Raw genomic sequence first — 1,153,433 nt, forward strand, 5'->3', positions numbered from 1 at the left:
AATACCACTGCTATGATATTCTCTGCTATGGCCTTTGGCAATTATAACATGAGCTCAGACTAAGGGCTGGGATCTTCAACACAATTTTGCTTGGAGTAGGTGCTCCAAGGACTGAGGATCGACACGTTTCAAAATTTTGTGGATGTTGGGTTAGTGCTGGGAAAATCTTGTGTGTACTATTGATGACATCCTTTCTTGACTAAAGTTTCTGCTCTATTTACCTCTTTTTTAATAGCAAAATTTCTCAAAAAGCAAAAGAACAGTACCTGGAACACAGCAGATAGATAGATATATATTAAAATATATTTGTGGTGGTTGTTAGTATTACTATTATTTCCAGGACTTAATCCCCCTGCATCCCTAATCAGGACTTTTTTTTTTTCTAATCAGGACTTTGATGATGGATGTCCACATAACACTGGTAATTTTTTCTTTAAGATTTTTTTTTTAATGTGGACCATTTTTAAAGTCGTTATTGAATTTGTTACAGTATTGCTTTTGTTTTGTTTTTGTTTTGGCCTTTTGCGGCTGCAAGTCATGTGGGATCTTAGCTCCACCAGGGATTGAACCTGCACCACCTGCACTGAAAGGCAAGTCTTAACTACTGGACAGCCAGGGAAGTCCCACACTGCTAATTTCGAATGCTAAGCAGATGGTCACAGAATGCTACCAAAAAGAAACACTTTTATACATAGTAGAGTTTGAAAAACTATGAAATTGATCATCATAAGTCAGTTTGAGGGGGATGGAGAGGCCTGAGTGAATGGTTCTTGAGATACTGTGTTGAGATGCAAGTAGCAAATAACATTGACACAACCAATCTAAACAGTAAGGAGGTTTTAAAATTTCAAATTGCAAGTATCCTGAGGTAAGATGGCTTCAGAATTGATTAATGAAGTTTCAGCGACATTATTAAGGACACATCTTTCTTCTCTTTTTCAGCTGTGCCATGGTGTTAGCTTTGTGCTTGATGAAATCATGGTCATAGGACAGCTGTTGCCACTTCAAGCATTACCTGCAAACACCAAAATGTCCAAAGGAAGGAGGGGGCTGTCTCTGCCACTGTGTCCCTTTTATGTCCGTAAGGAAACCTATCCCTTAGAGCTGCAGTGTATTTCTCAGGTCTCATTGGCCAGAACTGCCTTAAGTCAGAACCCTGAACCAATTTCTGGCAAGGGGTATGTGCCTCGATGGTAGATTTAGACTAATAAGAATCTGCCCCTGGAGCTGGGGGTTTTGCCAACAAGGATGAAGGGAGAATGGCCTTGGCAGTAGGCATTGCACACTGTCTGTACAGCAGAATGACTGTATGGCCAGCATTGTTGGCAGTTTGCAGGCTGGTTGCTTTGCAGAGAATAACCAGGCCTCCTGGGATCGCTTTCAGTGGAAGGGTGCACAGCATAGCCTAGGAGTGTTTTATAAACAAATATTTAACAATGAGCTGCTCTTCTGAGCTAGGGGTGGTAAGGGAAGAGACTTGGAGATACTACCTCAGGCTGTTTCCTGCTGGATGTGCATTTATGGCCACTGACCAAAAACTTTCTATGGACAGTGGGTACTCCAAACTTCCCTTAAGACCCCCTGGCTGGAAGAGTCAGTTACATTACAAATTTAGTGCCAGAGACTGTGATTTATAAAAGGAAGTATGCATTTGCTCTTTGTCCTTTTGGGCACAGAGCTCCTAAAACCCTTGAAATTTCCTAAGTCATAAGAGAGATTAAAAGTGTCTTTTGTTATGTTAATGAGATGACTTTTGGACTGCACCTAAGGTTGGGGGCTGGTTGCCAGGAAACCAGCTGCGTTATTAGAGGGCTGGAACTTTCGATCCCCCCTTTCCCCCACCACCTCCCCAGAAGGAAGAGGGGCTGGAGGTTGAATCTGTAGCCAAAGGCCAATGCCTTATTCAACCATGCCTCTGTAAAAAAGCCTCCGTAAAAACCCAAAGGATGGGGTTCAGAGAGCTTCCGGGTTGGTGAATACGTGGAGGTGCTGGGGGTGGCGAGCTGGGAGAGAGAATGGATGCTCTGTGCCCTTCCCCATACCTTGCCCTGTGCATCTCTCCCATCTGGCTGTTCTTGTGTTTATATCCTTTTACAATAAACCATTGATCTAGTTAATAAAATGTCTCATGGGTTCTGAGTCTCTCTAGCAAGTTAATAGAAACCAAGGAAGGAAGGGGTCATGGGAATCTCGGATTTACACAGTTGTTCAGAAGCACAGGAATCAACCTGGACTTGGGATTGGCATTCTGAATTGGAAGCGGTCATTGGAACCTCCAGTTTGTAGCCAGTAGGTCTGGGCTTGCAACTGACTTCTGAAGAGGAGGGGGGTGGGGCAGTCTTGAAGACTAAACCCTTCCCCTGTGAAATCTGATGCTATTTGGGGTAGCTAGTGCCAGAAATGGGTTGAACGGTAGATCTAGCCAGTGTTGCAGACTTGCTTGGGGGTATGGGGGAAAGGCCTCCCGCCCAGCATCCCCACATGTTGGAATTGGGCCTACAAACCTAAAAGACTACCCTGTATTGTATACCATCTGCCAGATTCTCACAGCCCCCATTAGTCCAGAAACAAATACAGATGATTCTCTCTTCCCTAATGGTCTATTCTTGCCCACAACCTACTCGTTCGTACCAATTTCTATATCGAGTGTTGCAAAGAGCAGCGAGGAAATTATTTTACTGAAAGGTTATTGCACAGCTCACAGGACTGATAGAAGGCAGAGAAAAGTAGGCTCAGAACAAATGCAGAAATTAAAGAATGCTAAGACGGCAAAACCGCAATCAAGGCCATGCCTCAGAAAAAGTCTGGTTGGAGGGGGGCAGTGGGGGTGGATTGTGGGTCCTGGCATCCCTAGGAAGCCACTGCTGCCACCCCAGATTTTCAATTCTACCATTGCCACTGAAACCATCTCCAGCTGACATGGGTGTCTGCTTTGCTCTCTCAGGTATCAAAGTCGTTGATGGGGACGTTTGATTGGCTCAGCCTAAGTCACCCGCTCATGTCTTCGTTCCCAGAGAGTGAGGGGCGGGCATATCTGCCCTGTAATAGATATATGGATATTTGTTGTGTTTTCTGGCTGCCTTGTACCTTTCGATCACCTTGTAATCTCTGGGTAATCCACCCCCTCCTGACAGGTCCTATCTTCTCAAGGGAAAAATCTGAAAAATAATTTTTTCAGGTTCCTTTTGCAGTCTTGGCCCAGCCATGTGAGCTCAACTCCACTCATCAGCAGGGGACAACACAAGGAAATGAGTTCTATGTGGAGCTTCCATTCTGTGGAGCTGCTGGTTGCAAGGTCAAGTTCGCCATGAAGAAGTGGCATCTGAGCTGTAGGGAGAAGCCTAGTTCCTAACAGGGGTGTAAGCTCTCATATCTAGTACTCAGTAGCAGCACAGAAGTTTCCTCATTGGACCAGCTCTCCAGCATGGTTTGGGGCACGGTTCCTTACCTCTTGAGCCTATTTCTTCTGCCCTCCCAATGATCTGTAAATGATCCTTCTTCTGCTTAGTCATTTAGAATCACTATGTGTTGATCACAGTCAAGATCCCTGGCTGATGATGTATCCCTCTTCAATTTCCACATCTGAAGTTGGGAAATTGCCTTCTACCAAGACCTAAATAATGGGGATTTCCCCCAAAGAAGGAGTAGGATTCTGATCCTGGAAAGAAAAAAAAAAAAAAAAAAAAAAGATGCACTACTACTCTGTACTCTGTACTCTGTACTCTGTACTCTGTACTCTTACATACATTATCTCCATCTCTCACAATGGTCTCTAAATTTGTTATTACGATACTCATTTTAGAAATGAAATAAATCAAGCCTCAAAGAGATAAAGCAACTCGCGTGTAGTCACATAAGCAAGCAGAGCTGCTACTAAGCCCATCAAGTTCTGATTCCCGGCGAGCATTCTAAGCCAGATCTTTCTAATTCGTAACTCTTCGCTCTTTTCCATGATGAAACACATTTTTGCTAACAGAAAGTAAAAACACAGCATGGCACCAGACACAAAAGCCAACATCCACAACAAACCCTTCAGGGAAAGTGCATTCTTCCTAGTAGTAAATTTTGAGAGAGTTTTCGAAACAGAGTCCTTATATAGGAAAATTTCCTTGGGTGACAATGTCCTCACCAAGAGTTTTGCAGGAAACATGGGGGTGGGGGTGGGGAATCTGTTCTGCTGGTTCTTGAGGCAGCAGCACATCATATGTAAGAGTACAGGGTCAAGAGCCACACACACCTGACTTTGAACCCTGCCTCTACCACTAGAGCTGTGGCATCCTGGGTGCATTTCTTAACCTCTCTGAGCTTCATCCTAGTCTTCTAAGCAATGGGGATAGTAATAGAACCATCCCCTTTGTCATAAGGGTTGAAAGACAATGCATTTGAATCACTTAGGGAGTGCAATGTCTGACATACATTAAATGCTCAACAAAGGTTGGCTATTCTTATCCTCGGGTGACCTTTGGTAAAAGTGAAGGTATTCCACAGAGGAGCAAGTGGGCGAAGTGTTCAGAGGGAAACTGCGGTGTTGTGGCTGAAGCCTCACGTTGGTCCAACTTGATCCTGAACCTCTACCCGAGTGAGTTAAGGCTGAGTTTTGTTTTATTCTTTTCCCCAGGGAGATGATAACATCCACCCTCCCTAATTCACAGACTCATTAAGCAGACAAAATAAGATAATGTATGTGCAAAAATGCACTAGGAAAAAAGTTAAGTGCTATAAAATTGCAAGGTATTGTTGTCCTTGTGGCTGTTATTGTTTTTGGAAAGCTTTTTTACCCTTGTAAATAAGAAGGCTTGCCCTTGAAAGCCATTAAGCATGTAAGGTCTAAATATGTGAAAAAAAAAAAACCCCAAAAGTTTAAGGGATTTAAATTAGCCTGGCAACAGGAAGGCTGAACAGGGTGATTTAATTATTTTTTGTAACTTGAATATTGCCTCCACAGGGAAGGTTATGACCAAATCCTCTGGTTTCCACTAAGGTCTGAACAATAGAAAATTAGTTTCAAGTGCAAGTGGAAGAGATTAGGTTAACTCTAAGAGATTTCATTGGAAGGATTACAGCTGTCCTATGATAATGCTACCTGTATCTCTAGAAGGAGGAGCCCAGGTGGATGCTTTGACCAAAAAAAAAAAAAAAAAATTTTATAAAATAAGATCATGGCTTTTATTCTAAAGGTAAACTGGGATGGGGCATGAGTTCCTCAAAATGGAAACTCAGAGCTGAGCAACGGATTGGAGGTGGTCCCGGTAAAAGCACAGTGACTGAAAGGCCATCCCATTCCCACCGGGAAGGAGATAGATGAAGATGGGGTGAGAGATGCCATGACAAATTGTAAGAGGGAAGAACAAATCTGACTCCATACTGGATCTGTAACTTTAAACTTTGTATTCTATTGTTTTTGCTACAAGTTTATCACTAAAGGGATGTTGCCTATAAGCTTAAATTATTTATAACAGCCCATGGCTGGGAACCCTGCCTCCCAGATAATGAGCATTAAGCTAAAATACCTTTGTTTAGCTCACAGGAAACATCCTGACCAGGCCTACCTGTGAATGAGTGCAGGAAGGAAGAAATTAGCACTGCCTTCTCTGGAGGCTAACGGGAACCAAGAAATGTGTGATATTATTCCCTCACCTTTTAGTATAATATAAGCCTGAATTCTAACTCAGGTAAGGCAGTTATTTGGGACACTAGTCCACCATCTTCTCCGTCTGCTGGCTTTCCAAACAAACTTGTCTCTCGATTTATTGGCCTGTCGCATGGTGAGCAGTACAAGCTTGGACTCGGTAACAAAACCAACTCAGTTTAGAGTCAAAGAAGCAATGACAGCTTTCAAATAATCTCCCTGCTTAGGATAGGGTGTTCCCAGAATATGATTTAAGAATAGGCTACCTAAGGGGTTTAAGTAGGTCTTCCAGCACGAATTAGAGAAATGCAGAGGGAAGAGGGCAGGGAGACATCACAGGGGTAAAGCTGGGTTTCCCCGCATCTCCTTAACAGGCAAAACTGAAAGATAAATGGAGTGATAGAATACTGTTGGAGAGAGTCCCAGGACTGTGCAGCCTTGGATCAGCCTTAATTCATGCTAAGTTCAAGGGGCCACACTGCTACTTGGCAATCCACTTATTCATCTCTTATTGATTCCCCCCAAATGCTCTCAACAGCTGTCATGTCCTGTTCTTCTCTGCAAGACTCTCCCTCCTACTTACCAAGCTCCAGCGACCCTGGCCTTCTTTTGGTCCCTCAAAGCTACGGTGTTCTCCTGCCTCACGGCTCTGCACGTGCTGTTCCTTCTACTTGGAATACCTTGTTCTCACTCATTGCCTGAATTACCCCTACTTCAGATCTCAGCCTAAATGTCTCTTCCTTGGAAAGATCGTCCTGAACTCTAACTTTGGTCCTTTTCCCATTGTGCCTATTTTGTTTCCTCTGTAGTATTTCCCTGCTTAATAATTATGTATGTATTTGTCTTTGCTTAATGTTTGTCTCTCCAACTAGATCACACTCTCAATGAGAGAAGGAACACATGCCTTCACATTTGGCAGCAGGCTGGAAGAGGAGGCCCTCAAAAAGTCCTAGTTGTGGGACTTTCCTGGTGGCACAGTGGTTGAGAATCTACCTGTCAAGGCAGGGAACATGGGTTTGAGCCCTGGTCCAGAAAGATCCCATGTGCCACGGAGCAACTAAGCCTGTGCACCACAACTACTGAGTCTGCACTCTAAAGCCCGCGAGGCACAACTGTTGAGCCTGTGTGCCACAACTACTGAAGCCCACGTGCCTAGAGCCCTTGCTCTGCAACAACAGAAGCCACTTCAAAGAGAAGCCCACACACCACCATGAAGAGTAGCCCCCACTTCCCACAACTAGAGGAAGCCTGTGCAGCAACGAAGACCCAACACAGCCAACAAATAAATTAAAGCAAACAAACAAAAAATCCTGGTTGAACACATGAATGTTTAAACTTGATCCTCTCCATTGGAGATAGTTTCCACCAGCATTCGGCACATACTTTACCTGGGTTGGGCAGGAAATAGTTCACCCATTACCACATTAGTCTCAATGGAAGGGTGAATCCAAAGCAACAATTAGGCTAATCTAGTTGGCTTTGGTGTGGCTTATCTGATCACCAAATATGTCTTCTTGCGTTCTTCTAATGTTCGATTGAAGTGGACGATTGGTTTCAAGAGAAGATGCGGTATGTGAATTCTCACAGCTGGCTTCCAGTGGGAAGCTGGAGTATACAATTTTCACTAAAATTATTGATACAACATCAAGTAAATCCTTCAGCAGGTGATACTCATAAACAAAGGCCCTAAAACTAAGCACAAGAAAGTAGTAAGCTGTGGTCCTCTCCCTCATGAGCATGAAATAGCTTTGGGCGGTCATACATTGCCTTTTGCAACTTTTTACAACACAGTAACATGGAAAGGTGGGCCTCTTAATTGAGTTATTATTTCTACCAACTATACAGCTGTTGCAGGAGATGGAGAAGCAGTCATGGGTCACCTTTGCTGAGCCAACTGAAGCAACAGGAGCTTGAATTCATAGATAGACCCTTCCTCTGTTTGAGAAAGTCTAGGTCTCCACTAACGAGAATCTGAAAGGTATAGACCCTGCAGGTAAAGCCGTATAGGATGCACAGTGAAAGGAAGAGCTGAGAACTGTCATTTTGCACACCCCTCTTGTTCAGAGTATCCAAGAGCCAGGTGTCAGGGAAAGAGAAGATTCATCCTCAATCCAGTAAGCCACATGTGACCCAAGTCACCCAGAGAGGGGACACTGGGCCAGGAGCTATTTGCGCCTATCAACCTCTGCCCAGCTGTAGATCTGGAAAACAATTCAAAGCTACCACTCTGAGGCTTGAGCTAAGGGAAATCTATCATCAGTGTATTGGTAAACACTGCATGTAGGTGGATCCTTTCTTATTTGAGGATAAACAGGCAGGAAACAACAATTATATGAAGCCAATGAAAAGCACTGCAGAATGAGAGAAAGAGAAGAACATCCTAAAGATTTAAGGAAAGAGGAATTCTCTCAAAATGATTTACCATTGGAAATAAAGTAATACTTTAGAACCTGCTTGACATCCACAAAACTGGAGCAGAAAGGCCAAGATGTCAAGACAAAGAAAAGGAAGTTAAAGGGGAGACAGAGGACATAAATGAGAATTGTAAGGAGAACAGAAAAGGAAATACAAATAGAAAAATTAAAATTTACAATGAAGCAGGAAAGAACAGAAGTGAACATATGGAAGTGTGGATCAGTGCAAGTGAGGACAAACCAGGGTACCCTCTCTGCAGGCATATGTCAATGATGGGGGTTAAAAATAAAGAGATGGTGAATGGCATCTATATTAGATGACACATACGGACAAAAAATATAGCGAACTAGCCTGCATCTTTATCCACCTCCTCTCCAGCCATTACTCAAGTTTGTGAACAGCCTTTAAAAAGCCCCTGCAGCTTTGTTATAGCAGCTCAGAAGTATACCTCCAAATTCATCTCTTAGTCTGTGTTATGACCTTCATTTGTTCTGGTCTTCCCACTTAACAGAGGCAATGTGGCAGAGTGGTTAGCAGCACAGACTCTAGAAATAAATTATCTGTGTTTGGATTCCAGTCCTACTGTTACTAACCGTGTAACCTTTGGTAAGTTATCTGACTTCTTTATGTCCTATTTATCTCATCTGTAAACTGGTCATGATGATGATATTACAGGCATCCCTATCTATCTGAAAGCAGAGCATTCCTATGAGACCTCTCATAAACTGAAATGGCATAAAGTGAAGAAGCAGTGACCTTAGGACACATCTTGCTAACAGATGCGCAAAATAGATGGAGAGGAAGCCCAGATGCTCATAGACCCTGTTCAAACCTATGGCGGCTCGATGCAGAGATGCCGAGTGTAGCTCTCTGGGAAGGAGCTTGGTGGGGCCACTCTCATTGCTTGGGGTGTGTGCTGCGTCCGTCAAGGCTCCCCATAAAACAAATGCTGAACGCTGTTTTCGCTTTTTGCCTTTTTTGGTAAAAGCAAAAATCCTCTTCTTTTGGTCAGTGAAAACAGGTACTAATGTAGGTCTTCCACAAAAGAGAAGTGGCATAACGTGAACTTTGGAAAGGTGTTATAATAATAAGACCCTCCTAAGGTTTAATAAGATTAAATGAGCGAATGCATGAAAGTGTTTTGAACAGTGGGTTGTAAATCCACGGCAAGTCATTATTCATGTCTTTTGCATTGTCCATTGTTTTTTTTTTTTAACTTATTTTTAAATTTTATATTGGAGTATAGTTGACTTACAATGTTGTGTTAGTTTCAGGTGTACACCAAAATGATTCAGTTATACATATACATATATCCATTCTTTTTCAGATTCTTTTCCCATATAGGTTATTACAGAATATTGAGTAGAGTTCCCTGTGCTACACAGTAGGTCCTTGTTGATTATCTATTTTATATATAGTAATGTGTATCTGTTAATCCCAAACTCCTAATTTATACCTTCCCCAGCCCCCACATTTCCTCTTTGGTTACCATACATTTGTTTTCAAAGTCTGGGTCTGTTTCTGTTTTGTAAATAAGTTCATTCATATCTTTTTTTAGATTCCACATATAAGTGACATTATGAGATATTGGTCTCTGTCCGACTTACTTCACTTAGAATGATAATCTCTAGGTTCACCCGTATTGCTGCAAATGGCATTATTTCATTCTTTTTCTTTATGGCTGCATAATATTCCAATTTAGTGTGATTAAATGAAGCAGTGTATGAAAGGATTCTGAACTGTGCCTGTTGGATTGCAAATCCGTGGCAAAGCATTATTCATATCTTTTGCATTGTCCCTTGTTTCTTCCTCTCTCCTCAAACCTGATTAATTCTTCAGGGTTGACACTTCACTCGAGGCTTTCAAGTGATATTCTGGACTTTGAACTTTCCCCTGGCTCTACTCCCTGGAGGCCATGGAGCTGTTGGATCTCCCCCATACCCTGTCCAGGGCTGGTGTCCCAGATCCCCACATAGGAGAGTCAGACTAGAATTATAAATATTTTTTGCAAAGGAAGTGGAAGAAATAAGACAGAAATAAACATATGTTAGTAAGAAATAGGCTCAGATTTACTTTGTGGAGGTAAGTTGGTTAACATGTAGGTATGGGGAAAAGTCAGTATTAGGAAGCTGAAGTGAGTAAGGTGGATTTTGCCGTATTCCAGGTGGGCTAAGGCAGTACCAATTCGGATGAAGCAGTGGGAATGGATTTGAAGGATATTTTGAGGGTAGGATGGACAAGGATTGGTGACTGAGGGAAAACAGTGGATGAGTCAATGAAAAGTTAAGAATTTAACCCATCATCTTTCATTTTTCCCCCTCTATCTGCTTGGCTGTGAGCCACCAAAATAACAAGAACTGTTTATTTTTATTAAAATCCTCAATGGTCAGCATAGTAACTGACACACAGTAGGGATTCAGATACTATTTGTCAAGTAATTCTAGACCCAACTTAGCTTTCCAGTTTCCGATTCCTTAAATAAATGCATCACCTTAGCCAATCACACCTTCTGCTTAACATCTTTGTTGCTTCTGAAGGCTTGAAACACCTTCCTTTTGCATATTGTCGACTCTTGCCATATCTTCAACCCAACAAGAACCTCCTGCTTTTAGACAGTTTTCAAAGACTAGATGAACCACAGTAATCTCTCTCTTCCAAATTCACAGCACTGCTTATCTTTACTGCATCTTTTGAGAATACTCAATGACAACTCTTCACATTTATCTCATATTTGCAAAGTGATTTAATTCTTCAAAGTAAATGCTTGTCTCCTGAGTTGGATTTGGAGATTCTCAATTGTAGGAACCACATCCATATTTATTTCATCCACCTTCCCCATCACTCCTACCCTATAGAATGTGTCACACAGTGGTAACGTGTGAATAGTAGCTACTATTCACGTTATCGTTCTAAATGCTCAGGTTCCATTTTTTAACTTCTTAAGGTGAGCAATTAAAGAATTACTTAAGATGAGAAATCGCTGACTTTCCAGCAGGACTTGGTAAAACACTGTCAGAAATTGCCCTTCCTTGTTTATAAGGCATGCCCTAATCTCCCATGAGAGAGGAGACTAATTTGAGGCTTGAGTTTGGAGTTTAACTGGGACATCAATGACTACCCCATCCACACACAGGTCATCAATCTGAATCCCCTAGTTCTGTGACCATAGCATTCTTAAGTCCAAAAGTACAGAAATAAAAGCCAAAGGTCCAATTGTCATGGTGGAGAAATGAGCTGTTACAGGAACTTTGAGTCATCAGCAGTTCTCAAAGTCAGGTTCTTGCCAGGATGTAGATCTTCAAAGGTCAAAGCAAAGGTTCTGGAGGCAGGATCCAGCCCCCATGATAGAAATACTGGCAGCAACTATGGGGTAGGAGTGAGGATGGTTAAAGGACGAACCAAGCAGGCTGGGTCTTAGGATTTGTTTCAGAGACAGCAGAGGATTGGAGTGTTAAATAGATCTTCAGGCAAAGGAAAGTTGTGGTTCAGTAGACCAAGCACGGATGATGGGTATTAGTCAAAGTGTGAGAATTGCATGTTAACGCTCATGAGGCATCTAGGTCTCTGTTCACGCCAAGCATAAAATAGTAAATGATTTCCAAACCAAATTTCACTCTTGGGAAGGGAGGCCGTGCCTCGTACCCTTCCAGGATCAGCTGTCATTGCATCCATGAATAGGGAGGAAGAGAATTGCTGAGTGTGAGTCTTTGGGCAGGAGGCCTTTTTGTCTATATTGGTTAGGATGTTCTTGGATCCAAGTAACAGAAATAACTAAAACTTACACAGTAGGTGGATTTATTGGCTCATGTAAATGAGGACTTCAGAGTGAGGATAAGTTTCAGGATTGGCCCTATTCAGTGGTCAATGGCGTCATCAAAGGTCCTAGAGCAGGCACTATTAGTTTGTACCCAAGTGCCACTTCTTCTCCTTTGCTAACAAAACCCAACAACGTTCCATTTCCAGAAGGTGAATCATGATTAGCATAAGTCAATCCTAAGGAGGAAATATAGTAAAAGAGAAGGTACTTTTTGCCTGCCTTTTTCTTTCTGCTTTGGATGCTGGTTTGAGAACATGCTGTTTGGAGCTACTACAGCTATTTTGTGACCATGCGGCAACATACAAAGCCAATATACAGCTGATGGCAAAGTAGTAGACTGGATATAAAGATCTTGGGTCCTCGATGAAACCATTGAGCTGCTGCACCAAACCTGGACTTGCCTACTTGGAGATTTATCATTATGCGAGATCATTATTTAAAGTTCCATGAGCTGGGTATTCTGTTACTGGCAGCACAAAGCAATCCTAACTGATACATATTGGGTTTTCTGTCTCTCTGTGCTCTGCTACTCTTCATGCCTGTTTTTACCCTTTGTGGCAGCAAAATGACTGCAGCTTTGTATCTGTGGACCATGTCGTCCAGAGGTGAAAGAAGACTTTTTGTAGTCCATCATCCCCAAGTCTCGAAAGTCACCTTGATTGGACCAGCCTCGGTTGTCTACTCAGCCTTGCACTAGTTATGGTGGTCAGGAGTATGGAATGCACTGATGAGCTTATTCAGGGTCTGCTCCTGGAATGAGGGCAGGTCATGTTCAAAATAAAATCTGGATCTTTTTAACAAATGTTGTCAGTACCTTGCTTATCTCCCCTAGACCTACCTTGGGAATCACTTCCACCTTTAATGGACACTTTTCATATACACTGAAGGTTTCCTACTGTAAGCACCTGTAACTCTGTGCTGTAGGTATTCTCTGGCCAGGGAAGCATGGTAGAACTACTAGGAACTGACCAATTTCCAGCAGCAACCCTTATGAAGGAAGGAATGTGGTGGGTAAATACTCCTCTAGGTTTTTTGGCCCTTACTGGGACAATTCCAAGTTATTTTCTATACCCTCCCTGTCCAGCACAGTAACCAGTAGCCACAGGTAGCTATTTAAATGTAAATCAATTAACATTAGATAAAATAAAATATTCAATGTCTAAGTTACACTAGCCTCCTTTCAAGTGCACAATGGTCACATGTGCTTGCCATATTGGACAGGGCAAATATATAACATTTCCATCACAGAGAAGGTTTTTTCTTTTTTTGGGGGGTGGGGGGAGGGAGAACAATGGCATTCTACACAACCTCTTAGGGGGCCCTTATCAGAAGAGCACCCGTTGACCATTTATTAATTCACCCCTTATTGGTCTTCCGCCCTTTCCTATTTCATTTCCTCACTCTCACTGAAGCTTCCAAATAAGCTTCTTGCCCCCAAATCCTTGTCTCAGGGTTTACTTTTGGGAAGCCCTACTAACACAATACCCTTGGGATAATAGAGGGGGTATACGATGTGGTTGACTACACAACCTGGCTACTCAAAGTGTGGTCTATGAACAGGAACTTGTTGGCAAAGCAGAATCTCAGACCCCTCTCCAGGCCTGCTGAATCAGTACTGGCCTTTTAATAAGACTCCCAGGTGATCTGTGTGCACATCGAGGTCTGAGATGTCCTGATCTATGAGTCCCTTCGTTACAGGGGAAAAAAAGCAAGACCTGATAAAATATACTGCACAACTATGACAGCTATATAAACAGGGATTTTTTTGCCTAAAAACCCCAAAATGTAAATGCCATCATCTTTTGTTTCAGGACTTCAGTGTCTTTACCAATGTTTGATTTCTTTTTCTTTCATTTCTGTTTTGAGGGTCTTGTGATCCACTAGCTTGAGATCCCCTTATATCTATGGGGGGGTCATGATCTCAGGAGAAAAGCTCACTGTGTCCTCTAAATTGACTTCTTCAGCACTGATGTTTCTGTCCCTTCTCCAGAGGGGGCTTTGGGTCCCCAGTTAAGCATTTTGTCACAAGGTAATCAGGGGGCTATATACCTGGCAAGGTTTTCCTCTGATGGACTTTCATAGTCAGTGAGTGAATAAACTCTCTCTCTGAAACACAGTGGGATTCTCCGTCTAGAACCAAATTTCTAATTAAGCTGGCTCTGAGGTTTTCAGTGGCAAGTTTTCCGGATGTTAATAATGCTATTTTGAGAATACCTGTACCTTGCCTGCTTAATGAACAGGATGATGGGAACATAAACTATTTTTTTATTCCACTAAGAAAGACTTCATCCCCATTCCCTGTCTTCTATCTCAATTCTAGACTTGCTTTGTTTTTCATTAAATTATGTTCAAATCACACTTCCATTAGTGCTAATTTGGTGGCTTTTGCAATGTTCTTTAATTCTTCAGCTAGCAAGTAGCTTGTTCCCTGCTTAGCCCTGATGGGGGCATTTTGTTCTGCTCAGGAATGTCTTTTGATTATTGGCCTCAATGACAGAGAAGAGTTTCATGCCCAGCGCTTAAATTTACACCTCGAATGTGTCTGGATATTTCTGCAATATTGGTTAAAGGATAATTAGGCTTCTCCATATCTGTGCAACCTGAGTGCTATTTGATTCTTGACCCTCATGAAAGACATCTTAACCTTATTCACTGGTAAGATGTGGAAAATATATTATGCGATGGCTAAGGATTTGGAAGCCGTGAAGATCTGATTGCTAGATATTGAAGTCACCAAAAAATTGGGGGCAGCTTTATGTATGGCCAGGCCTGATATGTAGTTGTTTTGACAAATATAACATTACTTGTTAAAATATTGAAATCCTTCTATACTGGCTGTAAAGCTCCCCAGCAGTAAGCTCCCCTCCCCCACACCGGCATTCCAGCTATACCATGCCTCACCACCCCTGCTGCCAACTGCTCTCCCCAAGGAATCCCCCCTTTCTCCCACCTAAAGATTTAATACCTGGCCTACCAGATGCTTCTGATCTCGAGGAGACAGCAGTGAGCCGTGGCTGGCAGCAAGACCTTAGTTTCCTGCCCAGAAACTGAAAACAGGGAAATCTAGACGCTAAACCAGCAAAGGCTAGAGGCTAGAAGCAAAGTTCCCCTGGCTCTTGCCCCATGTGAAGCACAGGGAGACCAACTTTATGCTTTGTGAAGATTTAAAGGGGTGGGATAGGGAGGTTGGGAGGGAGGCTCAAGAGGGAGGGGATATGGGGATATATGTATACATGCGGCTCTTTCACTTTGTTGTACAGCAGAAACTGACACAATACTGTAAAGCAATGAGACTCCAATAATAGGTTAAAAAAAATGTTTCGAGGAGGCAAACACTTTAAAAACATGTACAAAATTTATCATTAGAGACACAGCACAACAAGTGGGAGAGCACATAGAGACACCGTTTGTTTATTTAAGACAGAAGCAAGACAGAGATACACCCGTAGAGAAAAGGGCGTGGGCATGAGGGGTGAGGGGGGCGCCCTAGAGAGGCAATCAAATCAGATAGAGCAGTTCTTCAGGGTCTTTGTTTACCTTTGGCCAATTATCTCCCTTCTTTTTCCACACCTGACCTTTCCTAAGTCCTTCCCTGACATGCGTGCACATCTTTTAGCCAAGATGGATTCCAGCACAGAGGCCTATGGGAAGGTTGACAACACCCATTATGGGGTGGCACCCCCTCCCTTTTGACCCCCAAGAAGTCTTTCTGCACATGTGTAGTCAGGCAGGTCTCCTCGACCTCAAGAATGAGAAATATGTGGTGTCTTTATCTCCTATCCAAGTAGGACAGCTCCTCCTTGCTCCGGCCATCATCTTTATCTTGGAGTATCTGTCCACAGGGGACAGATTCCAGCTGCTCAGCCTGGGGCCCATCTAGCTCCTGCCTCACTTCCAGGACTCTGGTCTATTGCCAGTGCTGCTATGGCTGGCTTACTTCCCATAAGTTGGTTGATGGACGCCCTGCTGTATATAGGTTGCTGAAAAATTTTTTCACGTCACCCCTGTGAGGATTCATTCATCTTGCTACCTAGCACTTGAAGAACATTCAAAGCATTCAGAAAACAGCCCTAAAATCTTAGAAGGGAGGTTTTATTTGGAATAGTAAAAATAATTGGGCTGACTTAGAGATGTTAAGAATATCTGGCCACTTTCAACGAATGCAATATTCCTTTTCTTGTTGTATTTTTTGGAGGCGCGAAGAGTGGGGCGACTAAATTCTTGACTCATGAGTCAAAATGGGACTCTGGTCTTTTCAGATGTAATGCCCCATTTGCTTCTAAACTTTGTACCATGCTCTTAACTTGTTTTTAGATTCAGTTTCATTAGTACCCAGAAAATGGGATCTGGAAAGACGGAGGTGATAGCACGTTTTCCTGCTTCCTCTTTGAGATGCTTTTAGGGCCCCCTAGTGGCTGTTTTAAGACAGGTTTCTTACGATTAGGTCTCCTTGACCCTGATTTAAAAAAAGAGACCTTTTTGAATCTCTCTTGTGACAGGTGCAATAACTGTGTGGAGATAAATAGATAACAGTCGGTTTACAGGGCTCAATATTTTTTCACTTCTCAGTTCTTAGCAAAAGCAGCGCAGATTCCTTAGAAATAACAGATATATCACCTTACCTATTTTATTCTGCATTCCTCATACTATGTTATGTCACAGCTGAAATCCTTTGAAGACATTTATATCCGGTTTGTGTCAAAGGGCTATAATTCATAGGCAAGTACATCCTACTTTTGGAGATATAGATATAGATACGGATATAGATAAAATCTTCCACTGGTGGGGCAAAGGAAGTCTTTAAATGTGGGGCTTGATATATTAACTAACAGAAGGGTTCAGTCTGGCAACACTCCTGTCTTTTACAGGATTAGATATTCCACTGACTTTAAAAAAACACTGCAACACTGAATTGATAGAGCGAAGCTTTTACACATTTAAGGTGCTTATTGACTGATGCAAGTAATTTTTGTGAAATCCCCGAATAAGGAATGTCTTCAATGTAACTTGCTGACCAGGGCGACTATGGTTCCCTCCTCCACCATGGTCATATTTTTCTTTCTAAAATCCAGTCTGGAGAATGCACTACACTTGGGTAATTATCATGGAGATGTTTATTTTCCACGTGCTTTTCTTTTAGTTTCTGATGGTATTCCATTATTTTCTCCTTTGCTTGTAAATGGCAGGTCTCTCCTTCCTCAGTCACATTACCCTTATTAATATGCAAAGTATTGTAATAATGTATTTTACACTACTAATGACGTGAAGCACAGCAATGAATAAAAAGAAAACCCAAATTCTTGCCTTAACTTGACCCGGTTCCGGGCCGGGGGTTGGAGTAGGGGAGGAGGAATAGAGTTGGAAGCAAGGACAGTCGGCAGCAAAAAATAAAAATGATCCTCTTGTTTTCAGCGTGTTCTACAACAGAGCTGCACGTCACAGGAAGAAAGGAGCAGCTTTCGAGCTAAAAGGCTTGGCATTAAACTTTGACACTTTAATGGTCTCTAGGATATTAGATAATATTTTATCATATAATGTTCTTCTCCGACACGGTAATGGCATCAAAGCCAGATAAGATCTCCTACCCCCGCTAACGTGCAGGGTAAGCCTCGTCCCCTCAGAGATAAGACAGCAGGACCCCAGCTTCGCAGTTAACTTATCCCGAAGCTTCAATGCAAACGGTTTTTACTTCTTCGCCGGGGACGCTGCTGTGCAACTGCTACCTTCTTTTCGCATTCCCCTCGGCTCGGCGTGTCACTGAGATTAGGTAAACAGCGCTCCTGAGCTGCGGAAGAGCGGGTGATGGTGGTGGTGGAGGTGATGGTGGAAGTTGGGGGGGGGGGGGACGGGGAGAAGGGGGTTGGGAGTCGTTGCTGAAAGAGGCTGGAAGGAAGAGAGCGGATGGGGGAAGGGTCCCGACTGGGTCAGGCTAAAGGCCGTCAGCCGGGTTACTCAAGCAGGAGCCAGGTCCGGAGCGGAGCGAGGGACGAACCTCCCAAGCCCTTGGGTCCCCAGCCTGACCTCTGGGGAATGTGGTCAGCGCGGCAGCCCGAGCTCTGCGTCCTTTTCTTACACCCTTTCCCTTCCCCACCCTTGCACTTTATCTCTCCTCTTGTATCCTTTCCCTGTCCCTTCCAAGAATTAGGGTGGGCTTCCCGCTGCCTCCTCTGAGTCCAAGGGCTAAGACCGCCGGCGGCCCGCCCGGCTGGGGAGGGGTGGGGACCCGGGGTGAAGGGGACCCCAAAAGCCCTGGGACCGAGCTGACGAAAAACCCGGGAGCTGGATCGCGTGCCGGAGCTCCGGTCTCCCTGAGTTGTCCATCCCTCTGCGTCCTCTTTCTCTCCCTGCCCCTGCTTTCTCCTCCTCTGGGTTTTCTCTCCAGGCCCCGTCCTTCCAGCCACTCTCACACCCCCTCTCCCTCTGCCCAGCCAGTTTCACTCACTCCTTCCTATAGGGGACTCTCGGCGCCCCACTCTCGTCTTCAGGATCGGGAGGCTGCAAGTCCATTCAATGGGATATTGCGCTCGGGGTTCTTGTGCCGAGAGGGAAAGAGCAAGAATGAAATCGGGACAGGGAGGGGGCGTGTTGTGCGTGCACGGGGTGTGTGTGTGTAGGGGGTGAGGAGCAAAGAAATGCAGCTTCCCCGAAAGAATAGGGTGCCTTGACGGGATTCTTGAATAGGTAGCCCCAATGATGCTGTCAAAGTCCCTCAGCGTGGCTTCTCGCAGCCTCAGCCTGTCCCATATTCTGCCCACCTTCGAGAGAAGCGGCGACCCGAGTAAAGCGGAGGCGGGGAAACTTCCTACTTCCCGCGACGGCTGTTTTGTACAAGGAGGAGTGGACACGCCGCCCGGCCTTGCGAGCTTGCAAGAGTCCCTACGGCACCAGCTGCGGACACGTCCCGCTTCCCTTCCCCCTCTTTCCGCGAGGCTCGCCAAGCCCGAGGCAGCCGGGAGCTGCCGGGGTGGGGGGAGAAGGGCGGGGAGCTCCCAGCTTGCACCCTTTCATCTCGACCCGGGCCATAATCCCGGTTCCGGGTGTTGCTTCCGCCTGCGCGCGGGGGAGCTGAAGAAGGAGAAGGGAGGAGCCTCGCCGGGGGGGCGGAGTCTGGTGGGGGGCGGCCCCTCGGTCCGCGCGGCTGCGGCGCCTGCCATTGGCCGGCCGCGCCGTCACGGGGTGGGGGCGGGCGCCGGGGCGGGCGCCGGCCCCGCCCCCGCCCGGAGCCCGGCCCCGGCTCGCGGTCCCCCCCAGCTGCACAGACATGACACAGACACACAGTCACTGCAGCTGCTGAGCGAGCCCGGCGCTCTGGGCACGCGGCGGCGGGCCAGCCCGACACCCGCACCCCAGCGCTCGCCCGCCCGCGCGACCCCCCCCACCCCCCGCCGGCCCCCGCACGGCGGCCCCCGCCTGGCCGGGCGCGGGAGGCGGGGATCGCGCGCCGGCTCCGGCCAGCGGCGCCCGGCTGCCGGCGGCGGCTGCAGCGGCCGCCCAGCTCCGAGTGCCGGGCGCTCGGGGAAGCCGGCGCGTTTCGGAGGCGGCGGCGGCCGAGGCCGGCGAGCGCTCCCGGCGGCACCGGGGCCGCCCGCCTCGGTTCCCCGCACCCACCGCGCTGCGCCCCGCCTCCGCCCCGGTGACCTTCCCGGGGCGCCTCCCCCGGCCCCGCGCCCCCGGCCCGGCGCCCCAGGCCGGGGCGAGGCCCTCTCCGGCGCCTCCTTCCCGCGGAGCCGCGGGCGGGCGGCGCAGGCCCGGGGGGAGGGGGCGCCGAGGCCGGCCGCTGCCCCCCCGCCTCCGCGCTCGGCGCCCGGCCCGGCCGGACCGCCGCTGCCCCGCCGCCGCGCGGGAGCCCAGGCGCCCGAAGCTGGGGGCGCGGCCGCGCTCGCCGAGCCGGGCTGGGAGCGGGCAGGCCCTGCCCTGAAGGGGCGAAGCGGCGGGGAGCGCGGGAGGTGGAGCCGGCCCCGGCGGCCGCCCCGCGTCTCTCCCCAGCGCCCCTTCCCCGGACTCAGCCCGAGGCGGACCCAGGCCCCTGCCCATGCGGGGCGCCCCCGGCTCCGTAGAGTCCCCGGGGCAGGGAGCAGCTCCAGGCAGCGGCGCCGGAGGCAGTGGAACAAGGGACTGTGCTCAGCTCGGGCGGCCCGGACCCTCCCTGGCGCTTTTGGAAGCGGGGGCCGCCCCGAAGTCTGCGCTTGGCACCGCCGCTCGGACTAGGACAGCGCCTGCTGGGACCCCGACCCGGAACCCCTGAGCCTCCTAGGCGGCGGCGCCGCCGCGCCACCCAGCTCTTCCGCGGTCTCCCTCTGCCTGGCGGCAGTCACGGCCAAGGTAGGAGCCCCGGGGGTGCGAGAGAGCCGCCGCGGGGGCGCCCTGGTGAGCGGCGCCGGACAATTTCTCCGAACCTGTAGCCGGTACCCTCTGTACTCGGGATGCTGGCGAAGAGGGAGGGAGTGAGGGCACACCCTCTGCCGCTTGGGCAGGGAGCCCTGGAGAGGTTGGAGGTAGAAGTCGCCGAGTTTCTGATGTCCCCCCAGGACCCGTCCCAGGGCCTGCCCTGCTCCTTAGGCTCTTGGGCTGCTAACTGGGAGACAGGAGGAGTTTCTCGTTAACACCGGGAGGTGATGCCCCCCACCTCGCCCGCAGCTTGTTAGCCGTGAGCACGTGTGCTTAGGGGGAACCTGCTCTGTTTGGAGCTGTCTCTTTGGGCGATCCCCACCTGCCTTTCCTGGCATGATGCTGTGAAGAACTTTTCTTTGCTCCTTGTTGCAGAGTCTAGGCCGATTTGGGGTGAGAGCCACAGCTTGCAAGGCCCTCTATTGGACAGAGCGGTTGGGTGGCCGCGATAGCTGTAGAGAGGAAACCCAACCAGTGTCAGTCCTACTAGACAAAGCTGCTTGTGATAAGTGGTCACTGGGTAGCAATCCAGACAGTCTTGTGAAAATCATTGTTTCTGAAGGGTGGAGTGACTGACTCCGGAGTTCTTGCATTCTTAAGTTATTTTGCTTAATGCCTCATTACCTTCATTAAAATTTTCCTCTTACGGAACCTAAGTCCTGCAAGCCTACTCTTGCCTGTTTGAAATTTATTAAACCCCGTGAGCTTTCCCTGGAATAATCTGATTTTAAATGGGTAGCTTAGGAGGAAACAGATTGTCTCTCCTGCACTGAAGCCATCCCCCCCCCCGGGTGACCCTGTTTTATGGGGATGAATTTTTTTTGTCCCCGAGCTGATGTACCTCGGTTGAGCAGGTTTCTGCTGAATTCCGAATCTGTGAATTTTGTCACTCAGTCCATTAAAATGATCTCCCGAGGGAGCAAACTAGCAGCTTACACTTTGCGTGAATGTCACAGGAAGTTTTACAGGGTCTTATGTAAGTGCCTCAAGAGAGGGCTCAGGCTCCTACTTCCTTCATGGGGTGGGGATGGGGATGGGGAAGGGGCGGTAGGTGGCCATTCCCCTTCCCTAAATGCAGGTGCCATCCCTCTCTGACACCATTGGAAACCCTAATGCTTATTCACTCCCTGCCAGCAGTCATTTCAGGTTAATTTTCCTCCTCACCTCTCCTGCCTTCCCACTTCAGGAGTCACCTTTGATAGACTTAAGATAAGAGATGGTTCTAAATTAGGAAAGGAACATGTGGAGGTTTCTTTTCTCATCTCTCACAAATGGGTGACATGAATGAATTACTCACGGGCATGGTGAGTCCTCGCTGGGGATTAAAAAAAAAAAAACTGGCTTAAAGGTTTCACACATCTCTTAGTATACCTTTATTTTTCAAGAGTACTTTACACTTTAGTGAAAATTGCTTGAGGAGAACACGCATTTATCGAGCCTGGCCCTGTTAATTCCAATGCCTGGAAGAAAACTGATTGGAACAGAGAGGCAGAATCGTCAAGATTTTGATCTTAGTGGGCAGAAGCTGCCAACAAGTTTGGGCCTTTTGGCTTCATTGAATGAAAAGTGCTAGGTTGGGGGTTAACTTTTTGGCGTGAGATGATACAGATACTTTTGCCTTTTAAAACATGACTAGAAGGGCCTTGGGAATGAAATGAAAGGTTTTTCCATCTCATCGTAGGTCGCAGGAGTACTTCCACTTCTTGGGAAGGAGGCGATGGTTTCCTGTGGTTCTGGGTTCCTAAGCTATGCTGGGAAGTTGGTGCAGGAGTGTCTCTATCCTTCAGCCACCTACAGTGGCAGGACACTAGGGGGGACTAGTTTTCTATTCCACCACTGATGAAGAAAACACAAGGACCAACCTGTGTTACAAAAAGGCGGTGGTTTATCTCGAAGGCTCAGGAACCTAACTTTTTGGTACCCAGTGCGTGCTTGCAAAATGAGAGGATTCTGAATGCTTAAGCAACGGGCCTGCTTACATCTAAAGTGTCATTTGGGCAGCTCAAAACAGGTTAACTGCAAAGTATTATGGGAGACTCTGAAAAGACTCAGTGATAATCTCTAAGTATGTGAGGGCCATAAATTTGGGGGAGACAGAACCTCCTGCAAACTCCATCCTTTGGGAATTAGACTGTGTTAACTCTAAGGTCCCTGGGGGTTTGTAATCAAAACTGCCCCTCTTTGATTTTTGGGCTGCACGTCTCCTGCCGTCTTCATAAAATCATGCTACCTCTGTTCTAGATAGAGTCTAGAATTGACTCCATTAAACTTAAAATTTCTCACTGTTATCCCCTTGAAAGTACATACCCTGTGTTTATACAGATGTAACATAACATTTGGCAGTGTGGTTCTACTCTAATCTCAGATGCTCTCTCTGCACTTTTAACAGTATTAAATCATCACTGTCCAGCAGAAATGGAAGATAATTCTATTTCAGCTGAAGAACAAAGCTGCATGGCCCAGGCTTATGCACTGTGGCCAAGTCTTTCTTATCAAAGCTGACTCCAGAGGTGGGCAGACAGGAAAGTTTGGAGAAAGAATCCAAAAAGAGACGACCTGGCTCAGAATACTGGCATGAAGAGAGGCAGATGTCGCCAAGATTTAGGACTTACTGGATTCTTAAAGAGCCAGCTCAGTGTAGAGAATCAGACTCAGCATTTGAATCTGTAAACATGCACGAGTTATTGCATTTCCCAGAACTCTGGTGTGTGGTAGACTGCATTTGTGATCCTTTACCCATACGTATAGCGCATATATGTAGTTAGTTTGAGGAGACCTGTTGTTGTGGCATAGGGAAAATGGTCAGCATAAGGCTTTATTTCAGCAATCGAAGGCTTTGTAGATTGATTCTCATAGGCACAGCATAGCCAAGGGGTTAGAAATTGGAACAGGAAAATGCTATTAAACGTTCCACGGAGCATGAGCTGGTGAAAAAGGGGTCCTGGGGAAGACATATACTGTGATCTTAAGACATGAATGAAGGCTCGTGAATTTCAGGGAAGCCACAGGGCAGAGGTGGAGTAAGGAAGTGACTCTGGATCCTGGCCTTCCTTAGGGTTGGTGAATAAGGTGAAGGTGTCTTTGCAGCCAGAGATTCTCAGAGAGTCGGGAGCACATGGGGTCAGGGGTGTAAGACCCAGGGGACTGAGAACTCCAGGCACCCTGCCATTGACACCCCTTGGCGATACAGCCCCCTCACAGGATCCGCTAGTGTTGATGAAGCTTTTCGGCTCTGCTCCAGAGCATCTGACATTGAGAGGTACTCAGGTCCTCCGTTCCTCCCTGACCACATTGACATTCGAGAGCAGGAGGCAGCAGCCAAGCCAGTAAAGTTAAGGCTTAATTGAATGCATTTCAGAAGACTTTTCTCCTTATAACTCAGCAAATAATAACCGAACGTCTGTTACGTGACAGATGCCATGTTCTGTGTGGAGGCTACAGAGGGTCCACAGTTCGTTTATAGTCTTTGGGGGGCAGGCAGATGTTGAACCATTACTATGAGCTGCTCGCGAACACGTTTGTTCAAAGGACGAGCTTGAGTTTGCCAGGATAGTAGAACGGGAGGGAATCCCAGGCAGAAAGAACAGCATGGCAACCTTAAAATATGTAGTGTGAATGGAGAACAGTCAGTAGTGTGGCTGGAAGATGGGATATTCTGGAAGAGGAAAGCTTGATGTTAGCAGGGAAATAATTTAATAGGATTCCTAGTTTCATGCTCTATGTATTCAAGCCGTGGCGAGAATGGTGGTTGGATAAGGTCCAAGAGTACCAGTTGATTATCCCACATTGTTATTAAAAACAGAAAAGGACATTTTCTTTTTTGTCCTTTATCCTTCTACATAGAGCATTTTGCCTGTTCTTTAGAAAACTATTAGCAACGCAAAGAAAGAAAGGGTCCCTTATCAACCCTAAGTCTGCCCTCTTGTGTACATGAATTACATCTGGGGCTTTCATTATGTGATTATGCAGCAGTGGGAGAAATGACAGTGTTACCTGACAAGTGATAGATTGGGGGGAACAAATTCTTCCCTGTAAGAGCAAATTCCATTTTGTTTGATTTGCTTCTGGGCAAAGTTATGGCCGCATTTAACACTTGAACAAGGTTCTTGTGTTTGAATCATCTCAGTTCTGGCCTCGGCCTTTTTTGCTGTTGGAAAAGGAAGAGTTTTATAGTATTGAGGATGGGCGTGGGCATGCCTGTGTGTGTATTTTGTGGGATGAGGAAACTATGAAGTGAGGAAGAGATGCAACGATGTAACAGCCAGGGGATATTAGAGAACATGGAAAACCACAGTTGCAGCAGCCATGCCCCATCCCCGGGGTCAAATATATTTAGTTTTTCCAAAATAGGAGCCAGGAGGATGGTGGAGGCAGAAGCCTGTGTGTGTGTGTGTGTGTGTGTGTGTGTGTGTTTTGTCTCTATCATCTTTCCCTGAGTTGATTTGAGTGGTAGGCAGGGTGGTATATGTAAAATCTGGAGATCTGGCTTCGCTTCTTGCATCATCCTGTGCTAACTTGCTGTGTGACCTTAGAGTACGTTTTGACCTCTCTGGGCTTCAGGTGCTGTCTCCATACTTAAGTGAGTTTTTCTGTCTTGTATCTAGGAATGTAGAGGCCCAGAGAAAGGGCTTGCCTAAGTTAGACAGTGGTAAAGCTCACACAACTAGGTTTTCTAGCTTTCCAGCTGTGAAATGAGAAGAGGCCTGACCAGTTCCAAACACTGCAAGCTTGCAGTGCTGAAGAGAAGAACCACAAAGTCTCTGCTGTGTGGGTTGCAGATTCTGTAGCCTTGTAGACCGCATTAGAACCTCTCTGATGTGTTAGGCCATTCATAAACAGCTGGGCTTGGCTGCTAATTTCTTATGTATTATGGAAACCAGTGAGTTTGGAAATGTTACCTATTCTCTGAGAACTACCTGAGGATGTTGTGCTTTGGGATAAAAGTAAAATTGTGCTGAAGATTGTGACTGTTTCCAAATTGTCAACAAAAGCTGAGTTAACCCTGTGGGATTTTGCAAAGCCTGGACTCTAACAAGGAAAGGGGAATCTTCTCATTCTGCCAGGGAGGTTACCTTGTAGGGGCAGCTGTGGGGTGAATGTGAAGGGAGGGATGTTTGGGAAAAAAAACTGATGCAGAAAAACAATCATATAGAAGTACAAGTCAGGAAAATTGCAAACCGACTTAATTTTACGCCTCCAAATTTGTGTTGCTAAAAGAAGGTCCCTCACCACTCTGGCACGGATGCTTTCCTGGGTAGAGAGGGCAGTGATTATTGGAAAGAGAGGATTTGAAGTAAGTGCAATTGTAAATATAAGATTTGTGACATTATTTCAGTATTGAAGCGAAGCGTAGGAATGCACTATTTTAGGAGAATTTTGCTTATGAATCTGATTCTGAAAGCAAATAACTTAAGAGAAGTTATTGGGGTATAAAAGGATTTTTATTTTATAATAAAGGATTCATAGCAAGCCTCTTTTTAATAGCTAGTCCTTTACTGTGTTTCAAATTCTTTGATTAACAATCTTGAGGGATGCTTTTGGGAGCCTCACCTGTTACAAAAAACCTAGAGTTTTTCAAATATAAACTTTTCAGTGTTTTAACAAATAACTCACCAGCCAAGGAGCCTAATATTGAACTGTGCTACAGAAAGAAGGTAGTTACATAGAGTTTGTAACCACTGACAGAGGTCGTGTTGCTTTGCTTAGTTACTTAAGTGGAGGCAGGTTTCTGCTTTAGCTACTGTTCATCCTGGAGATCACCGGTCATAACTACCCCTCTGCCCGAGTTCCTCAACCACCCTCACATTCTACCTCTAAGACTATATCAGGAACGGAAGTGGTTTAAAAGAGTAAATCGGGTAAGAGTTTCCAGGATTCTGGGTTTTCCTAGTTGCAGAGCCATGGAATTAATTTTGTTCCGCCTAAGTACACAGTAGAGGCGATATGCATGAGACATTTACAGAAAAAAGAAAAAAATCGAAATCGTGCTTGCTCACTGCCTCTTCCCTCCCCGCCACCGAAATATCTAGGGCTTTTGGTTTTTTGTTCCTTTATCTCTTGTGAAAGTTTCCAAAAAAGAATTGGTTCTAGGAATGAAAGAAAATGTGAGGCGTTTAAGGCTCCAGAGGTAATTTGGGGCGACCTGGAGTGGTAGATAATCACAGGCTGGGGCTAGGACGGGAAGTGCAGTCTCACCCATAATTTTAGACTCTTTCGTCGCATTATGGGGCCGTGCTTTGGACGCGCAGCAAACGCAGATGGTGACGAAGCCCTGACTACTGGGCGAGGCTTGCTCTTAACAGGGTCCTTTTTTGACGTACCCAGGCCACCTGGGAAGAAAGGACTCGCTGATCTTTCTAGCTCTCCACGGTAGCATTAGAATTTAGGGGGATTTACAGCAGAACCCAGACAGGTGTTCATTCTTCCCCTTTATTTTTCTTTAATTTAAAATCAGTAGTGAATCATGGACTCTTCCGTGTTACTCTGTGGTTAGAGACTGCCTTGTTGCCTTAAGCACGTGTTTGTTATGATTCAGGTTAACATTTTTGTGGCTAGCTGGGAACCATCCCCTCCCCGCTTTTGTTTCTAGAACAGTTGCGTAGGTCCTTAATCTGCCAACGCTATTTGTGTACCAGCCTCCTTGACTGATGGCAGCTCTCATCCGGGAAGGGAATGATGGTATTTCGTGGTTGCTTGGGGAGCCAAGAGAGACGCAGGCCGAGTGATAAGCAGGATGGGGCTTCGCTCGCCGCCAGGCACAGTGCCTGGCGCTTAGTAGGTCTGCACTGAGTAAGTAGTTTTGTCCACACAGAATGATTTGCTTTCCGAGTTGTGTTTCCATCTCTGGGGTGGGGGAGATGGGGAGGAAAGGGTGAGTGGATACCGGCAGACTGACAGACTTGGACTCTTTCAGGCCTCTCCCGAAAGCTGTTATTTTAAAAATGTGAAGGACATTTCAGATCAGCAAAATGAATTCTCTTAGGGATGCATTGTTGTGGTTCAGACATTGACGGCTTTGTCAAAAGGCAGGGAAAGTACAATCCCAGAACGCAGCGTGTGTTTCCTTTCCTCTGAGTTTGTAGGGATTTTCACTTACCTGGCCTGGGAGGAGCAGGCAGGCTCTGACACTTGTTCACATCAGAGCATGTCAGGGTGCCTCGCAAGTGCCTTGAAAAGTGTCTTAAATACAGCAGACCTTAGGATGGAGTGTGGGTGATGGTCTTAATGGCTCCGGTGATGTGACTCACTTCACGGATGTGAACGTGCAGTGACTTAGATGTGGATGGGGCCAGGGCTTCCATCTTCAGAGGATGAAGTGGACCCGGGAAAACAGAGGGGGGGCCTCGAATGCTCTGCGTCCAATAGGAAGGACTCTCCTCTCTGCCATCTTAGCGTCTTCTCTCCCTTCTCTGTTGGTGTACATCCTTCCCTCCTGGGCTTGGCAGTATCATGTGAGTACCCACAGATGCCTTCTCCGTGGAAGGCAGAGCTGTAATGTTGAGACACCACTGGGGTTGCAGGAGACCCTGAACCCACTCAACCTTCATTTCACAACTGTGGAAACTAAGGCTGGGGAGGTCAAGAGAATTATCCTGAGGGGAGGCGGGACCAGAGCCCCAGCTTCCTGACTACCTTGTGTTGCTGAGGCTCTGCTTTCTCACACCCGCTACCTTCTGCGTGTCTGCCCTCTGCCCTTCCCTGCAGCATACTTGACTTCAGCCTTTTCCGCAGACACGTTCTAAGTGCTCAGCTTTTGTGCCAGGCACTCTTCCGTTTGATCATTTTTTGTCATTTCAGCCTTACGGTAACCCTACGAGATGGGTGGTCTTACTCTCCCATTTTCCGGATGTGAAAGCTGAGGTTTGCTCAGGTCACACAGCCATGGAGCCTGGAGCCAGGACTTGACTCACAGCTGTTCTGACTCCTCTGTCTGCTGTCTCTGTGCTGACCTGGTGTCTAGCTAGAATCTCTCCTTCCTGCCTGCAGGCCCTGTGCACACTCTGTCTCCTTGATGGCATTGCCTTCACTCAGTCAACATCTGCTAAGCCAGCGTTCACGAAACTCCTGCTCTGAGAGTTCTCGGCTTGACATCAGGAACAGGGAGGTGAGGAGATCAGCTGCCTGCATCATCTAGTAGCCTCGTCTTGGTGAGGGAGGTAAATGCTACTAAAGGCGTGGACAGAGGGTAACGGGCACTGTGTCTTGGTAGCATTACACTTGAGGGAGTCGAAGGAGCGAGTATTAGATCTGGGTCTTAGTGAATAGCAGCTGGAAGGACAGGGGTAGAGGGAGCATCACCTCAAACACCCCAGAGGCTATGCTTGTTCCCTGCTACTTGGCGTTGTCAGTATCTGTATACTTTTCTTTTTCTCTTCCTTATGTGAAAGTGCCTTAAAGCACTGTGACTGGGTTGCACCCATTCGGCTACACTCCTAGCACTTAGGAATCCTTCAGTAAACATTTATTTAATGAAGTTGAAAGCCTTCTGTCTTTGCCCTCAAGCAACATAGTTGGTGAGATTGGGAAAAAAAAGAAGTGTGAGAAGTTAAACCACAATAGAAGATACAAACGAATAGTTCAGCGCAGCAGGAGGAATGATGTGGCAGTGCGGTGGATGGTTGTGGGTTATTGGAGCCCAACGCTGATGGGAAATCAGAGGTGGGAGTTTACTTTAACTGCGTAAGCTCAGTGGAGGTAGGATCTGCCTTGGGTCCTTGGACCCAGGATAGTTGAGATTTGACTGGAAGCGTTAAAGGGAGGTAGAGGAGCCAGCTCAGCTTGATGAAGGCACAGATGTGAATTTTGGGCTTATAAAGTAAGCCAGCTTGGGTTTCCATTAGCGAGGAGCTGGGGATGTAGTTGGGAAGCTAGATCCGGGCTGTGGGCTTTTGGAAGGCAGGGTGGCTTTTGATCGGGAAGATGTTGTATGCGAAGGTCTGTTTGAGGAGGATGAACCGAATGGCAGTATTGGGAACAGATTGGAGTAGGGAGAGATGGCAGCTGGGAGGTCGCTGAACAGGCTTTTGTACTAGTTCGGATGTGAAATTCTAAAGGCCTAGAACCAGTACAGTTGGATGGAAACTGAGGGAAGCTTCGGAATTTTCCTCTGATCCCAGTCATTAGTATTGAAGTCTGAGATGGTTTTCCCGGCCCGCTGGAAAGAGGTCTCATTGGAATGAAGTCTGCTTGTGACAGTAGCAACAGTTCTTCGAATGGCACTTTCTCCCTTGGCTGGGCTGGGTGTGGGGATGGGGCTGGGGTGAAAACGTCCTCTCTGCAGTCTCTCTTATTAAGAGTTTGTTCAGATGAGCCCAGGGTGATAGAACAACCTTTTTCCTAGTCTTGGATGACACCCAGTAAGGGGTGAAATGTAGAAAATTCTTCTTTTCCTCACGAGCGGTTCCTAAAGCAGCTGCAGAGGGCCGAGAGCGAAATTACCGGAGCTCTGACGTTGGGCTCTGGATCTACCTTAAAAGTGAAGCTGGGCCATGCTTCTTCCCATGACTGGTGGCGTGTCTCTGCCCGAGGAGGGCCTTGCTGAGAGATGACAGTACACGCTTTTCAGAGTTGTCGTGTAAGCCATTCTGGATAACAGAATTTTTCAAATAGGGTAATCCAGTTCCTTGTAGAGAGTCTTTATGTTGAATCTTTAGAGAACGAGGGCTTTTTCTAGAATGTTCTGTGTATTTACCCTCACCGGCTCACTCTCAGCCACTGGAAAACATCCAGCTTTCTTATCAGGACACACAAAGCTTGTTGTGAACTGGCCCCTGCCTTCCTCTGCAGCTTCAGCTTCTCTTACCCACCGCCACCCCGCCCCCCCCGCCCCCCACCAATCCCTGAGTCATTATTTTTCTTCCTTACTGCTTATTTTTCCCCAGACCTGCCAAGCTGTGTCCCTACCTCTCCTGCCTGATAAGCCCTTTCCCTCTTTATCTGCTTGGGACATTTCTATTTTTCCTTTGAAACCCAGCTCAGGCGGTCTTTCCTTCAAGCTTCTCCTGATACTGGGCGCTGAACTGCACCTGTCCTCGGACTGGCTTCTCCTGCTGTGCTTTCTGCACCATGGTCCCTGAGCTTCCAGCTGGCTGGCCTGCTGGAGTGTGGGAGCCCTTCAGTAAAGACGGCATCTCATGGCTCTGGGGAATCTTCAGTGTTTTCCCCTATGCCTGGACCTTGCTGTCTAACCAGTAAGTGGTGGGAGGTGGTGGTGGTGATTTTGGATTTCATTGAGTTTGCTGTTCAGGCATAATGTCACCCTTTCTAGCTGAACCTTGAGTATTATGCGGTACTGCAGGGGTATTCCCGAATCTAAAGACTGCATGCTCCCTTACCAATGACCAGATGGCAGTGGGTCATCCCTGGGGCCCATTGATGCCTTCAAAGAATGTGGTGGAGGTGGTGGAGTAGATGGAGGAGAAGGAAGTGGTGGAGGTGGAGGAGGAGATGGAGATGGAGGAGGTGGAGGTAGAGGTGGAGGAGGTGGAGATGGAGTTGGAGGTGGAGGTAGAGGCAGAGGTGGAGGGAGGGGAGATGGAGGTGGAGGAGGTAGAGATGGAGGAGGAGGTGGAGATGGTGGTAGAGGTGGTGGAGGAGATGGAGGAGGTGGTGAGATGGTGGAAATGGTGGAGGTGGAGGGGACGGAGGCGTTGGACACGGGGAGGTGGAAGGGGTGGTGGAGGTGGAGAAGAGGCCATTAGCATTTCTCCAGATGAGACACGTCTTCACACAAGCCCTCCTGACCGGCCAGTCGAGGGGACGGAGAGCCGGAGGGACCTTTGCATGCCTTGTCGCTCCCCCTTCTCCTGGTCTGTGTAATCTCCATGGCTGTGTTACCCCCACCCACATCCCTGCCCTTCTTCTGTGTGCTGCCTTTCCTGCTATTTCCTTGCTGTGTTTCTCTGCTTTTTCCATTTTCTCAGATCTTCAGCCTCCTCGTTCCTCTCCTCTTAGGCTTTTTACGCGCTGATGGAGTCATCGTCAGACAATCTAAAACACACCTTTTCTTCAAGTGTTTGATTGAAGGCCTTACCCTCAAGGGTTTTCTTTTTTCCGGCCACGGTGTTGGTCCCTAGGTACTGATGGAGCCTTTGACCGTAGTTTCTGTTTACTAGGCTTAATACCATTCCACATTCCTAGAGAACCAGTTGCAGAATTGCAATTGTAATTGATTGAGAAATTATCAGGCAGTGATGGGGAGTGGCTAGGGAGGACTCTGTGAATTTGTGCAGAAGCTCAGCACCAGCGCCCGAAGACTCCTTGCTGGATAAGCAGGTGTTTATGTTGGAATATTTATTATTGCCTGTAGTATTTGTGAGGTCCATTTGGGTTTTTATTACACTGCCCTTGTAAGCCAGGCATTGGTGCTGCATGAAAAGGTTTGTTTAGCGAATCGTGGAGGAATGATAGATGAACCCTGAGCTTATCAGATGGTTCATGTGAGCCAGGTACCGCGCTTTATGAACCTGCACTTGGCATGGGCACTGGTTACGTGGTTCAGGAAGCCCTCTGCTTTTCCAGCAGTGGTCTAACCTAATGCACACTGAGGGATGCTTTCTCTGGCCTATACTTTTTTGACATTTTCCTTTTCCTTCTGCTCGGGTTTTTCCATAACTCCTGTTGAAACAGCATTTTTGAGCTCATTAAATCTGTTAATGTGTGTGTAATGCTTAGGACAGGAGCTGGTACACAGAAAGCACTCCATACGTATTAGCTGTTGTAATTGTTTTTATTTAGAGCCTCTCCACCCTTTCTCCCTCTCCCCCTTCTGGTGGTTGTGCTTGGCAAAATAAGAAAGCAAACAGCTCCCAGGTATGAGAAGGGGGCCACCGATTTTATCTGTTCAGCCCTGTCCGGAAGTCTCAGAAAGTTCACAGAAGCCCTGAAGCTAAAGGCAGACACTTGCCCACTAATCACTGAGGCCATTTTTCAGGAGCTTTGGGTTCACCTTGCTACCTACTGTCACTGGGATTTGGACTTCAACAGATACGATGGATGAGAGCCAGTGAAGGATATAGGAAAGGACTCGTAGCAAGTTGTGATGAGTGGTATTTAAAATAACAGTATCAGTAATAGCAAGTGGTCACAATGATAGCTTCCATTTATCAAATGCTTCTTATGTGCTTCTGAGATGTACTTGACATGCACGGTACCTTTCGATCCTACAGCCTTCTGAGCTGCACAGTTTCATTTTACAGGTGAGGAAACTGAGATGCACAGAGGTTATTTGCCCATGTGATAAAGCCAGAGACAGGAACTCAGTTTGGTCTTCAGAATAATTTCCTCTTAATCTCTGACCCATGATCCACTAGCCCAGGTGTCTTGACACTGGAATATACATACCCCTGGCGATGCAGAAGCCTTTCGTGGAGTATTGCAGATACATTAGGTGCGGATAGTTTTAAGGGAATCAGTTTCCACATTTTCGACTTCATATATGGACCCTTTCTTGAAATTGATTGGACCGAGACTACCCCTCTTCACAGTCATTTGTCCCCATTTTATAAAGGCATATGTCTTGCCCAATGCTAATCTTATTCACGTGTGTCGCTCTGAGTATAAAAGCCTTAAGGGGCACTGAACAAAGGAACTATGCAATTGGTATCTGAGAACCACCAAGGCACTTCTGTAAGGCTGCCCCTTTCCCCTTTTTGTTTTTACTTGTTTAAACTTGGTGCTAGAAACAGGGCATATGGGCCCCTTTCTTCTGCTAAGGAATGATATAAAATTTTCAGATCTTAAAAAATAACTTGCTTTTGACTATTTAAAATTAATGACGGGTATCAGATTGTTAGATTCTGTTTAAAAATATGATGTGGAAGTTTTATTTTAAAATACTCATATTTACAATATGCTGGAAATTCTATTCTTAGAAGGTACTCAGTTTATGCTGAAAATTTTAGACGTCAGCCTAAAAATAGTCAAGGTTTTCAAATTTCAGAATTCAAAAAAAGCTTGAAGATCATTGTACTATACTTCCTCCTAAGGTACTGAAGTTCGGACTGGCCAATTCTAAAGTTGTTCTCTGCCACAGACACTTAGGCACCCAAATATTCATTTTTCATAGAATTTTAGGGGCATCAATATCTCCTAAGTTTCCTTCATTGCACTCCTGATTAAACACCCTTGAAATTATAGAGAATTTTAGTAAAATGTAAACAGTTTAAATTTTGATGAAACTTTGAGATATGTAGCTAGATGTGTGATCTTGAATACCAGAGTGCCTCAGTGGCTCAGCAAGGACTATTTCAGACATAAGTGATAGAAACCCAATTCACACTAATGTTAAAGAAAAGGAAGTGGACTTTATCTGCTTCAGTAACTGGAAAGAAAAGGGGCAGCTTCAGGTATTACTGGATCCAGGTCCTCAAGTGTCATCATGGAGTCCTTGCTGTTTCTTGTCTCTGCCCTCTTCTGTGTTGGCATCATTCTCAGGCAGAGTGTCCCCATGAGGTAGCAGGTCTCAGGAGCTCCAGGTTTACATCCTCCCCATTTCACCATCACAGATGAAGGAGAGAATTTTTTTCCCAATATATCTGGTGAAAGTCCTTGTCATGAGCTTGTTGGAAGGGCCAAGGTCCCCTCCTTGAACCTGGTCAGGGGAGGTGGGGTCCATCCTATTTTAACTGCTTGGGGAGAGGAGAAGGGGTAGTTCCCAAAGAGAAGCTGGGCAAACAGAAAACCCCAACATGTTCAGTAGGAAGATTAACCTGAAGACCTTGAAGATCAAACAGACTACCGCTGTCTTCTCTAAAACCCTTTCACTCTCCTGGGTATGCTTCTTCCCTTCTGCACACCACCAGCCAACACTTTTACTGTTATCATACCCATCTGCCCATTGACAAAATGACATTAGTGATACCGTCTGTTCCCTGCTTTGGTAATTTCAAGACTTTTAAGGCAGTGCCCAAAATCCCTGACTTAATGTATTTTGTGATTTTTCTTTTTTTAAAAAAAGCCATTAGTTATGCAATTAAAAAAAAGAAATTAAAAATGATAGAACTCCATCTGTGTTCATTCGCTAGGGCTGCCGTAACAAAGTACCAGGGACTGAATGGCTTGAACAAAAGAAATTTATTTTCTTACAGTTCAAGAGGCTAGACGTCCTAGTTCAAGGTGTCGGCCTCTCTCCTTGGTTTGCAGATGGCCCTCTTCTCCCTTTGTCTTCACATGGTCTTTCCTCTATCGTTATCTGTGTCCTAATCTCTTCTTACACCAATCATACTGGATTAGCGCCCACATTCATAACCTCATGTAACTGTAATCATCTCTTTAAAGACCTTTTCTTCAAATATAGTCACATTCTGAGGTCCTGGAGGTTAAGGCTTCAGCGTGTGAACTGGGGGGGGAGGGAATACAGTCCAACCCATAAAACATCTGTTATTTTAACTCTGTGAATGGGTTGTATTTTGAAAAATAATATTAATGCACACGCCTTGTTTAAAACCGAAATTAGTAACAGATTCACCTGTGCAAACGCACGCTAACCGTTTCAGGGATGGTAAGTTTGACGCAGTTTGCTATTTGGGTATAGTTTCCCTTTAATAGGAATAGAGAGAAGACAATGCAGAGATGAGAACTGGTTGTGAGTTTGTCAAAGATGCTTGGAATTGGAGATTGGGAACCTGGACCTTTCTTGTCCTTAAGCTCAGTGCTACCGCTGTTTTGCTGTAACAACTTCCCTGAAATCCCCCAAGGGTGGACTTCGGTTGTGAAATGAGTTCCAGGACTTTTGGGGGAGTAGGGTAGGGGGCTGCTGCCTGAAGGCAGGATTCTTACTTTTTCCACTAGAGCAGTGGATGGTCTGGCTGAGAGCCCTAACAGGCTCTCCTTGTGCCAGGGCTGATGTGTGTGAAAGAGAATCTTGTCATCTTACCTTTTGTGTCTTAGGGAACAAAGTTTGCAAGTGAGGGGTTTAACGAGTCACTTTGACCCAAGTTGCTAAAGGGCCGCTGTTTCAACAAAAATAGCTTTCTATTCACACCCCGGGCTCATCCTCTTTAAGCGCCTCAGATGACAAACCTGCCCGTTATCTTCCTCTGCTAAGCAGTTGTCACTGTTCTCTTCCCGGCATTAATTACTGTTTAATCTGGCTTGTGTGTTCATTGTCTGGTCTGTTGATGTTGGTAATGGAACATCACAGCCGAAAGGATGTGGGGAGTAGGTAGCAGCTTGTCAAATGGTAATCTTTTCAAGTTGAAAACCAAAAAATCCCCCATCTGAATTTTGCTTACCTACAATCCAGAAATTCTGAAACTTAATAGTTTGGAAAGCAGTTTGCTACAGGACTTGGCTGAAGAGCACGCGTGTTACCTGGGAGGAGGATGAGGTTTTGAAAAATCCATCCACGGAGCATCACTCCTTCATAGGCCAGTGTGGATGGTGGTAACTGATTTGGAGATTGTCTTTATCAAAGGCAAGTCACAGTCTTGGAGAGAACAAGTTTTCACGGAGCAAAATGTTATTTGCATGTTATTTGCTAGCTCATCTTGGATAAGGCACTTACCTAGTCTGTATTTGCTACGTATGGCTGCTGTAACAAAGTATTACAAACTGGGGCAGTTAAGGAAGTGTAATGTTTTACAGTTCTGGAGGCTAGAAGTCCAAAATGAAGCTGTTGCCAGGTGTCAGCAGGACCACCGTCTCTCTGTCGGCTCTGGGGGAGAATCCTTTCTTGCCTCTTCTAACTTCTGGAGTTTGCTGACAGTCCTTGACAAGCCTTGGCATGGAGATGCATCACTGCAGTCACATGGCCATTTTCTCGCTGTGTGTCTTCACATCATCTTCCCTCTGTACACGTCTCTGTTTATCCCCTTTAATAAGGACACCAGTCATATTGGAGTAGGGCTCAGTCCAGGGACCTCATTTTAACTTGAATCCTCTGTAAAGACCCTTTTTCCAAATATGGTCACCTTCTGAGGTCCTGGAGGTTAGAACTTCAGCGTATCTTTCTTGGGGAACACAATTCAACGCGTAACTCTCTGAGCTTTGTTTTTCCTCCTCTGCGAAACAAGGTCCACCTTCAACCTAAGGTTCAAACACAATCACAAGAGAAAGACCCTAGGAAATATACCCCTTGGGTAATGACAGAATGCCTCATGAGATGTTAGATGTCTTTTATTCCCGCTATGTGGTAGCTAGTGAGAATTTGGATCTGATACGTGACATGTTCTATGCAGTCTGTCTTTCTTTTTTGGCCATGCCACGTGGCATGTGGGAACTTAGTTCCCCTACCTGGGATTGAACCAGTGCCCCCTGCATTGGAAGTGCAGAGACTTAACCACTGGACCTCCAGGGAAGCCCCCTGTGCAGTTTTTCAGTTGGAAGTCCTTTGGGGTGGTGTGACCTGGGCTGTGTGTTTGGTGGAAACTTGGAGCACTTTGCAAGTTGGCAAGATTTGCAGGGGAAGTGCCACCCAGAGGGTGGAGCTGTGACCCCTTAGAGTCTGTGACTGCTGTGTGGGCTGCATCGTCCCGACTTGCCCACCACTCACTGCTGCCCTGCAGGACGATTTGGATGTAAATCCTGAGCTGTCTGTCCCAACTCTTGAATTTTTCCTGGAGAGCATGGGAATGTGTACTAGTTTTATTGGTTTCTTTTCATGAGTTATATTTTGATATTCAAAAGAGGTTGACTGGGGCAGAGGCTAAGAATGTTTTCAGAATACGTTTCTCTTTTGCCTGCTTCTAATAACTTGCAGTGGTTAGGAAAAAAGTGACAAAACAAACAGACCCAAAACAACCCTGAACACCCTCACAGGGATGTTTAAAGGATGTGGTGTCTTTAACTGCCTTTTACATATGGCATAGTTATGTGTTGCTGGCTGAATATATGTAGATGTAGATGTTTTCTTTGAGATGCTCAATGCTCTGCAGAAATCTCACTTTGTTGGCTAGCTCTTAGCTCTGTTCCCATCAACTGGCTCAGAGTGTTTAGGGGCTGCAGGTCGTGGATGCCACTTGACTCCGTTTCAGTCTTTTATTCACTCACTCAGTGAACATGCAGTTGTCAGTCATTTGCTATGTGCCAGGCGCTGTGCTGGGCTCTGCAACGGGGAGGAGAGCAAGGGCGCTGCTTGTGTGGAGCTCTCACTCTGGGTGGCCTGGTTCATTGTGACTTGTTTGTTTGCTTGTCTCCCAGATCTCCATCCTGTTTGCAGGCAAAGCTTCCTCCTCTGCCACCTGCCCCCTGTGTTCTGGGCGAAAAGCTGCCATATATCTAACTCCACTTGGTATTTATTGGGTTGTTACACCAAATTTTGCAAAGCCAGAGGCATCACTTGGTTAGAAGGAATCCTCTTTATTTCACTCCTGAGAGGCCACTCAGTGGGCTTTGATGATCCGTTAAAACCCAGCTCCAAATTTAACACAGGAGAGCTTGTAACTTTTTTTTTTTTTTTTGGCTTTTCTCAATTTGAGCTGTTTATAGAGTATTTTGAGAGTTGGGCTCCATCGGGTGTGTTTTATGTCCGTGCCTCTCGGATGGGCGATGAAGTTCTGGGATCAATTTTGTTATATGGCAGCCCCATTCAGGGTGGCGCTTGGAAGCGTTACAGAGCAAGAAGTGGTCTTTTCATGGCGGGATTTCCATGTGGTAATTGACGTGGGAACGCCTGAAAGGACTAATTGGTGTCTCCATGCTGCACGCAGGAGTCCACAGCCATCTTGCAGAAGAGCCGAGGGGATTTGCTGCTCTGCTCACTTCTGATGGGGAAGAGTGCAAATGGGTCCCCCTGTGGGCATCTGGCTCATCACATTCTATCCTTGGGTACCCATCCTTCCATCCACTTCCTGATAGATAACGCTGGGAGAGGACTTGTTTACAGTGTTTAGAATGCACTGTCCTGGAAGACAGCTCGAGGGATGAGGAGGGGGCAGGAGGGAAGGTTTCTACGTGGATCAAAGAAGGTGGCACTGGGGGAATATGTCTTGGACAGCTGCATAATGGGTTGGTTTTATCTTTTTTTTTTTAAGAACTTTTATTGAGATATAATTGACATACAATAAACTGCATATATTTTTTAAAAAGATTTATTTTATTATTTATTTATTGATTTTATTTTTGGCTGCATTGGGTCTTCGTTGCTGCGCGCAGGCTTTTCTCTCTAGTTGCGGTGAGCAGGGGGGCTACTCTTCGTTGCGCTGCGCGGGTTTCTCATTGCGGTGGCTTCTCTTGTTGCAGAGCATGGGCTCTAGGCCTGTGGGCTTCAGTAGTTGTGGCGCATGGGCTTAATTGCTCCACGGCATGTGGGATCTTCCCAGCCCAGGGCTCGAACCCGTGTCCCCTGCATTGACAGGCAGATTCTTAACCACTGTGCCACCAGGGAAGCCCTAAACTGACTCTATTTAAAGTGTACAATTTGATATTTTTTTTCCTTATTAGTAATGTGTATGTGGCAATCCCAATTTTTTCTTAAGATGAATCTTGTAACGATCTTGTTGAGAGACAGGTGGAAATAAAAGTGTTATTATTTGGCTTAAAGCTCTGCACACTCCCTCTGGATCTTAGAGAAATGCAGAAACCTTCCAACTCCAAAGAGGCATGTGGACCAACTGGTTTGTTTGGGCAGATGGGACATTTCCTCCCAGGAGGTCAGAGGACCTGCCCAAGGTCACACCAACGTAATGATAAAGCCGAGGCCCCTCGAGTTCCAACCTCTTACTGTCTCCCTCCAGCCCAGGCTGCCTGCTACATGATTCAGTGGCTCTTTAAACATGATCAAGGCTGTTATTGGCCGTGTGGCCCCCCAAAGAAAGAGCACAGCCCTCCTGGTAATGGTTGGGTGTCTTTTAGGTGGTGGTAGCCATGGATGCTGAAAAGAATGCCAGGGCTGGGTCTTGTTTTTTAAGCGGGATCTCATTGCTACAATTATCGAATGTGTCTTTTAAAGCTGAATATAACACAGCTACCCTCCCAAGCAAATCGTAAAACAAATTATGCCCTTGCCACCCAGAACTACAGAGAAACAGCAGGCTCTTGGTGGCACAGAGAGTAATGGCTGCAGTATTAAAACAATGATGGGAAGACCAGGATCCAAGAGCTAAAAGGCAGGGAGGAAAATAGTCCCGTAATCCCCCAGGGATAATGGATCTCAGCGACAGGTCCCCGTGATTTATTGTGCATAATGTACTTATTTTTATTTGTCCCCTTCAACATGGAGCTTTGTCACTGAAGAGATTTGATAATGGCCTGTTTGCAGTCACTTAGACTCCGTAATAAAGCACCACATTTGGGCTGTCTGGAGATCCGGCGGCCTCATTGGCATTCCCCCTCCGACTTCACCTTCACCGCTGAGATGGGATGGATGGAGATAAGGGCTTCTTTGCCGCCCTTGTGTATTCCCATCACACCACACATCCCAGCTCCTGCCCCAGAGCCAGTGGCTATCCAGACCTGCCTGCTTCCCTCTTGCATCTGGTGCTACTTTGGGACAGCAAGAAGGAACCCCTTATTCTGCCCATAATAATAGATCCCTGGGACTTTGTTTTCCTGAACCACCAGTGAGAGTTTACCGCTTGAAACTTTTGGGCTAAGCAAAAATAAGAACAGAGGAGTAGACGTGGGAGGTTTTCCAAAAGAATGGGCTTGATTTAAAGGCTGTAGCGTGTTCGGGTTGTGGCGGCCAGCTGTTTTACAAAGATGGGTATGTCTCATTCAGCAGTTGTGGCTGAGTCAACCTAAAGTTTCATTTCGGCTTCTTTCTGGATTTTGGGGGATGGGAGCTGGAAGGCCCCAGGGAGCATCTCAAAGGACTGGACGCCTGCCTGCAGAACTAAGTGCTCCTAACCTGTAAAGGTGTGGTCAGGGAACTCCACGATGCAAAGGACTGGGGAGATGGCTAGAAAAGAAGCTCTAAGTCTTTTCTGATCCCAAGTTTCCTCCCTTGAGGACCTCTCCTGGAATGCTGCTTTCGTCTTGTGGGAGGAGATGGGGCTGTGGCATGTTGCATGCACACTTGGCCTTAGGGCGGTGCTGGGAGAGACTGTTGCTTTCCCTGTGAGCTTATCTGAATAGGGAGAGAGAGCAAGTAAGTATCTAATTATAGAAAACTCAAACAATGGAACAAAAAAAGACTCCTTTCAAATGTAGAATGATAGCAAAAGTCAGAAGCAAACTAAGGGTGGGTATTGGGGATGGGCAGTGTCCCAGGGACCCTGGTAGGTGGGGCGCTGCAAACACGGTTATGTTTGCACATTCTAGCGAGGCAGTGGCATCACTGAGGGACAGGAGATGCTGACCGTGTTACACTGCTCTCAGATACTTGGGCACCCTTTACTCTCCCTCTGCTCCTATGTCTTAAGAGGCTCTCAGGCCACCCTAACCCAGTATAAGTACACATGGGCCTCAACAGTGTCCATAGTACCTTGTGATGCAGCAGTTCCACTTCTGGGTATAGACCCAAAGAATCAAAAGCAGGGACTTGAATGGATATTTGAACACCCAAGTTTACACCAGCATTATTCACAATAGCCAAAAAGTGAAAGCAACCCAGATGTCTATGGATGGATGAACAGAAAAACACAGTGAGGTTATATCTATACAATGAATGTTACTTGACCTTAAAAAGAAGACTTTGCTGACACGTGAGACATCATGGATGAACATTGAAGACATCACACCATGTGAAATAAGCCAGTCACAAAGGACAGATAATTACGATTCCACTTACATGAGGTACCGAGAGTGGTCAGATTCACAGAGACAGAAAGTAGAGTAGCAGTGACCAGGGCCTGGGGAGTTAGTGTTTCACGGGTACAGAGTTTCAGTTTGGGAAGATGAAAAGAGTTCTGGGGATGGATGGTGGTGATGGTTGTACAACAGTGTGTACAACAGCATGTACTTAATGCTACTGAACTATACACTTAAAAATGATACATTTTGTTATGTGTATTTTATCACCACAGGGGAAAAATGTGGTACCCTGTGATCCCCATGTCCTGATGTTCATGCTTTTGTGTAATCCCATCCACTTAGGTATGAGTGGGCAGGGCTTGTGGCTCACCTCACAGTGAATATAGCAAAGGTGATGGGATGTGACTCCTGTGATTGCCTCCCCTGGCTGACTTGCTGTAGGGGCTCTCCTTGCTGGCTTGATGCTGTTGTGAAACCCACGTGGCAAAGAACTGTGGGTGACTTGAGAGTGACCCCTGGCCGGCCACCAGCAAGAAGGTAAGACCCTCAGTCCTGCAGATACAAGGAAGGGAATTCTGCCAGCACCCGAGCTTGCAGGTGGATTCTCCCCCAGAGCCTTCACCTGGGGACACCTTGATTGCAGCCTTGTGAGTCTCTGTTTTGCTGAAGACCCACTTAAGCCATGGCCAGAGTGCTGAGCCGCAGAAACTGTAAGATAAAGTACTATTTCAGGCCACTAACCCCTTGTGGTAATTTGTTATGCAGCAATAGCTAACTAATACAGAGCCTCGCCAGAGACTTCTCTGAATTTATTCCATCCTCACTTTCCACCCCAGACACCTCAGGCCTCTATCACCCCTTCTCATCCACTGGGAGTGTGCAGGTAGCCTGTTTTTCTCTTTTCTGTTTATGTTCAAATACATTCACTGTTAGGGTCACTTCATCCCTCTGGTTCCTTCCTCGTGGTTTCTGACTTGAGAGGTGTGTCTCATTCCCTGTTGGCAGGAAGAACAGTGGTTTGTGTTTTTTATTTTTATTTATTTTTTTAATGATGTATAGGTGATTTACAATATTGTATTACTTTCAGGTGTTCAGCACAGTGATTCAGATACACACACACACACACACACACACACACATACACACACACATATATATTCTTTTTCAGATTCTTTTCCATTATATATTATTACAAGATATTGAGGACAGTGGTTTTTAGTGTAATACTGAGTCCTGAGACTCAGGGTACCAACTCCACCCATCTCCGTGCAGGTGAGATTTCCTTTCCATCCCCCACTTCCTCACGCATTGGCATAAACCCTTATCTTGCCTCTTAGTCGCAGTGGTCACTACACAAAATGCAGGTAATCAGATTTTTCTCAGGTGGCTCTAATTTCTAATATTCTACCTCACTTGTCCCCATAAACTGTGAAGCTTTCCCAGATATTCTGTTTTGGTGTGTAAACTCTTACTGGACTGGCTCCTTTATAATAAATTAATAAAGCCCCTACCATTTTGGGGGCACCTGCTGTATGTCAGACACTTGGTTAACAATTGTCACTGTGTCTTTGCTTCAGCCCCAGTGAGGTGGGTGTCATGGTGCCTGATTTAGAAGAACACAGTGAGATGCATTGGGGTTCACTTTCTTGTTCAAGGTCACATGAAACTTGTGTGTGTCCAAATCAGGATTAGAACTCCAAACCTGCACTCTAATTTACCTGCCTTGGAAAAAGAGTACAGGGGTATTTCTCCCAGGTCCCACGTCCCAGCCTTACATGGAAAATAGAGTTGCTACGCACAGGCCAGCTGGAGGCTTCTGTTGTTTCCTTCCTGCTGGACCACAGTAGGACAGTGTGGGGTTGGGGCATAGCTGAAACCTTAAATTAAAATAGTGAGAGAGACCAGGTGGTCACGTATGGGAGGTTCCAGCCAGGGTTAGCTGCCCTGGCGACAGAGGGAGGGAGTGGTTCTCAGGCTTGGCTGTATGTTAGAATCATCTGGGAAGCTTTAATGTCTGTTGATGCCTGGGCCCCACTTCCAGAAATATTGATTCAGCTGGTTCGGGGTGCAGCTTGGGCAGTGGGATCAAAAACTCCCTAGGAGATTAGCATAATCCCCCAAGACTCAGAGCTCTGGAAGGAGGGCCTTCATATGATGGGAGGTTGGGCAGGAGGTGGAGAAGACAGAAGCTAAGGATGAGGGCTGGTCCTGACACCCCTCAGTTCCCCCTCCCCATTTAGAGGCAGACCCTATGTGCTTCTAGCCTGAGACTTGTAGAGTCCAGGCCCACAGGACTTCTTGGAGCCCAATCTGGGGACCCAGTGGGGCAGGCCTATGGATTTAACAGAGCCCTGCATCTTCAGTGCCGTAAACTCATTCAACACACAGTGAAAGGGATAGAGGAGTTGGGACACACACCCAAAAGTCCTTAGCAAGTCAGATGTTTGCATCTGTTTGCACGGGCCGCCTTTTGCCATTGGTAAGAGTTAATGGTTACATCTGGGGTTTGCGGTTTCCCATGTCAAAATCAGAGGTACCTCTTGATTGCAAACGCCTTGTGGGTAGGGACCCCATCTTTGTGTCTGCCAGAGGGGATGACATAATAATTTACCTGTGTTGGGTGCTTTGTACAGCTTCATTTGGGGTGGATTTAAAAAGCTTTTCAAAGTTAAAGCACAAAGAACCTAAAGTCACTGAGGGAAATAAAAAACTTGATGATTTTCCTCCTATTCAAATGCATAGCTCTCTGTTAACTCCACCCACTGGCTTCCTCCCTCTGCTCTGATTTTTCCTGTGGCATCAGTGTTTGTTAATATGCTGTGCAATTTTCTTGAATATAAGCTGATGACTGCAGAGGTTTCTGCCCCCTTATGTCTTGCACGTTGAAGCCTCTCAATAAGTATTTTTTAAGTGAATGAGCAAATGGTGGCTTATAGCTGGTATCAGTGGGATCCAGAGGGAGAAATGGATACATCTAAGACTCATTCCTTGCCTTGAGCTCCAAGAGGGAACTGCGGGCTTTTCTGGGGCAGCGGAACTGGAGAGCCAAGGGTTAATTTTATTTTGCCTCCCCTCTTGGAGCAGGTGTCTTCTTTCTCAATTAAAATGTATTTTTTTTTAAGCAGTTACCTTGTACCAGAAAACAACACTTCTGCAGGCTTTCCTTCTTTTATGTCTCCTAAACTGAGCCCTTTCCCCTGCTGTGGCTTCAATAATGCATCATTTCATAAGTTCAGGGACTTTAATGTGCTTCTGCAGAACCTCTAGACTCAGCGAGATAGTTAAATGGAAATTAACCACTGTGGGTTTGATTCAAAGTCACCTTTTCACCTTCTCTCTCTTCATCCCCTCCCTCACCCCACATATGCAAAACAATGTCGCTTTTTTCTTCTTTTGCTGAGAGGGTGTGATGTGTGTGTGTGTGCCCATGAGCTCCCAACTGTGAATGGATATATTGATTCATTTCATAATCAGAGAGCCATGAAAAAATAACAATGTGTACCTACAAGTTTTTGAAATTCTGCCTCACCAGCTAAAGTACAGTGGAGTCTAGGGACCCGTCACAAACTAATATTTAAGGAGAGTGGTACTGATGTACCCTATTTAAGATTCACGGTGCCTGCTGGTAAGTTGTCATGTGTCTTGATAAGGCTCTGAAATTTACTCAGTATTTGTTCATTCATTCAGTGCCTGAAGATTATTTTATATGCATGAGGAACCTATTTGGTAGATGCAGTTTGCTGTTTGTATTAATGACCCCAGTTCTTCATAACTTTCTGAATTCCTACCCAAGGATCATAGTATACTTCTGCAACTTTTGACTTTGGGCTTAACCGTGTGGCTTACTTTGACCTGAAGGATGAAGGTAGAGGTGATGGTGTGCTAGATCTGAGTCTAGGCCTTAGGAGACCTTGAGTGTTTCTCCTTTTTTTCTTGTTTCCTTTTTTTTCTCCCCTCTGCCTCTTTGCCTTTGCTGCAAGAATAGCATACCCTGATAATCCAAGGAGAAGCAGGATGAGAGACACTTGGAACAGAGCTGCTTAGCCAACCCTGCGAGTCTTCGGTGAGAAGCCAAGCCCACCCTTGATCAGCCGAGACCCAGCTGACCTGCAGATGCATGAGTGAAAATGAACGATTGTTGCCTCAAGACACTGCTTTCTGGGATGGTGTGTTACGTGGCGTGATTGTGCAATGGACGGCTGATACAGTGGGATATGATATGACTCCTGTGTGATGTGGATCCTGCTTGAGAGAAGTCTTGGAGTTTGGCGATGGTGGTGGGAGGGCCAGGATAAGATTGTTACCTCATACAGGGTAGAGAAAGTGCTAAATTGCCCTAAGAAAGGACTCAATAAGGGGAGTTATGTGTATATATATAACTGAAGCACTTTGCTGTATACCAGAAACTAACACAACCTTGTAAATCAACTATACTTCAATTGAGAAAAAAAAAAAAAGAGGGAGAGTCTTCTGGGTGAGGGATCAGAGAAAGCCTCATGGGGGGGTGGGCTTTTGAAAAGGTGTTTTTAGATGATATTATCGAAGTTTAGAATAGAGAAGCATTGATCAGGGTTCTGAGTTTACAATAAGTGATGCTTCAAAATTGATTTCTCATCAGATCCAATGCGCTATGCCAATTTCCCATTAAATACCTAATGACTTTGCTTCCACTGTACCAAGAAAAAAGACTCAAAGACTTAAAGCTACTTTGGTATCAGAAAGCAACACCCCCCCCCCCTTTGACAATAACCAACATTTACAATGCTCATCACAAAGAATTATCCAGCATGTGTTTGGCTTACCCACTGAGTGCCAGGGATCTGCTTGCTCAGCATTTTATAAGCATGATCTCATATAATCCTCATCATCGTCTTAAGAGACAGTAATAGATACTAATGTTAATTCCATTTTCCAGATAAAGTAACCAAGCCAGAGAGGGGAGGTTACTTGCTAAAGCCACGTAGTGACATCAAAGTCCCATTCCACTCCCTGCACCTGACTCGCCTGTTAGATTGGCATCCTCTCCATTAATTTCTCTACCACCAGCACATAGCATAAGGCTTGGCACATAGTAGGTGCTCAAAAGATGTCTGTTCAAGGAAAACATGAATAAATGCCTTAAAAAAGGAATAATGGCTTTATCCATGTCCGAATGGAAGTCATAGCCTAGCAGGGAGAGAGATGCCTGGGCTGACTCCTATAAAACAGGCAAGGTCAGTGGTGGAGAGATTGGAAATATAAATATTTGGGAGAGCACAGAACAAGTGCCCTTGATATAACCTAGAAAGGTAACACCTTCTGGAAGTAGTAAACTCTGGAATGAGTCTCAGGTGAGGAATCAGAATGAGACAAGGGAGGCGCAAGTGGCTTGTGTGCAGAGGAGACGTAAGTTTACAGTTTATAGCTTCTGGAACATGGTAGATGCTCTGTTATAAATGTTTATTGTTCTAACCTGTTGGGGGAGGGAGGCACCGACCGTGAACCTTCTGAGCTGCTCTGACCAATAAAGCCATGGAAATGTGAGTCTCTGCAGGCTCATCACCACTTTCCAAATTTCCCAGTGCTTGTCCCTTTAGGCAGCATAACAGAAGGAATTATGACTGACTTTGTCCAAAAGGACTTGAGGCACTGTTGCCTGATAAGGCTGCCTTATCACCAAGATAATGATCCTTTTAAATAGTCTTAGGAATTCTGCAGATATGAGATAAACCTGAAATAGCCTATGGTAACCCAAATCTCCAGGATTTTGAAACTATTTACTGAAGACTCTCAACTTGACCGAGATCTGAATCTGGTTCCAGCATTTACCTGTGAGATTTGGTGAAGTTCCTTAACAGCTTTCTGAGCCTCAGTTTCGTCATCTGTGAAATAGGGATAAAATCCACATCCTAGAAATATTACTCAGCCATAAAAAAGAACAAAATAATGCCATCTGCAGTAACATGGGTGGACCTAGAGATGATCTCACTAAGTAAGTCAGACAGAGACAAATATATGATATCCGTTATATGCGGAGACTAAAAAAAAAATGACACAAACGAACTTATTTACAAAACAGAAACAGACTCACAGACAGAAAACAAATTTAGGGTTATCAAATGGGAAAGGTGGGGGAGGGATAAGTTAGGAATTTGGGATTAACAGATACACACTACTATATGTAAAATAGATAAACAACAAGGACCTTTGTATAGCACAAGGAACTATATTCATTATCTTGTAATAACCTATAATGGAAAAGAATCTGAAAAAGAATAGATATATGTATGTATAAACAAGTCACTTTGCTCTACACCTGAAACTGACACAGCATTGTAAATCAACTATACTTAAATATAAAAAAAATCCACATCGTAGAGTTGTATGGATTAATTTTTTAAAAAAATAGAAATTAATTTTAAAAATTAATTTCTAATTAATTTAGAAAAAAATTTAGCTAGAATTTTTCTTTTTAAGCACCAGCTGTGTGCTAGGCACTCTTTTTAACCTCTGTATGAATGGATTCATTTGACATTTGGAGTTCTCACCCCAAAACCTTATGATGGGATAAACATGATGGTGACCCTCGCTTTGCAATCTGGAGTTTATAACTTGCCCAGATGACACGACCAGTTGTGGGGGGACACAAGAATTTGAACCCTCCGACCCATGCTCTTCTCCCCTAAGCCGTACTGACTTTGTGCTGGTACCCAGCAGGCACTCACGGGCCCCTAGTGCCTCATCCCCTTCTCTGCAGGGCTGACCACCATCGTTCCCCCCCTGCCCTGAGGACCGGGTGCGGGGGCCTCCCTCTCAGCACGGGCTTGGGTAGTTTTTTGCCTATGTGTTTATCCCGTGAGATTGCACACTTCACCAGGGCAGGACCAGAAATACCGTGAACCACACTGTATTTCTGGTCCTAAGCTTCGTACCCAACGAATGAATATACTTCTGTTCACGTGTCTCCTCTCCCATCTCTGGTCACTGCACACCATTTTCCACTCAAGGTCCGGTTCAAATGATCCCATCCTCTTTTGGAGAAACTAGCAGCTGGAGCCTGTCTGTGATGCTGCCATTTTATGTTGGTGCCTCTGTGAGTGTTGGGGTCTCCTTTCCTCTCTGCTTCGAAGTCCCTGGGGAGCCCCAGAGCCCACCTCCCCACCTCAGATGTTCTCTGTCAGTGGTGTTGACGTAAGTTGATTGAACAGAGGCTGCATTTGAAGAGTCTGACTTCTCCCTCTGCTAGAACTTCAGAAGGGACCAAGAAAAAACCGTTTATTTCTGGAAGCCATTTTGCGAGTTTCCAAAGATGTATTATTCCAGTTCCAAAAGCTCAAACTTATGAATGGAAGGACTCCAAAGCATATATTTTCTTTTCTCCCATCGAGAAGGATGTCACAAATGGTGCTGGGAAGTGCAGGTACAAGAGTCTGCCTAGCCCAGGAGGGAGCTACCTTCCTGGACCTTTGCCAGAAGAGTTGTCAGAGAGCTACTTAAAAACCTGACAATTAAAACAGAAAGACAAGAAGATTGACTAAGAATCATTTTCATTTATATTGAATGAAGGGGCTTGAGGAAACGCTTATGTAATTAAAAGGAGAACCATGGCGCTTCGTGAAGGACCTCTGGGAGAGTTTTAGAGGCCCCTGTCGTTTTACTGCACCCAGTTTTTCTTCAAAAGGATTTTCTTTGGGGGCGTGAGGTGGGGTTCTGCACGAAGTTCAAGCTTTAGGGCCCGGCAAGACCTCAATTTAAATCAGGCCCTTGCATGTATCCAGAGAAAACTATAGTTTGAAAAGATACACGCACCCTAATGTTCATAGCAACGCTATTTCCAGTAGCCAGGACATGGAAGCAACCTAAGTGTCTGTCTACAGAGGAATGGATGAAGAAGATGTGGTACATGTATACAACAGAATGTTACTCAGCTATAAAAAAGAATGAAATAATGTCATTTGCAGCAGCATGGGTGGACGTAGATATTATCATCACTAAGTGAAGTAAACCAGACAGAGACAAATATCTTATGATATTGCTTAACTGTGGAATCTAAAAAATGATAAAAATGAACGTATATACAAAATGGAAATAGACTCACAGACAGAGAAAACAAACTTACGGTTACCAAAAGGGAAATGGGGGTGGGGTGGGATAAATTAGGAGTTTGGGATTAACATATACACCCTACTGTGTATAAAATATATAAACAAGGACCTACTGTATAGCACAGGGAAGTTTACTCAATATCTTGTAATAATCTATGAGGGAAAAGATTCTGAAAAAGAATATACACTTTGCTGTACACCTGAAATTAACATTGTTAACCAACTATACTTCAATTAAAGAAAAAAAAAAAAGAAGGAATTTCCTGGCAGTCCAGTGGTTAGGACTCAGTGCTTTCACTGCCCAGGCCTGGGCTCAATCCCTGGTTGCGAAACTAAGGTCCTACAAGCTGCCTAGCATGGGACAAAAAAAAAAAAAGAGGAAAAACAAAGAAATAGAAAAAATAAATAAATAAATAGGGCCCTTGACTAAGTGTTCGTCTGACTTTCATTTGCTAAAAACACTGCCAGTTTTCTCAGCTTCAAAATGGGTGAAAGATTTTCCAAGGCTATTGTGAGCCTTGTATGAGGATTTAGTTGAAGGTGCTTTATAGGTAGGAGGGGCTCCAGGGTTGGCCACTTTCTCACCCCCATCCGTGATATACAAGTATCTTTCTTACATTGACCCACCAAATGCACAGTGTTTCCTGGATTGGAAGGACCACGGAGAGGCAGGTGAAAATACAGCAGGGCGGGGTTTTGGGGAGGTTGTCGAAGATTTTGACAAGATGGAAGAGAAGAAGACTCCCTAGGGATTTGTTTCTCAGTGTTCCTTCATGGGGTTACAGGTATTCTCTGAGTCACTTTTTCAAATTAAATTTTTGCTTTTCATTGACATTTTAAAAAATTGACACTTTGATGTCATCTCAGATTAACACAAGTATCCTCTGGATCATCTATGTGACCACGAATAACCAAGTACTGCTGGATGGGCACCAATGAGTTATTGCTTGGGCGCCAGATGGTACCTCTCGAGTTGAGGGAGGCTCAGGAAGGAAGGACGGAGGGGGCTGACTGTGTGAAGGGGGCGTCCGGGTGGTTCCACGGTGTTTCCAACCTCAAGCAGGCACGAGGCTGGGGGCAGCAATGGCAGAAGAACCCGGCTGATCTGAGCAGAGCCAACCATACTCTCTCGGGAAAGTGGCGGTTTAGGCTTAGCATCCTCTATCACGTTGTCATTTTAAACTTGCTTGGTGTTGGGAGTTCCCTGGCAGTCCAGTGGTGAGGTTAGGACGGCGCGCTTTCACTGCTGAGGACCCGGATTTGATCCCCGGTCCAGGAACTGAGATCCTGCAGGCCGTGCAGCATGGCCAAAAACTAAAGAAACTTGTTTGCTGTTGAACTGAGCAAGAAGGCACCTTGTCAGTGGGTTTTGCCTTCAAGGTTGTTTTAGAGCCACCAGTCCTGGGCCTGTGTCCCTCATTTGACGTTAGTGCTCTCTGCTCTTGGCTTGGAATTCTGTTTTCCTTCACCACCCCGACTCCCCACTCCCCACCCCCACCCCCAGTCCTGGAATAATTCCTGTTCTCACCTTGCCCTCAATTTATTTACCGCTTCTCAGCCCTCTCTCACCACTCTGCCCACGTTGAAACATGCTTTCTGTGGTTTTAAAGACCTTTGAGGCCATGCTCCCACGTTGATTCTTGTGGCTTATGTAGGAACGTTTTGGTTCATGTCTTTGGTTAATTGCTGGACAGGAAGCTTCTTGAGGGCAGGGCGTGTCTTTTTGTTTCTGTTCTCAACGCTGTGTCCTGCACAGTGCCTGGCACTTAGCACTCAATAGATATTATTTTTTTATTTTAATATTTGACACTTTAGTGCTTATATAACATTGGAATAAAAACGATTTAAGCCAAAACAGAGTTCCTTGCCAACGTCTTTTCCATAAAAAGTGCTGGTCACTCAGGTTTGAGGAATGTGGTGTAAGAGGGATTGCCTGCTGCTGGAATTGACATATATACACTATGATATTTAAAATAATATAGGACCTACTGCATAGAACAGGAAACTCTGCTCAGTATTCTCTAATAATCTAAATGGGAAAAGAATTTGAAAAAGAATTGAAAAAAAAGGAATTGCTTCGGGGGGAATGACGGAGCTCAGAGGTGAAGGAGAAGAAGGGGAGAAGTAGGAATGTACTGGGTCCACAAGTCCTTGCTGGGCACCAGGGGATGGGCTGCCCCAGGCCAGTGTCTGGTGCATTCGAGAAGGGGGACGCAGCCTGGAACTCACCTTAGCTACTTCCTTACCTGAGAAGCTGAAGGGGGTGTTTGTAATTCAGGGCTATGCTCTCTGCGTTTGGTGTCTCCTGAAAGGTCCTTATAAGGGCTGTGTCTTTTATGATGTTTGGAGAGACCAGGCAGGTGAATAGGAAGTTGTAGCTCAGATGAACTCACACTCACCTCCGGAGGGTAGCTGAACTGCTTATATCAAAAGCTCAGCCTCTAAATGGGCATCACTCAATAGCTTTCGTCGTAATTATAACTTTGTTTTAATAGCCTTTTACAGTCCACAAAGCACATTAACAGGCCCTTTAGCGCTTCATCAAAACCACAAGGTCCTTCCCACAACCAGGTGATGGGTAAACATTCCCATTTCACAGGTGAACAGACTGAGACTTAGAGGGATTGATTTGCACTGGGAGCTTAAGGACTTCAAGGCCCCACTCCCTGCACTGTGCCACTTGGCCGTCTAAGGGAAGGGTGTCTGCCTCCCATGGTGCTCCTGGGCTCAAGTCTGGGATTTCAGCAGCCCCCCACCCTCCACAGGGGGGCACCTAGGATACCAGCTTGTGATAAAGTGGCTTAATGGCAACTTAGTTATATCTTCAGCAACTTAAAAAAGGATAGATTCCGTTCAGCTCTATGAAAGGCAGTGTTGCTTGTGAAACACACATCCTGTGCTGTATACAGGGGATTGGAAAGCAAGCTCTGCCACTTGCTGGCTGGAGTGGGTGACTTCTTATCTCCTGGGCCTCAGTTTCTGCATGGGTGAAATGGGCATAGTAGTGTTTAATCAGGGCATTGGGATGAAAGGCATTGTCATTTGAAAACTGCCTTGCTCATCACACACACATTCCAGTTAGTATCCCTCGTCCCCTCCAGATCCTTACCTGTTCTTATATTAAAAGAACTTTTCTGGTGGAAAGTCTCCCTGATGCGTGTGCTGTTGGTACGATCGCAGGCTCAGGTGACTCTGCCTTTATGCTGGGCAGGCACCTTAGAAGCGATGGGAGCTTGGGCTTCAGAGCCAGGAAGGATGTGGATTTGAGTCGTCGGGAAGCCTGTAAGTGCTCCTGTCACTGTCCCTCGGACATGAGGCTTGGCTTTTGGAGTCGGCACGTGTGAGCCACCAAGATGGTGACCTGTGGAGGCCTCCCTTCCCTGGACAGGCAGGTCAGGGCTGGCTTGCAGCCCCCAGCAGTGTAAGCCGGTACCTGGAGAATCTGGCAGCTCTGCAGGGTGGTGGCATCTGGCCTTTGAGGGCCTCCCCCATCTGGTCCTGCCCGGCTCCCACTGAGTGAGCCCTCGCGTCGTTGTGACACTGCAGCCAAACTCACGGTCGCTTGGCTGTGGCCTGGGCCTTCCCACGTTGGGCACTCTGCGGGCCTGGCACGGTGCTGGGGCCTCCGAAGGGATGTGGGGGTTGATACAAGGGCAGCTTCTCCTGGACAGACTCATCCTGGATGTCATGCTTGAAGAGCATGCCCTTTAATGCCAGCAGAGGAAAGAGGTCCCACGTACGGTGACCCAGGCCTGTGTTGTTTGCAAATATACAAGTGCTTTTTTTATTTAAAAAAAATTTTTTTTAAGCTCTTTATTGGAATACAGTTGCTTTACACTGTTGTGCCAGTTTTTGCTGTACAACGAAGTGAATCAGCTATATTTATGCAAATATCCCCATATCCTCTCCCTCCTGCGACTCCCTCCCATCCTCCCTATCTCAGCCCTCTAAGTCATCACCCTTCATCGAGTTGATTTCCCTGTGTTATGCAGCAGCTTCCCACTAGCTATCTGTTTTACATTTGGTAGTGTATACATGTCAATGCTACTCTCTCACTTCGTTCTAGCTTCCCCTTTGCCCCCCCCCCGCCGCCTCGTGTCCTCAAGTCCGTTCTCTACATCTGCATCTTTATTACAAGTGCTTTCTTTAAATTGACACATTCCCACAGCCTGGAGGACGGCTCAGTAATGACCAGTCCATGGGAGGAAACCTGTGTGTTCTGAGGCCCATTCTATGGGCTCAGTTCCTGCACTCGTGGGGCTTACGCTCTGGTTGCGGGGTAGAGAGATGTTGCGGTGAGCAGAGACCACCCTGAGGCAGGCCTGCGTTCAAATCTTAATTATTTTTTTGGATTCACCTCACAGGTATTTGTTGAATCCTACCGTGTGAGGCACTGCTCTCAATGCAGTGGGTCTGTTAATAAACTGAGTGATCGAAGTCCCTGTCCTCAGGGAGCTTATATTCTAGCTGAGAGAGACAGAGACAGACTAATAAATGTAAAAAGTGAAACGATGGGAGGGAGGGTAGCATGTGTGTGTGTTGGCGGGGCAGCGGGGAGGTGGTTAGAGTTTGCAGGTTTAAGTTGGTCACAGAGGGATTCTCAGGGAACGTGATTTGAGCAAACACCTGAGAAGGTGAAAAGATGAGTCATATGGAGACATCTGGGGAAAAGAGCTGAGGCTGAGGTAAGTGCAAAGGCCCTGAGGCCACTTTTCAGTTGCTAATTGAGGGACCACAAGGCTGGAAGGGAGGGAGCAGGGAGGAAAGTAGTGGGGGATGAGGTTAGAGAGGGATAGGGGCCCAGTTGTTCAGGCTCTTATGGGCTGGGGCCATCAGAGCAATGGCATGAGTAATTTATCAGGGGGCACTGGGACCACTCCTATGTTGAAGATCGCTCACCGGGAGCAAAGAGGGAGGCAGGGGTGCCACTCAGGAGGGGCTTCAGTTCAGGCAGGTGATGAGGATGACTCTGCTAGGGCGACAGTGATGGGAGGTGTTGAGAAATAGCTGATTCCAGGTCTCTGTTGCTTACAATCTCTGTGATCCTGCAGGCCACTCACACTCTTTGAATTTTCATTTTCTCAGTGCTACAGCAGAGATAATGAAGCTTACTGCACAGGGTGGTTACAGGGTGGTAGCCAAGCATCTGCCTGGCTCTGGAGGGGCACTGCCCTTGTGTCGCTGGCGTTGGAGGTTCATGTGTTGCCGCTTCCGTCATATCTCAGGGAAGGGCTCTTAAGTTGCTGAAGCTGAAACATAAAGATAACTTCCCGCTGCACAGGCGCCTCCAGCGTTGGCAGCCGAGGAGGTCTTTAGAGAAGTTCTAACCTGACCTTCTTGTGTTATTGATTCGGAAACTGGGGCTCAAAGTGACAAGTTTTCCCATTTTCCGCATAATTCATCCAGCTGTATGTCACGTCTCACGGCCCCTGTGGATTTGTGAAGAGGCCAGGCGATTTGTGGTCCAACGTGAAGAAAATTGGATTATGGAGCGATAAATTAAAAAGTAGTGCTTGATCTGTCTGTTGAAATCCCCGTAATTTTGGGCTTCTGGAGTTCAAGGGAATCCTAGCAAAGAAAGCAGCAGAAGGGTGGAAGAAAATGAAAATCTTAGCTCAGTTCTGTAAGCAGGGAACCCACACCTGTTGGCGCAAGATCAAACCTCAGGAATTTACTAGGGATGCTGGAGTGAGGTAGCTAAATGCATTGTATTGCTCTGTGACATGTATGGAACTTGGATTTGCAAAGTGCTTTATTTACCCCTCGTTAGTTACTTTATATGACAAGGGTCGGCATTGCTGTTTAATGAGAGAGCCCCTGCTTTCCTCATGGAATTTCATCCTAGGTGTTTTTCCTACACTTTTACCATGTCCCCTGCTAGGAAGTCCCTTGGCCCCTTGCTGACTGTTGGGGACAGGGGTGCTAGTGGCCTGGCTGATCTGGATAGAAGCTGGGCCAGCTATAGACACAGGCTCATTTGCACTAGGTCTTTGGCTCTTGTCTTGATGCAGAAGGACAAGGAGTATCGAAGGACAAAGGTGGTCTTGCTGGTGCAGAAAGGCTGTTGGTGATGACTTTGTTCCTTGTCCATCCGTGTCCATCCTGGTTGTTCTGGCCCTGAGGGCTTTTGCAGCATCGGCTTAGAGTCCTGGAGAACAGGCCCCAGGGGTCAGTGTCGTCCTGTCCACGCACGGGAGAGCATCCCCACCTTCAGCCCCTGATTTCACCCACTGCCCCTTAACCCCTTGTAACAATGCGCTGTAACTTGTTTCCTGAACGCTGCAGGCTGATCTGCAGTGAAATCGACACTGTAGATAAGTCATTCTCAAAATGGGATCCATGGGTCTGCAATCTGTGTTCTGGGAGAGGAAGCTGCTATTTCCTTTCAGTACTTTATTTTTATTTATTTTGCCGCACAGTGTGGCTTGTGGGATCTTAGTTCCCCGACCAGGGATTGAACCCAGGCCCCAGCAGTGAAAGCACGGAGTCCTAACCACTGGACCAGCAGGGAATTCGTAGGAAGGTACTGTCTCAACAAAACTTTTTAAACGGAGGCTTATATTTTGAGGTTAAATAACAAAACAAAACCTCACCATGATTCTTAGCTGAGCTGGTTTGCAATGGAAATATAGTTTCAAAAAATAAGACCTGTGCTTTTTAACCAGCTTCCTCCTCCCCTTTAAAAGGGTCAGTTTATTACCCACGTCTGGGAGACTTGATAATCCTAATTGTTTGACCTTCTGTTTCTCAAATTCCTCTCTAGGTGGTGAGGCTCAGGTCAGCCTTCCCATACAGATGCTCACCTTCCCTGCCAATTCTCCACCTGCTCATTCAAGAGCCAGAGGTGACTTCACCTGCCTACATTGCACAGGGACCCCTGGAGGCTCCTGGGCTGCTGTAGGCTTTGAGCAGTTTGCTCATTAAGCTGGACATAAGCCATGAGGTGCGTCTTGTGTGCGGAACTCCTTTTCCGGCCCCAGGGGGCTGGTAACTGTGCTTTTGGAAACCTGGTACACGGAAGGCATCTGGAATGTTAGACCCTCCATATGGGAGCCTGTCAGGGAATGTCATCACCAGTCAGCCTAGTGGCCTCTGTGGCATCTTTATTGAATGTAAAAAAGAAAGCTATTTATAAAGTAGAAGGGGACATTTTGGAAGAACAATATTCATTCTTTGCAAGCAGAAGCCTAAAAAATGCATTCACGTGTGTAGTAAATCTTTCCCTCTTCCTTCTGCTTCTGTGTTTACTGCCCACAAAATGGTGCACAGCAGGCATGAGTGAGGGACAGGGAGGTATCTGCCTCCAACACCTGTGTCTTAAGAGGGAACAAAAATGTTCCTGTGAAAAATTGTTTCAGAATTAGAAAGCAAGATCTTGCCGAAGGGTCAGATGAAAACATCTGAAGCTGTGATGTCTGGAAGGTTAGGTAAAACTTTGGCAGAGGAAAGAAAACGTCAGTTGTGGGAGGCAGCCTGCTTCAGTGAAGTGATGGGAATGTGTCTAGTAGGTCTGGGGGGATGAGCCGGGCCACAAAGAAGAGGCAGGAGTGTGGCCATCAGGTGCTGGGTGGTGGGGACTCAGCATGACTTGTGCAGTGAAGAGGAGCGAGTGTGGATCTTAGCTTGGTCTCATCCAGCTGGGTGACCCTGGGCAAGTGTGTAGGATACTTCTCAGTTGAGCCTCAGTTTCCTTATCTGAAAGCTGGCATAATAACAGCAATCTCATAGGATGGTGAAAGGGCTCAGATAAGGAAGTATATCAAAATTCACTCTTTTTCTGTTTTGTTTTGACCTCACCGCTCACCATGCAGGATCTTAGTTCCCTGATTAGGGATCGAACCCACGCTCCATGCATTGGAAGCGGAAAGTCTTAACCCCTGGACCGCCAGGGAAGTCCCAGAGTTCACTCTGATACCTGTCAGCTATATGGAAGCTGCAGTTTTGATCAAGACTATTCTTCCATCTGATCTGACTTGGATCCAAAGGTTCTGAAAAATATGGCAGTCATGCAAGATCCAAAAGGCTGTGAGATGATATCTTTTGCTTCAGCTTACACCTTGTTTTCTTGGCCATCCAGAAATGCTTTCATGTGAGCGTGGGTGGGCACAATTTGGAGTGCTTGATTAACCCAGCAATTAATAAAAGTGGAGAGGTGACAATTGGTGTTACCAAGCTACAGTCGAAAGCAATGCGCTTGGCCTCTCTCCATGCAAACAGATTGGTGGAGAAGCCGCCCGTGGGGAGGAGCATCAGAGTGCAGGAAAGGGAAGCTGCTTGGCAAAAGGGACTCAGAACAAAAACCGGGGTGTCAAGATGGGTTGGTTGATTACTTCATTCAGTCAGCAGATATTTACTGAGTAATTCCTGTGTGTCTGATACTGTGCCAGTGACTGAAACCATACATGTGGACAAGGCATGTCTTCTCCTCTGAAGAAGCTCAGGCTGTTGTGGAGGTAACAGACACGTAAGCAGTGAATTCTAACACTTTGTGGTCAAGTGCAGGATAGATGGGGTTTAAAGTTCACAGGTGGGACTTCCCTGGTGGTGCAGTGGTTGAGCATCCGCCTACCAATGTAGCGGACAAGGGTTCGATCCCTGGTCCAGTAAGATCCCACATGCCACGGAACAACTAAGCCCGTGTGCCACAACTACTGAGCTGTGCTCTAGAGCCCTCGAACCACAACTGCTGAGCCCGTGTGCTTGCAACTACTGAAGCCTGCGCTCCTAGAGCCCATGCCCTGCAGCAAGAGAAGCCACTGCAATGAGAAGTCTGCATGCCACAACGAAGAGTAGCCTCTGCTGGCCACAACTAGAGAAAGCCTGCACACAGTAAAGAAGCCCAACACAGCCAAAAGTAAATAAAATTAAAAAAAAAAAAAAGTTCATGGGTGAGCAAAGGAAGGAGTGATTGGATGTATGAAAGGGGAGAGAGGTTCTGACTTTACAGAAAAGGTGGTTTGAGCCAGACCCTGCTGGGGGAAAGGGGGATTCTGGCACAGGGGACCACGGCAGCAGAGGCTGGGAGGTGTGAAATGAAGGGGGGATTTGTAGTTGTTAACAGGAACTGGGATTGAATTCCAGCTCTGCCACTTCCTAGCAGGGTGACTGGGCAAATCCCAGAGCCTTCCTGGGAGTTGGTTTGCTCATCTGTAAAATGGGCATAAAGAATCTATTTCTCAATGATATGAGGAGGATTCATTCCTAGTGCATGGCTGGCCCAAGGTGACCCCTCCTGTAGCAATTAGAGCCCTGACGTATCCTGGGTTCCTTGAGTGTGTCCTTCGTAAGAAGGAGCTGAGACTGGGAATGTCATTTAGAGCTGGGGATCAACCTCTGCAAATGCTCACCGACACCCTGTTTAAGCCATGTCCCCCCTCGAGGCACCAAACAATCTTACCTTTTAAAACACAGCCACCCATTGGTGCCAAGTAACTGAAGGTTAGCTGTTCATTCTTTTCTGGGGTGACGACATGGAGAGGCCACTATCTCAAGGAGCAGATTTGGAGATGGGGGTGAATTAGTATCCAGCACTGGAAAGAGCTCAGCTCAGCATGCAGCTAGATCTGGAGTCAGATTCTCACTCCACAGTTTGTCAGCCTCATGCCCTTGGGGTGGTCACTTCATCACTCCAGGGTTCCATTTCTGTATCCATGGAATTTGGTCTAAAGGTATTTATGTATCAAGAGGAAATATTTATCTTAGGAACTAGGATGAAAATTCCTTTGAAAGTGGGAACTGCTTTTGTGTAGGAAGATACCTTGATAAGGTAGCACAGAGCTGCCCAATAGAAATATAATATAGGCCACATACGGAATTTTGAAATTTCCAGTAGTCACGTTTAAAAAAAGGGAGTATGCAGAATATAGAAAAATGGTACAAATCCACCAGTTTGCAAGGCAGACATAAAGACACAGATGTAGAGAACAAACATATGGACACCAAGTGGGGAAAGCGGGGTGGGGGTGGGGGGATGAATTGGGAGCTTGGCATTGCCATATATGCATTACTAAGAAAAAGAATATCAAATTGTTCATTTTAAATATATGCAGTTTATTGTATGTGAATTGTATCTCAGTAAAAGTTCTTAAAAAAATAAAAAATTAAAAAAAAGTAAAAAGAAATAGATGAAGTTAATGATAATAACAGGTCAGTATAGCCAAAATATATTAAAAATTCTTAAGCTATTGAATTAATTAATTAATTAATTAATTTTTATCTTTACTTATTTATTTGGCTACCTCAGGTCTTAGTTGCTGCTTGTGGGCTTCTCTCTAGTTGTGGCGGGTGCAGGCTCCAGAGCATTCAGGCTTAGGAGTTGCGGTGCGTGGGCTTCATTGCCCCACGGCAGGTGGTCTCCTCAGCCGCAGTTCGTGGGCTCCCTTAGTGGCGGCATGCAAACTCTTAGTTTCGGCATGCATGTGGGATCTTGTTCCCCGACCAGGGATCGAACCCTGGCCCCCAGCGTTGGGAGCGCAGAGTCTTTTCTACTGTGCCACCAGGGAAGTCCCTCTTGAGATATTTTCATTCTTTATTTCATGCTAAGTCTTTGAAATCTGGTGTATATTTTACATTTATGGGACAGTTCAGGTGTTTGGTAGCCACACGTGGCTATGGCTACTGTACTGGACAGTGTACACGTTGGTAGGAGCCAAAGCCACAAGATGAAGTGGCCTTACAGGGAAAGCGAGGTTCCTTCTTCCCTTCTCTCCCTCCCTCCCTGTCCCTCCCTCTCTCCATCTGTCTCTCTTCCATATTTGGTTCCCCTTCCTGAGAGGGCTGAGAAGGTACATGACCAGTGGCAAGCAGCATGGATGCTCTAGGTTAGTGGATTTTCATGGAAAAGGAAGACGGAAATAAATTTCATGGACGGACATAGAGAAAGACACAGCTCACTGGCAATTCGCAGAAATCAGAAAAACAGTAGCAGCCAAAGTGCATCAAGTACTTACTATATGCCAAGCACTTTTCTCAGCATTTTACTGACTTGTCCTATATAATCCTCACAGAACCCTAAGGGGTAGCCGTTACTCCCATTTTCAAAATGGGAAAACCGAGGCACAGAAAGGTTAAGAAAACGTGACCTAGAGACAATACTCTGTCTCCAGAGGCCTGCTGTGCTGGATGTCTCAAAAAATCTTGGAGGGAAAAAAAGTCCTTAAAAGGCTCTTGGCTCCCATTTGGCATGGACGGGGTGGTTTACACCAGAGGGCTGGGGCGGGAGAGCCCCAGGGATCATCTGGAGGAGCCGGAAAATAAGCCTTTTGAAAAAAGGAGCTTTCTTAGTTTCCTTCTCCTCTAGGTCCGTGCCTGGTCCACAGTGGCTGCTCAGTGAACGTTTGTGGAAGTCAGTGAGGACGGGCTGGCGTCACTGGATAGGATGCTCTCTGAGTCCACTGGGGGCCTGCAGATGCAACGGGGCCATCATGGGATGGCTTCGTGAATAAGCCATGGTGAAAGGGCCCATGTGGCAAGATAATCGGCTTGTTCAGATCCAGAGTTCTTGCTTTGAGCTGAGAAAAAAGGCTGGCTTATACGTCCCGTGCCAAAGCTTTTTTTGTTTTTCTAGTAAATTAAAAAAATTGAATTATAGTCAATGTATTCTACAAGCAGCAATGCACAGAAAGCATGCAGTGTACCTCAAGTATGCTTGGTGTATTTTTACGAAGGGAGTCCACGTGTATAACCAGCTCCCAGATGAAGAAATAGTATGTTACCGGTACCTCAGAGTCCTCCTTGCCCTGTCCAGAGGTACTTGCTATCCTGGCTTCTGAGTCCATGGACTACCTTTGTGTGCCCACATTTCCAAGTGAATTTTAAAGATTGGAGTTGCAGGGATCTGGTTTGTTACAGTCTTGCATCCCTCATGGTCCCCAGGGTTGCGGTTCTACCCTGGTTCTTGCGTCCATTGCACAGATGAGAAACTGAGGCTCAGAGGCTGTACAGCTTGCCTAGGTCTCATGGCTTGAGCATAGATAAGTGATTCAGACTCAGCTGTGGTGCTCCAAAGCCTGTGTTCTTGACCATCCCTTGTGTTTTCTGCTGTGACCTTTTGCCTATGATCATCCCGAGCTTGGGATGTTCAGATTGAGATTGCCGGACTGCGCAGTATCCGGGGGTGTCTGCTGTGAGGCTGCACCACATTTATCCCAAAGGCACGCTCCTGGACCCAGTGGGGCTGAAGACCACACCTCACCAGCTAGAGAGTGACTTGGCTGGTGGAGCGCATCCCTGGGTGGGGCTGCAGGAGGCATCCGCACATGGGGCGGTGGGTTCCTCGTGGCCCTGTGCTTCCCATCTCCACTTGCTGCTGACCAGGGGGCTCCGGCTCTGGTGAGAGAAGCTTTCAATTAAGCAGTCAAGCAGCTCCCTCCCACAGGGACCTCTACTTCGCTGTACAGTGGAAACGAACACAACATTGTAGAACAACTATACCCCAATAAAAAAAATTAAAAACAAGCAGGAAAAAAACATGAAAATCATTTTAGAATAGAATTGAAAGCAATGAAATATTTTGAGCTATAGAACTTGCAAAGCTTTTTACCTATTGATGTTTAAGTAAATTATTGTACATTCACTTATTCTACAACTATTTGTGGTATGCTATTTGCCAGATACATCCTCAGAATAGAATATCATATAGCCAATAAAAATTATATTTGTAAAGGAAAGAAACAGAAAAAACAAAAAAACAGCTCCCTCCTACTGCAGTAGAAGTGCTCTGTGCTGGCAAGTTCAAGATGAAGGCACTGGGTGGCTCTGGGGGCCTCGAGGCTGGGGCTGCTGCCTGGAGCACCTTGGATTTCAGCACTGGTCAATGCTTGCTGGGGATGGAGCCGGAGTGGCAGGGTGGGGGGGGCGGGGCGGAGGGAAGCCTCTGCCCAGCCTGCAGGCCCCTGGGCGGGGTTGGAGGTGGGCATATGTATATCAGGCTGAGGAGCTTCTCTCTGTATGGCGTGGCCTTCTGCCCCCACTGCTCCCCAGTCAAGAGGGACAGGTGGTGGCTGTCATTTTGCAGTTGGCCCCAGCCACGGAGAGATTTGCCAGCAATTCTGGAATGGAGATACCCCCCAGCCTCTTTGGCCCAGAGAACGCAGCTTGACCCATAAAGCCGCACGCAGGCAGGCAGTTCCCTGAGCCTGGCTTTCTCTCCAGTAGGACAGGAGTGGATTGCAGGCAGAAACATAAACGATTACACTAGGCTCTATGCCCCTAGGACGGAAATTTAATTCAAAAAGGCAAAATAAAATCACCCTTCTGGAGGCAATGGTGTTTACCAAAATAAAGCCAATATTATTATGATAATCCTAGCAAGCGAGTTGTTGAACAGTTTACTCTTTGCTGGCCCCTGGGCCTAACATCAGAGGTCGAATGGTGTAGCTCTGTAGCCAGACTGTCTAGGGATGAAGTCTGCATCCTCTGATCAGCTGTGTGACCTTGGGCAAATTACTGGACTTCTCTGTTCATCTGTGAAATGGGATCACAACAGTCCCTAGTGAGAATTGTTGTGTTAAGGAATTAATCCACATTAGGCACTTAGATTACTGTCCGACATGTTGAAGTCTCAATAAATGTTCACTTAGTGATGATGAAGACGTGTCTAGAGTCAGTTACAGGTATTCTAGATGGTTTAGTATTCTGAGTTTACAGGCAAGGAAACCGAGGCACAGACAGGGTCAGTTCCTGGCCCAGGGTTTCACAGCCAGTAAGTAGCAGAGGTGGAATTTGAACCCAGAGCTGCCTGATGGCATGCTTTCCAGTGAATGGTGGGCAGAGCCGTTATTGGCTTACTCGGGATTTATTGCCTAAGGATTAAATTTATTTCAGAACAATCCTTTTCTCCCAGGTAGTTCCAGTAAAAACAGGACAAATTCTAATTACTTTATGACCCATTTAAAATCATAAACATAACTAATGGTTGCTGAGTGTGTCGCCCCGTTGCAGCTGCTACATTTCCATGGCCTTAGTGTTTGGGTCACGTCCTCTGTGAAAAAGTTTTGAGGTCAGATCAAATTAGAGGCGCGTCTTTTCTCACCACAGCTGTCGGCTGTGCTCCTGAAAGACAAGATGTCTTGATATGGGAGGACCTTCATGTTGGCGTCTTGGGAGCAGGGAAGACCTGCTTTCTCATCTGTGTCTGTGCTCTGTGTCCTTAATGGGAAATATGCCCATCACCCTGGCTGGCTGGGCCCTTCTGACCCTCGGTCCCTCTTGTGGACCATCCTTGATGTCCATATTGACTCTAACAAAGGACCAAATCAGCGAGGAGTGATGAGGTTTCGGGTTTGACAAAGGTAGGACGGCACAGTGCAGTCTGCAGAAATAATACATCAATACCATTTTCTCACTTAAGTTCCTGAGCAGAGGCAGGAACACAGAGGACCGGAGGAGAGGCGTAAAGGGGGAGGAAAAGAGATGAAAAAAATACACAATGGGGTTGGGGGGGGAAATGTCAGGGTGAGAGCGTGAGAGGGAGGGTGTAGGGCAGGGGTGGAGGCGGAGGAGGAGGGAGGTGCAGTGGGTGACTTGAACTTGGATTTTTGTGACATGAGAAGGGTGGGGCGAGACCTCTCAGGAAGCAGATCCTAGGCCTGGTGGGAGGGGGAGGAGGAGGAATGTGAGATGAGCTGTGGGAGGGTGAAAAGTGCACATGAATAGGAGAAGGGGCTCTACAGGGTTTTTATTTATTTATTTATTTAATTGACGTATAGTTGATTTACAATGTTGTGTTGATATCTGCTGTACAGCAAAGTGATTCAGTTATATATATATATTCAGTTATGTACAGCAAAGTGATTCAGATATATATATATCAGTTATATATATATATACATATATAATACACACACACATACTTTTTTTTTAATATTCTTTTCCAGTATGGTTTATCATAGGATATTGAATATAGTTCTCTGTGCTACACAGTAGGTTGTTTATCCATTCTCTGTATGAAAGCTTACATCTGCTAACCCCAACCTCCCACTCCGTCCCTCCCTCAGCCCCCTCCCCCTTGCCAGCCACCAGTCTGTTCTCTCTCTCCGTGATTCTGTTTCTGTTTCACAGTTAGGTTCATTTGTGACCCGTGGGCAGAGGCCCATTGTTGGCCACGTAGCTGATCGGTGGCAAATCTTCCTGATTCTCATCCAGTGCTCCTTGGCCCTACCTTGTCACCTCTCAGGCCAGAGGGAGATGAGCTTGCTGAGTCTGGTCTGCTGGGTGGTTTGGTCGGGACATCTGCAGGGTTGCCCGCCTGCCTCAGAGCTTCCCGGGGGTGCCGGCCACCGGGGCCTGAGCACCATTCAGAAGGGGCCACACCAGTGACCCTCTCGGTGCCTCGTCAGTCCAGGGACAGCTTGAGCTGATAGAGGCGTGCCTCTGCCGTGCGCTGCTCATGCCAGGGGTTAAAAAAAGAAATACTCACGCCGATCCAAGGGCTTTATGTAGGCAGCGCAGAAATAATAAACCCAAACACAGAGTCCAGCCGCTTCAGGCGCGAGGTTGCGTGTCCTATGGGGCCAGATTCTGGCAGCTCCAGGAAATAATCGAGGCTGCCAGAGACATTCAACTCCGCACCCTCCTGGGGGGTGGCCTCCCTGTTGCAGGACAGAGGTGAGTGGGCATGTTCTCTCTTCAGAGGATCCAATTTTAGTGGAAGAGGCTTGTTTGTTTACTCAGTGAGACTAGGGCCACAGCTCTTTATCAAGACCAGCTCCTGGTGGGAGCAGGGGCCGGCCTCATGGTGCCCGCATTTCGCATCTGGTCCTCACGGTCCAGGAGCACTTGCTTCACAGATGTGGAAATTCAGGCCCAGGGATGTAATGACTTGTCCAAAGCTTATACGCAGCTTTGGTGGCGGCAGTGGTGATGACGATGGTGAGGATGAAGGAATAGGATAATCGCTGCTGTGTGTTTGCCTAGGGAGCCTGTGAAGTTCTGTGATGGCGAAGGCTGTGTTCATTAATAATAGTCATGGATAATGTGGGTTGTGTGTCTGCTCGGTGCTCTGCAAGGTCCCACCGGATCTGGAAACCACTGTGAGGCAGACGCTCTGTGTCCCATTTACCAGGGAAGTGATGGAGGTCCGGGTTAAGTCAGAGCCTGCAGTCTTTTTGCTAAGCCACCCGCCGAGTGATGACTGTACCAGCTTGCTGTGTGCAGTGTGACCCTGTGTGTGGGAGAGTGGCCAGCTGAAAACTGGTGACAGGACACATCTTTATTCTAGATCCTTCTTCTTTGGTTCCCAGGAACCCATCTCTACCTCCCTGACATACCTCCCACCACCCCTGTCCCCATCCCTTTCACCAGGGCTGTGTTCTCCTCTTTGTCAATAGAAATAGACTGTATCTATTAATAGAGGGAGAGTTTATCTGAATTAACACTCACCATCACTCGTTATCTATTGACTTTGGTTATCCAAGGCTTTGACCCTAAAAGCATTTTTTCTGAAGATGACCAGTTACCTCTATTCATTAGGATGAATACGAATTACTCTCTGTAATCAAGAACACTGCATATTGTGAATATCTTGTTGGTCACCTGTGTGGTTCAGGCAGTGAAAAAACATCTAGTATTTCAGGGAAAAGTTGCAAAGAAAGAAACAAAGGAGGAAGGAATGAGGAAAGAAAGATGTGTGTGTTTGTGTCTGAGTCTGGTGGGCGTGGATTAGCCTTAAAACAAGAAATTAACTTGAAATTGAAGATGCAGTTCAGATGTCAGTTGCTCTGAAACCATGTGCTATTTACCGGGGCAGATTTAGGAACCCGTCCTTGGTCCTCCAGCAGCACCTCTGAACCTTCAGAGGTGAGACTTATCAGGATATATGGCAGTTTCATCATTTCCATGTCCATCCTGGGCTGGGGCTGTGTCTTTTATGCTGCCATTACCTGACACAGTGCTGGCACATAGTAGGTGCTCATTAAATGTTTACTGAAATGTCTTAGTACCCAAAAGCTTTGTAAGAGAGGAGCTTTATGTCACTCTGCCTGCTTAGGACTCCAGATAACTTAGTTACTCCGTTCCTGATTTCTGCTGTCCATGTGGGCCTGGGTCAGTCTTAATTGCTAAAATGAACTAATTTAAATTTAATTTGAACTGATGGGATGTATGCAAGCCGCTGCTCATTTGATTAATTGGTTTGTGTCATTGGATAAGCATTTTAAGGGACAGCTAAGCTCAGAACATTCTCTTTGGCAGGTGGGCTACAAAGTTGAGAGAGAAGGACGTGGGCTTTGAAACCAGACCACCTGAGTTCAGGTCCAGATTCAATACTCTTCTGGCTTTAGGTGGTTAGCGGGTAAGAGCAGAGATTCTGGGTCAGGTTTGAATCCTGACTCCACGCTTACATGCTGTGTGACCACAGGCAAATTACCTAACCTTTCTCTGCCTTACCTTCCTCTTCCTTAAAGTGGGATAGCTTCCTGGGGTTGTGCTAGGCTTAGGGTTTCTGTGGGGATTAAATGAATTACTCTATGTAAAGCACTTAGAACCATGTTGGTATTTGTTATTGGTAGTATTTGCTTTTAATTAAGCTTCAGTGTCCTCATGTGTAAAACCTGACTTTTTAGTACCTAAGTCTTTGTAGAATTGTGATGAGGATTGTATTAGTTTCCTGTGGCTGCTGTAAAAAAACTACAGTAAGTCCCCTACATATGAACGGGTTCCGTTCCGAGTGTGTGTTTGTAAGTCCAACTTGTTCGTAAGTCCAACGGAGTTAGCCTAGGTACCCAACTAACAGAATCAGCTATACAGTACTCTGCTGTAATAGATTTATAATACTTTTAATACAAATAATACATAAAAAACAAACAAAAAATAAAGAAAAAAATTTTAATCTTATAGTACAGTACCTTGAAAAGTACAGTAGTGCAGTACAACAGCTGGCATACAGAGGCTGGCATCGCGTGAACAGGCAAGAAGAGTTACTGACTGGAGGAGGGAGAGGATAGAGATGGTAGAGCTGAAGGATCGTCAGCAGTGGGAGATGGAGGGCGAGCTGCAATTTCATTCATGCTTGATGTGGATGGAATGCACATTCCATCTTTGAAAGTTTGCAACTTAAAGGTTCGTACGTAGGGGACTTACTGTATCACGAACTGATGGGCCCAAACAAGAGAAATTTATTGTCTCAGATTTTGGGAGGCTAGAAATTGGAAATCAAGGTGTATCAGCAGGGCCCTACTCCCTCTGAAACCTGTAGGGTAATCCTTCTCGCCTATTTCTAGCATCTAGCCATTTGCCAGCAATCTTTGGCATTCCTTAAGCTTGTAGACCCACCACTCCAATCCTTTGTCATCACATGGCATCCTCTGTGTGTCTGTCTTCACACGGCCATCTTTTTAAAAGGACATCAGTCATATGGGATCAAGGGCCCATTCTCCTTCAGTATGATCTCATCTTCATTACATCTACAATGTCACTGTTTCCAAATTAGGTTGATCCCACTGGGAGTTAGGACTTCAACATTACCTTTTTTGAGCAGACACAGTGCAGCCCATAGCAAGGATGAAATGGGAGAACCCAAGTAGGGCATTGCACACAAAACCTAGAATGAAACAGTGTCAGTAAACAGTAATTGTGTCCGTTCTTATTGTTACCCTGTCCTCCTTGTCATGGTGACTGCCCTTGGCTGGGTGGCCTTGGGCGGTTCTCTGGGCATCTTTGAACCTCAGTGTCCCATGTACTAACTGAATGGTGTGGCCCATTGCAGGGCGAGCGAGGTACTCAACCTCCCTGATCTGCATTGTCTCATCTCTGAGATGGGGAGGAGGTAGACCCACCTTCTGGAAGGGACCCCTTAGGCAGCATGGAGCGAGGGCGAGTGTATGCTGGTGGTCCAGACATGCAGGGCTTCCTGTGCTTGTCACCCCTCGTTTCCTGCTGGTGCTTTGCAGCTCAGTGAGGACAGGCCACCGTGGGTGCCACAGTGCAGTGCAGAGAAGCCTCCTCTTTTCCTTCTCATGGGGGTCAGGAAGGCTCAGGGGTGAGTCTAGATGTGAGCAGGCTTGGACTTTCCAGACCCCGGTTGCTTTGCAGTTATAATGGAAAAAATTTTTTTTCTCCACGTAGGAGCTGAGCAGATTTGCTACAGAGAAGTCTAGATATCTATGGAAACAGTCTTAATTTTAGCTTTGCTACACCTAATGCCAACTCTGAGAGTGCAGTGTTGGGTCAGGGCCCAGGGAATGGGGAAGGTGAGAGGCCCGAAAGGGTCAGAACAAGCGCGGAGTAGCCAACTGACAAGCGAGGAATGGGAGGATGCTTCGGAAATCTAAGTGGTTACCAAGGGGCTGGGATTTTCTTCAAGGTGAAGATGGGTCTGAAGAGAAGGTCCTGGTGGGATGAGCATGTATCAGAAATCAGAAGTTTGAACTGAGAGATCTTTGTTCCCTCCCTTGTCCCGTCCCCGTCTAAATTCTGCTTGTCTTCAGCTTGGTTCCAGACCTCTGTTTCCACTTCTTACCTTGGGAATCAGCCACTCCTGCCCTGAATTCCCATCATCTTTTATAATTCTTTTGACGCACATATGGCAGCCCATTTAGTTTTTCCATGTCCTTGCTGTCCCCTGTTTGTTTTGGAGGCCCTTCAGTTCAGCTATGGCATTGTCCTGTCTGTATGCCAAGCCTGCCATGGAGGAGACCTGAAGAAAATACATAATGAATGGAAAGACATATCTGGTGATTTCTGGTTGACCAGCCAGGGGCTGGGCAGCTACTAGAAAGGGGCATTAAATGAGTGAGTGTTATAAAGTGTACAGAAGCACTTTCAATGGGAAGAATCCACTTGGATGGGACTGGAAGTTGCCTGTAATTCTGCTAAAGGCGTGTTGGGGAGGACCACAGCAAGAGGATGCCGTGGTGTGGTGGGTGTTGAGTGCTACGGGTGATGCAAGACATAGACGGAGATCATTTTTGGCCACGCAGGGAGCATCACTTCCTTCGGGTCATCCCTGTCCTCCTTGCCAGGTCAACTCCTAGAGGACATCACTGTAGAATATCAAACATAAGAAGAACCTTAGATCTCATCCACGTCTGTGTGTTTTGAAGTGTGATATTCAAGACAAGCATTTTTATGTTAATCCTTGGTGATTTACTTTCATGTGTGAGACCTGTAATCAGCACACATCCCAGTCCTGATGTGACCATTTGGAAGGAAGGCTTATGCGGACAGAAGAGGTTGCTGGGGTGAATTCTGGTACTGAATTTGCATATGCCCTGTATTCTTTTCAGCAGGATGGAAAGCAATGTGGTTGTAAACTTGGGAAGGTTGTGTGTAAGAGATTTCAGGGTGGGTATCACAGACCCAGTCTGGCCCTCTCCTTTGAGTGGTAGGGATATAGACAAGGCACAGGTAGACCAGATGGCTCTGAAAGATAGTGTCAGGACTAGAGCCTTGAACCACATCTCCTCTTGTCTGCCCATCTTGACACACTAGATAGAATTTAAACTAGTTCCTACTGAATACAAGTTATCTCATTTAATCCCGCTAACACTGTGAAGTGAATGCTGTTTCTCCTTACTACACAACAAGGCTGAGGCTGAAGGATTTGAAATGACTTGCTGAGGCCTGCACTGAAGAGCCCTGTAGCCCCTCCCATGACTTTTAGCTGTGTCAGGGAGCTGCAAACCTACCAAAATGAGCTTTAGGATTTGGAAATAGAAACACATGCAGAGGTGTGGTGCCTTCTCCCTCTTCCTGGGAGAGCTCAGCCCACTGAGTCCTAGAACCCAAGCCAGCATGCAAGCTAAGCTGCTCAGGCTAGTCTGAGGCATGGGTAAGAGTTTTCTGCACAATGGGTTGCCTCCCTCTTGGGCGGCTCTGTGTGTCCAGAGCCAGTGAAAGGCTGTGTGCCCAGTGGGAGAGGTGGGTGCCAGCTTCCCCTTTGCTTCTGTTCTCCCCTGGGTAGTACAGAGGGGAGGGAGCCGGCCCTGCTGACAGGGTGAGTCAGAGCACAGCCCAGAATAGAAGCCGGAGGGCATGAATGTGAAGGCCTTCTCTATCCCAGTCATTTGGATTTTAAGATTCATGTTAAAGACGATTAAGCTTTCATACAGAACTCTGCTTGTGGACTGCTTTGGGATCATTTATTACTGTTGCTTGGCAACAGCTCTCTGAGCGAGCCACACCCACCAGAGGGTAGTTAACTGAATCTCCCAGGGCCCAGCTCCCTGCTTAGAGGCATATGCTGAGCCTCCTCCCAGCTGCCTCCATTCATTCACTCATTCACTCACTTTTATTAGGCACCCCCTCTGTAGCTGGCTATTTGACAGCATTCCCTTTTTATCGTTAGGGGTATTTAATATGTGTTGGTGTTTCTGTTGCCTTCACACCATCACCCCGTTTATTGAGACTGTAAGCTCCATGAGGGCAGGGCCTTTGTTCATGTCTCTGTCTCTAGTGCCTAGAAGAATGCCTAGCACATAGTAGGTGCTTCATGAGCATTTGTTGAAAAAAATGAGTGAACTGAGCCTCTGCTGTGTGTTTGGCCCCTTGGGGTGGGCTTTACAGAAAAATCTTTCTAATTCTCCCAACAACTCATTCTGTGCTGTACCTGTGTCTGTCCCTCACTGTAGGGTATCAGCTGGTGAGCATTTACCATCATTGTAAGCACTGCTGTAAGCACTTGCGTGGTGATCTTTATCATGACTGAATAAGGTAGCTACGGTTATCCCCATTTTATGGATGAGGGAATGAGGCACAGAGAGGTTAAGTAACTTGCCTAAGGTCACACAGACCCTCTAGCATGAAGCCATTTTTCTTTACCTCTATGCCATCGCCATCCAAGAGAACTTTGTACAGGATGGAACTCCCCTGTATCTGCTCTGTCCAGTAGCCATAGGTGGTTACCGAGCACTTGAAATGTGTTAGTGTGAGTCAGGAACTGCTTTTTTCACTTAATTTAATTTTTCATTATTATTATTTTCTAAAATAATATTTATTTATTTGTTTATTTGCTTATTTATTTATTTGGCTGCAGCGGGTCTTAGTTGTGGCAGGCAGGATTTTCATTGCGCCATGCGACATCTTTACTTGCGGCATCCAGGCTCTTTAGTTGTGGCATGCAGGATCTAGTTCCCTAACCAGGGATTGAACCCTGTCCCCTGCATTGGGAGCACAGAGTCTCAACCGCTGGACCACCAGGGACTTCCCTAATTTAATTTTAATTAATTGAACGTTAAATAGCCTCAAGTGGCTAGTGACTACTGTACTGGACAGCACTGCTCCGTACGATGCTATCTCTAAATAATAGTAACAGCTCACATTTCTTGAGTACTTTCTATATGCTGAAATTTAAAAAAATGCTTTACATACAGTAAGTGATTTAAATCAGTCCTCACAAGTGCACATGAATTGATGGTTAGAGGTTAAGTACCTCTTCCCACCTCCAAGATTTTACAGGGAGAAAGTGGTGTAGCTGGATTCTACCCCAGGGAGAACTCTACCCGACCCTAGTGGTAAAGGCTCTCCCTTCTTTTCTCCCTGTTTTCCATGTGTATCGCCGTGAAAAACAGGATCTCATTGTTCTTAGTGTTTTTCAGCCCCACACACAGTGCTACCCACTGCACTTCTTGATAAAGAGGTCAGCCCATATGCAGGCTTGCGAACTCACTGTTCCCACCAAATGACTCATTTACGTTGAAAACATTTATATACTTGATGTGGAGTTGTGTCCATGTCACTCTGAAAAAAAAAAAAAAAAGGAAAAAAAGGTGCCAGAATTCCTTACCAGAATGTTCTTTAATGAAAGCAAACCAACCAAATGAAACCTACTTCTTGGTGTAGTGTTGATAATATTTTGAGGTCGGGCTGAGAAGGGGAGAAAGTTGAGCTGAAATTTCCTGCGTCTTGCTGGTGGAACAGGTGGCTGCGGCTTGTGGGCATGGTGATCGGATTTGACTAAGCTCCCAGCTGCACCTTTCCTTCTTGAGGGTGCGTGAGTGCGAGTGGGCTCTGTGTCAGGGCTAGGGTGACAGAAGAAAAGCAGAGGTCACTGAATTTTGTTCCACGGTAGAGGTCGGCTGTACTTGGCAATAAAAACTCATCTGAGTGTGTTCTGCATGCCGGGCTGGGGCGGTCGTGCATGCCTGTGGCTTATCTAGAAACTGAACTGATCTTGAGGCAGGTCCAGGAATTCAGGTTAAGAGGAGAACTGGGGTAAAGGTGATTGGTAAAGGCACATGGAAAGAGAGTGAGAGAGAGAGAGGCTGGAGGGATGACACCACATCAGGAGCACAGTCTGAGTACAGGCAGTGGTTGTAAACCTGGGGACCACAGGTCAGGAGGGCTTTGGGTTTTGATAAAAGGAAAAGGAGAAATGTGACTGTAGGCCTCTGGTGAAAGCCTTGTTTTGAGGGCTTTGATTGACCAGTTAAATCCATATTGTTCTTCCTGTTGCTGTCTCACGGCAGTCATGCAGCTTTCTAAACCATCCCCATCTTTTTCGTCTCTTTGTCTGTTTGTCCGTCCATTCATCCATCCGTCTGTCCGTCCATCCACCAATCCATCCATCCATCCACCAATCCATCTATCCATCCACCAATCTATCCATCCACCAATCTATCCATCCATCCATCCACCCACCAATCCATCCACCCACCAATCCATCCATCCATCCATCCATCCATCCATCCATCCATCCATCCATCCATCCATCCATCTGCCAATCTGTCCATTTATCCATCCACCCATCCATTCATCCAGCATTTGAGTCTCATGTTACTTTCCTCAGTACTGGGGATAGTGTGGTGAACAGGCACCAATCCCACCCTCAAGGAGCTCACAGTCTTCTCTAGAAACGTGTGTGAACATGTGTTTCTGAAGCTTAAAATAAAGGAAGGCTTTGATGCTCTGTGTCCCAAAGTCAACTTCACTTTGCTGGTGTTGCTTTCCCTAGTTACATGAAGCCAGCCTTGGTTTCTCTACTTCCTCTCTTTTCTTTATCATACATGTCCTTATTATGTGTATTGTGCTTTGGGATATTTAATTTATACTCAGTGTAGCACTTTATTGCGTCTTTATGGTAACCCTCCTGAAAGTCTGGGCCTCCCTGGGACCCAGTTCAGTTGTAGGCACAGGTGGGGATTATTGAGGTAAATCAGAGTCCTTAAACCTGAAAGGGATTTTAATAGTCATCAGTGGTCTAAAGGGTCACTCCCAGCTTTCTCCTCTGTGCCCTTCTTAGGTAAGGTCCATCTGGGTAGATTCTACCATGAGCCATTGCTGGTCAGTGGAAAAAGAAAGGGAAGTCCACCCCCTCCCTGAAGATGAAGTTCACTGAAGCCTCTTACACCTCCCCACCCTTCACGGTCACCAGGAAGCATGGGAGGGATTCGTTTTACCAGATTAACAAATGTGGGATTTCATGTATTTACTTGAATTCAGGTAAAACTGAAATCTGGTGTGAACATGCTATTTTGTTTGGCTACAAAAAAATTCCAGGTTACTATTGGTGTCTTCAAAGTCGGGTACCACAATTTACAATCTTTTGGAAATAAAGGCACTCCTAGTCCCCTTTTAGTCCTAATAAAGTTAAACCAAGCCTAGAACGAGTCCAAGGCCCAGCCCAGCCGCCTGCACGTTGGAATGGCATTGTCCAGGCATCGTGAGGTGTGCGGGAGGCCGTGGAGCAAGCCCAGAGGTCAGGGCTCCCCGAACTGCTAAAAGAAAGGACAGCAACATTATGGGGGTTCACTTTGTGTCAAGGACTTGATTCATGTTGCTCTATATTAATTGTCTCGGTTACCCAGGGAGGCTAGATTATTCTCCACTTTAGAAATGAGGATCTATAAGCCCAGTGAAACCCATTTGGGACTTATAACCTTCATAACTATAAGATAATAAATTTGTCTTAAGCCAAAAACAAACAAAAAACCAAAAAAACCAAGGGAAAAAAAGACTTAAAGAGATGACATGCCCAAGGTCAAACAGCTGTTGAGTGGCAGATCTGAGACTTGAACTCTAATCTGTTGGCTCCCGTGTTTGCATCTGCCACCCTGCTGAGGCCCGGTGTGGAGGGAATCTTCTTTCCGTATCACATTCACACGATCTCGGGTAACTCAGTTGACTTCTTTGCCTGTTTTCTTCTGTATAAAAAAGGGTAATAATAATAGTAATATCTTGCTGGATTAGTAAGGATTAAGTGAGATTCTTCAGGTAAAACCTGCATATTATAAGTGCTCAGTACATTTTAGCTCTAAGATAAAAAGCTGTAATAGTAACATTAATGATCATTATCGTTTTGACAGTTTTTACTTCTCATAACAACTTTGACCATTGTGTTGCTGGACTACCCCTTCTTTGCCAATAGAACTGTTGTTGTATTGATGAAGACACAGCTCTTATAATAAGAATTTGTGTTTTGCAATATGCAGTCCACATGCAACACCACGGTGGCCCCCAAGAACACGTAGCAGAGCTGGGATTTGAAACTAGACCCTCCTGCCTGCCTCCACGTCCCTGAGCTGCCTCTCCTGGGACCCTGGCGTCCTGGCTGGCGCTCAGTTTCATCTCCAAGGTCCTGGTGACTCTGCTTCTGGCAGCTACTGGGTCAGGGACACCGCCCCCACGCCCCCAACCCTGGAGTGAGTTTATTATAATCTAGTTGTGGAGAAGCCCGAGACTCTTCTGGAGAAGTGAAAAGACGGGAAATTGCAGTGTTGCTCAGGACCGGGCTGGAGTCACTGCTCAGTGATCACCCTCCGCCCCCTTCCCTGGGAAAGTCCGGTGTTGTTCCCGGCGGGGTTCAGCTGTCACCATCGCAGAGAAGCCTGGCCTGATAGCGGGACCCGCCACCGTGGGCTCCCAGGCGGAGTGAGCAGCGTCTTCTTACTCCCGTAGCAGTTTGTGTGAGCTTCTGTTGTGGCCTTTTCCATTGTGTGTTCTTAGGGGTCTGTGTGTCTCATCTCCTCCGCTAGCCTTGAGCTCTTGAGGACGGGGAACTGTGTCTGTGTTAGAAACGTCTGCTTCTGGCCTAGACCTGAGCCTGTTCTTCTGGGGCTATGGGAATGTCTCCTTTCCCAGCTCCTCTCCATGAAGTAGGGCCATGCACCTACTTCTGGCTACAGGGTGGTGAGTGGAGGTGACTTGCGTACCTTCAGCTACAGCGTGTATTTGTTGGGGAGCCAGGGGGGCTGGAGCAAGTGGTGGAAGCAGGACGGGGGGGTGGCACCCAACATGCGGTGGGGGAATCCTGGCAGCGTGGAGCTACCAGGCATGGTGGTGTGTCCTTTCTGCAGTGAGGACTCTGAAGGCTTTGCAGGGTTCACAGCTGGGATTCAAGTCCACGTCTGACTTGTTCTATGACAGTGCACACTGCCTTTGGCTGGTCCTGGTTTCTTGGGTTGTGATAATTGTAGGCTAAAGGGGTGTGTGTGTGTGTGTGTGTGTGTGTGTGTGTGTGTGTGTGTGTGAACACTTAGCAAAACTGAGACGCTTGTCTCCGTTTGCAGAGCAGGTGATGGTGAAGGCTGCATCCTTCGCCCAGGTGGTGGCTGTCCTCGGCCACCAGGTTAACTGAGGGGAAAACAAGTTTGCTGTTATCTCTGGGCAGATGCCAGCTTCCCTTTACTGTGGAAGTTCCGTGAGAAGAGCAGGACACGGCTGAGCTTGCTGACCTTTTCCTCGCTGCACAGATGGGAAGAGGGGCTGGGAAGAACAGGAGCAGACAGGACAGGGAGCCCAGGTGGAGGCTGCCTGGGCGATGCCCCGTCCCCCAACTGACCCCCTCTCCCCCCATGCTAAAGAGGCTTTGGAGCCGTGGCCGCCTGTGACTCTGGGAGGAAGGACGTGCACACATCTTTCCGGTTCTGGCAGTGGACGTGAGGGGCAGGCTGGCTCGGGGGGTCAGGGCAGTGGCCCGGCGATCGGCCACGTGGGGTTCGTCCCCACTTTGCCCTGTTGATTCCAGTGAGGCTCACGTTTATGAGGAAAGTGTGTTCTAGGCTCTTTCCCCGTGTTTGTTCTCAGAATAGTCCCCTCTGAGCTCTGGATGCTTCTGCTGCCTACAGGGAGGCTGGGTGACTGTCCTCAGGCCACACTGGAGACTACGTGGAGAAACCAGGTTTGCACCAGGACATTCTGACTCCAGAGTTCCTGACTGCTATGGTTTCTCTTCCAGGTGCTTAACTTGTCTGGGTCACAGCTGTCTTTTTTTTTTTTTTTCTAAATTGAAGTTTGGTTGATTTACAATATTGTGTTGGTTTCAGGTATACAGCAAAGTGATTCAGTTATATAAATATATATAGTTCAGATTATTTTCCGTTATAGGTTATTATAAGATATTGAATATTATTCTGTGTATTATACAGTAAATCCTTGTTGCTTATCTTTTATATATAGTAGTGTGTATCGGTTAATCCCATACTCCTAATTTATCCCTCCCCCCCCTTCCCCTTTGGTAACCGTAAATTTGTTTCCCGTGTCTGTGCATCTGTTTGTGTGCTGTAAATACAGCTTTGTTTCTTATTTTGAAAATGAAGACAATGGGAGACATATTTATTTGAACACCTCTTGTGTGCCCGGTTCTATATTTAGATTATGAACATTGTCTTGCCTAAATCTTGTTTCAAGCCCGGGGCTTAGATATCATTTTGTTGATTTAAGAAAAGACATATATTTAAAATTTTTAATTGTGGTATAATACATATAAAACGTACCATCCTCACCAGTTTTAAAGGTACAGTTTAGAAGTGTTAAGTACATCCACATTGTTGTGTAGCCAGTCTCCAGGATTCTTCCTCTTTCAAGACTGAGTCTCCGTGCCCGTTAGGCAACTCCTCTTCCTCCCTTCTCCCAGTCCTGGTGACCACCATTCTACTCTCTGTCTCTATGAATTCAACTACTCTCTAGTTACCTCATGTAAGTGGAATCATACTGTATTTGTCCTTTTGTGACTCGCCTATTTCACATTATTTCACAATGCCCTTAAGACTCACCCATGTTGTTAGCATGTGTCAGAATTTCCTTCCTATTTAAGGTTGAATGATATCCCCTTGCATGAATAAAGCACATTGTGTTTCTCCATCCACCTGTCAACACACTCTTGGGTTTGTTTCTTCCTTTTGCCCATGTTTTCTTGATTTTATTAATCGGTTGAGACCAAGGTTTAAACCTAGGCCTCTGTTTGATACTCGACTTCTGACTTCATTTTACAGCTAAGGTCCTGTGGTTTTAGGAGTTGAGACTTTTGATAGATGAGGGAATGATGTTTTCTGTAAAGGGGAAAGTTCTAGAAATGTTGGCTGACGGTCTTCAAGCTCCTCCTGCAACCTGGCTGCTGCGGTGCTGTTGCTTTTCTACCGGAGCTTCTGCAGTGGCTTGGCAGGGGGTTCCGAGGGTCCCAGGGAATGGGGGTGGGGCGGGTAACAGTAAGAGCAGAGGGTGCCTGGTGTCTGGCCCTGGCCCTGCCTCACGGGACCAGCCTGGGGCCACCCCGCCTCTGCTCTGGGCTCGGTGAGTCATCTGAAGAGTGCAGTTTTGGATGCTGTCCAGAGCCTGGAGGTTTCACGTGCCTTTGAAGTCTGGCCCTGCCTGGCCAGAAGAGTACACTTACCTGGCGCTTGTTAAGCCTGAGATGGCTTTGGACCCTTTCTTGAATCCCTGCTCAGACAGTACTTCTCCCAGAAGCCTCACGGAGACCCAGTGTATATCACCAGAAGCCAGAAGTGGAGGCTTTTTGTTTGTATTCTGTCGGTGACCATGATTTCCCCAAAGTGTACTTTATGTACTTGACTGTATCCCAGTGTGTCGGGTTCATGTAAAGCTCTTGCCTTTCTTTTTGTATTTAAAAACTGACTGTCTTGAGTTGCTCTTCTGAAATTAGCAGGTATGGTAATATAACATTAGTATCATCGTATAGGTTTGAGTTTGCACAGGTAGCTCCCTTAGAGTTTTTGGTCAAAGCCTGGTAAATCGGTGGTACAGTCATGGGGCTTGTGGTGGCATAGGCAAGACCTCCTGTGGGATGTGCGAGAGATTCTGTCCAATCCAATCTGTCATCATTTTCTTTTTAAAATAAGTGTCTTGGGGACTTCCCTGGGGGTGCAGTGTTTAAGAATCCACCTGCCAATGCAGGGGACACAGGTTCCATCCCTGGTCCGGAACGATCCCACATGCCATGGAGCAGCTAAGCCCGTGCGCCACAACTAGAGAGCCTGCTCTCTAGAGCCCGAGAACCACAACTACTGAGCCCGCGTGCCACAGTTACTGAAGCCTGTGTGCCTAGAGCCCGTGCTCCGCAAAATGAGAAGCCCAAGCCCCGTGATGAAGAGTAGCCCCCTCTCGCCACACCTAGAGAAAGCCTGCACACAGCAATGAAGACCCAATGCAGCCAATAAATAATTAATTAATTAAAACAGTTAAAAGTGTTTTGTTTAGCTAGGAGAGTGCGGATTACCAATCGCTAGCATTCAGGTTGTTCCCTAAGAAACTAGCTGCCCTTGGACGCTTACTTTAGCTGCGCCTTTCTGTGACCTCGTTTCTTACAGCTGCATGTCCGGGGGGTGCTTATTGCTCCCGTCTCCTGGACGGCAGCATGTGGGGGCTTCCTTGTTATTTGAGTGTCAAAAGGTCACACTGAATTTTCTCCTCCCCTCGAGGGAGTCTATTCCTTTCGCTTCCAGCTTAGAACGAAGGAGGTGTGTGGCTGATGAGGTGAGCTCCCAGAGGTCGCCGAGCTCCGTCTGCCGCATGAACCTTGACTTCAGATGCTATTTCTGCCTTTTCTGCTTGCTCGTGGCAAGACAAAAATTAGAAGAAGAAGAAAAAGATAATGACAGAAAGATTCATCAGACAGCTAACCTTAGAGGGGCCTTGAGTATTTTTCAGAAACTACATTTAGAAGCAAATTCAGAGGCATTAGCCCTTTGTAGAGCACCTGTCGTGGGCCAGGTACGATGAGAAGCATTTTCAGAGTTTTATTAAATCTCCATGGAAATGCCTCTGAGTTCAGGGCGCTTCCCATCACAGAAGACATAGCAGGTGCTTCTTCACATTGACCGGGAGATGATTCTAAGTCCCAACTCCAGTGGGATTCTCTCTGTGTGTCTTTGAAATATAGTTGATTTATAGTATTTCAGGTGTATAGCAAAGTGATTCAGTTATACATATATATATGTTCTTTTTCTGTATTCTTTTCCATTACAGTTTATTACAAGATAGTGAGTATAGTTCTCTGTGCTATACAGTAGGTCCTTGTGATTTATCTGTTTTATATATAGTAGTTTTTATCTGTTAGTCCCAAACTCCTAGTTTATCCTTCCCCCCCCATCCCTTTTGGTAACCATAAGTTTGTTTTTTTATGTCTGAGTCTGTTTCTGTTTTGTAAATAAATTGCTTTGTATCATTTTTTTTTTTTTAGATTCCACGTGTAAGTGATGTCATATGGTGTTTGTCTTTGTCTGGCTTACTTCACTTAGTATGATCATCTCTAGGTCTGTCCTTGTATGGCATTACCTCGTTCTTTTTCTTTTTAAATTTTAAAGGTTTATTATAAAATGATGTTTTTAGAAGAAAACAAAGGAGGACATTTCTGAGATCTTATAATAGGAAAAGACTTCTTTTTTATGGCTGAATAATATTCGATTTTACACACACGTGCACATGCACACACACAACACATCTTCATTATCCGTTTCCCTCTATGTCTTGTTCTCTTTGCCGATGGTCGGTAGATTTATTTGTCACTCCTGGGAGCTGCAGAGACCTCAGAAGCTTTATTTTAGCCTCTTAGTTTGGTCTTCACTGAGAGGGGAGTAATGGCTTAGACGCTTTACATGGCTACTTCCATCAGGAATGGTTTCTGTCCTTCTGTGGAGGGTGTGTGGCTTTCTGGATGGAGAGCATTTCCAGAGGATCACAGCACCCAAGAGCTGATACAACCATGATTATGGAACATTCTGGAATCTCTTCAGTGGAAGTCAGGCATGAAGCTCTCTTCCACAGCTCCCCCTACCGTGGCTCTGATGCTGCTTCTAAAAACAGAGGCCATTCCTTAGGCTCATCCCCCAGGGGCTGGGTCCACAGGAGGCCTCCTCAGTAAGCAGCCCTGCAGGGAAGGATGCTTCTCAGACAGCTCAGGCTGAGCCCTGACTCCATCATTATTCTTTGTGTTCACTTAACCTTTTATGCCTCAGTTTATCTTTTAAAAAAGAAAAGGAGGCATGAGAATAATACCCCGTGGAGTTGTTGCAAGGACTCTGAGCAGAAATGTTTAATGAGGGCAGGTAATTTCGTTTTATTCAGTATTGTAACTGCCAGGGAGGTGCTCAATACAAATTCATCGAATAACTGAAGGAATAAGGACTCTCTTCTCTACGCCTCATTTGCCCCACTTTGAAGAATGAGATACTAGTGCTTATCAGGAGTTCTTAAGGGGGGCCGCTCATCAGAAATTCTTCAGGAGCCCTTCCCAAGAGCACATGACCAAGCCCCGCTCCTGAAGTTCTGACTCATTATGTCTGGGGCGTGGCTCATGCCTTCTGAAAACAAGATTTCCAGGGGATTCTCCTGCGCAACGCTGGTCACGGATGAGGGGCTCGCTGGCCCTCAACGTCTCTTACCTGGTTCTGTGTTGGACACGTTGGGGACGAAGGGAAAGACCTGCTAATCGTCAGGGTCTTCTCAGAGCTCACTCTGCCCCTCCACCTCCCACCCATCCTTCAAGTCCAGCTTACATGTCAGCTTCCCTATCCTTGGATGGAAAGCACCGCTCTCTACTGATGCCCCATGGTCCTCCTCCTCTGATGCCTCCATCAGCTGGTATGAGGCGTGTTGTCTTTATCAGACCATAGGCTAGTTGAGGGCGGAGTCTTCCTGATTCAACGTGGTGCCCCCTGATGGCACCTTCCCTAGCCTCGCGTATCTCATTGGGACATCATGTATATTTAAATACGTCACCAGCAGGTATATGAAAGGCAATTTCAAAAGCTAACCTCTTTGGTTTTATGTGTGTAAGTCACAGCTGTCTCCTCCGAGATTCCTTCTGTCCTTATTCAGACCAGTAACAAAGGGCATCTTTGTTAGGCGGGTCTTTTTTTCTTTTTAATAAACCAGAGACATTGGGGGGGGGGGGAAAGCGATTTACTCTTCCTTTGAAATTAGCCTTGATGATTAGACTATCTTTTCCATTATGTTTTATTTTTACTTTCCTGGAATTTATCAAGTGGCCTCTTTTCTGTGAAGGTTGCCCTTCAAATGAGTAAGGGAGCTTGATTAGATCACTGGGGGATTTACTTTGTTTTTTAAAAAGTAATGAAGATGGGACTGGGGCCGGGAGGGTGGGGGGGACTCGAGGGGGGGGAGTCAAGGAAGGGAGGGAATACGGGGATATGTGTATAAAAACAGATGATTGAACCTGGTGTACCCCCAAAAAAATAAAAAAAAAAAAAGAAAGAAGCAAGGTGATCTACCAATAAACAGTCTTCAAGTAAAAAAAAAAAAAAAAAGTAATGAAGATGATGGAGAGGGCTGATGTGAACAGATGTGTGAAAGGTCAGCCCTTGAGATATAAAAAGTGGCCTTCTCATGAGAAACTGAAACTGATGCTCTAAGGACAAGTTTTTTTTTTTTTTTGGCTGGCAACTGCTAAAGTAATTAATAGTCACTTTTGTTTTTCAAGTTTGCTTTATATTTGACAAAGCTTCCTGACTAGTCCTTCATGGCTTCTCTTTTATATCCAGGGCAAGTTCCTTTTGTGTGTGTGTGTTTTTTTTTTTTTAAAGCACATTAGTAATTACATTCATCAATTATAACATTATGTTAGCTATTTGAATGTGTTTTTTTTTTTTTTTTTTTCTTGATGCAGGTAGATTTCAGAGTTACATCTAAAGTGCCTTGGTAGACTATTTAACCCCCACAAGACAGCTTATTCTACTTGTTTAGGATCTAAAAGGAGTGTCTGGTGAGGCCAGGCTGGGTGCCTGCTGCCTTTCTGCCTGGCTGGTTAGGACTCAGCTGGGGATTTGCTGAGAACAGTTTCACTTTCATACTTGCTTCCTCTTGTCCACAGCTGAACCACGAGGTGTTCTTGGCGGTGGTGGGAGGGGAGGGGGTGTCCCTGGAGTGTTGAGAGCAAAGAGCAGAAGGAGGTGCTTCCGTCCGTCCATCCATCCATCCATCCATCCATCCATCCATCCATCCATCCATCCATCCATCCAATGACTATTTAGTACCTACCCCAGAGCAGGTTCTGAGGATACAGAAGACAATTCCAAATCCTGTCTGTGTGAACATGGTTTGACACTAAACTCTTTCCAACACAGCTTACATGGGAAGGGAAGCATCCTTGCTACCCTGGGCATACTTATTTAGTATCACAACTCTCTGTGCAGTAGATATTATTAGGGATTGTATATACACACACATACATCTGTAAACATTATACTGATGTGTGGTGTTTTGCAAGTCAGTTTCTGCTATGGAGTTATGCAATCTGTGCTTGAAAATAGACTCTGCCTCTTACCTGCTACGTGATATTGAACTTTAGCCATTTATATATAGCCTTGTGTCCTCTGCTGAATGAGGCTGATGGTTGGACCCACATATTGGGGTCTGAGATAACATGTGACGTGCTCAGCAGACGGCCTGGCTGCACAGGGTAAGCTCTTGGTAGGTGGGAACCATAACAGGGGAAGAAAAAGTTTCCTCTACCCTGTTAGATTCAGTGGCCGGGCCTGTGAAATAAACTGACAAAAGACAGTTTAACAGGAGAAAAGTGTACACATTTTATTGCATGTTAAAAGTTTTATCTGGCTGGGGAGTGGGGCAGGGGTGGGTGGAGGAAGCTTCATAGAAAGAAGAGAAAACTCCCAAATCAGCAGCTAGGATGGAAGGCTTGTATACTGTTCTGACAAAGGATGATAAGTTTATAGAGAAGTGACAAGACAAAGGAAAGGGGTTTCTGGATTTTTTTTAGGGGCGGTAAATGTATGGGGGGCAGTAATGGCAGAAGAAGGTTCCTTAGCAGGGTGTATGTTGATGCTTCTTGGTGTCATCTCCATCTCTGATGATAAGGATGCCCTTCCTACCTTCCTGGTTTTGGGAGGTGGGGGCACCTTCCCAGGGGAGGTTATGCCCTGCTTTCAGGCAGATGGGGAGAGGGCAGAAGACTCCTCCTGTGTCTGCTTTTTCCTTTTTCTCAAGGCCTTCTGTTCAAAATTGTCCTTATGCCAGAGTGGCATCTTTTGGTGGGGGGGCGTATTCTGACCCCCTACCGTGTAGATTCACAGGTGTATCATAAGCCTGTGGGAGAGTGAGGCGCTTCCAGTTTCAGACCTCACGCTTCCACCGGTGAGTCTGGAGTCGTTCCTGCTTTCAATCCTGCACCAGGATGATCTGAGATCTGGTTTGTTGTTGGAAAGGCAGATGGTAGCTGAGTGTTTGGAGACCCGGGTGCTCCCTGGTTCCACCATGTAATTGCTGGGCAAACTTGGACACGTTCCCCGACCTCTTTAAGTCTCACTTTTCTCGTGTCTGAACTGGGACAAGGAAGATGCTCTGATTTTCATGGTCGCCTCCTCCACTTCCTTTATCTGTTTAAATTTCCTATGGAGGAGGCCTTCTCTGGCCACCCTGCTTACTATTGCTGCCTGAGCCCAGCGCTCCCAGTTCCCTTGGCTCTGCTCTTTTCCTTGTTTTTTTGTTTTTTGTTTTTTTTTTTCCCCAAAGCGCTTATCACCCTCTAACATACTGTAGGATTTATTTTTTTAAATATATTATGTTTGTTTTTAATTATCTTGTTCCCCATCGGAATGTCACCTCATTAAGGGTTGGGATCTTTACTTATTTTGCACTGAGACCCCCTGGAAGTTGCCTGACACACACAGGTACTCTGAATAGTTGAACAAATTACTGAGAAGAGAAAAGGAAAAAAAAAAAACAAAAAAAAAAACACCCAGCAACTTCTGACTGCTGTCAGCTGGGAGCTGGGCTGGCTCTGATAGCTGGGCCCTGATATTCTTCTGGTGGACATGAAGAATTTCACAGCACACTGACATGTGACCAGGTTACTCTATGATGATGATAGAACAAGACAAAAACAAGATGACTCTTTAATCAAGACGGAGCACAGATAAAAACAAGAACACTGTGCCGTCTGAAAAACTGACCAAACACCTGCCTCTCTCAGGGCGTACGAGTGACTGCTGTGTCTTTACCAATTACAGCCAGAGCCCTGTGTTCCTGCTGCGTCCTAGGTAAACATTTACAGGGATCCCTGGGCATAGCATTCCTGCTGTAAAACTGCACCCACCAGAGCAAAACTGTGCCTCCTTGAACCCGCCCCCAAATCACTGAACAAGCCCAAATCTGTGTGATAAGCGCCCCCCAGCATCCTCTGCGGAGATACCGAGGTTCTCTGCGGCAGGGTTGTAAACCCAGCCGTGTCTGACTTCACATGAGTTCCTGGTGCTCTTCGGCTGGGGGCTTCAGTACCACGTTTCACGGTGCATAAAACTTTGTAACGAAGCATCACTCTACAACTGTGTATTTTATGACAGTTGGCCCTCCCTGTGTGCAGGTTCTGCATCTGCGAGGATTCAACCAAGTGCAGATCGATATTCAGTCTTCTGTCCGTGGTTTGTTGAATTCGCGGGTGCAGAACCTGTGAATATGAAGGCCAGTTGTACTATGTCATTTTGCATGAGGGACTTAAGCATCCATGCATTTTGGTATCTGTGGGGGGCGGGGGTCCTAGAACCAATCCCCAGTGGATTCCGAGGGACAAGTGTGTTACTAGCTAAACAAACTGAACAGATGTGCTGTCTGCTGGGCCTGCATTTTCTAATCTGTGAATCGAGAGGATTGACCAGATGACTCTCCTTACAGGTGTCACGTTCTGTAATTCCTGAGTATTACCAGACACTTACCATATGTTGTACACTGTGGGGACTAGAAAAGAAGTAGAAGCAGGAGGTGGCATCTTCGAATTCCCTCCTGGGCTGCAGTGCTTACTTTCTGTGTGGCCCTGGGCAACATACAGAGCCCTGAACTTCAGTTTTAATAACTGTAACATTGTGATGATGTTGGTTAATAATAATATTAATAATAATAGCATAAAATTTCTAAGAGTTTACTCTGTTATTACCTGAATCAAGCTCCCTTTAATTCTCACAATAACCTTAAGAGGTCAGTACTGTTACTTCCTTAAACTCATGAGGAAATGAAGTCACAGAGGAGTTAAGTAACTTTCCTAAGACCACACAGCTTAGTTGCATCAGAACTGGGATTTGAACCTAGGTTTTTGTCATATTAAGTCACGTATTGTAATTTCTAAGCTCACACTTAATCACAACACTTAGGTGAACGAAGGTGGTTGCTACTTCACAGATGTCAAACTGCGTTTAGCATGACCCCTGCTTTAAAGGGTGCACAGTTTAATTGCAGGGCTAAGAGATACATACACGTGCTGGTAGTTGAAACAAACCAGGATGTGATAGAAAGCAAAAACACAGGGGTGGGGGCGTCCATGCTGCCAGGCATGAAGATGAGCGAAAGGGAAAGCCTAGTGGAGTGGACTCATAGAGGACGAGGTAGACTCCAAGAGGCAGTGCCCGTCTCGAGAAGAGCACTGATTTGGGAGTCGAGAGACCCAAGGTCTTACCCTGATCTTACTACGTAGGAGCTCTTAACAACTCTAATTATTCAGTTCTCAGTTTGTAAAAGTAGAGTCAGTCATCTCTCCTCTTTGTCTCACATAGTAGGTAACACCTGTGAGAGCACTTTGTAAATGGCCATGTGCTGTAAAAGGGTAAAGCCTGGCTCTAATTGTGGAGAAAAAAAAAATCACATGCAGTTTCAAGGCATTTCACGCAACATAAGCCAAGTGCTAAGTGATCCCTCTGTCTTCTACTGTCCCAACTTTAGAAACGAGGGTTGCCATAGGAACCTTGTAGTTATCATTCAACAGATGTGGACTTGTTAGGCTGGAGTGTTTACTAAAGACAGGTAGGGTCTTGGGAGCGGGAGTGCTCTGGGAGGGGCATGTTGGAGGTGGGGAGAGAGTAGAAGGAGGGGAGCCAACAAAGCCCTGTCCTCCACCAGGTGAGGGAGGGGTCCAGGATCCAGCTGCTGCCTTTAAGTCATTTACCCTGTCTTCTCCACTCTGAGTCAGCCTTAATTGCTCAAGGATTTAAATTGAAAAATGTGTTAGCCAGACTATCCTTCCGAATAAGGTTCTTCAAAGATCTTACCGGTGTTGAAGGGAGGAGTTCCTTCTGTGGAATTTCAGATCATGATGATGGTGGTGGTGGTGATGATGGTGATGGTGTTGGTGATGGTGGTAATGATGGGGATGGTGAAGATAGTACCGCCATCTCCCACTTGTTGGGTGGTAGATGCCAGGCACTGTATTCAGCGTGTGCCTGCATTGCCTCATTTAGTACTTACAACATTATCCCCTTTTGCAGATGATGAAACTGAGGCATGAAGAGTCTAAATTACCCACCTGCAGTCCCTGTATTTTACCACCTGCATTTGAGCTAGATCCTTCTGACCTCAAGTTCTGAAGCCTTAAGACTGCTCCCTGTATCCTTAAAGATCGTCCTAGAACATAAGACCTATTCTTTAGGACTATCATCTTTTAGATGGGAAATGTAGGTTAGAAGAGGTGAGGTCCCTGTTGGAAGGCTGTGTTGTTATTGGTGGTGGGCGCTGGGTTAGGGCCTGGATCTCCTCATCAGTCCTTTTCTCTGGATGGGGTTTAACATGTGAGGTTTCTCGGGCAGAAGTATGGGCCTCCTTTTCTTTTTTGGTTGGGAAAGACCTACGGCTACGGAGCCAGGGCTCCCATCCTGTCTCTGCCCCTGACCAGCCATGTGACCTGGGACTTGTTATTTAATCTCTTTATACCTTTATGTTTCCACATGTGGAAAAGTGAGATACCAGGACTGTGATAGGAACTAATGAAATGGATATAATTTAATCTATAAGCCCAGTGGTAGTTGGTAGTGAGTCGTCGGTGAGCGCAACCTGGTAATGAATTGCTTGTTTGAAGGGTGTAGTCCTAATCAGACTCTGTTCCAGTGTGCTGGGGCTCCCGTTCTTGCCCGAACCCATACCGTCCCAGAAATATGGATGTTGTTGAAGATACGGTGAAATTGGTGGGGTGCTGGATGATGGGGCAGAGAGGTGCTGGTTCATGAAAAAACATTTGCTGGCCACACCCACCCAGGTGGTTGGGGTATCTATGGAGTGGACCTGCCTGTGTCTGCTGGACCTGGTGTTTAGGAGACAGGCTTATTTTGATGTAGCTCCCCATCCTGGGGGGACTTGGGGAGGCCAAGGCATTGCCTGGTGTTTGGGGCTGATGACACACCATCACCCCTAGACCAGGAATGGCACAGGGCTTCCAGTTATATTCTGCTTATCTTTCTGCGCACGGTCCCTGTGTCAGAGCTAATGCTTGCTGAGTGAGTGGTCCAGAAACTGTCCTCAGTGGTCGGCTGCAGATGGGGTAAGCAGATGAAGAACACGGAAGCAGAGAGAGTGAAAAGGTGTGGGGCTGGGGTGGAGAAGAAAGCAATTAGCCTTTATTATGCAGTTAGCCTTTTTAATCCTTTGTGGAAACCTTAGGAGGTCGTGATTGTGGTTCTCCTATGGTCTTATAGGTCCGACCTTATAAGACATCTAGAAGACACCAGATGGGTGTCTCAGGTAAGGTATTTGCACGGGGCTAATTAGGGGTGGGTCAGGCAGCTGATCCCAAGTCCCTCTGGGATGGACCCTGAGTGACCAGGTGAATACCAGTTTATTCAGCATCAGGGATCTGTAATTGGTAGGCATGCCTTCGGTGAGGCCGCTGGACAAGCGTCCCGTGCCTGGCAGCATGTAAAAAGTGCTGGCCACTCCTGTGGCTTCAGGAATAGCCCCCTCCCTCATCGGGCAGAGGCAGATCCTGGGTCAGGCGGGGGGGTGGGCGCCTGCTCTGGGGACAGGTTATAATGGACCTCTCTCCTTCTCTTCTTTAATCCTGAAGGGAGTGGTTCTCACTTTGAGGCATTCAGTGGCCCTTGAGGAACAGGGGGAAGAAGAGAGCTGCCGGCTGAACTCTTCACACTCGCCCTTTCTTCTTCCACTGCCTCCTTGGGCCTGTGAACCTGGTTAAAAAACCACTTGGCCACCAGCTTCTTTCCCTCCGTACCCACTGCATACTTTCTAGACGTAAGTAGGTTCGTAATGAAGAACGTTGGAGTGGCTGAGATAGACTGGGTGGGAGATTTTTCATGAGTCTTTTCCTGATAAGCCACCCACTTGTTTATACTCTGAGCTTTCACGGCAGATACAAGCACTAGTAGCCTTCTAGTGTAAAGGAAAAAAAAGCCTACAGGGGACAAAAAAAAAACCTGTGTTGCCTGATTTAGTTCTGATTGCTCATGTCTCTGGCTTCTTTTAGGGGGACGATTAATTGACTGTAGGGAGTGGCTGCTTCTCGCCACAGTAAGTTCCAAGTCATGAAGTGGAACGGTGACATTGATCATTTTGGGTCCTTAAGGCTCGGCTATATAGAAACAGGCTGCTAATTTTGTAACTACCAGTTAGCGTTAGTGGGGGCGGCAGGAATTACTGGTTTGATTATTGATTGGGGGCTGTGGTTTATGCTTAGGCTATTTGGGGGAGGAGAAAACTGATGAATGGGTGAGTTAAGGCAGTAAAAGATGGAGTCGTGGGTTTTTAGGCAGTTGTTTAAAAAAAAAGACAAAATGTGATATGGTGAAGATTAATTTGCCTGGCTTTGCTTAATTTATAACCTGAGAAGAGAGTGGGAATTTTTAGAAGACTTGGTTGGGTTGTATCACACAGTACATCTGGTGGAGTCCTTGTGTGAATTAATTGATAGTATAACACTACTTCTAAGAAATCCACTGGATGTACCCGTTTTGCCTATTTGTTCAGGAACTATTTATCAGTCACTCATTTTGTATAAAGCACTATTCTGGACACATGCCAGAATTTAAACTATAATTGTTAATGTAAGTGTATCTTACTTGAATTTTAATTTTTTAAAGATTAGTAATCTCAAATCATTAAATAAAAGGTTTCAGAACAATAGTAGGGTTTAATGCAGTGTGGGTAAAAATTTAAAAATATAACTTTAGGGACTTCCCTGGTGGTCCAGTGGTAAAGAGTCCACCTTGCAATGCAGGGGACACTGCCGGTTTGATCCCTGGTCGGGGAAGTAAGATCGCACATGCCATGCGGAGCAGCTAAGCCTGAGTGCCACAACTAGAGAGACAAAAAAAAAACCCGTACACTACAACCGGAGAGAAGCCCGTGCACCACAACAAAGAGCCTGCTCGCTGCAACAAAAGATCCCGCGGTCCACAGTGAAGATCCCTTGTGCTGCAACTAAGACCCAAGGCAGTCCAAAAAAATATATATATATGTGTGTGTGTGTGTGTGTGTGTGTGTGTGTGTATAACTTTATGTGTTTATCTATGTATGAAGCGTTTTGGAAGATACATAAGAAGCTGAAAAGTAATCTAATATAGAAAGTGGCCATCAGTGGCTATCAACAACACAAAAAAGAAAACCAGATGTTATGTGCCTCCTGACGGAACTTGAATCTGGTCAAGACCCTGGATCTAACTATGGAATCACCAGAAAGTTCGTGTTAAATGGCAAACAGAGATGCAGTCAGGAAAATCCAGGTAATGGGAAACTCTATAGAAAAATGACTCAGTCCATCAAATTAATTATGAGGGAAAACATAATGGAGCAGTGACTTTAGATGTCAGATGATGTTAAATGTTTTTATTTTTCTTAGTGTGGTAAGGAAACTGAAGTCTAGTTTTTCAAAATCTCTGTCTTTTAGATAACTATATTGGAATATTTTTAAGTAGCGGGATAATATATTGGAGATTTGCTTCAAAATAATCTCAGGGATGTGGAAATGGGGAGGGTAGACATAAAACAAGACTTGATAATTGTTGATGCCGGGTCATGGGTATGTAGGGGATTTCCTCTTGAATGTTTCTCAAATATTTTTGACATTTTTCATAGTAAAGTTTTAAGTGAGATCATCAGTCTAGTCTTATTTTTTATCCACTCCACGTTGAGAGGTGTCATAAGGTCCATTGTAAGTAACATCCTGAAATATTCCAATGTGATGTGATCTTAGAAGAATGATCTAGCTTGCTAACACCATCCCCTGAGTTTCTAGGATTCTGGGTTTCCTCGGGGGAAGGGAGAGAGGCTTAAGTAGGTGGGGCTTCACGAATCCCACAAAGTGCACTTTGATCACAGCTGCTCCACTGTATGTTTTATATCTTGGAGTTTCCCCATAAGATTTCATTCGGGACTAAAAGGCGCTTTTACTCCTTAAAAAAAATGTTTGGAAACTATCCCCTAATTTTATAAACAAGGAAACTGAAGCCCAGACAGGAAAGGTGATGTGTCCAAGTCGCACAGCAGGCAAATTGCAGAGCCCAGACCTCGTATTAGATGTTCCTTGCACTACTCAGTCGTACTGCTGGTTACCCTTTAAACCTCCTGGGAATTCCCTGGTGGTCCAGTGGTGGGACTCCAGACTTCCACTGCAGGGGCACGGGTTCCATCCCTGGTTGGGGAACTAGGATCCCGCATACCACGTGGTGCGGCCAGAAAAACAAAAAACCAAAAAACCTTCTGCCCAGGGTCCTCCAGGAAGATCGGTCACCTGCATTCTGGATTCCCTTGCCGCTTTGCCCTGAAGTGAAAGCTGGGCTGACATAATTCTCTGTGTGCAGAGGGTGAACGAGAAAGCCCCGTTGGAGATGCTCTTGCTGTGCGCTCCGTGCATGGGATGTTGCCCCTTACTAAACTCCTGACTGAGCGCCTGTGCCAGGGAGCCTTGTAGCAGGAGGAAGACATTGAATTTGGGGAATAAGCAGTCCCGCAGAGACTCTACATGGGCTAAGAAACCTGTGTATTGTTGAACACTTCATCATTTTCAATGGTTGTTTCACCTGCCGCTCCTCTTTATTTGCCTTCAGTGAAACCTAGGAGCCTCAGAGGGACTCAGGAGATGCCCTTATCCCTCAGGGCCAGGTGCGCAGCTGGAGCACAGTTAGAATCCAGGAGTACGGGATTGTTTCGGTAAATTGAAGGTTTTTCTCCCCTACTCCCCTTATCCAGATATCCACCTAGGAAAAGAGGGGGACATTTTGGTTACGACTTAGCCAGGTGGGCATGGGGAGAGGGTCTGGTAGAACATATAGGGAGAGTGGTGGTGGTAGTCAGTTTGGATGCATTTTGAATCAGGACCCATAAAAATCTTTGGTTTTTCTCACCCTTCTGCCCTTGCTGGCCTCTGTTGAGGTCTCTTTTTTTAGTCTCGTAGTTGGACATGTAGAGCAAGGCTGTTTAGCATTATGGAGTGCATTCAGAACTGAGTTTAGGATTAGTAATCTTTAATGAATGTATACTGTATACTCTGACTCTGGGTTACAGAGATGGCTAAGACCAAGTGCATTCTCACAGGTGCATAATCTAATAATTTGATGACAACGCACAAGAGCTCAATTATATTGCCTTTGCTCCTTGCCAGGCAACCTGGTAATGTTTTATCTGTGTTTAGTCATTTAGTTCTTGCAAAAACCATAAAAGAGTTACCGTTAATAACTTGATTTTACAAATGGAGCATTGAGCTTAGAGAGGGCCTGTAACTTGCTTGATGTTATAGAGTGACTAGTAAGTGCTAGGCCGGGATTTGATATTAGGCAGCTGTCTCCAGAACACTCACTCATACCACCACACGCTACTGCCTCCCACTGCGGAAGGGACAGGCTTGCCACTCATCGCCGTACGGTCAGTCCAGCCGCAGAAATACGCAAGCACAGAGGCGGTGGAGAAGGAGAGGTGACCCACTCTCATGAGTGGGGATGAGAGAGGAAAGATCAGGGAAGGCTTCAGAGAGGAGGTGAAACCCGGACTGGGTTTGAGGGATGAAGAGGAGTCTAGTAGGCAGGCTAGGAGTGGAAATTCCAGGCCAAAGGAACAGCATGTACAGGAGCCCGGAGGCACAAATAGATACCTTATTTGGGGACCGGCAGGTGGTTTTTGTGTTGGGATGGAGAATGCAAGTGGGAGAGAACAATCAATGACAAGCTGGAGAAAATTTCAAGGGCAGCATCTGTGCCTCCCTCCAATTCAGCTGCCGTTAGCCACATGTGGTTACTTTAAAATAATTACAAAGTCTGTTTCTTAGCCTCAATAGCCCGTGTAAGTAGTGGCTACCATATTGGACAGCATAGATGTGGAACTTTTACATTGTCACAGGAAGTTCTGTTGGGCAGCGCTGGGCTACATCATTTTCTTATCTGGCTCATACCCGCAGGCTGCATGTGGTGTTCTGTGCCACCTGCATGTGTCAGGATTTAGAGAGTGTGGTGTGTTTGGGGGAAGAGCGTGTGTTGGCTGCCTGGGTCCGCTGTGGAGGGGCAGAGATGGGGGATGGTATGTGCAGTTAGAGGAGAAACGTGGAGCAATTTCTCAAGATATGAATATTGGTAACCTTTTTTATGCACTGCTCAGATCAATATGTAAAAATCCCAAGAAATATGTCATTTCCCCTCTAAGCTGGCAGAGCTACCAGTTTCATTAAAGAGGCAATGGCAAATCTATTTTTAATTTTATTTTTTATTAAAAAAGGCCCTCTTGCTTGAGATTCTAATCTCCAACTGAATAATAGGTGTCATTTTATGAGGTGCAAATAGCCAGTGCAATAGCATGCATTGATGGTACTTAATAAATAGGAGTCGGTGCTGTACGTTAGTGTAGGGACAAAAATAGGTCAAAAAGCTTTTCCTTTTTTCTTTCGAGTACAACGTTCTGACTTTGCAGACGGTGAGGAACCATTTAGAGCTATAAAGGGATTTTGATTTAGATAATGGTCACCTTGTTTAATTTTACAAAATTTATATTTTGTAAAAGGAACTTGGCTTTCTTTGACATTCTGTAGGCAGTCGACCAATATCTTAGAATGTTATTTGTGACCAAGAGATTCGGTTTGTGGGAGGCTTTTTGCGATTTACTCTGTGTTTTAAACCAATTTGTCACTATTTTGGAGCATCTGGTTTCAGAGATTGGTACTTGAGTTCTTCCTGATTTTGTCTGTGTGACTTCGGGTAGGTCGCATATTCTATAGTGGGTACCTCTTGGTTTTCCAATTCAGTGTTTATTCACGCTGCTCAAGTTTTCTTTGGAAATCCACCCTTCAGGCCATGAACTTTGGTCTAGGTGATATTGCGTGACTTTAGGGTAAGACATATGACTCAAGTTACCCGACCACAGTAATTTGGGTGGACACGTAGCCTCCTCAGCTCCAATAAAATGTGACGGGAGGACTTCCCTGGTGGTCCAGTGATTGGGAATCCGCCTTCCAATGCAGGGGATGTGGGTTCGATCCCTGGTCAGGGAACTAAGATCCCACATTCCTCGAGGTGACTAAGCCCGCGTGTTTTGGAGCCCACACACAGCAACTGGAGAGCCCACACCGCAACTACTGAGCCTGGGTGCTGTAGAGACCACACATAGACGTGCCCGCGTGCCACAACTCTAGAGAAGACTGCTCACTGCACAGAAGAGCCTGCAAGCTGCAACGAAAGATCCTGCATGCCGCAACAAGGATCCCGTGTGCCACAACTAAGACCTGACACAGCCAAATAAATAAATACATAAATTAAAAAAAAAAAATGATGGGGATTTTGTAGAGACTGCTGAGAGACGTGTGTGTTCTTTTCCATTGGCCTTGAACCTTAGAGGATGTAGCTGAGCACATCCTTGCTACATCTTACCTAGCAGCTGTCTCTCCACAGCTTGGCAATTGGGAATGAAGTCAATACGGATAAAAGCAGAGTTGAAAAATGGAGAGAGACCAGGTCATGCCATAGACCTAGATCAAACCTTACCTGAGGGCAGAGATCTGCCTTGGGCTTTGTAGATTATAAGCCACTAAATTCTGTGTTTTATTTAAACTAGTTTTTCTATCACTTGCCACTGAAAAATCCCCTTCCAGTCTTTGTGGGAATTTTTTTTTTTTTTTTACACATTGGTAAAAGGAAATAAAGAATGTATTTATCTATGACCTGGGGTTGTTGTAAAGATGAAGGAAGGAAATATATATCCAAAAGCATTTTCAAAGTGGTAAAACCGTGATCGGCTATTAGATATCTGCAAGAGAAAATGTTCTAGAACCTTTCAAACCAAATTTTGACTTTGTTAGAGAGCAACAACTTTTCACTGATCAAAGCTAACAGAAGAGATTAGACTGTATTATAACACTCAGTATTTTCCCAAAGTGAGTTGCCTTCCAAAAATAACTTTAAGTGACTGTACATAAAAGTGGTTCTTAAGGACTGGGGAGTAAAACTGCCAAAGGATTCTGTATTTATTTTTAGGACCATTTTCACTTTTCTGAATTAGATCCTTTTCTTAGTTATGCGGCCTCAATTAATTTTCCTTGATTTTTACATAGGGGCTGTTAATTATGGGGGGGGCGGGGAGGGTGCCTGTTTCGTGCCATCTTAGCTGTTTTGCCTATAATGTCATTAAATCATGCACTTTTGTACTAAGTATGAAGTAGGAAAGAATCCCAAACCTAGCAGGTAAGGGTGTGTGTTTCTTACATTATACATTTTCCTCTGTAGGTTTGCATAGTCTTTTCCTTTTTGCAGTTCAGAGGCATTTTAGAGGCATGTTTTCAAATGATCTGGCCTGTGGATCATTTCCTGATTTTATAATCCACAAGTGACTGGAATGAGCAGTTTCTGTCATATGCAGCAGAAAGGGCCGGGGCTTCAAGCTTGCGTGGATCTGGGTCTGAAGCCCTGGCATCCACACTCCCTGGGTCGTCTCATTTGAAAAAATAAAGGATCACGGTTCTCTGTAGTGGGTTTGTTATGAAGGTTAAAAGAGGCGATGCTTGTGAAAGTGCCTCATACCTAGTAGGTAGTCAGTAATCACTTTTCTTATTTTTTTTTATTCATGTAAATGAGATATTTTAAAGCAGTCAGCCTGGCTCTAGGGAAATTAAGAATTTTATCAAAGAATCAGTTGGTCTCTATAGCTTTATCTTTTAATTCTTTAGGCTACTAAATCTTATTCTCACTAGATGTTCTGCTTTTGCGATCGGGACTAGTTTTGGTAGAATGTTTTCTGTTGAGGCATGCTGAAATATGTTAATTCGTTCACTCATTTATTCATTCATTCAACAAATATAATTCATTCTGTGCCAGGTCACCTGGAGGAAACATGTTTTTTCTTTTCCTAAGTCATTTCTTGTCTTCCTGGTAATTCTGTGAACTGGGCTCTTTCTGAAGCTGATGTTGAGAAAAAAGTAGAGTTTTCCATCCAAAATTCCGTGTTGGCTCCCTCTCTCGGGATAGATTTTTCTGTCGTGAAAGTAGTCCATTCCTTTCATTTTTTCCTCCCCTGATGCAAATAAAAATGTGGAGAGCTGTCATTGGGGCAGATGTGCTGGATAGATTCTGCGGACACCATCAGGGAGACCTAGGAGCTCTGGGGAGGGTAACAGGGAGGTGGGGAGGTACCCAAGGCAGAACTTTCAGCCTTGGAGCCGTCTACCTGCAGGATGGAGCTGAGATCTGTCGTGTTTCATCAGAGACCAAAGGACCGTTTTTAACAAACATGATTTGAGGTCCTAGTGGTTCTATGAGTCACTGAACATTGAGATTCCAGCAGTATCAGTCCCAGCATAGAATGTCAGGAGGACCTTGACATTCCGACCACTTGAAAAGAGGTAGCAATGGGGAATGGTCTAGAGTTAGGGATGGGCAAAACTGTGGCCTGCCACCTGTTTTTGTATAGCCCATGAGCAAAGAATGACATTTACATTTTCCAGTGGTTTCCCTCCCACTCCCCCCAAAAAAAAAGAAAAGCAAAAAACAGAAAAGAATACCATTCCCTGGCATGTGAAAATTGCGTGAAACTTAAATGTCAGTGTCCATAAACAAAGGTTTGCTGGCGTGCAGCCACCCCTGTTCACTTACCGACCTCTGCAGCTGCTTTCTGCTACAGTGGCGGAGTTCAGTGGTTGCAGTGGAGACCATATGGCCCCCAAAGCCTAGCATACTTACTGTCTGACCGTTTAGGTAAAGATGTTTAACAATCCCTGTTCTAAAGTAGAGCTTCCTGACTCCTTACAGCCTGAAGCCCCCTGGAAAATGATAACATTTGCACAGCACACTGGGGTAAATGGAAGGAGTCCTGTTGGCCCAGGGCTGAAGGCGCAGCACCTCAGTACACCTGAAACCCCCATTCAGAGACCACTCGGGCCTCTGGCAGAGACATCGATCCCACCTGGGGCCATTGAATACAGACCCTCTCCCCTGGGTCAGCTCTTCTGTGGCTTCTTGAAAATGCCTCAAGACTCAAGTGTTCACGGTCACCTACAGGCATTTTTACAGTTTGCAAAGGCTTTTTACTGATGCCTCTATCTTTTCCTCTTTGTTCTTACTCTCTGGTTTTACCTTTTATAATCCATCTGGTTCTGGTCCTCCATTTGAATTAGCCTTTCTTGAAGGTGTTATGGGCAGGTATGAAAAGTGTTTGTCGTTAAGAAATTTATAGTGTTGTTGGGGAAACGGGACTTATATATATGGAGTAAAGAGTATGACAAAGACTCTGTGCCTTTGACATGACTATTTTGGGATCTGCCACATCCTCAACACCTGCCAATGGAAACGGCCTCCAGCTTGTTGACTGGGCTGCCCTAGGAGTACGTGCTCGCTGGCTTCAGGGCAGACAGCTGGCACACTGGCCATTCGAGAGTTTGGGATGCATCCTTTTGTAGCAAGCTAGCAATCAGCCTGTATCCGGATGGGATAATGGTGTTAGTTACATGCATCTTTTGAGAATCTTCACTAGAAATATAGAGAGAACCAGCCACTTGGTAGCAGGAAATGAAGCAGGAGAGGAATTCATTCCTGTGGCCAACAGTCACGGCGTTCCTAGTACAGCTGAGTCGTTCTTCCAGGGACATGAGGAAATGACAGTCCCTGCCTTCTTGGATGGCCCAGATTATGGGCCAGAGAGACTGGATGGTGAAAGGGAAAGTTTAGGTGGTTAGGGAGGGCCCCTTGGGGTGGGGACAGCAGGAGGCTGTGATAAAGCTGCCATGCAAAGACAGAACAGTAGAGAATTCTAAGCAGTGGGACTAGCAAGTGCAAAGGTCCTGAGGTGCAAATAGACTTGGCTTGTTCCAAGGACAGAGAGAAGCTGTTGTGGCTGAGATGTAGCAGCAGACATGAGGTTGGAGAAAACAGGGCCAGATCTTAGACACAGGGAGCAGCAGAATCAGCCTGTGGCCAAGCTCACACTCACCCAGCTGGGTCCCGTGTTGCCTACATTCTAGCTGCCGGCTGCATGTTGCTTGCTTGTACTACAGCCGCTGTTCTGAGATTCATGAGAGGGCCTGTCTCCCTTTTATCTTCTAAGTGTTTCTGGGAGAATGCCATTATCTGAGCTGGTTTCATTGAGTCTCTTTTTTGCAATCAGATACTAACCACAGCTAGGACTTACAATGTGCTGGACCTTGTTCTTACACTTCGTATAGACTGACTAATTTTTTTGCAATGAAAAAATAGATAATATGATCATCCCCATTTTATAGGTTAAGAATCTGAGTCACAGAGAGGTTGAGTTACTGGTCTCCAGCAACCAGCTAGGAACTGGAAAGGCTGATGTTTGAACCCAGTTGGCTGTTTCTGAAGCTGTGCTATAATGTGAAACAAAAGGAGACAGCTGAGGCATGGGGTGTAGCTTGGTGGCAGTAGAGCGAATGCTGAATACTAGGGAGGTGTAGAAAGGTGAGGTTGAACCTGGCCTGATGCAGCCCTAGCCAGGGTGGTGGGGTTTATGGTATGCAAGGAAGCAGCCAGTGGTGGATGGAAAGATAGGGCAATTGGTCCTATAGGCCCGGAAGAACCTTCTGTTTTCCCAGCGGACTACGAATGGAGAGATTAACACTTAGTTGGCACCACTGCATGCCAGACGGTTGTTATTGTACTTAACCCTCCCAGCAACCCTGCGAGGAGGGAGCCTTGACCCTGTGTAACTGGGGTGGCACGATGCTTACAGGGGTAGAGAGCCCTGCCAAGGTCACCTAGCGAGGAGCGCCCTGCCAGGATTTGAACTTTGAAACCATCTGACTCCTTTGTTTTCCTTCCATCACACCACCTGTCCCGCCTGCAGGAAGCAGGCTGATTGAGAGGAGAGAGCTGGACTTCACACTGCTCACTGTCAGCGATTCCCTTTGAGAGGCTGTTATAACTCGGCCTCTTCCCCAAAAAAGCTTGTTTGAGCATGTACACACACACACACACACACACACACACACACACACACACACACACACGTTCTGCATGCAAATTGAAGGGCTTTGCTGAATCCCTTCTGGGGGCCCAGCACCCTGTTCCTGACCTTGCAAAGTGAGGCTGGACACAGGGCTAAAACGGTTGGAAGGAAGAGTAATTCCTAACTGTGGGCCTTGTCCGGATCTTTCTGGCCAATAAGCAGTGACCTTGTTCATCTAACTAGCATAACTTGAGCGCCTAGGATGTGTCAGACCCGGCGTCAAGACCTTACATACCTGATCTCACTTCCATGTCGGTTTAATCCTGTGATGTGAGTATTGTGATTTTTCTCTATTTTAAAGGTGATAGAACAAAGCTTAGAACCTGAGGGATTTATCCACACCAGGGGGGCTCGGAATCCTGGATTCTAACTTAGTTCGAGTTCTAACTCACTCAGTGTAGTTGGGCTGCTCTTAGTGCCAGCATGTTCTTAGCATGAGTGAACGAGTGCCCGGAGATATTGCCAGGTCCTCAAATGTCATTTCTTACCTGCCTCTGTTAGGCAGCTCACATCCACGAACCTGGGGGATGCTATTGATTTTCTGGTTCCATCTTGAATGCCATCCGATGCATGAATTAACATGACTGTGAAGGCATCTTGCACTCAAGAAGCAGTGTAGAAAATGTGAAGTCCTTGCAGCCCCTCCATTGCAGGCAGCAGCGCTGTAAATTCCCGCTGACACAGCATCGAGCCATCCAGGGGGCTGACAATTACAGGGGGTTTGCACAGACTCGCCTACCATTACAGACCCCGAAGTACAGAATTGTAAATGAAAAAACACTTAAAGATGCCACATATTGCATAAATGCTTCTCCAGCAGTAAAATATTATACCCACATAAAACCCTTATAAACATGTAATAATAATTTACACCTAAGCACCAGCCATAAAGTGAAATTTGGCTGCATCCAGTTTTGCAAGAATTTTCCCAGGCAGAATGTGCTAGCCATTGTGTGAATTCTCAGCTGGGTGAAGAAAAACAAAATCCATTTCCCTGAGCGTGGTTATTCTTTGAAATAGCTTTGGCCTCAAAAATTTTTCCTGCATAGGAAATGCTAAGTGTATCATTTCTAAAACCACAACTTTATTGCTGAAGCTATTAACATGATAGAAACTTTTAAGTCAGGGCTTATGACTTGTTCCTGTCTGATTTTTTTTTTTCATTTACTTAAAGAAGGGTGAAATAAATGAGCCAAGCTCTTTCCCTCCTCCCCCAGCAATTTCCATTTGAATATTCACTTTTATGGTTTACCTTTTTAGAAAGGAGGCTTTAATTGTTTGGCTTAAATGTTTAGAGTCAAAACTATAGGCTAGAATGAGAAAAAAACTGCTTATATTTTCAACACACTCCACTTATTTCTAAAGGTAGATATTTTATATTTATTTGATTATAGTTATCATTTATCTCCTCCTCTAGTCATAACCTTCATGAGAGAAGGGTCTTATTGATCACTATAATATCCTTAGCACCTTAAAAAGATCTTAGCACATAGACGATATCCCATAAATGTTTTTGAGTAACTGTCAGATCCTCAGAAAGTGGTGGAAACAGCTGGTTCTCTTGAATCTCAGCTTTACCACTTGGTGGCTGACTGGCTCCAGCAAGTCTGAGATTCCAGTGTTCTCATGGTAATATGACGATTATCACGCTTGGAGACGTGTCGCGGGGCATGTTGGTTTGTTAGGGCCGCCATTACAGAGGACCACAGACTGGGTGGTTTCAAAAACAGAAGTTCATTTGTTCACAGTTCCAGAAGTAGACCAGGGTATCTGCAGGTGGTTTCTTCTGAGGCCTCTCTCCTTGGCTTGTAGGCAGCCGTCTTCTCCGTATCTTTACGTGGTCATCCCTCTGTGTGTGTCTGTGTTCTAATCTCCTTTCCTTTTTTTAAAAAAATATCTATCTATTTATTATTTATTTATTTTGGCCGCGCTGGTCTTACTTGCAGCACATGGAATCTTCATTGCGGTGTGTGGACTTCTTAGTTGCGGCATGCATGTGGGATCTTACTTCCCTGAGCAGGGATCGAACCCAGGCGTCTTACTTTGGAGGTGCGGAGTCTTACCCACTGGACCACCAGGGAAGTCCCTAATCTCCTTTCCCTATAAGGACACCAATCAGATTGGACCACTCTAGTGATGTCATTCAACCTCCATTACTTCTTTAAAGACCCCATGTCCAGGTGCAGTCACATTCTGAGACACTGGGAGTTAGGACTTCAATATATGAATTTTCAGGGGGAGGATGGGGGAGACACAGCTCTTCCCATAACGCAGTGTTATTGATCTGATTGTACTTTGTAATCGGTAAGGTGCTCTTCAGGTGTTTAGGCATTACCGAGTTTAAAATCTAATTGAGGAGATAATCTCATTAAGAACATAAAGGTCAACCTCACTCTATAGGTTGGTATATTCTAAGCTCCTTGGCAAGTGTGGTGCTTTTGTGGTTCTGGAGAAGACTTCTTCAAACCCCCCACAGTGGGACGTGTAGGTGTTCTCCAGAGTGGGCTTTCTAGTTGAAGTGTGTACCCTGGGGCTTATTGAACCCCTGTGGCCTGCTTTTACCCACCTGCAGGCAGGACCACACCTCAGACACTACAGGGTGCTTGTCAGGCCCTGTCTGGGCCAGTCCAGCAACAGCAGTCTAATAACAGCACTTACTGTGTACCAGACACAGTTCCTAGTGGGACCCCATGTAGAGTTTCAGAAAATGCCCTCGGAATCACACAGCATGTGCTGGAGTCTGGGTTTGAACCCAGGGAGTCTGCTTCTGGCTCTGTGTTCTTGCCTGCTGAGCCATAGTGGATCCGTCCTCCTGGACGCTCAGCCTTGCTGGCCTGGGCCACAGATCGGTGGGTGCTGAGCCTGGAGGCAGCTGGAAAACCCCCAGGAGTAAGTCTGTGGCTGTGGCTCCCTGAGCCTCCGACAGCTAGTTTCAGGGTTCCACGTCAGCCCTGAGAGTGCTCCTGTGGGCCAGGGTGGGCACTGGGGCGGGCATGAGGTCCCAGTGCAGCCAGGAAAAGGTGGCAGCTACTGATGAGCTTTCCGCCCACCCTCCCTGCAACTTTCTCCTGACTCTTGGTACCGTTTCAGCTCTCCAGACCTGTCTCCTCATCTTCAGATGTGTTACCGGAGGACTAGGAAAGCAGACATAGAGAAACGGTACTCATATGCACCCAAATGCAAACCAAAATACTTCATTTTTATGAAACTCTCATGAAATTTTCTCTTCGTGAAAATTTTTTGGTCACTCCTTTGCTCTGTGTATCCCCAGAATCTCTGCCAAGATGTGAGCAGTATCGTCACCACCATCACTATTACTGTTTCCACCAGTACTACCCCCACCATCACCATTTTTCTTTTCCTCCTTCTTCTCCTTCTCCTCCCCCCTCCCTCTCCGTCCCCCCATCTTCTTCTTTTTCTTCTTCTCCATCATCACCACCACCATCACCATTTATCACCATCATCACCGCCATCATCACCATTTATCACCATCACCACCATTTATCACCATGACCACCACCGTCATCACCGCCATCATCACCATTTATCACCATCATCACCACCACCACCATCACCACCATTTATCACCATCATCACCGCCATCATCACCACCACCATCACCATTTATCACCATCATCACTGCCATCACCACCACCACCACCACCATCATCATGTCATCCACAGTCATCATCTCATCACCTCCAGCCTCTGGAATGCTTGAATGATTGCGTGAACCACCTGACATACACGAGCCCATGTAACTGACATAACAACCCTGGTTGGTCATTACCAGTTGTGATCCTTATGTTGCCTTTGAGGAAACGGAGGCACGGAGGTGTTAGGTGAGTTGTCCACGATCGTACAGCTGATAAGCAGCAGACGTGGAATTCAACACGGGGCCATCTGGCATAGTGTGCACTGTTCCTGCCCCTCACGGAGGAAGCACGACCCTGATGGTTTCCTTACCACGGAACTGGGGAGAAGGAAGGACTACAGCCACCAGCTCCCTCTGCCTTGGCATCTGCGTGGCGTTGGTTTCCTTTCCTCCCTCATATGTCCTGAAGTTTTATGTTCTAATCGAATGTGTTCAGCACTTGCTCATGGCAATTGATTAAGCTGGACAACCTCTTTCTGTACTTTGGAGATGGAGGATCCTTTGAACACAGAGTGGTCTCAGGCCTTGAGGCTGGCAGCATACACCACTGCTTTAATAAATGAGCTGAAAGCACAGTTGGCTCCCAGCCGGAAGGACCCTGTTGACTGATGGGCAAATGGTATGTTACCTGTCATGGTGGTATCATTCCTCACGGCTCACGGCCATTATCTTGCCTAAGCACTTTTGCTTAGAGTTTCTTCATCTCATCTTTTCCTGGGACAAATCATCTGTAATCTCCCAAGCGGGGATCTTTCCCACCTCCTGCCTTCATCCTCAGGGAAAGGTGGTTTCTCCTCGGGGTGCCTGGAAGCTCAGTGGCTCCTGGCTCGGAAGGAGTTAAGTCCAACCAGGCTGCCTCCTGGGAACCTGTCCCCCTGGATCACTGTTGGTTTTCATCTTCATTATCTTGAATGACAATGCTGTCAGCACCCGGGAGGGGTCCTTGAACAGCCAGATGGTGGCTGGATTTTTCTGCCAGTCATCAGTTTTTGTCTGATTGCAGCGCAGGTGCAGGTGGGGAGTTATCTCTCAGCACTCCCCCTAACTTCTACTCTTCAAGTACATTCCTCCAGGAGGCCTTAAAGGGACTACCAAGGCTGGGAGAATTCCAGAGAGTTAAGGTAGTGGATTCATTCATTTAATAAATATTGACTGAGCACCTACTATGTGCCGGGAACTGCATCAGGCACTGGGGATACAGGAATGAACAAAGCCAAGCCCCTGCTCCAGTGGACCTTATACTCTAGTAAACAAAGAAACAAGTATGGGGTCAGTCAAGTGCAGAGGGGCCGAGAAGGGAAGATACAGCAGGTTACTGTACAAGGGATCAGACGGTGATCATTCCATGAGTGATGGGTGAGATGTTGCTTTAGAAAAAGAGATTCTTAACAGCCTCTCGGAGAAGGTAGCAAGTGATCACAACACTGAATTCAAGTCACCTGAATAAGCAGGGAGGAGCACTCCGGAGAGAGGGCTAGGGCAGGGCCCTGAGCACAGAGTGTGATTAGCAAGAAGGCTCTGGTGTCTGAGTACGGGGTGGGGAGGGTTACACACCCTTTTCATTAGCAAAGAATTATTTTCTTTCTCTAATTCTAATATTATTACATTTTCTCATTTGTTCATTCATTCAGTGATCCTTTACTAAGGATGCCATTGGTGCCAAGCGTTACTCTAGCAACTGGGGATTTAGGAACACATATACTCCTTTTGGGAAACCCGTGGGATACTGGGTGCTGGCATTGAAGGCACCTCCGGAGTTACCATTAACTTCTTTACTGATTTGTGGCGCTCAGGCCATCCATGTCACTTCTCTTGCTTACCTCTTCCATCTCTCTTTAGATGGCTTTCACCTCTGCAGAGAGTGGTCCCTCATTGCAAGGTATAAAACCATTTCTCTCTCAACCCTGCATCCTCTCCATCCGCCTTCATCACCAGGCTCCAAAGAAGAGCCTACAGAGAAGGCATTGACTTTCTCAGCTTGGCCACCGGCGTCTGGCTTCCATCCCACAAGCTGTAGCATGTGCTGTCGGTGACCTGGTTGTCACATCTAAACACGTCTCTGCAGTCCTCACCCTTCCTAAACTCGCCCGCTGATCTCATCACACTGACACCTCCTTCAGCAGAGGCCTCCCTCTCCCGGCATCTTCTGGGAGAAGGCTGTCTCGGGATCCAGCTCGCCCTTTGAGCTCTCCCATCCAGTGCCCTCCTGCCCTTCAAAGACAGGTCGTCTCTTGGTTCTGTGGCTTTTTCTCATTTATGAACTCACCTCCTTGGTGTGCAGATGTATTTTCCCACCCATCCCTCATTCTTCATCTTCTCTCCTCTCCCTCTATCGGTGAGTACCACCTTTGTCCCTTTCTGCCATCCCATGTTTTCTCATTCCCGAGAATCCTAGGGGTTCTCCCAGGACTGTCTCTGATATCCATCCCTTTGGTTCTATTTTTACCGCTTTTCTCCTCCCTTCCCCCCCCCCCCCCCCAGGTCCTCCAGAGAACAGTGGCTCTTAAGGTTTTGTCCTCAGCTTCACCAGCACCTGGGAACTTGTTAGAAATGCATGTCCGTGGGCCCCACCTGAGATCCATAGAACCTGAAACTCTGGGATTAGGGCCCAGAAATTTCTACAGTAAGTCCCCTACATACGAACTTGCAAGTGGCAAACTTTCAAAGATGTGAACATGCATTCACATATCCAGTCACATAAGTTCACGTCTGGTGGATGTTATCACATGCGTGCATCCTCTACAAGTGATTGTGCTTTTGTGTACTTTACTGTATAGTTCTGTATAGAGTACAATAGTACAGTATTTTTATTTCAAGCCCAGGCTGTCTGGAAGCAAGTGTAAAAGCAGTGGTGATGTAGCTGGTACTGCTGTACTTTTCAAGGTACTGTACTGTAAGATTAAAAATGTTTTCTTTATTTTTTGTGTTTTTTTATTTTTTATTAATTAACTTATTTATTGGCTGCGTTGAGTCTTTGTTGCACGCGGGCTTTCTCTAGTTGCAGTGAGCGAGGGCTACTCTTCATTGAGGTGCGCGGGCTTCTCTTTGCGGTGACTTCTCTTGTAGCGGAGCATGGGCTCTAGGCGTGCAGGCTTCAGTAGTTGTAGCTCACGGGCTCTAGAGTGCAAGCTCAGTAGTTGTTGGCATATGGGCTTAGTTGCTCCATGGCATGTGGGATCCTCCCGGACCAGGGCTTAAACCCGTGTCCTCTGCTTTGGCAGGTGGATTCTCAACCACTGCACCACCAGGGAAGTCCCGTGTTTGTTTGTTTTTTATGTATTATTTGTGTGAAAAGTATTGTAAACCTATTACAGTACCGTACTACATAGCTGATTGTGTTAGTTGGGTACCTAGGCTAACTTTGTTGGACTTAATGACCATGATCTCAGAACAAAACTCATTCGTATGTAGGAGACTTACTGTGTTTCAGCAACAGTTGTCTAGATGGTCCTGGTGCTCCCTAACGTTTGAGATCCAGGGAGGGCGATAACTGCTTCCTTTGCAGTGTCCGTGGCTCATTTCTTGCTGCTGCAAGCAGCGGTGCACCCGGATGCCAGTTTACCTTCTCCGAGAGCAGTCCCAATCTCATCCCTCCCCTCATCAGCCACCTCCTGTGGCCCTTGCATCAGCCACTGTATGACAAGTCTGAGTTCACATCGTCTAGGTGTGAACCCAGGCCAAAACACTTGACCTTTTTATTTCCATTCTGCTGGGCTAACTCAGGTTGCTTTTTTTGGTAAATTATATCCCTTTGTAGAGATGTGGCTCATATTATGCAGTAGATGGGTTCCAAATTTTGCACATGGTGGGTTTTTTCTGAGTGGGGAGGGGAAGGAGGGTAATAGATTACTATTTTCGAGGAACTCTTAAATGTTCTGGGGGAAGCCATGGATTGAAATAGCTCTTGTGTGTTAGGGTGGGTCTTCTGGGTAATCCCAGCAAATCACTTTCACTTCTGGCTTCCTTTTTTCAGTTGGAGGAAACAGGAATTGGCTGATTTCCATGGCTACTTCCAGGTGGAATATTTCATCTCTGTGACTCTTACTCATTTGTTTTGAAATGTTACATATTTCTTGATTTTCTTAAGATCAAGTAAGAAAAGAATTGTAGCAGGGTGAAGAATGCCCCCCAAAGATATCAGGTCCTGGTCCCTGAAACCTGTAAATGTTACCTTATTTGAAAACAGAGGAAAGCTGATGGGGGATAATTCTGGCTGATGGGGGAGGGGGTGGGCCTTCAATGTAATCACACGTGTCCTTGGAAAAGGGAGACAGAGGGACAGTCTCACACCAAAGAGGAGAAGGCGAGGTGACCAGAGGCAGCGATTGGAGCCCTGCAGGCATGAATCACGGGATGTTGGCAGCCACCAGAAGCTGGGAGAGGCAAGGAACAGATTCTCCCCTGGAGCCAGCACAGCCCTGTGACTCCTCAATTTTGGACTTCTGGCCTCTCAAGCTGTGAGAAAATAAGTTTCTGTTCTTTTAAGCCACCAAGTTTGTGTTACAGCAGACGTAGGGAATTTTACCACAATTTAAAAAAAATTAAAAAGATGCTGTAAAAAAGAAGAGAGGTGGCTGTGTCTGTGTTTAAAATGTGTCCTGGATGGCAGGTCTGTCTGTCACTGGAACCAAGGATCGTGGGTGTGGGACGGGTGGGGTTGATGTCCTCAGCGCTGTCCCTCTCCAGCTCAGTTCTGATGATTTCCTAACCTCCCCGTTCTGCCTTCTCCCTCATGAGTGGCAGTTCCGGTCCTGCATTCCCAGCCGCTTCCCCACCACCATCATGCTCCCTCACCTCCATACCTGCTCTTTTGTTCTCACTAATTGCGGCTCCGGAGTTCAGGATCCTCCAGGTCCTTTTGGAGTCAGGATTGATGGGCGGTGGGAAAAACTAGGTGGACTTTGTCTTCCGTCTCTGTCCCCATCCCATGTCTGGAGACTTCATAAATATCCCTATTCTGAAATGAGCAAACTGGCCTCCGGAATGTTCCTTTATGAAATGTTTCCTTCAAAGTAGCATTTGGGGCCCCTCCGTGGTTTTGTGTAGTAAAGGCCAGTGTTCTCTGCAGGGTGGACTTAGAGGATTGTCTGGGATGCTTAGTCATTAAGTTACTCATTTATTGGTCAATCATTAGAATCACAAATCTCAGAGCGTTTTTAAGATTGGTTCTTGGAGATGACCCGATCCGTTTCCGCATCTTGTGTGTAAGAAAGAAACGGTCCAAAGTGTTACCTCTGGGATGAGCTTTAGTAGAATGAATGGGACATTAGACTTGGTCCTTGCAGCCCTCCTGTCCCCGCTCGCCCTCCAGACTGTGCTAAGATTCCCTGGTGGATGATAGCTGTTATTATGTTTAAGTTTACGACCAGCTAACGTTTATTGAGGCCGTACTATGTGCCAGGCACTGCTGTTACCATTTTACCTCTCTTAAGCAATTTAATTCTCATTACAGCCCTGTGAGGTAGGTGCTATTATTAGTGGAAAGTGCTTAGAGTTTATAATTGGTCAAACCTTTAAATCCTGGAACCATCCTCTGCGAGTTAAATTTAAAGCTCATGTGTAGAATGGGGGTACGAGTGCCTCAGGCCTACAATACATGTTGATAGGTGAAAGGAATATGTAGATGAACAGATAAGTCACAGACTCAGAGAAACTGATGTAACTAAGAATTATCAGTCAGTAAAATGTTAGCAGGATTCAGGGGACTGTGTCTAATTGGGAGCATGTGACATGAACTTCTGGTTCTGTCATTTTCTAGTCTGTAAAATAAGGGTCATAATATCTATTTTATAAGACTGTTCTAAGGATTAGATGGGGTAATCATATTAGTGAAGTGCCTAATCCAGTGCACAGCATAACGGCATGAGATTAGTGAACACTCAGTGAGCGGCTGCAGGTTTCTTTCACTGTTAGGTAATGTGCTTAATGCAGATGAAGAATGCAGTGTCATGGGCCCTGGGGTTACTGTTGGTAACCTTACCAACATCTACCCTTTAAACAGGACAGGCAGCGTGAAGTACAGATGACTCAGTTTGAACAAGGATATCTTGACCCCAGAGGGCAGCAGAAAAGAGCTCTACCCACCAATGGTCCTGGCCGGAAAATTCCTCGCCATCTAAGGGGAAGGCACAGTGGTCAGAGGGTGCTGTTGGCTGCATGCAGACACATCTGTCCGTGGTCACACTGTCTCTGGACATGAGTCATTGGCTCTGTCCTCAGATGGTGGGCAAGGACGGGACACGCCATGTCATCGGGGGCGGTGGGTGGAGCTCTGTCCTTGTAGAAGGATGGCTGGGCCTAATTCCTTCTCTAGTTACAGGTTTTATGTAAACTTGGGCAAGTTACTGTAATTATTTTCTCCTTGCTGATATCTAGCAAGATGGCTAACTTAGGTGAATGTGTATTGACCTCTACTCTGTACCAAGCGGTGTATTAGGTTCTGGGAAGACAGAAGGAAAATACATGGTCTCTGTCCTTGAGTCCGTGGACAGTTTACAGCTCCTAGTAGACCCCACTGCAAGGAAGCAACAGTGACAGGTGCCCTCTGCTTCTGTGGATGTATTTACACACACACACACACACACACACACACACACACACACACACAGAGCCCTTGGCAGCCGAAGTGTGTGTCATGGTCTGGATATAAGCTTATGCAGTTTTCTCATTGGAGGGCCTCTTGGCAGATGACTCAAAAACTTGTTATTCTTTTTTAATATACCATTTATATTTATCAGGATGGATTAGGTTATGCTATTTATATGAACAGTCCCCAAATCTCTGTGATTTAAATAACAAAGATTTACTTCTGACTCATGTGATGCGTTCAACTGCGGTTGGAATGTGTGTTTGTGGAGGGAGGGGTCCTGCCCTACGTTACACTCTGGGACCCAGGAGGGTCCCACCACCTGGCATGTCAGAGCTCACAGTGGCCAGAGGAAGTTAGAACCTGGGGAGTCACATTCTGGCTTGTGAAGACTTTTGCTCACAGTTCACTGGCCAGAGCTAGTCACCCAGACACTGTTCGTTTCTAGAAGCTGGGGAAGATCAGGTCTACCTGTGATGGGGAGAAGAGGCCTGAAGGACCCCTACTGGTTTCATGTTTGAATTCTTAAGCTAGAGGATATAACAAAAGTGCCCTTGAAAGAGGAGCTTGAGAAGCTGGCCAGAAACATGAGTGACAAGTGAGTCTAACCTCTAGGAGAAGTATAGGAAAGCCGTGTCCACCAGCTCTAAGGTCAAGTTGATCTACTGCGTAGGGCTGATTGCCTGGACCCCTTTGTAGCTCCCAAGGGCATGCCTAATGCTGTTGCAGCTTAAATAAAATTTAGTGCCGCACAGTTCCTTTGCCAGGCACCGTGCCAAGGTCGGGGATACATGATTAACTGGGATCATTAAGAAAAATTTAGAATATATTTATTATATTGATTATAAGATCAGGGAAGTGTCTTTTTGCTTAGTTTAAACTAAATGTTTTAGGAATAAAAACAGTAAGACTATTGTTACCTAAAAAGTCACTTAACTGGTACCCAGGGAGTTGGGGCATCACTGTGTATAGTTTTCCATTTCTTTCCTGTGCAGTTTGTAAGTGATCATTTGGGCAGACTTCAGTCTCAGTCCCTTGCTCTTCTTTTCTTTTCTTTTCTTTTCTTTTCTTTTCTTTTCTTTTCTTTTCTTTTCTTTTCTTTTCTTTTCTTGTCATGCTCATGGTTGTTGAGCATTTCCAGTAATATATTGAAATTGAGCTACTTTGATATAAGCATATATGTCTCTTCTGCTAGGAGATTTATGGGCTTCAGCAAACAGAAGGTCATGGGCTGGGGTCAGAGAGGGTCCATGGCATCATTTTGGAGTAGTCTCGCCTGGTATCTTTGCCTGTTCTCCTCACATGCGCTTTGGCACCCTTTATGCAGGTGGTTGGAAAGAAAGCTTCTTAAATATCCTTGGCTCACTTTCCTGGAGATCTTCACTACCTAATCAGTCAAACAAACATGTATCAGGTAGCTTTTACCCCCAAGGCATGGTGGGGAAGAAAAGAGAAGTGTCATATATCTCCCCCCAGCCCTGCCCCTGCCTCACACTCTGGGAGTCTGCAATTCCGAGATGAGGAAATAAAGTAGAAGGTACCTCTAATGTGCCAAGCAAGCCTATTCTAGATACATCATCTCATGTAAGCCTATAATAGCCATCAATAGCTGCTGTTTTTTCTACTTTGGGATGAAGAGATTGAGACTCAGAGAAGACAACTGACTTTGTCATGCCTACGTAGTAAGTGGCAGCATTTGTATGCAAAGCTAGGATTCTCTTTTATTCCAGTCTGTGTTCTTGCCACAATGCCTGCTGGCCAGCACGAAGCAATTAGAGATCCCTAAACCAGAGTGAGCCCTGGAGGGGCTCAGGAGGGCAGAGATTTTTGTTTGTTCTCATCACCATTGTATTTCCAGTGACTGAGGGAGAGCCTGGCATAGATACAGTGATGATGGAGAAGGGCTCCTGCCTTCAAGGAGCCTACAGTCCAGAGCAGTGAAACTGACAAGTACATTTATCATGTCAGCGTGGGTGTCAGTTGCCATGGACCTCGGCGCAGAGGAGGGTGCATCCTGTGAAGGTTTTCAGCAGGGGTGTGGATTTTAGACAGTGTGCATCTTGAGCAGCAGCCTGGAGAAGGACTGGAAGGGACAAGTATGGGGGTAACAAGGCCAGTCAAGACCTCGACTGAGTGTGAATGAGAAGGGGCTGAATTCAGACGGCAGCAGTGGGATGATGCTACTGGGGTGGCACTGGAGGTGTTAAACACGGGGAGTAAAGGAGCAGGAAGCGTCTGGGAGGACCTACTCATTCCTGGCTTGGGCAACTAGGTGGGTGGCACTGGATGAAGAGGAAGACCAGATTTGACAGAAAAGATTATCCTGTTTCGAATAGGACGAGAACTTCCGCTTTAGAGTCCAGCACTGGTTCTATATTAGCTTTTTGACCTTGGGCAGAATTCTTAACTGCCCCCCTCTGAGCCCTAGATTCCTGTACTGTGGGAAACTCATTATACCTGCCTCATAGGGCTATTATAAGGATGAAGTGAAACATGCATGTACGGCAGTTAATATTTGACATGTAAATGCTGGCTGTTAGTAATTATTAATAACTAATAATAACTAATGATGAATATGGATAAACTTACTGTAGTGGGGAAGTTAATATCTGGTAACCTCTATTCTCATTTTAAAGAGTTGGGGCAAAATGCTGTAGGGGAAAGTAAAGGGAGGAGGAAAAAAATGAATAAATATCTGTTATATTGCCAGAATCTATGCCCAGTCCTATACCCTGTGTTTTGCAAATTTTTGTTGTTTAATTATCATAATCATAACCATCCTGTCAAGCCAGAAGAGTGATATATTAGGTAGAGCAGGCTGAGTAGACCCAAGAAGGTCTAATAACTCAAGATGTTTATTTCTCCCTCTCAGAATGAGTCTGTGGGGGAGAATTTATAAATAACAATCTTCCTTAAGGGCACAGAGATGATTTATAAGGAAGCGAAGATCACATTCAGATCTAGCTCCCCCGCCCCCCGCCCCTCATGGGAAACGTGGAGGCTAGTAAGGGGGGCTGTTTGGGGTAATTGGAGTGGATATGGTTGGATGAAGTATTTAATGAAGTGAGTAAGTAATAAAGGAGGGATATTTGAACTTAAGATAGTTGAGTCAGGGCTTCCTAGGTGGTGCAGTGGTTAAGAATTCGCCTGCCAATGCAGGGGACACGGGTTTGATCCCTGCTCCAGGAAGATCCCACATGCCACGGAGCAACTAAGCCCATGAGCCACAACTATTGAGCCCATGTGCCGCAACTACTGAAGCCCACGTGCCTAGAACCTGTGCTCCACAACAAGAGAAGCCACGGCAATGAAGAGCCTGCGCACTGCAATGAAGAGTAGCTTCCGCTAGCCGCAACTAGAGAAAGCCCACACACAGCAGTGGAGACCCAACACAGCCAATAAATAAGTAAATTTATTAAAAAAAAAAAAAGAAGAGAGATAGTTGAGTCAACTTCTAGAGGATGTCCAGGTCCAGGAGCTGGTACTAAGGAGATGTGGTGGTGAAGGTTGTTGGCATCAGGGAAATGAATGACGTGGTAAACCAGTGGTGTGGATGAATAGGCACAGGGCTGCTAGTGTTGCCCGGGATGCCGGTATAATTGGAAAGGGGTTGGGGGCGGGGGTGGCACTGATATTTGTTTGAGGAGAGCAGAGGGATACAGAGCTTGTGGCCAGAAAGCCTAAACTTCCAAAAAAGTCATCTTGAGCGTTTGTATATGTGGAGATCTTATTTTTTGTTTAGCCCTGCCATGCAGATTATAGAGTATTAAACCGATGGTGAGCTTTGAGCTCACGTACCACTGAGGGGAGATAAAATGGGATGTAATGATGGGCCTGACAGAAATTGGCTGTTGTGATCAATACCTTTGGATTACAAAGACCACGGGGGCCCATGTGAACTTTCAAGTTGCTTGCCATCTGGGATGAGGCTGCTGGTGAAATTGATGAGTCCAGTTCTCTTCAAATTCGTGGTCTTTGAAGTTGCTTTGGAGCGTGGGGATAAATCAGTCCATCAACACGTATTTATTGAGCACGTACCACGTGCCCAGGTATTTACAGCGCCGGTTCTTAAGATGGCAGTGGGAGATAGGGATGAGGAGTAACCTGCAGCCTTAGCTGGAATCCCGTTGTAGAGAGGATGCCTCCGGGGGAGCGGTTGAGGGACAAATAAGTCATTTAGCCATCCCAGGGGGCTCACAGAAAACAAAGCTCTCGAAGTTGGGACGACCCGGATTCTTGTCCACTGAGTTCTGTGAGCCTTTGACAAGTTACTGGGCTGGCTGGTCCTTGGGTGTCTCATCCGTTTAAAAATAAACAAAAAAAAGCATGGGCAAGCCTTCTTTGTTTTCGTTATCCAGTGAGTATTTGCTGTGTACCATCTGCTCAGGTCCACAGGGCACAGAAGGGTAGTATACAGAGCTGCTACCCTTAAGAAGCAGAAGGATCAAGATTAATACGTGCAGGGGGCAAGCCTGGCTTCTGCAGATGTTTACGAGAACCTCTGTGGTGCAAGGCTCTTCTTTAGGGCCATCTGTCTATCTGCCTGCCTGCTCTCTAGTCAGTTACAATCTAGTGCAGCCGCCCTGAGCTGACTCCCCGCACCCCCTTTCTTCTCCTCTCCTCTCCTCCTTCCCTTTCCCTCTCTGTTATTCATTCAGAAAATATTTACTGAACACCTACAGTTTATCAGGCTCTGGAGAGACACTATGAATGAGTTCACAGGGTCTCTGTCCACGTGGAGTGTACATCCCCCTTGGATTGGCAGCCTATCAACAAGTAAACAAGCTGATTTCGGATCTTAATCTGTGCCTGGAATAAACTGAAGAAAGGGGTGTGGAGGAGAGTGACGTGTTGGGGGGCACGCTGCAGGGGAAGGTCTGTGCAGGTCTCTCTGGGGGGGTGACAGCAAGCCGAGCCTGGAGGAGGCAGAAGGAGCTGCCTGTGACTGGGGGACCAGCACCTAACATGTGGGCGGAGGCTTGAAGCAGCATGTGCAGAGCAGGGATTGAAAGAGGCCATGGTGGGGGACCTCCCTGGTGGTGCAGTGGATAAGACTCCACGGTCCCAATGCAGGGGGCCCGGGTTCCATCCCTGGTCAGGGAACTAGATCCCATGTGCATGCCACAACTAAAGAGCCAGTGAGCTGCAGCTAAGGAGCCTGCCTGCCTGCCGCAACTAAGACCTGGCACAACCAAATAAATAAATATGGGAGAAAAAAAAAAAGAAAGAGGACTTGGTGGGTGGATATCTCACAACTCGGTAAGATGATGTGGGTAGACTGTTTGGATATCAAGAGACACACAGGAAACAGTAGACACGCCCCCCCCCTTTTTTTCACTAGTACCTGGCACATAGTGCAGCTCAGTACATATTGTGAACAAGTAAAGGCACCCAAATATACCACCTGTGTTTTGTTTGTTTGTTTTACTAAAAGACCTCCCACTTTTTGCATTAAAATGCCCTGGCTGTCTAAGGACTATTAGTCCATAGACAGGAACAAATTTTGTAAACTGCACTCTGACCCTGCACCCTGCATTGACTGAGCCCAGGAGCCCCCACGTTGGAATCCTGAGCGCTTTGCTCCCTTGTGCTGCACCTTGAGTAGGAGGGGAAATGCCACTGATTCAACCATTATGAACTGGCCCTTGTGTCATAGGGAGATTTGAATGTGCTGGTCTGAGGAGGTAGAGTAACATCCCCATGTTTATAGGTGTGAACTGTCCAAGGTCAGATGAGTTGTGGAGCTGGGGTCTAAACCTGTAATGTTGACCGCCCACCCCATTCTTCTCCTGTTCTTGCTTCCTCCCTCCCTCCTTCAGCTTCCCTGTCTGTGAAACGTGAATAATGATTTTGTCCTATCTTACCGCTGACCCTCTCAGTAATATTGACCTAATGGGAAGTTGTAAGACATAACTAATAAAAATGACAATGAAGTCTTTGGCCATAGAAGATGTGCTGCTTCCTGCTAATTCACGGAGGAGCCTGGCTGTGATGGGAGGGCAGATTTATTAGGCACCTATTTAGCCAGTGGACTTTTCCTGCCTCCAATTCAATTAGGAGGCTGCGTCCAGCTCCAGCAGCTCCATCCTCTATATTTTTGCTCTGTTACCTTCTGTGATCTCTCCATATGTGGATTTGGTGACCCTGGGACCACTTGAAAGAGCTGTTGCTCTGGGAGTTGGGTTTGGTGGATGTTGTGCAGGGTACCCAGCCTTGAAGGCTGTAGGGTCTGCCCCAGGGGTCTCCTGGTCTAGAGAGAGGAGACAGGTAAGTGAGTGAACAGGTGCAGTGAGGAATGGTAAGACCTGAGAAAGTCCCCCAAGCACGCAGGGCTGTGGAGCGTCTTAGCGGTGGGTGAAGGAGAGGGACGTGGCATTCAGGGGAGCCTTCCACGAGGAGTGACGTGGCAGAGTCTGAGACGTGGTCCAGCGCAAGGGTCAGGAGCTTGAACTCTGGAGCCCAGCAGCCCTTTTCTGGCTGGGAGACCTTGGCAAGGTATTCACTCTCTCTGTGGCTGTAAAATAGAGATGGCAAGACTGTCATCATGGTGTGACGGACAGTATGGCTGTTTTGAGCAGTAAATGAATTTGTACCTGCAGAGGGCTTACAACAGTATCTGATACATGAGTACTTTAAGCATGAGTGTGTGTGCACTTGTGTGTTCCAAGCAGAGGCGTCAGCACCTGCACTGGCTGGTGGTGGGAACGTACTTGCACAGGGCTGGAGGCAGGTGATGGGACACTTCTGTGGCTGGCAAAGGGGAAACTGCTGAGCCTCAAGTGTATATATTTGACACTGTGTGTGTGTGTGTGTGTGTGTGTGTGTGTGTGTGTACATACACACATATGACATTTGCCCAGTGTCTTAGCTCTAGGGACAGGTTGTGGTGAGTGAGATCGGGTTCAGAATGACTTGAGTGATTGAGGCACTTAGAGGAGGGTGACAGTCCATCAGAGTAGCCTTTCCAGGAGAGCTTCTGGATTTGGAGATGATTGAGTGAGAGTCATGGAGGGGATATTAATTTTAGGGGCCATAAAGACCTGACTTAGAAACTTGGACTCCAACATTATCTATCTATCTATCTATCTATCTATCTATCTATCTATCTATCTATCTATCTGTCTATCTGTCTATCTCTGAATGAATCAATCATTCATCTCTGTTTATTTATATTTATGTATGTTTTATCCATCCATCCATCCATCCATCCATCCATCCATCCAGCTATCTACCAGTTATCCATCTCTCTATTTACTTATATCTATATCTGTTTTATCTATCTACCAATCATCCATCTCTATTTATTTATATGTATGTATATTTTGTCTATCTATCTATCTATCTATCTTTCATCTCTCTATATCTATGTATGTTTTATCTATCTATCCATATATCTAAACATTATCTGTCAACGAATCATTCATCTCTCTATTTATTTATATCTGTGTTTTATCTACCTTTCTATCTGTATCTATCATCTGTTTATCTACCTATCAATTAGCCATCCATCTGTCTATTTTATTTATATATGTTCTCTCTCTTTCTCTTTCAAAGCCAAACTACCTCTTGAGGATTAAGCCAGGCAGGAGAATCCAGATACGGCCATGCTCTGCTCCAAGATGATTTTTCACTCCCCATTTCTTTCCTACACAGGCCACAGGGGGGCATTCTCTGAGTCAGGCCTGGAGTTTCCATCTCTTAGACACTTTCTATTTGTGAAAACAGTGCAGGCGTCCAAACGCCAAGCCATGCCTTTGTGTGTTCTTTTAACGAGCAAATTGAATGCAAAGGAGGAAAAGTTTGGAGATAATTGGACTCAGGAGGGTTGCCTGTTTTTTGGGAGGTGATGAGCAGTTGATAGTCTCATAAGAAGTGCTTATGATGAGGTACACACGGCTCAGCAGCTGCATTGCTTCCTTCTGAAGCACCTCTCCCTAAGGTTTTCCTCTCTCGGAAAACCCTCCCTGTTCTCTGCAGATGCTGAACTCGCAGGGCAACGGTGCAGGTGTGAACACACACACCTTCCAGCGCCGTCCCTCGTGAGAAAAGCAGAGAAGGAGCTCAGATCCTCGCCGCAGCTCTGGGTCAAGCCTTCAGTTTTTGCTGCCAGTCAGTCTCTTCCCTGAAGTTGCAGCCCCAAGTGTGTGGGTCCCGGGGCCGGGTTGACAGACAGGTGCCTGCCCTCTGCACACCGTTCAGTTCCCGAGATTGGGTCTTAGATGCAAAGGGTTCTGTTGTGCGGTTGTAGAAGCCACTGTCCAAAGCCAATCACTCACCCACTTGTCCTAGATCAGATGAAGGCCACACTGTGCTTTTTCTCCGGTGGCAGATTCGCCTGGCATGAAGAAAGGAACATAATTAGAAAGCGGGCAATATTCACAGAGCAATTACTGTGCCCGTTAATGAGATTTACGTGAAGGCTTCCAGTGAATGGATGAAGAACAGGGAGTTTGGCATTCATGTTGAACAGCTGGACAGCTTGATAAGGGAGCAGACGAGGGGGGCCCAGGGCTTAGTTAAGGGCATTAGGACCAAGGGAAACCCTTGCCTCAGCTGGCCCCTTCCTCGGTTCTGCCCTGGTCTCCTTACTGGCCTGGGAGAAACTGAACATGTTAGACTCCAGCCTCCAGACTGTACCCCCCCCCCACCTCCCGCTAAGAGGGACGGGAGCCAGTTTGGCTAGGCTGTGGGTGCCCATCTGCCTCCCGACTGTGCTCAAAGTGTAGCCAGTGGCAAATCATTCAATCTCCTCTCCTTGGTATTTTCATCAGGGATTACTGTGACTTTGAGGGACTGTGTATCTTGGAGAAAGCAGCATACCATTTTGAGTGTGAAGTTCTGAGCTGAAATCATAGCTCTGCCATTAACGTCTGTGTGTTCCTTTTACGGGTTATTTGGCTGCAGGGAGCTGCAGCTTCCTCACCTGTGGGAAAGGCAGTCTTACATAGATGAATAGTTTACACGAAATTACGTTATGCGTATATGGTGGTCGCTGTGTCATTCAGTGTTCTCCAGAGAAACAGAACCAGTGGGAGATATGGATATAGATAGATACAGATACACATATTCCTAGAGGCTTTATTTTAAGGAATCGGCTTACATGATTGCTGGGGCTGGCAAGTCTGAAATTTGTGGGGCAGCCGGCAGGCTGGAACTTAAGCATGTTTGAACACTGCAGTCTGGAGGCAGAACTTATTCTTCTCTGGGAAACCTCAGGTTTTGCTGTGAAGGCCTTCAACTGATTGGATGAGGTCCACTCACATTATTGAGGGCCCTCGCTTTCACTTAAAGTTATCTGACTGTAGACGTTACCCACATCTATATGCAAAATACCTTCATAGCAGCACTGAGGCTAGTGTTTGATTAATAACCGTGGACGCTAGGCCAAGATGACACATAAAACTAACCATCACGGTCACTGTCATTGTTATGGGTATGTTAGGAACCAAGTGCTGTGTTCGGCCCATTGGAGACTATTGGAAAATGTCATTTGCTGGCCTGACATACACTCGATGTCTTAGCTCCAGGGACAGATCGTGGTGGGTGAAGTCAGGTTGAGGAGGATGACTTTCGTGATTGAGGCACTTAGAGGAGGGTGACAGTCCATCAGACTAGCCTTTCCAGGAGAGCCTTCTGGATTTGGAGATGATTGAGTGAGAGTCATGGAGGGGATATTAATTTCGGAGGTCAGACAGACCTAACTTAAAAACTTGGCTTCAGAGCATCTTCTTTCACACCCCACATTGTGATCAGTAACTTAATCCTAGTGATGGTCTTTTTAATTATTTTCTTTTTTTTTTCTTTTACACATCTTTATTCCAGTGTTGCAAAATATTGGGTAATGGCCAACCCATTGCACAAGTACAATTTTCAACTATTCGTGTTAATTTTTTTCTTAAGATGGGAAAAACGAATCGCTATCTTTTAGGCTTCTTGCAAGAGTGTGGAGTATATCTGGCATGATTTAAACACTCAGTAAATAATTGTTTCCCTCCCTGTGTATCTGTTCAGCGTTTATAAGGTGACATTTGCTTTAATCCAAAGATTTTCCTATAAGAGCTTTGAAGTTGGGAGCATTGCAGAATGCGAAGGGAGTTAAGGAAAGCTGGAAATATTCATCAAAATGGGGAAGAGTGTGGTGCTCAAGAGTGCCTGGGCTTCCTGTGTTCACAGTGAAAATGTATTTCTGCACGACATCTTTGAGCAGAAAAAATGGAGCATCCTGAGTCAGTCAGTGCTTTGTCATCCGCGCTGAGAGCTGAGGTATGCAGAAGTGAAGGGTTGTTTCCTGGTGGTTATGTCCAAATGGGACCAGCAGCACATCATCACCTCTGAAGATGAGCGCTCACTATTCTCAATCCTGTTTCATGTATCCCCTGGTCTGTTAGGGAGAAGGGGTCCTACATGCTAGATGCACGTGTTTTCCACTAAGATGTGTGGTGGAGGGGGACAGTATTGGCACCCTGTTCTGTTTCTGGTCCTGGGATACCTGACTGTCAGAAGTTGAACAAAAGACTCTGTGATACTGGTATATTTCTACAAGCTTGACATCCTTATCTGGGGCAGCTTGTTGCTTCTTAGAATGGCCCTTCTTAATGCGCTAGGTGTTTCTAACAGCACCACTGCAATAGACTGAATGTCTGTGTCATCCCCCCTTCCCCCCGCCCATAGTTCATATGTTGAAATTCTAGCCCCCAAAGTGGTGGTGAGGTGGGGCCTTTGGGTGGTAATTATGATTAAATGACATGAGGGTGGAGTCCCCATGAATGGAATTAGTGCCCTTATAAGCGTCACCATCACCTGCTTTTCACCACGTGAGGATACGAGAAGCTGGCAGTCTTCAGCCTGTAAGTGGGCTTCACCAGAACCTGACCTGACCTCATACCATCACTTTAGGGGTTAGAATTTCAACATATGAATTGTGGTGGGGATGGAGGGGGCGACACAGACATTCAGTCTATTGCAGAGGTGCTGTTAGAAACACCTAGTGCATTAAGAAGTGACATTCTAAGGAACAACAAGCTGTCCCAGATAAGGATGTCAAGGTTGTAGAAATACACCAATATCACATAGATTCTTTCATTTACTTTTTTTAAAAAAATTAATTAATTAATTGGTTGTGTTGGGTCTTTGTTGCTGCGCACGGGCTTTCTCTAGTTGCAGTGAGCAGGGGCTACTCTTCATTGTGGTGTGAGGGCATCTCATTGCGGTAGCTTCTCTTGTTGCGGAGCACGGGCTCTACTAGGTGCACAGGCTTTAGTGGTTGTGGCTCACGGACTCTAGAGCACAGGCTCAGTAGTTGTGGTGCACGGGCATATTTGGTCCTCGGCATGTGGGATCTTCCTGGACCAGGAATTGAACCCGTGTCCCCTGTGTTGTCAGGTGGATTCTTAACCACTGTGCCACCAGGGAAGTCCTTTTTTTACTTTTGACAGTCAAGTATCTCAAGCCCAGAACCTGACCATGCTGGCACCCTGATGTCAAACTTCCCAGCCTCCAGAGCTATGAGGAATAAACTTCTGTTGTTATAAGCCACTCAGTATATGGCACTTTGTTATAGCTGCCTAAAGACAACCACTGAAACCAACGCTAAACTAACAGTTTGCATTTAAATACCACCTAATGGGAAGAAAAAACAGAAAGCCACCAGAACCAGTCACGTTAAATGCACCTGTATTTTATTTGCCTTTTTCTTTCTTTGTCTCTTTGAGGGAGCCGTGAACTCCTTGAAGGACAGATGGTTTTCTTTTCATCTCTGTGCTTCATTGTCTAGCACAGGGCCTGGCATGCCGTCAGGGCCTAGTCCGTGTTTGTTGGATGAGTGAACAAACTGTGAAAGAACGCCTTGATCCATGTTGTGCTGTTGTCCTGGACAGCTGTTGAGGTTTGACTGTGCTTATGGAATGAACTGCTCTACACAAAGGGAAACTTAACAATGGACCAGTATCCCAGGGGGGCATCTCAGAGGGTCTGATAGATGGATGGGACAGCCCGGTGAGGCCTGCTCCATCTGCACCCTGACCCGGTGGATCAAAGATGAACGTGTGATTGAGTGAGGTCTTACCAATGACAACCCACCCTGGCTGGAACATGCACACTGCGGGGCTCTGGTCTGAATCCTGGTTTTCCTTGGAGACTTAAGTAGATGGAAATGGCATTGTGGTACACAGAGTCATCACTCGGGCACACATCTGGGGGAAGTAATGACAGGGAAAAGACAATAAATGCCCCAAAGAGCCTTGTCCAAAATGAAACTGCCTGTCACAAGCTATGGGCAGATGAGCTGCTCTGTTGGAGCTACAGGAAGGCAGAGTAGGGCAGGCACACTTCTCAGTACAGTTCAGAGCCTGTTGGAGCTTAGCATGGCCTTGACCTCATGAACCAGCCCTCTGGGGCCTCCTGTTTCTGGAGCTTCAGATATTAAGTGCCCTTGAGTAAGAAGAGAAATGAGTTTTTAAGGTCTATATTTACATGTGTTAATTGCCTTCTGCGTTGGCCCACCCAGATTAAACCTATCAAAACAATTTCTGCAAGTCTCTTTTAATGACATCAGTGTGTCCCCAAGGTTGACATCTCAGAGTCATCCTTAGAAACTTGCTCGCTCTCTCCAATTTCCCCTCTCCTCGCTCCTCTCTCACTTAGGTCATCCAGTTGAGCTCTAAGCCCGTTAATCCATTCCCTCCTGATGTCACCAGAGGTTTTTTCACCTCCATCTGTCACAGCCCTGGGCGTGGTTCCCATCCTCCCTGGCCTGCAGTGTGGCACTAGCGGCCAGCCTGGTCTCCTCCCCGTATCTCCTAATTCATCCTTCTCGTACTGCCACAATGATTTTTCTAAAGCCCAGTGCAGCTCAGGGCAGCCCCTGCTTAAGCCTCCTTGATTATTCCTTATTGTGTCTAGAAAAAGTCCGAACAGCCTAACAGGATGTATAAATCTGTTCCCAGTTGGGCTCCAGCCTTCCTGGCCTTGGGCCCTACCTCTATATACCAGATCCCAACTTCCCCACTCTCTAAATCTGACGTATTCTCCCAGCTTTCCAAGATTTGGGAATTCTTTTTTCTCTTGGAAAGCGTATTAACTTTTTCTGCCTGCCAGATTCCTCCTTATCCTCCAAGACTTCAGGTTTTGTTGGTTGAACTGAATCACATGCAAATGATGACTAAGAAGGTGCTGAGACCAGCACCAGGCTTCTGTAAAGCGCGTTGCTTTCCTTTAGTGGAAATTCTCTCCAGCTCAAGCCGGGAGTTCCCCACAAGGGAGCCTAGTTCGTTCATGCCTTTACTCGCTCCGCAGAATTGTGTTTTATTAATGTGTGTGATTGTAGTGATGCTCGGGCTACTGTGCTAATGACTGATAATTGCCTTAATGAGCTGTTTGTGAGAAATACAGTAATACCAGTAGGAATGAAAGCAGACCCCACCACAGCTGGTGGTGTAATAGCCCTTTGGCTGACTTCAGGGAGGAGCAGCCTGCAGGATTCTGGTGGTTAAAATAAGGAAGAGTTCCGAGTTCCCCACTTTTTTTGAATGCCAGATTTACCCAGCTTCCTCTCACAAGTCAGCCAGGTGCATGTCAGAAGGCTACGGGATGCTGGGTAACAAATCTCAGAGGCGGGTGACGATCAGTTTTCCCCATACTGTGTGTCCATCAGAGGTCGGTCACCTGGGGCTCCATTCCATGCTGTTTTCACCATGGGATCCAGGATGATGAGGCCACCCCATCAGGACCATTGCTGGTCATGCTAGCAGAGAGAGGAAGGCACACGACTGATTCTTAAAGCTTCCTCTTCATTACGTGCCTGGGCAGAGCAATTCTACCCTGATATGCTCAGAACCTGATGACTGATATTTGTGAACAGCCTGAGGGCCACCATAGTGCGGTATAGCGTTGCGTGAAACACTGACTCCTTTTGTCACATCCTCAAAGAAACATAATCCCAGTGCACTCTTCACCCTATGGACTCCGGCCATCTCTCATGTCAGATCTTAAGCATCCTTGAGATAGGGAAATTCTGGGTCTTATTTATGTTTGTTTGATCCCAGAGTTGTGCAGAGTGCCTCCCTCACAGTTTATAAACATTCAACAAATAATAGTTGATTAAATCTATACATAACTGAAGAAAGCTTGTTACCTGGGCTACCCGCACTTATTTGTGTCAAGCACCTTTGTGATGGTGGGTGGCGAGGGGTTGCATATGTTCTCTTGCTGACTGCTGCCAGCTCTCTGGCAAAGCTTCATCCGTCTTATTCCAGGTAAGGAGATGGAGGAATTTAAAAATTTAAGACCTGGTCAGAAAGAGAAAAACAAATATCGTATATTAACACATAGTTGCGGAATATAGAAAAATGGTACAAATCAAATGGTTTGCAAGGCAGAAATAGAGACACGTGTTGAGAACAAACATATGGACACCAAGTGGGGAAAGTGGGGCAGGTTGGGGGGGGAATAAATTGGGAGATTGGGATTGCCATATATACATTACTAATAAGAAAAAAAATACCAAATTGTACACTCTAAAAATGCAGTTTATTGTATGTTAACTGTATCTCAATAAAAGTTCTTAAAAAAAATTTAAAACCTGGTTATGAAAACAAACACTTACTAAGTAAGCACTTACTATGCACTTGTCCCTGTTGTAAGCACTTCACGTGGATTAGCTTACTTACTCCCCAACAGTCCTGTGAAGCAGATGGCTGTCATCCTGACTTTGCAGATGATGGCACTGAGCACAGAGAAATTGAGAAGTTTAACCAGGGTCACACAGCTTGGAAGTGGCAGAGCTGGAATTTGTATCCAGGCAAACTTTCTCTAAGGCTTTGCTTTTTATGACTTGCTGTGGTCTTATCTGCTGCACCAAACTACCAATCAAGCTGTGTTTCTGGGAGTTGCATGGTTTGAAAGTGCAAGAAGAAGATTTGAGGTCAGCTCTGAGTCTTATTTTCTCCCTCTGAGCAGGGCAGCTGGCATCCCTGAGAAGCTTCATAGGCATGAACACTGCTCTGGGGGCCAGAATTCAAAGATGATTAAGCTCTCTTCCCATTTTCAAGGAGGTTATAGTAGGGGAGATGTCATATTACAGATAATTTCAATATAATGATATAGCCTTGCTCCTGGAAAGTGTTCAAGGAGCTATTTGTTTTCGTCCAATATGTGATTATATAAAGAAGTGTTTCTGCTGAAGGTCCTGTAAGCGCCGCATCTAGAGAACGTGCCAGCTTCATTTGTAAGGCTCCAGGCTGTCCTGCGGGCCAGACTCAGAGACTCTGCACCATTCTAACGCGTGTCTGAAGCCAAGTTTGTTGCAGCCACCTCTGGGTTTGGTTTCACAGTCACGTCTGATCCTCCCGACTCCTCCAGGGACCCTGCCTGAATCTGCCTCTGCATCTCCTTCCTTCCCCTTCTGGATGATGTGGGCCCTTGACTCATTCATTCATTCATCTACCTGTCCATCCGTTCATTCCTTTAACAAAAGCTTATTTTTGCCTCTTTTTTTTTTTTGCCAGGCACTGTTCCTAGGTGCAGGAAATACAGTGGTAAATGACACAGAAACTTTTCATGAGCTTACATTCTACTGAAGGGCAGTGAGAGAAGTCAGACACTAGAAAGGTCCCATATTGTAGGATTCCATTTATGTGAATGATCCCGTGTAGTTAATCTATAGAGACAAAATCCAGGTTGATCATGACCAAGGTTTTCCCCAGGTGGGGAGGGTGGGAAGAAACTGCCCCGTGTATAGGGGGTGTATTTGGAGTGATGGAACTGCTTTGAAACTAGATGGAGATGGTGGTTGCACAACATTGTGAAAGCACTAAATGGTGGTGGATGGATGGGTCACTAAAACAGTTAATTTTATGGCACGTTGAATTTCACTTTAATAAATTTTTAAAAATAGTGAAAAAATTCTAGGGAAGAAAGATGGACATTAAACAAAGTTCATAATGATAGTGAACATTTTATTTATTTACTTTAAAATATGTATTTATTTATTTAGGCTGCACTGGGTCTTAGTTGTGGCATGCAGGATCTCTTAGTTGTGGCACACGGACCCTTAGTTGTGGCACGTGAACTCTTAGTTGCGGCATGCATGCAGGATCTACTTCCCCGACTAGGGATCGAACTTGGGCCCCCAGCATTGGGAGTGCGGAGGCTTATCCACTGGACCACCAGGGACGTCCCAAAAGTGAAGATTATAGAAGTGGAAGAAAAGAAAGGGAAGGGAAATGGAGCATGACAGAGGGGAATGATGGGCTGTCATTTTACACAGGGATGTATTAGGGGACGATTGAGGGATCCCAAAGGAGGGGAGGGAGAGAATGTCCCAGACAGAGGGCTCAGCAAGGCAAAGGGCTGAAGAGAGCATGGCTGTGTTACCAAGTCCGAGCTCACAGTGCTCACTTCATGACAAGCCAATGAATCGAGAGATGAGGTGGTTGGGGCAAGGAACGGTGACTATTCAGAAAGCCAGCTGACTGAGAAGTTGGTGACTAGTGTCCCAAAGAACCATCTTACCCGAGTTAGAATTCGGGCTTCTTTTATACTAAAAGGGGAGGGGGTATGGCTAGTTGTTGCAGACTTCTTGGTGCCAGAATCCTTTGTTCTTGAAGCTCTGGTTGGTCTGGTCACCATGTTCTTATAAACCTCCAACAAGACAAATGTTATTCTCTGTTCTGCAACTTTTTTTATCTCTGTATGAATGGGAAAATGTTATGCCTTTAAAGGCCAGAGCCCTGAGAATGGGCTATCTTGTATATTTCAGGGTATAGGCAACATTCTTAATTTACAGCAAAAGCAATAGAAATAGAAAAGTTAAAGGTAAAGAAACAGATCCAATATAGAGTCAGATTTGTTCTTCCCCATGACAGCCATTGTATTCTAGGAACAGGCTGAGTGAGGATTTAAGGGTGAGACAGGGCTGCCTCTAGCCCCCGGGTGCCTCTGTACAAATTAAAAAGAGACAGCCCCTCAGAGGTGCAGCCCGAGTGCAGGGCTCACAAGCGGGGCAGATTGGATTCCCACCTGCTCTGTCCACTCCCCATGTTCAGGGCACAACGTGCAGGTGTCACATGGCGGCCCTGCTAAGAGCGGAGGTCCGACAGGGAAAATCGCGGGTAGGGTCTTTACTCCACATGAAATGGAGTAAGAGAGTCGCTGGAGGGTTCCCAGCAGGGGAGAGATGACCTGCTTGCTTTTCAAAAGGATCCCTCTGGCTCCAAGGGTAGAGGCAGGGAGAGCGGTTAGGAAACAAGGACAGTAACTCAGGCAAGAGATGCTGCTGGCTTGGACCAGAGTCGCAGTAGCATCAATGGTGGGAAGTAATCAGAATCTGGATGTGCTTTCGAGGCTGGTTCAACACACTGGATGTGGAAAGTAACAGAAAGAAAGGAGTCAGTGGTGAATCTAATTTCTCAGTTGAGCAGCTAGAAGGAAGGGGGAGGAGCCTTCCATTTTTTTCTAATGGGGACGATCACAGGAGTAACCAGTTTGGAAGAGGATATTAGTAGTTTGCTGTTAGTCCTATGGAATCAGTGATGCTTTTTATTTTATTTTATTTTACTTTATTTTTTTAAATTTATTGGCTGCATTGGGTCTTTGTTGCTGTGCACAGGCTTTCTGTAGTTGTGAAGAGTGGGGGCTACTCTTCATTGTGGTGCGTGGGCTCCTTATTGGGGGTGGCTTCTTTTGCTGCAGAGCACGGGCTCCAGAGCACAGGCTCAGTTGTGGCGCACGGGCTTAGTTGCTCCATGGCATGTGGGATCTTCCTGGAGCAGGGCTCCAACCCATGTCCCCTGCACTGGCAGGCAGATTCTTAACCACTGTGCCACCAGGGAAGCCCAGTGATGCTTTTTAGGTAGATAACCACGTGAAGACACTGGGCTGGGCAGGTAGCTGTGAGCCTGGAGTTCTAGAGCCTGGGAGATAGAGTTTGGGAGTTGCCAGCAATTAAGGCCGTGAGCCTGGCTCAGATTGGCTAGGAAATGAGTGTAAACAGAGAAGGGGAACCTGAACATGGCTGTGCTCTCATCTGTGTTCTGGAAAAATAAAATCTGGGCTGCCCTGGGAACATTGGGGGCTAGTGTAGTTATTTTTAAAAAAAGATTTTTTTTTTTTTAAGCAGAGAGTTGCAGTCTTACTCCCAGGGGAAAATAAAAGTTGCTCATGGTATCAAAACCACACAGACATACAGCTGGCTCTCTGCAAAGTGGAAAGCCCCGCCCAGGTGTGTGCGTGGTAAATGTTTATCGTACTGAACAGCAGTGAGTGGGGGTCTCTTGCAGCCCTCTTTTTTGTACGTGTATCCCTAGCAACTAAGAAATTATCTGGTATTGAGAAGGTGCCAAATACGTGTTTGAGGAATGAATGGAGGGATGGTCCTTGTCCTCTGTGCTTGGAGAGCAAGGTGGAAAGATCCAGTTTTATTATTTTATTGTCAATTTGTGGTTTGCACCAAAGAGGCTTGTCTATACCTTGGTTATTGGATATAGGGTCCACCTTCATGGGTTGAAGATTCAAACATTTGCATATAGGCCTGTTAGGCAACTGCCAAAGAGAGATTCCCAAGGTGCTGTGAACAAAGGCAGCCTTGTTGGAGTCAGCGAATGACTTCCCAGGAAGACTCCTCTGGCCAAAATTCATCTGTGTGTATCCCCTTGCAGAAGAAGTTGACTTAATGAGCCTGACTGCCATCCATGGGAAGCCCTTGGCTCGCATCTGAGAACTTGGCTTTTAGGAGGGATCTCACCCTTCCCAAAGCTCAGAAGAGTGGCTCCCTGTGCCTACACCATTTGTACAAACAATATAGCTTACACTGAACACTTCTTTCCTTTTGGGAGTCCAGGCTTTTGGTACATGTTAGGCAAAGGATGCCTACCTGGCTGGTCCCTAGTTAAAACGCTGGACACTGAGTCTCCAAGGAGCTTCCTGGTGGACCATGTCAAGTGTTGTCATGACTTGTTGCTGGGCAAACTAGGTGCATCCCTGGTGAGTCCACTGGGAGAGGACCCGCGAAGCTTGTGCCTCGTTTCCTCAGACTTAACCTCACTTGCCTTTACCCTTTGCTGATTCTGCTTGGTGTTCTTTGGCTGTAATATGTCACAGCTGTGAGTATGTATGAGTCTATGCCGGGTCCTGTGAGTCCAGCTAGAGAGCCATGGGACCTGGGGACCTCTGACACCCCCACCCCCTTTTTTGGTTGTTTGCTTTATTAAACAATCAGTCATATTACCTTACAGACCATTGAATGCCCTTAGCATCTCCTGGGTCCTCACTCCGTACATAATACATTGTAAAATGGCCAGATCTCCAGGCAAGTTTGCCCTTAGAAACAGACTCACATCCCCACGTGTTTCCATGGATCACTTGTCCCCAAGACATTTCCACATGTGAGGCACCGTCTGTGTAAGCTACAGAGATGATAGACGTAGACAAATACAATCTCAATTTGAGAGAGAAAATGTAAATTCTATAGAAGCAGAATTCCTCGAACTCTGGGGAAATAAAGTGCTCTGCTGCTTCCATGATGTAACGGTAGCTTTTATTAAAGATAGGTTTATGACTCTTGTTTTGGGGGAGTTCCAGAAGTGACTATAAGGCTTTAGTAGAGTTGGATGATTTGGAGAAAGAATCCTTTGCTCTTCCCTGGTATACCTTATCCTTCTTTCAGTTTTCATTGCTCTGTCCATCCATCTACCCATCTTCCTGTCCATCCACCTGTCTACCTGCTCACCCACTTATCCATTCACCCACCCATCCAGTGTTGCCAGGCAGCTTGTTGCATTATTGAGTGTTGGTTATGTGTCACATGCTGGGGTACAGGAATGAGCTGAGTGGGGTCCCTGGCCTCCTGGGTATGGCCTGGAGGAGGGAGATAGACATGGAAGCAAATACTTCCAGGTGGAAAGTGACGGTCATAAGACTCCTTAGGGTCACACAGGAGCATAAGGAGAGAGGTACAGTGACGAGTGAAGTTGTCACCCTGCCATGTATCCTAGGAGATTATCCCACAAGGGGGCCAGTGGAGAGGCTGTTCCCTGTCCCTGCCTTCAGGGCTGTTTAAGCAAAGCAAAGGGAAGAAAATGTCCTCTTGTGGGAGTTCCCCAAAGGTTAATTTAAAATTTTTGGATTTTGGATTTCCCTGGTGGCGCAGTGATTAAGAATCCGCCTGCCAATGCAGGGGACACGGGTTTGATCCCTGGGCCAGGAAGATCCCACATGTTGCAGAGTAACTAAGCCAGTGTGCCACAACTACTGAGCCTACGCTCTCGAACCCGCGAGCCACAACTATTGAGCTCACGTGCCACAACTACTAAAGCCCATGTGCCTGGAGCCGATGCTGCAAAACAAGAGAGGCCACCACTATGAGAAGCCCGCAAACCGCAACGAAGAATAGCCCCTGCTCACCACAACTAGAGAAAGCCCATGTGCAGCAATGGAGACCCAATGCAGCCAATAAATAAATAAATAAATAAATGGAGACCCAATGCAGCCAATAAATAAATAAATAAATAAATAAATAAATTTATTTAAAAAATAAAAAATAAAATAAGATATTCTTTTCATTTGTCATTAAGCTGGCACAGCGCCACCCATTAGTACACAGTTGGGGACACAGCCATTTCCTAAAGCAAGTGGCAGTTTACCCTCCCTCACCTGCCAGTGCTAATCAAAGAAGACACCCAAACTGAGTGGTCGGGAACATTCAGCAGGGCCTAAGAACTTTTCTTTAAATGCTAATGGCCCCCCCCCCCCCCCGGAAGCCCCCTTTCTAGTGCCTTTTTTGAAATTCTGACCCCTTTGTGGTGGGAATGGTAGTTAGGGAGTTAGCACTTGTGAGTTGAAGAAGCCAAATTAGAGATTTTATTTTTGGCTGTGCCTCGGGTCACAATTCCTTTTGTTTCTGATTTACCTTTTGTTTGAGAAACTTGGCCTGCTTTCTTTATTGGGCGCATTCTCTCTGTCTCAACCAGATCTCTCCATTGCACAGGTGTTTGTTCATCTGCATTTTTTTCATAGTTAATTATCTGGCATTTGCTCTCAGAACACTCCTTAGGTGGTCTGAGCGAAAGAAGGTATTATGCATTTTCTAATAACAACAACAATAATAATAATAACAGCAGCAGCAGCAGTAGCAAACCCTGTGTGTCGGGTATGATGTAAATGCTTTATATAGTTCAACTCTGAATTCTTAAAATAACTCATGAAGCAGGTGCTATAATTACACCCCCCGTTTTACATATGAGGAAACTGAGTCATAGGAGGGTTAAGGAATTGATTCCAGTGACTTTACTAAAGTGGGGGCGGGGAAGGGGTGAACACACAAGGTGCAAATCATAAAACAAACGAAAATGATAAATGGGGCTTAATCAAAATTTGAAATATTGCTTTGGCAGGAGTCTGCTAAGAGGAAAAACGATAAGCCACTGCCTGACGGGCTGACTTCAGTGAGATTGACCAGGGCTCCGACGGTGTCTCAGGCCAATTTCTAGACTGTTCTCTCCCCCCCAACCATCGTGGGTTCTACATCATCGGAGCAACTCAGACCCGTGCAGACCCTGAATCGATCACTGGCATGGGGGCTTTGATTACACTGATTGGAACCAAGCATAAAACTTGGGGTGGTAAACTGCTTTCCCAATGCACACAGCTGGCTCCTCTGGGACCTTTTGGGAGGAGGAGAGAGGACTAAATGCCTGGGGGATAAAGCTAGCAGAGGCCTCAGAAGTCACCCGCACCAGGCAAGGTGGGGCCACAGGGGCTCATCTGGAAAAGGTGGGGGGATCTGAGAAAAAGGAGGCACCTTGGGAAGGTGGATGGCCCGACGGGAGGGGTCTCCTTCCCTCCCCTTTCATGTGCCTACGTCCGCATTTACTTGAAATCCAGCCACCCATTCATGCACCCACCCAGCCCCATCTGTTTCTTTTTGTTTTTTAATTTATTCTTTAAATTTATTTTTTATACAGCTTTTAAAGGTTACTTCAATTTACAGTTATCACAGAATAATTGGCTATATTCCCACTGTTGTCCAGTGCATCCTTGAGCCTATCTTACACCCGAGAGTTTGTACTTCCCACTCCCCAGCCCTACGTTGCCCCCGCCCCCGCTACTGGTACCCACTAGTCTGTTCTCCTTATCTGTGAGTCTGCTTCTTTGCTGTTACATTCCCTAGTGTGTTGTATTGTTTAGATTCCACATATCAGTGGTATCATACCGAACTTGCCTTTTTTTTTTTTTTTTTGGCTGAGTTGGGTCTTTGTTGCCGAGCTCGGGCTTTCTCTAGTTGCGGCAAGTGGGGGCTGCTCTTCGTTGCAGTGTGTGGGCTTCTCACTGCGGTGGCTTCTCTTGTTGCAGAGCATGGGCTCTAGAGCGCTGGAGTTGTGGTGCATGGGCTTACTTGCTCCACGGAATGTGGCATCTTCCCAGACCGGGAATCGAACCCGTGTCCCCTGCATTGGCAGGTGGATTCTTAGCTGTGCCACCAGGGACGTCCCAGGATTTGTCTTTCTCTGACTTATTTCACTTAGCATAATGCCCTCCAAGTCCATCCTTGTTGCTGCAGATGGCAAAATTTCCTTCTTTTCTACGGCTGGGATGTATTCCATTGTATATCCCATCTGTTTCTCATGTTCTTTGTAGGGTCCCACTTTAGTGAGCACCTTCTGGATGCTTTTAGAAGAGCTCAAGTCTTACCATGTGACCTTTCAGATAGCAATGCCCCCTCTCTTCCTCCTTGGCTCTGCCTCTCTGTACTTCCCCAGGGTCTTCCACAAGAGGGATTTTGCTCTTTTCTTTCTTTTAGTTTCTTTTATTGTGTTCTCCTCTGGCATGATAATTTTACAAGGCAAATACAAAGTCACACAGCCTATAGGTGGCAGAGGCAGGATTTGAACTTAGGCAGTGTGGCTCCAGAGTCTGCACTCTTAATCATTATATCAACTGTGTTGACACACACACACACACACACACACACACACACACACACACACACACACACACACACACACAACTGCATATACATATATCTGTTAATGCTGCCAGAGTCGAATTGGCTACATCTATGGCTAAGAGTTAACTGAATACGTACAGTGCTCATGGCTTTACTTACATCATTCCACGCTGAGCTTTCAGCCGCCCTACCGCTTCCTACTCTTGTCATCCCACTTTTTAGATGAAGACACTGAGGCTGAGAGACTTGGTGATTTCTACCAGGTGACACAGTTGATGAAGAGGGAGCCTGAATCTCTTTAGAGATCAGTTCTCTTAAAATAGGACCCACAGCAACGATTACCACTCACCGAGCCCTACTCCAAGCTAGAGACTGAGCAGACCGCTCCTTACATCATCATATGTCAACCATCCTCTGATATTTTGGCCTCATTTTCTATAAATGGTGCTCCCGTTCTCTCTGGAGATTGTCCCGCTTTGGGTGATTGAGTCTGGCTGCTGGACAGATGCGGAGACTGAATTTAGAAAATCTGTGTGACTTGCCCAAGGCTACAGGGCAGTGAGAGGTCCAGATGGGTTTGAAATATCTGCCCGAAAAGCCAGGGGGATCACCTATCATAGCCACCTGGTTGCTCTGCGATCCGCCACCTCCGGGCTCCTCCCGAGAGCAGTTTTGGCTGAAAAAACTAGGTCTGTGGGCAGATGTCTCGGGGTCCAGCCCGGAGTCCTCAAGGCCCAGTTGGGACTGCTGGTGCCTGAGATGCCAGGGCTTTTGGCCCCGCCCACGTCTCTCTTCCTCCTCTCCCTCCCTCCTTCCCACCAGACGTGATCTTTTGTGGTTCAGCATCTGAGAAAAGACACAGTGTCCTTCAGCATTTGCAAATTATTCACAGATTATATGCACAGACACATGGGTTTCAACCACGTACTTCATGGACCTGAATGTGGGTCTTGGGAAGATTGTGGATTTGTGAGTTTAGGAGGCTTGGCCTCTCATTAAGCATAGACTTATCTTCATGCTTTCAGCCTTACAGTATCCCAGCCCAGGTTATTCTTTATTTTCCCTGCAGTTAGAGGAGAGAGAGGTCCTATAGAAAACTTGGAAACCAAACACATTCTTCTGCAAAAAACAAACAAACCCAAAAACAGAAAACAAAAGAGAAACTACCTCTATCCCTTCTGCTTTTGTTATTTTTTCTTTATTTTCTGATCTATTTGCATGAAAACCAGAGATTCGCACATCAGCCTTCTTTTATGATCATAATAGAGAGTCAATAAAAAGACAGATTTTTGAGGAAAAAAGGGGACTGGCCTTAATTAATTAAGTTAGCAGAGGCCTGCAGAAAGGAGAAAGTAATACAAACCTGCCAGGCAGATTAGTAGAGGAGCTGGGCAAAGTTCTATGTAAGAAGTTTCCCCGTGTTCTTGGGGTGGCAGGAGGGACTCTGAAAGTGATACCGAACAGGACCCTGCGGGGCTCCTGGGCACAAAAGCTTTCTGTGTCCCCTATTTCTTTGATTATGGGAAACAACGTTCATTCAGCCTCCGTGACCTTCCCTGAGTTCCAGTGGGCAGATTCAAGCAGTTGTTCCCCCTTAGGGAAGGGAGGGGATGCACGAGACCTGGGAGAAACAGGCAAGAGCAGCCTTGGGGCAGGTCCTGTTTCCCCAGCAGCAATACACACAACAATATCTTTGAGCTATTTTGCCGAAGTTGAAACCTCCTCCAGGTGGGAGAAGTTAATGATTAATGATGGGATGCTGCCCACAAGTACGTAGACCCCAGACCAGTTGGACCTGAAGGTGGATGATGCTGACTCCTGCTTACCTCACCACCAGCCCATCAGAAGAATGCAGGACTGTTAACTGCCTTGGTCCTTATCGCCTACCCCTGACCACGAACCCAGACTATAAGCCCTCTCCCTATTCCCCAGAGAGGGGGGCCCAGTTCTTGAGGCGCTAGCCACTGTGTTACCCCTTTGCCTGGCAAAGTAATAAAGCTCTTCCTTTCTACTCCTCCAAAGCTCTGTCTCCTTATTTCTATTCAGCATCGGTGAACAGAGGCCAGGTTTTTCTCAGCAACCAAAGTGACAGCCGCCGTCCATATTCTGGAAGGAGAGCCGTGCTCCTGAGACAAGGGGAATTCTTCACTCTTTGCTCACGGCCCTCGCTGGGTTTCAGGTTTGCAGGTGGGAATTGGGCTGTGGAGGCTTTCATTTCCTACAATGGAATCTTAATTAAAACGAACCTGAAGTCCTCATTTAAATAAATATGGGGAAGCTGTTGGGAGCAGTTGATCCCTGGTTGGGAGGGTTCTTTCTGCTCAATTGTGGGGGCCAGAATGAATGCCAGGCGGGACCTGAGACCTCTGATGTCCTTCCTCCTTGAAACCTGGAAAAGGTTAGTGTCTGTTATCAGATGTGGGGCTGTTGGCTGTTTCCTTTCTCCCCCAGCTGTTACATTTTTGGAAACTAGCAGCCCTGGAGGGATCCAGGGTGGTGAGAGAGAGACAGTGGAATTTTAAACTTTTGGGACGTGTTTTCCAAGTCTCCTCGGGATCACTAATGTGCATGACGATGACCCATGGACCACAGATCTCGGAGATGCCTTGGGAGTGCGGTAGGCATCTCAGAAATCCAGGTGGCGCTGCGTGTGATGGCCCAGCCAGTCGTAGAACTCCCTTCTCTGAACGCACTCAGGGGTCTTTGTCCTTTTTGTGAAAAGTCATCGTGGCTATTGAATAAGAGCACGAGAGGGTCGATGCTAGTCCCTTCTGCCCCTCCCCCTGTGTGCTGCCCCCCCCTCCCCCGGCCCTCAGTCTTTCTTTTGTTCAGGGGTGGAGTTTGGGGGAAACTCCTGGACCTCGCCGGAAGGGAAGTCTGCATTCTCCTGGGGGGAAATCACTCATTTTGGGTGTGGGTGGTTGGGCAGGGGCTTGGCAATGCCTTCATTTCCTGTGGAGGAAAAGTCTGGAAGTGTGTTGTGTTTTTGGTGTGTGTGCTTTTTGTTTCTGAATGTGTAATTTTTATTGGGGTGTAGTTGATGTATAATGTTGTATTCGTTTCAGGTGCACAGCAACGTGAATCAGTTATACGTAATCATATATCCACTCTTTGTTGGATTCTTTTCCCTTATAGGCCCAGAGTATTGAGTAGAGTTCCCTGTGCTGTACAGTAGGTCCTTGTTAGTTATCTATTTTATATATAGTAGTGTGTGTGTCAATCCCAGTCTTCCAATTTATCCCTCTCCCCTTAGCACCCCGGTAACCATAAATTTATTTCTTGGTGTGTGTGCTTTGCTGTTCGTCTTTGAACACGTGATGATCAGTCTGGTCTATGGTGCTGCCCTTAGGGCATGAAAGATGCTTCTCATTCCTTCTTGGTCCCCCTCTCAGTGGGGATCCCTAATAACAGATTTCCCTGGTCATGCTGTTCTCCTCCTAACCTGTCTCGTCCCAGAAAATCTGCAGTCCTAGTGTGTCCTGTCACTTAGAGCGACAGTGACACTGGCCTTGGACTTGGTGCGTCTGAGTCTGGACATTGGCCCTGTGCTGGTGACAGGACCCTTGGCATCCACTCAGCCTTTCCAGCATCCTGTGCCTTAGATACAAAAGGGAGCTGAGACGAAGCGAGAGAGTAGCACAGACATATATATACTACCAACTGTAAAACAGATAGCCAGTGGGAATTTGTTGTATAACAAAGGGAGTTCAACTCAAGGATGGAAGATGCCTTAGAGAACTGGGATGGGGAGGGTGGGGGGGAGTCGAGGGAGGGTGGGGGGGGAGTTGAGGGAGGGAGGGAATACGGGGATATGTGTATAAAAACAGATGATTGAACTTGGTGTACCCCCCAAAAATAATAAATAAATAAAATAAAAAAAAATAAATAAAATCCCAGTGAACAGATACTGAGGAGGCTTCCCAGACTGGAGATAATAGAAGGAAAAAAATGCCCTAATTAGTCAGAGGAAGAACTTATCTCTGAAAATAATTGTCTCTGACAAGACATAGAAGTAAAATGTAAAAGACATCCAAAATATCAAGCTTATATGGTTGTTGGAAAGGGGATAGTATCTGTAAAATGTCTGGAGCAATGTCTGTCATATAATAAGCATTTATTTGACATAAGTTAACAGGATCAGTTATATATTTTTGGCTGCAGGTAATAAAAGACGAATTTAAACTGGCAAAAAAAAAAAAGAAAAAAGAAAAGGGGACAAATGTTTAAGAACGTCATTTACCCATTAGGGCTGTTGTGAGAATTGAGTGAGATGATGTTGTCCAGGGCCTGTCTGAGCATGGAGCAGGCACTTAACAAATGAGACGTATGAAGATTTCCTTTTTCCTTAGACGTGAATCAGACTCACAGTATTTTTACTAGAAAGAAGGCGGTAGTTGTTATTGCTGGTGGTGGTGGTACTAGCCGTGCTGTAGTAGTGGTACTAGTAGTAATAACAGTAGGAAGCCTTTGGCTTAGCCTCCATATGAAAGTCCATAAGGATTTCTATATAATAATTGACTAGATTATTATATAGAAAAATAACATGCTGCTAATATTATGCTAATAATATTGTTAATATATTAATAAATAATAATATAACAAAATAATATTAATCATCAATAATATATCATTATTGTTAGCATTATGTGCTAATAATGTTATTATTACATAATAATGTGCTAATAATAATATGCTAATAATAATGCAACTTAGCAGTATTATTCCTACAGAAATTTATCCATAAAATGCCCCAAACCTAATGAGGCATTGTTACCAATAAAATACTCCATGCAGTTGAATTTCCAGATGACAGAACAGTTTGCCTTTTAAGCAGCAAAATTTCCGAAAAAAAAAAACCCAAAATGCACAATTATGTCCTGGAAAATGTTCTCAACTTGTATTTTTGTCCCTTCTCAAACAGGCAAGGCTGCGTCTTCTTTAAACTTTTCATTCATGTGACTCATTTCACCCTTGTGCCTTACTGTAATCCAAGGGAATTACTGAGGTGTGAAGAACAGTTTGCCCCGACAGTAAATGGCTCTAAACTAGCCTGCTTTTGTAGTTCTTGTGACTGATTTTTATTGTTTGTCTCTCTTTAGCGCTGCTGTCAGACCATCCTCACCACGCCTAAATTGCTTGGTGAAAATTTGAAGCTGGCACAGCTTTTTCAGTATGGAGCTCATAGACTTTTTAATTTGAACGATTTCTCTCATCACTCGTGAGCTTTTCTCATTTACTTCTAGGAAAGTGGGTTCTTTCTTCATTTAAAGTCTTGTCTTTATAGGTAATACAAGTTATAAAACAGAGCTGTTTATGTTCTCTTAAGGAAATTTGTTTATGGTGTAATGAAAAAAAAGTTACTGCAGCTGTTTTCAGTAGAATTTTTACCTGAAGTTCACCTTGAAAGGACATGTACCTGTGGGCATTTTAAAGCAAAACAAAACAAAAAAAAAATGAGGATTGAAATTTCAGAAGTAATCTAAATAAATATTCTGGATAGGTATTGCTATGAAAAAAAAAAAAATCAAGCCAGCTTTCAGAAACACCTATCAATTCTGCCTTATATTTTGCTGAATTTAGGAAGATTGCAGGTCAGATTGGTAGATCCTCTGGATGCAGTTTTCAGTCTCTGTGACGGGCAGAATAAACCCAAGCTTTGGTCAACTTCCACCAAAGGTGGAAGGTACCGTTTGGCCTTTCATTGTATCTTTGAAGGCAAAAAGATGGATGGAAGTCACTGGGTGGTATGAATTCTAAGTACTTCTGTGAAATTATAAATACCTCAAGGAAAAGAACTATCTTAGTTTTCTTTGTTTTCACATAAATATTTTTTGGCTTTTGAAGCAGTTTGGTATAGAGTTCCAAAGTTGAAATCGTTTAGGGCTTAGAGTAAGAAGACGTGGTTGAAATTCCTGCTGTGTCCTTGCGTGATTCAGCTGTGTCCCTGAGTCTCGGGTTCCCTCCACAAATAATTATTGAGTGGCCGCTACGTTCCAGGTGTTACGTCAAGTGCACGGACATGGCCAAGAAGCAGCAGGGCTTTGTCAACTCTGTCATTCCCATCTTCCTGTTCAATGTTTGGCAACATCTTTTTTTTTAAGTATTTTTTTATTTTGTGTTTTGTATTTTTTTTAATTAATATATATATTTTTGGCTGCGTTGGGTTTTCATTGCTGTGCAAGGGCTTTCTCTAGTTGCGGGGAAAGCGGGAGCTACTCTTCATTGCAGTTCGTGCGCTTCTCATTGTGGTGGCTTCTTGTTGCAGAGCACAGGCTCTATGTGTGCGGGCTTCGGTAGTTGCAGCTCACAGTCTCAGTAGTTGTGGCACACAGGCTTAGTAGTTGTGGCACACAGGCTTACTTGCTCTGCAGCATGTGGGATCTTCCCAGCCCAGGGATCAAATCCATGTCCCCTGCATTGGCAGGTAGGTTCTTAACCACTGCACCACCAGGGAAGTCCCTGGCCGCATCATCTTAAGACCTTATTATTTACCTGAATACCTTTATGGTAATAAGAAATGTATACCATTCTCCATAAGCAGCAGATAACCAAAGGAATCATTCTATATTCAAGTCTGGCCAGATGCTGCTGCCAGCCAAAAAACTCTGTAATGGGAATTCTCAAATTCTCAATTCCCCCTGCCAAGTGTTAGAGCCTGTAAGGATATACTAGTGCCATATTGAGGGTTGAAAAGGGAGGAAGAAACTTTCTGAGTCCTTTAAAACTAAAATAGGAAGATTTCAGAAACTAAATTGAATGCTTGATTTTCTCACTGTGATAGAGTTGAGTTCTGCCTGATGGGGAAGGCTTCACAGAGGAGGTGATGGTTGAGTGGGGTCTTGAAGGACAATTAGGAGTTGACCGGGCAGGTAATTGGGAGGAAGGATATTCCAAAAGGCCAGTTATAAAAATTGATTTTATTTGGTTTTGAAATGTATATTATTTAATATCTGGTGTCAAAGGTAGACGTCTGAAATTGTAGAAATTAAAAGACATTTCTCTTTTAATGAAGACTATTGATATCATGAAAACTTGTTTTTAAGAAGATTATAGGGGAAAATACCCTGATTAATCACCACCTGCTCTCACTTTCTACTAAGAATGAAAACATCACCTCTTGAATCAAAGTCACCAGCCTGCCTCCTGGTCCTCAGGCCCTGTCACTTGCCTCTCCAGCAATTTCGCAGAGGTTTGGGTTAACCTGTAAGTCAAGGAGTTTCAAAGATCTTCAAAGATTTTCTGTAGTTTCTGTTTAAAATTGGTTGAAAAACAATATCAGCCATTAGTTGAAATAAAGTGTGATATTTACTTTACTTAGGAAGAAGCAAGCCCCTGCCCGGTTGGAGCTTTCACTCTAGAGGGGAAGAAGGTGAAGAAATAAAATAACCTTGCAAATCAGTGTATTTGGTAAAGATAGGAATTGCTAGGAAGGAGAGGTATTCCCTGAGCATGTGAAAAATTGAGACTTGTGGGGGATGTTAAGGGGATAAAGGAGAGAAGGACCTGGAAGGCGAGGATGCTCAGAGACCCTCTGGAGGGAGTGGGGGGAGAGCTGGGCCTCTAATCTCCCTCCATGGTGCCTTTGTATACGGTCAGAATATTTCATACCATTTCCCAGCTCCCGGAATAAAAGACTCCGTCTTTTCCTAGGTGAGCTCTCCCAGCTCTGGAGAGTCTGAAATGGAATTCCAAGGGCTGTAACTGTGACTGAATGTGACTAATTCCTCAAAAGAGAAGTGTCCTTTGGCTGTGGAGTAGCAATATTGAATCTTACCGTGATAGCTCGTGATGGGGCAATTGGGAGACAGATATTGGGGATGCTTTATTATTCCGATTAATGCACTTGAATAAGAACCTTGGTGTTCCTTTGCATTATAAAATGCATGCAATAATAAAAAATTAGAGTTTCCCTCTTACCAAGGGCCTTATTAGAACTTGGAAAGCCACCTTCCCGTCTTCCCAGCATCTAAAGAGTGTGCCCTACTTATGCCCCAGATGGCAGGCTTCTTAAGGAATTCCTCATTTCCTAATGATCCTGCTTTTTATAATTTGAGAGCATACTTTTGCTACTTAGAGGATTAAAAAAAAAAAAAGGAAAGAAAGAAAGAAAGAAAAAAAAAGGCAGTCAGAGTTGGCCTCCAGGCAATTTAGAGCTGCCTGTGGCTTCCAGCACAGGGCATTTTAAACATTCTCTGCCTTTCTCCTTTCTTGTATTTCTTCGCCATCCTGCCCTGGTTGTGGAGACTTAATATCCCATGCCTGTAAATATCTACTCCTTGTTTGCATGGAAATAATACACAAATTGGATCAAATAGCATTTTCTTTCTCTCCTAACAGCTTGGATTTTTTTTTTTTTTAAGTGGCTTTGACAGGAGTCAGGGCCAAATTATTAAATCATCAGGGTGACCCTTTCTGTTCATCAGTCGCTAATGAACTTAGAAAATTGGGATCTCATCTGGCAGACAAAATCATTTTGTTTGACAAACAGCTTAAAGTATTTGTAAACAAGAGCAAATTGGGATGCGTAATTTCTTTTTCCCCAATTGGGCCTGTGATCCGGATGCATGGGTTTTAGAGTTTTTTTGTTTTTGTTTTTCTTTTTAAAACTCTCAGAGGTTGGCAGGAACAAACCACTGGATTTCTTTGTGTTTTAGTTCCTGCCATTGTGTTGACTGTCAGACTGGTAGATCCCCAAACACAGCAGCTCTTCCACAATTAACAGGTGAGCTGTATTAGATAGAATGCTAGGAGATATGTGAGTGAGATATGGTTTCACTGGTTACTTAGTAGGTGACTTTATTGAGTTAATATCTCTGTACCTCAATTTCCTAATTCATAAAATGGATAGTAAAGTAAAATGATGTATAAATATAGTGTGTGCTATGTACATACTCTATATGTATTTATATAATATAGTATATGAATACATACTATATGTAGTATATATATTATTTTATATGTGTAAATATAAAGTACATATGCATATATGTATAATTATGTGTGTATATATTTTTTATTTATATATACATAAAATAATATATTCATTTTGTGTTTATTAGTGCCTGCCACCATCTCTTGAAAGCAGAAAGACAGATCTCTTTGAGGGTAGACTGTCACTTTCATTGTAACTTTTCAGCATATTATTTAACCTTGTATTGGAGTACCTAAACTCTGAAGTGGTTTAAAAAGCAAACTGGGACATTTAGAAGTGTTTACCTTCAATTTCTGTTCCCTCAAATTTAGAGAAACATTCAGAAATGCTTTCGTTAACCGCCCGGGCTCCTGTTCTATAAACAGGAAGTCTGGTGGAAAACAAATGTTCTGGAGTCCAATTGCTGCTGCATTGCTTACTGATTTGTATGGTATTGGGCAAATTGCTTAGTTTCCTCTTCTATAAAATGGGGATAGTACCACCTCATTTACAGGGTTGAATTTCCATAAGACACGGTATGCAAAGCCCTTAAAATACAGTGCTTGGTACAAAGAAACTGCTCAGAATGTGATTGAATATAGTCCTAGTACTAGTAGTAATATTATTGTTTTAGCATCAGCAATAAAGCAATGTTTGCAGTTGTTAAAACAGAATAGAAAAAGCGTTCTAATTAACAGAGTATTGGCGGGGTGGCTCAGAGGAGTCTGGGTCAACTTCACAAAAGAGGTGGTCTCTGAAGGATGGATTGGAGGTTGTCATTCACAAAAGGAGAAAAAAGGGAGAAGAAAGTGAAAGGTTGTCTCAGTGCCTTTGCATTGATTGGTTTTACCAACTTAGAAGTTCCTTTTGAGTCCATAGGACCTCTTTATCACCCATTGATGAAGGAAGGCTCCAGGCCCCCTCCCTCACCCCTGCTTACAGCACAGCCTGGTGATCAGTGGCCACCTGGGGATTTAGGGCCTCTTCTCTACACAAGATTGTCAGGATTGTGCAGTGGCACTGATGCTGCCGTTTTTACAGTTGTGTCCCCTGTCCCCAGATTGATTTCTCACACACAGTGCATATTTGTTTGATTAAATTAACAACGAGAAACCTTCTGCCTGGAGTACCTCTGGTAAGCCTTTCTTCTTCCTTTCATGGAAACTCTCATTTCTCAGCCTTTTCTTTCTTTTCACATCCCCTGGCTCCAGTCTGCCTTCTAGTAAATCTTAAACGGCTCTTCCAAAAGTGTTCTTTTCCTGAAAAAACATAGTCCCTGTTCAAAGGGACTCACTCCCAAGAGAGAAATCCAGATCCAACTAACTAAAATATATTTTGTCAAGTGATGTGATTAGGAGACCCAGGAGGCAGGTGTTTGACCCCTTACATGATCTTGAGGACGTCTTGGCTTTGAGGAGATTTCGTTTTTTATCTGAAATTGGGGACAATGGCATACGTGTCACAGGATTATTGTAGATTAAAGCAGACAAAGAACTAGAGTGTGCTGCCTGACATGCTTATGTCTGGAACTGGCTCAGGTTAAATAAGGTTGACCAGTAGACTCTTTTTTTTTTTTTTTTTTAAATTTGATTCTGTATTTTGATAGGGGCTCATCTGTGTTATTGGACCCCGACTGTTCTGATGTCACTGATTTTTTTTCAGCTGAGGTCCAATTCACATGCCATAAATTTCACCCTTTTAAAGTGTACAATTCAGTGGGTTTTAGTATGTTCACCAGATTGTGTTACCGTCACTCCTATTTACTTCCGGAATGTTTTTCATTACCCCCAAAGAAACCCCGTACATATCAGCAGTCACTCCCCACCCTTCTCTTCCCTGAGTCTTGGGTAAACACTTTCTGTTTCTGTGGATTCAGGCTGGGAGATTCTTTAAGGGTGTCTCCCTCCTCCATCTTGAATGCTTCCAAATCATGAGCCTTTCTATATTTAGGTCCTTTAAACATTTTACAAAATATGTGTTGATTTGATGCTGATGATGATAAACCTGAAACAGCAGCTTGAGAAGACTAGAATTCAGAGTCTAGACTTAATTCTGTCCTGGATAACTTTGGACGTGTCATTCCCTTGTCGGAGCCCCAGTTTCCTTATTCAGATCATTTGTATTGGATTCAAGAACTGCTCCCTCCCCAACTTCTCTTTTAGGTTTAAACTCAGTGATTTTGAGTCTGTGCATATGTATATTGATTTGCCTTAAATATGCTTGTTCTTTAAGTTTCTTGCTTTCTCTTATCAAAGCTGAAATTGTCTGCTTTCTTTCAGTTTCAGTGTTCTAATAAATATAAAAATAAGTAAATATATTATGTATATTTGTGTGTGTGTGTGTGTGTGTGTGTGTGTGTGTGTATAAAACAGTGGTTTTTTTTCAGGGACCTCCCCTCTGAGAACTAATGAGACAATTCGTATAGATTACTTAGCACAGGGTTTGGCACATAATAAGTACTAGATAAAAATTCTTTGCTAGATGAATGGTGGGTCACCCTGGGTAGACCAGTTGACCTTTGCCCATGTGACCTTGTTAAATTAATTGTCCCAGATGATCCCAGTTGGAAGCGTTTTTGATCTTCAGGTGGGGCTTCTGATATCTGCTTTCTTTTCCTCTCTTTGCCCTCACTGGTTTGTGAAATATGTCAGTGTGAAATTATAGATTTGGAAAAACAAATGCCATGAGAGGAACAATTTAGCTTATCCTTCTCTCTTGGAGTGGCATGGGAAATGAAAAACGTCCAAACGAAAACAAATTAATTGGATACCAAAACCACCAAGCTATTGATTCTTAAAGCCAGACAGCAAGGTTATGAATTGGGTGATAAAAATGGAAAGTATTTAGCTTGACTTCTAAGACGGGGACAGCTCTGTGTGTTATCACAGCTCTTGGGTTCTCCTGACAGCCCCACAACTAATGAACTAGCACTTCTTAACTAGACTGTTTACTTTATGTGCTGCATCTGTCTAATGTGTTGTGTGAGTGAGATATATCGGAACCATTTGATTTTTTTATAGAAGCCTGGATGCCTGCGATTTAATCTGATTTAATTTGAAAGTGGCAGGAACATTAGCTGAGAGTTCTTACCTGGAGCTAGAAAAGGAAGAGATTGTTAGAAGCCGTGAATAGTTATGCATCCCTGCAGTGAAGAGATTTTAAATCTCCCTATGGATTTTGGAACTGATAAGCAGACATTTTGTTTTGGGTGTCCGAGATCAGTTATGGTGCCTGTAATTATTTTAATTGGATGCTGAAGCCCAGAGAAAGTGAGTGTCCAGTTGGGTCATGGAGTAAGTTGCTAGAACTAGGTATTCTAAAGCTCACTTTTGTGCTCTTTTTTTTATACCATTTAGAGTGTTGAGACCATGGTAGCTTTCAGGCCATCTGGTCCAGCCTTCAGTTGCCTTGAGTCAGTCCTGCTGCTCTTTGACCCTTGGCCTCTGGGGACTGGGTATTCCTGACCTCATAGAACTGAGACACCTCTTCCTGACTTTGTCTTATGGTGGTTTCTTTTCTTGACCTTTGTGTGATGGGGAAGGTGACTGTTATGGGATGAACTGCATCTCCCCCAAAATTTGTATGCTGAAGTCCCAGCCCCCAAGGACCTCAGTATGTGTTCTTATTTGAAAATAAGATATCACCATTGCAGTTGTTATTAGCTAGGATAAGATCATATTGGATTAGGGTGAGCCCTCACGCACGTGGTGGCCAGAGTTTGTGGTACCCCAAGCCGAGGGATGACCAGAAACTCAAAGACAGGCCTAGAATGGGTCTTCCCCTAAGCGTCTTCAGAGGGAGAATGCCCTACTCACATCAGGATCTTGGATATCTACCCTGTAGACTATGAGCCGATGAATTTCTGCAGTTTAAACCAGCCAGTTTGTGGCACTTTGTTACAGCAGTCCTAGGAAACTAATCCAGTAACCCACTAAGCATTCTATGCCATGAAAGTGCAATTAGTTACGAGAGGGGAAAAAGTAAAGAGGAGGCTGTACCTTCTTATCCCACTCCCAGATCTTTTGTTTTTTAATGATCAAACTGCCATTAAGTACTTCATAAGTTAATGTTCATTATATAGCAGCTCTGTACCAGATAACATGCTGGGCACATTTCCACCATGTTGAATCCTGGTCCTCTCTTATACTATGTGTGTAACGTGTGGCATGTTATTTCACTCACACTGAGCCATGGTTTTCTCACTGTACAATGGAACGATGATACACAACTCTTAGGAGTCTTGCGAGGATTAAACAAGATGTAACTGTTGTCAAGTGCCCAGCATAGAGCCAGGCACAGAGTAGATGCTAAATACATACTGTTACTTGAGCTCCCCATGTGCCAGCTTCTAGAAATTTAAAATCAGTAATAATAAAGATGCTTCTTTATGTGCATAGAGCAAAGGGATTTAGGTAACCTTAAGAAAAGCCATTCTTCTCAAACAAGTACTTACACACAAACGTTCCTGGTAGGACTGTCACAGCAGCCCAAAGATGGAGACAAACAACCCAAATCTCTCAACTGATAATTGGATCAACAAATGTGGTACATGCAGGCAATGGAATATTACTCAGCCATTAAAAGGAATAACACACTGATAAAGGCTAGAACATGGTTGAACCTCAGAAACATTATGTGAAGTGAAGGGAACCAGACAGAAAAGGCTGCAAGTTGTGTGATTCCTCTTAAGTGAAATATCCAGACTTGGTGAATTTATAGAGAAGGAAAGCAAATTGGTGGTTGCCAGGGGCTCAGGGGAGGGGAAGTGGGGAGTGACTGCTTAATGGTATGGGATTTTTTTTTTTTTTTTTGGAGTGATGGAAACTTTTTGGAATGAGATAAAGGTGATGGTTGCCCAACACTATGAACAGGCTAAGTGCCACTGAGTTGTACAGGTGAAAATGGTTCATTCTATGTTCTGTGAATTTCACCTCGATAAAAAGGAAATCCATTCTTCTTTAATTGCAGGGCTATTTATGTGGCCCAGATTGGGGGAACACAGAACAAGTGTTTGAATGTATAACTCTGGGCAGAATCATCACACAGGACAGTCAGATATCATGGAATCTGGAGGCCCTTCAGCACCTACTCTTTATTTTTATTTTTATTGAATCCCCTGCCCCCATGGGCTTCACCCTTTCCTGTGGGCTCTCTCCCCAACACATTTGTTAAAATCAAACCTGAATAAAACTACAAGTTTAATATGAAGCCCTGCAAATATATTTATTTATTTATTTATTATTTTATTTTAATTTATTTTTTATTTTTATTTTTATAAAAAATAAATATTTTTCTACTCTTTTTTTATTGGAGTATAGTCACTTCACAATGTAGCCTCTACTCTTTCTTCCAGAAGAGATGTCTTCTGTGATCTGAGACAAATAATGTTTCTGTCTCTGTCAAAGAGGAATTGCCTTTGTGGCACTCTTCCTCCTGCGGCTTCGGTGACACTGTGACTTTTCCCTCATTGCAGCCTGTGACTAGAACTGAGTCGCAGGCCGTTCCCCAGCCAGTCCCTGGCAAAGGAGGATGGGGTCGCTGCAACACACAGACCAGCTGTGATTTATCCCTGGGGGGTCATAGGTCCCCCGTCAGTGCAGTGCTGCCCACTGCCTTCGTCCGCTAGAACTCTGTGACTCTGAGCCGTACACTGGATGGCTTATGAACAGCAGACGTTTATTCCTCACAGCTCTGGAGGCTGGAAGTTCAAGATCAGGTGCCAGCAGGGTCAAGTTCTGGTGAATCCCCTCTTCCATGTTGCAGGCAGCTGACTTCTCCTTGTACCCTCCTATGGTAGAGATGGCCCCTTTCATAAGGACACTAATCCCATTCAGGGGTGCTCCACCCTCATGACCTAATTACCTCTCAAAGACCGCCACCTCCTCATACCATCACATTAGTGATTAGGACTTCAATATATGAATTTTGAGGGATACATTCAGTTCATTGTACCCTCAGATGGACCACATCAGCATTTTGTTAACAGAAATGTCCCCAAGTCAAGGACATGGCTCTCAGCTTGGACCCCAGCCTTCAGGTTGACCTCTGGGCTGTACTTTCTCCTGCACCAACTCAGTCCTCACACGGCTTGCAGAGTTGTTAGCTTCCTCAAGCACAGTTGTTACAGTTCCTGCTCACGGGTCTTCAGTAGCTCCCCAGGAGCCGTGGAATGATGTTCTTCACTTAGCATTCAAGGCCCTCCCGGTCTTGTTCCCTCCCCCCATCAGCCTGATTATGTAATGACTCTGTGCACTGTCCTTTGGAAGGATGGTTGGCTGCCCTCTCCTGGCCCCAGGCATGCCCTCTCACTTCTCCTAGTGGTTCCCTCTGCCAGGGATGACTGCTCTTGCCTTGCCAGCCTTTGGACGCTGTGGCATCCTCCTTGGCTCCGATCAGACTTTTTTCTCCTGAGAACCCTGACTCCTCTGGTCCTGTCTTGTGTTCGTGTTCATGGGATCTGTGTCAGTCTGTCCCCTGCATTCTCACAAGGCTCCTCAAGAGTGGGGACCCTGTCTTATTCACTTCCGCATCCCTAGCCCCAAGCCCCAGGCCTGGCATAGAGTGTATGCCCCGTAAACATGGCCTGCGTAGAGTTGATGAATGACAAAGAGTAGAGAAGAAGTAAAGAAATCACTGCCTTCATTTTCATTTGCCACAAGAGATATTTGCATAAAATCTCCATCGGCCTCTGAACACAGAGGAAAAAATAGACTGGAAGTGAGACACGTAATCCTCCAACAGTCGGGAAGACTGGAGTGCATTTTGCAGTATCAGCCCTTGTTAAATGCTTATGAGTGTTTGCTTAAGCAGACTGAAAATGTGAGGCATGCCTGCCTAAATCATCCCTTTCCAGAATGGAAATCAAAAGAATGAAGACCAAAACACTCCGATGGGTGCCTTCACGGGTAGCCTCGTGGATGTGATTAAGAGCTGATTTAACATTCAGAAGAAAAACATAAAAATCAGCCTTGCCGGAGCTGGAGTCTGACCCCAGGAAAAGTGTATATCCTCAGGAAAGATCAATTTGCATTAAAGATCTCTTTGGCAATGCATTGTTGAAAGAGGTTCGTATTGTAAGTGGAAATTTTTGATTGCTTCACGATTCTTTTCCCCCTTTTTGCTTCTCCACCTGTGTCACCCCAGAGAGATCTCTGTGCTAGAAGTAGTGTTCACACTGCCATCCTATTGATGTCTCTATTAAACTTGAGTTCCTGCCCTTAAAAAGCAGAATCCAAGTTGGATGGTGTAACAGAGGGGATGGAAATTAGGAAAAATTCCTGGGATGGAGATCAATGCACGTCGCTTCCCCAGGCCAAGGGAGGTGACTTTGGAGGAAAAGACGACCGCAGTGAATTTGAGTTCTTCCTGGCATGTGCCCCATGGACGCATGCTCTGAGTCCTTTAATGAGGGATGGTTGGGTCCCTCCTGAAGGAGTGTTGCCTTAGACCATGGTTTCCCAACCTCAGCCCTGCTGTTATTTTGGGCTAGATAACTGTTTGTTTGGGGGCTGTCCTGTGCTTTGAAAGATGCTTAGCAGAATCCCTGACCTTTACCCACTAGATGCTAGTTATACCCCATTCTCTTCAGTTTTGATGATCAAAAATATCTCTTAGGCATTGCCAAATGTCCCTGGGTAGAGGGCAAAATCATCCCTAATAAAGAACCACTGTTTTTTGTTTGTTTGTTTGTTTTTGTTTTTTTTCCCCACATCCTTTCTTTATTCAGAGGACACTGGGAAAGGGGAGAGCCCCCTGCTGAGAAGGCTCCTGTCTGTTAGTGGGGACCAGTGGGGTGTCCTCTGGGAGAACCACTGTTTTAGAGGCTTACCATGATGATAAGCAGGAGTTAGTCTAACAGGAAGAGGAGGCAGCAGGTGGAAAGGCAGGGAAGTGTGAAGGATATGGTGCCCTTCATTCACCTGGTGATCCGGCACCGGAAGGTGTGACTCGGGTGGACCTGGAATGACTAGGTTGGCAGGAGTCAGATGGCGGAGGCCTTTAATGCCGCCCTGAGAAAAGCACATTGGATCTGAAGTCCGAAGTCTTGGGGTTAATCCAGTGCCCTGCTTTCCTGCTGTGTGACCTGAGTTACCTAACCTTTTGAGCCTTGATGCCCTTAACTGTGAAGTGGAGTTTCCCAGATTGGTTGTGAACTCAGCCCGTGTGGAAGTGTCAGTATGGTGCCTGGCATCCTAGTTGCCCAATGAACGTTGCCCTCTTTCCAGAGCACTCCCACCTCTGGTTAAATACAGTTCTCCTCACCAGTCTGCACCAGACACAGTCCTCACCAGACACAGAATCTATTAATACCAGCACCTTGATCTTGGGCTTTGCAGCCTCCAGACCTGTGAGAAATAAATGTTTGTTGTTTAAACCACCCAATCTATGGGATTTTTTTTAAAACTCTTCATGGGAATATAATTGCTTTACACTGTTGTGCCAGTTTTTGCTGTACAACAGAGTGAATCAGCTGTATTTATACATATATCTCCATATCCCCTCCCTCCCACGACTCCTTCCCACCTTCCCTATCCCAGCCCTCTAAGTCATCATCCATCATCGAGTTGATCTCCCTGTATTATGCAGCAGCTTCCCACTAGCTATCTGTTTTACATTTGGTAGTGTATATAGGTCAATGCTAATCTCTCACTTGGTCCTGGCTTCCCCTTTGCCCGCCCCTGCCGTGGGATTTTTGTTATAGCAGCCCAAATGGACTAAGATGCCCTTCTGCACGCTTTGCGGATGTCATAGCAGGGAGGCAGTAGTATACTCTCTTTAGAATTTGATTGGTCAAGCAGCTAAAATTCAACTAGTTCATTTTAATGTTACTGATACTACTGTAGCATCTCATGTTGTTGTGTAATCGTATTTGGGTTTCATTTGATCTGCCTTGATCCTTGCAGCAACCCTTAATGCTTGATATTGCCATGGGCCTTCGTGAAAAGAAAGAGATGGCAGGCTCTGGGGTATTGAATGACTTTCTGAGATCTTAACAGCCAACATGAAGAGGTGGGGTCCTGACTCCCAGTCCTCTGTAAATGCTGGGAGGTCCGTTTGAAATTCACACTGCCTTTGTTGGGGTTGTTTTTAACATAATTAGAAACAAAATGAGCAAAACTCTCAGGCTGCAGGTAGTATGTCCTAACTGCAGAGTTTTGAGAAAGTAGGTGGTTGAAGACTGGGTTTGTGACCCTAGGGAGGCCTCTCCTCTTGATCTGGGCCGTCACCATAGTTCCGAGGTGAAAGGACCTGTTTCCCTGGAGCAGGAGAATTTGACTTCCCAGCACGATCAAGACAAAGAAAGTTGGCAGGGAAGGACCCTTCGAGACCTTCAGACACCGTCAACTCCTTGTTGTTAGTGTTTGTTTCAAAGCACATTGCATGTGGCTCTTACTCTTGTAGTTCGCAAGATCAATTTTTAAACAGTGCCTCCCAGGCCAGATGCCATCCTACAAGTGAAAAAAGAGAGCAGGAGTGCCAGTTGGACAGGCCAAAGTTTCACCTACAGGAGGGAGAGGCTTTGGAGCCTGATGTGTGGAGGAGGAGGTGGAGGAAAGAAGTGACTGTTGATAGGCCTTCAGGACAGACATTCCAGGTCCAATGCCTCTTGTGTGCTCTTCCTCCCGGGGGCAGGGAAAGGAGAGAAAGTTGCCAAAGTGAGCTTTGCAACAAGTGACCTCAGATGTAACAAATGGTTTTTTTTCTTTCTTTCTTTCTTTTTTTTTTTTTTTTTGCTGCATTGGGTCTTCGTCGCTGCATGCAGGTTTTCTCTAATTGCAGTGCCTGGGGGCTACTGTTTGTCATGGTGCGTGCGCTTCTCAGTGCAGTGGCTTCTCTTGTTGCTGAGCACGGGCTCTAGGCACACGGGCTTCAGCAGTTGTGGCACGTGGGCACAGTAGTTGTGGTGCATGGGCTTAGTTGCTCCTGGGCATGTAGGATCTTCCCAGACTAGGGATCGAACCCGTGTCCCCTGCATTGGCAGGCAGATTCTTTAGCACTACACCACCAGGAAAGTCTGTAACACAGGGCTTCTAAGGGGCACAACATTGCCTCAGGGACCTACTTGAGATGCTGTGTGGATTTTGTTTCTCATATTACAGGTGGTGTACAGTCAAGACAGCTACCTGGCAGTCTTTTGTTTAAAAGGGCTTTGGGAACAATACTAGAGCAACAGCAAGGTGCCTGCTCGCCGAGGCTCTCCCAGCACCTTCATCCATTCACTCAAGAAGTGCCTCCTAGTTGCCTGGGTATGCATTGACTATAAAGCAGTCATGGACTTTGCCCAAATGGAGGTGACAATCTAGTGAGTGAGGCAGCTGTTCATGAAGAAGTTAAATAATTGGATAATTCCAAAATTTGATGAGTCCTATGAAGGAAACACCCAGGGCAAGGTGACAAAGTCAGGTGGGTTGGGGAGGAGGATACTTAGGCATAGACGTGTCCAAGAAGACCTCTCTGAGTTGACAGCTTTCAAGATCTGGACTTGAAGAGTGAGAAGGACTCTGTCAAGCAAAGAGCAAAGCAAGAAGCAGAGGGAACACACTTGCAAAGGTCCTGAAGCATATTGCAGAAGTGAAAGGGCCAGTGTGGCTGGAATAGAGCAGAATTAGAGGGAGCGTGGCCAGAGATGCAGCTCTAGAGACAGTTAGAAGTCTAGCTAAGCAGGTCCTTGTAGGTGTGGCAAAGAATTTAGGAATTGAAAGCTGGAAGGAAACTTTGAATGATTTCACGCGTGATCTGAGATAAGAGGCTACTGCAGTAGGCACACAATGGGAGATGGTGGCCGCTTGGATTCATACAGTGGCAGGAAAACTGGAGAGGAATGGATGCATTATTGAAAAGGGACACGTTTTAAAGGTGAAAATGGCAGGATTGGAGGATGTGTGGATTTGACACGATGAGGGGGGTGAGGGAAGCATTGAGAATGGCTCCCAGGTATCCGGGCTGAGAGATGGAGTACATGATGTTGCCCTTTGTGGAGGTGGGAAAGACCTAGAGAGGGACGGGTTTGGAAGGGGAAATCCGGAGTTGAGGTCTGAGGCATATGCAGTAGAGGGAGGTCATTACACGTGAATCTGGAGGTCAGAGGAGAGGCGAGGGCTAGAGATACAAACGTGGGGTCATCAGCCTCGAGACTGTGTTACACGCCGTTGGAATAGGGGACCTCACCTGGGTAGGGAAACAGAGACGGGTCCCACAGCCACACCGGCAACACTCCCGCAGTTCATCATTCAGAAAAGAAGAGGTGTGGGGAGAAAAGGAATGTATGAAGTAAATCTCTCAGAGGATAGGAGAGTGGGTTTACCAGAGAAAGAATAGTAGCATTTCCGAGCAGGTGACCGCCGCATGTGAAATCGCGATTTCTACCCCAACATTTGGCTTCCCACGGAAAGCCATGGAGAACGAGCAGGGTTGGGTTCATCGGAAGCATCAGATCTTTCCAGGCAAGTACGGTTGGAAAAAAGGAGGATCAAGGCAGGCGTGAGAGCTTGCAGAGGGAAGTTATAAACATGAACCAGGGCATCGGAGCCGGATAACTGAAAATATAAAGAAGCTCTAGACCCGAATGAATAGTGATGAAGGCAGCCGGTGGATTGAGGTTCCTGAAGACGGTGAAGCATTTGTGTTACAGCGGCCTGGGGGGTGAACAGAGGGGGTGGGGAGGGTGCCAGTGGTGACATTTGTGAGCTTGGAGGTTGTGCTAGAATGTGAGCCTGGCCCACGTGACGTGGCAGGTCCTGTGAATTGGCCATTTCCACCATGGGACTGAGGTGGAGAGCAGTGGTCAGAACTAAAGTCTTCAGGGATGAGAGGCGTGACCAGGACTTGCTTAATGGCTGACTAGGACAGAGAGAACCTTGGAGGAACAGCGGCCTTCTTGCGAGGGAGGGGCCGTAAGATTCGGTAGGCTGGAAGCCAGAGGGATGGAGACCCACTTCCTAGCCCTTAGGTATGTGGACTGAGAAGACAACCTGACATATCTGTAAACAAAGGATGTTGCAGCCATCAAGCCATCAGCCACCGCAGCCACCCCCAGTGGTGCACCCTGAGGGTAGTCAGGATGGGAACGAACAGGACACTGGCCCTAGATAGCTACTGTGCGTTTCAAAGGAATGCTTTCAGTGAGCCCGGACGCTTGCATCTTCCCATAGAAAAGCACTAAATGTATTAGCTTGAGATGTCTGGTTTTCTTTAATTAACAGGAATCTTTTGATGTTCCAACTACCTGGTTATTGTTGCAGAACTCCTCTCTATCCTGCCTCCTCCCTTCCCTCTTTGGGAGCAGTCCCTCAGAGCTACCTGAGAGGCTGCCTCCAGGGCTTGAGGTCTTCAGGAAGTCTTCCGAGTAAAACACAATTCTTAATTTTTAGGTTGTGCTTTTTTTTTTTTTTTTCCAGTTGATGTGTATTTGCCTTGAAAGAGTAGGGGAAAGGCTTTTCCCTTGAGAAAGCAGTGGTCTAGGGGACAGCTTTCACTTAAGAGATGGAGGTAGAATGAAGCGAGGGGAGGTTGAGGATGAAGAGGTTTTTATTGCACACGTAGTGGAAGTTCCACAGGATTTCGTCGTTGGACTTGGGAGGAAGGAGTGGACTGGGGATTGTGTGACAGGGGTCGTTTGTATGGTAATGAACATCCAGGGAGGCTGCTGGCTGTGCCTGAGATATTCAGGCCTTGACCCACTCAATGCATATTTATTGATCACCTCCTTATATGCCAGATTCTGTGCTGGCAACAAACAAAGCAGCAGTGGCCACCACAGACAAGGTGCCTGCCCTGGAGGTATCTGCTCTGACTCGGGAGGTACAGACTGGTCATCAATTGTGTGTCCTATAGCAAAGAACAGACTTACTGGTTTTTCAGGAAATACTAGAATTTGAGTCCCAGGGTTCCCAACAACTAAATCAGTGTCCTTAGCCTCTCTTAGTGTGAGTTTTCCCTTTTGTAAGATGGGTACAGTGGTGCCTCTGTGGGTAGTGGTGATGCTGTTCAAAAATTATTCAGTTGGCAAGAAGTGTTTTTGACGGGAGGTCAGGGTGGGTCATCAGAGCTACTATTATTCCATAAGATGCTTCTGTTTAATTAGAAAAAAGGCACTTTTTCTTCTAGAAACTCTGCTTCCATCTGTCAGAGACTGTTGTGATAAACATGCCATCAAAGAAGTTCAGGAAGTGAATGGCGCTCCCTCTTGCACTGGCTGGTCCCTGCAGGCTAAGGTGAGGGGCGAGGCCAGCTTTGAGTATTAACCAGTTATTTACTAAGTGCTGAAACATAGGCCTCTCAAACAGTAACGTGCTGCCACGTCATCTAGGATCTTATTAAAATGCAGATTCTGATTCAGTGGGGCTGGGTTGGCGCCCGAGATCCTGCATTTCTACTGTTGCTGCTGGTTCAGGGACCACATTTGGGGCTGAGATGGCAAGTGTAAACCTTTGTCTTACATGCTGGGAGAAGACCTGGATCCTTTGCTCTTAGGGGTTTTGGTCTGATGTGGAGAGATTAATGCACAGGACACCTACTGAGGTTTAGAAACAACAGGAAGGAATGCCTCCAGGTCTGGACCTGCAGAAAGATTTCACAGAAGCAATAGGGACTTGAAATTCCTCCTGAAGTTCAGCAGAGGAGGCCGGACATTGCAGGACAGTTGGGGTATGTGTGAAAGGATGGCTTGGGTGTAGGCACGAGGTGGGGATGTCATACCAGTAATAATACAAATAATGATAACAGCCAAGCTAGCATCGGCAGAGGGTCTCTCTGCTGTAGGACCTGTTTTAGAAGCTCTTTGCCCTCTTAGTACATGGGTGACAATGTACGACTCTCAGGATTTAGCTAATCTTTTAGTTGGAAAAGTGGGTGGCCCAGATCTGTTATTGTCCCAGGATTGGTTTAGGATCCTAAGTGATTCTGAAGGGTTTTGGCCATTGGGTTCCTTAGACATTTTTATTTTTGGAGGTTACTTAGATTTTTATTCCCTCTTCGTGTGCAGTGTGTCCGGACAATCCTCATATCTTAAACAGCCATGAAAAGTCATTTCTAACATCCATGATGCTAATTAAAAGACAGCCTCTGGTGTTGATCAGAGATGGCTGAACACAGCAGTGTTTGCAGTGTGGGTCTCTGACTGGAGTCTTTCAAAGTGGTAACCAGCCCCCCCTCGAGGATACGTTCCCAACTAGGATCCTACAGATGTTAATTCACTGCCCCTAGCATGTAAGGTAAAACTAACACGTATATACTACACTGTCCGCACTGAGGTATTCTGAATTGCAAGCAATATAACAAGAAGACATAGTGATTTAAGCGTGCAAATATTTTTAAGTGATAAAAGCAATGCATACTCCTTACATAATATTTAGGAAAAGGATATGTTCATATATGTTGAAATTACCCATATGCTATACCCAGAGATAACTTTCAACACTTATACCTTTTTCATATCTGTAGCTACATAGGTATTTATATGTTTATATACAATTTATTACATTGGATTGAAGGACACTTGCAATCACATTTTATGTTCAACTTTGAATCCTACCTTTTGTGGCTTAACAGATCATAAGTTTTCTGGCTTTTACAGCGTATTTCATAGATGTGAATTTCATTGGTTAAGACAGATGGCAGAAGATGGAGTAGAGATTTAGGAGGAGAAATTGACCAGCTTGGCCAAGGAATTGGATGTTGGATTTGAGGGAGGGGCATTTAGAGGTGACTCTTAGACCCCGGGGTTAATAGGTGAGGCCATCTCCCTTTCCCCAGGCAAGAACAGTTTAGAGACTGGTTTTCTAGTTAATGCTTCAACATTTGCACATGCTTGGGATGTAATTTCCAGCCCACCTCCCGATTTCTTCCTTCTTTTCTTCTTCTTGTGTTGATTCCTGTATTAACTTCCTGGAGGAACTTCTGATATAAATTGAGATTTTTCTTTAAAATATGTTTTTAGTGCACAGAAGTGTCATTTAAAAGTCAAATTCATGAAGGAATATTTTTTACCTGCTGGGTTTAATTTCAGATGCCAGCGTTATCATAAAATGCAAACCCACCCTAGACTCTGTTTTAAAAGTTTGTATGAATTGTGCCAGTTGAAATTAACTTCTGCAGATGGAGAGAGGAAAGGAAGAAAATAAGTGTTGTAAAGTCTTAAAAAGTGTTATTTAAATATTAATGCCACTTGAGTTCCGCTCCATATATATTCCTACTTTCCCCTAAAGTATAAATTCTTCTGTAACTTTCCAATTATATTTCTGTTTATTGAATTTTTTTGGGGGGGGGGGATGGGAGCAAACAATGGTGATATGTTTGACCCTGGGAAAGAAAATAATCGTAAGATTCAATATGAAGGATTTAGGTTTGATCAGAAGGAAAATGCCCCTGGCAAAGGTGTTAGGATGAATGACTTAAGGTGAGCAGAGGCTGAGGTGTCTCTGCCCTAGGTGTGTGTAACCTTTGGCCAGTTAATTCATCTTTCTGAGCCTTAGTTTTCTCATCCGTAAAATGCGGAGGAAAAATAGTACCCACTGCATAAATTATTTTGAGAATTAAACAAGTAAAAAACGTAGGAAAGTGCTTGACACATAGTAAGTGCTACTTTCTGCCAGTTGTCTTTACCATTATTGAGTGAACTGTAAAAAAGAAAAAGAAAAAAGTGATTTTAATATAATCTTACCACCTGAAGGAGAATTGAGTACGGAGGTCCTTCAGGTTTAAAATATCCAGTTGGCATGTCATTCAAGACCTATTTGTTGAGCTCTATTTTCTACCAAACCCTATGGGGCGGGGGAGGGAGGGTGGGCATGGGGAGAGAGAAAAACATAAGTAAGGCTGCTCTTTGGCCTTCTGGAAGGGGGCGGGGTCACCTCTGTCATGGGCTTGATGGTGTTTTTTGCTAGTCACTTACTCTAGGGTGCTCTCCTTTAAACCTCATAACCACCCCAGCCCTACAGAGGGCAGCGCTTATCTTATAGATGAACAAAACAAAGCTTCCACAGACAAGGGGACTTGCCAAGGTCACAGCTAGTCAAGTGTGACACCTTGATTTGCATCCAGATCTTTCTCACTGCACCGCCTCCCCCAACACTCCCTCTTCCTAAGAGATCCCCCATCTCTCTGTGATTCTCATTCTTAGTGACTAGCAGAGTTTGTAGGTGGGGTTTGTTTCCCATGCTTCAGAATGGAAGACGGCCCTGGGGGGACGTCTCAAAGTAACATTCTTTGTTTAAAGGGATTTTGCTTGTTGGAGTTTCACTTTGTAGTCCACACCCTCCAGCCCTATGGTCTTTGATCTGTTTCCAAAGAGGGCCATTTAGAAAATCCTGGCAGAGGGGTCGCAGAAGAAAGCTTAGCCTTGACAGCTGAGATTGGCTCTCTTAGGCGTTTACTGCCATCAAGTTGCCGAACACAGACTCCTGAAGCTTGAGGAGGTGGCCTTTGGTTAGAATCTGAGTCCATTTATTTGTTCAGCAGTCACCAGGCCCTGCAGGTGACAGGAGGTAGGCTAAGTCTTAGTGAATGCAAGGTGAGTCAGACAGAACATCTACTTTCTGGGAATGCCAAGGCTGGTGGGGAAGGGAGACACTGAAACCAGACCATCGTCACATGGGGTTTAAGGGTTACGGCTGAGGGAAGGGCACATCTAAGGGGATGTCCAAACCAGCTCTTTGGTGGCCATCCCTTCCTCGGGAATCTGCAGCCTTTTATACCTGTCTGCCGTGGCAGGTTCTGCTCTGTGAAGGAGGCGCCATGTGGGCTTTTCTCTCCACCTCCAGCCACTGTGATGTCTGTGTTAGGAGCCGGGGGGACATGAGATTGTATAGTCTGTTAGTTTTTAAATTTTTTTGTAAGTCACACGCCTTCCCTGTCAAGTACTAGGTGCAAGATCACGGGCTCTCTGCTCCGTCTGGATTGCCCGTCTTATCTCTTCTTTGAACCTGTCTCAGCCGGCCTTCTGCATGGCCTGCAATTGTCCCTCCACAGGCTGGCTGTAGGTTATCTGTCTTCTCCTCTCCGTTCTCTGCATGTTTGAGTTGTTTCATGCTTTTCTGAACATCCTCTTCCATATGAAAGGGTGGAAGCTATTGAGACAGTCCCTGTGGAGTGTTTCTAGGTTCACCACTGTGATTGAGATGTAGTCTCCCACCCATGACGTTGGGGCCTCTCTGGACTCCTTGCCCTTGAGTGTGTTGTCCGTCAGCCCTGTGTGCCTTCCGCGGTTCTCTCTGCCAGGAACACGGGAACTGCTCTGCCCTCTTGACCAAACACAGATGGGTCAGCAACTTCATCTGTCCTTCCACAGAGGTCCGTGCAAATCTTAGTTGCCACATTCTTGGGATTCTTGTGGGTGTTTTATGTTGGTCTTTCTTGTTAGAGTGTGCTCTTTATTTTATTTTTTTAATTTTTGGCCATGCCACCAGGCCTGTGGATCTTAGTTCCCCGATCAGGGATGGAATCCGCATCCCCTGCATTGAAAGAGCAGAGTCTCAATCACCGGACCGCCTGGAAAGTCCCAGGCTGTGCTTTTTAAAGCAAACCCTTGTCCTGGTCAATTTTGAAAACACAGCACCTGGTTAGTGCTTGGTACGTATAAGATGCTAACGAACTGCTCTTTTAACAAGTGTTTAGTCCAGACTTCAGAAGTCACCTGCACTATAAAATATATGTGTGTATGTATGCATGAATGCATGAGAGAGAGAGAGATCAGTTATAGTTTGTATCATCCTGCGTTTGTTTATTTTGTAAAGAACTCTCTCAGTTCGCGTAGACCGCAAGACTGCAGCATCATCTCTTGGGATGAAAGGTTAGCAGGAAATTGTAGATGAGTCAAACCACTATCAGGATCTGCAGGGCATTTCTCTTCCGCAAGGGAGAAATATCCATTGACAGTGCTAAGAACTCAGCCCTTCCTCTTTGCTCTTCCTTCCAGAAAGTATTATGAGGGAGGCCGAGGACTCCACGCTCCGGGCAGAGACACGCGCTGGGATTAGGGCTTGCCGCTTCTGAGAGGATGCTGGGAATCTGCAGAGGGAGACGGAAATTCCTGGCTGCCTCATTGACTCTGCTCTGCATCCCAGCCATCACCTGGCTTTACCTGTTTGCCGGGAGCTTTGAAGGTAAGACAGAAGCTTTCCATAGGGAGAGGGATGGAGGGAAGAAGGAACACTGGCTGTCCCAGAGTCCTAGGAAGAACTTCCAAGTCTTCTGATCCTAACTTCTCATTGTATAGAACAATGGAATATTGATGCCTGGTCACAGGAAAAGATTTGCCTAGGTTTACAGAGGAAATTACGGGGAGTTAGTAATGGGAGGAGAAAAAGCTAAATGCAGAAGCAAAAATAAAATGCCCCTGGATACAGTGGCATGGTGGAGGTTACACAAATGTCAGATACCAGCTTTGCAGGCTGATGACCGTGTCGATAAAGGGGAAAATGTGGGGTCCTGGGGGGATTCCTTAGCCATTCATGGAGTCAGGTGTTTCATTCATTCTTTCATCTACTCATTCACTTCTCTGCACGGTCAACATTTTGCTATTGTTTAGCATGTATGCTAAACCAGGTGCTGGGAACCCGATGATCGCAGATCTGGACCTTCAGAGTCCCGTGGAGGAGACCAGTTAACACGCGATTGCTGTCCATTGCTGCACACAATATTCATTAAGATGAGGCAAGCCCGAGGCGCTGGGGGAGAGGGTGGTCGGAGCTGTCAGGCGGGCTGGGTACAGGGCACGAGCAGTGATGCTGATGCGTTGAGTTTGTGCTCAGCGGAGGAGTCGGAGGAGTCGCCTGCCCCCAACAAATAACAAACGCTCCCTCCCTACCACTTTCCGGAAATGAAATGCGTAGAAAAGATGAGACTCACCATCCTTCCAGCCAGCTGTTTCAAATGCAGTGCAATGTTCTGCGTATCAAAGATGGTTTTCTAAGCTTCGGGGAGGGAAGGAATGGCAGTGTTGAAGAGCACACTTTTTTTTAATTTACCCCCACACTTGAGTTAAAATATATATATATCTCAAGTGAAAATCTGGCTCCAAGAAGTCACTACTGTGTTTTTAAACATTTCCTTTAGCATAATGTTATTGGCAGCTCAAGGCTACTTTTTAATTAGGAGTTGCACTTCACTTTCTGAGATTTTTCCTGAATGAGTTCGCTAGACTGAACATAAAAGAGGTGGAACTCTGAGCCTGCATAGCAGGGAGGGGCCCTGTGCCACACCCCTATCCCTTTCCTGCCCCAGACATCCCTGGAGTGATAGAGCTTTCATCTAAGCAGCTAGGTAGACTAGATTATGCCATGGCAGTGGGTGGCAGAGAGATCAGAGGGAGGAAGGTGAATTGGTGTTGGCTCTAGGAGAGGTAGAAGGAAGCACTCTCCAGGGATGATGGGAGAAACCCTATGAAGGAAGGCCAAGACCATCAGTGCTGGTATAGGCTTAATACATTAAAACATTGACTTTGCCAGTATAACTAGACTGGTAATAATAATAATAGTGTAACAACAATAAGAATAATGACGATGACGACAGTATAAACTACTAGTATGTTGAGCTTTTCTACATGCCTGGCATTGTGGTAAGGACTTGACACGTGTTAACTCTTCCTCTACAATAATCCCATGCGGTGGGGACAGGTGAGGAGGGCAAGGAAGATAAGCGTCAGTGATGTGCCCAAGGACCCAAAGCAGTCGAGATGGGGCCTGGATTATTGGACTTGAGAGCGGAGATTTGAATTGCATTACCATGTTGTGGATTGGGCTTCAGTGAGGGTAGACTTTGGTGGGGGTGGGAGAGGGGCTGACAAAGTGTCATATGACCTTTTTGGATGTGTGTGAGGGAAGTTGTACAATTTTGATTTTCACTCATGGGTAGAAACGCAACGTCAAATAATTTTGGCAGAAAGGGAATTGGGGGACTAATAAAAGTAGTAGTTCAAAGGTAGGGCTGACTTCAGGCAGGGTTGGATCCAGGGGCTCCAGAGATATTTTTGTAGCTCTGTCTCTCTACTCTCCTTTGCTCTACTCTTCTCTGCTCCAGTTTCTTTCAAGAGTAGTTTTCCTTACCCAGTGAAAGCTTCAGCTTGCAACTTATCCTTACCAGTCCCTTGTAGAAAGAGGAGGGCTTCCTCCCCCTAATTCTGCAGCATTGCCTGTGATTAGATTGCCTCTGATCACTTGTGGTCTGAAGGGCAATCCCTGTGGTTGGGGGAGGCTGGTGAGGGCAGCCCTGAGCCCTGTGACTATTTCTGGTAACAGGGTAGAGAAAGGTTGCCTGAAGCAGGTGGAGGGAGACTGGGGAGGAGTGGCTCCCAAAGGTAAATGGTGCAGTTCCCCAAAGAGGAGAAATGAGGAGTTGATCTGGGTTATGGAGAATTCATATGGCTGTGTTTAGTGATGGGCTGATATCAACTTGAAAATCACTTTCCAGCATCATGTTCTCTGGTCCAGCCCTGGCTGATGGAGCAACTGTGCTTCTTGACTTTGAATAATTTTATTAGACTGGCAGATAGATTGCATTAAATAGGGGCTGGATGATGTGGGTACATTAACGGAAGCATTCTAGCTAGAAGGATGGAGGTGACAGATTTCTTTTACCAGATATCAGTTAGTCCACAGCTGGGCCGCTGCATTTATTTCTGGATGCTACACTTTAAGAACAATCTAGACAAGCCAGCACATTGGGGAGAATCTAGGTGAATGACAGTGCCAACTCAAACCTTGTTTCGTATGAAACAGCGGAAAGAATGGGGCTGTTTGCCTTGGAGAGGTGGAGGCTCCAGGTGTATAGGATCAGCTTCAGCAAACAGTCAAAGGGCCGTCACCTGAAGGAGATTAGGCTGACGGCCCCTGAATCTATGGAGGGACACGGCAGGGAGCCAGATGTCAAGCTCATCATAATAAGGGTCATACTGTCCACTGCTGGGTTGAGCTGCCCTGGGAGGCAGGGATGAGCTTTAGGGGCAATTGCACAGGATGACCTGCCTGACTGGTCCTGACCCAGAGATCTTGAGACTAGATAAGGCTGAGTGTTTATCCAGAGACAAAGGCTTCCTCCTTGGAGCTCCTGCCAGTTACGGCAGGCACAGGCGCCAGGAGCTTCCAAAAGAACCTGTGGAGACACACTTTCTTTGTAGTTAAATGTAACAACTTTGCAATCCATTTATTGATGCCCTTGAGTTTTCTGTTTCAAGGCAGGTGGAGCCATAAATAAGGGACAGAGTTGCTGCCTGGATTCATGGTGCTTTTTGGACTTTATGTGGGTGTTTTTATTTTTCAACTCTGTTTAATTTCGATGGATCATATCCTGAGAGCAGAGCCTAGAATTCTCCCTGAGATGTGGATGCTCTTCGCATGAGATTTTGGAGTCGAATTACACGCAACAGCACAACGTATGCAGAGAGCAGTGGATGGGGTCAGGGTCGCAGGCTCTAAAATCAGCTCAGCCAGAAGAGTTGGGTGACTTGGGACCTGATTATGCCTCTCTGTCTCCTCCTGCTTGAAATGATGTTGTCAAAATGAAGCTCGCCTGTTGGTGCACTGACGTTCTACACGCTTATGATTCTAAGCATCGGATGTAAATGAACTGGAAATGACCAGAATCTTCTCCAATAATGGGAAATAGGACAGGAGGAGGGAATAGGCTTATTGTGATTTGCTCTGGAGTGTGGATCCAGGAACAGTGTATAAAAAGTTATAAGGAAGCAGGAATTTTCTCCGTGTAAGAAAAAATGCCTGTTCTGACACATATGGAGTCCACCATCTGGGAAAGCATTGGGATCCCCCTTCCTGCAGCTGTTCGTCAAAGGCCAAGTGACCATTGGTTAAGGATGCTAGTCAGGGGATGTTTTTGCTGGTGCTTTAATCCCCAAGTTCCTAAACCCTACTGGCTTCATCTCTTCCCACACCCACCTTTGTTCCTCTACCATCTCCATTCACACCCCCAGCTACTCATGCTGCAGGCTCTAAGCCATTGTTCTCTTCCTCCTTCATTCCCTCCATCGCTTGGTTGCCTAGCCTGTTGAATCTGAACTTGACCTCTTGCCACTGTGTCTTTTGTTTCCCCCCTTTCACCACCTCTGATGCCCTGGCTCAGCTGTCCACGTTCATCCTTTGGCATCAGGACTCATGCGGCAGACAGCTCTCCCACACGTCTCTTCCACCCTCAGTCTCAGCACCTGTCTGCTCATCTGCCCTCTGGTCCCATCTCCCCTCGCCCTCCTCACGTTCCCCATCCAGCCACTCTAGACTTCCCTCGATGCTGGTGTGTGCTGCCCTCTGTCCTCTGGACTTTGCACATGCTGTTCCTCTGTTCCTTCCCATCCTGTCTTTGCCTGGCTGACCTAGATCCTCCCGTCTCAGCTTAAACATGATTGCTTCTCACCTATAATTAGGTCAGCTTCCTCAGCTTCCTGCCCCTGCCCCCCAACTCCTGATCCCTTCCCCCTCCCTCCCCCTCCCTCATACTCAGGGCACTTCGTTTTTCTTGTTTTTATAATTGCTGTCTTCATGACTGACAACAAGCATCAGGAGGGAAGTGGTATGCTCTGTTCATCCTCACATCTCTAGCACCTACTACGTGCCAGGAGAACTGTTTGTTGAATGAATGAATGAAGGAATGTGCACTCTTCTGGCCCTAAGTGCTGACAGCTCTCCTTGTTGCCTCCTGGACTAACTCCGGACTCCTTATCATGGCTCTGGGGTCTTTCACAGGTCTTCTCCCTTAGCTCCCTAATTTCTGTCTTCACTCAGGTGAGGATGCCTCATTGAACACCCTGAGAGAATGTCTTCATTTTTGCTCTTTGCTCTTTCTGCCTAGCATACAGTTCTTTGTCCACAGCCCTTCCCCCCGCCCTGCACGTTCAGTGCCATTTTCCCCTAATTCTTGATTCCACGTGGAGATGTCCGTGACGACACTCACCAACGGATATTTTGCTTGTTGGGTGTCTTTCTAACCACTTGGGTGTGAGATCCTTGAGACAAGAGGCTGTTTTGTTCATCACCACATTCCCACAGCCAGAGCATCACTCCGGTGGGTTCTTAGTAAATGTTGGCTGGAAAGGATTCTGCTCTTAAGGGCAGTTGGGAGCCCACGGTAGACAAGGGCTCCTCCTGGTGCTCTAAGTGTCTCTGCTTTTGAGACCTCAGGCTATGGTGCCAGGACCCTCACCTGCCTTCTGGTTGGGATGTTAATTCTGGGACTCAACTAGTTCTGCTTAAACACCCTTCCACTTGAATTTAGATCATGTCTGTTATTTTCTGCCAGAATCGCCTTTTCTCATGGCATGGGAGTTTTATCTGCAGGGTGTGGTTCTCTTCTGCCCATCAAGGAGATGGCATACAGCTGCTATTGAGTTAGCCCGCGGGAAAGGGTTCTTTTTCAGCCATTCAGAGAATTATTCACACATGTTGCCCTCCGATCATTTATAACCAGCTCCGCGCAGACGCTGTGCAGATGCTTCCCGTGGTCAGGGAGGTGGGCCGGTGAGGGTGCGGGTGTTATTTAAGAGCAAATGTCTTCAGAGGCTGCAATGTCTAGAACAGTGAAAAGCAGTGTCGTGAACAGGCACAGGATAGTAATTCCTAGCTGATTTCAGCCCGCGCCTACGTTTTGTCATTCCTGAAGCCTCACCTCACTTGTTCGCACGCTTCTTACCAACACAAACGCCTCCTGAGATGAATGGCTTGTGAGTCGTAATGATAAATTTCAACAGGAAGAAATGAGGTCCTGACATGTGTCCGTTTTGAAGAGTCGTAAGTTAAAGCGTTTTCTTTGTTTTATCATTACGGGGGACCACGGGGCACCTGGACAGTGGAGTGGGCGAGATAGGGGCTTGTCCCAACGTGACGGATTCCCCAGCCCCGCATCCCTTTTCCCCATCTCTCAGCCCGGACGTGGTGCCTGGAGGTTTGCGAATTCAGACCATGCACGGTGCTAGCGGATCATGTGCTGAGAGTTTTGTTAGCCCCTGAGGCTAGGCTGTGTGGCAGCTTTAGCGGCAGCCCAGCCATCTTGCCTTCCTGCCAGTGGTCCTGATGTATCACTTAATGAGGATATTATGGGGTATAAGAACATAGGATGCTGAATGCGAAATGAAATGGAAAGTGTAATATAAAAGTTTTATTGATTTTTTTTTTTTTAAATCAGAAATGAAGGGCTTTCCTAGCCAGTGCTTAATAACATTAGTGTTGAGCTTAAGCAAAAGCCTGTAAAGGATGAGAATGTGCACGTGAGAGGCTGCACGGGGTGCCCACGCCACAGGGCACCGTGGGGCTGCGTGTCTGTGGTTCTTACCTTGGGCGAAAAGGCATCTCTTCAGGGTCTTGGCGCCTGAGAGGGCAGGTGAAGTCTATCACGATTTTATTTGGTTGTGAGATGGTTGCTAAGGTGACTTCTACTTTTCTTACACCCAGCTTTTGATCTTAAAATCATGGTGCGTCTGCTGGGGTGGAGAAAACGACCCCGATGTGTTGGTTGGCTGCATCTCCTGGAAGAGCTCACGGCAAGAGTCTTAGACCAGGCGTCAAGAAACCTGGTTTCCACTAATCCCAGCAGCTACCTCGCATCAGTTTCCTGTGGCTGCTGTAGCCAATTCCCGCAAATGTAGCGGCTTAAAAAAGCACAAATGTATTGTCTTACATTTCAGAGGTCGGAAATCTAAAATGAGTCTCATTGGGCTAAAGCCAAGATGTTGCCAGGGCTGGTTCCTTCTGGAGACCCCAGGGGAGAATCCATCTCGTGGCCTCTTTCATTTTCTAGAGGCTGCCGTCTTCCTGGGCTTCTGGCCCCTTCCTCCATCTTCACGTTACTCTGATTGTGACCTCTGCTTCTATGGTCACATCTCCTTCTCTGGTTATGACCTTCCCGCCTCCCTCTTAGACCTTTGTGATTACATTGCGTGCATCTGGATAATTCAGGATAATTGTTCCATCTCAAAATCCTTAATTTAATCACACCCACCACGTCTCTTTTGCCTTATAGTGTGCTCACAGGTTGTGGAGATTAGGATGTGGACGTGTTTGGGGAACCATTATTTTGTCTTCCATACCCCTCCCCCTCAGTCCTATGCTCCTGCATCCCCTCCATCTTGTTATTGTTCTTTAGAGACAAAGCAAAGGGTTGTTGTATCATCTGTTTTTTCATGTGGACGTCTTATTCTGCTCCAGGAGTTTTGGCTTCGATAATTTTGATTTGATACATGAATATCTAGCAGGACTTAGCACTCATGAATAAGGCATTGTTTTCAGACCTCTTTGCCTATTCAAACAACTTCAGATCATAACGCATTGCCTATAATAGGTGCTTCTTCAGTAACCAGTGGTAGGTTAAGGTTCTCTGAAATGAAAGGCCCAGAAATTCTCTTTGGGGGTTTTGATCTGAAAGTGATTTCATTTATTTTTTAGTTTCAGATACCAGTTTAACAAAAGGAGGGGAATTTCATCAACCTGTTGATGGTTAAGTAGGTCTGTTAATTTTAAGCAAATGAGAGCCACTTGTGTAACTGCTTGGACTGCTCTTCGGTGTTATCACCCAAACCTATCAGTTCTCTCCCCAGCCATCTATCAAAGAGAAATGTCTACATTAGCACAAAAGACGTGTAAGAGGACGTTCACATCGGTGTGTGTGTGTGAAGTGCCTGTCCAGAGTAAAAGTAAACACATAAATAGTGGCATGTTTATATTGTGAGGTACAGCAGAGCAATGAAAATCTACTCACAGATAGTGTTAAACAAAAGACAGACACAAAAGAATAAATACTGTATGATTTCAATTATATGGGCAAACAGTAATCTAGGGATGGAGATAAGACTGGGACAGAACAAAAAGAAGACTTTAGGGTGCTAGCAATAATTGAATTTCCTTTTTAACTTGTGTGATTATACAGGTGTGTTCACTTTGACAATTCATACAGTTTTTCATTTGATTTGTGTACTTTCCTGTATGCATTTTTTTTTTTTTAAACCTGTGCAGGTCTTAAATAAGTACCTGAATTTGAAGAGGTGGTGTGGGTCTTGCATTCTTTTCAGACGAGAGGGATTTTATTAACCTTTGGGATTTAAGAATCTGTGTTACTGTTTAACTTTGAAATTCAAATGCTTTTTAAGCATGGGACTTTTCTTTGGGGATAGATGTTTAACATTTCTGTGTAACCACATTTCCATTTTTCCTTCCTGCTATACCTCACCATTTGGACACATATTCCCCCTGCGAGGGTCTGATCACAGCTCTGACTTCAAGATCTGAAAATCGCTCATAAAACCCTCATTCTGAAAGCGTTTTCATCACTTTGAAACAAAACCAGTATTCCTACCAGAACCCTGGCAATGACATAGTCCCAGTTAATATTTAAAATGATATTATTTCATAACATGGACACCAAACCACATTGAATAAATGTTCCCATCTGCATTAGTCAACAAACATGCATCTTCATAAAGCCCTGGTGCCGGGAAAAGAAAGAAAACTTTTATTGTATCCTAGGAGATAGGAAAACGTGAAAAGCCTGTGTACTATGTAAACTATAACCATGATGAATGCAACAGCGATAATTTGTTTATTGCTTGTTAAACAGAAATTGGCTGCCTCTGGCCTGCAGGTGTGTTGGGGTTTAGCCTGCCGACTGCTTTTACCATTTTTGAATTCACTATTAACAGTTAAAAATTGGGGGATTGCACATAAAAATCATGGTTTCTGGCTTTCATAAAACAGAAAGATGTAGCAAACCGGACTCCCATTTCACGAGAGTGTCCGTGGGCTGGAGCCGAGTAGTAGCTTTTCCTTTGCGCAGTGCGTGGGTGCTCCAGTGCGTCACGGTCCCCACCCTCCCTTGGTGTCCCTGTGTCATCCCGTGCTCAGAGCCAAAGTGAGAAGAAGGAGCCCCTGGTCTTTGCTTATGTCACTTGCTGACCCCTGTCTGGCTCAGGTTAACTTTGAGTTTGGGCTTTTGGGCTCACTGTCTGCCATGTGCTGGGCTCTAGGAATTTTACATATGTGATCTTGTTTATTCCTCCAAGCACCTTCACACGTTTTATAGATGAGGAAACAGACAGGGATGTTCAGCTCTTTGGCCAAGGTCACCCAGCCAATAAGTAAGGGAGCCGGCATTGGAACCCGGGCCGTGCCTGTAAAGACCCTGCAAACTGCTCTCTCCCAACAACTTGCAGATATAGAAACAACTGGTAGATGACATTTTAAAGTCAACATGCTCAAGTTTCAGACAAGGACAAGATAAACCCTAAGACCGGGGAACAGGGGCCATCGTGGACGAGAAGGCAGACCATGTTCTGTGGCTGGTGGGATTATTATAAGCCAATAATAAGCAGAAAATTCGGTTAAACCCTTAATGCAATTTGTAGTTTCTGCCATAGACTCTTACAATTATGAGCAGACGGTGGGAATCATCTAGGCAGGCTTACAACCTAAGCAGATCAAGCCTTTGAAAACTAGCCAAGGACTATCTAGGGCAGGAGAGGATGGTGGGGGAATGTGTCCCTAAATGACAGGTGACACTTTTACATCACAGAGTGAGAACAGGCAAGTAGCGTAACATCACTGCTGGTTGGTTTCTCCCCCATAACAAAGGGAAGCATATGGTGTAGCTCATATGTATGTTTACAGGCTAAGGAGAGTATGTGCTGTAGAATGGCACCAAGTGTTAGTTTTCGTCCCCCCTCGTATTTTCCTAGAATGTGGGAAGCTCATCCTAGGAAAGATCCAAAAGGTCACCCACCTGCTCTAAATAAGGCTCCCTGAGGCACCCGAGGGTCTAGAGCGTGTGACTGAATGAAGCTCGCCGCCTGAGCCAATGGTGTAATTGGAACCACCACCCAGGTGCTCTGTGTCACCATCTCACTCACTGCTTGATATTGACATCTTCATTAATATTTTTAGGAAAAGCGAGAGGTGAATGTCCCATTTGTTCATTTCTACCCGTCTGTATTTCCAGATATTTGCAGTTAGAAGGCAGAGGGTAGGGAGGGAGGAGATGGGGAGACTGAGACATACTGTAATCATGGTCATAAATGCACCTGCAGCTAATTGTGGCCCCAGCAGCCACGTTTGGAGAAAATTATTTCATGCAGATGACCTGTTGTGAGAACATTTAAAGAGCCACAAAGAGGAAAGGACCATCCTCTGATGCAGAGTGGAATCATTTCTTTATCTGAAGATTTGTCTGGCGGGGCTGTAGCTGAGGCAGCACACTGTATTCGAATTCCCAAACCTCCCCTTACATGCTGTGTGTCCTCAGCTGAGTAGCTTAGCCTCTCTGAGCCCAAATGTTCTCCTCCAAAGTTGGAGGTGCTGCTTCTTATTTAATAGGGGTTTTGTGCAGATGGGAAGGAGTCCATTGTGCCTAGCAGAGAGTAGACTTAGAGTCACTTTGTGTTCAGCTGCATTTTATATGCTGACTGTGCTCTCTGAAGCAAGAGATTGCTTAAGGAGTCAACAGAGTCAAGTGTTTAAGAGCGCACTGTTTGGAAGAACCCTTCTCTTTCTAGGGTGGGCCCTTCAGATAGTGGGTATTTGTCATTTTTGCCCCAGCAGAGGGCACTCCATGCCCCGTCTCCTGCCCATCATGAATCTCTTGTTGGCACAGAGCCAGTGCTGGGTGTTGACGCTTGCAGTGACAACCTGGAAGGAAGCTTCTCCATTGTACGACTAGGTACCGATTACAGGTAGGTGGCAGGGTGGTGTTGAACCCGAGCTGTCCCATATACATTTAAACAATCCTCCCACAACCCCATCAGCGAGGGGTTCCATTTCTGAGATGAGGTGACTGAGTTTCAGAGCCCTTAGGTGGACCGTCCAAAGTGGTTCGTTCCTTCAACAAACACCGTCAGGCACTGTTCTAGGAAACTGGGGACAGAGCTGTGGATTACACAAGCGTGTCCCCTCTTCTCATGCAGCTCACTGTCTAGTGCAGGAAGAGGGATGATTGAGACATTCATACGCTGCTGCAAAGAGAGAGCTGGAGAGGCTTGGTGAGGAATGGAGAGGGGGAAAGTGCTTTTGATAGGGTGGTCTGCATAGGGTTCTCTGCAACATTTAAGCAGAGCCAGGCAGAGATCGGGAGGCAAAGCATTTCAGGCAGAGGGAACAGCAGGATGTGGAGAGCACTTGGTGTCTTTGCAGAAGATCAGGGAGCAATCAGGGCAGCCAGAGGGAAGGGAGAAGAGGGAGAGGGGTGGACGAAGCCAGGAAAGGTGGCGGGGCCCACCTTACAGGCCTTGGGACGGGGTCTTAGAACCTGTGCTCTGACTTCTCTTCCCTCAGCCTGTCTCTTCCTTGGAAAGCAAGCCATCTGGACTTGCCTTTGGCTGCTAACCTAGGAGGAACTGGGAGAGTATTTCCTCCTCCAGCCTGTAAGGAGGTCACCTGGATCTCTGGTTCCAGAATTACCAGATGATAAGAATCACCTGGGCATCTGTTGCACATGCAGACGCTCAGCCCACTCTGAAGGGATACTTAGGAAGAACACAGTGCCGAGGCTGTGGCCCAGGTCTGCCAACCGGGAGTCTGCAGGGGAGGTGCCCAGGTGTCCGCATTGTTAACAAGGGCCTCAGGTGATCTTTGCCTTCTGGCCAGTTTGGGAAGTTTGCCCTGAGTAAAGTGAAGCCTCTGGATGGCTGATCTCACCTCCCCTCTTCAGCCCCCGGCCTCCAGGACTTGGATTTAATAAGGTTGAATCCCGTAGGTGAGGACAGCACTGATTGAGTGCCTGCTGTTTCTGTCACAAAGGGGCTTTATCTCCTTTGACATTTAAATCTTAGTCCTCACACCAAGATCCTGAGGGTGATACTATCCTCAGCTAATACATCCTTTGTGCTTCTGTTAATCCCTCGTGTTGAATTGCACCTCACTTACATAACTTACCTCCTTTCCAGAGTTGTTGTGTAGACTTTAATGGTGTGCATTACTTAGAAAAGTGCCTGGTGCATAATGAGTGCTGAATAAATTGTTATTAGTATTTACTCTGATTTCCACACCCTTCGGAGAGTGAGGCCTCGCCTTTCTGTAGTCAACTCCGATGCCTTAGTCTTTGGCACAATACCTGGAATAAAGGAGACACGTAATAGGCATTAAAAGTGCCAGAAACGAGGATGATATTAGCTACTCTTTGTGGAGCATTTAAATCCTTGACTTGCATTAACTCACGTGTTCCTTAGCACTGCCCTGTAAAGTAGGTACTGAGATTCCCATTTTGCAGATGAGGAAAATGAGGCACAAGAAAGTTCAACGATCAGCTCAAGTTTCCAGAGCTGGTAAGTGGTAGGGTTAAGATTTAACCTGGGCAGTCCTGTTCACCGAGATCTTGCCAACGTTCCGTTTACCTCTTAAGTTGATTTTTCTTTTTTTTAAAGATTTATTTATTTATTTATTTGCGTCTGTGCTGGATCTTTGTTGCTGTGTGCAGGCTTTCTCTAGTTGTGTGAGCGGGGGCTGCTCTTCATTGTGGTGCGCAGTCTTAGTGCAGTGGCTTCTCTTGCAGGCTCTAGGCATGCGGGCTTCAGTAGTTGTGGCTCTTGGGCTCTGAAGCCTAGGCTTAGTAGTTGTGGCGCACGGGCTTAGGTGCTCCGTAGCATGTGGGATCTTCCCTGACCAGGGCTCGAACCTGTGTCCCCTGCATTGGCAGGCGGATTCTTATCCTCTGCGCCACCAGGGAAGTCGCCTAAATTGACATTATTGATCTTCCTCTTTTCTGTGTAACATTTCTTCCTTCTGTTCTGTTCTCCATGGAGATTGGGAAAAGTTGGTCATTTCCTGTGTATAAATAACCCTTCACATATACTTGGAAGATGTACTAGATGCAAACTTCTTCTCCAGGCTGAGTGGACTCAGTTGTGTTAACCTTTCTGACTTTTCAAACCATGGCTTTTCCCTGTGTGCCTGCTGGGCTTAGCTGCCAGCTGCCTCTGCCCCGGTTGCTGGTTGGATCCAGGCTGCAGGGACAGGTAAGGGTCAGCCCGTCCTGAGCAGGAAGGTAGCTGGGCCCTCGCCTTCCCTTCCCAGGAGCCTTACCTGTGGTTTATGTGCCCTAGGATGCTGTGTCTGGCTCACTTCAGAGAGATTTGGGGCAGTTTGAGTTCCAGAACTCTTAAGTCAGTGGTCCAGAGATGAACACAGGCACACATTCATGCCCAGAGAGGCAGGGCACACGTGGGGACTCGTTCTGGGGCGGCAGTGAGGGAGATGCATAGGGGGAGAAAGGAGTATCTCCCGCACGCTTCATCTCATGTTTTGGATAAACACTCAGATGAGTGGCATGAAGGGCGGATAAGTAAGCATCTCTGAAAGCAAGTGTTTATGACATTTTCTGTTTCTCTCTCACCAGTCTCTCTTAATAGGGAGTCCTCCTTAGATGGCTGTCTGACCAGAAAGGAGTCTGCTTTTTTCCCTTTGGTCCACTCCTTTGCCCCAAACAATCTCTGCCTTGCTTTCCAGATGCTTCAGTGACAGGTAGTAATTAGAAAGAGACCCTAGAATTGCATATTTTCTCCGCTTCTTCACTTGTTCTGTTCAGAGGTGACATCGCTGGTCTCCTTCGGGCTGAGAGGCAGTTCTTCCTTCTTTACTGTAGGATAGTGGAAGTTAACACGGGCCAGCATTTGCTCTGTGCACTGTCCTAAGCCCCTCTCTCCATCAGCCCCCTTTTATAGCTCACGTGCAGGATGTGAAGAACCTGCCCTTGATCGCAGAGCCAGTGCATGATGACTAGAATCATCTGACTCAGAGCCCTTGCTCCTAACCACTGAAGCTCAGCCTCTTGCTTCCCTCTTGGGCCACCTTTTCCTCCCTCCTTTCTGTTCTGATCAGTAGCCTGCACGGACTTCTTCCTCTGTGCTGCGCACTGTACCAGTCACTAGGGACCAAAAGTGTGAGATTTAGACATGGAGTGAAACAGCCTGGGTGAAAGGGAAATTGGAAGGTGTCCCCTGTGCACTAAGCATCGTCACTGCTTATCAGAGGAGCGTCCACCTCCCAGGAGTGAGGACAGCAAGTCGGGAGTGGGAGGAGCATGGCTTTGCACCCAGAAAACTCTGCGTTTGAGACTGGTCTGTGCCACATAACGGCCGTGTGACCCCGGGTGCGTCTCTTACCTTTCCTAAGCCTCAGTTTTCTCATATATAAATGGGAACAACCATACCTCCCATACAGATTTATTTGAAGGTCTCAGTGTGGTGATTTAGGTAGGCAACTGATGTGTATTGGGCAGTCTGTAAATCCCAGCTCCTTGTTTTATTACATTTATTTTTGATGAGGTCATTTATCGATGAACTTCACATCTGTAATTGCAAATAAAATATAGCATAAGAAAATCTCTTGGCACATAGTTGTTGGGCAATAAATATAAAGCAGAGGCTTCATTTGCATGCAGTCAGACCGGACTCATCGCCAGCATGATGGAAAAAGCCAAATGAGAACAGAGAGAGCGGTTAAGTGGATGGCTCAGGGTCCTCGGCTCGTCAGTGGCAGGGCTTTCTCGTTGGGTCTGCAGCAGCTTTGGGCCAAGCGAGGCTAGTGTCGTCATCTTCTTAGAGAAAATGAGGACCCAGGGAAGCTGAATATATCTTGTCCAAGTCATTGGTGCCTAGAATGGACTTCATCACTAAATAGCCACGTGGCACGTCAAGGACGCTATTTCCTAATCTGTGGGATGGGAGTGATACTGTCTACCCTGACCTCCTCTAAGAGTGGTTGTGGACATCAGACAGAGTAGTCTGTGAAGAAGAAAACCATGGAATATATAAAGGGGGGCTGGCCTGACAAAGGACAGGTAGAATTTCATTTCCAGCTCGTAATTTTCCAGGGCTTCCCTGTCAAGTCCATTTCCATTTTCTAGAAACATGGAAAGCATTTGGAAACAAGAAGCTATTTTTGGTCCACACAAGGATCTAGGCTAGAAGTCGAAAGATGAGATGTCTCCTCCCTCTGAACATAGCTGAGGGCTATGGGATGAGAAGGCAGAGGCACTTCGCCCCACAGGAGAATTTCTGAATTTATTACATGCCTCATGACATCGTTCAGAGAGCAGATTCAGAGCCTTCCCTCTCCCGGCTCCTGCCCACCCTTCAAGGCCCAGCCGTGAGCCACACCGCCCTACTGGTGCTCTTCCCAAAGCCTTTTTTCTTCCCAGCCCCCAATGATCACTCTTTCCCGCGCCATCCATCCATCTTGGCCAGGTATTTAGAAGTAGCGTCTGCAGTCTTGTGCTGATTTCACACTGCCTCATCCACTTATACTCACTCAAGAAAAAGCCTTTGAGCACCTGCTATGTCCCAGGCACACTTGGCTACTTTGGAAATAGCCCCAACCTCGTGGAGCTTACAAGTTAACAAATAAACAAGAGAATTACACCTCTGTGCACCCTTTTGGGTATTGATGAAGTGACCTTTGAGCTGAGGCCTGAATTATAATTATGGGCCAGCTGTGTGGGGACAGCACCCCGGCAAAGAAAGGACTGGATGTGTCTGGGAAAAGCTGATGGAGGCCAACAAGTCAGGTGGATGAGCAGAGGATACAGGGTTGGAGAGGAGGTTGGAGACTTGGGCAGACACCCAGTGGATAGGCCACTGAGAGGAGTTTGGACACTCCTAAAGTCTGCCTGAGTCTAGGCTTGACGACGAGGCTGTGTGTGCTATTGTCCTGTGGCTGCTGTAGCAAACTATCAGAACCAGATTTATTGAAACACCACGGATTTATTCTCAGTGTTTCGGAAGTCAGAAGTCTAAAATCAGTCTCAGGACTTCCTGGGTGGTCTGGCGGTTAAGACTCTGTGCTCCCAATGCAGGGGGCCTGGGTTCAATCCCTGGTCAGGGAACACTAGATCCCACATGCTGCAACTGAAAGATCCTGCATGCAACAACTAAGACCCAGCACAGCCAAATAAGTAAATATTAAAAAAAAAAAAAAAAAAAAAAGAAAGAAATCGGTCTCACTGGGGTAACAACGAGGTGTCGGCAGGGCTGATTCCCTCCAGCGGCTCTAGGGAGGAGACTGTTTCTCGCCTTTTCCAGGTTGTAGAGGTTATCTGCATTCCTTGGCTGTTGGTCCCTTCCTCCTCCTTCAAAGCCAGTGATCACATGACATCCCTCTGACCCTGACCCTCCTGCCTCCCTCTTATAAGGACCCTTTTGAATATGTTGTACCCACCTGGATAATTAGGATAATCTTTGCATCTCAAGGTCCTTAATTTAACCACATCTGCAAAATCCTTTGAGGCAGCATAGTCACAGTTTACAGATTAGGACACTGACAACTTTAGGGGTTATATTCAGTCAAACATACCAGGTGTATGTTTCCAAACAATCAATCTGGTGTCTGTGGAGAATGACCTAACGGGCATAAGAATTTAGGCCAGGCCTCCAGCTAGGTGACTCATGTGGCCATCCAGGTGGGGGGTGAGGTGATATGAACTCAGGTGGCGGCAGTGGAGATGAGGCGGAAGTGGCTGTCTGGAGACAGGGTTTGGAGGTATAGCCTCCAGGTCTTGGTGATGTTTGGGCTGTGAAGGTGAAATGGAAAGGATCAAAGATGACTCCCAATGGAACTTCCCTGGTGGCTCAGTGGTTGGAAGTCTGTCTGCCAATGCAGGGGACACGGGTTCGATCCCCGGTCCGGGAAGATCCCACGTGCTGCGGAGCAACTAAGCCCATGCACCACAACTGCTGAGCCTGTGCTCTAGAGCCTGTGAGCCACAACTGTTGAGCCTGTGTGCCACAACTACTGAGGCCCACACACCTAGAGCCTGTGCTCTACCACAGGAGAGGCCACAGCAATGAGAGGTCCATGCACCGCAGCAAAGAGTGGCCTTTGCTCGCCGCAACTACAGAAAGCTCGTGCGCAGCAACAGAGACCCAATGCAGCCAATAAATAAACTAAAAAAAAAAGTATCACTCTTAAAAAAAAAAAAAAAAAAATGATGACTCCTAGGTTTTGATGGGAGCAAGTGGGTGCCAGGTGGAGAAGCCTGGAGGGAGAACAGGTGTGGGGCAGGTGATCGATGGCTGGTTTGGGACGTGAGAGAGCAGAATAAAGATCTGACAGCACCCCTACGCTGCTCACACTTGGGTGTTGGGACACTTGAACTGTTGACTCCCAGCAGGGAGGTGACTAGGACTTCAGTGTCAACCATCTTTCCTAGAAAAAAAAATGTTATATGGAGAAAAAGATTGGGGTGCCTTTTTAATTTCCAGAATGAAGTGTACACCGGACTCTAACTTTTATCATAAAAATGTGGTTCAGGTAAAGCTGGTGTGCCACTGCGACTTTATCAGGCGGTGTGTTCAAGGTGCGCTAGGGTGGAAAGAGCATGGGTGCTGAGTCTGATTGTGCCACTCACTAGCTGCGTGGCCTTGCAGCCGCCCTTGACCTTGCTGACCCTTGGCTCCTCCTCATCCCTCTTTGGGGAGTGGTTGTGATTCTTAAAATGAGCTAATACGTGAGCCTTGCACACGTGATGCCAGGTGTACAGGGCTTGTTCTGCAACTGTTAGCCTCCTTTAAGGGAAAAGGATAGGAAAGCACGTCGGCATCACCTGTGATGATAATAACCACTAATTTATTGAACACTTACTGTATGCTGGGTGCTGTTCCGTGATTTACACGGATTAACTTGTTCATTCCTCACAATCACCCTGTGCAGTTGCTCCTATTATTACCATACGTATAGGTGAGGACATTGAGGTGCAGAGAGGTTACATTACTTGCCCAAGCTCACTCTGCTTGGGCTCAGACTCGGAACCCTGCTGTCTGCCCCCCAGGGACCATACTCTAAATTTCTAAGCTATATGGTCTCTGCATGGAGAGAGGAACCATTGGCATTCCCATTTTACAGAGGAAACTGAACCACCACCGAGAGATAAATACAGAAACACAGCGGGTCAGTGGCAGTTGACACATTTCTCAGATGGATGTTAAAAGCTGAAGCTGGTCCTGATGGGACTCTGAGTCTGGGAGTTGTTCTTTATTCTGAGCAGAGGCTCCGTCTGGGGGGGGCGGCATGGATCCAGGCTCAGATTCTCTTCCTCGGCTCACACCCTCCTTCTGGCCCTGGGTCTTGGAAAGGCTGGATGTTTTTCACGGCTGTCCCGGGGCTGCTGCCCTTTCTCCCTTCCAGGGGCTCTGAGTGTGTTGCCTCGCTCAGCATCCTGTTCCCCGGTAGCCCCTCCCACGGGGTCTTCCCCGCCCCTGCCTGTGACTTAGTGAGAAATTGCAGTCCTGGGTGTCGGGGGCGTGTTGGTGCCTCAGCCAGAATCCTGCTGCTCTAAGGACTCCCCGCCCAGCGGGCCTTGGGTGTCATTGCTGCCCCAGCGTGCCTGCTCTTAGGTCCTGCTCACTTGGGCACTTGGGAAAGTCTCCGTTCCACTAGAGATGCTTTCAGCCAGCCCCGGGTGACCAACATTTGATCTTCAGCTGCTGGTTTTTCTATCAGCTTGGAAGTGCCTTGAAGGTTCAGACTGGCTTTGGGTCTCTTGAAATCCCCTACTTTGCGCTGTCCACAATGGGACTGATTCAGTCGTGGAGGTGGTGGCCCGGTATCAATCACTTTTTTTTTAAATGTTTTTTTTCTGTCTTCCTATTTAGCTGTATATATTTTATTTATTGATTTATTGATTGATTGATTGCTGTGTTAGGTCTTCATAGCTGTGTGTGGGCTTTCTCTAGTTGCGGTGAGCAGGGGCTACTCAATGAGGTGGCCTCTCTTGTTGTGGAGCATGGGCTCTAGGTGCGTGGGCTTCAGTAGTTGTGGCTCACGGGCTTAGTTGCTCCGTGGCATGTGGGAGCTTCCCGGACCAGGGATCGAACCTGTGTCCCCTGCATTGTCAGGTGGATTCTTAACCTCTGCGCCACCAGGGAAGTCCCTCAACTACTTTTTAAATTTGTCGTTTTTAATGTACCTGAGGAAGCCATGCCATTGCATGATATATCAACTTTGTGTTTTTTGTTTGTTTTCGTGTGTGTGTGTGTCTGTGTGTGTGCATTTGGTATAAGTGGCCCATCGTGTTGTCAAGACTACTCAACAGGCAGACCTCGTTTTATTGCACGTAGCTTTATTGTGCTCCACAGGTAGTGCATTTTTTATAAATTGCAGGTTTGTGACAACCCTACATCAAATCTGTTGGCACTGTTTTCCCACAGTATTTTCCCACTTCGTGTCCCTGTGTCACATTTTGATAATTCTTGCAATATGTGGAGCTTTTTCATTATTGTATTTCTTATGGTGATCTGTGACCAGTGATCTCTTTTAATTGAAGCATAGTTGATTTACAATGTTAACTTCTGCTGTTCAGCAAAGTGACTCAGTTATCCATATATATACATATTCTTTTTTATATTCTCTTCTATCCTGGTTTATCACAGGATATTGAATGTGGTTCCCTGTGCTCTACAGTAGGGCCTTGTTGTTTATCCATTCTCTATATACTAGTTTGGATCTGTTAATCCCAAATTCCCACTCCCTCCTCCCCACGCCGCCCCCCCCCATAACCACAAGTCTGTTCTCTGTCCGTGAGTCTCTTTCTGTTTTGTAGATGTGTTCATTTATGTCATAGCTTCCACATATGTGATATCATATGCTAGTTGTCTTTCTCTTTCTGACTTCACTTAGTATGATAATCTTTAGTTGTGTCCATGTTGCTAAAAAAGGCATTATTTCATTCTTTTTTATGGCTGAGTAATATTCCACTGTGTATATTTACCACATCTGTGTTATCCATTCATCTGTTGATGGGCATTTAGGCTGTTTCCATGTCTTGGCTGTTGCGAATAGTGCTGCTGTGAACATGGGGGCGCATGTATCTTTTCTAATTACAGTTGTGTCCAGGTATATGCCCAGGAGTGGGATTGCTGAGTGATCAGTGATCTTTGATGTTATGACTGTACTTGTTTTGGGGCATTGTGAACCATACCCATATAAGATGGTGAACTTAATCAATTGTTGAAATGACAACAATGGGTTTAGAATATTACATACATTTAGTTGATGACGCTGCAGCAGATTTCAAGAGGATTGACTCCAACTTTAAGAGAGGCCCCGCTGTAGGCAAAATGCTATAAAACAGCATTACATGCTGCAGAGAAATCCTTCACGAAAGGAGGAGTCAATGGATGTGGCAGACTTCACCATGGTCTTATTTTAAGACAGCACCCCACAGCACCCCAGCCTTCAGCAACCAGCACCCTGATCAGTCAGTCGGCTGGTCAAAATCAACATCGAGTCAGGACCCTGCACCACCAAAAAGGTTACAATTCAATGAAGGCTCAGGTGATGGTTAGCATTTTTTTTTTTTTTTTTTTGCTTTTCATTTTTGAGCAATCAAGTATTTTAAAATTATGGTATGTACATGGTTTTTTTAGACATAACGCTATTGCACACATACGGCTACCGTATAGTGTAAACATAACTTTCATTAGCAGTGGGGAGCCAAAAAATTTGTGTTACTCACTTCACTGTGATGTTTGCTGTATTGTGGTGGTCTGGAATCCCCCCTGCAGTATCTCAAGGGTGTGCCTGTAGTGAAAAGCTGGGGCGAAGAAGCCTCTGTGCTTGTAAGACTGCAGCGTTTGTTCTGGATGCGTGTTCTTTGTGTTCCTGTGAGCTGATGGTTCCATACGCAGCACAGATAACATGTTCACATGTGCAGACACATTTTGGTGATGGCTTAACCTCCTGTATGAATTCCAAACTACCCTCCTTTGAAGTTTCTGGTGCACTTAAATTTTTCCAATTCACTCTGTGAAACATGAGGCTAAACATTGTTCTGCACGAGGTCCACCCTTCTGGGATTCTCCCATTCTGAGTCCACATTTCCCAAGCCCTTAAGCCCAGTTGTCAGATGCTGTGCGATTGGGGCAAACAGGAAGCCTGAGCTTAGTTGAGATGAAAATTCACCCAGTGTTTGAATGAGTGAGGATTAATAGGGAGTAGAGCAGGAGATACTCCTCCCTGCTGCCTTTTTTTTGTTGTTTTTAAATAACCACCTTTGTGAAAGATCCCAGTACTTTTTGAACAGACCCATGTTACCTCTGATGCATTTGTACATTTCATTGTGATGCTGAGGTTTCCTGTGTGCAGCCAGCTGATTTTTGGTGCCTCTATTTTCCACTCCCCTTGTTTCCTGTTAGATGATGTGACAGATATTTGTTAAATACACAGCGTATGTTTGATACCAGACTAGAATCTGAGAAGGACACAAAGAAGATTGATTCATGGTCCCTGCCCTCAAGAAAAATTGTTCTCTTGTTGGTTTTAGAGGGCAGTGACCTTTCTCCATGTGCTCATTCCTCAAGGATAGTGGGTCCTTGGGGGAAAGCAGGAGGTGAAGTGATGGAGACACACTGTTTAATAAGTAAGGGAGGTCACAGGATGGTGGGAAGCAAGCGTTTAAGTCCAAGAGTAGCCATCTCTTTTGGGGGACGGCTCCCAATAGTAATGCACAAGAATTACTGTAATAGAAGTATGTGCGTCTGTCTTTGGGAGTTCAGAAGAAGGACTCATAAGTATCTGGGGACATCCAGGAAAGCTTCGTGAAGAAGGTGCCTCTTGGGCTGAGTCTTGAAGCATGGCTTGGAGTGGCCCATGGAGAGTGGAGTTGGAAGGCCATACCTGAGCCGTCCTTGGTTGGGGTCTTGAGATTGCAAGGGGGTGACAGTCTCTCTGCTGAGATCATCCAGTCTTTGAGATCAGCTCGTTTAACCAAATCCAGTGGTCTTAGTAGGAAAAGCACAAAGTACATCTGATAATGTATGGTCTCATGCAGTGCCTCAGCCAGCAGGTTTCTGTTATAACTTCCGAGCCTGGAAGAAATCCTGTCTTCGTACATTTAGGATGTCCCTTTCTGCTTCTGTATGCTCTTGGCGAAGCACTCTCATCCCCTCCCTCCACGCCCCCATCTTTGGCCCTCAGTGATTCCGTATTAATAGAAGCGATTAAGCCGCCTCATCTCATCAGGGAGGAGATATTAATCTTCATCAGGCCCAGGGAGGAGCTGCATTTTTTTTCCTCCTCTTCCCTCCCCTTTCCCCACTCCCTCCTCCCCCCACCAGCTCAGGGCTGCTCCAGTGTCTGTGGGGAGCTCTGTAATCTGCTTCTGCAGCTGCGTTTCAGGGGGTCACTTCTCTGCCCTCTCTTCTCTAGCCTGTCTGCATCCGAGCATCGTGCACTATAATTGAAGACCACTGTCAGGAGATGGAGGGAAGGGAAAAATGTTCCCTCAAATGGAAACTCCCAGCTTCATTGTCCTCGCTGCTGCTGGGGAAATTAGAACAGGGCAATACCACAGCTGGAAGCAGTAGGCTTTTTTGGTTTATGAAATCCCATTCAGCCCTTGGAGAAGTACGCCAGCACCTGGGTGCCTTTTTTATGCTCTGTTTCTGTGATTAGTGGTGAGCGGAGGATGCTGGATGCTGGCGGGCAGGGGCAGGAGGAAGGAGGGCTTGAGGATCACTCAGAGAATTAGGATGGGAAGGAGCTTTTTCCCAAAGCTCAGCATCCCAGCTCTTCCTGCTGGTATGAACTGACTGCCAGTAATAGCTTATCGTGCATCGAGATTCTATTATGTGCCAGGCGCTGTGCTGGCACAAGTAAATTATGTACATTGTCTCATGGAATCCTCACAAATAAACTTGCCAGATGTGTATTGTTGTACCATTTTTCAGATGAGGAAACTGAGGCAGGGAGTTTCAGTGCCTTTGTTGAGGTGGCACTGGGAGCAGAGAGGGAACCAAATAGCATCCTTGGTTTCTTGACTCCTCCTTGGGGCAAAGCTCCTTTCCATCCTAATTCCCTCAGTGATCCTCAAGCCTCCCTTCCTCCTATCCCCTGACATCTAGAATCCTCAGCTCATCGCTAATGTTCTGCCCACTGTACCCAGGAAGGAGGTACAATGTATTGTCTAAACTGGGATACTTTAAAAGATGAAAGAGGATGCTATAAATAACTAGGCTGGGACAGTAGGCATAAATGGGGATTGGTCCAGGGTAAACTATGAGAAGCTTCCACTATGACTGGGGGCAGGGGGATGCTTCCATGCTCCTTTTGGGAGCAGAGATGGCAAAATGTACATTGTCCACCGCCCATTTCCTGCCCCCACGCCCCCACCCCCCAACCAGGAGTCGTCGGAGGTCCGTGAGAGCCCCCCTGGCCTGCCGCATACCTGGTGCAGGAGGGTCTAATCAGTTTGCTTCCACAGTGAAGAATCTCAAAATAGCCACTGCCCCTTCTGCTCAGCACGCAGCCTTCATACCCAGACCACCTCGGAGGATCTGTTTAATTCCCTCTGCTTGGAGGGATTGGCCTTCTTTGCAGCCTTTGAGCACACCTGGGTTGGGGAGATGGTTCTTTTTCCCAGAATGGGCTCTATTTGCATTCCACCAGCAATCTTCTTACTCAGAGGGATTCCTGGGACATTAAATTAGCAGAAAATGACATTAGCGCTAAGAACCAAACTCGATTATCTGAAATACAAGTATTTATTGTAAGGAATCAAACAACCTCATCTCTGCCTCCCCACGCCTAGATCATATCCTCACACTGAATTTTATTAATGCCATTTTCCTTTTCGTTGGCAGCATTTTGAGGGAGCGGGGCAGATTGTCTCAAAGGCACAGAGTCTGCAGTAATATTGTGTATCAGCACAAGGCAGGTTGATGGCTTTTCCTCATGTAATTTGCTGGCTCTCCAGGCAGCGGTCCAGGAATATGAATTCTGACAGAGGCCACACCTTACCCCTTCGCCTGCCCCATCTCCCTCCTGTCTATACACATCACTCTGCTCACTTTTTGTGTAACTCGACAGATACTTGTACAGCTTTATTTTCTCCCCATTCTCTGCTTTCTCCCCTGAGAAAAATTCCATTGTCCAACCCCAAGTCCCCTTGAACTTGAAGCTGTCCCCAATTCCCTTCTTGCTCCTGTTCCTTACTTGTCCCATTGTTAGAGTGCTTTGTGCAGAATCGGTGCTTAATATGTGCTGTAAATGGGGCAGTGATATCCTTACTTCATAAAGTTAAGGCGTTATTAATGCACATAGAACACGAAGTACAGAACCAGGCATATAGTAATTAATATTAGCAACTGCATTTGTTATTATTAAACATTGGGAAGGTGATAAAGTGCCAGTATTCAGTATGTGCCCCACCGCCACACTGAAGTGACAGCTCCTCTAGGGCAGGACCATATCATCTTATTTTTGTATCCCTGGGGCTGAATACAAAGTGCTGGTAAGTGTTCAGTGAATTGAATTGTTATTGTAAGATAACGGTCCACTTGGGAAAGTGAGGTTTTGATAAAGATCCTTTAGTCAGTCCCCTGAATACCTGGGGGTCAGTGTGTGGCGGGGAGTGGGGCACAGGACCTGAGATTAATTAGAAAGAGTTCTGGGAAAAATAAAAAGCAGATGAAAGACATGGCAAGTCTGTTGCTAGCATGCAGGGTCATTTCAGGCTGCTGCAAATCTGAATCTGAGTATTTACACACGGGTGCTACAGCCTCTGTGAAGAGGGTCCCTTCTGAAGCCTTGTGTGCATTGGGAGAGGTTTGGCCTCAAGTGTTAAGATGCTCCTCCTTTCCAGAATCAGTAAAGTAAGGTGGCTTGGTGTTGGGAGAGTTAAACAGATTCTCTGTAGATTACCATCCCTTCAAAAGGGTAAAAATGAAAATGAACTCAAAATGGATTGTAGACCTCAAATAAACAGAAGAAAAAAAGCTGTAAGACTCTGAGAAGGAAGCATAGGAGTAAATCTTTGTGACTTTGGATTAGGCCGTTGTCTTAGATATGCCACCAAAAGCACAAGCCAAAAAAAAAAAAATTGGATTTCATCAGAGTTTAAATCTATTGTGCGAATACCATTAAGAATGTGAAAAGACAGACTAAAACATAGGAGAAAATATTTGCAATCATATATCTGATAAGGCACTTGTATCCAGAATAGGTGAACAACATTTGTAGCTCAACAAAGTTAAGACAAATAACCCAGTTTGAAAATGGGCAAAAGACTTGAATGGACATTTCTCTAAAGAATATTTACAAATAGCCAATAAGCACATGACAAAGATGCTAAACATCATTAGTCATTAGGGAATGCAAATCAAACCCACAGTGGGGTACCACTTCACACCCACTAGGGTGGTGATTATCAAAAAGATAGAAAATAACAAGTGTTGGAGAGGATATGGAAAAATCCTTACCCTTGGACCTTGCTGGGGGGAATGTAAAATGGCCCAGCTACTTTGGAAAACAGTTTGGCAGTTCCTCAAGATTACACATAGCCTATAACCCAGCAATTCTCCTCCTAGGTAAATGCCTGAGGGAATTGAAAACAGATACTCAGAAACTTATACACGAATGTTCATAGCAGCTTATTCATAGTAATCGAAAGGTAGAAACTACCCAAATGTCTGTGAATTGATGAAGGGATTTAAAAAGGAATGTGATATTAAAAAAAATGTGATCTTGCCATACAGCAAAATAAAAAGGAATGAAGTATTGATACATGCTATAACATGATTACACTTTGAAAATATAAGTGAAAGAAGCCACAAAAGGGCATACTTATGATTCCATTCACATGAAGTGTCAAAATAGGTCATTCCGCAGAGATAGCAAGTAGATTAGCGGTTTCCAAGTGTTGGGGGAGGGTAGAATGGGGAGTGATTGGGAGTGGGTACAGGGTTTCTTTTTGGGTTATGAAATTGTTCTGGAATTAGATGGTGGTGATGGTTGCACAACTCTACGAATATACTAAAAACCACTGGATTGTGTACTTTAAAAGGGTAAATTTTATGGTATGTGAATTATATCTCAATAAAGATGTTATATAAAAAAAAAAAAATGAAGCTGCTCCAGGTAAGGCAGGACCAGGAGGCTGAAATTCCCTCATGTGTTCATTCTCTTGACCTCACCCCACAGGGTGTCCCCTGAGATGTCCTCACAGTTCCCAGGGACACAGTCTGGAGGACCTCTGTGGTTCTCTGGGTTGGGTATCATCTACTTCTAGGAAACTAATAGGAGGGATCCCATGACAGCAAGAGGGAGTGTGGAAATGTTTCTCTTTCTGTCTGCCCCGACTCCCTGGCTGTGAAAGGGGTGTGCCCCGCCAGCCTCCCAGTCTGAACAGAAGTGGAAGAAGGTCATTGTGACCACCTGCCACTTCATGTACATATCAGTTCTGTGCCGGAGTTGAGGCAAGGTTGTTAGGAGAGAGAAACATGAACCTCAGCTCCCCTCCCCCGTTGAAATGTGAAGGTTGGATGGGGCTTCCCTGCCAGTTCTTGGGACAAAGGGAAGCAAAGGGACAAAATAAAGAGCACCTTGCAGATGGCCAAGAGTCTTTCACAGCACCACAATGTTGTTCCAGTTCCTTGCTTAAACCCCTTCAGTGGTTTCTTGTCACTTATAGGATGATAGCCATTGCCAAGGCCTCGAGTGACCTTGTCCCATCTTCCATGCCCTGAGCTGTGTCACCGGCCTGCCAGGCAGTCACAGGGCCTCCCAGACCTCCATTCCCTTGACCGTGACCAGAGTCTTTTCTCCTGTCCTGTTTGTGAGCTCGTGTATATCTTTCAGGATCCAGCTTTTCACCATGTTATGGGTTGAATTGTGTTCCCCCCAACATAATGTTGAAGTCCTAACCCCCAGTGCTTGTGAATGTGACCTTATTTGGAAATCGGGTCTTTGCAGAGGATCAGGTCATTAGGATGAGGCCTAATCCAACATGACTGGCATCTTTATGAAAAGTGGAAATTTGGACACAGGCATGTACAAAGTGAGGATGCAGGGAGAATGCCGTTTACAAACCAAGGAGTGCCTGAGACTGCCAGAAGCTAGGAGAGAGACCTGGGACAGGTTCTCCCTCACGGCTCTCAGAAGGAACTAACCCTGCTGGCATCTTGATCTTGGACTTCCAGCCTCCAGAACTGAGAGAGAATACATTTCTGTTGTCTGAGCCACCCAGTTTGTGGTACTTTGTTACAGCAGCCCCTGGAAAGTGATACATACTATCTTCATGAATACTTTTCCCCACCAAACCATTCACTTTTTCTGAGTCCCCTAGCTTTTTATCATTTGATTATTATACTTAACATATTACATTGTATTTACTTCTGTTTGTCTCTCTAAATAGAATGTGATGGTAGGGATGATCTCTTTGAATTCCTAAGGTCTAATGGTATACCTGTCATACAGAAAGGAAGGATGGATGGATGGATGGGTGGGTCAGAAAGTCAGCTAATCTCTTGATTTCCTGCTTCCAAAAGAGAAAAGCCAAGTTCTTGGTTTTGAAGTTTAAAATGCAAATTAACACTTGAAAGATACACATGTCATCTCTATTTGAGTCTCTCTTTGGCAAGCAGTCTTTAGGCTTGCATATCCCAGTGTAAATAACTTTGGATGTGTTAAAGAGGTCACCAGTGTTTAAGTTCATTAAATTAATGTTGTCATTTTGAGTTGCTGAGTGTGTTGCGAGTTGTAAACTGTTCATTGCGTTTCCTCAGTTCTGCAGTAGTGTCATCTTCAGGAATGTTGGGTGTATTAAAAATAGAAGAGTTGCTTCATGCCAAAGAGTCCTAGACCAGGAATTAATCAATGCAGGTCTGCTGCTTAATGCTGTGTGGATCTTATTTGTTCATTCATTCAGGCGTTCAACTAAAATTTGAGTGCCAGCTTTCTTCAGGAACTCTGTTGAATATTAGCGGCACAGAGGTAAAAGCTATAAGCTCTTTTCCTTAAGGGGCTTGTAGTCTGGGTGGTGTGAGAGAGAAGAGTGAAGCGAAATTACATAATTAAAAGTGATATGATGGAAGTTAGCACAGGGCGCTGTAGGGTCTCCAAAGGTGGTTGTCAGGAAAGGTTTGTGACAGGAGGTGATTTGCCTGGCCACCGGTAACAGGGTGGGTGGTGTTCTGGACACAGAAAAGTATATGCAAAGGCACTGAGGCCTGTGCAAGGCCCCACAGGCAGGTCCCTGAGATAGGGGCCAAGGTGACAGCCAGCAGTGGCAGCAGCGTGAAAGTTCATGATGTGGCCTCTGACTGTGAGTACTTTGGTGGTGACTGCAGTTGTTTGGATAAAGAGGTTCCAGGGTACTTCTTAGAAATTCAGTCACACTCATTAATTTTTTTATGTATCGTTTAAAAATGGTACCAGACAAGTAGAGGAAGCTGGGCATTATTTCTTTTGCAGAGTTGAGAGAACTGAGGCCAGCTCTAGGCCAAAAGACACCCACCTAAAGCTGTACAGGTACCCCTCGCTTTTTGAAAGTTCACTTCATGACACTCTGTTTTTACGAAAGACCTCCATTACAGCCTTTTTTCCCTAACTGAAAGAAATCCAAAGGAGATTTTCACTTTTACAAGAAAAGCAAAAATAGCACATTCAGTGTTTGTTTTGCAGGAAACCCTTATAGAAATACTCTGGCCTCCCCCTACCCTCCAGCAGCAAGAGTGGCCCTGCCAAGCTCTTTCCCCAGGAACTACACTCAGCATCTCAGTATAAGCCAACATACCTTTCAACTTAGTCTGTGAGCATCTGTGCTTCATCTTGCACCCGTTAGCAAGATGTGTCCTGAGGTAATTGCTTCTTTGCTTTAGGCCATTCTGGCTTACAGGAGGAAGGTTTCATAGAATAACACTACTTTCAGATAGCGAGCAGATCTGTATTTGCTCTTCCTTTATCCTCAGTCTTGTTTTGTGTACTTGATATTTGAGTGTCCATCACACCCACACGTAGAGTTCTGGGTCCTGCCCTGAGTACCCAGTGGGGAAGCCAGGAGTGCAGACAAGTCTCCTACCCGTTGGGTGGAGACATGGCCTCCCGGGGGTGGGAGGACATGGCAGTAGGTCTTAAGTGTCAGGGACAACTTCCCACAGACAGTATGCCTGGAATAAATCTCCTGGAAATGTTTTAATTTACAGGATAGTAGCTCTAGGCTGCCATTCAGGTGTGTGTCAGAGTCGATGGACGAATTCAGGAGAAGACCAGTAGGGGTTGGGCTGATAAGGTCAGCAAGGGTCTAATCATATGAACTCTGTGGCATGATTGGTGGAGGACCGTCTGCAGGGAGTTTCTGAGTTGGACTTGGATTTTAGTTTGGTTTATTGGCCCAGTTGGTATCTGCTGTCAGGTCTGGTGAGCACAGGTCCATCTGCCTGGCCTCTGTCCCCAGTCCTTCGATGCTGCCGCTCATCCTTGCTGTTGTTTTCTGTGTTGGCCCCACTGCTTCCAATCCTTCAAAGCTCAGCTCAAATCCCACCTCCTCTAGGAAGCTTTGCCTGACCTTCCCAAGCCTCAGGAATTCCCCTTTCCCCCCCTTTCCTGGACTTCTCTGCCTTTGTTTCCTACGTTAGTCATTTAGAGAAGGGACTTGGTTTGAGGTCCCAGCCTTTTTCGACAGTGGATCTGTGATCTTAGGCATATCACACTACATTCTGTGTCTTATTTTTTCATCTGTTAAATGGACATAATGATGATGCTTTCCAGACAAGGAAAACACTCATGTCTGTCTCCTTCCTCAAACAAATGAACTTGGCCTTGATCTCATTTCCATGAGACAGCGTTCATGGCGGGGTTCAAAGCCTCAGGGCTCTCAAATTGCATTTCTCTTCATGTTCTGTGGTCCAGCTCCATCCCCAGGACTACAGTGGGGTGGCAGAACGGGGCACTAACACGCCCAGGTGTGAATGCCGGCCCTTTCTCTTACTTCACGTGGTTTAGCAAAACTTCTGGGGCCTTGTTTCCCTCATTACAGTATATACGGGGTAAAATCGACTACCTCCTTTAATGGGGAGATTGAATCAGATGGTAGATGGATCAGTGCCCAGCCCAGAGTTGGGTACTAATTAAATGGCTTAATCAAACCAGCCCAAGCTGCTGTATTTGATGTCTGAGAGCAATCTGACATCTCTTGATTCTTTTTAACAAGCACAGAACAACACTGTCATGAGAAGTAGAAAACATTTCTCTCTAGGGGTCCAGTTTTGGGGGTACTCTTGCTCGTGAAGCCCTCTTCCTATCTCCCCTGACCCTGCTTATTGTTTAGAGAGTTAGGCAGAGTCCCAGCATGGCCGCCTCCCCCCCCATCTGTTTTGCAGTAGGGAAATTGCCCACCTTGGGCCTGGGTAGATGACTGACACTTCACAGATGGTCCAGGTTGAGAGGAACCTCATGCATCTTGTATTCGAACATTCCCAGTCCTGGCACCGTGCTTGGCACAGGGTGGATGTCAGCAGATGCTTTTGGAAGGAAGAAAGGAGGGAGGGGTATCTAGCAAGGCATTTGGTGCTCCTGCCTTCTCTGGGCAAAGGGGAAGGAACATGAGATTCGTATGATGAATGTTGCCACGAGTTGGATGAGTATTTGTACAAAGCTAATGTTTCTGCTCCAGAGAAGAACTAGGCCCCCAAATGTTAAAGCTGGGAGTGATCTGCATCTCCTGAAGTTTCATAGTGGTGGGCACTGGTTCAGAGTGGGGAGGGGGAGGCCAGGGACCACATGCCAATTCTTGGCAGAGCCGGGCTTAGAGAGGCTTTTGGTCCATGCCCTCATCTTTTCCCTATTTCTTGATTTTTCTCAATTTTGTGTCGGTCTGTCTGCCTGTCTGGTGCACTCTACCTATCTATCTACTTACTTGTGTGATGATTAGAAATACATATTTGGTTTCTGCCCTGGTTCCTGACACAGACCGGCCAAAACCCTTGTCATTTCCTGAGTGATCGGGGTGAGAGGAGTGTCTTTTGTTCATAAGCCCCTTTCAAGCATACCTGAGTTTATGCTAATGAGGTGACACCTGGTGGGCCCCAAAATAGCTTTAGGGTTTGGGGGGGACTGGTTGCCAGAGCAACCAGCTGGGAGGGGAGAAGGCCTGGACATTGAGTTCATCACCAGTGTCCAGTGACTTAATCAACCAGGGCCACTTCATGAAAGCAAAGGGTTTGGCGAGCTTCTGGGTTGGTGAACACTTGGAGGTGCTGGGAGGGCAGTGCCCCCTGCTGGCACGGATGCTCTGTGCCTGTCTCCTCATACCTACCCCCTGCATCTCTCCTATCTGTCTGTTTCTGAGCTGTATCCTTTATAATAAACTAGTGGTTGTAAGTAAAGTGCTTTCCGGAGTTCCGTGAGTCAGTCTAGCACATCATCAAACCCCAGGAGGGGATCTTGGGAACTCCAGACTTTAAAGCTGGTTGGTCAGCGGTACAGGAGGCCCAGACTTGTGGCTGGCATCTGAAGTGGGGCACAGTCTTGTGGGGCTGAGCCCTTCGTCTGTGGGGTTTGCATTAACTCCAGGTAGCGAACTGGGTTGGAGGACACGCAGTTGATGTGAGGGAAGAAAAACCCTGCAGCATCATTGGTGTCCAAAGTGGAGAGTAGAAACAGCTCGACCTGCCCGTCGTCTTATGTTGTTGTCATTTCATGCCTCAGAATGGTCCTCACCAAGCTCTCTTTGGGCACGTTAATGTCCCAGTGGCCCAGTTGTTTCAAGTAAAGCGTGTGATGAGGATTAAATAAGCAGGGTTTCTCAACCTCAGCACTTAGACATTTGGGGCCTGAAAGTTGTTTGTATTGAATAAAGTTTGGCAGTTTATCCCGCCTCTAGCCTGCTAGATGCCAGTAGCACCACGCCCCCACCCCCAACGCACACAGGTACAGTGGTGACATCAAAAATGTCTCCAGCCATTGCCAGATATCACCTGGGGCAGTCACCCTCAGCTGAGAAGTAGTGGCATAGAGTAAGACATGAAGTGTTGTTAAAACCATCGCCATTCTTCTCATGACGATGATGTAGTTCTTTAATTTAACCCCCCAAGTATTTATGTAGTACTTACTGTGTACATGGCGCTAAGCTCGGAGAAACAAACGAGGAGTGTAGACCTGTCATTCTTGCCCTCTAGGAGGTTATGATGGGGTAGGAGAATCTTCTGACGTTGCCTTGAGTGTTTTGTTCTGACCTAAATACAGCAGAAGGACAATGGTGAGGCAGGCTTACCGGCTCTCTAGCCTCTTCCTGGTGGACAGGTCTCTTCTGATTCCCAGTGATCATGGCAATGGGGAGAGGGAGTGACCTTGTTGGTTGGCCCTCTGGTTCCTGATGAACCCTGGCCTGGGAGAAGCAGTCTCTGACTCTGAGCGGCTGGATCCTTGGAAGAACAGACACTGTCAGGTTGCTGGTGCTGCTGTCCTGTGCATTCAGAATCCTGCAGGATCTGGCGGGCAGAGCACCGCCACCCCACCTGTGTCTGCCCCACGCAGCTGCAGGAGGTCCTCTCAACCCTCAGCCACATTGCACAGCGTCTCTGCTCGCAGCTCTCCATCAGACCATTGGCCTTCCCGGATCTTCCGGAGCTGCTGCACCCGCTCCCCCTCTGACTCACCTCCACCAGCTCCTCTCTTATCTCTGTTCCTCCTGCTGCCCCTTCAGCTCCCGTCTTCCCACCACAGCTGCTCTCCTGGCTGTGCCCACTGCTCCGGCCTCTCTGGGAATGCTCTCTCCCAGGATCCATCATAGCTCACGGCTTCCCTCCCGGTTCCCTCAGGGCCCTTTATAAAACAGCTGTCCTCCTCCTCTTCCCTCCCCGCCTGTGTCTCCTTGCTTTATTTTCTTCACAGCTCTTATCACCACCTGACACATCCACTGTGTTTTGCCTGTTTTGCCACTGTTGAGGCTGTTGCTTTTCTGTGTTCTCCCACCAGAATGTGGATGCCTTGAGGGCCAGCAATTTGTTGATCTTGTTCAGTGTCCAGAAGAGTGCCTGGCATGTCCTGGACGCTCAGTAATAGCCAGTGAATGAATAAATGAATGAAAAGATGGATGGATGGACAGATGGACACATTCTTTTTTTTTTTCTTTAAGAACTTTTATTGAGGTACAACTGACATACAATAAACTGCATATACTTAGAGTACAATTTGATTTTTTTTTTCTTATGAGTAATGTATATATGGCAATCCCAATCTCCCAATTCATTCCGCCCCCCAATCCCCCCCCTTCCCCACTTGGTGTCCATATGTTTGTTCTCTACATCTGTGTCTCTATTTCTGCCTTGCAAACTGGTTGATTTGTACCATTTTTCTATATTCCCCATCTTTGTGTTAATATACGATATTTGTTGTTCTCTTTCTGACTCACTTCACTAGATGGACACATTCTTGCTTGAGAAAGGAAACATTTAAGATGACTCTGTTGAGAAAGACAAATATCATATGATATCGCTTATGTGTGGAATCTAAAAATAGATGATACAAATGAACTTATTGACAAAACAAATAGACTCACAGACATAGAGAACAAACCAATATGGTTACCAAAGAGGATAGCGGGGGCAGGGGTGGGGAAGGGATAAATGAAGAGTTTGGGATTGACGTATACACACTACTACATATAAAATAGACAACAGGGATGTACTGTATAGCACAGGGAACTCTACTCAATATCTTGTAATAAGCTATAATGGAAAAGAATCTGAAAAAGAATATGTGTATATATACGTATAACTGATTTACTTTGCTGTACACTTGAAACTAACACATTATAAATTAACTATAATTTAAAAAAAAGCTGACTCTGTGTGAATACGAAGTTGCTAAGAGTGTACAGAACCTTTGTTCACCCTTTCCTGGGATGGATGGGTTTCTGGTACCGTGACTTGGGTACTGGCAGAGTCAGTACCTGTTTAAAGCTCTGAGTGGGGTCAAGTCCATGTTACGTCAGCCCCTCCCTTCTCTGTCTTGGGATAATTTTCTCCTGGTTGATGAGCCCACCTGGGTGTACAGATGAGGGCGTGAAGGGCGAGCCTTGTAGAACTCTGTGGCTGACAGCCCCAGGTTCACGCCTCTGACCCCATAGCATCATCAGCCTTGTCTTTGTGTCCTGGACTCTTTGTCCTGGGACCCTTGCTGTGCTGTCTGCTTTCCTCATCCCTGACATGCAGGAGGGATCTTCCCATCCTTTTCATCGAATGTGTGTGGAATTTTTAGGAGGAAATAAAAATACACATTTCGTCATTGTCACTCCATTGTCTTGCGCTCAGCTTTGTGCGGGGACTCCACCAGTCACCCTGGCACTCTCCATTGCCCACAGACCTCTTGCTCCCCAGCCTGTGTTTCCTCACACATGTCCACTCTGTTGTCCTCTGTCGCTCTCGCTCGGCCTCCTGCCTGCGCCTCCCCCCTCCCCCCCCCCCCACCCGCAAGCTGTCCCTGGTCCACACTTTTCTCTCCACAAAGCCTCCTTTGACCCTTCCTCTCGAAGATTGTACAGCCTTCTTCAGCTGTCGTATCAGCGTCACTCCATTTCTAAAGCAGGAAACTGATTTGGTCGGAACTGGCCTACCACGTTTTTCCTTCTGATGCTTCCAGATCCCTCACTCTTTTCTCTGTGCTGGCTGCCATCAAGGGCTGGGCTTGGTGATGAGTCCTGATTGCATCAGTGGCTGGGGCCAGGACCTGCTCAGGCTGAAGGTGATGCTGGAAGCTGTGGGCCTGAGTGAGGTCCCCCAAAGATGCCATAATGCACGGGGAATCGGAAAAGGAAAGGGGGCTGAGGATGGCTGTGTGGGTGGCAGGGTCCTGGAAGATGGGCTTTTTTTCTTTCAAGTCCAACACAAATACCACTTTCCAACAGTGTCTTCATCCTTCCCTGAATCCTGCACCCCCATCCCCTTTTACCACGATTCCTTGGTTAAAACCTCATATACCCTTTACCCAAATCTGCCTGTATCACAGCTCTGTGTATAAGATCCTTGGAATCAGCAACTGCCTTTTTTTTTTTTTTAATTTATTGGCTGCATTGGGTCTTCGTTGCTGCACGCGGGTTTTCTGTAGTTGCAGAGAGTGGGGGCTATTCTTCATTGCAGTGCGCAGGCTTCTTATTGAGGTGGCCTCTCTCGTTGTGGAGCATGGGCTCTAGGTGCACAGGCTTCAGTAGTTGCAGCACATGGGCTCAATAGTTGTGGCTCGCAGGCTCTAGAGTGCAGGCTCAGTTGTGGCGCACGGGCTTAATTGCTTTGCGGCATGTGGGATCTTCCCGGACTAGAACTTGAACCCGTGTCCCCTGCATTGGCAGGCGGATTCTTTTTTTTCTTTTTTTCTTTTTTAAGAACTTTTATTGAGATACAGTTAACATACAATAAACTGCATATATTTAGAGCGTATAATTTGGTATCCCAATCTCTCAATTCATTCCCCCCCCCAACCCTCCCCACTTTCCCCACTTGGTGTTCATATGGTTGTTCTCTACATCTGTGTGTCTTTTTCTGGGCAGGTGGATTCTTAACCACTGCACCACCAGGGAAGCCCAGCAACTGCCTTGTTTATTCTTTCCCCCTTTGCACATAGTAGGACTTGAAATGTCTGCAGAAATGACCTGGCTGATACAAGGAAGGAGGCGTGGGGGCATAGTCTCTAGAACTTCTTTACGAGCTAACCAAGTCCTGGACTTATTACTTGAGGATCCAGAGATGGCATGCTTCCTTTCCTCCCTGACCTTGGGGGTTGTCTTGCTTTCCCCAAGAACCCAACTCTGGGCTGGCTTTGCCACCAGCCTGGAAATTCAATAATGGGTTTCCCCTTTTACAAGAGCGTCATAAAATTCTTTTCAACTTGAAATTTTTCTTTCTTGTGTTTGCCCCTAATGGCTGCCTTGTTTGAATAAGCCTTCGTTAGCTCTTATCTGCCTCCTTTTATTCCCTCTGTTCATCTAGAGATTCCAGAGGAATCATCCTCAGCGCCTGCACCCCTCCTGTTCAAAAGCCTTCCGTGGCTCCTTCTTGCCTGGGGAACAAGAGAGGCCAGTTTCGTGTTTACTACCTTCCAGAATCTTCCTCTAGCTTTCCTTTCCAAGTCTATCAATCCATTCAGGCCCCCCCCACCACCAACCTCATCTCCCACTTACAACCCCAGCTCTCCACACACCCATACTTTGGCCATCAGAGTTGATTCCCCAGATGCGTGTGTCCCTCTTCTGTCTCTCTGTTGTAAGGACCCGCCTCCTCCCTACGCCAACCCCATCCTCTCCACAGAGTCCATCTTCCCTGTTTCCTCTACCAGTGCTGCTCCCTGTTCTGTCTGCTCAGGATTATTTTTTCCCTCCTTATGGCTGCCACAGTACCTCCCTCCCTTGTGGGAGTTGTTATTGCGAGCCTTCCGCTGTGACTGTCGTGTGACGTTCTCTGTCCGCTTGATTCCGAGGGCAGGAATGGTGTGTCCCCGTAACGTCCAGTTCCATGCACATTGTAGGTCTCAACTTATCTTCATATCATTGAAAGACTTTTAATAGCATCTTTAGCTTCAGTAGTTGTGGTGCATGGGCTCAGTAGTTGTGGCTCGTCATCACTGGTATCGTCACAGTGACTTAGAATTGACAAAATAACTTCTTATCCAGGTGCTTTGCTGTACTTCTGACCAATGGGTATAAACTAGCATGTCAAAGACAAAGCTAAAAAATAAGAGATGGAGTCAGGGTTGCACATAAGGCTTTTCTGTTCCCGTTTAGCAGTAAGGAAGGTACTGCTCAGACCAAATCAATGGGTTTTACATGCAGAGGGGATACGAAGTCTAGAGCTTCTTTGAGAAGAGAGTTCTGTTTGTCCTCAAACCACTCATAGGTTTTCTTCTGTATCTTTAGCCTATACTGACCAATCAGCTTAAAAGGAGCACCACCCATGTTTATTCTCCAGCTGCCCTGGTCTTTCGTCTCCAATTTGTACGATGTTCTTCAGTTGGGAGCCCAGCTTTGGCTTAAAAGACGTTGGTTCCAGACACTTCGTGAAAATGTTCATGAATGCATTTCTTCTTTGCGCTCATGGCTTTGTAACCTTCCTTATTCTTTGCCTCAATTCATCCAGACCTTTAGGTTAAATGGGGAATCACTAACTTTATGATCAATCCCCCATAATTGTCAAGTATTGTACTTAGGAGAGACTCACATACTCAGATTTTCATGTAGTTTTCGTAATAAAGCTAAGAAGACAAGTATTTTGCCCACATTCTCTGAATGAGACCATTGAGATTCAGAAGGAATACATGTTTTGCTGTGGTTCAGTGACTTGCCGAGGTCATACAGCTGGAGAGCCAAAGTTTCCATCTAAAGCCGGTTCAGAACTCTTTCTCCTACATAACACCTAATGCCAAAGTCACTTTTATTTAAAAATGTCAGTCATACAAGTGGTTGCGAATAATAAAGCCCAGTTACATTGTTTAGTCGACACCACGCTACTGAATCCTACTTCCTTCTGCCTCTGTTTTTGGTTTTGTTTTTCATAATTTTTCCCCCCACCGCAGGGCATGTGGGATCTTAGTTCCCTGACCAGGCATTGAACCCACGCCCCCTGCATTGGAAGCATGGAGTCTTAACCACCAGACTGCCAGGGAAGTCCCTCCATCAAAATTTGATTTGCCTTTACTGCTCTGGATTTCTGGCTTCCTTCCACTGCCTCGGGAATCCCATAGGCACTAGGCACCCAAAGAATTGCCCCGCCCCCGCCCGGAGCTGAGCCAGTGCTCCGCATGGGAATGGCAGTCCTGGAGCCTCTCATTCCAGCAGCCCTTGGCTTCAGTTGCTCCAGCTTTTGTGAGCACCCACCTTCTGCTGTGCAGCCACATCACTTCAACCACCCGTTTCACCTCCTTAACCCCTCCCCTGCCCCACAATGGCTTAGGACAGTGTAAATCTCTGGATCTGTTCAGAGTGGCCCCTGTCCACTTTGTATCTCTGGCTAGTTCCTTCTCTGACATCCTACATGTCAACCTTGCATAACCACAAACCATCCTCACCAGCCTTGGACCTCAGGTGTGCCCTGGTCCACCAGTTCTCAGAAAAGAGTGATTTTTAAAAGGGCCTGACATGTAGCATTTGCCCATTTCTATGGTGTAAATTCTCCCACCAGCAGGAGCCAGCTCTGGCACCCGACTGGAGCCAGGCTGCCTGGAGTGCCCTTCTCTCCTCTCCTCTCCTCACCTCGCCTCACTGATTCTTGGTTGTTGTTGGGACTTAGATGTTGCTTCTTCCAGGATGACTTTCTCGACCAGCGCCCACCTGTCCCCTGCCTGGCGGAAGCTCTGTGTTTCCACATGCCCCCTTGCTAACACCAGTTATAAATAGCACTTACAGACTGGCTCATAATTGTGTGTGCTTGGACATCTCCCTTCTGTTTCCCGCACTCCATGGGTGGGTACCAGCTGTGTTTTGATTCATTTCTCTAACCCAGCGCTAAGTACAAGGTCAGAGACGGAAGATGTTCAACAAACGTTTGTTGGGTGGAGGCGTGTTTTGGCTTTAAAAGGACAGTAACCTTTGTACGTAGCTCAAGAAGAGGCTTTCGTGTTGATGCAAGTTCTAATCCTGCATATTTAATTGCAACACATACAGATCTGCTCAAGTTCGAAAAGGGGGATGACTGTGTGGTTTATGAGACTTAGGTACATGCCCAAAAACCCAGCAGCAGGAAGTACATCTCAGTTTTTACCTGAAAATTTTGAAATCAAGACATTTTCTTCTTGGATGTAGGAGGCCATAGGGTCTGTCTAGTCCTGTCTTCTCGTCACTCTCTCTCCATCTTTTTCCTCTGACTCTCTTGCTCTCTTTCTCATTCCTCCACCCCGTGTACTCTCCTTGGTGTCTTTGTTCAATAGCTGTGTTCTCTTCCCCTTCACCTGTTCAGCTTGCTCTGTTCTTTCCTCTTTTACACAACCCAGTATGGTCTTCCAGCCCCAACTCTAAATGCCTGTCAGTTTAGGCACCTACCACCAGTGAGAACTTCTTTTTGTGCCTTCTTTAAAATTTCTGTGCGAATAAATATGGTTGGCTCGGCACTGCTGGTTGAAGCCCCCAGTTACCCTCTTGGATCAGGCATCCCTGGCTGGTGTGATCAGTAGAGGGGAGGGTGGAGTCAGGGTGGGACACACAGGCAATGACGGACCTGTCCAGGGCATTTAGAGATAAGGTGTTCTCCTCTAGATGGTGCAGTCCCAGGCTGGTTGAAGCTGAAAATGATGCTGAGTTGGGGGTGGGGGTGACTATTTCATCCGCAGTAAAGTAATCATGGATCAGGAAGGAAAGAGCTCAGCCCATTGACCACATAGCCAGGCAGCTCATTACTGGCTTGTGTTGTTTCCACCCAATAAGAACTTAAGTCTATTAAAATCATCATGGCTGCAGCTTTCGTGATTGCCTTGGGGAGTCCAGTCAACACATTCATTAATTATCCTCAGTGTGAACAGATTTCCTCTAAGAAGCCTCCTGTCTGTTTATCTTCTTATTTGTCCACCTCGTTCCCCTCATAAATTGGTCACTGTCTTTAGATTTCTCCCCAGCATCTGATTTGGCTCCACACAGCGTGGTCCGATGAGCCAGCTGTGGTTCTGATGGCCCGCCACTTAGCCAAGAATCTAAATCCGGGGTGTTTGTTATGGTCTGCCTCTTGGATCAATACCTCAAGGTATTGACGTCCTTGGGCATTTGCTCTCTAGACATAGTCAATGTGCTAATAAGGGACTGTGCATTGATGATAAATAATAGGCCATTTGGCTTGATTAAAGGAGAAGTAAAGACGGTACCTGGAATTGTCTGAGTGCCATAGAAAAGGTTGTACACACTGCAGTATTGTGATTGAGCCTCTTTTTACATGGCTTATATTGCAAAATATTGCAGGAACCTGGAGGTTAGAAAGAGAAAAACTTTAGAGCTGAGATGGGAGGAATAAAAGAATGATGACAGATGAAAGGATGTCTCAGAGATGGAAATTAATGGTGAGAGGAACGGGGAGGCCCGGCACAGGAGGGCTCGAATAGGGACGGACAGCCTGACTCGCTGGGACAGAGTGACTTCGGAGGAGTATATCTGAAATGAAATTTTAGGACGTGGTTGGTTAAGTGGTTCCATGTATGGTTCTGGTAACCTTCATCCTTCGTGCGTTGTGTCCTTTTCCATTTGTTGCGGCGGAGAGAGAAATAAGTGCCAGTTGGTTTCTTAAGCACAGTCATGAGTGCTTGGGATTGTTTACAAGAGAAGCATCTGTTGGGTCGGCAGCCTTCTCAGATAACCTGTCCCGCTGTGGGTACTGGAGTGTCCAGGAATGGATTTATTGGTCCTCAAGGGCTCCTCCATGGCTTTTTTGGATTTCTACAGGGTTGTAACCTGACCCCAAGGAAGTGTACTGAGTAGGTGAGGATAGAGTCTGGGGACTATCCATACTGGAAGGAAAAAAGCCCTTACTCTGTGGTAGCATCTGGGGGCAGATTTACAAAATACTCTTTGAAAGAGGCCCTTGATGGTAAACATTGGTGATTGACTCTTGGAGAGTCAACCAGAGGCACTAATTGGGATGTCTCCCCATAGCCCTAAAGAATTGCACCCTTGGATATTATGATGGAATAACAATAAATAGACAAATGGTACACTGTGTGTGTTGGGTGGGTGGATGGATGGATGAATGAGTAAATGAAAGAAGGAAAGAAACAGAAACAACTTTTGGTCTGCTTGAAGAGGCAGAAGATAACATACATAGCAAAGAGGAATATCTTTTGTGTACCAGTTGGAAATTATTTTGGTGCTGGTAGCAGAAAATCCAACTAATGGTGGCTTAAATAAGAATGTATTTGTCTTGCTGTGTAACATCTTAGAGGGAGCTCGTTGTTGCCATGAGTCATGTGGCTCAATAACCTTGGGGCTCCGGGTGGGCATCTCTGCTGGCCTTTTGGTCTCCTCATATTTTGCAAGCTGGTTGCAGGAACTCCAAGCCTCAGCAAATACTGAAAACCATCCCCTCCCCAACAGATACTTCTTAAACATTTACCACACACCCCTGCCTGTATGTCTTGTATTTGTAGCAAGTAACACTTAGTAGAGGCTCAACATATATTTTTTGGATGAGTTCCCGGGTGTCCTAGCTCTTTGTTATATCTGCATTTCAGATAAACACAAATCTGAATTTCAGATAAACACTTAACAATTTTTAATCTTTGTATATCCCAAATATTGCAGAGGACATGCTTATAGCTAAAAAATTTTTTTAGTTCATCTGAAATTCAAATCTAACTGGATGTACTGTATTTTTCTCCTAAATCTGGCAACCGAAGGGCATGGGAATGACTTCATGGAAATATATTTGAAGATTTGCCTCTATTTCACAAAGTGAGGGCTACCTGTTTGAGTCACTCTTAAGCATATGGGATGAGGTAGAAATTTGGGCATAGATTGTGCAAAGGGTTGGAACAATTTATCTAGAGGGAAACATGAAATTGGAATTAGTAGTTAGTGATGGAGAATTAACTCAAAATTAAATAAATTGTGGATGGTTTGTAACTCCTTGGAGAGGTTTCTTAATGTTGGTTTCAGAGCAGTGAAAAGAGAGCCCACTGCCAGCTGGGACCCACAGCATGTCAGTACGGGGTCCTTTGCTCAGTGACATCTGTCTGTGATCACAGGAGAGATTTGAGCTGCATCTGAAAGTAGAGCAACTTCGGTGCCGGGCGTGTCTGATGCCGCTGGAGTCTCAGGTGGGAGTCTCATTTGCGATCCCTGCCACATGTCACTGGGTGGGGGAGTTTGGGAGAGAGAATTTCTGAACCTAGAACTTGTTTGAAATGCAAATTCCTGGACTCTACTCCAGACCTACTGCAGCAGAGGCCTGGGAGGTGTGGGGCCCTACATTCGTACATTTTAGCCAGACCTCAAGGTGACTCTGATGTCCACTTAAGTTGGGAGCTACTGTTCTAGTCAGTGGAGGAGCCATGGAAGAATGTTTGCTTTGCAGTTTAGCAAAAGGGCCACTGCAGTGTAGGGGATGGGAGCAAAGCTGGCCTGGAGAGACCACTTACGGACCAGGTAATCGCCCAGGTGTCACCCTGATACCAGGGTACCAACCTGCCCTTAGAATATTAACTCAAAGAAGCAGAATGACAGGGGATCTGTGGTGCCTCTGAGGAGTAGTGAGGAGGGCTTTGTGGATGGTGGAGTGGCTTGTGTTGATGTGAAGATGTGGAGAAAGCCCCTGGATGATAGGTAGGTACCCTGGGTTCTAGTCCTGACCTGGCCAAGAACTTGCTGCCCAGTTGCTTGCTTTTCTCCAGACCTCAGCTTCTGATTGTGTAAAATGAGGATTTTCAGGGGGAACAGTCCAACTCTGATTCTTTCTAGCCCAAGCCTCTCGTAAAAGACCAAGCGAGCAGAAGGCAAGGACCCCACTAGTTGAGCATGTCTTTCAGGTCCCCTGCTTCCCATCTAGGCTCCTTTCTCTCCATGTTGTTCCCCTCATGTCTCTCCCCCACTTGCACAAAGTCCTTCTGGCAGCGTGCCTCCTGAGGATGTTGAGTTGGGGACTGCTTGTGACTTGAACTCCAGAGGACGGCCTGGAGTGAGCCAGGGGGTCCTTGGAGGACTTCGGAGCTGAGTTGACATTCCTAAACTGGGGGGCAGACAAGGGGATGCTGGATGAGGAAATTAACCTGCTGAGCCTCACTTTTTCCATATGAGTAAAGGGCTGAGGAGCCCAGACGCAGCAGGGCATGGTGATGAAGCGAGGTGAGGCATTGAGAGACTAATTCCATCCCTCCCCTCCTACCACTCCTGATAGCATCATCCCTAAGATGCCTCACTGGTGCCATATCTGCATCTTCAGATGCTCAGTACATGTGAGGTTGCCACCCTGCATCCTTCCGTAATCTGAGGTGGCTTACGTTGGAATTCAGGTGCCTGGGAGGCCAGAGTGAGGTTTGAATGGGTCAGAGAGCTGTGTGCGATTGGCCGGTCTTGGAGGGGGCGGTGGTGGACCGATGTAGGAGCGAGTTGGGTGGCAAGTTGGGACAACGTCATGGTCCATTTTACTTGGACACTGCAGACTGTTTCCCAGTTTCTTTTGTTTTTCCCATCTTTGATTGTTTTATTACTCAGGTACGTTTGTATTACACTTCTCAATTGATCAAATTGATCTGTTGATCAAAGCAGTGATTCCTTCTCTGTATCTCCAGTGTGGTATCTTTTATCTCAATTTTGGCTTTGCCCATTTGATCCTATGAAGTAGATATAATTCCTTCCCCCAGTTTACAGATGTGGCCACAGGCTTAGTGAGGGAAGGGATATACCCAAGGGTGCACAGGCAAAGAGACCAAGATTTGAACTAGTTTGTTTGACTCTAGAGCCGGCACTTTCATCCTTCCAGGCAGAGATGGACTTTTTCATTTCTTTGGCGTTACATGGTCACGTGATAGAGTAGGGAGACCACTTCTGGCTTGTCTGTCACCATGGTGATGTCACCATCATTCCCACTATCCTTCCAGCTGTCTTAGCCAACTTAGTAGAAAGGCAGGAGGCAGTCCCCAGTTGCCTGGACCAGTTTCCAAGATGGTCCAGTCCATCATTATTGACCGGTGGGTGCAGATTTTTAATGCTAACTATCAAAGAAGAAGAGTAAACAGATACAGGGATTTACCATTTATAACTTAAGAAATTTATACCGGGGGTGGGGGGAGGTGGCCGGAAGCCTAAAACAGAACCATCGACTAGATAATTAAGGAACGGTCAGATTAAATACTGTCAACCTGGTTTGCTGTGTACAGTCGTGTGTGTGCTGGCTGGAGTGTTTAAAATAAACCACCAATAACTACAGTAATGAGTAAACCCCAAACTGCAATTGATGTGCTTCCAAAAGCCAGAGGTGCTGCCCTGCATTTATATACTAGAGGCGTAGCCAAGGTGGGAGGTTGTTCGTGAAAGGCTGTCTGGGGATACATTTTAATATGGTTCCAGAAGGAAGTAGAGATAGCCCTCTTGTTTTTCTTTATCCAATTCCGGGGAGGCAGAGGGAGCTGGATATTTTTTTAAAACTAACTCCATCCATTTCTTTAATGATCATCTGAACAGCTAAACCTTCTGGGACTATTATGTATAATTGTTCTCTACGCTGTATCCATTTTCCTTGGTCTTTAGATATATCTATCCCCCTCCTCCTTTTTAAATAAAACTGATTAATTATAAGAAATTGATATGAAATGAAGCTCCAAGCTTCTAAGCAAATCTCAGCCCTCAAGTGATATGATTTTGCTTTCAAAATGAAGAGGTTCATAAAGGGGAGATTTTGAGGACAAACACAAAACAAATTAGCTGTGGGGATAGGCAGCTTAGGTTGCTGTAAATGAGTAGCTGTTGTTGTCACCATCACCAAATATTTATAGCACACCTCTGAGTACAACTGCCATGTAAGGCAAATTCCTGAAAGCACTAGCGTCTGTGCATTAGGGACATCATTTAAACTTGACTCTGGTTGAGGCTGCTGAGGAATGTTGGGGGCCAAGGTTACTGGCTCTTCGCCCTGTGTATGCCTCTACTTCCTTTTTTGTTTTTAAAGACTAGTATGTGTACTAGCTTTTGTTGCTGGCCTCAGTAGGATGCATGATACCACATGTGTACACACACACACACACACACACACACAAATTCTCCCTCTATCCCTCTCTCCCTTCATCCCCCCATCCCTCTTCCCATCCCTTCATCCCTCTATCCACCACTCCATCCTTCTCGTTCTCTCTCCATCCGTCCCCCTCTCCATCTGTCCCCCTCTCCATCCGTCCCCCTCTCCATCCTCCTCTCCCTCCATTCTTCCACCTCTATCTTCTCTCTCTCTCTCCATCCCTGTCTTTCTCAACTGCTGTGACTCTAACCACTCTTGGTTTCCTCCAGTTCTGCACCTGTTCCTTTCTGTGTCTTGATCACCTTCAGAGCCAAGTTGAGATTTCTCGATCTTTTTCCATCAGTGATGGCGTGGAGTATGTGGCTCACCTAGTTGCCCAGTGTTTGGACTGTCATTCTGCAGTGCCTGTGGGTCCCTGGCCTCAGTGAACACTCCCCTTAAGGCCTCAGGTGCCATGAAGCATCGGATCCTGCCTGCCTCAAGACAGCTTGGATGCTCAAGGAAGGACCATTTCTCCAGCTGAGGCTGGTGTCCTTACTGGTCCAAGGCTGTTCATGTCCAGGGTTAGGCCTGGCATCCAGGTTCCTGGCTTCCCTACCAAGGTAGTGCCCGCCATCTTGTTCTTCACCCCACAGGGTTGTTGAATGGGGTAGCAGGAGTGATCAAAGCTCTCTAGAGGCAAACTACCTAGGGTTGAATCTTGGCATTGGCTTCTAGTGGTTGAGTGATTGGTAAAAGTTACTCTCCTTCTCTGGACCTCAATTTCCTTGTCTATAAAATGGCGCACTGCTAAATATGCAGCGAGCACGAGTTCTTATCTTTATTTTGTGAAAGCTGGAAGAAGCAACTTCTATTTAAACCCCACATTTCTGCTTGCTTTTCCCTACTCTGTCTGGTCTCGAGGGTGTTGCTGCTCGTGTCGTTTGGCCGGAGGCAGCACATATTTTCTTCCTAACAGCACCATGTGTATTGGTCTACTGTGGGCAACTTACCTCCCTTCTCTGCGGTAAGATGATCAACCCCAGTCTTGGTTTCCAGAGCATTCCTCAGACTCCTATTCCATTTAGCATTTTAGGACACATTTAAATGCAGGTATGAAGAATTTGGGTTGAGGCTGGGTTTGGCAGAGTATTGTAACACAGAGGGTAGAACCCTTGAAAGAGATCAATCCAGTCTGCTCTTGGAGTCTCGGTTTCTTCCTCTCTTGCTGCAGCTACATCCCTCTGTCCTTCCATCCCTCCATCCCTCGGCTCCAGAAGTTGACACATTTGGTAGCCCTGAGGACACACTTTGCCCTTGCACCTTAGCACAGACTCATTTCTCTTTTCTGTCTTGATTCCACTTCGTTCACCTTGTGAAACTTCCACCCCTCTGAGGAATTAAGTTGGAGTCAGGTGTTTCTCATCCCGTTACCTCTCGTACAATACCTGGCATGCTCACATCTGCTCTGTGCCTAGCACAGTGCCTCGTACACAGTATGGGCTCCATAAATGATGCACAAATGACTTCTTAAAGCGAGGGTTTGGAGCAGTTTGCTGTCAGTGCTCTTTTCCAGTTCTGTGATTTGTTGCTTTGGAAAGGTCTGAATTATTACTTGTGTTTGGAGCAAAATGTCACACGATATTTATATTCCACTCTAGTATTCCATTGTTGGGGCAATGACCTCCTGTTGAAATGTGACCCTGGTTTTCAAAAACTTTGCTGTCTCCTTCTGTAGTGTATGAGACCTCCTCACTGCCCCTGAGTCATCATGCCTGCTGTTGGGGCCACCTTCCTGGATTCATTCTACTCCAATCAAAGCAGTGCAGTTGGAATGCTATAAATTCCTCAGAAACCACTCGCATCGTTTTGTTCCTCTGCTTAAGATAATTGAATGGGTTTCTGGTGCCCATTGTGTCTGGTCTAAATGCCTCCACTGAAAGGACCATTCATGGCCCCCCGGGGTCCCCCTGCACCCTGCGGTTGTCAGCTCCATCTTCCATCCCCACACAGCCCCACCTGCTTTCTGTCCCTTTCCCCATGACACGTGGTATGGCTTCTGGGCCTTTAATTTAAACCACTGTCCTCCCTCACTTGCTCAACACCCTGGTCAATGCACCTCCATGGTCGTCCGTTAGACCCAGACCTAGCTATTTCCTAGGGTCAAGGGCAGGGTTTCCAGTTTTGGTTTCCCATTTAATTCTTTGCCTCACTGATGCCTTAAAAACTAAACGTGTGTTAATATAATTTGCATTATATTATTCTGCATTCTCGAGTATTTTTTATCTCCTTGAATTACTTGTAAATAAATGCCTTACTTTATGAGCTGTTGTCTTCTGCTTCTTTGGAAACTGCCCATGGTAACCTTTTGCTTATAAAGTTACTCAAACAGACATTTGTTGAGTGACAATTGCATTTTCCAAATAGGAGCATAGACCACAGGGACAGTGGAGTTAGATAATGACTATGAAATTTCCTTCTTTCCACCCAGCAAGGATCTGGCAAGAGAAGAAAGAACATCAAGTTAGTGTTGGGATTAATTTTAAGGGGGAAGTTTAATTGGTCTCAGGGCTCTCCATCATGCTGTACCCCGGGCAAGGGCCGTTATCCTCAAGGGCGCTTCCGTTTCTGTTGGTGATGCTGCCCTGACGTGCTGGCTGGGTCGAGGAGGATACACTATACAAAGGAAGGTACTGGTTCAGGTCTGAACAGTCCTCAGCCAAGAAGCAGCAATCCCAGTGCCACCTCCTGCAACAGAATCATGGAATTTAAAACTGGGAGGGGTCTTTTGAGGTTGCCTTGACTACCCCATCCATTCATACATACATTCGTGCATTCAACAAATACTTATCAGCTAACTACTGCATGCAAGGTTTTCCTCTAGGCACCATCAAGAGGCTCTTAGGAAGCGTGAAATCCAATTTGGAGACCAGACATCAATCAAATGGGGGCTCTGTGAGGGTTGTCGTGATTCTACAGTTGAATGACCTGCAATGAAGGTTTTTTAAAATTGGTGCATTGCAATGGAGAATGGGAAGCTGTGCACAATCATGGTGTCTGGACAGCCCTGAATAGAGGAGGATGAGTTATGATGATAGACAGCTACTGGTTCAACAAAGAGCAGTTTTAATCTGAGTAGTCTTGGCACGTTCAATGCAATTAACTGCTGGGATAAAATTAGCTAGACTCTGGGTGCAAGTGCTGGTATCACACTTTTTAGATCTGTGACCCTCTGGTAAGCTACTTAACTTTCCCGAGCACAGGTTGGAGGCCGCTCTTTTGGAGTGAAAGGATCATGTTTTTAGAGTCTAAAGAATTATGGATTTTAATCCTAGGTCCACTGCAAACGAGTGGTGTGGCTTTTGAGAGGTCATTTACTTCCTGTGTGTCTCATGTCCCTCAGTGGTGTAAAGATGGTACTGACTTTGATGGGTTGACCTCTCCCCCTTGTCGACTTAAAAAAATGCACAACGTGAGAGTTGCGAGTTAAGTTTTATTTGGGGCAAAATTAAGACTGCAGCCTGGGAGATGGCATCCCAGAGAGCTCTGAGAAACTGTTCCAGAGAGGCACGGGGGGAGCTCAGTGGTTTGGCGAAAGGGAAACACATGCAATCAAGCACATATTGTTTACAGAAGGTCACTGCTAGTCACAAGGAGCAGTCGTCACCATGAAGGATTTTAGTGTTTTTCTAGATATGAGGCGATACAAGAACGGGGCCCATAAGGTTGGATCCTGAAAATATCTAACTATCTAACGACCTGTTCTGCCAGGTTTTCCCAGAGCACAGAGGGCCTCATTTCCGCTTTCCACCCTGAACACCTCTCAGGGGGCGTTGGCAGTCAGCAGCTGCAGCAGCACACGCTTTGATCTTTGTAGAGGTAGATGACAAATGCCAATTATAGTTGACACCCTCAATAGTCTTATGTTGAAATCCTAACCTTCAGGATCTCGAAATGTGACTGTGTTTGGAGATGGGACCTTGAAAGAGTAATTAAGGTAAAATGAGGTCATGTCCAATATGGCTGTTGTCCAGTATGGACAGTATGACTGTCCTAATCCAGTATGACTATTGTCTTTATAAGAAGAGGAGATTGGGACACAGGGGAAGGAAGGAAAGATCATGTGAAGATACAGGGAGAAGATGGCGGTCTGCAAGCCAAGGAGAGAGGCCTCAGGAGAAACCAACCTTGCCAACACCTGGATCTGGGACTTCCAGCTTCCAGAACTGTGAGAAAGCAAATTTCTATCGTTTAAGCCACACTGTGGTCCTTGGTTATGGCAGCCCTAGAAACCTACAACGACAGTCACCTGAAGAGCTGCAGTGACTCAGAAGGTGTCATATGATGTCTGGGTTAAGGTGTGTGGCACAGGGCAGGCATCCTGGTAAAGCCAAGTTAAACAGGTTCAGGCCGGCGTCTCCATCCAGGTCTCTGTGGACACATTTACTACCACCACACCTTCTACGGTGGTGCCCTTTATGGTGGACAGACATGGGGTCTGTGTACCATCATGTGAACTAGATTCCTTTAAAACTGGCAGCTCCTCTGAGTGTCAGCAGCTTCTCTTCGATCGTGGAGGCTGGTCACGGGGCAGTGCCAGGCCCTGTTGAAAGCTCCTTTTCTATAGGCTGTGTGGTTGATGAGTCCTGAGTTATCCATCCTGGGAAATGGTCAAAGATCATTTTTTTTTTTCTTTTTTTAAAAACTTTTTTATTTATTTACTTATTTACTTTTTTTTTAATTGGCTGTGTTGGGTCTTCATTGCTACGTATGGGCTTTCTGTAGTTGTGGAGAACGGGGGCTACTCTTCATTGCAGTGCACAGGCTTATTGCGGTGGCTTCTCTTGTGGAGCATGGGCTCTAGGCACTTGGGCTTCAGTAGTTACAGTGCATGGGCTCAGGAGTTGTGGCTTGCGGGCTCTAGAGTGCAGGCTCAGCAGTTGTGGCACATGGGCTTAGTTGCTCTGCGGCATATGGGATCTTCCCGGACCAAGGCTTGAACCCGTGTCCCCTGCATTGGCAGGCAGATTCTTAACTTCTGTGCCACCTGGGAAGCCCGAAGACCTTTTTGCTAAGGGTCCTGTGAGGTGATTTGGGGCCGAATCGTTCTCAGCCCCTCACCCTTTGTTGGCTTGGTCGAGTGTCTCTACCTCTCAAAGACCTTGGCTCCGTCCAGCTGGCACGTGTGCACAAATGTCCATTCGATGGGTCTCTGCTTAGCGATTCAGCAGACATTTTCAGAGCCAAGGACGCATTGGTTCCCTCGTTTTTATCACTCTGGCTTTCTCAGATGTGCTTGCCGTTGTTGATTTTCATGGGGGTACTTGCCCAAGGCCTGCACGGTACTACTAAAATCACAACAGTGACATCAGCCACTTGGGTGTGTGGGTAGCCTGTGGGAGGCAGCTCCATCTGGAAACTAAAAAGAGAAACACAATCCTCTTCTTTTACTTCCCCCGGACTTTTCTATATCTTTGCAGGTAGACAAGGCCAAGTAGGGAATTTACAAATTGACACCTTTTTTCCCCCAAGCAGCTTGATGTTTTTTAAAAAGTTCCTTTGATTCCAAAGAACTGGGAACAGGGAATAAGTTTGGCTGGGCAGCCAGAGCAATTGGAGAAAGGTGGTGGTGGAGGGTTGCTGGTGTATATGTACCTGAAGTCCTGTGTGCTTGGAAAATCTCAGTTGTACACTGCAAAGGTAGCCATAAACCCCAGCAAGAGGAACCTGATAACCACTTCCAGCTGTTAACACCTGGAGACTTCCAAAGTTACGATGAAAAGAGCATCTCCAGCAAGCCAAACTTGACTTTATGAATTTTGTTATGTTAGGTTGAATGCTTTTCCTACTCACCTGGGCATTCGTTGTATTTTACTGATGGACACACAGTAAAACCTTCAGGCTGCTGGTGCCAGAGGGCAGGGACAGTCTCCCTTTAGCAGTTGGCAGAAGGATGATGGAGAAAAGCACATCCTGCTCATATCAGGGCAGTAAGGAAGGCCAGTGGCTTTTTTCCTTCTACCTCCCATGTCTTCATTTGTCATAACATTATTCAGCTGGAATTGGTCTCGTGTGCCAATTCAGATCTCCTAGGGATGATCGAATTCTTACTTGATGATGGAGGTCATGATTTCTTTTTCAGTCTGCTTTCCACCTGCAGTATTACCAGGATGTGGACTGGTGTAGGATCAGGAAGGCTCTGTGATGGTAGCTGCTTTAGCACAGAAAAGGGCCAACACATGGGTTTATGCCTGTGCATTTTGAGGACAAGAACCTCTAAGATGTTTAGGTTAGTAATACAAATAATCTAGGATTCAGGTATCTTGTCTTGATTTTCTGAATCCTTTCTTTAAGCTATTCAGTCATTCTTTACTGAGAATCTCCCCCACTCCCTCCAGAGGGGAACCCAAAATTACATCACATTGTTTAATAGTTTTATTAGTGTTTGTGAGGCCAAGACTGACTTGCTCCCGGGCACACGCTGGGTTTTTGGCAGAGCTGGGACTTGAGCCTGTGATGGCTTTCCCATCCTGATGCTCTTCCCCTTATACAGAGCTACTTTTGCTGCTTTCGAGGAGTCCTCATCTTTCTGTTCCTGCCTCCGCACTGCAGAGGGTGCCTCAGAGAGGGAGCCTCCCTGTACTCTCCTGGGCTCTGATGAGAAGGTCCCTCCTTGCCGTTGGAGGCCCTTTCCGGGATGTGGGCTGACCCTTGTGATTCTCCTTTGCGCTATAACGGGAAGCAGTGCTCAGAAGAGAAAGACGTGCATTTGTATGCAGCCAGTTGGAGGGCATCGAAATAAACGCAGCACCGATCAAACTGCACACAGCTAGCACATCGTGGGGAGGAGGAACCAAAACGGAATGCTGATTTTTCTCACCATCTTCTTTAGAAACCTTCTTCCTTGCCACCCACCAGATGATGCTGGCTGTTGGGGCAGTCTAGCATTGCGATAAAATGCTTAGTTTGGGAGACAACCCTGTGTTCAAATCCATGTATTGATGGATGTATTTTCCATTTATAATCTGTGGAACTCTTGAGGGAAGACTCTGCTGAGCTTCACTCCTTTCATCTAAAAACTGGGCCTATGAGTGCCTCACTCATAGATTTTGAGAGTTAAAAGATGATCGTAAAGTGCTTTGCACAATGCCTCGCACGTGTTAGCATTCAGGAGTGGGTTGCTGCCATTCTCATCAGCGGCGGCATCGCCGTTACGACTGCCTCATTGACTTGGGTGGATGCAGGAGTGTATGTAATAAAGTACCCAGTCTAGAACCTGGCCTGCGGTTGTCATTAATAAGTGAACGCTGTTGGACTCATGTGGGAAAGCTCCAAGATCTGAGTAATTCAGCAGATACAACAGAACTGGGGGGATCCAGGACTTAGATGCTTCTCCCAGCCCCGTCTCCAAAAGATCTGTATTGCCCTGGGCCAGTCGTTTTATTTTATGACCTCGCTTTCTGCATCAGTTGAGTGGGGCTAACTGACCTTTGTGGGATACTGAAAAGAGAGAATGGAAGGGAGGTGCCTAGCTCGGTGCTGGAATAAAGCCAGGGCGCCACCAATGGCTGTCGCATCTGAATTGCTGGTCACAGAACATCACTCTTTCTGGAGAGTAAACTGCTGATTCATCCCAAGGACTATAACTTGTGCTTACCCTTTACCTGCATGATTCTGTTTTTAGGAATGTGCTGTCCCCACATATAGAATCTAAAAGAAGAGATGGAGCTGGGTAGAGGGGAGCCTGTTGGAGGGCTTCATGGCAGTGCTGTTTACCGCAGCTTGAATAGAAGACTGCACACGTCCCCGATGTTGTCAGTTATCTTGGGTGTTTTAATACCATGGAGCCAGCTGGGGCCTTGGGGATGTCAGATGCCTGGGAAGTGTTCGTGGCTTTTGACTTGTGGGGTGTGCCATTTGGGAAGGAGTTGAGCAGTGGTGTGAAGGCAGTGACCCTCTGTTTTAACTGAGGTCCATAGAGGGCTAGTGACTTTTGAAATTTGTTCTTCAGTCCATTGAGCACCATTCCCTGTGGGTCCCCTGCTTTGGCCACAGCCAAGGCACTGCCTTGGAACCTCTGCAGGGCCTGTCCTGTGGCCTCAGGGGTTGGGTGGCAGTGCCAGAGCAAACCTAGCTTGTTCAGATCCGGGGCTGCTTGGATGCCACCTAGGCGATCCCTTTGGCAGCAAGTGACATTCGGCAAAGGGCAGGGCTGGCAGAGGCCTTGGAGAAGTGGGTGTTGTGGGAGGATGTGGTGTGCAGAGAGGGTAGGAGCACAGGGAGCCTGGGAGTGGCTACAGTTGTATGTGGAGGCCGTTCTGTTGTGCAGACACTGGGCAGAGGCTTGTGAGCACAGGACAGAGAGATGGTCTCCTCTGCCTGGTTTCTCTGATGGTCCTTGTGCTTGGAGGAATGGAGCTTGGTCACATGAGACCCAGGGACCACCCCTGCCACCTAGAGTGTGACCAGAAAGGTGACGATGGTGCATCCTCAGAGAATCCAACAAGGCAGTGTTCACAAACCTTTTGGCCCCAAGTGAGCACTCAGTGTGTCAGTTGCCTCCCCGCTTCCTAGAGGGGGGAGTGGGTTATTTGAGCACGTGGCCTCTTTAGACATATGATAATTTTCCAGTCAGAATTTTGGGGAAAACTCCCAATTTCTGGTACAGTCCGGCTGTCGGCTCATGTGTACTCATCGCTGATTGCCGCTCTACAAATACAGGTATGCGTCTTTGGAAACATTTGAATGGAATTGGGGAGGGGGCTGGAAATAGTTACATCTACCAGTTGGTTATTTCTTCTTTTCATAAAGTCATTACAGCCGATGATAAATGAAAGTCAATAAAATGGAGAATTAGACATGTGTGGCAAATCCTAAGATTTAAGACCTAAAAGTTTGACGATTCAGTGCGTGAGCGATCTTACTCTGTCATCCCTCTGTTCAGTGTTCTTTAGCAGCAGCTCCACGTTGAGGATAATTCAGCCTGGTACACAAAGCCTTTCGTGATTTGGCCCATGGCTTGCCTCCTCAGCTGGTTTCAGAAGTCTAGCATCAGTCTCTCTGGGCTAACATCACAGTGTCGGCGGGGCTGGTTCCTTCTGGAAGCTCTGGGTGGGGGAGGGGAGAATCCATTGTCTCGTCTCTTTTTAGCTTCAGGTGGTGCCTGCATTTCTCAGCTTGCGGCCCCTTCGTCCTGTGACGTGCACGTCTCCAATCCTTGCTTCCGTTATCACAGTGACTTTTTCTCTGATGCTGCCTCTTCCTGCATCTCTCATAAGGATTTTGTGATTGTGTCAGGTCCAGCCAGATAATCCTGGGTAATCTCCCAATGTCACGATCTGTAATCATACCTCCAAAGTCTCTTGCCAGTATAATGTAACATTCGCACATTCCATCTTTGGGCATTTTTGGAAACTACTATTCAACCTACCCTAATGCATCTTTGTAGCTTGTGTTCTTGCTGCCCCAGATGCCTTTTTCTGCCGCCTTTACTGGGCTAACTCCTATTCACCCTTCAGAATCCAGCCTCAGGGTCTTCTCTGTGAGAAGTCTTCCTTGGACCTCTTCCTCTCCCATCCCATTGATCAGGTAATGTGCCTCTCTTCCTTGCTTACCTGACATGTTGCACCTGTACCCTTAGTAGCATCATCACACACCGTATTATAGTTGTCATTTGGTCTGTCTGTGCCAGTCGTCTTTGCAGACAGGGACTGCATTGTAATCACCTTCTTATTCCTACCATGTAGACCCATGGCTGCACTTAGTAGGCATTGGTTGATGGGTGTTCAGGGGACCTGGGCAGGAATACATCTTCCACCTTGAAGACATTCCCAAGGAGAAGCCCTTTGTCCTGATTTCCGCACAGCCTTGTGGGCCTGGAATTGCATTTCCTCCTGGGGCCTGAAGTCCTTTGGGCTTCAGGTGTCAAGGTCCCATGTTTTCCTGTCTCTTCTGCTGTCTAATTCCCTCATTGTTGGGCTGCAGGAGGTCAGCCTAAGTGAAAGCAAAGAGGCAATTTCCTATTAACGTGTATATTGCTTTGCTTTTCTATTTCTTGGCGAGGCTCTGAGGACAGGGATGGCTGCAGAAAATGTTCTTTCATCTAAATAATGTCCCTGTAGGGGGCTGGATTTGGGCGTTTTGCTGAGCTGTGGAGAAGAGTGGGTGTGGTAGACTCATGAGCCCAGGAAAAAATGTAGGCACAGAAGTCAGTGCAGAAATTGCAAGTTCGATTCAGTCAATGTTTGTTGAGAACCCACTGTGTGTCTGCTCCCATGCTAGGGCTCGGTGTCTAGGATTAATGTCTAGCATTTATTCAGTGGCTATTATGTGCCATCCATTGTTCCAAGTGCTTTAATTCTGTCATCTCCTTGACTTCATAGAACTGCTCTGTGAAATATAGGTCCCCTTTTTATCTGAGTTTTACAGATGAAGAAATGGAGGCAGAGAGAGGTTGTGTTAAATGTTTAAAGTCACACTCCAGTAGGTGGCATGGGCTTTAGAGCCCACCACTGGACCACTTTGCTGATGGGGAAGACTCAGTCTCTCTCCCCAAATCCTCATGGTCTGGAGGTGGCATCTGAACTGATAGCATACTGAAGGGTGAGTGGTGGTGGGGGGGAATCCACAGGTAGTCAGAGGCTTCCAAGGGCATCCCAGGCAGAGGGAATTGAAAAAACAGAAGCAGGGAAGTGTGAACATAATTATTTCGCTTAAGGAAGAGTGAATAGCAATTCAGGATGGTATAGGTGGCATTTACAGTTGTAGCAAAGGTTGCCAAAGAGCGAGAAATCTGGAGGGACGGGAGGGTGTAGCCAGAGAACTCATTTCCCAGTGTGTAGTCTGGAGGTGAGCAGCTGTAGGTGAAGATTATGCCAGTAACGTCTCTCAGACTGTGATGGACATACACATTTCCTGGAATTTCGTTAACATGCGCACTCTGATTCATGAGCTTGGAGTAAGCCTGCGAGTCTGCTTTTCTGATGAGCTCCCAGGTGATGCTGATGTGGTCAGTACCTGGGTCATACTTTGAACAGTGAGGTATTGGGGGGGGGGGGCGGTCCAGGTGCTACCAGGAATATAGGTGAAGATGCTTGGAAATGGTGCCCTTATTTTGCTTTCAGGCTAAAGGGCTGGGTGGTCTCTGATCATGTTCTCGGGAAGAACGGCAGTAGAGATGGAGGGGAAGATGGGGAGTCAGGGCAGAGGTGTCCAGCAAGAGGACAAAGTACGTGGAGTTTTGCAGATTCAAAGGAGGCCAGCGGAAACGGGGTGGTGCGTCCGTGACGAACAGGCTCGATGGCATGTGACAGCAGGTCCCCTGTAACAGTGGTTTCACCAGAGGGAAGCTTATTTCTCTCTCACATCCAAGAAGTTAGGGTGTTGGCAGTGTAGGTGGCCTGGTAGCCTAGCAGTGTCATTAGGTCCAAGAATACTGTCTTCCAATTTTGCCATCCTCAGCTTTGAGCCAAGACACCTCCATATCCAGTGTGGCCCTTGGGTGTCACCATCCTTGTAGGCCAGCAGCCAGGAAGAAGCAGGGAGAAGACCAGGATGGGCACACATCTCAGCAGGCAAACTGCCTCTAAGTGGCCTTGCCGAAGTCTCATAGCCACGCTTAGCTGCCATAGAGGCTGTTGGGTATGGCTGCTTTGCTCCCCTGAATGGAAGCAGGGTTCTGTTCCTAAGCAGAAAAGGGAGAATGGGTGTGGGGTGGCACCTTGGCAGTCCTTGCCACAAGTGGAATCCATGGTGAGAACTCAAAGGGGGGGGGAGGTGATGTTGAATTAATCAGATTTTAGTGCACACCCGAGTGACGGCCTCCTATGCTCATGGGGCTCTGAATCCACTCGCGCCCTATGCTTGTCCTAGTTCCCTACTGCATCTCTCTCCTCTGTCACAGAAAACCTATCCAAACCTTCTCGCCCCACATTGCCACCTCCTCTGAGAAGTCTACCAGGACTCTTGAATCAGAGTCAGTCCTTCATCCCCTGAGTGGAGTGTGGTATTGGCACCTCCATCAGGCTTCATTTCATTCCATTTTATATATCATTTAGTCATTTGCACACGCCCCTCTTCTTTAGGTTGCGAGGCAGCATTTGGCCCCAACATGGTGCCTGGCACCGGATGAATTCCCAGGACGTTTTAGTTGAACTTCAGTGAGTAGTTAAACTTGAGTGACCTCACTGCTGGCATATGGTGCTGGGTGATTTTCCAGAAATAGGGCTTCGCAAACTCTAGTATCCGTCAGAATCAGCTGGTGGGCTTGTTATAACAACTCCCCTCCCCCCAGCTTATGATTTAGGAGGATGCACATTTCTAAAAAGTTTCCAGATGGTACCGATCCTGCTGACCCCAGGACAACCCTTCAAGAGATCATTGTCCTTGAGAAACACCCAGATTTGTTTCTTTCCCCCAGGGGAATCAAGCTTGAAAATAGACATGGGAATTAAATACAGGAAAATTAAGTCAGTGGATGAACCAGTAGAGAAATATTTGGGATCAAGAGTGCGTTAGAGTTTTGTTCCAATTTTTCTCAAATTCCCTATATCACCTAATCTTAAGATGCTGCCAGTTGTAAGATGCACTATTATTTTATATAAAGCCAAGAAATTTAAAAACTTTTCATTAAGCTGTGACACAGTGCTTTCTTATCCCTTTGAGTCTTTTATACTTAAAGAGCCCTTTTAGACCTAATTAGATGGGTCTTATCATATTTTACTGCTGTGCCTACGTATGGAGGAAAATATGGGCAAACATGTTGGTTCAGGTATTCTTAAAGCTTCTTCACGTTGAGTCGCACTCTTTGGAATCCCTTCTCTACTGAGAGTCATTGCCACCTGTGTTTTCTCCATGGTATTGTCCTCTGTGTCATTGTGAGCATCAGATTTCTTATAAGAATCCCAGGAAGAAGGCACTTATGCCCACTTTGCAGCTCTGTGGAGCGAGCCTACTCCTGGCTCCTCTTCCCGGAATGTTGCGGACACATCTGATCCTCCACCTGCCCCTTCACACAACCGTTTGGTGCATAGGATTAAAAGAGTGACACCTTCTCCCCTCCCCATTGTCTCCAGGATTTGCATGGAAGCCGCTGACGCCTGTTGTGCACCTGTTGTGAACGTGCTAGCAATGCAGCTGTTAGCACTGCTGCGTGGTCTCTAGTTATTGCTGGAGGCTACTTGATTTCAGAGGCATTAGAATGTGAAAAACAGTTTGTCCTAGAGTTAGTAAATTTTTAAAGATATCCACCATGTGCTGGGCACACGTTTCACTGTTGTGGCTTTTCGTATAACCCATCTCAGTTAATATTTACAAGGGTTGTCAAAGGTCAGCGTTGAGATGAGGCCCTTGGGTCCCTTTAAACATGCAGACAGGCCACATGCATTCACTCCTCAAATTTATTGAGCTCCTACCGTGTGCCAGTCACCATTCCAGGCACTGGGAATACTAAAGTGGAAAGTAGGCACAGTCGGCCATCTGTATCTGCATGTTTCACACCTGCAGATTCAATCAACCATGGGTCAAAAATATTCCAGGAAGATAATTTCAGAAAATTCCAAAGAGCAAGACTTGAATTTGCCACATGCCAATGACCATTTACATAGTATTTACATTATATTAAGTATAATAAGTAATCTAGAAGTGATTTAAAATATACAGGAGGATGTGTATAGGTTATATACAAATACTATGTATGCCATTTTATATAAGGGACTTGAGCATTTTGGTATTCACGGGGGGGTCCTGAAACCAATCCCCCCTGGATATCAAGGGATGACTGGTTATATAAGATTGAATCATATATATGCTGTAAGAAGAAAAGTCAAGATATGCCAGGTATTAGAGAAGGCTTTCTGAGTAAACACTTGAGTGAAGTGAGGGTACACACCGTATGGATAACAAAAGGATGCAGGTTCCAACCATAGGAAATTGTAGGTGCAAAGGTCATGTGGCAGCAATGTGCTTGTCTTATTGGAGGAACAGCAAGTCTACACAATTTTTCCCTGCAACACATCTGACACCAAATGCGTGGGCGTTTCTTCCCACACCAGTTTTTCAACTCTCAGGACTGCTACTGGGTGTCCTACGATTTAATTCTGGCACTGACTACCCAGAGCTGGTTCAGGCCCCATGGGTTAAAGGCTGAGTTCCACAAGCCTGTCCTTACTTCAGATTCCAGTCACTTGTCTCAGGTTGGCATGTGTACTTCTGACCAACTGGGGATGAATTCAGGGGGTTTCCACACCCCCCTCCTCTGGAACTCAGGAAAGGGCTTTACTTACTATCCCTGGTTTATTATTAAAGGATACAACTCAGGAACAAGGTATGGAGGGGGCACCCTCTCTAGGCATGCTTCTCCCAGGACCTTGATGTGTTCATTAACCTGGAAGCCGTCTGAACCCTGTCACTTAGGGGCTTTATGGAAGTTTCATTGTGCAGGCATGATTGATTAAGTCACTGGCCATTGGTGCTTAATCTCTAGCCCCTGTCCCCTCCCTGGACATACGAGGTGTGGTGGGGCTGAAAGTTGCAACCCTGTAATCATGCCTCAGTCTTTGTGGTGACCAGACCCCATCCTGAAGCTCTAGGAGTCCCCAGCCACAAGTCACCTCATTAGCATATGCAAGACACTCAGCATTCCAGAATTCCAAGGGCTTTTAGGAGCAGTGTGCTGGGAACTGTGCGTGAAGATCAAACATGTTTATCACAGCAAGGAAGCCAGCGTGGCTGGAGCAGTGGAACCTCAAAAAAAGGGCTTGATCGATAGCCCCAGTTGGGATGTAGCTGGGCTGTGATCTCCAGATCTTTGGGTTCCAAGTTCAGGATTTGTCCACATGCAGGTTAAGTGTGAGAAGGCACTGGAGTGAGTTTAATCTTTTAAGAAACAAATGTTTTGATTAATTCAGCTCCAGTAGCGAGGCACAGCAGAAGAGTATGTCATTGCTGTCACCATTGTGCTGCCTGGGAAGTACCCACAGTGTCTGGTTCCTGAGCGGTGGTTAAACCAACCCAGATAACGATGACAGCAGGTGTGAGAAAGTGGGCAAAGGAAGTGACATAGAAATACAAACATTTCATTCCCAGTGCATGTTCCCAAAATAGAATATGGGACTTTCAACTCTTTCTTCTTTGAAGAACGTTGTCAAGAGAGACTCTGGTAGCGCACTGTAGAAGAAAGAACAGAGGTCAGGGTTTTCATCCCTGCTCTGCCAGTAATTAGTCATGGGACTCCATCTATTAGAGTTCAGTTACAGACTAGAGAATGCATGAGTTTAAGCAGAAAAGGATTTATTGCCATTATTAGGTGCCTTACAGAATTCTAGGAGAAGCTAGAGGCACAGACTCTCAGCTGAGCTGCGAGGAGCAGTTCTGGGAACCACCCAGAACCAGACCACCAGGGAAACTGTGGTTAAAAAGCCAGTGAGATAGCTCTCTCCATAAGGACCACCTTGTCGGCTGGGACCTGTGAGGGCAGCATGGGTGCCATGTTTTTTGGTACTCACGAAGTTCCGAACTGGACTCAGGGGTCTAACTACAGATGCCTCCAAAGAAACCAAACGTCTCACTTATGCTTGCCAGAAAGGAGTCTAGGCAGTAGAAGAGCTGCGCTACCTCCTGATGTTCATTTTTGCATCTAATCTCACACAGGTGTGTCTGCTTGGTGACAACTCAGTTTCACAGTAGGTGTCCAAAATGTAAAGGCATTTGGAGAATGTCTGATGCGTCTCTCAGTGTATGTAGGGGAAATGTTAAGACAATCCTATTGTATATGGGAGAGAATAAAGGGAAACAAAGGGAGATAAGTTTTCTGCACATCACTTAAACTAGTGGCTCTGGTAGACATTGCTGAGTTACACAGGTATAATGCAGTATTTACAGCAGCCACCCCAAAAGCCATGCAAAGAGATACATTGAAAAACACCATAAGCAAATCAATGGAATTCTTTAAAAAAAAAAAAAAAAAAAAAAAAAAAACTTGAGGACCCCACAGAAAGGAAAAACTGCGATGAGATGCCACCACAGACCCACCAGAATGACTAAAATTAAGACTAACAACATGGAATGTTGGCAAGGATGTGGCACAACTGTAACTCTGGGACTTTATTGGTGGAAATATGAAATGGTTCATCTGCTTTGAAAAGAAGCCTGGCCGTTTCTTATAAAACTAAACAGACACCTGCCCTCTGACTCTTCTGTTCCAATGGTAGTTACTGCCAAAACTGCAGACAGCCTAGGTGCTCATCAATAAGAGAATGGATAAATTGTGATATATTAATATGACGATGTATCTCATATTGAGCCGTGCAGAGAAACAGACAGCCGCACAATGTTACGCTGTGAAAGAAGGCATACCCAAAAGACTATATACTTCTATTCCTAATGGATGAAGTTCTGGGATGAGAAGAACCAATTTATAAGGGAAATCAAGTTAAAAAGTGGTTACATATGGGGAATGTGGGCAGAGATTGAGTGGGAAGCGGGTTGAATGAATTACATCATTACCCCAATATGACCTGTATCTTAGAAGTGATTTGGGTTATATAGGTGTAGACATTTGTCAAAACTCACCCAGTGGTTGGTCTGTACATTTCGTTGTGTGTAACTTTATTAAACCCTAGTTAATGCAGTACATACCAAAGTGGCTAGAGAATAGTGGGCTGATGACTAACTTACTGTTTGGAAATGCATTTAAAAAATGGATTGATGGATGGCTAGAAGGATAAGCAGGCATAATACAGCAAGTATGGTAAGATGTTAATAATGGTAGAATGTAGGTGTGGGGATTTACATGTTCACTGTAAAATTCTTTTATCTTTATGAAAACTGTCATAAGATGTTAGGGAAAAAAATCTTAAAAAAAAAAAAAAAAAAAAAAAAACGTAGAATGTGTGGTTCCTTTCTTTCCTGCCTCAGGTGGTGGTTGGTTGTTAAGAAAGTCAGTCCAGCTGTCTGGCATTACTTTATGGGACAAGGTGATTTTTTGCTAAACTGAATATAGAGCAGAAAGGACTCCTCACCATCCACAGAAGATGCTCAATAAGGACTTAAGTACTTTGAGTGATGGTCCCATACTCTGATTTCTTGGATTCTGCATCCTGGCCTCTCCACCCGGAGTCAGTACCAGCCATGCAAAGACTGCAACTAGCCGTTTCAGAGATAAGGTTAAGTATCAACTTTTATAGTTGGGAGGGCCCCAGGGGGACTACCTAATCCTATTTCCTTTTTTGTGTGAATTTACCTGAATCCATTCAGTCGTGCAAAAATCGTAGATGACTTTGTTAGATAACAGCAGTGGCCCAAAAGTTTGAGGTGGAAAGAGTTAACTTCCCACTACATCCTCACTATATTCACTAGTCAGGAGGCATCAGGGGATTCAGGCAACCTGAAAAATATCAATACCTCTGCCCTCTGTCATTTTAGATGCTCTGGCCAGCGCCTCACAGACAGGCTCGTGAGAGGCAGGTGTGGCGATGTTATAGGGACCGTTGCCCCCACTCTCATAGCTGGTGTCAGGCAGATGGAGAGCGAGCGGTCTTTCCAAACAGAGGCTGGAAACAAGACTGCTTACGGATCACCCCTGGGATGGATGGCATCACTAAGGATGGTGATTCCAATCTCTTTAGACTTTAGGTCTGTTTATGAAAAGGAGGAGAGACCCTCTAAAACATTTTAGCCGGCCCACATTTCTTGAAAACCTTCTTTCACCAATGAGCCCTCTTTTCTAACATTCTATATGCCATTTAATAAGCTGCTCTGTCACCAAGAGAACCTCATTCCAAAGTTCACTACATCCAGATATTGATAACCTACAACGTGCAACATACTTCTGGGTTGAGGTTTTCCAAGTGTAGTGCCTCTTGTTTAACTGTCATAAAACATACATAACATAGGGAATTCCCTGGTGGTCCAGTGGTTAGGACTCCAAGCTTCCACTGCAGGGGGCACGAGTTCGATCCCTGGTCGGGGACCTAAGATCCTACATGCCATGCAGTATGGCCCAAAAACAAACATGTATACATACATAATATAAAATTTACCACTTCAACCATTGTTAAGTGTACACATCCATGGCATTAAATACTCCTACAATGTTGTGTAACCATCACCATGATTCATTTTTTTTTTTTTTGTCTTCTTTAATTATTTTTTTTTTTAATTTTTTTGGGGGTACACCAGGTTCAATCAACTGTTTTTATACACATATCCCCATATTCCCTCCCTTTCTTGACGCCCCCCCCCCGAGTCCCCCCCACCCTCCCTGCCCCAGTCCTCCAAGGCAACCATGATTCATTTTTAAAACTGTTCCATCACCGTAACATCTCATTTCCCGCCCCCAGCCCCTGGTAACCCCAGTTCTGCTTTGTTTCCATAAATTTGCCTGTTCTGAGTACCACACATATGTGGAATCATGCATTATTTGTCCTTTCGGGTCTGGTTTATTTTACTTGGCAGTATGTCATTAAGGTTCGTCTGTGTTGTAGCATGTGTCAGAATTTCCTTCCTTTTTAAGGCTGAGTGATATTGTATGTATGTGCCACATTTTGTTTATTCATTCATCTTTGGATGAATATTTGGGTTTTTCCAGTTTCGGGGGACTGTGGATAATGCTGCTGGCCTCCCCCTCTCCCTTTTTTTAATACCTAAACTTTATAGAAAGTACACATCTCAATAGCATATTTGGGAGATGGTGTTTACATAGGGACATTTTTTATTTGTACTGCAAAAAAAATCATTTTAAAGAAAGTAATGTGTTACGGTAAGTAGTAAGTCCTAGACCAGATGCAATTAGTAGGAAATTGGGTTTGTGTGCAGACATTTTGAGACGCCTCCAAGCGTCAGCAAGCTGAGGATGTGGACCTAGAGTGCTGCCGGTGCTGAGAACGGCCAGGTGGCCTCACACACAGCAGCTGTGCTCTGACCGCCACTCGGAGAGTGTTTTCTGATCAGGAAGCAGTGTTTTTTTTAGCATTTTGCATCCTCGCAAGAGAATTCGTCACTTCTGTACAGGTGTTTTATGTTTACGGTGCCTTTATTTCATTTTAGGAAATTGGGAGGAGGGGGTTGACTTCACATCTAATGCATTGTTAAGTTTTAATTACAATTGTAATTTCTAACTTTCAATTATAACTTTTCCCATTGAAGATTGTGGGAAATTGGTTCCCTGTTCGCTGTGTGGCACATTTTATGTTCAGGAATGAATTATTGGGATAACAAGGGAGATGCTTGCCTTTAAAGGTATATTATAGAAGAAAGAACGTGGGTGCAGAGGGAGGAAGAGGCCTGCTCCTCCGGAGTTCTTGGTGCTGCCTGGAGAAGAGCAGGGGCCTCTTCCCCAGGCCCTGGCCCTCCCCGGTTCCTTAGGGGTCTGCCATTGCATCCATGTCAGAATCATTGAGGAACTGGCTCGGAGAGTTGGAGGAGGTAACCTGTTGAGAGGAGTCATGGCCTTTGCCCCTGCTTGTTTAAAAGTCAGCCGTGATGGGCCAGGACACGCCGGGAAGCTTAGGAGAGATGAATGAGGCTTGGCCAGTTTTTGTGTCTGTGTGTGGGGGGAGATGTATACACGTGAGCCGAGAGGCATGTGTTTTGCTTGCTGACTTGCCCGCTCCTGGTCTGTGAAGGGCTGTGTTCCCGTCTTAGACTCACGGGCTTTCTTACTGCACAGTCAATATTTGCTGGTGAGAAATGAGTCCACTGGTGCCACCACATCCGATACTCGGCCTTGCTGATTCTGTCTGATCAATGTCATGTGCATGGCTCGTAGTGTTAAGGCAACAACAAATCTGTTTTTAATTCTCCCATTCCTCCCATCCTTTAGGAAAGTGTGAAACCACTCTTCCTGACCAGCAACCTCCTCTCCTCCTCCTGCTCCCTCAAAATGTCACTTGGATTAACATTTTGCAGTTGGGGCTGCCTCCACATCTGCTTGCAGCACGTGGCTGGACTTGGGAAAGCAATTGCACGGAGCCCTCATGGGGTTTCAGTCTTTATTTTCTCTTGATAACGTCCACAGCAAATTTACTCTGCTCTCAAGCCAAAGGGCGATGTGTGCAACTGCCAGGACTGCACAGTCAAGCTGGGCCCTCCCCAGGCGAGGGCTGTGGGGCCTGCTGCCCCACCGGTTCTCACTCAGCCTCCAGAACTAGGAAGGAACGTGCTTTTAAGAGGTTCCAAAGCAGGGTCCACGGGAGCCCGTGTTCTCTGTAGTGGCAATGGCTTTGTGGTGCTGGACGAGTCCAGAAGGGTGTTGGATGGATAGATGCTGTGTGGGAGGACCAGCCCAGTGGGACCCGCTCCCAGTGCTGGCCTCGCTGGCTAGAGGAACCCGCTAGGCCAGATGGAGATGGTGCAAAAGCTGGCCTTCAACTTGGTTGCCTTTGTCAAGGTCTCGGGATCTCTTTACCCGTCCCCTCCTTTTTTTAGCTTCCCTCTTCTCTGATTTTTTGCCTTCTCACTATCTCCCATCTCACCTAAGGGGAAAAGGATGCTTCTCTCTCTCTCTCTCTTTTTTTTTCTCTCTTTTCCATGCTCTTGCCTCCTTCCCCTCCCCCGTGGTCTCTAGGCTAAGGAGCGTGGTGTGTGCTTGAATTCCACCTCCTGTTGATTATCGGGTGTATTAACTTGAGTACCAGCATTTTCAGGGGTTGACTGGGGATGCAGATACGTACATCTGGGGTGGTTGGGAGAACTGAGTGATCAGAGCGGTCACTCAGACTTGTATAGCTCTGATGTTTCTTTAGCACTTTACTGGTTCTCCATGTGTGCACTCAGTTCTCAGGACCACCCCTGGGGCAAGACTATCATCCTCAATTTAGATAAGGAAACTGAGGCCCAGAGAAGTCACCAACTTGCTGAAAGCCATAGAGCTGTTATAGGGTGAAGCCTGTGACTGCCTCCTGCCTGCTTCACACCATGGCAGGATTACCCATGGAAGCATCCAGTATGTGGGGAAATGACATGTATTGAATGTCTATGGGTAAAAGTTCTTTAACATGCATTGTGAAAGATGTGCATTATAATATTTAAAAGGTTATTTATTCAAATCATTTTTTTCTCCATTTTAATTATCCTCTTTTTTTTTTCTTTCTCTTTATGCTTCTACTTAATCCCTTCTCTTGGGGACTTGGCCCAGCCTTCCTTCCTCTTTCTGTTGGTCTTTTCTCCTTTTTGGACTCCCCGATATGTTCCTCCTTCCCTGTATGTTTGCTTTTCCAAAGATCCCCCTTTCATTTTTGTCTTCCTAAATCTCTCCTCCCAGCCCACTGCTCCATGCCTGGTTTTCTTTTCTTCTTCTTTCTCCCCCTTCTCTGTCTCATCTCTGTGCTTTTATCTATCTTGATACTTGCCAAACAAAATCCCGAAACTCCAGCAGGGTTTGAAGTCAGCCCCCAGACACACAGCGTGACACGAGCCCCAGGAATCGTGCTGGCTTGGGGCCTCCCATTCCATGATGCCCAGGAACAGAGGATGGAGTGCAGCTCCTTGAGCATCCATCCGGGGTCGCCCTGTGTTGATTCCTGTTAGAGGAGATGGACCACGGCAGAGGGAGATCACTGCGGCACGACTGTGGCTGAGAATTTCGTCTCCCCAAAGTCAGAAAAGTTCCAGAATGAATTTTTGCATTTCTCATAACTTAGCCAGACACACACACACACACACACACACACACACACATACACATAAAAAGGCAGTAAATTTGTCAACCCATACAGTAACACACATTTCTAAATATGGGCACGGTAGGAAGAGAGATGGTTACTGTGGGAACTATAATTTTTAATTTACTGGCTTGGAGCTCTAAACCAGGGCCTGGTGCTTAATGTAGTGTTTTTACATTTGGATACGTGCTCAGGAAAGGCATAAAATCTTGCAAAGCTCAGGCCAGTGTTCGGAGGGAAGTCACCGGAGGAGGTTCAGGCTGCAGAGGGAGGGGTGGTTGAAAAATTGGGGAGGTACAGTGGGGCCAAGTAGTGTGCATGTAACAGTCAGAAGAGAAGAAGAAGACAGATCTCGGGGAGCCCAGCTCGTCAGCATGGGGGGCCTGATGACCAGCTAAGGCCACTTCCATCAACTTGCAGATGAGGAGACCCAGGTTCAGAGAGAGGGGGTGATGTGGCTGGGGGAGGAGCCAGAGGTCAGGTTGAAAATAATGCAAGTGTGAGCTTAAAGAGACTCCAAAGATCTGAACTTAAAGAGATGCTGACCACGTAGGTCCCATGCCTGCGTGCCAGGTGCTGTTCTCAGCAGTTAGGACTCACTCATCTAATCTTCACCGTGTCTCTGTGAGGCATGCTCAACTCTGCTCATTGCTGCTCTTTAGTTGGACCTTATTGTAGAGAAGGTGTCAGGCCTGGGTTTCATCCCAAGCATTCCAGCTCTGGAGTTCCTATGCTGAACTTGCTACATTTCACTGTATTTAAATCCTCACTTGGTTGCTTCTAGCTGTGTGATCTTGGGTAAGTTACCTAACCTTCCTGAGCCTTGATTTCCTCCCCGGTGAAATGAGGGCAATCACACCTCCTGCATGTGTTTGTGGTGAATCTTAGGAGAGAACAAACATGTGGAAGTTCTCTGCGGTGTGATGTTTTATTGTTTACCATCTATGGAGAAAGAAGCTCATTGAGGGTCCCCTTTTTTATTTTTTTTTTAAAGCAGAGTTGATTTACAATGTTGTGTTAGTTTCAGGTGTAGACCAAGTGATTCAGTTATACATACATATGTATATATTTCTTTTCAGATTCTTTTCCAGTGTAGGTTATTACAAGACATTGAGTAGAGTTCCCTATGCTATACAGTAGATCCTTGTTTATGTATTTTATATATGGTGGTGTGTATCTGTGAATCCCAAACTCCTAATTTATTCCTCTGTCCCCCCTGCCTTTCCCCTTTGGTAACTATAAGCTTGTTTTCTAGGTGAGGGTCCTTCTTTTTGAGGAAGAATAGGACAAGAACTGGCATTGGGGTATCTTCACTTTTTAGGTAGGCGCCTCAAGTTGGCATCAGGCCTACCTGACAAGCAGGTCCTCTTCCTGCCTCCCTGTCTCCTCCCGTCCTGCCACACTTTGCCAGCACGAGCCTTCCCCCAGCCTGCCGGCATGTCAGGCTGGCAGTTTCTCTGCGGCTCTCTTGAGTGGAGTGGGATGCGATGCCTTCCCCAGCACTCCTTCACTCCACAGCTGTTTATTTTGCACCTACTATGTGCCCCCGTTGTCCTCAGCTCTGGGGGTACATTCATGACTAAAAGAGTCTTTGTGCTCATGAAACTTGCTTCCCATAAGAATTTGGATGGGTAAGCATGGATGGATAAGAAATTCAATACACTAGTGACAAATGTTATAAAATAACCAAGATAAAGAGATGGAGCCGAGGGGCTGAGTGGAGAGTGGGGTTTTAGGACAGGGAGGACTTCTTTGAAGAGGCCATCTTCGAATAGAGGGCTGAATAGAGCCAGGGGATGGAACCAAGCCAAGATCTGAGGGAAGAGTGTCCCAGATGGAAGAGATGACATGTATAGTGAACCTGAGGCCCAGCAAGATAGATGTGCTCAAGGGACAGCGAGGAGGAGTAGATGAGAGCAGAGGGTTAGGCCGATGCCAGTGGTATGAGGCTCCCAGATGCTGGTAAGGAGATTGGTTTTGATTCCAAGTGCAGCAGGAAGCCATTGATGGAAGGTTGCCAGATAAAATACGGGGTGGGGGGGGGGCAGTTAAATTTGAATTGCAGATAAACCACAGTTAATTGTGTAGTTTGGACATAACTGGGCATTCTGTATTCTTATTTTCTAAATACTGGCAACCCTACATGGATAGGCTCAGAGCAGGGACTTGCTGTGTGGAGAGAGTGTTGGCTGGGAGGAATTTTGCAGTCAGGACCGGGATGGGTGCTGTTGTCTCCCAAGGCAGAGCTGGGGCTGGTCCAGGCCATGGTGGTCCCAAGCGGAGGTGCTAAGAAGTATTTGGATTCGGGATATATTGTGATACCTGTGGGACTTGGTGATGGATTGGGTATGCCAGAAAAAGAGGGAGTCGGGCAGTCCTAATCTGGTTCCTTAAGCTCTAGTTCATGAGAGGAAGTATTGAGTCTTGGGGCCTGGTCAGCTGTCGACGACGTTGCCTGCTTTATCCCTGAGCTCTGACAGGTTAAAGGTTCAGGTGCCCACAGAAAGGAGAGTCATTTGCCATGTTTTGCTGCATCTTTTTACAACCGGGAAATTTATATGCACTCCGTACAGATAGATGGATCAATAGATACCGTTATAGATGAATACATCATCTTTTGAGCACTTTTGCTGTGCCAGACCTTCTGCTCATTGCTCCCCACATCTGTCTCCTCTTGTCTGAGTCTCACACAACCAGGTGGGGTCATGCTGGGATGGTCCACAGTTTACAGCTGAGAAAGTCGAGGTGCCATGAGAACGGGACGTGCCTGTGCTTTGCTTATTGGTGCCAGGGTAAATATTTCTCTGGTCTCGGCAAGGTTGTGGGCGTGTGAGTACCAGACCCACGTTCAGCCCTCAGCAGGGACGTTGCTTAGATGAGGGGCATCTTCCAAAGCTGTCCTCATCCTCAGGGCCAGACTTAGAACCCACTTCTCACTCCCCAACTTTATATAGCAGTGATCTCCGTCTTTAATGGGAATAAAAACCACCGAGGAGATTTGTTTAAAATTCCTGAGACCCTCACCTGGGATATTCTGGTTCACTCAGCCCGGGGTTGTGGCCCGGGAACGTACAAACCTCACAGTTGATTCTGATAGCATCATTTCTGGAGTATGTCAAATATAGAAAACCCCCATTTCCCCAGATGTCCCAATGGGGCATGGTTGGATTCCATAATTTGGGTATTCGGGATGCAACTTTGAATACAGTTCGAGAGCGTTTCTCATATTCATATTTTCAGGAATTTCTGCACGCTTTCATAGATGCTTCCGGGAGGATCTGCTTTCAGCATTTCAGGCAGAATGGCTCTGGGTGTCTTTGCGTATTAATGCCTTCGTGTTTGCTCAGCACCCCCCCTACTACCCAGACTTTCCAGGTCCCCATCACGCTGCCTGAGCCCTGCTTCTCATCTCTGGGACCTGTGCCAGCTGCCCCCCCACGCCTTCCTAAACCAGATGCTGTCTTCCCCCCTCCCTGTGTGCAGTTTAAGGACAGATTTCAGTGGGCTCTGTCTCGGTTACGTGCTCATTCCCAGGGAAATCTCTGCTGTTAGGAGTTTGGAGAAGCATGGCAGTGCCACCCTAGGAAGTTGTCAAAATGAAGACTCGAGATGCTGTGGACCCTCAGGCACCTTAAGGAGGTGAAACAGTAGGAGGGGTGGGGGGAAGAAAGGGAAGGTGGCTGTGGGAAGACACATGGGATTGGAGGGCCATCTTGGCCACATGTTCTGGGGGGTTGCAGGGAGGAGAGGGTAGCGTTATGTAATAGGTTCTCTGCTTCTTGGCTATGCTTTAGCTGGCTTGGCAACATGTTTCTCCATCCCTGGGTGTCTGACTCATGACTAAAATTCCACAGTTCTCGATGGGTTTCTGACAGCCATAACTGTCCCAAAATGAGCCACTCCCTTGCTAAGAGGCAGTGCCACTTAGGAAGCCAACGAAACACAAGATTCATCTTCAACGAAAAGGTCCTCAAGGGGTCTCCTGCATCAGTCTTGTTCCTTGAGGGTAGATTGCTCCCTGTGGGTGCCAGGGACATGAGGGTCTAAAACACATGATGTCCAGGGCCAGTCTTTATGCTCTTATTGGTCTCTATCATCGTATCATGGTTCTCTCACATTTCCTCCCAGTTTGCTGTCAAGGTGTCGGTGGCAGGGAGCTTGGGTAGAGACAGGGAACCAGATGCCAGAGAGAAGGAATTCTGGAGAGAGAGGGGTCATACGACACTCCTTCCCCAGACACATTCTGTGTTCACCTTGGGTACCACTCGTGATGATTTCTGATGCTGCTGACTTAAGGGCAAGCACATTTGGTACTAAATCTTGCTTCATGTCTTATGAAAGAGCTTCTCCCTGTAAAACTCTTACGTTAGTACCTTGTAATGGTTTACTCTCAGCACCTCCCCGCCCTCCTGGCTTCCATGGCAAAGAACAGCCTTCTGGCCAGAGCAGTCTTGTTACTATTAACTGTCACTACCAGCACTAGGAATGTGAAGATGCTGCCTTGTCCTAGACTCTGTGGGGGCTTTACCTCCACTAAAATGTCAGTTCCAATAGTTCTGGACCTTCACTTGGACTTTTCACCAAGGACTGCAAAGAGGGTCCCCGCTATCCTGGTGGTATAGAGTCAGCCTGCTGGGAAGAGAGGCAGGCATGGTAGATGGTTCATGGGTTCATGTACCATGTCCACCATTTAGCAACTGTGAGACTTTTTGGTACCTTGCCTAATCATTCTGTTCCTCGGTTTCCTCTCCTCTAAAAATGGAGATAATTAACAGCATATGTCTTACCGTGTTCTAAGGCTAAAATAAAAATGCAAAGTGCCTGCCGTAATACTTGTTACATGGGAGGTGATAATATGTTACCTATTATTATTTGCATCATGGTTATTGTTCCTCTTACATGGTGGGTTGGAGCCAGGAAACCTGGGATAAACTTCATGCTCTGCTTCCTGCTGTTGATGTCGCTTTGGTTTTTCTGTTTTTGTTTTTGTGTTTTTTGTTTGTTTTGTTTTTTGGCTGCTCCACGTGGCATGTGGGATCTTAGTTCCCTGACCAGGGATCGAGCCTGTGCCCCCTGCAGTGGAAGCTTGGAGTCTTAACCCCTGGACCACCAGGGAAGTCCCTGTTGGTATCACTTTGGGCTAAAGATTGGCTTCCTGAGTCCCAGTGAAATCAAACCACACATCTCTGGTGTCCCTTGGGTTCAGATAACACAGTGACAGGCACGCAGCAGTGTCTGGCCCACAGTAGGTGAGACACTCATAGGTGTATTTTTACCGAGCTTCTCCTCTGTGGTGCATTATGTGTTCGTTGGTATAGATCCAGTGATTCAAAGATGCATGGTCTCTGGTTTGCAGCAGCTTCTGTTTTGAGAACACAGATGTGACCAGAGAGGTTTCATACAAAGAGATGGTAGCTGAAATGGAAGACTGCCTGCAGGGTGACAGAACCAAAGAAGAGCTGAGTTCTGCCTGCAGAGGTTGGAGGACTTCCACGGATGGTGTTAGGGGGACTCAAGAGTTGTGTAAGAATTTCCCATTTGGAGGAAATAGTAGAGCCCTGGGTGACAGGGAATAGCATGGGGTGCTCTGGTAAAGGACGAGGTGGGAGGGGAGGGGAGGGGAGAGATGGGGCCAGATCACAGGCCATTTGCTCCATATCTCTCTTTAGGCGAGGTTTCTTCAACTTGAGCATTTTGCAGTCCCTTTCCCAAGCAGCACAATCTTCACAGACGTAAATGATTTTCATTGTGGTGTTGCTTACGTGTGCAGCTTGGTGCAACCTCTGTGAAGAGAGAGCTTGAATCAACTGAAATAGTACAGTACACAGATTTATATAACATCTCTAACAGAGCTGCAAAATCAACAAGTTCAAATTCTCAACATGATTTTAATATGTTGGGCAGTGCTGTGTTAGTCTCGCAGCATGAACGTGGGATGGGCCACGGTGGCATGGACTTTGGAATGCCCATGTGTCACCTGATGGCTTGCCTTGTTGCTTTCCTCTCTTCCCACCAGAGAGCCCCAGACCACTTTGCATTCTTGGCCTTTGTGTGGTGTCACTGCATAGTTTAGGTATCCAGTCTTTCTTTGTTCTCGTGAGCCCAGGACAGTTGAGGCTGTAGGTACACCCTGGGACTAGCATGACCATACACACAGCTGCAGAAATGGGCAGTGACATCGGGCTCCCCTCGAGGATGGCTGTCCAGATTATCCTGGTTGCGCTTCTATGAAGTTGTAAAAGGTTATCCTCAAAGTGAAAATTCTAAATGAGCAGACACTTTCAGGGAACACATGGAACCCCTCGCCCCCCACCATGACATTTGAGAAATAGAAATTCAAAGGGAGTATTTGGTGGAAATCTAGTTGACAGAATCATTCTAATATAGAGTGAGGGAATAAGGATTATTATTGTTATACGAATCATGGTAGTTACTAATATTATGGGAAATACTTATTTTAGCAAATGCGCAAATAATGCTTACTGTACACCAGGCACCATTCTGAAAGCTTTATGTACATTATCTGATTTCATCTTAACCACACTCCTTTGAGATAGGTATTATTATTTTTTAAAATTTATTTTATTTATTGGCTGCATTGGGTCTTCGTTGCTGCGCATGGGCTTTCCCTAGTTGTGGCGAGTAGGGACTGCTCTTCGTTGCCGTGCGTGGGCTTCTCATTGTGGTGGCTTCTCTTGTTGCAGAGCATGGGCTCTAGGTGCGTGGGCTTCAGTAGTTGTGGCACATGGGCTCCGTCATTGTGGTGCATGGGCTTAGTTGCTCCGCGGCATGTGGGATCTTCCCAGACCAGGGATCGAACCCCGTGTCCCCTGCATTGGCAGGCTGATTCTTAACCACTGCACCACCAGGGAAGCCCCGAGGTAAGTATTATTATTGTTCTTATTTAACAGAGGAGAAAGATAAACCACAGAAAGTTTAAGTCACAGGCTTAAGGACACAAGGCTGATAGGCAGCAGACCCAGGATTTGAATCTGGGCAGTCTGGCCCTAGACCCCTTGCTCCTAAAAATTACAAACATGAATTGACTCTTCAACTCCTCTTTTAATGGCTACCTACTCAAATAACTAATGACCCGTTTCCCTTATTCTCCGTATGTGTTTAGGGGTTGGCGACTTGTTAAAATTTAATATTCAGAGCAGTGCTGCCACCGCTACTTGACAGTTGCAGATATAAATCTACCTTAAAGATGTACAAGTACAAATTATGCAATTTGATTTTTAAGTGCTTTTCCAGCAATATAAATAATGAAGGGTGTTGGAACTGGCAGGTATAGTACATTAAATTGAGTGCAATTAAAACACTGTGCTATTTTTAAATTAACAGGAAAAAAAATCAGTGGCAAAATTATGAAATCCGAATCTGGCTTTACAGCCTCCTCCAGCTGATAACTGGGTGGGTGACTGCAGAGGGTATTAGTAACATTTATGCTCTGGATTTCAAGTGTGATGATAGTCACATTTAACACAAAGAGCACTTTGATTTCGCTTCTGCGTAACAGACAGATGACATTTCCAACAACATCATCTTTTCAGTTTTTTTGGAAAGCAGATGACAAGGGGGTATTCTGGGAAGACATCTGAGTTGGAATAATGACTTGCCTTCTGCGTAGTGTCTCAATGAGACATCTGAAAGTCAGGATTCTCTTTGCTAAATGCAAGAAGAATCTGCATCTTTCACACTCACGGGTGGGCTTCGCCCTTTCCAAAAGGCAAGAGTGTTCATTGGGACCCAGGAGGATAGCACAGTGGTTCAGATTGTTTTTCATGTCCCTCCCAAAAGTCTGATGGATGGGGCAAGAGCTACTCCCAGCTAATAGTTACTGTAAAACCCGATGGGTACATCTTTGCTTATCAAAGATCTCCTTTGACCTGCCCCTCAGTTCCAGAGGTAGAAAGGTCCAGGCAAGAGAGCACTGACTGATTTTGTTGTAAACATGCCTGTACCTCTGAATTCACCTGAGTGTGTTTCCCCCAGAAGTGGTCATCTCACTTATCTGTCCACTTACTCCCAGTACTAACTGCCTTTTATCAGTGTTCAGAGACTCCATGGAAATCGCATTTTTTGAAGCTGGCCCAGAGCACATTGTTTTGGGTGACCCAAGTGGGGACTGCGAACAGCTTTAGACTCAAATGTAACTGCCTCAGTTTGGAGTCTCTGTGTGTTAGTTTGCTAGAGCTGCCATGATAAAGTGCCACAAACCGAGTGGCTTAACCAAAACAAACTTATTAATGTTTCTGGAGGCCAGAAGTCCAAAATCCAGTCATGGGCCTGGCTCCCTTGAAGGTGCTACGGAAGGGTCTGCTCCAGCCTCTCTCCCAGCTTCTGGTCGTTCCTTGGCTTGTGGCAGCATCCCTCCAGTATTGATGTGGCCTTCTCGTGTGCATGTCTCTTTCCAAATTTCCCATTTTCTTTTTTTTAAAGATTTATTTATTATTTTTTAAATTTATTTTTGGCTGCATTGGATCTTTTTTTTTTTTTAGAACTTTTATTGAGATACAGTTAACATGCAATAAACTGCATATATTTAGAGCATACAATTTGGTATCCCAGTCTCCCAATTCATTTCCCCCCAGCCCTCCCCGCTTTCCCCACTTGGTGTCCATATGTTTGTTCTCTACATCTGTGTCTCTATTTCTGCCTTGGAAACCAGTTGATTTGTACCATTTTTCTATAGTCCACATATATGTGTTAATATACGGTATTTGCTTTTCTGTTTCTGACTCACTTCACTCTGTATGACAGTCTCCAAGTCCATCCACGTCTCTAGAAATGTCCCAGTTTCCTTGCTTTTTACAGCTGAGTAATATTCCATTGTATATATGTACCACATCTCTTTTATCTATTCATCTGTTGATGGACATTTAGGTTGCTTCCATGTCCTGGCTATTGTAAATAGTGTCGCAATGAACATTGGAGTGCATGTGTCTTTGAATTATGGTGTTCTCTGGGTATATGCCCAGCAGTGGGATTGCTGGGTCATATGGTAGTTCTGTTTTTAGTTTTGCAAGGACCCTCCATACTGTTCTCCATAGTGGCTGTATCAATTTACATTCCCACCAGCAGTGCAAGAGCATTCCCTTTTCTCCACACCCTCTCCAGCATTTACTGTTTGTCAATTTTCTGATGATGGCCATTCTAACTGGTGTGAAGTGATACCTCATTGTCATTTTGATTTGCATTTCTCTGATAATTAGTGATGTTGAGCAGCTTTTCATGTGCCTCTTGGCCATCTGTATGTCTTCTTTGGAGAAATGCCTATTTAGGTCTTCTGCCCATTTTTGGATTGGGTTGTTTGTTTTTTTGATATTGAGCTGAATGAACTGTATATATACGTTGGAGATTAATCCTTTGTTGATTCGTTTGCAAATATTTTCTCCCATTCTGAGGGTTGTCTTTTTGTCTTGCTTATAGTTTCCTTTGCTGTGCAGAAGCTTTGAAGTTTCATTAGGTCCCACTTATTTATTTTTGTTTTTATTTCCATTATTCTAGGGAGTGGATCAAAAAAGATCTTGCTGTGATTTACATCGAAGAGTGTTCTTCCTATGTTTTCCTCTAGGATTTTTATAATGTCTGGCCTTACATTTAGGTCTTTTATTCATTTGGAGTTTATTTTTGTGTATGGTGTTAAAGAGTGTTCTAATTTCATTCTTTTCCATGTAGCTGACCAATTTTCCCAGCACCACTTATTGAAGAGGCTGCCTTTTCTCCATTGTATATCCTTGCCTCCTTTGTCATAGATTAGTTGACCGTATTTATCTCTGGGCTTTCTATCCTGTTCCAATGATCTCTATTTCTGTTTTTGTGCCAGTACCATACTGTCTTGATCACTGTAGCCTTGTAGTATAGCCTGAAGTCAGGAAGCCTGATTCCACCAACTCCGTCTTTCCTTCTCAAGATTGCTTTGGCTGTTCAGGGTCATTTGTGTCTCCATACAAATCATAAAATTTCTTGTTCTAGTTCTGTGAAAAATGCCATTGGTAATTTGATGGGGATTGCATTGAATCTGTAAATTGCTTTGGGTAGTATAGTCATTTTCACAGTGCTGATTCTTCCAATCCAAGAGTATGGTATGTCCCTCCATCTGTTTTTGTCGTCTTTGATTTCTTTCATTAGTGTCTTATAGTTTTCTGAGTACAGGTCTTTTACCTCCTTGGTTAGGTTTATTCCTAGGTATTTTATTCTTTCTGTTGCAATGGTGAGTGGGATTGTTTCCTTAATTTCTTTTCTCTTTCTGATCTTTCATTGTTAGTGTATAGAAATGCAAGAGATTTCTGTGTGTTAATTTTGTATCCTGCAACTTTACCAAATTCATTGATTAGCTCAAGTAGTTTTCTGGTGGCATCTTTAGGATTTTCTATGTATAGTATCATGTCATCTGTGAACAGTGACAGTTTTACTTTTCCAATTTGGATTCCTTTTCTTTTTCGTCTCTGATTGCTGTGGCAAGGACTTCCAAAACTATGTTGAATAGTAGTGGCGAGAGTGGACATCCTTGTCTTGTTCCTGATCTTAGAGGGAATACTTCCAGTGTTTCACCATTGAGAATGATATTTGCTGTGGGTTTGTCATATATGGCCTTTATTATGTTGAGGTAGGTTCCCAGGGAGGGGGTTATTTTTAAAATATCCTGTGAGTGTTAGGGTGTAACTTCTGATAAATAAGAGATGGGCAAAAGCGTTAGGGGAAAAGGGAAAAGCAAGTTAGGTTCAATGTGTGGTAGAACTCCCAGAATCTTTTGTCAGGTTCGATCTCAACATTGGCCTGGAAAGCCATTTCAGAGGCCCCAGGGCATTCTACTCCTGTGTGAATCTTGGATTCATGGGGTTTCAAAGACACTCCACGTCCATTCAGACCCTCCTCCCACCTGATGCAGAAATGAGCCTCTTCTTCTGACGTCTCCATTGGGGCTCTGCCTTCAGCCCTCTGCTGAGCCACCTCTTGGGTGTAACTCAGCTGCCCTATTTGAGATAGCTCACTGGACAAGCAACTCCAGACCTCACTTGCTGGCCCATGGAGATCTTTACTCCTCTGCTTCTTCTCCTTGTCCAAAGTGGCTGCGTCCTTGTTTAAATGTTTCAGTGCCTTAAACCAGCGGTTCCCAAGGCTGACTATATGACAGAGCTTTCTGAAGGGCTCTACAGATGAGCAATGCTCAGATCCATATTAAATTAAAAAAATATAATGTCATACATACCGAATTGAAGTTTTGTGGGTATGGGCCTGGCAAATACATACCATATATATGTATGTGTGTATATATACACACATACACACAAAGCTCTAAAGATAATTCTGCCATTAAGATGCACTACCTAAAGCACTGAGACTGTTTCCCCAGTGGTCAAGTCTTTTGCTAGTAGAACATTGAGGAAAGGAAATAGATAGGCTGTCATCTCTCCCCCCACCACAATGTCTTGGCCATCAAGATGCAAAACTGTCTCGGATGTGCCTCTTCCTCGTGGTAATCGCAGAGGGTTCTGTACCACAGTGCACTCTGCTCAGATGTGTGGAGGATAAGTCACATCAAAATCGCATACTGTCCTCAGATCTCAGCACATCATTAAGAAACACTGAGAGATCTGGGTCAGCTTGGAGAAGCAGAAAGAGACAAAGCTTGTTCTAGTGCTTGGGCTAAAAGCAGAACTTGGGCAGAGATTTATCTTGTCACCTAAGGACCATTTGGACAGAGAAATTAAAGAAATTAATGAGGTTTCCTAGTGCAGCATCTCCATATTGAAATCTCACATAAAGTAAAGAAATGTTTGCAGTGCTAGTTACCCCCCTCCATGTGTCCCGTGTACACATTCAGGTGATTATTTATATCGAGTTATTTATGTCGATTCAGACGCTTTGTTGTACCCTTTTGCAGCCCCTGTTGGAATTTACTATCAACTTTTTTGAGTCAAATAGGTGCCCCTGCTTCGGTTCTTATTCCCTTGTGATTTGCCCTTTATGGGGTTAAAAAGCAGCTTTCTGCAACTGTTGAGTAGTATCCCTTTACATAAAATAAGAACAGCCTTCGCCACAATTGTATTTTTATAGTTTTGCATATTGGATTTTTTTCATCCATGTGATTATTTTTATCACTGTCATTTGGTCTCTCTCCAAGTCCTCCAGATTCTTCCCGAATTGAGTAAACACATCCCACTTCTTTTAAGTAATTTTTTGATTCCAGCTTGGCTTTGTGCTCCTCCAATCTGTCTGCTGTTTCTCTCAGATTGTAGGTCCCAGTCCTCCTTCCTCTGTTTCTGATGTTAGGCATGTTTGAGGTGAATGCCAGCCTCTCAAAGAACTGGCTTCTACCTGTGGCTCTGGCAGGCATTCCTAAATGTCTTTGGCATCACAGGCCTACTCCATCCTTGGCTGTGGCTGATTGGACTAAGAATGCACCTGTGACCCAGGTCTTGTTAATCCCCGTGCTTGCTTGTGACCAGTTGGATGCTCTATCCCAAGGATTTGGACGAAGAGACACTGGGCGTAAGCTGTGGGTCTAGAGCAGAAGGAGAGGTTGGCGTCAGGGCAGTGGTACCACTCTGGCAGGTGTACTCACTCTCGTGTCAACTGGGGATGTGAAGGCAGGTACCTGAGAGCCAGCAGAGGACATCGGCTGGTAGGGCAGGGAGAATGTTGTAGACACCTGGGAAAAGCACAAAGGGGAGGCTCTCAGGCTTCCAAAAGTGGGAGGTTGGGAGAGAAAGAGGGAGAGAGAGAAAGAGAGGGGGAAGGGAGGGAGGGGGGAGGGTGCAGAGAAAGAGAGGAGGGAGGGGGAAGTGGAGAGGGAGGGGGAGGTGGAGAGGGAGGGGGAGATGGAGAGGGAGGGGGAGGGAGACATGGAGAGGTAGCTGCCTTGATTTCCAGTGGATTTCCAGTTCCTCCAAGACTCAGAGTACTTTGTTCCTATACAGCTTCCACGTGTGTTTATGGTAACCTGTCCTTTTCCCATTTGGCTGGTTTGAGTGAGTTTCTGTTCCTTGGCCCCAAAAGATTGCAGACTCAATCCCCTTTGGAGCTGTTCCATCTCGAGGCCCATTTCCTTATGGCCTGCTGAAAAGCACCTAAATGCTAAAAGCGCAGCACGCCTAGATTCTAGTCCTGGCCCTGCCCTTTACAGACTGGGTGGCCCTGTGCAAACTATCTCTGAGCCTCAGTTCCTTCTTTTGTAAAATGGGGGTAAATGATATTTGTGCAGAGTAGGGTTTTAAGAAAATTATGTAAAGCTTTGGGAAACATTTTAATTTCTCTTCTAGTAAAGTCAAGCTCTTTGTTATTGCCTTGAAGGATATGAGAAGAATTGTTTATTATTTTTTGTTGTTGTTGAGGTATAGTTGCTATACAGTATTATATAGCTTACAAGTGTGCAATATAGTGATTCACAACTTTTAAAGGCTATACTCCACTTATAATTATTATAAAATATTGACTGTATCCCGCATGTTGTACAGTGTATCCTTGTAGCTTATTTTGTACCTAAGAGTTTGTACCTCTCACTCCCTGCTTCCCTCTCCCCACTGGTAACCACTAGTTTGTTCTCTGTATCCGTGAGTCTGAAGACTTATTTTTGACCTTTAATTACAGGGCTTGACACATTATGGCCTGCACGTCAAATCAGGTTTCTGTAAATAAAGTTTTATTGGAGCGCAGCCTTATTTATTACTGTCTGTGGCTACTTTGAGCTACAGGTGGCTCAGAGGAGTCTAAAATATTTCCTATCTGGACCTGTATAGGAAAAGTTTTCCAGCCCTTGTTCAAGGATCTCAGAGTCTCAGTGGGAATTAATAGACTTTAAATTTTAAATTTTATTGTCTAGCTCTGTTGGTGTGTATGTCGTTTGGCTTTTCTCTTACTTGTCTAGTACATTTGATGCCATTCTCAGTTCTCTTTTACTGTCTTTGTAAACCATTTTTAGCTAGCTGTTCTTTTCTTCCCTTTGAATCTGTAACTGTATGACGTGTAGGTTGAACCCACCAGACGCACTGTCACATGCAAAGAACTGCATGTGGCCAGTGACATGCTCAGAGGATTCTCCCACCTGTAACTGACTGGCTCTTGCTCCTCTGGCTTCATCTCCAGAATCTGGCTTCCTTGGGAACCTCAGAGCTGTGACCCAGGTCTCCCCAGCAAGTACAGTGAGCACTGAATCTGCATGAGTCACTTTTCGATGTTTTGTGCAAAAAATATCCTTTGTTACCGAAATATCACCTACAACTTAGACTGCTGGTGTCTGTAGTGCATAAAAACATAGAACTGCCTTTTGGAACAAGAATTTAAATTAAAAAAAAAATCAACTTCAGGCTTCACAAGGACATAATTTGGTGAAAATATCATGGATGTTGAAGACAGATCGTTGTCCAAATCTCAGGCGCTTTCATTTACCAGCTGAATGACCTTGGGCCAGTCGCTTAACTTGTCTTTGCTTCAATTTACCATCCTCTAGATTGGAGAGAACTTACTTCAGAGGGATGTTGGGATTAATTGAGATAATGCATGTAAGAAATTAGGGTTGTTGCCCTGCATACAGTCCTTTTTTTTTTCCCCTTTAAAAAGAGTTTTATTGAGATATAACGGACATACAATAAACTGCATGTATTTAAAGTTTACAATTTGATTTTTTTTTCTTATTAGTCACCTATTTTATATATATTAATGTATACATGGGAATCCCTATCTCCCAATTCATCCCACCCCAACCTGCCCCCTGCATACAGTCCTTATGTGTGTGGGGGGGGTCGGGGGTGGTCTTGTAGAGTTCCTTAGAGACAGTTCTTTTGGAAGGTCCCTTGGTGGTGTAGTCCTGTTTATACTAGAACTTGGTGGGATCGGAAGTCTTCAGAGAACATCAGTTTGCTGAGGCCTTTAGATCCTGCTGCGTCAGGCAGCCCATCACCTGGACCCTCTCCTTGTTCACACTGCTCCCCCAACGCTGGCCTTTGTTTTGTGTTAGGCTGTTTGTTTTCTAGTTTCTGAAGTATACCAACCTCCTTGTCACCCGAGGGCTTTGACTTCCTGCCCTTCTGTTTCAGATCGTCTACCTCTCCCATTTTTGCCTGGCTAATTCTTTCTCATGTTTTCGGTTCTTGGATCAGATTTCACTTTCTCAGGCATATGCCTTTCCTGAACCCTTCCAAGTCAGGTTTTATTCTTGTACTAATTTGTTCAGCAGTGCGGGGTGCTGCAGATAGAATGGAAATCAGACACTTGTGCGTCGAGGACAGTCCGCTAAGTGAAGGAAGCCAGCCATCAAAAGACAAATCTTGTATGATTCCACTTATGTGAGGTACCTAGGGTGGTTAGATTCATAGAGGCAGAAAGTAGAATGGTGGTTGCCAGGAGCTAAGGGGATGGGAAACGGAGAACTATTGTTTGATGGGTATAGTTTCAGTTTTGCAAAATGAAAAGAGTTTTGGAGATGGATGGCGGTGATGGTCACATAGCAATACGGACGTGCTTCGTGCCACTTCACTGTGCGTTTAAAAATGGTAAATTTCATGCTATGCTTATTTTACCACAATTAAAAATAACTTTAAAAAATGAATGGATCCAAGCAACAGGGAACTCTGCTCAATGTTGTGTGGCAGCCTGGATGGGAGGGAGTCTGGGGGAGAATGGATATATGTATATGTACAGCGGAGTCACTTTGCTGTGCACCTGAAACTATCACAACATTGTTAATCGGATATACTCCAATATAAAATTAAAAGTTTTAAGAAAATAAAGTGCCAGACAAGGGAGAAAAAAAGAAAAAGAATGGATCCAAGGGGATCAATTGGAAGGCTATTTGCAGCAATCAGGGGGAGAAACCAGCTGGGAAATTGGCATGTGGAGTTGCTGGTGGGGATGGAGAGAATCTGATTTGCCTGCGAGGTGATGGGGAGATGCAGTAGCTAGGACTCGATGATGGATTAGCTGTGGTCCAGTTGGGGAGTGAGGGAGGGGTGGTGTTGAGTAGTTTCTGGGTCTGAGGCTTGCCCATCCGGTGGAGACATTGACTGAGACAGAATCTTGATAAGGTCTCTCACAGCACCTTGCACTGATCAGAAATACAGCTAAATAATTAAGCGGGGGGTTGATTATACTCATGTTGAACTGTAAATAGCTCCCAAGGAAAGATCATATCTGCCTTTTTCCCCAAGTGTTCCCATCACTTAAATAATGTCTTGCACACAGGAGGGGCTCGGTATTATATTTGTGAGAAGCAAATGACGTGTGGTTTGTCAAACCTGCCTTTCCACTGACTGACTTGGTTCTTAACTTCCTTTATGGGTTAAAGTTTTAGGGATCAATAATAATACCCCTCTCTTCCGCATCTGAAATGAGAACACATTGGGAGAGAGACGTAGGACTAGGCAGAAAGAGATCAAGATGCCACTTTTTGTTGAAAACATTTGGAGAATGAATGTGTCTCCACGAGGCAGACTTATTTCCTCACCCAAGTCAGACCATCTTATCAGCACAGCAAAATCCTCACCAGGTCTTCTCCTGGGGACATGTGATACATGCTCTCCACAGGCAGATGGACCCGAAAGAGCAGGGAAGCAGGGTCAGGCTGAGGGCGAGTACATCCTTCACATAGACTCTGTATCAGCTGTGTCGCTCCTCTTCCCTGGGAAGGGGTGAGTGATGGCTGGGATGAGAGCCCGGACTTGTTTGATGCTCTGGTAGAGCTCACGCCTCTTGGCACCCTGAGCAGTGAGGGGGAAGGGTTGATGAGTATATGAATAATTTTCTTGCTGCAATTTTCAGAGCTGGTAGGTTTTTCTGGGGGAGATCTTGGGAATGGCCGAAGCCTCTTTTCCCTGACCATCCTCTGTCCTACCTAAGAGAGGAGCATGAGATGGAAGTGGGCTCCTGGCTCCTCTACTGGACATTCCTTCTAGGTCAGCCTTTATGACATCCCTCGTCTTCCTTCTCTCAAAGACCCAGAGTGCACAGGATGACTTTTGATTACCTGTTACCGTAAATGTTTTTTTCTACCTTCTGGACCTGCCAGAGAAGTGGGGGTGATTATTAGTTTAGCTCTACATTAATAAAGCTTTTCTGTGACTGATAAGTTTTTCCTCAATATAACATGTTAAAGGAAAAAAAGAAACCTTCATGTAAAATGTTTTAGGAGATGGGTTTTCAGTATTCTTTATTGTAAATCGTATCACAAGCAGACGAGAAGAGTCAGCATTCTTAAAACTCTTAGATGACCCTTCAGAGAAATGACAGCAAGCATTGTTTCAAATGCTTTTTGACAATGGGCTATTATTTAGCCATAAAAAAAGAATGAAATAAAGCCATTTGCAGGTACATGGATGGACCTAGTGATTATCATACTAGGCAAAGTAAGTCAGAAAGAGAAATGCAAAGACCATATGATATCCCTTATATGTAGAATCTAAAATATGACAAATGAACTTACCTACAAAACAGAAACAGACCCACAGACATAGAGAACAGACTTGTGGGGGGGAGGGTTGGATTGGGAGTTTGGGATTAGCAGATGCAAACTAGTATAGATAAAAAAACAAGGACCTACTCTATAGCACAGGAAACTATATTCAATATCGTGTGATAAAACATAATGGAAAAGAATGTGAAAAAGAATATAGGTGTATAACTGAATCACTTTGCTGTACAGCAAAAACTAACACAACATTGTAAATCAACTATACATCAATTAAAAAACAAAAACCCCAAACAAAACACAAATGCTTCTAAAAGTTAAGCAGTTTAGAGCTCTTTCTAGTTTTTTCAAAAATTGTTTTTAGGGATTAGAGGAGTAACCAGGCATAAGCTTCAGCGATGATACAGAATAAGGAAAGGAGGAGATGTCAGCAGCCTGCCAGGCAAGGGGTCGAGGCAGGACTTATATTCATTGTAGGTTGACTGCTGTTAGAATACGCAGCACACGTATATGAGTGCTAGATAGGGGTAACTTCTGTTTGTAAAGCATTCTACACTTTACACTGTGTTTTTCCTTAGGTTCAGTGGATTAGGTGATGTTGCCAGCAGAGACCTTATGATGGCTTCTGTCAGCACTGCTCTAGTTCTCACCTGTCCTCAGCCCCAACCCCTCAGGTGAACTCCACCACGTGGTATCCACACGATGGGAGTGAAGTATAGCAGTTTCAAGAACTGGGGAAAGTCCAGTTATATTCAGGTGGTATTTTGTGCAGCAGTGAAGCTTAAAACTCTTGTGACCCCCCCCACCCCAGCCTCCAAGTGAAGGCCAAGTTCATGCATATGCTTACAAGGCCCTCTGGGATCTGCCCTGTCTGCCTTTCCAGCATCTTCTCTCACTGGTCCTTACCTTGCCCTCAGTGTCTTAGTCACATGAAAGGATTTTATGCCTGCTGTAAGTATTGCGTCTCTGGGCGCTAACCCACAGGTTTCTCACATTTTCTCATTTCTTGGGGTCCTTGGTATAAAAATTTTTAGTAATGTTTTTATCTTGCCCATAGGCCAAATGAAATACTTAACTATTCCATTTATTAAGTGGTTATGTCCTAACAATTTAGTAGCTGTTTGGAAAAACAATACACATAAAGTTGAAGGAAAATTTTTTTAATTTCACTCTGAAATTACCACAACTGTTTCCTTGTGGGATATTTACCTGTTGGGCTGCACAACTTCTCAAACCTTGGAATCAGACTGGACGCCCATTGCACACTGATTTTCATGCAGCTACTGCTTTTTATCACAGCAAATTCTGAAAACCCAGGTTTGCAAAAAATAGAGAATGTAGTACAATCTAATGTGGAAACCTTGAACTACCTTGAGCTGGTTGCACAGGAAGTGCTCAGCAGATACTGAGAATTGCTGTGCTTCTCTGGAACTTTTAAAACAACCATGGTGGCCCCAGGGGTTACTGTGGCACACTGGGGCACCTGGGCTCACGGTTTGGGAACCATGGTTCTGAGCCTTTGCATATGCTGTTTCCTCTGCTTGAACACTTCTCGTCTCATTCTTCAGCTCTCAGCATGGATATGATGACTCCTAGAAGGTTCCCTGAACCTTTGAGACTGAGCTCAGGGGTGCTTCTGTGTGCTCCCCTCGTACACATTCTCCTTAATCTCTTTGCACTGTCATTTTGTCTTGACTTACCTTTCTGTACACTGGGCTTTTAATTCCTTGAGGGAAGGTGGCTGTATATTCATATTGTCATATTGCAGATGCTTTTTATATGTGTGAAATGAATGAATGAGTGAGTGAAATACCTATTGCATCTGGTTCAGAATAAGCTTGTACACTGGAGGAAATCAAAGTAACAGTTCCAAACAGACAGGGTGACAAGTACAGGGCTCTTTTCATTTGTATGAGGATGTCTTTTGAAAAGACCTGATTTTAAGGTCTTGCCATGTGTCTTCCCCCACCCCCGCCATGGCCTCATTTGCTTCTTGGCCACTTACTACAGACCTCCCTGGGTACGAGCACATCGGCCTCCTGAATTATAATACAAATAACAGTGGAGGTCAGTCTGATGCTTCTGCATTTATTCATGTCGTGAGACATTGACCCGTACACACATCTCTTTGGCTTAGAAATTGTAGCTGTCACTTGCTTCAGATGTGTTTGTTCTTTCCTTGAGAGGGAAATATATGGAGTTGCCTGATGGCTTGAACTCCCGGCACCCAGTAGCGTTCTAGAAAATACAGTTGTGTTGCAGTCATTTCATCGGGAGATGATGGAGACTTGGGGACTGTGGCACGGCTCCTCTCGGAGCAGGACTTGGGTTTTACACCGGAGCAGGTGGGAGAAGTCACTCCAGGCCTCAGCTGGCATATGGTGGCCATTCAGGTGCCTGCTCACTGTCCTGTATATTTCTCGTTTCTGTCCCTGGAATTAACATCAGGAGCCTTCTGACATGACTGCCCTCCACCAGGCTAAAATGACTCACAGGGCTTTTCAGAGCCCTGTGGGCATTGTTTTTCTTTAGTTTTGCCTTGTTTTTATAATATGAGGATGGTAGTGCTTTCATCTGCACAGATGACTTTTAATAGCAAATTACATAACGGGGTGCGTGAACATTGGCAGACCATAACCGTCATAGCAATACTGACCGAGTCCTGTGCATCTTCACTTAGGAAGAACATTACGTCTTATTCCCGTAAGATACCCTGTCCTACCTAGGCCTTTCCCATAGGCTTTTTAAAGATGCATTTTCCAGATGGCCCTGGAAGGTAGACAGAAAAGTTTCTTCCCTGTTCATTGAGGCTTCGAGGTATTAAATGGCTTGCCCGAGGTCAGCTCCGCTGGGAATCCCTCTGTTTCCTCCTCCACGGTGACTCCCTTACTGCAGGGGATGGTTTCCCTCGCTTCTGCTGCGACTGTGTGGGCCTTGAAGACCTTAGTTCCTCAGCCTGAGGCTTCAGGACTGAAGGTCTGCTCCAGCGTTTCATGTACAAGGTCGGGGTAGGCTGAGGGTTTGCAGAGGTGCTTCACATCTACTCTCTCCTGACGTTTGTTTTTGCAAGAGAAGATCTGTTTTATGCCCCTTTTAACATCATTAAATACATATCATCTTCATAACTTTAGAAGGAATATACCACGCAGAATAATGTGCACTGGAACAACTTCAAGGAACGTGAGACGCACGAGGAGAATTCTGTTCTCCTTCCGGTCCTGCTGCCAGCATTCCCAGAGTTGTTAGGCAGGTGCCCGTGGGTCTCTAGATCTCACTTGCCTCGTGGAGAAGGGGGCACGATTATCCCTTCTCCACCCACGTCACTTCACGTGAAGGACCAATGGACTAGCACACCCACAGATGCTCCAAATTGGTTTCATGATGTCCTACCAATGGGAAGGAGTATTGAGTATTATTTTTATCAGAAGCTCACGGGAGGTTATTTCAAAACCAGCATCCAAGTGACTTGACCAACATAATAAGATAAACTACTGCGAAGAAATTTTTACCAAGCCTTTATTTCGTACTTCACATGGGAAGCTGAATGCCTCCTGTGCATTATCTTGTGTATTCTTCCCAGCAGTGCCACCAAGTAGATGCTCAGTGGAAGATTTCCTAACTCACTAAAGGACACATCCAGTAACCAAGCGTTCCTCCAGCCCCTCTGTCAAAGCACTGTTCACTGCCAAGGGCATGTGGAGTCTCCTGCTATTGGCCTGCTTTCTAGTACCATTTGGCACTGCTGATCCCACCAGTTGAATTGTGTGTTCTTAATAAAAGCCGTTTTTAACGCATCATCGACTTTTATGGTGCACCTTTTATGGTATACTTTTACCATATAATGAAATAATATAATTTAATATAACAATTATAATTTAATTAATAATATAATTTAATTATTACATACCACAGTGACATAGTACAGGAAGAAGCATTTCTATAAACAACTAAGTTGTGTGCTTTGGAACAGCAACCTAAATTGCCATTAAAAAATAGCCATCAGATTAAATGTAAGCAAGACAACTTAAAACATGGGTGAAAAGATAAAAATGAGAGAGGAATTCTGCACTCACATTTACTTCACAAATGTAAGTTTTCCCTATATTTTAAAGATACCCAAGCCAAAAGCATTGGGCAATTTCTTTGTGGTCTCAGCACATGAAACAGAAAGGCAATGTAAAATTTCACACCCCGGGCATGTTCATACAGAAGAGGCCTTAGCCCCGTAACAAAAGGCTGTCAAATGAGGGCATGTTTATAGGTTGTAAATTAAAATAAAATGTTGTTAGTACGTATATACCCGGAGGATGCCATATAAGAGGATTCCTGCAGAGGCTTGACTCCCCTTTTACAGAGGAGGGCATGGAGGTGCTGAGGGGATCAGGGACTTAACCAAGGATGAAGAGACCCGGAGTTCATCATTTATATAGTTTTTCATCCCATTGTCTGACATTGTCTTTGGAATGTCCTGGGTATAATCTTTGACAGCCTGTGAAATTCGTCCAGGCAGCTTCCATATTACAGTCATGTCCTAGCACCTGCAAATGACGTTGCTCTTTTAAAGTCCCTGATTTTTCAAGCCATGCTTAGGACAGTGTCCTCCCCATACTCCTGGGAGCAAAGGCTTTTCAAAGTGTGGCATCCTTTCCTGTGGGAGCAGAGACAAGCTCAGTAACTTCTTTCCTCCTCACAAGCCAAGATAAATGTCATAACAGAGATAAGCCGCCAGATACTTGGGATTCGAGGCTGTTTGCATTTCCTTCATGCCTCTTCGGGGCTGAAGCTTCTTAATCGACAGGTGCAAAGATTGAAAAGTGTCAAATACATGAGGAGGATAGAAGCCTTCTTTTTGGAGAAACTAATAACCACTCCATCATCCAGTAAAATAACCCAGGTGTGTGTGTGCATGCCCACGTGCGCCAGACTAGATAATCACAGGCCTTATAGACACGTATCGTGGTAGAATGCCTCCTTACCAGAGCCGGGGAGAAAGGTCTCTTATCTGAGCTGGGGATTTTGACAAATGGCGTATTTTAGAATGTGGGGCTTATTTCTTCTGAATATCTGGCTTGATGAGTGTGGAGAAGCACATGCAAAGCAGGCTGGTGCCCCACCCCACCCAAACCTCCCCAGGGCTGCACAATCAGGAAGTGCTTCTCCCTCCCATTGTGGCTTCGGAGGGAAGCGTGCTTTACATATGCAAATGCAAGCCCGGAGTTTCACTTAATAATTATCAGCTGGAGATTCTATTGATGAGCAGCTGAAGCTACTCTTGGAGAGAGAAACTGTGAGTTAACCATTTTTAGGCCCCCCTGGATCCTGCTGCTTCCGACCAGTCTCTGAATACTCTGGTGATTGCAGACAAAGGTTTTGATTTCCCCCCATTCTTTGCTTCTCCTGTCTGGCTGGAGTCTAGCAGCTGAGTCTTCCTGACCCCTTTTCTGGTCATGTGTGCATCTTTCTCCTGCCTCCACCTCCTTTCTGCTTTATAGGCTACAGAAGGTGGAATAGATCCATCTCTATTTGCAGCAGTGGTATTGCCTATAGCTCCAGAAATAATGGCCTCATGTTTGCCCTGCAGTAGCTCTCCAGCTTAGGCGACCCATAGCTGGCATTCTTTTAAAAAGACACAGAGGGGGACGGGGGTTAGGGAGGTTGGACTGGGAGTTTGGGGTTTAGTATATGCAAAGTATCATATATAGAAAGGATGGACAGCAAGGTCCTACTCTATAGCACAGGGAACTATATTCAATGTCCTGGGATAAACCATAATGGAAAAGAATATAAAAAAGAATGCGTATGTATGTATAAGTGAGTCACTTTGCTGTACAGAAATTAACACAGCATTGTAAATCAACTATACTTTGATTAAAACAATTTTTAAAAAATTGATGGTAAAAGGGCACGAGGACTTCAAGGCAGGGCACCCAGGGTGTCTAGATCAAGATAGCAGGAATGTTCCTCCTCCCTGCTTCTTTTCTTTCTCCTGCGTGTGCTTGTCCTCCAGGACATCTGATTGTGTGTTTGGGTTGCCTTCTCAGCCTCACCTGTTCTAGCTGTGCCTGAGCAGAGTTCAGTGAGCTATTAGAAAAGGATTTTTGCAAATTCTCTTCACATTCATCTTTTTGCAGAAAGTCCCTGACTTTCTTGAACCTTATTGAAACAGTCCTGCTACTTGTCTCTTATAAGTGTAGTACATACAGGGTGTCCCCACTTGTCACATGGGAATGCAACCTTTATTTCCTGAAAAGAGCTATTTAGAGGCAGAAGGTAGAATGAAAACAGGGTGTTTTGGGGGGAGGGCAGGTAGGGGGGTGTCAATTCAACCTCTTCCCTTTGTTTGCAGAAAGTCTTGGCAAGTTACTTAAGCTCAGGGAGCCTCTGCTTCTTCCTTTATAAAATGGAGACAATAAAACCCACCTCAGAGATTCGGGACTTAGATAATGTGTGAGATTCACTCAGCCAAAGTGGGTGGTCGGTAAGGGAACTGTAATTGTCATCCTCATTGGAAACCCAATCCCTGTCATTGAACTGTGCTTGTAATTGCTTGTATTCCTTGTCTTGGTCATTTAAGACCTTGATTGCGTGCCTATTACATGGTTAGTTCTAGGCCCTGGTGGATGAGACAGATTCACGGAAGACCCTTCCACCCTTGAACTTGTATTCTAGGGGTGGAGACAGTCAAATAAGAAAACAAAGAAATGGGGAGAGTGCTGGGATGTGCGCAGTGGAGAAGAAGAGCCAGAGAAGAGTGAGAGAGTGACGGCTGGGCAAGGGTGGGCTTTCAGAGACTGGTGTACAGCTTCTTCGCTGAGGATTGGTACTGAAGCATCTTCCCCAATTCAGAGCATGAAAGCCAACAGCACGTGCAGAGGCCCCAGGGTAGGACAGTGCTTGGTATATTCGAGAACGTCTGGAAGGCCACTGGTGGCTGCAGAGGGAGTGGAGGAATATTCTAAGGTCAGAAAGATAACCGTGGTTAAGGTTTTATGGGGTTGTGTAACTCTCACTGTAAGGTGTTTGGGTTTTGTTTTTAGTTTGGTGGGAAGCCATCTGAGGGGTGGTATGAACAGAGTGGTGGTGGGGGGGGTCTGAGGACCATTTTTAAGTGTCATCTGGCTGCTGAGTGGCGAGTAGACTGAGGCAGGGTGGCCGAGTAGGTGGCTATTACATGAGTCCAGGTGGGAAATGGTGGGACCTGTAACTGGTGTGATGGTGGTGGTGAGAGTTTGGATTTGGGGTGTACTTTGAAGTCAGAGCCAGCATTCAGCCATCTTGCTACAACAGCGTACGTGGGTGGTGAGGGAAGAAATTCCAGCATGAGCCCTAGGTTTTTGGCCTGTGCACTGGGAACAGCAGTGATGCCGGTGGCCGAAGCGGGGAGTGGTAGATTTAGGAAGGGCTCTTGTTTGGATGTGGGGACATCACGGAACTCCTGAGTCATCACCTCTTTCCGCAGTTGGGGACCCTTAAGAATGCCCATTGCTTACAGACCTGGTGCTGGGCTCTCGGGAAACAGAAGTGACTCAACGTGGTCCCTGCCTTCCCTGGCACAGCGTCTGCCCGGAACAGGTGCTGAGGGGATGGACGTCCCGGTGCCAAGCAGTTTGCATGAACAGCTGCTACACGTGTAGGAAGAGCCATCACCTTAGATCCATGGGGGGAGGTTCCAGGAAATCCAGTTACAGGGAGAGGAATGGAGGGGCCAACCCACCCTGGGCAGATTGGAGAAGGGTTCCTCGAAGGGACTTTTGAACCGGATATTGGAGAAGCAATAGTCATTCACCAGGGGACAAGGCTGCAAGGGGAATGGCACAAACACTTAATGCTTATGCCAACTGCCAGTTATGCCAGCCAGGATCTTAGAATAGGGGCTTCTGTGTGTAAGGGCTTTGGAAATACTGGATGGTGAAGATCACTGGTTCTCGGAGGAACTCTTCAGGGCCAGGAGATGGAGTCAGAAAGTGCAGGAGATTTCAAGAGCAGTTCCAGAAAGTCCAGAAGGCCTCAAAGAAGGGTTTCTTCTCTACAGATCCGCTCCAAATTCCCCATCTTGATATGGCCTCTGAGGTCAGCCCCATTAGTACAGCCTTGGGTGGGCCTCTGGCCTGCAAGGGACTCTTCTCTTTTAGGGCCAGGGATTGGGATCTGGTTCTAGAGCATCATCATCCAGGCATCTCTTGGGTCCTCTCTAAGTCCTCCTTGCACCCAGGCCTGTGCTTCCTCTCAACGTGCCGAGGAAAATCCTGGCTTTGCCTCACAGTGGAGCTGAGTTGAGGGTGCTTAGTTTTATTCTTTTTGCTCTTGTGATAAGGTTGGAAACACCTTAGAGAAAAATCTCCATCATCCCTGAAGTAGGACGTGGAAGAAAATAACACTCTGTCAAAAGTAGAGATGGCAGGTTTTGCTTAATAGGTATTAGCACGATATTTTACCCAAATATCTATCTTGCTCTTGGCAATGTCCTATCTTTGCCAAGTGCCCATCCTGATAAAATGCTATTTCTGTCAAACTGAGCTCCTGATAAAAATCTTCTATCTACCCACCCCCTCCCCAGTCTATCCCGATAACACCTCATTCTTCATTTCTGATTTCCTCCCAAGGGATAGTTTGAGTTTGTCAGGAAAGGGTGAAAAAAAGATGTGTTTTTCTTTCCTTCTTTTTTAAAATTTTGTTTCCATGTAAATGCTCGTGGCAATTGGAATATAAGTTTAAGTCAAACTGATAAGGGGTGGGGTTGCAGACTGTGAAGAAGGGAAAAGGAGGGCAGTCATTTATAGGCAAGGGATGTTCAGGCAGGCTTTTGCTTGTTTTCTCTTGTTTTTAATTTACAATTGAGCTGAGGATGGTTACACTGATTTGGGTGACGTGGCAGTTTACAGGAAGGGGATGCTATTGAAGGAATCAACCACATTCACAAAAATACTTGCCTCCTCTTCTCTTAACCAGTGCAAATCAAGAATCCTACTTGTCTGTGATAACTCTTTCTACTGATCTCCTTTCCAACTCCTTTTTTTCAGTACATCGTCAGGTCTAACTGTATCATGAACATTGCAGGCCAGAATTGGGTTCTAATGCAGTGCACCCCACATGAGGTTTGCAGGAAGGGCAGCAGCTTTGTCTCAAAGCCAGTTCGGCCTAGAGGAGATGAGGTGGGTTAGAGGGCCCAGAAGACCTGATGCAAATCAAGCCAGTCCTCACTGACACGAGACCTCCTGAAACCCCAGAGGTGGGAGAAGAGGGTTTTTCCCTTATGTGAATCCTCACTTAAATGCAGCCCAGAGAAAGAGAGCTTTTGCTCAGATTGGCATGTGCCTGATTTCAGATACCGTGGCAGATAAGCACACTGACCACCATCACCGACCATCACTGGGAGCATAAAGAATACTCTCATCTTCTAGTCATGCTTTGTACTGTTTTCCTCTTTTACTCCCAGGACATTCATGAGAGTACCATCCTCCAGACACAGGAGACTATCCAAGTCTGAGTGTGCTGTTTGGTGGTCTCCCTCCCTCCCTGGATGAGCAGAGCACCATTGTTCAAGTCTGACACAGTCCAATGAAAGATGCACTTATGATGGAAGGCAGTCGTTCTTTTGGGTCCTTTTTTTTTTTTTTTTTTTTTTACAAGCGTCCCTAACTCTTTTCCCTAGATCTGAATTCCGCCCTGACACTTCACCCCTGAAATGAAAGGATCTAGGAGCCCTGGGGAGGAGAAGGAAGCAGAATGGATGAGCCAGGGCTTTGCTGATTTGTTTGGAGTCGTGAAGCAGCTGCTGCCTGCTATTGAAATCCCCATCCCTCTATAATCCAAACCAGACATTATTGTCAATACTCCCCACTAAATTTTTTAAAAAATATTTTCTAATAAGTAAATATGGCCACCAAGAATGACAGTGTGAGGTTTGCGGCAAGTATGGCCTCACGTTTTTAGAAAAAGTTAGTTTTCAGTATCTTTAGTGTGATGAATGTAAAATTTTAAAACCTTGGTAGAGTCATCCCATGTAGCTTTCTTGATATGAACAAGATTTTAATTACCAAAAAAAAAAAACCCCCCAAAAAAATTCAAGCCTTATTAAAAAATTTTTACTGTAAAATATTCTCCCCTGCATATACGATTTGCCACTCTTGGAACATATTAGTGGGATTTTATAAGGACTATGAATATTTCATAGAAAATAACACATTTATTGCTTAGGTTAAAAAAATAGATCAGTGGAAAAATATGAAGTCATTTATCTTGCGTGCTGCCAAAGAGAAAATGAAGGAGAAATTCTAGAATATTTCTGAGTCTGATGCTACAGTCAAGGGCCATGTTGGTGACTCGGGGTGGGGATGTTCAGTTCATGTTTTGCAAAGGATAAAATAAATCATCTTGCTTGTTTTAGTTTTGATGTCTCTCCTAATAAAGGGAACTGTGTCCAGTTGTTGCAGGTGTATGAAATGTGTCTCAAGAGACCGTGAGAGGGGAAACATTGCTTTCTCAAACTCAGCCATTGGAGACCACAGTAAAGCTGGGTGTCTTTGAGGCTATGCAAAAAGTGATTGAAGTTAATGAACTCAGTGGGGGCAGAGAGTGAGCAAAGGTGATTGAAATATGAGTTTATTTTGCTCTCACACACTGGTTGATTCTCCAAATTGGAAGAAACATCACATTTTCTGGAATGCACTGTATTCTTACCCTGCAATAGTTGTTTCCTAAACCACTTGGTGATCTAAGAACTCAACTCTGCTATCATGCCATTCAATTATATAAAAAACAGTAGAGCACTAAATACATTATCCTTTGTCTTGTTTGGTGACGATTTGAATGCTACCAACAGTCTTTCTGTTAGTACTTATATTCCTTGCACATCAAAGAGAAATACGATTGGCCAGATTTAGAAGCGGAAAGATTGTTACTCTGCTATGAGGACACTAGTTCAAAGACCAACTGCCTCAGACTTTCACAACTTAGGATTTTGGCAAAAGGCATTTGAAGCTTTGAAATCATTGATCCTGAAGTTTCAAGGGGCAAACCACTGGCATCATTGCTTATTAGGATACCCTTAAACACTGCTACCCAAACCCCAACTATGGATACAGCAAATTGGTGCGAAAAAATGTCTTCGTTTTCTTGACTTAATGAAGCTCTCTAAGACAAGGTTCTGGGAAATAATTTCATAGAGGAGAAAAAGTCAAATCACTTTTACCATGTTATGATAAGACAAATCTAGGCTTCTTTTCCTGGCCTGCTCGTTTCAGATTCTTTTTGAAAGCTTGTGGGGATCTCTTTTCTTACTGTTGTGTTTGGTCTTTTGCCAGAAGAGCTCCAAGGTCTTTGCTGGAACTTAGGTTTGCTTGGATGGCCAAAGACGACTTCCAGAAAATGACTTTGGGGAGTTTTGGGCCAAGACATTCTCTGTTTATCCCATAACAAGTAAGCAGCGTTTTCGTGTCATCACTCCCATTTTCCTCCTCTGGGCAAATCTGGTTCCATAATTCCAGAACTTGAGAAAATGCCTCCCTCCAGACCTGTGTCTTACCCTGAACCTGTAAACTACCAAGAATTAGTGACACCTGAGCTTGTGATGTGTCTGTAGATTCAGCTGTGATGTGGAGACCCAGTGATCACAATTTAAAAACAGTTTTAAATGTGAGATTTTAAAGATTGAACTGAGTTTTCTAAATTTTTCTACAATGACTTTAGCCACAATATTTAATTTAGTTTGCAATTTCAAAATGCAGTGAAGGAGAGTGTGAAGTTTTTATGTTGATTGAAAGGAAGGCATTGTGTGTTTTAAAATTATAAAACGCTTACTTAATAAACAACATTATGTGGAAGGTTAAAAATTGGAGAAATCATTGGAATAAAGTGACCTCTTGGTCATAGAGAGGGGAGTCTGGACCCAGGGAAGCTGGAAGGTATGGCAGCTGCAGTAGTAGGCCCTGCTTTGGGAAGAGCTCTCATTCTGGAAGGAAGGGGGATTGGTAGCAGTAAAACAGCCCCGAGCTTGGAGGAGCTAGAAGCTGTGCAGCCTAGGTTATAGGAAACCAGGAAGGCCCTGGGTTACATGATGGAAGCTATTCTATGACTACAGTAGAGACTCAGCAAGGAAGCTGGGCCCTGGGTCAGAGCAGTACCGGAATTAAGTGCAACGGTGCAGCTAGGATCTCTTTGCCTCTAAGCCCGTTCCTTAAATTTACCTTAAGGAGCACAGCGACAAATGGGGTTTATGGTGTCTCAGCTTGAGGACTGGGGGAAATGCCTAAGCCAGGGTTTCTCCGTCTTGACTACACGTGAGAACACAGGAGGGTGGCTGCTTTTTAAAATGCTGATTCCTAGACCCTAACTTCCAGAGATTCTGAGCTAAGTCATCTGGGTTTTTTGTTTGTTTTGTTTTGTTTTGTTTTAAACTTTCCCAGGAGGTTGTAGTGGTAGCCAGGATTAAGAACTACTGGCTGAGGGGCCAGGAGATGAAGCAGAACTTCATCTCCTGATCCCTCAGTCTGTGACATGTTTGGAGAGGGTCAAATAGGAGACATTGTGGTTTGGGGCAAATAGAGAAATTGATCTGGAGCCAATGAACCTGAGTTCAAGTCTCTCCCTTTGCCGTCTGTTGCTGGAATGACACTGAACAAGTTAAATCATGTGTCTATTTCTTTTCTTTTTTTTCCCCATTTGTCAAATAGGGTTAGTGCCCACTTCATTAAAGTGTTGTAAAATTAAAATGAGATGACACAGCCTCCAAGCACTGGACATGTACTCAGTAGGAACTGCCCAAGTGTTTGTTGAATTTGATAGATGACCTTGAAGCAGATGGAGTGGCTTCTGTACATTGTCAGGTTGCAAAATGTGGTGGCAATAGGATTATCACTAAGAACATGATCCCTGGCATCTGTGAGTGAGGCTGACAGGAACAGAGAGAGATTGGACGTGGGGAGTCAAACCGAGGAGACCAATGTTCTAGAACAACAACCCACAAACTGGGGCTTGCAGGCCAAATCTGGCCCAGCACTTGTTTTTGTAAATAAAGTTTTACTGGAACACAGCCATGCTCAAATGTTAGGAATTTCTGTGGCTGCTTTTGTGCTGCAAAGCCAGGGTTGAGTCCTTGCCTCAGAGACCTCATGGCCTACAGAGTAAAACATATTTACTCTCCTGGCATTTACAGAAGTTTGATGACCCCATTTTAGGATACGATTAAAAGGCTGGGTTTGAGAGGGAATGTTGGAAATAGGATGAGAAACAAGTGCTTCAAACATCAGGAAGGGAGAATTGGCAGGCCCTGGTGACAGATTGTACGTAGGGGGATTTTGTCGTGTAAAGGTTAGGGATGCAGTGTCTTCATGACGGGTGGAAAGATGCAGGGGGACAGGCTTCCTGAAATCTGGGCGTGAGTGAAGGACTGTGATGTCCTTGGCTGGAAAGATCTAGGACTGTCACCACTGGAAAGGGCTGGTTTGGGCCCCCAACGTGGAGGCCTCAGGGCTGGGGCTCCCTGCCTCCCTTAACGAGTCCCCCAGTTCTATGCATTTGCAGGGGTGGCTATCACGGTGTGGAACACCAGTACTCCAGAGAGAGTCACTGCACACAGATTGATTCAGATCATCACTTAGGACGTTTTGGGTGCCAAGTCCCTAATCTCTGTCACTGTACTGCACGGAGGTTGATTTTGATTTTCAATTTACCTTTTTTGTTCCGAATCTTAGCTGTTTTGATTCTTAATTCAGGGCATTCATCTCAAGTGGATTCAGAGATTCAAATCTGATGATAAATTCATGTTTGTTGAGAAGTTTGGGAGGGAGAAGGAAGATGTTGTCAACTGAGATTTTGAATAATGTCTTGTTTGACATTTTAAACTCAAAGTGGGCTGAACTGTAGATCAACACATATAGGCATTACGTGACAGAGATGTACCCTGTGTACAAATAGAGTACAGATCCAGAAAAAGAAAGAAACTTGGAAGGAAAGGTAATAGAGAAGCAACGGTCAAAGGGGCTCAGAGATGAAGGATCCTATTCACTACTGTGTTTGTTTCTGCCTCCAATTTGGTGGGGTGGGGGAGGGTGGGTGGCAAGGGGAAATTTGAGTATCTCCTCTGATTAGGCCTGATGCTAGGTAACATACATGTAATATGCATGTGAGCATGCACACGCGCGTACACACACACACACGCGTCCCCCATTGTACGTACGGGGCAGCAAGTCTCAGAAGCTAAGCACTTTGGCTAAGGTTAATTATCAGTAGGTGGCAGGACCGTAATTCAAACTCGGCTCTTTCTTGTTCCAAATCCCATGCTCTTCTGACTAGATTAGATTTGTTTGCTTTTCCTGGTTATCTCCCCCTCTCCCCTCAGCAATTAACATTATAATGAGGTCACTTTGTAAGCACAGTTGATGCTTGAATAACACAGGTTTGAACTGCATGGGTCCACTACATGCAGATTTTTTTCAGTTAATATGTGTTAAGTACTATATGATCTGTAGTTGGTTGAATCAGCAGATGTGGAACCACAGACATCAAGGACCAACTCTAAAGTTATACTTGGATTTTCAGCTGCATAGGGGATCCATGCCTCCAGCCCCCACGTTGTTCAAAGGTCAGCTGAACTGGTGGTTGAAGGTTTGCTAGATCTATTTTTTCTCATGCCCGCCCCCCCCCCCCTTTTTTTTTTTAAAGATGCCAGTCCTTCCCTTCATCCTTTCTTCAAATGCTTGTTAAGTGCAGGCAGCGTGCCAGGCCCTGAGGATAGAGAGACTGGGTACTGGGCAGTGGTACTCAGTGTGATCTACAGACTGTTGTTGGTCCTGGTACTAGTCAGGGTTCTTCAGAGAAACAGACCCAGAGGGTTCGTGTGTGTAAAGAAATTTATTATAGGGCCTCCCTGGTGGCACAGTGGTTAAGAACCCACCTGCCAATGTAGGGGACATGGGTTCAAGCCCTGGTCCGGGAAGATCCCACATACCGCAGAGCAACTAAGCCTGTGTGCCACAACTACTGAGCCTGCAAGCTGTAACTACTGAAGCCTGCACACCTAGAGCTCATGCTCCACAAGGGAAGCCACCGCAATGAGAAGCCACAACGAAGAGTAGCCACAACAAAGAGTAGCCCCCACTCTCTGCAACTAAAGAAAGCCCACGCGCAGCGACAAAGACCTAATGCAGCCAAAAATAAATAATAAAATAAATCTTTAAAAAATTACATATAAAAAACTTATAAATATTGGCTTGTGCAGTTATAGAGATGGTCAAGTCCCATATCTGCAGGGACAGTTTGCGAGCTGGAGACCCAGGGGAACTGATGGTGTAGTTGTAGTTGAAGGCTGGCAGGCTGGAGACCCAGGAAGAGCCAATGTTTCAGTTCAAGTCCAAAGGCAGGGAAAACAAAACAATGTCCCAATTCAGAGGCTGTCAGGCAGGAGGAATTCTCTCTTCTTGTGGGGGAAGGGTCAGCCTTTTCTATTCTGGCCTTTGACTATTTGGATGAGGCCCTCCACGAAGGCAATCAGCTTTACCCAGTCTACTGATTCAAATGTTAATCTCATCCCAGAACACCCAGAATAAGTTTGACCCCATATCTGGACACCCCATGACCCAGTCAAGTTGACACATAAGATGAACCATCACAGCCCCTAAACTGTTTCTGGTCTTCGACAAGGTAAATATGGAAATTGGGGTCATATTGAGAGCAGCTGGACATGCAGCAGGCATGTAATCAGTGGACCTGTCTTGATGACCAGGATCCTGGACCAATTTGTTGAATTCAGGTGATGAATTGCATATGGGCTGAGCCATGTACTAGGCATGTGTATTGGGCTGGAATTTTACCCAGGATAGGTCGGAGGGAAAAGCCTCACTACTGCCAGTTTGAGAAATAACTGCTGTGGGTACAGTGGTTTCCATAGGCCGTAAAGCTCCAGGGTTAGGAAAAGCAGGAAAAAAGGGGACAAGAGCCAGAGAGATGTGTAGTCCAGGAACAAAAGCAGGAGTCAGGCTGAATGAGCTCTGAACATGGCAGGGTGACGGGCTCTGCTGGCTAGACTTCTGGCCACGCAGCGCTGGATGGGTCAGCCTGGTTTAGAGATGCATGATCCATCTGTACATGAGCCCATGGAAAGTTAGAGCCAAGAGGGCCTTGGAGCCCATCTCTAGGACACTCCCTTTCAGGAAGGGGCCAGCTCAAACACACACACACACATAAGCCAGCAATTCCAATTCTGCCTTTACTGAGCCCTTCTTGCATGCCAGGCACTAGGCTCAGCATGCATGGTGCTTTTTCCAACATTGCCCCCCAACCCCTTGAGGCCTGGTTTTTAATTATATGTCTTCACTGATGACAAATTTATGGAGCTTTAAGGTAGAGAAAACACCTGCAAGTCTTTGAGAGCTAAGTTTGGTCAAAACCAGTTGGGATCTAAAGTAGGAAATAGGATACTGAGAACATTTCCCCCTCACTGCCCTGGAATTAGAATTGCTTGGGGATTACATAATTATGCCTTTATGTATAAGCAAGTAATCAAAGAATTAGAAATAAGTAAACTGTGGGGCTTTTGGGAGAGGAGCTAGAGGAAGTGATGGGACTCCCATGGGAAGCCTGCCTGTTCCTCCTTTTGCCTCTGGATGAACTTGGACCTGCCTAAGGCTGAAGGGAAGAAGGTTCAGAGATGCCACATATCAAAGTAAGTGAAGGTTTGCTGGCCACTTGCTCCCATGTACCACGCAGAGAACAACAGCCTGTGGTCAGGAAATGGACAACCCTCAACACCCTAATTTACATCATCAACTCATCTTGTCCATAATATCACCTGCCTTCCTTGGACAGGGGTTGTAGGAACTGATTGACACCAAATACCTTCTGATGAGAGGCCAAGTGGTTGGTATTTCAGTATCTTACTTAAGCCTCCCATTACCCTTACAAGGTTAGCGTTTCTCTTTCCATTTTAGAGAAGGGAAAACCAAAGCTCAGAGCATTTAATCCCTCCAAAGAACAAATTCAGAGTTCCCATTTATTGTGTATTTTTCAGAATTTCTGGGATCCTGGTGGGCTTGCAGAGCTTGCTGGGTTCCTTCTCAAAAGTACCAAGGTCCTTTCAGAAGAAAGAAGGCCCCTCAGCAACTGTACCTCCAACTCGGGGCATACATGCAGGAGCTTGGCCACGTGCAGTCACAGAGACCTTGCTTCCAATCACCACGAGGGGAACAGGGCTTAAGCTTTTAGAGGATCCGTTTCTCTATCTGCAGTGGAGACACCGATTGCCACCTGCTTGTGCTGTGATAACCCAAGACATCAGTGTGAACTACCCAGCCCTGCACACAGCCACAGCAGGTGTGAAGTGTAACTCCCTGCCCACTGATGGAAGCTAGAAGACCATCTTCCCCACCCCTGCTTGAAGGGTCATTGTTGGCTGAGAAAACACAATTGCTGTTGCTGCCTTTTCTTTTTCATTTTCAGTGGAACTAATTTGGTTTTACCAAACAAGGAGACAGGTTCCAAAGCCTGGGTCGAGCTTGTAATTGGCCAGCTCAGTAACAATGCAACCCTAATCAACCTGTGATTTCACATCCCCACACACTCGGCCTCAGCCTTTGATCTGTGGTCCTGAGCAATGGATTTCAGAGAGTCATATTTGCTGTGCTGATAGCAAAGGACCTGGAGCTCAGGCGTTTAACCCTGAGGTGATTAAGAAGGAAAAAAGGAGTCGTGTTTGTGAAAACCCAGAGACACATCAAAAAGCCCTGGGCAGAGGCCGGCGCAGCAAGGCAGCACAGGTGAAACTCGCAGGGTGTAATTCATCACGTTCTTTGATCCTCAAGTTTTGTGAGTCACAGAGACTCCCTGGGACAGTTTGCAAGCTCAGTGGGGTCTGGGCAGGAAGGAGAAAAACTAGAAGTGTGGAAAAAGTGTTTTTTTAGTAGGCGGCTGAAGAGGGTAATTTTCTAGAGAGATGATTTTTGCTTGGTCGTCTCTGAGGCAGCTGTGTTGTAGTTGGATCCTGGGATTTCTGCAGCATGGGAACAGAGAGGAGGGACCGTCTTGGGTGTGTCTTGTATCCCTGGGGCTCCTCATGCGTAAGCATGCATTGAGCACCTACTGTACACAGGGAGTTGTGCTGAGTATCCTTGGGAGATGGGGTTTTTACATTAATAATTTTTAAATCTGTGGCTCTGTATATAGCCTTTTATGACACTGCATTTAAGTGGAGAGGGTACAGGTTTGGGTATGAGAGACCTGGGTATGAATTCTGATACCACTGGGTTCTGATTGTGTAACTTTGAGAGACCTACTTGACCTCTCTGTGTGTGGTTGTTAAGTAGATTGTTTCTGGAACTCAATTTCATGACCATGCTCCTACTTTCTTCTTCCTGTTGCACTTAATTATTTTTACTCTTGGCATGGACAGATGCATCCACGGTGAGAGCATTTATCAGATATAATATGTTACCACAAAGATAAGTAAGACAGTTTTTATCCTCATTGAACCCCCAATCTTCATAGGAAACATTTAGTAAAAACAATTTACCAAATCCAGTATAACAGGTACATATTTTTCTTATGAAATGCTGTTGGCATATGCTGATATTTTATCTGCAAATTGAAGAAGGCATCCCATGGGGGGTGATGCTTCTGAAACTGGGTTTTGAAGGATGAATAGGAGTTCACATAGTAAGAACTAAATAAACTTAGTCAATATCAATATTTTTTCTTTATATTCCTTTTCTTTTTTGCTCTCCTCCACTTCCTCCTACTCCTCCCCCCCAAACTCTCCTCCTTCCCCTCCTCCCCCTATTTCATATTCATGTTTATTGCTAACAAGAATTTCTACCTGGAAATGTGCCAAGTAGGGAAAAGAAGACAGTGCATTTAATTAGGAAAAATTATATTATGATTGTCTTCTCTAAACAGCATGTTAGTTTTTTCTTAATTGAAGTATAGTTGATTTAGTGTTATGTTAGTTTCTGATGTACAGCAAGTGATTCAGTTATATATATATATACATATTCTTTTCCATTATGGTTTATTACAGGATATTGAATATCATTCCCCATGCTATACAGTAGGGCCTTGTTTATTTTATATATAGTAGTGTGTATATGTTAATCCCAAACTCCTAATTTACCCCCCACCCTCTTTGGTAAACATAAGTTTGTTTTCTATGTCTGTGAGTCTCTTTCTGTTTCATAAATAAGTTCATTTGTGTCATATTTTAGATTCCACATATAAGTGATAGCATATGATATTTGCCTTATCTGAGTTACTTCAGTTAGTATGATAATCTCCAGGTCCATCCATGTTGCTGAAAATGGCATTATTTCATTCTTTATGGCTAATATTCCATTGTGTATATATACCACATCTTCATTCATTTGTCCACGGATACTTAGGTTGCTTCCGCGTCTTGGCTATTACACAATACATAATTAAACAGCAGGGTAGTTTGTTTGTTTTTTTTAATCACCACGGTAAGTCATTCTGCTCCCAGCTTTATTCCCAGTTCAGTCTGGATGCGTGTATTTATAACTCACTTTGCACCTGCTTTCCCTTCTACATGGGACTGTGAAGAGTCCTGAAGGTCTGGGGTATGGGGAGCGGCCCGCGGGGTTCTCTTCGGCCTTAACTCTTCCCGGTCTCTCCGCGCCCGCAGATGGGAAGCCGGTGTCCCTGTCTCCGCTGGAGTCCCAGCCGCACAGCCCCCGGTACACGGCGTCCAGCCAGCGGGAGCGCGAGAGCCTGGAGGTGCGCGTGCGCGAGGTGGAGGAGGAGAACCGCGCGCTCCGCCGGCAGCTCAGCCTGGCGCAGGGCCGCGGCCCGGCCCACCGGCGCGGCAACCACTCCAAGACCTACTCCATGGAGGAGGGCACCGGCGACAGCGAGAACCTCCGGGCCGGCATCGTGGCGGGCAACAGCTCCGAGTGCGGGCAGCAGCCGGTCGTGGAGAAGTGCGAGGTAAACAGCACCCCGAGCCTTCCAAGGCCCCGGTCCCCACACTGCCCGTCCGCATCCCTTGCAGATGCCGCCTGGAAGGGTGGCCAGGGGCCTGGAGAGAGCTGGCATTCCTGGCTCAGGCGTGGGTGTGAATCTGGCTTGATCATTCACTGTGTTGTATGGCCAGGCAAATCTGTTCGGCCTCTTGAGTCTCAGTTTCCCAGTCTGAAAATGGGGCGAAGAAGGCGTGCACCGCAGAGCTATTAAGAGCAGCCCGACTGATAGAACCTACTGCTTGTTTCTTTGCGGCTCATTATGACATGCTCAGGATTTCCATGCCTAGTTGTCATCCTGGGGGCCCTGTTACTTAGCCTCCAGTGGGAGCGGTGCACCTGGCCTTGAGGCCCTGCTGGGTGGTTCCCCTGGGCCTCATTCTCGCTTGACGCACAGCTTCTGTAATTCAGAACCAGGGACTTGCTTATCTAAAGCAGATATTTGAACTTTTATAGCTTCGTATATCGTTTTCCCCTTTAGAGTATCTTGGCTTTCTCAGTAACTTCAGTCACTTGCTCTCCCTCCTGCTCCTCACCTCCCTCGTTCACTATCCATGCTTATGTGAATGCGGGGAGACACACAGACACACACACACAAACACACACACACACTTGTTTTCTGCTTCTTCCAGTTTCTGTGAAGAGGAATTAGAACATCCCTGTTAAAAGCAAGCCCTCCCCAGTTCATTTCCACTCACTCTGCTGTGAGTGCTTGAGCAAGTTACCTAACCTCTCTGAAATTCAGATGTCTCATCAATAAACTTTAGAAAATAATACCTGCTTCATGCAGTATTTGTGAAAAGGAAATGGGATGGCCATACAAAGTCACAAATAGTATCTGGTATATAGCATATTTTCAGTTATGGATAATTTTTGGTTTTTTTAGTTAGATGAAGGTATTACCTGCTGTTTGTTTATTCCACTTCCTGGCTACATTCTCAGAATGTTAGACTTCAAACTCCCTGAAGAGAAAAAAAAGTTGCAACCTGTAAGATGCTCTTCACATGAATGTGATTGTTAGTGAGATTGGTGATACTGTGTAATATGTCATAAGGGAATATGGGGCTTATTGAGTGATGTAGACTCAGTTCTATGCAAGGTCAGTGGTCAGGGAGGAGATTTTAGACTGGAATGCTCAGGGGGAGCCCCTGAGGATAGTAGGATTTCTCATGGATTCTCAAGCAGGTTGAAGCGTGGGCTGGTGGAGAGGTGGAGAAGGTAGATGGAGGACATCCAATGAGGCATGTACGTGTGAGTAGCAAAAATATGAAGCAAGGTGCTGTTAAGCAGGAAAGGATTCAGGACATGGTAAGCTGGTTGGTCAGGCGAGTGCAGAGAAGCAGGGCAGGGAAGCGGAGGCTATGTTGTCATTATTCACCCAACAAATATTTACTGAACCTCTGCTATGGGTCTCACACTGCTCTCTGTGATGGGAAATGGCAATGATGGAAAAAGAGACAAAACTCCCTTTCTTCTGGTTCTTATGTTCTGAGGTGGGATGTGAGGAAGAGATGATAAACAAAGAGAAATTCTAATTGTTAACCAAACCCAGGTTCAGCTGCTTGCTGCTCATAAGCCAGTAATTCGAGAGGCAAGTGTCAGTGGAAAGGAAAGGTACTTTAATCAGAAAAGCTGGTAATCTGGGGAGAAGGTGCACTTGTGACCCGAGACCAACTCCAACGATTCTGCTCAGCCATGACAGTTTTTGTTTCTTGGGTTTTTTTAAAGATTTATTTTATGTTTTTTAATTTTTATTTTTATTTTATTTATTTTATTTTTGGCTATATTGGGTCTTGCTTGCTGTGCACGGGCTTTCTCTAGCTGTAGAGAGCAGGGGCTACTCTTTGTTGCAGGGCACCGGTTTCTCATTGCGGTGGCATCTCTTGTTGCGGAGCATAGGCTCTAGGCGCGCAGGCTTCAGTAGTTGCAGCACGTGGGCTCAGTGGTTGTGGCTTGTGGGCTCTAGTGCACAGGCTCAGTAGTTGTGGTGCACGAGCTTAGTTGCTCCATGGCATGTGGGATCTTCCCGGCCCAGGGATCGAACCCGTATCCCCTGCATTGGCAGGTGGATTCTTAACCACTGCGCCACCAGGGAAGTCCAGCCATGACAATTTTTAAAGTGGAAAAAGGGGGAAGAATCTCGGTGAATCATTGAGGCAGGAGATTGGATTCTGCATCGTTCTCCATTGCATGCAGACAGGCTGACTCTTTCTTCAGATGTTATCTTGCCTGTGTGATCTACCTGCAGGATTCTTAGGGGGGCTGTTGGGGTAGAGAACTAGTCATTTTTTAACTGCTTAATTCTTCATTCTTGCTTCTTTTTATCTAGGAAAAGAATCAACAGGTTAGGCAAGGCCTGGTGTGCATTCAGGAGAGCGTAAGTCGGGAGTTAGGTTAAATTGCCTAGTTGATCTCATTCCTATAATCAGCTTCTGACTACACGCCAGGCCCAGCCTCATTTAATCTTCCACAACTATTGCCAGTGGCCTGTGTTATGGAAGATCTCTGTTTGGCATCTTTGAAGATGGGGGCTTAGCAAATTTAACAAATTCTCTTAGTCTAGGCTGGTCTGAGGTGGGCCCTAATTTGGGGATCTTCTTTCCCTGCCTGGGTGAAGGCTGGTTTGATTTCTTACAGACTCTGTGCTCTCAGGTTATGGTCATGGCATCAATTTAGACTTGGGGCTGGTCCAGAGGGAGGAAATTCTTTTCCTCAAGTGTGTTTACACTGTTATGACTCAAGCCTACTTAAACCATCAACTAAGATCAAGGAGGTGAAAAATAGAAAAGGAAAAGGAAAAAAATGGGAGGACACAGGTGTAACAGAGGGAGAAAACGGAAGATTCCTCTTCCTGCTTTGTGTCTTTGTGGCCAGTGTCTTCCTGCTCAGCTTTCTGAGATACACACATCCTATTGATATTTCTAAAGAGGCCTTCTGCCCCGAGTACCCCACCGAATAGTGTGGGCAAAAGACCATTGGCTTTCATAGTGGGAGACAGGAGCCCAGTTCTGGTTCCCTCCCTGCCTTGATGGCTGTGTGGCACTTAGCAAGTTACATCACTTTTCTATGTGTTGGTTTTTTTGTTTGAAAGTTATGGATTAAAATCAAGTTCCTGCCTCAGACTGTTTTAGTGGTGACAGTGGGTATTAGAACTTTGGCAAATAATAGCATAGTTAGTTCTGTTAGTAGTTGATTTCACTGTGATTAATCAAGCAATCCCAAGTAACAGTAGCTTTGCATCTTCTTTCTGTTCATATGTAAGAAGTCTGGAGGCTATTGGTGTAGGAATGTTCATGTCTGGGATGCAGGCTTCCTTTATCTTTCTCCCAGCTGGCTTGCCTGGCATTCTCAAGGTCATCTCATGGTCTTGAATGACTATCAGAGCTTCAGCCCTCACTTTAAGAACATTTTAGAAATTTCACAGTCAGTTCCTTTTAGATCATATTGGCAGAACTTCATTTAGCCAGTACCTTTAGCTGCCACCTAGCTGCAAGGGAGCCTGGAAAAGATAGCTTTCCTTCAAAGAAGCCATGTTCTCTGTTAACATTTTGGAGTTTTGCTGCTAGAGAGAACAGATATTGTGGTTACAGTGAACATTCTCTGTCAAATGAGTAGTTTTTGAATTCAGTTGCACATTAGAATTACATACCAAACATGCATATTCATGGAACCCATCCATTCTACTGATTGAGAATCTCTGAGAATAGGGCCCAAAATATAAGTATTAAAACTATGTATCCAAGAGATTCTGAGATAGTGGAAACTGCTTGGAAACCACCACTTTAGGGAACAACCAAAATAAATAATGAGGTTTACTTTACCCCCGTGATCTTTGAGAGATAAAGACCTCAATCTTGTTAATTGTTACTGTAACTTATTTTTTAGTCTTTTGCACCTGAGAATTAGGTTTTGTCTGTTTGTTTCTGTTCTCTTTGTGTGTCTTGATAATGTTACCTCTTAGACCCTTTAAGTTATTTTTTTTGGTGGAATTCACCTATGATGAACCCCAGGTCCTGTTCAAGGTTCCATAGATAAATTAGAAAGTCCTGACCTGCTAGCATCGTATTTCAACGTGGTCAGCTCTGGGGGCACATGTGCCCTGAGATGCTGGCTTTATACCCATAAGCAGTGTGCTTCTTCTGTTCCCATCACTTGGCATCTTTAAAGATTTTAGGAAAAATGCCATGGAGGCAAACAAGAAATGTCAGTCAGTGGAGTCAAAATAGAAACCACCTTCATCTGCAGCACTCATGGTTACAAGTGCTGAAGCTGGTCCTGACACCCTGTCAGCGTGCAGGGCCTCGTCACCAAAGACGTTGTCATCATCGCTGGTTGCCCTGAAACGTCTCTGGGCTGTGACAAGTATTTCTGAAAACCCTTTTGAAATGATGCCCAGGCTGTCAGCTGAGATATCTGGTGATAGAAATCAGGGCCCTTTGCCAGACCTTGTGCCCCCTTATTGTTTCCCAATGATGTGCCCTTCAAGTAGCTGCCCATTTTATTCTTGCATCTTCCTGTTGTCAGGGCAATGCTGCTTCCATGAGGGACTGGTTTCTCTGTGCCTCGGGACCTGGGAAAGATGATCCTCTTTGATCTCCACTTCTGCCTGTGTGTGTACTGATGTGTGCATTTTTCTTGCATTTCTCGTTCTGGTCTATTCTGGGCGTCAGCTATGGTACAGCACAGAAATCACTGACCTGGAGTCAGAATTTCTAATCAGGAATCTTTACTTTGCCACTCACTAGCCACGTGACCTTGGGCAGTTCATTGAGGCTCTTAGAGTCTATTTCATTATTATGAAATGAGAATAATAATGTGTTCTTCCCTGTGCAGTTGTGAGGATGAAATGAGATAGCATGTGGGAAACTGGCTTTGTATGGGTGTCATACATACTTATTATGGGTGTTCCAGTGCCCGATTGCTGCCTGACAAATCACCTAAAACGTAATGGCTTGAAACAGTGCCAGTCATTTTATTAGCCCTCGTGGTCTCTGTGGGTCAGGGATTCGAGAAGGGCTTAGCTGCATGGTTCTGGTCCGGGGGCATCGGTGGAGGGGCTCATGCAATTACTTGGTGGCTGGAGCTGGCATGGTGAGGGCTGGAGCAATGGGCACTGGCCCAGCATCTCTCTTCCCTGTTGTGGACTCAGGGCTTCCATGCGGTCTCTCTCTTTGGGCTGGTTTGGGCTTCCTCACAACATGGCAGGTCCAGGGCAGTCAGCTGCTTCCATGGCAGCTGATGGCTTTAAGCACAAGCCTTCCAGTGAGCAGGGCAGAACAGAAACACTCTTTGTGACCTGGCCTCAGAAGTCACGTAGTGTCACTTTTGTTGATAGTGTAGTCTGTTAGTTGAAACAGTCACAAAAGCCCACCCACTTTGAAGGGAGGAGCACACACTCCATCTCTCAATGGGAGGAATGTCAAAGAGTTAAAACAGCGACAATTGATACTGTTATTATGGAAAGCCAGGTGAATGGTAATGTGTGATGTCAGACCACTCCTGGGGAAGTATCTCTTTTCTTCTATTTCATGCTTTGAACTTCATTCAAAATGTAATAGTACTGTAAGAGTAATAAAAGTTAACATCCTGAGCCCTGAAAATGTAGGAGACACCATGCTAAAACTTACATAAAATATCTCATTTAATCTGAGTAACATACTTTCTTCTTTTTGTAGATTAGAAAACTACTGCTGCGAAAAGTTAAATAATGATTACAAAGTCACACTGTCAGGAAGAGGTGGAGCTCACATTTAAACCAAGGCAGATTGCTTCCTAGAACCAGTGCTTTGAACCGCTGTGCTGGACACTTTGTGAATTAGAGCTCCTGGGACCCGTGTTCCCATCGGCTCAGAGCCGCAGTCCTTATTCTGTGCCTGGCAGGTGCCTCACCCCAGAAGGCTTCTGGGTGACAGTCACGATGTGGAGGTCATCTTTCACCTTGGGGGCTTGTCCCAGCCCTATGAGGGTAATCATTCCTCCGTGGGTTTAAGCAAGGATCTGTCTGTTCTTTAAAAAGAGGTTGGGTTGTTTTAAAGTGCCTGCCAGATTGTGACTGCATTTGTCAGCTCAGTGGGAATGTACCGTTTTGCTTTAGGTTTCAAGTTTATAAAACTTGACACTTCTTACCTGCACTTTCTGGGCCCCTAACAAACCTCCCAGAATTTTGATCTACCTCTGTTTTTACTTCAACTTCAAGGTCTTTCCATAATCTCTCCACGGTGGAAGGGTTTGCCCGCAATCTTTTCGTGCATCATGTTGCCAGTGGAAGATACTCTTACAGCATTTGGATTCACATTCCATTAGCTTCATATGTTGTCTTCGGGGCTCCTTCAAGGATGTAAATCTGCTAAGGTATCTTTCCGAAATGTCAGGCCCTGGAACTAGGGGACATTGTACTGGAAGGTACCTAGTAGGACTTTTCTTCTGTAGTGATTTTCAGGAACCCTAGCTCTCAGTGTGCTCTTTCGGGTGCGCTCCTTGAATGTATTAATTATTTATTTCTTCATGGCAAGTTATTCGCAAAACTTAACAGTTTAAAGCAACATGCATCTCTTACCTCATAGTTGCTGAAAATTGGGAATCTGGGAGCAGCTTAGTTGGGGATTGTGGCTCCAGGTCTCTCCTGAGGCTGCAGTTAAGACGTCTGCCAGGACTGCATCAGCTGTAGGCTTGACTGGGGCTGGAGCATCTGTTTCCAAGCCGGCACACTGGCCTAGCTGGGGCCTCACTTCCTTAAGACTGCTTGAAGGTTCCCACAGAGCAGCTGTTAGCTTTCTCCAGAGGAAGTGATCCAGCAGAACAAGGCAGATACCACGGTCTTTTTTATAACCTAGCCCTGGATGTCATAGACCATTACTTCTGCTAAGTTTGATTGGTCACACAGCCTCACTCTGATACAGTGTAGGACGGGCTACACCGGGCACAGCTGTCAGCTGGCCGGGCTCTTTGGGGTCAGCCTTGGACTGGCTTCCATACCATGGCCATGGCAAGGGGCCCTCTCTCTGGCAGCCTCCTGTCTGTGCTTACCCCTTGATCTGCTTTATCTGTTGTGCCCCCTTGTAAAACTTACTTTGAAAATGTGCCCTTAAGAACAACAGCAGCAAATAAAGATGCAACCCTCTCATTTTAAAGGTGATGAAATTAAAGCAGCGGAAAATAAAGAGTCTTGCTTAAGGTTACACAGTTGCTGCCACAGCCCAGATAATGATTCTGGTGGCTCACCTCCTCGTTCCTGTGCCTTCTGCCTCCTTGTACCCAAAGAGGATAAAGACAGTGCCTGCATTCGACAGTGGAGAGAATTGGGCAGCTTTGAAAGCCCTCCTTTCAACAGTAAGGGAAAGACTATCTCAATTCTTACTTGAAGAGGAGTGGAAGTGAGGGCAGAAGGAAAAAACCTGATGCCTCGCTTTTGCGAATATTTAAGGATCAAGGCCAGGAATTCCCTAGCGGTCCAGTGGTTAGGAGTCTGCGCTTTCACTGCTGAGGGCCCGGGTTCAGTCCCTGGTCAGGGAACTAAAATCCCACAAGCCAAATGATACAGCCAAAAAGGAAAAAAGAAAGGCTCAAGGCCTCAAGTTCAGAGCCTTCAGCATATTATAAACTCTTTAATAATAATAATAATAATTTAATAATGACTGCTGATATATATCTACTATTTACAGAATGCCAGGCTCCAAATCCTTTAGAGTCATCTCAGTTAATCTTGTCCAACCCTGTAAGTTGACACATTTATTACCCCTTTTCTATAGATGAGGAAACTGAAGTCCTAAGAGGTGGTTCTGCATCTTGAAAGATGGGGAAGGGTTTGGTAGGTGAGGGGAAGAGCCAGAGCAGGGCTGCTGCTCCTAATGATGTTGAGCAGACCTGCTTTCATTAACTGTGCAGGTATTAGGTGCCAGCACTGAACTTGACATATGTTAGCTCATGCAGTTTGTTTGTTTATTTGTTTTATTGGCTGTGTGAGGTCTTTTTTGCTGTGTGCGGGCTTTCTCTAGTTGTGACAAGCGTGGGCTACTCTTCGTTGTGGTGTGCGGGCTCCTCATTGCCGTGGCTTCTCTTGTTGCGGAGCTCGGGCTCTAGGCGCATGGGCTTCCGTGGTTGCAGCACATGGGCTCAATAGTTGTGGCGCACGGGCTTCGGTGCTCTGAGGCATGTGGGATCTTCCCGGAGCGGGGATCGAACCCGTGTCCCCTGCGTTGGCAGGCGGATTCTTAACCACTGCGCCACCTAGGAAGCCCACTCATGCAGTCATTTTAATCATCGTAGCTTTATAGATAGGGAAGCTTAGGCTTAGTGAGACCACATAGTGCAGGTCCAGGTTGTAAAATTTTTTTACTTTTGGTTTAAAAAAAAAATCCCACAAAACATGAAATTTATCCTCGTAACCATTTTCAAGTGCACAGCTCCGTCTTGTTTAGTATATCCACATTGCTGTGCAACAGATTTCCAGAACTTTTTCAAATCTGAGACTCTGTCCCCATTGAGCAAGGCCTTGCCATTTCCCCTACTCTCCAGCCCCTGGCAACCATCATTCTACTTGCTGTTTCTGTGAATTTGTCTATTTTAGCTACCTCTTATAAGTGGGATCATAGAGTATTTGTCTTCTATGACTGGCTTAGTTCACGTAACATAAGGTCCACAAAGTTCACCACGTTGTAACATGCGACAGGGTTTTCTTCCTTTTTAAGGCTGAATTATAATTCATTGTACAAATAGACCACATTTTGTTTTTTCATCTGACCGTGGACACTTGGGTCGCTGGCGCCTCTTGGCTATTGTGAATAGAGCTGCTGGGGACAGGGGTGTGCAACTATCTCGCTGGGGTCCTGCTTTCCATTCTTTTGGTTGTATACCCAGAAGTGGGATTGCTGGATCATCTGGTAATTCTGTTTCTCATTATTCCAGAAACCGCCATACTCTGGTCTGTAGTGGCTGCACCATTTTACACTCCCAGCAACAATGCACAAGGGTTCTGGTTTTTCCACATTATTGCCGCAGGTTGTAAATCTTAATGTAAACATGATAGCTTGCTCCCTTTACTGGAGAAGCCAACTGTGAACTGGTCGTGAAGGACTTTGAACTAGGTTGCCATCTGGCCCTTTCTCACCCCCACCACTACCTCCCTGGCCCATTTCACCTCTGGCTTTGTGTGCCGTGAAGCACACCCAGAGATGGAGTTTCACGTGCTGACTGTCTCTGAAGGCGTGTCCGTGGGGCCAGCCACCGAGGATGCTGTGGGGGGGTCATGGGCTGCAGCCGCCCCAGGAAGGGGCCGACCCTCAGAAAGGCATCTCTCTGCAGCAAGTGGGGCAACATACACCTCATGGAAGGGACCATAAGCAGCATATCACAGCGTCCACCGTGCTTGGGTTATTGCAATAGCTTCCTGACTGTTCTTCCTGCTTCCAGCTTCCTTGTTTGCTCCCCTCCCCTCCAGGTACGTGCACACTCAGAGCATCTCTCAACTGGCAGTTTGAGTGGTCCTTTTAAAATTTAAGTCAGATTGTGCTGTTTCTCAGCTCTGAACCTCCAGCAGCTTCTCTCCTTACACACGGGAACAGCTAAGTTCTTAAGGATGCCTGGAAGCGTCAGACGGGCTGCCTCAGATATCCGCTCTGGCTCCATCCCCAGCTTTCCTCCCTGCTCTCTCTTTCCCAGGCCACCTGGCCTCCTCCCTGCTCTGCAGGCAGCTGCCTTGGATCTCAGTGTTGTTTCTGCTGCCTGGGATGCTCTGGACACCCGGAGGCCTCATTCCCCCACCTATGTCAGATATTTGCTCCAGGGTCACCTTCTCAGGATAGTTGCCCAGACAATCCCACTTTAAAATCTTAGCCCTACTCACCTGCTACCCATCCACACACCTCTCTTCCTCCCCTGCTTAATTCTTCTTCCTAGACTCTTCATCGTCCAACATTCTATATATTTTAATTTCGTGTTTGTTTATTTTCTGTTTCCCCCGAACTGGAATACCAGCTTCCATGATGGGGGGCAAGGATTCTGTCTCTTGGACTTGCTGCTGAATCCCCAGTACCTGCATTTGAGCCTGGTACATAGAGGGTGCTCAGTCCATGCTTGTAGAGTGGTTGAGTACTTGGCAACTGTGTGTAGACTTTTTGGGCCAGGCTGGTCGTCCATTGGCCCCATAGATGGGATCGTAACACAGTCCTCTGTGCTGGGTATGGGGCTATGTTTAGACAACCCACCTGCCCCAGGCATGGGTTTTCCCTAAAAATTAAACTCCTCTTGACCCACCCCCAAAACTAGTCTCACCCTTTCACACATTTTCCGTGAAACACTTGGGTTTCTGATTCCTCAGGTTAGATGCTCTTCACAGCACAAGCAAATCCATCCTAGAGCAGACCAGGAATGTGCACGTGGGGGGTGCCGGGTGGGCGTGCCTTTGTTGATGTTTATTGGGCCTTGACCATGGAGGAGGCAGTCACCACCCCGGGGGTTTGGCCCGTCCTGCGCTCTCACCGGCCGCGTAGCCCCTGCCCTCCACCCGCTCCCTTGCCCAGCCCCTGACCCTGATGACTTGGCTGCCATTGTGCTTGGGAGGCGTCTCCTCCTGTTTTCTACGGGGTTGAGGTAATTTTGTCTTCTGGGTCTGTGGCTCAGTATTTTGAGAGAACAAACAGAATTCGGTCAGTGGTTTCCCGAGAGAGTAGAGCCTGGGTGGTTTGTAAGATTATTTTAGGTGGCACATTAGCAGTACATTTTTAAAAATTTTATAGTTCACAATGGATGTGTTTATGGAGCTGAGTTGTGTGGGTGGAATGGCAGGAGCCTGAGTTCTTCAACCTCTTTGCCGCTGACTGGCTGCGGCAAGGGACCTTGTACAGGTTACTCACCTACTCTGTGTCTCACTTTCTTCCTCATGAATTTTGGAAAATCCTGGGTGTTAGGAAAGCTCTGTATATAGAACTTCAGAGTCCCTTTTTTTTATAAAGGATCAGAGAGGTTAGGTCGCTTGCCCAAGGTCACCCAGCTGGCCAAAGGCAGAGCTGGGGCCACCGTTCGGCTCTCCTGATTTCCAGGGCTTCGTTTTTGCGAGGAGAAGCTTGCATCCCATGTACTCCTTCCCCTGCCTTTTCATCACCCTGGAGGAGTCGTAAATTCCAAAGCCACGGGAGACTGAGGTAGCTGTGGGAGGAGCACTGCTTCTTCTTGTTTCGTAGAAGCCAAGGGTGTGCTCCCCCTCAGAGAGCATCGGAAATAGATTCTGTGAAGACCCCTCCTCCTCTCCCAACATCATCACAGCTGACATCTGGGGAGTGTTTAACCAGAGACACTCTGCAAAGGGCTTTAGATAGAGCGGTTCTCGAGGCGGAGTCCCTGGACCAGCAGCGTCAGCTCACCTGGATGCGGGGAATCCTCAGGCCCCTACACGGAAGCTCCTGAATGAGGAGCTAAGGGGAGGGGCCCAGCTCTCTGTGTTAACAGCCCTCCAGGGAGTCTGATGCATGTTAGACTTTGAGGACCACTTACCCTCAACAAACCCTGGAGGGTAAGTAGTAGTATGTCCCCGCTTTACAGACGAGGAGGTTAAAGCTGGGGGGTGATGAACAGCTTCTCATTATGCTGCGTATGCGGTTGGTAACGTGAACGAGCATCAGCTCAGTAGTGCACCTACTGGCACTTACTTGTCGGATCCGCGCAGTTACCCAAGGGAGTGTCCATTTTGATCTCCATTTTACAGGTGAGCCAGTGAGGCTCAGGGATGTTAAGCGACTGCTCCAGGGTCACACAGCGACTTGGCTTTGAAGTTTCGGCTCAGGCCCAGGTCTCTTCACTCTTGTTGGCTTTTACCCACTGGCTGGCTCCTGCCTCTGTTGCCAGCTGTGTGCCTCTCCCCGGCTGCCGTGGGAGCCTCTGTCCTCTGCGAGGTTCTGCCTTCCCAACCCTGTCCCCAGCAGCTGCAGTCCAGAACCTGGGCTGAGCCTGACTTTTCGCCCCTACACATCACATGGCAGCATTTAAATAGGTTTCCCCTCTCACTCGCACTCCCAAAGGCTCCCTGTTATGAGATGCTTTCACTACGCTGTGCCCCCAGGTAGGATGCCCTGAGGGGAGCGCCTGGCCTTCTGGGTCACTGCTGATGGTGTCGCTGTGGAAGCTGGGCTGGCTGAGTGTTGATTACTTCTGCCGGGGCCGCAGCTTGTCTGCCATCCCTTAGTTTGATCTGAGTTTCTTTTGGAACATTGGGTATTTTTCTCTTGCATGCAAGTGTGAGAAAACAGCCCTATGGGGACTTTTCCTGTTGGAGGGCAGTTTTCTTTCAGGTTACATGGAGACTGACACGTCCACAGTTATAAATCCCTGCCGACCCCGAATAGCAGGAGTGAATATGGCCCTGGTCTCATTCCTAGAATGCCCTCTCTTCCTTGGACGCTCTCCCTGCATCTGCTCGGTCTGGGTGCTGCTGGCTGCCCTGAGTGGCAGGGACACCGAGCTTGCCACCACAGGAGCCTCTGCAGTCTGATGGGACCGTCTAGTTGGCTGTCTTTCTCTCTCTTCACTTGACCCAGGGGATGAAGGCTGACTGACCTTTTCATCCTTTGGGCCAGCACAGTGCCTGGCGCATCGGTCTCCAGAAATGCTGCCGTCATGCCTGAACTCTTCCTGCAGGTCCTAAAAGTAAAGGTCACGCCCTTGACCCCAGTGGTATCAGGAATGATGCCCAGTTCACAGCTCTGATACTCTTACCTATATCTTTAGGTGCAGCTTGCAGCACTGTATTCAGAACTAAAGGGAGTGAGCAGGTAACCTCATCAGCTCCTTAGAAAGGGCCTTGTGGTCCCTGTGTCTGAGAATTCTGTATTTGTGTAGTGCCTTAAAATTTATAAATACATTCTATCCATCGTCAGGTTTGTTACATTGATGCCCTCCTGTCGTCACTTTCGGGATTAGTGAAATATCTATGGATGCTCCAGAGTCTTCTGTGATTTCCTTCCAGCCACCAGGACAAATGGGGTGCTGAGGAAGGGGCCCCAGAATTGGTCAGGTCCTGGCAGGAAACAGGGGGCACACTTGCCAAGGAGGCAGAGAGGGTTTAATGCCGGGTTAAGGGGAACCAGCGAGGGTGGTGCAGCTCCCATGAGGGAGTCACTGCAACCCCTGAGCATGACGGGGAGGCAGGAGGCCCTGTGGAGCCCAGCAAGAACTGGAGGTAAAGGGAGGGCCTTTGAACTCCCACTGGGGCCTCCCGTGGAGCAAACTCAACCAGAAACCAGAGGCAGGAGGAGCCCACTTAATTCGGTCTAAAAAAGTCAGGCTCTTGGGACACAGAGCCAGGTGGAAAAGGGCAGAAGGTGAGTCTGGAGGAGCAGATAAGAGCATCATCGCACTACATCCACACTTTTTGAGCGAGAAAGGCAAGTATGACATCTGCAGAGTATAGGGCGGACGTGGGCCAGTGGTCACGGGATTTGATGCTTAGACCCTTTCCTTTGAGGGGAGGCATGTCCACGTGTCTGTGACCATCTTTAAGCCACCACACTGAGAAACTTGAAACCTGGACTTCGTAGCTTCAGAACCGCATGTTCTCATGATGAGGCCAGGTATGCGACCCTGCTCTTTCAAGGAACCTTCATCCCTGTTTCCGGACTGTCCCCACTCCTACCGCAAGCCCTGCTTCACGCCTGCCACTCACTTTGGCACCTACAAAATTTGGGGCCACCCCGAACTCTTCCCAGCACGTGTGTGCGACGCTCCGATGTTCTGCTGCCCTGGGTAGCAGGGCTCTGCCGCGGAGGCTCCAGGTGATGAATTTGTGCATGGTGGCAGGTGCACTGGATGAACCTAAAGAGACTGGAAAATTATGTAAAATGTTTGAGAATGTGCACGCGTGTGCTTACATTTAATGGGCCCATTTTAAAAAGTCCCTGAACCCTGAAGCCAAGACAAAGTTTGATGTCTCGGAGGCTGGGCGTTTAAATATTTGCGATTCCAAAGAGCCTGATTCAGCGTGCTTTTACCCATTCTCGTCCCCACCCTGCTTATGTCTCCCTTGTGCAGGCGTTTTCCTATTCATTTCCTTCATGATTTAAGCGGTGACAGTTGCGTCTGCATTACAGGCTTTGATTCCGCGTCTTTTAGAGAGATTATCCAGAGATAAGCGGGGCTGTCATCATTTTACAGGTGGAGAAGTTGAGATGTGCAGAAATGAATTTGAGAAAGGTGGCTTTGGTGCCCCCTGGAATCTGAGCCTCCCCCGCCACACCCCCGTTCCTTTTTTAAAAAAAATAAACTTGTTTATTGTCTGCACTGGGTTTTCCTTGCTGTGTGCCGGCTTTCTGTAGTTGCGACACGCAGAGGCTACTCTTTGTTGTGGCACGCAGGCTTCTCATTATAGTGGCTTCTCTTGTTGTGAAGCACGGGCTTCATTATTTGCGGCATGCAGGCTCAGTAGTTGTGGCGCACGGGCTTAGTTGCTTCGCGGCATGTGGGATCTTCCCGAACCAGGGATTGAACCTGTGTCTCCTGCATTGACAGGCGAATTCTTAACCACTGCGCCGTCAGGGAAGTCCCCTTTCCCCCTTTGCTTAAAACAGGGTTTCCTCGCGGCAGTGCTCTTGACCTTTGGCACGGGATAATGGTTTTGGTGGAATGCGTCTTGTGCATTGTAGGATGTTGAACAGCATCCCTGGCCGCCACCCACTGGATGCCAGTAGCCCTGCACACCCCCAGGAGTGACAACCAAAAACGATTCCAGACATTGCCACATATTCTAGGGGAGGCCGAGGGGAGTGAATTACCCCCTTTTGAGAACCACCGCCTTCCAGCGAAGTATTTTAAGATCTTGAGCGTCGGAAATTGTGAGTTAATTGGTCTGAGATGGGGCTGGGGCACAGGGTATACTTTTTTAATCTTTTGGGTGTTTCTGATGTACCACCAGCAGGGTGAAGAATCTCATTTGCAGAATTCGAATCCCATCTTTCTCAGTCTGTTTCCTGATCTATAATACTGAAATAATAACACTGTACTTGTCTCATAGAACTTAAATCTGGTCATCTGTGTAAAGTGCTAAGTACAGTATCTGGAATGTAAGAATTTGCTCAATAAATATTAGCTCTTAGTGTGGTGATTATCCGTAGCTTTTGTCTTCCCTTTTCTTGCTTCTTGATCCCCAGGTAGGAGCGTAGAGGAGGGACTTTGCTGCCCTGATCCAGGAACGGGGGTTTGTGTATTGAATGTGGGGGCCAAACATGTCAGGGAGCCAAGGGTAAGGGTCAGGTAAGAAGTGGGAAGCTAGGACCTGATAACGCAGGGCACAGTGGGGTTCTTCAGGCGGGGGAGGCGCAGGGGCAGGGGTGAGAGACTCTGAGAATCCTGCAGCTGTGCGTGAGCCCGTGATTTCAGGACTTCTCAAAATGAGGATCTGGATGGAGCCAGGGTTCAGCTCCTGGCATTGAGAGCGGGTGGCCACGGTGCAGTAAAGGTTGCTGGAACTCAAGAGGTCTTGGAAGTGCATTCCAGGCTCTTGGCTGGTTTATCCTTGAGGTGGTTCAACTTCCCTTGGTGATGTCGGGAGGCACGGTGCTGAAATAGGTGTGGAGAAGCCTGTGTGGCAGTGACCAGGACATCGGAAGTGGCTGCTGAGGATAACGGGGAGCCTGGGAGCCGTGCCCTGGGAGGAAGGTCTGGGAGTGGTTCTGAAAATGAATGGGCACCTATCAAGGCCCCATCCCTGGAGTTTCAGTATTGGATGCCCAAGGGAACATACTGGTTCTGCAGTACTCCCAGGACAGGACAGGGCTGGAGTGGGTGCTAGTAGGCAGGCTGTGCTTTGGTTAAAGGACCACATGGAGAGGCAGGAACCCTCTGTTCTTCCAGCTGTTCTGAGCGAGGCTGGGCGACTTCTTGAATGGGACGCCCTGGAGCAGTACTTTCCAGTCTTGGCCAGGTCATGGCTTGAACAGAGGATGGTAACCGTATGGCACAGGAGGTAAATAGGAAAAAAGTGCTGGCAGTGGAGGGCAGGCAAGCCTGAGGGGTAACCCTGCCTGGTAGCCTGCAGAGCTCACTTGAAGCAATGAGTATCTTTGTCACCTGTAATTCATTCACGGCACACCAGGGTGCCAAGTCACCCAGTCTGGGAAGCTCCGCTCTCGAGGATGTTTTTGCTATAATTAGACTGCAGTGTGCCGTATTCCTACACTTGGCATGGTTCCATTCCGTGACATCCTGCAGGACATGTGTCATGACCCTCATATTACAGTGAGTCACCTGATGCTGCAGCTTTCCTGGGGTCCCCTGGGTTAATGGACAGACTGGGGCCCATGCTCTTGAGTGCTTAGATGAGACTGTCCATCCACGACCCATGGATTCAGTCTTCAGTTCCTTGAATGGCATCCCAGCTGGGGCCCATAGGTGTTCGTTGGTCCCTTTGCCTTGTTCTCAAGTTGCCCCTGACCTGAGACATCTTGTGAGAATGTTTCCCAAACTCTGAGCCACGACATCTCCGTCTGAGATCCCCAAATGTCAGTTCATCCTTTCAGGGCATATTACTTTCTCTTCTCTTGTTACCAGTTGTCATTGTCTCCAAGCGTGGGGGCACGGGACTCACTGTTTGCCTATTTGAGCCAATTGCCATTTCTCTCGTCCCCAAAATGTAATTGAAAAGAGCCTTAATGGTTTCCAAATGATGATAGCTCCATAAACTGATTAAAAAGGCCTTAATAAAACTGTCTCAAGTTATTCTTCACAGCTGCCGCCAATGCTTTTTGTGTCCCAATGATTCCCAACAAGAAATAAGGGCACTTTTTCTTTTTCATGCAGTCAAAAGTGACAGAAAAGTCCCCTTCTTCTGTCTAACTGCTCCCCTGCTTTCTTTGCTTCCCAGACAATCCACGTTGCTATTGTCTGTGCCGGATACAACGCCAGCCGCGATGTCGTCACCTTGGTGAAGTCTGTCCTGTTTCACAGGTAAGTGTGACTGTCGTCCTCTGCGGGCTGACATGTAGCTGCTGGCCTGTGCCTTTCCTCCGGGAAGGGTTAAATAAGAGCAGCATTTCTCATCAATCATTTAAGCTGCCATGAAAATGTAATTATTGTCTGAAACCCCGGGGAGATTATTGTGTTGATAATGTTTAACAGCAGCGATGAGGTGCCCTCTCGCAATGTTTAGAATTATAGCTCTTGGACCTCAAGGGACCTTCAAGGACACTCCAAATTTGCTGCTTCAGTTTCTTCATTGGCTCCCTCCACCTGACAGTCACCAGACCTCTATTTACACATCCCTGTTGACAGGTTGTGTTACGGACTGAATTGTGGCCCCCTGAATTTTATCTATTGAAATCCTAAACCCCAGAACCTCAGAATGTGACTGTATTTGGAGATAGGGCCTTTAAAGAGCTAACTAAGTTGAAATGAGGTCACATAGGTAGACCCTAATCCAGTATGACTGGGGTTTTTATAAGAAGAGAGGATTAGGACAGAGGGACAGCCGTGTACAAGCCAAGGGGAGAAACCTTAGAAGAAACCAACCCTGTTGACACCTTGATTTTGGAGTCCTAGTCTTCAGAACCAGAGAAAATAAATTCCTATTATTTAAGGCACCCAGTTTGTGGCATTTTGTTATGGCAGTTCTAGCAAACTAATACAGGATGTTTATTCTTGTGTAGCCCATCCCACCTCTGAGTGTTTCTGACCATCAGTCGGTCCTGCCTTATATCAAACTGAACTTTTCCAACCTGTAGATGATGTGATGGTGTCCATTGGTGCTAGTGCATCGCCGTGGAGACAGTCATACAAGGACGGTTCCTCTTGCACCTGGAAGTGACAGTCCCCTCCTGAGTCATCTCTTCTTCACGTTAAACTCCCACCATTTGCTTTTATAATACATTTTCATGGGGCTTTTCCACTGTTTTGATTGATAATCTAGTTATATTCAGGGTGTATCCAGAATTGGGTCTGCAGCTCCAGCCAGTGTCCTTGGCTCTGTTCTAACATTCTTAGCAAGGGTCTGGATGAAGCTTATCCGAGGCTGCTGCCAACAGTGTGGAAATGTATCAGGTGACCCCTGTTCCTTAGCAGTAGGAACAGCCATGAAAAGCTGCCACAGTTTAGTTGAACAGTGATCAGTGTAAAGTTTTATCCCCAAATCTGTCAATGGCATAAATGGAGATGGGAGAGATGGTAGAAGCCCAAGACCTACCCCCACTGCAAGAAACTGCTATTCATCTTGTGTCCACTTCCTCTCTCATTCCCCAACCAGCCCATCTATTACCAATGCCTCAAGGGCCTCCCTCCTGAATAGTTTTCAGTTCCATCCCTTCCCCTCCATCCACACTGTGACTGGCATAGTTCGTGTCTGTGTGTCCTCTCACTTGTCCCTTCTGTCTCCCCAGCCCTTCCTCTCTAGTGCCAGAACCGTTTCAGACATGCAAATCTGATTTCCCAAAACCTCTCATTAGCTTCTCGTTGTCCAGAGGAGAGAATTCAGTCTCTTTACTGTGGCGCACAGACCATCCGGGATACGATGTCATTCTCAGCAGTGTTCTCTTTCTCCTCCTTGCTGTGTCTCCATGCCCTAGCAGCACTGATCTGCTGGAAGCTCCCCACCTTCTCCGAGGTGCGCCCTGCCTGTTGTTTCCCTCTGGCTGCTCTATCTGCCCATTTCTTCGCTCCTCCTGCCTCTTCCCAGACCCCAATCTGGCAAACTCCTTTGATCCTTGAAGCCTTTGCACAGGCGTCATTTCTAACAGGAAGCCCACCTGTACCTGTCAGCCTGGGTCGGGGCTCCCCTTCTCCCAGCTTGTAATACCCTGTGTATCTTTCTATCATGATATTTATTACATTGTATTTTATCTATTCATGTTATATCTTCTGTAGTAGACGCTGGGGCTTCTGGAGACAGATACCATGCTTTATTTTTCCTGTTTTCCCAGTATCTCAGCAAAATACATAACGTGTTATATGCTCAATAACTGTTGACTTGTTTAATAAGTGAACCTAGGCGACTGGATTAATAAATAACCTGAAGATGTATTTATTCAACCAGTTCCCTACTAGGCCAGATTTAGTTTGATTTCACATTCAGGCCACTGTCTAGCCCAGTAACATTCAGCAGGTCATTTCACTTTTTCAACTTTAGTTCTTACATCAGTTAGCTTTTGCTAGGAATCAGTTCACCCCAGAACTTACTTGGTTGAAAACAACATTTCTTAGCTCAGCTGTTTGTACCGAACTCACCTGGCTGGTTCTTGCTGGGCGCCTGATGTTCCTTCAGTCAGCTGGCAGGTTAGCAAAACATCAGATTCACTGCCTCCCGGAGCTGGGAAGGGAGTTGGGAGAGCTGAACAACCGACAAATACATTACAGGATCAGTTACTACTGGGGGTGCTCAGGTCCTCCTTGTAGCACTGTGCAGTTGGCACTGTGGCTTCAGTCGTACAGCTGAGGGGGAAGCGGGAATGCCGAATGAAGAGGGGCCCTTTCCCACCTCTGTGGCTTCTGTGCAATTTTTGAGATTCGTGGTTTGCAGCCTCATCTGCCCCTTGAAACCAGGCATGATGTAGGCTAAGCATTGAACTAGATGAGTGGTTCTCAGCCTTTATGTATTTATTCCGTATCTCCACTAAAGAACTTGGGTCCCTCCCTGATTGAACAAAAAGCCCACTGTTTTTTTTGTTTTTGTTTTTTTAATAAATTTATTTATTTATTTATTGGCTGCGTTGGGTCTTCGTTGCTGCATACGGGCTTTCTCTAGTTGCTGCGAGCGGGGGCTACTCTTCATTGTGGTGCACGGGCTCCTCATTGTAGTGGCTTCTCTTGTTGCGGAGCATGGGCTCTAGGTGCGTGAGCTTCAGTGGTTGCGGCACACGGGCTCAATAGTTGTGGCACACGGGCTTTGTTGCTCTGAGGCATGTGGAATCTTCCCAGAGCAGGGCTTGAACCCCTGTCCCCTGCATTGGCAGGCGGATTCTTAACCACTGCGCCACCTAGGAAGTCCAAAAGCCCACTCTTTAGACAAGAGTATTTGCATGATTACAGATAGGTATGCTCTTCCTCAATTGTGGCGTATTTTAAGGTCATAAAAACTTCTGGTGGTATTGTTGGGTGTAAACACTATTGGAGTTACAATAATATTTAAATACAAACCTAAATAACTCCTATGGTTGTTGAAATTGTAAGAATCCTATTGAGTATAAACTTTTACTCCTACAGTAGCTGAAGCACAAAGATGTTCAATTTAAAAATAGCAGTAGTCTTATTATCAGCTGCTGATGGCATGCCATACTTCATGGAGACATGGGGATTTGAGAAGAAAGCAAGTTCTCAGTATGTGGTGTGAAAATTCTGCACCCCACATCAGTGACTACTTGATCTGCTTGGATGGAAGAGCCAGTTAAGTCCCTCCCATCCTTGAAATGCTACAAATGAGACTGATTCTGTGAATTGATACGCTGGTGATGAGGATTTGCGATATCAAGACAAAAGGGCTTTTGAAAGACATTCAGCTCAGAAAGTCCAGCTATAAATAGCTTCATTGCTTCCGAAGCATGTTATGAGGATGAACTAATACATGATTATAAAATACTTTGACAAATGGAGTACCTTCCTAATGTTAATAATATAATGATAGTGGTGCAGGATGCGTCTTCTGGCTTTCACTGTTAATTACAGTAATTAGATTTATTTTCCAGACAAGATTTTCAGCAAAATTTCATTGAAGGTTTGCTTTGTTACATCAAATCAACTTTGCTTCTGCAGCCCGGCTAATGACAGTGGGCACACTGTATTTTAAAAGATAGTAAAAGAGTGCTATGGGCACTCTTACACGCTGATGCCGGCACTAAAAATTGCTATAACCTTTTAGAAAGAAAGCTCATAGTATTATGCCCAAGACCTTTACCCTATATGACTACTTTAGGGACTCTGTCTTCAAAGGATAGTCCTAACTACAGAAAAAAAAATTTTTGTGAAATATTGCCTATAATCATAAAAATTCAAATAATACTTAAACAATAAGTCTAAATAATGGGACATCCTCTTAGAGTAAACCTTATTTTTAGTTAGTTGTAAAAAGTATGTCATAACATGGACAAATTATATTTTATAATGTAAAGTAAGTGACAACACCATTCAAAAACTCATGGATCCAGAGGGAGGGAATATGGGAATATATGTATAAATACAGCTCATTCACTTTGTTGTACAGCAGAAGCTGGCACAACAGTGTAAAGCAATTATACTCCAATGAAGATCTGGAAAAAAAAAACAACTCATGGATAACATCGTTCCGTTATATAAACGCATGCACACACGTGTGGCATGTATACAGCTACACATATACATGGTTGAAATACAGGGGGTGAAAGAATAGCAAAAAATACATGAAAAATGGAATTTTTGCATGTTGTGTTTGGGGTGGTAGAAATACAGATCTTGGTTTTGTTTTCTCTTTACATATATTTTTGGTCATCTCATTCTGCAACCTCTATGATGAAGGAAAAAAGGTGGATGAGAAAAAATAAATACAAACTATATGTGAGCAAAGTTTACCTAGTAGAAAATAACACAATATGTGTCTGTGTCACCTAGATGGGAGACTATTTAAAGAAAAATTTGGGGAATGCCTGTAACTCCAATCCCAATTGCAAATAAACTGGGAAGTATAGCTGCTCTTCAAGGAAACTGAGCTTTTAGTGAGCAGAGGAAAAAATACATGTATTTACTTAGTCACTAAGTGCTTACCTCCTGGGCAGGAAGGTGGACCAGCTTGTAAAAAATTAATATTTGTTTGCTGGGATGATCTACCTACTCTCTTATTCCACAGCCCTGTTGGCAGAAAGAAGCTGGGTGATTTGCCTTACTTTGCATATCAAGCAGCTGGAGAGAGAGAGTGTGTGTGTGTGTGTGTATCTTTTTTCCTTTTTTTTTTTAACTTGTGCCCCTCAAGAACATAGAGGAAAAAAACAACATCTTCGTGACCAGTGTCTGCCTCTAATTGTCTTATTGCTTATTCAGGCTTAAACTTGTCATAAAAGCGGTTTCCAGATTCTGAAGGGAGGAACCTAGGATTTGAATAAAACAAAGAAACCAGAAGTAAGTTCTGATTCTGGTTTTTCCATCTATGAGCTGGTGACCCAGCAGGTCACTGTACTGCTTGGAGATTTGCCTTGTTCCCCAACCACTCATAGAGCCCTGAATATCAAAAGAGGTAATCGATGTGAAACATTTCTATATTTTATTTATTTAACAAATAGGAAGGTAGTTCTCACTCTACATCAGACTGTGTTCTGAGTGTTTTTCAGGTACGAATGCATTGAATGTTCTTATAACTCCATGGGGTGGCTGCTGGTATCCCCATTTTACAGATGATGAAACTGAGGATCCATTTGTGAAGTCATGGCTCAGGGTCACAGTGAGGATGGGCAGGCCTGGGTTTGGACCCAGTCAGTCTAGCTTCAGAGTCTGAGCTCTTGAAGAGTTCCCATTTAGAGTATCATTTTCTTATTTTTATTTTCACTCATCATTTTGGGTGACCATTTAGACATCATTATTATTCCTGTGATCTCCAGTATCATCTTCATCCCACGCACCCCCCCCCCCCCCCAGGTATGTATTTTCGAGATGTTAAGTATAAACAGTGGTTTTAAAGACCTGGACATTAGTCTTCTAGTAAGACTTAAGAAAATCACATGTAGAAAAGAAAAGAAAATAGTAACCGTGTGAGGCGATGGATATGTTAACTAGCTTGACTGCAATGATGATTTCACAGTGTATACATATGTAAACCTATCACCTTAAATGTTTTCACAGTATCTAATCTACACCTTAAATATATACAATTTTTATTTGTCCATTATACCTCACTAAAGTTCAGGGAAAAAAACAGCAAGGACATGGAATGTCTTTGAACAGGTAAAAAGATCTATGCTATTTAGTCATGCACATATATGTAAAACCAAAAAGAAATAATTCATATTGTTCAGATGCCAAGGATAGGTCATTGTATTTGACCTTCCTCTCAACCCTGCATAGTGGATGCCATTATCCCCACAAATGGATGAGGAAACTGAGGCTCAGAGAGGTTCAATAGCTTGTTCAAGGTCACAGGTAAGTAAGTCATGCTCCTGAGTATCCAACCTTGGCTCTGGCCAACCCTGGAATCCATGCCACATTTACTGCACCACGAGGCCTTTGATTTGCTCTGTCCTTCTCCCCTGGAGAGCTTTCCTGACATGCTGCTGACTTGTCCTCAATTCTTCCCACGTTATCAGGGCCACTTGTCCTCCCCCAAACCAAGAACGCACACCGAAAAACCCTCATTCAGGCTGCTGTGGTTTTCCGCAGTGAGTTCCATTAAATCTCTCAGTGTAACTGATTCACTGAGCATTTGAGTTGCTGTCACAGGCTCTTTCTTTTTCTAAAATTGCAATTCCATTGTAAACTTAATAATTAAGGATTATTTCAACTCAGCTGTCCCTGTATATTTTAATAAAAAGCAGACCTTGGATTGCCTTATAGGGGCTGTGGCACATTCCTGACAAAATAAGAAAGGAAAAGCAGGGAGAAAGCTAGGGTTTAATCATCTCTGCCTCTTTGTATTACCATATTTATTGCATCCCAGCCTGGAACAGGGGAGCAGTTAAGGAAACCAGAGGCAGCAGGAGTGTTGCTCATTATGAGCAAAGTCTGCAGGCCCTGCTGAAGGTGAAGCAGGCACTGGCTTCCTTCTTTGTTAGAAAAGTGTGATCTGGTCTGAATTAGAACAGACCTGGTGTCTGTGCTGCTGTAACCCAGCCAAGCTATGTGGACCCCATCATATGTGAAGATGTGTACTCAAGCTGGCCTGTTCAAGTACAAGCCTTTTCTCATGGGCTTAAAGGAGTGCTCCCAAAATGCATATGTAACTGGTGGACTGGTATAAAAGACTCTTTTAGATGTTACATAGATATAAAAGTAAACAACGTGGAATCATATATTAAGAAAACTATTCCTTTTGTGATTCTTCTGAAGGAGTTATTATCTTCAGTTGATGAAACTCATTTTGGTGAAAATATGTTCTTAACATCTGTCTAGCTCTTGCTCATCTACCTCTCAACAACAGAGAATAGGATGTAGGCTCATGGCCTCTGGCTGATTTGGGGATTTGCAGGCCTCTATCATTAAAACATTTTTACCTTCCTGAGTTAGGAACCAATTGCAAAATAAGATTCAGAAATTATACATGGAGAATGAAATATCACCGCTATTGCTGTTAGTCCTGAATTGTGGGATGTTCTTTCAATTGTGGGTTCTTTTTTTGTCCTCATGAATTGGGTTTACTTGCAATCTGAGCCAGCTTGGACAACTGCAGGCCTTCCCCACCTGGGCAGATGATTTACTGTACACCACAGCTCCCCAAGGAAGGACGCCCAGAGACAGCGGAGCAGACCAGGTCTCAATCCCTCTCCCCAGCTCATAGGTCAGACCATCACTTTCCAACTCAGGCCGGTGAGTAAGCATTAGGATGTAAATCACGTACCATGAAAGTCACTCTTTAAAAATGGTTTTTAGCATATTCAGGGTTATTCAACTATCACCACTATCTAACATTAGATCATTTTCTTCATCTTGTAAAGAAACACCCGTATGCATTAGCTTTCACTCCCCATTCCCCCCTCCCTCCGTCCCCTGGCAACTGCTGATCTACTTTCTGTTTCTATGGATCTGTTTATTCTGGACTTTTCATATCAGTGGGATCATGTAGTAGTTGAGCTTTTGTGACTGGCTTCTCCTACGTAGCATAACGTTTTCAAGATTCATCCATGTCGTAGCATTTGTTCGTACCTCATGCCTTTTTATTTCCTAATAATATTCCATGGTATGCATGTACTTCGTTTTTTGTTCGTTCATCAGTTGGTGGCCATTTGGGTTGTTTCTGCTTCTTGACTATTATGAGTAATGCTGCTCTGGATGTTAGTGTTCAAGCTTTTGTGTGAATATATGTTTTCATATTTTTTTTTGTATATAACGAGGAGTGGAATTGCCGGGTAACTCAGCAATGGTGACTTTGCTCAATTTTTTTGAGAAACTGCAAAACAATTTTTCAAAGCAGCTGCAGTCATTTTACAATTCCACAAGTAACAAATGAGGGTCCCAGTACCTCCACATCCTTACCGCATTTGTTATTGTCTGTCTGTCTATTTTAGCCATTTTACTGGGTAGGAAGTAGTGTTTAAGTTTTGATTTGCATTTCCCTAGTGACTAGTGATGTTGAGTATCTTTTCTTGTGCTTATTGGCATTTGCTTATCTTCTCCAGGAAGTAACTCTTCAGATCCTTTGCTCCGTTTTTAACCTGCTTACTTGTCTTTGTCTTGAATTGTAGAAGATCTTTACACATTCTGGTTTTAAGTCCCTTATCAGACATATGCTTTACGTGATATTTTCTCCCATTCTGAGCCTATCTTTTTCACTTTCTTGATGGTGTTTTTTGAAGCACAGAAGTTTTTAATTTTCCAAAAAAAAAAGTTTTTAATTTTCATGAAGACCAGTTTATCTATTTTTCCTTTTGTTGTTTGCACTTTAGATGTCATGTTTAAGAAAACATCACCTAACCCCAAATTAAAAGATTTACTCTCACATTTTCTTCTGAGTGCCTCTACGCCTGATTTCCAGGTAATTGTGTCCACTGTGAGGGAATTTGGTTCTCTTTGGTAATTATTTGTCCATTTATGTATTCTTTCAGTAAACAATTACTGGATGAGTATATCTACAAGGAACTGTTAAAAATCTGGGGAAAAGATTATCAACGAAATATAGCTCCCAGTGCCAAGACTTCATCTAACAGGGAACAGTTACAAAAATCTAAGTTTTGAGCCCTGAATTCAGTGGGAGGCACTAAGAAAGGGCATCTGACTCTGTGGAATGGCTTCCTTGGAGCCGTGGCGTCTCATTCGAGAACAGAAGGCTGGAAGCAGAAAGTGCGGCAACGTGTAGGCGGTTGTGGAAGCCACGACAGCATGAACACAGCCTGCAGGAGAACGTGGCTCAGCCCTGGACCTGACTCATGGCCAGGCACTTTCTAGGCACTGGGGTTGTAGAGGGAATAAACAAGAGAGTAGGTGCTTTGTGAAATGAGAGAATCTCTACCTTAGACCTCTCACATTCTAGTGGAGGGTGGAGACAGACCTGCAGGTGAATATGGAGATTTCTGTACTAGTCAGTGCAGTGGGGTGGGGAGTGGTGGGGAAGGAGAGGGGCTTTGGATGGAGTGGCCATGGAGGGCTTCTTTGAAGAGGTGACACTTCAGTTTATTCCTGAAGGAGGGAGATGAGGTGGCCACATGCAGGTCTGGGAAAGACAGTGGCTGGAGGGCAGGAGGGAGTGGGGAGACACGAACATGGAGAGGGGGACAGGGTGAGATCATTGAAGGTCCTGTTAGCTCTAGGCAGGAGGCAGTATGGTGAGCAGGGGATCGTCTCATCATTTTGGAGGGAGTTCAGGGCTTATAGGATAGACGATCTGTTGGAGGGAGCAAGCTCAGAGACAGGGAGAGAAGTGGTGAGTATATTCATGAGATGTTACCGGAGGTGAGTTGGTAATAATAGCTAACATTTGTGAAGTCCTTATTGCCAGCGAGTCACCGTTCTAAGTGCTTCATATATTTTAATTCCATCAATCTTGACAGTAACTAGGAGGTGGGAACCATCCATATCAATCCCATTTTACAGATTCGGAAACTGAGACTCAGGTGAAAAGACTCAAGGTCACATCATTTGTGACAAGACGAAGATAAGCATCCTAGCGGTTTGGCTCCAAAGACCCAACCGTGAGGCTAACGCTGTCTGTGGGGACTTGCCATCGACTGGGTGTGTAGGACACGGGCAGGGGAGGAGTCCAGGTGACAATCCCATTTCTAGCTTGTGAGTCTGGGCGAATGGTGCACCTTTAACTCAGGCAGGGAGTTCAAGAGGATGGACATGTGTAAGGGGCCAAGAGAGGACAACATGAGCCCCTATTTAATATGCCAGGCACTGTTCTGGGGGAATGACTGACCAAGTCCCTGTCCCTGTGGAGCTGACATTCTCGGTGTGTTAGAGAGTTGTAATTGGGTCATCTTGATTCCAAGGGACCCACGGGATGTGAAGGTGGGACCATCTGGTTGGCAGTTGTATGCAGAAGTTAAAGCTCAAGGGCGACATTCTAGCTTACACAGGGGCTTGATGAAAAGTGATCTGGGCCATGTTTTCAGGTGTTTTCCTTGTGGCCACGGGAAGTGCAGTTGATGGGACCCACACCTTCGTGATGGTACCCAAGGTGGAGCGTTAGCAGAGCCCCTGCAGGCATTCGTCCTCCCTACGATGAGCTATGAGCCGCTGCTGGCTAGCCTGCATTGGGTTACTGAGATCTGGTCAGCAAACTGTCAGGGTCCTGGTGGTCCCCTGAGCTGGGGGCTGTGTGTTCCTCTGATTAAGTGTTTTCCTAGTTGTCTAATGAGGAAAGCTGATGAGCCTCAGTGGCCCCTTTAACAATGCAAATACCTAGTTCAGCCCTAAGGATGAGCCCAGTGTCTTTCTGGATTTACTCTCCCTACTGGAGAGATGCTTTGACTAGACCAGAGGAAGAATGCGGGAGAGGGGGAAAGCCTCCTGCAAATGTTTGCACCAACATCCTCTGAGAGCCTGTTCCTCTTACCCACGCTGGTCCATCTTCTGCTCGGTAACGCGATGAACCTCCTGAATTACAACTTTGATCTGCTGCCTGCCAAGCCTCCCAAACCTTGTCTGGCTGTCTTTCTCTTATAGAATCAAATTCAGTTTTTAGGAATTCACATTTTGGCCCACCCTGTTGTTAATATTGTCTCTCTCTTTTTCTTTTTTCCTCCCCATTCCTGGCATACACTAGGTGTTCAGTAAATGTTGTTGTGTGACCCACCCAAATAAGACTGTAGTTCTTTCACCGACATACGGTGGACTTTCCCACCTCTGTTTCTTCCCTTATTCTGTTACATCCTGCAGAATGCCTTCCCCTATCCTCCATCTTTTCCCATCCAAAGGTCCGGTTTATTGCCACATCATCCATGGACACTTCCTAGATTCTCCACTAGTGGGAAGTGGTCTCTCCCACCCTCATACTCCAGTAGCATGTATGTTCCTCCTTGTGGAACCATCCTGTACGGTTGTGCAAAAGTTATTCACTTTCCAACTCCAGGAGTTCCTTCCCTCGCCACCCATGTCAGTGTCTTCAGATGACTCCCTGGGAGCTGTGCCGTTCCCAAACCTCGCAGCTGTGTGTGCCACCCGGTGTTACGGCACACCCGTGCTCTCATGTTTATGTAGTCATTTGTATTCTTTCTCTGTCTCTGCCAGGCTGATTGCTGCCTGCAGAGAGGGCTCTGAGCTCATTCATCGCCTAAATTCCTATTCTGCCTTACTTGCTGCTTGATAGCTCTTTGTTGGATGTTTATTCATTCAACTCATTTTTTTGTCTGTGGATGGAAGAACTAATTGAAAATACTTATTTGAGAAATGATGCAAAAGCAGTAGAGAAAATAAGTTTCATAAGTTCGTGTTGAGGATACTTGTCCTAGCCCATTCAGGCAGCTATAGCAAAATAGCACAAACGGGGTGGCTCATAAACAAGAGAAATTTATTTTTGTCTTAGTTCTGGAGGCTGGGAAGACCAAGATCATGGCACTAGGCTGGCCTGGTCCTGGTGGGGGCCAGCTTCCTCATTACAGACTGCAGGCTTCTCTCTGTGTTCTCATGTGGTCAGAAGAGCAAGAGGGCCTCTTTTAGAAGGGTACTAACCCCTTTGGGGAAGACTCTACCCTAGTGACCGTTCAGACCATACCGTTGTTAACATATATTGAAATATTACGACATGCCAGGCATTTTCCAAGTGCTTTATATACATCACTTGATCGTCACAATTACCCAGTGTCCTCCTGCTTAATTAGCATTTTTGTTTCTGATTTGAAATGAAGAAATGGAGGCGTAGAGAGATGAAGTCACATGCTTTCAGTCACTCAGTTAGTCATTAATGCAGCCAGGGTTCTGACCCAGATGTCCTGGAACAGAGCGCCAGCCCTGAACCATTGGTGCACGTGTGCCGTCGGCCGCTTTTACTTCTTATGGGAATGTGAATGGTGACAGGGAGGAAGGGCTTCCTTTCCCTGTGGTGCGAGTGTTTCTTGAGCACCCATTATTTGCCAGCCTTCCTGCTGGGCACTGGCGGTGGAGATGAAAAGATGGTTCCTGTTCTCGGAGGCCTCACAGTGGCGAGAAGGAGCCAGGTGTTTGAATTTGTATCACACAGTGCTTTGCTGTCCGTGGTGGATTAGCTTTTCATTTGAGGTGCTCAGCAGGGAAAGCGAGGGATGAGGATGGGCTCACAAAAAGGCTTTGAGGAGGAGATGACTGACAAAGGGTGAACAGGAACTCAGGGACCTCCAGGGAGCAGGGGAGTATCCCATGGAGAAGGAGCAGCCCAGGCAAAAAATATACACGTGTGGAAACGTGATGTGTTGGAGCAAATATGAATAGCTTGATCTGTTTGGTATCGTTACCCCATGTCTAAAATTAAGCCATCTCTCCACTGTGGATAAAAATGCAAGTTGACAGTTATTCAGATTTACCTTCATTCATTCTTGATACATTCTTGATACACCCGGTCAAGGCTCCTATGGGAGAGGGGGTGGTTGTGCCAACACTGAGGGCTAAAGGGACCGTCTGACTTCCCAGTGACTGTCTAGCTACCTCTGCTTAGCGTCCAGGCAAACGGGCCAGTATGCACACCTTCACTCCGTCATGCCACCAATCATCACCTAGGACGGCTGGCAGCTTCTCCTAGGGAAGCTTCTTACAGGGCTTCCGGGGAAGCTGTAAGGCAGGCATGCCCCTTCCTTCCGAGTATAGATGGTTTAATGGGAGTGTTTGCAGTGTCCGGGCAAAGGGTGCTGTGGAGAAATTGAGCAGTGCTGATTACTCCTTTGGGTCACGTATTCAGCCAGCACCCTGAGCACCTGTCATGTGTTTGGCAGGTGAGCCTTGGATAATAACTTTCTTCAGGTGTAGTCTCATCTACCCAGCTCCACCTGGCTTTGTCACCCTCCCCTTAAACTTGGTATACCAGTCCCAAACCCATCTTCCTCCAGTGTGCCTTTCTTCTTGTAGCCTCTGTTCTGAACGTATCACCACCGACCCAGGAACCCCAGAGTCTTCCTCTTCCTCTCCATTTCCCCCATATCTAAGATCTCTTCTCCTGAAATCCCTCTAGATTCCACTTCTTTGTTGCTCTTCCCCAGACACTAAGTCGGATTCTCATTTCACATCCACCTAGTCTAATCTATATCGTTCCAATTTTAGTATATGTGCTGCCGAAGCGAGCACCACCTAGTCTAATCTAAATGAGGTGTCCACCTCTGTTCCCCTTATCTGCACCCCATCCACCACCCATCCCACCATTCATTGCGTTTATTGAACTCCTGCTGAATCCCAAGCACTGAGCTCGATCGTGGGGCTCCCCATTGCAACATAACTGGCATCATCCTTCACCTCCCTGAGCTCACAGTCCAGGGGGGGATGCAGACAAGTAAACAGGCAATCACAGCTGAGGGATGCTGATATGACTGTGCATTGGGAAGGGCTCCTGACCTCGTCATGGGTCGTCAGGGAAGGATTCTAGGAGCAAATGATGGCAGACCTCAGACGTGAAGGCTGGGTGAGAGAGAACCTAGTGCTGAATGGGGAGTGTGAAGTTGGGGAGGAAGGAGAGGACAAGATCATGAGAGCAGGGATGGTGTGTCTTACCACCGTGTCCCCACCCTCCTTTTCATCATCTGGTGAGCAGTAGGTGTTCAACAAGTATTTACAGAATGAGCAAATGCAAGAGGGTTTCGTGCAGAGTAAACAGTATGTGCAAAGGCCCAGGTGAAGAGAGAGCGTGGGGGCGGGGACATGGAAAGATGTCTGTGTGGCTGAAACCTAGAACAGGGCTGGGGAGCACCTGTGTGGGAGGCTGAGCGCTATGGGGCCAGCCATGTCCCTCCCCCTGCTGAGCTGCTGCAGTCCAGGCTGTTGAAGCAGGCGTTCATTGCACTGCTCCCTGTGCACCTGTATCTCTCCCCTTCTTTCTGGAACCCCCAAGTCCTTGCTAATCCTTCCTCTCCCACCACACTCCTGACACCCCCGGGCTCCAGCCAGAGTCTCGTGTTATTCTCCTTGGCTTGAGTCCCCTCTTCCTTCGCTTCCTTTGCCAAGGATAAAGTCATCTATCCTTCAGGGAGCTGCTTCCTTCAACTCTTGCACATCCTTCTGACCTGGTCCAGATTAGCCCTTCTTTTTCTTTACTCTCCTGGAACCTTGTGTTCTGTTGTAGCTGTTATCATGGTCCACCTCCTGTTTCTATTTAATTGTGTTTATATTTAACTGTCTCTCTAAATAGTAAGAGCTCCTTGAGGTTGGGGGGTGAGAGGTGCTCATTTGTGGTATTACGACATGTGCTGTTATTCTTCCTAGCACAGTGGCATTTATGATAGTAGTTCTTCTGGGTTGAACTATTGCTTTGTGCCTGGCGGTCCCTCAAGAAGGCATATCTTATGTCTTTTATTATCCCATCTATGTTCATTGTTGAGATGCATCACGTATTGTACTTCTTATCTCATCTAATTGACCCAGTAGCCCGCAGAGGAGGTTTTTCACATTTTGCAGAATGGGGACGCAGCAGTGCAGAGGTATAAGTGACGTGCTCAAGGTCCCCCCAATAGATGACAGATCTGGGCTTCAAACCCATTTCCATTTGAATCAGAAGCTTTGCCCTTGTGTACTGCTGGTTTGTATTTTGGGTGCTGGCTCAGTATAGTAGCAAGTTGACTAAGGTTGAATGAATCAAGGCTTTAGAAATATTACACGTGAGGGTGAGCTGATACGCGCCCCAGGTGACGGGCGCCCCAGGTGACACCATCGTGGCTGCCTGGTCCTCTTTCAGAGAGGATCAAGCAGAAGACAGGACTTAGCACTGTGCTGTGGGAGAAGTACATTGCCAACTCCATACAGCCAGTCTAAAGACCTCATCCTCTGTCCATGTGCTTCTGCACTGATGCCAGTACGTCCAGGTGGTAAAGATAAAGTGTTGACCAAATTATTACATGTGCTCTACTTACAATTTTTGAAAACACAGATGCCCTAATAACAGGTATGGTGGTTGGCATGCATCAGATGTCATCGGTGATTTTACCCTCTCTGGTCCTTGATTACCACGTCTCTGAAATCCTGAGTTTGGATGAGAAGTCCTCTCTCCTTGTGAGCTCTGACATCCTCCCCAGTAGGCACTGGTTTGGTAACATGCCTGAATGACCTTCACCATTGCCGTTAGAAACTGGCCACGTGTGACTGATTGATAAGAGCGTGTTTTTGTGGCTGGAGTTCAGAGGCCTTGGTTCTCCCTCCTGACCCCTCCTCTCCCTGCCCCCAGGCGGAACCCCCTGCATTTCCACCTCATCGCCGACTCCATCGCAGAGCAGATCCTGGCGACGCTTTTCCAGACCTGGATGGTGCCTGCCGTGCGTGTAGACTTCTACAACGCGGATGAGCTCAAGGTACGGGCGGGAGGGAGGTCGAGCAGCATGCTTTTCTTGTTTATGGTTCAATAGACAGCAGCAGAGGCAGAAATCTCAGCCCCCAGCTGGAAACGTCCAGGGTATCAGTGAGGGTGTTTGTCACTTGAATCTGATTTGATTATCTGAAGCATTAAAGCAACCACTTCTTTAGCACAGAATGCGTGTTGGTCTGTGCAGTTCTGGCCACCAAGACTTTCTGTGGAGGCTGGAGGCTACTGGCCTGGTCCATAGCTAAAAGCGGCCGATGGTGGCTGATATCTAGAGAATTCTGTTACCCAGTGAGGTCAGCGCTGAACTCAGAGTCCAGTGGGCCTGGGTTTGAATTCATATATTGTCATTTACTGGTCATAAGGCACAAAGTAAATAAGCTATACCTTTGCTTGGTCTTTTTTTTATGAGTAGAAATGTAATTATAACACCAACCTCATGGAATAATGAAGAGGCTCAATTGAGAGAATATATGTGAATGTGCTTTAAAAGACTATGTTGAATAAATATTAAAGATTATTTTGGGCCAGGGGATTTCAACCAAATGAGACTCATTTGGCCGTGTCATTCTCTTGCTTAAAATCCTGCTGTGGTACCTTGTGGCCTGCATCAAGCTTGAGATTCACAGCTGATTAAGAAGTCCTGCATAACTGGTTCTTGACGCGTCCTCCAGTCTCATCTCTGGCCATTGCTGCAAATTCGCTTATTACTTAGCTCTAAGAAACCACCTCTGGGCTTTCTGCTCTCCCTCCTGTGTTTGAGCCTTTGCTTATGCTGTTCCTCCTACCTGACACACCCTTCCAGCTACCTGTCACAACCCCCACTCATCCTTCAGGACTCAGCTCCACGGCCACCCTCTCTGAGAACTTTCCGTGACTCCTCCAGGAAAGAGGAAGACATTTTCTGTTCACTTGTCCATCTGCTGCTTTAGTTTAGAACCTTCTTAATAGGGGACGGGGCTGGGAGCACATCTTGTTCTTCTCTGTATTGCTGGCGCATTTGTTGGTACCCTGTAATGCTTGTGGATTTAACAAATTGCTGTTATTAGTGGAACATGTAACTTTGCAGAAACCGTTGGCTGCTCTGTCTCCAGTCACCTTGGGAAGGACTAAACACCTAGGCATGAGGCAGATTTTAGCAAATTGCTTGCTCTAAACCACATAAAGCCATTATCTTTTCATTTCAGAGCCATAACATTTTAAATAGATCACAGAGGCGTCAGCTGGAGTTTCTGATTTCCCCATATTTCAGGCTCTGTGGTTGATCGAGATGTTCAGAATTTAGCACTTGGGGACTGTCGTGGTAATTTGTGTGCCATTCCAATCTATTCTGAGCTAACATTGATTAACACTCTTAAAAAGGGAAAAACAAAATTTAGCAAATTGCTGCGCTAATTAAGGTGAAAGCAAGCCACTCTGTCTCGCAGGGTCTGAGCGCCAGCACCATGGGCAAAAGCAAAGGCAGGGGAGCAGCCACATCTGACACGGAACTCTTCTCTCTTAGAGCCATCCCGTGTCTGTGCCTGGTGTGAGCCTGGACCCTCTCTGCTTTATAAGAAAACACCAAGGGGTTGAAAAACCCCAACTTCATATTCCGTCTTACCACTGAAGACCTGTCTGATTTGGGTTCTGAGCCTTGGCTTGGTCAGCTGTCAGATGGGTGGGATGGTACCATCCATGGAAGAAGATATTGGGTTAAATTAGGTAACTCATGTGAAGGCCCGGCAGTGCCTGAAATGCAGCAGGTTCTTGACAATCCCTCATTCCCCTTTGCAGCCACGGTAATATAGGGTTAAAATGCCCTTGAGTGTGGGGCCTGTAGAGAGATCCACGGGCAGTTGGGAGGTTGAAAGGTGAGGCACCATGGCCTGTAACCTGCCCCTGGGAACCCCAAGCCTTCCTTAGGGTCTTGGAGGAAAGGAGGCGGCTGGGATGGGGGAAGACTGGAGCTCTGACTCCCTCGTGCCCACGTGAATCCAGGTATCCGTTATTTTTACACACTCTGAAGACTCCATGGCTTTAAAAATAAGAATTAAAAAAGAAACAAAACAATCTGGTGTGTTCTAAAGGATATCGTCTCCAGAGTCCTGCCCTTGACCCTACCTTCTGCTTCTGGCTCCGCCATGCAAGGTCCCCACCATGCAAGGTCCCCACCGCCTGCATTTTATTTCCCCACTACTTAAACATCTATCAACATGGTCCTGTATCCCATGAGGCAGTTGTCAGAATCTGGTAAGGACAATGAATATGAAGGCATCTTGTAAAACATAATTTTTCCATTATTCATGATAACAGTCATAATAATTTATACATAATTCTGCTCAACAAACCCACTGCCCCCGCCCTGAGCCTCTCCGGCCATCTAGCACCACCATCTGCGTAATTGCTCATCCAGAACCAAGAGCCTGCCTTCGATGAGTCCCTTTTCCTCTCCCTGCATCTGGCCATGCGAGGTCCCAGCTAGTCCCCGTCTCTTCTGCCACCGTCCTAGTCTAAGCATGTATGATCTTTCCCCAGCACAACAGCAGTTCTGTTTTGTTTTGTTTTTCTCCCAGACAAATCTCTTCCATTCTCCTCTGCTCACATCTCCTCCCCCGCATTGATTCTCCCCATCAGCAGCATGAGTCAGCTTTCCCAAAGGCAAGCCCAACCACACCTTCCCCATCCTCTGCATAAAACCTTCAGCGGTTTCTCAGTGCTTTCAGGATGGAGCCCACAGTCCCTAACGGAGTTGCGTTTCTCTGCATAGTCTGTCTCCTGCCTCCTTCCAGCTTCGTCTTGTGTTGTTAGCACCTTTACGCACCCACTGGATCTTTCAGTTTTCTCTGCTCCTTCCCTTCCGCTGGGGGCCTTTGCACAAGTCATTTCTTCTGTCTGTTGTACTCTGAGCCTGCTCTCTGCCATCGCTAATTAATTCCATGTTCTTTTGCTTAAGTTCCATGTACACAGGGAAACCTTCCCTGCCTTCATCATCTCATAGGGGCTTCTTTGTTGTATCTTCTCAGAGGACCACATATACTTCTTCAGTAAACTCCCTGCCCCCCCCCCCCCCCCCCCCCCCCCCGGCCATCGTAAGCTTTCACACCTTTGTGTGATGAGCTGGTAAATGTCTTTCTCACCTAGAGTGTAGGTTCTGAAAGAGCTGGGCTCCTGTCTGTTTTTCATCACCTTTGTATCCCTAACACCTGCTCAACAAACCTAAACCATGATAACGCCTGACCTATGAAAACATTTGCTGAATGAATGATACACAGTAAACTCAGTGCTGGGTGCCTAAGAGACGTAAAGCCACTAGGAGGAGGGTTCAGTTTTTTTGTTTTTTTTTTAATTGAAGTTTAGTTGATTTACAATGTCATGTTAATTTCTGCTGTACAGCAAGGTGATTCAGTTATAAATATATATGCGTTCTTTTTTAATATCCCTTTCCATGATGGTTTATCATAGGATACTGAATACAGTTCCCTGCAGGGAACTATATGGTAGGACCTTGTTTATCCATTCTATATATAATAGATTACATCTGCTAACCCTGGCTTCCCACTCCTTCCTTCTTCCAGCCCCCGTCTCTCTTGGCAACCATAAGTCTGTTCTCCATGTCTGTGAGTCTGTTTCTATTTCATAGATAGGTTCATTGATGTCATATTTTAGATTCCACATTTAAGTGCTATCATATGGTGTTTGTCTTTCTCTTTCTGACTTACTTCACTTAGTATGATCATCTCTAGTTGCATCCCTATTGCTGCAAATGGCATTATTTTTTCTTATGGCTGAGTAGTATTCCATTGTATATATGTACCACATCTTCTTTATCCATTCATCTGTTGATGGACATTTAGGCTGAGGAAGGGGTTTCTTGGTCACTGTCAGGGCTCACCACATTCCTGAGGCCCCTTGTGCCTCAGGGCATGGGCAGACAGCCAGGTATTTGGCTACCAGTGACCCTGCAGTGGCATAGATAAGGCGGCTCCATCTGTACCAGCCCACCTTAACATCCCAAGAGCAGCCGTGGGAAAGATGAGTGTCTTTCCATGACAGGTACACCAGCAAGGGAACACACTGAAACATCGTCCATTAGATGGCATTAGAGAAGGGATGGATGATGACTTGGGATCGTGCTGTGTTGTTCACTCGCGTCCAGGAAGTGTTTCGAATGGTACCCTCAGCAGACACCTGAGACGGCCTTCCCCGGTACAGCAGAGAAATCGCTTTGTACAGCTCGTGGAAGTGGCATTTCTCAGAAATACTCCTGTGGGCCCCTTATTCTCTCTGTTAATGCTGGAGAATGGAGTAATAGGGGAAAGGAAGTTATGAAGGATTGGTGTATGATTAAAAACGAGCTGTGAGGAATTCGCGCTGGACTGGTACGCTTCTCTCTGTAATGATGAATTAGTACAGATTTGCAAATAGTGATCGCTCAGCCTGCTCGTCCCCGTGGCCTGTGAAACGCTCATTGGTCTTTCTCATGTTTGTGTGGCGCTTTCATTTCCGGCTTCCAAGGCCCCAGGTCAACAGGCTACCAGGACTGAGTGCCCCAAACTCGACCCAGGACATGCAGCTCCTGTCACCAGGGGAGGGGAGCGAGAGGACCAGGACGACAACTTCTTTTCATGTGGCACTTTACAGGTGGCGGCATGCTGTCACTCACTTCTCAGGACTACCCTGTGGGGTGGCGAGAGCAGTTTCATTACCTCCATCTCACAGACAATTTATAAATTGAAGCACAGAGTTGAAGGATATTCGCTTAAGATCAGGTAGCTAATAAATGCCAAGACTGCTATTTGATCTTTCCCTCTCCAAATGAAATGATGTGAGATCCGAGATTGTGTAATTCAGTAGACATAGAGGTGGGATGGATCTGAAGGAAAGGAGGAGGGGCGTGGGCTGCAGCCAGCAGATGAAGTTGCCTCTGTTGAATTGCACTTGAACTCAGAATTCTGTTTTCAGTGACTCTGGACCCCATAGGCTGCGGTGTAACCTCTGCTGTTTACAGAACACTTTCTTTCTTATGTTTACATGGTGCTTTCATGGAACGCTCAAAATAACTCTGTGCTTCGGTCCTGTTATGATCCCCATTATACAGATAAGGAAACTGAGGCTCAGGGAGGTTACATAACTAACCCCAAATCACATGCATAGCTAGTTCATGGCAGAGCTGAGATTAAAACCCAGAACGGAATCCATGATCTATGTTCTTTCTCCTGTGTTCTGGTTCCTTCTCTGTGGCCTGCTTTTAAGCTAAGATACTATAATTGTGTCTAGACAAGGTTCCTCTGAGCTCTCGGTGGTGTTCTTTTTCTGGTTGTTCCTGGAGAACAAATGGCGTTAAGCATGACCCCTCCATTTAAAGGCCTGTGGGGAGCGACCTTCCTGCTGGGGACCAAAGTGTGTCTGACTAATGATGCTGTTGAGGGCTGGGACGCCCCCATCCCTGCCATCCAAGGATCGTTTTCTAAACTAAACAGTCATCACTCTGGACAGTTCGCCTTAAATCAGCAAGATATTTTCCAGTGTTCAGACGAGGCCCTGCATGCCCAGCGGCCTTTGATCTTGCCCCTAGTTGGCCCGGGAAGTCACCCCCAGGCCACCACTGGGGCGAGGATGCTGCCGCGCTCGTGAAGGGAAGCGGCCAGGGCAGGGGCTGTTTCATGATTCCCCTGTCTAGCTGGGAGCCCTCATTTATCTCCTGTTCTCTTAGACCTGATGCCTGCTCGTTACCAGCATCAGAAAGATGATGAAGTGGGATTCAGGACTGTGGTCACAGGAAATATTGATGGTTGACTCTAAAAATTGGCTTCCTACTCATACCCAGTTGCCTTTGTACTGGTCCCTATGGAGCATTGTAGAGGCTCTCTTTAGATAACTGCCATCTTTCAGCACCTGCTGTCCTTTGGGAGACATACGTCTATTGTTCCTCTCACTGAGGGGATGGAGACACTACTGCCTGCCCCGTCTGTTTCCTGGGAAGATATGCCTCCTGAGTGCTGGGCGTTTTCAGTTGGGAGGGACTGATAATGACGTGAACACTTAGGGTCTCAGGGTTAAAAAAGAAGCCTAATATTCAGGTATTTCTTGACAGGTGAGGCCGGGGCAGGAAGTGGGGGTGTTAAGCAAGTTGCCCAAACTCTCACATATGACTCTTCCCCAAGTTGGATCTGGGTTGTATGATCCAGGTCCGGAATATAGTTCAAAGGGACCACACACTTGGCAGTGATCCAGCTTCCAGTGCAGTGACCGAATACCCCCATGGGCTGGAACAGTTCCAATTAGACGTGACCTGCAGAGGAAGGACAGAAGCCCTGGGACATGTCTCTCTCATAGAGGGTAGGATCTGCTCTGAGATGCCCTGCAGAAGAATGAGAAATGAAGCGAAGTATATGTGGCCTTTGAAATTGCCTTGTCCAGTTTGACTAATAATATGGTAACAATAAGAGTAACACACAGAACTTAATTGCTTTAAAAGTTGGTAGGTCTAGCCCCCCTTTATTTTTTTTAATCTCTCTCTCTCTCTCTGTCTGCACTGGGTCTTAGTTGTGGCACATGGGATCTTCTTTGCAGCATGCAGAATTTTTTTTTTTTTTTTTTCATTAGTGGCATGCGGGATCTAACCCCCTGACCAGGAATCAAACTTGGGACCCCTGCACTGGGAGCACAGAGTCTCAACCACTGGGCAGCCAGGGAAGTCCCTAGCTCCCCTTTCTTGGTGAAGAGGAAAGGCAGTTAAATGAGATCTTGTAATGGAGAGCATGGTGCTTGGCACATGGTAGGCCCTCAACAGACTCTATGCCCTTCTCTTCCTCTTTAGTATATTTGAAGATGGTTGTGATTAACTTCTTAAATCTTTTCTTTTCCAAACCTACCATGTCAGCATACCCTCTCTTCCCCTACAACAAAGGAACAAACAACAGTTGACCTCTCATCGGAGGGTACATGTTTTAGGATTTTTTCTAGAATAGTTTACGAAATTAGGCTCTTGTTCTTTCTCTCCTCCTGCATCAAACATGATGCAGGAGGGCTGGCTAAGTTTCAATATTATGTCCAGGTCTGGAGCAGTGGGCATTTTCTCATTTTCTGTATGGCTTTCCTGGTTCCTGGATGCTCTGCATGGTTTGTGAATGGGAGAGCTGCTTCTGTAAGGCCTGCAGTGCACCTCGGGCCTTCGTGTGAGGCTTTTCCCTCCTGTAACAAGGGCGAGACCACAGAACAGACATTGGGTAAGTGACATGTGTAACATGCTTTTCTGTATTCAGAAGACTGCTCTTTGCTTTTAAATATTAGACATGGGAAATTGATGAGAACCAACAGAAATTGTAATCTGTAGGAGAAAAGAATCTTTCTGTGTCAGTTGCACAATTCGTTTTGTGCACCGGCAAATGTTTCTTTATGTAACAGAGTGTCCTAATGAATGGGCCCTGTCCCCTTTTGAGAATCATAGAATCTTAATTAGGAAGGAACTTGGCATTCATCTGGCATAACGTTCCACTTTCTTCTATAATAGTCTATGTAAATGGTCATTAATCTTCTGCTTTTGGGTTCTTCCAGAGATAAGAGATCATTACCTCCCAGAGGACCTTGTTCTGTATTTAGAAACGCGGTTAGAAACGTCCGCCTGTGCTGTGCTGAAATCTCCATCTTTGTGATTCCCCGCCCCCCCCCCCACCCCCCGCCATTGGTCCTGAGCATTGAAAGACCAAATGTGAGTGTATATATCATTGTCTGTTCACTCGTCCGCCTTCCCCACTACACGGCGAGAACCAGGAGGGCAAGGCTGGTCGCTTTTATCTTTAGGCCCAATATTTAGGATACAACCTGACCAGCGGTGGCTCCCAGAAAGTGCGTGAGTTCTGTTTGGGGTCTGCAGAGTCGGTTAGCCCCATCTTGAACATTCATCCCTTTCCACTTTCATTGCTGTGGTCTTCTTGTCCATTCCCCTTTGTAAAGAAGGAAATGCTTTCCGGTACCTTATTTCATTGTGTCTTTTCAAGAATCCCATGCTATAGAAACAGCATATGTTTTCTTTGATTAATAGGGAATTTGCCAAAGGAATTAGGAGAATGCTGCTAATCAAGAGGTCGAAGTGATGCTGAAAGTTCTCTTGGCCTTCAGTGCAGTGTTATTCTCTGGTACCACGGATCTTACCTGTTCAGAATTTCAGTTAGAAAGCAACTTCAGTGATTCAAGAGAGTGGTTGTAATGATGGATTTTGGAATATAAGCTAGACAACCCCCCCCCCCCACCCCGCCAAAAAAAAGAGAAAAGACAGAGAGAGAGAGACCAGAGGTATTTGATGGATATTGAGAAAGTAATGGAAAGAGAGAACTGGAAATTATGATGAAGTTAGAAAATTTTTACAGTGAAAACAGGAGTTTTTGTCCAAATGTTTTGAAAGGATAAAAGGCTGGATTTGGGGAGTGAAATGTTAGAGCGTCAGTGTTTTAGAGGAGGTACATTTTTGGCACATTACCCTGCAATGGAGTGGCTGACTTGGTGAAAAGCTAAGGAAAATTAGGGGCTGCAGGCACTTCAAAGTCAAGGTGTTGGATGGTCCCTCCAGAGTTTGATGAAATGCAAGAAAAATTGTTAAGAGCTGAAAAGAATTCTATGCATGTAGCTCAAAAGGTAAAATTAGTGACAAGTTGCCCATATCAGACTACACCCTAGAAAAAAAAAGTTTTACATTTATTTTATTGACGTATGGTTGATTTACAATGTTGTATTAATTTCTACTATATAACAAAGTGATCCAGTTATATGTCTATATTTATATACATAAACACATACTCTTTTTCATATTCTTTTCTATTAAGGTTTATCACAGGATATTGAATATAGTTCCCCATGGTATACAGTAGGACCTTGTTGTTTATCAATTCCCTGTTTAATAGTTTGCATCTGCTAATCCCAAACTCCACATCCATCCCTCCCCTATGCCCCCTCCCCACTGACAACCCCAAATCTGTTGTGTGTCTGTGAGTCTGTTTCTGCTTCATAGATAAGTTCATTTGTGTCATATTTTAGATTCTACATGTAAGTGATATTATATGGTGTTTGTCTTCCTCTGTCTGACTAACTTCACTTAGCATGATAATCTCTAGGTCCATCCATGTTGCTGCAAGTGGACATTTCATTCTTTTTTTATGGCTGGGTAGTATTCCATTGTATGTATGTACGTACCACATCTTCTTTATCCATTCATCTGTTGATGGACATTTAGGTTGTTTCTATGTCTTGGCTATTATGAGTAGTGCTGCAGTGAACATTGAGGTGCATGTATCTTTTCAAATTATAGTTCTGTTCAGATATATACCCAGGAATGGGCTTGTAGGATCATGTGGCAACTCTATTTTTAGTTTTTTGAGAAACCGCTGTACTGTAGCTGCACCAATTTACATTCACACCAACAGTGTAGGAGAGTTCGCTTTTCTCCACACCTTCTCCAGCATTTGTTATTTGTAGACTTTTTGATGATGGCCATTTTGTGTGAGGTGGTACCTCACTGTAATTTTGGTTTGCATTTCTCTGATAATTAGCAATGTTGAGCATCTTTTCATTTGCCTGTTGGCCATCTGTATGTCTTCTCTGGAGAAATGTTATTTAAGTTTTCTGCCCATTTTTCAGTTGGGTTGTTTGGTTTTTGATAATTGAGTTATATGAGCTGTTGGTATGGTTTGGAAATAAAGCCCATGTCAGTCATATCATTTGCAAATATTTTTCTCCCAGTCTGTTACAGAAATATTTAAATTATAAAGAATAAAAAAAATCTTTTGTTAAGAATAACTCTCATTGATAAGAATTGATTATGTGCCAACTTAATAGCTTCACATGCATAATCTTATTTTATCCCCACAATAAGCCTTGAGGTGAATATAATTATTTTCACCCATTTCCAGATGAGGAAATAGAAGCTTATAAAAGAGACTTGTTGAAATTATTCACTACTCTGGAACCAAAGTGTGAATCCAAGTAGTCTGACTCTTGAGCAGTGCCGTCCAGTAGGACTGTAATGACGAATCATGTATGATTAAAAATGTTCTAGTAGCGACATTTACAAAAGCAAAGTGAAACAAGTGAAGTGAATTGTAATAATACATTTGATTTAATACTGCATATCTAAAATATTATCATTTCAACATGTGATCGATATTTTAAAAATTGCTAATGAGATAGCTTGCGTACTGTTTTTTCCACACTAAGTCTTTGAAGTCCAGTGTAGGTTTTATGTGTCTCAGTTTGGACAGGGTGCATTCCCTGGCCTCAATAGCCACATATTGTTGGTGGCTATGGACGAGGGGTAGAGTTTGATACCTTATAATGCAAGGATAAGAGGTGGAGGAAACCATTCTGTGTTTGAAGAATGAAAATTCTCACTATCATAATAAATGTCCTAATAAAACGTCTACAGAGTTTTGAGCGAGACAGAGACCAAAAAATACCAGCCAAGTTTTCTCATGTATTACAAAGGCAACAGGAGAGGGGAAAAAAAAGATATGCTATGCAGGTGTTCACAAAATATGCACCAGTGTATACTTCTTGAAGAGAGAATCATCAGCTATTCGCCAGCCAACCAAAAAAGTAATCAAAGTGAATACTCAGAAATGAAGAGGTCTCGTTCTGAAGGGACAGGCAGTATGTACTGGAAGAAGTTACGTGTGGAATGATCTGTAAATAATTGTTTTAAGTCAGTCGCAAAGCTGAATGCAGATGCCAAAAGTTGTTCTTGCAAACACAAATAACCAGCTGATAGTAGACATTTTAAAACAGCCACAGAAGTGTGGGTTGGGTTTAAAAGCTGCTAAGCTTCTGGTGTTTTGTGGGGTAACTCAGTATTTTTTTAACCCTTCATTCTCATCATCGGGGTAAAAAAGATAAGATGGTTCTGGAAAGCTCAAAGGTGACCACTGATAAAGTTATAACTACGCATAGATTTAAAACTAAGTTATTGGAGATGATTATTGCAAATGAAACAAACTCTATATAAAATAAGTAGGAAGCCAAGAAAATGAGAAAAAAATAATGATGCTGCAGTATTAGCTATCCGTATGAGCAAAAAACGAATTTTGACCTTCACACCTCCACTATAAACTGTGTGCTAAAATTAACTTGAAATGAATCTTATGCCTCAATGTAAGAGCTACAAATGCAGAACTTGTAGAAGGAAACAGAGGAGAAAATCTTAGTGACTTTACGTTAGGCAAAGATTTCTTCAATAGGATACGAAAAGCACAAACTAAAAAAGAAGGATATTGATAAATTGGACTTCATCTAAACTGATAGGTTTTGTTCTTCCAAAGATATTAAGAAAATAAAATGAGAAGCCACAGACTGGGAGAAAATACTTGCAAAGCACATGTCTGATAAAAGATTTATGTCTGGAATATGTAGAGAGAACTCTTACAACAATAAGGAGACAAATGACACGATTTGAAAATGGGCAATATATTGTAAGAGACACATCACCAGAGAAGATGTCGGGATAGCCAGTAAATCCCTGAAACATGCTCAACATTGTTAGTCATCAGGCAAATGCAAGTTAAGATCGTCCTGGGGTACTACTTCACGCTCACTGCAGTGGCTACGATTAAAAGACTGAGAGTAAAAAAAGTTTCGTAAGAATGTGGAACAGCCAGAACTCTCATACATTGTTGGTGGAAGTATAAAATGGTGCAGCCATGTTGGAGAACAGTTCATCGGTTTCTTAAAAAGTTAAACACGTGCTCACTGTATGGCCCAGTGATTCCACTGCTGGGTATTCATCCAAGAGAAATAAAAATGTACGTGTGCACAAAAATTTGTATGTGAATACACACAGCTTTATTCATAGAACTCCAGTGTCCATCAGTTGGAGAAAACAATGGTGGTTTGTCTGTTCAATGGAATGTGACTCACCAATGAAATGTATGACACGTAACAATATGAATGAATCTGAAAAGTAGTATGCTAAGTGAAAAAAGCCAGGCACGGAAGACTGCATGTTACATCATGTCATTTGTATGAAATGCTTGCAAGCAGGTCAGAAGCTACAAGGGGCCAAATGGCGGTGTTAATGGGGATTGCCTTCAAAGGGGCATGAGGAAACGTTTGGGGCCGATGGAATTGTTCTATAAAGTGATTGCTGTGGCAGTTGCAGACTATACTTTCATTGAATTGCACATTTAAAAGGGTTCTTTGTAACGTATTTAATTTTTTCTCAGTGCTGAAAAATAATGCATGAAAATACTACTCCAGAGGCAAAACCAACAGCATTTCTTTTAATAAATATAAATGCTTTAAACTCTTTTATTGTGGGACAAAACTCTGCTGCTTGATTAAATAGTGGCATTTTAACGGTGTGCTTACTGTCTTTAGGAAACACCCCTAAAACATAAAGTTTAAAAATAAGATTTATAGTATGTCTCAGATTTATGAAGGTGCATACGGTACAGACAGGTTAATTGCAGATGAACACAAATATATTATAATTTTGGTTTGACGATTGTGACATCCATAAGAGGATATAATAGCCAGGCTATTTTCCAAATATACAAAGCAAAAACTGATAGAAATATGGGATATAGTGGGAAAGTCTCAGTCACTAAAAATGCAAATCGTATTGTTAATGACAAAGATAGCTTTAAAACTGTGATCAATATCAATGGATATCGAATTTCATATCCATGAAATGGAATAAAAATGGATTTTTCAAGCTTTCATGAAAAAATTACATAAATTGAGGGTCAAAGAAAACCTTATTAGAATTCAAATCATAGAAATTATATAGGCCCCATTTTTGGCCACAGTGCAAGTAAAACTGCATGTCAGAAACAAACTTTTAAATGGGTGGTTCAAAATACTTGGAAATTAGGAGAGGGTGATGAATTTTTATAAATGCTTATTTAATCCGAAAGGACATAAAAACTAAAATTATAGCCTATTCTGAAAACAGAAAAACAGGAACATTTCACAGTAAAGTTTATGGAATGTGCCCAGAGCTGTCACTGGAGTTGTTTTAATAGCCTTCAGTGCTTTCATTACTTAGAAACAAAGATGATGATAAATGAGTCTCACATTCCACTTGGTAATTTAGACAGTAACAGTGGTATGGACCTGAGGAAAACATGAGGGAAATAAAGTTAACAGCAGAAGTCCATGAAGTAAGAAAAATGAAAAGCAGAAAACTAAAATTAAAATTTTGAAAGCTGGTTCTGTGTATAAGAAAGTGGCAAACATCTGGCAAACCTAATAATGAAAAGTGGAGAAAATATTAATAAGCTAGAGATTAAGGTAGTATGCGACAATACCCATAGAAAAAGATAATACGTAGCAACTATAACCAGCATTTGTTTGGTATTTATCACACACCAGATACAGCTGTAAGCACAAAAATGTGGGTTATCTCATTTAATTCTCACAACAACGCTTCAAAATTAGTGCTATTGTGATCCCACTTTGCAGATGTGGAACCTGAGATTAGAGGCAGTTTGGCCAGGACATTTGGGCTAGAAAGAGGTGGAAACAGGAAAGAAGCCCTTCAGCCTGGCTGTGGGTCTGGGTTTTAACCCTGCACGTAGCACCCATGCTGATTTGTGAAATCATTGAGGTGTAATCCTGTGTTTGCCTGAAATAATGTTTGCGTTTACTGCTGCCAGTCACCCGAGGCGCTGTCAGTCCTAATTACTTTGAATTAAATTCTCCGTTTGAGGTTTGTGAGAGCTAACAGGTAGCCTGAGTTCAGAGCAGACAGCATTGTGTGGTACAGCTTCAGGGTACTAACTCTCAAGGTTCCCCCCCACAACCAGCCACAGCTCCCCATCCGGCTAAAGACCAGTGTGTTTCCTGGCTTTTCTCCTCTGGATGCTGGAGTTTATTTCTAGATCACCTTTATGCAGAGAGTACAGGACTTGGGGTCCTCATTTTATGCAGATGTCTTCTCTCTGACTCCTTATTAAACCAGACCATGATCCTTATCTTCTCTCTGCCACACATGGCAATGAAAGTGGAAGTTCAAGGGCTGCTTCCCTCAGGGCAATACTTGGATCCAGGAATTACTTATAGTCTATTTTTCCAACTTTGATTTGTTTTTTTGTTTTGTTTTTGTTTGTTTGGATATTTATTTATTTATTTATTTATTTATTTATTTATTTATTTATTTTGACCATGCTAAGTGGCAGGTGGGATCTTAGTTCCCCGACCAGGGATCGAAACCACACCCCCTGGATTAGAAGTGCAGAGTCTTAACCACTGGACCACCAAGGAAGTCCCCTGATTTGCTTTTAATGTTTGTAGTTTTGCTTTCATGCCAACTTATGTTTTATTTATATATACATAAAATACATATAAAGTATAAAACTAGGTATATGTATGTATAATATATATCTTAATATATACTGTATACGTAAGATATATATAATATACATGTAATGTGTGTATATTGTGTATAATATATAATATTATATATGTAAATATATATGTTTGTGTATAAAATTACATGTATCTCTACCACTGAGAGGGGTTTTGGGTTCTCTAATTCACCATATTACCTGAAACAAACATCTTCCCTCCCCATCTGTGATTTTAGAGCTCACGTTAATCTCAAGGACACTGTTCTTGGCCCAGCCCTCTATTAATGTTTGGGTTCCCCTGCTATAGGTTGTCATGCCAGTCTGTGTTTCCTTTGTCATAACACTTCTCATTGTATAATTATTCGTTAAACATTTTCCTTATATAATTATTTGTTAAATACCTTCAAGGTCTAAGTGTTGCTTATAAATCTGCCTCGTCCGCTACAATGTGGAGTCTGCTGGACGGTCTTAGCCACCCCATCCCTGCTGTTAGAGTGCTTGCACAGAATTCACTCTCAGTAAACATTTGGGTGAAGAAGTCTGGCTAAGGTTGCTGAGGCTTTTCCTCCACTCAGCAGGGGGGAGTCCAGGAACAGTTACTTCTGTCTGCTGTGAATATGAAAAGGAGAGCGTGATGTCTTATGTTCTGGCTATTTATCAACCCTTGCTTGAGGAAGAATTAGCAACCTGCAGAGAAAGAATGGATTTTGCAGCAAAAGGCATTATTGTAAAGATTGAGAATTTGGGAAAAGATCAAATAGGATGTAGTCAGATACAAAAAAATAAATTTTGGATTGATTAAAGGGTTAAGTTTATAACAGAACAGTAAACAAAACTGGAAGAAAAATATGAACATTTTCATCTAAGGGTGAGGAAAATTTGCATATGCCCAAGGGAAATGGGGAAAAAATTGTCAAAGGAAAAGTCTATTAGCTGTGACTAATTAAAATGGAAAGAAAAGGGAAAAATTCTCAGTGTCAATCAGCAATTGAAACAAAATTAAATGGAAAGTGATAAGTTGGGGAAATTATACTGTAAACAAACATAGCAGATAACACATATAAAGGGCTCTTGCAAATCAATGGGAAAAATAAGTAGAACAATGGAAAATGGATAAGAATAAAGGAATTCACAAAATAAGATAAGCAAGTGGTAGGAAATAAGATTTTTATATCTAAATGGCAAAAGCTTTAAAGATGTATCACCTAATATTGGCAAGTATCCACTAGGACCAACTCTCATGAGAGTGTCTGTTATAAATGAATGTCAGGATAGGCTTTATTTTTAATAGTTTGACAGTACTTATCAAGATTCTTTTAAAATGTATACAAACTGTATGATGCAGAAATTCATGGTCAAACAGAAACCAGAGTCAAAGAATCTTATTATCGTATTGTTTGTTTACCAGTAGCAAATATCAGACACAGTTTAAATCCCTACAGTGGTGAAAGGATGGAGATGTTATAGTATATCCTAACAATGGCACATTTGAAGCTTTTCAAAAATTACTCATTTTAATAAGATTTTTATTGATTTAATAACAAAGTTGAATGTCGCTTGAATAAGTGAAAAGGGAAAATACTTGCGATGTGATATTCAGTTTAAAAAAAAAGGACACAAAGCTACTTCTCAAATTTAGAGTCATCTGTGTAGTAAAGTGTAATTATTGTAAAAGGAAGAACATAAGGTAACATTTAATAGGTCTCCTCTGGGTACAGGAAATCTAGTCCTCTTTGTTGTTGCATTTTACAAAATTTCTATGGTAGCACAATTTTTAAGAAAAATACATTTTCCTTCTGAAAGAAAGGAAGGAAAGAGAAAATAGTGACCTGAAACAGATTGGTAACCAGAAGGGAAACCTTGTTCTCCCAGTGTGAAGGGCAGCGCGGCGTGTTCACGGGTATAAGAGCATACACACCGTGGAGTCTAGCCTGTCGACGTGGGAGTCGTGGCTGTCAGGGGTGCGACCGTTTCTGTAAGAGGGACTTGCAGGTGAGAAGCTGGTTGGAGGGGCACCCAAGAACTTCTTGGGGCTTTATGTCCGTTGGCAAATCCACCCTTTTCACTTAGATCATATCTGAGGTGTCTTTGTGGGACAGATAACAGAGCCTACCGTGGAGAGAGATCATTAGGAACTCACTTCACACCCTTTTGTGCAGCCCAAGTGACACTTGCTTTATTTGTATCATTGCTTCATCTATTCTAGACTTGTCATTTTAGACTATGACAGTTCCCAAAGAGAAGGTACGGAAGTGTCTTGGTTAAAACACAAGTGCATTGGTTCTTAGTCTTTGACGTGATAATCTGATATCAATTAGATTGCTTTTAGTGCAAGTAGGGGTAAAAAAAAAAAAGACCCCAGTAAAGATGACATAACCTATTTATTTTTCTCACACAGCAAGAAGCCCAATGGTTGGCAGTTTCGTGCAAGATGGTGGTCATCTTGGGGATTCTTTTGGGCTCCTCATGGTCACTGTGGTCGTTGCAAATCCAGCAGTCATCTCCTCACAGGGTGGTGGGAGGGAAAAAGAGAAGCTCTATTCCTCTCTATCAGGGGAAAAACCTCCCATCAGACTTCTCCTCAGCTGCGCTGGGCACGACTGTGTCCTGTTCCCATTCACATCTGTAGAGAACATAGGGGAAGCGAGGGCTTCTCTGCCTCTGTGTGTATCTGTGTCTGCAGGTTTGCAGTCTTCACAGTAGAGAATCGGAAGAATGGCTTCAGGTAGGCAAACAATAGAGTCTCTCACGCTACCCTTGGTAGGTCGATTGTGAGAGGAAAATGCATATCTAGGAAGCAGGGATAATCAGTGCGAGTGCTGCCCTCCTCTCACTTTCTCTCTTTAATCTATGACTTCTGAGTTAACTAGTGTGGAGTTTGGGTTGGCTAACTTACTGGAATTTCGTGAAGCACTTAGTCTGTACATAAGGAAGCTCCCAATCCCTCTAAGACCACAGTGGATGGACTGCCAATAGTTTCCATTTTCTCCGCAGCCCAGGACAACTGTGGCTCCGGCAAGCTGATGCTCGCTCTAATTAATAGGTAGCTGAATCCTCATCTAATTAAGAGGAAACAGCTCAGGTCTGTACCTGGGTACAAATCAATCAGTAGATAAGGATTTGCCGAATGCATACTATTCCAGGAGAATTCAGATGTAGAAAAGGTAATGTCTTCTCCAAGAATGTAGTGGAAACTAGAGAAATAGGAAACAGTGCAATACCAGTCAGTTACCAGCTAGGTAGTCAGGGAAGACGTCCCAGGCGAGGTGGGGCTTGGAGCTGGGTCTTGGGGGCTAGTGTGATCTCCAGAAGTGAAAGGGGGCATTCCCCATGCTAGGTACATCATCATCAAGAACAGGTGTAGAGCTTTTATCTTGCTCTGTGAATTAATGATAGACTTTCATTGCCTGAAGAAGAGAGTAGCTTTCCCCGAGCAGAACTCCTTTGCCTGCTTATGATCTGCTGAGCTTAGCTCTAAAACTTAATACTCTAATCATTGCACTTTTTCTGTCAGAAAAGAAATGCATTTCTTTTATCTGCCTGACATTTCTTTCTATTTTTCACTTATGAAGGCTACACCTTTTGATAGTAGAAGCGCCTAATAAACCAGATTACCAAAACGATCTCCCAGAACTTTTCAGGATGCCTGTAGCGGGGAAAAATTGGATTATTTTTGCCTCTGGTCTTCACTGTCCAAATAGTCAATATGTCCACATTTGAGTTAAAAACAAATGGGATGTCTGCTATACGCAAAAATGTCTTGGAAAGCACTAGGGTAGTTTCCGAGGTAAAGATTGTGAATCTACCACAAAGGATACAAAGGATGCCACGTGGAGAGATGGATATGTGTGTGCTGGAGCGTGTTAGCCACGGAGTGAATAAGGTGGAGAGAAGCATTTTTCGTAGCAGATGACTGTGCACCTAACCAGCCTTACATTTGGAAAATTGAACTTTCATTTTACAGTATGCGGAGTCCATTTTAAAACCAATTTCTCTGACCTATTCAGTGGGTTTGAGGGCAGAAGAGGCAGCTGGATGGGATAGGCATTGTTGAATTCCTGCCTGAGGTTCTGTTTCTCTTATTTATTAGATAATGTGCGACAGAAAGCCAACTCTTTGTCCTGTGGGGCATTGCTGAAATGAACAAGTAAGTCCAAGATCCCAATCTTAAGGTTCTCAGGTCCAGAGACCTACTGACAATATGGGCAGGATGTCTTGGCAGATGAGTAGAAAATCAGGAAAGAATAGAGTCGGCTCATCTGCTCCAGACTTAGCATTGTAAGACGTGCAGTTCCCAAAGAGAGAGCACACGTGTTTTTGTTAAAAGCTGCCTCTGTAAACCACCTTCATCCTCTCCAGGTGACTGCCTTGAAAGGAGGTAGGTTTTAACGGCAGACTTGACAGGATTTGGACCTCTGGATATAGCAGTAGAAGGAGAGAGGGATCAAGTTCATCTCCTAGAATTCTGGAACAAGCTGGTGGGTGCATGGTGTTATTGTCTAAGATGGGGAAAAATGAGGAAGGAAGAGGCTTTCGTGGGAAAAGCAAGAGTTCTGTCTGTCATCTAGACATCCACTTAGAGATGGTAGGTAGGGAGTACCCCACCCCCTACATAGTTGTATAGTGCCAGATTAGCTGGTGCACAAGTGTGCCTTTCTCTAGGGATCCTGCTACGAGGTGAACACTGGTTGGGAAACAGCTAGGTACATCCTGCAGCTCTGATCCAGCAGAAGGAGCCCACTCACCCCGTTTTGTGTAGGGAAAAAATGAGCGTGCTCTTGACCTAGTGAAGTTAACATCTGGGGCTCCAGTACAGGGGACCTTGAACTGGGTGGAAGTGTTTAGGAGATTGCTAAGCAACAGCAGGTACCCAGCACGTGGAGCTTGCAGTCCTTGGTTCAGTGTGAAGTTGAGTTTAGGATAAGGCTCACCTGGTTGGCTGGGGAGGTGCTGAGCCTGGTGGAAACGTGGAACCCCTCTTGCTGCGACCGGGGCATCTGTGGGCCCAGAGGACTCATTGCTGCCAGCCAGGAAAGACTCTTCCTTGAATCCACTCCTGGGCAGTCTTGCTTATCTCAACTTTGTATCTTTCCTTTGTAAGCCTCATTTAATTCTTTTCCTTACTTGAGGGGGGTTATGGAGTTGTCACTTTTTCTTCCTTTAAGTTAGGATGGTGAGGACTTTAAACCCTTACCTCCTTTCATTTTCTTTTTCTTTTTTTTTTTTTTTTAGGAAGGGTATTTATTTATTTATTTATTTATTTATTTTAATTTTTGGGGGGTACACCAGGTTCAATCAACTGTTTTTATACACATATCCCCGTATTCCCTCCCTTCCTTGACTCCCCCCGCCGTCAAGTCCCCCCCACCCTCCCCGCCCCAGTCCTCTAAGGCATCTTCCATCCTCGAGTTGGACTCCCTTTGTTATACAACAACTTCCCACTGACTATTTTACAGTTGGTAGTATATATATGTCTGTGGGGTATTTATTTTTTTATTTTTAATTTTTTTCTCATTTACTTTTTGTTTTTTTTTTTTTTTTAATTTTTTACAATAAACTGCATATATTTAGAGTGTACTATTTGGTATCCCAATCTCCCAGTTCATTCCCCCCCAACCCTTCCCTCTTTCCCCACTTGGTGTCCATATGTTTGTTCTCTGCATTGGTGTGTCTATTTCTGCCTTGCAAACCAGTTGATTTGTACCATTTTTCTATAGTCCACATATATGTGTTAATATACGATAATTGTTTTTCTCTTTCTGACTCACTTCACTCTGTATGACAGTCTCCAGGTCCATCCATGTCTCTACAAATGTCCCAATTTCATTGCTTTTTACAGCTGAGTAATATTCCATTGTATATATGTACTGCATCTTCTTCATCCATTCATCTGTTAATGGACATTTAGGTTGCTTCCATGTCCTGGCTATTGTACATAGTGCTGCAATGAACATTGGGATGCATGTGTCTTTTTGAGTTATGGTGTTCTCTGGGTATATGCCCAGTAGTGGGATTGCTGGGTCATATGGTAGTTCTATTTTTAGTTGTGCAAGGAACCTCCATACTGTTCTCCATAGTGGCTGTATCAATTTACATTCCCACCAGCAGTGCAAGAGCGTTCCATTTTCTCCACACCCTCTCCAGCATTTACTGTTTGTCGATTTTCTGATGATGCCTATTCTAACTGGTGTGAAGTGATACCTCATTGTCGTTTTGGTTTGCATTTCTCTAATAATTAGTGATGTTGAGCAGCTTTTCATGTGCCTCTTGGCCATCCGTATGTCTTCTCTGGAGAAATGCCTATATAGGTCTTCTGCCCATATTTGGATTGGGTTGTTTGTTTTTTTTGATATTGAGCTGGATAAGCTGTTTATATATGTTGGAGATTAATCCTTTGTGGGTTGATTCATTTGCAAATATTTTCTCCCATTCTGAGGGTTGTCTTTTTGTCTTGCTTATCGTTTCCTTTGCTGTGCAGAAGCTTTGAAGTTTCATTAGGTCCCACTTATTTATTTTTGTTTTTATTTCCATTACTCTAGGGGGTGGATCAAAAAAGATCTTGCTGTGATTTACGTCGAAGAGTGTTCATCCTATGTTTTCCTCTAGGATTTTTATAGTGTCTGGCCTTACATTTAGGTCTTTAATCCATTTTGAGTTTATTTCTGTGTATGGTGTTAGGAAGTGTTCTAATTTCATTCTTTTACATGTAGCTGACCAATTTTCCCAGCACCACTTATTGAAGAGGCTGCCTTTTCTCCATTGTATATCCTTGCCTCCTTTGTCATAGATTAGTTGACTGTAGTTGATCTCTGGGCTTTCTATCCTGTTCCATTGATCCATATTTCTGTTTTTGTGCCAGTACCATACTGTCTTGATCACTGTAGGCTTGTAGTATAGCCTGAAGTCAGGAAGCCTGATTCCACCAACTCCATCTTTTCTTCTCAAGATTGCTTTGGCTATTTGGGGTCATTTGTGTTTCCATACAAATCGTAAAATTTCTTGTTCTAGTTCTGTGAAAAATGCCATTGGCAATTTGATTGGGATTGCATTGAATCTGTAAATTGCTTTCGGTAATATAGTTGTTTTCACAATGTTGATTCTTGCAATCCAAGAGCATGCTATGTCCCTCCATCTGTTTGTCTCATCTTTGATTTCTTTCATTAGTGTCTTGTAGTTTTCTGAGTGCAGGTCTTTTACCTCCTTGGTTAGGTTTATTCCTGGGTATTTTATTCTTTTTGTTGCAATGGTGAGTGGGATTGTTTCCTCAATTTCTCTTTCTGATCTTTCATTGTTGGTGTATAGAAATGCAAGATTTCTGTGTGTTAATTTTGTGTCCTGCAACTTTACCAAATTCATTGATGAGCTCAAGTAGTTTTCTGGTGGCATCTTTAGGATTTTCTATGTATAGTATCATGTCATCTGCAAACAATGACACCTTTACTTCTTTTCCAATTTGGATTCCTTTTCTTTCTTTCTCTTCTCTGATTGCTGTGGCAAGGAATTCCAAAACTATGTTGAATAGTAGTGGTGAGAGTGGACATCCTTTGTCTTGTTCCTGATCTTAGAGGGAATGCTTCCAGTTTTTCACCACTGAGAATGATATTTGCTGTGGGTTTGTCATATATGGCCTTTATTATGTTGAGGTAGGTTCCCTCTATGTCCACCTTCTGGAGAGTTTTTATCATAAATGGGTGTTGAATTTTGTCAAAAGCTTTTTCTGTATCTATTGAGATGATCATGTGGTTTTTATCCTTCAGTTTGTTAATATGGTGCATCACATTGATTGATTTGTGTATACTGAAGAATCCTTGCATTCCAGGGATAAAGCCCACTTGATCATGGTGTATGATCCTTTTAATGTGCTTTTGAATTCTGTTGGCTAGTATTTTGTTAAGGATTTTTGCATCTAAATTCATCAGTGGTACTGGTCTGTAGTTTTCTTTTTTTGTAATATCTTTGTTTGGTTTTGGTATCAGGGTGATGGTGGCTTCATAAAATGAATTTGGGAGTGTTCCTTCCTCTGCAATGTTTTGGAAGAGATTGAGAAGGATGGGTGTTAGCTCTTCTCTAAATGTTTGATAAAATTCAAGTGTGAATCTGTCTGGTCCTGGATTTTTTTTTGTTGGGAGATTTTTAATCACAGTTTCAATTTCATGACTTGTGATTGGTCTGTTCATATTTTCTATGTCTTCCTGATTCAGTCTTGGAAGGTTATACCTTTCTAAGAATCTGTCCATTTCATCCAGGTTGTCCATTTTATTGGCATATAGTTGCTTGTAGTAATCTCTTATGGTGCTTTTTATTTCAGCAATGTCTGTTGTAACTTCTCCTGTTTCATTTCTAATTTTATTGATTTGAGTCCTCTCCCTCTTTTTCTTGATGAGTCTTGCTAGAGGTTTATCAATTTTATTTATCTTCTCAAAGAACCAACTTTTAGTTTTATTGATTTTTGCTATTGTCTTCTTTGTCTCTATTTCATTTATTTCTGCTCTGATGTTTATGATTTCTCTTTGTCTACTCACTTGGGGTTTTGTTTGCTCTTCTTTCTCTAGTTTCTTTAGGTGTAAGGTTAGATTGTTTATTTGGGATGTTTCTTGTTTCTTGAGGTAGGATTGTGTCGCTATAAACGTCCCTCTTAGAACTGCCTTTGCTGCATCCCATAGGTTTTGAATCATTGTGTTTCATGGTCATTTGTCTCTAGGTATTTTTTGATTTCCTCTTTGATTTCTTTAGTGATCTGTTGGTTATTTAGTAGTGTATTGTTTAGCCTCCATGTGTTTGTGTTTTTTACACTTTTTTTCCTGTAATTGATTTCTAATCTCAGCATTGTGGTCAGAAAAGATGCTTGATATGATTTTAATTTTCTTGAATTTATTGAGGCTTGATTTATGACCCAAAATGTGATCTATCCTGGAGAATGTTCCATGTGCACTTGAGAAGAATGTGTAATCTGCTGTTTTTGGATGTAATGTTCTATAGATATCTACAAAATCCAGCTGATTTATTGTGTCATTTAAAGCTTGTGTTTCCTTATTAATTTTCTGTGTGGATGATCTGTCCATTGGTGTAAATGGGGTGTTAAAGTCCCCCACTATGATTGTGTTCCTGTCAGTTTCCTCTTTCATAGTTGTTAGCATTTGCCTTATGTATTGAGGTGCTCCTATATTGGGTGCATATATATTTATAATTGTTATCTCTTCTTCTTGGATTGATCCCTCCATCTTTGTGTAGTGTCCTTTCTTGTCTCTTGTAACATTTTTTATTTTAAAGTCTATTTTACCTGATATGAGTATCGCTACTCCAGCTTTCTTTTGATTTCCATTTGCATGAAATATCTTTTTCCATCCCCTCACCTTCAGTCTGTATGTGTCCCTAGGTCTGAAGTGGGTCTCCTGTAGACAGCATATATATGGGTCTTGTTTTTGTATCCATTCAGCCAGTCTGTTTCTTTTGGTTGGTGCATTTAGTCCATTTACATTCAAGGTCATTATCGATATGTATGTTCCTATTACCAGTTTCTTAATTGTTTGTTGTTGTTTCTGTAGGTCCTTCTCTTCTCTTATGTTTCCCGCTTAGAGAAGTTCCTTTAGCATTTGTTGTAGGGCTGGTTTGGTGGTGCTGAATTCTCTTAGCTGTTGCTTGTCTGTAAAGCTTTTGATTTCTCTGTTGAATCTGAGTGAGATCCTTGCTAGGTAGAGTATTCTTGGTTGTAGGTTCTTCCCTTTCATCACTTTAAATGTATCGTGCCACTCCCTTCTGGCTTGCAGAGTTTCTGCTGAGAAATCAGCTGTTACCCTTATGGGAGTTCCCTTGTATGCTATTTGTCATTTTTCCCTTGTTGCTTTTAATAACTTTTCTCTGTCTTTAATTGTTGTCAATTTGACTACTATATGCCTTGGCATGTTTCTCCTTGGGTTTATCCTTCCTGGGGCTCTCTGTGCTTCCTGGACTTGGGTAGCTATTTCCTTTCCCACGTTAGGGAAGTTTTCAACTATAATCTCTTCCATTATTTTCTTGGGTCCTTTCTCTCTCTCTTCTCCTTCTGGGACCCCTATAATGTGAAGGTTGGTGCATTTAACATTGTCCCAGAGGTCTCTTAGGCTGTCTTCAGTTCTTTTCATTCTTTTTTCCTTATTCTTTTCCACATCAGTGATTATCACCATTCTGTCTTCCAGGTCACTTATTCGCCCTTCTGCCTCAGTTAATCTGCTATTGATTCCTTCTAGTGTATTTTTCATTTCAGTTATTGTGTTGCATATCTCTGTTTGTTCTTTAATTCTTCTAGGTCTTTGGTAAACTTTTCTTGCAACTTTTCGATCTTTGCATCCAGTCTTTTTTCAAAGTCCTGGATCATCTTCACCATCATCATTCTGAATTCTTTTTCTGTAAGGGTGCCTATCTCTTCTTCATTTAGTTGTTTTTCTGGTGTTTTAGCTTGTCCCTTCATCTGGTACAAAGTCTTTTGCCTTTTCATTTTCTCTGTCTTTCTGTGGCTGTGAGTTTCAGTTCCACAAGATGAAATACTGCTGATGCTGCTTGATTCTGCTGTCTGCCCTCTTGTGGAGGAAGCTGTCTAGGAGGCTTGTGGGTGCTTCCTGATGGGAGGGACTGATGGTGGGTTGAGCTGGGTGGGTGGAGCTCAATAAAACTTGAATCTGATTTGGTGGGTGGAGCTCAGTGACACTTTAATCTGCTTGTCTGCCAAAGGGTGGGGCTGTGTTCCCACCCTGGTGGTCCTTTGGCCTGAGGCGACCCAGCACTGGAGCTTACAGGCTCTTTGGTGGGGCTAATGGTGGACTCTGGGAAGGCTCACGCTGATGAGCACTTCTCAGAACCCCTTCTGCCAGTGCCCCTGTCTCCTCGGTGAGCCACAGCTGCCCCCCACCTCTGCAGGCAACCCTCCAACACCAGCAGGTAGGTCTGGTTCAGTCTCCTATGGGGTCACTGCTCCTTCCCCCGGGTCCTGGTGAGCACACTTTTTTGTGTTCCCTCCAAGAGTGGAGTCTCCGTTTCCTGCAGTCCTGTGGAGGTCCTGCAATCAAATCCCACTGGCTTTCACAGTCTGATTCTCTGGGGATTCCTCCTCCCATTGCTGAACCCCCAGGTTAGGAACCCTGACGTGGGGCTCAGAACCCTCAGGACTTCTGCAGTATAACTGTTCTCCAGCTTGTGAGTCACCCACCCAGCATTTATGGGGTTTAATTTTAACGTGATTGCGCCCCTCTTACCATCTCATTGTGGCTTCTCCTTTGTCTCTGGATGTGGGTTTTTTTTTTTGGTGAGTTCCAGTGTCTTTCTGTCAATGATTGTTCAGCAGTTAGCTGTAATTCTCGTGCTCTTGCGAGAGGAAGTGAGCAGACGTCCTCCTACTGCACCATCTTGATTCTTCTCTCCCCCTTACCTCCTTTCTTCAGAGGCAGTTCCTTAACTCTGGATAACTCAGAACTTTCCAGAAGGTCAAAACTACGCAAAACATGTACTCCCGTACCAGGATCAAATCAAGACCCTGCTGTTCATCCACACACAGTTTTCTGAGACGTCACGAAAACTTGCAAACAAGGTGCCTCGACTACTGATGTTCTAGGCCAGATAATTCTTTGTTGTGGGGGCCGTCCTGTCTGATGATGTGTAACAGCATCCTTGACATCTACCTACCAGATGCCAGTAAAACCCTTCCCCACATGCTGCGACAACCAAAAATGTCTCCAGGCATTACCAAATACCCTTTAGGGCAGAGAACCACTGCATTAGAATCTGAAAAAATTAGGGGGTGACTCCACTGTTTCGGCACACTGAGACTGACTTGTGATGCTTTGGAAGGCAATGGGATGGAAAATTCAAGTCACTAAGTCAGAGACCAGCCAAATGGATTTCTGTCTGTTTATTCCCTGTCACATGAAATATAAGCAACATCTAGACGTTCCTTATTGGACACTTGACCTGTGGACCCCACATGGATACCCATTCATAACTCTTTCACCTTACTGGGGACACGGAGGGGCCAGATCCTCTTTGGTCCCTAACTGAAGTGTGGAAAGCAAGCCAGAATTATTTCTAAACAAGGATAACTGTAAATAGGAAACTTGGATACATTTTAAGTTTTCACCCCGTGTTGCACCGTGTCATCAACTTGATTTTGGCAAAAGATGCACGAGTTTTTCTTGCTTAAGAACAGTAGCCAGGGCTTCACAGTCTATACATTCTGTCTGCTTTGCATAATCAAGTCAGAGTATTCCATGGGGGCATCAGAAGGCCCTGGGCTTCCTAAAAGTGATTTTCCTGAAGGTGGGAAGAGGTGGGTTTCAACCCTACCATTTACTAGCTGTGTGGCTTTGGACAGTGATGTGAAGTTTTAGTTTCCTCTATGTAAAATGGAGGTACGAACTCTTTCCTTGCTTAATTCACAGAGTGTTTTCAAGAATCAGGTAGGAGATGTGAAACTGTGTTGTACGCTCGCCGATGCCCTGCGTCTGTGGTTATTATCACCATCATCATTCCTGTGATCGTTTTTGAAAGATGAACATCTTTAGAAGCTGACCTGTTAAATATCCTTTTATATACTCAACTCCCTTGGCTAAAAACTTATCTAACTAGGGTATTTTCATTGGATTTAACCCCTCAGCCAGGCTGAATTCAAGAACCCCAGTGCGTTTTAAATCTGCTCACTACTGGCTAAATAATATGTTTGAAGAGAAAATAGCAAGCAGTGATCAACATCTTATTCAGAGGCATAATAGCACTGCTGAAACTCCCCTTTCCCATCCCCTATTATTATTAATATGGTGTTATTACTTAACGTACATTGTGTCCCAGAGCGTGCTTGTTGCCTTTACATTACATATACATAATACATAAGCCCTACTCTCCACAACCAGCCATTATGAAGAAGCAAGGGGAAATCACGGGTGGTGGCAGCTGTGGTAAGGCGCTAGTATTCCGAGCTCCCTCACTGTGATCAGAGCTTTATTCTGCTTGTCAAGTAATGAAAATATTCCTTATTCTAGGTTCAGAATTAACTAGCAGCTTGTGAGTGCAGATTCCATCAGGCACTCTGCTAGCAACTTCCACATACATCATCCCATTTTCGGTCTCCCAGAACGAATGTAAATGGCTTCCTCTCCAGTTTTCAGATGCTGAATCTGAGAGTCAGAGCAGGGGATGGACCAGACTCCGACTTGTGTTTTCCAGCTCTGAGTCCAGGGCTCATTTCATTCTTCCAGGTTGCTTCCAGATCAAGAATGCTTACGTATTCCCACACCAGGACATTAAAAACAAAAAAAAACATCTATGGATAGGGACTTGACGATATCTGTGCAAGCTACGGAGCTGGGCCGTTCATCTGACGGTGGATGGTCGCAGCCAGAGGTTAGCGTGGGTTGCCTCATTTCCCCAGTTGTTGGGTACCTCAGGCCTGACTGCACAAAGGAATCACTTGATAGCTTTTGTAATGCAAAACAATACCTGAAAAACTGTGCCAGGCCCTCCTCTTAATTGTATAGTAGCATCACTCCTGTGCAGTCTTTATCAAACCAAAATAAGCAGCCATGTCAGGCCCCACCACTGGATACCCCAGATTAGTTTTTCTGGGGCAGGCCTGGGAGGGTGTCCAGGGGATTCTAATCTGGGCCGTGGCTCCAGCTGGTCTTCATCAGCATCCTGGAGAAGGACCCCCACATATCAGTGGGCCGTTGCTCTGGCCCCTTGGTAGATGGCATTGCTCATGTAAAAAAGGCTGAGCCTCACATGCCAAGATTTTCTTTGACACCCTCTTGAGGTGCTAAGGATGAACAGATACACAGTACTATATATAAAATAAACAACAAGGACCTACTGTATAGCCCAGGGAACAATATTCAACATTTTGTAATAACCTATAAGGGAAAAGAATCTGAAAAAGAATATATATATATGTGTGTAACTGTGCTGTACACCTGAAACTAACACAACATTGTAAATCAACTATACTTCAATTTAAACAAAAGAATCCATTTTAATGGTGTTTCTGGGTCTAGACTTATTTTTCAGGCTTCTCTTACTGCTTTTTTATTTGGGTGTTATTAACAGCGTTCTTAATAGGATGTTGTTGGTCGCTTGCAGATGTTAGAGAAACATTTGTGCTGAGAAGGTTGGTGACTCTTCATGAGTTGCATCAACTGTCACTCGATGCAGTGTTCATTTGTGCTGCAAGTATGAGCTCAACAGAGTACTCACCTTCACCTTTTCTGATTTTACTTCCTATTTCCAGCTGCAATTAGGGGCTCCATCCCCAGGTTCCTAGTAAGACTTATATATAGCTTTCACTGCCTAGTGATCATTTGAATATCTTATTTGAGTCAGTTTCCAAAATGATTACAATTTTTGGAATGAAGCAAATCAGATTTTCAGTCCTAGCTCCTATAATTCTTTAAGGTTGTGTGATTTCCTTGATGTCTACTTTATTAGGGTTATTGTGTGGCTTAAAAGATAATATTTGTAAATTGCTTTATAGTGTCTGTTACAAAGTGAGTATTCAACAAATGTGGTATTATTGTAATTATCATAAATATAATAATACTCTTTTCCTTTTAACTGCGATCTCCTAGGAAATAGGAATGTTCCGCATTTGTTAGTTTTTTCCTTAACATCTAGTACAGAGTTTGGCACAGACAAGGAATGTTTAAATAAATGAGTCATTTTCAGAATTAGGTGGGTTTTTTTGTTTTTTGTTTTTTTTTGTTTTTTTTTAAAGGGGGATTTAAAGCATTAGGAATTCCTTTGATCAGTAGCCAGATCCCCAAGTGGAAGTAAAGGCTTAAATGGAATTATCTTGTACCACGCACCATTGTCTATAATACTTTCTAAGGGTGACATTCTTTGCCCTTCTGCATTCTCACACATGATAAATTCTAAATCTAGACAAGTTAGGCAGCTATCTTCAACACCTGGTTTCCTTGACAACCCTTCATATAAATAGTAAGGGCCTGTTATGGGGGGTGAATGCCAATGTACAGTCAAAGTCATCTTGAAACAAGGCTTTCAAGGTCAAGGTTAAAATATTTGAAATTATAATAAAACCTTTGGTTAATGTTTCCTAGATCCATTACAAGAGTTGAGTAAAGGCATCATCTTTTCAGGGGTAACCAGTGAAGAGGGTCATTTTTGGCTGTGAGCAGGAGAAATTCTGGTTGTCATTGACAAGGTCTACCTTTGGATCTTTTTACTACACCAGGAGAGTTTTGCCTTCCATGTTTCATTAAGAGAAAACAGTTTTTAAACCAACCAGAAATTAATTAAGTGGCGCCTCCGGTTCATCCTCCTTAACCCTCCTTCCCTGCTGGGCGTGGCCCTCCCCTGCATTTAGAGTAAAGTTGACCTGCAGGGTGGATCTCTGAAGCTGGGAACAGAGAGAGTCACAGGCAAAGGCTTCACCTCCAAAGGATTACAGAGCCCTCTGAAAGCAAAAAGCGCCTCATTAACGCAGAGCAGCATGGGGCCCCGTTAATTGCAGCCTCTGAGGCTGCCCTTTAGATAGTTCCCTGTGAAGGAGGTGGTGAGAGTGGAGAAGGAGGAATGGGGGTGGTGAGAGGGTGAGAATGGGTAAAGCATCCTCGAATCTCCAGGTGAACTTGAGAACAGATCACTGTCATGTTTTGTGATTCAACTGCCTTCTGATTAAATTCAGGAAGGCAGGAAGAACTGCTAGACTCAGCAGATGCAAATGTCTGGATTCAGGTTTGGGGTTTATTTTTCTGTTATTGCACACTTCTGTTTTGTAGCTAGTTTGGTGTCATATAATCCTGTAGAGTGAAGTTCTTCAACCTTTTGAAACATGTACTACCTCCTGTCCCCAGGAGCCTTTTTAGATATTTTTCAGTTGTACCCCCCATTAGATTTTTAATAATAAATCACAGTAATATCTAGGATTTTTTTTTTTTTTTGCCCCACAAGAAGCAATTTTTGCTTTTATTGCAAGAAGCGAACATTTCACATTTTTTAAGAATGAATGCTAAAGAGTGGTTTATGGTAAGGGAAGAAGAGTTTTATTTTTTTCTATGCATTTACTAGCAAAATGATTGTCTCCATTCTTAACAGGAGCTGAGTGTGTGTGCGCGCGCGTGTATTTGTGATGTTTAGCTGGGTCCCTTTAATTCCTGGGTTCATTCCAGGTCACGTTCTGGCCCCTTGGTCCCTCATGATGTCTTTCTGTACACGCAGGCACATACACACAGTTGAAGATTGCAGATAAATAGGTTATGACATATCCCAATAAAACACCACACCATCTAACGTAGAACTAGAACAACACCACCAAAGATACCTGATGTCTTCCCATTCCAACACCGTACCTCCTCCAGCCCCTATCAAGATAAACCACTAACATGAATGCTGTAGTAATGCTTTTTGAAATTGTTTTCATGTCTCCCCAAACTATATTCCCTTCCAAGCATACATCTGGTGTTTGAATGAATGAATGACGAATGAATGAAGCAGGTCCACCAGTGTAGTCCCATCACAAGGAATGGTTCTCAATAAGTACTGCTTGCTTACATGTATTGTTCCAGTTTTTCAAAACTATTCATTGAGTGCCTCTGTGTGTCAGACACTGTGCTAAGTAGATGTACGTAAATATATGCCGTGCACTGTAATAAAAATTGCAGCTTCTAAAAATATTAAGTCCAGGCTATGCAGGAGCTAATGCAATTTTCTCCTCAGTGCATTGAAAAATCTATTAGTTAAGAAGGCAGCAATATTTCAGGAAATTAAACCAGTGTAACAGTCCAGTTCACAAATCAGAACTCCCAATGCTTTGAAACGCACCATTTCATAACGTAAAGCACTCAGGTTCAGGCGATCCACAAATGCTCCACTGACCAATCCCCCCAAGCTTCACAGAGCGAAATAGAGGATGCTCCTTGCCAGGCATGAGAGAGGAAGGGGTTTTGTTGCCACTGAGAGGAGGAGGAATGTGTTTTTAGATCCGTGATCACATTCCTCTTGATTCACTGTGTCTTTGTCATCATTCTGGAATTAATTATGTTTGTGGAAGATGGCTGCTCAGTAGATTTCTGAATAATGAGTGTTTCAGATAAAAGCCAGATAACTCATTTTGCGCTGGGGTTGTATTTTCTGAATAAATGTTCATTGACGCCAAGTAGGATCACTGTCACCTGTAAAGACCGAGTTGGGGGCTCTTACAAGGTTTTTTTCCAAGATGCCACTGTGGAAAAAAGATGTGAAATATGTAGCTTAGCTCTCGTGTTGGTACTGATTACTCAGAATTTCACAGGAGCTGACCTAGAGCTGCTTTTACCGAAACGGGATTTCTGAGTTTAGAAAATAGAACAGCCAGGAAACCTTCATGCCACGTGGCAAAGGGTCATATAAAGAACCCCTGATCTTCCAGCAACACTTTCTTTTGTTAGTCTTTGAGAAAGGTCTTCTCTCCCTATACATCCAGCCCTGTCAAGTTCAGGTGGGACTCTTAGGTTCAGGGCTATGCTATATCTTGTTTCTGAACAGTAGGCTAACTGGTGATCCAATGTAAATGATTCCACCAACAAGGCCTTGAGAAATACAGTGGCTGCTGTATCTCCTAAATTACTGTTTCTTAGGGTGTAGTCCGCTGCTGTATCTAAAGTGGATAACCAACAAGGACCTACTGTATAGCAAAGGCAACTCTGCTCATTATTATGTAACAACCTAACGTGTAACTGAATCACTTTGCCCTACATCTGAAACTATCACAACATTGTTAATCAACTATACTCCAATATAAAATAAAAAGTTAAAAAAAAGAAAAAAAGAATTCCATGGGGCTGTGGTTCACAGTACAGATTTCTGGGCCCTTCTCCAGACCTGATGAATCATCACCTCTGGGTATGACCCTGGCAATCATTTTCTGTAGGTGTCCTCCAAGGTTTAGATGCCCGTCACCTCCCCTCTGTTAATCTTTCTCTTCCATGGGTTGCTAGAGTATATTCCAAAAATACAATTGAGATTGTGTGTCTTTGCTCATGAAAACCTTTTTGTTTCTTCCCACAGACCCTAGGGTATTGTCCAGGGTTCTTTCGCACGGCACACAGTATTTTCCAGTGTCTGACCCTTTTCATCCTCCCCAGAGCCTTTTCCATCACTTCCAGCTTCAAGCTTTATCTGAACGTATCAGATCGAAGTTATTTTACACACACACACACACACACACACACACACACACACACACACACGACTGTTTATTTATATCTCCATGCCTTCACTGGTGCTAATACCTCTCCCATCCTGCTTTTCTCCAAATATTTGAAAAACTCAATTTTCACCTCATTTGTCAAGATCAAATGTAAGGCTGATCTTTTCCAGACATCTCTGATTATTCTCCCTCCCTTCCAACCACCCCACCTTGACTATCCTTCTTCTAGATCACTGCTATACATACACCTGGAGTTTATCATAATCCAATTATTTATTTATTTATTTATTTTATTTATTGGCCGCATTGGGTCTCCGTTGCTGCGCACGGGCTTTCTCTAGTTGCTGCAAGTGGGGGCTACTCTTCATTGTGGTGTGCAGGCTCCTCATTGTAGTGGCTTCTCGTTGTGGAGCACGGGCCCTACGCACGTGGGATTCAATAGTTGCGGCACATGGGCTCAGTAGTTGTGGGTCACGAGCTCTAGAGCACAGACTCAATAGTTGTGGTACACGGGCTTAGTTGCTCCATAGCATCTTCCCAGGGCAGGGCTTGAACCCATGTCCCCTGCATTGTCAGGCAAATTCTTTACCACTGTGCCACCTAGGAAGTCCCCCAGTTCTTAACATCTTAATATTACCGATGTGATAGTCAGTTTCAAAGATAGCCCTTGATAACCCCATCCCCTGGTATTCACACTCTTGTCCAGACGCTGCAGAAATGACCACGTAACTTCTGAGGCCAAGTCATCAAAGACATCCTAGCGTCTTTCTTGTCCTCTCTTGGATCACTCGTGCTGGGAGAAGCCAGGTGCCATGGTGCAGAGGTATTCAGACAGCCCTATGGGGTGGTCCATGTGGTGAAGAACTGAGGCTTCCTACCAACAGCCACCATCAACCCCCAGGCGTGTAGGAATGAGCCATCTTGAAGCAGATGCCAAGCATTCGGGCTCTGTAGGCTCAGCTGACATCTTGGCCACATCCTCATGAGGAATCCTGAGCCAAAGCCATGCAGCAAGTACGCTCCCAAATTCCTAACACAGACACTGTGCAAGATAATAAATAATTATCACCATTTTAAACTGCTGTGTCTTGAGGTGACTTGTTATGCAGCAAAGGATAATGAGTATCCACTAGACCATAGACTCCTCGAGCACCAGCCATGTTTTATTCATTGCAGACGCTGGTTCCCCAGCCCCTCCTCAGTGCCTGACCCGTATAAGTGTTCCATAAATGCTGATGTAAATGATTCCAACTGAGCTAAACCGGAGTTTGTTTTTTTTTTTTTTTTCTTTTTTGCGGGCAAGGGTAAATACAAATGCAGATGACTTTATCTAGTAGGTAAGAATCTCATCTTTTGTGATGCTCTAAATACCATTGGTAACAATATTAACAATTAAAAAATAATAGCCAGTACCTGTATACAGCATCAGAATTCTCACAAGCCTATGGAGTGTGTTCTGTGAGGATGCCCATTTTACAGAGGAGAAAACAGAGGTACATTGAGGTTTAGTTGCTTGCCCACGGTGACCCAGCTAGTGAGTGATGGAGCCAGGATTCAGACCCAGGCTCTCAGACTCTCGAGTGCGTGCTGTTAACCACTTGAAAAGCTAATATCGAGCGCTTATGATATAGCAAACACTGTACCAGGCCCCTTAGTTCTTTTGCCTCGTTTAATGCTTTTGCAAACCTCATGGGGTGTGTATTTATGATCTCTATTTTACAGGTGAGGAGGTTGAGGATTAGAGAGATGAGCTCGCCGGTGGGAATCCGTCCTTTTGGACTCCAGAGCTTATGCTCCGTTCATGGTCCTTCCTGGCATCGTCCAGGGGCCCTGCCCCACCTGAGCTCCTCACCTTCCATTTCTCAACTGTTATGTTCTGAATATACAGGTTGGTTGCCAAGACGACTACTCAGAAACAACGTGAGAAGCAAATGAGTTTTCAGACATTTTCTACAGCTAGGATGGTTTTGTTTTTAATTTTTAAGAATGGGTCAAGGTGATTTGTAATCCACAGGAAAATGTTGAGAGGGATAAGAAATGTATTTTGAGTAATAAATATTTCCAGGATGGTGAGGAAAGCTTCCAGATTACAAATAGAGCAACTCCCTAGGAAGGGGGCAGGATATGCTACTATTATCCCTATTTTTCAGATGAGAAAATTAAGGCACAGAGAGACTTCCAAGCCAGGAATACCCAACTCCAAAGCCTTTGTACCTAAGTGCCTTAAAAAACTGCTTTTTGGCGAATATAGATCTGGCTGAATGGGAGCAGGGGCTTGGCTATGACCCTACAGTAACTAATCCACAGGATTGGAGAGCACGTCTGAATAGGCCTGGGGCTGTGGGAAGGGTGAAGAAGAAAGAAACACTGGCATCATTTCAAAGTAGAATATCTAGAGCTGGGGGACTGAAATTTGAGATAAGGGAAAGGACTTGGTCTTCATCCCCCAATTTTCAGGTACTGGGATAATAATATCTGACCTTTAGACAGTTGGAAGGGATATAAATAAGACAGCACATAGAAAGCTCTTCCCACGTGGCCTCACACCCAGTAAACACTCAGCAAGTGCTAGATAATATTTTCTATTGTTATCATTACGAGAGCATCCCAATGCCTCCTGAAAACCAACACCTTCAAGAAAAAAATGGGCATCATTTCCTGATAAAACCAGCCTCTTTTCCCACTTCCCTGTCAAAGGTCAGAAACCAGCCTCACCCCTGAGACATCACTTTCCCTCATGCCCTGGCTTTTAAGCACTCACCTTTGGGGATGTGTCTTCTGTAAGCCCTTTACCTCCATCCTCAAGTCACTGTTCTGATCAGATTTCCTGAGTAACTTTTCCCTGGACCACCCAGCATTAGATGAACCCCAGAGTCACTTGCAGCAGTGCTTCATAGAAAGTCTCCCTGGGGTCTATTCCCCCAAGGAACTGGCTGCTCTTGGAAGGTGAATTTCCCTTTGAGAGCATCCCCCACCCCCTACTTTACACAGAAACGCTTAAAACCCGGGATTGCTTGTGCTCCTTTATGTAGGTGCGTTAGGTGGTATTCTTGAGCATGGTTGCATTTTTTTGCTAATTAAATCCCAGAACATGCTGCTTAGAATTATTAACAGCCATTGCAAGGATAATAATGTGTCCATTTACATAAACCTAGCTTTCATTCTTATTATTGTTTTAATTACATGAACCCTTTGGCGTGCTCAGTGATGAAGAACCCGCTAGGATACTGCTTGGCCAGCGGGTGGTGTTTCTACAGGGTACTCTGGGATCAGTCTGTGTGACGCCCTCCAGGTTTCTGCACCTTGCCTCCAAGGATGGTCTTCTCCCCATTGACCCCAAGACCTAATGTCCCTGATTGGACTGAAGTTTATTGTAGGGTGGAAGTGAGATCAATAGCAGTGTGGATTGCACCAGGAGATTGCCCCAAAAGGTTATATATGACCACTCCCACCCATTTTTTTTTCCTCCTAAAACCAAGGATGTGCTGTCCAATTTGGAGATTTGCCAGAGGGGGCTTCATGTTTCCCAGTAGACCCTGGTTTGTGATTTGTTAATCTTTTATATAGAAATATAGGAAAGAGATGGGTGATTTATTTTCCCTACTTCCTCTTTATGGTACCTATGTCAAAGGTACCATAACTTCTTGCCTTTATCAGCCTCCAAATTCTGAATCATCTGAGCCTGGGTAGTGCTGACACACGTTCATTAGGGGAAGGGAAGTGGGCTTTATGGAGACTGGATGTTTTGTATTCCTCCCAGCAATATTGTGAAGTGAGCATTTTAAGCAGATGAGAAAACTGAGGCTCATGGAGGTTAAATGACTTGCCCAAGGTCACACACATTATTGGAAGTGGAACTGGTGCTAAAGCCCAGGCTCTGGGGCTCAGCAAGCTGTGCCTCTTCCATTGTACCGTACTCAACCTGGACCCTAGCAATTACGGATGCCTCTTCTCCTAGTTGAAGAAAATGTCAAAGGTAGCATTTGAACCCAGGCCAGGCTAACTGCAGTCATGCACGTGATCAAACATTTTTTGAGTAATGACTGTGTTGTTACCATAATACAAATGACATTGTCCCTGCCTCAAGGAGTTCTAATCCAGAGCAGTAGAGAGACATGGAAAATTAGACCCAGTGTGACGGCTTGCTGTGCCAGAGGAAGAGAAACAGCTTACTTTGGGAGCTGTGGCCCAACCTGGGGCAGCGGGGCGGGGGGGGGGGGGGGTGCTGGAGGGGGGGCCTTCTAATTTGGGACTTGGAGGAAGAGCAGGATTTGGACAGAGGCAGAGCGTGTGGCATGCTACTTCTAAGAGAAGCCATTTGTAACAAATGCATCTGCTTCACACCACACGTTCTTCCCCCCTATAGATTCCTTAGTTTTCTTTCTGGGGTTTTCTTTCTGAATACAAACTCATTCCAATGCTTCCTTTACCTCTCATTGAACACTCTAACTTAATTGATTATGTATTAAGTTGGGGACTTGGGGCGACATTCAGGCCGGGCTCATGTTGAGATTAATTTATTCCTGTAGTCCTGCTGTTCTGTGATGCCTCTCAGTGCCTCCCGTGTGTGTAAAAAATAAAGCTGGGAGTTGCAGCCATCTAATTAGACGGCTTAACCCAGCGCGCTGGTGTTCGGTCTCCACCAAGCTCTCCTGCTTTGATGGTAACCAAAATAGATGAATAAGTTAATCAAAGGTCTGATTAAATAGCACGGCTCTGCAGCATGGGCTGATGATTGCCAGGCTTCAGTTCAGGCAAGTTCTCAGGGCAGAGAGGAAACTGAGCTGAGTTCCGGAGGCCAAGGCTTACATGAAAAAGAGTTACGTAAAACCCGCTGGAGGGAGTTACTCGATGTCCTCCGATCTCAGATCATGTAAGGTGATGGCCAGCCAGGAAGTTAACTCCGAAGGAAGACTAATGTGGCTTGGGGAAGGAATGCAAACGTTCACCTGGTGGATTCCATCTATAGCTTTGTATCTTGCTCGATGAGGATTCTAGACAAATCACTTACCTTCCTTGCCATCCATCTGTCCGTCCATGCATCCATCCACTTCCCCAGCCACCCCACAGATGTGTATTGCATCTATGATGTGTAATACATGCATCTATCATGGTGCCTTGATCTTGCCATCATTCGTTTAAGTTAATGACCATACTGTTGTGTTAGGTTTGTCCCTCCAAGGTCTGCCTCATCCTTCTTCACTCTACTTTGTGCCCCTTGGGGCTGATGCCTAAAGGCTGCATCCCCGAGCTCACTTTCCCACTGGCTTCTGCTTGGGTTCGTCCAGTGGTGTGCCTTGGCAGGACTTTGGTGGGCAAGAGGAGAGAGGAGCTGAGATCTCTCTCCGTGATGCACCATACGAGATTGTCACAGCGAGGTCGTGTCCCTCTACTGAAGGTCGCTGCTCCTGCTAGGTGGCTTATTCCTCTGACTCTCCTCTCTGGGTTCTGGCAGCTGCTGGCATTGGCCCTTCCGGCCTTGGGTGGTAATGGCCCCCCACTCCTACCCTCCCCAAGTCTGTACAGTGCCTTGTTCCTGCCCCTAAATGCTGCATTCACTCACACTCGGACTGATAACAGTGCACTGGAAGTGACGGCCTTTTTTTTTAATTTTTTTTTAATTTTTTTTATGTTTTTGGGGGTACACCAGGTTCAATCATCTGTTTTTATACACATATCCCCGTATTCCCTCCCTTCCTTGACTCCCCCCCGCCTCGAGTCCCCCCCACCCTCCCCACCCCAGTCCTCTAAGGCATCTTCCATCCTCGAGTTGGACTCCCTTTGTTATACAGTAACTTCCCACTGACTATTTTACAGTTGGTAGTATATATATGTCTGTGCTACTCTCTCGCTTCGTCTCAGTTTCCCCTTCACCCCCCGCCCCCTCCCATACCTCAAGTTCTCCAGTCCATTCTCTGTATCTACGTCCTTGTTCTTGTCACTGAGTTCATCAGTACCATTTTTAGATTCCGTATATGTGAGTTAGCATACAATATTTGTCCTTCTCTTTCTGACTTACTTCACTCTGTATGACAGATTGTAGTTCTATCCACCTCATTACATATAGCTCCATCTCATTCCTTTTTATAGCTGAGTAATATTCCATTGTATATATATGCCACATCTTCTGTATCCATTCATTTGTTGATGGGCATTTAGGTTGCTTCCATGTCCTGGCTATTGTAAATAGTGCTGCGATAAACATTATGGTACATGTTTCTTTTGGGATTATGGTTTTCTTTGGGTATATGCCCAGGAGTGGGATTACTGGATCATATGGTAGTTCTATTTGTAGTTTCTAAAGGAACCTCCAAATTGTTTTCCATAGTGGCTGTACCAACTTACAGTCCCACCAACAGTGCAGGAGAGTTCCTTTTTCTCCACACCCTCTCCAACATTTGTTGTTTCCAGATTTTGTGATGATGGCCATTCTGACTGGTGTGAGGTGATACCTCATTGTGGCTTTGACTTGCATATCTCCAATGATTAGTGATGTTGAGCATCTTTTCATGTGTTTGTTGGCCATCTGTATGTCTTCTTTGGAGAAATGTCTATTTTGGTCTTCTGCCCATTTGTGGATTGGGTTATTTGCTTTTTTGGTATTAAGCTTCATGAGCTGCTTGTATATTTTGGAGGTTAATCCTTTGTCCGTTGTTTCATAGGCAATTATTTTCTCCCATTCTGAGGGTTGCCTTTTAGTCTTGTTTATGGTTTCTTTCACTGCGCAAAAGCTTTTAAGTTTCATGAGGTCCCATTTGTTTATTCTAGATTTTATTTCCATGATTCTAGGAGGTGGGTCAAAAAGGATGTTGCTTTGATGGATGTCATGGAGTGTTCTGCCTATGTTTTCCTCTAGGAGTTTTATAGTGTCTGGCCTTACATGTAGGTCTTTAATCCATTTGGAGTTTATTTTTGTGTATGGTGTTAGGAAGTGTTCTAATTTCATTCTTTGACATGTTGCTGTCCAATTTTCCCAGCACCACTTATTGAAGAGGCTGTCGTTTTTCCATTGTATATTCGTGCCTCCTTTGTCAAAGATAAGGTGCCCATATGTGTTTGGGCTTACTTCTGAGTTCTCTACTCTATTCCATTGATCTTCCTTTCTACTTTTGTGCCAGTACCATACTGTCTTGATCACTATGGCCTTGTAGTATAGTTTGAAGTCAGGAAGCCTGATTCCACCAACTCCATTTTTCCTTCTCAAGATTGCTTTGGCTATTCGGGGTCTTTTGCGTTTCCATACAAATCCTAAGATTTCTTGCTCTAGTTCTGTGAAAAATGCAATTGGTAATTTGATCGGGATTGCATTGAATCTGTAAATTGCTTTGCGTAGTACAGACATTTTCACGATGTTGATTCTTCCAATCCAGGAACATGGTATGTCCCTCCATCTGCTTGTGTCGTCTTGGATTTCTTTCATCAATGTCTTAAAGTTTTCTGCATACAGATCTTTTGCCTCCTTAGGCAGGTTTATTCCTCGGTATTTTATTCTTTTTGTTGCAATGGTGAATGGGAGAGTTTCCTTAATTTCTCTTTCTGCTCTTCTGTTGTTAGTGTATAGGAATGCAAGAGATTTCTGTGCATTCATTTTGTATCCTGCTACTTTACTAAACTCTTCAATTATTGCTAGCAGTTTTCTGGTAGAGTCTTTAGGGTTTTCTATATATAATATCATGTCATCTGCAAAGAGTGACAATTTTACTTCTTCTTTTCCAATTTGGATTCCTTTGATTTCTTTTTCTTCTCTGATTGCTGTGGCTAAAACTTCCAAAACTATGTTGAATAATAGTGGTGAGAGTGGACACCCTTGTCGTGTTCCTGTTCTTAGAGGGAATTCTCCCAGTTTTTCCCCATTGAGAACGATGTTGGCTTTTGGTTTCTCATATATGGCTTTTATTATGTTGAGGTAATTTCCTTCTATGCCCATTTTCTGGAGAGCTTTTATCATAAATGGATGTTGAACTTTGTCAAAAGCTTTTTCTGCATCTATTGAAATGCTCATATGGTTTGTATCCTTCAATTTGTTGATATGATGTATCACGTTGATTGATTTGCGTATATTGAAGAATCCTTGCATCCCAGGGATAAACCCCACTTGATCATGGTGTATGATTTTTTTAATGTGCTGTTGGAGTCTGTTAGCTAGTATTTTGTTGAGGATTTTTGCATCTATATTCATCAGTGATATTGGTCTGTAGTTTTCTTTTTTTGTGACATCTTTGCCTGGTTTTGGTATCAGGGTGATGGTGGCCTCGTAGAATGAGTTTGGGAGTGTTCTGCCTTCTGCAATATTTTGGAAGAGTTTGAGAAGGATAGGTGTTAACTCTTCTCGAAATGTTTGATAGAATTCGCCCGTGAACCCATCTGGTCCTGGGCTTTTGTGTGTTGGGAGATTTTTAATCACTGCCTCAATTTCCGTACTTGTGATTGGTCTGTTCATGGTTTCTATTTCTTCCTGGTTCAGTCTTGGAAGATTGTATTTTTCTAAGAATGTATCCATTTCTTCCAGGTTATCCAATTGATTGGCATATATTTGCTTGTAGTAGTCTCTCATGACGTTTTGTATTTCTGAGGTGTCCGTTGTTACTTCTCCTTTTTCATTTCGAATTCTGTTGATTTGCATCTTCTCCCTTTTTTTCTTGATGAGTCTGGCTAATGGTTTATCAATTTTGTTAATCTTCTCAAAGAACCAGCTTTTAGTTTTATTTATTTTTCTTATGGTTTCTTTCCTTTCTTTTTCATTTATTTCTGCTCTGATCTTTATGATTTCTTTCCTTCTGCTCACTTTGGGGTTTCTTTGTTCTTCTTTCTATAGTTGTTTTAGGTGTAAGGTTAGGTTGTTTATTCAATAATTTTCTTGTTTCTTAAGGTAGGACTGTATTGCTATAAATTTCCCTCTTAGAACTGCTTTTGCTGTGTCCCATAGGTTTTGGGTTGTTGTGTTTTCGTTGTCATTTGTTTCTAGATATTTTTTGATTTCCTCTTTGATTTCTGTAGTGATTCCATGGTTGTTTAGGAGTGAATTGTTTAGCCTCCATGTGTTTGTATTTTTTGCAGGTTTTTTCCTGTAATTGATATCTAGTCTCATGGCATTGTGGTCTGAGAAGATGCTTGATATGATTTCAATTTTCTTGAATTTGCCGAGGTTTGATTTGTGACCCAAGATGTGATCTATCCTGGAAAATGTCCCGTGTGCACTTGAGAAGAAAGTGTAGTCTGTTGTTTTTGGATGGAATGTCCTATAAATATCAATGAAGTCGAGATGGTCTAATGTGTCATTTAAAGCTTGTGCGTCTTTGTTTATTTTCTGTTTGGATGATCTGTCCATTGATGTAAGTGGGGTGTTCAAGTCTCCCACTATTATTGTGTTACTGTCGATGTCCCCTTTTATAGCTGTTAGCATTTGCCTTATGTATTGAGGTGCTCCTATATTGGGGGCATAGATATTTACCATTGTGATATGTTCTTCTTGAATGGATCCCTTGATCATTATGTAGTGTCCTTCCTTGTCTCTTTTAATAGTCTTTACTTTCAAGTCTAATTTGTCTGATATGAGTATTGCTACTCCAGCTTACTTTTGACTTCCATTTGCATGGAATATCTTTTTCCATCCCTTCACTTTCAGTCTATATGTATCCCTTGGTCTGAAGTGGGTTTCTTGTAGGCAGCATATAGAAGAGTCTTGTTTTTGTCTCCATTCAGCCAGTCTGTGTCTTTTGGTTGGAGCATTTAATCCATTTACATTTAAGGTGATTATTGACATGTGTGTTCCAATGACCATTTTCTGAATTGTTTTGGGTTTGTATTTGTAGGTGTTTTCCTTTTCTTGTGTGTCCTACTTAGAGAAGTTCCTTTAGCACTTGTTGTAAGGGTGGTTTGGTGGTGCTGAATTCTCTTAACTTTTGCTTGTCTGGAAAGCTTTTGATTTCTCCCTCAAATCTGAATGAGATTCTTGCTGGGTAGAGTATTCTTGGCTGTAGGTTTCTCTCTTTCAGGACTTTCAGGATATCCTGCCATTCCCTTCTGGCCTGCAGAGTTTCTGTAGAAAGGTCAGCTGTTATCCTTATGGGTTTTCCGTTTATGTTATTTGTTGCTTTTCTCTTGCTGCTTTTAATATTTTTTCTTTGTGTTTAATTGTGGTTAGTTTGATGAATATGTGTCTTGGTGTATTTCTCCTTGGGTTTATTCTGTATGGGACTCTCTGTGCTTCTTGGACTTGGTTCATTATTTCCTTTCCCATGTTGGGGAAGTTCTCCACTATAACCTCTTCAAATATTTTCTCAGACCCTTTCTTTTGTTCTTCTTCTTCTGGGATGCCTATAATTCGAATGTTGGTATGCTTAATGTTATCACTGAGGTCTCTGAGACTGTCTTCTAGTCTTTTTATTCTTTTTCCTGCTCTGTGGCCGTTATTTCCCCCATTCTATCTTCCAACTCACTTATTCGTTCTTCTGCCTCAGTCATTCTGCTGGTTATAGCATCTAGAGTATTTTTAATTTTGGTTATTTTGTTATCCATTGCTGTTTGTTTTTCTGAGTTCTTATGAACTGTTTCTTGTACTTTCTCTATTTTGTTATCAAGATTTTGTATCATTTTTACTATCATTACTCTGAATTCTTTTTCAGGCATTTTTCCTATTTCCTCCTCCTTTATTTGGTCTTGTGGGTTTTTTTCCTGCTCCTTTGCCTGCATGGTGTTTCTTTGTTTCCTCATGGTTGTCCAAACTTTTGGGGTTGCTTGTCCTGGCGATAGAGGTGTTTACAGAAGACTGTCCAAGCCTCAGACTAATGTCCAAGTATTGGATTAAACGAATATTAAGTCTAGGAAACACATACATGTATAAGACACACAATTACTGAATCCGTTAGGACATAAGGCTCTAGAAAGACCTGACAGAACCCCAGTGTGCTATCAGATATTCAAAGAGAAACCCAACAGAAATTGACAACTGAAACAGAACAAATCAGAGACAAAAGCAAAAGCAAACAAACAAACAAATAACACCTTACACGTACAAACATTAATCCAGGGAGATTTTGTAAGCTAGAATCAAATATAGAAAAGAGCCAGAGTACCACCAGAGAGAATGGAGATTCTCAGAATGTAATTAGACAACTGTACTAAGAACTAAGATAAAGACAAAAGCCTAATATTAAATACCAAGGCAGTGCGTCATCTGGAGAATAGAGCAAGGAGTCTGAGCAGACCGATAGTGTTGCTTATAAGTATGTTATGATAAAATAAACTTAAAATGGCTGGAAGAAAGGGGAACAGAAGAGCGTACTGTGGTTGGAAATATGCAAATGAAAAGAAAAGAGTAGAACTGTATAAAAGATAGGGATGAAAGGAAAGTATGAGAGATGCATTGTCCGTACTACCAAAAACTTAGCTAGATATAGAAGTATATAAAAAGGCAAAAAAAAAAAAAAAGAATAAAAAATATCATTAAAAAATGATGTTATAAAACTTGTAGATCCCTTAGGGCTAAGAGCGTATTTAATAAAGAAAAAAAAAAAGAGAGAGAGAGAAAGAGAAAAAGAAAAAGAAAAAAAAAACAGAACTGATCCCAGAATGGACCAGTTCAATAGGTATCGATACTACTATTTCTGTTTCCTTAGCATCTCAGCTGTAAGTGTCCTTCTCCTTGCCTTGGGTTTTTTTTTTTTGCGTTATTCTGTGACCAGCAGAGGTTCCTTTATTGTTCGTCTGTAAGCGTTGGTGTGTGGGGAGGGAGAGGGTACAATAGTGGCTCCTTCTCCTGGGAGTGAGTGAGCAGTGGCGCACTGTTGTTTCAGTCAGGCTTGGAGGTACCTGTTGCAGAGGGACGCCAGTGGCTCAGGCGTAAACAGAAAGTCTTAGAGTTGGGCCTCTCTCGGGTTTTTTGTTGTTGTTGCTGTTGTTGTTGTTATTTTTTTTCTCTAGGCAGCCTCCCTGCTGCTGGCATTGCAAGGGGTTTTAATCTAGTCCCGCCCGAGCGCCTGAGGGTGCTTGTTATCCCTGAGCGCCTTAGGTGGCCCGCAGGGAGTCTCTCCACTGCCTGTTGCAGAGGCGCCGAAAGAGAGGGAGAGGCTATGCACGCAGCTCCTCCCCCCTGCCCGTGAGCCTGCAGCCTCCAGCCGCCATCATAGCCGGGCAGCTCTCAGGGACGCGCACTCCTCTCCGCGGACCTCCTCCCTCCTGTCCTCTCGGTCGGTCACTCTACCGGCAACAATGTTTCTCCCCCTGAACCAGCTCTCCGGTTCCCACGCTCCCGCTCCTGGACCCTCCGTTCAGCCGCGGAGTGATGTCTCGGTCCGGGAACGCTGAGCTGCGCTGCGGAGCCTCCGTATGCTTCCCACTCCCTCCTGTCTGCCACAGCTCCGCCCGCGGCGGCCTTTTATAAATGGCAGAAGCTCAGAAAGGCTGAGCAAATTGGCCAAGTTGACATGGCAATTAATTGATAGCACCAGAATCTGAATGCAGGAGTGTCTGACTCCAGGACCCAAGGTTCAATTCTGTACTGTATCACAGAGACCCCCAATGTTTAGTATGAAGAAGTTAAGGAGGCATAGCTGTCTGCAACACTGGAAATGAGGAGGGGCAATCAGGAAGAAGGGTGGGAGCATAATTTGCTGAAAGTCTTTTGTATGCCAGTCACTTGAGTTCTTTAATCTCTTTCAGTTTTTTCATCAACCGTGTGATGTAGGCAGCATCTCTATTACACAGGTAAAGAAACTGCGGCTTAGATCAGCACTTTGTATGGGGCTGGAGTCCAGATTTGAACTTTGGTCTCTTTTTTTCCCTCCTCCGTGCTATCCAGGAACAGGGTGTATAAACAGTTGATGGTTTTTTCTCTTGAGACTGACACATGGTGAAGAGTTCAGTTCATCAGTTTATGTTTTCTTTTTTCTGGTCCGAATTGTACTCACTTATGCAAAGGGCCATTGCAACACTGAGAGTAAGGAGTAGCTAAAATGGTATTTTCAAATAAACTAAAGATGAAAGCTTACCATGAAGTGGATGAGAGAGATGGAATGGTCATCTGAGTTATCACAGAGGGTCCTTTTCATAGCCTTCCTGAACTAGCTTCGTGCATTCCTGTTTCCCACTGTTGCTGGATCTTGATATGTTTAAAAAGAATGTTGTGTTTAGTTTTTCTTTACGAGAGTAGTAGTTGCTCATTTTTAGAAGTCGACAAGTATAGATTAAATATATGTGTGTATACTATGTATATACGTATATCTGTCTGTATCTATCTATCTATAGACAGAGACTGGTACTCCCATCATCCCCAAATGATTACTATTAGTAATTTGATGCTGTGTTTCCCTTTCTTTTTTCTCTGCATAAATCTGGGTGGATATGTTTTCATGTTGTTTGTTTATACATAGTGGTTATTAAGCAAAAGCAATTTTTAAACTTCCTTTTTTTTTTTACTTTAGCATTGTATGTAAGTTTCTTTTCATTTCATCTTAATCTACCTTGTTTTCAGCCATTGCACAAAATGCTATCACATTTTTTAAATACCATGTGTTAATTAACTGTTTAATTTTTTGGCATTTGGATTGTTGCTATTTATTTACTTTTATAACATGGTGATGGACATCTTTGGAAATAAAATTCGGTCTCTTCTTAAATTTGACTCTTTTTTTTTTTTTTTTTTTTCTTAAAGACAGTGTCCTCAAATGGAATTATAAGGACAAAAGGGGTGAATATTTTTTTGGAATCTTGATGAGGTGACCACATTTTCCATTAAATGGTTCCATTCCAAGTGTTCACTTCTTGAAAATAAGTGTCCCTTGGCTTCCAGGGAGTTCTCATGGCAGCTAAGATGGGACCCTGCCCGTAGTGATCTTCGTAAATGACCTGTACTTCTGGAAGCTTTCATCACACTAGTGTTGGGTATTATTGTCAGTCTTCATTATTGGTAGCATTATCAAGAGGTACCAAGGTGTGTGACTTGCTGATGATTCTACTCACCTGTGGGACATCTCTTGTTCCTTTTTATCACGTGAGGATTTCAGTGTCAGCGCTCCATGGGTCATCCTTCTGTGTGTGTATATTCTATCTTGCTACCCAGTGAAGAGTGTCTCATAGATTATGACCAGGTCCTTCTTGTGTGTTTATCTGAGAACAAAAAGAGTGGAGCAACAAGAACCTGCTCATTACAGCTTTACAAAAATAGATAAGCATAAGCTTTCGCAATACAAATTAATAGTCATTTTTAGTGACACAGAAATGGAATATGACTTAAAGGAATATATCTACCCAGGAGCAATTAGGTACTGGTTGCAAAAAATATATACAGTATGATTCAGTTTTTTAAACTTTTATTTCTTCTTTTGTGCATATTCTTATTTTCTCCAATGAGCCTATATAATTTCTATAATAACAAAAATCTTATTTTAAAAAATCTGAGTGTATTGTTTGCATGTGATCATTATTTCATAAACATTGCTCTTCTTCTCCCTTGATTCGGATACATTTTCTTCCAGAAGAACTTCGCATGCCAAACTCAATTACACGACCAAGTCTTTAAGAAAATATTCATTCATTTACTCAACAATTTTTTATCGAATGCTTTTGGTACCAGGCACTATTTATAATGGTTATACAAAAAAGTAATGTAGTGACTTTTTTTTTTCCTTTCTCCTGCTCCCTGTCTTCACTGCCTGGCCTAGTCTGAAGTTTCCTGGATCCCCAACAAACATTACTCTGGGATTTACGGTCTGATGAAACTTGTCCTCACCAAGACTCTTCCTGCCAACCTGGAGAGGGTCATTGTTCTTGACACGGACATCACCTTTGCAACCGACATTGCAGAGCTCTGGGCTGTGTTCCACAAGTTCAAAGGTAATTGTAGCTCATTTTTTTTCTGGTATCTTTGAAGGTGTCAGCAAGCCAAGAATAGTAATTTTTTTTTCCCAATGTGAGGTCAACTCTTAATGAGGTCATGCGAATGAAACAGGCAAGGAATTATAAATAGAGTTAAGTGTCAGTTCTACTGCTGCCATTTGAAACATATTAGAGTGAAACTGGAATTTGCTTGTATTTCTTTAATAATTGAAGAGGTAAGATCTGTGTTCATAGGAAGAACCCAATTGAGGGCTGCGGAATTGCTTTGTAAGAGACATAACAAATGTGTGTATTTTGTATGCAGATAATTGAGTTGACTTTCTTGTGGAGGCATGCATTTATCGGTTTTCCCTTTTTATCAAATGATACTCTGATTGCCGAGAAAGCCTGTAAGGTGGTGGGGATGGGTACTGATTATAGAGTGTTCGAAAATGTTCTTATGGCTTTCGTTAGTGATGTGGTTTATCATTTTAAAGAAGTATATAAGTTTGGCTTTTTAAGAAGTTCCTTCTAGTCTAGTTAGTTTCTTCTTAGTTATTATTGTAGCTCTTGTCACTGCCCCAAGGTATGTATGAGTATAACGTGGGCAGTTGTGAGCTGGATGGGTGTACATAACTCTGGTATGTTTGCATGAGAGAAGTGGCAGGTTAGCACAAACCTTGGACTATTATTTAATATCCCCTCTCAGGTGTCTTCCTTAAAACTGCATTATTTTTTCATTTTATATATTCTCAATATTAGACAAATACAGTGAGAGATAAATCCGGCAGTGAGATTTCTTTTCTTCTGTCTTCTGCACTCTGGCTTCTGTGTTTAAAATCTCTCCTGCCTCTTCTCTATGGCTCCTTATCTTGTGACGTTGAAATACTGCTTAGTGATTTTAAATCACAGCATTTTCATGAATCAGAGGATATTCCAGTTAGTTTCTGTTTCCATTCACAGACAGAAGAGTAAATTCCTCACCCACTCCAGTCTCTGCCTGCCCCCTTCCAGGAGCCTCCCAGCTCTGGGGTAATTGGAAAAAAGTCCTCAGCACACCATGGGGGGAAACACTCTGACCCTCAGACTCTTTTTCATGATCAGGATCAAAACTTTTCCCTACTCCTGTCAGTGATGACACCAATAAAGACATCATATAGCAAAACTGTAGAAATGGAGTGTGTCTCAGCTTTCTGAACTCTTTTTCATAGAATGTTTGGATCCGTCTTTTTATTTTGCAAATCAAGGAATGGAAGGTTGGCAGGTTGCAAGTTTCCACCCGGAGCTGAGACCAGAATGCCTGTGTGTATTGGCTCCCCTGTGCGTCCGTTCAAAGTCCCCCTATCATGTCTGCTTGTTTTTTCTGATTACATTGAACTCATTAGGGACAGTTTTCCTATAATTATGTGGTATTTTATTCCTGTTTTCATGCTGATGCTCAGTATTCAGTGATGTATTTATTCAACAGGCATTTATTGCATCCCCACTGGGTTTCACTGGCTGTAAGGAGTTATCCACTGGGCTCTGGCTGTAAGGAGTTATCCACTGGGCTCTGAGCAGTGAAAGGGAGTGGCAGTTCTCATCTCCCCTGAAGGTGCTACAGCTGGGACAGTATCACAGCGGAGGTGCTGATGGCGTCCGTGGGGCCGGATGAGAGTAGTGGTTGTGTGCGGTGGATGCCCACGTTCCCCTTTGGAATAAAGGGCGTATTCCTCCAGCTGCTAGGAGCGCTGCCTGCAGATGGGCCTCAGTCCTCAGCCCCTTTTGGGGATGATCTCAGGTGAAGAGAGTCACCTTGCCTGTGGCCACGCCCCCTTCCTGGGGCGCCCCACATCCTGGACTGACCCATGCATGTGGAATCTTGCAGGAGCCACTGTAGCCTTCCCCGGAGTCTGCCTGGCAGCTCCATTTCTCCCCCTGTCCAGTCCTGCTGGTGTTCCTTCCCTTCCACAGGTGCTATTCAGAGAGCTGTCCCTAAGTTAACCTCCTGCGCGCTCACGCCCATCCCGCAGTCTGCTTCCCGAAAAACTCCGTTTGCAATATGCATGCAGAGCTGCAAGTCTCCCCTTGATAAGTGTAACGGCACAAAATCCCTTGAACGGGTGGTCACCAGCTGTAGCCTTGTAGCTAGGAAATCACATTTATTCCATCCCCTCTGGGACCTGCCGCCGTGCCAGTGGGGTTCTCTGGCCAGTCACAACAGTAATAACCCCGGTGTGAAGTCGCACCTGTCCCAGATCATCAGTGGAAGGGAAGGATCCCGAGGCTCTTGCTGCTCCCAGAGGTGGCCCAGGGACTTGGATTTGGAGGCCCTCTGAGACTCAAGGCGGTTCCTGGGGCAGAGCAGACTACATGGGCCAAGGTCAGGGCAGGGGAAATTTGAATGCCAGGAGTTGAGTTAATAGGCTGCATTTTCCTTGCTCTTTCTCTCATTGGTTCATTTCTAGCATTCGTCAGGCCCTCACTTTGCAGAGGAATATATTAGATGCTGTGGTTAGAACAGGGCACCCACCTTCAAGGAGCTCACAGACAGGGCATACTGCGTCCTATTTTTATCTATCACCAGCAAGAGAGTATAAAAACATCTGAGGTTTTCCCATGCCCACCCTAACTTTTCTGGGAACATACGAAAGTGAAAAGAAAATAAGTAAGCTCTTCTCTTTTCCATATGGCACTGTTGTACAGAGTTTGTTCTCTGTGTGTGTGTGATTATTTTTTTCTAAATTGGAATGATTAGAAGCCAGGTCATGGAATAGGAAGAAAGTCCCTTAGGACAGATCCATAAATGTAGAACACTCTGATCCAAGAGGGAGCGCCCCCCTCTCATAAAGGCAATCCCAGTTGACATCTTTCACTGTAAACATTTTGAGTGACATTGATGCAATTTGGCCTTGTTGGTTTCTCTCTGGTTTGGAACAGCTAGTTATCTGGGGCTGCAGTGGCTCTTGTGTTCAGTCCCGTATAGGCTTGACTCCTTAAGGATGCTGTGAAATCCCCCTTACCTAAACTCATTACGTGGAGAACCTAGTAAGAAGCTTTTTAGTTAGGACTTAGACCACCTTCAGCCTCTGCCGTGGGCTGTGCCTCTTGGGGATGTGCACATGCTCCCTGAGCCCTGACTTCACCTGCATGGCATATGCCTCTCTCCCCCGTCAGCATCTGCATCTTTGTCAAGCCTGCTCCAACTGCCATGGGGGCAAAATCAGAGGCATAAAGAAGTGTGGTTTTCCCGAGATTTGAGAAATAAGACCTCAGTCTGCAGAATCCTGGCCCAGCTTGTGACGTTCAGGACACCCTCTTTAAAGTAGCTGTGGGGACGTCCCTGGTGGCGCAGTGGTTAAGAATCCTCCTGCTGATGCAGGGGACACGGGTTCGAGCCCTGGTCCAGGAAGATCCCACATGCCACGGAGCAACTAAGCCCGTGCACGACAACTACTGAGCCTTTACACTAGAGCCTGAGAGCTACAACTGTTGAGTCCGTGTGCTGCAACTACTGAATCCTACGCACCTAGAGCCCATGTTCTGCAACGCTAGAAGCCACGGCCACAAGAAGCCCACGCATGCAATAGTAGCCCCCGCTCACTGCAACTAGAGAAAGCCCACACAGCAATAAAGACCCAACGCAGCCAATAAGTAAATACATTTTAAAAAATAAAGTAGCTGTGAGCCCCAAGAGCTCTCCGCATGTGCTCATCATGGGCCAGTAGCATAAGCCAGAATCGGGGCTCCCCCAGGGACTCTGTGACTGCGGGCAGGTTGCTTGACTTCTCTGGGCCTCAGTGAACCAGGAGCAATACCAGCAGGGCCCTTGCGAGCGATGCACAAGAAAACATGCGTTATTCTTCCCATATTCCATTTTCTCTCAGGACTCCTGCCAGCAGTTATGGGATAATGGCAGATACCGTGAATGGGTGTCTGCTCCATTACCTTGCAGCTTTGTCCACAAAGCCATCAGGGCTGGGGTTGCTGTAAGTGTATAATAATGTAAAAAAGCTGAATATGAAGAACTTTGAAAGTATGACTAAAAAAGACATTTGTAGCGCTTTTGTGGTTATAATCACTTGCCTCGAAGGGGTTTTTAGACACTCTTGGACTTTTCTGCGCAGCGCATCTCTTTCCTTCTTATCTGGTGGTGTCCTGCTCCTCCCTCCTCCCCCCCCCCCCCACCCCCTCATCCCATCTCCCCTCTCTCCCTTTCTCAGTGGAACTGGTGGGGTAGGAAAAGCTTTGAAAGAAAGACACCAGGTTTAAATCCCTGCTTGACTGCTCATCGGCAGCATGGCTTGGGGTGTTCACTTAACCTCTCAACCCTGCTACTGCACCTGTGCAGGGAAAATGCTGACATCTTCTCATAGTGATGTGAGGTGCGAGGAGGTGATGCTCTGGCCATAGGCGTTCCCTTCTCCTTTCCTTCCTCCTCTCTCCTGTGTCTAAGTTTGTTCTTATCCCCTGTGCCTCTTCATGGACCTCCAGAGGAAGCTTGACACTTCCTGCCTTTAGCTGGTGTGAAAGGAATCAGAGGAGGCCTTTCAGGATGACCGTGTAACCTAATTAAAGCGTCTTGTGGGGAGGGGACTCTCTGGGGTCAGGGCTCTGCTCCTCTCACATCTCTCCTCACAGTTCCTAAACTTGGGAGACTGCTTTGCCGCAGGGAAGAGAAACAGAAACTTTAAAAGATATAAAGTCTTACGTAACGTGCCTTAAAATGACTCCACCAGCCAGTGTGTGCATGGGTGATGTGCTGTTAGCTCAGAAGGCACTGGAATTCTGCTGGGAGCACACCAACTGGGGTCTGCGGTCTTTGTCATCAATCCTAAGATTCCACTAAAAGGCTGGGGCATTTCTTTATCATCTGGGCCGTCATTTTAAACATCTCCTGGGGACTTGCCTGGTGGTCCGGTGGCTAAGGCTCCACGCTCCCATGCAGGGGGCCCAGGTTCAATCCCTGGTCAGGGAAGAAGACCCCACATGCCACAAGCAAGAGTTTGCATGCTGCAACTAAAGATCCCACATGCCACAACTAAAGATCCCACATGCCGCAAATAAAGATCATGCATGTTGCAACAAAGATCCTACATGCCCGTAACTAAGACTTGGCGCAGCCAAATAAATAAATAGATATTAAAAGGAAAAAAGGAAAAGAAAGGAACCCTCCAGGGAGTTCAGGGTTTAGAAAAAATTTTTTTAAATAATAACTAAATAAACATTCTCCTGCACTCCTAGTATTGATGGAGTGCCTTCCTCACCACCAATTTTCATTGGTTCTGTGTTTTTACCTTCTAATTCCCAGTTGATTTTCCCCTGGGAAACTCCCCAGGGCGTCTTTATTCCTCCCCCACCTTCTCACCTGTTATAGGTGCCTTCCATTCCGAATCCAGGAAGTACACTCTGATTCTCCCCTTAGATGCTTCAGGGTTCTTGCATTTGGCAAGCTGAGATACTCACTGTGGGGGGAACCTCAAGAACTTTATGCCTGGCAAAATGGGGGAAGGGGTTTTAATTATTTTTCAGATTAATGGTAAAGTGGATATGCCTTCTCTTACTGTATTAGAAACATCCTTTAGCTGATTCTCTTTTGTGTTGCTGATCTGTAAACGTGGGGGAATGGTATGGTAATCACTGCCCCATAGGCTACATTTTCGTGGTTAAGTCGTCAAATAGCTCTGCCTTGTACAGTACTTAATAAAGGATCGATCCCTTCCTTTCCTTCTGCATCTTTGTTTTCTTCTTGTTCTTCAAACTGAAACTCCTGAGGGAGTCAGAAGCTTCCCTGCATCCCTGCCCCACCTCCACCCCTGCCTCCCTGCCCCTCTGCTTCCCTCCTCCCCCACCCCTACCTCCCTGCCTTTCACATTCCTTCAGTCACTCATTCTTTCATTAGTTCATTATCTTTTGAGCCCTTGGACTTGTCCTAGGCCCTGGGGATAAAATACATAGTAAGTAAGACAGACCCAGACCTGCCGCCCACAGTGCTGACTCCTATTAGCTGCTTTCTCAGTGTCAGGCACCAGGCTATCTCATTTAGCCCTCAGAAGTCTTTAAGTGTCTCTGTATGACCAAGATCATACAGCGAGGCTGTGGCAGAGCCTGGATGGAAGCCAGGCTGACCCCAGGCTGACCTCAGAGCCCGTGCTTTTAACCGCTAGATTCTAGATCCAGCTCAACACATAGTTACATTAAAGTGTGGAAAGTGCCTTGAAAGGCAGAATTCAGGATGAAGTAGAATCACATTTTGGGGGAAGCCATCCTGGCCAGGAAGGTTGGGAGGGTCAGGAAGGCTTGTGAAGAGAAGAGGCATGAGGATATTAGCCTCCATGGCCCCACTTAGAGGGAATGCCGCATCCAAAGGCCTGCGATCCAGAGAGAGAGCCGTGCAGACACTGAAAGAAACATTGAGCTCTCCTCCTCAAACAGACCAGGTGGGCCCCTTGCCTTTGGTCCTTTACTCGATGGCCCCCTGCTGGGAACATTTGTTCCCCCTCCCTCACCCCCACCCCGGATCTCTCCCTGTCTTGCTGCCGTAACTCCCTTTAAGACTTTGCCCAAATCTCAACTTCTTGGTGAGATATCAGCCAACTGAGCCCTTTAATCCTGCAAGCTGGGATACCATCCCATCCCTCTCACGCTGTTCCTATGTTTTTTATAGCATCCACCATCTTCTAATCTAGTTTATAATTGCTTATTAAGATTACTGTCCTGCTCCACTCAGTAAACAACACAGACCCAAGTACCAGGGACATGGCTGGCTTCACCTGGTTATTGTGTGTCTTTCCTGCTAATACATAAATACCATGAGGGCAGGGATGTTTGTCTTGTTCCTGATGCACTCCCAGCACTTAGAACAATACCTGGCAGGTGCTCAGTTAATAAATGAACAAATAAAGCATATAATTCTAGGTGGTTTGCAGAGCGGGAAATAAGGCAAGAGAACTATGAAGGGTTTTGTAAATTACAGCTTTGGGTTTTATCCAGAGGTAACTGAATGGCCATTTAGAGTTTCAGGTACAGAAAAGGATGCTCAGATTTTCAGATTTGAAAAGGTTCCTTTGGCTGCAGTGTGGGGATGTTCTGAAAGATGAAGCAGGAAACCAGTACCTCGAAAGAAAGTTTTGGCAGCAGGTAGGAGGCTGGCTACTGCTGCCGTCCAAGCAAGATATGATAGTGGCCTCTAGAAGGATATTGGCTTTGGGGGCAAGCAGAGGACATGGATGAGAGATGAATGGGGAAGTAGAGTGGATGGCCCTGGGTGACGAGTTCAGTGTTGGACAGGTGGAGATGGAATGAACAGGTCTGGATCTTACAAAAGAGGTCTGGGCCGGAGGTACCTTTAGGTGTTTCCTTGATGAAACGAAGATAGAGCTGTTTTATTAAGACGTTCTCATGGGGTTATGACAGTTTCCTTTTCTGACTTCCAGGTATAAAATCCAGGGGTGGTTTATTCCTAGCTATTTTATTCTCTTGGTTGCAATGGAAACAAAAGACCTGTATGCAGAAAACTATAAGACACTGATGAAAGAAATCAAAGATGATACAAATAGATAGAAGGATATGCCATGTTCTTGGATTGGAAGAATCAACATTGTGAAAATGACTGTCCTACCCAAAGCAATTTACAGATTCAATACAATCCCTATCAAATTACCAATGGCATTTTTCACAGAACTAGAACAAGAAATCTTATGATTTGTATGGAAATGCAAAAGATCCTGAATAGCCAAAGCAATCTTGAGAAGGAAAGATGGAGCTGGAGGAATCAGGCTCCCTGACTTCAAACTATACTACAAGGCTACAGTTATCAAGACAGTATGGTACTGGCACAAAAACAGAAATATAGATCAATGGAACACAATAGAGAGCCCAGAGATAAATCCACACACATATGGGCACCTTATCTTTGATAAAGGAGGCAAGCATATACAATGGAAAAAAAGACAGCCTCTTTAATAAGTGGTGCTGGGAAAATTGGACAGCAACGTGTAAAAGAATGAAATTAGAACACTTCCTAACACCATACACAAAAATAAACTCAAAATGGATTAAAGACCTAAATGTAAGCCAGACACTATAAAACTCCTAGAGGAAAACATAGGCAGAACACTCTATGACATAAACCAAAGCAAAATCGTTTTTGACCCTCCACCTAGAATAATGAAAATAAAATAAAAAAATAAACAGATGGGATCTAATGAAACTTAAAAGCTTTTGCACAGTGAAAGAAACCATAAACAAGACAAGAAGACAACCCTCAGAATGGGAGAAAATATTTGCCAATGAAGCAACGGACAAAGGATTAATCTCCAAAATATATAAGCAACTCATTCAGCTTAATACCAAAAAAGCAAATAACCCAATCCACAAATGCAGAAGACCTAAATAGACATTTCTCCAAAGAAGACATAAGAAGGCCAACAAACACATGAAAAGATGCTCAACATCACTCATCATAAGAGAAATGCAAGTCAAAGCCACAAATGAGTTATCACCTCACACCAGTCAGAATGGCCATCATCAAAAAATCTAGAAACAATAAATGCTGGAGAGGTTGTTGAGAAAAGGGAACTCTCCTGCACTGTTGGTGGGAATGTAAGTTGGTATAGCCACTATGGATAACAGTTTGGAGATTCCTTTAAAAACTAAAAATGGAACTACCATATGACCCAGCAATCCCACTCCTGGGCATATACCCTGAGAAAACCATAATCCCAAAAGAAACATGTACCATAATGTTCATTGCAGCACTATTTACAATAGCCAGGACATGGAAGCAACCTAAATGCCCATCAACAGATGAATGGATAAAGAAGGTGTGGCACATATATACAATGGAATATTACTCAGCCATAAAAAGGAATGAAATTGAGTTGTTTGTAGTGAGATGGATGGACCTAGAGACTGTACACAGAGCGAAGTAAGCCAGAAAGAGAAAAACAAATACTGTATGCTAACTCATATATATGGAATCTAAAAAAGTACTGATGAACCCAGTGACAGGGCAAGAATAAAGATGCAGATGTAGAGAATGGACTTGAGGACACGGGGGGCGGGGGGAGAAAGTGGAACCTGGGACGAAGTGAGAGAGTAGCACTGACATACATACACTACCAAATGTAAAACAGATAGCTCGTGGGAAGTTCCTGCATAACAGGGAGATAAACTCGATGATGGGTGATGACTTAGAGGGCCAGGATAGGGAGTGTAGGAGGGAGTCACCGGAGGGAGGGGATATGGGGATATATGTATAAATACAGCTGATTCACTTTGGTGTACCTCAAAAACTGGCACAACAGTGTAAAGCAATTATATTCCAATAAAGAGCTTTTTAAAAAAAAAAAAAGAACCCAGGGGTGCCCATGCTGAGGCTCCTGGTTCTGAAGAAAGGGAGGGTGGCTGGCTGGATCTGCTGTATCTAACGGGAGGTTCATTGGGGAGTGGCGGACAGGGATCAGCGAGTCCAAAGGCTGGGAGCGGTGTGATTGGTGAGCTGTGATTTGTGAGGATGGCAAGCAGACTTCATCAGAGAAAGGGTCACCCTGATTGTGTCAGGAGCCCCTGACTGTGCAGCCCACATACAGTGAGTGATGTCGCCTTCTGCCTCAAATTGCCACTGCATCATCAAGCCAGCCACGTCTTGAGTGCCCCTGTCTGCACAGCTCCCAGGACGGGGCAGGACAGACACATTGATGCATCCCCAGGGTCCCCCGGCAGGGCAAATGGGACTCTTGTCCACTGTTGACTTTCCTTCATGCACAGGGATGCAGGCTCTCTGTGAAGTGAGCTAGAGGGACACTGGAGAGCTCATAGGGAAGAAGAGGGAGCAGAAATCTCTGGAAGCACCGTGTAGTATTTCTTTCCCCTTGCCCTTACCCAACTCAAGTGTCCACGCCTGGGGTGATAGGACAGAGAAGCCCAGGGACTTTCTTCTTACAATCTTGATGATCATGGCACTACTCAAATCTCTGAACCTCCACCTCCTGCCGGCAAAATGGGGATGATAACACTGTGAGGATGATATGGAATGATACACAGAAAGGTCTCAGTGCAGTACCTGATGCAGAGTAGGCACTAACGGTGTTTCACAGCTGCTATTTCTAATATGAGAGCCATTTTACTGTCACCACAATAAGGCAGCTAAGAGATTCAGGATGGGAGGATCTTCATGTTAGAGGAGATAATATTAGTCTTCCATGAGTAAGAAAAGTTCCCCAAATGTCCTCGATCAAGATGAGGATGGCAGCCTGGGAGGAGGGGCACGTAAGAATAAAAGTCAGGATTTTGTCCTGGTTGGAAAGAGCCGGCTCTGTGTCTCAGTGGGGAGAGCAGAGATGGTGGAGTGTGACTGTCCCAGGACCTGGGTGGAGGTCCGGCTCTCCCATGCAATTTACATTTCAGTTTCTCAGTCTAACTAGGAAAAATATTTCAGAAGCAGCATCTGTAATTCACCTAGTCCTTTGCAGGGATTTGTTATATGATCTCAGGCCTTCAGTGTGGGGTATTTCACACTTTACCATTTCTGAAAACTGAGATGTGACTTACCAAAGCAAGTTGACTGATGGTCCTTTTCTCCTGGAAAAAGTTTTGCTGTATCCTACAGTCAGTGCTCCCTTAGAAGCCAGATGATATGGCATTATTATTTTTATTAGTATTATTTCTCTAGGTTTTCCTTTTATCTTAAAGTGGTGGAGGAGAGACTAAGGGTGGGCAGGGCTATGGGCTGGAGAAGGAAGAGTTGAATTGGGAGCCTGATTAGAATCAGTGAGAGAGAAGGATCTTAGGGTCTTAGTGGGCCACTCCTTGATTACCTTCTATTGTATGAGTACAGGGTCCTGGGGCACTGTGTTATTGCTATCTTTGGTAAATACCTTGCTTGTACCTCACATGTTGAAATAGTTCCCACCTCCTCACAGGCCCACAGGATTTTTTTTTTAAATTTCAGGGAGAGATACCAAAAAGTTTAAGGATTAAACTTAAAACTACAGGAAGTTACTCTGCCCAAAGGTCTTTTCTCACTCATTCAGACACTTGATAAATACTTACTGAATACCTACTTGGTACCAGCCAGACAAGTTATGCTCTCTAATGCCTGGTCCATTAGAAATTCATGTGACTAACCCATCCTTATTTGAAAAAATCAGATACTTCTGGGACCATTTTAGGGTTATCGGCCATTAATGTGAATTACTTAGCTAGGTTGCTTTTCTAATATTTTTCTGATATCAGCTGCTTTGAGTCAAGGAGGTTTTGATTGATAATGTAGCTGTTGTGGATGCATGGAAGGGAGGGGGCTGTCCTAGGTCATTCTGGGGGAAGGGAGGGTGAGGGGCCAGCTTGGCAGCAAATAAAGGCAAGAGAGACCCAGCCCGAGTGACAGTGAGAGACAGGTGCAGTCCAGGTAGCAGGAAGAGGGAAGAAGCAAATACTTGTTGAATAAATTTATGGAGACAAAGACAAAGCCCATCTTTAGAATCATGTGCTCAGAAACGAAGTCTTTTTTTTCTTGTTTGTTCTACAAGTATCTGGGGCCAAAGGGGTCTTCCATGAAGGTTAGGTCTACTCTCAGTCTGTATTAGTGAAATACGCAAATTGGATTAATAGACATGTGATAGCCAAGCAGTAACCTAATGATCATTTACAACTGTGTTCTCTGAGCAGTAATTCTGAATTGCAGGGTGGAGGGGTGGAGAGTGGCTTTCAGTATCAGAATTACCTGTGGTGTCTTTGCAAATCGTGTGGGTCCAAGGTCCACTCCCTTCTCCCACCAACAGCCTGGACAGCACCAGTGCTTTGACAACCATTGCTTTCCTGCAGGATTTCTCCACCGCAGCACTCTTGACATTCAGGACTGGGTAATCATCACTTTAGGGGGCTGTCCTGTCCATGCCTAGTAGCCTCTACTCACTAGATGCCAGTTGCACCCCTTTACCCAGCTGGGACAACCAAACATATCTCTGGGCATCTTTAAATGTCCCCTGAGGGGCAAAGTCTTTCTCTCTTAGGAACCACTTCCTTAGTGGCCCTCCATTACTGATAAAAAGGAGTAGGATGTCAGGTGCTGGTAGTGGGGCTTTTAAGTGGTTGATAATGGCTAGCCCAAAAGAGCAAGTGAAATCTGAACTTTCTACCACTTGTTTATTGGTTCATATCTTGGAGACACCCCCCCCCCCAACCATTTTTGAATGACTTTCTGAGTCAGCCCTGTGCTCAAGCTCGTATCATATGTGCTTCAGACTTCCTTTCCCTTCTACTTTATACTCAACACTAGCCTCCAAGATGCTTGAGTTGTGAATTTTCTCCTCTCCTAGGGCCACAGATAGTGGGATAGCCAGCAGTGAATTTCCTCTTTCAGAAGATAAATAAGTGCTTTCATGTTCTTGTACCTGGAAGGAAACGTGATACCGAGGGAAAGCATGATTGAATTTACCAGATTCAGGCTCATTCATAGCCACAGATTCGGGTAGGACCCACTGAAATGTACGATCTTCCCTCAAAGTTCCTAGAGGATCCAGCGTGCTGCTCATCTACATACTCGTGAAGAGAGGAAATCGTGTCATTTCGCGACTATCACAAGGACACGATTTTTTTTTTCTCCTAAACGCATATACATAGATTATTAGCAGCATCTAATGTATGACAAGGACGGACGTGGCCTGTCAAGGAAGACAAATAGCTGTTCTCTTCTCTGTGCGGTGTGCTGGGCTTGCCCATCTGGAAGAGTGCAGTGGGCAGAGTTTTGTGTGCTGATTCCTTATTGAGATGGATGGAGGGAACACTGTCAGCCGGCACAGGACCAGGCAAAATCACCAGCTTCCCTAGAAACAAAAGGATATATTTTTTTTATTAACAACCATCTCCATTCGACAAGGAAGCTTGGGTTTCTGTTTCCTTGTTTGCCTTTTGATGGGTCTCAGGACAAAGGAAGTATGGCAGTTTGGGGCTTCTCTTCTTTACTGCTTAGGTGTCAAAAGATCATATCCCATGATGGCAAAAATTCTTATAAGATTAAAAAGGATTTTTCAAATCTAACCAGTAATTGTTTTTGTTTTTGTTTTTGTTTTGGAGGGGGGAGGAAATGATGTGATACTAGGATATGCAAAAAAAAAAAAGAGGCATCCCTTGAAGAGTTTGGGTGAGGGTGAGGAAGAAGGAAGGGAGGGAATGTTGGTTGGCAGGGATGGAACTTACTTTTTTCTTTTTTAAAGTGAACTTTTAAAATTTTGGAACAGTTTTTGATTTACAAAAAAATTATGAAGTTAGTACAGAGTTCCCATATACCTTGTACCCAGTTTCCCTTATTTATTAATATCTTACATTAGTATGGTACATTTGGGTACCATACTAATCGTACCCAAGTAGTAACTTGCTTTGATGCCATGCCTGGTACAGTCCAGACTCTGCATGCAGCCTAGATGTTCCACATACATTCGCTCCTTCATCCTCACAACAATCCTGACCGATGGCTAGTCCAGTCTGCACCCAGATCATCCAACTGGTAAGTGGGAGAGCCGGGACCTCAGCCTGTCTCTTTCATTTGTTGGTTGAGTCCACAGGTTTTTAAGCACCTCTCCTTGTCATTCTCAAAGTCAGTACTGAGCTGTAAGGATGGATAAGATGATTCACCAGCCTTCAAGAAGGTGAACTCTGGTTGAGAATTCAGAAGGGCAAATAAATACTAAGAAAGGGCTGTGATGGGAGATGGGGACATGTACCAAACACAGTGGTGCCATCATGGGAGGTGGAACTAACTATGGATACTGGTAAAAATGTCACTCACAACACAAGATAAATGTGTCTTGTGCATTGGCTGGAGATCTCCACGTGGGAAAGGGGGACCAGGGAGAACAAAGTGGGCCAAAGTCACGACATGAAACGGCATGGCATGTTGCCTGAACTTCAGGGGATTCCCTACGGCTGGACCATTTTGTACAAAGAATCAAGTATCAGAGGATGGATTGGGAATGCGTTGGAAGATTGCAAAGAAGGCAGGAGCTAGATCGTGGAGGGTGTGGTGTGACGTGACACACCAGGGAGTTTGGGTTTTTCCAGAAGATGGTAAGAGTCCATAGGCCATCTCTAAGGAGAAGAGTGATCTATCAGGTCGATCAGTCCTCAGTATAGAAAGGTGATTGGGCTGCAGTGGGGGCATGGGCTAGATGGTGCAAAACCAAAACCAGACTCCAGTGAGTCGCCCATGTTAATAATGCAAGAACTAAATGATCACTGCCGGAGGTGAGATGCAGCAATGTAATCAGTTAAAAATGGGTGTCCCGTTAGGATGTGGTACAAGAGAGAAAAGATCTGTCCCTAGTTTCTCAGTTTAGTAGATTAGGTAGGAAAGGAAAAAGAAAGCATAGATTTAGGGTGAGAAAATAACTTCAGCTCTTTCAGCTCCGTGATTTTTGTCATTTTTGCTGGTGGTGGTGGTGGTTGATGTTTATATAACAGATGCTTCCTCATGATACGCTACATTTGGGCTTCGCAAATAGAAGTTGTCTCAACTGTTCAGCATTCAAGCCCCCCTTCCACAGACATCAGCACAATGTCCCTTTTTCTTTTGAAAACCGTGTCTCTCCTTGTCTTAATTGGTTCTCAGTGTGCGTAAGGGGAAGTGATCCCATCCCTGGCTGTAGGGATAAGGGCATGACCCAGTCCTCTCCAGCAACAGGACTGCAGCCGTCTCCCTGGCTGTGGTCATGGGTCCAGGGTGGTTGAGTGCCCGAAGCTGAGCCAGTCACGACTAATGAGTGTAGGCCAAGGACTTTTGCTGGAACTTCGGGGAGAGACTTTCTACTGTAGTTGCTAAACTATGAGAAAGTGAGACTGGAACCTTCATCGGTCATTTTATCATTGTGTCGGGGTCCCCAAGACCACCCCTAGATTCAGTGGTCTAAAAGGTGGACTCACAGGACTCAGCATGAGTTAAGCTCATGACTGTGACTTATCACAGCAAAGAGGATAATGCAAAATCAATAAAGGGAAAAGGTGGAGTGCATGTGGTGAAGTCCAGGGATAACAAGGCTCAGGCTTCCAGTGACACAGGACACTTAATTCCTGCAGCAATGAGTCGTGGCAGTGTGTGTGAAATGCTGTCCACCAGGGGAGCGCATTGGAAACTCAGCACCCAAGATCTTTAGGTGGGAGCTGCTCACATAGGCATCCTTTAGCACGTAACAAAATCCTAGAATCCCAGAAGGAAAGCAGGTATTCATCATAAACTATAATGTTTGCACAAGCAGTTTTACTTTTTAAAATTTTTGTTTATTATTTTATTTATTTTAGCTGCATTGGGTCTTCGTTGCTGTGCGCGGGCTTTCTCTAGCTGCGGTAAGTGGGGGCTACTCTTTGTTGCAGGGTGCAGACTCAGTGCACTGGCTTCTCTTGTTGCAGAGCACGGGCTCTAAGCACACGGGCTTCCGTAGTTGTGGCACTCAGGCTCAGGAGTTGTGGCCTGCAGGCTTAGTTGCTCCGAGGCATGTGGGATCTTCCTAGGCCAGGGCTGGAACCCCTGTCCCCTGGCAGGTGGATTCTTAACCACTGCGCCACCAGGGAAGTCCCTGCACAAGCAATTTTAGACACATTGGGCCATTCTTACCAGGCAATAGTGGTCCACACATGCCAGCCAAGGGCCAGCTTTGCAAGCAGGCCTTTCCAAGGACGGCAGTCTCAGGCTGGGTGTGTAACCTCTTTCCTGCACAGCCACTCTGTCTGAGGGTAAAAGCAAATCTGAGATCCCGAGAAGAGAGATGGATTCCAGATTACACTGTGCTGCAGTCTGTAGTTCTAGCCATGCCAAAAGCAAAGTTTCTCTCTTTTTTATTTCTCAAGTCAGTTTAAATTTCTGTCACTTGCGGCCTTAAGGAGCACTCTGGCTAATAGAACCCATTCTAAATAAAGTGTCCTTTTTCAGTTCCTTTCCCACAAACTCTCATCACCATTTCCTGTCTCAGACAGATGGGGTCCTCTTTGGGCCTATAACAGACATTTGTAAATTTTTGGTACGTGAACAGATTTTCTTGAGCATGTTAGAGGATTATCCTGTCTAGATGGGAAAGGTAGATTTTGGAGCCTGTTTACCCACGAATGTGGCCTAAATTGAAAGTTTGACTTAGCTGACTACCTCCATGATCTTCTTCCCTTTTACAAATTACTCTGCCCTGAGAAATTGGCTGCTGCTCCTGGTAAGTAGCGCCTCTGGCTCTGGCTCCGTCCGAGGTTTTCTTCCTTGTTTGGCCTAATTAATTTTGTCATCATTCAAGCAGATGAGGGGTGTGCCTTCCTGGGACATCAATTACAAAATAAATCAGTGTTTGTCAAAGTGGAGAGGTGACATGTTGAAAGATAAATTTTCTTTCTGGCCTTGTATGGAAACAGGGGAAGTTGTAGAGTGGCTTTTCTGACGTGCACACGTGTAGAAAATACGACTGGAAGGAATCTTAGAGATTGGGAACTAGTGCAGTGCTTTTGGTTGCAAAGGTGAAGAAAGACCCAGAAGATCTTTCATTGTGTGATACAATTGCAAGAGTACTTGAACTGGATGAGTGTCTCTGTTCTACTGTTACTAGCCCCAGGCAAGTAACTGTACCTTTCTGATCCAAGGATATCTGTTCAATAAGTATTTACTGAATGACTGGTGAAGAGATGAATGAGTCTGTAAAATAGGTTTGACTGGGTGATCTCAGAGTTCCTTTCAGGTCTGTGAGTCTTATACAAATTCACACTGGCAGAAGTAGAGCCAGAACTATACAAAGTATAAGTCCCTTTGATGTCTTTCTTGCCCTCATGCTCTGCGTTTATCTGCCAGCAGATCCCGCTGGCCCTGCCTTCAAGGTATATCGCAATCCGAGCCTAGCTGATGCTAAACAACTAGTTACAGTAGTCGCCCCCTTATCTGCAGGGATGAGTTCCAGAACCCCCAGTGGATGCCTGAAACTGTGGATAGTACCAAACTCTAGATACTATGTTTTTTCCTACATACATACCTACCTATGATAAAGTTCAGTTTATAAAGTAGGCACAGTAAGAGAGTATCTGAATTGCCAATGTCACTACTCTTGGCTTTGGAGCCATTGTTAAGTAAAGTGAGGCTTACTTGAACACAAGCATCGCGATCCTTCAGCAGCCCATGTGATAACCAGGCAGCTACTAAGTGACTAGTGGGCAGGATGTGCTGGACAAAAAGATGCTTCACATCCAGGCTGGACGGAGCAGGGACAGAATTGTTTATTTCCGGAATTTTCCATTTAACGTTTCTGAATCGCAGTTGACCATGGGTAAGTGAAACTGCAGAAACTGTGGATAAGGGACAGGGGGGTGGGGAGGGATTAACAAAATTAGGTCTTCAGCGTCTGTGGCTCTTTGGGTTCTACAATACTCTTGTTTTCTCTTTCTGCTCCTATGAAATAGCAAATCACAGATGCCCTGGAGTCACCCCGGGGGCTTGAGGTTGTATCCAGGCAAGAAACACTATGTAAGGCAGGAATGGAGACACAGAGTACAGGGGAATGATGAAGTCGGGCCCCAAACAGAGTTCCCAGAGCGTGTAGATCTCCTGAGGGTGAGTGGTGACCCAGTGAGAATCTCAGAACCTAACATCCGGCTTGCAAACCCACGCTCGGTTCCAGCCTCTATCTCTGGAGACAGGCTGGGAAGCCACTACGGTGGGAGGTGGGCTCTTGAATACCTCTGGATGCTTTTCATAGCCGCACATGGTAGGATTTCATCCCCAAGTGTTTGTTTCTCTTAGGTTTTTAGAGATGCACTGATGGCGTATAACATCCTCCCCCCCCCCCCCCCGCTCTCTTTTTCCATGTGTGTGTATATATACATATATATTGAATATATATATATTAGTTTTGGGGAAGAAAATATGTATTCTTTGTAGAACCATAAAAACAGAATTCCAAATGGGACATGAGGAAGGCAGCATAAAGGTATTATTGTAACAGTGAAAGGGCTTCATCTCCAGAGGCAGAAACAAGACTTTACTGGACCCTTTCAAGAGTAGACTGCTCTGTCGCGGGCATCATTAAGGTTCACTAGATGGATCCCCTTGATACATATGGGTCATGAATAAAACAGTGCCTATCCATAACACACGGAGAAGAAAATAAAACTCCTGTGTTTCTACCACCTAGAGTTGAGTGTCATTAACATTTTAGTGTATTTCCTTTCAGGCACTTTTCTGTGCATATAAAATTGGTTTTTTTTAAGTATATCAGTTGGGATTGTATTATAGTAATGTTTATATACTAATATTTTTTCTTTAACTACATATTATAACCATTTCCCCACCGTGTCATTTATTATACTTCTTGGTATTCCATGGTATGGCTATGCTGTTATTTATCTATTCAAGCCTTGGATTCTTGGGCTGTTTCCAACTGTTTTTGGTATTCTAAAAAAGAGTGAAATGGTAGCCCTCTCTTTTGAACATTATAAGGGTATGGCCTGAGGCTGCTCGCTTACAGACATCTGTAGATGCTTAGATGCTCTAAGCTCAACGGTGCGATTCCATGGCTACAAAAAGAGTCAGATAGCCCTGTGTCCAAGTCCCAACTGGCGGTGTGATCTTGGGTGAGCCAGTTAACCTCTCTCTGCTGAACATTCCTCGTATGAAACTGGGCACCTTCTCCACCCGTTCACAGAAGCTGGCCTGATGATTAGACCAGATTATCTACCTCTCCGTTCCCTTCACTTCTCCCAAATGCAGTTGTCTTCCACACTAGCTGTAGGTTAGAATCATGGGGGCGGGGAGGTGGCCCTTAAGAAGAATGATGCCCAGGTGTACCCTGTACCAACCAAGTCAGAATCTCTGGTCTGGGCGTTGGACATCCATACTTTGCAGGCTCCTTATGTAACACTCAAATGCAGATGGGTCCGTACTCACTGCCCAAAAGTTACTGACCCAGGACCTGTTGGCTCCTGCAACAAAAGAGACATTGTGTCTTGGCCGTTTTGTCACGGGGGTAGCAGGGCAGGGTAGCATTTGGAAGAAATGTTTGGAGACAGGATTAAAATCCTGGCACTTTTGCCTCCCAGGGAAGTGTGCCAACCTGTTTATTTTGTGTCAGGCGCTCAAACAGTGATCAAAATCCAATCCGACGTCATAAATACCAGAAAAGGTCAGAACCAGTCTGGTCATGGGATCAAGCACACACAGCCGCAGTGAGGCTGGCACTGGGTCAGCTCCAAACTTTCAGCTGGCGCATAGTGCAGAGGGTCTCGGCCAGGCCCGGGCACATGGTGGTGCCCAGCCACAGGACAGAGGTTCACGTGGCTCTGTTGCCTTTACTGAAGGAGGAGAAATGCCATTTTCTCAGTGGTGATTCTCTTTGACTCATTAGTGAAGTTGGCATGTGGTTATTTTGTGACTTCTCTGCAAATATTCACAGAAAGAGAAGTGGGGCAGAAGGCAGGAGGTGTCAGTGTTTACTGAGCTTGTATTCTCAGCAGGCCTTCCTGGGATGGAAGGGTCGCCCCTCTTACCCCCAAGCCCACCGCCCACAGTGCAGCTGAGGGTCCTGAGTCGCATGTCCACCAAGTGGCAGAGATGGGGGTTTTGTCCCAGGTCAGCAGAAATTCAAAACCTGCATTTTTCTCCTCGAGGCTATACATCATAATAGTTCGGGAGATTTAATTAGACCATTTCTAGATAACCAGATCTTGGTTGTGACAATAAGGAAATCCCATTGTAGGCTATTTAAAGGAACTCTCCACGTGCATTTGTCAGGCCAGCCGAGGTAATGGAACAAAATGTACTTGATCAGGTCATTTCCCGCTTTGGGCTCACATGGGAACCCCGCTGGCTCCTTGAATAGAAGAGCGTCTCAGTTCTCACGGGTGGCAGTGGAGTGAGTGTGAAGTACTGATGCCCATGGGCTGGGGGGCTTACCTTTCAGACCTTTTATTGAGAGAGCTAGCGGGAGTCCATTGCCAGGCCTTGTTTGCTCTTTGTATCCAGACGGAGATGTAGGCCCGTCAGTACTTTTCATACCTTTTTTATTGTATCCCACAGTATCCTACAGTCAGAAATAACACTTTACATCACAATCCAAAAGATACATCTTTATGTATATATACAGACATCTTATGTAGGTGTACAACTAAAACTGTTTTCAAAAACAATACATAACCTTACTATGTTCAATGATTTTTTTTATTTCTCTTCTAATTTATTTGGTGTATTTTCATTCTTAAAATGCTTGTCAAACCCACTCAGTTATTTTCACAACCCCCTAACGTGTGGCAAGCTCTAGTTTCAAACACATTGGCCTGGAAAACCTCTTAAGGTACCTTTGAACTCCGGGTTAAGCGTTCTGAAGTTCAGCAAAGCTGCCCATAATCAGAGAAGAAGTCATAAACTCATTTTCTAGAATCCATGTGCTGGAAGGGGCCACGGGGATCTCATTGAAGCGGCTTCCCTCTCGCCTGGCAGACCACCGCTTAAATGAGCTAACGTGTGTTGGGGTGTCACGCACAGTGGTGGGCACATAGTGGGGGGCTCTGTACGTCTCGTTTTCCTTTCCTCCCAGGCAGGTGCCATGTTTTATTCATCTCCGTATTCCTAGCAGCTGGTATAATGCTCAACATTGGGCTCAGTAAACTGATGGGGGAAAATGAAAAAAAATGTGTCTCAATTATCTTTTTTTTAACGTAACCTATGAGGAAGACTGCACAGTCTGCCTTTTATCATACAGCTCATTTTTTTAATAAATTTATTTATTTATTTATTGGCTGTGTTACGGCTTTGTTGTTGCACACGGGCTTTCTCTAGTTGTGGCGAGCAGGGGCTACTCTTCATTGCGGTGCGCAGGCTCCTCATTGTGGTGGCTTCTCTTGTTGCAAAGCACGGGCTCTAGGCACGTGGGCTTCAGTAGTTGCAGCACATGGGCTCAATAGTTGTGGCTCACGGGCTCTAGAGAACAGGCTCAATAGTTGTGGTGCACGGGCTTAGTTACTCTGCAGCATTTGGAATCTTCCTGGGGCAGGGCTCAAACCCGTGTCCCCTGTATTGACAGGCGAATTCTTAAGCACTGTGCCACCTAGGAAGTCCCTCATTTATTTTTTTTTAAACTACTTTCAATTTAATTCAGTAACATGTCTTGAATGACCTACTGTGTGCCAGGTAGTGTGTGGACATGGAAGATACTAAAAACTCCACAAAGAAAGGGAATTCCTATATTAATGGAGAAAGGGAAGGAAGAAGCAGAAATGACTACAAAGTTATGTGGTTGTTGCTCATACAGAGAGGTTACCAGAGTGCTGTGGGGGCACTGAAGACGGAGAACCAGTTCTGCTCAGGAAAGGCAGGAAAAAGATACAGCGGAGAAGCGCTTGAGCTGTGCTTTGAAAGTTAAGTAGGAGTTTGTGAGAAGTAGAAGTGAACTTCAGACAAAAGAAACACCTTGGAAAAGGCATGGAGGAATGGTCTTGTAGGGTCAAGGTGGGGGCATAGCGATTGTGGATGTGGCTAAAGCTCAAGATGCATGGGGAAGCGGGTGTGCAGGGGAGTTGGACATTTGACCTTGAGGCACAAGGCTCTGGTATGAATTCCAGGCCTTCCTCTTTCTATCTGTGGTAGAAAGAATAATATCCCTCGGAAGACATCTGCATCCTAATCCCTGGAACCTATAAAAGTCAACCTTTATGAAAGAAAGGACCTTGCAGATGTGATTTTAGTTAGGGATCTTAAGTTGGAAATATCATCCTGGACTGTTAAACTCTAAATGTAATGAGTGTCTGTGATACAATAATAATAACATATCTATATACCTATATCTATATGTATTTGGTCTTTGTGCCCAATGCCTGAGACAGAATTCCTAAACTCTTTGGAATTTCCTACGTAATAGCCTCTCTTATCCTAAAAAGGCCACTCTTGGCACCTCGACAACTTTAGGATAGGGCTTATCACCAGAAAGACCAAGGCATGATTAGAGGTTTGGAACCTTTAGCCGCACACCCCCAACCTCCAGAGAGGAGAGAGGGGCTAGAGATTGAGTTAATCACCACTGGCCAATAATTGATCAGCCCTGCTATGTACTGAAACCTCCATTAAAAACCCCTAAATGAGAGGATTCCGTGAGCTTCCAGGTTGGTGAACATGCCAAGGAGCTGGGAGGGTGGTCCACCCAGAGAGAGCCTGGATGCTCTGTGCCCCTTCCCACATACCTGCCCTGTGCATCTCTTCCATTTGGGTGTTCCAGGTTGAATCTTTTATAATAAATTGGTAATAGTAAGTGCTTTTCGGAGTTCTATGAGTGCAGCAAATTAGTGAACCTGAAAGGCAAGTGTTGTGGGCACCCCTGACTTTCTAGCCAAGTTGGACAGAAGTGTGGGTACCCTGGGGACCCCATACTTTCAACTGGCACCTAAAGTGAGGGCATCTCGTAGAACTGAGTGCTTCAACCTGTGGGGTCTGTGCCAACTCCAGGTAGTAAGTGTCAGAATTGAACTGGGTTGTAGGACACCCAGGTGGTGTCCAGACAGTTAGAGAATTGGCTGGTGTGAGGAAAACACCTACATATTTGGTGTCCCAGGTGTTAGGAGTAAAAGCAGTTCAGAGTGTCCTCAGAGGAGGAGGAGAGAGGGAGATTCGACTGCAGTGAGAAGCCGGATGATGACAGAAGCCGTGGCTGGGGTGATGCACTCCAAGGATGGAGGAAGGGACCATGAGCCAAGGGATGCGGGCAGCACCAAGAGACTGAGATGGGTGAGGAGCCGGAGTCTCCCTCAGAGCCTCCAGAAGGATGCAGCTCTGCTGACACCTTGACTTTAGCCAAGTAGGATTTTGTACTGACCTCCAGAACCATGAGGTAACAAATGTGTGTGGTTTTGAGCCACTGAGTTTCTGGTAAGTTGTGACAGCAATCAGGAAACTAACACAATATGTAAATAGCCTTTGAAAATGACCTCAGTGCTGTAAGCTTGGGTATAAATGGAAATAATCATAGTGAAGTAGCCACGTCATTGGGTTCTGGTGAAGACTGCCTATGTGAACTTTAATGTGGGCCTCTGCCAAGGACCTAGCGCATAGTGAGGCCAGGAAGCAGGTACAGATGGGCTAAGACAAGCAACCACAGGTGGGATTGACATCTTATTGGAAGTGCTTGTTGACGTTGTGTGTCATTGTTTCTGGCAAAGCACAAGGGGAAGGGACCACATCTGTCCAGTCATCACTGTCCCACAGTGCATGGCACAGCCCCCAGCCTTCATAGCCTTTCATAATTAACTGGTAAACCATTGAGCACAGGCTTTGTTGTATTGTACTTGGAGGTTCCAAATCAGGGTGGGGAAATGAACAGCACGGAAGGCATTTATAGAGGGAGGGGCCCCAGGGAGGGAGACCGGTGTGGCCGGCACAGTGATGCAGGTGAGCGATGCCTTTTCTTCACAGCTGGTTAAAATCCATAATTGTTGCTCTTTCACGCTCAGGCCCTTTCATGCTGTTCTCAGAGCAAGAGAACAGCTGCAAACTGTCCTCAAATGGTCTCTCCTCTACTATTAATTTGTTCTTCCGCCTTCTCTTTCCAAGCAAAATGACCCAAATTATTTTGGCTTTCCCTTGTGCGGGGGGCTGTATTGCAGTGCCTGGCAGATATCACGGGCGATGGCCCAGAGGATGAGTTTGGCTTGCACATGTGTTTTAAGTGACCCACACATACCTTTTTAAAAATGTGGATTTTAAAACATGGTGGATGGAATATCTGAGCTTATTGTTATACCTTCCCAAAGTCCACAAAATTGCCAGGAAAGGAGTAAAGAAAAGACATAGTTCACAAGGACAAAGATAATAGGAAAAGAACAGACAAGGGGCATCGCTAAGTCTGGGAGCCAGAATGCAGGTGGAGGGTAGAGCTGGCATCTCAGAGCAACAGTCTGATTGGGCAACAGGACGGCAAACAAGTGCTTCGCTCTGCTGAGCTCAAATAAGTCTCAGTCATGTGAGCGGCTCCAGGTATCCCAAATGCAACATGGAATGGGGTTGAGTGTAGAAACAGTTGGAACCCCAGCCCTTCAGCTTCTGCAGCCAGGCAGCCATTCCTCCCCACCCCTCACAGTGCTGGAGCTTTTCTCTTGGGACACACTGCACCCACATGGCTCGGACACAGCCCACCATGCACAGATGGAGCTGGGCAGGTGCTGGAGGGCAAATAGGGAGATGACCTGAAAGTCTGCATCCAGAAAGGGAAGACCCCTCAGCCCTCTCCTCTACTTAGAACTTAGGAGGTCTGAGGGGTCGTTTCTGGGGAAATGACCCAGCTGAAGAGTCTGGTACTGATGTTGGGGGATACCCATATCCCACTGTGCTCATTTAAGATAATTTTAAGTTATTACTCTCAGTTGCAAACCCACCCTTCTGGACTGCTCTCTTTGCTACTAGGCTGGGACTCTGTGAACATTTCAGCATTGCCAGGAGTTCCTGGCAAGGTCTACATATGGAGACAAAAGAGAAGCTGAGGCTGGAGAGGACGAAAGGTCCTGCTTCTGTTTGTCTGCTTTCTGTTTTTGGCAGAACCAGCCCAGCCAGGCTTCCTCATCTGGTTGTGCAGTTCATTCCTGTCTGCCGCCCTGCGTTGCAATGCCCCCTTCTCTGAGGCTGGGTCTTTGTGCTGGGGGCCCCCTTGTCAGGCTCCAAAAGCCTAGTAATCCTAACTTCTTCCTGTCACTGGCCCAGCCCTAGGAATGGCAGTTGTCACTTCTAGGTGCTATTTATAGGACGTCTTGGTATTCCCCTCTTGCTTTTATAGTCTCTCATACCTGGCTAGCAGGTCTTTATGAACATCTCTTTGCATGGAATTCCTGTTTCTTGACTGGACCCTGGTGGATATACCCAGTAAAATCCCATGACTTGCTTCATCACCCTTTAGTGAAGGCCAGCTGCCAAGAAGCCAACCCCCATGAGATGTCAAAGGGCATAAACTTCCAGTTGCAAGATAAACAAGTTTGGGGATCCCGTGTGCAGCACAGTGATTACAGCTAATAATACTGCATCTCATATACTTGACTGATACTGAGAGAGTAGATCGTAAATGTTCTTACCACAAAAAAGAAATGGCAACCGTGATGGGACAGAGGGGCTACCTAAGGACACTAGGGTGGTGATCATTTTGCAGTTTATAAATGTGTTCAATCAACATGTTGTACACCTTAAACCTACACAGTGGTATGTGTCAATTATATCGCAATAAAGCAGGAGGTAAAAAAATGTAGAAAAGATGCTCACCCACAGACTCAAAGCTGCCAAGCCATCTTTAGTACCTCACTTATCTGTACTGTGAAGAGTCAACAGATGCTGGAGGAAAAACAAATGGGAACGTCAGAGGTCAGTACTGACAAATTAAAAAAAGAAATGGGTAAGAAACAGATAAGACAGAGGGGAGCAGGAAACTTCAAAAAAAGCAGGAATTGGTGTTCTCAGAGAGGAGAAAACAGCTATTTCAGTCATAAAACATGAGCAAAGCCTATCTTCAAAAAATAAAAAAAGAAGGATCATTCAGAACACAAGTGCTCTAGGAAATAAAAGATATGAGAGCTGACGTTTTACAAAATAGTCAAAAGTTAAAAGACAGCATTGAGCAGTTCTCCTTAAAGTAACACAGACAAAGATCTAGAAAAGAGGAGATGGAAGATAATTAGAGCATCAGTTGGGGGGATTTCTACATCTAATTAATAGGAGATGAAGATGAGGACAGTTTTTTCTTTTTTTAAATTTTTATTTAAATATAGTTGATTTACAGTGTCATGTTAGTTTCAGGTGTACAGCAAAGTGATTCAGTTATATATATGTGTGTGTGTGTTTATATTTATATATATATTCATTCTTTTTTTTAAAATTCCCTTACATTCTCCATTGTATGTTATTACAAGATATTGAGTATAGTTGCCTGCGCTATACAGTAGGTCCTTGTTGGTTATTTTATATTTTTTCTTTTTTAAAGTGTGCATTTCCAGATTGAATGGGCTCACCAAATACTCAGCACAATAACTAATAAACACCAAAGCATATCCTTGGGTGGGAATTTCTGACCCTGGCACCTACTAACTTTTGGTCTTAAGAAAGTTACTAAGTAGGTTTGGGCTTCTGTTTACCTGTAAGTGGAGATGATAGTACCTGGTCCCTCATAGAACTGGTGTGAATGTATATCAGAAAATACACACAAACATCTAGCAAAGCTCTTAATGCAGTATTGCAGAAACGTTTTAGCCATAATAGTAATTATTCTTTCAAATGGCTTTGGGCTCATGAGAAAGAAACACAGATTAACATTTACTGAACACCAAGTGGCAGTCACTGGGTTCGCTTTTGTTCACTTTATATTATCCCATTTACTGCTGGTGGAAATCCCCAAAGTCTGGGTGTTTTACATGAGAAACAGAGACTCAGTGATCATTGCCTGATTCCACAGCTCCTGATATCTTCTGTGCCTCTGAGAAGGGGAATTGCATGCCAGCAGAGGCAGCCTGCCGCAGAGTTTCTGCGGGGCCATATGGGCAGACAGCCTCTTCGTTGTCTAGCTAATTTAAAAACAGGAAGGTGTTCCAAATAGCTCAGCTGATGGGAATAGTCCCAAGTGAAGCCTCGTTCTTTCAGGCATGGGCAGGGCCACCCGGCAGCTGACAGCATTAATAAAATTGTCAGGCAGCTATTGGAATAGCTTAAAATTATCCAGATTCTTATAGGTACCTAAAAGGGCTGAACATCTCTTGCCTTTGCTCGTAAAATGAACATCCGTTAGCTCCCAGAAGGCTGATATCTGTACCTTGTGGCTGGACCGTAGTGGCTCCCTCCTCGTAGGATGCTCCGTTATGTGTTGGGTTTTTACACCCTTCTCTGAAAGGGTCCCTACAGTAAATGGATTTGCTTGATGTTTCTTTGTTCTAAATATTTTTACCTTTTTTAAAAATTACCCCAACGGAAAGATCTTGAAATCAAGCATTCGGATTCAACAAGCACGCCTTGAGCTCTAACCTCCCATGTGTTGTGCTCTGTGCTGGCCCTTTGGTACACAAGATCATCCTCTCTCTGGCCATTTCTCATGAATCAGTAACTGGACATGATCTAGCAGCCATTTCCAGGCCAACTGTGCTTAAACACTGTGCTTGGCAACCAGGGAGGAATGAACACATACTTATTGTACGTATAAAGGAGAGGAGTCATAGGACTGAATACTTTCTTTCATTCTGATGAATCAGCAGAGTCTGAATGTTACATCTTAGGAATACCGGGAGGAAAAAGCCTAGAACTTAAGCAACTATTAATAATGGTAATAATGCTGATCATTTGCAAGAACCGTACTCACCTGTTAGCTGTCTACTCTTGAGTCAATGACAGTCATCCCCTCTTAGCTTCAGGTTTTGTATCAGTAAATTGGGGATGGAAGATCTCGGCCATTGAGCGTTGGTATCTCGATCATTTGAGATAATCCATGGGAAAGACACAAACTGGCACCTGTATAAGAGAAGGACTATAAATGGGTGTTCCATGGTCTTCCTCTTTTCAGGACTTGTACATCTGTGCATTCACCTGCTGCATGCACAGACCCATCCTAGAGCCTGTGGGGATGGAGACAAGTACAACAGGTGTTGTTGGGGGGGGGGGGGGGGGGGGTGGGACCTTGAGAGACTCACAAGCCCATGGATCTCATTGTACAAGAAAAGAAAGATTTATAGAGGTTAATACTGTTAGCACATGATGGAGAAGAAATAAGGGATGTATCTGGTCCTCCTCATCACTATTATATTCAGATCTTTATTTGGCAAATATTAGTTAAATGCCCGCTATGTGCCAAGCATATTGGAGTCATATACCATTGCTGCCTCTAAGTTCCTTTCAAAACTGTGCTGAAACAGCTTTTTGGATCTTCTTGGTGCTCCTGAGGCTTCAAGCCCTTGCTCATAACCCCTGCCTTGCAGGTGTGCAGCCTCGGTTGTGTGCATCCCTTGGAAGGAAGCTAATCTGGGAAGACAGTCTTCTCTATTTCTGGGCCTCTTGAGTGAACTTTGTATAAGCCTAAACCAGTGGCTGTCTTACTTCCTCTCTCTGGTTTGAGTTCTGTCCTTGAGACCTTATAGCCAAGGTTGATTGATTCGTCTCTGAACTGTCCTTCAAGTAACTGAAGACTGCCTGAGAGCTTCTCTACTCCAGGCCAAATAGTCTGAATTCCCCTAGGAAAAGGATTGCGAGTTCACCAGGACCTTTGCCTGGGGGCAGCAGCACGCAATCATGAAACCAGCATAGGAGCTTATTCCTGTTACGCTCTGCCATTTTATAGCTGTGTGACCTTGACCCAGTGAATCAGTCTCCATTAGGCCCCTCAAAAGGAAGTGGAGGTCACAATGGTGTCCAGCCCCCGGGTAATGGGGGGATTCATTGATGTAATTTTACATGAGAGCGTTGTACTTGGAGTGGGGGTCCCAGTTGTCCACAAGTGCCGTGCGGGTCCTAGTTGTCCACAAGTCCAGTGCTACTGGCTTGATGTGGTCAGGTCTCAGATTATCAGTGAGGAGCCTGCGGGATACTCAGGACAAATGAGTCCCCCAAAGTGGCTCATCTGTTAGTGAGAACCAGGTATCAGTGCCCTGTCACCATTAAATGACCAGGTGGAGGGTCAGTCTCTGCACTGCCTGAATGCCTGGTATATACACCATGGTACTTAATGGCCAGTCAATAAGATGCTGTCCTTCCAGTAGCAGGAAAATGACCAGATAACCAAATAATTGCCTCAGAATCCTGAGTCTATCACGTAGGCGGGTGTTTCTCACATTTGAATGTGCATCACAGTGTGTCCCCTAGGGAGCTTTCAGATCATGGGCCCCATCCTTGACAATTCAGGTTCTGCAGGCACTGGGGTGGGGCCTGTACTCTTGTGAGTCTGATGCATTTGTTTTCATGGGTCATGGGAGGGTGAATATGCGTAGTCTCTCAATGCCTTAGTGAGCTGAATCACCTATGGGCAGAGAACACACAGTGCCTGGGAAAAGGTGGAAAATTTCCCCCTGATTGTCTTGCTTTCATTTTTAGTTTAGCAGAAAAATATTAATATGGTGTCATTAGAAAGCTTATCTGATCACTTAAAAAATTCCTCAGCAAAACAGTCTTTCCCAACAGAAAATGCACGTTTGTTTTGGCCAAATTCTATTTATATTATTTCCATTAGGTGAGCTTTTGGCTGCAAGTAACAGTGTTTTAAGCCATAAGGAGGCAGAGAACCTAGCAGCTCAACATTGTCACCAAGATCCCAGATTCTTTCCATCTTTTTTCATTCTTAGCACTTTGGTTTTTTGTCTTCATGACTCTTGCCTCTTGGTTGCAAGATAGCTGCCATAACCCCAGACATCTTATCTTCACTCCAGGGTCTCAAGCAGGAAGGAAGAAGCAAGGCCAAAATTCTTTCTCCTCAGGAGGCTCTGCCTTTGTATTCAGAATAAGACCCTCCACAGCAGACTTCCCTTTACCTCTCATGGTTTAGAAATTGGTCACATACTGAATCCTGGACCCTAGCACTGCTAGTCAGGAAGGAGATTACCATGACTGGTTTGTACAGATATTAGTCATCCCCAGGAAGAAGTAGAGGCCTACCTTTCTTGAATTCAGGACTTTCCACCTACTGCCTGAACAGAAATGCTTGGTTCTTTTAACAGGAGGGAGAGGGGAAAGTCAGAAAGGAGTAACTGTCCCAAGGACACACAGACAGCAAAGGAGAGTCACTGGTGACATTTAGGTTTGGCTTTGAAGCCTGTGTGCTTCCTACTTTGTCATCCTGCATCTCTTACCACACAGACTTCTTGTAAACCAGAGATGCCTTCTGTTCGAGCAAACCTTAGAAATGGCCTGATCCCTTGCCCTCATTTCACAGATGGAAAAATTAAGGCCAACATCAGGGAAGCAGTTAACCTAAGTTCACTCAGCAATTTGGTGGGCTATGAACCACACTGCCTTTCTTTTGGTTCATGGTGCTGGTTTAACCTGAGGGACACATAGCAGGGGGAGGGTGGAGAGCAAGGGGGTTGGGTTGCCAAGGCAGGAGGCCATGGTTGGCACTCAATGGCCATGAGCCAGGGATTAGAGCAGGATCGCCATTTCCTCTCCTGAAAAATGTGCAAGATAACTTTTGAACTTCCTCTTTGGAGACTTCTTTTGGTAAGGCATGGCTTGTAAAAAAAAAAAAAAAGATACTGGGGAAGGAAAAGAGAGAGAATAATTAGAGAAAAAAACTGCTGTTTCATGGTTAAGGAGTGGGGTAAGGGAAGTGGAACATTGCAGCGTGTACATGGTGGGTGTACAACAGTGCAGTGAGTGCGTTTCTCTACCTTGAAAAATAGGGCTGATAACAGTGACTGCCTCTCAGGAGTGCTCTAGAGACTAAACGACTCCACATACGTAAAATGTTTAAAACAGTGCCTGGCACTTAGTAGACACTCATTAAATAATCTATTTTTACCTTTGATATTAGAAATTCTGCGAGATTTGTCCCTCTAGAGCCCGTAGTTTGAAGGGAAAGAAAGCAGGTACGATACTTTGTGCAGAGGTCTGTTGCTAGAACTTTTCCCCCATATTTTAACCCCCCCAACAGCCCGAGGAGTAATATTAATATTCTGATTTTACAGAGCAGGAATAGGGGACCCAGAAAGATAAAGATATTTTGTTCAAGTCCAAAAATACGTTGACACCAGTGCTAGTGTTTGTTTTGCTCTTCCAAACTGGAAACTTGTCCCTGCCTACGACTGGCTGTGTCCCACACTGGGGTAGGGTGTGATTTGTCATTTAGGAACACCAGGTCATTCTTCCTTCCCCTCCCCCTCGGGCCTTCTCTCTGCTCTTATTTTTTCCCTCTTGTTATCGTGGTTCCTTTTAAGCCAAATGGCCAAAGTTCACTTCTGTTTGTTTGTCACCTTCCTTTAACGGGGTCAGCATCAGGCCAGGTAACTGTACCATTCACAGACAAGCCAGGGAGCTGAAGAGTCCGGATCAGAGGGTGGTGTCACATCTGATACAGGGACACATGAAGTCGTCTGGATGGAGAAAGACGACAGTCGTGGTTAACGTTGGCACTGACCTTTGCGGGAGTCTCTGAACTAATCCCCATCCAGAACTCCCCACCAAGTGTCATGTGAAAACTGATCTCCACTGGGAGGATAAATCTCATCCGCCCTTGCTCTTGCACCCACTGCATCACCCACCTGGCCCTTTGGAGCCTCTGCCACATGATAGTATCATTGTCATTGTGCCTGTGTTTCTCAAGGTTATTTTCAGGACCACAGGCCAGAAGCATGTGGGGCATCCTTGGGAAAGCAGACTTCCAGGTCTAGCCCCCCGGACCCAGTAGGATCTGTCCTTGGGATATATACTTTTGTTCAACTCCCTCAGTGGCAAGGCTGCGGTCTTTGGGCCATGCTTTGGGAAACGCAGAGTTCAACTGTGAGCTGCATAGAAGCAAGTCTGTGACTGTATCTTTGCATTCCCAGCATCTTGCCTTGTGTGTTTTTTTTTTTTTTTTTTTTTTGAATGGTGGGTTAATTCAGTTATGTGATTAATTTGTATACAAAGAGAACAGAAGGAATTCCAGGAAATGGCAAGTTCTAGTTTCCTAAGAGTAAAGGAAAGCAGAATAAATCAAAGTCACCCTGAAAGATCAGAATGGCCTTTGTGATTTAAGGACTTGCATTTGGCTTCTCTGTGTGAGCTCTTCATTGGGCCCCACGCGGTGCAGGCGCTGTCCTGAGTCATGCACGCTGTGACTACAGACTCTGCATTTGTGCTCTGCAGAATTTTAATCTCAAGCCAAATCCTCAGTTGGGGAACCTCACTGAAATGTAAACTGATGCCGGTAGTAGATCGATGCATCTGATCATTGCCTCCAAGGCCCCCATCTGGTATGAGCATCACCTCCCCTCTCAAGTCCATTCTTCTCTCTCCAAGCCAAGCCGGGTCCATCTCTCCTTTATATAAGCACCGTCTGTTTCTGGAACAGCCCTCTTTAAGAGCTTTGCATTGTAGTTATTTATATGTTCGTGTATGTGTATCTCCCTCATTAGACTAGAAGCTCTTAAAGACAGAACTTCAAGTGCTGCGTACAGAGTAGGCATATAAATCTTTCTGGAACGAATGAATGGTTAATGGAGTGACCAGATTCTGATGCTAGTTCTGCTTGTTCGGAACTGTGTGACTTCATCTCCCTGCTTCTGATTTTCTTGGATCTCAGAAAACGAATGATTAAGCAGTGGATCAGGCTATGAATGGAGGAAGATACTAAAAGATGGGCTGAAGGCTCTTTATTATCATTTATAACATGTAGCATAGAGACTTTAGCTCATCTTCCAAAGTTATAAGGGTATTGGTGAACTTTGCTTTGATTTTTTTTCCCCTAATACTAATCTTTTAGCAGGCATTCATTTACTGGGTCTTTCTTCAAGTATTTTCTTTGGCAAGCCTATTTCTTTTTTTTTTAATAGCAGCTTTATTAAGGCATAATTCATGTACTATAAAATTTACTCTTCCAAAGTATGCAATTCAGTGATTTTTAGTATATTTAAATATGCAGAGAATTGTGCAACCATCACTCCTTCTAATTTTAGAACATTTTAATCACCCTGAAATAGATAGAGCTTACCCTTTAGCAATCACTCCCCATCATTTCTCTGCCCACCAGTGCATGGTAACCACTGATCTGTCTCTAAGATTTGCCTGTTCTGGACATTTCATTTAAATAGAATCATACCATATGTGATCTTTTGTGACTTGCTTCTTTCACCTAGTATAACGTTTTCAGTGTTCATCCACGTTGTAGCATCTACCTGTGCTTCATTCTCTCTTAGGGTCAAATCGTATTCCATTGTATGGATATACCACATTTTTTTATATGCATTCATCAGCTGGTAGACATTTGGGTTGTTTCCACTTTTGGCCATTATGAATAATGCCGCTACAAATATTTGCATACATAGTTTTTGTGTGGACATATATTTTCAGTTCTTTTGGGAATATACTTAGAACTGGAATCGCTAAGTCATATGGGGATTCCTGTTTAACATTTTGAGGAACTGCCAAACTTTGTGTCAGAGTGACTGCACCATTTGCAAACCTGTGTCTTAGACTTAGCTGTTCGTGTGCTAAGAATACCAATGCCCTGTATCTTCATTGCGTGCCAGCTAATCGGACAGGTGAAACCTGTGATGAATGTGGAGCAGAGAACTGCAGAATCTTCTCATCACTGCAGCCACTCTGGGCACCAATTCAGATCTGATGAGTAAGTCCAGTGAGCTGGGTTAAAACACAGAGGATCCTGGATATAGGGGTCACCTAGGAGCAGATGAAGTTGTTTAACCATGAACTAAAGGCATGATACTATTTAAGAGGTAGATTTCCGTGACTGGGGCTTGCATCCTAATTACACATCGTGTATCACTTGCATTTGTTTTCTTTATTTTCAGTGACATGCCACAAAATTATTTGAGAGTCTTTTTTTTTTTTTTTCTTTTTGCAGTTCTCAGCTTGCTACAGTCTCTTTCTTTCCTTTGCACAATAGTCACAATCAAGATTTTTAATACCTCCAATCTCTTATTGGAGGTCATACCTTCTAGGCTGCAAATTGTGCTGATACCATGGCCCTGGGGTGTTAGTGGAATTTGCAGGGGAGACAGTTTCATTGAAGATGTCATTTCTCTGGGCCTAGATCTTGAAGAATTAAGCTGAGCATACTGTTCTTAATGGCAGAGTGTGTAATGAGACCTTCCAGAATGGGGTCAGGGTTGACCCTTGCCTTCTGTCCTCCATGCCCTAATTATGTGTCTCAACTGAGATGGGCCATCCATCTTTATGACAGTGTCTGCCTGATAGAAAGATTCTAAACCAAGATTAAATATGTAAATACTTCCTAAACCACAAAAGCTGTGTACTAAATTAATAAATGCTTAACCACCTCAGGGGTAGCAACCCTGCTGCCTTTCATACAGATTGTCTGGAGTCCCTCTTTTGCTGGGTTTCTTTACCAGAATAAACTACCTCTGCAAACCAGAGATAAATTTAGTAGATATACATGGGGAAGAAAGGGTCCTTGTACTGTGCCTTCTCCCACTGGACTAAGCTCTACTTATGACTTCTGTTTAACTTGAGGATCTTTTTTTTTTAAATCTCTACCTTGCAGATTTTGGTAGACAGGTGACTTCAGGTAACCAGGAAGAGGGAAGGAGCTTTCTCAGACCTCCAGGGTTCACCCCATTTCCATTTCCTCACACCCACATTGAAATGAGAAAAGAGATGGGTTGACCCTAAGACCTCTGGGATGGAAGACAGTTGTCTGGCACCTGAGATAACTCTGGAAAGGGGTGGTTGGAGAGAATGGGGGGGCTCAGGAAAGTGAGGATGGGTGAGATGTTATGTGACTCCAGGACTGAGTCAGAAGTCTGCTCTGCTCAAGTAAACACATTTTACATCTAATCCTATACTTGGAGCACTAGAGATTTTATAAGATGACAAGAGTATGAAGAAAAAAATCAATAGATCAGGAAGGAAATAGTATTCGCGGTTGCCAGGAGTTAGGGATGATGGGGGAGGGGAGAGTACAAGGGAATGGCTATGATTTTTATTTTTTTTATCTTTTTTTAATTTTTTTAAAAATTAATTTTATTTATTTATTTATTTATTTATTTATTTATTTATTTATTTATTTGCTGTGTTGGGTCTTCGTTGCTGCACAGGTTTTCCCTAGTTGCAGCTAGTGGGGGCCACTCTTCGTTGCAGTGCATGGGCTTCTCATTGTGGTGGCTTCTCTTGTTGCAGAGCACAAACTCTAGGTGTGCAGGCTTCAGTAGTTGTGGCACGTGGGCTCAATAGTTATGGCTTGCGGGCTCTAGAGCACAGGCTCAGTAGTTATGGCGCACAGGCTTAGTTTGCTCCGTGGCATGTGGGATCTTCCCAGCCCAGGGGTCAAACCTGTGTCCCCTACCTTGGCAGGTGGATTCTTAACCACTGCGCCACCTGGGAAGCCTGGAAATGGCTATGATTTTTAAAGGGTCGAATTAGGGAGATCTTTGTGGTGATGAAACAGTTCTGTATCTTGATTGTTTGTGATGGTTTCATGAATCTACACATATGATGAAGTGGTATATACATGAGACCAATGTCAACTTCCCAGTTTGGATACAGTGGCTATCTAAGATGTCACCACTGGGGGGAACTGTGTGTTGGGTACATGGGACCTCTTTGCACTATTTTACAACTTCCTGTGCATCTATAATTGTTTCAAAATAAAAAGAACATGTTTAACCTGGGAGGGGAAATAAAAGGAAATAGTAATGCAAACAGAAAGAAGTAAATGATATGATGGACAGTGCAAATAATGGCATAACATCTAAGTAGGTGTAACCTATAGCAGGCTTCTGACAAATGGTGACATTTAAAACAGGAGGGCAGACACACTGTGATTAATGTATAGTGACTGTCATTTAGATTTTCCAAGAGGAAAATGTCCGCGACTCATGTCACAGATAGCAGGCTAATCTCAAAACTATATACAAAGAACTTCTAGAAGTTAATATGGAAAAGACCAATAACCATGGTCAAAGAATATGAATTCATAGTTCACAGAGGAGGAAATACAAATCATTCTTAAACATAAAAAGAGACTCAACTTCCCCCTCTCACAAATTAAAAAAAAGTAATACAAATAAAAAATATACCAAGACGTATTTATTTATTTATTGGCTGTGTTGGCTCTTTGTTACTGTGCACTGGCTTTCTCTCTAGTTGTGGCGAGCAGGGTCTCCTCTTCCTTGAGGTGCGCAGGCTTCTCAGTGTGGTGGCTTCTCTTGTTGCGGAGCACAGGCTCTAGGCACGTGGGCTTGATGCCGTGAAATCCGTCTAGGGAGTGGATTCGTGATCTCTGAAGGAAAAGAATTTTTCCTCAAGATCAATAACAAGCCACCGCTCAGGTTTAAGTTACAGAATAGCAGTTTATTAAGAAGAAAGTACAACAGCTTCTGGCACAGACACCAGAAGGGGGTGGAGAGACCCGAGAAAGGGGTCTTACATGAGCATGTTACATACCTTCAGAGCAGAGTTAATTACAGTCCCTACCTTAGGGCTGATTATTAGGGTTGGTTGTTAGGATTGATTGTTTCTGTATAAACGTTCGTGATATTCAAAGAACTGTGTTACTCAGTGATCTTGTGACATCCCTGGTAACCCCCACCCTGGAGTCATAAGAATCAGTCTTAAAGAATGAGTGAGGGGACATGCATGAGAGAGGGGGAAAAGATGGTGATGAAGCAGAGAGACGTGGAATGCATCCCTCTCCACAGATGCATTGGGAATGCACCAAAGGACACAATAATTCCCACAGAGAACCAGCTGAACACCAGCAGACGGCCTCGGACACCAGAAAGGACTGCAAGGATCCCGACATAACCGACTTAATATTTGTTTAACCCAACACTTGGACATTACTCTGAGGCTTGGACAGTCTTCTATAAACACCTCTATTGCCAGGACAAGCAACCGCAAAAGTTTGGACAACCATGAGGAAACAAAGAAACACCATGCAGGCAAAGGAGCAGGAAAAAAACCCACAAGACCAAATAAAGGAGGAGGAAATAGGAAAAATGCCTGAAAAAGAATTCAGAGTAATGATAGTAAAAATGATAGAAAATCTCGATAACAAAATAGAGAAAGTACAAGAAACAGTTCATAAGAACTCAGAAAAACGAACAGCAATGGATAACAAAATAACCGAAATTAAAAATACTCTAGATGCTATAACCAGCAGAATGACTGAGGCAGAAGAATGAATAAGTGAGTTGGAAGATAGAATGGGGGAAATAAATGCTACAGAGCAGGAAAAAGAAAAAAGAATAAAAAGACTAGAAGACAGTCTCAGAGACCTCAGTGATAACATTAAGCGTACCAACATTCGAATTATAGGCATCCCAGAAGAAGAAGAAAACAAGAAAGGGTCTGAGAAAATATTTGAAGAGGTTATAGTGGAAAACTTCCCCAGCATGGGAAAGGAAATAATTAACCAAGTCCAAGAAGCACAGAGAGTCCCATACAGAATAAACCCAAAAAGAAATACACCAAGGCACATATTAATCAAACTAACGACAATTAAACACAAAGGAAAAATATTAAAAGCAGCAAGAGAAAAGCAACAAATAACATATAAGGGAAAACCCATAAGGATAACAGCTGACCTTTCTACAGAAACTCTGCAGGCCAGAAGGGAATGGCAGGATATACTGAAAGTCCTGAAAGAGAGAAACCTACAGCCAAGAATACTCTACCCAGCAAGAATCTCATTCAGATTTGAGAGAGAAATCAAAAGCTTTCCAGACAAGCAAAAGTTCAGAGAATTCAGCACCACCAAACCAGCCTTACAACAAGTGCTAAAGGAACTTCTCTAAGTAGGACACACAAGAGAAGGAAAACACCTACAAATACAAACCCAAAACAATTCAGAAAATGGTCATTGGAACACACATGTCAATAATCAGCTTAAATGTAAATGGATTAAATGCTCCAACCAGAAGACACAGACTGGCTGAATGGATCCAAAAACAAGACCCTTCTATATGCTGCCTACAAGAAACCCACTTCAGACCAAGGGATACATATAGACTGAAAGTAAAGGGATGGAAAAAGATATTCCATGCAAATGGAAGTCAAAAGAAAGCTGGAGTAGCAATACTCATATCAGACAAATTAGACTTGAAAGTAAAGACTATTAAAAGAGACAAGGAAGGACACTACATAATGATCAAGGGATCCATTCAGGAAGAACATATCACAATGGTAAATATCTATGCCCCCAACATAGGAGCACCTCAATACATAAGGCAAATGCTAACAGCCAGAAAAGGGGACATCGACAGTAACACAATAATAGTGGGAGACTCGAACACTGCACTTACATCAATGGACAGATCATCCAAACAGAAAATAAAGACACGCAAGCTTTAAATGACACATTAGACCATCTCGACTTCATTGATATTTATAGGACATTCCATCCAAAAACGACAGACTACACGTTCTTCTCAAGTGCACACGGAACATTTTCCAGGATAGATCACATCTTGGGTCACAAATCAAACCTCAGCAAATTCAAGAAAATTGAAATCATATCAAGCATCTTCTCAGACCACAATGCCATGAGACTAGATATCAATTACAGGAAAAAACCTGCAAAAAATACAAACACATGGAGGCTAAGCAATTCACTCTTAAACAACCAAGAAATCACTAAAGAAATCAAAGAGGAAATCAAAAAATATCTAGAAACAAACGACAACAAAAACACAACAACCCAAAACCTATGGGATGCAGCAAAAGCAGTTCTAAGAGGGAAGTTTATAGCAATACAGTCCTACCTTAAGAAACAAGAAGATGATCGAATAAACAACCTAACCTTACACCTCAAACAATTAGAAAAAGAAGAACAAAGAAACCCCAAAGGGAGCAGAAGGAAAGAAATCATAAAGATCAGAGCAGAAATAAATGAAAAAGAAAGGAAGGAAGCAATAGCAAAAATTAATAAAACTAAAAGCTGGTTCTTTGAGAAGATTAACAAAATTGATAAACCATTAGCCAGACTCATCAAGAAAAAAAGGGAGAAGGTGCAAATCAACAGAATTCGAAATGAAAAAGGAGAAGTAACAACGGACACCTCAGAAATACAAAACATCATGAGAGACTACTACAAGCAACTATATGCCAATCAATTGGATAACCTGGAAGAAATGGATACATTCTTAGAAAAATACAATCTTCCAAGACTGAACCAGGAAGAAATAGAAACTATGAACAGACCAATCACAAGTACGGAAATTGAGGCAGTGATTAAAAATCTCCCAACACACAAAAGCCCAGGGCCAGATGGATTCATGGGCGAATTTTATCAAACATTTAGAGAAGAGCTAACACCTATCCTTCTCAAACCTTTCCAAAATATTGCAGAAGGTGGAACACTCCCAAACTCATTCTACGAGACCACCATCACCCTGATACCAAAACCAGGCAAAGATGTCACAAAAAAAGAAAACTACAGACCAATATCACTGATGAATATAGATGCAAAAATCCTCAACAAAATACTAGCTAACAGACTCCAGCAGCACATTAAAAAAATCATACACCATGATCAAGTGGGGTTTATCCCTGGGATGCAAGGATTCTTCAATATACGCAAATCAATCAATGTGATACATCATATCAACAAATTGAAGGATAAAAACCATATGATCATCTCAATAGATGCAGAAAAAGCTTTTGACAAAGTTCAACATCCATTTATGATCAAAGCTCTCCAGAAAATGGGCATAGAAGGAAATTACCTCAACATAATCAAAGCCATATATGAGAAACCAAAAGCCAACATCGTTCTAAATGGGGAAAAACTGAAAGAATTCCCTCTAAGAACAGGAACAAGACAAGGGTGTCCACTCTCACCATTATTATTCAACATAGTTTTGGAAGTTTTAGCCACAGCAATCAGAGAAGAAAAAGAAATAAAAGGAATCCACATTGGAAAAGAAGAAGTAAAATTGTCACTCTTTGCAGATGACATGATATTATACATAGAAAACCCTAAAGACTCTACCAGAAAACTGCTAGCACAAATTGATGAGTTTAGTAAAGTAGCAGGATACAAAATGAATGCACAGAAATCTCTTGCATTCCTATACACTAACAACGGAAGAGCAGAAAGAGAAATTGAGGAAACTCTCCCATTCACCATTGCATGAAAATAGAATAAAATACCTAGGAATAAACCTGCCTAAGGAGGCAAAAGATCTGTATGCAGAAAACTTTAAGACATTGATGAAAGAAATCAAAGACGACACAAACAGATGGAGGGACATACCATGTTCCTGGATTGGAAGAATCAACATAGTGAAAATGACTATACTACTGAAAGCAATTTACAGATTCAATGCAATCCCGATCAAATTACCAATGGCATTTTTCACAGAACTAGAGCAAGAAATCTTACGATTTGTCTGGAAACGCAAAAGACCCCGAATAGCCAAAGCAATCTTGAGAAGGAAAAATGGAGTTGGTGGAATCAGGCTTCCTAACTTCAAACTATACTACAAGGCCATAGTGATTAAGACAATATGGTACTGGCACAAAAATAGAAAGGACGATCAATGGAATAGAATAGAGACCTCAGAAGTAAGCCCAAACACATATGGGCACCTTATCTTTGACAAAGGGGGCATGAATATACAATGGAAAAACGACAGCCTCTTCAATAAGTGGTGCTGGGAAAATTGGACAGCAACATGTAAAAGAATGAAATTAGAACACTTCCTAACACCATACACAAAAATCAGCTCCAAATAGATTAAAGACCTACATGTAAGGCCAGACACTATAAAACTCCTAGAGGAAAACATAGGCAGAACACCCCATGACATCCATCAAAGCAAGATCCTTTTTGACCCACCTCCTAGAATCATGGAAATAAAATCAAGAATAAACAAATGGGACCTCATGAAACTTAAAAGCTTTTGCACAGCAAAAGAAACCATAAACAAGACTAAAAGGCAACCCTCAGAATGGGAAAAAATAGTTGCCTCTGAAACAACGGACAAAGGATTAACCTCCAAAATATACAAGCAGCTCATGAAGCTTCATACCAAAAAAGCAAATAACCCAATCCACAAATGAGCAGAAGACCTAAATAGACATTTCTCCAAAGAAGACATACAGAAGGCCAACAAACACATGAAAAGATGCTCAACATCACTCATCATCAGAGAAATGCAAGTCAAAGCCACAATGAGGTATCACCTCACACCCATCAGAATGGCCATCATCACAAAATCTGGAAACAACAAATGTTGGAGAGGGTGTGGAGAAAAGGGAACTCTCCTGCACTGTTGGTGGGAATGTAAGTTGGTACAGCCACTATGGAAAACAATTTGGAGGTTCCTTAAAAAACTACAAATAGAACTACCATATGATCCAGTAATCCCACTCCTGGGCATGTACCCAAAGAAAACCATAATCCCCAAAGAAACATGTACCATAATGTTTATTGCAGCACTATTTACAATAGCCAGGACATGGAAGCAACCTAAATGCCCATCAACAAATGAATAGATAAAGAAGATGTGGCATATATATACAATGGAATATTACTCAGCTATAAAAAGGGATGAGATGGAGCTATATGTCATGAGGTGGATAGACCTAGAGTCTGTCATACAGAGTGAAGTAAGTCAGAAAGAGAACGACAAATATTGTATGCTAACTCACATATACGGAATCTAAAAATGGTACTGATGAACTCAGTGACAAGAATAAGGACGCAGATGCAGAGAATGGACTGGAGAACTTGAGGACTGGGAGGGGGCAGGGGGTGAAGGGGAAGCTGAGACAAAGCAAGAGAGTAGCACAGACATATATATACTACCAACTGTAAAATAGATAGCCAGTGGGAAGTAGTTGTATAACAAAGGGAGTTCAACTCGAGGATGGAAGATGCCTTAGAGGACTGGGACGGGGAGGGTGAGGGGTACTCGGGGGAGGCTGGGAGGGGAGTCGAGGGAGGGAGGGAATATGGGGATATGTGTATAAAAACAGATGATTGAACTTGGTATACCCCCCAAAAATAATAAACAAATAAATAAAATTTAAAAAAAAAAAAAAGTTTAAGTCACTCATTCTTTTTTTCAGTTCTTCCACCTCTCCCCCAGCCAAGTCAGCCACTGGAACTCTCAGGCTCAGTAGTTGTGGCTTGAGAGTCCTAGAGCACAGGCTCAGTAATTGTGGCTCACGGGCTTAGTTTGTTCCACGGCATGTGGGGTCTTCCTGGACCAGGGATCAAACCCAGGTCCCCTGCTTTGGCAGGTGGATTCTTAACCACTGTGCCACCAAGAAAGTCCCCAATATACCATTTTTTAACTCTTAGTTTACTGAAAATCTATACATTTGGTAACATCCTGTTGGTGATGCTGAGGCCCTCTCAGGCTTTATTGGTGGCAGCACAAGTGGATACAGTCCCCTACAGACTCCTACTTGGCAGTCTTGACAAAATTCCTGGAACAGAGATTCATTTTCCCCTTCCATAGTGATACCTGTGCAGCTGGAAAGTGGCTAAGCAGGTAAGCAAAGCACTTACCAGCTCCCCTCCCAGACATATTGCAAGTACTTTCCAGTGGGATATGAGTAGAAAAACAGTACATGCATATGCTTGTGAATGTGGGTACATGTTTGCAAAGATGGCCAAAAGTTCTTCCCCTCCCTTTGCCTATGCCCTGGGCCATGACTTTGCAGCCACTCCCATCAGGAGGAGGAGTCTGTCTTAACTTCCTGAATCTGGCCTGTTTCAGCCAATGGGACAGGAGCAAACATGCCAGGAGCAGAGACCCAAAAGTGCTTGCATTGGGGTTCACTCTCTTGTTGTTCTTGGAAGCCTTTTGCCATGATATGAACAAGACTGGGCTAGCCTGTCAGAGGATGGGGGACCATGTACAGAGAAGCCCCTGTCACCTGAGCTGTCCTGTGAGGACTGTCACATAGTAGCCATTGCCAGCTGGTCCAGCAGCTGATGACAGATGCTGAGTAAGACCGGCCAAGAAATTAGCCACACCCAGCCAGATCCAGAGCAGCCCAGATGAGTCAGGCCAGATTGCCAGCCGACACCTTTAAGCCACGACATTTGGGGTGATTTGTTACACAGCAATGCTAACTGATACAGTGTCCTGATTCTGGGATGAGGTTTCTCAGAACCGCATACACCCCCTTCATGCTTTCGTTTTGCCATGTCCTAAGATAACTCATAGCTCAAAGCCAGCAGAATATCTCATTTTTCAGTCAGTCAGGCAGTACCAACAAATACTCCTCAAGACTCCACTTTGCCAAGTGCTGGGAACTGAAAGTCAGATGCCTCAAGTTCGAGCAGTTTACCCTCCAGCAAAGGAGGACAACATATGTGAACAACACAGGAGATAACTAGAAACATTAATGTCAAACCCTGATAAGTGCAATGATGAGAATAAAATGGGAAGGCTGGTGTGCCTTCCCTAAACTGACAAGGAGGGAAGTAGGACCCTTAGCAACTCAGTGCTCACCTTTTACAACTGAAGGAAGAAAAGCCCAAACTGAACAAGGTACAAAACAAAGGTTCATGCTTTGCACAGTAATCCCATGAACTTCTGTCAGGCCACATCTCACAGAGCATTACTGAAACCAGCACAGAAAGATGCAGAAAACTTTAGGGAGTTGGGCAGAGGCTGGCTGGGATTAGAATTCAGATGTGGACCTGGGAAGTAGTCAGGGAACTGACCTTGGTTCAGCCCAATGCCCAGGAGGGTAGTGGGGGTGTGTGTTAGGGGTGGGAGTTAGAGAGAACCCAGTTCTGTGTTCTGCAGAGGGAGGTCTGAGTTACCTGCAATGCTTGTTGGAAACAGAAGCCTGGTGGTCCTTTCTGCACAATTGTGGGATCCAGGGAAGGGTATTTTATCAACTCCGCACGTGCATCTCAGACCCACAGCAGCTTAAGAACTGCTGGAGTAGGTGGACAGTCTCTTAGCCTCTCTACAAGAGGAAGCCAGCCAGAGCAGCTTTTTAACTCTAAGGAGAAGAAAAATGCTCTTTAAATGAATATCGAGATGAAGCAGATCCCCCTTTCCTTAAGAACATGACTTGGTCATGTTCTCTTTTATGCCTCAAATTAAAAACAGAACATGTGCTGGTGATATAGCCATCCAGATCAGGCCTCTAAAAGATTGGTTTTCCTTTGCCTTTTTTTTTCCCCCTCCTTCTAGAAGGCAAAGTTTCTTCTTTTGATTAAATGACAGACTTCATTCAGTAGAGGATGTAAAAATGGCAGTGATTTAGGTGAAATCTGGGAAGGAATGTATCAAAATAATTTTTTTTTAATTTCGGAGGTAAACTCCTCAGGGGTGGGAGATGGGGAGTCTAGAGTCTGATCTGGGACCTGGACGGCGGCAGGTCCTGCAGGGTCTGCTAGATTTTATCAGCAGCTCAGATAACTGGTCTCAGGACCTGTATGGTAAGGTGGGTTTTAGAGGTAACAGTGCCCCCTTCTGGCACAAGCAGATTTTTAAAGTATAACGTGCAAATTCTGAGCCCAGCGGCACTTCTCCATCTCTGGGGTGGAGGGATCCTTGCCTTAGCTGGTCTCCTTTGGGATGAACCCCTCTCTGGGGTGTCTGTGCCCTTCCCCATGTGGGTAGCTCAGGGCCTGAGAGTTTAGCTAGAGATCCCTGTGCTGAGTGAGTTCTTCAGGCTCCCACTTTCACACTCACCATCCTCAGGGTATCCATGGGATTCTTTCTTCCTTTGATGGTGGTGGTATCAGGCTGCAAGCCAAATCTTTTATTTTCCTTTTTCTAAAAACATTACAGCTAACGACCTACATGGGATTTTCCGTTTGCATGTTGGTGTGCTTCTTGCTGGGTGTATCAGCATGTGATCAGAATCTGAACCTTTACCGGTGACCCCCACCACCACACCCCTTTCCCTGTCCAGTTCTCCAGCAGGTCCTCCCCCCCCAGATCTGGCACTCTCTTTACTACAGACCTCATTTCCGCATTCGTTGGCTCCTACTCTAGTGAACTGTCTGTGGCCTGGTGACGTGGACGGTCCCCACTGGGCAGACGGTGTATGGTTCACTGCAACAGTCAACACAGGTAGAGAAGCCCTATCCGCCTGGGTTCAGATCTGCAGTTTGCTGCTTACTAGCTGTGTGACTTTGAGCAGGTGATTGGACTTGTCTGGGCCTCAGTTTCCTCATATATAAAATGGGGATGATGATACCAGTATCTAACTGACAGAGTTAGTGTGTGAGACTCAAATGAGCGAATACGTTATGCATTTAGAACAGCAGTTAGCATAGAGTACCCAGTACCTGTTCACTATTATTCTAGGTCCGCAGCATGAGGCTTAAAGTTATCCTGTGGTTGTCTTCCTGGCTGTATTTCTTCAAGTCTCATCCTAGATCCTATTGCCTTAGGGAGAGGGAGCCCCAGACCACAGAAAAGTCTGTAGAGGTTGGAGTTACCTAAGACAGCAAGGAAAGTGAACTTTTGGTCTCATTTAATTCCATTTATAATGTTTAGAGTCTAGACCCTGATCACTGGGGTCCAACTTTGTGGCCTAATTTTTCCAGAAGAAGCCACTATTATTGACCCAGATCTACCCCTTCCTCCTTAGGATGTCATGCACACATAGGGTAGAAACTGGGCTAGCTGCCTGCCATGTACCCCCCATCCTGAGTTGGGGGTTCCTACATAGCAATGCTCAGACCCCCTCAGAAGTTGTGCACAAAATTATTTGCATATTTAGTACATTTTTTGGTGGAACTACCCCACATAGGTCATCATTTTCTTAGAGGGAAACTGTCCTTAGAGGTTAGTTGGTGGTGAAGGATACCCTTATAGCCATTTCCCAATTTTTCATCCTACAGTAGCTTTTCGAAGTCACCTAGAGTTCGCTTTCCTTTGGCTCAGGTTGCATGGCCTCAAGATGATCCGTCAGGACTTATTCACTATTAAGGAGAATATGCAGAAAAGAAAGCCGCACACTGCCTTCCCAGAGCTTGGGATTCTCATCAGCTCTTCTGAATTATTCATGCCCCCCATTCCCCTTATTAATGTAGGTGATAAGCAGTTGGCGGCAGTTTGGCGGCCCAGGCCCCAACACAGGAGTGTGTGGGTTTTGGTTTTTTTTTTTTTAAGACTCCAGTAAACATTTAAAGAGAAAATGATGGTGTCTCCATGGGCTTTTCTGTGGAATTCTTGTCATCACTCTCTAGCAAGTGAGGGACAAAGGTGCTTAAAGAGGAGAACGTTGGGGTGCTTTCCCCAGTTAATGCCAACCTTGATCTTGAGGATAGTCTTGGCCAGTCCTCCATGAATAGAATGGCAACAGGCAGGACCAGCTTTGCAATTTGTGGGGTCCAGTGCGAAGTTAAAGGTGGGACCCTTTTAGAGAAATTGTTACCAGTTCCAAAATGGTGACAGCAGAGCATTGAACCAAGCAGAGTCCCTCTCAGCACAGGGCCCTGTGTGACCGCACAGGTCACAGGACCCTGAAGCCGGCTGTGGCAGGGATGCTGGGATGTGGGGCTTCTCTCCCATCCGCACTGCCCTTCAGCCCACGGGGCTTCTTGCTGTGCCTTCATCATGCCAGGTACACGCCCACCTCACAGCCTCATGCTTGCTGTTCCTCTGCCTGAAAGGCTGTGTTTCCAAATCGCCCTATAGCTCCCTCCCTCTTTTCCTCTAGGTTTCTGCTCAGATGTCATTTGGCAGTGACACCTCAGCCTCCCTTCACACTCTTCCTGCATCCTTTGCTGCAGTGATGTGACTCTCATTATATATTTCCTCATTTATCATTTATTGCTATTCTTACCCCAGTGAAGTGTGACCTGTTGGAGGGCTGGGCTTGGCTGGCGTTGCCCCCCTGCTGTCCTCTTTATGGCTGGTGCAGTGCCGGGCACACAGGTTTGTGTGCAGTGCACAAGTGGGGGTGCTCTGGGCCAGTTGACAAAGGCAAGCCAAGGGTGACAGTTCAAGGAAACAGTGAGGGTCTGCTCTTGACTCTTGACCTGCTTATCACTGATCTTGTCAGGCAGAAGCATTTTCTTCCTCCTGGTCTCCATCCCTCTGGGTGCCATTTGTAAGATTCAGGACCCTGACCATGAAACAGAGGAAGGGCCTTGGTACGACAGAGGCTGAATTTATCGCTGATTTTTGAGAATCTGCTAAAACACTCTACTTTCCAAGGCGTGTTAACAGCTCTTGTGTAGGAGGACTCTGGGAGTATGGGTTAGACAAGGTCACCTGATTCTTGACTGCAAGATTCTCAGAGCCCTTTGTATGCTAATACACGTTGCCTGTCACCAACTTATTAGGCCACGGGAACCTCTAATTCACCAAGCCTTGCAGGGCACCCGTGATCTGTGAAGTGTACATGGGGACACCCTGGTTTGGTGACCTGCCTGTCAGGAGACTGGGTCCCATCCTCCCTCAGCACTACCTTCTAGGCAGATTAAGTCAAAGGACTGCCACCCCCTCTCCTGGGTTCTTCAGTTTGCAAAACGAAGGTAACTTGTCTGCATTTTAATATTGAATGTGTTCAGGGTGAGCCCAGACTTCCCATCCAGCTCCAATATTCTGGAAATGACAATCCTGGCTTCCTGTTCTCTGATCCTTGTCAGAGTTAATTCATTTATTCAACAATTATGTGTTCAGTGCTTATCATGTGCCAGGGATTCTTCTAGCCCCTCAAAAAAAACAGCAGTGAAAACCAACTAACCAAACCTCTGCCCTCCAGAGCTCATCGTCGTAGGTGTCCGGGATGAATAGCCTGGCAGGAAGGGTTTCCTGTCTGTCGAGGTCTGGATGGATCACTTGGCACTGGGAGGCCAGTCGTGATGCTGTAAAGGAAAGAGCACTGGGACCCCAAGTCTAGAGACCCAGGTTCACGTCCAGGCCTTGCCACCAGCAAGAGCAACTTCGAGATCAAGAGCTTGTGCTCTGCAGTCACTCCACGCGGGTCCAGTCTCGGCTCTACTGCTTGCTGAGACCTTGAGCACATAACTTCTCAAGATCAGGTGGCGTTTGTTTTTGTCTTCATCTGGAAGATGGGTTCAGAATACCACCCCGGAGCACTGCACATGAAGCATTGAGCCCAGGACCTGGTTCCTGCTGTTCATGTGATGCTGTCAGTTCCTTCCTGTTATCACACCCTCAGCCAACGTAGGCAAGTCACTCTCTTTGGACCTTGCTGTTTTCTTCTATAAAGTGAAATGCTTGTCTCAGCCCTGGGTAAGCCTGTACAGACTCAACGTACATAGTATTGGAATTCGGGTGATTGTCTCTCCTCTACATATAGACAGGCCGACTGAACTACAGCAGTGTGAGACATCTCCATCTCTATGTAGGTTCAGGCACACCTTGGAGATATGGCAGCTGGGTTCCAGACCACTGCAATAAAGCAAGCCATACAAAGTTTTGGTTTCCCAGTGCATATAAAGTTCTGCTTACACTCCACTGTAGTCTATTAAGTATGCAATAGCATTGCGTCTAAAATTTTAAAAAACCAGCCAATGTACATGTCTTAATTAAAAATACTGCTAAAAAAATGCTAACCATCTTCGGAATCTTCAGTGAGTTGTAATAGTAACATTGAAGATCACCAGTCACAGATCACCATAACAAATTTAATAATGATAAAAAGTTTGAAATAGTGCAAGAATTACCAAAATGTGACACAGAGACATGAAGTGAGCAAATGGTCTTGGGAAAATAACACTAATAAACTTGCTCCACACAAGGTTGCCACAAGCCTTCAATTTGTAAAAACAAACAAACAAAAAAACCAAAAAACCCCCCAAAACCCCCAAAAACCGCAGTATCTGTGAAGTGCGATAAACTGGAATATGCCTGTGTATCTATACATATGTATTGTGTATGCGTACATAAGTCTCTGCATACCTATACCTATGCACGTGTGTGTGTGTCATCATTGGTGTGTGTACACACACACGTATATGCACACACACAGATACCAGCTTTCAAGCCTCCAGAGCTTTCTGCACTTCAGTGCAACCTTTCAGCCAGCCTTCTAGACCTGAAACATGCTGCTTTTGCACATGTGGGAGTGTTCCAGGGTCCAAAAAATGAACTGCCCCTTCCAATGCAAGAATTCTATCAATCCTGTTGCAATTCAGGGAGATCGCGCTTCCTTTTCTCTCTGGCATGTGTTTGTTTTATTTCTGTTTGTTCTAGGGCTGTGTCTCCCTCCCTGCTGGATCTGCTCACCAGTCTGCTGACCACTTCCAGATTTCCTTGGGCAGAAGCAGTTTCTTGCTGCTGGTCTGCATCCACCTGCCATTCGTTAAGATTCAGGACCCTGGCCCTGTAACAGTCTGGAATAGAAACCAAAAGGTGCTTGAATTGCTCTGTGCTCAAATAACACTCTGATTTCACAAGAGTTAGCCCATTTAGCACACAAAGGAATCTCAGCCAAAATTTAGACATGGGTAGCTTTTCCTATTACCTTGAAATTAGTCTCGATTACCCTTAAATTATTGAAGATTGACCACCATGCAAAGTGGTTTCTCCTTTCATTAATCTTACTAACTGGCCACATTTGTTACAAATCTTTTTTTCCCTAGCCAGCACATGGTTTCTTTTCTGCAGAAAGCCTCTTCTCCTGCAGTGCCTTTCTTTTACAGTACTTCCTTTTATTTGAGCATTTGATTAATGGTCACACCAGAGCATATCCTGACAGCCTGTGTTTCTACCTGTGTTCCACCAGCCAAGGCATCTGGATGCAACGTTTGCATCTTCTGGGATCCTTGGGTATTAGGCACCTATTTTTGCAGAAACCTTGGTCAGGGTGATACAACACATCTGGCTCAGGCATTTGAAAAATAATATAAAAAAATAACAGTGAATGTGCTTCCACATTATAGAATAAAGCATGTGCATCACAGAATATGTTGGAGACTAGAGAAAATCAAGAGGGAGGAGACAGAAATTATTTACCTCCTACTACCTAGAGATTGCTATTATTTGATAGTTACTTCCAATTTATTTTTCTGCACATTTTAAAAAATAGTTGTCTTCCTTGTGTGTGCAGTTCTGATTCCTGCTTTTTATTTTCACTTAACATTATTGATCTTCATAACTATCTCTTTCACTGGCTGGGTAATGTTCCATCTAGTGATATATCATCATTATTATTTTAAGACATTCTCCTGTTTTTGGCCAGTTAGGATGTTTCTGAATTTTTGTAGATTTAAATGAAGACTTTGTTGAATTTCTTTAGCATGTGGCATTCCCTGTTTGAGATTCATCATTTAGTATAAATTAGCAGAATGTGATTTCTGGGTCAAAGAACCTGAGTTTTCTTAAGGTTCTTAATCTACATTGTTAATTTTCTTCTTAAAAGGCACGTGCCACTTTATAGTACAACGAATGATGTCAGAGAGAGCCCTAGCAGAGGTACATTTAATATTTTTGCTCATAATGAAGTTCTGCCCAAGACTTTTGATTTTTCTTTAACAGGGTGATTTTGAATTTTTTTTTAAAAAAGGAAAGATAGTGGCTTTCAAAAAAATTATTTTAATTGTATGACCTGCCTACCAACCGACAAGAAAATGGTTCCCTTTCCTGGGCTTCAGTTTCCCTCCCTGTAAAATAAAGAGATCAGATGAAATGATGCACCATGGTCCCATCCATGTGTGGGGGTGGCCGTTACAGTTGCACAGTTTGACAAAAGCTTCTCTTCTGGTGGAGTCGAAGGAGGAAAGGCTGGCCACTAAGTAGAAAAGTGACATTCTGTTTCATGGGGGAAAAGCAACCTTGACATCACTCAGATTTGTCTTACCAAGGTAGAGTGGGCAGAAATGGCCTCACAAGAGTTGCAGGGATGCCATGGAGGCGGTTAGAGGCGAGAAGACACACTCCGTGTAAACACATTCCTTCTCCTAGGTGAAGCCTGCCATCCCTGCCACAGGGGCTTGCAAACGTCCCAGCTTCTGGGGAGTTCATTCTCTAGACCAGAGTCATCCTGTCTTTATGGGATTAATCTCAGTGGTGAAACTGCTTAGTTCACCTAAATCCTTCGAATATTTGGGAACTGTGATAACAGAGCCGGAAAGTCTCTGGGGTTTATGATGCAAAGCTGATTCCTGCTTTGGTGTCTGTAGTAGCAACATGGATAACATGTAGAAAACCTCTTTAAGTGCCAGGGAAATACCACCCGTGCTGTCTGTGTCAAAGCCTTCAAGCCTCCTTAACAGTGTCAAGGAGACTCAAATATTACCACGTAAGGTATTAAGCTTCCAGATCTCTCCACATAAAGGCATAAAGTGCAGACACAGGTACAGTTCATGTGGGTGGCACTGGCAGCATAACAAAGAAGAAGTAGCAATAAAAGCTGCATGTGAGGATACCCACGTACAGCTGCCACACGTGGAAACATCTGTCCAAATGGGAGCAAAATCTGGCTCCCCCAGATTGGTCTCTTTAGTCATTTAATAGCCCATCAGGAGAAGAGGATGAGAGTCGCTTTGTGTGTGACGGACGGCTTGACACCAGCACTAACATGGCGCCCTCCACCTTGAATCGTGTGCATTTGTTTGTGAGCCTGTCCTCCTTTCAAGAGCGGGAACCACGTGCCTGTCGTCAGAGATCCCTGGGCGGGTAGCACAGCCTTTAGAATCAGAAGCTGTCAGGTTCTAACCTTTGCAGGTTTCAGTTTTCTTACCCATTGAAACATGGATGACAGCACTCGCCGGCAGAGACACTCGTGGATAGCATAGTCCTTCGTCAGTAGGGCCCTCTGGAGCCAGGTCGTGGGGGCACACATTTTACCTCTGCCTTTTATTAGGAGAGTGGCATTGGCCTAGTGACTTAACCTCTGTGTCTGAGTTTCCTCGTCTGTAAAGTTCCTAAGTCACAGGGTTGTTAGGTGATGAAATAACTTGGGAGTGTGGGACCCAGCAGCCGCTATGTGCACGTTCGCTGGTATCACCAGCACTGCCACGCCCTCCAAGTGGGCTGCAGGGACTAGGACTCAGACCCTGATACCACGTGGTGCACAGCGGGCTTCATAACTGGTTATTACTATGTCCACGCGCCTGCTGATGGTGGTCTGTTGAATGGAATAATTTCCCATGTTTATTCTCTAAGCTTTGAGGTAGGGGCCAAGAGTCATTATTTTATTGTTGTATTCACACATTCTGGGTCTTTGAGTCTAAAATGTTCATAAGGAGAAGGTTGGGGCTGAGCGCTAGAAGTGAAGCACAGGGTGCTTTTTGTAACTGCCGAGCCCTGAGTAGCTGAAGCCCAGGTAATCAGGCACTGCTCGTGTTTCCTTTCATCTCTCTGTGATTCATTCTGTCCCAGTGAAAAGCAAAATAGAGAGACTGTGAAATGCCTGGTTAGGTTTTGAGGGGGGAAAAAAAAACAATCAGGAGCTTCTCTGGTGGGCCGATGGTTAAGACTCCGAGCTTCCAATGCAGGGGACACGGGTTGGATCCCTTGTTTGGGAACTAAGATCCCACGTGTCGTGCAGTGTGGCCAAAAAACCAAAAGCAACAACAACCACAGAAAAACAAACAATTCATTTTTAAAATCCCCACCTTTCAATAGATATCCCCCTGTTAAATATAGCACCATTCACTGTGCAACACAGTGTCTGCTGAGACCCGAGTGGCTCTTGTTCTTGTGGTCCTGCCTCTGCTTTGCGGGTGGGACACCTGAGGTGGGAGAGGCGGAACCTGCCTTGGCTGAGGTTAGGAGAGTAATGGTGAGGCCAGTGGTTCTCAACAGGTGGCCCGGGACCCAGTGCAACAGCACCACTTGGGAACTTTTTAGATTTTCACATTCTTGGGCTCCACCCCAGACCTACTGAACCAGAATTTCGGGGAGGGGGGCAGCGGTCTGTGCTTTAATGACCCTCCCAGTGATTCTGACACGTGGGAAAGCTTGAGACCCATTGGGTTAGGCAGAATATTTCAGGCAGGTGATCCCTTTTGTAAGCTCAGCCTAAGACCTGATATACCTGCTGTTTTTCCTCACTCCCCAAACAAATATATACCTGTGACCACACAATCAGAGCGGTAAATTGAAGCCAATTAGCAGCTAAGTAACTGCCAGCACTTGTCACCAGGGTAGTTGTTAGTAATTAGCACTAATGACTCTAGAGAGAAAAACAGTTGTGGTTCAAAGACATCCCCACCATTTGAATTCACTCTGTGGTTTTTCAACATTCTTCTGCCATGTTTGTCTTTCACATGCAAACACCATCTCAGTTGGATGGATGCTTCTCTTGAGACAAGATCACATGAAGTAGTAACATGCGGTGGTGTTTTTTTGTTTGTTTTTAATTTATTTATTTATTTTATTTATTGGCTGTGTTGGGTCTTTGTTGCTGCACACAGGCTTTCTCTAGTTGCTGAGAGCGGGGGCTACTCTTCATTGTGGTGTGCAGGCTCCTCATTGCCGTGGCTTCTCTTGTTGTGGAGCACAGGCCCTAGGCACGTGGGCTTCAATAGTTGTGGCACATGGGCTCCGTAGTTGTGGCTCACGGGCTCTAGAGCACAGGCTCAGTAGTTGTAGCGCACGGGCTTAGTTGCTCTGTGGCATGTGGAATCTTCCCAGGGCAGGGCTCGAACCCGTGTCCCCTGCATTGGCAGGCAGATTCTTTACCACTGCGCCACCTAGGAAGTCCCACAGTGGTGTTTTTTAATGCTTGCCAGGATGAGCTGATTCAGTTGTGGTTTACGTGAAAGTTGTGAATCAACCTTTTGGATGCACCCTGCATAATAACTATAGGGATGTCAGGATATACATTGTAACTTTCTCCAGGAAGCATAAAGTGATTTATCAGCATGACAGAAACTGATGGATGAGCTCACCAAATGACAGTTCTTTCTGAATTTTGTGAGAATAAACCCAAAGAGAAGGAAGAGAAACCAAGAAAGGATAATTTTCAAATAGAAAGTCGAATATGTAAACTTTGGTGTTGAGTTGCCAAATGTAGAGTTTTTTTAATTGAAGTATAGTTGATTTACAATGTTGTGTTAGTGCTAGCTTCGGCAGCACATATACAATGTTGTGTTAGTTTCAGGTGTACAGCAAAGTGATTCAGTTATAAATATACACATATATATGTATATACATATATATGTATATATATTCTTTTCAGATTCTTTTCCATTATAGATTATTACAAAATATTGTTTTGTTCCCAGTGATATGCCGTTAGTTATCTATTTTATATATAGTATCTATTTTATATATAGTTAGTTATCTATTTTATATATAGTAGTGTGTATATGTTAATCCCAAACTCCTAATTTATCCCCCCCCCCACCCCGCTTTCCCCTTTGGTAACCAGAAGTTTGTTTTCTATGTCTGTGGGTCTATTTCTGTCTTGCATATAAGTTCGTTTGTATCTTTTTTTTAGATTCCATGTGTAAACCATAGCATATATTTGTCTTTCTGATTTACTTCACTTAGTGTGATAATCTCTAGTTCCATCAATGTTGCTGCAATTGGCATTATTTTGTTCTTTTCCATGGATGAGTACTATTCCGTTGTATATGTATACCACATCTTCATCCATTCATCTGTCTGTGGACATTTAGGTTGCTTCCATGTCTTGGCTATTGTAAATAGTACTGCAGTGAACATTGGGGTGCATCTGTCTCTTCAAATTATGGTTTTCTCCAGATATACGCCCAGGAGTGAGATTGCAGGATCACATAGTGGCTCTATTTTTGTAAAAAACTAAAAACAGAGCTACCAAACGTAGCTTTTAGAAAACTCTTCCAAGAAGCGTTGAAGGATGGAATTAGTGTGAGGCTGCCATCTGCTTGTCCGTGGACATGGTGTGTGTTGGAAGAGGGGAGAGGCTACTTTGGAACCCACGGTGCTCCTTCCAGTTGGCAATGACTATATCTTACTTTCTGACCGTCTTCAGAAGATGGGATTGAGTCGAGTGGTGTTGGAGTGCAGTGTCTGATTTGGGCTGTGTGCAGTTCTCAGTTCAGTACAGATACTGTGTGATCCACCATGATCAAAGCTCATCACTGTGAAAGTTTTCAAAGTTGGCAGATGTTTGGTTGTGCGGGGTCTTGTTAATTAGGAGGGGGAGTGCGTTATCAAAGGGAAGCCTGGCTGTCTCAGCTGGCTCCTTTCTTCCTTCAACCCAAAGGTATAAAATTAGGGCCATTTGTTTTAAAAAAAAAAAAAAAAACTGGAGGAGGAGGGGGAAAATGTGTGATTGGAAGGTTCACCTCTTTCAGGAGGTGACAGCTACTTAAAGCTGCTAGATTATTTGTAAACAGTGAGCCTGGGACAGTTCCCACGGGTATATGATTCTCGTACGGCACCAATGCAAAACAAGCTGAGATTTTTGAACTTCCGTAGATTATAGGAGGGTGGTCCTGAACATATGTCTACCAGAATACCGTATTTCCTGGGCATATCCTTCTTAAAAAAAAAAAAAAAATATTGTGATAAAATATACATAACAAAAATCAGCATTTTAACCATTTAGGTGTACAGTTCAGTGGCATTAAGTACATTCACGCTATTGTGCAACCCCCATCTACTAATCTTCCCAAACTGAAACTCTGTATCCATTAAACACTCACTTCCCATTCCTCCCTCCCCCCAGCGCTGGCAACCACCGTTCAACTTTCTGTCTCTGTGAATTTGACTACTCTGAGTACTTCCTATCAATGAAATCATACCATATTTGTCCTTTGGTGACCGGTTTTCTCTGTGGAAAGTCTTTGGGGCCCATCCATGCTGTAGCCTGTGTCGCCGTTTCATTCCTCTGGGCATGTACCCAGGGCTGTGAGCATCCATATGTTCAAGGTTCCTCTCTAGGTTTACCTTCCAGCCCCAGGTGACCACACAGACCCTTTGTCTCAGCCCCAGTGAACTCTTTGTGGTTGACTAGACTCACAAGCTCTCGGGTCTCTGTGCCTTTGCAGAAGCTCATACCTGTGCCCCAAGGCTCATCTCAGCAGCCTGCTAAATCCCAACTCATGCTTACAGCTTCTCCCAGGTGTCACCACGGGCTAGGTGCTCGAAGCCCTCTGTCTACATGGATCACGGCTGTGACAGTCTCATAATTGTCATTTCCCTTATCTCTTCATGACTGTGCACTCCTGGTCCCTTCAGCCTGTGAGGACCCTGAGAGCAAAGACTCTCACTCTGATGTCTCCCAAATATCTGGCACAAAGCCCTGCAGTCTGCACTAGTAACCTTTATTGTTCAGAGAGTTCTGAGCAGCTTGCTAATCTCAGGCCAGAAAGCCCAGAAATTCTACTAGCAGCATTTTTACAAATGAAGGAGGTCCATTTGGGACCATATAGACTGTTTATCTGACTCCATTATACTGTCTCATCTCCTTCCCGAGTGGGATTTTACAAGCGGTATCCAGCCTAGGCGAAGGAGAAGGGTTCCTGTAGGACACATCAGCAGTTGCACGCCACTGATGCTAAGTCCCTGCTCCGGGGGGAGACTTGATCTCTGGCCCTAGGGGCTGTGTGGTTTTTATACCTGGTCCAGAATTGTCACTTATTGCTGGGTTTAAGTGGAAAATTGTTCCAGAAGCAGCAGCTACATCCCCAGCCCTAAGTAAGAAGAATCTCTCTTTCTCTGATTAAAAAATTACATATATTTATATGTAAATACATATTTTATGCAGCACATACTGTGTTCAAAGCATCCTGTGAGGCAGAGAGGTTTGCAAGGAGACCCATTCTCCCTTCAGGGAGGATCTAACCTCAGAGGGAGGAGAATCGGGCAGGTGTCAGGGAGAATGCATTGCGATGAGTCTTAAATTTGAGTGAGAACAGTTCATAATTGTAAAACATAGGGGATGCCGCCGCCCTGACTCGGACATTCTGCTCTTCAGGGCCCCGGGGTGTCTGGGACTAGAGGCGCCCATGGCCAGGAGGGCAGCACAGTCATATCCAGTGTAGAGCGGCCAGTGCTTTGTCGAGAAGAGGGTGGGTTGCCCTGGGAGTAAAGTTGTTGTCAGATTCTTCTTTTTAGTAAGCATTGGGAAGTGAGGGAAGAGAAGGGAACTTGATTCCAAATGACAGGAACCAAAAGATGATGCTGGAAGTGACCCAGTCTCAGCATGACAAAGAGTCCTGAAGGCCTAGGATGCCTGCTTGCCTTGCCAGAACCATCAGTCAGCCTGTGCACACACCCCTCCACCCCAGTGAAGGGAACTCACTACCTCTCACCACAGCCCACCGTGCCTCCTCCAAAGAGCTCTGGCCTTCGAAAATTCTTCCTCTTCAGCCCCGAAGTCTCCTCCTGTAACTCTCCCTATGTTTGGGTTTTACCCCTCACCGCGCAGAATAAATCCTCTCCCCAGCATTACCTTTCCAATGTCTGGAGCATCTCTGATGGACCTGGTGAGACTTTTCTTCTTCAGGAAACCATCCTCAGTCTCTGCAGTCCTTCTAGGGCTGGGGCTGACTTGCGGGCTGGGAAAGGGGTGATGGAAGACGGTCTGGATCCTCTCTTGTCCACTGTGTGGAGCAGCTCCAGACGGAAGCCAGGGAAGCATCTGGCTGGGCCACGGGAAAGATGTGTCGCTCTGGTGGGCTGCTTGTCCCCTTCATCGTAGCCGCTGTCCAAGCCCAGGGCTCCTCTGTGCACCTCGGGACATGGGAGAGAGCAGGAGAGGACACCAGTGGGCTCCTGAAGCCATGTGTCTGCTGAGTCCTGACCAGACAGACGAACAAAAACTCTTCAGGAAGACCCTGTGTTCTGAGCATTTTCAACATTGAATATTGAACTGTTAGAGCAGCTCAGTCTTTCTGGCAGTCAGCCATTCATTGCCTCCTCACCCCAGATGCCTTCGGCCACCGCCTATCTTCTGACCTGGGCAGACCACCTGAGTTCTGTCTCCGCATCCAGACTAGGACAGACAGCCAACACTTGCGTAATGCGGCACCTGCCTGAAAATGGGATTCATTGTGCCTCGGAATTCCATTTGTTGCTTCAGTAACCCCAGCGTCTAGGTAAGGGATTGACTTCTGCTAAGGCGCCATTCCCTTTTAGATGTGGGTATCTTAAGGCAAATGGGATGCTAACACTTCAGGTGAAATATTTCCTTTTGGAGCCTCAGCAGTCCCACGAGTTGGTTTCTGCATCTTGCACAGACGTGGAAACTAAAGCTTGGGGAGAAAAATTCATCTGCCCTATTTCACATGGCTTAGCGATTAGTAGAACTAAGACAAAATCCCAACTGTTGGACTCTAATATTTGAACTCTTTCTTACTATTCTGTTTTTAGACATAGTTCAGATACTGTGAAATCCACCCATTTGTAGAGTACAGTTCAGTGGTTGTAGTATATTCAGAGTTGTGTGACCATCACCACAATCTAATTTGAGAATTTTTTCAACATTCCAAAAGGAAACCTGTCCCCATGAGCAGTCACTCCCCATTCCTCCATCCCCCCCAGCCCTAGGTAACTGCTAATCTACTTTCTATTTCTGGAGTTGCCTGTTCTGAACGTTTCGTATCAATGGATTTGTACAACAAATGGCCTTTTGTGACTGGCTTCTTTGACTCAGCATAATATTTTCAGGGTTCATCCACATTATAACAAGGATCAGGATTTCATCCCTTTTTGTGTCTGCATGGTGTTCCACGGTATGGCTCTGCCACATTTTGTCTATCCATTCATCAATTGATGGACATTTACGTTGTTTCCACTTTTCGATTATTGTGAATAATGCTACCGTGAATGTTCGTGTACAGGTTTTTGCATTGACATATGTTTTCATTTCTCTTGGTATATACCTAGGAGTGGAATTTCTGGGTCATGTAGTAAGTCCATGTATAGCATTTTGAGGAACTGCCACACCATTTTCCATGGTGGCTGCAGCATCTCTTAGTCACTGTTCTTGACTGCTTTTTTGAGTGCAGGAATCATGTCCTAGGTGTTCTGGGCAAACCTTCCCCATCTCATTATTCCAGTTTAGTAACTTACCCGGTGGTTTTTTTTTTTTTTTTCACTCTGTTGCACAAAGCAGGAAACTTTCTGAAGCATACCTGATTGGGATCTCAACTTTGGGATGGGCCACTTCTGTAACTTGGGGTTTATCAGTTATTCTATCAGCAAAATGAATTGATGTGATGAGAGTCAGTGAATTGAAGGATCCCATGAGGTGCAGGATATAAAAGCCTGGCATAGAGCCTAGTGCATGGTAGGTACTCTTTCATTCACTCAGCCTTTATACTTTAATTTCTGTCGTGCATTATCAAAGCATATAGCAGAAGCCAACGGGGTAAGCAGTGGGCAGTACAGACAAAAGTCCACACCTGTCTGCCTTCATCTGCACCTCTCTGCGCCTCCCTCTCCCTGGCCCACTCTAGAAAGACTGGTGTTCTGTGTTTCCGGAGTGAATCATTCTCCCTCCTACCTCAGGACCTTTACACGTGCGCCTCCCTCAGAGTGGAACTTTCTTCCCTGTGTTCAGATCAGTTCTTCCTATTTTCCACCTACACAAACGTCATGCGTTCCCTCTTTGTAGCACTTACCATGGCTATCAGTCTACCTTTATCTGCATTTGCAGGGTTCTCTAACATTCATATTCCCCACTAGACTATAAGCTCCAGGAGGTCAGGGCCTGTGCTGCCATTGTTCACTGATTTATCCGCAGTACCAGGCACTCCATGGTAAGCGCTCAACCAGTATCAAATGATGGAGAATGAATACCCGTTCCTTTCCCTGTCATTACACACTGTCAGACGTGACTTGCTTTAAGCTGGAAGGCAGGCATCATCCACATCATGCCTGGGTGAGTGAACAAGCCGCCTCGTTGCGCAAGCCGCCTGCCACCCCGTCTGGACCACCGTGCCCAATTAGAACATGCGATGATGGACAGCCAGGTGTTTAGCAAGGCTGAGATTAAGAAAGACTTGGAGCACTTCCTCTCAGTTCCAGGAAAGAACCCCAGAGTGCATGAGATCAGAGCTGAGGGCTGCCAGCCCATCTCCTGCTCCACAGTAATGTTAATTAATCCTCCCTCTGATCCATCTTCCTCCCACCCTGTGACCACTGCCAGCTACTGGTCATCACAGGTGCATGCGTCCAGATGCACGCCCCCTGGGGCTGGGCTCTTTTTTTCAGCAAAAACAGAGGGGCAACTCCCACCCTCTCTCCAAGTCAGCACCTTCTGTTTCCTGCTCCTGTTCCTGGGAGGAAGAGTGCCTCTCCCCAGCCCGCTCACTGCCTTTGAAGTATAAGTAATAAACTTTTACAGATGGTGACAAGAAAAGCCTCATTAGCTTCGTCCCTGACTTGCAGAGGGGCTCTAATGCACTCACCCTCTGAGTCCGGCTCTTTAATGTATCATTTTCAATCCTGTACCTCTCACATTCAGCTGCCTGCAGCTTCTTTCAAGTGTCACAGCACCCCGCCCCCCCCCCCCCCGCCCCGCTCTCTTGGTTCCTCTTTATGTTCCAAGCCTGTCCGTGGAGGGTCCTGTGCTGGGCTGGGAAGCCCCCCCTGGGCGCCCCCAGAAGCATCCATCCTTTCACTGGTCCAGTGATGATGGCCTGCCCCTCTCCACTGCGCGCGCATCTGAGCTGAGGGCATGTGATTCTCCCCCAGTCCTTCTGGGGATGGCGGCTCTTCCTTCCGTCGGGCAGTGAATTTCCATTAGGCCACTTGCTTGGGTTGGCCTCCGTGTTAGCAAGTACTAAGGTAACAACAATAATAATAGTGGTAATGACATTAGTAATAATAAGACATTCCATTTATTCATAACGCTGGTCATGAGACTAACGGCTTCATACATGTTGCGTTATGTAATCTCCCAACAATCATGTAAGGAAAGGTGCTTTTTTTCAATCCCCACTTCATGGGTGAGGACACAGATTTAGGGCGGTTCAGTAGTTTGCCCAAACTTACATGGTCAGCAGGGAGGGTTCTGCACTTAGAATCAGGCAGAGGGGTGCAAGCCCGTGTGCACTTAACCCACCTTATGAACCAGGAAGCGATGGGACGAAGTTTCCGTTAACAAAAGCACGCTAGGATTTGTATATCCGAGTGGTCTCCCATGGGCGATTCTGCCCTTCAATAATATTTTTCCCTGCCTTTGTCAACATCATGGTTTTCAGAGGTGTTTATTCCTATATTGGACAGGTAAAATTAGGGGTTTGGGGAGGTTGAGATTAAGTAAGTGCCTTGCTAATTCCTTCACTGACTAAAGATGTTCCACAGCTTAAATGTAGTGGTCTTTTGAGAGAAGCATCTCACTTAGCACCTAACTTTTGGCAAAACCATGTGCTAAGCACTGTGGATGCAAAAGAGAATTATACCCAACCTACTTTCTACTCTGAGACGCTTACACAAAGAAGAGAAGAGAAACATATAAGCAGATTTACATACTATCTCATGTATACATATATATGTATTTTAATGTATACGTAGTTTTTATTTATGATATAAAATTATGTGCTGTATGTTTACATATCTAATAATTGTTGTAAGGCCTGATGACATGAGGTGCTAGGGAAACACATAGCATTATGAAAAAGTCGGAAGTAACTAATATTATGTTGCATTGATATTCATGCCTTGCTCTAGAAGAGTTGCTCTCACTTACTCAATAGGTTCTGGACACTTTGTACGTTTTATCACATTGAGAAACTGACAAGAATATAGTCCTATGCTTCTGGCAGCGATCTTGCATGAATCATCTCTGCCAGAGTACAGGACTCTTTAGACACTGTGCAGAGTACTTATGATAGCTGGCACTTACACTCAGTCAGTCACCATGAGGCAGGCAGTTTTATCATGGTCCTTAGTTTCTATTGGGGAAACTGAGGCATAGACTGGTTACTTCATTTTCCTAAGAAAATAGCAAGAGTAGGGTCTGAACTTGGCAGTCTTGCTCTTAAGCCTGGGATTTGGGTCCTTCTCCAGGTATCTGAGAATACTACAGAAAGAGCCCTGTTTTCATTGACAAAAGAAAAAAAATAAACATAAACATAAAAACAAACCAAAAAAGAAACAAAACGCTGTTGAATTTATTACTTATTTCCTTGCCAGGCAAAGGAACATACATCAGGGGAAAAAAATGGATTAAGTAGATGGCAGAGAGAAAAGTTCAGAGTTTTTGAGTACAAAAGGGGAAGGTAGGATAAGAGATGGAGTCTGAAAACTGTGTTCTGGGTAGGATGGAATGCATTCAGGTTTGTTCAAAGCTGTTCATTGGCCAGGAGAGAGGAGAGAGCATTGCATTAGATCAAGTTAGAGCTTGCCATGATTGTGGTCTTTTAACAGCTTCAGCTGTTTAAAAGCAGCTGTATGGAAGTACAAATGTCAGTTTTAATCTCTCCTAGGCAGGTACTGGTGGGAGTGGGAATCTTTCTTTTTATGCTAAATTCCAAGAGCTGCATGAAGTGAGCAAGACACGGGCTTGTAGACTGCTAGTTGGGGGAAATAGACCATGAACAAGCGAGATAACTCAGATGGTGGTAAGTGCTGTGAGGGGTAGAAGAACACCACCATAGATTGAGGGGTGGGGATAGGAGGCTAGAGGAGGCTACTGTTAAAAGATGAGAAGGTTCAGCGGAAAGAAGACACCATCCCTTACGAGAGGAGTGGTCTAAGCAGACAAGGACCTATGCAGAAGCAGGAGAGAGTTTGCGATGTTTGAAGAAGAGAAAAGAAGCCAGGGTCACTGATGGGTAGCAGGTGGAGGAGGGGGAGTCGGGGGGCTAGTTCAAGGAGGACGTCTGATGAACTAGAGGCAGGGGACAGAGAGAAGAGAGGAACCCCTCAACTGTTCCTTGACCTGGGGCTTGGCTGGCGTCCGTGAATGGAGTTTGGCTCTCCCTCTGTACCCCAGGGTGCAGTCATCTGCCTGAAGGCAGCATGGGAAGAGGATAGAGACTCCAGGACAGTTTCCTGCCCTCTCATGGACTTGCTATGTGGTCCTGGAAAAGCCAAGTATCTCTCTTCGCTGTGAATTTTTCAGAACCTGCAGGTGTTTTCTAAGCAACAGTGGCAAAGAAAAAAGGAGAATCCAATTCCAGGTTTTAGTTGCAACAATGATACCAGCTAACCTAGTGCCTTGAAGCAAGTTCTTTAATCTCACATTTCTCATCTGCAAAATGAGTATGATGGTAGTTGAGCTACCTACCTGCGAGGGAAGTTGCGATTCTCCATTGGAAAAAACTGGTGGGAAAGCAGTTTGAAGCAGTTGAAAAGATACAAATTCACAAGGCATCGATGTTACTGATCTGACCAATTGAAAATATAAACAGTGGCACAGCATCTAACATTTTGACACTGCACCATCATCATCATCTACCATTGAACTCACTGTGTGTGAGGCACTGTGCTAAATGCTTTCCCACGCGTTAATCTGTGTTGCATTTTAGTAGCAGCTCAGTGATTCCAGCCATTTACACAACCCATCAGGTAGCAATTAACCTAAGGAAGCTCATCTCCATTGCTCTTTACAGTAGCACCAAGAGGCAAGCATTGCTATCTCCATTTTATAGGTGGGGAAAACTGAGAGGTGTTGGTTAGATTCAGTGCTCAGAAGCAAGCAGTTTGAAAGTGGAAAAATCCGAGACCTACACCCAGCTTTGTCTTCAAAGCTAATCATCTGACCACTATGCGATATTGCCTCCTCCTGGCAAAGTTCTCTATAGCTATAAGCATCGCTGGTATCTACAAATTATCTAATGCTCAGACTCAGCTCCTTGGGCTGAAGAGGTTAAAAAGCAAACTTCTCTTGGGCATTTACGCTTGTACCCACGTTAAACTGAGGATGGGTGTCGCCATGCTCGAAGTAGCATCTTTTAGATGAGAACCTTTCGAAGGGATTGAGAGATTGCTGTGCCCTTTACAAACAGAAAGCACCTCATGACTGCTACCCAATCAGAAGACAGAGGGCCCTAGTCAGCAAATAGGTTAGGAGAACTTAATTGTGTCAAGAGAATGGGCACTGATGTTTATTAGCTTTATACTATGCAGATATAGACCAAGGAGATAGGCTACCTGGGCCATTGAGTAAAATGAAGGCTTTTGAGTCCAATCACGTGACTGAATGCCAGTCCCAAGATGGGACCTAGCTTGGGTCCCCTGGGGCAATAGCTCAACCACTCTGTCCTCAGTTTCCTCATCTGCAAAACGTGTATGAATGTACTGCCTAATTCATAATGTTGTTGAGGAGGGTTAATTGGGGGCAACTCATGTAAAGCCCTTTGGCCAGTACCTGGACCAGCACTCAGAGTCAATCTGTCATTTCCATGAGGCTGAGCAATCGTGTTACTTCCACAAAAGGCACTTACAGATGTGGGCATGTACAAAAAAAAAAAAAAAAAAACTGCCATGCTAGTAGGGACATCCACTTGGACAGAGATGATTTTTGCCAGGAAGGTAGCAGAGATAGGTTCTTTCTCAATTCAAGAGAGTACACACACAGTACTCACCTGAGCCCTACTACTCTCCTCACTTACCCAGCCATTAAACAGAATTGTGATTTTGATGGGGTACTCTGATATTTCCTATTTTGCCCTGAAAATGCGGTGCTAGCAGGCAGCATGGTAGAATACCTTGCCTTTCAAGACAGAGTGCACATCGTCCCCCATTGCCCTCCGAAGGGGACTCGCTCTTATGTCAGATACTGTTTCAAGACCCCAGGACATGGTCAGTAGGCCCTTCCATATGGTAAGTAATTTAAAAATTGTTGTTCGCTTAAAACGCAAACAGGTATATTATGAGATAAATTTTTAAATGTGCACAAATGATCAAGATAAAAATTGAGACTTCGGAGAAATCACTCACTCACCGGCAGACTCATCTGGGCTGTGTATGCATTCCCAAGGGCCCTTAGGGGTCATGTCAGTGACAGAATGGGGGAGCGCGCAGCCCGTGCCTTTGGACAGGGCAGCTGAAGTCCGCACTCTGCTTCCTGCTTGCTGTGGAACCAGAGTGTGCTACTCAGAGACTGTCTCCTCTGCTGTAGGATCAGGATGATATTGCTTTCTACTTCAAACGATTCGGGACAGTGTCAAAGGAGGTGACCCATGTACAGGAAGAGCACAGTGCCCAGCAGGTGGCTGGCACCTGGTCTAATTGCCCTCCCTCCTTCGGCTTCACTTGGCATTGGGAAATCAAGGTGGGCTGGCTCTGTTCCTCAGCCTTGCAGTCTGCAGCCCAAGCTGCTGGCTCTCTGTGCTCCCAGCTGCAGAGGAGGCATCTGGAGCCTGGAGTATCTTGATGCCGATCCCTCGCATCTCCCTTGGTGACGCGTTGACTCATCTGTCACCTGCCAGTGGCTGACCAGTCCCCATCAGCCTTGCTGTTACCTTTTCATCCTCCTGCTTTTTCTCTTTTCTGTCATCACCCCGTTAGTCCTTCAGCACTTTTCTGGCACCCACTCTGTGCAGAATCCAGCAACTTTTGCATCTTTCTAGTTTTCAAATATTCCGTGAAACTGTTGTCATCTGTTGAGCCCTGCAGCCCCTTCAGTGGGTGGGTCCCCATCTCAGCAGAAACTGCATTACAGCCACCTCTGGAATGCTTTTCTTTTGCCCCAGACCCTGTCTACATTTCATAGTAATTCAGCTACATCTTGAGTGCCTCTTCTTTTCTCTGTCAGTTGGGACAATTTTGCTTAGTTTCAGCTGTGCAGGCAGCAATAGGCAAAAAGATGGATGGATTCAGACTATCCAAAAGCTTTCCAAACCTACCCGATGCTGGGCACAAAAATGGGGCTATAAAACTTGTGATGGAGTTCCAGTTTTGGATTAAGTGGCTTATAGTCTAGGCAGAGCCCTATGTGATTTCCTCTTCGTAGACAAAGAGCTAAGCTCAGGGGAAATGCAGCCAACCAACACTTTAATTAAAAGGAAGTTTTGAGAAGATTTTTTCATCTTCAAAATTTCCTCTCACCTTGAAATGAGCACCCGGCATTGTCTTTTAAATTATTGAGTCCTGGCTGTCTGGGATAGCTCAATTGAGAATATGCATTCGTCTTCTTAACTACTTTTATCAGCAGTCCTGTCTGACCCACCACAGTTACAGGTCTAGTGACCTCAGTCTCTTCCTACCTGCATGCAGCTATATATAAAAACATAGTTCCTGCTTGTGCCTAATTGGTAATTCTTGAGCTGCATCTTACATAACCACATGTTGTCGATGGCCGCTATTCAGCAAGAGTATTTTTGTGTCCTCAAGCTTCTGGAAGTCCCGAAGCTTGGAAGTAGACACAGAACAACCATGGCACCAATAACAACTCCACAAACTGCATGCCAGCCCTATCATGTGAAGGTATGAACATCCTTAACTGCCTTAAAAGCCAGTGTCGTCCCCTCTTTACAAGAACATTCTGAGACCCAGAGACATATCTGCCCAAGATAGTCTCACAGCCACTTAGGTGGGACGTGTGGGTATCCGTTTTGTCTGGGTGAGCTGCTGACGTTCTTTCCAGTCTCTAAAGGACAATCTGTAAGCAACATAAAAGAGAAGAAACGTGGGACTAAGGGAAGAATCTCCAGGGAATTGGCAGCAGTAGTGGGAAGAGGCGAACAGCAGAGAAGTTTTATGAAGCGGGGGCCGCTCTGCTGCTCAGGCTTGGGGGGCAAAGGGCCACCGAAATGTCAGCTTTGAAGACAGCCTTTCCACCATATATGAGTATGAAAAGTATTGGAGGTGATGTAGAGGGTCAGTAACCACCTCTAACTCAGCTAATACTTCAAGGCGTTGCACTGTCTCTTTAGTGAGGAGATAAGCTGTACAGAATTCCCAGCAACTGTAGCATCCACTGTGGGGCAGGCGGGTTTCATCTTACTCCGGTCAAAGACTAAAATCAGAAACATTTCAGTGACATACTAGGTTAACAGTAGGTGTACTGCAGTGGTTCTACAAAAATTGATTTAGATTAGTAATAATTATACAACCACTCGTATATCCTGAGCAGTTTCTACATTCCAGTGCATTCCAAACACTTTTTATCTATTATTTCATTTAAATGATACACGAGCCCTTTGTCATAGTCTTTCAAATAAGGACAAAATGGCACGTGTTCCTCTTTTATTCTCTAAAGTAGGGAAGCTGGGCAGGCTTTGCAGTGAGTGTTCCATGAAAGTTTCTGGAATAAATAAATGAGGATGGATAAGACATCGTCCCTGCCCTTCAGGAATTTGAACCTAGCAGGAATAGCATATACCTAAATATATAAACATAATGTAATATCACGTGATACTGGATAAAATCAAGGTAGTCACAATGCCTAGGGAGGACCTGATTGAGAGAGGATTAGGAAAGCTCCAAGAAAGTACCATCACAGTCAGGGCTTGGAGGAGGAGGTGGCCCCGTGTGCAAGGTGGCAAAAGCGCATTCCAGCAACCATAAAACATGCACATATATAATGTCTGCACGTCCAGGTGCAGTGACCTTCTATATACCCCAGCCCCATCTGTGCGCCCATCTTGCTTCACCTGCCTTATCCTCCTAGGCACTTACCTGCATCTGAGCTACTACGGTGTCACCTGGTTTACTGTGTCTCTCTGCCACTAGAATGTAAGCTCCCTCGGGTCAGAACTTCTGTCTGTTCTGTTTCTCTGCACATAATACCTCGTAGCACATGGTAAGTGTTCAATAAAACTTTACTGGTGAAAGAGTGAACAAATGACGGTTTCAAAGGATTTAAGAAAATAATGTAATGTCTAAATATAAAAAACTACCCCCCATCACCACCCATTTTTTGGTCTGATGGCATTCCACATATCTTAATATATTTCTCTGTTGTCTGTCCTCTCCTATTACAATGCAAGCTCCATGAGGGTAGCGATCTATCTGATCTTGTTTTCTCGTCTTCACTGCCATATCTCTAGTACCTAAGTGTAATATCTAGCATACAGCAGTGCTGGGTAAATATTTGTGGAGTGAATGAATGAAGCGGCCACTGGGGGATTGGATGGTGAAGGGGCAGTGAGGGCAGTGGGCTGGAGGAGTGATGGTGGCAGATTTGGCAAACTGTATAGTTTGGTTGTGAAGGGATTTCTGTCACAAGCTGAGGTTCTTCTGGTAGGTACTTTAGGGAATGGGGTGTTTGTGGAAATTTTGAAGCTGGGTAATGTGATCACAGGTGCATCTTGTAAGGAGCATTGGGTGTGGCCCGAGGGAGGCTGGGACCATGTCAGAGCACTAGTATATGCTAGGTTAAACCTAGACTGACCACTCCTTGCATTTGGGAAGTATCTCCTTAGTGCTAGATTATCAGAAATGACATTGTCAGGTCAAATGGTAGGGGAGCTATTTGGCTTGTAGGAGTGGATTCTGTGGGACTTTTTTAAAAAAAGTGTCTTTATTTTGTTTTTTGGCTAATTACTGAAAGATCTGAAAATGTAATACCTTTGAATAGCTACTAAAGCTGTCCTATAAAGCCATTAAATGCCTGAAAAGCACTTTGTCAGGACAGCCCACCAGTGAGAACAGCCTCACCCTGTTTGCCCTGACAGATTATTGAAAACATGCCAAAATTTCACGAGCCTCTGAGGAATTGACCCTCAGACCCTTCCGTTGACTTTTCTATTTCTCCTCTCATAACTTATTTTCCATCTCCCAGGTTTATCCAATAGAACTTTCTGCAATGATGGAAATAATTTATACCCGCACTGTTCAATACACTACTTGCTAACCACATTGGTCATTAAGCAGTTGAGATGTGGCAGCTATAAGCAGGGGAGTAAATGACCTAATTTTGATTAATGGAAATTGAAGTAGCTACATGTGGCTGGTGGCTACCGTGTTGGCACACCTCTAGACATTTGGATCAACTCCGCCTGAAATTTCACCAAATCTTTCGTGCACCATTGAAGTATTTAAGCCCAGAAGTACCCTGGTTGCTCCAGAAAAAATGCTCTTCCTGGGAAACAGAAACGGCAAAATCTTTCACCATGGCTAACATGAGTTAGAACAACTGGGATTAAATAAGATTCAATTTGTAAAATTGCTTCACTCACTGCCTGACCCGTAGTAAATGCTCCGTAAAGGTAGCATTTACTTAATCCTTGCAGTAACCCTAAGGGGAGATATCATTATCTCCTTTTTGCAGATAGGGAAACTGAAATACAGTTTTATTTTTTTATTTATTATTTTTTGGCCACACCGCACAGCATGTAGGATCTTGGTTCCCCGACCAGGGATTGAACCCGTGCCCCCTGCAGTGGAAGCATGAAGTCTTAACCACTGGACCACCAGGGAGATCCCCTGAAACACAATTTTAAATCAAGTACCCGAGATGGTCCTACAGCTAGTGAGTAGCAGAACGGAAATTCCTTACCCAAGTCTGTTTGTGCTTTCTGGTATAGTAGGCCAAAAAACAAACTTGTTTCCCAGATTTCAATGTGTTTTATTACCTTACTCTGCTAAATGAGGTCACCTCTTCACAGCACCAGCACACACACTGCATCTTTGCAGCCTATTCTCCCATCTCCCTTATTCAATCCCTGTACTGACCCTGCGAGATAGATAGGCACTCTCTCTGATTACCCAGCTTGGCAGCTGGAGGGAAAGGCCTTTAAAACCAAAATGCTCTGCAAAGGTCCTAACTTGGGTAACTCATGTGCCAGAAAAGCAGCCAGAGGGGTGTTTGTTGGGGGAAGGGACTTGGAAGAGAAAAGAAAGATCATAGGCTGCTGCAGAGAAATCAGCAGACTGACGTGAATCAGAGCAAGAGGAATTGGTGGTCTCCATCCCTACGTGGAGCTGGGTCTAGGGGATTCGGCAGACCTGTGATGAGGAGAGGAGACCATGTCTAACTCCTGGTACTGATGACTTGCATCTTTCTCTCCAGTTTGAGTGAGATTCTTTACCCCCATTGCCTGGATCAGTGTCTTGTTGACAGGAGATGCTCAGTAACTATCTGGTGAATGGATGAACAGGTGAACGAGTGAATCGTTTGATGAGCATGCATTTGCTATTGCCCTAAAGCACTCTTCCTTTAAAAAAAAAAAAAAAAGGCATTTGCTCCTGCAAGCTTACAGCAATCTAGAAGGACTGAAGAATAAACTCGGACTGCAATCACTCATCCGGAGAGAATGTGAAAAGGGATATTTGCGTCTGCACTTCAGATCTAGGCTTTTGATAAAAGTCACAGAATCACAATAAGATACAGTTATATAACCCAGTAAACAGATTTGATAGGAATGTAGATGTAGTCTCCTAAATGAGTTACGGGAGATTTAGCAGTAGCTTTCTGAGGATCCTGTAACCCTCAAGCCAAGTTTGAAACTCTCCAAGTTTGGGGAATGGGAGCAAGAGAAACCCACCTAGTTTGCAGTCCCCCATCAGAGGGGTGGAGGAGGAGGTGCCAGGATTAGATTGGCACCCATCTGGGTAACCCCCGTGGGATTAGTGCAGTGTGGCGGTTGCATAAGGACTATTTAAATACGATTTGGATGAATCGTGTGAAAATCAGCTCCCCTGCCTTTCGGTGCTCTTTCTCTCCCTCTCTCTGAAGTTACATTTAATCTAATGCATGGAGTTCCTCGGCCATTCTCGGGCTATCTCTCCCTGTCTCTTCTGTTTAGTCCTGCTGACTTTGTCAAGGCATCTCGGGTGCCCTCCATGCTTGGTTTTGATGCTCTGTTTGAGAATCTTGGGCTGATTAGCCAATAGAAAAATTAATGAGATAATCTAAATGAGAACACTTACTAAACTGTCAAGTACCGTGCCAGGGGAAGGAGGTGGATTGCAGGGGGTAGTCGTGGTTAGACGCACGCCCTGCTCTCTTTGGATTCATGTTGCTTTCTCCATGGAGTCTGTATAACACTGAAGAACAAGGAGATGGAAGGGCCTTTGGGCATCAGGTGCGCCCAGCCCTGTCATTTACATTAGCCAGGAGACTGAGGCTCAGGGCGGACAAACCACACGCTCAAGCTCAATCCAGAAATTAGCAGCAGAGTCAGCACTGGCCACAGGTCTCCTGTTCTCTTCCTGTCCCTCCCTTCCTTCCCTCTGCTGGCAGAAGTGCCAAGGAACAGATCTGCAAAGGCCATCATTTGTTCCTAACAGCTCTTGACTTTTGGCAAAGAGAAGCATTCACTGTTCTTGAGATGATCTGGACTTATTCCTTCAGCATCCTTTGTCCTTGGGCACTGGGGCTATAGGAGCACACGGACAAAAATCTCTGTCCTCATTGAGCTCATATTCTCCACTGGGAAAATGCATAGAGATGGATGTTACGTGACCTGCCTTGGTGAAAAGCAAGTCAGAGTTAGGGGGGCTGGGAATGCCAGGGAGGGGGTCTCTATGGTAAACGGCAGGTGAAGGTCAGCAAGGTCTCTCTGATAACGTGGCATTTGAGTTGATGGTTGAATTTGGATGGTGGCCTAACTTAACACCCAAATTCAAAGTAATAATTTGGTAGAAATCAGGACAAGGTTTTTAAAAAATTTAAAAGCATCTAATTGACAAAAAGTCATTGAGTATCCACTAAAATGTTCACAGTGCTCATCTCTTAATTCATGGGATTACAATTATTTCTATTTGTGTTTTTTTATTTCCTGAATTTCCTACAAGGAATACGTATTCCTTTTGTAGTTTAACAAACAACAACAACAAATACTTGTTGATTATGCTGGATGAGGGGATTTCACTGTAGTAAATTGGCAACAAGCCAAGGTGGGTGGGCGTGAGAGGTGCAGGTGTGCAGGCAGAGAGAGATTGAACAGGAATAACCAGGTGGGGGCCGGGCTTTCGTCCTGCCTCAGCATCTCTTCACAGGCTTAGCTAAGGGAATTTGGGAAGGAAAGAGAGAGCAGCCGTTATGATGGACCCTTAAAGTCATCAGGGGAGTAGTTCCTCCGCCTCTGCCGTAGCTGTGTTCTCCAGTTCGAAGCCGCCCAGAGCCTTCCTGTAGGCCCTTCGCTCCTCCATTTAAGATGCGAGAGTCCCCAGGCCCTTCAACAGTGCTTCCACCTTTAGACGCAGAAACTCTGAGAAGGTGGGAAAGAGGAAATTATCATCCTTTAACATGTGTTTTCCAGAAACATTATTCCCTCTCCAAGTGTGGTGCACAATAAGATTTATTGAGTAAGTTCTGTTCCTGCATTTAAATCATGATGACATTGGTTTTAGGAGGGGAGAAAAGACTCTTAAATAGTCGTTAAGTTGAAACTCTTCAAGGTTAGGGACCGTGGCTCATTTTTCTTTGTGTCACCCGTAGCACCTAGCCCCATAAATATTTATTGATTTTATTTGAAAAGGGTGTTTGATAAAGTGAAAGGAACAATGGAAAGGTAGCTAACTAATTTTTTAAACATAGGGACATCAGAATCTCCCCAAGTTGTCCATTACCCCCATTTCTTTGTTTATTTGGTGAAGGGTATCTTTGAAGATTCAGATATCTCCAGAATGTCTTTGGAGAGAGAAATGTATTTGTAGGGAGGAGGCAGTGATCATTGGCCCAGATCACTGCTTTCCACTCTTTACACCCAGTCTCCTCAAGTGTGCTTGAGGATTAACAGAAAATCTAAAAAAAACTTGCAGCTATCTTGGCTGTGGGTCTCACTTGGCCAAACCACCATGATGACTGCACGCTTCACCAGGCAATGCCCAGCCGCAGACTGGAATTCACAAGGAATGGAATGGTTGCACCTGCTGACAGATACATCTCTCCTGCCTCTCCTAGCGTGTTACCCCTTTCAGATCTCCAGCCCTTTGCTGTGTCATCCCTGTTTCTGAAGAGGATTCTGAAAGCCAGTCGCCCACTGCCCTGCCTCCATCAGTTTAACTGAGTGAAGATAATTTAATTGTTCCTTAACAAGGCAGGATCTGCAGTGCCTCGTGGTTATAATTAAGAGCATCAGCAATCGTTATAAGCATCTATTATCCTGGTGCGGTCCCCTCCTCTTTAGTTCCCTGTGGCTAGTCCCTTGCCCACTCTCACTACCTCCCTCTTTATTTAAGTGCCTAGGGCTTCCAGCTCACCATTTCTAACCTGCCTCTTTCACTGCCCTTATCCCCTCACCATCCACCCTTACCTCCCCAAGCTCCCAGTGTATCCCCAGGCTTCACTGGACTGCTGGTCATATAGGAGAGCATTTCCATTAATACATAGTAAATAAATATATTCATATTAATAATTAATTAAATGAGATCCTGGATCCGCAGGGGGCTTCTAGAAGTAAAAATGCCTTCTTTTCTAAGAAGAGTTTAGTGCCCTCTGAATCTGACCTTCTGCTATGGGGCCTTTCTCTCTGTACTCAGGCAGCAGTGTTGCTAACCCTCTAGCTGATACCACAGAACCCTTCATGTCAAGTGTGACCCACACCTAAAGCAGACCAGCCAAGACTTTCAAAAAGATTGAAATTGTGCAATCAGAACACAGGAGGGAAATGATACTCATAAATAAAATACAAGAGGCATAACAACAACCTGAAGATCAAAGGCGGAAGTTTCTGGTGCTGCAGGGGTTAGTTTGCCTCAAGGCCTCTAGCTGTGTCCTGTCTCACGTGGAGCGGCTCCAGTGCTCAACCTCCTGGCATGGCCATTGTGGGAACAATGGTGCCAGCTTCCCATTTTGTTTCCCCACCCCCAAGGTCAGACAAGGCTCCTTTAGCTCAGCTTTCTTTTCTAAAGGAAGAGGTTTCCTTTAGGGGAAATGACCCGTTGATTAACATTTCCCTACTGGTGGGACCCTCCTTTAATCTGTAGGAAATGGACTCACAGATGCAGAATCTGTGAGTCTTTTGAGGAACTCTGAATTCTCAGCCCTGTCTATGATTTTCATGTCTGTCATTCAAAATTTTATTGTCCCAAATGAGGCTGTCACTGGCTGACTTTGCTAAGAGCACTGGTATGGTTTCTCTAGGACCAATTTCTACACGAATTGCCAGCTTCTGCCTGGGTTGGTGGTAACTCTGAGGGGCAGGTTTACCACCTTGAAGAAAATTCATTTTATCATCCAGTAAATGAATGAGTGGTATACCTGGAGTGAATGATGGTGTTTTTTCTCTCCCGCCGAAGTATTGCTTTACTACCGACTATTCGACAAATAAGGAGAAAAGGAAACTACAAATGAAAAATTGGGAGGATGGCTGAGGAAAGGGAAGAAAACACCATTAAAGATACTGAAACAAACCACTCTACGGAAAATGTGCATCATAGATGAAAAATAATGGATCAGTATTTCAAGATGTAAAATGTTCCTACAAATCAATAAGGGAGAAAGAGAAGAATGGGCAAAGGGCATGAATGCTCCTCACTGAAGAAGGAAACAAGTCAGTTGACACATGTGAAAACTTACATGTCACAAGTAAGCAAAAAATGAAAAATAAAGCAGGAATTAAGCGCTGGCAGTACTTTATATCCATAGTTCTGGTGATGGTAAAGATAAGAAAAACGTGAATCCTTGCTGGAGGGAGTATAAATTGCAAAAGCACTTTTGCAGGACCAATTGTGACAAAATGTACCTTATTTTTAAGATACGCGTATATGTAACATAGCACTTTCACTTCTAAGAAATTATAGGAGATGAAAACAAGGAAGTCTTATGATTTATGATAAGAAAATACTTAAATCCAATTTCTAAAAGCAAAGATGTGTTAAATTTTGGTGTGTCCATGTGTCAGAATAACATGGCACTAGTAAATTGTAGAGTATTGGCATGAGTAAATGGTGATGGCATTTCATAGATCAGCTATGAAGTGGGTTGCATAAAAATTCTTCTTTTATCCTATTTTTGTCAAAATATGCATCTGTATATCCACACATGGAATAAGAGTCTGATTATAGTCTAATATTACCTCTAGATGGTAAGACTGCAAGTTATTTTTATTTTCCTTTTTGTGCTTTTTTCTGTTTTGTACATTTCGTGCAAGGCACTCTTTTGTTTTGTCATCAGAAATAAAGGTAATATATGTCTAAAGTTATGAGAAACATGCGATTTGATTTACTGAGATTCCACTTATATGTCGCCTTTGGAGACTGTGTTCATTGTTGAAGGCAAAGCCCAGGTCTTTACTACTGGAATAGGACTTCTTTCTGGAAAATACTCCCAGAGATGACAAGACAGTCTGCTGTGGGACACTGCAGGGCTCACCTTTCCTCCCTGGGCAGAGGGAGGGACAGAGAACCAGAGAAACGAGCTAGAGATTTATACCCACTTGACTTCTTGTTCTTATCCTTTTTGATTAAAAAATACATCAAGACATGAGACAGATGAAAAAACCCATTAAAATTGTTTTACTGCATCATAAAAGGCTTACATTTCTGACACTGGGATCACGGAGGGATTAATTGATGCTGTCAGTCTCTGCCTTGCTGTCAGAGCGCACTCTAGCTGGGGTGGACGGCTGTGCTGTTGAGGGTGCTGTTCCTGTCCCCATGCTGCTGCCACCCCACTGTGTTCAATTCAGGCAGCGTTCTAGGTCTTTGCAGCTCCTAGAGGGCAGCAACCTTGTCCTGTGTTCCCTGTATTTTGTACATTGTTTAGCCTGCAGGAGACATTCTTTTTTGTTACTACCCCTCGCCACTCATTTTGGATTATATGAATGTTAAGATATCCTAGAAAGTGGGAGGAATAAGAAGATCAGGAAGCAATCGGAGAGCAGTTTGTTCTGTCAATGAGGAGTCATTCTTCAGAGCCAGTTTTCCCAGTGGTGGCTTGGCTTAGTTTTCATTCTTCTCTTCATTCAGCAAGTAGTTACTTATTGATAGTTTCTGCTAGTGCCAGGCACTAAGTCCCATTGGATAGAGAAGCAGCTAACAAGGGACAAAGATGCTGTCTTTAGGGAGTTTATATTCCAGGAGCACTGAGGTTAGTTCACTCCTTCATCCCTTCTTTTGTTTCCTCCCTTTTTCACATTCTTCTTCCCTTTTTCACATTCTTCTTCCCTTTTCCCCATCCTTCCTCCCTTTTCCCTATCTTTCTGTCCATTTACCATTTATTGAGTGTTCAGGTGCCAGGTGCTGTGCTAGGCATTGGAGGGTACCAATAAACAAGACCCCATTCCTATTCTGCAAGAGCGTAGGGTTTAGTGGGAAAATGAGACAAAGCTCAGGCTGTCCATAAGACCTATGCCAGGCATAACTCTGAGGTGCCGGTGGGGGGGGACACATGGGGGCAGCCCCACCAGCTGCAGCTCACCTCTTTCGTGGCCACAGGGGAGAGGTACCTGTCTTCATCTAGTTTCTGCTACCGTAGCTCACCTGCTCTGGGAGGAAACGGGGGCTCAGAAATCAGGCATCAAGAAGTCAAGAGATGTCACTGTGCTGCCGAAACCACACTGGTGAATAGCAAGGTGCCTCGAGGAAATAGCTGCTAACGTATGCATCACAGTGTGCAAATAATAAGGCTCCTTGAGGAAACTGGTAAAATCCTTGATGTCAGCCACACATCGAGCCACCTGCTACGTTCTGGGGCTTAAATATTAAAAGTGTAAGTCTCAGAAGACCCACGGTCTAAGCCCCAAGGAGCACTCCGAGGAGAAGACAGCTAGCAGTACTCACTGACGCCTTTAAGTGCCAAGTCAGTGACTCGGACTGCCCCTAGTGACAGGAACTCCATGAAATAAGAGGGGCAGGAAACAGACTCCTGTTGAGCACCTGTTAGATTCCTCCCAGGCATTGTATCAGATGGTTCCATGTGCCATCTCATTTAATTTTCACAGAACTCCTGTGACAAACAGTTTGTTATGTTTTCACAAATGATGAAATTGTGGTTCAGAGAGGTTAATTGACTTGGCCAAGGTCACAGGTATCGAACTGCTAAGCTGAATTCCCAGACAGAACTGTCTGACCTCTTCATCCTTCTGCAATTAGGAAAGCAGCATGGAGGAGAGTGTACCCTTTGGCATTTTATTTGAAGTTCTCTCCCAGCAGTTATTTCATCCTACTTTGTAATGCAGCACCATGTCCCAGACTGTTTTGTAGAACACAAGATGTTAGTAGGTGTTCGTGGTTAAATACATTGGGGAAACACTGAGTTAAACAGGTTTAAGGAGGGAACTCCGTGCCTTCAGTACCTCTCTGTGTATTGTGAAGCTCAGAGGAGAAACTGTGGCAGGTGTAGATGAACACACAATGCCTCAGGGCACTGATGTCCCAGGGAAGCCAGTTTGGGAAGTATTGTTTGTTTAATAAGCATCTGAGAATGGCACCTGTGGTCCGTGTTCTTGCCTCTGTCTGGACTGTAAACAGAGATTATATCACGTTCCTCTCCCTCTCCCCAGTGCCACTGACTTGTCATAGTTAGAACTTGATTAGTGTCTGACTGGGTACGTGAAATGGGCCTTGACCTTGACCCTGAAGAAGGTAGAAGAAATAGTCATAGACTTAGAAGAGGGCTTCCAGGAAAAAGACGTCATAGGACCTGTGACTCAGATGCACGCATAGAGGTGCTGGGTGTTGGGGAAATGTGGAAAGAGGTTCACGGGAGGCAGAGGGGGTGAGTATTTTAGACTCTGTGACAATCTGGGATCCTTTCTCTGGGCATCTGGACTATTTTTATTGCAGTGAAAGGGACTTGGCAAGAGTTCAAGAGACAAACGGAGGTCAAAGGCTTGAATTCTCCATTTATTACTAATTCACCGCAATTCTTAGTATTCCCTAGGTCATAGCCATACTGCTTCTAGCCCGTTGCTTGAAGGAGGAATTATTCAGCTGAGCCTTAGGACTGGGGAGGAGCTCATTGACATTGCGGTGGGGCGGGGGAGGAGCGGCCGGGGTGGTGAGGTGCGTCTCCGGCTGGGGCAGTTGTGCATGACCACGAACTAGCTTCTGAGGGTATGTCCTTAACTCTTTTGTGATTTTTCTTGGATATGAAATGAAGGTCCCAGGAGGACAAACAGCTTTCTTTTACCTTGTCCAGAATACTGATGGGCAAACATTTCCCTAATCTTTTGTTGAACCAGAAGAGCAAGCCTGCATGGTTTCTAAACAGAGGGACTTTTAACAAAGAATCTTCAGATGGCATAATTATCAAATAGAAATTTTCAACAAAGGACCCTTGAGAGATTGCAAACATCCCCTTTCCTTAAAACTGACAAGTAAATGCTTTCTTGGAAGGGACCCATTGGTCTTGCCTCACTTTTGCTTAAGGGTTATAACAACAGTCTGTTGATCCCCTCCTGATTCGTACAAGAAGGAAGAATCTCTACACTCAAGTGTCAGGATTTCTCGAGCCCCCGGTGGGGCTTTTTCTCAGCATATTCCTAACAGTCCGCTTGTCACCAGGGGCACTTTGAAAATTGTCACAGCGAAGCTCTTAACTCTTCTCTTTCATCTCTTTGGAAGCTGTTTTCCAGGAAAGTTATTTCTACAAGGGTGAGTCAAAAACTTCTATAAGTTCTACAGCCGGAGTGTGGATAGATTTTTGACTCACCCTCGTACGTGACCTGAGAAAAGAGAGTTTGTGGCAAGCTCATACAGCAGCCCCTACAAGAAGTTTCTTTGAGTCCTGGGCAGCCCTAAGCCTCCCCACTGACCTTCATTTCAAGCAGGCTAGGCTGAGGAGTAGCGGGGGTGTTAGTCTGCTCAGGCTGCCCTCACAAAATACCATAGACCAGGTGGCTTAGACATTCATTTTTCTCACAGTTCTGGGAAGTCCAAGATCAAAGTGCCAGCGAGGTAGGTTTCATTATGAGGCCTCTTCTCTTGGCTTTATAGGTGGCCGCCATCTCTTTCTGGGTTCATGCGCCCTCATCTTTGTGTGCATGGGGGAGTGCGGTGGAGGTGGGGAGCACATGCTCTGTGATGTCTCTTCTTTTAAGGTTAGTATGAGGGCACTAATCCCATCAAACCAGGGCCTGCCGTCATGACCTCATCTAACCCAAATTACCTCCCAAAGGCCCTCTTTCTAAACCCCATCCCTTAGGGGTAAGGGCTTCAACATAAGAATTTTGGAAGGATGCAAACATTCAGTCGCTAGCAGCAGGGTAGCACATCACAGTGCATTTCTGAGTAATGTCACTGAAGCTTGGTGTGCCTTTGCTACCAAGTCTAAGCTCACACTGCCCGCTGCACAACAGCCAGTAGTCGAGAGATGAGTTGTTGGGGCGAGGAATAATGATGTTATTCAGAAAGCCAGCTAACCGAGAAGATGGTGGGCTCGTGCCCCAAAGAAGCATCTTGCCTGAGTTAGCATTCTGGCTCCTTTTATACTAAGAGGGGAGGGAGTAAAGTTAAACACGTCCTGGTTCCCATCAGCCTCTGGAGGGGATGCGTTAATTTCTTCCTCCCTGCAGTTATTCACGGTGGACCTGGTCAGGATGCTTTCTGTGAGCTAAACAAAGGACTTTTAGCTTAATGCTCATTACCTGCGAAACAGGGTTCCCAATGATCGGCCATCATGTATAGTTGAAGCTTATAGGCAACATCCCTTTAGTGATTAACTTGTAATAGAATATAAAATATTTATTCTTCCCTATTACACATTGATAAAGAAAACCCTGTGTTACCCGTACCCTGAGGCCACCATTTTGGTCCTTGATTTTGCCTCTTTTTGTTCATGACCTTGACATGCATTAGGGCCTGCGTAAATAATACTCAGTTATTCCCTGGGGGTGTAGATATGGAACAGAGTAGGAATGAAACGTTACCTTGTATTCAGAATGGACCAGGAACTGGACTAAACATTTTCTCTGCTTTATGTCCCTCAATTTGTATTCAGAACAATCTCCATAATATATATTCTATTATCCTTACCAAACAAATAAGGCAGCCAATTCTTTTTTTTTTTTTTTAATTATTTTTTTTTGGGGGGTACACCAGGTTCAATCAACTGTTTTTATACACATATCCCCATATTCCCTCCCTTCCTTGACGCCCCGCCCTTGAGTCCCCGCCACCCTCCCTGCCCCAGTCCTCTAAGGCATCTTCCATCCTCGAGTTGGACTCCCTTTGTTATACAACAACTTCCCACTGACTATTTTACAGTTGGTAGTATATATATGTCTGTACTACTCTCTCGCTTCTTCTCCGTTTCCCCTTCACCCCCCGCCCCCTCCCATACCTCGAGTTCTCCAGTCCATTCTCTGTATCTGCTTCCTTGTTCTTGTCACTGAGTTCATCAGTACCATTTTTAGATTCCGTATATGTGAGTTAGCATACAATATTTGTCGTTCTCTTTCTGACTTACTTCACTATGTATGACAGATTGTAGTTCTATCCACCTCATTACATATAGCTCCATCTCATCCCTTTTTATAGCTGAGTAATATTCCATCGTATATATATGCCACATCTTCTGTATCCATTCATTTGTTGATGGGCATTTAGGTTGCTTCCATGTCCTGGCTATTGTAAATAGTGCTGCAATAAACATTATGGTACAAGTTTCTTTTGGGATTATGGTTTTCTTTGGGTATATGCCCAGGAGTGGGATGACTGGATCATACGGTAGTTCTATTTGTAGTTTTTAAAGGAACCTCCAAATTGTTTTCCATAGTGGCTGTACCAACGTACAGTCCCACCAACAGTGCAGGAGAGTTCCCTTTTCTCCACACCCTCTCCAACATTTGTGGTTTCCAGACTTTGTGATGATGGCCATTCTGATGGGTGTGAGGTGATACCTCACTGTGGCTTTGACTTGCATTTCTCTGATGATGAGTGATGTTGAGCATCTTTTCATGTGTTTGTTGGCCATCTGTATGTCTTCTTTGGAGAAATGTCTCTTTAGGTCTTCTGCCCATTTGTGGATTGGGTTATTTGCTTTTTTGGTATGAAGCTGCATGAGCTGCTTGTATATTTTGGAGGTTAATCCTTTGTCCGTTGTTTCATAGGCAATTATTTTTTCCCATTCTGAGGGTTGCCTTTTAGTCTTGTTTATGGTTTCTTTTGCTGTGCAAAAGCTTTTAAGTTTCATGAGGTCCCATTCGTTTATTCTTGATTTTATTTCCATGATTCTAGGAGGTGGGTCAAAAAGGATGTTGCTTTGATGTATGTCAAAGAGTGTTCTGCCTATGTTTTCCTCTAGGAGTTTTATAGTGTCTGGCCTTACATGTAGGTCTTTAATCCATTTGGAGTTTATTTTTGTGTATGGTATTAGGAAGTGTTCTAATTTCATTCTTTTCCATGTTGCTGTCCAATTTTCCCAGCACCACTTATTGAAGAGGCTGTCTTTTTTCCATTGTATACTCGAAGGCAGCCAATTCTTAAGTAGGCAACTTGGCCTTGACTGGTCGGGTTATGAAAGAAGGAAGGGATGAAACAGGAATTCGAACCCTGGTGATCAAACCCCAGAACCCACCTTCAATTTTGGATCAGGCAAGATTTCAGAAAAAAACTCCTTCTGATGCACTGTTTTACATCCCAGAGCTCTATTCCAGTGAGTCAAGTCCCCATCCTCTGTCCCCAAATTCAGGTCTTCTCCCTATACCTGGTCACACCCCTTATGGTTCCCAAAGGTGGGTGTGTATAAAGAGGGGTGCGTCTTGATATGAGAGGGCAAGAGGTCTCAGTAAGTCCTGATATTTCAGGAGCAGATGCTCCTGGCTTCTCATTTCCATTTGTCTGTCTTCTTTTTCAACCAATTCTCCCTTGAACAAAATCGCTTCAAGATTGCAAATGAGCAGCTGTGCTTTGGGTGCAGGCATGTTCACATCTTGCTGACAGCTGAGTTTCCTCTGGGGACATCAGCTGACCCACAGCACCCTGCTCCTGTTCTGCCCACCTTATTTTCCTGCAAGCTTTGGTTGACTTCCTCTTAAAACCACAACTTAATCTCACAGAGAGCTGTTCTCCACTTACTGCTTATTATCTCAAAGCAGATGTTCAAGGTGAGACTCAGGATCACGTATCAAAAAGATAGAAGGTATTTGTGTCTCCAAGTCACAGAGCATGCTCTCAAACTCATGTGTATGCAGGCAGAAGGGAGGTAATGTCGATACACAGAGCTTTCCAATTGCAGGTCGGTGGGTATTATGTCTCAGGAATTGTAACTAAGCGTGTCCCCTGTCAAATTATATTGCCTTTTAAAGGACAGGCGAAACACAGGGGCCACAAATACATGTCTGAGACCCTTTGGGTAAAAAAGATTATTCAGATTTAGTGACTTTGGGGTTCCCTTGAAAGCCCGTGATCCTGTGATATTATGATTCCTTTGTGGAAGCCAGGGTAACCCATTTGCCCCTGCAGGAATGTGTTGGGGAGCGACTTTGCGTTAAACTTTAAGAATATGATATGTCTTCATATTGTAGTGTAGTGGGAAGGTGTGCCTTGATAGCAGCCACACGTTTCTAGCAAGGAGCATGAATATGGGGTAAATGTTCGTAACTCTGAGAAGATGCCCTCCTCTTTTCTTTTTTCCTCCCTCGCCTCCCATTCATTTAATAATATTTTTTCAGCACTTTTCCTGTGCAGGCACTGTGTGTATGGAGTGTATAAAGAAGAGGTGGTATGATTTAGAAAGTACAGCATATTCTTAAATGCTCATGTTAATAGGGTATTCAGTTCATCCCACTTTGCCTGGAACTTAGCATGGAAAGTCCTATGTCCAGGAAGCCCCTCAGGACAATAAGTCACCCTTATGCTCAGAATGACCACGCAAGACAGAAGTATGGGGTCCTCATATGCAAGCATCAACAGGTAGGGTTCCTGTGCATGTGATAGCCACACATGCAGAAGGATGCAGGTGTGGTTGTGGTGGTGACTCAGAAACTCCAAGTGGCACTGCTGTTGTTGTCATCATTTTACAAGAGGATGAACAACTCTTGGTAAAATTCCAGACAAAACAGAGTAGAGTCTTCCCTCAATTTCCACAGCAGCGCCTTGCTAGAAAATCCAGCATATATTAACACGTGCCGAAACACTTGGAGTTTGAATGTAAAATATGACTTAGATTTTATGCGAGATGATTATTGCCATTTTTCACTTAAATGAGTATCTCGTAAGGTGTTTAAAAGCCATGAGAGGCAAGAGACAATTCTTTGTCATGTGGAATTGCCCTGTACACTGCAGAATATTGATCTTCCCTTGACTTTGCCTTCTACATGTAGCCAGTGGCATCCTTCAATCATAGCCATAACAAGAACCACCTGCTTAGAATTCCAAAATACCCACTAGAAGGCAGTCTTGTCCTCTACTAGATATTTGAGAAGAAATAAATATTTAAGAACAGCGAAGGTACAGTGGAATCCTTCTACTACTGTCCTTTTCTCTTTGTTCTCTCCTTTTTTTCCTCCTTCATCAACTATAAACTGTTAAAATTTTCTTTATGTACAGCATCGTACAAAGTGCTTGGAAAAGTCTGCAGATAGCTACCATCTTTGTCCCCAAACAGCGTAAGGTATGCTTGGACATATAAGCAACCTAAATGTCCATCCACAGATGAATGGATCAAGAAGATGTGGTATCTATAGACAATATAGGAATATTACTCAGCCAGAAAAAGGAATGAAATAATGCCATTTGCAGCAACATGGGTGGACCTAGAGATTATCATACTAAGCCTGACAGAGAAAGACAAATACATGATATCCCTTATATGTGGAATCTAAAAGATGATATAAATGAGCATATTTACAAAACAGAAACAAGACCCACAGACATAGAAAACAGACTTATGGTTACCAAAGTGGAAAGGTGGGAAGGGATAAATTAGAAGTTTGGGATTAGCAGATATAAATTACTATACATAAAATAAACAATAAGGTCCTACTGTATAGCACAGGGAACTATAGTCAATATCTTATAATAAACTGTAATGGAAGGAATGTGAAAAATAATACATATATATGTATAACTGAATCACTTTGCTATATACCAGAACCTAACACAACATTGTAAATTAACTATACTTCAATAAAAAGTAAGTAAGCAAGCAAGTAATAAAGCCAAAGGATCAGCTGTAAAATGACCCCTGGCACTAACTCAGGGATGTCTGCTCACCTCCAGCTGCAGCTAATAGATTGGGGGTGGGCTTCCCATCCTTTCCCTGGCTCTCAGCTGAGCCTCCACTTCTCTTTTATGGACCATAAAATCAGCCCAGTGTCCCTAGCCTCTTTTTGTCGCCCAGCCTGGCAATGGGAGGGAGGGGGAGGAGCTAAGACCCACACCTGCCTGAGTGGAAGAGTGTCCTGGGTGCTCTTGTGTTTGCTCTTAACCAGTATTCCATGTGTTACATATTGACATTTTTTGGAGTGAGGCTTAGTGATGGGAAATGCAATAGATAAGGTACAAGAAATTAGAGATTGGAGAGAAAAGAGACATAATGAAATTACTGAAGAAACACATTGAGAATGTGAGCAGATGTTTTGTACTGCTCTAGAAGCAACAGTAGTAATAATAATTTAAAATAATAAAATATAATTGTTATTATTGGTGACTTTATACTTCATAGGGTTGTTTTTGGACTTTCCAAAATGTTTGTCTCACTGCTAGAAGAAGGACTCAAATGTTGACTCTCACCACATTTTGAAGTCACTTTAGAAACATTATCATATACAGTCATCCCTTAGTATCCATGGGGGGTTGATTCCAGGACTCCCTGCAGGTACCAAAATCCGCAGATGCTCAAGTCCCTTCTATAAAATGGTGCAATATTTGCATATAACCTGCACACATCCTCCATGTACTTTAAACCATCTCCAGATGACTTATACTACCTAAAACAACGTAGATGCCATGTAAATAGTTGTGAATACAATGTAAATGTTATGTAAATAGTTCCCTGTGCATGACAAATTCAACTTTTGCTTTTCAGAACTTTCTGGAATTTTTTTTCAAATACTTTCTAGCCAAGGTTGGTTGAATCCACAGGTGCCGGACCCACAGATATGGGCCAGCTCTGCAGTCCCCACGGCACCCTGCTTCCTATACCTATTTTACAGAAGTGTAACGTGAGGCTCAGTGAGGGTGGGTGATTTGGCTAAGGTCCCACAACCAGAAAATAATTGACTCATATCCACTGATATGGTTTCCATAACACTGCACTGCTTTTTACACAATGGGTGTTTGTGGAATGAATCTACATTAAGTGTGAGGTGTGTAGGCTACACCCTAAGAGGGATGGCAGGATCTGCTCCCCACTTATGGAAGAAGTAAAACTCAAACTAGACTAGAGATGTGGGAAAGATTTTGCAGGGGAATGAGGGCCTCTTCCTGGGAGGTGAGGGAGAAGGGGTGCCCACAAGGGAGCTGGGAGGCTTTAATAATGAGAGCAGGCTTACGGGGTCAGTAGGCACTTGTGTGTGTGTGTTTTGACAAGGAGGGGAACATGGAACAAAAGGAACAGGTTCTGAGGTCTTGCAGGTCAGAGATTGTCTATTTATGTTTGTATTCCCAGGACCTGGAACACAGACGTCTCAAACAGAGTAGGTGCCTGATAAACGTGCACTTGAACCTTGTATGGACAGGTGGAAGCCAAGCCAAGGCATTTAGGTTTGAAGATGTCAGCAAGAGAGAACCTATCATCCTTTTCAAGCCCATTTAAATATTGTGATTTCTAATTAATGAAACTTGCATCTCCCGGGGATTGATGAACAGTGAACGTGGTATGATAGGAAGAGTTGATCGGCAGTGGTGTGAGTTAGAGAAAGGGCACAGTCGGAGGCAGGTCTGGGTGGGGGTCTGGGCTCACAGGATGTCCAGATGGGAGAAGGTGAGATTCCAATGAGACCCTTCAGGAGGTAGCCCTGGGTAATGGAAAGGACCGGGCTTTGTAGTCTCACAAACCTGGGTTTGCATCCTGGTTCTGCCACTTCCTAGCCACCTGCCCCTAGACAAGTAGCCTCAGCTCTCAACCTCAGTTTCCTTATCTGGAAAAATGGGGATTGAAATATGTACCTCAGAAGGCTACTGGGAAAAAATAAAGCAGAGGATACATGTGAAGTTCCTGTTCCTAGGAAATAATCAAATGCCATGGCTTTTTGTCTGTCTTTCTTTTTCCAAAGGAATTATTGATCATAATTTGGTGGTTAATTGAGTTATTAATTTAGGCCCCAGATGTGTTGCCTAAAAATGCTGACCATGTTAGAAAATTTAGGAGTTTGGGTTTTTGACGTGTTGAATTTGAGTAACAGCCTAGGTGGACGTCTGATATGGAGTTGGTGACATGGGACTCAGAAGAGATTTGATAGGAGTATCTCTAGGGACGTTGATGTGGAGAATCCTCAGCAAAGAGGACTTTCCTGACTAAAGGGTGGCAGGATCAGAGCGAAGACGGGAGGCCTTGTGTTTAGTGCACTCATCAGCATCGCTATGTTTTAGGAAACGGGATGTTTAATTCCACTGGACAGGATGCTCCCCAGGTGTTACTGTCAGATTGCTCACCTTCTGCTACAGCCAGCAAGATGGGCTTGCAGGTGTGGGCCACCCCTCAGAGCCTCACCATGAAGGAGAGAAGCTAGAGCCAGGAACTTTGTAGCATCTAGGAAAGGCAGAGCTACGCCCATCTCCACAGTCAGGTGGAACTGAAGAGTGAGGCTTTGGGGATTCAACCAAAGCCGTTCCAGATGTTGGAATCAGAGTACCCTGCTCTTCTGTTGCTTTCTGCCCATGTAGCATTGAAATTATCCAGAGAGCGAGCGCCGAGTAATGAAGTCTGGGTCACTCCCAGTCTGTCTCACTAAATGCCACTTGGAACCAGCGCCTTTACATTTGACAATAAAATCAATGAATGAAATATCGCAGGGTTGAAAGCGATGCTGTACAGAATTCATTACAGGCAGCGCTGCGTTCCCAGGGATGGAAAGGCTTGGCCCTCTGTACTTTACTTTCTGGGAACGTCAACACATCTACTTAATGAAACTTGAACCTTCTGTTAATCCTTCACCTTATTTGCTTTTAAACTTGACTCCTTTGAGCAAAACTCAGAAGGCCTTCTCTTTGCATTCTGCCTCTTTATGAATGAGCTGTAATGAAAAAAAAAATGGAATATGCATCAGTTAAGGGGAAAAGGGACTAGTTAATTAGCAAAATGGTTGATGAGATTAGAGGACTTTTTCTGTTAATCACCACGTCCCGTATGCACCAACACCATTTGCTTTGAATTGTTCTTTCCTTCCGAGAATCATCTCAGTACACTGAGCTGAGTGTTAACAATTTGTACAGATTCAGAGGTAGCCATGGGGTCAGTGGGCAAAGAAGGGTGGCCAAGGGGAGGAAAGGTGTCTCCTGACTTTCCCTTGGAGAATTGAAACAACATTATTGGAACAATAATGTCATTCCTTCAGAAGTGATGAAAAATAGGGTTCGGGTGAGAAAATGACCTCTTAAGGTATGTGCGTGGCAGAGTGGGGAGAACAGAAGATAATCAGGGGAGAGTGAGGCAAGGGCTGGTTGTTCTGCTGCCCTTTTGTTATAAGGAGGTGTTCTTTCCTTGGGAAAACAAGTGGTTAAGTGAGGGATCAGGAAAGAAGGAAAAACATCTGGGATCACAGTTAATGGCTCATCTACGGAATACCTTTAGTTTTAATCCAGGGTGCCATTTTTTTTTCCCTAACAGATATTTATTGAGGACTTACTATATTCCAGCCACTACTGGGTCTAGATATATAGTAACAGCTCATGGCCTCTGCTAAGAAGTTCATGTCCAAGTATGGAAGAGAGGCAAGAGAAAAGCATAAATGTGATGGGTGCTTATGAAGGAAGCATACAAGATTAAGAATTAGAGAATAAGGATCAAAGAGCTACTTTGGAGAGAGGAACATGAAGGAAGGCTTCTCTGAGGAGGAGGCATTTAAGCTGAAAGAGGGCAGAGGAGCTGACCCTGAGAAGAGTAGGGGAGGAGAGCATTCCAGCTTGTGTGGAGCCTGAGATGGGAAAGAGCTTGTGGCCTTGGAGGAACAGGAAGTCCCTGTGGCTGGAATAGTGAGCGACAGGAGATGGGCAGAGGCTTGTTCCTAAAGGGACCTGGAGGCCATGATAATGAGTTTGCTTTTTATGTTTAAATAGAGTTTCTTAGTGGGGGACTGAGATCTGTAGTGAGCTCTGATTTGCATTTCAAAAGCCTGACTTGTTTGCACTGTTGCAGAATGGATTGGAGGAGACAAGCTGGAAGCAGTTAGCATAGCAGCACTTGCAGAGAGGTGGCTAGACCTCAGATGCATTTGGGATGTGCTATGTTGGATGCTAGGATGTCATTGATGAGAGAGAGGGAAGAATCAGGGTTGACGTCTAGCTTTCTTGCTTGAGCAACATGAGGAGGGTGTGGTCACCATTGGTCATCCTTTTAACAAATGTTGATGGCCCATCTGCAGTGTGCTCTGCACTAAGCCAGGACTGGGGGAATGGACGTGATGGAGGTCAGTCCCTGCCCTCACTGGCTTCACAGTTGAAATAAGAAGACACTTAATAGAACGTTACAGAACTTGGATGTACAGGCATGCAACTGGAGGTATTTATTAGAATCCCGGGTTCACTTATTCTCCCCATCTTCTCCCCTGCCACTGGTTTTATTTGTTTTGTAGCAATTGCTGTCATTTTTGCTTTTGTTTATGTATTTAAAACACATGATACATAATCTACATGAAAAGGAATACATAATATTTACATTTTGTTTAAAGAGTAATAAATCCAACATCCATACATCCACCATCAAGCTAAAGAAAGCAACCTTCATCAAACCCTTTGAAGCTCTGTGTACACTTTACCCCCGAGTTAAACATCATTCTGGATTTTGGATTTGTCAATTCCATGCTCTTCTTTATAGTCTAATTCCCATGTTCCTAAACAATATATTATTTATTTTGCCTCTTTTAACTTTATGTAAATGGAAGCATTCTCCATATACACTTCTATGACTTCCTTTTTTTCTGGTCATGTTCTGTTAGTGAGATGTATCATTGTTGTGGCATGTAAATCGACTTCATTCATTTTCACTGCCATGTGTGAGTGAGTCACAGTATATCAGTTCTTTTGTCACAGGTCACTTGGGCTATTTGCAATAATACTTCTATGAATGTTGTTTTAATATCTGCTAGGGCACTCATCTCCTGGGGTTTTCCCGAGGAGTTGCATAGGCGTGGGTTATAAAGTACATATGCTCAGCTTTATTAGTGATCCTCAGTGGTTCTGCAAAGTGGTAATTACAATTTACATTCCCATCCTAGTGATTAACAGTTCCCATGGCTACCCATCTTCAACAGTGGTTACTCAACAGTTTTCCTTTTTAAAATCTTTGCCAGCCTCGTAGGTGAAGAATGATATGTCAGTGGCCTGTTAATTTACATTTTTATTACTAATGAGGTTGTACATTTTTCATATGTTTATTGGTGGTTGAATCTTCTAGAAATATTTGTCCATGCCTTTTGCACATTTTCAATTGAGTTGCTCATATTTCCCTTATTGATTTGTGGCCACTCTTTATATGTTCTGGATAACAAGCTTTTGCCAATTTTATATGCTGCAAATATCATCTCTTGGTTTATTACATGTCTTTCCAGTTTTGTTTTGTTTCTTATGGTGTCAATTTCAGTTGATACACTGAAGTTCTTAATTGTAGTGTAGTTGAATTTATCAGGCTTTTCCTTTATGGCTTCCATGTTTTTGTATTTGGTTTAAAATAATAACCCATACTCTGGGGTTATAAAAATATTCTTCATATTTTATTCTATTTTTTTTAGAGTTTTGCCTCTCATTTAATTCCTTCATTCATATAGGAGTGATTCATATATGAAGTATGGATACAGTTTGTTTATTTTTTGTATGGTAACCATTTGTTCCAAGATAATTTTTCAGATTACCTTTTCCTCATTTATCTGTCATAGATCAGGTTCCTACATATGCATGACCATGTTGCATTGGTCTGGTTGTATATCCCTATGTCAGTACCACATTATCTTTCTATAATTATACCTTTATAATAAATCTTAGCATCTGGTAGTGCTAGTCCCCTCACTTGTTCTCCTTCCTTTTTAAAAACTTAAAAAATGAACTATAACAAAAATACAGTACATGTAACTATATAGCGTAATGAATTATCAGTGTTGACTATTCTCAAATATACATGTTTTAGAATGTTTGTCAAGTTCTATGCATGTACATACATACATACACACACATACACACACACCCAATGGGATTTTGATTGGAATTTTATTGACTCTATATCCATAAATCACTTTGATGAGAATTATTATCTTTATAATAATGAGTCTTCCTATCTATAAACATGATTTGTTATTCTTTTGGTTTCTTCTTCTTTACTATCTTCCAATAACATTTTACAGTGTTTCCCATAAAAGTCTCACACATCTGTTGATAGTGGTATTTCTGGGTACCTAATGTATTTTGTTAACATTGCAAATGATATTTTAGTGTATTTTTTTACCTATTGCTGGTATATGAAAAGGCAATTAACTTTTGTTATCTAGAACCTACTAAACTCTCTTATTGCTTCTAGTGATTTATCAATAGACTTCAACTTTTTTTTTTTTTTTTTAGAATGTGCAAAGGTACAAAGATACACAATTTAATCGCATGTCTGAGTGGAAATGTAAGGTTTTTTTTTTTTTTTCAACTTTTTTATAATATAAACATCCTCTAGTAATGTCTTTTTGTTAATAGCCATACTTCATATTTGCCTTTTGGATATTTTTTCATCTTTTTATTTTCAGTTTTCTTTCTTTTCAATGATATATAGCTGGAGTTTTTGAAATGTTGTATACATATCTGTCTTTCTCCTAGGAAGTTTAGTTTATTTACCTAGGTGGCTGTTACCAGTATGGTTGGAGTTATTTCTGCCATTTGATTTTGTGCTTCCTATTTGTGTCACATTTTTTTTATTTCTCCTTTCTTACCTTCTGTGGATTGACTATGAAATTTTTCTTCTCATTCCAATTTTAATCTCTACTAGATTGAAAGTTACATAGTAGGAATCTTAACATGACTACTTAATGTCTGAAATTACTGTCTTCCCTCTTCTTTAGAATACTTTATCTATAATCACCTCCTCCTGAATTATATGCCTGTTATTTAAAATAGGGTGTTTATTTTGTTTTTGTTCTATTTTCACTCATTGCATAGAATTGTTCATTTTCACCTGGTAGCTTTTTAAAAGTTTATCTATAAATTGGCTGTTTTCTTTTCTGTTTTGCACATTTCAGACTTTCCTTCTGGGATCATTTTCCCTCTTCCTGAAATATATCTTTTAAATTTTCCTGTAGTGAGTGTCTGCTACTAGTAAAATCTGTTTTTGATTCTCTGAAAAAATGTCTTTATTTTGCCATCCTGAAGGATGTTTTCACTGGATCTATAATTCTAGGTTGACAGTTATTTCCTTTTGGCACACCAAAGATGTTATTCCACTCTCTTAGGGCTTACATTGTTTCTGTTGATAAGTCAGCTGTCAGTCATTTTTCATTTCTATACTTCTTACTTGGTTCATGTTCAGATATGCCAGGTCTTTTCTTGACAGTTTTCTTGTTCTTTGTTTTACTTTTTGTAGTCTGTATAGTTGTCTATTCATGTATAAAAAATTACGATAAAACTTACTGAGTTCAAATAAGTCACTTTATTAGGTCATATGATTTCTGCTAGACAGAAATCCAGGAATGGCTCAGCTAGGTTATTCTCTTTTGACAGCTCTTATGCGGTTGCAGTCGTATGTCAGCTTGGGCTGGATAATTGACTTTTTTAACGTAAAAATGATAGTGTGTCATAGTGTTTATATTTTGGTTTTTGTTTGGTTGGTTTTCAGCTTTATTGAGATATGCTTGACTTACAACATTGTGTAAGTTTAATGTCTACACCATGTTGACTTGATGCACTTATATATTGCAAAGTGATCACAACCATAGCAGTTAGGTAGTATGTCCATTTGTTCCCATTTCTTTTTTGGTAGTGAGAACACTTAAGATCTGCTCTCTTAGCAGCCTTCAAGTATATAATATGCTATTATTAACTGTAATCACCATGCTCTACATTAGTTCTTCAGAACTTATTCATTCTATAATACCCTTTAAACCAACATCTCCCCATTTCCCCCACCTTCCTGCTCCTGGTAACCACCATTCTACCCTCTGTTTCTATGTGTTTGGCTTTCTCAGATTTCACATATAAGTGAGATCATACAGGACTTATCTTTCTCTTTCTGACATATTTCATTTAGCATAATCCCCTCTAGGTCCATCTGTATTGTCCCAAATAGCAAGATTTCCCTCTTTTCATAGCTGAATAATAGTGCACTCAGTGTGTGTGTTGGCGGGGAAGGGGGGGGAAGGGGCATTTTCCTTATCCATTCATCCATAGGTATACACTTAGGTTTTTCCCATGTCTTGGCTATTATGAATAATGCTACAGTGAATATGGGAATGCAGGTATCTCTTTGAGATCCTGTTTTCAGTTCTTTTGGATATATACCAAGCAGTGGGATTGCTGGATCATATGATAGTTCTGTTGTTAACTTTTTGAGGAACATCCATACTGTTTTCCATAGTGGCTGCACCAATTTACATTTCCACCAGCAGTGCACAAGAGTTCCCATTTCTCTGCATTCTTGCTAATACTTATTATCTCTTCTCTTTTTTGATGATAGCCATTCTGATTGGTAGGAGGTGATATCTCATTGTGGTTTTCATTTGCAATTCCCTGATGATATGCTTACCTTATATATCTTTGGAAAAATGTCTTTTCAGTCCTCTGCCCATTTTTTAATTAAGACTGTTTTTTTGCTATTGAACTGTAAGAGTTCTTTATATATTTTGGACATTAACACCTTATCAGGTATATGATTTGTGCATATTTTCTCCCATTTCATAAGTTGGATTTTCATTTTGTTGATTGTTTCTTTTGCTGTGCAGGAGCTTTTTAACTTGATAGACCCACTCATTAATTTTTACTTTTGTTTCCTATGTTTTTGTTCTCATATCCAAAATATCTTTCCCAAGATCAGTGTCAAAGGGCTTTATTCCTGTTTTCTTCTAGGTGTTTTATAGTTTCAGTGCTTATATTTAAGTCCTTAATCCATTTTGAATTAATTTTTGTGACTGGTGTAAGAGGTCTAATTTCATTCTCCTACATATGGCTATCCAATTTTTTCAACTCCATTTGTTGGAAAGGCTGGATAATTGCCTTAAAATACACTGACATAGCTGGCAAATTGGTGACTGCTGTAGGCCAGGGCCTTTATTTTCCCTCCTTGGGGGCCTCTCCACAGCACATCTTGACTATCCTCGTGGCATGGAGACTGACCTCTTCCAAAGTGAGTCAACAAGGAGTGAGAGAGAGAATGAATATGAATGAACCAGGCAGATAGAGAAGGATAATGAACCAGCAAAGGTTGTATCCTTTTTATCACCTGAATTCAGGAGCCATATAACATTACATCTGTCACATTCTATTCCTCAGAAATGAGTCACTGAAATGAGTCATTGAATAGGAGGGGGATTCTTTTGCATAAAAGACTCTGCCTTTTTTAAATCAATGCTTCGTGACCCTAGTAATGGGCGAGTTCCCCAGCTTACCTACTGCCTTCAGCTTGTTTCCTTCTCTGGGTTTGTGTTTGCTTATCAGTTTCCCTTACTGATTCTGATGAATTACCTTATTTTCTTACTTACTCATTTTTTTTCTTACACACACACATGGGCATTTATACATACATATATATATATGTGTATATATATATGTGTGTATATATATATATATTTTTTTTTTTTTTGGACCCAGCATTTTTAGATGGTCTCTACCAGGATTTTATTTTATTTTTCAGGATATATTGCCATCCGTAATGTCAGATACTCATGGATCTAGGGAGCACTTTAAAAATACAAATCCCCTGGCCTAACCCAGACTTCGCGAATCAGAATCTCCTGAGATGGCGCCAAGTACATATATTTTTTAAAAAACCTCCCCAGAGAATTCTGATGCCTGCCACTGCTAAGAGATAATTATTATAATGAAGATATGGTCCAGAAGTGCAGCAGGAGAGCTAAATTTGGCCCACAAAGTTGGGGAAGGTTTATAGAGGAGGAAATTGCTTTTTGTTCTAAGCATTCCCTCTTATCTTCTGACTGCTGCAGTTAGCTTTATGGTATGTAAGCATCCCCACATCAGCCTCACTTCATGTATCTGAAGACCTCTGGGGAATGTCCCAAGGCAGCTATCTTCTCACTGTGTGTGTAGCAGGATCACGTGACTTGGCCTACCTTGTGGTGTAAGGCTCCCCAGCACTTGCCAATGACCATCCACACATCCGCCCATCGCATGGCCTCAGAGCCACCAGTAATCCAGCTTCCAGAGCAAGAACCCACCTGCATTGTTCTCTGGTCCTATGAGGGTATGGAGTCTGAATTGACAGGCAGAGCATGAAAGTCAGAGAATTTCAACTATATTGCCTGAGCAAGGAGGATTTTGCCCAGAAGACAACTCTCAGAAGGTTAGATTCCATTCTTCCACTATCCCGAGCTGTACCAAACCCTGTGATGTCAATAGAGCTTTGCTTGGCTTTACTCTTCACTGCCCTGTAAAGGCTTTCATGTCTAGTGGATCTAGTGGACCACACCTCTAGATCCACTTTAAAAAGAGATGCTCTAAGGCATCTTCCATCCTCGAGTTGGACTCCCTTTGTTATACAACAACTTCCCACTGACTATTTTACAGTTGGTAGTATATATATGTCTGTGCTACTAGGAAGACCTAGTTTTTAATCCCAGCCCTACAACTTACTAGCAGCATCACCACAGGCAAGGAACTTCAATTTTTTTGAGCCTCAGTTTCCATTTCTATTAAGCAGAAAGTAATAATATCTATCTTCTAAGGTTATTGGAAAACTTAAGTGTCCTGTACAGTGTCTACTGGACACTTCCGTTTCTTATTTTTGCTGTTGCTCTTGTGGTTCTTACAAACCCTAAGGGATAAATAGGGCAAGGATTATTTTCATGTTCTTCTCCTGTTTAGCAAATTGGATGTGCACTCACCTCTGCCTACAGGTTAAGACCAGCTTTCTGTCTCCATGTGCTGACCCTAGTCTATGAACGTTTCCAAACTTCAAGCATTCAAGTAAAGGAGCTTCTCCCTGCCCAAGTCACATAAGTTGTGGAAATTTGACTTGATCAGATCTCCTGTTCCCAATATACGTCTTTCCCTCTGGCCCCCTTTGGCCTCTCAGTTCTCACCTGGCATGTTATTCCAAATCTACAGAAGGTGACCAGACAGCAGGTTGAGTTCTCTCCGATCAGTGCTGCAACTGCCCCCACATACAGGCTGTTTAAAATGATTCACCACAAGGAGACTTACACCTAAGTTCCTGGGTCAGCATCAGTCAAAAATTGCATAAATGGAGTGGAATTAGAATCTCTCGGGGGCTAAGAGGTTGCATTTATAACAGGTTCTTCCATTACGCAGATGCCTTTCATTCAGTGACACCTCAGTGGAAAGTTAATTGAAATGGAAAACATCAAGCACAAAGACAAAAAGGACTTTATAAGATGTTCAAGATTGGTCTACACTTTGATTTAGGCATGGATGCAGAAGTCACAGGCACACCCAAAACTTTATGTTTGAAAACTGTTCAGACAATGATATTTCCAAAATCATCCTTTCTCTGAGAAAGATTCAAAATACCCAAAGTGGGGAGTATTGATTCAGCAAATAAGGTAGATTGGGGTTCTTAGATCATATGGGAGATTTTTTGGTACAGATGGATTAATGATTATGTCTAGGTCTTAAGCAGCTATGGAGTAATCGACATCCGTAGAATCCTAAACTGTCAGAACTCAACGGGGCCTCTGGGATTATTTAATGGAAAACTTTCACAAAAGTGAAGGTCAAAGTCTCAGAATAATTGGGGCTGGCCTAGAACTCAAGTCTCTCGTTGCTTATTTCTAATACCACCTGTAGTAATAGCTCAGACTATCACAAAGCTGGCCGTAATATAAGGAGAAAATGCACAAACACATCATTGCTGTGTGATAGGAGAATTGCTCCAAATGAAAGTATTTTAGAGCCACAAGCTTTTTCTTTGAGTTAGAGTCTACCGATCAGAGTTATGTGGCATTTTCCTTACATAGCCCACACCTGTAATGTTATTTCCAATTCCAATTATTTAAGGCAGAGTTAGTATTTAAAGGCATTCTTCAAGCACTGGAATCCAGAATCCAACTAAACTCTTACTACCTTTCTGAGTCGTCTAATACAATAGCATTTTTTTAAGTGCTCACCCTTATCAAATCTTCTTCAAGAATTCAGTTTAGTTCTCAGAGAAACAACTCTTTTTTTCACACTCATAATTAATTCATTTACATAATAATTACTTAGCATACTTAATTGCAACCAGAAGAACTGGCATAAACAGGTTGGAGAACAACTGCAACTCACTCTTGATAAACACACAGCCCGATAGGTGTGGGGACAGGGACGGGTCCACATGCTCGAGAGCTGCTCCTGGTGAGCTTTGTTCTGCATGCCGTATGCATCAATCAGAATAAAAACACTGCTGGGAAAGAAGGGAAGGATTGACAGTAGGCCCTCAACATATTGCAATCCAGTCCCTCCCTTTATGGACCCAGGAAGGAAAGAAAGGTGACCTGGTCATCTTACCAACATACTGATGATGGACCTTCCGTCAGACACAAGCATCCTATTGATACTTACTGGGAGGGAGCTCTTATCTGTGGATCATTTCTAGCAGCGTGTACTAGGATTGGTATGGTGTCCTAGTCTGTTTGGACTGTGGTAACAGAATACCACAGACTGGATGAGTTATAAACAACACACATTCATTCTCAGAGTTCTAGATGCTGGGAAGTTCAAGATCAAGTCACCAACAGATTTGGTGTCTGGCCAGGACCTACATCCTGATTCATGAATGGCCATCTTCTTGCTGTGTCCTTAGGTGGGGGAAAGGGACAGGCGATCTCTCAGGGGTGTCCTTTGTAAGAACACTGATCCCATTCATGAGAGCTCCAACTTCACGGCCTAATCATCTGCTAAAGGCCCCACCTGCAAATAGTATCACATTGGGAATTAGGTTTCAACACATGAATTTTGGGGGTATGCAGATATTTGGGTTGTAGCATATGGTAAGCAAATCTCATCAGAGGATTTATGGGACACAGCTCTGTGGACGATAGCACATAAACGGTATGACTGTTGGGATATAATATACGGATGTTTCATGGCTGACATGGCTCCCTTTAGTGTAAGTGATGGCAGGATATAGAGCTCAGAGACCTTATATGTTACATCTGGACCAGAGCACTTGCTACTGCAGGGAGAAGCGGGGCATGACACTGGCTGTCCTGGCTTCTCTCTGTCTTGCTTTGGCTTGTGATTACTTGACTCTCGGAAGGACCTCTGATCCTTGCAGACCTGACCTTTTATGTCATTTCAGTTTCTTAATCCAGTGCACAGATTAAATGTACTTCAATGAAGAGAGCCTCTGATGTATGTGCAAAATGCCATGGGAAAAGGATAAAATGAGTGACTTTCCCATTTTTCAGGTTTCTGAGAAAACTTTGCAAGAATCCAGACATGTAGTGGAAGGTATAGGAAATGAAATGATCATAGGAAGTGAAAGTCAAGATAGAGTTAGTCCTGCATGAGTTTAGCCTGAACAAATATAAAAACCAGAATGCGAGAGAGAGAGACAGACGGAGACAGAATGAGGAGGAATTGGCCGCAGGCTGCTGGTCAGATGTGCTCCAGGTTAAGGTTTACGTGCGGGGGCCTGGTCCCTCGGTGATACGGGTGAACTCTTCTCTCCTTGACTGCAACTGACTCTCTGTACAGCAGTTATAGCTTATAAACTCCATGCACTGGGGTAGGGTCATGTCAGTTGTTCTCTGGGAGGCTAGAGTGAGCATATGGAGTTGTCCACATGTGTAAGTCAGTGAAAGGACAGCATCTCAAAATCTTAGCTCTAAGAGAGTCCTAAACCTTTATGTGGTGACAACGAAGTCAGCTGGTCCCTGGTCTGCTATTAGAAACTGAAAAATGGGAAACATTTTTCTAAACCTCATGTACAACAAGCCACAATCAGAGACCACGCAAGACGTTTAAACAAACAAGAATCTAACAGGCACTATGTTTGTACAAATACTCTGTTTTATTTATTACTCATTTATAGCCTACTTTCTTTTACAAAAGGTTTTAGACAACTTATAAGAAAAGCTGCCGTAATTTACGAACAAGCAGCATCGTATCCGATTCTATTTCAAAAGTTGAATTCTGAGTTTCTTGGCAGTCTACTCGGTCAGTTAGAGGATTCTTGCTCCGAAAGAATATATATCATTTATTTTCTGTGGACTGCAGTTAATACTGTTGTTTACTTTTGAAAGGAATTTCTCACCTGGGATTTCCCAAAAGGAATACTGACCTAGCACTGCGGTAGACAGTGTCCTCAACAGCACCCCTACTATCAATGCAATGAAGAGTTTTATAAAGCACTTCTGTTCTGTGTCCAGCCTCCTACTTTCCCCTGAGGGCACTGGACTTCAACACAGACCTGGGCAGTGTGGGTCAGGCATGCAGGATTCTGAGATTCCCCCACTGGCCTTCAGACAATCCATCACTGTGACTCTTCTCTCCTGGGCCTTTGAAAGACCTAAATAGCAGATTATCCAAGGTTGGTTTCTTGTAGAGAAAAAAAAGAAGAGCATTTTGTAAACTATAATATAAATTAATTGAAATGGTCCTCATTTTGACTGAGGAAAGAGGATGAGCCGTCTACAAGGGAGTCCCTCTCGACCTTATAAACCTCTGGGCTGAGGATGGGTGTCATTTTTATGCAGTTTTCAGTCTCTACGAGAGTTGGGCATCTTTCCCCTCCTTTGAAGGCTCTGAAATGTTATTCTGACATATCTACCACACAGCCAGATGCCTTCCCGACCTATTCATTGTCAAGCAGCCCTGAGCCCTAAATAAGGAACAAATGTCATCCCAGGCCTGCTTTTCACCCGCCACTCGCTACAAAATCAGTGACCTTTTCCAGATCAAGCCTGTGACAACAGCTTCTCTGTGCAGCCAGCTCACCTGAGACAGGCCTGCCAGAGCCACCCCCACAGTGCTTCTCCTGGAGGCCTCAGCATCCGCGCCTCCCTGTTCATCCTCAACTCTTTCTGCTTCCCCTGGCATTCCTCTGAGCAAGGAACATGTCCCTTCCCCTCAAATGTCAGCTCAGCTCTGCTTTCCTAACCACCCCCCACCCCGCCCCCCACCTTCTTTAGTGGAGGCCCTGCCCCCATCACTCTCCATCCCTTCATCTAGCTTACTTTCATGCTGTCTCTTAGCACCACTTGGCGTTTTATCACATATCTGTGGTCCAGCTCCCTCACTAGAATGGACATGCCCATGAGACAGGGACTTTGGGGTTTGGACTTTGTCATTGTTGTTGTTGATGACTCGGAGCCCAGAACAGTGCCTGGCACGTAACTGGCACTTAGATGGATGAATGAGTGGATGTATGGATGGGTGGGTGGGTGGATGGACGGACGGATGCAGGGATGAGGGGGTGGATGGGCAAATTTAGATTGAAATGCAGTCTCTGGCTTCTTATTAACAGTGACTGCTTAGTGGTCATCACACACACAGGTGTTCTCCCCTCTTGCTTTTCCCCAGTACCGCCTAACCATCTCTGTGACTTCACCAGACAAAATTATTTTCTATCCTGAACTTGGAAGCCTACATTTAGTCTCTATTAGAAAGGATATCACAGCTGTTAAGAGGCAGGGTCCTGTGTGTTCTTATTATTGGTGATTTTATGCTAGGCCAGGAGAAGCCCATTAGCTGACTGTAATGGGTGTGTTGTCCTTGGCTTGCTAAGAGAGGACTCTCTCCCAGGAGAGCAGCAGTGAGAAGGCTTATAGAGGGTGGCTTCCCTAGCAGAACCTCCAGGGGTTCACGTGACATGTTTGCTGCTCAGCATTTGGGGGTGTTGGGTGAGAATAGTCTGTGTCAGGGCCTGAAGGAAGCCAGGGTCCATCTACGCACCCAGTTCTAGCTGTTAATTTCAGCCGCCTTCATTGCCAAGTTGTTACTCAGTGGCTGGGAAGCACAACTTGTTAAGAAACAAGGATTCTGGTCCCTACTCCGCTGCGTGATCTTGAAAATATCCTTTCCCCTTGCTGCAACTCAGTTTCATCTGTTATACTGTGAAAAGGTTGGACTGGATGATCACTAAGGTTTTTGCCAGGTGTGATATTTTTAACTGTTTTAAGATCTCCTATTTGTATGATGTTCAAATTTCCTTTTAAAGCCTACCTTTCATTAGCATGCCTCTGTAACACATATTTCAGCCTATCTGTTTGGTCCTGTGCTTTGTTTCCTTGATGAAACCGCAGCCTTTCCGAGGGGGAGAAGCCTGTCTTATCTACAGATTTGGCACCCAGAGTCTGGCACAGTGCCCAGTATTCATATATTCGGTGAACAGTACAACCCAGCTCTTTCTCTGCATTTGCTTACCTGTTAGTTGAGTTATGAATGTGCCGTGAAACATCCCCAAAGACGGGTAACTTGTGCAAAATTCATAAATCATCCATGCATAGGTTCTCAGAATGTGGTTGCTCTTGCATGCCATCTCTGACACCTCTTAGATATAGAAGCTTCTTTTGATCCCCTCTCTTCTCCTTCAACTTCATCCTAGTAAAGCAAGACCGAGGCTTTGGGGTCACACTCAGATCCCAGCTCCATCATTTTCTATTTAGCAGTGCAAAACTGGGCTGGTTACCTTCCATCTTTGAGCTTCAGGTTTCTTAATTGTTAATGAGGATAATAATACTGTCTTTGCTGGGTTGGTTGGAGGATTAAGTAGCCTCTAGCACAGTACCTAAGAAGTACAAAATAATTTCAGTTATTCCCTCCTAGGTTTCATTCAGGACACCCCTTCCCCTCGGAGCTTTCCTAGCCAAGCTTTGGCAGTTGTTCTTTAGGCATCTTAGGATATGACACCTCTACTATTATCTGTCTTGGAACATCTGAACTGACTTCTGCAAAATGGACTATAGGATGCTAACATTCAGGGAGCATCCTGGCGCCTACTGACGTGTCTCCTCCTTTCTTAACCCAGTGCCCTGAAAATAGTTGGCACTCAATTCATGTCACATGCTGGCAAAGGCGACAGACAGCACAGTATGAAGGAGCAGAGCATCTTCACCATGTGCCCTTAGTTGGGTCACAAGCCCTCGCTCTGCTTTAGTTGTCTCACCATTTAAATGAAAAGTTTGGTCCAAAATATCCCCCAGGCCCTTGCAGCTTTGATACCCTGTGCTGTGATGCTGCACCAGGTTTTTACAAAAGTACAAAAGCCTCATCGTCAATGCAGGAGTTTCCCTCGACACAGAGGGGCCTTGCTAAACACGAGAGGCACAGTCTTCTTGCGTGAGCAGCTGCCCTCAGGTCGTTGACAAAGACCAATGTAGTTTAGGTCTCATGTTTCCTTCAGAAGTGGGCTAGCTTGGCCAGCATGTTGTTTCAGGGAGAAGGACCGGCACTGGTTTCTCTCCTGGAAGAATGTGCATCATGACACGTGTGTACCAGGCGTTTCCATCTAAAGTTGGTGAGAGGAAGAGACCTTGGTTTTTCACGGAGGATGCTGAGGAAGTTAATTATAAATCTCACCATCGATAAAGCATCTTGTGAAGGAAAGGTGGGGGCCGCTGTAAGTAAGTGGTGGTAAGTATGGGCTTCAGGGTCAAGACTGCTTGCCTGCAAAGGTCAGATCTAGAAAGAGCTAATACAGTGACAGTCTAGAATCCCTACCTTTAGATACCCGTTGGCTCCTCTTGACACAGCACCACGTGGAGGCCTTCTGCTGTGTGTGGGCTGAAGAGGGGGGCGGGGGCATGCACATGCTCTTTTAGGAAGACTTCTAACTTCTCTTCCTCCCTTGCTCAACAGCAGCTAAGCATTGCGGCGGGGCGGGGGTGGGGCTGCCCTCCACCTTGGTCTTTTTCTCCATTAGCCTCTCCTGTACATGAGCTTATGTTTTTAAATATTGTTTAAGGTCAAAATCTGCAGTTTGGAACTCAGACGTAACTTAGGGAAAACAGAACTCTTGATTCCACCTAAGTAATGCTATATCTGTACTTTGGAATGCCCCTCAGCAATGAAAAAACATGTGATAATAATATATGTAATAACTTGGATGAATTTCAAAAACATTATATTAAGTACAGGGAGTCAACCACACAAAACTCCATGCTCCGTGATTGTGATTCTTTTTATGTGCAATTCCAGGGAAGGTTAAACTGTAGTGACAGCAGGGAGATCAGGGGTTACGTAGAGCTGAGGTTCGGGAACATAAATTGACTGCAAAAGGGCCACAGGAAAACTTAGGCTCTTGGAGTTGTTCTATATCCTGATGGTAACGATGGTTACATGACAATGTACAACTACCAGAATTTGTCAGTCTTCACTTAAGATGGATGAATTTATTGAATTTTATTGTACTTCGATTAAGCTTGGGGAGAAAAGCGTGATTCCATAATTTCTGATCTGAGCAGCTGGGCAGCTAGAGAGAATGAGCGGCTGTTTCCTGACCTGGGTGACATGGGGTTGGGGGTGGGAGGAGCAGGTGCAGAGGTGAAAAATCAAGATTTCGATTTGGGATATTTAAGTCTGAAATACCTATCAGATGTCCAGAGTAGAGGTGTCAGGTGGGCAGTTGAATTTATGATTCTGAAACTCAGTGTAGAGGTCAGGCTAGAGATATACATTTTGAAGTTATCAACATGTAGGTGGTATTTAAAGCACTGGCCTGGAGGAGATGACCAAGGATGCAGGGCAGGGATGGAGACCGGGAGAGCTCTGGGGGTGAGGGTGTCCAGGGCACACCAGCGTTTATAGTGAAGATTCAACAAGATAAACCGTGTAAAGCTATCACTGGCCGATTGCAATCATTCCTACCATGCTAGCTGTATCATCATCATTTTTTATTAAGTGAAATTCACATGATTTCATATAAAATAGCCTTTTTTTTTTTTTTAAAGCTGCGTTGGGTCTTCGTGCTGCACATGGGCTTTCTCTAGTTGTGGCAAGCAGAGACTACTCTTCGTTTCAGTGCGTGGGCTTCTCTTGTTGGGGAGCATGGGCCCTAGAACATGCAGGCTTCAGTAGTTGTGGCTCGCAGGCTCTAGAGTACAGGCTCAGTAGTTGTGGCGCATGGGCTTAGTTGCTCTGCGGATGTGGGATCTTCCCAGACCAGGGATTGAACCCACGTCCCCAGCTTTGGCAGGCGAATTCTTAACCACTGCACCACCAGGGAGGTCCTAAGTAGCCATTTTTAAATGTGCAACTCGGTAGTGTTTAGGTATTTACACAGCATTATACAGCTGTCTCCTCTCTCTAGTTTCAAGACTTCTTCATCACCCCAGAAGAACACTCTGTACTCATCAAATAATCACTCCACATCCCCCACCCCCAGCCCCTGCTAACCACTGGTCTGCTTTCTGTCTTTATGGATTTGCCTATTCTGGATATATCATATCAAAGGAATCACATAATAGATGACCTTTCGTGTCTGGCTGCTTTCGCTGAGCGTAATGTGTCTGCAGTTCCTCGAGGTTGCAGCTTGTATCAGTACTTCCTTCCTTTTTATGACTGAATACATTATTTTATTGTATTTTATTATTATTTCCATGCCTTTCCCCACACCAACTCTGGAGCACACATGAGTGCGTGTTCTTACCTGAGAACTTTTCTCCTTCCATCCTCTCTGCCTGGCCTTCCCTTCCTCCCCGTCCCTGTGCAGATGTGAGTTGCACCCGCCTTTTGTTTTAGCGGCACAGTCTGCGTGCTCCTCAGTGACCTACCCCACACCCAGCAGCAACCCCCTGCATCCCCCAGGACAGACACAAGAACGATTTCTTAAAGTTGCCTCTGCCGCCTCTTTCCTGGAGCCTAATTGGCTCCAAATACAGGCTAAGTTGCTGTTTTTCCAACATGAACATTCAGCGAGCAGAGAGAGAGCCTTTAGACGCTGTCCACAGTATCCTGAGCCCTGGGAGACCTGGAGTTACAAGAGCAGTGGAGTCTGCACCCTTTTCCCACACGACTCATCCTCTTACCAGATTGCCGGGGAGGTACACACACTCATTTCTGCCTCTTGGTCTGGCCTTCAGTCCAAACATGTCACCTGCATGCAAGTCCCTCAGATGCTTGTTGACTGTGATGTATGTCTCCAGCCCTTACCTCTCCCCACGTCTCCAGGCTTCTGTGTCTCTAATGTGATATTCTTAAGAGAGCGAAAGAAAAGTAAAACCCTTGGTTTCTAACCCTGCACATCATCCACTGATGCATTCCCACACAGCAGTGAGAATATTCTTTTCAGAACAGAATTCTGATCCCATTGGCCGCTTACTTATAGCACCACCCCAAGGGGCACTGTTCCCGTGGTCTTCTTTGCAAATGGTGCTCCGGTGTTGTGCCTGAGATCCTTTACTTCCACCCCCTGCTTGTCCTGCCTGGAGAAACCTCCTTACTCTGGGCCCTGACCCACAAAGCCCCACAGGTGTGTCCTGCCCACTGCAGCCTCATCTCTCAGAAGCTCTCTGTAGCCTTTCGTTTAGGGGTTTGTGTGGAGGTCCAGTCAGGCAAGCCTGGGCGGTGAATCATCGGCCATCGGGGATTAACTCAGTCTCCACCCCACCTGCCTCTCACCCGGAGGTTGGGGAGTGGGGCTGAATGTTCCAAGCTTCTAATCAAGACGTGGCTTTTCTGGCAAGCAGCCCCCATCCTGAAGCTGGCTAGGGACTACCCAGGGTTTCCTCATTAGAGCAAAAGATGTTCTTATCACTCAGGAAATTCCAGGGATTGTAGAAGCTCTGTGCCAGGAACCAGGGACAAACACCAAATATCTTTCTGTGACAGCACAGCCCTCATCCTGGTCAGGCTTCCCCCTGCAAGGTTTAAACAGTCACTATTCCCCTTGCCTTGACACTCTAACCCTCTACCTTCAGATCGTGATTTAATCCTTATTTCTTCAGGCAACCTTCTGGCTGGTGTCCCCTCTCTCAGACCCTGGACATCATTCTGGACCCCTCCCTCCCATCCCTTTAAGATCACAGTTCCACGTTTGTGGCTGTGATTGTTTAGTGACCTTGCCCCATGGGATGGCTGAATTATATTCCCCAAAGTTCACATGTTGAAGTCCTAACCCCCAGTGTCTCAGAATGTGACTGTATTTGGACTTAGGGTCTTTAGTGGTCATTAGGTAAAATGAGGTCCTCAGGATGGGCCCTAATCTAATATGATTAGTGTTCTTATAAGAAGAGGAGATGAGGACAGACACACAGAGGAATGACCACGTGAGGACTCAGGGAGAAGATGGCCATTTACGGGCCCAGGAGAGAGACCTCAGAAGAAACAACTTGCCAAAACCTTGACCTCAAACTTCTAGCTTCCAGAACTGTGAGAAAATAAATATCCACTGCTTAAGCTACCCAGTCTGTGCTGCTTTGTTACAGCAGCCCTAACAGACTAGTACACACTACAAGGATGTACGCTCCACCGAGGGCAGGGAGCATCTCAGGGTTCACCCATCATTGCATCCCCGCAGCCCGGCACAGTGCTTGGCTCTGATAGGTATTCAGTAGCTATTTGGTGAATGGATGAATAACTTATCTCAAGGTGATGACAGAGATCTTTGAAATATGGACATTTCATCAACCCTGTACTGAGTGGTCCCAGGCCAGTGTTCCTTTATCCTTTCAATATCTCTGTTTTGAATTTCCTACCTGTCTTTCCTCACTGAAGGAACATTACAACATCTCAATAATCTTCCCAAGGACCAGCCTTAAGAATATAAAGAAATTTTGGGCTCAAGCTTCCTGAGGGCTTCTCAGCCACGCAGGGTCTTCTCCCGGTAACTCCCACCTTCCAGGCTGTGTTTCAGAGAATAAAGTTTGCTCAGTATCTGGCCTCTGCATAAGTAGAGTATCAATGAGTAATGTAGCTATAATCTCACAAATGCTATCAGGGAAAAAAATTAAGTAATAGTTACATAAGACCCAGAAAGTCTTGGAAATATTGATAATACTTAAAGTGGAATAGTATTTTACAGTTTACAGCCTTTCATTTCACCCATAAAACAACCTTATGTTGGCATGATGGTGAATTTTATCAGCATTCATTTTATAAAATGAAAATAATAACGAAATAATACAAATAATAAAAATGAAAGCTCAGAAATGGAGTCATTTGGACCCACATCGCACAGTTAATAATTGGAAAAGCCAGAACTTAAATGCTGCCCTTTGAATCCTGCAAGCAAGTGCTTTTTCTGCAACCCCAGTGGGAAAAGTTAGAGGATGGCTCCTCAGCACCATTATTAGTGATTCAAGGAGTGTCTGTGAGCGAAGGATCTGAAAGATGCCAACCAATTGTGCTTTTAAAAAAAGACCGACCCAAGAAGTTCACGGATGGCAGTGGTAGCTGGATGCAGGCCAGCTCTGCTCCCTGAGCTGAGGCCTTGTCTGAGAGGTGACGGCAGCCGAGCGTCCTGGGAGTCCGTGTGATAAAAGCAGCCTTGGAAGGGAGCCCAGCGGCTGGCTTTGCATCCCTTTTTAGTTTTTCCCATTTCCAAAGACCAAAGATCACAGAAGGAAGAAGAGAGAAATCATTATTTGAGATCGAGCAGTTTTTAAACCATAAATTAAGTTAATGGGGGCCCACTTGGGACTGACCTGGGGGATGGGGAGGCTTGTTCTTGCATCTGACAGAATGCGGAACTGACGGAATCGTTATCTGGACCTTTATTGGATGGCAGGCTTTTTTCTGAGTCGCAGGCCTGCCTTTTCTGTTCTCCCTAGACGCCCCTGGGTAGGATGTGCTCTCAGCTCAGCACCCTGGGATTAATGCTGAAGGAAATTAGACTCAAGAGTGCCCCGCTGGGGACCAGAGGACTATGTAGAGCGACCCCTGCCTGCAGCCTCAGGAGGCACCATAGGCAGGAACGGGTAGGCTAGTCACATACACCCTGACCAGCCTTTCCACCCATCCTCTCCAGGTCCTTTGGAGCTTTGCCCACAGCTGTGCCAGCTGCAGCCGTTCCCCTGGGGAGAGGAATGCCTTGCAGACTGTTCTTAACCATGAGTTTAGGTGTAAAACATAGACTTCTGCAACAGAGAGACTGCAACACAAGCCCGAGCTCTGTGGTCCTCCGTCACACGTCCTTGACACGTGACTTTCCCCCTCAGCCTCAGTTTCCCTTCTGAAGGATGAGATGAGCACGGTGCTCACTTCATAGCTGTTGTAAGGCACTCTGAGATGATGCGAGACAAGCACGTATCCTGGTACCTGGGCAAAGTGCTCACCAAGCAGGGGCTGCCCTGAGAAGAGCAGGCTCCCCTCGCGGGGCAGCTGTGGGCACACACACAGCACAAAGGCGAGAACGTGTGGGGACAGCCCAGCACGAGGAGGATGTTGAGAAAAGCGTTGCTGGCCTAGAATGAAGAAGTCTCACGGTCAGGTTGGAAGGGAGCTTTGAGGTCATTAAATCTTGTGTTCTGCTCAGTGCAGATAATCCCCCCTCCACGGCCTGCCTGCTGGGTGACCTCCCACTCCCGACGGTCCCCAGACCTGCTTTGCATCAGAACTCACACAGCTGTCCTTTGCAGAGAAACCCCCTGGCCTCACCCTGGGAGGATCTGCTTCAGTGAGGTTCCGGTGGGGCCTGGCAGAGAGCAGCCAAACCACTTGAGAAGCTTTCTGTAGAGACCATACAGTCCAGAAGGCAGGGACAGGGTCTGTTTCCTTCACTGCCGTGTCTCCAGCAGTTGGTACAGGACCCAGTGCACTGGAGGCACGTCGTCAGTACCTGCTGGATGGAGGTTGAATCACACAGCCTTGTCTAGAACCGTTCCAGTGCTCGGAAGCTTCTCCCTGGAAATGCAGCTCACTTCTGTTTGGGTGAACTCCAGTGGTACTTACAGTCTTGCAAAAGACGCAAAATCTATCTTTCTTCAATCTTAACTCATGTGGCCTAATTCTACCTTCTAGAGTGACTCTGATTCTAATTCCTCTTAGAAGGGATTATCCCTCAACTATAGAGGTCAGTAAGGGGGATGTATTTTTCTCCAAATGAAATCAGGGTGGGCTGAAGAAGGTATAAACTGGAGCAGGGGGTGCTTCATCAAGCAGTCCCAATGAAACAAAATGATGGGCAACAAGACCTTTTTTTTTTTTTTGGCTGTGTTGGGTCTTCATTGCTGCATGCGGGCTTTCTCTAGTTGTGGCTAATGGGGGCTACTCTTCGTTGTGGTACATGGGCTTCTCATTGCGGTGGCTTCTCATCGCGGAGCACAGGCTCTAGGCATGTGGGCTTCAGTAGTTGCGGCACGTAAGCTCATTAGTTGTGGTGCAAGGGCTCAGTAGTTGTAGCTCATGGGCTCTAGAGTGCAGGTTCAGTAGTTGTGGCTCACGGGCTTAGTTACTCCGTGGCATGTGAGATATTCCCAGACCAGGTATTGAACCCGTGTCCCCTGCATCGTCGGGTGGATTTTTAACCACTGTGCCACCAGGGAAGTCCAGAACCTTTTTAAAAGAGCAGATGGATTCCATCTCAAGGACATGCCACATCAACGTGGGGTACGTAAACTTGGTTAAGTGTCCCAGTGCAGCCCTGTGAAATAGAAACCTTTACGATTTTACAGAGGAGGAAACCGAGGAGCTAAGAATTTGCCCAGGATTACCTTTCAAGCATAGAAGTGCTAGAAATTTGAACCAGAGGAGAATTATATTAAAGTTCAAGGAAAGGAGAGGAGGCCAAGTTGGAGAAGCGTAAGCATAGGGAAAAAACACAGAGCATAAAGTCGGTGGTGGAGTTGTGTTGCTCTTGTGTTGATGGCGTGTTTCTGAACACCTCCCTCCCCTTCTCTGGGCTTCATCTGTCAAACTAGGTTGTTCCAGAGGAATTACTAAGCTCTCTGCAGCTCGTGTGAACCTCTGTGATCCCAGAGTGCCTTTAGCTGGAGCTGAACTGAAGAAGTCGGAGCTCTGAAACCTGAAAGTTCAGAAACAGTGCTTTTCAACCCTTTCAGGGCTGTTTCAATACCACTTTGTGTCGCATCTTCTCAGGAGATGTTTTATTATTCTTCACCCACTAGCTGGGGGCAGCTATGGCTGTGAAGTGGTTCTTTCAGATGTTTAATAAATGGCAAAGTGATACTCTATGTTTTCCTTATTACAGCCATCCTGCTCTCAGACATACATGGAATGGTACTATTAAAGGCTTTTCTATTTTTAAATAGCTTAGTCAAATAAATATGAGGTTGGAAAGGCATTGTTACTTTCTGTGCTGATACTCAGGACAGCGCCCAGTGATAACATTTTAATATTCACCTGCTGCTGTAAGCACAGCTGGTTTGATGTGCAGCAGTGATGGGCAGACTCCCTCTGTGCACGCAGGAGCTTTCCTGGGGGTGGGAAAAAGATAGCACTGGAAGCATCCATGACCAGGGCTAGAGCTACCTGCTCCTGGTGTTAACCTGGAGAGGTTAGCTAGTACACATCCACTTCCACGCCATTTGTATAGAGCTCACCAGTTCTGGATGGGCTAAGTTTATAGGTTGAGAATAATATTTATTTTTCATTTATTCACTCATCCATCCATCCATCCATCCATCCATCCACACTATACTAGATCCCAGGAGCATTAAACTTTTCATTCAGGGAAGCAAAATCATTAAATCTCTGCTTTTAAAATATTTCTGTGGCAGAGTAGAGCAAAATAGAATGGCAAGGGGCTCCCCTGAGGGAAAGGTGGTCAAGTATGAATCTGCAAAGTTATCAGGGACAGAGAGATGATGAGGATAGAGCAAGGAGGGGATGAGTTTGAAAAATAGTAGATAAAGTCTGTAGGAGCTAGTTATGGCAACAATATGAGGGATGAGGAGGGGGGTGGTGTCAAGGTCGATTCAAAGGTCCTAGCTTCAGTAACAGGTTAGATCTAGATGCTACCTACCAACAGAGTAGGCGGGCGTCAGACCGTTATTTAGGAAGCGAAAATTGTGAATTTGATTTTGACCAGTTTGAGTTGAAGGTCGCTGTGAAAGAGCCAAGTGAAGATGGTGAGCAGATAGTTGGATTTAAGAGTAAGAAGCCCTGGAAAGTGGTCTGAGATGGAGCTGGGAGATGATCTTCCTCTCAGTGGTATTTGAAGCCAGTAGAGTAAATTCCATCACCCAAGGATAAAATTGTAGAGCAAAAAGAGGGGGCCAAGGATGGGAGCTGGGGAGCCCAGCACTGAAAGGGAGGCAGAGGGAGTGGAGCCCCATGAAGGAGGCAGGGAAGGAATGTTCAGAGGGACGAAAACAGGCAGGGGACTAGTGTCACAGAAGCTAAAGGCTTAAGAAAGTTACAGTGGGGCCGGGGAAGGGCCAGGAGGGTGGCAGGTGGGGGAGCAGTCGGCCGAATTTCACGGAGACCAGCCTATATAGCTAGGCTCAGTGCTTGAATCGGAGAACTTAGAGTTTATGAGCAGTGACCATCGCAAAGGGGAAAGGGAAATGCCTTCAGTTGAGCATCTACCATGAACCAGGCGCTTTGCACATGCTGTCTTATTTATCAGCACATCCGTTCTTGGAGGCAGGAGGGAGACTCTATTCTTGCCCTTTTACTGATAAGGAAATTGAGGCTTAGAGAACTTATGCCTTGGTCAAGCCATACAGAACTGGGTTTGGAGCTCTGTTTTACATGGTCTTAAATCCCTTTGTCTTTCTCATTTATACCTGGTAGATGAATGCCCCTCCTGCCTTTTCCAAGTCCAGTGTGCCATGTGGAAGCATCACCATTCCCTGCTCTCCCCGGGGCCTCACCTCCTGAATGGCAGGAGCCCTGCCTTGAGCCAAAAGCTGCAGAAAGGAGGGAGCCAGGGGAGTTCCCAGTCTGGAGCCATCCATCTGCTGGCTGGTGACACCGACACCAGAGCCCCAGCAGAATAGCAAGCTTGTTCTCTCTTGTCTGGTTGTTAGTGGTGATCTATGAATAAGCAAAGAAGACAGCTTCATTTTCATAAGTTAACTTGCGCCTGGAGTAAGGAAGACGGGAAACAGTGCACTTAATCATAACCACAGGGCCAGCACAGAAAACAATGACAAAGCCTTTTCTGTTCGTCACAGTGTTTTATTATAATAACTCCTAAGAAGAGGAGACAGGCAGTGCGAGATGCTGAGGGCGGCAGCACACCAGCATCCTGTGTCATCTCCCCCAGAGGAACCCCTGGGATTTTACCTCTTAATGGGATGGCAAGCCCAGGATGTGTTTGCATCATCAAAATTAAGGCTTTAGACTTTGACCTCTGGAGACCAGGCTGTAGATGCCACCTGGCTGGTGAGCTGGCATGGGCAGAGCTGTGAAAGATAACCTGTCTCATAAGTGCTGTCACCGGGGACCCGAGGGGACTCTACGCCCAGAAGGGTGTTGCAGGACAGCACTGTTATCCGGAAAGCTTTAGGGGAAGCTTGGGAGCTTGGAAGGGGCAGGTGTGGCCTGCGCTGCGGCAGGGGCTGTGGTAGACGCTTCGGGGGAGACAGGAAGCAGGAATCACCCACTCTCCCCGTAGAATCCACTATTGCCTGCCCTCCATGCCTCTGACTTATCAGCATTTCTGTCACTGCAGGTACCCAGCTGTGTCGTAATTGTTTATCTGTCTCTTTCTAACTGCCTCTAGGGTGCAGATTATGTTTTATTTGTCTTTGATTCCTTAGTGTTTTGTGTGGTATCTGACACAGAGCAAACCCTCAATCGATATGAAACTGAACTAAAGTCTAGCAGGGTAAGGATTGTGTCAGCTAAGGAAGGTTGGGGATAGCTGAGACCGCAGATGCCGAATCCAGGCAGATGGGACAGAATACAGGGCCAGGGAATTTGGGGATAATGATAAGAGCAAATACCTACTGAACATTTTGCTATTTTCTGGGCATTTTAATGGTGATATTTGAATAAGCAAAGAACACAGCTTCATTGTCACAAATTAACTTCAGCCTAGAGAAAAAAGATGTTTATTTCTGAGGTATGTACTTTTTGTCAATGCCATGTTACAAACGAATGAAGAAACAGGCACAGAGAGGTTAAGTAACTCGTCGAAGGTCACACAGCTAGCAACTATGTGAGGAGCCAGGATTGGAAACCGGGCAGCCTGGCTCTGCCCTTCATTTTCTTCACCACTTTGCTGTACTCAAGAAATGTAGCACTGCAGGCTGCCGCTGAATTCCACTGGTTGATGCACTAGAATTACACACCCCATGAGTTTATTGTGTGCTAGTGGTCCTGCAAGGGAACCTCAGTGATAACTGAAGCAGGGGCAGAGCTGCCAGACCCTCAGTAATTCTCAAATTTTAATGTGCATCCAAATTACCTGGGGATTATTCAGATTATTAGACCCAGTGGCCAGAATTCTGATTTAGAAGTGTTGGGTGATGAGGGCATTAGTATATTACCCCCATACTCCCTTATCCCTAGAGATAAGATAAAGGAATGAGAGCAAAATGTCACCTTATTTTGCTAATAAAGGTTAAATCGGGGGATTTGACTTAAATAGCACGGGGTAACTACAGCCTCATCCCGAGGGGACCTGCCCTGTAAAACTGATGCCAGGCAGCACTCTGCTGGCACACTGGCTCCGGGAAGAAGGGTAGAGGAAGGGCTAGGCTGCCTGAACTCGATTCTCTCTGAACCTCACTGGGTCAGGTAACTCCTTCACAAGACCAAAGATGTAGAGGGAGGCAGCCTCCCGGTCACAGTTCACCTCCTGGCTGAGGCCCGGAAATCTGCACTTTTAACAAGAAGCCCAGTTGTTTCTGTAGCAGTTGGTCCTCAGACCACACTTTAAAAAACAAAGTTCTAGAAGGACCTAATTTTTTGTTCTTGATGACCTCCAAAAAGAAAACCACATGGATGGGCTCACTGTCTTTCAGAAGCTGACGGATGAGCTTGAATGATGATATTTTAAAAGAGCTGTTACTTATATAGTGCTTAATAGTATATGCCCTAGCCCCTATGGTTAACCCTTAACACCTATGAAGTCATTTAAACATATGAAATCACAGTGGTTAGATATGCAGCAGAGAGAGGTTAAGTAATTTTCTCAAGCCTACACAGCTGAAAAGTGGCAGGGCTAGAAATTGGAACTAGGCATTCTTTGAGAAGATAAATAGAATTCATAAACCTCTAGCAAGACTCATCAAGAAAAAGAGGGAGAGGACTCAAATCAATAAAATTAGAAACGAAACAGGAGAAGTTACAACAGACATTGCAGAAATAAAAAAGCACCATAAGAGACTTCTACAGGCAACTATATGCCAATAAAATGGACAACCTGGATGAAATGGACAGATTCTTAGAAAAATATAAGCTTCCAAGACTGAATCAGGAAGAAATAGAAAACATGAACAGACCAATCACAATGAATGAAAATTGAAACTGTGATTAAAAATCTCCCAACAAACAAAAGTCCAGGACCAGACGGATTCACACGTGAATTTTATCAAGCATTTAGAGAAGAGCTAACACCCATCCTTCTCAATCTCTTCCAAAAAGTTGCAGAGATAGGAGCACTCCCAAACTCATTTTATGAGGCCACCATCACCCTGATACCAAAACCAGACAAAGATACTACAAAAAAGAAAATTACAGACAATATCACTGATGAATTTAGATGCAAAAATCCTCAACAAAATACTAGCCAACAGAATCCAACAGCACATTAAAAGGATCATACACCATGATCAAGTGGGCTTTATCCCTGGAATGCAAGGATTCTTCAATATATGCAAATCAACCAATGTGATACACCATATTAACAAATTGAAGGATAAAAACCACATGATCATCTCAATAGATGCAGAAAAGCTTTTGATGAAATTCAACACCCATTTATGATAAAACCTCTCCAGAAGGTGGACATAGAGGGAACCTACCTCAACATAATAAAGGCCATATATGACAAACCCACAGCAAATATCATTCTCAATGGTGAAAAACTGGAAGCATTCCCTCTAAGATCAGGAACAAGACAAGGATGTCCACTCTCGCCACTACTATTCAACATAAGTTTGGAAGTCCTTGCCACAGCAATCAGAGAAGAAAAAGAAATAAAAGGAATCCAGATTGGAAAAGAAGAAGTAAAACTGTCACTGTTCGCAGATAACATGATACTATACATAGAAAATCCTAAAGATGCCACCTGAAAACTACTCGAGCTAATCAATGAATTTGGCAAAGTTGCAGGATACAAATTCACACACAGAAATCTCTTGCATTTCTATACACTGACAATGAAAGATCAGAAAGAGAAATTAAGGAAACAATCCCATTCACCATTGCACCAAAAAGAATCAAATACCTAGGAATAAACCTAACCAAGGAGGTAAAAGACCTGTACTCAGAAAAGTATAAGACACCCATGAAAGAAATCAAAGACAATACAAACAGATGGAGAAACATACCATGTTCTTGGATTGGAAGAATCAACATTGTGAAAATGACTACATTACTGAAAGCAATTTACAGATTCAATGCAATCCCGATCAAATTACCAATGGCATTTTTCACAGAACTAGAACAAGAAATTTTATGATTTGTATGGAAACGCAAAAGACTCTGAATAGCCAAAGCAATCTTGAGAAGGAAAAATGGAGTTGGTGGAATCAGGCTTCCTGACTTCAAACTATACTACAAGGCTACACAGTGATCAAGACAGTATGTACTGGCACAAACACAGAAATATAGATCAATGGAACAGGATAGAAAGCCCAGAGATAAACTACAGTCAACTAATCTATGACAAAGGAGGCAAGGATATACAATGGAGAAAATACAGCCTCTTCAATAAATGGTGCTGGGAAAACTGGACAGCTACATGGAAAAGAATGAAATTAGAACACTCCCTAACCCCATACACAAAAATAAACTCAAAATGGATTAAAGACCTAAATGTAAGGCCAGACACTATGAAACTCCTAGAGGAAGACATAGGAAGAACACTCTTCAACGTAAATCACAGCAAGATCTTTTTTGATCCACCCCCTAGAATAATGGAAATAAAAACAAAAATAAATAAGTGGGACCTAATGAAACTTCAAAGCTTCTGCACAGCAAAGGAAACGATAAGCAAGATGAAAAGACAACCCTCAGAATGGGAGAAAATATTTGCAAACGAATCAATAGACAAAGGATTAATCTCCAAAGTATATAAACACTTCATTCAGCTCAATATCAAAAAAACAAACAACCCAACCCAAAAATGGACAGAAGATCTAAATAGGCATTTCTCCAAAGAAGACATACGGATGGCCAGGAGGCACATGAAAAGCTGCTCAACATCACTAATTATTAGAGAAATGCAAATCAAAACGACAATGAGGTATCACCTCACACTGGTTAGAATGGGGCATCATCAGAAAATCGACAAACAGTAAATGCTGGAGAGGGTGTGGAGAAAAAGGAATGATCTTGCACTGTTGGTGGGAATGGAAATTGATACAGCCACTATGGAGAACAGTATGGAGGTTCCTTGCACAACTAAAAATAGAGTTACCATATGACCCAGCAATCCCACACCTGGGCATATACCCAGAGAACACCATAATTCACAAAGACACATGCACTCCAATGTTCATTGCAGCACTAGGTACAATAGCCAGGACATGGAAGCAACCTAAATGTCCATCAACAGATGAATGGATAAAGAAGATGTGGTACATATATACAATGGAATACTACTCAGCTGTAAAAAGCAATGAAACTGGGACATTTCTAGAGACGTGGATGGACCTGGAGACTGTCATACAGAGTGAAGTGAGTCAGAAAGAGAAAAACAAATACCGTATATTAACACATATATGCAGAATATAGAAAAATGGTACAAATCAACCAGTTTGCAAGGCAGAAATAGAGACACAGATATAGAGAACAAACATGTGGACACCAAGTGGGGAAAGCGGGGAGGGTTGGGGGGGAATGAACTGGGAGATTGGGATACCAAATAGTACACTCTAAATATTTGCAGTTTATTGTATGTTAACTGTATCTCAATAAAAATTCTTAAAAAAAAAAAAAAAAAAAGAAATTGGAACCAGGCAGCGTGGCTCTAGTCTTCCCCTCTGGCCACACTGCTGCACGTGATTCCCTGTCCGTGGACACAGACCTCTGCAGGGGTAAAGGCACCGAGCAGTTAGCTCAAGGTATTCATGAGCCCGCTTGGAAAGCCCAGCTATCATTTTAGTCATCGACAAAGCAGCTAATGAATTCATGCAAAAAAGCAAAATGAAATCTTCGTAGCTGTTTATTATTTTGCCTTCTCCACCAGTGCATTATTAAAATTACAGCTGTCGTATTGCTAGTGAAGGATTTTGTTTTCTTAAAGAGGACTGGCACACGTGAAGGGGCTGCTTGCCACCATCATAAGAAACGCAGCCCAGGTGCAAATTGAAAGAAGGAGAATTTTGGGTGTTCTTCTTCGCGATAACATGGCTTAGGGTTAACCGTGCAAATTGCTCCTTCTCTGGAGAAGAAGCCCTTGAGTTCAAGGCTCCAGGAGAGCAACCCATATAAAAGATGGCTCGCGGGTGCTGCTGCCTGTATGTGCAGCTTGCCATGCAACTGAGGAAGATGCCAGAGTTCCCAGAGCTGAGTGGGAGAATGTGTTGATATTGGCAGATGGGGAGGGGATGAAATGCTTTGCAGCCTCAGAAATGTGGGGACCCTAATACACGAACATAAGTGGTCTCCAGTCAGGAGAGATTTACACACCAGACATCATGTATTTAACAGATGTTTATTCATGCCTATTACTGTGTCAGATATTATGCAGTCCTTGCCCTTGGACACATGGAGAGGTGGACATTTACAGATGAGGTATGTGTCCCTGAATATTATCCATTCTGTCCCTGATAGGACTTAAGTCAGCTGATGGCAGAAATACCGGGAGGAAGTGCTACATAGAGATGTCCCCCATCTAATGCGGGAATTCACAGGCTGCTTCTTGCTGGAGGTGGACCTGAAAGGATTACTGGTTGGGGTTGGCAGGGGGTGAGCCTGGTGGGAGCTGTATGAGCAAGACGTGGAGATGAGGACACAAGCAGCAGAATGATGCATTTTCGTGTGGCTCTTAGAGAATTTGTCTGAAAAAGTAGGTCGAGGTAGAACACAATTCATGGGATGCCAGAAAGTGGAATTTGGACTTTCTGGATAGCTGCAGATTACCTTTCCTGCAATTCAGGTGGCCACCCTGATTGCAATGAAACATCATTCCCCTTTATCGGGTCTGAGCACATGATACCCTTCTTTCATCATGCAAAAAAAGCCAAGAAAACAAAACCCCACGGTGGCACCAGCCAAGGGTCACTAGTCTTAATGAACCAGGACCCTACATCCCCTTGCATCCCAGCCTTGGAGTGAGCTTATTAAATGGGCTCTCTAACAAGGTCACAGCATCAAGACTCAGCACACAGCTTTCTCGGTTGAGGGAACTGCGCCTTTCAGATCTGTTTTGCAGAAACGTCCCAAGCTTGCTGCATGTGGAAGTGATTGGCTCTTGCACTTCCTGAATCGGTGATCTGTTTTTCTGAGGGATTCTGCACGTTTTAGATGTGATCATATACAATGACAAAGTGGGTGGTAGTATTTTTCCTGTGCCGCTAATTTATGTATTTGTGCTGGGGCGATGATTTACAGGGAAGCTCAATAAATTGATCAAATAAATTACACCAAACCCACACACCATCATTTCAGGGAGCTGTCATCACACCAAGGAGGTTCTATTTCACCCAATGTGGGATGCCGGGAGAACCGCTGTGTTTTCCTTACGTGCTGCTGGGCTTTCATTTGGTCAGAAAGGGCTTCATTTCTCAGACTGGCCAAGAATATAAGGATTTTAGCTCCAGAAGGCATTGGTTAGCTGTGGAAGACAGTGCCTAGTACTCCTGTGACCTTTAGAAAGTTATTTAAACTTTCCGAGTCTCAGTTTCTCATCTTATAAAATGTGGATTTATAATTTCTACCTCAAATATTTGTCATAAAGGTAAGCCATAATGCATTGAGACACCGGAAAGAATCTGGATGTCAGATAACTGTGCATTCATATCCTGGTGCCTTTGCAAGTTATGCAAATTACGGTCCTATGTGAGCCTTCCGTTTCCTAGTCTGTGAGGTGCTATTGATAACAGTTGCAAGGGAATGTCTTCTGCACGTGGCATGATAGGGTTGTCTAATAGAAGATAGTTGATTCTGATGCCCACCTGCCCTACCTAGAAGGCCTGAGTCCAGAAACATTAACACTCTAAGAAATTGGGGTGAGTGGCAGACCTACCTGAGATGCTAAAGCTGCCAAGAAATTAACTGAGAGACCTGACTCACCTTTGCTATTGGCCTCAGTATACTAGAGAAGCGAGGCCAACATCAAAGCCAAGCTCTGGGGACAGAGAAGCAATTGCTCCTCTAGAAAACACTTCTGCCTTGACATGATGCTTGTCGACACAAGACAAAGTGGATGAGAGAGTGAAAACGCTGCCAGAAGGAGGCTCTTCTCTGGGGGCTCCCTTCTCATGAACCAAGGGTCCTTTCTTCCCCTCTGAGGGAGAAAATTATCTCAGCTCATGTCTCGAAAGCCAGTAAGTTAATATACGTTGGGAAATAGTGAACTGGAGCATTTGAAGAAGAGTGTGTTAGTAAATAAGTGTGTGTTGCATGAGTTGAGGGATGGACGGACAGATGAATGGTTTGGGATTCTGGCTTTATCACAGACCAACTGGGTGACCTTGGACAAGTTAATTAACTGCTCTGGGCGACCTCTGTTTCTTCTCTATAAAATAGGGGTAATGAAAATGGCTGAGCAGCCTAAGTGTGGGAATTAAATATATTAATACAAGTGAAGCACTTAGATCAGGGCTTGGCACCTCATAAAAGCTCCTAGTGATGAAAGCTGTGTTATGATGGCTGCCCTTGTTACATCTCCTGTTCAGTACTCACCATCCCATGTGGCTTGGCTTCTTTTAAGACCTTTGCATTCTCTGTATTTTACAGGTCAGCAGGTCCTGGGCCTTGTAGAGAACCAGAGTGATTGGTACCTTGGAAACCTATGGAAAAATCACCGCCCTTGGCCTGCCCTTGGGAGGGGCTACAACACAGGTAAATCATGAGGGTGGCTTGCTAGGGGTGGTGGGGGTACAAAGGGTGATGTGAGGACTCAGTGCTCCTTCCTCGGGGAGAAGAGGTGGGCCAGAGTGCGGGAGAAGGCCACCTGGTTGCCTGAGTTCGGCAGTGGACGGTATGTAAGCCGTTGGCCTCCTGGTTCTTGCTTAGGGCTGCAGCTACTGGCAGAGTCGCTACTTGGCCGTGGTAGTCTGTGCCATTCTCACCAAAAAGCCCCTCTCCTGACTGACCATCAGCCCCAGATCCAGCTGGGCATCTTTACGAGTGTGACCTGTAGGTTCCTTGGCTCTGTTAATAGAAACTAGAGATCATTCTGTCCGCTTGAGGTCCCCAGGGAATGTATGCACCCTTAGCCTTCAGGATTCATCTTCTTTGTATGGGGAGGAAAGTAACCCATATCGTATTGACTCTTAAAGTTTCTGGTCAGAAGTGACATTTCTTTTTTGTTGTTTTTTGTTTGTTTTTTTAATTGCTTTACTTTGTTTTGCTTTTTCTTTTTTTTTTTAATTGAAGTATAGTTGATTTATAGTGTTGTGTTAGTTTCAGATGTATAGCGCAGTGATTCAATTATATATGCATATATATTATTTTCAGATTCTTTTCCCTTGTAGGTTATAACAAAATATGGAGTATAGTTCCCTGTGCTATACAGTAGGTCCTTGTTAGCTATGTGTTTTATATACAGTCGTGTGTATATGTTAATCCCAAGCTCCTAATTTATCCCTCCCCTGCCTTTCCCCTTTGGTAACCATAAGTTTGTTTCCTATGTTGGGTCTATTTCTGTTTTGTATATACGCTCATTTGTATCATTTTTTTTTTTTTTTAGATTCCACATGTCAGTGATATCATAGGCTGTTTGTCTTTCCCTGGCTTACTTCACTTAGTATGATCATCGCTAGGTCAATCCATGTTGCTGGACCTCGCATTATTTCATCCTTTTTATGGCTGAGTAATATTCCATTGTATAAATATACCACATCTTTATCCATTCATCTGTCAAAGAACATTTAGGTTGCTTCCATGTCTTGGCTATTGTAAATAGTACTGCAGTGAACATTGGGGTGCATGTCTCTAATGTTAGCAGAAGAAGTGATGTAACTTCTGCTAACATTAAATTAGCTAAAGAGTGTCAGGTGGTCATGCCCACCTTCAAGGCAACCCAACCATGTCCCTGGAAGGAGAAAAGGCAGAAATATTTGAAAGTTGGAACTCAGGAGTACCACAGCCCCTGAACACCATGAAATCCAATCCATTTTCTACCTCGCTTGCTAACCCCAAACGTGCATCTCCTCTTTTCTTTCTGTCTTTGTTAATAGCATCATTCATTCATTCATTCATTCTTTGCACAGCTCCTGTGGTGTCTAATGTCTGCTGTACACGAGGCCCTGTGCTGGTGCACCAGATGCAGCCCATGACCTTGTGGAGCTTATAAGGAATGAAATTAGAGCAACCTCCCTCTCCTTAGGCTCAGGTCCTGCCACTGTCTCCCTTTGAAATGCCTCTAATCCTGCCTCTTGCCCTCCATCCCTTTTGCCACTTTGGTACCCTGTTCTCAAAGGATGCAGACCCGTGATCTGGGTCAGGATGAGAACTTGGAGCTCAGGGGGCAGTAGGTAGGTCAGGCCAAAAAGGGGCAGGACTCGGCATCTGAGACTAGCTGCACTGGGTTGGGTCAGGGGTCTGGGGATGACGCCACTTGAAGGTGATAGGTGATAGCCTGTTCTGGAGGCTAAGGTCAGTCTGTAGTAGGAAGAGCCAGTCAACTCTGAGAGCTGAGGGTCAGATTCCCGAGAGGTCAGATGCAAACACGGGGCCCCAGAGGCCACAGAAAAATGGATGAGAGTCAAGCTTCCAGAAGTGAAAGTTCAGAGATCGGGTCAGAGTGGGGTCAAAGCTGGAATCAGACAGGGAAAGAAAGGTCCAGGGTCAATGTCCTGAGCCGCCGGAGGTCAGGGAGGCCTGCATTGAAGGCCACCCTTTGAGTTGGGGGACGTTCCACAGCTGATATTTGCCGGAACGTCCGGGCATGCCTCACAGGCTGTTATTTTCCCCTGTAACACCTCCCAGGCATCACAGCCGGCAGGGGTCACCGTTGAAGAATTTTGACCACCAGCCCTTCACAGACCCACAGCTTCATCCTGGAGGCACCCCTGCGGTGCTGGGCATTAACCCTTGAGTTGCTGGATGGTGGGGAACTCTGAGGAGTCCCTGAGAAGGGCCAGCTTCAGGGAGGGAGCCCCAAAGAAGCTCCTAGCAACAGCTCTTATTCGCCTGTTGGGAGGTATTTCTGTGTTTTAATAACAGGGAAGGCAGTGCCTCTGCATCTCGGCTAAGTATTGGCCACACACTGTGCCCAGTGCATTCTAGGTTTTAATCTCATCTGATCCTCACACTAACCTCATGAGGCAGGGGCTCGTCTTATCTATATTTTATACCCAGGAAACTCAAGCTTAGAGAGTTAAAAGCTGTAGTCTGATAAGTAAGAAGCCTGCTGTTAACTACTAACCTTCCTAGCTTGAACTTTAGCAGCTTCAGGATGAGGAATACTTTTTAAAAATGTGGAACTCTGAACTCTAGAAAGATGTGGGGCGGCGGGGAGGGGGTTCAGGATTCTACCCTGTAGGAAGCCTCTAGGATGTTTCTGGAGCAGAAGGTCCAAGGGTCTGCTCTGATAAACCGTGGCACCCCATTACCCCTACCAGCAAGCTTCCCCAGGGACTGTTTTCTCAGCGCATTTGAGGCTGGACCCTTTAGGGACCCACATTGATTCCAACACATTCACTCCAGGCTTTCATAAAGCTGGAGACACCATGCTTATCAGGTGGGAGAAGGGGCATCTCAGGTAAACCCTGGTGTGTGTTTAGTTCCTGCCTTCCACATCGCAGAATAATAGAAGATGTCACATGGAGATAAACGGCAGTGCCTCCAGGACACAGCATCAGGGTCATGGTTATATCTGTGTCAAACAGAAACCACCGGTCATCAATCTGGGTTTGCAGGGGGAAGAAAAATGTAGCACACTGGGGAATTTATTATGACCAACATGGCATGTCCCCTCCTGCTTCTCCCAGTCTGTCTCTGACTGGGAGGTCAGGAGACAGACAGGTACCTAAACCCTCTGCAGCGCCTACTTGATATGCCAAAGCAGTGAGTTACTTCCCTTCTTGCTGCTTCTAAAAGGGCAGAACAGATGGGAAAAAGCCCTGTTATAAGTGATGTGTCCATTTAAATAAGCCAGTGACACCAAGCGATCATTAGAAAAGGATTTATGCGACAGCAAAATGCATTGACTTTCATGACGGGGATTTGTTATTTTAAGACTGAGGATTGCACCACACATGAGTGGATGAGTCATTCAGACACTTAGATTCTCATAGAAATTGTCAGGACTCCACTGGAGGGAACATGTTCCCCTCAGTCCCAGCACATCTCAAGCCTCCAGATGGAGTATCTCCAGCCAAACCCTGTGCTGAGCCTTCAGCTTGGTGCTGGGAAACCGAGGCAGATCTGGTTAGGCTGGAACTTAGCCGTTTATTCTCTGGAAGCTTGGCCAAGTTGCTTCACATCCTTGAACCTTAGTTCTCGCCCTTATGAAATAGAATAAAGAACAACAGCACCTAGTGTGTGAGGATTGATGGGGGAGCTTGTTTAATGAACTTAGCTTGTATTCTGTTGCATTTTTCTGCCACTTATTCCATCAGGGAATGGGATCTGCCTGCTTTAAAAATGGTGGTTACCTGATTGCCTAGGGCTTGCTAAGGTCTCCGAAGCCCTCAGGTCAGAAAGAACCAGCACATTTTCTTGCTTTTCCCCAAATATAATGCAGTCCCCTTGCAGTTTTTGATCTCTCCACTAACTTGAAAAGATTAACTTTTCATATTATTTTAGAAAAAAAATATGACGATGTTAGTTTGTATATCTGCTGTGTTCTACTTCAAAACTCCCCAGAAAATGCATGAAATGTTGGAGCTGGAAGATCTGCCTTCAAGACTTGACCTTGTTGCATTTCAACTTTGTGCCTTTGGAAAGCTGCTCAAGCTGTCTGAGCCTTGGGTTCCTTGTCTGGGATCTGAGAATGGTAGTCCTACCCCAGAGCCCGCTGTGAGGCTCCAAGGTCGTAGTGTAGCTGCAGAGCAGCTGGTAAATCCAAGTGCTTTTGGAGGTTGGTTGGTGTTTTTCTTTCTCCTCCTGACCACAGCCTAGCCAAGTTCCTGTTTTCAAGTAATTCAGGTTCAGCCACATGTATCAGATTCAGTTGCGTTCACGAGGCATCCTACGAGGCACCTTACCATGCACTGTCTTTGTTCATTCCTAGAATTATCTTGTATGATAGACATTCGCCTTTGAAGAGCCAGCCAGTTTCCCCTTCATCTTTGTTTTTCTTTCCCAGTCTGCTTGCACAAAGCCCACAGAGCCCTAAAAGATGAGGGAAGATCTGCCCCACTCATCCCACTCCCTTCTTCCTGGAGAGGTTTACAACTTAATTCTGTATTAAGGGAACTCTAGACTCCAGCAGCTGTGGATGACCAGACAGATGCCAGCACAGGGTCCTTGCCATTGCCGTTCAGGTGGAATAAAGGGGAACTCCCAGATCTTTGCAGAGAGATGTTGTCCATTCCTGACCATTCTGTCTGTTCATCATCTCCTAGGTGCAAGCAGCTGTCGTTCACCCAGCAGCCAGCTGTCTGCAGGACTTTAAAAAACAAACAAATAAAACCAAGGTTATGATAGTCTCATAACAATTCAACCCACTTCATGTGCTGATAGTGAGTATCTTGAAAACGAACACCAGCAAAGAAAAGAAGGGAAAACAGAGCTCAAAGTAGCAGGGGATTGGAGAAGAGGTGGGGAAAGGCAGGCCGGTAGAAAGAAGATAAGTTTACAGGAGGCTTGTCCACACAGGATCCCAGACGTTACTCATGGAGAGGATGTGTCCTCCCTGAGACATATTAAGGGCGTAATATTAACCAGAGGATGTGCTTTAAGGAACAGTTTAAAAGTAGGATGCATCCTCTTCCTTTCAGTCCCCAAATTAGGCCAGACACAGGCAGATGGAGACCTAACTCTCTAGGGAGGGAGGAAGAATTTCTCTAGGAATCCTTATCTGCAAAACAACAGAACTGGGACATTCGAGGACTGACTCACCTCTGAGGTTGGAACAAACTGGGACATGAGGAAGTAAGGGAAAGGAAATTCATGGTAAAGTTAGACACCATGGCAGATTCCATGGTGGCAATTAAAGGAGCCAACATTTGACAACTTGCTAAAGAACTGTTAAATAGTTTAATGGAGCAGCTGGCAGTGTGGGATGCAGGTCTGCCCTCTGCTCTGCCTCTGACACCTGGCATTCTGCAACCCTAGCAAGTCTTTGCATTTCTCTGAGCCCTCCTTGTCTCTTGGGTCAAGAATCAGGAACTCAGTGTAAAATAGATAGCTAGTGGGAAGCTGCTGCATAACACAGGGAGGTCAACTCTATGCTTGGTGATGACCTAGAGGGGTGGGATAGGGAGGAGGGGAGGGAGGCTCAAGAGGGAGGGGATATGGGGATATATGTATAAATACAGCTGATTCACTTTGTTGTACAGCAGAAACTGGCACAGGAGTATAAAGCAATCATACTCCAGTAACGATTTGGAATGAATGAATGAATAAATAAATGGGAAAAAAAAGAACCAAGAACTCCTCATGCTCTGAAGGAATATTGTGATTGGATGATTTCTGTCTGTAATAATTACATTCAGAGAAACCAGATTTAAATGTAGTTTGTTCCTTCAGCACTTGCTACCGAGTGCCTGTTATTTGGGGCAGAAAATGATTTTTTAAAATGTGATACCAAGAACTTCCATCAAGAAGATGATTGTCTAGTAGAGGAGAGTTTGCTTATCTATAAATAAATTCAGTATGACTTGAGCCTCTAGGCTGATTGAGATTCAGAGTTAAACATCAGCCCTGCAATAACCCTGGACCAGCATTTTCTAGACTAATTCTAGGAGACATTGCAGGTGATGGTAATATGTGTTCAGAAACTGTACACAGTGGACAGCCAAGGTTGAGAAATCTGCATATTACGTCCCTCCCTTGGAGATTCAGATTGCACGTTGACATATAAGAGATGCTGGAAAGTCCAGAAGTAAAGCCGTTAAACCCACTAGCATTCCCCACTCTTACTTGATCCTAGAACTAGGGAGACAAATTTGGAAAAAAACTGCCCCTACCTGTGTGAACTCAGGGGACAGAGATGGTCACTTTTTGAGCTCTGTATCCCAAGCCCTTTGCATAGAAGTATTTAAATGGAGTTTGTAGAACAATCCCTATGAAAGATACTTGCTGTTCAAGGAGTGGTTCATCTGACACCGCACTTAATAGAAATGTTTACTCTCTTTTGTTCTGTAGGTTCTCCTTCATTTTCCTACTATAAGGACATTGACACCTTAAAATTTTCCCTTCTTAACATCCTGTGTGTCGTTATGTATCTGAAGCCAGTCACCAGCTAGCAGCCCTCCGGAACTTCCCATGTGAAGGAATGGGGTGTAAGATGGTTCTAAACCTTTCCTGTCTTGATTGGCAGGTCACCTCTTTGAGGGTGACATTCTAATTCAAATGACACGTTCTGGCTCTTATCAAACTATTGGAGGCTCACATCTCCACATGGACACTTCCACCTACTTTTCTGAATCACTTAAAATGCCTATTTAAGATGTTACTTTTCAAGCCCTAACCTGGAGAGACTGAATCTGAATCTTTAAAGATGAAGCCACATAACCACTATTGTAAACACACTCCTGACATGTTCTGATGCACACCAGCCTCCTAGGACAGACTTGCCATTTGCACATCAAGCTCCAATTGAACTTGAGTTCAGCTGAAAAGCTTCTTGAATGACTGTTCAGCCAAATGTTCCCAATTCTGTACTCTCGTATTAAATTTATTGAGCCTAAAGCACAGACTTTATATTTATCTCTGGCGAGTGTTATCTGACTTAGGCCAATCTTTGTGTCCTTTTATTTGACTTCATTTTAGTTTTCAACTTAGGGTCAGCTGCAAAAATAAGGAAAATGCCTTCTGTTCATTCAGCCAGTGGCCTTGCCCTGTTTTCTTTCCTTTTTTTTTTTTTGTAACAAATGTCTTGAGTGCCTCTTTTACAATCCTGGAATAAAATTCAAAGATTGCCTTTATTACACTGTCTACAAATATAATTTCAAAAAAAATCAATACGGTGCCCTCGCTATGATAAAAAGGAAAAAAAAAGGAAATTCATTTACTATAAAATAATACTGACTGCAACGTGTAATTGTTCAGGCTTGCCTACAGTCAAAAACATAATGAAGTTAATGAACGACTAGATGCTTGTGTGCCTGTGCTCGGGATAGAGCTGTCTTCAGGGTAGCGGCTGCAAAGCGAGATGATCCAGATTCTGTGACTGGGGTTTGCCATCTGGGAGAAGTTTCCCAAACTAGTGAACAACTCTTCAGGTAGCAGGAAGTGCCATCTTGTCTTGATTTGTATTCCAAATTGTGTCTATTAAGTGATGCCCCCCAAAAAGCACTTTGTTTTGTAAGTAGTATTAGTTTCAGGCTCAGGTAGTTATAACAGCTATACGCAAGTATAACATGAATGTCCAGTGGGACCCAAGTGAGATGCAGGAATACTCTTCATTGTGCCAGCCTGTGCTGGAAAGGGGTTCTGTCCCCATTGAGAGTCATGTATCCAAGGCCTTACAGATGTTCAACAGGCTGACACACACAAAGCCGTGATGTGCCCAAGATCCCCCTGGAGGTTGATAGCAACAAATAAGAGTGCTTCCTGTCCCGGGGGGTGACGGAGGGATGGATTGGGAGTTTGGGATTAGTAGATACAAACTATTATATATAGAATGGGTAAACAACAAGGTCCTACTCGATAGCACAGAGAACTGGTACAGTGATTTTACCCAAAGCTTGTCCACTTCATATCCTGAACCAGAATCTCCTTTGGCCTTAGTGCTTCCTTGCAGGTTCACACGGAATAAATCTGCTCCATCATCTACCTGATGACCCTTTAGATATCTGAGGGGGAGAAGGTGAACCATACATCCTAGTCTTCTCTTCTGGGGACTTACCACCCCCGGTTCCCTGCACGTCACTGATTCTCTGAGCCCCAGTTTACTCGTGTGAGATGGAGATGGCTGTTGTTTCTATGTCACCAAGGAGTGTTGTAGGCCGGTGAGGTCACAGAATACATTTACTATAAGACAAGATTGGGCATGTAGTCAGTGCTCAGTAAATGTAGCAGCAGTGTCCTGTTGTCATCAGTTAAAAGGCAGAAAAAGAGACTGAAGGACAGCTGACCTCTTCCGGTATTGGTCACACTGTGCTTCTGGAGCTCCTATTCCATTCTTCCAATTAAAAAGGCAGTATTGCTTATGTTCCGGAAATGAACTACTCTGGATTCAAGTCCTGCCTCCATGATTCTGGGCAACTAGCAGTGTTTTCTTTAGTTATCATGTCAGGACAAGAAGAGTTCCCACCTAACAGGGTTGCTTTGAGGAGGAAGTGAGATAATATTTGCAAAGTGCTTGAGACAAAGTCTGGATCAATAAATGTCAGAGATCAGTACTTGCCCTTTCCTTTTCCATTCGAGGTGCATAAGCAGGGCAGACAAGTGTGGCTCTTCAGCGTCTTATGATAGTAACTCTGTCTCTTGTCCAGTGAAGGCACTTGAGGCTGAGCTCTGCCTCCCCAGACCTGACCATCCATTAGTCCATTCGTTAGGCAGATTTTCATCAGGCACCTTTCAACTCCTGGAGATCCACTGACCAAGACAAAAAGGAGCCCTATTCAGGGGCAGTTGCTTGTTATTTTGGGAGAGAAGCAATCTTCCCCTGCTGTCCTTTGGTACCATCTCCTCCTGAGCTCCTGCACCCACCCAGCTCCAGCCGTTCTGCCTTCCTGCCATACCTTGAATACATCTGTGTAACCCTGTGAGCCTGTCCATCTCCAGACTGCAGCCTCACTCTACCCCTTCCCTCCCTCATTCTTCTCCATAGTGTTCATTGCCACCTGGCCTATGATCATTGTGTCCATTTTCTTCTTAATTATATGGATGTAAGTTCTTCAAGGGTTGTAATAATTCTGTGTACTAATTTCCCTGCTTTATCTCCTGTACCTAGAATCATGCCTGGCATATATTAGGCACTGGGTAAGTATTGTTGAATGAAATAATTTTGGAAGACAATGTTTTGAATACAGTAACACAGAACAGCAGTTATCAGTGGACATTGGTGGCAGATTTGATGCCTCAGGGAACATTGGCAATGTCCAGAGACAGTTTTAGTTATCACAGCTAGAGGGATGCTGTTGGCCTTTAGTGGGTAAAGGCCAGGGAGGTTGCCACACATCCTGCAGTGAACAGGAGTCTCCTACAGCAAAGTCCAAATGTCAGTAGTTCTGAGTCTGGGAAACCCTGACATAATGTGATGGCTGGGAAGCATGGGAGGGAATTGGATTCTTCTAGAAAGAGCCATCTTTTACGGAAGAGTTCTCTGAGAGAATAACATTGGAGCTAAAGACCTGAGGAAGAGAAGTTGGCAGCCATGCTGAGATCTAGACTAATAGCAGTCCATGCAGAGAGAGGGGTGAGCGCAGAGACCCCCGAGCAGGACTGGACCTGGATGTGTGTGTTCCTTTCACATCATCATGCCCCACACCCCCTGGTCAGAGACATCAAGCAGGCCTTTGCCAAGCTCCTGATGATTAGACATTCCTGTCCCCCTCGCCTACACCCTAGTAATCCTCAAATCAGATTCTCCAAGTGCTCAGATTCAGAATGCTATCAGTTCTGCCTTCCATGCTCTTTGAGCTCCTTGACTCGATTAACTTGCTTTAGAGCCATGCATCTGATCCTGTTTTCCCGCCTTAGCTCTAGCATTTGTAAAGACCACGAGTAGCCCAGAGTGAATCACAGCAAAGCATAGCATCTGGGAAAAGGGTCTTCCTGGGCTGGCCTTGGCTAACTGTCCAGACGCGTGGCTCCTGATCTTCCCTGGGCACGCCTGTTCAGCCCCACTGGCCTCCTGACTGTTGCCCAAATGTATTCCCATCCTGGGCCTCAGCCCTCTGCCCAGACTGCTCTTCTGCCAGCCTCCCACACCCTGACACTTGTCCCATTACTTCCTTCAGTCCACTTGGATATGATCTCACAGTGGGCTTCGCTGATCATCTTATCCAAAGTAGCACCCTTGATCCCTTCACTCAGATTTATTATTCTGCATTGCACTTTACAGAAACATTACAAAATATATAAGTCCAATAAAAAATAAAAAATATAAAATATAAAAATAAAATAAAATTTTGATTATTCCCCTGCTGCCTATTTGGTAGCCAAAATGTGCCCCCCCACACACACACATACTGCCAAAGTTGTCTTTGTCCTAATCCCTGGAACCTGTGATTATGTTATGTTACATGGCAGAAGAGACTTTGCAGCTATAATTATGGGCCTTAAAAAAGGGATATTATCCTGGATTATCTGAGAGGCCTAGTCTAACCACAGGAGTCCTTAAAAGCAGAGAACTTCCTCTACCTGGAAGCAGAACAGATATTGAAAAAGGGAATTCAGATTTGAAGCATGAGGAAGATTCACTGTGCCTTTACTAGTTTGAAGATAGAGAGGACAAAGTGACAAGGAGTGTAAGTAGCCTTTAGGAGCCAGTAAAGTCTCCCAGCTGACAGTCAGCAAGCAAGAGGGGAATTCAGTCCTACAACCACAAGGAACTAAATCTGCCAACAATTCAATGAGCTTGGAATAGATTCTTCCCCAGAGCCTCCAGATAAGATCCAGGCTGGCTGACACCTTGATTTTGACCTTCTGAGAGTTCAAGCAGAGAGCCCAGCCCAGCCCCTAGATTTCTGACCTACACAACTGTGAAGTAATAAATTGATATGTTTTAAGCTGCTAGGGCTATTTGTTATGGCAGCAAGAGGAAACTCATACCCCTTACTTTGCCCATAAAAATGCACGTTCCTTGAGGGCAAGAATCTTGTTTACTCCTGTGTCCCCATCTGGAACATGGAAAGCTCTCAATAAATATTTGTTGAACGAATAAGTAAATTCCAGCTTTCTGCACTCCTGCCTTTCTGGGCATGGAAGAGAGCACAGAAAGCTGCTGATGGGAAACATTCTGTATTCCCAGGTCTTAGTGTGTTGTTCATTCAATAGGCAAAGCCCTCAGCAGGTACCAGCTACCTGGCATTGGACCCTGTACCAGGAGTAGAAATTAAAAATAAGATGTAGCCTCTGCTTGCACCGTCATCACCCCCTGGCCCTACAGGTGGTTCACCGTAGACTCAAAGATCAGGAGGTTAAGGACAATTAAATGCTATGTGGTTGGATGCTGTGATGGAGGAGCACGTCCACAGTGTGGAGAACCAGGGTAGAGACATGCTTGGATTCATCGAGAAGGGTGTCAGAGCCAGGAGGGCCGTGGTGGGGAAGGTGGAGTGGATGGTCCAGGCCAGCAGGGCAGCAAGTGTGGAAATACTTGGCAGAGTCCGGGAACAACACATAGTTTGTCTGTTTAATTTAATCACTTGTGGATTCTGCCCAGTACACAGGGAGTGCCGAAGTGCCCAAACTCTGTCTCCATCCTTACTAGTAGAGTAGCCCTGGGAAGATCTGTTCATCTTTTTTTGTTTGGGGGTGTTTTTGGTTTGTTGTATTTTTGGCTGACTTTCCTCATCCATACAGTAGAAGTGTCAGTACAGACTCACAGGATTTCTGGAAAGATTTTTTTTTTTTAATTAATTAATTTGTTTATTTTGGCCACGCCATGCAGCATGCGGGATCTTATTTACCCAAGCAAGGGGATCAAACCTGCGCCCTCTGCAGTGGAGGCGCAGAGTCTTAGCCATTGGACCACCAGGGAAGTCGCACTGGAAAGATTACGTGAATGCAAATACCTGGCAAACAGGAAGCACTCAGTGCAGAGTAGCTAGGACTCCTGGCCCAGCCGTGGAGCCAGATGGGAGGTACATGCAAGGGTAGGCAGTGAGGCTGGGAGCTGGGTGGGTCTAAGGTCTGAATGCTAAAGAGGCAGTTCAGCTTTATCCAGCAGGCTGGGGGTTTAACAATGTACAGTTTCACTCTAGGCCCTAGGGAGAAACCACCCTCATCCAACATCCTCTTCCCTTTTTATTGTCTCCATTTATGTCTTGTCCCTGAGCCAAGTTTTCATCTCCTAAGGCAGAGGCGCACACTGTTCAAACACTACACGAAAGCTCCCATCAGCAGGCCCCAGGCACTTAACCCACGGCATTGCCTTCAGCGACGCTGGGTCCTCTGAAATACCCTCCTGAGGCAGCCAAGTGTGAGCCCCCTGCTTATCAGACTTGGTGGGGGGCCTCTAATTAAACTGAGCTGCTAAAGAGTTTTCCCAGCTGCATCCCGAAAAGATGGCAAGATTTCCCATCGCCCACCCTGCTGAGCCATAGCCACTGTTCTAGAAGAGTTACTCTGTCATTGCTTCCTCCTTCCCCTGGCACCACCTTGCAGGAGAGAATGTGTATTTAATTTGAGGCTTCCAGAATCTGACCTTAAGTGCAAAAAGATAGCGCCCAACTTCTCCTCGCCCTCTAAGAGAGACCTTTTCGCCTGAATTATTTTCCTTATAAGTGGTTCTCTCTATTTCCCAGGTAGTGCTGACAATAGTCTCATGGTTCTTCTTCCTCTTTGCTAAGTAAATCACAAGGTTTCTGTGTGTTGGATAATGGGAAACAAAAAGAAATCAAAACCAAAACCAAAACTTTCCCACTGAGCTGGGCCTCACCGGCCGTTGTCCAGGTGAACAAGAGTGGCTGCATCTGTCAAACTGGAGAACAGGACACTGGATGCTCCTCCTGAGTTTGTCACTCATGGCTTGTGCATCTGGACTTAAGGCAGTCAGTCCACCTCTCCAAGCCCCAGTGTCCTCTTCTGTGAATTGAGGACAGTGGTGCTCTCTTAGTCCCTTCAGGCTGCTATAGCAGAATACCATAGGCTGGGGGCTTAGAAATGATGGAAATTTATCCCTCAGAGTTCTGGGGACCAGGAGGTGCAAGATCAAGGTGCCGACAGATTCTCTGTCTAGTGAGAGCTCACTTTCTTCATCATAGACGGCTGTCTTCCTGGTGGAAGGGGTGAGGAAGTTTCGTGGGATCTCATTTATGAGGGCAGCCTCCAGAACTCTGAGAAAGTTCATTTCTGTTGCATAAACTACACAGTGCATGGTATTTTGCTATAGCAGTCCAAGCCATCTAACAGAGAACCTAATTTTAGCTCTTTTTTTGGACCTGGGCAGGTGGTCTCTGACTAAAAGATGCAGCCAGGTCTTTCAAGCCATGAATGATGGACCAGTGGCTAAGTAAAGCAGAGCCCTTTCCTTGCCATGGGGAACTCTACCTGGCTCTGGTATTTCAGCGCTGGGACTAAGTGAATTGACCTGACCTGTTAGTGGACACGAGGGATAGCCGTTTCCCGGAAGCGTTTCTGCCCCCCTCTGCTGACCCATGCAAGGTCAGTGGCTTGTGTGTCACTCACTCAGGCCTTGGCATAGTAAGAGCTACCAGGAGCTGTGACTCAGCCACCCTGACACCTGTGTTGTTCAGTTTGCAGTGAAAGGGAGAGAAGGGAGCACGTGATCCTGAATCTTCCTGCCATACAGAGAACTGGGTATTCATTCAGCACACAGTTTCCTTGAAGGCATATTTATGATGAGAAGAGGCATCTGACTTCCTGGAGGTCTCTCAAGTTCACAGTCCCCATCTCTTCGATTTGACTCGCGCATTCATGTGCATTAGCTCAGGTAATCCCCGTTTCAGAGGAGCTGAGAGAGGCTCAGAGAGGCTAATTGACTTCAGAAGTTAGCAGAGCTAGTAAACGACAGAGTCCAGGGCTTAAGCCTATACCTTCCAGTGTCTTCTCAGGGCTTCGGTGCTTGAGACTGGTGGAGCAGTTGCTGAGATCTGTCCCAGGGGATTTGTCCAGCCCCTTCCCCAATACACAGGACTAGACAGCTTGTGGACCGCCTTGTAACCTGTTGCCATCTGTGAATTGCGGGCCCAGTATTTTGTTGAGATGACCAGTAACATGCACTGAGCATTTACTTTGTGTGAAGCCTATGCTAAGTACTTTTCATGCTTTATCTCATTCAGTTCTCACTATATTCTTTGTAAGGTTTACATGATTATTCAAAATCATTCATTAGAACATACTTCACAATCATGGCTGCACATTGAAATCACCTGGGGAGTTTAAAAACCCTGAGTCCAGGGCTCACCGTAAACCATCAGAACCTCTGATATGGAATCCCTCCATCAGTAGTTTCTAAAACCGTGCAGGTGTACACCTAAAACTAATATAATATTATAAGTCAATTGTACTTCAATAAAAAAATGAAAATAAAATCATGCAGGTGATTCCTGTCTACCAGATAACCTGTCTACTAGATAGGAATGCTTTCTTATCTTTCCAGGTATTGCATTATAATGACACTTATTTGCACTTCGTGCCTTTCTTTATAACCTTCTTTCCCTCTTCTTTACCCGCTTTGTCCTGTTTTCCTGACCATCACCAGACTCTGGGACTCCATAGCTGTTTGAATTTGTGTGTATTCATTCAGCTCGAGATACTCTGAGTATTGGCTGTGAATAATATCAGGCCCCGTGCTAGGCTCTGGGGATGCTTAGGCGACACCAGGATCCTAGCCTCAGATGACCACTGTCAAGAAAGACCTAGGATAATGCCCTCCAGATTCATGCATGGTATCACAAATGGCAGGATAGCTTTTTTTTTTTTTTAAGGCTGAATAGTATTCCATCACGTGTGTGTGTGTGTGTGTGTGTGTGTGTGTACATGTTATATATACATACACTGAGGAAATACTTTCTTAATCTTCTTTTATAGATACAGATATATATCTATCTTACGTTTTTCTTTATTCATTCATCCTCAAAGGACTTGTAGGTTTTTCCATATCTTGGCTATAATGCTGCAGTGAATGTGGTATGTAGATCTCTCTTCAAGATACTGATCTCAGTTCCTTTGGAGAGTTACCTATGTGAAGTGATGTCTTGATCTTGATAGTCATTCTACAACATCTGTGCATATCAAATCATCATGTTAGACACTTTAAACAATACAGTTATGTGTCAGTTATTCCTCAGTAAGCTTAAACCTGAAAAAAGACTTAGGAGCAATTGCAAGAGATCATCATACATTAATGCCGAGATGGAGAAAGCCCTTGGGCTACATGTAGGGATGAGGGGCTGCAGGGACGCCCCTCCGGTGGTTTATGTGCACCTCTGTCCTCACCTGGGTTATGATCCTGTGCTTTCCCTGGGACTGACAGAACCCAGCAAAAAATGCGAGTGACATCACAGAAAGGGAGAGGGCAGGCTCCTAGTCTCTCCTTGAGAGCTGTTCCTGTCAGCCTCCTCTGAGCTTGAACATCCCCCCTTCCCCGGCCCCGCCTTGTGCCCCTGAGCCCCCCATTGCCGAGTCTCCTCTTAGAGCATAGGTGACATCTCGCCGCAGCAGGTCAGATGTGTCTGAATCTGAATGGCACGGCGGATCCTGAATTGGTTGGCAGAGCCCTGTGGGGCCTGCTACATGTAAGGGAATCTCAGCTCAGACAGTTATCCAAGAGAAATGGCCCCTCTCTGGGCCCAGTCGCTGCTCTTCCCAGGCAAGCTTTGCTCCTTGGACCCACGTGTGTTTATTCAGCACAGGCGGTGTGTCCAGTGCAGTGCAGGCAGGCTCATCATTGGCTCTGCTCAAGGGAGCAAACAAAAGAAGTAGAAAACGTGGCTCTCGTCTTCAAAAGAAAACCTAGCATCAAGTCGCAGCAGCAGGCACGTATACTGAGGGAACCTTTAACTCTTAACCTTATTCAGAGTGGATTTAATATCTTCCTAAGGAATGTTTAACTGTTTACAACAGGGGTTGGTTCGCACCAGATTTACTCACCACTTTGCCTTTGTTGGTCTCAAGTGAGGAATAATTTTCACATTTTTAACAATTGCAAAAAGAAATCAAAAGACTAGGATGTTTTGTGACAGATAAAAATGACGTGAAATTCCAATTTCAGTGTCCAGTAGTTAAGATTGATTGACACACAGCCACACCATTTTTGTTTTGTCTGTGGCTGCTTTGGGGCTAAACTTGGCAGAAGTTGAGTAGTTGCAACAGAGACTTTTTGGCTCACAATGCCAAAAATATATAGTCTGGCCCTTTAAGAAACAGATTACCAGCAGAAGCTTGTAGTTTAGTGGAAAGAACATAATTGGGGGAATCCAGACTTGGATCAGGATCTTGCCTGTGCCACTTGGTTTACCGCATCCGTAAAATGGGAATAAGGAGATGTCCTTAATAGGCTGTTGTGAGGGTTAAGTAAGCTATTGTAAACATAGCACAGAACCCAGTGATCTAGAACTAGTATAGATGCTCAGTAATTATTGGTTACTTTCACCCATGTTAGTTGTTATGCAGATATGATTTCTTTTCTGGGCACTGAAAGAAGGACAAAATTGCATGAGATCTAGTCCCGCTTTCCACTGGAGAGAGATGTCTTCAAAGATAAAGAGGAAAGGAATGGGACTAATGTATGTACGTGACCTGTTGGAACCTTTACTCCCTGCCTATGAGGGAGAGAGGGAGGGAGGGAAGAAAGAAAGGAAGAAAGAAAGGAGTTACAGGTTGTGATTACTCCCTAAAGTAATTAACCAGGATGCTGTGGTTGAGCGTATCAGGGACGGACCTCTATGAGGAGGTGATATTTTAGCTGAGACCTGAAGGATGCATTAGAGCCGGACATGGGCGCCTAGCCTGGAAACAAGAACACAACAGCCCCCCTGGGGGCACGTGCTTGCCTGGTTCTGGAACTGACTGCAGGGTGAGAGGCAGGAGAAGCTTGAGGTGAGACCAGGAATCAGGCAGGAGCTTCAGCTTCAAACGCCAGAGCATCCCATCACGGATTTTGTTCTGTAACACAGTGGTAAAGACAGCCCCCAGCTGAGAACATCCATGATCCTTTGTACGTTACTAATTAGTAATAATGGCTAGTGTAAGATTAATTGCTGTTTATCATCCCTCGTTCAATACTAATTTTACAGGATGCTCAACCCCCCGCCCCTCCCCCCCCAGGCTTGCATTTCAATAAGCTGTTCATTCCTGTGCTGTGCTTTGCCCACCCATGCCTAATCCTCTCTCCCAATGTTCATATGATTGGAGGACATTGAGGGACATATTCCTAATTCTGTGTCCCAACTGTGACTTAGATGGCTGGGGCAAAAGAGACTCCCAGTAGCCTTCACTAACCATTCAGTATTTCCTAGAGAGGTATTTACCGATACATCATCTCCCCACCCCTCTCTCCAGCCCCTTCAACACACAGATGGGATAATCTAGGTGGCTCTAGACTGCGAAGCATGGCCATTCCAGCACCTTCTACTGCTTTATCTTACCACCCTACTCCCCCGTTGCCTCCCTTTTTGGACATTATCACCAAGAGGTACCTCAAAAGCTTTGTATAATTAAACTAAAAAGCTTGTATTTGAGGGAAAAGATCCACAGAAGTAATTTTACACAGGGTAGAATATTCCCCAAGGGAAACTTGCCTCTAGAGAAAAGAACTGTATTGTTGCCTCCATTTCACAGCTTAGAACAGAGACGTTAAGTGACAGTCCCAGTGTCACACAGCCAGGAAGTGTCAGAGACCAGATTCAGTGGTACCCAGGTCTGTCTGACTTCAAATGCTAGCTCTTTCTAAAACCCTCTGCTTTGGCCCAAAGGTAGCAAGTGGACTAAGGGGATGGGCCAGAGAGAACTTCCTGGTGCAAAGCTTGTGACACTTTTGACTATGATTGGGAGTCACAGTCATTTAACACAAAAGCAGTGTTTTGACTTCCTAGCCTGATTTGTCCTGGCTCCACCCATCCAGGAAAAAGCTAACCGCACTGTACAGAGCCTTGAGGATCTCTGTCTTTAACCAGTTTCTTTGTGTCTTATCAAAGCCCTTTATACAGTTAGCCATTCAGCAGATATTAATTGAACTTCTGTTCCGTACCTCTGGGCAGGTCCTCTGTCTTATTTCTGAACTCATGCATTTATTTATCAGCTCACGTGTAAGCGTTCTCTGGGTGTGTCTGTCAGGCCTGCCACAGGGACCGGTTCTCCCTGCCTGGAGAACTCAGCATCTAGAAGCGGCCCCGAGTGGCAAGATGAGTAGTGTAGGGGAATAGCTTGTGGGTGGAAAAGAGGTGGGTGGCCAGCTGTGCGCAGGGTCCAGGAAGGCATCCAAAGAGAAGGCTGGGAAAGACAAAGAGCAGAGAGAGTAGGGGTAAGTGGAGGCAAGAAGGAGAAAGAGCAGAGTATATTTAGCTCAATTAGAGCTCAGAATGTCAGGATTTTTCTTTTACCCCGGTCTCATTGAGATATATATGTAATTGACATACAGCGCTGTATAAGTTTAAGGTGTGCAGCATAATTTGACTTTCACACATCATGAAGTGATCACCACAGGAAGTTTAGTGAACCATCATCTCACATAGATACAAAAGAAAAAAATATATATTTTTCCTTGTGATGAGAACTCTTAGGAAATCCTCTCTTAACTTTCCCCTGTAACATACAGCAATGTTAGTAATATGTATCTTTTATATTGTATCCCTGACATTTATTTGTCTTATAACTGGAAGTTTGTACCTTCTGAGCACCTTCATCCAATTCCCCCTCCCCACGTCCCCCACCTCTGATAACCACAAATTTGATCTCTTTTCCTATGAGGTTGGTTGGTTGGTTGGTTTTTAAAGTATAATTCCATGATTTTAAAGAGATTCATAACTGTCTTGAAGAGATCCAATTACTAGAGGGCTGGGGGAAAAAAAAAAGGAAGCATAGCTTAGGATGACTGCATGCCCTTAAAAGCCAACATCAGGAAGCCAGCAGATTCCTTTCTTTTCTGATCCCCACCCTCCCAATACAGAGTCCATCCATCTGAGATCCTCTTTGGTTATCACGATTCCTGAGAATCTGCCTGAACAATTGCTGACAGGTACAGCTCTCACCATGCTTCCCCTCCCCCATTTAACAGAAGCAGAAGTTCCTTTCTGGGGAGAAATCTCACCCTGCATTAAAGAGCCCCTTAAAAGGATAAGGGGCTTGGCTCTACCTTCCCCCACCCCGCTTCCTTCTTTCTGTGTTATTGAATGCTGGAAAAGTTATCAAAGGAAGGACATTGATCACTCTTTTTTTTTTTTTTTTATAAATTTATTTATTTATTTTATTAGCTGTGTTGGGTCTTTTTTGCTGTATGCGGGCTTTCTTTTTAGTTGTGGTGAGTGGGGGCTCTAGGCGCGTGGGCTTCAGTAGTTGCAGCGCGTGGGCTCAATAGTTGTGGCTCACGGGCTCTAAAGCACAGGCTCAGTAGTTGTGGCACACGGGCTTAGTTGCTCCACGGCATGTGGGATCTTCTGGGAGCAGGGATCGAACCCATGTCCCCTGCGTGGGCTGGCAGATTCTCAACCACTGCGCCACCTAGGAAGCCTGATCACTCTTGCCCAAAGGCTTGAACCAGGGATCATTCTGCACATTCTTTAAAATGACTGACACCACAACAAAGCTAGGTTTAGTTCTCCCTCCTTTTTCCCCAGCACTCAATGCACGCCCTGCTAATCCAGTTTACAGTAAATCCTCTTCCATGAACCAGACAGCTCATGGGTTTGCCACATTGGCTGTCAGAGAGCAGATAGCCCATCTATTAGTTCAGACCCCAAAAGGTAACCATGGCCTCCTTGCCTGCGAGAGTCACTTTCCAGTAGACAGGGGCCTTTGTGTGCCCATGGGAATAATGTTAATAGTCCTAGTTAACATTTATTGAGCACTTGTTATGAATGTGATATTTCATGTGCATTATTACCTTGTTTAATTTTCACAGCAGCCCAGGAGGCAGACACTCCTCACTGTTCCTGCAGTATATCAGCTCGCTCAGGGCCTTTGCACTTGTAGGTGATTCTGCCAGAGTTCTTGCCCCATATCAGCGTGGCATGTTCTCTTGCCTCCTACAGGGTCTTTGCTTAAATAATATCCCCTTCTCAGAGAAGCCTTTGCCAACCTCCCATTGAAAATTTCAACAGGTCCCCCACCTGAGTCCTCTTGCCTTTCTCTGCTCTGTCATCCTCATCATATATCATCTATATGTTTAACCTACTTACTTTGCTTATTGTCTGTCTTCTATTAGCATAAATCCTCCGAGAGGATAAGGATTGCTGTTTTCATAATCGGTTTTGGTACATAGGAGACTCTCAACAGGTATCAATTGAGTGAAAAAATAAATGTAATATCACCATAACCATCTTGTAGACTAGGAGAGAGAAGTTTACATTTGATCACGTGTCCCAGGTTCTATGGAAAATAAGTAACGGATTCAGAATTAACCTGCATCTTGGGCCTCCAAGTCTTTACAACACTACAGGGCCAGCACTCAGCCAAATCCAAAGCCTTCTCTAGAACTGTGGTTATGCTCGGAAACAGAGACAGAACTGCCTACTCACCCCGTTGAAATGTCCCCTTGAAGTCGGCTTTGGTACAGTAGGGATTCACATTAATACAAGAGCCATCTCAGCCCTTCCTCTGCTCTGGGCACTTACTGATTGAGATCCAACTTCCTGGAAAGAATTCACTTAAGTTCAACACCAGTGCAGGTCATTAGGCTTGTCTTGAGCAGACCTACTGTGTGCCACAGACTGTGTTGGGAGCTGTGGGTACACAGTCAGTGAGACACAGGGCTGTCTGTACATATCGACACTAACTGCATCTTAACATCACAGATGTAGACTGGGTTACGTAGTGCTTTTCTGCATCTAGTTTCCTGTACTAGTCACGTCCTACTTCATCTCATCAACAATGGTATTAGAAAATGCATGGGCTCAAGATCCTGATAAAACTGTGTTTGAATCTAGTTTCTTACTTATGAGCTTCTTAGTTACTTACTTGGTATTTCTGGGATGTTATAAGGAGCAGAGGTGATGGGCATCCCTAGCACCGTGCCTGGGGCCTGGCAGGTACCTGCTTGTGGGCTGCTGCCAGCTTTGTTAGCTGTCAGTGTCGTTTCTTTTTGGTCAGCTTATGAGTGGTGGATTCAGGACCTATAGGTGAAAAGGAACTTAGTTTGAGTTTAAAAAAAAACCTGCCCCAGGTCATAACAATAGCTCTTATGTAATTGAAACTAGCCTTTATATTAGTCACTGTGCCAAGTGGTCTATTCTGTCTTTTTTAATCCTTGCCACAGTCCTTTGAGTCTTTCATACCTGTTTTACAGAAGAGTACCCTGAGCTGTAGAGCAGTAATCAGGCCACTTGGCCCAGGTCGTGCAGCTAGCAAGCGTGGGGCTAACGTGTGGATTGATGCTGGGACCCTTACTCTAATCTTTGTGGTCGGGTCCCCGGGTAATCCAAGTGTGGGACTTGGGAAGTGACTCTGTTCTTGCCTTCACTCTCAGACTAGTCAAGGAAGCAACAGAAAGTACCAAAGCTGGAGTCAAAAGACTCATATCCAAGTCCTGTTTCTGCCGTTTGCATAAGCATCCTGACCTTAGGACATTGAGCTCACTTCTCTGAGTCCTGGTCTCCCCATTTATGGAAAATGAAGACACTGCCCTAGATGACGTCCAAGGGTTCTTCCTACCCTATGGGCCTCTGATTCAGTGAGACCGCTCATTCGTCCAGCCTGCTACAGGCCTGCAGAGTGAGCCACCCTGCCATTGGAGCAGAAGGACCTCAATGGAAATCCCAACTCTGTCACTCACGAGCTATGTGACATCTCTGAGCCTCAGTTTCCTTATCAGTAAAATAAGCATAGTCATCCCAATTTCATGGGGGCAGTCAGGCGACTAAATGAAATAACATGTGTCCATGTAATAGTCAGGATCCCATCATCTTATCAGATTAATTCCAGGTATTTTAATGAAGGGACTGTTTATGGGGTGGACAGACAGCATTGAAAGTGTCAGCGAGGAGGCTGAGGCACCAGAGACCAGCAGAAGCAGCAGCTGTTACCAGCTCTGGTCCAAGAGATACGTGTTAGTTTCCTAAGGCCGCCGTAGCTAAGGACCATGGGCTGGGCAGCTTAGACAGAAGAAATTTATTTTCTTACAGTTCTGGAGGCTGGAATTCCAAGATCAAAGGTTGGTTCCTTCTGACGCCTCTGGCCTTTCCTTGTGAGAAGGCGATCTTGGTTGCATTTTCACGTGGTCGTCCCTCTGTACCTGTCTGTCCAGGTGTCCTTTTCTTACAAGGGTAGTAGTCCTACTGGATTAGGACCCATCCTAATAGACTCATTTTAAGTGAACACCTCTTTAAAGACTCTGTCTCCAAGTACAGTCACATCCTGAGGTCCTGGGTAGGGGTTAGGACTCCAACATATGAATTGTGGTAGGAGGGGACACAGTTCAGCCCATAACAAGATACGAAGAAGTAATGCTGCCAGACACTAGTGAGAACTAGAGCCGGGGAGGTGGCTGCCCGCGGGAGGCTGCAGGGGACGGGAGGCAGGCCCTGCTGGAAACATTGCCCAGACTCGGGAGTGCACAGAGAAGGTTGCACCCTCCTTCCTCCCACCCCTCCCGTCGGTCGCAGTGCTTCCAACAGGGAATCCGCCACCAGGGGTCCCAGGCGATTCCGTCTGTGATGGCTGTGAGCGCTACATACCTCACCAGCTGTTCCTTCAGTGCCTGCTTGTTCTGTGTGTGTGTGAGTGAGTGAATGATGAAAAGATACGTAGTGTGCCCTTCCGTGCGGGTTCACTTTGTTTAAGCCGGAAATGGCAGAAATGCTCCTTGCCCTTCCGCAGTCCATTAGCTTGGCATTCAGTCAGGCTCTAGCGCACGTCCAGCTGGTCTGCACTGCCCCGCCATCCGAGGCGTCTCGCCCTTCTTGGTGAGCAAATGAGACATCATCTTGTGCAGTGAAGCATCTAGCCAGACTGGTAGGGAGATGCAGGCTCATTATTTGTTAAAAATTAACATCTCCATGCCAACAAGCCAGGCAGCAGATCTGACTTCTATTCAAGGAGTAGTTATTTTTCAGTACCTGATAGAACGCCCGTGGGGCTCTGGACCCCCAGGCAGCCTCTGTGGCGCTGTCCTCGGCTTTTGTATCTATATCTCTGGCTTTTCTGAGCGTTATAACATGCTCCATTTTGTTCAGTGGTCATTCTAAGATCAAAACTGTGGACGGTCTATATTTTTCCCCTATACAGACCCAGAAAATACTATCTTCAAACTGAAAGAGACAGGCTGGAGAGTCTTTAATAATTACCTTAACTATAGTTGGTTTGCACCCAACAGAAATGCATACAAATGACACCAAAAGACATGTTCAAGAATGTTTATAACAGCTTTCAAAGCTGGGAACAACCCACATGTCCATCTGCAAGGTAGTGGATAACTAGGATAAGATACGTTCATAGTATAGGTAACGATACCACATTAAATGAACAGACTACAGCCACATGCAGTAATACGAATGGGCTTCACAGAAATGATATTGAGCCAAAGAGCTAGTCATAAAAAGGGTGACTACTGTATGATTCGATTTATATATAAATCAGAACCTGATAAAACTGAACTGTGGTGTAAGAATTCAGGATAATGGCAGAACAGTGGGTGTACGTGTGACTATAAGGGGTCTATAATAGGGATTCTGGTCTGTTCATGATGTTCTGTTTCTTGGTCCAGGTTCTCATTACAATGGTGATTTCTCTTTGTGCAAGTTCATCGTGCTATGTACTTAGGATCTATGTACTTTTCTGAATGTATATTATACTTCAGTAAAAAGCTTACTTGTAAAAATCTTGGTTAAAAAGTATTTGCCAGCCACCAAAGCCTTTATGTTCTTCGCCCTGTCACAGTTCTGTTCAGTGAGAGGAAGAGATGTGGTGAAATTCTGTTCTCTTAAAGGACCGCTCCCCATGACATGAGATCTGAACCCACCTCCTTTTGAACCAACCTTGCTTGCCCAGAACACACCTCTCTATTTCAGGGCCCACAGCATCTCCAGACTCTTGAGAGCAGGGACCACTGTGTTTGCCATCTGTGTACACCTAGTGCCTGGCACGTAGAAGTCACTCAGTAGACATTTATTAAATGAATGAGTGAGTGACCACCAGCCTTGTATAAGGTCTGAGCAGCCTTTATACTCCATCCATCCACACTTTCAGGGATCCCAGCAAGGTCAGGGAAGGCTTCCGGTGGAAGGATTTCCATTTTCCCTCTCTGATAAAGAGCTTTTGAGAAGGAAAACACTTAAAAAGCGAAAAGTAGAACCTTTTAATTTATGATCAAAAGGGAGTCCTAGGTAAAATCAGCGGGGGATTTTAAATTAAGTGAATTTTAATAAACTCACCTTCTATTGGGTCATCATGCATTAGAAGAGACCTCTAGTGCTTCAAAGCAGAAGAGAGGAAAGTCGAAATTATGTGGGTCATTGTCATAAACATTTCCAGGATGAGAGCCGGCATCTTCCCCAGAGCCTCCTGTGTAGCCAACCACTCAGTGCCCACTTGAAAGTTTTGTTTCTCTGATTCAAGCCAACGAAGCCACACGAAATGCTAAAGGATGAAGGAACAGATCTTCACTTTCATGTAACAGCCCTTGCAGTGCAGGTGCAGAGCTGAGAAAATGCAGACGGAAGCCAGAGGGGACTCAAGTGAAGGGAAAAGCAATATTCTACCAGCTTCCCCGGGGGAAAGCAGGGAAGAGGTCCTGGTAAACACATCTAGAAAGCGTTGGATGTGGAAACCCCCTTTGAGATTCGCCATGCACACTGATAAATCCAACACTGTTTAACTTATTTAACCCACTGTCTCCGAAACTTATTTAACATAGTGAACTCTGCTTCCCAGCACACCTGTTGGCATCCTGCAGAAGGCCGTGGAACACACTGTGGGACACACTGCCTTTAGGAATAAAAGGTTTAATCTGAAACCTGCTCGGAACTGGTCTCAAGGCGTCGGGTAGACACTTTGGACCTGTTTCTTCTGAATTAAGGAAGCGCATGATCGGCATTGACCAGGTCAATTCTAGCTGTATTCTTTAGCTTGACGCAAGCATGAAAGCCGACTCCATGGGAAGAAAGAAAGAAAGAGAGAGGGAGGAAGGGAAGGAGGAAGGAAAACAGCAGCAGAACCTCCTCTTAAACAGCAGGTTTTCATAACATGAGCTTAAGCTTGTCCCTTTGCTGGAAGGGTTTTAAGGGGTTCTCCTGGCCTGCAAGAGGTGGGACAACACAGGCTGAGAGGTTAGTTATGGACTCAGGTGCAGAAAGAAGAGGATTTCTGTGCCGTGCAGGAGGGAGAGGCGACATAAGTTAGTTCTGGAACAGTCCGCTGATTTAAAACTTTCTTGGCTACAACCCATGGTCCCTTATACCGAGTTAGAACCCACCTGTGCGAGCAGCTTCCATCACACAGGGCCATCCTGCCTCTCCTGGCCTTGTGTGCTTGGTCTCTCCCAGGCTCTGACACACGCAGTCTGGTTATAGCCTGTGGTCTTTGCAGAGTCCTCCAAACATTCACTTACTCTTCCTCCAGGAGCTCCCTGACTTGCTTTGGTTTTAGGCCACTGATTCAACAAAGTCCACCATATTTAATCTGGGCAGGTAAACAGACACACATGCACACCAGGAGGCATCACGGCGTGGCTGAAAGACCACGGGTCTAAGAGTGAGAATAATTTTGCCACTCACCAGCTATGTGCGAGCCTTAGTTTCTTCATCTCTAAAATGGGGATGCTTCCATCGACCTGGCAGGCTTGTCATAAGAATCGGAGGTCATCTAGGTAACACACCTTGTCTTTAGGATACAGCAGTTGCTTAATAAATAGTAGGTGACAGTCATCAGCATGTCACCATTTTTAGTCTGTTCTCCCTTTTGTAGTTGCATTGTTGGTAAAAATCAATATCTGGTTCATTTTTTTAAAAAAAGCATGATTTTCTCTTTCCACATCCAGCTTCCTTTCCCTGCCATCTTGGCTATCGAGCTATTCATACATATTCAGTTTGGGAAAAAGAAACATGGTCCTCTGATCCACAGATGAAACGCCCCACCACTGGACCAGATGTTCACAGGAGAAGCCTTTGATTTTTAATTTATTTATTCGTTTACTTATTTAGTGTTGGTCTCTTAAGCTCCCAGCACAGCAGCAGAAGGTAAGGCCGGGAGAGCTCCGCACATCCTTGCCAGCTCCATTGGGAGGGCCTTTCAGATTCAAGGCATGCTGCCTCTGTGCAGAGTGCTGGCCTCTAGGGCAAAGGGCTGGCTCCATGCTCCCAGACCCCAACGGCAAGGATGGAAATGGCCGATCGTGCAGCAGCAAATGCCAGGCAAAGGCCAGGGTCAAACTCTTCGGCACTCCTGTGCCCCTAGCAGCAGGGAAGTAGTGTCAATGTCTGTCTGGGGACACTTATTCCAAAGCCAAGCTGTGTTGTTTCAGCTTGAAAGGGTCCAATTTCAGAAGGAGCCATATTCATCACTTTAACTAGTGTTCACTTAAAAAGCTTGTTCCCACGTGGCGTGCGTGCACATAATTTGTATTAATTCGAGTGGGAATCAAACAAGTTCAATGAGTGCTAATTAGGTACCTTAATGAAGAAATGTATGGTTTCTGTAACTGTTATTTACAAGCTTTTATGTACCACTTCATATTTCCAAAGGCCTTCACAATCATTAATTAGGGCATCTCCCCAGCACCATAGGAGTGAAGTCGATAAGTAGTAGAGTTATGCTTCCCTTGGAAATGTTGTTTTTCAGTTCTCGCATAATCTGGGTACAAACTCCCCACCTTTAAAGAAGGAGGCAGGTTCTCGTACAAGTACATATCTGTGTGATTGTATTTAACAGCCTAAACAGGCTCCTTAGTTGCTTGAGAGCATAATTTATGTACATGATTGCATGATTGTACTTGGCGGGGGAGGGGGGATTTTCTTTCCTTCAATTTTTTTTTTTCTTCGTATGGATTGTATTCCTTAGTGGCTGCTTGCAGTAACCCCAAGGGACATCTTAGTCACGCTGGTGGTGACACCCTAAGCTGACTATTGACGGAAGACTAAGGAACAATATGAACCTGGCAATATTTCACAGTTTTTAAGTGTCCAGTGCATTCTACACGCGCAAAGGGATTTTTAGAAAGACCACTAAATTCAGGCTCATAGATGAATTATTGGGAATTGACATCTATTCTCAATATTTCTCAAGTCACAAAATTGAGTACTGTTCCTACTGTACTCAGTACTTTTTTTTTTTAGTGTTGTAGAATCTTTACCCCAAGGTAGGAAATAACAAATCATGGCATATACCAGATACTTTTTTTTTTTTACGTGAAGAATTATGTTTGGTTTTTTTCTTATAAATTTATTTATTTATTTATTCATGTATTTATTGGCAGTGTTGGGTCGTCGTTGCTGCACACGGGCTTTCTCTAGTTGTGGGAGCAGGGGTTACTCTTCATCGCGGTGCGTGAGCTTCTCATTGTGGTGGCTTCTCTTGTTGCGGAGCACAGGCTCTAGGCGTGCAGGCTTCAGTGGTTGCAGGACACGGGCTCAGTAGTTGTGGCTCGCAGGCTTAGTTGCTCCTCAGCATGTGGGATCTTCCCGGACCAGGGATCAAACATGTGCCCCCTGCATTGCCAAGCAGATTCTTAACCACTGCACCACCAGGGAAGTCCCCAAATACTTTTAAATATATAATTTTTAAGTCCTTGTAATCATCTTGGATCGTCAATATGGGATCGTCCCCTTATTACGAATAAGGAACTGGGGCTTAGAATCCTGGTGACTTTTTTAAAGGATATTGCAGTGAGTGCTCATATCAGGACTCAAACCCAGGACTTATGTTTCCAAGTCCAGCACAGTTTTCATGTTCTGTACAGCCCTCTTCTGTGACAGCCACAAAAATGCCTGTGTTCCCGGATTTCATTCTACTGCATCAGCTTGAGGATATGGGGATATTTATTATACAAATAACCTGCAGTTAATTATAGATTTATGAGCAAAGACAAACATTTTCACCCATGCTGGACAACTTTATGCCGCCTCTTTTTAACTGTCTTTTTTGAGAGAAGGGGGGAAATGGGTCATTACCTTTTAAGGTCTGCTCTTCAAATGTGGTAGAAAAGATCTGCTGCCTGATTGACATTCGGAGCCCTGGAGGGAAAAGTCTGTTTGGCTTGACCTTCACGTAGGCAGTCCTTTGCCTCTTTTAGATTTCAGTTTGGATGTCGCGTTTATCAGGAAGCTTCTCCCTAATGCTTCTCCCATACCTAGATCACAATCAGTTCCCATGTCCAACGCTCCCATGGTGCTTACCACATCTCCTGTCTGTCGCTGTTTTCCATTTTCTTGGTTACCCATCTCCCTTCCCTGTTAGGCATTGCTCCCCAAGAACAGGACTGTGTTTTACAAACTGCTGAGTCCCCAGTTAACCCAGTGAATAGAACTGTAAGAGGTACTCAAAACGTAGCTGTAACATGAATCGTGTGTACGTTGTATTTGAACTTCTGTATATGTTACAGCATGCTTACCATGAAAAGTTTAGTTTCCATCCTTCACCTTACAGTTGACCCCTTTTATCCATTTCACCCTCCCTGCTTCCCCTCTGATAACCACAGCTCTGTTCTCTGTATCTGTATGTGTATAATGTTGTACACATGAAACTTATATAACGTTATAAACCATTGTTACCCCCAATCAATTTTTTTAAAAAACAAATTTCAGTTAGGTTGCACATAGTAAGTGCTCAATAAATAACTGTTGAATGAATGAGTAAAAGAAGAGCTGTGAAAGGGACCTTAAATGTAGACTCCATGAGTCTCCGTGATGGCCTAAATGTAGGAGCAAAGGAAGATGGGACAATTAAAGATGTTTCAAGACAAATAGTTCCATCAACACAGCAATCCTTGTACAACTTGGGAGGCTGTACCCCAGCTGAGTGCTCAGAAGTGTGCCCAGTGAATTGGGGTTAGGATGTTTATTGCAGCATTGTTTATAAGAGCAGAAACGGGAAATAGCCAAAATGTCCTTCAGCAGGAGAAATGCATAAATAAATTGTAGTTATACAAGGAATGAATAAAGTGATAACAGTAGATAACTATATACTGAAACCATAGCATGGTTAAATCTTAAAGCCATAACATTGGGTGAAAAGGTAAGTTAGAGTAGAAACTATGCACTACGAAACGTACGAAAAACACCATATGTTGTTTGTTAATATATGCATAGAGAATACAAATAAAAAACGTGCAGGGAGGGCTTCCTAGGTGGCGCAGTGGTTAAGAATCTGCCTGCCAGTGCAGGGGACACGGGTTCGATCCCTGCTCCAGGAAGATCCCACATGCTGCGGAGCAACTAACCCCTTGCACCACAACTATTGAACCTGAGCTTTAGAGCCTGTGAGCCACAACTACTGAGGCTGTGTGCTACAACTACTGAAGCCTACACACCTAGAGCCCCTGCTCCACAACAAGAGAAGCCACGGCAATGAGGAGTCCGCGCACAACAACGAAGAGTAGCCCCCACTCACGGCAACTAAAGAAAGCCCGCGCACAGCAAAAAGGAGACCCAACACAGCCAATAAAAAAAATTTAAAAAAAAAAAAAAAAAAGTGCAGGGAAATGAAACCCAATCACTCCAGGATACTGGTTACCCTTTTGGGAGGGGAGGGCTACAAGGAGATGGAGGAGCTTCTCATTTACCTGTGACATTTTATTATAAGCAGCAAATGTGGCAGTATATTAGCATTTATTAAACCAGGGTGGTAGGTGTTTGTCATATTAGTTTCTGTACTTTTCTGTTAGTTTGAAATAGTTTATGCTTCTGAAAATTAAATTAAAATCACCCAAAGGAGAAGGCTGGGTAACTGGGAGAATGACCCAACATTTCTGCTTTTAGTCTTCTGTTCTGGACACCCGCACCCCCACACCCCCCCAACTAGCCTGGCAAACTGTGTGGAGTCACATCTGCCACTTAGGACTCGCCAAGTCTTAACACCATTTTAAAGCATCAATTCTCAGCTCAGTCTCCAGAGACTGATAGATCTACCATTGACGCCTCCAGTGGCCTCAAAATGTACATAAATATCTTTCATCATTGTTTACAGCTTCCACACCCACCCCTCATTTTTTCCATGTATTGGAGCATCTATTCCTAATTCTAAATCTAATTAGAATGAGTTTCTGCAATAAGATTTAGTGAAATTCTCTTTCATATGTGTGACTGGAATCTATTTTCTCAAGTGTATCTCTGTATTCTCTTGTTTTATAACTTTGTCAGTTTTTCTTTCCTGTCTCCCCCCAAAAGCAAATAATATCCTTGTGGTGAATTTTGCTGCTTCTAAAATTCCTTCAGTGTTTGAGGAACACTTTCAGTGCTGGATCTAACTCCCCCTAGCTCAGGAGGGCCAGTTGTGTCACTTGTTCTCAACTGCTTGTTTGATGACATCACATCAGTAGCTTGAAATCGGCCACAGTGAGAATATTTACACCATGGGAATTGGCAAACGTGTGGGGGTGGTTCTTCACTGGAGAGCTGGTGGTTAAACATTTACCTGCCTACCACTAGGAAGTGCACCCGTTTTCTGAGTTGGCAGGGCAAGTAGCATTTTCCTCATTTTACCCGTGTAGAAACCAAAAGTCAGAAAAGGAAGACGTCTTAGCCTGTGTTGCAGAACTCCACAGATGTACTGCTGGGGCTCTGGTCTGTGTGGTGTAGTTGAAGAAGCACCAGCTTTTGAGCCAGGCAGATCTTGACTTTGGATCTTGTACAGCTGCTCTTGTACTGTGAACCATTCAAGTGTCTGACCCAGTGCCCACCCGCCTCAGTTTCCCCACCTACAAAATAAGGATGACAGTATCTACCTTATCAATGTGCAAAAAAGCCAAGAAAGCACAAGGGAGACATGCAATGGATATGATTTGCCCTTCAGATCTCTATGTATTATCCCATTCCTCCCATAACCATATATATGTATTTTTTTTTTTTATTTCAGCTCTACTTGACCAAACACCTTTCACGAAATAGTGAATATGCTTTTTCTCCAAATATGTTCCACTGGAATAAGTAAAAAAAAAAGTCTGTGTTGACATTTATGTGTGATTTGGGGAATCAGTTTCTTTCCAACAGTCTTAGAAAATGTACTAGGTATCAACTAAGATCATTTTTCAACTGCTTGGAGTTTTCTCCACTGACTGTTCTGCTGAGCTAAGCTTCCTGAGGAGGATTGATTTGGGAGCCCATGGGTACCACAATTCCATCCACCGAATTAACTGCAGTGGCCTGCAGGGACATCCTCCTGGCTGTTCGTGTTCTGCGCTCTGTACTGTCTCTGCATGCTCTCACCGACCTGGTGGTAGATATTTGCTCCTAAGCCATTCAGCTAAGCCAACATGTATTTTTTCTTTTTAGACTTTTATTAATGTATGTTTACCTGAATAATACATTTAGTTGTTGTTAATGTTTTTGAAAATACAGAGATGTATACAACGGCAATTTCCCTTCCTATACAATCCCCCATTCACTCAGGTCTCTCCCTATAAACACCCTCCCAAAAACGAGGGTGGAAAGGAGGAGGAAGCAACCTCTAACTATTAGTTTCTTACGAACCCCAAGGTTCTTGGAGCCCCCATCTTGAACACCCAGCATCAGCACAGCCTTGACATGGTTTCTATCTGTGTTGATGGTGTTGGCCAAAGAAGGCTATTAAAACCAGGAATGCTGCAACGAGCTCATGTGGGCTTGTCAGTACGTATAAAGCAAATTGGCAAAGACGTACCCAGAATATAGTCAGAGAGGATCTCCTTTGTTTCTGTGAAGATAAATGACATATGTTATACAAACATCATCCATCATCTAACCCTAGGTAGGTTGTCATATGTCTGGGGAAAAACATAGGAGAGAATCTATGCTTATAGGGAATATACTGTTGTCAGGTGCAGTGCTAGGCGCTCTCTCTTATTTTTTTTTATGGTAAAATATACATAACATAAAAATGCCATTTTAAACATCTTTAAGTATACAGTTCAATGGCATTAGGTACATTCACATTGTTGTGCAACCATCACCACGATCCATCTCCAGGGAGCGCTGGGCTCCTCTGCCCGTCTCCTTTAGTCCTTGCAGCAGCTTCCGAAGTCTGTATTAATGTTTTCCATGTGATGAGGATATGTCAGAGAGATTGTTTAGCATCTCATACTGAGTACCTGGCCGAGCCTGGGGTAAATCCAGGTGTGTTCATCTCCAAAACACATGGACAGGCGTGCCTGGCTCTCTCTCTTACTGTCATTTTTCCTCTCATGTGTCCTATGCTGTTGTCTAGGGGTGATCCTGCTGCTTCTGGATAAGCTGCGGAAGATGAAATGGGAGCAGATGTGGAGGCTGACCGCAGAGAGAGAGCTGATGGGCATGCTGTCTACATCTTTAGCTGATCAGGTAAGGGGCCAGCTTTGAAGGTATGGTTACTCCCGAGCACCCTGGTGCTGTTTCTCAAACTTGCAAGTGGCTGGGTCTGCATTGTTTTTCCAGCTCTGTGTGACTGCTCACTTGGATAGATCTGCCTTATACTTGCCAGCCTAAGACAAGTTCATTCCCCTTAGTTCATTCCCCTTGTTCATTTGTGTGTTTGTTCAGCAGACTTTCCCTGCACACTGTGCATGCCAGGGACTATGTTTAGAAGTAGAATTACAGAAATAAATGAAGGACACAGTCCTTGGCCTCAGAGAGCTCATAGTTTATTGAAGCAGACTCATAAGTAAATGATAATTTGGTGTGTTAAGAGGAGGTCACGGTCTTCATCTTGGTTTAGAATACACAGTGCCTGCCCCTTGAGAGTCCAGAATGCCAAGGCATGTTTCCCCAGACAAGATTCTGTTTTCCTTTCTGGCAAATAGAATCTAACTTTTAAAGCAAAGCCTTTTGCTTAGATTCTGTACTATGACCCCATCCTCAAAGGAAATGCGTTTAAATAGAAGGGACAAACCTCCTTGGCTGGAGAAACCAGCTCTGAATCCAGGCAATCTGAAAAAGCCCATGAACGCTACCAAACTATAAACATAAATTCATAAAAACCCCATTTCTCATTTTTGCTAAGAAACGCAGGGGCCTGAGCCTTTGACCTTGAATCTACCAGGATCCCACATCTAGATTCTGAGTTTCCCGTGGTACAAGTGGCCATCTTGAAAAGTAAAGATGAGTTCTCTGCATTTTATCCTTTCAATTTTATCCGTTCAACCAGAAAGCAAGCTCACTCTCCCTGTTTTTGTTCAGTGTTCAGTTGTCTGATCTGTTGAATTTTTGCAAAGTTTTCTAATATGGAGGAAACAAGAAACTCTGTAGGTTACTTTACTATTTTTTTAGCATTGTTATTATTCAGTATTTCCCAAGCAGCCAGAAACTAATTTCCTTTTTCAAACATGAGATATGGTATAATGAATGAGTTAAAAATTACCCAGGTAGCTGTTTTAAACCTGAGGGGAAGTTGTCCTCCACCATCATATTTCAAGGCAGGTCACGACGACTTGAGTGTGTCCCCAAAAGCTGGCAACCGCATGTCCATGTCCAATGAGGATAGTTTATTCAGCCATCTCCTTCTGCAAAGGCCCATAATTCACCTCGCGGCACCACCTGTCAGCAGCTACTTAATAAGTGCAGCCTGGCTGGTGCAAGAGCTTGGAGATGAGCTGGAAAGAGGTTAAGCCTCCCTGGAAAAGTCAGAGTTGGATTTGGACATGGGGAGCGCAGATGCAGGTACCCTGGCCCGCAGGAATCCCAGGCGTATCCATCATCAAGTCCACCCAGAGCCCCAGGTAATGCTGCTGAAGCAGGATCTATAATGTGTCTCAGCCCCTGAATGAGCAGAGCAACTTGTCATCACGCAGTTTCCTCTCCAGGAGGCTCAGGATGGATGGCATGGGGCTCCTCAGTGAGGAGAGAAGAGGGGTGGAAAAATGACTTCATGTTTTATATGCCAGCTTGGGTGGAAAAGATGCTCCATGTCTGCCCCCTTTGCTAGATGGTGCTTGCTGAGACCAGCAGGACCTGTGAGCTTCAAGTCAGCATGGGGCATTCCCCCATCTCTATCCAAACATGATTGCTTGGTTTCTAGAGATAAAAACAAAGGGAAATGCCCCGCAGTGCAAGCCAGCCCATGCTCCGAGCAGGAGGCTCAAGAGAGATTGCACGGGAGGTGCGGTGCCTCGAGAGCCAGCATCACAAGCTGAGCCCATCTGACTGTTTTGACTGTGTCTCTGGCTTTCATCCCCCAGGATATTTTCAACGCGGTCATCAAACAAAACCCCTTTCTTGTGTATCAGCTCCCCTGCTTCTGGAACGTGCAGCTGTCGGACCACACCCGCTCCGAGCAGTGCTACAGAGATGTGTCTGATCTAAAGGTAGGGTAAGGAAGGCCCTGGTGGGCCTCAGCTTGTCCCCTAGGTGGAGCGAGTTGCCTGGCGGTGGCAGAAGGAAGCTGGATGGGGCATCCCTTTCAGGGGGATGATTGGCTCGGAACTTTGTGTGCAGTGTGGTGAAAGAGAAAAGGGTGCAGAAGAGCAGAAAGAATGTGCTTTTCTTCTTTGTTTTGTTCTCCCACCCCTCTTGTTTGGGCTTTCTGGAAAGCATAAGGCCTCCCAGCACAAGAACCAGCTTGTGTGGTTATTCTACCTGCCACCTGCTGCCAGCTGTTTTGGTTCCTGTCAGCTCCCCAAATCCAGTCATTTAATTCAAACAAAAACATTTATTGAGGGCCTACTCTGTGCCAGGTGCTGCGGATATGAACATGAATAACTTATTTTCTACTTTCAAATCATTCTTGGCAGAGAGGAGCAGAGAAACATGTAAGGAAATAAACGTAAAAAAAATGTGACAGATGCTGTGATAATTGTGGATGAGGTGATATGCCAGCAGGGAGAAGGGACAGTGACAGAAGAGCCTTCATCATTGGTCTCTAATTACCAAATACAGTGGTAAGGCCTGGCGGTAGATAGATGAAGAAGAAGGGGTGTATCAGTTACCTACTGCCACAGATAATGCTGTGTAACAAGCTATTCTAATAGGGGCTTATCATCAACTACATATTTAGTTAATGAGTCCACAGGTTGGCTGGATGGTTGTCTGATATTCACTGGCTTAGTCAGATGTCTATGGTCAGCTTCAGATGGGGTGGTCAGTGATTAGGGAAACTTGGTTCTCCTCCAGTGTCTCCTGTGTCCTGTCAGCAGGCCAGTCTAGCTTGTTCTCATGGCAAAGCAGAGGAGGAAGAGGAAGCCCTAGGGCACACAAGGAAACCCGAGTCCTTTTCGCTGACATCCTGTGTGCCAAAGTAACTGTATGGCTGAGCCCAGGGTTGAGGGGTGTGTCAGAATTCCCTACCTATGGTTGTGAAGGAGTGAAAGAATGAAGAACTGATCTCAGCTATTAAATGACAGATTAATGATTTGAACCCTGACACTATGTGTGTTTGCCCTCTGGCTGTAACAGAGAGGAACTAGCTACATGCATCCAGAGAGAGTTTATTTCATTTAAAATTTATATCCATTGCCCAGGTGACAATGTGGTAACAATAATTGCAAATTATAAAAAGGAAAGAGGGACCCAAACCTTGCTTTTCTAATAAGTCAGTCATCTCTTATTGTTGTCTGATCCATAGCCACATTATATACATATTATGTCTTAATTGTAGTCACAATTTACATGGAATTTTGTATTTTTCCATTGCTTAGCCATTCCAGTTACCTTAGTTGTTTTCAAACTTTCACAAATATACTGTGTTATAGTGAACAACTCAAAGTTCATACCTTTTCAGGAGTGAAATCACAGAGTCAAAAAGAACGAACCTTTTTTTTTAAACACACTTGAAGTTCATTGCAAAGTATTGAAAACAGAAGTACCTGCATTATTCATTCTTTCAATCAGCATTTATGCAAATCCTTCAATATGTCATGTACTTGTTAGACATAAGGAAAACAGATGAAATGCACCAAAATATTTCCAAGAATATCATGAACTAAAAGTTTAAAGGTGAAGAAAATAAAACCAACTCTATAAAAAACACCTAAAAATGCTGCTTAAAAATTTTTTTTAATGTTTTGAAAGTCTAGTTGATCAGTTCATAAAGTAAGTGAAGTAAGCAGAGGCCAGAAAACAGTGATAAAGTGTGACTCTAGAATGATAAGCAAAAAGGAGCTGCATCTGACATTTGCTGGGTATTTGCTTATCCTTGGTGGCTGGGAGCCTTGTATAAATGTAGGTAGCTGTATAATTATTGTTCAAACAAGGGAATGCTATCACGAGTTACACTAAGATAATAGGCCTAAATCAAAGTCAGGCAACCCATGTGTATAACCATTCTATTGAAATGCTATGTATGGGAACTTGGGCCCCAACATGAAAAAAGACAATTAGAAGACCCTAAAGTCAGGATCCATGGAGAGTGGATGAGCAGTTAAAAAACCCATAGTGTAGGAGGAAACAATAGAGATTGTTGCCTGTTTCATTCTTTGCTTTTGGTAGAATAAGGGAGAAATGTTTCCCCCAGAGAATTCCTAATTTCAAACCCATGCTCATATTATTTGGGGGGCTAAAATTATATGTGTGGGGCAGAACTACAAAGACAAAAATGAAAAATTTCTAGCCCCCTGGAAGAAACAAACAGAAATCTGTTCTGGAAGAATACTCTCAAAAACAAGACTTCAGAATTCTTTAGGTGGAGTTTCTAGAAAAAAGAGTTCTCAATCAGTAATCACTGAATGCACAATGAAATAAGCTACCATGAGAGATGACAGAAACTGACTGTGGAATTAAATCTCCAAGGCTACAAGTATTAGACTCATCAGGCATGAAACATAATATAAGCATTTGTATTGTATAAGAGATAAAAAAGAATGTTGAAAGTAGATTAGAGGAACAAGAGATTCTCAAAGATGAATAGGCCTAGTCAGATCAACTAGGACTTTTAGAAGTGAAAAATGTAATTATTGAAATTATAAATTAAGTGAATGTGTTAAGCGGTGGATTTGACCCAGCTGAAGAGGGATTTAGTGAACAGGAAGAGAGATCTGAGGAAATTACCTAAAACACAGGACACTGGGAAAAAAAAACATAGAAAAACAGAGGGAAGTTAAGATATTGGGAAATGTCTGATTAGATTATCAGAAGGCGATGAAGAGAAAAACTGGAAGTGAAGCATCATTGGATGGGATGGTGAATGGGAATTTTTCAGAACTGTTAAAAGGTATCCATACATACAAGAAGGATTGTGTTTACCAAGCAGTGTAAATAAAGAGAAAGCCACATTTAGACCTACAGCTGTGAAATTGCAGCAACCTAAAGAAAAGTGATATTAAAAATAGCCTGAGAGAAAAGAGATTCTCTACAAAGAAATTCCACATGTGTAATGAGTTTTCCAACAGCAGTGGAAGCCAGAAAAGTGTAGAAAGAGTATCTTCAGTGTGCTAAGAGACAATAACAGCGCGTTGTATACCTAGCAAAACAGTCTTTCAAACATGAGAGAGGAATATCCAGATGGGCAAAAGTGAAGAGAATTTACCACCAACATACTTGTGCAAAGACAATTCCAAAGGATACAGTTTGGAATCCTTTGCAAAATGATACCAGATAGAAGAAGGAATGTTGAACAAATGAATTAGAAATGTATTAGAACTCTGAAGGGTTTCTAAATGATAGTAATAATAGTAATAATAATAATATAATTTGTTGGTTTAAAAATGTTATACCTAAATTATCAATGACATCGTGTGAGTCAGGAGGGAAGTGATGAGAATTAAAGTACTCTGAGATAATTGCTTTGTTGAGGAGGGGTATGAGATATTAACTTTTTCTGCTAAGCTAGGTATGCATGCTAACATTTCAAGGTTTAGCTCTGAAAGAATTGGTAAAAAGGGGTGGGATGGAATGGAATAAGAAAAACCAAAATAACCAAAATACTTCAATCGTTTAAAAGAAAAATTAGATGCAAGAGAAGAAAAAAATAAATAAAAGTAGGGGGGAATAGAAAACAAGAAATCAAGATGATATAAATAAGTCCAGATATATCAGTAATCAAATAAACTAATTTTGCCAGAGAGAAGGTAGGTTGTCAGATTGAATAGGAAACAGTATCCAACATATGCTGTTTACAACAGACATACCTGATACAAAACCACCCGGAAAGGTTGACAGTAAAATGATGGGAAAAGAATATCAGACAGATATAATCCCAGAGAAAACTGGGTAATTGATGTCCACAAAACATTGGTATGTACAGAGATGGTCACAACTTAAAAAGTTCACCAAGAAGATATAAAAATTCTAAACTTGCATGCCTGTCGTGCTATAGCATATATATATATGCAAAGCTGAATAGAACCCCAGAGAGGAACTGACAAGTCTCCTATCATAGTAGAATATTTTAACATATCCTTTTCAAATATTGAAAGATCAAACATGAAAAAAATTATGTGCATCCTTCGCAAGCTTACGTGGCACATTTATTAAAACGTAACCATGTGCTAGACCATACAACAAATCTCAGTACATCTCAGGGAATCATACTAAATTACTTATGGTTCTAAACAGAAATCATAATTGAAACCGAAAAGCACTTAGAACTGAATGAAAATCAAAATCATACGTATCAACAGTAGTAGAATGAAACAAACATGCAGGGAAACTTATAGACTTAAATGCTTATATTAAAAGAAAGCCTGAAAATTAAGAAGCCAAGTTCACAACTTAAGATGATATGTGAAGAACATTAGGATACATTCAAGGAACATTAAAAGCAAGATGTAAAGACAGAAGCAGAAATTGATCAACAAATTCTTCAACAAATTCAAAAGTTGGTTCTTTGAAAGCAGCCAATAAAATAGACAAAGCCATGGCAGGACTTATTGAGAAAAAGCTAGAGAACTCACCAGTAAATCAGTTGGGAGGCATAAATGCAAATACATTTATTCATTCTCTAAATGTTTTTGAGTCCAGCAATTCTCCTGAGTTCTAGGAATACAACGAAGATTAAAGCCAACAAAAGCCTCTCACTTGTGGAGCTTTCGATCTAAGAGATAAAGCAGAGTTATAGGAGATAATAAGAGAGTACTGTGAACAAAATCATGTCAATAAATTTGAAAACTGTGAAAGGAGCATATTCCTAGAAATGGATAATTTACCAAAACTGACTTAAGGAAAATATATAAAGTCTGGATTATTTACTAGTCATTAAACTTTCTTACTAAGAAAATAGCACCCCTAGATAGTGAAAAGATGATGTTCTACCTTTTTTTTTTTTTGATCAAAAGGTATTTGCAGTTTTAAGTCAACTTTTCCAAGAAATAGGAAAAGAGGAATACTTTTTAACTCATTCAGTGAGGCCAGGATATCCTTGATACCAAAACCAGACAAGGAGATTACAAGAAAGGAAAATTATCGGCCTACCTCATTCATGAATACTGATGCAGAAATCTTAAGCAAAATATTAGCAGACTGTATCCAGCCATGTATAAAATAGATCATACCTCATGGCCAAGTTTGGTTTATTACAGGAAACACAAGAGTGATCAAACATTGAAGAAATCCTCAAGTGTCATTTAGCATATTAATCGGTTAAAGGAGAAATACCATCTGATTATCTAAATAGATGCAGGAAAATTATTTGACAAAATTAAATATTCATTTGTGACAAAACATCTTATGAATAGTGTCTACTGAAAACCTACAGCAAATTTTTGCTGAGCATTTGCTTAGGGCTGTGCTCAATAATTAAAAGAAAAGAATAGGGAGCCCACAAACACCCACATGTTTATGAAAATTTGATATATGATGAGGTGGCGTTGCTGGCCATTAGAGAAAGGATAATTTTCTGTAAATGATGTTGAGACACCTGATTATGTATAATAATCAGGAAAAAATGAAAATGGGTCCCTGTCTTACACCGTACACAAAACTTATTCAGATGGATTAGAGACTTCAAAGTGAAAGGCCAAATTAAATGTTTATTTTTTAAAAATTAGTAAATTAGCCTATGAGGTCAGAATAGGGAAGAATTTATTCAACAAGACACCAAAAGCATAAATCATAAATGAAAGGGTCAGTGAATTCAACCACATTGAAATTAATAATTCCATCAAAGTGACATCAAAAAGAGAAAAGAAAAAAAATAGTTTCAGTATATGCAACTCACAAAGGACTAGTAAACAAAGTATACAAATTTTTTGTAATTTTTAAGAAAAATATGTAAAGTCATTTCACAGAATTCCAAAGAAAATGGCCACTAAACACTTGAAAAGATGTACAACTACTTTGTTAATCAGGGAAGTAAAAATTAAGATCACAAATAATTTAAAAAGTGGTACTGTTTGTCTCATTTATCAGTAGACATGCTCTTGTACTGTTGATGGGAGTGTAAATGGATACAACCAAACTGGAAAAACACTTTGGCACCATGTTGTAAAATTGAAGTAGTACCTATTTTTCAATCTTGGACTTGGATGTAATTGGTCAAAAACTGAGACATGGATGACTTCCTGCAGAAAGCTCTCCATCAGCTATCAGCAGGCAAATGACAACAGATTGAAGTCCTGCCCTGTGTCCTTATAATAAATGACATTGTTTGACTAGGCAGGGGCACAGTAGACTTAAACTCTCAAGTCTTATTTTCCTATCAAAAAGAAAAACATAAAACTTCCACAAAAATCAGTGCAACTAAAAACCTGGGCAGGCCTTATAAAGGAAGGAAATTCTGACACAGGCTACAATGTGGATGACCTTTGAAGACGTGCTAAGTGAAATACTCCAAACACAAAAGGACAAATATTATGTGACTCCACTTATATGAGATACCTAGTCAACTTAATAGACACAGGAAGTAGAATAAAGGTTACTGGGGGCCGAGGTGAGGGGAGAATATGGAGTTAATTGGTATAAAGTTTGAGTATGAGATGATGAAAAAGTTCTGGAGATGAATGGTGGTGACGGTTGCACAGCAATGTGAATGTACTTAAGGGCACTGAACTATACACTTAAAAATGGTTAAAATGGTAAATTTTATGTATATTTTACCACAATAAAAAAAATTAGGGGTGAAGGGGCCTTGGCAAGTGTCCTGTGAGATTAATTACTCTTAGGAGAATTAGTATGAATTTCATTAAAGAAACCAGTCATAAGCCAGTATATTTGGCATGTTATCCGAGCGCCTCTAAATTGGCAGCCACAAAAAGGAAAAGAAAAAGCTTCATGAATTAGCGGAGAGTCTTCATTTGCAAACTTTCAGCTTCGACGTTTTATAGATGCCAACAAAGCTTGGTCTCCAAGTGTCTGTCCCATCTGCCCACCACATACATACCAATGTGTTCATGCTGCCGTATTTATTGAGTGGTTACTATGCGCCGGGCACTGTTACAGGTCCTAGTGATGCCACAGGAAACTAAACGGACAGAGCCATTGGTCAGTAGAGCTTAGGTGTTGGTGTAGCAGGTGGCCGTGCCTCTGTGGCATTGCTTAGTGGTTGCTTAATTATTGTCACTTTGAACCCATCAAATGAAATAATTTGTGAACCCCTTTTGGCATCCTCTTCTTTTTGTAAGTAGAGGGATTCCCATCAAATGTCAAAACCATGAAGATAGATTTAAACAAAGTTTAATCCGTATCTTTTTAGATAAACCTAAAAAAGAAGTCATTTTACCCACTGATAGCTTATCTAACAAAATCTGACACAGAACCCTGAACTACAGGTAATAAATAAAAGGGGAGCTGCCCTGGAGGTGGGGAGAGGATTAGGGGACGAGGGAGAGAGGCTGGAAGGCCTGAGCCCCACCCTCTGGGTCACATCGGGGTCTGGACATTGATGAGGAGCCTGAAGAGCTGGTCCAAGAACACAGCATGTCTGTAGGTCCCTCCAGGCCAACCTGGGCCTCAGATTCCAGGGAAAGGTGTATCTTTGTTGTTTTCTTTCTTCTTAATTTTCTTTCTTCTCTTCCTCCCACCCTTTTTTTCATTGTGTTCAACATCTACGAAGAACCCCTGTTTGCTGGTTGTTATGTCCCTCCCTGGGGAGGATCCAGGGTACCCTGAGCTCTTCTCTCTGTCAGCTCACACTCTGTTGCCCCAAAGGGTAGCCAGCCTGAGAAGCTTACCTGTGGGACCCACAGGGACCTGTGCTGAGTCAGCTGATGGAAAATGTCAGTTTAAGCAAGACTTACAAAACTGTGTTAACCTTGACAGTCCTTTTAGACAAATCCAGGGCTGGGTCTTTTTGTGGCTGATCGTGCTGTACCATCACTTAAGTGACTCTCCTTCTGCATCCTGGTTCTCGGGGTCCTTTCAAGTCGAGCAAGAACTTAAGGGCTCTCACAAAGCAAGTGAAGGACAGTCCTAGATTTTTGCGTTTCCCCCACGCTTTTGTAGTCATCTCACCTGTGCCTAATCCGACAGGCAATTTTTTTTTTTTTTTAGGAACTTCTTTTTATCAAGTTGTTCCAGAATGTTTAGCTTGCCTTTCATGGAAATAGCAACTCTCACCTAATTCAAAGAATGTTTAATTGCCTTTCCAATTACATTTGAAGTAGAAGTGGCATAAAAATACATTTGGTAACAAACACAGCTCTCTTCTGCTAGTGTGGAGCTCAGGTGTAGGCGCATACAGGCTCCCACTTCCTGCTAGAGAGGAGCTTACCAGCTTTGGGCATCTAGCCTGCCCTGGGTCTCAGCTGACAACTTTGTGCTAAGTATAGGTTGGTTAAGAGAACGTCTAAGGGGAGGAATGGTTTCATTGAGGAGGCAGAAGATGTATCTAGGCTTTTGGAGCCAGGCAATCCTGTAAATTCTAATGACAGTTCTGCCTCTTACCAGCTGAAGGACTTGAGTAAATCACTTAACCTCTCAGGCTCAGTTACAAAATCCTCAATAAAATGGACGCTATTATTCTTGGCCCCATTCTCAGCCAGGCCCCTTGAGTACTCCATAGAAATGCACTTGACTTTACCTCAGTCTTTTGTGTTTCAAAGACCTTCATTTTTATCTCTTCAATCCTAAAGCTTGATGACTCAGCCTTCCCTGGCTGAGTCTTAAATTAAAAGAGAAGGACCCAAAGGAGCAGCTTTTTATTCCTTCACCAGGAGTGCAGACTCAGGAGACCAGCAAAGGAGCTGTGTGCTGGCTTAGAGGTGGGAGATTGGAGGAGATTCCAGGAAACTGCCTAGTCCTTGAGTCTTCAGTAGACTGTTTATTAGAGAAGGAAACCCTGGTCAGAAAGAGTGGGTGGTGGCCAGGAAGTGCTCCAGTCCTCAGGTCTGTAAGAGTTACTGGAGCCCTGGGCTGAGTAAGCCATGGTTCTTGCCCTGGGGAAGGTCACAGACTATTTAGAATTAACCAGTAAGGAAACAGAAAATCCCAGTGCAGCCTGCTCGGTGCTGTGAAGCAGGGAAGTAAAGGGGGCTGAAAGCAGGAGGAGGAGCCCTGTCTAGTAGGGAACGTGATGCAGCCTGTATCTTGGAGGGATCTCTCTAGGAGGTCTGAGCTGAATCTTGATATCCAGACTCTGCAGCTTCCTCGTCCTCTGCCCTCACATCACTCCTCAGCCCCCAAACACCCAGGCTGGCCCTCTCCCCAGTCGTTCCCTTGTTCTTCCTCTACTCAGGGCCCTGGAGAACTGGGAGTGGAAACTCACATGCAAGTTAGAAAGAGTAAACCAGATGCTGAGTAGGCCAGCAACAGGGACCACACCATTGCTACAGAAACACCTGTCTAGAATGCATTGCTCCCTTTCTAGGATTGACAGGAAACACATCTCAGAGGAAGCCGGCTGTGACCAGGACCTCAAAGGATGAAATGGAGTATTCTAGGTCAGTTGGGTAGGAATGGTGTTCCAAACATAGCATCCCTTAGTCTTGACAAAAGTCTTACGGGGTGAATATTATTCAGTCTGTTTTATAAATCAGAAAATTAAGAATCATACAGATTAGTTATTTGCCCCGAATCACACAGCTGAATATGACAGAGCTGAGATTCGAAGTTGTGTCTGCCTTACTCTCAGTCCAGAGTTCTTTCTCCTGACTTGGGGCTGAGTTCCCACCTGAATGTATGTACCAAGGAAAACATTTTATAATACATGCAATAACGATTTTATAGGATTTTTCTATGTAATAAGCCCTCTTTAAATTCAGTGGGTTTTGGGGGGCTAACTCCAGAACAGAGACCCTTAATATAACATTCTCTCCTTGAAAGAATATTTGCATTTGAAGCAGCAGGTGCAGAGGCTGAATTTTTGAATTGGGAACTGCATGCACTTAAAAGAAAAACCCTAAAGGAGAGGAGAGAAACCAAGAGAAAACATGCCATCCATATGGGGAAATGATGTATGTTCCTAGAGGCAATCTGTTGCATTTGCATAAGAGGAGTAGCACATAACTCAAGTTTTAAAACATTTGATAATACTTAGAGAGGTGTCAGATTTCACATCTTTTGAGGAAGATGAGGGGCCGCCGTGTATTAGCGTCTTGAGCCTGCCATCGCGAAGCAGGCTGCAGTGAAAAATGAGGCAGGGGAAGCCAGAGAGAGGGTAATAAGAATGATGAATGGTAAGGTTGATTTTGGAGGATTAGGATGGATCGAGGAAGAAAAAACAACAGTTGCTTTGGGGGAGAAGATCTAAAATCTAGAATTACCACCTTCCGACCAGACCTCTCTTTATTCCAGGCCAGTGCCTGCTTCGTTTCATTGCATGACCCAAGTCCGAGGGCTCTGAGTGTTTTCCTGTCTCTCTGCACCACTGCGGCTGGTGAACCCAAGGCCTTCTGGGATTCAATATGAGGCAGCTGGCCCCTGTCCGAGTACCCTGTCTTTTGGCACCGTCGCTCTGTGGCTCACGCCTGGGAATCGCCCATTCACCCAGCCAACTGCAGAGCACCCCACTGTGGGCCAGCCTGCCGGACCGTCATTGAGTTACTTAACCTCTCTTCACTTTGTTCTCATCTGAGAAAGCAGGGAAGTAATCACTCTATAAAGAAGATGTAAAGATTAAAAGAGGTGATACATTAGTATGGGGCTATGAAACAGGTAGTAAGCCTAGCATTCTCTTTTGTTTTTTTGTATTTTTTTCAAATTGAAGTATTGCTGATTTACAATGCTGTGTTAGTTTCAGGTATACAGCAAAGTGATTCACATATATATATATATATGTATATAAAACATACTCACATATATATATTCTTTTTCAGATTCTTTTCCATTATTGGTTATTACAAGATACTGAATATAAATAGGTCCCTGTGCTATACAGTAGGTCCTTGTAATTTATCTGTTTTATACATAGTCGTATGTATCTGTTACACTTAGTATTCTTATTATTAATAATCTATCGGTATTGTTTCTACTCTCTCTTGGGGTAATTTTCAGTCAGCTGGTGGGCAAAACCTGTAAACAAGGGATCATCTTCCTCATCGGTTTCAATGCTCACATCTCACAGACCGGAAGCAGGGACCCGCACAGGGGAAGCGGCTCACCCATGGTTAAGCACTGGTGTGTGGTGCATCATCTCGTGCCCTATTATTGTGCCGGAGAATGGCTTGCTCCGTGGAGGCGACTTTGGGTGCTTTAAGCTTTAGTCTTTTGTCTTGCCTCCACACTCACCCGTTCTTGGCTCATGTGGTAATTTTTTTAGAACTTAACTCCTTTGGTTGTTATTGATTTAAGTTATCCATCACTGGCTTGGTACACATAGCTGATGAAGTTCAGATGCATTTATTCCTGGAAATATCAACAAGATCCCTAGAAGCAAGGTGATGGTCTGGAAAATTTGCCCTGCAATAATAGCACTTTGTGGAGCATGTATCCAAACAGTTCTAAGAACTGTTAACTGTGATTTGTTTAAAACAGAAGAGAGCTGGGGAGAGAGGAGTCGTATATACTATATGCTGTTCCAGACACCATATTATGAAATCCTGCAGCAAGGAGATCTGACCGATTTTATTCATTCCCCAGCATTTCCCATGTATTGTGTGTCAACACACAGAACCATGACCGTGGAATGCCTTGTGGGACAGTTTACTTAGAAGCCCACCATAAGAAACATTTCCCTAGATAATCCAGGCACTATTAAGAAGAAAGGGATTTTGAGAGAGGGGAGCTAAGTGCTTGTTAACTATGGACATCGAACCACTAAAGTTTGTAAGAATATGGAAATGAGGGTTTTGATAGGGAACAACATTTTTACCTAAAAGTCCCTATAATGAGGAAAACAGTTTCAAATATCTATTTCTAAAAGCTCCGTCTATATTACAGGTTCTTTATAAAACTAGTCACTTTTCCATTCATCACCTTTACCTTGAAGGGTTGGATTCAGGTGTGTATTTTTTTTTCTCCTAAAGCATAAGATAGTGTTACCAAGTCCAAGCTCGCTCTGCTCGCCACACGACAGGCCAGTGAACCAGAGACGAGGTATTGAGGCAAGGAATATGACTTTATTTGGAAAGCCAGCAGACTAGTGTCTCCAAAAAACCATCTTATCAGGGTCTGGATGCCAGTTTGTTTTATAGAATCAGAGGGAGGGGCTGTGAGGAAGTAAAGTGAAAGGGCCATCAGTCTTGCAAAACATCTCCAGGAATGACCAGCCTTGGTGAGGGGATATGTTAATTTCTTCTTTTCTGCAGCCATTCACACAGGTGGGCGTGGCAGATTGCCTGCCTGTGAGCTGAACAGAGGCCCTTTCGTTTAACATTCAGGCAGAGGGGCAGTGGTCCCGGAGGCAGGCCATCATGTATGATAATAATAACAAAAGCAGCAAAAAGCAAAGGTTAAAGTCAAAGGAACAGATCCACCGTGGAGTCGGATTTAGCTCTTCCCTGCAACAATAGCATACCACCAACAACCATTTTTTCATAAAAACAGAAATGCATAAATCATCTTTACATATGCCATCTATTATAAGTCCTTGGCCAGGAGTTAACCAGCGAAGCTCTTATGTTGGACAGAAGATTTTCGTTGTCATTCCTCATGTCTTTAGAAAGTATTGTAAAAATTCTATGATGTCTTCAGTCTTGTCTTTATAAAGTTAACCAAATCAACGATATCTAATAGTAGTAACACACACTGGCTTCCAGTATTTTGTTGCAAACTTGCCTATCAGTGATGCAGTAAAGGAATTCAGCATGGGGTGCTCCCTCCGTAAGTTTTCTTGGAATCCTTTTGTTATTCCAATTGAAGCAACTGTACGTTCAGTGATTCCACATATGCACTCTCCATAAAACATTACTGTCATTAAAGTGGGAATTCACTGCTCAGAACTTCCCCAGGACATCTTTCCTTTAGTGCTCCCTGAAAAGTTGTTCTTTGTGTATTTCATTTTCGAAACAGAATCTTGCAGGTAGCATAGGATGATGCACATCAGAATCCTCTGTACTTTGATTTAACTGTATAGCAAATCTCTCATGTAATTTGTTCTAATCCTAGTTTCTCTAGGCTTTCATCATTTGTTTTCTAGGACTCGTCCTACCGTATTTGCTGACCAAGGAATTTACTTCGTTTGTTACCACATTATCTTCTGTGTGTTTTTCCAACCATTTTTGCCAAGGCAGGAAAAACAAGTGTTTTCCTTATTGGATTTTATTATCTTTCATTTTGATGTATGAAATCTCCAAAGAGACTGCAAAACTCTTTTCATGGGCTTTAGTGAAACGTTGTAAAGTTCGAGACTGGCTATCACGAGACCTTAAACATCATCAAAAATTTATGGAGGCTCATCTTCATATTCTGGATGCTTTGTTTTTAAATGTCTTGCTAATCATGCATCTTCGTACTCACATTAAGTAATATCTTAAGGCATAATACACACTTGGGGTGAAGTTCTTCCTTAACGATCGTGGTTGCAAATGGTTTTTGAAATAGTCTGGAGGATTTAATTTTTCTTTTAACCAACTTCTTGTCAGATCTAATTAGACAGACATTTCTCTACTTGGGGATGTAGCTAAGGAAGAGCTCATATTTGGAGCAGAAGTGTCAGCTCAGCTGTTTTCTTGCTGGTCCCATAAGCTTGTGTTGCTAATATTCTCAATCTCTCGTTTCCTTGTAGAGCTGGTTTTTGTTTTTAATACACACATTTATTTGGAAAAATTTTAGACTTGCAGAAAACTTGCAAAAGTAGTACGTAGAGTCCCGTGTGCCTCTCATCCAGTTTCCCCTAATGTTGACGTCTCACGTAACAATGGCCACCTTGTCACAAGTGGCACACCAACATTGGTGTATTGCTGTTACTAAATGTCAGGTTTTATCTGCATTTCACCCGTTTTTCCATCATGTCCTGCTTCCTTGGTCTCCTCTAGTCTCTGACAGTTTCTCAGTTTTTCTTTGTTTTTTTTTTGACTGAGCTTGATACTTCTGAGGCATGTACCGTACCTCACACCGCACCATTAAGGATGCTAATTAACAACCTTTTTTTTTTTTTTTTTTTTTCAGGCAAGGCTTTACTGGGGCCCCTGCTGCAGCAGGGAGAGGGAGAACAAGCAACAGGTTCCCTTGCTGGCTCCCTTGCTGAGGGCGGGCAAGCTCATTCCTTGTATGGGGTGAGGGTAGGGGTGTGTCCAGGGGTCAGGCGGGAGGGGTGGCTTAGATGTTTTGCCCACCCCTCTGGTGGTGTTGTGTGTGGAGGGGTGGGGCTTGCTCAGTACCCAGTTTTTGCTCCAGGCTCTTCAAAAGTGGCAGTCGGGTTTTTTGGTCTCTTTGTATCTTTGCCTCCAGAATTTGCCCCAGCTGCCAGGCACACAGTTATTTTTAGACCCATATAGTTTCTTTGTATTTTGTTGCTCAGGGAGAGGTGTGTCAGGTGCAAGCATTGAGCACTGCAGCAAAGGGTCCCAGGTCCCCGGACGGTCTAATTCCCCACCTGAGAGACTCTCCACCCTTACTCTCAAGGGGCCGAAGGTCTCTTCTTCTGAAACTTCTTCCTGCTGGACAGGGGCCGCGGGCCCTAGCCTACCCTAGAGGTGTAGAAGACCCTCATTGACTCTCCCAAGGACCTGTAGGGACCTGGGCCACTCTCCGCTGGAATGGGCTGAATTCCTTGAGTCACCAGGAGCCTTACTTTCTTTCGCTAAGGTGGTCTTTGCTGGGCTTCTCCACTGTAGAGTTACTGTGTTTCCCTTTCCTTCTTCCTTTTTTGGAAGTGAGTCACTGGAAGTGAGATTAGACTTTACTTCCTGGGGAGAGGGTGAAGTCTTTGTATAGCATTGAGGTTCTTCTCTAAGGAGATTTGTCTCTTTCCCCCTATTTATATTTATTTCTTAAATCATGTGGTCATAAGTCGAAATGGACTCACATATATTTATTTTGTACTTTGGGTTATAATGCAGAACTCTTTTTAAGTCCTTTGTTCATTTTGTGACAGTTTTATTTTAGTTAAATATTAGTGTTATTATTAAATAACATTAGTAAATGCACTAAAATAGATACTAGTATGATTAGTAGAACACTTAGCCAGGTTTATTTCCTATCAATATGTGAGGGCTCGGTATCCTGCCCTCTGCATTGACAAGTTAAGTATGGGAGCTCGAGTGACATAAGACCTCACTCCCTCTCTTTGTCTCTCTGTCCCTCTATCTCGCTTGCTCTCCACCTCTGCTTTCTCTATTGTGGCAGGATGACTTCTGGCAGCCTCCCCAGCCAATGGGTAGAGCTTCATCATTCAGCAAATACATGTTGCACGCTTGCTGTGGGCCAGGCACTGTTCCAAGCACTGGTAGTACATGAGAAACAGACAGTGCAGGCCCTGCTCTCTGGAGCTTACATTCTAGTGCAGAATGCAGATATCAAACAAGAAAACAAATGATCAACTTGGTCATTTCAGGCAGGGTAACATGCTGTGAAGAAATCCAAGCAAGGGAATGTACAAGTGACCAGCATACACGATCTCATATTGAAGACAGACCCTCTTTCCCCCCATGACTGGAAAGCAACTCTGTTGACCCTTCATGGGACTCACGCCCATGAATGGTCAGGGATGTCTCATTGGTCAGCCTGAGTCACATGCCCTTGCTCTGGCAGGTCAGGCGTGACCAGTAGCCCTATTTGAATCATCAGAAGAAGGCAGGGTCTGGTCCTGTGAAGGAAGGGTGCAAGGCACACAGAAAAGCAACAGCGGGCCACTGCACGAGGTGTCTGCTGGGATCCTGGAAGCCAGCTTTGCCTTCTTGGAGTTTCCAAGTACTGAATCACTGGGTGCCCACCCCTAGGGGAGTTACTGACATTCCGCCCGTTGGCTCCTCAACCAACCTTGGTAGCATCCCTCAGCTGCAGAGTCCGTGCTTGTCTCTAGAGGTGGAACCCACTTCCCTCTGCCCTCCTTGTCCTCAGATCAGCAGAGACACACCCATGAGGACCCTATGGGGACTCTGTGAAAGTGAGTAGAGTCTTAGTAATTAATTCCGTAGAGAGGAAGCACACAGGGCTGGTTACCCTCCACGGGTCACCTGACTGCAGAGAAGCCGCGTTAGGCAACGTTGTGGAGGATGCTTGTACTGCATGCATAGCTTTCCCACTTCCTGCTCTCACAGGCCCATCGGCGTTCTTCAGACAGGCAGAATCCAGTTCACATTGATTGCTACCCCCATTTTATAGCAAAAGGGAACCAAAAACATCGAACATGACAAACGTTAAAGAATCTTCTCCAGTCTTCTAGCTGGATCTTCTTGGATTCATGACCCGCCCAGCCCTGAGTATTATCAAAGATAACCATTTTCCTGTTCTCACTTTTTTTTTTTTGGCCTCTTCTCAACCTGCAGCACCTCAGGCAGGGGAAAATAAGAAATGTTACAGATGACAGAACAAGAAATGATAGGCTATAGGACAGGGCCTCGGATGCATGCACTGGCCTAAGTGTCTACATTTTCCAGGTGAGGGAACTAAATCATCACTGAGTTTGGTCTGTTTTCTTCCCCTTTCCTGGGTGATGATGCATTTTTGTCTGGGAAGAATTTTCTTTTCCCCTGGGACTTGTAAAAAAACAGGGAACAACAGGCACCTTTGTGAAAGGAGGCAAAGAGTCACAGAGCATCTGTGGCTTGAAGTCTTCAGTATCAAGGACACTGTTTTTATTTCATAGCTGCTACCTTGTAATTGTCAGGAATGGGAAAGGAGAAGGGAGAGAGGTGGAATAGAGTCTTTAGCAGTTGATGGGGGAAGAAAAAAACCAGAGTGGATTCCACGGCAGTCAGCCACATTGACCAAACCTGTCACTGCAGGCAGCGTTGGACAGACACAGGTCTTTCATTCAAGGAGTCCAGGTTTTAAATACAGACTAAGGGACAGCCTCACTGTAGAGAAGATCCCATGCGAACGGACAACGTATATTCCCAAGACTCACACATGCTGAGCGCCCGTCTGCTCCGGGCTCCGTGGCGGACACCTTTATATCTCGTCTCACTGATCCTCTGAAGAGGTATTATTATTAGTTCCTTTTAACAGATTGGAAACTAGAGGTTCAGATACATGAAGTTGTTTGGGTGACAGAGTTGGGCAAAGCAAGGGTGACATTCGCCTCGCCCCCTGCCTGCTAGCACTCTCCAGTCTCTGCCCACCTAGTGTTTACCTTCCTGACCAGCCCTGACTCCTTGAGGTCCAGCCAGGATGAGCCTGCCCCTGGCGTGGCATCTCCTCTGGGCTGTGTTGTCTGTACCCATCCCACCCGTCTGCCCCAGGCTGCCTCAACCTGCCATTCCTCCTTTAAAATCTTGTTTCTTTCCTCTTTCCTTTCCTGTCTCCACCCAGCCTTCCTAGCTGATACGGTGGATGTCTCATGAAGTCTAAAACCAGATTTCTTTTGTAATTTAATGCGCATGTGTGAAATGCCTTCCTGCTTATCAGTCCATCACTCCTGGTCTTGACCACAAACTGCAAGGCAGTTGCTATTATGTCTCTTTTGTAGATGAGGGGCTGCCTCTGTGTTATTAGACAACTATGTGCCGGCCATCTAGCGGATAAGAGCTGGATCTGGGGCTGGGATGCAGGTGCGTGTGCTCATCCTCTTCTAGCATGCATCATAATCCTGAAGAGGACAAGGAGAGAGACTTGTGAGACTGTTGTCCTCCTTGAAATACCAGACAAGGGACGAACAGGGGGAGCTTAAACTCCTTCAAGAGAAAATGACAAGCTGTTTGGCCCTTAAACGAAGAAAAGGGGAATATGTTTCTCCATCCTAAAGCCCACATGAATAGGGCTTTTATAACTGATTCGCTGTAGACAGACAGAATGTGAGGATTATTGAGAATGTCATCATCATGATTTCCATTCTTGAACCAAAAGTCAGCTATTGAATACTAACTACCCGCCAAGCAGTATGGCATTCAGGAAGAATAATAAGTCATGGTCCCTGCCGGCCCAGAAATTCATATTCCAGTGCTGCCAGGTGCAGGAATGTAAATAAATAATTACAAGAGCATGCAACAAGTTCTCAGAGTTAAGTACAAGAGCCTGTGGAGCACTGAGGAAGGACCCAGCAACTACCGCGGGTGGTATGTTAGGAATGCTTACTGTGAGAATTGGAAAACCCAATTTGTAGTGGCTTGAAATAAAATAGAGTGTTTGAATGTCTTGCCTAAGAGTTCTGGAGTAAACAGCTGTAGAATTGGTTTGTAGATCAGCAGTGTGTTGACCTCACCGTCACAGGATGGCTGTCATGGTGCCGGTCCTCACATCTCTGTTCACAATAGAAAGGTGAGTGGGATGGGAGGAAGATAGCACCTTATCTGAACCTTATGATTAAGAAATCAAATATAGACTTCGTCATATGTCTTTTTGAGCAATCCTGGGCCACATGGCCACCCCTAGCTGCAAAGGAGTCTGAGAAATCAGAGAGTAGAATCATCATGATTGCTTGGATCTTAAATAGATCATGAGGCACTCACATGGGCTAGGGACATTGCAACTACAAACAAAATGAATGTTCTGTTAGGAATGAAGACTAGGGTGGAGAGGAAGACTACTAGGAGGCCACCTTCTGGCATGAGTGGTCGGGAAAAGAGTTACAGAAGAAGTGCATCTGAGCTCATCTATGAAGGACAAGTAGGCGTGCATATGGTAGAGAAGAAATAAGGATATTCTAGGCGGAGGGGGGGAACGGCATATGTAAAGGCACTGAGTCGTGGAAGACAGGTTCAAGAAATACCAGCAAGTTCTTTTCGCCTGGAAATAGAGTTGGGATTGTAAGTGGGAGCCAGTTTGCAACAGGCCTCACTGCCAGTCTAAGGATGATAGCTGTTATTCTGTGAGCCAAGAAAGTCAGTGGAGGTCTTGAGGCAGAGACCCATTTGCCAAATACCCCTTATCTCAGTAACGAGGAACACATAAGCCCCGTGTTCTTACTCACCTGGCATCTGATTTCTTAGCACTTTTGCACCATGAATTATTTTTATGGGCCTGTGGGTTCCGAACGCTTCAGAAGCCAAAGTATTGGCTGAACTCTTCCCATAGCCTTGTCCTTGTGTTGCCTTGTTTCTGTCTTTGAAATGCTTTTTCCTGCGCCCTTGATGGGTGATAGAGTTTCTCCTTTCTTCCCAGATGATGTTTAGGTTTGCTGGACAGTAATCAATTTCTCAGGCTCATTTCAGGCAGACTCCAAGTCTGCATGTATACTCAGCCTTTACAGACATTTCAGACCCAATCAGATCACACCCCTGGGGCCCCTGATGCCTGGCAGCGTCTGCGGCCCACCTGCCATGCAACCTGGATGCCTGCCTCTCTTCTTCCTCCCAAGCTGGAGGTTCTGTGATATCCTAAATCACCCTGCAGCCTTTGTATCCCAGGGATGGGTGCAGTTGCTTTGTTTGGGAGGGGAGAGTAGGTTTCATTTCCGATCCTGTCATCTTCTGAAAATCTCATGTTCATTGCTGTAAACAGTCATTTGATGATTATAGACATGGGAGAAAGAGAGATTCCTAATGTCTCTGCTTCTTTGAGGTCGAATCCTGAATCTCCCACTTTCTAGCTTTGTAATGTGGGGCAATTGGCTGAAATGTCCTTACCTGTAAAATGGAATAAAGAGAATATCACTTGTAGTATGAAGTAAAGGATGAATGAGCTATGACCAATGAAATGTCCAGAGCAGTGCTTGGCGCATAGCGAACATCCAATATGTTAGCGGCTAATAATAATAATAATTATTACTATGCTAATGTGTCCCAGCAAGTGGAATAAGTTATGATCGGTTTTCACAAGCCTCACAGACTCACATGTACTTACCAGCTTCTTGCAAAAATGTATTTTGGGCACGTTCCCAGTGTTGCTCTGTCTCGTGTGTGAAAGCTTGTCAGTGTATGTCATCTACACCACTAGCTTGCTGCCCCCAAGCCAGCGATGATGGGTGATTCCGTCCCCCAAGGGACCAGGAAATGACATTTCTCAGTAGTCAGACATGTGCTGATCAGAATCATCAGCGATACTCATCCTGAGTCAGAGTGTCAGAGGCAGGCGCGTGCTTTAGTGGGAGGAGCCGTGGCCTGGGAGACAGAGCTGGGGACCACATCGCCCTCTGCTCTGACTCTGGGCAAGTCACTTTGTCCCCCTGGGCCTTGGCTTCTCTTCACTTGAAGTAGCCCAGCCCAGAAAGGATCACCAACAACCTCTCTTTACCATCTCTTTAAAAGCACAAGTCATACTTGTAATTTATAATGGACAGTTATGTAGTGTCTGCCTCTTCCCCTCATTTGTAGGTTCCAGAAAGAGAGTCCTGATCTTTTGTGTCCATCTCTGCAATCACAGCCCCATCAGTGCCTGGCACAGAGTCGGCGCTCACTTTAGTATTTGTTGAATGAATGAATGATGTGGTAGAAACAGAAAGATGTGGGAGTAAGACAGGCCTGATTTTGTATTAGGATTGGCTACTTACTAGCTGAGAGACCCTCAGGATTATTGTCTATAGAATAGGGATGATAATAGAAGCAACGTTACCAGGTTGTTTTGAGTATTGAATGTAAACACACACACACACACATACACACACACACACATACATATGCATACACACCCCATCCCTGGCCTATATCTAGCATATAATAGGTATTAGGTAAACAATAGGTTTTACTTACTTCTCTGGAGCCTAGCACAGGGGAATGGAGTATTCTATGTTCTGGTGATTAAAAACCTCGGTTCAAAAGGTAAATCTGAATATACATTAATAGACTTCGAGTGAGCTGACCTATTACAGGGCAGCCAGGTCCACAGGGTTTTTTAAAACCCCCTTGGCCTACCAGTGACCCACCATCTTCTCCCCCTACCTTGCTTTAACCTTTACCACTTTTTATATAACCTCAGAATTTACCTGTAGATGATACACAAACCCGGATCCCTGGGCAGACGCTGAACAGGATGAAACATGATGGAATAAGAAATGGCCGGGGAGGGCGGGGGGGAGCACCAGGAGACCTGCATCCTCATCCCAGCCCTGGCCTGGTCCAAACTCACCACGGGATCTTGGGCAAGCCCCCTCTCCTCTGCAAGCCTCCCCCTCCACACCTGTAAAGTGCTCAGCCATTGACACAGAACATGATAGCAGTCAGAAACCTGGGGGTTTGGGTTCAGAGCTGGGTGTGTGTCTCAGCTCTACAACCTAGCAGCTATGATGTACAAGCAAGTGAAGTACCATCTTTGTAAAATGGACAGTGGGACTCAAATGGGCTCCTTTGGAGCATTTAAATACACAGTGTCTCCAAAGTGCCTGGCAGATTCATGAATGATAAGTTACAATTTGTTTGTCCGGGGACTCATAGGCCAGCCCTGATTTCCCCTTAGTTCAAGTTTCTCCCTGTTGAAGAAGCCCAGGTTTCCTGAGTCAGATGCACATGCATCAGCCTTCCTGCTGGCTCAGCACTTGGCAAGGACCAGAATCTTTCACAGCAAAGACGTGATCCCCACTAGGTATGCGTGTCACCAGCTCGCATGCAATTATTTTAATGCCTGGCCTGGGGCCTTCTCCTGCCCGGGTTGGCTGTATTCTCAAGGGAGTCTTCCCTCTCCTTGCCTCTCGCACCCTTCCGAGGGCATAGGAAGAGACTCGCACATTGTACACTCATCCTTCCCTGAAATGCAAACACTGCCAAGTGGCCTTGTTCCGAGCAGGGTCTGCCAGCCCTTTCTGCCCTCTCCTGAGTGCGAGATGTCTGCTTCCCTCCCCACGGCTGCAGAGGACCTCCTGCTGGCAGGAGGGGAAGGAGGGCAGAGCCCTTGTGATGCAGGCCCGTGGCCCCATCTTTGAGGGGGAAGAGAACCCACATATCTGGAGCCACCGTGACGTGCAGACCCTGTGCCAGGCATTTGTGTAATCCTCTTATAACCACTTCGTGAAGTCGGGGTTACTGGTCCCCACCTTGCACGTGAGGAAACGGAGGCCACAGGACATGTAACACGTTGCCCAGGGACGCACACTGCTAGTGAAGAGCATGGCTGGGATTCAGACCTAGGCTGGTTTGACAGCCCCAGTTCTTGCTCTTTGCTGGTTAGGGGAGAGCTGGGATGTGGTTTGGACCAAATGGGTTTCCTGTTATTCGCCACGCTGTGAGAGAGGGGCTTGGTCTTACAGAGCAGTGTTTACCCAGCTCAGCCTTGACGATGGTCAGATAGGCTGTCCCTCCAGCCGTGGGAGGAGAGAGTGAGGGCCCTGGGGGGCCAGTGGGGGAAGGGGAGAGCTATGTTGTCTCTTCTGTAACATGACAAAGCATGAAGAAGGAAGTCTGTAGAACCTGGCTTCTCCTGTTCTCCACAGAGTAGAGGAAAGAACTTTGGAATCAGATTTATTCAGATTTATGCTTGAATCCCAGCTCCAACATTTACCAGCTTTGTGGCCCCAGGCAAGATATATCTCCATAGTTTCTTCATCTTTATTTTTTTTAACTTTTCGATTTTTTAAAATTTATTTATGTATTTCTTTCTTTCTTTTCGGCCGTGCCTTGTGGCACGTGGGATCTTAGTTCCCTGACCAGGGATCAAACCCACACCCCCTGCATTGGAAGCGCAGAGTCTTAACCGCTCTGCCAGGGAAGTCCCCAGTTTCTTCATCTTTAAACTTGCATTCCTTGTTAGGGTCATTGTGAGAATTAAAGGAAGGCAGTGGATGTGAAACAACATGGAACAGCATAGGGTTCCACGCAGAGGTGACTCCCCAGCCCAGGGAGTGAGCCGTGCCCCCGGCTTCACAGCCGACCCGTAATTGGTGTCCCTGGCCCCTCCCACCCCACCACTCACATCTCCTCCATTACAGTCAGAGTAATCGTCCTAAAACCCAGAGTTAGTAATTCCCCTTCTCTTTAAAAATCTCCAGTGATGCAATCTGAGTTCAGAAGATGGTCCCACGGGGCCAGGATCTCCCCTGTCACCTCTGCAGCCACACCTCCCTCCCTCCTCACCCAGGCCTTCTCTCCCCAGGAAGCTCCTGCTGGGCCTTCAAGCCTCAGCACAGGCACCTCCTTCCAAGAGATGCTTCTCTAAGCATTCTGTTACCTGTCTGGGGACATGATTCCCCAGCAGACTGTGAGCGGGCCAGGGTCAGGCACTACCAACAGCCTCTGGCCATTGCCCAACTCCGTATACTGTAGGCACTTCATAGTTGGCGCCAGCATGTATTGAGTACTCATCCTGTGCCAGGCGCCACTTACGTGCTTTACATGTACATGAGTTGATTGTTCACAGCAGCTTTGGGAGACAGTGCATCTGTCAGTCCTGGCTGGAGGCAAAAACCGTACCAATTATTTGAACAGAGAATTTAATCTTTAAAAACGATAACTAGACGTAAAGTGTTCACTTGGTAACTATAAAAGCAAAAATAGAAAATTGCAAGAAATAGTTCCCACCCCTGGAGCTGAAGGAACAGAGGGAAGAGGTGGGAATTATTACAGCTCCAGGCTGGAAGCCACACGCTGGGGTCAGCAGGCAGCCCCAGAGGCTGTAGCACCGGGCGGTGACGAAGGACCATGATGTTGGGTCTGAGTTTTGGAAAAACTGCTGCTGCTGAAGGACAGAAGTGCCACCTCTGGCGTGGAGAAAGGAGGTAGGGACAGGAACGCAAGAACAGGAAGCTACGGGAAGGGGCAATTTCCTTTTTCCTCCTCTAGACTTTGTCTCCCTCTCATGGCCCCCGTTGGCAGCGCCAAACAGGCAGACAAAGCAGAAGTAGGGTTTGCAGAGTCCTGGCCTCAGCATCAGAAAGCAGGTTTGGAGCCAAGAGATGAAAGCGTAAAGACTGGCCTTGGCAGGAGCTGTTACTATTCCATTTCACAGATAAGGAAACTGAGGCACAGAGCGATTAAGTACTCTTCCCAAGATTAAATCACTACCTAGAGCAGAGCCAGGATTTGACCCCAGGCAGTCTGGTCGCAGTGCCCTGGCTCTTAACCCCTGGACCGTAAATGTTGAATGAATGAATGAATGGGCAGGCCCCCAGATACTGCTCAGACCAGTGCCCAGCCATGCTTCCCGCAAGCACAGCTTCTCCCGGCTTGACTGCTTGCTTGTCGCCTACCAGGTCATTCACTGGAACTCCCCCAAGAAGCTGCGGGTAAAGAACAAGCACGTGGAGTTTTTCCGCAACCTCTACCTGACCTTCCTGGAGTACGACGGGAACCTCCTGCGACGGGAGCTGTTCGGCTGCCCCAGTGAAGCTGACGTCAACAGCGAAAACGTGAGTGGCCCCAGGGCTCGGCTGCGCAGGCAGGAGTGGCCTCTCTGCTGGTCTGCCAAGGACCTCCGGTGGCAGGCCCCGTGCCAGGCTCAGGGCAACCCCAGGAGGAACCTGGCACCATCCTCTCCTCAGGGCAGGGGATGGTGGCCGGGGGGACTGGCACGTTAGCAGATCACGGCTGTGCACATCTCTGTGGATGCAGCGGGGGTGTGCTCGCCCAGACTCGGTGAAGTCAGCAGGGAGCTTCCAAGCAGAGGAATCAGAGTGAGGCAACAGAAAGAGGGTCTTTCCACAGCTGGGAGCTCTGAGGTCTTTATGGACACGGCACCGACATGGGAGATCCAGGATTCAGGGTCAGTGCCTGGGAAAGCACAAAAGATTTTCATAAATGGTCACAGGCATTGCTGACATCTGTATTATCCTGTTTCTTCACTGTTGATAATTATTTTTGTATGTTATGTCTCATTTGATGTTCACAGAAACCCTCTTTTCTCCCCAATTAGAGTTAAAGACATTTAAGGCACAGAGAGGTTAAGCAGCTTGCTCATGGTCACATAGCATGTAGGAGCAAAGTTGGGACTGATTTGAAGTTCTGAGGAGTAGGATGTGGGGGAGCAGCTCACTGTAGTGGAAAAGGCAGGGCATGTGGAGTCAGGCTGACCTGGTTTGGCTTTCATCCCTTCTGATTTCCACCTGCGTGACCTCAGGCAAGTTACTCAACTCCTCTCTGTGCTTCAGTTTCCTCATCTAATAGAAATAAGAAAAAACTGTTACAGTGCTATTCTGAGACTAAGTGAGAAACTGCGTGTAATGCACCTAGCTCAGCATCTGCCACATGTTAGGTGCTTGATAAATATTTGCTCCCTGCTCTTTCCTTGACCTTTAGTGTTAGACACAGAAGTAATTGGTTCATTCAGTCAGTCGACAAGTATTTACTGAAGGCCTTCTTATTCTGAGCACTGAGGATTCATAAGTAAAAAAGGGCAATGGTCCCTGCTCTCATGGTATTGATATTCTAGTGGAGGAGACACAATAACTGGAAGAATTATCAGGAAAAATTATCAGCCAGTGACTGGTGCTGCATAGTGACATATGAAGTCAGGGAGGACTTCTCTGAGGAGGTGACATTTCATCTGGGACCCAAATTCAAGAAAGAGACAGCCTTGAAAGAGCAAGGGATCGGGGAAATACAAATCAAAGCCACAGTGAAATATCTCCCTGTGCCTGTTAGGATGGCTATTATCAAAAGAAAAAAGATAATAAGAGTTGGTGAGGATATGGAGAAATTGGAACCACAAGGTAAAATGATGTAGTTGCTATGGAATACAGTATGGAGGGTCCTTCAAAAAGTAACAGTAGAACTGTCATGTGATCCAGTGATTCCACTTCTGGCTCTTCTGGGTCCTAAAGAATTGAAACCAGGATCCCAAAGCAATATCTGCATTTCCATGTTCACTGCAGCAGTATTCTTAATAACCAAGCTATGGAAACAACCTAAGTATCCATCGACAGGTGAATGGATAGAGAAAATGTAGTAAGTAAATATATGTAGTACATATATATATATATATATATATATATATATATATATATATATGAATACTATTCCACCTTAAAAAAGAAGGAAATCTTACCATTTTTGACAACATGGATGGACCTGAAAGACATTGTGCTAAGTGCAATAAGTCAGTCACAGAAGGACAGATATATGCCTGAGTCCTCATATATGAAACATCTAAAGTAGTCCCATGTATAGATGCTGACAACAGAATGGTGGCTGCCAGGGGAGGGGGAGAGGGGGTTATGGGGAGCTGTGTTCAGTGCTTATAAAGGTACAGTTATGAGAGAGTAGCACAGACATATATATACTACCAACTGTAAAATAGTCAGTGGGAAGTTGTTGTATAACAAAGGGAGTCCAGCTCGAGGATGGAAGATGCCTTGGAGGACTGGGGCGGGGAGGGTGGGGGGGGGGTCGGGGAAGGGAGGGAGTACGGGGATGTGTGTATGGAAACAGATGATTGAACCTGTTGTACCCCCCAAAAAATAAAAAATAAAAAGTAAAAAAATAGGTACAGTTATACAGGATGAGTAAGTTCCAGAGATCTCCTCTACAACCTAGTGCTTATAGTCCACAGGGTATTGTGCACTGAAAATTTATTTAAGAGTGTAGATCTCATGTTAAGTGTTCTTACCACCCAAAGGAAAAAACCAAGAAGCTTTTGGAGGTGATGTTTATGTTTATTACCTTGAATGTGGTGATAATAACATGAGCATATACATATATCCAGACTCACTAGGTTGTTTTCATTATGTGTCATTTTGTGTGTACCAACTATACCTCAGTAAAGCTGGAAGGAAAAAAAAACAGCAAAGGAAGTACCTTCCAGGTGGAGGAAGTCGCTGGTTCAAAGGGCCTGAGGCAGGGCAGGTTCGATGTGAGGAACGGAAGGATGGCTTGTGTGCCCAGGCGCTGGTGGAGAAAGTGGAGGACAGGAGATGCTGAGCAGCAGGTCGGCAGGAGGCAGACTGGAAGGATGCTGGAAGCGGTAGAGAGTCAGAATTTTGTTTTATTACTGCTGTTGTTTGTATTCTTATCTTGGACGTCAGGAGAATTCTCTTAGGCTTCAATGGCGGGAGAGGGCATGTGTGGACGCTCTTGCAGGCATACACCCACCTGGCCCTGTATCAAACTGACTGGTCACATGGCCACCCCTACTTTCTGCCACTTGGACCCCAGGTCACAGTGACGTCACCTCTAGCTCCAGCCCTTCTCCGTGTCACTCTCCATACCTTCCTCAGTGTCTGCCCTTCTTTACCACTGGCAAGAGAGGAGAGAAAACCATTAAGCACTTGACCTCTGTCTCAGATTCTGGGAAGCCCTTAGAGGTCTCGACAAACAATGTTTTCTTCTGGGTTTTCCTTCCGTTCTCTTTACTCAAATCAGTATCTGTTGTCATCATTAATATTTGAGTGCCTATTCGGCACTTTTCCCCAAACGTTAAATATAAACTGTCCTCCTGCCCCCTTTTTTTTTCCTGCACGGAAGAAGCTCAAATAAGAAGCCTTGCAGGATGACTCCATCAGTTAATCTCCATATGGGTGCGTTTCCGTGGTGCGCTGCTCGCTGCCTGATGAAGTGGAACTCTCTTTAAAAATGACTCACGAGCTCTTCCTACACCAGCTTCCCCTGATGGGTCATCAGAGGGGAGAATCTTCGGTGGTCCTTCTCGGAATCTGTGACTGCATTTACTTGTTTAGTACACACACGTAAGAGCTGGCCCCCTGCCCGGCGCCATGCAGGGCCCTGCGGTTGAAATTAGAGGCTGGCCCAGGCCATACAGGTGGTACTTGCCACGTAACAGTGTCGGAGGTGGCAAGAGGACAGTCTGCCAGGTACAGGGAGGGCCGTGAAGGAAAGAGCAGCCTTATCTGAGGCTCACCCCAGCTCTCTTCCCAAACACTCCCCTTGATGCTGCGCCCACGTCCACCACCTTTCTGCTCCTTCTACACCCAGGCCCCCCCCCCCCACCTACCCTCCTTAGGGTCTTTGCACTTGTTCCCAAGTCCTGGGACACCCCAACCCACCCCAGCCTCGGGTAACCCTTTACTTCACTCTCGGTGATGTGCCTTATTTTCTTTTCATCAGCACATACCTACTGCCCACAATTATTTGGTTCATGTCATTTTTTCCCTAGTTTTTTCCCCAAATCTAAGACTGTTAGATTAGAGACTCTGCCTGTACTGTTCATCTCTGGGGTGCCCTCCCCTAGAACAGAAGCAAGCACATTATAAGCACTTAATAAATACCGATGGAATGAACTGAACAAATAAGAGAGAAGAATGAAGGACTAGACACAAAGGAAGAGCAGATGAAGAAGTAGAGAGTTCGGTGAGAACTCGCTGATAGTTTCTGTACTGGAGCAGAGGTGTGTCAGGACAGGGGCAGAGAATGAAGTTGACCAAAGGGCCTGGGCTCTGCTTTGGAGTTTAGACTTAATCCTGCCAGGAGTGAGGAGTCACCAAAGGGCTTTAAACATGGCCAGATTTACATCTGAGAAAAATCACTCCGTGTAGAGAATAGAACGGAAGGGGCGAGACTGGAGGCGGGGAGCCCACTTAGAGGCCATTGCCACATCCTGGGCCAAAAGATGGTGATGGGGCTCTGACCAAGGGCAGCAGCTGTGGGGATGGAGAGAACAGATGGATTGTTTTGTGGGCGCTGAGAACAGGAGAGCAAGTGCAGCTGGCACCTGTAAACCAAGATGGCAGGTCCCTGTGCCCTGCTTCAGTCAGGTGGCTCTAGTTGGCTGGCCCGCGGTGGCAGGGGCTGGAGCAGGGAGAGAGTCTGTAACATCGCAGCCTGGAATCGCATCTTTGCAGGGAGTTCCACCCCGGTCCTTTGCAGCATCCGGAGTGTTATCTGCAAACACAGCCAGCGAGAAAGGGTAAGACCTTGGATCTGGCCCAAAGCCGAATGCTCCCAGCTTTGGGGAAGAGGTCGTCGGAGCTGTGATAGGTCATCGGAGCTATGATTGCTATCGAAGCACACAGGTAGTGGTCGTCTCAAAGACAGGGAGTCAGGGACCTCTCCACTGGACTGCAGATCCCAGATGGGAAAGGGCTCTGGTGGCAGGGTCTGAGTCTCAAGACGTGCTCATCCACTCGGCAGACAGTCATTCAAACAGTCACCAGCCACAGGGCCGGTGCTCCTGGGGGACCAATGCAGATGGAAGCCTGACTCTCACAGTGCTTGTCTAGTGAGGGAGGCAAACAGGAAGGGGGTTGTCATCCAGTGTGATAAGTGCCTGGACCATGTGGTGCTTTGAGAGCACTCGAGAAGGGGAGAGAAGGTACATCCGGGAAGACTTCCTGGAGGAGGTGAGATTTAAAGGATGAAAAAGGAGTGAGAAGGTGTGAAGAGTGGAGGGAGCAGGAGCAGCACACTCAGCTTCCAGTGAAGCCAACATGAGCACATGCAGGGCTGCACAAGTTCATTTTTTTTTAAATAAGCCATTTTGCATTATTTTTATTATTATGTCTTCACGGAGGAGGTGATGATGATGATGGGGTGTGAGCTCTCTGGTCATTTCAGGTCGCTCATTTAATGGACACAGGACCTCAGAGAGGTCATGTGAATGCTCCGAGCCTCAGGTTCACCATCTGATAAATAACTGTGGACAGTGATGCCTTTGTCATAATGTCTCACGGATAATTTATGTTAAATCACCAGAAATAGGACACTCAGAACACAGTGTTCATTGAGAAGGGGGTTTTTCACAAACCACAGTGCCCGACCTGTCTGACCATAATCTCTTGTTCCACATGTGGGCTTTGGGTTTTTAAGGTTTTTTTCTAGGAAAGCCTGGTGGAGAGACAAACCTACGGAGTCTCTTAGAAATCTGTGTATAAAGCAGGGGAGGGACTGCCACATTTGCTCTGGATCAGACAATCCCAGGTAGGTTTCCCCTCCAATTAGGAGACTCTGGGTAGGAGGAAGAGGCCATTTGGTTGGTGTTTGTGCCAGAAAGAAAGAAGGAGAGAGAAAAGGAAAAGAGGGAGGGAAGGAGCATAAGTTCAAGAAGTCAGGGGATCCAACCCCGCAGTAAGGAGCAGACCTCATTTCCCAGCCTTTGTTTGGGATACCTGCTCCAAAACAAGTTGGTTTTGTTTGGAAGAGCTCAGGCTCCAGCTGTGGTGTAGAATGACAGTAGCTGATGGGACACAGCCCACTCCTATCCATAGTTTGTCTGGGCATCTCTCCCTGGAACCAATAAGTTAATCTGTGTAATGCAATAAGCATTCGCTTGGCATTAGTTACTATAATTTGATTGAAGTCACAATGGAGGCTACAATTCTGTATATTAGCGTTTCTCTCCCCTTTCCTCAGCGACCCAGCTGTTCAAGTAGAGCCAAGAAATGCTGGGACTCCACAGAACACAGCTGGGTAATCACGGAGATTCTCTACCCCCTAATCCATGCAAAAATCCTTCTGTAGCGTCCCTAACAGGATTGCATCTGGCTTCTGCTGGAATCTTCCCAAAGACAGGGAGCTCACCACCTCCAACAGCTTAGTGCACTGCTAGAAAGCTCCAGATGCTAACCCATTCTCCCTCATGTTGAGTTGAAATCCCTGCTTCTGGAAAGAATTCATTAATCTGAGTCCTGTCCTTTGGAGCAGTGAAAAATAAGGACACCCCTGTGGTCCCCGACAGCCGAGCAGATAGTGTAGCTTCCATACAGTGTGTTATCCAGAAACATGTAACTCCCCCCAAGCACTGTATTTGTAGAGGGCTGCTTTATTATCAAGAGTGCCTTGCTGTTCCTCGGGGAATTTTCCAGATAAAGGAAGTGCACCTTTTTAAATGCAAAACCATTAAAATATGTTATTATAGATGTTTTATACTTTCCAATTTGGATGGCAATCTTGCTAAAATACATGCCCTTCCTTAGTAACCAAAGTATACCAAACTCAGTTTACAATTTTTTGATAACTAAGGTTGCAGTGAGTAGGCTGAGGGGGTGGGAATTGGCCAGAGGAGGGAAGATGCTGTTTATCCTGGCAGGAAATGGCCTCAGACTGTTTGCTGCTTATTCTGCAGATTCCCTTCTGACAGCTGTCACTTGCAGTTCATCAGCTTCAGAACAAGCCTTTCTGGGCTCATCCCGCCCCCAACATTGTTCATCCTTCCCCTGGCAGCCAAAAAAAGGAAAACCAAAGGTATTGAAGTCAGAAGGTCCAGTGGTAGAAGAATTATCCACTGTCGTGTAGAAGTTAAATTATGAAACATAGCAAACATCCAAAAAAGGGAAAAAAAAAAAACAGAGATTGGACACCATTGAGTTTTCACATTTATGTGTAATTGTAAGTCAATAGAGAGTGTCTGAAGACTTGGGGTTCCCTTATCCAATGCCCACAGCCCACATCACTCATTGATGACCCCACTCATCCATCTGGGCTCAGCCCCAACCCCGGCATCCTCGCCAAGACAGCACTCCAGAGAACCAGTAATGATCTCCAAGCGATGACACGGGAGACGCGGAAGCCCTGTCGGGCGTCCGTGCACTAGGTCTTCATCACTCTGTTTTCTCCTGCATTGGGACAGCACTCTGTGCTGCTCCAAGACCTTTCTCTGCTTCTTCTAGACTTTGACAGTTGGAGATTTCCTGCAGGGAAAGAAAAGGGGAAATGCAACTTTCATCTTCACCACAATCGAGGGAGGGAGGCATTACAAGTCACATTCCACAGATTAAAGAAACCAAAGCTCGGAAGAGATGAGTTATGTGCTCAGAGTCAAGCAACTCCCACATGGTGGGGCCATGATTGGAAACCAGGTCACCCTACCTTTGAAGTCACAGACCCACCGAGGCCATGCTTCTCAAGTGGATGTAGATCCCTGTTTAAAATGAACACAAGAGGGACTACAATCATTGAGCGATTCTCCTAGTTGCTTTTACTTTATATCACTGTTCCTGCTCTTTTACGAACCCTGTAAGGTAGTTATGATTATTGTTATTTTTTAGAGGAGGAAACAGAGGCTCGGAGAATTGAAATCAGAGGACAGGTTGGTGGCAGCTCTGGAACTGGTGTCGATCTTTCTGAGCAGTCTTTTTGCAACTTTTGAGAACACTCTCTGATCTAAACTTGTAATACCTGCCCCAACCCCAACACCTCCTGTCTCCCAGAGCTCGTGCCTTTATGTTTCTCCCTAGCACTTATCACCAATCAATATATTATATTCTGGACTTATTTATTTTGTTGGTTATGTCTCTCCAACTAGAATGTAAGCTCTGGGACTTCAGGATGTTTATCTGTTTCATTCATCGGTATATCTTTATGCCTATAAAAGACTGCCTGCTATGTGCTCGATAAATTTTGTTGAACCAGTAGACTGTTACAGGTCCTTGTCTTGAAGTATTTGTGGTGCTCTAGAAAGATCCCTATCCTTAAAATCAGAAAACCTGCCCCCAAGATCAGATCTATGCCTTCAAGCATAACTCTTGCCTTCCCTGAGTCTCAGTTTTCCCACCTACAAAATGGTCAGTAAACAAACCCAACCTAGGCTGGTATGAGGGTTGAAGGGGTTAAGGTTGTGCAAAAGGCTGCAGGTCGCAGGAGGCCTCCTTAGGAGTGTTGGCTAGAAAGCTCATCCTGGGTGCCTTCCCGTCCAGCTGTTCAGATCCCTGCCTCACCTCTGAACTGAGGGCTTCCAAATTCAACCCCCTCATGCTACAAGGGTGATGGGCCCGCCTGCAGGGTCACGTTCCCCAATGCTAAGCTCACTAAGAAGCACAGACAACTGCATCACCATGGCTGAATGAGAAGTTAAAAATAAGACACATATAAACAGATTCTACAAATGCTTTACAGCATCCCTCTGCACAGCAGTGCCAGGGAACAGATGGCTCTGTGGAAACAGCTGTATCCCAGAGAAACCCCAGAATGCATCATTGCTCTCACGTGCGAGCCGCATGTCACCAGCTCTTTAATCACACAGTGGGCAGCGGGGCCCAGGGCGGACGGCACCCAGAGCCCTACGACAGGCTGCCCGAGGCCAGCCTCTAATGACCCTCCATGGCATGTTAAGTTCCAGAGCCTTAAGCATCACAGTGTTTGCCTGGGTGGCCAGAAGAGGGGATAAGGGGGGAGTCACGGGGTCCAGATACTCACGAGGTGTTTCTGGGTCACAAGTACCCATCCCTCCTTCACGCCCCTAGGCTCCGGTCATCACCTCTCCAAACCTGCCTGGTGCTCCACTCTCCCATGCCTTTGTCAGTCACAGCCCCCGCCCACTTCTCTTCAGCCGAATCTTCCTCCCCTAACTGGCTCCTTGCACGGTACATATGAGGACAGCTCTGGAGCAAGACTGCCTCGAGTAAAATGTGAGGGATACTCCCTATGGGATTTCAGGCCACTCAAACTCTCTATGCCTGAGTTTTCTCATCTGTAAAACGGGAATCAGATAGAACTATTCCTACCTGGTAGGCTTAGTGAGGACTAAATAAGGTAAGACAGGTCAGGGGCTTAGGTCAGCGTAGCACATAGCACATTCAAAACTGCCCCCCCTTGGTTTTGTTTGCATTATGAATACACAGCTTGCTAACTTGCTTCTTTTTTCTCCCACCCAAGCTGTATAAACAATTTCAGTGCAGAAACTGGGGTTTACTCCCCATTCCTAGCACAGGGCTTGGCATAAAATAAGGGCCTATTAATTGTGTGGAATGTACACATTAATACCGATACCTGGGAGGGAGCAGACCGTGCCCTTTTCTTTATTTTCTCAGAGCCTTGGTCAGTGCTGGGCAGACTGTCTCTGAACCTTCAGTGAATGGTCCTAGGCCCATGCCTCTCACCTCCCACAAAAGAATGATAATGGCCCATGGTTTGGTTTCTTTGGAAAACAATGTTTTGGGTTCCTGGAACTTTGTTGACTAATATGCACAGCAGGCAACCGGTGAGCTAGTCATTTTCCTCTGCCTGTCCACGTGGTTTAATAGAACTTAACCACTTCATGGAAACCACAGGGAAGAGCTCTGAGTTAGGTTCCAGGAGATGTGCGTTAGAGCCCCAGCTTTTCTGAACACATCCCTGGCGCTCCAGCTTTCTTATCCATCACCTGGGGGTGAGAGAGCAGCCCTGCCGGGCTCATAGATACTGGGAGGAATGGATGAAGAAATGAGTATCCAGGCCACTGCAAGTGAAAATTGAAAGTGTAAAGCAACACTCCTGAGTGTTATTTTACCCATCAGATGTTTCTACCCATTGTCCTAAGGCATCAGGAGGACAGGTGTCACAAAGAATGGGTGGCCTCAGAGACTCCTGACTTGGTCCGTTGTACCACCTTCATCACTTACTGGCTGGACGAGTTCTAGTAGGCGCGTTAGTTAAGGTCACACAAGCAGGTGTAAAATGGACTCGGCGGACTGGAAGTTTATGACTCACACGAAGATCAAGCAGGTATTCCTGGTTGGCAGGCGGCTTTTCTCCAGCTTCAGGGCCCAGACTCCTTCCATCTTGTGGCTCTGCCCTCCACGGAACATCCTCTACTGGGTGCTCTTGCTCTGGCTGACAAAGAGAAGATTGTGCATGAGACAGTCTTACAAGTGATGCCTGTAGTGGCCAGAATCTGCCCACACTCCCCTGACCCAAACTTGGCTACATGATTTCCCTGCACTGCAGGAAGGTTGGAAACTCATCCTGAGTGCAGGAGGGCTCTGCCACCAAGGGAAACACATGATTCAGTCCTCTGCAGTCACAGAACCATTTGGCATTAGACTAGAAAGATCCCCAGAGACTGATGAACAAGGCATTATAGTGACTTGATTATGTACAAGAACTTGAAGGAAATACACCTGGATGTGAATCTCGGCTGCTCTGTTCATCCATTGTGTGACCTTGAGCAAGTGGCTAAGGCTTTCTACAAAACGGGACTGCTGGTGGTCTCTAACCCATGGAGACCATGTGAGTATTAATGAGAAAGTGCCTGCAGGGCTCTTAGCCCTTACCTGGCCTAGTGAGCACGTGATCCTTGAGGCCCAAACTCTTTGTCCTGCTGTTGGGAGAAATGACTTGCTCAAGGTCACGTAGAAAATGAGGGTCAGAGGAATCAGGCCTCAGTGTCCACTTATCCTCATAATCTCTCCGTGTAGTTTTTCCTGACTTTGAGCAGAAGTCCGTTAGGCCAGAGCCCAGGGACACACTTCCCACCCGTCTGAGTCCTCAGACATGACCAACCATCATCTCTGGCAGCTCAGAGGTCAATCTAGGCCGCTGTCCTTAAGGATGGGAAAAAATAAATGCAAACTGCTTAAAGGCCATTTTCCCTTGAGTCCAAATCTCCCTGGGCCTCAGCTGGCTGCCCAAAGCCGCAATTTAGCAAATGCATTTTATCTCAGGAGGAATCTGTCTTTTGTTTCTGTGACTTGCTTCTCAGGATCCCCTGTTCCCCGTGTGACTGGAGTGTGGAGTGGGGGTAGCTCACTCAGACCCTGTTAACAAAAGCCACCCCACCCCTGCCTTGCAGCTCAGCATCTCCCTGGAGATGACCTGGGTGAAATGACCTGGGTGAAAAGGAGGCAGGTTTCAAGCTACTTGAGTCTCCCCCTTGGAATAACATCCGCCATGCTGTCAGCAGTAGCGGTCCTAGATTAGAATTTGAAAAGGTACATAATGCAATCATAGTAACATTGCTGAGGTGTGCGTGGCGCTCTACAGTTTACAAAGCACTTGTACATGCGTAAGCTCATTTGAGAAAATTGCAGGGAATTACTTAAGTACAGAAAAGAAGCCAATAAAACTCACCTGCGAATCCACCACTCTGAGAAAAGCTGTGTTCACGTTGGAATGCGTTCCCTTTGGTCTTTTTCTGTGTGAGGTTGGTTGGCTTGTCTTGCTGCTGTGTTGGGGTCATACTGCATATGCATTTTTCTGGCCCACTTTGTTCATGCAGCCTCATATCTTTCCCCAGTTATTTGATCCTCACATCACTGTGTTGTGAGATGTCCCTCGCGTGAGGTCCAAAAACTGCATTCACAGTCCAGACTGCTGCTCTCTAGCTGTAACTGGCGGATTACGGACCTCCTGAGCGTCAGTTTCTTCCTTCGTAAAACAGATATGTGTTGAAGGATTGAATTAATAAAGCAGTGCACCTGATTTAGCACTGCACCTGGCGCACAGTAGGTGCTCAGTCCATGGCACCATGTTGATAGTAAATATAATATTAAAGCTCAAGGAGGGCACCTGGTTGGTCCAGAGTCCCATAGACTCTGACGTTGTATGGCCGACATCATACCTGCTGTGCTTTCTGCAGTACCCAGTGTGGTTGGTAAACAACAGTGTTCCCTAGATCCTATCCCTTAAGTGATGGCCACAGGTGACCTTGGGATGTGGCTGTCACTGAACCACATTGGTACCATGAAGTTCCTAGATGGAGGCTACTTATCCCCTGGGACTGCTGGTAGACCCTCCCAGCTAGGGCAGGCCATGCCTTGGTAGCTCTAGGAGCACTTGCATTGACCAGTGTTCCCTTTCTTAACATGCTGTGGCTATGAGTACATCTAATAGAGGCTTGCTGGGCACACAAGATGCACTAGGTGTCCTGGGTTCAGAAATGAATAGGATACAGCTCCTGCCTTTAGGAGCCCACTACATGGGTGCTTTCCAGAAAATGGCTTTTGGAGCTATTGACCTTGGAATGTCATTTTCCCCCACTCAAGGGCATGTGGCAGAATATGGATAAGGGAGAAGAGAGAGCCCCGTAACACATGCATTTCTCACGTTCTGGTCACTAATTTCCTTTCGCACATGATAAGGATAAACAGCTTCTTCAAAACCTCATCAAAGAAACACCCTTTGCTCCCCGCGCACATGCCGGGCCGCGCTCACACGCACACATCCAGACACATCCTCACACACTCCCGCTCTCCTCATTGGACTGGAAGCAACACTGTTTTAACGGCATGTTAAAAACAAAACACGAAACAAATCCCCCCAAAACAACCCTGCTTTTGCAAAGACTTTGGCAGACATTTTACTCTCTAAAGGGCAGCAATTGCTGTGTTCTTTGCCAGGGTGGGTGAGAAAGGGAAGGTGGGTGTCGGTTGGTTCAGGTCCCTCCTGGCAGGTAACATTGCGATTTCCAGGCATATTTGAGTTTAAGGAGAAAGACATTGGGACTGTCTCTGACACTCATGAAACAGAAGGTGACCCAACCTCACCCAGTCCCTCCTCCCGTACCCTGCGACCCTTGCCATGCCATCTCCTTCAGGTGATGGTTCAGGACAGCACGCATCCACCTAGGAGTCTCTGGGAACCCAGGTGTCTCCCTTTCCTACTTGTGATCACAACCGAGATAATAGACGACATCGCTGCGTCACTCCAAACCCTGTGCGCTTCGTATGCAGCATCTCCTTCCGCCGTCCCCTGAGGTAGCTACTGTCATAATCCGCATTTTACAGGTGAGGAAACTGAAGCTCAGAAGGGTTAAATGACTCAACCACTCACCTGAGGTTGCACAGGTAGGAGTGGGATTGAAGCAGTAACCTCAGTCCCTGTCCTGTGTCTGCTTCTTGCCTTGAGGTTGAAGGAACATCTTTTCTGGAGAGGCAGCTTGGTGGTCCAGGGACAGAGACCCAGGTGTGACCTCCCTGGGTGACCTCAAGATCTCAGAGCTGCTTTATCAACAGTCAAGAGAGGGTTTAAGACGTGCCTCACTGGAGGGCTCTAAGGAAAGGAAGTCACCTTGCACGGAGCCTAGCACATGCTTGTTTGCTGGACACAAACTTTTCAGCCATCACAGACCCTTGAACTGCAAATATAGGAGCAAATAATGGGCATAAGAATGACCAGCTTCTATGCATAACATTAGAGGATGCAAAAGGGAAATGACAAGGACAGGCCATAACTTCAGTGACTGCAGCCTTCTTGCATGCAGCAGGTATTTCTCTTGCACAGAATGTGTGCATGTTGAGCACCTGTCCTGCAGAGGGCATGGTGCTGGGGACTTCCCTTCCTCACCAGGGAAGTTGCCCTTAAATAATTTCAGTTCAAACGGACGAGTGCTTTGGTGGAATTACAATTGAGTGTTCTTGGAGCACAGAGAAGAAATGGACCAGCCCTGCCTGGCAGGGCCCATAAAGGTTTCACAGAGAAGGTGCCATTTAAGCTGAATCTTGAAAGGTACATATTGCAGTAGAAGGTCCCCAGGTGGAGAAGAGTAGGTGAGGTGAGGCAGGGCGTGGCAGAGAGAGAAGATATGCCAGGTCACGGAGGTGTGGGAGGAAAGGTGAGTTTGGGCAGCACAGGGAAGAAGATCATTGGTGTAAGGCAGAGTGTGTGGGGATTGATGGGTCAGAGGGAGAGAGTATATGATGGTCAGTGAGGACTTGGGTTTAGTCCTGCCGGTCAGAAGATACTGAGCTTAATCCTGCAGGTCAGAAGGGGTCTCCTGGCTCATAGGATCTTAGGTGGAATGAGAATTCCAGTTTCCAGCCTTATATCCATTAGTTACCCTGTTGTCTTAGAGGGAACCTTCAAATAGGCAAGGACATCGAATTGGACTTAAAAAGCTGAAGGGTATCCCTGATTGCATCCTTTGTAAAGGTTAAAAATGTTAGAGAGAGCTAAGAATGTCTCATAGATCACTGGATCACAACTGATTCTCCAAGTGGCCTTTGGGATATATGGGTACGTTTGGAGTGGTACATGGCCATCTGGAGAATGCTATGAGCATTTATTAGGCTGGAGCCCAGGAGGCTAACTGCCCCGTGGTAGGTGGGACAGGCTTACATAATGAAAAGGTGCCCCACACAAAATGGCAATGATACTACCAGTTATCTAGTGCACAAAACCCGTAAAACCTCAGGGGTATACAGTGAGAAGTGTTTATGGAGGTAGCTCTGATGATCATCACTGGGCCCACTCACGTGACTGGAGCAATTGGTGAGACTCTACTTTAATCCAGGGGCCTCTCTTCCCCCAGCAGCCTAGCCCAGGCATTTTCCCAGGAAGCAGGCACTTCCTCTTAGGCCGTAGCCTCAGGATTGGGCCATCATTGCTTCCTCTCCATTCTCTCTGCCAAAGCAAGTCACAAACCCAGCCCAGATTCAAGGATTAGGGAAATAGGCTTTGCCTCTGTAGTAGGCAGCAGTGAAAGTTGCATGACAAAAGGGAAGGATATGGGGTGGGGGTGGGGAATGAAGAAACTGGAGCAGTTAATGCAGTCAGCTGTCAGAGCACACTTCAAGAGAAATAATACCATAGCTTAACCTATCAAGGCAATGGTCTTAACTGATAGAAGGTCATAGAGAAGTGAGTGAATATAATTTTTTGTTGATTACTACATTATCGGTGTAGAGATTTTATACACACACACACACACACCCCTTCTTGGATAAACGTTCTGTTGCATTCAGCTATTAATGTTAATAACTCTAGCCATGTCCACTTTAATCTGTATTCAACTGTATGTCATCCTGGGATGGACAAGGCTCATGTAACAGAAGAAATATTGGAAGCAACCATGTGACCTTTGGCAGATTATTTTCTTTAAATAAATTTTATTGAAATGCAATTTGCATATGATAAATCTACCCATTCTCAGTGTACATGTGTTTTCACAGATGTGTACACCCGTATAACCGTCACTCCGATCATGACATAAAACATTCCCATCACCTAAAAAACCTCTCTCCTGCCTCTTCCCAACCCATTCATTCTGCTACTGCACATCCACCGATCGAATTTCTATCACAGTTGAAGTTCTTTTACTTTCTCATTGCAATCTTTCACCTATAAAACAAGCATAGTCAGTCACACCTGCCCGGGAGGGATATTGTGTATTGGGTAGCTGTGTATCAGCAGTTCTGGAAACGTGTAGATATGCATCTGCTTATGTCAGATGCTAAGTCCCTAGTTCCCTGTTCGCAGGACAGCTTGCTCTTTCACTAGTTGGGTAGGAAGCAGAATAGGAACACTCAGTAAAAAACTCCTACGAGCAGATTAATGAAGTAAAAGGCATCAGAACGTTAGAAGAGAAGAAGAAACAGAAAAGAATGGGTACTGAGACTGATAAAAGTTGGATGAAATTAAAAGGTTTTTTTGTGTGTGTGTGTATGGATTTGCATTGTTTTTCTTTACCTGATACAGAGATTGAAATCCGTATCTCTGGGTGGCAAGGGGGGGGGGGGGAAGCATCGGGTCATGGAAAGGTACTGCTCCACTTGGTTTTCATTACTCTGTGCTTCGTGTCCCCCTGTTATTTGAAATTGTTGTGCTGGGTCACGAAGCGCAGCGTTTTTTGTTTGGTATACGGAGTTCGTGGTCGCTTATGCATGTATTAGTGCTACCACCGTCAGCTCGGAGGGTCTCATTCCTCAGGTGGTCAGGCAGCTGCCATCTACCATCACCTCTTTGAAATCAGGTTAAATTATGGAAGAAGATGAAAACAGGATCTGTCCTCCGATGTTTGGCCCATCAACAATGTCTAATGGGTAACAGACTCAGGGGAGGACAGGGCACAACGGGCAGGCTGCTTCAGGGATTTCCTTCTTGTTCCCAAACCCTCTTTCCTACCTTCCAGCTCCAGAAGCAGCTCTCTGAGCTAGATGAGGACGACTTGTGTTACGAGTTCCGGCGAGAGCGTTTCACCGTCCACCGAACCCACCTGTACTTCTTGCACTACGAGTATGAGCCCACTTCAGACGACACAGACGTCACCCTGGTCGCTCAGCTCTCCATGGACAGGTAGGCAGACGGGCCCCCACCTTCCGCACAGTCCCCTTGCTGCTACCCTTCACCTGGTCGAAAAGAGAAGGGAGAGATGACCCCACGGGCTTAAAACATTGAAGCCTGACAAAGTAGGGCTTGTGTCTCATCCCCTCTCCAGTACTGAAAACCAAGGGCTCCTGTCTTGGTGGTGCTGGTTGTTTCTGAGGATGGAGGAAGAATTGATTCTAAAAAATAGAGCTCTACTCAAATTACATCCGGGGAGGGGGGCGGTGTATATTACAGGGAAACACATGGACTGGACCTACAATTGCTGCTGCAAAGCAGTTGCTGTGTCTTTTCCTTATATGCGTGTTGATGCAGAGATTATTCATGGAGCATATTTCAGGAAATACTGACGTGATCCCTGCCTTCGTGTGGCTTATGGTCTGCTGCACTGATTCTCAACCTTGACTGGGGACAAATTGAATCACCGAGGGAACTTTTAAAATAAATTCATGATCAGGCTCCGTTGCAAACCAGTTAAGTAAGAATCTTTGTGGGATGGAGAGCTGGCATTGTTTTAAGTGTGCCGTGTGCAGCCAGCATTGAGAGCATGGGACTAGTGATATAGCAACAGTAAATAATTAAGTCAAATGATTATAATTGTGATAAGTGCTTTGAAGGAAAAGGAGAGCGAGATTAACAATGTCAAGTGAGGGACCTTCTTTAGATGTTATGGTCGGGGGAGGTCTTTCTCAGGAGAAGACGTTTCTGCAGAGACTTAAGGATGAGAAAAGGAGTCAGGCATGTTAGTTGCTGAGAAAAGTTTTCCAGGCAGACAAAATAGCAAGTGCAAAAAGGCCTGCAGTGGAAAGGGCCTGGCATATTCAGACACCTGATAGAAGTCCAGTGTGGCTAAAGCACGGCGAGAGGAAAGTTGCATGAGGTTAAGATTATAAATAGTAGAGACTCATAAAATAATTGGATTGTATTCTGTACGTGGTGAGAACTTATTGTATAAATTTACACAAAGGTTTATGGTGTAATTTCTGTTTTTGAAAACATGTCTCTGGCTGCTAGGAGGTGAATTGGTTCAAAGTCATTCAGGGATATGCAGTTATTCTTTTTTTTTTTTTAATATTTATTAATTAATTTATTTATTTTTATTGGCCACGTTGTCTGTTCATTGCTGCGTGCAGCCTTTCTCTAGTTGCGGCGAGTGGAGGCTACTCTGTTGTAGCGCGTGGGCTTCTCATTGCGGTGGCTTCTCTTATTGCAGAGCACAGGCTCTAGGCACACAGGTTTCTGTGGTTGTGGCTCGTGGGCTCAGTAGTTGTGGCACATGGGCTCTAGAGCACAGGCCCAGGAGTTGTGGCGCACGGGCTTAGTTGCTCCCCGGTATGTGGGATCTTCCTGGACCAGGGATTGAACCCGTGTCCCCTGCCTTGTCAGGAGGATTCTTACCCACTGCACCACCAGGGACATCCTCTGCAGTTTTTCTATACTTAGCTGTCCTACGTGCCTGCTGCCCGCCTCGGCTAGCCAGCTTCCTCTTCAATTTATAAGCCTGCAGTGGCTGCCCTCGCCCCAGTTTCCCTCATGTCCTTCCCCGTCAACTCCCACAGTTAGGGAGGAAGTTTGATGGTCTCATTCTGTCTTTGAGCCACTTTGGAGTTGGCTGTCCAGCCCATGGATGAGATTCCACGGGGTTGTTTTAGGATTAAGTGAGTTGATGCCTGTAAAGTGCTGAGAACAGTACCTGGCACACTTAGTAAGTGTTCAATAAACGTCCCTGTGATTAGTCATGAGTAATTGAAGAATGAGCAAATGAACACATGAAGGAACAAGCGCTGGGACACGAAAAGGTTCACTGATAGTGAGCCTGGGAGTTGCAGAGAGTGAGGGCGGCCTTGCCTGCGGAGGCGTCTGGGAGTGACGCATGTTGAGAGCAGCCATGGAAGCGGTGAGTGCCACCACTCCTTAGCAGATGACGGCTCACCAAATCAAATGGCTTCATGGCTGGTGGTTTCCCGGAGATGCACAGCCTCCGGGATGCCTGTGCAGGAACTCAGAGAGCTTGCCGACCGTAACAGGTAACAAAGACCAAATGGGACAAACAGAATAAGCACAGAGGGTCTGGCACCAGCTGGGTCCTTGACCTGCCGTATCATCCCCGGCAAGGTCTTTCCTTTCTCATGGCCTCAATTTTCTCATCTCCCAAATCCACGTGATCGCTCAGCAGATACTTTGTAAGCATCTATTACAATCGTGTGCCAGGCTCTTAGGGGGGCTGGGAATACCTAAGACGCCCCTATTCCTGCCTTCAGGGAATATGTAGTATATTCAGAGCTCAGAGCGTGTGTCTGTTTCCTGTTGTTGTTTAATAAAAATAAATCACCGCAGATCTTGCAGCTTTAGAAACGCACACTCTTTTATCTGACAATGTTGTGGGTCAGGAGTCTGGATACAGATTAGCAGGTTCTCTGCTTGGGGTCTCAAGCCTGACATCCAGGTGGTGGCTGGGCTGTGGTCTCATCTGGGAGTCAGGGAGCACTTCTCAGCTCATTCAGGTTTTGGCAGAACTCAGCTCTAGGACTGAGGTCCCCATTTCCTTGCTGGCTGTTGGCCGGGGTCCTTCTGAGCTCCTAGAGGCCACCCTCAAGTCTTAGCCATGTGGCCCTCTCAGCATAGCAGCTCACTTCTTCAAAGCCAGCTGGAGAATCTCTCCAGTCTGTTATATGACGTAATCACAGGCGTAATATACCATCGTACTCCCAGGTTCTGCTCACACTCAAGGGAGGGGTGATACAGGGTGGTACACCGGGGTGGGGGCAGGAGTCTTGGGGCCAGTTTAGAATTCTGGCTGCCACAGGCAGGAAACAGGTTCTGACAACAGAGAGATGCCATGAGAACCCACGGGAGGAGGCCCCATCCTGGCCAGGGCAGAGAAAGGAAGAGAAGGGTATGTCCCCAGAGAAGGTGCTGCCTGCGTTGAGTTGGAGGCTGAGTCGACTGACAGTAGAAGGCTCGTAGGGAGAGAAGGAGCCCCCCCATCCCCCGCCCCTAGATGGAACGTGCAGCATTTCCACGGGATGGAAAGGACGCCAGGCGTGCAGGAGTGCACACAGGGTTGAATGTGGTTGGGGCTTAGGTGCTTAGGGTGAGGGTGAGAAGAAGAGAGCCGATGGTCTCAGCCACATAGGCAGGGCCTGGGGAAACCAGGGGAGGTGGCCAGCCCTTCCAGCTCAAACCGGCCAGGCTCCATGAGGGACTGGCCTAGACCAGTGTCCCAGGTCACAGCTCCCTTCCTCATTAGTCTGGGCACACGCGTCCTCCCCCAACAAGCCCAACGGCAAGTCACCCGCCAGTCAGTCCTCTTTTTACCTTTACTTTTCCTTCTCCTCTATGCCATTTAAAATGAAAACAAAACCTAATCCTTGATATTCATGCTGAATGTTAGTCTAGGTTGCTCTGCTGTTCTCCAGGCAGCATAAATGTATCTCAGTCCCCTCAGACGAGGCACCTGAAGCCCAGATACTGTGATCTGGCCAGGTGAGTGAGTTCCAGGTGATCCCAGGTTCCCGTCAGAGCATCCTGGTTTTCCTTGCTCACATTCACGACTCCTGTTCATACATTCAGTTTATCACCAAGATATTCTCCATCAAGAGCAGTAGCCAGTGGCTACCTGCAAACTCAGGTGAAAATGTGAGACTCTCTGGGAAAGCCCTGGGACATAGTTACATTCAGTCAGTCCTTGCTAGGTCTGAATACTCTGACTACAGCATCTGCACATGGTAGGTATTTAGAATAGAGAAAGTGACGTAGGGGGTAAAAAGAAGAGCGGAAGACTTGGGTTCAAAGTCAAGTTGTACCACTTGCTAACGGTGTGAATTTGGGCAAGTTATTTAGGCTAGTTGAGCCTCACTCTGCTTGCCTATGGAGTGGCAATAACAGCGTCAAGTTCACAGCTTGCTGTCTGGGTTTTATAAAGTAAGACACTGAAACGCGCCCAGTGATTAGCAAGTGTACTGCAAATATTAGCACACTTCCCTGAATGTTTTTTAGCTTTACGCTGGCTATGGCATTTGCTACCCGGAATTTACAAACAATTAGAAGAAAAAGAATGTTTAATTATTAACAACTCAAATCCACCTGTATGTATACACTTATTAACAAATGAATACAGACAGGACAGAGCCCCTCCTTCTGTGGCCACCCCGAAGCATCCTCCCAGCCTGGGCTGCAGAAGACCTGGCAGGACCTCCCCTCACAGCCCGCTTAAAAGAAAGCCCCCGCACCTCTTACAACGGCTGCAAACACTAACGGCAGACGCCTTGCCTTCAAAGCACACGCATCCCCCAGCACGGCAGGCGTGTGATCCCCCCAACATGTTGTGACAAGTACTGCCATCCGGACAATACCTCAGAGAACCCAAGGAATTCCACACCCTAGCAAGAGACGCTTAGCAGGACATAATCAAAAATTATAAAGCAGTAGTACAAGCTGATGAAGACGGCAGAAATTCCTCCTTCCCCTCCATCCCACACATCCAATTACGATGCAGCAGGCTGACTGGTGCCTGTTGGATTGATTTTTAATTGAAGAAACATTTCGGGTGTGTTTGTAAACCTTCGAGTCAGAAGTAGGCCCTACGTGAGTGCCACAGCGAATTAGGGGAGCCAGCATGCGGGCTCCCGTGCCCAGCTCCCTCTAGAATTCCATTCAGAAAGAATGAACGTCGCCTGCCGCAGCTGTGGAACCGGCAGGGCTGCTCCTCGCCCAGCCGCTTGCTCAGGAGGCTTCCCTCCCATTCCAGCAGCGGACAAGAATGGTTAAAAGGGCAGAGCTGGCTGGCCAGGAGGGATCCTCATCACAGCATCCTTGCCACCTGGCCAGGAGACGCCTGCTCTATTTCCTGCTCCTTAGATGAAGTCACTGAAGTACCAGCTACAGTTCCAGGGAATCGTGTGGCTGATGGGCCTTCTCTCTGTCTTCTGCAGGTAGGGGAAAGAGAACGTGAGCTGAGCTAATGGGGTCCCATCCTGTAGGTCCCATCCCTCTGGCTGGCAGCACAGCATCTCCTAGGAGCTTGTTAGAATTCAGATTCATGGACCCCAACCCAGGCCTGATGAATAGGAATCCCTACGGTGTGGCTCAGGAATCTGCATTGCAATAAGCCTCCCAGGTGATCCTGAGCTTGCTAAAGCTTGGAAAGCATCATTCTAGAGAATGAAAGGTACTCCTTTCCCTGTATAACGGGCAGGGTGATCTTTATCTCTCTCTCTCTCCATATATATATATATATCAGATCACATCATGCTTTCTCATTGCCTTTATGTTTTTAATTAATTTATTTATTGGCTGTGATGGGTCTTCATTGCTGTGTGAGGGCTTTCTCTAGTTGCCATGAGTGGGGGCTACTCTTCGTTGTGGGGCATGGACTTATTGTGGTGGCTTCTCTTGTTGTGGAGCACGGGCTTCTAGGCACACGGGCTTTAGTAGTTGCAGCATGTGGGCTCAGTAGTTGTGGCACACGGACTTAGTTACTCCCACTGCATGTGGGATCTTCGTGGCCCAGAGGTCGAATCCGTGTCCCCTGCATTGGCGGGCGGATTCTGAATCACTGCACCACCAGGGAGGTCCCCTCATTGTCTTTAGGATAGTATTAGAGCTGCCCACCGTGACCTTGAAGGCCCCGTATGACCCGGCCCCTGCCCAGCCCCCAATACCTCCTCTCCGCTGTCCCTCACTTGCCCGTGTGCCACCCTCACTGATCCTGTTTCTTCTTACTTGAACATGCTAAACTCTGTATCCCAGAGGGCTCTTCCCTCTCCTTGGAAAGCTTTTCACCCAGGCTTTCTCAAGGCCAAACCTCCTTATTCAGGGCTCACAGTGAGCTCTCCTGCAGGCCGGCGCTCACCGTTACTCTTTATCCTGTTCCCTGTTCTGTTGCCCCTCTGGCCCTCAGTTCACTCGGAACTTACCTTGGTTTGTTGTCTTCTCTCCAGAAGTGCAGGAACCTTGTCTTTCTGGTTCATTCTGGGGCCCAAGACAATACCTGCACAGTGCAGACACTCAGTAGACATTTGTTGGAGGAACGCGTGTTTGCAAGGCAGGAGCAGCACCTGAGGAGGAACTCACAGCTGTCATGTACCGAGTGCCTGCTGCACTTCCAGCTCTGTGACAGACACTGGCCAGTCGTAAGGAGGCAGGCTGCTCACATGGTGGTGGTTGCAAGGTTCCAAGAGCAGCTCCGGGCAAGCCCACCAAACAAGCACTTTTCAACTGCCCTGCTTGTATCGTGGTTGCTAATGTCCCATGGACCAAAGCGTGTCCCATGGCCAGCCCAGAATCAGTGTGGGGGAGGGTAGTACCAAAGGGTGTAGACAGAGAGAAAGGAATTTGTAGCCATTTTGTCATTGACAAAGGTTTTATGGTCCCCGATACGCATATGCGGAAATGGAAGCTCAAAGAACTATCGTCACTTGCCCAGGGATACTGTCTCAGGTCAGAGTTCAGACCCAGTTCTGCCTGAGCCCAGAATCCACAGGCTGCCTGAGCCCTCTGTACCCCGCGGCCAGCCTTGCTCGGTGTTCTGGATTGGAGTCCTCTGTCTTGTAGGGAGTGGGTTCCCCGTTTCAGCAGAGGCTGAGTGGCCACCTGCCTGGGCTGCTTGCGCCGACTAGTGTTCTAGAATTCCTTCCAGCCCCAGTCTTAGGTTTCGGACTTGGCCACCTCCCTGCCTACTCCCTTATACCTACACGGAATGTCTGAGGCTTTCTGTCTCAGTAGAACTTCCTGGGGGATGCCCTTCCTCTTTCAAGGTCTTCCAGACATCTCTCTGGCCAGTCCTGAGCCTTTGCCCTTCTCTTCCCAGCATGAAGTGATGGTGGGCTCTGCGGGGGAGGGGAGAGAGCATGGAACAGAGCGTCAGGACTGGGAGTCCTGGTGTCAGCCCTTCCTCTCGTCCACCGTGCGCTCTTCAGCAGGTCATGCCCCTCTCTGAGGCTGAGCCCTTTCATCATAACGATGGTATGATCAAACTAAAAATCTCCACGATTCTTTCCAAACGGATAATACCATAGTTGTAGAATTAATCTTTGTCTCTTGAAACAATGTCCATTGGCCTGGGTCCTTGCTGTGCCTGATCCTTTATCTTCCTATGTGAGAGACCAAAGAAAGACTTGGCTCAAAACTTGGTGTCACCAAGAGCTGCACAGGGACAGACCTTAGGGAACAGGTGTGGGGAGAAACAACCAGGAGGAGGATGGAGAGGGTGGGGGGGAATCTTGGACCCCAAGAGAGACCGAGGAGGAGGAAGAAGGAATAGAGGGAAGCTGATGGCAGGGTTAGAGCACATTCTTCTTTGGGGAAACAGGTGATGAGAAGATATTCAGGGACATCTTTCTCAGCCAAAAACCAGTTCATGTTGAGTAGTGGTCTGGGTCCCGGGCACTGGGGTCACACAGACCTGGCTGTGAATCCAGCCCCTCCACTTTGTAGCTACATGACTTGAAAGAAGTCATTTCACCACCTCCTGGAGCTTCCTCATCCATAAAACAGTGATGAGAATCTCCACTATGTTTATAACATTACTGTAAATGTTACAAGTGATAACAGTCAAAATGTGGCCAGCACGCTGTAAGCAACGGATAAATGGTAGAGATTTATTGTATCATAGTCACATTTTATATATTATCATGATGATGAACCTCGGTTTGTCTTTGACTGTTGTTCAGGTCCTGGCAGAGAGCTTGGTTTTAAGGGAAAAGAATGACTGGAGCTGGTGGCAGGGAGACAGAAGTGGCCGTTTCCTGATTCATTTGCACTCACTGAGTTTCTTTGGAACATCTGGCACCATTTCCTGTAGAGTCTGCATGGACGTGGTGTTTGTCACATCAGCAGCACGTTTCTGCTGAGAACCCTGAGTATTTTGTGTCTTTGTTCTCACTGTAAGCTCTTCACAGAGGTGGGAAGACAGGGCTGGACCAGACAGGGCTTGCTCCTGACAAAACTCAGACACAGAGTCCAGAACCGGGTCAGTGGGAGAATCCACAGCAGAAGCTGGCCTCTCTTCACACTCAGTCAGCCCTGCCTCCTATATCCCACTCCCTCTAGCAGCTCTGACATCTACACAGTAGAAATCATGCCTGCCCTTTACTCCCCAAATCTCAAAGGATTTGTACAAACAGCTCTCTCATCCAAGGGCAGAATCCTCCCATTTTGCAGACAATGAAACTGAGGTGCAGGTGGGATCATTCAAAATCCCAGGTTCTCAGAGCCCAGCAGAAACCAGGGCCCTTGTCGCAGAGGCCGAACACAGATTTCAGTGAAATCAAGCATTGTGGAGAATGTAGTGCCTCTTTCAAAACTGGCTGTGGTCAATTTGATTAACACGTGCTATAAAGTATGAGAAATGGAGGGCATTTTGCCCCAATGAATATCTTAATCCTCCTTAGTGAAAGGGGAAGACAATCCAGGCAATACCAATTCGCAGAATTACTGAGAGGAAACTGAAAGTCCATCAGGAAAGCCATTGACACAAGATAGCTGTGCCCATTTTCTTTTGTTTAGAAGCTTGGAAATGCATGGAGTCTATTTCCTGGTAATTGTCCGAATAAAGTGGGCATTCTGACCAGGAGACTGCTGAGTATGTACCTCTTGCTGGGTAGGGAAAAAAAATTGAAATAGGTTTTTGCTGTTTCTTAACCATAGATTTTATGTATCAGGCACTTCTAATGCTTATGGGGGAAAAAAACATTTTTATAGATTTCTCTTCAAATATTTCTGCAGAACCCTCTCGGTTGCGAGCACCTTTTGTTTTTTTCTCTGGGCTCTGTTTCTCCCCCCACTCTCCTTGGCTCAGCACCTCTTAGGTAGCCTTGCAGAACTGCCTGGTGCCCTGGAGCAAGAAGGGCTCTGAAAAATGAAGACACCATCACTCCAGACTCACTTTTGTCCTCAGCATTCACATAGTTTGTTGTTTTTTTTTTTATCCTTCCCTTTGCCAGACACCTAGTAGTATTTTCTTCTCACTGTCTTCAAAGTCCTGTCCAGATACCTGTCCACACACATTTGGTCCAGGTCCAAGAAACAAAACTGACCAGACATCTAAAGCCTTAATTCCTTCATCAGGAAAATGGGGGAAATGACAGATGGGGCACGGGGTTTGGGGGAGAATTCTGGGAAGTGTCTGGTGCATAGTAATTAGTAATTGTGGTTATTGTTACCCTTGTTTTTACGGCGTATTTTAATGCTTCTTGTAACTCATGGCCTCAGTTTGGCTAAGTCTCCTATGGCTGGTCCCTGCTTCAGAAGAGCAGTAGGGCTGCTCTCCACCTTTGCTGGGGGAGAAGGAGAGGTATTAGGAGTTTTCAGCTGGAAAGGGATCTTTACATCATTTAATGTATTTTTTCCTACCCACTGTTGAAAAGAGGGGTCTGAAAAGAAAAGGGGTTATAGTGGGATGTGACTCTCTTCATTATAACCCCTCAGGGTGGAAGCGTTCAAAGACTAGATGCAAAAAGGTGAGTGTTATTGTGCCCATTTTATAGATAAAGGAACTGAGGTTTGGTTATTGGCCCCCATCACACAGTGATTAACATTTAGAGCAGGGGTTTGGATTTGGAGCTGACCGAGCAACTGTGGTTGGGGATGGAGTCCCTCAGCCCCAGGCTGGCGGACAGTGCACGGATACACAGATGATGCCTGGACACGCAGACGATGCGCAGATTCGCGATGATGCCCGGATGATGCCCGCGCATGCGCGGATAGGTCATGTTTCCCATCTCTTGCAGGCTCCAGATGCTCGAGGCCATCTGCAAGCACTGGGAGGGGCCCATCAGCCTGGCCCTCTACCTGTCGGACGCCGAGGCCCAGCAGTTCCTCCGCTACGCACAGGGCTCTGAGGTGCTTATGGGCCGCCACAACGTGGCCTACCACATTGTGTACAAGGAGGGCCAGTTCTACCCCGTGAACCTGCTGCGCAACGTGGCCATGAAGCACGTGGGCACGCCCTACATGTTCCTGTCCGACATCGACTTCCTGCCCATGTACGGACTCTATGAGTACCTCAGGTGAGGACCCGCGGGGCGCAGGCGTGGGCAGTGCCGGGGCCAGAGCTCCCTTCAGGACCGTCGTCGAGTCCAACGCTCCCAGTATCAATGGGGCGGCTGAGACCCAGAGCGGGACCGGACCTGCCCCAGTCCACCCAGAGATACGGCCCCTGCCTGCCGGGTTTGGAGGGACCATTAGGCTATCAGCGGTCTGCATTTTTTGATGATCGGACTAAAAACCCCAGTGGGCCTCGTGAAATGTTCGTGGCAGAGCTCGGCCTAGGAAGCATCTCGTCTCCCAGTCTAATGCTTTTTCTGTAGCTTTTATGAGAACGTATCATCCCTCTTACAATTTTGGATCAGACAGCCTTCATCTAACCATTCTAGAAAGATCACTGCGTGTTCTGTAAAACAAATCAAAGTGGTGGTAATGGCTAACATTTATTGAAGTGCTCGCTGAGTGCCAGGCACAGTTGTGAATGTGTGACAAGTGGGATTTCATTCCCTCCCCTTGCAATCCCTGCCACGGGTACTATCATTTATCTTTATTTTCCCAACGGGAGATTGGGGGAGCGAGATGGGGAGCTGGTATTCTGGGGCTGCACACCTATTAAGGTGGGAGCTGGGGTCAGCCGGCCTGACTCTCTGTGACCCCTTCCCGCTCTACCCACGTGGAGGGGCAGGCATCCAGCTGCTGGAGAAAGCTCTCAGCTTGTGAAAGGCATAGAGGGCTGTGTGGGGAGTGGTATTCGTTATGGAATAACAACGTATCTGAACTGGAAGGGACTGTAGAATTCACCTAGCCCCAAAGTCCCCATGTGAGCAGACTACAGTCACAGGATGTAAGTGTTCAAAATTTGTTTTAATCCTTTATCACTGTCATTTGTCAGCATGAGTTATCTGTGCTCCCAAGTGAGTGCCTTCCTGATCCAGGTACCACGAGGGGTGGTTTGCATATATTTATTGTCCCACTGGATTCACACATCAGGCCCCAAAGGCGGGCATGGTTACCCTCCCCCTTTTATTGTGGTGAACAGGGAGGCTCAGAGAAGCAAAGCAGCCTGCTCAGGTGCACCTAGGCTGCTCCAGGATTTGAACCAGTGTCAGTCTGACCCCAGGTCTGCAGCCTGCCCTGCTTCATACTTGTCTGGCTGCTTTGGGGTCCCAAACAGAGCAGGATCTGAATTCTCTGTCTCCTGGTCTCTTGCCATCCCTGCTTCCTTCCCTCCGTGTATGTGTGTACCTGTCTGCCTGTCTCTGTCTTACTGTCTGTGTCACTCTTAAAAGAGCTTCCACAAGATTCTTTAAACCTTTGGTACTAAAGTCAGAGCTCGGGTGTGATATGAGCTCCCGCTCTCCAGAGCAGAGGAAGGCAGCCTGTGTTCTCTGTCCACCTTCTGAATCAGGTTTCCTTCCAGGGCTATTGTGGGATGTCATAGCATCCGTCTCTCCCCTCTAAGCAGGTGGAGTCCCTTCCAGCCAGTCTCTGTTAAGAACACCAGGTGACCGACCCCTAGGCAGCGTAACTCTCAGGGAGGATGGGAGGTGTCTTCCCAAAACGTACCGGCTGTGGTACAGAGCACCGTGAATCCCAACTCCTGACCCTTCAGGGACTCCAGGGATGGAGCTGTTCTCCAGCTCCAGCTGGGCCTTGGGATCCCAGTGTGTGGAGTGAGGGCACCCCCGTGTGGCCAGACAGCACTCTCAGCCCCTGATTCCTGTAAACGGTGAAACCTCAGCAGCTTGCGGGATGATGACAGGCTCTAGATGTGTTGGGCGGGGCTTCGAAGGGAACAGGTGGTGGGGCCGAGGGCTGCCCTCCACCGGCAAGAGAGAGGCTTTGGGAAGGGACCACAGCCCACCCTCCACCCTTCTGGGGCTCTTCTGCGGGAGCACCTGCGGAGACTTCCTTCCAGCTAGCCGAAGGTGAGCTGGCCCCACCTTAAAAGTCTGTGGCCTCTGCTGCCGCATCCAAAGCCTATTCTGTTATTTTGCCTCATGGGCCTCATGACTTGAAAAACGCTACAGGGCTTCCTAGGTGGCGCAGTGGTTGGGAGTCTGCCTGCCAATGCGGAGGACATGAGTTCGATCCCTGCTCCAGGAAGATCCCACATGCCGCGGAGCAACTAAGCCCGTGTGCCAAAAAAAAAAAAAAAAAAAAAAAAAAAAGCGTGGATATATGTATTTGTATAGCAGATTCACTTTGCTGTACACCTGAAACTAACACAACAGTATACCCCCCAAAAAAAAAGAAAAACGCTACACATGAACAGACCGCGTTTTATGTTGTCTTCCTGTGGTTTATTGATCAAAGACGTCAATAACTGCTCATCGTGACCTTACCCAATGTGAGATAACTGGTATTGCCCGTTAATTAGCATTTTCTTACTGCACAGTCACCTGAAGCTTGAGTTGGCCTTTAGCCACCTCATCACAGGACGAGGTGTGGTTCCCCTCACACATTTGGAAATAACGCAGATTGCCCCTAAAACCCCATTTCTCTCTTCACAGGCCCTCTGAGTCGAGTTGAGAATAACTGATCTTGTCCAGTGTCCTTTTAGTGCACGTGCGAAAACAGACCAGAGAAGCCAAGCAACTTCCCGTCTAGAGTGAAAAGATAGTGGGACTTTCTGGATTTTTTTTCTTCTCTATCCATGGTATCCATTCATTTAGTGAGTAACCATTTACAAGGGGCCCCCGTATCTGTGAATCCCAGAGCTTTAGACCAACAGGAATGACATTTGAGTAAAGATGCAGACTCTTTAGATACTGTGATGGGTGTGTCCTGTCCCAGGGTTATCAGCCTAATCTGGGGTGGAGGCAGTATGGGACAGGATGTCCTGGAGAGGTTAGATCTCAACGGAGGCCTGAGGCTGAGCTGGACTTCCCCAGGAGAGGGGGCCATGTTCTAGGTAGAGAGAGAGGTACATTCCAGAGAGGTGGGTGGAGAATAGCAAGAGATGATGTGACCAGAGATGTAAGCCAGGGTGGGTCCTGCAGGACTTCTTATCTTTATGAGGCAGGGGTGGGGCTGGGCAATGGAAAATCACTGAGAGAATGGCATGGAGGATCATTCTTTTTTAATTTTTATTGTATATTGGAGTATAGTTGATTAACAGTGTTGTGTTAGTTTTGGGTGTACAGCAAAATGATTCAGTCATACATGTACATGTATCTGTTCTTTTTCAAGTTCTTTTCCGATTTAGGTTATTATATAATAGAGTATTGAGCAGAGGTCCCTGTGCTATACAGTGGGTCCTTGTTGTTTATTTTTTTGCATATCAGAGTTATTTTTAATAAATACTCCATGATCATGAGAATATGAGGAAATATGCACTCTTATGCAGGGTTTACAGGAGTGTAAATACTAAAATCTTTCTTAAAGGTGATTTAATAATATATCGCATCAAGAGCCTTAAATTGATATCTACTCGTTAGCACAGAAATTCACTTTCAGCAACTTATCTTAAGGAAATTATTTAAAAGTGCAAAGATACATGATTAGGATGATTATCATTGTCTTTTTCCCCCTCAATTTCTAAACTTCCTGGAAATTCTGTACAATCGTCAATACCCTTTAAAATTTTTTAATTATGAAAAATTTGAAACAAGAAATTAGAAAAAATATTTTAATGAGCACCCATATTTACACCACCTCTCCAGATTCAATACTTTTTACTACTTTGCCTTATTTGTTTCATCTATTTCTTCCCTCTTTTCGTTTTTTGACTGCATACTTCACTTTTATTTATTTAAAAAATTTTTTTATTTTATATTAGCGCATAGCTGATTAACAATGTTGTGTTAGTTTCAGGTGTACAGCAGAGTGATTCAGTTACACATATATCTATTCTTTTTCAAATTCGTTTCCCATTGTGGTTATTACAGACTATTGAGCAGCGTTCCCTGTGCTATACAGTAGGTCCTTGTGAGTTATCTACTTTCAGTGTAGCTGTGTGTACATGTCAATCCCAAACTCCCAATCTAAGGAAGATCATTTTGCATGAGAGAAGGATCACAGTCCGTGGGACCAGAGAAGGTAAGTTAGGGGACTATTTGCGTTCGTTTTGGTGAGAGACGTTGGAGGCCCAGCCAAGGGATCAGAAGTAGCAGCAGAGACAGAAAGATGGACCAGAGAGATTCTACCGCTGAAATCAATAACTTGTCTGCAAAGGTGGCTGGGCTTTGGAAGGCAAGGCAGGGGACCTCTTTCAAATGTTGTCTCCTGAGAGTTCCTTTGCAAAAGCCTGTACCTAGAAGTCCTGCCTGCTTTGGCCTGTTTCTCATGCTGGCCCCCTCTTGGTCTGCGGTGCCCACATCCTTCTTGGACGGAGCAGCATATCATGGCATTAACTCTTGAGTGTATGGTGGACGGGCACCTGCTGGGACTCTGGTTCCAGCTTGCACAATGTGCCCTAAAAACTGTGTGACTTCCCAGTTCTTTTTTTTTTTTTTTTTTCAACCTGTTTCCTCATTGTGAAATGAAGAAATGGTCTTATATCAGGAGTCACAAACACAGATGCCCGCTGGGGCCAGGATCTTGGCCTAAAGAAGCCAAGGATGCTGAGTACGAGTCGCCAGGGAGACCGAAACCCCCATCTCAGGCAGCTGCCATCTGTGCATTCCAGTTGTGGAATTGTTGCTCTGAAGAGGGTAGAGGGCAGGGCTAAGGTCTTTCTATTTTTCAAGAGGAGCTAGAAATCTGGATTTTCATGTTTTAATGTTTAGTGTTGACAACTAATTTTTTAAAAAATTTAAGCACTGTTGAGTCAGACCAAACATGTCTTCAGGATGAATAGAACCTTCTCATCCCCACAGACCACCAGTTTGCGACCTCTGACCTTTTTAAAAAATTGTATGGGAGTATAGTTGATTTACAATGTTGTATTTCAGGTGTACAGCAAAGTGATTCAGTTATACATATATTTATTCTTTTAGATTCTTTTCTCATATAGGTTATCAGAGAGTATTAAGGAGAGTTCCCTGTGCTGTACAGTAGGTCCTTGCTGGTTCTCTATCCTGTATATAGTAGTGTGTGTGTAGTTCATCTCAAGCTCCTGATTTATCCCTCCCCCCACCTTCCCCCTTTCTTAGTTTTCGATATCTATAAGTCTGCTTCTGTTTTGTAAATAAGTTCATTTGTATCTTTCTTAAAAACTTAGATTCTGCATATGAGTGATATCATATGATATTTGTCTTTCTCTGCCTGACTTACTTCACTTAGTATGATCATCTCTAGGTCCACCCATGTGGCTGCACATGGCATTATTTCATTCTATTTTTTATGGCTGAGTAATATTCCATTGTATATATGTACCACATCTTCTTTATCCATTCTTCTGTCGATGGGCATTTAGGTTGCTTCCATGTCATGGCTATTGTAAATAGTGCTGCAGTGAACACTGTGGTACATGTTTCTTTCTGGATTATGGTTTTCTCATGGTATATGCCCAGGAGTGGGATTGCTGGACCATATGATAGTTCTATTTTAAGTTTTTTAAGGAACCCTCCATACTCTTCTCCACAGTGGCTGCACCAATTTACATTCCCACCAACAGTTGCAGGAGGGTTCCCTTTATTCCACACCCTCTCCAGCATTTATTGTTTGTAGACTTTTTGATGACTGGCTGTTCTGACTGGTGTGAGGTGATACCTCATTGTAGCTTTGATTTGCAATTTCTCTGATAATTAGTGATGTTGAGCATCTTTCCGTGTGTTTTGTGGCCATCTGTATGTCTTTGGAGAACTGTCTATTTCGATCTTCTGCCCATTTTTTTGATCACATTGTTTTTCTGACATAGAGCTGCATGAGCTGTTTGTAAATTTTGGAGATTAATCACTTGTCGGTATGACCTCTGACCTTGATCATTTCTAGGAACTAGAATTTTGAGAACTGGTAAGGAATACAGTTCTATCAGAAGTCCCAAATAAGTGTGCACTGTCCTTTTCATGGGAAGATAACCATATTGACTTGCCACAGGCTTAAGGAACATTTTTTTCCAGTGAGTGGGATAGATTTGTTTCTGATCCAAACACTACGAGTGTGTATGTTCGTGACCAGCGTTATAAAGCACTGGTTTGGGACAAGGTTAAGGGTGCATTTTGCTGTGGCAGCTGTGAGCCTCCCCAAGGCCCCTAGAGACTGACTTCTTCAGCGTGGATATCCAACAAAATACTCCACCCAAGCCCTGTTAAAATATTACAGCTAAAAACAATGACAGTTGCCATTCACGGAGCCCTTACCACGTGCCAGCAACCTGTCAGCTGCTCTGTACGTATTTCCTCTATTCTGCACACTTCTCTATAAGGTAAGTGTTATTACAGGTGACCAAACTGAGGGCCCAGAGAGGTTAAATCTTAGTGTCAGAGGAGGAAGGTGCCCCCCCGCCCCTGCCGCCACCACACACACACAGCCACACACACACAGCCACACACACAGCCACACACACAGCCACACACACACACAGCCACACACACACACAGCCACACACACACACACACACACACACACACACACACACACACACACACACACACACACACACACACACACACACACACACACACACACACACACACACACACACACACACACACACACACACACACACACACACACACACACCAGCCTGCTTATTAACGGAAGGGGCCAGATCCCTCTCAAAACTCAGGATACCGAGCAGGCTGATCAGACCCCAAACACTTACCCACATCACCCTTTCTGGGGGGCCTACTTGGTTACCAAAGAAAAGTTCAGCATCATAGCTCCCTGAGCAGTTGCTTAGCAACCAGCTAATATTACAGCAAAAACAAACAGATCAGTTGGAAAATACTGAAAGTGGGTATATGCATGGACATAGCTGCAGAGTTTCACTAAAATTGCTCTCCCACCCCTTCAGCTGTTTCTTCTAAACAAATGAGCATGGAGATGTGCAGCCTTCACTCCTCAGTTCAGAAATGTCAAGTGAAATTCAGCAGGTGTGGCGGATGTCACGCAGACCCGCCTTTGCAGCCAGGTTCGGCTGCGCTTATCAAGTACGTGACTCGGGGCGGCTCACTTCGTCTCCCCAATCCTCTGCTTCCTCAGTTAATAAAGGGGCGAATAAGAGCTGCTTGCGGGGTCTAGTAGGTGTTCAACAGGAGTTAATTTTCTGCGTTTTGGCCTATTCCTAGCACTCAGAATTGAACGTCTTTGCCAGGCCCCCACCCATAACCCTGACCGTTGCAAACTCAGCTGCCTTCAGTACAACCTGGTAACTTCATGTAATCATCTCAATTTTTTTTTTTTTTTATGAAAAGAGAAACTATATACTCATGGTCATTCATGCTAAAATCTATTTAGTGAGCACCTACTATGTGCCAGGTGGTGTGCTGCATGGTGACAGAGCTGTCCCCTGGATTCGCTCAGACCTGCATTTCTTTCAGCACTGAGCACTCCTTACTCAGCATTTACTGGACCTTGGAAAAGGTACTTAAACCTCAAACTTTCCACCTGTGAAGTGGGGATCATGTTATTTCTTCTCTCTTAAGGTTCTGGGAAGATTAAATGGAATAGTATTTGGAGAGCACATGCCTGGAATGTTCTACATTCCACAGATGTACATTGTGCATCTGCCTTGGCCAAGCTCTGTTCTAAGCACGGGGGCTGTTACAGTGCACAGGATAGGCCAGTTCCTGCCCTCATGGAGTTTACATTCTAGGAGGCACTCCAGCTGCAGGCACTGCTGCTGCTCTTATTATCAATACAGGTACAGAGATAAAAGATACAGGAGCTCAGACTCACAAGAGGATGACCCAGTGTGGGCGGGCAGGGAAGGCCTCAAAAATAGGTGATAGTTGAGTTCAGGCTTGAAGGACTAATGAATATAAAGGCATGAAATGTCTTGGCATGTTTGAGGAATGTTCCAGAATACCAGAAGCTTAGACAGCTCCATCAGCTGGGACTTAACCCCGTCCATGAGACTGGGGCCGGTTTCTTGCATCTTTCCCTAACCCAGCAGAATCCTCATCTTTGTTCAGTGCTTGAAGCTTTAAACCTCTGCTCTTGCTTTGCAAATATTGCCTCACTTTCTAGGGAACAAACGTGTCACATTGGTCGAGACTGTATCCTGAGAGTGTCCAGGAGTAACAAATTCCAGTTTTATTGTGTTCTCTGAAGGATGACGTGTAACCACCGTCCCCCATCACGTGTCCCCTGGCTATGAGGGTTGCACTGTGAACACTGGTTGAAAGAGGGCAGAAATGTATGTGAACAAGGCCAGGGACTGGCGGCATCATGCGAGGCCGGCTGGCTGGTTGATGAGGGACGTTACCAGGTGGCATTTCCTTGTGTTCGTTCATCATTTTGTTTCTACTATAACATTTAATGTTGATCGAACACATATTATAGGCCAAGCACTTTCGCATGTATTTTGTCATTTAACCTCATCACAGTTCATTTAACAGATGAGGACGCCTGGGTGAAATAACACGCCCACAGGCACAGCGTTGCTAAGCAGATATTTCACTTATCCTGGCCTTATCCAAAGGCATTCTGTGCTTAACCTGTTTTTTCTGTTTGCTTGTTTTTGTTTTTTTTGAAGTGTAGTTGATTTACAATGTTGTGTTAATTTCTGCTGTACAGCAAAGTGATTCAGTTATACATATATATTTACATTGTTTATATGGTTTTCCATTGTGGTTTATCACAGGATATTGAATATTAGTTCCCTGTGCTCTACAGTAGGACCTTGTAGTTTATCCATTCTATATATAACGGTTTGCATCTGCTAACCCCAAACTCCCACTCCATCCTTTCCCAACCCCCTGCTCCCTTGGCAACCGCAAGTGTATTTTCTACGTCTGTGAGTTTCTGTTTCGTAGATATGTTCATTTGTGTCGTATTTGAGATTCCATATATAAGTGATATCATACGGTATTTGTTTTTCTCTTTCTGGTTTACTTCACTGATATGATAATCTCTGTTTCCATCCATGTTGTTGCAAATGGCAGTATTTCATTCTTGTTTTATGACTGAATAGTATTCCATTGTATGTATGTACCACATCTTCTTTACCATTCACCTGTTGGTGGACATTTAGGTTATGTACATGTCTTGGCTGTTGGAAATACTGCTGCAGTGAACACAGGGGTGCACGTATATTATTGAAGTAGAGTTTTGTCTGGACGTTTGCCCAGGAGTGGGATTGCTGGATCATATGGTAAGTCTATTTTTATTTTTTGAGGAACCTCCACACTGTTTTCCATAGTGGCTGCACTAATTTACATTCTCACCAATGGTTGTAGAAAGGTTCCCTTTTCTCCACACCCTCTCCAGCATTTGTTGTTTGTAGACTTTTTGATGATGGCCATTTCTGACTGGTGTGAGGTGATACCTCATTATAGTCTTGAGTTGCATTTCTCTAATAATTAGCGATGCTGAGCATCTCTCCATGTGCCTGTTCGCCATCTTTATGTCTTCTTTGGAGAAATGTCTGTTTAGTTCTTCTCTGCATTTTTTTGGTTGGGTTGTTTGTTTTTTGTTGTTGTTGTTGAGTTGTATGAGCTGTTTGTATGTTTTGAAAACTAAGCCCTCGTAGGTCGCATTGTTTCCCAGTATTTTTCTCCCGTTCCATAGGTGTTTTTTTTTTTTTTCGTTTTGCTTACGGTTTCCTTTGCTATTGTGCTTAATCTGTTTATTGATCCAAATGCCTGATGGGCCCATCTCTACCGTCGTCATGATGGCCATGGTCATCCTCACAGGCTACAGGTATCAAGTGCGTTCTGTGTGTTGAAGAACTGTCTTAACCTCTGCACGAGATGATCTGTGCAAAACCCCATGGCCCAGGTCCTAATACGATCCCCATCTCAGCCAGGAGGAGACAGTGGCACAGAGACGTAACTTGCTGGAGAGTACGAGCAGGTGAGTGTCCCCGTAGGGCCGCCCCAGAGCCGCCCTCTGAACTGCAAAGCCCTCGAAGACGACCCCTCCAGTAACCTCCAGCTCACAGCTAAATGAGGGCAACACATAGAAATGTGTGTTGTTTGTATTGTTTTCCATTTTGGTTCATCACAGGACATTGAATGTAGTTCCGTGGGCTCTACAGTAGGACCATCCTGTGTATAACGGTTTGCATCTGCTAATCCCAAACTCCCCCTCCATCCCTCCCCAACCCCTTGCCCCCCTGGCACCCACAAGTCTGTTCTCTGTATGGTTGCTAGCCGTGACTGCTAACAGCAAACGGGGCAGTGGGGTAGATAGGAATGACTAGGGATGTTGAGAAGGACCCGAGATGCTGACTATATAGTCCCTGGCACAGAGCTGGGAGCAATCACTGATAGCTTTCTCTTTTATTCATTTGTCCCAAAAGCTTATTCTTAGCTTCTCTTTCCTTCCTGCCCCTCCTTGCCTGACAGCTTCTCCCTCTGCGCGTGTTAATGCCATCAATTCAGGAACCACCCAGTCTTGCTGGTCCTGGGGGCCCCCCTGGCTCTTAAAAGACTCTGCCCATCTTTGCCGCCATCTATGATGTGTCTGTCTTAGGGGTCCACTGCCTGTAGGCAGCTTTATCTCCCTCACTTGCAAGTCCTTGCTATTGTCCCCACACACCTCCTGGAAGCCTGTCTGCTGGGAACTCAGTTCCTAGGCCACTGTAATAGAATCTGAGCAAACCCCATTGCCTGGCCTCCTGATCAGGGGCGTGCTACAAGGCTTGGGACGGGTTGTGCCCAGGTCCGCCTCCACAGTTATCCGCGCAGATGATAAGCACAGCTTAGCTCTGCCCAGAGGTAGGCTGCTAAGTCCTGAGAAGTGTTATTCAGATGACTTCCCGTTGCTCTGGTTGGAAGCCACGATTCTATCTGGTACCCTTGAAGGTAGCCAATATAAGGGGTGTGGGGGCCAGCTGGGGACCAGGGGGCTTCTTAGAGCCACGCACGTACATGCACCTTTCTGTGCTTCTCACTGGTTGCTGGTATCTGTGGCCGCGTTAGCCCTGCTGCTCCTTACCATCTGCCAGCTTGCTCACTGGTTCTGTTTGCCCTGCGCCCACACAGTTCCAGGAATACGCTGAAATCAGAAAGATACAGGGGAATCGCAGATGCACGCCTCAGCCTCCTCTTCAAACAGGGATCACCCCAGCTGTGCCCGTGTACGGCTTGTGAGCCTTGCAGGAGGATATGAGGGCACAGGCAGCCTGAGGAAGGGAGAGGCACGTCTACCAGCATCCTCCGTGCACCTAGGGTTGTGCTAGGTGCTTGACGAATATTATCTTTTTTTTGCAGGGGGTGGGGGAGTGGTGCTCTAGTATGTGGGATCTTAGTTCTCCCACCAGGGATCAAACCCACGCCCCCTGCAGTGGAAGCACAGAGTGTTAACCGCTGGACTGCCAGGGAAGTCCCCAAATGTTATCTTTTTTTAAATCACAAATATTATCATTTTTAAATGCAAAAGATAAACTTGATCAAAAGTCCTGTGTATTTAAGTGGCAGAACTACAATTGCCACCCAGCTATGTTGTTTCCAGAGGGCCCTCTTCACAGGACCATCCGCTTTCTCACATAAGACAACTGCAGATTGATTTCTTCATTCCCTGCGTATCTATTGCATGCCTGCTGTGTGCCTGGCATGGTGCCAGAGCTAGAAACATAACTGTGAACAAGGCTTATCCTTGACCTCAAGCCTAGCAGAGCTGATAGGTACATAAGCAGGCAATCTGCATGTTATTACCACTGCCACCACCTGCCATCCCCAGTGAGCAAAAAAGTCCAGGACAACACTCAACATAGCTAATTATTAGAGAAATACAATTGGGTATCACCTCACACTGGTCAGGATGGCCATCATCAAAATGTCTACAAGTAATAAATGTTGGAGAGGGTGTGGAGAAAAGGGAACCCGCCTACATTGTTGGTGGGAATGTATATTGGTACAACCATTATGGAAAACAGTATGGAGGTTCCTTAAAAAGCTAAAATTAGAACTACCATGTGACCCAGCAATTCCACTCCTGGGCATATATCCAGAGCATAATTCAAAAGGACACCTGCACCCCAATGTTCATAGCAGCACTATATACAATAGCCAAGACAAGGAAGCAACCTAAATGTCCATGCAGAGGAATGGATAAAGATGTATATATGTGGTACATATATACAATGGAATATCACTCAGCCATAAAAAAGAATGAAATAATGTCATTTGCAGCAACATGAGTGGACCTAGAGATTATCATACTAAGTGAAGTAAGCCAGAGAAAGACAGATATTATATGATATCATTTATATGTGGAACCTTAAAAAATAATGCAAGTGAACTTATTTACAAAACAGAAACATACAGACTTCAGAAACAAACTTATGGCTACCAAAGGGGAAAGGTGGGGAGGGAGAGGGATAAATTAGGAGTTTGGGATTAACATATACATACTACTAATCTATAAAATAACCAACAAGGACCTACTGTATAGCACAGGGAACTCTACTCAATATTCTGTAATAACCTATACAGGAAAAGAATCTGAAAAAGAATAGATACACATAGCTGAATCACTTTGCTGTATACTTAAAACTAACACAACATTGTAAAACAATTGTACTCCAATATGAAATAAAAATTAATTTAAAAAAGCCCAGGACAAACCAGTCCCAAAGAAGACGTAGCCTCATCATCAAAGGGGAGACATCAAGGCCAGCAGAGGTGGGCAGGGTTGCTGCAGGGAAGCAAGATTCTCTAATTGGCTGCACACAAAGCCTTAAGAGAAAGAGGGATGCTGTTCTGGGGTTTTGGAAACAGACACACACTCCAGCCCAGATTTCTTTCCCTCTTCCCGTTCCTTTTAATCTAACTTTCCTGTGAGTGAGTCCTGGGAACTTGTATGAGCATCGCTTGGATTCCTTACAAGTCAGGGTTGATCAAACAACGGGCTCTCTGACATTTGATGCTGTGGACATCCAAGGCTCTGAGAGCCGACGTCTCGTTCTCTCCTGGCATCCTGACAGCAGCCCCAGTGCCTTCAGCCCCATGGTTCCCAGCAGTTAGTCATTTGTCAGCATCAGCCTCAGCCATTTACTGCACCAACACAAATCAGCCCAGCCACTTCTGTTGCAGGAGTAGAGGCTCTCATGGCTAGAGAGTAAAGATCTCTACCCTACTCAGGGAGTAGAGGCAACAAAAGGTGTCCAGCATCAAGAGGGCTGAGGCGCAAAGCAGTTACCCTGATCAAAGCCTGAGAGAGTGGGAAGATGCTCTCCAGAATTCTGGGATGGTGTTCTCAAGCTAAGGACAGAGGGACTGGGAGGGACTGGTCTTTAGCACCAAGTGCAGAGAAAAGTCAAGAAAGATGAGAATGGAGAAGTCTGTTGGATTTGACAGCGAGGGGCCATTGCCGACCTTGGCCTGATCAAAGGAGTCAAGGCAGACTGTAGTAGTTAGAGAAGCTCGTGGATGGTAAAGAAAAAAGAAAAAAAATCACCAGCATAGGAGACTCAGTAAGCCAGGAGGTCAGTGCACATCTCTGCATCTGCAAACGCTGCCTGTGTTCTAGCCTCTGCCCAGTTAGCTGCTATGAAATGGGATCCACCATGGGGATGCCATGTAAGGAGCGTCAGCATGTAGGCTGCTGCCTCCTGCCATCTCTCTCCATCCCCTTCCTGACCTCTCTCACCAGCTGCCTTGATCCGTGAACTCCAGGAGGCTCATTGCTGTAGCTGCAAAGTCACCACATTAACGGACCTGGCCCACGTAGATCCTGTGATTATTGATCTTTCCAGGTTATTTCTACACTGGTGCAGCCTTAATTCATACAACAATGATTTTATCATCATCATCATAATTTGTTGGTGGTGATAGTAACCACTAGCTGTGTTTTAAGGCAAATTAACTTCTCAGAGTGAATGTCTTCTTCAGTAAACTGGGAATACTAGTGCATATGTCATAGGTTACAGTGATTCAAGGAGTAATGCCCATAAAGAGCCTGGCACAGTGCTTGATATTGAATACATTGAAGAAACAAGCACTTTTGAGTACCATTTATTGACCACCTGCAATGTACCAGGAGTTTTCTAAGAAATTCAGTTCCCCTGAATCCTATATGCTTTCTTATTTCCAAAGCTTGCAAATACCTTGAACCCCCTTCTCTTGACGGGCTAACTCCTGCTTCTTAGAACACAGCTCAATCAATAACATTTTTCTACAGAACTAGAACAAAAAATCTTAAAATTTATGAGGAAACACAAAAGACCCCAAATAGCCAAAGCAATCCTGAGAAAGGAAAACAAAGCTGGAAGAATCAGACTGCCTGTCTTCAGACTATACTATAAGGCTGCAGTAATCAAAACAGTATATGGTACTGGCACAAAAAACAAATATAGATTTATGGAACAGGATAGAGAGCCCAGAAATAAACTCACACACCTATGGTCAGTTAATCTACAACAAAGGAGACAAGAATATACAGTGGAGAAAAGACAGTCTCTTCAATGAGTGGTGCTGGGAGAACTGGACAGCTACATGTAAAAGAATGAAATTAGAATATTTCCTAACACCACACACAAAAATAAATTTGAAATGGATCCAAGACCTAAATGTAAGGCCAGGCACTATAAAACTCTTAGAGAAAAACATAGGCAGAACACTCTTTGACATAAATTGCAGCAGTATCTTTTTTGATCTACCTTCTATAGTAATGACAATAAAAACAAAAATAAACAAATGGGACCTAATTAAACTTAAAAGCTTCTGCACAGCAAAGGAAACCATAAACAAAACAAGAAGACAATCCACAGAATGGGAGAAAATATTTGCAAATGAAGCAACTGACAAGGGATTAATCTCCAAAATACACAAACAGCTCCTGCAGCTCTATGTCAAAAATACAAACAAGCCAATTGAAAAATGAGCAGAAGAGCTAAATAGACATTTCTCCAAAGAAAACATACAGATGGCCAACAGGCACATTAAAAAATGCTCAACATCACTGTCAGAGAAATGCAAATCAAAACTGCAATAAGGTATCACCTCACACAGGTTAGAATAGCCATCGTCAAAAAGTCAACAAACAATAAATGCAGAAGAGGGTGTGGAGAAAAGGGAACCCTGCTAACTGTTGGTGGGAATGTAAATTGGTACTATGGAGAACAGTATGGAGGTTCCTTAAAAATCTAAAAATAGAACTACCATATGATCCAGCAATCCCACTCTGGGGCACATATCCAGAGAAAACCATAGTTCAAAAAGATACATGCACCCTAGTGTTCACTGCTGAACTACCTGCAATAGCCAAGACATGGATGCAATCTAAATGTCCATCAACAGATGAATGGATAAAGAAGATGTGCTATATATAGCAATGGTATATTACTCAGCCGTAAAAAAGAATGAAATAATGCTATTTGCAGCCACATAGATAGACCTAGAGATTATCATACTAAATGAAGTAAGCCAAAGACAAATATCATATGATATCACTCATGTGGAATCTAATTTTAAGAAAAGTTACAAATGAACTTAGTTTCAAAACAAAAACAGACTTACAGATATCGAAAACAAACCTATGGTTTCCAAATGGGAAATGTTGGGGGGGGGCGTGGCCAGCAGGGGATAACTCAGTAGCTTGGGATGAACACACACACACTACTATATGTGAGATAGATAACCAACAAGGACCCACTGTATAATACAGGGAACTCTCCTCAATAATAACATATACGAGAAAAGAATCTAAAAAAGAATGAATATGTGTATATGTATAACGGAATCACTTTGCTGCTGTACACCTAAAACTAACAATCTTATAAAACTATACTCCAATAAAACCAAAAATTTTAAAAACTATCTTAACCCATCTATACATTTTAAGTGTATAGTTTAATGGCATTAAAAGTATATTCTCACTGTTTTGCAACCCTCATTCTTCTCCAGAATTCTTTGTACTGTCAAAACTGAAACTCTGTAACCATTAAATAAAACTACCCATTCCCTCCCTGCTCAGTGCCTAATAATCTTTAATATACTTTCTGTCTCTATGGGGAAAAAAAAAAAAAAAAAAAGGACACAGCTCAGTGATTAGAAGCTACACACCAGAGAGCCTACACTTCTGCCTTCCTCCCACCCTCCCTCCACTTTGGGCTCTATTAGGACACAGGTCATATCTGTTCAGTCAGCTCTGGACTCAATATCTCTGTCTGGCTTTATAAATATTCACTAATTAATGAATATATTATCTTAGTTCTCTTAATAACCAAGCCTGTGAAGTATTATCATCAAGATAAGGAGAAAAAAAGCCCAGAGTTAAGAAATTTGCCCATGACTGCACAATTAGGGAAGTGGTGTTGAGATAGAATCTGCATCGTCTGATGTAGAAGATCCTGCCCTCTCTCTTAGCATACAGCCTGTCTTCAAACTGGCATCCCCTGAGAGATACCCAGCCCTCACATGTGTTGAAAATCATTTTAGTTGGCTCCACTTGAAATATCAGAATATCTGACCATCCCATAAGGCAGCACCTGTAACCCTATTACACCAAGGTCCTCGTAATTGATCTCGCAGGTGACACTGCGCTCAACACAGCAGCAGAATGATTCTTTCAATACAGAAAACAGTTCCTCTCAGAGTTCCCTGGTGGCTCCCCATCTCACTGAGTAAAATCTCAGGACTTCTGTATTAGTTTCCTGTTGTTGCTATAAGGATGCTGAAAAGGGTTTTGTGAGGACTAAAGTCAAGGTGTTGACAGGGCTGCTCTCTGGAGGCTCTAGGGGAGAATCTGTTTTCTCACTGCCTGGAGGCCACCCACATTCTTTGGCTTGTGGCTGCATCACTCCAGCCTCTGCTTTCATTATCGCATCACCTTCTCTGACTCTTGACTCTCTTACCTCCCTTTTATAAGGAGCCTCACTGTTACATTGAACCCATCTGAATAACCCAGGATAACTTTCCCATCTCAGCATCCTTAGTCACATCTGCAGAGTCCCTTTTGCCATGTGAGGTAACGTATCTGCAGGTTCCTGGGATTAGGAGGTGGCTGTCTTTGGGTGGGGGGAGGGGAGCAGAACTGTTTGCCCACCACACCCTTCAGTTCTCTGTAAGGTTCTATGTGATCTGCAGCACCTTCTCCCTCCCCCATGGCCACTCTGGTCCCCTTTCTAGGTACCTTCTCTGTTCCTTACTGTGCTCTTGTCATTAGGTCCTTGGCACTGGCTATTTCCATAACCCAGAAAGCTCTTACCCCAGATCACCACAAGGCACGCTCCCTCACCTACTCCAGGTTTGTTTAAATATCCCCTTCTCCATGACGCCTGCCTGAACCACCCTATTTAAAATTACACCCCATTCCCCACCTCTGGCATTCCTAACAGTCCTCACCCAGCTCCATTCTCTCTCCGTGATTCTCGCTTTCCAACATAGGGTGCACTTCGCACCCACTGCAATGCCAGCTCCACGAGGGCAGGGGTTTCTGCTGTTCTGGTCACCAGTGTATCCCAGGTGCCTTCAGCAGTGCCTGGCACCAAGCAGAACGAGCAGGGAAATGAACCAATGAAAGAGCAAAGTGGGGACCCGTCCAGGGTGGGAGCCAGGCTTTGTGGGCGTGGTCAGGCCGGCCTGAGAAGAGCGGCAGGCGCTCGTGCGGACGGCTGATGGCGAGCGCACATCAGTGCCAGTCGTCTGTCAGGCGTGGATGAAACACTTTACGTATAGGAACGCATTCAGTCCTCACAATCACCCTCTGAGGTGAATGCTGTAATCACCATCCCCATCTTTACAGACAGAAACTGTGGAACAAAGAGCTTAAGTAATCAGCCGTGATGCAAACCTAAGCCTCCCAGCCTCGGCGCCGTCATCTTCACCGCTGATGAGGTGACGTCATTAGGCCCACACAGTGCATCCCTGTTTCTTATTTCTCTGAGACACGTCCACATAATCTCTTCCTGCCAGGAACCTGGGCTGTTTTCCTGGTGACAGAGACCTGCCTCTAGGGCAAAGGATGGGGGGGGCGGAGAGAGAGAGAGAGTGTGTGTGCGCGTGCGCGTGTGTGTGCGCGCGTGTGTGCACGCGCACGCAGTCAGCAGCCAGGATCAGTCTTGGAGTTTGGTCATTTTCAGTACCAGGAAGCCCATCTACCTAACAGTCTACCCTTTCGTGGTGTTTCTTCGGCTTAATGCTAAGCCCCATGAAAGCCTGCAGTCTCTGCCCACCTCCAGCCCCTCAACTGGCTCAGGAGGCCTTGCTACTCACCTTCACTCCCCACTGGTTACCAGTTTCGCCAAGTGGGGGCAAAAAAGGCTATGAACTATGTGCGCATTTGAGTAAATTAACACGAGAGGGTGAGGGAAAAAGATGCCCAGGAGAGGAGATGGGAGACTTGGTAAATACACACCACCCAGCTCATAGTTTTCTATCAGGTCAGCTCTGCCAGACTGGAAGGGATGAATTCACTCTGTTAGAAACACCTGAATTGTTTTTGACATGAAGAAGAACTCGGGGAGCTGGCTGGAGACTGAAATCGAATAAACACTGTTTCCACAGACAAGCAGGCTGGCGAGCCAGAAATCTGTCCTGGTTGTGGGCAGTTCATGGCCTTTTCTGACCCCTCTTCCCTCGCACTTTCTCTCGCACCAGGCCCGCCGGGAAGAGGGACACGAGCTCGTTTGTTACTCAGTTGTTCTAAGTCAGGCACGTGTGAGGCTCTACAGTGATTATTTCGTCCTCACAGCAGTTCTGATTGATAAGTGTTATCTCCACGTCACAGGTAGGGAGCCTGTGACTACACTGTCCCCAAGTTCATAGGAGGGTGGCAGGCAGGACCTGAACCCGGTGCTGGCAGCCTCCAAGTCACTGTGTTTGCCGTGCTCTCCGTTATACCAGCAGGGTTCTGAATTACTTCTGTAGATACCTAAGGTGTCTTTTAAGAGTTCTGCAGTCCAAAAATGTTGTCGTAGGTTTGGGAATATTTTTGAAGGGGTTGTGGATGAGGATAAGCGGATCAATCAGAATTCTTCAGAAAAACAGAGCGTAGGATGGTTAGATGACGGGTAGTGATTTTAAGGAATTGTGATAACTGGCGAGTCTGAAATCCAAACGGTAGGCTAGAAGCTCAGGCAGGATTTCTGTGTCATAGTTTGGGGGCAGGATTCCTTCTTTCCCAGTAGAGCTCAGTTTTTGCTCTTAAGGCTTTCAACTGATTGGGTGAGGCCCACCCACACTCTCAAGGGGAAGAGCCTTTACTTACAGTCAGCTGATTCTGCATGTTCATCACATCCACAGAATACCTTCACAGCAACTTCTAGACCTACCTCGAGGGCAAAGGATGGAGTTATTATAGAAGCCACTTCTTGGAATAGAAGAAAATTCCCCCTCTCATGGCCCCTGTACATAGGGGCAGCTCTGGTTAGGACCCAGTGTTTGACCAACCAGCTGCGCACCACAGCCCAGCTTCATTGACACACAAAACTAACCATCAGGAGTGCTAACTATCATGTATTCAGCACCTCGTACATGCCAGGCACTGCACGAAGCACTTCCACATGCACCATGTGCTTTTTCTCATCAAAATATCTAACACGTGCATGAACTCTGAGATTCAGAAGGGTTCAAGTGATTTGCCCAAGAGGAGGGGTGGAGCCTCAGCTAGAAACCAAATTTGCCGGGTGACTACTGCACCAGACTGCCTTCCAGAATCTCCAGTTTGAATTCTCTAGATTAACCAGTCTCAGACGAATGATAGGACCTGGAGCTGCTCAGCTTATCCGAGCTGGCTTCAGAACACAGGTCTCCTGGTTCCCAGGTCAGCCGTCCCACCTCGCCTTCCTGCCGCTCTGCTCCTGGAAGATTCTGCACTGGAAACACTCCATGTCCTGCTGGACTTGCTTTCCAGGTAAAGGGTGGCTGCAGACCAGGCAACCCCAGGTGGTCAGCAGGCCCAGCCAAGGTAGGATGTGCGATCAGGACACAGGACAGGAAAGCCCAGGCTGCCATTACCATCTCGAGGAACAGATGTGCTCGGAGTCAGTGCCCCAAAACCACTTTGTTGCTGAAACAACTTCGTAATGAGACCCATTCAGGACATCGATATCAAAGCCTTCTTGAGCTGCGGCTGAAATGGACCTATCTCGTGACAAATCCATCTCCGTGGCGGTTTGTGTTTCAGCGAGATTAAAGGGAATTTGCAAAAAGCACTCCAGAATCTGAGGCACTCTGTGCAGAGGGAAAGAAGGTTTTCTAGGACTCAATTTTGTAGGGCATGTGGCTGACTGGGTCTGCTTACTCTGGGCCCTGCCATATATTGGTTGTTTGGTCACAAGCAACAGAAACCAATGCTAGGCACTTAATTAAAGTGAAAAGAAATCAAAGCGGGGAGAAAACTGTTGAGCGGTTTATCTTATGGAACCAAAGGAGGATTTGGAAAACCAATACTTGAGACCATAATTAACCCCAGACAGCTCTGGGCCCTTCCTCAGTAGAAGTTCAGAAACCTTGAGGGTGCTGCCTGATGTTAGTGCGGGTCAGCTCTGTGATCTCCAGTCTCTGTGTCTGTTCAGATTTCCAAGAGTGAGAAACTGATTTGCTCAGCCTAAGTATCTACCCCTGAACACCGGCCCTGGCCAGGGCTCCACGCGGAGCAGCAGGGCTCAGAGCTGCCCCTATGTACAGGGATCATGAGAGGGGGAATGACCTTCTATTCCAAGAAGTGGCTTCTGTAATAACCTTGACTGTAATAGTAATTTGGGGTTTATACAGAGACATCCACATTCATAGATCTCTATATCCATCATGTCTGTGTATACACGTTGCCATTCCCTTTGTAGCTCAGCCCTCCTAGCCTCCCACTCCATTTCCATAGCAATTGTATCTTCAAATAATTAGCTGCAGATGCAATCTTGAGCCCCAATGTAGAGATACTTGCCCTTGGGCTTTTATAGCATCCTGAGACATTTAAGACGAAGATGTTAGCACCAGGTGGGAAGAGACTTTGGATGTTTTTTCCTGTATTTCCAAGTGCCAAGCACAGTGCCTGGCACATAGTAGGTGCTTGGTGGTTGTTGAATGAATAGCAACTACCCGTCAGTGCTGGGGCATCTTCCCACCTCCCTCCAGGGGCTTCACCATCTTGATCCGAGGGTATTCTTTAGACCCATATGTCCCATGCCCAATACCCGTATCAGTAAATAAGGTACACCTTTCCTGGGGGAAAGGTGATGAGCCCCAGCTCTGCCCATGTCCAGTGTAGAGTTGGTAGGAAAGAGAATGCCTGGCCATTAGTAAGGGAACCTTGGGTGTTTGTATGAAGTCATTGCTCAGAGAGAGACAGAGAGGGATGCAGGCCAAAACAGGTTGACTCAGACCTCCGGTCCTCGAACCAGCTAAGTATAGCTCACCCAGGTTCTATCTTGCTGTCATCCTTTATGAATCTCCCCTGAAATAGTGACCTGAGGGCCATATTTCATTTGGTGTGTAGCTAACTTAAGCATAATTATAATTATAAAGAGTGAACTGCAAATGATATTCAGAGGATTCTCATGTCAACCTCCAGTCTATCTCAACCACCCCCTCTGCAATGGGAGCTGGTGAGGCCCCTTCACCAAGCGTGGTTTCTGAGACCTGCCCTTATCCTGAGCTGGTCCAGACTCCCCCTCATTTGTTGCTACCAAACCTGCTGCTGTTCTCCTTGGATTGCCCCTCTGTTCTTATCCCACTCTGGCCTGGGCTAACACTGTTACTTCCTTATAGGGTGACTGTTCTTTGCAGACCAGCCCTGGCCCCTGTATATGGACAGGCTCAGAGGTCTGTTCAGTGAAGTGACTTTAAGCAGTAAGCAATTTTATTGCTCTGGAGGGCTGCTGCTTCCAGTATTTTTGCAAAATGCCTTCAGTGCCTCGCATCACCCCAAGGGAGACTGCTTTCTCCATCTCCAAGATCATGAGCAGACAGCCCAGGCTTCCTCGACACCCAAGGGTCAGTGGTCTAAGCAGGAAGCCAGCATGAAGTACCAAAGCCATGGCCAAAGAGATGCTAGAAGATGAAGCCAGGAAATAGGACAGCACTGAAGTGTAGTAGGGACATTTGTCACTTCCAGCCTGCCGTGTGCCAAACAGTACTAGTTGGGCTTCCTTGGTGGCACAGTGGTTAAGAATCCGCCTGCCAATGCAGGGGACACAGGTTCGATCCCTGCTCCAGGAAGATCCCACATGCCACGGAGCAACTAAGCCCATGTGCCAAAAAAACAAACAAACAAACAGTACTAGTATTTCTATTACCTTGTCCCAGCTCCACAGCAGCTCAGGAGGGAGATATTATTGCCCCATTTTAGGGAGGAACCTGAGGTCATGAGCACCTAAATTACTTGTACAATATGGCAAGACTCTTAAAGTGGCAGAGCCAGGATTTAAATCCTGTGTTCATTACAAGCCTCATGTGCCATGACCTATCTGGGCCTTTCTCTCTTTCTAACGTTGGCCACAGAGCTGGCCCATGGCAGACAAATCCAGAAGGCAGGAGCTGGGTCTCAGAGGAGCAGAAGGCCAGGCTCGAAGGCAGGAGTGAGGGAGAGGATGCAGGGTACCAGAGCCCTGGCGTAGTGGTTGCTGGCTGCATGGGGTGTGTCTGGCCAGTTTTGAAGGCTCAGAATCTGGAGGAATCAAAGGATTGAGGAGTCACAGAGATGGGACCCTCAAATGCACAGCTGGTGATCATCTCATCAGCTTTATGTCCAGCTCTCCTGTGGCCGTGTGTGCTGGGAGTGTGTGGGCAGCCCCACGGACCCAGCAAGCAGGCTGGTCTCCAGACCCAGTGAGCCCTGGACCCTTGGCTTCTGCACTTAGCTCTGACAGGGGCACACAGTGTGGAGTGAGGGAGGATCCCCAGCCTCTCCGTCACTCTCCAGGAAGACTCTGCTCTCTGGCCCAAAGACAGCAGAGCTCCCGAGTGGCCTTGGACCAGCTGCCTGGCCTCCCCGGGGCCTCGGATCCCCCATCTTTAATCCGAGAGGCTGACCCCGCCCTGTGCCAGCCACCTCTGCCACCCTCGCAGGGGGAAGCCCCTGCCTGGCATCACAGGGACCCTGTCTCTCTCCCTGCCCTCTCTCTCTAGGAAGTCTGTCATCCAGCTCGACCTCGCCAACACCAAGAAGGCAATGATCGTCCCCGCGTTCGAGACGCTGCGCTACCGGCTCTCATTCCCCAAGTCGAAGGCAGAGTTGCTGTCCATGCTGGACATGGGGACCCTCTTCACGTTCAGGTGCGTGGCTCTCACTGCCGCCCCCTGGTGGAGGGCGAGCCTGAAGCCCTTCTTGCTCCTGGGAACCCCGGTGCCAGAGCGGCTGGCCCAGATGTTTGTCGCTGGCGTTAGACCCATTCTAAAACCAAAAAGAGCACCGCTGTCCCCAAGCTGTGTGCTTGGAATCGTCTCTCTCTTCCCATGTGCCATGTGAGTTTTGTACGTGTGTGATCGACCTGTGTGTCCAGATGGCAGGACAGGAAGGCTGGGCAAGGCAGTCAGCTTATTTCTTTTTCTGCTTTACTCCGTTTAAGTTCCGCTCCTGTCTCCCGACTCTGAGTCCTTCCTTTGGTTTGGTTGTCCATTCACTCACTCGGTAAGTGTGTTTCGTCACGTGATTGCCATGGTGACCGTCTCCCTTTTTCTTTTTTGTGAGCGGTCTGTTCCCCAAGGTCCTCGGGCCTGGGATAGGCAGCAGTAGCTTCAACCACTAAAGTCATCAAGGTGACTCCAAGGTCAGATGCAGCAGGTGTGGCAGCTGCCTTGTTCTGTTGGCCAAGTGACAGTTTCAAAGAAACCCCTCATTTCCCTGATTTCCTAGACCCCTAAGTCCTGCAGAAACATCGCAGTGGAGCGACCCTCCCACCTGTCCAAAGGGCCCAGGGAGTCTGCAGGATGGCACAGGTGCAGGTGGCTTCTGTCTCCTGGGGACAGGCTGCAGCATTAAGGGTAGCGCCCCTGGCGGGGAGGAGGAGTCCTGCTTGGTCTCTTGACAGAGCAGTTGGAAGGAGAGAGCCATGTCTTCCATCTGCTCCCATTTTAAAGAGAGACCTCCCTTTTGAACAATGTAAGAATGGCCAACACTTCTTTGAGCTAAAAAATATACATTTCTAGGCAATCTAAATTTTATTGGCAAGAACATAATAATAAGTTAGGTTTTCATACCACTGTTAAGTTACTGGAAGTTTCTGGAAGGTTTTCTCAAACAAATATTTTGTGGAATAATTTTATGAGATAGGTTATTCGTGCACCAGTTCAGAGATGCTCCCTTTTCATCTTTTATACAGGTAAAGCAACTGAGGAGTGCAGGGGTCAGGACTCAAACTCTAGCCTTCTCCCTCCAGAAGTCTGGAATGTGGCCTCAAAGAGTTAATAACCCCACTAACCAATCCTCCTTTGTTTTCGAAAAGAAGTAAAACTACCATTTATTGAGTGCTTAACATGAGCCAGGCACTGCAATCAGCACCTTTAATCCTCACAGCAAATCCATGAGGCAGATATGTTGTCCTCATTTTACAGATAAAGAAACTGAGGCTCTGAGAGGTTACATAACTTTCCAGGTCACAGCCAGGACGTGACAGAGCCCAGATTCAGCCCAGGTCTGAGGAACTACACAGCGTATGCTCTTAACCAAAGTACCATCAGACCACTGATCGTCTTGAATTTTCTTACAGTGTTTGAAGATGCATGCAAAATAGGGACTCTAGGGACTTTCCTGGTGGTCCAGCAATTAAGACTCCACACTTCCAATGCGGGGGGTGTGGGTTCGATCCCTGGTTGGGGAACTAAGATCCCACATGCCATGTAGTGCAGCCCAAAAAAAAAAAGACTCTAGACACCATAGCCTGATGGCTGACCACCTGGAAAATTTCCAAGGCATCCTTCTTTCCAGCTCCATCCCCAGGTTATTTAAGAACTCATTTCAAGGCCAAGTCCGTGGGCCTGAGAGCTGGGGTTTGACCTGCTGTGTTTGTGATTACTGCTCTGGCCAACAGCTTGTAAGCCACCATGCCAAGTGCTAAATTACAGACCTTCCCTCCGAGAAATTGCTTTTGTCACCTTCCCTCCAAATGATGAACTCTTAAGCCTCCTAGCAGCTGAAACTTACTCCCCACCACGCCTGGAATGAGAAATCACCCACCCACCTATACGTCCATCCTCCAGGGCAGCGGTTCTGAGTGTGGTCTCTGGACCGCTAGCACCAGCATCCCCTGGGAACTTGTTAGAAACACCAAGTCCCAAGCCCCACCCCAGACCTACTGGATCAGAAACTCTGGGGGTGGAACCCAGCAATCTGTTAAAAAATAATCCTCCAGGGGATTCTGACACACACTCAAGTTGGAGAACCTCTGCGCAAAGCAAAGTGCCCCAAATCTCTATAAGCACCATCCCACAAGGTGTACCCAGGAAATCTCCCTCATCACTCTTTTTTGGAGGCTGATGTTGATGGTCTCAGAGAACACGTCCCGGAGACCAGTGCCTACTGTTCTGATAGTACGTTCCTTTGGGCATTTTCAGGCTGTGGCTTGTTTTAATTAATGGGAGGTTAACTGTAGCTTCACCATATTCTGGGCTGACCAGCCACTCAGTATGCTGTCAGTCTCCCAGGATGAGCCAGTGGGAGCTGCCTGCCCACCCAGGGGAACAGAACTGACCCAGCCATCCCTGCCCTTCCCCTCTCTTTTTCCTCTTTTAAACATGAGAATAGGCCAAGCATTTAGATTCTAAAAACAGAGGACAAATAAGATGGTTACTGGTTTCTCTGACAATAAGACCACTGAGTTTGACATATCTAGGCACAAACAAGGGGAAATACTGAGAATATCTCTATGGTTTGAGGATGTTACCATATATCAGACACTGCTCTAAGCACTTTGTATGCATAAATATACAAGATGATCATAAACCCACGAAGTAGGTGTTAATATTATTATTCTCTCTGTATTACTAAGGGAAGGAAACAAAGGTACAGAGGTGTGAGGTAACTTCTCTGTAACTGTTGCGTGACAGAACTCAAACCCAGACAGCCCCAGAATCCTTCTAGAACCAGTGTTTTTAACCACCTTGTTAAACTGCGTGTTAGGGAACTGGTGTGTATTAAATACCTCCTGTATACCAACACTGGGCCAAGCTCTTTATATTTTCTCATCTAAGCGTCTCAGCAGTTCAACGAGATAAGTGTTCTTCTTGCCAGTTGATACAAGAGGAAACTAAAGCCTAGTGTAAATGCTTTGCTGTATGAGGTCCTCAGCTGCTAAGCTACAGAGGTGGTGTTTGAACCGTGGTGCAGTGGCTGCACTGTGCCCTGCGCTGAACCTGATGCATGTTCACAGCCATCGTTGTGTGAGGCCAGCTCTGTCAAAGGTGTCAGGTGACAGGACTGCATGTTCAGCTAGTTCACAAATGGAAAATCACCTCCTTCCCGGCCTGATTTTTGGATTATTCCTGACAGCTCATAGTATCCCTCCCTTTTCACACACTGTTGAAGTGGCATTACTCAACCTTTCATTGTCCTTCTGTTCAAGTGACCTCTTTTTTGGTGGGAGTAGCTGAATCGCTGGAGCTGGAGGTTCAAGTGCCTGCCTTCTCCCAGCCTGGCAGTCTCACCCAATAGCACAATCTACTGAAAGGCCACCTTGGGCTTCCTAGGTGGCGCAGTGGTTAAGAATCCGCCTGCCAATGAAAGGCCACCTATCAGCCAGTGCCCATTCGACCACACTGGATGGTTCCCTGGGGGTCCGGGGGGCATCCAGCCTCAGTGTGAACCAGCAGAATCAGAAAGCAGTCCCATCCCTACCAGAAGAGCTCCACTGGCCACACTGAACACTCATTTAGGCCATACTTGCTTTACAGAGCCCTCCCTGAGATGGAGATGGAACCCAGGACTAGAAGCTCCTTTATCCCTACAGCTGAGCTGTCCAGTTCCCATACTTCCATCTTGCTCTCATTGTTGGAAGCTTTTCATTCTAGAATGTTCTTTTTCTTGGGCCCCATCTGCTGCTTCACTAGACTTTCAGCTTCCTGCCGTCTCTTTGTAGCTTCCAGAGACGTATCCCCGCCCCACTAACTGGCTTCTGTCTTAGATACCTCTCAGGTTTTTAGATTTCTCATTCATTCATTCATTTATTCAGCTTAGCGTACAGCCATTGACTACTTGCTCTAGATATAGGCCAGAGAGTGTGGTGATGGTGACTTGTAAGAGGGATAACCCAGCGTAGTGGTTAAAGGTCCCCGCCCTTGAACCAGGCTGCTTAGGTTTGAATCCCAGCTCCACCAGTGCTATTTGTAACTTGACACTGGGCATGTTATAAGAACTTAAAACTGTAGGGACTTCCCTGGTGGTGCAGTGGTTAAGAATCTGCCTGCCAGTTCAGGGGACACGGGTTCGATCCCTGGTCCAGGAAGATCTCACATCTTCGTTGCCATGGAGCAACTAAGTCCATGCGCCCCAACTACTGAGCCTGCGCTCTAGAGCCCACAAGGCACAACTGCTGAGCACACGCACCTAGAGCCCGTGCTCCGCCACATGACACAGCACTGCAATGAGAAGCCAGTGCACTGCAATGAAGAGTAGCCCCCCACTTGCCACAACTAGAGAAAGCCCGCGTGCAGCAAAGAAGACCCAACGCAGCCAAAAAATAAAGTAATATAAAATAAAGCTGTAGGTATAGCATGTACAATATAGCCAGTGTATAGTAAGTGCTTACTAAATATTAGCTTATCATTATTGTTGTGTGGTTGTATTCATTTCTTTGGCTATGTAACAAATTACCACAAGTTTTGAAGCTCAAAACAATACAAATTTATTATCTCACAGTCTCTGAGTGTCAGAATACAAGCATGGAATGGCTGGATTCTCTGCTCAGGGGCTCATTTGGCTGAAATGAAAGTGTGGGCGAGGCTACAGTTGTCCCTAGAGTGCGTGGTTCTCCTCCAGGCTCACTGGTTGCTAGCAGAATTCTTTCCTTGAGATTCTAAGACTGCCATGTGGCCCCCATAGGCAGTTCACACTTGGCTGTTTGCTTTCTTCCAGAACTCAGATCTAAAGGGTCACATGATTAGACCAGACCCGCCCCCACAATCTCCCTTGTAATTAATCTAAAGTCAACTGATTAGTAACCATAATTTCATCTACTAAAATCCCTTTCACCATATAATGTAGCATAATCACAGAGGTGATACCATATTCACAGGTTCTGCCTCAAGAGGGAGCACATTATACACTGGCAGGGTCACCAAGCGTCACCTCAGACCTCTGCCGTCCACAGTGATCTCTGGGAGGAATGACCCTATTACAAATTAACCTGCAGTTCCATATAAATGACAGAGCCATCCAGAAAGGCATGTACCCTTTCAGAGGGAAGGGTACATAGCCTCTTCATCAGTGAAGGATGTAGATAATGGACTATATTTGTTGCCGTAACAAAATACTGCAAACTGGGTGGCTTAAAATGACAGAAACTTATTCTCACCATTCTGCAAACCTGAAGTCCAAAATCAAGGTGTTGGTAGTTCCTTGCTTCTTCTGAAGGCTCTAGGGAAGATTTTTTTCTTGCCTCTTTCCAGCTTCTGGTGGTTGCCCGCAGTCCTTGGCGTTCCTTGGCTTGTAGGTGTATCACTTCAGTGTCTGCCTTTATCTTCAGGTGGTGCTCTTCTGTGTATCTCTGTATCCAGAATTTCCTCCTATAAGGACACCAGCCTTTGGATTAGAGCCTCCAGTAATCCACTATGACCTCTTCTTAACTTGATACATCTGCGAAGACCTTCTTTCTGAATAGGTCACATTCTTGGGCACTAGGGGTTAGGGCTTGAACACAGCTTTTGGAGGAGACAAAATTCAATCCACAGTAAGGTCTGTATCAGCATATAGCTGTTCGTCCTCCAAACCAGCAGCATTTGGAAAGCTCTGCTTCCTTCCCTCTGCTCAATGGCTTTTCTCCATGTGTCCCAGGTACCACGTCTGGACAAAAGGCCACGCACCCACAAACTTCGCCAAGTGGCGGACCGCCACCACGCCTTACCGGGTTGAGTGGGAGGCCGATTTCGAGCCATATGTTGTCGTGAGACGGGACTGCCCTGAGTACGACCGGAGGTTTGTGGGCTTTGGCTGGAACAAGGTGGCTCACATCATGGAACTGGATGCCCAGGTGAGACGAGCGGAACGTTATGGACCCGGTGCTGTCGGGGGAAGGGGAGGCCTGGATCTTAGAGTGGAAAGGGCCTTGGAGTTAAGGAGGCAGGGACCGGAGAAGGAACACAACACCTTCAGGGATCTAGAGTGAGGACATGACAGTACTCATTCTCAGGGCTGTTGATTCCCAAACCATTCCTCTTTCTTCTCCCCTTGGGTGACAGACAGTTGGGTTCCCAGCCAGGACTCAGGTACATGTGACTGTCCTGTGACAAACCATTTCACCCCCTCATCCTCATTCAACCCAGTGATGAACACAGGCAAATGATGACCAGTCATCACTCAGCCTGTGAGTCATGTAATTGACACAGAGCATTCTGGGAGTTCCATATAAATGACACAAAGCACGCAGCTAAGGAGCAGCTCTTCATCCCACCCGATAACTAAAAGAGTGACGATTTTCAGACTGTATTTAATCATGAAACCCTTTCATTCATTCAACTACTTACTGAGCACCTACTGCAAAAGAAATCTGCAGAATTCTAATAGGTTAAACCAGGGGTCTGCAAAGCTTTTCTCCAAAGGACCAGATAGTAAATTTGGGAGGCTTTGTGGAGCCTACAAGTTTCTTTTTCAACTACTCAACTCAGACACTGTAGTTCAGGGTGTGGCTGTGTTCCAATAAAACTATTTACAAAGACATGCAGCCATCCAGACACACCGCAGCTTGGCGACCCCTATGTCAGACACACAAAAACAAAGCTACTCTGGTTCCATTAGGAGAAGGATGCCTGGGTCCCTGAACCCCACGCTTTGGTCTCTTTGTATGCTATTCTCCAAGGCACTTCCTCTTGGAGCACAGTGTAAATACTTCTCAACAGGAGCGTCCTGAATTCAGAAAAAGCAACGGATGCTCAGTGCTGGCTGCCCTGAGTCACCTGGAGAACTTTCCAACCGTTGCAGTGTGTCTGAGAGTAGTCCCTGGTGATTTGAATAAACCTCTAGGGTTGCGAACCACTGATTTGGATAGAAGGTCACAGAATAGTGTCCATATTTAACGAAAGAGAGCATGACCTTTAGTGTCCTTTTTTTTCTTTTCCAATAATACTTGAAGGTGGTCCAGTGCTGTTCACAGACAGCAATGCTTAGTCTGCCTCAGCTTCTACTTGAAAGAAATGTCATAATATTCATGCATCTGGCAGTGTGGTGAGGTGAACTGGTTCAGTAAAGTTCATTTTTCCAGCACTGAGACCTGGGCTTTTAGACGATTTTGACAGAACTCTTGAAAAATTGTTGCGTATCTTCCTTGCTTTGCTAATAGCATGTGCCAAACATAATTTTACCCCTTCTAATGATTTAGGGAGATAATGAGCACACACCTGACAAGTAATCCAGCCACACCCATAGGGCTGGTGGGATCGGTAGGGCTCTTTGTCCCCACATGAAAAATCCCAGACAGCTAAGCTCTGGGAGCTCTTGCATTTGTTTTTCATGGTTTTTCTTACTCCTTCCTTACCATCAACTGTCATTTCTGGCTGTTGTCAGTATTCCTCCATTTGTAACAGCTACTTTCCCCCGTCTTGATGTTTCCCTTTCCACGTTTATTCTGATCTGCTCTGGGCTGGGAAGCTAGATGACCAAAGCGTATCAGACATCATGTCCAAAATCAGAGTTTGTAATTCCGAGTGCAGCTGCGCTGGTTCTCCTTTGAGTTACATGTCCTGAATTTATGTCACCTAGTTCAGCTATTTAGAGGCATTTTATTTTTTTATCTGAGTTTTTATCTATATTCTGCAAAATGGAGAGTACCATACAATGGGGTGACTTGGACTAAGGCTGTGTAGGTGAGAATTTTGGTTTTTCTTTGTTTTTTTGTTGGGGTTTTTTAAATTTTGTCTTTGAGAATTTTGTTCTCGATGAGCTTCAGTCCGGTGGAGCATTTTTTTCTTCATTCCTCTTTTGTCCCCTCTTTGGTACGAATCTGATGAGACTGTTAAATCCCATCAAACCCTATGAGAAATCACATACGCAGACATCACTTAATTGAGCTAGAGAATCTCCTGTGGCTTGTGTCATTCTAGAGCAAACACGTGGGTGTGTACTCATGTTTATCAGGAACTTTTTAGGGGCCATAAGCTCTGCCCAGCACTTTCCATACATTACTGGTCATCTCTCAAGGTGGGTATTATTACTTTCACTTTATAGGTGGGAAAACTAAGGCCCAGAGAAGCCGGGTAATGGGTCCAAGGTCACGGAGACAGCCCCGAACTGCCTGCCTCCACGTGGTGGTGCTGTCCATGGTGCTGCCGCACTCACTGGTGTCATTCAGCACGTATTCCCTGGCTTAGTCAAGCGGCCATCCGCTTGGGCGTGCACCACACATCACCGGGGGCTCTGCAGGTCTCACACTGCTCTTGTCTGATTCCAGGAGTATGAATTCATCGTGCTGCCCAACGCGTACATGATCCACATGCCTCACGCCCCCAGCTTCGACATTACCAAGTTCCGGTCCAACAAGCAATACCGCATCTGTCTCAAAACGCTGAAGGAAGAGTTTCAGCAGGACATGTCCCGCCGCTATGGCTTTGCTGCCCTCAAATATCTCACGGCCGAGAACAACAGCTAGCACCAAGAAGCCCAGCACGAGGAAGAGACGTTCTGCAGGGGGAGAGCCACTTGCTGTTCGGGGCCCAGCCTTCAAACTCAAATTGAGCATCGCTTTTTTTTTTTGGTTTGTTTTTATTTGTCTCTTTGGCCCCACAAAGCTGCCCTCACTACAGAGATCTGGGACAAGGATCCGGCCAATCCCTCTCTGGCCCATGACCCATCATTCCCAGAGCGTGGAAAAATAGCCCATCTACGCAGTCTCTCCAAGAATGGGACACGGAGGGTGAGAGGGAGCAAAGGGGTTACCCTCCTGCAAAGCCACACAACCAGGCAGGTCTTCAGGATGTTCTCAGTTTTTTTTTTTTTTTTTTTAAAAGGGAAGGCAGGGTGTGGGGGTTAGCTTTTATTCTGAAATAAAAGCAAAAATGTCTCTTCATCAGAGAAAACTTTCTTCTTTGCCCTGCAGTTTAACTGGGTATCCAGAAGGACGGCACACCAGTGATGGGAACTATTTGGGAAAACCCAATGGGGACATTGTACTTGGCAGGACCTGGAGGTGGGATTGGTTGGTTCTTTATCCTCAAGGTCACTCTTGTTTTGTTTTAGGGGATTTTGTTTATTTGTTTGTTTGGGGTCTGGGAATCCCAAATAGAAAACCTGATCCTTCAAGGCTATGAAGGAAAATCAGCTGTCTCAGCTGACATCCCTGTATCAGCAGTGGCCCACCAAGGAGGACAAGAGTCTTCAGCCAATATTTAAACATGGGTCCTTCTTTAGGATGGTCACCGAGGCCCCATGACCTTGAATTCCCTACTTTCCAGAATCCAGGGGCAAGGATGGGGACTGTGAAAATACAGAGACCAGCTGTGTTATAACCCGTCACGTTTTCTATTGGCAGCAACTGATTCATGGGGACAGGGCTGTAAAGGGACGGTTTCTGTGCACGTGAAAGGTACGAACCTCTCAGGTTTTTAGAAGAACTTTCATAATTCACTCAAGCCCAGTCCTGAAGATTCACAAGCCCGTTTGGAGACCTTCAGGAAGAATGTGTCGGGCTCCACTGTGTTCACATCCACTCCGCTGCAGCTGAGACGAGGTCATGACCTCAGGCTCCCTTGGGGACGCGTCCGAGGGTAGGCCAGTACCTTCACCGTTACACAGATGGAGGGGACACTGGACTTTTTACCCATTTTCTTGAATCTTCAATATTAATGTTGTGTTTACATTGATGAGAACAAGAGTCAGGGCCCTGCTCTCTGCCGGGCTGTTTGTATCAAGTTGCGGTGTGACCAGCAAACACTGCGTCAATAAACGAAGTACAGACTGTTTCTTCCCCGATCCCCTCCCACTCTTGTAAGGAGCTACCGGACACACCTCGGTGTAGAGAGCAAAGTCGATAAATGGCAACTTTACACTTTCCTTTCTCCCGTTGTGTTCACTTGAACCTCTTTTTTTCTCCTTGCCTGAGGTTAGATCTCACTTCATGCTCCAGCCTTCACAGCATTTTCACATTTTCCATTTAGCTCCTGTCTCGACACTGAAGCTAGATGTTTTAGGTACCAGATGTGGGCCAGCTAGGTAAATCGTGGCAATTGTCCTGGTAATCACGAAACACCACCGCAGCCAGATTTATGAGAGCCCCTCAGTGTGTTACATACTCAACTGCGTTCACTCAGATTTACTGAAAATTTTAGGAAAACTATTGGGACTAATCCTCACACAGATATACATGAGTTTGTGTGTGTGTATGTATATATCATATACATATATTACATATATAGCATTTGTTATTACAAGAGTTATACATGAATACTGTAAAAAGCGAAACATCACAAAAGTATTCAAAGTTCACGTTAAAGTTTCCTTCTCTGCTGGTATGTGGGAGCCAGCTCACAAGGACTTATTGCGCACATCTCTTTCCTACTCCTGTGTTCAGTAATATCACATTTGTAGCGTGAAATCATCCGTGGTTGGAGTATTTACACCATGGAAATCAGAAAACACCACAAATCAAGGCACCGCCACCCTGAGAGCCAGAAGTTAAACATCTACCAGCACACCACTGCTTTTTCCTCTCCCCTGAACACACGCACACAAGCACTCAAAATTTCATACGCTGGTAGCTCTAGTTCCTCAGTGTTGAAAATCAATTTTTAATTCCTTAAAGCCTTCTTTATTTTTTAAAATCTTTTCACGGCCCCCGAATCATGCCCCGCCACCTTGCTTTCATGTGCATTTCTGTGGGTATAGTTGTGACCATATAATTTATCATCCAAAGTGGGTCAGCTCTGAGAATGAAAGAAGGTGCTCATTACTTTGAGACAATAGGTATAAATTGGAGGGTGGTGTAGCTTCATGTACACTGAATTTATTAAAGCCAGAAACTGACACTCCACGCCAACGAGAAAATCCTATTTCACCAGAGAAAGGTGCCTGACACTCTGAAGCTAGTCTCACTGAAGGCTAGAGCTCAGATGTTGGCCAGTGCCGAAGTTCAGCACAGAGGCTGCCAACCCAGTGGAGGCTGAGGTCTGTAGAGCCAACAGCGTGAATTCCCAGAACTGACGTTGGGAGCAGCAGTACTTTGCGAGCCCCAGCTCAGGTGTGGGAGCTGCAGCCACTTGGGCAGAGGCAGTTGCTACAGATGTTGATTCCTTCGTATCAGTTCCCTAGGGGAAATCAAGCTTATACTTGGGGCACACTGATGTTTTTGTGCCTAAATAAGCCAATACCATCTTGGCTTTCAGCTGAGAGGAAAGAGAGTATTCTGTCATTTAGCCCCCATAATATTCAGTGTCTGAGAGAGCTGAGATTTATTGAGTAACCACTGTGAAAGGATGTTTGGCATGCATTAGCTCATTGAAGTCTTGCAGCAAAACAGCAAAGTGGATATTACTGTTTATCGGTGAGGAAACTGAGTGAGCTCTGAGAAATTAAGTAACTTCCCCAAATTCACAGTCTATGGCAGAATCAGAACTTAAACCCACACCTACTTTTTAAAATCCAAAGCCATGTGCTCGCTTCGGCAGCATATATACTAAAATCCAAAGCCACATAACCTGCAATGATGCTTTCTTCCCCAATTAAAAAAAGAAACATACTAAATATTGGCAAACAGGATTTGAACCTGTGGAAGATTATGAGATTCCTGGTCCTCTTCCGCCATCCATCCAATAACACACAGCCTAGACAGCAACCCCCACCTTGGATGCTCCAAATCTTGCCATGCTGAGGACTTTCTTAAAATTCATTTGAAAGAGATCTGGGCAGTTTATAACCGTATTTAGACAGCGGAGATCAACTCTAGGAGGGCAGCAATTGATTTGTCATATGCTGCTCCTGGGTTGTTTCCTAGATCACGTAGCACAGGTAGAGATGCTAAGTTTTAAGCCTCTCTTTGGACCTCATCAGCGTGCTGCTTCCAAGTGAGCTCTCCAAATGCACTGAGCTGATTTACAGAGGACGTATTTGCCGAGTTGACTAATAGCTTCTTTGTACCCCATCATGAAAGGACAGACCCTACTTTAATTCTGTTCATTTCAAAGACTCTACTGTCTTTGAGTTAAGGCTTCATTTGTGGTCACCAGGCCTTTAGGGAGCTCTGTGTTAGTGGAAGAAACGTGATTAAAATCCCCTCGCAGACACGGCTCCTGCACCCTCTTGGTGAAGATAACAAGAGCTACCATTTACTGAGCCAAGACTTCTATGGGAGTTGACACCGATGGGTCCTCACAGCAACATTATAATATCAGGAAGGTATCTATTATTATCCCTATCGCTTAGCTAATGGAACCGGCCCCGAGAGAAATTATGTGACTTACCCCAAGTCACACAGGGTGTTAATGGAGGCGCTGGAATTTGAATCCAAATCCTCTGACATCAGAAACCCATGTCTTCCCACTCTACACTGCTGTCTCCTCATACGATACTGAAATCATCTTGGCTGCCAGGCTTATCCAGTCATATCTTTGTGTAGTTCATAATGATATGCTTTTGTTTCCCCTTGCTTTTTTAATCCTAAGGGTTTATTTTCCAATTTAATGCCGTGAAAGTTTAGGAAAGTTAGTTATCTACCAAATGCATTCTAAGAAGTTTCAGAGCTGGAGAACCCAGTGTCGGGGATACCAGTCTTTGTTTTCATTCACTGAGCAGAAATGTTCTTAGTGAGTGTTCTCTAACTTCGAGGAATGATTGATGATCTGTGAAAGGGGACAGTGGGGGCACCACAAAGACAGAGGGTTTCTGATTGTGAATATTTGATGGATTTGGTCATTGGTTTATTCCAACACATTTGATAGTCTTCAGAGACACTGTCTCTGGAATGAAAGAACATCAGTCAGTGCCAGGAAAGTGTTTCCCACTTGGTTCCCAAGGTACCATCTGGTCCATGAGGCTGGGATGCTGTCACAAAATGATTGACAGGGCTTGCTCAGAGCAGACTTTTCAATAGATTCCTGGGTAAGTTATGCTGCTGTGGTTCCGAAAGAAGAAAGTCCGGGCTGTAGTGGCATCAGAATACTTTCATTGCCCTCTTTATCACTTCTGTATTCCACACAACTCAGCACCTACTCCGTGATGGGCACGTGAATGCAACGGTGAACCAGGCACCATCTATTTTCACATCCTGTAGAATTATCTAGTTAGCCAGAGAGTAAACAGACAATGCCAAGGTAAGTTTCACCATGTTACATTCATGTAAACAATTTTATTTTTAAACTTAGTGCAGAAAAGTGGTGAGAATAATACATGTAACTTTTGTGTCCCCTTCACTTAGGTTCACCAGTTCTTAACATTTGGCCGCATGTGCTTCATCTGTCTATCTATAATGTTTTTTCTGAAACATTTGAGAGTGGATTGTGTATGTCATGCCCCTTTAAATCTGAATATTTTAGCATGTATTTTTTCAAACAAAGACGTTCCCTTCTACAACCACAGTGCAATGATCAAATTCAGGAAACTTAACATTGATACAATACTGTCACCTAACACACAGTCTATATTTAAAGTTTGCCGATTGTCTAGTAATGTCTGAACATCAGTAACCCCCATCACTCCCATCCCTCACCCCCACCCCTGACTCCAAGATCCAGTCCAAGATATACTACATTTTAGTTGCCTGTAGTCTCTAATCAGGAACAAGTCTTTGGTCCTCTTTTGCACCTTATGACAAGGACATTGTTGAAGAATACAGTTGTCTTGCTAGCTTAGTGTTTTGAATGAGATGTAGGTACACATATAAAAGGCAATTCAGAAAACAGATATAAATGTACATGTGACTTTTTGAGTTTATTAATATGAAACAGCATATGATGTAATATAAACTTTTAAGGCAGGTGGTGTGAAGAAGCCAGGACTCAGGAGGTTCACCAGCAATGTGCACGCCTGTGCGTTGCTGAGACGGTCCCATAGGTGGGACCCAATGGCACTGTATACTGTCATAGCACCCATCACTCACCCCTCTCTGTTGCCTCATCACCTGACAATGGAAGCGGTCATGTTCTACCTGCTTAAAGTCTTGTAGCAACTTTTAAGATGTATCCATTAATTGAAATACCTTGTGTGTTCAGATGGGTGCATGTTATGTGTGGATATAAATGTGAACCTTTTGAGTTTTTTCAGCTTCCCAGATCTAGAAGAAAAAGATAAAACAACCATTCTTGACCTTCCTCCAACCTCATTATCTGTGATCTCACATTAGCTATTTCATTAATATTTCCACTCTCCCCAAGGATTACTTAAAACTGGGCAACTTGATTTCCTTCCCATGAATATTATGATAAATATTTAGTATTCAGACCTTTAAAGGATTAGAAACTAGATGAAAGAAAATTCTCTCACCCCACGACACCAACACCCCTGAAGGAAAAGGGCCAAGAGCCCTCTTTATGTAGACTGGCTTGGCAACCTGGCCTCAAAACAAAGAGCTCCTCTCAGAAGTCTCAGAAATGCCTCTGTTTTTTTGTTGGTCCACGGTCACTTCATCACACAAGGCTGGTCACTCTCAGATTCCAAAATCCCAGGAACACCTTCATAAGTGATGCACTCTGCAGCCTAGTGTAGTCTTGTATATATTCCAAAACAAAAGGCCATTCTGAGCTTGGGCATTTCATCAACTCTGAGTTATTGAGAACATAAAACATAAAACCTACAAACATAAAATCCTATGTCTAATCCAACAGAGAAGGCTGATGGAAGACCCCTGTTTAATCCTGTCCTCTGACAACAGACCTGCTTTGCACATTCTAATGTTGTTCAGAGCTACCTGTAACCAACCACAGCTACCATTTACGGAGCACTTACGTGCTGGAGGGCTAGCTTTGTTGCTTCTCTTGCCTGTTGGAATCTCGTAAGAGGAGGGATTATTGTTTTCATAAATGAGGAAACCGGGGCTCAGTGAGATGAAGTAATTGGGGAGCCACACATCAAACACTATTTTCCTGTCTCCAAGGACTGTTCTCTACAGTTTTGGTGGATGGAAGTGACATGAGTGTGGGATATGGAGAGAGAGAGAATGGGGGGACACGTGGGTTCCATCCTTAGAGTCTAAGTCCTTTCCTACAGCTGCTTGGTAGTCGTGAGCCATTCTCAACAATGCAGGTAACGATGAGTCCAGAACTCAGAAGGAGGGGAATGGAGCAAACACTTGCTGAACAATATAGAATATACATTATCTTATTTAACCAGTAATAGAAAGTATGACATGGATATCATCCCTGTTTTAAAGATAAGGTAACAGAAACTTCGCAGTCCTGAAAACTGAACCCAGGTCTATGTGCCCCATAGTTCATGACATTGTTAATTGTCTGCACTGTTTCCCAGGGATTCAGATAAACATGAGATTATAGAATCTTTGCTTATGAAAGAAACCAAACAGTAAGAATAAGCCTAGTCTTTGGGGAGATGATAGATAGATAGATAGATAGATAGATAGATAGATAGATAGATAGATGCCAATATCACTGCTTCTCAAACTTTAATGAATCACTTTTGAGGACCTTATTAAAATCTGATTTAGTATCTGCAGCCTGAGATTTGGCATTTTTAAGAAACTCTCATGTGCTGCAAAGGCTGCTTGGTCCATGGACCATACATAATATAGTCTCTTCATACCTTTAAGAATCACTCAGCTATTTCCAAATATTTGTGAAGCCCTGATAGCATGTCCAGCAGTCATCACGAGATACTGCAGAAACCCCCTCTTAAGCAAGTGATTGGTTTACTTAAAACAAAACAAAACAAAACAAAACAAAAAAACAGTTACTAGGATTCAGCAGCTGTGCCAAGTGGTAATAATTCAAAGATGAATAAGACATAGTTCTTGCCCTCATGGAACCCCAGTTCAGTGGGGAAGACAGACAGGTGTATGAATAGTAACATCATACAGGGAGATAAAGGGAAAGGGAGCCCAGGACGTGATGGAAGCTTGGCAGAAGGGTGCTCACTGCAGGCTGGAATCGTGGAAGACTTCCAAGACAGATGACATTTGGTAAAGAAAAATTATTGAATGACACTTGTTAAAAGCAGTACAGAAGATTTTACTCAGAACCACTGCAGTAGGTGTCAAGACTACCACAATAGGGGGAAGAGATTGGGTTCAACTCTGAGTACAGGGGAGATCTGTAGACAACAAGCAGAACTGGTGACAGGTCAGTGGATGGAAAATTACTAACAGGAGACATCAAGAGTAAGGGGATTCTTAACCCACTTAACAGGATTCTTTCTCAAGGCAAGTCAAGGACTTACACATCAAAAGGTAGAGGGTGAAGAATTTGCTCAGATATCAAGAATGATCAGATATCAAAGGTATGGGGAGATGGTTCTACTAAACCGATTTAGCAGAGTTCTTTGCTAAGGCTGGGCTGGGCTGGCCAAAGACAGGATGGGGACCTAGTGGGAAGAGAGGGCTCAGCGGAGCCTGAAAAAAGTTTCGTCAAGAAGAGTCTTTGTCACATCTGAAGGAGGACATCATTGGCCTGAAGGACAAAGAGGCAAACCTGATCTAAGTGGCTCACCAGCATGGAGAGGCCTGGAACTGCCCCATTTTTCTCAAACCTGATTAAAGCTTGATTTCCCCATGAACAGGTTAGATAGACTATGACTTTTAGCCTATGGATTCCCTGAGCCTTTATTTTCAGGATTAAATGTAGTTTGTAAATGGAGAACTACTCTTCTGACCTTGAACAAAACACTTCCTGTCTCTGGAGCTCAGCTTCTAGGTCTGTAACATGAAACAGTCGATCTTCTGTGTTTCTAAATGCAACTTGTATGGGTTTTGATAACAATGGTAGGAGGCACTAGGGTAGCACTTGCTAATAATGCATCAGTCACAGTTCTAAGTGTTCTACATCGAGTAAGTTCAATACTAAGTTAGCTTAAGCAGTAACCTAAGGTAAGTACTACTACTAGACCCATCTTGGAAAGGGACAAATCGAGGCACAGAGAGGTTAAGTAATTTTCCCAAAGTCACACCGTCAGTAACAAAGCTGGAATTTAAACCCAGGCAGGTGGGTCCCAGAGTTCCCATTCTTGACCACTAAGCTCTGCTGCTTCCCTGACCAGGGATGAAATGGCATGCAGTTATAACAGATCCCTCATTGTGCATTTAATCTCTTTTTGGGAGGAGTGTCCATTTTCTACTTCTATATAACAAATTACCACAAACTAGGTGGCTCAACACAGCACACGTTTATTATCTAATCGTTTCTGTGGGTCATGAGTCCAGGTATGGGTTAGCTGGGGCCTCTGATCAGGGTCTCACCAGGCTGCAGTCAGGTGTCAGCCATTCTTGTTTCTCATCTGGAGCTTGGGGTCCTCCTTCAAGTTCACTGTTGGAAGAATTTAGTTGCTTTTGGTTGTAAGACTGAGAGCCCTACCTTCTTGCTGACTGTTGGCCCAGGGCCATCCTCAGCTCTCAGGGAACACCCATCATTTCCTGCCACATGGTCCTCTCCACAGCATGGTAGTTTTCCTCTTCAAAGCCAGCAGGGGGGACTTCCTTGGTGGCACAGTGGTTAAGAATCTGCCTGCCGATGCAGGGAACACTGTTTTGATCCCTGGGCTGGGAAGATCTCTCTAAGCCTGTGCGCCACAACTGCTGAGCCAGTGCTCTAGAGCCTGCAAACCACAGCTACTGATCCCTCATGCTGCAACTACTGAAGCCCGTATGCCTAGAGCCTGTGCTCTGCAACAAGAGAAGCCACCGCACTGAGAAACCTGCGCACTGCAATGAAGAGTAGCCCCCACTCACCATGACTAGAGAAAGCCTGTGCACAGCAATGAAGACCCAATGCAGCCAAAAATAAATAAATAATAAAAGAAATCTGTTTTTAAAAAAAAGCCAGCAGGGGACCCACTCCCTCCATCCTGCTAAGACAGTCTTATCTCATTTCCTTCACACCTGGACACACTGACAGGACATTGGATATACAGTCACCTCACTGAAATTCAAGAATCAACTACAGCGTTGGGTGTTTGGGTTTGTTTTTTTCTTCTTTCATTTTGTTTTATATTTTGTCTTGACTTTGGTTCACTTTTTCCTTTTTCATATTTTTATAAAAGAAACAACCTTTTCCACTTACTAAGAGCCACTTTTGAATCACAATTTGAACTGGGACACAGGAAAATGGTCCCAATGCTTTCGGTCAGCAGTAGCTGGAGATGGTCTAAGGAGTGAACATAGATGAAGAAGCGTCTAGGGTCTGAGACAGAACCCCAGAACACTTCCAAAAGTCCCAATTTCTCTTTGTTTTCTGAAAGTTTAGACATTGCAAAACCTTCATTAAGATAGAAGATAAAATCAAAGAAAAACTATGAGGAAATCAATGACAACATCTTGTGGAGGAACCTCTGGTTGGCACGACCAAGTGGTCGCCATGGCCGTCCTCTCTCCAGCCTAGACTGGACACTCCTTGGGAGAAAGGGGCGTCGCTGTGTCCCATCGCTGGCACTTTGGCACAAAAGGGAGCTCAGTACCACATGCTGCAAATTCCAAGACATCTCAGAGACTGCAGGGCTCTCACTTTGGGTAATGCCAGGCTTAGGCAATGCCAGGTGTAGTGCCAATATGCATTGGACACTAACATTTCATTTTGAAAACACTGAGGTTTCTGAAAGGAGAAAGCTCTCCATTCTATCTCAGACATTTTTACCCCGCAGCTGTTCCTTTACCATCTTCTCTCTCATTCCCTTGTGTTTCTTCTCTTCCTGAGGTGGGTGGAGACATTCCTTTTTCCTTAATTAAATGCAACAACAAACATTCAACGGTAACCTTGTATATGCTGGATTCAGCCCCGTGGGCATCAAAAGAAGATACAGAGATGCAGCTCACTTTTTAGTACAGATGAACCCACGGAAACAGAATCAGGTATGGGAAGAAATAGATACCAGAAACTGTACCGGCTCCAAGGGAGATGTTTCCTTCCAGTATTGGCTGAATGGGATCATTTTTATAATACAGCCTGAGGGTGGTCCTTTGGAAGTTGTTTATCTTTAGAAAGAAGCAATATCCCAGCACCTAGTATTGTGCCCAGCACATAGTAGATGCTCAATAAATATGTATTGCCTGGGGAGCAAGATACCATAGAAGTCAAGAGCTCTGACTTTAAAATGATCTCATTTTGAATCAAGGATGGGCTACTTTCCAGCTAGTTATTGTACCTCTCTGAGCCTCCATGTGTTCATTCTTGATGACACTAAGGATCCCTACCTTCCAGGGCTAAGTTTACGTGAGATAGTAACTGGGACAAAACAGGTACACATACACAGAGTTGATCCTTTCTTTTCCTTTTCTCTTCCCTGTTTCTCTGCCCCTCTCACAGATCTTTCCTCTACAAATACTTACAAGAAAGGAGAAAGGAAAATCTGGGCTCTAGAGAGCCACAGGGGGTAGGGGGGTGGTTAGTGGTGGGAGGGAGAAGAGAAGGGTTGAGCAGTGAGAGACCTGGGATGGTAGCGGCCAGGATGTAGGGATACCAGGAAGTAGAGAGGGAAGTACGAGATACACAGAAGAGGAACAACAGAGGGTCAACCCCAACTGCCTCTTGTATTTTTAATTATGGTCCCTCCTAGTGTTACATCACTTCACACTTCTCATATACGTCATCCCATTTGCCTCTCAAAACAGTCCTGAGATGTAGGCAGTGTGTACGTTTTTAACCTGATTTTACAAAAGAGGAAGTTAAAGCTTAGAGTGCTTAACCAGAGTGCCCAGGTCATACATAAGAAGCAGAGTCAGCACTGGAACCCAGGCCTGACTCCAAGTCCTGGGCTCTTGGGATAACTCTTTGACAAGCCATTGGCAAGAGAGAAGCAGCTGGAGTAAATGCTGGTCCAAGCATTTCATCAAAAACCCACTCAGAACATGTCAGAGTTGGCAGGGGCTTATGAAGGGGAAAATAAAAGGCTCTGGTTGGCTGGAGGTTAACAAAGAAAGGAAGCAAAGGTTGAAAAGCTTACAATAAATCATCCACAGATTTTCTTCAAGATTCCTGGTTGACTGAACAACAACAACAACAAAAAAAAAGGGCAGGCAGAAAGCAGACAGCAAAAGAGACTCTAGATTGCTGACAGGAGGAGAGAACTAAGGTGTATTAAGCAGCTACCACGTCCTAGGTCCTGTGCTAGATGCAGGACCTGCATTATCTGATTTAACCCTCAAGCAGCCCTGTGACACAGATGCTGTGGTCCTCCTCTCTGTGCACGGGAAAGAAGGGTCAAGGGGATGAAGCAAAAGCCCACAGTCTTGCAGCTGGTAAGCAGTCTGCCAGGCTCCAGAATCCTTGCCTTTCCACTAGCACAAGCCAGAGGGATTTTACATGGGATTTCTCAGAAGGGAATGAAAGAAGAGAGTCTGAGGAAGAGGTTTTAAAATGTAAGTTTTGTTATTATTCAGGAATGATGAGGCCAACAGATCAGGAAATGACTGTCATTGAAAAGAGAGTTTGTTACTACTCACAGTTCCCAAGAGGAGGGGGCCAGCACACCATGTGGGCCCACGTGGGGAAGCACCAGGGTTGGTCAGGAGGCAGAATGAGTAGGAGAAAAAAGTGGGCAAGAGCCCTTCTTGTGGTTTCCAGGAGATGCAAAGGGTGAGACAGGGTAAGCAGGCTTAGGATTTGTTGGTGTGAATAATCTCAGTGGGTTCTATGTTAAGGGCTTTCTCTTCTTGTCTGGTACCTGGCCCTGTGGTGATTGGAGCAGAGAAGTGGCTCCGACTATAAGAGCTTAAAAAAGGAGGTGGCAGAGGGAGTAAGCTTTGGATTGGTTGATTTGCATGTGGAAGGCTAGCTCGGGAGGGTGGGGTTGGGAGGGCGGGGGAAGCATTTCTCTGCAGGGTCAATAAGGCCCCAGATGTTGGAAACACATGGCTCTCACAGAAGAGCGATATTTAACCAGGCAAGCAGCTTATATCACAAACCTTCAAAGTGGCTCATAATGGTGCCCCTGGGTCTTCTCTATGTTCTGGAAAAGGAGAATAGAACACTAGGAGAGACCTCTCAATTGCACTGCCATCATTTGGAGAAGTCAGGATGGGCATTATTTCCAGCACCCTGACAGCAAGTAATTGCAGATCAAATGACCCAAGTGGGTAAACTAATTGGAATTAAATGAGATTAATCAGAATAAGCTCTGTTATCCCTGTATCAGGAATGTCAAGAGATTGTTTGCTAAAATGAAGAAGTGCATATGAAGAGTGTGTTTATGTGCATGCGTGTGTGTGTGTGTGTGTGTACAGTGCACACACAAATCCGGCTTGCAGAGAAACAGAAGGCATTTGACTGCCTAGGTGGCCAGGGAAGTAGGATGTGCAAGAGACTGAAGGAATGTTTTTCCAAGTTTATTTTTTGCCCTTTGGATGGTTCGTGGATATAAAGAGAAATTGAATCTGCCTCCTCTATTTCTTATCCTTAACGTTATTTGACAGTGCGATTAAAGGTAAGGAATAGAAATAGGAATCAGATAAACCTTGCAGTATTTCTCAGGATAAAGATAAAATTTCTTATCATGGCTTATGGGGTGCTGCAGACTTCAACCTCTACCTCCATCTCTAACCTCATCTCACACACACTCTACCCCACTGCCTAAAATGCCCTTCACTCCTCCATCAGCTGCCTGCCACTCATTCTTCCGTTCTCAGCTATAGCAGCATTCCTTCAAGAAAGTGCTCACCAAGCTCCCTGTCAAGCCCCCAAACTATGTCCCATAGTACCAAGTACTTCTCCTTGCAACACCAGTCACAACTGAAGTTCACACTCGTTTATGTACTGATTTGTTCAATAAGGTTGACAAGGCTGTAGGCTCTAGAGGTAGGTAAGAACTGAAACTGTTTTTGTTCAAGACCCTAACATGTAGTAGGTCCTAAGCAGGTATTTGTTAGATGAATAAATACGTGAATGAGCTTGCATTCTCTTCCCAGACCCATCTCTGCAAAGCTTCTCATTCTTGACTCAGTCATTTCCCCCTCTCTGAGCCTTCCTTTCTTCATCTAAAAAATGCGTTGCAACAATTTCTAAAGCAATTTCTGGTCCTATGCTGTGAAGGGTTGTTTTAAGGCTTTCTATGTCCTAGAAGAAGTCTTACTTCCTAGAAAGGTCTATTTTCTCCTCATGGTAAGGAGAAAGGGGCTTCTTTAAGATGTGTGGAAGGTGTGGGGAGAGAGAGTACTTGTAATGTTAAAGGGTGGTCAGGCAAAGTCTCCCTGATAAATTCAGAGACTTGAAGGAAGTGAGTGAGACGTGTGGACATCTGGGAAACAGCCGATGCAAAGGCCCCGAGGGAGGAGAATCTTTGGCAGTCTAGAGGATTAGCAAGAAGACAAGGAGGGCTGGAGCAGAGTGGGCAGGGGAAGAATAACAAGCAGGGAGGACCAGGAGGTAAGGGTGGGAGAAGACGAGCTCACGGGGCCTGGCGGGGGAGCCATTGTGAGACTGGCTTTTGCTCAGAGTGGGATGAGAAACCATCGGAGAGCTTTGGGCAGAGGAGTGACATGAACTTAAGACCTAATTGGGTTCCTGGAGGATAGTGGAAACATTAGCTATTATAAATTAAGCTTATATTCTCTACAGGTGTAAGTTGCCTGTCCATAAAGTACCATGGCCATAAATTCATGTCATACCATAAAGATACTGCAATTACTGAAGAAAACGAAGACTAATAATATAGGTCATAAAAAAAGATATCCTTGGAATTCCAACTACTCGTTCCCTCACCTCCCTTTCCAATGGCCTCTGTGTGTACAGTCCAAACAAACGTGCGCCTGCTTTGGAGTAAACCTAGGACTTGAATTTTGTCCCCGAAAGTTATCAACTATGAGGCTTTGAGCAAGTAATCCTTAAATTCCCAGAACCTTGTCTGCAAAATGAACACAGAAATATACCTGAATATATGCTTCACTGGGCTAATGGGAAAGTTAAATGAAAGTGCACATGTAATATCCTTAGCATAGTACTTGGTGCATACTTGATGCTCAAAAGACACTAGTTTCCTTTCCTCTCCTTCCATTCTGCATGGCTGGAACAATTCTTCACATGGGAATGGGAGGCTGGGGCTCGGGGCACATTAAAATCATGACAATACTATACATTTGAACAGAACTTAATTATGTTCCTAAACACTGGTACCAGACCATTTTGTGAGCTATCCAGAAGAGAGAGAATTATCTCCATTTTATAGATGGAAAGAGTAAAAATCAGCAAGTTAGAGTGGCTTGTACAGATCACAGAGTGAATGAGTGGCAAAGCAGGGGTTTTGAGTTTCACAGTCCCCGTGCCCATTTCTCTTTGTTCTTTCCAGCTACTTCTCTCCAGTGTTTAGCTTCCGTTTGTTTAAACAGTCAACCGATTTCCCAAAACTCTGGGATCTGTGAAAGGTTTAAATAACAAGGGCAGTCCCCATAGGTGTTATCCACACCATGCCTAAGAATCGCTTCTCATATCCTCCAGATGTTGTAAAAACCACATTTGAAAGATTCAAGGAGCCACGCATTTCTTGGTAGATTAATTCTGCTGGAAGAATTACAGCTGATAAACTCTTGGCTTGCCTTGCTGACAGTTCCCTACTCAGCTGGCAGAGGAAGCAGCAAGAACTGCCATTCTGGACTTGATTTAGATCAATAAGGAACCAATGACTGCTTGTCTGGCAGTGACAATAAAATGGAAGAAACAAGTCAGCATGGGGTAAAGGTAGGAGGCCCAGCCACTCACCTCCTAGGGCTCTAAATTTTGAAAATGCAGATGTCAAATGCGAGGCAAAAAAATAGACATGATCCCCCGAACTGACTCTTCAAAAGAGCAAAACACCTAAGATAGAAGACCCTAAAAATGAAACCTGACAATATAGTTTAAAATATTCCTAGCCAGAGATGAAAGAGACGCCTTAAGAAATTAATGTGGCTGCCCAGGTGGGGTCTATATCTTAGGCATGGTCCTTTTGGGCACAAGTCACAAATCACTTTGAATTAATTTTAGAAAAATCAAATAAAGAGGAATATATTAAAAGGATTCTGGGATAAATCACAAAACCCAAGGGCAGCTAAACCTCTTTAATGGTTTTGAATCTCAAAAAATAAACTCAGATATGCAGGAAATATTACATCAACATACATCTGGTTGTGATTCTCCCATTTCGCCAGGTTGGAGGGATATAAACTCTCGGTTATTTGGGGGATATCCTTGCCCACCTTTGTCCAAGGGGCACCAGAGAACAGAGAAGTTCTATCCAGTCTCTGGTCAGCAATTCACAGTTTCCACCTGTTGTTCTATTTTTTTTCCCCCATCATCCTAATTATTTCCCCCATTGTCCTAGTCATTTTCCCCATCAACCTAGTCTGTACTTCAGGTCTGGAAACTGTTACTTTCTTGCTGAATCAGATAGGGTTTGATATGGCCATATACAACACTTAAAAACAAAATAGCAACAGCTTAAGATAGAAGTCCATTTCCCTTTCATATAAAAAGGAAATCCAGCGACTTTTATATTGTTGGCCAGCTAAAATTTGGCATTCTTTTCCTAAAAAAGAAGGAAAGACTGGAAACGGGAAAGCTGATAGCAGTCTGACATCCATGCCTCTGGGCATGGGGACCTCTGGGGAAGCTTGGGAACAGAGCCCTGCTTCCCCAGACTCATAAGGCAGCCCTCCCTTCTGAGGCTCAGCCCATCCTCAGACAAGGCTTCAGAGTGTTACATGAATTGCTGCTCTTCGAGGCCATTCAAACCTCTACTCCCTTCCTGGACTGGTCCCCACAATACAGACCATGTCCTCCAAGGTGCTCCTCTCCCTCATTTCACCCTCTGGGGTACCTAGTACTGCTCTTCAATTAGTTTTGGGCTTTGGGGAAAAAAAACTAATACAAATAACTTGCACTTATTAGTTCCTTTATGACATGATGATGATTGTTCTAAGGATGCTACATTTTTACCTAATTTAACTGTCACATTAACCCTACGAGATAGGCAGCGTTATCTCTATTTTACAGATGGGACAACAGGTGGATTAAGTCACTTGTCCAGGTTTACAGCCAAGAAGTGATGCAAGACCTTCTAAACCAGATGGCCTGGCTTGAGAACCCTTGCTTTTATCCACTGCCCCATACTGCTTCTCGGTGTTGTCTTTAAGAAGCTCTTGCTCTCTACCCTGTAACACGGACAGTGAAGGGAACAGCAATAATCCAGCTACCATCTCATAATGGGAGCAGGGACACACAAGAACACAAAGCGGAATTTCAAAAAATAATCCTGGGCTTCCTAGGTGGTGCAGTGATTGAGAATCCGCCTGCCAATGCAGGGGACACGGGTTCAATCCCGGCTCCAGGAAGATCCCACATGCGGCAGAGCTACTAAGCCTGTGTGCCACAACTATTGAGCCTGTGAGCCACAACTATTGAGCCCATGTGCTGCAACTACTGAAGCCCATGTGCCTAGAGCCCATGCTCTGCAACAAGAGAAGCCACGGCAATGAGCCTGCGCACCACAACGAAGAGTAGCCCCCACTTACCGCAACTAAAAAGAAAGCCCGCGCACAGCAAAAAAAAAGACCCAACACAGCCAATAAAATAATAAAATTAATTAAAAAAAAAAAAAACCTAATCCTGCCGTAATTTGCTAGGACCTGGAAAGTCAGCAGGAGCTCATCTCCTCGGTTCACTGTCTTTCTATAAATCTGTCCATTTTCCTCTCTCACCAGTTCATTGTCTACAGTCCAATGATGCTGCATTTCACAACCTCCAAGGTCCTCATCTCTCTATTCAAGTAGCCAAACCAGAATAAAATACTAACTCATTCTCAGCTCCAAACTGCTGGGAGAAAGAGTCTGAGTTCCCAGGTGTTCATTCTTTGTCCAGTCTGCAGTTAAGGAGGATGCTGACCTCGCACAAACCCTGCAGCTGGTGGTGGGCTCTCACAGAAAGGGAGTGACCTCAAAAAGCATCTCCTAGACTCTGTTTTTCAAATAGAAGCATATGTACAAAACCCAGAGAAAGGGAATCATAGCCAAACAACAATGACAAATTACTGAACCCAAAAGAATTTTGCCAGGAAAAGCAGAGGCTGGCATAGTTGTAAATACTACTACAAAGGAAACAAAGAAAGGTATAGACTCGTTTCTTTAAGGGAGATATTAGAATGTTATCACATGAAAGAGAGAAAAGTAAATGATTCAATTCCTACTTTGCTTCAGTGCCAAGGGGAACAATTCCAACAATAAATGGTAGAAAAGCTGTCTTTAAGAGGACACTTCCCCGAAGATAAAAGATGATAATAAAAGAATATTTAACATGCTTTAAATTCCCAGGACCAGAATAATTACATCTCAGGGCACAGAATATACTCATAAAATGTATCTATGTTGATAAAGTTGACACTTCTGCTCTTTAAGGAATGATGGAGAAGGAGAGTTAGGTTGGAAGACTGGGGAAGGTAAATGTTGTTCTATGTTTTACCAACAAGGTAGAAAAAGAGGCTTCTAGAAATAAATATTAATGTGTTTGAAATTAGAACAAGAAAAAACTGAAGGAAATAACATTAAAAATATGGTTTGTAACATTTATAACTTAAAAAGATAATTATGAATTGGCAAAGGTTTATGATTAATTTATTCATTTGTCAAAACATTTATTGAGTAATATAGGTGTCGGCTGAAAAAAATACACAACCTAAAAGTTGAGAATTATGTTTTACTTGGTGAACTTGCTGGGGACTTAAGTCCAGAAGACAGCCTCTCAGATACCTGTCTGTGGGACTGCTCCAGAGAGGTAAAGGAGGAGCCAGGATATATAGGAGTTTTTACAAAAAGCAGGTAGTCAAAAAATTACTGTTAAAGAAAATCAGACATCTCACGTTAATGAATTTAAGTCTTTTCTACGTGTAGGAAGATGCAAGAATCTGGGCTCATTTAAATCATACTTTTGATTTGCACCTTAACTGTATAGGGCCAGGATCCTGCTTTTCTCCATCCTGAATCCACACAGTAGGGGCAGCTGCAGTGGCTAATGGCTTGATGGCCACAACGTTGTTTGTTTACTGATATGGCAGGTGACATTCTTCGTCCACACATGCCAGTCACAGAAGTTATAAAAATATATATATTTAGCCTTACCATCAATTTCGTAGCATTTTTCTAATAAAAATTCAGAACTAGCCTACTATATTTTTTGATACTTTTACTAGTTTGGTAGGGATACATTTAGATTTCAGCAAGCCCTTTGAAACAGACTCTAATAGCTTATGGACAAGATGGGGCTATATGGACTGGCTGGTACTTAGATGTTTTCATAGCTAGTTAGATCATCATAGAGAAAGACTGCTGACTAGTCATCTGTCTTACCACAGTGAGTATCTCTGAGGCCCTGGCATATTGTTTCCCAGCTGACAGGGACCAGAATGAGCTGACAGACTGTGTAGATGCCCTTCATAAGGCTGGATGGCAATGGAGGAAAATGATATGGCAACAGAGGCCAGGTTTGCAATTTAAACAAAGCTAGGTAATAGCACCCCTCTCCTAACACTTTGAATTGGGTAAGAGATGTGAAAATACTAGGTAAAGGGAGAACAAAAGTGCCACTTTATTTACCCAGAAAAGGTGATATTGGTAAATGTGACACACAGGCCAGCTGAACCCCTAATACTGAGCCCTATAATAGACAGATTCATCAACCTTGTCAAAGCTCATATGGGACATTGGCCAGACTGCCCATGTGAGAGCAGCCCCTGTTCCATGTTTGGCATGGTCCCAAGAGGAAACGGGAGGAAGGCACTGGGTTACTCTCATGCCCAGTTTCTCCTTCAAAAATCACAAATTCCATAAATGAGGATGGTTAAGGCCAGGTGTGTTTCACTAGTTGAGCTACCTACACATGGAAGAACCCATCAGGAGCAAGGAGGAAGCATGTCTTTCTCAACAACAAGCTCCAGAAGGAGCACACAAGTGGTCCATATGCGAAGGAGCACCACAGTCTATCTTAGTGCCAAAGCTGACGCAGCTGGTGTCACGGGTCCAGATTGTGAGCACTAGTAAGCAGTCAGATTGAGCCATGGGTCAAAAATCAAAGATGGGGCTCCCATCTTGGGGAAAAAAGATGTGGCCAAAATGAGTACTGGTGTTAACTTAGTCAACAGTCTGTGATTCGGGGTGATTCCCTGTTCCAGGGGTAGGGGCTTTCTGAGGAGACAGAAACCTAGTCAGAATTTCTAGCACAGTGTCTCTCAATTTCTCAGCATTTGAAGACCATTTCAGGGGCATTTGTTGCACAGAAGGCACCAGTTTTAGGTTGTCCATAGCCAGCTTGATCACAAATAGTTTGGCACATGTCCAGCTTCCACAATCAGTAATTTCCTTACTCTTTCTTTCTTCTAAATTGGAAGATCTCAGTGCATAATTGTAAGGATGTTTAGATAATTCTGGATATTCAACTAAAACATTGACTCTGAAAGAATAGATTTATCACTGAAGATTTCTTTCCGTGTTCATTAGACATGAATACATCATAGGCAAAGTTTTCTTCTTTCCTGTTGAATTTTTTTTAATGTTAAAAAAATCTTTATTGGAGTATAATGGCTTTACAGTATTGTGTTAGTTTCTGCTGTACAACAAAGTGAATCAGCTATATGTATATGTATATCCCCATATCCCCTCCCTCTTGATCCTCCCTCCCAACTTCCCTATCTCACCCCTTTAGGTCTTCACAAAGCATCAAGCTGAACTCCCAGTGCTCTGTAGTAGCTTCCCACTAGCCATCTATCTTCCATGTGGTAGTGTGTATATGTCGATATTACTCTCTCACTACATCCCAGCTTCCCCTCCCCCCGCTTATAGGCAAAGCTTTAACTTTTAACTAATCTTTCAGCTTGAAAGATGACTACCAATTCATCCTTGGGTTGAATGCATCTCTGGAAAATATTTTTGCATGGTTTGTGACAGCATTTTGATGAGATTTTCCAAACATTATCAATAATATATCATTAGTTTCTTTCTCTGACAGTGGAAGAAAATTATCAGCCATAATGACTGAAGAATGTCTTTACAGTTTGGTCTTAAGAAATTCTACTATCTTGTTCTGAACATTAAAAATTATAATCCTTTAGCTCTGAAATGATAGATTTGGTATATTGAAGATACTGACTCCCATTTTGAAATATATCAGCTAGGACGAAGTGAGAGAAGAGCATTAACATATATACACTACCAAATGTAAAATAAATAGCTAGTGGGAGGCTGCTGAATAGCAAAGGAAGGTCAACTCAATGATGGGTGATGACTGAGAAGGCTGGGATACAGAGGCCGCGAAGAAGTTGCAGGAGGGAGGGGATATGGAGATATATATATATAAATACAGCTGATTCATTTTGCTGTACAGCAGAACCTGGCACAACAGTGTAAAGCAATTATACTTCAATAAAGAGCTAAAAAAAAAAAAGAAATATATCAGTCCATTCTAAATAATTGAAGTAATCAAGTCAAAAAGAAATGTTTTCTTTTTATCCTTTACTTTAAAAAAAGAGAACATTTTGTTTTTATCAACTCCTATGTGTCAGCATGAAAAAAATAGTTTTGTATTCGTCGACCATTTCTCAACACATCACACTGAAAAGATACACAGATACTGGTTTCCATTCATCATGAGAAAAATTTCCCATTTTTTTCAACCTTGGATCAAGACTGGGAGGCATATTGTTGGCTACCAATTAGCCTCTAGGAATAAAATATTCTAAAAAATATGTGTGCTCTATTGGTATAGGTCCCAGTGCATTTGTACTGTCCTCCTCATGGCTACAAAATCATTTTAATTTAAATGAAAAAAGTCTTATGACAAAGGCATTCAATGATAAAAAGTTGTTGAATGCTTCTCTGTCACATATGTGTAACTGAGCAGGACCCTATGGGGCCTTCCCAGGACAGACCCCAGCCCATCCATGTCCTCTGCCTGCCTCTTGTCTGTAGAAAAACTTTAGCCTCATAGGCCTTCCCAAAGTACCAAAGAGTAAATTTAATTAGAGAAGTAAGAAAATGCATAAAGAAAGGAAAACAGCCAAGCAAGGCAAAATAATAGTACTTTAGTCGTTAAACAAAGTCAAGGACCTTTAATTCCTCAAGGGCTATAGATGATATTCTGAGTCCTATTCTTTGAGCTGTCTTGTGGTTACTGAAACCCCCACCAGGTGGAAGAAGTTAACTGTACACTACCCACAAGCATGCAGATCCCAGACAGGTTGGATTCAGAAGGTTGATGATGTTGACTCCTGATTACCTCACCAGCAGCCAATCAGAAGAATGTCCAAGAGCTGATCATGCACCCCACAACCCCCCTCCCTCACCCAGTCTTATCAAACCTTTCCCTGACAGCCATCAGGGGGTCTGGGTCTTTTAAGCACGAGCTGTCTAGACTCCTTACTTGGTGCCCTGCAGTAAATGCTGCCCTTTCCTTCACCACAACCCAGTGTCAGTAGATTGGCTTTACTGAGAGTAGGCAGATGGACCCAAGTTTGGTTCTGTAACACATGAACTACATACATTCAAGGGGTATGTTCTGCGTACTGGTGGGTTGAGCTACATGTAAAGCAAATTATATGCTAGAAATTTACACCTAGGAATTTCTCTTCACATTTTTTACAATTGATAATATGTAATACTCAAAAGTGTTATATAATGAAATAATTCTGCAAAATTTTTACTAGCTTTTTGACTAGTTTAATAAGATTTTCAGCAATGGTGTGATTGGTACATATTTTGAATAATGCCTCCAGAGTTTTGGACTCTTTTCTATTAGATATACAAGTCACTTATATCATACTAGTAAGCATTATTTGGTGCAAGGACTGGGGGGAGAAAACATGACTTGATTACCAAAGAGGTCACTATTTTATTTGAAAATACTGTGTTTCTATGGCTATCTGACAGTTCCCTAGGCAGCAGAAGCAAATGGATTGTGAGTTCAATAAAATACATTTTCAGATACTTATTATATTTTACATTTGTATTTTTTGGCTGGAGATTTATTCTTCACTCTGTGTTGTATGGAAACCTTTCCATAATTTATATCTATGTTATTTTGAATTTCTCTTCACCCTGTATTGTATAGAGATCTCTCCACAACTTACATGTATAATATCATTAATATTTTCATTACTTTTATGTTTCAAAGAACTACTTCTGAGTCAATGGTACTCCACACTTTCCATAATTTGCCCAAAATGGGATCATTCTTGCTATCAGTTTTTAAAAGATGATAGCACTTTGTTGTCTTCATGAGGCTGTCATAAAGAAATTAGATAAGATACAGGAAACCAGCATAGAGCCTGACACACAGTAAGCAGCTCCATAAATGACAGTAGAGTCCAAAAGAGGTGCATTCACAGAGTAAATGGGAGCATAAAGATAACATCTGGATAACTGATTTTAACCAATTTAATCTTCCTGATAACCTCACAAGCTTGATTCTACATTCTCCTCACCTGGATGCTATACATCATTAAGGGCTTAAATGTTACTTCTCAGGGGAAGTCTTCACAACTCTCTACCCAATCCCCAAACAAGGCTAGATAATCATGTTCTATGCTCCTATTTAATTCTGTAATTTCTACCTCATGGCACTTATCTTGATTTCTTATTAATGCTTCTTTAATTATCTTTACTCCCCACTGGATTACATGCTTTATGAGGGTAGTGACTGTGTCTGTTTTGTTCAATGTTATATCCCTAGTAGCTTAGACAGTGCCTACTTAAAAAAAAAAAAAAAAGCTTTGTAAAGATTGATTAAATGAATGACTGAATAAAATTGGGGTTCAGAGTTTTTGAGATGGTAAAAATCTCATAATCTGCAAGTGATAGGTGTCTAGAGCTACATCCTCAAAATTCATATATTGAAGTCCTAGCACCAGGTACCTCAGAGTGTGACTAATAGGAAATAAGGTCATTCATTGCAAGTGTAATTAGATATGTTTAGATGAGGTCATACTGTAGTAGGATGGGTCCCTAATCCAATATGACTAGCGTCCTTATTAAAAGTGGAAATTTGGGCACAGAGATACACACAAGGAGGACACCACCTGAAGATGAAGGCAGAAATCAGAATGATGCTTGTATAAGATTGCCAGCAAACCACCAGAAGCTAGGAGAGAGGCATGAAACAGATTCTCCCTCACAACCTGTAGAAAGAACCAACTCTGCCAACATCTCAGACTTCTTGCCTACAGAACTGAGACAAGTATTCCTATTTATAAGCCACCCAGTTTGCAGTTCTTTGTTGCAACAGCCCTAGCAAACTAATTCATGTCCCTCGAGTTTACTGTTCAGCCTTGTTAATCATTCAATTCAATTTATGCTTATTGAATGTCATCAAGGTCTTCTACATTAATTTAGATCCTGTGAGGGAAAAACACGAGAAATAAGAGCTGCCCTCCTTGGGGGAGGTATATATGAAAAAAAGGAAAGAAAAACTTAGTTCTTTCAGTTCCCAGAAGGAGTTCTGAGATTGTATCCATGTCAACCAAAATTATGTGATTGCTTTAAAAAGCAGAGGCCAAAATACTCAGAGTGTGAATCTATCTACCATTATGTATCATCTAGCCAACACATTTCTGTTCCAATTAAGAAATCTACTTGGGAAGTGCATTAAGATTAGAAGACTGATCGATGCTTGTAAGTTGATTTTGGATAAGGGATATTTTTAACAAGTGCTGGGGGCAGAATACGTCACCTGTCTCCACCACAGATACACAACTGCCATAAGGTCTTTAGCGAGTCAGGGTTCCCATCCCCTAAGAGTATACCATGAATATACTGACAGTATCTTTTTTTTAATTGATTTTTTAAAATTAATTTTTTTTTTTTGGCCCAGCCGCGTGTCATGTGGGATCTTAGTTCTCCAACCAGGGATCAAACCCACAGCTCCTGCAGTGGAAGCACAGAGTCTTAACCACTGGACCACCAGGAAAGTCCATCTACCTATTGTTCATTTTTTCACCTAACAAATATTGATGGAGAGCTTTGTTTGTGCTAGGCACTGTACTAAGTGCTGGAAATTTACCAGTGAGAAAACCCCAACTCCTGCCTTCCAGGTGCACAGTGTAAGTGCTGCTATGAGGAATTGCAAGCTTGTATGTTGTTATGAGAGCTCACAGATCAAACACCTTAACTACACTTTAAAAATCAGGAACAATCCCTAAGCCAAAAGGATGGGGAGTGGATGTATCTGGGGGAATGTATTGTTTGAGGTGGCAGTAGTAGGATGTGCAAAAGTCCAGATGTGGGAAAGAGCATGTGTGTTCAGAAACTACTGGTGGCTCATTATAGCTGAAACAGGAATACAAGATAGTGAGGTTAAGTGAGGAAACTAGAGAGGTCCCACCATGCAAGGGCTTATCTACCACATTAAGCTGTTTGGAGATTTTTCTCGTGGCTGTTCCCAGGAGTACAAGGCATCCCATGGAAACTGGAAATGAGATGCCTAGTTCCCAAGACAGAGAGATCATAATATTGAGTAGATAGTCTGAGCAGAACTCACCCAAAGAAGGAAACAAGCCATGCACTTGGAGATAAGTTATGGATTGATAATTAGAGGAGAGGTAAGGTATCAAAGCAAGAGATAGTATTGGTACAAAGCTGAGTTTAATTGGCTGACAAACTGAGGAGTATGAGGGGTTCAGACAGAACAAGCAGGAAATAAGTAATGCCTAGACCTAGGTGGGTTAGTAATAGACAAGAAAAGGTTCAAAGTCAATGGCTTTTTTTAATTTGAATATTCCTATATACTTAAATATTGAAATATAGGCACACTCAGAAATCAACAGCGTATTCTGCATTTCACCAGGTGGACCACCCATGTCATCACCACCAGGACCATGAGTGACATGGAATCTTGTCAGCACCCCAGGAGTCCCCCAACATGTAATCTTCTGCCGTCTCCACAATCAGCGGCTTTTTGATCAATATGTAAGAATGTCCACCCTCCCCAAACTGATCTACAAGCTCAATATAATATCAATCAAAACTTCATTGACATGCTTACTCTAAAATTTATATGGAAACACAAGCAATTTTTTAAAGTTCATTTAAATCACTTTTTAGATTCCACATATAAGTGATATACATTTTTCTATCTCTGACTTACTTCACTTAGTATGATAATCTCTAGATCCAACCATGTTGCTGCAAATGGCATTATTCATTCCTTTTAATGGCTGAGTAATATTCCCTTGTATATATATACACCACATCTTTTTATCCACTCATCTGTTGATGGACATTTAGGCTGCTTCCATATCTTGATTATTGTAATAGTGCTGCTGTGAACATTGGGGTGCATGTATCTTTTCAAATTATGGTTTTCTCTGGATATATGCCCAGGAGTGGGATTGCTGGATCATATGGTAACTATTTTTAGTTTTTTAGGAGTCTCCAAACTGTTCTCCATAGTGGCTGTACCAATTTACTTTCCCACCAAGAAACACAAGGAATTTTGAAGAGCCAAAGCAATATTGAAAACTAAGAAAAAGTTGGAGGACTTACACACCTGATTTCAAGACTTACCAGTATCCAGACAGTATTATTGACATGAGGAGAGGCAAATAGATCAATGGAACCTAAGAGTTCAGAAGTATACCTGCACATATATGGTTAATTGATTTTTTTTTTTTTTTTTTGGCCAAGGCATCAAGTCAATTCAGAGGAGAACAGAGGGTCTTTTTAACAAATGGTGCAAGAACTGAATATGATTTTTGAAAAAAGTTTCATACCCAAAATATAAGAATATAAAGAAGTCCTTCAAATCAATAATAAAAAGCAAACATCCCCAAAAATGGGCAAAGACCTAAAGACACTTAAGAAACATTTAAAATAAACCACTAGAAAGAGTATTTCACACCCGCTCTAATAACAAAAATTAAAAGGACAAACTCAAATACCAGTGAGGATGTAGAACAATAGGAACACTTATACATTGCTGGTGGGAGAATGGTTTGTCAGTTTCTTATAAAATTTAATGCATATCTGTATCGTGATCCAGACTTTCCATTCTTAGGCATCTGTTTTCTAGAAATTAAAACATATGTTCACAAAATGACTTGCAAATTTATTTTCTCCCATTAAATTTTGTTTTTCATTCTTCTAATAAGGTCAGTTTTTGCCTTCTCCCTTTTTTTTAGTTGATCTTTTATTTAACTTATTAGTCTTTTGAAGGTAACTTTGATTCAGTGGATCTTATTGTTTCTTTGTTTTCTATTTCATTAATTTTGACTCCTGCTGACTCCTCCATTTCTTCCATTCTTTTTCCTTCAAGGGCTATTCTGCTGTTTCTCTTTCATCTTTTTGATTGTAACAGCTTTCTAAATTATTTTCAGTATTCCTTGTTTCTCAGTATATGAATTTAAAGTTATAAATTTCCCAGAAGGCACTGCTTTAGCAACGTCATAAACTCTTCAGTAGGTACTGGTTTCATTGTTACATGATTCTTAATATTTTCTAATTCCCATTACAATTTCTTCTTCAAACCATGAATCATAAAAATGTATATTTTCAGTCCCAAGTGTGGTTTTAACAGATTGGATTTTTATTATTGATTTCTAATTTTATGGCATTGCAAAATATTTATTCTTTGGTGTTTGCTAAGTTTTATTTAAGGGCTATTTTGTGGTTAATTTTTGCAATGGTTTCATGTGAGCTAGAACACAAATTTATTCTCTTTGGTGGTGAATTTCTCTATTTGTGCATTGGCTCAAGTTTACTTGTTAGATTGTTTCAATGTTCCAAATCCTACTAATCCTTGGTCTGCTCAATCTATCAGTTTCTGAGAGAGATGTCTTAGAAACTATAATTATGGATTTGTCAGTTTTCCTTTGTAATTATGTCAGTTTTTGCCTTACATATTTTCAGGTTCTTTGGTTAGCCACTTACAGGTTTGAGATATATTTTGTACCCTCTCATTCTATCCTGTCTCTAGCTTTTACTTCATATTTTCTATCTCTTGTTATTGCATTCTGGATAATTTTTCCAGTTTACTCATTCTCTCTGTAGCTGTATCTAAAATGATTTTAATCTAACCTCCAAGTTTTTAATTCCAGTTGCTATATTTTCATTTCTTAAAGTTCTATTTGTTGTTATTTTTTTAAAAAACTTGAAACAGCTTGTTTTCATTTATTAGTATTTTTATTTCTTATTACTTTATTTAAGCATACTTAAGCTCTTTTGAAATTATTTGTTAGTTTCAGCTTTGGGTGAGGGGATGATTATTTTCCTATTATTACATGTCCTAACAATAGTTCATTTGCTCATGTGTTTTGTAATTTTTTCCTTAGGAAACTCAGTGGGATTTGTTCACATGTCCTTTTTTTTGGAGTTGGAAAGAGAACTACGACCAGTGTACTGTGAAAATGTTTTCAGTGTAGGTTGACATTTATTTCTTCTTGAACACTGTGGTCGCAATCATCTTGGACTAATTTTATTTTTCAATTCTCAACTTGGGCTTCTCATCATACAGGTAGTTTAATTCTTATATCCACATTTGGCAAAAGCATGGGATTTTGTTGTTCCATGGATGACTTTCTCCCCTCCTCCTCTGCCTGCCACTAAATTACCTGAACAAGAGAGGAAGCTGCCTTGCTTCTGATGGCTGGATCTGTAACACATTTATATGTAGTGAGTTCTCTATTAGTGGAGGGATGTGGTGGAAGGATTTGCTAAGAGTTGAACTAGAGACCATCATGGTCTAACTCTAATCATCCATGATAATCTCTGCTGTCTTATATTTGTTACATTTTTAAGAACTTGTCCATAGCCACTGTCTCACTTGACAATGAGATACTAATAATTTGATGGTCTTTAAGCTTCAAATCTTAAATCTCAGATTCCTGGTAAACTGCTGGACTTCCTGAGGCATGTTCAGAAGGCACAGGAGACTCATATAGGTCTCTCTCTTGTACAAGTGTGTTTGGGACACACTCCATCTTTTCAGACCCGTGGGTACTGGTCTCCCTCTAGCTTTGGGCTGAGCTGGCCCTGGTGCCTTACAGGGAGGAGTGGCAGCAGCATCCACCAACACCTGGGTGATTAATTATGATTCCTTGATCTCAGTCACAGCGGGAGCTCAGAAATTGTCAAAGCTTTAGCACAATCTTTACATACTGCTGAGAAAAAAAAAAGTTTGAAATTTGGTCTGGCAGAAAAACAGTGAAATTTGCAGGTTCAGTGTAAGCTGTAGTCCTACCTCAGGGGAAAATGTTGTTGGTTTGTTCACACCTCAGCACTTTCCAAAGAAGATATTTAGATTTATAGCAAGAAATACACACACACACACACACACACACACACACACACACACACACAGAACATATGAATTACCAAAGGGAGAGGAAACCAAGCTGACAGCTACTGACAGCTATTACTGTCTGGGGATATGAACAGTAGTAGCAAATTGTATTTTGCAAAGATGGGCCTAACAATATCTCCCATCACTGATCTTCTCTTCTGCAATGTGACTTTAACAGACTTTCATCAGGAGGTGGAGTTTATTTTTCCCCTCATGCATTAGTTTTCCAGGGCTGCTGTAACAAATTACAATTTGGGAGGCTTAAAACAACAGAAATCAATTCTCTCACAGTTCTGGAAGCTGGACATCCTAAATCAAGGTGTCAGCAGGGCTGGTTCCTTCTGGGGGCTCTGAGGGAGGATGTTCCCTGACTCCCCACCTCTCCCCAATTTCTGGGGGTGGCTGACAATCCGTGGTGTTCCTTGGCTTACAGTTGCATCACTCCAACCTCTGCCTCTATCACCACATGAGTTCCTTCCCTGTATCTCTGTCTCGCCTCTTATAAGGACGCCAGTCATTGGATTTAGGGCTCACCCCAATGCAGTAGGACCTCATTTTAACTTAACTAACTACATCAGCAAAGACCTGATAATGTAAGGTCACATCCTGAGATTCTGCATGGAAATGAATTTGGGGGAACACTGTTCAACCCACTGCAACCCTCTCTAACTTAGCCAGGCCCTGTCATTGCTTTGACCAGTAGAATATTGTGGAAGTTATTCTGTGATCATTTCAAGCTAGTTCCTGCTTGCTTCCTCTTGGAATGTTTGGTCTCAGGCATTCCCTGTTGGAACTCCACCCTCATGCTGTGAGAATTTCATGCCACCTAGAGAGGCCATGTATAGGGTGGAGGGGCTCATGGGGCACCCCAGTTGAGCTCCTAGCTCCTGACCCCATCAGCTGCCAGTTACATGAGTGAACTACCTTGGACATCCCGTCCACTGGAGTTTTCATACGACTGTAGCTCCAACCAACATCTGACTGCAACTGCATGAGAAATCCTTTCACTTCTTAAGTGTGCCAAGTTTGTCCTGATGTTAAGGCCTTGCAACTAATTGGTTTTTTTTTTCCCTCCCCCAAAGACTTTTCCTTCAAGCATTCACATGGGTGGATCCTTCCTATCATTCAGGTCTAAGCTCAAATGTCACCTCCTCAAAGTAGCCACTCTACCGCATAACCCCGTGACACGGTTGCCACCTGATGTTTTCTTGCTCCCATAGTTGTACTTGGTTTTTATTCTGGATCCCCTCCCCTGCCCCTAAAATATATGTTCCATGAAGGAGAGACCTGTCTTGTTTACTGCTCTATTCCCAGCTCCATAATAGTGCCTGACATACAGGTGGCTCTCAATAGATGTGTTGAACGAATGAAAAAATGACAGCATGTGTTTTACAGTTGGAAGGTTCTGGAGTCAAGAAGACTGGGGTTCACATCTCAGCTGTAGCATTTATTAGTGTCCTCATGCAAGTTACCTAACATTCCTGAGCTCGGTTTTCTCATCTATAAAATGGAAACAAAAATATTCATCTCAAAAATATTTTGGTAATTATTTGATGAAATAATTCACGTGTAGTATGTACAATTCTCAGCTGGGAAATTCAGGGGTTTTTTTGAATACCATTACTTAATTTTATTGGAACTTGATTTTCTTATTATAAGTCCCCTGTGTCAGAAGCATAACCTCAGGGGCTTCCTTGGTGGCACAGTGGATAAGACTCCGCACTCCCAATGCAGGGGGCTCATGTCTGATCCCTGGTTGGGGAACTAGGTCCCACATGCATGCCACAACTAAGGAGCTGGCTCAACCAAATTAATTAATTAAAAAGAAGGAATTATCTCCGAACATTTTGGTTTCTCAGCTTCCTGTGTATTGTCACTAAATGCTGAGCATGTGTGGTGTCACCAGGGCTCTTCACCAAGCATTTTTACTTTCTTTCTTCCAGACACATGGCAGGTTAGCCTCACTGAAGATAGGTGTGACTATATGATGCCCATTGCCCAATGAAATGTAAGCAGACATGTCATGTGTCACTTTCTGGTAGAAGCATTAAGAGTCAGTATTCCATACGCCACAGTCGCATTCTCCCTTGGTAACTGTGCAAGCAAACATCAGGATGAAGCCTTCATCAACTGGACCCCTGAGCAACTACGATGAGCAGACTCCTTGCCAACACATGTTAGAGTATGAGCGAGACTTTTGTAGATGGAACCACTGGATGTGGAGGCTGTCACCGCAGTCTATCCTGAATGATGCAATGTGTTCCCTAGTGCCAAGACACTGGTGAGGACACTGGTCCATGGAGGCAATATGATACTGGAGTATAGGGTGGGAATAATGTTCAAAATATTTAACACTCACTGCAGCACAAGCACTTAACAGTCGGAATGGTGGAAACTTTAGAGCTGAAGTGGGCCTGGAGGACATGGGAGTTAATTCTTTAGTTTATGGATTCTGGTCTGTGGATTCTGGTGGGAGACCTTGGTGGATGGGGCAGCAAGAAGGCGTTCAAGAGTCTTAGACCAGCAGTTGTAAGCCAACAGGTATAGAAGCATTTTGATATTTATATAAGCAGTGTGGACATATTGTTGGGTAGTGATTAATATTAGCTCCAGTTATGAATTGAATCCTGGCTGTCACTTCCTTGCCAATGACCTAGGGCAAGTTCCCTCCGGGACTCAATTTTCTCATCTGTGAAATGGGGGTAATAACAATAGCTATTGTATAGGGTTGATAGAATTAAACGATTTAATTCAAATGAAGCACCTATAACAGTACCTGGCACTTAGTGTTACATAAATGTCTGGCAATATTGTACATCTATACATGCTTACATTCTGTAATGTCCTTGTTCATGTTTCATCTTAGTTATTGTGTCACTGTTTGCTTTTTCCTTGATGACAGTGTCTTAGGTTCTCCACCTGTCTGTGCTGTGTCTGACCTGCTCTTAGGTACAAGGGCTTGGCCCCTCTGGATTTGAAAAACTTTGTGAGGTGAGCCCATGCTTGCCTGCATGGATACAACACACAGCCATTTCTACTGTGGGGTCTTGTTGGGTTGCATGGGGTCTTATTTGGGAAAGAGGATCTGGCAAATCCTTTGTGTTTCCCCTTCTACTCCTTGTGTTCTTTGTCCCTTAGGCCACTGTTATGTACTGAACTCTGTCCCCCCAAAGTTCCTATGCTGAAGTCCTAAACTTAGCACCTCAGAATGTGACTGTATTTGAAGATAAGGTCTTTAAAGCAGTAATTAAGTTCAAATGAGGTCATTAGGGTAGACTCTAATCCAGTATGACTGGGGTCCTTATTAGAAGAGATTAGGACACAGAACACACAGAAGGAAGACCATGTGAAGACAGAGGAAGAAGACAAATACCCATAAGCCAAGGAGAAGGTTCTCAGAAGAAACCAACACTGTCGCCATCTTGATCTTGAACTTTTAAACTCCAGAATCATGAGAAAATAAATTTCTGTTGTTTAAGCCACCTGGTCTGTGGCATTTTGTTAGGGCAGCCCTAGAGAACTCATGCAGCCATCTCTGAGGGTGTCCAGCTATGAGACTCTTTTCTTACAGACCAAAGCTTTGTGTCCCCTCTGATACTGTGCCTTCACCCTAGTCTGGGAACTCTTTTCTCATTTGCAACCATACCTCTAGCTAAGGAAATCTGATCATGCATTCTCTATCGCCTGAGGCCCCTACAAGTCAGACTCTGCAATCCTGAGGCCAAACAAATGAAAAGAGAGAGGGGGCTAAAAACACAGGATGGGACTTCCCTTAACTACTTACCTGGTGTCACAATGGTTAAGAATCCGCCTGCCAATGCAGGGGACACAGGTTCAATTCCTGCTCCAGGAAGATGTCACATGCCTCGGAGAAAATAAGCCCATGCACAACTACTGAGCCTGCAAGCCACAGCCACTGAAGCCCGCATGCCTAGAGCCCGTGCTTCACAACAAGAGAAGCCACCACAACAAGAAGCCAGCACAGTGCGATGAAGAGTAGCCCCCACTCGCCACAACTAGAGAAAGCCCATATTTAGCGATGAAGACCCAACGCAGCCAATAAATACATAAAGTAATTAATTAATTAAATAATAAAAAACAGGATGGAGGCCAGAGGGCGGACAGGAGGTAGGAGAAAATATATGACATCTGTTATATGTGGAGGTTCTCAGCATAGGTTTGGCACAGAATATATGCTCTGCAAGTAGTCGATGCTGTTATTGTATCCTCATCTCCATCACTGTCATCCTCACCACCCCCACATAGGTGGCTAACAATCTGACTTAGGCAACTCCCTCTACCTGGAAGCTTACTACTCCTCCACCTTCACTGTGTTCTCTCCGCCTAGAGCCTCTCGGAATTCCTCCTTGCTCCCTTGCATGCTCAGTGTCTTGACCTGCCTTAGAAAACCAGCTCCTGATAAGGGTTAGCAACCCTCGAAAAATGAGAATTTGAATGAGTTGTAATCATTCAGAATTCAAAGCACATCCTACCTTTGACGCTCTGCAGAGGTTTCCAAGGCCTGTGAATTCCCCAGCCCAGATGACGAATGGTGCGCATAGATGAGGCATGAGGTTGGAATCCTGCTTCCTGCTCTTAGAAAGTTGGTGTGTTTTCAGTGTGCAGTCACTTTCTCATTTTTCTCCGTTGTTTTGAAGCACGATCCCCAAGTCCTAAAAGACTTATGAGTTCATAAGTCAAGCACCTTGCGAAATGGCTACCATCGCTCTCCTGTTTTTCACCCCGCCTTTCCAATAGGCCCCATTTGTCTGCAGCTTCCATGCCACACAGTTTCCTTCTCCCCTTTACTGCTTTGTGTTTCTGTCAGTTAGACTCCATTGAGGCCATCACCTAGGATGCACTTCATCGAAATAATCATGCCAAGAGGTGGAAGGGAGGAGCCTAAGTGATAAAGCTGAAGGGTCAAGGCTTTCCAAATACCAGAAGGAAAGCAGGACTTAAACTAATCTTCAGGCCATCCACTGGCAGACTCATGGCCCCATGGTGGTTTTAGCTTGGCTATTTTTTGTCTGTTTCTTTCTGCAGGTGAGCATGACAGAGTTCACCTTTGCCTTTGGTCCCCAGAGGATGTCCACAGACTTGCCATTTGCAGGAAACATTGCAAGTCAGTGGGTGTGCTGCACTTTGATGTTGTTACAGTTCTTGGAACACAGGCATCTGCTGGGTGTAGAAAAAGCTGTTGGCCTGTGCTTTTTCTAAATCATTAATACACCACTGGCATTATGACAAATTGGCACCAATCGTCAGGCTCAGCAACTGGGAGCAATCTGTTTTGCAGGCTGAGAGAAACAGCTGTAAAACTCGGGTAAAAATCTGTTCTCTTGTGTGTTCAAATACATTTTAGGTCAAGAAGCAGACTGGTGAAGTGGGAAAGGCATGGTCTTGGGAGCTAGAGGGATCCAGGTTTGAATCCCGATGCTTCTGCTCGCTGGCTGAGTGGTGAGCAGAGTTTTTAGCCATTTTCCATACCTGTAAAAATGGGGAGAGAAATACAATTCTTGCAGAATTGCTGTAATGATTACAGACAATACTTTTTAAGGCGTCTAGCATGAGGTTGGTGTTTAGATGGTTTCTGGTAGTAAGACAGTGAGGCTAGCACAGCAGCAGTGTTAGTTATGGTTGCAGTAACAGCAGCTATAATAGCAGTCGTTGTAGTGTAAGTATTAACAATAGCAGTTGTTGTAATAATAGTAGTCAAGTGATGAGAGTTGCTGGTTATGGGCCAGGAGACTGGGGTTGTACCAGTGATAGAGTTAATAGAATGAATGGTAGATTAAGAATCAAGGCACCTAATGTCAGGTCTTGGGAGCTCCTCAACATTCTGTGAGTCAGTGTAGAATTACAGAAAATGGGAAGATTTTATGGTCCTCTCCAAATCTGCACTTATCTACTCTTCTCTTACTTGCAGTAATATGTAAGTTGAATAGCAAATGTTTCTTCCTTGTTCTGTGTGATTTAAGTGTTAATAAAACTGATAGCAATTTATGCTAATATATTGAGCATCTCCATGTATCAGGAATATTTCAATTTTATGCACATTCTTCGTTAAATTCTTAAAAGTACTCTATAAGCTATGTCTTCATTTCATTCCTATAGTTCAGTGTTGAGACATAAATATCTTACCCAAGGTCGCAGAGCTAGTGGTAGAATCAGAGTTAGATCCTAGGAAAACTGGCTCCAAAGCTTGTGTCTAAACTGTTTATTATACTATCCTGCATTAATGAAAGTTGTCACAGCTTACAGGGTAAGGCACATGGCTTGTATCATATAGAAAGATTTCTCTTTCTATGTACAAAAAGGTGTTACAATCTATTGAGTGGTTTAGCACAGGCGAGATGCCAAGACATAAGGATATATAAATTGCTTTTGTCTATTCAACCTGTCAACTAATCAATCAACAAACAACCGATTTTTTTTTTTTTTTTTGGTGTTTTCATTCATCCATTTATTTATGGCTGCGTTGGGTCTTTGTTGCTGCATGCAGGCCCTCCCCAGTTGTGATGAGCAGGGACTACTCTTTGCCTTGGTTCGAGGGATTCTCATTGCTGTGGCCTCTCCTGTTGCAGAGCTTGGGCTCTAGGTGCACAGGCCTCAGTATTTATGTCATGTGGGCTCAACAGTTGTGGCTCGTGGGCTCCAGAGTGCAGACTCAGCAGCTGTGGTGCACAGGCCTAGCTGCTCCGTGGCATGCGGGACCTCCCGGACCAGGGCTCGAACCCGTGTCCCTTGCATTGGCAGGCGGATTCCTAATCACTGCACCACCAGGGAAGCCCAACAACCGATATTTATTTAATACATAGTTTGTAAAATATGGCTTGTTTTCAAGGGTTAGTGAGTAGTCCAACTGTTTTGAGGGGAGGGTTTGTCTGGGGATAGCGAAAGAATATCTGCTAGGACATGATGGTGAAAGGCCTAGGATGCCAAGCTAAGTCTGAACTGCAGACAATGAGGAGACAGACACCTCTCTGGGTGGCCAACTCACCCATCCCACTTCTCTGCTTTAGAGCATATGCATCTTTATAATGAATAAGAACTTACTAATTTCATTCAGTGTCTTGTAAGCTCTTTGAGATCTGTGACAATTTCAATGTTTTCCTGACCAGTCTAGACAACTATGTGTGTTTTCTATCAGAACTTCCAAGTCCAGTTCAGTCACCTGCCCATACATGAGCCCAGCCCATCTCTGAGAAGAGATTTACTCTCAGAGGTTGGAGTAGGTTAAGAACCTAAAATCAGCAGAAACTTATCTGCCATGAGCTTCCTTCCTTTTCCTAGAAAGAAAAAGATATTTTTATTTATTTTTAGGAAATTCTAGGTCCATAAATACTGGCTTGCACTCTGATTTCCAGGGTCCTTTTCATCTGCTGCTCTACAAGGGCAAGTCTTGGAACTAATTCACCTAGGATGGTCACCAGTGCAGTGTTTCACCACTTCTCTTGAATATGAGAGAGGTGGCATTAAATTTCAGGATGGCAATTATGTTACTGAAGAACTTTGAAGATATGATTCTACAGTTCTCTGGCCTCTATTGTTCATAAGAACTCTGTTGTCAATATAATCATAATTCTTTTATAGGGTAGTCTTTTTTTGTCTCCTGTTGCTTTCAAGGTTTTCTTTTTGTCTTTGATGCTCAAAAATGTGTCAAGGTATGGGTTGGATTTTATTTATTCCTCTCAGGACTTAGCATGCCTTTTCAAGCCACCTTTGTTCATTTCAGAAAACTCGGCAATTGTTATCTCCTCAAATATTGCCTCTCCTCTATTCTTTCCTTCTGAGATATTATATCTCTTTCTGAAATTTCAATGAGATGTATCCTTGTACCTTCTTATGCCCTCGTTAAAAAATATCTCATAGTTTTACTTCTCTGTGACACAACTTACTTTATTTTCTTGGGTTTATCCTCCTGTTTACCAATTCTTGTTTCAGCTGTATCTAACCTTGTATTTAAATCCACAATACTATTTTCAATTGTAATGACTATATTTTTTTATTCTTCAATATTTTGATTATTTTTCAAATATGTGTACTCTTACTCAAATTCCTTGTTTTTATGACTTCTGTTTTGTCTTTTTTGTCTCTTTATTTTACATATTATTTTATATTTTTTCAGCTTTTCTTTTTTCCATGTTGTGTGAATACTAATTCTCTTAATTACTTGCTGAATTTTTCTCATGATAATTCTGTTATTTTTAATTTTAGATGGAAACTCATGTCCATAAGTTTGTTTTGTTTTGTTTTGTTTTTCCTGTGGGAGGTCCATGTATCTTGCAGGTATCCTCACAGAGTACTTTTGAATTTGTCACTGCTAGGATCCTTGTGACCACACTAATTCCGCAACGAATTTTGCCTTTATTTCCCATTTGGGGTTTTCTGAATTATGGTAATAATGTGAATTCAGATTACCTACCAGGCATGCTTCAGGCTCAATATTTCTATTTCTTATAGTGACCTTGTTTTCTCACCCACAGTTATATTGAAACTTACCTGAGCTGAAAAATGAAGTTTTATCTCCTTTGCACAGATGGAACAGCACTTCAAGGCTCCCAGCCTTGTACAAGGGGCTTTGTTAAAGCTCACTCTCTCCCCCTCTCTTTCCCCCCGACCCCACCAAAGCCAAGCCTCCTGCTCTCATACAGCTGTAAATATCCCAGTCCTTAGCTCTTATGACCTACAGCTAAGATCAGTAACCCTGTGCATCTTCATCTTTTATTTACCATTTGCCTTAACTTCTTATCTTGTTTCTAGCAATTAGGTATTTCTTTTTCTTCCTTTTGGGCTCAACATAAGGCCAAGCACATGGCTGGTATAACAGAAAAAGTGTATATGTTTAATAGACTCTGTATTAATTTTTTTCTGGTTTTAATTTAGCCAGTATTTGTAACACTAAGTATCCCTGCAACACTAGCTCAGTCTGACTTAGTTTTCAGATAGAGCCAATGTTCAAAAAATACACAGAAATTATCTTCCCAGTTGCTTCCATAGCATCCCTCTGATTTTGAGGCACTAGTCAAGAAACAGAACAATTGTGCTGGGTAAATATTTACTCCCATATAATGTTTGCTTCACAATGTAGCAGTCATGGTAAGGATGCACTTCCATCTCAGTTATAATGATTTAATTTGAGCTGCAGTCACACTACATTATCTTTTATCTTGTGTCACTGGTACCTATCATTACAGTTGGCAAATGATAAAAAATAACTGTAACAACTAACATTTATTGAGCTCCCACTTTTGTGCCAGGCACTGCTCTACATACTTCACATATACAATTACAGTTTATTTTTACAGCAAAGAACTGAGGCAGAGAGAGATTAAATAACTTGTCAGTGGTCACACTGTTAATAGGTGGTGGGACCAGCATTCAAATCTAGCCATCCTGACAGATGAGTACCTCTGACAAGTACCTACATAGACACCCATTGGATGAATAGGAATACATTGAAGTTATTATTATTTCTATTATCATCATTATATTTAGAGAAGAATGCATCTGAGTTAGAGCCTCGCTGACTGTGAGCAAACGGATGATTGATGGGCAGGAGAACCAGGAGGCGGGAAGCGTATTAAGGAAGCTGTGCAGGAACACGCCCAGCCCAGAGGTTTACATTCCAATTAGAACGGTGGCAAACTGCTCTTTCCTTCCATGCATGGCTCCAAGCACATCACGAATGCAACTGATCATTGCAGGAAGCTTTTCTTTGAAATCTAACTTTTCTCCTTCTAAACACTTCAAGATTTATAACTACAGATAAAAGGTCTAAACAAGGCAAATTAAAAAATTATCTTTGGTAGCATCACGTAGAGATAGAGCTCTGTATCATGGAAAGAGCATATTTTTTAAAAAGCCAGACAGGTTTGGGGTCAAATCCAAGCTCTACTACTTACGGTGCCTCAGTTTCCCAGCTGTAAAATGGAGAGAACATATAACTAATAGGTTGTTATGAAGACAGACTTGGATAATATAACTGGGGAAGGGACTCCTGTATCTAGACAGCAATATTTCTGAACCTTTGATGGCAGGAAGAAGTGACACACCTGACAGCATTTCTTCTCCAAGGCCCCACCGTGTAAGCTTGGGATTGTCTTTGGGACTCCCTCTGAGGAGTAGGGGACCACTGCAGGGAAGTGTGTTTCAGTAGTTAAGAGCACTTCTACCCAGCCAAATGACTTGAGTTAAATCCTACTCTGCTACTTGCTGGCTGTGTAACAACAGGCAAGTTACCCAGGCGCTCTGCCTCGGTGCCCTCATCTGTTAAACGGGTATCAAAGTAGATATGGATATTGTTATAAGGATCACATGAGCTAATATTCGGATAGCAGTACCTGGCACTCAGTAGTGTTTTGCAGGTTTGCTAAATACATACCTACATACATTTATAGCTTAATCATTCAGCACTAAAGGCCCATGGTGAGTTTCAAATGTGCATACTTTAGACTGGATGGTCAGATTTTCTGTTTAATAATTATGGGCTATCTTCATGACAGGTGGTATATCTTCAGTGAATTGTTTTTACTTATTTAAAAAATTTTTGTACTTCCTCTTGTGAGGCTCTGAGAAAGAGGAGAAAGAGAAGGGGGCTGGGATGGCAATGATAGGACTTTAAAAAGGAGGATTCTTGTCTGGGGGGATGAATGAGCGCCCACATCATGGCTTGAGGTCAACAACAACAGGAGGAGCTTCGTGGGCAGGAAAAGGCTGATGTGTCCTAGAAGCCATGACAACGGATACCCAGTTGCAGTGCTGTGTCCTCGTTTTATTCTTAAACTCTGGTCAAAAGCATTCAGCATGGCAGCCTTGAATTAGCTGTGTGTTGGGACTTCAGAGATGGTCCTACAACCACTCTGGTGGTGAGCTGTGTGTGGCAATGTGCAAAGTGGCCCCATGAGGCTGGTGACAGCATGGAAACATGATTTTGAGGCAGCCAACGCGAACAGACAAGTTCAGAAAGCGACCCAGAGGGAGCAGTGACAAGAAACAAGTGGATTTTTGGAACACAAAGCAGTCTTTGGGAACTCTCAGAAATGCCTGGGAGACGCCCTGTCCTTCCAGCAAGCTGCAGGATGAGTGTTTATATTATTGCTTATTTAAAAATAAAGGAAGACTTACTCTAAAATTTGGTAAATGATGGACATATGGTGCCCTTAAAATAGCCAGCATGGTGCCTAACACATTCTGGATGCTCAAATATTGATCATTTTCTACCCCTTATTTTTTTTTAACCTTTGTGCACTAAGGTACTCCCAAGGCACCCCAGAATTAGGACAAAGAGGCTGGCCGCTTCCTCCAGCCCTGCTCCTGGGCCCAGAGCATCCTTCATGGCTTTGCTCAGTGAGTCTCTCTCAGCTGCCTGACCTGGCTGGTCCCCATCATGCCCAGGGTGACACCACCTAGGGACACCTGTTCCCTGACAACCAAGCAGATGTAGGAAAGCAGTGTCTTCTGTCAGGATGCTGAGCGGAGGTTTTCTCAATGAGCCATTTGACAGCCCTGCCAACCAGTGCTGAGGGGACTTCATCGGGGAGTGTGGAGTATGGAATCATCTGGGTTTCCAGCCAGCTATCCAGCAGGAACCTGCCTGCCCGGCAGGGTCCACGCTCACCTAAGCATTTCGTGCCAAAGGAGAAAACAATCTCTTCCCCCCCACCCGTCTCGTCCAGACAAATGACTCTGAATAATTATTCTGATTCACTTCTTTTGGCTGGGAGGCCTGGCTCTGTCTTCTTCCGACAGGGGTTGACAGCCTGGGAGCCTGCAGCCTACCTCTCCTGGTTCTTCCAAACCCCAGCCCTCCCTGTCCTGCTGCTAACAACTGTCACAATCTGAGCTGCCTCTGACGAGGCCTGCAGGCAGGGATGAGATGCATTATGCAGCGGGCGCCAGGGAGTGTGTTGGATCCCGATTCAAGACATGGTGGGGGGACTTCCCTGGCGGCGCAGTGGTTAAGAATCCGCCTGCCAACGCAGGGGACACGGGTTTGAGCCCTGGACCAGGAAGATCCCACGTGCCACAGAGCAACTAAGCCCGTGCGTCACAACTACTGAGCCTGTGCTCTAGAGCCCATAAGCCACAACTACTGAGCCCTCATGCCACAACTGCTGAAGCCCGCGTGCCTGAAGCCCATGCTCCACAAGAGAATCTACCACAGTGAGAAGCCTCTGCACCACAACCAAGAGTAGCCCCCGCTCTCCACAACTAGAGAGAAAGCCCACACACAGCAACGAAGACCCAATGCAGCCAATAAAAATTAATTAAAAAAAAAGACATGGTGGACTCCAGAACCTAGGGCAGCGTTCCCTGAAGTATGACACTTTCACAATGTTAATACATGATGTGGTTTTCAGTTGTGTGAGGTTTGAAAGGATCCTTGTATCCTTTACTGTGATGCAAAGATACTGAGATACTGTTTTTCACTTAGACTATAAAGTGTCCCTTTAAATTGGGATTTTTACTCAAATTATTTAAGGGAAAAAGGTGATTCAATTTAAAGAATATCAACAATATACTACTACCGGCAGAACGTGGGTATGGAAAAAGTCACAAAGGTAATATAAGAATGAATACATTTTAGGTAAATTTGACACAGGGTACTGTGCACATACAAGGGGAATGTATTCATTTATCCATTCATTCAATAGCTTTTTGAGCACCCACTATGCTAGGCTTTTGCAGAGATGGTGAGTATTGAAGTGGTGATTGTACAAAGATGCTGACCCATGGCTGGGCCATGTGAGCATCTGTGAATTGTTTTGGGATTGGGTGACTGGCATTTAGCAATAGAAGGCTCTAGGGCCAGGTGTTTGGTAGATCTGAGAACGGTCTGGCACCAGAGACCTAAAATCACATAATGTTAGAGGCTGTTCCATGCAGAACTTGGACATCTTCATTTAGATATAACAACTATGGCTCCTAGAGTCCAAACTGAGTCACAGACAAGGAAAGGCCAACTTGGTAGTTGGCCTTTGAGAGACTGACTCACACGAGAGCTGCTTCTACTGATTGAGGGAAGAAGGAGTTTGGTGTATGGGTGTCCACTTTCCCTCTAATATGTATCGGACACCAGCGTTGACTGGCTCTGACTATAGGACAGATTGGGTACGACACAACCCTGGCGGGCATCATTCCCATCTGAAGCACCTGAATTGTGGCAGTTTCTGGGAAGAAGATAGTCAACTGTCTTGTTCCATCCAAATCAGTATATTATAACCATCTTCTAGTAGATGGAAGTGAAATGTTTGGGGGGAAGGGCACCTTAGGTAAATGCCCAAATGATTCACACTGGGCATCTTGCTCCTTTTAATCTTGATTTTGCCTACCATCAGTATTCTTGGCTCACAGAAATAAACCCACACACCTATGGTCAATTAATCTTCAACAAGAGGCAAAATATACAATGGAGAAGACAGTCTCTTCAGCAAGTGGTGCTGAGAAAGTTGGACAGCTGCATGTAAATCAATGATTTTAGAACACTCCCTCACACCATATACAAAAATAAACCCAAAATGGCTTAAATACTTAAACATAAGACATGATACCATAAAACTCCTAGAAGAGAACATAGGCAAAACATTCTCTGACATAAACCGTAGCAATGTTTTCTTACATCAGTCTCCCAAAGCAATAGAAATAAAAGCAAAAATAAACAAATGGGACCTAATCAAAATTATAAGCTTTTGCACAGCAAAGGAAACCATAAGCAAAATGAAAAGACAATCTTTTCATTGTCTTTGGGAGACAATAGGAGAACTGGGAGAACATATTTGCAAGTGATACAACTGACAAGGGCCTAATTTCCAAAATACACAAACAGCTCATTCAATTCAATGACAAAAAAACAAAAACTGGGCAGAAGATCTAAACTGACATTTCTCTAAAGAAGACATACAGATGACCAATAGGCACATGAAAAGATGCTCAACATCACTAATTATTAGAGAAATGCAAATCAAAACTACAATGAGGTATCATTTCACACTGGTCAGAATTCAAAAGTCTACAAATAATAAATGCTGGAGAGGGTATGGAGAAAAGAACCCTCCTACATTGTTGGCGGGAATGTAAATTAGTGCAACCACTATGGAAAACAGTATGGAAGTTACTTAAAAACTAAAAATAGAGTTACAGTGTGATCCTGCAATCCCACTTCTGGGTGTATATCTGAAGAAAACCGTAATTCAAAAAGATACATACACCCCAATGTTCACTGCAGCACTATTTACAATAGGCAAGACATGGGAGCAACCTACATGTCCAATGACAGATGAATGGATAAAGAAGATGTGGTACATATATACAATGAAATATTACTCAGCCATAAAAAGAATGAAATAACACCATTTGCAGCAACGTGGATAGAACTAGAGATTATCATACTAGGAGACGTCAGACAGAGAAAGACAAATATCATATGATATCACTTATATTTGGAATCTAAAATATATACAAATGAATTTATTTACAAAACAGAACAGACTCACAGATATAGAAAACAAACTTATGGTTACCAAAGGGGAAAGGGGAGGGAAGGGATAAATTAGGTGTTTGGGATTAGCAGATACAAATTAGTATATATATAAAATAGATAACCAAAAAGGCCTTACTGTATAGCACAGGGAACTATGTCAATATCTTGTAATAAACTATAATGGAAAAGAAAAAAATACTCTTGGCTCATTTTCTGCTCATGGTAATGTCTTGTTAGCATTGATTATTTTGAGATTTTAGGAAGTGAGTAACAGTCTATTTTCTCTACCTGAGAGATGGGCAAAAACATCAGGCAGATAGAGATCAAAACATCACCCTTATGACAGATGAGACTGGAGTGAAATGAATGAGATCTTTTGTAAAGTGGTCCTGCTCATTAATCCTGAGTAAGACACGCTCATTCATCCTGATTCTGACCCAACTTCACCTACTCACAGGTCTCCCCTGACAAGGGCAGGCCCTTTGCAACATGGCAGAGAGCAGGTGAGAAAAGATATGCAGCTAGGCTGATCCCATATAGAGGAGATAGGAGGGTCTGAAAACTCCATAAGTCATCTTGCTTCCTCTGGGGAAAAAGGCTGGGAATGTTACTCAAATGTCCCTACAAAGTGAACTACAGATTCAATGCAATCCTTATCAAAATTCCAATGGCATTTTTCACAGAAATAGAAAATACAATCCTAAAATTTGTGTAAAATCACAAAAGACCCTGAATAGCCAAAGCAATCTTGAGGGAAAAGAACAAAGCCAGAGTCTTCACATGTCCTGATTTCAAACTATATGACAAAGCTGTGGTAACCAAAACAGTATGGTGTTAAAACAGACATGTTGGACTGCCCTGGCGGTCCATTGGTTAAGACTCCATGCTCCCAATGCAAGGGGTCTGGATTCAATCCCTGGTCAGGGAAAGAGATCCCACATGCTGTAACTAAGATCCTGAATGCTGCAACTGAAGATCCCACATGCCATAAGTAAGACATGGCACAGCCAAATAAATAAATATTTAAAAACACCCAAAACAGACATGTTCATCAATGGAACAGAATAGAGAGCCCAGAAATAAACCCATGCACACATATATGGTCAATTAATTTGTGACAAAATCAACAAGAATACACAATGGGGAAAAGTTAGTGTCTTCAATAAATGGTATTGGGGTAACTGTACAGCTGCATGCAAAAGTATGAAGCTAGATGCCTATCTTACACTATACACAAAAGTCAACTCAAAATGGATTAGACTTGAGTGTAAAACTGAAAACTATAACGCTTCTAGAAGAAACATAAGGGATAAGTTTCTTGATATTGGTCTTGGCAAAGATGTTTGGGATTTGGCGCCAAAAGAAAGGGGGCAAAAAGCAACAATAAACAAGTAGGACTACATCAAGCTATACTCATTTTTTATAATTAGCATTTTTAATACAAAGAAGAAACCACCTTTAGACTTTAGAACTATGTCCAGGCCTTCATTTGGCAGGTAGCTTCTTGCAGAAGATTATCGAGGCCAGCAGAGGAGAGAGAGGAGGTATAGGAAGACATGGCACAGCCACTTTCCCTGAATGTTTATAACTGACCTTGCTAGAGGTATAAACAACGTAATATTTGTAACCAGAATTGTATATCAAAAACTTTTGATTAATTCCTTTTTGTTCTTCCCCCTCCCTTTTTCACAAGTGCAAAGTATTGAGCAGAAGAGAGATGTACCTTATAATTTTTATAAGTTTCTTAATGGTAGGAGGATTTCCTACATTTCTGCTTCTAGGTGTGTGTGGTGGGGAATGGAAACCTAGGGCCATGGGAACTCCTCCCTTAACTTGCAATTTTTCAGGGTCTCCCTCCTGTGGAGTGGGAGAGAGAAAAATAGGGCAGCTCAGAGCCCAGAAGCCTTGCTCTACCCATGCAAGGCTGAATCCCTGTTTCCTAAATAGCAAGGGATTACATGCAGCTGTCTTTCTAAGATAATGCGTGTAAAGGGTTCAGCTGAAGAGTTTCCAGGAGATGGTGGGAGAGGAAAGAGGGCAGCCAGCGTGGGCTGTTAAAAACGTACAAGATGCAAAGATTGATTCCTTTTCTGCGTCTGCATCCTCTGCTAAACAGCACCAGACTCAGAGTAGTCTATGGACAGCCTCAGTGCCACGCTCAGGCAATTGAAAACGTTCTAAGATTATCCTTCAATATCTGCTTTAGGCTCAGAGGAAAAAAAGAAACAAAACAGGGTCACAGACAATTTTGGGGGGGTTAGGAAAGTGAAAAGCTTATGCCCATGCTCTCTTCAAGTGAAAAAAATAGGAAGGCAGGGCCTACATTTTCTTTCCCTTTTCACTATATAAAGTTTTTTTTTTTTTTTTAATCTATTTGCTCTCTTTTTCCATGCTGACTCTCCACTTCACCTCCCATTCTTTCTTTAGTCTTATTTTGTGTGGGGTTTTCTTCTTTCTCAATTTTCCCACATTTTAAACTGTTAAAACATAAAGCTGACAAAACAGGCAAAAATCATTTTATAACCTAACCTCTGAGCTTCTAACAATATTAACATCATATCTCTCCCCAGAGAAACAGTCATTTTAAGAAAATGGCTTGAGCTGGCAGCAAACTCAATAGATTCCATGCTCCCTGAGATGTGCGTGACCTCACAAATCCAAAGATGGCCTTTCTTTGTCCCCTTCCATTAAGAGAGGTTAGCAGTTCTCCCCAGAGCCCACCCTAGCGGAATTCAAGATTGAATCAAATTCACCATCAGCTGGATGATCCTAGCATTATCAGTCCTTGTAGAATACTACAACAAAAAATCAAATCAAGGTTATAGTGGACTTTTATCTGAAAGTAATCTCAAAGTATTTTTTTCCTTCTCAGGACTAAGGCTATTTGAGGGAAAGGATCCAATGTTTTTGGGAATAAACTACCCTTGGGCACAGTGGGGGGAATCTGGCCTTAATTGCTGCTCTAAGCTTCAGACTAATCACCTGCTTTATGGGCAGACTGGAGAGTAAGTCCAGCAGGCATGGGGTCTGAGTTCTGGCAGCCTGAAAGACAGCCTCCAGAATCAAGAACAGCAGAGGGCCCATTGCAGCACTATTTACAATAGCTGAGGCATGGAAGCCACCTAAATGTCCATCGACAGAGGAATGGATAAAGAAGATGTGGTGGGCTTCCCTGGTGGCGCAGTGGTTAAGAATCCACCTGCCAATGCAAGGGACACGGGTTCAATTCCTGGGCCGGGAAAATCCCACATTGCACAGAGCAACTAAGCCCAGAAGCCATAACGCTTGAGCCCATGTGCCACAACTACTGAAGCCCATGCACCTAGAACCTGTGCTCTGCAACAAGAGAAGCCATTGCGATGAGAAGCCCACGTACCACAACAAAGAGTAGCCCCCACTTGCCACAACTAGAGAAAGCCTGCACGCAGCAACGAAGACCCAGCACAGCCAATAAATAAATATTTAAAAAAAAAAAAAGATGTGGTACATATATACTGTGGGAATATTACTCAGCCGTAAAAAAAAAGAATGAAATACCATTTTCAGCAACATGCACAGACCTAGAGATTATCATACTAAGTGAAGTAAGTCAGAGAAAGATATCTTATGATATCACTTGTATGTGGTATCTTTAAAAAATGATACAAATCAACTTATTTACAAAATAGAAACAAACAGACTTTGAAAACAAACTTATGGTAACCAAAGGGAAAGGTGGAGGGAGGGATAAATTAGGAGTTTGAAATTAACATATACACACTACTATATATAAAATAGATAACCAACAAGGACCTACTGTATAGCAGAGGGAACTCTACTCAATATACTGTAATAACCTATATGGGAAAGGAATCTGAAAAAGAATGGATATATGTATATGTACAACTGAATCACTTTGCTGTACGTCTGAAACTAACACAACATTGTAAATCAACTAAACTCTAATATAAAATAAAAACGAAACTAAAAACAAACAAAAACCCTAAAAAACCAGCCATCTCTGACAATGGCTTAATACCTTCCTAACTTAAGAAGGAATCCTAAAGAGTGCTATCCCATTGGGTCTAGGGAAACGGCACTGGATTTGGAATCATGAAGATATGGGGATCCTTTCTGATTGGCTCAAACTTTTGTTTCACGGATGTATGCAATGCTTCCAGACCCCACTCTATGCAAAGCACTATGTTTACTATTAGGAAGGAGACAGCATAGAGCGGAGAAGAGTTTCTCAACTTTTAGCATGCACCCAGTTCTCCTAGGGAGGTTGTTAAAAATGCAGAGTGCTGTCATAAGTACTAGGAGATTTTAATTCAGAAAACCTGGGGTGAGGTCCTATGTCTACCTGTTACAAGCATCTCAGGTGATCCTTGTAAAGCTAGCTCTTTGCCAACATTATGAGACACTGGCTTTTAGTGATTAAAAGTGGTGTTGGATTTTACAGACATAGTTTTATATCTTTACATTATGCCTTTAATCAGAATCATAATTATTTAAAACCATGAAAAGCAGGGCTAAGAAGGAAGCTTACACCTGTAAATGCTTACATTAAAAAAAAACAAGGACTAGGAGAGTGGCCAAGATGGCGGCTGAGCTCACCTCCACGCACAAGCACGCCAACATCAGAACTATTTGATGGCTGTCAGAACAACCACCAATGAAAAAGACTGGAACCTACCATAAAAGATGTTCTACAGCTAAAGACCAAGAAGGAACCACAACGAGATGAATAGGAGGGGGTGGACCCGAGATATCCAATCCCATACTTCCGGGGTGGGAGACCCACAGACAGGGGGATAATTATAGTGCAGAGGTTCTCCCACAGGAGTGAGAGCTCTGAGCCCCACGTCAAGCTCCCCAGCCCAGGGCAGAGGGGTGGGGGGTCCTGCACTGGGAAGATGAGATCCCAAGAGCATTTGGCTTTGAAGGCCAGCGGGTTTAATTGCAGGAGCCCCACAGGACTGGGGGAAACAGAGTCTTCACTCCTAAAGGGCACACACAAAACCTCGGGCGCTCTGGGGCCAAGGGCAAAAGCAGTAATTTGATAGGAGCCTGGGCCAGACCTACCTGCTGGTCTCGGAGAGTCTCCTGGAGAAGCGGGGGCAGCTGCGGCTCACTCGGGGACGCGGACACATATTGGGGAACGTTCAGCCTTATGAACACTGCTGCTGTGGTGGCTGATACCTTGCCTCAGCGGCCCCTAGACTTACAACACACTGCAGACGCCAGTGCTGGGATGCTGGGAGAGGACTCAGCCCTACCTATCAGCACACAGGCTGCCTGAAGACTGAAAAACTTACAGCTGCCTTTGGACACGCCCCTAGGCACGGCCAGCCCACTTGTGGGCCAAGACCCAGCTCCACCCACCAATGGACCTGCACCAGCCCCTCCTACCAAGAAGTCCGCATTAGCATCTAAACTACCAGGGGGCAGACAGCAGAAGCAAGAAAATATTAATACAGTCCTGCCATGCAGGTCAGGTTCTACCCTGGAACCAGCGGGGCCCTGGCCCTACCCACTAGCAGGGCAGTGTAAATTTCTGGACTCTCCAGACCCCATACCCAACTATATAAGGAATCGTCCACCCCAGCCCCTCTGCTTCCCCTGCTTCCCTGCAATGATCTGACACCAGCTCTGGGATCCCTGGGCCCTGCAGCCAGACTCCAGGAATAGCCCTGCCTGTCAGTAGTCCTGCACTAATCCCAGGACCTGGCTTTATCTGCCAGTGGGTGGGCAACAGCCCCAGAGTGTTTGGGACCCTGACTCTGCCCACCAGGGCGCCAGCACTAGCCCCAGGGCCTCCTAGGATTCCACAGCCAGTGGCCTCGGGACCAGGCCCTGGTAAACAGCAGTCAGCTGTGTCTGCATTAGGCGGGACCTGGCAACCAACCAGACTAGGGGCCAAGCAAAAAAGAACTATCTCAAATTAACAACCTAACTTTAGGGAATGCCAGGGGTTAGGACTCTGCGCTTTCACTGCTGAGGACGTGGGTTCAATCCCTGGTAGGGGAACGAAGATCCCATACTCATACACTAAGAAAAAACACCTAACGTTATACCTCGGGGAACTACAAAAAGAAGAACTAAACTCAAATCTAGCAGAAGGAAGGAAATAAAAAAGATTAGAGCAGAGATCAATGAAATAGAGAATAGAAAAACAATTAAAAAATCAAACTAAGAATTGGTCTTTTGAAGATTAACAGCACTGACAAATCCTTAGCTAGATTAACTAAGAAAAAAAGAGAAAAGATGCAGATAAAACCAGAAATGAAAGAGATCATTACAACCCATGAAATAAAGAGGATTAGAAGAACATTTGTAGGCCATCAAATTGGATAGCCTAGATAAAAATGGATAAATTCCTGAAAACACACAACATACTGAGACTAAATAATGAAGAAAAGGAAAATCTGAACAGACCGATATCTAGTAAGAAGACTGAATCAGTAATCACTACCCCTCCCCTCACTCCTGCACCATGGCTGGTGTCTTTATAAGCAGAGATTAGGACACAGACACACACAGACATGGGGACGACCATCTGAAGACATGGGGAGAACGTAGCCACTCACAAGCCAAGGAGAGAAGCCTCAGAGGAAACCACCCTGACAACACCTCGATCTGGGACTTCCAGCCTCCAGAAGTATGAGAAAATATTGCAATTCATCTTCGTCGTTTAAGCCACAGTTTGTGGTACTTTGTACTTTGTAATGGCAGCCCTAGCAACCTAAAACAATGCCCATAGGCATCAGCTTCCCCTTCTGGGGGAAGCAGCAGAGGTATCCGATGTAGAAGGAGCCACAGAGCCTGGGGAGAGCCTATGAAGCACTGAGAATCAGAAGCACCCCTCCCATCTGTCTGCGTGCAGCCTGGGGGGGCCTGGCCAGGTGAGCCAGAGTGCATGCCAGCACTGACCCTTCTCAGTGGCAGCAGCGGGTGAAGTGCAGGTGGTGAGACTTGAGGCAAGATGCTCTGGACCCACACCTGTGAGTGACACTAGGGCTGGGGACAGAGCCACAGCGGGTCTGTCAGCAGGCAGGCAAAGCACCAGGAAGGTGAAGACCACGTTCAACAAAGACCAAAACCTCCCCTCTGAGTTCCCAAGAGTGCAGTTCGGGCTAGGGGTCTTCCTGGAATGTTATCAATTACATGGGACTGAAAACTAGTGCTGAGCCAAAGCAAACAGGTGTGTAGACTGGGTTCTACTGGGGATTTGTAATTTTTCAGGGAATGGGACAATGGGAGAATAAATTCATTTTTACCACTGGATGTCACCCTTTTGCCACCTGGGCTTTCATCTTCACCAAGGCTTGTTTACTGCTTCCCTGTGGAGGTTTGACAGTGTGGGTGGTCAGGGATCCCTTCATCAAGGACCAAGGCTGAGAAGGACTTAAAAGGAAAGTGACACATACTATATGTAAAATAATAAGCAACAAGGGGGGGAAAAAGATGGCGGCGAAGTAGAGAGACGTGGAGTGCATCCCTCTCCACAGATGCATTGGGAATGCACAGAAGGACGCAGTAATTCCCACAGAGAACCAGCTGAACACCAGCAGACGACCTCGGACACCAGAAAGGACTGCGGGGAGCCCAACATAGCCGGTAGGGAGGCATCTACGATGGCTCAAAGAGGGTGAAGCGGCGGAGCTGTGGCAGACGGGAGGGAGTGGGAAACATACGGAGGGTCCGCAGCGCAGCTCAGCGTTCCCGGACTGAGACATCGATCCGCGGCTGAACGGAGGGTCCAGGAGCAGGAGTGTGGGAACCGGAGAGCTGGTTCAGGGTGAGAAACATTGTTGCCGGTAGGGTGACAGACCAAGAGGACAGAAGGGAGGAGGTCCGCGGAGAGGAGTGCGCGTCCCTGAGAGCCGCCGGGCCATGATGGTGGCTGGAGGCTGCAGGCTCACGGGCGGGGGGGGGGGGGGGGGAGGAGCCGCGTGCAAAGCCTCTCTCTCTCTTTCGGCGCCTCTGCAACAGGCAGTGGAGAGAAGCCCTGCGGGCCACCTAAGGCACTCAGGGATAACAAGCACCCTCAGGCACTCGGGCGGGGCTAGATTAAAACCCCTTGCAACGCCAGCAGCAGGGAGGCTGCCGAGAGAAAAAAAAAAAAAACAACAACAACAGCAACAAAAAAAAAACCCGAGAGAGGCTCAACTCTAAGACTTTCTGTTTACGCCTGAGCCACCGGCGTCCCTCTGCAACAGGCACCTCCAAGCCTGACTGAAACAACAGTGCGCCACTGCTCACTCACTCCCAGGAGAAGGCGCCACTATTGTACCCTCTCCCTCCCCACACACCAACGCTTACAGATGAACAATAAAGGAACCTCTGCTGGTCACAGAATAACGCAAAAAAACCCAAGGCAAGGAGAAGGACACTTACAGCTGAGACGCTAAGGAAACAGAAATAGTAGTATTAATACCTATTGAACTGGTCCATTCTGGGATCAGTTCTGGATTTTTTTTTTTCTTTTTCTTTTTCTCTCTCTCTCTCTCTCTTTTTCTTTTTTTCTTTATTAAATACGATCTTAGCCCTAAGGGATCTACAAGTTTTATAACATAATTTTTTAATGATATTTTTTATTCTTTTTTTTTTTTTTTTTTGCCTTTTTATATACTTCTATATCTAGCTAAGTTTTTGGTAGTACGGACAATATATCTCTCATACTTTCCTTTCATCCCTATCTTTTATACATTTCTATTCTTTTCTTTTTATTTGCATATTTCCAACCACAGTACGCTCTTCTGTTCCCCTTTCTTCCAGCCATTTTAAGTTTATTTTATCTTAACATACTTATAAGCAACACTATCAGTCTGCTCAGACTCCTTGCTCTGTTCTCCAGATGATGCACCACCTTGGTATTTAATATTAGGCTTTTGTCTTTATCTTAGTTCTTAGTACAGTTGTCTAATTACATTCTGAGAATCTCCATTCTCTCTGGTGGTACTCTGGCTCTTTTCTATATTTGATCCTAGCTTACAAAATCTCCCTGGATTAATGTTTGTATGTGTAAGGTGTTATTTGTTTGTTTGTTTCCTTTTGCTTTTGTCTCTGATTTGTTCTGTTTCAGTTGTCAATTTCTGCTGGGTTTCTCTTTGAATATCTGATAGCACACTGGGGTTCTGTCAGGTCTTTCTAGAGCCTTATGTCCTAACGGATTCAGTAATTGTGTGTCTTATACATGTATGTGTTTCCTAGACTTAATATTCGTTTAATCCAATACTTGGACATTAGTCTGAGGCTTGGACAGTCTTCTGTAAACACCTCTATCGCCAGGACAAGTAACCCCAAAAGTTTGGACAACCATGAGGAAACAAAGAAACACCATGCAGGCAAAGGAGCAGGAAAAAAACTCACAAGACCAAATAAATGAGGAGGAAATAGGAACAATGCCTGAAAAAGAATTCAGAGTAATGGTAGTAAAAATGATAGAAAATCTCGATAACAAAATAGAGAAAGTACAAGAAACAGTTCATAAGAACTCAGAAAAACAAACAGCAATGGATAACAAAATAACTGAAATGAAAAATACTCTAGATGCTATAACCAGCAGAATGACTGAGGCAGAAGAACGAATAAGTGAGTTGGAAGATAGAATGGAGGAAATAAACGCCACAGAGCAGGAAAAAGAAAAAAGAATAAAAAGATTAGAAGACAGTCTCAGAGACCTCAGTGATAACATTAAGCGTACCAACATTCGAATTATAGGCATCCCAGAAGAAGAAGAAAACAAGAAAGGGTCTGAGAAAATATTTGAAGAGGTTATAGTGGAAAACTTCCCCAACATGGGAAAGGAAATAATGAACCAAGTCCAAGAAGCACAGAGAGTCCCATACAGAATAAACCCAAGGAGAAATACACCAAGACACATATTAATCAAACTAACCACAATTAAACACAAAGAAAAAATATTAAAAGCAGCAAGAGAAAAGCAACAAACAACATATAACGGAAAACCCATCAGGATAACAGCTGACCTTTCTACAGAAACTCTGCAGGCCAGAAGGGAATGGCAGGATATACTGAAAGTCCTGAAAGAGAGAAACCTACAGCCAAGAATACTCTACCCAGCAAGAATCTCATTCAGATTTGAGGAAGAAATCAAAAGCTTTCCAGACAAACAAAAGTTCAGAGAATTCAGCACCACCAAACCAGCCTTACAACAAGTGCTAAAGGAACTTCTCTAAGTAGGAAACACAAGAAAAGGAAAACACCTACAAATACAAACCCAAAACAATGAAGAAAATGGTAATTGGAACACACATGTCAATAATCACCTTAAATGTAAATGGATTAAATGCTCCAACCAAAAGACACAGACTGGCTGAATGGATACAAAAACAAGACCCTTCTTTATGCTGCCTACAAGAAACCCAGTTCAGACCAAGGGATACATATAGACTGAAAGTAAATGGATGGAAAAAGATATTCCATGCAAATGGAAGTCAAAAGAAAGCTGGAGTAGCAATACTCATATCAGACAAATTAGACTTGAAAGTAAAGACTATTAAAAGAGACAAGGAAGGGCACTACATAATGATCAAGGGATCCATTCAAGAAGAACATATCACAATGGTAAATATCTATGCCTCGAATATAGGAGCACCTCAGTACATAAGGCAAATGCTAATAGCTATAAAAGGGGACATCGACAGTAACACAATAATAGTGGGAGACTTGAACACCCCACTTACATCCATGGACAGATCATCCAAACAGAAAATAAATAAAGACACACAAGCTTTAAATGACACATTAGACCATCTCGACTTCATTGATATTTATAGGACATTCCATCCAAAAACGACAGACTACACTTTCTTCTCAAGTGCACACGGAACATTTTCCAGGATAGATCACATCTTGGGTCACAAATCAAACCTCAGCAAATTCAAGAAAATTGAAATCATATCAAGCATCTTCTCAGACCACAACGCCATGAGACTAGATATCAATTACAAGAAAAAAACTGCAAAAAATACAAACACCTGGAGGCTAAACAATTCACTCCTAAACAACCAAGGAATCACTAAAGAAATCAAAGAGGAAATCAAAAAATATCTAGAAACAAATGACAACGAAAACACAACAACCCAAAACCTATGGGACACAGCAAAAGCAGTTCTAAGAGGGAAGTTTATAGCAATACAGTCCTACCTTAAGAAACAAGAAAATTATCGAATAAACAACCTAACCTTACACCTAAAACAACTAGAGAAAGAAGAACAAAGAAACCCCAAAGGGAGCAGAAGGAAAGAAATCATAAAGATCAGAGCAGAAATAAATGGAAAAGAAAGGAAAGAAACCATAAGAAAAATAAATAAAACTAAAAGCTGGTTCTTTGCGAAGATTAACAAAATTGATAAACCATTAGCCAGACTCATCAAGAAAAAAAGGGAGAAGATGCAAATCAACAGAATTCGAAATGAAAAAGGAGAAGTCACAACGGACACCTCAGAAATACAAAACATCATGAGAGACTACTACAAGCAACTATATGCCAATCAATTGGATAACCTGGAAGAAATGGATACATTCTTAGAAAAATACAGTCTTCCAAGACTGAACCAGGAAGAAATAGAAAATATGAACAGACCAATCACAAGGACGGAAATTGAGGCAGTGATTAAAAATCTCCCAACACACAAAAGCCCAGGACCAGATGGGTTCACGGGCGAATTCTATCAAACATTTCGAGAAGAGTTAACACCTATCCTTCTCAAACTCTTCCAAAATATTGCAGAAGGCGGAACACTCCCAAACTCATTCTACGAGGCTACCATCACCCTGATACCAAAACCAGGCAAAGATGTCACAAAAAAAGAAAACTACAGACCAATATCACTGATGAATATAGATGCAAAAATCCTCAACAAAATACTAGCTAACAGACTGCAACAGCACATTAAAAAAATCATACACCATGATCAAGTGGGGTTTATCCCTGGGATGCAAGGATTCTTCAATATACGCAAATCAATCAACGTGATACATCATATCAACAAATTGAAGGATAAAAACCATATGATCATTTCAATAGATGCAGAAAAAGCTTTTGACAAAGTTCAACATCCATTTATGATGAAAGCTCTCCAGAAAATGGGCATAGAAGGAAATTATCTCAACATAATCAAAGCCATATATGAAAAACCAAAAGCCAACATCGTTCTCAATGGGGAAAAACTGGAAGAATTCCCTCTAAGAACAGGAACAAGACAAGGGTGTCCACTCTCACCATTATTATTCAACATAGTTTTGGAAGTTTTAGCCACAGCAATCAGAGAAGAAAAAGAAAGAAAAGGAATCCAAATTGGAACAGAAGAAGTAAAATTGTCACTCTTGGCAGATGACATGATATTATATATAGAAAACCCTAAAGACTCTACCAGAAAACTGCTAGCACTAATTGAAGAGTTTAGTAAAGTAGCAGGATACAAAATTAATGCACAGAAATCTCTTGCATTCCTATACACTAACAACGGAAGAGCAGAAAGAGAAATTAAGGAAACTCTCCCATTCACCATTGCAACAAAAAGAATCAAATACCTAGGAATAAACCTGCCTAAGGAGGCAAAAGATCTGTATGCAGAAAACTTTAAGACATTGATGAAAGAAATCCAAGACGACACAAACAGATGGAGGGACATACCATGTTCCTGGATTGGAAGAATCAACATCGTGAAAATGTCTGTACTACCCAAAGCAATTTACAGATTCAATGCAATCCCAATCAAATTACCAATGGCATTTTTCACAGAACTAGAGCAAGAAATCTTACAATTTGTATGGAAATGCAAAAGACCCCGAATAGCCAAAGCAATCTTGAGAAGGAAAAATGGAGTTGGTGGAATCAGGCTTCCTGACTTCAAACTATACTACAAGGCCATAGTGATCAAGACAGTATGGTACTGGCACAAAAATAGAAAGGAAGATCAATGGAACTGAACAGAGAACTCAGAAGTAAGCCCAAACACATATGGGCACCTTATCTTTGACAAAGGAGGCACGAGTATACAATGGAAAAAAGACAGCCTCTTCAATAAGTGGTGCTGGGAAAATTGGACAGCAACATGTAAAAGAATGAAATTAGAACACTTCCTAACACCATACACAAAAATCAACTCCAAATGGATTAAAGACCTACATGTAAGGCCAGACACTATAAAACTCCTAGAGGAAAACATAGGCAGAACACTCTATGACATCCATCAAAGCAACATCCTTTTTGACCCACCTCCTAGAATCATGGAAATAAAATCAAGAATAAACGAATGGGACCTCATGGAACTTAAAAGCTTTTGCACAGCAAAAGAAACCATAAACAAGACTAAAAGGCAACCCTCAGAATGGGAAAAAATAATTGCCTATGAAACAACGGACAAAGGATTAACCTCCAAAATATACAGGCAGCTCATGCAGCTTCATACCAAAAAAGCAAATAACCCAATCCACAAATGGGCAGAAGACCTAAATAGACATTTCTCCAAAGAAGACATACAGATGGCCGACAAACACATGAAAACATGCTCAACATCACTCATCATCAGAGAAATGCAAGTCAAAGCCACAATGAGGTATCACCTCACACCAGTCAGAATGGCCATCATCACAAAGTCTGGAAACAACAAATGTTGGAGAGGGTGTGGAGAAAAGGGAACTCTCCTGCACTGTTGGTGGGACTGTACATTGGTACAGCCACTATGGAAAACAATTTGGAGGTTCCTTTAAAAACTACAAATAGAACTACCATATGATCCAGTAATCCCACTCCTGGGCATATACCCAAAGAAAACCATAATCCCAAAAGAAACTTGTACCATAATGTTTATTGCAGCACTCTTTACAATAGCCAGGACATGGAAGCAACCTAAATGCCCATCAACAAATGAATGGATACAGAAGATGTGGCATATATATACAATGGAATATTACTCAGCTATAAAAAGGGATGAGATGGAGCTATATGTCATGAGGTGGATAGAACTACAATCTGTCATACATAGTGAAGTAAGTCAGAAAGAGAAGGACAAATATTGTACGCTAACTCACATATACGGAATCTAAAACTGGTACTGATGAACTCAGTGACAAGAACAAGGAAGCAGATACAGAGAATGGACTGGAGAACTCGAGGTATGGGAGGGGGCGGGGGGTGAAGGGGAAACTGAGAAGAAGCGAGAGAGTAGCACAGACATATATATACTACCAACTGTAAAATAGTGGGAAGTTGTTGTATAACAAAGGGAGTCCAACTCGATGCTGGAAGATGCCTTAGAGGACTGGGGCAGGGAGGGTGGGGGGGACTCGAGGGGTGGGCGTCAAGGAAGGGAGGGAATACGGGGATATGTGTATAAAAACAGTTGATTGAACCTGGTGTACCCCCCAAATAAATAAATAAATAAATAAATAAATAAAGTCTTCTCCTACATCAGGGACCTGGGCAGTAGGGAGGCCCCAGGGACCTCTGGAAGCACTGAAGTAGACACCTCATTTAGAAGCCCATCACAGCCAGGGAAGAACCGTCAACTCTACTTGCTAAGCTGGGATAGGGAGGGTGGGAAGGAGTCGCGGGAGGGAGGGGATATATGTATAAATACAGCTGATTCACTTTGTTGTACAGTAAAAACTGGCACAACAGTGTAAAGCGATTATATTCCAATAAAGAGCTTAGAAATAAATGCTTTTGCAATTTTCCTCTAATACCCCTTCTCAGGTCCTGATCTTGGAGAATCCAAAGCATTAGGAAGAAGGGGGACAAAGCATGAAGGAGAAGCAAAGGGTTCACCCCCTTGTGTGCAAAGACGGTCTGGGCTGGTGGAGACGGGAAATGCTTTGAACCGGATATAAGAATGAAGTTTCCACATGGGCTAACTGGGCTGGACATTTTCATATCAGCAAGTGTCTGGAAAGCAGTGAGATCTGTCCTGCATGCCATGAAGGAGCAGGAAAGGAAGCACCAGCAGCACTTTCTGGAAGACAGGCAAAAAACAAGATCATTTCATCTCATAACCCACCACGTACAGAGAGTTCCATAAGCTAATATTTATGAGAGTTTTGCACTGCAGACAGAATCCATGGTACACAGAGTATTATTATGGAAGAGAGGGGACCCATTTGCCTGCCCTACGTTTTCTACGTGATTTCTTTTCAGCCCCAGGCGTGCAGGTCTGCACACGTGTCTTTGGGTGGCTAGTAATTTGTTCTAGACCCTCAGTGAGGTCTGATCTGTCCCAAAGGAGTGGGTGACCAAAAGCTTCAGTCCTATGCAGAAGGTTACTGAAAGCATAAGCTCCTTTTTAAAAATCTGAATCTATAGATATTTAAGGTGGTAAGGAAGGGTAGACTTGCATAGAAAACTGAAATAAAAGTTATAAAGTTAATCAGATTTCAGTGAATGTTTTCTCCTCTTTTGGAGGCAATACTAAATCTTTCCATGATCTTTTGCATATGCAATAGGTTAGAGGTGAATCTTCCAATTATTTTGCCAGCACTCCCTAGCACTCTGGGGTTGGATACCACAGAAGTAGGTTTTGATGAGGCCATCTTGACAACGTGGTTCTGGAATCAGCAATAGCTGAAGACCACTTATTAGGCAGTTTGTCAGTGTAGCTCCGGGAGATACTCCTTGATAAGCTTGACCAGAGCCTGTTTCTTTCCAATGAGTTTTTGAATTAACATTGCTTAGTAAATCCCCCTTTTGGGGAGCTATATTCTGCTGGCTGCAAATGGAAATTCTGAAGGATATACTACTATTGATACATTACCCAGTTTTATTGTCTTTAAAGCACGGACACTCTCTTTTTACTTGTTTATATATTTCTTATCTATCTTCTTCCATTGAAATATCAGCTGCAAAAGAACAGACTTTTTACAAATTAGCAAGATATAATTCATTTATAAAATTTAAAAATCTAAACTTAAAGGTATACATTAAATAATAGTGGTTATATTTTGGGAAAGAATTATGGGGTGATTTTCACTCAATTTCTGTTTTGTGTGAACTTACAACACGTGTGCAATACTTTTAAAATCAACAAAACAATAAAGATATTTAAAAATTAAAAAAAGAACAGACTTTTCCTATTTTGTTCAATTCTGTGTGTCTAGCATCTAGAACTGTGCCTGGCACATAACAGTTACTTATTTGTTTTTGTTTTTGTTTTTAATTGAAAACTTTCTCATAAAAGCTAGAAAGTGACAAGAGCCATGTGAGCATTGCCAAGAAGCAAAGAGCTGCAGGTTGACTAATTATGGACAGAAGCTTGGAGGGGGTAGCATTTGAACTAGATCTTAAGTAGAGTGTTGTCTTGATTGGAAATACCAGGGAAAGAGGCAGCGTTATGCGGGTGAAGTGACCCGTAGATACCATTGTGACCATGAGCTATGGAGACTAGTAAAGCTTTCTTCCCCACCTAATATGTTCTTCATGTTTCTCCATTCATTCATTCATTTTCAAGTATTTATTCACTCATTTCACAAATATGCTTTGAGCATTTGCGATATTCAATTCCTGTGCTAGAAATGAAGATGGCAAAGATACCAAACCTTTACACCCCCCTTCAGTTACTTTCAGCCAGTGGAGGGCAGACCAAAAGATTTTCAACAGAACCTAATCATTTCTATAATAGAGACTTGTAAAAACACAGCAATAAGGGCATAAACAATGTGCAGTGGAGACACAGTTGAGAAGAGGTCACCTCTGCTTCATGTAGTGGGAAAAGTCTCTTCCCAGAGCCGGGTCTCCAAGAAAGATGCTAATTTAACCTTCTTTGAAGAGGGATTCAAGGACATACCCGGCAGGTGAAATAGAATGTTCAAAGGCATGAAGAAGTGAATGTATTTAAAGGTTGAAAAGGGCATGACTGGTTCTGGGAGCCCTTGAACTGAGGATGACGTCCAGCATTGCAGAGTGGTGGGGGCACACAGGCACCTCGGGAAAGTTGTGCCACGTGAAGGAGTTTGGGCTTTATCTTTTAGACAAGTGAGAGAATTCCCCTGGACAGTGTCACAGTAACATCCGGGTTCTAGAAAGACTGCTCAGGCAGAGTGATCTTGGGATGGATGATGGATTGGGAAGGGGAAAGCTGGGGCCAAGCTGGTGAGGGACTGTCAGAATGATCTCAGGGAGAAACGACGAGGGACTAACCAGGAGCCCAGACAGGGGCCACTGGCTATGAGACATTGCTCGCATCACAGCACTTGACCTTGATGATTAGCTGGGTGTTGGGAATTAGGGAAAGTGGAGGACTGAAGATACCTCAATGATTTCTAGCTTGGAAGACTGATGAGTCCATTAATTGAGACATTTCCAAGGAAGAAATCTTCCATTTTAGTGAAATGCAAAGTTAGAAACTTCTCGAATGGTTTTAGTGATCTTCTGAATTGCAGTCCCTTAATCCCTGCATAAGCCATTATGTGTCTCTCTTGTCCTTCTGAAATAATAATGATAATGATCATTATTATATTAATTTTAGTATTACACAAACAGCTCTTCCTCTGGCAGCGAAATGAGTTACTTTCCTAAAATTCACTATCATTCCTGTTAGCTTCCAGCTCTTTCAACCTCACAATTTCAGTATTTCTTCCCTCTCTCCCAATGACATTGATTTTTCTGCCCTAAGGGCTTTTAATATGATTTCTCAAAAAACAATATGTGTATATTTTCCCATTTGTTCATTTATTTTTTAATTCAATCATGCACCTTATAATATGCAAATCCCCTGCTAAACCTTGGGGACCTACAGAAAAATAAGATGGTCCGTCGCACTCCAGGATCTAGCCTACATGCAAAACCAATATATAAACATTGATACATATTTAAGTGGTATAGGGGAGAGGGCATGAAAGGGACAGAAAGAAATAAGTAGTTGATTTTACCAGGAAAGGGCAGAGGGTGGTGATCAGGCAGGGCTTCACAGAGAAAGTGAAGCTTCAGCTGAGCCTCCAGGAGGAGTGTGCATCGACGAGGCAGAGCGGGTGGGGAAAGCATCCTTGAAAAAGGGAAGCAGCATAGACAAAGTCACAGAAGCCCAAAATGCTTCTGATGCTGGGGGAAAAAATGAGCGGGTCTGTATGGGTCCCACCTTAGCATGCATTTCATCACCTCTGCTTGCCTTTCCAGCTCCATCTCATGTAACTCTCCCCTCTCTGTAAACAACCTCTCCATACACCAGTTAAAAGCACGGACAGCTGTGGAAGCCTTCCTAACCAGAGCCAAATAACAGAGATATTGTTGGCACACCTGGGAATTGAGTGAGCCATGGAGAAAGGAGTCAGAGGAAAGGAGCATTGCTCAACAGTTTCCCTTTGGAACACTGGGTGGCGCTGTCCACCCGTTAAGGGGGAAAGATTTTTGAAGCCATTTTCAGCATTTTCTTAGGAGTTAAGACTCTTAATCATCCCACCTGAGGAATACATAAGGCAGTTGGGCAGCCTTCTCTGAATTGGGACAAATAAAAATATCTGACTTTGGGGAAGAGAAGGAGTGAAACTGTCTTTTCAAACTGATTTTGAAGTACAAGCAGAATTGAGAGCCATGATAACAGCCCTGCTTGATTTACATGTTTTGCTAGGTTCAGGAACACACACACACACACACACACACACACACACACCCACCCACCATGTAGTGTAAATGTAAAGTAAGTGTATGGGTGGAATACTTCAGACAGACAGGTCAGCAGGGTGTACTGTTCCCCTTATTCTCTTGCCATTCTGTCAAGAAGTATGTCAATAGCCTTGGCCACCCTGGAAGCACCAAGGAAAGTGTCCCAATAGAAAGATTCACTCCCATAACTATACAAAATTACAGGGAATTTCAGAAAGACAGAGGAAACAGTCAGTTCACCTGGCTGGTGAAATAAACTTATTAGTCTAGAGCTTAGCGAGAATTTCCACGCCAACGCTGTAGCCATCAATTAGAAAATTTGTGTTTCTCCAATTAGTAAACTCAGTTCTGCTGAGCCAGCTCCTTGCCAAATAACCCAAAGAGGAAAGGAAAGAGCCTCCTGGACTGGGCACTAGGACAGCCAAGAGATGGAACATTCTTTCCTAAATACACTACCTAGATCTCCTATAATCCTATAATCCATCTTTTACCTCATAAGGTTTAAGGATGTGGCAATGTGCCCACGGTCGCATTATTTGTTAATGGTGAAATTAGAAAATAAACCTACTTAGTTTGGATTCTGAAGGACATGCCCGTGTTGCAGAGAGGCAAAATATTGACCAGGAAGGTAGAGAAGTTCTTGCCACCCACACAATAGTAACGTTGTATGTTGACTTGGTGGGTTACCATATACTACCAGGACATGACTTGTTTAGTGTGAACCAGGAGAAACACTCAACAGAAAGTATCTCTGATCCCTGCTCTCCCCTCCATTCATTCCCTTATCAAAGTTGGCTCAGAGAAAGAGTCATCAGCATATTTTATTTTTATTGTAATTTAAGAATTGTTCACCCATCACAGAGACATTTACATCAGTAATGTCATCTTTAATTATAAAGGGAAAAGCTGTGCCCCCAGAGGAAAAAAAAAGATGCCAGAATTAAATGATGGAGAGGATGTTTGTGGACACTTAGATGCTTTAGAATCATTGTAATTGAGCATCTCTAAAGCTCTACACATGGCTGGCTCTATTTCTGCAACTCACCACCACTTTCCTCCTACCACACATACTTGCACATAAGACTGGCACCTTTCTGGGCATGTAGGAGATGGCCAATATAGTAGTTTAACGAACTCAAAGTTACCATTTTACTCCTTTAGGAGTAATGCTTTTAGTATCCTGCTGAAGAAAATTCTGCCTAACCCAAAACATGAAGATATTTTCCTATATATTCTAATAAAAAGCCTCATTATTTTACTGTTTACATGTATATCTGTAGTCCAGCTGTATCTGATTTTTGTGTACCAGGTGAGATAAGATATACAATTTTTCTCAATGCATAATCTATTGACCTAGTGCCATTAATTAAAGAGATCATATTTCCCCAACTGTTCTGCTGTGCCAGCTTTTAAAAAACATAGGGTTTTAGTTTATGAATGGACCTGTTTCTGAACTCTACATTCTGTCCTATTAGTCATCTGGTCTATCCTTGTATCTATAATATGTCACTTTAATCACTATTGCTTTCTAGAAGGTTTTAACAGCTGGTAGTAAACCTCCTCCAGCTTTGTTCTTCAAGTTTGTCTTGGCTAGTCATGGCAAACTTGCATTTCCACATAAATTATAGGCACTACATGTGTTTCCATATAAATTTTGGAATCGGCTTCTCACTTTCTAAAAATAATCTTGCTGACATTTAAGTGGGATTGCACTGACTCCATAAATCACATTGAGGAGAACTGACATGTTTCAAATTAAGCTTTCTAACTCAAGAACATGATATATTTACATGTAGAAAATAACAACAACAAAAAAAGAGCTTCTAGAAGATAACATAGAAAAGTATACTCCTAACTTCAGGAAGGCAAAGATTTCTTAAATAGGCCTTAATCATAGGATTTCTTAATAAGCACTAATCACAAAGGAAAAGGTTAAATATTAGACTACATTATTATTAAGAATTTCTGTTAATCAGAAAACACCATCAATAGAGAGCAAAGGCACTCCATGCAGTGAAATAAAGAGCTCTTATAAACAAACAAACAAAAGAAAAAGACCAAAAATAAAAAAATAAAAAAAAGGAAGGGACCTCTAACACAATAGGACAATGGGAAAAGTCTTGAACAGTCAATTTATTAAGGATGATATCCACATGGCCAATAAATATGAATTGATCAATTTCATTAGGCTTCAGCAAGGCACAAATTAAAACTATAATGAGATATCACTACTCATACACCAAATGGTTAAAATAAATTTCCAACCCGATAATACCAAATGTAGGTGGAGATGTGAAGCAACTAGAATCTCAGTACCACTTGAGAGAGTCTAAATTGATTTGAAACTTGCAAAAAATGATTTTGTAGTCTAATTAAAACTAAATCTGTGCATATTCTATGGCCATTAATTCCACTTACAGAAATAAACGCAATAGAAAATAAAGCAAATGTAAACCAAAAGATACATACATGCATGTTCATAGCAGCACTGTTTGTAATAGCCCAAAACTGGAAACAAATTAAATGCCCATCAGCAATAAAATGGAAAAAGTGTGGTCAACTCTTACGATGGAATAACGAGAATGAAAAATTACAACTACATAACCACCTAGGTAATTTTCATACCTATAAAGTCAAGTGAAACAAATCTGGAAGCCCTCCCCTACTTTCCAGCCTGAACTACGATGTCAGGACTCAGAGTAATACTTACCTTTTGGGGGGTTAGTGAGATGAAGGGGTTAGGTTGGGGGTGGGGTTTTTGGAATTCAGGTTATATTCGGTATCTTGACATTGACGTTAATTATCCAGTATCTATATCTACAGTGTGTGAAAATAAATTGGGCTCTACACTTCACGGCTTATGCAAATTAATTATGTTAATTGTAGGCTATGATTCAACAAATACTTTAAAATAGTAAGAATCAGTGGACAACCTGATGGATCTCATTCAATAATTTCAGTGATCAGCTTTAAAATCACATTGTCTACTTCTGTATCTCCACTCTTGCCTGTCACTGGTTTCATCAGTACCATTTCTTCAGATTCCATATATGAGTTAGCGTACAGTATTTGTTTTTCTCTTTCTGGCTTACTTCACTCTGTATGACAGACTCTACTACCAGCTGTAAAATAGATAGCTAGTGGGAAGTTGCTATATAACAAAAGGAGATCAACTTCATGGGAGATGCCTTGGAGGGCCAGGACGGGGAGGGTGGGGGGGAGTCACGGGAGGGAGGGGATATGGGGATATGCATGTAGATGCAGCTGATTCACTTTGGTGTACCTCAGAGACGGGTACAAGAGTGTAAAGCAAATATATTCCAATAAAGAGTTTAAAAAAAAAATCACATTGACCTCACATTTCATTTTCATAAAAAGGTCAATTTTTTTTGAAATGGTCGATTTTTTTTGAAATGATCAATTTTTAAAATGCACTGTGGGAGTGGGATATTCTGTCTCTGAAGTTAGACCCTCTTGAGGAAGGGGACAGTACTGATACACACCAGCACTCTTAACATGAAGCAAAACCCCAAAAAACAGTTTGAATAGTTCCTTTTTCAAGTTCTGCTTGGTCCAGCTTGGATGCCAGCCAGACCGTGTCTCCCTTCACCAGCTGTAAGAGAACAGTTCCTGAAAGGTGTCCGTAACCATCCTCCATCTCTGCTTCTTTCTCACTGACTTGAGTGCCAGTTCCTCATGAGCTCCACGCTCACTGCTCTCTGGAGCATTTCCATGTGAAATCCAAAGTGGTAGAGTCCTGGGATGGTGCAGGTGAACACCCCCGCGGTGAGATTGAAGTGGTCCTGATGGTGGTGCAGGGCTTCCTCGAATTCGATGGGCTGGGAGGGAGCCACGAGTGGGTCATTTAGCTTCACTACAAAGGCTGACATTTGTCTGGGTGGACAGTTCCCAATATCTTCAGGTAACCCTTCCAGCCCTCTTGGTTCTGGTATCCCACGGCGTCCTAGGCTCCAAAATAAACAGGGTGGAATGAAGTGCTTGTGAGTCGTTTTCACTGCCAGAGGCTCTTCCCCCACTTCTCCCTCCAACCCCTTCACATCATCTTTACTGATCCTCTTCTACTCCAGCCTAGAAAACTTTCTCTCTCCTCTGACTGCAGGCACAGTACTCATCACACTACAATATAAACCTGGCTGAAAGAGTTTTATCCCCTAGTTGACAGTGACTTTCTTGAGGACTGGAACACAAAATTTGCATCTAAATGTCGGGAGATTATTTCTGGCATGGAGTTGACTCTTCTTATGAGTTTGTTCAATGGAAGAAGGAAGGAAGAATAAAGGAAGATAGGAAAGAAGGAATCAAAGAATGCAAGGCTGTTTCAGTATGTAAAGCCAAATCATATTGACAGCTTAAAGAAGAAAATCCTCATGGTCATCTCAATAGATGCACAAGAACATTCAACAAAATTCAACACCTATTCATGATAAAAATTCTCATCAAACTAAGAATAAAATTGAACTCCCCCAATCTGATAGATATTATCAACAAAAAGTCTATAGCTAACATTATACTTAACTGTCAAAGACTAAATTTCATTTCCCTAAGATCAGGAAAAAGGTAGGCACGTTTGCTCTCATCCTTATTCAACATAGTACTAGAAGTCCTAGCCAGTACAATAAACAATTAAAGGAGATAAAAGGCACGCAAATTGGGGGAAAAAAGAAATAAAACTGTCCCAATTCTCTATGTTAATATTTCAAAATCTACAAAAGAAACTCCTAGCACTAATTAGCGAGTTATGCAAAGTTACAAGATACAAAGTCAACACACACACACACACACACCCCAATCATATTTTTGTATGCTAGCAGTGAACCATTGGAAATAGAAATGAAAAACACAATACCGTACATTATGGCTCTGAAGAAATGAAATACTTATGTAGACGTCTAATAAGACGTGTATAGGATATGTATGCTAAAAACTACAACCAGTGATCCCACTCCTGGGTATTTATCTTAGAGAAAGGAAAATGCATGTTTCTGCAAAAACCTATGCATAAATGTTTCTAATAGTTTTTTTGTTATATCCCCAAACTGCAAACAAACCAAATGGCCTTCAGTGAGTAAACTGATGAACAAACTGTGGTACATCATATAATGGAATACTAGTGAACCACAAAAAAGAAAAAAATTATTGATACACACAGCAGCTTCAATGTGTCAAAAAACAAAATTCAATCTAGTGAATTTGAGGATATAATTGGCTTTATTAGATGATTCCTGAATTGGGTAGCATCCCATGTAGCAACTAGAAGTGTGCTCCAAGGAGAGGTACAAAGTAGAAGGCTTTTATAGAAAGGAGAATAGGGCTAGGAAGTTATTAGCAAAGGAATGGAAAGGGTTATTTTTGGGCCAGGATGTCTTTTGGGTGGGAAGGAAATGGTGAGGACTTTATCACACAGATTGACTCCTCTTCCTGTGGAGGATGGAGAGGGCCATGTGACAGGTTATCGTATTGGTACGAACCAGAAAATTCCAAACTGGTTGATTAAGATTACATTTTTGAGGAAGGTCAAAATTTCAGTTAGGTTAGGTATTAAATCTAGGTTTGTTATCATGGGCTTTAGCACAAATGATGCCATTTTGAGTCTGTGATTTTTCTCTTCATTAGATGGATCTTAATTTCACTATACTGAGTGGAAAGGCCAATCACAAAAGCACTCTAATATCTATCAGCAGAAGAGTAAATGAAGAATTGGTGGCATATTCATAATGGAATGTTGTACATTTCCATTCAGTGAAATACTTCACTACTGTTACCACAGTATGGATGGATTTCACAGACATCATGAGTGAAAAAAAGGCTATACACAAAAGATTTTATATTGGATTATACCACTCATATAAAATACAGGAATAGGCAAAGATAACTGATAAATGATGCTGAAAGTCAGAATAATAGGTTCAATGCTGCCGATGTGGACCGGAAGGGCATACAGGAGACTTCTGGGATGATAGAAATGTTCTGGGCATCAATTGGGATGGTGAGTCCAAGTTTGTATGCATATAAAATTAATCAAGCTGTGTACTTTAGATTTGCACCTTTTACTATATTTAAGTTATACTTCAATAATAAAGAAACAAAACTCACCAATATTTTTTAACATATTTATTTATTTATTTGGCTGCACTAGGTCTTAGTTGCAGCATATGGGATCTTTAGGTTGTGGCACATGAACCCTTAGTTGCACCATGTGAGATCTACTTCCCTTGACCAGGGACTGAACCTGGGCCTGATGCATTGGGAGCACAGAGTCTTAGCCACTGGACCACTAGGGAAGTCTCACCACCAATATTTTTTTAAAAGTCTAGTCATCTGTAGTATAAAGTTGGCTTAGATGCTCATGTCAGTGTACAAAAAATGTGGTTACTTTTATCTTCCTACTCCATCATGGAATATGTGGCTTTGGTTTAATGCCTGCAAGAAGGCTGTCACAGTTGGAAGACCTGCATCCCCATTCTTCATAGAAGAAATGGAGAAAGCAAAGAGCAGAAGCCAAAGGCCAAAGATGTAAGCCAGTTGAGTTGTCTCCCTTTTAAATACGACTCCTGCAAATACCATGCACTTACGTCTCACCACAAAGGATGGTACTTTTTATGGCCACCCTGAATGTAATAGAGGCTGGTCAAATTATATTTTTTAATTGGGTTCATTGAGGCAATGCAAACAAATTTAGCTGGAATAGAAATTGGTAGAAGAAGGGATATTGGGTAAGTAAGTAGCAGCCTGAATTAAATTAATAATTAATTAATCTGAAAACTATGAAGCCACAAAAATTCCCTCACCTCTATCACCCACCCAGTTATGCTTTAGGAGAATCATCTGATGAGAAGCATCTTCATTTGGTCTTTTAAGCAAACTTGCTATCTCTACCAGAGATATTTACTTCTATATTTATATCCTTAATTTCCAAAATAGATTTGAGAGTTTGAGCAAAGTATTTGTCCCCTGGGGTTGAGGAGGGTGGGGGGAAGCTTCAAAAAGGAGCTGAATAGGGGTTTTCCTGGTGCATTTAACAGCAACTTGGCCGGCCAGCTTCCTACCTCACTCTGGTTTTTTTCCCACATTTCTTTTAAAGATTTTTTTTTTTAAATGTGGACTTTTTTTTTTTTACAAGCCTTTATTGAATTTATTATAATATTGCTTCTGTTTTATGTTTTGGTTTTTTGGCTGTGAGGCATGTGGGATCTTAGCTCCCCGATCAGAGATCGAATCTGCACCCCCTGCATTAGAAGGCAAAGTCGTAACCACTGGACTGCCAGGGAAGCCCCTCCCCACGTTTTTACCACCTAGGATCTTGAATTTTGGGAATCACAAGTAAGAACTTATTGACAAATTGATGAACCGTGTGTCTTTATTGGTCTTAGTGATTGGTAATACATTCATTTTGTTCAACTTGGCCATTACTGATTTTGTGAGCTCTTCATCCATTTTGCAGATCTAGAGGAAACATTTAAGATGAGAGAAGGAAGAAGCTTCTTTTCTTAAATTCAGAGTTACTTGAGAGAGAGAACGATGGTTACTCCTAGCCCTCTTAACTTCCACTGAGCAAAAATCCATAAAGCACAGTTTGAGTAGTTCCTTTTTCAGATTCTTCTTTGTCAAGCTTAGACTCCAGCCAGACCCTGTCCCCTTTCTCCAGATGCAAGATGGAACTTCCGGAGGCTTGTTCGCGGCTGTCCCCAGCTTCTGCTCGTATGTCCCGGATCTGAATGCCATTCCGCATAAGACTCACCTTGACAGCATTCTGAAACAATGCAACGTCAAAGCCAAAGTGGTACACACTGGGGACGCTGCAGGTGAACACTCCAGTGGCCAGGTCGAAGTGGCCCTGATGGTTGTACAGAACTTCCTGGAAGACAATGGGCTGGGATGGTCCTGGGAAAGGCCCACTCAGCTTGACAGAAAAGACGGATTGAGGTAGGGATGGGCACTTCTCCACTGCTCCAGGTACCCCAGGTATCCCTCTTGGTCCTGGTGCACCCATGGGTCCTAGGTTCCAAAATAAACAGAAAATAGAATGATGGAATTTAAGGTTTTGTATTTTGCATAGTACTAATACATGAGTTGCTTCTTCCTTCCCACCCTTTTCCCCCTTCCAACTACTGTCTTCTCACTGCTTCCAATAGTGATGCTTAATACTCAGCCTTATAGTAAAGAAAAGACATGGCAGAACACGTCAGAGCCTAGCTCAAGCGTCACTGCTTCCAGAAGGCTCTCCTGTCTCCTCCAGATTTGGAAAAGTTCTATCTCCTTGTACCACATCTGGTATTGATTGTTACCATAGTTATATAGAATTACCACAAAAAATTGTAATCCCTCCCTTAAGTGACTGTCTCCTTATCCATATGGGAATGAGGGTCTTACTTAATTTTCTTTCTAAATGTCGTACTCAGAACCGGTTATAAAATTAGCACTCAAAATATGTTCAATAAGTGAATAATTGAATGAATTAGTATATGAATGGATCTTCAGACATGTTCTGCCATGTCTTTTCTTTACTATAAGGCTGAGTATTAAGCATCACTATTGGAAGTTACCCAGACAAATCCAGGGATCATACTATTGCCAGAACTAAATGGGAATGTTGAACAGTGGTAGCCAAACATGCCTGTTTATTAGAACCAGTGTGGAACACCATCTCACCCCAGTCCCCCAGTTACTTAGGGCTAGTCTACACTGTGGGCCTTCAGAGGAATCTCTGAGGATAGAGACTAGGAAGCTACATGTTTAACAAGTCTGTGAGTGATTCTAACCCATAGCCAGATTTCAAAACCATTGTTTCAGAGGCTCAGTATAAGTGTTCGAAGCTGATGGGATCTCCAGGGGAGCTGAGCCCAGCATACCTCTCAGCAGAGGACAAGAGAACAGGAAGTCAGTGTATCTGCTGCCCCACATGCCTGCGGAATCACTGTATGAACCTCGGCTCTACACCTACACTGTATGACACCAACATGAGTGTTCTACACTAGTCTAGAGATGGAGTTGTAAGTCTCAACATGGACTGTACATCCAATGTGTCTAAAGAGCTGTTTTCAGCACTCAGATTTCTTGGTAGTTGGAAGCTGTCTTAGTAGCTGAATCCTATGTCTCTTAAGAGTTCAGAAAAAGAGACCATGGTAATTTGTTACCAAAAAATGAGTTACCTCAATGATCAATAGTCTCGTCAGATCACCTGGAAGATTTCACTGAATCTATGAACATTGCAATCAAGGAGAAATTATGAGAGGCTAAGAGAGCAATTGCATTTCTTCACCTGTAAAACCACGTGGTCCTGAAGGACCCTTGGGTCCTGGAGGTCCTTGGGGTCCACGAGGTTCACATATCTGAGAATCTGCTGAAGACTTGACATTGGCTACAAGTAATAGGACAAATAGAGCTAAAATCCAAAAACCTGAAGCAGAAGAAATATGAAGTTTCACATAGGTTGGGAGATGGATCAGCTTCTCTTAAATAGATTGTGCTACAAATTTTGTCAAGTGGCTGCACATTTTCACGATTCCAAGAAATTCATGCTATTTTGGTCTTTAGTTTCATGAAATGCTACATTGATCAATGCTGTGACTCATCCAGACAAGATTAGAGGCATTTTGAACTGAGATGCTTTCATGTCGAACACAACAAAATCCAAGAAAATCAGCTAATTCATCCTATTTTAAACCAACGCTGCTTTTTCAGTCTCATGCGAACTCCAGAGGTCCTCTCTCATGGACTCAGAGCCTCCTGCCATCTGTTTAGCAGTGATCTTTAAATAATTGGTGTGAATAATCTTCTTATGATGAATAAGCATTTGAATTGCCTGTGCATTACTCTATATTGTCTTATTGCTTGATCTCTTGGATGGGCTTGGAACATAGACGGTATATGATGAATGTCTCTTTGATCGTGAATGAATCGATAGATACCAAATGCTGAATTAGCCAACTACTACTTCCCACTACCCTAAAACTTTTACTTAGTGCAGTAGCCTTCATTCCACTTTGAAGCATCAAGCCAATAAGATCAATACGCTTGCATTATACCTGCTCCTATTAATGCACTTGTTATATTGTCCTCTTTATGACACGTTAAATCTTCCACTTGTCCTCAGTAATCAACTTCTATGTGTTACAGATATATGCAACAACTACAGAAATTTGTGTCAAGAAACACAATCAACTTTAACATGTTTAACACACTCGTGAAAGTAGAGTGCTTCTAATTGTTAAGTGATCAGTCAGTAACCACAGCTTTTAGAATATCCTTCCTAATTCATATAAAACATTCATCACTTTTTTTGGCCTTAATTTCTGATTCAAATGATGCTCTTCCAAAGCTGAAGGTAAGTTATGAAAGGAAATAGGCTAATTTATGGGCATATTTTTAAAGTCAGAGGATATAGATTCAAATCCTAGCATTGCTAGGTGACCATGCTGGGTGACCTCCGGGCAGTCATCTGCTTGCCTTGTTTAATATTTTTAAATTTTGAAGAAGATGTGTGTATATTCTTTATCTGGAATCTAACAGATATTTTATATATCTTTACACATATCTTTAAAATTATTCCTTATTACTTTTATTCTTCTTGCTATCATACAAGGAGAGTGCTATTCTGATTTTAAAACTAGAGAGAATGTTAATTCAAAGAGCTTTGACAACCTATTACATGAAAACTAAGGCTATATCTCAAAACAATGTAAAGACAGCTATGAGAATATCCTGAACATTTTGGCACACTCCATTGCTTCACCTTCCCCAGACTCCTCCACGAAATAATGAGAGGCTTGGTGTCACATGCAATCATGTAGAGAAGGAGAAACGGAGGCCTAGAAAAGGTGACGGCTGTACTTTGTCCAGGATTTTAGTCTTTAAGGGTGGAACCAGGGTTGAAGTGCACATCTCCAGACTCAGGTGATTTGTTCTTTCACACAAATATGGTGCTGGATTCTCTATGTCTTGGTGGATATAAGCGGGCAAGAACTTTTTTTTACAGTCACTGACTCCCACATTCCACTCCTACTGATGCCCAAATAGATACACACACATACACACACACAAAGGCCATACAGAGAATTAAATGAAAATCATATACTAGTTGATTTTGCTGAGCTAAACTAGCATTATTCTAAAAATATAATGCTAGGACAATACACTGACTGTAAGAGGAAATCTTTCATTGAACTGATTGTGATGAGGGAAGCTGATGAGGACTTTGCGGTTTAACTTCACTGGTGTCCATAAATGAAAATCCAGGAAAACTATTTCCTTTTGCCCTAAGTTCAAGAGCCTCAAGAAGGAAGCAGCCACGACCTTCACCAAAAAATTAATCTAATTTGCATAATTGAATATGTCTTGTTCTGTACTTCTTCATCATCAAGCTTGAACACAAATGTTCATCTAAATTTCAAACACTGTCTTGATACCTACACCTATTTTCTCCAGTCTTCATTTTAGCCTACTCGTTTTGGGCTTTGCTATAACAGAAGTTTTTTTTTAAAAAGTCCATACTCCTCTGTTTATGTTGTCCTATGATAATATGTGAATCCATGTAAACTCCCTCAAATACTTTGTGGAATCAGAGGAAGTTTGCGAGACAGAGATAAAAGATGGTTGTGTGTGGGGGGAAGGCCAACAACTAAAATTCTTTAAAGACATTGATTGGATATTTCAAACATTAATAATTAATAACCATAGATACTATCAAAATATACTTTATGTCATATCGGTTGATAGTGGTGACTGGCAGGGAAGGAAAATCAGTTGGAAGATAACGAACAAGGCTATCGAGATGGAAGTAAATCAAGAGAGAGCCAGAAAGGGACAGAAAATAGCATCAAAGGGAATAAACAGTAAACACAGGGAGAGTCACAGTGAAACACAATTGGGGATAAAATCAAGACAAAGAAAAATAGAAACAGAGACAGATACCAAGAATGGTAAAGAGATGAAGAAAATTTTGACATGCAGAACAATGTATTATACTACCGGTTTGATTACTAGCATTGTAGTTTTAAATTTTAACACATAATTGAAAAATATGATGGATTTTGTTACTCTCCATTCTTTTTATTTATGTCATAATGACCTTGATTTAATTTGAATGACTTGACATTAATTTCATATTGAAAGCAAAGGTCTTGCCCCTGCCCCACCATTGGCTTCTACTCCTTCTACTCCCTTTTATTTGCAATATTCAATTAGCAAGTTTGAAAAAGTGTCTTTATTTTTGTCCAGTATTATAGGCAATTGCCTTCCAGGGTTGTTCTAATTTTTAAAAAATAATAGAAAGCACATGCAGGGAGAACAAAATGCTTTGGAAAGTGATCTCTACCAATGCAATGGATTAATTTCATTATGATAGACATTAATAATAAAACTTACCTGCAACGCTCATGGAGCAAGCTCTTCCCCTTTCCCCAGACACTGAAGCTCTTTCGTTGACCACCTCCCCAACTGTCCTGCAACTAGCTTATCTGCTTGTTTTTGAAACTTTATGGTAGATGGTTTAATAGATTGGTTTTCCTCAATATTTGCTTTTTTGTTCTCCTGAGGCTGAAGTCAAGGTTAGTTTCTAACCAGAGTAGTTAAACATTCAAATATGTTTAGGAAAGCTGACAGATTGACATTCAAAGTGAAATACTTCTGTCCACCCATCTCTGGAAGCCATCTCTTCTTGTGATGGCCAAGCTGGGCCTATTAAGCTGATGAACTTTGTTTTGGCTATTCCCTTTCTCCTAGTCATTTCTTCAACACCACCCTGTGAACCCATCTCTGACTCTTCTAGGACAACAGAAATAGGAGAGATGGACTAGTATCTCATTTCCTCTAGTCGAAATCCATAATTTTATAGACTTTGATAATAGCCCAGGGGAGGAAGTGATTTAGTTGATAAAATCAGGGCTCAATATAGGGCAATAAATGCTTTTCTCCTAATTTAAAGCCCAGGAGTTTTTTTCTTTGGCTTCTCCCCCTTACTATGAATATGTTCTGAGAACTTCTTGCTTTTCTATAATAATCAATCTACGGACATCCTTGTGTGTTCCAACCAGGCTCTCTGTGCTTGCCAAAGTGAACCTAAGTTAATAAAAAATTAAATAATTGAGAGTGAGACCTTGGAAATAGCTGAGTAAACAGCTTGTTAATCTTCTCTTTAAAAAGCAAAAATAAAACTGGACACAATTGCCAAAAACAAACATTTAAAACTTTGGGAAATGACCAAAGTACAAAACAAAGTTAGAAATATTTATTCAAAAAAGTCCACTGAATCTCAGTAAGAATAGTAGTAGTCTATGGTTCCTTCATTGGGAGCTGCTCCCATCTAACTCCCAACTCTGTGGCCAGAAGTTCTGCTAGAGAGGGACAGCCTAGGAGGACTGGTAGCTGAGGGGATGGACTTTATTTTGAGCGGTAAGTGGAGAAGTCCATGCCCAGGACACTGTCAAAATAATAGTGTTTTAAGTATCAACGATCAGGGAAGGGCAACATCACAGCTAGTCTGACATCTTGATAACAGTTGGAGCAAGCAATGGACTAGCCAGAAATTTTGAAGATTGCTGGGGGAATGGAACAGCCAACAAGGTCTTTAATAAGATTCTATTTATCCACGGGGCTTTGGAAAGCTGTGCATGTACGTGGGCTTCCTTCAAGTTTAGAAATATCAGGAAGACAGGCTTGGCATTGCTAAGCCAATTGTCCCTGGCTGAACACATGAATTTTTTGGTTCTCCAGTGCATATGAAAGTTACATTTACACTATACTGTAGTTTATTAAGTGTGCAGTAGCATTGTGTCTAAAAAAAGTACTTACTTTAATTAAAAAATAGTTTATTGCTAAAAAAGGCTAACTATCATCTGAGCCTTCAGTGAGTTATAATCTTTTTGCTGGTGGAGGGTCTTGCCTTGATATTGATGGCTGCTTACGGATCAGGGTGGTGGTTGCTGAAGGCTGGGGTGGCTGCAGCAATTTCTCAAAATAAGACAGCAATGAAGTTTGCTGTATCAATTGACACTTTCTTTCACCAAGAATTTATCTGTATCATGTGATGCTGTTTGATAGCATTTTACCCACAGTAGGACTTCTTTCAAAACTGAAGTCAACCCTCTCAAATCCTGCCACTGTTTTATTAACTACGTTTACTTAATATTCTTTTTAAAAAATTTATATTGGAGTATAGTTGATGTACCATGTTGTGTTAGTTTCAGGTGTACAGCAAAGGGTATCTGTTATACATATACATATATCCAGTCTTTTTTAGATTCTTTTCCTATATAGGTCATTACAGAGCATTGAGTAGAGTTCCCTGTGCTGTACAGTAGGTCCTTATTAGTTATCTGTTTTGCATATAGTACCGTGTATACTCGATCCCAATCTTCCTCAATCCCTCCCTTCCTTCCCCAATTCCTCCCCGCCCCCTTACCCCCTGGTAACCATAAGTCTATTTTCTGCATCTATAACTCTATTTCTGTTTGGTAGATAAGTTCATTAAGTTTACTTAATATTCTAAATCCTTTGCTGCCATTTCTATAACCAATCAAGTTCGCCATCATATGGGCATGGTTTGCGGTGCCCTAAAACAATTACAATAGTAACATCAAAGATCAATGATCACCATAACAAATGTAATAATAATAATAATAATTTTGAAAAATTGTAAGAATTATCAAAATGTGAAACAGAGACACAAAGTGAACAAATGCTGTTGGAAAAACGGAACCAATAGACTTGTTCAATGCAGTATTGCCACAAACCTTCCATGTGTAAAAAAACACAGTATCAGACTTCCCTGGTGGCGCAGTGGTTAAGAATCCACCTGTCAGTGCAGGGGACATGGGTTTGATCCCTGGTCTAGGAAGATCCCACATGCCACGGAGCACCTAAGCCTGTGCGCCACAACTACTGAGCCCGCGTGCCACAGTTACTGAAGCCTGTGTGCCTAGAGGCCATGCCCCACAACAGGAAGCCACTGCACTGAGAAGCCTGTGCACTGCAACGAAGAGTAGCCCCTACTCACCACAAGTAGAAGCAACCCGCGTGCAGCAACGAAGACCCAACGCAGTTAAATAAATAAATAAATAAATAAATACACAGTATCTGCAAAGTGCCATAAAGTGAAGCACAATAAAACAATGGGCTCTTAGCGAACACACAGATATGGCTGCAAGATGCACCCTAGACACCCCCCACTGGCTGAAAAGGCCTGAGGGTGCCCTGCTTTCTTTGTAAGTTTGGCTCAGAACCGAATGGGTCTTGATTCACTTCTGCCAGTAGTTGACTGAGGCTGTATCAAAGAAGCTTTTCAGAGAAGTTCACACATTTTCATAAATGCTCCTTTGGTTCTAACACCATAGTCACTACATATCCAAGTGTTGCCCTGCCTTTGGTTCAAGAGGCTATAGGTTTGGTGAATTCTAGTATCATTTATTCCAAAGATAAAAGACAAATCTTGGGATTTAGAATCTCTGGGAAGACCAATATCATTAAATAAATTTTAGATTTATCTAAGACAGAGGGAAATAAACAACATTCTATGGCTTTGTTGTTACATGTTTAAAAACTTCCACCAGGAAGACAGAATCTAATCTAAAAGTGAGAAGCCAATAGAAATAAAAAATAGTTTATACTCATTTAGTGTTTCTGTCCTCCAGACACTGGGGTAAGCATTTTTCATGGATTATATCTTCATTATTATATGAGGATTGAAGCCTCATAATAGCTCTATGGGAAGATATTATTTCCTCCGTTTTGTAGTCGAAGGAACAGAGACTTAGAAAGTTTAACTAGACCAGGGTTACACAGCTAGAATGTGAGGACATATGACTTATACCCACTTTATGTGTAAACTGAAAGCTCTTGTTCTTAAAAATGATGCTATGCCAACGAAGCGATGATTTCTTACAATTAACCTGCAACAGAGAGATGGTGTTGAGTTGGCACCCTGATCACTGCCTGGTTTGTTTGGAGCAAAATAGAAGAACCCTTGGGCAAGAATAGAGGATTCAGTAGGAAATCAGAAGAATTTAGGAAAACAATGCAAAGCTTCAAAATCCAGAGCCAGAGCCAATTGTAGTCGCGACCATTTGGGTCCAGAAATACTCAAGCACATAATGGTGCTTGGAACACGTGATCCAAGGTAAGTGTATGAGCCAATGTACGTTGCAGGTATTACCTTTCAAGGTAGGTTATTTTGAAGACTCTATTAGGGGAAGACCGAAGCTGATATTAGAAGCCCAGATATATGCCAAGTAGAAGAGGAAAGTTTTGATGAACAACAAGCTAACCTCTATCACAATAAATGTAAACACACACACACACACATTTTAAAGGTTTTGAAGAAGTAACATGATTTTGGAGAACTGACAGGCCAAATTCCGAGGACACACCTAAGTTTTGAAAAGCTGGATATGAGACAGAGAAACTGCTTTTAGCATCTGGCATATTCCAATTCTGTCAAGTTTGGGTACCTCTTTGGCTTTTTTATGGAGAAAGGAGGACAGAAGTCAAGCCCAGTATCCACAAAATTGGGAAATTTTATACCCTCTCTAAATTTAATGGGACCCCCAAATTCCATCCTCAGTGTAAGAATAAACAAAAAAATAAATTGCCTCATTTAATTCCAGAAAGCCATTTTACGTGAATAAAATAGGAGAAGAAATTGAAAACATATCTCTGAGAAGTCATGGTCACAGGAAAACCCACACTAAGATGCCACATCTCAGGTATGCAGGTCAAGGCAGGGTCGAAAATGCTATACGAGAATTTGGTTTAAGATGATCACACACTGATACCTCTATCAGCCTACAGAAGAAATGTTCTCCAGAGAATGTACCTTCATCTCAGGTTTCCAAAAAAGTGCCAACACAAGTTTTTCTCTGACGTAGTTTAGCATTCATAAAAACATGTCACTGCATGTGTGAACCAACACATAAACCAGTAGCCACAAACACCTGCATAAACTTCAGAGATTAGAATTATTAGACACATATAAAATAACCATGCTTACTATATTTAGAAATCAATAAAAATCTTGAAAAGAACATTGTGAGAGCAAATTTGAAAAAGAACCCCCAAAATATGTTAATAAAGCCAATGGCGGCGAAACAAAACATTAAAAATTCAGCTTGCTTTGCAAAAATGTATAAATAGCAAATGAGAAAATGAGCAGAAGATATATTAAAATCTAGTGAAAATAATTCCCAATCTAGAAATATATATATTAACACTTCTCAAGAATGAGGACTCCCACCAGAATGGGCTAAAATATACAAAACAGACAATACCAAATATTGGCCTTTATAGGGAACAATTGGAATTCTCATACATTGATGGTGGAAATGCAAATTTATACAACCAATTCTAAAACTCTTTGGTAGTATCTAATAAAATTGGTCATATACATGCCTTTGAATACAGCAATTTAATTTCACATATATTCACTAACAGAAATGTATAGAAACAGGTTTTACAACCCCAAATGTACTAAACACTAAAAGTCCATTAACAGTATGTTAAATTCATAAATTGAAGTATTGAGGTGTATTCACACAATGGAATGCTATATAGCTCTGGGAAAAATTAAGTAAAACAACATAAAAGAAAATAATGTCGAGAGAAAAGAAACAGACACAAAAGAGTACATACTGCATGAATACTTTTTATATGTTATTTTTTTAATAGGAAAAAACCCTCTGATACTAGAAGTTGGGATGATCGTTATGTTTGTGGAGACTTTAGATGGGTGGGTGCCATAAGAGTGACCTCTGAGTGCTGGTCATGCTCTCTTTCTTTTTTTTTGGGGGGGGGGTGGTGGTGGTTATTGGGATGTAATTGACATATAGTCAGTCCTCTTAATCTGTGAGTTCCACATCCATGGATCAAAAATATTAAACAGAAGAATCCAGAAAGTTCCAAAAAGCAAAACTTGAATTTGCCACAACCTAACAACTGTAGCTGACCCTTGAACAATGCAGGTGTTGGGGTGCCCACCCTCTGCGTAGTAAAATATCCAGGTATAACTTACAGTTAACCCTCCTTTTACACAGTTCCTCTATATCCGTGGTTCCACATCCGCGGATTCAACCAACTCTGGTCTTGTAATACTGCAGTATTTACTATCGAAAAAAATCCTTATGTAAGTGGACCTCACAGTTCCAACTAGTATTATTCAAGGGTCAACTGTATTCACTTTGTGTTTACATTGTATTTACAACTATTTACATAGCAGTTACATTGTACTTCCATTTGCATTTGTTTCACTTGAAACCAAGGCAATATTCACTTTACACTCTTCTGTAGTTGGGAAAAGTTAGAAGATTTAGTTCTGTTTCTTTCCTATTCTGGTCTAATCATTGGAGAGCTTAGTCACTGGAGGGTTTTTCATGAGACCCCCCCCCAACCTGAATAGTTCCCGGGCCATTACTCCTGTCCTCATTGTCCCATAAAGTGACTAAATGACTGCTCATGTATGAACATATTGGAAAATGCCCTCTGTGGGGAAAATCAGCTTCTGTGTCTTAATTTTCTTTTTACTTCTCTGGAAGCAGATTTTCCCTCTAAATTCAGCCTTGCATCTCTCGTAACACAGTGTTAGCTTTGAAGTGCTATTAAGGTGAATATAGATATACGTATAGAATATGTCTATACATATAGGTAGATGTATATCTCTATCTCTATATCAGAGACTGGCTAGTTGTTCACCCAATCTGCTTCTCCTTTATCTTGGTTACATAAGATAAACTCTCCACCTTGCAGTTAGTAGGGAGCATGCAACTGGCTTCCAACTCACACAGTATCAGCACTCATAACATGAGCCACTTGAAAGACTTGTCCGTAGATTCCTCCCATGTATTCCTATCTATCTTCTTTTCTCCTCAGCTACTTTGAATGTGGAAAACCTGGAAGCACATGCTGAAGAAGATGCCCACCCACAAGAAGGAAGGACCTTGGTTCTCTTACTACTTGGAAGAAATTCACCCTTTTTTCAGAAACACCCTTGCAGAATTCTTGCGAGCACTATGTTCAGCTACTTAGATTTATAAGTGGATCTGTTATAGCAACTATTGTCACTTTTTCTAATACAGTATTTTAAATTGTTCTCATGTTTCAAGAAGAGAAATGATCACAATTAGTTAGGCCTTTATTATTGGAAAGGCAAATTTCCAGTTTTGCCTGAGTCCCCTTCAGCAGTGCGAATAAGCTTGACAGAGCCTACAGGGTAAGTAACAGAAAAGTATTTACATGGAAGAATGTACAGAGAATAAGATCTTCAGGCCCATAAAAACTCTGAAAAAAAGTAGGATGTGAATAGGGCAAGTGGAGAGAGTACATTGATGACATTTTCCTGAAATGGATGAATTGGGGTCCAATGGACTCTAGTTGGGGTGGTGTAAATAAGAATGGCCTTAGTTTTGAAGATGGGGTTGTTGGAACGAGTTAATTTTCTGATTCTGATAACATCTTTCAAGCCCCAGCTTTAATGAAAGCAGAAATGCCTTTTTTTCACACAATTATTCTTCTCAAAATAGGAAAAGAAAGAAATCCAAGATTTCAGAAATTGGAAATTGGCTTTATTCCCTTTCAGGCTACAGACTCACATGCGGCTTAGAGTTTCAGGGATGAATTCAAGAAACCCGAGAAACAGTGACTGCTGCTTGCTTAGTTCTTCAGTTTCAGCTTCTGCTTCTTATCCCCCTTACACCTTATCCCCATTTTCCAAGAGCATATTATAGCACCAGAAATATTATCATACTCTTTTTGGGAGATCAGATACATTTCCAAAACTTAGGTTTGTTCATCATTAACCAAACCTTCACCTCGCAGTGGTGAAGCTCTACATCAAAGTCAAAATAGTAATTTCCAGGAATCCTGCAGGTAAAGACTCCTGTGGCCTTCTTTAAATTCCTCTGGGCATTGTATAGGACTTCTGTGAAGAAGATGGGCGTGGAGGGTGGAGGAAGCCTTCCGCTGAGCTTCACTGTGAAGGTTGACCTTTCTCTGCAGGGGCATTTTACATTCTGACCTGCTAGTCCTGGGACTCCCGACTCACCTCTGAATCCAATAGGTCCTAGGAGAAACACAGAACAGTCTATGAGAAACCGATTCCTTAGAGGAGCATGTATTCTTCCGCAGTGCACTGGTGGTGTTGTGATTTCACACACTGAACTTGAGGTACACTGCTCTCCAGGTTGTTCTGTAGAGACCCCAATATCTCAGAGTTTCAATTCCTGTTCCAGTTCCTCTGTGCCATCAGAGTCCTTAACACAGTGTCCTGTTGAAGGCGATACTTGCTCTGTTTTTGCCTGGCCTTCCTGGATCCAAATACTGACCCTTCCCTGGAGTGAAGTCTCGAGGACTGCTACGCTGTACTTGGGCCAGTTCTGACTACTTCAGGGCTGTTTCAGTTTTGCATTTTTGGACCCTTGTTGAGAGCTTGGAAACTTGAGTTTGTTCCCCACTGGCCACCTCATTTCTGCCCCCCAGGGATTTTCTTTCACTTTTATCTGATTCCTCTGGACTCAGACATACTTGGATCCAAATGACAGCTGTGCCACTTAACTAATTGAGCATATTAAACTCTACACTTTAGCTGACTCCTTGCTAATTCCTCTGTTCTGTTATGTGCCACTAGACTGAAACCACTACTCATTTACAAATGTTATTTCACTCAAGATTATTTATCTCCTTTCTTATCCATCTCTTTATCAACTGAATGTAATGAACACTTAAAAAATAACATTGACCTATTGAATTATTATTAATACAGACTCCTAGGTATTGCCAATTCTAGGACACAATACTAGAAACATTATTTTTTTAAATCAAAATTCCATTCCAATTATATGAGAGATTAGTTCTTGGCCCACAATTACAAATAAGAAAATTGAGATTCGCAAAGTTATAATGACTGATCCAAAACTAGAGAGCCAGAAAGAAAAAGAGGTAGAATCTGAATCCTAGTCTGAGCCTGGACCATTATTTGAATGAGTTAATAAATGAATGAATGTCTATACTATATGGTCCTGCCCTTTTCCGTCCCCACATGCTCAGCCTTAGATTCTTTTAAAAATTTACTCTTATTTCCTTTTTGTAAACATGCCTTATATTTAAGCAAATAACAAAAAGAAGTCTGGACTGCTTGTCATTTATTTAAGTATTTTTCCTGTCCCCCAAAGTAGAAGCCCTAGAAATAATGTGTAGAAAATTCCATGGTCGACATTGGAGGTTTCAGTGCCCTATTAACTCCAGTTATTCCTAATCTACTCTCTCTTAGGAGTCAGGCAATTAGACTATCCCTTCCCTCAGCTTGCATCAGGTCCCTACCAGTCATTCTCAGATAAAGAGTCTTAATTCTTCTTGAGCTGGCTTTTCGCAGTGTGAAGGATCCCTGAGTTGCTCCAGCTCTTAAATCTGAAGCAGGGGCCCCTGTTAGCTATCCACTGTAGCAAGAACTTTTTAAAAAATTAATTAATTAATTATTGGCTGCGTTGGGTCTTCATTGCTGCACGCAGGCTTTCTGTAGTTGCAGCGAGCAGGAACTGCTCTTCACTGTGGTGTGTGGGCTTTTTACTGCTGTGGCTTCTCTCGTTGTGGAGTACAGGCTCTCGGCATGTGGGATCTTCCCGGACCAGCGCTGGGACCCGTGTCCCCTGCATTGGCAGGTGGATTCTCAACCACTGCACCACCAGGGAAGCCCAGAACTTCTTAAAGGTTTGAAGTCATCTCTTCAATATTTAAATATTTTCATTTAATCCAACCTGGATTCACAATAAGAATAATGTTCAACCACAAGCAGGATTCAAGGTCACCTACCCTGACTAGCTCCAGAGTTTGGACTAGAAGGTTTCAGAACCCTGGTCACCCCCAGATTTTCTATCAGAGATATCTCTTATGGCAATAGCTGCTGCTACAGGTAAAATCAAACCTCCTTTCCTTGCTCCTTTAGTACTTTCTGAGTACTCACTTGCTGTATCTAATCTCAGATCAGGAGGCACTGAGAGCAAGTCCCTGGATGAGAAATCTGTGTAGATCAAAGAACTGGGAACTGTGAGAACTTAATCACTGGGCACAAAAACAACCATTATTTGAAGTCCAATGTGTAGAATACATAAGTTAGTGTCATTCATGTTAACACACGAACACCGCATAGGAAAAACAATGTCTGTCTAAATGTTATTATCACTCATACATCATCTCTTTAAATCCGCATTACAATGCCATGACTACCATGTCTATTTTTACCTGGCTTTTGTTGATTACACACGCATCAGGCAGGTTGAAATATTCCTCTGTTCTCTGTGCACTGCTTACACATTAGCAGACGAATCCAGAGGCTCAACCAGATTCAGGTTCAACCCTTTTGATGACACTATAGATGGTATTATGTTCTGTCCTTTTGTGATATTAGCAGGTGCTGATGCTGGCTGCCCAGATGCATTAATTCACTGCTGTTTCCAAACAGTGATATTCTATGCTTCAGGTATTAGTTGGAATAACTTGATAAAGACACTCTACTCTTCATCTACTTTTTGATTGTCTATTATCTTTTTCATTTGTTAGTTGGAACAATGTGATAAAGATACTCTACTCTTCATCTACTATTCGGCTACCCAGGGGTATAATTCATACAAGGAAAGCAGAATAAATGCTTGACTTTTTTCTATTATTTACCAGTTTTCTTGATTTCCTTTCATCCTCCAAAGGTAGTGACTTCCTTTTGTTTGGTTTTTATTTTTATTTCATTTTTAAGCTCTTTATTGGAGTATAATTGTTTTACACTGTTGTGCCAGTTTCTGCTGTACAACAAAGTGAATCGGCTGTATTTACACATATATCCCCATATCCGCCCCCCCGCCTTGAGCCTCCCTCCCCTCCTCCTTGTCCCATCCCTCTAGGTCATCACCAATCATCAAGTTATCTCCCTGTGTCATGCAGCAGGTTCCCACTAGCTATCTTTTTGCATTTGATAGTGTATATATGTCAATGCTACTCTCTCACTTTGTCCCAGCTTCCCCTTTGCCCCCAACCCCATGTCCTCAAGTTCGTTCTCTACATCTGCATCTTTATTCTTGCCCTGTCACTGGATTCATCAGTACCATTTTTTTAGATTCCATATATATGAGTTAGCATATGGTATTTGTTTTTCTCTTTCTGGCTTACTTTGCTCTGCATGACAGACTCTAGGTCCACCGACCTCACTACAAATAGCTCAATTTCATTCCTTTTTATGGCTGAGTAATATTCCATTGTATACATGTGCCACATCTTCTTTATCCACTCGTCTGCTGATGGGCATTTATGTTGCTTCCATGTTCTGGCTATTGTAAATAGTGCTGCAATGAACATTGTGGTATGGTTTTTATATTATATTACATTAACCAAAGTCCCTACTTTATTCCAATTTCCTTATTTTTTCCTTAGAGTCCTTTTTCTGTTCCAGGGCTCTATCCAATGCACCACATTGCATTTGATTGTCTATTTCCTTTAGGTTCTTCTTGGCTGTGCTAGTCTCGCATTTTTCTTGTTTTTGAAGACCTTCAGGCTTTTCAAGAGTACTACTGATCAAGTATTTTGTAGAATGTTCCTCAATTGAGATTTATTTAATATTTTCTTCATGATTAGAGAGTGTTTTGGGGGAAGAAGACTAAAAAGGTAAAGTGTCATTTTCATCACATCCCATCAAGGGTACATATTATCCACGTGACATCATTTATAATAAGGGAATTTCACTCCATTTTTAAACGTTTGCTGATCATTTTTAAGCCCCATTCCTCCCTCTTCCCTTTCTGCTCCACATCTGGGAAAGCTGATAATAAAGTCCAGATCCTCTTTCTTCTGGTGCTAGTGGGAGGTACAAACCACATAAGCCCCTCCACATGCAGCCACACTGTCTTGTTTATTTTAGCTTTATAATAAGCCTTGAAGTGGGGTAGCATGAGTCTTCCAATCTGGTTTTGCTTCTCCAGTATTGTGCTGACTATCTTTGTCTTTCACCTTCTCATACAAACTTTAGATCAGTGTGTCGATACCCGTGTGATAGGTTGCTGAGATTTGGGTTGGGACTGCGTTGAATTATAGATCAAGTTGGGATGAACTGACATCTTAACAATATTGAGTCTACTAATGCACAAACATGGAATATTTCTCTATTTATCTTTTTTTTTTCATTGCAATTTTGTAGTTTTCTTCATGTATATCTTTTACATATTTTGTCAGATTTAACCTAAATATCTCATTTTTTGGTACTACAGTAAATTCTATTGTGTGTGTGTGTGTTTATTTCAAGTACTAAGTATTCATTGCTGATACAAGGGAAAGCAACTTTTTTGTCAAGTTTTAAAAAATGTTACACGTAGACAATCATATCTTCTGCTAACAATGACAATTTTATATCTTTCTTCTCATTCTCTATTCCTTTTATTTCTATTTCTTGTCTTAGCATCCAGTTTCTCACCAATAAGTATATTGCTAGTTGTAGGTTTTATATAGATGTCTTTGATCAAGTGGAGACCATTTCCCTCTGTTCCTACTCTGGCTCTGATATTTTGTTGATGCAGTACTAGAATGTCTGGAGTGAAGCGGCCCCACTTGATGAGCTGAGAAAGTGACTACATATGGATCACCAGTGAGAAAGACTGTTCAGAGACTGAACCTTGACCTGTCCAAGTAAAATCAGCCAGATGTATATGGATGGTATTGCCTCAGTGTGAATATCAATCACAGCATCTTCTCTCTGGTTACAAATCTAACCAGGACATTGGCCTCAGGAGAGCCCAGAAGACCAAATATTTAGAGAAATCAATTCTGCAAATCAGTTAATCTCAAGCTTGAAAATCAAACCAAGTAAGACAAAAACAAGGTAGCTGAGAAGTCAGTTTTCAGTAGGCTTCCTTCCATAATAACAGAATGCTTGGACAAAGCAAAAGCACTCTCTCTATGGGAAATCTTGGTAAGTATACCCACTCTTAGTTACAATAATGTATCACATCTCTTATATTACTTTCCATTACCCCTCTTTCTTTCACATAGAAAACATTTTATCAATGTATTTACCTGGGAGACCATATTCTCATAACTTTGTCAAAGGTATGGATTTTATTTCCACCTTACTACTGGTGACAGTGGGTAGGAATGGAAGTCAAGTGGTGACCGTGAATGATGTCATTATTATTTAATTATGCTCAGTTATGCAAATTAGTACAGAGGACCTATGACAGAATGGCAGGTGATGAAACATTCCACATATGTACTTTTGAAATATATATTCAACTTTAAGACTCTGATGCCCTAGTCTAAGTCATCAGCATAAGACCTATCAATACCTTCCAAGACTCTTTCCCTTTCTCTATATTTGCCTCTGATTCTGGCATTCATGTTTTATCACTATCCAGCAGAGTTTTCTGTGCTACCTCCTGGGTTTGTTTGTTTGCTTATTTATTTATCCTTTAATTCATCTTTTGTCTCTTTTCTATCTGTCTCTCCCACACATTTTCTTACTATATTATGTCCATGCTCCCCTTTACCATCCTTACTATTTTACTAATAATAGTAAGAAATTAAAGTTTACTACTGATTTCACTCATTGTATGTAGTTTAAAAACCAAAGCTATTGTATATGTTTCATTTCTCTATCCACTACCCTCTCTCTCTCCTCTATCCCTGCTCTCACATTAGACCATAGCGTATTTGAGTTATCTGACTTAAATTAATAGGACAAAGTAGAAAAATATAAGTGGGTAAATATTAGGAGTTGACAAAAGACAAAAAGCAAAACCATAGTAAGTGGTCAATTAAAATGCAGATGTGTGCACCTTCCCAGTTTTAAAATTTTAGTTGGAAATATGAATCTGAGTTTCCTAGGGGCAAAACAAAACAGAAAACAGTTCCCTTATATAATTCACATTGTCCACAATGGGAAATATGCATTTTCTTTGGGGATTTGCAATATGGATAGGAAAAAATAATTCCCAGCGATTTCATATAGGAACATTGCATGATATAAGTCAACCGATAACGCCTTCCAGTGGTGGTTATGTTTTCTAATCAGCTTAAGTATTATTACAACATGTGCTAAGGATAGTGCTATCACATCTAAAAAAAAAACTACTAAATTTTTTCTTTGTTGTACTAGGCAACCTGTATTGAATGATTGTGTGTGTGTGAGAACTTTGTTTTTGAATGGCAAGTGGGTATATGTCTGTGTATGTTTATTTAGGTGCAGGGGATGTGCAGTATACTTTAGACTCTGAACATATAAGGTGTTCCCCACTTATCTCCAGTCATGTGAAATCTTAGCCATAATTAAATGAAAGCACAATCACCTAAAAGTAAACAGAAGAATATTCCAGAACAAGTTCCATCCTGTAAAACAGTCTCAAAGAAGTCCAAATACTTCCCTTTTCTGGACTTCAATTTTTTCTTCTCTCCAATGAGGAATGTAATATTGAAACTCTCCCAACCTCACAGAGAGGTCTAGAGAATTACAAAAATAAGCTGAGGGTTATGCAAGTGCCTGAACACTTGGAATTTTCCCATAACCACCTTAAAATTATTTTAAGATGCCCCAAGGCTTCCATATGAGAAACATCAATAATTTCTGGTCATAAAGATGCTCAAATATGTACGGTGTTTTCATTAGAAGGTAGACAGTAGAGGCTGAGAGTTAATATATGGGGACTGTTTGATGTACCATGCATCAGGCAGGCACATTTATTACACCATACTCTTTTGCTTCTAAGCAATTCTGCAACTTAAGTTGGGATTCACAGAAACTTGTATAGTTAAGGCTAAGAAAGAGCTTAGTTAATTTCTCCAAGATTGCACAGTTGGGAAGTGTCAGAGCTGGGATGTGTGAAACCTTGTCTAACTTTGAAAAGCAAATTCTCAGATTATTCTGATAATGATTTTCTTGACTTACTTTCATACTTACTTGACTTAACATTTTGTAAGTCATCAATGGGATCAGAAATTAGAGCCAATTTTATTACCAAGGATATGACTGGTGGCTTAGTTATCTTTTAAAGCAAGTATTAAGATGATACAGAAATTAAACATGTAACACTTAGGACCACTCTGCTACAACAGTTGATTTATCAGGACAGACAGAGCTTTCAGTCTTTGGGGACAATTTCCTCTAGAATTTGTATTTATTGGTTACCTATTTTCTTAGATTTAAGTCCATGTCCTGGCTTTGCCTTGTTAGTGGGAGTAAAAGGATGTCAATCAAAGAAAATTTCTATGACCTAGATATATTCACAAGAAGACCAAAGGTCAGGACAATCTTATATTGGGAGTCTGCCTTGTGTCTTCACTGTGCTAGATACTTAATTATATTATCCCCAAACTCTATGCTGCCCTCTTAAACAGGTGTAATTATTCCCCAATGTACAGGTGGGGAAACTGAGAGGAAAAGAAACCAGGCAATTTCTCTATGGACACAACCTTAATGCTTAAGTGAGTGGACTTCAGGTGCCAAATCATTGCAACTAAGACCTTGTATTGAACATGGCTGCCAGAGACTATTTCTAAGCCAGCAGAGGCATATGTTAGAAGAAGCAACATTGGATTCCAATAGGAAAGATCAGCAGGTCCCTTTTGTCTTTTCTGTGCCCCATCTGGAGAGGGTTCAATAAGATGGGATGATGCTCTTAGAACCTTCCTAACCGTCTCTAACCCCAGCCCCAGCATTGATGAGGATGCCCACAGTAACAGATACGTCTTGGGATTGGAGGGTTTCTACCCCTTTGACAGGGTGGAAACATGATCCTTCAAGAGCAGCAGCACTGTTTTCCAGTCTATGTGAACTTCTCCCATTACTCTTCCGCTCTACGTTTCTGGATTTGAGCACTGTCCATCATATCTGTCCTAGCTGATCTCAAGACTGAAGGAAATTCTGAACCCTGTGAACCTCAGGGACCCCCAGACCCCCCAGGCCCTCTAGGCCCTTTGGGAATAGCTGGTGAAGAAGGTGAGAGCTTTTCTTTCGCTTTTACTGGTCTTTCCTTTCTCTCTTTGGTTGTAATGTTCACAGACCCAGTTAAACTCCTAAATGAGCCTGATAAGATTGCTGAAGCAAGACATTTCTTCTTTTCAATGCTGATGAGTTGTTTCTCAACTCTGATTATGCATCAGAATGTCAAAACTTCATCCTACAGTTACTGAATCAGAAACTTGGGAATAGATGCAAATTACCCGTATGTTTAGAAAGCTCTCAGGATATTCGATGCACCACTGGAGCGGAGACCCAAAACTATAACTCTGGTTGCTATTCATACACGGCATGCCATGGGCAAGGACAAAAACACACATTAGGTTCATTTAGTGTATGTATAAAGAAATATGGGAGAATTCTTATGGGCAAAAGTATCCGTAGCACAAATTCTCTCACCATCTTGCTGAGGAGCAAACTGGGTTTGAGGCAGTTGGTTTGTACTTTGAAAAGATCTCCAAGAAAGGGATTCCATCTGCATACTACTATTTACAGTAGGTTAAACCATTCAAAATTGCTGCTTTATGGGGCAAAATCAGGGAAGTACTGACACTGTAAACATTTCAATCTAATATACATAGAGAAATTGGCAATGGGACAGGGGACACAGAGTCAACTATGTAACAAGCAGTGCTCCCTAAATGGAGAATTGATGTCTGCCTGGAGCTCAGTGGGAATTCACACACCAATACTGCAGCTCTTGGCTAGAGACCCAGTGTTTTCCCCCTAGTTAGCTATTCCTCTAAAATTGGAAAAACATAGTAAGTTCTAAAATGAGATAATTTTGATTCACATGGTAAGAAAGATCACTTACTTACACACATGCACACACGCACACACCCACACACATGCAAACACAACGTGAAAAATAACTCACTCGTAAAACATTTAGAAAAAAATCTTTTTTGCTAGATTAGAAAAAATGGCTGAACCCTTTTGAATTTACAGAGCATACCCTACAAAACATGCATGAATACTCAGTTTTTTCTTTAATTTTTAAGTTCGGTTGTATATTTGGGAGAATAAGGTAACTTTGTACTCTAAAAAAGACATCGATGGTGCTCATATGCTTGGTTATCAGTCAGGATAATTAGCTTGAAAAAATAGTTTGGATAGCACTTACGTAGATGTACTCTTGCAAACATCATTCTTATCTCTGTGCAGCGTGGCAGCACATATTTCACTGTGAAGCAGTGGTGATTCCCACAAAATCAGGGGCAAGGTGGTATCATGGAAAGATACCAACAGGCTAGGGATTAGGAAACCTCCATTCAGCTCTGAACACCTGCTCTGCCACTTGGATACCCGAGGACAGTGATTTCCATCAGATTGACCCATGTACATCATTAACCTGAGCCCCACATCCAAGGATTCATAAGAAACAGAGTGCAGCCAGGGAACCAGCGAGCTTTCTGAGCTCCACGGCTGACTGTAATGCTTACACGGGTTTCAGTACCACTGATCTGTGCTCTTTTAGCTACAGCACAATACGATTTCTAGATTTTTCTGCATCAATTCCTACAGAAAGTGGTCCTCAGTTATAAGGTTTATGATAAAGAAAACACGGTTCTGCCTTTGGGATAAGTTAAGAAAAACAATCCACGCGTTTATGCATTCAGAAAATACACTTTGAATGTTAACTACAAGTTGGACACTGTAATGGGGCACAGGCATAGTCGAGGACACAAGTGCTTAAGGAAGGGGTTACAATTCAGTGTGGCAAACGCTTTGACAAAAGTAAGCACCGGATGCTAGTCCCATAGAATAGAGAGAAAATCTTTAAGAGAACATTTAAGGTCATAACTGAAAAAATGGATAGGAGGGAGGGAGACAGAAATATGCTGGTCATAAAATGCATGAGTTCAGAATTACTTCCTTCTTTTGTCTGTATACCTTGTGTATAGGCCATCCAGGAAAAATGGGACAAAGAGGGCCACCTGGAGCTATTGAGAAGTGCCCATCGCCACCAAGATCTGCCTTTTTTGCGAAGCTGAGTAAACCTCTCCCAAAGCCCTCACAGCCCATTGTTTTCAAGAAAGCCCTGTACAACTAGCAGGACCACTTTAATCTGACCACTGGAGTGTTCAGCTGTACCACCTTGGTGTGTCCAATTTTAGCTTTGACATTGAGCTGTTTCAGAGATGTGTGAAGACAGGACTCATGAGAAATAGCATGCAGGTCAGACAGAAGCAAGCCTAAGCCAAACATAGTCACAAACATGCTTTGGGAACTGTCATCGTGCATCTGGAGGAGGAGGACAAGGTCTGTCTACAATCCAAGCTGAATGAAGCAGAGTTTGTAAAAGGAACGACTCAAATTATGTTCTTTTGCTATTTGCTTTATGGAAATGAAGATGTGTTGGTGTTAATAGCACTCTTCCCTTCCCCATGTAAATCTAAACTAATGAGCATGATTTTCCCTTTCACACATTTCCTACAACATCATAGATTGGGGGGAGGTCCATAAAATTGAGTGCCTAATTGAGAAAAGTGAATTTGACACCCATCAAAGAAACATAAAAACAATCCTTGCCAATGATATGTAAGTGAGAAAGGCTTCTGAGAAGTCTATTTAAGTGATGGATCCAACTGGATTTATTCTTTGACTCTTGGCTTTTGCCCTTTGTCCTTCCCCTTTTTGCTTCCTTCATCTATAGATATATAGCAGGAGCTGCGGCAGCCACACTGTGATCATGAGAACTAAAGCTCAATGCTTTTTGAAAAGTGATGCATATCCTAAATTAAAACTGCACATAAAACAGCAGTACAGTGTAAATAGTAATAAATGGATATCTATATATCTAACATTGAGGCCGATTAGTAGAAATTTAGTCATACAGCAGAAGTATCTTATATCCCCCCATCTGAAAGGTGCGCATGAGTATATTGAAAATTTACTTTCTTCATAATTTCCTTAAGCAGGTGACCCAGCCCTGGACTTCCTTCTTCTAGACATATTGTTATATGAGACAAATAAACTTCTCATATAACTTCTCATTTAGTTATGTCATTGTAGTGAAATTTCTGCCACGCAAAGTCAAATATAATCCTGACTAATTGTGGGCTTGCTCTCCCTTGGGCCTATTATTTTCTCCCTCCAACCCTGCCTTTTTCCTGTTTTGTCTCTCTTCAAAGTCAACAATGAACTAAGCAATGTTTTGTTACTGGGAATATAGGAATTGGAGGAACTCAGTTTCTACCCACAAAGGACTTAAACTAAGTAATATACAATACATAAATATAACAATCCCCATTCTCTCATGAGAGCTCGAGAGGAAAAAATAATCATCCAATGATGGTGAGATGAAGCTCAACAATGAGTTTCCAAGGGTGGGAGCTGAATACATGACCTCCCTCTCCTTTCCCATCTCCTTTTTCCATTACTCCACTCCCAGTGAACACCAAGACCCTCAACCCGGCATGCCAACAGTATCTTTCTCCCTCACCACCCCTGTCCAATCCAAACCTATTAATTTTACCTTCTAAGGTTTCTATAAAGTCAATTTTCATTTTTCCCCTGTTTACAACTAATACCATCTTCTGCTAATACATCCTCCATTCGCATGGGCAGCACATAGCCAACTACTTCTCAACCTGGCAGTCACAGGAAGCTTTCAATATGCAGCTATAATTACCTTGACACTCACCTTTACACCTTCAGTGGTTTTCCATTTTTCAAGTTTTTTGGCTACTTTTCCCTCCTCTTCTCCCCTTGTCGTTGGGCTTCAGCTACAGATGTTGCCGTACTCTCTCCCATTTCATGGTTTTGAATATGCTCTCCCATTGCCTGGGACGCTCATACCCCATCACTCCTATCTCCACCACCTCCACCACCATCTGTGACTTCTCAGAGGGCCCAGGGGATGCCTTTCTGTGCCAGAGATGATTGGGCTTGACTGGACAACCCTCTTTCCTACATTCTTAATGCACCACGCTCCTCTCCTACATAGTATTATTACAATTTAATTTATACCTCTTAAAAAATTCTTAATGTTAGTATCCATCACTAAACTACAACTTCCATCAGAGAAAGACTGCAACTTCTATTTCGCCGCACATTTTAATTCCAAAGCCCAGGTATTAGACATTAAGGGGCTCAATAACATTTTGAAAGAATGAAACAATTAGAATTTATCATGTCCACTGGCACAAAATGAATATTGGCTGTTATTATTATTGTCAATTTTATTGCTACAAATTGATCTCATACCCATACCCATCTAAACTCATAGATTTCACTTACTTGACATGTTCAGGTCCTTTATTCTTTCATTTATTCAGTAAATAAAACGTACGGAATGAGATAGAAGACATTAATAGAAATAAAGTGACATTTATCAAATATTTTATATGCCAAACACGCCTCCTGGTGCTTCCACAATTCACTTATATTACACATAAAGCAGACACTTGTCTTAGATGGCTTGGAACAGTCCCAGTTTACATATATTGTGCCAATGCAATTTCATATCGTAGCATTGCAATTATGACTAGTGTCTCTTTATATATTTTTGGAACCATAAAAAGGCAAGAAACATTTAAAGAGAAAAATATCATTTTGCCATAAATTTTGACCCTGTATGAATACAGCAAGTAAGATAGTGGAGACCATATATTCTGTCTTCATGTTTTCCAGATTTTTTTTTCTAAGTGCCAACGCCACTCTTAATGACAGGTAACTTCCACAAGGAAATTTAAAGTTGCAAAACCCTTCATGAATGTTTTCCTGCACAGTCTTCAGAGCAAGCTTTTGAAGAGCCCTCTTTTGCTTATTAGGATGATAAATTGTTATGTGTCCAGTGATTAGGCTGTGGCAACCTTTCGGGGCCATTATTCAGCCTACCTATCCCTCCTAGAGACCTTAATCAGTGAAAAAGAGGAAAGAGAGGGAAGCCAGGAAGATATATTTCCTCTCATATCTCTCTCCAATGGGTGGTTCTGAGCTGCAGTAGTTTCAAGGCCCATTTGTGCTCCTGTGGAATCTAACATCAGCTGTGGTTATCGTAAAGCTTTGATGGGCATAGGAACGCACCACTACTTGCTCTCCTTTTTTTTTGCCCCACTTCCAATTTCATACACAATTGGTGCCCTAAGATTGCACCAGAAAATTATTCATACATAAAGGTTCTTCCTCACTCTGGGTTTTCTGGGGATCTGGGATAGATGTTGCCATTAACAAGAGCACTTACATGCAATTCATACGCAGAGAGTTCGTCCATCTCCCCCAAGGAAACCAACTTCAGAATAGAAGCTCTTCTGGTAAGTGATTCCTTAAATGCCCTGTTTTGTCTCGCTTGTTTGTTTTTCAAGGTTTTGAGTGAGATGCATTACTAACCAATTTCCTTTATTATTTGCTAGTCTAGTCTCTCCCAAGATGATAAAAAGTTAGAAGGCTTTGCTTCTGTACTAGGGCACATGTCTAGATATCCAATTCTGCTAAATAATGACCACTTATACTGATGATCAGGGAACTTTTATAATATCCTGACTGGGGCTATTTTCCATCTTCATGTTGCCTGGCTTGCCAGTGGTTCCAGGACAACAGTGCGTAAGAAAAGAAAGATACCGTGAATATTGCACTCCATCCCGAAAAATTTACAGATGGAGAGGCTGAGGCTTAAGAAGGAAGTGAATTCCCACATTTAGAGAGCAGTTTTTAAAACAATCTTTTTTAAATGTGAAAATACCCTAAACTAACTACACATAAAATATCAGTACAATAACAGTAATAATTAAATGAATAGCTATATATTCGCCACCCAAGCCAAATTAGTATAGTGTTGTCATACATCAAAAGCCCCTATAATCCCTCCTGCATTCCCTTTATCCAAATAAGTACTATCCTAAAATTTGTTATCTTTTTTTCTTTTATTTGTAAATAAAGTTACTAAGTACGTATTTGTGTATTTTCATTAGTGGCCCTAGGCACTCATCTTTGTATGCACTTGTCTTTCTTGGGTATAACATACCTAAGAGAGGAATTACTGGGTCATAGGGTGCGCATATATTCAGCTGCAGTAGAAATAGCTAAATTGATTTCTGAAGGGGTTATACTAGTCTGTACTGCTACCAGCAGTGTATGAGAATTCAGGCTGCTCCACATTTGCCACCATCACTCGGCATGAATATTTTAAAATTTAGCCATTTTGGTAAGTGTGAAGTGATATACCATTGTCATTTTAATTTGCATTTGCCTGAAGAGTAATTACTTGAGCACCTTTTACTCTGCTTCCTGGCCATGTGGATACACTCTTTTGAGAATGAGCTGTTTGTCCATTTTTAAACTGGGTTATCTTTTTCTCATCGATTGCAGGAAATCTTTGCTTTACTATGACATGTTGTATCAGATACATAAAAATTTTAACTTTCTCCTCTAATTGTCTGGGTTACCTGTGTACTCCGTTAATGGTATATCTTGAACAGATCTTCATTTAAATGAAAGGCTCATTTATCTTCTTTTATAGTTAGCGGGTTTGTGTCTACTTAGAAACAGTTGCCTAATTCAAGTTAGAAATAAATTCCTCTGTGTTTTCTTTGATAAACTTTATTGTTTTAACGTTCTCATCCTGAGAAATTTCTTTCATCATTTTCTTTCAGAAACGAATATGTGTTCTGATTTTTGGAGAGTTAATAACTCTTGCTAATTATCCAGAGTGTAACGATCCTGAGGTGGGTCTTATCACCCCCTCCTCATTATTACCCACCCTAATCCCCTCTCTCTCCTGTCCTCTGACCCCTCACACTTTTCCCCTCTACATTCAGGAAATGTGTTGTTCTTCGGGTTTATTTAGTGACAGGAGCGATATGGAGCTTTAAAAGAGTTGAGTATGAGAAAGAACAGGAGATTAAATATTGAAAGATAAATTTTATAATTAAAACTGCATTCTGGGGTTCACTGTGCTTGAATAAGCTCTTCTCTCCCTTCTTCTGACAATTGAACAGGACACGTTGCCTAGATGGTTCAAGAAGGTAATTCAGGCACCATATTTGCTTGAGTTCTTTGGTCCTGAGTCTTTGGCCTCTTCAGAATTCACCAGAGATTCAGTTATGGTCGCATTGAACGTACTCCCAGCTCACTACCCATGCTCAGGAACAGAAAGGATTTTTTTTCTTTTTTTTTTTTCTTCTGAATCCTGTGTGGCTCTTTGTCCTCAGATCTATCTGGGGGTTGGGCATATAAGCAGCCGGAAAAGTGCACTGATAGGGAGGCGTGGGTTAAGGAAAGCTGCATCCTCCCTCACCTGTTCCCCCCATCCACATGTCACTTGCTCCTGCCACATTTCACCTGCACCAGCAACTGAATGACGAGAAAAATCTGCCTTCTCTCACGTGGAACAAATCTCTCTATTGTCTCTAGAGGGTGCTCAGAATCCACCAATCTACACACAAGCAGCTTCCCGACCTAAAATGAAGAACAGTGAAGAGCCAGAGAAAGAAAAACGTAAAGAAGGAGCAGAGAGAGCTACAAAAGGACAGAGCAAAATCCTCCTCTCCTTGGGGAAAGAATCAGTGACCACGGATTCTCTGACTTGCTGGGGCCCAATATTTCAATTAGCATTTGGCCTTCACCCAACAGGTATCTTTGGAGACAGAAGTGACCCATGCATTCCTCAATGCCAGGCTCCAAAGGGATAGCAACATATATATATGGAATAAATATTACTACCATTATATGTACATCCATTTTGTATTACTTTGTTCACAGTGCTTTATGCACACACTATAATTTATCCTTGCAGCAACACAACAGGATACATTTTATTCCATTCATTTTGTAGAAGTGGAAGTTGAGTTGTAGAGAAGATGAACTTGGCCAAAGCAAACACAGTTTATTGGTACAGTAACAAATTCCAAATCCATATTTTCTCCAGTACACCATCCAGGCCTTTTCTGAGGCTCTCAGGAAGTCCAAAATTGACCTAAGGAACAATGATTTATACACATAATGAAAAATAGCAACATGTGATACAAATTGTTAAATGCAGTGTATGGAAGTTTATAAAATAGAATTTCAGGGCTAAACCTGACCTCAGAGGCCATTCAGTCCAAAACACAAATCAATGAGTCAATCTTCATCACATGTTGAAGGGTCCTCTCCAACTTCTGCTTGAATACCTCAAAATAGAAGGAATCCCCTACTTTGCAAATACATCCTTCCACTGGTAAACTACCGTCAGAAAGAGTCTCCTTGTGTGAACCCAAGTCTGTTCCAGCTGTATCCTAAAGGCATCTTTTGTGTCCACACAGTACAAGACCACTATTCATTTTGTATAACATCTCACATATTGCATGTCCATTAAGCTGGCCTATCCCTAGGATTTTTTATCTCTGGGTTCAAGAAAAAAAAAAATCCAAGTTTCTTTTCTATTACCCTATATATGTTGCAGGTTTGAGGTTTACCCACAATTCTAGTTGTCTTATTCTGGACACATTCATAAAGGTACCAAACATGAGAAAATATCTATTTACCACACACCAAAAAACCCCACATATGTCCCATCTACTGCAACTCTTTCCCAGATACCTCTTACAATGAGTTAACTGTGAATTTCTCAGAACCACCCCTATTTCTAAAGCTATAATGGCATGTAACATTTCTGGGTTGTGATTATATGTTCATATCTTTAACGAGAATTTGAAGGCAGGAACTATATTCATCTTTACAACCTCAACAGAGTGTCTGGTACGTATTGGATGTTCCACAAATATTTCAGTTCTCTTCAGAGATTTTGTTCACTGATGTGTAGCCAGCACCTAACCAGAGCCTCGCTCTAGTTCTCAAAAAATATTTGCTGAGTGACTGCATGCAAAACTCAACACAGTGCTCCAGAAAAAAACATTAAATCATGAATTATTTTAAACAGTATCTGCTGAGCATATACTATGAGCCTGGCATTATTCTATCCAAAAAGATTCTATAAAAGCAACCCAAAGTGTCATTTAATGATTTTGACAATTCAATATGTTCCAACAGTTTAACATTATTTACCATAAAGGCAAGACCTTAGTCTTTTTTTCAGAGTCTGCTATTAAGCAATTCCTCCCATTTACCCTCACTATAGTGTTTGAAGACTCAGAGGCAATGTTTTAGATTTATTTCTAGTACAATTCAACTTGCTCTTTTCTTCCCTTCATGCCAGGCTATTGATAGTTTTCTGAATCCTGATTCTATTATACAATCCATTTGTTCTTCCTCTCAGCCTTGGTACATGCTCAGATTTGATTAGAGAGGACCATCAATGCTCTCATGTGAAACATCGATAAAAATGTTGAACTGGACAAGACCAGAACTCCTCAACAGAGACCTTTGTTCCAGCTTATCATTAATCCATTTGTCAGCAATCTCAGGACACAGCCATTCAGATGTGATTCCACTCAGCAGTAACGCCATCCGTATTTGATCATTTGTTCACCAAGGCATGATGAGATTTTGGAAAATGCCACACTCAAATCCACATACCCATGTCTCTAGTCATCCTCCCAATAATTCAATATAAACAAACCAACAAAGAAGGTGAGTGAGACTTGTTCTTAGTAAACCTTTGATCCTCCTTTGTAACCACTATTTTATCATCCAAGTCTTCACCTGCCATCTACTTGGTATTCTTATCTAGAAACGCTCCCAGAATTTCCACCAAGCTCACCAACTATAGTTCATGACTTCCATTTTCCTCCTCTATTTGAAAATGGCAACATTCTCCCGTATCCCTAGGAATTAAGTCTCCATACCTCCAAGATACCTAAAGCTATTCAAACAAATTAAGCTCCCGGTGAACTCTCACATGCTAAAAAAAAAAAAAAAAAATAGGGCTGACCTGAGAAAAGTACATACAATGTCTATGACCAAGGGTGCTGTAAGTGTCCTTTGTCCAACATCTCTTACTCCGAAGATCTGCACCAGACCATATGCTGGCAACTCACTGCCATTTCTCCCTTCTGTGCACTTCTTTGTGTCATAGAGGCCAAGAAACTGAATGCAAACTGTATCTCCCAGAGTCCCTGACAACTAGTTTGCTAATGTGAGGAATTTTCACAAGTTTTGGAAGATGGGGATAGACGGGCAGATAGATAGGTAGATGATAGTTACTGCTCCTTTAGAAACAGAAAGAAGGTTTGTGGGCTCGCACTCATGACCCTGAGAGGAAGAGTCCCATGGTCTACTGACTGAGATATACAATCTCAGGTAATATTAATAGCCCCATTTTACAGAAGAGGCACTGAGGCACATGGTTATGTGATTTTCCTAACTACATAAATTAGTAAGATGGAGAATCAGGTTCCTAATCAGAGTACAGCTCGTGTCTGAGTGCACAATCTGTTGTTATCCCCCCTGCACAACCGGGAAAAAAAAGGCTCAGGGAGGTTAAGTAACTTTCCCAAACTGGCAAATCATAGAAATAGTTGTGTGACTTTGGGCAAGAGTTTTTTCCTCTTTGGCCTCAGTTTCATCAGCAGTAAAGTGGTTAAATAATACTACCTACACAATAAGTGTGGGGTGATAATTAAATTGCATAAATACATGTAAAGCTTGATGCCAAGATCCTGCCACAAAGTTAGTGCTCAAAATAGTCCCTCTCAACTGTCTGAGAGGTTTATAATGAGCATACATTCCTTTAAAATCCAAAAAACAATAAAAATGTTCCCATTTTGAAATGAATCTTCACATGCCATTTGTCTGAGCCACATGACTTGAATGTATTTAACAGAGCAAGACACTCTCTCACCATCTTTCCTTCTCTCTTGGATTTTTATTTTTTTATTTCCTCCAACCAGCTGCAGCTTCCACCCTCCTGACTCAATGATTAATTTTCCTGGCAGGGAGGATGGAGGCGAGGAACACTCAGGTTACAGGTTATACATCTTCCATGAGCTTATTGTACCAAACTAAAAACATACGCTTTCCACCCACCTGGATGTTTTTCAAGCATTCTTCCCTGACCCTCTTCAAAGGAGTTTCAGCCTGCCCACCCCACCTGCCCCTTTTGGGCCACGTTCTCTTTGTGTCCTAATTCTCAGGAGAGCTCACAGAGCAGGCACGCTGACCTCTTTAGACAATAGCCCTCCTCCCCTCTCTACTTCCTTCCTCACCAGGACCCTTTGGACCTTTTAACCAGGATTTCATTTTTGAAAAGGGTGTTTTCTGGTACTCGCTGCCCATGTGTTTGTTTGTAATGACAGCATTCCCTGAGGGCATCCTGTAATGTTTCCAGGACCACTGCTGCCACCACCAGCAACAGGAACAATCAATTCCATTGTGCCAGAGCTCAGTGTGTGGCAGACGCTGTGCTCCATACTCTGCATCCATGATCTCATTTAATCCCCTAACAACTCTGCGACAAGGATCCTGCTATTATCTTCCATAAACAACTGATGAAAAGCTGAGGTTTAGCGTGGTTACCCAAAGCCACAGAAGGAGCACCTGGCAAAGTTGTCCATTTTTCTCTGTATCCACCTCCATCTCCCCATCAAGGCTGCCACTCCATCCCCTGGATTGGGTCTCCAGCGTTGACCCTCTGCAATCTTTTCTCTACCCGGGCAAAATGAAGTTATGAAAACATAAGTTTTCAGATAAGTTTCATGGTATGTCTTTGCTTAAACCTTTCAGTGACTCCTCATTTTTTTTTGCGATAATGTGCTAAGTCCTTACAGGGCTTTGAACTATCTAGATTTGCCTAGGCTTTCCAGCCTTAAGTTACTTCACCTTGATTCCTTCCCCATAGTTTATTGGAAGTCCTATCGGACTTCATTTGTCCCTGGGCCTTATAATGTTTTTTCCTCAGCCTAAAAATTGTTCTTGGTCCTCCCTGGGAGAAAATAAAGGCATCTCTCTTGCTTCTCTGCCTCATACTTCCTTCAAAAGCATATGAATTTTCAGGTAAATTAATACATTTGTGATGTTTCTATTGCATCATGTAATTCATCCCCAACCCTCCACAAATGAGGAAACTGACCTCAAGAAACCTGCTCAAAATGCAAGTTCTAGCAAGAGGTCGAGTTGGGATATGAACACATGTCTGTCTAACTTCAGGCACTGTGATCTTTCCTCTGAGCTTTGTTGCTATGACGTTGTTTGAGGTTAAAAACAGCAGCAGGTAGACGTGGCCTGGGGGTTGAGATTGTCTATGAGGCTGAAATTAATCCAGTGAAGGGGGAGAAAAGGAATCTTAGCCTATGCCCTTGGGGGTAGGAAGGTCAGGCATTGGGCTCCCGCTGGAGAAGTGGTTTGCTGTTTTTTGAATCCGAGTAATTTCTTTGCCTACCTTTGTGTGGCTACAATCACAGGATCTGTTTTATTAATGCCCTTGGCAAAGCCCAGCAAGATGATCTGTCCTTAGCAACGAAGAGGTAGCTGAGGTCAGGTCTACGGAGCCAGAGGCTCAGCAGGGCACTTGCAGGGGAACAGAAAGGAAATTTGCTAAGGAGACAGGGATCCCAAGAAACTGGGTTTTTAGAAATGGGCTCCAAAGAGTTCTCAGCATCTCTCCCTCACCCCTTCTCCGCACAGCACTCACCTACTCACTTGAAAGCTCTCTAGGGAAGGGCTGGTTCTTTGTGTCTTACAAGTCTTTGATTTCCTGCTCTACTGTGTCACTTTCTCCATGTCCTTTCACTTACCCAGCTTCAGTTTCATCATTTGTAATATATAATAAAAGTACTACCTACTGCACAGGGTTGTTCATGATTTCATTGAAACCATTATATGTAACAGGGACTCGCACAGTGCCTGGCACGTAGAGAATATTTTTTTAAGTTATCTGTGTTGCCCTTGCCCTGTATGTAGAAAAATGGAAATAAGAAAATGCATGAGATTCCTGTGTAGAATGGCCCCCCTCTTGCCTACAGCTTTTGGCCTAAACCCCCACCTAACTGCCTGAAAGACCAACCCTGATCTGAGTTCAGCCTCTTCTTCCTGAGCATCAGTCAGCATCCTGTCACTGAGTTCCCTGCTATTTGGCAGGCACTGAGGAAAACAGAGATCAAAGCATTTGTTCCTTGCCTACAGCCCAGCAGACGGACAACTGTCCTTCTCAACCACTAGCACTGTTTCGTCAATTAGGCACCGTGATAACAGTATCCAAGACCTACAAGCTTTCCAAGGGGCTAGGGAAATCTTTGAGATTTCAAATACAAAAGTTTTGGCCCTGAAATATGAAAGCAGTAAAATTAAATTAATATGTGTTTCATTTAGTGTGTCTACAAAATGCATCATATCAATCTTTATCACTTTTTTTACAACTTATAATTTTACAATTTATGATGTATAAATTCCATTTATCATGGTGTGTGGGGGGCCTTTAATATGTTTGGGTGAGTAACCAAAGTCAGAAAGCCTAAAGCTAATGAAGGCCTTAAAACAGCCTGTGCTAGCACCACACAACAGACAAATTTCATCTGCTTCCTGATAAAACTTCACTCATAGTTTCCTTTTCCCAAAATGACTCCACCCCTCTGTGCAGGTGGTGCTGATTGGCAACTAGGCAGGGCCCTCCACCTCCTCAGAAGGCTGTCCTCCCTGTGGCTTCAACATCCCCTTATCACTCTCTGTCTCTATTGTACAACCCCACTACACCCGAACATTAGGGGCTCCCTTTGTCGAGGAGACAGAGAGCTTCTATGTTCCTAAGATCTCACTGTGAAGCAGGGAGGTGAACAAACCCACCTAAAAATACAGTGTTAAGCCAGCTGTCCAATGGACGGTAGATTTCTGCTGGCTTTCTCCGTCTTGAGAATTACAAGATTTTGTAGGACCTCTTATTAAAGTTCTAGGACCTCTCTTAGCTGGACCCACGCTTCAGAAGCTGTCCTGACTAGGGCATATCTATGTAAGGTGCTCTATTGTGGGGGGAAATCAGAGAAGTTTGATAATAGCTACAACCAGTTCCTCCTAATTAGTAATCAGGTCTCAAAGGGAACTGGTGTCTAGCATGTGATTAAAGGCTCAATGCCGTGCCCCTGTCTTTGGCCTGATCCTGTTTAGCTTTTTTTTAAAACTTGCCAAACACACATCATACAGCTTTTACCTTTATATAAGCCTTCTTTTTTTAGCAGAGCTTTTTTGTTTATCTCTGCCTCACATGGAATTTTCCCCTTTGTTGTTTTTATTATCTAAGCAATGCATATTTATTATGAAAGAATTAGACCAACAGATAAACAATGACTCAAACCACCATCCCTTTGGCATTGTGACTGATGATCAAATCTGCCACTACAGCAGAATGCCAAAAGCCTCCTGCCAGATGGTAAACAACTTGAGTAGAAGAGCCCTGTCTGCAGCCAGGCCCTGCAGGAAAGTGTGGATTGAGGCATCGTCCCGATTTGGGCTTGGACTTGGAGCCCAGCTCCCCGCCTTGCTGGCTGTGCAGAACTCCGTACTCAGACTGATAGGAACAATAAAGACATCCACTGGCCCATAGAACTGGAAGCTTCAGGATTGACTGAATCCAGTGGTCTCTGATTCTCCTGGCCATGCCCACCCCCTGCACAAGTATCACCTTCAGGCTGACAGCAAGGTAGCTGCAGCATCCACAGACCCCACATCCATGCACAACAAGGTCAAAGGATGAGACTGTCTCCTGCTGAGGCCTTCTCTAAAGAGTGAAGACAGTATTTGCAGAAGGCATAGAAAAATTTCCCTTGTACTTTTTGATTCAAATGGATGCTCATTTCTGAACTAATCCCATCGCCAGCAGAATGCTCTGCACTGACTGGCTCAGGCCTGGGTTCTCCCACTGGAAACGGGCATCCTATTTCCAAGGTTAGCTCCACTCATCAAGCCCTGCCCCTGCAGACATTGTGGAGTGGATGTTGGGAAATTGACAGTAATCGTGTGGTCTTGGACAAGTTATCCACTTCTCTGAGCATCAACTCTCGCAGTGATAAAATGGGAATAGTCACACACATTTTGTGGTGGAGAGTCTATGAGATAACCCATGAGAAAAGGCAAAGCGCTGTGCCTGACACTTAGGAGAGGCTCAGTTGGTGAGTCACGTTTGATGAATCCATTAACTAACTAACCAGGCTTCCGTGGTGGAAGAACCCGCTTTCTTCCCACCGTGCTCATTGGCCAACGTGCCCTTCTTCAGATGAATCACCCCTTCCTTCCTCTGTGTCCCCAAACCACCGGGCAGAGCTCTCCTTTGGCATGGACTGCCAAAACCAATTTCAGCTTCATCTGTTTCACAACTGTCTCCCCTTGGTCCTGGGATGGGGCATCATGTCCCAGCCATCTTCCTTTCTCCAGGGCTTGATACAGAGCTGGCACAGGATACAAACTCGGTGGATGTTGGTTGAATGAATCACTGAATCACAATTAGGATGAGTACCTACTGAACACTGACTGTGTACCAGGTACCACCCTAGGTGCTTCCTGTGCTGTATTATGGCTGGGGTTACTAATGACAAATGTGCAGTTTAGATAAGCTTGGATGGAAAAAGAGGAGAATCTATAGGACCACATAACCTGATTGGTGGTTATATAGTACTTGCTTTATGAGAATTTTAATATTATATGTGACATTTTTTCTTCATTCTTCTGTATGTATACGTTTTGTTCATCACCTATATGTGTGATATCAATTTTCACTTATTTTATTTTTAAATCTTCAAAACAAAAGCATGAAGCCAAAAAAAAAAAACTCATTAAGGAGAAAATCATAAAACTAAATGATGCCTCATGGTACTTGAGAATATTAAAATATGTAATTAAGTTTTAATATTTGCTTTAAATGTGGTTTAAAATGCAATGTCATAAATAAATATTTTTCACATGGTTGAAAGACATTTTGGAAATGCTGACGATGGTGACTATGTGAGAGGTGAGCGCAGTAGACGCAGCATCTTCACTCTTAGGAACGATTCAGTTTCTTAGCCTTGGCAACAGAAGGGGTTTCTCAATGGAGTGGTCCCCATCCTTCTGTGTGAATTATTTTTCTTTCCATTATGGGGAGACTCCAGGATGATAACCAATCTTGAATTACTTTTGCTGTCTGGAGAAAACTGCATGGATGTTTAAACGTTAAATCATTGAAAGAAAATGAATTTTGACCTCTCTGGTTATTTCACACTGACATATTTCTCAGTAAAAAGGTTTGTTTTATTTTATTGGAGTATAGTTGATGTACAATGTTATGTGAGTTTCAGGTGTAAAGGAAAGTGATTTAGTTGCACATATACATATATTCATTCTTTTTTAGATTCTTTTCTCATATAGGTTATTACAGAATACTGAGTAGAGTTCCCTGTGCTATACAGTATCCTTGTTGGTTATCTACCCTACACATAGTAGCATGTGTATGTTCATCCCAAGCTCCTGATTTATCCACTCCCACCCCCATTTCCTCTTTGGTAACCATAAGTTTGTTTCCTATATTTGTAGGTCGGTTTCTGTTTCATAAATAATTTTGTTTGTATCATTTTTAAAAAGTTAGATTCCACATATGAGTGATATCCTATGATATTTTTCTTCCTCTCTCTGACTTACTTCACTTAGTATGATAATTTCCAGGTCCATTCATGTTGCTGCAAATGGCATTATTTCATTCTCTTTATTGGCTTGTATATATGTATATATGTACCACATCTTCTTTATCCATTCATATATATGTACCACATCTTCTTTATCCATTCATCTGTTGATGGACATTTAGGTTGCTTCCATGTCTTGGCTACTGTAAATAGTGTTGCAATGAACACTGGCGTGCATGTGTCTTTTGACTGAGGTGGGAAAATCTAGTTACAGAACTGAATTCGCACTGAAGCCCACTTGGAATGTTGTGGTCTATTCCCCATTTGGAGCTCCTTGCATGGATCATTCAAACTCTAAGCAAAAGAGTTTGTGCTGCCGGTCATCTTCCTGTTGTCCACATCTTCTGATCACACCCTCATCTGCTGGACAGTGAGTCCTTGAAGGGACCTTGTCTCTTTCTCCTCTATTCCCAGCCATTTCCTGGATTCCTGGCACAGTGGAGGTGCCCGATCAGTGGGTGCTGATGGAGCCTGGCTCAGTCGAGCAAAGGCTGCCGGGGGCCACCTCAGAATATCTTTCTCCATCTTTAACATCCCACACCTGCTAGCTGGGGCTTGACAGTAAGTTTGCAGACCTGGCACTTGGGGAGCTGCTCAGATAAGCTGAAAGAAAGCCAAGGCGAGGGGGAAACTTGGAAATCATCTGGGCTTGCTTGTTCACTTTGCAACTGAGAAAAAGGGAGACCCACAGGGGGTCTGACATACCTGGTAAGCAGTGAAGCTGGGGCTAAACCTCATGTCACCTAGTTTCCAGCCCAAGCACCTCCTCCTTTGTCACCAGGCTTCCCCTGCTCAGAGGGATGTGTGCCCCTCCTTTTACACTGGCAAAGAAAGTTGCCAGGCTATGAAGCACCATGCCATCTCCAGGAAGAGGAGCCTGCTGCCAACCTGTCTTAGGAGAACTCATTTTTCAGGCTTACAGCTCTTGGCATAGACAATTTGGACTCAAGGGGGGTGTTTCTTACAAGGAGCAGCCACACAGCGATTGCTCCACTCTGAGAGCTGACTCACCCCTGCCTCAGCCTCTGGGCTTATTTTAGCCCCGCGTTTCTGGAGGAGGAAATGAGAACATGATCGAGGATCCTGGGGGAAGAGCCTGGGGCCCTGGAACTCTTATTGGGGGCCTCAGGCAGCACCTCACAGCTCCAGCTGCTTTAGAAACTCACAGCCAAGGGCTCCTACTGAATTAGGGCTGCCAGCCTGGCCCGGTTATAATAGGCCCCACTTTAAGAAAAACCATCATCTGGAAATGAGAATTAGGCAAAGGGATTAAATTTTTGAGCTTGATTATTGACCCCACAAAGAGTTTCTTTCCTTTCTTCAATGAACGTGGAATAGTAGAACACGTAAGGCTATTGGATTCCCAGCTTCCGTTATTGAGCTATAAAACCTTGGGTTTAGGATTAACCCTACTGAGATTGGGAAGTTAGGGGGTGGGCAGGGGAAGAGTTTTAGGCTGGGTCTTGAAAAACAAGTGAGGAAAAGGGAAAGGGCATTACAGACAAAAGAAGGGGCACATGCAAATTCCCAGAGTGTGAAAGTGCAGGGAGTCATCTGAAACGGCTGCAGAAAAGAAAGGGGAAGCCAGGCAGGGTCTCTAGCAGCTTCCTTACTGTTCCTGCAACACATCTCCACATCTTGCATATTCCTGCCCACACACTTTTCCTTAGATCAATCCCCTTACCTGAAGGCTTTCGCTGTTCTCTCCAGCTGCCCAACTCTACCATTCATCACCAGCACGTGGTCAATTTCCCACTGTCCCAGGCCGTAGGTCACCTCGACTGGCCTCTGTCAGCCCTCTGCATCAATGTTCCATTCAACCTTTAGCCTTTGCACTGTGTGACCAGTAATCTTTTTATCTACAACAGTAACAAAAATGATTCATCTATGAGCTTTCACATCTTATCTGCCCTCACTCTCCCTCAGTTTTAGTTTTCTATATTAGTTTCAGGTAACAATTTACTGCAAACCTAGAGGTTTAAGACAGCACCCACTTACTAGCTTACAATTCTCTAGGTCAGATGTCCAGTCACAGTATGGCAGGGGTCTCTTCTCAAGGTCTCACAAGGCTGAGATGAAGGTGTCAGCCAGGCTTTGTTCCTTTTTTGGATGCTCTGAGGAAAGAATCCACTTCCAAGTTCACTGAAGTTGTTGGTCAAAATCAGTTCCTGTGGTTGTTGGACTGAGGTCCCCATTTCCTTGTCAAATAATTCTCTTAGCTCCTAGAGGTCACCCACATTTGTTGCCACGTGGCCCCCATAAATGGTTCACAGTTCTTGCTGCTTCTTCCAGCCCAGTGGGACCACATCTCCCTCACCTCTTCCTCAGTGATCAACAAGAGAAGACCCTCTGCTTTGGTCTGTTTTGTTTTGTTTGCTTGCCATGTGGTTTATTTTTTTTTTAAATAATGCACATTATAAATATAAACAAATGTATATTACACATTTATATGGATTACAATTTGAAAATTATAAATTACATATACGTTGATTTTGTTATTCAATTTTTTGTGTCTGAAAAGGTTAAAGCAATTTCTACTATCATCAGCAACATTTGAGAGGATGTTTCTGCCCACATCCAAACTAACAATTACAGGTGAGGGTTTAACATTTGTTTCCAGTCTGTTTGGAGAAAAGTGATTGTATCATCATTTTAATATGCATGTCCATACTTCTGTGAGATTTATTATTTTCCCATGTTTCTTGGTTATTTGCACTTATTTAGATGGCCTATTCATATCTTTTACTCATTTTTCTTTTGGGTTATTTATCTTTCTTGCCTACTTTTTAGAGTTCATTTTTTATTGTAGATATTAATCACTGAAGTATCATTATGTAACCATTTTTTTTCAACATATCTTTGGTTTTATTGCCATGAGATTTTAATTTTAAAGGCTCAAATATATTTACACGTTTTTAATAACTTCTGGGTTTCCAGTCTTGGTTAAGATCTCCCCTGTGTGATTGTACACATAGTCTCTTAGATTATACTATAAAACAATGATTATTACCACCCACATGTGTGTAATATGTCTAGAAGGTTTCTTTCCATGGTTTAAGAGCAAGATCCAATTTTGTTCTTCCATTTGGACAGCTAGGAGCATCATGTATGAAATTACTCACCCTTTTTCATTTGGTAAAATCACAACTTTCTTCAAATATTAAATCATCATATATACTAGGATCTACTTTTGGATGCTACATTCTATTCCATTGACTGATAAATAACTCAATCCACAGCTATGCCTATGTCATACCTGTGAAAACCCTCTGCTTTTAAAGTGCTCACTTGATTAGGTCAAGCTCCCCTGGAATGATCTCCCTTTGTTAAAGTCAGCATGTGTATAACACAACCTGATCACAGGAGTAGAACCTGGCATCCTTACAGCCCTAGGCATTAAGCAGGGCAGGTACCCCAGGAGGCAGGGGTCCTAGGGGACATCTTATAAAGGTAAAGACTTGGCAGGAAGATGAGAATAAGAAAGGGAATTGAAAGAATAGGGCAAAAGATTTTAAGAAGCACTGCTTTGAGCTGTAAATTGCATCCTCTGGGACACTCTTTAAGAGAAGCCAGTAAAAACATCAATTTGCTTTTACTAATGTTAGTTACTGGCCTGTCTTTCCTTGGATGTGACTCTGTGCAGACCCGGTGACACATCTTCCGGTTGCATATAAAGGTACCTTATATAACTAGCTAAGCTGTAAGCACGGTTGCCCTGTAATGTCAGCAGAAATAGTGAGCAGCAAGGTTTTACCTTGCACAGATTTTCATAGAAAATGTTTCATCTAACACATGAGACATCTTTTTTATTTATTAAACTACATAACATCTCATTCCCAAAGACCTGTAAAAATGCCAGGTATCTGCAATTCTACCAGGCAGCCCTTCAAGGTCAGAGGCTGTCTTGATCATAATTGTATTTCCTAGTCCCTAGTGTAGGGTAGATATATGAGAAAATATACTTTGTAACCAAACCTATTTGATTAATAAATATAGTAGCTAACATTGATAAAGCACTTACCAAATTTCAAACAACATTACAAAATACTGTTTTTTTTTCCCCCTGTTTTGATGATAGAACCTGAGGTACAGAGAGGTTAAGTGACTTGCTTAAGTTTACACAGCTAGTAACTTCTAATGTCAGGAATTTAACATAGGCATTCTGAGTCTTTAGCACGTGGACTTGTCCATAAACTGTGAACCTCTTGTAAGGGACAATGGGATTAATATGTATATGTCTTCTTTCTTGAAGAAAGAAATAAGACTCAGAATGGGTGTGAAAGGAGTTATGTAGAAGCTCCCTGGACACCATCCATTTCCTACAAGCACTGGAGAACATGCCCTGAGCTCTAAGTCCTTGTTACTAAAGAGTGGCTGGTAAACCAACAGCACTGATGCCACCAGGGAGCTTATTAGGAATGTAGAATCTTAGGCACCACCTCCAGACCTAGTGAATCAAAATCTCCTTGTAACAAGATCCCTAAGAGATCCATATGCACATTCAAGTTTGGGTAGATTGAATCATATTACCTAAGCCTGCACAGTCCAAGAAAGCTTTCTGCAACGACAAAATGCTTTATATCTGCACTGTTCAATCCACTAACCACTAGCCACATGTGGCTATTAAGCACATGTGGCTAGTATGATTGAAGAAGTGAATTTTTTATTTTACATAATTTTGATAAATTTAGTTGTAAACAGCTACACGTGGCTAGTGGTTACCATATTGGATAGCACAGATTCTAGACTTGTTCCCCGCTGTTTATTTCCCTAGGATCCAATCACCCTTTGTAAAGTTTCATTAAGAAAGTCTTGTCTTGAGACAGTCATGTCAGGCAACAGAGTGGAGGGCTTTGTGTCTGTCTCCTCCCAGCTAAGGTCAGAACATTAAAGAAGGCAAGGAACTGTAGCACAGGAGGCATTCTGTGGTCTGGCTGGCCCTGCTGCCTGTCTGACATGCCTATGTACTTCTTCAATAGTTTGTGCATTCTCCTACAGTCACATGTGTAGTGTTATCTTCTGGTTACTTGACTGTATTCACCACCTAATACAAGCTCTCCAAAGACAGCAACCAAGCCTAATTATTAGGCATCTTCTGTAGCCATCAGGATGCCCTCAGCTATAAGTAACAGAAAAAACTATTCACTGGAAACACCCCTTGCCAACCTTCTTATTTTAAACTACCACCCTCCTGCTCCACACTGCTTATTTTTCTCCATACCATTTATTCCCATTCAACACACAAAGGGAAGGGAAAAAAAAAAAAAAAAAAACCCTTTTCCTCTACTCTCTTAATTTCTGTAGGAGGCTGTGCTGAGGCCTTTGCAGATTAAACTGACAAAAGACAGATTAACAAGAGAAAGATAAACAGATTTTATTAATTCGTGCAGCACGCATACATATGGGAAAAAACCAGGGATGAGTAACTTAAAGGGGTGGTTAGCACTTGGGCTTGTATAGCATCTTAACAAAGAACAGTAAATGTGCAGAGAAGTGATAAGACAAAGGAAAAGGTTTAGGCTTCCAAGGGCAGCACAGTGTGGGAAGGGAAATACAATATTTGGGGGAACTAAGAGAGGAGGCTTCATTAGTGCAGATGCATGTCATTGCTAACTTTCTGTCTTCTACATGACTATGAACCTTCCCTGGGAGAAGGGATTTACAGCCATCCTCATTGCTCAGAAGTTGCTGCTTTCAGTCGGATAAAGGAAGCTTCTGGAAAGAGTATTTCTGCAGCTGTTGATTCTCATTTGCCCTTAGCACAAAACAATCTGTATGTCAAAGTGACATTTTTGGGGAGGGATATTTTGATCCTCTATACATGCTATATATTTTCCTTACTTATTTGTGTATGGTCTCACTTCAACAAAAGCATTATGAAGGCGAACGTTAAGTGCTAGGGATAGAAAAATGAAAAATACATTCCAAGGGTTTCATATATCTACTTATCTAATAATAGCTACCATATAATTGCTTGTCACTATGCCAGGACTATTTGAGGTAGTTGGCAGACATCATGTCATTTAATTTTTACAGTAACCCTGAGAGAGCATAGTATTATACTCAATATTTTAGATGAAGAAACTGATCGTCAGAATAAGTGCACTCACCTTCTTCTTACTTGACCTAAACTCTTAATTCTTGAGTTAGCTACAGCCATATTAGAAATAATTGGGATAACAAAAGATGTCCTTGTAGGAGGCATTGGAGCTCCTAATGCTAAGATCTAGAGAAAATGAGCTAATTCTCTTGGCTAGAGGTGCCTTAAGAGGCTATTTAGATACAGCACTCCTCACTGACTTATGCTTTTCTCGGAAAAAAATCACGTTAAGCTTGATTATCTCTTCTGCTGCTCCCTTCCTCCATATTAATAGTTTAATCTACATGATAGGTGTTGGATGTGTACCTTGGGGCTGTTTACAGCAACTTGTGAAGTACTTAACATTCTAAAGAAATTAACTGTCTTGTGTAGAGGACTCCAGAGAAGAGAGGAGCAAAAGATAGGTAGGGTGTCTGATAATTCTGGTGTTCTTCTGGAAGGAGGATAAATGAAGTAGTTTTCTTCTGGTTCTCCTCCAAACGTGCTGACCTCTCTCCTTTTCTTTGACTGTTATTTCTTTCTTTGCCAACCCCTTAAATGTAGATGTTCCCAAGGTTTATCTTTGGCCATCCCTTCCACCAGTACTGTATTCCCTCCGTGGACCATCTCATCCATCCAGTGTCTCAGGAGGCAAGGTAAGGGAGCTCAGGTGAGGGGCTTAAAGAACCCAAGACACCCAGGACTAGTGTTTCAGCACACACTTCTTGTTTCTTTCTGTTTTCGTTGGAAATACTGGAATTTAAGTACCAATAACTACAGGAGAGTTTCGGGGTGGGGGGGGGTGGCCTAGCCTTGCCCAGAGTAGAACTAGAGCCAGTTAGCTCCAGAAAAAAGATTGTGACTTGAATAAGGTCAATCATCCCACTTTCAGAACCCTGCAGATATTCCAGAAGACTGCAAACCAAAGGAGTCCAGAGGTTCAGGAGAGTTCCTCTGGGGATGCCCTGGCCATGCTCAGCACAGGTCCTGAAATTATGTCCTCTGAGTCTGGGTGGACTGATAAACTATCATGAGTAAGTGACTGATTGAGAACAAGCTGCTACCATCTAGGAGAAAAAAACTTGCTGGGAATAAACCCAACATACAGAGAGAAGCAGAGCAAAGAGACAGAATGAGCTAAAGACTCAATCATATCACTGGGACACTTAGATCCAGCCATGTTTGAAGTAAGACTATTCTAGGACTTTTCAATGACATTGTCAGGGTCCGAGCTCAGGCTGGAAAAGAATTTCCAGACACAAGGCAGAATGTAAGGAAGACAGAGTTTATTAGAGAGAAAGGACGCTGTAGAGACAGCAGGACGACATTCTGGTAGCCAGGGAGAGCCGACTGTACTGTGGGCTCGCGGCCAGCTTTTATAACTGCAAGACAAGGAAAACTCCTGCTGAGAAAATGGCATTAATCGATTGCTCAGGGTGCCATAAGGCGAAGGGGGTCTTTAGGTGATCTAGGGTTCTATAGGGTGAGTATCTTCTTAGTGTCTTATCTAATAAGGGGTCGTGTTATCAGCTAGCCTAAGTCATGAATCAAAGGTTGCTCTTCGGGTCTAGTTAACTCCGGAGTTAGGTTGCTATGGGGGGTCAGGTTAACTCCAGATTGTGACTTTGGTATAGGGCTCCACAGATATTGTTAATAGAATTCAAAGTCCCATCTTTTTTACTATTTTGTTTTAAGGTAGCTTGAATTAGACTTTCCATCAATTGCCATAAAATGAATTCTAACAAATTCTCCATCTAAATGTAGATGACCTAGATTGACATCTTCTGCCCAAATGTCTTTCCTGAGCCTCTGAGCCAGATATTCAATGAGCCACTTTTCTGGATAGTCCTCTGGAGATCCTCACAGGTCCCTCAACTGAACACAGCACCAATTAATCTGCCATCCATCCTCCCCTGCCCTTTCCCCTGTTCTGTCCCTACTCCCCATGAGAGGCTAGTCAGTCTTCATTGTCCCAGCTCCTGCTGACCTAGTTGTCCAAACCAGGAAACCTGGGGTCTCCATCCTTCTTTTTCATCTCTCACACCCAATCATTCATTAAACCCTCCTCCAAAAATAGTTTCAGAATTCATTCTCTCCTCTCCAAGAGGAGGATGTGTAGTTCTTTGATTCAGTCTGTCATCACCTCTTACTTAGCAATAGCCTCCTAAATAGTCTCCCACTCTGATTTTTCTTTACTAAATGTAACCTGCAATCATTCTACATTACAGTTATAAAGTTATGTCTCTCTGTCCCCACCCTACCGCTAAAAGTCTTCGTGTCACCCCATAACTCTTGAGATGAATTTCAAATCCTTTAGTGTGTTATTTTAAATCACTTATAACTTTTCTGGTTCTCCATCTCTGGCCACTGCTCCCCACCCCAACCCTCCTGTGGACTTGCAGTTCCCAGAATATTCTGTGCAGGTCAATACCTCTGTGTCTTTGCACAGATAAAACTGCACCTGTCACTAGCACTTTCTCTCTGATCACACTCTGAGATAGAATTAATTGTTCCTTACATGAGCTCCAAAACACTTTATGTGAAAAATCTTTCATAGAACCTTTCCCACTACACTATAATTAATTTTTGTCCTATGTTTATCTCTTTCAGTAGATTTCTGAGAACGTCTTGAGCAATTGGATGAGTACTTATTCACCTTTGTATTCGTGAACTGAACACAGTGCCTGGCACAAAATAGATGCTCAATAAAAGCTTATTGACTTAAACTGAGGTAGAAAAGCCATTGACACCTTCTCCCAGATTGTATCTCTCATGTTCCCCATTTACAATCACCCCTCATTTATTTGCCTGTCTGTGGATTAGGACATAAACCTGCTTGTAAAATTGTAATGCACTATATATATATATATATATGGCAGAATCATAATTATAACTCATGAGCAATAGAAAAAAATAGACTGATCAACTGGACATTATTTGAGCCCATTCTTAGATCCCTGCCAGAGCACAAAGAGTACTGAATACTCTTTAGCTCCTCCCATATTTACTACTTACTAACTGTAGCAGATTGTAAAAACAGACAAAAATCTTCCTATCCCTGTATTCTTGCACCCTAAAAGGTGACTTGCAGCTCCTCTCATCAAAAGGGTGAGACAATTCTCTAACTCCTTGAGTACAGCCTTGATCGTGTGATTTGTATTGGCCGACAAGAGCAATAAAAATGATGCAGGTTCAGACTGAAAAGTACTTGAACATTGGTATTTGACTTTGTGGCTCTTGGAAATTTTGTGACAACATATATATGAATAAGCCTAGGTTAGTCCACTGAAGACATATGGTCTCCAAATCTCCATCACCCCAGCTAACGGCCAGCACCAACCATGGAACACATGAGCAAGATCATTGTAAGAAAATTAGTCCTCAGCTGACCAGTCAGCTGACTGCAGCTACATGAATGAGCCCAAGCAAGACCAGCAGAAGAACTGCCCGAGGGCTCTCAAGTCACATCGCAAACCCACAGAAACATGAGCTAATAAATGACTGCTGTTTTAAACTACTAAGTACTGGGATGGTTGTTATGCAGCAAACAATAACTGATTAGCTGTGTGACCTTGAGGAAGTCATGTTACCTCTCTAGACATCAGATTCCTTATAAATAGAAGGGGATAGCATCTCTATCCTGGATTAAAGGACTGCCATGAAGGTCACTTGAAAAGTGGTTTTAAAATCCCTTTCTGGGGCTTCCCTGGTGGCGCAGTGGTTAAGAATTCACCTGCCAGGGAAGAATCAAGATGGCGGAGTAGGAGGACGTGTGCTCACTCCCTCTTGCAAGAGCACTGGAATTACAACTAACTGCTAAACAATCATCGACAGAAAGACAATGGAACTCACCAAAAGAGACACCCCACATCCAGAGACAAAGGAGAGGCTGCAGTGGGATGGTAGGAGGGGCACAACTGCATTGGAATCAAATCCCATAAATGCTGGGTGGGTGACTCACAAGCTGGAGAACAGTTATACCGCAGAAGTCCTGAGGGTTCTGAGCCCCATGTCAGGCTTCCTAACCTGGGGGTCCAGCAACGGGAGGAGGAATGCCCAGAGAATCAAACTTTGAAAGCCAGCAGGGTTTGATTGCAGGACCTCCACAGGACTGGGGGAAACGGAGACTCCACTCTTGGAGGGCACACAAAAAAGTGTGCTCACCAGGACCCGGGGGAAGGAGCAGTGACCCCACAGGAGACTGAACCAGACCTACCTGCTGGTGTTGGGGGGTTGCCTGCAGAGGCAGGGGGCAGCTGTGGCTCACCGAGGAGATAGGGGCACTGGCAGCAGGGGTTCTGAGACGTGCTCGTTGGTGTGAGCCTTCCCAGAGTCCACCATTAGCCCCACCAAAGAGCATGTAAGCCCCAGTGCTGGGTCGCCTCAGGCCAAACGACCACCAGGGTGGGAACACAGCCCCACCCTTTGGCAGACAAGCAAATTAAAGTGTCACTGAGCTCAACCCACCAAATCGGATTAAAGTTTTACTGAGCTCTGCCCACCCAGCCCAACCCACCATCAGTCCCTCCCATCAGCAAGCACCCACGAGTCTCCTAGACAGCTTCCTCCACAAGAGGGCAGACAGCAGAATCAAGCAGTATCAGCAGTATTTCATCTTCTGGAACTGAAACTCACAGCCACAGAAAGACAGAGAAAATGAAAAGGCAAAAGACTTTGTACCAGATGAAGGGACAAGATAAAACACCAGAAAAACAACTAAATGAAGAAGAGATAGGCACTCTTCCAGAAAAAGAATTCAGAATAATGATGCTGAAGATGATCCAGGACTTTGAAAAAAGGCTGGATGCAAAGATCGAAAAGTTGCAAGAAAAGTTTACCAAAGACCTAGAAGAATTAAAGAACAAACAAACAGAGATATGCAACATAATAACTGAAATGAAAAATACACTAGAAGGAACCAATAGCAGATTAACTGAGGCAGAGGGACGAATAAGTGAGCTGGAAGACAGATTGGTGATAATCACTGATGCAGAAAAAAATAAAGAAAAAAGAATAAAAAGAACTGAAGACAGCTGAAGAGACCTCTGGCACCAATATTCGCATAATAGGGGTCCCAGAAGGAGAAGAGAGAGAGAAAGGACCTGAGAAAATACTGGAAGAGATTATAGATGAAAATTTCCCTAACATGGGAAAGGAAATAGCTACCCAAGTCCAGGAAGCACAGAGAGTCCCAGGCAGGATAAACCCAAGGAGAAACACACAAAGACATATAGTAGTCACACTGACAAAAATTAAAGACAGAGAAAAGTTATTAAAAGCAACAAGGGAAAAATGACAAATAACATACAAGGGAACTCCCATAAGGGTAACAGCTGATTTCTCAGCAGAAACTCTGCAAGCCAGAAGGGAGTGGCATGATATATTTAAAGTGATGAAAGGGAAGAATCTACAACCTAGAATACTCTACCCAGCAAGGGTCTCATTCAGATTCGATGGAGAATTCAAAAGCTTTACAGACAAGCAACAGCTAAGAGAATTCAGCACCACCAAACCAGCCCTACAACAAATGCTAAAGGAACTTCTCTAAGCGGGAAACATAAGAGAAGAGAAGGACCTACAGAAACAAAAACAAAACAATTAAGAAAATGGTAATAGGAACATACATATTGATAATGACCTTGAATGTAAATGGACTAAATACACCAACCAAAAGACACAGACTGGCTGAATGGATACAAAAACAAGACCCATATATATGCTGTCTCCAAGAGACCCACTTCAGACCTAGGGGCACATACAGACTGAAACTGAGGGTATGGAAAAAGATATTCCATGCAAATGGAAATCAAAAGAAGCTGGAGTAGTGATACTCATATCAGATAAAATACACTTTAAAATAAAAAATATTACAAGAGACAAGAAAGGACACTACATAAAGATTGAGGGATCAATCCAAGAAGAAGAGATAACAATTATAAATATATATGCACCCAATATAGGAGCACCTCAATACATAAGGCAAATGCTAACAACTATGAAAGAGGAAATTGACAGTAACACAATCATAGTGGGGGACTTTAACACCCCACTTACACCAATGGACAGATCATCCACACAGAAAATTCATAAGGAAACACAAGCTTTAAATGACACAATAAATCAGCTGGATTTAATAGATATCTATAGGACATTACATCCAAAAACAGCAGATTACACATTCTTCTCCAGTGCACATGGAACATTCTCCAGGATAGATCACATTTTGGGTCATAAATCAAGCCTTGGTAAATTCAAGAAAATTGAAATCATATCAAGCATCTTTTCTGACCACAACACTATGAGATTAGAAATCAATTACAGGAAAAAAAGTGTAAAAAACACAAACACATGGAGGCTAAACAATACACTACTAAATAACCAACAGATCACTGAAGAAATCAAAGAGGAAATCAACAAATACCTAGAGACAAATGACAATGAAAACACAACGATCCAAAACCTATGGGATGCAGCAAAGGCAGTTCTAAGAGGGATGTTTATAGTGATACAATCCTAACTCAGGAAACAAGAAAAATCCCAAATAAACAATCTGACCTTACACCTAAAGAAACTAGAGAAAGAAGAGCAAACAAAACCCCAAGTGAGTAGACGGAGAGAAATCATAAAGATCAGAGCAGAAATAAATGAAATAGAGACAAAGAAAACAATAGCAAAAATCAATAAAACTAAAAGCTGGTTCTTTGAGAAGATAAATAAAATTGATAAACCTTTAGCAAGACTCATCAAGAAAAAGAGGGAGAGGACTCAAATCAATAAAATTAGAAATGAAACAGGAGAAGTTACAACAGACACCACAGAAATAAAAAGCACCATAAGAGATTACTCAAGCAACTATATGGCAATAAAATGGACAACCTGGATGAAATGGACAGATTCTTAGAAAGGTATAACCTTCCAAGACTGAATCAGGAAGATAGAGAAAATATGAACAGACCAATCACAAGTAATGAAATTGAAACTGTGATTAAAAATCTCCCAACAAACAAAAGTCCAGGACCAGACGGATTCACATGTGAATTTTATCAAACATTTAGAGAAGAGCTAACACCCATCCTTCTCAAACCCTTCCAAAAAATTGCAGAGGAAGGAACACTCCCAAACTCATTTTATGAAGCCACTCTGATACCAAAACCAGACAAAGATACTACAAGAAAACAAAACTACAGAGCAGTATCACTGATGAATTTAGATGCAAAAATCCTCAACAAAATACTAGCCAACAGAATCCAACAGCATATTAAAAGGATCATACACCATGATCAAGTGGGGTTTATCCCTGGAATGCAAGGATTCTTCAATACATGCAAATCAATCAACGTGATACACCATATTAACAAACTGAAGGATAAAAACCACATGATCATCTCAATAGATGCAGAAAAAGCTTTTGACAAAATTCAACACCCATTTATGATAACAACTCTCCAGAAGGTGGGCATAGAGGGAACCTACCTCAACATAATAAAGGCCATATATGACAAACACACAGAAAACATCATTCTCAATGGTGAAAAACTGGAAGCATTCCCTCTAAGATCAGGAACAAGACAAGGATGTCCACTCTCGCCACTACTATTCAACATAGTTTTGGAAGTCCTTGCCACAGCAATCAGAGAAGAAAAAGAAAGAAAAGGAATCCAAATTGGAAAAGAAGAAGTAAAACTGTTACTGTTTGCAGATGACATGATACTATACATAGAAAATCCTAAAGATGCCACCAGAAAACTACTTGAGCTAATCAATGAATTTGGTAAAGTTGCAGGATACAAATTAACACACAAATCTCTTGCATTTCTATACACTAACAATGAAAGATCAGAAAGAGAAATTAAGGAAACAATCCCACTCACCACTGCAACAAAAAGAATAAAATACCTAGGAATAAACCTAACCAAGGAGGTAAAAGAGCTGTACTCAGAAAACTATAAGACACTCATGAAAGAAATCAAAGACAATACAAACAGATGGAGAAACATCCCATGTTCTTGGATTGGAAGAATCAACATTGTGAAAATGACTATATTACTGAAAGCAATTTACAGATTCAATGCAATCCTGATCAAATTACCAATGGCATTTTTCACAGAACTAGAACAAGAAATTTTACGATTGTATGGAAACGCAAAAGACCCCGAATAGCCAAAGCAATCTTGAGAAGGAAAGACGGAGTTGGTGGAATCAGACTTCCCAACTTCAGGCTATACTACAAGGCTACAGTGATCAAGACAGTGTGGTACTGGCACAAAAACAGAAATATAGATCCATGGAATAGGATAGAAAGCCCAGATATAAACTACGGTCAACTAATCTATGACAAAGGAGGCAAGGGTATACAATGGAGAAAAGGCAGCCTCTTCAATAAGTGGTGCTGGGAAAACTGGACAGCTGCATATAAAAGAATGGAGTTAGAACACTTCCTAACACTATACACAAAAATAAACTCAAAATGGATTAAAGACCTAAATGTAAGGCCAGACACTATGAAACTCCTAGAGGAAAACATAGGAAGAACACTCTGTGACGTAAATCACAGCAAGATCTTTTTTGATCCACCCCCTAGAGTAATGGAAATAAAAACAAAAATAAGTAAGTGGGACCTAATGAAACTTCAAAGCTTCTGCACAGCAAAGTAAACTATAAGCAAGACAAAAAGACAACCCTCAGAATGGGAGAAAATATTTGCAAATGAATCAACAGACAAAGAATTAATCTCCAACATATATAAACAGTTTATCCAGCTCAATATCAAAAACACAAACAACCCAATCGAAAAATGGGCAGAAGATCTAAATAGGCATTTCTCCAAAGAAGACATATGGATGGCCAAGAGGCACATGAAAAGCTGCTCAACATCACTAATTATTAGAGAAATGCAAATCAAAATGACAATGAGGTATCACCTCACACAGGTTAGAATGGGCATCACCAGAAAATTGACAAACAGTAAATGCTGGAGAGGGTGTGGAGAAAAGGGAACACTCTTGCATTTCTGGTGGGAATGGAAATTGATACAGCCACTATGGAGAACAGTATGGAGGGTCCTTGCAAAACTAAAAACAGAACTACCATATGACCCAGCAATCCCACTACTGGGCATATACCCAGAGAACACCATAATTCAAAAAGAGACATGCACTCCAATGTTCATTGCAGCACTATGTACAATAGCCAGGACATGGAAGCAACCTAAATGTCTGTCAACAGATGAATGGATAAAGAAGATGTGGTACATATATACAATGTAATATTACTCAGCTGTAAAAAGCAATGAAACTGGGACATTTTGAGAGACATGGATGGACCTAGAGACTATCATACAGAGTAAAGTGAGTCAGACAGAGAAAAACAAATATCGTATATTAACACATATATGTGGACTATAGAAAAATGGTACAAATCAACCTGTTTGCAAGGCAGAAATAGAGACACAGATGTAGAAAACAAATATATGGACACCAAGTGGGGAAAGCGGGGAGGGTTGGGAGGGAATGAATTGGGAGATTGGCATACCAAATTGTACACTCTAAATATATGCAGTTTATTGTAAAAAACAAAAAATTAAAAATTAAAATATATAGGAAAAAAAAAAAAAGAAAAGAGCAATGTACGAAAAAAAAAAAGAGAGAGAATTCACCTGCCAGTGCAGAGAACACGGGTTCAATCCCTGGTCCAGGCAAATCCCACATGCCACAGAGCAACTAAGCCCGTGCACCACACTACTGAGCCTGCGCTCTAGAGCCCACAATCCACAACTATTGAGCCCCTTGTGCCACAACTACTGAAGCCCGTGTGCCTAGAACCCGTGTTCCACAACAAAAGAAGCCACCGCAATGAGAAGCCTACGTGCGTACCTCAACCAAGAGTAGTCCCTGCTTGCCGCAACTAGAGAAAGCCATGTGCAGCAATGAAGACCCAACGCAGCCAATAAATAAATAAATAAAAATTTTTAAAAATCCCTCTCTAAGCTGGCATCAATTTATAAACATGACACTAATTCTGATATATATAATTAATGTACATATTCAGCACTGTTTCAGGCTGTCTTTGCAGACTATCTATGCAGAGTGTCCCTGGTCTTAGACTGAGTGTTCCCAGCAGCTGTGGCCAGTTTTTTCTTCACTCAGTAATGTAGAAGAACAGTCTGAAGAACTAAGACTAGACTCATTATTAAGTGAATATGACATTAATGATGAGGTTCAGCGTATCTGAGGTTACTGGACTCCAAGGGCATATCTGAACTTTGGAGACTATGCAGAAAGTGGGATTCAGCATTTTTCAGAGTCCTTGGGAATTTTTTTAAAGACTACCAAGAGCTACAGAGCAAGTGCCAAAATCCAAGTGCTTTTCAACCTGCATATGCATCGTATTTACTAGTCTCTCATTTGTCAATGAGAATCAAATGGTCAAGGTTATGGTCCAGGAGTAAGAGAACTGCCTCCACCTTCTGATGGAGGGAGCTGCAAGGTCAATTTGCACTGGGGTGATAATACAAGGATAGAAAAAATGTGTGTTCAAATACATTTTGAATACCATTTAGCTGATAAATAGTGTAATAAATTACTTCCACATCTACTATGTCAGCAACCTTGAGAAATCAGTACTATCTCCATTTTACAAATGAGGAAATAAAACCCAGAGCAGGACAGGAGTGGAGAAGTGGGGACTCATTTCAAAAAAGCCTACAGATTTATTGTGTCTCGATGCAGAGAGTTAAACTCCCACAACTGCCGAGTGGGAGCAGGCCCAGTGATCTTTGGGGAATGGGGTTCCCAGCTGGACACCCACACCCCTGAACTCACTGCCAGGAAGGTCCTGAATTAGTCATGAACACTCTGGCATCAAACACATTGGTAAGTCTATTTAAAGCTAAAGAATGCGGGGTGAGCTGAGGACTGCAAAAGAACACGGCTGGGAAGCACAGGCGCTTCATGGGGAGCAAATGATGGTTGAAGCCACATCTTGTTCTCCTCTGTAATCTCAACATCTCACACAGGGCCAAGTGTAGATGGAGACACACAGTGAATGACTGTGAACTGGGATAATGTATTCTTCCTTTCACTCACCATTTACGCCTCGTCACTGAGAAAGAGCATTTTTATGCACCGCTTAGATGCCAGGCAGTGACAGCACACAAACATATAAAACCTAGTGTTGTAGATTGAATTGTGTCCCACCAAATATGGTATTTTGAAGTCCTATCCCTCCGCCAACCTGCAAACATGACCTAATTTAGAAATAGGGTCTTTGTAGATGTAATCAAGCTTAAATGAGGTCATATTGCAGTAAAGCGGGTCCCAGTTTGGTGAGTGGTGTCTTTACGAGAAAGAAGAGAGAGATTTGGACACAGAGACACAGAGAAGAAGGCCATGCGACAACAGAGGAAGAGACTGGAGTGATGCACTTGCAAGAAAAGAATCAGCAAGGATTGCCTGAAATCACCAGGAGTTAGGAAGAGCCAGGAAGGATTCTTCTCTAGAGACCTCAGAGGGGGCGTAGCCCTGCAGACACCTTAATTTCAGACTTCTAGCCTCCAGGACTATTAGAGAATAAAGTCTGTTGTTTTAAGCCAGTTTGTGGTACTTTGTTATGGCAGCCATGGTAACTTGCTGAGTCTTTCTCCTCTGTTGGAGGAGACAGATGCATTAACAGATCATTGTAATACAATATGCCAATTACAATACACCAGAGGCATGTGAAAAGTGTTGTAAGAGCACAGGGGAGGGAGTAATAAACTCTTTCTGAAGAAACCAGGGAAGTCCTCATAAATGAAGTGATATCTGAGTGGACCTTTTTTTTTTAATTTTTAAAATTATTTATTTAGGCTGCCCTAGGTCTTAGTTGAGGCACACAGGGTCTTCATTGCTGCACACAGGATCTTTCAGTTGCGGCATGTGGGATCTTTTTTTGTTTTTTTTTTAGTTGTAGCATGCGGACTTCTTAGTTGCAGCATGTGGGCTTCTTAGTTGCAGCACGCATGTGGGATCTAGTTCCCTGACCAAGGGTTGAACCCAGGACCCTTGCATTGGAAGCGTGGAGTCTTATCCACTGGACCCCTAGGGAAGCCCCTGAGTGGATCTTGAAGAATGGATGGATGAGAGCTCATTAAGCAAAAAAAAAAAAAGAGGAGAAAGGCATTTCATGCAGAGTTGACAGCATATGCAAAGGATCAGGGGCTTGGACCTGAGTGATGTTTGTGGGGAATGGCAAATAATTTTGAAGAACTACAGCTAAGAGTGGGCTAGATATGAGGTTGGGAAGTTCCACTGAGACTGGAGTTTGAAGCCCACAGGAGCCTGACTGCCAGGGGAGCCTTTGAGAGGAATGTCATCATCAGATCACAGCTCGACAGAGCTGGAGCTGAGATTGGAGGCAGGGCCCTGGTTGGGAGATTGCTGAGTGCGATAGTCCACATGACACATGAGGAGCCTCTCCACCAGGAGGATGAAGAGGAAGGCTCTATTTGGCCAAATAGCCAGTCTGATAATGACCCAGATATGCTACAGCCTTATCCCTAATTCTCCATCTCCCACGTCACAATAGCTACAACTATTCAGGGACAGTGTCTTCTCTGATCCCTCAGCTTCAGATGAGCTGTGAGAGTCTCTTTTATTGCGGAGCTATATCGATGCTCTGAAATAGTTCTAGCTATATCGTTATACCATATTACAAAGAAAGAGCCCACTCTCCTGGATTTAGAATAAACACTCATTTTATACTTGTTACAAAGTCAGGCAGCCAGAATATAGGTAGAGCACTCTTCCCCATAGTACTTGTCCATGACCCACAAGAATATTTCCCTAAACCACCTCTACGGTCCCCAAGGAGCTGGATTTCGGGCTGTATTTATTCATTTGTTGAAGAAAAGAGAAAAGATACAAAAAAAAATTCCCATGTTAACTCTACAACTCTACAACTCTCTTGTTAAAGAATTAGAAGGAGAGCATAAAGAATATTTCTGCTAGCAACTCAGGAGACTGGATCTTATGAGATTTGGCTCTGGGAATCAAATGCCATAGTGAATGGGGGAAGGAAAATGTCAAAGGAACAGAAGAGATTAAAAAATCACCTTTGATCCTTTATGAAGTGCCAGGCAACTGCCAACTTATCAAACTGCTAAACTCTTAAAACATGTCTCCGAGGTTGGTCTTCACTTCAGGGGCACAGAAACAAAGGTTCGGAGACATTACACCACTCTGCAGAGCCGCACAACACTGAAGGGGCAGACCTGGGACTTCAATCCATGCTTATCAGCTTCAAAGTCTTTTTCTTCACCCCACTATAGCTTAGAACCTGGCCCAGGCCAAGGATGGGATGGCTCTGGCCTGGTCTTCTCCATCTGGGCACATCTGGGCTCCCTTCTGGGCATCAGGTAAGCAGACCTGGAGCAGAGTCAGAGGACAGAGAGCAGATGCTGGATATATCTGTCACATGAGGAATGATAGCAGGAACTGGAGTCCATTGGCTCAGGGAAGAGAACACTCTAGCGGTTTGACAGCCGTCTTCTAATATTTGAAGGGCTGTCATGAGGAAGAAAGATTAGACGTATACTGAAAGGCCTTCGGGGGGTAGAAATAAAGGTGATGGATGGCAATGACAGGCAGTCAGACGTCAGCTCAATTCCACTAGGCAGAACTAGAAAGATGGGAAGACGAGAGCTCCCTGTCACCAGGGTGTCCAAGAACAGGTAAGTTGACTCTCTGGTGGCAGTGCTGGGGAAGGAATTCAAGGACTGAGAAGCAAGAGGGCTCAGTTAAAGGCCTCTGACAGCTCAGAGAATCCAATTCTGTGGTCCATTTATACTCTCAGTGACCAAATATGACTTGAGATAACTACTCAATGAGCAACTATAGCCCCCTAGTTATATTCTGTGCCTCGAAATAACTTCCCTGGAAGGAAAAGCCATAGTCTTTACAGTGTCCCACAAGGCCCTACATGCGATGCCCCCACCTCTGCTGTTCCACTCCAGAAACAGGGGTCTCCTTGCTGTGCTTTGAACAGGCCAGATGCTCTCCCACCGTAGGAGCCTTCCAGTGGCTGCTCCCTTTCTAAGCACACTCTTCACCCAAATGACCCTGTGGTTCTTTACCTGGCTCTTTCCCATAGTTTCCCAAATGCTCTCTTCTCAATAAAAGCCTTCCTGAGAATTCTATTTAAAATTATTTATTTCCCACCCCTACGTCCCACACCTCTAATCCCTGCTTCAGTGTGCTCAATTTTCTTCATAGTGCTTATAATTTTCTAACATACTGAATAATTTGCTTATTTATTATGTTATTATTTCTTGCCCATCTCTGTCCCACCCCCTCCAAATAAGATGCACGTTACAACAGGGCAGGAAGTTTTTGGTTGTTGTTTTTTTTTTTTTGACCATTTTGTTAACAGTTGACTCCCAAGCACACAAACAGCGTCTGACACAAGGTAAGTACTCAATAAATATTTTTGGAAATACTGAATAAGTGAATGAGATTTCCCTTCAGTCACATTCTTCTGCTTGGGGGGAGGTTTCTGGTAAACCTAAGTGAAGAGGTAGAAACTGCCCAGCATGATAGCACATCTACCTTCAGCTGTGAAATAAGGTCAAGGTCAGCAGGAAGAGTTGTTTTAATGGATATTCCATTCTGCAGAAAATGGAAGACTTATTGTCTCCTCCAGTGATGAGCTGGATCTTAAGGACTTGTGATTTCTTAAGTTAGAACCAGGGTACTATTTGGAGGATAGAGGGATTAGTGAGGAAGTAGATGGAGAAGAATCAGAAAAGGGAGGAAATTCCTAGATGCCCATCCACAGTGCACTCAAGGATGGTAACAGTCATACCCATTTACTGAGAACTTAATATATGGTAGGCACCCTTTTAAACACTTTACAATGGCTATCTCTCTCTTTAATCAACTCTATGAGATAGGCCCTATTATTATCCCCATTTCATAGATGAGAAAAATGAGGCATGGAAAATTAATTAATGTGCCAAAAGCCATACAGCTGCTAAATCCTAAATCCCAAATCTTAAATCCCCTAGCAGCTGGGGATTCAAAGCGTGGTATTCTGGTCCAGGAGCCGGCACTCTTAACTATTAAGATTGACTGCCTGAAAAAAATAAACAATTAAGCTCTAATGTCTGAATTTTGTGTGTTACTGTGATTGGCTGAGAGAAAGACACCTCTCTGCTACCAACTGTACCTGTACACAGTCTTCTAGTAACATGCGCTTCCCCACCTACGTAACAAAGTCGTCCTGTTTTCTACAATATGGGTACTTTCTGAATGGAGTGGCATTTAGCCTGAGACAGATTTCCCACTGGCACAGACCAGACAAAAACACGAACATTTGGACAGTGTTTTAGAACTTATAAATAGAAATATTTTAATTTGATCCTCACAGCAAATATGTGAAGTGTTATAAGCAATCTCCTTTAAAGAGGAGGAAGCTAACACACACCGCTAATAAGCTATGGAGTAGAGACCCAAGCCCAGTCATTTGGTTCAAAGTCTGATGCTTAGCCCCATTACACCACGTTGCCTTCACCCACGTGGTTGTCTACACCACTCCAAACTCTAGAATCCCCACTAGTCTACTGAAAATTGGATATTGTCTCTGTACCACTGATCTTAGAGAGGAGCTGAGTATGATGTAACTATACTCAGGTCTTAATTTCCAGGGCTCAAATGTAAAGTTGGTGAAAGGTGTTTATCTGGGTCTATTTATTCAAAGGATATTTGATGGCTGTATACAGTGTGTTAGGCCTTTGCTGTCCAATGCAGTAGCCATGGGCCACATGTGGTTTTTGAGCAGTTGATTTAGGATTAGTATTACTGAGGAGCTAAATTTTTAATATTTAATTTTTGTTACTTTTTAAAATGTTAAATGGAAATGTAAAATATTTTTCTATTAACACAGCTTTACTGTTTTGGTAGAAGCACCCTGCACTTTAGCTTTTGCAGTGCATAAGATAGTACTATTGCATAGCAATGCACTTACATGCATGCATTGTTTCCACTAATACACATAAACACATCACTGATCTAGTTGGAGTTGATGGATTGATTCAATTTGAATGATTTTCTTCTATACATACAACACTGCAGTGTGTTTCTTGGAATACTTCATTCTGACAGCTCCAGTTACTGTGACAACTATGTAAAACTTAATTGATAATTAAATTGAAATACTTGCTAGTATTTTGATTATAATACAATGAAATTATTTTTTAGTATAAAAATAAGTATGGACAAATTTAAAACAAAAGCAGATTACTGATGCAGAATTGAGTGGAGATGGCAAAGCTAATACTATGATAGAATAGAAAAGAAAAGAAGAGACTGGAAGAAAAATATTTTAAACTTTACAGTGAATGGCAATTGCAATTTACCATAGAATAAAACAAAGAAGATTTCTGTTTTGTCAAAAAAAAAGAAAAGATAATAGACAAACATTAGAGACATTTATAGCAAAAATGATGAATTTGATAAGTTCCTTCTCAACGGTCAAAAAATAATTGACTAAATTAGCCACCTGATATCAGAATTAAACATCAATCAATAAAAAACTTTAAAGATTTTTAACAGAATCTGAGCTTGTGATTTTGGTCAGCTATGAAATGACTTAGATTCTTATACACACATATACAGAAATATTTTTGATAGATAATAAAATGAATTATTATTTCACTTATGAACATTTTAAAGAAAATTATGAGGAAACTACTAAAAGTGACATTTTTACAAAAAGTGGAAGATTTTCAATTAAGCCAGCAAACAATTGCCCATAGACTATAAGACCTTTCTAACAACATCAAAGATCAATTAATACAAAGTTGAAAAATTGCAAGGATTTTTTTCAGCTTTTAATGAGTTGAGAAATCTAAGAGAAGTTCCCCAATTAATATTTGGGTACATGTTGTCTCAAATTTGCAATAAATGTTGTCAACCCCTGGTCTAAATTATGCAACTTGTGGCAGAGATGGTTTTTAATCTTTTGCACTTGTAAAAGAAGAATTTCACTTATATGTAGAAAAAAAAATTTCAGTCACAACACATGATACTCTAGCTATGTTAGATTTTTTTTTATAATCCTGATTTTTTTGAATTTTAAACAACAGACTGATGACCTACTGTTTCATTTCACTGTATGGTATATACTGGAAATATCTGGACTAAGTTTTGAAGCATTCTTTATGAAAAGTGTCATGTTTGCAGTTAACATGATTTAGGATATGCATGTAAATGTTGTGAATCATTGTCAGTTTACAGATCTGTTGAACAAAACTGAAAGCAATGAAGTCAAGGATCTTCTGAGCTTTTGCCAGTGCTTATCAGTTAAGTTGTTTTGTAAAAAATTACTGTGTTTACTCCAAGATTTTCTTGAAACAAAATTCAATAAGTCAAAGACAAAACATGACAGTGTAATTTACGTTTCCTAGCCAATATCACACTACATATGAATGAGCCAAACTCGAAGCTCTATGGGAAGAAAAAACTTATTTGTGACCCAGCAAGACTGGTATAAGAATTTGCTGAAATTAAAAATTCCATTACACAGATTAATAATAATGATTTTACACATTTTTCTAATGGGAATCAATATGCAAAAGATTGTAACTGAAATCGAAAGAATTATGAAACTTGGCTGAAAAAAATGACAAGAAAAAAATTGAAGAACTATTTTTGGGAGTAAATTTAGAGCTGCTTTTCAATGTATACAATACTCTTTTGCACCCAATGCTAATATTGAGTTTACACAAGTGTTAATGAATCTATTGTGGATAGATATAGTCTTGAAGTGGATATGCTTTAGCTTCAAAGCCAAAGTAATTGTTCTAAAAATGATGGGCCAGTTTTGCCCATGTGAATTTGAATGTTAAAGGAAAATGATATTTTTGGTATCTAATTTCAATTTTAGAAAACCTTTAAGTATGTTTGGAGCACAGTGTAAGCATATGACTATACTTTTTTTGAGAACTTTTGTAAACTCTAAGTGTACATCAAGTACTTCTGATGAAACTTCAGTGTCTGAGTTGAGATGTGCTGTAAGTATACCTACCAAATTTTGAAGACTTGGTGCGATAAAAAGAATGTGAAATTTAAAATTACATGTGTGGCTTGCATTATATTCCCATTGGACAATACCAAGTTAGGCAAAGAGGACAGAGAGGTGACTAAGACATAGTTTCTTCCCTCAAGAAGAAAACTAAGCACAGACTCCCACCATAAAATGGTGTGGAAGCCAAGTGATGGAATCTAAAAGATGTGGAAGAAGTATCAAGGAGAGCACCTAACTCAGATTGGGGAAGACAAGGAAGACTTCTTGGAGGAGGTGATAATCAGGTATGGCCTTAAAAGAGGAGTAGGGATTAATAAATGAGAAAAAATCGAAATGGCTTTCCAGTGAAGTAGTTATTATTAGCAAAGGCCTGAAGGGATGAAATCGTATGCTCATGCAGGAAACAAAAGCAAATCTGGTTTGCTAGGGTGAAAAGTGTGAGGAGAGTGTGGTCAGGGGTCAGCTGGAGAGGTAGTTGGATCGTAAATGGCCTAGTAGACCATGCTAGTACTGGGACTTATTCTGCAGGTGATGGCAAATGGATTAAGTTGGACACTCAGGCAGTAAACTCTGTAAACTCTTGTTCCAAGTTTTTCTTTCCTCATCTGTTCCATTGGGCGAAGGGGATCACTGAAACTTTTCATTGGCTGGATGAACAGAGTGAGTTTCAGGGACCTTTCTTGAGAGATGAACTCTTATATTGCATGTCAGCTGGTTTCATGTCACTAGATTCAGGTCTTCCCCATATAATATATTTCAAACACAGCTGGTTAACTTCAGAGCCTGAAGTCTTAAATTTCAGCATTTATTGATTCTACTGACTACTGTCTGATATAATATATATTCATTTGTGGTCCAGATTTTCCAACTGGAATATAAGTTTCATGAAGCAAGGACTCTGCCTTGTTCATGACTATATCCCTAGCACCTACAATATAGTACGTGCTCAGTAAATATTTTTGAATAAATAACACGTTAGATAAGATGGTGACACCTACTGGTAAGATGTGGTATTGCAACCTAGCTTTACTGCAGTCTGTACATACCTGAATAAGACACCTAAGGAAGCCACATTCCACCAACACAGCATCATTATCTCTGAATCATGCTCACTTAACTGGCTCAAAAAAATTAAAGCAAGTGGAAAGTCAAGGGAGGAAAATGCATAGCTAGAAAAACGAGGCAGCCTAATGTAGTGGAAGAATAAAGTCTTCATTCAGAGCAACATGGGTTTCAATTCTCTACTCAGGTTTTTACTTGCTGTGTGACACTGTGCAAAGTAACTCACATTTCTGAGCCTCAATTTCTTCATCCTTAAAAAGGGGCAGTAAAACCAACAGTGTTTTGACATTGGAAATAATATACTTAGAGTGTGTACTATAAAGGATAGCTAGTATTAGCTTCTACGTAAGGTTATAAGAGGTAAGAAAATGGGGTTTGCTTGTCCGTTTCCAACTTTTCCTCCTTGTTTTGGTCTAGGAGGATCCTTGCAATCATTCTCATGCATGTGGTTTTTCAGAGAAGGTAGTTTCTTTGCTCATTGCATTATAGGCCATTTCCTGGCCTTGTATGGTGAGTGAATAAGGTAACGCCAGGCTGCTGAGATCAGAACCCTCTCTCTGGAGATTTTCCAGGCACTAGGAAATCAATATCCATTGTCAAGCAGCTTCAAAGCTGATTACCTTCAAATGAATGGTCACGCCTCCATTTTAGGTCTCCATCCTCCCCTTGTTCAAAGGATTGGCTGCAATATATTAGGTCCCTAATTAAGAAGGATGGTGCCCAGCAAATGACTCCTTTGAGCGGAATACTAAACCTCTGGAAAAGTCTTGGAGCTGGTCTTCTGGCATCCACAACAAGGGTGCATATGTGATAGAGTTGATGCTGTCTTAATTGGTTGCGGTATCGGGATTATATTTCACTGCTCTGCTGGGAGTAATAAAGGCTGACATTATAATCAGTGTGGCAGTAAGGAAATGGAAACTTAGAATCTGAGCTGCTCTGCTCTTCAGCTGGAGCCAATGAAAAGCAAATGGATACTGCCTCAGCTGTTTGAAAATACAGACCCTTCACCTAATAATAAAAATGCCCTCGGCAAGATGAAGCCAGACCCCACATCTCATAATCATAATATTTCTGGAGTGCAGCCGACCTTAATTCAAATGCTTTATCATTTACTACCCGCTTAGCCTAAAGCATATTGCTTAGTCTTTCTGATATTTGGTTTCAACATTTATCAACTGGGATTATGAAAAATATGTTAAATAAATAATTTATCATAACTGGCAAAGCTTCTGGCACAGGGAAACCTCACAAACAATGTCACTTTCTCTCTTCTCTTTTCCTACTATTTGAAATGTCTTTGTATTTTGCAGAAGTTACCAACCTGAAGTTTGTATGGACATGAGGATCTTTACTGATAAGTATGTCTGTGGTTTTCAGCAGATTCCCTAAGGGGTTTTTGAACCCCAAAACAAGGCTCTTACTTGTAAAATCTTATACAAAATCACTGGTCTGTATCTTTCTTTTATGGTCTGTTTCCTGCCTCTCCCTATACCTTCATTAACTTCTCATTCATTGTACTACAGCTAATCTAACCCGCTCTGTTCCCAAACATCCCATGCTTATTCCTGCCTCAGAGGCTTTTTGCTTGTCATTCTCTCTGCTTTCTAGCTCTTCACATGATAAACTCAGACCAAATGTCACTTCTTGCTATGGTCTTTCCCTGATCTCCCAATCTAAACAGCCTTCCCTAGTCACTTTCTATCATATGTGTAATTAGTCTACTCAGGCTGCTACAGATTGCTGCATAGACTGGGTAGCTTAAACGACAGACATTTATTTCTTACAGTTCTGGAGGTTGGGAAGTCCAAGATCATGGTGCCAACCAGTTCAGTTTCTGGTGAGAACCTTTGGTTTGCTGATGACTGCCTTCTTACTGTGTCCTCACATGGCGGAGGAGTAGTGATCCTTGCTCTCCCTCTTCCTGTCAAGCCACTAATTCCATCATGAAGCCCCTACCTTCATGACCTCATCTCAACCCTAATTATTTCTTAAAGGTCCCATCTCCAAATACCATCACATTGTAGGTTAGGCATTCAATATATGAGTTTTAGGGGGACACAATTCAGACCATAGAGCACCACTACATTTTACTGACCTCGGGGCATTTATCCTTACCGCGCTGACTGATTTATTCCCTTATTTATTTTATTATTTATCCAATGCTTCTTGGGGCATGGAAGAATGCACCCTTCATGAGTAGACACTTAGTCTTATTCACTGCTAATTTACAACAATTAGAACAATGACTGGCACATAGATGCCAATTACTGCGAGTGGATAAATAGATGGATGGATGGATAGATGAGTGGATTGATGGATGGACTTCAGATGTCTAAGTGCATCCTTGTGAGGGATGGAAGAAAGAGATTTCCCCCATTTTTACATATGGGGAAACTGAAACTTGGACAAGTTCAGTGCCTTGGAAAAGGTTTATACACAGTGATTAAGAGCAGTCTCTTCCAGCCGACCACTTGAGTTCAAATCCCAGCTTTCCCACTCTCTAAACTATGTAACTTTGGGCAACTTACTTAACCTCTCTGTTCTTCAGTTTCCTCCTCTATAAAATGCTGATAATAATAGTATATTATGGAAGCCTTAGAGCTGTTCACCAATATTCTGGTTCTCCTCTTTCAGGTTGATAATAAGACATCTCTTCCATGCCCACTTGAAATTCTATGACTGTGTCATTTCCATGTGGAAGCTTTTAAGAGCCAATGTGTGATTTGTCTTTTCCTTTTCCCTGACATGAAATCTGAAACATTCCAGATGGAGGCTTCTCTATTATCCTGGATCCTGTGGTAAAGACGATATGTTACAGAATTCCCATGGACTTACAGTGAACACAGAGTATGAGTGAGAAGCAAACCCCTGAGATTTGGTAGTGATTTGTTATCACATCATAACCTAACTTAGCCTGACTAATACATATACCAAATCCTTGTGATGACTAAATCAGTTATTGAAAGTGTCATGTAAAGAACAGTGTCTGGCACTTAGCAGGCACTATATAAGTGGCTGCAATGAACATTACCCAGTTAATGTCAAAGCTGGGACTGGAACCCAGGTTTCCTGGCTGTAATTACAATGTAATTTTCACTGCATCTTGTTATTCCAAAATCTGCAATAGAACACTTGAGAGGAAGAGGGGAGAAGATAAGCAGAAGCCTCACCCTCACATGCCTGCTGCCTCTGGTTCTAAGAATCCCAGCACTGGGAGGGATGGTTGCTCCTGAAAAAAGTTCCTAAACATATGCGAGAGCAGAGTCACTCTGGCCAAAGATTTCTTTGTCTGGGGAGAAGGGCAGTGAACCATTTTCATGGGTTTCTTCCTCAACAGAGCATCCTTGCCCCTCTTTTCCTTTCCTTCTTTCCTTGGGGTCCAGAGTAAAATTGTGCCTTGAGGGGAAATTTCCAAGCAGCACTAAATGGCTGGGCTCTTCTCAACAGAATGGACAGACAGTTTAAGGTTTAAAAGGAGGAAAAGGCCATTTCTTGCCAATTCATTCTGTGAGGAAACTGGATTGGTTAAATGTGTTGCTGCCTCTGAAAAGCTTGGCGAGGCTTGAAAGACAATTACAGTGTTTGACCCAGTCAAGTCTGTATTATCTCTAATATAACAATGAGAAATTAATAAGCATCAAAAGAAGAAAGATTGTGGGTAATAAGAGTGATAACTAGCTGCTATGAAATGCTGTTAATGATATGCCAGGCTCTGCTCTGAGTGATTTGTATACCTGAACCCTCACATTTAATCCTCACTGCACTGTCAGGGAGTTAATATCATTACTATCCTCATTGTATAGATGAGAAACAGAAGCACAAAGAAGCCAAGGGACTTGCCACTGGCCTCCAGGTAGAGCCAGGATTCAAATCCAAGGAGTCTGGCTCCAGGCTTCCAAGCACAGTGCTATACTGTCTCCCATCTGCTTCGTGCTATGCAGTTCCACATTTCCAAGCCTTAGCACATGCTGTTTCCTCTCAATTTTTAAAACTTAGATCCAGGGCCATCTCATTGTGGAGACTGCCCTGACCTCTCCTCCCACACTCCCCTTGTCTTTCTCTTTCTCTTTTGTGACCCTCTCTGCCTTTATTATAACAAGTTTCAAGGGACTTCCCTGGTTTCCCAGTGGTTAGGACTCTGCACTTTCACTGCCAAGGGTATGGGTTCAATCCTTGATCGGGGAACTAAGATCCCACAAGACCAAGCCATGCTGTGTGGCCAAAAAAAACCTCCCCAAACAAAAAACAAACAAACAAAAACAAACCAACAATGTATATCACACTAAGCTATGAGTACCTTAGGGGCAGAGACTACAGCTTAATAATCTAATAATCTTAGCATCCTTCATGTCTCACACAGTGCCTGGCACAAACAAAGGCTAATTCGATATTACTGAATTGATATCTAAGGATTTGAAAACCATGAAAACATAGAAAGCAGCAGAACATAGACACAGAGAGCATAGGCTCTGGAGTCAGTGTGCCTGGCTTCAAATCCCAACCATCAATTTTCATTACTAACAAGTATGATCATGGCATGTTTATTCACTTTTCTGTGCCTCATTCTGTTCACCTATACAATGGGGATGAAAACAGTACGTACCTCAATGAGTCATTGCATGGATTAAACGACATGATGTAGCAAAGAGCTTAGCTAGGGTCCTGACACATAGTACATAGTTAATAAATGCTACCTCCTCCTTCCTGAGCAGCCGGGTACCTTTCACACTGAAGATGCATTATAGCTATATCTATCACTGACTACTGAGAAAAGAGCTCATAAGATGTTGGCCAAATGATGACAACATGGCAGACTGAGAAATATAAGCCAATTTACCTGTAAAGCTGCTGTACTTTAGTAATTTAGTCCATGCCCAGCAGCAATCAGCACCTGCTTAACTTTTTTTTCTGTTCAGATGGATGGAGGCTGAGCAGTCAAAAACTGGGAAAAAGAAATAACCCTGAGAAAATTGATTACGCCATTACCAGTTATTTTCTGGGAACAAAATAATGCAGCTTTCATTATTTCTTTTATATGCCAGTCTTCTACTGCAAATTGAAAATAGTACATGCACTTCAGATATCTCTGAAAAGAAGCTTAGTTTTGAAAAGAAATGGAAACAAAACAGTGGTGTATAAGCACATCCATTCTGATTGGACATGAATTACAGTTTATTATACTCAGACAGCAAGTGGAATTTCAAGTGGAGAATATTCACTACTCAAGTTTAGACTACTGACCCAATAAACAAAATGGATTAACAAAATTATTTTAATAACTGGATCAGAGGTGAAGGCAGTAAATCAAAAGGCATAACGTGTTCTAACCTCTGCATTAAGATTAATGACAAAATACACATAGCATGTGTTTAGGATGTAGCACACATGGCATGTAGATGCTAAGTGTGCTAATTGGAAAAGGAAATGAAAAAATATCCCTTCTCTTCCTATCCTTTCAAGGAAAAAGATCAAAATTTTGGAAATTTATCTTGTTCTGTGTGAGGGTGTTACAGATCAATATTGAAAGAAGATTTTTAACATAAAACTCTCTTTGAGCTATCACCTTTTCATCTACAGAAAATATTCCTTCCATATCCAGCCTGCCTCACCAAGAGTGGAAAATCAAAAGTATTGGAAGCAACAAAGTGTTGTGCTTAAGGGTCCAGATTTTGAATGTAGATAACTTAGTTTCAAATCTTAGTTCTAAAATTCCTGTGTGGCCCTGAGGAAGTTACTTAGGCTCTCTGACTATAAGGTTCCTCACTTTACAATAGAAATAATAATACTACCTAGATCATGGTTCCGTTCTAAGGAAATAGTAAATTAACATCTCATACAGAATAAGTTCTCAGTACATTTTAACCATTAGTATGTGTCTTGGATATATTATTCATAAATACCTTTAACAAAATGGAAAGAAGTAATAACAATAATACACAATATACAATATACACAATATACAATAATACAACTTTCAATATTACAGATTCAGTGTTTAGCATTTTTTGTATAATTCCTTTGATCCTTATAATAACCCTTTGAGGCAGTCCTACTGGGTAGAGGTGAAATGACTTTTCCAGGGTCACACAGCTGGTGAGAAGTGAGTAGAACACCAGGATGTGAACCCTGACTGTCTGATTCCAGAGCTCTCATTCTTGAACATTAAATCTATATTCACTTCTTCTGAGCACTATGACTGAATTTATTTGCCATTCACTTAAAAAATATTCTTTGAGAATCTACTCAGGGTCAAGTAACATTCCTGCATTTGAGATATACTACTAAAGAAGAGAGACACAAGGTGTTTCTTTCCCTTATAAAAATTTAGTATATTTAATAAATATTTATATAGATACACTGTTTCTTTTAAGCTTGTCCCTATTCATTTCATTCAGGCATATTGATGAATACTACTTGCCTGGTCTATAGGTCTTTATGAAGTCTAAACATTTGGTTTTGTTTCTTTTACCTTTTCCTCTCCAGCCAGAAGTATCCACATTTGGAACACTAAGAGCTTGTACAATTCAGCACCAGGGACAGCAGACAAGCACTATTGGCACTAGGAATATACCTGAAGTTTTCCTCTTAAAATTTATGAAGATCTGGTACTTTAGAATACACACACACACACACACACACACACACACACACACACACACATACACATATTCAAAAAGATCCTAGGAAAAATCCTGAAAATTACTAAACACAAGTCCCTTGAACACAGAGGGAAATTTGTATCCACAAGGCCACAGAGCTGAAGCCAAAAACTAACTCTATAATCATTCCATCTGAAGTGCACTGTCACCATCAAGCAGAAGAATTGTGTGTACATTCAGTGACATGGGTGTGGTGTACGGTGACAATTCCCTAAGTGGGAATCAAGGAAGAAGTCAGGTATTCCGATTTAAGCTCCAGAGGTATCCTTACTTAGGAAGATTTAATTCCTAATATTATTATTTATTATTTCCTATTTCCTATATATATCCTAATATATTTGAAAGCATGGGTGAAAAGGTTCATTAGAGGAGAAATCGATCTAAGTTACTACTGACCCTGCTTAAGACACTGAATTTCTTTGACCTCACTGAATACATTAGAATTCTTTCTGGCCTATCAGTGTTTATTGGATTTGACACTGCCTAAGTCTGACATCCCTGGAGGAAGGTGACTCACTCACAGGAACTGTGCTATCAGTCTCTAAAGACACATCTAATCTGGATGACATCACCTTGTCTGGAAGATACATTTAAGGTGGATAGTCCCCAGAGCTCATGAAAGGAAAACTTTCCATTGACTGTGCTTCTCTAATCCCATCCAATTAAAGCAGCTACGAGAGGCTAAAAGGGAAAAGAATGTGATTCTGTGAAGGAATATGGAATTATGGATTTAATCCCTCAAGACTATAATTATTATACTAGTACAAAGCTCTTCAAGGAAGTCTCTATAGTTACAAATAAGGATCACTATAAATCTTTCTCCTCCAAGATCTTTTCAACAATTGTTTGACTTCTACTACCTACTAGCTATGTGATCACTGAAAGTTACTGAAGTTCTCTGAGCCTCAGTCACCTGTTCTGAATAATGAGGACGGGTTTACTTATCGTTCCTCGTCGGGGCGTTATGCGGAATAACGAGATCATTTGCCACCACTGGTGCAGAACCGTGGCAAGCAGAAGCAGAGGAAATGAGGCCCAGTTGACTAACTCACCTAAGGGAACTGAAATACAGTTTTTGAGAAAAAGAATGAAGGAAATCTTCCTAAAGACTGGTATAAGGATTTTCCTTGTCACTGCCAATGAAAGTCTTCAACTACCCAAATGTTAAAAAGCCGTGAGATTTGGAGTAAGAACTGACCTCAGATTTCATCCCTATCACATTTTAGCTATCATACCTCCCACCTTCCCAAACTTTTACTTCTCCAAGCTACAAAAATATAATTCTTTTACTGGAACCTGGTTATCACTGTATTTTGGTAAAGAATCCAACCAGTTACTTGGATTAAAAGGTAGAGAAGCAGGGTTGCATAGTGGTTAACAGTGCAGGCTCTGGTAGTGGTTTGGGTTTCTGTAAATTCTGATTCCACCACTCACAGACTGAATGACTTTGGGCAAGTTTCTTAATCTCTCTGGGCCTGGATTTAATCATCACTGAAATGGGAATAATATTAACAACCATCTTATAAGGATGTTATGACAATTAAAAATGTTAACAGGTGTCAAGCATTTAGAGCAGTGTCTGGCACCTAATAAGAACTCGATAAATATCAGATGTATAGAAAACATCCCAGACCAAACATAAAGTAGCCCAGGCCCTTGGGGTAGGTACCTCCCTTTACATACTTCCTGGATGGAGGACTAAAGACAGAGAATCCTTTTTCCCCTGCAGAGCGGCTTATTATGAAACCATGTCTTATTTTTCATTTATTTATTTTTCTTAAGGCCATTCCTTGCTCAGATGATGACTCATATTGTGATCATGCTTGTGGGGGGGAAAGCACGTCAAAGATAATTTACATTACAGTGATGCATGAAGGAATTCTATGGAAGGGAGGGAGAGGTGAAAGGGGGTTGTGGTGAAGAAGTAAGAGACCAGGGTGCGAAGAAGAGTGAGGAAGAAGACACGGAACAAAGCTGTGCTTTCTCCTCCTAACATTTACAAATGCTAGACCTCTGCCGATGCAGCCAGTTCACCCTCTTTCCTGTTGACATCAGTTCAGAGCACAGAAACGCAATATGAATCACCAGAATGAACCGATAACGGACATGGAAGAGCTTAAGATGAGAAAGGGGGTGAGACCCAGAGAGGAAGCTCCTCGTTAGAAGAGACAGGAGGCTGAGTGCCCTCCTGGTGCTGTGGGAGGGTTACAGGAATACTGTTACAGTGGCTGTTTACAGGACTGTGATCTGAAGGACAGATGATAACCCCCAATATACATTTGAAGGAGACGAGATTGATTACTGTGTCTATGTTCCCAGCCTCCGTACTCTCTACCCCACCTCCGTTAAGACCTTTTTTTTAAACTTGTCCAGCATTTAGTAGAGTTGTGGCCTGCTATTCCAGTTATTAGGGTTTTGTGAAAAAATTCAGAATATGAAGAAAACAAATGGAGAGATAGGTCTGGAGATCCAAAAGAAAGAGAAAGAGGAAGTAAAAATAAAAGCTGCAAGGGTTGGGTGTTAGAGTCTGAAGCACAAAGGGGATGAGAAAGAGTGGAGAGAAAGACTAAAAGGGATTTCAAAAAGTTGTTCTAGGTTATAAAATAGACTCCTCTTATTGGTCTTCAAGAGAGCCAGGCACAATTTAAAATTCCTTTTGATTGTTAGTTTGGACTTTTTAAAATATGACTTTACTTAGAGACTGATTTGGGGTCCAGTCATCAGGGTTATGTATGTGCACTCTGAACTTTGAACTTCAGCCCCACTCATTAAAGACATGGATTGGAATATGCAAGAGCCCCTTGACTCTATTAAAGGTAAGTTCCTTTGCTTGCCTAAGGAATTGTTGGGGAAGGCAAATGAGAAAATGTCAGCAAAGTTTTATTTAAACATTGGGAATAACGTTTAAAGGAAATAGAACAAAACCCTCAGTCTTTTCCTGAGCAGAAACAGGTGGAATTTCTCTCCTGCTCCTATTCCCTATGGGGAAGAAGAGCCAGTCAACAGATGACCTGTTTAAATTGGATGAGCACTGACATGATGTTGCCTTCATCAGGGAAATTACCAGCTCTAATGATAGGAAACGTAGATCCTTTGAGACAGCTGCAGGAAAAATCGGTTTTCTCCCTTGCCAAGAAATGTCTGGGCTGAGGACTCACCGGGGGCGGGGTGCAGCTGCTACGGAGGCCAGCCCTGGGGTTTCACAGACCCGTGTTTGACAGCCAGGACTGCACAGCCTTGGCTGCCATGAGATGGGTCCAAGAATTGATGAGAAAGGGTCTTGGGGCTACGTGCTGTGGCCTGGGGTGGATGTTGCTGGGCTGTGACTTACAGCTGGGACAGAAAGAGTCAGAGGTGGCTTAATGAGAGGATGAGATTTTGCCAGGCTTAGCAGTGGTCCCTCACCCACTATACCTACCAATCTGAACTATATATAAGAATCTCCAGGGCATAGTTTTGAAAATAAATGTTCCTGTACCTTATCTGTGGAGACCGTAATTCAGAAGATAGCATGTGAGGCTTGGGCATAACTTTTTCATAAGCTTCTCAGATGTTTCTGGTGACACTTATCCCCAAGCTGGACCTTGAGAGCTACCAGTTAAGGCAATCACAACTATTCTCTTTCCAACCAACCAGTTAAGAAAATGATTGCACTTGCCACAAACTAGTCAATCAGGGACTTTTTTCTTTCATTTTCACAATAAACTCTCTCCAGGACAAAATGAAGAAAAGTCTCACAGCTTCTCTTAAAAGACCATGCAGTCTTCTTTTTAAAAAAATCTCACGTCAAACACCAAACAGAGCTTTAGCGTGTACACAGCTTACATTAAAACATAAATGTGCTTTGCCTCATAGGTGTCTTCAAGCAGATCTTGAGAGACACTCTTGTAGATCCAGGAATGCAGTGTTACAGCCATGAGGGTGTCGTGAGAGTTGAGGGGAGCGCAGGGAGGTGGAAATCAGAAACAAACATCTCACTCAGTGTCGAGTAGAGGTGTTCCCCTTAGGGTTTGGGCTATGAAGGACCTGTATTGCTCCAAGGTCAATTCAGAGGATCCAAGCAGGGTCAGAAATTCAGGGTCACTCACTGCTCATGAGTAAAGGTCCCAAGTGACAAGGATCAAGAATAGCCAGTGTAAGGTTGGTGCCTTGATCTCAGTGGGACAATCAAAGAGATGTCACCTCTGATTGGCATACAGTGCTTCCCACATGCTGGCCCCTGGACATCAGAAGTAGTCAAGGAACTAGTTTAAAACACAGATTCCCAGGCCCCACCCCACTTCTGATTCTTGCCACCTTCTGTCTTATTTATGCTAATTATTCGGTCCGTCCATAAACATGAGTAAAGTGCCTACATGCGGCTGCCAGTCTGCCCACTGCGTGAGACTAGGGATTGCATCTGTCTTCTGCAGCCTCAGTATCTAACACGATGCCTGAAAACAACATCCATTCATTCAAAACATGTGGTGAGTGGTGACTATCCGCCAGGCTGAGCTAGACACTGGGACAAAATGGTTACTAAATACGCTCCCTGTAGCAAGTCTAGCGGGGCAGACATCCCAGAGGTCTGTTTCACAGCAACACGACACGTGCTTGAATGACACGTATAAACATCTCTTACCTTCTGAATCCGAAGCACACAGGAACAAGGAAGATTTTCCTAAAACACTGAATCCAGCCACAGTATTTCTTCAAGACAGTCAATAGGTTCCCATGCCTCCTCTTCCCAAAGAGGGGTCTGTAGACTCTATGTAGATAGATGTCTGGGAAGGAAGTTTTCATGGTCAAATAACTTTGGCACACTCTGGGATAAATTAAACAATTCAAGTTCCTTTAATGTAAGAATTATCAGAAACCGTATGATACAAACGAACCTTGTAAATCTCCGAAAGAGGAGGGGATGGTATTCAGCACTTTCTCAGTCTCCTTTCCCTGTGGCCCTTTCTGGGTACATCTTGAAGGGTTAGTTCTCAGAGAAACAATCTTGGGAAATTTCGGCTGACTGTGTCATGCCCAAGCTCCACAGTGTGCCTCCCCCGGGGCCCCCAAGATCTCCTGCCCCAGCCTCTGCTCCCCACGCTCATTCTTGCACTTTAACAAAACCGCACCCCTTTCCACTTCCAAGCCTTTGTTTCTGCCGTCCGTCCGCCCCTCACATTCCCCAAGCCCCACAGCTTCTCCCAGGATACACAGAATATGCCTGAAGACCATACGCGTCATTGAAGAACCAGCTCAGCCACCGGCTGCACCAGGAGCCTCTGCTGTCCAGGGCCCCTTCGCTCTGCCTCACAGCTCTCACGCCATCTCCCACACAGCACTCCGTGTACCTTCTTATCATGGTCCCATTGGACCAAGAGCTTTTAGAGGGAAGGAATCTTTACAAGGCTTTGTTTCACTCCGATCTCTGACACTAGAGTTTCTCAGCCTTGGCACCATTGACATTTGGGGCTAGATAACTCTTTGTTGTGGGAGGCTGTCCCCGGTACGGTAGGATGTCTAGCAGCACCTTTCACCTCTACCCACCAGAGGCGGTGCCTATAGCACCACCATCACCTTCCCCTGCTCCCCCAAGAGGTGAAAACCAAAGATGTCTCCTTGATGAGGAGAATCTGGAGTTCATACACAGCTAGAAAATAGCTTTATGTCTGCTCTGCTTCTGTAAAACCTGCTTGCTGCACTAGAGTGAGGACAAAATACTTTAACAATCAACTGGAACCTAAAAGATGATCAGATAAGCATGGAATGTTCTGTTCCTGCCCCTGTTCGCCCTTGTTTGAAAACCCTAGCAACACCTGCGCTCTGTAATCACCTGTAACCTATGGAAACTGAGTAGCCACTCAATTAATGCCAACTGTAGCCAATCAATTAATGCCAACTGTAGGTATGTGTCTTAACCTATATAAGGAGAAGATTCACCTGAAACAGGGCCCAGAATTTTGGAGCGTTAGCTCGTCTGGGTCCGCCGGCTTGATAAACCTGAGTTATCCAATCCTCCGAGTGTTGTGCCTGGTTTCTCGTGGAATCGATTTCTGCAACATCCTGACATTGTTTGATACTCCTCAGGAAACAGAATCATCCCTCACTGAGAACCAGTGTCCTGGATCTGGCACAGTGCCAGGCATTCATCAAACAAACATTTACTGAACATGTACTCGCTCAGGCTCTGTGCCAGGCACAGGTAATATACCTATGAGCAATCACATGCCCCTGCCTTCAAGGTATTTATCTAGTTGCAGGAACTGAGAAGTAAACAGACATTATTAGGAATGCAATAATAGTCACAGTTCCATGAAGACTTGCCTATTTTGCTTGTTTTTATATCCCCAGCTCATAGGACAGTGCCTGACCCATACTAAGTGCTCAATAAATATTTGTTGATATACCATAGTAACTAAAATTTATAGAGCACTTATTATGGGTCAGAAACTGTTCTACACACTTCATCTATATTAAATAATTTTAGCTCCTATGAGGCTCTATTATTATACTCATTTTACAGATAAGCAAACTAAATCATAGAAATTGTAGGTAACTTGATCATGTAGTGAGTGCAGAGCCAAGAATTGAACCCAAGCAGCCCAGTCCAAGCTCAAGTACCCCACGTGTTATTTCCAAGGATGACCAACTTTGACTGAACCTTGCTCTGTGCTAGGCATAACAACACAATAAGCTACTTATTTTATTCTCATTCTTATCAGCATTTTATAAATGGGAAATTTATAAATTACCCACTTGGGAAAACGATGCACAGAAAGGTTAAGTAACCTGCAATCTCCCATAAGTGGTAAGTGCTGAGCTGCTCTGTCTGACTGTGGGGGCTTGTGCCTCTAACTACCATGCTATACTGCCTCGAATATGGAGGAGTAATAACTAATATGTTAGATGGCTGAGGAACAGTGTATAAATGCTTTCTGCATCTCCCACCAAGCAGAAAGCCGGATACATGGTTGGTGACCCACTCATGAGTTTTGAAATGATCGGATCACATCTGACTTGTCCTCCTGGATCTGCCTCAGAGTTGCTGTGTGACCTTGAAGATTTCACTCTCACCCAACCAGGGCTCACAAAATGAGAGATTTCAGATCTCCTGAGTTCCCTACAGCTCGGATGCTGATTCCAGCAGCCACAGTCCTGAGTCGACCCAGAGAGCCTTCTTTCTATCTTGGAGGCCAACCAGGTAACGCTCCTCCTCTGACTGTCCTGATTGGTTTGTTCATCTCCTGATGCAGGTGCTGTTTTGGTTGCCTGGCAACATGGTGATGGAGACTGCCAGTTCCCAGAGGAGCAATAAATGAATGAGCAGAGATAGTCACACTGGGAGCAGTGGCCATAGCCAGAGCAGAGCACTGCAGAATTTGTAACTCCACCTGCCCTGAATGTGCTTTTCCTATCATGTTGCTACAGCAACCTAATGGGGAATATTTGGTTGGGGAGGGGAGAGGAAAAGAATTTTCATTCTGGAAGTAGCAAAAATCTCTCATGCACAATCTTGGGGGATTGTGTATAATCCCTTGTGTACAACCCTATCTGCCAACAAGGAGGTGACCCTATCACAAAAATCACAAACACAAGGAGATCACTAATAAAAGATTTCCTGCTCTCTTCCACCTACAAAACTACTGTTTCCTCTGTTCTACCTGATTTTAAATGTACATCCCAGGTTCTGAATTAACAGACAGGTCATATAAATTGACCCAACTGATCCCCACGATCACCCTGCAAAACAGGCAGAACTGAAATCAGCAGATAGGGAGAACTTTAGAAAGGTCAATCAAGGTCACTGATTCTGAAATAATGAGATGTGGGGTCAATTCCTGACTCTGCTACTTATAAAGTATGCAACTTTGAGTAAGTTTCTTAGCTTCCTTGAGTCTCAGTTTCTCCATCTGTAAAATGGGGATATCAATACCTATCTAAATGTGTCATTGAAAGAAGTAAGATAAAGGAGGTTAAACACACAGAGGCTGGTGTATAAGTGCAAAATTATTATCATTATTATTGTTATTATTATTATTGCTTAGGGTCACGTATACCACTTAAGTATATAGGTGAGATTTGAACCCAGATCTTTCGTAATACCAAGGAAAATTTGCCATTATTTCATATCTCCGTTGAAAGGAAAAGCTATAAGAATGTATTTTTTGAATAAATATTTATGTAGCACTATGTGATGGTGATGAAAATTATACCTAACTTTTATATAGCATCTTATAGATCAAGCAGTGCTTTCACATGCATCTTCTCTCTTAACATGATGGTGGCTTCTGTGATGTCTGGATGGAGATAGTTTTGGGAAAAGCAATTGTCTGCCTCTGAAAGTTAAACTGTTCTTCTCCCAAAGGCTTGAAAACAGGAGAGGGAGCCCCACTCCCCAATGTGAGGCAACCACAGAGGATGGAACTCAGCATCCAGGCTCTAGGCCTCATAGAAGTGTCCCTCAGCTAGTCCTTCTCTCCTCTGTTTGCTCTGATCAACATAAGGGACTCAAAGTCCAGCATGGAGGGACCACAGTGTGGCCAGATGTCTGGAGTCCAGGCTGAATCTGTTCTTGCTGATGACAAGGGAGAAATATCCAGCCAGGAGCCTCTTTACTGCCTCCCCCAACTCACACACTAAGATTTAAATCCAGTCATCTAGTATCTGTTGTTACTTGCTTCTGCTTAGAATAGCTGAGCTGAATGGAATCGTAGAAATCCTCCCTTCCTCTCTCTCAGTCTCTCTCTGTCTCTCTCCCTCCTCAACTCCTTCCTTCTGTGTCTCTGTCCTCTCAACCTCCTCCCCCTCCCTCTTTTGCTCTCTGTCTCCTCCCTGCCCTTCTCTCTCTCTCTCTCTCAGCCCTGCCCCACACCCCTCCCTCCCCACATACACAGAGTTTGCAATGGCCCTGAGCCACCTCTGGAAACACTAGGGCACTGGAAAGTACATAGAAAACCACTGATCAGGTCCAAACTCTTCCTCACTCTACAAAGGAAGAACAGAGACCCCGAGAGGGGAAGTGACTCCTCTAAGATCACACAACCAGTCAACCTGACTTGCATTCTACTGCTCTTCCTTCTGCATAGCACTAAATACAGAAACTTTTTTAAGTTTCCATTCGAAAACCTCCCATTTAAAAATATCTACTGGGGCTTCCCAGGTGGTGCAGTGGTTAAGAATCTGCCTGCCAGTGCAGGGGACACAGGTTTGATCCCTGGGCTGGGAAGATCCCACATGCTGCCGAAGCAACTAAGCCCGTGCACCACAACTACTGAGCCTGTGCTCTAGAGCCTGTGAGCCACAACTATTGAGTCCACATGTCACAGCTACTGAAGCCTGTGCGCCTAGAGGCTGTGCTCTGCAAGAAGAGTAGCCACCACAATGAGGAGCCCACACACCACAACGAAGAGTAGCTCCCTGCTCTCTGCAACTAGAGAAAGCCTGTGTGCTGCAAAGAAGACCCAATACAGCCAATAAATAAATAACTAAACAAATTTAAAAATAAAATAAAATCAAAATATCTATTGTATTGTTCAAGTTAAAAAAATTAAATGCAAGGATTTGGGTTTTTAATTACATTTTGATTATATTAATAATAATGCAAATATAATCTTATACAAATTTGAATATTATGGATAAGGCTAAAGACCCCTTTAAAATCTAGCCACACAAACACATACATAATGAGGTTGTCTCCTTGCTATCCTTAAAGATAACCATTGGTAGCAACTTTTTTGCGCTCCTACAGTATGTATGTGTGTGTATGTACTATACATGTGTGTATAGTGTGTGTAGATAGATAGTGTGCATATATTTACAAATAAAATCAAATATGTAAAATGCCTATATACAGATATACTATCTATATCTAATATATACTATATCTAGATAGATAGACACATGCATACTATAACTTTTCTTCAATTTACCTATTTACTAAGCAATTTGCCTTGACCATTATTAGCACATATTAGCATGGATCTACTTCATTCTTTTTAGTACTTTGAAATATTACACTTGTATGGACATGCTATTTTATGCTTAGCCATTCCATACTGATGAATGGTTAGGTGGTTCATCATGCCTTGATGGACATCCCTGTACTGTACACGACTCCTGCTGCACATGAGTGAGCCTGCCATGAGCAAAGGGTTCCAGAGATGAAATAGCTGGATTGTGCAATATAAGAATTTTTAATTTTGATGTGGCCCCAAATCCTTCCTATTGATGCACATTGGTCTCTTGAAGGGTACTCCTGCCAAATTACTCCTTCCACACCAAATAGGAAGAGAGGTAAAATATTTTCTTGAGTAAATAATACCACATGCACAGGAACAGATGGGTCTGGAAAACAGAGAATGCACAGAAAGGATAAGCAGATGTAGAAGAGAAAGGTGCCTTATTGGAAAGGTGCCCAGAGACCCAGCCTGAAGCACAGCCTGCAACAGTGCCCAAGTTCCTTCAGGAGTGCACCTCCTTTGGGAAAAAGCATTAAGTCTCCAGGAAGCTCTTGTGAAAATGTAAGTATCCTACCCTAGAAGGATAACATCTGAAGCCTGTTAGCATGGATTAATTGATCAGTTTACCCAACAAAGGAGTGTAACAACTTGAGCAAACAAGTTCACTTCTCTGAAGAATAATAACTTCAACTTCAGAGAGTTTTGTGAAGTCAAATAAAATAAAGTATGCAAAACGCCTTTGAAAGGACTTAACAAACACTGCATGCTTGATATAACATAGCTTTTAGTATTGGGTCAGAGAAATAAGGAGCAGAATAGATACATTTTAAATTGGATAAATGGATGGGAGTGGAAAATACTTGGCTCTGGGTTTCCCAATCCCATGCTGGTTCTAACTCAAATGCAGCTAATATTGAGATCATGGTATCTGCCAGACACTTTCATGTTTAAGCTTCACAACAGTCCTGTAAAGCTATTTATATTATCTTATTTTATAGCTGAAGAATCCACAATTTAGAGAAGTGAAGAGGCTGGGCCAAAACCACACAGTTGCACAGGAAGCTGTGGACCTGAGACTCAAACTCTAGCTCAGCGGTTCTTAACCTTGATTACACAATGACGTCACCTGGAAGGCTAACAAAAAATGTCTGCTGAAACCCAGGCCTCAACCCCTGCCAAATGATTTGGCTGGGGCATCAGAGGCCCAGACATGGGTGCACCAGGGGTGATTCTAACATGCAACCAGTGGTAAGAACCACTGCCTAGGTGTTTTCATTGCCTATCTCATTGGATGCAGGCTGGTCTTCTTTCTGCCTCGCTGCAGCTGCTTCTCAGTGAGTTGTGGAGGCAGATGTATTAGAACATTACCTTGAAAGCGACTTGATCAGCTAAAACCTTCAAGCGCCCTTAATTACAAAGGAACACCCACTGGCATCTGCCTCCCCGTAAGGGGGATTCCAAGGACTTGGAAACCCTTTTCCCTGGTTGCCATGACAATCTTTTGCAACGTCAGCAAAAATGCTCTGCATTACAAACAAGCAAGCACGAAATCTTTATCTCAGAATCTGCTCAAAATCTTTAGCTCAGAATCTGCCTTAGCTCCTGACCAGGCCATCTCACCTTTGAGTCTTTACTTAGGGATTCTAAAATAGGACCAGAGATGTTAGATTTTAAATACTCCACTCATTTACTAGGGCTCAGAGATGAAATGAATTGCTTCGTGTGGAGGAGTAAATTAATATTTTCAGATTTTCTTTTATTCTATGCCCTACCTCCCCATCTTTCTAAAACAATTTTTAAATCCAAAGAGGAAACAGGTGAAATTGAAAAGTTTTTCCATTTTTTATTTTTTGTAAGCCAATTTTTTTAAAAATTCATTTATTTTTTAATACCTGATGAGTGTTTAATACCTGCCAGGCATGCTCTAATAACTTTCTATGTTTTAATAGCTTTTGTCCTGACCACAGCCCCAGAGGTATTATTATTGTTGCTGTTGTTATTATTATCCCCATTTTATATTTTATAGATAAGAACCCTGAGGCAGTTACAACATGATTATTTGATATGCATACACACAGTGAAATGACAACTACCTTAATCCTCTCTGGATAGACTCCAGTACCCGTTTACTCCTTCAGCTGATAAAGCAGCATTTTACCCCTCACAGGCATATTTGCATTTCTGTCCCTTGATCAGTCTTCAAACATAGCAATTCATCTTTGACGAGAAGGATTTTAAGCACCATGATAGGTAGAAAGCGGGAAACATGAAAAGAATTTTCTATGACCTTAAAAATCTCTCCATGATGGACTACCGATTAACTCGGCCTTTGTCGACAAATTTGAATAAGCCATAGCCAAACGGAGTGGAAACTTTCCTGACTTTCCAGGATCCGGGTTCCCGTTACAGCAATGTCTCTCGCTAGTTGTGTTACACGACACCAAGCTGTGTATGTTAAAAGCACACATGGCCTTTGTGTCAAGGCACAACTGAGTCTGAGTTCCCACCTCAACTATAGATCATCTATATGACCTTGCACAAGTCTCACTTTCTTCACCTATGAAATGGGGATAATATCTTCTTAACAGGGTTGGTTATATGAGTATGTAAAGTATTTAGCTCAGTGCCTGGCACACAAAAAGTGTTCAATGCATGATAGCTATTATTAATATAACCTATAAACCATGAATACTATCTAATCTGCCTACCATACAGGAGTGTATATAAAATGAGGGGACTTATGTGAAAGGACTTTGCAAACTGCAAAATTTACATACTGGAAGGCTTATTTCTGCAGTTGTTTTGTTATTATAAGGTCTTGATCAGTTTTTTGGTTTTTTTTTTTTTTTAAGATCAGTTAAGAATAGCAGATCTCAGTTCTTATCAAAAACAAATATCCTTTTTAACCACCACTATCACTGTCCCATGGAGCTGGATTTCTTAATGAGTGGTAAGAGAATGTGTTTACCTGTCACCATGCGTGTATCCACATATATGCTAATTCCTGTGCTGAACTGTTCCCCTCGGGGAAAGTGTCCTATGATGCAATATGTTTCTTTCCTCCCTGGATCTATCAGGATTCTTGGTTAAAAGCAAGATAAACAATTTGAACTGCTTACACAGAAGGGAATTTAGCAGAGATGGGAGATTCACAAAATAAATTTGGATGGGGGACAGGGATGGCATGAAAGAACAGGCTTGAAAAGCTGGTAGAAACCAAGGGAATTCTGGAGGTTGGCTGACAAGATTCATGACGGAGTAGCAACCACTGGTCCAGCCTCTTCAGGATGCTGCTGCTGCCACAATCACTGATCAATCTCATGGCCAATCTCTATCTCTCCATCCTTGATACTTTCTGGAGAGACAAAGCCCCAGGAGTGAGCATCTAATTGGCCCAACTTAGATGATATTTCTGCCTGAAGAGTTTTGGGGGACCGAGAGGTGGAGAATTATGGAAGGATCTGGCCCTAGGAATCACCAGGTCCCCACACAATGAAAAGTTCCCTCTAAAGAAATGTGGAGGTATGAATACAAACATCTTCTAGTAAAGCCACCGTTGTCCAGCAGTCATTTTACTGATGGAGAAGGTTCAGAGAGGTTATTCAATGGCTGTGTATCAGATCTCCTGGCTCTCAACCCCTCGTTCACTCTGCTACACAAAACCCAGTGATTCACAAAATCATAAGCTGTTTCTTCAGCTTTAAACCATATCTCAGGTGGGGACAGAAGGGACTGATGCTATGGAGAGCAAGTATCTGTTTTCGGGCTCTTTTCATTACATAAGCTCTGCACATAAGAATAAATAATGCTAGAGTGTAGCTGACCTCCAATACATGACGGGAGAATCTCATTACTGCAAAACCTTTGGTGATATATAGAGCGAACTGGCTACAATATATTCAGTTTTCAGTAGAAACCATTAAGCATTCCTGTAACTAATTGCCTTTTTTTCTTATTCATAGTGCAATAAAAAATAATTTTCTATGCCCTAATTTGCCTGGTTTCTCATCTAAACCTCTGTCTCACTCTCTGTTTCCTCTATTCTTCTTCATTTAAAACTGACACTCGTGATGCCTTTTGAATTTACAGACCCAGACAAGAACACCCTTTCCATTTTTTCCCAAGTAAGTTTCCTATGCATAAACCCACTATTAAAAAAACTACTGTTATGACATAACTCCAAATGTTAGAATTGGGAAGAGTCTTGGAGGAGCACTATTCTGAGCTCCCCATTTTACAGGTGGGGAAACTGAGGCTTAGAAATGATATGCCAGGTGGGTCGAGGCAGAGATTGTCCAAATGCCATGAAAGACTATGCTATGCTTCTGAGCTGAGATTTCCTTGGTCCTCTTATGTCCAACTATTGTCATCATCCGTGTCTGGACAGAAACTACTCAGGAAGTTTCTTGAAAGGGCCTGAGATACTATCTAGTCCAGAAGTGGAAAGTAGTAGCCAAAAAAGAAAATCCTACTCACACATAGGTTTGATTTTGCCAAACAGTCATGGCTGAATTAAAATTAAATTAATTGCCAAGTTAAAAAACCTGGAGATTTAACAGAATCTGAATTTGTGGCCCTTTAATAAAAATCAGATCATCTGGCAACTTAGGGTCCATGTTCCCACATGGTAAAAATCAGCTGTTGCGGAGTAATGATTGCTTCCTCAGGCAGGTGAGCACACCTCAGCCCCCACCCCTCCCTGTTCTGTCGCACCCTGCCAACTTCACTTGCTACATTACTGCCTGTCCCAGTCCATATTAGGGTGTGTGATCCTTGAGCTAGTCTTTTTTCTTTTCTTTTCTTTTTTTTACTTATTTTACATTTCATTTATTGTATTTATTTCTTATGGAACTTAATCATTTTAATTTTCCAGAATAATTACAACAATTAAATTGGTTTCATGAAAGCCTGAACTAGTCTTATTCCCTCTTAGTTACTAAAGTTGGATCACTCTCTCATTGACTGACGTCACTTAGCAAAGGTGACCATGCAATAAGTGAAAGATGTTGGAAGAGAACCTTGCAAAGGGCTCAGCCCTTGTTTCTCCTCTCTTCTCACACTGCATGCTCCCTCTCGGTGGTTCCAAACAGCCTGGGTCAGGGCACCCCCAATGCACATCTCCAGCCCCAGACTCTTACCTGTGTTCTAGACTTGTGTATCCAGCTACCCACCTTGGGCAAGTCACTTAACCTTTCAGTGCCTTCATTTCCTCATCTGTAATATGGGGATGGTGAGAGTACTTTTCTGCCATATAGTTATTATGAGAATTACATAGACAATTGTTAATATATGTGAAACCATCTGAAGACAGCCTGGCACTGTTATTACATGATGTCTAATAGGTTGCTCAAATGCTCAACAATGGAGCTTCAGTTTCCCTCTGCCTCCAACCTGTGCCTCCACAGTCTTCCCCATGTTGGCAATAGCACCATCACCCCATGGGTAGCTCAAGGTAAATACCTAGGAGCCATTCTTCATCCATCCATTTTCCTCATCCTCTAAATCCAATCCATCATCAAGACTTTCCATGATACTCTCAAAATATATTTCAATCAGGCCACTTCTCCCCATCTCTGCTGTAACCACCTTGGTCTAAGCCCCCATCATCTCTTGCCTGGACTTCTGTAATAGCCTCCTGCTATGCATTATGTACCCCACCTCCTCCCTCCATTCAAACCTAACCCACAGTGTGATGCTATTTGGAGATGGGGCCTTTGGGAGGTAATTAGATTTAGATGAGATGATGGAGATGGGGACTTCATGAGAGCATTAGTACCCTTAGACGGAGAGACACCAGAGAGCTTGCTCTTTCTCTCTCCACCATGTGAGGACACAGGGAGAAGGCAATGGTCTACAAGCTGGGAAGAGAGCTCTCACCAGAAACCGACCCTACTGGTACCTTGATCTTGGACCTCCAGCCTCCAGAACTGTAAGAAAATAAATTTCTTTTGTCTATAGTATTCTGCTGTGGCAACACACATGGAAGAAGACTAAGACACCTCCTAACTGGTCACCCTGCTTCCATTCTTTCTCTCCTAAAATCCATTCTGCACACAAAAAGCGGGAGTGGTCTTTTAAAACTGTCACAGTCCTGCTCAAAACCCTTCACTGGCTCATTTTCGTCCTTCCAACATAACTGGAGCTCCTCACCCTGGCCCACACAGCTCCGGGTGACCTAGCGTCCGTCCAACTCGCTGACCACGGCCCACTCTCCCCTTGCTCACTGCACTGGGCCATCCTACAGTTCCAGCCTCAGGACCACGGTGCATTTGCTGTCCCCTGTCCACAATGTTCTTCCTCCAGCCCTGGAATCGCTTTCATCCTCCATCCCCTAGTTCAAAGTGGCCTCTGAGACCATCCCATTTATAGCATCCCGGGCCCCCTTTCTCACTGAAATCACCCCCACCCACAATGCTCACAACCATCTAACACTATCTTTTTATATGTTTATGTGCATATAGCCTACCCCGACCCCCCACCTCATGCAAACTCCATGAGGGCGATAGACTTTGTCTAGTTCCCCATGCACCCCCGGCGCTAAGTGCCTAGCATACGGCCTGAGACAGCTGCTGTGGGATTTCTGAAGGCGCCTCTTGAGGGCCAGGGAGGTCAGGTGACTTTCTCAAAGCTGGCTTCCAGGGACTCTGCACTCTTCACACTCCCCGAGGGGCGTCTAGAGGCTCTTGGGATAGAGAATTATTACCTTTCTCGGCTGCCTGAGCAGGGTGAGAGCTGAGTCTAGAAGCACTTTCCGGGCTTGGAGAGATGAGGAGCCGGGTGGGGGAAGGCAGGGGGCGGCCGGGGCGGGGCGGGGCGGGGCGGGGCCTCCCGTGGGCGGGGCCTGGATGCCCGAGCCAATGGGGCGCCGCGGCGCGGGGAGGCCGGGCGGCCGAGGGGAGACGCTCGCGCGCCACGGGGTACGGAGGCTGAGCTCTGGGACCCTAGGGCGTCTGCAGGCGGGCGCCGCGGCCGAGGCACCCCCACAGCTCCGGGTTCCTGGAGGCTCGCACGGTAAGCAGAGCCCGCAGCGAAGTACACTTGGAGGGGTTTCTGGCAGCAAGGAGTCCCCGCCACCTCCCGCCGGGGCTGCTGCTGGCGTCCTGGCGCCTGGCTGCGTCCCCGGGCGCTCCGGCTCTGTGCCCGCGAGATGCGGGCGCGCGGAGGGGCCCGGCAGGGAGGCGAGGAGCCGCCGCGCTGCGCTGCCTCCCCGGGCTGCGGCTGCTGGCCGGTCCCGGGGCCGACCCTGGGACAGACAGGTCCTCGTGCGGGGATGCCTGAGGGGCCCGGGAGCCAGAGGGGCTCAGGAGAGTGGCTTCCCAGAGAATCTCCACCCAGCGCCGGGGCCCGGGGAAGAGCTTGCGGGGAGCTGGCGACCGCAGCGGCCGGACTTCGGCTCTGCCTAGGTCTTCAGACGCCTCCTGACCTGTTGCCCCAGGGCTAGGACTCAGATTTGTCATACCATTTCCTATTTCCAGGTCCCCTGAAACTCAGGGGCAAAAATCTCAGAGCGGTTCCCGGGCCAAAGTAAGAGCAGAGAGACTAGCACTTTATGCAGCGTCCCATGTATTTATTCAGCATTTATTGGGTTCCTATTGTGTGCCAGACACTGTGCTAAGCCCTAGCGTCAGGAAAGAGGAAGAGCCCCTGGGGCTAAGGAGGACAATAGGAAGAACAGTTATAGTGCACTGTAGTACAGGGGATGTTACGTGGAGAGGAGGACCGTGAGCAAGCCAGGAAGGCTTCCGAGAGGAGGTGAGTGGAGGAGTAGGAGGGTTTGCCAGGCTGAAGCTGTGTGGGTTGGTGTGTGTGTGTGTGTGTGTGAGAAAGAGAGAGAGAGAGATGAGATGAGGTAGCAGGAATTCCAGATACATTTTCCTGTACAAAGGTAAAGAAAGTGAAAAAGTCCAGTATCCTGGCTTAGAACATCAGATAATCCTATATCAGCTAATCAAATGAGACCAGGGCTTTTGTGGGTAGGAAATGAGCTGTCAACATGGCAGGAGCTAAAACATGCACAGACCTTAAAATGCAGCCTTAGGGTATATAGAATTTTGTTCCGGGGTTAAGGAGGGCAGTGGAAGAATTCTGGCAGCTCTGTGGAAAATGGCTGGAGATTGGAGCAGTAGAAAGCTGGTTTAAGTTGTAGTTAACATTTTGGATGGGGCTGCAAATACTCTGGCCCCTAAAAGCAGCCCCATGTGCCCAGTAGCCCTGCTCCCTGGCTTCTGGGCATAGATCACTCAGGCTGGGAGATGTTGCCCATGTGATGCTTGCCTCTGCAACCTGCAGGTCATTTTTATATTGTTTCTGGAGGATGTGGCCTGGACCTTGTCATCAGAGATGCCCCCTGGAGGATTGTGAAGGGTACCTCTGCCTACCATTTCTGATCTGGTTTTCCCTTCTCCCTGGGCTCCTCGTTCTGCCTCACAGAGACACAGCCTCAGCTGTTAGAGGCTGTGATGAAGAGCAAGGTCTTGCTGGGGAGTCAGACCAGAAAGTCACTTTAGCCGTGTGTCTGGGGGAAATTATCAACCTTTCTGAACCTCAGTTTTCTGATGTAAAAGGAAGTCCCCACCTGTCATAGGTTAGGTTCCCTGGAAAAAGACTCGGAGGCTCTGAGAATTGTGTGTAGGGGGATTCTTGGGGAATGGTCTCACTCTCCAAGGGAGGGGGTGGTGAGGGAAGCAGGACCGGGCAGGGGGAGAGCTTGGTCTGTGATGTAGAGCAAGAGAGCCTTCTGTGGATCTTCTGAGGCCTGGGGCCAGGCCTTTGAAACCCCATGTTGACCAGCCAGTGGGGGCAGGCTGCCCGCAGGGAAGGGGGCATAACTTTGGGTGTCCCTTCAGCAGGACAGTGCCTGAAGAGGAACTTGGCTGTGAGCCAACACTCCCAGCAGCCGAACCCTGGAGGAGTAAGAGGCGCCTTGGTCTTGAAGGGGGATTGAAGGCTGTACCACGGCAGCCACCTCACAGGGTGGGCTTGGGAAGTGGCTGAGATAACCGACAGAGGTGCCCAGGGCAGAGCAGGTGTTTAAAAAGTGTTCCTTTTTCTCACCTTTAAACTTCTTGACCGCAGCTGGAAATGGGTTTTGGAGTTTGAATTGAATAGATCAGCTTCTGTGAGGAAAGAACCTTTCATGATAATGGCCACAGTGACTACTGTTGAGTGTCTGTTGTGCATATATTCTCTCCTAGTTATCCGGTAATACTCCACCTTAGGTACTTTTATTCTCATTTTACCATCACCCCAGTGTTTTCTAAAACCCAACAGAGTAGGTGTCCTTTTGCCATACAATAATAACAATAACAACAACAGCAGAAACGATAATGACTTGTTACAGTCTATGAAGGGATTTCATTGGTGGATTGATTAACTAATTCATAATTAATTCATCAATGCGCATTGAATGCCTCCTAAATGGTTGGCACTGTCCTGGGCACTGGGAACACAGTTAAGTCTATTAGGGGAGACAGAGACCAACATTAAATGCTTTGATTCCTCCAAAGCAAACACTGAAAGATGGACCACTGCACTGCACAGCCAGGGTATGATGGAGAGTAATAGGGTGTCTTCCCAGTTGACTCTTTCTCACCCTTCAGTTTCAGTATAACCTCCTCAAAAAAGCCTTTGGACCATCCTGTGTATAGCAAGTCCCCTCTCCTTTACGGCCCCTTCATCCTACTTGCTGATGCATTTTATTTACTTCCCTGTCATTGGTCCTTCTCACCAGACTGAAGCCTCCAGGAGAGCATACATCACTTTATCCCAGCACAGTGTTTAGCACATATTTCTTGAATGAGTGAAGTGAATGAAGGGTAGATCTGCTTAGAAGAGTGATATCACCAAGAAGTGATATTTACACTGAGATGCGAGGGATGAGGGAGATCCAGCAGTGTCAAGAGCAAGAGGCCGAGAGAACAGCTTGTTCAAGGACCAGGAGGTGGAGGGATGGAGCCCAGCATGATCGGGGAGCAGCCTGAGATGATTTTGGAGAAATGGATGGGGCCTTGGAAGGCCATGCCGAGCTTGGATTTTACTCAAAGTGCAATGAAAAGTCAGTGAAGGATTTTAAGCCTAGTAATGACCTGGTGTTATAACACAGTAGACAGTTGTTTATTTGTTGTCTGTCATGCCTCTGGCTGTCAAGTTCCATGAAGCAAAGTGCTCAGTAAATATTGCTGAAGTGAATGGATGATGTGGTTTATGTAGCTACCAGGTGAGAAATGGAGTAGCAAGAAGAATGGGATCTTGTCACAAATTGGGAGTTTGGAGAGAGAGGTGTTGGTGTCCTGGTTGGAGGGTAGCAATGGTGTTGGAAAAGTAGAAGAATTGGAGCTGTATTTGGGGTGTTAAATGGACAGAACTTGCTGCTAGCATTACACGTCAGGAATATGGGAAAGGGAGGGCTCAAGGATGCCCCCCAGGTTTATGGTTCACGATTGGGTGGATGCCAACTGCCCATCAGTGGGGGAATGGATATACAAAATGTGGTAAATACTTACAGTGGAATATTACTCAGCCCTAAAAAAGGAATGCTGTACAGATACATGCTACCATATGAATGAACCTTGAATACATGCTAAGTGAAAGAAGCCAGACACAAAAGTTCACATCTTATATGATTCCCTTTATGTGAAATAGTCAAAATAGGCAAATCCATAGAGAGAGAGAGCAGACTGGTGTTTGCCAGGGGCTTATGCAGAGTGGGGAAGAAGGGTAAATGGGGCATGACTGCTTAAAGGGTAAGTGGTTTCCTTTTAGGGTGATGAACATGTTTTGTAACTAGATAGAAGTGGTGTTTGCACAATACTGTGAATGTGTGCGTACTAAATGCTGTGGAATTGTATCCTTTAAAATGATTGATTTTATGTTGCATGAATTTCATCTCAATTACCAAAAAGAAAAAAAAAAAAAAAAGATTGGTGGACAGGAGCACCGATCAGAGAGTGGAGGTGAGGAACTGGTTGTGGTTAGGGGAGAAAATTTAAATGGTCTCTTGGAGATGCCCGGAAGACCTCCACACAGAGACTAGGGGGAAACGTCTGGATTGGAGAAATAAATAAGGGACTTAGATGTCAGCCAATAAAATGGACAAGATCTAGGGAGAGGGAGTGTAGAGGAGCACATCTGAGCCTGGATCATTCTTTAATTTGATCCTCATAACTACCTATGAAGAAGGTGCTACTGTTCTCATTTTCAGATGAGGAAACCAAGGCCACCTAAAAATGAACTTGCCCAAGGTCAGACAGTTTGTTCATGTGGTTCCCCTGGCTTCAGTCCTTTACTTTTCCCACCTCAGTGTGATGCTATGTAGAACTTCAGCAAAGACCTTCCCTCGCTCCCTCCCTCTTTCTTTCTCTCCTCCCCTCCTTCCCTCTCTCCTTTCTTCCTCCCTCCCTCCCTCCTTTCTTTCTTTCCACAGTCCTGACTGAGTACTCACATGTGGCAGGCACTGTGCTGGGCATATGTTGGTGAAGGTAGAAATGGCTCTCATCTTGTAGAATTTACCTAATAAACAGGCAGCTGCAGCCCACTGATACAGGGGACCATAGGAGCCTGGAGTAGGGGCATCTCCCACAGATTTGGGGGTGGGAGGAGGCTTCCTAGACAAAGTGACAGCTAAGCAGAGATTTGTAGCAGAAGCAAAAGAACTGAGCCTGCGAAAGAATGATTCTCTGGAGGGCTCGTGATCCCTGAATACTTGTTATGGGAATTCTCCATTCTCTTCATTCCCCAGTTCTTCACATGTTACTGGCATTTTTAGCTCATCCAGAAGGTCTATCTTTTCTGTAACCCTGGAGGTAATAAGTAGACAAATATCTTGGTTTGATTTCAAGTGGAAACCTCAAAGGAGTAGCAAGGTAGGGTGCAAACAGCCTGGCCTTCAAAGCCTGGCTCGGTCTCTGAGCAAATGACTTAGTCTCTCTGAACCTTACTTTTTATACCTGTGAAACGGAGACAGTCACATCCACTGCTCAGTGCAGGAAGCAAATGTGATGATGTAGTGACGTGTTGGGCACATAATAAGTGCTCAGAAAAATGTCGTCTCATTTATCTTTTGGAGAGGAAGCCTTTCTGAGTAGACCAGAGTCGTCTCTACACTCTGAACACTGTTTAAAATACAGAAATCTATGCATCCTCTGAACAATCTGATTTCGATGGTTTGGTTGGGGTGGAACGTAGCAGTCTGTATGTTTAGAAAGCACCCCAGATAAAAGCAAGGTCCAGGAACTATTGGCTTAGACCAAATGCTTGAGCCTTTGCTCTGATGTACGTGAAAGGGTTAAGCACCTAGAAGCAGATAATGCCTTCTAGGAATTATTAGCCAATGAGGGTGCTGACCGATGATGTAATGTCTTTGGCTGGCACTCCATTGGTTAAGTGTATTGTTTCTCTTGTTTCAGCTGTGTGAGGAGCAGAGCTGGAGCCCAGGGGTTAATAATTCTGTGGCAGCACTTAGAGCTGTGTTTTCCCCATTCCTCTCCTGCTAGGTGTGAGTGTGTAGCATGGCTCAGCTGGCTGTTGCCCTTCTTCCAGTAAATAGCTGCACCTTCCTCCTTACCTCCTCCCAAGCAGAGCACATGTCTCCATAGTACTACAGGAGGGGGAGGAGGAGGAGGAGGAGGGAAAGGAGGCGGGAGAGGAGGGAGGGGGGAGAGAGGAGGAGGAAGAGGGTGATCAGGACTGTTTAGGGAAGAGAGAGCCCTTTCAAAGTTCCACGCGGCAGTCCCTCCTTGCCACTGGGGACGGGCGCAGCTCCAGCTGCTCTGACCTGCAGAGGTCCCACTGGATGAATTGCTAGATGGCCACCTGCTTCTGAGCATTGTTCAACCTGGCAGGATCCTCAGAACCGGGAGGTGAGCCCTGGGTTTTGGAAGGAAGAGTGGGCCTGCAGGAGGAGAGCCTCGGGGCAGGGGGAGGGAACAGCTCTAGGCTGAAGGTCAGGCAGAGGCTCCGCACCCGCTCTGTGTCTCCCTCTCTGTGTCTCCCTCTCTGTGTCTATTTGAGGCTTGGATTAGGGAGATACTGGTGGGGAGTGTGCTGAGCAGGCGCTATCCACAAGCGTGCTCTTGGTGTAGCTTCCTACCAAATGCTTCTGGAAGAGAAATGCTTTTCTCTGGGAATCCGGGACAGGAGGGGAGTGTCAGGTTAGCGTGTCTCCCTGGAGCCAGCTGACATCCAGGCCCTCCTTATCTTGTCTGGGTTCCCTCTTCAGTGCTCCCGCTCAGCTGAGTGGCGCTTGATGGACTCTGGGCTGAGGTTTCTCCAGAAATACCTAAATAGTGTCAGGGATTTTTGATCGTCTCTTTTAGAGGGATCTTTGAATCTCTGACCCTTGAGTTGTGGATGTGCCTTCATGAATTTGGGCATGTTCCTGATTGTTCCATGCTGGAGCTCTTGGGGGTGGCGGGAGGGAGGGGATGCTTTTTGTATTATGACAGTGCAGTTATGAGGATTTTCTTGTTTGTGTTTAAGGGCACATGGATCACTGCCCCGATCTGAGACTTCTCACCTTGCCCAGAGAGGATCCTAATGTAGCATGTCTGCCTCAAGATGTATAAACTGAAAAAACTCAAAATGGGGAGGGGGAAGGGGAGCAGAGGAACTAGGAAGAGCTGCTAGGAAGAAACTCTGCCCTTCATTTCACAGGGAGTACAGGGAAACCTTGCATTTCATAGACAAACTATGATGCTAAGACTCTCTTGCAGCCCTCCAAAAATATGTAAATAAAAAGTTCCATTGTGTTTTTCAATTTGGTTGTACATAGAGTGTCCCCAATTTCTTTAGGGAGAGCAGAGCCTGCAAGGTTTCTCTCCATGTCTTGTATGACCCCTGGTGTCTGCAACCTATGTTCTGAGTCAGGCTTTGCTGCTAAAGAACATGTAGGTTCTTGGGCAAGTCACTGTGCCTCTCTGAGCCTCATTTGTCAGTCACGGGAGGGAGTTGGACTAGCTGACTTTTAGAGCCCTTCCTCTTTGGCTGTCTGTGCTCTGGATTATGAAAAGCCTTCAGAATCGGAGTCTGTTGATTAAGTGGAGTGGATGGGTAAAGGGTGTTTGCATAAAGGGACAGGTAACATGTGTCCTCTGGGTCCTGGGGGCATCACACACATTTTAACTCATGTAGCCCTCCCAGTAGACCTGGGAGGAGGTGGGATGAACAATCTACAGATGTGAAAATCAAGGCTGAAGGAGTTCAGTGACTTACCCAAGATCATCACTTAGTAAATGTTGACACTGGTATTTGAACCTGCACTGCAATGGCGGTACATGGCAGAATAACAGGAGGGCTGGAGCTGGAATCCTCATCTACCTTTGCTTCTTTGCATACTCTTCATTCTATTAGAAATCACACACTGATTTTCAGATCGACTAGTTCAGCCAGATTATTGTGGATTATCCAGTTTACTGTCTGGGACAGCAGATGGTCCCTGGATCTCAAAGGGGCCTTACAATCCTTTGGACCAGGCCTGTCAGTGTACATCTGGGAAAATGAAGGTCTAGAGAAGTTAGGCTATCTGTTCTATATCACTCAGTGAGCTGACAGATGGCAGGGATGGAGACCAAGACCTCTTGCCTTAGGTGTTTGAAGTGCTATTATTATTCAAGAGTTTTTTTAAACCTTTGGGATCATTTCAATTTAGTTATTCTTACCTCCTGGCCCTTTTGAAGTGCCAGAGGTTGGAGTAAGACACATGGAGCACCTACTGTGCACTTGACATTGAGGCAGGTGTCTGAGACGTGGATGCGGTGACAAGCAAGTAAAGCATGAGACCTGTTCAGCCTCCCTGAAGAGACTCAGCATGTGAGCTGTGTTTCAGGAGAGTCTAGTTCACAGGCCAACAGCCTTGCCCAGTGGAGGGGCTGCAGCCCAGACCCTTTGTCTCTGCACGTGGCTGGCACCTAATTTATACACTGTGGGAACACTTGCCACCTGACATGAGACCTCTGTTCTTTGTCTTCCCAACTAGACTGCATATTTCCAGGGCACAGCTCCCAAAATGTAGGACTTAATCAGTGGAGCTGCCTTGTGGGGAGGTGGGTGTCAGAATCTTGGATATGCAGAGATGTACACCCAGAAATGAAAACCATTGAGTAATTATTAAAAAGCGCAGTGCAGATATGTCACTCTTTTCTTGATCACTGCAACGTTAAGAAAGAATCATCCTTATATCAAGCTTCAAATATCCTAATGATTATCACAGGAAAGAGGGGTTATAATTATTCTGCAGGGCTGGAGAGCAAAGCTAGCAGCCCTGGGTGGTTGTGGAGGGGAGTAGGTTGCAGGTAAATGCGGGAAGAATGTGCTGATGGTAGCAGTGGTCCGTGGGTAGGAGTCCATCCTTCTTGCCCCAGTCATCAGAAGTGGGTGGTAACTTCAGGCATTGCTGCCCTGGCAAAGAGTAGCACTTGATAGTCTCTAGCTTCCTTTCTGGATCTAAGATTTCTTGATTATCAATCAAGCAGGAGTAAATGAGAAGAGGCCAGGGGTAGAGTAGAGCTGCATCTTACTCATATTTAGATTCCAAAACCATAGTATGAGGCGGAAATCATTCATAACCAAAGTACCCTTGGAAAATACTTTCATTATCCCCCAAATTGCATTATACGTGGTTTTTGTGTATGCAACTCTGAACAGTAATTCCTATGCCAACTAGTGTGTAAAACACTGACCAAAACTAAAAGAAGTCTCAAAATGACATTTATATGCAGTTGTGGGTTTCATACTGCTCTGTCTTGAAGGTAACTGCAAAATTTCTAGCTGGCATGAAGTGGAAGGGAGAGAATCCTCCAGGTGTTCTTGTTTGCTTGCAGGGTTTGTACCATTGTTTCGGATAAACAGCCTCTAATACTTCATACGTGTAACTATTTTTAAATGGTAATGAAAATTAAATGAGATAATATATGTGGATACCCCAAGCCCTGTTGCAGAGCAGACTCTGCATACTTTTACTGGAAGGTACACAGCATCTTGCTTTAGCAGACTTGCCAATGCCGGTCTTTGAAAAGTTTTAGTGAAGAACCTGGTCAGCTGTATCCAGGCTGGCCTTTCCTATTTGAGGTTGGCCTGTCTGTTTGGCTCCTCTGGACAGTGCTCACCCTCATGCCTCTGAATATTGCTTCTAAAATTCAAATTGGGAAAAGAATGAGGTTGGACACTACACAGACCTGAGCTCAAAGCACCGGCCATTACCTTAGATATGTGACATTAGGCATGTTACTTAACCTGTGTTTGGGTTTTTTCACTTATGAGAATGGGATCCATAGACCCCACCTTGAAGGGTGGATGGATGGAGGATTAAATGACAATTCTAGAGAGTGCCTGAAACATATAGAGTAGGCGTCCTATAAGTGCTAATTTATTCCTTCTCCTTGGAAGGGTGTTGAGGAGAGGTGGTATATTTTTTCTTTCTTCAATCTCATCTCCAACTTCTTTGCCCACATTAGTAGCATTTCTAGATAGCTTTTTACAAGCCCTTAGGGAACCCCCTGTGGCATTACTCTAAGAATGAATGTGCTTGCAGCTTTGCCCTGTCCTAGCTCATCCTCATGCCAGTTACCTAACCAAGCACCAGAAGGCTGCACTTAGAAGGCAGATGTTAAGCTTAATTCATTTTTAAAGGGTCAGTAGCTGAACTAAATATTCTGGGCTGGGGCTGCTTTACTCAGGGGCCAAGAGGGCAGGTGATTTGAGGAATGCTACAGAGAAGCCTACAGGATGTCTCCAAGTTCAAAGCATTGGGAATTTCATCATTGAATGTTCATCTCTTGGGTTTATTCATTGATCATTTAACAAATATTTATGGAGCTCTTATCTTGTGATAGGCAATGGCTAGATGCTGAGGATGTATCAATAAACTGTATGGACAAGATCCCTACCCTCATGGATCTTATATTCTGGTGGGGAAACAGAAAATAACCATAAAGCACATCTCGTGTGATGTCAGTTAGTGATGAGTGCTGTGAATTAAAATGCAACAGTAAGAAGGCAGGGGAAATGCCATTATGGAAAAAGTCAGTTAAAGAAGGTCTCTCTGGGAAGTTGATATTTGAGCAGAGGCACGAAGGAAGTTTGGAAGTAGGTTTTGGAAATATCTGTGGAAAAGAATTCCAGGCAGATAGTGAGTGAGCCTCGGGGTCACAAGAAGGAGGCACAGGAAGGAAGTTTGAGAAGATGTGACCTGAGAGGTCCCTGAAAGTAGATGTGGTGGGGACTCATGTGCTGTGGAGAGGTTTGGATTCTATTCTAGTTGGAGGTTTTGAACAAGGAGGTTACATGGTTTGACTAATTCTTTCAATTGATTTTATTTTTTAAATTGTCATATGATAAAATTTGCTTTCGTGTACAGTTTTGTGACTTTTGACAGATGTATATATTCATGGAACTAGCAACACCTCAGTGAGGGCACAGACCAGTTCCTTCATCAAAAACCTTCTTCCTGCTATCTTTTTATAACCACAAATACCGCACTTCTAACATTTAGCAACTACAGCTGTACTTTCCATCACTACTGTTTTGTCCTTTTGAGAATGTCATATAAGTGGAATCATACAGTATGTAACCTTCTGAGGCTAGCTTCTTTCCCTCAGCGTAACGTCTTCAAGATTCATTCATGTTGTTGGGTGTATCAAGAGTTTTTCATTCTTATTACTGACTAGTATTCCAGTGAATAAATGTATCGTATTTTTTCTATCCATCCACCCCTTGAAGGACACGGGTTCTTTCCAGCTTTTGGCAATTATGAATAGAGCTGCTATAAACATTTGTGTTCAGGTTCTTGTGTGAACATACATTTTTGCTTCTCTAGGGTAAATAAATACCTAGGAGTTAGATTGCTGGGATGTATGATAAATTTACATTCAATTTTATAAGAAACTGTCAAACTATTTTCCATGTGCTTGTAGCATTTTGCATTCCTTTCAGCAGTGTATAGAAGTTGCAGTTGCTCTGTGTTCTTGTCAGCACTTGGCATTTTCAGTGTTTTTTATTTTAGCCATTCTGATAGTTTAGTGGTATCTCACCATGGTTTTAATTTGCATTTCCCTAATGGCAAATGATGTTGAATATCTTTTCATGTATGTTTTTGCCCTCCTTATATCCTCTTTGGTGAAGTGTCTGTTCAGGTCTATTACCTATTTTTTAAGTTGCTTTTGTGTTTCTTACTCTAGAGTTTTGGGTATTCTTTATATCTTCTGGATACCAGTGCTATCTTGAATATGTGATTGGTAAATGTTTGTTTTTAAGGAATCATTCTGAATACTGTATGGAAAGAAAGTTGTAGGAGGTGGGCCAAAATGGAAGGATCAGTGAGTGGACTATTGCAGTAGTCCATGGGCAGAGATGATGATAGTTTGGACTAAGGTTGTTGGGGTAGAAGAGGTGAAAAAGTGGTCAAAAAAAAAATCTTTCGAAAGTAGAACCATCTGAACTTGGTGATGGATGGAATGTGAGGGAAAAGAGGAGTCAAGGATGGCAATATTGCTGGAGGCGCTGAGAATTTAAATATAATTCAGGCATGTTCTCTGCCCTCAAGTAGCTCACAGTCTGGTGAGGGGAGATGTACTGTAAGCATTTCACCTGGACTGTGACCAGGTGTGCTCTCAGAGGTCATGTGAAAAGTCCTGGGGGAGTGCAGGTGACAGAGAAATTGCTAAGTGTAAGCTGTGCAAGGCCAGTTCTCTGGGCAGCTGCTCTGAACTTCAATGTGTATTAGAGTCAGATGGGGAGGTTGGTAACAATACAGCTGGCTGGGCTCCCACCCCAAAAGTCAGAGGGCTGTGGTCAGTAAGCACCACAAATCATTCTGAGTCAGTGATTGGCCAACCACGCTCTGGGAAACCCTTGGGGGAGCTCGCTGGGGTGACTTCACAGAAGAAGTGATGTTTGAAATGGGGTGTCAGTGTTTAGTAGGAATTTTGACTTGGAGAAGGTTGGGGAACAGGCAGTCAGGGCAGAGGGAAAAAACAAAAGCAGGAGCTTGGAAGTAATAGAGAATGGCTAGAGCTAAGAGGAAGTGTAGGTTGGTGATGATGATTGAGCAAAGAGTACATGTCTGTTTAGTGATGGGTGGAAGTCATGTGACCTCCTGTGCTCAGTGAATCTGAAGTGATTGCAGCAACTCATCTGCTCCCCCTTTACTAACAAGGGGCCCGCCACAGTGAAAGGTACCAAGCAGTCCAAGAGTGGGGTGTGCAGAGGGGCTACTGTGCTTTCAAAGTCTCCTGTGAGGCAGTGCCTTTGAGGAAGGCTATGGCTACAGTGAATGAGCTGGCTGGGGTGGAGTACGCAGAGGTTTGCTGCAGGATGCCCTGTACCCAGTTCTACCCTGGGTCTTCCTCAAAGCTCACAGACCCTGTATCTCCTTCCTGCACATTATCCTGCCTGCTTTCTGGGGATGCCAGAGCCACATCTTCCTGTGGCTTAACTACTAATTACATTGCACACTCGCTATGTGCCAAGCCTTTTTCAAAGCACTTTACATGGATTAACCCATTTCATTCTCATGACAAGCCTATGGATGAGGTAGAATTATTATCCTTGTTTCAGAATGAGCAAAGTGAGACACAGGACGATGAATGGCAGGCCCAAGGTCACAGTGCTGGAAAACAGAAGAGCTGGGATATCAACCCAGGTCATTTTGACTTCAGATCCCATGATTTTAACTATCATGCTGCATAAACCCTCCAGGGCATCTTCCGAGTAGGAGAAGTATTCACTAGTAGTAGCAGCAATAACACACACACAGTAGTTACTGTGTCACCATTGTGTTATTTTTAGGCTTATTCCACGTAGGGACTATTTCAGTGATAAAGTTTCATGTTATAAAAATTTTTACTTTCTGATTTTAGCCTTTGGGTTAAAACTTACTATTTTTATTCTTTTATATCTAGATAATAAAAACCAGTATGGTATTTCTTTTTTTGAGGTTTGAAAGAGCAACGTAAAATGTTATAATACATGGTGACCATAAAAGTTGTTGTGTGTGGGACTGTTCACCCTTATACTAGATGACCCTAGATTATTATGTCTTTAGAGTTTTTTTTTTTTTAATCTTATTTATTGTTTGGCTGAGTTGGGTGGACTTTCTCTAGTTGTGGCGAGCAGGGGCTACACGTCATTGCTGTGCGCAGGCTTCTTATTGTGGTGGCTTCTCCTGTTTGCAGAGCATGGGCTCTAGGCACACAAGCTTCAGTATTGTGGCACACGGGCTCAGTAGTTGTGGCTTGCAGGGTCTAGAGCACAGGCTGAGGAGTCACGGCACACGGACTTAGTTGCCCCATGGTATGTGGGATCTTCCCAGACCAGAGCTCGAAACCGTGTCCCCTGCATTAGCAGGTGGATTCTTAACCACTGCACCACCAGGGAGGTCCCTTTAGAGTTCTTCTAAATCTGTCTTTCTACTTCAAGTAGCCAGTGTACTTTCCTCCAGAAAAATTCTGATTAACCATGTATTTGACTGAAGTCAGGGAAGGCAGATGACCCAATATACATGCATTGTGTCCTAAGGAAGAATCAGTGGAATCTGACTTGTATAGAAAAGGGTGCTGTAAACTGGTGGGTCTAGGGCCTTTTCTCCCCTTATTTCAAGGTTCTCAGCTGTGTTGTTGTCTTAGTAAGTTCTGGCTGCTCTAACAAATTACCATAAACTGAATGCTTAAACAACAGACATTATTCCTTGCAGTTCTGGAACCTGGCAAGTCCGCCGCCAGTGTGGTTGGGTTCCGTGAGAGTCTGCTTCCTGCTTTGCAGATGGCCATGTCCTTGCTGTGTCCTCACTGGGTGGAAAGCAGGGAGAGGGGATGCAAGCTCTCTCTTGCATCTCTTCTGATAAGGGCACAGTCCCTTCCTGAGGGCTCCATCCTCATGACCTAATCCAGGGGTCCCCAACCCCCCAGAGCATGGACTGGTACCGGTCCACGGCCTGCTAGGAACCAGGCCGCACAGCAGGAAGTGAGCGGCAGATGAATGAGTGAAACTTTATCACCCGCTCCCCACTGCTAGCATTACCACCTAAGCTACCCCCCCTCCCTGGCCCGGTCCGTGGAAAAATTGTCTTCCACGAAACTGGGCCCTGGTGCCAAAAAGGTTGGGGACCACTGACCTAATCACCTCCCAAAGACCTCATCTCCTAATACCATCACACTGGGGATTAGGGCTTTAATATGTGAATTTTGGGGGGACACAAACTTTCAGTCCTTAGCAGTTGGGTGGTTGAATTTGCTGCCTAACCAACCCCAGGCAGGAGTCATCCCATTTTACAGAATAGTCAAGTTAGGAATCTCAACTAGGAGTCAGGCTAGACCTCCAGACAATGCAGAAGGAGGACTACATCATCTGGGAGAGTTTTGAAGTTTCCTTTGGCAGAGGGAGAGAGGGAGTTCTGGGGAGGCTTCCTGAGTAAGGAACATCTGTGTTGAATTTTAAAAGATGAATAGAGTTTACTAACCCATTGGGGTTGGGGTGGTGGGGAGCTTAGAAGAGAATAAAAGAGGATGGCATTCCAAGAAGTGAAAACAGCATAAGCCGAGGCATAAGACTATGTGGGACGAAAGCAGATAGGAGTTAGTGGAGTTAATGTGAAAGAGCACCGTGGTGGGAGAGGAAGCTGGAGCTTCAGCTGGCCAGCCAGGAAAGGTCTCAGAGCTGCATGGAAGAACTTGTATATACATCAGTGAGCAACTGCGGTGTTTAAGCAGAGCAGTGACATGGTCAGATTTCTGTTTAAAAAAGTCTCTGACACTGTATGCTATAGAAATGGATTTGGAGGAGACCTAATTGAATATAGGGAGACTGGGAAGGAGGGTTTTGCAGTGGTCCATGAAGGAGATTGTGCACGTCTGAGCTAGAAGTTGAGGGAGATGGAGAGGGTAGCAAAGCATCCCTTTCATTCATTTCCACACCCAGAATAAACCCCTTTGCTCTGTTATGGGACTGTATGGAGGTGAGTCTGATACAATCCCTGTCCTCAAAAAGTTTATAATATAGAGACATCGAACAAACCATTGACAATATGAGAGATGGATTCAGTTTCTTCACCTCACAAATATCTTTTGAATGTCTACCATGTGCCAACCCTTTCTGGTTGGTGCTGGAGATGTAACAGTGAAAAAAAAAACAAAACAAAATCTCTGACCTCATGGGGACCACATTCAAGTTGGGGGAAAGAATACACTACAAAAGTAAGATATGTAATATGTTGGATGGTGATAGATGATTGCAGAGAAAACTAAAGCAGGGAAGGGGAAAAGGAGTGTTGGGAACAAATTTTTAAAAGGACATTTGAATAAAGAGCTAAAGGAGGCAAGGGAACATTGTCATTAATATATATAGAGAGAGGCTGAAACACTTCTCTGGAGGCATTGTGGTTATAGCAGCGTTGAGCATGGGCCTTGGGGCCAGGAAGACCTAAATTTGAATCCTGGCTCCATCCCATACTGGCCAGGTGACTTTAGACATGTCACCTCACCTCCTTGAACATGGATTTCTTTAACCATATAATGGGGTTGGTGACGCCCATCTCCCAGGACTGCCATGAGGCTGGACAGAGACCCTCAGTGCTCAGCGTTGAGCCTGGTGCCCTGAAAATGCTCATTACATGGTTTATATTCATGATGGCAGGGAAGATTCTGGTGGGGCATCACCAAGGTTTTATGGGAAGGGGGCCCTGGGAGGAGAACCAGGGAGTCTTGGAGCAGGATTTCCTGACCAGGGCTTTCTGCTCTGCTGCTGCAGGCTCTGCAGAACTGAGTCCTGGGGCTCTGGGGCTGAGAGGCAGGAGAAGTCCTAGAACAGCCCCAGGCTTCCTCCAGTAGCTCAGGGGTCCTTTACCATCTCAGCTATTCACAGTACGATCCAGGGAGGGGAGAAAGGCTGAGTTCTAGCCTGACTCCTAGTTGAGCTTTCTAACTTGACTCTTCTATAAAATGGGGTGACTCCTGCCTGGGGTCGGGTCTCGGGAGCTATGGAATCACACCTTTCCTCCCTCCACCCTCAATCTCCCTTCTCCAATAAAGAAGATGCTGTAGAACTGGGGGCAGGGAAACTGTGGGGCTGATGTCGTGCCACGTTCTGAGTCCCTTGAAGGTCTTCTCCTTTCCTGAGACGGATTCTGTCCCCGGGCAGGTCCAGCCCGCCTGGGTAAGGATATGAGAAAACCTTTGTGTGATTTAAAAAAGCAAGTGGAGGTGAAAGAGAGCATTGGCATGAAGGCGAGTCTGGCTTTTGTTCAGCCATTTGACCAGAGAGCGCAGTATCAATTGCTGTTTTCTGCAGGGGCTGGAGGCCACTGCCATCTCCAACCCAACTGTGCAAAAACCTCCCCTTGACTGCAAGTGACAGCTGGAGAGGGCCAGAGGGCCACACTCTGAAAGGAGCAGACAGCGGCTGCTTGGGGATGTTTTGGTGGAAATGTGATGCCAGGATAGGAAAGGTCTGCTTCCCGTGGGCACTTACCTCTGCCTGTCACATGTCATCAACCGTAAGGTATCATAGCGCCTGGCCTGAGGAGGCATTACTGCTGCTTGGCTCAAGTCAGCCACTTGCCCAGCTTAGTTGATCCTGAAGAGGGAGGAGGGAGGAGGAGATACAAAGAGACAAAACTTGTGGTTAAACGCCTGGACTCTAGGGTCAGACCAACCTGGTTAGAGTTCCGCAGCTTCCCTGCTGTGTGACCTTGGGCAAGTTACTGAACCTTTCTGAGCCTCGGGTGCTTCAGCTGTAAAATAAGGATACTAGAACCTTCCTTACAGGATTATTAGGAGTATAGGAGACAGTGAAGTTGCAGGTAAAGTGCTTAGTTGAGTGTCTGACATGTAGCAGGAATTCTGTCCATGTTGTTATTATCAATATAGGCTAACAAGTATTATTAGAAATCAGGATAAAGGAAGGTAGAGAAAGAAACCACTTTTCTGTGTCTGGTTCTTTCTTTTGAAAGTGAGAATCAACAATATGCATCTGAGTTCTTCAGATCTGAGCTCCTCCTCTTACAAATGGAGAAGCCCCTGGGTGGAGGGGGTGACAGAATGACTTGCTTAAGGGGATGCTGATAGTGTAGGATGAGGAGCCAGATCAATCAGGGTTAATCCTGACTCTGCACTGAATCACAGTGACAATGGGGCAAGTTACTCTACCTTTCTGGTCCTCAGTTTCCTCTGCATGGAAAGTAGATAGTAACGAAGGATTCCTATTAGGACTAATTGATTTAATATATAAACAGAGCTTAAAACAGTACCCGGCACATAGGAAGCACTGTATAAATATTATGTATTGATAATATTGTTGCTATTATAGTGTCACTGTTACTGTTATGCTGCTATTATTGCTATTAAATGCTATTATTACCGTCATCACTGTCGTCATTACTGTTAGGGTCACACAGGGAGCCAGTGGCCGTACCTCCAGCTCTTTTAGTGAAAATCTGCATGTTAGTCTTGCCCACACCTGCTCCTTTACGTGAGCAAGAGGTGCCAGCTTCTCTAGCCTGCAAGAGGGAACTGTGTCCCCAAAACTGCAGCTGAGCCCACTGTTCCTAGAACTCTCTGAGCCAGTGCCCAGCCTCAGGCTCCCCAAGGTGAAGGTCACTGCAGCGTCTGCCTCAGAGTGCTGCCTAGTAGGTGCCAGGCTATCTAGGAGCACCGCACTGATATTGGTGCCTGGGTTGTTGGGAGGAGGGGGGCCAGCAAACCAGGGTATCACAGTGGTCGAAGGGCTGCATCTGGAGATAGACTAGACTGATCTAGAGGCAAGATTTAATTTTGCCCCTTGCCTGGTACATGATGTCTGGCCAGTTGCTGAAGTCCCTGAGCCTCAGTTTCCTCATCTGTAAAATGGGGCTAATATTTGTATTTGCTTCGCAGGGTTATGTGAGGATTAATGAAATGATGCTCATAATTAAATTAGCTCAGTACTTGATCAAGTAGTCAGCCACGTAGTGCTTATAGCATTTTTTCTATTTAGGAGAAAAGTGCTCCCCAGAGAGGGTGAAGTGAGTAGCCAGCAAGTAGGCACTGATATCCTGAGACTCTTGTATTTTAATTGTGATAATTGTGTAATCAGGAAAAAACACTGGCCAAAGACTTGGGTGACCTGTGTTCTGGGCTTGGCTAGGCTTCTACTTTGCTAAGTGACCGTAGACAAGTCACTTCCTTGTCTGTACCTAGTCTCAGGCAACAGTCATGGGAGCAGGGATACCACGGTGCGTGGTTCTGTGTGATTTCATAGGCACTCCCCCCACCTCCCCGGATCCAGCCGCTCTAGGTAGCTGTGTTTCTGCCAAGGTATAGCCCACACCCCCCTAGGGTCCTGGAGTTCTTCAGCAGATGACTGCTGAGTGCCCAGGGTTCAATCCTGCATGCATTCTGTGTGAGGTGCTGGGAAAAGAGGACTGAGGGGGTTAGGTCCAACAGGAAATGAAACCATTACCACTGTAAAGAAAATGCCACAGGAGGATGGAAGAAGATACAGCTGGTAGGGGTGGGAGTCTAGGGTGAACATTAAATGGAGTAGTCAGAGAAGAGCTCTGGGGAAGTGGCATTGGACTTGAGACCTGGACAACAAGGAGGCGGCGAGGGGGTGAGCCAGGGAAGAACATTCTGGGCAGAGGGAACAGTGTGTGCAAACGCCTGAGGGCAGGGGCGGTGCTGGGGAAGGAGGCTGGCTTGTTCCGAGACAGAAAAGAGGCCAGTTTAGCTGTAGACAGTGAGTCAGTGGGAGGGGGCCCAGACAGTATCGGCTTGCAGGCTCTGAAAGAAGTTTGAATGCCATGCACATTGGAGGAGGGGAGTCAGAGCAGGGGAGCAGGTGGGGTGGCAGGAAGGCCAGGCGAGAGCTTCCGGTTTGGTCCAGATAAGGGATGGTGGTGGCTGGGACGCTAGTGGTGACCGTGAAGCTGAAAGAAGTAGGTGGATTCAGAGGCTGTGTTAGAGATAAGAGCTGGTGATGGCCTGGGTGTGGGAGGCTCCAGAGGGAGGAATCCTGGCATCTCCCCACATTTCTCGCTTAAAGCACTGGATGGGGTATCTGCTGAGATGGGGAGGATGGAAAAGGGGCAGTTTGGGTGGGGGAGGTGGCAGGAAATCAGGAGTTCTGTTTTGGACCTCATAAATTTAAGATGCCTAATAGCACGCCTTTGTCTTTGCTCTCCAGAGTGAACTTGCTAAATTCCTCATTAGGGCAGCACCTGGCTGCCAGAAGCACCGCCAGGCTGGCCATCTGCCCTGTGGAAGCTGAGGCAGAGGCTGTAGGAACTGAAGATGATGAGATTTAGTGCTGCGATGCTTACAGCCTGTGTCCTCTCTGTTTCCCTGTCTCTCTGTATCTGTGTGTCTCTGTCTCTCTATTTCTTTGTGTGTATGTGTGTGTGTGTGTCTTTCCATCTCTATTTCTCCTCACCTGTGAGTACCTTCATTCAGGTGTTCCAAGTGACTGGTGTTTCATTTCACCCCTCCCTTTGCATCCTCAGGTGTGTTGCAGAACTGAGCAAGCCTCCCAAGGGCCTCTTTGTCTCTAAGGGAAGGTTACTTACTTGGCTCCATGCGTTTTCTGACTCAGCAGACAGGAACGCCACGACTGGCTCCCAGGCCTTGACAGTGCTGGCATCTCTCCTTGACTCTGAGTGCCGGGGTCTGCCTGCCACCACCTCCAACTTAGTGAGTCTGCAGCCACACTCGGTCCCTCCTCCAAACCCACAGTGATGGGCACGTGCAGGCCTCCGCGGGGACACAGAGCCGCTCTCTTCGTCCTCACTGGTTGCTGAGAATAGTCAGTGAAGCCTCCCCAGAGTAGAAGGGGATAAGCTGAGTCAGAAGTACCCAGCTGAAGAATGTGGGAAAGGAAAGGAAGGTCGTGCCAGGCAGAGGGAGTGGAGACGTGAAGCTGTGATGTGGGGGGCAGGCCATAGGGGATGGGGAACTCTAAGCAGATCTGTGCAATTGAGCTAAGTTTAAGGCACCCAAGAAGACAGATTCCAGGCTCACAGAGGCCTGAAACACCATGATGGGATGGAAAATCGATACGCCCCAGACAGACCTGGGTTTGCATCCTGATACCATGGAGGGGCAGTGCGGTCTAGTGCTTACCACCATACCCACCAGAACCAGGTTGCCTGGGTTTGAAGCACAGCTCTGCCCCTTTGTCAGCAGTGTAACTCTGGGCCTCAGTGTCCACATCTGTAGAGTATAGGTAAGAACAGCACACCTACCTCATAAGGCTGGAGGAAGGATGTCTTGAGTTAATAGGGTCAAGCGCTTAGAACAGTACCGACAGAACTGTAATGATTCCTTACAGGTTGAGTAACGTACTTATCATCTCTGGACCTCAGTTTCTTTTTCTGTAAAATGTGGGTGATTGCACTTCCTGGGCAGGGTTGTTGTGAGGCTTGGGGACCACTTGCGGGCTATCCGTGTGCAGTCCCTGGGTCCCCACAGAGGCTCAGTAAATGGTAGGCACCACCAGCACCGGCACCACCAGCACTACCGTTATCATGGTTGTTATTATACTTCCATGTTGGCTGGTCTGGCACCGAGTCCCTGCTCACTTCCTCCCTCTGCCCAGCAAGCATCATGGATCACCCAGCCTAGAGACTGGAAATTAAATGCTATAAATCTGGGCCACAGTTGTCCTGGAAAACTATCTGCCTTTTGCTGGGCAGCAGTGATTCGGATGCTCTTCTGGTCATGCTGGCAGCTGTGTTGTCAGCTTTCCCCCAAGTCATGCGAAAGGCCAGCAGCAGGGCCCTCCCTGAAGCTCATGCAAATTAGCATTGCACACGTGATTTCTGGGCCCAGCACTGATGAGGATGGAGCTGTGATCAGCATGAAGAAATCCTGAAGCCATTCCACTCTCTGTTCCCTCCACTCACAGGGAATTTGTTTTCCACCGACAGTCCCTGTTCACGATGAAACTGGAGAGGACAGGGCAGACTCCTGGGTGTCACAATGTGTTTCCCTATGTGCTCTGTCCCTGTCTGTTTCTGGTCCAGTCCTTGTCTTAGGAAGGCAGCATAGGGTAGTTAAAACTGAACCCAGGAGGACTCAGACTGCCTGGGTTTGAACCCAGCTCCATCATTTAACCAGACGTAAGACCTTGGGCAAGTCACTTCATCTCCCTGTGCCTCAGTTACTACATCTTTAAAACAGAGATGATGTTAATACTGGTTTATATCTCATAAGATTATTATGATGACTTAATGAATCAAAATTAAATGAAACTTACTTTTCTTTGCTAGGCTTTTGTCTCTTTATTCATAAAATGAGGTAGTTGAACTGGAGCCTCTTAAGATTCCACTTCAGAATTTCAGGCACTGAAGTATGTGAAAATGAATTCTTCTTCTGCTACTGACCTGCTGTTTGGTCTTAGAAAAGTAACCTAAACTCCTGAAGTTTCCATTCTGTTTTTTTAAAGGAAATGAAAATACCTACATAGTGGATTTTGATTAGTATCTGAATTAGAATATAGATACATAAATATATGTACGAGATAGCAATTCATTTTACTTTGGAAACGCTATAGAAGGAAGTTCTGTATTGAATAAGAAATAGTATCAACTCCCAAGTCTTTTTCAAATTCCAGATTAGTTCCTGAAAAAGTGGAGGGATGGAAGATAAAGAGTCAGGAAGGAGGAAAAGAAGGAAGGGGAGGAAGAAGTAATGGAGGGAAGAGGGAAGGAAAGAAACACAGAAGTAAATGGGATAAAAACAAAAAGATGGAGTTGATACTGCCCCCTTTGCATTTTCTGAGCAGCCCCTACATGCAGGATGAAGCACTGGGAGCTCTGCTGGGGGAAGGTTCCAGATCCTTGTTGCCTACCATCAAGGAACCTGCACTGCATTGCTACTCCCAGCCACACTCTGCACCCCAGTGGCATACCCAACCTCAAAACGTCCTGACTTCATTTAGAGAGAATCCAAATGTTCTGTTTTCTGGCCCGTTGCTGCAGGATGAAATATGGGCAAGAGGACCTTCAGGCAGATCCTTCTCTAGGGACTTGGGCACTGGGGAAGCTGGTGCAGACTGGCATTGCACAGCTGATGTCTGGGCCCAGCACTGATATGGAAAGAGCTGTGAGCAGCACAAGGAAATCCAGAAGCCATTCTGCGGACAGACTCACAATAATATGTCCAGAGACTCAGATGTTTCCTTGGATACTAATTATTCCCAGTGTATACAATAGCCAGGTTTTCTCAACAAAACCAGGGCACAGAGTTCTTCTGAGTTTTCTTTGGCAGGGATGGAGGGAGAGCATTCTCAGTCCTGATTCTGGAAGTGGCTAGGGCTTAGGTTTCCAACCAAGTAGAAGGCCTGGTAGCCGTAGTTCTAGGAGTCTCAGACGCTCTCCTAGGAGTTGGGAAGTTGATCTTCCCACAGGCAACAGGCAGTCATGGATTCAAGGCAGAGATTAGATACTTGGATCTTGTTGGATTAGTGGGGGCTAGTGAAATGGAGAGCCCAACTGGTTAAAGAATAGAACCTAGGCCAAGGTCAGCCCTTGGACCACTCAGAGGTTTAATTTTGTGGTTAATAGGAGCAGCATTTTGATCCCAGAATTATACAAGAGCCCGGGGTATCCTTGGACACCAAGCTCTGGGTCTGACTGGCAGAAAAGGTGCCCTGGGGAGCCCTAAGAACCCCTGTAGTTGGTTTTGGAAAAGTGAGTTTATCATAAATCTTTTCAGACGGGGCCACAGAGAGTATTGATGAGGATGTTTTCGGGAAATAGAGAGTGTCCATTCATTCATTCATTCTGTTATTTACTGACTGCCTACAAGTTGCTGTGGATGTAGAGCTGAAATACAGACCCTATCCTCAGTGAGCCTAGAATCTAAACCAGTTATCCCTCTATCAGGAGCCCCTACTATAACACACAACCGCAGCCTCCAGATAGACAGATAAGCATTGCCTTGCTCACACGTCTTCAGGTTGACTGGGAGTTGACTAATGTTAGCCAGGCTCGTCTGGGTGGCTCTGGGATGTGGCTTGAGTCCAGGTCCTCTCCACGTGTCTCTCCTCCTCCTTGGATCCGTGGGCCAGCGCACAGAACATTTTCTCATGGCAACAGCAGAGAGGCAAGAGGACAAGTAGAGACATATCGTGATGCCTGCTAGGTCAGGCTCAGAACTGCTGCACTGTCAGCTGTGCCCTCATCCCATCAGCCATAACTAGTTTGACACCTGGGCCCAACGTCATGGGCAGGGGAGTCACTCGGCTGCTAGTGGAAGGAACGGCAGTCACTTGGCAGCCTGTGTCGATCCGAGGAGGGGTGAAGAATTGTGGCTGAGCATTGAAACTCCAAAATTTGCCCACCCCAACATAGGCATTTTTAAAAATAAATCATGACTATTTTTGCTAATAACTGTGTTCATAAAAAGTACACACACAAAAAGAAATTTAGGGATGAGACTGAAAATTTTGAAAGAAAATTTCAATTTTTTTCCCCTGCACTCCAGTGTATGATCTTGGAAATCCCCAGCAGATGCACTTCTCATCTTGGAAACCCTGGTCTAGAGAAGTGTTTCCCAAAATACGGTAGACCAACTGCAGCAAATCATTTGGATCCTTTGGAGAGCTTGTGAAATGCAGATTCTGGGCCACTTTTCCAGAGCCCCTGAGGGTGAAGCCTGGGAATGTCTATTGTTAGAAAGTGTCCCAGGTGATCTGGGTACATAATTAGAGTTTGAGACTTTAAATCAACAGAGCCATCACTCTGTGATGGGGAGAAACCCAAGAGTGGATTCTCAGAACACTGGAAAACCCCCTTACCTGGCCGGCAGCATGCTGGGGTGGTCAGGAAGGTTAGCCTGAGTGAGTGATACAGGTGATGAGCTCTGAAGGAGGGGGTGACAAATTAACTGTGCAATGAAGGAGAACAAGGCTGGGTCAAGCAGAGGTTGCTGCATGTGTGAGAGCTGCTCTTGAGAGCAGACCCACAGGTTCAGGGAACCTTATGCTGGGCATAAGTAGAGCGGAAGCTCAGGGAAGGCGTCCTGAAGACTGAGTCAACAGATGAGTGAGCTTTAGCGGGGTGGGGGCAGGAGTGGTCTGTTCCAAGCTGGAGGTAAGAGGACCTGAATGTGAAGGACCTTATGTTGTAGGCCATGGGCAAGTGCAGGAAAGTTTGCTGCAGGAAGTGATGTGATCATGTCCAGGTGACGTGCCCGAGAGGTCAGTTGGCTGCAGTGTGGGGAAGGGGCTGGAGGGGGAGGCAGGCCTGCAGGGTACAGCACTTGACCTGTGAGAACTGAGGGTGGTCTGGCAGTGAGGGGAAGAGGGAGATGGGGTTGGATTCCTGCAGTTAAGAGACAGAACCCATGGAGCAGTGGAGAAGCAGCAGAAGAGGAAGATGACTTAAGGAGGCCTGTGAGTGAAAGGGTATCTTTGGGCTTGAGTCTGATGGCTGGAATACAAAGGGGGGAAGGGGGCAGAGCTGTCCACCCTCAGGACAGGATCGTGCCCAGAGGGGCCAGTGTTCCAGATTATCACCAAAGTGGGCACCTCTCCAGCTCCAGTTTAGAATGAAAAAGCCTGGAAATAATATTGTGAAATATATCCCCCAAACCACATGTGGTTTTTATTTTATTTTCCAGAAAGTTAATGTCACTCGAAATCGCTTTAATTTATTTTGAGGGGCACATCATGGGCAGCAATGAGAGGGGCCCAAGATGGCCATTTAGCTCCAGACTTCAGGTTATCAAGAGCTTTGGTTTAGATTTTTGACAATGACCTTCAGAGGACAGTCTTGATAAATCAGAGACAAGCCAGCGTGATTGTCAGATAATGCCAAGCTTCTGTCCCAATCCCACCTGGGGCTGGCCGGAGAGTTCTATAAATTCTGTTTGTAAATAAATATTCTGTGATTATTTTGTGGGTAACACGGTTATAGTTGCTTTATAATTTTAGGTTAAAAGTTTTAATTTGCTAAATGTAAATATTCATGTGCGTGAACATCTTTTGTGACCCTCTTTTGACATTTCTCTATTTGGATATATGTCCATTTGGGGAGGGCGGCTTCTAATAAATGGAAAAAAATCTCACCTCTCTTGACCTCGAGGAAACCCTCTCCCATGAAATTTCCTGACACCCTGGTGTTCTCCAGCAAGGGGAGGGAGTTGTTGGTGCAAAAGCTCGCTCACCTACAAATCTTATCTCCGAAGCTGGGGACCCACTGTGTCCCACCTGTGGGAACCAGAGTGCTGGCACTCACAGGAGATCAAGGCCTGTACGAGTGGATTTGAACTCATCAAAGGCGGCACATACTTTCTTATAGCCATGGCTGGAACAGAGCTTGGAGGATGAAAGGCCCGGCAGATCCGTTATGTGGAAATGGAGCTGCTTCCTCAGCAGATGCGTGTTTGACCTTTTTTCAGGAAGTTAAGCAGCTCTTAGCTCTGCAGCTTGAGTGGGTTCGAAGGCTCACCCACACTGCCTGTGCTCATCAATATATGGATGAAGCTCAGCCCATGTTGTCTCCATGAATTTTTAAACTTTTTGCTCAAGCAGAAAGGGTTTTAGCAGTTGTTAATTGCCCAAACGCTGGTTCCTAGTGGGGGAGGAAAAAGAAAATCTTTCAGCACTCATTGTGCCAAAGATGGAGAGAGAATTTGTGAGTCTTGGTGTTTTTCAGGGGAAAGGAGTTCACTAAAAAATGATATCAGATATGCCCTCCCATTATTCCAACTGTGGTCCAACTTAGGCGTATATGCATCCACTGGGGTGGATGCTTTCTCTTATATGATTACACATTTAGTCTTCGCAAACAAAAGGTAAGGATGGTTTAATTTTATTTCTGTTATTTTAAGCAGGTTCACTGAACAAATATGTATTGAGCCCCTATTATGTGCCAGGCACTTTTCTAAGTGCTCGGGATACATCAGTGAACAAATCAGACAAGGGTCTCTGTTCTTGGGGGCCTTACATTCTATCAAAGGGAGCAGAGAACCAACAATAAGAAAAACAAGTAAATTATATAGTTTATAGAAGGTGATGCATGCAGGGGGAAAAAAAGAACACATGGAGTAAAGTAAGAGAGAGCCAAAGTAACAGATGGTTTAACGTTAGGTGGTTGGGGGAGGCCTCACTGAGAAGGTGACATTTGACCAAAGATCTGAAGGAGATGAGGGGTGAGCCATGCAGGTATCTGTAGAAGGAGTGTTGCAGGTGAAGGAACAGCCACTTCAAAGGCAACTGATGATCAGGAAGTTCAATCGTTAGAATCTGTCTTCTCCCTTAATGTTCTAAGAAGTGTGCCAGGCCTTAAATATTCCTTATCTGATGTCCCATTGTAGGAGAGTCAGGTGTTAGCCTGTGAAACACCAGGCCATCAACATTTGCAGAGCACTTTAAAGATTAAAAAAGAATTTCCCATGGAGTGATGAAACTCTTTCCACCCTGGTTGTGGTGGTGGTTCCATGAATGTGTTAAAATTCATAGAACTATACACCAACAGAAGTCAATTTTACCCTACATTAACTTAAAAAAATAAACATTTTGAAGGAAGCAGTTTAGTGCATTTTATTTTGGTCTGCTCAATGACCTGTGGATTAGGGAGGGCAGAGATTAGCATCCCTGGTTTGCAGATCAAGAACCTGTGGCCAAGACATTACTCAGCAGCAAGAGGCAGACTGGGTCTCAAAGTCAGATCCACCCAAAGCCTGTTCTTATATGAATACTGCAGCCCCTGCCACACTGCATCCCAAACTAAAGCTGACCACACTGCCAGACCTCCGGCAGTGGGAAACACACAGTCTCAAAAGCAGTGAGTGTGATAACAACAGCTAAGGCAGACCTCATCCTGTGCCGGCGCTGTTCTAGATACTTTACATATGTTAGGTCAATTCTCACAAGAATCCTATGACATAGGTACTATCCCCATATTATGGAGGAGGAAACTGAGGCACAGGGAAGTTAGGAAACTTACCAGAGGCTGTGTAGGTAGCAAAGCTGGGATTAGACACAGGCAGTCGGGTTCCGGAGTACAAGAGCTTAAGCTTCAGGCTTACTCCCTCTGTCCAGCAGTGTCCAGTACCCGAGTGCTAAGGCCATGGTCATCCTTAGCCTGGGTTCGGTAGGGGCATTGTTTTTTGAGTGTAAGGTTCACAGCAACTTGAGGGGAGGTACAGAGATTTCCCATATACTCCCTGCCCCAATGCTTGCATAGCTTCCCCCATTAGCAACATCCCCACCAGAGTGGTACACTTGTTATAATTGATTAATCTAAATTGACACGTCATAGTCACCCAAGGTCCATACTTTACATGAGTTGACTCTTGTGTTGTACACTCTGTGGGCTTGGTCAAGTGCCTAAGGACATGTATCCATCATTATGGTATCATACAGAATATTTTCACTGCTCTGAGGATCCTCTGTGCTCTGCCTCTGCATCCTCCCCCCAGTGTCAAACCCCCACCCCCACCACAATCCCCAGCAGCCACTGACCATTGTGCTGTCTCCACGGAGACATCTGCCTTTTCTAGAACACACACAGTAATACCATAAGCTTTGCAGACTGGCTTCTGTCACTTAGTCACATGCATTTAAGGTCCCTCCATGTCTTTTCATGGCTTCGATAGCTCATTTGTTACTGACTCTCCCAAGCTGGTCCCCAACAAGGGTCCTTATGCTCAGTGTTGTTTAAGGAAACATAACGAGACCAAGTTTGGTTTAGAAGCAAAGGAAAGCTTTATCCTTTGATCAAATGATGGAAAGGTGCGAGCTCGCTCTCTAGAATTCTTGCCTCTCAGGGAATTCCCTGGCAGTCCAGTGGTTAGGACTCTGCGCTTTCACTGCGGAGGGCCTGGGTTCAGTCCCTGGTTGGGGAACTAAGATTCTGCAAGCCGTGCAGGGGGCCAAAAAAAAAAAACAAAACACCACACTTTACAGTGTTCTTGTTAGCAGGGAGGGCAGCAGAGTTCTTGCCGGTCAGACGCAGCTGTGCTGCTCCCTGCGCTCCAGATCAGTGTGTGGGGTGTGGCGCTCCTGCTCTGGCCACCGCCGCCATGTTGAAGTGAGGTGCCGTGTGTAGACACGACCCGCTGCCGCCATGTTGAAGTGAGGTGCCGTGCACAGCGCTTCTGCACACGGCCCACTGCCGCCATCCTGAAGTGAGGTGCCGGGCAGAGCGCTTCTGCACACGGCCCCACCAAGCTAACCTGTCAGGCGCAGCCATTCTGCCGTGGGAACTCTGGTGTGAAGTGCCAAGTACAAGGCTTTTGTAGCCGGTTTCCTGTGGGCAAGTGAAACTAGACTAAACACAAAGGAGAAAAAAAGGTCAGACTTTATTTTATTACCCAGATTCTATTTTCACTTCCCAGGAATTGTTAATGGGCTTTGCCAGTGACGCAGTTTCTTTTTTAGTGCTAAGTAATATTCAGTTGCCTGGATGTACCACAGTTTATCCATTCACTTCTGAAGGACATCCTCATTTCTTCTAACTTTTGGCAATTCTGAATAAACTTCCTTCTGTAGATATTCTTGTGCAGGTTTCTTATGGGGATGTAAGTTTTCAGCTCCTTCAGGTAAATACCAGGGAGCACAGTTGCTGGATAGTATGTAAGAGTATGTTAAGTGTATGAGACGTCACCAAGCTTTCTTCCAAAATGGGGGTATCATGCCGTCTCACCAGCAGTGAACAAGACTTCCCCTTGCTCCACATCCTCACCAGCCTTTGGTGTTGCCAGTGTTCCAGATTTGGGCCATTCTGATAGGTGCATAGTGGTCTCTCGTCGGTGTTTTAACTTGCATTTCCCCACTGACAGATGATAGGGAGCATCTTTTCGTGTGCTTACTTGCCATCTGTGTATCTTTGGTGAGGTCTCTGTTAAGGTCTTTGGTCCATTTTTAAATTTAGCAGCCTGTGAACCAAGACTATAATAGGAATGATGGAGGGGAGAGGATGATATTAAAGGTGTTTCTGGAGACAGAATTGACACGGCCTGGTACCTGAGTGGCTGAAACTGCTGAGGGTTAAGGAGGAGCAAAGTATGAGACTTGGGTTTTTGGCCAAAGTTGGCGGACGGATAGTGGCACTTCCGGGAGGAAGAGGGGTTCCCAGGTACAAAAGTTCACCTGAGGATGAGCAAGGAAATGAGCCTGGGTGTCTGTGAGACCCCTGAGCAGAGACGTCCACTCTCCTGTCCAGTTCACGATCAGGTGCTCGTCTTTTCCCAGAGTAGCTGCTGCCACTGTGGGGCGGCTTGCACTCACTCTATGGAGTCGTTTATGCTTTGATGCAAAACCTGCATCCCTTACAGGGATTTACACCTTACTTCTTTCGTGTGGCTCCATTAACAAGTGAGAAGTCTCCAACCTTTATTTAATTCTTGACAGTAAAGTCTTCCTTCCTGCCACAGCATCCAAGAAATAAGTGTGGCAAGTTGCTCTATGAACTGTTTGTTTTATTTTTTCTGTCTGGTGCGGTCACTCCTGCCCTCTAGTGGCCATTGGTGGGGCAGCATGGGGCTGAGCCCTCAGCTGGCCTGCGGGATTCTATTCCAGAAGGGTTCTATTCCCAGGTCTTCCTGCCCTCTGTTCCCATTGCCTTCCTTCCAGAATCCCCCTCATCCTCCTCTTTGTCCCACCATCAAATTAAGACATATCCAGTGTCTAGTGGCACAGGAAGTCAGTGGCTCATAGAACAGTAAGACACCCTGCAAATCACATAATCCAACTCTGTTCTTTTATACCTAAGGACCCAAGTGATTGTAACAGCCTCCTAACTTGTCTGGTTGCTTCCATACACTTGCTGTATAGTCTGTTTTCTATACAGTGACCAGGTAGACTAGATTATGTCTCTTTCTTGCTTATAACCATCCAATGGCTTACTTTTCTCACTTCGAATTATTTTCAGAATCAGAATTATTTTCAGGATGGCCCTTCATGATCTGGCCTCTCTCTACTCTCTTGTTTTCTGATTGAGCTGGACTTCCTTCTGTTCATCAAATGTGCCTAGTTCTTTCCTACCTCAGGGCCTTTGCATACCTACTTCCCTTTCCCCTCGTCCTTACGTCTCAGCTTAAAGGTCACCTCCTCAGAGAGGCCTTCTCTGATCCAACCCCATGTTAATCTCTATGACAGTGCTCTGTGTATTGCCCCAGTCCATGAATATCTGTCCATTATCTGCCTCCCTTTGTCAGACTGTAAGCTCCCCTGGGGCCTGCAGTGGGAGAAATTACAGGAGGAGCCTTTGACGAACATTGGAGTTAGCCAAAAGATAATGAAGTGATTCTTCTGAAGGTGGGGAGTTCCTACCAGTGTAAGATCGACCAGAGTTCCTAAAGAAGGGATTGTTAAATAATCTCTAAGGTCCCTTTAACTCTAATAGTTTGTTAACTTTACTATCTAGTATTTACAAATGGAAGAGGTTCAGATCCAGTAATAACTCAGTAGCTTGTGTTGGGGTAACCCTCTCATAGATGATAATTATAAACTTCGTATAAAGTATTTAAAAGAATCTGTTTGAGGTTCCTGGAGAGAAACAAAAAGTAGGTAGAATCTGGAGGAGACTTAACCCTTAAACGAGGGGAACTGCCCCACCAAATGAGATTCACATTGATGTGGCTCTTGCCTTGAAAGCACTTCTGAGTCCACAGGGTGTGGAGCAGCTAGAACCAAAGCAGTTTGATCTGACAAGTAGCAGACAGATAACAGGTGAGCAGAGTGATTGCAAAATGAGGAAATCTAAAGAGATGCCTCAAATCCATGCTCCCAAATGATCAACTGAGGCCTCTGTGAAAACTGTATTCCAGTTCAACCCCTCCCCATTTATGCTTTTCATTCTTGCACGCAGTTGTTAATCATGGAGACACTCTCCAATAAACTTTCTGCTTCCAAATCATCCCAGCAGAGTCAGCTTCCTGGGGAACTTGACTTAACAATCTGATTGATGTTTATAGAACAGTGTACCCAGTAACTGCAAAATACATATTCTTTTCAAGTGCAAATAAAACATTCATCATGATAGACCATATTGAGCCATAAAATTAGTCTCAACGAATGTCAAAGATGTCAAAGGATTAAAACCTTATAGACTCTGTTCATTAATCACAAATGAATCATATTAAAAGCAATAACAATAAAATATCTGAAAGAGCAGTGGAGTTTGAAAATTAAACATATGTTTAAATAACATGTAGGTCAAAAAGAATAAGAAATAAGAATAATTTGAAAGATAATGTAAATACAACCCAATTTCTGGGTTCAGCTAAAGTAGTGCATAGAGGGAAATGCATTGCTTTAAATGTTTATATTAGAAAAGAAGAAAGGTTTAAAATTAATCATCTACATTTCCATTTTAGGAATCTAGAAAAAATAAGAACAAATTAAAACCTTAAACCCAAAGTAAGAAGAGAGGAAGTAATAAAAAGCAGATACAGGTGAAATAGAAAACAAATAATAGGGAAAATAGAAAAAGCTGCAAGTTCTTTCTTTAAAAGATTAATAAAATTTATAACTTCCTAACAACACAGATTAATCAAATAGAGAGAAAAAGCAAATTACCAGCATCAGGAATATCAGGGGAAATTATTACAGATCTTGCAGAAAATGAAAGGTTAATAAAGAAACATTATGGACAACTTTATGCCAATAAATTTCACAACTAAGATGAAATGGACAAACTGCTTAAAATCACATATTGCCAATATTGAAATAACAGAAATGGAGAATATGAAGAGGTTTATAAAAGAGATTGAATTAATTATTAAAAAACTTTCCAACAAAGGAAAAAATCAGCCCCAGATGGCTTCACTGTTGAATTCTGCCAATAGTTAAAGGAAAAAAATGCCAATATTTACACAAACTCTTTCAGAAGATAGAAAAAATGGGAACACTTCTCAACATATTTTGTAAGGTCAACATTATCCTGATACCAAAACCTGACAAAGCCATTGACAGAAAGGAAAATTACCAATATTTCTTGTGAATGTGAACATAAAAATTCCTGAATAATATATTCTCAGATTGAATCCAGCATTATATAAAAAGGGTAATTCACTATGACCAAGTGGAATTTATCCTAGGAATGCAAGTTTGGTTTATCATTTCAAAATCAATCAATGTAATTCACCACATTAAGCAAATAAATGATTTTTTAAAACATAATCCTCTCAATTGATTTAGAAAATAACTTGGCAAATTCAACATCCATTTATGATAAAAACTCTTAGCCAGCTAAGGCTACAAGGGAACTGTCCCAATCTGATAAAGTGCATATACAAAAATCTGCAGCTAACTTTGTGCTAAAGTGAGATGTTGAACATTTTCCCCCTAAATTTGGGAACAAGGTAAGGTGTCTGCTTTCATTATTTCTATTCAGTAGTGGAGGGACTAGCACTGTAATAAGAGAAGTAAAAGATTGGAAAGGGAAGAGTAAACATGTCTCTGTAGATGGCATAATTGTTTAAACAGAAATCTTAAGAAATTTATAAACAATCATGAGAAGCAATAATTGAATTTATCAGATCAATGTATTGACAACAGTTGGTAAGTATATGATGTTGGCAGCAAACAAGTGGAAAATAAAACTTAGAAAACAGTATATTTTAAACTACCATCCAAAAAAGCCCCAAAGAAATTGTTAGGAATAAATTTAACAAAATGGGTGCAATACCTCTAGATCGAAAATCAGAAAGCATTTCTGAGAGAAACTAAAGAAAATTTAATAAGTAGAGCACTCCACATTGTTCATGAGGTGGAAAATTCAATATCATTGAGATGTCAATTCTGCCCAAACTGAGCTAGATTCTATGTAATCCCAAACATATCTCAACAGACTTTTTCATAGAACTTGACTTTAAAATGAATGTAAAAAGCAGAACGTGGAATACCCAAAGCAATCTTGTGAAAGCAAATCTAGGTTGGAGGACTCACTTCTAAGACTTTCTATAAAGCCACAGTAATCACGACAACGTAAGGATAACAGATCAATGGAGCGTAATAAAAAGTCCAGAAGTAGATAATATGCAGACCATTGGTGCCAACAAAGCCACCAAAGTAATTCACTGGGGACAAATAATTTCTTAAATGGTGCTGGAAAACTGGATAGATGAAACACCTCACACTACTCAAAAATCAAGTTTTGATGAACTGTGGACCTATTTTACACCCACTAAAATGGCTAAGATTAAAAAGATGGACAATGCCAAAGGTTGGTAAGGATGTGCAGCACTAGAACTCTCTGAAAGGTGCAAAATAGCACAACCACTGTGGGAAGCTTTTGGACAGTTTCTTGAAAAGTTAAACATATGCCTAACCTATGACCTAACAAATTGACTTCTAGGTGTTTTCCCAAAGAAAAAGTCACTCTCTCTCTCCCACTGTCCCTCTCTCTCCCTCCCTCCCTCCCCTCCCCCTTCCCTCTCCTTCTCCCCCTCTCTCTCTTTCTTCCTCTGTCCACGAAATTACTTACATGAAAAATCCTTAGAGCAATTCTGTTCAGAATATCTGCCCCCGCCCCCGGCAAACTGGAAACATTTCAGACATCCATCAGTAGGAGAATGTAGTAACAACTTGGGGTTTATTCATACAGTAGAATGTTAACCAGTGATAAAAAAAAAGAATAATTCTTGATACATCTGACATAGCTAAGTCTTGAAACCATTATGTTGAGGGAAGGAAGCCATTCATAGAAGAATAATACACAATCGCCTTTATATGAAGTTCAGGAATAGGTATTAAAATCAATATACGATGACAGACATCAGTAGAGCGTGTCCCCATGAGGATGTCTGGATTGACCAGAAAGGGACACAGGAGAACTTCCTGAAATGATTAGAGTACAATAAATCTTCTGCCAGTATATACATTTATCAAAACTCTAAGAATTGTACACTTATGGACTGTGCATCTCACTCAGTAAATTTTACCTCAGCAAAAATATAAAATAATCTTAACAAGAAATGTAGGTGGGGTCAAATTGCATGATTTAAACAATCATTTTTCTCAGTGAGATATTTTTATCTCAAATGAACAATTTGGTTTTTTACAACTTCTATTCAGAAAAGGAATGCGTTTGCTTATTAATCTGCTGGGTTGCCATAACAAAACACCACAGACTGGCTTAAATGACAGAAATTTGTTTTCTCACAGTTCTGAAGGCTGGAAGTCTGAGAGCAGGGTGCCGGCATGGTTGGTGGCTGGTGAGAACTCTCTTGCTGGCTTGCAGATGGCTGCCTTCCCCTTGTATCCCCACATGGCCGAGGGAGAGCAAACTCTGGTGTCTCTTTTTATGAGGACGTTAATGCCATCATGAGAGCACCGCCCTCATGGCCTCATCTAACCCTATTACCTCCCAAAGGCCCCATCTCAAAATACCAGCACATTGCTGGTGAGGGCTTCAACACATGAATTTGAAGGACACTATTCAGTCTGCAGCTATATACTAGAAAATCTGGAAAATATAGGTAAGTGGAAAGAAAAAGAAGAAAAAAAAAAGCCGTGTAGTCACATTACCCAAATATAGTCACTATGAACATTCTGATGTCTTTTTCTTTCCAGAGTTTTGTTATTTCATGTGGTTGTAGCCATTCTGTACCTATAATCTTGTATCATGATCTTTTAAATTACATGAACTTTTTTCTATGTTACTAAAATCCCTTTTTAACTACCTCTTTTTAATAGCTACAAAGGTTCTGCTGAATGACTGTGCTGTAGTTTACATATTCGTTATCCTGTGGTCAAACGTTGAGATACTTTCCAGTATTTTTCTGTGTAAATAATGCTGTGATAAATATATTTGTACAAGAGGCCTTTTCTGTAACTCGGATTTCTTTCCTGGGATAGAATTCTAGAAAATGGAGATTTTAGGTTGAAAGGGTATGCTCTAATTAGATGTTGCCAGATTTCTTGCCAAAAAGATGTCCTGCTTTGCACTGTCCCCAGCTGCAGGGCAGGAAGGGGCATTATCTGTTTGCTCTGAAGAGGCTGAGGTCCTTTCCACTAATGTGTTTGTTGGCCTGTTTCCACAGGTAAAAAAAAAAGACAGCTGCAGCCAACTTGTGTGGGACTCCCTTGGCTCTTCTGGCCCAAGACGCTACCACTCCCTCTCCCTGGCAGGCTGTGTTCTGGGCCTCACCTAGACAGTCTGAGTAGGACCAAGCCATCTCATCCATCACAGCCATGAATTTCCTCCGGCGGCGCCTCTCCGACAGCAGCTTTGTGGCCAACCTGCCTAACGGCTACATGACAGACTTGCAGCGCCCAGACAGCTCCACCAGCTCCCCTGCTTCCCCGGCCACGGAGAGGAGGCACCCCCAGCCCCTGGCAGCCTCCTTCTCCTCTCCGGGATCCAGCCTCTTTAGCTCCTTCTCCAGTGCCATGAAGCAGACCTCACAGACCCCCTCGGGGCTGATGGAGCCTCCGGGTCCCTCCACGCCTGTTGTTCAGAGGCCCAGGATCCTGTTGGTGATTGATGATGCCCACACGGACTGGTAAGCAGGGACCTGCAGGTGCCCCGACCTGGGGGCAGGAGAGGAGATGGGGCTTACCTCACTCTTGGGGGAGAGAGAGGGGAAGAGCTGGGAGAGGCTCTGTGGGATCAGAGACTGGCAGGAGGGAAGGACATTAATGCCAGGCACCATGGCAGCTACTTTGTGCCACACTTTGTCCAAAGGGCTTTGTATTTAAGGGCTGCAGTCTCTCATCTGCAAATCCAAAAAGCTCTGAAAACTAGAAAATATTTTATAAACTGTTTGGCAGCAAAACCTGATCTGAAGGAACGTTAGACTGTGATAGTCCTCACCGTGCCACTCACCGCGCTTACTCATGTGATTTGCTGCAAACATCTTAATGCATTTGATATGGGGTACTGCCCAGAGCCCCCTGGAAGTATTGCATAGTATATGGTACATGCACTATATTTCTTTTCTAAAAATGGAAAACTTTAAAAGTCTGCAGTCACTCTGGCAAGTTGCTTAACCTCTTTCAGCTTCAGCCATGCGCCCTCATTAAATGAGGTTGCTTTGAGGGTAAAAGGAACCAACAAAGGCCCACAGCCCTTACCTGAAACCCTTGGGACCAGAGTGCCTGAGTGTGCATCCCCACTCTTTCATGTACTGGCAGTCTTGTTCCAGAACCTCTCCTCTCAACAGCAAAGGTGGGCAGAAATGACATCCCTTCTAGTCTCTTCCCAGGTATGCCCTGCCCCCATAGATGGTTAACACCTGGGGGTGGGGGTGGGGCGGGCAGAGACTGGACACGTGTCAAGGTCACTGCAGCAGTAGTTCCACAGGTAGTTACTGAGCACTGATTGAGTGCAAATAACCTGAGTGCCTTAGGTACTCAGGTAAGTATTGAACAGGCCCTGCACACACGGAGCTGCAGGTGGAAAAGGGATCTCTACTCCAAATTTTTGGTAGAGGGAGATGATGAATATTATCAGTCCAGTTGGAGACATAGAATTTGCAGTCTAGGAAGTAAACCAAAGTGTGGAGACATGGAAGCACCCCATCCAGGGCAGTCCTGACAGTGGAGACATGGATGGCCACGGGGGATGGAGGGCAAGGTTTCCTGCCTGCGTCTCTAAACGCTGCCGCAGAGTAGGCATAGAGTAAGCAGCCAGTTAATATGTGTTAAATGAATACATTAATATATTCAATTCACTGAGCATGCCAGGTGCTCTGTTATTCTAACACGGATGTGTGCGCTCACATTCATTCCTCGAGAAGTTAACTCAGGTTGGGAATGGTTGAGCCTATTCTTTGGAGTGGGAGATATTTGTAGTTTATAACATATTCAATGCAGTCAACATTAAAGGCATGTCCAGGAGGATCAGACATTAGCTGTTATTTTCCTGCTAAGAAATCACTTTTTCTTAACCAGGGTGGTCATGTGCCTGGCCTCTTTTCTGACCCAGTCTGAGTTGTCTTCAGTGACACTGCTTGCTAGAAGGGTCTTATATGAAGCCTTGTTTATCTCTGCTTATGCTCTTATGTAAAGCACCACATTTAGATTCTGAACCAAGGGGTTGATTTCTGCAGAGGTGCTGCTTCTAGGCACTCTTGCCTGTGCAATCCTGCTGCTTATCTGCCTGGTCATCAAAATGCCTGTATGGCCTTTGCAGTCCTCTGTTTCTCTTTAACCCAACTTGACCTTCACAGTCTCTGCTGACTGTGTTATCCCTGGCTCAGCCAGGGTTTGCCATGATATGGCGATGTGGGTATTTGTCAGAAGAGTTACTGCCTGTGTGGAGGCTGCGCTAGTGAATGGCAGCATGGTGCAGTGGTTAAGAACTCAGACTTCAAAGCTGTGTGGATTCAAATCTCTACCCCATAATAGCTATATGACCTTTGAAAGTTACTGCACCTAAATGGGAATAAAATACTACCTACTTAGTATATGTAAGTACGGTTAAAATCTGAGTTACTATAGGAGTGTTTAGGATGTGTCTAGTAGACAGTAAGTGCCATTTAAGTGTATATTATTATTGCAGACTAGTGTGACCTTCTGTGCAATATTAATCACCTCGACAGCAGCCCCGTGAGCATTCCTATTTAATTTCTTTATGCCCAATATTAGGCAGAGTGGATTAGGATTTACCCCCATTGTGCTAAGGTTTTCTAAGGGTCACTCTTCCCTACTAGCTCTTAGGTGGTAAAGTTGGGTCTTATTAATTGATCTCTGCGCCTCCCCCACCCCTGGCAGTGCCCACGTGGTGTGTAGTATAGTATAGGCGCACAGTGAATGAAATTGAAATGCCGTGAATAGCCTCAGCCAAGCAACATTTAAATTTTGACTTTGGTCTTCCATCTCTCTAATCCACAGGCGTGACCAATGTGTGAATTTTAGGCTGTGCAGCCTGGTGGGGGACACAATTTTTGGCCAGAGGAATTTCTCCCAGTCTGTTTCAATTATGCTTCACATGCCCACAGGTTAATTAGGTATTGAGAACATCAGTCCTTTCCTTGCCTCTCAGTGGGTAAAAAAGTGGAAAAGTGAGAAACAGGCTCATTATGTCACCTAGAAGTTGGCTCTGCACTCATTGGAGGTTTGTGACAGAGACTTCCTACCCACACATAACAGCGTCTCATACAGAACTCCATCCTAGGTTCTTTAAGAACTTGTAAACCTTTCTAAATATGAAGGTGAATCAAAAATTATCCACACTCTGGCTGTAGAATTTATTTTAATTAACTTTTAGAAAAGGCAAGTACATCATTTTGCCATATAATCTCCTTGCTTTCCAATACACTTTGTCCATCTGTCAACAAGCTTTCATATTCCCTCATTAAAAAATGTTTTAGGCTGAGCTGTGAGCCATGAATGCACCACTGTCTTCACTTCTTCATCAGAAGTGAATCTTTGTCTTCATAGGGCTGTTTTCAAGGGACCAAACAGGTGAAAGTCCGATGGAGCAAGATCAGGACTGTAGGGAGGATGCTTTAACACCTCAAAATGAAGTTTTTACAAAGTGTCAACAGCGTGGGCAGAAGTGTGAGGATGAGCACACCCTCAGACCACAAAAAATGAATCACTTCATGCTGCTCTTCTTTCGTGCACATTACAAGTGGGGCATGCATTTTTGCCTGCACTGCAGTTACACATGAACTGATGTAACATGTTCACACCTGCACAGCAGTGACTGGGGAGACAGTAGCCTTGGATGGAAAGCGCTAAGACAGTGCAGCCAACAGGAGTTTTAATGTAACCGGAGTGTAGATAATTTTTGACTCACCCTCATGCAGTTCAACTTTTCAAATTGATGCTGGCTGCCTTAGAGCCCCAATCCTTCCCTGCAGAGTTCCCAAAGGAGGCCTGTCCCCCCGATACCAGGAGTGGCCAGCAGGTGGCGGGCCAGCCCCACTGTCCCTGGGTGTCTTTGGCAGAGCCACCGATGCCTGGGGTCAGCCCCCTGCCCAGCCCCTCCTTCATTGTGCGAACTGTCTCCTGAGAGGAAGAAGTTGTTGAAGGGGGAGAAACCAGCTCACACAGCCCCTTTCTTCCTCCTTTGAGATGGTAATGAGGCGGGAGATGACCCACTGTCTGGACCGAGAGTGAACCCACTAGGAACAATGTGGCTCCCTTTTCTCCCCTGTCAGCCCCAGTTCCTTCTCTCTGTCATCCCTTTGCTGGTCCAGGACCCTGCTGCAGAATCAGGTTTCCTGGTGGGTGAGAGAGTTCAGGACCCTCCCACTCTTGCTTCCTGACAGAGGCCTGCTTGCAGACTCTCTGAACCAGCCTGGGCCCTCCAAGGATGATCGGACACCTGGCCAGTGAACAGGGGACGGTGGGGCTGGGGAGATGGTAAGACACAGAGGGTCCCAAAGCCACCTTTGCTGGAAAGAAGGACTCATGGCTGAGCATTCTAAGATCCCACCACTTTTGGAGGTTGCCCCAGAGGTGAGCCTGGCTACATCAAGGATGTTGGGGAGCTTGAGACCAGGCCCACCCTCCAATGAGGTCTGGCTCAGTAGTAGGTCTGAACTAAAGCTGGTGCTTTAGTTATCTCTGGGATAACGGGAGATCAGTCAGCCTTGAGAACCACAAGGGAAAGGGAGAAATGAAGCAAATGGATTTCAAGCTTCGTTTTCTTCAGCCCTACTGCCTCTCCACTTATTCTCTTGCCTAGAATTTTCCAGCAGTTTCACTGGTCCCAGGCCTCTAGTCTTGACCTTATCTCCTTGTTACCTTTCATGTTACCACCAAAGTATCATCTTTGTGAAATACAAATCTGATCAGCTTGCTCCGGTGCCCCACCACGTATCCCTGTTTATAACTGTTTGGTAGTGCATTGTCGCCCTCAGGTTCAGGGTTCTAAGCATGTCTGCTCTCCCTCTAATTCTGCCTCCAGCTTCACTTCCTCCTTTGCTGCTTATTCCACAAGAATAGCAATGATTTATAGTTTTCAAACACACCTCTGCCGTAGCACATTCTGTTCCCTGATACCTGGAATACCCTTACCTATCTTACTCACTGGGCCAAACTCCATTCACCCTTAAAAGCCTGCTCAAGTGTCACTTCATCTCTTAAGTCTTCCCTGACACACCTGCCCTGCCAACAGCGCTAATAACTACCTCTTTTGATAACTGAAAGTACATTTCATTGTGCCATTGTAGGACACTGTGTTATAACTGGCTTTAGGAGACTGTCTTTTCTGCAGGAACAAGGCCTGCGTCTCGTTCTTTTTCATATCCCTGGTACTCAACACATAGAATTTTTCAGTTAGCATATGTCATTGTCCCCAGCCCAGTCCAATCAGGGAGCATCATGCCAACCTTTATTGGGCATCGTGGGGCCTGAAACTCACTTCACTTTAGGAGTCAGCAATATAGTACATGCAGCTGAGGGGTTTCCAGTTTTGCTCACCTGTGTATAAAGTCTTGCCTCTTTATTTTCTAGAATGACTGTAAGGCAGCTGTTTAAGTTTGTTAAAAAAGAATAAATAGACAATTTTTTTTATTATTGCCACAGAATACTGGAACCCCAGTTTTGATTTTTAAAATGAGAACATTGAACATGACCCCAAAAAAGACTTCATAACCAGGTAGGGGCTGGGTGTACTTCCCTGCTCTTGGCTTCACCTACAAGGTCTCTGAGCCTGGATGGGCTTCGGAAGGGGGATGTTGGGGTGCGGCCTCTGGAACCCTCCTCTCCCCTGGCCTCACCAGTGGTCCTTGTTCCCAGAACGTCTGCTATTCCCTTTCAACAATGATCTATTGTTACCTTCTCTACCTTTGCCTAGGGTTTCTTTTTTCTTTGTTGAGGAGGGAATGAAAAAGGGATTCGTAGTCTGAAACATGCCTTAGCTACTATCTTTCCAGCCTAGAGTTTGTGAGGCTACACTATCCTCCTAAACGGTGGGTGGTTAATAATACTCGTTAAAACACCTTGTGCATGTCTAGATTCACCAAGAGTTATGCTCGGTGATAATTTGTGTCCTGACCACCACCACCCCACCCATGCCTACTTTGTATCCCAGTGCCTAGAACAGGGCAGGCAGGTAATAGGTGCCAGGGAATATCTGTTGATGGAATGAGTGACTTGGAAGTGTTGTTACTGGTAATGACCAGTGTGAAGGTACGACAGTGAAACTGAGGCATGACCTCGGTGTTGTCCTCCAGTCCTCTCTCTCCCTCTCTCACCTCTTACTCCATCCAACAGAAAGTCACACTGGCCACAGTGAGAGCATTTACACCACAGAAATGGGCAAATGCTGCAAACCCGGGCTTTTAGGTCTCCCCAGAGAGCCGGTTGTGAAGCGTTTGCCAGCACACCACTGCTCATTGCACTTCTTGGTTTTCCTGGGGAGCATTTCACAGGTGGGGAAGCAGACCACAGACAGACCATGCACCCGCTCAAGGAACCAAGACAGGAGAGTGGTAGGCTGGGACTTGGACGGACTAACTTCTTAAAAGGCATTTCTGATGGTGACCTGCCTCCTGCTGACCACTACCCAGGGCTTCAGTGTTTTGCATGATGTGAATGATGAAAAGTCTTGGTTGAAAAATGAATGAACACACAAATGAATAAACCACGAGCTCCTTGGGAGTGAGGTCATGTCCTCATCATTGTCATATGTCAAACACTTGTGGACTTTCCAGGAGCAGACATTGTGCTAAATGGTTTTCATAGATTCTCTAATTTAATCCTCCCAACAGCTGTATGGAGTGCTATTACTATTTTCATTTTATACATAAGGAAAACTGAGTCTCTGAGCCCAAAATGAGAGCAGACACCAGTGGCGTCTGGGATCAGCTCAGGTCATCCATTAATAAAGAAGTAAATAAATAAGTAAATAAATATTTGTTTATTTATCTTATTTATTGGCTGTGTTGGGTCTTAGTTGCTGCAGGCGGGCTTTCTCTAGTTGCGGCAAGCTGGTGCTACTGTTTTTTTTTGGGGGGGGGCTACTCTTCATTGCAGTACGCGGGCTTCTCATTGCAGTGGCTTCTCTTGTTGCAGAGCATGGGCTCTAGGCACACGGGCTTCAGCAGTTGTGGTGCATGGGCTCATTAGTTGTGGCTTGTGGGCTCTAGAGCACAGGCTCAGTAGTTGCGGCACACGGGCTTAGTTGCTCCTCGGCATGTGAGATCTTCCCGGACCAGGGATCGAACCCGTGTCCCCTGCACTGGCAGGTGGATTCTTAACCACTGTACTACCGCAGAAGCCCCATCCCTGTTCTCTTATCATTCTTCCCTCTCCCACCTGAGCCCAGGCCTCAGGTGTGGCACCCAAGGGTGTCAGCCCACGGAGCAGATGCTAGAGCCTCATACTTCTGCATACACCCATACGTGCTTGGTGTCTGAGGGCAGGACTCCTTGTTACAGCACAGTGGCCCGGCCCCCTCATCCTCAATGAAAGCACCCCCCTCGAGCCAGGCAGCCCCGCCCTGCCAGCGCCTTTGGGCAGCCAGAATGTTAAGGTGCCAGGGGAAGGGGAGTTCCTATAGCTATCCAGACACGTGTGAGCTTCGGCTTGGAAATTGAACCCTTTGAAGAAATGGCCGTGGAACTCTTTTCCTCTTTTGAAAGCACCGAGGGAGCTCTGACAGGGATTTTTCTGGTTTTTTTCCCTGTGTTTTGATATTAAAGATGTGATTTCCCAACACATGGCCACTGTGTTTTCCCAAGAGAGTTAAAAATGGGGAAGATGATACAATGCAGAGAACTCAGGGCTGGCAGGTGGCCGGGTGGGGTTGAAGTGCCAGCTCTGCCACTCGCCCACTCTGCGGTCTTGGCCAAGCCGCTCTCCCTTTCTGAGCTTCAGTTTCCTCATGTGTAAAGTGGGCTCGTGCTGCCACCCCTTCCACCATCCCACTGAGCTCACAGGGCGGTATGTGGCTCCGGGGAGAGCGCTCTGTTCCTCTCTCTCACGGGCGTTTTTCAGTGCAATGGTTTGTTTACCTGTGATGCAGTTCTGCTCTAGAACATAAGCTCCAGGAGGCAAAATTTAGACCTCTCTTGTTTAACTACCATATCCCCAAAGCCTAGCACTGTGCCTTGAACTTGGTTCAATGGGATAAATGGAGGATATAAGTAACAAGCAAATGGATGCTTTTGCCAAGGCTGTTATTAAGGGAAAGTTCAGGATTGAGGATGCCCTGGGGGAGAGTGTTTCTCAGAAAGCACTCAGCTGCCCTGGAATTTGGGAAGGGTACCAGAAGCTTCCATGCTATTCCTCAGGCTCCCTTCTCCTTCCTGCCCAGCTGATAACTCAAAGGCTACAGCCTCCACCTTAGGGTTGAGCTGCTTCAGGCTGCTTGAGTGGAGGTGTGAGGACTGCAGGGTGTCTTGGCAGCCCCTTGAAGCTTTGCTGTGGCCTAATTGGCCCCAGGGTGACCAGGACTTTCCACTTCCCATTGTGCCACCTTCTGGGGCTGGGTGGAGCAGTGTTACACTCAGAGCTGGCATCACCAGCAGAGGTTTTGGGTAGAGTGCTGGTTTTACCCAATAGAAATACAGGATGCCCAATTAATGCTTAGATAAACAATGAATCGGTATAAGTATACCCTGTGCAATATTTGGTGTAGACTTATACTGCAAAATTATTTGTTGTTTGTCCGGAATTCAAATTTAACTGGGTTTGGGACTTCCCTGGTGGTCCAGTGGTTAAGACTCCATGCTCCCAGTGTAGGGGGCCCGAGTTTGATCCCTGGTCAGGGAAGTAGATCCTGCATGCCACAACTAAAAAAAAAAGATCCCGCATGCTGCAATGAAGACCTCACATTCAGCAACGAAGATCCCACATGCCACAACTAAGACCCAGCACAGCCAAATAAATAAATGTTTTAAAAAATATATTAAAAAAAATTTAGTTGAGTGACCACTAGTTTATCTGGCCACCCTGCTGATGGAGGGTAGCCCAACAAGAGACATTGCCCATCCCTGCTAACATGGGCCCAGTGAGAGGCTGGCCTTTGCATGTTTTTATTTTCTGTTTGGAGAGCCAAACCAGCCCACACCAACTGACCCCATTCTCAGGAAGCAGCTTTCCCTGCCTGTGATGAGGACTAAACAATCTCAGTCACCAGCAGGGCAGGAGCAAAACCAAGTGGACAGTCTCAAGGCAACGTGCCTGCCTCCCTCACCCCCCCCCCACCCCGCTTTTGTGACCTTGGGCAAGTCTGACCTCTGAGCCTCACATTCCTCAGTCCTGAGGCAGGATCCTGGCACATCTTTCACAAGGGATTACTATAAAGTTAGAGATTATGGCCTGGGTGAGGCTGGTCCTGGGCTTAGCTGTCCTAACAGGCACTAGAATGGTAGCTGGGATTAACAATTAATTGCAATCACTAATTGCTAGTGAATATAATAGCATTGGGAACCCGGGGGAAGGAAGCCACTTGGCATGTTTCTCAGTTCAGCTGGAGATGCTTGAGGGCTGTCTTCTAGAAGCCCTGGGGGAGGGGTGTCTGGATACCGGTAGTCTGGCACAGTCTCCACTCTGAAGTTGGGAAGATGGGGGCCGAGCTGATCCCGTCCTCCTAGAGTTGGTCAGTGGGGCTCAACAGGGGATACACACCTCTCTGTTGAAGAGGCTTGGCTGTAGGAAACAAAGTCCTTAATCCCGTCTCCAGCACTTCCCCCAGCCCAAGACTCGCCTTGAACAAGGGCAGGCCCTGCCTGTCTCCTGCTGAGAAATCCAGAGGTGGAGGGAGAGGGAATTAGGACAGGTCTGATGAGAGGGGTCTGGCCACCCTCCTACTCCCTTCCTTCCCTGACTCACGCAGGCCCCCCCCCCCCACAACCTGGAGTGGCGCTGGACTTCTGGACTTGTCCCTCCACGCTGGGCACCCCCGCCCCTCCCCCCCCCACCCCGGTGCCTGGGGCGGGAGGGGCCTTGGGCATTCTCCAGCAGCCTCCCCTGTCGCCTGGACACCAGCGCCCTTTTCCCAGGCCCAGCCCCTTTTATCAGGGGGACAATGTACGCACACAGTGAGGGCCTTGTGTGGCACCCGGGCCCCGAGCCCTTTGACTGGAGGAATTTTTCAAGGGCTGACCTCTCTCCGTGAGGTCTCCCCTCTGTCCAATCCGGAGGCCTGGTGCCCCTGCTGCTTCCTACCCTGCTCTTGCAGGGAGAGAGGGAGGGAGGGGAAACAGTGAAGAGTTGTCTCCTGCCCTGGTAGAGTCTTCACCCTCTGAGACCGTGGCTAGGAAATCTGGGGGAAATGTCTCTGAGCAGAAGGCAATGTGGGGAGGAATCCGATGGGTGCTGTTTCTTCCTAAGTTTTCCCTTCTCTGCTGATGCTTGTGAGATCTCAGTGGAGATACTTTCCTCTCTGGGCCTCACTTTCTTCATAAATCAAACAATGACAATAGACTAAGATCACGGTCCCCAAAAGACAGTTTCCATCAGAGTGACATTCAGATTACCAGGCACCACCCTACACCTTCTGTATCTGATCAAGTTCTTTGTTTGCAAGAAAAAGAAATGACCTTGGCTGACAGGCAAAATGGGGGTTTATTGAGAATATGTGGAAGGCTCACAGAATGAAAAGAAAACATGAAGACCTGAGTTTCGGAAGAGGTCAGGACCCAGGGCTCTGCCAGGACCTTAGAGGCAGGGACTTGTGGACAGTCTCTGGAGAACCAGCTCCTGTCTCCTCCCAGCCTTGTGCCTCCCTGCTCAAAATTCAAATTCCTGGGCAAGAACAAACCTGATTGGTTCCACAACGTGTCCTGGGGATACTTGGGGCCAGTCCCATCAAGACTGTGCAAGAGAGAGGCTTGGTCTCATGAATGCAAGTGCAGATGGAGGTGTTGACTAGAGGTCAGAATGGGTGCAGGACAGGCCACACTGAGATGTTCTCCTAGAGCTACTGAGTCAGAATATCTAGAGGAGAGCTCAGGAAACTATTTTTTTAAGTGATGAAGAGCCAAAGAAACCGTCGCACTAGAGAGCCGGTTTCATGTGGCTCCCACCTGGTTGAACTGAGGACAGTGAGGCATACAAAGAGGGAGACATGTCAGCTCAGTGTACAGAATGGGAAAGTCATCCAAAGACCATGGGATGCTGCCCAGTGAGAGAATGAGCCCCGCCCCCCCGTTACTTGCAGGTATTCCAGTACAACTGGGCTGGAGATTTGGGAAGAACAATGCGGAAGAGGCTCAGACTCTAAAGCGGTTAGCTTGCAAGCCCTTAAAGGAGTCTCAGTCCTGAAGCTTTTCATTTTTCTCTCTCTGGTTTTGTGTCTCAGTCCCTTTTCTGCCATTGCCCTGGTTTTTTCTGAAGAGTTCAACCGTTCAACTTCTGAGTCTTCCATCATCCTCTAAGATGTGGTTTTCTCGCCCAGGTCCTCCTCTTTTGAAGGAGTCCCTCAGATGCCATGGGCTCTCCTAGCAGTAGCTGCTCCTGTTCCTCCAGACTTCTCCCGCCTGGCTACAGCCTTGCCCTGGGGGAGGCAGGTCACTGGGTGGATGCCAGCCTCATTACAGAATGACTTTCCTCCTGGGGCCTGTGGAAGCCTGCCTGGGATGTGTTTCTTCAGCAGGAGGGAGGCTGTCTATGATGGCAAGAGAGGGCATGGTGCTTTGTGTCCATTTTCCTGACCTCCAACCCTGGGTTTAGAGGGAGGGTGGGGGTGTGGGCTTCCTGAAGATCTGCACTGCGCTATTTGCCATCTTCAGAATGGAATTACTTAAATTAGGGGGTGCCTGTGCAGCTGCTCACAGGAGACAAGGTGGTCAGTGAGTGGAGGGGCAGGTGTTAGGAAAAGGCACAGGCACAGAGAAATATATCCCTGCTGTAAGGAAAACAACAGCACAGGCTCTGTGACAGATGTGTCTGCCACTTGGTTCTGGCTGCAGAGAGACAGCAGGGAGTAGTGGGGACTGATGGGCATGAGAACTGATGCCCCTCTGACGGCAGCAGCTACCATCCACTCAGCCAGTGTTTGCCATGTGGGAATGCAGGTCTGGTGTTGCCCAGTTATTGATTTTCAAGGGAAGCCAGATGTCTGAATTCTTTATATGAATTTTCTATTTTAAAATTAAAAGCATGCAATTTAAGTCCAACAAAACAAGACTGTGGACTCCACGAGGTTTGCCAGTTCGCAGCTTCTGATGAAGACAGGAGTCAGGGTAAATATTCCTCATTTGGGCCTGTCTCCTGGCTAGACCAGGAGCACCAGGATGGCAGGGGGCTGTTTTTTTCAGCGTAATTCCTAGAGGCTAGCACGTACTAAGCACATTGTAGACCCTGGATGGAGGGACGGATGGGTGGATGGATAGGCAGATAGATAGGTAAATGGATGGATAAGTAAGTGGATGAATGGATAAGCAGATGGGTGGGTGATCATTTGGAGAGATGGATGAATAAGTGGAGGGAGGGAGGAGGAAAGAAAATAACTTCTTTCAGCCTTCTCCTTCTGTGCCCTGCCCTTCTTACTTTGACAGGGCTCACACCCCCTTTCTAAATCAAACACTTAATATTCTCATGGTCCCCTTCTTCTCATCCTCCTTATATCATCTAAACCTCTTTTACAGATGATCAGATATATAAGTCACTTGCACCTTGGTATGAATTACCTTTCAGTGTGTCACCTTTTTCATGGGCATTTCCCCAGGTTGAGCTCTTAATAGATGCTCATTAAATGTTTGCCGAGGGAACAGCTTAGCCTTCTAAATGTGAACTGTGTTGGTGGAGTGAAGGCTGTGGACTTTCAGAATTCTGTGGGAATGAGGGTGACACAAGGTTGTATTGGGAGAGAAGACTGGGGGATAACATTCTGGGGTGATCTCTGCGGTCAGAGTGAGTAGGGAACTGAAGATCTTGTTTACCCTAAAGGCTGGTGCTAGGGAGAAGAGGAGCTCCCAGAGGGCAGCCAAGGCAGGTTTCCATCACGCTAGACATGAAGCAGGAGTTCCATTTAGAGCCAGGAAGTTACTGCCACCTTCCCCTAAATGATACGTCACTTGCCCAGGTACATGTCCGCTTGTTGAAAGACAGGAGGGAAAGAGATGAACGTTAAGCACTTGCCAAGTGTCCGGGATATCATTCGTGGGGCCTTATGGCAGACTTAGTGATGTGCTTATTTTTGCAAATGAGACTGGGGCTCGGGAAGGTTGATGTTTGTCTAAGGCAGGCAGCACTAGGAAATAAATAGCAGAGCTGGAGAGGACTTGGGTCTGTTCTAATGCTAGGAGTGCCCACCCACCTCTTTACCTGGAGGATGAAGGCCACCCCAGCCGCCCACTAGTGAGCAACCCACTTGCTGGCACGTTTTCGGCAGGTTCCCGGAGGCCTTCAAATTTGTGTCCTCATTTTATCCTCATGACCCTATGGGTAGATCTTCCCAATCCCACCCTACAGATAAGGAAGCGGAGACTTGTTCACAATCATGCAGCAGCAGGTGCCAAAGGTGCCAATTCCCATCTTAGTTTTCTCCTCCATGCCTATTGCTCATTTTTCCTGCACATTGAGGGACATGCCCCAGGAAAACCCGTCAGCCCCCTGAGCACCACCAGTGCCTGCTCAACTCATTTGTCCTTCTCTGTGCCTTTTACACATATATACACACATCAGACCTTCTCAGATTCATCTCTGCAGCCTTTGGTCCTGGCTAAGGATAAGTACCAAACATTGGATGGATGGATGGATGGATGGATGGATGGATGGATGGATGGATGGACGGACGGACGGACGGACGGACGGATGGATGGGGCCACTTCACCAGGGAAGCAGTCCCAGGCTCTCAGATTGGTCTGGGTCCCTTTCCATGGGCTGACCTGGTCTTTGGGCTAATGCCTGTGTGGTCATTGTCCTGTATGGATTTCTCCCTCCCGTTAGATAGTAAGCCCCCCGAGGTCAAGAAATGCATTATCTTCATCCCTGTTTCATTAGCGTTTGCAGGGTCTGGCACACAGTAGATGGTTAGTGCGAGTGTGTTAAGTGTCTTCCAAAGAAGCCTTCCCTCACTACCCCAGGTCAGATCTCCCTGCTCCCTGCATCCTACTCTGTACCACCTTGTTCACTGCATTCATCATTCCCTTTTCACCTGGTTAGTTTTCTGACTTTTCCAAGAGTGTGTTAGCTCCACAAGAGCAGGGGCTGTATCAGCCTTTGCCCTCATGCCTAATAGGGTGCCCAGTCCTTACGGGGCTTAGTAAGTAGAGGGTAAATGAAGGAGCGAATAAACGACGTGAATTGTGATCAAACCTACCCACACAAATCTTCCCTATTGCTGTCCAAAGCCAATGAGGGGACGTTCATCACATCCTGTGGCTCGGGGCCCCAGTGTATCTCACTTCCTTACCTTCACAGATCCCTGTGACAGGTACAAGGGGCCTTGTCACTCTCAGAGGGTCCCTTCCTGTCCTAACTCACTGGCACCCCCCCCCCAGTTGCAAAGAGGTGTGATGAGGCTGCCCCATCATTGGAGGGTCCTGTCTGACAGTGGGAGGGGACCAGGAAGGTTCGCTATTCTTGGAGGTAGATAATGGAGCTAGAATTGGACCTCTGAGTTGGAACTCTGTGTTCAAAGGCCCTGCTTTTGCCACACCTCCATCCATCCAACCTGCCGTGTGACCCTCCTCATCTTGCTAACTGGGAAAACCCTGAATGTGTCCACCTTCTGGGTTCTCCTGTGTGGTCCATCATCCATCTCCCCCAGCTTCTGTCCAGGCCACAAATGAGCAATGGACATGTTGCATTAGAAATAAGAAAATCTGTTTCTAGGGCCAGATCCCTGCCTTTGTTATCCCCCAGCTACTCCCCCAGTAGGCACAGCTGTGCCTGAGACAGAATATTCCTGACCCCTCCTCCCTGGGAAGGGTACCGCCAAGGCCTAGCCACATTGACTCTATGTCTCAGACGGATTTATTAGAAGGGCGCTGCTTGGACACAGGTGGATCCTGTTTGTGCTAATTCTCCTCTTCCTTCTGCCCCTGCTGCAGCCATGAAAGAACGTGGTATCGCTCCCCATAAATCACACACCACATCCCGCCTCCCCAAACTAGGGATTTCCCACCCCAGGCAGCACTGGTTTTATAATATTCTCCTTCCTGGTGCCTCTGATGTGGCAGTAAAGTATGAGACCACCCACAGAGATGGACGCTTTGTGGAATCAAGAGCTTCCCCCACCTCCTTCCCAAGGCTGAGGACTTGACTGATTGGCCTGTGGATTCAGGGAGCTCATTATGAGGATAAACATATTAGGGCACTAGGAAGAGGTCTGCATTAGGGAGACAGAGCCCTCAGGCACAGTGGGGTCATCCGTTTTGCCTGAGGTCAAACAGCCTGGCAATTACACAGGCAGCAACCCCAGCCCCCAAGGCATCTAGAATTCCAGACCATCCCTACCCTTTCTTCTGCCAGACAGAACTGTTCAGAGGCAGCTCAAGCCTGAATGAGCCCCAGGCAAGGAGGCAGCAGTCTGTGTGGCCTGTCAGGAGACAGACTTCTGACTCCCAGCCAGGCAGGGGGATGGACCGCCTGACCCTCCGCATCAGCCTGAGTCCGTCTGGCAGGCCCTGCAGTAAACATTCCAGAGATGGGCAAAACAAGTGTTTCTCCTGAGAAGGTGAGGCCCGTGGAGGCCAGAGCTGCTTGGGTGGTATTGGTGTAGTGCTCTGGGTTCTGAGTGAGAATCATAGTTAGAATCTATTGAAATGCTGCCTGTTGTGCGCGTTGGACCCTGAATGGTGACCCCACATGGTAATGAGTATGGATTTGTACATGTGTTACAATATTGTGCCAGTAGATGGCGGTAGAGCATTTGGAGCCCGGGATGCCCCATGGCCTATCCCTGGAAACGTTATTCATTTACCCAGTCTGCAAACATTCCTTAAACGTGTGCTGTGCCCTGGCACGTTCTGCTGCATACGGGAGGTTCAGGGAGCACTGAGACACGGTTTCAGGTTTCCAGGAGCTCACAGACGAGGTGTGTGGGGGCAGGGGACGTGTAATTCCAACACAGAGTGATGTGTGGCATAGCATAGCACCCCATGGGAACCCAGAGGAAGGACACCTACCCCGGCCTCACGAAGGGGGTGCTTTCAAGGAAACAGTAGTCAGGAATCTTGGAACATGAGAAAGAGGTAACCAAGCAGAGAAGGAAAGGACAGCATGTGCAAAGGCTCAGAGTCATAAAAGCATAGGAATCACAGGAAGTTGAGTGTGACCAGGAGATGGGCAGAAAACCAGAGAAGAAATGGGCCATAGGTTCACAGAGTCCAGATCATGAAGGACCCAGAGGGTCTAGACTGAATCCTGAAAATCTTAAAACACAAGATCTAACTCAGCCTTGTTGCTTAGAGGCTCCATGTGACTTTAAACCTGTGGGGGCTGCTTCCGGTCCCACCGCTCCTCAGGGTGGGCACTGGGGTCCGTACAACAGGAGGGATGTAAGGGCTTGCAGGCCTTCCGTGCCGGTGCTGCCTGTTCAGCAGCAGCATCACCACCAGCCTCTTATTGCACTGATGGGGCAGATCAAAGTGAGGTGTTCTGTAACCTCCGTAAGGGTAAGATTATGTTTGTTTGCGGGTCCCTGCACAGGGCAGCCACAGCCACAGCGTAAACACTCGGGGGTTTCTTTGTTGCCATTTTTGATTCTGTTTCAAGCCCTGGGCTGTACCCTTTGGAGTTTACTCTGTGCTGGGAACCATTCTAAGTGCTTTGTACATCGCGTCTCTAATCCTCACGACACCCCTGTGGGATAGTTACTGTGATTATCCCTGCTTCCCAGATGTGGAAACTGAGGCTCATGGAGGTTGAGTGAATTACCCAAGGTTGCACAGCGAGTGAGTGGTGGCGCTGGGATTGCATCCAGGTGGCCAGGCCCTGAGTCCACACACTCTACTTACCTCCCTGCACGTACAGGATCAAGTGAATTTCTCACCATACCTTCTCTGGCAGATGTTATCACCACTTAACAAATGAGGAAACTGTGACCTGGAGGGGTTAAGTACCTTGTCTTAGAGCACTCAGTGAGTTGTAGTGCTAAGATTTTGCCCAAGCCTCTCTGATTCCAGATCCATGCTTTTTCCAGCATACCAGTAATTTCATTCACTAATTACCATCCTGAGGTCCCAAGATCATCTAGTACTTCCTGTAAACCCAAGTGACAGGGACCCCTGCCCTAAGTCCTACTCTGGCTCTTACTAGCTATACTCCTGACAGCAAAGGAGGACTCTGCAAATTGCAACCTTTGAGCATACAGTGGGTACCCAGAGACCTGCCCACAGGGACCCAGGCCCAATTCCAGGGCCTGTGTAGGCTAATTCCCTGATCCATCCTCCCCAGACATGGCCAAGGCACTGTTGATGGGGGTGTGGGTGAGGAGATGAAGCTTGAGAACAAGCCATGTGGGCTGGGTCATCCACAAGCATGCACAAGAAGCCCCAGTGATGCAAGACTGAGATGAGGGTGGGAGAAGAATTAGGAAGGATGATGGGAACCAGGAGCTGGCAACCCCATGCCACCATGTTCTGGGTGGATCTCCAAGAATTCTGAGAAGTTTAAATTCTGACCCTTCCAGGTCATTATGAATATCAATTTTAAATATTTGGCATATGATACATAGGCTTCCATTTGTTCTATGGTCCCGGGCCCTACAAATATTAGACGTGGGCTTATCCCAGTGTCTGGAGTTTGCCAGCATTACCTTTAAGGATGCATGATAAAATTCACAAACTACACGAAAAGTTTCCCTTTGCATAAGGCTGGCTGCACCCACATTTTGTTGAAGACCCTCCTGGGAGAAAACACATATCTTGCTTTCAAGTCACACTAACAACCCTTTTTCCTATAAAGTTCTACCTACTTGACATCTAAGCCTGTCAACATTGTAAGAAAAAGTGGCATTTATGTTCAAGCTGTCAGTGATTCAGGCAGTTTTGGAAAGAGTTGAACTCCACTGGCATCTGCTAAGTGTAGATAGAGAGAGATTTCAGAAGCAGACAGACTTCAGCTTGGTCAGGGAATTAATAGCAAGGATGCTTTCTTTCATTGATGGAAGGTTGAAAAAAGAGATGGCAACATCGATGTTCCAGGGAAAAGAATGGAAGAAGAAACTAAGAACATTCTTGGCTATAACATTACTGATTAGAACTCAGTCGTGGTCATACCTAGCTAAATGGATAGTTGGGGTATACATTTCTTGCTGCCAGTCTATAAACACTGTCACTGTGGGCAAAGAGGAGAATTGGAGTTGGGAGCAAAGAGCTGTCTGTGCCCCAGGGAAGGTCTGTGGAAATGCTCAACACACAGCTCAGATTAAAGCAAGTCACTAAGAACTGCAAATTTCATCAGACCAACAACCAAAAAGAGCAAATGGAAACTTGTATTCCTTTTGCTTTGTGGGAGGACATCAAAACCGAGGAGCACCCCAACATTTGCTGCTATTTTTCAGGGCTGAGAAAAAGCATTGATGTGGCAATGGAAGTTCAGGATTCAAGCTGCTTAGGCAAAGTATTTTGTCTCTCTGGGTTTCAGTTTATTTATAGAATGGAAATAGTAATACCCACCTCATGCTTGGTGGTTGTAAATATTAAATGAAAAAGACTATAGGTTAAAGAGTATAGCACAGTTTTTGGCACAGAGTAAGTACTCAACAAGTGTCTTCCCCCCACCCCCAGCCCACATCTATCTCTTCAATCATTTATTCATTCAACAAATATTAATTGAGCTCCTACTGTTTGTCAAGCACTGTGGTAGGTGTTGGGAATAGAATGATGAGTAAGATAGATTGTTCCTGGCCTGGAGAAATTGTGTTATAGTTTGGTTGGACACAGGCATGAAACCCAGTTACTAATTATAAGTAATTATAATTGTAATGAGTTACTGTGAAAGAAAGGTAGAGTATTAAAAGAGAATTAATGTGAGAAAAGAGATGACTAACATCAAGATTAGAGTGCTTATAGAGAAAAATGGGCAAGTGGATGGATTTGAGAAGTAGTTAGAATGTAGAATCCATGGGGATAGGGAGGCAGGAAGAGGTAACAAGAATGAAGTTTATGTTTTTACCTCGAGTGATGGGTAGATGGGATATCATTTACTGAAGACAGAAGCAGGGGTGTATAGGAAAGATGATGGAAGGGTGGTTGGCTTTACGGATGGACAAAGGGACAGATGAGGGCTGCTTCATTGGACAGATGGACAAAATAAAGAAATGAGTGGTTGGATAGAGCAATTTAATAAGTCTTTTATGGATCATATAGGGTCTAACTCAGTAAAATAATTCTGCGTTATTTCTTTATGTAGGATTCTTTATTTCTTTTGACCCTTAAAATAATGTTTAGAAATATGCCATGCAGATATAAATATCTCCCTTTTACAGAGGATAAAACAGAGACATGGGGAGGTAAAGCAGCTTGGCAGAACAGAACCTGAGTCTCCAGTCCTCCCATCCTGTACTCTTTCCTCTCTCCCACACAATACGTACAAATAATGATAAAATCATCAGAAAATCATCTAAGTGGGAGAGAGCAGGAAGGTGGGGAATGTGTCTGGACGTGCATCCCTGGGGGTAAGGCCTTTGGGAGAAGGGAGAAAAGAGTGAAGCAATCTGCACCCTTACTCAGTAGATTTCTTCCTCTCCTTCACAGGGCCAAGTACTTCCATGGAAAGAAGGTGAATGGAGAGATTGAGATCCGAGTGGAACAGGTAGGTTGGAGCTGAATCTTTAGCACTTTCGCCGTGACTTTTTCTATAGCTGGAGCCATTCCCAGGAGCAACCTTGGTCCCCATCTTATGTAACTATAATGAGTCAAGATTACCAGAAAAATCCTAGCTTATACCTGGGAGACTCTTAAATTCAAGAATTATTTAGCCCAATGGTTTTCAACCTTTTTCTTGCAGCAGCAGAACCTTTATTCAAAGGAAAATCTCAAGCAGGAGCCCATTCTACCAAATAGAGACTATCTGTTCCATCCTGTCCCACCTCCCTCCGTTCCCCACCATGGTTCCTGAGGCGCTTCCTTGGAACCACTTGGGTTAGGAAGCACAATGTAGGAGCACAGTGGGTTTGAATCCTGGCTCCCTCGTTTTCTAGGTATTGGGCAAGTGAGCCTTTCTGCATCTCATTTTCCTTGGGATTAAATTATGTAAAGCTTCAAAAAAGATTAGAATCTTGAATACTGGCTCTTATTGTTACCACTAGTATCAACATCTGTAGCCCTCATTTTATAGGGAAAGAAGCACAGACTTGTCCAAGACTACATTGGAGGTCAGTGGGAGAATTAAGACCAGAACTTGTGGTCTCCAGATCTAGGGCTTCTCCCATTCATTCAGTGAACACTTGTTGGGGACCAACTCAATACCAAGCACTATGCTTGGCCTTAGGAGAGCACATCAGAGGATGGGCTCTGGAGCTAGACTCTAGATCCAGTCCCAACTAACTGTGTGACATTGGTTTGACAATACTTAAGCTCTCTGAAGTTCAGTTTCTTCATCTGTATAATTGGGGTAATCATAGCATCAACTTCACAGGATAGCTGAGAGGATCAAATGAGTTAGTCCAAGAAAGGTAGTTAGAACAGCACCTGGCATATATCAACACTTAGTAAATGTTACCCATTTATCATCATCCTCATCATCAAAGGCAAACAATTAATAACATAGAAAAAGTTCCTGCTCTAAGATGAACTCAGAAAAGCACCAGAAAAAAACAGAGTGGTATAACTCTTCCAGCACTCTGAGTTTGGTGTGTTGGAGGAACAAAAAGCTTTTTTGAGCATCAAATTTGAGTTGGCTTAGTATTAAAACACCTACAGCTTGAATTTCGATTTGATCCTGTGGCTTTCAAGTCAGTCCAATGTCTACTGGTTTTCCTTCCATGGCAAAGAGCAGGTTATTTTTGTTCACTTGACAAATATTTGTCAAACGTCTACTATGCTAGCTAGAGGAACAAGGATAGAGAAGCAGAGGCTCTGTCCCAAAAAGCTTGTGGTCTAGGAAGAGGGGCAAGATAGGTCTTCACAGAACCTAACACAGGTGGAATCCAGGAAAGAGAGGTCCAAACTTAGTGCTGCGGGCACCAGAGGCCACAGCTATTTGAGGGAGTCAGAAGTGACTTCAAGGAGGGGGTGGTATTTGAAATGGATCTTAAAGGGTGGATAGGATTTCAACAACTGGAGATGGCAACAGGAAGATTGCATGAGACCGAATCAACATGAGCAAAGATAAGGAGACTAGAAGTACAGGGTGTGGAATGATGCGGGGACACACTGTCTTTGCCTGGCCCCAACCTACTCATCCTCCCAAATTCTCTCTCTCAGTGAAGAGTGCCATTATCTACCTTGCACCCTCACCAGAAACCTACGCGGTCTCCTGGATGCCTCCCTCTCCCTCCATCACTACACCCATTCACCAGATGCTGTGGACTCCATATCCCACATCTTTCTAGTCCATCCACTCTTCTCCATTCCCATTGCCTAGGTCTTTGGCTGAACCATCTTCAGCTCTCATCCAGTCTTCCTAATCAACAGCCTCCTAACTTCATCTTTTCATCCACTTCCAATTTATTTTTTGTACCAAAACCAGAGTGATCTTTCTAAAAAATGAATTAGAGTCTTAAAAATGTTAGCTTTAAAATTCCTTTCTCAAAGACTTTTGTTTGAGCCCTCCCACCCCAATCTAAATCAAGTAACCTGGTTATTCCCTTTCATAGCACCCCAACTTTTCCTTCCTAGCCCTTATCTGAGTTTTTAACCACATATTTAGATGTGGTATTATTTGCATGAGGGCAAGGACCATGGCTGTTTGGATCTCACTCTGTTAAATAACACATGGCCTGGCACATACTAGAGAGGAAGCAAATATTTGCAGAATGACTAACTGATGGATTCCACAGATTCCAGACTGTTGTCAGTTTCCAATGGAGATAAATTGCTGTTCCTTAATCTTCCCTCAAAAATCTGAGTTTTCCATACACCCTCTGGTAAATGCTCAGTTGCTAGCTGTCTCATCTCGTTTGTGAAACAACCAGGGGCACATTTTAATTTTACCCTTTATCTCAGTGCTGCTTCTGGCCCAACTTATGGGTGTAAAATCTATAAGCAGGAGCGTCAGAGAGAATTGCCCAAAGAATATGTTACTCAGGACACTGGGGACACTCAGCCAGTCTGTGAGGGCTACAGTCTCTCTGGAAAATGCTGGCTAACTTAGAGTCATCCTGATCTCTAGTCATCTCCCTCCATGGCAGCCAGGAGGCGAAATTAGCCAAGAGACCAATTAGCAGGTCATTTGGGCATTTTTCCCTGGAAGATATGCCTTCCTTAACTCATCTTAGAGGCTGAATTGTTTGTCTTTCCCCATCTGGATCGATGGGTGGGTCACATAAGCAACCCCCTAGGAATCTCACATGCATCCTCTAGTGCTTAGGAAGAGTCTTAGGATGGAAGCCACTGTTTAGTCTGAGCTGGCCTCACATTTTGGAATTCTGTCTCCCAACTAAGGGCCAAATTAACCAGATAATTGCACTGTCTGGGTTTTGCTGGACAGAGTGAATGAGTTAGTTGTGGTTGGCCTAGAGGAAGCCTCCGCCCCTTCTATCCACCCTTTTCCCCCCAGTTCAAAAACTGTTTGCCTCAGCTTTTGCAGAGCCAGGAATCAAGAAACCCTGGGGAGGCCAGTGGGGGAAACTGCCTCATGTTGCATCCCATTACCCAGAATGCCCTGCTGGCTCTGCAGGGCCTCACAGCAGTGTCCTAGCAGGGCCTGAGAGGTTCCGGCCAGGATGGTTGGCATGTCAAGCTCTCCTCTGTTTATATTTGAGGCAAAGGGTCTCTTTCTCCACAGGTACTAGTCACCTCTCTGTGGGACTCAGCAGTGAGGTTGATGAATGGATTAATAGCAAGTAGACTCACAGTTCTGAGACTTGCAGACTAGGACTTGGTGGAGTGGAGCCTTGGGCTTCATTCTTCTCTAATAAAAAAAAGACTGAAATTATAATGGTCAGTCTTTCCTCGGTGTTTATGGAGGTACCAAAGCATAAGGAATGGCAGTGCCTTGCTCCAGCAGATGGAGAGACAGGCAAGAGAGGTGAAGATCCTTCTCTTCTGAAGCTGGACAAGCCACAGATTTACATAGGAACGCCGGTGGTTCCTCTCGAGTCCTGTCCTTGTGTGATATTGGAGTTGAGATGGGCTTAATTTGAGTAGATGCATATGGGTCCCAGGGAAAGCTGTTGGTTGAAGTCCTGTTCATCTTCTGCCCTTTGTATAATTTCCTCAACTTAAATGTCTGCTGGGAGCAAAGGTGGAATTTCTCCCTTAAAATAATTTACAGATGGCCAACAAACACATGAAAAGATGCTCAACATCACTAATCATTAGATAAATGCACATCAAAGCCACAATGAGGTATCACCTCACACTGGTCAGAATGGCCATCATCAAAAAATCTAGGAACAATAAATGCTGGAGAGGATGCAGAGAAAAGGGAACTCTCCTGCATTGTTGGTGGAAATGTAAATTGATACAGCCACTATGGAGAACAGTATGGAGGTTCCTTAAAAAACAAAAAATAGAACTACCATATGACCCAGCAACCCCACTACTGGGCATATACCCTGAGAAAACCATAATTCAAAAAGACACATATACAATAATAGCCAAGACATGGAAGCAACCTAAATGTCCATCAACAGATGAATGGATAAAGAAGATGTGGCACATATATACAATGGAATATTACTCAGCCATACAAAGGAATGAAATTGAGTTATTTGTAGTGAGGTGGATGAAGTAAGTCAGAAAGAGAAAAACAAATACCATATGCTAACACATATACATGAAATCTAAAAAACAGTACTGATGAACCTAGTGGCAGGGCAAGAGTAAAGACACAAATGTAGAGAATGGGCTTGAGGACACAGTGGGGAAAGGGGAAGCTGGGATGAAGTGAGAGAGTAGAACTGACATATATACACTACCAAATGTAAAATAGAAGGCTAGTGGGAAGCTGCTGCATAGCACAGAGAGATCAGCTTGATGCTTGGTGATGACCTAGAGGGGTGGGGTTGGGTGCATGAGAGGGAGGCTCAAGAGGGTGGGGATACGGGGATATATATATATATATACATATAGCTGATTTACTTTGTTGTACAGCAGAAACTGGCACAACATTGTAAAGCAATTATACTCCAATAAAGATCTGAAAAATAAAATAAAATAAAAATATGGTAGCCACAATGTCAAAAAAAATATTTGAAACACTCAAGGCCATCATGTATATTGTTTTCATACCTACGTCAGCATACCGTCCACAGTTCTTTCTGGGGCAACCTTTCTTCGAGTGGACCCTAACTGTAGATATTGTCATAAAGGCCATGTTATAGTTCAAAATATAATTGTCCGTGAGATAGAGAAGTAGAGGTTGGGTGTTAGTTAATTCAGGTTTGTGGATTTGTAACAGGTTGGACATTACCCCCATTAGGAAATGACTACTTGATAGTAATTCACCTTGAGAGAAATACATCTAGGGCTCTGCCCTTGGCTCTGTTCTGCATCTCCTTCGTAACTGTGATTTACTGAATTACATTTGCCAATGACTTGAAGTTAATGGGAGAGAGAGTACACTGGATTAAATCAGATACAATCAAACTGAATAGAGATACAATATAAGGTCCTATTCAAAGGCTCAGCTGAAGAGGAGCAGGATGAGGGAGACAGCATATTAAAATCTCATGAGAAAAAAAAGACCTAAAATTTGAGTTGATATTTGTGAGAAGAAGTATGGTGTGGAAGTTAAGATTGTGACTCCAGCGTAAGATATACCGGGGATAGCGTCTCAGCTCCAATCCTATTTTAAGCTGGGTTGGCCTTTCACTTATAACAACTCTAAGTATCAGCTTCTTCAACTGAAAAATGAAGGTAATAATTTCTACCCCCTAGAGTTAATGTGTGGAGTGAGTAAGTCAGTGTAAGTTGTATGCTTGGCAGAGTTTCTGGCACATGTAACTATAGTTATGGTTGTTATTTTCTCACAACCTGATGCCACTTCAGGCTGCATTACCAAACTACAGCATTTGGAATCCAAGAAGGTGATGGCACACACACGTACACACACACAGCACACACACTCTCTCACACACTATTCTAGCCGGACTCCAGTGAGAGATCCAGCTGTACCGTCACAGTGGGAGGGGATAGTAGCAGCCTGGAATGCCTTCTGCAGAGCGTGGCTGGAGCGAGAGAAGCAAAGGCAATGGGTGTAAGGAACTGGAGAAGCTTAGCCCGGAGAAGAGAGACCTTTGGTAGGACCCACTGCACTCTCTGCAGTTATCCACCACCTGAATGAGTGGTTGAAAAGAGTTAGAGCTGCCATATATTGAGTGCTTACAAGATAAGAATAAATGCTTTTTGCTGTTGGGATGGACATTATCATTGCCTCCATCTTACAGAAGCGGAGGCTCAGAGGGAATAAGTGGCTTTCCAAAAGTGGCCTGATTTATACTTGGCAGGAGCCTGTTTTTGAACCCAGGCAGTCTGAATTCAGAGTCCTCCTCTTATCCACTGCATTTTTCTGCTGATACTGCAGATACCAAGAACAATAACCAAATGTGTTGGTTAAATCACTTTATATGCGTAATCTTTTTTTTTTTTTCTTTTTTTTTTTTTTTTTATTATTTTATTTTATTTTTTTGGGGGTACACCAGGTTCAATCAACTGTTTTTATACACATATCCCCATATTCCCTCCCTTCCTTGACGCCCCCCCCCCTCGAGTCCCCCCCACCCTCCCTGCCCCAGTCCTCTAAGGCATCTTCCATCCTCGAGTTGGACTCCCTTTGTTATACAACAACTTCCCACTGACTATTTTACAGTTGGTAGTATATATATGTCTGTGCTACTCTCTCGCTTCTTCTCAGTTTCCCCTTCACCCCCCACCCCCTCCCATACCTCGAGTTCTCCAGTCCATTCTCTGTATCTGCTTCCTTGTTCTTGTCACTGAGTTCATCAGTACCATTTTTAGATTCCATATATGTGAGTTAGCATACAATATTTGTCCTTCTCTTTCTGACTTACTTCACTCTGTATGACAGATTGTAGTTCTATCCACCTCATTACATATAGCTCCATCTCATCCCTTTTTATAGCTGAGTAATATTCCATTGTATATATGTGCCACATCTTCTGTATCCATTCATTTGTTGATGGGCATTTAGGTTGCTTCCATGTCCTGGCTATTGTAAAGAGTGCTGCAATAAACATTATGGTACAAGTTTCTTTTGGGATTATGGTTTTCTTTGGGTATATGCCCAGGAGTGGGATTACTGGATCATATGGTAGTTCTATTTGTAGTTTTTTAAGGAACCTCCAAATTGTTTTCCATAGTGGCTGTACCAACTTACAGTCCCACCAACAGTGCAGGAGAGTTCCCTTTTCTCCACACCCTCTCCAACATTTGTTGTTTCCAGACTTTGTGATGATGGCCATTCTGATTGGTGGGAGGTGATACCTCATTGTGGCTTTGACTTGCATTTCTCTGATGATTAGTGATGTTGAGCATCTTTTCATGTGTTTGTTGGCCATCTGTATGTCTTCTTTGGAGAAATGTCTATTTAGGTCTTCTGCCCATTTGTGGATTGGGTTATTTGCTTTTTTGGTATGAAGCTGCATGAGCTGCTTGTATATTTTGGAGGTTAATCCTTTGTCCGTTGTTTCATAGGCAATTATTTTTTCCCATTCTGAGGGTTGCCTTTTAGTCTTGTTTATGGTTTCTTTTGCTGTGCAAAAGCTTTTAAGTTTCATGAGGTCCCATTCATTTATTCTTGATTTTATTTCCATGATTCTAGGAGGTGGGTCAAAAAGGATGTTGCTTTGATGTATGTCAAAGAGTGTTCTGCCTATGTTTTCCTCTAGGAGTTTGATAGTGTCTGGCCTTACATGTAGGTCTTTAATCCATTTGGAGTTGATTTTTGTGTATGGTGTTAGGAAGTGTTCTAATTTCATTCTTTGACATGTTGCTGTCCAGTTTTCCCAGCACCACTTCTTGAAGAGGCTGTCTTTTTTCCATTGTATACTCGTGCCTCCTTTGTCAAAGATAAGGTGCCCATATGTGTTTGGGCTTACTTCTGAGTTCTCTATTCTATTCCATTGATCTTCCTTTCTATTTTTGTGCCAGTACCATACTGTCTTGATCACTATGGCCTTGTAGTATAGTTTGAAGTCAGGAAGCCTGATTCCACCTACGCCATTTTTCCTTCTCAAGACTGCTTTGGCTATTCGGGGTCTTTTGCGTTTCCATACAAATCGTAAGATTTCTTGCTCTAGTTCTGTGAAAAATGCCGTTGGTAATCTGATCGGGATTGCATTAAATCTGTAAATTGCTTTGGGTAGTACAGTCATTTTCACGATGTTGATTCTTCCAATCCAGGAACATGGTATGTCCCTCCATCTGTTTGTGTCATCTTTGATTTCTTTCATCAATGTCTTAAAGTTTTCTGCATACAGATCTTTTGCCTCCTTAGGCAGGTTTATTCCTAGGTATTTGATTCTTTTTGTTGCAATGGTGAATGGGAGAGTTTCCTTAATTTCTCTTTCTGCTCTTCCGTTGGTAGTGTATAGGAATGCAAGAGATTTCTGTGCATTAATTTTGTATCCTGCTACTTTACTAAACTCATCAATGAGTGCTAGCAGTTTTCTGGTAGAGTCTTTAGGGTTTTCTATATATAGTATCATGTCATCTGCAAAGAGTGATAATTTTACTTCTTCTTTTCCAATTTGGATTCCTTTAATTTCTTTTTCTTCTCTGATTGCTGTGGCTAACACTTCCAAAACTATGTTGAATAACAGTGGTGAGAGTGGACACCCTTGTCTTGTTCCTGTTCTTAGAGGGAATTCTTCCAGTTTTTCTCCATTGAGAACAATGTTGGCTTTTGGTTTGTCATATATGGCTTTTATGATGTTGAGGTAATTTCCTTCTATGCCCATTTTCTGGAGAGCTTTTATCATAAATGGATGTTGAACTTTGTCAAAAGCTTTTTCTGCATCTATTGAAATGATCATATGGTTTTTATCCTTCAATTTGTTGATATGATGTATCACGTTGATTGATTTGCGTATATTGAAGAATCCTTGCATCCCAGGGATAAACCCCACTTGATCGTGGTTTATGATTTTTTTAATGTGCTGTTGCAGTCTGTTAGCTAGTATTTTGTTGAGGATTTTTGCATCTATATTCATCAGTGATATTGGTCTGTAGTTTTCTTTTTTTGTGACATCTTTGCCTGGTTTTGGTATCAGGGTGATGGTAGCCTCGTAGAATGAGTTTGGGAGTGCTCCGCCTTCTGCAATATTTTGGAAGAGTTTGAGAAGGATAGGTGTTAACTCTTCTCGAAATGTTTGATAGAATTCGCCTGTGAATCCATCTGGCCCTGGGCTTTTGTGTGTTGGGAGATTTTTAATCACTGCCTCAATTTCTGTACTTGTGATTGGTCTGTTCATGGTTTCTTTTTCTTCCTGGTTCAGTCTTGGAAGATTGTATTTTTCTAAGAATGTATCCATTTCTTCCAGGTTATCCAATTGATTGGCATATAGTTGCTTGTAGTAGTCTCTCATGATGTTTTGTATTTCTGAGGTGTCCGTTGTGACTTCTCCTTTTTCATTTCTAATTCTGTTGATTTGCATCTTCTCCCTTTTTTTCTTGATGAGTCTGGCTAATGGTTTATCAATTTTGTTAATCTTCTCAAAGAACCAGCTTTTAGTTTTATTTATTTTTCTTATGGTTTCTTTCCTTTCTTTTTCATTTATTTCTGCTCTGATCTTTATGATTTCTTTCCTTCTGCTCGCTTTGGGGTTTCTTTGTTCTTCTTTCTCTAGTTGTTTGAGGTGTAAGGTTAGGTTGTTTATTTGATCATTTTCTTGTTTCTTAAGGTAGGACTGTATTGCTATAAACTTCCCTCTTAGAACTGCTTTTGCTGCGTCCCATAGGTTTTGGGTTGTTGTGTTTTCGTTGTCATTTGTTTCTAGATATTTTTTGATTTCCTCTTTGATTTCTTTAGTGATTCCTTGGTTGTTTAGGAGTGAATTGTTTAGCCTCCATGTGTTTGTATTTTTTGCAGTTTTTTTCCTGTAATTGATATCTAGTCTCATGGCGTTGTGGTCTGAGAAGATGCTTGATATGATTTCAATTTTCTTGAATTTGCTGAGGTTTGATTTGTGACCCAAGATGTGATCTATCCTGGAAAATGTTCCGTGTGCACTTGAGAAGAAAGTGTAGTCTGTCGTTTTTGGATGGAATGTCCTATAAATATCAATGAAGTCGAGATGGTCTAATGTGTCATTTAAAGCTTGTGTGTCTTTATTTATTTTCTGTTTGGATGATCTGTCCATTGATGTAAGTGGGGTGTTCAAGTCTCCCACTATAATTGTGTTACTGTCGATGTCCCCTTTTATAGCTGTTAGCATTTGCCTTATGTATTGAGGTGCTCCTATATTGGGGGCATAGATATTTACCATTGTGATATGTTCTTCTTGGATGGATCCCTTGATCATTATGTAGTGTCCTTCCTTGTCTCTTGTAATAGTCTTTACTTTCAAGTCTAATTTGTCTGATATGAGTATTGCTACTCCAGCTTTCTTTTGACTTCCATTTGCATGGAATATCTTTTTCCATCCCTTCACTTTCAGTCTATATGTATCCCTTGGTCTGAAGTGGGTTTCTTGTAGGCAGCATATAGAAGGGTCTTGTTTTTGTATCCATTCAGCCAGTCTGTGTCTTTTGGTTGGAGCATTTAGTCCATTGACATTTAAAGTGATTATTGACATGTGTGTTCCAATGACCATTTTCTTAATTGTTTTGGGTTTGTATTTGTAGGTGTTTTCCTTTTCTTGTGTTTCCTACTTAGAGAAGTTCCTTTAGCACTTGTTGTAAGGCTGGATTGGTGGTGCTGAATTCTCTTAACTTTTGCTTGTCTGGAAAGCTTTTGATTTCTCCCTCAAATCTGAATGAGATTCTTGCTGGGTAGCGTATTCTTGGCTGTAGGTTTCTCTCTTTCAGGACTTTCAGTATATCCTGCCATTCCCTTCTGGCCTGCAGAGTTTCTGTAGAAAGGTCAGCTGTTATCCTGATGGGTTTTCCCTTATATGTTGTTTGTTGCTTTTCTCTTGCTGCTTTTAATATTTTTTCTTTGTGTTTAATTGTCGTTAGTTTGATTAATATGTGTCTTGGTGTATTTCTCCTTGGGTTTATTCTGTATGGGACTCTCTGTGCTTCTTGGACTTGGTTCATTATTTCCTTTCCCATGTTGGGGAAGTTTTCCACTATAACCTCTTCAAATATTTTCTCAGACCCTTTCTTGTTTTCTTCTTCTTCTGGGATGCCTATAATTCGAATGTTGGTACGTTTAAGGTTATCACTGAGGTCTCTGAGGCTGTCTTCTAGTCTTTTTATTTTTTTATCTTTTTCCTGCTCTGTGGCGTTTATTTCTCCCATTCTATCTTCCAACTCACTTATTCGTTCTTCTGCCTCAGTCATTCTGCTGGTTAGAGCATCTAGAGTATTTTTAATTTCAGTTATTTTGTTATCCATTGCTGTTTGTTTTTCTAAGTTCTTATGAACTGTTTCTTGTACTTTCTCTATTTTGTTATCGAGATTTTGTATCATTTTTACTATCATTACTCTAAATTCTTTTTCAGGCATTTTTCCTATTTCCTCCTCATTTATTTGGTCTTGTGGGTTTTTTTCCTGCTCCTTTGCCTGCATGGTGTTTCTTTGTTTCCTCATGGTTGTCCAAGCTTTTGGGGTTGCTTGTCCTGGTGATAGAGGTGTTTATAGAAGACTGTCCAAGCCTCAGACTAATGTCCAAGTATTGGATTAGACGAATATTCAGTTTGGGCAAATGATGGTGCCTCGGAGAAGTCTTCGGAGAGGACGTGACCACCGGTCAAGGCGCTGAGGCATCATGGCTGGAAAGGGGTGGCAGAAAGTAGAGCACCAGATGGTCTGCTCTGTTTCAGGAGGAAGCTTGCAAAGAGAAAAAAACAGAAACTGGTTAGAACCAACTAGGCCCAAGATGGCAGAAAATTTGACTTCCAGCAGACCTTGAGCCTCATTATATGCTCATTCTATATGCGTAATCTTATTCCAGCCTTTCCACAACCCTTTGCGATGACTGTCCCCATTTGGAGGATGAAGAAACTAAGGCTCAGAAAGGTTAAACATCTTGCTTGAAATGAGTGATGGGGGAGGAATTTGAACCCAGGTTTCATCTGCACTGTGCTGAACCACCAGCCTATATTGTTTCCCTGGGATTAGAGTTCAGGCTAATGATACAATCATACAAGAAGGTGGATTTCAACTTGGTATAAACAGAAACTGTTCAGCAGTGCTGAATAATGATGAATGGACCACATCCCTTTGGTAGGTAGGGAGTCCCTGTGTTGGAAAAGCTCCAACAGAAGCTGGATGGTTAATTTGGGAAATACAGGAAATGTATGTACCTAATCAGATATAAATTTTATTATTTTTTTCTTTTATTTATTTTTTTGCATAAAGGTAATATAACCAAACAGTCAAAAATTAAAAAGGTTAAAAAATGATATTTGGTGAAAAGTCTGCCTCCAACCCTGCCCTCACCGATCTATCAATATTTCTCTTTGGCTAATCATTTAACTATTTACTAGCCAGTTCATTTAACCATTATCACTTGTTCCTTGGGCAACTTTCCCGAGACATTTTAAATGCAATAATCAAATACACATATATGTTTATTTTCCTTTGCTTTTCATAGGTGGTAGTTGATCAGAAAAAAACAAAAAGCATTGTATTTCAGAGGAGTATGAATAAGGAAGATTGAGTCCACAGGGGTCAAAGGGGGAAATCCTGTGGCCCAGCAGCCCTACATCCGCTGTTGTCACTGCCACCGCTGGAACTGCCACTATTGCCAGTGGAGAACATGAGCCTGCCCTCCCGCTGATGCTGCAGGAATTGCCACCAACCTGCTTTAACGGCTGCTCCTGTTGGTGAAGCTTCTGTTGCTACCCCCAGAAGCACAGTGGTTGCCACCTTCTTCCTAACCTCTGCTCTTACCTGAAGGCCTCCCACTGGTAGAAATTAGCTGAAATTGCTTGTCAAAAGAACCTGGGAAGTTCAGAGTTAGGCTTTCAGCCCCCCGTAGTGCAGGAGAGAATAGGATGGGTGCAGGGCTGAGTGTCAGTAGGCAAGTGAGCAGTACAGTCCGTCCACATATACCCTTCTACTTAGTATATCTTAGAGTTTATTCCATGAAAGTATGTGCAGAGCTGCCTCATTCTTGTTAATGATTGCCGAGGGTGCTGTCCTATGGATATACCATAATTTATTTTCCATAATTTTACTGTTATAAACAATGCTAAACCTATATCATTTGAAGCATCTGTTAGTATATCCATAGGGTTCCTATTTAGAATAGAAAAACTGGTTATAAAAGTATTGCATGTAGTGCATGCTATAATGCATCTTGAGGAATGAAGGACTTTCCCCCAGCTGCTGGAATTGATACCAGAAGACAGCCCTCAGCTGTCAGCCATCATTCTAAAGTGCCTCACTCAGGTGAAAAGAGCTGCCTTGCCCAAGGGCACATCTCTTGTGACCTTGGCTGGCACAGGGAATAAAGACCTAGCTCCTTTACCCCAATTTGAGACAACTCTGAAGGGCCATCCCAGCTTCAGAGCTCCTGTGGAATTGATGGAGGCCTCTGCTGAGAGGGCAGTGTAGCCCAACTTCTCCCCCTATCCAGTCCTGCTTCCTTCCCTTTTCTTCCCTTCCAGTGGCATTGATTCCCAGAGCGCTCCCTAATGAACCTCTCGCAGGCTAATGTTCGTCTCAGAGTCTGCCTCCCAGGACATTCATAATTCTGATAAATATTGACAAATTACCCGCCACAGTGGTTGTACAGGTGATCTATAAGATCCTTCAGGTCTGGATTTCTAAGACTTTACATGACTCATGGCTTCTGGAGACCATCCTGCACAGAACGCTCTCCTGGTTACAGCCCAAGCATTGATGCTGAACTCTGAAGTGCTCTATTATATGATCTTCTTATTTGACCTCCTTGTGTTTGAAATTCACCAGAGCTTGGTGTTTCTCTGCAGGGCTGAGTCCCACAGAACTCTACCGGCTCTGATCCACTAAGCCTTGTTTTGTTAACACAATCCTGCAAGATTTATTTGTTTGGCTTGGCTTACCCTGACCTCAGACGTTCTGTTTTGTATTATTTTTTAAAGCGTGCAGGTCTCCACGGAGGTTGTTTTTTTCTTTTCAAATCTAAGAACCAGCTGGAGGAATAAAAATAAAGAAGCAGGTGGGACACTAGAACTATTAGCTGAAACATAACTCATTAGAGGAGCAAGTGTTTCTCTCCTTAACCATGACATTGATTGATGTGGGCTTATCACCATCCTTGGCCTACCTTTAGGCTCACTGACTTAGGAAGACAATAGGGAAATGGAGAAACAATAATCACGGTGGCAAACTTACTGAGCATGGAGTGTATGCCAGGGCCCATATTACATCCTTCCCCTGCATTAATTCATTTTACCTGCACAATATGCCTGTTGCTGAGGAAACTGAGGCTCAGAGAGCTTAGATGACTTGCTTAGGCAGGGTCACACAGCTAATAAGAATGTGGGGAACCAGGGATTTGAACCCAGTTTCAGCCAACTCCAGGGTCCTAGTTCTTAACTGGAGTAGATCTATCAGCATATGTATGTTGGATCTTGAATTTGCCTTCTTCAGGTTCTTTGCCTTTCCTTTCTTTGCTCAGGTTCTTTGAGCACATCATTCCACCATCCCTTCCTATCTCACCCTCCTCATTTGATCTACTGGATAAATTACAAGTTCTTATGAGATGTTCTTCCAGCAAAAGACTCCTCCTTTCCTGACTAACCCTAATGGCTCTGACTCATCATTTGATGTTTCTGGCTTATTACTGCATAGTTCCCCTGTTAACAATTCTGTTTGTTCTTTGTTTTCCCCAAAGAGTTAATGTTCACTATTTAAGTGTAGCTGTATATTTTTAGATTACATGAATAGTGTTAATAGCTCAGACTCTGGAGCCAAACCACCTGGGTTTGAATCTCAGCTCCGCCACTTCCTGAGTGACTATAAGCAAGTAATTTGATTTCTCTGTGCCTCATTTTCCTCATATGTAACAAGAAAATAACAGTAACAACGATATAGAGTTGTTGTGAGAATGAAATAAATAAATGTGAAGAGCAGAAAGCAGATCCTGGAATCCAGAAAGTGCTGTATAAGTGTTAATAGCTGTTTTTACAGTCACCTTCACGTCATTGATCACATGCTGCCTGAGTAGTTTCTAGGTGTCAGTCTGTGGGATTATTCAGGAGTGGGAAGAATATAATCCATTCTGTAAAGAGCTTTGCTGTGTAGTTGGGGGATGAGACATAAACAGTCCATGTTTATATGTGTGTTTTTATTATTGATATATACACCCAATATTATTTCCCATTAAGACATGGCACTCAATTGGCACCTGGTGTAAACTTCTAACTTTTCCTTGATAGCAGGTAGCACAGGTCCTGGTCAAGGTGTTCAGTGAATGTTGAGTGAATGTGTGAGCGGATGGGTGATGCGGTATAGTCGTAGAAGGATGGAGCCAGAAAGGGACTTTGGAGATATCTAATTCAGAGGTTCAGAGAGGGTAAGTGACTATTCCTAGCACACACATCAAATTATTATTGGAGTGCAGAGTGGGGAGAACCCTGGCTTCCATCTCCCATGTCATTGTTTTTTCTACTTCGTTTCTGCACTTGCCAGTGTTATCTTTTGTCTTCTCCTTTGAAGAAACTATTAGTCTCCTTCAATGGTTTTAATAGCAGACAAATTAATCTAATTCTCTAGTCATGAAGTTCATATTTTCCACATTTACCTGCAAGAGGCTTTCTTCTTCGAGTAGGAGGGTGGTATTTGCCTAAGGAAGGAGGGCTGAGTAACAGCTGATAGCCAATGTAGTACTCCGAACAGTGCAGCAGGGGGGAATATTGAGGCCATGGCTGGGATGAACCCTGCTGATTCTAAATGCAACAGGGACTGCTTTGCCAGTTGGATGATCCTTTGTGGCCCACCTTCCTGGTGTGGCTGTACCTTAACCAGCGATGAGAAGAAAGGAGGAATGGGCGTGAAAGTGAGTCTGTCTTCTTGCACTGGGAAGTGCTGCTCATAGCTCCTTAGCTTCTCCCTGCCAAGTTTGGTAATTTACCCTTCCTAACTGCCACGCTACTCCATCAACATCTGCCCTGCCCCTGTTAGTATCCTAGATGAGACTCCAATGGAAATTAAGTAGAGGTTCTGAAGGAGAACTCAGTAAGCCCTTTAATTTCTAAAAGGATATGTAATAAAAAAGTAAATAAAACTTGTCTTATCTGAACCTGCTCCTTCATTCAGGAAACACTTACTGAACATATCCTTTGTACATGACCTTAATGACAGAGCCCTCCACTCTCAAAGGATTCTCCTTCTGGTAGACATTGGGAGCGGTGACTGCTGTACATTGTGGTGAGGGCTGTCACAGAGCTCTGTGCAAAGCATAGCGGAGCACAGAAGAGGGAGGGATGGTCAGCCTTGCCTCAGGACACCCAGGAAAGGCTCCACAGAGGCTTGAGCCTTCCCACTAAAGAGCGTGTTTTAAATCTCAACTTGTCACATGCGGGGGGAATGACCAGAGTATAGGCTGCATGCAAAAGAGGGGTGGGAGATGAAGCTGGAAAAGAAGATAGAGAACAGTCTCTATTCAGGGTGGGCCTTGTAGGACAAGGCACGCGGCTAGAAATTGTGTCCCAGAGGCAGTGGGGACATATTTATTGGACTTTTTAAGCCATGGAGTGATGTGATCATGCTTTCATTTTAGGATGCACGTGCTGATAGTGGTTTTAGAAGAGGGACTGGGTAGAATTGGTGGCATGAGACTGGATGCAGGCAAACTCAGCTCTCTGGATTGGGTGCCAAAACATCTTATCCTGGAATATTGTGCTCAGGGAGGGGGTTCATGGAAAGACCTTCATAAAAATGCATGTGTATCCCTGCCTCTGTGTTCTTTAGCCCCGTGGGCTTCATCCTCATACCTGTAACTTGTATCTGAGAATAGAAGGGATGACCTGTTTTCCTTAAAACAAAAAGGGTGGAACCAAACCCACAAAATCTGTTTGAGCTGGCATCACGTGAAAGCAAACCACTGTCCACTGCATCTTATTCACCAACTTAGCCCCGGCCACTTGCTCTGACCCGTTTCACACCCACGTTCCAACTTACTCCCGAGCTACCTAATCTCGTGGCTCGTGATTCCTTCAACTGTGTATGCTCTCCCTCCTCCACCGCCTTCTGCCCCTCCACACACCACCTCTCCAGCTTTGACCTTCAGCTTTTGCTCAGTCAGTCTTTACATTTGCTGCCAGCTCTGCTGTCATCTCCACTCTTTGGGGTCTGGCTCACTCCCTGAGGAGAGGAGCCCCCGCTGGGCTCACGCCAGCCCTGCCAGCAGTCCCTGCCTGGATGTGCTTGCACACAGGATTTCGGTCTTTGCATTTCAGTAGGAATCAAGGGTTATTAATTAACCCAGGGTGGAACCTATTATGAAACATCCCAGAAAGCTGGAACCAACCAAAGGGACTTCTGAACTCACAGCAGGGAAAAATGCCTTTTAATTGACTTGGATGACTTCACTGCAAAAATCTGTCTAGCTGTTATGCTAAACTGGAAACTAATCTATTAGATTGTCTGAGGAATCTCCCAGCCCACCCTGACCAGAATCTCCTGAGCAGGGGAGTGTGGCCGACAAATAAACAGGACGTGTGCTTTGAAATGGCTTCTTTTGGATCATCCCCAGCCTGGCTGCCTTTTCTAGACCCTGGGAAAGAGAGGAGAGGCTGGTGTCTGAGAATGAGTTTATATGTCCTACAGTGTGTATCTTTAACATCACGTAGGAGCTTCCCTGAGGCACTGCTTCCTTTAGAGTAGAATTCAACCTAAGCTGAACCTGACTTGGACCACTTCTCTCAAGGAGTTTAGAGGGTGACATGCGATAATTTCCATGAATGGTGTTGTCATGTACATGACAGCTGTGCAGCCTGAGCTCAGAAGGGATTAGTGAAAATAACCAGTGTCTAATCACATGCTTTCTAAATGCCAGGCCCACGCTGAGCTCTTCATACAGATTAGTTTATTTATTCTCATCACTGCCCTATGAAGAGTAGATGCTGTAAGTTCCCCCATTCTCCAGATGAGGAAACTAAGACTAAGAGAGATTGTGTGGCTCACTCAGGGCCACAGAGCTTATAAGCAGCAGAGCTGGAATTCACAGTTTGACTCCAGATGCTGTTTTACCTGGGAAGGTGTATCCTGGAGAAGTAAAATCTGAAAAAGACTTGGTGAATTTCTTCTTCTGTGTAAGGGCTGGCTTGTGCATTAGACTTGCTCGGTGGGACCCACACTTGGCCTGCGTGGTCCTCTGCATAGCCCCTGCCTACCTTCCCTCAAGGTTTAAGCATTATTTCTATTCTGCTTCCCCTGCGCTGCTCCTATCCAGGCAGGGCAAGGTGCCTCTTAACCATGCCCTCACCTACCTCATGTGTGTTCCTACCATTACCCTTAGCAGGTTACTTTGGAATTAGTTGTTCACCTGCCTGTCACTCCCTCTAGACTCTGTGTTCTCATAGAGAACACAGACAGTATCTTTATTAAACCTACAGATATGTGAGTGCCTACTTGAAATGTCGATTAAAAAACAGATGTTGTTTCTACCTGACAGAGCTTAAAATCTAATGGGAGAGACATATTAATCGCATAATTAAGCTCTCTCTCTCTCATATACACACACACACACTCGTGCACACACATGCACACATCATAATTACAAACTGATTAGAAGCCATGAAAAAAAGATACCAGTGTTATGGTAGCATGGTACCACTGGGCACTTAGTAGATACTCCAAGTACCCAGATACATAATCTGTGCTCAATAAATATTTGTCTAACTTATCTGAAGTAGGGGAAAATGAAAAAGCTACAGAGAAAATATTGGATCTACTAAAAGAACTTCCCAGGAAACAGACTCACCCAAATATTTGTTTGCATGGTAAATGGCACAGGTAAAAAGCACTAATCTGACACCAGTGATACAGGTAAAGCAATGCTTGCCATTAGGTGAACACAGTAGGCCGGCCACTGTCTGAGTTTATCTGTATACACTTAATCCTCACCATGACCCCATCAAGGAAATACTGATGGAACTGAGACTCGAGAGGCTAAGCGTCCTGCCCAGGGCCACCCTGCAGTTGGTGGAAGAGCTGAGATGTGGATACTCCGGCGCCCCGGCACCCACACCATTGACCCTGCATCTTACCACCTGTCTTGATCTTCTCTAGAACTGTGGCTAATCACCAGGTGTTCTTTGCCCAAGGTCACAGTGCTGGTTACAGTAGAGCCAAACTTGTCTCCTCCTTGCCAAATCAGGCTTTGGGAGTTCTAAGGGGGAAAACTTAGCAATGATAAGAGGGCAGTGCCAGATGGGAAGTGGAACTGAGTCCCATTAAGGGGCATTGAGTTGCATTTTGGGGGTTCTGTGTGCATGTTAAAGCAAAGAAGAAAAATTATCATTGAAGGTCAGTCATGTGCCCTTTCTGGCTCTGATGCTTCTCACACGTTGTTATATTTAGTCCTATAATTGTTCAGATGATGAAGTTGAGGCTGAGGGGGTAAAGTAGGTATTTGCGGGGTCAGAGGCAGAATTGTGATTAGAACCTGTGTCTGCCTCGTTCCAAAGCCCAGTTCCCTTGGCTCACCTGTTGCCCAGCCAGACCTAGAAAAAAGGCTTGCTTCCTCCAGCCTACAGCACTTTTTCAGACTGATTTTCTCAGAGACCACAGGCAGCCCATCTGGGTTTTCTGACCTCCCTTTACCTATGTTTCTGGAACTTTCTTTTCTCTCTGAGGTTTCCTCCATGAGCTTCTGGGTGTGTTCTCAGCCTGTTTGAGATGGAACCAAACCAGATGACCTTTCCACCCACCCCACCTCAAGGCTTACATTCTGTCCAGACAGGGAGGAGACAGGCAGCCCTCCCCTCTGGCTGCCAGGAAAAGCAGGGGAAACAGAGGGGCTGAGCCTCCTGTGGCTGGGCCGCCAAGTGCCAAGAACCCCAACTTTGCATTCATTGGACGGAGAGAGGTTTTGCTCATTCATCTCACTTCGCTTATTCTTATACAACTGCTTTGGTCTCTCTGACTCCCTTTGCTCTCCACGGTTCAGGCTCCTCCCTGTCTATGGGATGAAGGCCAGAGTCTTTAGGCAGCACCAAGGCCCTCCCTCACCAGGCACCAGTGTGGTTTTCTCACCACCTCTCTTCCTCTCTCTGCTCAGTGATGCCTCCAAGGGTCTTTGAAGGAGCTCTTATGTGATTCAGATGGTCTCTTATTTATAGTGGCTTTCCCTTAGGTTCCGCATCTTGGTTTCTAAAAATGTTTCTGTGAATATCTATCTGTCCATTCTTCCATCCATCCATATATCTGTTTGTCCAGTTACCCATCTCTCTAAAACCCAACTCTCTCCTCACTCCTTTTTTTGGGGGGTGGGGGGGCGTTCCTCTAATCAGTTTAGAGCTACGCTTATTTCCCCTAAATACCTTCATGAAATTTGGTGTTTCATAATACCAATAATAGTGATAATAGTAATAATAAACTCCCAAATATTAAGTCCTTACTACACTTACATACACATACATGCCTGATGCCCTACCAAGATTTTAGTATATATAACCTCACTTTATCCTCACAGTGGCATTTGGAGTTATCTGTTACTATTACAGAAGAAACTAAGGTTTAGAGAGGTCCAGCAAGGCAACTTACAATGCGCAGAGCCAGGATTTGAACTCCCAGCTCCCAAGCAGCCCATACTCTATAAGATGTATTCTCTTGACTCCCACTCCACTCACCCCTCATTTCTGGGATATGCATCCTCTACCCCTACCACCCTTCTGTGTGGCTTCTGGTTTCTTCTAATCCTTACTTTAACTCCTCTTTGCATATATTGATTTGGAAATGACACTATGAATCTGAAAGTAAACAGGCTCATTTCACAAATTCTTATTATTACTCTATAGTATTTCACTTGTGTGGAAGAAAATTTTTTGTTGCCTTGAAAGAAAGGTGAGATATTTCAAGACAGTTTGATATGAACAGAGCTGTCCCTTGAATCAGAAGAGCAAGGGATCAAATCCTGGCACCATCTTTCATTACCTGTGGGACTTCGGGCATGTGACTCAATGTTCTTAGCTTCAATTTCTTTATTTGCAAAATGGGGGTATAGCGATACTATTATGTTCAGCACATTGTAAGAATTTGGTTCATTTTAGTTAAATCGGGGAGGACCTTGGATCTGGGTTGACTCATTTGTTAAGGAGGAACTGGCAGATGCACGGAGTGTTTGCTACCTGCTAGCCCTCCCCCCGCCATGACAGACACCACTTCTCCGTGAAGGCACACGTTCCCGCCGAGCAGCCTCATCAATCTCCATACAGCAGCCAGAGCTGGCAGCAAGATGAAACTCACCGGGTGACCCCAAACAAACTTTCAGTTCTCACATTCTGTGGGTTTGATACGAGCCTACTTAAGAAGGATGGTAAATTATGGATAAGGTGGTTGGATCCCGCCAGATGAACTGAGTTGGTAAATACATCATGGGGATGAAACCAAGACCCACTGACAACAGAACGTTGAATTCTATTCTGGTGATCTCTGGAGTTTGTCCATTAGAGCAACTATTTTCCAGTTGTGGCCTGCTGTTCCATAGGGTTACCCCGGGTTGCAAACTGTTGATCATCTTTGGAAGAAGAGAGAGGGGGGAGAGAAAGAGGAGGAGGAGGAGGAGATGGGGAAAGAAAGAAGATTAGGAGGAAGAGGTGGAGAGGAGAAAAGAGAAGAGGGGAGAGAGCTTAACTCGTCCCTTCTTCTGTGTCAATAATTCTCAACCAGGGGTGATTTTGCCCTCAGGGTCCATTTAGCAATGGCTGGAAACCTCTTTGGTTATCACAGCTGGGGGGGGGGGGTGCTACTGACATCTGTGAGTGGAGCACAAGGATGCTGCTAAACATCTTATGGTACATAAGTCAGCCTCCCGTAACAATGAATTAATTATCCAGCTCAAAATGCCAATGTGCCAAGCTTGGGGAACCCTATTCTAGACTGAAATAGCTCCAAGACTATACCTTTTGTGCAGGGACTCCTGTGGTACCCTAAAGACAGGAGGTGGTAATTCAAGTTTGTGATGATGTGGGCTTCCCAGACTACTCCAAAGAAACTGCACCTTCACTCTCCCTTTTAGTCATCACCATGGCCTCAGGACAGAGATGGGGCAGGGACCTTCTCCTTTATCCTTACAGACAAATATGCCAAGGCAGAGGTTTCTATGATTTCCCCAAGATCCCACAGTGAGGAAGTTCCAGAAGGGAACAGAAACCTCCTGCTCAGTGTTCTTTGCAACACAGCCCACCTTGGTCATTGTGACCCCTGACTGTGCACTCGGCAGCCTAGCAAAGGCCCAGAGCCAGCTGAAGGGCTGGACCAAGCCTGCTGTTGCAAAGGTAGCTGGGATTTGTTTTAGTCGAGTATGGTAGGACATGCAGACACAGAGGTGACTGTCATGAAGGAAGGAGTGTATTATCTTCATAGTCCCCTAAAGCAGAAGGCACAGCGTACCATGATGTGGGGGCCACAAAAGGAGGCACCATAGTTGGTCAGGCAGCAGAGCAAGCAAGGGGGAGATGTGAACAAGAGCCTTTATTGTGGTTTCCCGGAGAGGAAAGGGCAGGGCATGGCTAGCAGGTTCAGAATTGGCTAATTTGAATCATGTCAGCAGGCTCTGGTGTGTAGGGACTGTCCCTGGTTTTCCGGTACCTGGCTACAGGGTGTCAGGGAGCAGGGGGATAGTGGCTTGGAGTGAGAACCTGGTAGAGAAGGTGGTTGCAATGTGGGCTCTGGAATGGTTGTCTTCCATTTGACAGTTGCTCTCTGCGGCAAGTCTTTTACTCTCTCTAGGTTCTGGCTAACTCTGAGAGGCAGTCCATCCAGGGTCGGTGAGGCCCCAAAATGTCAAAGCATCAGAATCCAGAAAATAAGATCTGGTTAATACATCTAACTCCTAAGCCTTACCACACTGCTGCTTTTTAACAGTCTTTTAGAATAGAACCCTTTTGTTTCTAACTAAATCTTATATGAAACCCAATGTTAAAGCAAATTAAAAAATAAAAAATTACTTCTCTGTTTAATGCAGAGCTTAGAAGGCCCTGAACCTTTGAACCTCCAGGAAAAGTGTCCGAGGCCCCTCCCTACACAGCCTCTTCAGAAGTAATTCTCTCACTACCTCCATCCTGCTGGTCTCCTTGCCTTGGGTTCTGCCACGGGTTGGAAGAAGCCTAGGGGAATAGTTAAGAGCAGGGATCCTGGAGCCAGATCACTTGTGTTTGCATTCTTTGTTTTTTGTTTTGTTGTTGTTTTAGAACTTGTATTGAGATACAGTTAACATACAATAAACTGCATATATTTAGAGCGTACAATTTGGTATCCCAATCTCCCAATTCATTACCCCCCAACCCTCCCCGCTTTCCCCACTTGGTGTCCATATGTTTGTTCTCTATATCTGTGTCTCTATTTCCACCTTGCAGTGTTTGCGTTCTTGATCTGTCACCTCCCAGCTGTGTGACCTTGGGGAATTATATTTAATCTCATTGTGCCTTAGTGATCCCACCTATAAAGTAGGTATGATGATAATAGGACCTACTTTATGGGGCTGCTGTCAGAACTAATTGAGTTAACACACGTAAAGCCCTTAGAACAGTACCTGGCACATAGTAAGTGCTTAAAAAACTATTATAAATTGTAATCCTAATATAAATGTAACGAATGATATTGGGTTATAAATATGCTGTATTATAATTACTATGCTGCTGCCGGAACTACAGGCGACACATACAGTTACTACTAGCCGTGCTCTTAGTACTATCCCTGCTTTTGTCTCTACCTCTCCAAAAACTACAACCACTGCTCCTCCCACCTTTGCTCCTATTGCAGCTACTGCTATCATTGTTCCTACTGGGATAACCATTGCCCCCACTGCCACTGGGCATTGCTACCACCAAGTGAAAACAATGTCAACTGGGTCCTTAGAGTCAAAGCAGGTGTGAAGGAGCAGAGTGATAGGTGCCGTCACTGGTGGGCCACCACGAACATGCTCACCCTGTTGCTCCTGTATCCTCTTTGCACTTCCCTTGCTCCAGGTTTAGGGGAGGTGACTTATGAAGTCCCAGGCATGTGGGGCCACTGTTGCTGAGGTTGTGCAGTGGTTCTACACCTACACTTGCTACGTGTTTTCTCCGAGCCTGCAGGGTCAGAAATGACTCATCATAGCTCTTTGCGGCACCGGATGTGCAAGTGTCATCAGGACTCAAGAACATCGTTGGTTCAGCAGCTCCGAGGGGACAGAGAAACCTCCTTGCCTTTGCTTCCCTACACAGGAGTGCATTGACTGCAGGGGGTTCTTCTTCCCTGACTCTGTCCCTTGTGATCCCCATTTGGGGATTAGGTTCACGCTGGCTCTGGGCTCTATCTGGGTCATGCTGTCTTGGAACTGCTGTGGCCCTTTGGGAAGAAAATAAGCATGTGAGAAAGGAGAACTCGGCCTTTAGAAATGTCTCTATTGAGGGAAAGGAATCGGGGAAGCAGCCCTTCTGCAAGGAGGAAAATGGCCTTGGGTTCTCCTTTTCCAAGCTCAGCCTTAATTTGGAGATATTTCACAGTGGACTTTTGAAGGGGTGACCGGTTCATACCAAGCTGCCTGAAATGCTTGGAGCAAAAGCCTATGGGGACTTGCAAATCAATCCCGGGAAGAGAAATTAGCTATGTCTTGTCTCAGAACTCCCAAAGCCTGCTCCAAAGTAAACACGTAAGCTGTGCTGGCAGGGAAAGCATGGCCCTTTTTTCATCTTCATTTTAGAAACTCCATGTGTGCATTATTTTAAATAGGCGCCAGCACACGAGGCCCTTTTAACAAGATTGAAAACAGATGGGGCCTTAGGCGGTTCAGTAGCTCTCAGAAACTGACATGGGAAGTGCTAAGCCATCTTGTGTCCAGGCGACCTTCATTTTCTTCTTGAAGCACAAGTCTGGCCAGGCCTCTCATTACCAGGGAGCAGAAGTCTGCTTCCTGCATCAGGTGTGTCAGCCAGGGGAAGGAAATATCTCCTTTCACTGCATTTACCCGTGTTTGCATTGACTTAACCCTTTGGCAGCCTGGGAGAGAAGGGGATTGTGCAAGCCTTGGAGGCGGCACGCTTCTGGAGCTGGAAGCATTAGGTTTTAACTTCCTTATTATAAATGGGATTATGACCCTTCACAGATCATGGCTCTCCAAAGGCTTCTAGCCTCACTCTGCAGGATAGTCAGAGTCCTTCCCATGACTGTAGTTCCTTCATGGTTAGACTTCTCTGAGCTTCTTCCTGCCTTTGTCTGTCTTGCTTACTCTGACCCAGCCACACTGGCCTTCTCACACTGTTCCTTAAAATCAAACAACAGAAAACAACAAGTGTTGATGAGGATGTGGAGAAATTGGAACCTTTCTACACTGCTGGTAGGACTATAAAATAGTATAGCTGCTGCAGAAAACAGTGTGGTGGCTCCTCAAAGAGGTAAACAGAATTACCATGTGACCCAGCAATTCCACTTCTGGGTAGATACCCCAAAGAATTGAAAGCAGGGACTCAAACATGTTTGTAAATCCATGTTCATAGCAGTGTTATTCACAAGAGCCAAAAGGTAGACGTAACCCAAGTGTTCATTGACAGATAAACAGGTAAACAGAATGTGATATATCCATACAATGGAATATTATTCAGCCTTTAAAAGGAAGGAAATTCTGACATATGCTACAACACGGACAAACTTTGAAGACATTATTCTAAATAAAATAGACATAAAAGAACACGTACAGTATGATCCCACTTGTATGAGGTACCTAGAGGAGTCTAATTCATAGAGACAGAAAGTACAGTAGTGGTTACCAGGGGCTTTGGAGAATGAGGAGTTACTATTTCATGGACACAAAGATTCTGTTGGATGGATGGTGGTGGTGGTTACACAACGATGTGAATATATTTAATGACACTGATTTACACACTTAAAAAACAGTTAAAATGGTAAGTTTTATGTTGTGGGTATTTTGTCACAATGAAAATAAACTTTAAAAAATCCAAGCAAGCACACCCTGCCTCAGGGCCTTTGCTTTTGTTGCTCTCTTTGCTTGGAACCCTCTTTCCTGAGGCATCCACGTAGCTCATTCAGGCTCTTTGCACAAATGTCACCTTCTCAGAGGTGCTTGGCTACCCTCTCTGAAATGACACCCCCCCATGCACACTTCTCAATCACTCTGTGTCATGTCACCTGCTTAATTTTTCTTCACAGCATTTGGCACCCTGCGTGCTAACCCTGCTGGTCTTTCAAAAGAGTCCAGCACCAAGCCCAAGCCACAGAAGGGCAGCAGGGCCTCCATGTGTGGGGTTCAAGCCCAGACATATTTCCCAAGCCCCAAGCAGAGGGAGTTACCAGTCCTCGTCTTGGTGCAGGGCTTTACCCTGGTCCCCTGGATGTGCAGACTGGATTGAGTGGAGGGAAGGGGAGAGGGGAGACAGCTGGGAGGCAGCTCTTGGGAGAGAAGGTGAGGCCCACGCTGGTAGAAAAGGGAGGTTGATTGCTTTTTTCATTCCTACAACGCTGAAAATGATGTTGCATGTGTAAAATGAAAAATAAATAAAGGAAAGCACGCTAAGGTAGGCTAGAGCATTTTAATTTCTCAGAGCTTTGATGGATGAGATGTTCTTGTCATCACATTACAAGTTTCAATTTGGAAAAAGAAATCTACAGAAATTAAATTACATCAGCCCTATTTAAGCTCCTTCAGGATCTCTGCTGACCACACTGGACAGGGTTGTGCCTGCTGCATCTCTAGCCTCGTCCCCTCCCAAGCAGCTCCTCCCAAAGCTCCAGTCCCACAGTCACCTTCTCACTTTCAGTTCATACCCACCTGTGATACAGCTACCAAACATGGACTCTGCGTCTGCACCCCAATCTGCAACCCATCCATCATCCACCTGGAGGAATGTGGGGAGACTTTCACACCTGCTTTGTTTAATCCTATAAACACACTTTTCTGAGTATGCAGCACAATTGTGTTTGAACCTGTGGAACCCAGCTCAACAATGAGTAGATTTCAAAGGAACATGACCCATCATTCTTTTCTGTGTAGCTAAGCTGTAGTCTTAAAATCCCTGAACATTTGCCTGATCTGTCACAGGTAGCAAAAATTTGTTGCAGGTGGCAAAATTTGTTCCTAGGTCTCTTAACCTTGTAAAAGCTCTGGAGACGGGAAGAGATGAGGCTCCGGTTGTCCCATCTCTGTGTCCCCCTTAAAGCTTCTTCCTCCTCCTCTCCCACCTCCTTCCCCCCTCCTCCCCCTTACCCCCTCTCCTTACTCTCTCTCCATTTTTCTCCCCCTCCCCCTCCTTCCCCGTCTCCTATCCTCCCCCTCCTCTCCCTCCTCCTCTTCCCTCTCTCCTTCGGTGAACGCTCTTCCTATCCTTAAGACATTATCAAAAGCTCTCCCTACCCCTGAAGTTTTCCCTGGCAGAGGGAAAATTGCAGTGGCTGTTTTACTTTGGTTCTCAGGTGCTGTTGTTTCTTAGGAATCTGAATAGGAAAGGTTGACTCTATGGACAGAATGAGGGCATGCTTGGGTCCTATGGCCACCAACCACCAGCACCCTACCTTAACCTCTAACAGATGTACATCTAGGGTTGGAGAACAAAACTTGGCCATTAAGAAATTCCTTAAAAACCAGAATGACACAACTACTGGTGCTTTTTCTCAAACTCAACTCCTTGACTTTCTGCATTACCAAACGTGATGAAGACGAAGATGAAGATGATGGATCTTCTTCGTTGTCTTTATTGACATTGGTGAAGATGATGAGGATGGTGATGAGGATGGTGATGGTGTTAATATCTTACTGTCTCACGCAGAATAAAATCCTCACCATGATCTGGTCCACCCTCCCCTCTCTGACCTCATCTTCCACTCATGCCCTCACTAGCCCTATTCTAGGCACACAGCTTCCTTGCTGTTCCTTGAACTCTGCACATTTGTTCCAGCCTCGGGGCCTTTGTGCTTGCTGTTCTCTCTGTCTAGAAAACTGCCCACCTTACTGGTATGGTCTTCCTCATTTTGCTCATATCAGTGACCAAGTGCCACCTTTTCCTGACCCCTTTTATTTTTCCTAAGTATTATTTATTGTTAACGGTCCATCTCTCCCCCATGAGATACAAGTTCTGTGAGAACAGGGATTTTTATGTTACTTTCACTGCTGTGTCATCAGTCCCTATTCTTGGCACAGTGGTTGCTCAAAAATAATTTGTTAAATAAATGAATTAATGGATGACTTGAGTTCAAGTTCCAGCTCTCTTGCTCAGTGGTTTTGTGATCTTGGCCAAGTCATTTGCTCTCTTTGTTTTTCAGTTTTCTCATCCACTAACGAGAATGCCAAGACCTACCCTCATATCAAGAGGTCATTGCAGTGATCAAATTGAAGAACGTAACCGTGATAGCTAACGTTGGTTACTCGCTCCTTTTCACTTAGGCACCTTGCCAAGGGCTCTTAAATGGATTAATTCATCTAATGCTCACAACTGCCCTAGAAAGGTGCCAATGTTAACCTTGTTTACAGATGAGGGACTGAGGCATAGAAAGGCTAACTTGCCTTAAGTTGCACAGCAAGTTAGGGGTAAAGCTCAGATTCAAACTCATGGGGTTCAATTCTAAAAACCATTATATACTAAACACTTTGTAAACTGCAGATCACTGCTGTTGATTTTTTAAAAATAATGTGGTGAACTCTAATTTTGGATATCTCATTACTTAAACATTTAGGAATGTAGGTTTTATCATTTTATTTTTCTATATTTGTATGTATATTTTGACACGTTTTTATGTTTTTATCTCTCCCTTCCCTGCCTTCTCCACACACACACTCACACACACACAGGGATATTAAGATTTTTTGATGAACAGAAGGTGCCTTTGCATCTGCCCGCAGAGCTGGGTGTTTGACATGGGTGGCGGGCAGTACTGCCAGGCAGCACTCCCTGACCCAGTGGCCCAGACCTTCGCTGCGATGCCCGGTGCTGCTTCTGTGCAAGATTTCCCCCTCTGGAAGTGTCCACTAAATGAGTCTGCACTCTTTCAAAGCCTCTTTTGTCTGCAAGGTGAGTCTGTACCAGTGGAAAAGAGCTCAGTCCCGAGATGCCAGCCAAGGAAGTCACTGAGCCCACCAGGCCCTTGGCGCTAAAAACACGGCCTGTGCCGGGAAACCTACAGGAAGCAGTTCTTGCCGAGAGCAGGCCTTGGGCTACCTGCCAAGTACTTGCCATCAGCAGGGCAGTTAGAAGAAGCAGAGTGCTGAAGGAGGGGCCTGTGGGCTTTGCCAGCAGACCTGCACACGGACATGGAGAAGACATGGGAGGGTGTGAACATGAGAGCTCTGCGAGTTAGGACACGAGTCACCCCAGAAAGCCTCTCAGTGCAGTGCAAAGGGTGTCAGCCTGGGTTTGGATCCCAGGCTGTAACTTTGGACAAAGTCACTCTGCTCCCTGGGCTTCACCTTTGACATTTGCAAAATGGGCATCTGTTCATTCAATGATGTTTACAGAGCAACTGTGCAGTTTCCCCAGATACTGGTTTAGGTGCCAGGCTAGAGCTCTGAGCAAAACAGACAAAATCCCTGCTCCCTTGGGGCTTCTGTTCTAGTGAGAGAGATGGACAATTAAATATTTAATTGGGGCGGACGTAAATATTTAAGTCAGAGGGGAATGAGTGCTGTGGGGGAAGATTAAGTGAGGAAACAGAGCTTGGAGCACAGCAGGTGCTTTGTGGGGAGGCGCCACTGAGGGTGCCAGGGAGCAGCGGTGTGCTGTCTACTCCGGGAAGCTAGCCTTCGAGGCTGGGGGGTTGGAGGCTGGAGTTTGCCCAGTGTGTTTTACAATGGAAAGGAGGCCAGCGTGGTGATGACAGAGTGAGTTAGAACTGGAGAGGACGGGATGGTGGGAGGCAATGTCGAAGAGTCTAGGTCATGTAGGATCTCACAGCCCATGCAAAGCTTAGGTTTCCTGTATTTAATACTTTTTATTATTATTGCTGCTGTTGTTTATCCTTTTAACAAGTCTCTTAGACTCTGTGAGACCCTGTGAAAGAACTTAAGAAGTGAAGAATATCACAGTGCATGCAGAGTGCTGATTTTTTAAAAAGGAATTTGTTAATAACACAGTTTCCTTCCCAAGAGTAAACATGACAATCTGTTGGGGATTAGGGTGGAATTCGGATGAAAACTTACTGAAGGACTCAGAAATGCCCTAATCCTACCTTGACAGTCACCACCACCACCACCCCTTTTTCGGGTTCCTAAGGTAGACAAAAACACAAGGAGGAAGAGCAAACAAGAGTCTCTATACCACTAAGTGTTAGCTGGCCTAGGCCTACCACCCACCCCGTGCAGGGCTACCTTCTGAAGGTGGCCTGAATCAGCTCCAGACCAAAGCCACGCAGCCTCTTATCTGCCTTTAAAGTCAAAATCCCATTTATAGATGCTACTTACTAGGTATGTACTGCCAAATAGTTCCGAGGTACAAGAAACACAATTATGAAAAGAGAGAGCAGGACATCTGGGCCTCTTTGGAATCAGAGTTAATTGCTGCCACAACTGATGGGAGAGAGAGTGGCTGAGAGGTGGTTGCTGAGGTTGGCTTCTCTGAGGAAATACAAGGCAAGGGAGAGGAAGTTAACATGATGACCACCCAGATCAGCAGGCACTCAGCTACAGAGAAGCAGAATGTGGAAGCTGGAATCACACAATTGTCTGGCTTTTCAACCCAGCAGTGGTTGAATGCCCACAGTTTAATGCAGCATGGTGATGTCCTGAGCGCTAGATTAACCGTTCCTCTTTATGAGGTGTAGGGAGAAAGGTTAGAGAGTAGGGCGGAGGGTGAAAAGCTGTCCTAGCATTAGGAAAGGTACTGGAGGCTGCCCGCCTTCGGCTATCAGCTCAGTATCTGTGTGTCTCTCATCTCTCTCCCCTCCTGCAAATTACAAAGGGTGTCTAAGGCCGTGGAAAGGGGCATACTCTAAGGGTTTAAGGGTACAGTCTGGACCAGATAGGTCTTCACTAAATAACAGGAATTTCCAGTATCTTATCAGCCACCCTTGGATTCCAGAACAATCTGTCTGCCAGCATGTTTTCTGCCTCAGGAACTCTGGACAACAGCTCTTTGTGTCGAAATCCTCCCTCCTTCAGTCAGGCTTCACAGTCAAGGCTGATAGCTGCTACCTCCACATTCCAGTCACTCATCCAATTCCAAGTCACCATTTTCTGCTCTGTCATCAGCATCATTATCGCAGATGCAATTGTTGGTAACTAAACTTGAATACCCCGTGCTTTCAGTGATATTATCTGCTTGGCATCACATACTTGCCAGGTGCCAGCTCCAGTGAGAATCCACGAAAGACCTATTGGACACTGAATGCATTCCATCGTGTGTGTGTGCGCACGGGTGTGTGTGCACATGTTTTCCTGGAACTGGACATGTGTTTAATTACGAACAGGTGCTTATATTTCCTTCTGATCTAGGGTGCGGTGGAAGAGATTTTGTTAATGGATATGAGTCCAACCCTATCTAGCACTGATAATAGAGCCTGGAACTTAGAAAGTGCTATGTAAATATTTGTGGTTAAGTATCTAGCACTCCCCTGCTCTGCAGCCCTTAGTGTTTCCCAACGGTCTCCCAAAGATGACTACACCCTACTCCCTGGAATCTGTGAAAATGATACTCAAAAGGGAGTTGAAAATGTGGTTACAATTATGGACTTTAAGATAGGACGGGTATCTCTGAGTAGCCAAGCGAGCCAGTCTAACCACAGAAGCCCTTAAAAACAGAGAACTTTCTTTGGCTAAAGAGGGAGATGTGGCAGAAGGGAAGTCAGGAAATTTTGGAGAATGAGAAGGACTTGACATTCCATGACTAGTTTGAAGATAGAGAGTGCAATGGACAAGGAGTGCAGACAGCCTTAAGGAACTGGGAGAGGCTCCCAGCTGACATTAGCAAGGAAGTAGGGCCTCAGTCCTACAACTGCAAAGAGCTCAATTCTGCAAACAACCTGATAAGCTTGGAAGCAGATTCTTCCCAAAGCCTCCCAATAAAAGCCCAGATGACTGATACCTTGATTTTGGCTTTGTGAAACCTGGAACAGAAACCAGCTGAACTAACATGGACTTCTGATGCATAGAGCAGTGAGATAATACATTTGTGTTATCTGAAGTTGTTACAGTTATGGTAATTTGTTATGGCAGCAATAGAATACTAATACCCTATTGAGTGACATTCATGTTCTTTCACAGGAAATTCAAAATCCTCAAAACTGATCTCCCACCCATCTTTCTAGCTCTGTCCTATTTTGTTCCTCCGTATACTCCATGCCCCGGCTGCAGAAGACATCTCACCACTCCATTGACCCAAGAACCCTGTGTTCTAACCTGTGCTTTGGTTCATGGAAACCTAAATTGGGCCTTTCTCCTCCTCTCTGCCTGGAAACACCCTCCCAGTTGCTATGGTCTAGTGGATCTGGCAATGGACAGAGTTTCAGAAGGCACGTTGTTCAGCACGTGCAGGTGTCCAGTCACCTATAAAATATAAAACTAACACTCCATTCTACAAGTATGTTTTCAATACCTCTTGTGTACCAGGAGCTGAGTGTAAAGTGGTGAACAGCTTTCTATTAAAACTATGATTGCTTGGCGTTTCTTCTTCATAAGGTATGCTGTGATAGCAGTATTTTCCTTCCGTGATCATTGGGAGACACTGGTTAAGAAAGAAAGAGAGATGAAAATGAAAGGGACCATGGATACAATTAACTCAGTTGATTATAACTCTTTCATTTTGGAAATGAATGAGGGGTTAACCTAAGGTCATACACTGGGTCAGTGTTAAATCTGAAATTTAGATCGCTATACCCCAGACTTCAAGACCGATTTCTTTTCCACTATTCTTTGATTCCTCCTTGTACATGTTTAATAAAAGTCATAAACAGGAAAACTCAGATAGTCCAGCACTTTCAGGTATCATTGAGATCAATATTGAAAACCTCCCACACCTGGTTTTAACAAGAGTAGCAAAATACAAAGGCCCTAAATATGGCTGATGTTGTGAAAACCTACCTGTCTTTAATGATGTCTAGGGGTAATATCCTGCAAACATATAACATGGCTATTTTCCCTCCTAAAACAGAATCTTGACTATCATAGTTATATATGGCCTTCATTTTTCAAAGCCATAGATTATATTACTATTTTTTCTGTTAAAAATAAGGGAAAGAAACTTTAAAATCCCTCTAATAACAAGTAGGTAAAAAAAAATAATGCAGATGAGATAGTGGGCTCAAGCTTTCACCAAGGTAGAAAGAAGTTAATAGAGGATATTTAAAACTGTGCTGAAACTTGAAAGTTCATTTAGAAAGCAAAGAGAAATTTGTAGGTATAGGTAAGCAGGCAGTGGTGGAATGCCACAGCCACCATTTCTCAGTATAGGTGAAGAACCAAAGTAATAGAAGTGCTGGCTTTTTCATTTATCAACCTCCCAGCTGGCAGGTTACACTAACAAACTGTTGAGAATAGTTTTTACTGTCAGGGAAGCTTGAGGCTACTGAGCTCTTGATTTTTTTTTTAACCTTTAAGAGAGGTAGGGGTCACAGTCTGAATTAGGGAATAGTACAGGAACACATTCTGTCCAGTCAAATACATCACTAGAGAAACAGTCAATCCGTTATTCAGAGCAAAGCCTTTGACGTAATTCCCTGGTTGTCCAGTGGTTAGGACTCTGTGCTTCCACTGCCAGGGGCCTGGGTTCGATCCCTGTGAGGGAGCTAAAATCCTGCAAGCCACATGGTGTGGCAATAAATATAAGTAAGTAAATAAATAAATAAATAAAACAAAGTTTAAAAAAACAAAAAACAAAAAAACCCAGAGCCTTTGAGGTTGTCTAGCTGCCCAGTGTCTGTGTGTATTTTACCTCATAATCCTAATAGGTTTCCAAATTGATGAAACCACCTTGGGAAAGTATATTCAGTGATACTTTCTAAAACGAAATATATGCCTATCCTATGACCCAGCAATTCCACTCCCAGGTATATATCCAAGAGAAATGAGTGTATGTGTCCACCACAAGGGATGTACAAGAATGTGTATAACAACTTTTTTCTTAATAGCCAATGACTAGAAATAGTCCAAGTGTCCATTGTCAGCAGAGCAGATAAACATATTACTGTATACTTAAACAATGAAATAAAATGATTGCTTCTAACCCCAACAGCATGGAGGAATTGCACAGTTATAATGATGGGTGAAAAAAGACAAATACCAAAGAATACATACTGTGAGAGTCCATTTATATGAAGTTGAAGAACATCCAAAACTAAGCTACAGAAATAGAGGACATTAAAGTGGTATCATCATGGTATGAGAGTTGACAGCAGCTGTAATGAGGTTGTGGGAGCATTCAGGGAGGCTGGAAGTGTTCTAAATCTTCATCTTAAAATTTGTGAGCTTTCCTGTATTTAATTTAGCTATCCCTCTTTTTTTTTTGAGGCATTCTTCTAAGGTTTACCATATGTCTTTAATTTATCAAGATCTATCTTTAAATAATATTATACCACCTCACATACAGTATAAGAACCTTTGAACAGCACATTTCCATTTCCATCTTTGTGGTGTTCTTGTTATACGTTCTACTTCTACAATACATGTGTCATAAACTCCCATAATACATACTATTGTTTTGCTTTAAACAGTCAATTTTTCACCTTCAGAAGCAGAGAACTTTGCTGAAGCAAAAAGGAAGACTTCCTCCAGAGTCCTAGAATATTTACAAATGCACATTTTATGGACGAATGTAAAGTGAAATTGAAGCACCTACAAGCATGGCAGACTATGACAACTTGACCCTAATTCAATTAAGAATATTTTAAAGAAAAAAGTCATCAGAGCAATTAAAAATATAAACAAGAAGGTATAAGTGGTCCAAATGATTGTAATTTCCTCTGGAATAAATTTGCTTTCAGAAATATAAAAAGTTGATTATTTTTTATAGACATTTTAAAACAAAAATATTTTGTATTTACCCATATATTTACCATATGCAGAATTCTTCATTTTATGTCAATATAAATTTCCATCTTGTATTATTTTCCTTCTGCCTGAAGAACTTCCTTTAACATTTCTTAGGCTTGCAATAAATTCTCTCAACTTTTATTTTCCTGAAAAAGCCTTTAGTGTGCCTTGATTTTTTTTTTTTTTAAAGATACTTTGCTGGATATAAAATTCTAGGTTGACAGTTTTTTTTCTCTCAGTACTTTAAAGAAGCTGTTCCTCTGTCATTTAGTTTACTGTTTTTTGACAAGACACTGGCTGTCATTCTTATCTTTGCTTCTCTTTATATAAAGTGTATTTCCCCCCTCTGATTGCTTTGAATATTTTCTCTTCATCACCAGTTTGTAGTAAGCTGATTATTATGTGGCTTGGTATGATATTCTTTATGTTTCTTCTGCTTGGGATTCATTGAATTTCTTGCATCTGTGGGTTTATAGTTTTCATCAAATATGGAAAATTTTTGGTCATTTTTCTTTAAATATTTCTTTAATACTTATATAAATATTAATAATGATCTTTCCTTTTTTTCCTTCTAGGACTTCAATTATACATATATTAAACTGTTTGATATTGTCCCATAGCTCACTGAGGTTCTTTTTTTTCCAGTATTTTTGTGCCTGGGCTTCATTTTGTACAAGTTTGTATTGCTTTCTCTTCAAGTTCACTAGTATATTCTTCTGTTTTGGCTAATCTGATATTAGTCCCATACAGTACATTTTACATTTAAGATATTAAATTTTCAATCTCTAAGAGTTCTGCTTTTCCATTTTTAAATTTTGCATTTCTTTCTTTATCATGATGAAGTTTTCCTCTACATTCTTGATAATGTGGAACATACATATAATAGTTGTTTTAACTTCCATTTCTGCTCTTTCCATCATCTCTCTCATTTCTGGATCTTGATTTCTCCTTAATATGGTTCATATTTTCCTGCTTCCTTGCATGGCTGGTAATTTATGCTTGAATGCCATAAATTTTACATTGTAAATTTATAATGTTGGGTGCTGGATTTTGTTGTATTTCTATAAATAGTGTTGTACTTTGGGGATGCAGTTAAATTACTTGGAATGAGTTTTATCTCTTCAGGGTATGACTTTAAAACTTTTCTTAGGACAGATCTAGATAGAGTAATTAATCATCCCAGTCTGCCTGGAACCAAAGAGTTTCCCAGGACATAGAACTTTCAGTTAAAAACTTAGACCTGAGGAGCCTTCTGAGAAGTGGGACTTTTGGTTTTAAAGTTGGGAAAGCTCCGAGTAAACTAGGACAAATTGGTTTTCTTAGACCCAGAGCATGCTGCAATCCAGGGCTCATTTAGCCCCACTACTAAATTTTTGAAAACTCTACTCTTATTACAAGGTCTTTATACTTTAGCTGGTGAGAACACGAACTATCCCCAGCCTTGTGTGTGTTCGAGAGTGTGTTGAGTCTACCGTTTTCTGATAGTTCTGTCACTGGCCCTGAGTAGTTTCCTTTCATGCATGCTCAGATCAGTACTCAGCCAAAAACTTATAGATCTACCTGGAGGCCTTTTTCTGTGCAATTGTTTCTTTACTCTGCCCTGCAAATTCTAGCCACCTCAGCCTCCCTGAATTCTAACCTCTGACTCTTCAGCTTAGTGAGACTGCTGGATACTGAGGGCGTTCTCCCATGCCTGGGAACTGCCTCCAGGCAATCAACTAGGGCAGCCAGAGGGGTAATTTCATTTGTTTCCTTTCTGCAGGGATCCAGAGTCCTGTAATGCCTGTTGTTCAGTGTCTGAAAACTATTACTTAATATATTTTTCTATGTTTAAGATGAGTGTAAATATAGTTCCTATTACTTTATTGTGGCCATTAAGCAGAAAGCCTTATTCTTTATATTTTATGCCTTAATATTTTAAAAATTGTTTGGCCTGTACATATTTGAAGGGGTTGCTCTTTTGGTTATACCATTTTTATGCATTCAATTTACAACAGTGAAATATTTGAACATAATAATAACAGCTGTTTATAGAGACCCTCCTCCTGTGTATGTCTCAGCCCTGTGATAGATATTTCATGTACACTCTCCTGAATCTAAAAACATTTAAAGATAGATACTACTGATATTATTGCCTCCATTTTAGAGATGTCAGACTCATCAGCTAGTATATTGAACAGTTACATTTAAATGTAGTTTCTTTGCATATTTAATTGGATAATTAACACAATGTAGTTTTGTATAGTATTTAAAGAGACATCACACTAAAAATAGTTGGGGCCAAAATATTTTTGATGTCAGAAGGTTAACTTATGCAGAAAATTTGAGTGACTCTGGTAGTAGTGTTTTACAGTGTAGGTGAATAGCCAGTGTATTACTTTGTGTGTGTGTATGTGTGTCTGTGTGTGTGTATTTATATGCATTTACATATGTTTGGTGATGTGGATAAAGGAGCCTTACCTAAACCATGTGACCGTCTTTGAATCCTGAGCCTTTGCACATGATACTGAGGTTGGGTCAAATTTCCAAAATTGTATTAAAATTTCCATTATTGTATTACTTTCCTAGGACTGTTGTAACAAATTACCACAAACTTAGTGGCTTAAAAGAACAGAGATTTATTCTCTCAGAGTTCTAGAGGCCAGAAATCTGGAATCAAGGTGTCAACAGATCTGCGCTCCCTCTGAAGGCTCTAAGGGAGGATTCTTCCTTGCCTCTTCCAGCTTCTAGGGACTCCTGTTGTTCCTTGGTTTTGGGCAGTGTAACTCTAATCTTTGCCTCCATCTTTACACAGTCTTCTTTCCTGTGTCTCTCTGTCTCCCCGTCTCTTCTTTTGTAAGGATGTGTCATTATATTTAGGGCTCACCCTAATCCAGCATGATCTCATCTGAGAGCCTTAATTATATTTGCAAAGACCCTTTGCAAATTTCCACACAAGGTCACATTCCCAGGTATCAAGGTTGGGACTTGGACATATCTTTTGGGGGATTCAATTCAACCCATGATAGTTTCTACGAGAGCTCTCAGGGTCTTCAAACTTGACTGGTCTTTAGGATTCTACCAGGAGGGTCATCATGCTAACTTGAAGGAGAGATGGTTGGATACTTCTGTGTTCATTTCCATGGCTGTTGAAGTTTTTAGAAAGTTAAATACAGGAGGTACCCTTTCTTTGCTACGCCAGCTCTCTGTGCTTGATCCAAAAGAGGGTTGCTGCCCTATAACCCAGACATCTGCCTCCTATAATTACTCATAAACCATGATCATGAAACAACTGTAGACACCCATATCTGAACAAGGTGAACTTCTGACTTGTATATCCAAGCCTGAGGGTGTCTTCTATCCAGGTATTTCTCCTTCCATTTGGGCAGCAAGACAGCTCCTGGGTCTTTGCCATCTATGAGTCAGAGATTCTACCATCCAAGATTCTGATTCACTCCGTTTTTTCATTTACTTGGTGCCTAGCTATCCTGTATTGCAACTTTCTTCTAACTTGTTTTTCTCCACACACACAAGCAATTTCTTGCTAAATTCTTCTTTGTAATCTTGCCAGTGAAGTATCTGAAACATGATGGGACTGAATTTTTAAGGCATTAGATTTAATAACTAGGTCATTACCACTATTAACCAACCTGGCCTCATTAACAGGGCTCTTTGCTTTTCAACTTGCCACAGCATAATGAGGTTATTAATTAGAGCAAGAAACACAAGCACTCTGGGTTTGCTTTAATGCCATCTGGGAAGATGGCTAGGTCTTTGGCCATAATTTCTCGTAAATGATTCCAAGGGGATACATTTAAATCACCATGAAATGACATTTCCCTTCAATGTAAACTTGTTTTTCTCTTTAAGTGGTTTATTTTTAGGTCCCTGAAATTCATAATCAGAATCCATCTAATGTCATATTCAACTAAACAGTGGGGGCAGTGGAGTGCAGCAGTTAAAAGCACAGGCTAGAGCCAGACTTCCTGGGGTTAAATCCTGGCTCTGCTACCTACTGTGTGACAGTGTGCAAATTATTTGATCTCTCTCTGCTTCGGTTTTTCATCTGGACACATGTGAGGATTAAATGAATTCATATGTGTAAAATGCTTAGGACAGTACCTGGCACATAGTGAGTGTTTCATGTATGAGAGCAGCTATTTTTATTCATTAAATCCAAAGAAATAGTTTTTGGTTTCTGTGTAAGTCAGTCTAGTACTATGCATTTTCTAGGATGGGGTTACAGATTGAATTGTGTCTCTCTAAAATTCATATGTTGAAGTCCTGACCGCTAGTACCTCAGAATGTGACCTTATTTGGACATAGGTATTTGGAGACAGGATTTTTACAGAGGTAATCAAGTTAAAGTGAGGTCACTAGGGTGGGTCCTAACCCAGTATGACTGGTAAAAGGGGAACTTGGGATACAGACACATGCGTAGAGGAAAAACATTGTGATGAGAGATAGGGAGAAGGTAGCCATCTACAAACCAAGGAGAGAGGCCTGGAACAGAGCCTTCCTGCACAGCCCTCAGAAAGAACCAACCCTGCCCACAACCCAACTTCTAGCCTCCAACACTGTGAGAAAATAATCTTCTGTGTTTAAGCCACCTAATGGTGGTACTTTGTTATGGCAACCCTAGGAAACAGATGGTTATAACGTCAAATCGCTATCCCCAGGGAGCACATTATCTGGTAGGAGGGATGTATTTCATAGGAATAACAACAGAAATTTGCTAAAGCTTGCTCCAACAAATAAGCCAACAAAAAGATGGACTTATAAGGATACAGAAGTGTCTAATAAGTGTGGGACTGTAGCTGGCACAGACACATCAAGAATACTCCCTATATCTCTTGCCTCTGCCCCTCTCTTGGTGACCATGAGGTTTCTCTCCACCCCCACCTTCTGTCTCTCTCCCCAACCCTGTACCGCCCCCTGGAGTTAGAGTTGCTTCTTCCACCTTCAAAGAGGTAGAAATTAGTGACGTAACCTCGGACATGTCACCATGCCTCTCAGCTTCCTCATCTTTCAAATAAGGGAGATAGATAATATTTCTAATTTCCTATGTTTCAGGTGAGGTTTAAATGTGTATTTGGCACATATAAGTACCCAATAAATGTTGTAAGGTATTGGCATCACTAGTATTTGATGTATCCTTATTGTTTTGCTTTCTCTTTCAGGCTGAATTCTCAGAGTTGAATCTAGCTGCCTATGTTACTGGGGGCTGCATGGTGGACATGCAAGTCATGAGAAATGGGACCAAGGTTGTGAGGTAAGGAGGACTGAGGTACAGAAAACCTTCATTTGAGAGGTGTGTATGGGGTACCTCCCATAGCCAACCCCTCTGTCTGTTGCCTGCAACCTAACTCCTGTACTACATGTGCTTTCATGTATAGAATGTCTGCTTCCAGAGAGTTTTAGGTGTTATTGCATAGGAATGACTAATGGCACAAGTAATACAGGAAAGCAACGGAACATCCTGGAATGAGCCCTGGGATTGGAGAAAGAAGACTTGGGTTCCACTTCTGACTTTGTGGCTCTATTCGGTAATGTTAGTTAGTCTCTCTTGCCCTCTCATTCTCATCTGCAGCATGGTGATGGTCAACATGGAAGCAGAAGGCATGTATGTGAGAACACCCTATTAATTCTAAAGTGCTGTACAAATGTAAGAGTTGATTGGAATAGGCTGCATCCCGCTTCTAGCACTAGGGTGGAATAAATGTTCAGAGAATCCCCTCCCAGGATTAGATATAATATTTTCCCAAAAAAATCTGTTTATAATATATGCTGAACTGGAGGGGAAGTGAGGGAATTCTTCAGGAGCCTAGAAATGTCAAGAAAGTATAAATCTGTAGGAGAGATAAATAGTATATTAAAATATTTCTTTCTAGTTAAGTACCCAGAGAATGATATGAACTAGGTCTTTTGGGGGTTTAGATGGGGAAGAAATAGGATTCAGATTTGAGAAAGTAGAGACAGCAGGAAGAAATTTGAGCAAAATGTGGCATTTGTTCTGAGCCTTTTCAGATGGTAGAATATGGGCATTCTGCGTGTTCTAAGAATAGGAAACAGACTTTGTACAAATCAGCAAGCAAAAAAAAAAAAAAAGAAGTATGCTTGGGAAATTATGATAATTCAACTAATTCAGCCATCATTTACTGAGTACCTGCTGTGTGCCAAGGAAAACATTACGTGGCTTCCTATTTCCAATAATGGTAGACCAATTCTAGGTTATCTGAAAAGAACTTAAAAACTGGTTTTAAATAATTATAATCTTCAAAGCCATCAAAGAGTTGACATGCCAGTAAGGATTTACCAGGAAGAGAATGATGGGGAAATGGAAATCCAGAGAGATAAATGAATATAAAAGCTTCATTTTTCCTGTGAGTATTGCCAAGTCCAGCAAATTTGAAAATTGTTTTTGATAGCCTGGCAGGGGCAAGGAAGAAAGAAATCAATATCCAGGGTTAACTCAAGGTGTAATTGTAGACCCTCCCCAAAATAAGCTGAGATCTCAAAGGACTGCATCTCAAGGTGAATGTGAACTATAGGAAGATGAGCCCTCACAAGTCACTGCAGCTTAAATTGCACTTTGATTGGCCTTCCAGGGAACCTAAAGCATTAAAGCTTAGTTTAGGGTAATTCCAGACATGCCAGAAGTAAAAGCAAATCCTGTATAGTGGAAGGCACTTCCATCCTAGGCTTCAAATAATTATTCAGGTAATTTTTTGTATAATAGCTAGCACATAGTCAAAAATAACCAGGCACAGACACCATGAATGAGAAGAAACAGGAAATGTAGACAGCAGAAAGATACCCTCAAAGACACCATATATTGGAATTATCAGATACACATTCTTAAAAGAAAAAAAATCATACATATTAAGTTGAAAAAAGTCAGGGTGGAAGATATCTGCAAGGAATAGGAAACTAAAAAAAAGTGATACAACCAGTTTTATTAAAACAAAACAGAAAAAAACTTCCAGAAATGAAAACTACAATAACCAAAATTATTGGAAGTGTTGTGTTTGATGGCATATTAGACACCATTGAAAAGGTGTTAATGAAGTGAAAGGTAGAGCTGAAGAAATTATCCCAAATGAAGCACAGAGAGAAAAAGGATGGAAATGCAGAAGAAACGGTTAGATCTCCTGAGGTCTCACATTCATTTAGCCAGTTTCAGAAAGAGAGGAAAAAGACAATGGAGCAGGGACAGTGAAATAAGAAACAATGGGGACTTCCCTGGTGGCTCAGTGGTTAAGAACCTGCCTGCCAATGCAGGGGACATGGGTTCGAGCCCTTGTCCAGGAAGATCCCACATACCACGGAGCAACTACTGAGCCTGCGCTCTAGAGCCTGTGAGCCACATCTGTTGAGCCCACGTGCCACAACTACTGGAGCCTGCACACCTAGAGCTGTGCTCTGCAACAAGAGAAGCCACTGCAATGAGAAGCCTGTGCACCACAATGAGGAGTAGCCCCCGCTCTCTGCAACTGGAGAAACCCCACACGTAGCAATGAAGACCCAACGCAGCCAATAAACTAATTAATTAATTAAAAAAAAAAGAAACGATGGCTGAGAATCTTTCAGGAAGATACCAAACTACCAACATCAGAAACTCAACAAATTTCAAACAGGACTAATAAGAAGAATTCTACACCAAAATACAATAGTGTAAGTGCAGAAAGATGAAGAAAAGTAAAAATTAGACAAGGGAAAAAGGCAGATTACTTGATTAGAGTAACAGACTGACAGTCAGCTCTCAGGCAGCAGGTGTGGGAAGATATCTTCAGTGTGCTGAGAGAAAATAATCACCATCCTCAGGGAAATGTATTTTATGAAAGAAGGCAAAATAAAAATGTTTACAAAGATAAGACCTCACTACGGGAAATTGTAAAGTATGTACTTTAGGCAAAAAGAAAATGATCTCAGAATAACATAGAGCAGCAAGAAGATGTGAAGAGAAAAGAGGGTGGAAATGTTAATAAACATTGTCTTCAAAAAACAATTTTTAATAATAATGACATGTTATGGATTTTAAGAATATATGAAGGATTAAGATACACCACAACAAGTTAGTAGAGCCTGGGGCTAAATGGAATTAAGATGTTCTGAGGCCCTTGTATTGTCAGAGAGGAAAGTCAGTGTATCGATTAATAATAGGCTTTGAAAAGTTAAAGATGAAAATTAAAGAATTAAAGAATAATGAAATGTAATCGCTATGGTAATTACTAAAAAAATAGAAACAGAATGTAGTACTTAAAAATGATAAGAGGGAATAATGGAAATAATAACAAGACAAGAAAGGAGAGAAAAACCAATATAGAAGAGGTGTTATAAAGAACACAATAATGTTATAGGTTTAAATCCATATATATCAACAGGCTGGTATTCTGAATGGTGTGTACAGCAGTACTGATTATTAAAATATTGAAATTTTTCTATACAAATTGATAAATAGCCTCTGACCTGAGCTCACTGAATCCCTTCAGCCACCCTTACTTACTTCATGGATGGGCATGGTCATTGGACTACCCTTCTGTCCCCCAGTTCACCACATTCCTGTCCTCCATCCCACATCCTTGTTTCTCCCATGGTCAGAGGATGCTCAAACATTGTAGGGGAGACAAAGCAGTAGTGGTACCCCAGAGAGCAAATGCCTCGTTCCCTTTGTCCTTTCAAGGCTGTTTGCCTGTGAGTCCCCTAAAATCGCCCTCTCATGGTCGCTTGTGAGAACTGCAACTTCCTCAAAGTACCCTACAAGTTGCTAAATATTTTTTATCACCAGTATATATCAGTAATTATATTAAATGTAAATGAAGTAAATGCTCTTATTTACACAGCATCTACAGCAAGATTGTCAGAGTAGTTTTTTTTTTTTTTTTCTGGCTGCGTGACTCGTAGGATCTCGGTTCCCTGACCAGGCATTGAACCTGGGCCATGGCAGTGAAAGCCTGGAATCCTAACCACTAGGCCACCAGGGAACTCCCCTAGAGTAGCTTTCTTTGAAATTCAACTGTTTTCCACTCAAGAGATTCATATAAAACATAAGACTATAAAAAGTCTGAAAGTTAAAAGATACAAATAAATATTAAATAAACATATAAATTAAATATTAAATACATTATAAATAAATAAATAAATATATACATACATACTTATACACACCATGTCACTACTGGTCAAAAGAAAGCTAGCCAATGCAGTTGTATTAATATCAGGGGAAAAAATAGACTTCCAGGTGAAAAGCATTACCAGGGAAAAGGAAGTAACCCATTAGGATAAAGGAGTCATCAACCAAGAAGTAATGATGGTTTTAATTTTATAAGGCACAAAAGAAGTGCTTCAAAATGTACTTCAAAAATTGGTAAAACTACAATGAGAAATAAACAAGTCCGCCATCGTGGGAGATTTTGAGAATGAGGCTACATATATACATTAATTTACTTCTCACAGCAGCCTCATTTTGCCCATAAAAACTGTAAAAAAAAAAAAAAAGTAAACTGCAATATTTAGGAATCTGTGTATGTTCATATTTGGGATTATTTGTCTTATGTCTTTCTTCCCTATCTGGGAAAGGGACTGGATCATCTTCTTTTGTAATATGTAGAGATGAGAACATCTATTCCATCTAATCCTCAAATTTGGCTACAGATTAAAATCACCTGGGAAATTTTTAAAATCCTGATGTCTAGGCAATAGGAAAACCAGTTACACTAGACTTTCTGAGTGTAAAACTTAGGAATCGGTAGATTTAAAACTCCTGAGGTGATTCCAGTGGGCAGTCTGATGGAGAACCTCTCCAGATTGCTTGCACATTGGCCCTGAACTGGGACTGGGTCATCTGTAAAGCTGAGTATCTTGGGGGTCTGCTGCCTGAACAAGATCACCTTGCAGAAATGGATATCTCAAGCCTCATTCTAGACCTGCCATCTTCTTCCAAAATTTATTAAAATGTTCACAAAAATATATTTATGAAACTGTTCCCGGTGATTCTTAATCAGCTAGTCTCCCAGCATTTAGGAATGGTATGCTTGGAAGATAGTTGTAATGGGTTGAATTGTGTCTCCCCAAAAAAGATGTGTTAAAGTCTTAAGCCTAGTACCCCAGGATGTGATCTTCTTTGGAAGTACAGTCATTGCAAATGTAATAAGTTTAGGCCATACTGGAGTAGGGTGAGCCCTTAATCCAGTATGATTGGTATCCTTATAAGAAGAGGGAAACTTGAACACAGAAACATGGGAAAAAGCCATGTGATGATGGAAACAGAAATTAAAGTGATGCATCTACAAGCCAAGGAACACCAAAGATTGCCATCCATCAGCAGAAGTTAGGAGACAGGCATAGAACAAATTTTCCCTCAGCCCTCAGAAGAAACCAACTCTGCTGACACCTTGATTTCAGACTTTGAGCCTCTAGAACTGTGAAAGAATAAATATCTGGTGTTTTAAGCCATCCAGTTTGTGGTACTTTGTTAAGAAAGCCCTAGAAAATGGATATAGTAGTACTTCTCAAATTTTAATGTGCATACAAACCCCCTGGAGATCTTGTTAAAATGTATTCCCATCCATCAGGTCTTCAGGTAGGACCTGAGATTCTGAGTTTCCTACAAGTTCCCAGATGAAGCCAGCACTATCAGTCCTGTAACCTTGATTTGAGCACAAAGGCTTCCAGGTGATGTTGATGCTTCTGGTGGAAAACCGTACCTTGAGTAGCCAGGGCTGTGAGGACAGTGCCCGTATAGCCAAAGCCCTAAGTTCAAGGGTCCGTGGAACTGTTAAGATTTATTTTGTTTATGCCCAGGATGGTGCTTACAATCTCAGCCCAGCAGCTTGTTTTGGCAAGCCACAGGTTACAAGGTGCCAGAACTGCAAGAATGTGCACACAAACCAGGTAGCCCAAGCCTGACTCACACTGTGTCCTGTAGGCAAGGAATCAGTAGAATCTTCCTCAGGCATATAGTGCTATACGAAGCCCTAGCTGTGGTCTCCCAAAGCAGGAATGTTGAGCAGTGCTCCTGACTTGCAGTATATTCTTTCAAAGAGACTTAGGTATTCCATTGAAAATGCCCTTAAGCACTTCCAAGTATGCAATAGCAGCAAAGCTGAGATCTTCTAAAGTCTTGCTCATGGGGAGTACCTTCAGGGAAGATGACCAGGAGGGGTAGTAGAGTAGACCGCTGCTGGTTTTCTCCAGCATCTATTCCTCCTGTTTTGTGGAATGGCAACTAGATTTTCCACTGGGGTGACTCCTCCCCAACTTGCAGTCTGTGTGGTATCTATAGCTGACAGCAATAACCAGCCCTAGAATCAGAATGTCATACTGCGGGGAGGGTGGTTGTTGGGGGGGTGGGGGGGTGGGCGGCAAGGACCCAAGCCAGGTCAATGAAAATTCTTGTGAGACTTTTGCTGGACTCTTGGGTCAGAGACATGTGTTCTGCCAGGGCTGCTGAGCTGGTGGGGTGGACTCCTGGAGCTGCTGGTAGCCATGGCTCTTTCTCCTAGAGGGAAGGATCAGTTGAGAATGAAGCCAAGGCAAAGGAAAACACAGCCAAGATAGAGAAAGAGAGTCAATGACCTGATGATGTTATTCAAGACCCCAGACCCAGACTCATCTCCAAACTGGAGCCAAAAAATAAAACCAGCTTAAATTGCACATATAGAATTCATGAATTTGTATTTATTTAGCAAACACTTTGTAGCATTTCCTACATGCTAGGCACTGTCCCAAGCACTTAACATGTACCGACTCATTTTATCCTTTCAACAACCCTATAAAGTGTGTACTATTATTATCCACATTTTCTAGATGAGAAGATTGAAGCACCAATAAGTTGGGTAATGGAATCAAGGTCTCCAGCCAGTAAGGGACAAAACTAAGATTCAAGCCTAGGCAATTGGCCCCAGAGCCTTTGTGTCACTACTTACTTGACTGCCTCTTTAACAAGGGGGAGACCATTTCGTAGTTAGAGCTGCTTAGAGAGGCAGTAAGTTCCTCATTATGAGTAGTATGAGAAAATACAATTAGACAGTAGACAAATATTGAGGGGATCCAAGAATCTGAATTTTAGATGATGGGAACTTAGTGAAATAAGAGAGCACTCATTAGTAAAATGAAAACATATTAAAGTATAAAACTGATAAAGGTAAGTATTTGATCAGATTAAGAATACGCTAATACTGTAATGGTGGTGTGTAAATCACTCCTAACTCTAGTGAAAAGGTTAAAAGACAGAAGTATTAAAAGTTAACAGTAGCTACAGTGATTAATTAATGAATATACAATATAAAAAGATGTAAATTGTGGCATCAAAAACATAAAATGTAGGGGGGGCAAGTAAAAGAGTAGTTTTTGTATGTGATTAAAGTTAAGTTGTTATCAGCTTAAAATAGACTGTTATAACTATAAAATATTTTATATAAGCCTCATGGTACCCATAAAGCAAAAACCTATAGGAGATACACAAAACAGAAAAAAAAAAGAATTCAAAGCATTAAATCATGAAGGAACCCAGCAAGAGAGGAAGGAAGGAACAAAGAACTACAAACCAGCCAGAAAGCAGTTAACAAAATGGCAATAGTACTTAAATAATTACTTTAAATGTAAATGGATTAAAATTTTCAATTAGAAGACATAGAGTGGCTGAATGAATTAAAAGAAAAAAAGACCCAACAATCTGCTGCTTAAAAGAGACTCAGTTTAGCTTTAAAGACACACATAGGCTGAAAGTGAAGGGATGGAAAAAGATATTCTATGCAAATAGAAACCAAAACAAAGCAGGAGTAGCTATACTTATTTCAGACAAAATAGACTTTCAGTAAAAAACTGTGATAAGAGACAAAGAAGGACAATGATAAAGGGATCTATTCAGGAGGCTACCACAGTTGCAAATATGTATGCACCCAACATTAGAGCGCCTAAACATATAAAGCAAATATTAACAACTCTGAGGAGAAAAGTAGATAGCAATACAATAATAGTAGAGAACTTCAGGACCCCTACTTTCAACAATGGATAGATCATGCAGACAGAAAATCAGTAAGAGCATTGGGCTTGAGCTACACTTTAGACCAAATGGATGCAACAGACACACACAGAAATTTCCAACCAAGATCAACAGAATATACATTCTCAAGTGCATATGGAACATTCTCCAGAATAAATTATGAGGGTGAGTCAAAAATTATCCACACTCTGGCTGTAGAAATTATTTTAGTTAACTTTTAGAAAAGACAAATACATCATTTTTTGACATAATCTCCTTGCTTTTCAGTACACTCTGTCCATCTGTCAACAAGCTTCCGTATTCCATCATTAAAAAATGTTTTAGGCTGATCTGTGAGCCACGCATGCACCACTGTCTTCACTTATTTATCAGAAGTGAATCTTTGTCCTCGTAGGGCTGCTTTCAGGGGACCAAACAGGTGAATGTCCAATGGAGCAAGATCAGGACTATAGGGAGGATGCTTTAACACCTCAAAACGAAGTTTTTGCAGAGTGTTGATGTTGACAGTGTGGGCAGAAGTGTGCAGATGTGCATTGGCATGCAAGATCACAACACCCTTGGATAGCAGTCCTGTGCATTTAATCCAAAGTTTAGGCTTCAGCTCTTCAATAAGCATCTCACTGTAACGAGCACTGTTGTGGAATATTTTTCCTGATAACGTTCCAGTACTGGCCCTTGAGAATCCCAGAAAACTAAGCATCAGTTTTCCAGCTGATGGTTGACTTTTGAACTTTTTCTTGGTCGGCGACTGAGGATGTTTCCATTTCATACTCTGTTGTGTACTCTCAGGCTCATAGTGATGAATCCATGTCTCGCCACCAGTAATGATTCTCTTTAAGAAACTTTCACCTTCTTTAGCGTATTGTTCCAAATTTTGTTTGCAGATATCCAAATGCTTCTGTTTATGCTCTTCCATGAGTTGCTTCGGTATCCATCTCACACAAACTTTTCAAAACCTAAGTCTGTCAAGGGGTTAATATCCAAAACTCATACAACTTAATAGCAAAAACCAAATAACCTGATATTTAAAATGGGCAAAGGACCTGAATGGACATTTTTTTCCCAAATTCGACATGCAAATGACCAGCTGGTAGATGTCTCAGCCTCACTAGTCATCAGGGAAATGCACATCAAAACCGTAGTGCAATAGCACTGCACACATGTTAGGATGGCTAGTATCAAAAAGTCCAAAGATAGTAAGTGTGGGTGAGGATATGGAGAAAAGAAAATCCTTATGCACTGTTGGTGGGAGTGTAAATTTGTATAGCCGTTACGAAAACAGTATGGAGGTTCCTCAAAAAATTAAAAATAAAGCTATTGTATGACCCAGAAATCTCACTTCTGGGTACATATCCAAAGGAAATAAAATCACTATATTGAAGAGATATCTGTACTCGCATGTTCATTGTAACATTATTCATAGTATCCAAGATGTGGAAACAACCTACGTGTCCATCAATGGATTAATGGATATATTTATCTATGTATGTCTATATCTGTCTATATATATATGAATGTTCTCCAGCCTTAAAAAGGAATGAAGTCTTGCCATTTGCAATAACATGGATAAACCTGGAGGACCCAGTGCTAAGTGAATTAAGCCAGACACAGACAGACAAATACTGCATGATCTCATTTACACGTGGAATCTAAAAATGTTGTACTTAAAGTAATGTAGAATAGTGGTGACTAGTGGCTGGCGAGTGGGAGAAATGGGGAGATGTTGGTCAAAGGGTGCACACTTGCAGTTATAAGATGAATAAGTTCTGGAGACCTAATGTATAGTATACTGACTATAGTTGATAATAATGTATACTTGAAATTTACTGCAAGTATATCTCAAGTGTTTTTAGCACACGAAAAAAGATTAAATATGGGAGGTGATAGATATGTGAATTAACTTGATCATGGTAATCATTTCATAATGTATGCATATATCAAGCCATGTTGTACACCTTAAATACATAGCAAAATGTGTCATACAGCTTAAATATATACAATTTTTATTTGTCAGTCATACCTCAGTAAACCTGTTGGGGGGAAGAAGAAAGGGACAGCACTTGGATTTGAACCCAGGTCTCTGATTTTATGCCAAGTGAAATTCCAAATGTCTTTAACTCCAGAAGTTTTGTTATTCTCTTACTCGCATCACCCTTGTCCTCTCCATGGCGTCTGGTCCTGCTGAGCCCACCCTAGGCCGGCACGAGCAGACTCTGGGTCTGTGCAGGAAGCAGCAGGAAGTAGAGGTTTCTCCTGGGTGTTGAGTGTGGCTCAGGCTTATCTCGGGTACAGGACGTGTGCATTGCTCTCCCAATCTGTTGCTCAGACCTGAGACTCTACCTCTCTCTGAACCTCAGCTTTTTCATCTGTAAAAGGTAATTGTATTATTTTGCATAGTTTTTTAAGAATTAAATGAGACGTATGTGAAAAGTTTGTTCATTGTTAAGGGCCTACTATGTTCTAAGTTCTATTCCATATATTAAGAATTATATCAGACAGGACTAGGCAGAAAACAGAATTCACCCTCACATGGTTTAAATAAAGAGATTTTAATGAAGTAATCACTTACAGAGGAGTGTGTAAGGCTCAGGGAACACGAGGCATCCAATAAGAAACGCAAAAAGCCATTATCATCATTAGGGGTTGAAGGGACAAGGAGAGGAAGTAGAATTAATAGACTTAATCCGGAAGGATTCATGTAGACCTGGGTGGGAGAGCCATGCAGTTGAAGCAATAGCTGTAGAGGAACTTAGCTACTTCCAAGGTCATGGCACTGAAGCAGATGGGCATTAGGAAAAAGCACCACCACCCTCCTCTCCCCTGCCCCCTAGTCTCCTGCTGGGGCCTCACTTTGGCTTAGTGATCAAGAGAGCCCAATAGATGCTGTCCACAAAGTTCAGTCTCCCGGGGCTCAGAGCAGGGCAGAGAAAAATGGGGTAGAGGCTGGAGGGCCCCAAAAGAGAATAACTCTCTTAGGAATCACCAGTAAACAAAACAGTCCACGTCTCTGCTCAAGGCCAGGTTCTACTAGTGCTTTGTAAATGGCAAAGTATTACACACAAGTTGGTTAAATCATGGGTAATTGCAGTAATTAAATTGATAGCACCCCTTACTCTGGTTTCTGTCAAGCACCCAAAGTCAGGGTGGACTCCCAGCCAGCTCGAGGTGCTCAAGAGCAACTCAGACAATCCAGGTTCTCAGTGAAGTTGCGTAATTCTATTTAGAGAGCAGAGCAGGGGCCATTCCAGGGCATGTTCTGAGTCATGCTTTGTGGATGACTGTGGCCATTCTGGGCCCAAATTCAAGCCTGGCTTCACAATGGAGCAATAAAAAAAGGGCAGCCGTGTCCATACAGCCAGATGGGATTTGAAATACAGGACAGGAGAAACCAAGAATGAAAAACACCCAAGGAGGCAGACGTTAATGAGGCCCCAGCCTAATTATGCAAGCCCTGCTCTCGGTGTCCAGCATTAGGCAACACTAAATTACAGGCACCCGTTCAAACCACAGCGGCTGATAATGTGTCTCCGCTCATTAGAAGGTCAGGCCTCAGAGAGGGTTGAAGAGAGGGAGCCAGAAAACATAAGTAACACAAGACCTTGAGGAAAGGCATCCAAGACTCTCAGAACTATCCCCGGTACCCACCCCAGGCTTACTGTTTCCAGGGAGGATATTTGGGGCAAGATGGAGATGTGTGGGCCTGTGCCAGAGGAGAAGTTATTTTACAAGATCTTAAGAGGTCCAGAGTTAGAAGAGTGTGCCCTCATTTTACAGATGGGTCAATTGTGCCCCAGGTGGCAGGGAGGAGGATGACTTGTCCAAATCCTCCTAGCACGTTAGCTTTTGTGTCAGGATCAGCTCTCAATTCTGAGCCTCTATCCTGAGAACTCTCAAACATCCCATCAAATAATATTATAAAAGTACTTTATTTTGCACATAATTGTTCAGTCTTCTGAACTTCCTAAATGTCAAATTCCAGATATTCATTCATTCAGTATTTATTGAGCAAATTCAGAATGCCAGGCACCTTCCAGCAAATCACAAAAAGCTCAGTTTCTGCTCTCCCTTCTTGGTACCTGTGTCTGTTTGGAAAAGTCTTTCCTTTAATTCTCCTAAGTGATTACACACCCACTGAGATTTTCCTACTTTCTTTTATTCATTAAAGATGTGCCAGGCACATAGGATACAGTAGTGGACAAAATAGACAATAGCCCTTGTGGAGATGAGATTTAAGCTACAGGAAACTGACAGCAAATAAGAAAACAAATATTTGTTCTAATGGCAGGTTGTGAGAAAAGGTTGAAGTAAAAGAAGAGCCAAAGAGTGACTGGTATTCATGGTGGTGTGATCAAGGAAGGCTTCTCTGAGGAGGTGACTTGAGTAGAAACCTAATGTGAGCAGAATGAGCATTATTAGGGTGGATTAGGGAGAGGAGCTTCGCCCTCTCCCTCTTGACTTCCTTGCACAGGTAAGGGGCAGCTTTGGGGCCAGAAGAGGCAAAGAAGGAAGGCAGAGACCTCCCTTGGCCTGGTGCACTCATGTCCCCTTCTCTGCCTTCTTCCTGAAGTTGAATTTGGTGCCCTTCCTCTGTGCCAAAAAGCATCTGGGACTTGCCCAGGTAGGCGGTGTGGCTTCATGGCTGAAAGCCCATCTAGAGGGGCAGAGCAGACTGCCTGGGGTGGGTCTCAGCTCTCCCTTCTCCAAGCTGGGAGGCCCTGGATTAGTCTCTCCACCTTCTGAGCTCTTGGTTTTCCCATCTGTAAAGTGGGAAGAAGTAGCCCTTACTTCCAAGAGTGCTATGTATGAAGCAGGTAAGCGGTGTCTGGTGATAGTCGTTGCACCTGCTCTTCCTCCTGAAACACTCTGCAGATGTTACCATGTCGCACCCTCTCACTTCCTTTTAAATTTCTGATCAAATGCCACCTCCTCAGAGAGACCTTGCCGGGCCATACTGTCCCTACACTCGAAGCCAAAGTATGCATTTTTTTCCTTCAGGCAGTCGTCACTGCCTGAAATTATAGATCGGTAAATAGATAGATGGATGATAGATGATTGATTGACAGCTGATAGATTAGATACATTAATAAAATATATTCATCTAATATTGTTATAATAATGTATAACATAAAATAATATGTATAGATGATATGCTTTATGTGATTAGATTACATACATTAATATAACAATATTAATGTTATAATTATAATGTATATTATATTATTTATATTATATATCGATTATATAATGTAATTATTATATTACAGATGTAGATAAGATATGCTATTATGCAATTTATTTTATTGTATGATTTTCTATAAGAGAAGACCATGTAGGCAGGGACTTTGTTGTGCTCCCCCGTATTCCCAGCCCCTAGAACAGTGCCTGTTGTGTATCAGTTTCTCAATAACTGTTTGTTCAGTGAATGAAGGAATGAACCAGCCCTCAACCGATGGCTCTGTGTTCTTGTCCTTACTGCTCTTCCCACACTGTGATGGATTCAGCAGAGCAGTAATCATTATTTACCTCTCATGTCTCCCACTGGACTGGACCTTCCTTGAAGATTAGGTTAAGGACTGTTTTTCCAAGCTGTACTCCCAGTGCCTGGCACGGTGCCAGAATCTTTGCTGAAGGCATTCAGGACTGGCCGGCTCTTCGAATGAATAAGAATCCCACAACTCTGCAAAGTAAAAGGCTCACAACTGAGAGGACTCCAGCCAGCTTGCACCAGGCATGGACTTGCTGACCGGCACACCACCCGCCGCCTTCCCTCCCCGGGAGGGGCCAGGGTCTGGGAGGCCTGGGACAATGAGGCACTGAGGGTCCCAACAGAGCAGCCTGGGTGGGGGAAGGCCCCATCTATCTCTTCGCCCAGGGCCTTTGCCCTCAGCACTGCAGGAGAAAGCAGAATCCCTGGGGACTTGCAGAGGTGGGGCGTGGGAACGGGAAGAAAGCAGCACAAGAAAGAGACAGTGAGAGCCTGTAAAGAAATGCCAGGCTCCGCTGCCCACGAGTCTCCAGCCAATGGGCCAGTGGCAGGTCTGCCAACTCCCCCAGGAGAGGGAGCGGCTCACTGACGGAGAAAAACAGTGTGACTCCCGCTTCCCAGGATCATAGAAATTGGGGACGGGAGAGACCTCGGAGGCCACTGGAGAGTCGCTGCCCACCCCGCACGCACCTTCCTTCCCACGTGCTGCAGCCACTCCCAGGAATGGCTCCAGCGCTGGGTCCCACACCGCCAGCCTGGGGCACCTGCTCCCAACCTGACACGATCCACTGTGGGAGCAAATGCCCGATAGTCACTTCACCCTTTTGACTTTGGCATCCTATTTCTCATTCAGAAGCAATCACCCTTTACTCACAGGCTACCAGGTACCTGAGGACTTCTCAGTGGCAGGTAAAATTCGATCCCCTTTTTGAACAAAATGAAGGGACACTTTTTGAGAAGGCTAGTGCCTGGTCCAAGGTCACACAGTGAATGAGTAGGGGAGTAGGGTTCAAATTCCCATGATTTCATGTCACACTACCCTTCCGCCTGGTAGGCACGGCTTGATACTAGAAACAAAACTGTCATTGGTGCCAGGTGGTCCTAGGTTTGAATCTTGACTCCCCACTCACTGTTTGTGTGACTGCACAAGCAACCCCACCCCCCCGATTCCCACACTCTTCAGTTACAAAATGGAAGCACTGCTGCTTTGAGGGCCGAAAGAGGACGTCTGCTAATGCCTGAAACAGTGGGAGCTCTTGAAATGTTCAGCCTGCCCCTTCCTCACCCTCCCACCCCACGACTCATCCTGCACGCTCTTCCATTCCTGGCTCCCAGGGTGAGTCTGGCGGAGAGCGGGAGGGGAAGGAGACTGTCTAGGGCCCCTTCCTTACCCCAGGCAACATGGAGGAGTGATCCATTTACAGTTTGCTCAGCATTTTCAGACTTTGTCTCTTCATTTAAGCATGTCCATCTGCTTCCCGAGGGCTGATTGATCCACCAGTTCAGTGACTTTCATACTTTCCCATGAAGGCAAATAATTTGACAACCTCCCCCCCTCCCCGCCCCCAGCCTATGTATTAAAATGCAGACGCTTAGACCCTATTACCAGAAAGTCTGGTTCCCGAGTGGGGCCCAGAAATCTGCCTGTTGTTGAGCTCTCCCTACAAGATTTCAAGATCAGGATTTCAAGGACTCCGCTTTAAAATCCATTGCACAACTAGCCTATGAAGAAGAGCAGCAGGTAGACAACTAAAACACAGAATGATCCTTTATTTGATTTTATTCTGTGTAGTTTTAAAATAAATGTAGAAATTTTAGCAACAGTCATATATTTACGAAAATTGAATTTGCGTAGAGAAGTTATAGATTCAAAGTCTAGCTCTGCTAGTTACTGACGATGGGGCTTTAGAACAGTAACTGTTTCCTTTCTGAGTTTGTTTCCTCATTTGTACATGAGGATGGCAATACTAACCTCACAGGACAGTGAATAGAATCCAAAGCGGTAGTAGGTATGAGTATCCTTGATAAGCTGTAAAGTACTACGTAAACATTAGATGTTACATTCAGATGAACAGTTTTCCCTGGGCCATGTCTTCATTTTGCTAATAAAGAGCATTTCTGTGCTGGTAAGCCCATTTTCAGACATTCTGGAATATATCCCTTTACCTTCTGTAGTGTTTGTCCTGATGGCAGTGAAGTTTCTGACAAGGAAGTCAACCCTTGGGTAATCAATCCTTCATTTAAATGAGGTAGCCTCAGAGAGGGAACCGGTGCCACCCTCCCTGAGGGATATAGGGCTCCAGACCCGTGAGTTTCTCATGATGATGATGATGACGTGTGTAACTTTTTCTCATATCAGCATTTTTAAAAATTCTCCACCCCCTTTCCTACCATAGACCAAATCACCTTTCTCCCTCACCTGGATTTCTGTAGTACCCTCCTCACTGGCCTCCTTGCCTCAGCCTCAATTATCAATTGCTATGTAAAAAACTACCCCAGAACCTCATGGCCTAAAACCTCAATCGTTTTATTTGCTTGCAGCCTGTGGATCAGGAATCTGGGTAGAGCTGGGACAGGCAGTTCTGCTGCTGCATGCCTGTGGCTTGGCTGGGCTGGAAGGTCCTGTCACCTTCACACCCATGTCTCTGGTGCCTTGGTGCCCCTCCACGAGGTCTCTCTTTCTCTACGTGTCTATTGCACTTCCTCACCGCAGTGTGGTCTCAGGATAGTCAGACTTCTCATACAGCAGCTGGTGTTCAAGAGGACAAGTTACAAGAGGGATAAAAGCTGTAAATATCTTAGAGGCCAGAGTTAGAAGCTTCACAGCATCATTTCTGTCACATGTTAGTGGTCAGAGACAGGCACGGGGGAAAACTAGATTTAAGGAGATCCCACTTGTTGATGAAGGGAGCAGCAAGGAACTCAAAGACACGGAATCCACCATGGCCCCCTTCAATCCATTCCCTACACAGCAGCCAGAGTGATTCTTCTGAAATTAAATCAGATGCCAAGCCCATGTCTAAAGCCCACCAAGGGCTTCCCATCCCTCTTAGAGTGGAATTCACAGTCCTGACCACGGCTCTGTAGGCGCCCTCTGATCTAGACGTCCTCTGTTTCTTCACCTTCCTCCCCATCAGCCACACCAGTCCTCCTATGCCATGCCGTTCTTTAAACAGGTCAAGTGTATTCTCCCCTCCTCAGGGCCTTTGCACTTGCTATTCTCCCAGATATGAACACGGCTCACCCCTCATGACATTTTGGCCTTGCTCAGATGCTACCACTTCCTTCTCTGACCATCCTATCTGAAATAACCTCCCACATGGATCTCTAAGCCCTCACTCTGCTTTATCTTTTAATTAACAGCAGTTTCACTGCTGCTTTGTTGGTTTGTGTTCCTTGCCTATCTACAGCACGAGAACATAAGCTCTTTGAGGGCAGGGATCTTGTCTGTTTTGCCAGTCACTACATCCCTAGTGTTTAGAATGGTGACCGGCACTATTTTGGTTGAATGAGTGACTGATTGTTACATCCTGCCTTTTTTATTTTCTGCATTTGTACCTATCACCCCACACCAGGCTGGGAGGTCCTTGAGGGCAGAGGTCATATTGTTTTCATTGTTGTGACAAATTGGCATCTAGTGTGGTACTTGATCATTGTGGGTTGGGTGCCAGGTTTGAGCCCTACCGCTGTTTGAAGCTCCAAGTTTGCTCTTTTAGAAGTTCCTGTTGTCCTTCTTTGCTCTGAAACTTATATGGACTGAAAATGGTATGGCCTGTTACTTATCCTCATATTACAGATACAGAAACTGAGGCACAGAGTAGGTAAACAGCTTACCTAAGGTCACACAGAAAGTGGAGGAGCCAGGATTTAAACCCAGGGAGGCTAATTCGAAACCCATGGCCTTAAGGGCTCTACCATACTGCTTCCCACGTGATTGGGTCCTTGGTCACAGCTCGTCTGTTTTGTGCCATTTCACGATGGTTCTATGCTTGCACAACCTATTTCCTCAGTTAACTCAGGTTTGTATCTTTCGATTTCCTTTTAAACCAGTTCTGTCACTTACATTGGGCAAGCTGATGGTCCTTTCTGTGTCTCAGTTTCCCCAGATACAAAACAGAGATGATAATAGTTCCTAACCTGAGGTACGGTTGAAGGAAGGAAAGGTACTAATTCACAAAGGGCACTGCTGCCATGTAGTTAACACTCAGCAAATCTTAGCTTGTTGTTAAGATTTATTTCCCCCAAAGCACGAAACACAGCTTTAGCTCTGGCCACACACTCTGATAAATACTTTTGCCCCTGCCATTAGACACCGAGACTTTCTACCTGCTACAGAACACCATCGCAGGATGCCCACTATCCCCCCACAAAGAGCTTTGGATCCTGACACCGTTTGCTATTCTTCCCAGTGCCGTGCTCATTATTTCACATTCTGCCAGAGTGAACTGAACACCTGCCTTGTGCCAGGCTTTCTGTGAGGCACTTCCTGTACCCTGCATCACTTTATATTCTTGTCCCCATATCACAGATGGAGAAACTGAAGCTCTCAGAGCTTATCTAACTTGTCCCCAAAGAACCCAGCAAGACAATAGTAAAACCTAACTAGTCCTCTGCATTCTCCCCTGCTCACCTCCAATCTGTTCTCTATACCTCAGCCAGACTGAGTTTTTCTCTCTTTTTTTTAATTAATAGGCTTTGCATTTTTAGAGAGGTTTTAGGTTCACAGCAAAATTGAGAGGAAAGTATACAGAGTTCCCATATGCCCCCTGTCCTCCTATACACACAGCCTACCCCATCATCCACATCCCCCACCAGAGTGGTACATGTATAACAATTGACTAAGCTGCACTGAAACGTCGTTTTCACCCAAAGTCCGTGGTTTATGCTAGAGTTCATTCTTGGTGTCATACATCCTGTGGGTTTTGACAAATATATGATGACACATATCCACCATTATGGTATCCTGTGGGACAGTTTGACAGCCCCAATAATCCCTGTGCTATGTTTATTCATCCCTGCCTCCTCCCTAACCCCTGGCAACCACTAACCTTTTTACTGTCTCTATAGTTCTGCTTTTCTACAATGTCATAAGGTTGGAATCATACAGTATATACTCTTTTTAGAGTCAGCTTTTTAAAACACTAATTTGATCGTGTCATTTCATTAGTTAAAACCTTTCAATATGTTCTTTGTACTCTTAGACCAAAATCTTTACTGTGGCTTGTGTGGCCTGGCCCCGCCCACCCTGCCAGCCTCCTCTTGCTCTCTCTGCATCAGCCACATCAAAACTTGCTCAGTTCTTCAACCTCACCTATTCTTTCCCACCACAGGTTTTCACATATTCTGTTCCATCTGCCTCGAAAGTTCTTTCCTCCACATTTCACTTAGAAAACTCCTGCTTGTCCTTCAGATCTCAGCTCAAGTGTCACTCAGAGAAACCGCTTAGCCCTCCCACATGATATTTCCTGTGCCTGGTACTCAGCGGGCTTGGAGTACCAGATGCAGTCTTCATTGAATAGGTGTAGGCACTATATATACATACATATATATATATATATAGCTATTTAAAGCACTTACTATGTCTTAGGTACTGTGCTGGGCACTTTGCATTTATTTCTAATTCTTACATCCTCCTTGCATGATCAGTACATAAACTATATTTTATAGATGGGAAATTGAGGCTCAGAGAGGTTCGGTATCTTACCCAAAGTCCCACAGCTCATGAGAGGTGGAGTTGGCATTTGTATCCAGCTCTGTCTGAATTTAAAGCTGTGCTCTTACAACTATACCATACCCCCTGGTTTTTGTTCATGCTGGAGGCTATGTTTGGCCTCTGTTGGTGGCAGGGTACTGGGGCTTTCTGGGTGGGTGGGTGGCTGCTCACTTCCAGGGGTCAGGGGTCAGGGGGAGGTTGGTGCCATTTAATAATGTGCAGCAGCCGCTCTGCAGTTGGGCGATCACAGCATTTCTTCACCATATGATGGTTTGGCTCCCATTCAGCTCCTCAGAGAGAACCATACAGCCATCTTTTCTTGCCACCCTCTGTGCTGAGAGAAAGAAGCACAAAGAGATAAAGTGACTGTGTGGCTTGCATTTGCTTTGGGCCATCACGCAGAGCTTCCTGACTGCACAGCCTCCGTGCTTCTTCCCCTCATCCTGGGCCCCATAGGCTGAGACCAGTCTCTGTCTTTTTCATCCAGCCAAATTCATTCTCTCCCTGAGCTTCTCCCCAGCAAATGCTGAGGCAGGAGAAGAGTAAGGGTCATTGTGTAAGGCTGTACAGCTTGTGGACTGCTCAAAGGCATATATGGTGCCCTTCAAGGAGGGGCTAAAAGTCAGCCAGTTCTCTGCTCACCTGTGCTCTAGCTTGGGGCTGCCTCTGCCCTTTTTTAAATAAAGACCATCAGTTAGCCCTGGGCTCTGGTAACCAGCACCTTCTCTCTGCTTGGAATTTGCATTTGCTAGGCAGTCCGAACTCTAGACCCTGCTGACATTAAAAACCCTGCAAGCATAAATCACTGTAGTCTTCGTTAACTACTCTTCCATCCAGGCTTGGAACTCCTTAAGCAAATTACTAGGACCAAGACTCTGACCTCTAGGGTCAAGAACAAAGCAGTTTTGGCTGAGTGTTAAGACCACAGGCTGCACAATTGAGCACCTGGATTCAGGTCTTCCTTCCATCACCTACTGTGTGACCTAGGGGCACTCACTTCACTCTCTGAGCCTCAATTCCCTCATCTGAGAAACCGAGTGGTGCTTATAAAAATTAGATATAATAATTTATGCCATCATGAGAAAAGTGGCTCACATCAAGTGCTTACTGTGTGCCTGGTCTGTTCTAGGCACTTTTATGAAGATGAATTGCTTTAATCCTTGAAACAATCTATTTTCCATATGAAGAATCTGAGGCACAGAATGATTAACTAACTTGTCCAAGGTCACACAGCTGCTAAACTGACAAAGTTGGAATTTGAATCAGGGCTCTGAATCAGGGCTCTCCACTGACTCTCAAAGTAAAGCGTAAAAGTCAAGTCCATCCCTGGCACAAAGAAAGTGCTCAATAAATACAAGCTATTACTGTTATCAGCAGTAGCAGCTGCAGCTACCGGGATCAGAAGCTGCCAGCACATGAGATTTTATAGATCGTGTACCATGTCATGTGGTTCTCAAACCCTTTCCACAGAGGTACTTCCTGGTCTCTTTCAGATTGTTAGCAAGCAAGGCTTAGTGGGCAGAATTCCATCTCCCCCTTTTCCCACCCCTACCATCTTTACCCAGGGAATCAGTTCCACTTTCATCTATTTATATATTAAAATTCCAAGTAAAATTTTGTTTGAAAAAGAATTCTGCTGCCAAGAAAGAGTTTTAAAATGTGGCACAGCCTAATCCGTTTATCTTTAAATAAATGTGCCACAGAAAGGGCAAGTACCTTGCTCAAAGACACACAGTGAGTGAGTTGGAGACCGTGCCAGGGCAGAGCTATTTCCTGATTCCCAGAGCAGTGGCTTTTTGCTAAGCCTCGTCCAAGGTCTTGTTTTTTCCCCTCAAGTGGCAACCGGGAGAATATATTTTGTTCACATTTCCCAGACCCCCTCATTCCAATGCGCTTCCTCCCGGTCTCCAAGCACACTGCCTATGTCTGCGTCTGACCTGGGTGCACCCCCTCGTGCAAATGCTGACAGGTGCCCCCAGTCCCAGGCAGACCGACCTTGGCACCACCCTGCTTCACAAAGGCGAGTCGTGGAGGCTGGCCTCGCACTGCTGGCTCCATCTCTCCCTGTGCCGGTCAGACCTGAGCTCAGAGATGAGGGAGAGCTGACCAGTTCATAGTGTTACTGGGGGTACATTTGAGAAATGCTAAACCAACAGTGTTTGGAAATTCAGGCCAGCGGCCAGGCATAGAGCTGGCCAAGTTTCAGCTGGGGTTGGGGGGCGGGGGGGTGGTTACTCTGAGGCAGAATTAGTGTCTTTTAAAAACTGGATGAAGACATTGTTTATTCAAGACCTTGGGAGCACAAAGATAAAACATGCATAATGGATTTGGGGTCTTTCAGCAGACAGCTGTCCTAAACTGTCTCCATCATCATAATAAAGAGTCAGGGCCATCCACTGAGGTCGATTGTGTGCTGGCAGTTTTGCAGGACCCTCTCCCTGTAGTAAACTGTGTGGCACAGCTTGGGAAGCTGAGGTTCAGAGAGGTGAAGAAACTTGCTCAAGGTGACACAGTTGATGGAGGAGGAGCCAGAATTTAACACGGATTCTCCAACTCCCAAATCCTCATTCTTTTGATTAAGACTGAGTCTTAAGGCTTAGGACCCTGACCTCTAGGGTCAAGGGCAAAGCAGTTTAGCCTAACTCTACCCAAGGGTTAGCCGTTGAGACTAACCCTTAGATTTAGATGGAGACCATTGAGATACTCTAACTTGGGATGGGCAGCATACTAGGAACAAAGATAATTGACATCCTCATAACACTCTAAACCTCCAAATTAATTTAGCTGTTAGGGCAGTTATCATGGCAAGGAGACCCCCAAAATCTTGTAATGGGTGCAACAGAAATACTGGACTTTCCCAGGTAGGGTCCGTCTAATTGTTTCTCTAGGCGTGACTGGCCTCACCACAGTATGATATTCTCATGCTGTTCACTCAGTGAACATTAGTGGAGCACATTCCTGGGCCAGGCAGGAGGCATTGACACCCATGAGGGTACAGGGTGTACATAGCAATGCAGAGCTGGAAAATTATGGTTTTCAGAGACACACCTGTGTTCATACCCCATCTCTGTTTCCTTCTGACTGTGGGCATAACTTCACTTTCTGAGCTCTCATGCTGATCACGGGGTATTCCACAGTGGTTAAGGACAGGGGCCAGCAGGCTTTTTCTGTAAAGGGCCAGAGAACAAATATTTTCAGCTTTGCAGCCCATATGGTCTCAATTCCCACTACTCAGCTCTGTGGTTGTGGCATGAAAGTGGACATTCACAATACATAAATGAATGAGTGTAAGTGTGTGCAGATAAAACCTTATTTACAAAAATAGGTGGTAGGCTGGATTTAGCCAGTTCTGGCCTACGGGTTGTCGTTGGCTAACCTCTTGTTAAGGGCATGGCCTCTGGCATGTGGCTACCTGGGTTCAAATCCTGGCTCTGCCCTTTGCTGGCTGAGTTGACCTTGGACAAATTACAAAACTCAAAAAGTGTGTGGCATGTTGTCAGCCTGCATCATCGTTAGCTACCCACAGGGAGAGCAGTAGAAGTAAAAGAGCAATGATATGGATATCTGCCCTTTGGGACCTTGGATGGTAAGGTTCAGAGGATGTTGTTTATGTGAACTCCATTAGGGCATGGGTGTTTTAGTGTTTTGTTCTTTCTTGATCCCCCCTAATAAAATTTATTTACAAAAACAGGTGGCTAGCCATGGGCTACACTTTACCAATTTGGTATTTTTTTAAATCCTGCCTTAAAATATTATTCATCTTGATTACTGAATTTTGGGGCACCTCTCCTTCAAATTTTGTGCCCAAGGTGAGAGCTTCCCTCACTTCATCCTAGTCCCAGGCTGGCCAGAGCTTAGAGCAGTTCTGGCACTTAGTAGACATTCAGTTAATGTTTGCTGAATGAATGAAGTGCTCGGACATGGGGTCTGGCACTGAGTCGATCTTCAAATAAACAGAAGCTCCCATAGTGTTTGTGTGTCACAAGAGTTCAGGGCTCAAATTTGGAAGTCAGACCACTGGGGTCCATATTTGAGCCCAGCCACTTACTGTGTGACTTTTTAAAGTTTCTTAGCCTCTCTGTGCCTCAGTTCTCTTATATGTAAAATGGCGCTAATGATAATACCTAAGGATGCTGTGAGGATTTTAAATGAATTAATCTGTCTAAAGTGTTTAGAAGAATATGGGGCTCTTGATGAGCACTCAGTAGATAATAACCTCTTTATCATTTTTTCTCCTGGGGTTAAGTGTCACTGATGAGCAAAATGGCAGAAATGAGTAGGATATCAAAGGAAGAACTAGCTAGAACTGTTTCAGAAAAGTGGAATTTTCTACTCTTAAACCTTAGGGAGCATCAGAACTAGTCTGTTTAACATGCAGATCCCTGTTTCCCAGGATTTGGATTCATTATGTTTGTGGCCCCCAAATCCCCGTTTCCAACTTGCCAGGTGAGTGTGATGCAGGGGTCCCAGGAGCACACGTTGAGAAATACCAGATCTTTGGTTTCCAGGGAACAGCGTCTCTCAGGCTTTGCAGCTTCCTGAGAACAATCAGATCAGCCACTTCCTGTCTCCTTTCCTCCGTGTCCCTGGAGGGGGCTCTGCTTCCAGATGGGGTCAGTTAGTTTCAGCTGCTGCCAGGCCTTTCCCCAGGGCCTCCAGCTGTTGCAAATCTCTGGCCCTCTTGTCTCAGAGACTTCCCAGCTCGTGTATCGAAGGCTCTGCTACACCCCTCAGCTGAATGTGGGATCCCTCTGCCAAGGGTGCCCTGCAAACTGAGGTGTCCCCAGGAGATCAGACTCTGTGATTCTTGACTGTCAAAGGGCAGGATACCCTTAGAGGGACAGCCAGCATCTCTCCTTCAAGGTCAGCTGGAAGGTGGGGACAGAGCTGTGCCTAAGAGGAGGGCAGAGGAGAAGGGGAAGGATTGCAGACTCTGTAGCTGCACAAACTATGGGGGCTTAGAAAATGGCTCAATATCCATGTGCCTCTCAGATCTTGGCAGAGCTCTTGTGAGAATTAAATGTAGTAAGAAGGCAAAGCACCCAGCCAGTGTTTGGCACGCAGGAAGTGCTCAAAGTATAACTGTGTCTGCAGAGGAGCAGGGATTTGAGGTGGGTTCGGAGAGATAAGTATTGTTAGATCTCTTCCTGCCTGCTCACCCGTTCTCTACCTGACCACCTAAACTCTATACCCCACTCCCTAGGATGTTTCTTGCTTTTTCAGGTGCATTTTTCATCTTTCCAACTAGATTGTAGGCTCAATGAAGTCTCAAACCAGAATAATACTCTCTGTGTGTGCCACTCACCTGAAGTTTATTGAATACCACCTCTGTGGAAAGCAACTAATGGTGGGGAATTTCGGTTTCTCTTTTATTTAAAAAAAAAGAACTTTATCTACATCCCTCTTTATTTCATGACTAAATAGAATAACCTAGGGAAGTATGTGACCCATCCTAGACCCAAAATATTGATTTTTAAAATGAAAGTATCACAAATTATAGCTGGCAAGAAATCCCAAGTTCACCTGATTCCACCCAGTGGCTTTATAGATGAGAAAACTGAGGCTCAGAGGGGGAAAATGGCTTGCAATTGGGGGTCCTCATCTGAACCACGGAACACAGAAAAGGATGTAAATGCCTGTTTTCACATTTCTCCCAGGCATGGTATATGACTTGTACCGTTACAGAGGGACAGGATAGAAGTGTATTCATTACATACAAGGGATCCTTTCGGACATTAGGGCTTAATTTTCTCCCAGAACTCGTTGAGAAGGGCTGAGCTAATGAGTAGCTGAGCTGTGGCTAGCTCAGACACTTTACCCCATCTGAAAGCTTCCCACATTGATGACAGTCACAGTGCAGTGGTTAGTGGTATGGAAGAAAGAAACTGTCCCATTACTTGTCCAAGTGCTCGGTAAAGTCCAAAGACCCTACAATCATAAGGAGCTTTGCTTATTTGGAAGGGGGTAGAAAAAAATACCAGCTATAGAGGAAAATGCTTTTAAAACCCAGTTCTGGTTTTACTCTGTGTATTTAAGGTAGACTGACTGTTGTGGAAGAACAAACTAGATGGCCTAACACAAAAGAAGCTCATTGTTCACTCCTTTAAGAGTTCAGTGTGATGGAACTTCACCACAGTTACTCAGGAGTCCAGCCAGGCCCCTTCCATCTTATGGCTCCATCATCCCTAGGTCCTCAGAATCCTCCGCAGCCTGTTTGCATCTGCTCGCTGATGAGGAAAGAAAAGGTAGAGGACTGCCGGGGAGGATTTTCATGGGCCAGGCCTGGCAGAGCCATACATCCTCATTACCAGCATTTCGCTCATTCCATTGGCCAGAACTCAGCCATGTGGCCGCACCCAAACACAAGGGCTGCAGGGAAATGTAGTCCAGCTGGCTACCCAGGTGAACAAGCTTGGAAACAAGCTTGGCTGAGTATCTAGTCCCTGCTACACTTTGTAACTTAGAAGAAGTCTCTTCTGTTACCCATCTTTACATGCAGGAAATGAGGCCGGCTTGTATCATAGGATTGTGCCAAAGATCAAGAGAGATCATGGCTGTTAGAGTGCTCAAGAGGAGAAAATACAAGTGAACTGCTTCTGTTATTAACTTCACCAGCTTCTGAATGCCTGGTCCAAGGCCAAGCACATAGGAGGCACAAAGCAAACCATCATGCAGGTGATGGTCTTCCTCCCAGCCTCCTGAAGGCATGCTTTGCCTCATCTAGCTGGCATTTGGTTCACACGCACAACTTTTTGACAACACATCCATTGCAATCAGTCATTGCCAATGGCCCCTTCCATCTGTGAGCTGGTAAACAGGAAGAGTTTTATCTGAAGCCAGAAACATCCTGAAAGGATGAAGCCTCCCTTCACAGGTCCCTGGAAGGCTGCCCGTTGCCCCTCACATTCTTTTCAGCCTAGAGGCCATTGACAACCTAGAGCTCATTGGTGGGCTCCCGCAGCCGGCTCTGGAGGCAGCTGCTGTGCATGGCGCCCGTGGCGCGTGGCCTGGAGAACTTGTTTCTCCCTAATCCCTCTAGGAGCCCCAGGATTGCTCAGAAGGAGGAGGAAAAGGCTTCAGATACTGTGAGAACTTAATCTTCAGTGGGGTGCCCAGCTCACCATACATTATGGGGAGCTTAAACGTTATGAATGTTTAAGACAAAAGTCTCTCCTCGGGTACTAACAATACTCACAGCTTATACTTAGGTAACTTCTACTATGTGCTAGGTACATTAACTCATTTAGTCTTCACCATAACCCTATGAGATAGGCAGACTTATTATCCTAGTTTTATAGAGAAGAAGATTGAGACACAAAACATTCACTGGCCTTACCCAAGGTCTATCACAGGAGCATTCCTTAGTTAAGGCAGGGACTCTGTAGTTCACAGTAGTCCCTGCCACTCCTTAATGCCTCCCAGACAAAGAGGCTGAGTGTCAGTTGCCACTTCCTTGAAGAGCAGTAAGACTGGACGCTGTATCCAGACCACCGTAGTTTTAGTCCTGGCTCTGCCACATTTTAGCTGTGCAAGGTTGGGCAAATTATTAACCACTCCAAACCTCATCTGTAACGTTTGTCTAAAATCACTGGCTCTTTTTGCCTCCAAGGGCTATATTTACTCCAGGCTACTAGTTTACAAGCTCTGACATGAGGCATATTCAGATATGCTGTATTTGCCAGTAGAAGTGAAAATGACCCTGTGCATATGCCAACAGATGTGGAAATTGGAGCTTAGAAAGTTCAAGTAACTTTTCCGTAGTAGATGAGGGTAGCAGATCTTCCATTAGAAACCAGGCCTGTAAATCTGCCCACGAGCTCTATCATCCTTTTATATGCATGTTTGTAAAAGCCTCTATTCCTAGAACCTGGTGTGGGTGCTTTGGAATGAATAGCTCTACCTCTTATTAGCAGGGTGTCTTTAGGTACTTCCTGAGCCTTAATTTTCTCATCAAAAAGTGGGCTTATAACTATTTTCCATAGGCGTGATTTGGAGGTATTGGCCAACCTTGCCTGAAAAACCTGCTTTGCCACCTCACCCCCAGAAAATATCAGTGGTATGGCCAACTCCCAACCATCTTGCCGACTCCCTCTTAACACTCACTTGGGTTTGGAAGCCCTCACTGGCTATGTTCTCCCTCAGCTTGGCCCAGCCTGGGATTTGGGGTCTACAGGGGCTACATTCATCGTATTGCTTTTAAATGCCCTGTGTCCTTGCTTGTATCTCCAAACCACCCTGGACACAAGGGTTGTATATGTCTTGCCCAAAAACTTATCTCAAGCACTAAGCCCTATGCCCGTGCAGAATAAATGTGTGTTGGGAACAGCAACAACCCAGGGGTGGCATGAGATATGCCATCATTCCTTTACCATTGGTGGGGAATTTGGAGCAGCTTTGGAGGTCTCCTGGCTCCCTTGTCATCTGCCCCAACAGGCTGTGCAGCCTCCCAGCTCTTATAGGGATCTCCAGCCCTTCCTAAGAGGTGGGCTGCACTCTTGTATGGCTGTGGCCATTGCCCTTGTAGAACTTACAGTCTCATAGAGAGGCTGACGTAATTTAAAACAACCGTACAGGACTTTCCTGGTGGTGCAGTGGTTAAGAATCTACCTGCCAATGCAGGGGACACAGGTTCGAGCCCTGGTCCGGGAAGATCCCACATGCCACGGAGCAACTAAGCCTGTGTGCCACAACTACTGAGCCTGTGCTCTAGAACCCGCAAGCCACAAGTACTGAGCCCACGCTCCGCAACTACTGAAGCCCATGCACCTAGAGCACGTGCTCTGCAACAAAGAGAAGCCACCACAATGAGAAGCCCACACACCACAATGAAGAGTAGTGCCCGCTCACCACAGCGAGAAAGCCCACGCACAGCAATGAAGACCCAACACAGCCATAAATAAATAAATAAATAAATAAATAAATAAAAATAAATAAAACAATTGTACAATTATGGAAATCTATGCAAAGGACTGGTTGGTTAGCAAATGCTGTTCCCATTCAAATGTGTAGGGCGTGGATTTTGTTTTGCTCACTGTATGTGCCTTAGAAGAGTGCCTGGCACATAGTAAGTATTCAGTAAATAGTCACTGAATGAACAAATGACCATGTTTGACACCTACACTGGGTTTTGAAGGATGAATGGAATTTTGTGAGATTTGCCTACAACTCGGCAGTGACCAGGATGAAAGGGATTCCATCAGGGCTGGAAGATGGAGGAGGATTTGCTCAGAACAAGGATCTATGAAGATGACCCTGGGCTGAATGGCAGCTTAAGATCCATTTATTCCATTTCCACCCTCTCTTGACTCAAGTCCATCTTTATGTGCTGGTCTCTGGGTTTTCACTGGAAAGTTCCATTGGAGAAAGAGCCAGAAGAGCACACTCTCTCAGAATATTTTAACTGGAAAAGGCCTCAGAAGTTGTCCCATCTAACCTCCTCATTTTACCCATAAAGGGGCTAAGGCTTAATAGGGGAATTAACTTGTCCAAGGTCTCGGGCTGCTTAGTGTCAGGGCCAGGACAGGAAGCCAGGTTTTTGACTCCAGGCCTATGTTCTTTCCATTATATGAGAGTTTTCCAAGCCATTTTGATTTATTTATTTATTTTTATTTTAAGCAGCAGAACCCTTTTTTCCCAAATAAAGGCTTATGTGGATAAACTCAGAGCTGCCCTGGATGAAGCCACATGAAGGGCCAGTGGTGGGCCCATAATCTCCATCGTGGACCAGTTCCCCCTTACCTATACATACACTCTTTCTTTGATAGAGACAGTTAACGTTTTCTCAATCTTGTGGAGGTGCATATAAATGCTGCCTAAATTCCCTAACCCCACTCATGCATTCAAAAAGATTTCTTCTCCTAAGTCCCATTTCAAAACCATTGCACTGTACATAATACAGCACAGTGCCTGGCACACAGTAAGTGCTCATAAATGTTCATTAATATCATTTTATTGTGCCTTTGACTCAGTCCGTAGAAATCAGAGAAGTGGGCAGGGGAGCTGCTACTTGTGGGCCACCTACTGTGAGCCACACACAGGACTAAATACTTAGCATAACTTACCTTGTTGATCTTCCTAACCAGGTCAATACCACCATCTCCATTTTACAGCTGAGGACACTGAGACTGCCTGTGGTCACACAGGTAGTAAGGACTAAGCTGGGACACCAGCCCAGGTTTCTTGACAGCCCAAATCCCTCCCTCCCAAAGACACAGATGCAGACAAACACACACACACACACACACACACACACACACACACACACACACACACACCGAATTCAGCATTCTTTCATTCAGACTAAACTGCCTATTATGGTTTCATCCAGTCTTGACAACAGTACCATTCCTTCACTGGGTGAATTTTTTTGAGCACTTACTATGTGGCAGGTACTCTACTATGCCCTGCTGCAAGCGTATGCTGCGTAAACAGGTGGACAAACATCAGATGAGTCATTGAAGTGTGATGAGTATTACTGAAGGGAAAAAAAGAGGATGACGCTAGGCATGCGTTAGTACCTGCATCATATATATGAGGAAACTGAGGCCCACGTAGGTTCACGACTTACTCAGCATCACAGGATAAATAATAAAAATACCTGAAATTCATTGTGTGCTCACTGCACACCAGGCATTTTTCATGAACTCAAATGCTCTTAACAACTCTATGAAGTAAGTACTGTTTTTCTCCTTATTTCCTAAAAAGAACCTGAGTCACAAAGCATGAATGTACTTGCCTGAAGTTGCAGGGCTAGGAAGGGCCTGAATTGGCATTTGAACCCAGGGAGGCTGGCTCCAGAGCCTGTGTTCTCAACCCTTTTGAATCCGGGTGTGACTGGCTTCCCTGCTGCTATTTCTGCAAGAGGAGAGAGGTGGAAGCAGGTTCACAATCCCTGCCCTTCAGGGTATCCTGGGAACCCCCTGAAGTGCAACTGATTGTCGTGACTGAGAGCTCTGCTTCAGGAAAGCCAGGATCCCCGTCCTGGGCAGAAACGCCCTAAAACAGCATCCTGCAGCACAGCCTGGCTCGGGAAGAAGCACCTCCCTGAATTAGTGGTGCTTCCCAAGGGTGGGCCTCAGATCTTAGACGATCAGAGAGAGATTCATGCTTCAGGAATCTGGGACCTCTGAGGAGAGGAAAGCACCGTTCTGACTTCTGTCTTACAGGGGCTGGAGCCAGGTCCAGACACTCACATTTCTGAAAGGCCCATGTGCTCTGTGGTAGGGGCAGGTGACTTGGCCGGGATGGGGTCAGGAGCAGGTCCTTCACAACTTCCCCGGCCTCAGAGACAGAGAGTTTGGAGACCCAAAGAGAGCCATAAAGAATTCTCTGAGGGGCACTTCCCACAGCCCAAGTGCCTGAGAGAGAAGTGGGTTAAACCGGGCCCTCGGGAGGAATATGGGCCTCTTTCCAGGGGGCTGGGGTGGGTGGGACATCACCAAAGACTATATGATTTTTCAGTCCCTACACTGTGATAACCTCACATTTTTTAAAACTGTTTTAGAAAAGTTAGAGAGCAAGCATGTTCCCTTGCATCATCTCATGTGAGCCTCACAGTAAGCCTGTGGTCTCTCATCTGTAAAATGAGAATTATGTTCATTATTAAATGAGGTGAGGAGCAAAAGGAGATCAGGTTCATAATGAATTTCACATAATATTTGCCCCTTTCTCACGAAGTTGGATGAATTCATGAAAATGCTTTAGAAACTAAAAAAAAAAAACTGTAAAGTATTATTTTTTGCTGTCTCATATTAGTACAATTGATTCAAATCCTGGAGTGATCCAAAAATGCCTCACTTCTTTATTTAACATATTATTATGGTTTTGTCATCCACTGATTTATCTAAGTCTTCCTTGAAGGCAATTAACTTTTTAGCCTCTTATCGCTTATGACAGGAAGCTGCTCAGTTTACTTTAGAATGAAAGAAGTAAAAGGATTCTCCTTTTTTTCAATCACGAATGTGCATCTTTAAAGTTTCAGAGTCATATTTGTATGTGTGTATTTCTTGACTTCCAAGCTAGACTCTAAACTCCAAAGGGCTGACCCATGTCTAATTTTTAGCATCGTAGCATTTTTCTACATGCTAGGTAATGTTCTAAGTGCTTTACATGGATTAATTCATTTAATCCTCCCAGCAGCTCTTATTAAACATACTCTTATGATCCCTACTTTACAAACAAGGAAGCTGACACACAGAGCAGGGCTTCTGAGCCGGGCGATCGGGCCCCAGAGTCCCCGCTCTTAGGCCCCACCTCTGCTGCCCTCCCTGGAGCCCCATGCTCAGAACCCTGCATCGGAGGCACTGGGAAATGCCTGTGAGTTTCATTTAAGGCCATTCCCTTCTCTGTTCTTACTCTCATTGTGTAACCAGGGGAAATGAGGCTCAGAGATGTGAGATAATTGGGTGGGTCAGGAATGCTTTCACTGTCTGTAACAGAAAAGCTGACGTATAGCAGCGTAGGCAATAAAGACATTTCTTTTTCTCACATAATAAGGATCTAGTTGTAGGTGTTTCCAAATGGGTGCAGTAAGAGAAGTTGCTGTCAAGGATCGAGGCTCTTCTTGTCTTTCTTTCCCTCATCGTTAGCATATTGGCATTTTGTTCTCAGGCTCAACACCTCAGTGTCTGGGTCCTCCAGAGAAACAGAACCAATAGGAGCAATCTATAAATATATTACATATTGAAATACAATATATTTTATTTTATATATAAATACATTATATATTGTATATAAATACATATGTGTGTGTGTGTGTATATATATATATATATATATACACACACACACAAGAAGGAATTGGCTTAAATGATTATGGAGTATGGGAAGTCTAAGATCTGCAGTCATCAAGCTGAAGACCCAGGAAAGCTAGTGTAGTTCCAACCCAATCCAAAGGCTTGAGAAGCAGGAGAGCTGATGTATAAATTCCAGCCCAAATTCAGGTCCAAAGGCAGAAAACTGATGTCCCAGCTTAAAAACAGTCAGACAGAGAGAAAGAATCACCAACTCACTTCTGCTCCTCAGAGTTGAGCAAGTGCTTCTAATTAGCCAAATCTGCTTTATATTCAAAATCTTAGCTGCAAGGGAGTCTGGGAAAGAAGTTCCTAGCATCCCACCTTCCACAGGACAAGAAGATGCACACACTGGCAGGAGGGTGGATTTCAAGTTGTGTTAACTTCTTTCCACTGCAGGAAGCACAAAGAAGCTTTGATATATCTCACATCAGTGGGACAGTCACAGCCAGGAAAGTTAGAACACCTCCTGGCTGCCACCACAGCTCCCTTGGGAGGAAAATGCCTCCTCAGAGACATGAAAAAATTGGAGAAAATACTGAAACTATGGCAAAGGATTACTACCCCCATAGGTAAATAGTTCTTATAAATCAATAAAGATGAATATTCCAATCTAAAAATATGCATAGGTATAAATATAATTCACTAAAAAGAAGAAATGACCTGTGAACACTAGAAGAAAAGATACTAAATTTCAATAATTATCAAAGAAAACTTGAAGGAAACCAGGAGACATTTTTTTCAGAATCAAAAAGATTAAAAAGATTGACTTCATGTTGTGAAGGGTAGGGGAAACTGGCCTTCCAATAAGCTATTGATAAAAGTGAAAATTAATAGTTCTCTAGAGGACAGTATAATTTTATTTTATTTTTTTAAGCTTTATTTTCTTATTTATTTCAGCTGCGTTGGGTCTTTGTTGCTGCGCATAGGCTTTCTCTAGTTGTAGCGAGCAGGGGCTACTCTTCATTGTAGTGCGTGGGCTTCTCATTGCAGTGGCTTCTCTTGTTGTGGCGCACAGGCTTTGTTGCTCCGCAGCATGTGGGATCTTCCTGGACCAGGGCTCGAACCCATGTCCCCTGCCTTGGCAGGCAGATTCTTAACCACTGTGCCACCAGGGAAGTCCCAGGGCAGTATAATTTTAAATGTTTATAGACTTTGACCCTGTAAGTTCCCTACTAAAGGCTTTCAGTAAGGAAAAAGTTTAAAAGTCCAAAAAAGATATAGTTATAGAGGCATTCTTCCCAGGACTGAATGTAATAATTTTAAAAAATCTAAATAGGCACCAAGATAATATATAATAAATAACAATGTCTATATGTTTACATTTTGGCATGCAAAGATCCCTGTGAAATAGTAATTGAAAGAAGATTATGGGATGGCATGGATGTATAATTTCCATTCTATTTAGAAATGTATGTATTTATATGTATATTTACATATTGAAAATATGGGAGAAAATTGTTGGAATATAAACATTGTCTCTGAACCTTGGGACTACTGGGTTCTTTTACCCTGTTCTTTATATGTTGCTGTGCTTTTGATATTTTCTTTATTTAAATAAGCACGTCGTATTTATTAACAGAAAAATTCCTATAAAATTGTTTTCCCTTTGGTGGGGGGAGGGATTTGGCCCTGAGAAGCTTGTTGGACACAATCACTGCCCTTACCCTTCTTCAGAGGCTTTAGAAAACCAAGTTTCTGAGGCCTACTGAAGTGAGGGTGTTTAGAAGGGAATGGATCTTGGGGCAAAGGTGAGTAAGTAGAGGAGAGGCAGGAGGAGCAGTGAGGAGGGAGATGTGCTAATTTTAGCATCTCTGATAAAGAGTTGTTCCAAGTTTCCTATAATGTCCCCTCACACATGCTTAATTCTGTCCTCCAGCCTCTGCCCAGTGACTGCAGGGCTAGCCCAGGCACTAATAGACTTCAGATTGCAACAAAATGCTTGAAACCTCTGCTGCTTTAAATAGAGGCGTTTGGCACCCTTTTAGATGGCAGCTCTGGCAGAGCTAGGCCCTCAGCACTCACCCTAGTTTAAAGCTCTGCAATGAAGTCACTTGGATGCCAACTTTCTCTTCAATCTCAGTGTCTCTAAGGCAAAACTCCTGATCATCCCTAAACCAGGCAATACCTCCTGCTCCTGAAGTCTTCCAGCTCAAATCCTGAGGGCTCTTGCATTCCTGCTCCATCTTCTCTGTTATTCAACCTCTCTCTCTTTTTCTTCCTCCCCTTCTTGAGGACAAGGATTTAGGGTATATTGTTTAAAGTATATTCTGTGGGCCCCTTATAGAATCATAGAACTCTGTCTCAAAAATAATATAACTTTTATTTTGTGTTTGTTAAATACCAACCATGTTATATATGTATTGTTTTCTTAAAACAACCCTATGGGATGGCAGTACCTTAAGATTTAAATAGACATTTGACAAAAGAAGGTATACAAAAAATGGCCAATTAGCACATAAAATAATGCTGGATATAATTAATCATCAGGAAAATCCAGATAAAAACTACAAGACATCAAATTAAAAATACTGACAATGCGAACTATTGGCAAGGATAGGGAACAACAGGAACTCTCAAACATTGCCAGTGGGAGTGTGAAATGGTACTACCTCTTTGGGAAATAGTTTGGCTGTTTCTTATAAAGTTAACTATATATGTACCCATACAATCCAACTATTTTCCTACTATATATTTTTCTCTAGAGAAATAAAACATGTCTACCAACTGACTTGTATAAGAATTTTCATAGCAATAGTATTCATAGTAGCCCCAAACTAGAGACAACCCAAATGTTCATCAACTGTTGAGTGGATAAACAAAATGTGGTATATCCACATAATGGAATACTTCTCAGTGATAAAAAGGAATGAACTACTGAGAGATGTGTATTAGTTTTCTATGCTGAGTAACAAACCACCACAAACTTATTGATGTAACATAACACACATTTTTTATCTCACAGTTTCTGTGGGTCAAAAGTCTGGGCACAGCTTAGCCAGATCTTCTGTAAGACTGCAGTGAAGATGTCATCCAGGTTTGATTCTTATCTGGAGGCTTGACTGGCAATGGAACCACTTCCAAGTTCATGCAAGTTGTTGGCAGAATTCATTTCCTTGTGGCTGTAAAACTGAGGGCCCTGGTTTCTTGCTCGTTATCAGCCAGAGGCCACCCTCAGCTCCTGGAGGCTTCCCAAAGTTTCTTGTCACCTAGACCTTTCCGTAGGTCTCACAGCATGGTAGCTTGCTTCTTCAAAACAAGCAGGGGAGAAAGAGAGCGAGGCTTCTGGCAAGATGGAGACTTGTAATGTGATCACAAGAGTGATGTCACATTACCTTTGCCATATTCTAGAAGCAAGTCCCAGGTCTTGCCCACACTCAGGGGAGGGGACTACATAAGGGCATGAACACTGGGAGGCAGGGGTCAGGTGGGTTACTTCCTAGTCCATCCTCCACAACACAGACGAATCTCAAAGACATTGTGTTGAGCCAAAGAAGTTAGGTACAAAAGACTACATACTTTATAATTCCATTTATATGAAATTCTAGAACAGGCAAAGTAATGTATAGTCCCTGAAAGGTCAGTGGTGGCCTAGGGCCAAGGGAGTGGGTTGGGGGGTTGACTGTAGAGGGGCACAAGGCAACTTTGGGGGTGATAAAAGTATAGATTTTGACTGGTGTGATGGTTATATGGGTGTATACATTAGTCAGAGCTCATCAAACTGTACATTTCAAATAGGTACATTTTATTTTGTGCAGATCATACTGCTATAAAGTATATTGTTTAATATTATTTTTTAAGTATTTTTAAAAACATACTCTGTTTTTATCACCGTTTTACCTGTGAGAAAAATTGAGGTCCAAAATTTGCCCATAGTCACACAGCTGGTGGAGCTGGGATTCTAAGCCAGGTCTAACTGCAAATCCATTCTCTCTTCCTCTGCTGCCACTTTCACAAAGGAGAAAACGGGGGCCTGGAGAGTTGAGGAAACGTTCCCCAGGCCTCGCAGAAGTGGCAGAGAGTCTCACTCTTGTGTGTTCTGATTCCAAGTCAAGAGTTCTTTGTACCACTAGGTCTGCCAGACCTCATTAAAGCCTTGTTGTAGATTTTAAGTTACAATTGCATTTTAAAATTTATCCAAGTGTGTCATTGTAAATATGCTTAGCAATGTTGTTCTCTTAAAACACATAATCCTATGAGCCAGTTCTTTAAAAGAATAACCTATGATCCTCCATGAAGATGAAGGCTTCAGAAGGTGTGCTGTATACTGTTGGGTGCTTGCCTTCTTTCTTGCCTCCTAAATCCTGAGTTTATCCAGATGTTGACAATATACGTCAAGGAAACATAGGCCCCCACTAGTGCCAGGGGATGCATCTTGGTTTGTTTCAGCCAGTTGTGATCATTCTGTTCCCACTGAGAGTGAAGTGTTTGGGAAAAAGCCTGAGATGTAGTTCTGACCAGTAAGGCCTGAGAGGCACCTGCCAGGCGATTTTAGAGAATCTACCAGGCTTCTTAAAAGCAACAGAAGGAAGGGGCTTTTTCTCAAAGGTGTGAGAGTGGGAACCTGGGAGCTGGAATGATTCACTGATGGCATAACAGGACAAAGCATTTAAGTCTTCAATGATGATGCTGAGCCTTTGACTCCCTCATGCCTGTGACGGCCCATCTTAGCAATGTAATACTTTTTCTTTATTGCTTCAGTCATCACTGCTTTTTTTGTTTGTTTATTTTGTTTTGTTTTTATCTGCATTGGGTCTTTTTTGCTGCGTGTGAGCCTTCTCTAGTTGTGGTGAGCAGGGGCTACTCTTTGTTGCTGTGCGTCGGCTTCTCATTGCAGTGGCTTTTCTTGTTGTGGAGCACGGGCTCTAGTTGCGTGGGCTTCAGTAGTTGCAGCATGTGGGCTTAGTAGTTGTGGCCTATGGGCTTAGTTGCTCCGTGGCTTGTGGGATCTTCCCAGACCAGGGATTGAACTCACGTCCCTGCATTGGCAGGTGGATTCTTAATCACTGAGCCACCAGGGAAGTCCTAGTCATCACTGTTATTTGCAGTCAAAACCATCTTGCATACAGAAGATATGAGCAGATACTGTAAATTCTTTTTTTGCACCCAATTCCATGGTGTGTAAAATCCTTATAAGCACTTGTATGTACTATAATACATTCAAAATTGCCATTCATCAGTGGGCAGGCAATTGATGTTACAGGCAATTGATTGTGTGAATGCTTAGTTTCATTCTTAGAGTTGTTTGTTAATAGCTGAGGATTAGAAAAACTTGTTGACCTGTAGGAAATTGGTTCAGTAAATTAGGGTAGAGCAATATAATGAGATACAATTAAAAATAAAGAAGCATCTCCATTTGTACTGATGTAAAGTGATTTTCAAGATAACTAAGTAGAAAAACATGAGTCAGAACAGTATACAGAAGACTTTGAAGTATGTGGTCATGGAAAAACATCTGAAGTTTATTGCCAGGACTGTTGTGGTACAGGAGAGGAGCTTGGTAAGTGGATGCAAGACCCTAAATAGAACTTTCACCACAGATGGGCCCACTGAAGACAGTAAACGATGGTGGGACTGTAAGAAGCTATGAGGTGTGGTGGTGGAGCAACACCACGAAAACAGCTCACAAGATCAGTGTCTTGGGGTGAAAGCATCAAGGATTGTGTCAGGACTGCTGTATGTGGTCTCATATACCTGAGATGATCTATTTTCAAGATCTTAAAGAAATGAAAAAAAAAAAAACATGTACATGGAGACTCTGGCCTGTCTTACAATTAAACAGTACCTGCCTGTCAGCATCAAGATTAAGCTAGCATGACTAACAATTATCAGGGCTCGCTGTGTGCCAGACACTGGCCTCAGCTCTTTATCTGGATTGACAGAGATCCAGTCCTCATAGCACTATGAGGTACACGTCACTGTTATCATCTTCCTTTTTGATAGATTGGTAAACTGCGGCACAGAAATTTTAACTAGTATTCCAGGATCATATAGCTGTTAAATGGTAGAACCAGGGCTTGAGCCAAAGTCCATGCCCTAAACAATCTACTAATTGACTTCTGCGGTTATTGAAAGGATTAAATGAGTTCATGTGTGCTTAGCCAGTGTTGGCCTTAACCCGTTATCCCCAAAGAGTAGTCCATGTATCAGCAACATTAGATGTTTATTAGAAGTATACTTAAATTCTTAGAAATGTTGCCCAGGTTTTATGTGTTGATGTGTTCCTTAGCTGACATGAGTATATGTGAGGTCCCACCCAGCAAGGGAATGAGTGAGTCCATGCCAGCTGAACCTTGAGGAAAGATACCTAAGTATTGTGTATGTAGTTGCCACCTTGCTTTCTTGTCTAACAGGTTATTTACTGACTACCACTATGGACTCAACAGGAAATTATCCTGTGGTCCATCAGTGATGTCCTGCTTGGGCACAGGAGATACCAAGAGCCTACCATTCTCAGGCTGGCTGTGCAATCTGTGCATGCCAAAACCGCCTATGTAATTCCTCCCCTCAACACAGCTGCTCCATGGACCAGGGATCGCAAACTCCTTCCTTCCTCAATGTTGTTCACATAATAGATGCTCAGTCACTTGATGAAGAAGTCATCACAGTTCACCTGGTGGCAGCCGCCTTTTTTGCAAAGAGCACCTAACAGAAATTCTCAACTTTGGCTGTCCTGTTACAGACATCTGGAGAGCTTCTAAAAATTCCCAGCCTGGGTCCAATCATATCAAAATATCTGGAGGTGAGAGAAGAAGGGAAAGGAGTAGGTGTGAATAGTTTTGAGAGCTCCCCAGGTGATTCAGGGTGCAGCCAAGATGGAGAACCCCTAAGCTTGAGTAAAAAAGCCACATTGCAGAGGGTTCACCTGACAACCGCCAAACCAGCAAAGGGTCACAGTTGGAGACACAATAGGTAAAACCCAGATGACTTCCTCGAAAGCTGCCCTACCCTTCTTAGATGAGGCCTGTGAGCTGAGCTGGAAGCAGCCAAAATCCTGTCTTAAGAAGTTCCTGTGCACAGTGGAAGGTGCAGCTGGAAGCATTTATGCTGGAAACCCTGACTGGGTGATAGTCCTAAAATTGTTGCCATATGTCTCCAGCAGGGAGACAGGGCCCAAAGTCATCCCTCCACCCCCTGCAGCCTCCCTTCCATCAGTGGCTCAGTCCTCACCCATGGAAGCCCCCAGCGTAGCTTCATTCGTTTAATGATTTTATTGAGCATCTAGATTCCTTGCAATAGGCTGGGCCCTGGAAATGAGGATGTAAGTCTGGCATCACCACTTCCGTGGTGGAGTTCACAGCCTGGAAGGAGAAATGAGAAGTAAATCAACAGCTAGGATGTGATGTGATAAGTCAGGATGGAGAATAGTACGGAAAAGTGAGAGCTTAGAGGAGGGGGCATGAGGGGGCTTGAGAGGACTCCAGAAAGGTTCTGAGAAGAAGTTGTAACAACACCCAGGGTTTTTTTCTTTTTCTTTTGAAATATTCATACCTATTTTTTAAAGTTTGGAATAATTTTAAGCATAGAGTTGAGCACAGCAATTTAACAAATATTAACATTTTGCCATACTTACTTTAGATCCTTTAAGAAAACAATTCTAACCCGTTTCAAGCACAAGAGAAGTTCAGAGAATAATATAACAAACACCCATGTACTGAGGTGGTAAGGAGTGCCCACTCTGGAGCCAGACTACCTGGCTTTGCAGTGGGACATTGGAGAGGTGACTTAACCTCTCTATGCCTCTGTCTTATTCCAAAAAACAAACAAACAAACAAACCTACCTCTAAAGGTTATTTTCAGGATTAATTAAGGTAAAGCTCTTTAAAAAGGCAAAAGTTCCTCGCATGCACTATGTGCTTAATAAATATTAACAATTGTTATCCGTGTGCTCCTGACCCTGCTTGCCAAAGCTTAACGTTCTGCCACATTATTTTAGATGAGTTCATAAAGAAAAGTGTAATATCACAGATGCTTTTAAAGAACCCTGTACACACACCACCCTGTTCTGACTGCTAAGGAAGAGTAAAGGTTAGCCAGGAGGTCGGAGTGGGAATGTCCACTGGGGCAGGGGAGAGCGTGACTTCTGAGGAAACCCCCTAGTATGGTCAGAGAGAAAGAACGCGCAGGGGAGGAGGCTGGAGAGGTGGCAGGGTGCATCAGGGAAGACCCTCAGAGGCCCATTTCCCTCCACAGAGGATCCACCCACCTCTCTCCTCTCTCCCAGGAAACCCTCGGGGTCCCTTTCCATGGCTCCTTTCAAAACACAAACAAACAAAAAAAGATAAAGAAACCTAACCCATACTTGCTCCTCGGTCTGGAAAATTCCACCCTGTACTGGCTAGCTTTGAGAGAAGAAAAGAGTCCCAGGGGAGCTGCAGGAAGGGGGCTTAGGCCCCCTGAAGTCATCGCAGCCTGAGTGCCCTGGAGACAGGAAGTGAGTGATTTAGGGCTGTAGCCCAGCCAGGAGCATTCAGTCTCCCTTGGCCCCAAGTCTGTTTCAGTGAACAGTTAGCTTGGGGAAGAAGTCTTTCTGGGAACTGTGCACCCCACCAGGTGGATACTCTTGCTGAGTGAGCTGATAAGAAAACCCCCTGGCTTGTTCAACAGTTCGCCTGACGGAGGCACAACTGTGGTTCGTCAGGCACAGATATTTGTGGGGAAGGCCTTGGGTATACGTGTGTACTAGCACCCAGCCTCAGTTGCAAATGTGGTCTCCCGTCACCCCCGGCAGTACCATCATTTTTTATCTGGAGGTGGGCTTTCCCCCATCTCCCTCTCCCCTCCACTTCTCCACCATCTGCTCCAGCCGCTGCTGAGGAACAGCTGCTCTGAGGCCCATCTCTCATCAGCTGCCTTATCTCCCTGATGAGTAACGTTCCCCTTCCCCGCAGCAGCAGCCTGGCAGGAGGCCCGCCCCAGCGTGGAGCAGGCCGCTGACAGGCCTTGGAGCCCAGGCAGCTGTCAGAGAGCAGGATGCTCCCCTGGCCCCCGTGTGGGGTGAGGGCTAAGCTTCCTGCCTCACAGAGACATGCCACCCAGAGGCTCTACAGCCATGGCGAGCTGCACTTCACAAGCCCAGCCATTCCAAGCACATCTCAGCATCCTTTGGATGCAGTAACCATTCTGGGTGCTGGGGAAACAGGAGCCCACGAGTCCTGCTGCTCAGGGGGGCGGAGACTGCTTAGGGGAGATGTGATTTGTATTTGATAGTACAGAGCTCTACATGTCATAGTTCTGATTGACCAAGAGAGCATGTGCAGCCATGCTGGGTCTTGGTTTTCCCATATGTAAATGGGCTAATAATAGTGTTGTATTGATGCTGTGGTTCTCTGCTCGGGCCCCTTTTGCCAGCCAGTGCACCCATCCCCAGCGCTGTGAGTGCCATGGTACCAGCTATACCTCTGGCCTTCTCCAGAGCCTTTGGCTTATGGTAACAGCATCTCTGAGACAACGGAATGGATATTTCCTTCTGCCACCACTCCCGCTCCCATCAGGGGAGCTGGTAACTGATTGATATTGGGGATGCAAAAGCCCAGTTCTCTTTCCTCAAGGCAAGATAACTCCATGGGACTATTTATACTCCAGAAATCTCTATAGATCAAGCCAAGGCTAGACCTTACCCACGACTACATCCATCCTCAGCCCCTTCCCCTTCCTGTCTTGCTTCTCTCACCCTCTTATAGCTTTTCCTCAAGAGCACACCCTCCCTCCATGAGTCATAGGCTTCGGAAGCCTGTTTTGGGCCCCACTTTTAGGGGAACCAACCCAAGACAAATACTCACTTCACAGGGGCTTTATGTGAGGATTTGATAAAATAAGGCTTGAAAAGCCCCTTTGTGGGTGCCTGGCACTCAGCAAGTACCCAATAGTCAGTGATCGTGATTCTCATAAACTAGTGCTACGTGCCACAAGAGAATGTCACAAGGGAACTCAGACAGTTACGATAGAGAGGTTGGTTTTGAAAGCCTTGGTTCCCAGTCTGGAACTGGAAGCAGTTATCCTAGGAAGGGCCCTTGGAAGTCACTTAGCCCAGCTCTCCTTTTACCAGTGAGAAAACTGAGGCCCAGAGAGGAGAAGCTGCAGTGTCAGAGACCCATGGCAAGTCAGGAGCAGAACTGGGACTGGACTCGACCATGCTTTTCCCCCACCTCCTCATCCTCTTTTGGTATCTTGGGATCCTTTGTCCCTGCTAGTTATTGAAGTGCTTCTGACTTTAGATGGGCTGGGACCCTGGAAAGGGAAGTCAGAGCACATCCCATTTCCACGTGCATGTCCTGAGCACCTGCTAATACTGGACACCTGCCAGGCACTCAGGGGTGTGGTATATACAGACGAATATACTAGCCCCTGGTTGTTCAGAGACCTCCACTGTTTTCAAAGCGTGTGTGTGTGTGTGTGTTGGTTAACTTTTGTACCAGGAAATAAATAATACCAGCCCATTCTACAGGGAACAATTTATTAAGAGTGAATTTCGAGAGGCAGTAAGAGCAGGTAGATGGGCAAGAGCATTCCTGGACTCACTTTTTACCATATTAAATACATAGGAACATACTTAATTTCTATAATGCTCTCTGGAGAGTCTGCTGTCCTTTTCATTTTCCCCAAGTATGTATAGAGTTACAAAGGTGAGACAGGTCGTGGCTTCTGGGTATAGCTGGAGTCCTGTGTGGTTGAAGTATAGGATGCATATCATCTGTGTGACCATAGATGGCCACAGTGAAATTGGAGAAGTAGACCTTTTAATGAACCCGAACCAGACTCAGGATTCTGTGTGTTGTGCTAAAGCAGTTGGGCTTTGATCTGCACATAGTGCAGCCTCCACAACCAGGAGAGCAACGTGCTCAGATGTGTGTCCTACAAAAATGTCTCTGGGCAACGTGGAGAGGTGACTTGAGAGGCAAGGCAAGAACCCTGCCCCCAGATGGAGGCAAGCTTGGACAGGTGAAGAGTGAAGTAGGAGACCACAACTCGTGAGCTGTCAGGAGATGCTGTGTGGGAGATTTCCACATGAGCCAGGCACACTGACAGTGACGAGAATGGAGGTTGAGGAGAAATCGTGAGGAAGTGGGATTTGAGTTGGAATTTTTGAGAGGCGGTTTCCTAAGCATGGGGAGTGGCGTGGACAGAGCACAGTATGAATGGATGGAAGACTAACATGGGGTCAGCAGGGCTGTGAACCTGGGTGGAAGGGCATCCGAGGAGCACAGAGGTGCCAGAGCTAGGAGGAGGCCTAGGCCACTTTCTGGGGAGCAGTGAGCCCCAGGGGAAGAAGTATGAACTCCTGCCTGTGGGCAGTAAGGCTACTGGAGGATTTTGAACAGCAGAATGGCAGGAGGAGAGCAGGATTTCAAGATTAGTGCAGGAATGGGATGTAGATGAGGGTGGTGGTGGAGGAAGGACCTTCCCACCCCGCCCCAGATTTGGAGACCATGCACTGCCCGCTTTCAGGCCACTTTCCTCATCCAGACAAGTTTAGTTTGCACAATGTGGTCCTGTATTTTTTAAAAAGGAGACATTTCACACAGAAAGATTTCACATAAAAGGCAGGTTTCTGACTTCATTTGAAAATCAGAGGATTTGGTAAGATTGGACCAAGTATTTCCACGTGGCCACCATATGCTGGAGTTGGGTTATAATTGCCCCCTGTAGGTGCAGCCTTGAGTTTTGCTGGAGTTTCTCCCATAGCAGTCCTGCTTTATTTATTTTTGGTGCATGGTGATTTTTAAAAAATTTTGAATGAGCAGTCAGCACTTAAGTAACTGAGAATTTCTTGTAAATATCCAGATTTTGGCTTCTTTAGAAAGTCATTAGGGCCACCTGAGACCTCGTTCCTAGGAGGCCATAATGGCTAGGGCTTAGGCCATTTTCCATTTCACCAGCCCCCACTTCTCCCAGCTCTCCACAGAGGCCTGCGTTAGCTGCCGTCTGCCATGAAAGTTATGCTCTCCTACAGGAAGACAGAATGTTTCTAGAGCTTAAGTCATTATCAAAAGTGGGAAAATGAAAGATAGAGTAAGGGACGTGCACGCTCCTAACAAAGGCTGGAGAGAGCATTGTGGAAATGAATACTATTCCCACCTTTAATTTGGAAACAAAGAGAGTATGTGTTAGAAAAAGACCACCAAGGACACCGCTAGAAAAGACTGGCCCGCTCCCCCAGCCTCCTTATATCACTAAGTTTTGTGATAGTTGTTACAGCAATAGATAATTGGATATACTAGGTTGAGAGAATAAATTATACTACAAGCCCCCAAAAAAGATTATTTATTTATTTACTTTTATTTTTATTTATTTTTAATTGAAGTAGAGTTGACTTACAAGATTACATTGGTTTTAGTGATTCCATATTTTTGTGGATTATTAGTGCCTTAGTTTCTTGAAAAAATAAGGCTGTTGATAGTCAGCTTCTTACAGGGTCATTGGGAGGATTAAAGATACCATAATTAAAAGCCTAAAAATGACTCCTGATGCAGAGGAAGTGCTCAGTAAATCTGAATGATTTCCACTATTGCCTTTGAGGACAAGGTGGGTGAACCCACTGAATGGAGTGATTTCACGGGACAGGGACCCAACATTGAGCCTTGGAGAAGAGCCGTAGGAGGGGAGAAGACACAGTGAGGAGCTGGGAGGAAACAGCTGGGAAGCAAGGGGAGAGCATCTTCAGGGTGGGGAGGATGGAGAGCATGCTACAGAGGTCACGAGGACCAGGGTAAATTTGCCTCCCCCGCCACCCCCACCCCAAGGACTCTTGGCCATATCTAGGGACATTTTTCATTGTCCCAATTGGAGTGGGAGTGCATCTATTGGGTAGAGGCCAGAGATGTTCCCAACACCCTACAATGCACAGGACAGCCCCGCCCTGCCCTCCCCCCCGCCCCCACTGCCACCAAAACACACAATGAAGAATTATCCAGGTCCGAAGGTCAATAGCGCGGAGAGTGGGAAACCCTTTTCTACAGCCAGCAGCTTCCAGGTTTGACTTATGGTTCCACCAGCAATAGCTATGTAACTTCAGTAAGTTCTTTAACCACTCTGTGCCTCAGTTTTATCTGGAAAATGGGGATGAAAATAACAGCTGCTTAAATGAATCAGGCTTAAATGAGTGAAGGTATGTGGAGGGCTTAGAATAGAGGCTCATTGTACATTAGCTATTATTAGAAATAAGGGAAATTGAGGGCATAGCAGAGTCCATTTGATCTTGGAGTTTGGCTTTTAGGAATGACCTCAGTAGTTTCACTAGGGTGGAAAGGGGACTGGCAGCCAGACGCAGGGGGTGATGGGGATGGGTACGTGGGACTGGGGCTGGCCGGCACAGAAGGCAACAACCGGAGGAAGTGGAGGAATGGCTCGTTATGGCTGCCAGGCCAAGTGAAGGGGGTTGTTTTACACTCCATTTTTTATTTATGCCAATCAGAAATTTTGGTTAATGCCCAAACCACATGATAATAAAAAAGGAAATTTTTGAAACAAAAGAAATCACCTGCAGCCTCTCCACCTTAACAAATTAGCAATGCTCCATCTCTCCTTCCAGGCCTATCATTTTTACAGTGCTTAAGTCATAGCACAGATTTTCTTTCCTATTGTTTTATGTCCCTTGAAATTGTCCCGTAAGCATTTTCCATGATGTTTCATTATTGTTACATTTATCGTTTTTCCAAAATGAAGATAAACTTCATTGTTTTTTTCTTGTTGTAAAAACGCTTTGTGCTCTTTTTTTTTTAATGGAGATAGACTTTTTCTAAGTCTGAAGAAGAATGTAAAAACCCCCGTTTCCCATCCCACCCTTCAGAATTAGCCAGCTTAGCATTTTTGGTGAACATCCTTCCAAACAAATCTCCATGCATTTATCTATGTGTTGATTTGTTAACTCTTTTACGTAAACATGAGCATTAATTAACTGTCATTCATTTTCGACCTTGAAGTGAAGGTTTTCTTATTGTTGGAGTCGGGGTTGTTGTTCTGGGAAGTGGGGAGGGGGCTGTGGATGTATACACGCAAGAACAAAGAAAGCCAGGAAGCTGCTAGAAAGAGGAAATATCGCGAGTGTGCAGTGCGTTCATTTCCTGAGGCTGCTGTAACTAAGTACCAGAGGCTGGGCGACTTACGCAACAGAAACATATTCTCTTATGGTTCTGGAGGCTGGAAGTCTGCGATCAAGGTGTCAGCAGGGCCATGCTCCCCTCAAGGATCTAGATGAGGATCCATCGCTGTCTCTTCCTGGCTTCTTGTTGTTGCCAGCAATCCTTGATGTCCCTTGACTGGTAGACACATCATTCCACTCTTTGGTCCCTTCATCACGTGGCATTCTCCTCTTCCTCTCTGTGTCTGTGTCCAGATTTACCTCTTCTTATAAAGATCCCAGCCGTTGGATCAGGGCCCACCCTACTGCAGTATGACTGCACCTTTAACTTGATTAAATCTGCAAAGACCTGTTTCCAAATAAGGTTACACACACAGAGGTAACAAGGCTCAGGACTTCAGTGTATCTTTTGGAGGGACACAGTTCAACCCATAACACGTGGGATCCCCAGGGTGATGGACGAGGAGGATGGAGCAAGGGTGGAGCAGCAAGGAGTCTTTCTCTGAAATGTAAGGGAAGGAAGAGACTGGGATAAAGAGACTGAGATTCTGAGGCTGAGAAGGGAGACCAGGAAGCCTGCTTCCTCCAGCAATTCATGTCTGTGTTTTATTAACCTCATAGTAGTTTACAAAGAGAGCCCCGGGATTCATCAGAGAGCCTGGCTGTTTGTAAACCCCACCGGGCCCCTTCCCCACCGTCATTATGCCATGCAGCTGGCAGCTGCTGTGCGGGCCCCGCGGACCTCACGGCAGCATCCTGTTGTCTGCTTCTCGGCAGATGCCTGGTTGGCTGCCACCTAATTTCTTTTCGGCCTGGACTAATTTCTTGCAGTCCTCGGGCTGACGGGAAGCATCGCTAATTCCCAAAGTCCTTCCACATGGCCCATTCAAAGCCCTCCGTCTGCCAAGTGTGCGCATCTCCTCTGTTCTGCCCTTGCTGGAGGGTAGTGGTCCAGAAGCCTTCAGAAGCATGGCCACCCCCTCCCGTTTTCCTCAGGACACCTGTTTTTGCTGGTTTGCTCAGTTCTCTTGGTCTCCTTTCGACAGATTTGGTGCCTGAGGTTGAATTTTCAGAAGTGGAGGGGGATGGGAAAGGATTGTGAGAAGTGGGAGAAGTTACAAGGACACCTGAAGTCCCTGCTGGTGGACACAGATGTCAGGAAGTCCAGAGCCTTCCCAGCCATGGCTGGGGTTAGGTCTGAGTGTGATGGGTAAACATGTGACCAAAATTAGCAACATTATCACCCTTAGTCAACCTGGCTCTTGGGGAACAGGGGACCATAACAAAATAGCAGTCAAGTGGCTGAGAATAATGATGTTTCTGCTTATTGACCTGGGTCCCAGGCAAAGCCCAGCCAAAATCTCTTCTTGCCACTGCAGGCTTCTGCATGTTGAGGGAACTATTGCACTTCTGCGGTGGTTAAAAGTCGCTCAGCCTTTGGCCCCCCACCTCTTGCCTGGGGCACCTAGTAATCTCCCAACAATGCATCACCTATGCCAACTCTACCATTTAGTTATATGTTGTCCTTGATTTCCTCTCCAGTGTCGACGGCCACTTCTGAGAAAGACCTGGGATCAGAAACCCAAATAATATGGCTCATATTAAGTCTAAATAACAAGAAAACCTAGGCACAGCCTCCAGCCAGGATGTGCCAGGTTGAGTGGGACTGACGGAGGTCTTCTTGCTCAGGCTGTGCCCACTGTGTGGGCCCAGTGGGTCTGCGGAGACAGAAGGGCAGGCAGGGGTTCCTGAGAGTCACTGAGAATTTTTACCCAACCTCATCTCTTGCCACCACCTTATCAGACCTTTTACTCAAGCCATGTAACCAGTTGCAGACTTTGCCACTTCTTCCTGATATTAGCCAGAGCAATTGTGACAGGAAGCACCAGACCCAATTCAAACTCGTGCAGGCGAAAAAGAAAACTGATTGCCTCACATAACTCACAAGATGAGGACAGCTCTGGTGTCAGGCTCAGCAGAACTCAGGGCCTCAATGATGCAGACAGGCTTCTGTTTCCCTCCTTGTCTCGTTCCAAGTGGCACTTCTGTTACAGGTGGGATCCCTCCGTGGAGCAGGAAAACGGTGTCCATCAGCCCCAGGTGGCATCACTCCAGCTTAGCTGGCCACTTAGAAGAGGATTGTGACGGGCACATTTTACATCAGCGACACAATCCTTAGACCAGCTACTGCCCAGGGAAATGTGGTTCTCTGGTTGGAGAGGATTTTATCATGGAGTCTGTTCTCCCTCCCCCAAAAAGGAAGGATATTGAGAAGATAAAACCAGCACAGTCCACTACACCCCCTACTTCAGGGGGGTTCCTTCATCCAGTTACAGGTGCTGTTCCCTCCACCTAGAAACCCTTAAAACCCTGCCCATGTGACAAACCCCTGCATTTCCTTCACAACCCAAGTCCTCCAGCACACGCTCGTCTACACCCTCCCCAGACAGAGGGCCACCTTCGTGTTTCGTACATGCCTCCATTATTTCACTCACTCGTTTTTTCTTTTGTTCTTTTAGCAAATCCTTATCCTTTAGCATTACACCCACCTCCTCTAGGACAGTGAGTTTCATGAAAACAGGGATTATGTCCAGGTCATCTCAGAATCTCCAGCCTCTACAGGGGTGCTTGGCCCACTGTCAAGCCCTGAAACTACTGACCACATACCTGGATGTTAGGGTGACATGCAGGATGTGGCCGTTCCCTGACTGGATAGAGAACCTTGGGTGCTGGCTATGGAGTGAGGAACCACGTGCTGGAGTCACTAATTTCTCCGCCTTCCATGCGAATCGCTCATACCCCAGGCTGTCTGGAAGGACACTCTGCATTCGGTGAAGCAACCAATGGCAGAACTTGAACCGTGGCTGGTTTGCCCTGATACATTACACATGGAGAGTGTTTATTTCTCACATATTGTATCTGAGAATCTTAAGCAGCCATGGGGTCTAAATTGCATTCTCTGGGGTTAAAACCTTCTTGGTGATGCTAACATACCTCTGGGAATACAGGACTAGTTACCTTGTAAGGAAGCCCCCTGGGTATTAGGGGCCACACGTTATCCCCTGGCTCCTTTGACCATCAGTCCTAGTCCTCTTCTCTAGGACCACAAGGAAAGAGGTCATTCTTTTTTCCACTTTATGTTCACTCATTCTTTCATGTGTACTTGCATTCATTAACTTCAGCATTCACTTAAAAACATTCATAAGGCCTATTTTATCTAAGATGGGCAGGTCCCCTGTTCTCATTGAGCTGACATCTTTAGAGGGGAGAGACAGACCATAAACAACGAAACATATAAACAAGAGAAATACAGTTGTCATAAGAGCTATGAAGAAAAGAAAATAGGGCAATATGAGAGTTGGGGAAAATTTCAATAGAGCGACTAGGACAGGTGTCTTTCAGGAAATGAATTTGAGCAAATGAGTGATAAGAATAAGACACCCACACACAGTTTGGGAAAAGAGCATCCAGGGAGAGAATTGGAGGGAGGAGCAACTGTCAGTGTGGTTTGGATGGAGATGAGGGAGGGGATAAAGTAGAAATGAGGATGGAGAGGTGGGCATGATAAGGAAGTGAGGATCTGTCATCAGAAAGAGGGAAGCCTTCTGAGGGTTTTGAGCATGGAGTTGATGTATAATTTTAAACGAGCACTTGGAATATGGAAGCTTGAGGTAGATTCCCAAATCCTGGAAGACAAATAGGAGGTGACGACTACTTTATTTCAAAGAGGAAGAAGGATCTGATTTAGAGGTGAGCTCTAGATGCCCTGGAAAGACAGCACCACAATATCTGGACTGAGGTCGGAGTATCCCAAGACAGGCCATCGGGTACTCCTTTTGGAAACTGGTCTACGAAGGGCATCTCCTTTTTCTAGATAGCCAGATTTCCCCCACCCCCAGGCTGTGTTCTTCTTATGAGTTCTCCACAAACAGTGAAAAAGTAGGAGGCTGGCCGGCATGAAACTTTATTTCCTCCTGGAACAGAGTGAAGTTGCCCTAGTGAGGCACCAGGCATGCTAGCACCATTGTCTGTGGGGGAAACTACACTGCTGGGAGGAGGGGGCATTGCACTGTCACAACCGGGGCCCCGGAGGACCCTCGGAGCATCAAAGCAGAGAGAGAAATCAAAAGGAAAAGACTCAGGGAGAGTGGAAAATGTATTTACATGTTTTGTTAAGACTCATAGCCATGAAAAAAAACAAACAACTAGTAAAAACATTACCATGTGTGACAGATGAAGGGCCGCGTCCTAACACAGAGCTCACTTCAGTGAGGAAACAGGGAGGCCCCATTTTTTTTTTAAATGGGGAAAGATGTAAGCAGACTTTTACAGAAAAGAAAATGCCTATGGTTAATAAAAGGACTCAGTCACACTAAAACCAGAAAAAAATGTAAACTAAAACAGCAGTGGGGTACAGGGTATCTTTTGGGGAAAATGGTTTATCAAAGTGAAAATGTATTTTTTAAAATTACTGTGCTGGTGAGGCTGCAATGAGATGGACACTGTCAGGTGCAATGGTGATGTGCACCTTTAAAAGGGGGTGCTTTTTTTGAGTACCTTTAAAAAAGTTTCATACCCTTTAACCAAACAATCCCACTTCTTAGACTCTATCTTTAGGAAATAGTTTTAAATGAAATGTGTGCAAACATGTGCATGTGTGAAATATTGGAAAGAGGCTACTTAATAATAGATGATCAATTGGCTTAATATGGTATATCCATTCAGTGCACTATTAGGTAGCCAGTAGAAATGAAATTTTCGAAGATATTTTGATAGGGAAAATACACTATAATATGTGGAAAACAACAAAATCATAATTAATAAAAATCACATCAATGATGAGTATGAATACATGTTTTATATATATATAAATAGATTAGTGGGTCATAATGTACATGTAAGGAAACACATAGAAAGGTTATTAGAATTTTCTCTTGAGTTGAGAATTACAGGTAATTTTTGTTTACGTCTTTGTGTTTTCCAAGGGTGTTTTCTTTCTTCACAATGAACATATTTTAAAAATCAGATTAAAAAAATCAGATAAAAGTAGAAAATGGTTATGTCGGTGCTCCCTTTGGTCATCAGATTCCTGTTAGAGACACACACACCCCTTCATCCCTCCTTCCATTTCTGTTGCTGTAAGACACTGCAAAGTGGAGGGCAAAGAGCAGGGAGGCAGGAGGAAAGCAGAGAGGTGGGTGCGATCTCCTACTATGTCACGGTTTTGCCGAGTGACCTGGGACATGTCACTGTCTGGTTATAGGGCTTAGTTTCCACATCTGTAAAATTCACTGGTGGCACCGGCTCATCTCTAAGAATGCAATAGGGATGTAAGCATAGCCATTCCAAGCTTATAGCCCAACTCCAGCCCTAACCACAGTGACATCACTGACTGCTTCTATGAGCAGATTCCACCCACACCCAGATGTCACCATCCACGTGGCTGCCCTCAGGACGAGTTACAATTTAATCAGGGTCACCCTTGCCCTTTCCTTTGGGAACAGGTGGTAATGTTTATGTACATCATTCATTCCTTCAGCACATCCTTGTTACGCCCCTGCTCCTGGGCGCCAGCCCGTGGGGGCAGGCACCATAAGGCCCACGCTCAGAGTGATTCAGGAAGTGTCTTCACTGGGGCAAGTCTTCTCACTTTGGGAGTTATTTTAATTTATATTTGAATTATTTTAAAGAATTAAAGTTTATTTGAAGCTAAGTGTCTGACTGCATGAGCCAAGTGGATCACACCATTTTAAGTGTAAACCACCTACCTATCGTGAGTCTGATTTTCTCGTGTGACTTAGAAGTGAGGAATCCAGAAACAGGTGGGTCCTTGGCAGTGTGAATAAAACAATGTGTGACTCCACCTGGAGCCATGGGATGGAGGGAGGAGCATGTGGACTTGTAGCCAGATGACCTGAGTTCAAACATGGCTCTCCTGCTTCCCAGCTTTGTGACTTGGGGAAGTTCACAGCTTCTCTGACCGGCAGTATTCTCATCTGTAAAGTGGAGAAATAGCCGCAACCTTACTCAGGTTTGCTTGTGAGCATTACTCAGGATCTTATCCCCAGTAGGACCAACGAGCCTGGCATGTTCTCAGCCTTTGCATCAGTATTCTTGCTGCTTTCCAGAGGTTGCTACTTGAAAGGGACAAGGCATATTGGAGATATACTACAAAGAAGCCGTGCTGCACCATCATGAGAGCCAGGGTTGTGAGGCTACACAGACCTGGCCCTGCCACTTACCTGCAGTGTGTCTTTTTGAGCAAGTGACCTGATCTTCCTGAGCCTCAGGGTGCTCACCTGTAAGATGGAATTGATGGCAGTAATACCCACATCCCAGGGCAGTTGTGCAGACTCAGTAACGTGCATCCACCATGGTGCCTAGTAAAATCACAATATGTTCACTGAATTGTTTGATGCATGTTTTTCCAACTGCAAATGAAATACTTGTTCAATATAGAAAACTTAGAAAACAACCTTAAAAAGAAAAAGAGGAAAGTGTGAATTGTTTTCAGTCTTTTTGCAGTTGCTCTGTGTTTGCATCTGATCTTCCTCATCCACACTGTCCCACCCCATCCCCATCTGAGCTGAGGTGCTATCCCCCGCAGGCAGGCTGTGGCTTGGCGCTCTGATTGTACTGTCACCTAATCAGGTATCTAACACTGCTGTTGGCCGCTCTCTTGGCAGATCCTTCAAGCCGGACTTCATCCTTGTCCGCCAGCATGCCTACAGCATGGCCCTGGGCGAAGACTACCGCAGCCTGGTCATTGGCCTCCAGTACGGAGGGCTGCCTGCCATCAACTCCCTCTACTCTGTCTACAACTTCTGCAGCAAGCCCTGGGTGGTAGGTGCCGAGCCAGGCTGACCCAGAAGGAAGGGGGAGGCAGTGGCTGGCCTCCCAGCCCTGAAGTGGACCCATTCCCCAGCATGGAGGCCCAGTAATAAAAGGAGTCTTTTTAAACCAACTGAATAAACAACTTGGATCCCAGATACCTTTCTGTAATTGTTACCTACCAGATCTTATATAGCATTTACGATACAGTGTTATGTTATAATAACATTGGTGGTAAGAGGGGGTACCCTACCCTACTGCTCTTATTAATATTTGACATAGCATCATTTTTGTTTAAAGGTCAGCACTGTTTATTGAGCACTTACTATGTACTAGAAAACTGTGCTGCTTGGTGCTAGAAAACTGTGCTGCTTGGTGCTCATGCTATTGCTGTCATGTGAAGTGACATCATTACTCTATTTTACAGAGAACGAAGATCAACTTTAGGGCCGTTAAGGAACTCCCCAGGTCATGGGGAACTTGAAGTCATCTCTCTCCGACCCCCAATGCTTGACTCCTCCCCCACTTTTATTCATTAGTTTCATATTCATTCATTTTATTTGACTTCCCACACAATGTTACCTGTAAGAGAGGCTTTTCCTAAAATACCACCCCCTCACTCCCCAAGCACTCTCAGATTTCTCACCCTGCTTTATTTTTTCCCCAAATACTTATCTCCACCTAGAATGATATATTTATTCATTCATCTGTATTATCTGGCTCCCCTACTTGAAGTAATCTATTCATGCAACAAATATTTATTGAGCACCTGCTATGTTCCAGGTACTTTTCTAAGTTCTAGGAACACGGCAGTGAGCAAATCAGACCAAAATCCCCTGTAGTGTGTAGGACACATCCAATATGTTAATAAACATGCCAAATATTTAATATGACATATGATAAGTGTCAAGGGAAAAACAAAGCAGAGAAGGGGAAGAGGAAATGTAGAGGTTGGGGGGTATGTAGAATGTGCTCTGTGAAACTCTTAGCCATCTCATCTCTTCTTTTATTACCTCTGCATGGTCTCCTGGTGGTAGGGCCGTGGTTGAGAACATGGGCTCTGGAGCCCGACTGCCTAGGTCCAGGCTCTTCCATTTATGAGCTGTGTAGCCTTAAGCAACTGGCTTGACCTCTCTGAGTTTATTTTCCATATTTTTACAGGGATGGTAAAAATAGGGCCTTCCTGGTAAGGTTATGAGTTAGTACGTGTAAAGTACTTAGAATGGTGGGTGGCATTAAGTACACACTCAGTAAACAGTAACAAGTCTTATTGTCCCTAGTCCTAGGAAAGAGGTCTCTACAGAGCTGGCACTCAGTATTTATTGAATGCATACACTCATTAACCACTCTTACCATGGCTTTGGTCTCCTTTTCCTGCTTCCCTAACTAAGCTTTTAGGCCTACAACATCCCAGAAAGGGCCCTAGGTGGTATTAGTTCCCCCTCCTTGTTTTCCCATATCGTCATGGTGATGGTAGCAACTAACGTTCATTAGCACTACCTGTGCTGTGCTGAGCCCTCCACATGCATTTTCTATTTAATCCTCGAACCACCCTGAGGAGTAGGTATTTCTAATACCTTCATTGCACAGATGAGGAAACTGAGGCTCGGTAGTAAAGTAGTGAAGCTGGGCATCTCCAAAACTTCTGCTTGATTATGGAATTACTCTCCTTCTCTGGACTTCAGTTTCCTTATCTGTAGAATGAGGGGCCCTCCCATTGTTTCCCATATTTCTGAGGTCCCTCAAGCCCACTGAATTGACACTGTGTTGCACCACAGCTGCAGGCTACAGCCCAAGAATCTACAGACCGATCCTGGCCTGGTACAGAAAGTTCCTAAGTTACCTGTTCTTTGTGTGTGAGCTCTTAGTATTGAGTTACCCCAAAGTAAGTTTGGCAGGAGACTTAGCTCCTCTTCCAGCCATTGGGCACCCACGTTAGGCCACACATTACAGCTTATTCCTTCTTCCTGGTCAGAGTTCACCTGGCTCTTCCCTGCTTTTGTTCACCAGCAGCTCCCCTTCGCCTTCTGGGTGAATTCCCAGCTCCTTGTCTGGCCCCTAAGGCTCCTGGTGGTCACTCTCCAGCCTCCTCTCTCACTGTCCCTTGCATCCAAGGCCACAGCCATGGCAGCCACTGAGTGTCTCCAGCACACAGGCATTTCACTGCACACCTGGAGTGCCCTTCTTCCTTCTCTTATGTCATCTGTTCCAGGGAGTCGTCCTCATCCCCACTCTGTCCCTCTTCCAGGTCCTACCACCCCCTCGCTTCCCTCCAACAAGACGTTATCATCTCTGCCCACAGGCCTGGTCTGCGTGTTCAGTGTGTTGCCCCAATATTAAAGCGCAGTGCTGGGCACAGAGAGAGCTCCCAGGGATGCTGAGTAGAGTGGATGCTGGGGGAGACTACAAGACCAAGGCCTGCCTTTCAGCAGCTTACCTGCTAGCTCTGGAGACAGTAGCTACCTCCATGGCAAAACAAGGAAGTGCTGAAGCGGGGGGAGCATGATGTGAAAGGGATGCAATGTGTGCTGTTGGAAATTAGTGGGGTTGTAAAAGCAGAGAAAATACATACCACTAACATAGCCAACACGCGAGCGTACCTATGGACTGGGTCCTGCTTTTAATACACTGTATATGTAATCCTTACAACAATCCTGTCAGGTTGGATCTCTTGTTTTCTCCATTTACAAATGAGGAAACTGAAGCTCAGAAACCTGAAACGGCTTTCCAGGTTACACAGCTAGTAAGTGGTAGAGAATTTGAACTCATAGTCTACCCCATAAACTGTTGGGTTGGCCATAAGGTTTGTGCAGACATGGAAAAACCCAAATGAGCTTTTGGCCAACCCAATACTACACAAATGCCTCTCAAAAAAGAAGGGCATTGCAGGCAGGGGACAGGGCATGAAGGTCAGCAGGTTGTGCTTGTGTGAAATGCTAAGAATGTAGTAAATGCTTATTAAATGTAATTGAGCAGAACTTAGTGGGCCTGGCAGGAGTGAAGGGGTTGGTGCAACCAGAGGGTGGATAGGATGAATGTCCCGCCAAGGACTCTGGCCTTTATCCCATAGGCAGGGAACAGCTACTGGAGCTCAGACAGATGCCTGAGGCCCGGGATCAAGTGGGAGTTTTCACCATACTGGGTAACAATGGTTGACCAGTGTTCTCTCGTATTCTGTCCTAGTTCTCTCAACTCATTAAGATCTTCCATTCCCTGGGTCCTGAGAAGTTCCCGCTTGTGGAGCAAACATTTTTCCCCAACCATAAGCCAATGGTGAGTGCTCTTTTTTACTCTGCTTATTTTTGTGATATGGAACAAAGCCAGATGTCCATGTATTCAGTCCATTTGAATGGAGGAGGTGGGCTCAGGGGCTGCTCCCTGACCACCTAGGCTGTAAGGAAAAGCCATGAAATCCTATAGGGATACTCGCTTTTCCTAGGAGAAGAGTCATGTCTCCAGGTGACATTTCAGGTGGTAGAGCAAATGACAAAGATGGACAGCATTCCTTGGGATGTTGGGAATTTTTAGCAAATCAGGGGACAACTTGAGCTGGCATGTTGGAACCAGAGGTTGATAATAAAGGTGAAAGATGTTTCAAAGGTAGGGTGTTATTTCACTTGAGCCCTGTGCAGGACCTGGTTTCAACTCTTATTTTAATAAAAGCAGTAATATTCTGTTTGCATTGATTGTTGAAAGGCAGTTTCCTTGTGTGTCCTCTTCGCATTCCCACTTTTGATATATGCAAGGTTGTCTCTGGGAAGTGGTTGGAGCTTAGTTTGGAATATGTGGGATAACCTCCCACTTGGAGGGTGGGGAAGGTGAACATCTTTTTTTGGATGAGTTGGAGAGCTCTCCATCCTGCGGCCAGAAGAAGTTGCATGGAAGAGTTCTGGGCAGCTGGAAATAACCCATGACATGCCTGCTTGCATGGTTGGTGGTCTTGTTAAACTGGTCCAAGGAATGCAGGGCATGGCCCCATGCATGCCTTGAAAAGAATGTGAGTCTTGAGGAACAAGACAGTTAATAGGGTATCCAGTAGTCCCAGCTGAGGATGATGCCCTGCTTGTAGAATCCCAAGCTTGGGCTGCTGAGCTCGACAGTCCTTTTTGGAGACACTGATAGGTGTCTCCAGGTGGGGGACAGTCTAACCAGGCAGAAGCGTTTTTCATTGATTATCTTTTACTTATATCTGATGCCATGAGAGGAGTCATAGAATCCAGGATGTGCTGGTTGGAATAAGAAGGGTGTGTGGAACCCAGCATATTCCGACAAAATGAGAACATAGTGGAGAAAATTCGGGATCTATCCTCACACCAGCCTGGGTTTGAATCCCAGTTATGCCTATTTACCAGGTCTTGGGTCCCTGTGAGCCTCAGCTTCCTCAGCTGAAAACCATGGATGACAGTGGAACCATCTCATTGCGTTGTTGAGATTTAATGTGATCGTGTGTATAGGGTGCTGTGCTTGGCGTATGATCGTTGCTCAAAATATAGTAGCTTTAAAATAGGCACAAAGCCATACCCTGGAACATCGTCAACAATGGGATCAACGTTGGGTGCGGGGTCTGCAGTTGACACAGCCCATTGAGGGTGACAAGCCCAGCTCTAAGTTCTGGGAGGGGTTGGCCGGCTGTAGTGAGTTCCTGGCGTTCCCAACGAGGCCAAGCCATACGCGGCATTTCAGGCAGGCATTTGGCATCAAGGACTGCTGTCTGAGCCTCCGCCTCCCACTTCTATCAGGTTGAGAGTCTTAGGAAGAAAACAGGGAAGGCCAAGTCAGGGCCTCAGTCTGGGAATACCTGTACCACGAATAGGTAATTAGATATTGATCCAGATTCCATAGAACTAGGGAGAACCCTGGCCATAGAAGCAGGGAGCAAGGTCAGGGCTGGATTAGTAGCCAGGAGGAAATCTAGGATGCCGCTCCTGAAAATGCATCTGCCTGGGGAAAGGGTTGGGGCAGGGTGGGTCCCCACTGTAGAAGTGAGTGAAGGGAGGGGAGTGTGCACAGGTCAGGAGCCAAAGCAGGCAGGACCTGGCTTCTAAGGCCCTCTGTGGCCTCTATAACCCCCAACGACGGTCAGGACACAAGGAGGCAAGAGACTGCAGGTGTGTGATAGAAATAAAACCACTTTACTGTTTAGAATAAAGGACACACTATAAAAAGTGAACATTATGCAACATTACAAGACAATATACATTCACGGAATATAAAATTCATAAATAACATGGAGGAAAACTGTAAACAGTGCTACAAAATTTAGCAACAAATACATTCCTTCCAGACAGGGTTTTCTCTGGTTGGTTTCTCTCCATCACTTCTGGGTCTCAGGACAGCAGACAGGCTAAGGAGGAAGGTGAGGGGCATGGGAGAATGTACGAAGCCCCTCCGCTCAGAGCATGAACCCTCCTCGTGCCTCCCAAGAGCCAGTTTGGAAGCTGTTGATATCTGCCTCCCCAACACCCCCCCATTTGTTTTGCTTTTGCTGTCAGAACTTTTTAAGTGTTTTTCTTGTGTAAAACTATTTTAGCGCTATTTTTACTTTAGCAGCCAGGAGCCAAACACTTGGGTGTCATTTTTGGTTAATCCATATTGTTGATCAGTGAGCACATGATGAAGGGTAGAGGCCGGGGAGGTCATGGTCTCCTGGGGACCACAGTTTCTCTGAGACAGCTGTTCTAATAAGTCATTTGTTTTTTTTAATTGCTCAAGAACCATGGTATGAAAAATAGTGCTCACGAGCTGTAGCTTGATTGCCGTGATGTAGAGTCTGGGACTGGGTAAGGCTAAAGCACAGGAGTCTCCCAGTATTATCCACCCTGGCCAGATGGAGCACTGGCCTGAGAGGTGAGAGCCGGGGTGTGGTGCTTCCTGGATAGGGAGGCAGAAGAGATGGCCAGAAGAGGCCAGAGATCTCGGAATCACAGGTCCCACAGCCCTGGATTTTTAAGAGAAATCATGGCTTCCCAGTGGGGTGGAGAAATGGAATGGGTGGGACCAGCAGATCATCCAGGGCCAGTTGATACAGAGCAAGGGTGTGACTGTACTTGCTGTTTTTTCTCTCCTTCTTCCTAGTCCAGAAGGCACTAGGATGCCAATAGGGAGGAGTCTGGAGGAGTCTCTAGTGCTAGTTCCTTCTAGTTTCCCCAATTTGCCAGTCTAGCTGCCTGCACAGTAGAAGTATTTACCCTCCATTCCACTGTAGAATTTGATTCAGGAAAATGGCAGCATGTGGGTTTTGTTTTTTGTTTTTTTCTCTTAAACACAATGCACACATATTACCGCTACACATGACATAAGATTTAGCAAAATAAAACGTTCACGATATGAATGAAATACAGAAGTGTCTCAGCTACATAAATGACTTTAAATTATACAGTAAGTGAACAGGTGAAATAAACAAAGCTATAGCTTATAGAAAGCTCGAAAACCGCCCTTTGACATCACACTTTGCTCAGGACCTGCTGTTTTCCTTGCCAGGGCCTGGCAGATGGGACTGTGGTTCCACCAACTTTTCAGAGGGAAACTTCAAGTGACTCATGTTCAGGCTTCACCTCGAGTGAGTGGAGGTGACCCTCCTTGTGTGAGTGGAGGTGACCCCACCAGGGACCAAGAATAGCCAGATGCCTCATGGAGGTCACACTGATGTCCACTTGTGGGAGGGCACTTGGGCAGGTTGGGTTAGGGGTTCCACCTTGTAGGACTTTGAGGTTCAAATAAAGAAAATCTTAACACCAAGCCTGGGGCTCACCCCTTAAAAACCACTGGCCTGCTGACCTCACGCCGCCCCACTGAGAGAGCAAATTCCCCTTGTTTCCTGCATGCCGGATGTCATAACCACAAGGTGAAAGGTGCTAGGTGATGAAATCGATCCCAAGGAAACCGGATGCCTGTACTGCCTTCCCGCCCTGGGGTTCTGCCAAACACCTTGCCTGGGCATTTGTGTTTGTGTGTGAGACATTATAAAGTGTTGTCTGCTTCTTTATTTTTCTCCTGTTTCAATTGGCAGCTCTGTTTCCTAAAGTGGAATGAACTGAAGATACGAATATGAATACAGGATAAATACCCATAATCTGAAAACAGAGAGCAATCACGTTAAATGTAACCATCCCCAATTCTCTAAAATACACATTATCACCGACACTTGGCATCTCACTTTCAACACTAAAACTTAAAATAATTTTATTTAATCAGAGAATTTATATTATAGTTTTATTTCAAAAACACAACAAAAACCCTACAGCTGATTGCAGAGTCAGGCTTTCGCAGTGACCACCAATTTCAATTCTAAGAGCTGAGGACCTCAGGAGGTGGCATTCACCCACAGGTCAGCTGGAGGAAGAGGAGCAAGTTGTCCCCAAACCCAGGAAAGGTGGCCATCTAGCCAAGGCAGGACCCTGCAGCTTTCCTTCCTGTGCCCAGGCCCCTGGCCCACACGAACGCTCATCTCCCATCTGAGCCAAGCCAGTAAGGCAGTTAAATGAAGGCCCCAAACATGAAGCAGGAGAAAAGGAGAGGGAGAGAGGTCAGATGACCCCAATTAGGGGGATGCTGAGGGTGCTCAGAATTTAAAATTTTAATTAAAGTGAAAAAAAAAAAAAGGTCAACTTGGAATGTCATGATTTTCTTCAAACAAGCAATAACAACAAAATAGAAGAGATTAAACTATTGGCATATTTAACGGCATTGAACAGAATTCTGTGTCCTGTAAAAAAATTAGCTTATGTCCCCGCGTGGGTATATGCAAATGTGTATGCAAACACATCCCCCTAGGTGAGCTAAATGCTACTTTGAAAATAGTATTCTCTACCCAAATCTACTTGTCCTATATCTGTGGATAGTGTATGGTATTTGTATTTTTCCAATTTACATAAAGGCAAGCTCCTGGCCAAATCAACTAAAGAGTTTTCCAGGAGGAAATCTTGTGGGAAGCGGGGAGAGGAAAGACATTCACCTCAGTCTTTCACTTGAGCTTTTGTCCAAGGCAGGCAAATTGCCTCCTGACCTCAGGCAGATGTTTAAGTCTTCACCAACTAAGAAAGTTCTGTTATTCTATCCTGGCTGCTTGCTCCAGACTCAGAAACATCTGGTCAACCCAAGCATCACTGGGCTGGGGGAATTGTGTGTGTGCTGCATCATCCAGACCCTCTTGCAGTTTCTTCCTTCCCTCCCTCACTCTCACGTGCAGACACAGACAGACATAGTCTGGTGGGAACATGCAGTAGCATCTCCTTGGTGTATAAGATCTTCTGCGTACCTTGAGTCTATCTGCTTGCTGCCCTTGACTGATTTCAAACAGTTGGCTTTTCAGCAGCTTCCTTGTCTGTGTCCTTTATGTACTGGGGGAGGGGGAAGAGAAAGGCAAAGGGAGGAGGGTCTGGGAGATGATGAGATGGGGAAGAAGAAAGAGCGGTAGGTATCACAATGCCCAAATCGGGTAGTTTTTCAATTTTTGTTTTCCTAAAAAAATATAGATTATATCATCACGAAGAAGAGGATTACACATTCCTCATTCTTTCTGGCATGACACCAAAAACTTCCAGGTGGAAACGGGTGATGTCAAAACCAAAAAGAAAAGGAAGGGTTGGGCTGGGAGGATGGTTCCAAATAAACTCCATATGACAGCATAGATTTTCCTTTAAGTGTTCGAAGTGCTAAATTTGCAAGAAAACAGGCACTAATTTCATTGTCATCATCTGGGAAGAGTTAGTGTCCAAGGGAAGCTCAGTGGGAAGGGAGGAAAGTGAGGTGGGGCAGGGTCTGGAGCTCAGGGGTCTGTGGCATTGATGATGCTCTTGTCCGGGGGTGCCCATCCTCGGTACCAGCTGCAGTAGCCACCCTTCTGCCGGATGCAGGCATAGTGTTTGGACTGGTAGCCAGGGTAGCCGAAATTGGAGAGCATGTCGGTCCAGAGACATTCGTTCTTGGAGGTCACAAAGCAAGGCAGGTAGTAGCAGGATTTGATCTGCAATGAGATAACAACTAAAGGTTGGTGGACTCCGCTGTGGTGGACCTAGGCCTGATGCTTGCCTGAGTCTGCATTCAGAACTTGGGACCACTGCAGGTGCAGCCCAGCCACATCACTCCCTTTGTGAAAATAATATAAATGACATTCTCCAATACTTACTGAGCACCTACTGTGTACCAGACATTTTTCTAAGTGCTTCTATTTTACTCTCTTTAATTCTCATAACAGATTTATCTCCCTTTTACAAACAATAGAGCCTCAGAGAGGTTAAGTAACTTGCCCCAAGTCACACAGCCAGAAAGTGGTAGAATTAGACATTTGGTAGTACTTTCCCTTTCAAATGGTAGCAGGCAAGGATGGGACCTCTCAGCTGTTGTAGGGAATTGAGAAATGAGAAAGATTAAAGCATAAACTCTAGAGTCCACCTGCCCTAGGCTGGAAATCAGACCTAGTGGGCTGTGTGACGTAGGGCTAGCTACCTAAGCTCTCTGGGCCACTGTTTCCTCATCGGCAAAATGGAGATAATTAAAACTATAATAGTCGTAATCACTATTATCCCAATTTTGCAGAGTTGTGAGAATTAACTGAGAGAATGGCCTAACTGCCTCCCAGAGCAGCAAGGCTGTGTGCCCTGACCCTGTGCTGGGGTCAAGGAGTTGGGCCAGGTTGAAGAGTGACCCCCTGCAGCAAGTGGTATCAGCAGTGCTACGCCAGCTTGCCCACCTGGGGCGGGGGCCGCCAGTGAGTCAACTGCCTAGGTGAGCCCACTCGGGACTGCCTGGCAGGATCTGCCAGTGTAAGAATCCCGTACCTGCCACAACCTTGAGCCATGGGAGGGGCCAAGGATGCTGAAGAGCCCTCATGCCCCAGCAGCTGCTAAGTGGGCAGCACAGATTACGGCAGAAAGGCATTCTTTCCTTGCCTTCTTCACTGCTTAGCCTAGTGCAACATTCCTCACCACTCCTGCTCGGACCTGCCCCTTTGCCCAGGCCTGATGTGCACGCCGTTCCCAGCCTCACAGCCCAGTGCCCGGTACTGTAGGAGCTGATATTTCTGGGGCTGTAAGCCAGCACCTCCCCTGCCTGCTCTCCCTGGGGCTTACCTTGCAGTTACAACCCAGATGATATCGATAGTTCAACCCCTTGCGCTGGGAGAGGGTGAGCTGGTCCCACCTCTCCACAAAGTTACACAGTCCTGTGTACATCTTGCCATCATAGACACGGCCTAGAGGAGAAAAGGGATGACAAGGGGAGAGTTGTTTTGTCCACACCCAGCCAGAAGAGAGAGAATTCCTATCTACTGAGTAACCCCCTTAGGCCAGGAACTGTGCTATGTACTCTTCAGTCCCATGATTTTATTTCATCCTCCCCAACACCTTTTAGGATGAGTTGTATTCCCATTTTCCAAACGTGCAAAATTAAGCTCAGAGATGTTAAGTGATTTGCAGAAGTTCCCAAACCCAGTAAGCACTGGAGCTGGGGCCAGAGACCAACTCTTTTCTTCTCATGTCAGTGGCTTTTTAGTCTTGCTTTTGTTTTTCCCTTTTCTACATTGACTGCCTAAAGGTGGATAACTTTCAAAGATAGACCTAATAGGTTGACTAAGATGTGGAGAGCAATAAGTTCTCGCAATTTCTTTTCATTTATAGCAAAGCTGAGAAATTAAAAAACTAGGCAAAACTAGGAGATTTCCTCCCCAGAGTCAGTGGTGGAGCAGAGACGAACTGTAGGAACTTCAGGCTCCCACCACTGGTCAAGCAACATGGACTCAACACTGGATACTCCTTACAATTCAGTGGGCTCATTGCCAAGGTCCTGAGAACATTGCTGGGTCTACTATTCCTCCTCCATCCTCTGACGTGAAGAAACAGTGGACCTTGGCCAAATCCTGGCCTAGATGCTGGAGTTGGCCATTACCTGTCAGCAGGTACTGGTACTTGTTGACCTCTAGCTTAAGGCCACAGAGACTTTCGGAAGCTTCTGTGTGGATGTACTGCACGTGGGGCATCTTGGTGAAGCCTCGGTACATCTGTGGGCAGAAGGAATATCATGAGAGGAGGACCAGGGCTCAGAACACATGCTGTCATTTGGGCTGTGGGATCGGATTCCCCTAATAGGCCACTGTGTGACCGGCCACTGACCTACCTACCCCAGGGTCTTCATTCCAGAGACAAGGCCACCTGTTCCTCTATTGTCTGAGCCATGATTGGTGCCTTCCTTGAGAAACATTCCCATCCAGCCAGTCAAACCTCCCATTCCATTTTACAGATGAGGAGCCCGAGGCCCAGGCAGGTTAAGTGGCTTGTCTAAGGCCACATGGTTGGTGAGTGGCAGAGGTAGGAATCCAAGCAGGGAAATCTGCTCTTAACCATTATCCTATGCTGTCTCCCCCTGCAGCCTCGCAAGTTCATGGCTCAGGGCCTCTGATGCAGGCAGATGCCATTTATAGCTATTGTGCCTCCTTTATCAGCATGTGCTCAGAGCCACTGGTGTGAACATAATGGAGACTGAACCCACTTGGTGATTCCAGGTCAATTCCATGAGCATCATGCGGGCCCGGATCTGTTTAGACAACTGCTAACTGTGTGAGCTGGTGGGGAGGGGAGGGGGCACCAATGTGTTGCCCAATCCCACTATTCCCCAGTTCTCAGAGTACACAGGCCCTTGCTGGCTGGTGGTCTCTGGGCTTATTCCAAGGGTTTCTAATAAGACAATGTCTCTACTTTAGTTCCTGGCATGCGTTATTAATTTACTTATGGTAATTAATAAAAAGCCAGACATCACCTCATTGGTGTCTCATCTAAGTGCCTCCCATTCAGTCAAATGGGCTGTTTCTTTCCTCCCTGTCTTTTAAGTGGCGACTGGCTGACAGAGGTAGGTGGTGCATGAGGCCCTCCGCCATCACAAAGAGTCTGTTGGACCGATAGGGTTTAGAAGCTGCTGCCTTTCTGAGAGGCGTGCTGTTCTAATTGTGTGCAACCATCAGTGCAGGTGCTTTTAATTTGTCTAGCCTGCCTTATTAACCCTCTTTTCCCACAAGGCTCTCCAGCTGAATGAGGAAATGTAGCCAAGAGCAGCAAGAAGTGCTGTCCTCACTCAGTCTTCAATTGTGCCATGGGGGAGTGGGGGCATGTCACCTCTACCCCCCCCCCACTTCCGCAGTGATGGATGGTGCCTCTCTGGCTTTAACAGGAACCACGCTTAAGAGTGCTGCTGTGTGCATGCCATCAAGTGTGGCCTTGGGAGAACATCCCCTGCACTCACTCCCAGGCCCAACAATTTCTCATTTTGGTGTGGATGACGCTTGACTTTTTGGCAAGTGTTTCAACTCAGTACTCTCTCTAGGTCTTTCAGGCCAGCCTATTGGAGCCTCAGTTTATTCCATGTTGGTCTGTCCCTTTTATTTCTTCTCTGCTTTAAGGGTAAGAATCAAGCCCCTGCCCAGTAAGAGCTCAACTTGTTGAAATCAGCTTGCATCACTGCTACTTTTAAGTTGAAGAAACCTTAATTTTAACATGGTCCCTAGCACTTGCGTGCAGAGCCAAAATCTTAATACGTTATAAATGACTAAGTCTGACAAATACAGAGCTGCCTTTTAGGGTCAATTCTGAAAATAACAATATGGTAAGTATATGGCAAAGGCAGATTTTACTCATTTTGTTGTCTTTATAATAATCCAGCTTGATCTAAATATTGATCCTAAAGTATTATTAGGTCTATAGTCACAGAGACCTAGAATTGGTTTGACAAACTTAGGAGGGTTATAATGGGTTTATAATGTTCTGAAATCAGAGAACCTGAGAATCTCAGAATTGGAAAGGGCGTAAATCTAATCCAGCCAATGCAAAGGAAGATTAATGGTAAACTTGGTTTCTGTAGACAGACAGAGTCTGTATCTTGTCTCTGCCACTTATTAGTCTCTTGGAAAGTTACATACCATCTTTGAGCCTCAGTTTCTTCATCTGTAAATTGGGGCAAAGTACTTCCTTCATAAGGTGTTTCTGAGAATTAAATCCCTTAGACTAGCACTTGGCACACATTTAGTAAAAGTTAGTTTAAAACGAGTTATACTAAAGTTCGTAACGAGCGGAGGGAAGGATTTGGTCCTCTTCTTCCTACACGTCTTGCCCAGCCTCATCTCAGTGCAAGTAGTTATAGCCGGTTTAGAAGGTAGGCGGGTCGCTCTTTTTCCCTCACCTTTATTAAGGTATGATTGACAGATAAAAAGGGTATCAATGTGAGGTGTACAATGGATGTTTTGATACATGTATACATTGTGATTACCACAGTGAAACTAGTTAACACATCCATCACTTCATATAGTGAGCTTTTGATGTGTGAAACACATCTACCCTTAGCAACTTTCTAGTATGTACTACAGTGTTGTTAACCATAGTCCCTGTGCTGTCCCTGAGATCTCCAGAAGTTATGCATCACGCAATACTAAAAGTTTTTACCCTTTCACCAACACCTCCCCATTTCCCCCACCTCCCAGGCCCTGGTAACAACCATTCTTCTCTCTGCTTCTAAGAATTTGACTTTTTTAGATTCCACCAATAAGTGAGATCATGCAATATTTTTCTTTCTGTGTCTGGCTTATTATACTTAGCATCGTGTCCTCCAGGTTCATCTATGTTGTCGCAAATGATAACATTTCCTTTTTTTAAGGCTGAATAATATTCCATTATAATATTTCACTGCAATATTGTACACACACCGTATTGCACTCCACAAGCCTCTGGCCCTTGCTTTGTGATAGTATCTACACGAAGTTCCAAGAAGTTAACTTCCCTTGGGGTGAAGGGACAAAGAACATGGGAAAGAAATGGAGTTTGGGGAGTTTTACCTGTTTCTTATGGAACATCTAGTCTTTACTCTGTATTTGCAGCATGAAATGTCACCACTATGTCAGATATTTCTGGCATGCCTACAGAAGATCAGCACTGTGCTGGATACTGCTTTACATCATGAACTCATTTAAACTCACAACTGATTCTCATAAGCAATTGAGTTTCAGAGACAGTAGGTACCTGACAGGTACCAAGTGCACGGATTCTCTCCCACAGAACAGGCTGTCTTGCTGGGGAAGCAGAGCACACGGGAACAGAGTCGTAGGCATTGGGAGGGGGAGGACAGCACCCTGTGGGCCGGGGGTCAGAGGGGCTTCCAGCTGGAGCTTCAGAGGCGAAACCCCGCTGCTGATCACTCGATTAGACAAAGCCCTGAAGGAAGGAAGTCACCGGGGGCCAAGCATTCTGATTGCCCAGCAGATCTGTCCTGCCCAGAGTCAGGACGTGCATAGCACACGGCCAGCTGGCCTCCCCATGGGACTCTCCCGAGACCAGCTGGGACATAATGTCCTCCACGTGCTATCCCCTGCAGCCAGCCCGAGAGCATGTCTCCACAGCATAAACTATAGCTACAGGCAAAGCAGATGCCTTCTTGTGGTCTGATGAGAGATAAGGTCCCCAAAGATTAGAACATACAATTCTGGAAACTTCCACCTTTGTACCACAGCCCAGCACCTCAGCCTCAGCAAATCTCCAAGTTTGGGTTTACAAGAAACTCTCTGGACATTCTAACACCCTCCCCCCTCCCCTACACACACACACCTGTGGGTCTCTGTACACTCAGGATATGCCTGAGAGGAGGACCAGAGGCTCTGGAATTAGCAAATGGGGAGGGTCTGCCTGCCTTTCATTTGGTGAGAAGTTTTGGGGGGAGGGGGTGGGAACTCTGAGAGAGAAGAGAGAGGTCAGTCAGGGCAGCTCAAATTCTCACGTTTTCCAAGTTCATTTAGTCCTGCTCTAAGGGAGTCCTTGCTTTCCCGGGTTGACTCTCTGGGGTAGACTCTAATCCTCTAGAACAAAGCACCCAGGGACTAGTGCCAGAACTCCTGCAGGCTCCCCTCTCTGGCCTCTCCCCCTTGCCTCTTAAAGATTTTTTCCATACACCCTTTGCAAGTCAAGAGCTACACTGCTGGATGACAAACCCGCAAACCCAAGCTAACCTCCTTTTGTTCCCTAGGGGAACTAGATACAAATGGGATGGGGGGAGCCCCCAAAGTGGGCGAGAATGATGAATCAGGCTGCTGGCCCACTGCTCTGTAACCTCCTTGCAGGCAAAAGCTCTAATTTCCCTCTACTTTGCCACTTTCTACCTATGTGATCTTGACTGTTGTATAACCTTTCCAAGTCTCACATGTAAAATAGAGGATACTGTGTATCTATTTCATAGGGTTGTTGTGAGGATTGATCCCTGCAAAGGCTTATCAGAAGGCTTGTTACATAGTAAATGCTCATTCGTTTTTAATTGTATGGAGTCTGGTATTCATTATAACAATTATCTTTGTATCCTCAGTTCAAAAAATCACAGTGCACAGAGAGGGTAGGGAGGAGGGAGAGAGAAAGGACATGAGGGAGGGAGGGAGGGAGGGAGGATGACTGGATGACCTACTCCTACTTCTATGTCTCGCACCTTCCGGGATTAGCAGACTGGTACCTGGAGACCGGCAGAGTCCAGTGGCCTTTCTGGATAGAAGGGCAATGACCAGTTCTATGGGTTAACTAATTAATATTAGGCTGGTAGCAGGGGCAGAGTTAATAAAAAGTACTAGATAGTGGTTAATGATCAAAGTAAGATGACAGGGAGGTTTGGGGAGTCATGTAAAGAACACACAGGATTGGGAAGGAACCCTGACACCTCCGCTTGGGAACCAGATCAGCCTTTAATTAAATGTGTGATTCTGAGCAACTCATTTCCCTTTGATCCTCTGTCACAAAACAAGGGATTTTATTTCCTAATGCCCAGCACCCTGATCCATGGACCTGGGTGAAAGTTGGTGAATAGACAGCAAAAGACCAGCATCTTGGGAGTGTGTGTGTGTGCTCTGAAGCGAATGGGTGAGCAAACGTTCTCTGGCCTCTCAACACTGCTCAGTGGCTGTTTTTATACCAGTGAGGGGGTAGTGGGACCTTCCTCCCACAGCAAGGGCCTCTGGTCACCCTGGCATCCAGGGCCTGATGGAGAGAAGCTAGGCAAGCTTAGGAGCCACTGCCGGCAGCTCTTCCCCTCCCAGCTCTCTGCTGGCCATAGGGCGTCTCACAATGTGAAAGATTGTTTCAGAGCAGGCAAGCAGTGTATCTCCTCAACCTCAGCTTTTATCTAATCTGCTTTTGCATTTGCTTGCCAGCTGCCAGGGGTTGCACAGTGGGTTTTGGGGTTGTTACTGCTCTTGTTGGTCCCCCCTCCACCCACTCGTCTCTCCCCATGGCCGTCTGAAGACATAAGCTGGTCCCATGACCACGCTTGGGCAGCCAAAGGCAGCTGGCCAGGGCTGACTCTGGACATTACATAACCAGAAGGTTGTGGATGTTTCCAAAATTGAATCCAAAGCAACAGGTTCCACAAACTCAGTACATCTAACCTCAGGCCTCAGGATGCAGGAATTATGAGGCCTGGAGGTCTGCCTCTGAGATTGTTGGGGGCCACCCACGGGCTGTGTCACTCCCCCTTTCAATTCTACCCCCAAATTGTCTCCTCTGGGGAGTTTCGGGCCAGTGGGTGTCACCCTCATTCCCTCGTGAGATGGACAAGCATTTACTGAGTCCCTGTTGCCTCCCAGTCCCACCCTAACTGCTGGGAGTGCAAATCTAAGCACTGAGTACAGGGCTAGCAGTCCACTGGGATCTGGGCACAGCCCATCGCGAACTCCTGATGAGTCACGCAAGTGTCTTCTCTCCCGCCTGACTGTAGTTCCTAAACACAGGAACCGCATCTTCCTTGTGGCCTCCACACCTCCCGGCACAGAGTGGTGCATGTAGGGAGGTGCTTACTAAGGTGGGATGGTGGACCAGCTGCCAAGTTGTTCAGGGTTGAGCCCCAGTCCTCTGTGCTGAGGCACCCAAACCAGCCCCTGCTTAGAAGTAACACAGCCCATGTCCCAGGGCACTTAGAATCCTGATATGCCTGAGCCAGGAGGGCTCTTAGGGGTTCCCAGCCCAACCTCACACTGTTAACAGATGGCAAAACTGAGCCCAGGAAAAGGGACAATTCTAAGGCAGTAAGCTAAGTGGAGGAATGGAGCTGAGCCTAGGAGGCAGGATCCCTAGGTTTTGAGTCTGATGTGCTTTTTTTTTGAGGCATACTTCCTGAACGTGCTTCATAATGTTAACGTGCTCACAAATGTGCTCAGTTATATGAATATCCTTAGTAAACGAAGCTGACTACTGGGGTGCAAGAAGACAATTAAAGCCGGGAAAATAGGGAGAGAGGGTGCGGTTCCTACTTTAGCTTGAGGCTCCTGTGATCAGCACAAGTTCAATGTAACGTTTTGAGAGGTTCAGCCGAAGCTGTAACCTCAGTGACTGCATAAAACCAGTAGGCATTGTTGAATCCTAAAAGCTCAGACCTCAGTAGAGATGATCTAGTCAACACCCCCTCCTCCCATTTTACAGGGAAGACTGAGGCCCAGGGAGGGGCAGTGACTTGGCCAATGCCTCATAGTTTCTAGGTAACAGGGCTGTCTGCTGTCTGATTCCAGAGCCCAGCTTCTTAACAGCTGCCTCTGAGGACTCCACCTGCCCTGGCTCTGGGATGAAGCAGCCACCGCCACCACCACCACCACAACCACCCGTCCCTTTCCACTGCCTCATCTACGCCCTCTCCAGCTGGGTGGAGGGGCCAGGGCTGGGGCTCAGACACTGAGCAAACATACACCCTAAGTCCAGCCCCACTTGCCTCCATTGGCCAAGACTCTCTGACAAAAAAAAACCCAAAACCCTCCTGGAGCCTGGGATTAGGCTGCTGTCACTCACCTTCATCTGCTTGATGGTATAGACCAGCGTGCCAAAGGGTCCCTCCTTCACCAGCTTCTTCCCCACCACCTTGGCCCGGATCACTGTAGAAAAAGGCAAGAAAGAGACAGGGAGGTTAGGGAGGCCTGAACCACATCAGGGACAACATCTCAGGGTGAGCATCCAGCTGCCAGCGTGTCTGGAATTGCTTTCTTTGTAACTTTGAGGCAACTAAAATAGATAATTGTGTTTATAAGAGCAAGAATTCAGATAAGAGACACTGGGGTGGGGGTGGGCAGGGAGAAGTGGAAGAGAAAGGGAAGGCAGACATCTTTGGAGTTAATTTCCCTAAATGTTCACAGTTGTTGTCTGGAAATTTCTAAGCCTGCACTAACCCGTGGAGGAGTGACTGTGGTTTCACTATAATCCACAATCTACTTCTCCTGTTAGAGCCTCCTGCCCCTTCGCCAGTGCACTTCTGACAATCCCATGGTCTCCCAGACCTATTCTCTTTCTACCAGGACCCATTTCTGAGCTCTCCCTCATTTGGGACTCTTCCTCTGCATGCATCCTAATACACCTGCAGGGTTGTGATGTACCCCAGTTTCCCTCCATGCCCCAGTTGGCACTCTGACGGGGCCCTTGTTCCCCAGCACTTAGATGGCAAAAGATGCAGTAGACAGCAGCTCAATAAAGATGTGGTAAGAAAGAAGCAGTTGGGAGCAGGGGCTTAGGAGCCAACTGAACTCTTTCATTCCCAGCCCTGTTCTCTATGGCTATTATGACTCTGGGCAAGTAACTTTGTTTTTGGCCTCCAATTTCCTCTTCTATAAAACAGGGTAATAATGTTACCAGTTACCTGAATTGAAAGGATTAGGCAAGATAATGCATGTGAAACTCTTGGCACCTTGTCTTGGACAGAGCATATATTAGATAAATGTTATTAATATCATTATCATCATCATAACTGACAAAAATGGAATGGGCTGACCATGGAAGGATTGTTACTGGAAAATATAGCTCCCATTTATCACACACCTACTATGTGCAAGAGTACATTTTACTTATGTACGCCTCAAAGCTGCCTTACAAGGTCAGTATCAGCATCCACATTACACAGATGAGGAAACCGACAGAGAAGTGAAACCATTTCCTCTTTCTGAGGCTCAATTTTCTTATATGTAAAGAGGATGTACTACCTATGTCAGGGTATTGGAATGAAGATTAAACAAAAAACTTTATGAAATTTCTTACTACAACATCTGGTAGAAGGGAGTTGCTCAGTATCTTATTAGTCAACTATGAATACAAAAATAATTAGACAGACCCAGTGTGACAAGTCTTGGACAGATCTTGAAGACAGAACTTGGAAACTGCAAAGAAGTTGCATTCATTGGCTCAGCCAAAGAAAAAGTCATCTAACAACAAGAACTAGCAACAAAGTCAGGGGGATTGAGATGGTGCTGTCATAGGGGCAGAGAGTGTCTGCATCAAAGCGGGCTGGATGCTCTCATGCAAAATCCATTGACCAGAATGGAATGGATTTTGCATTTATAGCAGCTGTGTTTCAATCACAAATTGAACTCTTCCAGCTCTAGGATCTTATGACTCTTTTTTACCTCACATTGCACTTAGCCCAAAAAAGAGTAGGTGCTCAATAAATGTTTGTTAAACAGATTACTCTGTAAACACACACACACACACACACACACACACACACACACCCCTGCCTATTCTGGTAACTCCATTATCCTTCCCCATTTTGGATGTCCCACCATGTTTCTCAACTCATTGTCTCTAATCTCTTAAAAATTTCCTTACTAGGAACCAATTCCCCTACCCCAGCTGAATCCCATCCTGTTTCTCCCCAGATGGGCTTGGAGCCTACTCTACCAGTCAGAAATGAAGTCGGGACCCAGATGAATCAATGGCCCCTCCAAACCTTACTTGCCAGGGATGGCAAAACACACCGAGCCCATTGGCAATGTTAGCAACTTAGGAGAGGCAGCTCGATTTGGGAAGAGGCGAGGGGCTGTTTCCAAGTCTGCTGTAAAAACGAGAGCTTGGCAAGATCCCAGGCCAAGTTCCCTAAAGATTCTGCCTCCACCTCTCTGTCTAACTTTGAAACAGCATCCTTGGCAGGGAGCCATCGTCCCAGAGGCCCCAGGGACTGTTTCCTCTGCATTAACTCCCACAGGCAGGTTGTAATAGCGTAACTGTTGGGCAGAAGGCGTCTCTGCCAGGCCTTTCCTGTTGATTCTTCCTGAATTTATTTGGCTCCATCTTCTGCTGCTTCATTAAGACAGAAGGTAAACGAAGGAGCGAGTCTTTGCCTTGGGAGGGAAAAGAGCAAAAGGGATTCCTTTAAATAGCAAAGTCTACCGTTTCCTGGCTCAGAAATGGCTTGACTTCTTTTAGACATAACATGTCATAAGCAGACCTGTCCTGTAAAGTTGGGTACTTCTGGAAGCTTCTGTATGCACAGTGAGCCAATTCCTTCCTTACCCTGAAATGGCCTGAGCTTGGAATCTTTTCATCTGAGAATAGTTCAGGGAAAAGAGAGTAAGTTTTTGTAATCAGGAAGCCACATTTGAATTTGAGTCCTACCGTTACCGCGCAGCCTCAGGTAAACCCCTGTGTTCCCAGAGCTCCTTCCTCTTAAATCTCTCTGATTGTCTTGGCCCAGTGCCCCTCACATGGCTTATAAGTGATGTACTTACTACTAATGAAGCGATAACATGACATAGCATTGAAGAGCCGGGTCTCTGGAACCTGACTGCCTGGGTTTGAATCGCAGCACTGGTGCTGTGTGACCTTAGGAAAGTTACTAAGCCTCTCTGTGCCTTTGTTTCCTAATCTATGACAATATCTCATAAAGTTGCTGTGAGGGTTAAGTAGTACAAGCATTGAGGACAGTGTGGAGCCCATCCCAAACCCCGTGTTTGCTGTCACTGTTATTAGTGTTACCACCACTACGATGACCTCTGTTATGTGTCCATCCTGATTATCTTTAGGCTTCTAACATGCACTGTAAGCTAAGGCCCGGGGGTTCTCCTTAAGATGAGGAGAAAGATAAGCTCATCAAAATACTCTGGTCTTGTAAAATTTCAGGGAGAGGTAGGGGAACACACATTAACTTGTCAGAACAAACTTACAAGGTGTTTTTAGGCCTGGAGCACCCACTCCATCACAGGTACCTGTCCCATCTCATCATCCATATGTAACCCAAGAGTGACCTGCCAGGACCAAACAAGATCCCATGGTTATGGTCCAGAAAGACTGAGGCAGAGATGACCCAGTGCAGAGTCCACACCAGTGTTTTCCTTACAAAAACAAAACTGCATTAAACTGAACTAAAATTAAATAACATTCTGCTCTCCCAAATAGATTCACAAAGTCCTTCCAATGTAAAATCGCTGGCCAACCCCAAATCTGCCTGTTTGGTCTGTGAATTAATACGTCTTTATTTGCTTCAGTTTTTCCTCTGCAATTCAAATGTGTGTTATTTTGTACTTTCCTGTTTGGCAATCAGGGTGCCCCCAAGGCATTTGCTGGCCCAGGCACCAGAGTGAACAGGGGAGGTGCAGGGAAGTCACAGTTCAGCAACAACAAAAAACAGTTTCCAAAGTTGGAGCTGGCGGCACATCCAGCCGTTCCCACCACCTTGATATGATGGCTGGAAGCCAGCTTTACAGATGGGCTTGTCTGGACACAGGTTCTCCTTATTCTCCTCCATACTGGACAGCGGCCCCCACATTGTCTCCCTAGTGTCCTCCAGCAGGTAAACCTACATGGGTGTGAACTGGGTTGGCATCCAGGAAAATGGGGAGGGTACTGTTGGAGAAGACAACAAGAAATAGAAGTCCCATTTCCCACCTCCACAGAGTACAGTCTAGCAGGAAGACAAAGTTTAAAAGTTCATGGCTAACACCAGTCAGAGAAGTAGGGGTGAAGTGTAGCCTGAATCTCAATCTTGGAGCCTTTTATGCTCCTAGGCTTCTGAGGGTGTGGCGGTCAAAAGAAATATTTTAATTTAAAAGCATGTAAGAAGAAAGTGACCAGGCTATGCATACTTACATAATTGGCACATAGATATATAAATGTATGTGGGGCCCTCTTAAATATATCATACACCTAAGGATCCAGGTACAAATATATAGATCTATAGAATTCTCTCTCCTTCCTTTAAATAGTTTTTTTATTTATTGAAGAAGGAATAATAAGAGCTTGCAAAAACAAGCAAAACAAGGCACATCCCTTCCAGAAATAATTGTGTACTGCCTGCCCCCACCAATCCCTGGTAATGTAGACCACAAGCAGCATAAATTTTGAACGAAAACCAATTTTGATGCCAACAGAATTCTGCTTCCAGTGCAGCTTACTGGTGTGTCTAGAAATTGCACATCTGCTGTTCATCAGCATATTCAAAGAGGGATAAAACACCCATGAGCTGGCCCCTGCCTCTCACCCTCTCCTTCCACCTCCCATCCACCCACCTTCAATCAAATCCAGACCTTTCTACTCCACACTGATTGTTGAACTTTTCTACCAGTGGGCTGGAAGGCCAAGTTTGGCTGGGTGTGGGAGCAAGTATCCATTAAGTAAATTAATGTATACCAACTGAAGACTCCAGATTCTGCCCATCTTAGCATCCTGTCGAGAGCAGTACAGATCCTCTCCATGATGTAGGAGTTGGTTCAGCCATCTAGTGGGTGAGATACTCTCTCTGCCACCCCCACCCCCCCACCACACACACACTGCCCCATACCTGTCTCTCGAAGGCCCTGTAAGAATGATTTTGCTGGCTTAATGTATGGTCTTTAGGAGAACAGTGAGGATAACTAAAGTACACCTGGCCAGTATATAGAATGAGTTTCTCCAAAAGCAGAAATCCCTCTTAGTGTCAACCCCAGAGAAGGGGCTGTTCTGACAGCAGCAGGCAGGATCTAAGTAGACACAAAAGCCTAGACCCTGGGCTCACCTGTCTTTCGGGCCTGGACTTAAAGGAAGAGAGGGGTCTGGGAGTGTTAAAATGATGTTCACTCCCCTGGAAGCACTCCAGAGATCAGGAAGGAGGGATGTCTGCAATCCAGCTTGTCTGATGGTCACCTGATGTTTATTTCCCGGGTGTCATCCTCTCAGGATGGCAAAGGAAAGCTGCTTTCTGAGGCCAGAGTATTCATGATAAAGGAGATCCCACAGCCCACCTGGCTCAGCCGTTAAGCAGTTCTCACTTCCTGTGCACCGTGGACAGCCTGCATTTTAGCCTCTGCAAGGAGGGCGGAGCCAGGCTCTCTTACTCCTCCAGCTGCCCACCCACTAATTTGCCCTCTGCTCCTTGCCTTTTATTGCATCACATCAGTACGTCTAGGGAAGAGCGGAGGAACCAGAACACATTGGTAACAACTACCATTCATCGGACCCCTCCGATGTGCTAAGCAGTGTGTACATGTTATCTCACTCTGTCCTCATGGCAGCCCTATGAGGTGGCTATCACTGTCCCCGTTTTCCACCTATGGAACAGAAGATCAGATACCCTGAGGGCAGTTTTGCATACCAGTGGGAGCAAAAGAAACATGGTGCCCCCCAAGAAAGCAGACTGCCTCAAAACCTTTCCATGAGATTTGTACTGACTGCAAAAAAGTTCATAATTTTTCTGCACCTCCCCACCCCCACTGTCAGCACTACTAAGAATCAGAAAGGAGGACTGTCCCTAGGAGGAAGGACCCCCTTATAATCCCCCACTAACCCCCACATCTCCTTGACTACCCACTTCCCTTTCCAATCAATCACCCACATGTTCTCTGATTAGTAGTAAGGATCCACAAATAATCGCCATCAGCAATATAACACAGTATCATCTGTTTAGCGTCCTGTGCTCCCCAGCAAGGCTTTCGTGGAAGAAAAAAAACTTAGAAACCACAAAACCTGATGATCCATGAGGTTTCTCACAATACTATGTCTGACGTTAATCAGAATGATTAATTAGATGAGACAGTGCACATGTAGAAAGGCACTTTGTAACCCTGAAGCTAAACAGATGATATACTGCCGTGTTGCCGATGCTGAGTACTTACAGATTCTCAAATGTACTCATCAGAGGAAGACAACCAGGGACCCAAAAGATGCTCGCAATTCAGCATTTCCTCATCTGCTGAGGATCTTTAGTATCCACCTCCAGCGGCCTTTTCAAGCTCCTCCTCAGTTATCTGCTGCCTCTCTGGGCACGTTGATGATGTCCATGTCTGAGGAAAGCGCCTTAGGAATTAAGGGGGCGGGGGGCGGGGGGAGGCCTGAGGGGTCTGTCCTAGCTGAATCCTTCTGGTTCCTAGCCTATTTGTCATCATCACCCCACACCCCAAAAGCCCCTCTAGAAAAACTCAGAAGCTGAAAGGTCAGATCAAGAAAACCCCGATGACAGTGGCCATAATACACTGAAATGAACAGGCAGGGAGCATGTGGGACCTGGATGAAGTCGCTGCCCTGTCACTATGTGACCTTGGGCAAGTCACTTCCCACCCCAGCCTATAAATTGGTGTGATGATTACCAAGCTCAAAAGGTTCTTACGATGACCTAATGCCCCTCCCCTGCTCTACCAATGCAGCTCTCAAGGTCACCCATGACCCCATGGTGTTCAGTCCAGTCAGCAGTGGGTTCTTCATCCTCCTCTTATTCACATCCAGCATGTGATGTTCAGCATCTGTACAACTGACAGCTCTGACATTTTTGCAACCTCCAGCCTCCTGTGACCTTTGACTCATATATCCAGGAGTCTACATTTAGTCTGCATTTATACCTGGAAGTCTAATAAGACATCTCAGATTCAACCCATCCAAAACCAAGCTCCTAATAACGGCCCTCACCCATACCTAGGCCTCCCATGGGCTTCCCCATCTCAGGAAATGGCAACTTGTTCCACACCTGCACCCCACCTCCTTCCTCCTTTTTCTTCACCCCAAACAGCCCAGTCTTTCTGGGCCTTTGCCTTTGCAACTGCCCCTGCTGGAACACTCTTCCTCAGCAGCCACATGGCTCCCTCCCTCACCTGGTTTAAAATATCACGTGGTCAGGGGCCTCCCGTGATCCCCCTACATCCTCCCCCCAAGCACTCCCTATATCCACTGGTCAGCCTTACTGTGCTCAAAGCACCAGCCACCATCTGCCATATTATATAGACCTTGTTTATTCATTAATTATCTCTCCCCACTAGAATGTAAGCCTCATGAGCAGGTAGGGTCTTTGTTCTGTAACTGCTGTAGCCCAAGCAACCAGAAGAGAGCCTGGCAGATAGCAGTCCCCCAATATGTATTTGCTGAATACATGAAGCCAAAAGAGCCAACCACGTGGAGGGAGCTTTTTTAAAAAATAGATAACTCCTCTGAGCAAGTTTTGATAAATGACCATGTCTTTCTGAGCCTTATTCCATCAAAAGGGGATCATGCCAGGTCCCAGTTCATAGGGTCAGATAAACATTGGTCCGATGATTGCTTATTGAGTATTGTACTAGGCTCACAGTGACCTGGAGATAAATGAGGCTCTCAAGGAACTCAGGCCAGAGTTACAAGAGACAGAAAAGGAAACAGGTGAATGGCATTTGAGTCTGGCAAACACGGCTGGTATGCCACAAATAGGGGCGAAGCCTGACCCAGGGAAGGGTGTCAGGAGCTCCCTGGAAGTGGCAGCTGATTTGGGTCTTAGCCCATCCTGGAGAAGAGACTCCATTTGCTTTATCTGAATCCAGAGGAAGCAGAAACCTGGACCCAACTTGGTAGGGAGAGCCTAAGGAAAACAGCTGGGAGTGAGTAGAATCCCGCCTTTCCGGGAAGATGGCCCGGAGAACTTGAGGGGTGCAGGTGGGCAGGGCAACCTGTGTGAGGAAGATGCTCCTCAGAGAAGCCTCACTAATAGGCTGTTCTCACATCCTACTCTGGTCCCCGGAGGGCACTTCTCTCTGTCAGTTTCAAAGGCCCTTTTTGTTGATGTCAAAGCCATGGCCAGACCTTTAAGATGCACTCCCAATCAAGATAGGGAGTCTCCAGTTCAAAGCCTGTCCTGACTAACTCTTTCCGTTAAGTAAAAATATTAATCTTGGTTTTATTTAAGCAGGTTTTTTTGGCAAGAAATGAATCCCTGCGGCTAAAAATAAACCCAAATACACACACACACTCAGAAAAATCTGGAAAGCTGCAAATCATTTCAACCCAAGTTTCCATCTCAGGGAAAGCTATTAAAACCCGAAGGATATTAAAATCTCTTTCTGCACAGAGACTCTTGTTTCGCAGTCCCTGCCTGTGTTCTGGGGCCCCCCAGGCAAGACTGTCCTGGGGGTGCCCTGTCCTGGGACTCCTGGCAAAAGGGAGGAGGGGCCTGGAAGGGTCCTGGTTCTCCTCACCTCGTAAGCACTGGATTTCTGCTTGAGCAGGCCAGGAAACACACAAGGGCCCCTGCTGACGTCTGTTGTATGTAAAATGAAGGGGCCAGAGGAAGGAGGAAAGGGAACATAGGCCCAGAAAGGTCAAGTTGCCTGGAACTTTGAAATTATTTAAAAGGAAACACAAACAAAATCTACATCTCATTCCTGCTTTCACGTTTTAAGTGGTGACCTCAATTTTAAACTTTCGAAAGACAAAATTTAAGAGTCACTACCTGGACACCTGCCTAGACTTGGGATTAATACATTTCATTTTTAATCCAACTACTTGTAAAATCAGCTACTCTCAATTTCTTCCAGTGGCCACAGCCAGTTTGGGGGAAAGATAAGGATCATTTGGCCCGGGAGAGGGCAAAGTCCCAGGGCTGGCTGGTTCTTGGATTCAGGTGTGACTCACCTGGGGCTGATGACCAGCTTTGAAGGGATATGGTGTTTGTGTGATGTGGGTTTCTAGGAGGCCAGTAAGGCAACTGCTCCAAAGTGTTCACCAAGCATGGTTAGAGTCACAGAGGCTTTTGCTCTGCAAAGTATGGTCAGGAGGGGAATGTCAACACCTGAAAGCACAGAAAGTGGGAAAGGTGGTTCTTTTCCCACTTTCATTCTCCCAGGAATAAATAGGAGCAACAACCCACCCACATCCCCACCTAAGCCTCCGTGGTTTCCCAGCATCGACTGGATTATTCTGAAGAGCTCGGCAATGTGTATGCTGCTGTCCCGAGTCCTACCCCCCACAGCCTGCATCACCCCCCATTGTACCCTGCCCCCTCCACTACACTGACCTGTACTGTGATGCCTCTTGTCTCTTTGAGGGTGACTTTCTCCTTGTGCATCTGTCTACACATTTGTCTTCCTGCAGGACCCACCAGCTGAAATGCCACCTCCTCCTGGAAGCCCGCCCATCCTAGGCCACACTAGTCCCTCCTGTCTTCGGCTCAGCTTCTTTTCTTCCCAAACAAATTTCTTAACGATCAGTTCCTTGGTGCTCACTAGCCTGAGTTACTAGACAGTAGGGGCTGCATCTGGGACTCCAGCACCTAGCGCAGTGCCTAGAATGTGGCAGGGGTCCCCCAGGAATGTTTGTTGAATGAAGGAATGAATGACGTTGCAGGAGGCAATAAAGGTAATACAATAAAGGGAGACAGGGATGGTTTCATGTTTAGGCTCTTGGAGTGGGGGTCAGGAGTCCTAGCTCCTAAGGGTCACTCAGAAAAGAAGAGGGAGGCAGGGAAAAGTGTGGTCTGAGAAGCCGAAATGGGACCCTGATCCCCGAATACTGAAGATTCATATCCAAAGAGGTGAGTCACAGGGTCCTATTTCAGGAGGCCCCAGTTAACATGTCTCTGCAGAGGGTCAGCACCCAAACTCCGCCCACAGATGAGAAACCCAAGGCTCAGCATCCTGAAGGAGGTCAGTGGTACCCACCCCCTTCTCCTTCCTCCTCCTTCCCTCCCTCTCTCTCCTCTTTCTCCTCTTCCTCCTCCTCATCCTCCATCATGAGTACTTGGAATTAATTCATCCACTCATGCTATTCATTCAAAAGTGTCTGAGGGACTACATGCCTCAGGTCCTGTGCTATGCCTTGGGGTTCAGCAGTCAGCAGGTAGAGGGAGTCCTCACCTCGAAGAAGCTTATTTCTGTCTTGTGAGATGAGAAGCCAGGTGGTCCTAGGTGGAGAGCCACAGGAGAGTGCAGCAGACACACCCTGCCAAGCTAGGGACACTCTGTTCTTGGGGCACTGACACTCCCCTCCTGACCATGCTTTGCAGAGCAAAAGCCTCAGTGATTCTAATTATGCTTGGTGAACACTTTGGGGCAGTCACCATACTGGCCTCCTAGAAACCCAGATCACACAAACACCATCTCCCTTCAGAGATGGTCCTCACTCCCCAGGTGAGGCAGCCTTGAATCCAGCCCTGATGGTGCTATGGACACATCTGGGGGAGACATCCTGCCCAAACTGGGATCTGAGAAATCACCACAAGTTAGCCAAGAGACAGAGAAGGAAAAGGCCTTCAGGTAGAGGAGGACCAGAGGCAAAGGCCTGGAGGTGGAGAGCCTAGCCCAACAGAGTGAGAGAAAGTGGAGTGTATGACCAGGGGCAGGGGATGGTGGAAGCCAAGAGGTAGGCAGGGATGCTTGGCTTGTATGGGGGGTCTTGCTCCAACACATGACAATGTCATTTCTCAGGTGGGTTTCCACTCTTTGAGGGCAGTGATGAAGACGTATCACTTTGTTCCTGCCCAAAACATGTGCCCAAATGGGTAGATGCCCAAAGCCTCAAGAAATGCCTAGAAACAAGACCAGACCTTGCTTGCCCCACTTGGCACGAGACTCACCAGTGATCCCATTCCAGTTCACATCCTATTTATGATCTTCAGAGTTAAGGTTTAATGAATCTGTCTCCCCCACACCCTCCTCTCAAGCCCATTAACTTCTTCTAGCAGTTTTCCTTGGGTGTTTTGTCTGGCTCAGCACCAGTGTGTCCCAGAGTCCAGAGTGCATGCCAACCTCTGGAAGGTTCTACCCCACTCAGTTCAGAGGTGCCGACCTGCTGTCATGCAGGCACATGAGCAAGGGGTGCTCGGAACACCCTCCCCCCCACCCCCCGCCCTGCTCCGAGAGCTCCAGCCCTCCCCGGGGGCCCATGGAAAACTTTATCCCACACAAGAGGCCACCAGAATAGCAGCCTGGTCTTCAACCACGGCCCCTTTGAAGCAGTGCCCAGAAAAATACTGCGCCGACAAATGGTTCTCAGAACATGGAGCTTTCAGGTCAGGTCATTTTGTGAGACCAGAACAGCTGGCAACATCTCAGGAGTTGTCTATAGTATTTATTTTACTTTTCTGCTAATTGGGGTTTGTTTGCTAGGAGAGCCAATGGACTCCAGGATAGGTCCAGGAGCAGTAAAGCCAAGGGACCATTAAGCCAAGGGACTTTCCTTGTTTGCGCATCAGACCTGCAGATGTGTCTTTGTAGACAGGCAGCGAATCTGTTCCCAGAATGCATCAGGGATGGGTGGGAGACTTTGTTGTGGTTTGAACAATCAGCAGTGTCTGCTCTCTGCTCTGTCTCTGGGGATTATACAGTACAGATGCCAAGAAGACGCTGGTACGTTTATAACTTACTCTTTGGGTAGCTTGTAAAACAGTCAGGGCTTCTCCCTCCTCTCTTCACCTTCCCTAACTCCAACCAGAAAGATTGTGGACACCAAATGGACATAGCTTGGAGGGTCCCACTGAAAGCAGGTGCTTTCCTGTCACAGCTCACTCAGAACCTCCCCACCAGTTCACAACCACCGTACCCAAGCAATGGGCACTCAGACCAAAACAGATATTAAAAAAAAAACAAGGCCAGACCATAGGTCTTCAAGCTCCAAGAAAGTTATCAGGGATAGCTAATGCTGAGGGTGTGCACTAATGGCTGGAGATAAGATCTAAGTGCTTTTTAAGGAGACCAATCTTTGTTTTAAAGAAAGTAAGTAAAGAATGCTAACTGCTGCCCTCTTTGGTCAAAGTGGGTAATAGCAGAATTGTAAAGTCAATCCTTGGTATTTTTGAATAACCTGCCCTGGCCTAACAGTGTGATTGGGAGATGGTGTCAGCAGGAAAGAAGAAAAAGACCACCTACCCCTGAACACCTTCTGAGTACAATCTATAGTGCCTGCGCCTCTGGTTCATTCAGTAAAAGTAACTCTTGAGTGAGGACTACACGCCAAGCACTGTGTCAGGTGGTGGAAACACGTAGGAAACAAAACCTTACAAATGCTATACCTAATCCTTAAAACTAACTTGCACGATATGTAGCATGATTTCTATTGGGCTGATAAAGAAAACGTGACTCAGGAGAGATAAGAAACTTGTCAGAGGTTGCACGGCTAGGAATTAAATCCACATACACCTGACAGCAAAGCTCACTCATCTTCCTACAACTTGACATTGCAAAACTCTGAACATTCAGAAGTCAAATGCATTGGAAATTCGTAGAAAAGGAAAATTCTTAAGGCTGAATTATCAGAGAAGGGATCAGAAGCCAAGATGTTGAGAACTTTGAGGTGCAGTTAACTTTCCAAAACCGAGAAGCCCAGTAATCAGCCTAAAGCCTTGTGGTTTGGGGGGAGGGGAGCACCGGTCTGAGGACCAAGGAGAGTGGAAAGGAAGAACAGGCAAACTTTTCTGGACACCTTATCAGCAGCCCTGGTCTAACCCTGCTCAGCTGCAAGGCCTCCGGGCCTTTGTACACGTCATTCCCTCCGCATAAGACCTTCTGCTTCCCTTTATCTAGAACTCCTATCCATCTTTTATATTTCAACTCAAAGGACACTTCCTTGAAGGAAGCTTCCCCTGACCCCTGCCCTGGGACTCCTATTATACCTTATCATAGTCCCTGCTTTGTGAGTGTGTGTTTGTACATTCATTTGAATGATGTCTCATTCCCCTCCTCACACACACACACACACACACACACACACACACACACACACACTAAATTGTGCTGGGATCATGCCTTGTTTTGCTCACCATTCTATCCCCAACATCTCACACAGTGCCTGGAACACAGTAGGTGCTCAGTAAATAGCTGCTGGGTGAATATGTGCTTGCGTCTATTCCTGGCTCCCTGAGAGTCTCTCATTAACCTCCCTCCCCTGTGCAGCCATTCCACCCATATAACTAGCTGTAACTTTCCAAAGCCAATTCCTCTGCCAGGAGCTGACCAAGAATATGCTGGTTTTGATCACGGAAACAGAAGAAGGAGGGTGTTCCGGGCAGGGGGAACAGCATGAGCAAGGGCACAGAGGTCAGATTGAGCCTGGAGTGTCAGAGTCATGTGGCTAAGGGACCGTGAAGACCCTGGAGAGGATTCAGAGAAGGCTGGAGAGAAACAGAGGAGGCCCATTAGCTCATTGCAACCCAAGCAAATGTCAAGTTCTCTGGGTGACAGGAGCTTGAATGCAGGACTTCTCAGGACTGTCCACAAACTGGGTCTGTAGACAATGATACTGCTTCTCCGTGCCCAGGTCCTGAGCCCCCTGACCCCTCCCCAGTCCAGTGCTGTCTTGATAACCTTACACTTGCCGTACTCAGGCTTATGGGTGTCCTGGAGAAGGGACTTCTGAACCCAGCCCGCTGACTCTTCCCAGCTGGGTAAGATACATAACTCTTCAAGCCTCAGTTGCCTCATTCTGAAGAAAGGTGAATAGCATATTTGTAAGGGTGGAAAACAATAAAGACAGAAGCCACCTGGCACAAGTTTTCCAAAATAAACCCAAGTCCCCCTCTTCCTACCCTCCCGCCACCCCCATCACTCCCCAACATGCAAGCTCATTCCCTCCCAGCAGAGTTGTCTATGGACCAAATGGTACAGACGAGTGTTAGGAACATGGATAACTCCACAGGCGCTTTCCAGACCTTGTGCAGGTGCCTGTCCAGCTGCCGGAATGGCACCCTGCACCAGACCAGAACCAGTCATGTTTTCTGGTTCTGTGGACCACCCAGAGTGCACCTCTCCTGACAGAGCATCTGTCTGGCTGCATTCTCTGAAGGAGGGCTGGCCTGGTAAACAGTGCACACGCTAGATCACAGCTAGTGCTGTTGCTGGATGCTGGGTGGCCACGGAGCACCCCCAGTACAAGTAACCTCCCCCCACCACTTCTGCTGCACATCTGAGGGCTGGCAGGGCTTTGCAGTCACGACATGACACCCAGAGCTTCTTGCTTTGTCTGTCCGTGGGCAGCTTATATTAAAAGCTTGGCTGAGATAGTCTCTGAAGTACATCCCCAACCAATGCCCATAGGTGTTGCTGACTGGAATGACACAGAGCAAACAGGGACACATTTTCCTTGATATGCCAGTGCTTTTGGAGAATAAGTAATGGGAGTATCAGAGATGAACATGTTTGGCCAGACACTACCATAAGGAGCAGAAGAGTGGTCATTGGAGGCCGTGCCCAACTTTCCCTATTGATAAGAATACTGTTGTCATCCATTATAATGCTACTTATAATGCCATCATTAATTATAATAGGTGCCATCATCCATCAGGCACTTACTGTGCACATTCTGTGCTCAATGCTTGGATTATCCCATTTGAGCCTCACTAGGACCCTGTAAAGTAAGTGCTGTCATTAGCCGCATCCTGTAGAAACTGAGGCTTATAGGGAATAAGTGACTTCCCCATGGTCATCTAAGTAGGAAGTGGTGGACCCAGCATGCCAGTCCCGGCAGCCTGACTCTGGAGATGCTGCTTTCCATCCCTGGGTCATACCCTCCTTCCAGAAGCACATGTGTGACCAGCGTAGGGGGACAGGCACATTTCACAGGCCGCAAACTCTGGGTTGGGTGGAACCTTCCCAGTCACTCACAGTCACTCAGTGGAACCTCCTCTGAATTTCTTCGACAGTCCTATCATCCCAGAGTTAGTCTGGTAACTATGCAACATCTCTGACCTAGGTCAGCCTGTTCCCTGTTGGGCCATTGCTTGACTGTTCTAAAATTCTTCTTTGTACTGCCTCCCTGTGGCTTTCTCCAACTAGCTGACCTCTTAGGTTTACACAAAGCAAGCTATCTGAAGAGTATGGTCATGTGCCCTACATCATCTCCACGATAAGGATTTTCGTAGATTTTGACGGCCTTTCTCCACCTATGACACAATTCCAAGTCTCCTTCTCTGTCTCACTTGGGGCCCTTAGCTCCCTAACTGTGTTGGTGGAGGGTGAATGCAAGTTTCCCAAGGGCTGCCTATCAGTGTACAAAGTTTAGAGAGACTTCACCCTCCCTACTCTGGATGCTTTTACTACTGGTCCTGAAGTTTGACATTTCGCCACCATCCATTAAATACCCCTAGGGTTTTCAAAACATATTCTGTCTCCCAATATTGACATGACTTCATATTTTTATTCTGCAAAATAAAGGGGTTGGACTGGATGTATTATCGGGTCTCTTACAACCTAAGGGGCTAAGGTTATTTTACCATCACCTTATGTCTCTCATTCATACATTTCTCCTGGGTCCTACTCTCTGCATGGGTAATGGGCTAGGACTTCATGTTCTCCCTGTTTATTGGGTCTGGAATCACATTTCTGAAGAGATGATCAAACTTGAGTAAGTAATTAGGATGCTTCAGGTGACTCTTCTGGCCTTGTCTTAAAAGTCCTTCTTGGCCTGTTATCTGTCTGGGTGATTTGAAGTTGCTAAGACTGGGGACAGCAGCATGGATGGAATTGGCTCCTGAGTCTCCCACCTGGTCCATCAACTGCACAATCTGAGTCACCCTCACCGATCTGTTTTGTTTATGAGCCATTATCTTATTTTTTGTAGTAACATACTATTTTACAGGCTGATCCTCCAGCAAAGAGTTTATTTCTAAGAATGTAAACAAACCTGGGATAATTTCAGTGATTGAAGTCATTATGGGAGCACTGTACATTAATGCCAGCTAGGGCCTCCTGCTCTGAATGTTCCCATATCTTTCCTGCAGGAAAATTGTATATTAATTGTATATTAATCCAGGATAATAAAAATGCTTCCAGGATGACATCTCCATGGGGACTATGCTCTAAAGACCTCACGTGTACTAACTGGGGATATGCCACATCCGTGAAGATAAAATTCAGCCACCCTTGCCCTGCTGATTTAGTTTAACAATAGCGAAGACAGTGATCTAATAGACGTTTAGATTCTCCAGCCAGCTCCAGTGTTCTAAGTAACTTTCAACAAGTCTCCTCTCCTCTGGGTCCCTCCAATTCTCCAGTAGAGTGGGACAGGGCATCACCTACTGCCATCCTCCCTGGATGGCTTATTTCACATGCTCCTTGAGCTGCTCAGAAAAGCTGTTCTTAAACTAAGAGGGAGCCCCTCTTCTACCCAACCAGGGACCCCCACCCCTCCTTGAAGGGTGTCCTTTGAAGCATAAAGGCCAAACTGCCACCTTGATCTCAACTTCAACCTTGGTCCAGCGTGAACCAAGGTGCATCCCAGCCCCAGAGGTTTCTGTTTTTGAAACAGAAGGAATATTCAATAGTTTTCACTCCGTCAATATTTTTTAACCTTCATCTCCGTCCTCCTCCCTCCTGCTCCCATGCCCCTGGTTGAGGCAGGGCAGGAGGGTTTTGTTTTTTTTTTTAAGACCACATGAAAACAAAACCCAGTCCAGGCTGAGGCCAACAGATCGTGATGTTCTTGGTGGATTTTGCTACGTGCCAGCAAAGACCGTCAGCAAGATCTACAGGAAACACCTTGCAGAATCCACTGGGAGAAGCAGAGGCCACCAAGAAGTGCAAGGCAGATACACTCCAGTCCATGTGACTGGCTCTCGAGGCTGGGGTATAGGAAATGGCTGTGAGGTTCCAGGCCCTCGGGAGGGCAAACGCACTACGGGGGCGGGTGGGGGGGGCGGGGCGGTGTTACAGATCCTGCTGGTATTTTTCCATTAGGAATTTCTTTAACTTGCATATCTGTTCCCAACTGCCTGTGCCCGATCTGTGCAGAGGACCCAATAAGAAAGGTCAGAGGTAGCTTCCCAAGGGTCTGTTTCAGGGTTTAGCAGAAGCTACATTTTCTATGAAAGAAGGCCATGCAGTGGTCAAGAATGTGAGGACTTGGGCACCAAAGAACCTAAGGTTGAATCTCAGCTGCAACTTCGACAAGCTGCAGACTCTCAGGCAAATCCTTTAACCCCTCTCAGCCTTGTCAGGTTGTCAGGGTGAAGTGCGACACTGAACGTAAGGCACTTTGCACAGTGCCTGGCAAGCAGCAACCTCGATGCACAGTGGCGGTGATTGTTATCTCATGAGTGGCCCCCTTTCCCAAAGCAGTGAAGAGCTGGGAGGACAATAGGAGAAAGAACGAAGCAGTTCCAGGAGGAGGGAAAAGAAATGCAGAATACTAGCTGGGACCCATATGGGGCATTGCAAGCTCACAGCCTAGCTGCCAACCTTCCCCTCGTGAAATGTCGGCTGCCCCACTTACTCTTGTTCGGGGCATTGTGATTTCAGGTCAGGTTGAAGCAAGAGGCATTAACTGGTTCAGTCCAAGTGGAATGAACAGCGCAGAGCAGTGCAGAAGGCCCAGCAGGAGGCAGGGAGAGGAAGCATTGCTAGAAATGCTAATGAGTAATGATGTCCTTCTGGGTCACATCTTGGTTCCTTTCTACCCTGGGGTGGGAGGAATTTGGACGGGCCCAAACTGGTCTGTCAGAGTGTGTGGGTAGCCCCCAAACCTTCCTCGCAGAGAAGCTGTGCGTGTGGGAAGCCAGCCTTACTGTGCAAAGTGAGGACTGAGAGCCGTGGAGTTGGCAGGCCTGCTTAGGCCAAGGTCAGCGGCCAGAGCCCAGCATTGTTCTGGCCGGAGGAGGGAATGGCCAGCAGCCAGCATTCTGTGGGGAGACTGTGGTAGAGCGAGGGCCAGATGCAGTCCCGTTAGGGTCTGATGGAAACCAGGGCCGTTTTTCATGAAGCAGGAGGTAGCTGGCCCTGTTACGGTGGGGACACTGGCTAGATGCAGCATCTAGTACCCAGCGGTCCCCAGGCCAAGCAGCATGCCTGGATGTGGGTGCACGAGACATGCCGAGGGTGCCCCTGCCCCCGTCTCTGCTGTAATGAAGTGCCACTTGGGAGCCAGCTGGGCAAAGGGAACATGTCTCCACGTTCCGATCGCCGTTTGGTAACAATTACTGGTATTCTTTCAGCACCACCAGGAACAGTATGCTGGGGGCAATTCTTTGAACCACCAGGCATGATCAAGAGAGGAAGGTTCAGATCAAAGAGGGCACCAGTTTTAATGTTCAACACAGCTCACACGTCTCTGGCTCGGGACTGGAGTCAGCAATAGTGGGGGCGGGGCAGGAGCCTGGGAAGAAGTGCCGAGCTGAATTTCGCAGTTCCTTGTTTATCCCTGCCCCCTATTATTCAGCAGTATGCTCTGGCACGTGGAAGTGGTGCCAGTTTCAGCTGGTCCCTTGTGCCAAGTTCAAGTCCACTATATAGAACAAGCCAGTCGTCTCTTCTTACCCCCAAGGCTACCTCTGGCATATGGGGAGGTAAGGAAGGATTGATCCCCCAAGATCCTTGTTTTTGTCCTGCTCTCCTCCTTCATAGGGACCCCTAATGAGATCGGAAGAGTGTGCATTTCCTCACGTGACTGTCTCCCGCAGCTCGGCCAGGGGACTCTTCGGCCCTAACACCACTCCCCTCTGCTGGCCCCAGCACTGACTCTGGAAAGACTCAATGCAGGGTGCTAGTGAGCCAGACACATGGAAGCAATGTGTGTGGGAGGGTGATGCACTCCGTCTCCCAGGGCCAGGCTGGCCAGTCTGCGGTGGGTAGCCAAGAAGTCCCAGCGGAGTCGCGAAACCATGGTGCCAGCCACCTGGACCACTAACCACAGGGTAGCCACGGGCAAGTCCATCCCATCCCTGATCCTATTTCCCCAGCTGGGAAGCAAAGATGTTGTATAATGGCCCTTAAAAATCTGTGAGTCCATATGGTCCTGCCTGTGGTCTGGAAACTTCATCTAGTCGGGCAGGAGAGGCTTCTTTAAATTCTGGTCCTTCCTTCCTGGGCGCACACCAGTCGGCAAGTGGCTGGACTGCTGACCTCCTTCTGAGGCTCTAACACAGCAGCCGACAGACGGCAGAATCTCCCGGAGGCTTAGGTCTCTGAAAGATCTGCTGCATCACATCAACATGAAAGAATGTCGTCCTGAGAGGCTGTCTGCTCCTAAGTGGCCCTGTAGGAACTGTCCTCCTTGAGTTTTGCCCACTGTATGCTGGAGCACAGGAGTCCAGCATTGCCCCTCGCTAGCTGTGTGAACTGGGACAAGGCTCTTCACTTGTTTGAGCCTCAATTTCCTCATCTATCAAAAGAGCGTTCATCCCTGCCTTTTACAAATATCAAGGTTGCAAGTATGTTCTAAGCAGCAAACCAGACAAATGAGGTCTCTACTGTCCTGGTGTTTCAGTAACAGTGGAGGAGACAGACAGAACAATAAACAAATACCCAGTAAGATGTCAGGTGCTGGGAGAAAAGGAGATAGAGGTTGGGGGGTGATGGATAGTGTTGTAAGATAGGGTGGGCAGGCAAGGCCTCTCTGTGGAGGTGACATCCAAGTGGACACCCTCATGATGAGAAGCCAGCCAGTGAAAATCTGGGGATACTGTGTTCCAGGAAGAGGGGACAACAAGTTCAAAGGCTGCGAGACAGGGACAGACTTGGAGCCCAGAGCATTCAAGGAGCAGCCAGAAGGCCAATGTGGCCACAGCAAGCAAGGAAAGGGGAGTCAGATGCCAGATCTCACAGAGCCTTCTAGAACTCATTGAGGAGTTGGGAAGCCACTGGAAGGCTTTAAGCAGGGCATTACCAAGATCTGAATGACATTTTATAAAGGACACTCTGGCTGCTGTTTGGAGAATGGAGTGGAGGGAGGGCTGGAGTGAAAGCAAGGGAATTAATGACAGTTGTCACCACCCTTCCCTGCCCGCCTCCCAGGGTCACGTTAGGCTCCCAGAGATTCATGCTGACACCTAGAGAAGTCCAGAGGCACGAGAGGAGGCACATACCCTCACATGTTTTAAAATCCATTTTTACAAGTAGGAGCTTGCAGGGCCTGGCACCAGCTACTTGGAACAGTGTCCCTGTATGGATTTCAAGGAAATAGGGTAGGGTGGCAGATTCGGCCCTGCCTGAGCTATGCAGCTGTCCAGGCCCAGATGAATTCACATGTTTAACCCGGGAGCTTTGCTTTCAGCCGCGCCTGACTCTGCTTTCGCTGCTGGTGCCGGACGGAGGTAAGCTAACACCCAGCAATGTGGAGAAGCTGACACTCTTTGCAAACTCGTTCACTGAATTCCTGGCAAAAGCTCATCTCTCCTGGCCTCACCTTAAGGACCGGGAAGGAAAGAGCAGAAAATCTGGAGGTTTGTTCCCTTAGGGAGCTGTCATTTCAGAGTGGGCCCTGGTAAGGATCTTTGCAAAGATCACGCATCGCGAGGGAACGTCCCAACTCTCAGAGGAGGAGAGCTTGGAAGCATCCTGGGTTCCAGCCCCCTGCCTTCCGCTGGGGCTGGGAGCATGGCCTTGGGAGCTGGAACTCTAGATTCAAATCCCACCTCCACCTCTAGGTTTTCTCAAGTGGAGTAAGAGAGGCTGTCTTGGGGTCAAGGAGGAGAGTAGACATGAAGAGGCCAGGCTCCATGCCTGCCTTCATTCACTCACTCACTCTTGGGCCTTCTGGGTGACAGGCTTGGGCTGAATGGTGGACACCCCGGTGCTTAGTACATGTTTGGGGAGTCTGAAGATGCACAGGAAATTATATCCCAGCTGAAATGTACTACCTAAAATGTCTGGGAGTTCAGAGAAGAGAATAATTAATAAGATGACATGTACTGAGTATACAGTTTTTAAAAATTACATGTTCACACCTCAGGACCTCAGTTGCCTGTCCTCTGTACAGTAGGGACACTGAAATTTCTCAAGACCACACAGCTGGAATTTGACAAAATGAGATCAAGGTATGTTTTTCTGCTGTAGCTCCTAGTCCATATACTACCTGCAAGTTTTCTGGGGCTTTCTCCATGCTTTTTATTTTCTTTTATTATTTCTTTCTTACATAAGTAATACAAACTTACTGAAGAAAATTTGAGGAAAAAAAGAGGTAAACAAAAAGAAAACTATAAGATAATTTTTTAAATGACCTAAACTCCCACTACCCAGTTATAACTATGCTTCATACTTCTGTGTTACTTTCAGTCTTTTTCCTCATATGAGCCTATGGATATAGGTTTCCTTCCCACCCCAATAATAGAATCATATAGAACATACTTCTTGGTGATCTGGGTTTTTTTTTTCAGTCCTAATATATCAGTCCGTCTGGCTCTGCCTCATCCCTTTGAAGATCTGTATTGTTTTCAGTTTTGTAGATAAACACACTTTTATAAACAATTCTGTGATAAACATCCTTGTGTGTTTACGTTTCTATATATATACACATATATACATATAAATGTTTACATACATATATACACACATATACATATACATATATACATCTTAGCATGCTTACCTGATTATTTCCTCTGGATCTAGAAGTTCTCACCACTTTTTAAACCCATCATTTTAATATTAATTGAATCCAAGTCAGCAGACCCATCCCACTCATAAGCTGGCTACTCTACAGACACATAAGCCTCACACTGAGCTTAACTAAAGAGCATCGGGCACAGTTTCTCAGGTCCTACAACTCAGTCCTACCTGCCCCCATCCTCCCACCCACAGCCCCTGTTCCCACCCACCTAAGCCAGCCAGTAATCAAGGCTGAAAGATATCCTACTGCCTGAGTCTTGTCCCTTTTCTGCCTTGTTGGACCCAGCCTGCTATTTCAAAGTTTTTACAAGGTTTGAATAAACATCCCAGGACAGGCAGGGCCAAGAAGAGCCTAGTCTTTTATGTCACAAAGTCAGTGGTTAAGGCCACCACCCCAAACAAGTTTCCTTCCTGCCCCTGCCTGCCCCTTTCTACTTATAAAAGCTCTCCACTTCTAGTGGGCAGTTTTAGTGTGCTGCATGGGTGGGCACCATCCTTTTGGGTCAGAGTGAATGCACACTGCCTTCTCCATCTCTTTGCTCAGTGTCAAAGGCATTTTCCTCAAACACGGGTCTTAAAGCAAAAGGATGACATTGAAAGGAGAGGAAACAGACCAGAAGGTTTCTTGTGATGAGAGCTATAATAATAACCTATTCAACTAATAAAAGTAACTTCTTCTATATGTGTACAAGGAACTTGCACCATACACACACACTTCTAACCAGTCCAATCTCGGTGATTTTGTTTGGCATAAACTTATGTATGTTTTACTACAAATATATATGTGTGTGTGTGTGTGTATATATATATATATATATATATATATACACACATTTTTTTTTTCCTCAATTTTAAAAGGTCTCTCCCACCTCTGATTCCCAAGTGAGCTTCAGCCAGGAATCTGCTGTTTCAGTCCCTGTATGACTATGGGGTTCAAAGATATGGCAGGTGACTGTCTTAGGTTGTGCCCTCCCCTCCTCTCTGAAAACAACCCAACTGCTCCACCTGGGGCTGCCCAATGAAGAAACAGTGATCTGTCCCAATGCTAAAGGAAGACCTGGCTTAGATGGAGTTATTGAGAGATGGCATGTGAGGGCTTTCTGACTTTCTTAATGTGACTTTTTGCCTTTCTATGTGCTCACTTCCTAAGGTGCCACTCCATTACCTTTACATCCATAGATGTCATAGGATCTTACCCTACAATCACCACATGTGGCAAGGGATTGGAGGAATACCCTGTTTCATAGGTTTAAAGGTGGGGGCTCTGAGGTCGAATGACTTGCCTAAGACAGCATGGATGACTGAGGATTCCACTCAGGTCTTTTCACTCTGAGTGCAGAGTTTCCTCCCTACCCCCAAGAGAGCCCACGAAGTCTCTTCTGGCCTCAGCCAATCACTAGGCTGTGTCCAGAGCCCAGCATTCAGGGCCCAAGTTTCTCTTGGCAACGCTTTTCCTTCCCTCCAATTGCTATTCCCACGGGTGTTGGCTCACCCAGTCCCAGACCATATCCCTCCAAGCCTGGCCAGCTCGGTGCAAATCCACAGCACCCTGGTTATTTCTGGGCTGGGACAGGGCCCACTGCATCCTGGTTTCTCAGAGGTTACTCTTTTTGGCAACCCCCCCGGTGCAAATCTGTCTCATGTATTTAGAAGAGAAGCAGAGGAAGCCCACCCTACCCACAGTCCCTAACGAGTACACCCCCTCCTACATCCCCTGGGGCAAGTGCCAGCAGGGCCCACCCACAGCAGGTCCCTCAGAGATGGAGGAAATCCAGTTCAGGTCCTCAGGAGCAGGAGAGATGGCCAATGGGGCTCCCAGGGAACCCACCGCAGGACACAGGAGCTCGCCCCCTTGACCAGGAGCCAAAGATGAGCTCCTGGGAAAGAAGTTGTCTACTGCTCCCTTCCTGCGACAGTGCTGTACACCCAAATCCAGGGGAGCCACTGAGTCCTTACTTTCCCACCATTGTTCTGTTATCTGATCATAAAAATAATGTGTCACCATTGTGACGTTTCATTTTCCAGAATATACTGGTCAAAATTAAAATCACCTAAAATCTCACAAACCAGAGATAACTACTGCTGACGTTTTTGGTATATAGGTATTCAAACTTTCCTCTAAGCATCTATATAAATATTCATATTATTTTTTTAACAAACTGGTTTCTGTTACTCAAAACTGCATCATGAGAATCTCTCCACATCATTAAATAGACTACCTGAAGCCATTATATGGCAACTCAGGAGTCCACGGTATGTATATACCATAATTAAAGCAATCTTTTCATGACAGACATTTAGATTAATCCTCTTGGTGTGTGTAATTATAAACAATGCAGCCATGGACCCCATTGCTTAAGTATTTCTTTGGACAAGATTTCTAGAAGTGAGATTGCTGGTTAAAGTATATGCATAGTTTTGAGGCTCTTGGCTCTTGGTGCCAGACTGTGCTCCAAAGAGGTCACACCAGTCCCCTTTCCCATCAGCAGCCCATGAAGGTGAAAAACCAAACTCTGTGAGGATGGGAATGCAAGTGCCAGGATTCTCTGCACAGCTCTGCCCAGACCAGGGACATTATCTGGAAATCCCAAAAGGCATCAGCACAGGAAAAAAACTAGTTGCTGGAAGTGGGGAAAAGACAGATGGGAGGGCTGCAGCTTCTCTCAGAGTAATCAGAAGCAGGCTGGGTGAGGCAGTGAGTGCCAGGGGGCCTTCTGAATCTCCACAGTTTCCCCCCACTGAGGGGGTATTGGGTGACAAGCGGGGCTACCCAGGGCAGTGATAAATACCTGGTCCAGGAGTGCAGTCACTGGCAGCTGCCTCTCCTACTCGCCAACCAGCTGTGTGACCTTGCGAAAGGGCTTCACCTCTCTGGGCCTCTGTTTTTCCATCTGATCTGATCTCCTTAACTCTTTGATCCCAGAACCAGCCTTAAGACCAGAGCAGACAGATCTCCACCCATCTTTCCTCCATTCACGAAGTCATTTACCTTTTTTTGGTCTCTCCAATATATCCATTTTTATAAACTCTACCTCCATGAAGAGCCACACCAACCTTTTCTTGGCTTCTGTTTTTATTATCATAGCACTGATGACATCTTAGTGGTTAGCAAGAGACAGAGAGAGAGAGAGAGCAGGTCTTCATTGGAAAGTAAGGGATATGTTTTTCAGTCCAGCTTCGCTTCAGCGTTTGCTGAGAGCCCCTAGCCTATTTCACCCATCTTCCCATCAGCCCTGCATTACAAATGGGATCTTTCCTATCTGCAGGTGGGGAAACAGGCTCAGAACTTACAACATTTTAGTCAAACTTACCCCGTGAGTAAAAGACAGAACTGAGATTCAACCTCAAGTCTGTTTGACTCTAAGCTCCTTCTCTTTGTAACACCCTCCACTGTCTCTCCAGTCAGACCTACAGAGGAATTCTTCAGGCCCAGAAATATTCTCTAGTGCAGGGCTGAGAGATGGAAAAGCATGAAGTCACCTGGATTTCTCAGATTGGTCATGTTTGACTCAGGGGCCTCGAAGCCAATTAACATGTCTCTCCCTAACTTTTATCATCTATAAAATAAGCAGTGAGAGAATTAATTAGCAATGTCTGGCAAAACCTGTTCAGCCTCTTTATCACTCACACAGTACTTATTGTCCAGTAAGTCTCCTTTCCTCCTTCCAAGAACCAACATCTATAGACTTGGATTATAAATAGATGTGAGTGAGCTTCTGTGATTCTCTACCCCAGAATGTATCCCAGAGCTCCAACCCCTCCCCACCTCCCACTGGTGCTTCCTGGCATCTGGAAGTAACCTGGTGATTCCAGGACTTGAATTCTCCAGGGTCTGTGCCCATCTCTGCAAGCATGATGCAGAATCAAGATGTTCCATTGAAGCATGAGTCAGGAAAAAAATCTTAGGGTGACTCCGAAAACTGCCTGCCCCTCACCCTAAAATTAAATGAGGCCCAAAAAATGCCAACAAGATGGGTGCCTATTAGTTCCTGATTCCAGGCCTTATCCCCGGGCTTAGCTTTTCCATGTCCCCAGTGGTGCCAGGAGCTGCAGTAAATGGGTAGAAGGCAGAGCAGGGACAACACACAGACACAGACACACACACACACACACCCACAGTGGAAAAAGAAGAGAATGCTGGGAATGACCTATGGTCATGTCCAGAAGGAATGAGGATGGTCTTGGGTACAGAGCCAGCCTCAGAGAGGGCCTGGCCAGGTAAGAGGCCTGACTCACTGCCCTTGCTGAGCCAGGACCGACACCTATACCACACCTTCACGTGAATCAGAAAAAAGCACCCCTCTGTTAGCAGCCTGGGCCATGCATCGCACAGAAAAAGGTCCCAATGCTCTTGGGCTCCAGAAAAAAATGAAAAACAGGTTTCTGAGGAAGCCATGTGGTAGGATGGGTACCACAGAAAACCATCACATCGTGATTGTAAGGACTTCCGTGGTCCCATGGGCAGAAGAGGAAGTCAGGCAGTGAATGGGCTACAAGGAAGTTAATACACTGGCCACTTCAGAATCCCCCTTTTCTGTTTTCTGAAATTTTGAAAACAAGATGAGGTGTGAAAGGGGGCCCTTGAGTGTGCTTCCTGCAGGTGTTCACCTGTCCAAGCCACAGCTGTGGAGCAGGGAGGGCAGAGTCACAGCCAAAAGAGGGACAGGCTGAGCCGTGGCCTTGAGAGTAGGGGCCATGGCCAATACCTCTTTGTGGCCTCAGCACCTTGTCCAGTGCCTGGAACATAGTAGGTGCTCAATAAATCTTTGTTCAAGGAATGAATAGCAGATGTATTTGTGGGGCCTTTGTACAGTCATGGAAACCATGAACTCAGCTGGGCAGAGGCAGCCAACCTGGGAGATGATGGTGACTGAGGCCCTTGCCTCATGGTCTCAATGAATGGCATGGCTGGCAGTTAAAGAAGGAGGAGACTGGCACACAGCCTTTTCCCTGTTCAGCCTCCCACATGGAACCAGGCGGGGCTTGGGCAGGAAGCCACAGGTCCCGCCCTCTGAGTATCCTGAGATGCCTTCTCTCTAAGCCTCTCAACCCCGTGGCCCCAGGCTCTGCAGCCAGCAGAGCGGCAGCTCCTTGCAGGTGTAACCCAGCACTGTCCCAAGGGAGGCAGAGCCTGCTCAAGCCAACACAGATTATTTCCTCTTTCAATACCTCACTCCCTAGTGGAAAAAACAAGGAAACAAAATTCCCCTGAGCAACCTGAAACCCTGTGACCCTCTGGCCAAGTGCAGAATGCAGCTCCACCTTCGTGCCCTCCACTTTCCTCCAGCTCACCTATGCTTAAGCCCAGAGGCCAGCCTCGGAGGTTATTTATAACCGTGTCAGAGGAGAAGGAGGCAGGAAATAGGAAATTATGAAGGAGGGGGCAAGGAGGAGTGGCAGGGCCCCAGTGACCCCACTGGCTGGGAATCCACGGCCTGCCTGGCCCACGCTGTCAGAGCCCCAGGACGGGGATTTCCTCCCCCAGCCCACGTTCCTCCTGGCCTCAGAGCCCTACCTGCTGCTCTCTCACCAGCCCTGTCTCCTTCCCCAGGCCCAGGTGGAAAATGAGCCATCCTCAGACTTTTCCACAGCCTGGCCACAGACATGGGGCTTTCTGATGGGAGTTAATGGTGCAGGAGCTGGGGGCCCAGCCCTGGGGATGGGGTGAGCAGACACCCAGCCGTTTACCTCTGCTGGCCCCATCCTGCTCTTTCCTTCCCTCTCCCATTTAAATACCTTGAAAGCCGGGATCAGAATGGTCAACGCTTTGGAGCCAAGATTTCCTCTCCTTAACTGTATCAAGGGCCCCCAGAGGGGAGGGGACTCACCTAGAATCACACAGCCAGACGGAGCCGAGCCAGACCTAGGGCCCTATCCTTTGGGGGCACTGGCCCCTTTTTCTATACCCCATCCTGCCCCCCAGGACCCTGGCTACTCAAGACTCTTTGGGTACCAGTGTGAACATACTGGATCCACTGCAAAGGCTGGGAGTGTCCGTCCTTGCTTTGCCCAGAGCCGCAAACTATGAAATGGAATCCCTTGTTGACCACCTCAAATCCTCTGTGGGCTGAGGCAAAATATCCAATCCATTCATTCATCAAAACATTCTAAGCAACCATTAACTTTCAGATGATCTCACATTAAGTTAGGTTATCCTTTTTGTTGTTGCTTTGTTTTAACACACCATCACCAACTCAGTGATTCTCTAGACAAATGTTCTGAATTGGGTGGATGGAGGGATGATTACAGATGGCCTTCAGGAAGCTCTCTCCTGAACCTCTAGAATGTGTATGTGTAGCTTTAATCAGAATCTCAGAGAGGCAGCTGTCTGTAGAATGGGAAGATACCCAACTAAGAGAAATATAGATCAGAGAGGTGAGATCTCAGGCTAAGGCCACTTGGGGACCAGGGGTGGGGACACACAGGTACATCTCCCCTGCTGCTCATGACCTTCTCACCACGGTACTTGTGCCTCAGACCTTCAAGTTATAAATGCCTCACATGGCCACAGTTTCCTTCCACCAAGCCCCTAATGGTGTAAGCAAGATACTAGGGTTTACAAATCTGATGTGTGCCGAGAACCAGACCAAGTAAGATTATTAAACGAGTCAGGGGCAGAGGATGGAACCTTAAATCTGGCCAATGTTTGGCCTTGAAGGTCACTCCTCCTTTCCTCCTTTCTTGTCCAGCCCCTGTAAGGTGCCCACTCACACTGGTGCAGCCATTTATGTTTGGCAAGCCCAGATGAGCAACTTTCCTATGCAAGGCAGATGATATTTCTTACAATGCAGATGATATCTCCTTCCCTACTTGGCAATCACGGGGCAGGCAGGTGGGCAAAAGTGGTTTTCAGAATCCTCACCTGGGCAGTGTCTCGCCAATGGTGTTTATTGGTGCTTCTTGGGAAAAATTAGTTCTTGAATTAGATATGTCTAGGAAACACTGGATTAAAGAGAGCTCAACTGGTTACCATGCAGCAGGACTTCTCAGAGCCTTTACTCTCCTCATGGTCATTACGCATCTCCAAGGGAGAATACAGTAAACAGCTTTCCTAAATGTGTTGGCTGAAAGAACATTCCTTACAACTGGTATTCAGAAAATCACATCCTGAGAAACACTGCTTTAGGCTTTCGCACAGTACAAAGAAATCTTCCCTGCCCCTGTCCTCACAGCTCACCTGATAAAGTACAAGCGGTGGTAGTGCTGAATTTCTGCCAGGAAGGCAACCTCAATTATTTAGAGCCAGACAATGAGGTAGCCTTCAGTAAGGACCCAGGAGCTCCGTGTGAGAGGGTGGATCCAGGTCTGATGGCAGTGTTGGAAGTTCCTACCTTAAGGCTCCAAGGGACTGGAATCTGCAAAGTGCTCTAGCGAACATCAAAATCTTGATAACAGGACGAAAGGAAGCAATGCCCATCTTTCCAGCCTGGTGGGATAGTAGGCAATAAGCCAGAAATAAGGAGAAAACTAACTGAACTTGTCTTTCCCTGGCATTCTATCCACCTGCTGTTCTCCTGGCCAAAAATAAAGACATTGGCCTCAAGACTATAAAAGTAGACAAGTAAATGTGACAGAGGTCTCCAGCCTGCAGGAAGACTCAAATAAACTCAGTCTAAATTTCTTTTTATACAGAGCACAGAGTCTTACTGGCTAAGGGCTCTCCCAGTGACCCATTTTCAGTATTTGTTTATTCCTGTAGTTCACCGCATTTATTGAGCATCTACTAAGTGGGATGGCCTGTGGTCAGGGATACCCATCAATTTCCAGGCAGCAAAGCTATTCTTAGTTTCCCAATGTCTATTTAAAGAGTGTTAATCCTCTCAGCCTCCCCCCCTGCAATTAGGCGCATACCACTTTCCAACCTGGTACACTGACCTCGCCCGACTGGGAAGGCAGAAAGGACAAGTGTTCTTCCCACCCTCCTCCACTGGGCCAGGAATTTGGCCTTCACGGGCTAGAGCAGCCTGGGATCGGCCACGCCAGAGGAGATGTGCCTGTTTTGCCTGGACCCTTCACTCAGTGCTGGAGTCCAGAGCCTTCCTGTTCTGGTCCCTGCTGGCAGCACAGCAAGGCAGAAAGTGCTAGGAATCAAAGGGGTTGTGATCCAGGCAGTAGAGTGTGATGGTAGAGAAAGACCATGGACCAGGGAATAGACATCCCAACTCAAATACCAGCTGTGCCATCGTATGACTGGATGACCTTGGGCATAGGTTGTGATTAAGAGCTCAGACTCTGGAATCAGGCGGCCTGGGATCAGATCTTGACTCTACCACATATTATACTAGCTGCATTTTAGGCAAGTTCCTTAACCTCTCTCAGTCTCAGTTTTTTAATCTGTAAAGTGGAACAATGGTGATGATAAGAACAATCCCTAATAGGAAAGTTTATATTAAATAGTAGAATTAATATCATATGTACATGAAGTTCTTAGAACAGCTGTCAATAAATATTATCCACTTTAATATTTAATTCCTCTAAACCGAGGTCACTTCACCTGCAAGATAGAATAAGACTGCCTTCTTATTTGGTGGTTATGCGAGTTTAAGGAGATAAGGCATGAAAAGGTCTTGGAATATAAAAATGATTTAATAAATGTTAAAATGATCAAATAGTACTATTTTTATTCTATTTCTAGCTCTATCTCTTAGGCCAACCTACCCCACCTTTCTGGATCTCAGGTCCCCATTTGTCAAATGAGAGCAGGAGTCAGATGGCTTCTACAGTATCACAACACAGGGACCTGTGGCCTGAAAGTTACTTGTAGCAAAGCTGAGTCAGTAGCCCCAACGCACCTCCAGTTTCCCCACATCTCTGTGCGGAGCTCATAAAACAACTAGGAGAGAAAAAAGATGGCTTGCATTCACAAATACTGTCTTGATTTGCGCTGTCCTATAAATGAGGTGGCCGTTAACCACAGGTGGCTACTAAGCACTGTGACTAGTCCGAACTGAGATGTGCTATGAGTGTAAAATACATATCAGATTTCAAAAACTTAACTGAAAAAATTCAAACCCCATTAATAATGTTTAAATTGAGGACATGTGAGAAAGATAATATTTTAGAATATCGGATTAAGAGCAGTATTAAAATTAACGTCACAGGGTCTTTTTTTCCTTTTCCCAAAAGCAGCTACAAGAAAATTTAAAATTACATACATGGGCCACGTTTGTGGCTCACAGTATTATTTCTCCCAGAGGTGCTGGTCTAGCCTCACCCTTTCCGCCTCCCTGCTTGTGGGTCGCCCAGTAAGAAACTCTTCTCCCAGGGATACCAAAGGAATTTGAACTATTTGGGGTTAACTTTTTTAAACAAAATAAAACACAGATGTTAACGGTCCAGGTGGGGCATTAAATTTTAAGAGCCTCTAGGAATCTCCTCTGGCTTAAAGGGGCCCTGAATAAATACAATCCGTCAAGCTGCCAAAGCGCCCGTGATGTAAGTACCCAAGTTTCGACATCTGCACTCTGGTTTCCATGCCAGCTCACCCCTTCTCTGTTTGGAAAAGGATGGGCAGTAGTTCCGGTTGTATTTCCCAAGAGAACCGCCACTGTTTAGCATGCTATCTGCTGTCTTAGCAGCTGAGAACAGCATGGTTTCACTGAGCTGGTGATGCCCAGCATGCCGAAACCGGTTTTCCTTTTCTCTCTCTCTCTCGGACACACACGCAAGTTAAGTGCACCATTGCCTGGAAAGGCTGGAAGGCTCTCTTCTTCAAATGCCCTCATTCATTCAAGATACTTTTATTGTATGCCTACTGTGCACTGGGCGATGGGTGGAGAGTAGAGTGTGACTCCCTGTACTCCAGCTGGCTCACCATCTGGGGGAGGCACCAAGTGGTAATATGATGGCTGACCTTTATCAAGCCCTCACTGCATCCCAGGCAGTGGACCACGTCGGTGACTCCCATCATCTCAATGACCTCTCCCACCACCCTAGGAGGCTAAGAGTCCTATTATGGCATCCTCCGTTTTACAGGTAAGAAAAAGGAGGCTGAGGTGGATTGACTTGTCCAGGATCATAGAGCTATCAGTTAATGGAGCCAAGGCTTGAACCAGGCAGTCTAACTCTAGAACCTGTGCTCTTAACCACCTCAAAAAGTTCAGAAAGTGTGATAGAAAGCACATGAGCAGTGTTCTCTGGGGACACAGAGGACAGGTACATCATGTTGCCTGAGAAAGCAGCTGGTCTTATTCACTCAGAGATCCTACAACCCAAAGGAAATTCAAGAGATTGTCTGGACTCAAGGTCACAAAGTTGGTGATCCGTAGGGCTGAAGCTGGCCCAAGGACATGTTTTGTTTTGCTCATGAGTGTGTGTGTGTGTGTGTATGTGTGTGTGTGTGTGTTTAATTGTGCCAACACTTAAAAATCAGATTTCACATTAAAATCCTGGATTTCTAGCTTATTCTAAGAGACTAGAAATCTGGCAGCACTGGACTCACATTCTGATAGATTGGAGCTGGACAGCAGCTGTCCCCTTACGAAGGGACATGAACTATTCAGTTCTCCACAGTCACCACCATCCTCTATCACTCCCCCACTCCAAAGCCAAAGATAAGTCCTTAATTTCATCATATTTGCCCACTGGTTTGTTGTTTCTTAAAATAAAGAAATAATTGTTAGTACCCATTCATTCCTCCAAAGTGGGAAAACACATAGTACGTGTCACTTTTTGGGAGCCATTAGTAATAATGCAGTGGGTTTAATATGCAAACATCCAGCTTCCAGAGTCTGGCCTCTGGAGGCATTTGGGCTTGTGATCTGACCTAGATGAGAGCTGAGGAAACCCAGGCCAGGAGAGAATCAGTCAAGAAGGAACTGGAACCCACACCAGTACCCATGTGTTCAAAACTGCATCCCAGAGAACAGCCTGGATGTTGGGGTTCTCTCACATCTCTCAGTCCTTCTGCTGGATATTTGTATCGCAGTTGCGAGATCTTTTGGGGTATCCGTCCGATTGTTGGAGAAGGGAGTGGACTGCTACTGCCCAATAGGACACATGTTTGAGGTTTAGAAGACCCCCTCCTCATCCATTTAAACAAAGGTTTCATCAGATGACACACGTCTTAATCACAGGTGTTTATCTGAGCCAGTCTTCCATGAGGGGCGTTTTCTCAGATACAGATGTTTGAGCCAAGCCATGAATCACATTTTCTGGAGCAAGGGGCTGCTCCGGTAGACCGTGGATCAGGAAGGCCTTGTTCCCGTGAGCACTGAGTCTCAATCCCACCTTTTCTCTGTCAGCTTCAGTAGTGGTGTTAATGTTACTCAAAAGAATTTTTACCAAGCCCTCCAGGGATCAATGACAGACACTGAAGTGACCTTGATTTTTAATCCTAGCCATCAACTAGGTCTGCAAGTTTGCTATCTGTTTGGCATATCAGCTCTGCTTCAACAGGAAGTCTGGTGGTCAAATATGTCATCTAATAAAGTACGTCGGCTCATTAGTGGTTTTGTTTACTCGAAGCCCTCATCCGCTTTCATAACCACAGAGATCCTGGCTCTTGTCTTAATAGACCATATTTCTAAAGACATTACCTCCTAAAAGGTGTTGTTGATGGATTTAGGTACTCAATTATTCAGATAGATTAGAGAGACCCTTCCAAAGGAACTTAAAGTCAGAAATACTTGGCACATAGTAGGCATTCAGGAGAATATTGCTTATCATAAGTATATGTGGGGGGAAGGTGCATAACTGCCACATAGAGCCAGTTCTGCCATTTCACAGAAAAAGCCTGAAATCCAGAGAGGTTGACATCACCAAGGTGATCCCCAAATCAGGAGGAGACCTAGAACTAGACTCCAGGTGTCCTGACTCCTGGCCAGTCTCACTCCTGGACACTGCACATCTTCCAACCCTGGGGTAGACAGGGTAGATGGGGATGGGGCTATGGACTTGATACCCAAGTTCAGTATCATTTCCCAGGCCCTCCCATTGACTACCGCAGCATCTACCCCCTGTGACTACCAGAGGCAAATGTGTTGGAGCAGTCTGAAGAGGGATGGGAGGCACCTGACGCTGGAAAAGAGTGTAGGACTTGGCCTTGAAAGATGTTGGTTCCAGCCCCAATGCCACATATTGGCTGTGTGGCCGAGCTCCTGATCCACACCAGTTCTCACTGTCCCCATCTGTTCAGTGGGAACGATGACCCCTCACCCCTCACTGGTGGGATGTTGCAATCATCAAATAAAATCAAGTAGACTTAGACTGTAAAATGTGCAGAGTCATGAAAATGCAGAGTGGGAGCTTTGTTTTTCTGTCCCGTGGGAGGCAGTGTGATAAAGTGGAAAAGCATTAGACTTGGCAGGGGGGCGGGAGGGGTGTCAAACCATGATTTTGAAACGCAGGTCTCTGTTTGTGACCCTGGAAGACATCTCTCCTCTCAGAGCCCCATTTTCCTCACCAGAAATGAAGTGAGAAATACCTGTTCTACCACATAGTAGAACAACAGTACTACTAAAAGCTAACATCGTTTGGTATGTGGCAGATTCAGTACTAAACGTTTTCCCTGAATTTTTTCACTTAATCAGCAGCCCAATGTGGTACATACTATTATTCCCCCTATTTTGCAGATTAGGAAACTGAGGCCAGAGAATTTACCCACACTAGGTGAGCAGCAGAGCTCACAAGAGGTACGTGTTTCCAAATCTCAAAGCCTATAAGTCTATTCATGATGAGCAAGTCTAAGTCAAAGGGAGATCCATCCGAATTCATGAACCACAAGCACCTGAGCCAAACACCATGAGCCCTCGTGCCATGAAACCACATCCTCATGAAGCCTGACCCAGGTTGCAAGGCTCGCCTTCCCTATGCTCTGACCTGGGGACTGCAGGAACCATGAGATTTCTGAATGAGCAGTGCTTCTCTGCAGGCAACTGGGCTACCTGGTGCCCAGCGCCCTCATTCTGAGAGGGATCAAAGATGGCAGAGGGGGAGGGGATGAGAGCCGGGCAATATTTAATGTCTCTGGTTCTGGAATGGCTCTGGTCTGCTCTGGAGTTCCCCTCTCCCCGCCCTCCCCACCCTCTGTCATCCAAGGACTCTATTTTCCCACCCGCTAAACTTTCCCTTGGGCTCTCTGAAACCATCCTTTCAGCTTTCCTCCCCTTCCCCACCCCCATGAAAAGCAGGTGGCCGCAGGCCTGGGAGGTCTCTGCTCTCTGCCCCGGGAATGCCACCATTAGGTGCTAGGCTTTACGTGAACACAAATCAGAACCGGGTGCTGGGCAGCACCCAGGACTCTCACTTCTGTGGCAACCACCCCACTCTGGCAGATGGCTTCTAAACACATCAGGAAAAGTTGTCCTGGCCCCCTCCCCTCCTCTAGACACTAGTTTTCTTAGCAGCCAAGTGAAAAGGCCTCTTCGTTCCACTGTGGCTGGGATAGACACCTTATGACCTCCTGTCAAATGCTATTTAGTGAGTTCCTTTAGCTCAAGTCAGTACGCATCTGCTCCAGCCCGTCAGAGATTAACACGGGAAAACAGACAAACAGGAGCAGCCCGTGTCACCTACTCTGAATGGCTAGGCAACTCAACCAGGACACGTCAGTTACCCACTGCCTCCGCCACCCTGTCCTCAGCACAGGGAGCGACCTAGAAAACAGCAAGGGTGGGAGATGTGTGGACCTGCCCCACAGGAGGAGAGGAAAGCTGGTATGGGAGAGAAGACCCGTTCCCAGGGGGTGGAGGACAGCGATCCACAAGGGGTCCATGAGCTCTTTTCCGCCTCCATGAACCAGCCCAAGTCATACACTGTCATCACCCAATAACCCATGAGAATGCTTCCCAGGTTTAGGCGAACACCAAGTTTCTTTGTTTTGGGGCTTCAGTTAATTATATTAGCTGATTATATCAGAATAAAGACACTGGATAGTGTCAGCAGTGATAGATATAGTTAACTGGTTTTTGTAATGGAAAAATCATCAACATCCAAGACATGAAGTTGTGATGGATAATTTTTTTCCAATCATGAAATCCGTTGAAGGAAAATTAATAAAAATAGTCTGTGGGGTTGAAAAGACTGGGAACCGCAATTAAGTGCGAAGAGTACTTGGTTAGGAATTAGAAATAGGGTGTGAGATTTGGTTTTTGTTAGGACTATACTATAATAAACCTGGGGGTGGCAGGGGAGGCAGGCGCTGCAGAGGCTAGCTATGGAAGAAAATCAAAGAGAAGCATACAGAGGAGAACCCCGACAGTAGGGAGTCAAAAAAGCACTGTGGGGGAAGTTACAAAAGGAGTAGCATCTTCTCAAATCCAAAGAATCCTAGCCTTTAGTTTGTACTGATTTGGAACACAGTTTTTGGAGGCAGATTAAACAAATGTAGGTTCTGGTTCATCTGTTTCTTAGTGGTGTGATCTTGGGCAAGTGATTTCACCTCTCTGACCTCAGATCACTCATGAGGCAGTTGGGATGGGCAGTCTCTACCTGGTAGTGTGACTGATATGCAAAAAAGGAGTTTCTTCTTTGGGAGAGTGGTTGAGTATTATATCTAGAAGGTGAGACTGAACTTATCAAGTAATGCAAAGAACATGGCAGGTGCCTTCCCTCTTAGAAGGGTTAGATGTGTCCCTTTGGGTAGTACACAGCCCTTAGGACAGCCCAAGAATGACCCCCTCTGGGAATTTCCCAAGCAGCTCCAAAGAATTGTTTTTTTCCTAAAGATGGTGTTTTTCAACAGGTTTAACATTTGGTCAAGGTATGATTATTCTGCACCAATTCCAGGAAGTGGGCAGGGAAATGGGACCAAGTGAGATCCTGAGAATGAGAAGTTGATGGGAGGCATTCAAAATCGAGGGGAGGGCATGGGTCAAGACCCAGAGAAAGAATGGGAACAGCTGGAGCTGGAAGGGCCAGTGATGGTAACAAGGTAGGCAGAGGCCAGACTGGCCGTTGTTGGAGCCATTTTATAACACTTTATCCCAAGAGTCCACTGAAAGGTTTTAATCAGAGCAGTGAAATTCTCTCTTAAACTCCCTTCTAGCTCCCATCAAGATGAGATTCTGGCATCTTTCTTGGCCAGGACCCACCCTGCCCCCTCTCCACTGTCCATCTCCATCCTATGGCCATCCTACCACTCATCCAAGTGCCATCCAAATTCAATGACAAGGGGAGAAGGGGGACAAAGGGAAGAATCCCCTTGCTGCCACCATGAGCCTGGCCAGGCCCAGTCAACTAGGGGACATCTTTGAGTCAGCAAATAAGACCCTGTGCACGGCGCACATGTCTTCAAAACATGAACCTGGGTTTATGTCACACCCTGAAGTCAAGTAACTTAGTGTAATGAAAGGCCCATTCCTCCTTATTGAAGCAAAAATAAGTAAACAAATAAAACCATCAGCAACTAAATTAATCCAAAACTGCAACAAGTCAAAGGACATGGCTTTCCTGGCACATAAGTCCCATTCTTCCTACAAAAATGCTCCCATCGACTTGGTCTAAGTAGCCTTAATATTGTTCCCTTTCAAGGGGACAAAGGGATAAGCAAAAAAGGAAAAAAAAACCTCAGGAAGTCAATAAAAGTCATAAAATGTTTCCCCATTTGAGAGAAGCACAGAAGTATCTCCAGCACAGGGCTATAATAGTTCCTCCATCACTGCATGCTGCATATCTGAAAGGAACTGTGTTACAAAGCCACTCTGGAGGGCAAATTATCAGGAACTGTTCAAATGTAAAATGCACATACTTTATGTCCGATAATTCCAAATTGTACATTTGCCATAGAGAAATATCCGTGCATATGAACAAGAGGATTGTACGATGACAACTTGTTGTAGTGCTCTTTGTAAGGGTGAAAAGCTGTTAGAAACCTAAATATCTATCAATAGGGGAATGGCTAAATAAATATGTACCTATACCTATAGGGTAGTATAGTAATAAAATCATATATAAATATATATTATATAATATGACATATAATGTAATGTAATATATAGTATAGTAGTTGATTATATTTTAAAGCCAGGCTGCAGAGGTTTAAATACAGGCTCTGCAACAACCTTGAACAAATTACCTAATTTTTTGAAGCCTCATTTTCCTCATCTGTAAAATGGAGACAAGAGTAGCACACCTGCCTAATAGGACTTTTGAGAGAATTAAATGTGTTAATGCCTGTTCATTATTTAGAATGGTGTCTGGCACATAGTAACCACTCCATAATTAGTTTTTAAAATATATAACCATATGAAATTCTATGCATTAAAAAAATGAAGTAGATCTATATGTATATTAACTGAGAACAATCTCTAACATATTGTTCATTGAAAAAAGAAGAGAACACTGTATTGGTATTCCACTATTTATAGTGTTCTACCATTCATGTTTCCAAGGGAAAAAACTATAAGTTTTCTGTGGGTACCTATGTATGTAAACGCATGGGGAAGGGGCTAGAATTAGAGGAAGTAATCAAAAAGGACTTCACCCTGATCTGATGATAGATAGATAGATAGATAGATAGATAGATAGATAGATAGATAGATAGATAGATAGATGGATGGATGGATATGGATGGATGATGGGTGGATGCTAGATGGACGGATATATGGATGGATATAGATCTACACACAGATACATACACACGGACATAGAATGTATTCATACTATCCTTGTAATTTTTAAAATATGTATAAAAATTAAAAGGCCAAGAACATACAGATTATTATTCCCCTTTTATAAATGAGGAAACTAAAGCTTCAAGATGGCCAATCACATGCTTAAGTGCATACAGCCAACAAGCCCCAGAGGAAGGATTTAAGCCCAACTCCGCCCACGCCACGGCCTTCCCACCACCCCACACTGCCTCTCCAGGCCACCCAGGAGTTGACTACTATGACAAAGCCTAGAAGAAGGGGCCTCCCTGTCCATACCGGCTGCAACGGTAAAAGCTACATGCAATGGAGAATTGTGTTGTTGTTTTTGTTTTTAATTAATGAACCTGTTGGAATGCGCCATTCAGCAGTGGAGCTGAATGGTTCCTGCTGTTCCTGCAAAACAAACAAAAGTCCCTCCACCCAAGCCACTTCTGTGGCCACTTTTCTAGCCTTATCTATCCAGGGATTGTGAAAGGGACACAGAACCCTGGGAGGGGCACCGTCTCCAGCCAGCCCGGGACCCAGTCTCCTGACTCTCTCTGGTTTTCCTCCCATCATACTGGCAGTCTACATAGACTGGGCACCCCACCCTGGGAGGCTCCCACTCATCCCTACCCAGACGGGTGAGAGTATTGAAGGCCAAAATCTCTTATCCCCATTACCTTTCCTTTTCCTTGGGCCTCAGTGAGACAAACTGAATTTTTTTTTTTTTTACTTTGACTCTGTGGTTTTGAGGGCCTCTTCCAGTTCTAATAGCCAAAGAACACTAGAAAATTTCCTATATTTTTCTCTAGTTATACCCTAATATGATGACGATGATAGTAATTAATTCTCACTCCCATAAGATGATGTTTAATTAAAACCTCTGGTCATTTTGGCTATCTACATATTTCTAAGGAAAACTCCCCAAATCGATAAGTAAGGCATTCTTCAAATGTTAATTCCATCCTAGGAAGGGTCCTAGGAAGGGTCATCTGCCTTAGAATATCAAGGGTAAATGAAAGGTAAGTTTTGGAAGATTGGCATAACTAAGAATGGCTTTAGCCTTACCGTATAGGAGCTGGGTGACCTTGAGCAAGCACAATCTCTCTCAGACTCAATGTTTTCCATCTGAAAAAAAAATAGGTGTAATACCTACTCTTAAGGATACTGTGTGGATGAAAGACACAGGACTTGCAAAGTGCTTGCACCCAGAGGGAGTCGGAGAGATGTCCCTTCCCTTCTTCGACGAAGAGCAGCTCTCCTCTTTCCTGAGTTACTAAGATGCCGACAGCCTGCGTCCACTCCCCAAGTGACTGGCTCCTCTCTGAAGTCTGATCCTTTTTATTTTCCTTAAGTCACACAGCCCAGTGTAAAGTGTAATTGTGTGTTTGTGAGTGAGAGAGAATAGATCGGGCTTCTTTGAAAATGGCTTCTTTGCTAAAACCACAACCTCAGATCTGATACCAAAAGAATCTGCTGGCACTGGTCCCTGTCAAAACAATTTGGAGACATCCAGAGACCATCCTCCAGAGCTGGCAGTGGGCCCCCAAGCTGAGCCTCACTCTCGAATTCCCAACAGTCTCAGGGGGCAGGCCCCCAGCACTCTATTGCACAGCTCCATTCTTCTGTGCAAAGGAGGGCTTGGCATTCTGAAGCAAAATTCTCTCTCTCTACTGCTCCCACCCCCTGCAGAAACCACACACACATACACACATACATGCAGGCACAGGCACAAGTACCCCAATTTTCAGAAGGCTCTTGGCACTGCCCACCCCTTCCTGAGCTGGACAGAGCTGTGGAGCGGAAAGCAGGCCGAGGCTGCCGTCTTCATTCCTAGTCCCCTCCCTTCTCTCCTCCAGCATCAAGGTTTTGTCAAGAGTTTCAGGGGCAGTGACTGGTGGGGAGGGGGCCACAGACATCGTGGCTGCTGCCAAGTCCTTTTCTTTCCGCCACAGTATGTTTTATAAGCCGGCATGTAGTTTATTCTTCTAAACACTTCGCTAGGGTGCAGGGCCTGGAGTTGCCATAGAAACACCTTTTAACTCCTCCTCACCCAGAAGGCAATGCCAATCCCCAGGGCTTTGGGGGAGAAAGGCAAAAAGAGACACCTGTGGATTTGGACAAAGGAGAGGGAAGGCCATGGGGGATTCCTTAGAGAGGGCCTTCGCTCAGCAACATGACACCCAGCCACAAAGAGGAAAGAGCCAGGAAGGTTCTGGAAAAGGAAGCTGGTGGGCTGGCGTAAGCATCTTTCATGGACCACAGGATTGATTGGTGGGGTCGTAGGGGTCAAGGGGAATGGGAGCGTCTACACATTTCCTTCATGGAGATAACAGGCAGGCGTCAACACAGACAGCCTGGAAACCAGAAGGGCTGTGAGCTAGGAATACTGGGAGCCACCTACTGGACGCAAGCAGGGTACTGTAAGGCAGAGGAGGTCAACAAGCCAGCAGCCCACATCCACACCTCCCATTTTTAAAAGCATTATCTCATCCCTGCCACTAGTGCAGTGCACCAAACCGAGGCAGAACAGTTTTGGATCCGCGCCAGCAGTATCGAAGTTTTTCTGTTTCTTTTTTATTTCTGCTACCACAATGTTCTTGCCTTTGGGTACTTCCTGGTAACTTTGCTTTACTCTGGGCAGTTTATTGAGGAGGGGGATGTGGGAGGATTTCTTAAATAAATCCCGAGAAATCACAAGAAACTTTCTGTATCAGCTCAGACACACTGCAGGAAGCCTAAGCAGTGAACAGAATCAGGCAGTGCCCCCATTGGAAGCGGTCTCCTTGCTCCTGTTCCCATTGTTCCCTAGTGAACTTCCAGGGTGGAAACCCAGAAGCCAAGAGCAAGGGAAAGGCACGAGGTCTCCCTCTCCCCACACACCAGAAATCCAAGTGAACACACCCAAGCGCTTGTCAAGCAGGGGACAGCGCCCTGACTCCACCTGACTCCTGGCCCCAGATATGTGCTCTTCACTGAACAGGACCAGAACCACCACCCGCAGCAGCTCCCAGCAGCACTCAGGTGGGAATGACACCCACAGGGTGCAGAGGGACAGGCCAAGAGGAATTTGGGTGGGGGCAGTCAGAGGAGGAGCAAGAAAACCTTCCAGGCCTCAGGCGGCCCAAAAGAATTCTTCCAGGCTGTCAACACACCCAGGGGCCAGTCAGGTTCCCCCAGGAGAGGGAAAGGTGCCCAGCACAGGCTCCGGGAAACCACTAACACGGGTGACCCCAGGTCACACAAACACGCATGCCTGCCAACTGGACTGACCTGGTCACTGCAGCTACCTCCCTTACTTCTCCTAGGCTCACCCAGCCCACCAGCAGTGCCCCTCCCAACCTCAGCTGCCTCCCCTGCCAGGTTCCTGCCCCCTCCCTCTCCTCCCCTGCAGCACACTTGTGGAGGCCCTCACCCAGTACCCAGTGGAAAATTTCTTTCTCCTTTATGACTGTACTTAAAACACACACACTCCATTCTTCACCTCTGAATTGACACAGGCAGAGGGTGGCTAGACGGTGTCCTACCCCACCCCCAGCCAGCGGTGCGTGCATGCACGCGCGCGCGCACACCCACCCACCCACACACACACACAGAGCAAGGGCCACTGGACTTGCATGCTTTATGAGCTGGGAAGGAGAGGAGAGATGTTTTCCAGCTGCTACTCCACCTCTGGCCATCCAAGCACAAGTGTCCCGAACAAGTTCTACCAGCACACTCTCAGGGCCCTTGATATGGTTCTGCTTCTTACTGAGTCTTTAATAAAGATACTAAGTTCAATTCGGAATAGTCACCATGATTTGACCCTTGGCATCTTTGTTCTTTTGGTGACAGATCTGTTTTCCACTGCTCAGTCTCCCCCTCCCCATACACATTCAAGGAAAAAAAATAGCCTCCCTGTGAATTCTCCCAGCTGCGTGATAAGTGATCCCTCACACACGCCACCTCTGCTTGCTATCAACACTCTGTAATACAGTTCCTCCGGGGAGGGTCAACCCCACGGCTTTCTTCTCTTTCCTCTTAAATCCACCCAAACTTGGCAGTCCCAGAAGCTCAGTTAGCACTTGCCTAGGGAATGTGAGGCTGGGTTAGGTCTCAGTGAAAAGAGTGAACTTAGTGGGGAGATGGTGAAAACTCAGAACACTTCACGTTTCTCCTGCAACTTTCCCTGCACATGGCTGACAACTTTCTTTCTTTCCTTTTTTTTTTTTTTTTTTTTTTTTGTTTTAAACTATTCATCATCCCAGCACTTTAGCTGGCATTCCAAGTTTTAGAAACGCTCTGCCCACCTTTCTCCCCCGGCCGGTCCTCCCGTGATAGTGAAAAGGGAAATTTTCCAGATGTCAAAGGGACCGGTAAGGACCTCACGCCCTAAAAGAGCATGGCTGCAAGGGGTTCACTCAGCCTCTGTGGGTTTCTCTGCAAGGCATCTCCCCCTTCGGTCATGCCGGGGCCCCTGCCCCAGGAACCTAAGTGTCCCCACCTCGCCCCAAGCCCAGGCAGAGAAAAGGAGCGGGGCTCGCCATGCCACCCGGAGCAGCACCCAAGTCCGGGCTGCAGCGCGAGCGGGCACCGCGGGGGCTCCGGCGGGGACACCGGGAGCGCTTACCGATGTCAGAGTTGCAGAAGGCGTCCTGGGGGTGGCTGGGCGAGCATGTGCACGCCTCGGCGCCCCAGTCCCCCAGACTCCAGCTGCCCAGGAGCACGACGAGCCCGAGCCAGGGAGTCATTGCCGCTGCCGCTGCCGGGGCTGCTGCTCGCCTCTGCAAAGTTGCCTCGCGCGCCGCCGGTGGGGTCGCTACAGCCTGAGCGTGCCTGCCCGCCCTTGCCGGGCAACTTTGGCTTCAGGCGCGCCGCCCTCCGAGTGCCCAGCGGAACGGGATGGGATGCGGCGAGGCTGCCTCGGCGCTGGCGCACGACTGGGCGGGTGGTTAGTCTCTCCCGGCGAAGGAGCGGGGGCTGGAGCAGGAACCGGAGGAGCAGGAGAAGAAGCTGTCCGAGCACCCGCCCGCTGCCCGCTCTGCGCTGCAGCCAGGCTGCCGAGTGATATATAGCGCGGGCCCCCCGGGCACCACCTCTTGGGCGCGCGGGGCCCACCGACTCCGACCAATGGCAGAGCTGCATTACCTCATCGGCCCTCCAAAAAGGGGGCGGTGCCGGGGGCGCGGGGCGACGGGGCGGGGCCGCCCGTACAGTTCAGATCCTTATAGGGAATAATGCTGCTGTGGGCACGCGAGTGGGTGGGCTGGACGCACCTCCGATATGCGCTGGCAGAGGGGCCCTCGGAGCGGCGCCCCCGTGCCCTTCCCGCCTGCACCCTTGGCACACGCCCACCCCACCCCCTGGGCGCCTCTGACCCAAACCAGAATCAACTACCACCCACCCCAGCACCAACCCGTTGGCAGGCCAGAGGTGGCCCTGCTCTGGAGCCCTTGACTACGCCTGGTGGAAAGGATAGGTAAAGGCTAACTCTCTACCTTCCCTGGAGAGAGCAGGGTCAGAGGGGGAAGAACCACACCCCCGCACCCCACCCTTTATCGCCGCCCCTGACTTCCTTGTACACGAAGAAGCCATCTGCCTTTTGGAGCTGGCTGTGATTAAAGGTTGTTTCCTGGGCTCAGCCGGAGTAAATTGGGAAGTCATTCAACACTGTTCTGCATGCTGCGAGAGCAAAACAAACTCTGCTCCCGCGGAACTTTGAAGGCAAGACATCAGTAAATACATGAGTACACAGGGTGATTTTCTAAGGTAATAGTGCCATGAAGAAAGCAAAACAGAGTAATGGGTTAGAAATGACTAGGGAGGGCGCTGCTGTCAATGGGATAATAAGAAAAAGTCTGTCTGAGGAGGTGACATCCTGGCTGAGATGTGAACAAGAAAGCTCAGCTATGTGGCAGTCTGGGAGGCGAGAACAGCAAGTGCAAAGTCCCTGAGCTTATTTGAAAAACCAGTAAGTAGAAAGGGCAGGAGGAAATGGTAACTCCACCTAGGGCAGACAGGTCTCCATCCTTCAGCAAGGAATTTAGGGGTGAACAGGGAGAAAACCAGATCCTGTAGAAAGATCCACGATTCAGGACTATGAGCTATAATGGATACCTGCTAATAACTAATACTATGACTATTCTTATTATTCAGTAACATCTTGATTCTGCCTTATATTTTCCATATCTCACCTCATTACATCTCACAATAATCCTTTTAGATAGGGAAAACACAAGGTATTATTCACACTTTCCAGATGAGGAAACTGGCACAGAAAGGTGACATTACTTGGCAACCAGCCAGGAACTCCATTCACTCACTCCCACCTTAAGAGAGGCATTTATTTTCTTGGACTTGAACAGCGGTTAGCTTTAACTGTGCAAATGCCCTTTTGCAGCTGGAGCCTTCTATCTTTCTATTCTTCCGTCTCTCTCACTTTCACTTCCAACTCATCCTGTTTAGAAAGAGACTTAAATGATTTGGCAATAGACATGCTAAAAGTTTGGAACAAAATAAAGACTGGGAATTACTGCTCAGAAATGCAAGTTCAACCTCTTCCTCAGAAACTCCTCTGTTTACACCTCAGAGAAGTGACATTGGAATGGCAGAAGCAGAAAATTTCATTGGAAATGGTTATTTCCAAGAACATTTTTTAAGCTCCTTTTTTTCCCCTTAAAACTGTCAGCTATAAGGAAGGGAATCTAGTTTCCACATTTTTCTATCTTGTCCCCTTCCCAACTTTGAAGAGCCTTCCCACCTTCACTCTAACTATAGCCCGACCCAGAGAGAGCTTTCCTTCTCTCAGTGTTTACTTTAGACTTTGCTCCTTGTTTCACGGGATATAGTTGTGCTATTTTCCCAACCACACTAGAAATACTTTGAGGTCTGAGATGTTTGGCCACACTGCTTTTTAGCTCTCAGAGTGCAAAACAGGGTCGCAGGGGACACGGATGTGGGTGTGGCCAGCAGCCCATTGAGTCTTGAGCAGTGAACGCTCTGGAGGCCACTCCAAGGACCCAGGTTGAATGAGGGCATACTTGGTGGGATTTTCGAGTTTTGTTTATCCCTGCACTGGTGCCAGTCATGTGGAAGGTTTTATAAGCCTTTCCAGACCAAATCCACTTTGGATAAGCATCTTACGTGTAGAGGCCCTCTCTTTTTTTTTTTCTTCTCACTTTAAGGTTTTGCCCAAATTACCAATAGTTTCTCCAAGGGAAGGCTTGCCTGGAATATGAGTATCAGAAATAACTTTTGCTGAATGTCAAGCAGCAGGTTCCTTATAGAAAACATCTGAAGCGTTTATGGCAGCTTCTTAATTGTGTAAGTGTAAGAGTAATCTGATTGTTTTTCGAGTGGAAAGGTAATGAAATTGCCTTTGGTTTATTTCCTCTCGCTCTGTATCCTAAGCTGGGCCAGTGTCTTTGGAGTTCAGCTTCCCTTTCAGTTGGGAAGTTCTCCCTAATGTCTAACCTGAGGGGACTGCCGTCTGCCCATCCATGTAAGGTCAGCTCAGTCCTCACCTTGAGGGAAAGAAAAAGCAAGCTTCATGAGTCCTTGTAGAAGGGAGCCCTACCGCCAGGGTCAGGCCCTCCAGCAAGCAGACCTCACAGCCATCAATCTGGATGTCGTGGTGTCCATGGACCTAATAATATTAAGAATTGCTTTTTCAAGGCCACTTCAGAAGCTCGATGGAGTGGCCTGGGGCTAATGGTAAGAATGAAGAGACCAGCTCCCCACTTTCTCTTGACAGCTAAGGACAATGATAGATTTATAAACCCCAGAAGAACTGAAGAAATTTCTAAATCGGTCTTGTCCACCCCCGTTCATGTCAAGTTCCAGGATACTAGAATCTATGGGAAGTCTTTCATAGACATTTAGAGGTCCTGAAAAGTGACCTCAGAGACTACCCATCCTCATTTTATAGATGGGGAGAATAAGCTTCAGACAGGTGAAGGAATTTGCCCCAAGTCTCACGGTTAGCTCGTGGCAGAGCCAAGATTGTGCTGCAGCTGCCGGATTCCTTACCTGGGCTCTCTCCCACCCACCCATGGGCCTCAGTCCCTCCAGCTGCAGCATGTGACCTAATGCTTATGCTCTTCTGCAGCCACTCACAGTCCTGAATCTGCTTTTCAGAAGTGCATTTCAGATCTGTAGATGAGTTTCAGAGTCCCTTTGCACAGTGTCCAAGTAGAGAATTCTGCCTGCACTGACGAAATAGCTCTCTGTTATGATAATAATCACCTCTGAGCCAATCATAACGACCACAGCTCTGTACTCCTCAGAGGTTTGTCTCTTGTGTGTTTATTTCTCCCCTTCTAAATTATCTAATACCTTTTGAAAACATTTCAAACATGTTGCTGCAAAGAGACACATGAAAATTTTCTTTCTGGGGGACAAAAAGAGTCTGGGGTGAATAAAAAAGAAAGCAAAAGACCTGAGATTTGTTCCAAAGGTTGTTGCAGAACAATTGTGTGTGGGAGCAAGTCACCTCACCTGTCTAGACTCAGTTTTCATGTTTATTGGATAAAAGATGTAACTTAGTGATCTCCAACATCCCCCCTGGCTAGAAAGTCTCAGAATCCATGCAAAAGGCAAGGTGAATGTCTCTGAAGAGAAGATAGAGCTTGCTTTTTAAACAGGTTTGAGACAAATCGAATGTGACCAAGACTGAAGCACATCCATCAATCTCTCAATCAACACTGAGTCCCTATTCTGCTTTTTGCTCTCTCCTCCAAGACTCAGGCAGAACACAAAGATTGTGGTGGCAAAGGCATAGGAGAAATTGAGGGTCTTGTTCCTGATAGAGCCCCATTGTAATTACTCGTTTATGTGTCTTTTTGCCTCTTGGATCATAAGCACTAAAAGATCAGGAAATATGCCTTTTGTTACCTCCATACCTTATTTCCAAAATTCATTGAACTTCTGTACTGCTTTCAGGTCACAGCTGAAATGTCACCTCCTCCAGAAAGCCTTCTCTGATTCCTACCCACAGTCTTTATCAACCCCCTCCCATATTATCCTGTGCTTCTTTCTTTCACACCACTTGTCTGACTGTAACATGATTGTTTACCTTTCTGGATTATAAGCCCCTTGAGGACAGTGTTGGTAACCAGTAAGTCAGTCAGTATTGGTTGAATGAATGGAATTGACTGGCCCCATGGGCCCTTTCCCAGTATTCAGATAGGCAGGTGGCAGCTCCTTGGAGAGCTCACAGAGCCCTATCCCTCTGGCGAGTGCTAGGGGGCGCTGTAAGCCAGAGAACACCCATTTCCTCAGCCTGAAGCCTCAGCCAGTCTCACCAAGAAGGCAGGAGGGGCACAGTTCCATGCTAGTCAGTGGGGTGTGGGTACCTTTGAGTGGGTGAAGCTGACCCCTCCCGTCTGCAGTGGCCACAGAGCTCTCAGTCAGCATCCCGTCTGGGTCCGTGGCTGCCCAGCTTCTCCACCCCCAGTCTGGCCACATGTCAACCCAACGGGAGCTGTGCTCTCAGGAAGCTACATACTTGTGAATCATGGGTTTGGGGGGATAGGATAGGGGAGATCTGGGAACACAGCAGAGGATGCTATGGTCCTACTCTTCCAGGGCAGAGCTAGCCTCTGGAAATTAAACCTGGAGAAGGTATTGACAAGACGAGTCATTTCTGTTGCCGTGTAGGGATACACCTCTTTTGCTTCCTGCCCCTTCTCCTCCAGACCCCAGCCACAGTGCCTTCCCCCAAACCCGCAGTCCATCTGAAAGCCATTACATTCAAAATAGCCTTTTCCAAGCAACAGACAGCCCTGGTCCACCCATCACCGTGGGCCCTCAGCAGGGTTGCTGCCCAGCACTGGGCAATTATGGACCTAAGATGTAGGTGCTTCAGGTTCTCTCTGTGTCTGGCACCAGCAGGGAGTAAACACCTTTCCTCACTTCCATCTGGAACCAATTTCATGGCAGTAAAATTGCAGGGCGTGTCTTGCCCCAGCTCTCCCCCAGCCCTGCCAGGGAGTGAAGACCCCTTAGTGTGAGTCTCTGGCTGAGTTCACCAGAATCCTGGGGTTTTCACATTTCTTTTCACAGAGAGCTACTCCCAGGGATTTTAAGCCAGAAAACACATGTGCATAGTGGACACAATTTGTGCCCCATTTTCTGGGGAGGCGGGAGATGGGGAACAGAGCTAATATTCCAGCACTTGCTTCTTTTTTTTTTTTTAAGCGACTGTGTGCTCAGTCAGTCGATCATTTCTGTGAAGAATAATGTGCAGTGGAGGCAGAACTTCTCCTTGACCCTGTCTTAATATCTTCCTTATGCCCATGGAGTTCATGTGTTTTTCCTTTAAAAATGAGTAGCTCCTTTGTGGTTTCTTTGAAGGTTGCATGCTCAGCTTTGCACAGAAGACATACATGAGTGTCTCTGCCTGGTGCTCTGTGGTTTGGGAAGGAATGGGATGGACAGACAGACACGGGATTGGTTTCTTCCGTCAGATTGGGCTGGAGATCCTATTTCTGCCAAGGTGCTTGAGTTCTCTTCAGTTGAACCTGCTGGAATAGAAATGGACTTGTCCTGTGCAATGGGGATGCCCAGAGAGCGTCTGATGCCCTTGATTACATCCTTCTTTAAACTTGGCTGCTGAGACTCCACTCTCTTTGGGTTTTTGCTTTTTGCCTTTCCAACTGTACGTTCTCAGTTTTCTTGGCAGGCTCTTCAGGCTCTTCCTGCTACTAAAATGTAGGTGTCTCCCAGTTTTCTGTCTTTGGCTCCCTTATGCCTTCCTTCCCCTTCCCTTCCCTTCCCTTCCCTCCTAGCCTCCACACTCTGCCTGGCTAATCCCACCCTCTCCCTTGGATCCACCTACCATTCTGCTCTGTGCACTGAAATTGGCACTGTAAGCAGCAGTATCCCTCTGAGCTCTTGTCTGGATCCAGCTGCCCCTTGCACAGTCTCACCTGGAGCTCTCATGGGCTCCTCAGACCCTAAAGGTCCAAACTCATTGTCTTTTCTTCATTCCTCTCTGGTGTTACCCATCCCTGCCAGTGGCACCATCATTCACCAGGTCCTGTAGATTCCCACTCCACACACCTCTTCTAATCATCTCTTTCTCCCTAGTCCCACCTTGTCTACCCTGGATCAGGCCCCAGTAGTCTTTCCTGACAATTTCAGTAGGCACATAATTGCTCACTCTGTCCAGAGTCTTTCTCTAGCAAATTCAACTTTTGCACTGCAGCTTGTGTAAAGTTTTTCAAATATAAATCTGAAATCATGTTGTTCTTTGCTTAAAATGATTTATTAGTTTTCCATGGCTTTCTGAACAAAGTCTCAAATTGCGAAGAAAAGCATGCAAGGCCCTCTGTGATCTGGCTCTCCCCAGGGCCCCACAGAGGGGGCCATTCGAGTAGAATACCGTGTGATTACTACCCCTGCAGTTACACAGCAGCAGGTCCTGTCTGCGCTTATCTCTTCTAACCTATGCCCTCATTCCCATCTTCCAACCTTTTATGTTCTGGCTATCAATTTCCTGCCTCTGAGGCTTGTTCACACTGCACTCTTTGCCTGGAGTCCACCTACCATCAATATATTCCCGACCCTCCTCTGTCTCATCTGTCAGGATCTTTATCTTTCTGGATTCAGCTTGAATCAGCTCATGGATGTTTTCCTGACCCTCTCTCTGCCTCAGCAGAGCTGACCACTTCTCCGAGGCCTCTCCTTCTTCACGCCACTCCCACCCACACAGTATCCCCCAGATTTCCACCTGTGCCTCCCACATTCTGTTGCTCCACAGTTGATCAGTCCCAGGGACACTAGGATTCATAAGAGACCAGCAAGCCAACCAAATTCCATTGTCTTTGTTCCAATGAGGGATTTAATTGTCATGTAGGGTGGGGCACTCATGTCAGCATGACCCTCACGTTTTTTCCTGATTATCATAGAGAGCTTCGTGTGACTCTGGTTTCTCATCTGAGCTTGCTTTGGTGTGTATGAAGTCAGAACACAGGGAGTGAGGTCAGGAGGATATTTCAGCTGAGATACTGTGGAATCCCCCTTCTCACTGAGGGGCATCCTTGGCCAAGGGCGTGACAGTGCCCACACCTGCTGGCAAGAGTCCCTCTCCCCGGTCAGTGACAGACACATATTGCCACCTTTGGCCTCTTTGGTCTTTCCATTTTTCTGCTCTAAACTTGCCACTCCTCCCTTCTTTTGCCAAGATTTTTCTGCACTAGGAATATAATGACCCACTTGGTTTCTATATTTTAGATTACAGTCATGATCCAATAATGATCCTCACGTCAACAAGTTTGGGTTTTGGATTTTGAGCTCTCCCCTTACTGTGTCTTGATTTACTGCCACAGATAGCTAAGCACATGCATGGTGTGTGAATTTATAGCTTCCGTGCTCAGAAGACAGACAGCCTTCTTTCCATTGCTCCGCTGACAGTCTCTGTTTGCCTCACAGCTTGCATGTCACAGTGTGATCATCAGTTCTCTGGAGGAAAGATTCAGGGGTCTCTCCTTATTGCCTTCCTTCCTTCCAATTTCCTTAGACATTGACTGGGCGTCCACTAGTACACAACAAGCACTGGGGTTCTAACAGTGGACAAGGCACAGACCTACCCTCAAGGAGTTCCCAGTCTAGCAGGTGAGAAAGACGTGAAAACAATAGTGGGTGGTATGCAAATGCTCAAGCCCCTTATGTAAAATGTATAGTCTCCTCTCCTTATCCACGGGTCCGCATCCCTGGGCTCAAATACACGGATTTACCCAACAGCGTTTGCGGAACCCACAGATAAAAACGACCAACTGTGTAAGCTTTCAAATCTTACCTCTTTTTTGGGTATTCAGTTTTTTCCCCTGTGATGCCCCTGTGCACGTAATATTAAAAATTAATACATTTGTATACCTTTTTCTCTTATTAATCTGCCTGTAATCAGTTTCTTACAAAGACCCAGATATAGAACCTAGGAGGGTAATCTTTCATCCCCTACTTACATATACAAAATAAAATGATTTTTGCAAATGTAAAAAAAAAAAATAGTGGGTGGTATGAACTACAGCAGGAGGGTCAACTGTGCCACAAGATGCTGGGCCACCCAACCGGGGAATGGGGAGGTGTTTAGAAACCCATATTATGATAAGACAGAGAGCCAGAGGTGGGAGAGAACTATGGATCATCAAATCTAGCCCCCTCATTTTACAGACATAGATGAAAGTCCAGAGATATGGGCTTCTATATGGTCACACAGGATTATTGGAAAAGATAAGACAAGAAATCAGACCCCTTAGTATCTCATCATCCCATCACTCCAAACTCCTCTATTTACAATAGCCAGGACATGGAAGCAACCTAAATGCCCATTAACAAACGAATGGATAAAGAAAATGTGGCATATATACACAATGGAATATTACTCAGCTATAAAAAGGGATGAGATGGAGCTATATGTAATGAGGTGGATAGACCTAGAGTCTGTCATACAGAGTGAAGTAAGCCAGAAAGAGAAAGACAAATATTGTATGCTAACTCACATATACGGAATCTAAAAATGGTACTGATGAACTCAGTGACAAGAACGAGGAGGCAGATACAGAGAATGGACTGGAGAACTCGAGGTATGGGAGGGGGCGGGGGGTGAAGGGGAAACTGAGACGAAGCGAGAGAGTAGCACAGACATATATATACTACCAACTGTAAAATAGATAGTCAGTGGGAAGTTGTTGTATAACAAAGGGAGTCCAACTCGAGGATGGAAGATGCCTTAGAGGACTGGGGTGGGGAGGGTGGGGGGGACTCGAGGGAGGGTGGGGGGGAGTCAAGGAAGGGAGGGAATACGGGGATATGTGTATAAAAACAGATGATTGAACTTGGTGTACCCCCCCCCCAAAAAAAAGATATTATCTTATGTCCATTTTACAGCCAAGAAAAATGAGGCTCAAAAATTAAATTATATGTCCAATTTCTTACAAGGAGGGGAGTGTCAGAGCTGTGATCCAGACCTAGAGGTCTCTTTCCAAACCAGCACTTTTTTCTGGAGACTGCAAGATCACTGAACCCATAGATTCATGAAGTGCCAGTGACTTCCTCTTCATCTTTTGGGTTCCCATTGAATACTCAGAGCTCTTGATCATTGTATGATTGCAACCAAGCAGAAGGAGACATGGTACCTCCCCAAGGAGGGCCAGCGAGGGAACTTTTATCAGCAGGCAGGTGAAATGCATCATATCTTGTTTGACCTGGTTTGCAGTGGAGAAGACGCAGAGGAAATCATAGAGCAGGCAATATCTGGGGATATGGTTATGTCCTTCATTACTCTGACTTTGAATGGATGCCACTGGAAAATTACATTTGTATTACCGAAAGGGGGCCCAGAGTCCAGAGATAAGCTGATAGAATAGTGATCAGTGTTTTTTAACAGCCACTGAATATGGCTTCATTTCCTCCTGAAATTTTAAGCATGAGATTGAGGCACTATACCAGGTTTTTGTCTCAGTTCTGCCACACACCATAGCTGAGTGACCATGAGTAAATCAATAAACCCCCTTTCTTTAAATATAAAACCAGGGGTTTAGATTTTATGATCTCTCAAAACTTCCCAATGGAATATTCTGGAAGGCAGGCTGACAAGGGGCTTAGGGACCAAGGCTTATGATGTCAATAAACCTGGGTTTTGATCCTTCTTCACTTTTCCACTGTGACCTTGAACAAGTTCCTTAACCACTCTGAGCCTCAGATACCTAATGGTAAAGTGTAGGAGCAATTCACAGGATCTTCACGAGGATCAGACAAGGGACGGTGAATAAGGCACTGGCATGGTGCCTGACAGATAGTAAATTCTCTCTGAGAAACTGTATGGACCAGGGTGTTGGCCCTGCAGGTACAGAGCTGCGTGAGACCACTGCCGTCAAGTAGCCTATTGTCTAATGATCTGTGTCTAAGGAAGAGCATATTCCCATATCCCATCCCCTTTGACCATGTACAGAATACCCCAAGAAGGGATGGGGGAAAGGAGGAAGCAAAGGAAACCAAAACTTGATAATAATAGCTAATTCTTACAGAGTGCCTGCTGAGTGCAAGGCATTCTTCTAGGCAGTTTGCATATATTAGTTCATATTAATCTTTATATTAAAAGCTGTGAGGTAGACAAGATTACCCTCACCATCCCTTTTTTCTTCAGGTATAGAAATGAAGGTACAGAGAGATTATGTAATTTGCTTAAGGTTACATGGGCAGGATGCTGCAGTGCTGGGATTTGAATCCAGACCAGTCTGGCCCAAAAGTCCGTGCTCTTAGCCACCCTGCCAGCCTGCCTCTTCAGAGTGAAGGTGAACATGCAGAAAATAACAAGGTTACAAGGGGCCAATGCCCAGTGTCTGTCACTGGGTGGGTCTTCCTCCCCAGAATGCCTTGCACCCATCAATCTAGGTGTGCAGGAACATGAATCAGCCATGGCCTCTATCAGAAAGACACTTAGTAGGGCAGAGACTACATCAGCAGGCCCTACTGAAGAATAGTATTCACGGGGTCAATGTGATTTCCACCTTGGAATGAGCACGGAAGCTAGAACCAGAGCACTTATTCAAGTCCCATCTCCTCTATCTACTGAGTTTCTCTCTAAACTTATATTTATTCTCCGTAAAGTGAGGACAAACATGTAATTCACAGAGGCAGTTTTAAGGGTTAAATAGTAAAACTAACACTGACTGAGGATTTATTATTATGTGCCAGGTTCTGTTTTATGTACTTTACAGGTATAAATGTATTTAATTCTCAAAACCTTAAAATGTAGGGGCTATTATTATCATTTTACAGAAAAGAAAGTTGAGGCGTAGAGAGTTTCAGTTACTTGGTTGAGATCACACAGTTAATAAGTGGTGGAGCCAGAACTGGAAGTTCAGCGTCCAGTTCTGTGCTCCTCACCACCTCTCTGCACTCCAGTGATGGGCTGAAAACATTTTGCAAACACTAAATGTCATTGTTGTGTATTCTCTCATTTCCATGTCTCAAGTCTGTTCATGCTGTTCCCTTGGCCTAGAGTGCCTTTCTTCTTTTTACCTGGCTACCTCTTACTTGTCTAGGGGATTAAAAGTGAGGTTCTGGAGCCCCCAGTGGTGTGTTGGAGCTGCCTCACCCTGGCTTGTGAGAGCCGATAGTTAAATTTTCTGGAATTTTGCCAGTCAGTTGTCAAACATGGCCATTATTAAAAATATAATTACATACAGTTACACTCAAATTATATTAAAAACATGAGTAATGAATACTTAAAACTCATCACTTCCTCATTATTTTATTACGTTATATTCTCATCTATGCTCTTAAGGTTATTTCCAGCTATCGTATCTGTACAACAGAAACAGTCTTCCCAACTCCGCATTCTATGACATCACACTGGTAACTTAAAATTGGCCATGATGGGAGTATTTACACCATAGTAATTGGCAGATGCTACAAACGAGGCTTTTTGTCCTGGAGAGCTGGTTGTTAAGTGTTTACCAGCACACCATTGCCATTTATTAATTGTGTGATCTTGGACAAGTAACCTTTCTTTGCCTCAGTTTTGTCATCTATAAAATAGGGACAGCATTAGTGCCTACTTCACAGAGTTGTGAGGAATAAGCATGATACATGAGAAGGATTGCGCAGAACTCCTGGTGCAGAGTCAGCCATCAATGAGTGGACACTGTCAGTATTATTATTAAGGCAATCTTATTATTATCATTAGTCATCATCTCGTACAAGTAGCCTTTCCTTCCACCCAAGCTGGGTTCCCCCATCAGAGATTATCTGTGATCTGATATTCATCACCATACACTGGGACTGTCAGTTTCGGTGTCATTTTCCCCCTTTAGAAAGTGAACTACTTGAAAAAGTCTAATTGAGTTTTCTCTTCTGAGCATTTAGCCCAATGCCTGACACACAGTGGTCCTCAACAAACTGTTAGATTGGATTATTAGTGAGGAAAATATTTAGAAGCTACTGAAAAACCAGAATTAGGGAAGTTGGAGATTACAAACTTTTAAGAAATTCTTCTCTACATCCAAGCACTGCTGGAATATTGTGTTTGGGGTTCATGCCTTGGGAGTACCTTATAATGTGGTCATTTTGGAATTTCAGGAACTAAAAGCCCCCTAATTTGGTGCCCAGACCAACCCACCATACACTGAACTCTTTTACAACAAAGTTCTCAGTATATATAATGTGGAGCCCCTGTGATAATCTTAGCATGTCAAGTAAGAATATGACCAGTAACTTTCCAAACTGCTTGAAGGTAGCTGGAACTGCCTCTGCCTCAAGTATTTAGAGAAAAAAAGATCTTGATGTCACATCAACAAACTCTTAAAGAGATTGCACATACCTGGAGTGCTTTTCAAGGCCTAGGAGCCAGTGATTGGAGGCTGATTTCAGGGAGAAAGGAGGGGAGAGCCTGAAGGCATGTTGAAAAATTATTTTTTGTCTGTTGTTCCTTTGTATGAACTGGTTGCTGGCTTATGCAACACCCAGTAATTAAAATGGCTGGAATGCTTTGCATTTTTATAGCAACAGTTGAGGCGGCTCAGAGGCCTGGAGCTGGAGCCAGCTGGAGGCCCAGCGATCCTACCCCTTGGCCTGGCAGAGTTGGCTGGCATCTGCCTCAGGGTGGGGGTGGCAGGGACAAGGGAGGAAGTCAAAGGGTCAGGAATAGTTCCCACTGCTCTTTTCCTTCCTTAGTTAGGTGCATCCATGTGCACCACCTCTAGAAGGAAGATACACATGGACCACCCACCTTCTGGAAGTCTGTAATGATTAGTGGTGCTGCCTAAGAATGGTAAACAATGATATAGCTCTCCTTTATTAAATATCTACCCTGTGTCAGGTCCTGTACTAATAATGTTATGTATATTATCTGATTTCAAGAAAGAAAAACAAACTCAGACCACATCACTCTCCTGCTCAAAATTCTCTCCGGATCCCTCAGGCATTTAAAATGAATCCTAAATGCCTCCCGCTTCCATCCCCAGCATGATGTAGTCCCTGCCGTCACTGTCCTTACATCCCCCACTCTCCCTCCAGCTCACCATGTTCCCACCATGCTGGCCTCCTTTCCATCCTTTCACCAAGCCCAGCTCAGTTCCTACTCCAGGACTGACCCATCCCCTCCCATGGCCTTCCCAGGTCCTGCCATGGCTGGTTCCTTCTTGTGATGAAGCTTCTAGCTCATATGTCACCTTCTCAGAGACATCTGCCCTGGTTGATGCCAACAACCATCCTCAGTCACTGGTGCCTCCCATTGCCCTGTGTTTCAAGTTTATTTCCTTTTCAGTACTTATTGCTATCTGGAAAAACAATCTTATGTGTTTACTTTTTATGCATTGCCTATTCCATCTAGAATAGAAGCTTCTTGAGGGCAGGGCCCTTGTCTGTCTTTTCTCTGGTGTATCCACAGCACCTAGATCGGTACTCAATAAATATATGTCGAGATAATGAATCTTCAGTACTGCCTCAGCAGCTGGGTATCCTTGTCCTGATCTTCTGGGTAAGAAAGTTGAAGCCCAGGGAGGTTAAATCACTTGCCCAAGGTCATCCCATAGGAAATGATGTCCCCAAGGTCTGATTCCTAAGCCCGTGCTTTGGGATGAGTATGCATAACTTTCCCCCATGCACAGCTATTTTAGAAAACAGTGGGAAGATGTCTGCATGTCAAGGGAAGGAATCAGAACTCAAGACTAGCTGTGAGCACTTTAATAATGTAATGATGGTGGTACCAAGAAATTAGAATGTAAACACTTGATGAGAACCTCCCACACTGGTGGTTTAATCCAAGTTCTGCTACCTGTGCTACCTTGGGTGAGTTCATTTCCCTCTCTGGGCATTTTTTTTTTTTAATGTGCAGAAGGTGTCTGCCTCCACTCACCCAGGGACAATTACATAATAGTGTGTAAAGCCCCGGCATTCTAAAGCCCCTCTCCAGCCCTGAGATGGAGAGGCTGGAATGTTGCGTGGATCCCCAGGGTGGGAACCACACCACAGGAGAACAGTGCTCCCCTGACCATGCGGGTAACTTGGGCAATGAGCAGATGGGTGTAGAAGCTGGCCTCTATAGCCTTGTGGGTTACCCGAGGAAGGACGGGCTTGGTTAGATGATGAGCATCACCAATGCTCCTCTCCGTGTCCCTGCAGTGCCTCCCTGAGCGCCCGAGCGCCCGGCTGCTCGGCCTGACCTTCTGGCCCCAGAGTCTGTCCCAGCCTCACCCCCATCTCTAGGCTTCATCCTAGCCAAGGAGGATCTGTGCCCTTCCTCACCATGACATGAGCTCTATCTTCTCCCCATCACTGGCTTTTTAAAAAGTGCTTTATTTTGATGTAATTCCTATTTATAGAAAAGTTGAAAGAATAGTTCAGAGAATTACCAGATACTTTTTGCCCCTAAAGGTTAGAATATTACTACATTTTCTCTCTTCCCTCCTTCTCTCTCTCTTTCTCTCTGTCACACACACACACACACACGCACACACACCTGTTTAGGAGTCAGCTGCAGACATGATGCCTCTTTACCCCTAAATATTTCCGTATTCATTTCCCAAACCCAGGCCACCATCAGCTTCTGCAGTGTGAAGCAGCTCAGGCCCTGGGGTTTGCATCCCAAACCCCAACTCTCTCTCTTACTGTGTGCTCTTATGCAGAAGGTTTCACTCCACTGGACCACAAGTTCCTCATCTATAAATTGGGGGCACTAAGAACACCTACCTCGTAGGGCCAGTGTGAGAATTAAATGAGGTACCCCAGGTTGAGGGCTTAGTACTGTGCTTGGGATAGGAAAAGTGCATAATAAATAAATGAGAGTGTTCTGCTAGAATGCCATGATTTTTTCTTCTTTGAAATGGTTTGATTTTTTGGATTTCCCCCTATCCTTCTTCAGGCCAATTCTCATAGGAAAAAACAAGACAGGTTCTTTCATTCCTTCCCTCCTTATTTATTGAGCACCGATGTCGGCTCTGACCCTGTACTGAGATAGAACAGCAAACAAGGCAGACGCAGTCCCTGTCCTCAGAGCCTGTGTCTGCATGGTGGAGACAGACATTAGACATGGAAGCAAATAGATGCACTGTTTCAGCGGGTCATGAGTGCAACGAAGAAGAGAAAACCAAGTGACTCTGGAGCCAGGGAGCATGCGGGGTCTCCTTTGATTAGGGAAATCAGAGAAGACGTCTCAGATGAGATCAAAGTTCTACTAGATCCTTTTAATCTGAGAAAATGCCTTCTGGGAACATGTCAGGCACAATTTGGTTGCTCAATAAATGTTTTTCTTATGATTGTGTGCACAGCGGGTTGCATGAGAGTTTTAAATCCTCCCAAAAGAATGTAATCACGGGAGAAAGCATCTCTCTACCACTTGCTTAGAGCCATGCACTTTACAGATATCATCCTGTCAGCCTCCCTGGACTCCCTGTGAAGTAGGTATCATTCACCTGATTTTATAGCTGAGGAGACTGAGGTTCAGAGAAGCAAGTTCATTTGCCCGGGAACAAAGAGAAAGTCAAAGGTCCTCTGACTGCACCTTGCACCAAAAACCCACCTGGAACCATAATGTCAGCCTCTTACTGCTCAGAAGGACAAAAATGGCAGGTTTTCATTTGAGGAAAGAGTGTTGTGCTAGATGTCAGGGGCTTTTCTAACCCCAGATCTACTGCTTCTTAGCTGTGAGTCTCAGTATAACCCTCCTTGACCCTGGTTGGTCCCTCGCATCCCCTCCAGCTGAAACAAGTGACTTCACGTGTTTTGTTTTGTTTTCTTTACTTCCTCTGCCTCCTCTTTGATGGAGAAAAGTAATTCAAAGAGGGAAGAGAATTAGGGAAACAGAGGAGCTGTGGGTATCACCTGCACCAAGTGATCACACAGAGAGAAAGAGCAGGTCTGCCTGGGAAGGGGCATGAGGGGAGAGATGACTCCCCTGCCTCACAGCATCCAGCCTAGTGCCCTGTGCACAGTAGGAGCTCACGTCTGCTCTCGTATATGGACAAGTGCAGCTGTTCTCTTACACCAATTAGAAAAGCAGTGACATTGCCGATGGCCACACTTCATGCAGTGTGCAAATACTGCCAGCTGTGATATGCTGTTCTATTCTAGGACTCCTGTTTTAAGCAGGGCACTGACATGGGGAAGTACAGTGGATGGGGAAGAGTTATCACTGTGCTTAATTGACTGTATTAGTTATCTATTCCTGCATGACAATATTACCACACACTTAGTGGCTTCAAACAACATGCATTTATTATCTCATGGTTTCTATGGGTCAGGAGTCCAGGCCTGGCTTAGCTGGGTCCTCTGCAAGGCCACAATCAAGATGTTGACCAGGGCTGTGGCTTCATCTTCCTTGCTCACGTGATTGTAGTAACATTCTGTTTCCTGTGGACTCAGTTTCTCACTGGTTTTGGGACTGGAGTTCACCCTTGGCTCCTTGCCGTGTGATTCTCTCCATGGGCAGCTCACTGTATGGCAACTTGCTCTCCAAAGCCAGCAGGGAAGAGCGTTTCCTCCCCAGATGGTAATTGCAGTCCTGTGTAACATGATTGTGCACACATAATCATATATCAGTACATCCCAATGCTTTTGCTGTATTCCACTTGTGGAAAGCATGTCATAGGTCTTGCCCACATTCAGGAAGGGAGTTATGCAAGGATGTAAATACCAAGTGGAGGGGATAACAAAACACATTGGCTTACCTTCCAAACAGTGTGAACAGAGTGATCAGAAAGTTGAAAGCCCTAGAAAGCATGGGGTACAGAGAACAGTTGAAAGCCCTTGAAAAATTTAACCTGGGAAAGAGCAAAATAATAATAATAAACGCTTATATTGCTTTAACTGAGGACTTTTCATATATTAGCTTACTTAACCATCATAGAGCCCTATAAGGTAGATACTATTATCATCCTTGTACAGATAAGGAAACTGGGTCACAAATAGTTCAAATAATATGCCAAGGTGACACAGCTATTGAGTAGTACTGCCGGGAGCTGAACCCAGGTAGCCTGTCTCCCAGGTTCATGCCTGGCAAGGACTGTCAGTCATCAGAAGACAAGGTTGAGTTTCCCCTAAAAGATGCAAGGACCAAAGGGGAAAAGCTGCCAGGTGGTAGATTTGGGGCTTACCGGGAGCTCTGAGTCCACATTGCCAGGGCATAATTAGCAGGCACTGAGGAGCAGCTGTCCAGGTCAGACTAGGAAGTGTGCTCCTGCATACCACAGTCTCCACCACTCCCTATAGTCTCATCAACTGAGGCCACAAGTCGGTTGTTTCTCACACTGCTGTTTCAAGGCCCCAGACTGCACCATGAACTCGTAGACCAGGCATTCAAGCAATATAAACCTGTGGTTATGGGAGGAAGCAAAGGAGGAGCTAAGCCTTAGTGACCCTGTGAGGCACTCAGCAATTGTAGGAAGGGACTTATAGGACAAGGATGCAAGTATCAGTCAAGCAGGTCAGCCTCCACTGTGAATTGAGACCAAGGCCCTCACCTCCCTGGGTCTTTAGCTCCCTTACCAGTATAACGGCAATGGCAGTTTCTGGTCTCACTGGTCCTGGGAGTATACAGTGACATCCTGGAGAGTGAACTAACTGCTAAACATCCTTTGAGGCCCAGAGCCGTAGTCTAGTCGAAGCCAGAATTCCTTCTATTAGAACTACAAGACCTGAAAACCCATTTGCTTTCATTCTTACTATGGAATTTTTGTTCAGAAACAGTTTTTAAGTGGGAAAAAAAATCCCAACCCTTTGAGAAAATAGGAAGGGGAGGACCATGGAGGGAAAGCTTCATTGTGAGGTAAGGAGTTCTGTGTGGATACTTTTTTGTTCTATTTTTAAAAGAAAGCTATTCTTCAAGAGAATTAAAAGAAAAAGGAAGGAGAGAAGCATATTTTGCTGTGGATCTACTCTGCCCAAGAATCCCAGAGCAGCCCCTAGAGAAAGGAAAATGCATTAGAAAATGATCTGGGAAGCCCTTAAATAGCAATTGTTCCTTGGACCTGCCCCAGCCAATCATCAACAACAACAATAATAGTTAACACTTAAGTAACATTTACTATGCACCAGGCACTGGTATAAGTACTTTATTATTAATTCCTTTAAGCCTCACCTCAGCCCTGTGGGGCAAACACATTATCATAATCACATTTGGTAGATGGGAACTGAACCCCAGAGAGGTTAGGTAACTCAGCCAAGGCCACACAGCCCATCAGAGGCAGAGCCAGGATTCAAACCCTTATGGTCTTGTTCTAAGACTTGTATCCTGAACCACTACCTACTCAGACCATCAAGGATTGATTGAGCAGGTACATGGATAAGGCACCATGCCAGGTACCAGGGGGATGAAAGGGAGGAGGTGGGAGGGAGGTATGAGGAAAGAACAAGACCCCGAAAGTTGAGTCTCCCAGGCTAAGTCCACTTTCTGGCTGTGGGGCGTCAGGCAGGGCTGTGAGCAGCTGGGTCTTTCAGGTCTTGGTGGTTCCAGTGCCTTATACTATTTAAAAAACAACTGATGGAAGGAGGAAGAAAAGGAGAGATAGGGGGACAGGTAGGGAAAAACACTGAGGAAAAAAAGAAGAAAAGAAATAGAAGCAATAATAACTAATTATAATAGCAGCTAGCTCTCAAGTGTTTATTTTTCCAGGTACTGCTAAGCGCTTTACCCACGTTGTATTACTCAATCCTCATAGTAACGACCCGATGACATGGTTAATATTACTACATCCATTTGAAGGATGAAGAAACTGAGGCTCAGGAAGGTCATTAGCTTGTTCAAGGTCACATGCTGGTGAGCTGGGGAGCCAGGATTCCGACCAGGCAGTGTCATTTTAATGCCCAGACTCTTTGTCTGTAACAAAAACAGTAAATATTTGAGGTCAAGGTGTAATCCCTCCCATATGCAGGGTACTTGGCGGATTACAAAACTCTTTGTGGTGAGGTTTCCAAGGGTGGAGATGGGGACAGAAGTTTCCGGGGTTCTCAGCCAGTGATTCTCAGCTAACATTTAGGTGGAAAATGCCAAAATGAGCGGAGATGCGAAACAGAAACCAGGGCAGCCAACAGAGGCGCTTTGGTGGCCCGGGCTACTCAGGCACGGCGCGGTCATGTGCAGCTATACCCTGGTCATCTGTAATTTTACACCTCAGGACACACATCTCATTTACCTCCACTTCCCCCCAGAGCCAGCTGCAGCCGTGAAATCCCAACCCAGTTCAGCAAAACACAGACGAGATGCAGTGTCCCACACACAAGTGAGCTGGCAGCTGTTTAATTTGTGTCCAGGCAGGTAGGCAAAGTAAAACAGAAATCAAGGCAGCAGGCAGCAGGAGGTTTAGTCAGGGCATATGGTTCCTATGTGGCCTCGGAGGCAGAACACAGAGGTTTGCTCAGCCTTACCGAAAGAGGGAGCTCTTTGTTTTGGCTCCTTCTGCCATGGTTTACTTTTCTGCCCTGGTTATCCCATTGCAGAATGGGGCCACCAGTATCTGCCCAACCTATATCGGCGCTGGTACTGAGGACTAGAGTTGATATAGATGGCATCACCGTTTTATTCTGCAAATTCTGTGTACAGCTGGTAATCGCAATTTTCCTATTAATGCCTTTCCTGGGGAAGTAGTATGTCTTGAGGGGAAAAGCACAGTGTTAGAATCACACAGACCTGGGTTTAATTCCCAGCTCTGCCACTGGCCAGCTGTGTGTCCTTGGGCAAGTCGTTACACTTCTCTGTGCTAGGGTTTCCTCTCCTGTTGAAGTAGGAGTAATAATGCCCACTTCAGAGGGTCTCAGTGAAGATGAAATGAGACAGCTTCTGATTCATGGAAGAAACAGGAGTGACAAGTGTCTTACATCCAGTTCTCCACCATTGTCATTCCCTCCGGGCAGCTTTCTCCAACCTCTTGGACCAGATAAGAATCCGCTGTTGCAAGCCGGCACACGTAGCAATTCTTTGTAGCATACGTCACATTTTACAATTACTTGGGTGGTTATTTGATTACTACCAGCCTCCCTCACTAGCCATATACGGAGGCAGGAACTATGTCTATCTCGGGCCATCGCTGGAACCCTAGTGCCTAAGACAAGCCTGGCACACAATAGCTGCTCAATAAGTATGTGTGGAGTAAATTAATGAAGAAAATGAGTAGTACCCCAATATGCTAGTGCATTCTACTTATTTAGAAGGTAACGTTACAACTAGGTTTTTGTTATTGGTAGTGAAAAGTTCTGGTCTTCGTTTTGTTTTTAAGAAATAGTTAAATCGTGTTCAGGATTATCTTTAAAATAGTGTCATCCTCATTAACAGAAGGTTTGCTGGGAGCAGTGGTGCAGGTGACTGGGGCCTTGCTGTATTAGTCAGATTTACTTGACAAACAGAACCAGGCAGCCAGACACCTGCTTTGAGCCCCGTAGCTGATACTGCACCTGAGAAAGGATAAGGAAAGGGAGCTATTGGGTCAGCCAGGCTCAAGGCCACCGAGGACAGAACCTCCAGGCATGTGGAGCTGCCCTGGTATTGCCAGGTGGCTCAGGTGTCCTTCCTGGTGTCCCTTCCCAGCCAGAGCACACTCTGAAGGCTGGCTCTTTGCTCTGTTCCCCTCCTGCTGTCTGCCCCATCCACCTCCCCATGCTTTTGCCATAAAGCCCAGCCTCAAGAGCTGCCCTTGGGAAGAGGGTTGGAGCCTTGTCTTCCTGGATGAGCAGAAGGGCCTAGAATCCCATCTGAGTGGGTCAGGCAGGACCAAACAATCCACAGTGAGGTACACCTGCCTGGAGGCTGGAGTTCACCCCAGCCACAACTGAACATTACTCACTGTCAGAAACATCCACTAAACCTTTCACAAATCATCTGGGCCCTGATAAGTGCCAAGGTCAACATGTAGCCTTTCTTGTTTTCTCTGCCTCTTGGCTGTGGTCTCTTTCCTGAGACAGTGGAGACAGAAGTAGTTTGCAGGGGTGGGGCACAGCCAGACAAATAAAGGGATTTCTTTCCCTTTCTGAGTTTGATCTTGAGAGGGGCCCAACTGCACTCTAGCAGGAGTTGACTCTCCTCCTGAAAGCACAGGCCCTGACCAAGGGAAAGTCGAACGATCTAAGGTCAAACGTTGTATGGCATAATAATTCTTAAAGTTGTAGGAAACGTTAACATTACTATTTTTTTAAACCTGAAAAAAATTAAAATGAAATTAAAATAATGTCATCCTCTTTTGCTTGCTTTTCCATATGCTCTCTCAAGTGGGGCTACAGTTCAGTGTGAGCCCTGGAGATTCCACTCCATCCATGGTAATCCCGTGAGAACGTCTCCCACAGGAATGTCATCTGGTGACTGGGTCTTGATGGAAACAGAAGGTTGAAAAATGTGGTCTTAAACACCACAGATCCTTTCTGCCTGCAGCATCTGGTCTAGAAAATTGGAAATGAGAATGTCCTTGTCTTTCAGATGACGTGAACATTGAAAAGTTAATGCTTCTAAGATCCGAGGGTAAAAGCACTGAATTATCTGCTTCCTGCCATAAAACTTCCTGTCTTCAGATGCTGTTTATCAATCCTTTAACCCTAATGTATCTTGACCAGCCAGGGCCTGATAGGAGAAAAGCATTTTCTTCTTGGATTGGCAGCCTTCACACCTCCATTACAGCAATAATTTAGTGTTTTTCATAGGTTTTACATGGTATCCCCATGAACATTTTATCTAACAGTAAACTTTTTAGTAAAATAAAAAACATATTTGAAAAAATTTATAAAAACTATAACTAGCAAATCAAATCCATGAATTCATGGATAATATTGCTTAGACAAACCCAAAGCTGATACTTCCGTAAGAGGGGAAAAAAAAGAGTCAATCCAAAGAAATTCCCAAGTATTAATAGTAAACTGTTAGGAGAAAATGGCAAAAGTGAATATGGAAAGCTAATGTGTGAGTTTTAGGAATGCTGCAGTTATTTATTTTCTTCTCTCTCTTCCCATTAATTTGTGAGCTCCTTTAGGACAGAGACTGCCTTTTATTCTTTATATCCCAAGCACTCGCACAGTACCTGACACATAGGAGCTCAATATTCAGTGAATCTGCGATACAAAAATGATGAATGGATGAGTGAATGGCGAGACAGGCTTGGCATCTTGGGCTAGGACAAATCCGCTGAGGTTGAGGTCTTCCCAGAAGTGCCTCGGGAACAATAATGTACCAAGGGAGGACTTTCCTTCCTAAACAGGTTTCTGTGTAATAATAATTGGTAAAAGGAGGGGCGGTCTGGCCATGAAATCCAAATGCTAGCCTCCCCCTTCTCAGATTCTTCCCACCAGACAGGATTTCCAGCTGCCTGGAATATAGGAGGAGCTGAAAATACGGAAATCCACAGCGAGGGCACTTCAGACGGGGCACACTAGCTGTATAGCCTCAGATAGGTCACTTAATGTCTCCTTCTCTGAGGAATGAAGGAATCATTACAGTGAAGGAAATTCTATGATTCTGGGAGGGGTTGGTTCTGAACTTGAAGCTTACAGGGAAGGCGGAGGGGAGGAGGTCCTGATGAACTGGTACAAGGCCGGATTCAGGCTTGAAGAACGGACGCCTTGGCATTCAGCAATTATCTGTGCAGTCAGCGTCGCGGGTAGCTCTGGGTGGTGACATCTCTGGTCACTCCCAGCTTTAGGAACTTTCCTGCATGTGCCCAGGGAAGGGGGGAGGGGTGGCTTCTGCTGCCGGGGCCCCCACTACCTCAGAGCAATGAGGGCAGCTTCTCCATGCCTGCCAGGCAAGTGGGTTTGCTTCCACTTGGAAGTCTTATACCTCCCCCTAGGACCGCACTTTACAGTTTGCTGAACACGATTCATATCCTCTGTCCTATCTGATCCCCGTGGGATCTCAGAAGAGGCTACTTGGGGTGGTGCAGAGGTAGGTGGTAACTAAGTGCTCCAGGCCATGAGTTCAGTAGAAAGAACACCTGCTGTGGAGCAGAAACCTCACCTCGAGGTGGCCCAGGGCCTGGGACTTGGAGCCAGACTCCTGTGTTCAAAGTCCAGCTCTACCAGGTGCCAGCTATGTCACCTCAGGAAAGCCAGATCTCTTCTCTGGGCTACAGTTTTCTCATCTGTAAAATGGGACACCTCATAGGGTTGTTGTGAATATTGAATGAACACTATCTGGCACATTGTAAGTGATCATATTTTATTACCTCATTGGTTATTGTGAGGATTTAGTGAGATAGTGGGTGTATTCATTTCCCAGGGCTGTCTTAACAAAGTACCACAATTTGGGTGGCTTTAAACAACAGAAATTTATTGTCTCACATTTCTGTAGGCTAGAATTCCAAAATTAGTATCACTGGGCTGAAATCAAGGCGGCAGTAGGGCTGTGCGTCCTCTCGAGGCTCTAGTGGAGAATTCCTTCCTTGCCTCTTCCAGTTTCTGGTGGCAGCCAGCATTGCTCGGCTGTGGCTGCATCTCTCTGACCTGTTCTTCTGTCTCCACATGACCTTCTCCTCTGTGTGAGAGAGAGTGTGTGTGTGTGTGTGTGTGTGTGTGTGTGTGTGTATGTGAGAGAGAGAGAGAGAAACCTCCCTCTGCCTATACATGTCATGGCATTTAGGGCCCATCCAATAATCCAGATGAATTTCCCCATCTCAGAATCCTTAACTTAATCACATCTGCACAGATGCTATTTCCAATTAAGATAATATTGATATGTGTCAGGAATTAGGATGTGGATATCTTTCAGGAGCCATTTTTAAGCCTACCACATGAATGACTCTTTACAAAGTTTGCCAACCCCTGTTCTAGAAGGATAGGGAAGCCACTCCCAGACTGGTCTGCTCCCACCTCTGAATCTGCCTTCTGGAGGCCCCTCACTCTACATCTACATCTGGCCCACACCAAGTTCTCCATTTTGTTAAACACTTCCTAGGACTGTGTATGTTTTCCTCACCCCTGCCACCTTCCCCCTGAAAAAAAAAATAATAATAAAATAACACCAACATCTGCAACATTTCTTGACCTTCTGACCTTGCTTTTGTCTCCCAAATGGCCCAGCACTGTCCTCAGGGACAAAAAGAATGAGAGATTCTTAGCAGATGAGTTCTGTTTTCCAGAGCAGGCCTCTTTCTTCACCGTATTTTGCAAGTTTGATGGCTTTTCCTGATGTCCTAGGAGTGTTTTGCCCCATCCTATCTGGGCTAAAACTGTTCTCTTGATATCCTATCCCAGTCTCTTGCAGGCAACCATCCTTCCCAGGGTGAACTGTTCTGCTCCCCAAGCCTTGTACGTACCTGACCCCACATAGCAGCTCACTAAGAAATGTACTCTCCCTCCCCTTTCCAAGTATGATCATAGAAATAGAGCTATGTTAGTTTCCAGGTTCCTCATTGGCTAGTAAAACTAGCACAAACATGGTGATAAGTGAACATTTGCTCTGGGAATGAATGAACACCGCACAAACTCATGGGTAGTCTACTCCATGTAGAGTGTGCATCTCTCTGCCCAGTCCATAGCTTGAGAATGAACAAGGGACATTATTCATATTTTGGTGGGGTATCTGAAATGGCCAATCATGTAACTGAGTATAGGCATCAAAGTTCCAGGGATCATTATGCCATGTGATCCTCCCCTGCAAGGGAGGCAGACAGGTATTATTATTTCCATTTCAAAGAAGGGAAACTGAGGTTCAGAAAGGTCAGGTAGGTAACTGGCCTATTGTCAGAAAGATAGTAGGTGGCAGGCTTGGTCCTGGAGCCCATTCCCCACCTAGTGTTTCTACTGGCCTGAGGAAGGTCCACTGTGTAACAGAGGCAGCATGGAGGGTGCCAAAAGCCTGGCCTGGGAGTTAGGAAACTGTTCTGGTGTCTTCTCTGTTACTAAATCTGTCGGTGAATTTTTTCTTGCTGGTATTCAATTTTCAGAACTTTTTAATCTGTATGATGGACAATTTCAGGGGGCCAGGCTGGTTACATAAAATAATAAATAATAATAATAATAATAATATTGGCTACATTTAATTGAGCACTTACTATGAGCCAGGCACTATTCTATGTACTTTACATGGATTAATTAATTTAATCCTTATGAATGCTCTTATTATAGTCACTTTTCAGAGGAGAAAACTGAGACACAGAACAGTTGAGAACCTTGATTCAGGGCCACACACCTATTAGTTGGGGAATATGCAGTGCCGGGGTAAGGAAGTTGCTATCGTAAACAGATGGGTGAGAGAAGTTTTCTCCAATGAGGTGGGCACATGAATAAAGGCAAAGAGAGAGAGAGAGCCATGTGGATAACTAGGAGAAGAGTTTTTAGACAAAGGGAATATCGAGTGGAAAGGCCCTGAGATGGGAGCATCCTTGGTGTGTCCAAGGAGCAGCCAGTGAGCAGTGAGAGTGGGCAGGAGATGAGGTCAGACATAAGATAGGTGGGGAGGGGCAGACTGTGTAGGACCTTATAGCTCATGGAATTTGGCTTTTGTTCAGAGTGACACAGGACGTCATTGCAGGGCTCTGAGCAGAAGAGTGCTACTTGGCTTACATTTGAAAGAATTACTCTGTCTGCCATGAGGAAAATAAGGAAAGGAGGCTGATGGGGGCAAGGGCAGAAACAACAAGCAGTTGGAGGAGAATGCAATGATCCAGAAGAGAAATGATGGTAACTTGGACCAAGGTGGGTAGCAACAGACACAGTAAAATGTGGTGAGTTCTGATTTTATTATGAAGATGTGGGTGACGGAATTTGTCAATGGATTGGATGTGGAGTATAGGAGAATGAGGAAAGTGTAGGGTGGCACCAAGACTTTGGGGCTGATCAAATAAAAGGAGTTGCCATTAACTAAGATGGGAAAGTCTGCAGATAAAGCAGTGAGAATTTGGCTGTCACCATATTTAACTAGCGGTGCCTATAATGCATCCAAATGGAGATGTTGAAGAAGCTATTGAATCTGGGGTAGAGGGAGAGGATTGACTGGGGATGTAAATCTGGGAGTCATCAATACATAGATGATGTTTAAAGTCATGAGACTGACATCACTATGGGAGGGAGTGTGGATAGAGAAGAGCATAGACCAGAGTACTTCAAAGTTTAAAGGTCAAGACAATGAAGAGGAACCAGTAAAGGTGACTGAGATCAAGCAGTTGGTGAGAATCAAGAGTAGTGTCCCAGACACAAAATAAGGAAAGTTTTTCAAGGAGGTGGCGTGATCAACTATGTCAAATGCAGCTCTTTGGTAAAGTAAAATGAGAGCTGAAATTTGATCATTATATTTAGCAACATGGAGGTTATGCAAGACCTTGACAAGTGGAGGGGTGGGAGTGAATTCAAGAGAGAATGGAAGAGAAGCAGAGCTCAGAAGTATAGACTTTTTGCTATAAAGATGATTAGAAAAATTGAGTGGTAACTGGAGGATAATATAGAGTCAAGAAAGGTTTTTTTTTAAGGGAACTATTGCAATAACATGTTTGAATGATGATGGGAATGATCCAATAGTAAAAGAAAAGTTGATACAGGAGAGAGAAGAAAATTTGGTGGAGCAATATCCTAAAATTGGTGGGGAAAAAAGTGATATTTACAGCACAGTGGAAGGGTTCCCATGGGTAGGAGCAGATTTCATCCAAAGGAACAAGAGGGAAGGCACAGTGCATAGCAATAGATACTGGGAGGTGGGTAGATGTGCTGGTGGGAGCTTGGGCAGAACTCGTTTGATTGCTACCGATGTTTCCAATAAAATATGAAGCAAGGTCATTATCACTGAGAAGCAGGACATATTAAAAGTCTTAGACTAAAGAATAAAATGTTAAATATTTGCCTAAAAGAATGGGAGAGTGAATGGATTAGGGAAGTGTAATAGGATGACAGATCTTCAGATGAGTCCTGAAGTTAACAGTCATATTTTTCTCCAGCCATGTTCAGATGTGGTATGTTCTGATCAACTTTGCAGCTGAAGGCAAAATAAGGTGAAACAGAGTGACACTTGTAGTAGGAAGGCAAGATCAGTTTTGTAAATGTGTTTGAGTGCCTGTGTGATTAGATGGCCAGGAGGTGGTTAATTATATATATATATATATATAATATGTAGCTCAGGAGAAGGTCTGGGATAAAGTTAGGCATCAGCAAAGAGGTGGTAATTGAAACTGAGAAAGTAGGCAAGATGTCTAAGAAAGGAAGTATAAAGAGAAGAGGGTTAGATGCAAACTTGAAAAAACACCTTCATTTTAGGGGGAAGAAAGAGGAAAGGATCCATCAAAAGAGACAGAGAAAGGAGCTGAAAATTAGACAAAGCATGTTTTTCCTGAAGCTTAGAAATGAGACAGTTCAAAGAAAAGGAATAAAAATCATTCAGGGAGGCCAGGAAGAGCAGAAAGTTCCCTGGATTTTCCCAGAAGCTGGTACTGGGTTATATGAAATTACTGAACAGAAGTGCAAAGAAAAGGAACTCATGGGCAAAATACAAGGGGCATGAAAGAAAAGACTCAAGAAAGCTACATAGAAATAATAGGAGCTTTGGAAAGAGAAAAGGAAGTTACTGGAAGAGAAGAGAAACTAAAGATACAACAGAAGAAAATATCCCTGAACTAAAGAAAGACCTGAGTCATCTGATAAAGGGGGCTTTCTAAGTTCTAGAAAGATTAATGATAATATACATACAAAGACAATCTGGTGACAATTCTGAGCTCCATAATAAAAAGAAAAACCTGAAAAGATTTCAGAGAAAGAGATTACAGGCTACTTAGGAAGAAAAGAATAGAGAAAGAGACTGGCAACAGACCACTCATCTGCAACACTGGAAGTTTGAAGATAGTGGAACAATTTTCTCAGACTAATGAGAGAAATGTATACAATCCAGGATTCCCTTACCCAGCTGTGCATATTAGGGGAGCTCTAATATAAAAAGACTTAAAGTATGCCATCCATATACTCTTTCTGTGGGAATTTCATCAAATGAAAAATTGATCAGAACAAAGATCTCACAATGAGGGAAGATAAAGCATAGAAGTAAATTTTGTGTGTATGTGTGTGTGTGTGTGTGTGTGTGTGTGTGTGTGTGTGTGTAAAGTTACCAGCAATCCTTTGGGGGAGCAATCCTAGGAAAGTAAGGGGAGCAGAAACTGTATTGCAGGGGATATGAAAATAGTAGCCACAGAATACTCCTTCAAGTATTATGGAGATGAAACAAGAAGGGAATATCACTTAAGGGATCAAAAGAATAGTTGACTTTTACCCATAAAAAGCAAAACCCAAGCATGTTTGTAAACCAAGGAAAAGGAGTTGTAAAGATGGAAGGCGTACAAATATGTGTGACAGCCCTGACATACACTCGGGATTAAGTCAATGCTGATGATTTGCGAATAGGATCTCTTCTATTCCAGAAGGCACAGACCTTTGACTAGCTTGGATTTGGGAGGGAGGGAAACATATAGGATTGGTTAGAAGAAGAGAAGGAAGAAGGGATGGGGGAGGGGAGAGAGGTGAAGAAAATTGTTTGCTACAGATACTCAGCAATCTATCAGAATCACACACCTAAAACATGTGTTTTAGCATATTTAATTCTGTGACCTGGGAACATAGCCCAGTCAGCACATCGTTTGGCTGGGAGCTATCTATTGTTACCCATTGTCACATAACTAGAGCAGCACTCTGAAGGAAGGGTTTGATAAAACTGATGATTGTTTTTGAGGAAGAATGAATTAAAGCATATCTGGAAGTCCTGGATTGGGCACCTGGAGGAATGCATCAGGACAAAAGTGGGAAAGCCCCATGGAGGCAAGGATACAAACCCAGGACAAAATAAGGTAACTTTATAAAACACCATTGCATAAGGATGGGACTGGCTGCATGCCACACTGGCCAGGCCTTCTGAGCTGCAGAGATCTTGGCTCAACCCTTGCTCAGATCTTGGCTCTCATTCACTGTGAGACCTGATTCCACTTCTCTAAGCATCAGCTTCCTCATTTGTAAATGAGAATAACACAGGACTTGCAGAGCTTCCGTGAATATCACATGCATTCAGCAGGTTGTTGTGGAGGGTCTGCTAGGTACCAGGCTTTGTTCCCAGGGCTGGGGGTTCCTTGGTAAAGAAAATATTTGTGTTTCTCCCTCCTGGAACTTCCACTCTAGATGATCGTGAGAAGTTGAGCAAGAAAAGCTGCAGGCACAGAGCCTGGGGAGTGAAAAGCCCAAAAAAATGCCCAGTAGTCACTTCCACCCCATTCCTTCCCAAAGTGGCTTCCACAAAGGCGCCTCACCCCACCCCACTTTCCCAGCCTTCCTCCCCATGGTGGGCAGAACTGTGTGGCTCTGAGCAGCTCCCTGCCCACCTCCCAGCGTCCATACCACAAAGGTATGACCTTCCTCAATTTTCAGCAAAAATCCTTGAAAACCAAGCTCTCCCCTCTGGATACGAAGCTGAGAAAGAAGCCTAGTGTTTGGAGCCCTGGGGTTCCAGGACCAGAATCAGGCCCAACTTGTAGGGATCATCACTCCCTATGGGTCCCCGCCTCTGGCTTGGCCCCTTGCCCCTCCTGGACATTCTTCCTCTGCCTGTGTTTGATATGTAAGCTTCAGTCACTTGGAAATACAAGATCACACACTCAGTAATGTGTGATTTTTTTTTTTACACCCAATCTTTGTAGCTTTGCAAAGGGGTGCACAACCCCCAGCTTCCCCCCTTCTCTTTCCCCAAGCCCTGCCCCAGGTGTTTCCCCTCATCAGCGAGCCTCTGCTCCCTCCCACATGTCAGCGCTCCCAGGGGGCCTTCCCTGCATGTGAGGCTCCTTCCTCACCATGTGACCCTCCTCCACTGTCACCCTTTCACCTGGGGAGGCCTGTCATTTTCTCATTATCTTCACCACCCTAGACCCAAATTTGTCCTCTGTTTTCCTGTTTCCAATTAAACTGCGTACTATCAGGAATCCGAGGTCACCCTGCTCTGAGGTCGCCAGAGAGGAAAATGATAGCATTGGAGGGAGGGGGGATTCCCACTGACCAGCCTAGTGGCCTTGGCCAGAGATATTCTGGGGGTGGGATGAACGCTGTGGAGATCCCGGGGCAGATGGCCGAGGCGGGTGCATTTTCCTTCCTTGTCTTGTACTTTCCTTTCACAGCTGCGGTTCCTTGGAGCCCTAACATTCCAGAGCTAATTTTAGGTTCTTGGGACTGGCTTGTTCTAAGTGACCCCGGCCCCCGCCTTTCCCCTCTGCTGAGCATGTTCATTCCAGCCTCTGGCTCACACAGTCCACACTTGCTCACTCTCTGGCTCTCACTCAAATCAGAGAGGAGTAATTGTAACCCAGGTCCCCCCCCATCAGCTCAAAGACCCTCAGGAAGCAGGAAACTGAATAGAGGGGGCCTGGGATGGGAGTCCTGGAAGGACAAAAGAGTGTGGGGGTGGGGACCGACTTCCTGCCTCCCAAAGAAGGAGATGGTGTTTTTGGCATCAATCATGAGCTCACAACCTTCTCGGAGCCTTTGAGAGAGAGACTAGGAGGGAGGATGAAGGAGCAGGAATGTGAATGAAGACAGATAGGTGGGTGCCTGCCATCCCTCCCACCCCCATGCCCCCAATATTTGCACAGCACGTGAACCTGAGCCTACCTACAGGAGTGGCCAAGTTCAGAGTCTCATTGGGTTCTCCAATCACGAAGTAGAGCTTTAAAGCGGAAGAGACAGATGTCATCTTCTTCGTGCCTCTAACTCCACAGCGGGGAGAACCAAAGCCCAGAGACAGAAGTGACTTCCCCAAGGTTGGGTCTAAATGCGAGGTTATGTGAAGCCAGAGCTGGACCGAGACTAGACCAGAACCTGGGCCACCTGGCCTCCAGCTCAGAGTTCCTTCAGTCACCAAGCTGCCTTCAGCTGTGGTTCTGGTCTGTTTCTTGTCATTTCAGAGCAGGTTGCTGAGTCCTCCAACACCATCAACAATGGGGCCATAGGGTGCTCCCCTCCCAACTTGCTTCCTCAGCACAGCCTTTGCCTGCTCTTTACAGAGGTGAAGTAGAAACTCTGAGAGGAAGTGAGGTCCATGGGGAAATGATCTGACCACCTGCCGTGAGCCCAGACAGGGCACAGTGAGCGCTTAAGGAGTAAGGGGAAATTCTGTTTCTGGGCTCAGTCCTTGTCTCTGCCAGTTCATCAGGAAAGTTGATTAAGAACTGGGTCTTCTAAAAGGTTCCCACTGGGGCAGAACCTTCACTGGCTTTGTGGGGACCTCCCAGTCTCCCAGCCACCAGTAACTCCAGTCACTTCTCCTGATGTGCTGGATCCCCAAGGCAGTACCACATGGCTAGCAGCATGTAGACAGACTGTCTGGATTTGAGTCCCTGCTCTTCCTCAGTTTCCACATCTGTAAAACGGGAGTAAAGAGTGTAGGGCTCTTGTGAAAATTAAATGAGTTCACATGATGTATACAATGCAAAAATTCATCAAACAGGACTCCCAAGGTTAGAGCACTTTATTAATTTACTGTATGTATGTTATACATTAAAAAGTTTACATGAGCTCATACATTTAAAACTCTCAGTGTCTAGCACGTGATAAGCACTCAATAATGATACTTACTGTAACTATTATTATTTAACTTGGTCCCCTTGAAGACTAACCCTGCTCAGGTCCTGTTCCAGACCATGGCAATAAAGTGACTGTTGCAATGAAGCAAGTCATACGAATTTGGTTTTCCAGGGCATATAAAAGTTATGTTTATAGTATATTGTAGTCTATTAGGTGTGCAATAATAGCATCATGTCTAAAAAAAACACTGGACTTACCGTAATTTAAAAAATACTTTATTGCTGAAAAATGCTAACCATTATCTCAACCTTCAGCGGGTCCTAATCTTTGCCTCGATGTTGATGGCTACTGACAGTCAGGGTGGTGATTGCTCAAGGCTGGAGTAACTGCAGCAGCTTCTTAAAATAAGACTACAATGAAGTTTGCCCATCAATTGACTCTTCCTTTCACCTGAGCACTTCAGACTATTGTAGGGTTATTAATTTGGCTAATTTCAATATTGTTGTGTCTCAGGAAATAGGGAGGCCCGAGGGGAGGGATAGAGGTGGGTGAATGACCAGTTGGAACACATACAACATTTATTAAGTTTGCCATCTTACGTGGTTGCTGTTTGCAGTGTCCCAAAACAGTTATAATAATATCAAAGATCACTGATCACAGATCGCCATTACAAATATAATAATAATGAAAAAGGATGAATATTGTGAGAATTACCAAACTGTGACACAGAAACACAAAGTGAACAAATGGAAAAAGGGGGCTGATAGACTTGGGTTGCCACAAACCTTCAATTTGTAAAACACCTAATATCTGGAAGTGTAATAAGTGAGGTGTGCCTGTAATGATAATCTCTCCTATTTAATTCATGCTTTCCAGTTTACCAGGCATTTTCCCAGGCATTCTCTCCATTTCGGTTATCACAACAGCTCTTTAAGATGGCTATTATTCTCCTCCACTTTACAGATGGGGAAGCTGAGTCTCCAGAGATGGAATTGTCTTACCCTAAGTCAGCCAGTAAGTGCAGAACCAGGACATGCCCCATGTGACTTTCAGGCAAGGGCTTCTACCCTACCTTGACCTGCCCATCACCAGCTCTGTTCTCAGATCCTGTCTGACTTCCTGGTTAGACACAAGGTCCCTGAAGCTGGTGCTGTCTCTGTCCTTAGGGAAGTGACTTACGCAAGGTCCCATGGCTTAACACGCCAAAGCCGAAATAGAACCCACATCTCCTGAATTTCCAGTCTGGCACTATTTCCTCCACAACCTTTTATCTTGTTGGCCAGTTTCCAGTTTAGATGCATTATTACAAAGGAAAAGACTTTGTTGTTTGTTTTTCCCAGAGTTAAAGGAACCAAAGCCATTGCATCAGGAATTGCAATATATCACAGGGTCACAGCCTGAGTGAAAAACATGTGGACATGGAACATGAAGGTTCAATCTGTATTCCACGGCTACAACCAGAGAGCTTAACACTCGAGTCACTTCTCTCGCACCATAGAGTTCAAACCCCTGGCTCATTCCTTCCTCAGGAAGATGACATCCCATGCTGAGATGGAGGAAAGTGATGCTAAGACACCCATCCAGGCCCTTGCTGTGGAGAAAAGGCACTGGGGCAGCTGCTGAGTCCACATTCCAGTTATGTGTGTCCTTCAGAAGCCCCATTGGACTCTGCTTCCAGGTCCTCCTCTCCCCTCACCCGCATCCTGACCATCTCCTGATACAGTTATTTTAAGGAAAGTTCCACAAGGCAAAACCTCACAGGGACACTGATGTTTGAGGGTTTGGTTCTTCCTGCCTCCCATTGGAGACTGGTTTTGAGGTTATTTCGCTGAATCACTTGGCAAAAAAGTAAATAAATAAATGGAGGAAGGAAATCTTGCTTAAAAGGAATTCTGTTGCCTCCCCAGAAAACAAAGTAGCTGTCATCACCAAAGGAATCCGCAGGACCTGACCTCCCTGGGACTTTTTTTCAGTTCATCCTGAGGCACTCGCTCAAAACTGGGCGCCCACCCTCATGGGCAAGTTAGCTGTGTATCCCAGGCTCTGAGTGGCCCAGGCTTGCTGTTGTTCTCCCCTCTCCCAAGGTAGGAGAAGAACGAGGAGTGACTGTCCCTGGGGCCTGACATCGGGTGAATGTACTGGGCTTCCTTTGGGGGTCACCACCTCCTTCAGTGATTTGTGCACATGGCTTCCACCAGCTACCCCTTGCTTCTCTTTTGAGTCCCATTACTTTCCTGGGCTCCTACCCTCCATAAAAATGGACAGTCAACTAGTCCAGTCCTCTCATCTTGCCGACATGGAGACTGAGGCCAGGAGAGCAGTAGCCACGGATTCTGGGTCACATGGCACCTCTGTACAGAGTCAAGGCTAGCATTAAAGACAGAGATTCTGTGGACCCCAACTTGCAGGGGCTGGCAGCAGCCTCCATCCTCTGGATGGGAGAGCTGGCTGAACCTCCTTGTGCCCCGGGAGCTCCCCCTGCTAGGTGAAAGGACAGGGGAATGGGAGATTGGGAGAGGCATTCAAGGAGACCCCTCGCAGTTGCCTGACCAGTTTGAAGTCTGGTCCATCACTGTGGGTAGAGTCTTCTTAAAGCATCTCACAAGGCATCTCTTCTGTTCTGCCTCAAATCCTTCCATCACCTCAGGCCCAGTCCACTCCCAGTATCCCTGGCATTCAAGACCTCCGACATTTTCCCCATCTTCTCTCCCAGTGCATCTTAACCCTGTCCCTCTGAACCCGTGGCGGGGGGGGGGGGGGGGGGGGGAGCAGAGGAACCACACTCCCTGCCTGGTGAATTCCAGGAGCCTGGGTTGTGGGGGCGTGGGCTGGGGTAGGCATGCCCACGGCTGCCCAGTTCCTGCTTCTGTCAGCCTCCCCTGCTGTGGTGGAAGAAAGACCAGCTTGGGGAGGTGCTGCCCCACACTTCCTCTGAGATCCCGGGCAAGGCGCTCTCTGTCTCTGAGCCCCATTTCCTCACCTTACCTGGCATAGTTTAGGGAAAAGTAAAGCTCCTGGCACACAGGAGGTGTCCAGGAAGTGTTCACACTCTTTTCCTTTACCTGAACGGCAGGGCAGAGGAGCAGGATGCAGGGAGGGCTCTCTCCTGGCTTATGTAGACTCTAGTGAAAGACTCAGAGCTGTGCGAGGCCCTGGCAGGTGGCAGGCGGATGAGCAGATAAACAAGGGTAAACAAACCTCTGTTGACCTTTGTTCCTACATGGTAAACAGAGCACCTTGACTTAGAATGAGGTGGTCTTGTGGGGTGACATCCCACGGTTCTAGGATCCATCTTCAAGGGTTCTCAAGATTCCTTGTGCTCCTGGACCAGGTGTGCCATCTTGGACAGGTCATTTTCTTTCTCTGAGCCTTAGTTTTAGCCTCAGCAAAATGGGAATTAGAACATTCCTATCTTGACAGGGTTATAGTAGCATCTGGAGTTTAACAAGACAGCATCTGCAAAAAGCGCTGGAACTCTGTAATTCTCCATAAATGTTAGATGTTAGATCTCTTCTTCCAACCTCCCCCGCCTCCCCCAGATCCCCAGACCAGTTCCTGACCTCTGTCCCTTGATCCCAGAACCAAGCTCGGGAGGGAAGGAAGTGGGGTCGTGCTCCAGCTTGTCCTGGAACAGAGAGCAGAGGTTAGAAGTACCCCCACCCTGGGGAGTTTCCACCTCCTTCTCTGGCCAGCTGTAGTGTCCATGGGGAGCAAAATGACTAAGACAGGGAGAATTTCTGGAGTCCTCTCTTGCCCTGGCCTCAGGCCTTACCCACTGGGAAAAGCAGAGGAAAGTGGTTTCTCAGCCTGGAGATTCTGCACAAGGGCTTGGCCTGTGGCAGGTGGAGACTCTCACCTTCCCTTTCAGCATCAGGGTGTGAAACTGTACGGTATGTTCAGGAATGTTTGAGAACTTGCTGGAATTCGTAACGAGGAGCCCAGTGAGGGGAGGGGGAGCCAATGGAAAAGCCTGTTTGCCTTGCTTGGCCCAAATCTTCACATAGCAGGAGGTGCACACAGCAGACGGTGGCCTGCGAGGCCTTGGGAATGTTCAGTAGTTGAGGACCAGGTGGACGACCATGGTATGGGGAATGTGGAGGAAGCACAGGCATCTGTCCCAGGACAGCTTCTCCCACAGTACACCCTACAGGGAGCCTTTGGCAGCGATGCAGTGGGACCCTGGCCCCTCAGTATCCAAGGCAGCTCTGAAAGCCTTGTTTCCACCAAGATGCAAGTGATTCAGGCTCTTCTAGAAGCCTTTTGTTCCAACAGGCATCAGAACTTTCTTGCAAGGGAGTGGTTTGCCAACTCTGCCCGCTGAGCATCTTAGGACCAGGGGAGGTTGAGCACACCGGCTGTGGACCACCCTGAGCAGTATTGCACTGGACACTGGTGACTTGGACCCGAGGAGACCCAGTCCTTCTCACAAGGACCCACCTCCCAGTGAAGACCAATAGTCAGAGAGGGGCACGAGCCACTCCACCCATGGCCATGAACCTGAGGTGTCTGGGAGTGGAAGGTGGGGAGCAGGAAAGGCTTCCTAGAGGAGGTGAGGCTTGAGAAGAGTCCTGAAGGTAGAAAGGGGATCGGCTGGTTGGAGAAGAGGTGAGAGGGCATTCCAGGCTGAGGGAGCAGCTCATGCAAAGCCCCAGAGCTGTGGACCATCACCGTGGTCTGGGGGCTGCAGGTGGTTGTGGGAAAGTAGCGGGATGAAAAGAACTGCTTTGGAGTCAGACATGCCTGTGTTCAAATCACTGCTCTGCCACCTGCAGCCCATCTCCCTCTCTGAGCCTCAGTTTCTTACCTGTAAAATGGGGGTAATTCCTCACTAGAACATAAGCTTTGTGAGGGCAGGCACTCTGTGTCTCTTGTTTCTTCCTATAAGCCAAAGGCTGGAACAATGCCAGGCCCAGGTGATCCCTCGGTCTGGATTTGCTGAATGGATGATTGGATGAAGGACAATGTGCGTGACGTGTCTGGCACAAAGCAGATGCTCATGAAAAAAGATGCTTCAGAAGCATGGGGTTCATAGTGCAGGGGATTCTATAGATGACAATGGGAAGGTGGTGGGGACCTTGGATGCCAGAAATTCAGACTTTTTCTGTAAGCAGTAGGTGGCAGGGAAGCTCTCTGAGTCCCTGAGTCACCCCTACTGGTGAGTCAGATTGTGCCTGGGCCCCTGCTGTGGTAGTGCTAGCCCTCCCTGAGACCCTTCCCCGGGAAGCTCCCTGCATGTCATTGTCACAGAGCAGTCAGGGTCTTCCGGAGGCCCCTCTGGAGACAGCCTGAGTCAGAAGTTGGGAATTTCTGGAGATGACCAGATGTCAACCCCTTGGGTTGGGCCTGGGACTGGGAAATAGCACCTGCCTGACTTGAAGTCACGGGGTCAGCATCCACAGGACCACAGGACCCATGACCTTTGACCCTTCCATGCACTCTGGCCTCTTGACCCCTCCAGGCTCTAGTATTTGGTTCACTGGGAGGAGAGGAGGGCTCAGGCTCAGATGGGGTGGGGCAGTGCTCCATCACATGGGTCTTACTCAGGGGCACTGAGGCTCCTCTGGGCCTCCGCTGGAGGCTCTTGGGCCAGGCTCACTGCCAGGAGGAAAACCATGTTATTCGGGCCAAACCCTGACCCTTCTCCTATGTTACACGGCCCTGGTTCTGAGGGGGGCTAGGGCCTTCCCCAGAATCCTCGGCTTCCCTGATGGTCCTGAGGCTCCAGCTCACCTCCTCCCGTCTCTCTGCTCCCATCCACACCCCTCCTGTCAGAGAAGCTGCTCGTGGCTCCTACAGCAAATCCCCGGGGCACTCCCCACCCCCTGCACCCCAGCCTTACCCAGGGGCCATCTCTGTGTCAGAGCCTCTCCTGAATGCAGGATTGACAAAGGAATCCAGACTCCAGAAGGGTATAGATTAGTGGGCAAGAGCATGGACTACTTAGTTGTGTGTAAGACAGAAATATTAGGGCGCTTCTTAGGATTGCTGAGGATTCAATGAGATGAGACTTGGAAAGGGGTAGCAGAGGCCTGGCACGTGGTCGGTGCTCAGTCAAAAGGCAGGTGGTAGTAGTAGTAGTAGTGTTAGTGGTGGTGGTGGTAGCAGTAGTAGCAGTAGTTGTTGTAGTGGTGGTAGTTAGTAGTAGTAGTAGTAGTAGTAGTAGTAGTAGTAGTAGTAATACTGGCATTAACAACAGCAATATTAGTAGTAGAGTTTTTTGTAATTTACTGAGGTAGAGACAGTAGAGAAAGAAAAATGTTGGAACACAAAAAAACCTAAGGAACTGCAGTCAGGCAGCTCAGACCTGCACCCTTGTCCTGCAGAGACCAGAGGGAGGCTGGGGCCAGAGACAGCGAGCTCAGTCAGAAGCTGCTCCACGGAGGAGGTGAGCTCCTAGATGAGCGAGGCTTTGGTGGTGAAGAGGATAACTGCGTGTGAGGAGGAGGGAAAAGGATGTTTCAAACTGAGTCCGTGGCCCAGAAGGAGCTGCCCCGGGGTGCCTGGGGGACATAGACCTGTATTTAGAGAGCATAGGCCTGGTACTTGCCTTGCTGATGCTCCTGGAGTGCCCCTCAGTAAAGATTCATCAAGTCCAGGACCTAGGGACCTGCATTCATGTACTCATTCAACAAGTATTTATTGAGCACCTACTAATCTTTTACAATTATTTTTAGAGACATTTTAGGTTCACAACAGAATTGGGGGAAAGGCACAGAGATTTTCCATATAACTTCTGCCCCCAGCCATGCATAGCCTCCCCCTTATCAACATCCCCCACCAGAGTGGTGCGTGTGTTACCAGGATGAACCTGCGTTGACACCTCCTAATTACTCACCCGAAGTCCATACTTTACGTTAGGGTTCACTCTTGGTGTTGTGCCTTCTGTGGGTTTGGACAAATGTGCAGTGGCATATATCCATCATTATAATATCGTACAGAGTATTTTCATTGCTTTACAAGTCTTCCTATGCTTTGCCTATTCATCCCCCCTCCCCCACATTCCACCCCCACCCCTGCAACCGCTGATGGTTGTCTCCATAGTTTTCCTTTTCCAGAATGTCACATAGTTGGAATCATACAGTATGATGTAGGCTTTTTAGACTGACTTCTTTCACTTATTAATATATATTTAAAGTCCCTCCACTTCTTTCTCTCTCTCTCTCTTTTTTTTTTTTTTTTTTTGGCTGCGTCAGATCTTAGTTGCACCACAAGTGATCTGCATTGCAGCATGCAGTATCTTTTGTTGTGGTGTGCGCAGGATTTTTGCTGTGGCATGTGGGCTTCTCTAGTTGTGGCGTACAGGTTTTCTCTTCTCTAGTTGAGGCGCATGGGCTTAGTTGCTTGGTGGCATATGGGATTTAAGGTCCCCAACCAGGGATCAAACCCACGTCACCTGCATTGCAGGACGGATTCTTTACCACTGGACCACCGGGGAAGTCCCTCCTCCACTTCTTTTCATGAGCTGTTAGCTCATTTCTTTCTAGCACTGAATAATGTTCCATTGTCTGGATGCACCACAATTTGCTTATCCATTTGCCTACTGACAGACATCTTAGTTGCTTCCAAGTTTTGGGAGTTATAAATAAAGCTGCTATAAGCATTGGTGCGCAGGTTTTTGGGTGTATATATGTGTTCAACTTTGGCTAGAAACCAAGCAGCACAGTTGCTGGATTGTATGAGAGTATGTTTAGTTTTGTAAAATACTGCCAGACTGTCTTCCAGAGCGGCTGAACCGTCTTGCGTTCCCAGCAGCGACGAATGAGAGTTCTTGTTGCTCCACAGCCTCACCAGCATTTGGTGCTGTCAGTGTTCCTGATTTTGACCATTCTAACAGGTGTGTAGTGGTGTCTCCTTGTCACTTAAATTTGCATTTTCCTGATGACAGATGATGTGGAGCATCTTTCCGCGTGTTTATTACCATCTGTTTATCTTTTTTTGATGAGGTGTCTGTAAAGGTCTTTGGCCCACTTTTTAATCAGGTTGTTTGTTTTCTAATTGTTGAGTTTCAAGAGTTCTTTGTATATTTTGGATAGTCCTTTATCAGATGTATCTTTTGCAAGTATATTCTCCCAGTCTGTGGCTTGTCTTATTCTTTTGTCACAGTCTTTCACAGAGCAGAAGTTTTTAATTTTAACGAAGAACAGCGTATCGGCTATTTCTTTTATGGATTGTGCCTCTGGTGGTGTATCTAGGAAGTCATCACTATACTCAAGGTCATTCGGGTTTTCTCCTACGGTATCTTCTAGGATGTTATAGTTTTGCATTTTACATCTAGGTCTGTGATCCATTTTGTGTTCACTTTTGAGAAGGATGTAAGGTCTGTATCTATAGGTGTCCAGCGCCATTTGTCCCAGCACCATTTGTTGAAGAGACGAACTTTGCTCCACTGTATTGCCTTTGCGCCTTTGTCAAGTATCAATTGGCTGTATATGCAGAGGGGAAGCTGTTTCTGGACTCTCTATTCTGTTTCATTGATCTTTTTGTCTATTCTTTCACCAATATCATACCGCTTTTACTACTGTGGCTTTGTAGTAAGTCTTGAACTCAGGTAGTATCAGTCCTCCAACATTGTGCATCTCCTTCAATATTATGTTGGCTATTTTGGGTCTTTTTCCTCTCCATATAAACTTTAGAATCAGTTTGTCAATATCCAAAAAATAACTTGCTGGGATTTGGGTTGGGATTGCATTGAATCTATAAGTCAAGTCGGGAAAAACTGGCATCTTGACAATATTGAGTCTTCCTATCCATAAATGGGATAACTCTCCATTTACTTAATTCTTTATAGCAGAAATTTCAAACACTGTTCTAGGAGAAGGGGATACAACTGTAAACACATCTTGTCCTCAAGGAGCTTACCATCTGTTGGAGGAGAGAGCTGATAAAGAAACAACCTAAAGAATATGTAGACTGCATGTTTTTCCTTGGGGAAGGACTATTTATACTTAAAAAAAATCAGAACATACATAAAGCACTTAGACAGTGCCTGTCTGGAACATGGTAAGTGCTCAATAAATGTTTCCTATTACTTTAGCTAGCTCTAGCCATACCAGTCTGGGACTAAACAATCACTGTGGACATCACAGAGCAGGATTTCTGGGGCTTGGCTTTCACTGTTGAAGCATTTTAGTCCCTGTCTGGGAGGACTTGTCACATGGGCTCCCAGAATTTGTCCTCTTGGCAAATGAGTGCTGTTATTCCTCCTGTTTTGATGCTTCAACTCTGATTCATTGTGGTGATATCCCACTGCTATTAATACACTCTGTCAAGGTCACCACCAGAAACTGCCCACAGGTGGTACCCTGCCAGGTGCCCACTGAGGCTCACGTGCTGCCTAACAATGGTCACATCAAGGGGGCAGAGCCTGACAGCGTGCTGTCCCCTCTCCCACAACTACCAGCGCCTGGTCTCCCCCAACCCCAGGGGAACATTGAAGAAGCATATCTTGGGCTTTCTTTCTTCTTATTCCCCTGCTTTATAAAAAATACACCTTCTGCCTGAAACCTTGAGTTAAATTCTCAGGGCCAGGACAGAGGGCATTCTGAGTGGCCCCCACTAGTTTCTCATCATTCACTACTCCATTGCAGCTGCTCCTCTCAAGGTCACCGTGGCCTCCAGGGGTTGCTGCTCATCTCATCTCATCTGAACTGCAGTTGGTCCCTTCCCCTCCTTGAAACTCTTTGTTCCCTGGGCTCCTGGGATACCACACGCGCCATGCCTTCCCCTTGCCTCCCTGGCTGTTCTCTCTCCATCTCTTCTTCTTGTCCCTGATCATCGCTGCCTCTTCACACTGGCTGGGGTCTGGGGTCAGGCTCAGCACTGTCCTTTCCTCTTCCCTACCTGCACCCACACCTTTGCTCCTGTGTTGGTCTCACCCAGCATCATGGCTTTAAAAGCCAGAACCCCAGACTCATGTATCCAAGATGGCTATGCGGTGTCTCCTGAGAACGTCTAAAGGACATTTAGGTTCACATGTCCAAAATGGATCTCCCATTCTTTCCCTTCCCACCTAAGTTAACTTAGGCAACTCTGTCTTCCACAGCAAACCTAAGAGTCTCCCTGGAGTGCGCTCTCTCACACTCTCCCTCCTCACCTTCAGCCTAGTCCACCAGCAAATCTATAATCCTTACTGTCAAAATCTGTCCAGAATCCGAGCTCTCACCTGGCTATGGCAGTCACCTTCTAGATGGTTTTCCAGCATCTGCCCCTGCCCCCTCTCAGTATGTTCTCACATAGCATAAAGAGACTGAAAAATGTGGGTCCCCCCTTCCACTGCTCTAAACTGTCCAGTGGCTCCCATCTCAGAGTCACAGTCACTGCCAGGTCTCACCACTACATGAAAGAGATTTAGAGCAAAGAAGTCCAGATGTTGGCTGTAGTTTAACACAACAGATATACTGTAACTTCAGGGCCATTGCCCTCACTCTCCCCTGCCTGGAATGATCTCCTCCCAGATATCCACATGGCTCTGTCCCTTACCTAGTGCAGAGTTTTATCCAAGGCCTTCCTGGCCACGCTATTTAAACTTGAACCCATCCCAATTCATGGCATTCTCTATCCCCTTCTTCCTTTTTTTCCCTATAGCTCATATCCCACTTAAGACACTATGTCATGACACATTTGTATGTCTGTGGTCTGTCTCCTACCTCGTCTACCTTATTCACCACTGTATCTCCAGCACCTAGAACGGAGCCAGCGCAAAGTAGGTGTGAAAGATACCACTTGGGATATTGACACCACCCCCACCCCTTCCAGTCCTGGCTCATTGCCTTGAACTCCACGTGTGAGTATTGATTCTCACTGCACTTGGGAAAGTTCTCACACTCTCTTCCAAATTCTAACGTTCCATCTGAGTTGACCCATATGCCGTCTACGGGCGGCCTCCTCACTGGTGGATGATACGGCGTGAATGTGCCTGCCCGTGACTGCTGTTCTCAGCTTGGTGAGGGCACTTCGCACACAGCTAAGGCTAAGCACCTTCCAAGTTGTATCATGTCATCTGCATGGCAGTCAGTCTCCTCTCCAAAGAGAGTGAGCTCCAGGCACTCATCTTGGTACCCTCAGGAATACGCCCAGGGCCTGTAACTTAGACAGTATTCCTAAATGTTGGATGAATGAATGAATGAATGAATACTCCCATTCCCCGCCCCCCAAGGAAAGAGGGGGAATCAACGTTACTGCTGTTGGTGCAGGTGCTCTTCACTGAACCCTGATCATACCCCCATGTGTTCTTGTTTTTACAATTCTCCCTAAGTTAATTGCTGTCAGCCTTATTTTATTGATGAGAAAACTGAAGCTCAGAAAGGATGTCATCTGCCCAAAGTTATACAGTATACAGCTGGCAGAACTGGCATTTGAAACCAGATCTGCCTAACCCCAAACCCCAAATCCCATGCTCTTCCTCCTGGGCCACACTCTCTTGAGTGAAGAATGATAGAGTATCTCTTACGTGCAGGCCACTGCATTAAGGCACCTCAGGTGGATTGTTCTATTTTATCCCCATATTATGAGACCCATATTATCCTTTTTACAAATGGGGAACCAAGGGTGAGTAAGGTTACCTACTTTGCTCAAGGTCTTCCAGCTGCTAAGTTTCAGAACTGGATTGAAACCAGGCTGAGTTTGACCCCAACCTCTTTCCACTATGCCACAATGCCCAGGACCTGAGGCAGGGTCCAGGCTGTGTGACCCCAGTGATGGGCACGGGCTGTTAAGAGCAAAGCCTTAATTTGCATCTGCCTTGTGCCTATTAGCTTTTTGCTGTCCCAGCTTTGCAAACTGAGGCCAGTGCACCCTCACCCAGGCCAGGCCCAGGGAAGAATCTCAGACGTCTGGCCAAGGCAGGCCAGTGCAGGTCAATCTCCATGTCTGGAGAAACATGGCCAACCATGTGCCTCTCCTCTCACTGGCTCATGGGCTCACGGGCTCATGTCTGGTCACTGGAGGCTACTCATTGCATGATTCCTGCTTTGGTGCAGAGGAATAACTCTTAGCAGTGTGGTGGGTGATCGAGAGCTCAGACTCCAGAATCTGAGTTCTTGGGTTCAAATCAAGGCTGCTCACTGCCTTATGATCTTTAGTTGTTTCCTCATTTCTTCTGAGCTTCACTTTCCTCATCTGTAAAATGGGGTTAATGATAGAATAATAAGGTCTCATAAGGTCACAGATCAGATTACATGAGACAAATGTTGATCACGTGCTTGGAACAACACACTTACCAGTGTTCAGTCAATGGCAGCCCTAATTATAATCATTTTATAATACACATGGGTTAAGAAAGATTGAACAATTCATTAAGCCACCAGTGAATGGGGGAAATCATTCAGACCTCGTGGACACCGCCTCCCACCTTTTTCTTGTTCTTGGAAGAAGAGCACTGGACCTGGAGTCCAAAGATCCAAGTTCAGTGTGGCTGTGTCCTACTCGTCTAAAAAAGAAAAGTGGTAATGTTGGAACCTGCCCTGCTTAGCCCCCAGGATTCCCATGAGGCTCGGACAAAATAGTAGATGTAGAAATATTATGTAAAGCGTAAAATGTTGGAGAAATGTTAGTTATTGTGTTAAGATGGTTTCCCTTTCTTGTCCCCCACCCCACCCAGGCTCTCCCTAGCCAGCAAGTCTACCTCCCACCCCTTTTGGCTCTCAGCTGCCCTGGAATCGGCTCCCAGAAAGGATTCAGAGCACAGCACAAATTGTCCAAAGGTTGCTTCCAAAGCCTCCGGCGGCTCAGCCTGGCCCCAGCCCTTCCTCCTTGAAAATGTCTGGCCTAATGGGAAAGAATGCAGGCTGGCAATTCAGTCCCATTCGAGTCCACCAGCATCTGTTGAGCCTCTGCTCTGTGCCAGGCCCTGGGCACTGGGAATCTGGGGATGAGCTAGATGGTCTCTGCTCTGAGAAACTCACAGTCTAGTGAGAAAACGGTCACATCATAGACAAAGATAATATGATACAATACTCTAGGGTAGCACTGGGACCAGAAGCTCAGAGGAAGGCACTGTACGCAGCAAGGGAGAATCAGAGAAGGCTGTCTGGAGGAGGGGACATCTGAGAGGGGCCAACCCTTACCCAGTCATATCCAAATATGAAAGCCTTTACCCCATGGTGAAGCCTTCATCACTCTAGTGCCTCCTTATCCCAGTGATTATAGATTTGTCCACACTCCAAGCTCGAGGAGGCTTTAAAGTATTATTTCATCCAGCTGTCATTTCAAAAAGGCCCAGAGAGCTGAAGTGACTTTCTCAGATGACCCAGCTAGGTCTGCTGGAAACACTGGGCAACTTTTATGTGAAGATCAGTGTTTCTTCTTGGGCGTCCATTTCTAATCAGTGCAGCTCCTGGGGAAAGGACACTAACTGGTCTTAAAAATAAGTCCAGAGGAGGATTCTTAAAGCTCCCTTTTCTTTTGCCCATTGTTATTGCACAGCCCTTTACAGTTTTCACAGGCTATCACATCCCTTTCAGTCCTCCCAGCGACCTGTGAAGTCACTACCATTTAACACATCTTACAGATAAGGATGCTAAGCCTGGACAAAATCTTTAGGATGTGATGATGAAATTGAAAATTGATTTCAGAAGTTAGGGAGCCCTGAGTCAACATCATGGTTCAACTTCAAACTGGAAAGTCAATTTTATTACTTCGGAGTATATAACTATTTCCTAGCCCTCTCCTCTTTTCTCCTTCTTTCTGATTCTTTTATAAAATTGCCTTCTAAGAAGCAGGAATTACTGGTTGGCACATGATTGGAGTGTTGTCTCTGGACTGGCTCTATCTTTTCTGCTTTTGTTCTGCCTGTCATCTTTCTCACCCCTCTTTTCACAGCTCGCTGTCCCTCTTTCTCTCTGTGTTTCTGTCTCTGTCTGCCTCTCTGTCTCTCTCTATCTCCCTCCCCTTTTCTCTCCTCCATCCATTCTGTTGCTCTGTCTGTCTTTGTCTCTCCATCTCTCTCTGTCTCTTCACTCTCCTCCCTCCCTGCCTGTCTGTCTCCCCCCCCCCCCCCATCTCTCCCTCTCTGTCTTTCTCTGGCCTGTGTGTATCTGTCTGTCTTCTCTCTGTTCTCTGTCCCTCCCCTTCCCAGGAAGGCTGTGCAGGTACTCAGAGGTGCTACCTAGCTTTGCTCTGAGCAGCCCGGGGTTGCACAGTGGCTGCCTCCTGCAGACTCTCTGGGTTCCCAGCCTCCAGTTCCTGGGCCAGTGGGGGTGGGGGGAGCTACCAAGAAATCTGACCAGACCCCTGCTCAAAGCTGTGCATTCCCTTGGCAAGAAAGGAAAGAGGAGTTGAAGAGACAAACAGGAGGCATTGGTCAGTGACAGTCCCCCTCCCAGCACTCCACCCCCGAACATCTGGTCTGAAGGAGGGTGGAGTCCCGCTCTCCAGATGTGTGGCCTGAGGCTGGAGCACTTGTGGGAGAGACAAGCAGTGACTTCACAGTCGGCCTAAGCGGGGGGGGAGCGGAGGGCATGGGTGGGGAAACGGGAGTCAACATTAGTGAAGAGCAAAATCCACGCTCTGCATTGCTCTGGATGGGGAGCTGGTTGCTGCGAGCTCGGGGTTTAGAGGAGGTGGAATAGAAATCCAACATGCCCCTCGTCCCCGCTGACTGGGTTCCAATCCTGGTTCCTCCCATTTGTAGCAGCGTGCCTCTGGACCACCGGATTTCCTTCCCTGGCCCCAAACTCCTTACCTGTCAGATGGGAACCATCATTCTTCCCTCGCAGAGTGACTGTACTAGTCACTTCTCTCAAGTTCCCGGCACATCGATCCCTTCCTCCGCCGTCCGGAAGGTCTTCCTGGACAAGCCCAACTCCCACAGCTTTCCTGCCCTCTGCTCCCTGCAGCCCTTTCTTGGGCTTTACCCACCGCTCAGTCCTCCCTCCAGGCTGCCTCACCGCATGGGCGAAAGCTGCACAGCTACTGTTACTGCTCTTGCCCTTGTTGTTATTGTTGTTGTCAGTTTTCATATCATTTTCTGCTGACACCTGTCTCCTTGCTGACACAGCAAGCCACTGGTTCTTGCTGACAGCGTCTCAAACGAAAAGGGAGGCGTTCACCATTTAATATTGGGTGAAGGCATGGACTTTAGGGTCCGCTTGACTCGGGTTGGGATTTGACCTTCTCTGCTTATTAGGTGTGTTCCTGGGCAATGACTTAACTTACAAAATGGGAATGATAAGGGCAGGATTGGATTCTGAAGATTAAATATGATGAAGAGCTTTGCACACTGTGAAGCCCTCCTCGAATCAGGGTCTGACTTCTAGCTGTTATGACACGGCGTCTTAGCTCCCGCAGCACAGGGCTGCATGTAAAGTGCTAGGCATTCAGTAAGTGGAGATGGGATAAAATGGAACAGCAGTCAGTTGTTTCCACTGGTGACTTTCTGTTACAGTTCAGCTTGGGCAGGGACTCCTGGGGATGTCAAGCCTCTCAGACTCAGAAGGATGTCAGGAATCATAGGTCTGCCACCCATTTCCACACTTAGAAGGAAAAGATGAGTCCCCCCAACAAGAGAGAGATCTGCTTAAACCTCTGATAAAAATGTTCAGAATTGTTTGCTGTCTACTAAGACAGAGAAGAGATCAAATCTGGGTTTTATGGATCCCTAACTCCTGAGGGTAGGGTAGTGATGTACAAATTGCTCTCCAACAGCAGGTTTGCACAGTGGAGAGGGAGTGAGAGCGAGGGGTGGCCTGGGAGGGCATGAAATGGGTCACCTCATTGATAATCCCTTCACCAAGCTGGCAAAGTACATCCTGTTCCCTCCAAGAAGTTCATGTGTTAGAGATTACACAACTAGAGGTGCTCAGAGTTGGCATTCCAACCTAGGTCTGTCCAGCCCCAGGGCTGGGGTGACTCTGAATGACGCCAAGGAGAAAAGGTGCCCCAAAGAGGAACTCGGACCCGGGAAGACCAGCGCCCTGCCTCCCCAGGGTGCCTCAGGTGGCCCAGCCTCCACGTGGGAAGGGATGGTGCCTGGGGGCAGGGGAGGTTGATAGCCCAGGTGGACCTTCCAGCTCACCTATGCTAATTGGAGCCCACGGTGAGGAAGAGCTGAAGACTCTTATCCCCTTAGCCCCAGGGATACCTGTCTGCCTGGGGTGGGAAAGTGGCTTATCTCTGCTGCTTTCATTTTCAAACATGCAGCCACTTTGGTGAAATTCATGGATACCATGAGACTTACATCTTCCCAAGCAGGTTGGCACAGCCAGGCCCAAAAGCTGGCTCAGCTGTCCGCTCCATCCTCTGTCCCTCTCTTCCCCTGGTGCTCCCTCCCTCTCCTCTGCCTTCAGTCTGCCCCTGCGCACTACATCCCTGCTTAGGAGGAGACCCAGGTCACGAGCTGGCTCAGGGCACCAGGATGGCTCAGAGTTGTCTGCAGAGGCCAAGCAAGGATTCTTCCTGAAGTCCTGTTCGCTGGTAAGGCATCATATGTTCAGAACCACAGCTGGAATATTTGGCCTTAGACCACCGTGACTTCCAACAGGGACCCACCCCCTCCACCAGCCCTTAGGAATCCATTAGTAATTTCCTATGTTTCCCAGACCCACTTGTGAATCATACCGTTATACTCATGCAAGTGGTTACTGAAATAGCCAACATTAGAAATTCTGGTTATCTCATATTGATCAACTGACTGATAACTGTGGAAGTCTTTGATTAATCCAAAGAGTTTGACTTATTTATAATTATTCATTACTATTTAATAGACAGTTGGTTGTGCTACGTTGTGTGAGTTTCTTAGCGTCTCTGTTTCCTCCTCTATAAATGGAAGTTCTCATACTTCACAGGGTCCTGGTGAGGATTAAATGAGCTAATACGTATAAAATGCTTAGAACAGTTCCAGGGACCTGCTACCTTGTCTCTGTTAGCTGTTTCTGCTATTACTGTTTCTTTTAATCTCATGAGTAGATAGATGTACTGTCTTAAAGCACACGGTGTGTTGTAGCAGAGCTGGCAATAAATAAGACTGCTCATTTTGCAGATGAGAAAATCAGCCCAAGGAAGGGAAATGGGCTTTGCACTCAGGCAGAGCTACATTCAAATCCCAGCTCACCTGTTTCCTCACAGGGTGGCTTTGGGTAGATTGCCTCTCTCCTCGGAGTCTCTGCTTCCTCGTCTCTCAACTGACTTAGAACATGTCTCTCTTGGCCCAGAGTAGGCATTCAGACAACAGCTTCCACGGTGGTGATTATCACATCACTTCCTCTCCCTCCAGACCTTTCTCCTCTTCCCTCGGCTACGGAGTCAGCAAGTATCAAACCTTTGATTTGAGCTCGGTCTTCTGCCCTTCTGTCCTCCACTTTTCCAGAAGTTTCTGCAAGGCACCGTGAGAGCCCAGGCTGAGGCCAGGAGCCATTCCGGGCTGTGTGGCCAAGTGCCTGGTTCTTTAACTTCCTATCTGGCAAAATGGAAAGTTTTGAACTAGAAAGGTAAATATCTGGGTTTAAAAAACTAGTTTTCTATGTGCTTTAACTCATTTATCAGCACAACCTGGAGCACTTTGGCTTAGGACACTTGCTATAATCGGGTCAATAACAGACCTTGGGGAGACCCTGTGAGAAATTCACCCATAAAGTGAGCTCCGTCTCTGCTAATTTATCAGTTGGCCAATAAAGGTTTGTACTAATGCTTAGAGTTCTGTTGAATAATTTTTAAAAAACCTGTCCCACAAGGGAAAGGCACACACTTAAACAGTATAATGGTCGAGAACTGGGCTCAAGAGTCAGAATCCTCAGGTTTGAATCCCAGCTCCGGCACTTTCGGCAAACTGCATAACCTCTCTGTGCCTCAGTTTTCTCATCTGTAAAATAGGGGCAGTAATATCATTGCTTGTGGTTGTGTGGAGACTGAATGAGTAACCAATGCAAAATGCTCAGAGCAATTCCTGTGTACCTCACTGTGCACCTCGCCTCTGCATTGCTCCTCTCCGACCCGGTGCTTTGGTGGAAGACGTTTGGAACCTAGTCTTGATGCCCAGGATAGAGAGCGAGGGTCTCCCTCACTCTCAGCCACCTGGAAATAAAATTAGCTGAAGCCCAAGTGGGAATATTTTAATAGGTCCCAAACCTTCTTCCATCCCTTTGCCTGCCACCCTCCCCCTCCCCCGCCATGGGACTGTTATCTTTAGCTCTTAGAAAAGCCCGAGGTTGCAGTGGACCATCAAGGTCTTTTCATCTGACCACACTTTGGATACTGGGGTCTGTTTGCTAACTTCCCTTCAAACTGCCCTCCCACCTGCCCTCAAGTGCCTCCAGGGATCAACACTCATCACATCCCGCTCTTTCCTCACTGGCCCCGGGGTTATGTCTAAACTCTTAAGATCCCTCGCACCCAAGGGCCCTCACATCATCTCCAGCTGCATGGCTACCCCACAAGCCTTCTATTCCAGCCACACTCCAGGTCTCACCTGTTTTTAGATGTTACACATTCTTTTACAACTCCATTACTTTGTATATTCTGTTCTCACTCTCTTCCCTTCTCTGATGGACAATCTCCTACCTATTCTCTAAGACTGATCAAAACCCACCTCCTCCCGGAGCCTTGCCAGCTCCCCCAAAGGGTTTCAGGGTTCTATTTTCCAGACTTCTCCAGCACTTCTCATTTTGCACTGTAACCATCTGTTTATGTGTCTATCTCCCCCACTAGTGGCGGCCCCTTAATGTCCACATTGTGTCCCCCGGGCCTAGTTTAACACCTGCAAAGAGTAGGTGTCCAGAAAGTGTCGACCCAGTGAACACGAGGACTAAATTGGCTAGTCATTCCACCCATTGATACAAGTTCCATCCCTCTTTACACAACTGCCCCTCAAATATGTGAAGACAGTCTTCATGTTTCCAGGAAATCTCTCTTCTCTAAGTTAACATCCCCAGTTCTGCCAACTTTTCCTTACATGATATGGTTTCAAGTCTTCCTTCAGCCCTGTCACTCTCCTCTGGACAAATTCCACGTCTTTTGTCCTTGATGTATGTCTTCCGAAACTGTGGCCTGAGCCCCTGTGGTGGCCTGGCATATGCAGGGAGTAACAGGATCAGGCCCACTTGTTCTAGACATGAGGTGGCTCATAGCATGGAAAGAACACTGGCATTATGACCAGCTGGCCATGGGTTCAAACTCTAAGTCGTATCCATCAGCCGTGTAACCAGGGCTGATACTCAAAAGTATTTAACAACTGGCCTGGCCCGGGAATTGGCCAGTCAACTATAGTTTTACAGCAGGGTCAGAAAGCTCCTGCTGTGCCTGGTGTTATTTCTTTAGTTTTGGGGTCACCAGAATGGGAGTGGAGAGGAGGTAGTTAGGACAGTCTCTACTTAGCATCCAGTACAGAAATGTCTGAATATTTTAATAGCTGGCACAGGCATACCTGTGTGTACCAGGTGGATATAACCAGATGCAAGTAACTTCAGTGCTCTGAGCTTCCGTTTCCTCATCTGTGGTGTGGAATTGAAAGTAGTGCCTACTGTGGGCGTCTTTGAAGGGACACCGAAAGTAACACTCCTCTTCCCTGACAAAATTCAGAACTAATGAAGCAATAAGGAAAAAGAAAGAGCATATTGGAATGAAAATATCACCTGTACTACCTGAGAAAGGTTAGGTTGGAAGGTTTGGCTTGTATCTGCATGTGAGTGGGCTCCTAACTGAACCCAGGATTAGACCCACTCATCTTCAAAGTCAAGGCTGCACCAGGCCAAGATTGGCCTCCCGTGCTGTGCAGTCACCACCTAAGTGTCCAGCCATGCCTCTGTCACACCTTGTGTTCCAGCCACACTGAGCTTTCTGGCAACTTCTAAACACCAAGCCCTTGGATAACCCCTGCCTCACCTGCTGTTCTTTTTCCCTGGAATACTCTGTCTTTCCTCCTCTGGCTAACAAACTCCTTCTCATTGACTAATACTGGCTCACATGTCCCCTCCTCCAAAGCCTTATCCCATCTGTGAACTTAATTGGGGGCTCTGGATGTCACACTTAATCTTGAAGACAAGAGGGAGTCAGCTATTCAGAATAACCTGATGGGATTCATTTTACAGGAAATCAGACATCAGGAAGGACTCTATTTTATTCCGAGTCATGCACAGAGAGCTTCATTTTGGTACTCTGCATCTACCAGAGCAAGGGGGAGAGGGAGTCCACCTATGATGTGCTTTTCTTTCCGGTCCAGTATATTCAAAAGCTGTTCAACTTCTGTGTCCTGTTTGAACTCTGTGTTTCTTCTCCTTGATGAAATAAGTGTAAATTCTATTTAGTGACATAGTGTCCACAGTTGTGGGAGTAGGCATTCTTCAGGCTTGTGCAACTGTTTGCACTGTTGCTGGTAATGGAGTTGCTTAAGCCCGAGAATTCTGCCTCCCAGGGAAGGTCTTTCCGACAAACCCAGAGCCCACTGGAGACCACATATCTCTTAAGTCTGTAGGTAAGCTCGAAAGGTAAGAAGAAATTCAAGAAATTGACAGATGTAGAGTGCTTAGCACACAATTACTGGTACAGAGTAAACATTTGATAAGAATTAGTAATTGTGGTTATTATTAGTGTATTAGGATAATTAATGCTCAGCTGCTATAACATACAAACCCTTGAAATCCTGGTGGCTTACCACCATAAAGACTAATTTCTTGCTTGTGTGACATCTGATGTGGGTCTGGCAGTCCTCCCCCTTCTGTAACTATACCATCCAGATCACGTAGCCTCTCGTGTCACAACAGGAAGGATGAAGGAGGAAGATCAGCTCTTAACTGCCCCCTCCTGGAAGTGATGCCCCAACCCCTTCACTCATAGTCCACCAGCCAGAACTGGCCCATGAGCCCAAGCCCGACTCCAGGGGAGGATGGGAAAGTAGGGGAGCACTGGGGTATTTGGTGACTAATACCATCTCTGCCACAATTACTAGGTGGGTAGGAATAGATTTGCTCCCTCACCTTATTTCAGAAAAGATTTGGGACCCATGAGACCATGTATAGAAAAGATTCATAAGAATGATTCAGTGACATTACTTAGCCCCACGAATCCTAAGTTTCCTCTTCGGCAACATGGAGATACTAAGAGAACCTACCTCGCAGTGTTCTTTTGAGGTTTGGGTATGAATATAACAGTACATAGGACCAGGCTTACCTATTTTGACCATTCTATAAAAATATTATTTGGGTCAGGAACTCAAGTCAAATTGGCTCATTGGGTGTATAACATCATTGAACATACTGAATTTAACATATTCAGAGCCCTGAACTGTTGTTTGCAATTCTCCCCTTTTTATGCTTCTGTAGCTGGCTTTTTGGACCTTTTTTTTTTTCCCCCACAGAGCTGTGTCTATTTGTGTACTGGTGTGACCAGGGCCTAGCACATTGCCTAGCCCTGTCTTGCCAGTACATGTTTGGTAAATAAACAATGGGGTAGCACTTGAGTTTACTATAGAGGTATATACAGGCTTCACACAAGTGAAGAAGGGGCTAGCAGGCTCTTTGAGCCCCCTCCAGAGGAGGCTGCCTGATACTTTGGGGATCTGCGCTCTTGGATTCTCAGCATACTAAAAATTCTGCTTCTGACTTACAGTGCAATGCAGATCAGATTGCTTCCATTCCTGCCTCTGTTTCTCCATCTGTAAAGTGGGAGACAGTAGAGGGTGATTAAGAATGTAGATTCTGGAGTCAGACTGCCTTGGTTCAAATACTGATTCTAACTTTTACCCGTCGTGTATTTTGAAACAATTACATTTTCTCTCTTGAGCCTTTCCCTGTCCAAGCTAAGGGCATACTTATAGTACCTACCTAATGAGATTGTTGTGGGAACTCAGGGAGAATATCTGTGCAGAACATTAGCACTGTGTTTCTCTGACATGAATCCAATAATTTGGGGTGATATTATTAAAATTAAAGTGGGTATTCTATACTATGGAACACTATTCAGTAACCGAAGAGAAAGAACCATTGATACAAGCAACAATAGAAGTGAATCTCAAAAACTATATACATGGAATCTAAAAAAATGGTACTGATGAATCCAGTGGCAAGGCAAGAATAAAGATGCAGATGTAAAGAATAGACTTGAGGACATGGTGGGGGGTGGGGGGTGGCGAAGGGGAAGCTGGGATGAAGTGAGAGAATAGCATTGACATATATACACTACCAAACGTAAAATAGATAGCGAGTGGGAAGCTGCTGCATAGCACAGGGAGATCAGCTTGACAATTGGTGATGACTTAGAGGGGTGGGATATGGAGGGTGGGAAGGAGTCACAGGAAGGAGGAGATATGGGGATAGATGTATAAATATAGCTGATTCACTTTGTTGTACAGCAGAAACTGGCACAACAGTGTAAAGCAATTATACTTCAATAAAGAGCTTAAAAAAATAATTTAAAAAAATTTAAAAATTTTTTAAAACAAAAAAACTATGCTGAGCAAAAGAAGTGAGATGCAAAAGTACATTCTATATAACTGAAACTATATAATGGAACTATATAATGAAATTCTAGAAAAAACTAAAATAATATATAGTGATCAACAGATAAGTGGTTGCCTGTGGCCTGGAGTGAAAGGATCTGTGATGATTAATTTTTTTTAATTAAAGTATAGTTGATTTACAATGTTTCAGGTACATGTGATGTACCTGAAATTTTGTGTGTCAGCTTGGCTAGAGATGCCCAGATAGCTGGTAAAACATTCTTTCTGCATGTGTCTGTGAGGGTGTTTGCAGAAGAGATTAGCATTTGAATTTGTAGACTGCGGAGAGAAAATTGCCCTCTCCGATGCAGTGGGCATCATCATCCCATCCACTGAGGGCCTGAAGAGGACAAAAAAGCAGAGGAGGATAAATATACTCTTCTCCTGCCCTGGGACATCAGTGCCCCTGGTTCTTGGACTTTTGGACTCAGATTGGAACTCACACCATCAACTTCCCTGATTCTCAGGCCTTGCACTTAGACTGAATTACACCACTGGCTTTCCTAAGTCTCCAGCTTACAGATGGAAGAATGTAGGAGTTCTTGCCTCCCTAAGTATGTGAGTCAATTCCTATAATGACTCTCCTTATATATATCCTTTTGGTTCTGCTTCTTTGGAGAACCCTGACTAATACAGGATCTCACTGTAAAAAGGGCACAGTAGAAATTAGGGAGAGATAGTAATATTCTGTATCTTGATTGTGAGAATGGTCACATGAGTGTATCCATTTGTCAACACTCATGGGCCTGAACACTTAAATTCAATGCTTTTATCATATGTAAATTATACTACAGTAAAGTAGATTTTAAAAATTACCAAAACAACAAAAAAATTGGAGGATTAGATTAGATGAGTTCTAACTCTGATTCTAGGAGACCCTACCAGGTATGGCCACCTGCTGTACCCACCAAATAGGGCTCGCTGGCCAGGAGCCCTTATTCTCCAGCCTCTGCCTCCTCATCTGTGCTCATCCTGGTCCCATTCTCTGCTCTCAGGCCAGCCAACTACGGCTCTCTTCTTTGTCAGTAAACCAAGATAAGGGTGCTGGTGGGAGCAGTATGAGGTCCTAGACGTGAGTGGGAGCCCCAGTTAATTGTTTATGATGGGATGAAAATGTCTTCAGCCCCACCCACACCCACACCGCCACTGGGCTGGGGGATACAGTGATCCCTGGACCGCTAGCATCTGCTGACCGTGATTCACAAGCCAGCGTGGGAGGCAGCAGGGGAGGCAGCTGATGGTGACACTTCAGGGTCTGGCCCTTTTTTTCTAGTTATTAGCAACTATGTCAGGGATAACTCAGACACCCCCTCCTCCCCATTTTAGGTAATCAGAACTCCCAGAGCCACCAAATTCCAGGATAAGATACGGAGGGAAGCTGGAAAGGGGACAGAATGTTGTTCTAGCCTGTGCTTGGTGATTTACACAGATTCATTTGCTTCCCACTACAACATTATGGGTTTGAACTGCTAATAAAAGTCATATTGGGTTGGCCACAGGTTCGTTTGATTTTTTCCATAAGATGGCTCTAGTCGCACTGAGTTATCTTTAACTTGATTCGAAACAATTTTGTTAGATGTATGTGACAGCTTTCGTATTAGTGTGCATTTAAAAAAAAGACATCAAAATTGGTGCATTTTTGTGTAGCCATTTTAATATTGAAGATGGGAGAGAAAAGCAACATTTTTGACATATTACACTTTATTATTTCAAGAAAGGTAAAACTGAAATGCAAAAAAAGATTTGTACAGTGTATGGAGAAGGTGCTGTGACTGAAGAACATGTCAAAAGTGGCTTGTGAAGTTTCACACTGGAGATCTCTCGCTGGACAATGCTCCACGGTCAGGTAGACCAGTTGAAGTTGATAGCGATCAAATCGAGGTGTTAATTGAGAACAATCAACGTTATACCAAGTGTGAGATAGCCGACATACTCAAAATATCCAAATCAAGTGCTGAAAATCATTTGCACCAGCTGGGTTATGTTCATCACTTTGATGTTCGGGTTCCCCAATAAGTTAAGCGAAAAAAACCATCTTGACCGTATTTCCACATGTGATTCTATGCTTAAACATAATGAAAATGTTCCGTTTTTAAAACAAATTGTGATGAGCAATGAGAAATGGATACTGTACAATAATGTGGAACGGAAGAGATCGTGGGGCAAGTGAATGAACCACCACCAACCACACCAAAGGCTGGTCTTCATCCAAAGAAGGTGATGTTGTGTATACGGTGGGATTGGAAGGGACTCCTCTATCATGAGCTCCTTCCAGAAAACCAAATGATTAAAACCAACAAGTACTGCTCCCAATCAGACCAACTGAAAGCAGCACTCGACGAAAAGCATCCGGAATTAGTCAACAGAAAACGCATAATCTTCCATCAGGATAACACAAGACCACATGTTTCTTTGATGACCAGGCAAAAACTGCTACAGCTTGGCTGGGAAGTTCTGATTCATCTGCCGTATTCACTAGACATTGCGCCTTCGGATTTCCATTTATTTTGGTCTTTGCAAAATTCTCTTATGGGAAAAATTTCAATTCCCTGGAAGACTGTCAAAGGCACCTGGAACAATTCTTTGCTCAAAACGATAAAAAGTTTCAGGAAGATGGAATTATGAAGTTGCCTGAAAAAATGGCAGAAGGTAGTAGAACAAAAGGGTGAATATGTTGTTCAATAAAGTTCTTGGTGAAAATGAAAAATATGTCTTTTATTTTTACTTAAAAACCAAAGGCATTTTTTGGCCAACGCAAGAGTGATGATAACAGCTAGCATTAGTTAAGAATTTACTATGCGTGGGCACTTCCATAAGTACTTTATATTCATTACCTCTGCTAACCCTTATAAGTACTCTGTGACACAGATACCATCATTACACTCATTTCGCTGATAGGAAATTTAGGTGCAGAGAGGTTAAGTAACTTGCCCAAGGTCTCACAGCTTGCAGTGGCAGAGCTGGGACTAGAACCCCGTGTGTCTGATGCCAGAGCTTGCAGAGATCAGATGCCTCACGTCCTGCCCCTCAACACACACAAAGCAAATGGCCAGAAGCAGGGGCCTGTGTCAATACTTTCGTGGAAGAACTCAGTGGCAGAGGCAGAGCAGAGGCAGCAGGAGTGTGCCTTTCCCCTGCTCGGCCTCCCAGATCTTGCACGGATGTACCTGACCCGGGAAATCTATACTGCACCTGGAGCCCTCGCTCCAGCAACATCTAGGAATGAAGTCGTTTCAGCTTTTCCTGATTCTTTCAGAGCCAAGTAGGCACATTAGAAGAAAAGTGGAGGGTATGCTGAGGACCATGTCTACCCTGAGAAGCAACTGTGAGCTGAAGGATTCAAAGGCCACGGGGCGGGTGCATGGGGCATTAGGCGGGACTTTTGGATAAGAAGCAGCAACGGTTAATGCAAGTAACATGCATAATCAGGGATTTAGCCTAGGCATATGGGAAATGTCTCATGGACTCCAAAGGCAACAATAAGTTAGGAATGGTCTGGAGCCAGGAAACACTGGCTTTCTCTTCATCCCTGGTCTTAGCCTCACTCTGTGATTTGCTGTATTCCTCTCCTCCCTGGATGTTGAGGGTCCTCTGCTTCTCAGCTCCACACAGCAGAAAGTGTGGCTGCCCTTCCAGGGCCAGCCTTGTAGAGTAATTGTCTGTCTGTCTGTCTGTCTGTCTGCCTTTCAATCTCTTTCTCTTTTCCTCCACCACTTCCAAGTGCCCAGGTAAAGACCTGGTTGAGCTTGGTCAGGTGCTCACCCTTGGTCACATGTGTGGAGGCCTGGACAGCCTGGGATGTGTTGTACAAAACAGCAGCTGCCCATCCTCTTTCCCCATCCATCCCCACCACTGAAGATAACGGTGGGCAGTTAAGGTGATGGGGAGGGGGAAGTTGTTGGTCCATAGACTAAGAACACTTCCCAAGATATATCCTATGTACTACATTCCGTCACTGGCCTAATCAGGGCTTAGGGCTTTTTCAGATTCCTCCCGTGTGCAGAGATGACTCCAAGCTGTTGACAGTTAGACACCAGATGAGGGATTGCATTTGTTCACCCAACCCAGCCCAGCCCTCTAAGGCAGCAGATTCGGCCACTCTCTGTACACCCACGGACCATGGCAGCATCAGCCCTAGACAGTCTTCATTTATTTCTGGACCTTTTCTCACTCAGATGCCATCTCCTCTAGAGTCTTGGCTCTTGTCTTGGTGCAATCCTGTCTGCTGGCCCTTTAGATTAATTGTCAATTCTTGGTTTCCACACTGTAAATCTCTGTTCTCTCAACCAGGCTTTGACTAAGTGTGGCCCTGTGATCCTGTAGTGTCCCTGCATGTCCAGAGTATCATTAGGAAGACCATTGCCCCCTGCCTTAAAACTCAACCTCCAGCTCTTGTTGGTCAGCATCCTGGCTGGGCCAATCTGAGATGCTTGTGTTGAAGACTTCAAGAACATCACATGGGTTTTAATCATTTGTTCTCGGCCAAACTCTTGGGCTTTGGTTTAGCATTCTCTGAGTTTGGACTCTACACTCAGTCCTATGCCAGACAACGGAATAAAGAGATGAAGAAAATAAGGCTGTTGCCTTCAAGGCAACCATAGATAAGGCCAAGGTGGAACTCAGGCAGGCGCTGGCCATGTTAAATATTGGGTGGCAACCAAGAGCCAGCTACAAGGAACGGCTCTCCTGGGCCCAGACAACCAAAGGGGAACTCACGACAGCCCAGAATGTCAGAGATAATTCTGATCCTGGCATAGGAAGTTCGAAGATAAGAAGTCTTTGTTAGTTCCTCCTCCGTGGGTACAATGAGGTATTCATGCCGTTCCCCTCGGGACTTGGGAAGCATTTTAGGCCCAAGAAAGGTCTGTGCGTCATCATAATTGTATAATATGGCTACCCTCATTCTGCCCCACCCCTTGACATATCCTGGTTGGGCAAGATAACGTTCTGTTGGTACTTTAGCTGCTGTGGCTACCATCCATCAGGCTTCCTTCAGGGGTCTTGATTTGGCCTCCCAAGGAGCTTGCAATCTGGGGGCCACTTCTTTCCATCAATCTCAGCCCCTATTTTCTGCCACCATGTGTGTAAGAGGATCAGCCAGTTCACCGAGTGAATTGGTACAGACTCTATCAAAAGGTATTGTGGTATAAGGAGAGGGCATAGCCTCTTAAGTTTAACTGCTCTGAGTTTGAATCACTTACCACCTATGAAGGCTTGGACAATTTTCTTAAACTCTCTGAACCTCAGATTTTTGTTTTGTTTTGTTTTTGTCCAATGTGTAAACAAAGACTTTTGAAAAGTTGTAGAGTTGATGTCAGGATTAAATGAAACAGCATATGTAAAGCCCCTAGCACTTTGCCTGACACCTAGTAGATAGATGCTCAATAAATATGGTTCCCATCTGTAGGTTCTAAGCAAATTTGGTGAAGTAAATGGGCATGGTCCCCACCTGCAAAAAATTTATGAACTTTATCATAAAGATAGGGGCTTCTTTATTATAAAGGTGAGTGATTAAACCCACAAGTATGAAACAGCCCCATCTGTAAATAGAGCAATAAGATCTACCCCATAGGATGTGTAGGCACTGTTAATCCCCACTTCACTGCTTTAAAAAAAAAAAAAAAAAAAAGGAAGCACAGAGAGACTGAATAACTCTTCTATGGCGAAGAGCTGGGAAGTAGTACAGCTGGGATTTGAACCTGCCCTTTTTGCTCCAGAGCCTATGCTCTTGACACTTCACTCTGCTGCCTGCACCATCTTGCCAAGCTAACTGAGTGTGAGGAGACACTAGGAAGCAGAAGGTGGTGGAAAGAGGGTCAGATTTGGAGTCAGCTTTGTTGGAATCTGACTTCACAGTGATGGTGACTATGGGCAGATCACTCTGTTTCCTCATTTGCAAAATGATACCAATAAAAAACCTCTGCCTCAAGAGTCCTTTTTAGATCCCTTTAGATCCACTGGTTCAGCAAATGGTTGTTGGAAGCCTACAGTATGCCAGGCACTGTCCTAGGTACCAGAGATGGGGCCTTGAGAAAGAGACATGAGCTGGTCTTGTAGTGGGTCCCTGTGTTACTGTCTGATGAGAGAATAAGATCATGTACTTAGAAGTACTTCCCAGAGGTTTGTCATTAGTATTAAGCAAGTGAAAATGCTTGCTGCTCTACAGGGACTTAATAAAAAAAAAAAAAAAAACAATAATAATAACAGTTAACATGTGTTAAGCATTTTCTCTGTGCCAGGCACTATGTTAAGCTCTTTGCATGAATTTTCTTGTAATCCCCTCAAAACATTGCAGGTAGGCATCATAATTCATCTCTGTTTTACACATGAGAAAACGGAAGCCCGGAGAAAACTGGTTGTTAATTAACAGCCAGTTGAACAGTAGAGCTGGTTTTCCAACCTAGGCGGTCTGCCTTCGGAGCCTCTAGTCCTAAATATCACACCATATGGCTTCTCCTGCATCTTACTACTGCCTCTGGTTACTTGTATCTCAGGAACATATTTAGAAACATCTGGAAGTCTTGTAAAGGCTTTATCGTTAAGTGTGGGGAATTTAGCCCACAAACCTCCCGTCATCTAGTCAGGCCTGGTCTTGATTCTGCTCCTACTTTGGATGTAAAAACAGATGCTTGCTGCAGGCCTGGGGAGCAGAGCACCATGGCATTGACTGGCGAGGCCTCCCAGCCTTGGCAGTTACCTCACCACTAGCCTTTACATCACTGCTGGCCAAGCCAAGAGCCTGGGTTGTGTCCTGAATCTAAAAGCCTGACCATAGGCTTTTATGAAGCTGTATCTTTCTGAGAACTTCCTGGACATTACCTCACTTGTCCTCTGTCAGCTCCCCCAGAAACCATGGCTGGCAGCCTCATCCCAGATTTATAGATTGTAGAGCTGGAGGCTCCAGAAAGAGGAAGTGACCATTTCAAGGTTGCCCAGGACAGTTGAGTACAGAGATGCCTCCAACACTCAGTTTCCTGAATCCAAGATGTTATCTGAACTACTATAGGCCAGAGACCTCAAGTCAATAGCTAGGTGTTGCAAAGGTCAGAGAGAGAGTCTGTGTTTTTTATTCTTAATCTAAGACCCTTTCCACTGCATTCATTCTTCCACTGAACACATATTGATTGATCACCTACTATGTGCCTCAGTAGTCAGTAGGGATCCCAAAGTGGATGAGACAGGTGTGGTTCCTGCCATTACACAGCTCCCAGGTCAGCAGGGAAGACAGCTGGTTAACAAGTCATCACAACTGTGATAAATGTTGCAAAGGGGAAAGCACAGGGGGCTCTGGCACCATGGCATACCTTGTCTAGGAGACCAGAAAAGCCCATCCTAGAAACTAATGGTTATAGTGACACAAAGATGAGGGAGAGTTTTTCAGGTGAGGAGAAAAAGGGGTGCTCCAGGGTGCTCCAGGCAGAGGTGCTGCATGTGCAACCAGAGAGGGGCTTGTTCAAGAGTGAAATGGAGAGTGGAAGGGTGAATGGAAGAGATGTGCTGGTGGGTAAGCAAAGGCAAGGTGAGGAAGGCTCTAAGGTCTGTATTCATTTCCTATGCTGCATAACAAATTACCACAAATTTATCAGCTTAAGACAACACCCACTTATTACATCACAGTTTCTGTGGGTCAGGAGGCGCCAAAACCCAAATTTATCAGCAAATTCTGAGCAAATACATCATTCAGTGGTGGATACATGTAAACCAGACTCACAAGATTATTGGATGAAAGTGAAATGCGAACTATAGTTAATTAAAACTTAGACCAGAACACTCTTGAAGACACTGCCAATTCATCTTTGCCCATCAAGATCTGTAGGAAATCAAATTGAGATCAGAATGCCCAACTATTAATTCATGACAAGAAAATAAGCTGAAATGAGAAAATCCTGGAATCTGCACATCCATCCTGTTCTCTCTCTGAAAGCAGAAACACATGGGAAGCACAGCGTACTCAAGTGGCGGTTTAGCAAGTGTCTTACAAACCTCAGGGTGATGGAAATCCATCGAATATAATGTTTAACAGTAATACCAGCCCAAGACATCCTGATGCAGCCATCTTGCAATAAATACAGTGGGGCCATTGGAATGGGAAAGAATTGATGTATTTGCATTCAGTAAATAGTAGCCACTATTACAATAGCCACTTTGTTTTAGACAGTGTCACCCTCTAAGGGCACTAGACTAGGTAACTTCCAAGTTTTCTTATGGTGCTAATGTGCTGTGATTCCAAGGGCAATTGTTGCTTATCCTGTATAGTCTGGACTATAGTCTGGAGCCTGAGCACACTGCCCACATGAATGATCTAAGCCTTTCCCATCATCAACATCATCATTAGTAGCAGTTTTATGGAAAGCAGTCATTTTCTATGGACTGCTGCCTACATTTAGGACACGCTATTAGGCACTGCTGACGTTATCTTATTAAATCCTCACAATAACCCTATTGGATAGTTGTTCTCACTCTCAACTTGCAGATGAATGAAGGAGAAACTGAGGCTCAAAGACGTAGGGTAACTTGCCCAAGGTCACTCACCAAGTGAGTGGAAAAGAAGGGATTCCGGTTACATTCAACATGCTGGCCCTCTGCATCACAGATAGGGTGGATCATGCTTTGCATGCCTACTGAGGAAGTGCATGCTATACATTCAACCCCTTCTCTCACTCAAGAAAGTAGATTGGATTGTGAGTCAGTGAGAATGATGTCATTATAGGGGTAACCTTGAACCTACTTTAATTTATTGAAAGAGGAAGCGTTTGTACACTTACTAACTTTTGTTCTTACTAATAGAATGTCTGCTGGCTTGAAAGTTTCCAAATACATGGTCTTAGGACCTCAGTCCCCATCAGTGCAGTCCCCCACTATTTTGGAGGGTCTCACAAAGGTGCCTCACATCTGCCCATAAGAACTGCTTTTGCTGCATTTCATAGGTTTTGGATCACTGTGCTTTCATTTTCATTCATCTTTGGTCATTTTTTAATTTCCTCTTTAATTTCTTCAGTGATCCATTTGTTGCTTGGTAGCATGTTGCTTAGCCTCCACAAGTTTGTGGTTTTTATAGTTTTTTCTGTAGTTTATTTCAAATCTCATAGTGTTGTGATCAGAAAAGATGCTTGATGTGCTTTCAATTTTCTTAAATTTACTGAGGCTCACCTTGTGGCCCAGCATGTGGTCAACCCTGGAGAGTGTTCCATATGCACTTGAGAAGAAAGTGTATTCTGCTGCTTTTGGATGGAACACTCTGTAAATATCAGTTAAGTCCATCTGATCTAATGTGTCATTTAAGGCCTGTGTTTCCTTATTGATTTTCTGTCTGGATGATCTGTCCATTAACGAAAGTGGGGTGTTAAAGTCCCCCACTATTATTGTGTTACTGTCAATTTCTCCCTTTATGGCTATTAGTACTTGCCTTATATATTGAGGTGCTCCTATGTTGGGTGCATAGATATTTACAATTGTTATATCTTCTTCTTGGATTGATCCCTTGATCATTATGTAGTGTCCTTCTTTGTCTCTTATAACAATCTTTATTTTAAAGTCTATTTTGTCTGATATGAGTATTGCTACTCCAGCTTTATTTTGATTTCCATTTGCAGGGAATACCTTCTTCCATCCCCTTACTTTCTGTCTGTATGTGTTCCTAGGTCTCTTGTAGACTGCATATACACGGGTCTTGTTTTAGTATCCACTCAGCCAGTCTATGTCTTTTGGTTCACGTATTTAATCCATTTACATTTAAGGTAATTTTGATATGTATGTTCCTATTACCATTTTCTTAATTGCTTTGGGTGTGTTCTTGTAGGTCTTTTTCTTATCTTATGTTTCCCACCTAGAAAAGTTCCTTAGTATTTGTTGCAACGCACGCCTGGTGGTGCTAAATTCTCTTAGCTATTGCTTGTTGGTAAAGCTTTTGATTTCTCTGTCAAATCGGAATGAGAGCCTTGCTGGGTAGAGTATTCTTGGTTGTAGGTTCTTTCCTTTCATCACTTTAAATGTATCAAACCACTCCCTTCTGGCTTGCAGAGTTTCTGCTGGGAAATCAGCTGATAACTTTATGAGAATTCCCTTGTATATTAGTTGTCATTTTTCCCTTGTTTCTTTCAATATTTTTTCCTTCTCTTTGATTTTTGTCAGTTTGATTACTATGTGTCTCAGCATGTTCCTCCTTGGGTTTATCCTTCCTGGGACTCTCTGTGCTTCCTGGACTTGGTTGACTGTTTCCTTTCCCCTGTTAGGGAATTTTTCAGCTATTATCTCTTCAAATATTTCCTTGGGTCCTTTCTCTTTCTCTTCTCTTTTTGGGACCCCTATAATGCAAATGTTGGTATGTTTAATGTTGTCCCAGAGGTCTCAGGCTGCCTTCATTTCTTTTCATTCTTTTTTCTTTATTGTGTTCCATGGCAGTGATTTCCACCATTCTGTCTTCCAGACCACTTATCCATCCTTCTGCCTCAGTTATTCTGCTGTTGATTCCTTCTAGTGTATTTTTCATTTCAGTTATTGTATTGTTCATCTGTTTGTTTGTTCTTTAGTTCTTCTAGGTCTTTGTTAAACATTTTTCATCTTCTCTGTCTTTGCCTCCATTCTTTTTCTGAGATCCTGGATCATCTTCACTGTCATTCTGAATTCTTTTTCTGGAAGGCTGCCTAACTCCACTTTATTTAGTTGTTTTTCTGGAGTTTTATCTTGTTCTTTCATCTGGGACGTAATCTTTTGCCTTTTCATTTTGTCTAACTTTCTGTGATTGTGGTTTTTCTTCTGCAGCTTGCAGGACTGTATTTCTTCTTGCTTCTGCTGTCTGCCTTCTGGTGAATAAGACTATCCAAGAGGCTTCTCCAAGCTTCCTGATGGGAGGGACTGGTGGTGGGTAGAACTGGGTCTTGCCCTGGTGGGCAGGGCTGCGCTCAGTAAAATTTTAATCCACTTGTCTGCTGATGAGTGGGGCTGTTTTCCCTCCCTGTTAGTTGTTTGGCCTGAGGCAACACAGCACTGGAGCCTACAGGCTATATGGTGGTGCTGCTGGCAGCCTGGAGAGGTAGGGCTCGTGCCAATGGGTACTTCCCAGAACTGCTGCTACTGGTGCCATTGTCCCTACAGTGAGCCACAGCCACCACCCCCAACCCTGCAGGAAACCCTCCAATGCTAGCAGGTAGGTTTGGTTCAGTTTCCTATGGGGTCACTGCTCCTTTTCCCAGGTCCTGGTGCACACAAGATTTTGCATGTGCCTTCCAAGAGTAGAGTCTCTGTTTCCCTCCATCCTGTGGAAGTCCTGCAGTCAAATCCCACTGGCCTTCAGAGTCAGATTCCCTGGGGATTCATAGTCCCATTGCTGGACCCCCAAGCTGGGAAGCTTGATGTGGGACTCAGAACCTTCACTCCAGTGGGAGAACTTCTGTGGTATAATTGTTCTCTGGTTTGTGAGTCACCCACCCAGAAGTTATGGGATTTGATTTTATCATGATTGCACCCATCCTACCATCTCATTGTGGCTACTCCTTTGTCTTTGAATGTGGGGTATCTTTTTTGGTAGGCTCCAGTGTCTTCCTCTCAATGGTTGTTCAGCCATTAATTGTGATTTTGGTGCTCTCACAAGAGGTGGTGAACGCACATCCCACATCTGCCCATAAAACAGCCTGTCAGCTGTAATCGTTTGTGGGTATCAGTCACTTTTTTCTCTCTCACTGTCTCTATCTTCCACTTGTTTACATGCATCATCCACACACTGCCTGGAGTCTATGCCCCACAAAATTGGGGCCGTGCTTTTGGACCCGGGTCATGAAGCAGAACATTCATTCATTCATTTATTCATTTGACTAATATTTATCAATGGTCTACTTTGTACCAGACACTGTTCTCAGACTGGGGAGAGAATGGTGAACAAGACTGATAGGTCCTTGCTCTTATAGTTGATATTCTAGTGTGGTGTGAAGAATAGAAAATTAACAATGGGTATCTGAATAAATAAACAAGAAAATTTCAGTTGGAGATAAGAAATACACAGAAAAGAAATACGACTGCCTGGGTGAAGAAGCACTAGATAGGATGGTAAAGTAGACACTATTGGTACCCTATCCCACATCTCCTTGGCCCATCTTTGAGTTCACTGGTACTTGCAATGGTCAATTCCCAAGCACATAGACATCATCCCACCTGCATCTCTACACCTTTCCTTCTGAGGGCTTCTTTCTCTGGTGCCACACTCTGAGATTGACCACCCCCAGACCAACCTTCCACCAAGGAGGGCAAGAATCAGTGGATAAATACTCCAACTTCTCCATCTCTGGTGGGACAGTTCTGAGGCATGTTCTACATAATACCTCAGAGGTCCCCAGCAGGACTGAGCAGTTTCCTGCAGGTGTAACCAACTCAGTAGCATACCCTGTTAACACATCCACCTCTCCTAACACTTTTCCAACTCCATTTCTTGTGCTTCCTGGGATCACCTTGCAAATAAGCCACCTACACCAAGAATCTTTCAGTGTCTGGTTGGAGGGAACCCAAACTGAGATATATGGTCAAGGAGAGCCTCACTGAGAAAGTGATGCTTGAGCTGAGATCAAAATTGTGTAAAGCAACCAAGATGCAAAGGTCTGGAGGGGAGGATTTTCCAGGCAAAGGGAGGAGCAGGAGCCAAAGGCCTGAAGCATGAAGGAGCGGGCATGCTTAGGGAACAGAGAGAGCTGGTGTGGCCGGAGCAGGGTGACAGAGACAAGCTGGTGGGAGGAAGTCAGAGAGGTGGGTGAGGGCAGGCCAGGAGAGGGAGCTTGGATTTCATTCCAAGACTAATGGAAGCATTGGAGGGCAGTAAACAAGGGAGGGACCTCACCTGATTTACATTTGTAGAAGATCCCTCTGAGTGCTTTGTTGAGAAGAGGCTGTGGGATGGTAAGAGTGGAAGCCAGGGAACCACTTAAGACACTAGTTCTGCTATGACCCAAGTCTTAGAGTTTCCCTTAAATATTTCCATCAAGTTTTGCCTCTAACACCCCTTCTCCTTTGAGGATCTAATCCAGACAGAGACCAGACAAGCCCAGATGTCATCCTGTCATCTTTCTATCTTTTCTTTTCCTAACCATGCCCTTTCCCCCACACCCTCCACCTTGTAAAACATAAGCACCCATATATGCAAGTGCAGACTGATACAGCTGTATATGGTGGGGGCGGGAACTGTAAGCTGTATCAACAACAGTCAAACCACAATGCCATGTCATATTGTCAACCTGGGTGTCACCTACCTTTCCTCCAAGCCCTGTGTCACACACACTCTGCTTTCACAGCTGCCTGTACGTGGCCACATGACAGCAAAGACCACATATTATGGGCATGACATAAATACAGAATTCAGAGCCCCTCCAAGTACCCTCAAAAGAATCTACCCTGGGTTTTTTGTGGGAAATCTAGACTTTATTATGGATCTCATATTTTCACCAAGCTCCTGTCCTAGGATGAGAGAGAGGTGGAAAGGAGGCTAGTGCCAGGAAGGAGCCAGATCAAACAGACCCTTTTATGTCATGCTCAGGAGCACTTGTTCCTATTTGGAGGCTGTGCTGATAACAGTAATACCCAAACTACCCATTACCAAGGACAGGGCTGAAGCGGTCAAGGTCAGATTAAAGTAGAGTCAGGCCAAACAAGTTGACTGCGTGTATGAGTGTCCCATGGCTGCTGTTACAGATTACAGTTAGCTTGGTGGCTTAACACAGTTTAAGCCACTCTTGCAATTTTGGAAGTGAGAAGTCTAAAATGGGCTGGCAGGGTGGTTCTTTATGAAAGCTCCAGGGGAGAATCCCTCTCCTTGTCTTTTCCAGTTTCTGGAGGCCACCTTCATTCTTTGACTTCTTCCAATTACTCCAACCTCTGCTTCCATCATCACATTTCCTTCTCTGTCCCTGCATCCCTCTTATGAGGAGCCTTATTACATTGGGCTCACCCAAGTAATCTGAGATAATCTCACCATCTCAAGATCTTTAACTTAATCCCACCTGCACAATCCCTGCTGGCATGTAATAGGGATTAGGATGTGGACATCTTTGGAGGCAGCCATTGTTCTGTCTACCATACTCAGTAAGTGGGTTTTCAGACACAGAGATTAGAAGCCAAATTGTATGTTGAGCTTTATAACAAATAGTTAGATTCTCTTTTATGGCCTCAATTGGCATCCCAGCACTAGCCAGACAGTCCAGGTGGCAGGCAAAAGTGTGGGGGTGGTTCTGTGTGTGTCCCTTCTGCTAGGAAACTAAGGAATGTTGTACTGGTGTCAGTCCTCAAAAGCAGCAAAAAACTCTGATGCAGTGGAAGGAAACCCTTGGATCTGGGTTCCAACCTCCACAGGTACTAGGTGTTTGACAAACGTTTGGCCCACCAGTCCTCTCAGTATCTGTCCCCTCACCAGGGTCAAGCCCTTCATCTAGATTAGGGCATCCTTGCTTCCCACTGTCAAAGCATTTTTAGCAATGTATCAAATTTCACTTTTTTGTCTCCCCCCACCTTGACCGAGCTCTTTGGGAACAAAGTGGCTGGCATTTACTGGGCATTTAATATATTAAAAAATAAGAACTTTATGGAGCTTTTACTACTTGTCAGGCATCATGTGAAGAGCTCCACGTGCGTTATCACTTTGAATCCTAATAGCCATCCTGTTAGATAAGTGGTCTTATTATCCCCGTTTTATTAAAAAACAAAAACAAACAAAAAAACTACTGAGGCACAAAGAGGTTAAGTAACTTGCCTAAGATCATCCAGCTAGGAAAAGGCAGAGCCTTGGATGGACTCTGGTCTTCTGACCTAGAGTTTTTGCTCTGGAACAGTATCTATCCTGGAAGGGGCGAGTGAGTATTGTTAAGAAAGCATTGGACTAGGTACTACAAGATGTAGGGTTTTTTCCCTGCTTCACCACTCTGTGCTGGGTAACTTAGGAAAGTTGCTTCCCCTCTCTGGGCTTCTATGTCAACCAATCACAACATGAGGGGCTCACACAGAAAAGAGCAGGTTTGCTCTGACACCAGGCTGTCTGTGTTTCTAACATTCGTAGCCTATCTGGCCACTTCACCTTGCTTTGACCTGAAAATATCATGCCCACAAGATGTGGCATTTGTTGTCACATGGCCGTGGACAGTCAGCAGCACCAGGCCAGTCACCTCAGGCCCCTTCACGTGGCATGACCAACAGCTACCCCATCTCTGGGGCCTCCGGCAAGGATACAGGCAGCAGCCAACAACCTCAAGCATATGCTGTTTCCGTGGTTTCTGCTTAGAACAGTTTCTTATTTCAACCTGCCAGTTCCTTAAAAGCATTAGGTTGAGGTTTTGCCGAATGACTCCACTCTATTTTCACAAAGGGATGGAGGGGCTTCTCCTGGGAGCCAAGCCCAGAGCAGAAATTCCACATGAATTAAGGGTATAGGGAGCTTGGAAGTCTGTCTCCTGCAGAAATAATAGTGTGGCGGGTGGTGACTTTCAGGGAGTAGAGAGTTTCTCCACCAGCCAGATTCAGGGGCCCAACTTGCTTAAGAGGCTGCCACACTTCCCTTCTTGGGGCCTCGGTTTCCCCAGCTGCTACAAAAGGGCGTTGGATCCTCCCTCTACCTTCCAGGCATTCTAGGGTCTCTGGGTGAAAATGCGCAGTGCATATTAACACAATGTCAACAGTAGTAGCTAACACATATATAGCACTTTCGGTGCTGTTCTAAACTCTTCATAAATATCAATTCTCTTAACACTGGCCCCATTTTATAGATGGGAAACAGAAGTGAGACTGACTCATTTGCTTTGCCCATGGTCACATGACCTATAAGTGACCAAGTCACCATCTGAATCCTGGCAGTCTGCCTCTAGAACCTACCCTGCTAGCTCTCTCAAAATAAGACCTCCCTGGGGGCAGACAGCTTAATATTGAGCAGAATGCAGTTCAATTGGCCTCAGAGAACCCAGGTTGGAGTCCTGGCCCCCTCATCTTGGTGACCATGGAGATGTCATTAACTAAACTCCTTGGAGTTTCATTTTTCTCGTGTATAAAATGGGGCTATTGGACTCAGGCTGCTAATCTTCCAGAGCCTGTGGGGAATTTGAGGTGATGATTATTCATGAAGAAGCTCAGAAACAAGATTAACAGTCTCCTAACAGAGGCTTATTATTGTTATTATTATTATTCCAAAGATGTCTGATCTCCATACCTACTACCCACCCCCACCTCCGCTCCCACCATCACCTAGGTCTGCTTCTATGAGAGAAGAACTCCAGGAGGAAGGCCTAGCTGGAATCCTGACAGTTTCAAAGCCCCCTCCCTGGCCTGGAGTGGGAAGGGGAGGCGGTGCCTTCTTGGCAGCCTTGAGTCAGAGCAGATGGTCCTGTGAGGGCCGGGTGCCTCCCCCACTGCTCTGAGTTTGTGTGCAGGCATGTGGGCCTGGGCACCCGTGGCCAGCCTTGGCCACTGGCTCCAGACTTGCATCCATCTGCCTCTTGGCGCCGCCTGAGTATCTAAGAGGCATCTCCAATTTAATCTACCCAGACGGAACTCTTGATTTCCCTCTTGAAACCTGCTGCTGCCAGGCTTCCGCATCTCATTAAGTCCCATGACCATCTACCCAGGTTGCTCAGGCTAAAACCTTTCATCCCTCTTTCTCCTTCACAGCCCATATGTAATCCATGAGCAAATTATGTTGACTCATTGACTCTCTTCCCCAAATGTTTCCTGATTCTCCCTCTTCTGTCCCTTTGCTACTACCTCCATGGGCCCGTCGGAGGTGGGAGAGGTGGGGGGGATCCACCATCGTCTGATATTTGGTCTACCTCAGCAGCCTCCAACCAGCCTCTCTCTGTGCACCTTACTCCCTGCCGCCCTTAAGTCTGTTCTTGACACAGCCAGAGGAGTCCTTCTGAGAACACAAAATACTTCGTGTCAGCCCCCTGCTTAGAACACTCCATGACTTCCATGTGGACAAAGATTAAACTCCTCACATGATTTCTAGGTCCTTTGAGAGGTACTTAACTATCTGGCTTCATCTGGTACCAGTCTCCCTCTTCTCGCTCATTTGCTCCTGCCACACTGACCTTCTTTCTGTTCCTCAGACAAGCCTGGCTCATTCTCACCTCAGGACCTTTGCACCAGCAGTCCCCTTGCCTATAAACACTCTATCCTCACATATTCCTTTGACTGGCCCTTTGTCATCACTCAGGTTTTAGTCCAGATGTTACCTTCTCAGAGAGACTTCCCCAGCCACCTTGTTTAAATGTATTCCCTGCTTCCTAACCACTCCTCTTAAAGAGACACCTCTGTTGGTTTTGTTAGAGCATTTACCATCATCTGACATTATCGTGTTTATTTATTTGTTCACTTGCTTACCATCTGCCCCCATGGCTAGAATGAACATGAAGGCTGAGACGTGCATGTTTTTGCAGCTCTATTCACAGTATACCTTGAGTGGGAGTGGGAGTGGGAGTGGGGATCTGCCACATGAAAAGCATTCAATAAATATTTGTCAAATGAATCCAGGAATAAGTTAACTCTCTCGCTTCAGTTTCTCCATCAGTAAAATGAAGGAGAAATGTCATAGGACTCTCCTGGTTCTGACTCTGGACTCACAAGTTCTCATTGGGATGAATGGATGATGGATGGATGGATGGATGGGTGGATGGGTGGATGGATGGATGGATGGACAAACAGTTGAACAGACAGATGAATGATCTCTGCAGGTTTCATTGAAGTCATCCAGGATAAAGGAATATCAGGAAGAAGATGGGGAAAGAGGGCAGATGACTCCAGCAGGAGTTTGCTTCTCCTATGCCAATTGAGAGATGGGCACGATCCCCTCCTTCATTTCCTGCTCACCCCACAGACCACTTTCCTCATGGCCACACCAGGGAGATGGCAGCTGCAGCCGTCTGCCAAGAGCTCCACTCAGGAGATAAAAAGAACCAAAGGAATGTGCTGGCAAGGCTGGCGTCCCTGTCCTCTCAAGGGTGTAAATGGCTTTCCTGCTCCCACAGGTTCAAAGAGCACTTCGTTTCACAGCAAAAGTACAGCTAATGAGAAACAGATTCTCTGGCTCCAGCCACAGCCTTGAGAGCCCAGGAGGCAAAGGAAAGCCCTCAAAAACCTGGATGTAAACGTCTGTACTGCAGGGCCTTTCCCCACCCCCCTCCTCTCTGGGGCCACAGAGCTGTCTCAACCATAGAGAGAAGGGGTTGTCGAGAGGTGGGAGTGGGGGCAAGACCAGAGTCCACATGAGTGGTGGAGAAGAGCCTTGCATAGGGGACTTCTGAGCTGTGGGCCTTCTCATCATGCCGAGTCTTTTCTTTCTAGACCTGGAAGCTAAGTTAGGCAACACCTAATAATAAGAACAATAACCCCCTTGTTCTGGGAGCTGCGACGTACCAGCTGTGGGGTGGCACAGTGGGAAGGCCACTGGCTTTGAGGCCACACAACTTGGTTTGTGGACTTTTCTGCTGTCCCATGAGCACACTGGTGGTGATCACTGAGAATCCCAACACTGCTGTCCATCATGCAGTGAAACTAACACCAAGTTGAGGCTCAGAGGACCTGGGTGCTAGCCTCTGGTTTCCTGGGTCTGTGACCCTGGGCAGCGCAGGTTGGGGCAATGAGCCTTGGATAACAAAAAGACTTAATTTCAAGTCCTGGCTCTTCTTCTCACTTTGTGGGTAGTGGTGCTTGGGTGAGTCACTTGGCATCTCAGAATCTCTGTTACCTCATCTGTAACCAGCACTGATACAATCAACCTCATGGATGTGGGAAGAAGATTAAGTGAGAAGAGACACATAAGCTACTAGCAGTTAGCAGGTACTTAAGGACAAGGGTGGAGCCTGAGTTGCCCAAAGGTTTGTGACCAAAAGAGGAGACAAATCCAGCCTGGATCCATGGCCAAACAATACAATAACGGTAATAATAGTAGAGTGATTGCAGTGTCCCATGTTCGATGCTCAGAATCTTAGTCTATCCTAACAAAAAGCACGTAGGGCAAGTACTACTATTTTCCTTAGGTAGTTAGAACCAGGAGTTAAACAGAGAAGGTTGGACTCCAGAAGATGCGCTAAGTCCCTCATCCATTCTTCAGAATTTCTCCTTGTAGCCTTCTCTACTCTCCTCTGAGTGCCTGCCTGCCTGCTGGAGCCCAGCCTGTGTCCAGTCCTCAGTGAACTCAAAGTGTCCAAACTGGGTGGCTAGCTGATCCCCTTTGCCCTCCTTCCCTCCACGGCATTAGAAGGAGTATTTCCCTCATTCATCAAGTATTTCTTGAACACCTACTATATGCTGGGCATTTGAGATACAACAGTGAATAGAACAGAAAAAGAAAAATCCCTGTCCTCATGGAGCTTATATTCTGGAAGGGTAGTGGAGGATAAAATAAACAAATGGACAAGGGAAAATATTAAACATCAAGTCACAGTTTCACTGGGATTAGTTTATTAAACATTAGTAAGATACTTAAAATAATTTGGTTCTTGCATTATTCATTGTAATATTTAACACCATCTATGTACCAGGCATTATGCTAGGTGCTGAGATTTAAAAGATGAATAACACATGTGCTTTGCCTTTGGTGAAGTTCTATTGTAGAAAGAGAAGTAGACACATTAAGTGATTTTATACATGATGCTAAGAACTGTTTGGGAGGAATTTCTCCCAGTATCTCAAGAAGGAGATGAGGAAAGAACCAGAAGAAGCCTGAGGAAGGCTTCACAGAGAAGGTAACATCTGAGCTTGCACCAGACAGAAATATAGAGAAGGATTTCCTGGAAATAATAAGTAAAAACACACACAGCATGTTTGCAAACACAGAGTACTCATTCCTATGTAAGTGAAGAAAAGGTGAATGTAGGGGAGAGATGAGACTGGAGAATATAATAGGAACCTGGGTGCTATCAGGTAAGTAACAAAAAGTCAAAGGAGATCTCTAAGTAATAGTGTGACATAATCACACCTGTATTTTATTCACCTATCTTCCTCTTCACTAATCCTTCCTTTAGCTGTGTCTAAAACTATGTTAGACCTATCTTTTGGGTACTTAAAATGAGTTATTTCATCTTATAGTTCTGGAATTTCCAGTTGATCTTTCATCAGTTTCATTTCTCTGCAGAAAATTTCAAGCTTTTCTTCTATTTTCTTGAACATATTAATCAATTTTTTCAGTTTATGGCTGATAACACCACCATATGATAACCTGTGAATCAGTTTATATTGTCTGCTTTTTGTTTTTTTCAGTCCTTTGGTCTTGTCTCCTAGTATGCTTGTATGCCTTTGGGTCAGGTGTCCACCAGTGACCATCTCTTGCTCAGAGAAATAGCGTAGAGTCTTTTCCTTGGCAGAGCATTGAGGGCAGGATAGTGTTCCTCCAAAGGGCATGGGAGACATAGCAGACACCATCATTGGCTTATTTGGTGAGGCAGAATCTAGGGAGATTCTGGTAGAGAGGGCAGGATAACAAGGAGGGTTTCAGAAAGGGGATGTGGAAGAATGTGGGTGACAGCAGTGTGGGCTCTCCAGTCTGGGCCCCCTCTGTAGTAATTGCCTACTAGCCAGAGTGGGAGCAGTACAACATCAATCACTTTTGACTCCACCCTACTCCAGCTGGGAAAGACATCCTGGCTGTAAACTAACCTTGTGAGTCTAATTCCAAGAAGGCCAAGGAATTTGACAGGAAACAACACAAGCTAGTCGCCTTAGATCTTTGTCTGGGCTTGACGTGATTGGGTCTGAAATAGCTACAGAGGGCCTCATTATTAGATGTCTTAAACCCACAAGAAAACACACACACACATTTTCATGCACAAACAGGAAGATTTAAGACGAGGCCACCAAAAGGGTGAGGCCATACAGGCCCCCACACAGGAACCAAGACCAAGGCTTCAGTTTCAAGTCAGATCCCCAGGTCTGGAGAGTATTTGACAGGCCTTGTCACTCATACTCCACAAATCTGTCTCCACAGCCAAGAGTCCTTCAGATCTGTCCCCACTCCCCATCTTGACTATTCTTGTGTGTTTCAGGAGGCTCAGAGGTGGCCGTTTTCAAATGCTGAGCGAACCGTCTCTGCCAAGAGCTTGTCTTGCCAGTCACTTCCTTGGCCCCAGCCCTCAGCTTGCCCAAGTCTGACATCACCCTTAACCCCCCATCCACACATCCAGGATAAAGAGCAACCTCCGAGGCTGTGACTGCCAGACCTGGTCACACTCTGTCTCAGGTATTTCTAGCTCACAGCTCTCAGGGAGGCAGAATCCTTCCCAGCCACATGCACAGCCCTCGCTGCTTAGGGTGGTTTAGGGAGGTGCTAGCCCTGGGGGCCTGATCATGTGGTATGGGAGGGATGGACGGTGTCAGGTCCTGGTCCCCCAAAGGCTGAGGGGTTCCATCCCTCATGCACCTGGGAGCCTCAAGCAGCCTCCCAGGGGCTCTTTCCCCTTGCTGTGTCTGGGATGGGTCCAGCTTTGGCCCTGAGGTAGATAGCTGATAGGGAATCAGGGGCTCAAGGGTCAGATCTGGCTGAGTTCACATACCGGCTCTGCTGCTCTTAGCTCTCTGACCTTGGGCAAGTTGCTTAACATCTTTGTCTTTGTCTCTTCATTCATTATGTAAAGTGGAGATAGTTACATCCTAGGGTTGTATAAGGATTAAATGAATTGATACATGTAAACTTCTTAGAACAGTGCCTAGGACCTGAGGGGTGGTCACTGAGTAATAGCAGGAGAGGTGAATGGGGAGTTAGAACTGAATGAGTCCAGAGCTTCAGTTTGGGGAGATGAAAAGCTCTGATGATGGATGGAGGTGATGGTTACACAAGCTAGTGCCACTGAACTGTACACTTAAAATGGTTAAGATGGTAAATTTTATGTATGTGTTACCATAATTTTTTAAAAAAGTAACAGCTATCATTATTACTTCACGGGGTCACCTTCAGCTCCTCACGGAGCTCTCGGGTAGATGCGGCATCCTGGCCAGCCAGAAGGAGGAGCGGCCTTCTCCTCTGGTATGGAATTTAGGCTCCGCACTGGACTCTAGCACCTTCTCCCTCTGAAGAGAATTAAACTCTCAAGTCCCCCAGGAGTTCCACCAAGGAACCTTGTTCCTGGGGAGCTCTCCAAATCATAGACAGACATACAGACTTATTAAAGACAAGGACACACAGCAACATGCCCAAAGAGGCAGACAGGAAGGGCCACTGAAGGGATGATCTAGGAGAGGACCTTGGTCTCTGGAATGGCTGCTCCAGCTGCTCCAGATAAGACCTTGAAGAAAACTGGATGGGGCTGGGCAGGGAGGGGGCAGGGAGTGACCAACCACATGCTCGTTACATCCTCCAGGTCCTGGCTCAGGTTCTGACGACTTGCAATAGCCTTTCTCTCCTATGATCCTCTCCAGAACCTCACAAACCCGCCCATGCTCCAGGCCTGGCTGACAGCCACCTCCTGCAGAGGACTCTCCCTGCTTCTTCAGCCCTCCCCAGTCTCTGCCCTGAGCGTCAAAACCTCAATGTATTACCTAGTTCTAGCTCAGGGGTTGTCCACCAATCACTTTGTGTCTCCTCCTTAAAGATGGGAGTTGTGGCTTTTCTTCTCTGCACTCCTCACCTCATACGCTGCCTCTAATTGTGCAGACCACACTTTCACTTTTTTAAATGATGGCATATTGATGAATTTTTAGAAAAAAAAAATATATGAGGTATTTCCCATCAGTAGTTCCTAAAGTATGTTTCCAGGAGCACCAGTTCCATAGAGTAGCAAGAGGTAGTATGAGAAAAGAGGATTCCATGGTCTAATATAGTTGAGAAACACTGAGCTAAGTAGAGCTAAACAGGCTTATTTATTACAGGACATATCAGAGACTGTGACATGCAGTTACCTTAGGGGTGTGCTGGGGCCAGCTCTGACCAGCTCAAGAGAGCCAATTCTGCACATCTCTTCCCAACTCACATTCATTCATGCAACATTGGTAACTTGAAATTGGCTGGAGTGGGAGTATTTACACCACAGAAATCAGCAAACACCACAAATCTGGGGGTTGTTGTTGTTGTTGTTGTTTCTTGTTTCAAAGAACAGGTTTACATGCACATACTGAATATCACTTCAAGAAGAGACCATGGTGTGCAGGTTTTCCTAATGTATGTGGTCATAACATTCCTTTCTCACCTTGTAGGAAGTATTTTGAAGGAAGTAGTATTCCACAGAACCTCCTTTGGGGAAGGTTGTTCTATGCAACGATACTTTAACTAAATGCCAAGGGAGAAGAGTGAAAGGAACTTAGATTAATTGAGCATCTGCTTTGTGCCCAGCCAGATGTTGGTGCTTTATGTATATTATTTCATTTTAATTTTCACAATGACACTGGAAAGAGGTATAAATAGTACCCATATTTTACAAATGAAAAAAAAAAGATCAGAGAATTTTCCCAACTTGACACAGCGAAAAAGTAGCAACACAAAGCCTATCTCAGTCAGAGCTTATAATGTCTAATGGGGCAGTATTTGCAACAAGATTTAGGTAATAGTTTTAGACAAGTTTGTTAAATGATGAGCAGACAGGTCATGAGCTGTATTTAGAACCTAGTCATCTATAGTTACCAGAGATATTTCTAGAAAAGTTACCCAAAATCTCAGCTGGCCCACATCTTGTCTTCTTCCTACTTGTTATCTGCCATGGACAGAATATCCCCAGTTTTCAGAATCTCCCGGGCACTCTAATAAAAGTGCTGGTACCTGAGCTCACCCTCTCCCCAGGGCAATTCTAACCTGCATCCAAGATTAAGAACCACTGAAATCGATAGAGGGGGGCCCTTATAGATCAGACAGACTAACTCTCATTTTACAGATGGGAAAACTGAGACCCACACAGGGGAAGTGGCTTATCCAGAGTCATACAGCAGTCATATGCAGAAGATTAGACTAGAGCTTGGGCCTCTTGGCCCCTGGGTGATTCCATTCCCTCATAGCATAAAGGGTCTTCAGAACTCACTGCCTAAAAGAGATTATTTCAGCTGAAATACAAACTCATTTTGGATAAGGGGGGATTGGTTACTTTTCCACCAAGTTAAAGCTAACCTTATCAGCTGAAGGCATTCAGGGAGACGTGTTCTTCTGGGCAAGGAGGCCGCTATCCTGCGATGCATACAGGATCAGGCCACACAGTCTTTCTGTGTTCACTGCGCTCACCTTGGAGGAAGCCTCCTTCCCAGCCTCAATGACTGGACTACTGGGAATGTCGCCTCGAGGGGATTTGTCCAGCGGCATTTTACTTTCTGTGGTCTGGTTTTCCTGGATGCTGATGCAGATTTCATTGCTTCCTGGAACAGCTGTTTGCTGAGACATGCTGTTAGGTCTGAATGGAGGCAGCCCACCTGAGCAGTCAGGGTCACGTGTTTTAAAGACAGGGCCCAGGTGAGCTCCAAAAATTAGCTGGAGCCCACCGAAGGCATGAGAAGCAAAATAAGGCCCTGAAAATGCTCTCTGCAGAACATGGGAATTAGGGGATGATATTTGTTGAATTTAGGTAAAGTTTAAAGCCCATAAAACATTTTCTCTAAAGTACCCCATGTGTAATCTTGAGCATATAACTTTCCAGTTTTACCTTTGAAGATGATTTCAGAGTAGAAATTATCTGGTGACTGAATGAGTTAACTTGGTGTACAGAGTTACTGACCCCAAGTCAGTTAAATGTTGAAGATGGTCTATTACAGTGGCTGGCTTTGATTCTAAAATATCTTGTTCAGCCACTCATTCAGCCACTCAGTATTTATCGAGCATCTGTTCTGAGTTTGGGGATATAGTGATAGATAAAAAGAAAGCGGTCTCTAAATTTTTGAAACTTAAAATCCATGGGGAGGAGGGCAGGGTATACTCACATAATCCAAGAGTAAATGAGTAAGAAACAAACTAGTGGACACGTGGTGTGAAGGATGTGAGCAGGTGGAAGTGATGGAGGCCAAGCCTGGGGGGATACTTTGATGAGAGGGTCACAGAAAGCTTCTCTGGACTGCAGATAAAACAAGGGGAAGGACATTCCCAGCAGAAGGAACTGTATATGTAAAGGCCCAGAGTTAGGACAGAGCTTGACTCAAAGAAGTCAAAGAAGTCCAGAGGGGCTGAAGCAGAGTGAGAAAGGGGCAAAGGGAAGGAGATGGTGTTGGGTCGATCAGCAGAGGTCAGGCCCTGAAGTTGAAGGCCTCATTACTCCAAGTGCAGTGTGAGGCTGCTGGAGGCGCTCAAGCTGACAAACATACCAGAAGTCCTGGGAAATACATCGGGACCCCAAATCCCAAGCTAGGGAGCTCATCAGCTCTCCCCCTCAGGCTGAGCATGATAAGGGGGCCAATGCATCTTTGCTGCAGCAAATTTTCCTTTTCTGTCATTAATTAATCAATTGAGTCTCTCAGTACCTGCTTATATGCAAGGCAGTCTATTCCCAAACTCTGGGAAGAGTGAGCTATACATACTAGATAAATCCCCAGGAACTTACATCTAGTGGAGGAAGCAAGTAATAAAATTAATCATGTAATATGCAATTGTGATAAGTTCTGTATGGAAGATAAAATTTTGAAGAGTGCACAGAGAGATGGGGAGAAAAGGAGGACACATAAATGAGACAGTCTGGGTAGGCTTCTCTGAGGAGCTGACATTTGAACTGAAGGCTGTATGAAAAGAAGCTGCTGGCCATGGGATAACAAGAGAGTGCTCCTGGCCGAGGAAAGAGCAAGTGCAAAGGCAGCCTTGACCGGAAGGTCAGGGTGAAGTCCCTCCTGCTCAGCTACAGAGATGGGCTTAATCTGGGCAAGGTTATCAGACTGGGGTTGAAAAGCCAGAAGGACTGTGAAGTAGGGCAGGAGCCCACGTGAGCACAGTCAGGTTACCAGGCCGGAGTCAGTGCTGGAAATCTTGTCATGCTGAAGAGAAGGCATCAGACACCCTATCAGAGGATTCAGCACCTCTTGTCCTGTACCTCACTTATCTGCCCCTGCCCATAGACCAAATCCTGAAGGCATGAATATCCAAAAATATGTTCGAACTTATTCAAGATATGCAGCTTTTAACAAAATTACATGAGAAGTCCATTTTGGCCATTCAGATTTATTGGCAAAAGAGAAATTATGGGTGATTCCTAGGAAAGATGAATAGGCCTCTTGGCTTTCAAGGAACTGAGATTCATTCAAGTGAAAACAATTCAATGATAGGGAGGAGGCATAAGCATTTATTTTGAGGACACTTGCACAGGAATCCAGAGGAGAATAAGAAAGCCCTTGGGAAGTGCAGGGATGCCGAAGAATCTTGCTCAACACAGTTACTCTGCTTCGCTCTCCGTCTCTTACGACCAACTCCTCTTCCTTACTCCTAGTTTTTTCTCCCATAATACTTTGGCTGGTACTTAGCTAACTGACCCCTTTTTTCCACTTTTCAGCTAATGAAGTTTAGACCTATTTCCCATTGCTCACTGATAAATTCTTTCCTTGTTCCCAAAATAAATTCCCAAAAGAAGAAATGGGATTGGCTCAGACCATCTCTTCATGCCACGTGATTAGGCATCCTGGGCCAATCAACTGTAGCAAAACTCAGCATTGGAGCATGTGCAGCTATAAAAATCCTGGCTGCACAACTGTCATGGGTGTGTAGGGTGACCTGCTTATCCCACATTCCTGCGACTTTCCAGGTTTTAAAATTCAAAGTCTTGTATCCCAGGACCTTCCTCACTTCTGGACAAACTGGGAAAGTTAATCACCCTATAGTTGTGGGTGGGACAGTTCTCTGTGGAGTTCTGGAAGGACTGATAGAGTGACGGACGTCACTTTGGCATCTCAGTGGTAGCCAGGGTTTGGGGAAATCAGCATTTTTGTCCACTGACAGTGGGAGTGAAAATTGTTATGACCTTTCTGGGGGAAAATCTGGAAATACGTACAAAAAGTAAAAAAATATATGTATGTATCTTTGACTTAGAAACACTTGGGTAATTTATCCAAAATAATCAGCCCAGGGTGCAAAGATTCGGGTGCAAAGATTCATGTCCAAAGCCATTCATTGAAGCATCATTTGTAAAAGTGAAATAATGGAAGTAACCTAAATAACTACCAATAGAGAATTAGTGAAATAAACCAGAATGTGTCCAATGAGAACTTTGCAACCATTAAAAATAACGATCTAGCTTTATAAATATTGATATGGAACTTTGCCACGAGATATTCTTAACAAGAAAAGGAGGTGATTGAATATTTATTATTACATGAATAATCACATTTATGTAAAATTAGGGGGGTGGGTGCATTGAAAAAAGTTGTGGAAATATCCCAGGGTGAGATTGCAGATGACATCCATCTTTAAACTGTTTTGATTTTTCTGAATGTTTTGCAATGAGTAGTCTTTCCATATTTGGATTTTTTCCCATTTATTTAAAAACATAAAAAAATCCTGATCCAACAAACCTGATGAAATAGTGTTTTCATTCAAAAGATGTTTTTATTTTCCAATTTTGTTCTGGCTCATTAATTTTAGAACACACAGGGGTTTGATTCAGGTTCCAACAGATCCACTTGGGTTTGGTTTTGTTTAAAAACAAAAACAACGTTGACTCCATCTGAATTACATTTATAGAAAATTAATATTGGGGTTTGGTTTAGGATTTGGCCAGTTAAGCAGTTGGTTCCTATTCTTGGTTCATGGTTTGATGCAGATCAAGTCATTCCTCAGAATTCCCACAATAACCCTGAATAGTTGGAATGAAGCCAGAAAGGTTTGACGCCTGAATTATCCAGAAAATTGCTGTGTCTTTCAGCCTGGAAGGGCCTGCAAACAGCCATTCCCCCAGGGCACAGAACAAAGCCACAGCTGGGACATTTCCAGAAGGCCTGTTGACCCTGACCATGGTTTGTCCAGAGCAGCACAGCCCGAGGACCTTGGCACCATTGCAGCTCTTAACCTCTGATGGCTCTCACGAGACAGGGGCCAGCCCCATGGCCCAACAGGGCTTAGGGGCTTCCCTCTTCCGTGCCAGGCCCAGGCATGGTCACCCAAAGCGGCTTGATCTGGCCTGTGCAGTTCTTGGTAGAATTCCTGCAGTATGAGGTAATTGTTCAGCCAAAGCTGCCATGACCAAAAGAAAAATGGCTTGCTTGAGGACAGCATGAGTGATGACTGGAGCTCATCACCAACAAAACATGCATTTTGCTCCTCTTTAATGTCTTTAAAGGTGTGCCCCTCTGGCTGTGTGGAGGACTTGGTACCCTTCTCTTAGAGGGAGATGTAAAGATGAACGGGAGGCAAGTGTGATGAAGGTCAGCTCCTGCCTTAAGCAAGTGCTTCTGTGAAGTGAGCTGGGGCAGTACACTCACCCCAGCCACCAGACATGGTCCCCAAAGAGCCCTGGAGGATCCTACTCCCTCATGCGTTCCTAGAGACCATCTAAGCCTCAGCCGGGATGGTTTCAGAGCTGTGTTCTGAAATCACTAGGTGGGTACCTCAGCCTCCTCATTTGTGAATAAGAAGAGGAAAAGCATGCCTCCCTCCCAGGGTTGGCATGAATGTTAAATGAAATAGTCTTTCTGAAATTGCCTGCTGCACAGCCTGAATGATATGCCTGGGGTGCAGGCGAAATAGGGGCTGCATCAACTGTAGCTAATTTTAAGACCATTGCAAAGCTCACTGGAATCCATTGGTTAGGATCCCCACGCATCAACATTTCTAAACAACATCAGTGATAAATACCCTTCATCATTTATGTTGACCCCTCCAACCATCCCTGACCTGAACGCATTATTGCCTGGCACTGACTGCACACTCATCAATGGTAGGTTCTGCTCTTATATTATTAAATGTTATGTGAGGGTAACACATCATCTGATGCTCTGCACAGGTGGTTTGCTCTGAACAGTGTGGTTTCTCACCTGTGTGCCGGTACTGGCAATTTACAGAATGCTTTCACAGGCGTATTCTCTCCTAATTCTCACACTGGCCCTACAATATAGGTACAGTTGTGCCCATTTCACAGATGAGGAAACAGAGGCGTGGGCAGGTAGAGCGCCCAGGGGCATTTATGAAAATTAGACACAGTAGCCCCTTACCCACCAGTCCAGGGCTTAAAGCATTATCTCCAGAGGTTATCAGGAGGGAGAGAACAGACCAAACCATTAGTGCTTGGGGCTCACTGGTAGAAAGAGGAGACAGGGAAACATTCCTAATTCATACCAGACACTCCCACTTCTTACCATATTTGGGCCTCCTAGCAGCCTCTAGAGCCAGGTACTGTCCTCAATTCACAGGAAAGGACACTATCTCTCAGGAGGATAAAGTTTACTTCCTGGAGGCACACGGACAAATAAGAGGCGGGGCCTAAAAGTGAACACTGGTCACCTCCCACTTATCGCAGTGGCCCTGAGCAGAGGGATGGCTTGATGGCATGGCTGACTGGGAAGGGGGTGAAGATTCTGAGTTTCTGAGTAAGGGGTGTTTGGGAAAAGGAATGCTGAGTCTCATGCTTCTCAGAATCACTAGTGGTTCCCAGTTGAGGTCTAGGGGTGAGAGAGATGACTCAAGTGTTCTCCGTATGGCCTGGGTTTTTCCTGACTTGCACTAACACGAGTCCCTGATCAGTTGTGTGGCACGTACCCATGGCTCCTGGGGAGGCGAAGGAACATGTCCTCATCCGCTCACGGGTTCTAAGCTTGCATCATTGGAGAGGGCCTGGGGCTGGGAGTCTTCATTCATTCGTTCATTTGTTACCCATCATGAGTTTTTATCAATATTATTATTGTTATTATTATAGTAATATGTGCTCATGTTAAAAATCCAAAAGATGCTGAAGGGAAGACAGAAAAAAATCAGAAGTCACAGAAAGAAATCATCTTAAAGGAAGAGTGACGTTCAAATATAGGTGGGATGACATAGGAGGCAACAGGAGGAAGATGGTTTCTTAGAAAAAAGTGAGTCAGGGAGGCCAGGAGTGTCCAGCCCTCCGGGGAATGACAAGGGCCAGGGAGGAAGGGTAGGGGCCATTAGAGTTGAGGTAAGTGATTTTGGAGCAAAGAGGAGGAGAGGAAGCAGGTCTGGAATAAGATGCAGGACTATCCTGGAGGAAGGGCAAGAGCAGAACATGGTGAGGATGAGAAAGACTGCGCAGAGGCCAAAGGAGGCCTCAGCACCAAAGTGCTCTACGTCAGTGAAGTGAAAATCAATTCGCTGCAAATGAATTCCTTCTCTGTCTCCCTCCTCAGATCCTCCCTCTGCCCCTCAGTCGTCACTTCTCTTCCCCATAGTCTCTCTTTTCTGCCCCTTGGTCTTCCCCTTCTGCCAGAAGAACTCCCTTTAACATTTTTTTTCATGCTGATTTGCTGGCAATGAAGATCTCACCTTGTGTTGGTGTGCACAAGTCTTCATTTTGCCTTAATTTTTTAAACATACTTTGGGGAGTACAGAATCCTAATTGGACTCTCTTCTGTTTCAGCACTTTAAATACACTGTTCCATTTTTCTTCTGGCCCATTTGGTTTCTGTCAAGAAGTCCACTGTCATTCTTGTCTTTGTTCCTCTGTATTTAAGGTGTCTTTTTTTCTCTGGCTGCTTTTATTGGTTTATTTCTAAATTTTTGAAAATTGAAGTATAGTTGATTTACAAAAGATTTTGTGTCATGTCAACTTGGGTCTCCTGTCCTATCCTGAAGCTGGAGCTGGGATCAGCTAAGCAAGAGGCCACATCCCTTCCAGGGTGGCTGCTGTCCAAGGCTTGGGCTGCTTGGGGGAAATCTGCAGGATCCCCAAGGGACATGTATGCCTTTGGATTTCACAGATTTTACATAAGCCTAAGACTCTCATAGTCTCCATGGTCAGTCCCGAAGTTAACCCTGAAAGTTGCCCAATGCAGAGAAAAGCCAAGCCTGTTTAAAAGGTGAAGCATCTGAAGGCCTTGGAATTCAGAGGCCTTATATGAAATTTCAGGCAGAAATTTTTAATTATCAGAAAGATCCCTTATTCTAGGGATCAGGGAACCTGAGTTCTGGGCCTGAGATTCATTGCACAATATTGAGAAAATAACTTCCCATCTGTGGTCTCCAGTTTCTCTGTCTAAAACTGAGATTGGACTAGATAACCTGTAAATGCCTTTCCACTTATGACATCCCAAAGAATTCTATATACTGAGTCCTGTCTCAAGGTGCTTAAAATCCTAGAATTGAAGTGAAGGGTGTACTGTCCTTCTGATATCCCACTAAGATATTCTATTTCTTGCAAATGTGCTTATATAGAAATCTGAAGAGGCCTTGTGGATTAAAAACAAAAATCCCACCTTGGACTTCACAATTGAAACAGCCCTTAGAGTTTTAGAACTTTATCCTGAAATGAATCTCATATATATTTTCAGTCTTTCTTCATCTTTTGAAAATGGAGGAAATGGGACCCCAAGAGGGGAGGTGACTTGTCCAAGGTGACACAGTGGGTCCATGGTTGAATCTAACCCCAGCTTCCCCCCAACACACCACCGTGAATCCCACAAAGCTGTTTCTTCACCACTGCATCCCCTTGGCACCACCTCCTGTCTCTGCAAGCTCTGCTGTCTCTGCAGTGGAACATTCCTGCACAGAGGGGATTAGAAGAGCAGGGGTGGAATGCTAAAGCTCCCTGCCCATTGGCAATAGCCTCTCTCCTGAGCTGAGCCCAGCAGGCCTTGGCTCAGGGGAAGCCACAGCCCTGGGTTGTCAGAACCAACTTCAATCCCCATGCCATGAGCTGTCTATACGCTCTTTTCTGTCAGGTAAAGGCCCTAAAACAAGTGCTCTTAGGTGGGGGCACTGCTGAATTTGGGTGTTGTCCTGGAGCCGACTCTGTCAGTGTACCTTGCCAAGCTCATTGGAGCCATTGGAGACCCTGGGCCAAGCTCTGTGTGAAGCCAGACCAAGTTTCAGATTGTCCAGCGCCAAGGCTCAACGTCTGGTTCAATGGGGGAAAGTAAGAGGTCCAGATGCTTGTCTCCAGTCAACTTCTTATTGGCTTTCTGACCTTGGACCTAGATGACCTGTTGGAGCCTCATGACCCTGTGTGGATGAAATGGAGACAATGTCACCTGCCCATCTTGGAGCACATTATCCACTTTCTCTCATCTTATGTGCTGGGTCCTTGCAGAAGTCTGTTGTCCCTTATTTCCTTATATACAGAGAAGATAAATAATATTTACTCTCTAGTTGGCTCTCAATTACCCATTAAAGAGTGGTATTAAGAGTATGGATGCTCTAAAATTCTTCCATTAGCAATGACTATTTCCAAACCCATTCACTAATGACCTAAAATGATCCAGAAGCTTTGCTAGGTACTAAATACAACAGAACTAACAATGTACCATCATTGCCCCCAAGGGACTTTTTAGTGATGAAGGATTACTATTATTTATAAACCACTGGCTTCTAAGGAGAGTAGTTCCCACAGATAGAAGGACTTTGCTGAGTACTTAGGTCTGGAAAATCTGGGACAAGGCTGATTTGCTCTGTGGAAGAGATGAAGAGATGGGGAACAGAGTACATATACGCTGGCAAAATAGTGTCCTGTGTAGTAAGAGTAAATGAGAAGCCCTAGTTAGCATTTCAGCCAAAGAAACAGGGGATAAAAGCCATGTTAAGTGGAAATTTATGAAATTACATGATGTCAAAGTCCCTTTAGACTCCCCACCCACCCAGAAGTCCTCAGTAAAATCTTCCATGTCAGTTTTTTTTTTTTTTTTCTGAGTAATGTAAAGAGGTGCCGAGTCCTATGTTCCAGAGAGCATGAGGCCAGGACAGGGTGTATCTATTGCCACAATAATGGTGTGTAGCAAACAACCCCCAAACTTCAATACACAGTAGTAATTCTTTATTGCTTATGAATCTGGGGTCAGCTGGGATTAGCTAAGAGGCTCTTCTGATCTTGACTACTCTTGTTCATATGTCTGGGGTCAGCTAGGTGTGGGCTGATTAAGGATAGCCTTAACCGAGTGACTAGGGCATCTTGGCTCTGCTCCACATATCTCTCTTGCTCCAGCAGGCTAGCTTAGGCATGTTCTCATGTTGATGGCAGAGTTACAAGAGCTCATATGCAAGTGCTTTTTCAAGTCTCTACTTGCTCCTCTTAACATCCCACTGGCCAGTGTAAGTCAGATGAGATGACCAAACTCAGAGTCAGGAGTAGAAAATATACTTTGCCTATTAATGGACAGTGATTGACAGCATTCCAGGTGGTGGCTGTTCTTTCAGCCTGAGGATTTCTTGGATCAGTGTCCCCATCTGACCCTCTGGACATGTAGCATGAGCAAGGCATAAGCTTTCTTTGCTTTAAGATGTGAGATTTGGGGGGTTTGTTATTGCAGTAAACCTAGAAAATCCCAGCCCATCATTACTGGTATAACCATCTTATATTGACTGTTTATAATGTGCCAGGTACCATGGTAAGAACTTTATGTACATTTGGTATTTATTCACTCCACAAATATTGACTGTCTCTTTCATGTCTAGGATTGAACTCAATTCATCCTCATAACAATCCAGCAGAGTAGATACTATTATCTCAATGTTATAGGTGAAGAAACTGAAGCTCAAATTGCTTAAATAATTTGTTCAAAGTCACACAGCCAGTAAATGGCAGAGCAGGATTTAAACACAGGTCTATTGGATTCCAAGGATCAAGCTCTCAGCTACTCTATCCTACTATTTTTCTATCAACGCCCCTTTCTGGGACTGTCACAGGAACAGTGACTTGCCATTAGAAGTGGATCTGAATATAGTGGACCACTTATTTTAGGACATTTAAAGCAGGAAAGAGTCTTCTACTTGGTCAGGCTCCCTCACACATGTTTGATCCACACCCTAGTCCCACTTAATGTCCATGACTTTTAACACCAGCTTGAGTGGCAGTGCACCTGGCATCCCCACCAGTGAGTTATGTTTCCCCAGACAGAGATTTTCTTTCCCCAGTGTCAAATCTTATAGCCAAGCTACTAGGAGACACATCATTAAATGTTGGCTTGGCAGCAAGAAGCCTGCTGAGCCAGGGGTCAGGCTCTAACCAGACCTCATCCAGGGCAGGACTTCATCAAAGGAAGACAACAAAAGGAGCCATATGCATTGCCAGGTTTCCTTGAAAGTAAGAAAGAGGATCCCTAAAGGCTGAATAAATGATCACTTGCTAGAGAGCAAAGGAGTAGAGATGTGGATGGGCCATGGGAAAGTAAGGTTCTTTGTAGTGACTCAGTTCCACAGGGTGGGAGGGTAAGAGAGACAGGGCCAAAGGAGGCACTGTGTAGGTAGCTAGCATTATTTTTTCAGTCTTGACTCCCATTCCTTAAATGTCTTTGAGCTGAGGTAGAAGAGAGAGGGGAGCAATAATCAGACTTGCAGCTAATCACCAGAAGAGATACACATAAATGTTAAATGACAAATCAGACTGCCACTGACCTATGGGTCTTCCTTGTGACCCACACTGACTCCATCCCTGGGAGAATGCTTGGAAACCCAGGCAGAGCATATTTGGTAACAAATTCTGAGACCAGAAATTCAAGGGGAATCTGCTGGCAGCCCTAGCTCACTGCCTCATGCCACCCCCATTATATCCCTGAGAAAATAACAGACCAGAGTAAAACATTTCCAAAGTAAAACTTCATATATGCAGATGGGATCTAATATGGAGTAACAAAAATTGACAACAATAATAAAACTCTTATCGATGGAAAAAATAGCATCAGCAAGATGTGGAATTTATTCATTTGAGAGTAGATCCAGTAATACAGAGAGTAAAGTTTTTTTTAATGGAAGAAAAGGGAAAATAATAAAGACAGTGAAATAAGACAAGGCAATACTTACAAAATACAAAGGGTATTAAAATATGCATACTGGACATTCCTGAAGAAAAGAACAGAACAATGGGACACAAATATATTCAAAGATATTATAGAAGAAAACTTTTTCTGAACAAACAAAATGCCTGAATCTACAGAATTTAAAAAAATAGAATCAATGTATTACGGACTTTTGATGGACAACATTCAGATAGTAAAATCAGGAAATATTCTAAAGAAAAAATCAGACTGGCCAGTGACTTATCCTTTAATGCCAAAAGACATGTTAGCAATGGGTACAAAATTCTGGAGGTAATGAGTGTGTTCTCAAATTTGATAGCCAGTCTGGGTGTCTTTCATATATAAAAGTAGTGGAAAGACATTCACCAGCATATAGACTCAGAGAAAATAGCACACAGCCCTCATAAGTTCATGGTAGAAGGAATAGGGGACTTGGTAATGAAGTCTAGTCTCCCAAAAGATACATCAAAATTATGAATTTAGGAATGGAGAAGCGATGAAATGCATGAGTTGGTGGTAAACATTATACTCATTAAATATAGAACTAAGGCTAAGCAGCTGTGGGGATTATGGTTACAGAACAGAATGTAAATGTTTTAAACCACAGCCATGTATAAAAAGAAAATGCATAACCAACAACAATGGCATAGGAAAGGATGTGGGGAAACATATACATGCCTTGATTTTTACATCTTACATGGTGGAGAATCTCTGAATTGGATATGGAATAAAACTGATAAATCAAGAAACAGGTGTTTAGGTGTACTGTTTAAAGTTATGAGTGACCACTTCAAGGACTAAAAATAGAGTATAAACCATTCCAAACCATTAGAAGAAGACAGCTGGGGGGGTGAGCGGTGGGGGGGGGGAGAAACCTCATAAATAAAATGAGAGAGAGAGAGGAGAAGGTGGGGAGGAAAAGAGAGAGGGAAGGAGGAAAGAAGGAAGGAAGGGGTGGACAGGAGGAAGGGAGAGAGGGATGGAGGGATGGGAGGGAGGGAAGAAGGGAGGGGTGCGAGGAAGGAAGGAACCGCAGAGCAAAATGTAGAAAACAAAATAAACGTTTTATTTCTTTAATAAAATAAAATGATAGATTTTAGGCCAAACTTATTGACAGAGCATTAATATAAACAGAATGTGCTTTTCTACAGATATAAAGATGTGCAACAAGGGAAAAGTGCAAGTTGCATAACAGTAGCTTTATATGACCCATTTCGGATCAAACAACTAACTCTACATACTCACATCCTTATATATGCTTACTTATACATAGAAATTTCTGGAAGCCCTCCAAAGAAATTGCTAATAATGATTAGCTTTAGGAGCAAGGATTGGAGGAGAAGAGAGATTCTATTCTTCACTTTATACAGAAAACTTGTTATATCTGTGTTTTAAAATGTAACAAATATCAAGAAAGTATATTACAATATGAAAAATGCAGTAAGTATAATACAATATGAAAAATGCCACAGTGCCAGAACGTACAAAGGGCTTTGGAAGGTGGCAGGAGGGAAGAGCTAATTATCCCTGAAGGAGTTAGAAAAGGCTTCAGAAAGTAGATGACATGCAATCTGGGCCTTAAAGAATGACTGTCATTTTTTGAGGTACAGATCAAGCAGACAAGGGCAGAGGCAACACAGAAAAGTACATGTATTTTTCACAAATGATGAGTGTTCCTGGGGTGATGGGGGCACATGGCATTTGTGTGTGCTAGAAGCTTGGGTCCACTCCTCCCTGGGACAGAATGCAGGCTAGATGACAAGCCGTGCAGAAGTCTGAGAAGGATGCAGCAGAAAGAAGAGGATGTTTCTAGGGGGAGGACCAAGGCCATCCCCTGAGCCTCGGCAGGAGAGCAGGCAGGTAGAGGTGGGTTCTCAGGGCCTCCTGCACCCCCACTCAGCTCAGCTCGGTTTCCCTACCCCCATGGCTGCACTGCTCCCCCTTACCCCCACCCTGCCCCCAATCCCCCCTCTGAGGAGCAGGCAGGGGGTATTGGCAGCAGTTTCCGAATGGAAGGACGTACCAGCTTTTGTGTTTGGCCGAGACTCTTTTGGTGCATGTCTATTTCATTCTTTTCTCTCTCTGCAGACCAGCTTTTTATTACTTTTATTTATATATTTATTTGCTTTTCTGTACCAAAGGCAGAAAAATGACCACTCCAGCTCTAGGGTAACACCATGTCCCTGCTGCAGGACTGTCAATCATCCCACTAGTTTTGCTCTTTTTATTCCAAAATCTCAAGCAAGACCACCTGATCGGCTGGCATGAATCAAGCATCCAATATGGTCCACTTGGCTCTAGTCAAGGGTCTAAAGTCCAGGGAGTAGGAATACGGCCCCAGGAGCCCACTGTATGCACATAGATGAGGGGCAGTTTTTGGAGAATGTAGTGAGTGCCTACGGATGTCCGGTAGACTCCGCCCCTGTTGGTGGGCATGGTCGCAGGCGGCTGTGTCCCTTCTGTTGGTCCCTCTCTCTCGGACCCAGGCCCCACTTGCACTTAGCACCCCCTTTCCCCCTCAGACCTCGGCCTGGATCACGGCATTCTGGGGGCAGCTTAAGCCAAGCATTCTTTCCCATAACTGCCTCCTTTCCTCTTTCCCCTCAGATCTAAAGTGTTCCTGCAAAGTCTTCCTATCCCCATCTCCATCATCACTGGTTTCACTGAGATGCCTGATATTGTGTGAGGGTAGATGTAGAAATGCCCATATTTTCCCAGAATGCAAAAATCTGTTTCTTTATTTTCTGTTAGGTATGATCTTTCCTAACCTTGCCAGACACATAAGCACCTGGTTTCTTTTTAAAGCTCCCGGAAGAGATCCAAGCGCCAGTGGCTAGTCATTCCTGGTTTCACCCCAAAGGGAAGATCTTGCAAAGAGCTAACCAGTAGCTCAAGAGGGTCACTAGCTGCCTTCAGCTCAGCCTTCATGGGTGGCATCCACCTGGCCAGTCTGACAAGCACAGCAGTTCTGGACAAGCGTTTTCTTCTTGATTTTGAATCAAGCTGTGTTGATGTTTCACAGGGTCCAGGGCATGGATGAGGGGATGTCCCCCCTCCCCTCCGTCCATAAGGTCCCACTGGTCTATCTCTGTGAGACTGAAGGAGAGGGAGGGGAAGTTCTGAAAGAGAAACAAGAGATAAGAAGCTATGACTGAGAAATGAAGTTTTAGGGAGGGGCTTATTCCACCAAGGCATCGCCCCCAAGCTCCATCTTCATCACCATTTGGGCTTCCCCTGCAGCCTGAGCCCACATCCTCCTCATCCTGGGAGGCTCAAATTCAGTGCCACCTCCTCTTTCCTGCTAGTTCAGCCTCTGTCTCTGGAGTGTGGTACCTGTGGGCCTCTCTCATCTTTGGAGGGAGCAAGTACATGAGCCCTCGACACTCCGTGTGGGCAGAAGAACGAAGGCAAGGTGGCCTCCGCTCTGAAATCAGAACTCTCCCTGGTACCCTTCCCTGATAGTCTTTAACGTCTCACTCCCTGACTTCCTAGGAGTACCTCATCTGCCTTCTGCCCGCTAGAGGTCTCACCAGGCGGAGGGATGTAAAGCAGGTGGAGAATTACACCCCACCCTCAACACCCCATATCTCCTGCTGGACAAGCTGGGGACAATGCAGAAAGTGAATTAAGGGCATTGGGAGCTGGAAGGGGGCTTGTGAGTGCAGGAAAATGGGTGACACTGCTGCTCTCTGTGTGAGTGGCCCAAATCCAAATAAGGTCATAGCAGTTATCTTGGGTCCATCTGAGCCTCAGGAATCCAGGAAGCCCAGAGCAGTGAGAAGACAGTCAGGAAAGAGGCTGGACCAGACATTCCAGCTCTCTTACCAATCTGCTTGGTGACCTTGGGCAAGTAACATTCTCTGAGCTTTAGTTTTCTCATCTATAAAAAAGGGCTAAGAACAGTTGGTACTCAGTAAAAGGTAGCTCTGTAATTCTTGTTTATTTAGAAAACAGAGAAAGCAGATATGAATTCCAATTCCTGTTTGTGCCAGGGGATGCCCTGGGATAAACTCAGAACCAGGTGGCCTCTGGGCCTTTGGGAGTGGAAGTAGATTTCAGAGCAAAGTTTATGGTCAGAATGAATGGCTTCCTGTATATTAGCAATGGTCCTCATGATGTCCTATGAAACGGGAATCAGTATTCCTATTTTACAGATGCAGCAACTGAGACTCCAAGTAGTTGTCACCGAGTCACCCAACTGTTAGGTGGTAGAACTGGGATTTGAACCAAGTCTGTCTGGCTCCAAGGCCCAGAGGCCGTTCACTTTCTACTCCACTCCCCCCCCCCCCCCCCCACCATGAACACTCATACTAACACCCACTTCCCTAGACTGGACTTTTCAGCTGCCAATCTAAGCAGAGACCTCCCTTTCCTAACCCATCTCTATGATCTTGTACTCCACCCCCACCCCCACTACCCCTAGCCCTACCAAAAGTTAGAGAAGGAAAGAAAAGTTTTCTTAGAGCCCATTATGTGCTGTGTGTTCCCACCACTAACCCTAAAAGATGTTATTATTACCACTTAACAGTTAAGGGAGATTGAGGCTTGGGGGCTTAGGTCAGCTCCCCATGGCCCCACTGCTAACACCTGGAAGCGCAAGGATTCAAAGCTGGCTTTGCTCACTCCCTGGCTGTTGTGCCCGGCTGCCTCTCACAGGACACTAGCCCAGGCATTTTACCTGCCAAGGTCAGCCTCAGGACAGCCCCAGGACTGAAAACACAGCCCAGCACTGGAGGCACACAGGTGCTTCCATCCAGTGACTAAACTGGGACACAAACGTGGCTAGACAGCCCCCAGGTGAGGAATTTGGGAGGCATGGGAACAATGGAGGATGGGATTGTGCCTGAGGGCCAGGTATAAAAAGTCTTTCTGAAAAAAAACGGATACAGAGACTTGGAGATGAAACATGGGCTACTATCCAAGCCCCTGGATTTAGGAATTGTTTTCCAAATTCCTATCAGAAATCCCATAATTAAAAAGGATTGAAAGCAGGTCATTACGTCCCAAGCAGCAGACAGTGGGGATAAAGAGTTTTCAGGCTGCCCAGCGCCAGCTAACAAAGGGGAAAATATTTCTCTTTCCCAGATGCTAACCAAGTAGCATTCCCCTGGGCAAGACTTCCTACCACTGAAAAATATACATGAATACCAATTCTGAATCAGGAAACAACAGAAGTCAAATATCCACCCAGCTATCAGAGCCAGAAGCACAGGACAGGACCCCAGGATAAAAACTCAAGGATAGGGGCTTATGTTCTCATGTGCCACAGATCTATGGAGTCGCTTATTGCTCCACTTCACCCTCAGTTTCCTCATCTGTAAAATGGCCAACATGGAAGTGGTATCAAAGGCTTCATTGGATATTCTGATAGATAGAGGTATACAAATATAAGCAAGCATTTACTCAGTTTCAGTCAAATATTTATTGAGTGCTATAACATGCATGCTGACAGTCACTGGGGATATAAAGAGTTGAACAAGATGGACATAGTCTTTATTCTGGAAGTGCCCTGAAGTCTCACAGAGGCAGTAGATAGAAAACAGATAAAAGCAGTTCGTTATTGAACTATGATTGTGCTAGGTGCTATGAAGGTGAATCACAGGATGACCTGACCCGAGAAGGATTCCTCAAAAAGGTATTTGGTCTGAGATGATAAGAATAAAAATCACAATAGCTAACACTTATATTGCACTTACGATGAAACAGCACTGTTCTGAAACCTCGAAGATTAGTTGGGATTAACACTAAGAAGAGACATGGAGAGAGAATTCCAAACAAGTGGAATGGCGTGGACAAAGTCCTTTAGAGGAGAGGAAAATGACAGGCTGAAGGAGCTGAAAGCCTAGAGTGAGGAGGAGAGAGGTACAAGACAGTTCAAAGAGGGAGCTGGGGCTGTGCAGGATCGTATACATTTTGGAAACCAGGCAATGTTTTAAGCAGAGAAGTGATGAGATCAGAGAGTAGTTAGGAAGCCATTGCAGCAGGACTTAGGTGGTAGCAATGGAAAGGGAGAGAAACAGGATGGATGCAAAATATATTTAGGAGGTAGACTTAATGGGTCTTCACACTTGATCAGTGCCAAGGATAATGCCCAGCCTTCTGCCCTGGGCACCTGATGGGATGCTGGTTCCAGTTCCCTGAGACAGGGAAAGCTGGAAGAGGGCAGGGGTAGTGGGGAAAATCCTAGGTCAGCAATGGCATTGCGAAAAACAGTTCCAGTTTGAGAGTGGAATCCCTTTGCTCTAGTTCTGGCCCTGCTGATATTTTAGTTGCATGACTCCAGATGAGTCATTTCACCACATCAAAGTCAAATGTAGTGAGTGATTAGACTAGATTACCTGCAACTGCCCTTCCAGCTCTACAGTCACATGGTTCTAGAGCAGGTGTTTCAAAACAGGTGACTTGGGGGCTGGATTCAGGACACATGAGTGTTCTGTTTGACCCACACAGAGTTTGATCATTGGTAAATTCCTATCGCAATCCAGATTTCTGGCTTTTCTTAAAAACAAAAAAAGGAGATCTACAGCGCAGGGTCTGAATCACATCCGCACATGGCAATGGCTGGCATTGAGTAACAGCTGCTGCTTTGGAGAGCGGTGCCTCTCACCCTAGTGCCCACCGATCCCCTCCCACCCAAGTGCAGGCCCTGCCTGGCCCTGTTCAAGGATCACTCTTTTTCTAGATAAAGATAAGGGAATAGCTCTAATCATCAGCCATCTCTCACGCTTATCCAACTTTAATTAATAACCAGTAACCATCCACTAAATTGTATTTTCTGATTAAAAAAAAGCAATAATTTTTGAAACAAAAAAGAAAAATGAAACTCACAATATAAAGGCCTTTTGTGATTTCACTACCCAAAAAAAAAAAAAAAAAAAAAAACCGCTGTTAAATTTGAGTGTGCTTCCTGCTAGCCTTGTTTTATAAAATTGGGATCATGCTATATATGACATTTCTTATGATGCTATTTTTCAGTATATCATAGCAGGACTCTTTTGCCATAGCATTAAAGATTCTTTGAAAACAAGATTTTGAATCAATAATATGATGGCTAATTTAGGTAATTATTCCTCCATCGTTTCTTAACTCTATAGATATATCTCAACTCTGGTATTTCTTAAAGACAACTTCTTAAAAACGTCAAGGGGAATGGCAGTCCTCTTATCCATGGAGGATGCATTCCAAGATCCCTAGTAGATGCCTGAAATTGCGGATAGTACCTAACCATGTATATATACTGTTTTTCCATACATACGTACCTATGATAAAGTTTAATTTGTGAAGTAGGAATAGTGAGAGATTAACAGCAATCAACAATAAAACAGAACAGTTATAACCATATACTGTAGGAAAACTTACATGAATCTGATTTCTTTCCCTTCTTCAAAATATCTTATTGGGAAAATTTAATGCCGTTTCCATCTTAACTAAGCACTTATCACACACTGTGGCTATACCTTTTACAGTTTGGGATGCAACAGCAAAACCAACACAAATTTCTTTTTCCCTCTTCACAATTTTATGAATAGAAGATTCTTTCTTACCGTGGATCTTAGCAACTTCAGCATAGAGTTTTTTTCTTTCCTTATTACATCAAGAACTTCTACCCTTTCAGAGAAAGGAAGCGCTTTACAGCTCCTCTTTGGCATATCCAAGTTGCCAGCGTCACTACTTTTGTGCTTTGGGACCGTTATTAAGTAAAATAAGGGTTACTTGAACATCAGGGCTGCAAACCCATGGAAAAGAGGGGGAGTACTGTATTTTCAAGGCTTTAAAAGTGTTGTCAAGTTGCCCTCCAGAAACTTGGTTTCCATCTTCATCATCCGTCACATCTTGCCAATGCTGGATGTTATCACTTTAGAAACACCCCCTCAAGGAACTTTCCAGGTGGAAAATAGGAGGCACGTGAGAAAACCCTTCTGTCATTACAAACCATGCCTTGTTGAGAACAGGGATTGGCAAATTTCTTCTGGAAAGGACCAGGTAGAATAAGAAAATGCCCCTGAAAATGTTAGTTTTCTGCTTTTGAGCCATAAAGTCTCTGTAGCAACTACTCAACTCTGGTGAGAAAACAGCTGTGGACAATATGTAAATGAAGGGCGTGGCTGTGTCCCAATGAAACTGTATTTACAGAAATCGTCAGTGGGCTGGAGTTAGCCCTCAGGCCATAGTCTGCCAACCCTGCTTTATCTCATTCCATCCTCCTTAGCATGTTCAGAAGTAAGTAGGGCAGGAATGAGTGTGCCTTTTACACAGAGAAATTAAAGCTCAGAGAAACCAAGTAACTTGTTCATAGCCAAGCAGCTAGCAATTAGGAAAGCTGGAAATTTGAACCCAGATTTCCTGACTCCTAATTTAGAGCTTTCCCTGCTGCATAATGAACCCTTTTTCATGAATGCATAGCAATGTGTGTTAAATAGATAACCATAAATGCCAAAAAAAAAGAGGTCAAGGGCATTAGTTTCAGTGGCAATGTTTGATGGTACTGTGATTGCTCTTTCTGAAAAGAGTTGGTGGTGCAAAGCAGCTGAATTAAATTCTTTCCATTGAAAGTAACAGAAGTGGTTAAGAGAAAAGGGAAATTCATTGGGTCCTGTATCTCAGAAGGCAAGGGCAATGGCTTCAGGCACAGCTGGATCCAGGGTCTGAAGCGATGTCATCAGGGTGCTGTTACTCTCTCCTCTCTTCTCTGCTTGTCCTTGCATCAGTCTTTATGTAGAAGACAAGAAGTCCTCTGCCAAGTCTAATTGTGTTCAAAAGAAAGGGAGACTCATCCCCTTGACCATATTTCAGGATGTCACAGAAGGACTCTCATTGTTCCTTCTTGGGTCATGTGCCCACCACGGGATCAATTATTGTGCCCAGGGACATGTAGCACTCTGACCACTGTTGTCAGGGAATCTACCATCGTATGTTGAAGTCCTAACTCCCGGTACTTTAGAATGTGAACTTATTTGGAAATAATGTTGTTGCAGATTAATTACTTTGTTAAGATGAAGTCCTATTGCAGTGGGGTGGACGGTGGCCCTAGGAAATTAATATAGGCATTCTAGGCAGGAGAAATGGTATAAGTAAGGGCTAAGGGGATAAAAAGTATGGCCGTGGAAGCCTCGAGAGGAGAGTTTTCCAAGAAAGAAGGGCTTGGTCACCCTGGTCACCTACCTCGGAATGTGGATGGCAGTAGAAATGGAGGAAAGGTGCACCAACAGCATCTACTACACTCGTCCTCTTCCCAACAGAGGCAGAGCAGGACCACAATATTGATGTGGCCATGAATTACTCCATTGGCACAACCGAAACAAGTTCACTTTTCATCACCACTGGCTATGAGTCACCATTCTGGTATTTTATTGGCTCAGCTTCTTGCTCTCCTGTACCCCCCATCCCCCACATCTACTTGTTGGCTCTTGAATGGATGACCTTCCAGTCTTTGGAGGAAAAAACCTAATATAGACATTTTTAAGAGTTTGGCTCCTCCAGTAAAAATGACAACAACTCCCTGGCTTCAGGTGCCCAGTGCACGTCTATTCTTAACAGCACATGTAGCAGATGACCTCATCAAGGTACTTCCCAAGGGCATATTTACTGAATGATGACATAAGGGGACTACAGGAGAGCCCCACCTGGGCACCTGTAAGAGGTGGCTTCGTGTGCCTGTAGAAGAACATGTGCCCAGGCATTATCTGCTCTGTTGGTATAGAAACAGCATCATCCAAACAAAACACACTGAATATCCAGAAAGTATGAAATAAAAATACTCTTCTTTTGACAAATATTGTATGCTAACTCACATATACGGAATCTAAAAATGGTACTGATGAACTCAGTGACAAGAACAAGGATGCAGATACAGAGAATGGACTGGAGAACTCGAAGTATGGGAGGGGGCGGGGTTGAGGGGGAAACTGAGACGAAGCGAGAGAGTAGCACAGACATATATATACTACCAACTGTAAAACAGTCAGTGGGAAGTTGTTGTATAACAAAGGGAGTCCAACTTGAGGATGGAAGATGCCTTAGAGGACTGGGGTGGGGAGGGTGGGGGGGACTCGAAGGGGGGGGAGTCAAGGAAGGGAGGGAATACGGGGATATGTGTATAAAAACAGATGATTGAACCTGGTGTACCCCCCAAAAAAATAAAAAAAAAGATTGCATGATATTTCTTCAAGAAAAAGAAAAAAAAAACTCTTCTTTCTACCCAAATGCAAACTCAAAATGTTTGCATTCAGGGGTAGCAAACTAGTTAAGTAACTGAACTGCAGTCTAAGTGTTGGGGCTAATAAAGATTAGGTACAGTTTAAAAAGAAAATGAATGTGGAAGCCTGGCTCCCTCTAGGTGCTCAGCAATGCTACTTTTCTTCTTACCTGGCTTCCAGGACCTTCCATCCTAGAGATGGATGAGTCACCCTATATCTCCACCTGGGTTCCAGCAGTAACCTCCAGGCTGGTCTCCCTGCTTCCTCCCTTGCCCCTTCCCCACATTCTATTTATTCCCAAAACAGCAGCCAGAGGCTCCTTTCAAAATATAATTCAGAGCGTGTCACTCCTCTGTTCAGAATCCTCAAAGGTGTCCTATATCACTCACAGCAAACGCCAAAGTCCTATAAGTCTCCACAACAGAATTTCTCACTCAACATTATTGATATTTGGAGCGGGATCATTCTTTTCTTTTCAGGGGGCTGTCCTATCCTATGCATTGTAGGATGTTTAGCAGCATCCTCGGCCTTTATTCACTAGATGCCGGTAGCCTCCTCTCCCAAAGTTGTGACAAACAAAAATGTCTCCAGACACTGACAAATATCCCCTTAACCGCTTGTTGAGAACCACGGCCATACAGCATCTCAACCCCTGTTACCTCTGTGATCCAATCTCTTAAACCCTCTCACCCCTCCCTCCACCAAACTACATTAGCCTTTTGGCCATTCCTTGATCCTGCCAGGCGAGCTCCCACCTCAGAGTCTTTCCACCAGCTGCCTGCTCAGGATGTTCTTTCCCTAGACTGAGTCCCCAGACTCTTTCCCCAATGCTACATGACTCTCTTGCCTCTTTCAAGTCTTTGCTCAAACATCACTGTCTAAATGTGGCTCTCAACAACCGTATTTGAAACTGCATTTACCACTCATGCCCTCAAGACTCTCTATCCCCCCTCACCCTACTGGTTTTTGCCATACCACCTATTACTTTCTAGTACTTCATAGCTTTTTTATTCTTTTTATCATTTTTGCATATCTCCTGCCACTAGAATATAACCTCCATGAAGGCAGGAGCTTTTGTTTGCTATACCCACTAATGTATCTGGAGTGCTTAGAACACTTCCTGGCACATAGGAGGTATTTGATAAATATTTGTTGAATACAGTGGAGTGCCACTGACAATGATGGATGGAGTCTGCAGCTGGGACACCTTAATACAGGGGAGAAGCCACAGTCTGTGCAGTCAGGCAGAGCTGGATTCCAGTCCCATCTTGGACACATACTAGCTAGGTATCTGTGGTCGAGCACCTCTGCATCTCTGAGACTTGGTTTTCTCATATGGTAAAAGGGATAATATGTATGTCCATGGTTGTTGAGAATATTAGAGGTTGTGTAGGTAAAATCATTTAGGGCACAGCCAGGCACATAGTACGTGCTCAATAAATGCTAAGATTATTATGACAAAAGTAATAAATGAAACATGGAGAGGATTACACTGTGTTGAGCCCTAAAGGATGAGTAGAATTTAACAAGTTGAAGATGTGTGGAGAAGAGAAGGAACTACATTTTGCTGAACTTCACAACTTTCTTCTGAAAATGGAAGGAGTAACTTTGTTCAGCCTACATTTACAGAACTGGGATATTTGACATTAGCAATAGCCTAGACATATGGAAGAAACTGCAAGAGAAAAGAAAAAAAATAAGTTTGGTAATCCTGTGATTCTTGACTTTAGATGTTAATTTTGAAATATGCCATGAGCATAAGAGAGAGGGTAATGAATGGTGACGGACTTGTAGCTTGGCTATTGAAATTTACGACTCAGAACAGATAGGAAAATCTGAATCCAACAGGATGAAACCCATCTGGCAAGTTGAATAGAGAAGATTGCCTTCTGGAACAGGGAGTCAACCTAGACCTTAGAAGGCTTTGTTGGGCAAAGCAGGTAAACCAGTTGGCCAGTGTGTGCAAGCAATGCTATAAGAGTGCCATCAGCCAGATTCCATCCTATTCAACAAGGTACACTGAAGTGTAAGATACACTGAGCTAAGTGCTGGGGGGACACAGAGAAAAGTAGAGCATGACCTCTGTCCTCAAGGAGATTACGACCTGATGGCAGAGAGAGAAAAACAACAAACTTTACTATCATGTAGAATTAAATAATTGTAAGAATTCATGCAGAGGCAAAGTGGTCGGAAGGGAGTGAATAATTTTGCCATAAAGAATTAAAGAAGAATGCACAGAGAAGTTTGCTTTTGAGCTCAAGCCACAGAAAATCAAGAAAAACACACGAGGACTTGACTAAGATGAGAGATTTGTCTGAGGAACCACAGGGAACTGTAGTTTAGAAGTAAATAATCCTAACATCTTCTTGGGGAAAGAAGGACCCTTTAGACATAGGGATCAAAGATCATGTATTCATTCAATTACAAAATATTTACTGAACCCCTATTACGTGTAGATACTGAGGTGCTGGGAATATAGTGATAAACAAGACAGACTAGGCCCCTGCCTTCATGTGGCTTATATTCTAGTGGGGGAAACAGAAAAGAAAGATATAGACAAATATACGAGATAATTTTGGAGAGCAATAAACAGCAGGAAAACTGCAGTAGAGGCTTAGTTCCCCTCCCAAGCTCACCAAGTAAGTAGCCCAGTCCTTCTCGGTAGGACAGAGAGAGTATGATAAGAGGCTCAGGGTATTCTGGAAATTTTTCTCCTCATCGCAACAGAGGAATAAAGATTATTAGGTCCTCCTCCCAAAAGACTAGGTTGGATCCCCTAGGGAGAGGGCTCAGAATCACATCTAGAACAGGCAGCGTTAAGATTTCAGCTAAAGAAAGGGAAGTCATCAAAGAAGATCAAAGAAGAGCAGCCTGCAAGTGAGAAGAACCAGGAAAGTGTCCTGTCACACAAGTCAGGAGTGAAGAGCATTTTTGTGAAGGATGGCATGCCCTGAGTCAAACACTTTTGATGGAGGAAGTAAAAGAAGGTCTCTTGGTGATGCTGATGCTCTCAGTAGGAACATTTTCAGTGTAGCAGCAGGGAAGGAGAGACGGTTGGAGCTCATTGTCTTGCCTCGGCTGATCGTTAGAGGATCTTGCCTGAGTGTGGCTAGGATGTCATTTGGGATCTGACACCCCACACTTGGAGAGAGGTGGGAGCAGATGGGAGAGGTCTAGAGAGGGGAAGGGACTCTAAGAGCCCCCAGTGAGCTCGTGCTTTGACTGGCCTGGGCCACCGATGTCTGGACTCTCCTAGCATTTCTCCTCCTTCACCACCTCTGTCTCCCATTCTGTATCCACATTCAGTTCTGACACCTTCTGTGTGGCTGTGACCACTGCAATGCCAAATCCCTGTTGGAACCCAGGCTTGTGTCTCCCAACCCCTGGAAATATCCTGTTTCTGAGGACTTGCCTTCCTTGCGACACTCCAGCAGAACTGAGCCCTTGGTAGCTCCCCAAACAGTGGTCTATATCTTCTTGACTTTGTCCATGCTGCATCTTTCACGAGGAATCCCTTTCTCTGAGTTCACATCAGCAGGTATGGATGTTTGTATGCGTGCCCATACATACATGCAAAACACTTGTCTGCAATTTGCTCCTCACTCAACAAATCTTTCATCATTTTGATATGACTCTAATCTATTCTTTTAATCATTTCAAGATATTTCTTGGTGTTGATGGACCACAGTTTATTCAGCCATTCTCCTACCAATGAGCCCCCAGGTCTCCTGTGAACAATAGTGTAGAAAAACATTCTAGAATGTAGTTTTACATACCAGTGCATGGAAGGTTCTTTTTCCCCTGGCACACTCCTACTTGAAAGTTTAAAAGTCAGTTCAAGGATCTCTGCTTCTGGAAAAAGCATCCCTGATTACCCAGAAGGAGTGTATCCTTCCCTATGTCCCCAGTCCTGTGTGCTTGCATCTCTGCTATGGCATTTTCAGGGATGTGTTGAAATTTCTAGTAAAAGTCTATTAGACAGTAAGTTCTTTGAGGGCTGGGACTATGCTATTCACCTTTGAATCCCCTGAGTCTAACATAAAGCTTGCCACAAAGTATGTGTCCAATAGGTATTTGTTTAACTGAATTTCAGAGAATTGGGGCTTTGAAACCAGATTAGCTGGAGTTCGAATCATCGTGGTTCTGTCATGTAATGTGTCACTTAGCCTCTGAACTTAGTCTTCTCATCTGTGTAAAGGGGGAGAAAAGTCCCCAACTGTGTATGCTGTTGGAAGGATGGAATGAGATCACGTAGCTCTAGGCCTGGCACGAGGGTGGTGTTTGAGGATGGACACTATTGTGATTGGCATGTGCTTGAAGGAGGTTAGACTGAGACTTTGGGTTGGCCCCAGACCCCTTCAGTGCACCTCCAGGCTTTACAGATAGGGAAACTCCCTGGAACCAGCAGGCATTTCCCTGACAAATGCCCAGATAAATCTTGCTGGTGCCAAACTGCCTGGGACCTATTGCCTCTGCCCAGATCCTTCTAAATACCCAAGCCCTTCCCAGGTGGCAATGACTGGCTTCCATTCCCTGTGCACACCTTGCTGGGCAAGCCTTGTGTACATCTCCCGAAACGTCTCTCCAAGCCAATACACTGTGCTGTGAATGTGGAAGACTCGATTAAGGGCATTCAATATTGCTTTTGATACGGGTGCAACTGGGGCAGCGGTTGGAGAGGGTCCTCAGGGGAGATCCTGGGCTGGTATCATCTGGGATACATGCTCGATATTGATCCCGGTGGGACTATACATTTTTCTTTGCCTTCTTACTCCACCATCCCTTCATCAGAGTCTATTCTGGGAGCTTAAGAGTGTGGATAGGGATTGATAACACAATAGCAATCTGAATAAGAGCTGAATAATGTCTTGGGGACAAATATTAGTTCTTGCTGGACAAGCCACCCGTGGTCCTCGTGGAACAGCAACACCTGCACACTAATTCAGCTTCTAACTGCTAATGAGGCTCCCAGGGCAGAGGTGGAAACCTGGCCCCCTCAGTTGGTTCCTGTCTGTGGTCTTGCCTCTCCCCTCACCTAGCTCAGGGAGGGTTTCATCAAGTCTGCGGTGAGAACAGACAAAACACAAGCAGGCAATGAATCTGCCAGCCTTCACTTAGCCTAGCTGAATTTTTAGCTTAATACTCATAAATGTGATGCCTTTGATTTGGGGTTCCATAGTAACCTCCTTCCCCCAAAGCATGGCTCATTCCTGTAGAGGTTGCCCTTGAGTGCAAGAGAAGAAATTCATTGCTCTGGGACTGGGATGGGGGTACAGAGTTGCATGAAATATGCTGTTCATAGCATCTCCAGTGTCAACCCAGTATACCAGACACCAGCCGTTGCCTGGTCCCCAAATCACCCCAGCCTCAGCTGCCATATCAGAGGCAGCTGGACAACAGCCACAACTGTCCACCCCGTGATCCCTGCTGGGAACATCACAGGCACCTGCTCCCAGCTCCCCGCAGGAGAGCTCTGAGTTGAAGGTGGTTTTGGAAAGAGACTCTTCAGGAGACAGTGTTCCATTAGGTGTTGTGTCAGGTTTTGAAACTATATGGCAAAGCTTGGGGGTGGGTGACAAAGAAACAAACCACTACTTCCTTCTGAGTGCCCAGGCAGATCAGGGCTGGAAGAGTTCTCCAGCCCATTCGAGCTCTGACAAACCTAGAGGCCTCCTGGGACATCACAGAGTTTTCTTTCAGCGCATAGTCTCTGCTTCAACCATATTTTCGTTGCTTACCTGAGATGAGATCCTGAAAGAGAGGGAAGGTGATCTTAGAGTCAGAGAGGCTTGTGTTACAACAGGGTCTACACCATAAGGTTGTGGTGACAGTTAAGTGAGAGAAAGTACAAAAAACACCTCTGAGTTTGGTTCCTGGTGCGTGTTAAGGTCTCAGACTTGTGGTGATAATGGTGCTGATGTTGACATTGAAACCATTGTAATGAAGTTAACACCGTGTGTGTATTTCTTATCTACTATCTAGGTGTGTACTTCGTATATTCACATGTGCCTGCATATGCCATCATCCTTCTTCTCCCCATCCTGGTCATTTCTGCCATCCTGGTCACCCTGTGATAAAAGGGAATGATGAAACCAGAGACTCTTTTGCGACATCTCAAAAAAGTCTAGTCACTCCATCACACTGATTGGAATGGCAAATCCCCTGATCCTTTGTCTGTAGCCTCTGTCATTTTTCCACTCAACAAATATTTTTTGTGAGTCTCCTGTGTGCCAGGCATTATTATAGCAACGGGGACGCGATGGAAAATAACGCCAAAATTCTCTACCCTCACAGCATGAACATCCTAGTGGGAAAGACAGACAATAGATACGCAAACCATGATCTAGTCTTTCTGTCAGGACCACTCTCTTTATTGTAACATCCCTTCCCCTGTCACGCCCACCTCTGACCCCAACTCCAGAATGTCCCTCAGGGCCAGATGGGCTGCAGAATTGGCTTCTTCAGAGCTCTAAGAGTTCTCAGCTTGGAAAACCTCCATCTCCGTGAAGTTATAAACCTGGCATCACCTTTGACTGTCCCTTGTCCTTCCCCCTCATCCCCCACATCCAGCCTGCGCCTCATCCAGTGTCCATCTCCCACTGACAGTGCCTAAGCTCCCGTTTTCACCAGCTCTTGCCTGGGTTTCAGCAGTGGCCTTCCAGCCTTTAGTCTTACACCCTGCAAATTCAGTGTCCGTAGGGCAGCCACAGTGAGGCTTCCACGGCTCACTTCTAATCATGCTGCTCTTGAGCTCAGTACTCATGAGGGGACCTCCTTTGCATCCAGGATGAAGTTCAGACTCCTCAGCACCATCCTGCATGATCAGGCCCAGGCTCACTTCTCTGGCATCATCTCATCTCTCCTTAACTGACATGCGGTAAAATCTTCAGCCATATTGAACTCCCAGAGCTCACCATTTTTCTCTCACCCCTAGGCCTTTGCATGTGAAATTCTTTCTGTCTAGAACACCACCACCACCCCCCACACACACACCCTTTCTAATCTCAGATCGTCCTTGAACTCTCAGCTTGAACATTGCTTCCTCCAGGAAGCCTCCCAGGCTCTGCAGGTCCTGGGGAGACTCCCCTGCTGGGCGCTCCATAGCACCCAGCACTCCTCTGTCATGGCGCTGGATCCTACTCACCACGTGCCTTCCCTAATACACGGAGAGCTCCTTGAGGTCAGGGGAAATTTCTCGTGTATTGTGCCTGGAACATGGAAGACAGACTTGATCATTTCATCCATGTGAAGCCGGTGCTTTGCATCAAGGCCCATGGTGGTAAGGGTCCTGTTCAGCCGTGTTGGGTGGGCAACTCTTGGTTCTGCTGCCGGGTCCCATTCAAGAGGAAGGGACAACTTTGGAGGAGAAGCCACCTGGCTCCTCCCTCTCCATTTCCGAAATAGCATCCTTTGTATGTCTGTCTCCTCTCTTCTCTCTCCCCAACTAACTGTCCACTGAGAACCCCCCTTTCCAATGCATGCCCCCCCCTTTGCCAAAGAACATCCCACCCTCAACCCCAAGAAACTTTGTTTGTTTTGCTAAAGCTACTCTACAAACAAAAACTAGGGTTTTCGTTTTGTTACATTACCCAGAAGCGGACCCACATCCCACATCAGACTCCTCATGGAGATCCATCTTCCCCCACTTACACACCATCTGGGGCCCTTGAAAGGGGACTGGGCCCCAGCTTAGCCAAGTGCAAGCCCTTATAAACAGCCAGCCACATTTCTCAGCCCACCTCAGTGTCAGTGGCCAACCCATCTACGGCCTGATGGGAGGGGACTCTTTCTCTGGCCATCTCTGCATTATGTAGAATTCCCAGGGAGAGACCTAGGTCTGGCTCCTTGACCAAGGCTGAAGGGTTCCCCAGGCCCCACCCAGTTTCTCAACGTGAGAACCACCCAGCTGGCCGCCTCCCCATTCTCGGGCTGCAGAGAGAAAAGGCTGTTGAGAGTGACTTTGAGTTCCCACAAGGAAGGTGCCAGCTCCAGACAGCAGGGCTTTGTGCTTGGGAGAATCTGTCTTCTCACCAGGCGGAGGGGAGTCTGTCCTGCAGGGGAAGCAGAGGGAGCAGCGAGCGTGGCAGGGCCATCCCTGCCCCAAGCAACAGGCAGACGGGAGACACACCCCTGCCCTCCAGAAGACTCCTGACCAAAAACAGCCGTTCCCAGCCTTCTCGGAGATGATCAACATTTCTCTCCAATCCCACACATCAGAGTTTCTCTACTTTAGTAACTGTTGATTCAGAAAATAGCCCCAAACCAAAAGCTACCACATGTCTTAATCTACATATGTTTAAAGATAGAGACATATATGCACATAGGTGGGAAAGATGTGTATAAATAGGTTTGTATACATCTTTTTTCATAAGTATAGCTCCTCAGAGGGCTACAGATTATACTTTATTTTCTACCACTAGTGAAAGAATAAATCCTACCACTGGCTATGGCAGAGGGAGAGTAAGAACAAAGGAGAATAGAAATTCCTAGACATTTGTTTGGACCTTCATAATTATAACATTTCTCTGTATCAGCTGCTGTTCTCTAGAATTTATGGCTCAAAGCTTTAGACAGTTCCCAGTTTGTATAGACCCATGGATATTTGGAATTTGTAAGGGACACTTGAGACCATCCAGTCCAGAGAACTTTGAAGGACAAACTGTGATTCAAAATCTACTGTGTGTGTGTGTGTGTATGTGTGTATGTGTAAGTGTGTCAGTGTGTCAGTGTGTGTATGGGTGTGGGTGTGGGTGTTTTCTAGGGAATGAAAAGATCTATTGGGGATGCCCAACATCCTAACCATACCCCAAGAAACTAAAAAACTTCTGTAAACTAAAAAACTTTGAAAACAACTGAGCAAATTCAAGTTAACTTAACCTCATCACTTTACAGATGTGGAAACTATGAGTCACTGGAGAGAGAGATGTACCAAATAGCTCTGTGTTTCCAGGGCTAGAAACCACGTCTCCTGACTTCCATCTGGTCCACCACACTTTGCTCCATTGCCAATAGATTCATTCTTGCCATTCTTGAACATCTGCAGTGGTCACCTAAGGGAGGTGCTGTCCAGCCACACTTTTCTAGAAAGTGTGTTCACACCCTTATGCCCTCCTACTCCCGACTCCCTACACTTATCTCATTACTCCAAACATTTATCTCATCATTCATTATGAAAGTAACACATACTCAATGTATAAAATTCAATCTCCATGTGGAATGAAATCCACACATACACATTCTCTTGCACAGTATGCTTCCTGGAAGTGACTGGCTGGTCTCCAGAGAGAGCAGTTGAATCAAGATGGGCCAATCAGAGTTCTTCCCTGAAAGTATTGACAACAGAATGGAGAAAGGAAGTCATCCCTCTACAATGGCTAAAGCTGTTAAGCTGTGAAACTTTCCTTATGTTAGAAGAAAGTCTACAGCAACAAAAACTGAATATAAAATACAGAGCAGTAGAGTTAAGAGACATAGAGAATCCCTGTTTCCAACTTTTCTGGGGCCCATCTTCATCTCTGGACATCTTATACCTTGAATGTTTAACTATCCCTTAGATTTTATACCCTATCCTTTGCACTTAAATTAATTGTTTAAAGTGGGCTCTCTTCCCCTTGGTAATCCAAAGCCAAAGAACAACAGTGTAACCATATCCCCTCAACTTTTTTGGCATCTACTTCCCAAATTTCTATTCTCTTTTTTATTGAATATAGTTTACTATAAAAACCAACGTACGCTTAGAGGACTGGGGCAGGGAGGGTGGGGGGGACTCGAGGGGGGGGCGTCAAGGAAGGGAGGGAATATGGGGATATGTGTATAAAAACAGTTGATTGAACCTGGTGTACCCCCAAAAAAAAATAATGATAATATAAAAAAAATGAAAAAAAAAATAATGAGTTAAATAAAACATTTAACTCACATTTAAAAAAAAAAAAACCCAACGTATGTGAAGGAACTATATTTAGTTCTAACTTCTATATTAGGACTAAGAGAGCTGAGAATCATATAGTGTCAATAAGTTAGAGGCAAAAGCAGAAATAAAATGTCTTCTTACTACCAATTCTAGACTCCTTCAAAGAAACCATGATGAAGTATGCAAATTGGTAACAGAGACTCAAAATAATATGCCTTAAATATGCTGGAAGTTTAATTTTCTTTTGCACTGAGGCCCAGAAAGCAGTGCAGGCCTAGTATGATGGCTCTGTTCCATGAAGACCTCAAGGCCTCAAGCTACTTCTAACTTATTGCCCTCATTCCATTCTTAGTTTCCTTATCTGCAAAATGTAGATATTGATATACATGCCTTGTAGCCCAAGATGGCTGCTTTAGTCCCTGCCATCACATCTGTATTTCAGCCAGCAGGAAGGAGGAAAGATGAATAAGGTGGGGAAAGATATGTGTCAGCTCCCCCTTAAGGAAGTTTCTCAGAAGCTATCATATGACACTTCCACTTAAATCTTACTTGCCAGAACATAGTCATATGGCCACATCTAATTTGAAAGGAGCCTGATAAATATAGCCTTGACTCTAGGCAGCCACAGGTACAATTATAAAGTAGTGGTTCTATAACCATGGAGGAAGAGGAGAATGGATATGAGAAAACAATGTGTCCACCATTATTATCATTCTTACTTTTAACAGTTCTACCATCTTTCTAGTAGTTACTCCAACTGTCGCAGGTGGGGAAAGTGGTTTTCTCACGGACCCTTCTTTTCCCACTGCCTTCTTTGTACACACCTTGTGTTTATGACTCCAAACTAATGGTTTGCAGAACCAGGAATGAAACTCACTTGGAGTTTCAAGTGGATCTGTTAGAGAATTCTGCAACACATCCATGATTCAGTTTGTGTGTTCCCAAAGATTTTTGGCCCTAACCTTAGCCAGCCTACCAGTTCATAAGGAATGACAAGTTGGAAAGTGTGAATGACTCAGTTCTTACACACACACTACTCCCACCTCCATTTTATTACAGAAATATCTTCTGGTGGGACCTTCATAAGGGCAAGTCTGATGTACTCATCATTCATTTATTTATTTGACACATAGTTTCTAGAGGCAGATTAGCCCTAGATTCTAAGAACCTCACTGCAAATCGCAGACCTACAAGCCTAGGGAAATCACTGTACCTGTCTATGACTCTGTTTCCTTATCTGTAAAATATAGACTTACCTACCTGCCTCATAGGATTATTGAGAGATCACATCAGGTAATTCAGGTCTGACATATAGTAGTAAGAGGCCAATAAATGTCAACTGTTTTAATTTAAGGCCTGCCATGTTCCAGGAGTGTAGGAAGTACAAAAGTGAGTCCTTGCAATTATGTGGTTTCTAGAAACACAGGGCAGCATGAGCTGGGACCCACTCTGGGTCCAGTGGGGGTGATCGGCAGCGGCATCTGACACAGGCTTTCCATGGAGCAGACCGTGGGACCCTGGAGGGCAGAGGGGCATGGCAGGCGAGAAAACACGCGTCCTCGTCCTCTTCCCACCCTCGTCCCCACAGAGACTCACCTAAAGCATTTTGTGTACTGGGCCTTATGTCTGGATGGTCCCAATTCCCTGCTCCCGGTCAGTGCCTTTACATCAGTTGTTGCCTCCTTGAAACCAGCAGCTTCCAACAGCAACAACAAACAAAAAACCACACAGAAATGAAAGGAAGGAGGGAAGAAGGGGAGGAGGGAGGGAGGCAGAAAACACCTACTGCCATTTTCGTTTAGAAGACAATAACAATTTAACTCCCACAGTCTCTTTTTTTGTTACTGAGGTACAGTTGATACACGATATTATGTTAGTTTCAGGTATGCCGCACAGTGATTCAAAACTTTTATAGATTATAATCCATTTATAGTTATTATAAACTATTGACTATATTTTCTGTGCTGTAGGATATATCCTTATAGCTTACTTATTTTATACATAGTAATTTGTACCCCTTAATCCCCTCTACAGTCTCTTTTTAACACTTCTAAACAATTGGTTGCTTTAAAAATTAACTTAAGAATCTTGATGTATACTTTCTATTTCTACATCTTTGCAGTGATTTTTTTCAAACATTTATCTCATTACTCATTATAAAAGTAATACACACTCATATAAAATTCAAACACTGGAAAGTAGCATAAAGTAAAAAGCAAATGGCACGTGTGTGTATACAGTAGAGCCACATCAGACACATATTTAATATACTCAGAAGAAAGACAGACAGAAGGCAGGGATGGAGATAAGCAATTTGAACAGTGCAGGAAGTTCCTCCCTCCTTTCTCCTCAATGAACTTACTCTCCAGAGAAGTCTCTAGAAGAGAGTTGTGGACTCGCCACTTCCACGGGAACTGATAACCAGCTGAGGGGCAGGCTAGTGTTTTATGATGCAGAGGTTATTTTTCTTATACAGCAGAGCCCCAAAGTACAGTATAGTAATTACGTTATCTAGTGCTAAATGGAAAAATCAGAAATTTGTTCCAATATGGGAGGAAAACATTGAGAGATGGTTGAATTTTGTACTGTCTTTTATGGGTGGTATTAGGGGTTTTCAAGGGTAATTTTCACCATAAGCATTAGTTTTTCGTCTATTCTCATACTTTACAACCAGAATCCCAGTATAACCTCCCTTCCTCCCTTCCTTCCTCCCTCCCTTCCTTCCTTCCCTCCCTCCTTTCATCCTTCCTTTCTTCTTTCCTTCCTTCTATCACTTTTCTCTTTAATACCGATGGGATAATACGTTGCAAACTCTTGGCAGTTAGTTTTCACTTAACCTCTTAACACATTTTTCCATCAGCATGGAGTAATCTGTAGAATTAAAATTTTATTAAACCAGCTCCTGCTGACAGTGCAAAAGTACTACAAAGTCTTGACATATGTACCTTTGTACACTTGCTTGGGATTTTTGGTAGGACACGTTCCTTGAAGTAGATTGCTTGGTCAAAGGGTATGCACATTTTAATTTGCTAAATTGCCTTCCAAACATATACCAGTGTTTACTTTGCTGTGGACTCATTTTCATTTCCATGAGCAGTCACAGAAAGGGTCTTACCTGTCTTGTTATCTGCTTAGTTTTCTGATAGAGTGAATGTCAGTCAAGGTCATGGAAGGTGAGAGTCAGGGAAGGCATCCAGGAAGCAGTCACTGTCACACTAGACCTTGCGGGATGGCATGATTTTCAACCCAGAGGAACAGGAAAAGGACATGCCAGGTGGAAGCTGGAATATGAAGTCAAAGAAGCTCCTGGGGCATGGCTGAGTGGGGAAGGTGGTCCATATACCTCGGCAAATTGTTGGCCGTAAGGTGGTCCAGGCCCCAGCCCTCAGCATGGCAGGTTCAGACACATAAATAAAATGCACAAAAAGCAGACAAACAAGCAATTACATTGTAATAGGGAAAAACAGACAATCAACAGAATGTAAAATCAACTATATGGCATGTTAGATGATGATAAGTGTTATAGGGAATAAAAATCAGAGAAAGGTGACAGAGAGTATGCATGGGAATGGGAGCAGGTGGAAGTTTTCAATAAGGTGATCGAGGAAGGCCTCATGAGAAGCTGACACTTAATAAAGACTTGTAGGGAGTGAGCCTTGCAGATTTCTGTGGAAAGAGCATTCCGGGAAAGGGACAGCAAGGCCCTACAGTGGGCAGGAGAGTGTCTGGAGAGTTGGAGGAAGAGCATGGAGGCCACATGCGTGGAACAGAGCAAGCCAGCAAGGGGCACAAGTGAGAGCAGGGATCCCAGAGGCTGGGGACTGGACGCTGTGAGGCTCTGTGGTCCTTGTAAGGTTTGGGCTGCTTTGCAGAGGAAGATGAGAAACCATTGAGGGGTTTGGGGCAGAGGGGTGACATGGTCTGACTTACGGATTAGGGAGATCATTCTGGCTCAAAGAGAGGTGTGAGCCAAAATGGGGAGACCAGTTTAGAGGTTACGAGAATGATCCGGGTGAGTGATGGCAGTGCCGTGAACCCAGGCCAGGCAGTGATGGTGGTGGGAAATGATCAGATTCTGGTATATTTTGAAGGCAGAGCCTTTAGGACTTGCCTGTGGTTTGGATGTGAGGTGTGAAAGAGAAGAAGGAATCAGGACAACTCTAAGGTTTTGACCTGAGAAACTGGAGGGACTGAGCTGCCATTAACCAAGGCAGGGAGCAGTTTGGGGTTGGGGGGACATTCAAGAGCTCAGATTTGTATTTTAAAACATGTGATTCCTATCAGACATCAGAGTGGAGATGTCGAGTAGAGACCTGGATATATTGGAAGGAATTTGGGTAGAGTCCGGGGCTAGAAATGTAAATAGGTGAGTCATCAGCATGTGGATGGTTGTCAGAATCATTAGACTAGATGAGATCACTACAGGGATGAGCATGGACAGAGAAAGAGAAGAGATCGGAGAGCTGACCCTTGGGGCCCTTGAATGTTACAGAGTCAGGAAGGTGGGGGTAGCTTGCAACGGAGACAAAGGGAGGTGGAACATAGGAGGCCAAGCAAAGCAAGTGTTTGAAGGAAGAGGGAGAGATTAAACACTGCTGCCAAGTCAAGAAAGATAAGGACCAAAACACTGACTACTTGATTATCCCCTGAATACAGTGTATTTAACCTCAGGCTGGTCCTGCATCCCTGGCCTTGGATGGAAACCACATCACTGCATATTATCCCCCATGTACTAATTGGATGGTTTAACTTGTGAAGGAGTGGCTTATTTTCAAGTCCTAAAAGTGGGATTCTTAACAGAAGGGAGAGCACATATTATGTGTGGAGCTCTGGACTAAGAGGGAATGGGGTCAGGCAACCTGGGTTCCAGTCCTGGCTTATGCACTTGTGTCTTGGATTATCTTGAGACCCCCCTCTTGTTCTCAACTTCTTCACATGCAATATGGCAGGTGGTGAAGAGAGAAGGCTTGGCCAAGGGACTACTGTGATACTTTTCATCTCTGCTGCTCAAATCTAAAATTCAAATACTTCCCTCTCTCCCATTGAGAGCCAGCTACATAATTTGCAGGGTCCCTTTTTCAAAATGCAGGGGGAAAGTGAGTGCTCTTATAGATACTAAAATAGAAAGCATTTTCATTTCTTCTACTGTCTCTCAACTTGTCATGGTGTTTTTTATTTGCTACTTAATGTCATTTAAGTACAAAAATTAAATAAATAAAATTTCAAGTTATTAGAATGAATCTTACCATTGACCTTTATACTGTATAGTGCCAGCCTTAAATGCAAATACATATATAAGCATTTAACTCATACGCAGAATCAATGAAATTACACGATTCATATTTCATAGCTCATACATGCATATGTATTTCCATCTTACAAGAGTAGTGGAAACGCAGCTCAAAACTAACTCAGCTGTGTTATTTCACTTCTTGATATGCATGCATTCTCTACTTTTGGCTTACTTATGAGTAAGAAAGGACTGGAAGAAGGAACTATGGGTTACCTTATCTTTCCCTTTCCTCCTGTGTCATCATTTTCAGTATAAGTTGTTGACTAGTGAGGAAGAATATGAGAAGGTTTCTTGGTTGTTTGTTTTCCTTAGAACATCATTGCCTTCTTTCTGCATCTAAAGCGAGTCGAGTTCTGGTTCAGACAGAAATCATGGCCTCTCGGGGTTGTCAGCACTCACTGCTTACTTAGCTATAGATGTAACGCACTTACCTGTGCTCACTTTGAGTCTCACTGAATTCCCACACATCACAGGTCCACTGGGATCCTGTGCTCATGGGGCATCAGGGAGGCTGTTTGCACTTGGGACAGCAAGGAACAGCAGTGGGCGTGCATATGGCACGTATCTCCTTGCTCACACACATGCTCCACTGTCCCATCAGTCATCACGTACAAAACACAAGTTCAAAGGTTCAAATTATTAAGAATTTCAAGATGGCAACAAAAAGAGAATTAAACCAAGTGAGGCCCTTCTGAGTATGAGGCTCTGTGTCACTGCCCAGGTCCCACACCCAGGAAGCTGGCCCTGCTATCAGTCTCCGTCTGCAAACATCATCATGGCACTGACCACACTACCCCATGAGGCTTGGTTTTCTTTGTCTGTCTTCCCCATTAAACTGTGAGAAATCTTGTTCAGTTATAGCCCCAGTACCTAGCACAGTGCATGGTATATAGTAGACACTCATTAAGTGTTGGTGAGATGAACTTCCTATAAGAGCAAGTCACTCTTGGGACTTCTCTGGTGGTCTAGTTGTTAAGACGCTGAGCTCCCAATGCAGGGGGCCTGGGTTTGGTCCCTGGTCAGGAAACTAGATCCCACATGCTGCAACTAAGAACCCGCATGCCGCAACTAAAAGATCCTACATGAGGCAATAAAGATCCCACGTGCTGCAACTAAGACCCAGTGAAGCCAAGTAAATAAATAAATAAAAGTAATTCTCCAATGCCTAAATCCTCTAATTCCTAACCCATGACCATTGCTGGACCTTTTCCTTGACAGTTCCCATCTCCTCTCATTTTATTCACTCATTCAGCATCTTCATTGTACCCCCAAGAAGGTCACAATCTAAAGGGAGAGTAGATATTGAAACAGAAAATTCATTCATCCACTCATGCAGTTCAGTACCAAACACAGTGCCTGGTACATAGCACATAATCGATGAATATTCGTTATGGGTAAGACACAGTAAAATGTAATGGAGAAGACAGATAATTTGGCATTGAAAATGGAGTACAGTGAGTTGTATCCTGGAAATTTGTTGAAGACGCTATGGAGGCACAAAGAAACCACAGCTACCCCAGCCTCAGGCTTCTAGGAAGGTTTTTCAGAGGAAGTGTCTTCTTAGAAGATGACATATGCTGAAAAGAAAGGCTTTCCAAGCAGAGTGAGCAGCATATGGAAAGGCATCAAGATATGCAGGATTATTTGGGGCAGTTGTTTGCCATTGGAGCAGAGTGCAGAGTGTTACGGGAGAAGCAGTGAGAGATGGGACAAGGTATAGGTAATTAGGACTCAGCGTAATAATTGCTATGGCAGTGTTACAAACAAAGTACTCTGTAAGAACAAAGGAAGGAGCTGTTAACTTCCTATAAGGGCAATGACAGTTGGACTCAGTCCAAAGGGTGAGTTGGAGTTTGCCTCAGAGCAGAGTATAAAGAGCATCCTAAACCAGGAGAATGGCCTGGAATCGTAAAAGGCCTTGTTGTCTTTAAGAAATGGTAAGAATTCAGTGTGGTTCCATGGGAGGATGCCGAGATGCATTATGAAAATAACAGCTCAACATTTACAGCATTTACTATGTGCCAGGCATCATGCTAACGCTATTGTTTTAACTCATTTCCTCTTAATGACAGCCTTATGAAGTAGGTATTTTTATTATGCCCATTTTACAGATGAGGAAATTGGAAGGTTAAGCAACTTGGCCAAGGCCCCATAGCTAGTTAAGTGGCATATCTGCAAGTCAAACCCAGGCCTATGAGATTCCAAAGCTCATGCTTCAAAACTCTAACTGTACTGGTCCCATAGTTGCTTGGCAATAAAATCAAAGCAGTCATAGAGCTTTGGAGGAAAATTGTGAGTTCAGTTTGGGGCATCCAAAGAAGGTAGTGAGAATGCAGCTACATATACACACTTGTAGCTAAGAAAATATGAAAGGGCCACAGATAAGATCTGGGCATCATCAGCTAACTGGTAGTTGCTAAAACCATGAACATAGATATAAATAAAAAGAGAAGAGGGCCTAGGACACAGCCCTATGCAACTTGGGCATTTGAGAGCCAGTGGGGTGTGGGGGGTGGGGGGAGGGGAGCAAAGAATGCTGAAAAAAAGAAGCTGCAGAGGTAGAAAGGGAAAACAGAGGGGTGCTACCTAGGAGCCAGTGGGCGCCAATGTCACATGCTACAGAGTTGGCCAATCAGATGAGGACTGCAAAAAGGCCTGTAGAATTTGCAAATGACCTCACAAGTGACCTTGTGCAGACCAGTTTCCCAAGACTGGTAGATAAGGGGAAAGGGAGACGATAGATTCATAACGAAACTTAGTATGACTTCTCATTTTTCACTATTCATGAAAAAAAAGAAAGAAAATCATCCTTTGTCAAACTACACTTTCTGATTTGGGATACAGGAAAATGCAGTTGCTGCAGCAAAATGCAAGATGTAATGTAGCTGTAGGGTATTTGGCAAGCCACTCACTTCCCTTCTTGGGACCTCAGTTTCCTCATCTGTAGACAAAGATATTAGAAGAGACAGATTCTAAGTTTTCTTTCAGATCCAAAATTCTATCTCTGCCATTCCAGATGCTGTTTGAGTATGCTGGTGTTGATGGGGAAGGTGAAATAGGACTCGGATGCAGTGAAGGAGAAGCCCCCCACCCCACTTTAACCACTGCAGTTCTCCTTGTGGGCTCTTCCCTCTCAGTCTTGTTTTCTCCCCAGTGCTATTGGAGCCAGTGATGAGAAACACATGTTTCTGGGCAGCTCTGGTGGTTGTGCAATGCCGCCAAGGGGAGGGAAAAAAAGAAAGAAAAAAAAAAGGAGAAAGGAAGGAAAGAAAAGAGCTTTGGTATTCTCAGCCTCCACAGACAATTCCCCCATTGATGTGCTGTGAGTCACGGCGGGCGGCCAGGCCATCGCGGTTTCTGAATCACTTCCTCCAAGAGAGGCTCTCCACTTGTTCCTGGGCTGGCTTTGGCCAGGACTGGAATGCAAGGAGGTTGGGCCCTTCAGAGTGCCTCTGACTGCTTTCCTCTTTGCTGGAGCTTCAGCCACAGAGGTGGAAAGGCCTGGCTGGAAGGAGACAAGGAAGTAGGTTGAACCTGCTTATTCCAACTAGTGGACCACACCCCCTTACAGAACCCTAACTCATGCCCCCTCCCTGGTCAGAGACAGAAGTGAGGTGAAAACCCAGATTAATGGCCACAGTTTCCTCCAATGGGCATCAGACTCAGCCAGATCTGGATTTGCCATCTTCTCCACGTTGATCCTCTGGTTGATGTGGACAAGGCTGACATCTTTTGGGCAGAAGTAAATGTAAAGTGGATCCTGGTCATTCCTCCCACAACTCACACTAGGGTGCATCGGACTGCATCGCTTGGTCTCCCATCTTGCAGTTTTCCATCTTTGAAGACAAGAATTTTTGTTTTTTCAAACCCTTGTGTTGAGGGCTGACTTTCAATAGATCGCAGCAAGGGAGCTGCTCTGCTACGTACAAAAGCCCGACCAGAGACAAGGATATTTATGGCCTGAGATGCCCTCAACCAGGCTGATGGTACTCAAATGAGAGTCTGTTTTAAGTTCTTGCTTAGAAAAAGCTTCATTCATTCAACAAAGAGCTTTAATCCTCACTCTGGGCCACATTTTGTGTAGGCACCAAGGATTCCAAGAGGAAATGGATATGGTCCCAGCTGTATGAAAGAGACAGAAATGGTGAATTCAGTGATGCAGATTCAGTGTGGCAAGCGCTCAGGTGGAGGGACCCAGAGGAGATCAGACATGGACTTGAGGTCGGGGAACTCAGAGAGGGCATACAGAAAGCTTTGTTGGATTGGATGAGGCAACGTTTAGCACCGTTTTCTTTTGTTCAGCATCATCGCCCTCTCCCCTCATCCCCTGGCCTCAGGACTTTCCAGGTCAGTACCTTGACTAAACACTGGAGACGAGACTCACTCTCAGCCCCTGTAAGAGATGAAGTGGTCTCTCCCCTCCATGCCAACAGAAGGCGCTGTTTCCCAGTAACCCCAGCGATTGGGAATGTGCTAGAATGCCGCCACCTTGTGGGCACACTGAGCCTTGCCCACAAGTGTCTCTGGGACATTTTTCAGAGATGGATTGACCTGGAAGCAATCCTCCAAAGAAGCGGGGTCTGGCACGGCTACTTATCTGATCGTAGTTACAGGCGCAGGGTAAAAGGAGCACATTTTAAGAAATCCTCCTGTCCACATCAGCTAGCTGAAGTCTCCTCTTAAGGAAGTAGATCTGGATAAAAAGCTCCTTTAGAACAGGCATCATATCTTAACCTACTCTTTGTCTCTCATAGCCTCTACTGGGAGGTAAGGCAGGTAACATGTGCTCAGCACATCGATGTTAGATGGAATCAAGTACTGTAAATAATCAGCCAGAATGACAGCAAGGGCTCTCTCTGTCTTGTACCAACATGTCCCTAGCAGCTAGCACAGTGCCTGGCCATACAAATACATGTTGAATAAGTGAATGAAGTCAGACACGTAAAAGTAAAGTTCTAGAAACAGCAAACATTGTTTGCTGGAGAGGAGTATAGATATATATATTTCTGTATTGTCTAGTAGAGCCACCTATTCTTGGGTACATGCCAGAAAGGTACAACGACTGCCCAAGGTCACACAGCTGGGAATGTCAACGGAGGGCATGTCGACTGATTTACCACTGTGCTTGCCTGGCAGGGTCAGCCCGCACTTATATGAGAAACAAAGCAAGGCAGGACATTTGTCTGGAGTTATACCTGGTGGAAGAGCTTTCTACTGAGGATTTCTGAAATACCTTTTCAAGGACTGTAAGACTGGACTGTGCTCCTAGGGAAATAAGGAATCCTAGCTAGTGTGTTCAATAAAAAAGTAAAGGATGTCTAGCAAACCAAGGAATATAGAAAGAGCTGAAACACAGGCACAAGGCACACAGAATGTGAGGCAGGAGGTGCCACGGTCATGCTATAGGGTCATGTGGTGCTTTTGTCTCCCAGGAAAAGCTTGTGAAATAGTACAACCTATGTCCCGATGATGTGTGATCTTGAGCTCCAGGACAGGTGATGATTATAGAGATGGAGAGCAGTCTGGCCCACATGTAAGAACAAAGTGTCTGGCCATCTCCCCAGCACACCGTCAAAGACCTCATTCTCTCCGGGTCACCCTCTGCCCTGTGCCATACTCCCCAGCTTAGAACATCGGTGGCTCCCCATTGCCCACAGCGTAGAATCCAGATACCTTCACCGCCTTACCATCTGACCGTACTCTACCTCTCTATCCATATGGTTCATTCCTAACCGCCTAGCCCTGCGCACCTTGATCACACCGTCTGCCCGTCTTGAGTGGCTCCCAGTCCTGGCTGCACCACGTATGATCATTGTGACCGTAAGGAAATCACTTAAACTTTCTGTGCCTGTTTCCTCACCTGTAAAATGGAGCTCAATAGCATTTCCCGGAATGGGTTGTTGTGAGAATCAATTGAGTTCAGCCCTGATACCCTGTGAAGAGTGAGTGGCATGTGCATGCTCTCAGTGTGTTAACGATAGTTACTGTCACCGTCACCAAGTCCCCCGTGCTTCCTCATGCTCCCATCCCTTCACATATTCTATTCCCTAGGCCTGAAATGTCCTTCTCTGCCTTCTCCCTCAGACAGACAACATCTTTCTTCAGGATGCAACTCAACATCCCCTGTAGCCTCAGGGGAAGTTAATTGTGCCCTCATCTCTGTGCACACCCTCACTGCATGTGCGTCAGAACTCCCATTGGCATCCTGAACCTCCTTGCATGGGGGTACTAGCCTCTGTTGACCATGATGCTGTGTGGATCACGTGGGCAACTCCGCAGTCATCCCATAGGCTGTGCAAATTACAGAGCCCTTGACAGGCATGACACCTGTCTATTTTTGTAATTACAGAAGGGATGTCTGCTGCCTGGCTTCTGTCCTGCCAGGGCAGTGTCAGCCTCTCCCCAGAGCCCCAGGCTCCAGCAGGGCAGGGCCCCATCACTCTCATACACAAACTTACCCTGCAGCCCTGCTTGCCCATCCTTGCTTCCCAGGCACTGGTGGCTCAGCTCCCCGCCCACCCGCCAGCGCTCAGGGAGGTCACGAGCTGGCTCTTAGCACACAGAGCCCAGGCTGCGCTGCCAGCACAGTCAGCCCAGGAACCCCCACCCACTCCTCACCCACCGCCTTCCTCTGGTTTCTCCCGGACTCTGGGGGCCTCCCAGACTGCCTTCCTCTCTGCCCCCTCTGCCTGGCTTGGACTGTGTTTACAGTAAAAATGGAAAGGTCCCCTCCAAGCTCCCCGCCCACTCTCCCTTGTTCCTCTCTCCCCCGCAGCTCTCTTTAATGTCCTCAATCCATCCTAGAGCATTTAACAAGCCTTCCTTCAAGCACTCATCAAGCATTGTATAAAGCACTTACTCTCTGCAAGGCATTGTGGGAGATTCAGCAATGAATAAGATGCAAACACCGAGCTGGTGTGGGAGGACAAACATTTGTTGAGGGTCTGCTCTGTGCCTGCACGATGCCAAATACTTAGGTTATTCCCCTGCATTTGCACCTCTGGGGTAGCCTCTATTATATAATCCGCACTTCACAGCAGACACAGCTGAGATTAGGAAAGTCGCCTGAAGTTACTCCTTTACTACATGGCGGAGATAACATTTTAAACCTGCATCATTTCCCTAAGTCATCCCTTAAACAGCATATGACACAGTAAGACAGATGCATGCAATACGGAGATAAGTGGGGTCCAGAACCCAGTAATGAGCACTCTGAAGGCAGTTTCAAGCCCGATGCTGTCTGTGTGGACTGCCATCACACATGCCCAAGGTTGCTGAATTCCTCCCATATTCTTCAGCCTCAAACTGGTTGAACTACAGATCCATCTATCATTTTAGTTAGACTCAGGGGACTAGGTATTGGCAGCAAGAATGGTAACAAAAACTTATTAAAAATGAATTATATATGAGAGTTTCATCTAAGTGCTTTATGTGTACTAACTCCGTTAATACAACAAGCTAAAGAAGTTGGTACTGTTTTCACTATTTTAGTGATAAAGAAACAGAGACACTTGCCCGAGATTACAGAGCTGGAAGTGGCTGGGCTGGGGCATGAGCCTGGAGAGGCTGGTTCTGGAGTTTGGGTCCTGGTAACTGTACTATCTCTTAATACTTAAAAATGCAAATACTCTATGGGTGGGATGCCTGCTATGTGCCGGACACTGTGCTGATGCTGGAGATTCCATTTTGCACAGCCCCTGCCCTGGAGTAACCCAAGGCCTAAAGGGAGAATCAGCTATAAATGGACAATGTCAGTACAGTACTGTTAGTGCCCTGTTAGGCTGCAGGATACAGGGATAGGAGTGGGCTCTGGAATCTACCTGGGTTAGAATCTCTGTTCCTCCAATTCCAAGCTGTGTGATCTTCGGCATGTTAACTAACCTTTCTGTGCCTCTATGATACCAGTACCTACAGCTGAGAGCATCACTGTAAGGATTAAATAAGGTAATAGGGAGTGGTAGATACCAGAGTGTGACATACTGCTTAGGTTTGATACCTGGTTCTATCACATCCTAGCTGTGTGGCCTTGAACAGGTTACTTCCTATGTACCAGCTTGCTCATCTATAGACTAGAATAATAGTATCTACCTTGCAGACTCATCATCAGAATAGAATGGGTAAAGCACATGATGTGCGAACACTCATTGTGTAATAACTGGCATCATTTGTTGCGTCTGTCCCCTCAGATATCGCCAAGTGTCACTATCACTGAACACGCTGTGCTTCCTCATACTTCCCTTTGCACATGCTGTTCCCTGTACCTTCCCTACCTTCTCCCTCGGATAGACAACAGCTCCTTCTTCAAGGTCCAACTCAGTGTCCCCTGTGTAGCTCTTATACCTCCTGCAGGGGAAATTCTGCCCTCATCTTGGTGCATACCCCTAGTTTCTAATACCCACCCTTGTCCCTGACACAGACATAGGACTAAGTTCTAAGGAGACCCTGACACTTTTTCCCTACTGCCCCATTGAGCTGTGTTGCTTGGGATCACAGAGGACTATGAGTGGACTCTGAAATTAGTAATGAACTTAAAAATTAGATGTCATGGCGGGGAGTTGTCAGAAACTGTCACGAAATATAGTACCTATCTGTTACTGAGTGTACACTTAATCCATATTTAATATCACTATTAGTCTACTGTCTCATGTTACATATTGGCTAATACTCTAGTGCATGCTGTTTACAAATCATTTGTATTCTGATTGGGTGTGTTTAGCTTTTTGCTTCTGAGACCCTGAAGAAAGGGTAATACAGGTATTTAGCAGGAACTGAGGCACAGTCTTACAATCAATCCTACATTCTCTCACGTATTCATGCCTGTATCCATTTGTTCACAGGGAATTACTATGCACATGTTATAACAATTGTATATCAGGAGCCAGGCTTATACCTACCCTCAGATGTGCAAAGAAAATGTCATTGCTTTATTTTTTGCAACTTCATAAGCATCCTCACCCCACAGACGGTGGAGAAACTTAGCCATACCAGTTAGTGATATCTCGGCCTCTTGTGGTTTGAATAGTCTCTTTTCAGTTTAGAAATTCATTCTACCCCAGTTCTGACTCCCCAGCAGAGCTGGGTGAAGGTGTCCCTTTGGGATGACTTGATCCCTTTAAAATACTCAGTCTTTCCAATTTTCACACTTCCCCCCTTCTCCTCCCCAAGGTGGTGCCTGGATTTATAGGGGGGAACTGTGTCTTTGAGGCTTTGGGGGTGGCAAGGAGAGGAGGGTGGCGGTCTCCTGACCTCATAGTGGTCCTTGGCTGGTCTCCGCCAGAGATCAACAGGTCTGACTTTGGCTGTGTTTGGCTGGCAGCCATTGAGGAGTGGTCAGCCTGATCTTGTCCTGGGCGTTTGGCTGATGCATGACACTGGAGCATTGCTCTGGCCATCTGTCCTCTGAGCACAGACAAGACCCTAGAGAGCATGGCCCGCCACCCTTGCTGACCAAGCGCCACTTCACTGTTGCTGGCACCTCCAGCCCACTGAGGTTCGCCTGGGCTTTTGTGTGGTTTCCAGTCTGGGCAGCCTAAATGTGAGTGGCCCTTGGCCAAAGGGTCACTTGGCCTGATGGCAGCAATCTTGCTCGGCAAGAGCCTTGCCCTGAGTCTCCACTAACTTCCAAGTCCCCCTCAGTACTCACAGAAGCCTCTGGTTCCTTTCCATGTCACTTGAGAACTGAGGATGGCCCCGGAGAGTAAACTCAGGCTCACTCAGGCTCTCTCAGGCTGAGACTGACAGCATGTTGGGGAGGGTGCCTGCAAGGGAGTCTATGCCCAGAATCCAAAATGGGAATGGGACAGAAGCCCCACTCTCTTCATCAGCTTTCTCCTCAGCCCAACAAGGTCCCCTATCCTGACACTTCAGCTCAGAGGTGATGTCAGCAAACCCCACTTCTGACTGGCCCCTCCCTCTGCATTTCTCTCTCTCCCTGTCTTCATCCCACAGTCCCCTGAGTTGGGGAGGGGACTTTGCTCTTCATTTTCTCCGGCATGGACATCCCTACATCGTGTCTTCCTCCCATGGGCATTCGACTCATGGTTCAGCCTAAAAAACAGAGGAGATAACCCACTCTTACCCCTTAAAAGAAACTCTACATCCCCCTCCCCATCTGTCAATAACATCAAAAATAATTTAGAAAAGCCTGTTTTTACTTGCTACTATGATCTTATAACTGACTCAAAAATTCCTCTGAATGTTAATAGCTGAATATTGATCCCCTGTCACTTTCATGTGCTTGCTTTTTAACTCTAGACTAAGGAAGTCAGGTTTGCTCATCTGGAAAAGGGGGAATAATAGAACCCACCACATAGACTCTCGAGAGGATAAAATGAGATGATGTAGATTTAAAGCTCGGCCCATGGTAACGCTCAGTAAGTGTTCGCTGCTGTCATACTCCTCATCCTCCCCAGGATGAACAGGTGCCGGGCAAGTCACAGGGAGGTTCCATGAATGGAAATGCAAACGAGAGGATATTTTGCATTATTATCTTTCAAAAAACATACTGATGGTTCTGTGTCCTTGTTTATGGAACAAGTATCACTTCTTACATTCTGTGGACCAGAGATCAAGGAGGGGTGGGGGGTGGGAAAGGAAGCAGGGAGCACTCACTCTACTCCTCCATAACCTTATGAGCACAGGATTTGCAGATTTAAAAATTGAGGCTCAGAGATGTTGAGCAATTTTCTGAAGGTCACAAAGCTGGTAAAAGACAGAGTCAGAATTTGCACCGAAGACTTTCTAACCACATTCACTCAACTCATTTTTCCACTCGTACTTCCCACCTGCCCATCCCCAAACTTTCACCTCCTGTGTCTCCAGGAGGGAGCTGTCTTCCACCTGTGCACAAACTAAAATTGTTCCTGATGGAAGCCTCTCCCCGAAAATATAATATCAGCCTGGTCCCTGCAGACCCTGCAGGGATGCTATCTGGGTTTGGCTGGAAGGAGGACCCCAATATTTTTTTTCTTAACTTGCTTTCTTACCTCTTTTTTTTTTTACTTTTTTCTTACCTTGGTGTTTTTTATTTTTGTTTTGTTTTGTTTTAAAGGAAAGAGGGGGAAATGTATCCGGGCTGGGAAAATCAGTGGCGGGAAGGCAACTTGATAACTGATGATTTTCTGAGTGCTTCAGCCTGAAGGAAGCCAACAGCTGCAACATATTGGTTACATGGAAATCATTAAGTCATTCTGGGAAGGAATGACAAATGTGTGTGCCTGTGTGTGTATAGGAGACATGTGTTTATGTATGGAGTGAGGCACCCACAGAGGGAATGGCTTCAATATTGCCTCCAGGCCAAGAGGGGGAAAAAGCCCCATTGCAGGAGAGGATTCCGAAAATCAAGTTCTTGGTTAGTGTGAAGCTTGAACTTAAAGCATAGGGGGAAATCATCTATGCCTTGGCATCTAACCTGATAGGGACTTCCTTTGGCAAGAGGCAGCACACGGGGGTGGAACCCGCCTGGACAGGGTGTCAGGAACCCCCGGCTCTAATTCTTCTCTGTCAGCAGCCAGGGTGTAACCCTGCGGAAGTTGCTCCTCCCTCTCAGGGCCTCAGTTTCTCAAATGTAAAATGAGGGGGTTTGACAAGATGGCCTCTGACATCACTTCCTGTTCTGACATTCTATCAATGTGCAATATGTTTTTGTAGCCTAAATTCCGTGAGACTGAACCTCTGCTTCTTAGAATAGATCTGCTTGTGCCCCGACCCCCACCCAAAAAATGTTTCCTTTAGTAACACCAAATTTTTCATGTAAATATCAGTTTGCCTGGTTGCATGTAATCATTTGCATTCACACTTTTCTTATGCCCCAGAAACTAACCCCCCGGCATGTAAGACAATTAAAGAAAAAAATCACATTTTTTTAAGTTAAAGTCACTTCCAGCAAAGGTGCTCACATCCCAGACTTGGGCTCATGGAAGGGCTGAAGCACATCCTGGCTCATGGGACAGAGAACCAGCTTCCCTAGGCTTGGCCTCTGGACTGCTAACACATGGACACGGAGGGCCCTGCCTTCGCACTGTCCCCGGCCATGGAGAATCTGGCTATCTGCTCTGCACTGAGTGTATGTGTTGGGGTGGGGAGTCGGGGGAGGAGAAAGCAGGAGCCAGGTGTTGGTCAGACTCACTTGGATCCTCTTGAGCACAAAGGTAGAGAGAATTTTCATCTCTATCGTAAAGTAAGTGGCAGAATCAGGTGCCAAGCCAGTTCTTTTACCTTCCAGTAAGTATGCTCTTCACCGTGATGCTCCAATACAGAGTCTCTCAACCTCAGCACAATAACCTTCGGACTGATTAACTCTTTGTTTGGGGTGTGTTATGGGCTGAATGTGTGCGTCTCCCCAAAATTCGTATGTTGAAGCCTAACCTCCAACATGACTGTATTTGAAAGTGGGGGCTTCATGAGAAAATTAGGCTTAGATGAGGTCAAGAGGGTGCGACCCTCATGATGGGATTAGTGCCCTTATAAGAAGAGAGAGAGAGAGATTTCTCTATCTTCCACACTCACACACCCAGGAATAGCCACGCGAGCACCAGTGAGACAGCCAGGGAGAAGGCGGCTGTCCACAAGCCAGAAAAAAGACTCTCAGGAACCTAATCTGCCAGCACTTTGATCTTCGACTTCCCAGCCTTCAGAACTACCAAAAATAAAAAATAAAAAAGTCTGCTGCTTAAGCCACCCGGTGTGTGATAGTGTGTTATAGAGCAGCTCAAGCAGACCAAGAAGGAGGACTGTCCTACACATTGTAGGATGTTTGGACGCATCCCTGGTCTCTACCCACTAGAAGCCAGTAGCAGTCTCCCTCGTTGTGACAACTATGTCTGGATATTGCCAAATGTTTCCTGAAGGGGAAAACGGTCCCCAGGTGAGAACCACTGCTCTAATGTCCGTCCAAGGAAGGAGGAGAAAATGGCAGCAGCAAGGCCCATACAACATGATGCTCCACTTCAAGCCTGAGAAATGAGTCCAGAGATGGAGTTGGGCTGGCATCAGTGGCAGTGACGGAAGCACGGAGCAGGTCAGGAACGTGACCAGCTGTTCCGTGACTTAAGATGTTAACAACTGGCCGTCCAAAGCACCTTCTTGTGATGAGGTGTGAAGAATGACTGAGTTGGCATTCATGTGAGGAGGCACCAGTGATCCTTAGTTCAGAGGCGTTCATTCATTCACTCAAGAACCATGTGTCAAAGGCCTGCTGAGTTCCGAGGACCGAGCTGGCCCTGGGACGCTGAGATGAGCAAGCAGAGCCAGGCCCACCTTCCCGGAGCGTGCATTCTATGGAGAGAGCCAGGCATGTTAACAACAGCCCAGGTGACAACTTCACCCAGATGTCTGGTGGAGACCTCCTGACCCTTTAGGAGCCAAGGAAAATTCCTTGGCCTCCTTCGGATGTTGCTAATCCCAGGTGGGCTCATCTTCTCTAGACCCCACAGCCTTTGGGGCACTGGCTCCCTGAGGACTATCATCTTCCAACACATCAACTCTACCATAAGTTCTGCTGCTTCTCCCGCTCCCATCACAAACAATAATCTCCCACCAAGGACAGTGTGCTTCGTGCGCTAGCTGACTGCCTTCATCAGGTCCCAGGGAGGAGCCTCATCTCACGAGACACCACCTTCCTCCATCTTGTTGGCCTTCTTTGCACTCCCATCTCCACTCCTCAGGCCCTTCCCAGTTCGCTAAAATCTCCAATTTCTTCTCACTTTCCAATGCAGGGCATTCCCTGCCACCCATAAGCCCTGGCTGCAGCTGACCCCAGGTCCTTAGGAGGCTCTCTTTCTACCCCAATCGGTTACCAAAGTATGTTCCCCAGAAAACCTCCCCTCCGTAAGGAGAACTATGGAAGCAGCCGTTATAAAGTAATACAATAAATTCATGTCAGTGTAGTGATGGTATTATAATACTTTTGTCCTCGCTCTAATGTTAGGCAATGAGCTAAGTGCTTAATGTGCGTTATCTCATTGAGTGACAGGATCAGATCATTAAAATGCTGTGCAAAAAACACACAGCAAAGTGATTCAGACTGTATCCTGTAGAGTTCGAATCCCAGCACTGTCTCTTAATAGCTGTGCGAGTTTGGGTTTTTCACTTCACTCCTCTGAGCCTCTGTTTTCTCCTTCATTTGTAAAATGGGGATAATGGGAGGATCTTCCACTTCAGGTTATCGTGAGGATTGAGAGGGTAAATAAAGGTGTAAAGTGCTCAGAACAGTGTCTGGCACTTACTACGAGCTCAGTAAATGTTGGCTGTTATTGTAATCACTGAAGAATAGAGAGATTTGGGATTGAGTCTGCCTTATGACAAGGACAACTCACAGGGCAGGGAAATTGGAGGAAGAGATCTGTAGCCAGAGTTTGCCCCCAGGAACATCTGATGCCCTGAATTTAATGCAGTCAAGCCCTGCTGATCATGCCTTCCCAACCTTGTCAGCCTTCCCTCTTGGCTTTCTCCATTGATTTTTTCATTCCCACAGGGCTCAGTGAGACACTTGGGAAAATATTTTCCAAAATAAATTTCAAGTTGTTATTTGACCCAAACCACCCAATTCTGTGGCCCAGCCCTGTCTACTAATGTTCCCGCCCTGCCCCTATTTAGACTGAGGTTTATAACGGACCAGCCCTTCACCAGGGCTTCCCTGTCCTGCCACCTCCTGCCTGAGTCATCCCGTGATGTCACGATACTAGATTTATGATATTGGCCAGCGTGGTCTCAGGGATGACTGTAGACAGGCCCGGCCTGAAGCCCAGCTGTGAAACCAGTCACGTTGCACTCCCCCACCCCCCACCCCTTTCTTTCATGATGTAATGGAAAGAGATGTTCTGGGAGTCAGACAGAACAGCATTGCCTCCAAGTTCTGCTCTTTCCTTTCTGTGTGATCTTGGACCAGGAGGGCGTATGAAGTCTGTTTCCTCATTAGTAAATGGGGATGTCAGAGAATCAAATTAAACAGCCTAAGTCAAAGCACCTGAGCTGATACATAGCTGGGGTCATCAACATCTTCATGCCCCAACTATGTTGCCTAACAAAACACCCCAAAACTCAGTGGCTCAAAAAATAACCATTAATCTTGCTCTTGCTGGTTGAGTGGGAACTGGCTGACCTAGACTGGGCCTAGGTGGGCTTGGCTCCATGCGGACCAGCAAGCTAGCCGGGGCACGTTCTCAGCATGGCAGGTATAGAGGCACAAGAGGACCTGCCCAAGCACACAAGCTCATGTTAACCCACTATTTGCATCATGTCTACTGGTATCCTGTTGGCCAAAGCAAGTCAAACGGCTAAGCCCACAATTAAGGACAGGGGACGTATACTCCTCCTCTAGTGGAAGAAATTACTAAGTTACCTGCTAAAAGGTATTGGTACAGAGAATTAGGAACAGTGATGCCAAATAGTAAAGTAGATGGTCAGGAAATATTTGTTTCCTTGTTTTCAACTTTCTTCAACACCCAGGGCCTCTTGGTTTCACTTCATGCTCTTCAAACTCACCTTGAGAAAGGAATGTAAAATTCACACATGTTGTGTAAGTGACCAGTGACTGTTGGATAGCACATCAGTCTTTAAAGAGTGCTTTTCTAACAACACCAAAACACATCATTGTTCACCTCAATGTTTGCCATGCAGCAGGCTCTGTGTTTAGCCTCTACTCTGTGTGTATTATATCTTTTAACCCTTGCAGCAGCCCCCGAGGCAGGCGGAGGTAGCAGTACGTTCTCATTTTACAGCTAAAGAAACCGAGGCTTTGAAATCAGCCCAAGGTCGTTTAGCTAATAAGTCCCAAAGAGGACCTTACAAAGTCAAGTCTCAAATGCAGATATATTGCACCTTTCCATTAAACCTCTGAAAGCAGGGTTCTCACTGGAACCAAAACCTTAAGTCTGAGTTTCCTCAAACTTCAATAATCATCGGTCACAAACTTTACAATTTTTACCAATTTGTGTATTGTCTATACTATAATTTATATAATTCATATAATTATTGATTATTCTTTAAACTTGATACATTTTAGCTTAAATAAATGTATTTTAAAAGAAACTCCATATGACTACCATAAATGGAAAACCAGTGTCTCCTGCCATAAACAAAGAAAGGTAACCACAAAAAGGTTTACAAAAACAAAGCAACATTATGAAATTGATGCTAGATATTCTTGCCTGGTGTGAGCTCCAAGAGAAAGTTACAAGTTTCGCAGGTGTGGAGGACACTTAAAGAGCACCAAACTGAGACTCTCCTTGATGGAATCTGAAGGCTGGAAAATTACTTGAAAAGGAAATAACCTTCTCACCATGTGCATTGGTCTATTTGATGCTAATCCAAGCACCACCGAAAGTCACGTAGGGGCCACAGGAACTCTCCATTCCAGCCTCATATGTCTGCAGCCTTAGAGGAAGAACCCTCAGTAGGTTCTGAGAAAAGAACACCAATGGACCTTCCTGGAGGTCCTTTAATCCCTCCCCTGCTGACCACTTGGATTTGGTCTTCATCGACCTGAAGGGGAGTATTCTTGATGGTGTCTTCCAAGGGCAAAGCCAGCTTTCTAGTGACGTTGAGAATATGTGAAAGAGAGAAAATCCAGACACGCCAAGCAGGTGACCAGACCAGCCCCAAGCCTTTGGCATATACAGACCCAAGCTGATTCCAATCCAAGGAAGGTTCACTTGGTTCCCCAGCCAAGCAGGACATGGGGCTGCAGGGGGGCCAGCTCTTGTCTTTCATCCTGATGACGTCTTACTATCTGTGCAGAATTGCTCACCAAAAATCCCTCCCACAAGCCCAACAGGTCTCCACTCACGCCAGCTCCGCTCCGCCTGACATATCCGCCATTAGCATGTCTCCTCCAACACAGAACCAGAGAGTGGACAATGTTAGGTGCTGTCTCTGTATTCTTACAGTACCCACCTCCGTTCTTCCCACCATTTCTTTGTCTCTCAGACTCTGCTCACAAAGGCAGTCCCATCAGAAGTGCCTCAATCCTCCATTCATACCTCAGAAAACCTTGCTCAGAGTCTGCTGTGCCTGAGAGCCTTTCTCAAGGCCGTCCTGCTTCTGCAGCACTGCCTTTGGCACCTGCCTGGAGCACCTCTTATGGTTCATTCTGTTCCATCATTACTCATCTATTATCCCAAACAGATCTAGTGCAGGGAAGTGTTCAAGAAATGTTTAAAACTTACAGGTAAATCGCTATCAAAATTGCTATCACTAAGCAAGCATGTGAGTAGGACTCTCAGTCTATACCACCGTCTCTGGAGGACTCAGATGCAAGAAGTGGAACTAGATTTATCTATGGTTCAACTTATTTCCTATTTCAATCACCAGCATGGACAAAACTCAGCAATGGGGGGATTCCTCCCCTTCTCCCTGAGTTGTGTTGAAGTTTTGGAGCTTAAGCTGGTTCTAAGGGTTTGAGAGGCAAGAGTCAATGTTAGTGTCATGGGTCCAAGAGATGTGCATTGCCCTGCAGTCTTCAACTGATGGTCCACACAGGTTGAATCCAATCCATTCCATCCCTGGGTTCCTTTCAGGTCTCTCTGTTGCATCTCTGCCCCTCCTGGAGGCACAGGAATCTTTCTGCTCTTCTCAGACCTCATTTGGCACAGGAAATCCTGTTGGAGGCTCTGTCCACCTTGGCATTTCATGGAGCAATTTCTTCTCTAAAGTCTTGCTCCCTCCCCAGGAATACAGTTCTGCCAAAAAATAGCGCACTGGTCCCCTCTGCACTGAATCCCGCAAAACCTCCTTGGTGGTTGCCACCTACCCCAGGGCTCATGCTCTGGAATTAGGTACAGCTCCCCAACTCCTCCCCCTGAAAATATCCACCTTTATGATTTTACCTCCTTATCTCTCCTCTCCCTGCAGACTGGGGAATCCTTTTTCTCATCTGAGGTGAGAAGCCTTGCTCTCACTCACCATATTTCTCCCAAATCTGTGACCTACTAGGCCAAGAGTTGTTCTGGTTTTCCTAAGGACTTAGGGTTTTGAAACCCAAAAGCCAGGAGGTGCTTCCTCTCCTCTCTGCTTTCTACCATCGCATCCCGTTCCGGAGGCAGTGACCACAGCACAGACAAGTGGCTCAAATCGGGGAGGGTCTCAAGAGACAAAGGACAGACCAGAGTGAAAAAGTTACCAGCTAACTTTTCAGAAATATCATCCAGCCTCATAAACATAAACAAACATGAAAGCACATGTTACTTTTAGAGCAATAAGTTAATGCAGCCAAATTTTAGATACAAGGAGGTATTTTTCTGCCATTCCTAGGCGCTCCGCTCTCTTGTAACTCTTTTTTGGCTTTAGGAAAGGTAGTGGGTGCCTGCTTGATTTTTAAGAAAAGTGTTCTGAAGGGAGGAATGTCACTGTCAAAACCCCCGTTTTTACCTCCGAGCCCTCTCCTAATTGTGCTACTTCTGTGTCTTCTCAGACCTGGAAACCACTCTTCTCCCCCTACACTGTCACATTGTCACCTCTCACCATCCGAAACCCGCCCCCCGCCCCCCCACCCCCACCTCAAGGACTGAGCCGGGAGGGAGGTGAGAGGGGCCTGGGAGGTACAGAGGCTTGGTGATTCCAAAAAGAGACCTGACCCAAGTCTCCCCCGCAACTCCCTCCACTTTCCGGGAACAGCCAGAGAAAGAGGAGAAAGTCATGAAGGTACTGACACTGGGAGGCCCCCACACAGTCTCCCAGGAGTGGAAGGAGGGAGCAGGCCAGAGGTGGAGAGAGGCTGCTTGTACTCTTCCGAAGGGGATTTTTTCACTTCCTGGCAGGCTCCAGGACACAAGCATGTTTGTTTAGGAGGGAAAGGCATGTCATTGATGGCCCCAGTGGTGGTAGTGAGGGGAAAACAAAAATAATCTGCCCAGCAGTTCGCTCTGTTTCCTGTGCGTGTGTCTGTGTGTGTGTCTGTCTCCAGGCCTTGTTTGGGCTGGAAAGGATTCCTTTGGAGGAGTTAAATGGAGCCAGAGCTGCTGAAAAGGCACCCCGAGGGCCCCTGACACTCACCTGGCAGGACAGCTGCCACCTGGCACCCAGAAGAAGGAACTTTATTCTCAGTTGTGGCTTCTGAGAGTGGTGGAGAGCACCGCCCCTCTCCTCCTGCTCCTCCACTCTCTCTGTCGAGCCCTCTCCACCGTCAGCATCTAGCCTTTTGGACGTGTGGCTTGTAGGACCCTGCCTTTATGTCTCTTGTCTCCCCAGTAAACTGTGGACCCCCTGAAGGGCAGTAACTCTGTCAAATTCCTCTTTGTTTCCCCTGCCTAGCACAGTTTAGGCACACAGTAAGTACTCAATGTGTTTGTGGACCTGAACTCTGCCTTCTGTCTCCCTCCTTTAATATTTCTTTCCTGCCATCATCTGTCTTACCTCTTTCTTTAAACACATTCTCTTAGTTAATGCTCTGAACAAATAAGCGTTGTTATCCCCATTTTACAAATGAGAAGGCGAAGCTCAAGGTCAGTTTCATCCAGCTAGTGAAATATTGGGATTTGAACGTGGGTCCTACTGGTCTCTTTCCACTACACTGTCTCCCCCAAGCCTCTCCTCTGTTCTTCATTTGTCCTCTCTTTATGAGCCCACTTTGCCTGCCCACACACACATTTCTAATTCCCCTCCTACATGTTTCTAGAGACCTTGCTCAATTATTTCAAGGACTCTCTGGGTCTCCAATAGAGGATATAAGGAGACACTTGAGGGATAAGATTCCACGGCAAGAGGAAAGTGTGAAAATAAACTTCATGCCCATGTCAGCTCAAATCTCAATCCCTCAAAGAGGGTTTTCCTGTTCCTTTTTTTAAAGCTAATCTTTTAAAATGCAAATTGTGTGCATATTTTATGTTCATAGTGAATCCACAGTCATACACGTAAAATTTTTAAATAGATAAGAAACACAAATAACTAGTCATATATACTAGACACAAACAACATTTGTCCCTCAAATATTTTGATAGGACATTGACCATGGTTCAAGTCCCTTCACAGTTTTGTGCCTCAGATTACACCTCTGGAATATGGAGTGAATCCTTATAGTGTGAGACTGTCCAGAAGAAGTCCTCTGGGAGTGGGGGTTCCCATCTTTGGAAGCCTGGGAGGGTCAGCCTGCAGCCCCGTGAATCCTGCATGGTTTAACTTGGAAAATCAGAAGAGGTTTTCTCAAATAGTGGGGTTCTCTACCTCCCTCAGAGGAACTTAAGATTTTTTAATAACAGCTTTATTGAGGTTTAATTCACATACATACAATTCACCCATTAAAAGTGTACAATTCAGGGACTTCCTAGGTGACGCAGTAGTTGAGAATCTGCCTGCCAATGCAGGGGACCCAGGTTCAATCCCTGCTCCAGGAAGATCCCACATGCCGCAGAGCAACTAAGCCCGTGCGCCGCAACTGTTGAGCCTGTGCTCTAGAGCCCGTGAGCCACAACTATTGAGCCCGTGCGCTGCAACTATTGAAGCCCACATGCCTAGAGCCCATGCTCCTTAACAAGAGAAGCCACTGAAATAAGGAACCCACGCACCACAATGAAGAGGAGCCCCCACTCTCAGAAACTAGAGAGAGCCCGTGTGCAGCAATGAGGACCTGACGCAGCCAATAAATAAATTAAATAAATAAATTTTTTTTAAAAAGTGTACAATTCGATGGTTTCTAGTATATTCACAGATCTGTGTAATAACCATACATTTTCCTTACCCCAAAAAGAAACCCCATACCTTTTAAGAAGTCAATCCTCATTTACTCCTTCTCCCCCTCCCCCAGCCCTAAGCAACCACTGATTTGTTTTCTGTCTCTGTAGATTTCCCTATCTGGACAGTTCGTAAGAATGGAATCACACAATATATGGCCTTGTGTGTTTGGGTTTTTTTTTTTTTTTCCATTTAGCATAATCTTTTCAAGGCTCATCGATGTTTTAACATGTATCAGTATTTCATTCCTTTTTATGGTTGGATAATATTCCTTTATATAGATATACCATATTTTTGTTTATCCACTCGTCTGTTAATGGACGTTTGGGTTATTTCCACCTTTTGGCTAATGAATAAGGCTGATACAAACACCGTTTCACAGCTTTTGAGGTAGATGTAGATATCTAGGGATGGAATTGCTGGGTCAAGGGCACTTGCTTAAAATGCAAATTCAAATTCTTGGGCCTACAGATCTTCTAACTCTGAACCTCTGGGAGAAGGCCTGGAATAGGCATTTTAACACACCCCCCAGAGATTTTGAAGTACACTCCAGCATTAGAACTGCTGGACTCAAAGGACCCCATGCTTATTCTAGTCACATATCAGATCACCAGTTGGAGGCCAGCCCTGCATGGCTGCCTGTAATTTAATCACCATTGTTTGATATTTGTGCGTAATTTATTTAAGCTTTTCTCATGTGTGCTTTGATGCCATGGAACCACATTTAGTCCTCACAACCAGTCTTAGAGGCCAGGATGATTGCCCTGTCTACCTGCAAAGAGACAGAGGTAAGCCAACACCCAGGCACACCCAGCTGCAAGCTTCAGGGCAAGCCAGGGCCTCCTGACTTGAAGTCCAGTGCTTGTCCATAAAATCTCTTCTGACTCTATTTTCTAAATCAAAGATGAATCCATGTTATGGAGACTGTGAGGGGGTAGGGGCAGGAGTCCTACCTACTCAGCCCCTCCCCCACCCCAACATTGGCCCTCGTGGCCCCTTAATGGAACCCTTAGTGCCTGAGGAACACAGTTTGAAAACCACTGTTCTAGGAACTCTAAGTCATCGCTCAAAGAGATTTTATTTTATTTTACTTTATTTTATTTATTTATTTATTTATTTTAAGCTCTTTATTGGAATATAATAGCTTTACACTGTTGTGCCAGTTTTTGCTGTACAACAAAGTGAATCAGCTGTGTTTATACACATACCTTCATATCCCCTCGCTCGACTCCTTCCCACCCCCCCATCCCAGCCCTCTAAGTCATCACCCATCATCGAGTTGATCTCCCTGTATTATGCAGCAACTTCCCACTAGCTATCTGTTTTACATTTGGTAGTGTATATATATCAGTGCTACTCTCTCACTTCGTCCCGGCTGCCCCTTCGCCCCACCACCCTGTGTCCTCAAGTCCGTCCTCTACATCTGCGTCTTTATTCTTGCCCCGTCACTGGGTTCATCAGTACCATTTTTTTTAGATTCCATGCATGTGATTTAGCATATGGTATTTGTTTTTCTCTTTCTGGCTCACTTCACTCTGTATGACAGATTCTAGGTTCATCCACCTCACTACAAATAACTCAGTTTCATTCCTTTTTATGGCTGAGTAATATTTCAAGATTTTAATCTAGGTGAGATTAATACCATTTCACTAATTCATCAAATATTTCTTAGTAGCTGCCTTGTGCCAGGCACTGTGGTAGATTCTGGGCATACAACAACAACAACAACAACAGCAACAAAACAAGAGTCCCTGCTCCCAAGAGGCTTATAGTCTAGCAGGGCGGCAGGTAGCAATGCACATGATAAACGCATGATACCGAAGGCTCATAGCTGGCAGTATGGGCAGAGGAGGCCGTTACTATGGCCTGGTGGTGCCAAGGAAGTCTTCCTGGAGGAGATGAGGCCTGAACTGAAACTTGAAGACAGAATGGTCCTTCACCATGACGAGGGAGGAGAGAGAGGGCATTTCAGGCACAGGATCCCAGCAGGTACAAAGATAAGGAGGCAAAAGGAAGCTTGTGTGTTGCCTCTGGCATGATTTAGAACCTCAGAGCCCCTCACACGTCCTGGGCAGAACACAGCAGTGTTCAGTATATGTTAATTGTTGTCGTTTCTAGTTCAGTGTTCTCAGGTTATGCAATTCAACCTCTGCAAGTGGCTTTTTGGTTCTGGAACTCATGGTTTGCAGAGAGGAAACGCAGAAAGAGGATGAAACTGAAGAGGTGGATCAAGATCAAGTGGGAAGGGGGTGGGACCTAGTGCCACCTGAGAACCGTGCACAGCAGCATCCACTATGGTGCTAAACCACACGTTCTGATAACAGTCCTTCTCCAATAAGAAGAACTTGCTCCATGGATACTAAAGAAGCCAAGGAAATCCCAGGGAGAAGGTGGAGATAAATGATAATGCCTGACATGTCCACAGCACAGTGTACTTGGCATGCTTATAAACACACAGTGTATAAGAACCAGTCACATTCTCACAGCATCCCTGTGAAAATGGACTTGTCATTATCCTCATTTTGCAGATGAGGAACCTGAGGCACAGAGAGGTTAAGAAACTTGTGCCAGGCCACACAGCAAGCAAGCAGGAGTATCAGGACATAAACCAAGCAGTCTGGCTCTAGTGCTTTAACCCCAACACTGCACTTTACCTCCGATAACTTAGATTTAGAACCTCAAGGCCCCGAAAACTCCCTGGGCAGAACAAAACAGTGTTCAGCAAATGTTAATTGTTGTTGTTGTCGTTGTTGTTTCTAGTTCAGTGTTCTCCGACTGCACACGTCAGCCTCTGCAGGGGTGACTTAGGCTCATGGTCGGGGCTGGACAGGGAAGAGCAGCTCCATTTTTATGTCTTTTATATATTGGGATATGGGTACAATTTGATTTTTTTCAAAAAGGCAAACCCGGCTTTAAAAAAAAAAATGTAAAGTTACCTGTCTAATCCAACCATCTCATTTTTTAAAGAAATTGAGGCCCAGAAATGTTGAGCAACTAGTCCAGAGTCACACAGCAAATCAGCAATAGAATTGAGCCTGTGGTCCAGGTTTCCTAACACCCATTGAATGAGCCCATTCCTTTTTTTAGGGCTTCCAGATATCCAAGGGAAAAAAAAAAAGATGAAAAAATTCGAAGATCCTAAGCCAAGTTTTTTGTCCAGTTCCAAATATATTGAGTATTTGGGCATAGTTGCCTGCCCAAGATCAAGTTCATCATTACTGAACCTCACTGCAAAGGAAGGGAGGTCAAGGTATCAAGATTGTTTAGCAATGGCCTGTCAGAGGGGCAGCCACTTTTAAATTGGATTTTCTCTCTCACCAGTGGCTGGGGAAGGTTTTAACACCAGGTCCAGCAAAATAATGTTGACCTTCTAACAGGTCTTGTTAGGTTCTCAGCAGGCTCCCTCAAAATGAAATGATGGCTCATTTTAGTTAGAAAGATATTCAGAAAGTCCAGCTTCCTCCTCTATCAGTACTTTTAGGGAAAAAAATATGTGTGTAGAGTTTCAAAAACACTTGTATTGCTGGAGGCGATGGGGAGCTGCCTAATGGTTTCAAGCAGGAGACTAGTCAGTAGGGCTTTTTTTCTTTTTTCATTTCGGGGGTGAAGGGGAAGCTGAGACAAAGCGAGAGAGTAGCACAGACATATATATACTACCAACTGTAAAATAGTCAGTGGGAAGTTGTTGTATAACAAAGGGAGTCCAACTCGAGGATGGAAGATGCCTTAGAGGACTGGGGCAGGGAGGGTGGGGGGGACTCGAGGGAGGGGAGTCAAGGAAGGGAGGGAATACGGGGATATGTGTATAAAAACAGATGATTGAACCTGATGTACCCCCCCAAAAAAAAAAAAAAAAAAAAAAAAAAAAAAAAAAAAGATGGCAGAGGCAAAAAAAAAAAAAAATTAACTCAGAACGAAAGTAACCTTTGGGTTCAGTTCAGGAGATTCAGGAAATTTCCTGGGCTTGTTTGGGCATCTGCCTAAGTCCATCACCTCCCTCTGATTTAGAGAGCAGATTCCTAGAGGATGGCGCTCAAGAGGTGGGTTTCTGCGTAAGGTGACTCGTCCCTCCATTCAACGTGTACCTGCTGAGCGCCTGCACTGAGCCAGATGCCAGGAGAGTCACCATCAGCCGAACCCCAGGATTATACCAGGGACCTTTAAAGCTTCTGGCAAACATTTGCTCTGATTTCCCTGGTTGTCCTTCCTTCAAATATTTGGCCCCACTGTCTGTGGATATGCCCTGATTTGGGTTGAGAAAATGTCAGTGGGTTGATGCCTTATCAGGTGTGAACAAATGTCTCTCTCTATCATAGTCACTGGAAATTCTGAGCCATTTACGTCAACCAATATGACTGAGCCCCCCAAACATAGGCCAAATACAGTACCAGATTCTGAAGATGAAAATTAAAAAGATGGGGGGAATTCCCTGGCAGTTCAATGGTTAGGGCTCTGTGCTTTCGCTGCTAAGGGCCTGGGTTCGATCCCTGGTTGGGGAGCTAAGATCCCACAAGCCGTACAGAGGAGCCAAAAAGATAAAAATAGAACTTAAAAGCCTTTCTGGCTTTCACGTTCTATAATTTAATTGTCTATAAAAAAAGAATTAAAAAGATGGAAGATAGTGAATAGAGATAGATAGATAGATTATAGATAGATGATAGATGATAGATAGATAGATAGATAGATAGATAGATAGATAGATAGATAGATAGATATAGATAGGTAATTGATTGATAAATAAGGAACACAGAGTGAGTGCTCCTGATAGACATAATTTCTGCCCAGGGTGGTAACGTAGAGGTTGGCAGAGGGTTCAAGGACAGCACAGAGGGGCTCATGGAACCCAGCCTGGGAAAACCAAGGAGTGCTTCCTGGGGAGGAGGCAATGCCTGGGGACAGTCTTGAAGGATGACTAGTAGACAGATGAAGAAGAGGGTAAAAGGAGAACAGGTAAGTAAAAGCCTGAGAAGCCGTGAAATCCCTTGGGGTAGGGAACCACAAACACTTGTATTGCTGGAGGCTGCGCAGTGAATTTAACAAGGCAGTGAAGTGGTCAGAAATGCGTTTTAGATCTTAGCTGAAAGTCCTTTTCCAGGACTGTGATGCCTTTCCCTGTCCTTCCACTACAGATATCCAAACCTATGGTCCTCAGGGTCCCACCCAAGGCCTGAAGGCCTTCCCCAGCCACCAGGATTCCCCCTCTTTTCCTAATACCTAGGCACTTGGGACCCTCCTTGCTTTGGGGGGCACGTCATCAGACTGCCTTATAATTTCACAGAGAAGTCAAGTCCTAGGGTGATAGTGGAAGACGGTCTCGCCTTGGTTTCAGAAATCCTGGAGTAGAAACCAGGGGCACTGCCACTTACTAACTGTGTGCCTTGCCCCTCTGAGCCTGTTTCCTCAGCTAGAAACAGGGGTAACAAAATCGTATCAGCCTGACAGAGTCAATACCTAAAATGAATACAAAGTGCTTCCGTAAAAATAACAGCCAATGCATTCATTATTACTTTGAGCCTAATACTAAGTGCTTCATATGATGTTAAATCTATTAATCCTCTCAATAGCCCTATGGGGCAAAGTGTTGTTATCTCTCCATTTGATAGATGAGGAAACCAAGGTACAGAGTGGACAAAGTCATTTGCCTGAACTCACGCCCCTGTGTGTGAATAAGCTGTGATAGAACCCAAGGGTTGGAGCTTCACAGCCAACACTGTTGACCACTAAATAAACTGTCAAATACTGGCCAAATCGTGTACTATATTATTATCCATAGCTACCCAGTAAACAAATGGAAGTGAGTGCCAAAGACACCCATGGCAGTCCTGGGTCTTACAGACCCTGTGTTCATTACATAAATAGAAAATGAGATTAAGAAAACACAGCAAAGCAGTGATTGCCCTGGCTTTTTGGTTTATTTCTCTACCAGTAATATACCAATCCTGGAGCCAAGCTGAAAAATAAATAGGAAGGGGAAGGTGAAGAAAGGTTTGCCAACAGATGCCTAGAGGGCTTCTGCCCCAGCACTCAGTGTCCTGCCCCAAACCCATGAGCACAGAGCTACAGACCTACAGTCACAAAACCTGATGGCAGGAAGGAACTTCGGAGATCATCTGGCCCATTCCTGATAGCTGACACATAAAAAGCTAAGGCCCCAAAGGGAAGGTGTCTTGCTCAAGGTCATACTGCTATTTCCCATTAATTTAGGACTTACCAAAGCCTGCACACTCACAAACACAGTCTTTTTGTGGATGAAACCCCACGACCCTGAAAGAAGTAATTCACCTGAGGCCACAGGGCTATCAGATGTCAGATCTGGGATTCTAAATGTCCAGGCAAGCGCTCCAACTACCATAGCACACTGCCCAGTGGGGAGAATAACCCCATGTCCAAGTTGCCAGTTCAAGTCTCTTTTCTTAACACCAAGCTGCTGCCTCCTGTGTCCAGGGAAATTCACTGCCTGCTCCTACTGCATGCTGGCTGCCAGTGCTGGAACACCCAAGGCTCTGTGATGTGCCTGGTGACATGGGAGCACACCCATGCACATACCTCAACACCCCTGCACTGCGCCACAGAGCCACTGGCCCAAGAGTTGCTGTAACACCTTTATCTGCCCAGGGTACCTCCAACTGCCAGTCTGCAGCGACACTGTGGCGCCTAGTGAACCAACAGAAGGGGTGACAAGATCCTGGCCCTTCACTATGTGACTTGTTTTTGTAGGAAGTAAAATTAAGAGCCAAAAGCAAATTCCTCACCTCTTAGACTATTCATTCCCTGCCTTCAGTGGCATAAAAAGGGCTCTGGCTTGAGCAAAGCAGACTTTAGGGTAGAGGTGCTAAGAGTCTGATTTACATGTCAGTATGTTGTTCATCATGAACTTATGTGCGTTGATCTTTATTTTTAAAAACACTACACTAACCCCCAAAAAAATAAAAAATAAAAAATAAAAAAAATAAAAATAAATTTAAAAAAAACGCTACACTACCATATGTGTTTTGATTACTGAGTTTGAGGCACCCCCTTAAATTTTGTATCAGAGACAAGTGCATCCCTCTCCTTACCCTAGTCCTGGCCATGGTGACCCTACCCTGGCCCTCTCCAGGCTGCATGCTCTTAACCACCACACACGTGGCTTCCCTCTCCCGGTCAGTGCCACCATCGTGGTTTCAGGAGCTTTGAAGAGCGAACATGCAAAGAGGTGCTTAGACTAAGGAGCTAGACAAGATTGCAACAGAGACTCCCAGGGATCGGCTCTGGCAAAATATAAAAAAAATCGTTTAGGAAGTGTTTGAATAAATCTGTGCGTGAGCAAGAGATGGTGAGGGAAGGGGGAGCTGTTGGGACCTGGTCAATAGGCGGAGGTTAGCTGGTGGGAAGAAGAAACTCCCACCAGCCAATATCCCCTGACCTGGTGCTGCCTGCTGGGCAGAGCCCGAGCTGGCTGTCCCAGGGACCTGACCCAGGGATTCAGCCCTTTCTTAGCTACAGTTTGTAATTATCAGCCACTCAACACAAACATTTTGATGATGGTTTGTATACATTATAACAAGGACAGCAAATGATTCTGTGCATTGCATGGTGCTTTAAAGTTTGCAAATGCTTTTACATATGTTGCCCAGATGTCAGCTAGGCCTCTCTCCTTGCCTCTGTAAGATCTAGATGTAGTTTTCTTGGCTCTTCATCCATTTCACAATCTCCCGGGAGATCTATGCAAGACCAGGAAACTTGCACTTCTACTTCCAGGGCTGCTATTCTGCTATCACTGACCCAGGTCCCACACTCGAACACTAAGCAATCCCTGACTATACTGGATTTCACCAAAGATTTGGGGAACACACTGGAAGGGTTGCACCTGGGGACTTCGTCTTCCACCTCCCAGGCGCTAAGCTCCTAACCTCCCCAGATTTCTTGGAGAGCTACGGATTGTCTAACAGGCAGAGCAATGCACAGTCCCCAGGTGCCAGACGCAGCTGGGTCCAAGCCCCTCCGTAGAGGGCCCCACAGCTTACCTGGGCCTCTCCTCTGGGAGAAAGGAGCTTCTTCCTCCAGAAAAAGGCCCCCACTTTTCCACTTCAATTAGAGGAAATTGAACACACACCACAGGAAACATTCCCAGCAACAGTGCAGGTTACGGGAGGGAGAATCAGGTCTCCCCCAGCTCGTAGCTAAAGATTCCAGTGATTTTTTATCTTCTCTTCTCATTTTGTTGTCAGAGGATTGTGGAGCCCCGCTCCCTCCAGAACTTTTCTTCCAGCTTCTTTTCTCCAGCCCCTTTTGGGCACCAACTTGGAAACATACAGAAATCCCTAGGGTTTCTGTAGATGAGACGGCTGCTCCAACCAGCCCCAGATGCCTCCTCCTTGGCCTCTCCCTGCCTCTTCCCCCTCACTTTTCCTTGATTGTAAAGAGTTTACTTTGTAAAAGAAGAATTCAAACTTGTAAAGTAAATGAGGACGCTACGTGGAACATTCTAGAAACACAAACACCCCAGGGAAAAGGGTTAAGGCCAAAGGACTTGCCCTCTGCACCGTGGAGCCTTTTGAACCTTTGTCTTGCCCGCCCACTCTCTCCAGAGGGCTGAGGGCCTGAGCCTAGTAGGCAGCAGGCTGAAGGGTATGTGAGCACGAGAGCTGCGGGGTCTCCTTTAAAGATGCAGAGTCCCCAGGGCCAGCTGGCTCCTTGGCCCCTTTGAGAAATACTCCTCTGTGTTTGTACAGGTGAAGCCGGGGGTAAGAAAAAGGAATGCGTGCGTGTTGGGGGTGGGAGTCAGTCTGTGAATCTCACTATGAAAGCGGCTGTCTCAGAGTTTCCGCGTGTGTGTCTGTGTGTCCAGGTGTCTGGATGTCTTCAGGGTAGCGATGCATCTGGGTACTGGTGTGTGTCTCTGCACAGGCATCTCCATGTTTCTAGGTGTATGTTTTTGTTTGCCAGCTGCCTGGGTGGATGTCCCTCTGTGGTTAGCAGGGTGGCGTCTGTATGCACAGCCAGCCTGTGCATCTCTGTGTGCCTGAGGAAGGTGTAAGTAACAGATGTGTGTGTATCTGGATGCGTAGGTGTGCACACGTGCACGAGGACAGGGGCACATTAGGACTCACAGAAGCAGCAGCACATGTACACACTATCTTTGCAAAGCAAGTCATCTGTTTTCCTGGTTTTGTTTTTCTCTTGCCTGTGGGCTCCGGACCCTCCTTAAAAACAAAGGGAGCTTAAAAAACGCAGCCCTTCCTGTGTTCCCAAATGTTCAGAATGCTGCGGTGAACGTGAACGGTGCCAGCTCGGATGCCCAGCCCTGCCGCTGCTGCAGGAAGCCACCAGCCTGCCCGGTTACCACCGCCCACTTACATAATGTGCCTGGGGGGAGGGTGGGCAGGAAGGGGGAGCCGCCCAGCTCACTGCACCCCAACTCCTGACCTAGCATGGGACCCGACATGGGAACTGAGAGCCTGTGTGGGGGTATAAGTGTGTCATTCGAGGGCTTCCCCCAAAGAGGAGGGCTTCCTGGGAGTGGGGGGAGGGGAGGCAAGAGAGGAAACCTTCACGTGGAAATTATTACCAACCAACCAACCTTACTTTCCATTTCACCAGGTCGGTTCTAGGTAGTAACCAACATTTTAACCACTTCAACACATTTAACCATTTCTGAATACCGACTATGTGTTAGACACCGTGAAAGACAAAACAACTCAGCTTTACCACCCCCCAGGATCCATGTCCCCCACCCCTACTCAGGGTCTCTCAGCGTCCTCCAAAGCAACATGAGGAGGTTGGGCTGGATATTTCCACAGCCTCTTCCAGATTGGAAATTCCACGATTCTTAGCATGGCAGCTTCATGACTCCAGGCACCCATGCTTGTCCCTTCTCCGCCATCCCTGATTGGAGCGTGTCGACAGGGTTCCCTTCCCTCCCACCTCGGCCCAAATGCTCATCTTCTTTCTTCCCTTCTTCCTTCCCTCTGCAAAATAAGCTGTCAGTCCTCCTTCAGTGAAGGTAAAAATTACTGATAACTCCTCTCCCTTGTCTGCACTTTTATGGTGTTTCCACCCGGACAATCAAAGCCCTTCCAAGCATGGTGCCACCCATGTTTCCAACCTGAGGCCCTACATCATCCCCACCACCTTCTGCGTGCCGGCCATACCTGCTGCACCCACATCCTCCCCACCCCAGTCTCTTTTCAGTCCCTTCCCTCTGCCTGCCTGGAACACTCTTTCCTCCCCTCACCCCCAACCAACTCCCGCCCCTTGAGCTCTTTGGTCATCCTTCAAGGCCCATCTCAAACACTTCCTCCTTCATCAAGCCTTCCCTGATTGCTCCCATCCCTTCCCCAGGGGATACGAGCCATCTTTTTGGAAGCCTTTCATGTGAGGCAGCATATTTGGCCTTTGCTTTTAGTCATTCCTATCTTCATCTGTTCCCCACAACATGATTGAGATCCCTAAAACTTAAAGTCAGAGATGTGTCTCTTATGCTTGAAACCCCGTGCATGACCTCTCGTTGTGGGTGTCCTGCAAAATCTGTACGATGTCATGGTCCGGGTGCAGCTCTCAGTCATGGGATGGCAGGAGTTGGATAGCCTGGGTGGAAAGAATGACACTGCTGGGAGGGAGGTGGGCAGAGAGGAAGGGAGGAACCTCTGAAATCACAGCATTGGTCAACCACGACAGCCCTGAGACCCTGGAATTCCCTGTACCCAAAAGCGCCTGAACTTGGGGAGAAAGGTCATGAAGGCTGAAGTGGTCTACTTATTCCATCCAGAGCACAGCTTCTCCCAGAAACCAAAAAGCACGACAGTGTCATGCAGCAAGAAGACGCTGGGCCAGGGATGACAAACAAGTGCCCCTGGACTAGCAAATGACCGAAGCCCGCAGGGAGATGGGGGCGGAGGGTAGGGAGAAGCAACTAGGAATACATGCCCCATCTAAAGGAGCTGACCCTGCCTGCAGAAACATGGGCACACAGGTGGCCAGATCCCTGAGAATTATTCAAAATAAAGCCTAGTGTCCAAGATTTTATATGAAATTTTCCACTTCATAAATGTTGGCGACTTACTCAATTTTAAAAAGATCAGTAGCACTGGGTGGTCCTAAGGAAGCAGATCTGCAGGCCACACTCAGCCCATGCACTGCCAAACAGAGACCTCTGCTTAGGTACCTGCCAGGTTACTGTGTAATGTGTTTGTGACTGACTGGGGCTAAGTTTGAAATCCACTCAAACTAGAGAAAATGACGGCTGTTCTGCTAAACTGACCTGGTGCAGAAAGGGAGCCACAGAGAGGGAGAGAAACGTCTCAAATGTCTTCGTGGTCTTTGCTCACCTCTCCCCACCACCCCAGCATTCGTCACTCATGGGTCACTCTGGGCATTCAATTTTGCCACCCTGCCCCAGGGTATCGTCACTGCAGCTTGACACTGCCTTGCTTTTTTTGGGGGGGGGGGGGGGGGGGAAATTTGTGCTCTTAGATGGACTAAATAGATAACGTCAATATTCCTGATCTTTTCCACCAGGCTCAGGCCCTTTGGGGTATGGGAGATATTCCCTTGGCTATCATGACCTAAAGGACCATCAGAAGGCTTGGGTGGGTCAACAACTTGCTACGACTTGAACAAATGACTTCCCTTCTGAGCTGCAGGTTCTCCTCCATGCAAAGAGTGGGCTAGACTAGAACACCTCTGAGGTGCCTTCCAGCCTCTGGCAAAGGAGCTGTTAACCCTTGATTATGCAAGGATCATGCCCCACGGTGGCCAGAGAGAATTCTTGTTGGCAGCTCTCAGGCCTGGAAGCCCAAGAAGCAGACTTTGACCCTAACCCACGTGGCAGTGGCTTCCTGCAGGCATCTGGCCAGTAGGCCACCCAAGGTTCTCACATCGCTCTGTGAGGAGCAGTAACCACACTTCATCCACAGTGTGGCACAGGCATCGACTATCAGAGGGCTGCTAGGTAGGTCCCTGGAGGTGCTGGATGGTAGGAATTATGGGATGTTGGCCCAGGGAGAGGCCAGAGCAGCTGAGGTATCAGGAAGGCACCCCAGCAAATGGTTATCAATGAGAACGAAGGTATTTAAATATTTTAACAACTCGTATAGCCAGGTAGGTGTGTATCCACTGAAGGTCAGCTCAGCCCTCAGCAGAATGCTGCCCCTCCTGTGTACAGAAAGGCAGACCCAGATGCCGGCAACAGAATGGAAAGCAAATCCCCCCTCCCAGTCCCTGGGGACTTCGTGGAGCCCACCCCCTCCCTCACACGCTTGCTTCACTCCAGGGCCCCCACCCCAGGCCTCCCTGGGCATTGGCAAAGAGCAGGCACCATTCCAAACCCTGACTTCATGCTGACCATCAAATCCCCAAGCCAGGGAGGGAGCAATGATGTCATTGTCCCTGTGTTTCAGAAAAGCAATAATCAGACTCAGAAGAGGATCAACTTTCAAGGCAGAAGGCCAAACAGTTTATCTTGGCAAAGGCCTCTGAGGATTGCCTCATAGAGAGAGAGGGCTGGCGTGCTCTCAAGCATCATGTGTTACGAGCTGGGAATCCGCAGTGTCCTTGGACTCAGGAAAACCTTGGGGACCCTGTTGCGATGGAGGATGTCCAATCCGAAACAAATGAGCGTTAGTGTCATCTCTTCCCGTCAGAACCCCCTCTCGTGGGGAGGAGGGGCACCTCCAAGTTCAAGGAGGAGCCTCTTTCCAGCAGAGTTGTGCCACTCCACCCTGTCCCCAAGTCTCCTCTTATTATTATAAAGATGTCACCAGGTTCCTCAATTTCCATAAGTTCCATGAAAGCAGGGACTTTGTTCACTACTGTGTCCAGGTATCTGGGACAGACTTGAGAAATCCATTAATACTGGCTGGATGAATGGCTAGGAGGAAAGAACGTGGATTGGGGAGTAGCTTCCTGGATTCCAGGGACCCCGGGGGGCATATCTAGGTTTGCCAGCTGGGCTTGGGCAGGCAGGTTGGGGTGGTGCAGGGACTGCCATTGGTTGGTGCAGGTGTGTGTTATACATTTAAAACCTTCAACCTGCTTCTACCCATGGTTCACAATCTCACCTTCATGCTACTGCAAAAGTCTTTAATCTTACTCATAATGGCTATCTGGTCAACCTTTGGTGGTTAAACGCTGTTGAAAGGGCCCCAATCCAGGAAAATGTGTTCAGGAGAAACAAGTTTCTCCCACCACCACTTCTGCTGGGCTCTAACCTGAGCTCGATCACGTCAATGACCTTGAGCATGACACCTCCCCTCTATGGGCCTCAGTTTCCCCTTCTACAAAAAAAGGCAGGATAAACTAGAAGTAGCCAATGTTCTTAACCTTTAGGGGGAAGTGTCTCAGCTTCCTTTTAGAAACAGAAGAAGCTCATGGAAGCTCCCCTAAAAAATGTAATTCCTTGCATGCACAGAGGAACACTTTTGCATCCGGTTTCTGGAGGTCCACAGGCCCCTTGCAGCCCAGCAAGGGAGCCCAGAGTCGGAGCCTTTTAGACTTGCTGATCTGTAAGTTCCCTCCAGCTCTGACTTTCTGGAATGTTAACCAAAGTGTGGCTGTGAGAAAACACATTCCTGCTGCCCTCCTCTGAGCCACCCCCACCCCCAACTGCCCCTTGGGAACGAAGGAGCTTGGACTTCCCTAATGGCCCCAAATACAGCCCCTAGTTTCCTCCAGACCCAGACCTCAAGTCAATAAAGGTAGCCCTCATGGAAATGAGGTGGGAAGCAAAAGGAAATCCAGGCAACTCAGCCTAAAAGGAATTTCCTCCTCTCTGCTTCTCCTTCCAATTTGGTCTTTCAAGAGTTTGACAAAGGTGGGGATGGAGGTGGGAAAAATGCTAACAGATTTTTTATTGAGGCCCAGAGAAGGAGGTGGAGATGGGCCACCAAATAGAGAGGTCAGGCACAGGCTGCAGGGCAGGGGACACTGATGAGTGTAGGCAGGGCCTCTGTGCATTCTCCAGGACAAATTGGACTTTTCCAGCCTGCTGGTTTCTGAAAGCTATTTACGAAGCTGGACTAATCCAGCCCAGCTGTGAGACTATAAGTAAACAAGGCCTTTAGTGGAGGGTCAGAGACACCATCCCTCCCACCCACTGCTGCCCGTGCTTACAGAGTTCGCTCCATCCTTTCTGCAGGGGAGGCAGTGAGATGTCAAGGTCAAGCAGGTGAAGCTGAACCTGAGTCCAGGACTCCTTCCTATCTGTCGTCACTTGTAACCCTAGCAAGTCTCACCTGGGCGTCAGATGGTCACACAGAGCTGAGTCGGAGTGCCTGTTCCCCTACTTCTGAGCTGGGTAGTCTTGGGTGTGCTTCTTAATCTCTCTGAGCCTGTTTTCTCCATCTGCAAAATGGCCAGAATAAGGCCTAACTTGAAGACTTACTGGGCAGAATAAATGAGGAAATGAAAGGAAAAGTGCTGCAGGCAGTGCTCAACACAGTTAGTCCCCAAGAGATGCTGCAAGCAAGCCCCTCTTAGCCACCGCATAGCCCCTTTGTGCTTTCCCTCTGGACCGGAGATTAAGAGGGACCCATAACAAGGGTGGTGTGGTGATTTGGAGAAGGCAGCACACCCTTTAAACTAAAAGCAGTCCCCACCCAGATGCATGGCTCAGCAAATGAAGCACGAACTAGACTGAGTCCCCATCCTCACCCCCTCAGCTGGGCACCCTTGTACAGACTGCCACCCATGCAGCTGTGTGCAAAGAGCAACCACAAAACCCAGGCTGTCCTGCCTACCTTTGGGCTGAGATTTTTTTCTGTTAGAGCTCTAGTCTTTTAGCAAAGTCATTGATCCCCTTTTAAAATGCCTAACCAGGGTTAAAATTGGAGAAAGTCTTTTTCACCTTAGTGTGAAGGAGTTTCGAGTTCATTCCTGCCCTCAGAAAGATGCAGAGAAAGACAAAAGGAACCAGAACCAAGCCTTACCTGGCCCTCAGGACAGTTCTTTGCTGCCTCTCCTTCCTAAAGCAGCAGTGCCCATCCTTTAACACAGGTGGCCCGCAAAGGGAGCCGTCCCTGCTGCTCTCCTGCTGTGCCCCTGGGCGCTCGGCTTAAAGCCCCATCGTCGTTTCTGCTGCACTGTCTTGACCAAAGAAAGCCACGAGGCCATCCCAGAGTCAAGGGGTGGGAATGGGCTTCATCTCTTGTTGGAAGGACCTGTAAAATCACACGGTAAAGGATATGGATGCAGGGACGCCATGAATTGGGACCATCAGCACAGTCGATCTGCCAGGCGTTGGGACTCTGTCTAATGCTGCTGGAGCCTGTATTTTCCAAAACAAAATCTAGGATGAAAGGGTTGATAATATGACAGAATGTTTTCAAACGGGGCTGTGTTAGAAGCTCCGGGATGCATGGTCATATCTATACCTCCACGTCACCCTAACACCACCCAGCCCAGTGACCTCTCCTGAACACTGGTTCAGTGATTATCTGACAGATTCAAAACCTGATCTTTCAGAACAGGGATGGAACTCCGGTGTACATTTTGAGGTCAAAGACTGGTATTTATTAGCAGGTCTTGAATTTTATAGAACTTCAGACCTAGAAGCCATTTAAAGTAATACCTTCCACTTTATACATGAATAAAGTCAAAAGGTAAAGTGACTCAGCCAAGGTGATATGGTTAGGGAGACCCGTGTTTCTCCAACTGTAACAGGCACGCAAATCCCCTGAGCATCTTGTTAAAATGCAGAATCTGGGCAGTAGCTGTGAGGTGGGGCTCGAGATTTCAACATTTCTAACAAAAGCCAGGTGGCACTGAGGCTGCTGATCCTAGAGCCACACTCTGAACATCACAGCTCTAGACCTCGCAGATTCCGGAGAGGAGATGGTGGGTAGACACCTGTGTTTAGGGCTTCTCTCTTATTTGCAGTCCTTTACCAAGACCCATTTTACCAATGAGTAAACTGAAGTTCAGAAACGCGGTATTGGCATTGGACCAACTCTCTGAAATTTTACAGAAGGGGCCCACTTTCCTCCATCACTAGGCAGCTCGCAGAGAGGTGAGTTCAAGGAGCCATGGGCCACTGTGAATTCCCGGTTCCTCAAGGTAGGGGCGTCCCTTCCTGCTGGGACCGCAGGCTGTGGGCCATCTTTTCACTTGCTGGGGACTCATGGTGCTGGCCCAGGGGTCTCAGAGTCCCGAAGGCTGAGACTGCCTGTCTGGTTAGTGATTTAGGAGCTTGGCAGCCCTGGTGTTCTATTGTGTGGCCTCTGAACACTCTGTGCAACTGCCTTTTGGCACGCCACACGTTTTCAGAATGAAAGGGGGTAAAAATGAACATTGCCCTTGCTCATTTGCCTAATTTAAAAGCATCTAGAAGCTTTTTTTAGAAGGGGAAAAAGAACACCATCCATCTGAAATGGAGGAAGCACCTCATCAAGGGGCCAAGAGAGAAATGGAGACATAAGTTTCGAGGGCTGACATATTAATGGACAAACCTTGCGCCGGTTTGTTTTTTCCCATCCCCTTTCTGCTTAGAAACCACTGCCTTGTTGGAAGCTCTTGTGCTGAGAGGAAATTGCTTTTTCCTAAAGGGGGATCTGAACCTTCTTCCCCTACCTTGGGTATTGGTGTCCTGCAAATTTCACATCAGTTCATTCCCACCCACAGACATGTATTGAGGGGCAACTATGTATCAGGTGCTGTGCTGGATTTATTCATTCATGCTGCAAAGATTTAGCGATTGGGGAAATTCCTGTGCTATACATTCATCCATTCATTCAACAGCTGACTATTGCCGGGCATCAGGCCAGCTCAGGGGATAAAGAGGGAGGGAGATAGCCATGGTTTGGCTACACCTAGTCTAGCCAGAGACATAGTCGGTAAGTAATCCTTATTGACATATTGCACGAAGTAATCACTTGTGACAAAAACCACGAGAGAGTGTAATACCAGGAAGACAAAGATAAAAGAAGTCTTGCTCAGATCCATCCTTCCTTTCAGCTCCCTGGTCCTCGTCTTAGGTTGGGTCCTCCCCAGAGGCACAGCCTAGGGACAGTATAGAGGGGAAGGCAGGTTTACCACTTACAAGCCTTGGGCTGGGCCCTCCACCTGACCCCAACCCCTCCTCCTCAAATACTCACACACACCCCTACTGTCTTCCAGATACTAGCTAGAAGCATTCTTTCCCAAGTGCAAACCTAATGGTGTCATTCCCCTGCTAAAAATTCTTTCCTGACCTTCCCGTCACTTGCAGGATTAAATCCAAACGTCTCAAAGAGTTTACAAGGGTTTTTACAATTTGGCTCCAATGCACTTTTTAGCTCGTGTCCCCTCCTTCCCCATCATTCATCCTTCTCTCTCACTGGAAGGAACATCCTGGGGCTCACCAGGACCTCTCAGAGTGAGGGAGGCCCTCTCTAAAAAATTATTTTATTACAGAAATGTTCAAACATATGTAGAAGTAGAGAGAGTAAAATGATGAACCCCCGTGGACCCACCAGCCAGCTTCAATACATGCGCAGTCTTGTCCCCTACATGCCCACCCCACACTGGATTATTTTAAAGCAAATCTAAGACAGTATGTTTTTTTATCTGAAAATACTTCAGTATATATTTCTGAAAGATGAGGACAGTGGTTCTTTTTTTTTGAGACTCAGATTTGTTTTTTAAAATTCCAAAACAGAATAACCAAATTTGTGGTACAGTTTTAATTTGCACATTTAACAAACCATAGTTTTTAACACACACACACATAGGACAATGACTGTATATATCCTTACTTTGGAGGGAGCATTAAAGAACCCAAATTTGAGGTCCTTGAATGTGAAACCCTGACAGCCCTGCTCTTCCAGGATCACCCTCTACTGACCTTCTACTGCTGTGGTTGGCCCTGCTATTTCCTGAATCCTCCAGGAACTTTCCCTCCTTTGTGCCTTTTCCCTCATGGGTACTTGTGCATGGAAGGCCCTTTCCCCTGCTTGGCAAACTGATGTTTGACCAGCAAAGCCCAATGCAAATGTCACCTTGTCCATGACACCTCTTCTAACAAACGCCCCCTCTCCCACAGATGACACTGACTCTTTTTTGCTCCCATAGCACTTTTTTCTTAATTCTCTCGAATGTTTACATTGTTGAGTTAAAGTCATTCATTTGTAGATCTGCCGTCCCCAGTAGGCTGTGAGTCCCTTGAGGGTGACTTGGGTCCTCTCTCTGTCTCTGGGGCTGGTGGGAAAGGTAGTCTGGTTCCAGAGCCTGTACTCTGGCCTTGGCCAACCTGGGCAGGATATTTAATTCAACCTCAGTTTTCTCAGCTGTAAACTAGACATAATGGTAGCACTGTGACAGGGCTCTCATGAGGATTAAATGGGATGTGTCTGTTCAGCCTTTGTGGAGTCTGAATTGTTGGCCTCTATCATCTCTCAGCATGATTCCTTCCTTAAAGGGGCCCCTACATCCAGAGACATGTCTCACCCTCTGGCACAAGGCCCCCAGGTCTGTTTGGGTCCTGGTAGGTTTCCCCTCAGTGAGAGATGGTGGAGATTTCCCCGCTCATCCTGGGCTGCAGCCCCTGCCGTGGAGAGCTGGGGCCAGCTGGCTGCAGTGCTGCCCCAGGGCCCCACTCACCCCTCACCCTCTGCCTCACCCAAGCCAGAGAGCAGCCTGGGGACCCTGCACCCTTCCCACAGGGTCCCCTTCACTGATACTCCTCCCTCCCTTTCCCAGCTGGGTGCAAAGAGAGCTCCCCTCTTCCCCCGACTACTCAGAACTCTTGTCACCCAAGATTCCCCAGAGACATCCCTTCCAGAAAGTCTTGTCTTGCAAGTCCGTCATGACCCAGGTGTCCACAGCTTTGCTTCCAGCTGCCTCCACTCCGCCACCTCTCCCACAGCTTAGGAAGACTCCAAGCCCCTTTGGCTCCTCCTGCTTTCTCACTGAGATGCTGTCCCGGGCAGGTCTCAGCACCCACCCCTTCTCCCCACAACCCGTGAGTACCAGGGGTGCCCCCCTGGCCCAGCTGTGCAGCGCAGAGAGGAGGGGCCCAGATTGGCCCTCCTCTTCCCAGTCTCCACTGCCTGCAGGCAAGTGGGGAAAAGAAGACTGTCTGATATCTTCTCTGAACACTGGGGTGACGTTAGCTGGCTTTAAAACTGCGCAACAGCCAGCCTTTGAGACCAGCATTCTTCCTTCATTACAGTGCGCTCTCGCCCATAGCACAGACCCCAAACAAGAGCCGTGTTTCCGCTGGTGGTTGTTCTCACTTCCTCTAGAAGGAAGCAGTGCCGGGATGGATCTGAGGCCCCGCCGGCGAGGACTCTCGCTATGACTGTGTGTGTGTGGACCCCATCCGTCCATCTCATAGGGCTGTTGCGTGGCTCCGAGAGGAAACACTCATCAGTTTTTAGTATCGGCTCTTGACAAAGGGTGGGGGCATCTTTTAAGCTCCCAACCTTCCTTCCTTGTTGAACAATTTTTTTTCAACATTTGTCTGGAAATTGCAGAGTAAAAGGCTCCTTGGAGTCAGGGGCCACTTCCATGGGGCAGGCACAGCGTGTGTTCCATAAAAGAAATTTTTTTAAGTGGAGAAGACAGGGGCTGGGGCAGAAACAGTTCTGATTCAGAAAGGGACCCTCATCCTGGAGGTGAAGGCTTGCTTTCACAGCTTCGCTCTGTAGCCTTGGGCACGTGCCTTCTTTCTGCACCTTGGTTTCCTTAATGATAAAGGATGGTAGCTGAAGACGGGACCTGCACAGGTTCTCTGCCTCTTTGCCTCAGTTCCCCCCAGCAGGCAATGAAGGGGCTCTGCTGTGCTGATTGGTCTGAGGGTCCCTTCCTGCATGTGACCCCCTCGGGTGGGACAGGGCTCCTCTCTCTGTCAGGTCAGGCAGGAGACCCTGGTATTGGGTAATAAAGAAGAATGGGGGTCTTGGTGGCTGGAATAACCCTCAAGGATCACCATATGCCTTCCCTGTGTCCAAGCAGTGCTGCCCAACACCAGCCCAGGAAAGAGCTGGAATGACCCTCATCCATCTCTCTTTTTGGTCTCAGAGTCCTCACCTCAAGGTCCTTCCCTGTTGCCAACACACATCCATCTGTTGCAGATTTATGGCCACATGGGTAAACCATTAAACCCCTACCAGCCTCTAACATGGAAGCCCAGATTCCTCTTGGCAGGTGTCCTCTTGGAAAGCCAAGAGCAGTGAGGGAGGGAGACACAGCAGTAGCTACAAGAATAGCATTGGATTAACATGACTAATACCAGTAATCAGCATGATCCTAGCAGTCCCTGTGAACCCGGCTAAGTGCTTCATGTATAGTAAGTCATTTAAACCCCGAGACAACCTATGTAGAACATACTACTTTTAGCCCTGTTTATAAATGCAGAAATTGAGGCACAGAGAAGTGAAGTAACTTGCCCAAGGACACACAGCTCAGCAGTGGTAGAGCCCAGTTCTCAGCCCAGGCCACCTGTACCTTTAAGTGCTCACTACTCTCTGTGGCCTCTTGCGTAGATGGAAGGAAATGAGAAGGAGGGGCTAAAGAAAGGTGCTCTAGTGGGTCCCGAATAAGGACAGAGACACCAAGAGAAAACCAGTCACCCGGAATGGCGATACAGGGGAGAGGGCACCTCTAAAAGCAGCTCAGTCAATACATAACAATGATGAAGGCGGTGGTAAAAATAACAGTACCCAACAGTTTTACAGCTCTCAGCACTCTTGCATCTCTCCATTCACTCAGTAAGTTCAGTCAACAGATACTGAACACTTGCTGTGTACCGGGCAAACAGTGAACAAATTAAATACTGGCCTTGCCTTCATGGAGCTCAAATGAATAAATGTGAAAGTCAACATATGTGAGCAATTACAATTTTAGCTTTGTTGGTAGAGTTGTAAAATCCACACCTCAAAGCTTCCTTTCTAAATGACTTGAAAGTCAGCCATGACGATTTGGAAAATTAAAGTAGTTTACAGACAGGAAGGGGCAATGGTCTTGTAAGGGGCAGGGAGAACCGGAGATCACTTTCTCTCTCTTACTCTGTTCATGGGTCCCCAATATCAGTATTTCTCGATACTTCCTTCTTTGGCCCCTAGACATTTTTGCCTCTTAGCCCTTCTCTTTACCAACTTGTTCATGGGATGACATATGCAGTAAGAAGGTGCCAGAAGCAGAGATCCTGCTTGCTCCAATAATTGGACTAACGATCTGGCCCAGACCCTCTGCTTGTAAGGGCTGAAGAAACAGTGGGGAATGAGGCAGACAAGGTTTGACACACACAGAATGAGAGTACCTATAAGCCAGTGCCAGTTTGCCAGTAAAAAATCCTCCTCCTTTCCAAGTATTATAGAGTCACAAGATGCCCACCTGGATATTGTAATTATTTCAGATCCATGGTGTTGCCAAAGTATTATCCTTGTTCACTGAAACTTGCTAAGACATTCATTTGCCTTCATGGTTTGCAGTCACTAGAAATACGCATCTAGCCCATTCCAAGATGTGCTTAAAAGTCAGGCGCCATTCATGCAATGGAATATCATTAGGCAGTAATGGAGGAACCTGGAAAACATAGGCTCAATGAGAGAAGCCGCTCACAAAAGATCACATGTTGTATGATTGCATTCAGGTGAAATTTCCAGAATATGCAAATCGATAGAGACAGAAAGTAGACCGTTGGTTTCCAAGGGTTGGGAGGAGGGAAAGTGGGGAGTGACTGGTAATGGGTACGGGGTTTCTTTCCGAGTGATGGGAATGTTCGGAGGCTAGACAGTGATAGTGGTTGCACCACTCTGTGAAGACGCTACCATCACCGAATTGTGCGCTTTTAAAAGGGTGAATTTTATGGTACGTGAATTTTATTTCAGTTAGCTGGGTTTTGGTGTTTTTCGTTTGTTTGTTTTTTTAGTTTTCTTTTTTTTTGAAAAGTCAGGCACTATCACTGCAACATAAACTGAAGCAAAGAAATACAGATACTGAAGGAGCACAATTGTCATGTAGCTATTTTCTGAAGTAACTAAGAAAAACAGTAATTTCCCATGTTAGGGACCATCTGATTCCCCACCTAGAGATGGAGCTGGAACAAGATTGTGAGTAAAAGTAAATTGTGCTGGAAAACCTGGAGGGCTTAAAATCACATGGCTGCGTACATCCATGAATTCAGGGTGGTCTTCAGCACCTTGGATCATTCCGACCCTTCCCAGAGCCACAGTTTTGCTGGGATGTTGTCTGAACTGTGAGCAGCACCCAGGAGAATCCTCCTGGGAGGAGAGCTGGCAGCCCAAGCCTGTTCGATGCCATTCACATCACAGGGGTGAGAACAAGAAAAGTGTATTTTCAGACAAATATTGCCATCCTATCGGTTTGTTTATTTTTTACTATTCCGTTTCTCAGGGAAACAGGAAATGTAAGGAAAAGGAGTGTTTGTATTTTGGTAGGGCAGGTTTAGTTTAATTTTTCTAAATATGCTACCAGTGTTTTTCCAAGACACACTAAAAGTAGGAGGAGGTGATGCAGAGAGTTCAGAGGTGGTGTTCTAAGGGCAGAGAGCATTAAGCTGGGCGGTGAGGCCACAGACCTCATTTAGCAAACATTTCCTGGGCCCCTCCTATATGCCAGACCTGGGTCCAGGGCAGATACAAAAAGGGAGAAGGCAGGCGGGACCTGTATCTCAGGCACCTGGGTGGGTGGTGGGACCGTTGACTAAGGTCGGGATACAGGAAGAGGAGAGAGCATTTCTGATAGGCTGTTCATGAGATTGCTTGGGAAAGTTGGTTTGGAGGTGCCTGTGGGACCATCTGGGGCCGGGTTCGGGGAGCAGGTCTGTAACTCAGAAAAGGCCTGAGGGTTTGTTGCAGGAAGGGAGACCCCTTCCAGGGCCCAAGAATGGGCTCTTGTCTAACAATTGGAAATGAATTGTCCAAGGAGACACATGTGCTGACAAAGGAAGAGACTTTATTGGGAAGGGGTTCCCGGGCAGAGAGCAGGAGGGGAAGAGAACCCACAAGGACTGCTCTGATACATGGCTCGCAGTCTTGGATTTATGGGAATGAGGTTAGTTTCCAGGTTGTCTCTGGGCAATCATTCTGACTTAGGGTCCTTTCCAGTGGCGTGTGCATCTCTCCGCCAAGATGAACTCTAGTGAGGAGAATTCTGGGAGGTGGGTAGGACATGTGGACTGGCATTTTGTTTTGACCTTTCCCATATTCTTCCAGTTGGTGGTGACCTGTCGTAAAATAACTCATGAAAATTGTTATTGTCTGCCTGGCCAGGGTGGGCGGTTACAATCTGTGTTTCCCCTAAGAGGTTCAGTGATGAGCAACCACAGACACAGACCCACAGCTTCTCACGGGGCTTACAGGCTAGTGAGGGAGTTGGACGTTTGTCCAGCAATCACCCAGAAAAATTTTAAATGGCAAAGTGCTAAGAAAGACACAGGTGAGCAGGCCATGACCTGGGCAGGGAAGTGAGTGCCAGCTTCTTAGGAAAGTGACATTGGAGCTGTGATCTGATGCATGGATAAGAGGAAAAGGAAGAGTGGTCCAGGCAATGAGAACAGCATGTGCAAAGACCCTGTGGCTGGAAGGAACAAAGCTATAGCCGGGTCAGAAAGAAAGCCAGCACAGCTGGGGTAGAGAGGCTGATGGGGGAGCATGGGTAGGATAGGGTTGGGGGAAAAGGCTGGAGCCAGATCACAGAGCCCTGTAAGCTGTGATCAGGAGTTTTGTTGTGACATGTTTCAGTCACCTAGGTGGTATTTTATAGATTTGCCACAATATTAAAGGATTATAAAGGATGTCAAAGGTCATCTTGTCCATTCTCTTCCCTCCAGACAGAAATTTCTTGGTGTGCAGTGCTTAAACGCCAAGGACAGTCTGTCAGATACTACATATCAAGGTTAAGGTTTTTCAAGCAGCTGTCAGGATGTTTCTGTTCTCTCTTTTAAATGAATCTTTTTAAATGCCTGTAACAAGCTCTGTTTCTGGGCTGCCCCACTTCTGTCAAAGCTTCATCGTGTTCCCTGCTGACCATGTGGCATCAGCCCCCTTCTCTCCCATTCCAGTGTCCCAGGAACAACTGAGTTCTGTCCATCAGCCCTTGACATCCCTCTGCCCACACTGGTCATCATGCCCCTGAGACCACAGATATGAAGGGAGTGGGAACTAGTACGGACTGCGTGCCAGGCCTTGGACATCCCCGAACTGATTTAAGCCACTTCACTGGCAGTGATCATTTAGTGACAGACATCTATTATGTCGATTAATCAAGTGGTCTTACTGGGGGAATGAGGACAGTGAGTCACCGAGTGGCCAGTGAGCTGCCCAAGGGCTCGTAAGTGTAGGTGTCAGAGCTAGACGTGAGATCTGGGGACCTTCTGGCTCCACCATGCAGGCTGCTCCCACCACACCCCAAGCCACTTGGTTACTACAGCAGCCAGTCTTGTCCTAATGAGTCTGCTGGCCTCCACCTACCCTCTCCAACGGGTCAACGGGTAGACGCAGTTCTGGGCACATGGAAGCCCTTGATGGATAGCATGATTTTCCAGAAACAGCAGCAGGACGGTGGGCTCTGGCCAAATCCTAGTTCCTCCACTTTCTTGCCAAGTGATCCTAGGCAAGAAACTTGTATGTAGAATGGGGCTAAAAATAAGAGCTACCTCATAGAAGTGTCAAGAGATTTAAATGAGGTGATATATGTAAAGTGCTTAGCACCATGCCTGGTAGACAGTAAGTGCTCCAAAAATGGGAAATGTTAATACCGCCTCCTGAAGAGTCTTGCTGAACCTGCTTTGTCTGTGTCTACCCTCTGCACACAAACCCTCAATGGCTGCCCAGTGCCCACGGAATACATCCTAAATTCCTTCCTCTGGTGTAAGGGCCCCCCAAGCTTGCCACTGCCCATAGGTTCACTCTAATACCCACTGCTTCCCCAACAAGCCTCTACTCAAACCAACTTTATTAACAGCTCTTCCCCAAATGCATGTGACATCTCTCCCTGTCATGGGAGGCTTTGTCTAACACCCATCCAACAATACACTGCATGCACAGTCTACTGTGTGCTGGGCCTCAGATGGAGCCTGGAGTTCAGTGGTAAACAAAACATTCAAAGCACCTTGTTTTGTCAGAGCACCTGCAGGGGAGTTAAGAGATGAACACAAAAGAAATAAATGTGTGGTTACAAATAGTGACTGGCTCCGTGAAGGGAGAGTTCGGGGTGAGATGAAGAAGATTACAAGAAGCACCTACGTTAGACCAGTGGTCAGGGAAGCACCTTCTTGGGATAGAGCATTTCAGCTAAGACCTCAAGTGTGAAAAGGGGTGGCCTAGAAAAGAGTGGCCTAGGTAGAATCTTTCAGAGAACAGGACCAGCATGTGCAAAGGCCCTGTGGCTGGAGGGAATGTGGCCCATTCAGTAAAGAACTGAAAGGCCCATGGGTTGGAACATAACTTGTAGATGAAAGCTGGGGTGGGGAAGAGGGAGAAACACAAGATGAAACAGAAGAGGTAGGCAAGAACTAGATCAGGTAGAGCCTCAAAGACATGGAATGGAGGCCCAGCTCCTCCTTCAAATTTTCTCAGATGTTTTTGGTCCTTGATTTCCTCCTCCAGACTCATCCAGGCCTTGCTTTCTGCATCACTTAGGACCAGACAGTATGTATTTAAATCTCCAGAGAGTCATGAATGTAGAGGGAATTGCCTCCTTCAGTGGGAAGCTGCTCCAGACCACTCAGGTCCCAGCTCTCCAATTGCTTGGCTTGCAGGTAAGGTTGGTACAGCACTGATCTGGGCTCATACTGCTGTGACTCCAACTCCGCAAGAGAACGCCCAGCATGAGCATTGAGCCACCCCCACTTATTTTTGGTTTCTTGGGAGACTTTTGAATAGGGCCCTTATCAGGGTGGGGATCTCTGGTTTCAAAAACTGATTTGCCCCTTCTAACAGGATGTCAGGCCCCTCACGCCATTGGGCAGTGCTGAACTCTGGAGCACCTGGGGGCATGTGAGCGGGGACAGGGAGCCTGTGAGAGTGATGCAGACCTCACCATCCCCAGGGGAACTAAATAAAGCTGTTGTCGGGAAGGGAAGAGAGAAAATCGCCAACAAGATGTTTCTTGTCCTCTGTGACCTGTCTGTGTTTGGGGCGGGGCTGACATGTTACAAATCTGTGGCAATGAGAGTGGCCTTTGAAACCCATTAGAACAGCTTGGGAAGGGAAAGGGGAACAGGGGGGAGAAGACCTGGGAGGCAGTGGAGAGGTTTAACCATTTCTTAACTGCCTGACCGTGACAAACGGCTTGCCTCTGATGTCGTATCTATCACATCAGGATGGGGAAGAATGCGCACATATATAAAGTGCCTAGAACCATCCCTGGCCCTTATGAGACACTCAGTAAATGTAGTTGCTATTAGCCTGGGAGAGCACGTGGCGGGTGGACTCACCTGGTGTGCAGTACCACGGCACCCTTGTTCATTTCTCGAGCTCTAACAAATGACTTTGGAGACCTTTCAGAATGTCTCCAAATTCTGCTGATTCTCCCCTTGAAAAGCTTTTGGCCTGGCCACTAGATATTAAGACATTAGTTTACAAGTTCACGTGTACAAAATATTTAGTGGTCTTTCTTGTAGTAGCAGAGAGAGAGAGAAAGAAAATGATACAAATGTCCATTATAGGAAAATGGCCAAAGAATTACAGCCCATGTACTCTGTGGAATATTGTGAAGTTATTAAAACTATTGGGTCAGGCGTGTAACTACTGACATGGTGAAGGGAGTGCACGGAGTGCACATGATGTGATGTGAAGTGAAAAGAGCCATTTCTGAAAAAAAAATAACCTCAGCCATATATGTGCATACATGTTTGCAAACATGGAGCATAACAGGTGTTGAGAGAAATCACCAACAAGGTGAGATCAGTTACCTGGGCTGGGAAGTGGGGGAGGGAGATGAGAAAGAGGAAAAAAAAAAAGATTGTGGCAAAATAGGAAAAAATGTATGGTGTAATGTTGAGTGAATAAGTGTAAAATTTTACCTCTAATATTATTTCAGAACATCCCTTTTTTTAATTGTACATATAAATGAGGATTACAAAGTATGGTGGGCCAAAGCAAACACTGATTTGATTAGATGATGACGTCCTAGACAATCCTAGTCTTGAATTTCTAAGATCATCTGAAGAAAATAGTTCAATTTTTTAGAAGTGTCACTTAAAAAAAAAAAAAAAGAAAAAGAGCTCTTGGGAATGTCCCCACTCTCTCCATCATCCCCATCCCAGTCCAAGCCCAACCAGTGGCTCTTTGTGTTGGTTGTAATCAATTCCAGTTTGGTCTCTGGCCCATCAGCATCTCCTGATACAATTTAACCTGCCCTCAGCTTATAGGTCACGCTCCTGTCGCTCCTGTCCCAGAACTGAGCTGTTTCTCCAGCCCACTCAAGCAACCTAAATCTTTCCCTTCAGTTTTGAAAGCCCTCAGCAATCTGACTCCAAATTGCCTCTTCCTTCTCATAACACCAGCCTAGAGCCTTGCTGGTTGGTTCTCAAAAGAATGCTCTTCTCAAACAAAGTAAAAAATGGCAAAGGAAGCTTTCCCCTAGTATCAAGAAAATTCATTGCTTTAAACATGTTCTCAAAATACTTCCTTTGAAATATCTTACTGTAAATTCTCAGATTTTCTAGATTGACTTTCTGTGTCCTGTAAATCCAGATACAATTTCTACTAGCACTATTTTGGACAATTATTATGTTCCTCCAATTTCATTAAGAGTGTTAGAGAAGGGCACTCGGTTCAAATATGTCATTCCAGTTAGCACTTCTGTCCAAAATAGCTTCATTGATGATAGATTCATATTAAGTATCACAAAATAAATCCTCCCTTCATATGATTCTTTGTTCTTTAGAGCTCACAGAGAATCTAAACAGCCTTCATGGGAAGACCACAGGACTCCAGCCCTTGAGGAATGCTCATCCTTCCCACCACCCAGCCACAAACTCCTCATCCTTCATAATCCTTCTCTGAGTCTTCCTTTCCTATGGAGACTTGCTCATGACTCCGCCCACCCAGACGTACCCACCAGGCTGCTCGTTCTGTTCTTTCATTGCATAGCTCATCACTCTAAGATAGGAAATCTTGTCTTAATCTTCTGTGTGTCCTACACAGCGTGAAACACATAGTTCTCATTCAATTAGCGCCCACTGAATTGCTTTGATTTGATATTGTTTTATTGGTTCTCATGATTAGGGAGATGCGTTTATTGTACCCCAGAGGTGCATATCCCTAGGGAACTGTGCCTCAGTAGAGAGAAGGCTTGATTAAGATTCAAAACACAGGAGCTTGCCCGGTTCTGCTATTGTATGGCATGAAAACAATCGCTTCACTCTTTGAGCTTCAGTATCTAGAAGGACACATGCATTAGTTTCCTATTGCTGCTTTAACAAATTTAGCACTTAAAAGAACACCTCTCTGTTATCTCACGGTTATGTATATCAGACATCTGGGATGGCGTGACAAGGTTCTCTGCTTAGGGTCTCATCCCGCTGAAATCAAGGTTCTGGCATGCTGCATTCTCCTTGGGAGTTCACGGTTCTCTCCCAAGTTCATTCTTGTTATTGGCATAATTCAATTCTTTGCAGCTATAGGTCTGAGGTCCCCAGTTCCTTGCTGGCTATCAGCCAGGGGCTGTCTTCAGCTCCTGGAGCAGGAATGATACATTGAGTTTTTCTCATGCTTTGAATCTCTCTGCTTTCCTCTTCTGCCACCAGCCTGAGAAAGTTCTCCACTTTTAAGGGCTCATGTGATTTGATGAAGATAATCTCCCTATTTTAAGGTAATCTGTGCATATAATAGAACAATCATTGTATGACATTATATGACAATTTCATCACATTCACAGGTTCCAGAGACTAAGGTGGGGCATCTTGGGGAGCAGTCCTAGAAATTCTACCTGCCACAATATGGTAACGTGGGGGATAGGCAAGATGATTGTTGAGCTTCTTACAGATTAAAATTGCCAACCTTTAATCACCTCGGATGACTCTCTCTGGTGTAGCTCCCTGATTTTCCCTCATTGGACTTCATTTCACTCCCTCCCGTGCTGTTAATCAGATACTGCCAAGCGGGAGCCTCTGTTCCCCTTCCTCCATCCTCCAGCCTTCCTTTATCTCTCTCCTTGGCCCACAAAGCAAGAGTTATCTCCTTCCTCCCCTCAATTCTCCTTCACACTTTGATTTTGACCCTCCACTTGCTGCCAAGTTTTACATTCTTCATATCATTTCTTCTTCCCCCAACTATCCTGTGAGTTGGGCAGTATTGTCCCCATTTTGCAGATTAGAGCACTAAGGTTCAGAGAGGTTAAATATCTAGTCCAAGGTCAAACAGAAAGTAAGTTTAACTCTGACATCCAGTCCTTTCCAGTACCTGTCAGTGTGTGGGGAAATGATCAGGCTGGGATGGAGAGAAAGAGAGAGGACAACATTTCCCCTCACCTCAAGCTCCACCTTAAAGTGAGATGGAGATGAAGCCCCAGTAGTGACCTAGGCCATTCTTGGACTGCTGCAGGGGTAGGGGTGATATCTAGGGTCTGTGGGTGAATGGCTGGATGTGATGATTCTGCTGGGGAACAACAGCCACTTGGTGAAAATGCACCCATTCATTTCACTTCACGTCCCTTAGCTTGGTAAAATTTAAGTCTTTCAGCCTGAAGTGTTGGGATCTCTTTTCCTCTGTCCATGAGAGCGTATACCCAACATAAGTGGATATAACCACTTAGGAGGGCAATTTGACAACATCTAGCAAAGCTGAGACGAGCATTGCCTGACCCCAGCAATTCTGTTCCCGTGGATGTTCCCTGGAGAAACTCCTCTATTAGTATTGTTTGTAATTGGAAGAAACAGAAATCACCTAAATGTTCATCAGCAGGAAATGAACAAATGGCAGTGTGTTCAATAAAGTGGAATATTTTGCAGTAAACATGAATCTGAGCTATACATATCAACAGACACGAATCTCACAAACATAATGTACTCAAACGTTGTACAAGAATAGATTCTTTTTTTTTTTCATTTTTATTGGAGTATAGTTGCTTTAAAATGTTGTGTTAGTTTATACTGTACAGCAAAGCGAATCAGCTATATGTATATATATATCCCCTCTTTTTTGAATTTCCTCCCCATTTAGGTCAACACAGAGCATTGAGTAGAATTCCCTTGCTGTACAGTAGGTTCTCATTAGTTATCTATTTTATACATAGGGTATCAATAGTGTATATATGTCAATCCCAATCTTCCAATAAGAATAGATTCTTCTATGTGGTACATATGTACAATGAAATATTAGCCATAAAAAGGGATGAAATTGAGCTATTCGTAGTGAGGTGTGTCTGTCATACAGAGTGAAGTAAGCCAGAAAGAGAAAAACAAATACCGTATGCTAACACATATTTACAGAATCTAGAAAAATGGTACTGATGAACCTAGTGACAGGGTAGGAATAGAGATGCAGGCGTAGAGAATGGACTTAAGGACACCGGGGGGAGGGGAAGCTGGGATGTAGTGAGAGAGTAGCATCGACATACACACACTACCAAATGTAAAATAGATGGCTAGTGGGAAGCTACTACAGAGCACAGGGAGACCAGCTTGATGCTTTGTGAAAACTTGGAGGGGTGGAATGGGGGGGTTGGGGGGGAGGCTCAGGAGGGAGGGGATATGGGGTTATATGTGTACATGTGGCTCTTTCGCTTTGTTCTACAGAGGAAACTGACACAATACTGTGGAGCAATTGTACTCCAATAAAGATTAAAAAAAAAAAAAGAATAGATTCTTCTGATGCCACTTATATAAAGTTTAAAATGTATAATGTATATTGCCTGGGAATCATATGTAAGAATTAAAATATGGATAAATACAAGGAAATTTAATAAGAAAGAAGTACATCGTGGGCTTCAACTGTTTGGACAATGGCTTATTTCTTAAACTAGATGATGTTCACAGTACCGCCCTTTAAGTCTCCTTTCATATGTGAAACATCACGGCCAGGAATTGCTTACAGCTTATAACATTAGGTGGAAAGGGCAACAAGCAAGATTGGGTGTGCACTATACTCCCAATTTTATAAGAACAGAGCAAATCAAAAGAAAAAATTTAGATTAATAAAAACAACAATAAAGAGGACCATTAGATAATATATCAAAACTGCTCAAAGTTTGAGGGTGATTTTTATTGTCTTCTTTGTACGTAACAGCATAGAACTGTGTTATACTTTTCCAAACTTTTTATAGTGAGTACAAATTGCTTTTGGAATCAAAAATGAATAATGCCTTTTTTTAAAAAGATGCATTTGTTAACTCTAGACACCAGGATATAATAAAATTTAGCCTGAAATCAGGGAGGAAATTTTTTATTCAGCATCTCCTGCAGGAAGCCCTTGTGAATGAGGAAATCATTCACGTCAAGCTTGGAGTCTGACAGACCCAAGTTCAAGAGCCAGCTCCACCCCTTCCCAGCAGCTGCCTTGAGTCTCAATGTTCTTCCTGTGAAATGGTAACGAGAATGCCTTCCCTGCTTGTCTCATGGGACCATTGTGGGGTAAAATGAGATGAGGTGTGTCCAATGGCGTTGTGACCCACATCAGACCCTTCTGCAGCAGTGACAGCTGCTCCTACATGTCAGACTGGGTGTTGGACACCAAGAGGGAAGAGCTGGGTTCCTCCTCTCAAAGCGTCCAGAGTGTCGGGAGACAATCCAGGACAGAGTGACAGGCACCAGGACAGATAACTGCACAGCATAGAGAGTGGGACATGGTCACCCCTGGCTGGGGCTGATCCAAGTCAGGGGAGTGGTGTTATTACTAAATAACGAGAAGGCATAACCTTTGTCCTCAAGCAACTCCAAATATACTTCCAGACACCAAGCAAACCCATCTCAAACAACATGTGAAGAGCATGAGGAGGAAATGCATAGCCTAGGTGCAAGCCTGGTCCCCTCCCCTCCTAGCTGAGTGGGCGCGGGCACGGGTGAGCACCTGCTTGAACCCCTCTCCTCCTCTGTATCACAGGGAGAGGCGTGCGTGCCTTGCAGGTCTTGCTCAGAGGACTGGTGGAGGCACAGGTTCCCTATGGAGCACCTCCCCTGGGTCGGGCAGTGTCCTAATTGCTGAGGATGCAACAGGGAACCAACCAGACCAGGCTGCTGCCCTGTCGCTCTCTGAAGGAGCTGATCCAGGGTAGTCACTCTCTGAAGGAGCTGGTCCAGGGTAGTCACTCTCTGAAGGAGCTGGTCCAGGGTAGTCGCTCTCTGAAGGAGCTGGTCCAGGGTTGTCGCTCAGCACAGCGCTCACACGGTGCCACCCATGCTCGTGCTGCCGTGGCATGACCACTGTCATTAAGAAAACTCGCGGGGCGGCCTGGCGAGAGCTTGGGGGAGGGAATGAGAGTTTCCAGATAACTGAAGGTTGTTGTTGGGAACAACGTAAGGCAGAACCAAGAGAGGACTATTTAAGCTGCCGTTCATTGAGGGTTTACAGTGTAAAGCCTTCATGTGGAATAACTCGTTTAATCCTCGTAGCAGCCCTGTGGGGTAGACACTCATCATCCCCATTTTACAGATGAAGACCCTGAAGTGCAGATCCACGTGGTAGCTTATCTGAGGTTGTGCAAGTGGTAAAGCCAGCATCTGAAGCCAGTCAGTTTGCTCTGCTCTACTGTCTCCCCAGGTTGGTGGATGCCCCAGGCAGGCTGGTTTTGAGAGCCCAGGGCTTCCTTTGGAAGCTGAAAGCACTGGCATTTAGGGTGTTTGAGCCACAGAGGGATGACCATCTGTCCAAGCATTCCTTTGGGGATTCCTGGTGATATCAGATGACCAGATCTTTCTAAGGAACAGGCGGTGCCCAAAGTCTCGGTGGTGATGCTCTGGGATGCTAATGAGTGATTTCCTCTTGTCTCTTTCAGCTCACAGCCCCACACTTCCCTGTGGTGGTCAAGCTGGGACACGCCCATGCCGGAATGGGAAAGGTATGAGAAGCAGCTCTTACGCTTATGGTAATACTCACACAGCTTCCACAGAGTACCTGTTCTCCTCTCCCTGTGTCCCCCACCACCCCCACCTTAGCCCAGCCTCCCAGAGCAGAGCATTAGAGGAACCCAAAATTCACTCCCTCTCCTCCCCAACCCACCTTTCTCTGAGCTCCCATGAAACATCTCTCCAGCTCAGTCCATACTTGCCGAACCCTACCTGGCTAATTGGTTCCTGACATTGTGGATTCAGAGAAGTAGACGTAAAGATTTTGTAGATGGTGGTTCTTCTGTTCCTGTTATCATCTCCACAGCTACACGTAGGCTCGCGTCTTACTCATCTCTTTATCACCTGCAGCGTAGCACCCAGGAGGTGGCAAATGCACATAGCTCCGTGGAGGAAGCCCCTGGCATCAGTCAGTTTCCACGAAAGTAAATAACATCTTTTACACAGTCACAGCTGATGTTGTTACCGAACCGAACTTGGGTCCGCTCGCCCACACGCAGTAAAGCCAATCCACTGACACCGGGTTATGGTGAAGGAAAGTGCAGCGTTTATTGTAAAGGCGCCAAAACAAGGAGAATGAGTGGCTCATGCTCTGCTCTAAAACCCTGAACTCCCCCAGAAGAGTTTCAGCAAAGCGTTTTTAAAGGCCAGTTGAGGAAGGAGGTCACAGTGTGCGTGATCAGCTCTCGGGCAATTCTCTTATTGGTTGATGATGAGGTAACAGGGCAGTTAACATGATCAATTCTTAGGCACCAGTAGGTCTGGGTGCTTGTGATCAAGTAATTAATTTCTTCTATTTGGTGGTGGTTTAGCATCTGTAAAACAACTCAGGAAGTGTGCAGCTGATACTATTATGTAAGTACTCCAGAGAGGAGGTACGGCAGAGCATGTAGGGGAAGGGTCTGTCCCTCCAGGAAGGCCTTGTAGGGTCCTGCTTTGTTCCAACATATTATGACAAACTGAACTGGTCAGATTTTTGCAGTTGCAAGTGTAGAAATGCAGTTCAAATTAGAGGGCAAAAGGGAATTTGTTGGTTCAAGCATCAGGAAGTCTGGAATATTTTCTGATAGATCAGGCAGAGCTGGATCCAGCAGCTCAAATGATATCAGAGTTCTTGGCTCTGTTTATCTCTACTTGGTGTTTTTTTTCAGATAGTCGAGATAGATGGCTATGGGTGGCCCACTCTGGTCCCTAAGCTCACTGTCCCTGGGGAAGAAAGACCCCGTCTCTTTCTGGCATCTCTATATATCTCATGGAGGGATACTGATCAGTGCTTGGGCTTCTGGAGATTTAGTCCTAAATAAGGGGGGTAGGGATGGGGAAGTGTGGGGGGCTGCCACAGGCCACCTCTCAAGCTTCTGTCTCAAATAGAACCATGTGAGAACATGTGGATCTCAGTGCCTGCCATTCCCTTAGGAGGGACCTGAGCCCAGGCCCAAGGCCCAGCATGGGTGTCCTAAATAAAGTGCAGGAGGAGCCATTAGAACCCTTGCTTTGTGTAGGCCCAGCCCAGCCATGGATAACCCGGCATCCTGCACCTTCATTCTTCCCACCCCATCATGCCTTCTGCATCACCTCCTCCCACCTAAACTCCAGCCTCTTCAAGCAGCAAAGGATGGAAAGGATCAGACAGGTCAGGGCGTGACCTCAGCTCTGACCTTTGTGTGAACTGGAGCAAGTTGCCATCTAACTTTTCTTGGCCTCTTCATCTGACAAATGATGATACTTTTTTTTTATTGAAGTACAGTTGATTTACAATGTTGTGCCAATCTCAGCTATACAGTAGAGTGACAGTGTACAGCAAAGAATATATACATTCTTTCTCTATACTTTTTTCCATATGGTTTATCACAGGGTATTGAATATAGTTCCCTGTGCTCTACAGTAGGACCTTGTTGTTTATCCATTCTAAATGTAATAGTTTGTACAAATGATGATACTTCTTATAACCACCTTTAAAATGAATCCTTGCCAAGTATATCTCAATAAAACTGGAAGAAAAAAAATAAATTAAAAAAAAATCCTCCTGCCATACTACCCCTCCCTAAAAAATACACGTTGTGAGGGCAGAGATACCTGTTTCCCCACTACTGTACCCGTGGCTCAGAATGGCCCCTGGTGCACCCTAGCCCCTCAGTTTGTTGGTCGAATGGATAAATGACTAACTCCCTCTTCAGAAGCCACCCTAAGTCTGTTCCCCACTGCCTGTTCTCCCAACCCCTCCTCCATCCCCTATCATCTAGCTACCACTCCCTCCACTTCTGAGGCTACCTCCCCGTGGTCCTCAGTGACCCTCTGTTGCTGATTTAGCTGTCACTTTTCCATCCATATCTGAATTTACCTTTCTACATCATTTAGATCTGCTGACCATCCTTTCTGTCCTGGAACTCGTGCCCCTCTCCTGGCTCTCTGCTTTCTCTCTGACCCCTCCTTCACAGTCTGCTTCAAGTGCTTCCCTTCCTGCTCCACCGTTAGCTGTGTTGATTCCATCAGCACACACTATCTGAGCTCTCATGTGCTCTCTCAGCTTCAGCTCCCATCTACCCGCCAGCATCCCCTCAATCACATTTCCTATGCGGAGCATCAGGCTCTTTTATCCAGTTATCTCCTCTGCATCTGCACTGCGGCCCCCTTGGAAACCTCAGACTCTAAACGTCCCAGACCATGCCCATTTCACTTTCAGACAGCCCACTCTCCTTCCTCATCTTTATCTTCCTCCTCTTCCTGGGACCGTGTCTACAATAGGAACCACCAGTCCCTCCATTGTCTTGAAACAGAAATCTGGGAGTCATCTCCCCTCCCCCATGTCCAAATGGTCATCAAGTCTTGTCGCTTGACCTTTATTAATGTTTCTCAAACCTGACCCTTTCTTTCCGCCTACTGTCACCATCTTGGACAGCTTTGGTAGAGTTAGAGGGTTCCCAAGAATTAAATTCCGTTTCTAAAGCTTAAAATAATCCCAGACAGGAAATAAAAAGAAGGAAATGCTTAAAGAGACTGACGCAGTGTCGGGGGAGGGGATGCCTTTGAGAAACTCAGGCCTAAAAGGAACTCCCAAAACATGGAAAGGAGGACACATCTCCAAGGATAAAAAGTGTCACCAGCTGGAATAAACTGAGGTTTGCACAAATGCTGAGATCAGGGGAAAAGGGCTTTTCTCCTGTCTGGAATGAGAAAAGTATCAGGAACAGCCTGGACATGTCAACTGAGAGATGGTGTCATATTCATGGCTGAGGGGGAGAAAAACAATGGTACCGTCTACAGTACTTCCATCTTCTCTCCAGAAGGAAGGGTGTCTGCCTGGAGAGAAGCAAGGAGAACTTTCTAGGAGGAAACTGGTAAAGAGGCTGTCAGTTAACTCACTCTTACTGGAAATCCACCCAGGATCCCATGATTGAAATTCCTGACCCTCCTCAGTATATTTTGCCCCTTTGTTCATACATATTAATTGGTACCTACTCTGTGTTGAGAATCAGAGGATGAATAGGACCAAGTCCTTGCTCTCAAGAAACTGAGGAGAGGGGACTTCCCTGCTGGTCCAGTGGTAAAGAATCCACTATCCTATGCAGGGGATGCAGGTTCAATCCCTGGTCAGCGAACTAAGTTGCCCCCACATGCCGCGGGGCAACTAAGCCCCCATGCCACAACTACAGAGCTCTCACGCCTCAACTAGAGAGCGTGTGTGCCACCAACTATAGAGCCCATGTGCTCTGGAACCCGCGCTCCACAACTACAGAGCCCACATGCCCTGGAGCCTGCACACCACAACTAGAGAAGAAAAAACCCGCACACCACAGCTAGAGAGAAGCCCGCACACTGCAACAAAGAGCCCACGCGCCACAACGAAAGATCCCGCATGCCACAACTAAGACCAACACAGCCAAAAAATAAATAATAAAAAAGAAAGAAAGAAAGAAACTGAGGAGACAATCACATAAGTAAATAAGTATAATATGTGCTGGGGAGTGTGGCGATTGAGGGAAGGAGCTTAATTCCACCTAAGGGATGGAAAGAAGTTCCACGTCAGGGAAACTATATGGTTTGGTGTGCCTGGAGATTTAAGGAATGCAAACGAACAAGGAAGACTTGAAGACAAGAGATGAACCAATACCCTCTTATATGAAAACAAAGAATAGTGGATGTCACAAGGCACAGAAATCAAAGTATAGTGGAATGCTGTACAGTTTGGGGAGCACTTAGATAGTTGGGAGTAATCATGGGGCACACTGGGAGTTCTTAAGAAACCAGTGAGGCTAGGCCAATGGTTCTTAAGGGTGGGGGAGGGTATTCTTCCCCCAAGGGCGTTTGGTCCTGTCCGGAGGCAGTTTTGGTTGTCACAGCTGGGAGTGGGGGAGGTGCTGGTGACATCTGGCATCTACCCTGCAGGAGCCAAGGATGCTGCAGCACGCCCCAAAATGCCTAAGACGGCCCCTACAACAAAGAATTATCCAGCCCAGAATGTCAATAGCATCAAGATTGAAACACCCTGGACAAAACTAATTGCATTTCCTTTGTTGAAAGTTTTACCAGATTAGAAACCAGAGGAAGCAGTGGTTATTATCGAGTTCAACATATTTCAAAGTCTTTTCCAAAGGATTATAATTAGGATGCTAAAGACTCTTTTAGTCAAATACGAAAATTCCATGTTCAAGTAAGTTTTTAGCGCAGAACTTCTCAGAGTTGTAAATTTGCTCATATATCTCCTAGGGATACAAGAACATAAAAACTTGGGCAGAATTTTCCAGATTTACCTGACCCAAGAAACTTTTGACCATTTTTTAATTGCGGTGTGTGTCCTTTCATTAATTTGTACAAACCCTTCACACATTAAGAATATTCATCCTTTATCATACTTTGCAATGATTTTTCTCCATTTGACAATTACATGTCCATTTTATTATTCACTTTTTAACCATTTTCAAAGTTTTTTTTTTAATTGTGGTCACGTTTCCGTCTTTGGGAGGCAATTTGTTATAGTGGCTAAACGTGTTGATTTGAATCTGCATGTTAGTTGTGAGAACTTAGGTTAAGTTACTTACCCTCCCCCACCCTCGTTTCATCTTATGTAAAAGGAGGATAATAATAGTATCAACCTAATATGCTGGTTGTGAAGATTAAGAGACATTATGCATGTCAAACACATAGTTCAGTGCCTGGAACACAGCAGGCACTCAATATTAGCTGTCATTATTCTTAAGAATGTTTGGACCCGCTCTGGGAGCCCAAAATCCAGTTGAAGTCAAGGGGAGATATGACTAAATAGCACCCTCCATCAGTGACTGGTTTCATTTGGCTACAAGTTCAGTATGAGTCAGATGAGTAAGGGGTTGCCAAAAGCTCTAATCCATAAACACCTAATAAATAGGTGAAAATGGGCTCAACCTCATTCATCACTAGGGAAACACAAATGACAGCCATGACGAGATGCCACTGTATAACCACTAGAATAATTCAAGCTAAAAAGATAAATAACATTAAGTGTTGGCAAGGACATGGAACATTTGGAACACAATCACAGACCTAGTGAACATGTCAATTGATACAACTGCTTTGGAATACAGATTGTTATTATCTACTGAGCTGAAGTTACACAGAAGTTCTTTTTTTAGCTATACCCAACCTAAATGCATGCCTGTGTGTACCAGTGTCTATAGCAGCTTGTTCATAGTTATACCAAAATTTGGACACGGTCCATGTGTCCATTAGAAATAGAATAGGTGAATAAATCTCAGTATATTCAGACAAATGGAAAATGTCCAGCAGTGAAAAGGAATGAGCTACAGCTATACACAGCAGCATGCGTGAATCTCACAAATACATCATTGAATGAAATGTCAGACACAAAAAAATGTCTATTTATATGGCTCTACTTATAGAAAATTTAAAACCAGAGACACTAAACTATAGTATTAAGTGGGATTCGTATTAAGGTGATAAAACTTTTAAGAAAACCAAGAAAATTACTACCATAAAAGAACAGAAATTACCTTTGTGAGGGGGGAGGCATAGTCATTGTGATGCAGCAGGAGTGATCCAAGTTCTCGTTCTTGACTTGGGTGGTGGGTATGTGGATGTTTGCTTTGGGATTGATAGCTCATTGAACCGTCATTTTTATACTGGTCAATTCTCCATATGTGTGTTATATTTCAAAATAAAATAAGGTTTTTTAAAGCTTATTTAACACTTATTAATGGAGATCTGATTTCCGAAATAAAATGAGAGTCCCGCACTGCACTGACTCCTCCATGGCTAGAGCACTGTATTCGGTTCTGCACTGTCAACCAGTTTGGGATGTTTAAGAGAGCCATTGACACATGAGTGTGTCCAGGGGAAAATCAACTGAGCATTGGGAGGGCAGAGGCATCCAGGCTGGAAGGGCTAAAGACAGTGGGGCCAGCATCCCCAGAAACATGGAGAATTGTCCTAGCTAGTTAGGCTGGACTGCTTCTATATAACATGTAGCAGCCAAAAATTGGACCAAAGTAGGGGGAAACGCACAGTCAGTTGTGTTGAAAGAGCAACTTTCTAACAATCAGAGGTGAACATTAATGGAATGAAGAGCCCATTTGGGTAGGAAGTTCTCATCAATGCAAAATTGGAGCAGAGATGTATACTTAACTGGAGTTTCCAGAGAATTTATGCATTATGTGAAGTTCTCAGCCTGAGATGTTTGAACCCCAAGAAACTGAAATGCATCTGCATGTTTATGTGTGGATGTGATATGAATGTTTTTTGGGGGAAAAGATCCATAGCTTCTTTCATCTTTTCACAGGGGCCCATGACCCTCCCAGAGTTAAACATACCCTAAAGATGACTGCTACAGTATCTTCCAGTGATGAGAATCTGTGGTTTTGAGTAATACTATGAGTGGTCTATTGAAAGGAAAGGCATATCTGTTATTATCATAGAAGTCAAGTTCAAGGGCAACTGCCAGTATAGTATGGGGGTAGAGTTTGTAGAATCTGAAAAGGGGATTTCTGGTTTGAATCTGGATTTACCATTTACTAACTGTGTGTCCTTGGGCAAGTTGCTTAACCTCTCTGTGCCTCAGTTTCTTCTTCTCTAATATGGGGACAATAATCTCCCTCCTGGAGTTGTAATGATGATAGACTCAATCAGCCCTGGCTCAGGAAGGTGCCTGGTCGACATTTAGTGAATGGGAGCTTTAAAAACTCACTACAAATATAAACTGTTATTCTGATTACTTAACTACTTCTCTCAACTAAGATGAGATGAGCAGCTGCTCATAATAGACAGAAAGGGGAGGAGAATTAAATTCTGGGTAAAGTCTTAAAGTAAGGAAAATGAGCTTCCAGCATCCCCAGGAGAGGCTGGGATAACAAGCAAACCCCACCCTGGGCATCACCTTCTCCTTATTTCATAAATTCACTGACTTTCAGAGCTTAAGTCCCAGCATCCCACTTAAAAGATAAGAATCTGAGGCCCCAGAGAAGAGAAGGGCCTTGCCCAAGGCCACACAGTGAAGAAGCATCCCCAGTAACAGAACAGGAAGGGAAAGAAAGTCCTGTGAGATTATTCGACCCCATTCCATAATTTAGAGATAAGAATAGTAGTAATAATAATAGCCAGAATAATAATAAAAGCTAATGCTCTATGGAGTTTACTCTGTGCAGGCACTGTTCTAAGTGCTTTATAAATTACTCATGGACTGCTATCCTCATAACCACCCTATGAGGAAGATACTATGGGTATCCCCACTTTACAGATGAGGAAACTGAGGCACAGGGAGTAAGGGGTGGATTGGGGTTCAGCCCTGGGCAGTCTGGCTCTGGCACCTAAGCTCAGAGAGGTAACTGTCACTGCCATGGTCATAGGTTAATAAGCCCAGATGCAGGTATCCTAACACTCCCCCTTGCCCAGGGTTTGTTGTTCTACTGAGAGGGTCCTGGAGTGATGAGGGACAAGGGTGAGGCGCCCTGGCAGACAGCCTGTCTCCTCTGGGGGGTTGAGGTGGCAGCTCCTAAATGCACGGTTTCCAGCAGCCCCGGTGTCTTGCACACCCCCGCTTGGCCAGGGCCTCTGCTGTCATCAGCTCCCAGCGACCTGACTCTGCTCTCTTCCTCGGGCTGACTCACTCAGTGAGACGTCCCGGCACAGTCCGCTTTTTAAAGTGGGAGTAGGTGGTCAGATAACACGGTAATGGTGAGAAAGGACTAGAAAATGAACCAATGGGGGAGTGGAACCCAGGGGAATGGTTAAGAAATCAAGCGCTCCCCAGCACCTGGGAGACCACCAGGGAGGAACGTCACTCTGCTTCATGTCAGCAGAAGCCAAGTCAAGTGAGAGCAGGGGAGAGGCTCCAGCCCGCAAGGTGTTCCTGGGAAGGAGTGTTCAAGGCCCCGCCACACTGTGAAGGTGGAGAAGGGAGAGGGAGCCACCCTCCCTCCACCGCCCTCCCTCTCAACTCCACCACCCATCAAGTCCCCTCTCCTCCTTGATGACCACTGCTCCTTACTCTCTGCTTCCCTTGAGCAAAATGCCCCTTAAGGGGGTTCCGTCCACCCTTCACACCTCAGTGAAAATTGTAAACACTGTGCTCTGCTTCTCAGAGCCCCTGGCGTGAGGTCGCCCTCTCTATAAGCACAGTAAATGCTGTCAATCCTCCTTATTCGTGGATTCCGTATTTATGAATTCACCTACTCACTAAAAAGTGTTTCAGTCACCCCCAAATCAATTCTCACAGCGTTTCCATGGTCATTCACAGACACGTGCAGAGCGGTGAATAATTTGCATGTTCCTTCCCAACTGAGGTCGACTAGGAGACACTCTTGTCTTCTTGTTTCAGCTTGTAAACAAGTGTCCTCTCCTCGGTGTATTTAGTGCCACACTTTTGCATTTTTGTCCTTTTTGTTGGTTATTTCATTGTTTTAGATGGCTCCAAAGCATAGGGCTGAAGTGCCGTCTGGTGTTCCTAACCCCGAGCAGGCTGTGATGTTTCTTATGGAAAAAAATACACGTGTTAGGTGAGCTTCATTCAGGTATGAGCTATAGTACTGTTGGCTATGAGTTTAATGTTAATGAATCAACCATATGTATTAAATAAGTCGTCTTTAAAAGGAACCACACATCACGAGGTTGTATATTGACGAGGTGATGGAAATGTGACCAGAGTCTCGCAGGAACTAAAGCCTGTATTCCCCTAGGAGCAGTGGTTCAGGATTCACTAATTCAGTGTTTGCTGCAATGTTACAGAACGTAACCACAGTGAATAATGAGAGTCGACTCTGTGTGTGTGTGTGTGTACCTAGGTGTATATCACACACACACACACACGCGCGCGCGCACACACACACACACACACATATTCTGTAAAGAATCCTAAGGGTCTCTTTCTTCCTCTGGATGCCAAAATGCCACAATTCTAAGCACAAAGGAAAGCAAACTAAAACAGTCATTTCATGACTCTGTGCAGTCGGACATTTGTCATGTTGAAGATGACATCACCTGGATCATCAACGTGTTTTGCTTGTGAGGGTTTAAGGCTGAGCTCTCTACTGGTGACATGCACTCTGCCAGTCCCCACATCTTTGTTCCATCCTTGGTTGGCCTGGGTTCAGGAAACCTGGGTCCTCCTGCCAGCCTCGTGCTCCATGGGGCCCACAGTATCCACCTGGGCAAGTCATTTAAGCACATGAGTTCAGGGTGTCAAATATACACAGTTTTCCTCACCAATCACTTGGAAGAGCTACTGAGTAGAAGTGCATTCAAGAAGTATGAAGCACCACGTGAATGTGAGGTGGAGAGGCAAGCAAAGAAGAGTGTGGGCTTCAGACATAGACCTCGCTAGGCTCTGATCTGGGCTCTGCCATCTGCTAGCATTGTGACCTGGAGCAAATGCCTTGCCTTCTCTGGGGTAACTCAAAGCAGATCAGAGGGGATGAGTAAGGTACACCAGCTGGCGCAGCAGCATAAGTGCCTTCCACATCTCCTCTAACCCTCAGAGGTGCCCTGAGAGCTATTTCTGATCCCAACTTTGCAGAGGTTCCAGGAGTTGTTTTGTTTCAAGTCACAGATAAGTGACGGAAGCAGGATTTGAACTGAGGTTGTCAGGTCCTTCAGCCCTTTTCTTCCTGCTGCCCGGGACCCTCAGGAACGCCCTGGTGGAATCATCTCTTCCTGTCATAAGGCAACCAGCCAACTTAATTAGAGAGTTGATTTACAAAGAATTTCACAAGGGTCCACCCAAGAAACATGTCGGTACCTTGGAGACCTGCCCTGACCTTTGCATATGAACTGCTCTTGTCTGCTGGACTGATCTCACCCCAGGCCTGAAGCCAAGAATAAGAGCACTTATACAAGAGAATGAGAAGAAGAAAAAGAAGACTATCACCACGGGCACTGTGTTCTAAAAACAGCATACACCCCAACCAGTTACAGGCCCTATTTTGTCAAGAGGGACAGAGACACAGGAACAGATTCATGTGGAAAGAATAAATTACCTGCTCTTGTGTGCACTGACCGTACCACTCCTCCATGGAAAACAGAATATTTTTGAGCTGACAAACATTGAGAAGCAGTAGGACTTCCTTTTCCTTTCTGTCCTTTCCTGGCAATGTCTGTTGACCCATGCTGGCATAGTATGCAAGAAAGGCCAGAGAAGTCATCCCTTAGGAGGCTCCCAGAAAGAGGAGGGAGCACACATCACCTCTTAGGATGGGGCACTCTGTATAATTTCCCACAATTTGATGACCAGCTCCCTACTTTCCCCCAGCATTCGACAGTCATGTACAATTTACAAAACACATCCACACTGGCAGTCTGCTCAGGCTCCAGCAGTCTTTTGATGACAGTATGGTTGTCATGATACCCACTTAACAGATGAGACCAGCAGAGATTGAGGTGGTGAGACGATTTGGCGCAGGGTCGCACGTTGTGTGCTGGAAAGGCTGCATACTCTTCCCACTAGTCCTGGCACCCATGCCAAGGGAGGAAAGCCTCCAGAGAGTTCTGCCAGCAGATCTGGAACACAGCCTGTGTGTCCACTGAGGTCTTCCTCGGCCAGAACGTGCTGGCGCAGCCCACTGTCGCCATCAGCAGGCAGTAGAAGTGATGTCCTGAAACAAGCAGATGCCACCTGCTCACTGCAGCCGCGGCCCAGGGCAGCCTCCCACCATGCTTCCTGCAAGTGAGACCAGCCACACACCTCTGGCTGCTTGGAAATAAATCCACTTGGAGGCAGCTGGCATTGTTGCTGACAGGTGGCAGCAGCAGGGCTGTCTGTGGGAATAAGCCAGAGAAGGATGTAAACAGAGGGCTTATTATGTTTTGGGGTGTGTGTGTCTGGGGGCAGGCTGAGCAGACGTCTTACACACAGTCATCAGCATCCTTTACTAAGCCCACAGACAGATGAACACTATTGGCAGACCCTATTCTCTCACCTCAACTCCTGGCCCCCAGCCCCAAGAAACCTTCACACCAACACCACATCCTCCAGTAGTGAGGCCAGAAGATGCGATGCAAGGAGGCCATGTGGGACAGTGAATGCTATTCAGGCTTTTCCACATCATGACACTTGTGGAAAATGGTTGTACTGAGGATTGAGTGGGTCAGTGGAGGAGGCTTCCAGCAGCTGAAGAGAAGAGCTCGGGACTTCCAGGCTCCCTGAGGGATAAGGGAGCAGCGGCGAGAGCACCTGTTGGGATGCTCTGGGTGATGAACCAAGTGCGTGTAGCCCCGGGTCAGACAGGCCGGAGCTCCTTGACAGCCTTGCTCTTCAAAGTGGGAACTTTGTAGAGGACCAGCAGCCTCAGCGTCACCTGGGAGCTCCTTAAAAATGCAGAGCACAAACGTATCCTCAGACCTGCTGAATCAGATGTTGCACTTTAACAAGATGCCCAGCGACCCGCATGTCGCTCTGCTCGCCCGGAGGATGTGAACTCATGCTCACCGGGTCAAGATCGTTACCATGATGAGTCAAGAGTCCCAGTGGGGACTGTGATGACCCCGAAAGGCCAGGCCAGCCTGCATGGGCAGCCACAAACCACTCAGTCCCAGCTGGACAAAGCCCTGGGGAACCGTGCAGACCCAATCATCTGATTCTTCCATAAGCCAGTTCTCTGGGTCTCTGATATGAATTCTCCTGATCTTAACATATTGAAAACTAATTTTTAAATCTTTTGAAACACTGTACAAGCCAAGTAAAACACATCTGTAGTCCACTGAACACCCTGGGGCACCAGTTGGCTGCCCTCCAACTTTAGACTCAGTGTGGTCTTTACAGGGAGCCATGCAACCTAACGGTTAATGCCACAGGTTGTGGAATAGCCCCGGGAGTTCAAATCCCAGCTAGCCACTTGCCAGGTCTATTCGATAACCTTGGGTGAGCCCTTGACTTGGAATCTTTGTTTTCTCATGTGTAAAATAGCCCTGATAAATCTCCCTAATGGTGAGGGGTTGCCCTGCAGCCTGACTGAGATAAAGCACTTTCAAAATTTGTGGATACTTAAAGAGATGTTGATTCACTTCCTCTGGGGCCTAAATGCTCCCTATACTTTCCAGTGCTTACAGATCACTGAAGATCTCATCAAAATGCAGATTCTGATTCACTAAGCCTGGGCGGGGCCTGCCTCGGAGTCTGCATTTCTAACAAGCTCCCAGGTGATGTCAGTGGTGCTAGTCCCTGTCCACTAGTCATGCTAGTCAGGGGTCAGCAAACTTTTTCAGTGCAGAGCCAGATGGTAAACATCTTAACCTCTCAGGGCAGATGATCTGTTGCAACTACTGGACTCCACCACTGTGGTGTAAAAACAGCCCAGACAAGAGGGAAATGAATGCGTGTGGTCGCGTTCCACTATAACTTTATGGACACTGAAATTAAAGTTTCATATAGTTTTCACATGTCATGGGATATGGCTCTTCTTTTGATTCTTTTTCCCCAGCCATTTAAAAACTATTCTTAACTCATGGGCCTCGCAAAAACCGACAGTCAGCCTTCCCTGCTGGATCATAAATTTGCTGGGCACACAACAAGCTACACCTACTGACTCCATCTCCCCTCCCAGCCCGGCCAGTGCCCTGGACAGCGGGAAGCCCTTTCCTTCGCCTTGCACAATACACAGCGCCCTGGGAAGCTGAGGTGTTGTCTTTCAGAGCTGACACTTGTGAGGTGCCTCCCTTCCCTTCCATTCAATCTCACGGTCACACCGTAACTCTATAAACACACGGGCAAAGGAATCAGTGACCCAGAGCTCAATAACAACAGAAGGAGTTTTGATTTATTAAGGGGAAGAGAAAAGGGAAGGAACCAGCGAGCTGATAAGCAGGATAATTAGGCAGTTCCCTAAACAGTCCATCAAACCCTCCGTTGTTCCCATCGCTTCCCACCACCCCTTCGACCCCTGGCAGCACATGACCCAGGCAGCCAGGGCGAGGACATCCTTTGGACTCTAGGTCTCAGCCTTCAGAAGGATTGCAGGAGGGGCAAAGGCTTTTGAGAATTTGAGGCCAGAGCTGTTGTGTTCATTCAACCAACATTAATGGATTTGGTTACCCAGCTGTTCTGAGTTAGGGACTCAGTAAATGTTTATTGAATATCTTGGCAAATATTTATGAACATTTGTTATGTGCAAGGAATGGGCTAGACCCTGGGATGAAGGACTCTTGGTTAAGATCCAGACATGAAAAAGACATGGCTCCCAATGCAGGAAATTTACACACAAAAGACATGGGCTCACACTAGAGTACAGTCTAGTGCAGAGCTTGGCAGACTACCACCCCAGGCCTGGTTTTGTTAATAAAGTTTTATTGTAACACAGCCCTGCCTATTTGGGGGATGGTTATCAGGGAAGCCTTCCTGTGAAGTGGCAAGTGAAGGAGGGAGAGAGTGAGGCATGAGGACACATGGAGGGAGAGCATGACAGCAGAGGAAAGAGCATGCACAAAGGCCCTGGGGCAGGAGTGCGTGCTGGAAGTGAAAAGTGATGGTGGGTTGGGGAGAGGTGGCGGAAGAAGATCATGTAGACAACTGACTACAGTCAGATCAGGATGAAGTCAACCCTGCAGCAGAAATACAAGCCAAGGGCTGGGAATGGGGGAGGAGGGGGGGTCCAGATAAAACTAAACTATGATGGAGGGGGAGCCTCCATTGATTTATTCATTTGTCCAAAAATCACCTCTCGTAAGTGTGTGCAGGGACTATGATGAGGCAACAAGTAAACATGGGCCCTCCTTCAAGGGGCTCCCTTTCTCATAGTGATAGAGGCCGTGCAAGCAAATACCTCGTGACAGAGGGAAACGTCTGGGGGAGCAGGAGCACCCTTGGGGGGGACCAGGGAAGACTTCCACCCGACTGAAACTTCAGCTGCATCGCAGAGGATGGGGAGACATAATGCAGGTTGATAAAGCTGAGAAAAGCATTCCAGTTAGTGGGACCTGCATACACAAAGGCATAAAAGCCCAAGAGAGCATCGCAAGCTGCCTGGTGCAGTGGGAACAGTGCTTCGCAAGCCTGGCAGGGTGTTAGAAGCACCCAGGAAGCTTTGAAATTATCCTCCTACCCGGGGCCAACCCCCAGACTTTGCAGTGATTGGCTGGAGGAGAGCCCAGGCACTGGCACTTTTTCATCCCCAGGCAATGCTAATGTGACTCCAGTATTCAGAGCTCTGGACTGGAGGGAAACCTGGAAGAGCAGGTGAGATGGGGCAGGAGTCAGGGCCAGATCAGAGATGCACCTTCTGGTGCCCTCTACAACATGGACTTTATCTTCTAGGTAAGAGAGAGACCCTCTGGTGGGGTTTAAGCAATGGATGGGCATGGTTGGATTTACAAGGTAGGAAAAGCACCCTGACAGCAGTGTGACAGGAGAGGAGAGGAGCGGGGAGTGAGGAGGAGGAGATTAGAATCCCTGGGAGCTATTAGGGAAACACTGTAGCAGTTCAGAGAAGAAACAAAGGTTTGCCCCTCGGCAGGAGCTAAGGCAAATAAGGATACAGCTAAGAGATATGGGAGAAGCAGAATTGAAAGAATTTAGGAACTGCCCGGATGCCAGGCAGGAGAAGGACACCGAGAATATGATTCCATTCACTTAAGTATGCGCTCAAGAAGGCTAGGCGCGGCGGGGAAGATAATGGGTGCAGTTTTTAACATTTCGAGTTGGAGATACCGGTGGAAAATAACAGCAATAATAATTACCGTCCATTTATTGAGCACCTATTAGTTGCTGGGCCCTGTACTCCGTGCTTTATATGCACTGTCTTACTTAATTGTCACAGCAGCTCTCTGAGTTAGATAATCTGACTGTTCCCATTTTATCGAGGGGAAAACCGAAGCTCAGAGATGCTCAGTAAGTGAGGAGAATGAGAACGGTTATTTATGTAGATGCCACTTCACAGAGCTGGGCGCATGGTGAGTGCTCAGAAAATGGCAGGAATATTAATTATTACTCTCTTCTCTCCACCATGGGAATTCCTTGGCACAGGCCAAGTCTGCAGGGAGGGGAACCAGTCATATTTAGAAGCCCCGTGACTATAGGGATGTATATATACTTAGTATATATGTATGTATATAGAGGTGTAAGCTTAAATGCCTTATATATGTCTCTAGACCATACTCCAGCTGTTGCTCCTTTTGCTTTTTGGCTTTGTAATTAAGCATCTCAAATGCCTCTTGATCTTACCCATTCTCCAGTCCTACCCCATGCCCACCCCATAATTATTTTATTTCTTTCATGTTTGTCCCAAAGTTAATCTTAGTCTACTCACATTTGTTCTGTTCTGTGAGGGAAATTGTGTTGCTGGCTATGCAGCCGGAGTAGGTATTTTTCTTGTGGAGAGAAGGGAAACTTTATTTATTTTTTAAAAAATATAACTCTTCTCGCCTGTTCTAATGCCAAATAAACAAAGCTGCTATTCATTTCAGCATCTCCCCATCTCTGTCGTGCCCAGAGTCATTTTATCAGCAGAGCCTCTTGGGCTGTCTCTCCAAGAGCTTGGAACAGCAGATAGGAATGTTCTAAAAGTGAGTGCTATGAAAATAGAATCCCATTTAATGAGGCCACCGAGAGCAAGGCTGTTGCTCTCTTGGTGAGTGCAGAAGCAAACATTATGTTTAAAGTCATGGTCCGAAAATGCCAGCTTCTCACATGTGGCCTCAGCAAAAAGCATCAGCCGGCCCATCACTAGTTAGTGTCTCAGGGGCAAGGAGCTGAGACAGCTGGAAGGAAAACTTAGAATCAGGTTGCCACTCTCCCAGAGACCCTCTCCTCATACCTGGAGACCCCCATGATATGTCTGCATGGCCCTGCTCTTCTTGCACCACCCCTCAGTGTCAATGCTTACTCCACGGGTGTCCCATCACGGACTCCCAGGTATCCACAACACTTCCAGCGATGACCTGGCCTCGCTCTTTGGTCTCTGAGCCCTCTGTCTAATGAGCAATCAGAACACTCAGTATATATAACCAGATCCCTGTGGAGCAGCTCCAGATGAAGGGAGGAGATCTGGAGTTCCACTCGAATGGTCTCCTTGCCTGGGTCTGTGCCCACAAAGAAGGAACCCCCAAGCTTCTCCAAGGTACCTCAAGACTCCATGGAGTCCAGGTTGAAAACCACTCCCTTAGGTCAAAAGAGTGCCCAGAGGTCATGGTCAGCATCTATTGTTCATTCATTCATTCAAAAAAATAGATCCTAAACACCTACTGTGTACAAGGAGCAAAGGATATAGTAGTGAATCTGACAGGCAAGTCCCAGCTCTCATGGAGCTTATATTCTTGTGGGGGGTATGGACAAATATAAGATAATTTGAGACCATGATAAGTTCGAGAAAGAACATGGCTGGGTGATGTCATAAAATGCCATAGGGGAGTGAAGAGCTGCTTTAGATTAGATTCGATCAGGAGAGGCCTCTCTGATGAGGACAGAAAACAAGGGAACAAAGCCAATAAGGAACAAGCTACGAGACTGTCTGCGGCAAGAGCTTTGCTGGCAGAAGGAATGAGTGCAAAGGCCCTGAGGCAGCACTGAGTTTGGCAAGTGCTAGGAACTGAAAGAGAGAGTGAGGGGGTAGATGAAAGGGAATGAGGTCAGAGAGATCAGCAGGGCCAAGATATGTCGGCCTTGCATGTGCACATTTATGAACACTAGTGTGCGTGGGTTGAGTTCAGATACCTTGGGCACCCACCACTATGGTGATTTTGTTCCCTGCTGAAATACAGACAGTCCCTGACTTAGGATGGTTCGACTTACAACGTTTTAACTTTATGTTAGTGCCAAAGTGACATGCATTCAGTAGAAACCATACTTGGAATTTTGAATTTTGATCTTTTCCCAGGCTAGTGACGTGCGGTGTGATATTCTTTCCTGATGCTGGACAGTGGCATCGAGCCTCATCTCCATGTCAGCACGCGACCACAAGGGTAAACAACAGACACACTTACAACCATCCTGTGCCCAGGCACCCATTCTTTCACTTTCCGTACAGTATTCGATAAATTTCATGAGCTATTCAATACGATTGTAAAATAGGCTTTGTGTTAGATGATTCTGCCCCCCTGTAGGCCAGTGTAAGTGTTGTGAGCACATGTAAGGCTGGCTAGGCTGAGTGATAATGTTCGGTGGGTGAGGTGTATTCAATGCGTTTTCGACAATGATATTTTCAACTTAGGATGGGTTTATCAGGACGTAACCCCATTGTAAGTCAAGGAACATCTTTAATGAAATTTGGACATATTCCTCCATCATACAGGAAAGGGGATTGGATGGGGGAGCCAGGAGTTCTAACTTTCAGAAAGTCCTCTTCCCTCCTTCCTTCCTTCCTTCCTTCCTTCCTTCCTTCCTTCCTTCCTTCCTTCCTTCCTTCCAGGTTTTCTCCCTTCCCTTTCCTTTCCAGAAGCTGCACCACCAGAAACAAAGTAAACCTGTCCCTCTCGAGGGGCTTTAGATTCCTCTTCTGCAACATAAGTTGACTGGGCGATATCGAAACTCTCTTTACCAATGAAATACTACACAGAACTTGAAATTATAACAGACATAAAAGTAGTATTGTATTAGCTGTCATTTCATTCTAAAATTTTTAATTAACAACATTTATCATCAAGTTCACCTGAAGAACACTGAGGCTCCTTTGATGAACTTGGTCTTGTGTCAGCCTCAGCACCTAGCCTACCTTTATAGTCTGTGTCCTTGCAGAGCATGGTTTTGAGAAAATCACTAGTGTTTTACTGACTTGCTCTGCAATCTCAGGTTATTCTCTAAATAAACCAAGATAGAAGGAGAAGCCTTACGCTGGGGCAGCACAAAAAAAGGATTGCCCAGGAAGCCCAAGTTAATGTGTCGTAAACATCTGAGTCTGCTTTTTGGATGCTTAAAAATCAAGCTCTTAAATATTTTGTTTTAACAAAACAATAATCCAATTTTTGTTGCAACACTGCAAATCCTTCCATGGAACACTGAAAAACAGTCAGCATAAGCTGTCTTCCAGCCAATGGTGTTCTGGCAAACTGGCTCTCCACGGGGAAAAAAGTGCCCGCATTTGTAGTGTTTGCCAATTTGTAGGGTGTAAATCCTTCCACTGTGGACAGCTTGAAGCTAACAATGGTTTAATAACTGGCTCACAAAATTTCTAAATATTCGACAGTTGCCTCTTATAAGTCAGCATGAGCCAGCTCCAGGATACCTCTGCTTCCAGCTCTCATGCGTAGTCGGTGTTTCTGGGTAGATCCCCCTTGAAGGCCATCACCCTAAAACTGACACCTGCAGTGGCATACAAGGCCCTGAGACCTTGGGCTGGAGCCAGGGAGGGGCAGTTAGAATGTGGTGGAGAGCAGAGGAGCTGGCGTCCTTAAGTCTAGGGGCTGGTTTGTTGTCAGAAATGGCCATAGTGTGACCCCAGGGACAGGCATGGTGACATCACCTTGAACTAAGCCTTCCCAAACCTACCTGCACTTTACACACCTCAGATCATTACCTCAGGATGTCTCCCACTTGGGACTCATCCTTCTAGACCCAGCTGAAGCAGCTTCTCCCCTTTAAAACCTTCTATGCTCCTACCTTCCTTTGAGCCAGCTCTGGACCTAGCCCAGCTGCCTCTTACTCACCATCTTACTGTTCTGTCATTCTACATCTGCTTGTCAATGTTCTGGGCCAGACCTCGAGAGCAGAAACTGTGGTTGGAGCCCCATTGCCTAGCATAGGGCCTGATTATTTTGTTCATTTCTCAACAAATATTAACTGAGCCCCTACTAGAGCCAGGCAGTGTTCTGGCCACTGAGAATACCGTGGAGACCAAACCAAAATCCCTGCTTCATGAGGATTTTCATTCTAGAAGACACTCAATGCATATTAAATTATTGTCTCATAGACAGTCCCCTATGATCACGACTCTTAAGATGACTTGGAGATGAGAGCTTTCATTTATTTTATTTTAACCCCAGCATAGAACCCACACATAAACATGGCCACACTTCATAGTCTTTTTTTTTTTTCTAAGTAGAATTTATTTTCTAGAGTATTTTTAGAGTCACAGCCAAATGGAGCTGAAGGTAAAGAGATTTCCCATATGCCCACGTCCCCCACAACTGCACAGCCTCCTCCACTGTCAGCACCTCCCACCAGAGTGGTACGTGTTTTACAACTGGGGAGTTTTACTCAGGGCTAAGAAGACGTGAGCTCTCAAACCATGAAAAGACATGGAGGAAAGGTAAGTGCAGGTTACTAGAGAGAAGCCAATCTGAAAATGCTACATATTATATGATTCCAAATGTATGTAAAAGGGAAAGCTGTGGAGACAATGAAAAGATCAGCGGTCGCCCGGGGCTGAGGGGTGGGGGGGGGGGGGATCAAACAGGCAGAGCACAGAGGCGAGCTGGGGCAGTGACAGCAGTCTGTGTGATGCTGTGATACTGGATACTTTGGGTGATAATGATGTGTCACTGTAGCTTCACAGTCTTCTGATTTTGTCTTTCAGTTATGATTCGGGGATATCCCAAGGCCTAGTAATGTACCATTGTCCTAGATTAGGGGTTACAGGAGGAGGCTGCTGCTGACATATTTATCCACTGTCAATCATTAATATTTTAGGTGGAATTGTTTGGGGTTTTTTGTTTGTTGTTTGTTTGTTTGTTACAGTTTAGGCAGATCTGGGAAGAAAGCAAATAGATGGGGTAAGCTGGGAATTTCCTGGAGACAGGAAGAGAAAAAGGCCCCAGACTCTGGCCTCCAGAACCCAGGGCCCTGTGCAAATCCCAGATCCTAGAATGGGGAAAGCTTACAGATCAGCCCAGGGCAGCTATTCTCACTGTCTGCTGGTTACTGTGGGCACTGGGGATCAGAAGGAAGACAAAGGGAAGGGAAGGGAGAAATTGCAAAGAAAGTCAAATGAGAGGATGAGGTGAAGGAAAGGGAATGCTGGAGGATGAGGAAGCAGAGCTTTGCTACTTCTCAGACTGAAAATGCCAAATCCTGGGACCACCTAGAAGGGCCACTCCAGTCTTCACCCTGTAGAACCATAAGCCCTAAAGATGGGGTGGACTGTAGTCATGATTTATAATAAACTTACAAATCACCTATTCTGTTATTTATCCAACATTTTTAAAACAACACACATACACACACACACATACACACTCCCTCTCTCTTTGCTTAAATAAATGTATTTTTAAGTGACATTTTATATCACAATCATAGATGATGAGTTTTACAGCCCAGATAGTTTTTCCTAATACACATTGAAATAAATATCTGTTAAAAGTTAAATGTTCATTTGCGTACCCCCTTGGACCGCCAATGCCATGTACACCACACTGTGGTGCACTGGTAGAGAGAAGTCAGCAGACTTGGAGACAGTCTGAGTTCTTGATTTGTGAGCAGCCCTGGGCAAGTCATCTGCCCTCCCTATGTGTCAGTTGCCTCATCTGCAAAGTGAGAGGGTTGACCAGATGCCCTCTCAGCTCCCTTCACACTCTGAGGTTCTGAGGCCTTCACTGAATAACTGCAGAGTTACTGAGGCTGCATACCCAGGCCAGCGCTTTCAGCACCCTGCCCTCTCTCCTCCCACCAAAGCTTCCCCCCACCACCCTGTTACACCCCCTTTCCTTACTACAAGGCACATCCTCCTGGGAGAGAAGCCTTCACCAATCCAACCCCAAAATGAAAATTAAGTTTTTTAATTAGAAGAAAAACACCTCAATTTTTCCAAACCTTGGCACAGTGCTCTTACTTCCTTAACATTGGTGAAGTGTCTAATACCCCTTGCCACGAGTCACATCCCAACCCACGCAAAAGAAATCTCTCTATTGCTTTTTGAAAAATGTTTACAATGGCCTTTTAATATCTCAATGTTTCACAAGGGAGCCAGACAGACAAGGAGTCTAACCATCCCCTGGCAGGACCCCCCCGCCACCACTCAGCATCCTCCTCCACTGTCTGGCCGGAGACAGACAACACCCAAGTCCTTCAGGAAAGTCAGCAGGTTTTCAAACCCTCCCTAAAAGGACAGTGTGTGGAGGCAGGGGAGTTAAATACCATGTTTAATCAACTGCAGAATCTGCCCACAGGCAAGATTAGGTATGGCACTGCTATACCTAACATACCTTCAGCATCACCCATATTAAAAGCACTCTACAAGAACAGACTCGAGGATGCAGGGCCTGGGCAAAGGGGAAGCCGGGGGAAGTGAGAGAGTAGCATTAACATGTATACACTACAAAATGTAAAATAGGTAGCTAGTGGGAAGCTGCTGCATAACACAGGGAGATCAACTCGATGATGGGTGATGACTTAGAGGGCAGGGATAGGGAGGGTGGGAAAGAGTCGCAGGAGGGAGGGGATATAGGGATATTTGTATAAATACAGCTGATTCACTTCGTTGTACAGCAAAAACTGGCACAACAGTGTAAAGCAATTATATTCCAATAAAGAGCTTAAAACAACAACAACAACAACAACAAAAACCACTCTACAGAAAACTGGGAGAAAGGCCTCCACACCCAGAAAATATAAGCCACCAGGGCCAGAAAAGTAAAAGAAATAGCTTGAATTCTATTTGTGTATAATGACTTTACAAAATCTCTAGATACCTCATCCATAAAGATCCTTATCGTTAATCACAGCAGCTTACAGTCATTGTTTTGTGCCAGACACCACTCAGTTGTTTACATGGTTTATCTCACTAAATCTCTGTAGTAACGCTATGAGGTATGTACTATTATAAACCCCATTTTACAGTTGAGAAAATCAAGGTTTAGAGAAGTTAAGAAATTTCCCAATGTCACACCGCTAATAAATAGTAAAGTCTGATTCCCAAACCCATGCTCAAAGTAATACCTTCCATGTGTGGGTCCTTTTGTATATTTTAGAACCCTTATGCATTTAATAATAACTATCACTTAGAGAGAAAGAGAGATAGATGATAGACAGACAGACATAAACAGAGATATTTCTAATCTCCCAATTCTGTGAGGGTGGGTATAAATATTATCATCTCCATTTTACACATGAGGAAATTGAGCCCCAGAAAGATTTAAGACTCATTCCAGGTCATGGCATCTACAAGTGCCTAAGCTAGGATTTGAACCTAGATCAGCCTGACCCCTTAGTCTGCGCTTTCACTGTGCTGCCTGGAGAATTTCATCTGATGTATCTAACAACTTTGTGACTTGTGTGAAGAGGAAAAAAAGTGTGATATAGTAAAGCCCATATCCTATTAAATGGGATTCTACAAACCTGGCCCAACTGATCAGCTTCTGGAAATCCCTGAAAATTCAATCAAGACAGAATAGTACATCTTCTATCGCACTCTCCTGCTTGTGTCTTTCAATGCGCTTGCAAACTAGTTGTTTCCCACCTATTTATACCTATCTTTCCATCTACCTAACCACTTCCTTATCTAGCTGCTGATTTATTCTCCATCTCCCCCCACTAGAACATTCCCTTGCATCTGTCTTATTTGTTACCATATTCTCAGTGCCTAGCACAGTGCCCTCAATAAATATTTGTGGACTAAGTAAATGAGCATGTGCTCATAATTAAGTGAACAGTAAACACCTGTTCCTCCTCCTCCTCCGAACTATACTACGTGGTGTCTGAAAACCGACATTCAGATAGCTCTTACTTCTGGGTGCTGTGGAAGAGTAGCTCCACGTTCTGGCTTGGCTGCAAAACACTTCATAGATGTAGGAGCTGGTATCATAGATAAAGATTATAGAGGAAATGTTGGTGTGGTACTGCTTAATTTTGGCAAAGAAAAGTTTGATGTCAGAAAGGGTGATCAAATTGCACAGCTCATTTGTGAACAGATATTTTACCCAGAAATAGAAGAAGTTCAAGTTTCAGATGACACTGAAAGGGGTTCAGGAGGTTTTGCTTCCACTGGAAATAATTAAAAATTATGCCAAGAACAGAAAATGAGAAAATGTACTTTTTCCTTGAAAATAAAGACTTCGCTTAGAGTGGAAAAAAAAAAAAAAAAAAAAGTAGTGTAGAGCCCTGCAGGAGTTCAGAGGAGGAGGAAGAGCTCTTATGAGATGGAGTGGACCAGAAAGGCTTCCTGGAGGAGTCAGTGGGTTTTAGGGCTTTGATGGTGTTAAGTAGAGGAGCAAGGAGAGCATTCCAGGAAGAAAAAAGACCAGAGCCAAGGCACAGAGAGTGCAGGCTGGCATCATCCGGGACCCTGAGGCAGAGCTGCCTCAGAACAGCTAGAAGCAAAGTCTGACTGCGCTTCTGCCCTGGCCGCCGCAGGAAGCTCCTAACAGCCTTGCCCTTCCCCTGAGGAGCTTGAATTACCCAGAGGAGTTTACTCGCCTTTGACTGTCTAGTCCCCTTGGAACTGGGGACCATCCTCATTAGCAAGCTTCCCTGACACCTCCATCTGTGTATAAAATGGCTGTGGCTCTGGCCCAAATCAGGGTTGGAAAGGGAAGAAGGAGGGAGGTAGAGAGCCCATGTCCACAAGGGGCTCGACAAACACGTTCTTCCTGGGGCTTCATCAACTTGGGAATGTGGAGAAGTAAAAGCAGCCGGCCCTGGGCCCAGACAGTCTTCCTACTTACTGGCTGTGTGATCTCAGGCTGGTGACATGCCCTCTCTGAGCCTCATCAGTTCCCTCCAGGGACATGGGGATGGTAACCCCTACCTCCATGACTTCAGGATCAGTACCCACTGTCCAGAGCAGCCACCTTCCCCGCTGGCCACACAGTGGAGCACGTCGACTCCACATGTGAAATCTTAAACATCAGTCCATCTCAGTTGTTTGCCAAACATGCTGAGGCATAACACAGAACAGTTCTCTTTCCTTCTTTGTTAGGGGGCTACTAAGAGTTTAGAGAAAACCCTTCCCATAAGCTCCGTGGAGGCAGGAATCTTGTCTTGTTTGTTACTGTGTACAATCTCTAGCACCAAGCACAGTACCTGGCACTGAGTAGCCACTAATACATGTTTGCTGAATGAATGAGCGATCTCTCTAGTCCTCCTGTCACACCTCCCCTGGGACTCCCAACCTTGGATCAGTCCAGCCATGAACCTTCATCTCTTCTAAGCCAAGACCACTGATCTGATGCTGCAACTCAGGGGCCCCCCGCTGTCTTGGCAAAGCTTTTACATCTCCCTAGTTAGTCGCCTTTCCCATCCCCAAGGTGGTGTTTTCAGAACCTCACTGCGCTCTGCAAGTCCCACATCCTTCCCCTATAAAGAAGACCACGCTGTTGTCAGAGCTCGCTGACGCTGGCAGAGTCATCTCATGGCCTCTGCCCTCACGTGTGTACACCTTCCCATGCCTTTGCCCTCCCCCACACCCATCTTCCCTGTCTCAGTGGTGTCGTGTCTCCCATTCTGAGTTCATGTTCCCTCTGAGCTCTGGCTCTCATTTCCACCCATATCTTCTGAGACTTGACTACCTATCCACTCCTTCTCGCCTGTGGTTTTCAATGCTATTTCTGCACTGGCATCTTTCCAACACTGCAGAATGTTCAAATCTCACTCAGATTTGCAAAGAATAAATATGTCTCTGTGGAGCCCATGTGCCTCTCCTACCCTACCTTTCCAGCCAAGGCTCTTGAAAGAAGAGCCTGCAGTTGCTGTCTCCACTCACTCTCCAGCTTCCTAAGTCAGCTCCCACCACTCCCCGAAACTTCCTCTGGCAAAGATCATTCCTGCCCTCCAGATGGACAACCCTGATAAAGTCCTAAGCCCCTTGTTTTGCTCTTTGGCCGTTTGTCATGGTTGACCTGTCTCCTGGAATGCAGTTCTGCCTCGCCTTCCAGAACACCATTCTCACCTGCCTTTCCTCCTTCCTCTCCAGCCAGACTTTCTTCGCCTCCTTTGCGTTCCCCTCTTTTGCCCTTTTGTCCGGGTGCCCTGGGGTCCCATCCTTGTCCCTCCCTCTTTCTCACTGTAGGTGATTCCTCTGGCCCGCACTGTCCTATTTGGTGGCCACCAGCCACACATGCCTGCTGATTCCTTGACATGTGGCTCAGTTGAGATGTGCTGTGAGCATAAAATACACATCCAATTTCAAAGACTTAGGGTACAAACAAGAGAACATAACATATTCATACTTTTATAAACATCACACATGGAAGTGATAAATATTTTTAGACATTGAGTTAAATAAAATATGTTCTTAATTTCATCTTTTTTATTTTTACCTTTTTTAACGTGGCTACTAGAAAATTTAGAATTACATGTGTAGCTCTAGGGACAGCAATGCCTTAGACAATCGTGTCCACTCCTGTGGTCTCACTTGCATTACAGTGACACCCAAACTAATTCAGCACAGTGATAAGGAGTGAGCTCCACTGTCTGGGTTTGAATCACAGCTTTGCCACTTACTAGCTGGGTGACCTTGGGCAGGTGACTTAGAGCAATGCCTGGCGCATGTAAGGTGCTGGATAAAAGCCATTCTTGTAGCAAGGCAGCCATGCACGGTAGTCACAGCTAGGCGCTCTGCAACCAGACGGTGGATAGGCATCCTTCTCATTTGCTCACCAGCTGTGTGACCTTGAAGCTACTCCAGTCTCCCTCACTGCAGCATGGCCAGAGTCTCAGTGTAGAGGGCTCCCAGCAGTGGCACCGTGTGGTCAGCACTCAACACACAGTTCTCCTGCTTGGCTCCCTCGACCCCTACATCAACCACGAGCATTCTCTGCATTTCCCTGCCTTTCTCTTCCCTCTGCCTCAGGTCAGCTCTGCATCACTTCTGGTGTAAACTGCAGCAATCTCTGCCTAAATGTTCTCCAGGACTCCAGGCTGGCCCCTCCCATCCATTTTCCATAGTATCTGCCGATCCGTGGGTCCTAAAACCCAGAACTGCTACATCCCTCCTCTGCCTAAAACCCAGCAGCAGCTCTACATTATCCATGAATAAAGCCTGCAAGATTCCCCAGCATCCACCAAACCCTCTGTGGTCCTCTCTCATCACCGGCCTCCTCACACCCACTCCCTCTCCAGTCCCCAAACATGCCAGACGGTTTCTCGCTCCTCTGCCTTTCCCTCCCTCTTTAATCTTCCATGATCACTGCCACCATGCCAGCCTCATCAACACTAGACTCAGCTCAAGTTCAAGAGTTCCCTGAACTTCTCCCCAAGCCCTCAGTGGGTGTAACCCTGACGGTGCCTGTGCCTGGGCAGAATTCTTCCGCCCCATCGGCAACCCTAGATGCCCTTTCAGCTACATACCTGACTCCCCTTACAGACTGTGAGCATCTTGGGAACAATGACAGTGATGATGAATTATTGAGAGTGTGCTATGTGCCCACACTGCCTGAGGACTGGACACAGGTGAGCTTACTCCTCTTACCTAGAGCACATCTAAGTTGGGTGCTAATTACCACTTTACAGTTGAGGGAGCTGAGAGATAGAGGTCAAGTAAAACCCCCTTTTGGCGTTTGGTGAGCCAGAGTTCAAAGCCAGGTGGTCTGGCTTCAGAGACCACACTCTTAACCTCAATTTACACTTTTAAAATTAACATATAATTGACGTATAACATTGTGTAAGTTTAAGGTGTACACATGTTGATTTGATACATTTATGTATTGCAATAGGATTACCACCCTCGCATAGCTAAAACCTCCATCCCATCACATAATTATCATTTCTTTTTTGTGGTAAGAACGTTTACCATCTACTCTCTTGGCAACTATGAAATATATAATACAGTATTGTTGACTAAAATCACTTCACTGTGCATCGAGTCCCCAGAACTTATTCGTCTTCTAGTTGCATACTTACACCCTTCAGCAGTATCTCCCCAATTCCCCCACCCCCCAGCCCCTGTGACCCCCATTCAATAATCTGCTTCTATGAGACTGGCTTTTTTAGATCCGACATATAAATGAAATCATATAGCATTTGTCTTTCTCTGCCTGACTTGTCTCACTTAGCATAATGCCCTCAATGTCCATTCATGTTGTCACAAATGACAGGATGTCCTTCTTTCTCGTGGCTCAATTACACACACACACACACACACACACACACACCCCGTAAATTTTCTGTATCCATTCATACACTGACAGATACCACTGAGGCTGTTTCCTATCTCAGCTATTGTGGATAACGCTGCCCTCGGTTTACTTTTATAACCTAAGCTAGCATGGTTAATTTTGAAGCCAGGAGTTCAGAGCAGGAAGGTTACTTGCCCAAGGTCACCCAGTGAGGTCCCTTCCCAGCCGGAACTGGAGTCCGGGCCTCCTGGCTCTCAAGTGTTCTTTTTCTTGGTTTTGGTTGGTCACGTGTTCCTGTCATGAAAGCCTAGGCTGGTGGCCCCGACAGGAAGGAGGGACCCTGGGCGGCTCACAGGCAGACATAGCCTGAAGCAGTAAAATGTCCACAGAGAGGTTGAAATAATAAGCCTGGCTGGGGAGCATCTGCTTTGTTTGCTTGGCTTGGTGTGTTTTCATTACAGAGGATCTGGAATCTGATCCCGCCTGGGAGGCTCTGAGGCTCCCTTTATTCTCCTGTTGGGCAGAAAAGAGAGTAGGGTGGAGCCGCTTAGGCAAGAAGTGCTGACAGGGAGGCAGAGCCGGTCAAGTCCAGGGTCAAGACACTCCCTGTAAAAGCCTAGACAAAGGGGGGTGCTGGGCAGGGACACGGGGGAGACGGTTTGCAATCAGGGCTGTCACACAGAGGGGTGGTCATTTCACGGTGAGTCATACCCCTCCAAGCCAGCCAAGATGGTCCCTTGCCTGAAGGTTGAGTTCTCAGACCCCAAAGAGGAGATTTACTAAGGATGGCTTCAGGCAAGGAAAAAGCAGACACTGATGAACTCTGCAAGGAGCCTGCTGCCCTCTCTTCAGCCCACAAAGCCAGAGGTCACGCGAGGAAGGTGGGAAAGGGCAGGAGAGAGGTTCCAGTCGGGTCAAGGGGAGATTCTGGCAACTTTTATGAAACCACTAGTCATGGTGCTGTTTGCTGCTCATTGTGGAAGCTCTCTTATGAGGAAGCACTGAACGAATGCCTTTTGGAATTAAGTGTCATGGTACCAAACAGTTTTCTTTTCAACACAACTGGGGCACTTCTCTTTGTCAGATAATGGAATCACTGGGTCTGGGATTGGAAGAAGCATTAAAGGTCCTTGACCAGCCTCATGCCTGACTTTGCTCTTACAATACCCCTTCCAACCAGTCAGCTCTGTAGCAGGCTCTGTGGGAGGTGCTGGGGTGTAGTAAGAGTAAGGAATTTGAAAAATCAAATGCGTTAGTACAAGTAAAGATATTAAAGAGTGTGGCTTAGGTGTGCAGGCAAACGGGCTTCTCAGTACCAAACCCTAGAATTAGCAGACTTGCCCCTCGAACACAGACACTGCTGGGCTGCCTCAGGCTTCCCTGTGCTGGCCGCACTCAAAACACTTACAATCTGGGAAGCAGAGCGGGTTACGTGCTGTTTGTGGGGAAGACAGCTCCAAAAGAGAAAGGAGAGGAAATGGTTTGAGCTCCTACGTTTGCTCCATTTCTCCTTTGGACCCTCTGATCCGAATCTGTCACTCTCTCTGAGGAGGCCTGAGTGACAGGGGCAGACAGGCCAGCGGTGTCCCTCCCTCCACATGGAAGGAAACTGCAGGAGTTTGGAAATAAGAGATTCCCCTGATAGCTTTCCCCAACCTAAAGCTACTCTGCTGCTGCTGAAGAAAAGGACCCAGTGCCCCCAAGTCCCTTGGGAGGGAAGAATTCTGCCTCAGACAAGAGGCTCAGCAAGAACACCTTCCTGCAGACACACCCATGGGCCAGCAAAGCAGGTTTAGACAGCCAGTAGCAAGTAAAGGCACCGGCCCTGCAAGTAACGGAAAATTCCACCTCAAACTGGCTTAAACACTCTGAAAGCCTGGGGTTTAGTGTCTCAGTGTCGCCGAGGTCCTAGGCTCGCCTGTCTCTGCCGGCTGGCCTCAGGCCCAGCTTCATTCTTGGGCGGCTTCCTCTGTCCTACCCCGGCCGCTGGTGGCATCCTGGGTTATGTGCTTCGTGCCCCCCTGTTCACATCCATCATGGAGCAAGAGGCTCTCTTCCGTCTCACTGAGACAAGTTATTCATGAGTCCAGCCCTGGGCCAGCGAGAGAAGAGGGCTGTGTTCTGGTTGACTGAATCTAATCAGGATCCACCTCTTGTGTGGGGAGTAGCCTCAGGTCCCCCCAAAGCCCACGGTTGGGTGGAGGTGGGCATACACCTGAACACAGTTGGGGTTCTATTAGGGTGGAGGAAGCGGAAACCCGATGTTGAGCAGACTCTGAGATGGGGACTTGCTACACGATGCACGCTGGGGTCTGTACTTGGCAACACTGCCCTGGGAAGTGGGGGGAGCAGATGAGGCAGATGGAGAAGTTGAACCGCGAAGCAGTTACAGCAGCGACCTCCGCTGACTCCATGGGGCGTTCCAGAGCTGAGAAGGCCCTTCAGAATTGTCCCAAATCATGGCAAGGGGCTGGGCCGTTGAACTGCTGCCCCATCGGTCACTGGATGTGGGCTGTCCTAGGAATGTGGTGTGGGTTTGGGCATCTCCCCTTAGCTGAGGGCGGTTCCTGGGGAGGAACTCAGCCACGAGCCCTCAGCAGGCACCACCCCAGGCAGCCGGGGGAATGGGTGCCTCTGTCCTTCAGGGGGAATCCACCCCCCTTAAGGTGCCACGCCACAGCATCCACTGCAGAGGGCAGGGACCGCCCTAGAGTCTCTGTCTCTGCTGAGAACCAGATGGACTCTGGTGGACTCTGGGCGGCATGGCAGTCCTTCCCATTATGCCCTGTTCTGGACACTCCCAGCTTCCCCTCAGCAGCCGCAGGAGGGAACGGAACATGAAGGCACTTTGTATACCAGGCAAGAAGAAAGGAAGGGCGGAGAGAGGGGGAGAGAATAGCAGGGAAGGACCTAGACTCACCTCAAGGAGGAGAAGGGCTGAAGAGCAGCCAGGGGACCTCTGAATGGCTGCCCGGACCCATTCTCCTGCGCAGAAAAGGCCAGGGTTCTGGGAGGCCTCGGCCCACTTGGTTTCCAAACAGGATGGTGTCACAGAGGGAGTTCTGGCCCTCCTCCTGCCTCCGTGACTGCGCCTTTGTCCTCTCTGCTGCTTTCCTCTGACCTCCCCAGCCTCTCTGCTCTGGTGCCCGAGGCTCCGTCTGCTCACCCCCTCCGCTAGCTCCTCCCCCTCCACAGGCGATTTCATTCAGTTCCGTGGCTTTCTGAACCACCTATACATCCCTGACTCATGAATTTAAATCTCCAGGGGAGCCCTCCCTTCTGAACCCCGAGACTCGTATGACCAAATGCCCACCAGGACCTCGGAAAGTGGACACAACGGATCAGTCAGTTTTTCCCCCTGAGCTGCTCTTTCCACAGCCTTTGCCATTTGGGGAGGAGGCAAAAGAGGATAGGGGATCCATCCTTCTAACTGCTCCAACCGAAAACCCTGAGCTCACGTTTTACTCCTGCGTTTCTCTCACATCCCACGTGCTACCCATCCGCGAATCCTTTCAGCTCTACCTTCGAAGTATTTCTAGAATCTGCTGCCCTGGTTCGAGCCACGGATGTCTCTCACCCGTGTTGTTAAAGTAGCCTTCCAACTGGTCTCCCTGCTTGTTAGCCCTTGCTTTAGTCTTCTCACAGCAAAGGAATCCTTTTAAATCGTAAGTCAGATCGTGTCATTTCCCCGCCCCAACCCTCCCTGGCTCCCCACATCATCAGAGTAAAGGCTGAATGAAGTCCTCCCAGTGGCTCTGGACCCCGCGTGACTCGTCCCTCTGCCCCATCGCTCTCCCCAGCATCCACCACTCTAACCAGCATTCATCCCGCTGCATCCACACCAGCCTCCTTGCTGCTCGTCAGACACACCCACTAATCCGAGGTCAACCTCAGCCTTTAGCATTTGTCCTTCCCTGCCTGGAGTAAGCCTGTGATTCCTTCCTTCGCTTCCTCCAGGTCTCCGCTCGATGCCATCTTATTCGGGAGAACTCCAGCAACCTCTATAAGAAATCACATCCCCACCCTAACGCCCTGTAAGCCCTACCCCCTTAGCCTAATTTTTCTCTCCCATAACACTCATCTCTACCTAATATGTCATATAGTTATTTGTTTACTAACTTCTCAACCCCGTCAGTGTATCGCTGGTGCCCACAACCGTACCTGGCTTATAGTAGGGGCTCAATATTTATCGAATGAATGGCTGGGTTTTGAAGTCAGACAGACTGGTTGGAATCTCAGCACGTCCACATGCCAGCTCTGGGTCCTGCAGCCAGTTACATAACCTTGCTGGGCCATAGTCTTTTCACGTGTGAAATGGGGAAATAACTTACTACACAGGATTGTTACGAAGGCTCTGTGAATTAATATACAACTTTAGAGCAGCGTCTGACCCATGAAAAGCATTCATTAAGAGTAGCTGTCATGCTCCATCATGAGTGTTATTAGAGTCATTGTTATTATTTATTCACCAGATGAGTCACACGGTCCCAGCCCAGTGCCCCAGCCCAGGCCCCAGCCTCTTCTCTCCAGCCAGAGGTGGAGTTGATGATTCAGGTGGTGGCAGCCTGCCCTGTGAGTCAGCCCTGAGCCTCAGCCATGTCGGGGTCCCGGACACAGGCTGCCTTGGCCAAGGGACCCTTGGGTTGAGTCATCAGGACCATGATTCCAGCTGGGGGACATCTCAGCTTTGGAGTTTGGCTGGCAGAGTTTGTCCTCCCCAGGTCCTTCCAGGAAGAGACTGGGCACCTGCCCCCTTGTGCTCTCAGGAACTACCCTTTGCCAGCTCAAGTCCATCTGTCAGTAGAGTTTGCAAAAGAGCTAGGCGAGGATGCAATGTGCAGGGAGGGGAGGAAAAAGATAGGAAGGAGAAGAGTTGCCTCGATCCTTTGCTTTCAAAGCAGGGCAGTGTCATGAACAGATCACGGGGTTCTGAACTCACCAGACCGATTTGAGTCTCCATCCCTCCACCTACTAGCTGGGGGACCTTGGACAAGTCCTTCGCTTCTCTGAGCCTCATCTGTGAAATGGGGAAGGTAACACCTCCCTCTCAAGGATACTGGGAGAATTGACTGAGTGGTCATGTCGTCTTCAAGTCCCAAATCCTTCACGAAGCCTTCTCAGATCTACCCTATATCATCTCTGAGTTTCAGTGACTTTTGTAAAAAGGGAGGAGTAATTCCCTGTCTCCCCATTTCCCCCACCTCCTGCAGGAAATGGAGGGGCCAGTCTAATACTTCCTTCCTTTATTCATTCAACAGTTCTTTATTGAGCACCTACTGCCTGCCAGGTGCTGTGCCAGCACTGGGTGTAGAAATCATGGGTTAGTGGGAGAGGCAGATAGAGTATAAATGAGCAAATAAATACAGTTATAAACTTTCCTCAGTACTAGGCCAGAGAAGGACAGGTTGTTAAAAGAGAAAAATGTGGTAGAGCAGTTGGAGAAACATCTGAGGTTGTGACACGTGAGCAAAGACTTGAGAAATGAAAATGAGCTGGCCGTGCAAGAACAAGAAGAAAGAACCTTGCAGGGAGAGAATAGCATATGCAAAAGCCCAAAGGCAGGAAAGAGCTGGGGTCCTCGAGGAAGTGCCAGGATACCAGCCCCTGGGAGTGTCATGAGCGCCTGCAGAGAGCCTGAGAGGAGGCTGGGAAAGGGGCCACCTCCTGATGTCCCTTGTCTCAGGCATCAGCCTTGCACTGCTTATTCCCACTGCCTCAAAACAGTTGCCTCATTAATTTTTTCCAGTTTTCCAGTTGTTTACAGAGACAGGGATGGGTGGGTATGTCATGACTGGACGCCCTTAGAGTTGTCTGTGAAGATTGAATGAGATCCTATAGGTAAACTGTGTAGTATGGGCACATAGTTAGTGCTCAGTAAGAAACAGATATCTTGAAAGAATACGTGTGAAGATAATGAGACATATGTAAAGCCCCATGCCAACACCCACTGCGAACTATTACCCTGCAATTTAAAAGAGAAGAGAAGCTTTGGATTTAAATTCATCCTCCTCTCCATAATCACTACAAAGGAAGTTGGAGTAGAATCCATCACCTCGTCTGGGAAATCTTCCCTGGTACCCACCCCAAGGGTGCATCAGGGTCCCCATGCGGCACACCTGGCCTCTGTCGCAACATGTGTCACCCTCTATTGAATTGTCCATGTATCTGTCTCTTCCCTGGACTGTGAACTCCTCAGCGGCAGGGACTGTGCCTTGATTATCTGTTTAATACAGCACTTAGACGTTATTTTGTTTTATTTCAGATATGTTTAAGGACTAGTCCTAATCGCCTGCATACTCTCCCCAACCAAACCACCTTTGAGCTACGAGCATGGTCCTGATGAGTCAATCTCAAATAGAATTTGTATCATTTTAAAAAGTGTAGCATCCATGTAATTTTCCTAAAACAGGGACTGGTTTATTGGATATCCCACCCCTATGGGTTTCTCAAACCTACATTTCACATGAGGAGCAGACAGGCGCTTCGCCAGGGCTGTTGCACCAGAGGCTTGTGTTATTCATTGCTGGGGGAGGGTGCCAAAAGTAATAACATTAGGCCCACGGTTCCCAAACCCTGCGCCCAATGCCCTAGGGCAGCAGAGTGTATTTTAAATTTTCAAGGGAAGCAGCAGTTCTCGGCATTGGTCAGACACTGTACAAATTACTAGCCGAGGTGGTTCACGGTTTCAACACTAGATCACAAAATGTTCCTTCCAATGATGTCACATCTTTGCAAAACTGGAGTTTTGGTGGTGGTTGTGCTAAAAGGCAAATACTATATGAAAATCAGTGTGAAACAGGAAATGCAAGTGAAGTATCCACTCTGATTCTAAGGTTTCAGGAATTTGTGCAGTACCTAGCAAATACACACATCCCATGTGTAAGTAATTGTAGTTATTTGAGAATGAAATAAAAATATTATGTGCATTGTTTATTGCAGTTACTAAGTTGTTAAAACATAAATATTTATTAAGCTATTTAGCTCTAACTACTTAACAAATGAAGCTGCTTTGTATTTCTTTTGGCCTCGGAATGCTGTGAAATCGTTCCTGAGATGGGCATCGTAAATCCAGAGAGTTTGGGAATTTTTGCATTAGGTTCTTTGTAACTCCCATGCAGCCCTTTTAAGCTTTTGATGCCGAGCTCAGGAATGATTCTGAGCTAAACTCTGTGCGCATGGCCTGATGTTAAGGATGAAAGCACAGAACCTACACTTAGTCCTGCCTTGAGCGTCTAGGCGCTACAAGACGGAAACATTTACTGGGAGGGAAAACAGAGATTTAGCTCATTTCCTTCACTCCATCTAACTAGCCTCTTAACGAGCGTGGACCACTTTGGAATGAGCTGGAAATACGCCTTCCTGTTATAAAAACAGAAAAACAAGCATCCATTTGTGTGCCAGGGTTATTTTATTATCTTGAACTAGGATTGGCCTGAATATCCAGCTGGCTTGACCAGCTAATTAGCTGGTCACCAGAAAGAGAGACCACAGAGCAAGTGTTCTGAAGCTACACTTATTATTTTTGGTAGATCCCCTCCTAGCTTTTAGGTTATTCGTAAATAACTTGATTCAGTAAATTGCCTCAAACCGTTATCTTTGAAAAAAACAAGCTTGTTCCTGTTTCTTTCAAAGATGGCACATGCTCCAAAGTGGGTCTTCTCTGGGAACTTGATGGGGATGGACTTGGCTGGGGTGGGCCGCTGGTCCCACTTGCCTGAAATGTTTTCTAGGCTGTTGAAATAGGGCGGTGGACTTCAATTGCTCGTATGTCTCTCTATCAAGTTTAATTCCAAACCTTTTACTAGGAATGCTCTTGGCCCCATTCCCAGTGTTCACCTCAGAGGGGAAGTGGGATTGCCCTTCCTCAAGCATGAATCCCTGTTAGCCTTCAGCTTCCACAAAAAGATGTCAAGGCTCAGTTTTCTGCTAATGCTTGTGAGTCTCTTTTCAACAGGCAGCATCAGCCCAAGGGCCATTGCACCTCCTTTTCTCTTTGCGTAGATTTTCTTCATCCAGCTATTCCCACGACTGGCCCCTTCATTCATTCTTTCAGCAAATATCTGTTGAGCATCTGCTGTGTGCCAAACACTCTGCTGGGTGTCAAGGGTATAAAAAGGACTGATGATAATAGTTAAGATTTACTGAATGCCTGTAATGAACAAAGAGTTCTTCTAAACTATTCACATGTATCTCATTTAATGCTAGCAACAATCCAAGTCATCCACATTTGATGAAGGGCAGTGTCTTTATATAAACAAGTTACCTACATTTTGCTGGTAAGGAACGTGAGACACAGAGAAGCTAAGTAAATTCCCCAAGGTCACACAGCTCATAAGTGATGGAGCTGAGATTTGAGCTTGCATTCTTCAACACTCTGTTATATTGTCTCCTAGCAAGACACAGGAGGCCACGGTTTTATTTGGCGTGCATTTTAATGGAGGAGAGAGACAATAAGCACATTAGCAAATAAGTCATTTCAGATAAGTAAACAGGTAATTTCTTACCAAAGATGGTAAGAAAAAAATAGTGATAATTCAGTGGAAACTTCCCAGAGTGGGCAGGATGGAGTAGCTACTTGATATCAGGTAGTTGGAAAAGCCTCTGAAGGGTCATCTGGGCTGAGACCTGAAGAAACCAGCCACGGGAAGGTATTCAGGAAAATTATTCCCAACAGAGGGAATAGGAAGTACAAATGCAGTGAGGCAGGGACAAGTTTGGCTGAGAGCAAAAGAGAAATGACCAGGAACCAGATCATATAAGCTTTCCAGCCTGGGCTGCACACATTTGCCTGGGGAGCTTCTGAAAATACTGATGACTTGGCCCCTGCCCAGAGATTCTGAGGAAATCAGTCTGAGGTTTGGCGTAGGCAAGAGGAATTTTAAAAGAGATGATTGCAGCAGTCCAGTAAGAGATGATTGCAGCAGTCCAGTGAGGGATGATGGTGGCCTGGACCAGGGTGGTGGCAGTGGAGCTGCAGCGTCTGTCCTTCAGCCACTGCTGTCTCTGCACAACTCACCTGTGGCCACAGGAAGCATACACATCCTCAGCCTGGATAAACCAAAGGCAGGAGGTGGCATCTTTGTCTTCTTGCGCCAGCTCTAGCTGAGGCAATGCATTCACTGGGGTTGTCTAAAGAAACAGAAGCAGTAAGAAGTGTATACATAGTGAGGTAGATTTATTTTAAGGAATTGGCTCACGTGATTAATTTGCCTTCTGAAGTACAATTTAGTGGCTTCCTCAAGGAGGAACCATCACCACTATGTAATTCCAAGACATTTTCCTCACCCCATACCCGTTAGCAGGCACTCCCCATCCCTCTTTCCCTCAGCCCCTGGCAACTACTCATCTACTTTCTCTCTCTGTGGGTCACTAGTTTATTCTAAGTAAATCCCAGATACCACACCATTTCCTCTGTAAATATTTCGGTATGAGTTTCTAATACATAAGGACTTCTTTTCTAACATAGCCAAACACCATTCTTACACCTAAGAGTTTGGTAATAATTCTTTAATATCTAATACATAGTCAGTATCCAGTAGTCCTATGTTAACTGGTTTGCTTTCATTGTATCCAAATAAATCCTTCATATTTCACATGGTTGGTATGACAGAAGTCTCTTTTGATCTGTAACAGTTCCCTTCCTTCTGTTTTGTTTTTCTTTTCATTTGTTTGTGGGATGGGGGAAAAAGGTCATTTTCCTGTAGAACTTCCCCCCTTCTGAATTCAGCTGATTAGAGCTCTGCAATGTTCCCCTAACGTCTCCATTTCTTATAACCTGGTGGATGGATATAGAGACTTGGTCTGATTCGAGTCCTGGGTTTTGGCAGGAATATTTCATAGGTGGTAGTGAGTGTTTCTCTTGCATATCTGTAGGCATAATCATGTCCAGCTGTCTCTCTTTTAGGATTTAAGGTTGATCTGTGAGTTCAGGTGTTGTCTGCCCGATCTACACATTAGGAAGTTCTCTATCCGTCTTTCCCAATGGTCTTAGCATTGATCTGTTGTTGCAGTAAGATAATTGTTGCAGGAGGACAGTATTCTAATTCTCTTACTTCTGCTGCATGTATTAGCTGGCATTCATCGAAGAGGAAGAACTTTTCCTCGCCCATTTGGATGAGAATACAGGAGGTAGATTTGGCACTAGATGAATAATTACATAAATAACTGTAAAAAAAAAAAGCATTGCTTGATGGCTCAAGAGTAGCAAAGAATCTCAACAACTATCTAATTAAAGACAAACAACTTGGGTTGAATACCCACTAGGTGCCAGGCGCTGTGCCAGGTGGGTCCTTTGACATTCATTATATTCCATTTAAAAATCATAATAATCCTGCAAGGTAATTGTTATAATCACCTTTAAGGTAAGGAAACTAAAGCTCAGAGAAGTAATTTAGATAAGATCAAAGAGCTGGATTAGGTATAGGTAGAGTGCACCAAAATCTTGAATGACATGGAGCTGAGAGGGAGAGTTAATAGGTCAGATAACAGAATCAATATTGGATTCCCATCAAGACTGGAAAAGGCAGATATGAAGTCCTACTCGGGGATTAAAACCACTCAAGTCCAAGCTTGGAGAGATGAGGATTATCAGGTTCTTGTATTTAAAAATGATCTAGAGGTATTGGCTTAGAACAAGCTCCACACGGATCTTAGAAATGCTAATATTTTATTTAGCTGCATTAATTGGAGTAAGATAATTAATAGGCACAAAGCTCCATTTGGATAAGAATCATAATTCTTGTTCTGTATTGCATCCCTAGCCCCTAGCATAGTATCTGGAAAAATTGTCAGTAATTCTCTGAATATAATGGGCACTCAATACATATCTGTAAACACTCAGATATATTTATTCAATCATTAAACAAATTTACTGAGCGCCTATTTTCCCATGCTGTTATAGGTGCTTGAAATGTAGCAGTGCTCTTGCAGAGCTTATATGCCAGTGGAGTGGTAGGGAAGAAAGACAACAAACAAATAAGTAGATAATGAAGTGGTGGCGGAAATGCTATGGAGAAAAATTAAGCAGGGTAAGGTGGATGAGGGGTGCTGAGGGGGAGGAGTAACCTCACGGGTGGTGGGCCGAGAAGGCAGCTCTGAGAAGGTGAGGCTGGAGCAGAGACCTGAATGAAGTGAGGAACAGCAAGTGCAAAGGCCCTGAGGCAGGATTAGGCCAGATGTGTTCCAGATAGAGTGAGGTGACAATCTTATCTAATCTCAGCTGGTAGAACCACATCTGGAGTATGTGTGTAATTCTGGGCACCACATAGCTTAAGAGAGTATCAAAGGGGAGCATTTTTAGGTAGTAAACAGTCTGAAACCAGCTCACACTGGGATGGGTTAAAGTAGAGAGTGACTTAGGCACACCTGGGTGGCTTTCACCCCGTGAATGAATAGCAGACACAAGGCAGAGGGCCGAGACTTACCTGCTTGATCAGTCATTGGAACTGTTCATTCACTCTTGGTCTGATATACAGTAGAACAAGTTCCCTAAGATGGTTTGAGCTGCCTTGCCCAGTAGTGAGCTCCCTGTTATTGGAGATGTTCAAGCAAATAGTGCACATTCTTCTGAGGCTGTAGAAGATGACTTTCCCATCCCAGGCGGGGATGTGGAGTAGGAGACCTCCCAGGTGAATTCTGCTGAGGAGATTCAGAATTGTCTCCTGACTCCTCTCTTCAGTTTCTCTAGCTCTGTTTTCACTCCCTCTCCCTCCCTCACCCTGTGGACAGAGCACGTGTGCACACTCACACTCACTCACACTCTCACTCACACAGGGGCGGTAAAACAGTTCAAAAAGCTGGAGAGGAGGAAGTGTGAGAAACACAACAGGGATACAGTGAGGAAAAGGAGGTAGGAGAGACAGGGGGCGGGGTGAAGAGGACATGAAAGGAAAGCAGGAGGAAGGAGACAGGCTTGAGAAGGGGTCAGGGAAAGTGGAGGGAGGGAGAGAAGGAGGGGAAAGGAAGAGGTAGAGAAAGACACAAGAAGTAAGAGGCCTCAGAGGGAAACACAGGGAAATGGATATAGAGGAGACAGATGATACCAAAAGGAAGAGGAAAAGGATGGGAGAAGGCAGTGGATGTGGGAGAGAGGACCGATGGGGCCCAGGAGGAGGAGAGGGAGGGAAGGCGAGGAAGGCGGCGGAAGGAGGAGAGCAGAGAAGGGGCGTAGAGGGGATAGGGAGGTGGGGTGAGGGTGTGAGTCTTCAGAGTCAAGGAGTTCACGTGGCACCTGGCACAGGTCCCCGGAGCAGCAAACGGGTAATCTTGAATCACAGCTCATTTTGAGCTTCCTGTTTTCAGCTTGTCTCTGTGAACAGTTGGAGGGATTTCCAGCTAGTAAATAAATCAGAGTGCCAAGACTCCCTCCCCAGGCTGGCAGCCTTTCCACCATCCCCGTGGCTGCCCCGTCCTCAATACCTTCTCACCCCACCTCCCTTTATGGCCTGAGCACCAGCCCAGAGTCCCCTCCATCACCAGCCACCAAGCCACCTGCTCCCTTCTCCAGGGTCCCTGACCTCACCAGGTCCTCAGGCTCACATAGGAGGCTGTAAACCTCTTATAAGTACTAGGCTTATGCTTACCAATTGTGCCACTGGTGCTACACTAGGAAGCTGTAAACCTTTTGAGTGTGAAATCCAGCCTGAGCATTTACAGAGAAATTCACCTTATAAAACATGTTTCCCTGAAACACATTTTCTTTGCCTTTTTTCCAAGCCCCCTTATTTTTCCTTCCATCCCCCTGCCTCCTCCCAAGTTATAAGCAGGTCTTTATCCAGCCTTCTTAAACAACTGAAACGTGCCAGGCACCAGTGTCACAAGTGGGAACAAGACACACTGTCTGTCCTCAGGAAGCTCGCAGTCTAATGGGGAGACAGACATGGGTGGAGCCAGTGGTGGAGCCAGGTGTTATGGGGCTCAGACATCACAGAATTTGAAAATAAAATTACTCGCCCATGTATGAGAAACCTGGGTTACGTGCTCAGTCCTGAAGAGGGCAGGATGAGCTCCCCAAACCGCCTGGCTACTATAGGGGAGAAAGGCTCACAAAGGGAGGTTGGGATGAGCACTAATGAATTAATAACTAAACCCCTACGTCTATACTTTCTCTCTTTGCTCTCTTTGTCTATCTTGTGAATACATGATGCATGCATGATGTTAAAACAGATATTTACTTAGCGATAAAGTTCAGCAGCTGCAACAAAGACCTAAGGCGGCTTAAACAAGCTAGGACCTTCTCTCTCACGTAACAGGCTCCTCCCATCCTGTTGATCACCCCTTCCTGGGGTGTTGCCCTTCAGACCCAAGGTCTACAGTGGTGCCCACTCCAGCCAGCAGGTTGAGGGAGGGAGGAAGCAAAAGGCATCCTGCCCATTCATGCTTCCCTTTTAAGGCAGACCTGGGAGTTCAGACCCCATTTCAGCTCACATCTCATTGACCAAAACGTGATCACACCACCTTGATCCCATGACTACACACAGGTGCCAGGGAGATGAGGAAGTGTAATATTTATTCTGGATGTTCATGCACCCCCAGATCAAGGCATTTCACAGCTATAGGAGAAGAGAACGGATGTTGTGGACAGCTAGAAATCTCTGAAACAGCCTGCAGGGTGTGCTGTGCTGACTAGGAAACCAAGGTGCAGAAGTAGCTCTGGTCTTTCCAGATCCACCCACTGACAAAACTGAATTAGACACATTGTCCCTGCAAGCTCCCACCCCCATTCTTTCATTCTGGTAACTCTAAATCTCTTTACTTGATCCCAAATACTGGCTGAGAATGAAATGCTATGACCACGCAAGGGGCAGTTGAAGGAAGAGGAAGCAATATAGACAGCGAACAAGCTGCAGGGGAAAAAAGGAAGAAAATTGTGGTGTGAAGACCAAATTTCAAAAAGTTCAGCGACTTCAGATACTGAGGAGTGCCAAAGCAGGTTAGGGACCAAAGGGAACTGTGTTGGATTCGCCAATGAGGAGGTCAGAGGTAACCTTTGCTGAATCAGTTTTGGTGGAGTGGCAGGGAATGACATCCAGAGAGAGTGGGTTTAGGAGTGAGTAGGAAATGAGGATGTAGAGGCAGGGAGAGCAGTGGTACCTGGGGTATTGAAAAGCAGGAACAAATTGAGATTAGTGGATCCATGATCACGTTGATCCAAAGGATAAAGAATCAATGAAGAGCAAGAGACAAAAAATACATGGCAGAAATACAGTTTGGCTGCTTTAACAAAGACCAAAATAGCAGTGGCTTAAATGAGATTAAGGTTTACTTCGCTCTCATGTAGGAGTCTGAGCATACACAATCAGGGGCTGACTGGGACTCCATGTTGCTGGAAATCCATATTCCTTCCATGTTATTAGTCAGCCATCCTCAACATGCAGCTTCCATCTTGTGGCCCAAGACAGCTGCTCCAGCTCCCACCATCATGTAAACATCCCAGCCAGGTAGAAGAAGGGCGTATCCCTTCATCTTAAAGGGACCACCAGAGTTTGCTCACATCACATCTACTCACCTTTTCACTGGCCAGACTTGGAAACTTGGCCACATCTACCTGTAAGGGAGACTGGGACAAAATAATCTTTAGCTGAGAGATCAAATGCTCAGATAAAACTTAAGGGTCCTCTTACTGAGAGAGGAAGGAACAGCAAGCAGTCAGAGCCTTAGAGGACCTAGAACAAAGAGTAGTTTCGGCCTCCAGTGGGAGGAGGCATACTGCCACTGGGGCTGGGATGCACGGAGAGCCAAAGAGGGAGACAGTTTGCCAAGCCTCCCTCCCCATCTCTGTTTATGATCTGTTGGGTGGGACTACAGGCATGCACTTGTAGATACCCTGAGATGGTTCAAAGAACAGCTGTGCTTTTGGAGTCCCGGGTTTCATTCCCAGCTCTGTGCTTAGCTGCTATAAGCGCTTGGACAAGGAGAGAAATCTCCATTTCTACATCTGTTAAGTGGTCATAATAATGCCTACCCTTCCTGCCTCGCAATCCTGTTTCATGTCCCAAAGGAGAGCTGGGAAGATGCTTTGTAAATCATGAAGCTGGGGCAGATGTAGGTGGGCATCATCGTGGAGGGATGGAGTGGTCAGGGCACTGCTGAGCCTGAAGGGCAGGCAGGAAAGGGCCAGAAGAAGCTGTAAGGACCGGACCACCTCCCACACGGGCTGCTCAGCCCCCACCCAGCCCCCCAGTGGGTCTGGCCTCTGCCCATTGCTGGCCCAGCATCAGAACCCCTCTGCTGTCTGAGTGAGGATGACAGGGGAGGGGGTACCCGCCCAGCTGTCCACAGGCGCGGGGAGTCAGCCTCTGTTATGTCTTGAGATCGCTATCACGGAGCCTTGGCCTCGTCCCTTGCACTTGGCCTTGGAAACTCTCCTGAGACCTCTCCCTGACCCCAGGGCACCACCCCATGTTCCTGGCCTCAGCCCAGTAAACAGTATGAGTGAGTTTCTCCCCCAGGCCTTTGGCCTAGCAGAGCTAGCTGTGTCCAGGGCAGAGACACTCCTACACAGGCTCCCCCCCACACACACGCACCCACTGCCTGCACACACAAAAGCACCACACACCCCGCACGTCACATGTGCAAACACCACACACATACATCACAAAACACGCGTTTCACAGACAGACCCCACACACCCACGTGCACATCCCCCACAGACATCACATACACAACCCACTTGCACACACCCTGCCTCTGAACGCTACACGCACACGCACACAAACACACTCTCCTCTTTCTAACTGGTCTCTCTCTATCCCCCATCACACCCTCATCCAACCCTCTACACAGCTGCTTGAGTGATTTTCCTAAAGCACAAATTAGGTTACTTTCTTGTTTAAAGTCTTCTCCTTTGAGTGGCTTTCCAGAGTCTTCAGGCTAGCATCCTAGCCCCTACCAAAGCTGTTGAGGCCCTCCATGGTCCATTTCCTGAAGACCCTCTCCAGGCATCCCCCACCCTCCTGCCCCCTTGGCCAGTCTGAAGCACTGGCCCATCCCTCTTCCCTGCTGGCTTCTCTGGCCCGTACCTTGGTCATCCTCCACCCTCTCCAGAGATGCACCTGCTCCATGGTCCATATGAGAATCACCTTCTCTCTTCCAACCCCTGCTCAGAGCCCACCCCTTCCATAAAGATTCTCTTGACTCCCCAGGTGGAATGCTGCCTTTCTCTTCCACAGGAAGTAGTGGGGCGACTTGTTTCCTATGTCTGCCTCCCCTGCCAGGCAGGCGACCTTCTCAAGGTCACTATATATAATGCAGCCCTCAGTCCCAGCACTGGGTAGGTTCTTGATGAATGCTGGGTGGGTGGTCCTCATCCCCTCATCCTCCCACACAGATCAAGGTAGAAAACCAGCACGACTACCAGGACATCACCAGCATGGTGGCTATGGCCAAAACCTACGCCACCACCGAGGCCTTCATCGACTCCAAGTATGACATCCGCATCCAGAAAATTGGATCCAACTACAAAGCTTACATGTGAGTCCCTGGGCAGGGGCTGGGGAGCTGGGAGGAAGGGTTGGAGCAGAGTGTGAGAGGAGTGGAGATTAAAGATACCTGTCATGCCCTATCTTCTCTGTCTTGGGGCAGAGACCCCATAAGGACATCATTATTCTCCCCTTCTGTCTCCTTTACTGCCCTTCTTCTCTGATTAGGACAGCAGAAGGCTGATGTTGCATCATGGTTTGTCCCAGAGTAGAGCCCTGTCTTCCCATATGAAGGCTGTTTTCCCCAGAGAAAGAGAGCCTGTTGGCAACCCATGTATATATGGGACGTATGTCCTTGGAGACATACATGGAAGAGAGACTTAGGGACAAATCAAGGAAGGCCTTGAATGCCTTGCTGTGGGTTGTGGATTTTCTTCTCTTCCCCTCTGAGCAGAGAAGTGTCGTGATCTGACCTGTATTTGTAAAAAGATGGCTCTGGGGCAGTGGGCTGCAAAAGGGTTTCTCTGGGACAAATAAGATCAGGTAGGAGATCATATCAGATTTCTTCAGCTGCAAGCAGTAAACACCATATCTGACTCATTTGACAGAGTGGTTTTTTTAAAGGGAATTTATTAGAAACCCACGGATGATCAGAACTAACTAACAAAACCCCAAATTATCAATTTCAGAAATATCAGGGTCCAGGGCAGCCCCAGGAATCTGGGTAGCCAGAAGTCATATACAGTCTTTATGGCACCCCCATTGGGAAGTAAATCTGCCCTAATCATTTTCAGGACTTAATCCAAGGTTGTGATTCCACGGAAACAGTGCTGATTTGTCCAACTGCGGTCACTTGCTTGTCTGTTGGTTAGAGGAAGGTAGACGACGTGTGGAGAGCCCCAGCAAGATGGCATGCGATATGGGCAGGATCGTTATCCAGTGGAAGTGGAGGTTGTGTGACTAAAGGAAAAGGGATGAATGCCAGAGAATCCAACACATTCATCCCAGAGGTGGTTCAGGCAAAGGATGACTCACGCTGGGCGCTGCGGCTACAAGGATGAGTGGGAGTTCTTGACTAGGTGGAGGGCTAGGTCTTTAGAGAGCTCTTATCTACCCCAAGTCCTCTCTGTCTCACTGTGGAATCTTGTTGGTTCTGCTTGGAATGATGAGACCCCAGAGAGGCAACAAGTGCCTGGTTTCCAAGCATGTATGGCACGCTAATTGCATGGGTCCAACTTTGAGGACTGCAACAGCTGACTCTGGACAGTGGGAAAGTTTCTCTCTGTGTTCCTGTGTGGTGGAGCTGTGCTCTAGGTCAGTGTCAGCAAGCCACAGCCCACAGGCCAAATCCAGCTTCCACCTGTCTTGGGAAATAAGGTTTTATTGGTCACAGCCATACATACCCATTTCTGTATTATCTGGGGTTGCTTTTGCACCGCCTGGATTGCCTCAACCAGGGGTCTACAGACTTTTTCTGTAAATGGCCAGATGGTAATGACAGGCTTTGCAGGCCACACAGTCTCTGTTGCACCCACTCCACTCTGCCATTGCCTGGGAAACTGGAGAAAATGCAGTCAGTTGACCTATAAGGAAATATGCCCAGGAAAGGGATGGCGCCAAGGAATACTTCTGGCCTGTCTTGCCAATTGCTCTCTCCCACCCATGAGCCAGGCCAGACTGTCACAGCTCTCAGATGCCCTCGGGGTGATAAGATCACCCCCCCAACCCCCAACCCCTCTGAGCTGGAGAACATTCCAGTGCATGGTCCAGTGCATTCCTGAGGCCACCACCATCCCTCATGATATCATTTCCCTCCTCTCCTCATTGTTAGCATTTCCACTTGACATTGACAACACCTTGTCCCAGTTTCTCTTCTTGAGGATTACCTCATTGCCGCATTCTTTATGCTGAGCCTCTCTGCCCCAACAGCTCCAATTTGTCATTAGCTATGGCATTTCCTGGACCCCGGGTTGGCCCATGTCTGAGCGAGGGGGTTCGTGTCACACGTCAGTGTAGAATGCCCTGTCTGCCCATGACCATTCAACGTCCTTTCTGGCCCACTTCCTGCCCTGTACTTGGGCCTTTGTGCTTGTTGCTGCTGGATATCATTGTTTCTAAGTCCTTTCAGCAGACAGAGTGGGGAAATAAATGTGTATCTCAACCCATGTGTATTTTTATATATATATATATATATCCATCTATAGCTAAAGCTAAACAGAGTTCATATT

The 1,153,433-nt window shown here is 44.9% G+C and overlaps 4 protein-coding genes and 1 non-coding gene across 5 annotated transcripts in view; 3 read left to right on the forward strand and 2 right to left on the reverse strand.

Annotated features, from left to right (window-relative positions):
- The first annotated feature begins 19,704 nt into the window (after positions 1 to 19,704).
- Positions 19,705 to 578,110, forward strand: LARGE1 (LARGE xylosyl- and glucuronyltransferase 1). The gene is made up of 15 exons (XM_057740821.1): positions 19,705 to 20,183; positions 158,308 to 158,494; positions 261,431 to 261,732; positions 278,608 to 278,690; positions 294,172 to 294,295; positions 341,442 to 341,613; positions 459,988 to 460,092; positions 492,487 to 492,599; positions 494,432 to 494,557; positions 518,653 to 518,808; positions 534,888 to 535,051; positions 544,813 to 545,091; positions 568,129 to 568,275; positions 573,986 to 574,181; positions 576,594 to 578,110. Exons 2-15 carry the CDS (start codon positions 158,389 to 158,391, stop codon positions 576,789 to 576,791), a joined length of 2,271 nt encoding a protein of 756 aa, XP_057596804.1. The 5' UTR covers positions 19,705 to 20,183; positions 158,308 to 158,388; the 3' UTR covers positions 576,792 to 578,110.
- On the forward strand, positions 210,801 to 210,938 carry LOC130857938 (small nucleolar RNA SNORA76). Its single transcript, XR_009054932.1, has one exon. It is a non-coding gene; the product is annotated as a small nucleolar RNA SNORA76 (small nucleolar RNA).
- A 67,898-nt stretch (positions 578,111 to 646,008) lies between the features above and the next one.
- On the reverse strand, positions 646,009 to 651,157 carry LOC130857848 (protein HP-25 homolog 1-like). The gene is made up of 3 exons (XM_057743689.1): positions 651,036 to 651,157; positions 647,932 to 648,069; positions 646,009 to 646,667 (listed from the first exon to the last, which is right to left on the reverse strand). Exons 1-3 carry the CDS (start codon positions 651,046 to 651,048, stop codon positions 646,210 to 646,212), a joined length of 609 nt encoding a protein of 202 aa, XP_057599672.1. The 5' UTR covers positions 651,049 to 651,157; the 3' UTR covers positions 646,009 to 646,209.
- An 80,678-nt stretch (positions 651,158 to 731,835) lies between these two features.
- The window catches only part of SYN3 (synapsin III), a 442,694-nt gene continuing 21,096 nt past the window's right edge, over positions 731,836 to 1,153,433 (forward strand). Inside the window, exons 1-9 of the mRNA XM_057741452.1 lie at positions 731,836 to 731,962; positions 766,906 to 767,367; positions 786,418 to 786,475; positions 826,213 to 826,304; positions 828,803 to 828,805; positions 878,794 to 878,950; positions 882,122 to 882,211; positions 1,107,328 to 1,107,390; positions 1,151,115 to 1,151,257. Coding sequence (XP_057597435.1) covers positions 767,057 to 767,367; positions 786,418 to 786,475; positions 826,213 to 826,304; positions 828,803 to 828,805; positions 878,794 to 878,950; positions 882,122 to 882,211; positions 1,107,328 to 1,107,390; positions 1,151,115 to 1,151,257 — 917 coding nt within the window. The 5' untranslated portion in view covers positions 731,836 to 731,962; positions 766,906 to 767,056. The remainder of the gene's footprint in view (positions 731,963 to 766,905; positions 767,368 to 786,417; positions 786,476 to 826,212; positions 826,305 to 828,802; positions 828,806 to 878,793; positions 878,951 to 882,121; positions 882,212 to 1,107,327; positions 1,107,391 to 1,151,114; positions 1,151,258 to 1,153,433) is intronic.
- On the reverse strand, positions 885,171 to 939,842 carry TIMP3 (TIMP metallopeptidase inhibitor 3). Its single transcript, XM_057741454.1, has 5 exons — positions 939,387 to 939,842; positions 896,722 to 896,804; positions 889,823 to 889,934; positions 889,009 to 889,130; positions 885,171 to 887,903 (listed from the first exon to the last, which is right to left on the reverse strand). The coding sequence occupies exons 1-5, from the start codon at positions 939,505 to 939,507 to the stop codon at positions 887,706 to 887,708; spliced, it is 636 nt and encodes a 211-aa protein (XP_057597437.1). The 5' UTR covers positions 939,508 to 939,842; the 3' UTR covers positions 885,171 to 887,705.

This window comes from Hippopotamus amphibius, chromosome 7 (genome assembly GCF_030028045.1).
Source record: "Hippopotamus amphibius kiboko isolate mHipAmp2 chromosome 7, mHipAmp2.hap2, whole genome shotgun sequence".
Taxonomy (NCBI): Eukaryota; Metazoa; Chordata; class Mammalia; order Artiodactyla; family Hippopotamidae; genus Hippopotamus; species Hippopotamus amphibius.

Excerpts from the sequence above, each read along its gene's own strand:
- LARGE1 (XM_057740821.1), top strand. The coding sequence starts at position 158,389 with ATGCTGGGAATCTGCAGAGGGAGACGGAAATTCCTGGCTGCCTCATTG. Across the intron at positions 294,296-341,441 it reads ACAACGCGGATGAGCTCAAG|TCTGAAGTTTCCTGGATCCC; the intron begins GTACGGGCGGGA and ends TGCCTGGCCTAG. Across the intron at positions 492,600-494,431 it reads CTACATCTTTAGCTGATCAG|GATATTTTCAACGCGGTCAT; the intron begins GTAAGGGGCCAG and ends TTCATCCCCCAG.
- LOC130857848 (XM_057743689.1), bottom strand. Across the intron at positions 646,668-647,931 it reads AGGACCACGTGGTTTTACAG|GACCCATGGGTGCACCAGGA; the intron begins GTGAAGAAATGC and ends TTTGGAACCTAG.
- TIMP3 (XM_057741454.1), bottom strand. The coding sequence starts at position 939,507 with ATGACTCCCTGGCTCGGGCTCGTCGTGCTCCTGGGCAGCTGGAGTCTG. Across the intron at positions 889,935-896,721 it reads ATACCATCAAGCAGATGAAG|ATGTACCGAGGCTTCACCAA; the intron begins GTGAGTGACAGC and ends TTCTGCCCACAG. Across the intron at positions 887,904-889,008 it reads ATCTGGGTTGTAACTGCAAG|ATCAAATCCTGCTACTACCT; the intron begins GTAAGCCCCAGG and ends ATCTCATTGCAG.